Here is a 924,973-nt window from a genome sequence, read left to right on the forward strand (position 1 = left end):
GAAAGGGTGATGACAAGGTATTGCAGGGGGAATCCTTTTTCTGGCAAATCACTTGTATTTTGTTATCTTTGGAATCTGCTTCCTTCCTTGCTCTGGCAGAAGCCAGGTGTTGACTTCTAGGGAGTGTTAAAAAGTCTTTTTTCTTCTTTTTTTTTTCGTGGAGAAATAAGACCACAGCTCAAATTGCAGGAAATATGTGGTTTCCTTTTCTTTTTGGATAGTTTTTTTCCTTGTTTTTGTTTTGTTAGGTGATTTTAATCATAGGTTATTATATATTAAGGTTTTTCTATTTGCATATAAATCCAGATATTGGAACTTACCTATGAATGGAAAAAATAGAACAGTTTATCAGCAAAAGGAAGTCTACACTAGAGTCATCATTCCTTTTGCATAATGTTAATGATGCTTCAAATAATAGTAAAAAGGAAAACCAGCAAAACACAACCAGCAACAGAACTTAATTAGAATTCTGTATGTGCTTTTCTGACATACACCAAATACCATAGTTGTATTAGAAAAATGAACGTGAATATTCAGATAATGAGCAGTAATAAAAACTTAAGGGTAATATAACTATGAACAAAAGTTAGCCAAGGAGCAAGGGAGAAAGAAAGATGTTTTAATTTAGCACTTTCTTAACTTCCCAATTTTTTTAAAGTGAAAATGTTATTGGGCAGTTACTCAGAATGATATAACCATTATTCATATTCTCACGAAATTTTGAAATCTGAGACTTCATTACTACACAACCAAATCTAAATTAAACAAAGGTAAAGTTTACAATTGATTTTACTGCAAGTCCGCTACTGTTTGATATTCTTTCAAGTACTTAGGTGCCCTAAATGTCACCAACTTGCAGAACTTCAATTATTCACTGAACAGGCCATCCATATTCCTTTGTAATCCTCAGATTTGGATGACTGTGGTGCATTTATACACCTGGAAGTATTTTCTGCAAACATTCTAATGCCTTCAGTTCCAAGGGTCAGGTTTAAACTATGAATATTTGTGTATATATTTGTACCAGGTTTTGAAGAAAACAGTAGCATTTTTCAGTGCTTATATACTGGAAAATGTATTTCAGACTAGCCATGTTTCTAATTTGGCCTGTGTATCTGTTTTAGTATTTATAATAGAATGGCTTTTCTCCATCCCACTTTAATATGTGTTAATGAAATAACAAGGCAAATTCTTTGGGGTAACAATATTTGTTGATTTTAAGCTATTCTCTTCTGTAAAAATACTACAACCTCAAAAGAAACAGAGTGTGTCAAAATCAAAGCTTTATGTCACATTAAAAGCTCCATTCAGTCAGAAGGGTTTTTTGTTTATAAAATCAGTTTTTAGGCTCGTTGAAGAGCTATGATGTGGACAAGTAACAGAGACATAAGCATCATATTTGTTTCTTATTTAAGTTTTCAAAGTCAAACACAGGACTTGTCTGTATTTAAGCAAAAAACCCCAACAAAACAGTGATCAGAATATAGCAATGGGTCAATACCTCGTGTGACAACTTGAACATCAGTGCACTCTGACAGCAGCACACAGAGGTAAATCCAGATTTGTTTCTTCCATTGGGCCTAGAGAAGAACCTCCATCTTCTCACCATAGTAAAATTACATTTCTGAAGATCAGGGACCAGAAGCTGTTATATGGGTGTGTAAGAAACCTATGGATTAATGTGCCATAGAATAGTGGACAGAAAAAAGGGCTCCCTAATCACCTGGACTGAGGGGACGAAGGAAGACGTATTTGCCTGCCATCTGTTAATGTAAATGGTGCAGCTAATTTAACAGTATTAGACCTGAATCATCTTGCTATTATTCCAGTTTTACATCACTGTGAAACTGGAAGTGAATCATTAATATCAATGAAATTATCCCGGTGTCAGCCATGGAGGAGTCTGCGGAGGGGATCGGGTTCATTAATTTTAATAATTTATGATGCAGTGTAGGCTACACAATTTCACTAAATCTACTTTTATTTAATGTGACCTACTGATCCTTGCATGTATTACAAACCACCCAGTGTATTTGATGTGTCTATTATAAGCAGTTTCTGAGGAAGCACGAGTTTTTAGCTGAGTGTACCAACTTCTGAATTTATCTGGGAAGACTGTTGGCCTGATCATTGGAAGATGAACTTTTCAGGCTGCAGTGGTAGTTTGAAATCTGAATTTAGAGCACTGTATGATGCATCAACGTCAGCAAGTGCCAATTACGTGCAATAAATGTAGCACCTCGACAACCACTGATTGAGGCCTTCAATTGCCAAAACATTCCAATCCAATTTTTATGTGGTATTTTATACGTACTGCTTGAGGTAAAACTGTTTCTCTAATTCAGGGTTAACAGGTCAGGCCACTAAAAAGCTGTGTATGAGAATCAAATCAACACCAACTGATCTTGCAAGGCTGTGCAAACACTGACTCACTTTCCTTCACACCACGCTGAAGACACCTTGTACATCCTGGTATCCTGAGCGTGGATTTGAAGGCATAATATTCTGCATCTGATCTCAAAAATGTGGTTAGTTGCCATGCAATAGGAAAGTGGCAAATATAGGAAGTGAACTTGAGAGATTAGTGTCTGGATAGAGCACCTGCAGGGAACTGGGATTTTACTGCCCCCCACCCTCTTCCAGCCCTGGGGAAGGCTCCTGTCCTTGCAGCTGAACCTTCAGAAGAGATGGATGTGTGTCTGTGCTGCTGCTTCTCCAGAGCACAGCTGGGTGCCCGACTGCACATCCATCCTTATCAGTTGTGGAAGCTCACACAAAACAAGCTCAAACATGCTTCATTATCAGCAGATGGCAGCTCACTTTTTATGTCTTAAAGCTACTGGTGCAGGTGAATATTCCCCTGAACGCAAGCAGTCTGTCATTCTGGAGTGGATCTTTCCAGAACTCTCTTTCTGAGCTCATGTACAAAGGATTTAGCTGAATATCAGCCCTGGTGTTCTCGTGGTTATCACTCCATGGCTTCAGTACCCTCAGATACACCCCTTGCTACTTCAGTGCTCTTTTAGTGTCATAGGTCTACCTCCAGGATTTGTCCTTGCTGTTCCAATGCCACTTCAGCAAACTTCACAGAATGGCAGGGTAGTTACTGTCTCTGTGTTGTTCATGCTGTGGAATTATTATAAATTTTGCTTTGCACCCTTTCTGTGCTTTGGCTGATGCCTGCATTTACAGGACAGAATAACATAATATATCTTACACCCTGGCACATTTAATTAGGATGTCAAACTTGTGCTTGGGCTTCTATTTCTATTTCTAAAGCAGAAGCACTTTGCTCATAGTTTGGTGTCAGAATGCATGAAACCTCCTTGGCATAATGTGAATTAGAACCAGCAGCAAAATGAATGAATGATTAGTATTGGGCATGGATCCAGTGTTTGACATTCCACTCATTAGAAAGTCTACTCTAATTAACTTAATTGGAATCTACTGGGTGTGCCATTGATGGATTTGCTTGTCACCACAATTTTGTTTTCTGTTCCATCAAACTCATTGGTGAAAACATGATGTGTGCCGAGATTGCCTTGGAAAGGCCCAGTTCTTCAGAGGGGTCTGCAAATTGCAGCCTCTTGCTCCCACCCAGGGACTGAATGAAGTCCCTGGGAGGCAGAGGGCATGCCAGGGAGCTCCTTGGCATGAGAATTATTTTCTCAGAGTCCACATGAGTCACACAGGACACACAACTTTGCATTTATCCAGCGCCTGGGGACTTCAAATGATCTCCTGAACACCGAGGAATCAATTGAGCCACTTTTCCTAATGCTAACAGCACCTTTTCCTACAAGGGGTCGCTGGAAGTGCTCAATAAACTCACTGGGGCTACTCAATACATTGTCAGAATCTGGCTGTAATTAAGTGAGCCTTGTAAAAACACTGTAATAAATAAAATTATGTGCATTTTCTGACCGGTGTACAGGGATTCAGACATTTCTATAATCACCCAGTAAATGATTAGCAAAACCAGAATGAGACCAAGGATTCTTTTGAATGAAAACCAGCTCTGCAAGTTGCCACTTGAATCACTAGAACTGCTAACTTACTTGAAGGATTTTATCCTTTTATCTATTGTAATCCTGACACATCCATCTCAGCTGAAGCCAGAGATTTTACAAAGAACTTTTGCTTTTCAACTTGAAGGTGTACACCTGTGCTGACTCTCCATCCTCTTTGTATGCATATGCATATTTCATTAGATCAGGGCTCTCATAATGGTGAGCAAATAATCTACTTTTGGTCTAGAAAATAGCACTGATATTAAATGTAAATGGGAGGTTGGATTTCCATTACACTTCTCTGGTCTAAGGCATAAAATCCTGTAAACAGAATGAAAGGAGACAAAAAACTTTAAGCTTTGAAAGCATGAAGTGGTTAAATGGATACCAGTGGAAGGAAAATCTAAAGGATGGGGAAGATATACAGAAAAAGCTGAGTCCCTCTTATTAATATAAAATCTCTGGTCATACTTGGAATGAAACACGTATCCCCAGAGAAGTTTAAAGAACACATGCAGCAAGGAAAATGCCATTGTTGCCTGATGAATAATGGACTTCAATAGATATCACGACAATAAGTGTATTTTAGGAAACAGTATTTTTCATTGTAGTCTGTTGAAAGATTAAAAGGATTTAACATTTCATTTACACTGTTTTTTTTTTCTTATAGCTTTTAAAGCAGGCCTGTGCAGTGTATTGCTTTTTTTCACAGAAATTTCATGAGAAAAGAAATACTACTCTTGTCATCAGTTGTTGTGATTATTAATATGGGACTGTGGAAAATTTTTCTTTACCTAAACTGAGTTCTGTGAAACTAATTTACTTTTATTTAAAAATATAGTGAAGACTTACAGATATCGTGGTGAGTGACAGAAGTTTGAGTGGTATCTGAAGATGCAGACAGAAAGTGAGGTAGGAGTCTCTGCTGCCATTTGTGATTTATGAGCCACTGTTTGAGATTGTCTGAAATAAAAAAAAAGAATTGCAATAATCATTACAAAATAAAACTGGCCTCCTTTCAATCTTGGCCCAAATATATTTAAGAGAAAATCATGGAAGTTTTTTTACAGTGCCTGCCCCTGGAATCCCTGAAGGATTTCAGTTTAAATGAATGTAAAAATGTCTTCTCAAAAAAAACTTACTAACCCTTTTCTCACAGGCACTTTGTGGTAGCAAGTGAACCACACAACCTGCAATGCTGGAGAATGCCCAGTTTGATTAGAATGATAAACTGGTTTTGCTGGAAAGTTCAGGTTTTGGTGAACTATGGTGAGAAATTTGAAACCAAATCAAAGGGAAGAAGCCAAAGCAGTTTCCAATAATCTTTCTGCTCTGTTAAACATACAGTGAACAGGCAAGAATGCTCAAATTGATGAGGGAAATGAGTCATCTTTTTGTGACAGGTGTGGTTTTAACAGCTGAAGTTGGTGGTTTGGTGTCTCAGTAAAAAGGCAGCATCTTCTTAATGACTTTCATTCATCAAACAACATTCAACCTTTTAAGCTTCAGGAAAAGAGAAGGTGGCTGAACTTAAATTTTGATATGTATCTTGCATCTTCCAATGGTGATTCCCAATCTTTTGCTGCATTGGCCACATAATACATTTTTCCAGGTAATTGAGAAGCCAGACAAAAAAAGATTGTAACCCATACATGGGCCTGGAAACGCAAATTCACGAAACTGTATTAAATATAAAAGTGTCGTGTTCTAAAAAGTAATTTCCAAGTCTGTGCTAGAAGACTAAATAGCAAAAAAAAAAAAAATCACAAAAAAAGAATGAGTTGTTGATCTTAAAAAAAAAACAAAAAAGAAAGAAAAAGAAAAAAAAAGAAGGAGCCAATTAAGATAATTACCCAAGAAAAGTACTTTTATTTTGCAAGTCTCTATCTGCATGTCTCTCTGGAAGTCTGCATCTTCTGAACTCAAATGTGTTTTGCAATCTGTTTGTATGTTGGTTGTGTTTCTTTTTTTTTCTTTCTTTCTCGGAGCATATTTGTAAAGAGCACAAAGTTGCTTTTACTCTTCAATTTCCTGCCATACACAGCTTGTTTCTGAACAATGTGTGAATTACAAAAGAAGCCTGGATGAGGTCTGGATCAGCTACAGATCCATTGCAAGTGTTTGCTTTTTGACCTTTTGAGGAGCTCCCATTTTTCCCGGTTTCTGAAGATTTTCTGCTTAGGAATTTTCTGGCTGGGTCTGGCTCATGCTCTCCCTGCCATCGAGAAGGGGATTTCCATTTTTTCTTGGGCTGCTGAACCAACAGAATCACCCACTGTGGGGAGACAGTTCCACCCCTTTCTCAGGGAAGACACCTCAATTTTCCAACAGCAGAAGGGATTTGCTCTGACTTTTCCTTTGGCTCCTCCCAACACTGGATATTTTGAGCACACTTACAGGTCTACCAGTGTACAAGTGTTAAAGAGGTAATGCAACACGGAGAGCAGGGTGTTGCTTTGGGGTTTTTTTTAGTTATTCTAGGAACATTTTAAACTCAGAAATTGTTCTGAATCCTGCAAGAAGCACATCAGAAGTAGTGTCTGATATTTGTGTGCTGAAGTTGTGGATACTCTGGGATTTTCTCAGCCAATGCCACCATTACTGTTGAAATGGGCTCCAATTTTGGGACAGCACAAGTGCAGGCAATGCCATCCATCACCCAGCACCAAGGTTTGGCCAAAAGAAATGGAGACCATTTGTTAAGTGTGAGGTTTTCCACATTGGATCAACAGAGCTGGGGATCTCAGTGGCTTAAAATGTACAAAACCAGCCAATCCTGCTGGTCTGGGAATGACCAGGAACAGCACCAGAAGTTTTCTGTATAATAAGGGTCTGTGCTCTTTATTGATAGTTCTTCCTAGATTACTTTTTCCTTTTTGTGCTAAGAAGCACAAAGAAAAATGACAGAACCTCATCTGGCAATTTATATAAGGTATAAATATATACAACAGATATAAATCTTAGTCTGGCAGTTCATTTAATATATATATTAAAAAAGATTTCTTTTAGTAGGTTAGTCTTAGAAAAGACACCATGTTCCCTTAAAGTCCCATATGGATTCCTACACCATGTTTCATACATAATGATTGGAGATTACCTGTCTTTGAAAATTAACCTTCTATTAACTTGTTAAAATCTAATGATTAAACTACAATTAATAATTTGTGATCATGATTCATTGATTTTATACTTTTAATCCAATTGTGGAGTCTAATCTCTCTTGCTTGTCAGCAAGACAAAGTGAGAAAAAAATATCCTGACATTTTATATAAATAACAATAAATTTATGTAATTTAGTCTTTTTTTTTTACACCATCTCACAACCCTTTTTCTTGTCTTCCTAATCACCCCCCAAAAAACAAAAACAAAAGACTTATTCACAGAAAACATTTACCAGGGTCACATGACTCAGAATTCAGAAGAAGGCCTTGAGCAGGGATAAGGGTTCAAATAAGTTGGCCTATTGCATCATTAAAAAATACAGTTTCACAGTGCCAGCAGCTCATTCCAGTCTCACAAATTCTGGCTTCACAACTCTGCAATTCTTGACTTATACCAGACCCATAAGATCTGCTACATTCTGAACCTCTGTCCATTTTAAAGCGATCTTGTAACCAATCTGCCACACAAATGGGACCATTTCTTTCCCCAAATGTCATAAATTCAATTTCTGCTGCTTTAAACAGCCTTTTTTTTTTTTTTGAGAACATGACCAGTAATAATTTTTACATTTTTTTTCAGTTTTAATATATTTTAAGTTAATGCATTCCAGTTTAATTTACCTTTGATAGTAAAATCTGCAATGGCGCATTTATAACGTGTCAGATTTTACAGAGTTAATCACGACTTAATAAACTTTTAACCTATTCGTTAGAATAGGTATTGTACAGTAGCAATCCTTATTCCCAGTTTGAGGAGAAGGCAGAGCCAAGTGTCCTCTTCTGGGACAGGCACCTTAAAGAGTCTCTGACTGACAGTCCATGGATTTGGGGTTCCTGCTGTGCAACCACTCTGCATTTTCTCAGCATCTCCAGCCAGTGTGTGCTGTGTGGACCACAACCTAAAAAAGGGCAGACAGGAAGTGAAATTATCCTTGTAGGATTGCACACAAAAATAGTATTAGCAGGTTTCCTTCCAAACTGTAAGACAGTTCCTGCCAGGTTCAAACAGCTGAATAAATAGCTCCTGGCTTGTTGATAGAGCAGGGGGAAAAAAGCTCTAATTTATCACAGTTCATCACATGCATTTATCCTTACTTTTTCTTTTTTTTTTTTTTTCCTCAGGATAAGTATATAAGACTCTGCGTGGTGAATTTATGCCTGTTTGTCTGAAAATTGGATAAAAAACTGGGTCAAAGTCCTATTCTTAGCCACAGATGAAATGCTACTGACTTGTTGAAAATCCATTCTCATCTGTGTATTTTTGTCCATCAGGTTTTGAACCTTGGTGCTGAGCAGTTTAATGTAAATTGCTCTCCTTAAAACACCACATCTTCTTACAGCTCTCTGAAGCAAGTACCACTTGTACAGCAGAAACTGCATTATGTGCAGCATATAAAGAATTCTTGTGGAATGGTCTGCTTATCTCATCAAAGTGAAATTATATCTGTGTAGACATAAAGTATAGTAGATATATATATATATGTATATATAGATATATTTACAGTATCATGTTGCATGTTAGAATGCACTTTACAAATTGCCCAGAATTTTAAAAATAATTTTCAGCGTGACACACTGCCAACAAAAACATGGCACTATAGCTTAAGACTTGGTATTATTTTGTTATTTCAGTTTTTTCATCTCTTAATAATGAGAAAAACAATATTGATCTTGGATATAACCATGAAAGAATGATGATTAAGAATTACAGAAATCTTTTGTCCCGGCCAGGTCCTTACAGCTCTCATGAAATTTTGAACCAGTGTACTTTGTTATCTCACAAATCATTAATACAGGCCCACAGTAAATTGTGGGTTGGCCCCCTGCCCAGCATAGCACCATGACCAAGCCTCTGCTTTCTGGTAAATTAGAACCCAGCTCTTTATATCAGAGGTACACACATTTATGGGGGCATTAGATACGAAATAATCTTTCATTTGCCATTTGCTTTCCTACGTGGCTACCTTTAAACTAGGTCGTGTAAAAGAAGTTTATTTGGGTTATCAGGGAAAACTATACTAAACCTGTAAGGTCCTTGCAACAGCAAGGAGGGTTTGCTGAGATGCATCTGAATGAATACCTGAAAAGGACCTTAACTCTTATCTAGGTAATCATAGGATGTGTGAATCAGGACGTGGAGGCTCATAGGACCATATATTTTGCCTGCCTGACCATGGAACACAAAGACTGACTCCTGTTGCAGAAGCAGGACTAACCCTGTTGGCATAAAAGGAGTATTAATGAAATTAAACCACTGGAATGAAACAGAGAGAAAAATCACACCTTTTAAAATGGTTGGAAACACTTCAATCCATTACTTGTTGCATTCTGGTGATTACCAGCAATTTCTTAATCACAGTTTGTGTAATTACTTGCCATTTGCTTGTATTTAGAAAGAATTAGCTCAGATTGTTTCTAGCAAGTCATCAACATTGCTTAAAAAAGGTAGTTAAACAGGCAGACTTACCGAGTTGGTGATAGATTGCCTTTTGTGATCAGTAGACATGAAGATATTTCATAGCAACCTGTTCACTTCAGGTAGTTCAGCAACAAAAAGCAACTACTTCAGCTCTTTCCCAAAATTGTTATTTTCCTTTGATCTCTGCTGTGTTTCAGTGGCCTTCTGGACGTGGCTTTCTCCTCAGGATTGTCACCTGGATGTGTTTCTCTTAGGGGCATGGAGACAGGGTATGAAGAGAAAGCAAGTGATAACATGGTTCCTAAAAATGTCCATTTGCAACTGGTAATAATCTGGGAAAGGCAGCCCTGGAAAACTGGACTCCAAGGGAGCTTCACAGGTTTCCAGTCAGTCTGTGTACTCTGCCTCTTAAATTAGTTGGGTGTGTTGTGCAAGCCTGTCCTTGTCGCTGGGCGTGGGCAATTCCTGACAACAGTCCGAACCCACAGAGATAATTCCCTGAGGAACATCTTGGCTTCTCAAGGAGAAAAAGGCACCTCTGATACCTTTGATGCTTAAATCTGTCGGCTGCTTCCACTTCAGTCTCACTTTGCAAAAGCAGTGTGCTCCTAATGACTGGCACTTACCCACAGAACAAATGTTCTAATTAGCAGTGAGAATTCCCTTCCCTCTATAGCCTGGATAGTGCAGTATCTCAGGTACCTCTAAATTCCTGGAGCCAGAGAGGGAAGGCCAGGGCACAGGTCATCCCTTCTACACCAGTTGTCACTGTCCCCAGAAGGACAAACTGCCCTGGCTTTGTGTGCTGAGCAGACTGGGGCAGACACTTCCCAAGGAACGCTTCATTTTTGGAATGGACAAAGCAGGCTCCCATTTTGGTGCCAGTATTACTGAATCTGGAAATTAGGGATAATGAACCCACAAGTGGTTAAGTGAACACAAATAAAGTCAATGGAACTACACCTGCTTCAACCACCTTTGAGTTTGGCCGAGTGTAATTACTCCAAATATTATTGTAAAATCACTCTTTCATGTGTATGCCCGGAGATGGATGTATACAGATATAGGCTCTTTGGGTGGCTGATAGAAGGGGCCTTCTTTAAGTGCTACAGGCATTTCATATACAAATATTTTCGATGGTTTCCCTCCTCAGACGGAATAATATTGCTTCAGCCAACACAAACATGTGAACTCACCAATAGGTGGAAAATGGGAACCGAGATGTGAAAAAAAACCCCTATAAAAATTTCAACTCCGAGAATAAAATACTGAGATTTTGCCTCAGATAAGGTGAATAAACAATTCTGAATAAACATTACACGTTAAATCTGGAAAGACTGAACTTTTTACTGAGTTCTTGAAAGATTTTTGTGCCACCTCATGACTTAAGAGGCAAAAATGAGCTGGGGACACCACGGCTATGGGAGCACAGCAGAGTTTGGAGTTCTGGGGCTTCTGGGCTTTCCTTCCTGGGCTTCTCTCTTTGCAGGTGACATCCTGGGCTGCCTGAGGGAGCTGAGATTCACACTCCAGGTGTGAAACACTCTTTCTCCAATATATTCTAGATAAGAAGGGAAGCAACAGGAATATTTAATAAGTAGAACTGTCAGTAGTTTGGTGGCAGTGTAGGTGACCAGGTCCAGAGCTGTGCAGACCACTACTGTTTTATTGCTCTGGTTTGGTTTGAATTCAAGACCACTTACCAGAAATGGCCTGTGATAGATTTAAAAGAGAAGTGTAGGTGATGAGATACAGGGGTTATAAATGGAGCATTCTGTGTCTGGGATGAAGAATACCAAATCACCCAGGCAGAGCCCACCTCTGCATTTTAGTACTTTCACACATGAAAATCTCCAAGTGTGGTAAAACTTCTCTAAAACACACCACGTGAAAAAAGTGATGCTTGGACAAGGACATCATGTTGGTGTCATCATCTCAAGAGGGTTTTTATATTTATTCCAATGAATTTGGGATCTGATGGCACTTAAGCTAATAAAAGGATAAGCAAATAAAAGAGAGCTCAGAAGAAATGGGTTATCAAAAGGAAGGGTCCAACAAAGACTATTTTATGTATTATATTGCTGAAAGTGAAAAAAAACCCCTCTTAACAAGGACAGCGTGAAATGTGAAGCTAAGAAAGGAGTAAACAGGATGCTACAAACATTTAGAAGATTTTTGGAAACATTTATTAAACTGGTGAAGTAAAACGCACAAGGCTGGAATTCAGGACCCTGTTTGATTTAATTTTCTTGGAGACCACAACTGCCATATCCTAAAGATATCTATCAAATGCATAAGTGTATGACTACTATAAGTACACACTTAATGGTAAAAACAGAACTAGGCAATGATTTTTGAGGGATTGCTTATCATCATCACGGGCTGATGAATGACAGTCCATAATCATAAAACCTATTTATTCTGTGTTCTGTACTAGTGTTGAAGGTGTTTAAAAGCAAAAGTAACACAGCACAAGAATATGGAGAGTGAATAATCTGCTTGGAAGGATTGGTTGAAATAAACTTCGCAGAAGCAAAGAAAAAAATTATAATTTTTAGACAGTGTCAGTTCATTTGAAAGAGAGGAGACGTGATGAGGGTCTTCAGAGTGCTCAGAGAAAGTCTGGCAGTTAAGAGTGGAATCGTTCAAGCTAATAAAAATGTTAAGAACTGAGACTGCAAAAGAGTTTAGCAAAGTAGAACAAGTATCTACTCCAGAGTTTGTCATGAATATTAGTATTCAGCTGTGCTGGGCTATATGAGACGGTGATAAATCAAGTAAGATTTGGAAAAGTCTCTGAAATCTCCGTGTGGATCTCTGAGAATATAAAGCAGTGCTGGTATTGCAAGTAGGGACAAATGCTCAGATGGAGAGCATTCTACACCACATAAGGGAAAGACATATGTTGAACACAAATTCTTGGAAGCCTACTTTTACATTTTTTATTTAAAGCAAATTAAACAGTTTTCAGAAAGCTAATCTAATAAGAAGGCAGGCATGAGAAGATTTCTTCTTAGTCATTTGTATATGAGTGAAAAAAAAGAGAAAATAAGATCTGGGTCCATAGCAGTAACTATTTTCTCCAATATGCAGTAATATGTGTATTTCTGGATTATTTCATGTTATGGAAAAGGCATAAATATATTTTTGTCCCCTCACCTGTATTGTCCAGGTAAAAATCCTGATGCCAGACAATGAGGGAAAGTTTGGCACATTCCATGTTCAAATAGGGTGTCACTGCACACTGATGTGACTTTGAAATATATTTTCAAGACAGGGCAGATTTGAGAGGAAATATTGAGAGAAAATACTGGGTAAAATTAAAGGATCTGGAAATCTTTCTTGGTAATTTATTAGCTGTTCCAAATGGAAGCACTTTCTCTGACTAAGTTGGGGAATAAAACCATCCCAATTACAGGACTTCAGTTAGATATTAGTGGTAAAAATGCACAGTAATGGGCATAATGAATAGAAATGGAGTTTATTATCTGTCCTTTTTTTTTTTTTTTTTTTTTTTTTCCAGTTCTGGAAAGGCAAATAGAATTTTGAATCAAATGAACAGTTTCACTAATCACTAGGGTATTTTAATAAATTTTATCTAAGGGCCTATGTCTTATTTAAAAGGTGTTTTGTTTCACATCTCCTATTCAAACAAACAAAAAAACCTGAGTGCTCTGACAAGCCTACTGTATTTCCCTGAGTAGAGAGCAAAATATGTACATTTAATTCAGTACTGTGGTAGCACTGAGAAGCTTGACTCATGGAACCCACTGTGCCAGGGATGTAAAGTGACACTTGCTTGAGATTAAAGAAGAGAAGACTCATGAAAAACAGAAGTGAAGTGTTCAGCAGAAAGCAGAATATGTATGTGCTTCTCTAAGGTTTTTTAAGAAAGCAAGCTGTCACTAAAAGGTGAAGACCAAGAGACAATGTGTATTTTCATAGATGTGCTCTAACCAGGACCAAAAAGAGATAGAAAAGAATACAGGATTAGTTAAAAAAATATTTCCCCCTTACTCTGAAGTACAGAGAGTGTTTTCCTGCACCTAGGGTAGGTACTATTTCTCTTTAGACCAGCCAAATGCAACATGCTGCGTTACCAACAGAGTGACAATGTATATTATGAATAGTTTGGTTGGAATAAGAAGTGATCTGAGCCTTTGGCCATCCTTCAAACCAAATTGAACTCAAACCTTTGACATTTCAGTCCCATCCTGTCCTCCCTCATCCCACATTTCTCCTGGTGCAGTGTCAGCCTGCCGTGCCCAGAGGTCTGATATTCAAAAAGGGCAGCAATAGGCACCTTGCCACTTCCTGCTGGACTGTGGATTTGTCAGGGAAAGAGAGTTAGAGCTGTGGGGAGGGGGCATTGACTCCTTCAGGGCAAATATTGTTGGGAGGGAGAGGGCAGGCCCTTTTTCCATGATGCATGAGAACCTCCAAGGAGAGCACTGATGATGGATGACTGCCAAACTTCCCTGAAAGAACGTTGTCATGCCCTGAAGAAAGAACAATACCAGGCTCAACCTGAATTCACAGACAGTTCACTTAGTCTGGATGCGACAGAACCTAAAAAATATTCCAGTAATAAAACTACCAATACATTTTCTATATTCAATTAAATCTAGCTGGAAGAAAATCAGCAAAATATTACACAGTCATTTCTCCCTGGGTTTGAAAAATTCAGTCATTAAATTTCCTCTCCCAAATAAACCCAAGACATTTATAGTTGGATCTAAGAAAACAGAATCTGATCTGTGTGTAGCTTGCAGTAATGTGTCTTTTTAAGCTCATGAGAAGTATTGACTGCAAGGATACCAGGTATTCTGTGATTAAAAGTGTATTAATCATTTACTGAAGATTATTGAATGATTCAAGATGAATTGTCTGTTTATATAATTGATGCCAGCATGATTAATTCAAATCTCCTACTAGGTTTAAGAGGACAGAATTAGAGATATAACTACGAGGAGCCTCTTGATCCACAGTTAGGATGTCAATAGCTTTTGCATCCTTTAGCTAAATGAGTGCAGGAAAGTATTTCAGTAATTTCTGGGTTCTTCTTCCACAATAATGGAGTTTATATAAATTGTTAATGATGTGACAGATGGGAAATCTTTAATGTTTGTGATACACACACACACACACATATTTTTCTGAGTAGAAGGATTCTCCACACTGACAGTGAAATACTGTGGGTCTCGCTCAGATGTTCTTATGAAATCATTAGGATGCAGAAGTTCATCTTAAAGCTAAGAGAAAGTCAGCACAGACCCAGAGAGGGTCAGTTAGAAACTAAAGGTGGTTCTTTAAGAAGTGTCCATACCTGCATGTTGATTAAGTTCAGATCCAAAGGCCTTTTTTGTTTTTTTCACACTTCCTGAATCACAATTTTAGAACAGACTGGCAGCTAAAGTGTGTCACAAAATCTGAATTCTGCTTCTTTCTGTCATCAATCTTCTTGTGCAACTTAAAGCAAACAGTTTAACAATTAGTGTCTCTTCTCTGTAACCTCTAACACAAAGACTGTGAAGCTCTAGCAGCATGAAAGTAGGGTAAGATAAATTGCTGGTACTTGTAAAAGATTTGGAAACTTTAGGAAGGAGCCCTTATAAAAGTACAAAGTATTGGTGGCTGTGTGATAAATTAAGGAGAGGGTCACATTCCTAGTGAAGTGGCAAAATTGCTGATGATTAAACACTCACTGATTTATTTCTTTCTCTGTGGGATTTAGACTCATTAGAAGAACAAATTACATCTATTATAAAAAAACAATCTATATTTACATGCTTTACATTTCACATAAATTGGAATGTTTTCATGGAGAAAGTTCAGCATTCTTACAGGCGTATAAAATTAAAATTAAGTCAAACACATGGTTGACTATCACAAGTATTGCCCTTTATGTCATGTTACTGTCACTGCTTCTCCACATTCTCTTGGGGGTTACATTTGTACATAAATTTAAAATGCAGTTATTAATAATTTTCATTTATTGTCAAAATGAGTATGGATTTGTTTCTGAAATTTAGTTTATTTCACATTACTGCTAACATCAAACAAGATAACAGGATGCTATTGGCATTGCTGAAAGCCAAATGTAGGATTATGCCTGTTTATTATCTTGAGCAGCCATGCAAGCTAAGCTGCAATGAATCCTACACAGGGAGCAATATTCATATATTAAATCTGACGTGCAGTCCAGATACCACAGGAAAAAAAATCACTTTATCCTGATTTCCTCAAGAACAGTGGTTTGTGTGATCACAATGTCTTCCCGCCCATATCTCCCTGCCTTCCACCCAAAAGCTTTTCACCCATTTGGCCTATTTAAAGAGATGTTCACTGTCAAGTGCCCATGAAAAAGTGAGGGGCAGCTTGTGAATGTGCCCTGTGACTGCCCCAATTGGGAGAGCTTTGTGCTGAAGTGTTGGTGTTTTATCACCATTATCATGGGCAGAAACTGCTGCAGTGACTGGAGTGAAGGAGATTTCCTTCCTCTGGCAGTCTCAGAGGGCAAGGCAGCATTTGTGTATTATGTGTTGTAAAAGGCAATATAAGCAAATTAATTTTCTCTGTGGAACTATAACCCCAAAAAACCTACTTAGTGCCAACTTAGGATCAATATTTTGAAACAAAAGCAAATTGATTTCCAGCACTGGTTCAATATTTTAATGGTTGCAATGGAAGAGATAAATAACAGAGTTGTTTCAGGTTGTTTTATATCTGTGTATTCCAATTTCAGTGAAAATATATTCTACTACTATTCATTGCTGATACAAAACCTGCAGTGCAATGTACAGTGGACAGGGTCAACTTAAACAAGCTAAAAAATAGGACATATGACAAGTGCTCTGTATTTCAACCAGTGTTTTGAAAGGGATGAAACTCCCTTACACTAAACCCTGAATTTGAACTGAAGGCAACAACTCCTGTTACTATGCACCACTCTGGTATTATTTTTGCTCTGCTAATATTCTTCTGCAGCATTTTATAGTGACAGGAATGTATTGCAGGGGTCAGCACTGTGGTTATCTTGAGCTCATTCCAATGGCTCCTGGGTATATGTATATAGAACAGAGCTTTCCAAAAGGTTCTTTTGAAATTCTTTTCTAAAGGGTTATAATTTCACTGTTTCATTCTGTTAAACAGAGGAAAATGTCACTTAGAATTTACTGTTATCAATATGTGCAACAAATCTTCTTGTATTCTCACTTAATCATTTGTATATTTTAGAAAATTAATTTAATCAAATGTTCATTAGCAGTGATAATTAATTATAGCAAAGTTCATCAGACAACATATACATGTTGCCAAATGATCACCATGATGTTCTTTTGACAGAGTTGTTACAGCACAAATGTTCACACATTTTTATGCAGACATTTCACCAGCACATGACATACTGGCTATAAATCTGCCTTTAAAGCTTTATAAATTACAGATGCACTAAATAGTCTTGAAATATATTTTGCTTTTATTAATTTCATAATTTTGAATGGTAAATGCATATTCAAATACCGTATACATTATGCCCAGAGTGAAAAACTTATTATTTTTAAGGTTAGTAATTTCTAAAAAAAAATCCCAAAGGTTGTCCACAAGAACTGAGTGTTTACTAATCTATCAGTAAATTGAAAATTCACTCTTTTTTAGAAAGTCTGCATATTTTATCAGGAGTGGCATGACTTGAAATTCTTGCTGCCTGAAAAAGAGGGATAGCTTTTTATCTAGGGCACATGGCTTGGGGGAAGTGTATTCAGTCACTTTGCCACAGGTTTCCTGTGACTTTGGGTAACTCATCTTGTCTGTCCATGGTTCATTCTCTTATTTGTAAAATAGCAATGAGAGCCTCCTCTCTGAAATACTGTTTGCTTTGTATTTTGGGGCACGAAGGGAGGGAACATCGTTCTGTTCTTCTCCAAGGCTTAACAAAATGGGGCCATATTCTTAGCTGAGGCTTTTAGATACTGCCATGCTATATTGTAATAATATAATTATTATTGCTCTGACAAAACCATTAATCTAATTGCCCTTTCTGATTCTCGAAAGCACTGCTGGCTCCTGAGTATTCCAGGCTCTAATCAGGTGGATGAAAACAGGACAGAACGCTTGAAATAAATTCTGCTAAAACTGTCAGGAGTTTGTCTGTTTTCCTTGCCCCAATGCTCAATACATTTTCATATGTTTCTGGGTGAAAAGTCTCACTTGTGCAGTCAAAGCCTTGGCATTCCTTGAGCTATAAAAGAATATTTCTTGATGTTACATTAAAATTTGTCGATGATGCTGGAGGATAATGTGCAACCACTGCAGCTGTCAGAAGTGTGTATGAGTAATTAGTGGCGACTAATAATCTGAGAGACAGCACTATTTTGTTGGACCTTTTTCAAAAGCTAATGAAAAATGAACATCCCTGAGACATCATAAAAAAGCTCCAGAAAGACAAGTAGGTCCATGTCAGGTCATCTGTACCAAAAATTACCAGAGGAGTGAAAGACACAGGCACGGGCTCATAACCAGAGTGGATGACCTTAGTTTGGCTGATGTGCTTTTTTAAAGCCAAATCTCTGGGTGGACTTGGAGCTGGGAAACCACACGTAGCAAATTTGCCTAAGTATTTGTTGAAAGCCAGCCAAAGAAACCAAGTATATTTGGCTTAAACCTGCACTCCTCCTTCACAGCACAGCGACAGGTTCGTCTGCACTCAAATTCTGGCACTGTTAGAACTGGAAACTTAATATAGGAATAGTTTGCCTTAGCTCACCCCCCAGGAGGCAGAGACACATCAGGGCTCTTCAGTGAACATTTTGCTGTACTAGAAAACCACACAAGACCCAGACACAACATGGAGAAAACAGACTTGGAGAGTTCTTTGGCTCCGTACATTTTCTTACTTTTGGTGTGACTCAGAACCACCGAGCAGAGTTTTCCTTTTGAGATGTTTTACAGTTCTGCAACGTTGTTTTTCACCGTGGAATCAATGTATTGAGAGCCAGCCAAGAGTAGCAATTAGCTACTTAGCCTGTCCAGTTCTTACTCCAAATGAAGTGTTACATCAGCCTTTCAAAAAATGGTGACAACATCTCAAAGCTGGGGCCTGGCTCAGTAAAAACAGGTCACAGGCACCTGTGTTAAGTCATCCTGCTACGTCTTTCTCTTTTTATTACACTTCTCGTGTCATCCCACTGTCAACACAGAGCAAAGCAGATTTCAGGTGTGGTCTTGGGAAACCTGCCCACTTTTGCTCACCACAGAGGTAGCTTATGAGGACGAATCTGGTTTGTTTTTTTAAAAAAATAAAAAAAAAAAGCCTGAATGAAAATTTATGATGGGGGTTTTATTAAAATGTCAGGCGTTCCTTTAAAATTAGCTCAGGGAAAAAATGTAGAGTTTCAGGGCTCTCAAAAGAGTGAATAGTGCTCACAAATTGAATATTGTTCTTCTCGGGTTATCAGACAGAAGTCTACTCTTTCACTCTGGCAAAGGAATTTAACATTGATAATTCTTGTTAATTGCTATCATCTTTCATTGGGACTTTTCTGTCAGCATGTGTTGTGCAGCAACTGTACAGACCAACTCTATTTCTACTCTGAAACAGCAAATTGATACAAATGCTAATTTTGTTTCAAAGGATTTTGTTTTTGACTTAGAAGTCTGGGAGGAGAGAAAGGGAAAACAAGTGGCTGGGTAGGAAAATGAAGAGATTAGATCTGCAGTCTCCTAACCCACAATACCAGGGACGTCTGTTTGCATAATGCAGAGTCCAAGACCTTCCTTTTATGTTGTTGTAAAGAATCAGATAAGGACAGATATTGTGCAATAGCTGAGATCCAGCTATCTCGGGTGCAGACTGAGCCTGGTTAACTCAGCTTTCAGAAAAACACATCTGTGCAAGACTAAAAGCAAAAAGTTCACTTGCTTTATTGGGGATTATCCTGACAGACAAGTAAAAGGTCATAAATTTTGCAGAGTTAAAACAGAGTTAAATGGAGTTGTGTATTTGGTGAAGACAACCCACAGCTCTCCCCATGAGCAGGAAGCCCTGTGTTGCTGAATAACTCTTTGGATGTGTTTCAGGAGCATCTGGTTGCCAGTTCCTGAAGCTAATGACCAGTCCCATTTTCACCTGTGCCTCTTCCACATCCCTGAAGTCCAATTATGAGGCTTTGTCCTGTCCCCCGTGGGCACAGGATAAAGAAGCAGCTCTTCCACTGAGGAATTAACACTTGGGTCACCAGTTTTTCAGGCTGTATCTTGGCTGGCTGGAGGTTGTTAGAAAGGAGCAGTTCCTTCCACCTTTGTTTTGATTATAGAAATCTCATGATCACCAAGCATCCTCGTGGGAAAATGTTGTCTTATGTAAGAGGGCAGGTAAAGCAAAATAGTGAGAGATAAAGAAATAAAAAATACTGTGGCAGAAGGGACTAATCAACCAGTAAACATAACTGTGCTTCACATTTATAATACACTATACATGTTCCCAAAATGTTCCCAAAATTTTCTCCCTTTTTTTTTTTTTTTTAATTAAGATTCCTTTGTGTAGTTTTGAAGGTAAAGGCAATTTCATTTAATAGCAAACTGTGATTTGTGGAAGGAAACAATAACAAGTAAGGGTGAGAAATAATACAGAGTTCACTAACACAGAGTTCATGCTATTATGCTGCCAACCTATTTACAGACTGAGCTGAGAACTTCTGGCACAGGCTTCTTTCACTTAAATTGAGCATATCATGATAAAATTTAATATCCCAACCCATGGTTTCCCAGGAGCCTTGATGCCAGCAGGTACTGAGGACTATTTGTGCTAGCAGTGTACAGAAACTTGTCCTTTTTGGAAGGCACCCTTTCCCCCATCCCTGGTCTCTTCTAGGAATAATGCCCCACTAGAAACTGTGGGTTATATGTTATCCATGTTTCTGGAACTGTCTCATATTTGTCTGTGAGCTGGAGCTTTTTGAGCATAATTCCATACTATTTGTGTTGTACAGTGGCAGAACTTGTAAACAGCTCTCTGCTTCTAATAAATGAGTTAAACCCTTAATGAATATTGCAGTAATGAATCCATGGAGAAGGACATGTCTTATTTATATTGTTCTCAGATTAAGAACATCATCAGAAAAGCAGTTAAGTAAGGTATGCAAAAACTACAATTATTACCATCAATCACATCCATATGATGGCAAATATATAGAGCACAGAGAAACCCTCATGAGCCCTGGAGACAAACCTCACAGAGACAGGTGTTAATAATGGAAGGGGTGCCAAGATTATTTTTCAAGGAAAACAAGATAGGAATTGCTGTGAGAAAAGAAGTTTTGTGGAAGGATTAGAAGGTGATAAAAGGTGGGTGTGGGGAGAGCATGAATTGAGGCTCACTGTAGCCTCAAGAAGGGGCATTAGAGAATGTAATAAAGAATACTGTAACATACAGGAATGAAGGAAGAGTAAAAAAAAAATAATCCAGAAATGAAACTGAAGAGACAGCTTTATTGTGTGATTTATAATGAAGTTTTGTGGAACCTCAAACAGGAAATGATCTTGGATTTGATGTTGTTAAAAAAAAATAAGAAGGAAATTGAGAAGAAGATTCGAGGAGTGATTTGTTATGATTGAAGCAGAATAGCTGGAGATAATTTGATCTGTGGTGTTTTATACAGACACTCCCAGGAATGGGGAGTTGGGGGAACAGAGAAGGCCAGTGAGGAAGGTTTTATTAAGTTATATCAGTCAAGCTGAGAGAAGACAGGATGAGGCAACCAAATTTTTAGCAGCTGGCATTTTGAGATGAGAATGAGAGTTGCTCATGCTGGACAGGACAAGACAAAACACAAGTTATTCCAGCCAAATTTATTGCAGATTCCACAAGAGCCTTTTCTCTACTCAGTATCTCATCTGAGCAAAAAGATTCTTTAAATATATTCACCAATATCTACACAGGTAATGAAAATGGTGTGTTTCCTAGAAAGGCTTTGTAGGAATGTACAGAGCATCAGATCATGCCTTCCCTTGAGAAGGGAGGATTTAGTGAACAGCACAGAGGCAAATCTTGCATAGGAGGCTTAATCTTCCAGGTTTTCTTATTTTCTCTCATTGGCCATAGAGTTTGGATTTTGTGTGTGTGTGTGTGGTTTGTTTGTTTGTTTGTTTGTGTTTGTTTTTGTTTTATTTTGGGGGTTTTTTGTGGGTTTTTTTTTTGGTGTCTGTTGTTGCTGTGTGGTTTTTTTGGGTGGTTTTTTTGTGTGTGTGTTTGTTTTTGTTGGAGTTTTTTGTTTTGGTTTGGTTTTTTGGTGTTTTTTTTTTTGTTTGCTTGTTTTTTTGGTGTAGTTGTTGTTTTCTCCTCCCCACAGGGATTGGAAAGAAAATAAATATATACTCACTTGAGTCAGGAACACCAGGTTTTGAGCCAAGTCCTTTATGACCTTTGTATTCATGTGAGCTACTTATGCTCACAAGGAGGCTGGATATAATGGTCATGGGTTCAGTGAAGAGAGAACTTCATACCACATTATTTTACAGTGCATATTTTCTTTCCTAATCACAGTGAAATACTTGAAATAAAAGGGTTGAGCTAGGTCTTATGAGTCATAACCACAGTGCAGAGCAGCCTACACACGTGCAGGGCTTGTAGTTTTAAAAGTTATTACCTCACCTCTAATTTTGAGGTCAGATATATGATTTTGCCTTTTCTTTGTTGCAAAATGTGCACTTGTGTGATGCAGAGGAAGGACAATTCCACAGGGCAAAAGTGGGGCAGTTTGGGGCAGCAGGAACAACTTGGGAAGCAGGATAAAATCTTCCCATGGCCTGACAGGATGTTCCAGTTAAAGGCAGACCCAGTTTGATGGTTCCAAGACCAATTTGTAGAGGCCAGAAGGGAATTTCCAGGGGTCCCCCTGGCTGCCCTGCTGGAGCTGGAGGAGTGGCAGCACCAAGGTGGTTGCACAGGACCTTGTCCTGGGGGTGCCTGTGCTACACCACAAACATCACCAGCTTGCTGCACTTCTGGCAGAAGCCACAGAGCATTTCTGCTTTTTCTGAGATATTCAGCATTTGTTTCACAAAAATCTGAAAAGGAAATGAGAGCAGGAAGAAAACGGCAAGGACGTGCAAGAACCCAAAACATTTTTGAGACCTTTTTTTTCCCCTCGTAACTTTTTTTTTTGTGGTTGCTAATGCCAGACATGGTGACATTATGTTCACATCAAGCATGTGCTGGGAGATTGCACTTGTCAAGCATTTTGTTTGGCAGAAATGCAGGGGAGGAGATGCTGAGCCAAGAAGGGTTTCTCCTTTTCTCCCTCAGAAAATGGAGAGCTCAAGAACAAGTGAGAATCTGCCCTCTCTGTTATAGCAGGACTGCCAGTTTTTCCAGTACATACTTTCATTGTCAGGTGGTTTTAGGTGGGCAGTGGACATTTGATAATGACTGAAATCAGGCCTTAAGCAAAGGCACTGAAGATGTGATAAAGCTTCTGGTAGCACGTTGCTTTTTGGAGCAATCTGGTGCCTTTCTGATGTCTTGATCAGCATCAGGCTGCAAGTTTTTGGGAGCAAGGACAGTCTCTTCATTCTGTTGGAGCTCCTGGCCCACTATAATCCGTGGACAGAACCAAAAAGACAGTACAGCAAGATAGCAGGAGGCTTAGGAGCTGTGTGACAAATCCCTCCTTGTACCATGCAATGTTTACACATATCACATATATATATATATATATATATATATATATAAAAATGTACATATATACATATATCCTTTCCTCTACTGCTGTTTGCAAACACATGAGCAAAATTTCATATCTCTGTGCAGTTTGGGTGGTTGTTACATGCTGTGGTGGTTTTTCTATAAGAACAAAGGCACTTAACACCAACATGTGTTGATCCAGGACAAAGAGAGCAGTGGTGACTCATCTCACACTCCTGCAGATTATTATTTCCCTTTAGGGACCAACTGTCCTCTCCTCTGGTTTGTCCTTACAGGCTTAAGAATGCATAAGTTTAGCCCCCTGAGTATTCCATTTAAACACCTCTTCATAGTTTTCCAAATATTTTGCAAACCAGATTGTAGCACCTGAGTTAAAAAAAAATCACAACGACGTTTTCTAGCTGGGTGAGAAGAATTTAAAACATATTTATCTTGAAAGAGCATTATTATTAAAAAGTAATGATTAAACATCCTCTGCTCTATCTGGAAGTACAGACTCATTACTAATAAAGATAAACAAGTGCAATATAACACCCCCCTCGAACATTTATTCTTTTTTAATGGACTTTGAAGTCCCTTTCTCTAGTTCTTGATGAATGCAATAAAATTAAATTAAATTAAAAGAAATGTCAAGAAGAAAACAAATTTATAATTAACAAAGCCCACCATATTACTTGTCCATATGAAGGTCTTGGAGAAAGTTCATTTCAGGAAGGACAGCATTGACACTACTGGAGCTTTAGTGGGAACAATTATTATCATTGCAAATTACTTAAACTATTAAACTGAGAATAATTCAGAAATATCATTAGCAGTCAAATTGCTTTAAAAAACTTGTTTTCTTCCTCCTTTGTTTAATTTAAACTTAATGTCTGCTTATTCTCACAGAAGCAGAAAATGCTGATAAATAATTCCAGAGCGTGCCTAAACATCTCCCTTCACAGCTAGCTCCTAATTTGATCTCAGGAGACCCTTCTTGGTAGCTGAATAAAATATTTTCATTTATTCTAGAAGAGCCTACATCACCATCCGTTTGTAATCTCATGTTGTTTGGTAATGCTGCTAGACGAGGTCCTCAGCAAATCATTAAACTTGTTCAATAACAACATTACAAAACACGAGAGATTTGCCCTCGGTGAAACAAAGAAGTTTTTCAAACACGGGGGAAAAAAAAAAAAACCAACCAAAAAAAACTTTAATAAGCTAACTTGAGCTTTCAGGGCAGTTTCTGATATTATTCAACATTTTAAACTTGCCGGTGTGCACAGCACGAGAATGAGGAGACTTCAGTGCAGTGTCAAAGTGGTTTGTAAAAGCCTTCTGCTTTCACAGTGCAGAAAATACACAATACAAGTGATATTGTTTTTCTGATAGGATCAAATGTTTTGTCTTGGTCAGCTCGCTCTGCCCATTACATGTCCCCTGCTTTTGAGCAAAATGTGCTCTTTTGAAATTTAAGTATCCAACCTCCCAATCTGATCTTTCCAACAACTAACCGTGTTTCCTGGTGATGTGATAATGTAAATGACTTTGCCATGGAATTCATGAATCATCAAGATATGATTTGAAGAGAGGAAATTAAACACTTGATTCAATTAATCATTCTTATTAAGCTAGAAATTCCTGATTTGCACTCCTAATAAATATGATGTGAAATTTTGTATGCATTAATCACGTGAGATTAATACCCATTATTATTCTTTATATTAAATAACACTGGATTGGAGTGACCCAGGCACCAGCTCCCTGATCAGGAGGGGATGGAGAGTGCTGTGGAAGTGGAACACTCTCCCAGAGGAGAAAAGGATCTCGTTGCTTGACAGCTCATCCATCTTCTTTCTTGACTTTATTGTATTTCTTCCATATTGATGGAATCTCTTTCTCTCTGGGAAAAGTTTGTTGGGTCAAGTGCTGAAAATCAAACTCAGGTTCCCTCATGCAACAGTAGGGAATGGGAGTGCAGTGGAGCAAAGTACAGCTGTGACTGTGGATTAATCGAGGTCTGCAAAGCTTCTAATCACCTGAGATCACAGAGATTTTTAGGTTAAACGTGTCTTTATTATTATTGTTTGCACTACATTTCAAGATATTGCTTAAGTTTTTTCTTATTAGTTGAAGATAGGTGACATTCAGTCCATTTCTTCTGTTTTTTTTTCCTTAAGAACACAATCCAGTATGATTTTATTTGCACGTAGAAATGTACATTTTGTCCATCTATTCATGAATTCCCTGCCCACCCATCCATCCATTCCTCTGTAATTCATACACCACATACAAATATAAATTATTTGTTCAATTGTTTTCCAACTCTGAACGACACCATCAGTAGTACAGAGCTATTGTTATTTTAAGAAACTGTTTTTGGCAAAATGATTTCAGTCTGTGCTCACCTGGTAGTTTCTTATAAAAAGAAACTGCCAACACAACCCTGTATTGTTCTTTGCTTTTAGTTGAGATAAATTTTTAGTACAAATAATACTTCTGGAAAGCTAAATAGTTTAAGCTGTTTTGAAATATAGGCAGTTTTAAAGGTTTGTTGTGAAGCTATTGATACTTAAAAAAAAAATCATCATGCCAGTAACAACCTTATTAAGTGATTTTTAAAAATGGTCAGAGTTTTACTACACTTAGAATCTTGAGAAATGAAAAAAAAATCGTATTAATTGAGTGAAATGGAAAAATGACAGTTATTTCTAATTATTGCAAAATACTTATATGCAGTATGTTGGTGTATTATTTTATCATTGTGTAGCTCCTACATTGTCATTATAAAAAGTAGCATCTCTCTGCTCCCACAAGTAAATGACAATTAAAATGGAGAAAAAACAGTGAACTTTATATTGCTCCCATTTTTGTCTTTTCTAATGCAATATTTTGTATATGCCTTTGTTTTTCCAGGGAGATTTTCAGGGCTCATCATAATGTGACCTTTGGAGTTAAAAAAAAAAATAAATTATTATTGAGAGAAGGGATATGAAATTATGGGCTAATAGCACACACGATATCACTATATTTAGAATCTCTTGCTAATTATTGTAGTCCTTGCATTTTGTTTGATAGGGTATGTCAAAAGGTCTGAGTGAATTTTATTTCATGGAGTGTTTATTGAGCAACTAACATGCCTCTCTTTGCAAACTAATTAGCTTTGTTCTTTCTGGTTTTTTTTTTTTCTTTTTTTCTGTGAAGTGTAATAATCTGAAACCGTTTTACACCAGTTCTGTCCTTTACAGCGCCGTTACTTCTCACTTAAAATAAAACCGGCTGGTTAAGCTTTAGTTCATATGCACATCTCTCTCACTTTTTGATTTAATTTAAAGTAAATTCTGCCAGGGAGAAGCGGTGAGGGCGTCAGAGATGGAGATTCCCTGTAGTCCAAACTGGCAGTTTTGCTGAGCTCTGGGTACGAGTCACCTGGGAGCAGTTTGGAGGGGGGGGTTGTTTTTGTGTTGCCTGGATCACAGCCTGCCAAGGAGTTGTTTGAGGCAGGAGGGTGGGCACTTGGCAACTTTCATCTTGGAGGTGACAATGCAGAAGCTGCTAATTAGTGAGTGTTGTTTGGATCGACTCGATGCAGAATTCCAGTCCTGCATATGAAAAATGCACAAATTTCCTTTGTGCCAAATTGGGCTCCGTGTGAGGATTGGGTAGAGCCAATTAATGTCAAACAGCCCTGTTGTACTGGGTTTGTCTAAACTCGAGTGTGATGTGCCTACATGTGGCATCCTTTGCAGACGATGTGCTCCGCTCTGAGCAGGGATGAGATAATGAACACAGAGCACATTTCTTTCATCTGAACCAGGTGAACTTCTGAACTAGAGCACAAACTAGTGCAGCCACCATAATTCCTCTTTATGTGGCACGAGGCCTCAGCCAGCTATGGTACCCCAATCCAGTTTGTGTTGGTCAGTTATCCAGTGGATTTTTTAATACATCTCAAAAATAAGATGTATTTGCCTCTGATTTCTGGAAATCAGATTATTTTTGAAAGTGGAACAGATAACTTGCTACTCAAAAGCTTTGACAAGCACCCACTTTCTTTGTGTTTTCCAGAAAGAAAGCATAGCACCAACAATTGTATTTCTTGTTTGTCACAATCCTAACAGAAGAAAAGGGATTTTTGTCTTGTTTTGCTTTGCTTTGGAGAAAAAGAGCTGGGCAAGAAGAAAGTGATGCTGAGATCATCCTTCAGTGTGAACCAAGATGAATAGTAGCAGTGGGATGTATGGGCTCATGTTGTAAAGAAAAGTTGACAGAAGAAGCACAGGGAATTTGAGACAGAATCTGGACAGCAATACAGATTAAGGTGAACAAATCCAGTCACCCAGAGAGACTGAGGTGAAGCTTTAAATGGTTATTAATTGTTTAAGGAATGTTGTGTGTGCCGAGGGATAGACAGAGAATGTGGCACGTCAGGTCAAGAGGATCCTTTGATCAGGAATTAGGCTGTGGGCTGCAGGGCTGAGAGGGACAGAGGAACAAGTGGGAAATTCCTGCTGCACGGGATCATCCCATGCTGGGCTCCAGACCCAGGTCTGTGCAAACACCACGAGATTTCCCTGTGAAATCTCCTTTTCACACTGATTACCTGTAACATTTTCTCACTGATTGGAGAAGGATTTCCAGGAAGACAGAAAAAGCTGGAAGCCTGTTGATTTTCAAAGCTGAGGTGTTAAAGTGAAGCATGTCCAGCACCTGGCCTGTGGCCCAGGGTCAGGACTCTTTGCAGTGTATTTGAGTGAGAAACGCCTGGTGAAGGTCTGAGCGCCAGAATCAAAAGATTTCACTTTGTCAGGATGTCTTGCATGTGGGTGAATAAGACCTAACCAGAAAACAAACCCATTTCTGACCTGTGATTGCTCTCTCAAAGCTGTCCTAAGCTGTACAACAGTACTTGTTTGTGTAGGTTGGGGCAGGCTGGTGTTGGTTCCTGTGCCTCTGGACCATAACAAGTCCTACATCTGCCAAAGGAACCCAGGGGGGTAATGGAAGCAAAATTTCTCTTGCAGAGAAATATATTTCAAATAAATATTTCAAATAAATATATTTCAAATAAATATGTTTCAAATGAACCAGAAAGCATACTAGATATCTCATATTTTTAACCTCACGTGACTTGTGTTTTACTTTTAGCATTTAGACAGATATTCTGAGTTCCTAAATGTACAATTCAAATTTGTCAGGAAAAAAAAAGAAAAAAGAAGAAAGTCTGATAGACCAAGTCTGTTTCTGTTGATCATGATTTATCTATCTTCCAGTAAGCCCTTTGGTAGAGCTGGGGATAATCCATTACCTCTACACTTTTCTGAACATCTGAAGTCCTGAAGTGACTGAATTTTGAAAAATGAACAAGAGGAAACGTGTGCCTACCATCCTGTATGAACCTTAAAACCATTACACATGCCAGGATATAAAATGAAGGTACTTACCTCTGCTGTTATGTTTGCTTTGGGTTACCCCATCTTAAAAATGGATATAGCAAGAAAAGCAACAGAGAAGGAGTTCTAAGAGAAAAGATTTCTTATAAGAAGAGATCAGAGCAATTGTACCTATTTACTTGAGGAAGGAGATAGATGAGAGGAGGCATCACGAAGAGATACAAAATAATGAAGTATAATAAAATTGTGCTAATGCTACAAATTGACTTCTTGAACTTTTTTCTTAAAAATTGCTTTTAATAAGCAAATTTCTTAATACTGTTAATGAAAAATGGTAGCCATTTGCTCTTCCAGAAGGACTGAGAGATCAGCAGTGGGTGTCATCCATATATATGGATGTAGCAGCACATGCATGCAAAACTTCTAATGCAATGTGAGAATTTGCCATTTTATTTATACTTATAGAATAGAGGTCTGTCTGCAGTTTAGAGTTGTTGTCTCAGTTGGAGAACTACAAGACAAACACCATAATGTACATGTAGAACTTACAAAATACCCTGTAATAAGTCCAGGTTCACTGAATTTTTCCAGGTTTTTACATTTCCTGTACACTCTGTACCTAACTGAGCAGCAGGTATTGTATTTCTTGTTTAGGCAGTCAAGAAATATTCAATGTGACTGTTTGGGTGTTTTGCTCATTGCTTTAGTCTTTATTTCACAGCTGATTTAAGCCTATTCTGATGAGAATACAGAGTTAAACAGCAATGCTGGGGTTTCCAGTCTGGCATAGCTATTCTGCCAAAACCACACAGAAATCGAGTCAATTATGGCTGCTTAGAAAATTGTGAAAAAGCTGGTGGTGAGAGCAAAATGCTCTTCTGACAGATCTATGACACCAGTAAAAGATTCTTTAACCAATAAATAGGAATGTATCTGTGAATGGAAGTAGCTATAGATTATAAATGAATATGAGAGATGACTTGCATGAAAAGCAATTGAACTGGGAGAGTTAATGTGCTTGCTCACTTAGTTGCACAATTTTTGTTTATTTTCTGTCCCTGAGGATTTGGGAAGAAGCTCCTGGGACAGAATGGCTTTCAGCACTTGTACAGATTTGAGAGCTCTGAAGAACTCAGTGTCTCTGTATGTGTGCCAAAGTAATTGTTTAAAATTATATACATTTTAAAATATTTATTTTAGAACAAAATGCAGCATACAGATGAACAACAGAGCCAAGAAGAATGAAAAAATCCCTCAAAGCTATATCCCTTTTTGTACGAGAAATCATCTGCATATTCCTTTCTTAAAAATGGTCAGAACGTTTTCCAGAAAAAAAAATTACATGTTCTGCATTAATATTCTTGAATGTTCAAACCTCCGTGTTTTTTCCTTTACTACTGGGAAAGCACCAAAAACATATTTAACAACTTTTCTTGGGAAAATGTCTGTAATTTTTGGGAAAGCCTTATCTTCTCTACTTTTGTTAGAAATAGTCTGGGCAGACCAGCCTCTTGCAGTGAATGAGTTCAAAAGAAATATATTTAGTTGAACTCAGTACCTTAATCTAACTCAAATGAGTTACAGCAAAATCCTGCATGTGGTATCTTGCATCATAGATCTTTGTTTGGAGAGCATCCAGACATGTTGCTACTATTATCTTAAGTATGTTCTTGTTAAGTGCTAATATTGATATCTATGCCTCTCAAAAGAGATATATATATATATGTGAACAGGTTTTCCCAGTATGTCTCTCATTGAAGGAGACTTAACAACCCTTTTTTGCCTGACCTTTTAAAGTAGCAGAGTGGGCAATAACCATTAACTGATCAAATATGAGAAATGTCAGGTGTGGAATAAGCACTGACAAGGAAATATTTCATCTCTTTAAGCTCATGAACAATCATTGAAAAACTCTGGCTCCTATTAAGAGTACTTTTCTTTTTTTTCCTTCAAAATATTCAATAATGGTATGATGGGTTGCCTCATGAAGAATTACTTTACAAAGTTAAATTTAAAGCTAAAAAGAGATCAAACAGGCTAAAGTATGGTGTAAGTCTGAGAAATTCATCATTGTTGCTTACCCAGATATTCTCATTTTCATCACACAGTGCCAGGTCTCATTTAGTAATACATTTAATAATTCTAACAACCCACTTATCTACTTTTCTTTTACATGTACTGCATAATCACTCTCAGATCATCATGTGTCACTGTAGATTCGTCTCCCTTCTGTTAATCCAAATAATTCAAGTTAATAGTGATTTTTTTTAAAAAATAGAGTTCTTTGTACTTAAAGCCTCATACATGCTACAAGTCTTTGATTAGACAGACAGGATTTTGTGAGAATTTTCTGGCAAAGAGAAACCTGATGTTGAGTGGAGATCAGAAATCACTGTGTAAGCTGGGGGAGGAGGGGACTGATTCCTGTTTTATAGTGTTACTTTATAGTGTTTTGCACTGGCAAAGCCCACCAGTGTCACTGCACTTGGTGTCTAAGACCAACTGCAAGTTGTGATGATGAGAAGTGTCCCACTGCTCCTTCCCTAGGGCAGTCCTGGGCAGAGCACACTCTGCTCCAAACCTGTACCCAAAATTGTCCCAGTGTTCTGGGTAAATGTGACTTCTTCTGCTCCTAAACATTGTCAGCTATGCTATAAAATTAGGAACCATCTCTGTGCTACTTTGGAATTCATAAGCATGTGCAGCTCTCAGGGTTTGACCGCATTCTGTCTTTAATGTCTGTTTATAATACTTTTAAAAAGTTTATATTATGTAGGGAAGCTAATTAAAAATTAGGCCTTCTTCCTAGACTCTGACTCCAGCTGTTCTCTTGAAAGCAGCTGGTAAAGTTCCATAAATAGTCCACCAAAGATTAACCCTGACAAACACAGACTCTTGAGGTGGGAGGCATGGTTTCAGTGCACAAAGTTCAGCATCAACAATTAACCTTGCTAACAAAAAGAGGGATTATGTCAGGGTCTGGGAGTGGGGCACTGAAATGTGAGAGACACAGAACCGAGTCTCTGTGGGGTTTTTCTGCCTCTGCACTCTTGGAGCAGCCTTTATGCTGCTGTAGGTTCAGTGATTTCACCCTTCGGGGTATTTAAAAGTTAGAAGGATGGGACAAAAAAAGAACCCTTAGGCAAGAAAATATTGCAACTGCTTTGCAAAAAAAATAAAACTGACTGCAGGGAAAGAACCTGGAAAGAATAATCTCCCAGACTTTTTTGTTATACTTGGTGAATATTGTCCATCAGCTTTCTGGCACATCTTTTGTTATCTGCAAGTGTAAACTTGGCACAGTTCAGGTCAGGATCACTGTGCACTTAAAACATGATAGTGTAAATTCAAATTGATTCTGCATTCTGCACAGAGGAGACAGGCCTTGCCAGAAGCAATATAAACTAGAGGTCTTTGGGGTACCAGTTTAGGTTTGGGTTTAGCATCACAAAGACCAGAGAAGTGGGTAGTAAAAATGAATAGTAACTTGAGGATATTTTAATAACAGCTGCTCTGTTTTCTTTCTTAGTGCACTTTTATTTTATTTGCACTTTTGTAGTTTGATCTTGATGACATGGCTATTATTTTATAGCAGCTTCAAGCACTTAATTAATGAACTGCACACATGTGACATGACACCACCTTGCCCAATTATCTCTGGCATCTATTTTTATGGTACATAAAAAGCACTGTTGCTTTGTGAATCGTTTTAGATTGTAAATTGGCTCTGGAAGCTGTTATTTTAATAGTCAAATCAGTGCAATGGTAATGCTTGATGGCTGACATGCATCAATGACAAATTGCCATACATGATCTCATGGAATCCACCAGAGGACTTGGAGCCATCTGATGATGCTTCTCTGCTCTTCAGATGTAAAAATCTCTCCTGTTAAATTCACAGCACCTTATGAAGTCCTTTAAAAGCAGATTGCCATATTGCTGACAACCTGTAAATGACTGAATTAAGAAAAGAATGTAGAGCATAATTTTTGGACTGATTTTTCCCAGGATCTTTCTGCTAGTAGTAGTAGTAGTAGTAGCTGACCAAAAATATTGTGTATGTACCAGAAATTAAACACAAAGTAAAGATAAACATTTTAAGGCCAAGTTATTTCTGGCACTGTATTTTGTATGAATCATTGTGTCTTGGTCATCATAAATGAATATTCTGCCCTGCCAGGCTCATATAGAAAAAAAAGCTCAGTCCTTTCATGGTCCTGAATTTGTTTTGAAATTCTCCCTGCATTTTATAGAAACATTGTTTCCTCCATATTTCTTCCTTCAAGATTTGCACAGCTTCCAACCAAATGCCTTCCTCTAAAATAAAGCTGTAGCAGAGACTTTGGTCTGCTTTGATAAAAACCTGCTTGAAAATTTCCAGGGGTTTTGAACATCTGGCCAAAAGAAAGCGCTTTCAACCCATTCCATACTTGTTTGACCACAATGAACCCTCACTTTCCAATTGTGTGTGATATCAATAAAACACATCACCTAAATCTTACTTTTTACGTGCTACATTACAAATATATTAGTCAGTTACTGTGAAGAGACATAGAAATGTTCATTCATCCAAACTTGATAAAAAATATTTCCCCCAAATTAAACACGTTTTAATTTTGATATAGAAGTGCAAACTCTGTTCCTGCAACTTTACTCTACGAGCTGAGATGTATGCTTTCAAAATTAATTTCAAATATGTGCACAAATTGCTGATTATGTGTAAGAATGGAAATACATTATAGCTGAAGGATGAATTCCTCTCTTTGCACATAATGCAGAGGAAATGTTCTCTGTCTCTCACAAATGTCTCTTTCATGCACAAATATACACATTTATTAGAATACATTCACATGCAAAAATTCTGAGATAGAAAGAAATGAAAATAATAATGTGTTCAGTTTAGAGTGCGATCCTTTAATAGGAAGGATCTCATTGTAATATGATTCTATACTTGAATATGTTTATGTAGAATAAAAAGCAATATTATATATGCAAACATCTATTCAGTAAAACTGGCAATACATAGAGAAAAACTTCTGTAGTCTGGCAGCCTTTTGGGACTCATTTTGGATAAGAAGCCAGAAGTTCAGATACATTCCCAAGTCGCCTAATTTTTTTTCAATATCACAGGAGCTTCTGTAATTCATATCCATGAGTCTACCCAGACCTTCTTCCCAGGTCCAGGGCAGTCCCTCACTGCCTTTTTACATTTCACCAGACTTTCATGGTCTACTACTCTTATAGTTTTCTTTCTCTTTCAGTTTTCTTTCTATTTTAGTTTTCTTTCTAAGTTTTCTTTCTATTTTAGGGTTTTTTTGGGGTGTTTCTTTTCTTTTTTGCAGCTTCCATTCCTGTGGCATCCCAGTAGTTCATGTTCTCCACTGGACTCATCCTGGCAATACCCAAGTGTAACTGCCTGAGAAGCAAACAAAGTACAATTATCCCCATTTTATAACTCAATAATTGAAAAAAAGAGACTCACCCCCATACCTGCACTGGTTTTTAGGAAACAAATTCTCTTTGAAGTCAGTGAGAGTCAGATACCTACAGTGACTGTGATGGAGGGAGAGCTGGAACCAGACATTCAGCTAATGACCTGCTCATTAAAACATCCTTTCTTCCATCATTAATTCTTTAAACCAGATACTTTCTGCCCCCTTTTTATATTTGCCTGTCACTCATGATAAAATTATGTGAAGGTGTTTCTCACCTGCTCATCTTATATAAATGTGAATGTCTTCTGAAATGTAGCTGGTTCTTTTCAACATTTTCTTGCACTGCAATAGAATTTGGGATCTGTGAAGTAATAAACTGAACTAAAACAATGGGGAAAGCAGCTATGGAAGCTCCAGAATTCCACCAAAGAGAGGCTGCAACTTTTCATTGCTCTTTGCAGGCAAGAGATTTTTAAAGTCAAAAGCAAGGGAGTGATGGCCCCTGAAACTGGGAAGAAATTACATTGGAGTGGAAATCACAGAAATGTTTGCAAAACTGAATGGAAGAGAAAGCACTGCAAAGAACTCTGGAGTATAATTCACAGTACTCCATGTAGTTCTTAACTTCAGGAATAATTTGTTAAATTAGCAATTTGTGAGGTTTAAGTCAGGCTGAATGAGAGGCAAAGCAAACTCTAGAGGTGTGCACACTGACCAGGAGAAAAAGAAACTTTTGAGAAAGAGAATCTTCAAATTGTTCTATACAGTCCTAAAAATGGATTACACAGGAAAGTCATTTCAGTACAAAGCTAATTACAGTATTCTTCAGAGAATCCTTTAAGAAGAAATAAGCACACGCATGACTGGAAGCATTTAGGAAAAGAAAAAAAATGCAGACTATTTTAATAGTTGTGTTTGTAATGCATCTGTTTTAAAACAGCAGAAATAATACACTGTTCAGATGCAACACATCTGCTTGGACATCTCTGCTTTTCAGTGTGTTAAAGCAACTCAGATGCTCTAAATTATGGCTTAATGTTATGCTTGGAGTCATTTGAACAGGCCCCCTGGTATCTAAAAGTAGGAAGTGTGTTTCAGCCTTAGAGATTTTGGGTTTAGCTCCATCTTATACTCAGCCTCATCATAGAGGGTTTAGTGCTTTTGTGGTTTTGTTTCATTTGGGGTTTTTTTGTTTTGTTTTGTCGAGTTTTGTTTTAGTTTCATGTCTCTCATATGAAGAGATTTAGAATACCTTGCTCTTATTTCTTTACAGAAATAGATATAATAGATATCATCACTGCATGCTAATTCCAGAGATGCTGAATGGACAACTTAGGAATGGAAAGCAGCAAGGTTAGAAATGTCTAATACATGAAAAAAAACAAAACAAAACTCCCAAACAACCCCAAACCACCCCCAAACTGGTTGAGGCAGAACTGTCTTTTTCCTCTCTTACACACTTTCAGTATCAAAGAATAATGTACAGAGTTTAGATAAGAACTACAGTTTCCATGCTCAAGTCATGTTTATCCAACTAAGCATCAAATGGAGCAAGTATAGGAATTAATATTCTTATATTTGCTTAAACAACTTTGCAGCTATTCAGACCAAGAAAGACAACTTCAGAGCTAAGGCAAAAATTCCAGATAGTTCTGAATTAAAATGGATAGAATTATGAGAGATTCTGAGCAAAGTCTTGGGGTGATTTTATTGTAGGTGGATGATCCCATTGTTAGTTGCAAGTTGAAAAGGAGAAATTAGTGATGGAGGGCTGGGAAAAATTAAGAGACCAAGTAATACAGAATTAGACAAAGTTGCCAGTTAGTGCACGAAAAAAGTCTTACTTTGAACAAAGAAGGAGAAAGTAAGCACAGAAAAGAAAAAAAAAAATCAAGTCTCTCTCAAGTCTTTGGAATATGTTAGAAGTCATTGATTCAAGATTATTCAAGTTCATAAACAGAAGAGCTTAGATAAGATCAACCGGATGAAAACTGTGATATTTGTCATTTCTAATTCCAGTAATTAAGTGCTGTTCTAATTCTACTTGAGAAGGCCTCAGTGGGATTATAACAGTGGCATAATGATGGAAACAAAGACAAAGAAAGGATCAGAACTACCACAAAAAGGAAGGATATTGAAAAATTCATGACATACAGGAAAGACTGTCCTTAAAAGATTAACCTTTGCTGACAGTTGCTGTAGCAAAGGTGTGCATGGCATCTTGTTCCCTGTGTATTTTCACAAAAAAAAAAAATAAAAAAGAAGAGGAAACCCAGAAATAATTGTTATGTTTGACAGTGATATTTCCTGCAGTTGCTACTAATGACATTCTTCATAACCATCATAATGTTTTTAGATGGTTGATTTCTAATAAAATAATATTTTTTTTTTGGTCAAAATACAGCAGCTTAGTGCAAATAAACCTACCAAGCTTGAAAAGCAGTACAAGAGGGAGAAAGAAAGAAAAATAGAGAGGGAAAAAGATAAAACTGGTCTACCTCATAATTAGCTCATTAATAGGACAAGCTTCAGAGTGAGTGCACTCAGTGTAAGGGACATCCAGGTACTTGTTGTAGGGAGAGTGCTGGAACTCCTCCCCATTGCCTCACCTCAGCTGGGCTGGGATCATCTCAGGGAGGGATGGGGAACTGGAGAAATCTCAGAGCCTCTGGCAAGCTGGAAGATAATTTTCCTTGCCAAGCCTGGTTCAGAAAGGAATCAGCCTTTTGTTTGTCTCCCAGGACCTCTGGAATGGAATTCCCCTCCCTTCAGACCTGGAAAGTCACATTGCTTCCCAACATCGTATTGCTGGGAAGCTTTATTATCTGGAAATTTCCATCATTCCTATTCCACTTCTCTTCCTTTCGTTCCATCCAAGGTATTTTGTCATCACAATATTGAACCATTATTCAGTGTCCCATAGAGGGTATAATGCACAGTCCTTATTAAGATACACATGTTCATGGAATAACCCAAAGCTCATTAAAAAGATAAACTTATATTAGAGTATTTGGTGCTATTCTCAGAGCATGCACAAAATATGGAGCAAATATTGTACTTATAATTGCATTTTAATTGAGCTATATCTGGTACAAAAAGATAGTTGCATATGGACTGTCAACTTGAATAATATTTTAAGGTACATCTTTTAATTTTACTGCTTTTATTGTTCCTATTACAGTTTGAGAAAATTTCCCCACAGCTGTTTTTATTTTGTGAAAATCACTCATCCCATGAGCACGACTGTAGCTGTGTGCAGTGTTCATAAATCCTTGTGATCATTAAACACGTGTAGTTAAGGATTGTTGGGTATCCATACATGTTTCATTCCCCTGCTCTGTGTTTAATTTTTCAGTGACCGCCCTGACTGTTTCCACGTTTCAGCTGTGGCACAAAAGGGAGATCTTCAATTAGCAAGTAGCTCGATGCCATTCTGTTTGCTGCCCCTCTTGTTGTTTAAAGCTTTCTGGATTTTTTTAGGGACTTAGCAGTGACTTTTGGCTCAAAACCAAGAAGTGTTGCTGACTCCTTTTCACTTTCCCCAGGCAACTGAACCCTGGTGAGCTCAGTCCTGCCCCACCACTGCAGCTGGTGCATCCCTCCCTCACACCAGCTCTCTGACCTGAGCTGCCTTTGCTTCCTGCACACAGGCTCTGGGACTGTCACCTTTTTCTGCCTTTCCCAGAATCCCTAATATTCTTCTCTTTCCTCCTGCTGTTCCCCTGACTGACTTCTCCCAGCTCTCCTGGCTTTTGTTCCAGCTCCTCTGCTCACATAAACACCCTGGGCTTCCTTCCTGCACTGCTTCTTCTCCCCGAACAATCCTGGTTATTCATCACTCCTTCCCAGGCTCTCACTTACTTGTCTCCCCTCCTTAGAATTCCTAACTGTTATTTGACGATCCTCAGGATGAAAATGATTTTGACATACAAAGAATCACATTTTCTAAGCAAGAGCCCAATGGGAGGAGCTAAAGTTTTCTGTGTTTCACATGAAACCCAGGTGAAAAAGCAAATTCTCCCTGATTTCAGCACACATCCAGAAAGCACTCCTAAAATTTTCCCCTAAGTGACAGTAAGGAAAAGAAGCAAACCTTTCAGTGAGTGCTGCCTGAACTGGTACTGAATGCAGGTAATTTTGCTCTCTTTCAGATTTTGCAGAAAATATTTTACAGAGGTCTCCTTGGTTCTTTGCACAAACATAGTCATTCCAGCCCTCCATTTGGCTTAGGCTTCACTAATTTAGCAATTAACATTTAACAGCCAGACTGTTTTCCTGAGCCCAGGGGGACCAGAGCAAGAAAATATCTTCTCATCTATAACCTCCTTGCTATCTCAGAGCTCCTAAACCCCAAATTTTTTATTCTAATAATTTTTGCTGATGCAGGAGCCAGTCACAACTATACTGCAAGTAGCAAAGTGCTGCAGAATACTCTCTAGTCAGACAGCATTTATTGGGCTGTAATTTGTTCTAAGACAATAGGGAAGATGCAAATTCTAGAGAGGCATATTAATCTGTAGGTCAAACAATAACAAAATATTGAAAAACTGTCTTAATGATTTTTTACATTCTGGTGGAAAAGCAGGGAATTCCATAGAGGGGTGCTGGTGATCTCATAAACCAGGAGAATAAAGCTGAGGGGTTTATTAATGCCACCAAGGCACTGAAATAGAATTTGTTTTATATCATGTACAACTGTATAGGTGTTTATTATTTATAACGCATTCTTCTTTTTTAAAGGGCTCCATTCTAAGCCCTCTTCTGATGCTTCATATCTTGCTTTTCCCCACTGGTTTTAAACAGCAATTGTATTCCAGATGCAGCTTTAAATGGTGCTGTGTTAGCTCCCAACTTTCACTTTTTATTACAAAATTTAGTCTATTACCCCGGCAGTATTTTTCATTGAAAAGTAAAAGTTAAAAAGTGCTGACTTCTTAGGAGGTGTGTGGGAAGAGGTTGCTCTGTGCATGCCAGATGGTGCTCAGCACCTGCAGGTTCAGGCCCTGAGCACCAGTAAATCCTGATTCCCAGGCACAGGCAACGCTCTGCTCCTGCCCAGGCTGGGAGATGAGCCCCCACTCTGGCTGGAAGCAATTGGTGCTGACAGAGTGAGCACCAACCCAGCTGCCAGTGCTGCTCTGTGCAGTCAGAATTCCATGGGGCCACGCTGTGAAATGTTCAGTGGGGTAGGTGGGCTCCCAGAACTTGTGTGAAGAGAGCCCAGTATTCCTTAGAGCACAGTTTCCATGCCTTTTTATCCTAAAAGTCCACCACTGAAGTGAAGGTGGTCCACAAGTGCCATGGATGAGGTGGTAGGGGCAGGTTTCTGTCCCAGAAGAGTGGTGGTACCCCCATGAGGAACAACCCATTCCAGCTGAGTGGCTCAGCACTGCTGTTGGTCCCTCTCTCACACAGGGCAGCTGCCCAAAGCCTGGGTCACCCAGGAGCATCTCCAGCAGGACCTCCAACACATCCACCCTATCCCTCCTGTACATCCACCCCATCCCACCCCCAGCAGGACCTCCAACACACCCACCCTGTCCTTCCAACACACCCACCCTGTCCCTCCAACACACCCACCCTGTCCCTCCTGCACACCCACCCCGTCCCACCTCCAGCAGGACTGTTCATGGCAGGTGACAGCCAGCCAGGAGCAGGGACAAGGAGCAGTCCCTGCTGCAGGGTCATCACTGTCAGCCCAGCCCCACACCTCTCACACCCTCCTGCAGCTGGTTGGTGCTTAGACTGTCGATTCTGAGTGACCATTCCCTCTGTCACCCCTGCTAAATTAATTACCTATTGCACAATAACTTGCCATTATAGTGTTGCCTTAAGGGGTTTTTTTGTGGGATTTTTTGTTTGTTTTTTGTTGTTTGGTTTGGGTTTTTGTTTGGTTTTGGTTTTTGTTTGGGGTTTTGTTTTTGTTTTTTTTTGTTTGGGTTTTTTTGTCTGTTTTTTTTTTATTATTTTTGATTTTTAATTTATGGGTTTTAGAAGCAGTTATATACATTTTAGAAGTAGCTGTATTATATCCCTCACCCTTTAGCACAGTAGCTACACATACACCCAACCCTCTTACCCCATTCCATATTCCCCATATCAAGTCCCCCTAAATTCCAGTAGCATATTCAGTCTTCTTTTCAAGGTAGACCTTCATTTTGTTTAAGAACATCTGCTCCCTGGCCTGGACCACCAGATATCACCCAGAACTTTGGACAAGTGTGCCTTGAAGAAGAGGAAGATGATGAAAGAAGGGTCCCAGAAAGCCCCCAGACTCAATTCTTGAGGGGCAGGTTGGGGGGTGGAACGGGGCAAAGGCCAGGGGGTGGATAAGTCAGGGATTGGATGGACATTATTATAAAATTGTAAGCCTTTTAAAATTAAGCCTTTTAAAAATGTACTGTTAAAGGCTTACTAAGAAAGGGTTGATATTTTCAAAACTTATTTACAGCAGTAGCATATTTTCTCACGATTGTTTTAGTACCAGTACTAAGTCATCACAGTTTTCAGGAGGACAATTGTTTGCAAAATATTTTCTTTTCCAGTTGTACCATAAGTACAGAACACTATGATAACGAGATCCTGTTTGGTTTAATATATAACAATTGCTCTATTCCTGGTTTTATTTTCTCCCTGCTTTTCAGCATAATCTGTTCAGGGGGGTGTTGATCTGTGGTGAAAAACAACTATAAAAAAACTTCTCTCTATATAGTAGCAATAATAAAAAGTAGTGTGTCTTAATAGAAGCAGGAAGAACTTAAGATCTTTAGTGTGATCTGAAACATCTCCACTCAGTATTTCTGTGGTAATTATCAGGGGAAGACTGTGCTGATCATCAGTTATTCTCTTAGTATTCCCTTGTCTGTGGAATATATCAACCCTTAAAGAAAAAAAAAATTAGATTTTTTTTCCCCTAGGAAAGTTGATGTCTTTTTTTCTGTGTCTCAATCTACCTCTTAAATTACACATTCAGTTGACACTTGGTACATACAAACAAAGCACCAATTCACATCTCCATGGTTTAGCACAGGCAGATCAGCCATGGAAAAAGTAAGGAGGGATTTGCTAAGACAGCCAGCAGACCACAGCAGAACTTCCCAAAAGAGACTACTCTGGCTGGCTAACAGCAAATTTTTCTGTATTTCTGTTGCCCCTAGATCTGCTGGGGGAAAGCAGTAATAGCTGTGCATACCCACAGGGTTTTCCAACACCCCTGTACAATGGGTCTTTGAACTGTTTTTCACACTGTTGCCCATCTCTGCAGTGCCTCTTCTTCTCCTGCCGTCCTTTCCCTACCTTTCCCAGACAGCTCATTTGTTATGCATCATGCTGCTGCGAGCTGGCCCTTTGCACTCCTTGAGTTAGGGCAGGATTTGTCCCAGATTCTGCTAGCACACCAGCAATGTTAATGTTTAGTCTAAAAGTTTTAAATGGCAATGGTTTCCTTCTTTTTTTTTTCTTTCTTTTTTCTTTACTTAACACTGTTGTCTGCTTATAAAATATGCTAGCAAGAGGGGGGAAAAAAAAGTATGTGACCTATTAAAATGAAAGATTGCCCATTCTTGTAATTACAAGTAACAGGAAGCCTGGTAGTACCTTGTTTGTTAAATTCCTCTGACCTCTTCCAAAAAAAAATTGCACAAAAAGTCACAGTTATTAGTACATCTAGAGCTAAGGTCCTGCTCTAGGCACATGTGTTAGTCATTTAGCAGATTTTTTTTTCCCTCCTTGCTAGAATTGTGGTGAATTGATAGCTGGGTATTCTAACACTGGTGGACAATCCCCTTTAGGCTGCCTTGGAAGAACTTGCTAATAACTGACTGCCCTTCCTCCCTGGCTCAGGTTCCCAGTTGCTGGAAGCTTAGGAGGGGGCCCGTTTTACCTGGTTGGATAAAAAGGAGCTGGGAAGGAGTCCCAAGGATGCAGAGTCCCAGAGCAACAACAGCAGCTTTAGGTCTGACTGTGGAAAGGGAGGAGGACACTCCAAACTCCCCGTGGTTTTCCGGGTGGGCTCCCTGGTGGGGGTTTAATGGGAACACACTGGATTGCCAGGGCTGCTCCAGACCTGCTCCTGCACCCCTGGCCCTGTCAGGCTCTGCCAGGTGTGAAGATTTAGCTCCTATTACAGGGAGTAAAGGGATCAGCTGCAAATAAAATATATGCTGTGGATTAGACAAAAGCCCCGTTCCTGTGCTAGACACACATCTAGGCCAAAAGTTAAGTACCTCGGGGGACACCCCTCACTACTGCTCTGTGGCTGAAGAGTTGCTCCTAAGCCCAGTTTTGGAGTCTCCTCCAGCAATTTCCTTTGCTCACTCTGAAGCACTGAAGTAGTTATCTATTATGGACTTTCAAATTTGAAAGATTGATCACATGGAAATGGAAATTACCATCACTAGACTCCAATTTATGAAAGCAAATGTTGTCATTACCACAGTTGTGCATCCAAAATATTAGGTAGTTGCAATCTGGGTTTTTTTTTTCTCTGCAAAATAAACCATCAAGCTTCTGTTCATATTTATAGTGCACCTTTTCACAAAAAGTTTTTATGTTCTGCTCCTGAACTTCTGTTAATAGGGTCTTACATGCTACAAATGGTTATCTGAAAAATCACAAGCTAACTTTTCGAAACCTAAGGGAAAACAATAGCAGGGGGAAAAGAAAGGCAAGCGACTTTGAACTGAAAATGTAATTTGTTATGGCTGTAAAACAAACTGAAATGAGGAAATAGAATCGAGAAACGGAAATCAATGCAGTTACACAACATGTGTACATAGAACATAGATGAAAAAATAAGCTAGTGTTTTATACATCCTTTAGTAATGATGTGACTGCTTTCTGATACATGTAGATAAGCATGTTGAAATATAGCTTTAAAAAAAAAATGCATCAAAACTGCTTGGTCCTGAATGAAACAGAGGTTGTAGTCCCTCAAGAGAGTTGTTATAAGCACTGTTTTCTTGTTCAGGTGACCTCTATCTGTGGTACTTAACTTCAATACCATGAAAAGGAACTTGTGTGTATAGGCATAGGGAATCAATGATCTTTTGGTATGGTGAAACTTTTGCTTCCATTCTAAGTAATAACATTGTCATATCTGGAAATATCACCTGTATGTGTTTTTTTTTTCTTTCCCCAAGAGAGCTCTCCTGTCATTTCTCAGATAATCTGCACCCATTGAAATGACTGTTCATTGAAAAGAAATCTTTGCATAACCTGAATTGTCAGACAGCTGTGTAAAATTTCATTAATGAGGCAAATACAGTGAGAAGGATCATAGATGGGACAGCTACTAGAGAGGAGAAAAAAATGTGGAGGAAGTGCTGGTACAGTGAGGTCTCTGAAGTAAACTTTCCCTTATACAGTTATAACCTGCAGTGCTACTGAATCACTGCTAATATCTAACAGAAAGGTTCTAAATGTGAAAATAGAGCCATAAACAATGCAGAGGTTGGCTGGCAGTGCTTGCCTCGTTGGTTTGAAACACCACTTGAAGTGGGTGCTGGGGAGGTGACTGAGGGGTGGGTGCCTGTGCCACCACTCTGCTGTCTCTTGGAAATTGTCATTCATATCACAAACAATCTTTCCTTTAAGCCACTCGCTGCATCCTCTGGGGTGCTTGTTGCTAATGGAGACAGAAATACTGTTCTACTCTGGATTTAATACATTTCACGCACAGATTCATCATGTACCACTGTTTTTTTTTTTGTCTGAATCGGAATTTCAGCATTTTTGTGACTTTTGACACATCATCACTCATAATGGGGCCTTACTTACAGGGAATAATGAACATATTCTTGTGCCAAATTTGAGGATGTCTTGTTCACAAACACTGTTTGTGGTTTTCATACCACAAAATCAAATGACTTCATGCAAAGGGATGATTATGAATAGTCCTGTCATTTCTCTAGCTTCTAAGAGTGCTTCTAATAACCTTCAAACTGCTTCATTATTCCTGTTCTCTCTGTGCCCACTGAAGTCACACAGCATCTAAATATTTTAGAGTAAGATATGTTGAGCATGACAGCATTAAAGAAAAATATATTGGTGACAAAATTTCAGACTTGGGTCTTTATGTGGACCTTAATAAATGGCCTGATTGCAAGAAGTAATAAGCACTACCTCAAGCTTAATTTCTCTTTGTGGTTTCAACAGTAGGTGCTCTGGGTTCCTTATTCTGACCTCAAGTCTGTGTTTATATATGGGCATGAATGTGTCTGTGTGAATACACATGCATACATACTAGAGGAAATATCTCTATATGCCCACTGAGAAATCTATATTAACCTAGCAGTGGTTTTAAATCAATTCAGGGCCAAACTGCCATCCCAACTCTCAAATTTCTCATGGCAAGCTCATTTTGCACAACAAAAATTGGGCACCAAAGTGTAGTTTTCTTGGAATAAAGCAGGACATGGGCAAAATTCCCTACAGGCAGAAAAGGGAACACACATGGAAAGCTGAATATAAAACTGACAACACAGATGAGCCCAAGGAATTTATCCTCTCATTGATGAACAAGGACAGATCCTTAGTGGGTGTAAGTGGGAACAGTTGGATTTGGGAATGGCTGAACTGGGGTTTTATTAGAGCCAAGCAGATTTAGAGCAAGAACTCACTGTGGGAAGCTCCCTGACACAGTCTGAGTGTCTGCTCTGGGGGTTTGTAAGGCTGGAGGAGCCTTGTAGGACAGGAGGGTCTGCAGCTCCCCCCACGCTGGGGAGCACTTCTGAGCAGCCCTGGGGTGGCAGCAGGGCACTGTTTATGTAGGGTCTCACCAGTGGGAGTGAGATTTGCACTTCCAGCCCCAGGAATTTTTGGAAATATGTTTTGTTTTCCAACAGGCTTCTGAACATCTGGAAATGCTGGCATTGTAGTGCCTCAGCATAAATCATAAATGACTGGAGGTGACTTTTTTACTCCTAAAACTGGTCCTTTTAAGCATTATTGCACCACAACAAAATGAAATGAACTCCTTTCCCTTTGCTGTAGGAGAAGGAGCACTTGGTCTCTGGGGAAATCCCTTCCATTTCTTTTTCCTAACTTCTACCCATCAAATAAAGAGATAAAGAGAATTTCTTGGGCTGGTACAAATAAAGGCCAATTTCTGAATCTGTTCTGGTCAGGTAAAATTGCTTCTGCTGCTGCTGTTACCACTTCCATTCTTAATAACCATTCTGTGACCTTCACTCCCCATCAATCCATCCCTGAATAGTTATTCTATTTGCAGCTTTTCCTCCAGCTCCCTTGTCCCTTGAAAGACAGCTGTGAGGTTTTTCAAGCACTGACACAGTTTCCACTGCTTGGCTGATCTTCCCAGAGGTGTCAGGGGCTGACTCACCCTCCCAGGGAAGCTCAGTGGGCCGTGTTCTCACATCCAAGGAGCTGTGATGTGCTGGGATGTTCCTGGCAGTGCCACCAAAGGCTGCGACTGCACTGGGGCAAAATTCTCTTTTGGTAAAAACCTCTTTGCGTTGTTTATTTGAACAGGCTGTGATAATCTCATATTACCCTGAGAAAAGAGAGATGTGACAGAGTACCTGAGGAGGCAGTCACAGGTTGGAAATGAATAGTGAGTGTTTCCAATGGTATTTTACACTGGTACAGGAAGACTCAGTCTCTCTGTCGCCCTTTCGAGCACTTGCTGTTCTGTTCTACAAAGAGAATCTAACTGAATAATAAAATCACCTTCAACCACTTAAAACCACAGAAGGATCCGAACCAGATCTGTGGATCAGAAAGCTCCTGAGACTTGGAGCAGTTCCAGCTCTGGATCCTGCACAGAGTGTTGCCATCAGTCTTATCTCTCACTCACCTCTGTCAAACATTTGCAGAATCGCTTCTCTAAATGTCTTAATCCTTTCACTTCTGCTGATCTGTGAATGGTGCCAAACCTGCTTTTTGATAACAGGCACCTAGTAGTTCCCATATTTGCACATCTTAGCAAATGTGGAAAGTTGGCTTCCTGCTTCTCACAGGGGACCTCGGCTTACTTCCTCAGAAAAACCTAACTCAGAAGGCAATGGAGAACAATCCCACCGATATACTAAGATGGCTAATTAGTATTTGGTTTATAGTTACATGCTGACAATGATTAAACTAATTACAAGGCGTACTGTGCTAAATTGCTGGCTCTTTGTGTACTTCTAGTGTATCTGAGAATCAGAGAGGCCCTGGTTCAAACTCTGTGTTACAAAGATCCTTGCTGAGGTCGCTTGCAGAGCTGTCAGTGTTCATGCACACACACCTCATGCATGTGTGTGACAGAGATCTGTGCTCAGAGACAAACAAATACAGAGTTCATTCTTTCAGTCAGAGAGAAGGGATGGTGCTGTGCTCTGTTAAAAGGCTGCTGTGCCCCTGTCGAGGCCGTGTGGGTGCAAAGAAAAGGGATTGGTTTGCCCGGAGCACATCCTCTGCAGTCTCAAACTAAGGACTGTGCTGACCCAAACAAACTCACTCAGAAAAGTAGGAAACCTTTCTGCCCACCAAGAGATAACATCACCCATGCTGTCCAGATAGGAAGAAATATAATAATTTTCATTACAACACTGTAGCTTGTTTAGCACACATTTTATTGTTTGGGTCACCTCCAATGGCTGGACAGGAGAGAAGATGTTGCTCTGGTAATGGAGAGAAGATATTGCTCTGATAACATCCCTTTAGTGCAGTTTGATGCTAAAGGCCACTAGTCAGGAGTAGTTTTTGTGTACTGGAAATACCAGCAAGGGCCTTTTTTCATCTCCCACCTCTTCTGAGCCAGGCAGAAGTGATGGATAAAAGTACATAGAGTGGAGTTACACAGAAAAATACCAGTCAGGTAGTGTAAGCAAGAACTAGAGGTAAAACTTAAACTAAAATGAGTCTCTCTTAATTTTACTTCTTAACTTAGTTTTTTGCAATACAGGTTATTAAAATTGTGGGTTTGTGTTTGTTGAATATCTTAATTGTCTTCTGCTGTGGGCTGCATTAGAAGTTACCTGTTAAGTGTGATATTCTGATATTTAGTCTTTTCTGGTGGTACAGTAGTTGCATCTATTATATTTAATAATTATTGGGATATATTTAATAGATTCTTGTTATCTCAAATACATTAATATGCAACCATGAAAGCCAGTTAAAACTGAGGAGCCATTGTGGCTCAAGTAATGCTGATAAAAACCACAGAGAACCTTTTTAAAAACTGTCAAACAGGATAAGTTGCATTCATCCACAACTGTTTATGGAAGTAAAGAGGATGTCTTCCAGCTTTCAGGTTTATTCCATATTAAAGACAGGAATTATGTCCCAGGGAAGGGGATTACTGTCAAACTGAAGACAATCAACTGGCATAGGGGGATGACTTAAAGGATGTGCTGTGCAGAGATGAGAAAGACCAAATAGCTGCAGTGGGCTCAGTGCTCAGGACAGAGGGACTTGTAAGACTACAGGTGTGGGAAGATGAACTGATGTCCCTGAGGATGAATGCCATTCCCTGCTTGGACACAGGACTATTCAATGCAAAATTTCAGACATCCACCACAGTTTGGACTCAGTAAAAGCAATTTCTTACGACATTTTAATTCTTATTCTAGTCCCACCAGGGTCCAGGAAATCAGGGAGTGGCCATGACAACTGATAACACTTGAAAATTCACATCTGGCTTACCTCATGAAATATGGTGGCTTTGGTTTCATTTAAACCTTTCTGCCTCTCCCTTGTTCAGTCCACTTCCACTAGAGCAGAATGAAACTTTGATAAAGCTTAAATTAGTTGTCTCTTACCCCCTATATTCAGCATAAGGTCTGGCAATGCTCTGGTAAGGGAGGTCAAGTTCTCCTCTCCATCATGTTGGTTCTGATAACTGAGCCTACGAGCACGTGCCAGCCTTCATGCCCATGGTGAGCCCTGCCCTTCCCCTCACCAAGGGCAGTGCATTCAGCCTGATTTCTGTTTGTGAGACAAGTGTAATGTATGGGTATGAAAATTACCCATTTTCAGTTGAACTCCAGATTGTACCTTCCCACAGAGTGCTTAGCAGCGTGGGAGGCCAGAATCAACAAATGGTCAGATATTTACAAGCTGATCCAAATCTTCAGACTTAAAACCCCCCACACAAGGACTTTAAAAATGTAATAAAAATATAATTTAATTCGAAGATTAATTATTTTTCTATTAGTAAGGCGATAACATATCATGTCTTATGGCAAATCTAGAAACTTGAACAAAAGCAATGCCAGTGTGCAGAAATGTAATGCAGAACAGAGTATTTAAATGAGAAACTGAGCTTGTCCTTGAGAAACTACAAAGCAAAAAGGCTTGTAAGAATGATTATGAGGATCAGGATTCTGAGACCATGAATGGATCTAATTCCTCCAGTGAGTTGTGCTTGTTGTTCTGTGTGTTTTGTATCTGGGAAAAGTCCACTGCAAATCCCATGCCAGCACCATGCAGAGGATTGAGAAACAACAGCTCCTCACTTGCTGATGCTGCAGGGGCAGTTTGGCTGCAAGTTGTACCTTCTGGTCCAGTCATTTCAGCTCATCCGAGGTGCTGTAACCAAACAGAAGGAAGGAAGGGGTCCAAGTAAGTAGGTAGGATGAATTTTATTAGCAGTCCTGATCACCTGAGTTGATCCCATTAGGGAACAGGTCATGATTACTGGGCAATGTGCCAGCTTCTCCCAGTGCTGAGTGGCCACTGGCAACTCTTGCAGGCACTCAAAATTGGCTCAGAGAGGAGTGCAGACTCCAAAATCCATCCTGAAAGATGATATGAACAAAATAGTAATTTCTGTCATTGACAAAGAAAGGGCAAAAATAATTGTTGTGCATGAAGTGTGTCATCTTCTTTCTTGACTAATAGCATATCCTACAACTGAAGAGGTGCGCCCAGCTTCCCTTCTCCTGGGGGCTCCTAAACACTCTCCCTAAAGCACTATCCTGATGGAAGCAGAGCAGATAGCAGCTTGTGGCAGAGACACATGAAAGCAATCTAGTGATAGATGCACCAGAAAACTCAGACCAGAACACTGAGATGGGTAAGACACATCTGACCAAACTGCATTATCCGACAGCATCACATCTGCAAGGAGGGGGAATCCAAACTGTGAGAACCTCTGGGTCATTGTTTTTCACCAGTGCCTTGCTAATTGTGTTTTAATGATGTTTCCCCAGCAAAATCACCACGAGTAGATCAGTTTTAGAATGGCAGATCCTGAACATCTGTGTTTTGCCAACGGAATCTGACTGTTGAGGGAACTGCAGTTTCTTTGTAGTTGCTGAGAAAATAATGACAACTCAAGCCAAGAATCAATTAAACTGAAGAGATTGTTCCATATTCTTCTTTTATGGGATGAGAACAGGTGTTTAATAATTTACATAAATTATAAAAAATTCTAAAGCATTTACAATAACCAAACACTTCACAAGGGAGATGAATGAAGAGGTAAGTCAGTTGAGGATGTTTTGTACTCCAATCTGTGCCTCTTTGGCACTTCTGTAGTTATAGGTCTGTGAGGGTCTTTTTGTTATATGTCCTATTTTCATGGATTCATAAAGCAATCCTGAAAAAATGTCTGATTTGCATTTGGCAGGCAAAGATTTTAAAACAAGACTGGATTTTTTTTATTTAATAAGGTTATGGGAAAAACATCAGTTTAATTGTCTCTAAGTTATGCAAGTATAAAAATGGAATGTATTGGTTTCAGAAACCATTTTATGCTGCTACAACTCAAAACCACGTTGTTTTTTTTAAGGGAAAACTTTACAAGCAGTTAGTCTGAGTTCTGGACATTTGGGGAAACTTGGAAAAAGAAATGCAGACATGTTTGATTTCTTACCTCTTTATAATGGTGTCAGATCTTTGGGTACACTCCCAATTTTTTTCAGCCAGATTTTTTTCAGGATGCAGTGCCTCGCTCTGCCATCACTTGTGTAAAGCAGCTCTCAGTTTCATACATTTTACATGTTTCAGGTGAATGGCTTGAATCTGTTATACAAGTTTCATGAAATTCATCATCTATCTGTCCACAAATCTTCCACATTCTTAAAGATGTTGGCAGGAATGCCAAGGGAATGGTTAAATTTATCAAGAAAAAACACCACAGATTGCACAATATACATTCTGTATTAAAGCTCAGATTCACCCTAAAAGGAAAGTGGTTGGTAGGTGACCAGAAAATGTGCACTCCTTTATTCCATATCTTTCCTAAGAGCTGTTGAAGACACAGCCTTTGGAGGCACAGTTCTTAACCCCATGATAAGCTTGTAGTATTCATGGAAGATCTGAACTGTGCCGTGGAATCCTCCTAAATTTTGCCAATTGCTTTCCGTGTGTGCTGGTTTAGGAAGTGACATGCTTCCCAAAGCTGCCAGAACAGCCAGATCCAAGTTATACTGCTGCTCCAAAATTCCCTGTAGAGCTGGAGGTTCCTATATGCTGTAGTGTGTTAAATAGGATAATACTAAATCAGACAGAAACATGATATGCAACAATTCCTAGTAGGTGAATTGAAATAATGCTACTGTAAAGAAACATCCATATAGATTGAATACCGAGTCTGGTTTATCGGGATACTTCCTTCCTACAGGAGATTCCTCCAACAGGTGGGGTATCTAACCCATGAAGTTTATCCTACAAAAGTTTGGCAGTTTACTCTGCAAAACTGTTTTGGATGAAGGGAAAGTGCCAGGTCCTGCACTTTGGCCACAACAACCCCCTGCAGTGCTACAGGCTGGGGGCAGAGGGGCTGGAGAGAAGCCAGGCAGAGAGGAAGCTGGGAGTGGGGATGGACAGGAAGCTGAACAGGAGCCAGAGTGTGCCCAGGTGGCCAAGAAGGCCAATGGATCCTGGCCTGGCTCAGGAACAGGGTGGCCAACAGGTCCAAGGAAGTGATTCTTCCCCTGGACTCAGCACTGGTGAGGCCACCCCTGGAGTGCTGTGTCCAGTTCTGGGCCCTCAGCTCAGGAAGGACATGGAGGGGCTGGAGCAGGGCCAGAGGAGAGCAACAAGGCTGGGGAAGGGACTGGAGCACAAGTGCTGTGAGGAGAGGCTGAGGGAGCTGGGGGGGCTCAGCCTGGAGAAGAGGAGGCTCAGGGGAGACCTCCTCACTCTCTGCAACTCCCTGACAGGAGGGGGGAGCCAGGGGGGAGGTTGGTCTCTTTTCCCAGGAACCATCAGCAAGACAAGAGGGCTGGGTCTTGAGCTGTGCCAGGGGAGGTTTAGGTTGGATATTAGAAAGAATTTCTTTCCAGAGAGGGTGCTCAACCATTGGAATGGGCTGCCCAGGGAAGGGGTGGATTCTCCATCCCTGGAGGTTTTTAAGGACAGACTGGATGTGGCATCAGTGCCATGGGCTGGGAACCACAGTGGGGTTGGATCAAGGGTTGGACTTGATGATCTCAGAGGTCCCTTCCAACCCAGCTGATTCTGGGATTCTGTGAAACAAAGTGTGGAGGTTCCAGGTCAGTCTCTACTCTCTCCAGTTTCAGTGGGATCACGTGGGAGCTTTCCCTGGTGCAGGTGCCACATCCATGGAATTCATGTGCACAGGTAGTGTGCACAGGCAATGTGCACAGTGTCCCTGTGCACAGACCCCTCACTGCCTGTTCGTGCTGCCAACGCTGCCAAGAGAGTAAAAAAACTGCATAACACATTTTGCAAATTTACAAGTTAATGAAAAACTCCTTTTATACTTTATGTCAGCAATTTTGATCATCCCTGTTGGTTCCTAGACCTTAATGTGAAATAAAACCAAGTGCAGATTACAATTACCAAGAGTACCACCATAAAAACTCTCAAGCAATGCTCAAGCTCTGTTCCTTTTCTCCTGCTCTATTGCTCCCTTTATGTCTTTTGTACAAGTGTTCACACAAAAATGATGTGGGGATTAAAACAACCAGCTGCTTATGAACAAACATTTCTGTTTGAAGGTCAGAGGGCAAACCAGGCAAATGGGCATTAAACTTGATTTGACTGTTCGGTGGCAATTTTTGAAAAATTGTTGTTATCAAACATTTTTTCCAGCAGTTCTGTGTGAACTGTGCTCAACCCACTCTTGCCAAAGACATGCCAATATGGAAGGCAGGATAGGTAGGATGATTGAAGGGCATTTATGCTGATCTAAACAAACCTATTAGAACTTCCAATAATATTAATTAAGGAGAAATGTTTCTGCAAAAATATGGAAATTTTCTGGAGTATAATAGAGTGTATGTAGAGCAAGGGGGCTAAGAAAGGCACAGCTTTTCTGCAGGTCCTAATGGCATTCTAATGGAGATTTCCTTGATTCCCTGACAGGATATAGCTGACTTAGCAAATCCCTAATTGCAGGCCCTGAAGGCAAACTGTACTTTTCAGCTCTCTGTACTGGATATATATGTGCATATATAATTCAGTGATTCCCTCAGGATTTTAAAAAAGGGTAAGAGCAAATGTCACCTGAATACCAAAGGCAATAAAGGAACAGCTACTTGGGTCCAGTGGTGTTCAGTTCTCCCCATGATCCCCACCCTCCATTTTATATTTTTAAGCTGAGCTGAACAGTCATTCCTGCTGCATTCTGGAATGTATTGCTGTGAAAATGTTGTGCTGTTGCTCAGGACTCTGAAGGCTACTGGAAAATTATTTTATTGTTCCTCTCTAAAGCTCTGGAGGCAAGGAACACCACCATTGTCCATCCTTTATCCACTTTTCTGTAGTTTACCCCTCAGCATTAATTTTCCAGGTTCTGCCCTTCCCTGAGTTCTCTTGAGTTTTCCTCTTTTCGTGTTTTCTTCTCTGTCCATCACACCCATCTTGTGCCACACACAGTCCCTGACAGTCTGTCTTTGGTGTCAGCAAATCCCTGGTGTCAACAGTAAAATCTTCATGGACTCCAGGAAAATATTTCCCCTCCATCTTTAGGAAAACAGGGACAATGATTTTTAAATGTTCTTTTGTGCCTGAAGGGATTTCAGGGGGAAATAAAGTGTAAGTGTAGATGTGTTATGTCCCAAAGTGCATCTAGATTTTAAAAGTTTTAAGTAAATATTTACCAAATATTGCAAATGAGGATTATTGAAGAATCCAGGGAGTGTTGTTCCTGTGGTGAGGAAGTCACACACATTAGTGGAGCCTGTCCCAAACATATATTTGTAAAACCCTCTTACAGCCTTTTACATGCCATTGTATATTCCAGATACAGTACTGGCAATATAGAAAAAAAAATAAATTCAAATTAACTCTTTAGATTTTTATTTTTGCAGAGGCTTATTTTCATTTCCCCTCGTTTGGGAGACTGGGTGCCTTGGTCACCAGGGCAGGGCTCAGAGGGAGATGCAAAAAACAACATGCTAATCCTTACCTCTTTGGGCATGAACTTGTAGCAGTTTTAAAACCTGTCATTTTTGGACATTCCAGAGCTGAAAGTAAGGGCTGGAAATTAACTTTTTTTTTTTTTTAGTGGTATAAGGTGTCATTTGAAAATCAGTGGCTTGTGAAACTACAGGCTTTGAGGCCACGTAGGAAAATCCCTGTCTGACTGGGATACTCGTGGTTAAAATCCACAGGTGCATCCAGGGTGGAGGAGAAAATATTAATATTATACTTGGATAGTAAAGAAAGATATGGTTTCCTAAAACCAGGATTTTTAGAAAAGTAGCAGCTGTCCAAAAGTATTCCTGAGACTGGGAAATTAGAACTTGTGAAGAAATGAGCTCTTCTGAAGATGAGCAGGGGCTCATCTGGTGACTGTGGGACACATTCCTAATGCTGATGGCTTGAAAATGGAAAAGAGAGTGAGGAGTAGTTCAGTAGCTGGAACTCATCAGTCCTGCCTTGGACAAAGACCTCCAAGATCATCCAGGAGCAAACACTTCATCTTTTAATTTCTCTGAGTCCTCGTTCTTTGTGTCTTCACTGTTGAAATAATTTCCCAGAGACTGTTTTGTTTCTTCACATATAAAAATACAGAGGCACTACAGGAAGAGTTCAGGGACCTGCATGTCTGTTCTATCTTTGGGCTTTTCACTAAGCCTGTAAAGAAATAAGAATGACTTTTCTGGGCAGTAGGACACCACACTTGCCTATTCAGTAGAAAATTTGGTGAAAAAGCAAGTTTGGAGCCTATTTAATGTATCAGATAATCTGAGGAATAACAAAGAAAAGAGGGTACTTTAAAATTACTTCTGTGCGTGGATACACACCTAAAGTTCTTGATAAGACTGAAAATACTCTTTGACACAGACCAAACAATGACAATATTTGACAGGCAGACTTTAGCCTACAAACATTCGTGTGATTGCCCATATTATGTGCCAGGGGTGTTAAGGAGTGTTATGGTTTTATTTGGGCTTACAAGTTACCTGTATCTTAGGTGTCAGTGGATTTTCCATATATTCCTTATGAGGGTGCCAACCTTAAACACCCCGTGGTACCTCTTGCCCAGTTTCATGTGCTCATATACTCTGTACCTATCAGTGGATAACAAGCAATGACACAATATAAATTATATTAAAAAATTATAAAAAATTAGTTTTAAATAAAAAAATTGTATTAAAAAATTAGTAAGAAATATCCTATTGCTCTGAACTCCTACAAAGCCACTTCAGCCAGTCTTCTATATGGTTAATTTTGACTGGGGGAGTGTGTGGATGTTCACAGCATTTCCCCAGGTTTAGATAATTTTAAAGCCTTTTTCATGACAAAGGAAAGAATAAGGAATAAAAAGTAAATGTGTCCTCAAAGGGGCTATATTTGGGTAAACAACTAAAGCTATGACATCTTGGGATCTTCATTAGGTCTTACAACTCTCTGGGCTTTATGATACCATACTGAGCAATCAATTGTTTTATTGTTTCTCTTTATGAAACATGGTTTGCATGATGGGAGTAAAATAAGAGTGTAGGATCTGATCCAAGGACTATGTCATCCAGAGTACAGCAGTGACCAAGAGCAGGAGCAGAGAACAGGTTAGAAAATCTGTCACAGGGTGATTTGCCCCCCATATAGATCTTTTCTTGGTTTCTAATAATTATTTTCTATTTTACAGGATTCACTCCCTAATTAGAGTCTCCACGTGTGTGTTGCTATCTGGTGAGTCTATCTGATGTTTCACTGCATGGGTACACTGTGTTACACCCCAGATATTTACCTCAACTCTGTGTTCCTGGGCTACAGCTGGATTGATTGCATTTTATTGTTTTCATCTTTTCTTGCCGTGCCTTGTTCATGCCTGTGTGAAGTCACGTAGAAACTGCACCAACAGGAACCTTCGTGCCTTTTAAAATCATTAAACTTCATCTGCCTTCGTAGCGTTTCACTGTGAGAGATCTTTGTGGGGAAAAACAGATTTCAATGTAACTTAGAAAGATTCATATAAGTCAGACTCAGTGTTTTTCATCAGAAATAGTGTCTTTCCAAATGCTTATCTTCATTATATGGAAACCTTCCTTTCTAGCAGCATTTACAGCATGTGAGAAGAGGACATGTTTGTTTTAATGGAGCCACATTCTCTACAAAGTCTGTGCTGCTGCTGCCAGACAGTCAGTTCCAAACCTGGGAGATTTGGGAGCTGGAAGCTCCAGGTTACTATTTCTCAGCAGATATATGAGCAAGTGGAGCAAGCATGTGCGAACAAACAAGATTAGTCATCCAATCTACTCCTCCACATAGAGTATTAGTAAATAGAGTTGTGTGGATAATTGATTTTTTTCACTTTGCTGCCTGAGCTGAACATTAAAAACAAAACGTTTTTTCCCAGATTTCTCTTTGAAATGAAACACAGAGAAAATGGCTTGAATGTAATATCTGGTTTAATTTGCATTTTTCAGTAAAAATTTTATCTTCTCATAAAATAGTGTTTTGAAACAAAACATAAATTTTTGACTAATTACTATTTTTAACTGAAACTACTAACTGACTTTGACGTAAATTTCTTAAATAGTTTGGGCTAGGATAAATCTTCATTACTCAGTGAGTTTAAAACCATTGATCAAATACTCCCCCCTCTAACATAAAAATCTGCAGCTTTCTAATTGCTTTCTTCCTTCAGCTCCATGCAGTGAAAAAGAGTGTTAATGGAGATGCTCGAGATGGTGGAAACATAAACTTCATCACATTAATGTGCTGTATTTTACTTTTACAATTTGCTGTTGTTGCTGGGCAGATGCAATTTGCCAGAATGAATCAGCTGTTACCAACTATTACTTAAGGACCTGTCCTCTCCTTGACCTTGTGCACACACAGTCAGCTCTTCCCACCTGTAGGAACACACCTTTCACTATGAAATTTGCTGGTTGAACTCTGGGAAAAGGTTAGATTTACATAAAACTACCATCCATTCTTTAAGGAAACTCTCAGCAGGCAGAATTCCCCGTGAACTTTATCCGGTTGCACACACAATTTTTTGTTGTACACGCCTCTATTTTTTTTCCCTGCAGAAATGTTTTCTATCAAACTTTATCGCCGGTGGGGAGATGATGAGAGTAAATGGTTGTGACTACCCACTGTAGTAGAGATAGAGGTTATGGGTATAAAAATATATTCATCAGCTGATGTACAGTAATACTCTCCAAACCAATGTTACTTACAGCTGGGTGTCAAAACCACTTTATGATGATTTTATATCTCCTACCCTAGATTTCAGATTGATTGTCAAAGTCCCCATTATTCCTGTTGTTGTTGCTGTTATTATGATTCTGTGAGGCCCTAAAGGCAACACAGGAACATTTTGAGTCAGATTCTTTACAAATGGAAGTCTCTGTCTCAAGAGCTCACAGTCTGAAGAATCTCAGAATGATTTAGAATAGTATAAGTTTTAAAAAACTCAATTGGATACAGAATTAAAAATGCCACAAAAGGGGCACAGTTTCTTTTCCCCAGGAGGTATTATGTTTCTTTGCCAAGGAATTTGCATTTAGTTTTGGCCAATTTTTTTCCTCTCAGTTTTAGGAAGAGTAACTAAAATCTGCTGCAATCTCATTTCCCAAAATTAGGACCCTGAGACGGAGAATAAAACTTGGCACGTTCAGAGAAGAAATTCCACCAGGTCATTGTGCTCACAAGTGATCTTGTGCCAACAGTATGATCTGGGTTGCTAACTGGTTCTCTTTTGTATGCAAATTCTTGAAACTGTTTAAAACATGAAGAAACTCAGATATTTTAAAGAGAGTTTAAGGAGACGAGACCTGGGAAGCAATGAGGAGCTTATCTGTTGGGATTCTGGCTGATATGATTTCAACACTTTGACTTTCCTCATTAGCAAGTGGTTAAATCTGATTAAGTCATTATGCCATATAAAAACAAGTTAAAAATCGAGTTAATTTCAGCACATTGATTTGAAAGTTTGGCTTATAGAATAGGACAGGAAATATTTATTAGGAATACTAAGGAGAGCCCTTGAAAAAAAAAAATCTCAGGTATACTTTGCAATCTGATTTTCCAACAGCCTTATTTAAATGGATCTGTTGGTTTATGCAAGACAAGATGCTAGATTCCTGTCTTTCATCAATCTTTTTAGAGACCTCTTAAGAAAGAAATAAACAAAGAAACAATTAGATGTTTTCTCATTATAGCATTGTGCTACCATTACAATAGTTATGGTCGACAAGGCACTTCCATTATTGGTTTCTATTTTCAGCTGCCACTAACTTTCTGAAACAATTATTTTTTTCAGCTGAAATTTCTCATGCTTGTTCTTAATATCAGAGGTGGATTGCTTTGTAAACTTTACAAAATTACTTTTGGCTGGTTTTTTTTCTGAAATATCTAAGCATGAAAAACTGGTGTGTTTTACCAGTTAATGTATCTGTTCTTTATATCATGAGTTCTTCTGGATGGGGGTTTTATGTTTAGTGTATTTTATTGCAGTAAAATCTAGACTGCAGTGATGATACTATATAAATAAAAACCAGCTTAATTTTTCACAAGCTTTCTTGACTGATTTGGTAAGTCAAATTCTTGACTGATTTGGTAAGTCAAGCATATTTCTGTTTTGAACTTCGGGGGCTATGGATTTTAAAAAGTGTGAGTTTGTTTGCAAAATTCTATGTTATATGCAACAAAAATAATGGCTTGGAGTCTCAGCTGAAAAGTGCTTCATGAAGCTCAGCATGGAATAAGAATCTCCCTACACTTAGGGACTTGTTATATTTATTCTCCCTGGGTTAAGGCTGTTTTCATATGTTCAATTCCCTACCATTGGGAGTACCTGTGGATTCAGAGTGTGAATGAACTCCTTTGCAAGCAGTGCTGTTGGAGCTTCAGTTATGAGGTGGCCTAAAATATGTGTTTGAACTCTCCTGCATTTATAGCAGCTGAAAATGCTGTCTTGTGCATGTCTAGCAAGCCTCACTCAGAAATCTCACACCTTCCCTTCCATTCATTTCTTTCAGCAGTGGGACAGATTTCGCAGTCAGACACTTTCCATGCCTCTAAACTGCTCCTCCTGAAGCACTTCCCTTTCTGCAGCCCCAGTTTGACCTGTCCTGCATTGCTCAATTCCTTTCTGAAATGTCCATCACCATCACTTTTCCATCTCAGCTTTTCCTTCTCTGATCTTACTCAGTTCTGTGCAACAGGACTTGAGGCTTTCCAAACCACTTCCTTCCCCATCCTCACTTTGTTTGGCTCTTCTTTTCTGAACTTGTTTTACTAATAGCATCTTCTTCTACTAATAGAGATTTCTTTTCCTTGCAGTTCTTGCACTTTGATCCATTTGCTACCACTAGCAGACTGTCATCTACTTTTTGTGATGCCTAGAAACTGTTTAAGTTTAATGCAAGTATGATCAGTAGAAACACATTTATTCTCCCGCCAAGGTTATCTGCTTCTCATTCAGGATGAGATCCATTTATTTTCTAGAGCACTATCATTAGTCTCCTAGTAACTGTTTGCTCTTTGCTCCAAAAGGGAAAGTTAAAAATCTGTATGTAGAAAGGCAGATTGTGTTTCTCCACTGGTACATTGTATGCCTTCCTTACCTTTGTTTTGCTTTTATTCTCTTTTCCTGTGCATCCACAATCACTTGATGTGTCTGTCTCTGTATGATCTCTTACTAACTTTTTTGATTTATAGCAAATTTCAAGCACAATTAAGAAGATAAATGAGAATCAAAAAATAAATACTTACAACTTCTGTGAAAGCAAACAAACCAAGAAGGGTAAGGAGTCTGTCATGCTTTGACTGACTGGAAATGTTGCAGTGGAAGATATATGCAGAAAGAAATCTCTTGAAAAGTCTGCTTTGGACCAAAAGCTTAAATGTGAGCCCTCTCTTTGACATCACTGTCAGGCAACCTTGAAAAGATTCAAATATTAGGAAACATTGGGTCCCATACCCACAAATCTGTCAAATTTTGTCAAATGTATCTGAAACATTTCAAAATCAGCCTCTGAAAGTTTAGCAACGGCAGAGATTTTGTGGGTAGAACTGGGGTGGAACATCACTCTGTTTGTAGACAAACAGACACAGGAATTACAGCTCAGACTGAGGTTGAAAACTTACAGCTCCAGATTATACTGAGGAGAATTTGGAGCATGGAAGTCCTTAAGAATTTCATCACATGGAGCCATTATACAGTATTTGACTTGAATGCTCTGAATGCAGCAGGACGCTAAAAAGAGCCCATCGTCAGGTGTGGGTGCACATGGAAGTGTTCCTGAAAGCTTCCCTGGAAGTGTATTCATCATAATATGAGGATCCAGTCACTTTAATGTCTATTATGCTCACTTTTCATGCAAAACACCTGCTCACAGCAGAGCAATAGTGCCACTCTCAAGGCACTATTGTATTGAGGGTGAAGATCATGAATATTTGTGAGATGTAGACAACTTTTCATGTGCCAGTGTTCCAGTAGGACTGTTATCTCTGTTAGCTCTGAAGGTTAATTCAGTAGTAATGCTTTGCACCATTATGACTCCTTCAGAGGAACTGGAAATAGTTTTAAGTGTCTTAGTTTTAAGACAGATTTTTAAATTGTGCACCTGCGTGGCTGCAAGCATCATTAAAAACACTCTGAAATCCCCGTTTTTCACCATCAATTAATTAATTTCTGAGTGCATTTAATGCAATATTGTGACCAGGCTACATTGGTCAATACCACTCCTGTTGGTATCCTTTACTAGAAAAGCTTGGATCAGAGTGTGAGAGCTTACAAATGTGAGGAGAAGTACAGCGTGCCTGGGGTGGAAGAGCTATTCAGCAAAGGCTGTTCTCCTTCACCTTTTTGTGTGGATTTTGGAACTGCATTGCCCTAATCTGAAAAAAAGACACCTTTGCTTTGGAATAATAAGTTCTGAAAAGGGCATTATTGCTATCACACTCTGAATTTGTACTGTGGTAGGTTTGCATTAACTTCCCTGGTATCCTTATGTATGCAAGCCCTGTATGAGAACAGGATTGTGGTAGGATGAATCTCTCTTTTTATAGATAACTGGAAAACTGTGATTTGGAGAGATGAATTTAAATTAAAAATATTTGGAAGTATGTTTATAAACTGCATATAAATAGATGTTAAATAATATGCTTTACAATTAACACTTTTAAAATATAAGCAATGATTCACCAATGGTGTTATAATAACTAAAGTCTAATATTACTTCAGATAAGCAAAGAGAGAAAAATAAATCACTTTTTTTAAGTGCTCTATGACTAACTAGTGTTGGAAACATCAATGTTTGTGTAGCAGGATTTCTGAAATAAATTTCCAGCTGGAATCTGCAATTTAGGCTCTTGTTTCTGCTTTAGGCCTTTTTCTTTCAGTCCCCCTCACCTAAATTGCAGCCCTTCCTTCCAGCACTTAGATTTTAATAGCGAGAGAACTATGACTGCACTGTTTGCAGATGACCTGAAACTGAGATCATGTCTGGTACCTAATAAATCCTCCCTCTCATTGCTAATATTGTGTGGCCACGTGGTGCCTTAGAACATCTTAGTCAAAATACATAAAGAATAAAAAAGCACAGATCTTTCCAGCAAGGTTCACTGCAAGGAAGGCCTTTGGCTGCTGACTCTGAGAGCTGGTTGGCTTTGCAGTTCTTGGTGAACAAGCCCAGAGCAGGGAGGGTGCTCACAGGAAGGAGCAGGAACTGGAAAAATGGGCTGAAGCAGAGCAGATTTCCTATTATTTGCCCTTTCTGAGTGGAGAGACCTTTTCCAAAGGCATGTAAGCAGTGTTTCAGAGATGTATGCTGTCATTAAAACCTAATTAAATGTATATAGCAAAATTTAAGGTAGGCATACTCGGAGGAACTTCAGATATTTGTCAGACAGGTGTAAAGACACAACCATGCAAAACTTCTCCTGAAAGCCTTCAGCAGCAGGTTCTGCACAGAATATTGCACTCATGTGCCTGTGGATCTTCAAATACTGACCAAAAAGTCCCCACTATCCATGCTAAGGCAGGAGTGACACACATTGCCCTGATTGCTCGTGTTATAATTGTTTTCAGATGTTTTCACATTACTAGTTTATGTTCCCATTATGTATTCATCTTTTGAATGTAAATTTCTGTGTTTTATTTTTTTTAGTTAATATGATGTACACTGAACTTCTTGTATGTACCTTCTTTCATTAATGTGTAGTTTTATAATTCAAAGCACATTAAACATGTGAGGGCAAAAAGCCCTTTTTTTTGTGTGCACTCTATCAAGTTATTCTACATCTGTGTACTTTTGTATGTATTTGATGGTAAGTTGGGACTCTTTGTTTCTGTTTAGTCTGGAGTAAACAAATTTCCTGCACTGCATTTTGCAAATACCACCAACTTATTTCCATCATTCATGCTTAGGAAATTGGATACATGTGTACCTACATTACATTCTGCATATACTGCAATCATTAGAGAAATATTTTAGCAGAAAATAGAACAGATTATGAATGCTTTTCCATTAAAATCTCAAAGTGGGAATTTAGACATAATTATGTTTTGTGTGTTCATTAACACACGACTGTGTCATTTCAGTACAGACTAAATTTTGAAGTGAGGGTAAATGAGAGCTCTCATAATTTGTGATGGGGATATGAAGGCAGCAGGTCCATACAAGGACACACTGTTAAGAGAATAGCTGCTTTTCATACACAAGTCAAGAGTGGCAACTATTGCTACACTCTAATTACTCCAAAATTATTGCAGAATCACAGAATCATCAAGGTTGGAAGGGACCTTCAAGATCATCGAGTCCAACCATCAACACAGCACCACCATTAGTTCTGATAAAAACTCTACACATTTCTGTAATTATGGGATATAGACACACAACTGAATTAATTTTCAGCCCACATTAGAAGCAACAAATGATAAATACATCCTACATTTTGAAGATCATATTCTTGCTAATAGTGGAACAAGTTAGTCTTGAACCACGACGTGCAGTCTTTTATCAAAAGTGTGTGAGGTGGGTAAAGGAATTACAACTGCACAGAGGAAAATCTGTCATCCTCAGTAAGGTGAGATTATGCTTTCTAGCTGCAAGTGTAGTAGAGAAATTACCCTTCTGTTCCCTGCACTAATCAAGCTAGAAGGGATTTCTTCAAACAGCCAGCAGGAGTGAGTGATCCATCCAGCTTCCTCCCAGCAACCCTGTCCAAAAATCCTGCCTGTGCAGCCCAAACTTGGCAAGAGGTGTACAGGACCACATACAGTGGAAAACCACACAAGAGCATCATGACATTTATTGTACTTAAGAGAATACACAACCTCTATCTGAACCTCATTGAAGGGGAACAAATACTCTTTGCAATAATATGAACCAAGCATCATGGTATATGGAGATACAATCAAAGCCAATAAAAATTCCCATGAAAAAGTGCATTTGATATTTCAATTCAAGGCCTCTTTGCCATTTCTATTCTGATTTTACAGCAGGAAGAGTAAATGCCAACAACTGTGGGAGTAAATAAAGTCATTTATTAAATGCCCATGCATGTTCACATGGGAATGGGGTGTCTTGTCCAGTAAAGGAGGTCAAACACCACTAGGAATTTATTACAAAAGTAGTTATTGTGCCTCTGTCTACTGAAGCGTCTGAAGGCTTAAAAAATTATATTTGTTTATAACTTTTTAGAAGTCAAAATTTCCTTTATCATTCCTAAAACAGTGTTGAGTGTGAGCTGGCTGTTGGCCTGTGTGCTGCATCACCTTCAGTTCCACAGAATATTGTTGAATTCTTCAGTCAGACAGAGGAAGAGCAGCTGTGACCTTTGAGCCCCCTTTTGATATTAATACTTGTCTTGGAACTAGGTTTGATAGCTTGTGGATAGCACCAGTATTTAAGTTTTACTCTACCTGGTGGATTTTTGCTATACTAGACAACTCTGTCTTGCTCCCGTTTCTCTGATTAGGTTTTATTTTTATTCTGCCATCAATAAATGCCTTGTTTTCTGAATTCTCTCTAAGTTTTTGAACAGGTAGGTTGCAGAAATAAAAGTATCAGAAACATTATGAAGGAATATTTTAAAACCCTGTGATTTATAAGCTTGTGTATAAAAGGATGTAAGGCATTTTGGTGCTATGTCAAAAAGATTCTTCTAACAAAAGTTTTCCTTTTTGTTTTTAGTTTTGGGTTTTTTTGGTTTTTTTCTGGTTTTGGGGGGCTTTTTTTGTGGGCTTTTTGTTTTGTTTGGGGGTTTTATTTGTTTGGTTTGGGGTTTTGTTTGGGTTTTGTTTGTTTGTTTTGTTGAGAAGTGCAGGCACCTTGGGAGAAACAGAAGAAAAACAACTGAGCTGAAATCCTGGACACGTTATAGTTCACATTACAGTTGTTTTCAGCCCAGGATGGGTGACGTGTAACTGGCTTAAAATGTTTGTTGCCCCATTGAATAAATTGCAATATTCTGAATGAAAAAAACCAAAATGAACACAAATAAGAATGTTAATGGTAATTTGATTACTAATGAGACCCAATGCTCCTACCATCTGACAGTTCTGTGACCATTTGGGTGGTCTTCAGCTTAACCTTGGTTAAATAACCAAGTTACTTAAAAACTCATTATCATAACAGAGCAGGGTCCTTTGATGACAAAGAATCTAGACTAAATAATTAGAGATTTCTATTATGTAAGCTAGTGATTAATGAAAAGTCAGTGTCTGAGCTTATAACTGAGACAAGTCCTTAATTAACCAACAGGTTAGCTGACAAACACCAGAGGGAAGAGGCTGTGTGAGAGAAGAAGCCATGATTTCACTGGGGCTGGTTAACATGTGTCCAGCTGGTTGCCAAAATGTTTGTCAGAAGGCTTCAGGAGTATTTCATTTCAGCCAAAGCCCTAAAGGGACAGAAATCCTTACAAGGATGATTGGAGGAACACTGGCATTTGACCATAGGAGCTCTTTCTATGCTATTCAGATACGTGCTGAATATCTAATATGCTTAAAAGAAATGAAAATAGTAGATATGTAGAGCTGCAAAGTCCTAAAGTTCTAAAATGCTATTTTAGAAATTGATTTATGTATTTGTTGATTTTTCATTTTTGTTTTGCTCTGTCTGGCTTTGCCTGTGTCAGTTTACATAAATCAGGTTTCCCTTATTTTTCAGCAACAACAAAGTCATTAGCAAGGCTTACGGTATAAAGTTGTTTTCTGCTGCTGTCATTATTGGTGATGAGGTATGAAACATTTCCAATGAACCTAAAAAGCCAAGAGCAGGAAACAGCTTAGTTAGGTTTTTTTTTTTTTCAAGCCAGACTACTGCAATTCTCTCTCAACTGCTGGTCTCCCCATGGGCAAATACAACACCTACTAGTTGTGCAAAACTCTGCCTTTCATTTTCTCACAGAGAGTCACACTAGAAATTATCACTTATGCATTTATTCTGCTCTGTTTTATTCGAAGTCCATAATTTGCAAACAGATTTTTACCGGCGTATGCCTGAGCTCCCAAAAATAGATAGCCTGCCCTGAATTGTGAACACTGCATTTTATCCTCAGGTGAGTTGTTCTCACATAGGCATTTTATTTTCTTCCTCAGTTTGATCCCTCTGCTCAGCTGATGAAAGATGTAAAACACATTGAAAACTACTAGAAGAAAATACCCAATCTTTGGATGAGAAATTCGTTCTCCAGCCTCTGAACCACTCAACAGCAGGTTGCATGTTCCTGTGGTCACTGGAAGTGCAGTTGGAGATGCTTTTTAATTGTTTCTAATTACTGTCCTAGGACCTTCCTCCAACACCATGTTGAGCCAGGGGTGCAAACTAAGACCTTTATGTCTGAATTAATTGCAAATATCACACGTCTGTTTATTTTTAACCTTAATCTAGATGAATTTTTATTGAATATTTGCACTGTGCAGCCATGGCAGAGGCTGCTGGTTGCATATTATATCTGAAGAAGTTTCTTTCTTTAGCACCAGCCTGGCTGAGGAAAGGTTCAAGCACGAGTTTGTGGTGTTGTACCAACTCAGGGAAGGAAACAGGTTTGGTTGTCTTGCTCAATTGTGTGGAAATATTATTGAGAATATCATCCAAGTAGAAAAGTGGACTAGTGAATAATTTGAAAAACATATTTTCTGTCAAATGTTGATATCTATGACACTGTCCATGGATCCAAGACATCATCTGTGAGGCTCAGAGAAGAACATAAATTTTTTTATCGACTTGCATAGTTTAAATTAGCAACCTTTTTCTCCCTTTAATTCAAAGGGTGAAATACTTACATTACTCCCAGAGGGTAAAAAAATCTCTGTAAAATTTGCAAAGCTAAAGTAAATTTCAAGCATATGTTTTCTGAACTCATTACACTGTTCTCTGGTAACCGGCCTTGTAGCACAATTCTTTTTCAAACCAGACAACTGGGACTCCATTTATAAATATTTTGTTTGAGAGTGTAAATCTTAAAGATTAAAAAAAAAAAAACCAACAAACCCCACCAAAGGAAGTGTCCAGACCAGTATTGTCCCAGCTGAGCTATAAAAAATAGTCCTTCAAATGTTTGACTCTAGAAATATTCATGTTTCTGCAAATCTCCCTTTCCTTCTCTTGTATTTTTTCCTTGCCCCCTCCTCTCTTCTGCTTATTAAAAATCTACAAGCCAGATACTCCTTTTATGTAATGAGCTTCATATGCAAAAGGTAAGAATTTGCCTTTTAGTCTGTATAATTGATAATAAAGGACTTGAAAAAAATTATAGGGGACAAAATTAATATGTTGCCTGCTTTCTGTTTACTATTGGCATTTTGTGCCCTTTTCATTTTCCTGGTATGTCCATTTCATCATTTACGACATAAAGAGATTGTTTTTTAACTCTGAAAATAAAAAAAAAAAACAACCAATGGGAGGGAGCTCATTTTGGAGTAATTGGTTAAAATCTAGTAATGAAAACAGGGAAATGGTTTTGATTTTCATTATGTTTCAGGTCATTCCCAGGTCACATTTGACACAGATTCAATGTTCATATAAATTTAATAAAATCTGTAAAGGAACTTCAAGTAACAGCTGTGAAAAAAATGTGATCAATAGCAGCCAAAATAAGTGTCACTTTGAAATTTGCCAACTGCTGATGGATAGTTAAATGAATAAAACTATTTAATGTCTCTACCAAGTTTTAAGAGCAGAAAGCCCTGGGAAATCAGTCACTTAAGTGACAGAAACTTTGCATGCCAGCAGAGCTGGAACAGTTACACTGTTCATTTTATATCAGATTTCTTACTCCAGGTTTAAATCACACTGTGAGTTATTTCATCACACTCCTGGTCTTTTGATAACAGCATCGTGATAAAGTTATGTTAAATAGCTCTTTTACCACAGTAACTGATTCTCTAAAAATACTTCAAATGCAGTCCTTAACCCATGGACTCTAAGGTGGTATTAATCTTCCTGTAACACTATTCGACCTTCATCTTAAAAAAAAAAAACAACCTTAAGCATGTTTTCTACATTCCCAGGGGTCCCTGTGGTGTGCTGTGGTGGTACCCAGGAGCCTCTGGCACAGCTGGATCCCGGGATGGCAGGAAGGAAGCACGTGGTCCACCAGCATCACAGGCACCACCATGTCAGCATAAAGGTATTTAATACCAACCTGACTTGTATGAGCAGAGCAATAACTACACTGTTGTAATCTCTCATGTGCAACTGCATTTACATCCTGGTTTTTTATCTGTGTAAGCCTGCCTTTTAAAAAATATTGTGTCAGTATATTTAAAATAGCAAGATGAGGTCTCCTCGCCAATTTTAAAGCTCCTCAGCTACAGCTGAGATGTAATAAAATATTATAAGTCATTCAGAGTCAAGAGAAGTTAGAAGAAATTCCAGTGTCTTCAGTGGATTTGGATTGAAGAATTAAAGCTCTAGAACTGCGGCCTCTGTATAAATCCTCTGCAGATATATTGCTTAAAAGCATGTTAAATTGGTTGTAGGTGAATAGAAAAGCAGAAGCAAAAAGTGATTGAGGATGTTGCTGCTGTAATAAAAATAGCATGCATGGTAGTAAAAACTGTTTGTATTTCATTTCCTTGTGTTTTATTGCTTTTGTGGTTATCAGCTATTATAAGATGCTAGATACTACTTAGGAGTTTCTTCCTTGTGATTGGCACTTGTCAAGCTATGAAAAGGCATTCAGCTCCCATTCAGCTCCAGAGGAACCACCTTGAATTCCACTGATGTGAATGCACTTGTGTGCAAACTCCAGTGACCCCAGCAATGCTTTTCTCAAAGAATCAGTAATGATCCCAGAGGTACCCTCAGGGCCCCAACATGTGTTTATAATGTGCATACTTCTAGCTAAAATCAGCATCTGAATTACTGGAATATGCTGCATTATATCCTCAGATAATGTAAATCAACAGAACTCCACTGAAATCAACCTGGGGAAGCTGATTTACAGCAACAGAAGACTCAGCTTGCTGTAGGTACCCTGTTGCTTTCTGCATCATATTTTGTCTTCTTTAGCTTCAGAAACATGTTTTTCATGGGCTGAATGGACTTGTACCCATGAAAATCAGAAAGCTTACAGATAAATTGACTGACTTCACAAGAGGAGTGAGAGAGGCTGGCAAAGCTCTGGTGTAGAGCCAGCGGGGCAGCCCAGGGCAGGCTTGGAGGACAAAACTCCTGACTGTGATTCAGCAAGCTGGTTTGGACCAGGTCTAGTCTTGTCCTGTGAACTGAATGAGCATGTGGATCACATTCATGCCATCTTGGATTACGTATTCCAGTTGATTTTCCCTCGGAAGAGGAAAGATCCCTTGAAATAATTTCCCTTGTGCATCACGAGACCTTTCTGCGAAGCGAACCCAGGCACAGTGGCTGGGGCTGAGGGAGGTGTGTGCTTCCTGAGCTCCTGCACAAATGTCAGTGCAGACTCCCTCTAAAACCCCAGCCATTGCTTTTTTTCACTTTTCTTTATTCTCTCCTTCTCTCTGCTTTATTATAATGATTTAATAAAACACAATTGAACTACATTTGGAATGACAGCTGACTCCATCAGGGACTTGACCCTGTCCTCTTAGAATTGCAACATTCACCATGAAATAAGTGGAAGCTGATATGACTCTGAGAGGAACCCAGGGCTACACAAAGGGATTGTTTGCTGCAGGAGCTCATATCAGTATGTTTGTGGTTTGACAGAATCTGTTCTTGTTACCTTATAGAAATACTGGCTGTCCCTGCTGTACCATTTAAATTGTGTTAACTAATCTGTCTCAGATATGATGAATTTATGGATGGATGGACTGAAATGTGCAAAATCTTTCAATGAAAGTGCACTCAACATGACAGAGGAAGCATTTGATAATTGGATATAATATATAGTCATCTCCTTATAGGCCTCTCTAATTTGGGTTTCAGGTCCTTGCAAAAAAATGTCAGGGGTTTAGCTGAAGCAGCTTTCTTTTTCTGCAAAGTGGGTACTGCACACAGTGTGTTTTTCAAGAGCTGCTAACATTTCTTAGGAGAGGATCTGAGCAGTGGAATGCATTGGTGAGATTAAACTGTACCAACAGGGGTGACTGGGGACTGTGTGTGGGTGTCTGGGGTACCACTGATGCCAGTCTGGAGAAGAACCATGACATGTGTGTTCTTCTGGGCAAACCACCTGGGCACTTACCCAGCTGCTTCAGTGGGTTTGAGAGTTCATAACAGGCTTGACACTGTTGTGGCCAGTAGTACAAGCACTGCTGGCAACAACATGATTTGCAATGTCTTAATTAGCGTGACCACACATAGTTCAGTCTTTCCAGGATGACCTGTCCCACCTGGCCTGTGTCTGTGTGGTTTGGAGTGGCCACAGTGGAACACAATTTATTTCCTGCCCAAATCTTACCTCAGCATCTCACCAAAATGTTTGCACTGCTGTTGGCATGGAGACAGCCTTGTCTTGTGGGCTTGTGAGCCCCATCTCCACATCTGAGCCTGTTGGAGCCATCATATCACACTGTTGAAAACTGACTGTAGCACACCCAGAACCTTTGTCTTTTTGATTGCAGAAAAAAACCCACCACACTTTTTTGTGTCATTTTGCAAGTTCAGCTCATTAGTATTAAATGATGTCTCATGACTGGTTTTGCTTCTTAAAACTCATTGTGCTTGTCAACCACTCATTTAATGTTCTGTGGAGACCAACAAGGTAATATCACCTGTGACTCCTGTTGTTCTGTACCCTTCTGAAGTTATTCTATCGTGGAACTTCTTAAAAGTCTCAAAAGTATGTAATATATGAGACAAGTGACTGCACAATAGCTAGTTCTAAGATAAAACACACTCTGTTTTTATCTGCCTATGGAAAGTGCACTCAAATTTATTAGGAGAAACATCAAAGCAAAGATGGACTGAATTAGATTTTACATATCAATAGATATCAGCTAATAGCATTTTTCTCCAACCTATTTTCCTATTGAATTCAATGTCAATGGGATCAGGAATTGGTTGAATTTCCCTCTTTAATCTATTCATTGCAAATCATACAGATGACAAAGGAATTTGCATGTCCATGAACAGTAGCCCATGTTATAGTAGAGGGCCGGATGATTGTTGCAGATTGGTTGGATGCATTGTCTGTGTGAGATTGTGCCAAACACAAAGTGAAAGCACAACTGAGAACATTGTGAATAGGACTGTCAAATGGCCACTCACAATGTGGCTTCATCTTCCAGGTTCAGTTAGATGGTGGTTTGAAATGTCACAGACATATACTAAATGCAGTTAAATTAAAAGATTTAGCTTTGTGCATTTTATAAAGGCAATCATCTTTTGTGCTCTTCAGTCTTCTCCCAATTACTTTGGAGACTCTGATACCTTCTCACAGGCCCTGACATTGCAAAGCATTCAAGTCTTTTGCTGAACTGAAGCTTTCAGAGGGAATTTGAGGCTATTGGGATTCTGGTGGTCAGAGAGCAACGAAAATAAGAAAGATTTTTTTTTCATTTTTGTAACCTGGATACGAAAGCTGCAGTGCAAGAACCTACACCTGTCTGTGGGCATTTGAAGTTCATAAAAGGTGCCATCCAACGACCCATGAAATGAGTGAACACGTGTCCTGCCTGGGAGATGGCAGACTGCATGGGGGTGGTGACTCCAACTGTGGCACGAGTAACTACTGGGGGATGATAATGCAGTCAGCAGGTTTTATAATACAAGCACTTGTAAATAATAAATGCTTGAGGTCCTATCAAGTTTAGGTTTATCACCAGTCCCGTTGTCTGCAGTGCAGGCTGTTGAGGGAATTGGTAAAGCTGTATTTATAGTGGTGCTACATATTGAGTGCTCTTCCCAAGTCTCCTTTTATCATTCTTTAAAAATCATTCCCTAGTTTAACAAAGATGCTACCAGTGCTTTAATTCTGTTCAATTATGTGGAGCACACTAACTTTTTTTTTTTTCCTCCTCCATTTTTTTTTCCTTTCGAGGGGGTTAATCTTCAGGGATGAAACAGATTACCAGCTTTTGAGTCAATTTAAGCAGAACCTCCAGAAACAAAGCCAGGACAAATAATTATTGGCAGTTCACAGAAGGTATTCTGTGCCCACAGCTCTGCAGGATGCCATTAAAATCAGTTCACTTGTCTTAATGGGAAACACCTGTAATCTGGAACACAAGAGGAAAAATCAAACTAACCATGCTGGAGACACTGAAAATAAACTGAGAATAAAACCTTCCCTCCTGCCCCTCCCTTCTTCCTTCTTTCATCTGCACCCTCCAGTCCCCAGACTATCACTGATATCTCTCCCTTCTTTTAAAACAGATATGAGAGCCTGTCTTCAAAAATATATTCCATCACAGATACTGAAGGATATCAAGCAATTTCAGTTGCAATATTAAATCAGAAGAAAACTTACTACAAATAAAAACATGCTTCCTAAAGGCTCAGTTGGAGGTCTTCTTTTAACGAGCTGCTAAAGTGAATGCAAATCATCTGAAAATGTTTATCATAAATCACTGCTGAAAACCTTAAAAATATACTGGTCTCTAAAATTCTAAGATTTTTTGCTTTTCTGCTGCTTTCTTAAAATATGCTGAGGACAATGCATTTCTCTATCTATTTTAACAGGTTACTGACAAATAATAGACGAGAAATATGTCCTTACGTAATTTTCATAATTTTACTTGGAAAATCCGACTGCACAACAATTGTATATATGTGTAAATGTAGAGTTGTGTCACTGGATTGAAAAGTAATTCACAGTTGGGACTGGTCTGAAGCCTTCCCAGCACTGCAGATCACATAAAGTCACAGTTTGAATTGTAGATGCCAGCAGAAATTCAGGAACAAATTTTAATCGAGGCAGTGCCTGGTGAGAAAAACAAACATGCAGGTTTTTGGGCTGCATTTATTCATGTGTTCATGCACAGTTTTGGTTTTTTCCCCCTCTCTCTATTACTTTTAATTTTATCTTTTCAGCAGAAATATCAGGAAGAAGAAATCGGAGAAAATAAAATTTGGTTTTAAACATTGGCAGCCATGACATGGGAAGATGTTGAAAGGAGGCAATTCCTCAACCCCCAATTTTTAGAGGTCTAAAAATACAGCAGACTGTGAGAACAGCCAGCTACATTTGCAATGTTGAACAAGTTTAAAAATGTCACAGCTCATAAAAATATGCCTTTTCTACCTTAAAGACTGGTGGGTGTTGTGTTAGCTTCAGAGTCAAGCTACTGTCGTAACCTGAATACTTTGAATATGCATTCACAGCATAAAAATAGTATGAAAAATGGCTTTCATCTGACTTTTCATGCATCCAGGAAATGAATTTATTCCACTTTTTCTAAATACTAAAAGGAACTGTTTCTGATTTCAGAAATTATTTTAATCGCCCAAACAATAAATCTGAAAGATAGTCAGCACAAGAGTGGCATGAACAGGGAAACTAATTCCTAAATGTATAAAGATACCCAAATTCCAAAGAATGTAAGTGCCCCTGCAGGTATCCTGTGCAGCTGGAATGCCTTGTAGTCAAGAGGGTTTCCTTTTCAGTGTTACTCACTGTGCCTCATGGTTGGAAGCATTTTCCTTTGATTATAGGGAACACAACAACACAACACAAACAAAGGGAACACTGTTCCAGGTTGCTGTTTGATGGAGTCTGGAGCTTTTTAGGTCAGAAGGAAGGCTGCAGTGTAGCTTGTTCACTGTTGAAACAGGAGCCAGGCCTAAAAGAGTTAACTGAGCTCTCTTGGCCTACTAGGAAACCCCAATACCTGTGTTGCTGGAAGAACATTTTGGGACCACTGATTAATGTCATGTTCTGTTCTGCTTACTGGACCAAAGGCCTTAGTATAGAAAGAATAGGAGTAGTACACACACAGTAATAAATTAGGGAAACCAGGCCTTTGAATGAGATCTAGAAGGCCCAGAGCCAGGTTTTGCAAGCTTGAAGAATTCAGGTCACTTCACTGAAGAGGTCAAGTTGAGGAAGATGTCCATGGTGACCACCAGAGGGGTGAAGGCTTGAGGAGAAGACCCCACAGTAGAAGATTGAGCATGTCTGGAAAGACTCTGCCCAGAGACCAGCCTGCTTATTAATATGTATAATAAATGATGTAACCACGTGTCTGTTCAACTCAGTAGCACCATTTGGAGTTTTGCTGTGGCACAATTTTTTCTGTTTCAGGCAAGACCTGCTGTTGCTTTGCAGGCCCTTGGGGAGGGCTATGGCAGGTTGAGCTGTGTCTCCTGACTTTGCCTCCACACTCCTGTCCCAGCTTTCTGCTCCCAACATTCACAAGGTCTGAGAGAAACCCAAATGTCTTGGACTGCTCCAAGGCCACAGAACACCAACACCTGGTCTCTGGGGTCTGCCTGGGGAATCAGATATTTGCTTTCACCTTACTTCTGTAGGGCTGCTTTGTCTCAGACATTAACAGAAGTCTTTGCTAAGCAAGAAGTTTATGTTCCTTTCCTCCTGAAATGTTTCCTCCATGATTAAAAATCCTTTTCCCACTCACATCAGCACATACACAAAGCAGTGGAGGGTTCTTCTGCTTGTAGGTGCCCTCCAGAGGTAGCACCTTGGAGACAAGAGTCTCATGGATGGAGCCAACAAACTACTCGAGAGTACCTTAATGTTGGGGGAGGAGAAACAGTTCTGTTCTGTGCACGAGTTCAGGGACTGGATCTAAAGGACAAGCATGTTCATTGTGCCCTTTGGGGCTCCCAAGTATGGTCCAAAGGCCTTGGAGAAAGTGATGGAAAAAGGCTGTAGTTTAGAAGCCAGATCTCCTGATGAAGTCAGTCTGTGTTTGCTAACACAGGGGATCATGACCCAAAATCACACCAGCATGACACAGTGAGATCACTGTGTGTTGATGGGTGTCCTGGTTTTGGCCAGGACAGGGGCAATTTTTTTACCCTAGCTGTGAGGGGACACTGCCAGGACCAAAATGTTATTCCATGGCACATCTGGGTCATTCCCAGGGGTGGGGGACAGGGACTTCTCTGGCTTCTGAGGAGAAGGGCATTCCTTCTGGTGGAGAAAACGCGGTGGGCAGAATGATCTGGTATTTCCTTATTGTTGGGGGCTTTTCTGCATAAATAATTTCTTTGCCTTATATCTTTGGTTATTAATATTGTTGTTGCAGCAACAATATTAATTTACCGTTAGTTTTCTTGTCTCGTTGCTGTTTCCACCAAATTGTTCTTATCTCAGTCTTTGCCTTTTGTGCCTCCTGCTGGAGGGGCAGGGGGAACGAGCAGCAGGGTGGGTTTAGTGGGAGCACTACACTGCAGAACACCACTCCTAAACCATGACAGTGGGGTAGCCAAGTGAGGGCAACTCTGGGAGTATTTTATTAGGCACATGCAAAAATAGGGTAGAATAATTATCCTGAAGAAGTTGGCAGTGTGGCTGTACCTGGATCAGCTGGGCACAGATTTAAGGCCCTTATTTTCCACGTTTCCTGGGATTTAGGCATGAAATTTCATTTCCAGTTTTATCTCCAGCATGATCTCTCTTGTTCATTTGAGAACCAGAGTGAGCTGTACATTCGGTTTCCGTCAGGTCATTTCTTTGTTACATTCCCTTTATTCTCTGTAACCTCTCTCTTTTCTCCCAGGAAGCACAATAGTGCAGTGCCAAAGCCTGCACAATGCTGAGGATGCTGGAAGGCTGCAGTGGGTGTTTCAGAAACCACCTGCTAACACCAGTGTAGGACAAGCTGTTGCTATAATGTGAGACCCTTCAGCTCTTATTGATGCTTATGGGTTACTCTTGTAAATGGTCAGCACCCTGTCAAAATCCTCTCAGATCTGTAGCACCTATTGTGCCAGGATGACCTTACCCTGCAACTCTATTTTTTGTGGAGGGGAGAGGTGAAGAGAAGGAAAGGAACAGCGTTATCAGCAGGAGGAGGCTGGGCACTGTCTGTCAGATCCTGCTACTTCTGAGCAATTAGAATTGAAAGTGCAAGGAGAAGCTTAGCTGTGACATAAACTGGGATTATCACACCAAATTCAGCAGAGTTACACAGACAGAAATGCATCAGTGGAGGAGAGAACAATTACACAAATATTACTTGAATCTAAAGAGCTTTTATAAAATTTCTATGAAAACTCTGGAGAAAATATTTAAGAACATCTAACCCATGTGAAAGGCTATTCTCCATAATATTTGGAATTAATTAGCAATGTATGGTATGGGATAGGTGGCATAATTTCAAGATAGCTGAAATTTATTTTGATCCAAAAAGTCTCCCTGAACCGTGGTCCACCTTTAAATCAATAATAAAGAGACATGCCCTTCACCCTGATTCCCCTCCCCATATGGTGCACGTTCACCACTTCTACAGAGGGCAACACAGAGCAGTAATTTGTGTAAAGGAGCAGCCATGCTTAGCACTTCTGTGCATGTTAATCAGCTGAAACTGCCACCTAGCTTGTGCTTTTGGACAAAAAAAAAGAGTTCTTAGCCAGGAAAAGGCAGCAAATCATGCCAGGAGGAGTTATTGCATGTAAAATTATTTTAACTTTTCTAGGAACTAGGGATAACCAGTAACTGTATTATCTGATTTGCACATATTCCACGGGATTTTTGCAAAATACCATAAAAAGGAAAATCAAAATACTGATCTCCTGAAAAGGTATTTGCGTGTGATTCAAAACCTCCCATTCCAGATTTGACATTTTGTATTTCCTGATACGACACACTGAAATTGGGAAACTGAGATATTTCTCTCTCAAGAAAATCCTGATCAGAAAATTTCAACAGTTGTTAGAGCACCCGTGAGCACTTTTTGCTCATAAAATTAGCTCAAAAATTCAACATGTTTATGATAGGTGTTTTATTTGAGAAAGCCTAATCTACTGGCAGAGAAATGTAACTGAGACACCACGCAAATCGATACTCAAAGCTAAAGAAAACATAAGAAAGCAAATATTTAAAGCAGTAAAATCAGAACAGCCTGAGTTTGACTTGCAAACGGGTAGAATAACATGCTTTTTGCTTTGATTTTCCCCTCCATATTCCGGCCAGGATAGTGTACTGCGGTATTAGACATCTGGGTTAAACTCTAGAGCTTACTGGATTTGATCAAGGCTTTTTCTGTCATTTTAATCTTTTAAAAACACCACCAAACAGATATGGCAAAAGATTACGGAACCTGGTTTATCTGTTAGAGTCTATCCTCTTTTGTTAAGATATCCTTATGCTTCAAAAGTTGAGCAGATACGTCTCAGAACTTAAAAAAAAAGATTAATCTCGTGGCATTTCTAATTGTGATCTGTGATGTCCAACTAAAGAAATTATAAACCGCAGAATTATACTTATCCGACCTGATCCAATCACGGGGCCACACTTTAATTTTCAATAGAGATGTTAAACTCTTGCTCTTCTCAGAAGCAGCATGTGCCAGCTCCAGGCAGAGATTTGAAGGCTGGCACTGATCCAGGAACAAAGAGGAACTTGAAATGAAGCTGATCCTGAAACACGGGCACAGATTCTCCCGAGGAGGTGTCGGCAGCGCTCCTTCTTACGTCTGATAATGAAGGTTTATTTGTCTCAAATGATGAATTACAGGACACACACACACACGAGATATTTAACTCTTCCACAAGAGGCAGGTACTTGAAGCTGCCAGTGGGTAGAAAGCATTTAACTCGAGGCATCACTGTACTGTTGGTAAACCACAACTCCTTGCCTTGCCACTATAATATAAATCAAGTAGGAGCCTAACTTATAAACTCACACTGTGACCCATACTTTATGCTCCTTTTATGTCTCTTGGGTCTTGATCACAATGAAACTTTCTCAGTCTGAAGCAATTTAATGCAAACATTCCCCGGGAAGGCTATAAAATGTGAGTTTTGCAGTCAGTCTTTTATGGGCATTTTGGATGAATATTGTACACCCAGTTGAAAAAAAAAGAAGGAAAAGGATGACGAATGTAGACATTACGACATATGTGTGGGGTTTAGCTGAGTCTGTATTTGCACATGAATATTAACCCTGGTAATTGAGAAAACCTGTCTCTCCACACATCTTGTTCATTTCCACAAAAAGCATGTGCATAGATTTAAGAGAGAATTAATGTCTTGCCTTGCTTAATTACGAATTTTCTGGCTATGAGGCTCCCCACGCTGGCTTCTCTGGGAGGGCAATGGACTCAACAGATGCCACGTTACACCTACTAGATGGGGATAATTCCACTTGCTACTGAGCACTGACAATAACACATGGAGATGGAAGTTGTGAGTCGAGTTCAGCAGACAGCAGGGTTTCCGATTCTGAAGCATTTTGCAGCAAAACTAAAAAAGCACCATCAAAGATGTTCACAAGTGGCATCATTGCAAATGTTTACAAAACACGAAAAGAATGGTAAAATATGTGCTTAAAAAATGTGCTTGTTGAGATCTTGAGAGAAAGGCACAAAAACACATGATGTTGAGACATAGACTTGTTTTCCTGCACAGTGCACCAAGATATTGCCTTTTTAATCAGTAATGGTGAATTCAGCGTTGTTAACAACATTTTTACAGGCCACATGATGTCCTGGCTGTTCTCTGAGCAACTTGTTTTTGTGATCCTGTCTGTATGACTTTGAGAGTGTAAAATAAGTAGCAAAAATGAAAATATGACGTCTTTAATATTTTTTTGGCTTCCCTACTTGGAGAGATCACAATGTCTTTTGGTTTCCTATCCTCATTCAAACATTATAAAAGGAAAGAATCAATTGAAATCTCATAGGCAAACACCTTATGAACTGATTGTCTTAAAGTTTTAAAACAGCAGTATATGAAATGACAGCAGTGGTAATAACAGAACGCAGATCTGTTCATCCTCTACTGTCCCTGACACAGCGAAGGGCAGCTGCCCTCTGACAGTTTTCAGTGCTGCAGCAATACCAGACAAAAAGTTTCTGTTTCAAAATCATGGTAAGAACCAACTCAATGAGCAGTAGAAATAAATGAAGCTTATGAGGAAACATAATATTAGTCAGTGGCCAGACACAAGGGTCTCTCCAGCTTCTGGTCACAGACAAATCCTTATTTCAATTCTCTGTTCTGCTTCCTCAATGCAGTAATAATCTTATCACTCCATTTACTCTTCACAGCTGGCCTGCAATTCTTGGTTGGTTTTCTGCTGCAATTTAACCTGCTCAGATGTGGCTGAGACATTTACTGGAACTCAGAGTGTGCCATTTAGAGAATGGCAGTGCAGTAACTCCAGGGCCGGTGTGCTCTGTCTGGTCAGGCATTATTAGCTTCGAGGACTCCTTCCTTTCATTTTGGAGGCACACTAAAGCTGGCAATATTGAAGGAAAAAGGGCTCTGGTAGGAGCACTTGCCTTACTCTACTGCCCAGAATCTTCTCTGATCCTAGGAATGAATTTGTTGTGCTCTGCTGTTGGTATTTTGCTGGGCATCATCTAGAGGGGTTGGAAATCCTCTTTTCTCACACAACCACAGGCCAGTTTGAGATGATTATTTTGTCTTTCCCCCAGAAGAGACCAAAAAAAGAGCACAAATTAGTTCAGATTTTTAGTTGATACCTGCCTGATACATCAGATGAAGCTGTGAGTGCTCAATGACAACTTTTTTTCTGAAAAGGCTGGGGAAAGGATTTAGAATTACTTAAATTCAACAAAGATGAGAGGCAAGAGTGGTTTTTTCTACTCCTTTTGTCCTCCTTTGAAAGAAAAGCACTAAAAGACCCAGAACTGGGTTTGGAAGAGGGATTACTGACAAAATGGATGGAGGGGAGCAGAGAAGGTGCCTGCCCACTATGATGTTCACTGCCAGATGAGTCCTAAGTGTGACGTGTTTATGACCCAATTAATTATACCACATTTTTCAGCTCTGGTTCCTTATCTCTGTCTGTAATACAGTGTAGCTATACTGAGAAAGCACAGGCTGTTCTGGCCAGATTCAGACTCTCTGAAGAGCATTATTACAACACAAAGAGTGCAGGTCTCATGAGCTGGAGCAGTTGTGGTGCTGCAGTCAATAAATACATCACCCTAATCCTCCTCTGGGCTTGACAAACCTCTTTATACTGTGCTAGAACATGGATATCTTAATGCTGAACCCTTCATTTTGGCATAAAAACTTAATTGTGTACATTATTACAAAAATGCACAGGGTTTAACTGGGTGAGAACTGTAAAGGATAGACATAGTCAAGCTTCAGGGGATAATGCACTCATTAACCATCAAAGTTAATGAAAAAAGTCCATTGTAGATGGATAACTCCATACCTTTTCACTATAGTTTTACCTTTATGAAGTCAGTAGGCAGTGGCCATCATAAAATTCTGTGATGATACAAATTGCTAGGTGATATGACTATGGTAGTACATTGTGTTCCTAACAGTGTAAAATCGACAGGATCTGAACAGTAGATTTGAAAAGCTGGTAATAAAATTCCTGATCCACCTACAATCAACAAACAAAGACCAACTGACTTGGAAGGATCAGCCCCTTCCCAGGGCTGAATGTCTTTTGTTCAGTGGCAGTTGAGGCTGGGAGCACCCTGCAGAACAACACCCAAGAGTGACTGTAACATGGCTTCCTCCAGTGCTACCATAAGGTTATTTATTTTAATCCATAAAACCTTTTAAAATTGTTGATGTCATATATTATGAATAAAATAAAATCTATGTATAAGCACTCTTACAACGTAATAGCTCAGTGGGATGTAAAACCCCATGCACCACAGTTTGCCTGAGTGAATCAACCTGTTTCCTGAATGAAGCTGTAGTAGCATTAAATGTTTTTTTTTTTAAATGTCTGAAGAGAGTTAGTTCCAAACTATGTTTAGATTTAAATATAATATTTTCAGTCTAAGAGAAGTGGGTAACTGTAAATGTGTGTCATCTGTCGAAGACACAACATAGACATAAAGTTATTTAGTACCACAGGAGTAGGGATTCCAACAACTTTCAAAAAGTGATAAGAATTTAAATAATCTCCAAAATTTGAATGAAAACTAATTTTATGTATAAACATTATGATTTGATTTGTTAATTTTCCGGTTTACGGATCAGGTAATTTGTAGGGTTGAGCAAAACTGCAAAGACTTTTGAAAAACATTTGCAATTTCATTTGACGAATTCAGTCCTGCGAAACCAGCTTTCAACAAAATTCATGCACTGAGGCCTCTGCACCAGAATCAGGTGGACATTTTTCTTCATTTGTTTGCAAATTGGTTGCCTTTCAAGGAGAGACCTAATTTCAATTGCGGCATTTTTACCTTTATATGTTAACATGGCTTACATTAATTTCGGGTATTTCGGTCCTGTGTCCATTCAGCACTTGCTATTCAGCCAGAGGCTTAAAAGGACAACCAAGGTCTCAAGAACATCTCTGCAGTGCAGACTCCCCTCTCACAGTGGATGGTTTTAGGCTGAGACAAGGTTTTGCTGTACCCAGGGGCCTCTGGTTCAAACACTCTCCTGTTTGCTCAGCTAATGAGGTCAAAACACTTTTATCAGTAATGAAATGATTCTCTCTTGTGTAACTTGCCTCTAAAACAATGCATCACAAATGATGCAGTCAGAACTAGTGTAACTACACCATTTATTAACACCGGAGCCTTCAGCGTAGGATTCAGGAAATGAATTGAAAAATACAGAAACATTGTTAGCAGGAGGAGGATGTAGGTCAGGCTACAGGGGTGTTCTAGAGAAAGATTAATGAGCAGTTGGATCCTGGTACCTGGGTATATAAAGATCACCAGAGAGCTTTTGTCTGCCTCAATCCCAGAGCCTGCCTAGTCTTTAAACGATTAGTTGGCAAGCACTTTGTTCTGATACAAATTCAATGGACCAGACCCACAGCTGTACCAAAGCTGAGCTGGGCACATTCAAGAAGGATGTGAGGAGACAAAAGCATCATTAATCCACTATTGCTTTCTGCTTCTGTCTAGTCTGAACTAGACCAGTGATTCCTCTGTGTTGTGGGGCTTGCCTGAATGGAGAAGGCTTATGGAAAAGTTCCAGACTTTCCCCTTGCCCGTGCCCAGGCAGGCTGCTCAGGCAGGGATAAGAAACAGTCCTGTTCAGGGGACTGTCCTACTGTCTGAACAAGCTTGAAGAGTAACAGAAAAGATCTTCATGCTTATCCCCTGCTAAGCACTGATGCACTGCTCAGGTAAGGGCTGTCCTAGAAACCCCTGGTCCTGGGCTCCCAGTGCAATAAAAACATCCAAATTCAACAGAAACCCGTTTCTTTGGCACCTGGCCTTTCAGCACAAGTGTGGGGACTGGAGGGGTGGCAGTATTAAGGATGAAGTCTGGAAGTCTGGGAAGGTAGAGGTGAACCCTTGCAGTGGTATGGGGCCAATAATAGTCCACATTGCTATACTGAACTTTGTTAACAATCCTGAGAGTTTAATGACTTCATATGATTGTAATCCTAATATAAGTCCTATCCACATTTTCTGTGTGTGTCACTTATGTGTGAACTGGCAGGTATTTTCTGATGAATGCAGTTTCTACAGACCCATATGAAGAGATCAAAATGAAGATGTTATCAGATGCTCTACAATAAAGGCACATGTTGTATGGAAGTTCAAGAGTTCACAGCACGCACAACACTTTAATACACAACTCCATGGGGTGAAGTGGAGACAGATGGGCAGCACTGGTAAGAACCTGCACCAGCACAACTCACAAAGCAGAGACCTCTCAGAAGTGAGTTTTGCTTTCAACAACACCCCCATCAGGAGCTGTCATTAGTGGCTGCTGAGCTTTCATTGATTTCTGAGTGCAGCTATGAAACATATTTCTTCTCATTTTTTCCCAAGCTTTGACGTGGCTGCAGGGCATGTCCCTGTTATTGTGCCCGGGTCCTTTGCTGTGTCCCATGGCTGCAACCTTCCCTTGGGTGTGAACCATCTGCCTCTTGTTCTCCAGTGAGCAAACCACAGCAGACTTAGAGACTTGCTCACTTTATCAGTCATTATGCAATTTCCACTGTATTGTTAAGAGGGATTTTGTGAAAAGATGTGCAGCAAGCACAGCTCTGAACACATTTCTTTCAGTGGCTCATGTGATAAAAACATTGTCAACGAACAGTCCCAGATAATAACAGAGTTTATTAATCATTATAACATATTAATCCTATATTTAAATTTCATGGGACATTACACAAAAAGCCACTCTGCATAAAACAGGCTTTACAAAAATACTTGCAGGCATATGCAAGCTTCGGTGGAAAAAAAAAATCCTTTCCTTTCAGATTCTACTGTTCAGTGTAATATTTAATTGAATCAGTCATTCAGAAATACCTTTTTTGAGATTCTTTGATCTACTAGGATAATACTTTGCCATAGTAGTTAATTAACCTTTTAACCAAAATTTGATATGTCATAAACCCCAAAATCAGTATGAAAAAAATCACATGGATCATTATGGTCCACATGATTTTTTTTGGAGGGGGAAGGGGATAAAAGAGAGGGCTGGAAGAGTGCATGGAGTCATGGAATTAACTAGGTTGGAAGGGATCTCCAGAGGTCTTGTCCAAAATTCTGCTTGAAGCAGATCAGGTTACTCCGGGCACTGTCCAGTCTACTTTTGAATATCAGCCAGGATGGAGATGCCACAGCCCCTCTGGATTCCCCTTCTGATTGTCCTTACAGTGAAATGATTTTGTCTTATATGAGGTTGGAATTTGCCATGTTCCAACAGGTATCTGTTACCTCTTGCCCTGCTGTGCACTTTCAGCAGGGCTCTGTCTCTGTCAGAGAGCTCCCTGCCATTAAGCAGCCAACCACAGGTGCCAGACCTCCCTTTAGCTTTCTCTTTGTTGGTGCCAGTACTGATCACCCAAGGATGCCTCTAGTAGCTGTTGTCAGTTGGACTTTTACTCCTTTTGACCCAGCAGTTTAGTCAGTTTTCCACTGGGTTCATTTAGTCAGTGCCTCACCAATTTATCTGTAAGGAAACTGTGGGAGGTTGTGTTGAAGACTTTGCTGAAGCCAAGGCACACGGCAGGGGCTGCTCTCAGTCTCTGAACTGGCCCCCACGGCAGGAACTTGGGCTGGTCAGGAGCAATTTGGCCTTTCTGAGTCTTCCCTGGCTGTTTCAAAATTACATTTTTGTCCTTCACCTGTTTGCAAAAAGCATCCAGGAGGACTCCACTCCATGACTTCAGCAGGCACTGGAGTTAAGCTGCCTGACCTTGAAGATAGGTGTGGTTTGCTTTTTTTGCAGTCAGCAGGAGCCTCCCACGGTCACCTTTCAAAGATGCTAAAAACATTCTTGCAATGACATGAGCATGCACCTTTAGCCTGCTGCTAAAATACTACCAGATTATGAAGAGTTTTGAGGACTGGGAATTGTAGCAATGAATGAAGAAAACATGCCAGATTTTAGACTGTCCACATGTCAGAGTTAATTCCTGTTCACTGAAAATGAGGACACTTCTGTGTTACTCCTGAGTGACTGAAGGCTGTGCACCTGTCACAATAAATGAGTAAGATGAGGACAAGAAATCTCAGGGCTGTATCAGCCCAGACCATTGTCCAGTCAAGGACACTTGCCTTGGATAATTAATGCTAATGCAGACCTACTGCTAATTTATTTGGGAATTGTTCACCCATTTCTCCCTGCCAGTGCATCGTGCTGGGTAGCTACACATTGAGTGCTAGTCCAGAAAAAAGAAGATTGCATTTTTCTCCTCAAGGAGCATTTCATGTTTAGTTGATATTTTCTAATAGAGCAGGGTAAAGAAAGCAGAGAAAACTATTTACAGATAGAAGCTATCCTTTGTCTCTTGTTTTTAATCTGTCCATTGGGTATTTTACAAGCTTTTCATGCCTTGAAATTAGCTTAATATTTTATGAAAAATCTTCAGCCTCTGGAAGGCTCTAGGGAGTGAAACTTCCTACTTAAACAACAGTGACACTCTGAGGACTTGAGACCAATATAAGTTATAGCCCATCCCATACAGGCCAGCAGAACAAACACTGTGTATTGGGGAAAAGATGCTCTAAATCATGCAAAGCCATCTAAATTTGTAAGACGTAGACCTGCAGTCCTGAAGGTATTTTGACTATGCCATGATGATCAGATAGCTAAAGCTTCTTGGCAGGGGCATCACACTTCGAATCTCTCCGGTGTGGAGGTGAAAGCTGTGATCATAACCCTGCTCGTGTGGTCAGGAGGTCAGTGGGTTTATATAATTTCCAGTAGATATCACCCTAATTCTCTCTCACATGCTCCTGGCACAGAGATTGGTGTCACCTACATCAGCCTGCTGGGCTAAGGAAAATCAAGGGGACTTTTTTTCATTTGTCCAGTTTTGGCTCCCAAGCCTTTTGAACAACCTCCCATTTGGACATTTTTCTCTTTGTTTGCAACCATCTACTTGTCTTGTACCATTTTAGAGAATAGATTCCAAAAGACCTCTATGACAATGCCAATGTAACAAACTGCTTTACTGGGCAGATTCTGATTCTGTCTTTGTGGTACTCTGACCATCCATCAACCTCATGATTTATCCACATGGGAGTCTAACTATTGTCTCATAAAAAAGCTCTAGTGCTCTGCTTCAGCTTAAGTATAATTCTATTTAAAGATCCCAAAGGTTTCAGTTAGCAAAATTCTTTTATATCATTTCATGATACATTTTAAAAACCTCACTGACTTTCTTTGGACAAGCTGGATGATCAGAACTTCTTCAAAGGATTCAGAATTACAGCAAGAAAAAGTAAAATGAGATTCCTTTCCATTAAAAGCTAAATTTTTACCTTCCTATCTGATTTCCCCAATGTGACAATACAATCAAAGTGAACCATTTGTCTATACAAATTAGTTTTACCTGACTTCAAGTAAATTAGATAAGACATAATGTCTCTAACAGGCTATGTGGAGGCAATTTTACTTGATTCCATCAAATTCTAAGGATTTATCAATACATCTGCATAAACATCATTAAAATTTAATTAAATTTCAATTTTCAGATGGAAGCTGACTTCAGTGAAGTATTTTATTCAAAATTCTTGCTGAAATTAAATATATGGAAAACAAATATATATGGCAACATGCAGCTAGGTACAGAAAACAGCAGCTTTGGCTTGGCCTCTGAAATTATGCTGATTGGACATAATTTTGCTAGTTCATCATTCACAGATTTACAAATATTTATGCTATTAAAGATGTATATATGTTTATTAGGATTTTACAAAGCCATCTAAGGAAGTCCAACCTAATCCCGTGGACTTCAATAGGAAATCCTGTTTATGGACAATATATGTTTGTCTTTATGTTTAAACCCAAGCTGTGTTTAATTTAATTTTCCATTACAAATGATGAATGCCAAAACTTTGATAGGTATAAAAGGCACACTCGGAAAATAAATCCGATTTAGAGCTTTGCATGCATTCCATCCAAAAATCTTCTCTTTGTGAATGCACGAATGTAAAAAAATGGCATAGATGCCAATTTGGATAAAACCAGATCAAGTGAATATCTGATTACTCAGTTTTGGAAATATAACTGAACAAGATCTGATTTGTTTCCTTAGCAGAGTGCATATATTAGTGTAACAAATATTCCTGACCTGGACTCCTCCAAATCGGAACCACTGCTACCAGCAAAACCAGTGAAAGTCTTTATAGATTAAAAATCACCACAACTAATGAGATTTTATATACTTTTGCAAAACCTGAAGGAAATAAAGTATTTGATTACTGCATGTTATTAAGGCCTTATCAGATCTCTGCCCTGGTTTCCCAGCATGTGTCTTCCAAAGAAGCTCTCAACTTAAGTGCATCTTGAACGAGTTAATAAAGAAACAAATGAAATAAAGGAGCACATATATTTTCCATTTACCAAATTGTGTTGCAGATTGATATAAGAACAGAAGAATGTCCATATGGAGTCGGACCACACCTCTGTCAAGGCTGGGATTCTCTCTTCAGCACTTGCCAGGACCAGATGCCTGATGAAAGTGCACGAGAGCAGGACGAGCAGACAGGGATATGATATGCTGGGATACTCTGCAGAATCCTTCCCAGCCATCTGTGGCTCAGGTAGTTCCTGAACTGCAGAAATGGTGTCTGAATTTAATTGTCCTGAGCAGATTTTCCTGTCAGAAATTCATCAGCAGCCACACAAACTTCTCCATCTGCAGTGTCTTGTAGCAGCAGAGTCACAGCTTAATTGTATATTCTTTGCAGAAGCACCTCTTGTTTGTCCTGAACCTGCCACAAGCTCATTTTATCTATTGTAACTCTCTTTTTTTTTTTTCCTGAAGTGAGAAATCATTTACTAATTCACCTCCTTCATGCTGCTCATGATTTCACTGATCTTTACAACCTTTCAGGCTAATGGTTCCAGTCTGTTTAATCATGGCTCTTGCCTGCACAGAGGCTGCTCCACACCTTTGTTCATCCTTCTCACCTTCCTCTGTACAGAGTTCTACTGTATAATTTCTGAAGGTGGAGGAGGTGGAAAGAGCATAACCTCACATGCTTGAGATGTGGTTGCTGCTATATGTTTTCTTCTTAATTCCTTTCTAATAATCTCTTGTGTTTTACTTGATTTTTTACTACCTTTTTAAAGAATTAGTCAGATTTTTAAAAATAGTTACATACATTGTAATAGATATTCTCCTTCCTGAGAGCAATTGTCATTTCAGAAATAGTTACTTCATAAACACGACTAGGGATTCCCCCCCCCATGCATCAATTTACATTTATTTGCTTTAGTTTCATTTAATTGCTTTTAATCTCCTGACCCTTCATGGTATGAGAAACTTCTGAAGTCTTTTATAGCTGAATTTTATCTTTTCTGTTTTGAATATCTTTAGTGTCATCAGCAAACTGTTTGCCTCTTTTACAGATCATTTATGAACATGCTGAACAACATAAATTTCCACTTGGGAATACCCTTCTCACTCTGTATGAAAACTTAAATTTTAACCAGTTATTTATCTAGCTGAGAATGTGCCCTTGGTAGCTTAGTTTCCTTAATAGCCTTTATGAGATGCTGCATCAAATACCCCTGGGATTTGTTCTGCCTTGCTCAGTTTTCTGTGAGCATCTTGTAAAGGATGATAATGTGAGTGGAACACAGAACTGGAGTACTCAAACTTTGCTGAGTGGCTGAAGACATTACCAACCTTGATCCAACTTACAAATGAGAAATTAATTATAAAAATTAGTATGTTTATGTTAGTGAAATACAAGACCTTGCCTTACAAGTTAATTTTTAGCTTAACACCTCTTAACAGGGTGTTATTGCCAAGCCCACAGACTTGTATTTTGTACATTACAATTGAAAGGGAAATAAGATTCTTCTATTTCTTTTTTAGCTATTTCTAATCTTAATTGTGTAGTCGAATTAACCTCTCAATACATGAAATAAAAATGATGAAGCATTTCCTCCATAGATGCACAGATTAAACTCACTGTATGCAGGCAGCATTCAGCTCCAGTGTTGATCTCCCCTATGAGGATTCCCTTGAGTTCACTAAAATATATTGAAATGATAACTCTATGAGTGGATTTATATCGATAAAAAAATTGTGAAAATCCAATTATTAATGAAGTATATGATTACAGAGATAACTTGCAAAGAGATTAAAATAGACACATATTTTAAGAGTGTTAGCACTGTAGGCAAATAACTGCATTTACATCAGCAGTACATTTGAGATAGCCTTAAAGAAACCTTCTATTTACACAGCTGGAGAAAGTCAGACCCTTAATGAAAGTTGATCAAGACACTTTGGAAATATCTGTGATTCAAAAATCTCTTATGATAGGGTCATAAACTCCAGGGCAGGTTGGCCACAGCAAAGCGAACCGACAATGTCTTCCAGAACTGAGAAAACTCTCTGTGGTGGGGAAAAAAAGGGCTGAGAGGGGTGAGAGGAGACCCCCTCGTGTGTAATGGAGAGAGATCCAGCTACAACTCCAGCTACTACTGCTGCACTGGAGAGGAGAGACACTGCTGCCCTGAACGTGGAAAGGATCTTTCCTTTTCCCCTCTAGACTTTTATTGGAAGGAGAGGAGATTTGATCCAATGTAAATATTGCTTTACCATAGGAGAGATAGTTAGAATTGTGTATATAATGTATTATAATATTTATTTGTGTAATAATCATAATATAATTCCCTTTTCCCCATGTTGAGTCTTGTGTTGTGTCTGGAAAACCCCTCTCACACCGGGGTAAATTGTGGGAGGGGGGCTTGGACTCTGGAGTTGGATTTTTGGGAGTCTCAAACCACCCCCACTCTCGCAGCTCCTTTGATTCAGCCCGGCAATAGTCGCTCTCACCTTGGCTGGATGCAGACTCCATTTGTCACGTTTTCAAGTGCCTGTCTGTCAGTGCCTCTCACACCTCCAAAAGTGCAGTCTGCTTGTTTGCACGGAGCTCTCAGCGCGTGATTTGCACCAGATTCACGCTCGGAGCTTCACCTCCCCGCTCGTGTGGCAAAGCCTAAATGAAGTCTCTCGGTTCCCTGGCTGGAACTCGTTGGTGCAGCCGTGCTGTACATCAGCTGAGAGAGTTTCTCCCCTGTCAGATGTGTCAGCCAGACTTTTTATTCCTTCCACAAGCTGCTGCTCTGCAGTCTGTGCCTGAGCCCCCAGTTTGCCCAGTCTCCCCTCGGAACAGGGAGATGCCCAAGCTCCACTAGCTTTTTTATTCTTTTCTTGAAGAAATGTTGGAGAGGTGCCCAGATGGTCTTTTTTATTTATGAATATAAACAGAGTTTATAAGCAGCGAGATAGGAGTGACAAAGCTGATTGTAATGGCAGAAAATCCACTCGAGGAGGTAAACCATGTAACTTGTGACTGATGAGGTGAGAATGTTTTCACCAGCTATAAACTCATGTTTGAAAGCTTTAGCATTGAGGGTTTTATCCTAATATAAATTGAATATAATGGATTTACCCTGCATTTACACCTGGGCAAGTGAGACTGGAATTTGACTCAGTATTTTTACTCATGCATCCAAGACAGGTGGCTTCTAATAATTCATTTAAATGCTGTGCCTATTCTTTTGCTTTTTCAATCCCAGTTTCCCACTCTGACATGTCACAAGGAAGTCACAGTTCTCCTACACTGAACTAAGTGTTCTTCAGCTGCCCAGCACAGAGCTGGGTATGGGCACTTCCCTCCCACAGAGCCCTTAAAGCTGGCACCCTCAGGAGTTATTCTCTGACAGAAATTGTGAAGAGAAAATTCTTGGATTTAATTACCTGTAGGAACTATGGAAGCAGTAGGGGTTGAGTAACAGACAACATTCTGAAAGCTCTGAGCCTTTTCTTCACAAACTCTACTACCACCTTGCACCAGAAGACAAGCACGAGGTCCTGCCATAAAATATTACTTCTTTTCTTTTCTTTGACTTTATAATACTAAAAGTCTGTGAATCTGTTTAATATGTCAGTTATTTAAAACAACAGCTACTACATTTATGTAAGTCAAAAGCAAAAAAGGAGTTGTTGGGTGGCCCAGTAACACCAGTGGCTGTGCATAAGGCTGTGGAAGTTTGGCACACTTATATCCACCCTATTTTCTGATCTGCTGAAGTTGTTAAAGACACACACATTGTGATGTCTCAATAAGACATTACCCTTGTTTTCTTGCATTTTTTAATCTGGTATAAAACTAATACAATACTGAAGGTGTAGGTATGGTTGATATTATTTATTTGAAAAACATTTGGTAAGAAGTATAAATTTATGTTAGAATAAGGAATAGGCTGATTGATTCTGCTGGTGGAACAGTTATACATCATTTTTCCTGTGAGACAGTTGGCTTTTGCTGTCCAGTTAACTTAATGCAGCTTAAACCTTTAAACACATTTCTGAATTTAAGAGTCCCACATCCTGGAGTCACGTGAGAAGCATCTTTCATTTACCACAGAAAGTACAGTCCAACCCCTGCAGTATTACCATAAAGCTTGCAAATATAAGATTAAAGTTTCAAAAACCAGAAGAAATCCCAGTTCTTAATGTAAACTTGATTATTCACTATAATGTATATCTCAAGATCTTAGAGAGCCTGGGTTTCAGTTTGATTTGATTTGTTGCTACTGAAATCATTTGACATTCAGTGATAAATCACTGACTATTTTTGATTCAAATAAGGATTTTCAATTTGTTTTAAGAAAATTAAAATCAAAAAAATCATAATTTTAGAAATGAGAGGCGTGATACACAGGATACTTAATAACATCAATTTTTAATTACACAGGAAGACTTAGTCTTCCCAAGACAAAGGTGGTTTGGGCTTGAAACTGTAAAAGGAAGAACAAATGAACTAGAAAACAAAATGAATAGAATTAAGTATTCCATTATCTGTTATACCCACTCAATTAAGGAAAGAAATGGGTTTCACTTGCTTAATCTCTTGTGCTTCTTTGATAGCCCCATACTATTTTCCCCAAATATTTGCTTCAGTTTTATTTGTCATCTCTGCTGATCAACAGAACATCCTTGTGCTCCTTGGACAACCTTTGGTTTTATACATATGGTGAAAAATTGTCACATTTCATTACAGGCAACTAAAGGAATGCTCTATGGTTTTAATGCTGCTTTGCCCTTGTCCACTCTAACACACCTTCCATGGCCTTTAGAAGGAAAATAATTCTGAGAAACGTTGGCTTGTGCTGTCCTGGAGCTGAACTGCCTGGCAGAAAGGACCTCCCAGACCAGCCTTCCTCCTGTAATCTCCATTTATTTATTTCTTATAGGTCTGCCTCTAGTTCAAATAACTACCCAGCCTTCTAAAATGGAAGTAAATGTCACCCCTAAATGCATTGGAAGTGCTTTAAATCCTCATTTTAGAAAGGTCCTTAAGCCCACGTTTGAGTCTGAAGTAACTTTTTCCGTAGGTGTGAGCTTTGCCTTGGAAAGACTGTGAACATCCTGAATAAACCAAGTTTCCCAATATAGCAGAAACACTTGGCTCCACATAGAAATAATGACCTGAAGTGTGTGCAAACAGTTCCCCTAAAAGCAAACACGGTGACAGTGACAAAAGAGACCGAGTTCCCTTTTGCTTCCAATGCATCAGGCAGCTGCATGTTTTTCCTTTGGTAATCCCAGATATTCATTTTGCTTGGAATTGAAAGTTATAAAGTCCAGTTTAACGTGAAAGTTTGAGAAAAAAAAAGTTTGACTGAACTTGCAGGTCTGACCAAAGAGCAACACAATTTCTTTGAATGAGCAAAACTGAACTAATTTTACCATGGCACTTCTTATTGTTGTTCCTTAGTTTGTTTTTTTTTTTTTTAAAGAGGAAATTAACAGTTTTAAGATCAATTTAGTTGTAGTTACTGTGGAGGCTAAAATTTATTAAGTAATATCTAAATATTTTTTTACTTTATTTCAGTTTTTTTCCCATTTTGTACATACATAGCCCTCAAAAAAAACCTTAAAATGCATTTATTTTTAATCCAAATAAGGAAATAATGTCAGAAATTTTGCTTGATAAAAAAAAATTTAGGACTCCTTTTAAATACTTTTTTTAAGGTCTGTGTTATACCATCTCCAAACCTATCACAAAGTGGAAATTCTATGTCCCACATCTTGCTAGGAAGAGTTCAACCACCTCAAACATGTGAATGGTTTGTTGTACTGATCTCTTGGAAGATTCGAGTTTCAGTCCCAAGTAATCAGAGTACATGAATCAGGGTTTGCAAGCTCTGGGCTCTGAAACAAGCTGATTAACTGCTGAGGTTGCTCACCCTTCACAGCTTTACAGTTTAAAGGAGTTTGAAGTTGGGCACCTCAAGTGATCTACATTTTCCTGAACTGGAAACTTCAAAATAATTGAATTGCATGAGAGGAACTTAACACAGTCTCCATAACCCAGAAGTCCTATTGCTGTTTGAGGACCTTGTTTAATCACTTGTTTAATCTTTCCATAATCTACCTCCATTAATGAAGGTGTGGATTATGTCTTGAAATTCAAGAGAAATTAAGAGTGGCAATAGGAAATAATTGCAAGTTACCCTGTTGCAAACACCCATTGCATTCATTTTACCACCAAAGTAATTCTAGTTATTTGTCTTAAGAGTAATAGTAACTAATATTTGTAAATCCATCTTGAACCCCGGGAGTATGGAGTAAATAACAAATAAATATATAAATAAATATATATTTTATATATATGTAATATATATATATAAAATATATTATATGTAATATATATAATATATTATAATATATAATCAATATAAATAATATATTATTATATATAGAGAGATAAATAAATAAATAAATAAATAAATAAATCAGCAAACCCTGAGGAGATATGATGTCTATTTTGTGTCTATAATTATTGGGTGCATCCAGAACTGTGGAAGAACTATTTAACATGCAAATTGGCTGCAGTCAATGAGTGGGAATTTTTCTACTGATTCCCATGGGCTTTGGACTCAGACCCTAAATTTTTACAACTCGGGAGGAAAACAAAATAGTATGGAGTTGTTTCTACAAATATTGTTTTAACAGAACTTCAAGATTTCTTTTTTAAACTCAGCTTTGGTGAGGAAAGTGAGAAGAAGAAATAGCATCTGCATGGAGTGCAAGTTGGCAAGAATTCCAGTCTGCCACTTCCCAAATTGTTTTAGAAATGTTTGGCACGTCTCTGTCACAAATTACAGCTGATTATAATTTCACAGTATGTGCAAGCAGATGGAGGAGACGAATTGGGGAAGAGTTTCACCCCAGACAAATTAATTATTAGTAAGTATTTTCAGAGCAGAAGTTAAATATTAAAACTGTGGTTTGAAATAAAGAATTATGGGAGGCCCAAGTAATCTATAACTTGGAATCAAACATTTTATGGACAATTTGACACCTGGTTGGAATAATTTAGTATTTTCACAGATGAAAGTATATCTCATAATAAAAGAGAATGTATTTCAGAAACTTTTAACCAGTGGTCAGTTCTTTTAAGTTATCTATTAAATCAACAGTCATGGGCAATTAAAGTTAGAAAATATTCTTAACAGGGCTGACTATGGAAAGGCTTCAAACATTTTTTTCCACTTGTGGGAAGATTCCAACATATAACAGAAAACTTCAGAAATCTGTTTTAATGGTCAGCCTTTTATTTTGTGTGCAATTCAAAGTTCAGTGAATAAGTTCCTACCTGTTACCTATCCACCCTTTTAAAAGCCAGGCTGAAAACATTGGAAGGAGAAGGATGGTGGGATTGAACTGAGAACGGAGAAATGAGCCAAATGCTGTCAAATTGTGTGACTGAATGGTTGGGTGAGACCTTGTTCCCTTCCCCAGCCAGGAACTTGAGATCCTGCTGCTGAATCAGGTGAAAATGTGCCCTCCAGGACTGTGGGGATGATCTTTTTGTGGCCCTGACTCTCTAAGTGGGCAAGAAAAACGTAACCTCCTGTAGACATGCAGTTGGCAAAGTAATTTCTGTACATAGCTTATAAAAAGATTTTCTTGGCAAGAAAGATTGTCTTGACTAAAGCACAGTGTTCATTGGATATTCAGCTAATATTTGAAATGGACAATGGTTACCCAGGTTTTTAAGAATCCAAAGAATAGGGTTCCCCTTGTACCAGGAAAGTCTTTGATTCCAACAGAAAATGAGAGGTAAAATCATGGTATTTCTTTGAATGAGCAAAACTGAACTAATTTGCACTTCTTGTTGTTGTTCCTTAGTTTTGTTTTTTTTTTTTTTTTTTTTTTTTTAAAGAGGAAATTAACAGTTTTAAGATCAATTTAACTGTAGTTACTGTGGAGGCTAAAATTTATTAAGTAATATCTAAACATTTTTGGAATGAACGTGAAGTGAAAAGGAATGTATGAGAAAAATTGTGCTTTTCTGAACATAAAATCTCACATACCATGGTAAAAAAGCAAGTAATGTGCTTATCATTATATGCATATATTTATCACTACTCTAGTTCAAGATTTTGCTTATGATGAAATACAGTTTTAAGTATTTTCACTAATTGAATTTCATTTTTTTCAAGTGTTTGAGACAATCTGAACTATTTTACAAAGGGAAAGTGCTTCTTTGCTGTGCTTCCAATTCTCCCTGGAAAACCTTCTTAATCAGCTGATGGTGCTTATGTGGTGTAGTATTTGTAGGGAATCAAACACAGTGCATATTCAATGACTCTTTCTGTCCTCTGAACAGAAGCTTTGCTGGGTCTTTGAGAATATGTAAAAAACTCACCATGACAAATATTTTAAAAGCTTCCTCAGTCTGATAGGAAGACAGATACATGTATTGAATTAACCACAGTAATGTGTGCTGCCAAGTTTATTTCAAATTAAAATCTTCACTGTTCTAGATGTTTAAACATGATGAAAATGCTGAGATACCAGCAGACTCTAGAAAGGAACAATTTTCTAAACCAATTTGTTCTTTCATGCTTTCCAGTGAGCAGAAAACCATTATAATTTCCTGGAATTTAGCCATTTTGATCTTTATCTTACAAAGATACCCACGTAAAATAGATGAGTAATCACCCAATCGTGCATTTATATGCATTGTGCTACATATGTGTTTAATTTCTTGTAATCTCAAGCTTAGGCTATATTTGATATTTTTACACAGTTTCCAGTTACTGAGTGTCACAGTGACTGTGATTAATGTGTTACCATGTATAAACTCTGGGATATGGGAAAAGACTCTTGAAGTTGCTTACACTGGAACCTGTCATACCCTTCTTGATGTTTTATTATGCTATATACTTTTAGACCTGCAAACACATACTAAGTGTGCACATAAAATAAACAATACCATGACCCACCGCAATGGATATCTGAGTGGATAATAAAGCAGTTTTTCACACTAACACTGACTTTCCCACACTTAGTTGTTGCAGAAGATATTGATTAGCCATATATTACTCTTAGCATAATAAAGAGTAATTATCATGCTCTTTATAATTAATAATAAGACCATATTATTAATTATGCTCTTAATAATAATAATAATAATAATATAATTAGCATAATAAAATAATAAAAATATATACAAATCTTTACGAACAGACAATAAGCATTTATTTAGTCTTCCTTTCTTCTTAGCATTTTGACTGTACATGTCAAACATATACTTGAGTGTTCATATATACATATCTCTCACAAACAGATGTCTCATTTTAAATATTTGTGTTTATTCAGTCTTTGATTTCTCAATAATTTTCCAGCAAATATAAAGATATTAATATTGAAATATATAAGTAACTCTAAATTGAGTTTTTCAGTTAATAGGACTAGTGCATACCAGCTTTTTATTAGCCCTACATTGTCCTATGCTGAGAACAACTTTAATTAACACCTCATAAAACAAAATAGCCTCTTATAATAAATGAATTTATTGTACACAAAGGCTACATGTTTAAGGGATCTCCACTGTATGTAAATTAGACAGGAACTATGAGTTAGATCTGGTAAATACTACAGATTTCATACACAGTGGAAATAAAGATGCAAATCACATAAAAATAAATTCAAATCTTTGTCGCAAACCCCCTGGAGAAAACTTTAACAAATCATAACTGTCAAAGGGATGGATGATGAAAGTTTTTGTCATGCAAAAGAATACAAATCACTCTTGTGTTGCGAGCATCGCTCTTTTATTTTCGTCGTTGTAGGCACATCATCAACTTTAATGATAAAAGCCTTCCACAAAAATAATTCTTAAGCCTTGGGAACAAACACCTCTTTGGCACCCTGAGAGCATGTTCCACAAACATCATCAATCTCCCTGTGAGTGTGATTTACGGCCTCTCCCCTTGGCCGGCTCGGGCTGTCCGTGGGCACGCTCCGCCAGCGTCACATCGGGATTCTCCTCTGCTCCGTCCTCCCAGCACCTGCTGCTCCATCAGCTTTCCATCAACTGCTCCATTGCTCACAGCCACCTGAAAAATAAGAAAGGGAAGTTGGAGTATAATCCCTCCCATGTGGACACATCAGAAACGTACCTCTCAGGTGAGAGGAGAAGGGAATTTGAACTGAATCTCACCACTTCTCTGAAGGATAACAAAAAGTCCTTCTACAGACACATCAATAGCAAAAGGAGGGGCAAGGAAAACCTCCATTCTTTACTGGACATGGGCGGGAATATAGTTATGAAAGATGAGGAAAAGGCTGAGGTATTTAACACCTTCTTTGTCTCAGTTTTTTCCAGAGGAGAGCAACAAGGCTGGGGAAGGGACTGGAGCACAAGTGCTGTGAGGAGAGGCTGAGGGAGCTGGGGAGGCTCAGCCTGGAGAAGAGGAGGCTCAGGGGAGACCTCCTCACTCTCTGCAACTCCCTGACAGGAGGGGGAGCCGGGGGGGGGTTGGTCTCTTTTCCCAGGCAACCATCAGCAAGACAAGAGGGCTGGGTCTAAAGCTGTGCCAGGGGAGGGTTAGGTTGGATATTAGAAAGAATTTCTTTCCAGAGAGGGTGCTCAGCCATTGGAATGGGCTGCCCAGGGAAGTGGGGGATTCTCCATCCCTGGAAGTTTTCAAGGTGAGACTGGATGTGGCATCAGTGCCATGGGCTGGGAACCACAGCGGGGTTGGATCAAGGGTTGGGCTGGATGATGTCAGAGCTCCCTTCCAACCCAGCTGATTCTATGACTCTGTGAATGCACGTCTAGATTGGAACTCACAGGCCAAGTTCTCAGTTCCAGCTGGATTTATGCCATGGAGCCAGGAATATGCAGGTCTCTCCCTGACTGGGTGGCTCCCCTGTTTTATTTAGTTACCTGTATCCACTGAGGCAGTTCATACACTGGGAGAGCCCAAACACAGAGCATCAGTTAGTGACATTTGTTTCCATCTCTGACATGACTTTGGTGCCAGGTGCTGCGTATGTATTGTGAGACAAGCTGATGAGGGCAGATGTACTACCCTGAAGATTGCAGTGTTCTTTATCCTCCTTTGTTTTGCTAAACTGAAGGAGAGGGATGTACTATGATTGCTGACTTCTGCAGAAACAGCCCTGATTTGTCCCTTCTTTGTACCTGCTCTGTGGGTAAGTGTATGTGCATTTAAGGCAGTGCAGATGATAGGAAAATCAGAATCACTGTAAGTGTTGATGAGAGGCAGCAGGATAAAATAACAACTTAAGTCAGTGAAATTTAGCATCTGGGAGTACAGCTCCCTCTTCATGACTGAACTGCCTGGAGTTCACTTGTGGACTGCAGGTGTCTGATAAATGAACTCTTTCTGGCAGCTTTCCTTGAGTTTCAGGAACAGAGTCCATGAACCCAAGCTGAAGACATTTAGTGTTCTTTATCAACTCTTATGCCATGCACTCACTAAAGCAGATGTACATTCATTAATAACAGTTGCCTCAGTTAAGCCCTTTTCACAGACAGAAACTCTATATCCTTATCAGGAAAACATGTAAACGTTATGATTAGTTGTAAACACAGACAGATCTTTAATATGTCTGCGTTGAGTGAAACAGTAGATACTTATGAGCCTGGTGTTATTTATAGAGGAAATAAAGTGAAGGAGGAGGACCTGGTAAAATAAATCTAAAAATGCATTCGTAAGATCTTCTGGATATTTTTATAAGGGCTGAAAAACTAAGTGGATTAAATTTCGTGAATAGAACGTTCCAGAGTGCTTCTGTGATGAAGGGCTAGATTATTCAAGGAAATGCTTAAACCATGTCTCTTTATAGATTTTAAGGCACTTTTTTGCTGATAGAAAGTTTTGGGCAGGTCTGAAACGTCTTTGGAAGCCTTGACTCCTGATTTAGCCATCTGAGCTAGAGACTTAAATACAAACAATGCTCACACACATCTTTAAGGGTATTAGCTGGCACTGACATTTGGGAGGCTGCACTGTCCCAGGAAAAGCAGTGGAATTACATTTCTAAAGAGAGCAATCTGTGCCAGAGCTGTTGGGCATGAAGTGAGGTTGATGCCATGAGTTCTCCTCCTGCCAGGGCTGGTCCTGCCCCGAGTGCTGGGCAAACAGAAACACTCCCGTGCTCAGGGCTTGGCTGCCTGAACGTCCTCTGCTGCTCAGCACCTCAGTCTGCTCCTCCTTTGTGAATTGTAATCCTTACATTTACCACTTTTATCTCTATAATGGGGATAATATTTCCTTAACTCCCAGCAGTTCTGTAGAGAGGAATATATATTCACTTTTGCTATCTCGAGCAGCTGTGTGAAGATGAAATGCTCTCAAAATGCTAAGTATGAAAGTGCCAAGCAAGTGAACACTCCAGTCCATGGATGATGATTTATTTCTAGGGATTCAACCATGGAACCAGGAACTGATGGCATTCTTAATAAGACTGGCAGAAAGTTTCAGTGTTTCTCTGAACTGAATAATTTTTGAGTGCTTTACAGAGCAAGTTTTGAGTTTGCCCCCAGTTTTAAAATATTAAACCTTAAATGTTAGAACTTGTAAAACTATCACGAAAGACTTATTATTTTGTCACAGAGAAACTCGTTTTCATCTTATCTTCTAATTATGTTATGCATTTCAAAACAAAGTTAATGCCACTTAATATGGTACTATCACCTTGCATTTCTGAAAACTTCAAATGACTTTTTGAAGGCAAAAAATCATTCTCTGTGCATTAAAATTGCTATTACAGCTATTAGAGGAAATTTGTTTTTATTCTGCGTTCTGCAATTAAATTCATATTTATTTTGGAGCAGTTAGTTATGGACTAAGTCACCAATTAGCTTCTTTTAAAATAAAAAACACAGTTGAAACTTTGCCATCACTATTCCATTCCAACAAATGGAATTTTGTGCAGAATGGAGACAGTTTATAATTAAAATAAATAAACAAATTTCATATGGAACACTTAAAATAGCCATCTAACCTCGTCCTGAAGAAGTAGAAGCACTATAAAATGCCATTTCACTTTACCCACAGCCCATGATGTCAGCAGTGGGAAGCAGGGAAGTGAGTGCATGATTAGTAATTTAAGTAAAAGAATTGAACCTATTGAAAATCCTGAGAGCTGTGATGACCTCACAGCTTTTGGAAAGCTCTTGCAGTATCTGTTGTCAAGCCAGTACCTCTCACGGGTTTTCAGTGTAAGGCTGAATCAATTAAATTCTTTCTGTTCAGCTGCTTAATTTCATTATCATGTATATTTTAAAAGCACAGAATAAAATTCTGAAGGCTTTGATATGTAGAGTATGGCAAACATTTGAAACATTTATTAATTTTATGAGGCATAATAAACTATAATGATAGGAAATCTAAAATTTTCAGTATGACAGTGGAGCCAGAGACATTTCTACTTGTGACAGCATCCTTTAAGAGCCAGCTTTAGCAATAATTGAGGTGCTGTGCTTTCCTTTTAATTCCACTATCTGATGATACCTGAGAGGGGTATACTTTTTTCCAGAACCCCATTAAGAGCCACTATAAGATCTGATTTCCTGGGTTGTTAATTTTTTGTTTTGTTGTAGTTTTTTTTTTAAAACCCAATTGTCAGTCAATGTGTTACAGTCAGACTGGCTTTCTTTTGGTTCTCATGGCTATACACTGTGGGGAAAAAAGTAAAAGAACTATGCTTCATCATCCTGTCAGGGAGGTTTCTTAACAAATTACCTTTACCCTCAAAAGAAAACACAAGGAGACTTTTTGTAGCTTTAACAATTCTCATAGTTCATATCTTATTTTCTTGGCTATTCAGGGGAACAAAAACACAATTGTCTGGATCTCAGAGATAATGAAATCAATATCCATAAAATCTTATGAAATCTAGACACTAATAAAAGCATGAACCTTTCTGTAATCACTATTTAAACCCTACGTGTTTTTCCTAACCTCGTATGTTTTTCAAAACTTTGTTTAGGAACCATTTATTTCCAAAGAGTAAATAATAGTAAATTACAGTACAAAGTAGTGAACCCTTTCTCTCTTTGTGTGCTTGTTCATGAGAGACTTGGTAATCACAGATTTATGCCTTAGCCTGGATGGAATTCACTGCAGTAAAGTACCATGAGGCATTGTTCAGATTTGACTTAAACTTGCTTTTTCTGAGTGTCGTGTGAAGGAAAGGCCCGGCTTTCAACACAGAAATTATTTGATGTAATATCCACTGAAGTCCTTGGGAGAACTGCTGAAATCAGAGGGCTGGGTTGGTTCCTTGGGGTGCAGAGGTTGCTGGTGCTGGGGAATACGAGTGCCTTCCTCCCCAGTCCCTCTCAGGCACTGAATAATCTTTTCATCCAAAGCACACCTGCAAAGAGCCTGTAAATTCCCAAAGAACCTGGGAGCTCCCTCCCATCTTTTTTGTCCCCACACAGTGGTAAGGCTTTGCTGTGCCTGTGTGGGATACAGGAACTTCATTTTTTTTTTGGTTTACATCTTTTTGGAAACTCAGTGTTTTCAGCAGGCATCTTACATTTCAAATTTATATTGGGGTCCTATAAATCAGCTGAAGAACGAATGTGTGGTCCTTCCATGCCATAAATTAAATTAAGCTGTAATTTGCCTGGGATGTTTTACTAGTAACAGGTGGATGTACTTAAGAGAGAATTGAAAAATTTCAAAATACACAAGAAAAACAAACTCCAGTAATTTCAGCTGTGTTCCTAGAGCACACTAAATGCATGCTGTTCAGTGTTGTTTATTTTTTTCCATGTAAGAATAATGTAATTTACTGCAAGGATCCAAACATACTCATTCAAACAAAGCTGAGAGCTCTACCTTTCCTAGCATATCACCAAACAAATGGCACGAAGCACACGGACATAAAAGACAAATGCATCATTTCTTTTGAATTTAGCCTCTGAGTTACTATTCTAAGCAGACCTGCATCCTATATACAGAAAAAATAGTTTGTCTGAGTCAGTCCTAGCAGGGCAAAGCACTTCTTGCCACTGCTGTGCTGCTCCAGGGTCTCTGAGCCTGCTTTGAACTGGGAAGAGTTTGCAGGGAAAAGCCTGAAGACAAGAGGCTTGAGATGTCACTTCACAAAGGGGCCCTTAACTGCTTTGTAGACACAATCCATCCACAGAAAGAAGTTGTTGCTAAACTTTGAGAATGGAGAGATCAGTGAATAAATCCATTGTTAATTTTAAAAGCAATTTCAAATGCCTTTACAGTTAAGCCGTCCAATTTCCATTGGTTTAAGTTTAATCATTTTTCATTAATGTAAGCTAATTTGCAAGCTAATCTAATAAAGTAGCATGAAACATGAGCAGCAATGCACTGAAATGAAGGAAGTTCAGCTGCTTGCAGCTCATTAAGGTTCTTGAAGTTGAGAAGACTAATTAGTGACTAAGAATGATTTTGTTTACCTCTACCTTTTGAGAGTTCCTGTTTTATCCCACAGTTTAAGACTCGTGGGCCAAATCATCAGTGGGCATAATGTGGTAGAGCTCTATTAAAGTCAACAGGCCAATTTATACCAGTGGAGAATTCAGCTCTTTGTTGTTTTTCCCCATCCAAAACCAAAAAAAAAAAAGTAAGAGCTCCCATTTAAAAGGAATGTTTTAGCACAAACATTAGTGGGCCGGAGTGCCTTATTTCCTGCCTACTAAATTCTATGGAGCACTTTCCATTGATTTCAATGGGAGAAGCTTTAGACTCTAAAATTCTTCCTATAAGAACAGGAGAGTCGACTAATCCCTTGCACTGTTTTCCTATAAAGCTGAAACATCTCTTAAATTATATCTGAGACAGAACCCAAATTTTATAAAGTGATCTACCAGTCCTAGCTTGCAAATTGTTAAGGAGAGTAACTACATCACAGTCATTGGTAAGCTAATTGTTCTTGCTACTAAAGGTGCATAAAAACATCTGAAGTTGTTTTGCTTCAACTTTCAGTTGTTTTACCAACCAGACTGAGCAGTTTGTTATTTGACAGGTTTTTGTTCTACATGTGGATCCTTCAGGTAACCATGAAGTTAATCTGGTTTTTCTATCATGCTGTTCTGATCAAATGTGGAGGTTAATTAGTTTCACTATATTTCTATTGTTTATTCACTTAAAGATGTCCGTGGTCATGTGATCAGGAAATCAGACAATAAGCTCATGTTCAGCCAGTTATTGAGCCTGATTTTAAGGCATTTCCAAAATTGTCACTTCTCTGAATGCTGCATTTTCATACGTTCAAATGCACAGTGTTCACTTGTGCCTAGTTTAGTCAGGTCACTCTGCAGCAGAGACACTTTCTTCTCCTTTTTTGCAATGATTTTAATTACTTTTTTCTCATTAACAGCACAGGAACAAGAACTATTCCAAAATACTACATGTGTTAGGAGATAGCTAGTTTGGTGTGACATCTAGGCATTAAACCATAAATGTGGCAGCTGTGTGTTTGTGTAAAGTACTGTAAATTCTATAATCTTAAAATATAATCAACCATCTCATACTGTATTACTTAAGATATTATAAAAATCATCCAAAGCTCAACACAATCAAAAGGAAACATGTGAATGGCATTAATGTAACAATAAGCATTCTTGACTGTCTTCTTTAATAACACAGGAAATGTTTCAACCCTCAGCAAGACAAAAACAAATGCCTTTTCCTCACATGTGCTCCCTTTCTCCCAAGCATCTCTCAACAACATCCTGTGTGGGTTTCACCCACTTTTCCAGGGGATGGAAGAGCTGGATGAAGCCTGTGCCTTAGGGATGGCTCCAAACCCAGTCCTGACACAGTTTCTCTTTGCTGGTTTGACCTTGCTGAGCGACCCAGGGCCTTGGGGGCTGTGCTGGGGTGGAGATTGCCTCGGTCCCACTGGCTCTGGTTATCTCTCTAGATCAGTGCACACATCCACCAGAATGATTTTGCCCTTAAAGAAGCACAAATTCTGCTGTGTGGGCAAACTGAGAGCCTCCTCCAGCCCGGGAATGCTGCTGAGCCCAATGCTGGTCCTGCAGCGGGAATCTTATCCCAAGTGACATCTCAGCAAGCCATGGACAGCAGTTAATCCAGCACTGCTGGCTGTGGGAGAGGCAGGTTGGAAAAGCTGTCTGATCCTGATTTTCCACAGTTGCAGAATGGGCAGGACTGAACACCCAGTGATAGGAATTCTAGATCACGAGTAGGATGTGGAGTCGGGAATTCAAAACTGGGAGCAAGGCGAGTGGCATTTTAGGCAAAATGAGACTATTGAATTTTAAGATAATGAGATAATTTTGAGATAATGAGCTAATTAGGACTAAAGTAGGAGCAGAATAGGATTATTTGAATAGTGAAAAAAAGTAAAACAAATAGAATATATATGCTGTTATGTATTCCTTTCATCATCATCAAAAAAGACATCTGTGTTTTCTGCTACTCACCCAGATATAAAAAGTGCTGACTTTTGTCACCTTCTTTCTTTCTCTCAGTGAAGTGCAGTATGTGGCCACAGCAAAATCCCACGTGTAGAAATTTCTGTGAAAAAGTGTTTTATGAGCAATGCAACAGCTGTGGCTGCAATTCAAGATTTGCCCTCGTGTCTGTACTTGAGCTGCAAACAGAACAAGGCAGTTCCTTTCTGTCAGAATATGGAGAGAAAATAAAAAATTAATTAGCTATGGTGGAGCCAACTTACTTGGGATTGTTCTAACTTCAAAGAAGGCACAAAGAAGGGGTAGTTTGGAAACACTATTGAGTGTGTAACAGGCTGCTGCAGGGATGTGTGGCCCTCCCTTGTTTGGGAAGGCAGTGTCTATACAGGAGCTATTTTAGTGATGAAAGGTTAATCCAGCATTGTGGACCAGGAGTTTAGACAGAAACAAGCAAAGGGAAATTCTACTACTAAATTCAGTGGGCTGGGAAATCCTTGCCATCATAGTTCCCATAGCATAAGTGGAGTCTAGAAACATTCATTCAGCTTTTAAATTGCAAAGCAGGATTACAACCGAGTTAAAATGATTTGCTGGAAAAACCTTTTCTAAAAATTCAAGTCACTGAATATGAATAACTGCAGATGCAGACATTCACACTAGAAAACTACTTCTGTATTACAGGGGTATGAGAGAATTGTTATTTTTGTAAGAGAATAGCAATTATTTAATCACTAGGAACTGTTTAAATGCACTGGATTGTGGATGTCACCAGGAACAGGTAATAGATATTTTCTTTTTTTCTTCTAAAAATCTAATTACTCTCTGCTATATGAAGAGCAAATTCCGTATGTTCAATGATTCTCTGAGGTCACTTATGGTGGTTTCAATCATTTTCTTCATGGAATTGTTCTCTGAATACTTTGAAATTCAGCTGAATGGGAAATGGTTTTCTGCTTCATAAGAATTTACACAGGTTAAAAAAAGTTTAAAAATATTGGAAATTACCAAACGCTTATGAAATTCTATCTAAAGGAAAAGATTTATTTATTGAAAGTATTTTCAAGGAAAAAACCCCCTTAGTTTCTGGAAATGCTAAAGCAGGGTTTTATCAAGATATTTCATCTAAGCTTTTTCTAATGTGGATATTGGACTTGACCACTAATATTTTTCTTTCAGTAAAGCCCCTTGAAATAAAATTCTATTGAAATGTTTTTCTTAACATTTCAGTAAAATGATTGGGAAATTATGAATGTTTGAAATGTTAATGACTGCATGAGAAGAGCCAAAGCATTGAGGTCACAGACACTTTGGCCTGAGGCTCAATTTACAGAAGACAAGAAGTGAGGTTTGTCAAACTGAAGCACGCAAGCAACACTTTCTGCTTGTGCAGGAGAAGTGTCAGGATCTGGGCCCGTAACTGGGTTCATTTCCATCCCTATATTTGCATGGGAAGAAATTCTTGGAGTTAGGCACACAGACTAAATTGTTCACATGTAAAAAATGTCACTGCAATAAAAAATTCCCATAATAGCATGTGCTGGGTTAGTTCCTCCTTGAAAATGCAGTCCCCTTGTTCACAGAGGGCACGAAGACTATTTTAGCCCTCTGATAATCTGAGGGCCTGTGAATGTATTTTACCAGTTAGGAATGAAATAACTCTTGCATAAATAAATCCAGAATCAGTCAGTTTGCTAAAATATACCTAAAAGCTATATTTGTCCACTGTGCCTTTGCTGTCCTTTCAGGATGCTCAGAAAACCCCCACACGGGTCTACAATCTCTTTGTAACCCTTCTGCCAGCTGGTTAATGGCAGCAAAAGGGCTGGTTTCAGTGTGTCTCAGTTCTCTCCTGAAACATAACTTAACCTGAATCATGGGGAAGCTTATCCTCTCTCCCAGCACCTTTGTCAGTCAGAAGTTTGACACTCCCAAGTACTCTAAGGCCACATGCAAACTGGAAAAAAATCAGCTACATTACAGGAGTGGGCATAGGCTGGGGAACCAGAGCAACAGGATATACACACATATTTACATGTTACAGGCAAAGTATCTTCCCTCACCTTCCACTTCTCTTTTTTTCAGCAGTGGTTTTTCCACTGCTTGCAGAAGAAGGTGGAATGGTGGCTTAGAGATGTAAGAAGCAATAGAAGTTAGTGACTATTTCTTACCACATCTGTCACCAGTGGCAAGGAAATAACTTTTCTGACTCCTGTAGGACAGCACTACCCCCTGGACCTGCTGTTGTCTTCTCCCCTCCCCTGCGAGGACAGCGGGGCCCAGGCCATAGTGGCAGGGCTGTTTTATGGACGTGTGCACCTTGAGTGGTTTGCCACACTGTCCCCAGGGGTGCTCATGCCTCTGTTAGTTAAACAGAGCACTCTTCCAAGGGGTTTGATGACTGGCACTCTCTCCAACACATCTCTGGCTCCTGCTACTCAGCATTTCCCAGGAGTGTTCACGAGGAGGGAACAGCCTGTGTCATACGAGCAGGTTGCTCACTCTCCTCTTCAGAGAAGAAAGCTCATTTTGGGTCAGCTTTTGGAGAATTAGGCAACATTTCTCACCCAGGATTTTGATATTATTTATAGAGATTTGCATGTGTAGGTTAAAAAATCAGCATAGGAGCAATTAGCAAAGCTGCACGATGGACTTGCTGTCTCTCAGATTTTGGGGGATTGCAATGCTTGAGTGGAGTCCTTGCTCTGTGGAGGAGAGCCAGCTATCCCAAACTGACTGTCTTCTTCCTGCTCTCTTGGTGTTCACACTTGGAAAGAGTGACCTCTCAAGTACTGATGGAGGACACAAAGGTAGGTGGCCAATGCAAACTGAATTCTCTACAACTTTCCCCTTTAGCTCCTGGCCACAGAGCTCACACACATGCACACTCCTGCACTCAAGCTGTGATAGAAGAGTTAGAGGTTCCAACTCTGGATAAATAAATGATTGCTCACGAGTAAATCTCTGCCTGCTCCTCTCTGCTCCTTGCAAACCCAGGAATTTATGAGGGGATGCATTTAGCAGCACTGAAAGCATTACTTGATCAGCTTCACTGTCATCAGCAGATGTCACTGCAGACATTAGGAACTAATGAATTGTTTAAGGAGATAAAATGACTAATTTGTCTGGTCAAAAAGACATAAACACAACCTTAGAAAACTGCATTCTATTAAGCCAAGAGAAAAAATTGGGTTCATCGTCCTTTAATTTTCAAATGGGATGAGATTCAAATCTGTTACAGATCTGAGACAAATTACCTGGCAAATTCGTGGCATCTTCTGAGATGCTAATCAGAAAAGAATTGTGAAATACTTAGGGTGCCAATGAATCAGGTAAAGAAGCCAGAAAAGAGATTTATGTAATCTGAATATGAGTAAGTTGACCCTCAAAGCACCATTAAATATGTTTGTCTTCCTGCTCTGCTCCCAGAGCACTTGCACTAAGGACTTCTGCCCCTTTCTATTTGCTTTTAAGTAGCCAGAAAACACTTCATGACTGTGATTGTTACTGTGAGTTCTCATTGATGACAAAGTTCCTGCCTTGTTCTCACAAAAAATAGACAATAGACAGAAATACAAGATTCTTTCTTTTCATATAATGAATCTAGAATCTATTTGCTTCTGATGAGTTGGTCCTAATATTTATCCTAACCTGAACTGAGGGCCCATGTTCCAATTGATCCATATTCATTGTTGCCAAAAAAATCAATCATGGGCTCTACAATTTAATTCACAAAATTAATATACTTGTGGAAGCATCCAATTTATGCATCAATTGACTGGGAGTCAATTCCTTGTTCATATATCCCGTATAAATCATTGCTTGGGTGATGGAACAGCAGAAAAAGTGAGTGAAGCAAGAGAAAAATTAGAAAAGCTTTAAATCAGCCCAGGTTTGAGTCACTTGTGGTGCAACTGGGCCCTCTTTTTCCTTTAAATTCTGCTGTAGTTCAGTTTTGGATGGACCCTGAGTCTTGCCAACACTATTTCTACTACATTAACAGGACAAAGTGCAACCTCCTCAAGTTGTAACAATATTAGTGGTCACTGTTTGCAATCTGGAAAAAAACCCCAAACAAACACAACAAAAACCCCCACCAGGATTTACATTTCTTCTGAGTTTAACAACCAACCATGAGAGGACATTCGATTTTTCCTTCTCCAGATAAAATAGTAATTAAGTGCCCGTGTTCTAAAGTGGGAGGTGAGCTACTAACAGAAGGAGGGGGTGTGCCAAATGTGTTCAAATGTTTTAACAAAAATGTTCTCATATTAAAGATTCCTCAGGCATGAAACCGAAGCAATTAGTTCTTATTTTCTATCAAGTCAGTCAGGCTGTACTGTCAAAAAATAACAGTGCAAAGAAAAATTACCTGGCACGCAGCAGTAAAAAAAGGGAACAATCTAAGGGTCAGCTCATCAGATGGTCTAAATCAGCCTTGTACTACCAAAATCACTGGTGGACAGTGGCAGCACGAGTGTGTGTGCCAGGAAAACACCACTCAGAGGCACAGAAGGGGGATTATTAATTGAGAAAAATGTGAACTGGTGCATTAAAAGGAAGGAAGAAAGTTGCTTTACTTTGCAAAACATTTGCTTCTGCTTATTGAGGCACTGGAATGTTTGTACACAACTCCTTGTTTTGGCTTTTTTCACTGTTAAGATTTTCAAAAGTTAAATGAAAAGAGAGTTGAAGCTCAAGCTCAGTCTTTGTGAAGAGTTGCACAGCATTTTTGCTAGATTGTATTGAATATTCCCAGCAAATTACTGTTCCTGCTCTAGGTGAATATATAATTCATCCTGCTGATTGCAAGCCCATGGTGACCAAACCTGGAGTTGTGTCACCAGCTACAGACCATATATTGGTTCTGTGTCACTAACAATAAGAAAAAAATCTATACTTCAGGAAGAAACTTGCAGGGTTTTTATTTCAGCAATGGAATTACAGGAACAAAATATGTAATTTCTTCATATCATGTAGCATGAATTGTGTGTGTGCAAAGGGGCATCACCAGGAATGCAGAACCCTGAAGTTAAGGAGACAGAAAAAGGGGCAGATGTCAGATCTTGCAGTACAGAAAAGAGGAAAAACTCATAGAACAAAAAAAATCTTCCTAAAAATGAAGAAATTCTACTGCAGGAAGATTGGTTCCTCACTGGTGGAGGAGCTGGATTGCTTTGGAAAGTTATGATGAATTAAGTGCCACTGTAGTATGGATTGTTTCTTAAATCATGTTTTTAAAATACTTCACTATTGAGCAATATTATTTATAAATAAAGATCACAATTTATACTGGGACAACTGTTTCTTAGGGTATAATATTTCTAAAAGTAGACTTTCTCTAAAGAACTCGCAATTTCAAGAAAGGTTATCTGCCTCTGACAGACAAAAAAACTCCCATTTAAATTTACTTAAAATAAACTTGGGGTTATGTTCTGCTTAGCTACTGAGAGTGGATTATATGAGAGATTAATAAAGTGTATTGGGTCTTTTTGCCCTCTTGCACTTCCGTTGTGTGCACAGTCAATAGAAACTCTGCAAGGATTTTAGACAATTTTTTTAATTTGAATGAGGGGAAATTACTTTTAAATTTCTCATGACCTGCTGAAAATCTGTTGTCCCTAGATACGAGAAAACACTTTTTAAAACTGAGCTATGTGCTCTTTAATTTCTTATATTTTTTTTTGTACACTCTAATATCATGCCTTTAAAATATTTTTTAGTGTTGCATTTCAAACAGATTATTGGGAGCCTAATTAATTTATTACTGGGAGACTAATTCATTTAATAAATGTCCTAGAATCACAAGAAGGACTGGAAGGGATCTCAGCAAGTCTCCTTTCACTCTTCCAGGCAATATCAACTACAAATGAGTCAATATTGACAGGATGATTAATCTTGCTAGTGTTTCCTTAAAAATTTACAATTCTGGGAGCTGTGTGGCATCTCCAACTAATCCAATCCTTGTACTGAACTATTGCAAGAAAGTTGGACAACATGTAGTTGTATTTCTAAGAGCAGGTGAATCCTTACACTGTACTACCCTGGAATATATATATATATATACTGCTATATACTGTCCATGAAGATTTTCATGCTGGAATACATTAATTTCCACTGTGAAGAATATTGTTGGGCTTTCCTTTTTTTCCTCAGTCAGAGAGCAGAAAACCTTCAGAAAGCCAGAGAGACCCAATGCTCATTTTCAGGAATTACTGCCCACACTTACCGATCAATTCATTCAATCTGTATGGTTTCAAAAGGATTAGGATAATATTACTCTGTCTTCTTCTTTTTTTTTTCCTCTGCACAGCACCCACAATGTGAGACTGAATCATTAAGAGATCTCTGTAATGTTTGTGATATTTGTCATGCAAAACAAGTTTTAACACTCAGCGTTATTCTCACAGGACTCATTCTCTTAGGCAATAGAAATAGTTATTTAAAAATTCTTTCCTTTGAGTAAAAGTGGTTTTTTGAGCTCCACAAAGTATATTGTAGAAGGGAAAAAAAAAAAAAGACCTGCATCATATATTTGGTTTACCAATGGTCACAGCTGTGCTAATACAACAGAATATTAATCTGTGTTTTTTACACTCAGAAAGGATTTTGGGAGAGCAAGTTGCTTCTGAAAAGGGCATATGCAACAAATATTAGCTGTAAATAAATAAAAATGAAGGAGCCTTCTAGGAAATATTTGTGTATGTAAATGCACCCACTCATGTATGGTAGGAATCCAGCCAGGTTTTATTCATCCAGCTCCTGGGCTGTGCTAACCAAGGGCTGATTGAAAGATTCCACGTGCACCTTTCTCTGTGCTCTAACACAGAGAGGCCACAGCAAATACATTTGAAATTGTCAATTCCAGCGGATTTTTATTAAATTAGGAAGTTTCAGGAAGCTGTTGGGGGGCTGGTTGCTTGGCTTTTTTTATTTTTTTTTTAATTATTTTTTTATTCACGGTGTGCTGTGACACAGGGCCCTTCGTCAGGTTCAGTTGTGATTGCTCTCTTAAATGAACAAATGGAAATGCAATGTTATAAAACCTTGTTGTTTTATTTGTCAACTGATATTTGCAAGTCTTATGCTCAGCTGAAACTCAAGAGAATTTGTTTTCCTTAAGTCACCAACACAAGGAAATGTGGTGGTTTTTTTGTTACTAAGAAGTTAAGTAAATAATGCCTGTAGAACAGGACCAAATGTTTTCAGAATTAGATTGTAGAGACTCATAACAAATCTCACTCTGTTTTAAATATTGGCTAATCAAACTACTTTTTCTTATAAATTTTGTTAGTTACAAAATAATTTATTCAGAAAAATAAATATCCTGATTTCTGAGAATAACATCTACACAGGAGATCTAAACTTGTTTTCTAAATTACACTTAAAAATTAGTCAGATTGGGTTGGATTTTTCTTTTTTTCCAGAGGAAAATAAATACAATTCTTCCTATGCTTGAAAGGATTATTTAATCAAATATTTGTTCAGTTCCAGCACTGTGCAATATTAGGCACTTAAGAAAAAAAAGATTCTGATTTGGATCACAGATCCCAGTGAAAGTCAATCTATTAACGACACATTGGGATGATATTTATGCTGTGAGGTTATTGTGTAATGACTCTAAGTCCAATGAAGTTAATTTACAGATGTAAGTGCAGAGTTTGACAGGCTAGAATATGACTATTTCAGACACCGTGGCCTTTGGATGTGACATATTCCTTGAGGAGAGTCTGATGAGAAGAACAAGGCTGATAGAGAAACTTGATAGGAGTTAGATTGAATTTATTTCATCATACCTAAGGATCAATTGATATAACTCAAACTGTAATTTGCCTTTTTTTTTTTTTAACCCATCTGGTGAAACGTTCTTTGCCAAAGCTCATTTCTAATTGTAGGACCTGCGCTTGTAGAAGAAAATAAATGTTTTGGAGCAGAGCTGGGATTTTATTAATATCTGGAGTGGGATGGGAAGGGTGGAAAAGCAGAGGGAATGATGGCCCTATCACCACCTTTTCCAGTGGAGCTTGGGCAACAGGCTGACTGTGTGAGACAGGGGAAATTAGGCTGGTCCAAACATAAGATCTTTGCTCTCGTGTTTAACAGACAAGGCAACAAACTTCCTCTGAAATGTCAAAAAAGTGCCCTGTTAATTCTTTACTTTATGGGAAGGGAGATCACTGAAAAAGAGGGAGTAGCTTGGGTAACTGGAAATAATTCATATGAGATTGTTTAACACCAGTAGAAAAGAAATTGGATTAAATGAGGTCAGTACCACAGGTTCTTATTTAGAGACTTCTATCTAGCTCTTAATATCTTTAGTTTCTCCTTCCTACTGTTTTCTTGTATATGATCACATTTGATTAAACATTGCAGTATTTTATTTGGTACTTGTGTGGACATCCTTTTGACATTTCATTGTATTTACTGAGGTATACAAGCCCAGTATAACATGTTTAAAATGATACTTCATCAACTATATAAATCATACTTTATCTGCAGCACTCCTATGTGAAAGCTGAATTGGACTATTCGTCTATTATAAGTCCTGATTTGAGAGGTTTAAATATTTCAGCTTTTTCTCTCTAGGCATAGCCAGCACTTATTTTATTTTATTTTACTGTGTCTCCAACTATCTAATTCTCCAGCCAAGGTGCTATAGCTCAGAAGCAACAAGCTATCAACCTACCCTTGTCATTTCAATTTTTCACACATTTTCCTGGGCTGTGTGTTCTGTATCTCAGTGAACTCTTATCTCGCTGGTCCACTGCCACAGGTTTGTGCTACATAACAAAGCTCCATCTCCGAAATGTCAAAAATAATGGAAATAGGAAAATGACAAAAGAGAAATTGGCCACAGCACTTCCGTGGATCCGAATCCCTCAGACTTCTGTTCAGCAGCAAACCTTCAGTGAGGCGGTTTTTTCCCTCCCCTGCACTGCAGCTCTGCCAGGCTGGTACAACCCAGCACTGAACACTTCTGGAAGGATTTGCTCTGCAGCGTTTAACATCCTGCTTTGCAGATGCTGTCGAGCTCTTTGGGCTGGAAGTCAGCTTAAAGAAGACAGAAGTTCTCCATCAACCTGCACCTCAGGAAGTCCCCCATCATCCCCACATCACCATTGGCCCATCAGAGCTCAAATCAGTCCAGCAGTTTAATTACCCAGGGAGCCTCATCTCCTCAGATGGTGAGACTGATGGAGAGATAGACAACAGGTTAGCAAAGGCATAGAGAGCTTTTGGAAAGCTTCATAAAAGAGTTTGGTGAAATAAACACCTGAAGAAAAGCACAAAGGTCAGTGTTTACAGAGCCATAGTGCTGTCTACTCTCTCATACAGATCTGAATCATGGGTCATCTACAGCCACCACCTGCGACTCCTGGAACACTTCCATCAACGTTGCCTCTGAACAATCCTAAACATCCACTGGTCAGATTATGTGACCAATCCATCTGTTCTAGAACAAGCAGCAGTCACAAGTATTGAGGCCATGTTGCTGAGAACACAGCTGTGCTGGGCAGGGCACGTCTCCAGGATGAAGGACCAACCACCCCCTCCCTAAGATCTTGCTTTATGGTGAACTTGCCACCGGCTGCCACACGAGAGGAGCCCCAAAGAGGAGATACAAGGACTCCCTGAAACAACATCTCAGCCTTGGCCATATTGATCACCAGAACTGGTCTGCTCTGGCCTCCAATGGGGAGGTCTGGAGACACACCATCTATAACGCTGCTGATGCCTTTGAGAACGCAGCAGGATCACTCTGGAGGAGAAAAGACAAGGCAGAAAGAATCGTGTCTTGCAGAATTTCCCACCTAAGGAGTCTTTCTGCTGTGCCTTTTGCAACCGGACGTGTCTGTCTCGTATTGGCCTTTTTAGCCACCAGCTTGTTTGTAACAAACGTGGGTAGAGCCCTCCCCAAATCTTCATTCATGAAGCCTGGCCATGATATGAAAAAAACCCCACAATCAGCTGGAGAAAACACTGCACATCCACAAGGGATCACTTTTCTCTCTCAGCTGTTACACAGATTTCTCGAGAGCACGGACAAAGTTACAGGAGCAGGTGACATAAGAACATGTAGCACTTATAAAAGAGGAACTGCAGGTGGGATTAGGAGATTTATATGGAGCTCGAAAATTTCTCAGGCAGGTCACTGTAGGTGTAATCCTCACTTTCATTACTGCATTTCATCAAAATTTCAATCATCAATTCCTTTTAAAAAGTGATATGTTCCTTCCACTCGGATATGTGATTCTTCCCCTGGGATGAGCTGATGACTAGCCATTTCATCAGTAATAAACAGAAAATCTTCAGTATCTCTTGACATTAAAACAAATCAGTGTTAACAGGAAGAAAATGTGAGAAGGGAGAACAATGGATGATGTTGTTCTCATTTAGCAGATGGATTGAAACTGGAAAGCTGCAGAAAGAAAGGAAGGACTAAAATATATTGCCCACCCTAAAGGCTGAAAACAGTGAAGAAATAGGCCCATTCCAGCAAAAGGATGGAGTGTAATGATTCTCTTTATAAAAAATAAACCAGCATTTATCTGCAGAGTGATGTGAGACATTTGAGCATTATCTTATCAGAGCAGCAAGGCAGTCATCAGTGTGGCAAAATATCTAATTGTGAGAATTCTTCTGAAATTAAAAAAAAGAAAAATATCTAGAATAAAAAAAAAATACTGCTAAAGGCATCAGTGCTCCCCCATGCATCTGTGAAGTTCTTGCTGTGCAGTTCTAAACGTGAAATATATATACTTTAGGAAAAAAACCTACAAAACCCAACACGTTAAATTCAGTGTAACATCCTTAGAGCTCTGTGGATGTGCCACTGGCTGTTTTGTGCCTTTCCTACTCCTGTGCCACATGTCATCAGGATCAATTAATAGTTTTTATGTGGTCCACACACACATGCATTGTGGGCAGCCTGAATTTCCAGCCCCTGTGCCATGTGAATTGTGGCTCCCTCCCAAATCTCTGACCCGTGATGTTGCTATTCCAGTGAATGCTGCCAGAATTATTGGATGGACAGTGTGAAGTGAATGTTCTCAGTCCACAAGTGTATGCCAAATAAGAGCAATTAAATGGAATTTATTTCATCCTTTGAAGTGGAGCAGAAGCCAATAAAAACTGAAAAATTTAGTTAGTAGATGTAGCACCAGAAGTAGTAATTTTACCGAATCAGAGGAAAAAAAAAAAGATTGAACTGACAGAACTACAGAATAGAAAATCAGCATCTCCATATTTTGAGTATGTCAATGCATAAATAATAATCAAAGGATCAACTGACTTTCTGTGGAAGAATAAAATGAATGACACCAAATTAAAGTGCCAGCAACCACACGGACAGTACTCTGCATGGTGAAAAGGATTAAAATGATACCATCCCCAGTGGGTTGGTAGCCAGCGTCTGAAGCTGAAAGCTCAAAAACATTTAAGCAGAGATTACCACTGATGTTCTCTGGTTGGAGTATCAGAGAGATTTACTTTCTTTACCAGCCTTATCTAGGATCATCTCCTTCCTGAAGTGGAAAGCAATGAAATGCTAGGTAAACACATAAAGGGTTTGGTTGTGGTTTTTTTTTTTCCAGTTAAACATTTCCCTTGCCCTTTTTTTTGAGGGTTTCAATAGATTCAGTGTGATATTGAAAAGCACCAGTCTGGGTCTTGTGTGCATACATAAGGAAAATTTGAATCCTGAGTCATACCTTACTTGAAAATGCTCTTTGGATGCTTCATATATATTCATTTAATCTTCTCTTCCTGTCTGCTTTAGTCCTCTCTCTCTCTCGGGTCTCAGCATCTGATTACAAATCCATTTCCCCCCAAAACACCAAATCCTATTTAGAACATATTCAGGACACAGCTCCTGAGTTTGAAGCAATCTGTCATTTTTATGAGGAGTTTTGACTGATTTTTATGGGAAGCCTAAGGGACAAATGGCATGCATCATGCCAGAGTGGAGTGATTAGCCTGCCAAACTTGGAATCTCTAGCAAACACCCATTGCTGTTCTAATTAACTTACTACATTCACCATTTGCATAAATAAATTGCTTAATTGATGCTTCCTGAATGACATGACTTTGCACAAATTTTGTGAGACCAAAAATACCCAAGGAGGCCTGGAAAATTTTATTGTTTTTATAAACAACTTCTTCCTTGTATGGAATCCTCATTCATAAAGTATTCACCTGGGTTATTTTAGGCTTATTTAAGATCTTTTTTGCTTGAATTATGAGTTTTCTAAATAAGATCTAAATGCCACACCTTTCCAAACTAGATTTTACGATGAGCAGGTCAGTGTTTCTTTAAGTATTCAGCCAAGATATGGCAATCACACCTCATTAGTGAGTGGCTTTGTAAGACTTCACAAGAATCTCTTAAAGGGTTTAATGGACACTATAAAGAGATGCATCTGAATTTCTGCATTTTTCATGAGTAACGGGAAGACAAGGGAATTGTCAAGTCTACAAAAACAACATCAGAAGTTAAATTTTAGTGGAACAACCATAAATAGAGTACAACATAATTGGGAGAGGAAACTATAATTTGTGAAAATCACATTGCATTCACCCTGCTAACACTGTAAAAGAAACTGCAGCATCCAAAAAAAAAAAAGATAAAAAGAGGGCAGAGTTTTGGAAACATCTTTGGCACACCCTGCCTTTTTCAATGTTTCTTTTGCTCTGGGAATAGCTTACACTACAAAAGTAACACATCCTGAAGTAATTGCTCACTTACAATTAAGAACAAAGCAGCTGGGGAAAGAATTCTTTAGTCACAGGAGAAATCAAGAAGAGTAAATCCAGTAAAATAAAATATCCCCATGGCTGAAAATAGGTTTCATAAAAGCTAGAGAAATGAGCATATTAAGCTCCAGCTCCACGCTCAGCCATCTGCAAACAATTCATGGATGTGGGTGACTTCACCACTCAGTACCTAACCTGGCAGGATCACACCAGAGTGGCTTCTCTTCCAAACCCCAGATAAACAGATCATAATATTTCAGAGTGTTTCATCAATTGCAAAAAGATGGCTTAAATTACAATGGCCTTAGCTGAAGGAAATATTACTGGGTAGCTCCAAACCCAGGGTATGAAAAAATGGAACTCTCATCGTTTATTTGTTCCTCCAGGGTAACACTGATGGGTGAAAAGAGGTTCAGGGTTCAAGTGCTTTGTGCAAGGCCCTTCCCAGGGAACAGAACTCTCTGTCTCACTCATCTACTTGGTGATAAAGCCAAGATATTCATGGCTCTTGAGCAAAGAGAAAAACTTTGAATGCTGAACGTTTGTGGAATGTGATGAAGCAATCTCAGCAATCCAGGAAAGCTTTGTCATCCATCCTCCACATCAGTAACTCCTGTCCCCACCTTTTGTTGTCCTCCAGAAGCCTTTGAAGTAAGATTGGAATCAAATCCTGACAGAGCTGATGCTATCTCAAGGCATTCTTCAAGCATGACAAAGACAATATAAATGTGCTGTGCTGAATTTCACACAGAGCACCACCAAATTTGGGAGCAGAACATGGTCTGACACCAGCCCTGTGCAAATCCAAGAGGAATAATAAATCTGGGAACTTCATGAGTGTCTATTGCCAGATTCAGGGGTGCAGAAATGATATTACTGGTTGTCTGAACATGGAATAGGAGTGTTACAAACTACTGGTCTTCTTTGCAGAGAAAAGGTTTTTTTGTTACGTTTTAAAATCATATATGGAAAAAAAAAATCAACCAAAAACAGGGAAGAAAATGCAACAGAAAGTGAACATATCATAAGACTCAAGTTGAGATCAGGAACTTTTTTTTCAGCACCAAAAAAATGTATTTCCTTGAAACTTTTATTGGAAAGGTTGTTTAGTTACAATATGCTATCTGTTGAAACTGAAAAGCCTTAGAAGCAGAGCCATTCCTGCAGCTCTTAGAGGACTGTCAAATCTGAGTTCCTGGCCTGATGCAAACATGAGTTTGGAGTGCTTTCATTAAAGTTAGTGTGTGAGGTTATTCTGGCTGGTGATTCCTCCAGTTTCTCTGCAGGGAAACAGATTTTTTTTATTTTTAGTATAAAAATGTATGGTATGGGAAAGCTGTTTCCCATGCAAAGCTGTGCCATAGTGATGGATTTTCCAACTGCAAGCACAGAAAGTTTTTAGTCTAATTAGTTAAGTGTGTAATTCTCTGTGCAGGCACAGAAGACAGTTCAAAAACGACACATATGAATTGAACTGGAGAAGATTCCTTACTGACTTGATTAATCAAAATAAACAATTTCTGGAGTTTAAGCAGGCCTGATTTTTATTTATGAGGAAAACCGCTGCAATTCTGACAGCCAATTTAATTGAAAGCCACTTTCAACACAAACATTATTAGTTATTTTAACTCACCTTTAGTAGCCATTCAAGCTGATCTTGCTGACTTGGCCCAAAAGTTGTGTGGAAACTCCTGTACCAGCTCTTTATGATGAAGGAACTATCACCATGTTACCATTCACTGTCCTTGCTTTAGGTCCAGTCTAAGTGAATCTGTGCAAGAAAGAGCTTCAGGTCTGCAGCTTTACATAAGTGAATCTTTAATGTTCAAAAATTAAACTAGAGCCGGCCTTTAATTTTTAAAAATTAAACTATAATGTATTGTAAGACTTTATACCATAAATGAAAAGCAAAATGGGAATTGTGAGAGGGAAGAGTCTACGTTATTAATACCAAATTCTGATTTTATCTGCGTGTAAAATGTGTTGAACACAAAGTACAGTTAAATAATTCTCCTAAGAAACAAAAGCTAGAACTAATTAACATGATTGCCTACTTCATGGGGGTGGAAATTCCCACAGGACACAATAGTAGTTCCAAATTTATTTCATTTTGAAGCGGAACAAAAAAATAAATCCTAACATTTTCTGCACCTTTTTCTGCTGTATCTCCGAGCTGGAGTGTTTCTCCTCAGGCTTTTGGAACACCGAGGGCTCTCTCCTTGTTTTCTGTTCTCTGGTATTGATCCCACCAAGCACCAGGACCTGCTCCCAGCTCAGCCCACCGGGAGGCACCTGATGACTCTCCAGCCTCTCCTTTGGTTCCTGTAATGGATTTAATAAGGGAAGTGCTGACACAACCTTCACCACGGCGGGAGGAGTCCTCCCCTCCAACAAGGGGAAAAGCACGGATATAAAAATGGCTCTCTTTGTTCAAAACAGAACAAACCAGATGGTTTCCCAGACTGCAGTACCTAAAAACTCCTTCCCTGATTCCAGTGTGTGCAGTATAATAAAAGTGTTCGGGGGCCTCTAACTTCGTATAAGGTATTTTATTGTCTTTGTTCACTGGTCTGGATATTTGCCATGACAGTAATTGAACCATGAGAAACACGTATTTTTTTAGAGCATGTTATAGTGCAGTTTTTAAGGAATTGCTAGTAGAGTGTAATGGAAATGATTTTCGTGCTTTGGGACAATTAGTACAGTTGAATAAATAGAAATATTTTATATGTAAAATGCGTATGGTATTCAGCACTGTCATTTCTCAGAGCAACATTAAACATGACCAACATTTTCTAAACTAGAAAAAGTTTGTATGTAAGGAATAGATTCCTATGTAGTTGAACATTTTTATTAGTGTTCGTATGCTATTTACTGCATTATTAGCAGCAGAAAAAAATTCGACTTTCCACTAATTATCTCATTATCTACCACATCAGGATTAAGCTGATGAAGAATTATCAGTATTAAAAAACAAGGTAAAGGAAACCCTGTTCAAGAGAAAGTTCAAAGTCACTCTTGTAAACTTTTACCCAGAGGAACTACACCACTGAAACTGTTTAACTAGGGAGTGCTGTGAATAATCACCATATTGGCCCCAGATACGCATTTTCTTACCCAAAACAGTAATAAGGAAGAAAAGATAAACACCTCAGTGGAGCAAGAGGAAGCTTTTAGCAATCCCAGGTGTGCAGAGTTTATAAGTAAGAACAGAAAAAAAAAAGGGAAAATGTGAGTAACTATTACTTTACTCCTTTAAAATTAAATTAGGCGATGGATCAGTGTAGTTTAGGGAATAGGAACAATTCTGAGGAAGGGGCAAATCCACAAGATTTTTTCAATTGTAATTTCTATGAAACAGTAAAGTGTGTATTAGCAAATCTGTCGTTCTGCACTAAATCTTTCCTCATTTGCCCTGTCAGCACATCATCCCCATCAGCACTGCCCCCCCAGCACTCAGGTGCTCAGGCACAGGAGGGGAGAAGGCTCAGTGTGAGTCAGGAAGTGCCATCCTGACGATGTCAGGCTTTTATTTCCTGAGAGAAAACAAATTGAAATTCAGCCTCGGGCCTCATGTGACAAGACAGACCACCGTGGAACTGTGTTTGAAGATCCAAACAGCAAAATTAACACATATTTTGTAATGGACAGGGTGTTTCAGGCAGGCAGCAGCATTACAGTGTTTGTGTTAGAACCTGAATAAGCAAATTTGGGCAAACCAGCTGCCCCCTCCCCTGCAGCCTTTCCCTCTGTCATTAGCTGAGTGTTTCCCACCATTCCATTGGAACCCAGTGTGGACACTGGTCCTTTTGGATGAAGGATGAACCCAAATTGACCTAGAAAGCAACTGCCTAGGAAGAACTATTGAGAGTTCCTCACCACTTCCCTGCCCTCTTTAAAATGCTGGATGAGCTGGAGAGACAAAGGATTTTCCAGGCTGCTCTCCAAGGCTTTCTAAAGGTGAGGTTTAGATAGAAATCACATCAAAGCATCAGCCTTGTATGTGCCTTTTTAGTGAGGCAAAGAAGAATAAAAAAAGTTGAGGAATCTCTGTATTGATTTACGAAACCTCTCCAGTTTTGCATTGCTCCCAGGAATTGATTAACCTGCTGGTTTTTTTCATCTGGACTCACATTTTTCAGGAAAAGGTTTTCCTCTTTAGGCATGCCTTCCAATTTTGTTAGTATATTCCACAAAATTGATGTATTATACATTTAAGTGCACTGTCAATAATGGATCATTAGTCTACCCAATGGATAAGGAAGAGAGCTGGGAGCTTGTTGCATCTGAACTGCATTTTGATCTGGGCCATTTTTCTGTATATGTGAAATCTTGAAAACATTTCTGAAGTTGAAGTCTGGGCTACTAATGTGCATCTTAACATTCTCTGCCTTATAAAATGTAATCAAAAAGATCTATTCCAGCCAGGTTTTCAACCACCCAAGGGGTTTAACCACAGAACAATGCAGTGTTAGAGATTATTGTGGTCAGGTTAAGAAATGTGTAAAAAAGGCACAATTTTCCTTGAAATTCCGAAAATTAAGAGTGAATTCTTTAGCAGGCTGATACTTTTCCACAGGACCTTTTGCTATAAGGTTTTTTGCTGGAGTTCCAGAGAAACTCTCACCTGAGGAATCTTAGGCATTAATATGTTCTGCACAGTCCAATGTTTTCCCTTTGCTCAAACACTCCAAATTACCAGTTTTCCACTGTGAATTAGGATATTTCTGTCTTACCCGAGATGAAAATGAAATGTTATACATATTTAGGTTTAGTCAAATGATTAATTCCAGCTGAATCTTTCACAGATGATTTCCCCAGGTGGACCACCTTAGCTCTCAGTAGCCAAAGCCACCACCCTCCACTCTGATGACCAATCTAAAGCAAATCAAATTTCATTTTGCTCACAGTCATTCATGGAGACACACCAAGACTTTGGCCTTCACGAGGAGCCTTGGGATATTGTAGGAAAAGAGGCCAAGTGTAATCAATAGGTAACATCTGACTTTATAAAAATCTTCCCTTGCTTGCAGATATTCCATACTTTATCTTTCTGTCAGACAAAAGCATCATAAACTTGAAATGATGTGTTTAATTTTCAGGTCTTACTAAACTGAGGTGAAATCAAAAGATCTGCATTTTTATGTCTGTGTGTGATAAGTCTTTCAGAACACCACAGGTGACAAATTTCTATCTTTCAGAAAATAAACTCCTAGAAATAAAACCATTGTTATTGCAGATTAAATAGGATTTTTTTTTCTCACACCGTTTAAAAGAAGTTCTGGCTGCTAATTTTCTTCTTAGTTACAAAAGGTCACTCTCTGAATGAAGGGTGAAAGAGCTGTTTAGACAGTGCAAATGGGAGCTCTGACAGAAGAGTTAATATTTGACAGCGAGGGGGAGGCATTGATCAGTGTGCTTGCAAAACTTTAGTTTGAATTCTGTAAGGTTGCACAATTAATGTTGTGAGGCTTAGTCTGCAGCACAAATTTTCTGGTTTTGTCTGCAACGTGTTTGGGTTGCATTTGGACTCCTTTGTGACAGAGATGGAGCCTCTTCATCCACAGTTGTATATTTTATGTAATTAAACAAAAACATTTTAGTGCCATGTGAGCTACTGTCTTTAAGTAAAAATAAAGCAAACCTTGCTGATATGAGGCTGCATCTATAGGAACTGATTTTCACCTAAAACACCAGAATAAAATAACCAGAGAAGGGAAAGCCTGGAGCAATATCTCACTGGCTGTGCTCACAAATGCTTTCATGCTGCCTTGAGGGGCAGGGCTGGAGCTTCGACCAGTCCCTCTTGGGCTTGAGTTTCTTGCTCAGCTTTCTGACCCAAGGCCAGACTAGGAAGCAAAGATGGGCAAAACAACTGCTTTGGGAATCCATTCCCATGTGGGTGTACTGACCCTGCTTTGGGAATCCATTCCCGTGTGGATGTCCTCACCCTGCTTTGGGAATCCATTCCCATGTGGATGTCCTCACCCTTCTTTGGGAATCCATTCCCATGTGGGTGTACTGACCCTGCTTTGGGAATCCATTCCCATGTGGATGTCCTCACCCTGCTTTGGGATCCATTCCCATGTGGATGTCCTCACCCTGCACTCTCTCCCCAGGAGCTGGAGCTCAGCCACATCCCAGGACAGGCAACCCCTGGCTGGGCAGGACACCAGGGGCCAGAATTCAACTGTATTGGAGAGAAAAGGAGATGTTTTATAAACCTCACTTGACACATTACTGCACCTGCATTCACAATGTCACCTGTGTGAATTCTTTATCTGCTTCCTGTTTTCTTTTCTTATTTTCTCTCTGTGTCATCTGAGATTAAAATTTAAGTCCCCTCTTATGTGCATTAACATTGTGATCGATGCATTTTATGTCACCAGTCCTTTTAGTCTAAAAATTCTGTCTTTTCTGAGCAAGCACCTCTGTCTCTGGAACAAGATGGGAAAAAAGTGCTCCAATAACAGTTAAAGAGAAGAATTGATTTAACAACTTCTTTTTTTTTTTTTTTTTTTTTTAGAAAACTCCTAATTTTAGTATTCTGTGGCAGAATAAAAGCTACTTCAGCAATTGCATATCTCTACTTAAAAACAGGGTTTTTGGCTATAAACATTCACCTAGAAGGTCTGAAACCCCATGGAATTATATTGAGCAGGTTACTAGTCATCCTACTGTCAATTTTAGCTGACATATTAATCCATCTCTCCCTTGGCTGCACTATGGTACAACAACTGCACTGTATTAATCAGGTGGATAGGATTGGACATTTTTTTTTTTTTTTTTTTAAGAAAAGAGTGTGGGAAAATGCACTTTTCCAAATTTAACTGCAAGGGTTTAATTCAATCTGAATAGAGGTCAAGTGGTGCTTTCTGGAAAATATTAATTTATTTAAAATATCCATTTTATATTTTGTTTCACAATAAACCAAATAAAAAAAATGTATTGTCAATTTTTTCCTGATTAATATTTTTAAGATGTGGCCTACTTCTCCTGGTGGTTTATTTGGAAAATGACAGCTTGGTAAGTCTTCAAACAGATTTTACTTATTTACAAATTTCCTTCTGTTATATATAATTTGAGTACCATTACCTGAGACATGTAGGTTTGATATTTATAACCTGAATTGCAGTGGTCAGTGGAGCCAAAAAGTGAAACCTGATAGACAGCATAACAAGGGAAAGAGAAGTAAGCTAAAACTAGATACATGCTGAATTTATCTTTTGTTTTATGTCCCTTCCTCCTGAAGTCATCTTCCTCATGATTTGTAAAGAACTTCTAAAACTGTCTGCAGTAATGGTGAGACTTTTTTATTTATATTATCATTTAATAATATAATATAATATGATATAATATAATTAATATAATATAATTAGCTACAAAAATTATTTGGAAACTGTGACACAGAGACTTTGAGTGTAAGCTGTCAGTTCAGATGGTTCATTTTTGGTTCTCCAGTCTGAAAATTAGACTACTGAAAATTAAGCTTTATTTTTGAGAAATAAGTTATGTCTTTGCACTAAACTTCCCCAAAATCTACTGGAGAAAAATTTAAAAAAAGAAAAAAGGAAAGAAAAAAGAAAAGAAAGATAAAAGAGGAAAGTGAAAAGGAGAAAAGAGAAGGAAGTCAAAATAAGGAAGAAGGGAAAAAGATGAGTGAAGGGGAGGGAAGGAAAGCAGTAAGGCAGGAGGAGGAAGGAAGGAAAAATAATGAAAATGCAGAGAAAAAAAGCCAATAGAAGGGAATTTCCATCTACAGCCAAATTCTTACTAAGTTACAATTCAGTTTAACTCAAATAAATTCAATGTGCAACGCAAAGTCTTTGAAATAAACAAAAGAAACTCCACAATTTTTCATGTTTGTAAATGACTAACATTATGTTCACCAAATACAATTTACTTCTGCTGGTATAAACAGACATTAGAATATTCTATTTCCCCTGAGAACTTCAAGGCCCTTTTTGTAACAAATAATTTGTTTATCTCTGCGTTTTCAATTTCTAAATTTCGTATGTTCTTTATAATATCACAATAAGATTTTAGGAAACGCTTAAATGAAAGCTCTAATAAAGACATTTAAAATCCATATATTCAGCGAAACAGAGTTTCTTTAAAATTCTCAGCCTACCAGAGTAAATCTTACCCTATTCCCTTGTTCATCCAGTCTGTAGCTCCAAAATAAATACCACAGTAATGGATTTTTAGCACCCAAAGGGCTCTGGGCTTCGGGCAACCTGCAGCTAATAACTTACAGTGCCAATAGCAATCTTAGTATGCAGTAAAGAGAAAGGCACTGAGAGAGAGAAAATTATGTATAGCACTGAGGATGCTGTTTGCTCTACAGGAGCCTCTCCACCTGGGAAGGCTGGGAGATGCTTCCAGGTGCTTCCCAAGGCAGAGGAAGGGAGAGCAGGGCTGTGCCTCTGGCTGATCCCTTGTTCCTTCTGTCCTGTATGGAGTCACAGGTGATTTCTGTGCTGTTCAGAGCTGACATTTAGGCTCCCTCCAACAAATCTGGGTGATGCCAGCCCCATTTCTTCATTCCAGTCGCTTCTTTGGGGGTGTACCAAAGTGATTTGGAGTTGTGTTTCTTATTAATATATCACAACCTGTCACAGAACTGGCCTAGAGGGAAGCTGTGCTGCTTTCTAGGAATTTTTTCTCCTTAGCTGTAATAGGGAAGGAAGAGTGACACCAAGGGCCAGATGTCAAGAATGAGAGCCTGCATTACTCTTGACTTTCTTGCAAGTGTCAAGCCATGTTAAGAGACCTGAGCAGAAGTGCTAAGTATGCATGTTTGGATAGTGCCAAACTCTCTGAGGAAAAGGAGAGCAAGCCAGTTGTCCTAGTTAGAACAGCTGGGACCAGTTCATCACTGGATGGGTGTAACCCAAAACTGTGTATTCTAGAACCTTCCATGCCATTACCCAGAAACTGGTATCAATAGACCATTTACATTCTCTGCCCAGAGCAGCCCTGACTCCTCAGGTGATAAACTGGGTGTTCAGAGGCCTGTGAGATAGGAGGGTGCTCCTGTCCTCACACCCAGTGTGGAACTGTGAGATAGGAGGGTGTTCCTGTCCTCACACCCAGTGTGGAACTCCCTGCCCTGAGGGGGAAACTGGGCATTCCTGCCTGAACTGGAGGATAGATAATCTTGGGGTCTTGGGACTTTTTTAACCACTCGTGGGATCCAGAGGAAGACTGAAACCACCACTCTTGACCAGACTGCACCAGCACTTTCACCAACAGGGTTTCCCCTCTTCTTTTCCTTTGGACTCAGGGGGCCCAAGGAACACCACTCTGTTTGTGCCCCAGGGTGCTGGGTTATACATTTGGGTTTTGTGGGTTAAAACCAACTGTTTGTCTGTATAATTGTATTTATTGTATTATTTTATTAAATTGTTATTCTGATTTATAATCTCTCCTTTGAGTTGGGTTCATTTCCCCTGCTGGTTTACCTTTAAACCAGCACACATGGTGGGGTTCAGCAGAGCTGCCCAGGCTGTGGGCAGGGCTGGCAGGCAGAGCTGCAGAGCTCTGGGCAGGGTGCAGCTCACATGGCACCCTCGGGGTGCTCACTGTGCTCCCACAGCCCCACTACCCTCAATCCTCAATGTCCATGTTGTCCCAACAGTCCTGGAGAGGGAGGAGGTGCAATTCAGTTTGTTTTGCAAACTAAGCCACAGGCTACCCTGGGTTTCAGGTGATTACTTAGGATTCTGCCAAGTGTCCTGGAGGACCCCTGAGCCCAAGTTTGGAGTTAAACTCTGCTCTTTCCTGTCATCAGTCATTGCTTACACTACGAAATCTTGTCTCTCATTCAGCATTCAAAAATAGAAACACTGCAGAAGAGCATTCAGATACCTCTTCACATTTAATCAGGATTGTGAGTCTTACTCCTTTTTTGATAAATATTCATGTCAATGCACTTTTGTTCACATAAGTTAGTGACCTTCCAAAAATATCTCTATTTAGAGTGAGATAGGTTATTGGTATACGGGGGGAGAGTTTAAATTTCTGATTAACCTTTACTTGTTATTCCTTTTTCTTTTTTCTAAATATTTTTGTCAACACTGTGAGGGAAAAGGTGTTTAGTGAATTCTAATTGCATCTCTATTCTGTTAAATGCATGTTCTATTTCTGTAATAAACATTCTTAAAAACCTTTGAAGCTTGATTTCAAAACCAAATTGAATTGCTGAATTATTTTTTCTATTCATCCTGCAGGAACATAAATGTTTTTGGAAAACAGTCTTCAATGCCATGTTCATTGTCCTAAATGGAGTGTCAGGGCATGTTAGGCATACTTACAACACTGTAATTGCAATTTTGCTAGGATGCAAAATGTCAAGACACGCCAGACATTCTAAGCAGCACTGAAAATAATATCTGCTGTGTTTTTTTCTTCAGCAAGTGGTTAAACAAAATTAAGAAAATTAGATTTCATCAAGGAATATAAGGGTCAGAAGTTAAGGACTGCTATGAACTGAACCCTTCTTGATGAGTAAAATACATTTTACTGGTAGAAATTATTCCAGCAGTTGTCAGGTGGGACTCCTGAATTATTGCCACGGGAAGGGCCCGTCCAGTGAGGCTCTGGAGCCCAGGGGTAATTTTACAGGAAAGTCAATGGAAGAGCCATTTATACCTTCTGCACTGAGCTGGGCAGAATCAAAACCTAAAAGCCCTAAATACAGTGGAACATCATTTCTCACCACTAAGAGATAAAGGCAGTGTTTCCACAGCAGTGAATCTCCTGAGCAAGGCAGTGAGTGAGGACCTTGGCAGCAGCAGGGCTCCAAAGGAGCATCTTGCTGCAAAGAACAGCCCGAGCCAAACCAGTAAAACAACAATCCATCTTTGCTGCAGTCCATTTCCCTCTTTAATTATCTCCTGATTCTGAGTGTCTCTGATGTCTGTCGAGACTTTCTTTACGAGCTTTTCCTCTGTGCCTCTCAGGATACGAAGTTTCTAAATTCTCTTCAGTGGAAAACTTGATCTGTAACTGAAATCAGCAAAGAGTAAACCCCCATTAAATAAAGGATTTTAGTGATTAGTTATGAGGTTAATCCAAATACCCGATTCAACCTTCACAAAACCTTAATTTGAGCACAATTTATATTAGTGCACAAAGGACATTTTAATCGAGTGTGTTTTTCGGTATCTTAAAATGGCCATTAAAAAAAACCCTAATCTCAATTTAAAAAAAAAAAAATACAAAAAACCCCCCCCCAAATTTATATTTTAAAAATTGCTTCTATTATATTATTAAAATGAAAACAGGTACTGTTAATTTTCTTTCTTACATTTGCAGCCTAATCTAGGCTTACTTTGTTATTCCATTAATTATTGAAATATATATATTAGCACAGCAGACTTTCTTCAAAAGGCAGCTCAAGGATGATGTATTTTGTAAATTGACAAAGAAAGGGAACAAGCCTGACTACTGTAAGAAGACGTAGCACAAACAAAGCACTTAACAGTTGTATAATCAGTACTTAAGCAAAAAATATTCTTTTCATCGGTGATGCTTTGGGGAGTAGGACTGAGATTTTCCCTCCTTGGATGGCAGATTCAATTTTGCATTTTTTTTTTTCTTAGACCTTTTCTAGTGCTCTGGGTTTTTAGAGGTTCTGCTTGACAAATAACTATAACCAATGCAGAGAATGTGTACTGTCCTAGGAGCTGGTAACATTCCTGCTTTAAAGCTTTTTAGAATGCAATAGTAGTAATATTCTCAAGAATTAAAAATGGATTGAACAATAAAATTAAAACAAATAAAACCCATTGAATCCAGTGAATTATGCACCCTATAACAGCTTTAGAAATAATATTAAATGTCTGTCATATGTCCAAAAAGCTCATGAAAACAGTCATGTAAATTGAGAACCAGAACTTTCAAAACTGTGCTTTGTATTTATATTATATTTATATTATATTTATATTATATTTAGAGCTATCAGAAAGAATTTTATTTCATGCTTCTGCCCTTAATCCAAAAAAATTAAAGATTATTTAGATCCTTCTTTTGCCAATGCTGAAAACGTGGCAGCTCCACAATTTGTGTGCTCTCCATGCAAAAGCCAGTGCTTTTCAAAAGGTGGGGAGATGGAGAACTGAGAGTGTTCTAAATGACTGATGGAATGACTTCCTTGATATCAACAAAATTCTGCCAGAGGACCCTGCTGTAACTCAGAAATCACTAACCCAGGAGAGCCTCTCAGCTTCTTGATTTGTGAAGCCCCACTATTCTTTCTAAGCCAGAGAGGTTCAGATGAGTTTGTATAAGGGTGAGATAAATATAAAATAATTAGGTGTGAAGCAAGAAACCAATCTAGGGACTCTGAGTTTAATAGAACAATCATCCAGCACAATGATCAGGAAGGGGAAAATCATTGAAACCATCAGGCCAGAGCAGAACAGTAGGTACAGAAGGCAAACAGGGCAGAGGATTGTTGGGTGACACACAGAATATAAAGCAGCAGAGGTTTTTACAGCTTACGTTTACTTTGCCATAATTGGAAGCAGAATTAAACTGCACAGGTGGCAGATAACTGTGAATGGTCTAAAACATTTTGTCAGAGAAAGTGGAAAAGAATAACATTACTTTGGGTAAAGACACACCTTTTTCCTGTTGCACAATAAAATCCTGGAATGTGATGCTCTGCTGTCTCACAAATCATTAAGGTGATTAAAGTCAAAGAGTTTACTGAAAAATGATTAAAAATTGAAGAACACCATTACGGAAAATGCTTGGAATTGTTGTTTGGTTTGGGGTTTTTTTTTAGTGTTTTATACATGTACATGTTCAAAGAATGTAGCATCCCACAAACAAAATCCCTTTTTAAAAATATTTTATGCGTATATGTGTTCCAAGAATGTAGCATCTCTACAAACAAAATCCCTTTTTAAAAATATTTTATGCATATATGTGTTCCAAGAATGTAGCATCCCACAAACAAAATCCCCTTTTTAAAATATTTTATATGTATATGTGTTCCAAGAATGTACCATCCCACAAACTACACAGCAAAATCCCTTCCCTGGGCAACTCAGTGAGCATTTTGCCAAGGGTTCAGATCAAGACCTTGACCCTGCAAGGCCAGCCCTGAGCTGGCAGAATCCTCTGAACAGCCAACACCAAATAAACTGCTTTAGAAGGGATGTTATTCCACCTATTTCTGACCTTCACTGGGGTTATTCCAAATTCATACCAGCAAGGTCAATTTTCCCTACCCAAAAGCAAGAACGAAGCAGAGACTCAGAAGTAATACTGGAGGATGTGAAGGTGCTTGATTTGACATCAATTTAACCAAGAAAAGGAGATAATTAGGTTTCATGGGTCAGAGAGTATGAAGCAGCAATTTGTACCTTCACTGCTAAGGTGGAGCTGTCAGAAAATCTGAGCTCCTGCAGCATTTTCTTTTCCATTTTTTTTTCACAGGAAGGTGGATACAACTGAGCTGGGTCCACCTTCTTGTGCAGCTTTCCAACATAACCTCTATTTTAAATTTTCCTCTGAGCCTTTTCACGTTATCCAGTCCCAGTTCATCACTGAACCACCCTGGGTGTTTAAGCCCTGTCCTTGGATCTCTGCATAACAACAGTATTCCATCAGATGACATTTTAAGCTTCATGTTAATACAACCTCTCTTTTGCAAAACCAAGTCAATGATTTTTTTCTCATGTCTGGGAAGCAAAACAAGGCTTTTGAAAACATGAAGTAAATAAGGGTGAATTAATAAACTAAAGATGTATGTGCTAAGTTAAAATATTTATTTACATTTTCCCATGAACTTACATTAATGAATCTCACTCACACATTCTCATAAGCCATGAGGAATTTTGATATTGCTACTTTAATTAGAGGGAAAAAAATTAAAATATAGTGTCTATTTGGGAAAAGTAGGAAATATTGAAGTTGACATATTAAAAGGAACAAAAACCCTACAGGTGCTACGCTGCTGAAATTTTGATACATCATGTATTTTTTCCTGTAAATTCTCTTTGAACAGATGTTCCCAGAAGGAAATACACTATTTTGCCTCTGCAATAGAACAATGTCTCTCATTTACTATTAACTTCACAAATAAAATAAAAAAAAGTACTAAGAACGTAATTTAAAAAAATTAAACTCTCCTAAATATTCAGTAGAATATTTAACTTTAAATAGTCCTCATGTTTAATCCTTAAATAGAAGGCTGAACTAATACTAGTGTAGTAACAAACCAATTCATAATTTACACACTTAAAAGAAAAGTGATGTGTCAGGTACACACAGCTCCAATTAATAAAATTGGTTAAAAGAAACCAAAAGCTTCTAAGCTCTATCACTAGGAGTGTAAGAATGTTTAACACCTAAATATGCTACCTCAATAAACTACCCAAAGAAGAAACTAGGCCAGTTGAATTATCTGCTTTTAAAGAAACAATAATAACATTAGTCATAAAGATAAATACTGCCAGAAGGAGGTTTTTGGACTGTCTGCCTCATTTATTTGTGATTTTTTTTTCTTTTGAAAGTTTACATGTATCTATAAAAATATTAATACTAGTATATATATATATATATATATATATAATATTATCAAATACTTTTTTCCTCATGGTCTATGAAATCTCCATAGGAGTATAGAATCAGTAAATAAATTTGTTTAAAGTTTGTCTTTTTTTTTTTGGTACAATTTAGAAGAAAGTTCTGTGGCTATCAAATATGACAAATTTTGGGATTACTATTCTGAGAAATAACAGTAACAATCCAAGGAAGACTCTTTTGGGAAATGGCTTATGCTAGATATATTTTACTCAGGTGGTATATCAGAAAGAAAAAAATATTTCCAAAACACTTGTTTAACCTTTCCTAAGATACCAAAACAAATCACTGTACCCTTAAGAGAAAAAAACCCAAAGCAATCCTTTTCAGGAAAGAATATGTGCCAGTGCTCAGGGTTTTATCTTGTGCAAACTTCAATGGGCACAGCCCAGAATTTCATTCAAGAATTTTTATTTTTTTTAAAAAAAGGGGGATGTACATTGAAGGGTGAATAATGTTTCTGACCTAGAAATGAAAAGTCATTTGCAGTTCACTCTGAATAAAGAACACTCTACAAAAAGTATTATTCAAAGGCAGAACAGAGCAAACCATCTGAATATAACCCAAGCAAAATTATTCTCAATTCTGACTGAGGTTTTTTTTTTTTTTGATGGTGAGTTGGTTTTGGTTCATTACAACTCCAGGGTTCCTACCACCTTCAGGATCATGAAGTGGTTGAAAGACGAAAATTCTCTGTACCAACATAACCCACACTGGTGAAAGCAGAGCTGCAGACATTTAGTGGCAATCAATCAGTGGCTGGGAGTTATCAAAGACATATCAAAGGTGTTTCATTTTCTCTGCTCTGCTGCAACTTTTGATTGCTCTGGCAGGGATTTATTGTTCTTTTTTTTCCCGCTTTGTTCCTTTGAGGGGTCCCAGCAAGAAGGGTGGGACTCAAACTGGGAGGAGAAGGGATGCTTTCAGCCTCTGAGCAGCTTCTCAGTGTTCTGGTTGTTCCAGCAGGATGGATGGAGCTCAGTTTAACATCCCATATCCTGTGGGGAAGTTGGGATAAGTTTTGACTCCTTCTCCCCACACATCTTGCGTGTTGGTTGATCCACACTTCAATGTTTTTCTCCTTGAAAGGTCCTAAAAATTCCTATCCACAGATAAATGAGGCCCTGCCACTCAACATGGGCAATTCAGTAAAACAGTGCAGCAGACCAACCAGTGGTTAATTAAATAATTAAATTGCACCAATAATTAAATTGCATTAAATTTGACTCCTATGGACAAGAGATCAATCTTCAGGCGTGTATATCTGGAGAGAAACCCCCCAGCAAAACAACAGACACCTTCACACTAACCGCATCATTATCTAGATTTGTGCTGGGCAAATTGTTGACTGGAAAAACGGTTTTGTAAACCAGTGGATGCTTGCAGTAATTCTGAACTATAAAATTAAAACCATGAAAAGGGATTTTTAAAATAATTATCTTGAAAAATATTCGTCTGACTGAATTAATAAAATTTTTACGTGCGATATTAGGCTATAAACAGGGAAGTGATGCATTTATGGCAAAGATCTGAAGACATGTTTCATCCAAGAAATTGGTAAAATTCATACCACTAAGAGCAGTAAAATTCTCAGTCCCGTGGAGTGTATCTGACAGTAAGATTTTAAAAAGATCTAAGTGTTTGACCTTTTTTTAATAAGCAGACTATTTCAAATGAGCACATCTGGTTTATGTTCCTAAACCTCTGGCCTTTTAAAGTTCTGTTCCCAATTCACACAAAATACCAGTCAGGATTGCCTGACATGGTGACCTTCCCCGTAGGTGGCTGGCTGAATAAACTGATTAAATAGATCCAGGAATTTAGCAGATATACAGTGAGTTAACACTTGGAACCATCAGGAAACACACTTCCTGTTCCTCTCTGCTTTCTGCTACAGATATGTAACTGAACTGGAGATTTTTTAAAATTCACTTTAAATAAATAAAGAAAGCTTTTCTTAATTTTCGTGTCAGGAAAAAATTGTCGTTATATTGTCACATTTTCTTAGATATAAAGAAACACGGATCAGAAAAATTCAAGGAATTACAACATTAAATGACATTAAGGTTTGACACAGATTGAGGCACAGAAGGGTTGGACAGGGCAGGTAGATAAATTCAAATAACCAGTAAATATATAACAATATCTTTTGTGCTGGGTGAAGTTAAAAATTAAACAGTGCATGGGCTGGGAAGTTTTCGTTTTTTTTCACCCTAACATTAATAGCAGGTTCATTGTTATTTGTGTAGAGTGTAATTCTTTCTGACTTTGCCTTCCATTTGCCTGGAGGACAAGGCAGTTTAAAACTGTTCAGCACACTGCACCATGCATAACAGGTAATCTGTCTAATTAAGGCCTGTAAGGATGTTCAAAGTAAAATATTGAAGAGCTTCCATAACCTCACTTTCACCCTCCCTGTGTACCACAGCTTCTGAGACTCAGAGATACCCCAGCCATTAACTCAAGTGTTTACACTCTAAACTCAAATTCTTCTTTGCCAGAACGGTTCATTTCACATTTTACAAGTCTGTTTTCTCATTTACAGGCAGAAAGCAATTTATCAAATTTTTATATTACATTTCTCAGCTTGTTCCAATATTGGATCATATAATATATGCCTGGAAAAATTCAAAATGCAAAGGCATACTGTGACTTTATCCAGGGACCTAATAAGATTTATATCCACCTTTTTGTGTGTGCATATGTTCATTTGGTGCATTTCAATGAATTATTAATTGTGACCAACAATAAAATATTATTTTGCTCTGATGCACAGCAAAAGGAAAGGGACCCAAGAGAAAACCATCTGACAGCTCAAAGTAGATATGGCCAAAGGATGCTCACAAGTTTCTCCTCAAGCATTGCATGACAGGCATCTGCCCAGCAAATGAACCAGACTGGCTGAGCCTTTCTGAAGATACAGATGTAATCTATGGGGAGGGAAAGTCAAGATTTATTATATATTAGAAGGCATTGATTTGTTTTTTTTTTTTTTAATAAACAGCCAAAGCTACGATAGTGAACATCAAAAGATTTCATTCTATTTTTCCAAACCTTTTTTTTTTTTAAAGGTTGACATATGGGATGGAAATGTATGGTAGGCTGCATGTTCTGAAGCCGACAGAAGTCAGGTTCAAAGCTGCATGTAATAGCTTTTCACTTAAGAGATTTAAATCAGACTCTAACTTAGCATTATATAACTTATAAATATGTTATTATCTGCTGAGGAATTGGTTTTCATTTTGCTTTTATTGCATCTTCCTGACTTAATTCTTAATAAAAGCTTTCAGAATATTCTCAGCACACGTGCCACACCTTATTGTCATTTAAGTTACACATCTTGGTCTTTAACATAATGAAAAAATACAATTCTTTATGTGTTTCAGAGACACAGTATTAGCATTCTTTCCACATTACTTACTAATGAATGTCATACAGCAAAAAAACCTCCACGAGTTCCCTTCCTTTCAAGGTCATTATAAGAAGTGTTTTTGAAACTGCAACGGACAAATGTGAAAAGCAAATGAAGTTTCTCTCCCTTACAGCTATCCAGAGAGTCAAAGAACATCTTGTAAAATATTCACAGAAAATGTCAAGTTAAAACACTTTGGGTCTAAAAAGCAATAAAGCAGGACTAAAATTATTTCTGATTTGCTTTTGAACAGAGTGTTCGGATTTGTTTTGGTCTTTGTCATGGTATAAACAAAACTCACACGAGATAACACTGTGCCCCACACATTAAGCTGGGCTTTCAAGACAACTGTTTTCTCTTTGCAGATATTTCAATTTAACTTGAAGCCTATCAGAAACACATTCAGTGTGCTACATAGATCTAATTGAAGAATGCAGCATGCATGTTAAAAATCCCTGAAAAATCACTTTTTATCACATAAGAAATTATATGTTTCATGCTTATAAAGGATTACTAAGAATGATAAGAGCTCTACTTTGGAAAAATCATACCCAAAGATAGCTTAATGCTTATTTGAAGGAAAAGTGAGTGCTAATGGATTTTGACAGGCTGATCCTGCCCATAATAGCATCAAGCACACCAAATTCTTTTCCACATCACACTGTCCCCAAGGGATCATCAACCTATGGATTAAAAGCCCTGCCCTTTGACCTTTCCAGAGTTAACTATCTGTTAGCAAGGCTACCAGTGGGCATCCCTTCTCTGGGTATATTAATTACAGGTATTGGTTTAGGTGAGATCAATTCACAACATGCATCCTCCAGGTTTTGAAGCTTACCTTGTAATTTCTTTTTCATCTGCTTCTGTCCATTAAAAGTAAGTATTGTGTCTGAGACACTATCTGCTCTTTCTCTGGTCATGTCTTTCCACTTTCTTCATTAGTGATAAAGTTTCTCAACAAAACTGAGTTTCACCACACTTTTTCCTCCTACAGTTTGGGCAGTTCGCAGGGAAACAGCTGATTCCTTATGAAAAACAATTCCATTTTAAATTTTTATTTTATTTTAAGGGCACATTGCCAAGCTAATACTCTCAAATGGTAAATGGAGGTGAGTTAACTGTTCATCCATATCTTCCTTGTTCTTTGAACAACTTGAATTCGAAAATTAATCAACAACAGCTCAGTCATACCTCGTGTTTTGTAGGCACTTTCAGATTTAACATAAAATATTTCTTCTGTGTTGAGTCAGGCACAATCTGTTTGATTCTTGGTGGGATTAGATAGATTTTCCATTTCATTGAAATTTTAAAAAAAGATACTAATTTAAACAAGCACAGTCAATATATGCAGATCCTGCCCCACAGCTCAAACAGAAATATAAAGCTTTATCCCTGTTATCTTCTCAGAAGCCATACCCAGCTTTTCCATATCCCAATTTTCAAAATGTTTAGAGTTTCCTACGTTTCCTCTTCCTTTCCAGGGAAAAAAAAAGCTCTCAGAAGAAATGACCTTCTATTATGGCAAATTGAGATCTAGTGACTAATGGCTAATTGTTATTGCAATTCTTGACCTGATCTGTAGAGCTGGAAACCAAGTCTCAGTCTCCAGAGTGTAACCAGATATCCCAGGCAGCCCTGGAGTTTATACAGCCAGTGTATTAACAACTGAGCAACTTCAAAATCGTTGCCTTAATGAACAACCTCAGAACTAATAAATTCCAATGCTAAGACTGGGTGAACACACAATTGTTTTCATTTGAACTGACAGAATTGAAAATAAGACATTTCTCTTCTATTAGTTTATTCAGGATGAAGAATAGCATTAGAAAATTAGAGGAAACCTTCTCATTGGTTATTTTTTCAACAGCTTCAAGCTGTTAACAGTTACATTGTCCCCAGGTATGGGGTGGTGCATGTTATGGCTAAATGATTAGTTTAGAGGCTCTTGACATACAGACTTTTTCTGTTCCCCAGTATCAGCTGTGAAAATGTATTTCCAAGCAATTAAACCTCATCTCCTGCTGGCTTGGGAGCCAGGAACCTTCAAATTTCAATTCAAATTCTTCAACACCTACTACTGCTGAAAAAAAAAAAAAAAAAGAGAAAGTAACTTGGTGTAGTTAGAGTCACAAAGAAATCTATTGATATGTTTGAGTTTAAAGAGGAAAATGAAAGGCCTGGAAGAAAAGTTGCTAACATTGTAAGTAAAGCAGGCAAAAAAAAAGTATTCACTTTTATTTGTGCAGTTCTGGAACTTGCAGCACACGTACATGTCAGCAAGCACAACTGAGAGAGAGGGGAGCAGCACAAAGTGGTAGGAAGGCAGAAATGATATCTGATTCTTTCTTCCTAAAGAAGACTGTCTGGCTACAACATTTTTAAAGGAGAGGACCATTATTTGGTTAGTAGCTCAGATGGAAAATGCGGAATTAACCGGAAGGTTGTTGTGTCTATGTGACAGCTGGGTTTGTCTGTGGAGAGAGTGCTGCCAGCTCGGAGGGAGGAGGACACACAGCAGCACTGTCACCAAAGATTGCCAGCTCCTCTTTGCAGATGCTGCAGAGCTGAGCCTTGGAGTTCATTTCTAACCATATTTAAAGCACATTCATGGCCCATTGCAAAGGCCAGATTGTAGAAACACAAATGAGAGTAATATATCTCTCTGTATTAGTCTGGTTGCTACTGGATCTTTTGGATGTTGCTTTGCCACGTGTGTTAATTCTGGCATGTGTTTCTTCTGTATTCCAGTGCCTTTAATACTACAGATACAAATAAATGCAAGAAAGAGGAAAACCACTCTTGATTATGTTGGTTAGACATAACAAGGAAAAAATGGCAAAAGCTCTCCATCAGATGTTGTCACTGCAAGGACCAAGAGTTTGCTTTGGGCAGATGCAGCTGCTGCCTGCAATATTCTCTTTATTGTTGCTCATAAAATGTAGTTAACAATTTTCAGCTTGCATAAAACATAATCAATCATGCTGACCAATGTTTAGCCTGAGTGTGCTATAATTTAGGGCAGTTTGATGCGGAGATGTTTATTAATTTATATTGTAAGGTACAAGCTACTTGAACAAAGGAAATATAGTAATAAAGAGCTGATGTAGTTCACGTATATTTTGTAAGAACTCAGCTCAAGCCAGAGCAGTACTGGCCTCTGGGGTGGACATTCTGGTGAGAATGAAGGTCTGTGATGTATCTGTTTCAACAAGAAAGGAGAAGACAACTTTGTTGTTGCAAAACTTTGTTTTTTTCCCAAACTTACTGGATATTCAGTGCTTCTCAGCATCTGTATTTTTGGCTCTGATGGAAGCACAAAAAGCCACCTATTACACAACTACCTACTACTGCAGGGCTTCATTGAGGTAATGAGGGAGCAGTGAAATTTTTGTTGATCTGGGAGGGAGCCATGGTGTTTGGGGCACAAAACACCCACCTGGGGGGGAGTCACTGCAGTTCTGCTGGATTTTTGGGTTGGACCCATGAGAAGCTCTGCTAGCTGGATGTCTTTGTGTCAGCAACAGTCACCTGACTTGCTGGACTCATCAGCAATATGGAATAAAAGCCTTTTAATTAACATTTCTGCTCTCATTAAAATCACCAAAACCTCGGACTTCCTACATGGAACTGATATCAGGCTTTAATTGCAATTAACATATTAGTGCCCCCCTATGTGTTCTTAAACTGCAATAATTTCCATACTTTTATCATGCTAATAAGCTGGCCAATGACTTCCTGCAATATAATTGAATCGAATATTTGTAGTTAAAGTTTTATGTAGTTTCTAGAGGGTGTAACTTGATGGCATGTTAATAGGGGAAGAATGATATTTTACTCCTTTAGACTCTCTATTTTAATGCTTTATCTGATTTCCACAGATGTCAAAAGTAAGTAATAAATTAGAATTGGATGAATACAGCAAACATATTTATCTGAATATTCTTTTGATTTTAAGGGAATTAATTTAAATTGTGTACACAATGCTTTTCTGATTACTTTCCACAAATATTATAGTTAATGAATTCGTGGAAAAGAACATAAAGAAAATGAGGTACTTAGGCCTACTTTACAAATAATTTTTAATTTAAAGTGTAAGTATTTGGCTCTAAAGTTTCACAGATAAAGATATTTAACCAGGGAAAAGGAATATACTTTGACCTTCATGACAGACCTCATTGTAGTAGATATATGGTGGCTGTTCCAAATCAAACTTTTATGATTTTTACCTGATCTTTGGAGTTTCTCCACTGTTTTTCTAGGTACGAACATGCAGGGAAGGTAGTTAAAACACAGCATTTTTGTGTGGGAAAAAAAAAAAAGATTAAATAGAGTTCTGAAAGCAGATGACTCTCTTCTATAATTTTCTAATTTTTTTCCTCCTCTTCTTCTGCAGTGGGTTACAGGCATTAAACTCCACCGAATCTTCTATAGTCAGCCTCTGCCACCAGTCTTTATAATCTCTTTTTTTTGGTCATAATGCCCATGGCCTTGGGGAGAGCAGCCCAATGTCTCTTGCATTCTTTGGGATTTTTCTTTTTCCTTTCTTTTTTTTCTTTTTTTTTTTTTTTTTAATTTTCCTATCTTCTAAACTGTTTCTTTCCAGACTCTTTAAATGATTAAAAGGATTTTTTTTCTCTGGCAAAGTTAAGCATTTTTGGCAGATGGCTATTTACAGAGATTTTATGTTTAAACAAGGGGGTTTTGATGCCATACAAAAAAACTTTAGGTTAGTGGTAAATATAGATAATTTAGCTTTGCAGACAAGGTATCTTCCTTGGTTGAATATTACAGAGATCATGCCTGGCCTTTGCTTTTCTGGTTTGCAGGTGACTCCTGTTTTGCTAATGATAATGCCCAAATGCATAAAATATCAAACATTTTTAATACATGTCCAAACTCTGTAGCTGGAATGATTGATGACATGCAATCAAGGGGCCAGAATTGTCTAAAATAGTCTATCTCATGTACCTCTGAGACAGTCATAGTGACAGTTTATCAACACAAAATAGGCAAGTTTCAATATGGAAATAATGCATTCAGGTTTCATTAAAGAAAGCCCAGTACTGACTAGTAGTTTTTAGTTTGACTATAATCTCATGTCTGAATGAAAAAAAAAAAAAACCAGGGAATGAAAGGGATAGGGAATAATAAATAGTCACAAGGAAAATCTGGAGAAATAATTATTTTCATTACATTTAATTACAACTGCAAAGATACACTTAAAAAATAAAAAAAAAATTAAATATAGGATGAGATGAAACACATTAATCTGATTGTTGAAGAAGACTGGTAGTCTGGAAATATGTGCTTACTGAGAAAGAATTAAATCGAGTCAAATCTTAACCAATTAGGTCCAGGAATTCCATTCAAGCTGCTCTGTGGGAAAAAAATCCCAGCTAATTTTTGTGACTGGTGTTAAGTCCTGCATCTTGCACATGTCTCGTGGTGTTTGCAGTGACCCAGGAACCAGAAGGGAGCACAGAAGTAGCTGCTCAGACTTACATTGTTGGCAGGAACTGAAATAGGTCCAGCCCCTTGGATTTACCTGTGCACTCATTTCTGGGGCACTCAGTCCTAACTCAGGCACAGCCTATTGTAGCTTTTCAACTCGAGGAAAATGCAGGATGCACTGGGAATGCAGCTGCTTGAATCCCTGATCTGCATTCCCTCCTCACTCTGGTGATGTAGGCTAAAATGTGAATTTCTGTAATAAGTCCTCAGAATCCTTTCAAAGTTAAGAGGGGGGGAAGACAAGTAGATTAACAATTATTTCAAAGCTGCTTTATAGTGACTTGTAACAATGTAAGTTTGTGGTTTATGATCAGTACTGAATTCTTCCTGTTCTTTGAAAAGTCGTGTAAAGGAAAAAATTTTCACCAGCAAATGTTACTCACACTGAGCAGTGCATTTGACTTACCAGAGGATACAGCACTGAGAGTGTCTTCCTGTGAAGTAACTCAAAAATAGAATAAACAACCTTAACTTCAGCTATACCATGTGCATGCAGTGAGCCACAGCTGATCACCAAGCGTGCTATAAATTCACATTTCCCCTCCCCAGCTGCACTCCAACCATTGCACACAGACAAGCCTTGAGGTGTCACCATGTGCAGTGTAAGGACCTGGCAAATCTTCAGCACTTCTTTAAGGCTTTTTTTGCCTTTTTTGTCATGTCACATTTAACAATAATCACTTCATTGTTCTTAACTCCCTAAAATTTATCGCAGGGATATTAATTTTGATAGACTTTCTTGGGTTTAATATGGTTGCAATAGAACTGTGGTAGAGTTTCCTCTGAAATTCAGAATTGATTACCTGGCCTGTTACTTTGAAGCTACTACTCTGTTATGGAGAGCCTGTTCTTACAACTTTCATCTGAACAAAACATAATGAACTTCCAGAGAGTAAACAGGGAGTAAGTTGGATTCATATTGCCAAAAGTGGCAGGGAGGGACCCAAGGAGCAGTGGGAATGTGAGCTCCCAGGCAATTATAAATGACTCCAGTTTCTGGAGTCAGCTCCCCACAGAATGTGCCACCTCTCAGGTGCTGCAGTCATTTGTAACCATCCTTGAGAGGAAGGAGAGAAGTGTAGACAAAGTGAAGTCATTTATCTGATAGAGGAGGGTTATTAATTGAGGTGGTGTGGTGCTTTTTTTTTTGGCTTAAAAAAATTCTTGATTGCACTTAAAATTCATCTACCGCCAAAAGACGCGAAGTTATTAAATCAAAGGTTACCAATCAGTCCTTCAGATCTCCTGGGAACAAACAAAAAGGTATCTAAAGACCACAGCAAGTCATCTACTTATTCAGGTGCTGTCTGCTGACCTTCTTAACAGACTGGAAACTCTCAGATATTGATTATTGCTTTAAGAAAAGTGCCTTAAAAACCCTTCTGTATTTTAAAACATTTTTACTCTTGAGCTGTGTTTAAAATATTATGAATGGACAATGCCTTGCTTTGGAATGTGACTTTTTATTGTGTTATTCTGACAGAGCTTTTTAGCCTCTTAACAAAGTTATTTTAATCTGCCTTTATAGTGCCAGAGTCTGTCCATTAATTAATAAAATTAGCAGGGGTTAGAAGTGACTTATTTAATCATATTACCAGGGTCTGAACCATATGATAAATCTTCATAAGGTTTGAACTGATACATTAGTTGGGGGTCTGTGCATAACAGAGTGTGAGTATTTTTTCCTCCAGTGAACTTTTTGCACACACAGTAACTCATCCTCTGAGTCAGAACACTGAGTTAAGAAAAGCTCTTTTTTTTGTAAATGAGGACCAATAATAATATATTTATTATTATATAATAATATTTTACTGGCCACTGACAAGTGCATTTTAGATAAACTTAACTGGGCTGGACCACAGGAAAATGAAGAGGGTGTTTTATAGAGTATATTCTTAAAAACACAATAAGTATTCCTATGTCCTGCAAAGAATGGAAGCTATTCTTGCAATTTCTAACAATTTCTAAGTTGTGTTTGCTGATGTAAATAAGTTTTAAGAGTAAGAGAAAGATCTCATCCTGCAGCTGCTTCAGAGAAGAAAATGTTCAGCTTTGAAAAAAATAACTGAGACTGACAAATCAGCTGGAAATTGAAGAAGAATAGAACAAAATATAGCAAAATCCAGGCAAAGAACTGAGATTCTAAGTAAGCTTATATATTTAGGGCTTAAAATATGTCTAAAGCATATTTTTTTTTACCAAAACTAAAATACTTATCTGGTCAAAATCCAGTTTTTATTAAAAAAAAGTCTGAATTTCAATTTTCTGAGTATACTTAAAATGTATACCTATATATCCATAGATTATTTTTCCATGACTAGAGATGATGAAGGATTATTAAATTCTGGTGAACATTACTCTGGCAGGTGCATCTCAAAGCAGGGGTGTCCACAGGATGTTGGAAAGTGAAATATCCCTAAACAGAAGAGAAAACCAACCAAACAAAAATTATTTGTGAATGTCAGAACTTCAAAATTTTAAGATCCTAAGTAATAAATTGGAAGTGGGATAAAAAAGTTTCAGAGCAACTGACAGAGGCAGGGGTTGAGTTTGAGTGGGGCAGGACTTCTCCTAGGACTGAGAGACCCTCCCAGACCACCTGAATGGCTGGAGAAGGCTTGGACCTGGTGCCAAGAGGGAGTGAAGGTCACAAGAAGAGCAGAAGGTAATCTGCAGAGCACTTCTGTCAAGAATATCTAAAAATGCTAAGAAAACTTAGGCAAGAAAATACAGACAGGCATTTATTAAGGATATTTAAATTGCAAAAATCACTTGGGAAGTGTTTGGAAGCAACAAATTACGGGTTGTAGTGAGCTGGTCTGGACAAATTTCCAGTGAAGGTGGAGGAATTCAGGTCTAAGGAACTGAGACTATCACTACTTCACTGAGTAATAAAAAATTAGTTGTAGCTCACTGGATGACTCAGTTTCCCTCTCATAGACAGGTTCTAATAAATTCAGATGTCTGAATAAAATAATTTGAAGTATATGAATAAAATAATTTGAAATATATGAACAAAGATTGCCATCAAAGAGCTAGATATCACCGAGAATGATGACCTCAGCTAAAAATAATTTTTGGTTTAATAATTTATCCCAAACTTATGGAAATAAATGTTTTGTGTTTCATCAATAGACAAAACATGTCATACCGTGTTCATAAATCAAGTGCTGTGTTTAGATTTTCTAAAAGCTCTAGTTAAGTGAGGACAGAGTTTGTGTGCTCTGCAGATGTATGTGATCATAATATTTACTGGCCATATAAGCTTGGCTTTGATTCTCTGCATTAACTTTATCAATGTGAGATAACAAATGACTGGATGGAACTGAGAGCTCAGCTCGGAAGGCAGCGTTGGGGGGATGTCTTCTGATTGACCCCATAAACAAAGAATCCTTCCTCCCTGGTTGAAGCATTCTCTGAGACTGCTAATCATCACAAAAGAATCATTGTGCTTTCATTCCCGGCTCAGACGATCCATAAATTAAGGCAGAATTGATTCTCACCCCAGCAGTGGATATAAAAGCAGTTTCAAGGATGTGTGTTCATCACCTGAGAGCCACATCGTCTTGTGTGGCACTTCAGTCCCCCCACCTGCCCCAGTGGTTAACATGGATTAGATCTCCTGTTTTCTGAGGAAAAATATGGAACTCTTCCCTTGTCCTTTTTAGTAGTCCCAGAGGCATCTGTGCAGGAGATACTCCTGGGCACAGACAGAGCTGGGGCAGCGCTGGCAGGGAGCTGGGAGCAGCAGGGAAGCAGAGAATCACAGAATCAGCTGGGTTAGAAGGGACCTCTGAGATCATCAAGTCCAACCCTTGATCCAACCCCACTGTGGTTCCCAGCCCATGGCACTGATGCCACATCCAGTCTGTCCTTAAACACCTCCAGGGACAGAGAATCCACCACCTCCCTGGGCAGCCCATATCAGGATAAATTTTAGCCATACTCAGCAGGAAGGAGTTAAATAAATTAGAAGTATTCCCAAGATTTTACTGCTGTTCAACTATAATTAAAATCAAACAATAGTGCAAAAATAGTTTGGGAGCATCATACAGTGTAGCTCTAAAGAATCCCAGGAGGAAGTTATAAATGCTTCCAGCAAACAAAATAAAAAGAAACATTAGCCTGTTGCAAGGCTCATTTCCTCAAAGATGGGAAGTAACAATGCCATAAATCACGAGTTACCTGAAGTCATAGGAACTTTTGTGCCATGGGCCTTTTGATAATCTTTATATTTACCATCCTGGGAATATTTGTTGAATAAATATTTACTAGACCAAACATGCTGTTTCAGTACAACAGACTCATTTTGTAAACAGCACTGAAAAATGTCCTACACATGCTAGGAACTCTCAGCCAACCATCACTTATCACCAGATTTATAGAAAAACCCTTCAATAAAAGCTCTGTGAGGAAGTATACCTCCTAATAAGACAAGAATCTCATTACAGTGACCTAAAATTCAATTCAATACTCCGAATTGGAAATGATTGTATAACTTGTGGTGTTCAGCTCGACAAAAAAAGGAAGGAGGACACTGGACATGAGTTTCATCCAGTGTTTCTTGTATAATGCTGGAGTACTTTGGTCAGAAAACACCTGAGGACAGGACTGCAGTCCTGAACACACTTTGCAAGCCATGTGGTCAAGCTGTTTTGATCTGACACTAATACACTTAACATTGTTTCAGCCTAAGCATAAATATCCACAAGTGTGCCTTCTTAAATCTCACAAAACTTGCCCAGTGTGGGTGAGCCTTTCTAAGCTCTTTTTTGAAGGAAAACCAACTGCAACATCAATGTCAGGTTTATGTGAATAAGGAGTTCTGGACTGGAGTCATAGTAATAATTATGAGCAATTCTTATAGATTTCTTTTATGCCAAGTAGTTCACATTTATATTTTATGCCCACTTGCCAATACAAACAGAAGCAGAGTAATTCCTAGGGTGGAAAAACTGCTATTCTATGGAAAACAGCTTTCACTGCCATCTGAAAAACTGAAAGGCAGAGGTTTGAATGAGAAAATATTTGGCTCTCTGCAAGGCTGGTGCTTAAAATGTGATTATCCATTACTTCTGAAGGGAATGGGAATTCCTCTGATTTGACTACTCCAGGGTTAGTGTATTAACTCTGCTGCTGTTAGGTGTGGTCTGGGGAAGTGATGTGTGCTCAGGGGGTCCCCTCCACACCTGTACCCCCCAGTGCCAGGGGCAGCATCAGCCTGAGCCCAACACACGGGGAGGAGCCTCCTGGGGGCAAAACAGCAGCCCCAAAGTGTCTGGGGGAATGGTTTGGGGACCAGTCCCTGCCACTCAGGGTCAGCTCTTACCTTGAGATGGATGGTTCCACCAGCAGCTGAGTCTTTGGCCGGTTTTGAAAATCAACAGATGTCAATCAGAAGTTCTGTGGTTGTGGGCAGCGATAAATGAAGTATTTTCATAGATGCTGCTAATGAATAAACTGGTAGGTTCAGAGTGGGTCAGGTAAACCCACAGTCAGAATGGCTTTTGGGAGGCGATGGATTTTATTCCTACATTTCCCCCTCCTGAGCTATCTGACTCACAGACTTGCAAAAAAGTAGGAGTAAAAAATAAGGGTTTTTTTCATTTGGAGGATATTGCAGAGCATGCTTTGGGACATTCTTCTAGTATTTCTTCAGTCCCATCCTTAAAATGTCACTCTTTGGCGTGACCTGTAGATGGAGAATATTGTGATATATTGGGTTTCTGTTCGATCCAAAATTGTGTCTTTTGAGAAAGATTGAGGGACTGAATGTTAAAACTTAATGACTCAAACAATTGCCACTTGCAAAAGCATCAGGGTGCTTTGCTGAGGCCAGGTTTGCACCCCAAAATGAAGAGAAGAGAGTTTTGGGTGTGTGGTGGTGAAACTTCTGACCTGCATAAGAACCAAGGTGCAGAGGGGGTGAGCACCAAACACCCGAGGATGACCATGACAAACCCACCTTAGTTTAGCAACAAGGTGGGTGTTGAGCCAGATAAGGGAAAAGGCTGATAAGAAGCAGATCCTGTGGGGTGGGATAATGTTTTTTATCATGCCAGTGTCCTCCCTCACACAACTGGCTCAGATGTAAATCTCCCCTCTGGGAGGTATCGGGACATTCCCACACAAGTCTGAAGATATCCATCCTTTGTGATAAGGCAAAACTGGCTCAACTGGTTGACATGGGAGGTCACTCTTAGAAAGGGTCATAAATCATCAAAAACCCCTGAAGCACCCCCAGACTCATCTCTGGGGCCTTTGACCATGAGACTGCACAAGTGTGCATCAAACAGTTTAAAACTCTCTCCCTGGGGACACCAGTGGACATCTAAATTACAACAATTAAGTCTCCTTGCTGGATTCAGGGGTGGTGACACCTCTCCTCTCTTTTTTTTTCCTTATATATTTCCTTAAGTGATATTCTTATATTTTTATATGGTAATATTATTGTAGATAATAACCAAACCAGCCACATACCTCCTTTCTATTGCAACCAAATTGTTCTAAAATAAACCTGCCATATATATGTTGTTTCACTCTGATCTGCCCCAAGGGACCTATTAACAAGACCCTCAGTCACCTCCCCTTCAGGAATGGGTCACAACAGAAGGATAATTGTTATAGGTGCCAAAGTAAGCTAATGAGTCATGATTAGCAAACAAGTGTTTCTTATAATTGAAACTATTGACTGCAGAACTATCTGAACTGCAGCTAAATCAGAGATTTGCCAAAATTTCAGTGAAATAAAGCAAGTGACATTTTAACTTTCCCAATTAAAAGTAAGAAGCAAGTGTGTGATTTTTATATGAATTGATCCTGTTTAAAAGATTCAGGTAAAGAGACACTGCAAAAACACACAGAACTCAAGTAAAGCATTAATGATCATAAAAAACCCCACTTCATAATACCAGTGTTCAGGACTTGACAGAAAGTGGATAAAATCTATCAGAGATTAAAACAGACACAGAACTGAAACACCAGATTGCCTGTGGCAAACTCTGGAAGCAGGCTTGTTCACATGGAATGGGAATATAACATGAAGGTATGACAGGCCATGTTTTATTGGGCCATTAATACATGCCTCAGGTATGTTTTCAGGCAGGAGGCCACAGGCTCTTAATTGATATACTTTGCAGTGGTTAAGCCCTGAAACAATAGAAGCTATTCTGTGATCAGTCAGAGAAAATCAATCACAAAAAAAATCCATTTTGGGAAGATGTGACATATTCTAAAATATAAAATAAATAACCAGAAACGGAGGCAGATGACCATCTGCTTTCTTTTACCTGAGGAGTTAGTAAAGACTCACACAAAGTTGGAGTTCCTCAAACACAATAAACCATGCAGAAAATAAAATAAAATAAATCAAACTTTTCTTGACCTACATTTTATTAAGCTCAGGTAATCTGCAAAGATATGAGCTTAAGTAATTTCATTATATTCTTTAGTTCTCTTGAAAATGTTACAAATATTGCCTGTGTACTGATGTCTAGAATGCAAGTTTGCAAAGCTACTGCATCCACACTATTTTGGGGTTTAGCACTTCGTCACAATACAATTGAAAAGTAATTATGGAAGCTGAGTCAAGTTATATGGGAAAACCAGCTGCAGTTTTCAAGCAAAGTAAGAACAACCTCCTATGCCCAGCAATCCCACTTGGCAGAGCCAGGATTGGCTGGGGAAGTGATTAATTTTCTTGCCAGAGAAGCTCCCTGTTGAATGAATGCCTCAGGATCAATGAATGAATGCCTTGATAACAGATCTTCATTTTCCTGTTTTATTCTTTTGCTGAGAATTTCCATCTCAGAATGTTTAATTTTGCATATTTTCCCCTCATTGCAGTTCAGAGGTTTTATTTTCCTTCCACACACAAATGAGAAATTACTTTCCTCTCTTTGCCCTAATGACTGCGAAATTCAAACAAAATGATTGTTCTTGCAACTTTTGTGGCTTTACAGGACCATCCTAAAGTTCAAAGGTTTTACAAAACTTTTAAAGTGTAAAATCCTTTCGAGGGATTGAAAAATGTTATTCTCAGGATAGAAGAATGAGGAGAAAGGCTCAGAGGTTGAGGGTGAAGGAACTGGCAAAGGAAAGGACAGTGAAACTACTGTGGACAGCATTAGATAAGAAACTTCACAAAAGATGTAGCAAACATGAGCAATGCCCAGGAAAGAGCTGTGTAGCAGGAGCTGCCCAAGAAGAAAGGGATAAATAGAGCAGATTCTACAGAGGGGAAATAAAAGGAGGAAAAATAATCCTACAGATTAAGGGGCTAAAAGAACCCTTAAGAAAATGCAAAACCTGCAAGATGGTGTGTGATCCTTCCTCCAGCCACGGTGCTCTGGGTCAGCTCATAATCTGTGAGAGTAAAAGCTGGAACAACAACAGCAAAAAGATCTTGGAAAACCCTCTGGAGACCATAAACTCCTGCAAATCTCTGTGTCCAGAGCAGTCGTCACTGACATGGAGAGAACCCTTGTTCCAGAGCATCCTTTGTTTGCATTCCCCATTTGCTTTCTGAGGTTTTCCTTCTGCCCCCTCTTAAATCACCATTTCAATCATGTTTTCTCTTCCAAATGGATTGTGGCATATATTCTTCTCAGGTTAATGATTTTCTATAGGCTTACTTCTTATATATTTAATGTTTCATGATCTACCTTTGTGCTTTTCCCTCTATCCTCATGGAAGTTTGTGTTTTAGTGTCATTCATCACGAAGCTGAAAAGCCATTTATATACTGCATATTTCTTCTTCCAGATCATTAAAGAAAAAATAAGTTAAGACTGGACTCACCACCTATTTTTACAGTTCCAAACTAAGAACTTCCTTTCAATTTATCATCTTCTGTTCTATTATAGCTCTTTGTTTAGTTCTTCAGTCCATTTAAAATTAATGCAAATCTGTCAACCAACATAGTTTAGATTAATTTTGAATGTAGAAATTTGTAAAACACTGTATTAAATCATTTACATCACGTTTACAATGCTTTCTTCATTCACTAAACTGGAAATTTTATCTATTCCAGCAATCAGGTTTCTCAAGCAAGTGCTCACCTTCTATGTGCATCATTAGCATAAACTCATTTTCCCTTTTTCCTGCCCTTCCCACCAACAGTTATTTTAATTTCATTGTCTTCCTTTGGCTAAGGCAGATATTTTCTGGTCCACGTATTTTCTCTGTAATTTATTAATTGTCCCTGGAACTAAATATTTTTGCCTTTCATTTTCCTGCAGGTCCAAACTGACAATGCTTTTTTGTTATTGCCTTTGGTTTTCAGTTCTTGAAACTTAACTTGATACAATACATCATTGAATTGAAGCTCTCTGGCATTGTAAATAATTCTGGTTTACAACAACTCAGCTACACTACAAATTCTTTTATTTATTTATTTCCTGTAGAAAAGATCAGACCATCTTTTTTTTGTTGTTCAGAGAAATTAAAAGGCAAAATTGAGTTGTTCTGTTTAGCTCTAAACTGTTGTACTCTGGCTAATTTTTTAAAGACAAAATGTTTAATCAAGTATTTACTCAATATTTTTCATGCTTTAAAATCCCTGAACGGTTTCTAATCTTAGTCCCCCAAAACTAATTATTTAGCAGTGCACATCTAATTTATTTCTTAAAGGTAACTTTACATTTTAACATGTAAATTTTCTCCTTATGTGCTATATGATGAAAATATTCAAAACTCAACAACTGCTAAACTTTGACATGTTATTTCAGTTAAAATAATCTGAAAATATTTTAGGCAAATATTAATTTTATAAATGAATTAATATATATTGGCACTTTTGCCAATATATAAGATGGGATGCACGCAAAGATTAGATGACAAAGACCCTGTGAGTCTGCATGAAGGACTATGAGACAAAGAAATTATTAAAAAACTAAGTACCACTTTTTCTAGGAAATGTCTTTTCACTGGGTGATAAATAATTTTCTTGTTTGTTTTTGTATTTTTTTTCCCTTGCTTGAACTAATAATTGATGCTGCATTCCTTTTTAAGCTAAGATATTATTTTCTAATACAGCCTAGCAATGTTTTTCATCAGAGCATGCCATTCCCTGCATGGTTGCATTGGTAAATAGCTTTCTAATCACTTTAAAATGGTAAAAGATCATTTAGGAAACAGATAAAATCCATGTATGTCATACAAAGGGAGCTCTCGTTGAAATGATTACAGGAGAAATAATTATTAGCAACCTGATGGCTTAGTTGCTGTGTGTACTTTATTATGATCTTAAAACAAGAACTATTAAATCAACAGAAGCCCCCTGCTGATTTTACTAACTATTTTACTGGGTTCTATATGATGAGTGAAAATTGAATGTCTATTATCCCCTGGCAAGACAGCATTTAAAAACTTCAAAGCATGAATGTAATCTGCTCATGGTTATCAAGAAACAATAAAATACATCCAGCTCAAAGAGGGAAAACTTCCCCAGCTCTGTATTAGTGAGGCAAACAAGACAGCTTTATGGGCTGGAGAGAAACTTTCCTTCCCAAGTCATTCATTACACTGAAGTGTTCTGCAAGTATCATTTCAACTTGAAATGTCTTTGAGCTTTGCAGTGTCTTCCATTATCACCTTGATTTTAGGCCAGTTTGTTTATGGTTTTAACATGTATGGGAGTGTGTTGGTGGAAAAACTGTCAGCACAGATGGACTTTCTAAAAGGAAGAGCTGCAGCAGATTCCTTAAGCACATTTTAAGCCCTTGGTCTGGCCAAAAAGTGACATTCAACAGCTGTTGGGTGGCAGATGTTCCACGTGCTTTTCCTGCTCTCCATTCCAAGGAAGAAGCTCCACCTTCCTAATCCCTGGTACAGTAAAGTTTGTTATGTCTCAGCATCTCCTCAGAGTAGCTCAAGGACAGACATTGCAGCAAACTGTAGGACCCAGATAATTAAGGATAACCTGGCAGGAGTTCGTCTCCTGGAGGGTGGACAGAGAAATATCTGTTGTGAGAGCTCCTAGAAATTCAGGAGTTTGAGATTTACAGTCTTAATGCGTGGATGACCCGATTCCTTTCACTTTATCCCACCCTGAATGGATGCTTAAGATCCTGAGTCCTTCTTTTCCATTAGTCATTTAGTCAGTCCGGGGCAGGATTTGGGGTCAAATACAACCAAATAAGCAAAGCAGCCTTGCCCTGCTGCCTGGGTGCTCTGCAGGGCAAGGCAGAAGCTTTTTCTCCATCTTATTATCAGTGGTAGCTCCATTTTTCTGACTGTAGCCTGACCACCCAAGGAAGCTTTGATGAATAGTATTTCTGTATACAGTTGGATCTGGAAAATTAAATAGACTCCTTTGTAAACCATCCCAACAGCCAACCAGCTACAGACCATGTACAAAGCTCGTTTTTAAAGGGAGTTGTTTTTCTTCAGTGACAAACTTCACATCATCTGCTATCCTATAAGCCTTAAGGTGGATAATAAAAATGACAGCTCATTTTGTACAACATCAATCAGGAATCCCAAACATATTTTTCCTTTGTTGTAACTGTTGTTAAATTAAATAGACTACTCAAAGCAATGGTACTATCTGAAGTTCAAGTACTTGTTTGCAAGGGAGGCTGTGTGAATAATTAAGTATAAATTAAAAATAATTTCTGTGGAAAATATTTTTCAGAACTAGACTGAAGTGGTAATTTAATAAACTACTCTGGATCACCCCCAAGACCCCCAGGTGATGCATGAGACAAAGCTCAGGTGAGACTGTTCCTCACAGAACTCCAGAGAAGAGGTGGCAGCAGAACAGACTCCTCATCAGTCCCTAATGCTGATGAGAGAGGCCTTCAGCATAGGAGCAATCTGATATAAATAGGATTCATTCACAAGTAATCCAGGAGGTGATAAAAGGATTTTTGAATGGAGATAAGCTAATTTCTTGTAGATTTTGACAAGTATATCTCCCTTAGGTGAAACGTCTTAATACACCAGAAACTTAGTAAACTCTATTAACAAATTTATAAAACAGCTTTTAAAAATTTATCTTTTTACTCTTAGCTCACCTTTTGCTTACAACTGTTATGTAGTGCATCTATTTATTTTGATACTCAAAATGCAAATAGTTGAGGAGCTCAATGCAGCTGCAGATATCTTTTATAAAACTTAAACTTGCAACACCAAAATTCTATTAAACTTCTCAAATCCAATGCCAGCTGTCCATACAATCACAACCTAACCCAACTCCATAATTTAATTATATTCTATTAACAAATTCCCATCCAATTCTTTGTCCAAGATGTCACATGTCCCGTCAATGATAGCTGCAGTAACTCAAAACAGGTATGAAGATACCATCTGACCATCAGAGAGAAGAGGATGTAGAGATAAAAGCTGCTTTCAGTAATAAGAAGTGAAGGAAATTTCTATGATATTCCCACCCATGGACATCAGGCTTATTTCACTACTCACAATTTCCCACTAACTTTTGCTACCAGATGTTGTCATGCTGGTTTAATATGACATAAATCATTCACTGGCTGATAAAAACTGATCTGTTCTCAATTCTCCAGACCTTGCTATTACTATCAGAGCGTATCTCAGTAGCTTGCAATATTTGAATTTACAATAATTAGTAATTTATCTGGTTCTGTGTGGTGGGCACTGCAAAAAAAAAAGTGACACAATTACAGCCTAATGCAGTTCCAAAGAGTCTGAGTGGTCATCTGATAAAGTTTATCCTATTTGTGCCGAGCTCTTAGAAACCGGCCTTTTAAAAAAGCACAAACCTCGTGGATTGGTCTCGTTCAGTGGCATTTAAAATGACACAGCTACTGCTTGTCAGAACAAGGCAATGTAACACATTAGGAAGGAGACAAATGCATGGAAGAAATATGCAGAAGTTCCAATAATTTATCCTGGAACAGCACAGACCCTGTGGATAGTGCCCTACTTTGCCAAGAGTAGAGTGATATGATGGACCACAAATGAGCAGCGTTAGTTAATCAACACAGCAGCTCAATTTTCCTGGAGTTAAACCATTCTCCCCTTAAAAAAAGCCAAACCAAAACAAACCAGAGAAGCATCCCCTGCTCCGGGGCCAAACCATTTTTTTCCACCAGCCTGCTGATAAATAAAACAGGATAATTATCCCTTAACACGATTTTGGGAGCCTGTGAATGTAACAAGAACTCCTTTAAAGAAGGCAATTTACAAGTCTTTCTGCCTTTTAATACTGTTAGCCAGTGCTAACACTATCTAATTATTTTAAACTGCCCAGTTTGTGGTTCTTAATTCTTCTGGTTGCAACATGTCACTTTAATTACATTCGACACTGGAGTTATCTAAACGACAGGTTGCAACACGACAAAGTGTCCATAATTTCAGCCATATCAATTATTTGGAAGAAAAGATTAAATATTTCTTTAGATTCCTGATTATTTAAAAAATCCCTGTGACTGTGCAAGCGACACAAGCTTTGCTAATAATCAGTCTGGAATGGTGTCCAATGAATATTCACACACAAACACAGTAATTCAGAAAGCACTGTGTAACCACATTAAACAACTCATGCAATTTGGATGGGCAAAGTTAATTTAAACTAAGGAACATAAAGCACTTGTAAGTATCTAAAAGAGAGAATTGATCAGCAGACCCAAACACATTTCACATTTATCAACAGCACATTGCTTTCTGAGGTTGAATGGTTGGGAAATGGAGGAGTCATTTTATTAATTAGATCCAGTTCCTCTCCGTGGCTGTTGATTATCCTTTACTTAGAAACAGAGCACACTGGGTTGTTACAAAAGAAATTAATCACACAAATGTCTCAATTTTATATATAATCAATTACTCTGCCTATTTTTTCCCTTGGACATACCACTTAATCTCATTTATACTGTTGTGGTGTTGTGTCCTGTTCTCAGACACCACACGATCAGTTTTCAGCACATATTTACCAACAAAGCTTTCTTTTTTAATCAATTTTTTTCTTGAGCACAAGTCTTCAGAAAGCATTACCAGTAATAAATGCTGTACTTCCAGTTAGATTAGTTTTGTACAGTATGTAACGTTGGGTTTATTGTGACTGGAAAAGCAGTTTTACCAGAATTTTCAGTTTCTATGTCTTATCTAACTCATCAGCTGACAAAAGAAGAGGGGACAAACAACCAGGAAATCTGGAGGCATTTTCATTGTCACATATTTCTACTAATCAAGGTAATCGTCTAGATAAACTGGACAATAATAATGGACACAATTTCTTTGTTCACTACTAATAATCCACATTTTGGACAGTGGGACCTCAGCACAGATGGTTCCATGTTGATTTTTGATCATTGGCTTTTCTTACTTCCGTTTTTTCAAAATTGTATCTGTCATTCAAACATCAGCAGTCCACATAAATACAACAAACCAAGGGTATGGAGACCAAGTTTTATTTCTCTGGTTGTGAAGAGCTAATTTTACCCTGCTGGTTCCCTATGGAATCACTATTAAAATCATTTATATGCCTTCATGTACCCATCCACTCTAGACAATCACTTCTTGCAGCATCCGTTCAAAAGCTTTTTTTTGACAGAGGTTCTGCTGAAAAAATATTACATCTATTATATTTACAGAAAAACAAATATTTTAAAATCAATATTTATAACACTTTTAATATTTATGGTACCAAGATTTTGTCTGAGCTGAAAGTCAGACAATTTAAATTATATTCAGTCTTGGAATATTAAATATATAGGAAGATTTGTAGTGAGCTTTCAGTTCTTTATTCATAGTTCCAAGTATGAAATTGATGTAAAATCAGTGTGATGATTGACATTTGCTGTAGATTTGTTCCACAGCATTTAGCTATCTTTCATCTTATTTGGGTGTTAAACCTAAAAACAAGGCTGAAAAGCATGTAGAGGATATTAAATGGTGACTACCACTTCTGTCAGTGGAGAAATATTAAATAAAGGTACAAAAAGAAAGTAAATAAAATTGGTTTGCCACCCATTAAAATTAAATAATTCTAATTTTCTCTCCTCGGTGGTTTCTTGATGCAGCATAACTTAAAAATGATAGTTCATGAAATTTCATAAAATGCTTTGATTTTAGTCCATGTGGTCGTTGTTTAGAATCCATACACCCAAATCAAAAAACCCCATCATCTTTGTTACCAATCTCAGCAAAGACAATTTCTGGGTAATCTCTTAAATCAGATTGAGACATCGCAAAGTACTTTTCTTTTTCGTGCCCTGCAGTTCTTTTGTAGCTAAACAAAGATCTTCCTTCTCTTCAGATATCAGTACAGCATCTTTCAGGGTGATTACATTTTATTAAAAAGTAATTAAAATAAAAAACCAGCAAACTGCATGTTTAATGAAGTAGGGAATAAATGTTTTAATGATGATTTACATTTCTCATGTACATTTTAGCTAGAATAATCCCAAAGTAGTTTAAACTATGCTTTTTAACATGCTGGGATTTGCACACTAATGCATTGATTATGATTCCGTAAACTGAAGGCTAGAATTTATCCTCTTCTTTATGTATTAATTATCCCGTGTGCCACCCCTAATCTTACAGAACTTATTCTTAGACCAGAGAATGAGGCAATGTATTTGAAATGGATTTTCCTGAATATTTTTGTGAACCTCAGCCTTTTCCACTACCGTCAGCAATAGATTGTTTTTAAAAATTCCAATTAAACTGAGCCATAAAAGTGATGATTGGTTTGTTTGTTATGTTTGTGTTCAGCACAGGACAGTTCTTCAAGGCATTTTTAGGAGGGCGACCTTGTGATATCAGAAGATGCTTTTCCTCTCTCTAATTTCATGCTGCAATATTGGATTGAGCCAACGTGGGGAAGATTTCTTACTGTTCGAGCACAACAATTAAAAGAACATTTACCATTAGGAAGTTTTTCCTAACATCAAACTCAAATGTACTTTGCTGCAGTTCAAGTCCATTACTTCCCATCTTATTCCCTACGAGTGGAACAGTTTATTCCATTTTTTTTTTCTGTGCAATGGCTTTTTCTGTGCCTCAGGGCCCTTATGTAGGTCCTTTAACAAAGTTATTTCAGCTGTTTATGAGCACTCTGGCTTTTTTGTCTCTCTTTTGTGCAGTTCCTTCCACTGGTGCACTCAGTGCTCCAGCTGAGGTTATCCTGTTCCTGAGTGGAGCTGGTGGATTACCTGGAGCATTCTCCAGGTAGTGTTCCAGTTAAACAGTTGTGCCAAAACCTTCTTTGATTGATTTGGTTTGGTTGGGTTCAGCAGAACCATCTGTTAAAATCTCTGCCTGGTTCCAGCAGGCCATAAAGGATTAGAGGCACAGACAATGAACAATGGAAAGAGGAGTCAACAAGTGAAAAATAAAAAAAAAAAATCAAACTTGCTTTCAAAGAGGGTGAGCAACCTGCACTGTACACTTCTCCTGAAAAAGCAACCTCTATTGATTTGGTGTTTGCTGCTATTTTTAAATCCCAGGTATGAGACATAATTTTTGGTAATAGCATGATATTGTGTCTAATGTTCAACCAGTGACAAATGACAAACCTCAGTATTTTTTCTGTGTTTTTTTCATAATTCACTGTTCTCCGTTCTTGTCCAAGTTCACAGTGTTGCACCTGTCCCTGTTCCTCTTCTCTCCCATTTCTTTCAGACCATTTTTCCCACTTGTCCACATTGTTTTGAATTTTAAACCTCATCTATTTTAATTTCCTTGAATGACATTAGGTAGCTGCAATCTGCAAATCTCCATCTCCTGGGTCCTAAATGAAAACATGGAACAAAACTACACATCCACTTTGGAAGTGAGCCATTGCTAATTGGACCTATAATACAGATTTTCAGTCTTACAATAATGAATGAAAACATATGAAAAAATTGGTTCATTTAGGTGCAGTCAGTCTGTTTGGTGGCAAAGTTTGTGTTCAGAAGGACCCAATTGCCAGTTTCCAAGGTCTTCAGCCACATCTCTGTTGCACAGCTAAAGCTGATGGTTATACAGTGTAATAGATTTTTATTTCAGAATAAAGGAACAGGTTTCATTTTTTTACATAACACTACAATAGCTTTTATTGCAAGAGAAGATGGCTTTTCTCCAACAATGAATCAACACTATATAGGCATTTAGGAATGGGAGAGGAAACAAAGAAAAAAAAAATCTTTATTTTGCTTATATCAGTAGAAGGTTCTGGTACAATGGAATGCTGTTGCTTCAAGAGATATTGACAAATTTATTCTCTTCTTTCTTTAGATTTTTCACATATTTATGCTCTACATGGTGTATTCTCTCCCTGCATAACCCACAGAGCTGCAATATATACTACATTCCTGTGGAAAAAATGAAGCAAGCTTTGGTGGTTGAAAATTAGTTAAAGAGGAAGAAAAGAATCTTGTGACAATATCAGTGAAAATACTTTAATCCATCCTGTATGAACAATAACATTTTTACTGCATGTAAAAAATGAATGCACCACCTCTGAGCTTCACTTCTTTTAGCAAAATTCTATTTTCAACTGGGGAAATAAATTCAATAAGAATTATCGTGGATTATTTGAAAAAATAATTACCCGTCTTCCACAAATGCAAACATTTAGCCCAATTAATACTATTTGAACTTGAACCAATGATGCAATGATTTTGTTTGGTTTTCATTACTGACATTCCTTTGGACCGTCTTTTTTTGTTGAATAATTCATTGCACATGACATTCCAATTAGTAAACAATAAATTCAGTCAGAGAGAGAGAAAAGCAAATTGCCTTTTCTGTACCATTCACACCTCTTTGCAAATAAGTCATCACTTAAGACAGTGCTGAGGAAAAGATGCTGCAGGATGATGGATCACACAGTTAATCTGAAGGAGTAAACTGCAATCACTTCTGCAACACATGGAACCCACCTCTGGTCAAAAACCACATTTTTGAATCAGTGACTGACAGCGTGAATGCAAAAGCATAAAGTATCTTACAAAGAAGTGTTTCTCTAAATTCCACTGAATTATGCAGGAAAGTACAGCTGAGAAGCTGGCTAGATAAACAGGTCACAAACCCAAGGCAGCGGGTTTCAGTGGTTAAATCAGTTTACAGCTTCCCCAGATCATTCTAGCCCTTTTAAAAAGCTTCCCAGATGCAATAGAAAATTATTTCATCTCTTAAAAGTGCCTTGCTTCTATCACTAGTTTAATTTGAAAATGTACTTTTTATCAAAAAAACGCATTTTAGACTATCTCTGTGTACTAAAATAAGACATTCATCTAAGCCATAATTTGCACATAGCAAAATTATGTCACTTTTCAGCGTGTTTGTAATAATAAGACTGATCCAAATGGGAACTAATTCACTACCTGGATGTCTTTCTGAAGGAGGAATGAAGAAGAATAGAATGGACTGTGCACAAGGAAGAGATCCCACCACACTCACACATGAATGACATTTCTGGCTCTAAGCTCCTTGTTCCTCCAAACCTACCAAGCTAGAGCTCCACTTTATTTCATCATTTCCCTGCCAGGTGAGCCTTAGGGGAAAGAGCTGCTGCCTCTCTCCCTGTGCTGTCTCTGCAGTGAGTGAATGTCAGGAGGGGTAGCACTGGAAACACAAACTCCCCTGGTTTGCCTTGAGAAAGCTTGTCTGCAGCCATCAGCTCCAGCCTGCTGGGCATGAGATTGCTCTGACAACTCCAAACACTGACCCGTGTTTCTGTAGTCAAAACAATTTGGAAAACCAAAATCACATTTTCCTTAGTTCGGTGCAATAAAGGTATCTCCACGTTTCAGATTCTTGTAATTATACCATCTTTTAAAATATACTATTTTTATTTCTTATAGGTGCAGCTACATGCATCTTTGGACCTTTGCAAGTACTTTAATACACATACACATATCATTTTTAAGGAAATATAGATTTTTATGTTACAGGTCTGTCCTCTAATCCTTAAAAACACCAGCAATACTTCATGTTTTAAAGGATTAGTGTCTTTGTTGAGAGGCTTGATTTTTAGGTATTCTATTCTTGATAGTAGTTCAGTGTCTTCAGCTGGTTCTTTTCGAGTCCCATATTTGGAAACATTCTACATTTTTTTGGTCTGAAAAGCATAAGAACAAGAAATGGTGAACTTTTTAATTTTGATTTTAATTTTGACTGAGATTATGGGTAACTGGAGATGGGCTGGGCTCAAAGTTGCTGGGAAGGCTTAAACTGCTGTATCTCACATCCCAGTGGCACTTTGGCCCTGCAGCCAAAGCAGAGCTCCTCAGTCACACCAGGCTCTGCAACTGGAATTACATCCTTGAGAGCACAGTTTTGAGAGTCCTGACATGGATGATTTTAAGACCACTGATATTTTGTTCTCCTCTTCATTCCTGCTTTAGCTAATACAAGATGGATTTGTTCCAGTATTTTTTTATGGGAAATGGCAATTCCAGCCCTAAACTGCACTGGACTCAGAGGCACTGGATGTTTAAAAATAGCCTATATAGAAGACAATGTTTTCCCAAACCCTACCAGTGATTTTGGCCAAGGTGGCACCTACTGAAGAGCTGATTTCTTGATTGCCAAGAGAGTAGGAAGTGCCACCTCCTGTTAAGAAATTCATTTTACTGAGCCCGAATTGAAACATCAGAACTTCCAGTAAGTTCTGGGTTGTTAAAGACACTGAGAGGTTTAATTTTACAAAGCAGAAGGAAAAGAGACTCAAGTGAACTGTTTTCAATGCCAATTTGGAATTAAAAGGTAGAATTTATCCCCTACACAGTCCTGGCTTTTCCCTGAGTGTATTCCCAGCTCTTTCTCCGTGTTATTCCCTGTTGAATTGGATGGAACAGCACAGTTGAAAAGTTGGTGAAATAAAAGATAAGGAATATGTACAAATTGGTAGCCATCTTAGTTAAACTTTATATGAACTAATTTTATTTAAAAGTTGCCTTTTCATTTGTTTTTTCACATCATTTAATCTGGCATCGTAGCAAACTTCTTTTTAATGCAAATTAGGTGAAAAATGCTTTCTGCTTTAACATTAAATCCCTTGACTCTGCTCATCTTCATCATGGCTTTATCCTGTTAAGAAAAGCTCTGCACACTACATTATTGCTTAATTATCCCACATTGCATTTTCATTGACAATCAAAAACTCAAAACTGCTGACATTAACTTACTAATAAACACAAAACCTCTTCTGCCCACTGTGGGTGGAACAAAATTCAAGTCATATGGGCAGTACTGTTTGGATATTGTGGTCATATTTTAGTGCTTTAAAAAAAACCCAAACAACAAAGCTCTCAACTTTAAAAATTAGTCATTTCTTGTGTTTATGCTTTTCAGACAAAAAAAAAAAGTAGAATGTTTCCAAATATGGGACTCAAAAAGAACCAGCTGAAGCCACTGAACTACTATCAAGAATAGAATACCTAAAAATCAAGCCTCTCAACATGACATTAATCCTCTAAAACACGGAGTATTGCTGGTGTTTTTAAGGATTAGAGGACAGACCTGCAATGTAAAAATCTATATTTCCTTTAAAATGATATGTGTATGTGTATTTATACATAGGTGGCTCTGACTAAAACAAAATAAATATTTCAAGTGTCTCGATTTATTAAACAGTGTCTATAAACAGCTTTGTTGTAATCTTAAAAAATAATAATTTATTATATGATCAAACACAACTCTGAGCTATGCTACCCACTTACTTAAAAGTGAGTTAGTTTGGTCATGGTTTTTAAATTTTGACATTAATATAAAAGCATATCATTCAAAACTAACCTTGGTTAAAACTGAGTTTCCTAAAACAGCCCATTAGCAGATCCAAAGAATGTATAATATTTCGTATATGGGTAATCAAGATTTGATTATACAAGTGTCTGTTTATTAATCACCAGGTTGAATATACATCTTACTCAAACAAAGTTTAAAAAGGTTTCAGATAAATTTGGTAGGTTTTGTATCCTACTGTTTGTCCCTTTCATAACTTAAATTCAACAGCAGCAATAATAATTTGGACTTCTGCCATGATTAAGTATGTTACTAAAGAAACTATAATAAAAAAGAGCATCCATGATTTTCCTCCCCTTCAAATTAACACTAATAATAATTTTCTTCGTGGGTAAATCTGTTGAATCTGTGGCAGTCTAATAGAGTTATTTCAGAATGACCACAAGCATTAATCATAAGTTTTACCCCAGTTAAATGTTAGAAACATTGTTTAGAGATCAGAAATGAACCCATACTGTGTAGAGTTTTGTACAGTCTGTAAGAATCAATCCTTTACTTTTTTTTCTTTAACTGAGCACTTGCAACTGCTGCTGATGCAGGCACAGCAAAACAGGAGTTTTGAAATTATAGATTTTGTCATTGAGGTATTTTTGCTATTTGCACCTAATTAATTAGTAATAGATGTGGAAGCAGCATTCTGACCTAGTTATAAATCTCCGTGGGTCCGTGTGTATTTATAGCATTCCTCCTTGGACTAGATCCTTAGACAGCCCACAAAAAATGAACTTTAAATGATTTAGTGCTGTTGGTTTCTCGTCAACTTTCGCAAACACCTCTGCTGAGCAGAAATATTTATAATATAAGCACCCAAAGTTAAGCACAACCATCCTCCAACATGTCCTGGGTTTAAATTTTGCACACCTTATTGACATTTTGAACCTGCAGCTCAATGTGCTATCCAGTGAACTTTTACCTGTGATGAGACTGCTATTGATCCACACAACATCTAAAGCTCTTCTGATCTTTAAAAAGGCTTTTTTTTTTTTTTTTGTATTTACTTTTCCTTCTTTAGCACATGTTAAATCCTTTTGTATTGTCTGATGCACTAAACTCACCTGATCTCTAGTGCCAGTCTTAGGGCAGATAATGCTTTTCAGCAATACTAACTGTCTAAATTTATGAACACAGCTGCTGTTCCTCCCTTACTGCTTTATGGTGCTTTCTTGTGGATTTTTCTCTGATAATATCTCATCCTTCCATATCAGAAGGAACCTGAACGTTAATCACCAGACTACAGAGGAAGACACCTCCCTGTTAGGAGCCTATGGTTTTTTACAAAGGTAAATCCCTTCAGCTGGGTTGTATATGCACATGCACATCTATACAATTTTCTCTTGCTAACACCTGCAAACAGTTGAGTTTAATTAAACTGCAGCTGTTGCTGCTGAGAACACAGATTTACCAACAAATATGCTAACTTTACATTGTCTTTCACTGAGCCTTTTTTTTTTAATCCCAATTATCTGCTAACATTCTTCTTTAATGGTAGAAACATTTTGAAATATGGGCTGTGTAATTAAAGGCTAAAAATCAAAGTGCTGTCTAAAGTGGTGGGCATGTGATGCAACTAATGGTGCTCCCTAGATGAAGACCTTGGAGAGTAATGTATATGCAAATAATATCAGTTTACTGCACACCTTGAAAGCCAAATTGCTCATCAGTAGACATCTGGGAAAATGAAGAATATTCATAGATAATGTAATGCAAGCCCCTGAGTTATATGCCATCTTGCAATAGGATAACCTAGCAATTAGGCCATTTCCTAATAAAAGGAAGGATATAAAAAGAAGAAATAAAACTAAGAGTAGAAATAGGCAATACTGATGAGGGAGGCAAAATGTAGCAGAAATTTATTCTCTTTTCTATTGTTACAAACAATAAGTTAAAGCCAGTTTGACTGTGTTGACAGTCGAGGACCATCATTAAACAATGAAATGTAAAGCTGCTCCCAACCATTCATGATCTACAGTTACCTCTCTGGGAAGCAAAAGAAAATTCCCCCTCAGTCCCATTGAATTGGTAGTAATCAAAAGCTATTTTATACCTTATATTATGTCTCACTTGGAAATCACATTGTTGCACTTGGTGGGAAATGATTAAGCAGCCCAGATCTTTTCTTTAATCAATTTTGATGAATTATGATTCTTCAAACACTGAGTAACAACATACACAATGGAGATGTGCAATGTCCAAAACCAATCAGAAGCTCCTAATACATGAACTGGGGAGCTACAGAGTAACTGAGAAGCAGTGCAACTTAGACTCTCAAAAATTAATTTTGATTTTTTTTTTGAACGGGAAATTTTAAATTAAAATTAAAATTTTAAATTTTAAAATAGGAATTATCTGTTTAAATTTCTGATACCTTTCAATAATATATAATAAATTAATATATGCAAATCTATAGTGCCTTAGGAGATTCATATAACAACATATTTTTTTAAAAAACCCAGAACTATGTTTCTCACTATCTTTTAGCTATCAGAATTAGTAGATCTTATGAGAAAATAAAGAAATCCTTTATGCTCACTTATTTCGGTGACAGACTGTCTTATAAAGATGTACCACTGCTTCACTGACATATCTATAAAAGTAAACCATATAATTAGTACCTTCCAATAAGTCCTTCATATCAATTCATACCATCTACCACGAGGTGCATTTTCATCAGACTGTGGATGTCTCTCCCTGGTACCGAGAGAAAAGAACACGTTTGTAATTAGCATCAGATAAAAGGAGCCTGTTCTGGAAAGCAGTGATAGATCAGCATAATCTGTGATATCTAAAACTGCATTTATGAGTGCTGCAAGAGCTGCTGGTTAACACAAATTGATGCTTTCTGTTCCTTCCAGCAATCTGTGAGGTGCAGAAGTCAGACCCACAGGATGCCCGAGGAGGAGTGTGGTAACTCAAATCCCAGAGTGCACTTTCCTACTGCCCACGATGCCACTGTCGTCCCCTCTGCTGGAACGAGGTGGGAAAACAAGGATTGTGTTTCAGCCAGTGGGATGGAGCAAAAGGTTGTTGCCAGGAAGCTTTGCTACACCTGTAAAATCCATCAAGCCCAAATAGACCCTATTTCTGTACCTGCCTTTCCCTGAAGTCTTCCAAAATCATGCCTCTGTCTCTCTGGGGAGTGTCATAACCACTGGGCTACAAGGGGTGGGGGGCAGGTGTTGGCATCTGCCTACACCCCTCTGCGTAAGGGACTTTGAGATCTGCAGTCAGGGAGGGATGGTCTAATTTAGGAGCTCCATCACTCCCTGAAGGGCTTCTGGTCCCAGAGCTGTAATGGGAAATATATAATCAGTTCAATTAAGGCACAGTCCCCAAGAAAGGACAGAGGAAAATTTAACCTTCATTGCAATGAGAGGGGAACTAAACAAGACTCTTCTCCACAGTCCGTGCCCGTGTGCAGGATGAGGCTCCTGCATGCTGGAGGAGTGTTCAGCACCAGGCATGAGCTGCAACATGAGCAGTGCTTTTCTGAAAATATGAAAAAAAACATTAAAAAATATCCAAAAGCAGAAAATTTATGCCTTGGAACTTTGAATAATGCAAACAGAAGCACGTGGAGGACTCAAACATTTATAGGGTTAAATGTGAACTAACTATGACTTCCTCGTGCCTTCCTCTTCATTCTGGGTGTCTGTGATGGACTGAAATCCCATAATCCCATTTTAATGATGGACTGAAATCCCATAATCATACATCTATGTCTCTTTTTGGTTGTAGTCCTAATTGTACTTTAACAGAACCTAACTGTGCTGCACTGCTTTGTACAGTTACACTCACTTCTTTTTGTATCACAACTAACTAAAACGTTAATATTATAATTAATTTAGTATAGATATTTTAAAATATCCAGAAATGTCAACATTTACACACACAGACACATTTCTATAATTCGGTTTTCTGATTTAGATCATAGAATATCCTGAGCTGGAAGGGACCCACAAGGGTCATCAAAGTCCAACTCCTGACCCTGTAAAGGACAGCACCAAGAATAACACTTCATCATCTTCAAAACCTTCCTTTGGACACTTTCTAATAGCTTTATATCTTTCTTATATGGTGGTGCCCAAAACTGCACACAGGACTTGAGGTGAGGCTGCACCAAACTGGTTAAGCACCTACTTTCCTTTGAGGCCACACAGCCAACAGCTTAATTCTCTCTGCAGCCAGCAGAAACGTGCCCAGGAATTTTGTGGAACAGTTTTGAAATTCCTTTAGTGCTCTGCAAAATTAGGGACTCAAAATAATTATTACCTCAGTGCTCAGAGTAGCAGTGCTTGCTGTGCTCGAGGGGGTGAGACGTCGCTGTTCCTACAAGCACTTTGTCCTTTGGGGTTTTCTCCTGCACTTGTTGGTGGTTCAGCTCTCTAGTGCTGGGAGCTGGAGCACATTCTGTGGTTCTTATTAGAATCCCCTTCCCCCTTATCCCAGGGACAAACTCTCAAAGGAAAGATTTGTGGTTGTTTTTTTTTTTTTGGCCTAAATACCCCAAATCAGGACTCTTCGCTTTGCTTACGCTTGGTTTGGGCAGCAAAAAATAATTAAATTGGTTCCTATATAATGAGCCTGTTCTTTGACATATTAAGCCATCATATTGGGGTTTTTATGTATGTTAATCCAACACACGTTTTAGATGAAGTAATCTTTTATTGGCAAATTACATTAACCAAATACTGTAGTAAGGGTAGACCACGAAATAACATTAGAAAACAGCTTTGCTGGTCATTCTCAGCTTTTGACACCTGGTTTTACCCTCTTCTTCTTTGATCTATTATAATTTATCTAATAAGCCAAGCTCATGGAGTATTTTTTTTCAGAAACACTAGACATTTCAAGTTTTACATATTTTACATGTAGCTCTAGCTAGCTAGGGAGCTCATTAGCAGTTACTTCTTGTGGTGAATAAAATGCCACCTGAGAGCATAAGAACTCCCTAATTCACAAGTTCACATTCTTTTAAGAGGTCGCTTAACCTTTAAGTCAACTGCAGCATATTAAAATTAAGCTGTTTTCAGCAGATAACAGATTATTCAGTTGTATTGGAATTTCCAGGTTATGCAGTTGCATTGGAATGTAACTGTTTAAAATATTGCCAGACATGAAATTCCAACAGTTAAAAGTCTGTGCAAATGCTTCAAAACATAACGAGTTAGATGTGTTTTGAATGAGATGCAATCTTTGAAGGGAAATACCTCATCATTGTTTTGACTACTGTAATGCAAATAATCAGCATAATATCTGGAATTAATAATAGTATTCCAGACAGCAAAAGAATTGAGCAGGAATTGCTTTTGTTTTTAATTCACGACTGTAATTTGTGAAAGGTGGCAGACTGACAAGTCTGGGAACCTAACACAGAACAGCTAATGGAAATGCAAGTTCTCTAAATCACTGAATACATCTTTGTGAAAAATTCCTTTGGCAGGGCAAAAACCCCAAGGTTTGAAGTTTTCCTGCAAGTTAGAAATGATTGATAATATTGGGCTTGAGTTGTTCACAGAAGCATTTGGAAAACTTTTTCTTTTAATGTGCAGATTTCTGTCTGTGAAAAAGTTGTGTATACCAGATACTCGAGTTAATTTGTGTTCTGAGAAACTCTGCATGATAGAAAAACTTCTTCTGCTTCCTTGCCTGGTCTTCTGACATCCAAGAGAAGTATTTTCTATTTTATTAGTTAAAAATAGTGCCTCTAGAGTTTAACTGAGCTTTTAGTCTTGCTAAGCATTTTGTCTCACCCTCATGCCAGCGAAAAGAGCCCTACTATCCTGATATATTTGAAAATTACATGATTGTATGAATTTTTGGGGGGTTCTTGTTTTTTTTTTTAAATTATACGACTTGTGATTGCTCAGATGTTTTTCAGAACTAAGCTGCACTGTCACACTACTTGTCTTGGAAGTGAAACTCCAGTGCTAGAAAAGAGAAATCTGATGCAAACTCACACAAAGAGATTCAAACCATCACACCCAAATTTTTTCTTTTCATTTCAAAATTTTACTGCTGGTGAATATTAAATTTGAAACCAGTGCACTACAAAACAGTTTCGTGGTGGCCACTTCCACCATGGTTTCCAAACCTTTATTTTGGCTTGCAATTTGATCACATTCGTGCCAGCTACAACGATGACCTGTAATGTCACAAACCTGTCTGCTGAGAAGCTGTGCAGGTAACATCTATGGCAGATATCACAGGATTTTCAGACAAAAAGAAATAAATATATCTAACCTTTGTGAACATTGTATTTCTAGCAGGAAAATTTGTGATGGAATCCAGAAATAGATGAAATTAATGAATTTTGGCTGCGATATAATTTTAAACCGAGTATGAAATAATCTGAATGCTTTTTTTTTCCTTTTCTTTCAATACTTTCATTGCAGCAGACAGTTAAAACAGCATGCTTCAGTGAAGCACTTAATGATGGTGATCAACTCTTTTGTGCTGCATTTCTTTTTAAAAAAATTATATAACATAGCAACAGAAGTGAACATTTTCCCTAAGCCTGGGGAGAATGTTTTTGCTCATGTTGTCTGAAAGTTCCTGATTTTTAACTGAAATAAAAACTAAGCTATTGACAATAGTGCTAAAAGCCTAATTTCTGAATCGCTTTTCATTCTTTGTACTTCAGTAATAAATGTACCTGTCTGTCACTGCCTAAGTCTTGCAGGAGAAATTTGATCTCAGATTTAACACTCACGAATTTGGTGTCATTTCTCCCTTCAGGCCAACATCAACTTTGTGACAATGAAAAACATTATACTAATGAAACGTTATTTATTGCACCTGTTAATCTTTAAAAAATATACAAATTAATTTTAAAAATAAATTTGGTTGGTTCTTTTTTTCACTTAAACATTCTTAGTATTTAGATACTGCTTTTCATTATCCATGCACTTGAGAACTGAGCAAAGAGGTGGTCTTGGTATTATGTCAGGGGAAGTAACTAAATTCTGTAAAATTACTGCAAAATGATAGCAGAGATATAAATAAAAATTTTGCTCACCGGTGAATATGTACATTTAGGCCAAACTAGCAGAGATTATGATATTACTTCTGTGTTAAGAGACTTGGTTTTTTGTTCAGCCTGGGACAGAACAGTTCTGAGAACTGAAATAGGACATGTGTGAGAGAGGGAAGTAAGTTGGGGGCCTCCTGGATACAAATCTCTCTGCCTCATCATTTGATGATATTGCAAAGCACCTGGGGAACCAGAAATCAACAAATTGGCAGCCTTAACTATATATTTCCTTAAGCTCACTGCTTCCCAAAGGACTTATAAAAGGAAAACAACTAATGCAGAGATTATTCACTAGAAAAAGTACTTAAAGCAAGGCTCTAACTGCAGTCTGAGACAGAAGGCAAGAGAGGAGGTGACTCCTCACAGGTGTAAAAAAAAGAGTGAGGAAGGGGGAGAGTTTGGGTTCCCCCAACAAGTCAGTCCTCCCTGAGCTGAGCACAGAGAGTGCAGTCACGGTCACTCATGGGCTTGGCTTAAATTAGCATTTGCTTTCCGAGTCTCAAAACAAGTTTTCCAGCTGGCTCAACTTGTGGTTCTCAACTTCAGAACAGCCTTGGAGCACATAAACTGCATCCAGTTTAGGGGAGAGATGATGGGAAGATGTTTCCTGAGAGCTCAGCTAACACATTGTAACTGCTGATGGGTGATGGGTCCAAAGAGTAGGTTAGAGAGAGAGTTGGTTCGAAGTGAAACTCCAGAAAAACACAGCCTAGAGATGTTTTTCTCCAAAGAGCTCTTTCTGCCCAGCCTCTCTTCTTGAAATAGAGATCCAGGACAGAGGATGGTCATAACTTATGACACCTATGCTGTCTCAGCTTGTAATGCTGCCTTGTGTGCATGAAGTCTCCTTCCCACAACTTCCCATCCAGCAGCCAACACTTCCTGTGAAAACACCCAAGGCAAGTGCCCAGACACAGGAATTCTGCTCATTACTTTGTGCTCCTTAAGAAGAAAATGTGCTCAGTTACCTTCAGTGACCTGTAAATAATCTGCTCTGTGACAAAACTAGAAAATAAAATGATTGAGTAGTAAGGAAAACAAAGAGCAGTAAACATAACACACACAAACATTGAGCTGGAACTACTAAATGCTCTCTCCCAAGAAGGATAACATCACCATAATACAAGGTAAACTTAAAACAATGTTATGTAAAACAAACTGGTTTTTTGGATAGTACATGTATTTAAGTTCTCCATTTTAATAAGGCAGGCATAGGTCTAAATCCAAAGCCATTTTTAAGTCACATGGCAAAAGTGACACGACAGGGAAAACCCAGCAATATCTTTTTTTGTGTTATTATTCTTTTTGCTTTAATATTAAAAGATTAAAGGATTTCAACCAATTTCTTAGCTCTCCTGATTCTTTGTGCTACACTATTCTCCATGTTATCCTTACAATGTACAAACATGTTCCTACTCTTGATTACAGAGAGCAAGAAGCTGTACACTAACACAGTGATTTATTAGGCAGGTTTATAAGAAGGTCAGGTCGATTTATTCCATGACAAATAAACTATCTTTCTGGGGAGAAAAGAATTGGTTATAGCAAAGCTAAAGACACATATTTATGAGGTCATATCTGTAGTTATGAGTCCCTTCATTCAAGTAGGTAAGGTCACATAAACCGATTCAGAGAAGATATTTCAGGGATACTCCTTGACTTTACCAAATTGAGGGATCTGGTGTTGAACTCCAAGCGGTATTTTTGTTGTGAAAATGCAAAATATTGGGACACATGTCTTGAAAGGCGCAATTTTTTTTTTCAGGTGCATAAAGTGCATAATGTTTGTTATCTGCTCTGAAAATACACCTGTGGATATGTTGTGTGTAGTATTTTCTGGTCTTGTGGCTGTCTCATCAATCACAGACATAACGGAGGGAGATCAAGAGAGCTGAAGTTTCCATGCTATAGAAGGGTGTGCATATAGAGAAATCAGGAATTTACTGTCTGCCTCAGTACATAACCCAGCTGAAAGGTGTGGGAAGTTGGTAAAGTAGCAGTAGCTGTTCAAAATGCACAAAAAACACCAAATATGTTCCTTTTTGGAACTGAGTATCTCAGTTCAGCTGAAGTTTTGCATGCCAGTTTATATTTCACTGGCTAGAACCATAAACAGAGCACTATATAATGTTAGAATGTATTATTAAGAATACTTAAATTGCCTACATATATCTTAATAACCTTGAAAAAAAATCTTTACTTCTAAAACAACCTCATTGATTTTTCACTTTTCTGTAGATAAATGTTTCACCAGTCTCAATACATCTCCTATTACAATCCACTACACATACATCATATGTTTCTGTTACTCTCCTTCAGTTCAAAATACAATAATTACTACTGACACATTAGCAAGGGTTGCTTGCAAAAAAAGCTCATTTTACTGCAATTATCACACATGTACAGTTCTGTGGATCCAGGACAATTGCAGAACACTAAATCCCTTCCAGTTGTGTGAGGTGTGACGTTGCAGAAGATCACTGCAGCTCCGCCATCAACTGCAGCTCTGGTATTTGGAGAGGGCTCGTGTTTTCCTCTGTAGGGAAAACCATCAGATATGAAACTGGGAATCTTGTTGTGAGGCTTGGCTGGAATTGCAGGTACATCTGGGAATGCTGACCTCTGGAAATCTGAGGATGCTTTCAGTGAGGCTGACACCCCTTCCCTTGGTCCATGCGATGGCAAACTGTAATTACACTTGACCAGAATGCTCTTAAACATATTTACTTTTCAGGTGATCCAAGGGGAAGTGCAGGGTGGACAGTGTCTGACATTTATCCTTCCCTGTGTTGGCAGGAAATTACCATTCAAGTTTCTCTGTTTGTTGGTTCCTCTGCCACTGATTTTCTGGCAGATTTTGGGAGGACAGACAAACTGAACATGACTGATTTCAGTTTACACATTCCTGTCTTTTTTTTTTTCAACCATTAAAGTTTATAAAACATTCTGTAATCCTGGATAGGAAAATGCTATAGGAGTGCAAGGTACTATGTTTATTTCAGGTGGGATTTGTGAGCTTGTGCACTTCTAGTCCTAATGCCAGCAGTTCATTTCTTGCCTGTTCTATGGTGGGGACTCCCAACACCCTTTCCTGAATCTCTTGCAGTTGGAATATGCTCTCCCAAGCCATTGTAATCTCCTTTAAACCATATCATTCCTTAGTCCAGGTCTGCTTGCACCATATAAAATCCTTGACAAAGGAAGACTCTGTAGTCTTTTCTATTCAATTTTACAGCAAAACATCTTCATTTACCTCTTCATAACTCGGTTTTACACACTTGTTTTGAGTTCGTCTTTTTCTTTATTTTGGTGGTGATTTTTATTTTACTTTTTTTTAAGGGGGAAATTAACCCCTTACAAACCTAAATCTCATAATCTTTTCTGCTGTGGCTTATTTCCAAGAATTTATACCACGGTGTATGATCACAATGCATTTGTTCTGCTACAAACCATTGTGCAGTATGGTAGCTGAGATGGCACAGAAAATGATGACCTTAAAATGCCAGCAAAGTCAATTTATACAGTGATATTTAGTTGTGTTGTAATAATATTGGCTATGGTAATAGTACATTCCATTGTTCTCCTCATGCCTTTAATCTTCAGAACGAGACACCAGAATTAAAGCTGAAAATTGTTAAAAATGCTGACAGTGCTGTCCCAAGCAACACCCTCAATTTGGAGCACATGAGGTGCTAACAGGCTTCCCCCATCTTTTTTTTCCTCATTAAAAAAAAAAAACAAAAAAAAAAAAACAAAAAAAAAAAACCAAACTGCCCACTGATTACCTTAAATGTAATGGGGATTACATATGCAACAAGTATTGTGAGTGGAGTCCTGGATAGCAAATTAATCAGCTTGTAAAGGTTTTTGGAAGTCAGAGGAGCAGCTGACCATATCAAGGACACCCATTTTCTGTGGGATACAAGTGCCACTATAGCTCACAGTTATTTTTCTCAGAACACTTGATGCATGAAATTCTCATGTCGGTTTTCATAAAATATAAACAAATAGATAAATAGATAAATGGGGCTGTTGTCATACGAGTAACAGTCCCAGATACTTGGGGTTATGGATTAGTATAACAATGCCAGGTGACCCAATGATATAGTCTTGTGTGCAAACAAGTGGAATGAAGCAGGGATTGCTACAAGTAAGTGAACTAGAGTTTTTTGGGGGAGAAGGAAGTACTTCGGAAGTCAAAAGTCAGCACAGCTCACGGCCATATAGCATTTTTCTCTTAAACAAATCAGAATGAAAACTATTTCCCAAGGACCAGCTGTAGTTTTCTAAGGAGGACCTATAATGCAGGAGCTTTACTTAGCAAAAAATATAATTTTAGGACTGATTTAGTGTAAGAAAACCTGCTCCCAAAATACTACCAAAAGCACTTCAGCCTGCAGGTTTTCGAATCTTCTTGGTGCTGCACATCTCAGGCTGGTGACACTTCTACCTAGGATACTTCTCAAACAAAAAGGAAGTTAAAACCTCTTCAAATTCTATATTCACAAATACATTAATACAATATTAATGTATTACTGTAATTTTAGTGACCAAGACCAAAACAGGCCTTTATAGGTCTTTTTTATCTCTTCCTCATCTGGAAGCATTTAACTGCCCAAATTTCTAAGTCCCATTTGTCAGAGTTTACACTTCTGCTATAATGTACAAAATCAACAGTGGGTGGAAAGCATTGCTCTGCAAACTTCCTGCTGGCCAGACTGTCATTAGCCAACCTCAAACATGTTTGCTCTTTTCTCTGCACTTACATGGTGCCTGAAATAAAATACACTGGTCAAACTACCACATAATCAGTAAATTCCTGATGGTGAGGAGCCCTCCTAGACCGTTAAAAGCAAACAAACAACACCAGACAACACATGGACATCAAAATCAAAGCATTCCTCTGGTTATCTTAGCTGCAAGAACATCTGCCAAGGTAAACCAATAACAATCTGGAAACATCAGGCAGTAAAAAAAAAAAAAAAAAAGGAAAAAAGGAAAAAAGAAGAAGAGCTCCCTCTCCACCCCTGCCAACAACTTAATAGTTAGAAGTTGGAGTAGGCAGCTTCTGTGGACCCAAGTTCATTCCCCTGCCTGTTTCAGTCTGACAAAGGGATTTAAGTCCAGTTTGTCACCCTCCTGAGAGGCTGCTGTAACCATTAGGCAATAGCACAGTCCAGGGTAAATCTTTCACTCCCTCCAGCTGACATTATTCCATTTGGTATAAATAATTAAATGAAGAAGGACATGAATTTGACTTTCCCACATGATTGCTCTAACCACCAGGCTATAGAGTCAATCTCTCTTCTCTTTTTTTCTCCCCCTCAGCTTAATTAAAATTTAATTGTTTACACAAAGTGAAACAGTTTTAATAGGAGAGAAATTCTGAGAGACAGAATTCCCAGTAAGCCAGTACCTGGGAGACTTCCCTGAGAAATGGGAAATCTACCACCGACTCTTATTTCAAACCAAGGGATAAAACCTGTCATGTGGGGTGGGCAAGAGCCCCTTCTAATTTTGAAAAATGAAGGATTACCCCTCAATATTCATTATGATTTTGTGAGAAATGAATAGCATGGCTGAGGCACCAAACTGCAGGACATGGCTATCAGATTCAAATCCTAACTGGAGGAAAAGGGATTGCAGACTCAAGGTGGGGCATCACATCTATTTGCAGCACTTCCTATCACTTATTTTTCCTGGTTTGCTGCTCAGCTCTTTGCCTCCTGCAAACCTTATCTCCAGTCACCCGACACGGGATGTGCTCATAAAACATGCAGACACTGAAGCCAGAGTGCCCGACTCTGTGAGCTGGGGTGATGCTTGTGAGGCACAGAAACAGGGCAGACAGAACCATTTGGTGATTTATAAACACACCTTCAATACATTTGCCCCGAAAACCCCTTTGAATTTTCATTCCTCAAAGCGTTCTCAAATTAGGTTTGAATCCTGGGGCAGAGGGCAACGCCCGGGGGAGCAAAGCTGCTTTATGTGATATTTTACAATTTAGATGGATTGTTTGGTGGGACATTTTAGTAGGGCTGCTACTGTCAGCCTGTTCAGAAGTGGATATTTTTGAGCTGTGGAAAACAAACCCCTGCAAGCTTGCAAACACTTTGTTGTTTGCCCCTCAGGCACATCTGGCAGAGAGGCTGCTGCCGCTGACACGAGCTCTCGGGTCTGATCTCCCTGCTCCCGGCATGAAACAGTTAGGGAAATCTGATGTGAGGGATCAGGAGTCAGCTTGAAGCACCAAGGAGAAATCGTCTTTTTCTGTGAAATATTTCTGTGAAGTGAGACCAGAAAAGTAACCTCACAGGGATGGGATGATATTTTTTTCCAGCAGGGACCAGGAGCCGTCTCCCCCCTCCCACCACTTTCATCCTTTCTTTTTCTCTCTGACAAGGTCTGTAAATACATCAACTAATCTCAGAAAGACTCATTCAAAAAGGTTGAAAGGTCCACACAACACTTTTGTGTTAATACTACTCCGTGCTTCATTTTGTTCGAGTTATTTCCCAAATCCTCCTTTGAATGTTCTCTTTTCTCGTTCTCCCGCCATGCTCAAAGGTACAAAATAATTCAGGTGTTTAAAACACAAGAAAAAAGTGCATGGTATCATTTACACAATTTGAAAAGACTGTTTGCCTTGTGAAGAGAAGTATAATGCAGTGAGTGCTGGAAAAAAAACCCCCAAAACCACAAAGAAACCCCCAAACAACAAAAGGACTTATATTGTGAGACTTAATCTGATGCTTTTGTTTTAGTTCAACTCTGGCCATCAATTAATTCACAGACACACATGCTCTGTATGAAATTCTAATCCAGTCATTTTGAGAAGCCTTAGCTTCAGACCCACACGTGACCTTAGTCTAGTTTCACAGGTTTTTCCTCAAATTCTCCCATATTTTTGGGACTACCAAAGAAAAACCCCGAACCACAGCAAAAACTCAACATAAAAGAGAATATAATTTCTGTATGAAGCTGTCTTGCTCAATCCTTTCAGGCTTGCTGTACTCAAAGAGCCCAATCTACTTTTCACATAATTCCAGCAGACTTTATGGCAATTGACTGCTATTATATTCTTGTGAGAGCTTCCTCTAAACTCAGATCTCTCTAGTCTTGTCCAATAAATCATTCCTCATCTCAGGTGTTTTGAGGTCATATCCTCAAAATTGACCTCAATCTATTCTGTCATTTAACCCACAAATCCTGACTAGAACTGCCTTACTCAAGTTTTTGACTCTCACAGACAAGATCTTCAAGAATCATTTGCAGCTATTCCGAGCCCCTGGAAGCTGTGTATGAATAATTTGCTGACAGGTCATCATTTCTCAGAGCCTCCCACCTGATCAAAACTACCCCATTCATTCCAGTTCCAAAGAAGCTTTCTGGCAATATAGGGAGCAGAGGGCCCACATTTTCTTCTCTGCCAAGTGCCCAGTGTCTCACTGTATTTTGCTTTTGCTGTCTAGAAACTCATCCTTAAGCAGAGAATTGGGCCTCCAGCGAAGCAGAAAGATGCCTTGCTTGACATGTCTATTGACCCAAAAACTGGAGGAAGGTGCCTGCATATCTTGCAGATTTTCTGGATTTAGCTGTAGGTTTTCTGTACAAGCCAGTTTGACTCACCTAAGTTGTTTTCCCTACAAAATAGAGGGCTTTAGGAATAACAGATCAAAATGTATAAGCTGTCTTTCTTCTATCTCTTGTCCTAAACACCACCTCTTTTTGTCTCCCTTTTTAAACTATGGGCTAATGGCAGAACCCAGGGATGCCCCAGGACATTTTCAGCACTTTTCCTGAAAATCACAACACAGGGCCACTGGTTATAAGCCTAAAATACAATCAGTGCTAACTTACATTCTTAAAATGCTTGGAGAAAGATTTTCCTGTCCCTTTTCAGGCTTCATCTCTCCAGAGGAATGTTTGATTGGAATCCTAACTCGTTGGTTTAATTGTTGACCTCATCTTTTGAAAGAATACAGGATCTACCTTGCCCTTCTAAACAGTATTAGCTTGCTGGACAATACTTTCTACATTCACCTTGATGGAATGAACTGTTTCAACCACTGCAGGAAAGGCTAAAATTATTCCTGTACAGCTTATCTTACATTGCCTGTTTCCTACATCACCAACCAGATCTTTCCCAAGAGGTTGCATACACAGTGTAATTACTGAATACAATTACAGAAACATTGGATGGAAATATTTATTAAATCTAAGAAACCCCATGAAATGGAGAAAAAGGAAAAGGTAAACCTCTGTGGTTCCTGAATGAAAACAAATATGAAATTTTGATGGGTAAAAGGAGGAATAACACTGAGTTAATATGAATAAAAAGTCAATAAGTCTAGCAATCCTCCACCAACACAGAGGAAACAAAAAGGAATTAATTTCACGGTGCTTTTTCCTTCTCGCACTTTCCCGTGTCTTCCTCTTCTCACCTCAGCCCTCACATCAATCTCTTGCCTTTCAGCACTCTACACACACACACCATACATTCCTTCAGGGCAGTGCACAATTCCCTTACCTGTTTTGACAAGAAAAGCACACAGAGTCACATGCCAGAGGCCATGGTTACACAAAAGTCACAGGTCAATAAAGATCACTTACGTTTCCTATGAACTTTTTCATCCTCTTTCTTTCCCTCTGGGAACCAGGGCCTCAGAAAGGAAAAAAAAAAAAAAGAAATGTCAAGGGCCCCTTTGCCAAGTGCTTAAAAAAAAAAAATCCCCCCAAAACACCATTGGATGCCCCCCCCTCAACCTCTTGTTACCTTGCCTTAAGGAGAGTGACCTTTTTCTCTTGGCCTCCTTCACCTTGAAGGAGTTCTTCATCCCTTCAAGAAGTTGGTCACTGACTCATCTCTCTCCCTGGGTAACGCAGAAGAAAGAAGAAGAGATTAGTCGGTGTTCTTTCAAAACTGTCTTTTACAAGGAAGCCAATAAAATGATCTACATTGTATCACAGTTCAACATATCCGACATCTGTTCTGTAATAAAATTCACTTCATACATATGCTTCTTCAAGCTCATACATATGCTCCCCACAAGCATCCCCCAGCTGCTCTTCTGAGACATTTTGGTAACATATCTATAGCATTATGCTGGATGGATTTAAGTAGATATTCTGTCTTTTCTCTGTAGCCTGGTAACTACTTTAAGCAATTCCACTTGGTAAATATAGTACCACAAACTACACTAGGGCTGCTTGAACATCTCCAGAATGTGCTCATTTTCTCCAGAATTAAATCTCAGGAACTGTGTTCATTGTTCTGTTTCAGACTTGGTTTCCACAAACCCAAAACTGATCATGTTTCATTGGTGCAAACTCTTGTGGCAAGGGGAATTATTGCTTGACACACTGAGTATATGATTCACCGAATCTTTAATAGAATAAAACAGCACTAAAAACTGAAATTGGTCAAAAATTATAGTTTTGCTGAACCTTTCGCTGAAAGAGTTATACATTCTACATACCAGATACCAGTAATGCAAACCATCAGAAAAAGCAGGCACAGTATCCATCCTAATATTCATTCAGTGAATGCAAAAGGTTCATCTTCATTACCACGTTGAACTGGATCAGCAGTAAATTTCTGAAGCAGCCTTTCCAGGTTTTCCAGCTAATTGTGATGCAATTTCCTCTTCAGAAGGCATTTCAGAGCACATGACCTTGGTTTCTTGAAGAAGAAACTGCACCAAAATAGGTACTGCAGGGACATCCCCAATGCACTCCAGCTGCAAATGAACACAAAGGGAGCCTGATGTAAAGACATTTAAGTGCCTACAGTGTAAAGTAGGTCCCATCTATTCTGTGGTACTTTTATACAGTTTTGGTGTGCATATCAGGTGCCCAACAACAAAAATATCAGAAAAGCATCTAATTATTACACATGAAAATATTGGGTGAATAAAGATAGCTAGGACCAGCACAGACAGCTTATTTCTCCTCCATCAAACTCTTAATGTGACATAAACCAGCTAAAAGTTAACTTGAATACCTCAGAACCTACCACAAGACAAAATATTTAACATGGCTGCTACATAAAAGGATTTTCTGGGAGTTTTACAGTGATGTCTCAGATCAGACTTTCCATCTCCCTGAGAATAAGAACATGTGGTGCAGCCATGCCATACCTGCTAGCACACATCTCTTTATTAGCTGCCAAGTTTTCAAGGCAATTCACAAGAATTTAATGTTTCTAGTATTGAAATGGAGACACATTTGATACCAAGCAATTGTCTGAGCCTAGAAGGGGACTCTTCTCCTGTTGGGGACCTGAACAAGGTGAAGACAAAGAAATCTATGATACTTCCCAATAGCTCTTGACAGGTTCAGCAGTGCTAGCAGGTGATAGCAGCCAGAGGAGACCCCGCTGGGAAGGCTGCTGAAGCATTCATCCAGAGAAAAAGCATCTCTTCCAGGAGAAGAAAAGCTCTTTTACTTTGAGTGTGTGTATCTTCTTGTCATTCCAGTCTGTGATCTGATAGTGCAACTAAATCTATGGACAATACACCAGATTTTTACAAAGAAGTATTCAAAATTAAAAAGGACATGAAAGTGCTATCCAGCAATGTTCTGTTCCCACACAGAAATAAACCAGTTCCAGCAAGTCAGAACAGGTGTCTTGAGCACACTGGATATTTGTTCCATATTGACTCAGGATAATTTCTTAAGAGGGAAAGACTATTTTAATTAAACAATCATAGTTACATTTTGGAATGCTGCCTTGGTTTATGGCTGTGATAGTTTTGCAAATACAATGTCACCTCCTAACTACTGAATGGCTTATTATCCCTTGTCTGTTAACTGCTTTGCAAAGTTCCTCAGATAACTGAAGCCTTGATTATACAGAAGGCAGAATCTCTCAGCTTTTGGCTTTATTACAGATACCAAGACTTGACCAAAGAAAAAACCAAACAAACCATAAAAGAAACAAATACAAAACCAACCAAACAAAAAACCAAACCCCAAACAAACAAAAACAAAACAAAAAACCCCAACCAAACAACCAAAACCACAAAACCCAAACATGTTGTGCTTCAGGAATCATAGAATCATTGGGGTTGGAAGAGACCTTTAAGATCATCCAGTCCAACCATCAACCCAGCACTCTCACCGTGAATCCTAAACAACCAAACTGCATCACCCAGAGCCAGATGCCTCTTAAACACCTGCAGGGATGGTGACTCCACCACCTCCCTGGGCAACCTGTTCCAACTCCTGACCACCCTAACAGTGAACATTTTTTATCTAATATCTAATCTGAATCTCTCCTGTCTCATTTGAAGGCCATTTCTTCTTGTCCTCTCACTGCAGGCACAGCAGAAGAGACCAGCCCTCCCCTCACAGCTGTAGAGTGTGATGAGGTCCCCCCTGAGCCTCCTGTTCTTGAGACTAAACAAATGCAACTCCCTCAGCTTCTCCACACAGGACATGTTTTCTAGACCTTTCCCAAGCCTTGCTGCCCTTTGCTGGACGTGCCACAGCCCCTCCATGTCCTTTTCCAAGCGATGGCCCAGGAGGGGATGCAGCGCTCAAGGTGTGGCCTCACCAGTGCTGAGTACAGGGGAATGCTCAGTTCCCTGCTCCTGCTGGCCACACTGCTTTGGATACAGGTCAAGATGCCCCTGGCCTTCTTTGCCACCTGGGCACACTGCTGGCAGCACCCCCAAGCAAGTCTCTTTCTGCTGAATAGGTCTTAAGGCACTCCTGCCCAAGCCTGTAGGGCTGCACGGGGTTGCTGCCACCAGAGTGCAGGACCTGATCCTTTACCTCCTGAAACCTCCTGCAGTTGTCCTCAGGCACTGATCCAGCCTCTCCAGGGCTCTCTGAGGAGCCTCCCTACCCTCAAGCAGCTCAACACTCCTACCCAACGTAGTGTCACCTCCAAATTCACCGAGATTTACTCAATCCCCTTGTCCAGGTCATCAATAAAGATGTTAAAACATGACTGAGCCTCTAGCAACCAGATGCCAACTGGATTTAACTCCATTCATCCCAGCTCTCTGGATTTAACTCCATTCCCCACAGCTCTCTGGGCCTGACCAGCCAGCCAGTTTTTTATCCTTCAAAGAGTCCACTCGTCTGAGCCACGAGCAGCCACTTTGTCTAGGAGAAAAGGTTCAAGTCAAGCTTTCTCTTGATTAGTAGCCTCTGTTAAGCCTGGGTTCAGTGGGGAAGCCCATCTAAACCTGCATCCCATCCAGCTCTGCAAACTGCTGGCCTGGATTTTACACACAGATGCAGCATAAGATGAGAACTTGAGCGTGTCCAAAAAATGTGCAGGGTCAAACAGTTGTGGAAAGTATTAATGCAGTTTACTTCCACTAGCCTTGTAGTTTGATTAAATGAGGTTTTAATCCTCACTCATCTGAGATACTTACTTCCTTATTTTTTAGGAAAAGGAAAGAAAAATAAAACAGAAAAAAAAAATAAAACTTGAGACGGTGAAGATCTTTTCTTCAGGGCTACAGGAAGAGACAGTTAAAGGTCAGGCTCTGGCTTCCAGAACCTAGGAAACTGCACCTATTTCTGCTAAATATACTCCCCTTTATACTCCCATAAATCCAGAGTAACTCAATCGATCGCAGTGGTAAGCTAATGTAAGTGAGGTCATATGTGTGACCAGCAGGTCTCTAAACTATCCTTTATTGGAAAGGTAAGGAAACAATTTCTTGAATTGTTCCCATTCAATTCTGGATCAATTGAACAAAGCCACTTAGTATTGTTGGTGTATTTTTTGACCAGGGAAAAGAAAACTGAAATAAGGTAGACCATTTGGAGGTTGTCATTCCTAAAAACTTAAAATAATCATTTTTGTAGTGCCATCAGTAGTAACCTCTGCACAATAAAAATCTCTAGAGTAGCCCTTCACACAGACTCAGTTTTGATTTATAGCACTGTGATAGTTACACCTTGTTAGAAGGACTTTTACAAGAAAAATAATTTATTGTCAAGGCCTCCCTACATTGACCCATATGTGACACTACCCTACAAATTTGTGATTGTTCTGTTTCAAGACAAGCAAGTGACCCTATTCCGACAATTCTTTATTTAAGAACTGCCTCGGTGCTATAGAATGTTGAACATAATTGTAAAATTTACACAGTTAATTGTATAAGCAGTAGTTTCTAAGTCAGTAATTCACATAGCACAATCTTTAACAGAAATATTTAAGCCCAATATATACTTTGCCAGGATCCAGCTATGGAACTGAACTACTTGGATCAAATTGATCAATCTAATTGCTCCCTGAGAGGATCACCTGAGAAGCTGCCTTTACTTACCATTCTTAACGTTGTCTTCAAGGGCTTTTGATTTAAGACTGATTGGAATAGACAAAAGTGTACTTAAGAACCCAAAGGGTTATACATTGTTTTAAGTGAGAACTCTGTCAAACACTTGCAATCCCTTGATCCTATCATTTCATATTGCATAAGTAAGGGATCCCTTTTGAGGAGGATTTATGTGTCCCAACATATTTGGAAATGTTTCTTGACAGAGCAAATTCTTTGAGGACATAAATCAAAACTACAGCTGCTCCCCTAAAAGCTGTCAGGGAGAATAGCGTCAGAAATTGGATTAAATAAATCCTGTTGAGAGACAGCCTGTCCATTTACACATTCAAAACACATACAAATTACCAGAGAAACCTTTATTCCAAGAGTGGGAAGAGAACAACAAGGGAATATAGGAATGGTTTTCAGCATCCAGGAGCCCAGATCTGGAGCTTTCCAAGAGCAGAACTCCTCTTGCCTTGTATAAACCTGAGCACTCTCCTTCCAATAACATAAGTATAAAACCCTAACATATTCTAGTGGTGTGAATAAAACCTAACTGTGATTTCATCTGAGAATGGAAAGGACAAACATATTCATTTTCTCCAAAAACAGTAATCTGCGGTGTGGCAAAATATGAGAAAGGATTTGACACAAAAGCGACAAATACGTAACTTGGGATTTCCAGGTGACAATTTGTTTGGGCTCCCTCCTGCTGGACTGTTTGTCACTTCTCAGAAAAGAGTTGCAAGGATCTAGCAGCAATTTATATTTATTTGCTTTGAGAGGGAAAATTGTTGAAGCCTAAACAGACAATGCTAGACTGGGGCTAATTTTATTCTCTTTAGTTTCCCAGCAGAGGAACCAACTTTTCAGCTGTTTCTCAGCACTGCTGACAACTGCACCAGCACTATCATGGCTAACACCTTCCTGGCCATTACCCAGCAGTTTTATCTTCTTCTTCTTTTTTTTTTTTTTTTCTTTCCCTGGAGTCATCCTATTTACACAAGAAGCAAAAATTTTGGGGAAAACTTTCCTCTGTTTTTAATCAATATGAGAGAGGATGGGAGGTTTATTTACATTTTTTACCACATTTCCTTGTATTTCTATTTACTTTGTCAGAGTATTATGGACATAGTGGACAATAAAATAGATTTGTGCGATTAAACATTTAAATATCAAAATCTGAACATCAACCACAGCTTAGGGATCCAGGTCCTGTGGCTGCTTCAGTCCCTTCTCCCATCCTGTCCCCTCTCAGAGTTTTGACATCTGGGAAGTGTTCATGCCTAAGGCTCATTGCCTCTGCACTAGGAGTCATTTTTGCCTGTGTTAAGGAACCTGCTCTGCTCTTCTGAGATAAAAGAAACAAGCATCAAACATCCACTGGCAAAAAGTGTCTGTGATCTGTGTAATATTTATAGCCCAGACAACTTAGCTGTAAGTTTTGGGATTAAAAAAAAAAAAAAAAGAGAGAGAGAATTTTACACCTTTGTTTGTTTAGTATTTATCAGGATTTATAAAGTCAGGAGGATGAAACAGATTGTTATCCTCAGCTGTGATTTATGCTTCAGGCTCAGAATCAGCCAGTTGATAAAATAGTTATTTCTGAGCACATGGACCATCCAAATTCTACCTTATCTTCAGGGTCACAAACCAAATGCACATTTGTTACACAAATGGAGATTCATTATTCTGACTGAAGCAAACAGGATTGCTTGTTTACCAATTCAAAAGTAATTTGGTTGTTTTTTTTTTTTTATTTACCAATATATGACATTGCTGAGCAAAGAATTATCTTTCCATTGTTTATATGCCTCACTATTTAAGAAGATTATTATTGTAGAATAATCACCTTGCTTTAATTACCAAGAGGAGTACCACATCATTTTATTAATTTTAGGATTTATGCCAAGCTGAAAACAGAATGTAAAACACAGAATCAGTTGGTAGTTGACAGGGGCTTTGTTAACAATTCTATAAAAACCTTCCCTTGGAGGAGAACCACCCCATCTCCACAAAATAAAACAAACAATAAACAAACAAACAAAATTCCAAAACAAAACAAAATTTAAAAAAACCCAAAAAACCCCAAAAAACCCACAAAACAAACAAAAACCCCCAAACCAATAGGAACTACAGTTAATATGCATATTTATTCAACTGCCTACCAAGTCTCAAGTTTCAATTGTTTTGAAAATTAATAAATATCACCATCTATAAGCAGAAATCAAGCTACTAACTCAAATGACAGCATCCTAATGTAATCCTTTAAGAATACAAAAACTAATGGGTGTAAAGACTCAAAACCTTGAGCAAAACCTGATTTTTTTTGTCACTGTTCTTTCTTACAGCAGTTGTTTTATCCGTCTTCCTCAACCACTGGGTGTTTGGAAGGGCCTGTAGAATTCAGGGTTGATGGTTTGCTTTCTTCCTCTTTAAGGAAACATTGTAGACAACCTGCAAAAGACAACATTTCAGTGGTTCACTAGAAACTGGAAGCTCCATTTCTGCTGTTGGCTCTGAGGAATTGATGTAAATGCATCTACCTTCAAAAAGAAAAGTATTTAAAAAATACTGTTTTTGATCCCCATTTAGAGTCACCTTCTAAGGTTGTCTTCTCCTGTTGTATTATATACACACAGAAGGGTATTTTAGGACAAAGACCAAAGAGTTGACTTTTCTTTTTAATGTCAACTCAAAGCTTGTCAGCCTCAAGAAGTCCATCAAGCAGGGCTGGACTATCTCAGGTTTAAAAAGCAACCACTTAAATGAGGTTAGTGTTAGCTGCTGCGGGCTTTTTAAGCTATTTATACCCTCGCAAAAACTCCAGTTCTCTTTTAAAATTCACAAAAACTTTTAATTAAATTGGAAGCCACATGATTTTTTTTCCTAGATAAAGGAATTAATTTTTAAAATTGAAGAATAGAGGTGTTGTAAAGTGAAATCTCATGAAAACCTCCAAAACACAGCCCTGTATGTTTTTTTCTAGAGCCAACTAATGTATGCTTTCAGCTAAACATGAAAACCTGATTATGTTTAGTGTTTGAAAATGTTAAGAAACACCTTTACCTTACACCAAAAGGTAAGAGTTAAAAAGGATTTTTGTTTCATAATATTAGGAGGTTTATCATTCCCTATGGTTGTAAATTACTAACTGGCAGGTAAAACTGAAGTGTGCTTTTTAAAAGATATTTTCTTCAACTGTTGCTTGTGCTCGTTGATCTGTTACTTTATGTTTTTTTATGATTGCTGACTGCTGGCATTGATTTGTACATGTCATATATTAATAAAAAAAAAGAACTCAAGTATTTTTTCTGATTAAAAAAAAAGTAGCATGTGATCTTTGCAAAGAGAGAGAGGATTTAGAGTTGATACTTCAAGGCATCCTAATTTTGATAGTGTAAGTTAAGGTCACCCTTGGACTACTGAGTCACTCTGAAAATATCATATTCTGGAAAAGTCTGTTTAGTAGTAATCAAGCAAACCAAAGGTATAATGGAGAGAACTGAACAAATAATTCACACTGAATAATTTACTCAAACCTTGTTTCGAGGTCTAGAGTGTAAATGAACAGATTCCTTGGATTTTATTTATTCCAAAAGAATATATATTATTTTTATCTGTATACAGTTACTGAACTTTTGATCTATCTGATTTAAAAAACCAAAGTCGTGGAGCCAATCTACAGTTAACTGCATAACTTCTCTGATTCTCTAATAAATCAAGAAAACAGTGAGGTATCTGTCATAAAAAGCAGAATTAAAAGGAAAAAAGTCCAAGATGTTGGACCTGTTATCAAGTATGTAAAAGTAAACAACTTGAGAAAAAAAAATATTGTCTCCTCTTCAGACAATTATGCCCTTAGTCAAGAATATAATCCTTGAAGAAACAGCAAACAGGAAGATTCACTGGTGTGAGGTTTTTATTTGGTACTCCCATCTTTCAGGGATCTTCAAAAAATGCATTTATGTTTTCCCTTGACTTACATAGAACAGAACAGAACAGAACAGAATATTTCTGTGTGAAGGGACCCAGGCCAAACATGTTTAAATATCTCTGTGCCAGGGCTGTGAGGTGGAACAGGGAACACAGTCGTCCTCTGATTTACAAAAACAGCCAATATTCCACCTCTTTAAAGTAAACACATCATTTCATTAATTGCACTGTTAGAAGTTTTGCCCAGCAGTTTTGTTGTGGTGCCCAGTTACTTGTGTAGTGTGTGCTGAGCAGTTTCTTATCTGACTGTGTAGCATCTCTAACAAGAACAAATTTAAACAAAAAAGATCTTTAAGCTAAATCCACCAGAAAAAAAAAATCCATAGCAGATATAGAAGACTGGCATCTCATTTCTGTGATGGGGTTAAATTTATCTTGGCTTTTCTTACATTTAGGTGCAAGTAAGTAGTTGTCAAAAGCAATGCTTCTCTTTGCACAAATATCTACGAGCTGCCTCCAACATAATGGAGCAAAAAGTCTCACCTGTGTTCCCAGCTCCATTCTGAGCTGTGCTCAGCTCTGCCTCAGTGATTATATTGCTGCTGGTAAACACACTAAAGCTGCAGCAAGTTATGCAAGCAAGAGACTTCTACTAACCCATTTAACTACTACACAAACTTGGCTTTTTTGAGGCACAAAACCGAGTATTATAGCACTTAAATATTGTTCTAAAATGGTGTTTATTTAGCATCGTTCCATCTTTCTCCTGCAGAAAATTCTGTGGGTTGTTTAACTCTGGGGAGAGGCAAGACTTGATTAAAATTGACGGATCTTTTCTGTACGTGTCAAATTGATATCCTGTGACGAGACATTGAGCTAGAAATCAACATTTAAAGTTCATTGTCTGAAATTCTACAGATAAGGACTAAGTTTTCTTATGGTTAAAGGCAACCTCCCTCCTTCCCACCTCCCATTCTACTTCTTAAATGATATAGATATAGTTTTGCTAGAAAAATATGAAATGAAAATACCAGCAAGTCAGACAGCACCAGTATCCATACTTAAACACAGGAAAGTAGAGAACATTTTCAAATAACTCCACTGTCACCTTTCCCTGGTGATAACAAAATGGATGCTAACATTCAGCTGGGCAAAATACTGAGCTCTAGCCAATACAGAACCCCAAAACATAAGGCTTCTGTTATCCTCACTAAGGTTTTAGAGTCCTGATGAGATGTTCCAAATGATTTAGAAATAAAATCTACCAGCAATCTGGAATAGGAGCCAGGCAGAAGAAAAAGTTACAGTCATGTTGGATTTTATTTAGATTACATTCTTTAGCGTTTTTTTATCCTTGGAAATACTGTGGTTTTGTTTATTCAAACAAAACATATAATAAAAAATAAATAGTCGAAAAAAATCCATTGTACTCATTAGTACTTAGATAGTAACCTTTTCCTTTTTCCTTTTTTTTTTTTTCTATGCCTTTTCAAAAATTCCATATACTTTATTTGGCTTAGCATTACTAGATTAATTATCCAAGCAAAAAAAAGCAGAATAATTCCTAAAATTAGGTTTCAGATTTCTCTTTGGAGGTCTGATTCAATTCTATTCTGAAAATTCACCTTAGGATATTACACCTCAGTGGTATCATTCAACTTCACAATAAATCCTGTTGCACTTTAAGCTGGAGACCTCTGTTAGGAGACTAGTCTTATTTAAAAGTACAGGGCTAATAATTGTGTAATCTGGGACACATTTCCTTTTGTGTTGCAGATTTTTCTGGGCCATCACTTATATCCTTTCAGGCCCAATCTGATGCAATGAGCAATGGAACCCTTCCTGTGGGACTCAATCTGCATGTCATTACACCACACACATAAAATAGGGAAAATAAACACTCCCTCTCAGAGAAGATGTAAACATTCATTAGATATTTTAAATTGCTGCAGGATTCTTAACATACAAAATATTAGAGGAGTGATTTTAATATTTAATGTGCAATACAGTTTGGGTTTGTTTTTTTTTCCTCTTTCCCAATCACTTTACAGATAAGAAATCCCTTCAGCTATTCATAACAGGATTGCAAATCCACATGACAGAACAAGTGGTTGAATTTGTGGTAAAAGTTGAAAACATTGTGGGTGCTGCCTTCTCTATAATCCTGTTGTCTAATACAAGAAAAATACATAAACCTTGTTAAGCCTACAGGGACTGTATATTCCCTGTCCTTGCTGGAGAAACAAGCTGAAGAATAATTACTCATGGAATGGTTTCTAAGCAAAATTTTTTGGGAGGTTGTTTTTGTTTGTTGGTTTTGGATTTTTTTGTTGTTTGTTTGTTTGTTTGTTTGGGGTTTTTTAATAATTCAGGGAAAAATATTTCAGTTCTCTAGAAATAAATATCAACCTATAAAAATAAAAAATCAATGTTTTACTGAAACATATTTTCCTCACGCTGTATATTTAGCATATTTTCTCTGAAGGTGCACATTTGCTTTCACCAAAGTCATCATGGACCTGGTAAAGCTGTTCTTCTCCCCAGGAAAATTATTCCCATTTCCTTTTCTACTAAGGCACATCATAACCTCTCCTTGGATAAACAGTGACAGTGAAATACAGGAAAAGATATGCAACAGATACACAGTTCTTCTTTTATATTCAACTTTTAAAATCATGCTAGCCAGAAACATGTTTGAGAACCCCAAACTTTATGACATATAAATCATCTACCACCAAAACAATTAGACTATCAACAAAGTGACACAGAAAGGTGTTGTAATGAGATTTAAAAAGGTTTTTAATATTCAAACCACAAAGCTGCCCTAAAATGGGCCACAGCATTATGGCAAACTTTCTCAGTTCTTTAATTTTTTTTGGTTCATATATGTTAAATTCTGCATGCTTTTGAAAAATGTTTCCACTGACCTAACTTTGGGTGTGGGTTGGGAGGTAAGGCAGTAGCTGTGGAGCCAGACACCCCTAACTATATATATATATATATATATATATATATATATATATATATATATACATATATATATATATATATATATATATATATATATATATATATATATATATACACTGAAATATATATATATATATGTGTATATATATATATATATATACTGATGCCTCAGAAATGTTTGGATTTATATATATATATATATGTATGTATGTATGTATATATAATTTTAAATAAAACTGACAGCTCTCCAGGCAAAGCAGTTCAAGGCTGATTTCTGCAATACACTACTGTAACTCCTCCACAAATATTCCTAAGGCTTGCAGTATATTCGTGCATCCATGGAAAGACTGGTCAAAAAAAAAAATATATTGCTTTAAGCTACATATATCCAAAAAGTACTTGCTGGAATTTTGTCACCTGTGGAAGAATGCTTGGAAAATACCACAGTGCTTTGCCAGATTTGCCTTGGCAAGGGCCAAACAATTGAGGTGTGGGCCACAAGGGTTACACTGTGTAGAGGTGTTGTCTAAAGAAAACTCAGGGAGAAAAAACTCCAGGGCAACTTAATTTGGAGGGAAGGTGAGGGAAGGTTTTAATGACACCCCTCAGGCACTGGGGTTAAGGTCACGCTGCCCCCAACCCAGTGTCACAATCTTATAATAATGTCCATCCAATCCCTGATTTATCCACCCCCTTCCCCTCAGGAATTGAGTCTGGGGGCTTTCTGGGACCCTTCTTTCATCATTTTCATCTTCTCCAGGGCACACTGTCCTTGGAGCTTGCCCAAAGTTCTGGGTGATATCTGGTGGTCCAGGTCAGGGAGCAGATGTTCTTGAGCAAAATGAAGGCCTACCTTGAAAAGAAGACTAAATATGCTACTGGAATTTAGGGAGACTTGATATGGGGAATATGGAATGGGGTAAGAGGGTTGGGTGTATGTGTAGCTACTGTGCTAAAGGGTGAGGGATGTAATACAGCTACTTCTAAAACTTACATCCGCTACATAACTACTTCTGAAACCCATAAAAATTAAAAAATCAAAAACTCCAAGGCAACATAGGGAAAGACTCTATAACAGTGGAACAATTGAAGGTTGGCTCAGTGGGTTTCCCAGAAGTGCCCTGTGCTGTGCTGTGCCACTCTCAGGGCAGGGTGGCCGCGGGTGCTCACATGGGAAGCACAGGGTTCCCAAAGACCTTTGGGATGTTCCCAAAGACCTTTGCAACTGGGTGTCAGCTGCAGTTTCATCATGGCCCGGACCTGCAGCCATCAAAGCCATGTCAGATGTGTTTTCAGCTCCCCCAGAAGTGATGGGAACTGAAAGCAGCGTCTGACCCAGTACCTGGGAGCTGCTTTTGTTGCTTGGCACCGCTAACGACGGGCACGGTAATGAGGCGAAAGAATAAAGCTTCCCACTGCAAGCAAAACGTTTGGCTGCTTGTCTGCTCTGTGCCTCCACTGATTCATCAGTGCATCCATCAGGAGAGCCAGAGCCCTCCCAGAACACTCCCATGTGGGGTGATATCACCGTGCTGGAGAAGTCGAGGAGGGGTTTTCTGTTTTCTCTGCGGAGCACAAGGGAAGGGTTTTGCAGAAGTTCGCTGACAACGGGACGTGTGCTGCTTTCTCCATCACAAACACCTGGTTTTATCATTTTGTTTTCAGACAGCAGAGGCAAGCCCAGCTGGGAGACAGGCAGGGAGTCAAAGAGAGGAAAAGGGAGGAAAAGGGATCCCTGGAGGGTTAGTGATGTTCAAGCAGATGGGGGAGGAGGGAAGAGAGGGTGGGAGCAGATGGGAGGGGGGAAGAGACCAGAAGCAGAACAGATGTGGGGGTGGGAGGGGGCTAATATTGGTTAAAGGCAAAGGAGGACAAATATGAATTAAATTTATAATTTACATTTAGAATCTTCTTTTTCCCATAAACACACTTTTTGTGTCTTACACTAGAGGAAAGTTTGAACAGCCTGCAAAACATAAAAAATAGAGCAAACATCAATGTCACTTGAGCAAACACTAGAAAGTGAAGGGGGGCTGTAAGACTTTCTCAACCATGAGGTTTTCTGTCTAAAAAACAGGAAACTGAAGGTTCCCACCTGTATTGTATTCCACTGCACAAAGCACACATTTGGAAAGATATGCAGTAGCAAAACAATAAAGAGGAGACTTATGTATGTGGATAAAGATCAGATCTTTGAATTTCCTGAATTAAAGAGGAGTAATAATGAAATATGAGTTGCTGAACCATGAGTGAATTACACACAGGTCTATGCTAAATAAATAATGGAAAGGTGTAACCTGTGTTTACATGCAGAACATTTTCATTTCTTGGGAAGCCACCCTGTATATTCTGTCCAGTTCTATATTTTGAAGTTGCATTTTGTTGTTGTGTTTCCTGGTAGGGTGTGTAGGTTGTGAGTGAAGGCTGACTGAGAAAGCTGCAGCTGAAAGTTAATTAGTGTGTTGGCAAGCTGTCAGCCAGACTTTTGTCTGTTTGCTTTTCCTATAGAAATGAATGAGAGTGGATTCCAGAGGTGTCTGAGTACAATTAAGTATCTCACTCTCTAAAGTAAATATTTTATATTACTCCATGCTTTTAGGAATCAGCCAGAATGTATCCATTGATGGTATTTTCCGCTGATATCCTTAAATGTAAATATATGTAAGCAGGTAGGAAAGATGTAGTGTAATTGCATCTGTTTGGTAGAGCATAAAGGGCCAGATTCTGTGTTTAATTTAAACACAGAATAATTCTGTGTAATCCACAAACCTGCTCCGAGATCAGATTCTGGCCCACGTTAATTGGGCCTAATTTAGTTGCTTTTAACACAGCCAAGTCTGTGTTAAAAAAAGATTTTCCAATTCTGTGTAGAAAAGCTGCCAGAAATCTTGGAACATGGAACAGTCTGCACCCAGTAATAAACCCCCATCCACAGCAATGACTAGGCATGTGACAAAAGGACCTTTTCTAGATTTCACAGCCCAAAATTAAAGTGAGATGCCTGCTGTGGGTACAGCAGGGAAAAAGGAGAGCTAAAAGGGTACTAGAGGATGGCAAGAGGATGAGACTGGATGCCACTCCCAGGGGACCCTGCCTGTGGGTGGGTTTCACACATCAGGGACAGAGGGCACAGAAGGAAGTGCTCCAGGTGTGCCCAGCTCTTAGGGAACAATGGGCACACACCAGCCCAAACCAGGGAAAATCAGGGCACTCAAGTGTCTCCCCAGTCATGACTTCTGCACAGATGTGATGCTTTTCTGTCATAACTTTACTGAAGGGAAACCCTTGCAGCTCCTCCAGTTCCTCACCAGAGCACAAACCTCTGGCTCAGCCTGGAGCCATTCCTGGGGGCAGGATTTTCTCAGGGTCAGTATTTTCTCAGGGTCAGCAGCCAGGACACTGTTTCCCAGGGCATTCACAGACCTTGGCCCCTAAAACTGGTGGCCCTGCATGGGCAACACAGTGCTCCCTTGAGTCTTTAGTCTGTGGACGATTGCAGAAAGATCTCAGGATAGATTTTATATTTTCCCTTACAGTGTATTCATTTTTTGTGCATGGCCACTTATTCCCCAGGTTACACCCTCAGGATGGACAGCAGCATCATTGACTGGGCTCTGCACACCTCCTTCCCATGATCCAAGGATTAGCTCATTCTCAGTGGGATGACCGGAATCCTCCTTCCCCCTTGCACAGCAGGTGTGCAGAGGACATGATCATACCCCAACACTGGTGTCAGACTCCAGGCCCATGTGCTCCCTCCAGGAATCAGCATCAGCTCCAGAAATCACAAACCAAAATTATTTCTGTCTTTCCTTGTGTCTGGGAGAATATATTCACCTTAGGCATTCAGGTGTGCTTCAGGTGAGCCACAAGAGTGCACATACAACCCCCCTGAAACAGGAAATCACTGAAAAGCAAAGATTGTGCTGCAATCCACAAGTTGCAGACCCATCAAGGTCTGGTGTTGTTTGTCTTGCAGCCAAGATCCCCAAAAAACTGATGATTTTCAGGGCCTGATATCTGAGACCCTAGAAACTCATCTTCCTACCACTGCAGCCAGAGGAGATGCTGACCTCCAGAGAATCTGGCTGAGGATCTCTGTGAGTAGTATATAGAGTGCCCTATACTAGTTTTATGGGCCCCTGATGGATCAAGTACACATGATACAGGTGAGAAAAATCTGCTGCAGACTGGAATATTATCTGGAAATAGCACAGAATATATTTCCCAACAAACTTGACTATCTGTTGAACAAATTCCTATTGCACGTGGCCCTGGTGCTGCAGGACAGACAATCTATAGGACCCCAAAAAAGGAACTTCCAAATTCCTTAAAATGATCGGTAGCATTTGATATTTTTTTATTATTCTTTTTAACATTATAAACTTATTTTCTGTAATAAAGTTGGCAAGCACTGTGAAACCTCACAACAAAGAAAACCATGGAAACACCTAGGCACAAAGAACTTGTGCTCTCTTGGGTGCAGTTCTCCTCTCTCACTGTTTGCTTAGCTGGTTTGTGACTTAGCACAGTCCGAGCTCAGGGCTGGTCTCTCTCTGAATCCCATTTCTGCTTTGTTTTGAAGTTTAGTGTGAAAATGCCTGCTCAGAACCTTCCCAGGTTGTCACAAGCTTTTACCTGAAGAAGGAAGGCTCCCTTGTGCCCTCATCAGTACACACATGTGTGAAGTTTAGAGTATTAGTTTATATATTTTTAGAAAGGATGTAAACTATTTGGAATAGAAATTGATCCCAAGAGTTTGCATATAACCCACAAGGATTCATATTAATCCCCAACCCACTAATCCTGCAGTTTTGATGGCTTAAAAGCCTACTACTTTAGAATTCTTTGTGTCTGTATCCCCAGTTGGTCCTTAATTGTTTCTCTTCTATATTTATGTGTACTCCAGATCATGTGTTGGTATACAATGTCATTATCACAAATTGATTTAAATCTGTCCGGCTCCAACTCTCAGAATCCATCAGCATAAAGCAAAGCATTTATTTCCTGTCCATCACACCACAGTGCTGAAGCAGTCACGACTTCCAAGCTCCAAAACACATCAGCACATAAATTAGTAGGTGCAATTTATGAGAGAACAGATTTATAACAAGTGTATTTCCAGCAGCATTGTATTAAAGAGGGATGTTTAAGTCAGGGCATCTTGTCCCTCCAGATTGTCAGGCATTTTCAATCACAATAAGAAGAAGCAAAAGCAATTTAAGTAAATACAGAAATTTCTTCTTTTTTTTTGAGCCTTTTTCTTTTTTAACAAATGTTGCCAAGGTAGAAATTATGCCAACTGAGAACTGGTTGGGCTCTGCCAATTTGCCTCAGCTGACCCCAAGCCATAGGAGCACCTAAATAAAGACAGAGACTATTGTTAATGTTGCTGAGCTTTCCAGAGGGTCCTGGAGAGACCTCTGTTATCTTTTATAAACACCAAGAAGATCTAATCCAAGTGCCACGGGAGAGGCAGGTTATCTTCATTACGGGGCTGAAGGAGCGAACACGTAACAGCCTCAGGATTAATAGCACTCCAAATAAAAGTTACAGGGCACTTTTTGACATAAGCACCCTGTTAGAACACGTTTCCCCTCCAGTTTAAAGCCCATTAATCTCGTGAAGAGCCGGAAATCTACAATCCATGGCATTTAGCTGGCATGAGGCACAAACTGCTCAGCAAAGCTGCTGAAACTCTGATCTACAATAAGCTTCTGAATGAGATATGGGCAGCCTTAGCAGCTTGCTGCTCTTGGTAGCTGCCATCACCCACTGCTCTCCCCTTTTTTCTTTCCCAGTTATTGGCTTGGCAGCGTGCATTTTTTCTCCACTCACCTCAAAGGTAGAAGTGCCATATGAAATAATGCAGCCAGGGTTAAAGGCACTACATTTGCCCTTTAGGAGAGGTGTGTTCATTAGAGATTGCTCTGCTCTTGTCCCTGGCTGTGCACCCCAGTTTGCCAGCACCTGGGAGATACAGCCCGAGTTTCTCATGGGCAGCTCTGCAGCCTTTGCAAGGCCTCCTGACACCCTGGGGCTCTACCCTTGAACATTTTGAATATCTTGGCCTGGACACCTCAAAAAACAGAGAAAACATCTGATCAAAAAAGCTCCTTGCTCATAGAATCATAGAATCACAGAATCAGCTGGGTTGGAAGGGACCTCCGAGATCATCCAGTCCAACCCTTGATCCAACCCCGCTGTGGTTCCCAGCCCATGGCACTGATGCCACATCCAGTCTGTCCTTAAACACCTCCAGGGATGGAGAATCCCCCACTTCCCTGGGCAGCCCATTCCAATGGCTGAGCACCCTCTCTGGAAAGAAATTCTTTCTAATATCCAACCTAAACCTCCCCTGGCATAGCTGAAGACCCAGCCCTCTTGTCTTGCTGAGAGTTTCCTGGGAAAAGAGACCAACCCCCACCTGGCTTCCCCCTCCTGGATTCAAACAAGAGCATTGGTGACTTGCCATGAAGGGCTAGAAAGGACCAAATACCAGCCTGGGCAAGACTGGCTGTTGAATACCCACTCCAACCAGGAACACTCCTCCCAGAGACCCCTGTGCTTGACAAGGGAAAGGCTGAGCAAGCAGTGCCCTTCCCTTTCCACTCACCCTATTTCTACTTCAAGCACTTCTCTGCTCCAAATTTTCCAGGGAGGTCAGCTACATTTTTTTGAGAAGGATGCGGAGAACAGGCTGCTCAGAAAACTTAGATTTTCACTGCATTATATTTGCAGAACAATTTCTATGGCAGACAGCTTCCCATGCCTAGGAAGTGCTGCAGCATTCCAGCTTTCCCAGATCCTCCTGCAAGTCAGTCCATCCCTGTCAGAACCTGTTTGCACGTTGCTGTGTCTCTGCCCTGCACAATCAAACACCTTGGAGTGTGACCTCCCACATGCCCTCAGAGGAGCCAACAAAACAATTCAGGTCAAGACAAATCAGAGAAGGGAATCGAGGGAAAAGGAAGTAGAAAACAGTCATTGATACCAAAGCCCACCCAGTAAAATTTGTAATAGCTTGACCCAGGTAACCAGACAGACTGTTTTAACAAGTTTGTTTTTCTTTTTCCCTTCCCCATCACCTTAACACAGATGATGCAGGAGAAGAAAGGACTGTGAATAGATGAGGAGAAATGAATTTCTCAGTGTTGTTAAAGTCTCTGAATTTTAAGAACTGAGTGGGTTTTGGTTTGTGGTATTTCCCCCCATTTTGTTATTTTAATACCAAGAGCCTTTGTTTTCATGTTTAGTTTAGTCCTTTCTATCAACTGCAGCTGAAACCACAGCTGGAACTAGAAAAGGCCAAACCACCAGATTATCAAAAGGTAAAATAAATGTTCTCTGCCAGAAGGATGTTTTACCTAGCACATCTAGCATTCAGAAAATCCATTTATGCATGCTGTTTGGAGAGGCTTACCTCCCTGTCAGAACAAATCAATAGCTCCCACCCAAAAACTCAACAGTGAGAAGTTCAAAAAAAACAAAAAAGAAAAGTGGCCAAGCTCACTTTTCATAAAGAGGCCCTGTCACACAGCAACAGGTGAGGGCTGCTGGCTTTTTCTCTGCTGTTCACAAACCAATACCATTGTGTACAATGACACGATTTTTTATGCTATATACAATCAACGGAATTCAACAGCCCAAATCCTCTCATTCTGTTCTCTGTATGTGTGCATGTGGATACAAGAATTTTACCGAGAAAGATCTTGCAACTTGAATATTTGGGTGGAAAAAATACATTCAAATCACAAATTAAGCAGGAATCTTTTTGATCACTTACTTAAGAGAAATACATTTGCATTTTCAAGTGCAATGATTTATTGAAGTAGCTCGTGTTGAGACACTGCCAAGGAGCTGACACTGCTTGCTGAAGTTCCTATTTCAGCTTGTGAACACTCATGAATGAACTTCTGAATTTTGTTTTCATTGCTGCTCGGTGCTGTCAATCTTTTAATTCTTCGCAAAGTTCTAATTACTGGAAACACTTTTTGATGAATATCCCCAAGGCTTACAGTAAGTGAAAATCAGTATTTGGAAAAGCTAGTGAATGCAATCATCCCATTAAGGCATGATGGAAAAGCAGTGTTTTTCCTGTTTGTCCTTTGCTATCAGTTTGCTTATTGTAATAGCTCTTTTATCTCTGTCTGTGTTTTATACCCACTATACTCTGTAGTGCTTTTGTGCTCAGTGGAATCACATAAATCAATACTTTTTCTGTTTGTTCTTGCCTCGGTATGTATTTGTAAATCCTATTACCATACAGACTGGAGAGGAAAATACACACCAGAATTAGTCAAATTAATATTTTATTTGTTATATTTGCTTCTCATAGTGCCTGATTCCATATTTAATCTTTAGACTTGATGACTGGTTAAATCACTAGACTTAAAAGTATCCAGGACCCCGAAAGCTCTTTTAGCTGCAAATTAAAATCTATAATATATATATATTTTCCTACTACCTGTCCAGCTCTATCACAGTGACACACTGAAGCATGCACTTCCCCTCATGTGCCAGAAAAGTGACACATTTTCAATGAAAATTCATTGCATCTGCAGGAAGGCAGAATAATCAAACTCTTTGCAGAGCTTTCTGTGGACACTCAAGGGGAGGCAGCAAGAGCCTCTTTTCTTTTCCAGAAGACTCAGCCAGATCCTGAACACAGGAACCACGGGATACTGCAGCCTGGATCCATCCAAATTCTTATTCTGAATCCTCTCATATGGAACCAGTGGAGAATAAAGAGAATGCACCGAAGATTAAAAACATCAAACACCGCCCTGTTATGGGAAGGGAGAGTTGCTCACAGGAATTTATCATTGTTGAATGAAATTTAGGTCCAAGAAAAGAAACAAACAAAAAAAAAAGTAAATTGGGTGACTGCTCAAGGTCTTTTCTTCTATAAACACTTTGCATGTGTGTACATTCAGTCACCACAGCTTTAGATTGTGTTTGTAAAAATGAATTAACAGGCGACAGTGCCGTGACTTACCCTGGAGACTTCTACGAGTTGAAAGCTCCAGCCTTGTAATTTATGCTTAATAATTTAACACATTAATAATAATATTTTAGATTTGGATTATTGAACGTAAGCACGGAGATAATTTCAATGAATATTTAATTTTTATTCACCTTGCGAGAAGATGGAGCATGTTTTTAATTGCCAACAATAAAAAGTAGAAAAATTATCAATAAAGAAAGCAATTAAGAAAGTGCTCTTACAAAGAATTCATGGTGTGTTTTTTTTTTTGTTTTCCTTTTTTAAGATGATAAAACAACCTTGTCAGAGCAATAAGCTCTAAAGGTGTGATGAGTTTTATTTGCACAGTTTCCTGCTGATTTATCTGCATTAGCACAAAATAGCACAAGCTGTTTTTCAGAGTTTCCATCTTTACTTTCTGAAATCATCTCTTGGGCTTTACATCCTGCAGTTCTGCCCAAAAGCTTGAGGTTCCTGAAGACCAGTCAAGCCCAACTTCTGGCTGTTTTCGGTGTGGTAAATGTGGTCTTGAATCTGATGCTTGTGGCAAAACTTTGAAAAGTCTCTGAAATCCTTTTGTATCCATCACACTTTCAGGTTTGTACTCTGTATTTGTTCTTTTATTGGCGAAACTTTATGGTTTGTATTTTTCTGAGGATTTTTTTTCAATATATTTATTCTTATCCTTAGGAGGCAATCAAATCAACCTTTGCAGAACAGCATTTTATTTTTAGTACTGTTTCTCTGAAGGTGTTATTTGACTGGATTTCAACTCACTGACCTCCCTTTCTTTAGAATTTAGAGACACTTTAATTTCCACCTTTGCCTCCAGCTAATACATTTTTAGCTTTACTCGGTTTTAGTTTCTGTAACTCTTAGAAATTCAGGAGCATTTTCCTTCCCAGTCTCCTAAACACTAAAACAACATTCCAAAAGAAACTCCAGAACAAACCTCATCCTCAGAAGTTTTGCAGCAGTGTTTACAACTAATTACTGCTAAACTAAATAGCTTGTGATGCAGTCTGCCAGAAATCATGCATATCTTTTGTGGGCATTCAATGTGAGCCACATATGTGTGATTTTTATTCAAGTTCCCTTCTGTCTGGCCAAATTATCAGATCATTATGGCTCGTTTGGGCTCCCTTCCAATGCAATTCTGCATTTGTATCCATTTTTCCCCTACTGGTCACTTACTATGCAGGAGGATATTTTTAGGATTCTTAACTCCTCCTCTAGTTTAACACTTTTCAAGCCTGCAAAACTCTGCTGCAGAGAGCGAGGGAATCATCTCTTCCCCATGTCTGAGGTGGACAGGATAATAATGAGCTTAAATCATAGCAAAGATTTAAATTAGATAATATGGGGAAAAAAGCAAAGGCAGAGAGCATTAAAAAAATGCTTTCCAACTAAAAGGAGGGTAAAGCATTAAGATAGATTGTTTGGGGAGGATATGAGATCTCTGTCACAGAATGTTTTAAAAAAGCAGGTTAGACAAACATCTGTCAGGAACGTTTTAGGTATAGCTGATTCTGCCTTGGGGCAGAGGGAATGGATGAAGTGACCTCTCAAGGTCCCTTCCAGCCCTCTTTTCTGTTTATTTCTAGGTTTTGGGTTTTTTTTTTTAGCTTGGATTTTGAAGGGCTCTTCAGTGCACTTTCTGTTTGCAAGGAGTGGTCGGATTCCTGCTTATAGAATACAGATGTTGCTGTTAAGAAAGATTCACTTAAAAGAAGTTGTCATTAGGAAAATTGTGATTAAAAATATCATTTAAGTGCAAAACGTGGAAAGAATTTTTAGCAAAGTTAATAAAAACTAACAAGCAAAAACACAGAAGGCAGTACTTGAAACCATTAATTACATCAGGGGCTTCAAACATTGATTAGGGTGTAGCACTTGTCCTTGTTTTAAGTGGTATTGACCCTTTAGAAATGAAGTTGATCCAATACTTTCTACTCTAACTCCTCTTAGGGATTAGGAGATTTCAAGTATTTTCTCTCGTGATATTCAGTTCTTGATGGCTTCGAGCTAAAAGTGAATTAATTCTTGCCATACAAAGAAACTATCAAATTCCAAGGCACACAGTTGGGTATGTACAGTACATGTGTAACAATCAGGGAGTCACAAAAATATTTGATGTGCTTAGTTGGAATCAGCTGGAGCCGTGTAACCTTTTAATTCCCAGAGCATAATTGCAAAGGCTTTGTTTTCATTCCTCCAGTACTGCTGTTGGAAATACAAAGCCAAGCTCCAGCTGGGGGTGATGGGAACCTGTCACACCCTCTGCTTCCTGCTGCAGTCTGTGGTGAGTGCTCACCAGAGTTAGGCTGAGAGCCTTGTTACAGGGTGGTGCAAAACAGTTCTTCAAGTAAAATATTTGCTGGGGCCTTCCTAGCTGTCTAAGGAGATGTGCTGGTTTAAAGGTAAATGAAGGGGAAATGAACTCAACTCAAAGGAGAGATTATAAATCAGAATAACAATTTAATAACACAATAAATATGATTAAACAAACAATTGGTTTTAACCCACAAAACCCAAATGTATAACCCAGCACCCTGGGACATGAACAGAGTGGTGTTCATTGGGCCCCCTGAGTCCAAGGGAAAAGGAGAGGGGAAAACCTGTTGGTGAAAGTGCTGGTGCAGTCTGGTCAGGAATGGTGATTGCAGTTTGGTTGAGAGTGGTGCTCTCAGTCTTCCTCTGGATCCCACCAGTGGTTAAAAAAGTCCCAAGACCCCAAGATTATCTATCCTCCAGTTCAGGCAGGAATGCCCAGTGCCTCCCTCAGGGCAGGGAGTTCCACAGTGGGTGTGAGGACAGGAGCACCCTCCTATCTCACAGTTCCACACTGGGTATGAGCACAGGAGCACCCTCCTATCTCACAGGCCTCTGAACACCCAGTTTATAGCCTGAGGAGTCAGGGCTGCTCTGGGCAGGGGGTGTAAATGCTCTATTGATAACAGTTTCTGGGCAATGGCATGGAAGGCTGTAGAATACACAGTTTTGGGTTACACCCATCCAGTGATGAACTGGTCCCAGCTGTTCTAACTAGGACAGTGGTGCAAAACAGTTCTTCAAGCAAAATATTTGCTGGGGGCTTCCAGGCTGTCTAAGGAGAGCTGTTGTTCCACCTCAGAAACCCAGAAGGCTTTCCCCACAGCCAGCAACACCAAAATTCAGCTGCAGTTGGACCTGCTAACTTCATTCCATTTTCTTTTAATATACTGTATGTACACCTCATTCAACCCGGAGATATTTTAAAGATATTTTCAATATAAATTAGATCTCCTGGAAAGCGGTTTGGACATTTTTATAAATATTTATCTCTGTAACGTGTCAAACTCTCTATTTCAGATTAAAAATTCACAAAGCTCAACGTATTTTTCGTCTGGATCAGTTGTGAGTTGTCAGATTGACTCGTTATTTATTTATCAGGGCTTGTAAATGAGGCCCGTGGTCACACAGGTGTTGGGATTTTGTCTGGTTCAGACAGACGAGGCAATATTTTGGAGCTTCAAGTTTCTTTGAATTTTTTACCTTGGTCTGAGAGCTCAAAATAACACTTGCCACACCCTGAACCCTGAGTGTTACTAGTCAGTGGAAAGCCCTGGAAAAATCTTGAAATTACTGTATGGAATGGTCTGGTTTGGCTTTTTTTACATCTTGGGATCTAATTTATATTTTATTTTTTTTCTTTTGCTCTATCTTCCTTGAAAGATAATGCAAAGTTTCATTGCAAGGCTTTAAGGTCCTGAGAGATGCCATTGATTTCTGCTGCAACAGGTGTGCTTAGTAAATCTTGTATCAAGCATAGTACAGGCAGAGTATTACATTAAAAACACTTTTATCAGGTTTTAAAAGACATTAGAAATCTGCTGTAATGCTGACATAGTTTTTCAGCCTCACATAATTTTCTGTACCTAATTATGACTACACTCATGCATTCCAGCACAGCCTGAGAGCCAAGATTCCAGATATTTACTGTTAATTTGTTAATTTGTATTTATTCTTGGTTCCTGATATATGTGTTACAATGCCCCCTGTTCCTCTGTGTGCAAACACTGGGCTCAGTGGTTCACAAACTGTTATTTACTGTTATTAAGAAGGGTAATCCAGGCCATGGGCAAACTGGATATCCGTAAAATTCAAAACTAATAACTCTCAGACACAACTGAGGAGGTTGTAAAAGAGTTATTTCATTTCTTGGACTGTAGGACAGCAGCCTGCTGAGCTCACCTGTGTCTTTTGACCAATGTATGAATGGTTGGTTGGATCATACTTAACTTTTTGGCTATTTTTCTACCTCCAAATGATCCTCTGCACATCTGTGGTGAGGGATCAGAGTGAGCCAGTTGTGTTATGAGAGCACAAACCCACCATTTCAGCTGGCCCAGACAGTCAAACTAACAGAAATATCATTAACAGGTTTAGGTAGATAAATGTCACTCAGCCTCTCAAGCTGCTCATGCAAGTCTTATTCAGACACACTGGGAAAGAATAAGCACCAATTATTTTCAAAATTCTACACACAAACTTTAAAAGAGCATTTTTCCTAGCATCCAGCCACTCCCCTGCAAGTTAAACACTTATAAAAACCACATTTTCCTGCATGAATAGGCAATTAACTTTGAAAAACAATTACATTGTTTAATACGATTGTAACCTAAGATTTCTTTTTTTTCAGAGAAACTAGAAATTAGTTTCTTTGAAGAGCTATTAAAAAGTGTATTTACAATTGTCTCCTCATTCTTCTTTATTCTTTGAGCAAGGGAAGTAATACAATTTTGCTCTGAAGGTCGAATCTGCATGTGCACATTTTTTGGTTAATATATCTGTGGTATCAGATATATTATGCATTTCTTCCTCAATAAATAGGTTATATTTCTCTAACAGATCTACTAGACCATTTAGCTATTGAGAAATGGGGTCTTTGCTAAATTTCTACCAACAGGCAAACGCAGCACACCAGAGATGTAAATACTTTGCTTGAATACATCTTTTAGTCTGGATTTATTGTCCACTGCACCTGCTCCTCTTCTGAAATTTTAAAGACTACGGGGGAATGATTGGCCCTTGGTGTAGAAAATCAGAAAGCAACTCAGCACAGCCAAGGTTATCTGGCAAAACCACAGCCCACGGGCTCCTGTTTGCAACCCCTCCTCCAGCCCGTGCTTTGCAGGGCCCTCTGCCAGACATTTGTGGAGACAAGAAAAAGAAAAGATCAGTAGCTTAAAACAGCCTGCAGAAACTTTACCCTGAAGCCCAAAAAACACATAACCAAGGACTCCCAAACCTGCTAAAAGTAGCTAATACTGCTTTGTTGTTCTGTCCCTCCTATTAAAAACGAAAGAAAACAAAACAGAACCCCCAAAAAGCCACAAAAACAACAACAACAACAAAACAAAAGAAAAAAAACCAAACCACAAAACCGAGAAAATCAAACAATCAAAACCACTAAAATTCTAAAATTTAGAAATTTCCAAATCTTGAGTCCACTTATTTCAGCTTATCACCTCTGTATAATGAATTCCAATTAACCTGTTTCTGAGTTACCTCTGAAAGGATAAGGAACTGAATTTATTTTGTGTCACCCACACAGTTCATTTTTCCAGTTGAGCTGAAAATCAGTGTTCTCATATTCACTGGTTTTACTTCCTATACATCAGCCATTGTTCTGATCTGTTCCTGTCTTTTTGTGTCCTGAGAACAAACACAACTCCATGAAATCTCCCGGCTCTTCCGTAAGTTTTCTGTTAAAAAAAAATAAATAAATTTAAAAAGCAAGCAAACAAAGAAGCTTCGTTCAGAAAAACAACCACAGGGTTTTGTAAATCATGTACAAAAAAAAAACAACAAACAAACCAGATAATCTTTTGTAAGTAACAGCAAAAGATTGTTTGTATATTATTTATTTCTTACTTTCTATTCAAAACATTGCAATTGCTGGAGCAAGTGAGTGTTTTGTAGTAGTTTGCCTGTGGAGGTCAATAAACTGACATTTTCCTGTTTGCCAAGTTAAACTGAGAGACAGAGATGTTTTCTCCTTTTTTTTTTTTAGCTCTGTGTGTGTCTCCTCCAGTGGAGCTGTAAGATCTCTGGTGAAGGCTTTTTAACCTCCATATATTTAGCAATGTTCCTACAGCTATGCATGGGATTTACATGGTACTCTGATGCAAACAGCAAGGCACAGAGAATTCTCAGATTTCCTGCAGAAAGCTTTGAGATTTTTCCTACATCTGGTAGCCTGGAAGTGCTTATCTCCAGATCATTAATAAAATTAAAGGTAAAGTTATTGAGATCTCGTGCCCCAAAAATGCTCACATCCATCGAATTCGATTGGAAATTCTGTAATGTTTATTTCTACACTTCAGAGGGAAATCATTGGCAATGCTATATTCATTTGATGAATGATTCAAGTCATTCTCATCTGTTTTCTGCCAACGAGGCACCCATGAAAAGCAGCCTGTTTGACTGGAGCAAACTGGCTGAAGCTGCCTGTGTGTTCCTAGAATAGCTGAAGATTTCGAGGCCGTAAAAACCCAGAGAGCGAACAGCTCCCAGGCTGTTAATTCCTTCCTGAAATTAGCTCCACTGCTGAATTTTGAAGAGATTATGCACAGCATCTCGGTGTTTAGCTATCAGAGTGCACATCAGAAATAGTCATTATGGCTGAACTCCGTGAGGGAAATTTGAGCATTTTCTGTGGTACCAAGATTTCTGTTTCTGCTGCAGTTTGACTGCAGACAACTCACCGTGGTGTCACATTAACGGTGATTATAGCACCTAAACGTCCCATTAGTGATTTCAGGTGAGAAAAGGATATTTGGAGAATAATTCTTTTGGCTCCAAAGGCTCAGATTAGGCAGATGAAAATCCTGCAAGAAGCCAAGGCCGTTTGAAGAACGAAGGGTTTTTCTAAAGCGTTGTATTTGACTTTTTCCCCTCATTAATAAAAATATATTTCTTTATTCTTAACATGAGGGAATAGGCAAACTTTGTTCTCCCTAATAAGATATTGTATTTAGTGGCCATGTGGAAGAGAAAGGATAATCATGCTCAAGTAAAAGCACTGATAAGCAGAATTTCTTGAAAGCCATCATTTCTTGCCCATTACCATGTTGTTAGTTCAAGTAGGGTCAAGGTTTGCACAGAAAGGATTATATAATTACTTAGGCAGGGTTTGATACATCCATTATAATCCACTCTTAATTGATATTTAACCACTTTTCTATGCTACTGAACAAGTTTTTAAGAAGGACTTGAATAATGAATGCTGGTGGCTTGACAAATAGACACTGTGAAGGTGTTACTATCCTCTTCAGTAGTGATTATCAGCAATATTAACCATTCTAGGAGTGCTGTATCCAAAAAAAGGGGGAAATCACTGTAAAGGTCAGAGAACAGCACCACCACCAGTTGTAGCAGGCATTCTTCTCAAGCAAAACTGGATGACAACTCACTTTTGGGAAGCAAAAAATTGTATCAGAATTAGAATTCTTTCTTGTAGTTTATGATCTAAATTATTTTAAAATTCATAAAAAATGCAATCATTCATTATATTGCAAGAAACCAAACCTATTCTCTTTGGAATGTAAGAGAAAATTTGATTAAGTTGTACTTGGCTAGCTTTTATAATGCTCTGTTATCTGTTTAGGGCATCTAAGTAAAAGCTAAGCCAGAAAGACAAGGCTTCAAAATCTTGAGTCCACTTATTTCAGCTTATCACCTCTGTATAATGAATTCCAAGGAACCTGTTTCTGAGTTACCTCTGGAAGGATAAGGAACTGAATTTATTTTATATCACCTACACAGTTCATTTTTCCAGTTGAGCTGAAAGATGGGCAGAGAGATAACAGTGGAATGGAGAAATGGCAGGATCACAAATCACAAATCATTTTGAAATCCTAAAGGTTTCAGAAAAATGTTTCTTTCTTAGAACCCTCCTCAATCTGAAATGGTCATGACCATATAAGTACCTAGAAAAAACTGCCAGGGTTCCTTTAGTTTGTTTTTTGTGGTTTTTTTTTGGTTGGTTGGTTGGTTTTGTTTGTTGCTGTTGGGTTCATTTTTTTATTTTTATTTTCTTCGGAAAAACCTCAAAGCATTACTAAGGATTTTCTAATTCCTGCTGAATTTGGTTTTTCTAAAATCATATATAGATTTCTTCTACCTCAGAGATTCATAAACGTTATTAAAAATGAATGGCAAGCCTGATTTAAATTGAAATGTCAGATGGTTGGCCTCCTCGTAGTTAAAAAGCAATGACAACTGCATGAGAAGTAAGCTAAATTAAGGGAAAAAAGAGGTCTGGGGTTAACTGTGATGTGAATAACAAGCTGTAAAGATTGAAATATTACACATATAACCCAAGTATTTAAGTGAAAGAAGATGTGAGACATCACAGGCTCCATAACCTGATTTTTCCTTTGTGCAAGAGAAGTGATGCTGCATACTTCAAAAACCTAGAATGCATGGTGGAAAAAATTACATCTTCTAATTATTTCTATTATTCCATGCACAGACAGTTAATAATTTGTCCTAGCCTGCATTTTTTCAGGTATTTCACACATATCTCTATGCGATTTATACACATTTTAAAAGTATTTACAAATTGAAAATGAGTTTTCTACTAGAGATATTTATGCAAATATGAAGAATATATCCTACCACTTCATAGAACATACAGCAGGAATAGCCTTAAATAACATGTGTGCACTGTAGAAAGTGGTTTTATACATAGGAAAAAAACCAGGAAAAGTCTAACAGGTCCTGAAAAACACCTTTATAAACTTACACTTCTATTTCAATTTTTTTCTATAATAGAATAAAACAGGATTAAAAGTCTTGAATTATAGGTGACAGTTACTGAACACTGAGTATTCATACAAACTACATAACACTCTGCTGGAATTTGAGCTACTATTTTCACTTACACATCATGTACCACTACCTTAGGAAAATTATCCCTTAAATGAGAAGTTTCAATAGAGAAAAACACTAAAATAAAATTTAATTTCTATTTAAAATGTAGCATTAAGGCTGAAGGAGCAAAACCCAGAAAAAAAACCCCTTTATTTTGAGGGATTTTTTGGTTTCTTTACTATTTATGAAAATATTTACAATTTTATGGCAATTTTAGAGAACTCTAAGGTTTATTCTTCTATGGCAAGTTATGTGCTTTTTGCTGAAGATGGAGACTTGTATTGCATGTACAACCAGGGAATAGATAAATTGCTGTCTGCTCATACTCATATTCTTTTTATTCTTCTCTATCATGAGTTATAAATGACTAATTCTTCCATTTTTTCATGAGCTTTGTGAGGTGAAAGTTCTTCTCCCTAGTCGACCATATTTGACTTTGATGTTTCCTTGTGAGAAACAGAAAATACTTTAAGAAGTCTCAGGTGTCCAGGTCTTTCTTCTGATCTTTTCTAGGTATAAATAAATATTTTTTATTCTTAAAGTCTGACTTTACATTTTTGGTCATAGGACGGGTAATCTAGAACCAGATTAAATAATATCTTCTATTAAAAGAAAAAAAAAGTGATAATGTGGGTTCTGTTAAAAATACTTCAGATATTTTTTTTGTCTTTTTCTTAAAAACTTCACTATTATGAAAACTACAGATTTTATAAGCACCTGTTTGTCTGTTCCTCCAGAAAAATATTTAGCTGAAAACGAGCCTGTCTTTTTGAAGCTCCAATGTTTCCATGGTCTTCTCATTATTGTGCTGTGTTCTGATACTTTCATGGAGGTGGGCAAAAAATTGATATCCAGCATGTGATACCTTTGTGGTAAATACAATAGCAAATAAGGGTGTAAATCTGCCTCCCCTGAATGCAGCTGAATTATCAAGGCTGTACAAACTAATGTCACGCTGCAGAGTGCACAAGGACTATAACTTGCCTCTGCAGGCTGGACAAAAAAATGGAAGGATAACCGGATATAAATAATAAATATAAATATAATAAAAATAATAAATATAAAAATATAAAATATAAATATATAAAATTATAAATAATAAATATAAATAATAAATAAATAGTAAAAATATTTTAAAATTAACCAGAGGTTTAAATCTGAACTTGTAGATCTGGTCCTACCCTGTTGGACTATGGGAGCAGAAGAATGGAGTTATCCCTGTATTTGCATTCTATAGCTTCCTGCAGCTAAACTGTTCAATATATTGTATTGCACCAAAATATTCTGAAAAAATAAGCAAATAGAGTTGAAATTGCTTATGAATATAATGTAGGTTTGTGGTATTATTTCAGGCCTGTTATTTACTGTGCATTTGCTGATGTGCTTTTTTTTCATAGAACTGCATATTCAGGTGTACAATAGTGGTGACACTCAGACTGCATTCAGGTGACATCAGCACATCTACTGGCAAAGTCTTTTAAGGGAAGAAATACATTATTTCACAGTAAAGGAAATAAATCTGCCTCTTGATGGGAAAGTATTAATTTAGGATTGTGAACTTGCACTCTCTGCAAGGCCCAGAGTGGATGGCAGGCTCTGTGCAGTGGAACAAATTCTGCAATGCCTTTTCAAGGCTCCTGTCCCTGAGGAGGTTGATAATAGGGAGATTTATACTATATTGCCTTTCAATTAGTGAAACCAAAACGGGGGCTTCATAAAGTGGTGAACAAAAAAAAAAAAGCAAACCAGCAAGGAGAAAAGAATAGGGAAATTCTGAGCTGGTTGTGCAGCAGACTCAACTCTTAATTGCTTGGCTTTGTCACTCCAAAAGATTGGAAATTATGTTGAATATATATCTTTATTCAACAGAGAACGTACATAGTGTCATTATTCAGAGAACTACAGAGAATTACAGTCTGCACATCACTAAAGAGACAGGAGTACCTTTTTATCTGACCAGACTGACTCCTATGTACTGCATTTGGAGGACAAAAGGAGTCAGGCAAACACAACTGGAAGTTTTCTGTCTGATGTCTGCATAGCAAAAGATCCCAGGCTGTGACACTTTCCAATTTTCCTTTTTAACAGTTAAAACTTTATGCCTGGTTTATCTAATTAACCCCTTCAAGGTTAGTGTGAATTGCTGTCTTAGCATATTACTTTCTTCTTCAGCTAAACAGCTTTCTGGAAATGTGACTATTTGCATTCTTTCATTAAAATCCTGGGTTTATTCCTTATCCTTATAGATGAGAGGGCACTTCTTAAGGAAAGGCAACCAAATTTTTCATAAAGTAGTTCGAGAAAATCTTGGTAATTAAGGAAGAATCTTATGAAAAGTGGACATATTGGCTATTGGTCTGCTGCTGATAGGGGTCTTCTCTTCCCTTTATTTGTGTGGTCTTAACAATCCCTTAAATCAGAGCTGCCCTGAACAACCTTGACCCAAAAGCCCCACATTCCTCTCTGTTTTTCTCTGTGAACAAAACAATCAGTTGAACGTGACCATCTGCAGAAACAGCAGTACTGAATAAGATATCTGATTCTTTCATGACTTACCATCTATCATTACTTTCCTTTATGGAGAGGTAAGAAGAGCCTAGTCCATTAGAATAACATTAGCCTAATACAACTATGCAAAAGTCATCTGTGGTGTGCTGTTAGGAGAATTTCCTTTTCAATGCTGTATTGATTCTTCTGGCCACCAGGGGAAAAAATAACATTGGAGGTAGAGTTCTTGACCATGCAAATACCTTATTTTATTCTCAGATAATGATGGAGGGGCTACTGTGAGACAAGGTAGCTCTTTGGTTCATTTCAATGGGTTATCAGAAAATTCATCATTTATCTTTTTTACCCCGTGAATATCAGAAGCTGTGCAGCCATGCAATAAGAAACTGTTGTGAAAAATCTTATAAATTTGAACAAAAGGTAAGAAAAGCTGCGAGAGAGAAAACACTCCTGTGGTCATTGCACAGGTAGAAAACAGGAAACTACAGCTCTTATCACTTGAAGAGCTGATCCCAAAGATTAAACTCTTCCTTGGCTTTCTCCCTCATTTGCAGTGAAAATTGGACAGAACATTTCTGACCTCTGAGTGTCTGTTTTCTGCTCCACCACTTCTGCTCTTCAGTCAGGGAATAGGGATCTCCAGGGCCCTGTGGAGAACAAAACCAACCCAAACCATGACTGACATCCTGTCACCTGTTGGTAATTCTTCTTGATTTGCAAAATAACCAGGTAAAAACGGCCTGTCTCTACATGTGGGACTTTTTTTAGGGAATAGTGACTTGGTATGTGAGTTCTACCTCATTACTCCAACACCATGTCTGGAAGGGGTAGTTCTGACCTGTCTCACCCAGGAACTTTTGTGGTCTATTTGTCTCCTGACTTTCTTGTTTTACAAAGGATTCCTCATTTCCTGCAATGTGAATTATCTTCTCCACAGACCTCTTTTTCTATCACATTTATTTAACATTCCTTAGTATGAACACTGATTAGTAGTTGTTTCCCTTCTTGATGTTACCTCAGTTATTTCCAAAGATCTCTTCAGCTAATTTTAAAATCTTGCAGGACACTTATCTATGTACTAAACCTATGAAATCAAAATCTTAAACCTAAGGTACTGTAAAAAAAATGAAGATATATATATAATGTTTCATAATGCACATGTAAATTTTATTCTATTTTAATAATTTTTTCTCATGGTCAACATTTATAACTTTTCTTAACAGTGCTCTATTGAATCCTTTTAAAAGAATCTGTATCTGTACTTAGAAAAAGGCTCTGAACAACATTGTCATCAGATTTTCTGCCTTAGTCATTACCTAAAAATTACCCGGAGTTTTACCACCCTTGCTGTTTAAAATTTTAAGTTAGCTAGCAAGCTTTTTAGTCTTGTTATGTATGACTTGTCATAGTTAATATAAATCACCTTGGAGTCCTCACTCTCTGATTTTTTTTTTCCAAGGAGGGAACACATAATCTCTTTTCACTATTGGTTATGTTTGGAACATATATCAAGAATCTTAAACATTTCTTTTCCTCTTGAGAGGAAACAGCCTCAACCTCAACAATATTCCTAAATGCTCCTTTTTGCATCCCAACAACCTCCATCTCTCCACATTCTCAGAAAGAAAATTGGCATCAGCACTGATTTCCCTTAGCTTATGTTCAGGTGGTGGACTTGTCCTTCTAGCTTTTAATTATTATTTGAAACCTTGTGACGGTACAATGTCCCTATCAATTATGAATATGATGAAAACATTAAGTCAAAGCACCAGATGATGCAGTGTTGGCTTTCCAAATATAAAAATGGCCTAAAATAATGACTCTCAGCTTTCAGTTCTTCCAGTCATCTCAGGCAGGTTGGGTCAGAAGTCTGGAGACAGCAAAACCAGCAAGATTACTGTAAAATAATCTTGGTACACACGTGATTAAATAAGAAACACTGTTCTTTGTCCTATCCCAGGCTGGCAGTGTCAGTCTTACAGCTGGGTTTTTATAAGGCAGTCTTACTGTTGCCTTAACTGTTTTGAACCACAGCATTATATGACTATACTTCTGGTAGTTACAGGCAAACTTTAAGTTAGATAAAATTTTTTTATTTTTTTTTTAGTGGGCATTGAATTTCAGCTTTACAAAGGCCAGGTTAGACATGTGAAGTCTGAAAGCCTGATTCATTCACAGCACTTTCCCGCTGTCACAATTTGTGGAAGTATCAGGTTGGTTTTGTTCAAGGCATTAAAATGCCAGGATTGTCATTTCAATTTTTCTGCATTTCACTTTAAATTCTTTTTTAATGGTGTGGTTACACTGGCCACAGCATAAATAAGAAAACAGGATTTGCATTTAGAATGCTGTAAAATACTATATTCCTTTGGGTATGCTCACAAATATACCCGTTCGTATAAATCAAGATAAGAATACTGAAAGCAATTTGATTAGGTACTAAATTCAAAATGTTACAAGAATGTGGTCTAGCAATCACTAGGAACTTAAGTCAGGCTACTTATACAACACTGTCTAGAGTGGAAAATTAAAATGACAGGTTTAAGAGATAAAGACAATCTTGTTCTTATTCAGCTTCAGGGTTCCTGCCAGTTTCTCTTATGAGGTGTAATGTAATATTACATACACATCTACTATAAACAGTGAGACTTTTATAGATATGTCAAAAGGATACCATTTGATGGGAAATAAAATAAATTACAGCCCTGTAAAAGTTCTTTAATTTATTCTTATAGACCTTTCCCTCCGAGAGACACGGAGCAAAAAGTAAAGCCTGTATATTTTACTCAGTGCCTAATCAAGGTAATAAACTCTAGTTTTCAATTATGGGAGATAAAAATTCTGCCCTTAGCTAAACTAATAAACAGTGTCATTAAAGCTTATGCAATTTTAATTAATGAATATCTGAAGTTTTTAGAGCATTTCATTTCTTACTGGGTTAGTGGGTCTCAGTGATGTGTACGTGAGTGTGTGACTCTCCTCTTCCTCCCATTTCTTTGGGTTGCTTTCACCTTCTTTGGATCTCAAAGTTGTAAAAAAGTTTCTCTCCCTCTTTCCTTTTTTTTTTTTTAATTTCATTGTCATCTGGCTCAATCGTTACTTGATTTTCTTACAACTACGAAAAAATACCACTTGAGGCTACAATAGATGTTTGCAGACTTCCTCTAAAACAACACAGCCTCCTCACAACTCCCTTTGATAACGATATCAAAAAAACATTTATGGTTTAGAGATACTTGGCAAGCAACTGCATTCCTTTCCTATCAAGTTTTATGGCTTTTATACAGCCAGCATAACCCATTTAATCTCATACTCATTCTATACATACTTTTTTTACTGGTATTTTCCTACCTACCCTCTTATAATTAGGAACCAGGCCCCTGAGGGCCCAATTAGCCAACATGTGAGTGTAATTATAACCCTTGAAATGCTCTTTTCCATGTGTGTCTGTGATATGACTTTGACCATGCATAATGTGAACCCACTCACAAGGAAAGTTAATCCCCTAATCATTTGTAGAGAGAGCTTTTCTCAGATTTATAGGAGGAATACAAATGGTTATAGAATAATCATACTCCAGGTAGTGTAGTAAATATGTAGAGCTCCTGTGGCAGTATCCAAGAAATAATCCAAGTTTCGGAGTTATTTAGTACCTCTCTATTTCCATTGAATTGTAAATTCTGTGACCTTGCTAATGTGTCAATAATATCTGGATTTATTTTACTTCTGGGATTTTAAAACTCTATTTAAATATTTGAGACATTACCTACCCATTATTCCAAAGCTTTGCTGAGGCAGGCACTTACAGATACTCCCACTCTCCGTCTCTAGAACGTGGGGAAAATAAACCCACAAATTTTTGAAACCATGTTTTTTGAAGTCTGTTTTCTTAACGTTATTTTTGTCATGCTCTCTGAATTAATGATGACAAATCTCTCAAGCATCTGTATATTTTTATTTTACTTCCATGCCTGGGTAAAACCTTCTTATCATAAAAAAACTTTTTAGATTTTTTTAAAGAACTGTTATTGAAATGAATAGCAAACATTAACTTCCATAGACAAGCGAGTATGATACAAAATTAGAAGTCTTCTGAGCTAATACCTAGTTATTTTATGCTGGCTTCCTTACTACATGTCTGCAAGGTATAAAACCCCACAAGAAAATAAATCCCTTCAGCATTAATATCTAGCATTATGTTGGTAATATCCTCTCTGGGTTTGACTTGGTTAGGAAAAAAACCCCATGCACCAACTGAAAAGAAAAATAACAAATTTTCTTTGGAAGGAGGTTTATCTCTGAATACAAATCTTGTACAAAACATGCATGGAAAACCACACAAACAAAACCCACGAGAATATCCTGAAGCTAACAATCTTACATTGACAGCTTAATTGTCAAAGTGGCCTTTTATTGGGTCCTTTGGAGTTTTCCTACTTCATCTCCGAGGACCTTTAATCATAAACTTGCAAACAAGTCTTGGAAACACGAGTCTGTTTAAATTGACTCCTGTGAGATGGAACAGGCTGGCGTGGTGGGAGACACTTGGGGCATCAAAGCCACTTCTGGTTGGCACCTTCCATTTTCATTAAAAATGAAGCAGAGCAGCAGATGGGCAGCAAAGAGATTTTTAATATTTACATGCCAGCCCATGGGAGGGCTCCAATGCAAACAGTTCCACTGCAGGGAGTCGGAGCACGCTGGGTCAGGGAAGGGGACCAGCAGCCTGTTTGTCACACTTTAGGATCCTTTCATGCATTTGGTGTCCTGAAATCTCATTCTGCCTCTTCAAACAAGTCAGTTTAATAGGGGGAGTTACATCTCTGGAGTGCTTGTCCTGCACCAAACGTAGAGTTTAAAGAGATATTATAACAAAATGAACTGAAATAAACAACACTTGACAAATAAGGTTTTTTTAGTCATGTGACATCCTGGCTGCAAATGGCATGGTTGGTCTCAGGATTAATTTCTCAGTTTGGCTCTATCCTGAAGCCACTGAACAGGATGGGAACATTGCCACTGACTTCAGCTGGCATTAGAAAAATCAGTGCCCCCAGTGAGGAGAACCTCTTTTCCAGCCAGTCTACCAGTGTGTGTCATAACATACCAACAGGGGAAGCATGGAGCCATTTGAGGATAAATTGTGTCTAAAACTACACTGAAAAAGCACAGCCTTTTAAAAATTTCTCCTTACGTTACTACTGAAAGAAGTTGTTTCTTTCCTTGATTTAATTTATACCCATTGATTTACACCAACTGTAATCCTTCGGTATTCAAATACTGTTGGGGATCCTTGAAGAGTTTAAAAATATGAGCAATTTTGACTGCTAATTCTATGAGTTCTGTTAAGCTTTCACATTGGTGTCACCAGTCTGCTGCAACACTCTGAATCTGCTTGCCATCTTCAAGGTCTGACAAAACAATCCCAGTGTCACACCAGTGTATCTCCAAATGTCCTCTTTGCTCCCCTCTGATGGAATGAGCCTTCTGCTTTACCACTTAAACTATCTGTTGGTCTTTGCTTAGAGTTTCTGAGAAAATCATTGGTTTTCTCTGTTTGTCTGGATGTAAATTCCAAAAAAAAGAAAACAAATCAGTCATTTTCTGATCATGCAGGGCTCTTTGGACCTCATGCACCTTTTTGTGCATCTTAACCTGCACTTTTGAGCCTTGCAGGTTTTGATTTCTGACAATCATTCCACACCTTAACAATGTGAAAGCAAAACTATAACTTCCCCTCTACAGCTCTAAAATTCTAAATCCACCCACAAGTCTTTTTCTCACAGTTTTCAGAGTTGTTTTTCTCTTTCCTCACCAAAACTTTGAGGGTATTTTTTGGAAAGCAGAGTGTGGACAGACACCAACTTCTTGCAGACAGGAATGAGAAAACTGGCTCTGCTGAGAAAGATTCCTCTTGTCCAAAGCTCTTTCAGTCTCTTTAGACTTCTATTAAGATTTAGTAGCAGCTCTGTGCTCAGATCTATGAGGGTTTTAGGAGCCTTCCCTGTAGGGTCAAATACCTGGTTGCACACACAGAAACAGGGCACTGTTCTGACTCTGTGTCACTAGTTCATTAATTCTACATAAGTTCCCTAAATTACAAAAATATCAAGTGCTCTAATGACAGGAGCTTTTTTGTGCTGCAGGAAAAGACTATCAAGAAATTAATAGAAGACAGTATCGTGCAGTATCTCGCTAGTCATTAGATCTTTATGATATTAGGCTGCCTGTAAATGAGATCCTCTGTGTTCTAGATTAAACTGTTGACATCTTGGTAGGCTCCTAAGCTGATCAGAAAGACCATTTGTAGCTTTTGGTAGCGCTTGAAGATTTTTTAGCTGCTGGACGCAGATCAAAAATGTTTGCTTGTGTTTGTTATCCATTTTAAAATATGTTTGTTTGTCTTAGATTTACTTTGTTCTCAGGGTGATTTAGGGTTCATTAAACAGAGCCATGCAATGTTAAGTGCCATAAAGCACGTTGGAAAAAAAAGGTAGACTATTTACAAGAGAGTTATAGTCTAAATATGTCTGGGAATCATTTACTGAAAGATAATAGCAACAGTCACGCCCCCATTTGGCTCTGATAGTGGCCATTTGTGCCACCAAGTGCTGTTACATCTGATCCAGCGAGGTCAGTAAAGCACAGATCCTGCCTCAATTGCTTTTTTTCTTAGGGTTTTTTTTTGTTTGGTTGGGGTTTTTTGTGTTTATTTTTCTACATGGCTATTACAGTTAACTCATAGAAAAAATAAAACAATCCCCCAAAAATAAAACACAGGGCCCCAAGTTTCTTTAATGCATTATGACCCAGAGCCACTGCCAGTTCCTGTGTGGGATTTTCTCATGGTGCCCTGCTGTGGCACACCTCCTGCAGCACTTGGGGATCTCTGGAATTTGGCTTCCTGGTTGTAAAATCACAGGTTTCTCCACTTGGCTGCTAAAGAGCTCATTTGCATCCCTGTGGATTCTGCTCACATTATGCAGTTGGACCAGCAGCAATAACTGCAGCAACAATACTTATATCAAGAACTGAGGAATCAGCAGAAAAAGCAACAGCAAAAGCCAGTTATTCATCATAATCATCATCATTAACAGAAACATGAGATCCAGAACGAATTCCTACGGGACACATTTGCTGTAAATAGCCAGTGCTTTAGATGGGCAGTGTGTTGTTTTTGTAAGGCTTCCTCACGCACTCAGAGGAAGCAAAACTGATCTGTTTTGGGCAGGAAGGTTGTTGAGCTTTTTATTTCAGTGGTGGGGGCAGGAGAGGGAGGGAGAGAGGGGGGTGTCATTGTTGGTTTAAATTAGAATAATAATTTTTATCCTTTTTATCCATAAGGTCACCAATTCTCCGTGCAAAAAGACCGAGTACAAACTGCTACTTGTATAATAAGAGTTTGGGGTGATAAAAATCTAATTTTAGGGAACAGATCATTGATTTGCTGACACTGAACTTCAAGTTACTCACGTAATGAGTGGTGAAAAGTAGGATCTTGAGTGCCTTGAATCACTGTCTAGGGAAGCTATTCTGTCTCCTTCGGCTATGAAGAGATCTTCACTCTGTTAGATGTTACTAATAATAGCAGAAGTAAGTGTCCCCCTTTGCATTAATGAAGTTCTAGCTATGCATGCAAGGACAAATTTCATGGCTGGAACTGTAGCAACAACGTACATGGATTGTAATGCAAGACTAAGGCTCAGCATGCTAAAATCTAGGGAATGGTAAGACAAAACAAAAGAAAGGAAACGTCAATAGAGCTGAAAAACCTCCAGTATTGACACTAGATGGGGAAAATGACACCTTAATTGAGGCTTCAGTTGCTCAAAAGATGGAACAGTAAGGGATGAAAAATCTCTGAAGATTTGCTTCCAAGCAGAAAACACGTATATTCCTAAGGTTAAAGTATAGTGCATAAGCAAATAACCTGTTCTATATGAAATAAGTGAAGGATTCTTCCCTAGACTGCTGGATTGCAACAGTCCTTCAAACACAGGTAAAATAAACAGCAGTTACCAGGGAAGAACCTGCCTGGAAAAGAGAAAGCCATGCTGAGATTCACAGTGCTGGGACTGGCTCAGCTCTCTCTGCACGACACTGCAAGTGCTACAAAGCAGCAGTATTTTAATATCAAAGTTCATTGGAGTTTGGCTTCTTCTGCCACGGTGTTGCTCTGTTCTTGTTTTAAGTAAGGGATGGTTTTATATTTGGAGCTGACTTTGACTCAGTACAGGGCCAATCCTCATTCCTCCTGGAGGATTGCATTGTTTGCCCAGAGGTTTGATTTCCAATAGAAAAAAAGAAGTCATAGATACAGAAAACCTACAAATATTCCCTACTACAAAGATACGGTGCAGCCTCACAAAGTTTTTTCCCTGGAGTTTATTGTGAATCTCCCAGTGGTTAAAACAAAAAAATGCTGAACTTTACAGGACATCAAGAGTCAAGTCAGCTTCCTTTCCAATCCCAGAGAAAGGGATTGCAGTGCATTAATCCCAGGATGTGCATGCATAACATTTTAACTTGTTAAAGCATTAGCATTAATGTTTTAATTACTAATGAATACTTATACCTATAAATATTTATTAAACTAGGTTCACACGTTTTCAGTGTTCTGAGTTCTCACTGGGTCACAAAGGGACCTGGTGAACCAGAGTTTCACAGGTGGGAATACTGTCCTTTGTTCAAAAAGGGCAAAATTTTAAGTGCTCCATATCACATGCCTATGGATTCATGCCATCACACTCTTCTAGATAAGTGCCTTGGAATCAAAGAGAAATTACCTCAAAAAGAATATTCTGGAGAAGTAGTTTAAAATTCTAAGGAAAAGAACCATATCTGATAAATCCTATCAGCTTCCTTAATATTAGCTGCTCTTAGTATTTAAAATGAAACAATTTATCAGCCTCCTAACAGTGTGAATCACTAAGTGTCTCTTGTGATCCTATTTACACACTTTTCAAAGCACGGTACTTGAAAAGACTTTCATCTATCCTAACACGTTACATAAAGTTAAATATTTTGGGGAAAAAAGCCCCAAACACAAGCAATTGATTATTTTCATAATCTAATATCTGAATACTAGAGAGAATTCAATTGTTGAAAGCATGGAGAACCAGGGACATGATAAAGTGTGTTCAGAAATAATGAAAGGCATAGTGAACACTGACAAGTTTTGGTTTCTTCTCTGGTCAAACCCTTAGCTAGACCAAGGAGGTCTTTCCTGACATAAGTTCACAGCAAAGTTAGCAATGATATTTTTCACGTGAGGTATAATTGCTGTCGAAACCTCTTGCTTTTAACTGGTTTTATAGAATTTAAAAGTGGTTTCATGGCTGCATGAAGTCACACAGCACAGACAGCTGTCCTGAAACAAGCCAGGAATATAAACAGATGTCAGTAAAAAACGAACCACTTGTTGCAGGTTATTTAACCACGAGTTTATACAGACATGGATACTCATTTAAAACAACTGTATCTTAGTTATAGTTATCTAACAAGAAGAAATGTGTTCTTTCACTTTGTTATATGCTGGCCTAACACAGCCACGGTTTCACACAGTACAGCCCTATAAATAGATTTGTTGTCGTGTTTTTAACATCCCCTCTTTCATTTCATGTGTTTGAACATTCCATCAGCATTTTCCATCTCTAGAAATGTACAGGTAAAAATTGAGGTGAAAAAATTGCTGTCTTTCTAGCTTGTATTTCATACCCAAATGCTCTTTTATACTGTTCCACAAATACCTTGAAATAATGTTGAAACTGCTAAGTTTGTTGTGAAATTCATCCTTAGTGAATGCAAAATTAAGTAGTACTTGGGAACTGTATTTCTGGTGAAATCCCAACTCTGAGCACACACAAACAGTGATAAGGGGCATCAATCACTTTTAGCACCACGGCAATTTCTCTTCTGCTTGCTTTCTTTTCATTTAAGCAGCTCACAAAATAACCCCAAATGTTGAAAAGATCAAATACTCCTTTTTTTTTTTACATTTGCAGGCCAAAAAAAAAATCTGAAACTCGCCCCTTAAAACACAACGATTTTATACATTGAAAGCTCCTGTTTGCCCTAAATAGTTCTTGAATTATACCACAGAGATGTAAGTGGGTTGAGAGAAATGAAATGAATTATTATAATCAATCATGTTTCATATGCTTGTGGCCAAGTAGCAACTATTGTGGTGGATGAGGTACAGAGGCAGAGGAGCAAATGCTTTTTTCCTAAGCTGCTTATAATCTAAATGGATGAGATGGAAAATACGGGCGAGGGAAAAAAGATTTAGCACAAATGAATGAACACAGAGATGGGAGGAAGTGGATACAATTTGCTAAATGTTTTTCTACGAAAATAGGTGAAGGGTTTATCAGGAGGGGATCAACTGAAAGGAATGTGCAAGAAAAGCCAGGGCTCTGGGAGGGTGAGGTGGGAGTAGGGAAAAGGGAAGATGGAAGCAACATGGATCTAAAATAAAGGGACAGAAAGGAGACTTCTTGCCATTATTCGTATTTTTCTGAGCCCATCCAGCTACATTTTCTCATTTTGGCTTTTATATGAAGCTGTAGGGAGAAAGTGGTAAAAGATGCAGTGAGTGAGGGAAGCATCACCTGGACTCTGGTAAAAAGGGGGATGTTTGGCACGATGACAGGCACAGGCTGTAGGGAAAAAAAGAGAGTCTTAGGAAAACATTGCTATGTCTCTAATTCATGCATTTCTAAGCACATGTGCTTATTAAGTGGTCTGCACACACAGTCTGTCACTGTGGCTCAGCTCTCTCTCCAGAACAATTGTGGTGGTTTGAGACCCTCAGAAATCCAATTTCCAAGTTCAAGTCCCCCTCCCACAGTTTGCCCCAGTGTCAGAGGGTTTTTCAGACAAAACACAACTACTCAGTATTGGGGGAAGGGGAAAATACTTACAAAGTTTATTTACATACATATATATATATATATATATAGGCACTTTTCATGGGAGAAGCTTAAGGGCTTGCAAAACATATTCCTCAGAAATTTCAGACACCTTTTAGCTAAAGCCCAATAATGTTTTACTTTCAGGAGCTGAAAAAGAAACATAAATAATAAATAAAATACTGATCTATCTGCGTGTATTTGACTAGAAAGTAGATTAAAATCTTAAAATACTGCTGAAGTTATCAGGGCAAAAAGGAGTCAAATGTAAGGGCTGAAACCAATCAAAGCTTCCAGTGTCAGGTAACAGTATTTTCTCTGGAGCTAATCTATGCACATTGCATTTATCATCTAAACAGCTCTAGCACTACAACCAGTGATGATATTATATAGGCAAAAGAAAGGGAGGGGGGGAATCTTACAGGTGATCATTTATCTGCCTTCTCCCTTCTCCTTTTCTTCTTGGAATGCCATTTACACATTTTAAAAGAAAAGAATGCAAAGAGGGGACAAAGATTCCAATTTGACTTCAGTCTTTCTATCCCCTCCTTTTTGCCTCTTTGTTTCCTGCAACACTGTTTTAATTTTAGAAAGAAAATTCTAAATTGACATTTAAATGGTGGCAGGGCAATTCTCATTCTCTGAAACGGTCTCTGAAATGTACAATTATGCTGTCATCCTTAGCACTCCACATTGGACAGAGTTTAATTATTAATGTGTTTCCCTCCGAGAATGACTCGATCATGTCACAACTCTAGACAAATACAGCTAATGCAAAATCATAAAATATTCACTTGAATACTGCTGAACTGACAGGAAATTAATTCTGTGAACACTTTTGATATTACCAGAAAATTAGTTTCAAACGCATAAGACTGAAATAAATGTGTTCATAATTTGCTCAAGGGTAACGCTCATCTCGCAATCAGTTGGTGTCTTTTTATAAATGTTACAAGTATTCAACATGGCTTTATGATAAAGAGGACAGTTAATGTAATGTGTTATTTGTAGACAGTGTTTCCCTTGTAAACAGCAGGGAGTGAAGAATTGCTCTCTCAGAAATATTTAAACTCTAGAAATATCCTGCCATTTATCATTTTGTGCTACCAAAACTACACCTTTGTTTTTGAGGAGTCCCAGGAGGGGGCAGGAGTTCAGGAGTTTTGTGATAATGACACGATAGTCTTTCACATCTAAATTATTGGGTTGAGGTTTATCAGCCAGATTGGAAGTGACTGAAAGTCATTATGAGTCTGAAAGTTGCAACCAACACAGGCAGTGGGAAAGAATCAGGCCCTCCTTCCAGGCAAATGTCTGTGTAGCAAACGTCGCTATCATGATGTATAAATGAATAAAATGTAGAAATGAACAAAAATGCAGATGAGTTGTGACAATTTGCACGAAGAGAAACAGTAAGTTCAGTTCCTGTTACTTGTGACACACCATTTATCAGAATTTTGAGAGCCTGAAACCTAAAGAAAACTATTGCCAACCAAAGTAATTATGATTTCAAAGGTTGACATGCATGTGTGTTATGGGAGTTTACCATTTCCTGTGTGCCTGGTCCGAAATACTTGTATATCTCTTCTAGGCTCCTTGGCTGGTAATCCTGAACAACAAGGCCCAGCTCAGGAGTCATTTTCAACCAGGAAAAAGTATTTGGAGTAAATATTATTCACAATGAATAATTTAACAGCTCTCATGGGGACCTTTGGAAAGTTTCCTCAGAGAGGACTAGAATTAAATCACTATGGAGACTGAGTTCTTTTCAGGTCTAATCCTGCATTCATTTTTGCAACACTGACCAAAGTTGTGCAAATTATGGAAGGTAACTTTAGTGGAGCCAAGTTAACTGGGAGAGCTGGTACAATAACTATTGACAGTGCAAGGACCAAGCCTTTCCAGTCTGCTGTTCTTAAAGTATGAGATGAGATGATTACCAAGAAATTCAAGAGATGATCACAAGGTATCAAGGGTGGTTGCCAAGTCAATCCCTTCAGTATTTTGTAGATGGAGGCAAAGGGCTTGTTTCTGTCCAGAGCTGCAGCAGAGGATGAGAGGGAGAACTGATTCCCAATGATATTGTGTTCTACCAACAGAAAGCCCAAATACCTGTTTATCCACATTTCTGGAAGACATTTCAATGTAGAAAAAAAGAGGGGCCTTCTATTCTGCAAAGCAGTTCTTCTGGGAGTTCCCCAAGCACTAAATCTATGTACAAGACAAGGGCTTTTTACATTTTGCCTGCAACATTTGAAACTGGAGACTAAAAAAGTGTCCTCAGAACATCTTCTCTACTCTGTCTGCGTGGCTGCATGATAAATACACCATGAAAATATGCAGTGTCATTAGTGAACACTAGTGGATTGCAGAGTTTAACTGCTTAAACTTTTTATTAAAAATTAGAGGAAATGAAAGCATTCATTATGCTACAATGCTCCTTCCTATCATGACAAATAGGACCAGTTCTTAGAATTAAGATGTCTGCATAATAAGGAAAGTCCAGTACTGAGAGTATTTGCACTATGTGGGAAGAAAAATCCAGCAGATTACATGATAATAAAGAAAGCAGGCAAGAGACAACGGCTTTCTGCAGCTGTAATTTGGTTTACTCGGTGTTTTAGTTGAAATTGGGATAAAGTTAAATTTAAAATGCACACATCATGTACAAACAAGAAGCTTACATGCTAAACCACACTCCAAACAAATAGTAACTTCTCTTGATTTTTTTTTCTTTCTGTTTCCAGATTGTGTTTTTATACCAGCACATGGTGTTAGACATGGGCAGTACATGCTGGGACTTTCAGTTAGCAGCTTTCAAATAAGGTATTAATAAATTGGAGCTTAAGCCACTTAAATTAGGCCACATTTGGTTCCACAGAAGTAGTAAATTATTCAGCATCAGCCTGTGGATGTCAGTGAGGGACTGGCTACTTAAGAGTATTGAAGTAATCATGCATTATTAGTTCTGGAGAATTATTATTAAGAGGAAAAATAAAAATAAATAGCAAAACGAACAAACAAACAAAAACAACAAACCAAGGACCAAAAAAAAAAAAAAAAAAATCCAAACCAAACCAGAAAGCCAAATCAAACCTCCTATTTTTATAAGGAAAAATCCCCAAAGCTTGGAGTGCTGTTTTGATCTGTGTTTGAAGCAAAGCTGCTGTAAAAGGAGAAAAAGAGATGACATTGGAAGGTGACTCTACAGGGCAAGGGGCAATAAAAGAATAAGCTGCTATTCACTGAACTAGAAAAAAAGCCTCTTATTAACTTCAGCCATCCCAGATTCCTCTCCCCAATCTCAGAGCTGAGGGTGGATTTCTGGGCAAAGGATAGAGATGGAACCAACACCTGAGTCTTCCTGTTCTTGAGGCTTCATGGTTGATTGAGCTTGTAAGTCTGCTCATTTTATACCTCCAAAATGGTCCTCAAATGCCTAAATTATTTCATTTTAGGAATGGATTTACACTAAGAAGGGAGGAAAATTTGCAGCTGTACGATTTCATGAAGTTTTGGGTGGAGGGTTTTTTTTCCACCAGACAGTATCTAATTTTCAATGAGTAAACTCAATATTATAAAACGTGTGAGTTCAAGAGATTAAATTTGAAAATTACACGTTATATTCAGCATCCACTCTCGGAGATAGAAATGCTTGAAGAAATTTCAAGATGTTCTTTTGTTCTCATGTCATCTAAGTTTATGAAATTAAATGCATATCATAAATCTGCTTAAAGAAAAGAAGAAATAAGTAATTTTGAAAACTTCCTTCAGATTTGGAACAATACTGTATTGAAAGCACAGGTTTTAAAAATCATTATATGAGGTGAAAGAAAAAAAAAAGGATCACTGGTTAGGATTGTATTCAGCTGTTTTAAGGGAGAAAAAAACCTTGAGTGGGATGAATTTCCATGCTGCCATTTTCTTCAAGCTGGCTGGTCCTGGGAGACAGTGTTTCTAATTTCACTTTACTACAAATCCTGAAATGTCATTCTGTATTTCCTGAGACTTTCAAATTCGTAGAAAGCACCACCACTCATATAAAGTTGTTTTAGACTGTAATATGAATGCCCATATTCACTTAGCACGTGGATATCTTCCCAGCAAAAATGAAGGTTGTGTCTGGACATGAACAACCAACGTGTTTGCAACCTGTGCCTCCTACAAACCTGAGTCTCAGGACCTCAGTGCTCCCTTTTTATTTCTTTTTATTGCTTTCTTTCCTTCCCTTAGCATTGCTGGGCACACCCACACCACAACCTCCCCCCTCAGCTCTTTTCACATCTTTTTTTCTTTGAACCTCTTTGGATTTCACCAAGAATATCCTTGCTGGAACAGATGAGAGGAAGCTGTGACTCACTCTGCCAAGCAGGGAAAAAAGAACTTCCAGCCTGTGCCCTTCGAGTTGCACTGGTATCTCTAGGTGGGTATTAGCTGAGGTTGAGGAAGTTTTGACCAGGTCTTCAACAACTCTCCAGTCTGCCCTGCTAAAGGGGCTTAAAAGCATCAGCTGGAAAAACACTGAAAAGCAGAATTTGGGGCAAATCTTGTTCAGTAGCTGTGATGTGGAAGGGCGAATATAGCAAATAGGGAATATATATCAAAAGACTATTGCCAAAACCAAACATTCAGAACAGCATATTATTAATTGAGTTTGGAACCCTAAACAACTCCTTACGATCTCTTAGAGTAATGAACCTGTTTATGAGTTTTGAAACAAGTTTATTTAGCAGATTCTTACTGTGTGTACTTGCTAACTTCATTTCCCATTGATAAGATCTGCACAAACATCCTTCCAAATTTTAATTAGTTTCATTTGTTCCAAGTCTGCATGTTACAAAACCAGTGCTGGTTGGTTTATATGAATGGCTCATGATGTACCAAGGATGAGTGTGAACTGCAGAAATGGCCAGGGCAGGAGGCTGATGGGCTGTGCAGCTGCTCCCCATCATGAATGGCCTCAGAAATGCCAACCTTTCTACCCTTCTTTCTCAATAATTTCAATCCAAGCTGAAGCCTAAACTGGCCACTAAACCTAATATTACACAGACACCTTAGGAAAAAAAAACTTTACAGAGGGACGCTTGAATTCCTCAGCCCAGTTCTTTTTGCTCATTTCCCTCCTATCTTCTGTCATCTTTCGGCAGTTTTCTCTCTTGTGGTGGCACGACTTCGTGTCCTGCTCATCGATTGCACTGCGCAGTTTAAAAATCCTTGTAGCAAAAATAAAACCTTTACAGATTCCTGGGTAACGGTGCCAGTCTCTGCTGGAGTCCTCTGACATCAGAACCAGATGGGACTTCAGCATAATGGTTTCAGCAGAGAGCACCAGGAAAGGTATGACACGGGTAGGATTAGTGGAACAGTCATTATCGGGTTTATTTCCATGTAAGTGATATGCCATAATTTTCAAATACCACCAAAACATGAGATTTTAATATAGTAAGGGAAGTCTTTTTATTCGGGAAAAAAAAATGGTTCGTTTTAACAGTATTTTCTCATAGATTTTCACACCAATGAGACTGAATCTGTAGGTTGCTGATATTATTACTGGGAGCTTTTATTTTGCAGCACAGCACATGAGTTAATAACGTGCAGTTTTGTGGAGAGTGAAAAAAACTAAGACCTCCTCCAGAAAGGCTCTCCCTGAACAGCTGAATGTGCTTCTGTTAATATAGTGGGGGTCTTTTTAGTTTTTTTCCCCCAATGTTTTCACAAAATAACTTAAATTGATTACTTGCAAATATAAGGAGAACATTTCCATCCCGATCTTTCATTTTTAATACAGGGGAAAACTATAGCAAAAAGTAATAAATACAAAGGTCTACATAGAAAATGTTCATTATGTATGCACATATTTCTTCTCATAATGGCTGTATCTGAACAAAAAAGACCTGTCTTAAACTGGTGGAAATCTCTACTGCCTTATTATAGGGCCAGCTGGGAATATTTTGACAGAACATTTTATCAGAGATTACAAAATGCCAATGCGTCCAAGTAAAATGTTTTACAGAAACCTGACAAATCCCACGATTTTATTTCGGGAAGAAAAAGACATTCTGTTAAGGTCAGAAAATTTTGTTTTGACACTCTCAAACTGAAATGTTTGGCGAGCTTTTTTTTAACGATTTTCATTTGAAAATTTGTTTCGTGTCGAGGCTCAACCTTCAAATCCGAGAAAAAAGAGAACAAAAAAATTGTTTCATGGAAACTTTTGAGAGAATTGTCATTAGGCTCAGTGTGGTATGTGATGAAAAACACTGAACCTCCAGATAGACATTTGCTTCTTGGGGAATTCCATATCAACTTCAAAGCACCTGGATTAACACAGCTGAAGATTTAATTCTCCTGAGGCTTCCTTGATACCAAAGAGAGAATTTCCTGTATCACCAGGGAGAGGTAAATAGGGAACAGCCCAAAAAAGATGCTAATTAAGATTGCCACAAAAAGAGGTGTATGTGTGAACCCTTGTGCGCAAAGGTAATTCTACAGCAGATCAATACTTTCCCTTGAACTTTAAGAGTAGGAAATTGCCTTTGAACGTCTCAGTGCAAGGAAAATTTGAAAGGGTGGATAATACTGAGCCTGTTTTGGCGACAACTTAAAGCTTCTCTTTGGAAGAAAGACTGGATTTCACTGATTTGTTAGCTTGTTTGTATGAGGGTGGAAGGTTATACCCAGTTTCAGTTTTAATGGGTTATTTATAGTGCCAGTGCTGTCTCACTGAGAGCTGGGAGTGCTCCATCCAGGAGTGCTCTGCAGTCAGCTCTGCCCCAGGAAGCTGGGCGAAAGGAGAAGTTGTTTGAAAAGGTGATCCACAATTTCCAGAGCTCTACCAGACTCTAATGTTGCATGCATTCAAAATATTTCCCTCTCTGCTCTTCCTGCCCAGAAGGGCTTTGCAATGGGTGTGTTGAGAGGGAAATGAGCTGAATATGGCCACAAAAGCAGGATGGAGCTGATAAAAGCAGAAAGCACGGTTTGGATTAAAGAATGAACCGCTATAAATTCCATTCAGGTGTGTTATCTGAAAAGACAATTTTGCAAGCAGTAAAAATCCAGCACCAAGCATAAAAATATGTCTCTGTGATATGATTCTGCTTCCCCTAGATGAGCCTGTTGCCCCTTCCTTCCTTTCTGCAGTCTGCCCTTTCCTTTGGAACCACTGAGGGGATGAGGGTCACTTTATTTTTTGTTTCAGAGTGAGTAGCTTTGTGTTTCCTTTATATAGATTTCCAGGCTACAGTTTCTGATCCTGTCACCTTTTACCTCAAGCCTCCCTTTCACTTTTTCACCTCAGCCTTTGTGCTTTAGGCCTGTGTTTTTAATTTCACTCCTCACAGATCTTCCTTCTTCTTTTTCCCAATGTCACCACCCCTCTGTCTCCTGATGTTTTCCCACCTCTTTTAATGCAAACATGCCTGGTTTTGGCACACTTGCTCCTATCCTTCACACTGGTGATATATATGTAAACAACTGCTCCTAATAAATATCATCTATAATAAAAACCAATTTTTATAAACCACTACTTATCTGAAACCGTTTTTTTTCTGGTAAAACAGTGGAAAATATATTTCCTGAGTAAATGGGGCAAGAACTGCCTTATTCTTCTCATGGTTGGTATTAAAAACAGAAAAAAGCTCTGATTTGGTGGGAAGACAGGTTTTTCACAGGGAAACATTCTAAGTCTCCCGGGTCCTAGAGTCTGGTAACTGAGTTTTTCAGCAAATGTAATTCTCCTCACAGGAATCCTCAAAACTGAAAAGGGAAAAGATCCACAATCTGGCTTGGAGTTGCACTGTAGACCACTCTCATCCCCTTCTCCATCCTGAAAGGGTTGTATCATCAATGTAAGTATTTAAGAAGTCCACAGAAGATCAGTATTGTTATTAAATGGACCTCAAAAGAAACCTAGTTTTATTCCTGTTAGAGGTACACATGTAATAGAATTGAAGATCTGAAGGTTCATGTGAGTTAATGTTTTATTTTCTGAATATTTTGGAGACTACCTGGGTGCTGTCATAGAACATTCAATCAGCTTTGAAAGAAGATGATTGTAAGTTTCTCATTTTATGTAAAAAATCAGTTCTGGTTTGACCTGGAAGTCCCATGGAATATTGCAGGTAGATCTGGTCAAATACTTTGGCCATCCAGGAAATGTTATTTTGACATTTCATGAAATCAGAATGTGTGAATAATTAAACGCATTTCACTTTTATATTTGTTCAAAAATCTAAGCTGGCATTGGGTTAAAGCCTGATTTATTAAATTTGAACTTTTATTGGGCAAAAATATACTTTCTATGTTTTCCATTTCTCCTTCCTATTCCTTGAGAAAAGCATTTCCTTATCACATGCTAATGAAATCATGATACTGTCACTATAATAACACATATCAGTTCTCCCAGGAATGCCTACTGTGTATGTCAATATATTCATTAAAAAAACCATACATATACATATGTATATATGTATATTGGTATTCTTACATAAAATTGTATTCATTTGAGGACTTACTTCATACTTCTGATTACCCAACTTTTAATGGCACTATTTTAAAATAAAAGGCAATCAGATGGATGGTCCCTGTTAGCCTGTAAGAAAAAAAGAGGTTAACATATCTGTTAAGAATAGCAAGTTCCATAATTAATTTATAGCACAATGCTTGGAGGCAGCCATTAGCACACCTTACCCTAAAAATATGCACTGCTCCATAAAACTACTGGTCTTCACACACTCCTGAAATGATTGAGGTTGCAATGAATCATCTTTTATGATGGTCTTTGGAGAACTGAGGATGCTGCAGCAAATTAATAGAGTGTTTTCCCTATTCAAGTACCTGTAGTGAAGTCATTATCCAAAGGTTCAGAGCTCCATTGTGTTCAAAGTTAAGCAAACTACATTGGGAGTGAAGTTGCAGTGACTATTTTGAAGCCTGGAGTCACAGAATCACAAAACAAATGGCCTGGGGTGGAAGGGACCTCAGAGATCTTCTGGTTCAAACCCCTGTGCTGTGGGTAGGAACATTTTCACTAAAGCAGATTGCTCAGAGTTCCATCCAACCCAGCCTTAAACACTCCCAGGGGTGGGACATCCACAACTGCTCGAGCAGCACAACATTTGTGATGGTAGATGGGAATTGAATCCAAAAAACTGGCCTGAAAGACTGCTCAGAGACAATTTTTTATCTTTAAGCAGCAAGGATTTAGGCTTTAGCACAAATCAGTAACTACCCTCACTTTAGCCAAGACATCAGGTCTGAAGCACCAGAGCTGTTTCTTACTCAGTAACTTTAAGCAATTATATACTTGTTACACGTTTTCTGAAACACCAGAAGACACCAGGATGGTGTTAGTGCCCAGTAAGTGGTTCTGTGTTTGCATTTTCATGGAATCAGACAGTAAGTAGAGTTGTGTGTTGTTACCTATATGACCATTTGCTACCCATGTAGATCCTGTATGAAAACTTTAATAACTCTTAACTTCTGACCTTACTACAGGATCACAGCATGAAGCCCTGTAGCTGTGTGACACTATTTAAATACGTATTCATGCTTTATTTGCAATAGAGTTTAAAATCCAGCACTATCTTTCTTTAACTATCATTGTTACAGCACAGCACTCATTAGGAACAGAACTGTACAGAATGACAAAGTCACAACTGATGTCCCAACTTTCTATGGATTTTAAGAGTACTTTATTTAGGGCTTCTGTGGGCATCTCAATAAGTGACCTAAATTAATAAAATTAGGTACCTCACTGAAATAAAATTTTTATTGGAGAGAGTAGGTCTGAATTAATTATTTCAATATCTATATTTAGTCCTGAAACATATGTCAATTCCTAATTACAAATATCTGCTGATGGAAGACATAACACATGAATCAACATAATATAGAGCTGGAACCTCTTGGGATTTACTCCATGTGCTCCAGATTAACTAATCTGATTTTTAATCTCAAATGAACATCAGTTATCATAAATTTACAGCAGATAGCTGCTAAAAAACCAGTTCATAGTTTCACTGCAGATTGAAGGGGACCTACATTTGAGACAGAAGAGTTTTACTCTGTTCTCCCTCTCTACACCTGGGTCTGATGGTGACCTCAGCCTCCTCGTGGACATTCAAAGCTGTGGTGCTGGACTCAGTGCCTATAAAAAGCTGCAAACTCGGTCTTCCAAAGGGAGGAAAACCCTGAAGTAATTTAAGAACACAACCATTCTCCAGCACAAGGACAATTACAAAAGAAAAAGTAGCTGGGGGAAAGGAAGCTGATTAATACACTAGTTCATGGAGTAAAATCATAATTGCTAGATAAGAAATAACCAGGTTTTCATTGTTCTGTTTTATCCACTAATTTGTGATTATTTCAGACAGTATTAGAGAGAATAAAAAATTAAATGGAGAAACGGTGCCTAATGAGTGAAGCAAGGAAATGTGAGTTACAATACCTGGGAACTCTGCTTTGTTCTGTCATCCCCTTCCTGCAGAACCTTCAGAGAATTGTTCAGCTCGTGTTGCCTACGGAGCTGATGGGATCCCTCAGACATTGTAAAGTGAATATTCTGCTGTAAAATTCACTCTATACAGGCAAATGCTTGTTTTCTATACAGTGATAATGTCATTTCTTGCCCATTACATCCCTCTGACAGTAATGGAACTGTTTTTATGTAAAGTAACTCTAAATGGTGCTGTTGATGAGACAGACATATAGACTTACTCAGAGGAAAAATAGATGAAGTAATGGCTGTGTTCTGAGCTAGATAACACCCTCAAAAAGGTTTAGTAAGCTGGGTTATGGCTCTTACTATGTTGACAGAGAACTCTATTCAAGTTATCATTGCACTGAAATGACTGATGATGAGATACATGTGAAAAATAATTGTGTTAGATTATTGTGTAAGGAAGTTATAACTGGAAGAAAAATCTTTAAATGTTTGGCTAAAACAAGCTGAGATGGCTATATTTGCTTTGATTAAAATGCACAGGAGAATGATTAGTGGCTCACAGTGCACGGCTGGACAGAGTGGGTCAATGTTTGGAAACTACCACACAGCTTTTTCTGTAAGTGGGTAGATTTACTCACCATCAGTTTGGCTGCTCCTACCTCCTTCTAGTGCAATAAAATGATGTCAATTATGTCATTCTTTGGACAAAAAACCTGGAGACATTTTTACTATTGAAATAAACAGTGTCTGGTTGGCATACTTATACAAATGTTGAGAAAATAAAAGTCTATTATAGCTCTATGTACTTTTTTTTTCCCCTGATCAGTTTTTTGGGGGGTTCCCAGCACTGAGATGCTGCAACTGCATCCTGGGGAGGAGGGTGGGAATGGCCAGAGCAAGCCTGGCTTTGCAGGCAGAGCAGGTGGCTGTGACACAGCTCAACCAAACCCTGATGCAGCCCCAGGGACACAGGGACTCACCCCTCAATCCAGAGGCTGCCAAAGGCATCCTTTGCCTTTCAACAGACTGCAAGGCCATGCCAAGCAAACCTGGCATGTGGCTGAACGAGATCTTCACACCATATTCAAGTTTAAAAACAAAACAGGATTCAAATAATATCTTTATTGTTTTGTTTTGTTTTCTTTCTGTGCTGGTCCTTCAGTTCCTAGTGGTCTGACAAATTCCTGGAACTGTCCAGAAATTTGCTTGCTTCCAATATTTTAACAAACTTCTCATTTACTTTCAAGCTTGCTTAGCAGTTGTTCTTTTCCCTTTTTGCTGTCTTAACATTCACCTTCCCTTTAAAATGTCATTTGTTTCCCGTGCTGATTTTCAGTGGCTAAAATTCGCATAGTTTCTCTTTCTACTGGAAATTAATTACCATCTTCTAAAATTACAATGTCTTCATGGCCTGTGTGCTGCTTATTGATCCACCTTTCCTCTGCATGTGTGAGATGCCCACTCCTGACAGTCTCAGCCTCTCAAAAGACCCTTTCTTTCAGGACCACTTGCTGAAATCTCAGCCACAGGCAGACAGTCCCAACAGAGAGTGATCCACCAGAGCCCAGGAGCAGAAGGTACTTGCCAGTTTATAATCTCTGTTGTCAACAGACAAACAATATTAAGACCTTGAAATGAGAATCAGATTGTGCAACATGTTATTGGTTTACTGGGGCCTGAGAAACTCCTGTTTTCCTTGCCATGGGCTTGCAGGCATCAGACTGAACTCTGTTTTCTTATCTTTTTCACTGATGACATAAGTGAGGAAAAACCTTTTAGAACAAACCTTAAAAGCAACCACATTCTCTGCTTTCTTCTTTCATATTAAGCCCAAAACCTTTTAAATAGTTGGAAGCTGGGGAACTGAAACATAAATTTGAATAAGGACACTTATGTTCCAAGTTTGTGTCCTCTTGTCTTCCCTCTTTTTATTACATGACTTTCTAGTTCCCCTTGTAGTAAGCCTTGCTGTTGTACATTTAATGTGACTTTAAACAGAACATATTCAATTACTGTATAAAATTTTACAACTTACACATTCCCATTTATATAGAAAATTTATTTCCTTCAGGCTGGGTCTACGGAACCTCTTGACACGTTTTACAAGGAATATCAGCTTTGGCATTAAGTGTGTCACTTGTGTTAGGGTCAAAGATAAATATAAAGAAAATAGGAGAGTGTGTCCTATATACTCAAGGGTCTTAAATGAAGCATTAATAGATTCCATGTGAGGAAGAGGAAGTTTGGAAGAAAAGAATGTTCTCTCTGATAAATTATGCCTATTTTTGTAAGGCGTTCTATGTCTTCTAGCCAAGAAGGTAATTCCCAAGAAACCAATGTCAAAACAGCCCCAGTCCAGAGATTCAAAACATGGTGAAAATTACTTGCAAAGACAGAGTTCATTAAGGCTTTATATTCCACTATTAGTAAAGGAAAAAGCTAAGTTGCTTACATTTGTTTCTGGTGGTCTACTTCTCATTCTGTGCTGTTCTCATGTTATACTGGGATTTTCATTGAGTTGTCCATTAAAAATTCCATTGGCACTGTAGCCTGGAGTCTGAAGAAAAGGAAGATTGAGTAAGAATTTCATACTAAATGACATATAATATCTTTGGAGGCCTTATTTTATCATATAATGATATTCCATCTAACATCAATCCAGAGTCACCTCTAATGTGTTTCAAAGAATGAATCTGAAATGACATTGCTATAACTCGCTCCCACTCCCAGGGCATTCCTGTCTGGTCTGTAGTAGATGCCTGCTGGGATTTTTTTATAGACCAAGTTGAAAATAGGGCATGGGTTACATTAAAAAAAACCAGAAAAATTTGATTTAAAATCCAACAAGTGATTATTCATAGCAGGTACTTGTCTTCTCAGGCAGGGCAGGACACAGCACGGCCCTGGGAAGCCTGTGTTGATTCTTTCCACTCCAGGTTCTTTCCCCCACCCATCTAGAATGAAAATTTATGAGCAGACATTGAGGGACTCTTGTAAATTAGATAGGTTTTGTATGTCTGGGTAGAATCAAGTATGAATGCTATTCTTCTAAATTTGGATTGGAAGACTGAACAGAAGGGCTTTAACTTTATATATTTTGATTGACTTCATCATGTGGACTCAGCAAGATTAAGCAAGTGTGCAAGGTTTTGTGGGGTTGGATTTGCTCCCAGTGTGTTTGCACAGCACATTTTGAATCCCATCCTCATACACTTTTCACAAATAAAACACTACTAGTATTCTTACAGCTTTGTATTTGTAAAATTCCTATCTAATGGATAATTCCTGAAAAACTGGTCCTTGTGTATCACCTTATTTTGTTATGTCTCTCCTAGGGGTTAAACCACTCAGGGGTTTACCAGTGCAGTGAGAACACCTGCTAGCAAAGCAGTTTAACTGCAAGCTTTTCTACTGCTCAGCTCAGCTAACAAGCTGCTTTTAAAGAGCCTTCAGACAGCACTGTAACACCAGTGGGTTTTTTGTTTGTTCTCTTGGGACATAGAGTGGAGAGCTATTCATCAGTTATTAGGATTTCACCCTGTTGCTGGCTGCTGTGAAAACCAGGGGAACCTAGAGCAATGCATCTTATGGTTTCTCTTTTGAAAAAAAAAAATCAGTGTAATTACCACAGACATACATCCACGGAGAAATAAATAATGAACCTGCCATGACATAAATCTCAGTTGCAACTGCCACATTTGTCAATTTTCAGTGTGAATATCTTGTTTGTTTTTTGTTTTTGTTTTTCTTTTTGTTTTTTTACAGTGCACATCAGGATATTGCAGTTAACCAATGTTATTTAAAAGACACGTAACTACAAACAATAAAATTCTCAATTCTCGCTGTCTTTTTAAAATCTATTTGTTCACCACGAAACTTCTCCTGAATTTTCTGTGCTTTTTTACAAGATTGAATACACGTGCAGAAGACACCAATGTTGAAGCCAGTGATAAACCTTTTATTTGCAAAGAAATTCTGAAATACAAACTGCATTTCTGAACTTTAATAACAGCTTAGATGACTTGGATGTGTGTAAGTGTGATTCAGGCTTCAGGACTGCTCCCCTCACACACAGTGATGCACTGTCACTGTTTCACTCACTCTAAACTCAGTGTCCATAAGGGTTTTCAGAGCAGACATCACCATAAATCAATGTTATTGCACTGTATTTTCAAACAAAACATTTTGCAGACACAGACGTCCCACATTCCATACTGATCATGGAACACTTGCCTGAAGGTCAGCTAAAGTCGACGACAACTTATGGATTCATTTTCTGGAGGAATAAAAGATGCCCTTGTTTTTTTTTAATTTTTTTTTTTTTGAGTGCATTAAAAGTTTCTTAAATCTCTGCAAGATTTCTGTGTAGAATTTCTAATGGTCACAAGAGAAGACCTGTAAAAGAAACAGCAGTAAGGAAGCATAGAAGCACTTCAGGTTGTCTTTTCTGCTGAAGCTCAGAAGGGACTCAGACAGGCTGCTGGACTGTATCACTCCTTCATAAAGCATGCAGAAATACTAATAGCAGTAAAATTTACTGCAGTGTGAACTTTGGTTCATTTAAAGACAATTCTAAAATATTTTTCTTAGAAACCTAATGAAAATCCAATTACCTTAAATGTGTGGCATCCTAAAACAACAAAAGCCTTAATTCTCACTGTCTTTTTAAAATCTATTTACTCATCATGAAACTTCTCTTGAACTATTCTGCACCTTTTTGATTGACCAAAATCCAGTTGTTTTTTTGGTTTAAGGTTTTTGATGGTGCTTTGGCCTGATGTTTCTTATGAGTGTATCTGAAGATTGCTTTGACATTGCTAAAATAAGGGCAGTGGGGTCTGCATTTTAAAAATACTTTTCAGGGTGCTCAGATCCACCTAAGGAAATCCCAGAGCAGTAAGTGAGAATATTTCTAGAGCTTGAACTAAAAGACCTCCTCTTATGGCTGGTGAATATATTGATCCTGTCATTACAGGCTGCAGAAGAATTTGCAATGAGCAGAGTTTGTAAGACTTTGGGCTTGTATGAGAGAAGCAAGGGAAACCAAGCTAATGTCTTCAAAAAGAGCAGGGATTCACCTGTGTAAAAACATCATGTTTTACAGAGCCAGTAACTTAGAAAATTTTAATAATATGTTGGCCTGATTTTTTTTTTTAAATTATACCTCAAAGGACAGTTCCTGAATGAGCCTCTTTATACCCACTGAAAGCTTTTTAAAGTAACAAAGTGAGATAGAATTAAATGAGACTGCTAAGGATCAGGTCTTGGCAGGTCAGTAAATATGCTGTTTTAACAATTTTTAGTCCATACTTATTGCATTTTTTTTAGTCCATACTCACAGTCTGGGAGCAGATTGCAGAGCTCAGAGTCTGCTTTACTTCTAGTGAAGAACTTTGATCCATCTTTACAGGGTTGACTACAGATATTTATGCCAGAACAGCTCTTAGGAGCAACCTTGGGTTGTAAAAGCTGTTTCATTGGGAGAATCCTCAGCTGTCTGCTTAATTTGGTCTTCCCAGAGCAGAGGTCAAGATCTGTTCTTCACAATTAGGCAAAAGAAAAAGGTTTACTTGTGTGTAACAACTAATAGTAAAATTTCTTGAAAAGCTCTCAGGCCAAACAGCCACCTCTGAGCCACAAGAACATGAAAAGTCTAATTATATCTTCTCTAGCCTTGCATTTTTAACCCAAAATTATTTGTTAGGTTATCTTTTGATGGTAAAAAAAAATACTGTATAATAATAGTAAAAAAAAAATAAATTATGTAAGGTGAAAAGACTCTTCTGTGTAATGAAATGCATAAACTGCAATTTAATGAATGTTCTGACTAAAATAATACATTATTTTTGCGAAGAATATTGCAGTACACTGGAGGTAGAGAAATTTATCACATACTGGAATTTATATGTTACATAGTGATGAAATCCATCTGTTAGGTGCTCACTTATACCACCTAAAGTAATGAAAGCAGCCATCATCAATCACACATTACTCTAATCCTACCTCCATATTCTACTACTCCTGGGTCATTGAAGAAAGGCAATGGTAATGATCAGACCTGTAATTACAGAGCAAAGTAAGTATACTGCATTCCAGTAAGGATAATGATGTTTGCTTTTCATCTCAAGATAAATTTGGTGCAATCAAAATGCTAATAATGAAGTGCCAGCTACAGAATTTCTACTGTGGACAACGTTGCTACACCCAAGTATTGCAATTATTTTAAAAAAAAACCCAAACCCATCAACATCATTTTGTGAAGTGCTGCTTTTAAGGGAAGTTAGAGGCAGGCATCTAAGAAAAAAATTTTTGAAAAGCTGATTGTATTCCTGACATTTACACTACCTAGAGAACCTGCACTAAAAGAAAGAAGCTACCCAAAGATAAAGCAAGTATATATTTTCTGGGAGTCTAACTTACCGTCTTGCAAGTTTAAGCAAATGTGTTACAGCACTGAACATATCTTAGCAGCTTAAAACCACTAGATGTATTTTGGTAGGAAAAATTCAAGGAGCAGGATGAAATTTTAGGGCATCTTCAAACAAATGGACAAAAAAACCCACCTCTGCTGAATCAAAAGTTTAAACCCAAGTACTGAAGACAAAACTTAAAACTAAATTAAAACTTCTAGACTAAGCTTAAAACCTGAATTTCCAGAATGCAGTGAAGCGGAGGGGAGGAAAGAAAACCCATTATTCATTTTAGGTTAACTTAACATTTTCCTGAAGGTATGTGTTTTAGTTTTAATGCCTTTAAATTTTTTTCTTCTTAACTTCAGTCTTGGTTTTGCTTTTAGTGACAAGCAGAGAAGTTTTTTTAGATCTTTTTTTTTAAAAAGATCTATTTGCTCTTTCTTTATGTTACAGGAGGGGGCGGGGGCAAAAAGCAGTATTTTAAGGACAAATAGCATCCCTCTTGAAAGTCAATTTATTAATCAGCAAAGGGGTTTCCCCAGCAGTTGTTCCCATTGAGAGGCATTTGGATCATGCCTCAGTCAGTGCTATGGAATCAATTGGTTCCCATCAAGTGCAAAACAGTGATAATGAACATGTGCTTGGAACAGCGTGCAGGGATAATTGCATTGGCCTCAGCCCCAGCAGAGCTCTGGACACTGAGGCCAGCACTGGGAGCAGAAAACAGGCTGGAAAGGAAAATTTAGGCAGGCCAGGTAGAAGAGAAATGGAAGTTGTTGTATAAACATTCATCACTGGCCCCGTGGAACCAAACGGGGCTTGTCCAACACAAACTACACGGCCCAAGTGTGGACTGGCTGTTCATGCCTGCACAAATAACACAATAAGGGGTTCTTCTTGGCTGTAAGTATTTGTATCTTAGTCATTAGAGTCAATTTTAGCAATTCTACCTTCCTAACTGCGTTACCAAACGTAACAGTGTTGTTGTAGTTTTAGGAGGCCCCAAAATTCAGTTGATGGGCAGAAGCGAACGTGTGTCTGTAAAATGATGCAACTTTCTGTCTCTCAGAGGGCAACCACTGGGTTTGTTTGTAAAGTCCTTGGAAATCACAAAGCATGATATGCATCTTCCAGATTTTTTTCAGGGGAAAATGTTGAAAAAAAAGCAGGAAAGGGTGAAGGAAAGGTGACTGAGGGAGAAGAAGCAGAAGCGGTGCCTCTGCTCATGTGAATCCTTCTGGTAAACATGATTTCCTTTCACAGTCCCCTCTCCTGAACAGACCAGAAGAAGAAACCAAGACAAGAATTTAGAATTTTGTGGCCAACATCAGTGAGACACATTCATGATTTAAAACTGACTCTGATTATTTTGGCTTTCTGCACTACCCGTGACTGTTTCCCTGTAAGAACCTGCATCCCCTGTTCCCAGAAACTCTGTGTCCAACAACAAAAATAAAAGTTAAAAAAATAATAAAGCAAATAAGACACAATTTTCAAACTGGGAGAGAAACAGATTTTTCAGGGAAGGCAGATAGGGGACAGAATGAAAAACTCTTGGCCCAGAGAAAGCAGACTCTATAGAAGTCTGTGAACAATTATTAAAAGCCCTTGTAGCTTTTTTTATTTCCTCAAAAGAAACTCAGATTGAGATCTCAGTGATGTGTGACAGGCAGAGCATTTCCCTGAAGTCATGTGAGATGTGCAGGATGTCTCAGAGCATTCCTGGGACCAGCCCCATGCTCTGCACAGCAGGAGAGCCACCAGGCAGATCCCAGCCCTACCAGGTACCCCTGGGAGGCTGCTGGAGACCCAGCAACTGAGGCAGGAGGTGAGGAGAAGTGGAATAGGCTGCACTCCACTGCAGGGTTTTCCAACAGACCCCACAGGGCTGGAAGCAGGGCTGGAAATCATCTGCAAACAGGAGGCTCGGTGAGATTCCCCTCCTTCCTCTCGGACTCGAGCGGGAAACACTGTGAGAACAGCCCTCAGACTGATTATTTGTGCTTTCAGTCCTTATCTAGGCCAGGAGCCAAAAATGCAGAAGGCCTGGACATAAGTTACCAGAAAGTTTTGTAACCTTGAGAGAGGTTCAGCCCAAGTTCAGTTCTAAAAATACGGGACCGATCAGTGGGGGGTTATTCTGTCCGAGCAGCCTTCCCCATCACAAGGACAGTCTTCCCTGTTGCATTAGTTTTACATGCATGTAACTGCACTCATTGGAAGGCAATTACTCATGCTTAATATGAGGGGAAAAGTGAACACACTCAGGCTTTTAGCTTCAGCATGATGGGATTTATTGGCAGAATGCCTAAACCCCACAGACTCTCTCCAGCCCGAGCCCCCGCTCACCTCTGTCAGTAGCTTTGCCCAACACAGAATCTTGTGCTGTGGCTCTATCAGGGCTGACAACGTTGTGAAAAGTTTCATCTCACTTTTACTGGAGTTTTCAGCTTTATTAAAAACTCCTGTGCTGATACATCCTGTAAAATTCAGCCTGTCCTCAGAGCTGTTCTGTCAACCGTGCTGGGGAAAGTCTGGTTTTGTTTTGCTGGTTCAGAGCGAAGAAGCAGGAGGTAGATTACAAAGCTAAACTGAAATGCTGCTTTAAATCTTCAGGTTTAAAGAAGAGATTCTTTCACTCTTATAATTACTGCAGGATGGAGTTGTTATTGAAGAGATATCACTTACAGTAGTTAAATCTCTGTTATCCTCTGAAGAGCACAATAATCACTAGATTGAGGATATCCTCACTGAAGATGCATAATTCTAAAACAAAGACTCCTTCTTCAGGTTTTATTTTGTTATCAGGAAAACCTACAGTATAATTTGCACTCAGATTTTTGTTTTCTGAGACGTTGCAGTACAAATTTAAAAGTATATGTAACCTGTGTGAAACCTGTTGAGTTTAAACAGCCATTGTAATAGTATATTATGTTGAAGACAGGATCTGAAAGCTGTCTTTGCATTGTCAATCAATTCCAGGTAATTAATTTCTATGTCCAAACACAATGCACAGATGTGCTGACACAATTTTCACTGTTTCCAAACCTGTGCAGATATTCCTCTTCCTATCACTTGTACATGCTTAGTGTTTGCTCCCAGAAAAGACGACGAGCTCCACACTGCTTTGGTAGAAATTCGAGGTAACGATAGTCAAATCACGGTGAAGAATTGTCACAAAAGCAATCAGGTTTCATAGCTCATAATTCACAGCCTCAGCTTTCTTTATGTCATCATGCAGAACTGAACTGGTTTCAAAACTGCTAGGTGCATTCTTGGCTTGTGTTCATGCCAGAAACCACGTGCATACTTCCACAGAAGTGTGACTGTTTTGTGTTAAAACTGGCTGGTTTCTCTGGTCTAAACTCTGTGCAGATCCCAGCAGTTTGGATTTGGTGAAATTGGATCTGATCATGTCAGGCCTCAGCTCTGACAGGCTGCCTGGCACTGGACAGGATGGAAATAAAAGACTCAGGGCAAAACTGTGACCCCACAGGAGTCAATGGCAAAACTCCTCTTGCCTTTAATGTGTCCAGGATTTCATCTGTGGCTCTCTGCCTCATCTTTCACTCTCAGAGACAAACAGCACAGGGAATACAGCAGGGACTACAGACACCAGGCTTTCTCCAGTGTATAATGAGGCAGAAGCTGAGAGAAGTCAGAGCTTTTGGATCTCAGCAGAGAAGTGGCTTTTTTCAAAGTGGGGGGAATGAAGAAAAGATAAACACACAACTGACTGGAAGGAAAAGCTACTTCTGTATATACCAGGGGAAAATGAGAGAATGCTTAGGTTTTCTTTTAATTTGTTTTTTCTCCAGCTTCCTAAAGTCACTTGACAGCCTACCAGAACAGAACTCACCACCATTCATAGGGAAAATACAGAATAATATCATGATTGAAAAATGTTCCCTTCAATTAAACTCCCATATGGAGAATTCACGTGGTAACATAACTTAAAGGAATTTACAGCAGCTTCTGTTAGATGCTCTCCTCTCCCCCTGGTGAGGATCACTTAATTCCAGGGTAATGGATTTTAATTACAAGGACACCAGAGGGCAAAGGTGGGTTAGTGGCTTGCTTTGTTTCATGAAACATATGCATCACAGTGTTATGAAATATTCCCTCCTGGCCCATCACTCCCTTGAGGGTTTTGGTGCTAAATACCAGCGTGAGATACAGATCTCTTCCTGTGCTGCTTTCTCCTCCAGCACCCTGAAACTCCTCCTGAACCAGCCTCAGGTCCTAACGAGGTGCAATCTGACTGCTAATGTGCTCGAGATACTTCAGGGCTTTCTTAATAATCTGAAGTTGTCTTTTTCCTCCTAAAATTGCTTCAAACTTCTCCTCTGGGCACCCCTTGCTGCTGGTGTGGGGTGGTTTGCTGGGCAGAGCGCGGGGGGCAGGAGCACAGGGTGGGTGTTGGGTCCAAGAGCTGTGGGTGCCTCCTGCCCCAGGCTGGTCCCTGCCTGCAGCTCCTGTGCCAGGCACGGGGCTGGCACTGTGGGCTGGGCACAGCAGAGGATGAGCCCAACGAGGAGATCAAATGTGCACCTCCTGCTAGTGATGCCTTCACTTGTGACTGGTTTTTATATAAACACTGAAGGCTTTACTCGTGTTTCACCGAGTCAATGTTCCCTGGTTGAGGAAGGATTGAGTCCAGGCTCCAGGGGCTGGCTCTGTACTAACAGCCTGATGAGCGTTCAGGTCTGTTTACACATCAGATTTTTAAATCAATTGGGATGGAAGAAAACGGGTGGGATAATACCCTTTGCCTCATGGTCCCCACTGGGAGGGGATCTTTCATGGCAGATTTCCCCTCTCCTGCAGGGTGGGGAAGGATGAAAGGAGTAGGGTGGGCTGGCCAGGCAAGACCCACAGCACCCCTGTCCCTGGCTTTCTCCTCCCAGAACATCTCAGGGAAGACATCTTCTGGCATGCCCACAGCAACTGGGCTCAGCCAAACCCCAAAGACATGGGGTGCAGGCAAGCAGCTGGTCAAATATTTGCAGAGAAGAGCTTTCCTTCTGCCTGGACACCCTGTCACCCCTCAGCCTCACACACACACACACACAGAGCTCTCCACAGAAATGTGTCCACTCTCCATTCAAACCCATCCCTGCCCCACTCAATCAAACAAACAGTTGTGCTGTTTGTGCTGAAAAGACATGGAGAAAAATGTATGTACAGGTATGCTGAGCTGGGAGCCTAAATCTTCATCCACCTGATGGAGGAACAAATAAGAAATTACATTAGATTGTTGGCAAGTCTCCCAGAAGATGAAATATGGACTTTCTTAGCACAGTTTTCCTTGCTACTTTTTAGGTAACTCCCCATCAGCTCTGAGACAGCAAGATTTCAACCCCTGTGTAAACCTGAAGGTGCAGGGTGAGTTTTACCTTTGCCCATGCAAGCCCAAATAACACTAATTTCAGCTGAGTTATCCTCAGTTTAGAGCAGAATAGCCAGAACCAGAACCTGACCCAGAGCAATGTCTTTGGAAGCTGAGGCTGTGAAATGGAGAGGGCCATTTTATTAATCTGAGGTTTTATTAATTTTATTAATAAATTTTATTAATTAATTTTATTAATAAATTTTATTAATCCCACTTTAAATCTGTTGTGGAATGGATGTAGTGTTTCATTCTTGGGATAGAACAGTTGACTCTGTTTGAATGAGCGTTTTCTCTTCCTTTTATACGGACCAGGAACAAAACAAAGAATCTTTTAAAAACTAAAACTGAGAGTTAGTTAAGGCCAGAATTAGGAGGAAAGTTTCTGTCAGTGTCTTTCTAAGACAGCAGTGTGACTTCTGAGGCACCTCTGTTTGCAGACTTTTCAAATATTGGAACATACGGTCTTAGCAGAATCACAAAAGGCTTTTTTTTAAACTGTGTGTCACAGCTCATCACATTATGGAGGCCTGTGCTGCATAATGTAATGAGATGCACATTTCAACCCACAGACTTCTCTTGTGATATCAAACAGGAGAGAGTCTTAGGGAGCAAATTAGGTCATTCACTGCCGAACTAACTGGTCAGCAAACCCACGTAATGACTATTTTCAAGTTGGCTCTGAAATTTGCCACTTTCCTGCCTCCCATTAAATCAGGCAGAAAATAGAGCTCTGTCAAAAATTAGGTACTTCCTAAGAAATTGTTCCCCTTTTTGTTCAATTTTCTTTGGCATTCATCATAGGGAAAGGTAAAAAAAAAAAAAAAGGTCCTTTTACCTGGGATATTTTCACCACTTTGAGCGTAAGTGAAAAGCAGCTTTTGTCAGCAAAGTGCTTTTTGCTGCCTGATGGGTAATGCAATGTGTGAGTCAGTGTGGAAGAGGAGCTGAAGGTCAAAGCTGTAAGAGTACCTGCAGTGTCACTTGGTGTCCTGATCTGAATGCTGTACATGTCATTTCCCCAGCTCACTGTCAGGGGAGGGAAATCAAACCATGACTGGGAGTTTGCATGAGAGTTGAAGACTAACTCAAGAAAAATGACTCCTTCAAAATGTGCCAAAAATAGGGAAAGGATTAATTACTTGGTTCTATTTCTCATACAGGATATAGAAATTTGTCCGTTTTCTTCTCTGAACATCATCACCCACCTTCTGCATTTGTGAAAGCTTTGCAACAAACTTGGAAAGGTGAAATACTGATGAATTTTGCCACTGATTGGATGAGGCTGGGATTAATCCAGAAAGAGCTCACAGAAAAAAGATAGGCTTGCAAGAGTGTAACAGAAATTTTAAAGCAGCTGAAAAATCCTTGTGCATTCTTTTAATTAATTGACAATGTCATTCTGAAAGCATTTTCAGATGAGATTCTCCCATGGAAAATATTGCTGAAAATACCTTGTTTGTTGTTCAGCAACATTAACCTTTTAAAAACCTTCTAAAAATCCCACCTATGCTCTAAAATGGAGTGTGTCTCTGCACACTGACTTTCTTGTTTTCAGCAGAAAGGCTCTGGGTTTTTTTAACATCAAAAAAGTAGAATGAAAGGTCCCTTTAAAGAACCTTAGCTTATTTACTCTGCACAACTGGACATTAGTAATTTTGCCCACTCTTTTCACTGACTGGTTTTGTAAATTGGCTTAAAAATATTGGATTTGACATTTAAAGCCCTTAATTGACTAGGTCTCAACAAAGTCCCTCACTGAGCTTCTGGCACTCTGCATACCACTTCCTTCTTTTGGGTCAAAAGGGGCAAAACTCTTGTATTTGAAAGTGTGCAGAAGTAGAAAGGGCAGTGTTAACATTCCTGCATGTTCCGCTACAGATCACAGAACAGTCACCCAGCTGACTTTTCCCAGGATTGTGTATTTCTGTTTAAGGAGGAATTGCAAACCTTTTTATTTCAGGGGGGCTATGACAGGACACTGTTTAACCTGGTATCACAAAATCATTTTGTAGTTTGTGATAAATGACAATCACGATTTTTAATTTTTTTTTTACTTTTCCAAATGTGAGATCCTGTAATCAAAGGAGAACAGCATACATTTGTCTTGACTCCTAGTGTGATTTCACTTGATTGATTCCACAACTCCTAAATGCTTGGCCTCAGAAACGGGTCCAGCATCATTTTTTCAGACTTCCTTTCTTGTAGAGTTTTCCTCACCTGGGATCTGCCCTTGCAACTGTCTCAGCATGTGACTTACTCAGTTGGGTTTCTTGTGTAGAAGCTCTTCATGCTCCTAAACCCAAAGAGGCAGAACCCACAAGAATGATGGGGTCCATTTTAAAAGCTACTGATGTAAACTACGTATTTTAGAGATTTATTTTCAAGGCTCTTATTTATCAGAGAATTAAAGGACTGTGTTAAACTCATCAGCATTTTAATTCTGCCTCGATGTTTCATTGTTTTATCATTAGCAGTTCACGGGTTTGTGTTGTAATGAAGAGTAAGGCTGAGACTAGTAAAGAATCATTTTAAGCAAGAAGTTTTGCAGCTGAGACCAGGATTATAAATCACAAGATGTCTTCCCTCATAGTTTATGTTGTCTTTCACAAACCACTGACACCAATGAAGAAATATATTTTAAGAAATAGAAAATAGTGAAGTTAGGTTTATGTGCATCCAATAAAAATGTTTCATAAATTGAAGTTAAAACAGACTCTGTTTCCATAGTCTGCTTGAACACCTTATGCAGATAATCATTCAGGAGGCATCATTTTTATCAGTGTGCTTGCTGGCATTGCATGTTTGTGTCATTTTGGTTTAATGTTAGAAAGAGACATAATCATGACTGAAGTCTTTCAAAATAACCCTAGATGTTATAATTAAGCCAATTACTAACCAATGCATTTTGGTCACACGCTGAAGAAGAGCCTGCTAAATCCATACACACAAGTATAAAGTGTGCAGGGTGAGCTGAGAGAACTCTCTTATTTCTGTTAATGGGCTGAATCATTCAGAGCAGCTCCATCCACGTCAGACGTGCTCGAGCACGAGCGTGGATCTGGAGAACAAAACAGATGGTGCTGATGTCTGTGTCTGGGGAGGGGGAGATATTTCATACCAGCTCTTGGCAGCTCCAGTGAACTGTGTGCCTATTAGCAGCCAGGCTTTGCTCCTGGAACTTTGCTTCTGGTTTATTTTTCATTTGAAAGGCGTCCAGCTCCTAAGTGCCAAGACCACTCAGCGATGTGACTCAAACCTCAGCACGTGGGAATGGAGGAGGCATGTACAGGAAAAACTGCACTCCTGATATAAATCAAAACATTATAGAGATTGTGAAGACAGACCTCTTTTTAATGAGGAATAAACACAAAATGAGTAGAATAACAGTAAAACAGTATCTCATACTCTGTACATATTAATATCTCTTGACTGTTGCTTCCTTCCTCCCTAAAATGTTTTAAAAAATAAGCTGATTGCAGATGATATCAAGTGCTTGTCTTTAGCTCTGTTGTGTTCTTGAAGGAATGAAAACCCTTGACTGCAGGTATGTGCAAAGAATACACGAGCAGATAAATTATTTATCAAGGAATTTATCAGGGTGCCTCAGTTTATGAGGTAACCGTTTGAACTGTGTAAAAAATTCTTAAGGACATTTACTACAGTACAGATGCAGCACCCAGCACCCAGAAAGGGCAAAGATGTCACAAAAGCTTACTAAAACAGTCCTTTTCTGCAAGAAGGGGCATGTGCTTTGGTGGGAATGTTATCTTAGCCACGTGACTGCCAGTTTCTAAGGGTTATTCAATCTTTATTAAGACTATATGTTAATTAGTTAACATATAGTTAATTAAGATTAACTGTGTGTTATTAGCCATGTGTCCTTTATTTGCCTGGAATTCTGTGCACAGGATTACTTTCACAAACAGGAACTGCAACTATTTTCTTGAAGCCAAATTCCCTTTTTTACCTGAGTCAACCTGTAGTTAACCCTGAGGGACAAAACACTGTGCATTTGTGTAGTGCAGAATGCAACCTGCCCTGTTGTTCCTTCATTCTTCTTGCAACAGCTGTGACTCTGGTAGCAATAATAAAAAGAATCCATTACTTTTCCACCCTAACAGTACCTTCAGGTTTGATAGATTATGATGAATTAATCATACAGGATTCTTGCTAACATATTTTATTATGTTGATTGAAGGGATTCACTTGAGATGACAGTTAACATGGCTCAGTAGCCAAAAGCTTTTTAGCACAACTCGAGGTCTATTCACTGTAGCTGCCACTCTTGAACAACCTAAAGGAAATGGCTGAAGTGAACAATGTATCACTGGTGATGTGTTTCTCTCTATAACTATGTAATATGGCAATTAAGCAAGCACAGTTTCAGTAAAAAAACATTTTCTTTCATTTGAGACTTAACCCCCCCCCAAACCTATCTGCCAGATTAAAAATTAGTATGTGGTGGTTAACTTCTTACAGGCATACTTTATTTAAATGCTCCATGTGAAGTAACCCTTTGTTCTTCTTGGCTAGAGCAGTACTCTTCCACTTGTGGTCTGTAGCTAGAATATTAAATCCAGCTTTAGGTACCATACTTCATAAAAATGTGGACCAATTATAGCTTGTCAGAGGATTATAACAAGAAGTTTCAGATGTTTATAAAACATGACCTTGGAGAACACGGTGAATGAACTGGATTGCTAGACCTGAGGAGGAAAAGACTGAGTGTGACAAGATAACAGTCTCCAGATACATAGAAATCTGCTGCAAAGAAACAGGAAACAAGCTCTTGCCCATGTTTGTGATGGATAGAAAAAGAAATAAGGAATTTAAATTGCGTTAAAGATGATTCGAGTTATGTATTAAGAAAAATCTTTGACCAGCGAGGACAGCAAGGAAAATGTTAGGATAGATTGCCTGGAGAGGAATGTCCATCACTGAAAGCCTTTAAGAAACTCTTAGACAAATATCTGTCAGGGATGACACAGATAGAATCGATCCTGCTTTGACACAGAAAGAGATCTATGTTATGCTTTAAAAATTTCATATGTTATTAGTCATTACAGCTGTATATACTCTGCAATGTGTTTGCAGCACTTTAGTATATACATTTCAGTATGGTAAAAGCATGCTGAGTTCAAAATCTCATCCCTAAATGATTATGCAGCAAAATTAAGGCCAGCTGTTTAACCCTTATTTATATCCCTATGTTTGCACCATGATACAGTCTTTAATTACCCTGTCACACATTGGTTTGCTTCCACAGACCTCTCTTTCATCAGTCTATTGGATAAATACTTAGGGAAAGCTCATTATTTTTGCATATTGTCTACTGTTCAGTGGGTATTTTTGTATTTTATTACTGCACACTGTCCAGACTTGCTCTGAAGACAATATTGCTGTATTTTTAGGAAGATTTATATGGTTGTTTTCAGAGCAGTGTTTGAGTGATGCTTTAACTTTAGCTTACCCTCCCAGCCTTGCTGTGACAACTGTCCAGGTGGGAGTTCAGTCTGACACTGATTTTTCAGTGCCATCTCTATTATGTAGCACCACAGATGTTCAGAATAGAATTACAAGACAAATTGTTAAAGGTTTAACAGCTTTAATCAACCAGTTCCTAACTTCTCAGTGGTGATATCAAGGTCTCCTTGCTCTTGATAACAACTAGTGTGTATGTAGTCACATACATATACACATATACATATTCATATATACATATACACATAGTGTATATGAGCTACTGAATTCAGGTTTTAAATAACAAATAAACTCCATTATGCAGTATACTGACAACAAGCAGGATTCCTCAGCAGAGCTAAAGCTTTTGGATTCACAACTTTTGCACAAAATTAATGTTTTCTAGCAGTGCAAGATTGTCATTCTCTGTGTGTATCGTTATTGGTGTGAGAGCTGAGAATGAGATACATCTGGGTTATTAAGATTTCACCTGCACTCATTACAGCAGACTACAGGAATCCTAAACTACAGTCCTGGCTTAGCAAGAAAATATATTCTGATGGGTGTAGCCCACCAACCTTGTTCCAGCTTTGTCACCTGCTGTTAAGATCTCAGTGGATCTTTTCAAATGTAACTAAAAAGCAGGAATCATAATAAATAGGGCTGAACTGCAGTAGTGGCAGGAAGGAACTGGAAGGAGTGGTAGAATCCAGATTTGAGGTTGAAGGGAAGATGACAGGGTACTTCTGGGAAGGGATTACTCCAGGTCAGAAATATGCTGATGCAGAAATTGCACCTGCTGGTTGCACTAATATTCTTGTCCTTGGGACTGTGAAAGGCTGATCAGCCCTAAAGTAGAAGCATTCCCACTCTATCCATTAAATTTTGGTGGTTTTGTAACTCTATTCTACCTATTGATGTCATTGGCTCTTTAATCTTCGACTTTCTTTTCTGGTTTCCCAGATACATAATCCCACATTTCCAGCCAAGATGCAGTCTCTTTTTCAGCATTGTTCTACAAGTTGGAGTCCTCCTGTATCTTCCTCTTACTTTAATCTACAATTTCCTGGCCTGGCCCTGTCCCCTCCTCTCCTTCAATAGCTCCTCATCACACACTGTTCTCCTCCCATGTAGTCTACATGTTAAAAATTCAATTGAGTTGTCCAAGTCTTTTGGAGTTGCCTGCATGCTCATTGCTCTCCCAGAGCACATCCTTGTATGATTTACCTTGCCTAGAATTGAAATATTTTATTTATATAAGGTGTTCTGTGCATTTGCATTACCCTTTTTTAATATATATTACTTAATTTGATGCATTCTAGAGCTGTATAAGCAAGCCTGATCTGTATACTAAATGGTCCCTCATGAAACAAATGTTTAAACCTTTAGCCTAATAGATACCCTTGATTTATTAAATGATGTATGTGCTGACTGCAATATGGAAAAAATATGTATGCAGTCAAACACTGTGGGTTTGCAATACTAAAATTGCAACCAATTTCCTTGTATGTAATTTAAAGAAAATGTAGCAAATAAAAATGAATAATAGGCCAATTTCAGGGTGGTTTATAGTTGTAAACATGTGACGTACAGGTAATCTGAGGTGTCATTAATTCAGTATTTATGAATGTGAAAATCATACTCTTGACTTTATGTGTATATATAAGAGGTATTTTTGTTTGCTCTGAGTCATATTTGTTGTACTTTTTCACGCCCAGACAGCAGAAGGTCTCCTGCTTTTTCTGACCCAGGAAAAAATTAATTAATTTGGAAACAAGTTTCTCAAAAAGCCCTCGATTTAGGATCAAACCTCCTTACTTGATGCAATTTTTTCTTGCTGGGGGTTTGGCTGTGCTCTCAGCCTGCAGAGGAAATATTAATACAGGAGCTGAGGCAACTTTGCAGCATTCCCACCAGATTACCACGACCTACCACTAGTTATGATGTGTTCAACAGGTCGAGAGATCTGTACCTTCAGACATAGATGGATGGTTTTCTTTGCCTCTTTCTACCACTTGATATGTTATATATTTCATCCTTTTCATATGGCACATACTGTAGACATTCCAAAGTGGAATGGTCCAGCTCAGCTGGATCCTGATGAAATTCAGGACACCAACATTTGTAAGTGTTAGCAGAGCTGTTTATTCATTATCTCATTTTATAAGGTTGTTTTGTTTCCTGTTTGAGCAGCTGTGAAGAGGAGAATTATTCTGATGGAACTAATAATTTGTCCTATCAGTTGGACAGGATCTGTGATCTGTTAGTTACCCACAGAAATTTAGTGGTACCATTCGTGGTTAAAATGTTTCTTTAGCTGACAAAAAGAGATCACAAAAAGAAATTCTTAGCAAGAAAGCCACAAAATCACTATTTTGGAAGTGGCTTCTTTTATGCTGCAGAACCACTTATCATTCAAGTGTATATTCATTAGAAATGTCATAGGCTAGAGAAAAAATAAAGGCAAATAAAAAAGGTAGAATGACCAATGCCAGCATCTGGATACTAAACTTTTAAGTGGAAAGTGAAAAGAAGGTATCAGGCTACAAGCTCTAAGGGAAGGATGTAAGCAATTAGAAATCAGTGAATAACACAGCAGAAATGTAAGACAGAAATTTGGGTCATGGGAACCATTAGAAAAAAATCTCAACATAAAAAGAGAGTCCTGTGGATTTCTTGTATTTGTTATTCTGCTCATGTTTTGTTATCTCATAAAGTGGTTGAAAAACTCTTCTGGTTTTAGAATGCAAGTGAGGAGTGATGGAGAGAGAAAGCTGGAAACACATGATATGCATTAGTCTTCATGAAACAAGCAGTCTTATTTCATCAAAAAGCAACAAATCATAACTCTCAATACACATCATATGTACCTCATCCTCTCATTTTTTCTTATTTTTAAATATAGTCAATGATAAAAATATGTCCAGATGTAATGCTAGCCTTCATAAAAAAATCTTTAGCATTTGCTTTGGAGTGTTCTTTGGTTGCAAGAAGTGAATTATAATAAAACCCTTACAAATACTTTGCATTAGACTCTGAAAACTATCCTGCACTCCTCTAAGCCTGCTCCCATGGAAACAAATAACAAAACTTTACAACTCCTCCAAAAACCTAGGTAAACTGTCACAAGGGTTGCCAAAAATCCCACTTTTTATTAGTGAGAAAAATCGAAAGTAAAAGTCAATTGTGCAGGTCTATGTGCATTATTAATGGTCAGTGAGTAGTGGTGTTGCATCCTGGACAAAGACCTATGAATAATCTGATGCCACAATTAAAAATTGTCAACACTTAAGAAGTATCATCTTTGATATTGCAGCAATAGAGAAGACTTTCATTCTAATAGTACCAATCCTTCCCATTCTCAATTTTGTTTAAGGCAAGGTGGGGAAGTCATTGCCATGTTGCAGGTTCCAAGATTTCAATTTTCTCACTTGCCTTTTTATTTCAGGGTTCTGGTTTGGGCAGAGTTTCCCATAGTGATTTCCCTACACTTAATACTTTTTCCTCTCTGAACTTTCATGTTGTGTTCTTGCACAGTCCCTCCCACAAGGATCTGAATGTAATTGTGTTTTGGGCACTATTATTTAGTGGTTCAGTTATAGTTCTTGAAATAACTCTCTGTGTGTTACTTAGGGCCATAACCTCTCCCCTTGTGGGCTCTAGAACGAGCTGTTCCAAGAAACAATTGCTTAAAATGTCACAAAATTGCTTCCTAAACCTTGTCCCAATATGACATATGACCAGTTTATATGCTGACAGTTGAAGTCCCCCATTACTACTGGTTTATTAAATTTAGTTGCCTCTGTGTTCTTAGCATTGCACACGCAGGATTGTTTTCCTGATCTGGAAGTGAGGAATTTACAAGTGTGTGTGAGCTCTCTCTGCACAGAGAGAAGCACAAAATTATTCATCTTTTAATTCTATACATGTCTTTTCCCAAGGATGAAGTGGAACAGGAGCTGTGTCTTTTTACAGGCACGCTGAACAAATGTGTACTTTAATTTGTACAGATATACAAACCAAATTATAAAACATACTTGCGTGTCAATGGCTGATTTTAGGCGATTTTAATGCATTAATTACAGTTTAAGCCTTTCATTTTCCTGGGGCTAATCGACTGTGTTGAGCCTTGCCAAACTAAGGATAGAGACTAAATCTGATATTACAGACTTATAAGTGCCAATATGAGTCCCTTCCAAAGAAAACACACTTCTGTTCCTTCAATTTTCTGCTTCTGGAGCTTGAATAAAGAAGAACAGAGCTATTACATCCACATTAGATTTATTAAGATTGAAGTTTCACAGCCATAGGATTACAGTTCCCCATTCACCACGTTAGAAATTATAGTTTAGGTCCCAACTTAATTGTTGTTCAGCTCATTGAAATGTCTTACAGGGTTAACTGGTTATAGTAGAAGCCAATGGCAGAGGAGACTTGTGGAATCTTGGGAAGAATAGTTCTATGCTGCTTTTAAACCTGCTCTTGAATAATAACAACTTAATTTCTCTGAATGAGTAGTACAGACAGGTACTTTTACATTATCAAAATACTTGTTAAGCAAGAGTCTTAAAGAGTCTGTGAAAACTTAAAACATAGGTTTTTTGAAAACAAAACTCTCAAACCTCTTTTCTTTTTGTGCAAAAGCTATGCCAAGAATGAGGACATAACTGCCCATAGGAAATATTCTCTACTGATGCTAACTGCTTGATTTAGAGTAGTTAATTCTCAGAAAAAATAGTGGAATGTATCTTTGGAAATAAAAAGAAAAAGGAGATTTTTATTTTTGAAGTAAAAATATATACTACAATAATGACAAAATAGTAGCTACTAGTTTGTAGTAATAATAGAAAACTATTTGACTTTTTCCTTTAGTCTTATGAAACAATTTTTAAAGTTGGTTTTTATCTTTTTATTACTAGAACTCAGAAAACACATTTTTTCAGGTATACCACAAGTGTTACTTTATTAAGCACAAAAATTATCCCAGGAATCTAATGTCAGTCTTTTCAGCACCTTATAAATTCATCAAAAGGAAATACTCAGCTTTTTGAAATGTGAAAAATTACTTGTGGTTTTCTCTTACACTCATTTTCCACATTCTGAGATTGCATGTTTCATTTCTTGTATATTTATGATATCCTATTTGTAGACAGTTGTGTTTTCTTTAGCTAGCTCTTGCTCTAAAGGATGATTAATTTGTATTTTACTCAGTGGGTCACATATTTTAATTGTCACATACAAGCATTTGAGTTTCTATTCATGAAACAAGGTGTTTTCAATATGTGTCAATAATTAGCCTGCATACTGGGATTTAAGGGTCAGATTTTAAAATTCTTTGCTTTAACTTCAAAAGGTGTGTGCCCTTCCCTGTGCTGGGGTAATTCCACCAGTAGGAGCAAGCAATATCCTTGCCTTTTCTGGGAATAAGGGGTCAGAACCAGTTCTGTCTGTGCTTATGATACTGAAATGAGGCAAGGGGCAAGAGAGTGAACCTGTAGTTTAAGATGTGATGTTCTCCACAGGAGATGATGCCACAAAAAGGGCAAAGTGCCAGGTATTTGACTTATAGCTGATTGGATGGGACTATCCTTTATTAGAGCTCAAATTAATGAGTCCCATCAGGCTGGTGTTGTTCAGCCTCACCCTAAAGGACATCAGGACCTCTCAAGGGTAGTGGACTAGGGGAGAACTCAGGTTTACAAGCAATTTTTTGCAGGCCTGCACTGTGTGCACCTTGGAAAGAGTGGTCACACCAGATTTATTAAGGAATCTCCCAAGGATAGGAAAAGCACTGGCTATCTTAAGGCCATTGAGGCTGAATGTGCTGCTGTGAGGGATTGCTTTTGTTCCAGAGAGCATCTCTCTCAGCTTCAGTAAGCTGTAAATGCTGTGCTATTTAGCTTGTTCTTTTTCTTTCTGTTGTGTTCAGTGCTGTGCAATAATCTCCTGGGGTTCAGAACAAACTTTTCTGGAACACTTGCACTTGAAAATGAAGACTGTCCAGTCCCGTTGACCTGCAAGGAAGAGCAATCACTGAGCTCTGAAGGTTTTCTCAAAGGTTCAGGAGTATGGGCAAAGTGAAATATAAGAAGCAGAGATACAACTGTTTCACTGAATTTAAGATTAGAATTATCTGAAGTATCTTAGGGGTGATTTAGATGTGAAGCTGTCCCTGGATCTCCTCGGTGGTGCTGATGTCTGTGAGCTGCTGTGTCCTAAGAACAGGTACCAACAGCTCTCACAATTATTGACTCCTGTGCCTGCAGTTTTCATGGCATTGGAACAACATTACAGAAGGAGAACTTCGAGAGGGTTTTAAGAAAAATTAAAAAATTGTGATATGCAGAAGCATTTTACATCACTGCCACAATGCTAGGAGATGGAGGAAAATGTGGAGCTAAATCCAAGTCCATCACTTTCTCAGTACTCTCAGTAAATCTGCCACTAGTAAGTCAGTCAGATTTGTAGTAAGTCAGATTTGTCTGTTGTATTCCCAAACACAGACAACATTTTATCCTGGATGAATATATGACTTAAAATAACTAAAAACTGTCTACCTCTCTCCCTCTCTCACACACACATACACACATACACAACGAAAGTTTTTCTCCAGAAAAGGGGAGTTCTCAGGTGATAAATCATGATTATTGTCAGGCATAAAATATGCAGAGCAGTCAACACCAATAACCACTTTATCTAACACATTCTTCCTATTAAAATAAAGAAGAATACAAGTAAAATGGAATGTGTTTACCTGCAGGTGACATCTGGGGTTTTTTTTTTCAGAAGTTTCTCATATTTTGGCAGGATAAACTGCAGAAATTGTCCTGGAAGAATCCCTCTGCAAAGTTCCACCAATGTTTGTTATAATAATAATAATGGCAATGGTAATAAGTGAGTTTCTTTGTTTGTTTGATAGGTGCTGACAATATGCTCACAGGGAACTTGACTCGGCTGTGTTTACTTCTTCTGTGTTGACTTTTTGCAAATGTTCTTTTGGATTATTATTCTCGCAGGAACGCTGCCTGAAATGTTCATTTTAAAGAGGATATTAAAGGACATTCTCAAATTGTCGATTTTGAACTCATAAATATTACAGCCATTCCAGAAGATTAATTCACCCCTGAATTCTGTTTATCTTCTTAGGAAACAAGAAAGAATGTTTTATCCAATCACAATTAGCACAAGTGAAAATAGCAGAATTTTTTAGCAATGAGCTGCTTGAATATAATTTACCAAGAAAGATATTTTCTTGGTACTCATGTAGTGATTTCCACCAGCTAATGGACATGTGTGATTGATACTTAGTTTTTCACTACTTGTGTATTGCAGGTCCTAATGGTGCCCATATATAATGTGTGTGGAGATATATATATATATATATACACATGTATATATATACATAGTATATATGTACTATATGCAGGGTATATAGTACAGGGTATATAGTATATACTATATATTCTTGTCTTAACTAGAAAATAAAGAGAAAAGAAAAAAGTAAGTTGCTTTCTGTTTCTAGATTGTGATTATTGTTTGTGTTTATTAAAAAAAAAGAAAAAAAGGCAAAGCTTAAAAGGATAAATAAAACAACCTGCCCAAAAATACGAGCAAGGACATTTATCAGAAAACAGATGGTCTCTTAGACACAGAACTGAACACCTCCAGAAACATAACAACCCATTTATCTTGATGAATTCATCCTCTAGCAGGTATCTCAAAGAGCAGAAGCAACGGTTTACCTGCAGGTCTGGAAAACACATTTCCATGAAGATACATGACGTGGAAATCAGTTATGGATTCAAATTTTTCACATGTTGAACGGGAATATTGTGGTAAATTTTCCCTTCTCCTGCTCTGGTCTGATCTTCAGAGAGAACAACTCTCTTTCTCTCCCAGTCCTGAGGCATTAAGGGCACCAAATTCAACTCCAGAGCACAATTTAAGCACCTGCAGAACTCTTTTAAGCACTTTGCATTATCTCCCAATGAGTCATCTGCAAATCAGACCTGGCTCCTGCAGGTGCCTTCTGTTATAGGGAATCTCTAAGAAATTGAATTATCAGGCTTTTCATCTCCCTTTCTCTCACTGAAGGAGTTCAATAGCCAAGTTTTAGTGGTGGTCAGCATGAAGGATTTAAAAAAAGTTTCGAACACATCAAAAATAAATTCTTTACAGTATTCATACACAAAAAATCTGTGCTATCTCCACTCAGAAAAGATAACTTCGGGCAGTCTTTTTCAAAGATTTCTCAAAGACATAGACAACTCCTCTTGAGCAGAAAATTTTGAAAAATGACAGAGCAGTACAAAAACTGACAATTTTAACATATTCTTTTCAGGAATTCACTGCAGCACTGTAAACATAAACATTAGTGCCATAAACCATCTCTGGCTTGACTTTTGTGGCATTTGCAACTGTTTTTAAGCTAGAATAGTGCTAGAGGCTTTCTGCAGTAACTCGTATTACCCCTGAACATACCTGAGTGATTAACAGTGATCTTGTAGCACTGACAGGCTACCAAAAAATAGATGGATATCAACTTATAGATTCACATTTAGTCCTCTGAAATTAGAAGGAAATGATCATGGAAATATTACTAGAAAGACTAGAAAGCATATTGTCAGCACTTATCAAACAAACAAAGAAACTCACTTATTACCACTGCCATTATTATTATTATAACAAACATTGATGGAACTTTTCAGAGGGATTCTTCCAGGACAATTTCTGCAATTTATCCTGCCAAAACATGAGAAACTTCTGAAAAAAACCCCACACATGTCACCTGCAGGTAAACACATTCCATTTTACTTGTATTCTTCTTTATTCAATAGGAAGAATGTGTTAGATAAAGTGGTTATTGGTGTTGACTGCTCTGCATATTTTATGCCTGACAATAACCATGATTTATCACCTGAGAACTCCCCTTTTCTGGAGAAAAACTTTAGTTGTGTATGTGTGTATGTGTGTGTGAGAGAGAGAGTGAGGCAGACAGATTTAAGTTATCTTAAGTCATATATTCATCCAGGATAAAATGTTGTCTGTGTTTGGGAATACAACAGACAAATCTGACTTACTACAGTGGCAGATTTACTGAGAGTACTAAGAAAGTGATGTACTTGGACTTAGCTCCACATTTTCCTCCATCTCCTAGCATTGTGGCAGTGATGTAAAATGCTTCTGCATATCACAAGTTTTCAATTTTTCTTAAAACCCTCTCCAAGTCCTCCTTCTAAAATGTAAGGAAAAATATTGCCTGAGATGTCCCAGACTAAATGTTTGCTGCAGACTGGATTTACAGAATTTATATAATTTATATAATTTATAGCTATTATAGCATCCTGGAGCCAGGGTTAGTTTTGCAGGATCTCCTGGTCCATGCACAGTCATTTCCATGGGAAGAGCTCACAGCACGATGTAAACAACACAGAGGAAAGATCCCAACAACTTATCTTCCTAAGCCCTCGTGCCAGCTAATGAATGAAGCTGATGAAAACTCTGTCTCACATTTTAAAGATATGATAATTCAGCTTTGTCACAGGGTAATCTGCTGCTGTTGTCAGAATCAGTGATGTTCCTTCCCTGTCATCAGATTACTGAGATGGCTGGGCTGGCTTTTCCCCAGGCAGTTTAGAAAACAGAGAAGAGCTGTGAGAGCTGGAACGCAGGTGGGGAACTCTGGGGATTTGTAAAATGCATTATTAGAAATTGCTTTGCTATTTATGTAGATTTAAATAATAAAATATATCCCTAAGCCTTCTTATCAGCCGCATTAAATATGTTCTCAAAGAAAGAACTGAGCCAACCTGCATTTAAAATTCCCCTCTACCTTTGCATCCTATCACTGCTGTGGGATTTGCTTCTCTCCACACACTTTTCCTAAGCCCTGTGTGTGCTGAGGAACCCAAAATGGGCTATTTTGAGCCAAGGAAAAGTGTCTGTTATAGGAGCTGGAGATCTGACTCTGGGCAGGGCAAGACTTGCCAGCTAAGTCTGTTTTATGATGAACAATTAATCCTGAGTGCCTTTTCTGGCTCCAACTGAGGCAGGGCAGGATGGGAGAAGAGCCAATCCCGGGATATTAATGATTTTTCAGTGTGCTAACACCTTAAATTCGAGCCTAAGACCAGCGAGCAAGTCATGCAGATCCATTTAAGATAATTTATTAGGCATATGAAAGGAACATACAGAGAAAGGAGAGACCTTTTTGGTACATACTGACCAATTCTTTAATTGCCTTTCATAATGGATTGTGTTTAACCAAGTGACCTAACGAAGCGTGACTGCAAAATTAAGTATTTTCACAGAAAGTCTGTATTTACATGTGTCTCTCATTCATGTGAGAAGCTGTCTGGAGGGGGGATCTTCATTGCTAGCCCACAGCTGGGTAGAAATGTTAAAAAAAGTGATCTCTGACACAGCACACAACGTCCCTGTGAATAAATTCCATCATAAAGTCCATAGGATTTCTACTGTCTTCTGCACTTAAGTTGAAACATCACATCATAAAGGAGAAAAGGAACAAAAGACTGGGACCTTAAGGACAGGGACAAAATGCCTGGAAATCTGGTTTTAATCAGTTCAATAAAAAAATGCCTTTATCCTATTTTTTAAAAAATGTAGGTGGGATAACGTAAGTACTGAAAAATATTGTCTGGTTTTTTTGCCAAAGCAAGTTATTTTCTACAAAATTTTGATTTATGCTCTTCTTAACCACTCTTTCCTTTCTGAGCTGTTCCTCCCAGTTAACTGTCCCATTTACCTGGGATGTGCCCTGGCAGTTTTATTTCCCAGCATCTCTCTCGAGCAGACAAGACAGAGAAGAAAGAAACCTCTCTGTCTCTCATGTGCAAAATTTTGCTTTGGAAAGAAGCTTTAAGAAGTTTTTAAAAGGTCAATTAATCAATCAGGGAAAAATAAAAATGTTCTTTGACTTGGCCTCACCACTCAGATAATGAATGATGAATAGTGAGCCTCGGAGTGAATCCTTGCAATCAACAGTCCCTGCCTAATCAATAGGCTGACATTTGAACACAATTGCAGAAAGTGATCAAATTTCATAAATATCAGAGATTGTTGCTGGGAAAAAAAAATCATGAACAGAAGGAAAAGGGGAAAAAAAAAACCCCAAAAAAAAAAAAGAAAGAAAAAAGGAGATAATTTGCCAGTGAGCTGCTCACTGGGTAAATAATTAAGAGAGCAGTTAAACAGGGACCAGGATTGCTTGATGATCTGGGCTATGTAGTTTAAGGTCATGCAAAAGTTATTCATCAAGAACAAAGGTTGAAAAAACATAGTGTGTGCTGGAAAGCAGATACCTTAAAAAGAATTAACATGAAACTCCAAAGCAATGCTGTGGTCAAAGCAGTCAATATTGCCTGAGATTAAACAGGAACATGGAAACAGGGATGTGGCTTCAGCCATCCTGACACGGGGAGCTGTGCAAGGTGAACTCCACGCCAGGATGTTTAACAACTGCAGAATGTGGAGAACAAAAAAGGTACAGAAATTATTCAAATCTTTGAGTAAATGCCAGGCCCGTTGATTTTATCAGAAATAGGTTTGAAGGCTGATTTAATTGCAGCATAAATGTGCTCTCCAGAGTGAAACAAACTCTTCTGAGCTAGAAGGGTGAAGGCAGAACTAGTGCTGGAAATCTAATGCCACAATAATTCAGATTAGAAACTACAGACATTTTATTTTTTCTTTTCTTCTTTTTTGTTTGTGATTTTTTGGCAATTATCAACTAGAAATGGGTAACAAGGGAAAGGGTTTATTCTCTACTTTCTGATGTCTTCAAAATGAGAATTTCTTATTTTGGATCTTATTAATGGATCTGCAAGACTTGCTCACTGGTCTTAGGTTAAATATTAAATCAGATTTAGCAACATGCAGTTGGTTTTTTAGGAGTCAAGAGCGTGGGGTACAAAATGTTATTTTGATAATCTTTCTAGTCACTTCTAACATTGAGATTTGTTTACCCAGCTACTGAGTTTCAACCCTGAGCTGTCTTGCCACATTCTCAGCTTCATCACCACTTGAAAATCCAGGTAGCAATCAGTAAGTCAGACTTATCTATGCCCTTAATAGGTGAATTTACTGTGAAAGCAACTCCATCCTGATGTGCTGTTACATCCAGTTCACCACCATGGACAGGCCTGTTCCCAGAGGTGACTTCACACAGGACTCTCCCTTCACTTTCTGATTTAATACACACGAACCAGCTCTGATCTTAAAATCAGGTGGCATTGTTGATGTGTTTAACAGGCATCAATACTCATTTATTAATCTGAGCTGTGCCATATGCCATCAAACCTGAGGTATGAAAAGCCTCTTCCACTCTAAAAGATCACAGGAAAATTCAAATGCAGTCTCCTTCAGGCTCTGGAAACCACCAGCAAGCTAGAGAGGTGTAGGTTGTCCAAGATCAAAAAAAAAAAGGAAAAAGAATGTGAAGGTGTCTGGGTAACACCTCCTTTGTTTTGTTTTAATATCCCCGTTAACTCCCCACAAAGACAATCACAGTGAGCAGGATTTCTGAAGGTGCTTCCAGTACTGGGAGGGTTGTTTGAACCCAGGGTTAGTGTTCCAAACTCCAGGTTTGGGAGGATGCTGGCACCACACCCTCCCAGGGGAATTGTCAGTTGTTTTCTTTGGTTTGGTTTGGTTTTCTTACAAAGCAGGACTGAAACCTTCTGAACACATCCTCAGCCAATATAAAGAAAGAAAGAAATCGCTGATGATTAACTACAGAAGTCCTTTTATTTCCCTCCTGACTTGTTTGGGGTACCTTGAAGGCAGTTAATTTGGCCTAAATCAAATTGATCTTGTTCCGATGTATTACTTAGAAATTAAATATTTGGCATAAATATCACTGCTGTTACCGCAAAGAAAAAAAGGAAATATTTTTGAAAAGTAAAGTTTATTATTTGAAGAGGAGAGGTGAGCTTTAGGCAAATAAAAATCTGAACGTTTTAATCCAAGATCATTATGACTTGGGACTTTCTTTCATAATCTTTTCATTAGCATTTCTCTTGGTTTCTAGGCAATCAAGAAGGATTAGAATTTTTTAAATTAATTCTTTTTTTTCTGTTGAAATAGCAGTTGAGAATGCAGTAATACTTAACATTGTACTCCTTGTCCAATTTTTCAACAAGAGTATTATTTGTGGAACAGAAATTGTATGTGGGAAGAACAAAAAAATATATTTTAAAAGCCAAGCATTGTGCAGTCAGACACTTTCATAACTTTAGGAGGAACCTTTAGTTTGAATTTCTACCTGCTATTTTTTCATTGCAAAATTTGTCACTCCACTGCAGTATCTCTAGTGCTTAAGTTGCTTTCAAACACATTAATATCTTTTTATGTTGTGGCTTTCCTTCAGCCATTCATATCCTCCAGTTACAGAGTATGTGTTATCAAAATTCCTAAGTCAACTATTAGCTCCATGAGGAAGAGCTTCCAATTTCAAAACTGTTTCTGAAGCACTGTGATTAAAAAATAAACAAACAAAACACCTCTGTCACAAACATAATTCCTGTGATCAACATGACAATCCCCTGGAAAGAGTTGTATTGTTGTATTTTTGCAGGGTATCTTATCTCAGTTTTATTGAAATATCATTATTGATTTCATATTTTAACTGTTTCTCCTGCAGTTTACAATTCTATACTTTTGTCTTTCTGATCCCTGACTGGTTTCCAGAGACCAATTTCAGCACTAGGTTTTCTTTGGAAAATGTGTGTGAAGAGCAGTTTATTTCTGAAATATCACCTGAAGTTCACCTCATAATACGCTTCAGAGAAACAGAATAAGGGTTAGGGATTAATTACTCTCAGATATGAAGCACAAGTTTGGTCTTAAGTAGCAATCCTGAGACAAGAGAGATGGCTCTTGAAAGGTCAAGCAGAAAGTGTGAACAAAAAATGATTAAAAACCAAAAAAAAACTCCAAACAAAACAAAAGAGGAAAACAGGGTCACCCAGAGTTTGCAAGTAGAATCACTTTCCAGAAATATTTCATTATCTGGAGTACCTTTCTGAAGCATCAGTACATGGCATTAAATGACTGGTTGGATCTGAGAACTTCTACCAGTAAATAACTGTAACCCTCTGCATTCCTGAAAGCTGCTATTGCAGTGGAATACAGAAGTTATCTCCCTTTTGGTATTTTCTACTCATTTCAGAATTACTTTCTGTTTTATATACACACAGGGAATTTCTCCCCAATCAGTAGCATCTCTGTATAAAATGAAAGAAGAAAAATTCCCAGAAGCTTCACCTTTGTCTCCTGGAAGGTCACACTCATTTTTTTCCTTTGCAGTAGAAGAAAATGAAATCAATCTGGTAAATATCCATAGGCAGCCAGCAGAAAGAAAAGTGGCTCCTGTGTTCTGAGAGAAATGGGAAGTAAATTCGAGTCTGACAAAGTTGTCACTGGTCAGAACCTGCCAGTCCTGCTCAGTTTTAAATCAACCAGTCAGTGGTGATGAGGTGGTGGGAGTCCCAGGGAGCAAAATCAAACAGAGGAGGCTCCCCCTCAGGAAATATTCTCAGTTAGCCTGGTGGGCTGGGAGGGTGCATAAAAGCAGATCTCTCTCTTTTCAAGACCTTGAGAAGTTTATCTCTTGCCACCTTTGTCAGATCCCACTGAAGTCAGGGGAAGGATTCCTGATGCTCTTGAGAAGTGCAAATATCAGAATATCAAATATTTCAGAAATGCTCCCTAGGGACACACCCATTATCACATTCAGTTTGATGAACGTCCCAAAATTCCCTTTTTTTTTTTCTTTTTTCCCCAGAATTTTTTTGCCGAAGAAAAAAGGTTTTTAATGCCTGTAATTTTGTGCCTCCCTACTTAGAAACTGTGGTTTTCTTGAACCTTCATGTGTAAACTTTCTTCTATTTGTATATATTTCATATGTAAATATATGTAATATATATATTTCATATGTAAATGAAATATATATATTTCATATGTAAATGAAATATATATATCTCATATGTAAATATATTTCATATATTTAGTCATATAAATATATTTATAGATTTATAGATTTTTAAACATATTTTTATATGTTTATAAATATATTCTATTCATATATTTATTAATATAAATATATATTTCATATATTTACATATTTCATATGTAAATAAGAACCAAGTGATTTATTTTAGTCATATAAAAATTGTCTTTTTTTCATAGATATTTATGGAAATTAATCAGTAACGATGACATAAAATCAGAGTCAAAAAGAGGTTTTCTGTATAAATCTGTATAAATATTAAAGTAGTACATTCATGACATTTTATGGAATAAGTTACAGAGCAAATAATAACATTTAAAAAATTAATTTTGAAGTAAAAAAATGCCCAGAGTCAGTCTGCTTCATTGCTGTAAATGAAAACTAGCTGACATTACATCAGTATGTGCCCAAGTCTGTCTGCACAAGCATATTTACAACTTCTGAACACATTTATTAATCACAGGATATTTGCTGCACTGTGCTCACTGACACTCTATTTTCAGAGCGTGTTTGCTGGGATTACTCTCCTGATTTTGGCTGAATTGCACCAGACAGGGCAGCAAAAGCCTCCAAGGAGTTGTCTAGACACCTGAAGCAGTAACTGGAAGGCAAAGGCACGTGAGCTTTTATTTACTGAAAGATGCTGTTCAAAGACTTTGGAGAAAAGCATTTCTAAAAACTCTGAGAGGCAATTCCAGAAAGCAAGAGAGCCTGGAGGCTTAATTCTGCTCCCACTTGCACACAGAGTGACTCTGAATTAAATGGTGTTGTGCCAGTGGAAAAGAGAGGTTTAAGATCATAATCAGGGAAAAGACATATGAGAACAAGTGGAGTATATTTTCCTAAATTTCTAGATTTCTAGATTAATATTGAACTAAAGAACACATGAATAATTTGAGAACTTCTTTCAAGCTTTGAGATTGTTTCATCCTTTGTTTATATTTTTCTTGTATAGTTAATTAGTTTGTAGTTAAATAAAATGTTGTCTCAGAAGCATTGAAATGTAAACTGTCTTTTCCTGGAGCACAATCATCTGATATAAAAGAGTGAAGAGCTCAGAAAACTGCAGTAAAATCAGAGGAATTGCTTCAGGTTCAGGACTTTTTACTCTTGGTGAAGTGATTTTGCTTTAGTATTTGCTCTTAACCATAAAAAGAGCTTCTCATCAAAAAAGGGTTAAAATCTTTGTGTTAAAGTCTCTGTATTAAAATCACAGCCTAATCATCATCACAAAATTAACTACAGAGGTGAGCTGAGCATTGTCTTCTTACTGAGAGGTGAGTAAAGCCAAAACCAACAACTTCTGCTTTTTTTCCTTAACCAAAATCTCATCCAAAGGCTTTCAAGTGTTTGAATACATCCAGAAGAAATCAGGAACACAGAGACAGACCAGGTTGCACTTTTTACCTTCCATAGGATTTCTCCTCCTTGACAGCATCCCAAGACATAGAATACCAACCATCACCTCTAAAGTGTGGTTTATAATTGCCCATATTATCAAATACAGCATGAATGCCACTACCAGTAAGAATTGTTGCTTACCCTGGAAATTTTCATGCTGGTCTTACCCCAGGTGCTTCTATATGAATAAACAGGTTAGTTATTTCATTTTTTTTCTCTCTCCTCATTGAAATTTGGTGGGTAGATATGGTTATTATAATTGAAGTACTGCTTTAGACTTCAACTTAGCTGCTGAATTGTAATAGGATGCTCAACCATGATTAGTAAATAACAATAAAAATGCCATTTTTCAGTGAGTCCAAGAAAAGCAAATGTGTTAAAGAACATATCAAACAGGAGAATGTTTAAGAGAACAGATATCTCTGTGAAATGAAGGTGAAATGAAGGCTCTGCCACCATAGTTTAGTGTTCATATGCTGCCAAGATGTCAGTGGTTGGAAGGAGAAAGACTGCTCATATTTCAGAGTGTGAGTAAGGCTGTTTGAGTCAAAATCTTCCAGATGACAAAGATGACTTCTGCATCCCCTGAGAATCACAACAGCTTTGTGGGAAATAATCAGGTGTTCAAGAATAGTGTGTTTGAAGAACTGATCATGGGTTTATTTACACCAGTAATACAATGCCCAACTTCTTTGACTTGGTGGAATTAGTCCTGCCTGACATTAATGGAAGTCAGCCCAAGAGTGTCTGTACCTACCAGAGGATAAACAAGCCAGACTGAGAAGAGGGTAGCCCCAACAGAGCAGAGAATTTCAGTAGATCCCTCAAATAATAAAGCCATAATCAATGTGTACAGCAAAGGAAGTTTCCTCCAACTGTGCAGCCTGAAAATGGTTTTTTTGAGGATTTCAATCCACATCCTGGCTAGGTAATCTTAAAGATGAATGGGAAATTTTACTTTTATGCAGAAGAACGTAGGAAGTTCAAAGAAAAAATAGAATAAAGGATCACACACTAAGTAACACACAAGATAGAAATAATGTCTCTGTAAACCATCAGACCGAACGAGGCAAGGAAGACCAGAAAAAATACTATGGGGTTTTTTTAATTAATTGATGATGGGAATTTATAAGGAAAGCACCATTACCTTGTGGTGATTCTATTTAACAGAGTGAGCAACAGTTGAACTGTTCATACTTGCATACATATGCAGATCCAAATTTGTGTGGGGACTGCTCTCTCCTGGGATTTTCACACCCAAGCTGGGTATCAAATCTCAATTATAACATGCCTGGAGGGAATCGAGCCCTTATAGAGTTAATTGAAAGAAGGCAACTAAATGAGGTGTCCAAAGCACTCAGAGAAGAGTAAATTCAGGTAAAGCAAGAATTTGGGTAAGGGAGGAAAAACAAAGAAGTGGCTGATGTTATTGTTTGCTGGAGAGGAATCAGAGTGAGGTACCTGCTGTCCTTTGAGGTCTGTGTTTGTAAAGGGGCTTTCAGAGCAGATATTCAAGCCACATTGACCACCTGAGACGTTGGAGCCATAACCTTTCTTTTTTCCTCTCTCACATGCAGGATACTCCAGCATTTACTCCTGTGTTTCCCCACTCCCTGTTACATATTGCTACTCCCTAGCTATGTTCTCATTCTTAGTTTGGGGATATATAATAGGATGTGCCTTGACTATGCTTTCAGAACCCTGGTTTGGAGGGGTGCACTTCCAAATTTAATCTAACAATCTCAACTCTCAAGGTTCACGTGGATTTTCACTTGAACTAGGGGTCTAAGCAGCTTGCTAGTGAGGAAAAGCATCAATTCTTTAAAACTATTTTCTAGATCTTATTATTTTCTGATTGGAATGATCCAAAAGTTGCTTTGAATTTTCATTTCATGATGCTGTTCAGGACTCAATGGATTTTCTTGGCTTAAGGGCATGAGGAGAGGTCAACATCTGATAGTTTCTAATCAGTGCTACGAGGAATTTCTGGTAATTGTAGAGATCCTCATGGCCTTGATCCAGGGAACATTTGTGCATAAGAAAGTATCTCATGTTTAACCCATAAATGTACAGAATCGATTCAGGTTATTCCACTTCTCTGCTTTTAAAGACATTTCACATTCTTTTGCCAATTGCACCTTAAATTTACTTAAATATGTTTTGATGATTTCTCTGATCTGTGGTCTTTTCTGCAGCATTAATCAGCTACTTAGAGCCTCATTTTTCCTGACAGTTGGGTAGAGTACGTGTTGTTCTGACTGTTTTTGTTATGAGCACGGTCTCCAATGAGGGTTAGGAGGGAGCAGGTGACCTTCCCAAGGTCATATGCAGAGCTCTGTATCCACCGGCAAGCAAAGCATCTGAAATTCCCACTTCACTGCTTTGTCACAACACTACCCTTTTATTCCTCAGAAAGTTATTTTACAGCTTATTAAAACTACTGTCTTGGAGGAGACAATTTGTTTTGCTCACAGCTCACTTTTTCACTCGATGTTTTACTCGTGTATATTATACAGTAACAACAATAATGACAATAATAATGTGTGCTATGTAATAAGCAAGCACATTAAGAGCTCTGATGCCAAGGCAATGCAAGAGTTAAGGTGGTTCTTCAACAGCTCCACATAATGAATCCAGTATTTTAATGGTCCCAGCTAGGATTAGAAGTTAACACCTCATTAAGATGAATGGGGAATACAGTTTGCACCTTTCCTGTTGCTCCTACGCTGTGTGGCTTGCAGGCTCCTTCTGCTGGTTCTGGAGGACAGGAGGCTTAAAGAGCACAGGAGTGCATCATTAATTTATGTGGGGATCTCTCTTTGTCCACGAAATTACTAGTGACTGTCTTTTTAATGAAACTCCGGTTCTGCAGAAAACCTTTTGACAGTGTAAAGACCAAAACACCGAGGGATTCTTTTTGTACTCACTTTTTCCACTGTAAGGTTTCATGTCATAAGAGAAATATTATTGCTCACAATACCTATTTTATCCAGGTGCAGTCCTGTAAACGTGCACTTAGTGAGACCTAAGCCCTTCTTTTACAAGGAGGAAACCTGGATGTTTCCCTCATGGCCATATTTGCATTCAGTATGAAAATGAGTAAAGATCTAAAGCCCACCTAGAGGCAGAATCACTGTTGTGTTTTCAATGACAAAATCTACTGAAAGTGGATTTGATTCTTTTCCCTCTATCTCCTGCATAAAAAAAAAACAACACACACAACAACAACAACAAAAAAAACCCCAAACCCCAAAAGCTCCCATACTGTGTACAGAAAAATTATTTTCCTTGAACCTACCACGTGTTTTTCCAAGGAGGTTGGTACCAATGAAGTTGATCCCAATCAAGCTAATGCAAGAAGGTCTGATAATTTGCCAATATTTATAGTTGCAGGCACTCCTGGGTGGCAACATAATGTGTTTGCATGACATCTCACTGCCTCTGTTTTTGTTTTCTCCAAGTCTTAGATAAAGCAGGAGCAGAGAACTCCAGGTGAGTCATGATTGCTCTGAGGTAAGTTAAGAATAACCTATATCTGCTTTAGTACCCATATATCCAAATCTGTGCACACACAGGTAGGCACATCCTGGCCTGTTCAATGACAAGGAGGTTGGTTTCACATTTTAGCGTTATTGAAGTGAAATAACTTGTGGAAATAGTGCAAACATTTTCTATATAAATATTTATACTTCCCCGTTTCAGTGTCCTCCCACAATTCTAATTGGCTTTTCAGTGGAATTACAGATGTTCACTTTAGGTGCAGAGGCCTTTTAACTATCAGTGCCCTCATGTTTACAGACAGAACTGGGTCTGAAGTAACACATTGTGCCAGAAATCCAGTATTTAGGAGCCCACAGCATCTTTTTTCGTTCAAAAGGCAAAATTGCCACAAATGCAGTAAACTCTGTAACAGACTCAGAGACGGGTGGGACACAGCTTGCAGTGATTAATGCTAATTGCTAGACGAGGTTTTGGAAGGGGTTAGTGATTTAGAGATCCAACTTTGAAAAAATGTCTGAAGGGCTGATTTTCAGAAGAGGAACAGTCTCATCTTCCTGCAAAATGGACTCCCTTAAATTACCTCTGCTTTTGGACCCCACAGTTTAAATTACCAGCTACTTCTGGAAATCTCACCCAGAATTTAGCAATGCTTTTACCCATACAAGAGGTATTTTTGTTTTCTTTTCTGATTTCTTAAAAATCTATTTCTCTAGCTCCACTTTTGAATACATTATACTCTGAATCACAAACTTCTCTGTTCTGCTGGAGAGATAAAATGTATAGGCAATATTTTAATCTAGGCATAATTCCTAAGCATCTAAGGAAGGTATTTTCAGTTTAGAGGGCTTAATGCCTACTATACATTTACATAAAAGTTCAGTAAGCCTGTATCAGACTTCTCATTTTCCAAACCAGCTGCAGGGCTGATTTGATTCTAAGTAATTTAAGTGTGCATTTCTTGTTTAGGTGACAGAGCTGAAATGTTTTGTGACTTTCTTGCAGCAAGGAATGAGTTAACAGCATACATGAAATTGGCTGGATTGTTCCTAAGCAATGTCAATGTGTATTTAAGCAAAAATATTTTCCTTCTATGCCATTAGGAATATTGAAACAACTAATTACTGCTGATATGCAAATTTAGTGGAACCCGATTAAATAAATATCAGATATAAGGATAAATCTGCCTGGGAAGACAAGCCTTATATCAGTTTGTACACATCCTGTGTTTGCTATGAAACCTGTTTGAACAAATAAATGATAAAAGACTAAATGAGTCAATGAAAGAAGAATCCCCCAAGTACTAAGTTGTGAACTGTGTGCTGTTCCATCTCTCCATGGGTAAACGTGTTGCCTGCTCTGCTGTAACAACAAGATCCCTCTTAGTAAATACTGCCTGTTTTAAAAGAAAAAAAGATCTACTAAAGGCCCAGATTTTCTGGATATCAAGGAAATATATTTTAAAGCTGCTTTTTTCGTTTCACAACAAAGCCAAAAGACGTTCAACTGTCAAAACAATAATGGCATTTGCATAATTTTTTTTTCCCATCTGGCAAAATACTGTATGAATGGAATAGGGAAAACCAAACTGATTATGTCCAAGCTTGAGACTGTAAAATCTCTGCTCCCAAAGATATTTTAACTAGCTAGACTCCATTGATCTACGGCAAAGCTTTGTCAACTAAAGCTTTTTTCCTAAATTGATTCTCCATCTTGTCTTCTCATTCTTTCGACAGCACACAGCAGGAAGCTCTGTCTACATACAGAAAACAGGATCTTGCTGTAGGCATGGGTATAAAACAAAAAGACAGTGATTAAAGAAAAAAACAGACTGCTGTTAGTATTTGATCTTAAAATTATTGATCTTGTCGATCAGTTACAGGCAGAGAGTGCCCATTTAAATCCGTAAGAACTATTAATGTTACCACAAAATGCTGACCACTTGAAAACCAGAAGAAATCTATATGATAATGCAATGTGATGTTTATTTGGATGTATAGCTATTTGTAGTATGTGAGGGTAAGTGGAATATCGCCCTTGACAAAGATCTTATATCTAAAATTTCTTTTAAAATTAATATGATATAGGAATATGAAGTTCATACAGTAGGCTTACATTTTAAAGACTTTTTTGTTAACTAAGAACCTTTTATTCTTTGACTGGCAAAGGTAATGTTAGCTTTTATCAAGCATATATTAATAACAACATTTTTTTCTTATAACTGATCCAAATTCCAACATTGCCTTAGGATACTCCTAAAAACCCACTGAACTAAGCCAGCATCATGCTATCTTTGCCTTTATGTGAAATTGTGTTTATTCAGTCTCAGGACCTTACATTCCTATTGTAAGTTGTAAGAGGCCAATAGTGCCTCTAAGCACAGTTATGCATAAATATAATTGCATATTAGTTAAAAATAAAAAAAGAAAAAAGCCAAACCTTATTTACAAACTAAGTGCACTCCAGTTGCTGACATATTGAAAGCACAAACCATTTCACCATTTGGAACTGAACAAAACCCCAAAGATCTTGAATCAATGTCTATACATGCTTTAACTTATGTCAGTCACTAAAGTTTAAAGATGGGTATTTTCAAGGGTAACAATTGTTACAGACAGAGTCTCACAATGAACCAGCTTACAAATATTTAGTAGAAATGTCCATGTGACTTACAATATTATTTTTATATATATAAAGAGGGGAAGGCCTTTACTAACAATTTGGTGATGTCTCTGGGGCAGGAAAAAGATACAAACAGCAGGCAGCTGCACCTGGTCTGTAACTAGTGAAAGTATATAGAAGGGTTCATTTACATAACAGCCAAGTAGGAATGTGCTGTAGATTTGTGCTGCCCAAAGGGTTTTTGGAAAGTCTATGCCCATCTCTAATGCACAGGTAAATTAAATTTTATGAAATGCATCTTAAATGTACTTCATTGATTTTTGAATTTATCATAAGCCTCTAATTCATATTTTGGTGCCAGTCTCATGTGTCACATGGCTTTGAAACCAATGGAGACTCATATGGAAGGGTTTGGCTTTGTTTGAATTACTTTATTGGTTGCATGGATGGATTAAATATAGGCTAAGAAGTCATTATGGTGGTGTAATAAAACACACATTGGTTGTTTCACTTTGAAATCTGTATTTTTAAGCACATTCTTCTATTAGAAGACAATGAAATGCCATTAAGCATCTGGACATAACAATAACTACTTAAAATTTTTGTTAGTTTTCCTTTTAATTTAGGTAGCACTGAAGTAAAAACAAGCAAACAAGCAAAAAACCTCCCAAACCAAGCCAGCAGTAAAGATTTCAAACAGAAATCACTGTGAATTGTTCACCTTTCCTTATTACAGATACAATAAAACTCTCAATTAATTTATTGACAGTGGGATAGAAAATGCAATAACTTCATAACCCTACTTTTTGTCATTGCATGTGAGACTCGATTCACAGGAAATAATAAAAACCTCAAGCATGCTTTTTCATGCTTTGATGTTATGTATTAAGTGCTGAGCTTTCAGTGTATGAGAAGATACATGTGAAACTCTAGAATAATAAAAAATCCTTAAATAATATATCAATGAAAAAAAAAAGAAAGAATAAAAGAATGCACATCACATTGTACCACAGAACCGAAAAATGCTTGTTTTTCTGCCATGGGAAAACTTCCTGTAAAACCTTTTCCCCTTACTCCCAAAGACAGATATTCCTGACTAACCATCTTTCCCTAATCAGGAACCTTTCAAAGCTGGAACCCATTTCTTAACACTAGAGCCAAATATATGAAAATTTCTTTCACATTCTTGTCAGTTAAATTATTTATCAAGTGGTGATGCTTTCTTTGTGCTTTCCTTTCAAGGCAGCAGGACTTTACCCTTCCCTCCTGCAGTATTCTCCAAGCCCTTGAAATAACTCTTCCTTTGAATTACTGATTATTGGCAAAGAAGTATTTCTCTGCTCTTCTGCAGGACTTTGAAGTGGGTCGGGAATGAGCATCAGGGTTTGGCACAGAGGAGCTCTGGGGGGGTGGAAGGGAAGGGCTCTGTCCCTCCTAAAAGAAATGAAAGATTTCTCCCCTGCCATCCTATTCCCAGGAGAAAGTTGCTTGTGCAGAGATGGGGAGGCAGGAGATTGTCACAAAGATGCCCAGAGGACACAGGTACCTTCCTCCCACCTGGGGTTGAGCCCTGGCTGCTCTGGAGGACACCAGAGCTGCCCAGCCAAGGTGGGCTCCAAAGCTCCTTCCTTTGGAGCCAGGGCTGCCTCTTGAGGAGGGGCTTGAAACTCCAGTTGAGGAGTCAAGGTCTTGAGGAAGTTTATATTTTCCTGCACAGGGAAAATTGTTCTTATTTCTGGTGTTGAGACCTTTATGTTTCCAATACTCCAGAGAATCGCAGAGGTGCCTGAATGCTGATTATTGCTGTGTCTCTGGACAGACTGCACAGCAAGGACAGGAAGTGCAGAGTGTGAGAAGGATGTAAAATTGCCTCTCCCTCCCCATTTCCACCCAGATGAAATGCTGATTGCTTGCTGACTAATATCACTGGCAAGAACACAAAACCAAATACTGTGTCTTCCTCTGAAACTGTTACATCCCACCCTTTCCTAGGCAACCATTTTAGCATGTATTTGTTTTCAGTATGATGTACCCCACTAGGTTCTTCTGTCTGAATGAAAGAAGAAAGCCAATACATGGGCTCATGCTCTTTGGAAGGCATTTATGTATATATATGTGCGTATATATATAATATGCTGACTTTCTCCTTTCTCTTCCACCTGCTCTACTAATTTCACATGATCAGAAAATTTCAAGGCTTGCTTATTACTGGGTATAGAAAGGTGATGGGTAGTTTGGATTTTCAAAAGTTTATCTTAATGAGAGTTTAAAGTAGATTTTCAGATTAGCCAAGTTTTATCCTGATCTGACGCAGACTTAATTTTAGCCTCGATGTGGAGGCAGGTATCATTATTTATCTTGTCAAGTCCTGTGTTGTTTGTGCACTTACTTGTGCTTCTGGGATGGAGTGTGAGCAGCCCGGTACATAGACAGCAGCAGAACTATTTAATACCTTGCAATATGATTGTAATGTAAAGAATTGTCAGCAGTTCAAAGCAAGAGAACTGTAAGTATAGGTTTCCAATGAAACAGCTTTTTTTAATGCTTATTTATTTATTCACATCAGGAACCTGAAAAACTGAGGATTGTTTTGTTACAGATACACAGAAGGAAATGTACTGTTTGAAAAGAAGGAAGAAGACCATGAAGATCCTCTGCTGGTTCTGCAGAGGGTTTTGTATGGGTCAAACCACAGAGGCTGATCACAGTCAGTGTGAAGCTTTGAGCAAGAGGAAAGCCTGGGTTCTTACTTGGTTGCAAAGCTTGTTTCCCTTCATCATCAGTTCTCCAGCGAGGGGCAAGATGAACCTCAGTCCTGATGCCAGACACCAGAAAGAGTGTGAGGGTTTCAGAGCTAAACTTGGTCATTTCTCTGCCTCACTCACCAGTTTATACCCCCCCATGGTGAGTGAAAGGCACTCAGCAGCCAGCACAGCAAACACACCCTTCTCCATTTGTCTGTCATGCGGGACACACAAAATGAGATTGGGGTTCCAGCAGCATTGTGACCACACTTAATGCTCCCATTCCATCAACCTGCTCTGAAATTTCCTTCACTGGAAAATTCAGGAGGGTTTTTGGGCTCTATAGTATCATTAACCTCCAAATTTTGGTTCTTAAAGTCATTGGTCAGCTCCCACTCACAAGTCTCCTTATTCCACCTTCGAAGCAGCCAGCCATAATTTGATCCCCGGATAAAATCCTGGAATGCTGCTAATTACTTCTGTTGAAAATTAGTACAGCTGAGACACAGCCCACTGATCCAGAATCATGTCCTTCTGCGACTACTGTGAGAACTGGCTTTCCATGGAGAGCTCTCCTGGCTCTGCTGAAGATGCTGCCTGCCCTCTAGTGACAGAGACATTCCTGCCGATGCAAACATGTTAATAAATACTACCTTGTAGATCAATATGGAACAAGAGGGTTGGATCGAAGCAAGGCAAAGAGTCTTAAGATTATTAGCAGGAGCAGCACTGGGCTTGGAGGCATGAGAAAAAACAGAATTCCAGGTTGAACAGACATGCCCACCCTCAGTCGCTGTTTTTGAAGGTAAATTTTTGTTTGGTCAGAGGTTCCTGGATTTTTTAAATTTCTGACGTTTCTGTTTTCAGCTGAGCAACCTGTGATTATTATAGAAAGAGCAGAATAAGGGTTCTGCATTGCAAAGATGTTCACTTTCTGCTAAAAATATCTATCTGACTCCCAGGCACTCACTGACACAAAATGTGTTTTTTACAATACTTCTGTGTGTATAAGTGTGTGCATGTTTGTGTGTGCATCTGCCAGTGGTAACAGAGTCATGTTTTCATGGTTTCCTGAGTGAAATCATAGCTTGAATTTAAGGGACAGTCATGGAGTTCATTTTTGGAACAGTGCAGATGTATCAAGTGCTAGAAACACTACCAGAAATCATGATGAAATCAACCATATTGAGAGTGAATAAAGAACTATATTGAATGTTTACATCAGTGAGTTATTTCATGTTAACTCTGAGATAGGACATACAATATAATAATTTGATTCAGAGCAAACACATTAAAGAATATTCTATGTAAATACTTCGATACTAATTGCTCCAGAAGAAACTAAAATCTCATCTACATGAATCCCAGGGGGAAAAATTACCACATTTTTTCATGAATACATCTCAGAATCAGAGGCTTGTGGTTAAAACATGTAAGTTTTCTCCTCTGTCTGCTGCCTGTGAGAATGTGAGAATTTTTGAAGTGCTCTGCATCTCATTTCTTTCATTGACAATTTCATTTCTAGACATTTTTTTTTACTTTTTTTCTTTCCATTCAGTCGAGGTTCTCTAGGATCTGAAACTTGTCTTCCTTAACTGGTGCTCTAAACTCTGTGGTGCAAAAATAATGTCACATCACCTACCTCACCCTCACTTATTCACCCTAAATGTTTACCTCTTTCCTCTGTGCCATCATTCTTGTTGTGGATCTGCTATGAAGAGTAACATCATGTGTTTTTAAAATCTGCAAAACTTTCCTCCCCAAATTTGCACAAACCTGATACCAAATCCTGAAGACCAATTCTGCAATTCGGGTTGGCATCTCTGGTCACAAATGGGAAATCCTATTGACCCTCACTCAGGAATAACTGCTGGTTAGGAAAGCCATTAAACACGTGCTTAATTCACATTGTAATGTGTAATTGCTGTCCTTAGGAAAAAAAAAGAGGGAAAACCTTTCATTGTTGACAAAAGCACTTACTATATGCTGAAGGGTTCTATTGACTTCAGTGGGATTTAAGCAAAGTAAAAATATCTTTCCAAATTTTAGAAATTTCCTGAAGTAAGACTTGAGAGAGGATGAACAAAAAGCCCCTTCTCTCTCTCCTGGTGTATGCATATTTTTTCCATACTTCCACAGCAGTTGAAGTTTAGCTTCAGATGTGTTGCTGCTGAAAAGCTTAACTTCAGCACGAGAAAAAAAATAACAATTGAGACCTTGCAGAGGTCTGTGGCTTCCTCACCAGGGGAAGCTCAGGGACAGGCACTGATCCCTTCTCACTGGGGACCAGGGACAGGACCTGAGGGAATGAAGCTGTGTGAGGTTTAGGTTGGATATCAGCTGGGAATTTTAGGTTAGATATTAGAAAAAGTTCTCCCCAGAGGGTGTTGGGCACTGACCAGGCTGCCCAGGGCAGTGGGCACAGCACCAAGTCTACCAGAGCTCCAGGAGGGTTTGGACAATGATGGGATTCTTGGGGTGTCCTGTGCAGGGCACAAGATCCTTATGAGTCCCTTCCAACCTGAGATATAATTCTGTGAATTAATTCCTCATTTTTCTCTGCTTGCATGCACAGTTTTTGCTTTCCCAATTAAACTGCCTTTATCTCATCCCTTGAGTTCTCTCCCTGATCCCGCTGATGGGAGAGTGAGAGAGCATCTGCATGGTCTTGCATGTCTGAGGTTAAACCACAACAGACTCTTACAGAACACACTTGACTATATTATTGTCATCCCTGTTAGCATTAAACTGTGAAAAAAATATATTCATGAAGTGGCTGCACTATCCATTTTAGCCTTTCATACCAAGGAAGAAAGGCAATTGCTATTTTTACACATTGTGACCACCTGTCACAGCTCTTCCAACTGTTTTTAGGTAATGGGTGGTCCAACTTTTCCCTATTTTACTTTATAAAATGGAATTTTATATATTTGTAGCAGTATTTCTTAATTATTTGTAGTGGTAAAAGTGGTGGTGTTTCCTGCATAGGAACTGACTCTCCCTCTAAATGTGACTTCTCCCTATTTTATTAAGCTGGTCCAGTGGACCCAGGTGGCCTCAGTGGACAAAGGCATTGCCACTGATCTACTTGGGACAGACACTGATGGTTCCACTCCTGCTGACAACGTGGTGTTTTGCTTGAGTGAACTGCCCACCCGGGGAAAGCTGAATTCCTCCTGTCACATGTGACAGAGAGTCCTGCCTTGATAGTGCACATCTGGCTGACATTCCATGGCAATCCAACTGTATCACACGTCCTTCTCTTCCTAATCTTCCCAAAGACTCCTCTCCTCTTGCCATGCCTTTGCTTTTGTCCTGGTTCTGGCTGGGATAGAGTTAATTCTCTTCCTGGTAGCTGGTCCAGGGCTGTGGTTTGGATGGAGGATGAGAATAAGGTTGATAACACAGGGATGGTGCAGTTGTTGCTGAGCAATGTTCACTAAGTCAAAGATTTTTCAACTCCTCACCCCACCCCAGCAAAGAGAAGGCTGAGGGGGTCTGAGAAGCTGGGAAGGGACACAGCTGGAACAGCTGGCCCCAGCTGAGGAGGGATACATTCCATACATATGACACATGCTCGGGATAGAAATTAGGGGCCAAACCAGGGAACTGCCTGGGCACTGCTTGGTGGGTGCTGAGAAATTACCTTGGGCATCCCATGTTTTGTATAATTTATTTCTATTATTATTATTGCTACTACTTGCCTTTCCTTTCCTGTCCTATTAAACTGTCTTTATCTCAACCCATGAATGTTATATTTTTTTTCCTGTGTGGTGTTCAGCTGCCTGCCAGGTTTAACCACAACAGTTCTGCTGAAATCATGCAAGAGACCTTTATAAAAGGAAACCAAACCTAAGCCACCTTTTATGTGCTCATGGGATACATCCTTTGTGAACATTCACGATGATTGTTTAAAATAATTCTGAAGGATGATGGGGAACACATTCATCTGACTTTCATTCCCTTCCAGAAGTTAATGACCCTGTACATTAGTTTCTCATGAAAATACTTCCATGGAAACATTGTGAGATTCAAGTGTCTTAGTTCTGTTCATTTTGCTGAACTTGTATATCTTATTTTGCTTTATTTTATGTGCTCTGAATCAGGAAGCAATACTGCATCATGTTACACCAGCTGACTCTCTGGCCTTAGATCTGTCTTATAGTTTTCCCTGGTAATCTTTTCAAGTAATAAAACTTGGATTCAGGTGCTGAGCTCTTTAAATAGGTACATTTTATCATCTTAAGTCTTACCAAATCAAGGAAAGCATACTCACAGTTAATATAATAGTTCTGTGTAAAAATACCTCATGTAAGGTGTTTCCCATGTCATGTAACTTAATTCCAAAGGTGCTTCACGTTAAGTAACTTTTATGTGTCAGACTGTTTTGCTGTTTTGTGTTGGTTTTTAATATTTGGGTAAGGTGGGTTTCTTCGTTGCTGTTTTTTTTCTTTCTTTTGGTTTTTTTTTTTTTTCATCTGCCACTTTAATAAATCAGACTGCTATCCACAGCTTTTAGAAAAGCACACCATAAAAGAATGTCAAAATGTTTAGATAAGTCAGTTTTGGTGAACAGCTGTAGAAAGTGGAGAAGGTGGATGGAGCATCACTCTGGCAACACAAGGCAATAGCAAGGACAGAGTCCCAGAAATTGCTGTGAAAACACTCTTGATTTAGATCTTTGACAGGGCACTGTCACTTATTTTGTACCACAACCAGCACTGTAACCCAACTGATCTCTAGGTGCTACAGAGATATGGATGTTTAATCACCATCATCAGCATTGAAAACATAACATTTTGAAATATTAGGTGTTTTGTATATAGATTGCCTTTCTAATGGGGTGTCTAAATTTCACTCTTTGTCTTGGACCTTGTTTTTATGGAGTTGTGTGGGATTTTTGTAACAAAGTAAATTTCCAGTAATTCCTTCTGATGTTGTCATCCTCATCAGTTGGTAACACCTGGCTGGATGTGTAACACAACATCTCTTCCAACCAAGCAAACCCATCTACAGGACAATCTGTCAGTAGAGCTGCCTTGAGCTGTGTCCCAGACATTCTATTTTAGGCTAACCCTGCCCTTTCAGAAGTGTCTCATTAAGTCCACTGATGGATCATATCTACTCTTGGATTGACCTGTTTATCTTAGCACTTCAGCAGGCAGGGACACTTCTGCTCACATCACCATGAGCACTGATGCCTTGAAGGCATTCAGAAGAATTAACATGAAAAAACCAATAAATGAATCTTTGGAGAATGCACTTACAAGGATGGTGCCAGTAGTAGAGAGGAGCTAATATTAAAAATTCCTGTGGAAGGAAAGACTGAGGGAGGATAGAGAAATTACAGCTTGCAGAAGGGCAAAGAAGATCAATGTGTTTATTATCAATAAATCAATTTGCTAATCTGGGTGGCATTCTGCATCTGTAGGATGTTGAGGGTAAAAAGAGGTGAGTGGGTTGAATTTTGTTTTTTTTTTTAATAAGAGGAAATCGATATCCTAATCAAATATCAGCTGGGAGATGATGAGTAGAGAAGAGAATCTACATAATGTATGGTTCTAAATTGGTTTCCTAAAATACCCATGTTAATGATGAAGGAACTCATTCTAAATTAGTGTATATTGGCATCATTTAATATAACTGCCACAACTTAACTTGCACCAGCTGGAAAATTGGCTCAGCACATCCAAAGATAACACTGGGGTGGAATTGCCCATTTTCCTCAGTGATGCTTGTCCCCTATGGATAGCAGTAAATTTACACAGGTTTTAAGTAAAATCAAGCTCCTAGTGAGGGTAGTTTGGAATGGCAGACAAGTCTGATGGAGCTTTCCTTAACCTGGACTACAAAAAAAAGGCCCAGCTCTGCTTCTGTGTTCAGGAACAGAGATTGGTCACTAACAGGATAACTGAGCTCCTGCAGCTGAAGATCTCACATTAAATGAAATAATTAATGCCCAGTGCAGCACATCATGGTGCTCCTATTGCTCTATTGCCTGGAATATCCAACCCAGACATATATATAAGCTCTTGGATCATTCCAGTTTAACAGGGCTCCTCGGGCAAAAGAGTTTACAACAGGGCTCTTGCATTTTACAGAAAAGATTTTGGAACACGCCACAACAACAGCCACTAAACATTCTTTTTGCTCTCTTTATAACTCAAGCATTCTTATTAGTTTATTAAAACATAATGTTTGTTAAAGATGGAAGTTTATGATTAACGTGGAACTCATTTGTAGTGGGTGGACACAACATGCACAATATTAAAAAAAAAATAAAAACCTTTAAAGAATCTTTATAGAAGCTCTCTTTTTCTCATCATAAATATTCCTAGTCTCATACCAAATTTGCTGTCTTGTAAATATATATCAGTTCAAAGTTCTATGGACTAGAAAACCAGTTATTTCTTGATGCACTGAGCAATTTAAAGTTGTTTTCCCAAGTATTTAGCTCGGTTTACATTCAGGTATTCTTTGTGTAAACAAAAGTTCCTTGCATCAGCCATAAGAATTACATTTTTAGAGGGTCTTCCTCTTCAGCTGTCATCCCCTAAGTATCTACCAGCACAATATGCTCATGCAAGACTAAATTTTTAATTTAGCAATGGATAAACCAGACAGTTTTACATGGCAGGAAAAAAAAATCAGATCCATTTCCTGAACTCTACAATCTGCAGCTTCTCTGAAAATAATATACTAATTATTTTATTGCAACCAAACCTACAAAGTTTTTTTAAAGAAAATCATTCCAGTAGTGTAATTACTAAGGTCCAAGTTTTGTATTTTCACATCTTGAAATAAATTGATCACAGATAATTTGGAGATTATCATTGCCAAAAATCCATTCTTATTAAGGATCAATTTGAAATATCATCAAAGTTTTAAAGGAAAGAAAAAATAATCAGGTTGCTCATTTCCTTTATCTACGTTAACAGGATTATTTGAAGCAGATATCTACAATATATATTTGCATTCAGTTATACGATGCAAACTAAAATCTGTGTCCAAGATTTTTTTCCCCCTTGGGGTGAAAAAATTCCATCAAGGTTCTTGCTTTTCCTTGTGTAAAACTGGTTGCTTTTAACATATCTCAGTATTGACTGAAATGGATGAAGATCTGATTTCAACATCTTATAGCCCAGTTATTTAAAACTTTTCAAAATAAGAGAATTCAATAAATTTAATTTTATTTCAAGGTGGAAGTGTTAGACATCGATGACTTCAGATGGAAAACCAATAGTTCCCCACAATAAATGTATGATAGTCAAAATGTTACACTATGGATTGTCTTTCTCAGTCAGGGTGTACAAAATGCCAGATTCTCAGCTTACCTTGACTTCTCCCAAATCCAGGTGACCAAAGTGACCCTTTCAGCCTGGAAAGTCTTGGTCAGATCAAGTACCCAAACTTTATCAATATTTGTATCTGTTTGCTTTTCAGTGTCATCCTGATATCTCTTATCCTTTCCAAGCAATTTATATTAATTTGGCCTCTTTCCTGGGGCTACTTGTGGTAGCACTTATTTAAATATGATTGTAGGGGAAGAACAGAAGGAGGCAATTATTGTAAATGCTCCCATGGCTATAGCAGAAAATATTTTGCTTTTTATATGGGCTGCATTTTGACCATAGTGATGGAGGATCTGTATCACTTTGCTGCTACTAATGAGCTGTATAATGTTCAAACCCTAACACATGTGGAACATGTTGTTTTCACTTTATTTAGTTTGGTATTTTCTTATCTGTTCTTAAACTCTGGTTGCATTTGTCTAAACTTGCAATTTAAAAGTTGTGGCCTTGGGCCAAGTTCTCAGATACCAGGAGTTGTTACTGACACCAGCAAAGTTATGACAATTTATTCTGACTAAGGGTCTATTCTCTTAAAATTACTGGAAAGCACAATAATTAAAATTTAGACATGAAGGAATGAAGTTATCTTTGGGATCATTTGCTGCTGGCTGATATGGGCAAAACCAGATAGAGAGTCCTCTCTTGTGTGCAGCCAGAATGCAGAACAGCAGAGGATGTTGCTGATGGCTTGAACAGATTGATATTGCTGCTAATGGGGAACCTGAAGACTTAATTGGTTTGCTGTAAACATTAAAAACACGTTTACATGCTCCCATTCACTCTGTGTGCTGTGTGTCAGATAGATGGTATTCACACTGGTGGCTGCAATTTAATTACAAGAAGGCTGTTCTTTATTCAGTTTTAGTTGTAACATCCCATAATTTTGGTTATGAAGCATTAAAAGGTTCATCACGACAGGTATCCTGATGTCAGAGAGGTAATGCCACACAATGGCTCAGTTTTGGTTGTAAGGATCTTTATCCAGATTGGAATCAATGTTTCAAATGGTTATCAAATTCCCACGTTCTGGCTAACTGACACAAAGTGAAAGATCTGAGGAAGCACATTATTTTTTATTACAGAGAACAATTGCAATGAATAGTAAAATTGCTGGCCATTGGTGAATCCATTAATTTGAATAAACACATCAAACCTCGTGGGACTGAGGACCCTGCCCACAGGCTGTCTCAGTGAATTCAGAGAAGGAATAAATTGATTCAGCCTTTCCAGTCACTCAATTTACTTCAGCTGCCAAACAAGTGACTGCAGCAATATTCCAGGCTGTTGGAGTGCAAGCTTCCTTCCTCCTCATCTCTTGCTAGGAATTGTCCACAGACTTTGAAAATGTCATTGCAGATTCTTTTTTAGGCTTTCGTGGAACACACTTTCCAACCAACAGAGCCCACTTGAATGAGGACCACAATTAATTGCTTTCTCAGGGGTTAGATAAATATAAGGCATTTGGACACTGCCCTGCATGAGTGGGTTTGCCAAAAAAAAGGGTGATGGGATGATGTAAAGGCCTGTGAGACAGGTTTAAGAATAAGTCTTGCCCAAGTATTTTACCATCTCTATGGTTCACAAGACTTCCTAGGATAAAGTATTTGGAAAGAGAGGAGGACATGGACACATTCACATGAGTTTCCTTAAGGGAAACAATGTTTGTATCTGGAATCTCAGAAGGAAAACATGGATTCTAGGATGGGAAACTTAATATAGCAGATATTGGGGTGAATGTTTTGGGCACGAAATAGATTAGAAACTGCCTAATTATAGAAAACAAATCTCTAATAGAGCTGAGAGTTATAGGAAACTGTAATTCTCTGGGACAAGATTATGAGTAGAATCAGCATCATGGGGTGGGAAGGTGCCATAAGTCTTTTGTTAGGTGAAATAAAATGAAGAGGGTCAGAGCACTTAAACATATTTAGTCTGGTCTTGATTATTCTGGATTAACATTCCTGCTGATTTGTACTGCTGATTTAACAGCTAAAAATGGATATGAAACACAATTTGTTGAATAGCTGATTAGAAGACTGGTTTGCAAAAAATGGTTCTTAATCCACCCTTCAGGTTGATAGATAGTCTCTTGTCCCTAAAATATTACAGAAGGAAAAGAAAAACAAATCTTAAACCCCACATTTTTATAAGTGTCCCCTCAAGGTCTCAAGAGTATTTACTCCTCCCCACTCACCTCTCCACAGTGGCTTGTATGGAAATGGTACTCCTGACTTTCAGCATCATATTGAATTTAGAAAAGAAATCTCTCAGTAAAATGCAGATTGATCATGCTGCGAGTTTTAGGCACCCTAATTTCGATGAAATGCTTTATAAAACGTGGATGTTAGATGAGCAGGATAAAACAACTGAGGAATCCTGCTATTTGGGAAATTACTTTTTTTATGTTAAATGGGGGAAAATGGTGAACTTAATAAAGTAAAAAGGAAGGAGACTATCAATGACTCCCTTTAAGGCAGGCTGCCAGGCAGCCTTGGCCAGATTTCCACAGTACTAGCTTCAGATTTTATTAAATTAAAATAAAACCTGTCAACTTGGCTTTCTCTGGCACAGTCAAATACACAGGTTTTTACTTAGTTCCAACATCAGCCTCACACTCCCAGCCAGCATTAATATTTCACAACATAATATACATAGTTCTGTGGCATTTTTTTACATATCTGGCAAACAATTACTGAAAAATATTCTGCTAAAAGTTATAAAAGGCAGTGTTACTAACCATTTGATCATGTCAACCCCTTTTCACTGTTCTCCCTCAGAAACCAAAGCATTCGAGAATGTAAATCAAAGAATCAAAGAAATCACAAATGGAAAATTCCCATTAGGTCATCTAATCCAATCCTCTGGTAGCACATAATTGCTCCCCCTAATACATTTTCCACAGTTTTGTTCAGTCTGGTTCCAGATACTCAGGAACACTGCTTGCCAACGTGCTTTGTGAAAGCTGGGTGGGTAGAGTTAGACAGACCCAACACCTCCTCTGAGGTCACCTCTTGCCTCTTCTAATCTGTCCTCGCAGCCACAGCTCTGCAGGGACTCGCTCAGGGACTGGGAATTGCCAAACCCAAAAACCTGAGCTGCAGCTGCATGATCTCCCTCACCTTCCCCAGGGATTTTCTTGATGCAGGAGGCTAAAATAATGCAAACTGTAGCTACTTCAGAGGATAATGGGAGCAGCTTTATCACCCAGTTCCACTGCTGCTGTCAGAGACTTCAGCCATGAGTCTGGCCTGGAGGACTCCTGTCTGGGTCCTGAAGAGTGAAAGCTCCTCAGGATTCCCCCATCACTCACAGTGCTGTCTGACACAGATCCCAGCAGCTGTCAGGGATTTATATTATTCCAAGCCTCTCCCTCCCAAAGCCTGGGACAGCCACTGGGAAGAGCGGCTGCACCGGGGAAGCAGGGTTGGCCTGGAGGAGCAGTAGCTCAGAAAGTGCAGAGGTGAGTTAAGGTCCTTCCCAGGGGAGTATGAGGCACTCCAATTTTATTACAGTAACACTAGATAACATAAATTATTGGGCTTCCATCAAAGATCTGCAGAAAGCTTTTCCTCACATTTCTCCACTCTCAGAAAGGCAGAAATGTGCCTGCTCTCTGAAAGGCAGAGGGATGTGCAGCCAAGCTCATGAGGGCATAAAGGAAACATCTTCTTTCTCTTGGGTGGATCAGGGAACCAAGAAGCCAAGCAGATAGAGTAACTTGAAGACCTGGGGCTGTTATGCTCTCTGCTTCTCCTGAACTTCTGTCTGGTTCATTGTTCTGGAGTGTCACCCCCTCATGAGTCACCCATGATGTGCTTTAGACTCCACGGCAAAAGTCCCTAGCAAGGCATTTTCTGGTCAGGAATTGCCTGCACTCGTTCATATATTTCCATCTGTTTAATAAATAGATGGAAACACCAGCCTGGTGCACTTCCACCAGCCTCAATGGGGGTCTCTGTCATCCAAGTTTCAAGATGATTTCTTACATTCTTTGAGTAAAGCCCAAGGGAGATGTGGTCAGTCATATACTCAAACAAAGCCAATCAGCTCATCTCTATATTTTTATTAGGTTGTAGAATTTAGATTAGATATGAAAGAATTCTGAACATCTCTAAAGAAACCCTTTTTAGGGTCTTTACATGGCCCTGACCTATTCTTCAGTGTCCAGGAGACACATCCCAGGATCAGCATGAATGTTCCTGCAGGGACACAAGATCATGCTTGGATATGCTTTTCTAGTAGGTCTTAGAAATTTCTTCTAACATCATTCTTGTACATTTGACATGAAATAGTTCTCACAGGCAAAAGAAGACAATATTTTAATTCCTACTTGCACACTTTCCATGCAAATTGAAGGTTAATCAAATCCTGAGAATAACCCCTGACAGACAGAACAAACATACTTATCCTATGGACTTTTGGCATCTTTTGAGCACCTCTCCCGCAAATAACGACTTCTAACACCACTGGACATTTTTGATCTTAGTTACTGACCTTGGGAAAAAAGTCCTGTTAGTTGGGCTGGCGACAGACATCTTGGGAATTTTGAGTGTCTAGTTCACAGTCCTCAGGACCTTGACTGCTGTCCCTATTTCCCTACCTACTGCCTCTTTTAACACCATAAATTCAGAATACTACCACACAAAGAAATCAAGATACGTATAATTTTCCATCAAAATAATATATATAGCTATATATAATATAGCTATTTTCCTTATGTGCTACATTTAGACATACATACAGGTACAGTGCATAATTTATTATTTACTTCATTTCAGATTCACTGCAGATATTTGTCATGCAAGCGAAAAACTTAGCATCATTGGGGAGTTTTTAAGATTTTCCACCTGTGGAGATTTATGCAAACCGTTTCTGGAAATGTGGAAAAAGAATTTTTATTTACCCCTAAAATCTACATACATATTTTCCTAAAAAAAAATAAATATGTCCTAGACTTTGTTTATTTACAGATATGATGTGAAATCTCTACATGAGGCTTTAAATTTTGTGAGCTATATCCTGTAAACAAATTTACACTCAGATGTCTTCCAACCATCTGTAACAGCTGACACTGTTTCAGAATTTCTTAACAGTGGCTGTAGTTTTGGTCTGAGCTCATTTTACTGCTCCTGGAGGGAAAAGAGAATTCACAAATTCTCAGCACAGATTCTCCCTCATGCAAAGAATTCACCTCCAGAATGAGAAAACCTGGCTGAGAGCATATTATTATCCAATTATTCCTCAATCCACTATTTTGTACTTTTGAATTCCCGTTGACTCCAGTAATGACTTCTAGTTTTATTTTAGAAGCAGGACTTTGAACCATAAGAATACAAAATGCAGGCCACTCCATGCAAACTTTATTAAAAAAAAAATAGTAATCACATGAAAGCATTTTCAAAATGCTAAGCTAAATGATGAGTAGCAGTGCCAGAACAGGTTGAAAAATCCTTCAATCATCCTGTATCTCTCCCAGTAGTTTTCAAGTCATACTTGAATGTCTTGCCTTTCAGCACAATGCATCTCCCTTACAGTTTTTTTCTGTGAACAACACAATTAGTGACTGCATCTTAACAAGAAATATTCAGTAAATTTTGTTCTCATATATGAAGGCATTTCCAGAGAAAACTAATTTCCCCACAGCATTTTAAGCTGCCGTGTGAGATATAAGGCGTCCCAATATTTTCCAAGGAAACAAAATTCTATCACCTTCCCTCAATTGTTTTAAAAACAATTGCATGAGTCAGTGTATCAATCACATTATTTTTTGTGCTTGGTTGCTTTGTTTCATTTTGTTTTGTTTCTGAAGAAGTGTGGCCTGAATTTTCGGTCCTTCCCCCACACGTGGCTCCTGCTTTTTTATTCGAAGTAGTGGAGCTCAGATGCACTGCTGGTGTTCTGGGATGTAAGGTTCGAAGGATAGTTGTGCAGATTCTTGCCACAGAATGAATTCTAGAAAAAAAAAAAGATGTTCCTTTGAGGCTGCTGACCTAACAAGTCCAGCAGAAAAGAGTTAAGCACTCTGGTGGCAGCAAAGATGTCCCCAGATTGAAAGAATTAGAATTTCTTTCTGAATTTGGAGCTTGACCAAACAAAAGTGAAGATAAACACAAACAGGTTAAGATGTTTGCTTATTCTGTGTTAATAAATAAACTTCTCCAGGATTAAGTCTCTTCTGCCTAGATTATATCTACTTGCTAATAAATTCTTGGTGAAGCCAAACGGAACACAAATATGGCCTTGTTTATTCAGTTTTTAAAAGGAAAAAGGTAGGATAGTCTGTAACTTTTTGGCTCTATTTCTTTCAGCAATAACTTCCTGACAACAGAAAGAATACAGAGCTAATACCCCAAAATGTTTGGACTTTAGATGTTCTTTCATTTATTGTCTTCATCTACCACGTTCAACTGTTAAAACAATACTGCAAATATACAACCCCATAAAGAGGCTGGAATAGTAATGGGTATGTACTGTTGTTTCATGGCATTTTTCTATACCTTTTGATTATTTTCATTTAAAATTCATGTAGAAACCACCACATTACAGGTTTTCTGCCTCACCCAGTTACAAAGTCTGGCTGAGTTTTCAGTGGCTGCAAGGGTGGAACTCATTTGTCTCGTGATTCCCCGTTAAGTTTACGTGAGGATGTAAAACTCCATCTGTGCAGTGCTGTGGTCTACTCTGCTTTACATTTCTCATGTTTGTCCCCATTTCTAAGTGAACATTAAATTGTAAGGCCTGATCCTACGAAATCCACTCATGTCAGTGTGGATTTGATTTGATTCCCTGAGCCAGGCTGCTCACTGAGTCCTGCTATTACTTTAGAACATGCCCATTGCCTCTCTTTGGGATGACCTGAAAGAATGGCTGCTGCTAGAGAAAAAGAAGCAATTTTCCGGTTTTCTCCTTGCAAATGAGTGTCTTTTCTGTAGGTAAGCAGAAAATGTAAAATAACACCAATTTTTCTTCTAATTTACTAGTCAATCTTGCTCAGTTTGGGGAGCATTTGTTCAGTTCATACCATTTAAGACAGAGCAAATCTGTTTGTTGTGCTCCCTTCACACTGTTACATTTTTATTGATTGCGTAGTGACAATTAAATTATTGTGCTTTGAGCCACAGTAGGCACATTTAGTTCCCCCTCTCCTTTTTCCTCCGCTTCTGCCTCGCTCCCCCCTTCTCTCCCCCACCCCTTATTTTTCCCCCCCTCCTTTTTCAATACTCTTCTTTGATTACTGCCAGATATAGGCATTAGGCTGTTCTAAACCTCTGCATTTCCTGGCCTGATGGAGTGCATGGCTGTCCCCTGAAGAAAGCCATTTGAAGAGGCTGCAGGATTTTTCTGAACTTCAAAAAAAACCCAGGAAACCTTGATCATTTCACCTGTCCAGCAGTAGAGTTAGAGGGCATAAAAGGCCTTATAATTTATACAGAAGCCCATAAACAATACCTGCATCAACCTGTGAGGGGGTGTGTGTGTGGGCACATGTAACTGCTCCAGGGCATAATCCAAAAGCTGGTGGAGTCAATGGGAGCCTTTCAGCTGAATTCTGGGGACTTTGATGTCTCAGATTTACTGACTAAATAGCTGCAGTTGAAAAGTCATCCCTAATGTCTGCAGGTACTGTATTATTTAATGGGGAGCTATGGAGTGGCAGTGAATTAACTCCTGCAAAGTGAGTGTGTGAATATATAAAGCAAAGGGTTTTATTGTTTGAGAGATGTACTTTTGAGTGGGCTTTTAAGATACAAAATGTTCTGACTGAGTTAAGGCAAGCACAGAAAAATTTAGGGACAACCTCCAAATTTCTATTCTGAGTCCTCTGCTGATTTTTGCCCTTCAAATTTACAGTTTTCCTCAGTCTCCATGAGCAGAGCTTGGGTGACTGTCTCTTTGCTCTGAGACACTGGTCCCACACAAGCTGGCACACACAGCATTTCCCTTTGCAGGGCTGCCAGTGATTATAAGTTCATAGTTTAAGATTTCTTTCCTTACTAGTCTTAAAATAATACATAGAATTGTTCTTTAAAGCTAGAGGTCTTTTCAAATTCGTAATGCTGTAGTTGTTTAAATCACTTTGAAGTCATGAGTCTGGATTCAGAGCTTTCTAGGCCAACTCAAACATGTAATTGCAATAAAACTCTGACCTGTTACCACCTTTCAGGGAGTGTTAATAATATTAGACAGAGTATCATCATTCTACATTCCCAACTCTCCAAAGAAACATTACAAAAATAACTATAGTTTAGGGTTTGTTTTTTTTCCACAGAATATATATATGGAAAGGAAAAGTACCAAGTAAAATAATCTTCAAGCCATTCAAATAATCCATTAAGTTCTCATAGAGGTCAAGAGAGGATGGATATAAATGAATCATCCAAATCTCCCAAAAGCTATCAAATATTGCTTTGTTTATTGCCAAGTAAAATGTTTCAGATAAATACACTGCTTCCATTTTGACTTTGAACCAAAAAGAAAAAAAAAGATATTTTGTTGTGCTTCCTGTACGGTGTCGGGGTTAATTTCTACAGCCTCAAAAAGAAATAAACTCTTGGCATAAATAAATTACCAGATACTGGGACTTGTAGATTATTCAGTGAACAAATAGTACAGTAGATTTTCTTTTTCAACTGCAGCTTTTCATTCTCCTTGTACAATGAAGGCAAAGACTGCTGAGCCTATTTTCTGCTGTGAGACAAGATCATCAGTGTGACAAAATGCTAAAATGCACTTGTTTTAACTACACATAAAAGATTTGTCACTGAGCCTGAATGGACAATAAGAACCCTGCTGTCATGATCTTAGGTTCATTTTTCTCTTATGGAAATGAAAGATAATTATACCTAAATAGAAATCTGTCCTGGGAGCTTAATTTCTGTTAGAATTTCACAGAGGCACAAACTCATAACTACCTTGGGTTAAGGGCTTTGAGATCCGAGGTAGGTTTATAAACTTTCAGATCTGTAGAAGTATATTATTATCATATCAGTCACACAATCTAAAGTAAAACCCCTGCAAATAAACACCAGTGCCAATTAGGGAATGGAGGGAAGAGCAAAGCACTGTGTCTGTTCTTTCAGTGAGAACTAAAGTGTGTGATTATTGTCCCATGAACTATGGTTTAGAGGCAGTGGAGGACTTCTGGTTCCTGGTGGAAAAGAATTTAACATGACAGCTACTATTTTTAGTTCTGTTTAAGAATGTTAATTGAAATTTGAACTAGTAATAGGATCCCCAGGCTTTAGCAGACTAAGACAAACATAAGATGCAGCATAAAAGCACAAAGGCTAGACCTAGGATAACATGCAGGAAGGGAATGTGACAATGTAGAATTATTATTCTCAAGAAGAAAAGAAGAAAACACACTTGTATTAATCTGTACTTCTGCAGTGAACATTAAAAACAGGAGAGAAGAAGAAAAAATGTAAAGTATTATCTTTGTTATTGATTATCTGCATGTATTTCTGGATTCATAAAAATCAGAACAGGATGCTATTATCCAGAAATTCCAAATTCAGTGTTCTATCAACACTGGTTTGACATGTGAACTTCATTAAAAAACCAAAAAAGCCCCACCAAGAATAAAAAAATAATTTAAAAAATATAGGTTCCTAACCATGAACTAGAATAAAATAAAACCCATTCTAGACAGACACATGTTGGGGAAGAGAGATACATCAGGTGAGGAAAAAACCAAAGCTAGCAGCCCACAGAGATGGATGTAACTGAGAGCTGGTGACTGAAGGAGCTGCTGAACAAAGGGATAAATCATCACTCCTGTCTCTCCAGCCCTGGGACAGCTGACCCTGAGTGAGCACAGGGATATTCTAGACCTGGGATAGCTGACCCTGAGTGAGCACAGGGATATTCTAGACCTGGGATAGCTGACCCCAAATGAGCACAGGGATACTCCAGACCTGGGACAGCTGACCCCAAGTGAGCACAGGGATACTCCAGGCCAAATGGCATCATGCTCAGTGTATCAAGAAGGGGAGGAAGAGCAGGGGAGCTGTGCTGTTTGGGAATGACTCAGCACTGGTTGATTGATGGTGAGCAATTGCTTCCATAGAATCACAGAATCATAGAATGGGTTGGATTGGAAGAGACCTTAAAGATAATCTAATTCCAATGCCCCTGCTGTGGGCAGGGACACCTTTCACGTGACCAAGTTGCTCAGAGCTCCATCCAGCCTGACTTCATTTCTTGGGGTTTAGTTGTCTCTCCTTGTTATTTTCCTTTTATTTACAATTATTACTGTCATTGTTATTATTTCATTCCAATTGCTAAACTGTTTTTATCTCAGTCTTCTCACTGTTACCCTTCCAATTCTCCCTCCCATCCTGCTGGGGTGGGGTTATTGACAGCTGTGTGGTGCTGAGCTGCCACCCGGGGTTAAACCCTGACTGTTGCATATCTGGTCTCCCCTCTTGTTAGCTCTTAAAAAACCTCACTAAAATATAGTTGAGATTAGCAGTCATTCCTCTTGTTTGAATTGGTCAGCCTGTAGAGAGACTGCAAAATGAATTGGACCAGAGAGATAAAAGAAAAACAAGTACAACTCTGTGGAACAGTGATGAATAGCATTTATCTAGGAAGACTGTTTCCTAGTAGTTTTTATTTCCATTTTTGAGTACATAATCTTATAAATTCTCTTTTGTGTGTTGCAGTTTCTTAGTTGGTATTTCACTGAGCACTTAGATTTTGTAGAACCTTAGTACCACGTGTTTTTTAATGCCAAGAGCCTCCTTCCTGCCTCTGGCAGTTAACATTGATGTTCACCAGGGACAGGCTCGGGACTGGAAGGGTTGTTTCTGAATGAGGATACAGTAAACTATTAGTTGCAGACATTTAAGACTCGTGTTAACTTCCACTGATACCAGGATGAGCTCAAGGGAACCTGAAAAAAAAGAGTTTTCAACCTAACCATAATCTTCCACAAAATGCTGGGCACAAAATGCATCAGATCTCTCTATTTTTCACCAGTGATTCATCACATGATAATTTAACTTAAACATTATTTTCACTTAACTGCTTTAATTCATATTAAAAGACTTAGTGGTCATTTTTCATTAAGGCCAATGGGCATTTTATATATATATATATATGCATAAAAATATAAATATCTTATCACTCAAGCAATACAAAGTCTAATATTTTAAACAAGAGCCAGAAACCTTACTCCAAGAGTATTTATCTCAAAAACAGCTGGTTATCTTAAGATGTTTTAATGCTGAGATTTCCCAAGGACACTTAGACTTCAGTCAAGTGAAATCTGAAGTGAATTTTGGGTTGCAGATGGATTGGTCCACTGAGAAAAATTACTCAATAAAACCACCATATGTGGATTACCAGTTTCTGAACTTCATTGGCATTTTCAGCTTGAGAGATTTAAAATTGCTAATATTATACTGAATTATCAAAGTGGGATGTTTATAAAGCATGTACATGACTGATTTTAATATTGTCACTTCAACTTTGGTGTTGCCTTGAGAAACAGCTGTGTTATCTGATTTATAGTGCTGCCCAGAAATTTCCTGGTGCAAAGCAATCACCACAAATGGTAGGTCTCTTTTTTCAAAGCTAAAAAAATATCTCCTTTTTCACAGACAAAATAAAGGTGAAAAGAGTGAGGACAATATTTAGCTCTATAGATTATATCAGACTATTTTATGCTAGTGGGTTTGCTACGTGGTAACACATAGGTTAGGGTATAAAACCATGAGTCAAATCTGGTTTAATTCATCAGAGTTTCCTTTTCTTGAAATACAAATCTTTTTTTTTTCCTTTAAAATTTACCTGTACTGCATATTCTGCTGTAGGAGCAGAAAGGAGACAAAGAACAACATATTTGTTGCTTTATGCTAGCCTTTTATTTCTTTTAGTCTTTTATTTCTTTTAACTCATGTTGATGGATGTTATCACTAAATGCAGACATCAGGCTAGCTATCTGACTTCATAAGTGTGTATGTATAGCAATATATACCCACACAGATGCATCAAATATTCAAAAGTGCATAGAGACAAATATAATAAAAATTGTAACAGTATTATACAGTAAATACACTCTATTTTTATTGCTTGTGTACATTTCTGCTATTTCAGAAGTCATATTCTTTAAAAAGGCATTGAATTACTTAATACAGCAGTAGCATTTTCTGAATTAGTGCATTTAAAAATATTATAATGGGAACTAGGTGTAAGCAGCTATAGTATTTGGAAGCACTGATATGCCAGTTTCTAGTGGTTTGCAGTGATTATTATTTGCATTATGTTAGCACTGGAAGGTTCTAACCAGGAGTGGCTCTTATTATTCCAGTCTGTATTCATAAAAATAATAAGATGGAGTCCTTACCCTGAGAAACACATAGTTAACACGTAGGTGAGGAGGAAAAAGAGGAAACACAGGTAGGAAATTATTTGCCTGAGGGGATTGAAAACAGGAAGGGAAGAAATTCCAAGGTTAACAGGCTGCCTGTCCACCACAGATCATATCCTGCCCTTCAAGCAATAATTCCTCTTTTAATAATTTGGGGGTTTTTGACACCCATTTTAGCTCGTGTGCCCATGCAGACAGCATTCATGGAGCCAGCAACCATGCACGTGAGCAGCTGGCTAAAGATTAGAAACTCTGATTCACTCCAAATTCCAAGGGTTTTCCAGAGATACAAATCCAATGTAAAATATTCAAAAAGTACCTTGAAATCAGCAGAAAACTTTGAGACATAGTGCTTGAGAAAATGATGCACAATGAAAGGATGGGAAGTGTCAGGTGAATCCATGGTTCAAAGCTGGCTGCCCACCTGATTAACTAGCAGGCTTTAGTCTCTGTCTCAGAGTATAACTACTTCTTGTGAGTAAAACAAGTGCTGTTGGAGAGACTCAAAGTGCTTTTTTTTTTTTTTTTGGCAGGCTTTAGTCCTTGTTCTAAATCAGGCAGAGCAAACTCTGGAACATAGTTGTCCCATGGAAGCAACACATAGTTCACTGGATATTCTGTGCTCCTATGGTATTTTAACTATAAATTCCATCCTTCACCCAAAGGAAGGATCATCAAAATGTAGTATGGTTATGAAAATAATAGGATAATTGCTATTTTTCTATACAGAACCCCCTGTTTTTAAATCAACTCCTCTCAATGCATCTCTGTGGGTATTTATTTTTGGATATTTAGAGGTTTGTCTTGATCTCCCCAACACCAACCCACTGATGATTCAACCAGCAGAAGATTTTTTTTTCCCCCTAAACACTTCTGTGGGTGTTCTTATATCAGAGACAAATAAAATGCTGTATTTCTGGTGTCTTATTCTTCATGCTACAGTGGCTCTCCCTTCCTCCAGTTTATGCAAGTTAGTTTTAGAACGAGATTGGAAGAAAAATCTAGTGGGTAATCAGAAAGCTGATCCTTCTGACAGCAGAGTGCAGAAAAAGGAACAGATTCTCCAAGCAGTGGCAGAGCCACAGTAGATCCCACTTCAAACAAGGGTGAAAAGTTCAAGCATTTCCTGAAATGATGCAAAGAAAATGGGCTTCAAGTGAATGAGAATTTTCTTCTCCATTTGCACACTGGTTGGGCAACAGCACTATTGTTGATGTGAAAGGAAGGTCAGAACTGTCCCTCCTCACACTGGGGGTCATGAGAACCATTCTACAAGTGCCAGTCACTGGTGGCTCTAAAGGATTATTTCTCCACGAACTCTTAATATGGTTTTAGAGCAACACACAGAATCTACAGATTCTTAAGTGCTCAGGGTGCTTTTTTCATGGTTGCAAAGAGGAAGTCGATAGACTAGATATAAAGTATGCTAGAAAATATTTTCAGTTCGAGAGCCATTTTTAAGGAGTTTTCTTAAGATCTCCTTCTCAAGAATTTTAATTGTGTTAGGAAAATAGTATAATGAAGGACTAGAAAGCCTATCATTACGAAAATTGCAAGTATTAACAAGATATAGGCAATAAATGCCAGGCTAATAAATGAATTTTTATGTCAGTTTTAGTTAGATGCCTTTCTCCAACTAAGCATAGAAAATAGTTGCTTTTTGTTTTTAGCATTACAGGTGGTAATATAAGAGAGTGAAATTATTGAAATATTTTTATATAAAACAAGTCACTAGTAAGATCAACAGGGTTAGGAATAAGAGCTCTTTAGATTATTTAGACAACTAATTGTTCTTTCCTTGGGAATAGGATGATAACCCTGTCCATGGTAACCCACACATAAAACTATTGCAGGAACTGACTTAAAAGGCTCAAAGAAATCCAAAGTCTGTCAGGTTACAAGACCTTTATTACCATAAACACACAACACTTTCATTTTTGGATCATTCTGAATATCACAAACCTCCAAATACTCTGACTTTTGTTGGGCTTAAATGACTGTACAACGACTTGGGAACACACCTAACCCTGTCTGAATGATCAGAAACTCTCATATTTACAAATGCAAATAGCAAATGATGAACCACACAGGGCATTGGCTCATGTAAGAACGAGGAAATGCACGAAATTAAAACAAAGGCACAAAGGAGAAATAGTCCAACCCTCTTTAGGTTTTTATTTGGTTGTGGGTTTTTGGGGGCAGGTTTGTTGTTTTTGTTTGGGGTTTTTTTAAGGGATTGGGTCTAGGACAAGCATTCTCATTTGGTCTTCTGTTAATCCAAGTAATTCACCTACCTTGCTAAATGATTTTACAAAAATTAAATGATTTTACTAAAATCTTAGGGCATTTACTAAAAATGTAAAGATGACCAAAGAAAAGAAAAAATTTGTTTGAATGATTTCATTACAGACTGACAATTTTAGCCTACTTTTCTGGATTGTTTTAATGATTTTCATGGCCATCAGTATAACTGCTGCCTCATATATATATTCGCATCTCTGTTTCTGCACTTCCTTACTGCATTTATTGTCCAAAAGGAAAGTTGATGTAATGTGACTTTATGTTCTAAGTAAAACACAGTGAACATCAAAGCTGCTGCAGCCATTTTCTATAACTGCACACTTGCTCTGATTTAAAAAAAAAATGACAACTATTTGATCTGAATTGCTTCCTGTGGCTTTACAAAACAAATATTTTGTAAGGATAGATGGCTTTGAAATATCCACGGAAACTTTCTGAACGTGGATATTTTTTAATGATTCGGAAAATCCTTTACTCTTCCTTTGGTTTTTCCACTACATAGGTTTTGAGAGCTCTGTAGCACTCAAATACCATAAACATGCAATAAACACAGGCAGACCTCTGAAAAACTGAGCCTAGCTGACTTTTACTGCCTCTTTAGCTTTGATAAAGACAGTATAAGTCCACAAAAGCTGTATTTGTACACAGAAATTGCATAAAAACATTTTATTTTCTTATTGCCGGGGAAAAAAATACACGGAGACAATCCCTCTTTTTTCTTTCTTTTGTTTTTGTCGTGAGATCTTCTTGCATATTTTCACTTTTAAATGTCTGCTATAATTGACAGGATCGCTGAAATTTGAAGAGCACCCAAATATTCAGGAACCTGCCAGGTGTTTCAAGCATCAGACTTAAACACTTTTCACTCTTCATCAGTCACTAAGTACAAAATTCTGTCGTTTTCTGCTCATATGACTTTAAAAAGTCAGTTATTTGGCCTGATACGTGTATGTATGCACCACTTTTTTTATTCCATCTTAGAAATGTTTAGAAAAAGTGGATCATTAACTGATGCCTTCTGTAAAATCCCAAAGCAATGCGTGAAATGCCCCCTGACAACTCCCTTCCCCATCTCTCCCTGGACCCTCTGTGAAGACAATAAAAGATCAGATGGTACAGAAGGGGGTTTTATCTGGCCACAGAATTTTCCAGCCTCCACCTTGCCTAATAGGCAACATGTTATATTCTAAACTAAGTCTTTTGAGGTTATAATTTTTGTAGAATTATTTAGAAGACACTAGATGGTATCACAGCTGCTGCAAATAGCACACCATTTTGGGGATAAAATCCAAATTTAAACAAGTATCTCCAGTACACATCTGTCACCATTAAGTTGCAAAGGCTCTGTGTTGCAGTTTATTTGAGTGGTTGGCAGAACTGAAACATATTACAGTAGATATCTTTTAAAATATTAATACTGGGGAAGATTGTGTGCTTTGCTCTACAGATACACAAGAGAGAGAGGAGGAATGTTTCTCTGCTCTACAGTCTTTCTGGCCAGTCAGTAGCCAGCACAGAGTACAGAGCACTCATTTCTAGAGCATTTAAGAGTTTATACTCTCTCAGTGGCTTGTAATGGGTCAGTATAATTAGATATGTCAATGTGCAATAAAGGACATTAAAACCCACAGCACTTGCCACCCCAGCCCACAGGGTCCTCTGGGTAATTTAATTCCTGGGATTCTTCCAGATCAAAAGGTAGAGAATTCACTCTCTAAAAGAGGATGTTAACGGGGCAGCTTTCTTGTTAGCTCTCCCTTTTAGTAAATCCATACTTGTGACACAAGAGTGTTCTTAAAATGGATTACCAGGGGACCTAAAAGTGATCCACTCAGGTGATATCATTTTGAAGGGCATATGAAAATCTCCTGTGGGTCAAAGAAAAGCTCAGCCTGTGAAATATTCAAGAGGGTTAAATATTTGGACTGTCTCTGGATGTCTCTCTCCACACAAAGGGAGCAGTTTTCTGTTTGGACCCATCAATACTAAAACTCTACCTGTTTTTTCAGCAACTTTTGACCCTGGTCCCAGTGGGCAGCTGAAGGGCAAGACTGTGGAAAACTTTGTCTGATGCAGCTTTAGAAAAGACATTTTTAAAAAGTGTTTCTGAGTCAAGATTTCCTTCGTGAAGGATGGACCAAAACCACACCTGCACTAAACTCTATGCACACAAAGGAAACCAGGAGAACTCTCCCAATGCCAGCTCACAGTCTACTTCTTTCCAAGAAAACTTAGGGGTCTTTCTCGCCACCAGGAGCTGTCTAATTATGTAAAGGAAAAGTGATTAACTGATTCTGATGAATAAATTAATCTCCGAGGACTTGTATGTATTCAGACATTTCTAATTAGTATGGTTTTCATGGAGAAATTCAAGTCAATCCTCTGTTCCTATTAGTAATGATTAACAGAACAATAAGTAATTTTTGGCAGCTCCTCACAAAATTATTAGAAGTAACACGGGATTAAGGATTTGTGAAAAATTTGTCACTGATTAATGATGTGAGACTGACAAGTACCACAGACCACCCCAGAAAAACACCCATATCTAATGATTTTAGCAAGCAACAATGGAGCAGGTAAAATACAGGGAGTTCCTATCACCTGTGCCAGAAATGTTGATTCCCCTTTCAAGTTCCCTACTCCTCACTTTTTCCTGATGAGGACCACCAGTTATTGCATGCAAGGACAGTATGATCCTGTTCCTGTATCTCAGGATATTTCACAATGGTTTTTTTCAACTTAATTTTATAAACACAATACTTTCCAAATAATTCTGGTGGTTCATTGTTTTTTCTTTGAAATGCCCTTTATTGCCAGAATTGTGCCTTCATTGATTGCTGATCTTTGCATGCAGCCTTTTAAAATAAAAATCAGTGTTTATCAACAGTTATTTGAATTTTGATTACTTGGTCCTGGAGCAGATTAGTTAAAGCAGCTGCGAGATGGCTGTGAAAAAAAAACCCAACTATAATTCCAGGATGCATCAAGGCAGCAATTTCTACCAAACAAGTACATCCCTCTGCACAAAGCACTCATTCATGGTGTTCTGAAAGTATTCATAATATCAGTAAAGAAACATGAATTTAAACTAAAACAGGCATAAAGAAGAACTAATAGCTGCCTGGGGAAAAAGAGAACCCATGAGAGGAGATTGATGGCACGTCTCTCCAGGAAAATGAAGTACAATGGAGACAGTCTCTGCCTACCTCTATCCAGGCTGACACTTTTACACATCGTGATGCAGTTCCATCTAGGGGTAATAACTTGGCTCTTAAAAGGTATTTTATCTGAACTAGGCAGCCTGAGAAGGCTTCATTAACCCACCCAGAGCACTGTGTGGCTACAGTGGTCCCAGGTCAGGGGCTGGATGGGTTTATGTGTTTCCTGACATGAAAAAATATTGCTTAATAAGGAAGGATTTTCGCTTTTTGTCACCCATTGTCACGACATTAGGTGGACAATTCACAACAAGCACATGTTTACAAAATACTGCAACCATTCTAAAAATATTTGTAAGCTTCCAAAAGTTTACATTAAGAAGAGAGTTAAAAGCAAAACGCTAGACAGGTAGCTTGATTGCCATAAAATGTTGATTAACTTTAGTTTAGAGAACCCGTCATCAATACCTGGGTGACTTTGAGAATTACAGCAAAATTCATCACTATGCTCAATATCTGAGCTGGGTTCTCATTGTCTGTTTCTTTCTGTCTCATTTTGCCTGGATGAAAAACTAGCAAATTGTGTCTATACATTTATTTATTGTAATAAACAACTGGGAGATGGTTGTGAACACCTGGTTTTCTTTATACACAACTTTCTACTCGCTTCCCATCTACACATACAAAAGCTTTTGCAGGAGGCTGAATGTAATGTGTTGGAAGACATCGTTGTCAAAGCAAAAAAGCCATGCAGAAATGTTAGCACGTGAAAAAACATCCCTACTCAAAGTTATATCTTCTTTCCCCCCCGTTCCTAGAGTCAGCAGGACTGCAGCTAATTCCTCTGTTTCTTCAAGAATAGTAATTTTCCCTGTAATCAGTGATGATGTCACAAAGCAGGAATTATGACTTCAAGCAGGGAATAAACTGGGGAGCTGGATCCTTTGAAAACAAAGACCTGGTTCTCATGCAAATGCCTTTGGTTATGAAGAAGAAACAAAAGCATCCAGTGCAAATGGGTTTGTTTCTGAAAAGATTATTTTTCAAAGTTTTCTGCGAGGAAAGAGCTTCTTTAGGAGGTCCATGGAATATTCCAGCTCTGTGGTAGTGGGTGGCATTGTTTCAATATCTGTTGCTGGAAACCCACAGTCCAGTCAGAAATCTGACTTACACAAATGATTGGTGCTGAATAAGCAGCCAGCACAGAGGGCCTTTCTCTCTCTCTCTCTCTCTTTGGACGTGAAATGTTTTTTGTTCAGAGCCTTTCCTTTCAAGAATTTCTTATTTTCCAGAAGAAACCATTCTTCCCATAGAAATTGCTCATACATATTCCTGCACTGCAGGCAACTGTGTGTGCTTGCGTGGGCATGTGGATGTAGATGGGGGCAAAATGTGGATTCGCTCATTTATAAATTTATTGAAGCAGGATGAAGTAGTGCTCTCATTTGCTGTCATTTTGCAGGCACTTCATTTGCACTCAAATGCCTCAAAAAACGTCTTCGCTCGAAATATGCGAGGCTGGAATGAATTCAGCTTGAAAACATTGTACTAAAAGCAAAATAAAGATCTGAGCTTTTAAGCACACAATGACAAAACATCATTAGTGAGGAAATTGTAGTATTTCCCCAAATTAGGTTTGCTGTAAGCACCTATTTATAAATAGCCTGCTTTTAAATTTTGCTATGCAAGGGTGTCGTTCCTATTTAATTAAGAAGCCCAGAAATGTATTTACTGCAAACTACACAGCCCATTTTCATGGAGCAGATTCCTTCACCTTGCTCTGACCTCGCTGCAGACGTTGCAAAGCACTTTTATCTTATTTAAGCAGGGCATGGGGGTCCTGAGCAGGATGTATCCTATCAGCCACTCAAGCTAAAGCACCGGCTGATCTCTCTTCTTCCTCCCAGATTATTTTAACAAACCGAAAACAAAAGCCCATCAAACAAACAACTTTCTCTCCTTCCCGGCCTCAAGGCTGCGTTTTGACAAGCTCTGGGGCTCGCAGGATGACATCCCCTTTAAGCCATTGACTCCATTGAGTTCAAAAAACCTTGGATAAGACATTAAGAGCGAAGAAAGACGCAACTAAACCCTGAGGTGATGTCTATAGTGGCACTGACAGTGCAGAACAAGAGACAGCTCCCTTGTGATGGCTGCAGAAAGCTCACTGGGTGTGGGAAACGGTGAAGTCCTTGAGGATTCTGCTGTTGGTTTAATATTAATATTAGTATATAATAATATGATATATATACTAATATTAATATTATTTAATATTAGTATATATTAGTATAATTAATATTTAATATTAGACAAAAACCTAGTGATGCCTCAAGGTCCTTTTAGTTTTTTGATTTTTCTCATTTTTATAAGTTTTATAAGTAGTTATATAGCAGAAGCAGATTTAGAAGCAGCAGCATTTATTCCCTTACAGAAACTACATACACATTCCCCAACCCCTATTGCCCCATTCCATGCTCCCCATATCAATTCCACCCCTGGATTCCATTGGAATATGTTTAGTCTCACTCTTGGATAGGCCTGTTCTCTTTGGAGAATTCTCCTATCTTGACCCAAACCCCAGAACATGGGCAGGAACTGGGTCACCCTGCACCCTTTGTACTCTGAAGAAGATGATGGTTGATGAAGAGAGAGCCCCGAAAACCCCCCAGTCCCAATTCCCAGGGGGTGGGATGGGGGTGGATCAGGGCAAAAGCCACAGGGTGGGAAAACTTGGGCTTGGACAGGCAGTATTGTAAATTGGAACATCTGAGGCACGGGGGGGATGTGTGTCTTGTAATCTTATGCCTAGGTACAAATTAAAGATCCTTTCCTTCTCTCACCTCCTAATCTAAATTGTCTTGGAGTTTTTTTTTTCTCCCTGAATTTTCTTTAGGCAACACTGGGCATCCCTTTTCTGACAAATGGTGAGCTTAAAACCTGTCCTTTTTGTCGTACCATGCCTTTTGTTCCTGGCTTCAGCCTTTCATAAATTAGATAAACTGGAGATTAATCCATATTTGAGTTTTTTTCAAACTGAGAATTTAATTGAAATCTGATGCCCTTAGACAAAAAAGCTTCATATTTTGACTCTGACTAAATAGTATGCAGACTGCATAGATAAATGTATCTGAGTGGGAAATGCTAAACTGGATCACCAGAGGATCAACTTCATGTCATTAATTCAGGATGCATTACTATTTACTTTTACAGTAAGAGAAAACTGATTTTAATCATTATAATTAAATTACATTTTCTTTCATTTGGAGAAAACAACTGCATTATTTAGAATTATTAGTAAGTGTTGTTAGGAATGAAATGTTTATTGATGAAAAAAAAAGGGGACTTGTTCATGTGATGTTGAAACCTGTAATGCCTTGTTCTTTCCCAGGAAACTGCCATTCCCAGTATCTAAAGTAGCCTGCAAAAATAATATTCTACACTCAATACCAGCAAGGTGTATGTTTGTCAGCATCACTGAGGACAAGAGAGAGCAGAGTGCCAACATTCCACTTCTTATCAGTTATTGAAAACAGACATTTTAATGGGTATGGCACTCAACAGACCTCAAGACTTTCTTTTCATAGCTTTGAGTTGCCACCCTATAATTCAGCACTATTAGCCTCCACCTCTTTCATTTTATCATCCACAGGTGAATACATTTGTTGAAAACATGATTTCTAGATGCTTTGTGCAAGTTAAAACTGTCAAAAATACAAAGGAGGAGAGAAATATATGACAGTCATGCAAGTGAAAGGACATTTGTAAAAGTGATTTATACTTCCACTAAATAACAAAGAAGTCCTATCTAAAGGGCAAATCCTGCAGTCCTTAGGAAAAGAAAAGCATTAAAATTTTTGTCTAACTCCTGAAGCCCTGATTCAGCAAGGTGATTAAGTGTATGCCTAAATTTAAGCAAAATAATAGTCTCTATCTCCCTCGGGAGAACTCGAGATTAGGTGGCACATATCTTTAAATGCTGTGTTAAATGAAAGTATATTTTTTTTATTGTTATTGGTGGGGCTTTGATGCATGTTTATTTTTAGGAAAGATTAGGTGATGAGCTCACTGTTACCAGAATTAAACAGCAGGTAACCAACAGAAGGATGAGAGCAACAGAGTCAGACCTACTAAAAGCTGCAGTCTGCTCATGGGTTATTATGGGATGGCTCCTACCACAGATATGGTTTGCTGCTTATTGAAATAATATGAGAAGGTGTAAGCCAGGAGTTTACAGAGCAGCCACCCTCAAACCTGGGATTTGGCTCAGGCAATCAGGCAGAACTGGGATGCACTGGAGGGACTTAAACAAACATTGATGTCGTGTCAAACATCACATGAAATTTAAACAAATATTGTTGTCACATTGGACCTCTCAACATTAGTATTGATATTTATGAGTTATCTGTTCACAGACCCAACGAAATGTCCCTCCTGCCTTGACTTCAGTCAAAACATCAGAGAAAAGCAACAAATGGGGAGGAGAAATATGGCAGGGAATGCATGAACAAGATGAAAGATGAAAGGCCTAAACACTGGTCTGCTTAGTTGAACTTCTGGTTTTTAAGTTTATGGGCCTATTTTATCCACAGAAGAACTCACATATATTTAAGAACACGTTCTCCTTTTGTTTAATGAAATACTTACTGAAGTTATATTTTGCACCTTGATCAAAGTACTGGAAATGGTTTCTATAGCTCTGTTTTGCTAATGGTTAGAAAATAACTGTAAAAAAAAGCATAATAAATGCTCACAACAGGCAGCACATTATTGAAGTGTTTGTGACTCGATACTCAACCAGGGAAGGTGCAGTACAATGGGTTATTGATGGACACACATGTGGGAACCACAGGAGTGCCAGGAGAACTCATTGTTATCAGCACTGTATAATATAATGCTGAATGAATTAACTGTGGTGATTGCTTAAAATGTACCTTTTTGTGTAATAGCCCTAATTATCAGCAACCCTTTACAATGAGTGGATAATCGTTTTTAATTCCTTCAGTATCCATTGTAGTCACATTAATCATGATGAGCTCATTTGGCTTTAATGCGAATATAATATGTGATACTGCAGGAATTCAGTTGGAATTCAGCAGTATGTAAAGCCTGCTTGCCATGCAGGGTTATCACAGACCCATGCACAGATACCCAGCACTCATAATTTTCTAAGCCAGCATATCCACAAAGCAATTGGAACTTCCTGACTAGAATTCTTTACTTATAGTTGGCTTGATACACTTATTAAAAAATTCTTTAGTTCTCTGGATTGATGGAAACTGGTGATGACTGATTAATTACTTTACTTGTTGTCCCTTGGAAGGGCTGACTGGATTGGCAAATATCTTTAAAATATTAACTATATACTTCTACTTAGAGTTAAAAAAAAAAAAAAAAGGAAAAAATAAAAAATGGTGCCAAATATTCCCATACTTGCTTTCCCCACTGGAGATATTTATCCGGGGCACAACTGACTCCTGATTTTGTATTATCTAGGACTGGGGAAGAAATAGTCATTTGTTGTTGACCTGAGCTGGTTGAATTGTACACTGGGGAGGATTCGAATTTCCATCTGTACTCTTCAGGTGTTACATACTCATTTCTCGTGGCTCTTGGAGACACAGAGTTCCCATCACAATTTATCTGTGCATAAGCATGCAAACAGGCACAAATATAGACCTTGTGTGATTATAGAAGGGGTTTGATATGATTATTTCCATGCATGGATTAAAAATAAGCTTGCGTGAGCATTCAAGAAATTCAACTCAATTTTTAGTCCATCCTAAGAGAACAGAAATTTGAAGCTTCATTTATGAAAGTCATAAGTTAGACTCTGCAAATTTTCCAAAGTCACAGTGCTGGCTCAGATTTTTTCTGAGCTGTGACAGTGCAAAGCGCTGACACCTTTTTTTTCTTTTAATTGTTTATTTTTCAAGCTGTTTCTGGTGAGTGGGCATCAAACCTGCAGCGCTGGGAAAATTTATTCTAACGGAGGATGTGGTTCCTGATAGGTTTAGGAGCCCTACAAAAATCTATACAGCCATACTATTTACCCATTAATAAATGGCTTGTGTTAGCAGTAATGAATTTAGAGGTTTCTGCAACTGCTTTTTCATCATGAGACGCTTCTGCAATGTTTGCAAATACGTTGACACAAAAATACAGGAAGTAATTCTATTTCTGAGCTTCCTTATCTTTTCTGTTTTATCTTTTAAGGAACTTAGGACCAGGATTATCTTCATATTATACCTTGTAGAAAGCTGAAAACTTTATAGATGTTGGAAACAAAACTCTCAAGGAGAAAGCAGCCGCTTAAGGGCTTTGCTTTTCCCTTTGCCTCTGCTCTGGAGAGTGCAGGCAAGTTCATGCTCTTTTAGTGCCTTTTTAAGGAATCATGTTATGTCAAAGTATGCAGCTCTGCCCATAATGGAATTTCAAAAGAAAAGTGGATCACTGGATGTTTGCTTAGATCTGCCAGACATTCAGGATTGACCTGGAGGGAGCAGGATACAGGGCAAGTGTCTGTTTTAGGCTGCTACTCAGACCATTAAAAGCTCAAATTGGCTTGTGAACAACACATATACAGGAGAGGCTCTCCACAGCAGTTCTAAGACTCTTTGAACCCCGAGACAATTTCAGGTAGAAGGATGTTTGACTACAACACAATATTAAAACTTGTAATGTTATAATTGCCTGTAAAGTGCTGGACTGAAGTTGCCCTTTTTGGTATAGATCAGGCCTTAAACTTCTCCAATAGTTAAGCATCTTTTCACTGACATTGTCATCTAACATGATAAAGTTTTTTTTCCTCCCAGAAAATATATTGATGTGTAGGCAAAACCATTACAACCAACTCACATCCCAACACAGCAATATTGGTAAAAAATTAAGCATTCTCAGAAAAAGGAAGTACGGAAGGGAAATATAACCCATGCAATCACTTTAGCCCTGATAAAGTAACTTTTTTCTATTATGGAAAAAAGCTAGTGCTGTATCAGATTGTAAAATGCAGAATAAAATGAAAAATCTTGATGAAAATATAGCTTGGGAATAGGAAATAAGATTAGAGGTGACATATTGTTATCACCCATGAGGTCTTCTCCAGGCTGTAAGAAGGAAAAAAACAGCTATTCAGTGTTAGCCATCATATCAGGCCTCTATTTCTCATGGAATTCAAAAATAATTGTCACCTTAGGGCTGCATATAGCAGGATGAATTATATGTGGGTAGCTATGAACTCTGGTTTTTTTGGGCAACTTACAACTCGTGTAGCTTGTTGCCCAAAAGGAAGCTCGTGGTCCAACAAATTCACATTAATCTCAATAAAATATATCTTTAAAAAGATTGTAAAGAAATCTGGTGCCATTGCAACCCCCACTAAATGAGCCATGCTGGCATTCAATTATTTGAATTAGAACTCCTGCTTAACTTCGTGCACGTTAAAAGCTCACCCTTTTCTTTTGCCCATTTTTGTCCCCAGGTGTAATCAAACCAGGACTGTGGCTTTCAATTATGCCTGTCCAAGATTTGAGGTCTTGAGCCTTTTGTGAAGACTTACTGCTGAGTGCAAAATGTGAGATAAGTTGCAAATGTTTAGACATGATGACAACTCAGAGGCCTGATTGATTACTAAAAAAGAATAAATAGAAGGTGTTATTAAAGGGGTTTTTTGGACGGCAGCCCAAAGGACTTTTTAAGAATGTTTTGAGCCATTTCTGAGCAAAGAAATCACCAAATTAACAAGATTCTTTCAGTACTTCAAGCAGAGATGGAAAAGTCTATTTAAACAATCCAGCTAATGTTTCATGCTTTTTCTTATTCATGATTTATACTGAAATAGCCAAATTTAGCTCTGCCATAACTGACAGCAGCGTGAGAGTGCCACAACGTTTTCTACTTCCAAATAAAAAAGATTCACTGAGGTTAAGAGGGACCAAACACAGCTTTACCCTTTGATCATGCCTGGTTTCAAAAGGTTTCCTCATTCATTCTCTTTATTTGGATGACATTTTATTGCACTTTTAAGGCAGTCTGAACTGCTTTATATAAAGCAAGTTACAATTGGTATCTCCCCGAAATTGCCATCAAATTTTAATTTGCACTTAAATGACCAGGAACAAGGTGTAAGTCCTCAAGTTCTGATCTTTTTTTTATAATTGAAATCAATGACAAAATTGTCAAGGACATAAAAAGAGCAGGATCATGTATTATGAATTTGTCGTACGTCTTTAAAGAGAAGCTTACAGAGCTGTAGATATTTTTCCATGATGCAATTTAAGAAGATCAGAGGATGGTCATCCAAGAGACTAATATGATTTTGGTGCTATAGAAAATCTTCCTGGGTACCCTTCACCACCAAAGCAGCAGTTCAGGATAATGTCCTGGTTTCTGGGGCAGGAAAAAGCAGCATTAAGAAGCCACCAGAAACTAATGGCAGGTAGGCACCTCCTAAAACCACTCTAGTAAAAGCCCATCTGGAGTCTAAAATTAACGATAATTATTCATAATTATGTATACATTCAGATCTTGTGCAGAAAAAAACTAAGCCAGTCAAAACTCCACAATTATTTCTCCTCCTCATCGCTGAACTTATGAGCTGACTATCATATGTGACTTCACATGAAGCTGAAATATTTATTGTTACCAATTTATTGTCGCTTCCATTTGGGTGTGAAAGAATAATTTCTCTGATTTCTTTGGGGAAGGCTTTCTTTTTTTTTTTTAAAGAAAGTGTACTGAGGCACAATGAATGTCAAATGCTTCAAAAAGTAAAAGACAGTGTTTAGTGAGAAACTTTCAGCCTTTCACTTTCCAAGTGCAGCAGTCAAAGGGAGACTTTTCTCCCACACTCTATCATTACCCCTTCAGCCCCTCTGACATTTTGACATATCATCATTTCCATGATCTCAAGCATGTATACATTGATTTTTCAATCATTCTCTATTAAACCCAACAAAAGAAATTTAATGATCCAATTGAATCAATCCAGGGGAAATAACTGCTAGTTTCAGTGCTATCAAAAGATTCAGGCTATTCTTAAAGTTTTCTCTTCTGTTGTTTTCTCAACTGAAACAAAACAAAATGGAGCTTGTTCCCTCCAAAATGAAAAATCGTATTTGGGAGAGGGGATATTGAAGGACTTGCAGGCTTTTGTGAAACTTGGTGAGCAGATGTAAGTGCTGGCAGAGCATTTCCAAGGAATACTGAGGGGCTGATGGCAAATGGATGCTATTACCTCCATAAGGGTTGAAATAAGAAGTCCTTTCTCCTCCTGTACACTTGGGAAAAAAACAGCTGTACATAACTTACCTCCTCCTGATTAAGGAGTGATACATCTATATAGAAACAAAGCTCTTGAGCTTTGTTTGTGTCCAATTAGGTGGGGTGGAAGGCCACAGCTACCCTGAATTCCTCTGCCAAAGGAATGAGAAGCCTGTGGGTATTTTAATATCGACTTTTTTGACCCCAGACATTCAGTGAAGTTCAAATTTGTCTTGCATAAGCTCTGGACAAAATGAGAGGCCTAACGCAAGTGGATGTCCCCAAAGGTCAGGAGCTGAATCCTCAGGCACACACACAGAATATGTTTTGTCTTAGGCCATTTATTCTGCCTGTCACTGTCTCAGCTGCCCCTGGACCATTATCATACCAGACAGACGAGCTCAAAGCAGGTCTTCTGAGAGATTTTCTCCATCTTTTACAGTAAAAAGCAGACAGACCTTGTAGACAACTTAAGTTTGACTTCCCTTTGTAATTTCGTGATCTTTCACATTATGACAGTGATGATTAAAACCAGGCTGAGGATGAGGTTTGGTTTTAGCCATTTTATAGAATACCAGAATCATAGAATGGTTTGGGAAGAGAACCTTAAGATCATCAGGTTGCAACTCCCCTGCTGTGGGCAGGGACACCTTCCTTTAGCCCAGGTTGCTCCCAGCCCCATCCAACCTGGCCTTGGACACTTCCAGGGTTGGGGCAGCCACAGCTTCTCTGGGCAACCTGTTCCATTGCCTCTTCACCCTCACAGGAAAGAATTCCTTCCTAGTGTCTAATCTAAACCTACTCTCAGCCTGAAGCCATTCTTCTTTCCTGTCACTACGTGCTCTCATAAAAAGTCCCTCTCCACCTTTCTTGCCTTGGTTCACTTCAGGTGCTGGAAAGCCCTGAAGCTTTGTCTTCTCCAGGCTGAACAACCCCAGTTCTCTCAGCCCTTCCCCATAGGAGAGGTGCTTCATCCCTCTCATCTTCCTGGTGGCCTCCTCTGGACTTGCTCCAAGAGGTCCTTGTTCTTCTTGTGCTGGAGACCCCAGAGCCAGAGGAGGTGCTCAGGGTGAGGTCTCATGAGGATGGAGCAGAGAATCTTCCTCTGCCCCAGCCCTAAGGCATGGTCTAGATCCAACATAGCTGATTTTGTATAAAGCAAGAGAATTGATTTCTAAGCCAAAGGCTGAATCTGAGTAAAATGAAGATTTTACAGATTTTTGTAGAGTTCCATTAACTCCAAGCAGCTGGAGAACACTGCAGCTTCACAGCCCCATCACATCCTGCAGAAATGATAATTATCTTGGGGAGATTATTGTGCTCATCCAGCCACACCCTTTCAGGCTGACATGTCCACAGCAGGAAGTACCAAACTCTGTCCTGTCAGATTTGAGACAGCTCCAGTAAGGAAAGAAAGGAGGGAAGGAAGAGGAATTTCAAAACTCAAAAGAGAGGGTAAAATTTGGGAGCTTTGAAACTAAGGAAAAGCTAGTTGGACCTAAAAGCCTTTAAAAAAATAATCTGTGTTTGAAAAAGTGATAGGAAAGGATTGAGTCTCTCAAGCTCTCACTTTTTTCTTAGGTATTTTCCAAGCACTGAGTCAAACACTTGTGAAGGTGTTTGGTCTCACTCACGGATGCCTATGGAGACTGCCAAGCAAATAAAAAGTCTATTTTAATGTTAATGTTTCAAATAAGACGATATAATTATTTGCTAGTTTACAAGACCTTTGCTTTCCTGATCTTATTTTGCATATTTTTGCAACATGTTGAGCAATTCCGGAAGCTGGTTGGATACTATTTCCTTCATGCAAGCAGATGCAGTCTTTTATTATATCAATCAATTTATTATATCAATCACGACTCTCAATATATTCAGAATTTCTCTATGTTTCATACAAATCAGCCTAAAATAATCAGCAACCTGCCGTGCAATGATTGCAATTAGAGTTGTGCAGATCTTGTCCATTTTGGTTACAGGGCTTTCAGGAGAATACTTTTTTTTAGAAGTACTTTTCTTTTTAACTGGTTCACTGTTTGAGCCTGCGGGCTAATGTAAGAATAAAATTGCCCAATGACCTTTCATAACGTAATTTAAAGCTAAACTAATTTATTAGACAAATTCATCAGCACTCAGTGGAACATCTATGAAGCACAGTTAATATTCACCACATTTTTTGGTTTTTCTCTCAGTTTTTGCAGCAGCTCTCCCCTACATTCACTAGGTAATTTTCATATCATTCAGATGATCCAAGAATCAAGTTTTAGGTTTTTAACTCTGGAATTTGACCACACTTGAAAGGATTTTTAAGTTTTGGAAACAAATTCGTATATTTTTATTTCTCTACTGTTACTTTGTTGTAATGGAGAGAGAGAGAGGGAGATCCAGCTACAACAAATCCAACTACAGCTGCTGCGTTGAAGAGGAGAGACACTGCTGCCCTGAACGTGGAAAGGATCTTTCCTTCTCCCTTTCTAGATTTTTATTGGAGGGAAAAGAGATTTGATACAATGCAAATATTGCTTTATCACAGGAGAGATAGTTAAGATTGTGTATATAATGTATTATAATATTTATTTGTGTAATAATTGTAATATAATTTCCTTCTCCCCATATTGAGTCTTGTGTTGTGTCTGGAAAACCCCTCTCACACTGGGGTGAGTTGTAGGGGGGGGGCTTGGACTTGGAAATTGGATTTTTTGGGAGTCTCAAACTACTACATTTGTGCTTGTCCAGAATCCATAAACAACATCCTCAACAGTAAACCGCCATCTTTACAGGTAGTTGTAGAGCAATTTTTGAAGATCACTGAAAGCATAAGGCTGCAAAACTTGGTGCCTTCCCACTCCTCCAGCTTTAAGAAAAGCCAGAATTAAGCATAATGGCGCTTCTGCCACGCTCCTGCTGCAGCTGACAGATGCCAAGGTCTGCACAGGATAATGTGTTCATATCCCAGGGAAAAGCAAAGCTGGATCATCCAGAGATTAGGCAGCTCCACAGCTGGACGGGCCCTGCCTGTGTGAGAGCAGGACAATGGACACCTCCCAGCTGCCGTGACATCGGGCTGACAGTCTTTATCTGCCATTGTGACTCAAAACATGGGAAAAGTGCTCCTTTGGAAATTCCAAAAGGTACCGGATGTGCTGCAATTCCCAGCCTCCCATTTGCTTGGGAGGCAGGCCCGGAGCAAACTATAGTTCTGAGCTCCTTAGTTATACACCAGTGACCAGAGAATTGCAGACACGTCTCCCAGCCCACTGTGTTCCCTCAAGCATGGCCTTCAGACTATTATGTAGCATTTGGACAATGAATCTTTCCCACCCCTAAAATAAAGGCAAATTCTGAATAGACAATGTTTCAATCTAATATTGTTCCGTTCTCCAGTGTGTAAAGAATAATATTTTCTTTTTTTTTTTTTTTTTTTTTTTTAAGTGCAGCTACAATGGGGTCATTCAACACGTTAAGGAATGACAGACTGGGAAGATTTTCCAGCCTCAAAGAAAATACGAGTATCTTCTTTTCTTGGATAAAAATAAACTGTTACTTCTTGAGGTCTGTAATCTCTGGAAAAACAATTTTCTGTCCGGTGGGAATGAAAGTTTAATGCTGAAGACAGTACAGGTGTATTATTCTAAATCATAATATGTTCCAGAATTCTGCAGTTCTTTGCAGCATGGTTGTATTTTAATAAGGAAGGATAGAAGAAAAAAGGTTTTTATGAACTTCTGCTTCCTGCACTGAGAAAATATGGTTTATTATTCAGACTATTCAGGTTTTAAAATCTTGGATATTGATGTTACTTACTGGAATTTGGACACGTGTATGCACCTGTATGGATTTGCATACCTAGAACACCTCTGATATTAATTTTACAGCACAACCACAATTCGAAGTGAGGTGTTTTTGGACTGTAATGAACTGAAAAATAAAATAAATAAGGAAGACTTCAAATGGAATTTGCAATAACCAAATACATTCTAAAAATGCTTGATCACCACATGGTGAAAGAAAAAAAATGTGTAGGGAAATACTTCACAATCTCTTGTTATTAATTTGTTTCTTTTAAAATACCGGCTGTACTTTGTCTCTTTTTATTTTGCATAACAATAAAACGTGTGAGCAATCACACTACTGGGAGTGCAATTAAGCTGCAGCACAAAAGGGGCTGGAGTCTCAAAACACAATGGAGGTGCTGAAGTAGTGCTCTAAATTCCAGATGAAAGGATAATTGAGCGGACCCGGTACCACTCTGAGTCGTAAGCACCCAAATTTTCTAGTGGCCTGTCTTTAGAAATACTGTGCAGAGCACTCGTAAGAGAAGTGAATGCTTGTTTGAAATGTCCTGAGATTGTGGTGGCATTGATGTGTTTCATTTTGCCCAGTCTCCTCACTTATGCATATCCCATGATATGTAAATTTAGGAAAAATGTGGCAGCAGTTCAGAGAACTGAGCTTTGCACTAAAAAATCTAAGGAATAGGCAAAAAGTAGCCCTACTACAGTGTTTTCCAAATGATCAATCAATTATTAGAATAAATTAAACCTAGCTAGAGCAATTCTCACCAAATTAGGAACTAACTCCTCCCTATTTAGGAGTGGAAATTGCAAGGGAAAAGAAAAATCATTATTGGAAGAAGATATCCAAATGATAACTAAGGCTTAAGTTTGTATCCTACAACACAGAACTTTGCCTTAAAAACTTTGAGAATGATAGTTAATTATACTGAAAGACTTAGAGTTTTTTATTACAGAAACAATATCATTACCAGTGGTTTTGGGCCCCAAGAAGGAGTCTCATCTTTACACCATCTCTCTCTGATCAGTGAATTTAAACTGAATTTTTCATTACTACGAGAGAAGCAGTTTTTCTGAAGTGTCATTCTGTATGGCCAAGCTTAATACATGAGGAGTCTCCCACAATGTTAGACTGGGAGCAACAAAGAATATCCATCCCTGAGTTTACTTGTCATCTCATTATATGGAAACAAGGCATTTTCTCCTTCTGCTGAGAAATAATACTTCCTACTCATGGTCGTTGTCAGAGGTCCATGTGTGACATTGTTCCAAACACAGCAGGCACTGTTCAGCCAAGAATTTGGAATTATGGTTCTGTTAGGGAAATAAGTTATATGTTGTACTCTCAAGAAAGCATTTGAGCTTAGATTTTAAGCACATGGTTTTACTTTGTCCCATTTATTTGACATTAATCACGGAATTACTGCTTTGTTGAACAAGGATGGGATTGCACATATGCTTAAAGTTAAGCATTTGATTAAGTGTTTTGTCACAGCACTTTGCACTGTGCCCCATAGCACATCTAAAAGACATTTTAGCAGATTCGGAAAGCTCTGGAGACAGCCCAGTGCTGCAGTGGAGCTGTCATTTTACACTGAGCAGAATTTTGCTAATTTAACCCCCTGTAATTGAGAGCAAAATTGGGCCTCAGTGTGAGACAGACACATCCAGGCTGCTCTGCATCATCAGCATCTTCATCATCATCACCACCAATTCATTATGGGACTAACTGAGGAAGGTCACAGAGCTGTGCTAGTTAATAAATGATTCTATTGCAGGTAACTTTAGGTTTTGTTACATCACAGCAGCACTGCCAGCAGCTCCTATGAGATATTTGCAAAATTGTTTCACATCTCAGCCCGAAGGTATGGAACTGGAAACGTGAAAAAAATGCAGTTATCAGAGGTACGGGTGGATACCAACATTTTTTAAAAATGTATTATTTAAAATGACTTGGAATTTTTGTTGTTGCTATTTGTTATCAAAAGAGCACACAAAGATTCAGTTCTTTAAAATTCAGATTAAGAATGTATCTTACCACAGCCAAATTAGTCGTGGTAGGTTTGACCTCAGCATGCTTCTGACAAACGTTACCTTCTTTCCTCCCTGAAAAATTCCTTTTCTTAATTTACTTTATTTTTCAAGTGGTTCAATTGTGTATTCACTATGGTTTCAATGTAAAATTTAGAGGCAGGGGTTTTTTTTCAGGGCTGGGGGAGCACTTTCTGCCATTTCTAGTTGATTGTCTTATTATTGTTCCCTAATAATCTGCAGCACACATTCATTGGGATCAAATTTGCTTTTCCACATATTGAAAGATCATTTCCCAGACTGACAGGAAAGCCATATGCCTCGTTACCTTTTCTCGCTCTTTCTTTTTGCTATCCCCAGAAGATCATTGATGTATTTTACCCTTACCAAAATCCAATCTATCCTGGAATAAACCTGCTAAATTCTCCTTGCTTTTGTTCCAAAAAGCCTCTCCCCAAAACCCCTTGCCACTAATCTAGAAAGTCCTTTTTTGCAGCTCTGTAATTGTCTCTTCTGTTTCAGCTGCTTCTCATCTTCCATATTTTAATTTTTTAAATTTTTCTTTTAGAAGAGGAGAGAAAAAATATTTCTTATAATAGCTCAAATTTCACCGAAATGTTAAAAAAAAATTACATATTTATTTGTCTCCCAGTTTTCAGCCACACAGATCAGGATTTGCTTCACTGTAGTCCCTGAAGTAAGTGAGCAGAGCACAGATTGAGAGCAAGGCAGACCCTTGGCTCAGCTGCAGAGCCTCCCAGCAAAACCTGAGAAGAGGATGGGCTTGGGTTTGTGTCTCCAGCAGCTTTTCTGTTTTGGAAGGGTTGTTTTTTTTTTTTGTTTGCTTCTCTCCAACTTTCACTTCAGAGTTCATTGAGCTCTTGTTGCAAAGGTATCTGAGGAAAAAAGAGAAAACACTGGGTCCCCTGGGCAGCAAGGCTTCATCAGTGGTGTGAATCATCGTGCCTGTGCTAATGTCAGGATGTCTGCCGGGCTCAACTTGATGTTGAGAGAGTTTTGTTTCTCCCCAGTTAGCAAAGCACCTTGCTATGGAGATAAAGAAAGGGGCAGAAACACAACACTGAATAACAGCTCTCCCTTTTTTCCCCGTATTTAACCCAAGCACGCAGTAAAAAAACCCCAACAAAACAAACAAACAGACAAACAAACACAACCATAAATGGGAGAGGGGCACCAACCGCCCTCTCTGCCTTCAGTGGGAAATTATACCCACCAGAATTTCATGTATGTCACTTAATGACCAGCTTAAAACCAGCAGCTGCTTATCAATTGTCTTTTGCTTTTCATGCAATATTCCAGCTGGGCTGGCTGAAGCACAGGCAGGTGAAAATGACTTTTCCAAGGTCATCCTGCATGAACTCAGCTCATACTAAACATTTAGGTTTGCTTATTCCCAGTCCTTCCCATAAGCCAGTGCACCGTGGATGCCTGTGGTTAAAGCTTTGAAGTTGTGTATTGTCTGCTGATGATGTATTCTCTAAGAAATCCAGTTGTTATGAACTAAAATTATATTTACTGTAAAGGCAATGATCTTGTGACTTTATTTGATATTCAGGTGGGTGTTCACATTTCCATAGGAATTTCATTGTAATTCAGGATCGCTTAAATACTAATTAAGTTGTCTCTTCAAGGTTATTTTATTATAATGCTCGTACAGTTCATGGTGTGGGGTGGGTTTTTTTGTTGTTTTTGTTCTTTTTTTTCCTTCAAAGTAAAATTTAAGCTGATCTGTCAATCTCAAACTAAAGTCCTAAATCTCAGACTCTGAGGAGTATACAATAAAAATGAAGGCTGAACTCTGCAATACCAGAAATCTTCCATGCCTTTTCCAAAGCTTTTGACTTGCTACAAAATAGGGCTCGATGCCATTTATTTTAACACCTGATTACAGTTTTAATTAGCTGATTCATGTTTACTATAGGAGGATATAACTCACAATGCCATGAATATCCTTCTAAGTAGTGCCTGGGCATTTAGGAAAGTATTTCATGCCAGAAGTTGCTTATTCCAACCAACCTACACTCCACCTATGTGTAATCCTTGTGATAGAAGCATGTTTCTTGCAACATTCCACGTCATTTTATTCTTTAGAGGGAGGTGGACTAAATAAAATGGAAAATTTGCATTATTTTTTTTAATCGATTGCTTTATTTTTCCCTCATAAGCAGAACATGGGAGATAAATCAAAGGAGGATAAATCAAAAACACAACTTTGCAAGCAACTCCCTTGAATTTGATTATGCACAGAATGGTTTGGTTTGTGATCAGATCTTTCAGGGGTCCTTGGTTCCTCCTGTGCTCAGGTTTTCCCTCTGATATCAACCTGTTCCACCGGGAGTCAATTTGCCCATTGATTATGTTTACTCCTTTTTAAGAAAAGTCCTTTATCTCCTCTTCCATTGTTTGCCCATCTCTACTGATGATTTTACACTGATCAAACCTTTTGCCCTGCAGACCAATGGCTCTCTGTGATTATTAGGACTCCATTCTTCCAAGGGTAAAAATTTGCTGGGTAAGAGATCCAAACCCATCTTTATGAACATATTTTCAAATTCAGTGCCTCTGAATGCTGTTTTCTGGGTTTAATAAACTTATCAAATCACAAAAAAATGTGGATAATGGCAACACAGACTCTGTACAATCACTAGAAAAAATGTCTTTCAAGGAGAGCTGGTCTCCAAAAGCAGCATATTGAAAATTAATAGCAGCTCTTGTCTATCAAATATTTTCTTGTGCCTCCTGCAGTCAATATCACTCCTCTCTGAGTAAAAAAACAAAACAAAAAAGCGTGAACAAATTGAATTAGTTTGAAGGCTTCTTTTTTACCTCATGAGACAAGACTTTTCTCCTGGAAGACTGTCTGACTAACAGTAGAAGAAATGGTATAGGAAAATATTTTATTTTTTTTTTCAAAATAAGGGTGGTCAAGTACTGGAATAGGTTGCCCTGAGAGGTTGTGGAATCTCTGTCCTTGGAGATATTCAAAACTCGACTGTATATGACCTTGAGCAACCTGGTCTAACTTTGAAGCTTGCTCTAACTTCAAAGCTGGCTCTATTTTGAGAGGGAGGTTGGACCAGATGATCTCCAGAGGTCCCTTACAACTTAAATTATTCTGTTTCTGTGTCAAATGCAGCATTACCTTGTGCAGTCCAAGAAGAGCTTTGTATAACATGAAAGCACAAAATACGTGCTATGTCCACAGCTTCTTAACAGAAAGAACAGAGCTTTAGAGTGAATCCCTCAGCAGATCCTTTATTCCAGTGTTTAAATTTCCCTTTGCCTTATTTTTGTCTGTAAAATGGCAATATTATTGTGCTTCTGTGAGTGTTTAAATTAAACAGCAAATGAATGCAGAGAAGTGATTTGTTTTTCTTCTGAAAAAAAAACAAACCACGGTGTTAAATTTTGTTCTTAAATGCTGTTTTATTATAGCTACAATTCCATGCACTGGGATTTTTTAAAATGACAAAAATTTGTATTACCTATTTGAACTTTCAAATGGAATAAAGACATCACAGATGTATTTACAAGCATTCCATTGTTTTGTCTCTGTGTACTGAGGAATGGTTGGAACCCTTTTGAACTTTATCCAGCTGCTATAAAAACATCATCCTCATATCATAGTTTTTCTTGAAACTGTAGTTTCTGACTCCAGAGAACTCTATGTAACTTAAGACTTCTAAGTAGACTTATGAGATTACTAGCAAACATTTTCATAATTAGAAGAAACAATTGGCACTGCTTGATGTCTGTTCCTTTACTAATATATTTTCATTTAATTTTGTTTTGAGCAAATACCTGTAGTTTAATAGTTATGGTTTATTTCCTTTTTATTAAAGGGAAATTTTATTTTAGAAAGACTGCCTAAATTATTATTTCAAGTGGTCAACAAGTATTCAGTCCATGACTCTTCAAATTACCAGTGTTATTTAACATTAACTTTCTCTGCTTCCAAATTAAAAAGCCAACAGTACGTAGTAACAGTAGGCAACAAAAAATGTCTCTGCCAAACTTGGTCAATAATTGCATAGCATTTCCAGCTATAATTAAAATCTTTCACAGTCTATGTTCATATAACACTCTTTGAGGTTAATTGGGTTTAGATCACTGCGAAATCATTTTTCATTTGATATATTTCTCTTGTTACAAATTGCACATTAGCTCATTGAAAATGTACGGCATGCCTCTTAATTCGAAAGTATTTAGAATTGTGAGTTACAATATTGAACCAGCTAATGCCTACTTTCTAATAACATTCAAAAAGGGAAAATAATTTCCATTTTGCTGATAATGACGCTAATGAATGCTGGCATGTGACTGTGAAGGGCAGACTCTTCCAAGGATTGGGCTTCCCTCCTCTAGCAGTTGTGAAGCTGGGGGACTTGCATCCACTTGAACGAGTCAGAAGTCCTAATTTTCCAAGAAGTGAACACTCAGCACTGACTGAGTGACTTTCAGAACAGATTTTTGTGGATGAGGACTCTGAAGAACCAGAGAGAAAAGCTCACCAGCGTTGGGCTGCGGCATTGAAAGAAGTCGAGGAAGAAGAGGAATGGATTTGAAATAGTGGGCTTGTTTAACTGAGACTGTTGAATGGAGAGAAATTACAAGTGTATGGCTATTTTAATTTTTTTTTTTAATAATGGTTTGTCCCTGTCCCCATGTTGTAATGGTTCGTTCCCACAAGAGTTCCACTCCCTTCTCATGCATATTCTATTGTCATCCCTCCCCTCTATGCTCTGTACCCAGTCGTTGTTCCTCCTTCCCAAAACTCCTCCCCTTATTCACCATACTCTGGAAAGTTCTCCCAGCTCCCCTATAAAAGGGGGAGCCATTTAAATAAAGTGGTTCACTCCTTTCCACCCTACAAGCTGTGTTGAACCCTGAGTGAACTTCCCCGTGCTCCTGTCCAGGCTGCCTTAGATTTTCTCCAGCACCTGTTTTTATACAATTCTTGTCATGGAGGAAGAATCCAGACATGGAAGGGAGCAGGGAGATGAAAAACAAGGGCACTTTAGGAAAAGCCTGCATTTAAAAGTCTGGACTGACCTGTGTCCTGGAGTTCAGGCCCTTCCAGCACCAAAGGTGGGCATCCCAAGGACAGTAAATTCTGGGAGTCTGTGATAGACACACAGCTGGGATCCATTCCACGGGAAATGTGACTGCTGGAATGATTTGGAAATCATAATATTGAAACTCCTGAAAATGTGTTCACACTAAATTTGAGTCATAATGGGAATGTCTGATTTGGAAACCAGGCTCCATGTGCTCCCTCTTGAGCCATCCAGAGACTCCAGAGGGAGGCTCTGGGTCCCCCAGACTCGAGTCTGCAGAGTGGGCCCACATCTTTCCTGTAGAAGAATTCCAGTAGAATTACTACCTTTTAACCCTGTAATTTCAGGAATGTCAGATCTCATTCCTCTCAACATTCCTGAAGAGTAGCAAGGAATAGATCTGCAGGTGGGATGTGTGACATACAAAACTAAATCGTGTCAGATTCATCAGATTTTTATGATTTCTTAAAAATAAATTAACTTTTTAAAAACATTTTTGACTTTACAAGAGTTAAGGATAAAAGTGGCACAAAACCACTGCGTGTTCATCCTTTATCCTATACTATTTCTCTATAATTTTAGTATATTCTGAGAACCTATAATAAAAAAAAAATCACATAATGCAATTTAAATCGATTGCCCATTCTCCCTCATCTTTTTTAATAGCTAATTATGAATTTCCAATTATTGTATAAAAATAATAACATTTTAAATGCTTCACTAAAACAGGTGAAAATAGTGTATATATGGAGCAAAAACATAATGAAATGCAGTATATGCTTGAAGAGAGAGCATTAAAAATCATCTTGGCAAAGGTTGTAAGCAAAGTTGGACTGCCCATAAATATTTTTTGTTGACAACTGTCAGACTTCAGAAAAATAATGCACAATAATCCTCTCCCTTATTGCAGCACCTCACTGTTTCATGTTTTATTTGCTCAATTGCAATACAAATTTTGTAAAGGAGGACCTTATATTCTAATATAAATTTAAAGTACTCTGGGAATTTGTAAACCACCTTGTCATCTTTTGTTTCTGTGAGCTCACAGGACACTCTTCAGTGCCAAAAGACAACCCCACCTCGTGGAGTCTTATCAGAACCCTAAACCTTGGCCCAAAGACCTTCCTTCCTTGTCCACAGTTCTGTGTGTTCATGTACAGTGCACGTTTGTACACATATTTAACTATGCATTCACACACTTTTATGCATGTACCCTTTTTCTTATACCTGACTGGACACTTTGGAGCTCAACTCCGTGAATATTTGTAGCAAATTAGTGTGTTATTCAAAATCCTACCAAAGAAACAATTTAGTTAATAATGAATGTATAAAGGAATTTGTTTTCCTTCTCCTGATGGCGTGATCCACCTTCATGGTTTACACTTCCTGAAGCAGCTGCTAAAACTCAGGCAGTCTCTGCATGTATATGAAGTGTAATGTGTTTTATTTAGGGCCATAAACCAGCCTGAAAACAAAATGGTCCCTTAGCATGCAGAGTAATCCTTTCTTTCAGGTTTCATCCTAGTGTCCATAACAAAGTTCCCAGAATCAGTTTGTTTTTAAAATATATTCTGACTACAGCATCACAACAATTTCCTGCTGTCTTGTACTGCTCTCTCTGTAATATCTACTTCTACACAGAATTTAGGCTGAGAAAAATGCAATGTCTAAGTCCACCAGGAAGTAATCATTTTTACTTTATACTGCAAAAAAATACTTTGAAAATTATACTTAAAAACACTGGGGTTTTTTGACATATAATCAAAATTTTTTACCTTGAAGGCTAATTAATGATAAGATTTATGATTATTCAAATAAGGAACAGAAAGCTAGTGCCGTGTATCAAATTAAATGAGTTGTCATTGATGAGAGAATATCTAGTAGAACTACTACAGAGAGGACATTTTTTTCATTTATTTGGTTTATTAGAGGCCTTCAGTTGTCACAAGATAGAAGCATATCACATAAACCATCTTTAAATATTCCTATGGAAATACAGGTACAATTGAAGGTCATGGATTTTTCACAGGAAAATATTAACACCAAATTAATTCCAAAAAAATGTAAATCTCTTGCATCAATACACGTAAATCTCATGTATCAATACATGAAGCAAATATATTTTCTACCATTAAGCTCTTAGAAGAACTGAACGTATTATTATAACAAAAAAATTCTGCCATAGCCTCTGTTTTTCACCTGAAATAGGTAAACTGCCTACCCAGAATAATTCACTGGTGTAACACAGAGAAATTGTTTTTATGTTTGGAAAGATTCTTTACAATTAATTATTAGTGTTTGGTTTGGTTTCCTCTATGCTTATTGCTGTTACGTAAAAAAATTACAGATAGGTAGAATTTATACACGCTGTGTGATACATTTATAACTGCAGGGTAAAGAAAAGACCACAGATATTATCAATACAAGATGTATTGATGTATTGATACAATATTGATAATATTTCTTAGTCAGAATCCTGCCTGCAGAAGAGGAATTTTCTGTCAGACCAGACATATTCCCTTCCCTCCCTCTTGCTCCCCCAGCCTGGCTCAGACAGAACGAACCAGAGAAAGGGCAGGGAAGCATTTGAAAGGGGTGTGTGTGGGGGGGGAAGTGACAATAAAGAAAACGTTCTCTCCCTCTGTTCTGCCAATCCTTCAGCACCTGTGGGTTTTAAACAGGAATTTTGAGGAGCTATGGTGTGGGATGGAGCGTTGTGGTCTTGCAGATCACGGCTGGGAGACTTTTGGCTGCCTGCTCTGGGGACAAACCAACAGCACCTCACTGTTTCATGTTTTATTTGCTCAATTGCAATACAAATTTTGTAAAGGAGGACCTTATATTCTAATATAAATTTAAAGTACTCTGGGAATTTGTAAACCACCTTGTCATCTTTTGTTTCTGTGAGCTCACAGGACACTCTTCAGTGCCAGAAGAGGACCCCACCTCCTGAAGTCTTATTAGAGCCCTAAACCTTGGCCCAAAGACCTTCCTTCCTTGTCCACAGCTCTGTGTGTTGATGTACAGTGCACATTTGTACATATATTTAACTGTGCACACATGTTTTTATGCATGTACCATACCTGACTGGACACTTTGGAGCTCAACTCTGAGCTCTGAATATTTGTAGCAAACCCAAACCCTTCCAGACCTTCTCACCTCCTACCCAGGGCAGTTGGACCCACCAGTGCATGCAGCAGAGGAGATTTTTCTATTTTCTTTTGCCTGTTTCATCCAAATTGTTCTTGTGCACTGGGACAAAAGCCAAGGTCCAGCAGCAGCTCGTTTGGCTGCTCTGTGCCGTGCTGTTGTGCCATCCTGAGGAGCTCTGGCAGCTGGTGATGAGGGACTACAGGGACTAAGACCCATGATGTACAGGGCTCCTTTAGAAAAACAGCCTTCCTAAAGCAGAGGAGCTGAATGGGGTGCTGAAGATGAGGCTGAGGGTTTTATAAATATTCAGAGCCACTGGAAGTGCACGAGAGCACAGTGGAGTGTTGTGTGTGCAGAGGATGTCGGCACCCTCAGGCTGCAGTTAGTGCTGAGCTGTGCTCCTGCACCAGCCAGCCCCTCTGATGCCCTGTGACAAGGTTGGTCTTGGGAAGGGGTGATGGATTTGTCCCTGGCCTAGTTATTTTATTAATTTAATCATTTTTTCACGTCAAATTCTTATTATCTCTTTTGTTGTGGGAGCTGGGATGTGTGTGATCTGATTGACCCATCACTAGATTATTTTACTTAGCAAACTGTTGGCTGATTACTGCTGGTGGTGTTAAAGAGAATATTTACTTTAAAAAGTACAAATCTACATAATTTTAAAAGTAACGATGTGGGTAACTCTGCATAGGTCAGATAGTGACAATTCCTTCAGATTTATTTGCCCATTTGGCCATGTACAATGTAGTTTGTATGTGAAACACAAATTGTTTGAAAGAACTGTTTCCATTAATTCAGCTTGTCTGTGGATCAGGTGCAAATATTATTTTAAATACTCAGCATTCCATGTGTCTGATATGAGATTGTAAATACTTATTTTCTTAAAGTGGTATTCCTGTGAAGTTACTTCACATTTGCAACAGCTGGATCAAGGGAATAACAGAGTATGCCTGAATGAGGGGGTGTGTGCAGGCTGAAAAAAAGATACAGAACTACAAGAATATCTACAGGTTGTGCCTTGATTTCATTCCATCACTGAAATCACACAGGGTAAAAAAACTGACTTACACACAGAAAGAGGTTAGTACCAATTACAAACTCACAGCTCATTATGCACTTCTCAAACTAGTCCAGATACAACATGATTTAAGATTGGAAACTGTGGCTAAAGGAATTAGTTGTCTCGGTATGAAACTCGGTTTATTTAATCAATGTTGTTTCCACTAGAAAAGTGGATTAGTTTTTCTTTAAGACAGAGTTAAAAGTTTTGCAGCTAATTTATTTTAATAAGCATTCAGTCACTGACTACTGCAGAAAAAGGCTAAACTGTAATGAAGAGCCAGGAAAGAAAGCATGACTTAATTATTTTTCTGGGGTGGATAATGAATAAATTAGCTACGCTGTAGGCTCGCTGTTTGTATAGAATTTATTACTTTTGCTTTAAGAACCATATCATGACAAAGTCAATTTTTCTCCTGACTGCAAACTGATTGATGGGGTAATGTCTGGTTGTGAAAGGCTTCCTCTTCATCACTGTGTTGCCAGCGTTGGTATCACAAAGTGAGTTTGAAGTTTTCCTGAGTGCGTGTTCTCCTGCGTAATTACAGATGACAATTAGTTTAATTCCTTTTTCTTTTTTTATAACAAGCTTTTTAATCATGTAAACTGCAGAATGAATAACTTAGATGAGACCAAAGATGCACATAGCTTGAAAACTGCTTTCTTGGTCCTTAATTTGTTGCCACAGTGTCTTCTACGTGAAGAGCTAAATACTATATTTAGAGTGACAGCAGATGTTTTCATGGGAAGATGTGTATGAACAAAAAGGGTTTGTCAAAGAACAACTAAAGAATGGCCTTGCAAGTGTTAGAAGGATGAAAATTTTAAGGAGAAATATTAATTTGACGTGGCAGAGGGAACACAGGTTTGATTCAATTCCCACTAAAGTCAGTGGGAGGCTTCAATTTAAATGGGACCTGGCTGTGGCCTGCCAGGTGTAAGAAAAATGGTGACTTTAACATGAAAAAAAAAAAGTAGAATAAATGGCAGAAGGAATAATAAAAATGTGCTGTGTGATTTACAGCAGTGTGAATCCTCCCAGCAAAATGAAACAACACACATGGTAAAGTTAATGAAAATGAGGTTAAAAAAAATATTAGAAAAAGTATTGTAGAAAACTTCCCTTTGGTGAGCAAACTGACTCTTTTTGAGCCTGTCCTCTTGGGGTCTTTTTTTTTTTCTTTCCTGTTGGCATGTACGTGTGAGATGCAGCCTTCAGATATATTTTATTCACTGCTCCTCCTCAATCCAAGATACTAAAAATCCACGTTGGAGTTTTATTATCTCTCCAGCAAGGAACTTTCCACTGCATAATTTCAGATTCACCCCGAGAAAAACCATCTCTTTTAAGTGCTCTGTTCCTTGGTTTGATGGTCACGTTAGCAATGCAGTGTGATTTAATTAAAGAAGGGAAAACATCCTATAAAACAGGCATTGCTTGTTTTGAATAACCTTGTCAGAGGGCTGCTGAGAGTGGTTTTCCGAGGGAAACGTTTACCTTGAACTTGCAAAGCAAAAAATGGAAAAAGATCAGAGCAGCAGATTTGACTCTGAAAGACACGTTACCGAGCTGCTCCTTATTCTGCAGTCAAAGGTCCTCGGTGGTGAAGGGTCAGTAAAAAAAAAAAAGTATAAGGAAAGAGGCTGAAACAGATAATCCTGCCTTTTTCCCCTGTCCCCAGAGTGCTGTAGACTTCTGGGTGTTTATTCATCAGCTGCAGAGGACACTGAGTTCCTATCTCCTTCTTTCTACAGAAAGCAATCATCTTTTACTCCTTTATGAATACAAAGCTAAAATCATTATGACTTATTCCATCAAATGCTACGCTGTCAATGGGAAAAGCTCTGAGAAAGGTCAGTTTGACTCTTAGAGCTGCAGCATTTGCAAGCAGAGTTTGTAGCTTGTGATATTTTCCCGTATAAAAGGCTAAATGACACAGCTAAACATTTATGAAATTATTTCTGTGCGTTTGAGTATCTAAGTTAATGACCATGAAAGTCATTCTAATGAGCATTCTTTTGGTAAAGTTATACACTTCACAAGTTCAGTAAAAAAAACCAAGATACAATAGACTCTGGATGTTGCAATCATTTTAGTTTTCTCCTCTTTTATTTAATTTGTTGCTACTCTCAAGGCCCCTCCAGTGCATGTATCATCTTTATTAAAATGAATGTAAAATGACTCACAGAACCTAAATTAATTATGGTGATACATAGTTTTATTCTGTTCTAAGCAAAAATTAAGTCTATTCGTGTTTTTTCATGTTTACAGCACAACAAATCAAAATAAAAACACCCTTCCTCTGCTCTCCAAAGATGGCAGTGCCTACTACTCAGTGATAAAAATTGCAGAATTCTACCCCTAAACCACTAAAATTCAAGCACCCAACTGCAGGCTTTGCATCTACAGTTAAGAAAATTCATTATTATATAATACATTTTGACTGGGAGGAAAAATCTCTTCTGAATACGGTATATAGAGGCTTGTGTTCTTCTAATTCTTCAGTAAGGCAAGATCCTATTATTATTATTATTTTTCCAATGCCAAGGGTATAGCCAAGATGGTGCTTCTTCATGTGCAGATGGGAACTCAGGTTGCCTAAAATTCTTTAGCTATTTGCTTTCTCCCCATGGGATTTGTCTGCTTGGCTGCTGGAGACACATGAATAAACACAGAGACGCTGGCTTTAACCGGAGTGTCCTGGGAATCCCGGGAGGAAGGGGCAAGTTCACACCTGGACTCTTTAGCAAAACTTGTGCAGGAAAACCTGTGTTCCTCAGCCAAGAGGCATTCCACTTCCTTAGACATACCAGTTCCTCAAGCTTATTTAGATGTCCCCTGTATTTATTAATAGTATATAATTATATTAATATTAAAGTTATATAAATATTATATATTCTTACATAACATTAAATATTAAATATTAAATATCATATATGTTATATGTTATATATGTTATATGATAAATATTATAATTATATTATAATATAATTATGATCATATATAAACTTTATATAGAATTAATAATATTATTAATATAATAATAAATAATAAAATATAATAATAAATAATAATAAAATAATATATTATATATTATATATAATTATAAATATAATTATATTATTATATATAATATATAATGATATATAATTATAATATATAATTATTATATATAATGCATACATATATATTATATTAATAACATAATATATAATATAATATATATGACATATAATTATATGTTATATATACTAATTATATATTATTAATAATTATATTATAGTTCTATACATTATAATAGATAATCACTTATATTTATATAAATATATGGTATTTATAGATATATAAAGATTGGGCAACTTAATGGAAAATATAATTGTAATATAGTTAGAACCATATCTAAATTTTATATAGACTTAATGATATTATTAATATAATAATAAATAATAATATAATAATATTAATTATATGTTATATATGTTAGTTAGATATAATTAATAATTATATTTTTATATATTATAATAGATAATAATTTATATTTATATAAATAATAAATATATAATATTTATAGGTATATAAAGATTGGGCCACTTACTGGAAAATATAGTTATAATATAGTTATAACAATACATAAATTTTATATAGAATTAATAATATTATTAATATAATAATAAATAATATAATAATGTTACTTATATGTTATATATGCTAATTATATATAATTAATAATTATATTATATTTCTATATACTATAATAGATAATAATTTATATTTATATAAATAATAAATACATAATATTTATAGATATATAAAGATTGGGCGACTGATTGGAAAATAAAGTAATAGAACACTTATAAGTGGCTAGTCATGTTGAACAACAAAAGCCTTCCAACATCTTAAGAGTAACAGCAAATATTTTTTAAGTATATAATTGAAGACATGTATTAAGAATAAAAAAAAAATTAAATTAAATTTCCAACACAAGGTCTACGTGCACCAAAACCGTCCTTTCTCGCCCATTTTTGTCTTGCTCTCCCCAGCAATGTCACCACTGGTGAGGCCTTGCAGGAGCTCAGAGTGAGCAGAGATAAAGGAGGCAAATGGGCAGTGACAACCATGTAATCCAGGGGCTGATTCCTTTGCCACATGTCGCTGGAGGGACACACAGCTCTCCCCTCAGCCTCTGGGAGGATCCACAGGACTCCCAGCCTTAGTCCACGCAGAGGAACAATGGCTGGAAGGGATCCTTTGCTGAGATTTTACTCACTCCAAATGTTTTGACATTAAAAATTCATTCCCAGGCCTGAGTTGCAACCTGTGAGTTGTGAACTGCTCAAAACGAAACAAAACCCTAAAACTTTCACTGTGAGCTGGAGAAAAACTGAAATATTTTTGCCGACTTTTTTTTTCAGAAATATTTGATCCAAACACTTCATCTGTTATCCTGGCTTCCATTTCTATTAAATATATATATTGTGGGTGGGGTTTATAGTTTAGCAATGAAACAGCCTTGTAAGAGCTTTTTGTTTTTCTTTTTACAAAATGTCTTAGCTTGAGAACTGTACTTTTCGAAACCACATATTTAAAATAACAATTTTGGAACATCTTGTGTATAGCAAAAGGTACCATGTTGCTAGGTAATAGATTTTTCAAAACAAATCTAAACTCAAACAGCAGGTTCAATTCTCCTGGTTAGTTTTGCTCACACCCTACCAACTGATCCCATAAAACTGCAGTTAAGGATTTTCCAGAGAAGATGCCACCACTTCTGTTCACGCTCTTTTAACTGAGCCTTGTTTAATTTTCCCCTTTTTTTTTTTTTTTTGACAAACTTTATTTTAAATTCAAGTAATGTTAGTCTACTCTTTTATTTAAAAAAACATTCAGTATGTTTTTTTAAATAAACATACTCATTGTTTAGGAACAAACTCTTTGTTTGCTGTTAACCTTTATCATCACCTATGAAAATCTCATGCCTAACCAGTGTCCTGCTCTTCAAACTCTGCAATTTACATCTTCTCTAAAGGAAATAAAAGAGGTCAGACAAGTAGCCCTGCTGCTTTCTGCGTTGCCAGCAGCAGACAATAGCAAATTTTGATTTTTTTAAAGTGCTATGCTGGGCAGGATAGACCTGGTTCTTCAAAGGATTAGACCACGACCACTGACTTTGCATCCTTTGGAATTCCCTGGATCTCTGAAACTGGAGGAAGGAAGTGAAAAGTAAGTTTGACTATTTCTAGGCATTAATATGTCTACCTCATTTTGTAATTTAGTATGATGCATAAACCACAGCAAAGGTCAACCTTAATGAGAAGAAAAACAAAAAAGTAAAGTAGCTCTTTTTATTCTTCATTTGAGGAAGATTCTTCATTCTCTTTCCTTTTCTACCCATCAACAGATACCATGGCTTTCAGAGTGAAATAATAAGAGCTGCAGAGAAAACCATTGTGGCTCTTCATTAGAAACATAAACCATAAACCAGTTGCCAATAAAGAAGGGGAATCTCAAAAAAAAAATCAATTTTTTTCTAAATCTAGAAAAATGCAGGTCAAGTTTGGCATCAATTTCTTTTTTTGTCCTTTCCAATATTTTTATTTGTCCTGCCTCATGATATATGTGTTGATCAGGACACTAAAAATGCAGTGTTAAATGTGAAAACTGCTTTTGTTGCCACGAGAATATAAATTTGTGAACTGGGGATGTTTATTGCAGAAAAACTGGTGATGTTTAGTGCAGAAAAACATGGTTTTTTTTCTTTGTGGGTCACTATAGAATAAAGACAAAGCACTGCCTGGTAACAGGTTGAATGTTCAGCATGACCCCAACGTCCCTCCATCCACTTAAAGGGTTTTAAGTGTAACCTTGGCCACGTGTTTTCTGAGGTGAACACTTGTCACTATGAGAACTCCTGACCTTAAAACCCTTCCAAGCTCAAGTTTACTTCACCAAAATTAAGATTAGTCATTTTTATAAATGTAAAATCAAATATATGTTACTTTATTCTGTTTTCATTTAAAACAAATACCCACAAACCAACCGACTGTTATCATAAAATGGTTTTTTTTGCAGTATGACCTTTGCCTCCCATCTTGGGGAGTAGATTAAGGAAGGTAAATTTTAGACCTGCGTTTGTGTGCATATTGTTTTTCTTTTCCTGGTAGTATAACTCTCCTAACAGTAATAGGGTTTGTGATTACATTTTGAGATGCTTCATCTGTTATACTGGCTTCCATTTCTATTAAAAATATATATTTTGGGTGGGGTTTATAGCTTAGCAATGAAACAGTCTTGTAATAGTTCTTTGTTTTTCTTTTTACAAAATGTCTTAGCTTGAGAACTGTACTTTTCGAAACCACATATTTAAAATAATAATTTTGGAACATCTTGTGTATAGCAAAAGGCACCATCTTTCTAGGTACTGGATTTTAAAAAACAAATCTAAACTCAAACAGCAGGTTCAATTCTCAAGCAAACAGGGTTAATGAAACATGCAGATCTTATTTTTGGTGTTCTTCAACATCTGACAGTGTGTTCAGTGCTGAGTGGTTAATATTTTACATCAACGTCCACAGTACCAAAAAATACAGAACACTTTCATATTAGATGTAATTCCAGAAATGTTTGTCACATTACTCCAGCACAAATGTTTCCATTGAGTAAAATAAATTCACTAACATGAAAATGTTTTTGTTTGCACAGAAACTATTCAGACTCTCAGATATGCCTAAAATAATAATAATAATAATAATAATAATAATAATAATAATAATAATAATAATAATAATAATAAACCCTTTCTGAAACATTTGATTTTCAGAAAGGTCAGGTTCTGAAATTTGCTCAACTGACTTGATTTCCAAATTTCATGAATTAGTTGAATTTAAATAAAAATAAATAATTTTTGAAAAGGAAATGAACGACCAGGTCATTCTACTGTAGATATATGCATGTCTGTCTATCTATCTATCTATTTAAATGTATGTAGACAAATAGGTTGTCTCAGTTTAAAGAGACTGGAATGTTTGCTAAGGAGGATGAGTTATGAGATAGACCAAGCTCCTCTCTCTCAGCAATTGTAAATCCAAAATTAAGAGGCTCCAATTGAGGAATTATGGAAAAAAGAAGAAATACCCTTTATTAAAAGATATATGTATGTTGGCAAAGACAGTAACAGAACACAAAAACAACTAGACAATAATCCTGTACCCAAAAGTCCCCTTCAAAAAAAAAAAAAAAAAAGAAAAAAAAAGAAAAAAAAAGGAAGAAACAGTCTGAATACCTATGTGTAAATCTAGAAAGAAAAATACATCCACAAAAAAGCTAGTAACTAATAATTGGTCTGTTATTTACAAGTGATGTGAATATGCATTTTGAATTTGAATATGCATTTTATTCTCTGTGTTGTTCAAGGAATGATGATTGAAATAATTCACTTTAATTTACGATTAAGCCAAAACCATGTAAGATTAGGAATGTGATGAACAGTTGAGCAAAAACTGACTTTCAGGTGTTTACCAGAGAGACCTGACAGGGAGGTAAAATGAAAGGTCCAACTGCCTCCACAAAATCCAGCAGGAGCCTGGGCACCTGGGCATGGAGCAGCTACAGGGAGCAGGTGCCTGACTTTTATGTGCTGCAGTTTGCACAGTCGTGGCACATGAGTGTGTTGCTAGATCTGGCTGCTTATGATTAATTCAGCTTTACTCCACTGCTTATTTAATAAAGATTTTATTATGAACAGCAGGAATCAGATTTAGAAATTAAGCTTCTTCCTATCACATTCATAGAAAAAATCCTGCAGACAAAACTGGACAAAGGAAAAAGTAATGTTCTTACACTCAGCATATGTGCACTGTACAGCCCATTTTCCCATTTCTCTTTGACCATTAAAGCATTTCAATGAATTATACATAGAGCAGTGAAATCATTTGAGCATCTCCAGTGGAACCAGCCCTCCAGCAAAGAGTAGCAATGGAGCTTCTCTTGCTTCATAGCATTGCACATGGCAACACATGTCTGAGCCAGAGAAAAACAAATTAGGAAAATGCAAATGAAATAAGATTTTGCTTTTTTGGTTTTTTTTCAGCCTTTCTTCCCGCTGGAGAGGGAAGTTGCCCTGGCTCTTAAGAAAAACAAAAGGAAACAATAAATATTATGAACTATAATATAGGGCAGGGTTTTTTCCAATGAGGGCTGTGTTTACATATGTTTGAGATATTAAATGTAGACCATGTTATATAATGATAACTTGCAAATATATAGAAAATAACAGGGCAGATCCTTCTCTGCCATGAAATTGCCTCTCCTCTGAAGCCAACTCAGCTCCTGCCAGCAGACAGGATCCAGGGAAACTCATTTCAAAGGAAAATAACTGAAGAGGGAGGAAAGCTGCTCAGAAATGTGGAGGGTGCAGTGTCCAATTCCATATGTGTTCAGTTCAGATTTTAAAAACAGGAGATACGAAGTGGAAGTGTGTTTGCAAATAAACTCATGGTCAGGATAAAAATAATCTCATAGCACAGATGAAATTCCAATCCTTAGTGCCAAGTGGGGATACCTATAAATCCACGGGATTCAATCCATTCACGTGGATCACGAACAAAGGAAGTTAATTGTTCATATAAAATAAGCAGAAGCTCCCAACAGCTTCTCTCTTTTACCTCATTAAGCCCTGAGTAGACTGCACAGTCATTAAGCAAAGCTGGAGCACATTTTCTGTGCTGCCTGGTGAGGTGATCCTGGGTGCAGGTGATGCCCAGCTGAACCCTCCATCCCTCCAGCCCAGCTCTGCTGCCGGGGGCACCGGGCAGGGCAGCACAGAGGGCGATGCCACGGGAGTCTGTGCTCTCCTGCCTTTGGTCAGGAAAGCATTCCTGCTCCAAATGACACTTGAGCACGTGGTCAGGTTCTAGTGGGACATAATAAGGAGCAGGAAATGTGTGCAGAAGTGTTTTCCTGAACAGAGTCCAAAACCGAGTAGGTCACAGGTGAGATCTTTTCCTGCTGCACTGCTCTGCTTGCATCACTACCTGCAGCTGCCTCCCCAAGGCAGAGTGTCCTTCCATGTCTCCAGGAAAATGCTATCATTGCCAGGTGTTGTGGTTTGAGACCCCTAAAAATCCAATTCCTGAGTCCAAGACCCCCTCCCACAACTCACCCCAGTGTGAGAGGGGTTTTCCAGACACAAACACAAGACTCAATATGGGGGAAAGGGAATTATATTACAACCACTATACAAATAAATATTATAATACATCATATACATAATCCTAACTATTTCTCCTATGATAAATCAGTATTTACATTGGATCATATCTCTTCTCCCTCCAATAAAAGTTCAGAAGGGAAGAAGAAAAGATCCTTTCCACGTTTAGGGCAGCAGCCTCTCTTCTTCCATGCAGCAGTTGTAGTTGGATCTCTTTCCATTACACCAGGTTTCCTCTGAGACCTGATGGAAGGCTGAATTTCATCCAAAAAAAAAGTAGAAGGGAAGTTTCAACCAAGGAAAATAAATTACAGTGTTAAATGAGGTTAATCCTTTTTCATAATTTTAGTGGTATCCACTTGCCTAAGTGGTTGTAACTTCAGCGCAAAGTATGATGGGGCCAACTATTTGCTTGCATGCTATATTACATAAATAAAGTAAATGAGGTAAGAATTTTATCTTATATATATTTTTAGTTGAAATACTGTAGCACTGAATGGGATGCTCTTACAGATTGCACTTTGCTCACAGCTGTCTCTTTTAGCCCAAGAGAAATTTATTTCCATTTGTAAAAATTATTTGGGTTATTTGAGTTATTAATGGACAAGCCATTCTGAATGGCTTGATTTACAAAATCCCTCAACCTGACTACATACAATTCACATAATGGGTTGTGTGGCCACAAGACTCCTGTGTCCTGGGTCAGTGAGGGAGCACAGAAAACAGAGTTCCAGTGTCACTGACCTGGCTCTTAAAAACCTTTCATTGGTTTCTCAAACGAGGAATAAAAATAAAGAACCTAAGGGAGGAGATTTTTAAAAAATAGCGGCAGACTTCTATGCCCATCCTGGTGAAAATGAATTGTTTTGTCTAGAGGGGTTGTAATTACAGCCTTGTTTGCTCCTGCTGTATTTGGAGAAAGGAGCAATGAAGTACTATTTCATCTTCTGATCACCCATCTCCCAGATAATCTTAGAGAAAGTCTTTCAGAGTGTGCTTGTCATTAAATAAGCAGAACTGAAAAATGGCTATTTATCACAGCCTACTTCCATTTACTGCAGCATTTGTAGTATTTCTCAGTCTTGAAAAGGAAACAATAAGCATTGCCATACATTTACCTACTATGGATGACTTAATGTCCAGGTTTTAGTATCCTCTGGTGATACTGCAGTGTTTCATCCCCACAGTCTTTGCTGGAGTTAACATACAACACAGAAGTTCAAAATGTATTGCTGTGTTAGGGCTCCATTAGATCATTGCACCAGAACTATCATTTGTCTTATATTGTAAGCAAGGGAGAAAATAGAATGGATTAAACAACTATTTTCTTCAAAGAACCTGCAATGTTTTCTGTAAAAACTGGCAAAATTACCCATGCCTATAACGATCAAATGCTATACTTATTTGATCAAAATAATTATAGGAAAACATGACATTTAAAGTTGAAATTGTTTCAAGCACCACTTTCAAAAAGTATTATATTAAAGACAAATCAATACTCGTTCTGCTGTCTTCAGGCAAGATCTTCAAAACCTGAGATAATTGAGTATTTGAAGAACCACAAATCACATATTGATCTGAAGAATTTAGATACAGCACTGAAGAGAATGTGTTCCCATAACAAACTGCCATGTGTTGACACAACCGCTGTCTATTTTTATTTTTCTCAGCAAGTTTAGGGCTCATCTACAAGCTACAGAATTGTGCAGCCAGTGGCATTGATAACACTGTGAAAGTCAGAAAATTCATAAACTTATTTTCCATATATTGTTGTCGATGTACACACAGGAAAAATGAAGACTGGCCAATGTGTTATTCACTGAATTAAGGCAGAACAGAGAAAGACGTGGTAGAAATGTGCTGCAGCCTCCCTTCTAACTGTCTGAAGGTGACAGGAAGAGAACAAAAATAAAAAGAGAATTTCATTGCAGTGAACAGCCTCACTTTTGACCTTCTGTTGCACAGCACTCTTTTTTCTCAATATCTGAATTCAATTCTGTACATATGTGGCTAAAATCCTGTTACTTCAACTTCACTCATTAATTTACTGCTGCTCTTCAGTTTTGTCATGTCACACATAAGTTTCAAATTATTCATTAGGTTTAGTGAACACATATTGAGTGGTTAAAGATGGCTCAACAGAGCATGTTATACTTTACACAAATGATGTGTGTTGTATGATCAGAACTCTAAAGCTGCAGCAGATCTGTTACCTCTCCACCTCCACAAAGCACTTTCCAACGGGCAGATGAGCTGTTTAGTGTAAATCAGGAGGTGATTTGGGGGGCTGAAGTAAAAGCTATTTCTATTCTAAAATAAACTTTATTCCAAATGAGTCACAGGTATCCTGAATTTTACCTACATTAGTAGCTTATCTCTAAATCTTCCCTATGACCTGAAAAAGCCCAGAAGAGAAAAGTTCAAGTCTAGAACACAATCCCTGCAGTTGTCATTGTTGATGTCATGATTTGTTAAGTTACCCACACTGATGCACAGTATTTGTCTTCAAAAGCAGCTTCTGATGTGTAGGATGCAGCATGTGATTCTGCCCTTGATTACAAAAGCAGGTTGAAAAGAAGTGTTTCCCAGGTTAAAAGTGGATGCAGTACTGCAGGTATCAAAAAAACCCTAAATTTTTTCAAGTGTGCTGCCACGATTTTCATAATCATTTATAAATTATATAAAAAAATCTATTTAAAGGACAAAAGTATTACAAAAGGCAAACACGTTTTTTTGTTCAATGTCATTAAATGTTCATTCTACTGAAAAAGACAATTTTTATCTGATTGTTATAAAGTATTTCCCTTACATGAATAACTGGCTAATACAAACTCGAAGTTATTCCCATTTCTAGTCAGCAGTTTTGAGGAACTATCCCTGGGTGTATTCTTTTGCCTCAAATGTATTGTCCACTCTCATCAGGCTGATTTTACTGAACAAAGACTGACTAATTCAAAGAGATCATGTGTGGGCCATAGAGACGTCATTAGAAGATGTGCTAAAATTCCAGAAGGTTGTCTCTTGGAAATACTTAGCTCATTAATTTTAAAGGCAAAGTCTAATACAACTTCATAAACTTATACAGGAGAATGCAAATAAGTTTGTGATTTAACTACCATGGCACAAGGACTCTGGAGGACCAAACTAGCTTGTTATATTAGGTTTATTTTTCTCTCGGGTGTGAAGTGTCAGATAAAACAGAGTACTGTGGAAATTCTACGAATTCATGGTAGAATGAGTAAAATTTCCAAAAGTTAACTGATATTTTGGATGCCTGTAAGGGACACCTGTATTTAGTACTACAGTCAGATTTGTTATCATTTATTATCATTGTCATAGGTGTTGGGGCTCGGATAAACAAACATGAATCCCAGTAAAGGTGTAAAAAAAGTTACTTAAGCAAAATTTGTCTACAATTCAATCATTCAGAACTCTTCTGTTTCCTTACATACCTAGTCTTGTATGATACCTTGTACTACTTGGTAAACCTTTTTTAAAAATTTGGAGAACATAAATGAAGACCTTCCAGAATAAATTGGAAATGTTGTGCTCAAGACATGACAGACAGCAAGAAGGGAAATGGAAGCTTTCTTTTATTCTATAAAAATAAAAACTACATAATATCAGTTACCCCTACAAAATATGTATAACATCAAAATGATTCTGAGGAAAGATACAGAAAGATAAATCTCAGAGAAGATATCAAGAAATACAGAAAACATGACTGAATTTAAAAATATTCTTCATGATCTCCTCTGTAACTGTGATCTCTCCAACTGGGACTGTATATCAGAAAATTACAGTGAGGATCTCCTGAGTAAAATCACTTTTTTTAAAGATACTGTGGGCTAAGTTCATAATTTCATACAGCCTCTGTGTACTTACTGAAGTCAAGATACTTTTATTTCAAATTAAATTAAAAAACAAGTTTTATTTGCCCAATTTTAGGCTCAATTAGGCTTTCTGGTATTCCGTGGGATGTCTGGGAAAGGAGAAACTCATTTAGCAGAAATGGAAGGGATTCTGTCACAGGCTGTGTAAAATTCCCATATCTGAGGTCCAGTTTGGCTTTTCCTGGAGAGAACTTCATTCAGCTTCTCCCAGCAGGTCCCAGGGGTTGGGATACAGGAGGTTTTCAGCTCATGAGCTCGTGGGGAGTCCACACTTAAGACCCAGGCTTTGAGGCTGCTGGAATGTCCTCTGGCTCTCTTTAGGACCGTTGTCCAAAGATTGTTCATCCTCCAACAAGTTTTATTTGGTCGTCATTCTGAGTTTATTAACACTAGATTTATATAACTCAAAGTGTCCTACAGATACATATTGCTGATCAATCATCATCATCTTCAGAGTACAAGGGGCATTTATTCAGCCAGTTCTTGACTGGGCTTTTGTGGTTCAGGCCAGGACTAGATGTCCTCAAACAGAAGAGGCCTAATCTTAAAGACAGACTAAACATTTCTACTGGAATTCAGGGGTAGAACTGATATGGGGAGCATGGAATGGGGTGATAGGGTTGGGGAATGTGTGTAGTTTCTGTGCTAAGGGTAAGGGAATAAGGGCTGCTGCTTCTAAACCTACTTCTACTACATAACTACTTATAAAGCTTATAAAAATTAGAAAATCAAAAAACCAGATGGACCTTAGGGCATCACTGGGATAACTAGGATCCTAAAAGCAGGGGACTTTAAGGATATTTTCCATCAATTCTCCTTTTCATAACCAGCACTGCTTCCAGAGTATTTACATTTCAGCCCTATCATTTCAAGGGCTGCAATTTTTTGCCTGTCTTTTTTTTTTTTTTTTTTTTTTTGATGTAATGCTGAGTAACAACATGAATCCACACCTGACAACCCTCCAGTGCAGGATCCCTGAACCAGGATAATTTATTCCCGGGGCCTCCATGGACCACATTAAGCAAGAAAAGCTGTCTGATGATTTGGGAACAGTTGTAGCAACTGGATGTATCATGGAGTTCAAAAGAAACAGAAATGCCAACATAATGGATAATTGTAGCAACATCCAACTGTCCAGGGAAATACCTTCTGACAGGAGGCAGCTGATGCTTGGAATGATATTATTCCATAGGAAAACAGAAATTCTTATTTCGAAAGGGATAAGAAGTAAGATTGTGTGGAAAATATGTGTTTTCACTACAGCATGATTCAAAAGGGTCTGAAATAAGAATGAAGGAATTTATATATTATTTGGCAAATAGGACCATGCCTGTGCCTATTTTGGTCAACTTTTAAATGTTTTAAAGAGTTAAATGTTGGGGTTTTTTAAAGTAAATATTTTGTTTTTATCAAGCCTATGGAAATATTTTTGGATTCTGCTTAAATTAATCCAGATTTTAAAAATTCCCATTTCTGCTTGACCCAAACTTGATTTTCCCACTATTTTTTTGTTGTTGTTGTTCAGACACTGGTATTTTCACAGCTGTAGTTAATTTATTTTGCTTTCATAACCAAGCTGTTTGCAATTATAGCTCTATATGTAGTGAATCTTAGGAAAAAAAAGAGAAATCAAAAAAATAATTGAAGAAGTCTTCATCTCTCTGTAATGAGCACTGCAATACCACTCTACTTTTGGCTTATTTAGGTATTATAGTTGTAATACTTATTACAAAAAGTGTAATTTCAATTTTAGGGTCATTTTTTGCTTCAGTGTTATATAGGTTGATTGTCAATTTTCCGTTCTGCTCTTCAACACCTCCTATCACAGGTCTTTTTCATTATGTGTATGAATATGCAAATATTTATCCTAAAAAAAAAAAAAAAGAAAAAAGATTAAAAAGATGGAAAGTAATTCTTGTGTTTTGGCCTTTAATTTTTACTCATTTTTCATTACCTAATATTTTCCCTAATACTTCTGACTAAAGTACAATAGAAAATTCTAACAGAAAAAAAGAATCCAAGCATTTCTGATCTGAAAGCTTTTCAAATTTCTTTCTGTTTTCAATATATACTTTTGCAGTTGGTAAGAAATAGCTGTTTTTTGACTAAATCTCAGTTAGAAACAAGTGTCACCAAGCAATCACTCTGCACATGGTGCAAGAGTACTTGGATTTTGCTTTCTTCCAGCACAAAAACTATCCATACACTTTCAGTCTAAAATTGCATTTATTTTAGAATAAATAAACTCTGTCACTCCTAGAACTTTTTTTTTCTATTAAAATGTGCATCAGCTTTACTGAAATCTCCAATTCTACACTTAATAATTTGTATGTACAGAGTAAATGAAAAGGATGCAGCCTCACAATTTAAATATGAACAAAAGTGAAATCTTATAAAAGTTTAATGAACAGGTGGGATTGCACCATCTGTATTTGAAACACTGAAAACCAAACCAAACCAAACCAAACCTCTAAATACCTTTGCAATAAGAATGATGTTGCAAATTAGAATTAATGCTTCTAATGCTTTAAGGTTTATCTCCACCTGATGTATGTTGATGTCACTCAACAGATGATTTTTAATTGTAAAGGAAACATGTTGGATGACTGTTGTTGCTATTTAAAAGCTACACTAAAAAACCTCAAAACATTAAATAAATGCTATGGAATTCCATTTAAGCTCCTATCAGATTTTATGAGTTCTGCAAGTTAAACATTGGCTTTCCAGGCAGGTTTTCCAAGTTCTCATGATTCTAATTCATATTTGCTTTAATGTTTTGGTTTGTGGTTTACCAGACTCGTTGCTGCCAACTCCTTACAACTGTTTTCCAAACTCTTGGTTTCTTGTGGGGACAGGAAATGTTTCAATTCTCCAATTTCTAGAAAAATATACTAAAAATGAAACAAGATTGATAAACACAGTTACCCCTACAAAATATGTATGACATCAAAATGATTCTGAGGAAAGATACAGAAAGATAAATCTCAGAGAAGATATCAAGAAATACAGAAAACATGACTGAATTTAAAAATAGTCTTCATGATCTCCTCTGTAACTGATCTCTCCAACTGGGACTGTATATCAGAAAATTACAGCGAGGATCTCCTGAGTAAAATCACTTTTTTTAAAGATGCTGTGGGCTAAGTTCATGATTTCATACAGCCTCTGTGTACTTACTGAAGTCAAGATACTTTTATTCCAAATTAAATTTTAAAAAAGTTTTATTTGCCCAATTTTAGGCTCAATTAGGCTTTCTGGTATTCCGTGGGATGTCTGGGAAAGGAGAAACTCATTTAGCAGAAATGGAAGGGATAACTTAGAAGAGGATATTTTAAAAAATGTATTCTGGAATGACTATAAAGATACTCTTATCCTAAATCTTGTCCTAAGGCATGCTGGCTACAACAATATAAAAGTTAATGCAGAGATGATTTTGCTTCCTGTCTCTGTCTTTTAAGAGTTCCTGTAAAACATTTCCATACATTCTCATATTTTGGTGCCAATGTCCTGAAGTTAATTTGTTCAGATATCTGTCATGTTTAGATCTGGGTTTTCTTCTCTGACTCAATGCCTGGTTGTACTTCTCAAAGATATTCTGCTCTATTTGAAATCACTCTTTGAGGTCAGTGAGAAATCTAAGTAAGAACAGAATAAAGGGGTAATTTTCCTTTTCCTAGATGATGACTGACCCTTACTGATGCCACAGAATTTGACTTCATTCTGGCGTTAGTTTTGCACATGAAGATCAGATTTGCTTTGAAAAGAAATATTATCAGCCCCAGAAAAAAAAGTTTAAAAGTCAGTATTCTGAACAAATTAACATAAGAATAGAAAAACAAATATTTCAAATGGAGCTTGTGAAAAATGTCATATTTTGTGAGGAAAACAGTTTACATGGGAGATTCTTTGTCATGATCTTAGGTTTACAGTCTAATAAAAAATGAGTTGGAAGAATATAGTTAATATAATTCCTGATGTGAACAACATTCTTTATTCTTTTAGAAAGGGGGCAAAGGCACACACTTCCAGTATATTTACAGGTTTTTTTCTCACAGCTATCTTTGTGAGTCAAGCCTAATACTTTCACACTGCACAAGAAAGTGCTGGTCAGCATACTCTGTATTGTAAATAACTTAAAATGAGAAGTGAATCAAATGGGATTATTTTTCACTTACTTCTATAAGCATTCAATTGGTCGTGAATACCAGAAATCAGAGAGACCAAATATATGTTTTCTGGTTCAGTGATTTCGCTTTGCAGAATTACTTTCATATCAAAAGGGGAAACGGTCAAGTTGACTCCGAAAATATTGTGGGAAATAAAGTTGAAAAGAAGCAACCCTTTTGTCAGCCGGGCTTCTGAACAGCAGAAAAGACAGTTCATCTTTATTTTATGTTTCTGTGCTAATCTTTATAAGACCTTGACCATTCTTCCTGCAGAACAAGGAGCAGCTCAGAGGCAGCAGTGACTTCTTCACTGTCAGATTTTCAATCACTTAGTGGTGGCTCAGGGCTGGACTGAGCCTTTCATCCCAACCCCAAAGCACAGGGACAGCACCACAGGAGACACAGTCCCAGGAAGAGTTCTGGGCACGAATTGTGTGAATCTGCTTCCCAATTCTGGTAAGCAGTGATCTGTTCCTGGGTTATACTGCCAATAAATTCCTGGTTTTTTTTCACTTTTCCTTCTCTAGGTTGGGTGATGTGGTCAGCAAGCAGGAAGAGTGGAACCATACATCTGGCCCCTCACCCTCATCTTCCTTCCTCTCCCAACCAATGTTTAATGACTGTACTCCAAGAAGTTGTCACAGAAACAGAAAGGAAATTCTTCCATCTTATGACACCCTTTAGAGTAGATGTTTAATTAAATTCCCAGCCCGACCTCTGTGAGGCCTCTTTCAATTGCAACATTGGCAAGGAGGTGAAATGATATCTTTGTTCCACGTGTTTTAACCTTCTGTTCCTACCCAGTGCCAAAATGCAAAGTTTAAACTGGTGTGCAGTGGCATGCAGCTGTGAAAACAGAATGATTTTTGAACATGATTACATTGAAAACCAAATTTGCTATCTACTCTCAAAGGTGAATATTCAGTGCATTTTTTTTTCCCTTACCCACTTAACCTCTGAAATGTAATACATTTTGCAGAAAAAAAATTCCAATCTTGGCATCCACTGCCTGTATTCCTTTGTGGGCTTTTCAACATCCCCAGTGATCAGTGCTAAAGTATTTTATCAGATTCAAGAACTGTAATAAACAGTGGAAATAGAGTGGGTTCATCTTATCTTGTCCCAGTCTCATTTAGGTTGAGCACAATAAGTTAATCTTTGCCTGATGCAATGAAACTGCCCTCATCAAAATATTTAGACTTTAATTTTCGGGTCATTACAGGGGCATTCTCTGCAGTTCTGAAACAAAAATAATTTGGCAGGAGGTTTTTTCATCATGATTTTATTTCATGGTGTCTCTAGGTGGGAAATACAATATTCACCTGAACATTTTGGTGCAGCCTTATTCTGTAATTTTGTTTACTGTGTTTGTAGATATATTTTCATCAAAACACCCTGAAGAAGGATGTTCATTTTTGTCTTTTTTTTTTTTTTGTGTGGTTTAGCAGAACCAGAAAAAATACCAGCCACATGCCTGAGAAAGATCTTCAAACATCCATGAAATAAACAAGTTCAATTTTCAAATTGCAATTCACCGTTCAAACCAGATGATGACTAAACACTTTTACTAATTGCATAACTATGTATCATTTAAATAATCATATAAATAGAGTTGATTAAGAATGACTGATCTTTAAGAAAGCAATCAAAGCGACACAACCAAAACAACAGGGGAAGAAAGGTGGCAAAATGTTACATTGCCACGAGGAGTTTCCAAATGTGCTTCCATGGGTGGATTTAAGCCCCACAAATCTAAATGTGATAATCAGCACATCACTAATTCCTGCTGATTGCAGCAGAAGTGCCCAGCTGGGGAAGGCAAATGGATTTTACCTCATGTCAGCTTTGCTGATACCAGGTCCACTAATAAACCAACTTTACACCAAGTTCAGCCTCCAGGAATTCCCTCCCAGCCACACAGTGGAAAGTTCTGCATCTCCTTCGTGTCCAAGCAGGTCCCCTGATGGCTTACAGAGGTAAAAATTCAAATGTGCCTAAATAATTGGATTTATTTTGAATGGAAAGTCAAGGCAGCATAAGGAAAACAGGACTGCTCAGGGCTTCCCTCAGTCTACTGTGGTCTCCCTTTTATTGAGATACTCAGAGGGTGACAGATGTACAGACACAAGACCTGAGTCTACAAGAACTAGTATTTCATGAAGGTATTTCAGGTGCCAGAAATTTGCAACATTTTCTACATGATTTTTTAAGATTTTTCCAGCTGCACTATTATATTATTATATATTATAATAATATAATTATACATATAAAATATAAAATATATAATATATATAATATAATATATAATAATATATAATAATATAATAATATAATATTGCAGCTGGAAAAACCTTAAAAATCATATATATAAATATTATATAAAACAATTATGCAATATATAATAATATACTATTTATTTTATTTTATATTATATTATATTACATTATATTATATAATATATTATAATATAATATTTATATATTATAAATATCATTGTATATTATATGTAATATAATATATTATATTTCTAGAATTAATTATATAATAATTAATTATATATTATAATATATTATATTTATGTAATTAACTATATAATAATTAGTTATATAATTATAGAATATATAATAATTTGTATTCTATATTATATGTAATACAATAAAAAACATTATAGATGTTCTACCAGAGCCATGTATGCATACCCTTCTTAAAAAATGGCTTTTTAAAATATCTTTTACTGTTTGCACTCCACATGAAAGGATGATAAGAATATAAGTAGACAAAGTGGATATTAAACAGAAACTGCATTAGTTTTTAATTTATTTTACCTTGAATGTTGCTTCAACACTAATGACAAAGGGATAGGGGAGAGAAGGGAATAAATATTTTCCATCTTCCAGAAGTTGCTTAATTTCTTGGATTGCAAACTGGGGACTCATATTTTTAGAACATACAAAATAAATATATAATAAATAGAGAACTTGAGCATCTTCTCAAACTTGAGTCAAATTCTGGTACCATTAAAAAATCTATACATTTTCTGTCACTGCCTTAAGAGGTCCAGGGTTTAGCCCAAGTGTTTTAGGTTTAAAGCACCTGAAGATATCGATTTTTTTTTTAAAACCGATGTTGTAAAAATAGCAATGTGTCATAAAATCTGACTAATTGCAGATGACTTTGCTTTTCCTATGGACCTATGAGTGAATTTTCAAAAACATGTGTATGAGGAAGGACCTTGGGAAGTTATTTAAGAAATTGTGCCAACGTTCAGCAGCAAACCCCTACTCCTAAAATTAGGAATCCTGTGTGTGTGTCAATGCTTTTTAGAGCCTCTTTTGGGTTCTCCATATACCAACTGCCATGAACACTGTGCTGGAACCTTCTCTCAGCTGCTTTTTCAGGAGCTGAATTTTGGGACTGTGATTTTTCCCTAATGTGAAAGTATATATTTATTGTGAAAACTTGAATTTGATATTTTTAGAAGCCTTCTTTCTTAATGATATGTTATCATTTCGAGAGGAAATGGTGCCATTACTCTACAGAAGAGAATTAAAAAATAATCCTGGCAAAAGTGAGATAGTACATGAGTAAATACAGTAAATAAAACAAATACTTTCTTTTTGTATGGAATATACTCAGAGAAACTACTGATTTGGTTCTCAAAAACACATCTCTTCCAAATAATTTCTTTATCTAAGTTCTTCATAATTATATTTAATGACTCTATTCTTTTATCCTAGTGCAAGATTTAAATAATAAAAGAACCCTAATAGACTGTAATTATTGTAATCTATCTGCAGATATTAAAAATATTTTCGAGAGGGAAGCATGTTTTAGTTCCTGGCAATGCAGTGTTGCTGCTGAGCTGCATTCATATTCCTCCTCCCTAATTAGGATTATGGTGTTCCAGAGTCTCTGCCTGATCCTGGGCTCTGTTTAGTTAACTTGGAGCTTTCGAGGGACAGAACTAAAGAACAAAAGATTTAAAACACTCCAGAAAGCAAATCCTTTACTTGGCTCATCAAACCACACATCCTTGTTTTACAATTTGTCACAGCTGGGATTCCTGACCTGACTTCAGGCAGCAGAAATCAGGAGCAAAAATATCCCAAAATAATAAGAAGCATTAATGTGTCCTGTTTTTTTTTTTCCTTAACATTTTAAAAGCTGAATGGTTTTATTTTTTTTCCATTCGCTTTTCTATCCAAACTAATTCCGTCCCCTGAACTCCAGTGTTTTTAAGTAAAATAAATGAGCATAAATACAAATTGTGTGTTGCTGTCTATGCTATTTTTCAATTTATATCAATGTTGACCTACACAAAACATGTGACAGCGTGTTTCAAATCAAATTTTTATAAGACAAAGCCTCAATGACTTTTGAAATATTTTAAGCCTCGTGAATAGTTCCTTCTGTTGGTTGAGGGTTGAAAAGCCCCCAAGTGATAACTTGAACTGTGTCAGGGGTGAGATGATTACTTTTATTTTACTTAAGTGTGTCTGTGGGAAAATTAACTACCAGAGTAGCAAAAGGAGCTGGGAGCAATGAATGGTGCTAAAATTTAAAAAAAAATGCAAGTCTTTGCTATATCTCCCTTTTTAAGGGACAGAAATCAAAACATACACATTGCAGTTAGTAATCAAGAGAAAATAATTTAGCCTACTTGTTCATTTGTTTTTCCTGAGTTGATAAGAGCACAGTTTTTGCTTCTTTTTTTTTTTTTTCTTTGTGTGTGTGTGTGTGTTTTTTTTTTTTTTTTGTTTTTCCCCTTGACACCTGATGTGGGTATTACCTGTTGGGTCAAGAAGAGCATTTCTCAAATACCTTCTCCATCTCAGATGGCTGTGGATTACAGCATCCTTTTTGCTGCAGTTCTCTTTTCAAACATTTCAAAGAACTCCAAAGATCTGAGTTCGTGTTGAAACGTATTCACAAAAAATATGTATATTCTCACTGCCTTTTCTACCTGCTTGTAGGTGATAATTGTGCTCTGCTCTTTTCCCACTTTCTCGAGGCTGATGTATTGAATCTGGAAGGCAGATGACAGGCTCTTGAGCTGCAGCAATCTGATCACAGAAGACAGAAAAAAAAAAAGAGATCAAAAAATTATTGGTTTCCTTATTTCACCGTGCATCGTGAACACAGAGCCTGCATCTTTGCCCCATTTTGTACAGACAGGGATTTTTAAGGGATCTTTTCAAAAATGGTATCCTCTTGGCAAAGGCATTAAGATTTTGGGCAAAGTTTTATGCTAATATTGCACTCAGGTAGGTGGTAAAGCAGATAATCAACAAACAAAGTCTCTGTTCCAAGTATGAGAAAGACAAAAGCCCCAATAAATAGATGAAAGATATAGGATAGAAACAGCACAATCTACTCATGTTTCAATCTGTCTGGTTCTTTTTTCACATGATATATATGAATATGATCAAATCTTGATTTCTTTCTCACCTGCAGTTCCATAGAGAAACTCCAGATAATTCAATAAGATCTTATGTTGGTGCATCTTCTAACCTGGAAGAAACACTTTCCCAGCCAGAACCATAAGGACTGTTGACAGTTCCTTACAAACACTACCAAAAAGTGGGTTTGGTAAATACACAATGATAAAATCTGCTTGTAAGCACTAAAATTTGCGGTAGAAATATCACAGAAAGAAATGTATCATAACAAAAATCAGAAATGACAACTGCAAATGCTGTTACCAAAATTCATTGATAAACTATTGACTTCAGGATCAACCTATATTGGTTATTTTGCTGTTCTAGTTTACTCTTCATAATGCTCTGATTGCTATCAATTATAACAACCTTCCATTGGAACATGAGATGATCTGACCAACAGTTAGAAATCAACTAAGATAGCCAGTAAAGAGAAACACTGAATTGTGTATTTTTACAAACTTCTTCATGGTAACAATTAATTTCTTTCCAGTCACAGGTGAAGACTGGAGATACCCCAAAAATACTGACACTTTCTCTCCCCAAACAAACTTCACCATGAGGCCTGAATCTAGAATTTAAACATTCTGATATAATCACTAAAACATATTGTATATGTATTTAAATACATATATATATGATGTATATAAAATTGTATATAAATGATGTATAAAATATGGAGAGAAGATATAGAATACATCATAATGTAAATATAAATATAATATAAATATTTTTGACTCTACATTTGTTAGACATATCCTATTCATAACTGTTTAAACCAACAAGCAAGATTTGGAGTCTTCTCCACCGTGGTAGATCTTTGCTGTTATTCAGTGACACAAATCAATGGGGCTTAAATTTAGATTTACGTGTAGAATTGTGATCTGGAATGTTAATTTTCAAGGAGTTTACTGCGTATGGGCTAACCAAAAAAATAAAGGGGCCATAGTATTCTTACTAGTTAAAAGTTCTTGGGAATAACAAAACATGGGGTTTTATCATTTCTGCACTTGATCACTTTTATGAAAATTATGAGGTGGAAAGGCCTGATCTGAAGTTTATGAAGTTTACCAAAAGTCTGAGTCAATGCAAAATGGATTTTGGATCTGATTCTTGTACTTTAATACAAGATTTACTGGTTTACAAACTGGCTATGAAATTCTAACTACTATTACCCTTTGAAAACTTTCTCATAAAACTTCTGATTGAAGTGATATTGGTAACACAGAGGTCCTGCTGATTTTAAAGTTCTAAGAGCCCCTGAAAATTAGGGATTTAAGTATATGCTAAATAAATCCTTGTGGATATTAGTGATGCCATTAAAATGCTATGTTCATTATCTAAATGTCATGTTGGACATGGCGGCTGTTCTGATAATTCAGTAAAAGATAATTAAGGGATTTTTAATATAATTAATAAGTAGGAGGTTCTGACCCAGCTGTGGATAAATAAGAATTGTTTAAAGATAGCCAAAGATGTACTTTTAGCTCAGAGTATTGCAACAATTCTAAAATTACACTGTTCTTCTTTGTCATTGTTTCACTGTTTTATCATTTATCCTTTTTAGACAATATAAGTATCCATTTTCTAATATTCATTATTAATATAAGCAAGAAACTTCTGAAATCATTCACTGTGAATTTCATTAGACATTTACTTCTCCTCAGTAAGTGAGGCATGTGAAGTTTAACATTCACCAACCATCTACTGTGGTCCCTTCCTTGAGTGCCATAGAAATGAACTCCTTAATTGCATTCAGAATATTAATGCTTAAGGGAAAAACATTATTTTATGTCATTATAGCAGGCAAGTCCATATTTGAGATTACTTAAATTATTTACAGATTATTTTGGGACTATTATTTTTTTAATAGAACGGCCACCATCTTGGTGAAAGGATTTAATCAATATATCCACAGCTGAATATTTACAAATACACAGAGCTACTGGTGCTTTCTGACTCAAGAGTTACACCCAGCTCCAATTCAGCTGTGCAGCTCTTGTTAGTGAATTTTAAAGGATTTTAAGCAACTGAAGATCCAAATAGGAAAAAACAAAACCCAAAATCAGCAGGTTCTGTCCATATGTTCATTACTCTTATTGTCAGTTATCAGTAGTGGACCCACATCTACCCATGCACCCTGATCACCATCTGTTCTTGAAGACGTTCTTAGCAGCCAGAAAATGTTTGAAAATGGCAAGGAAAAACGTTAGCAATGGCTTTTGTAATAAATAAGATTTTTTTTCATTTTCCTATGTTGAGGCTGTTATCAAAGCAAATATATTAAACATAAACCCACGGATATTAAAAATGTAAAGCATCAAAAAAACAATTTCATACATAAGGGTTCTACCTATTGGCTGACATTACACTGACCTCTCCTTTTAAAGCAGTAAAATAGCTTTTTTTGTACCTAAAGTAATTTAAAGTCAGCTAACTGTAAAGTGTATGAAGATCAGCTCTGGCAGGCTTCATATGCAGCTGCTTGGCTCAAACACAGACTCATTACTGAGTAAGAAAAACAACTTTTATAACTGGAAATTTGAAGAACACTCCAATTGAAATGTTGAATTTATGCCACATTTGGTACGGTGTAGTTAAATTAAAAAGAAACACAGTTAGGCATTTGGGTTTGAAAATGGCAGGTTAAAAATATTTGGATTAAAACTACATTTAAATGTTATCATAGCAGGGGGAGGTGATCGTGAAATTTGTGGAATTTAGGATAATGCTTCATCTGAATGAGAAATATTATTTGGGTACAGACCATTCATACTTAAAGACCCAGATTGATTCTTTCAATGGCAGCCAACACCCTCAGTTCCTTGGCTTTTGATGTGTTTTGATGGACTGTATATATTTTTATATCATTTTGTTGGTTTGGAAGTTATCATAGGTTCCATTATTTGCGTGTGTTTTTCTCCAACATTTATGATTTTAACAACAAATATGTCAAAAATATATTTTTTTATGCTCCTTGATACACTACTGGTCACTCTCAGATACTGCTCTGAAAATATTATGTACAAACCAAAATAGAACAACAAAGAATTGAAGCAATCAGTAAGGTTCGAAAGAAAATAATTCAGTGAGACAGGAATTCATTGTGAGGATCAAGCTCATAAATTAAGGATTATCAATAAAGGGTTTATGGATACACAAACAGCATTGATAGAAATACAGAGAAAACAGAATATCAGCTGATGAAGTATGTCACTGCCTAAAATAAAAAAAAAATCTATATATAAATAATACATTTTATATTAATCTATACATTTTTGTGCTGCACAACCCCTCTATTTTGTTAAGAAAGATATGATTTAAATAGGCTCAGTTTCCAGATTATTGAGCACACATTGCTGTAAATTCTTTTCAATGTGCCTTTATTAAGCATGAAAAAATTAGGGTACAGAATCTGAATGATGTATCATAATTTCAAGAATATTAATTTCCTTTTAAAGGAGTTAATTGCTAGGGAAATTTGAAGTTAATACTCAAAATATAGAATCCTGAATGTTACAAATTTTTTAGATTCTATCTTAACAAACCTACCCCTGTAGGGATGTTTCTTCTAAATTATATACCAGTGTCATGATACATCAGTTCAGGAGGAAAGCAAGCAATAAATATTCTCCTACTAGAAGTTCCTACAGCGTTTGGGAGGGTTTTTTTGTTTGCTTGTTTTGCTTTGGGTTTGGTATTTTTAGTTGTGTTGGTTTTTTTCCTTTTCTTTCCTAATGGAAACATATGCATTTTCCTTTGAATTGAGAAAACTTTGGGAGATATACACTCTAGTAGGCAAATCTGAATCAATTTTTATGCTATATGCACTAACTCATATTTTTACTTGAGATTCTCAAAGGGTCTTCTTGGCAAGAATTCAGAATTTTAGGAGTTACAGTGAAGAGCTTTATTCTGAGCACCAGTTGTTGATTATAAAATTCATCCTCTGTCATTTTTGGAAGAAAACACTTGATTACCTTCCATTGACATTAAAGCCAAAAGATAAAGTGGCACCTTTTAAAAGAACAAAAAATGAATTTACTGTGTATGTGTGTGTCTGTCTGTGTGTATATTGTGGTAATGTCAGAAATGCTATTTTAAAAGAACAAAAAAATAATTTATTTTGTGTATGTATGTGTCTGTGTGTATACTGTGGTAATGTCAGAAATGCTATTTTGCCTGATGTAGTTTTTCTGATGTCAGATATTCTTTAGGTGATTAGCAGTGAGGACTCAGCAGTTTTTGACAGCCAGAATGTGTCTTATCCTGCTAAAACATGTTGTAGACCCTCAAACCTGGTTTCTATTATTGTTTCAAAAGAGCTCTTGCTGCCTATGGTAGTGCTGGGGTTGGTGGTGACACATTTTAGGTGACAAATGGGGTAAGGAGGAGTTCAGAAGGCCAGGAAGATTTTACTGTCACAGTAACAGAAGGACAATTTTGTGTCTGGAATCATGAATGTCCTCTGTGAGGGGAAACTTATTTTGTGGTACACACACAGCACTAAACTATTCTGTAATTGGCACCATTTACTCTATATTTATGGCATTACGAGTTTACTGTATTTGGGTTCGCTCAAATAATTTTACATATCTTGGAGAAATTGTATTTTATATGAAGATTTAATCTAACCACAGCTGCAGCAATATAAATTACACTTAAGACTATGCTGATTGATTATAATCAGTTGTAATCATGTCTTATAATTACATTGCATTCTGGAAGCAAAGGACTTTTAAGCCTACTCAGCACCCTGCTACATAAAGAAGATTAGCTGTTACTTCTGACAATCTCAGCCAACACTGAAATATGCATATAAACACCAAGTTTTATAGATTTATTGTTCAAGAACCAAATGAATTTCTTTTTGTGTCGATAAAAGGCAAAATAGAAATAAAAAAATCTAAAATTTATTGAAAGGCACACTTGTATAAAATATCCTCATTAAATTATTTATAGTCTATTTAGTTTCAGCATACTAATAAATATAAGGAAAAATCCATTTTCTTGATACCCATCTGATAATTATTTATTGGTACCCCACTGCTCAATCATCAACAGAGTAGTACAGGATGCTTTGAAGGTATAACATGTAAAAGTGGCATCCAAGTGCTGGGGATAAATCAGTATTTCAATACGACAGTAAATTCAAAAGGCTTTATAGGTGTATGTAATATTCCAGTTTCATTCTGGCAGCTTCACAGATCTGCTTTTCAAAGAAGTCAGCTATCTTATTTCACCCAAGCAAAGGCAGTTTAAGCACTTGGCAAGTGCAGAGAGCAGCCAGGAGCCTGAGATCCAGTTGTTAGTTCCTCTAGCTCTGCCTGGGAAAACAGAATTCTTCTGTGTCTGCTTTAGAAGCTCAGGATGGAAAATGGACCTAATGGTTCTGGTTTTTTCTGAGTTTCCTGGTCCAATCCCATCATTTGTGTTGTTCCGTTATCACCAGTCCTTCTGGTAGAGATAGCAAGGTTATTCCAGCCTTCTTCAGGGCCTGCCTTTTCCTGCCTTCCCAGAAATCCTGGGAACTGTTCCACTTTGTAACTGCAGGATGTCAGTGGGCAGGCCAGGAGCAAAAGCATAAACACCTGAGTAGTATTTCACTTGTGTTCCAGAATAGTTTCATTGGGCACTATTTCATTTCCACTTTGCCTCCAGTCATTGCACCTTTTCATAAATTGTGCTGTAGTTATCCAGTCCACAGGATTACAGTCAGTAACCTAATCTCTGCTCCTGTTACCCTTACAGTAATCTCAGTTCCAAGAAGGAAAAAAGTCAGGGCATATGATAAGAATATAGATTATTTCACCATTCTTTCCATTTTGTTTCTTTCAGGAAATACAAGAACGCTTACAGTCACCCAAGGTAAAAGTTAAAAATTCTTTATTACAAAGTCCCAAACAAACTATTGCCACTGGCACAAAAATGATGTCTCAGCACAAATGTAGAAAGCTATTGTAAAGTCTGCATGATCCCATATGGCTTTTGGGTATTATTCCAAAAGTTTGTAAAAAGTACAATATTCCTTATGAAAACTTCTAAAAGATTACTCTAAGAATTTACAAAGTCTGAGCAAGTAAACAAAATATTTCTGTAAATACATCCTCTTTCAGAATTGCCTTGGTCACACACACCTTCAGTCTGACAGAGAGTTCTCAACCAGGGAGTCATTGTCCCTGAATCAGAACACACTTCCAGAGGCACCAGCAGAAAGTATCTACACACCTAGACATTCAAAATTAAAATGTCAACTAGGCTGCAGGTCATGCATACATGAAGTCAGAACACATGAGCTTTTTGAGAGTTAGATATTGTAGTTTTCTAGCCACATAATTTTGCTAAGGACATTATACTTTTTAACTGTCAACGCTCAGGAGCTGGAACAGTCTGACTGAACTGACCAGAAATCACCTTTTTATACCCACTGAAATCACCTTTTTATACCCAGTGAACCAACCTTTTGCAGGCATGAGCCTAAAAACCCCATTTCCCTTTGAAAGCCTGATAAAAGTTCACTATCTGTATTTGGTAAACAAGACAGTTGAAGGAAGACATCCAGCTTAAATATATTCAGTTTATATTCCTTGAACAGAAAACTTGGGCCTATTTGTTAAAAATACAGTTGTGTTAGGAAGTGGAGGGATATATGGCACTTCTGTAGGAAAATACATGCCTGAAGAGCTCAGCTGTCTGTCTCTTGGTTCAGGAATTCATGGGGGACAAGACTGTTGGAAAAATCTTTATCAGCAACTGTATGTAAATCCTTTATATAATTGTTTGCTTGTTACAGAATTGAAGTTATTAAGGAGCTGAGAATAGTGGCTTGTACAGACAAAACTGGCAGCACAGGGGCTCAAAGAATTGGTGTTACCCATGGAGCAAATAAGGGCTCCTTTCTACCATCAGCCTAAAATAGACTTTTATACAGAGCAGCTGGATGAAAACAGGTGTGACAACACAGGGTGAACCTGTTTGTTTGGTTTCTTTATTGTTCACCGAGTGATCAGGCAGATTAGGTTAATTTTCTCATATTTGGAGGGGGGGACTTGAACAGACATTCTCATGAACTGGTGATGAAGCAGCTGTTCAATGTTCTATTTTTACTGACAATCAACTACTTGATGGAAAGGAGGTAAACAGAATAAAGAAACACAACCTTGCTGCAGGTTGGGTTGACTTTACCTGTTCTGTGTATATTTTATCACTTAAATTCCAAGATTAGAAATGACTTCTTGTAGAATCCCCCTGCTACAAAGTGATATACATATTTTTCTCTGTAATTGAGGCACTGTTTCAACAATCACTAGGTATTAACAGTATATAAATGAGCAAATACTGGGGCACTCATCTCAATATTCTTGAGGTACAGGATCATCTCACAATGTTATATGCTTTCAGCACTATGTAGACTGTTGATATTTAACAAAGTATCCATGCTAAATAGCTGAAAGAAGCTCAATAAATACATTTTGCCTGGGTATGTCATCAGAATATTTAATAATATCTCTCATGAAGTTTTTGCTGGAAAACATTGGTTCCAGTTAATTCAGATAGGATAATGTCACTGGAATTAAAAAAATATTAACAGGAAGGGGATAACACAGACAGAATAGCATTTATTTGGGAAGTATCTGAGCTGATAGATGGGTGTCCAACAGGTTCCTCCATTGCCTTCCATGATTTCCAAGTGGGATTCCCACTGCAGGTGCTTTCTGGCCTGGTGTGCTGGTTTTCCTTCCCAGCATAATCTGAACATGGAGGTGGAGTGATGTGTGCCTTAAAAGTCCATTTTAATATCAAAATCTGGACCTCAAATCTTAAAAGTACCCTATTAATTTACACATAGTCTCAGTAAATCAGCCTTATCTCCTATTATTTTTATCCTCTCTTATTTCTACCTTTGTCATTCACTTATGGGTCATATCTTGGCATCATTTAGGCAATAAAACTTGCATTAAAGCCTAATCTCTATATATTTTTGTTTTAATTATATGTTCTGTCCTTTATATATAACTTTAATAAAATGTATTATTTTAAAGTAATCACCACTATTTTCCCTGATCCACGTTGTGTGCAATCTAAGTTAAACAATTCAGGCAAAATCTGAATTATATCAGAACCTGTAAGTGATCTGTGCTCACACCTATGCAGGAGTTAAGAAGTTTCTTCCCTTTGTCTGGACACCTGTCATTTATGTCACATACAGGTTTACTTGAGGCATATTTTTACAGATTTAGTGTAAGTTGCTTCTTTGTAATATAATAAATAATAGTAAATGTCTCTGCAAAGTTTACTGCTGTACATCTGTCCCTGATGTGAAACTCTCCTTGACATTTTAAAAAATGTCTTCATCTTTAATTTTTTGGCAAGAAAAAATTCAGTCCACATTTCATATTTAATCAAATATCATTGTTATTCAAATTACTCATGCAAATGAGCCGTTTGACAGACTCTGTGATCTAAGTTGCTTAAATTGTAGGGCATGTATGTGGTGGGTTAACAGTTTCAGGGGCTGCCAGTACACGCCTGGAAGTGCTGAGAACACCAGTAGTTACAGTCCCTGGTGCTTTGTTTTCTTAAATCACAGTTGTGCAGAATGCTCTTCAGTCAGGTCTGATGGGGGACAAGTCATGATGATGGGAACAAGAGTCAAGAATTAGCAAACACTACTTACAGGACACAGCCTAGAAAAGAGAAAGCCCTGGAGGAAGAGAGAAAATGTGCATGAATGAGAAATAATTGGGAATCAGATGACAGACCTGGGAACAACTAGGTTTTCAGAGCCAAGAAAGAGAATTAAGCACAGAGGGATAAATTTTCCATCAAGTCATACCTTCATGTAGAGTTTATATCTGTGCAGCTAAGAGAGAGATATTTTTCAAAATTTATTTTACTTTTTTTTTTATTGATAAGGATCTGGTAGAAAAAAGGAGTCAAGGAGGATTCTGGTAGAAGAATTTCAGATTAAGCACCAATAAAGGCAAGGACAGTTTTACAGAGATCGTCCTTTGCCCAGGTTTATGCAGCTGAATAAACTTTCAAAATACTGCAAAGCACACGAGTCAAAATATGAATAGTGAATGTGCATATGGGTAAATATACATTAGTGGTGTTTTGGGTTGCTGTATTTTTAAGAGGATGAATGATGGCACATTTAGAAGCCACTTCAGCATGTTAAATACCATAAATTATCATGTCTAAAGAAGAGGGGGCATTTTTAACAGCACAACCCATAAACTGCTATAAAACTAGTTGAGCAACGTGATGCCAGAATGGGCAAAAATCCAGCTGGATGAGACACAGCATTATGAAAACAAACTGACTGAGCAGTAAGAAGTAAGTTCCAAAGGAAATGAAATGAGACTATGTTCCTCATTAAGCTAATAACAACAACAACAAAAAAGCCTGTCTGCCTGGAAGAAATGTGGATTCCAGTCGGAGCAATCCATAAATTATGTTCTGTAATTCTTTTTGTGGCTTCAATCCTCATTGTTCTCCCTAATACAGAAATAAATAGCATCTAATAAGGCCATCTTGCAAACATCAGTACTATCTGGCTCCAAGTTAGAATGATTCACTCGCAGAAGATGATTTAGATTAATGTCTTTGTTATAGAGATTTTGTGTCACCAGCAGTCTGAGTGACTGAGCTCTGTGTGCACACCGTGGTGCTGTGTGCTGAGAGTGCTGGAGCCTGTGCAGGTGCAGGAAGGTGACCCTCCACAACGTGTCCTGGTGCCTGGCTGTCCCAGCAATGACCACACACCCCAGCATCCTTCCAAGGATTAAGGGGCAAGGTGCAGACAAACAGGATCCCAGTGTGGGCACCCCATGCACAGCAGATGTGCTGAGCTGGAAGTTCCACCTGAAAGCCACCACACCAGCACACATATCAAGCACCTCTGCTCTTTTCTTGTGTTTAGCATCCCCTGAGTGTCTCCCTTGGCTTGAAAACATGGCTAGCTAACAGCCAGGTTTCTATTAAGTCTAGTTAACATTTGCATTTTGTCTGGTGCTTGAAGTTTAAAGTAATTTTTCTGCAAACTTCAGATCTCAGCACTGTGAGAAACTTCCACCTGCCACAATCTGACTGAGCACATCAGCTGTGTGTGCTTGATTCTCCACAGACCCAAAGTATCCAAAGTAGTCTTGCTGCACAAGCCCTGTTTCACTTTTAGACTGAATGTTTTTTCACCTCATGCTGCTTCATTATTCAGCTGTTTAGCCCAATATCACAAAATGAAGTCATTTGTCCTCCTCACAGCAAAGGGAAAGGTCATCAGCAGCAGTCCTGGTGTAGTGAGCAGGAGTCTCCTCTGCAAGGCATGGCCTGTGGCAGATAATTACATTAACATATTATATACTTAGCACTCTGTGATTATTGCAATCATTACTGCAATATTTCTTATAACATCCCTAACACTAGAGACAGAGAAGTTTAGAAAACTCAGGGGAGTCCTTATCAAAGGCTTCCTTGGTTATAAGTTTTCAGTAAATAACAACATAAAAAGAATAAAATGAATGAAAGTTATGCATCAGTATTGCGAATATTTCCAGCGAATTATATCAAAGTACAAATGATTTCATGTGAAAAGGAATAAAGGTACTTGTTTGTAAACAGATGGTATCTGGTCTGATCAGAGGGGGATTATAATGTTCCTTCACCAAGATATCTCACCTGAAAACTTGGACTGATGATCACAGAGTAAGTTGTCACATGAGAATAGATGCAATACAGACTTTAACAGCTGGGAGAGTGAACTAATGCATATATGGGAGAAAGGGAAAAAAGTAACAAGAATAACTAAATGGTTGAGTAAATAAAGTACCAGTGTTCTGGTTGCTGCTGAATGGTCGTGGTTGCATTCATCAGCACTGGAAATAAAGATATTGCAGCAGTAAAACATTAAACAGTGACAGGCTGGGTGAGGGTTTTTTTTGTGTGATAGTTTGTTTGTTTTTTAAGGGTAGGGAACACCACATTTTAACAATGCAGTGCATTATCCACCGGGTTATGAACCTCCTATGAACTCACATTATGAAGTGGTTGAGAAATGGATTGTAGCAGGGAAGTGTATCAAAGAAAACAAGAGAGGAGACTCAGAAGCACAGAAAAAGAAAAGAGAAATAACCCCCTCTCCCTCTGCACCCCCTCTCCCATATATTCTTTCAAGTGAGACACCCAAGTCATGAATATTGTTACGAACCAGTGAGCAAATAATATACAGTGTTTTACTAATATGTAATGACTGCTTTCTGCTCAATGTTCATTTATTCTCCTGCTGATGCATTTGCCATTTCACTACATATTATGAGAGGTAAATTTACATCCTGCTCCTTGTACTGTGTTCAAGGCTTGAATTTTGAATGAGATTGATACCCTTGCTTTTGCTTCTGAACTTGATATATGATGGTGCTTCCACTGAAAGTGATAAATAAGTTATTGAAATTATAATGATGCACTAAAAATATCTATACATTTCCAACTCTGTCTAACTCCTTCTGTATATACATTACAATGTCTCCAAAACTGGATAAAATGCTGTTTGAGAAAGTGAAGGTCTCAATAAAATTTTCATGGCTTTAATTTAATTATTCTTATATGGACCTATCATCCTGCTAACCACATATATTATCTGAAAAGCAGAGCCACATTGTTACATTTTGAAACTAAAAAAATAAAAAAAAAAATCAAAAGGAGGTTCTTCTGCAAAAATTGTGCAAGTGTATCTATTTAAAAATGCTCTTGGGAAACACATTCTTGGAATGCGAATACCTTAGAGAGACAGGCAACATGAAATATCATAATAAAGTAATATGGCAATTTAGGCCAAGATAAGAAGGAAATAATGGGGGTTTTTTTAAAAGTGTCTTCATGCAATTCTCCTCCTCTCTTTTCTTTATGCTTGTAAATAAAATTGTGGTCTTCCCTTTTAGAGAAAGGAGCAGAAAATTGCACAATAAATACCACAGCACAACAATGACACTGTCCCTGGTCTCACACAGTTGTCCTGATGTGCTAGAGAGTCCTCTGTTACACATCTAGAGTATTATCTGATATAATATTTAATTATTTGAATTAACACTTAATCTCTTTTTAAATCATAGTGAACCGTCAACCTTAAAACAGCACCTCCTTCACAAGCAATTCCAAGGCACTTAAAAAAAGGTCTTTTATATAAATTCTTATATTATTCACTGGTTTTCTATTCTTTAAAAATCATAAAGAAGGAAAATATTTTTTAATACATCTCTAGATTAAAAATCATATCAGGAAAGTTGCTGGTCAGTGCAACTTAAAAAACTACAGGAATGAGAAAGGTGTTTGGTTATTAAAATAAGTGCTTTATTTTAACTGATCAAACTTGAAGACATCAGCCTTCACTAATACCTCACTTTCCTCTTCTGTGAAATAAATTAATTCCTTACTGTCTAGGAAATGGGATACTTAAAATGGTTTATGTTGCCAAGAGTTTGAGATGTTCATAAAGATGTTACTGGATGAGTAAAGTATCCAAATTTTTTATTGTACACATAGGACGAAAGATATCTTTTTCAAATATATTTGTATTGTAATTGTTGAATAAATCCTTTGAGTAAAAAGCCAGATCATATTATTTTGCTTTACAGTGGCTACTGTGCTTTTATGCCTTTACTAGGACAACATAATGGCACCATTAATATTGTTGTATGCTACAAAATAAACCTGTTCATCACCTTAAAATTCTCTTGAAACAACTGTTCAGTCCTATTTCCTGTTCTTACCTCCATACCTTTGATTTGTTCTGACCCTGTAACAGGTCGAAGTGTTTGCTACTGGAGATAAATCCACTGAGAACTGCTGTAATATCTCAGCTGAATTCTCTATATTACTTAAGAAGTTTTCAAAATGTGTGTATGTATATATATGTATTTGTATATATATATATGTATTTGTATATATATATATATATGTGTGTATATATACAGACATATGCTGGCAGTGGTGAATTTCAATCCCTGTTCTCATGCACGAGACATAAATGTGTATAAGATAATACAGCAAATAGTATAATTAGGGGAAGTTCTCTATATCCTACAACTCATAAAACGTTTCCTTGGTAAGAACACCACGATGTTAAGCATCATGTTCACAGCAGAACATTTGCACTATTACATTTAAAGGCCAGACTGGTGGCAGAACAGGATGCTGTTATTCAGGTTTTCAGTTCTTGGCTAGTGAATCACCTCCTACCAGTTTGTACATGAACAAGTAGAAATGGTGCTTTCAGTTGGGGTCTGCTTAGAGGAATTTTAATTCCATAACTTCTTTCAGAAAACTTATTGTCTTTCCAATTAAAAACTAATACTATTACTCACCAAGATTCAAAATCAGGAAACTATTGGCATGAGTTTTCCAGCTAACATAACGTTGAATGGTGTCCATCATCTTGTGAGGCTGGAATGGAGTAAGAGCTTTTATTTTTGGCTTTTGAGAAGAGTTTCCCCCTTCAGGCACCACATTCTGTGGTACAAGTGAAAAGCTGAAGTGTGTATCTTCATTCCAGGGCACTACAGTGTTGCAGGTGGAACTGCTCCTGTTAGAACATGAATATTAAATTGATATATTGTGGCTCAAGGAGCAGGTCTATACTCCAGGTAGCAGTAGAAGAAAGGTTGTGTAACCAGGGCTACACAATTAGGGAAAGTTCTGGTAGCTGCATACTCAGCTCACAAAGGTGATGTTTCTGTTGCTTTAAGGGGAGGAAAATTTCTCATATCTTAGTACATAAAATTAAAAACTGTCCAAAGCCCCAAAGATTCTGTTTCCAGCCTTTTCTTAAAACATTTCCTGTGAACTCCTCCTTTAAAATGATGCATTGCTTCTGGGACAAGGCTTTTGAAGGGATATCCTAGTGTATATGCTCTGAGGTCAGTTTTCCTATTCAGATTAATTTCAGATTAAATGTATAGCACAGAAGGGTTCTAAGCTTCACAGCTAAAATGAAGAATACAATATTTCAGTAGTTAAGTCCTTGACTAGGATTAATTTCCTTCCAGCCATAACTATGGGCAGAAGAGGAATATTGTTCCTGTGTTGGGTCTGTGAGGTTGCTACAGGGGCTGCTCATCAGCTGATCACACACACAGAGCACAACTTGTTGGTCGGCTCCAAAGTAAGCTCTGTGTCACCTTCACACTTCCAGTCCTGCTCCAGAAACACAGGCCCAGATTCCTGGCATCAGCTGGAGAAGTCTGAATGCTTCTCTAAATTACTCTGGCTACTAATTGTGCCAAACAGTCATTCTGGTCTCCAGTAATCTCAAGGCAGAGTGCAGATTTGGCCACATTTCCTCTGCAAGTCCCAGGCAAGCAGATGGTTGGAGAATTATGCTGGCATTTGCCCCTTTTGTAAGTCTATATGCTCTGGGTGATGCTTCCACGGGTAAATGCAGGCATTAGTGACATTTGGCACTGAGAGCAGAAGACAAAGCAGCCTGGAAAAGAGATTCATTCTGCACCTAATAGACAAAATGAGTGAGAGTTATGTTACACGTACCAGGTACAGTCTGAAAGGTTTTTACTATTTTGGACTACTACTAAACTACATTTTCCATTTCAATCAACTTATTAAAAAATATAGCTAAGATTAAATGACACATTTTCATGTTTATAATTGTATTTCTTTCACCAAGTTCCCCAGTGAGGTGACAGCAGCTGTGACCTTGCAGTGGATGCCTGACAACTTCCACTGGCTACAGAAGACAAGTTTTTATTTCCTGCAAGGGTCCTGTAACTTAAACTTTATTTTAGGTATGCTCTTGAACTGCATTGATCAGTTGCCATTGCTCTGGCATGATAAAATAACATCCCCAAGAGGAACTCTTACAGGTGCATGAACTTTTTGTGCTGGAAGATAAGGCAGGCTATTAGTGAATGTCACAGAATGCCTTGATTTTGCAAAGACAAAACTGCAATTTTCATGTTAATGAACAAACCCCCGTTGTCATTAAATCCTTCCAGAGGTTATAAAAGGATGTATTCAGTTAGCAGGCAGATCAAATGTATCAAACCAGGCTCAGGTAACCCCAGCCTGCAATTAAATGTCATTTCCTCTTGGGAACAATTCTTCAACAATAGAGCAGCAATAGTGCCAAGAACGTGTCAGCAGCTGCAACTGCAACTGGGAAACAGCAGGTTGTGTTTCAGTGACTTAATTTGTTGTCTTAAACACAACCCTGAGAAGTTCAGGTCTAAAAAGGTGACAACATGAGGTTGAGTATGTTGGTGATCTGAGGCCAACATCAGAGAACTGGAAGCTGTTCTCTGTCAGTGCAGCCACAAAATCTGCTCCTTAACTCACTGCCTCACCTTTGACAGAAAATAAACCTATTTAAAGTCCAATATCTGTCAAATAGAAATCAAATGTCAGTCTTCCACTCTCAGATGCAAAATTCGGAAGGCAGAAGAAATTGCTCTCTTACAATCTGATTTTAAGAGAAGTCGAGATCAATGTTATCGATTTAACAAGAAACTTAATTATTCATTTTATATCTAGTTTATTACAAAAGTTTGCCACATGTTGACTAATTATTTTGCTAGGAAATTGTAACTGTCTGAATTAATAATGGAAGAGTGCAGAGTTTACCCTGAGGCTGCAAAGATTGGGAACAAACAGGAAGAAAACCTGGTTTAAGGAAGCTGGAAATGGACATGTGATTACAAGCTCCAGCCTTGCACCAAGATAAAGCACAAGGAAAACTGCAGTTATTATTTCCCACTGGAGGATAATTAAATACAAATAATAAAGGCTGCATGATCTGTGAGGTTATAATCTCTCTTTGTCAGGAGGTGTATCTCTGACTGACAGCTGTCACAGGCCCTGGCTACGGGTGACAAAGACTGTTTGAAGCTCTAATTGTGCAGAGAAAAGTACAATTCTCAGAAGACATGTCAGTGCAGACTGTGAGAGGAGTCCTCTGGCTCTGGCTGGAAGATCATGTGAACACAGCACAGCTCACTGCAATAGGGGGGGTGGGAAAAAGAGAGTTAAACAAATATGTCCTTAACACGAAGGTCAAAATCAGAACAAACCCACTTTTCATAAAGGGGAAATCTAAGAAAGCGACTTTCAGCACCACTGGGGCAAACTCAGCCAAAGACCAAAACACATCCTTTGAAAATTAGCTGAGGGATGGCATGTCACATAATGAGAATCAGTCAAAAAATTCTGTGACAGGAACCTTCATCAGTTAAATATTTTATAATATGTCACCGACACTTAAGAAAGTAAAAGAAAACCTTCCTTCAGAGCTATTAGGCAAGGCCTCTTCCTCTCCATTTGGAGTCAAAAAGTTGAAGATAATTTAGAACATGTGCAAAAGCAACAGAAAAGTGATTATTTCTGAAGTACAACCAACATTAAAATTGCACACCTTAGGTTTTCTTTTGAAAAACCAGCAGCACTTTGAGAGCACTTTTGCCTGAGAGAAAACTAAATCACATATTTTTCTTACAAGGAGACTAAGTTGAGTCATTTTAGTTTGAAAATTAGAAGTGGGAGGATAAACCACACTAAATCTGAAGCACAGGCAAAACTTTTAGAGCCTTCACATGACCTTACACACATTAAGTGAAAGACACTGGGAAATTTGTACAGCCCCAAATTCCTGTAAATCATGAAGTGTGTTTATTTGAGTGAAGAGAACGGATCTTAAAAGCCTTTGTAAAAATTAACTTGGAAACTGGGCTATGTTTTGTTTCATTTTAATTGAGTATATAACAATTAATCTTATGGGACAGATGTTCTTGTGGTAGCTTTTTTGTTTGGTTGTTTAGCAAGGAATACTGTAAATACCATCAAGATGACACTGAGTATGGTGAAGACACATAGACCAGAAAAAAAAATCTTCTGAGAAGTGTTAGTAACCTCTTTTTTTCCATTCCTGTATCATTTCAGGGTGTTTAGAATGTAGTTAATATAGTGTTCACACTCAGGAATGCTGTAGGCATTTTTTTCTGATGCATATAAATGAGTTTATATTAATGCTTGTAAAACCTTTGCCCAAGAAAATGTTGGGTCAAACAAGGAAACCTCTGTAATTCCAGAACTTCTTGCAAATCCAAGGAATACAACTAAAGACTTTTTTTTCCCTATGTTCATCTGTGTGCATTTAAAATATTTTTGCCTGTTGGTCTAATGTAAGTGCTTTGATTTAAGGGCTTCAAGAAAAGATACTAAAGCTTTTTTTGTCAGAAATCCAACTTTTCCCAAGACTATGTTCCCATTATTCATTTATTTTTGTTTTACTAGGTTTTTGTTCATAAGAATAGAAACTTCACAGCTTGATAAATTACGTGTCAGAACCTGTTCCTGTTTATTGTTTGGGGGCTTAAGGGATTATCCAAAAGGTTTTGGCTTTCTGTTCTCAGGTTTTTTACAGCCACTTGAGTTGTAGGGGTAGACACACAAATGTACACAGAGTACTTTAGACAGTTGATGGCTGTATTTTTTATTATTATTGCTATTTGTAATACATTCAGCCATTTCTCCATGATTTTCTAAGGATGCTTTAGGCACATCTGTTTATCTTACCTTTTTCAAAAAGCACAGTCTTACCTGCAGAAATAATTGTTCCTTTGTATTATAAATCACAGAGATGCAGGCCCCTAAAGCTCTATTGTGTGTGATTTAAAAACTGAAATAAGCTAAAAGGCTCAACAGAGGATGAATACAAAACCTGAAATCGCTTTGACAGTAAGGATGCAATAATTTATTTCTACTCACTATTAAAAGCTCATGGAATATTTCTGTAAATACATGAAATATTCCAATATACTTATGTACTAATTGAACCATCTTTTCAAAGTATATTTTGAAAGTATATTTGTATTGGACATTTTCCAGAAATTTTAAAAAATTTAAAGTTTTTGTTGGGGAGGGGGATGGTTTTGATTTCTGAACCATTATACAAGTTGCATCTTTGTGACAGATGCAATCATCTAGAAGGGTCACTATGTTAATGACTGTAAATGAAGAAAATCACTGCATTATTAAGAAGATCATCCTTGCTAAGCTGGTGAACATTTAATGGCATTTTGATAGCTTGATATGGAATCATATTTCAGCAATAAAAATGAGTGTGCTTGTTGATGTTATTGATAAACACACCAGAGCTCTGACCATACAAAAACTTCTCACACCGTTTTAAACACTGCCCTGGTGGATCTTGGGGCTGTTCCTGTTCTCTTCATGCCTGTTAACAGAGTCTTCTGCAAAGAGATGACATGTAGCAGCTCATAGGTTCTAGATCACTGATGATGCTCATAGGTTCTAGACCACTGATGGTGCTCATAGGTTCTGGATCACTGATGGTGTTCATGGATTCTAGACCATTGATGGTGCTCATAGGTTCTAGACCATTGATGGTGTGTTGCTCACTTGCTGCTTTGAGGGTTCCATGGGGTTTGTTGACCCCTCAGTGTCCCTCAGGAGTAAGGCAGAGATCTCCTCAGGCAGTTGCTCCACACAGAGGTTCAATCAGCAGCCAGTGCAGTTTTACACATTGCAGCTCAGACCTCAGCCCCAAATCCTACCCAATGTTCAATCTGCAATTCCAAATGTTTCAGGACCTTCCCATTCCGATTTCCACCCCACCAATTGTCAGATAGGGCTTCAACACTTGGTTTAATTACCTTGCAGTTGAACTATGCTGCTGTGCAGTGAAATTATTATCTTTTGGCTCTCAGAGAGCTGCCTTCAGGCCTGTTCCACAAGTCCTGTGACAAAGAAAACTCTCAATGGCTCTGTTTAAACAGACTAATTGCCATGAAATCTTTGCCGGGGGTAAGACTGGAGGCCCTTCAAGACAATGGCCTTGATTGAGGCTGGTGAAATGCAATATCTCTGTTGTACAATGAGCTTTACAGAGTTTAGCAGAAAAAATATTTTCCCTGTCATGAAATCTTGTTTTTCTTGCAAGAAATGTTATCTCTGGTTTGGCTACCGGTTCATACCTATGAGACAGAAATAGGTGCCAGCAGCCTGCTTTTGCAGCATCCCTCTTTCTGAGATCTGTATAACTATCTCTCTATATCCATATTTTCAAATACCATTTTCTTATTGTAACATTATAGTAAATCAGCTCTACTGACCCAGGACTTGCAGCAGCTAAACAGGAACAAAACAGCACCTGTGCCTGAGGGACAAGTGGGGAACAGGAAGGAGGATAAAAACAACATTGAAGAACGTTCCAATGGGTAAGATAATGTCTTGTTGAGCAGGTGCTTATTAAATTACTCTGGAAACCTAACATTAGCATGCACAAAAGATAAAATCAAAACCTGGAAATTTAACAGGCAAAAAGTGAAAGAAAACAAAGGACTCGAGGCTGTGCCAGTCCATATTCTACCATTAAAAGCAAAAATTGACTGAACTCCGCAAAAAATTACATCTGAAATTTTTGAGTTAAGGAAAGGTTTTGCAAACCCAAGTTGATTTCAAAACCTTTCAGCTATGAAAGGAGTTTAAAATGCAAGAATTAGCAAAGTGTTTTTTATAGTTTCTACTTGAGATATTTCATTTTTCAATTCCATTATTGAAAAAGTACTTTATTGTGTCTATTTTAATGTTTATTTTCAAATTAAATATTCATACAGTTTTTTAAACTCGCTTCACTGAAAATGAAAAGGAAGAGATATTTTGGTTTAAAAGAAGTAACATATATATATTAATGTAAATAATATATTATATTATTATATAATATATAAAAATATATATTATATATTATTAATATAATCTATTAATGTAAGTAATATATTGTTATATATAATATAAATATGTATTATATATTATTAATATAATCTATTAATGTAAATAATATATTATATATAACATATGAAAATATATTATATATTATTAATATAATATATTAGTAACTTTATTGTTTCTGTAGTATAATAGTGAATATCTGTGAAAGTAAAGTCTGATATTTATTATAGGCCTAAAGGGTCTATAATACAATAATTTCACTGATTGAATGGGTAAATAAAACAGGTATTCCTGTTCCTCAGCTCTTTTTTTTTGTTTGTTTGACTCTATGGGTAATTTACATCTGGAGTTTTGAGCAAATTAATAGGAAAAAAAAAATCATCACCTTTCCAAAACGCAAGACTCCTGAAGTCTTCTCTCTTTTTTTTCAAGCTAGCGAGGGTGAGGCCTAAAAATACAGAGGCACTGAAACCCAGGCAGGAGAAGCCAAGCCTGCAGCCCTCTGTGCAGGTTTTAAGATCTACATTAAAGCTGCTGCAGCTGTTGGAGCCGCAGGCACAGCCGTGCAACTCATGTGGGGCATCCTGCCTGTGCCTGGCCCTCGCCTGCAGATTATCCTGCTGTAATATTAATAAGGGAGAAAACATGGAAGTGGCCAAGGCTGGTAAATCACCTAAAATTTGTGCAGCTCCCAAAGCCCAGCAGCTGTTCCTGTGAGGACACACCGTGCCAGAGAGCTGGGATGCCCCAGGATGCCCCGGGATGCCCTGGGATGCTGCTGTGCCTGCAGGAGCTGCATCCCTGCAGGGCTCCAGCAGCAAAACCCCAGAGCTGTGGGAGCAGCAGCAGGTCTGGTGCAGCTGCAGAAAATGTCTGACACTGCAGATCAGTTGGAAACTGTGCAAAAAAAAAATGATTCTGTCAGATTTGCCAGGCCGTGGTTCCAGACCTTCCCCACTCTGCTCCAGCCCTAGGCAGTGGGAAGGGCCCATGCTCATAATATACCAACAGTGCACTGTTCCATTTTTACCTGAAAAGATTATACTCATTTCAAATTATTGCATGCAGTGCCAGTCAATCAACATTTTTTCATTCTTCAGATCACACTGTGCTGGTTTCAAAGGGGGCTCAGGTCGTCTTTTATTGCGGTGGGAAGAAAGAGATAAAAGAGCTTAGCTGATTTCAGTTAATGAAAGCAAAACCTTGCCTTTGTTTTTGATTTTGAAACTAGTTTCCCTTGCACGCATTTTTTATTTTTGGCTTTTTAAATATTAAAATATAGGGGTTTGATGATTAAATAGTGCAATTAACCATGACAACGTTCTCTAAATTTAAAATATAATTATAAGGTAATGATCAAGGCAAGTGGGCATTTTTGCCTGACAAAAGTGGCAGCACTGCTGCCATGATACATGCCAACCTCCATTAGCTTTGTTGGTATCCAACCCCCAGGTACTGCATTAATCTGAAGCTATTATTACAATTGCTATATATATTTCAGTGCAGACGTCATTGTTATAGATGGCATTATAAATTCTTTATCTTTGTGAGAAATACAAAGTCTTTGAAGACACTCATAATCCAGTCATTTGGGGAAGTATCCACAGTAAATGGCACCAATTTAAGTTTATTTTAATCAATCTATTGTCAATTCTTAATGAAGAACTGTACTAATATAGCAGGTTCTGGTGTTTAGATTTAGGTTTGTAGAACCTTATATTATTTTCAGGATCAGACACTGATTTCTAGCATCTCTATAATTACATTCATGTGTAATAATTTGGTGTTTACCAGAACATGTAAAAAACTCAACTGATCACTTCTAAAACTTTGCTGTCTTTGAGTAGTGTGTTACTATGGGTTGAATTATATTTTAAATATTTCATTCTGTATTCATTGACATGAGAACAAATCACTGGCCTTCAAAGGCAGGCAAAGCAACAATTAAAAACAATATTAATTAAAATTAATTAACCTTTCCCTCACCATTATTATCCCAAAAGAACCTATTCAAACACGTCGTTATTTTTAAATTTTAGTGAGGCAAATACTGAGAAAGCTTTTGACTGTTCAATGCCAACTCGTTTTGTTCAATGGAATCCATTCTGGTGAGTTGCAAACCTGAAAATGGATTTTACATATCAAAACCAGTGTCAAAAATACCTTTCAAAATCCTTGAAATGACCCTTGTAGCTTTTGGAGGACTGGTTTTGGCCAGTAATGGATGAAGCTGTGAAAGCACCATCCTGAATTCACATGGGCCATTCAGCCCATGTCCATTGTCCAGCACATTGTTCCTGGCTGGTGGGCAGGTGGTTTGCTGCTGGTCTTTCACCTCGTGGTTTGAATAACAAAGTCCTCCAGGCTGCTTAGATGTCAGTCCCACATCTTCTGGTCATGGGCATCGTCCTGATTCACCAGCCTGAGTGACGACTGAGGAAGGGAAACACAAGGAGTCCTCACAAAAGGTCCCTTAATGGCTTTGTCAGGTCTGAAAGAATCCCTTTGTTCTTCCCTCATCCTGACCTGCCCCTGTTATTTAGTTACGTGCAACTTGAGCATCCACAAAGCACTTAACCTTGTGTTTGGCAGCCAAGAAAAATCAGAAAGTAAGCAAAAAGAGTCGGGAGTTACACAAAACAACACAGAACATAGGTATGTAATGGACTGGGTGCACTTCTAAGTGGGCTGAACACTGGGAGCAGTAAGAAGACAAGGAAGAGAAACAGTGTAGGGAATAATTCTGGATGCATGACAGGATGGAGATTGAAAATGATCCATAAATTTCAGGCAGCGGGAGAATTGAGAAAAACAAATTTTAAGGATTATAACACTAATAGTGGTATAACTTTCAGACAATGTCATAATTTCAGACGATGGCATCACTGAATTCATATCAGGCTCAAGGGGCAAAGCCTCATATTATCACTTGTCATTGTAGTGCTGATATCAGAAGAGCTGTGGCAATTTATGGGAGCTGAAGATCCATCCTCAGCAGCTCAAACATAACTTCTGTGCACTGCTGAGCCAGGACACCAGCAAGCTGTTCCTGACTCTCATTGCCACAATATCTGTGATCACCACCTCCTTTACCAAGTAAACAAACAAACAGTGCTTTCCAAAAGAGGTTCTGCAATTAAAGAACTTTAAAAAAAAAAAAAACAAAAAAAAAAACCCAAACAAAAAAATAAACAAACAAACCAAAAAAAAACCCCTCACCACCATATGAAAATCAATGAAATTAATAAAAAGAGTCTGCTTACAGCACAAAACACACCAAAATTGTAGGATTTATATATCTTTTTTTTAAAAAAAAAGACCAAAGATAATATCCACAGAACACAGTGGATATGTTATCACCATCATGAAAAAATATTGATTTGTGTGCCTACCAGCTAAGCTAAGCAGTTGGTGGGTTACAAAAATACGCAAGAAAAAAGCCAGTTCCCTCTTCTCGTTAGATGGGAGACATAAGTTGAGATAGTTCAGAACCCGACTGCCTCTTCAGTCATTCTGAAATGTGTCAGGTAATGCTTGCAGTGGATCAAGAGCATTCCTTTCAGCTCTGTGCAAAAAGTGTCCTGGTCTCTGCTGCATCATTTGATGTCCTACCTTGGCAGAAGCTTGTCTAGAAAGGCAGGTCATTAGATAATGTGCCAGTGGAGTCCAGCATTTGTGAACAGAATTGTTCTTTTTAAGAAAAAGAAATTATTAATATTGCTGTGATGCAAGAGCTGCAAAATGTCCTTCTTTAACTGTTGATTTAAACATGGATTCAGTGTCAAAAGGTAATTCCTATGTTTACCTGTCATGCCTTGTGCTGTGCATTATATTCCTCTAAAAATACTTATCTGTTGTAAGTATATATATTTTATCACATACGAGATCACAGTGTATAGGCTTGATCTACACTGCTGTGGTATCCTTCTGTCCATAAATACAAAAAAAAGTCTTTCTGAGAAAGTAAATCCACTGAAATGACTGTCAAATTTTTTTTAGTCCCTTGTTTTTACTTCCCACGCAGATTCTCCTTTCAAGTTTACAGGTTAAAGAGTTTTTTTCACTAAAATTGAAGTCTACAAAGTTGCTCTGAAATTAAATGTGAATTTTTGCATTTTCCAAATTACATTATTAGACTACAGGCTAAAGACCAACAATAATTAGGTTCCACAGAGCTTGGAGAAGGTTGAAAAATAGCATATAGGTCCTGCTACGTACTTGGAAACATAAAGTTGTGGACTGTTTCTTCAAACTCTAAAAGTAAAATCACAGACCTCACTGGAGTTTGACAAGCAGTGATGCTGAATTATCCCTATTGAGTCTCCTTGTATGTAAAGCTAGTGATAAAACATCTCTAACACTGCAAATATATTAGATTTTTTCTTTTTCTAGCCTCTGTAATATCTCCTCTGATGGTCTTACATCAACAAGCTTCAGGAAACTCTACTTGAGTTTCCACTCTGGAGGTGCTGCTGCCTTTGCATCAGAACCTGGGGACACAAAATCTGAACCCTGGACTCTGCAGAGGCACTGAGGGCCAAGAAAAGCCATCCTAAATGTGAGAAAGGACAGAGCAAGGCTGCAAAAACGATCAAGGGACTGCAGAGCCTGTTTTTGCAAGATTTTTAGAGTCAGAATCGTTTTGCTGAGCAAAACAACTCAGGTCTGCAAGCACATGTGACTGCTACCTGAAAAAACACACTGGAGGAGTAAATTTGGAGCAGGGATATCGTAAGCTAAAGGACATGCTGTCACTAGGAAAAAAATGAGGATGGTTGGAAATGTATTTAACTGGAAATGAGACAGTTTTAAATTATTAGAATGATGTGTTTGTGGAACTGCCTCCCAGAAGAAGGAGCACAAAAGCCAGAACTCAGGAACGAGACGCCTCAATAGTTATGGAGTTAATTATTTATTCTTATCAGTATTTCCAAGTGTCATTATCAATTCTTGTACTCACTGTGTGCTTTGAATGAAGAATCTACGCTCGTCACGGAAATGACACAGAAATATCATTTTCAAGAGGTTATTTGTCATGTCTGGGATTCCTGGATACAAACAGCCTTCTGAAAACTCAAACCTGAACTATGGGCAAGACATGCTCTGCATCTTCTTGCCTGTTGTACTATAACATCTGAGCAACCTGGTCTGGTGGAAGGTGTCCCTGTCCACAGCAGAGGGTTGGAACCAGAGGATCTTTAAGATCCCTTTGAAGCCCAGCCATCCTGTGATTTTTGACAGACTCAAGAGCTTCCTTTCACGTTTGTAAATTGAAGAATGTTTCAAAGAGTTGGTCCCTTCAGCACTCTGAGCCACAGTGGACCACAAGTTGTTTGCTTGCTTCATACTTTAGTATCTTTTGACAACAGTTTATGCAAGTTATAAACTAACATTACCTATTTTAAAAGGAGGCTCAACAGGACCAAGACAGTGATGTAAGTGAATTACTATGATTAGCAGTATTGAATTACCACATCTGATTTTGAATGATCTTTTATTTCCCTCATTAGCTCTAAACAGCCTTCAGAAACTATCAACAAATACATATATTCTTACATCAGCTCTTCAGAACAGAAATGTGTCTGCACCTGGGCCTTTCTTCTATTGAATATTTATTAATGAGAAAAAAAAGTTGGGGACATAGCTATCAGCTGCAGCTGGCTGAGAAAAATCACCAGAAATCAGTGTTTAAAACTTTGTTTTTTGTTCTTGCAAGTAGTCAAGCATCACCAGTGTGCTTCTCCATTTCTTAGTGCTCAGCCTATGGGTAAATATACTCCATTTTCTCTTTTAAAGCAAACTTTACTTTAAAGGAGTTAGAGCTTTACAGATTTCTTTTATTCTTTTCCAATTGATTAGAGAAGAATATGTCCCTTCAGGAACACAAGGGTGCATTTTAATTTTACTTCACACCTTTAGGCACCAGTGAAAATCTCAGATTTATAAAGAAACAGAAAATAGTTGCAGGTGAGCTGTATGTTTCAAAGTGTAATTCCAATAGAGTCTGTCCTTTGGGCAGGCAGCTATATGTTGGATATTGCCTTTAAATCCTGACCAGACAGAGAACTTAAATCATTACACTTATTTAATCCTTTCCCTATTTAGCAAAGCTTTCAAGCACATGCTTTGCTCAAGAAAGGTTCAGGCTTTGATAGAAATCCAGCAGAAAACATATCATAAATGAAAATACATTAAAATATAATAACTTGAAAGAATTAGAGCGTTACATTTGAAAGACATCCATTCAGATAGGATTAATGCAAGAAATACCAACTCAAAAAAGAAGTTTGCAAAGGTTTTTCAAAGATACGATCTCTGGAATTTTTAAAAAAGTTCCATAATTCTGGGCCTATGTTCTCTTATCCCCAGCTGTAAATAAACTTTAATAAAAAAAGTAAGTGTCAATAATCTGAAAGGCATTTTTTAACCTGTCTCCTGCACAACCCTGACGTGTTCAGGAATGATCTGCCTCAGATGGAACTCAGTTGATCAGGGTCATTCACAGATAAACATATTGCAGAGGATTTTTTTCCCCCCTCTATCTCAGTTTGAAATTCTTATCCTATAATGGTGTGTCCTTGCAGAAAATGCTTTTGACTCCCAACTTTTTATTTCTGGTAGTACAGTTTTACTGTAAACTTTCTATTCGAAACATATATGACTATCTTCTTTCACTTACATGTACAAGTATTGGTGTACAAATTAGGATTTATTTAGGACAAAGAAGACTTTAAAGATCACTTCATAAAGAATTTTAAAGGGTTTTGAAACTTAATTTGCCTCAAAGTTGCTTTTATCCCGTTTCATTTTAGTGATAGAAATTATGTTCTACGAGTATTGCCATCCTTCCCAAAAGAAATGAGCCATCTATGATCATAGTATGCCTTCTTCTCATTTGTTCCAGGAGGGAATTTTGTGTTTGACTGGTCCTTTCTTTAGGTAAGTCTTTATAAAGATGAAAAGAAATTGAAAGCTGCCATTGCCTCTCGGAGTTGATTTTGAAGACTAATGACCTGCACTGAAGGAACAGGAGAATGCTGTTGCCCTGTGAAAATTCCCAGAACAATCTGGATGATCTCAGAAGCTGCTCAGTTGAGAAATTATGAAAGTTTCTGATTTCTAAAGACTTCAAGTGTTTTAACGACTACTCAGGAATCCCAAGAACTTGCAAATCCAGCGTTCGCAGGGTTCCTTTGCCTTTAGTTATTCACAAATAATGTTTAAGATAGAAAGAGCGAATAAAAATTAAAAAATCTGGCAACATTCATCTAGTTCTCTCCAGAAAGCAGACACAGGTGTAAGATCTGAAAGGTTTTGTCTGCGCCTCTGTCCCCTTCTGCCATTGTGGGGTCCCTGTCAGCTCTTCACCCAGCTCTGGGCACAGGCATTGCTCAGTCGTGCCATGGTAAGAATACCTCAAGTTGGAACACAGAGTTCTTCCTTTTTCCACTTGTTTTCTATGTTCAGCTTTACTACAATTTTATTTTTTTTCCTTTCTCTTAAAAAACTTCAGTGATCTGGTTGGAATGAACTTCTCCCAAACAAAATAGACTTTTTTTTTTTTTATTTTGTCACGGAAAGTACTTTGATTTTTCAAAGTTACAGCGATCCTCTAGAAAGCCATGGCCAACCTTTCCCAAAGTGTTGTGATGTAGCAAGAGAAGCTCTGAATGTTGCAGTTTCCCATAAGACTGCCAGGAAGACAAGAGTTGTCACAGACCACATCTTGGATTCCCTGCAACCGCATTTTAAAGCTTTTAAAGTTTCATTTTCTCTTTAAAATGCTTCTCTGAACATTACCTATGCCCAGAGGAACAGTTTAAAAATGAAAAACAGGTTTTTAGAGCTTCAATTGCAGTCACAGGGGACTGTATATTCTTCCATTGTTGCTTTGCTCTGGTATTATGCCTCTATTAGCTCAAAATATAAAGACCTGATAATGCAGCCCCCTTTGGAATGCCTCAGATTAACAATGAGAGTTGCAGCTTGGAGGACCTGCAGTATTATTTATTTGACATCAGCTTCATCAGTTGTATAGAATTTCTCTTTTCCTGCAGGGGGAAAAAAGTCCTCATCAAAACTATTAATATTGTTTTTATTGTATTTAGGCAATTAGAAAAAGTCAGATAAAGTTCTTAAGCGTTCGCTTGTAATTGGGGATGCAGGCTATTGTTATCACCCATCTTTGTCTTAGTTGAATCTCATCCTGTTTTCACTTCTGCCTCTTTTGAGCTTTACAAGAGATGAAAGAAGCCCTCAGCAACTATTTCCAGATCAGTCCCTCATCAAATAATTCAGGTTACATAGGCTTTATCACTGCATGTGCAATCTCCAGAAGGAAATCCTGGGCATTTAGTAGCTCTTCTCTATATGTCAAAGATACTGAGATAACTTATTACAATACTATTAATGTTAGTATGGAGTGCTGGATAATATTTTACCATTACAGGTTAATGACTTAGTGCTTAAAATACACTACCATGTCTGTGCAATGTCTCTCAAAAGCAAGTCAACTTTCAAAAGGTGTATATGTGATAATTCATACTCCTTATTACAGACAGATAATGGTCAGCAAAAAGACAGTTAGTACATCAAAAAGAATTCCAGCATACCAATCCATATATTGAATTCTATATTCTCTAAGAAAATTCATAAACTTAGTTCAAGAGCTGGGGAATGCCTGTTAAGCACTGAAAATATTCTGGTCCTTCAGTCCAAATATCAGTGCTCAAATACTCAACAGACTTTGGTGCAGAATTGTATTTAATTTTCAAAAGAGGTCTGTCACTCTCTGTTTTCCAACAGAAATATGTTCATTGCTTCTGCTACATTTTTTTGGGCTGGATGTTTCATTCATCATCCAAAGTATTCTCAAGGTCTCAAGGGGAAAGAAAAAAAAAAGCTAATTTAGGATACCCCTAAAGCTTGAGTAGTTTTTTGGTAGAAATACAGGCTTGTCATTGTGGATGCATAATAGCCTTGCTGGTAATTATAGCTGACTATGCCAGTGGCTCAGAGTTAGGGAGAATATCCTAATGGCAGCTTCCAGAAAGTCTCTGACCTCAGATTTACCCATTTGATAAGTTATTTTCCTTTAGATTAAAAGATAAAGTAGACAGCTCCCATTCAGACATGTTCAAAAGCTTTCTTTGTCTTTATCTTTGTCCTGAGATAATCCAGAGGGGAACCCTTTGAAAAAGTGAGTGCTCAGTTGGAACATGTGTGTCATGTACCTTATGATGTTCAAGAAGGACTTGGGGATCACAGATTCATTTTCTCTAAAGCCAGAAGGAACCCCTGTGATCACCTAATCTGACCTCTTGTTTAAAGGAAAACACAGAATTTCGCTGAATTAATTCCCATTTGAACAACAGGTTATCTTTAGGAAAAAAAATCTAATATTTATTTAAAGATTTATATTAATGAATTTCTTCACCGTAACTTTTTTTCTAGTTGTTTATTATCTGTGCTATTAAAAAGGTGTCTGTTGTGTCTAGACCAAATATCTAGCTCAAGCTTCCAGAATCTGGCACTGTCTTCAGATCCAGTGTCTTCAATTGTCAATGTTTGGTTTCTTCCATAAATATTTATAAATTCTGGCAAATGTGAGACAAGGAGCTTATTAGAGTCAGTTTTTAAAAAACTATAACATCTGTTTCCCAGTCCTGGAATAGTTTCACAGCATAACCTAAGATGCAAATGATCCCTGGGAATCATTTGGTCTGATCTCACAGCTCAGAGTGAAGGAAATCTGGATCCAATCATCCCAGGTGAGATATGGAGATCTCGGGGGGTGGAGATTCCACACCCACCCAGAACTCCCCTTTCAGGTTTTGACAACCTCCTTCCAAATATTTTTCCTGACATCTTCTCAGCATTTCTCCTGCTGTAATTTGTGTCCATGTGCACTCCTGAGAAGAATCTGGCTTCATCTTCTCCACGGCCTTCCACGGAGCTGAAGACAGTGATAAGATCCTCCTTTAACCCTCTCGGTCAGAGAACAGTCTCTCAAACTTTCTTCCACATAAGATGTGCTCTGTCTTTCTGCTGGAGGCCACAAGTGGATGTGACACTCTAGATGCAGTTTGGCAAGTGTGGAGCAGAGCAGGAGTTCATTTCTCTTCCCCTGCTGGCAGTGCTTTTGCTGATGTGCTGGATTTCTTTGCTGGGGGACACATCACAGACTCATCTTGTCTGCTGGGATCTTCCATGTCCCTTCATCCAGAACTGCTTTCTATGCATTTGGTGTCCAGCAGGTATTTGTTACATGACTTACACTATTCCTGGTGCAGGACTTTGCATTTACCTTTCCAAGGCTCTTCTCAGCCTGTTTCTTCAGACTGTTGAGGTCCCTCTTCACAGCAGCCTTGCCCTCCAAGCATCTCAGTCACAGTCTCTGCTTGCTGAGGGTGCATTTTGTGTCATCTTTATCAAAGACACTAAATAATATCTACCTCATCTATTTACCACAGTAAACCAGCATTTACATGTGTTTTCTCTGCACTGTTTGTGAACTACATGATTCTTCTATAATGGAGGATGCTGACAATAAAAAGAGGTAAGATTAGTGCAAATAACTGTCTATGCTGAATGCTGATCAAGAATATCACTTATATATGTACTATAATTGCCTTTTGTTGTGTGAAATATACTTATTTCTCATAATGCCAATCCTTTTTCATGGTTAATAGTTCTTGGATAGTTACTCTTTCTGTAAAATACGCTTTTTTTGTTATATGTGCCATTATTAAAATGTGCATTATCTTTTTTACACTCGGTTTCAAAAGCTGAGAGAATCACACAGTATCAGCAGCCTCTTTTTTTCATCATTTAAAATGTCTCTTGGCCTTTGGATCATTCGTAGGAGGTTTTTATATATTTTTTTCCATTTCATTGATCAAATGTTTCAATAGCAGTGCTATGGATCTTACTAGAAGTATTTAATGATGCTCATGGTCTCACAGAAACATCTAAATGTGTTTAGGCTGTACCTCTTTATCAAAGTGACAGATAGAACCAAGGCTTATAAATGACCACATGCATTACATCATCAGTACTTTCTTTCAGACATTTCTCATTTCATCAGAGCCTTCTGCCTTTCTTCACTCTCAAGAGTGTATCTTAGAATACTTTCCAATTATATTATTAATTGGCTTTGGAAGACAGGAAAAGGAAGTTATCTATTAGGTTAGGAAAATAAAATTAGCCAGTTTACAGATCCATCCAGTCATGTATCATGGAGAGAGCACGCAGTGACTAAGCACTTGTGACACTGGAAAACACCAGAACTACCATCCCTTTCCTTGTGATTCCCTCAGTCAGCACATTCCACACCTTCACTGGGTTATTGTGAACAGTCAGGTGACAACAACGGGGGGAAAAGCTCAGCTCAGTTTCTAATGAACTATCAGACTTCTGGGAGAATATAATTTTGATTATCACTGTGTATTGTCCCACAATCTGGATTTTTTTAAAAAAAAAAATCCTATGCAGGATTTTATATGGATGCAGCCAAACATTTGTCCTGAATCAGAACACTCCTTTTTGTGACCAGGATGCTACAAAATCTTGTTATCATAAAGCTTCTTTGGTCACCATGAATTCTCAACACACATGAAATGCAGCTGAGAACTGCAGAGCACATTTTACACGTGATGGGAACCTTGGCCTTTTGGAGGACATTCCTGAAGGCAACTCTACTTTTTTATTATTAAGAAGCACTCTTTAAACACACAGAGCATTCAGCAAATGTCACAGCAGCAGGTAGGATGTGGCTATTTACCAACTATTGCTTAGGCTGATTTCCAATGTGCTACATATCAGGCTTTTATGCTTTAGCATAAAGTGTGCTCAGTGCCACCAGGAATGATTTTTTTAATTCATCATAGCAAATACCTGCCCAACCACATAAATATTCTCCTCCTCCTGGAGGCAAATCACCCTGCTCCAATGAAAAAGAAATCTTCTTTAATTTCAGCAGTGTTAATAATAGAACAATTCTGAAAGAAAATTCAGAATGTTTTTTCACAGACTACCCATTTCAACAGCATACATCACATATATATATATATATATGTATATACAACATTAAGAACAATCTAAGAATAGAACTGGCAATCAGGAATAAAGAATTTTGTAGCTGTTTCTTTATTGACATTTCTTCTGCAGTTGCTGCATCTACTGTGGCTTTCTCAAACAATGATACAATTTGTTCACTGAGGCATGTTTAATTCTGTGTAGAGCACTGAGCAAATATAAATACGGGTATTTGTGTAATGTTTTGATGATTAAAAAAACCCTCTTGTTCTTGATGTGCAAAAATCATATAAGGTGTTCTAAAATAGTTTTAATTGGAGAATGCTTTTACAGATTCAGAGGTATTGCCATATTTGAGTTTCATAATTAACTTGTATAGAGGAGTCCATATGGCAAATGAGCAATATTTAATAAAAATAACTGGTTTGACAGAGAAAGGAGTGATGTTATTGTGGAGAGATTTGTGCATTACATAATTCATGATTTTTATAGAAGACATAGAGTTATGCCTAGAAACTGGTTTTTTGTTTAGATTCTAACCAAGGTATGCCAGAGTTACAGTAATGAATAATGCAGATAACATGGTGCCCTCGGTGAACTATAGAGCAGAAAAAACAGCTGACTATCAGAAAGAGCTCATTAGAAAAAAAAAAAAAAAAAAAGATAAATGTGAGCAAAGCACATTACCTTGATGGAGAAACAGAAAAGACAGATTCGACTTCACGACTAATTTGTAAAAACAAGCTTGCAAAATTTCTAGTTCCTAAAGCCTTTAGGCAAACTCAGACCTAATTAAATATAAAATGATCCCTGTTCCGTACTTTTCAGATGAAATGGGAAGATATTTCATCATGAAAGTTTATGTAATGCAAATGTGGGCCATCAGCAGTATGGAACTTCTAAAAATGAAACCATGTCTGAGAAAGACACAATGAGTCTGACTCATTATAGCATCCCTGTTTGCAACTCCAGGATGTAGTTAAGATGGTGTCAGCACTTTTATTATATAACCTATTTTTGGTTGTTTATTACTTAGCTATGAATATTTACTTCAGGCTAAATCTGAGTGCACAAGGTTTCAGGTATTGTATTTTTTTTTTTAATAAGTTCGACTATTTTAAACTTTGACTAATGTATTTGCAATTGGACAAATCTCTTTTCTGTGAAAGGTGCTGAATTTACAATCTCCTCTTAATATCCAGAACGTTTAAAGCGTTATTGATAAAGTCATTCTGCACCATCAAATGTTTTCAGCTCGTAGCTCTCCAAATTTTTTAAAAATCAATCACAAGATCTGTTCAAGCCTTGTCAAAAAGGAAAACAGTGGTGGCTGAAATTAATAAGCAAATAATGAAACCAAAAACCTTACTTTAGAACTAAAAGTATGCATAGAGCTACAACCTTTACTTGAAAACTAAAAGTATGCATAGAGCTACAACTTAAAATTAATTAGCTCATGCTCTAAGTAAACTCACACCTTAATATATCCTGTGGCAACTAGTTTTGAGTCTGTTTCCTAATTTTTCTCTAGTTGGTACTGCACAGTCTTTCTGTATGTCTACAAACTATGAAAATCTATAAAATATTTCACCAATGAGTCACCTGAGTAAACCCCCAAAAGGCTGTAAAAATGTTGGTAATTTAGAAATGGTAGATCATCTTCCCTCTAGCCCAGTGACAAGGAAAATCTTCATGTTAGACACCAAAAAAGATTTGCATTGGAGGCACATCTTTGGTGTTTTCAGTGTTTTAACCCCTCCCAGGCCCTTTGTCTTGTTTTCAGATAACTTCTGGGGACCACTCAAAACACTTGTAGTAATTTAAAAGTGGTGTCCCAGGCACGGTGCTACAAACACCAAAGGCTTTCTTGCCAATCCAACCAACATCACTTAAGTGTGTATCATCTGACAGATATTTATCTTATGCTTGCTTTCCACTTAGCTCTGCAAAAAATTGATTTAAAGGTTGATTCACAATCTGCACAGAACAGAAATGATAGCCATTATATATGCAGTAATAGGTCACTTATGCAGCCCTCAGCACTACAATCTGTTTTGCCAGGTGAATGAGTGATGAGCAAGATGTCACATCCTTCTCAAAAAAGTATATTTAGGTCATTAACTTGTCTGACATAGCATTAGTGGCTTTGAAGTCCTATTTATAATGGTAAGCACATAGAAATCACTGGGGTTTTATACTGGTGAAAGACAGTCTAAACTTTAGATTTTGGTCCCAATTAATAATACTATTAATACAGATATTTCTAAACCAGCTACTGTCTTTCCCAACCTATACAATTATGAGTCAACGCAAATATTACCCAATTCATACATACTGTAAGTCCAAGCTAAAGGAAATGCAATACTGTATTTTCTGTTCTAAGGCACGTTCATTAATTTCAGGTTTATTTATAAATCCTCAGGTAACCTTTTCTCCTTTCTCTTTCTTTGTGGTTGCAAAGGGGAAAAAGCCAAACAGAACCTCCCACCAAACAGTTTTTACCAGGATCCATTATTCCTGTGACTCCCTTCCCTTCCTTAGCTGACTCCTTTGATTAGTTTGGACACCTGACTGGAAGACTGATGCTTCCCAGGCACATTGCTTGCAGTAGATCCCTATCTTTGAGGAGTAATTTCAGTCTCATTTTCAGGAAAATAAAGGTTTTGAAGGACTCCTTTACGGCATTAGAATCTAAATTTCTGCTCCCATTTTTATTGACACGGTGACAACTACACTGAGGATCATCCCACCCAAGACATAATTTAATTTTTTTAAAAATTTTTACTTCTGCAAAATTTTAATTGAACATGTTTATGTCATGATTTTTATTTTAGCTGTAATAAAAGCTTAGCTCTTAGACTGAGATCTGCACATTTGGCAAAGAAATTTAACTGCACCCTAGAACAGCCTGTTAACAGGTTAAAAATAGAATTGTCCTCGAGGAGAACCAGCCTCCCTCATAATGGTTTGATGCCACTGTAATAACAGGGAGTTCACAGAATTAGATGACTAAGAATTCTGAGAGTCCTTTTGCAAAAGAAGACCCATAATTGGAATTTAATCCTAAGACTTTGATGTCTGTATCTTGGCTGCATCTTGCCTGTGCTGCATCTTTGAATTTTCTGGCTTCTGTCACTGTTACACTTTGCATCACAATGTAATAGAGAAGGTTTCTTCTTTTTGTTCTTTTTGTTGTTCATATTATGTAATTGACCTATTTCCATGTAATTTACTCGGGAAAACTCAAAGTGCCTTCCTTTCTGCATTATAAATGTTTCTGATTTGCAATTCATTAAACATTTCCCTTAGCAGATATGTCCCTAAAGGGTGGGCAAATTCCAGGGAAGGCTGAGCAAAAAGCCTCAAATGCAGCATGTTTAAAAACTGTGTAAAATGGGTTGAGGAAGGATTAGCTGGTGTTATTAATCCATATGTTATGTGACACTGAAAATGTTACAAAATTCTTGAAAGATACAAACAATAGGACAAAATGTAAGAGCAAATTTATACATGTAAAATCAAGCTTGCAATACCTCTGTTTCTATCATTCTGAATACTCCCTTATAAACAAAGTTTGCAGGCCTTTTGAGCCTTGAAAGAAAACTGAGATATACCTTTGGCTAATTCTAAAATGTTAAAGAAGTATTCCTGATTATGTTATTTTCCTGTTCTTATCATCAACTCCCCAAGTTGTATAATAAATACAAAAGTGCTCTCTAACATACCTGTATAAATAAAAATAGACAGAAATTATCTCTATTTCTTCATCCCTGAAGGTGTTTAAAAAGATGTGTAGGACACTTTGGAACATGGTTTAGTGATGGATTAAAGGGTTGGACTTTATGATCTCAAAGGTCTTTTCCAACCTAATCAATTCTATGTAAGAATTCTATGTATCAATTCTATGTATTCATTATTTTGTAAGATAATGAATACAAAGGTTTATGTAGGAAAAATATCTGCAGGCAGGGGTGTAACTGTTCTTTTATAAATGGTCAAAGCAAGGGAGTAGAATCATGTAAGATTTAGTAACAAATTTATCATTCCTGAATGACTACATTCTACAGGGGCTGTGCATAGGGTTGAAATTTTCACCTTTGTCTTTCCCTAAAGCCACACAAGGAATGTGGTAAGTGTGGAAGTGTTTAGATGTACTATTATTCTCTGGAAGTTTTTTCAAAGAACAATCTTTGGCATCATAATACCACCCGTAAGTAAACTTCGTTCCAATAGAACTGCATGTTTAAATCACATTAATTAATTGTTTTCACAACTGTAACTGTTGTACTCACTCCAGATTTTAAGAAATGGAGATAAGGTTGATTTCTCAAGAAAATTTCTGACTGTAACCTCAATCCAACACCTGAGCTTTTTCAGCAAATAACAAATAACATTTTTCTCATGCTGATGGCCACAAAAATAGCAGGGAATAAAAAAGCTGTTCAAACCTTTTCCCCATCCTTAGGTAGCTCTGGAAGTCCCCTATAGGCTAAGATTCATAAGGTTATTTCATCCTTAGCAGGCAAGGAGTAAGATAATTGGTTTGTCTGGCTGTGTATCCGTTTCAAAAGCATCAAAACAATATATGCAATAGAATCTGAGGGGGGGGGAAAATCACATTGTAAAATGATAGATGATAATATGCCCACCAGGTAAACTTTTTATATGACAGGGTTAGGGATCAAGGTTATAGCTAATAATGTATTGCAGAAGACTGTAATTGTCTGGGATATTTTCTGATTATGTTCTTATTTCTAAAATAGTATTTTGATGTACTGCAGCTCGTCTTGGGCTCTGCTAGGTATTAATAGAAACATGTCCTTTAGTATAAGTATTCTGCTCCACATAGGAAGAGTATATTGTTCAAAATAAGAAGATATGTTTCATTTTATAATTGGTGGAAAACTCTTGAGAAATAGTTGTTCATTCTGGAAGGTGCTGTAGAGAATAAATTGCCTCTCCTGCTTCAAAAATCTACCAAGTCTTATCTTTTTGATTCAAGGTTTTCCTCAAAAAGTACATTTAGAGACTAGAAGACAAGAAATTTCTTTTCCTATCTTTTATGTAGTAAGTAAAATATTAAAGGAAATGACATCAAAGATCTAATACTGTGGATTTTGTTTTGGTTTAGTTTGGCAGTGAACCTATTAATGCCCATTCTCTTAGACTCACACTTTTTTTTCTTTCTTTTTTCTTTTAGTAAAGTTGAGTAAAAATAAATTCCCTCTGAACTAAATCCCAGCAAATCTAATCAAAGGCAGTCACTTCACTGAGGGGAAGCAGGGGGTGGGGAGGAACTAAATTACAACTTTCTAAGAGATCCTAAAAAGCAAAATGGAAAAAAGCCATAGTCAATATAATAAATCATAACATCATAGAGAGCTTATCTGGAGGGAGTTAAGGAGTGTTGATTAAGGAGGTGTTGCTGTTAAGGTTGTAATCAGGCAGCCATTTCAAGCCTCACTTTCACAGCCTGCTAACGTGCAGGAATAACATTTATTTTGTGAACAGTTATGTGACTGATGTCAGAGACAGACGAGAAAGGGATTTTCCCCCCCTCTTATTTCAGCTGTAGAATAACAACAAGTAGAGCAAAGGCTTTATGAGTCATAAAATCAGATGCATTTTACGAGTTTTCTCCAGAATGAAAGCTACCTTTTCCAAATATGCAAATTAACATCTGTATAAGCAGAACCTGGAAAAAGTAAAATGGACTCTTTACATGCTCATATCAATATCTATGTGTGTACATATTCATGTGAATATGAGAGCTTAATCTACTGCTGGATGGGAAGGCCTTGTTCTCCCCTCACACTGTGTAAGTTGAGAATAATTCTGCTGAATTCATAGACACAGATTGGCTGTCAAAGTGGTATCTCAGAGAATACAATCAAAAGGCACTGCTACATGTTGCATGCCTAGTATTTGCACTGTTTAAATAAAAATCTATCTGATTTTCATCTGATTTTACTCTTTTACGTAGCTTGAATATTGTGTATTAATATATAGAATGACACTGGCCCATACACCTGTATAAGAATTGAATGGGGTAAAAAAAAATCCTGTTTTTCCTCTAGCAAACTTGTGTGTATATGGGCAAATCCAAGTTCAATGTGTTGCAATTCACTGCTTGAATTAAGTATATGCCAAACAGGGTCTGCCAATGGAGCTCCCAGTACCCACACTCAATGTTCTTTTTTTACAACTCTGATTTAGGATCTCTTTTGGAAGATGGAAATGGAGGGGTGAAGATGGAATAATAGCAAAAAAAGAAAACTCTCTTTCCAGTCTAATCATTCCGACTAAGCCTGCTATAGATTTTTGCCTAATAAAATAAGAGATCAAAAAGAGTAAAGCTTCAATTGCACACATTCAGTCCAAATTACTCAAATAAAAATGAAAAGAATCGTCAACAATGATCTAGAAAGACAAAATGTAAGCAAACACCTAATGAGAAATCAGATACTCTTCAACTTTATGACTGAAAGACATAGTGAATGAAGAGGCAAGCCCAGCATATGTAAAAGTTTTGATTAAAAAAACATGGTTTCAAAAACCACTCAAAAAATGCATTACTGTACTTCCTAAGAATAAGAAGAAACAGAGTAAGAAAAATGCTCAAAAGTGGTGTAATTGAACAGTAACTGGACATTCAACATATACAGCTGTGACTGTGGCACAGTCTAATGAAGATTTGGTATCATTAACTAAAGGAAAAAGTTCCAAGTGTCCATGCACTCACACACAAGTATAACAGAGTATTTTTTACTGTTTTTTTTTTTTTCATTTAGTACATGGGTGGCAGCAGATTAAAGAAGCCCAAGAATACAAAGAGAAATTTGCTGTCATTTCTGCAAATACTTTTAAATTCATGGGAACCCATAAATTGGCAGTATAAATCTAACATAATTTTTTAAAAAAAGAAAAAAAGAGAAAGGAAATCTTTATATGTTCTTTGTCTACTCCATCCTTTCATTTTCCCTAAATGGGAAAGAAACAGGTTTTTTAACCCAAAGCAATGCCACCAAAGCTATAACTTCTAGCTGAAGTTGCCTGATATCTGGCCAGTGTGAAGCAGGAGTCAGTTTGGGTCTATCTGTGCCTTCTCATGTGAGCAGGGTTTAAATTATGGTTGGGAGTCTTAGATAGCACTGGAAATTATTCTGTAAATATACAAAATTAAATGCCCCTTTAAAAGTGCTCCAATTGAAAGCAGTGAGTACAATTTTATGTATGAAACTTAAATGATGATGTTTACAAACTCAAGAGGATATCACATAGGTTTGAAAAAAAAGGTCTTATCTTCTAAACCCTCCCAAACTTATTTGAAAATTTATGGAAAAGACCATTTAAAAAGTAATTCCCAGAAAACGGAATTACTGCAAAGTTCAGAAAAGGCTTTTTATTCAGGGATACCTTCCAGCTGGGCCCAGAACAGCCAGACAGTTGAGATACTGTGATGAGAACAGAAGACAAGCTCACACTGCCAGTGACTCCCCAGATCAAGGGCACTTCTTGGCAAATTGCTTTGCACGTAACCCTACAATGATTTCACATTTCCCCACCCAGCAATGTTTACCTGACATACCTTAACGATTTTTGACGTCTTTATATATAGTCCATTTAGGAAAAAAAGCCCTTTGGTCTCCTCAGGGGAAGTTCATGCCTATGTGGAAACCTACTTGAGGACTTCATAAAGCACACTGGCTTTTAGGGGCCTGTCATGCAAAAGTGTAAAGTGACCTCAGCTCATGGAAATGAGAGTGCAGCTTGTGCAGTTGCACTGCTGAATGCATAATTATTTGGCCTAAAAACATTCAGAACTTAGCTCCACAGGATCTGCACCGAGAGGATAATTGAATTATAAAGACTAACATGGTCATGAAATAATGTGTATTAAAATTGGATTACACGTTCGCTACCTTTTTGCACAGAAGAGGATAAAACATACTGACAGTTCTGAAAGTATGAAGACTATAGTGGAGCTGATCAGAATAACACAACTTTCCATCTCTTAAATTTATCATACAGAGTAGGAGAATAGAGACCAGAACTTCTGGGCTCCAGAACCTTTGGAGTTGCTTACTGTTGCTGTATTGAGCAGCAGAGTAATGAGGGAGTGTTATCTGCAATGACTTGACTGAAGATCTATTAGCTATTACTTTTCTGAGTATTAAAAAAGCACAAGTTCTTACCTACATAATTCCTGGAGTTGGGTAATCGATAATGAATTTAACAGCATTTAATTTATTTTCGTCCCTTTTCCATTCAGCATTCAAATTTTCAACTTTCACTCTGCAGAATGATAAAGGTTAGAATTTTTTCCCTTAATATAATTGAAGACACTACAATCAAAGTGCTGATAATTGTACATAATTAGGTGTTGGAGGCAAACTGCGAGGAGAAGGTTAAGCACTTCGAGAGGAGGCAACGGAATGTGAGACTGGCAATTCCTCTCCAAGTGCCCTGGAGAAGGGTCATCCCAATCTTTGCACTCTTGCATGGCCAGAAAATGCCCTTTTGGTGTGTTCCAAAAAGAGAAGGGAACGCTGTTCTGAAAGGCTGAACACAAAGATTCCAAATTGTTGCCTTCTTCTTTCTTCCAATTGTTTTGTGCAGACAGAATCAGAGAATCCCAGAATCAGTTGGGTTGGAAGGGACCTCTGAGATCATCCAGTCCAACCCTTGATCCAACCCTGCTGTGGTTCCCAGCCCATGGCACTGATGCCACATCCAGTCTGTCCTTAAACACCTCCAGGGACGGAGAATCCCCCACTTCCCTGGGCAGCCCATTCCAATGGCTGAGCACCCTCTCTGGAAAGAAATTCTTCCTAATATCCAACCTAAACCTCCCCTGGCACAGCTGAAGACCCAGCCCTCTTGTCTTGCTGAGAGTTGCCTGGGAAAAGAGACCAACCCCCCCCCTGGCTCCCCCCTCCTGTCAGGGAGTTGCAGAGAGTGAGGAGGTCTCCCCTGAGCCTCTTCTTCTCCAGGCTGAGCCCCCCCAGCTCCCTCAGCCTCTCCTCACAGCACTTGTGCTCCAGTCCCTTCCCCAGCCTTGTTGCTCTTCCCTGGACCTGCTCCAGCCCCTCCATGTCCTTCCTGAGCTGAGGGGCCAGAACTGGACACAGCACTCCAGGGGTGGCCTCACCAGTGCTGAGTCCAGGGGCAGAATCACTTCCCTGGACCTGTTGGCCACACTGTTCCTGAGCCAGGCCAGGATCCATTGGCCTTCTTGGCCACCTGGGCACACTCTGGCTCATGTTCAGCTCCCTGTCCATCCACACTCCCAGCTCCCTTCCTGCCTGGCTGCTCTCCAGCCCCTCTGGCCCCAGCCTGTAGCACTGCAGGGGGTTGTTGTGGCCAAAGTGCAGGGAACAGAACTCTGCCTGGGAAGCCTCCAGTGTGAGGCAGAGATTTTGTGCTCCTGTTTAAATCAGAGTATTTAATATGTGGACATGTGTTTGGCACTGCTCAATTACAGGAGCTCCACATATTTTCATGGTTTGATGCCTCAGAATAGAGTATCTCTTAAAGGACTTCCTGAGCGTGGCTAATTCCTTGCTGAATCAGCCAGACTGGTGGAGACTCAATTTTTACAGCTGTCTCAGCCTTTCATTCTAGAAAAGCTTCAAAATACTTAGCAGTGAATCAAACTCTATGGGAACTTATTGGTAGGATTTTGCTGAAACGATAGAGTGGCTACAGCAGTAATTCCCATTTCCATAGCAAAATTGTGTTCTACTTATCCAGCTATTTCAAAAACGGTATTGGAGGAGATTCATTTTGTCAATTCACATTTTCATCTCTAAGGCCTTCTATTTTTTAAAACCTGGCGTATTTTAAAAGACAATTACAATGTTAAAATATGTAATTTTTATTTATCAGCAATACCAAACCGAAAAATAATAATTTTCCATTTATTCAGATTGAAACTGTAATCCTGTTTGGGGTTTATTTTTTTCCTTACTTCGGCCCTTAGCACAAGGTAAAAATTCTATCCTTTTGAAGGTGGAGAGCCTTACAATTAAAAACCCAAACAAAAGAAAAACCCAAACAAACAAATAAACAAACCAAGAGTGTCAGGGGAAGTTCAAATTTTTGCTTTCATTTAACATGCTTCTCAGTAGAAAAGCCAGTTTCTCAGCTGCTCATGTTGTACAGCTCTTATTCACAGAACATCCTAACGAGAATAATTGCATCAATAAGTAAATATAGTATTTATACCTTCCATCTAGGGAAACCATTGCGGAAGCAGAAGCAAAGCAATTGCTCCTCTCTGAATTCCTTTTCTGGGAATTAATTTTTAAATATAATCCTCTATATGGGAGGATTCCACCACCTAAATTCTCAGCTGCATCTTTCAGGTAATTTTTTTTAAAAAAAATTATCTAATCAGAACCATAAACTCAAACAATAATGGACTGCTAAAGTTACTTGAAATCTGAACTTTGTGTCCATGGATTTCCTTCATAAACCTCTAGGAAGAGGTGGAGGAGTTGACTACTGCAAAAGTGCGATGGGAATCTTCTGTTTGCCATTTTTATTGGTATCTTGTCACTGGCTGGTGGATTTGTATGGAATCTCTGCAGGACAAGAATCTCAGTTGTGTCTTGGGAAGTAAAAAGGTACTAAACTTGGCTTGGTGCAAGAATTCAATACCAGTCTGGACAGGCTGTCTCTTTTAGGGTGCAGGAAATAAAAGCTACCTTCATGAACATTGTTGTTATTTATTATTTTGGGCCAATTTTTTAATAGGTGAACTTGATAATTTCATTTGATTATTTGATCACCTGTCTAGACCTTATAATATATCTTCCTTATCATAATAGATGCTTCTATTTGTACCCTGGTAATATTAATTAGATATACAGCAAAATGAGATATTATCTCACAACTGCTTGATTTATCTTTATCTGTGTGTTGCAATCTCAAAGCATTTTCTCAGAAAAATACCAAATTAGACTTAAAACTCTTAGTCTTTTAAGCTTCAGAAGGATGGCAATTGGATGTCTTTCTGTCCTGTGAATTTACTCAGTCATCAGGATGAATTGTGAACATGCAACATCACTCAGGAATTGGGCTGAGCATATGAGGATTCGAGTTAGTACAATAAAGTACAATAAAGAATTTCCTGAATTTAAAAATTTTTGTAACGTATCCTTTTGAGAACAGTATTTTAAAACCCAAGCTTCCATTTCTATTCTTGTAATTTCGACACTTTTATGGTAACTATCACCTCTAATTATCAGGGAACTCCCACTAGTCCTGCACTTGGATATCAGAGTGACTCCAGGGGCAGCAGCTCAAACCCAATTAGCAACTCAACTAAAAGTACTACAAACTAGACTGGTTTTTTTAGATGAAAGTCAAAGGAGAACAACACCCAAAATTCTTATAAACAGCAATCTTAAATCCCTGTGCATGTTGCTGTCAACTTCCTGAAATATAATATTTGAATGTGAGAATATATGTGTATTATTAAGGCAATGGGTTTGTAACTTCTATTACCCTTCCCTTGCTTTCCCAGGACTCTGTAAACTTGTGCCTGGCTCTGAACAACTCACACTTTGATATTCATACTCCAGCTTTACCTCCTCCAACTGTTTCTAGAAAGTGCACTCGATAATTTTTGTTGCCAGAACCGTAATGACCCTCAGTTCTTTCCAGACTCTTTCAGGGTGTTAATATTTCATTTGCAATCACACTCTGTGAGCTGTAAAAATTTTTATGAATGTGTAGAGAGCAAGAGAATATGTTTCACATTTGGGTTGAGCCATTACACTGGTAGCTCTAAACACAAAACATCCAATGTGAATGAATCTTTCTTTTACCGTGCAGATGCTCGATGCAGACCCCAAAAGCTTAAGTGAGGAGAGTCTTCCATTATCTAAGTGCTCTCATGTCCATGCACTTCAGGTGCTCATGCAGCAGCTCTATTGTTTTGTTGTTGTTAGTTCCCTAACTTGATGACCACTTATGTGATTATGTATTTTATTGAACTGGGACTGCTGAGATCAAAGTCAGGAATAAATGAGTGCTGCTGAATAGGGGTAAGTGCACCCATCTATAGGATTGCTGAAATAATTCAGATTAATCTTTCAAAAAGCAGGACTCACATCTGAGACAGACACCTGTGGATTTGAGAAATCAGGTCTGGTGGCTGATTATAGTGTTTTAAAGAACAGCTTCTTCAACAGCTTTCTGCCTATAAGGTGTGCAAAGCAGCATATTATTTCTCCTGAATGGGCAGCAAGAGCTTTATGCCATGGAAGTTAAACACCTCTCAGAAATGAAAGTATTCATAACTTCTATTTTAGCTTGCTGGGGAACAGCTCAGGAAACCGAATGATCAGCAAGAACTTGGAGGTAATTTTGTCTGTTTTTATTTGCTTGCTTGTATCCGAGACAGCTAAAATATTCTTTTATCTGAAGTATAATTAGGAGGCAACTGCACCACGAACAGCGAAAGCATTTAACTGCTTCAGCAAAAAAAAAGCCAATCTTCAACTTCATTCAGAAAGCTTTTGAATGAAGAAATTGAGGGCTGTAATTTTATTCTTAAAAGAAAGCTTTTCTTTCTAGGATAAGCTACAGAAAACTTTAGTTTGACTCCCACAATTGTGTTGCACACAAAATGTATTTAATAAAGAAGGAGATCAATATTTTACATAGACATTTTCACATTTAAATTCTCTTTTTTCCCTCTGAACACTTGAGAGCCAGCTTTCTTCCTTTCATAATTGTTTTCTCTGATACCTTTAAGTCTCAATTAGTGATACATTTTAGTGTTTCTGCATCTGGCTGACGAAATAGATGCTTTCCTACAAAAGCACTCCACTTATTATTTCACAAAGAAACTCTGATAATTCTACATTATTAAGACTCAAAAGACTCATAAGTAGATCAGTAAAGAGAAATTAATAAATTCAAATGCATTATGTCATAAGAAAAACACTATGCTTCTGACAACTGCTGCCTTATGGAGGTGGAAAAAATGAAAAGAACTGGTATTAAGTTAAAAATAAATCTGGTCAAATCCACTCATTTTACTGAAAAATCAATTTAGGAACAAGGTCATTTTGATAATCAGAATAAGATGATCTGAATGTTATCTTTCCTATTTAATTTCTAATACTGCTTCTATGATCTTGATAGTTTTATTTATTCTGAGGATTAAATTTAAAAAAGAGTGGGATGTACTCAGCTTCATAAGGTACCTGTTTTACTAGCATACAGATAGGCATAGCATTTAAGAAATATCAAAGGTGAAAACTTATTTCGTTCAAAAGCATATGAAACAAATAAGATGATTCTTAATTGTTTGCTCTTGTTTAACACCATGTCACTGTACAGCTCCACTGTCCCAGTTCTCAACACACTAAAAACACAGCAGTGGCTAAATCTGAGCTATGAGACCTAACTATAAAAAAAATAATCTTCTTCCTGTTCCCCTTCAAATCTAAGACTATTTCTGTTTATTGATTTTTTTTTTTATCTCCAATCCTTAGAAATATGTCTGTTCTCTGGACTTTCTGGGCACATGGAGAAGTTGGCAATCATTCCTTTTTTTTCCTTTTTTTCTTTATGAGACATTTAAGAACTGTGCTTGAGTTTTATAAGTGTTTAATAAGTACATATTAAACTTATTCTGCTTTATGGTATTTGTGACAGGAATAAGTTTCTGACACGTCCATAATCAGCAGGTGAATCAGTCTCTTCTCCCTGTAGGTGATGAGCTCAGGGCAATCACAACTGGGATAAGATTCAGGCAACCCAAATTTTATTGATTTGGATATATCCTCTCAGCCAAAATATGTCACATGAACTTAGATGTTCTGCATCAAAATATAGGTGGGAACACTGCATGGTTTAAAGTAAAAAGTGTTACCATATTTTGGACTAATAATTTTCTTTTTAAATTAAAAACCACAACATGAATATTAACTGTGTCGTAATTACATGGTGATTACATATGAGTGAGGGATGTTCTGTGTGCCCTCTGACTAATTCAAGGACAATTTTGGCTCATTTGGCCATCACCCTGCTGGAATATCCCCCTCCTTCCAGAAGAATATTTGTAACTGAGTAAATAAGCTGCCATTGCATGCTGGACTACATGGCACTGACTTCAATGTGCATGGGAAGCATTTATGTTGTATTAGCACAAATCAATATTAGTGGTTTGTTCTGTGACACGAATAGAACCTTAAAAAATTACTTAAAAGCCACTATAAAGCCCGGTGGCAGTTTTGAGTAAACTAATAATGTGAGGTGTGGTTCCTTGTCACATTCTCTTCTTCACCTCTGTTTGGAAAAGGGGTTTTGTTGCTTTTTTCGTTTTCAAACTTGTTCACACAAGCAACATTTTGTCCTTGTAGAACAAGGACTTTTCTACCGAGTTTTTTAATTTATCCTTTTTTTTTTTTTCAGATATGATCTGGAGAAGACAAAGAAACAATACCCCCATTTTTCATAGCCCTATCCCTCCTGTACACAATATATCTTCTCTCAATAAAGACAGAGAAACAAAACAAACAAATAAGAAAATAATCCTACATTTTTCCCATCTTACCAAGAGCATGTAGCCATCCTTGCCTTAAAAAGCAGAGATAAGTTCCATAATTTTTTTCTTAATTCCAAAGAACAGTTCTTCTTGATGTTTGGATGGTAACCATCATCAGATGTGACAGAAACATCCAATGTTTCTTCGTGTGCTCCATCCAAGAAAACTCTAATTAGCTGAATATTTACTAACCACATACTGTTATCCATACACATATTTAAATTTTGCCTACATCTCTTGAATCTCACATCTTCTAGAAATGCATTTGATTAATCTGAAACTCTGTATAGCTGATATTCTTTTTAAATCCTCAAGTACTGAGACAATCTAGTCTTACTTGTATTTGAAATATTGCCATTAAAATTCTGCTAGATACATGATTCTACCAGCAACAAATGTTGGTATGAGAATAGAAAAGTATTGCATATTACCATTTACATGTGTTTTTGAATTTACTTATGAATTCGACCCATACATTTGTGTAAGAACAATCCTATCACGGCAGAATTTGGGCTGAGGTAAATTAGTCTAGAAAATATTTGTTGTTTTATACCCCCAACCAGTTTCCACTAAGTAAATAAAAACTCACATCCTCTCATAAAAAATTTAATTGAATTTTTGAACCTGAATCTGGTATTTAAAAAACATATATAGATACCATCGAGATTAATAACATCCTCAAAGGGAGGAATTTTCTCCAGAAATGGGGATATAGTTTAGTTTATCTTTTTGGTTTTTTCCTAATTTTTACTGCAGATCTATAAAGTTCTGTTTAGAATTCTGTTGTAAATTCTTAAACAAAGATGTGTAATTATAGCAAACCTATAGACACTGCTATAGAATTACTAGAAAGCATTTGATAACAAAGCCAGGGTCTGTGTCTCATTCCAGATGACTGTTTGGTACTATATAAAAGACTGATGGGTCTTAGTTTTTATTTGGGGAGGGGGTGTTTGTTTTGTTTGTTTTAGCTTTTTGGGGGTTGTTTATTTTTTTGTGTGTTTTTTTCTTAATAATTTCAGCACTGTGGAGAACTATGAAATATCTCCCCCTGCTACACTGCAAAATGTAATCTCTGCTGCTCACTGTTTTAAAAGTTTGGAATACTTTTGAGCACTGAAGCTCTTAGAATCTGTAGAAAATGCTGCTTGCCAAAACAGCCCATTCAAGAAAAACCTTGACAAAATAAAGTCTCTGTCTTCTACAAAGGTTTTCATCAGCTGTGTCTTACATTTTAACAGGAACATGTCACTTGAAGATGCTTTCCTGGCTGGAACTTTTTCTGCCACGTTTCCAACAGGGATTAAACTCCATTCTCGGGAAAACATCAGTCCTGTGTTATGATATAGTTCCACATAAACTGATTTTTTATGAATCCCTGAATATTCTTTAAAGTACACCCAAAGTTCAATCTAATCTAGATGGCATCATCAAATTTTTATACCATTACTATAATTACATTTGCACACACAACTCAATTACCAAAGATATGGATCGTTACCTGCACAATTTGATTATGAAATTTAAATCAATATATTTGATATAATTACAGTTAAGGTTACAGTACATTTTGTCACAAACCACATTATACATTACTGTCTTGTTTTATGCATTTTAATAATTCACTTTAATCCGGTATACTTCAATAAAAAGGGATATTTTTCTTCTGGAGTAATTTCACTAAATGGGAGGAGATGGGAAAATATATTGTACATTAGCATCTAAAGCTAAGCATATTATCTCTCCTGCATTTTGTTTTAATAATCTACAGGCACATTGTTGTATTTTGGCAAGAGAGAAATATCATTGTATTATTGTGTGTTCACGGAAGCTGATCCGTAGGAGAAAATTGGTAGAAGGAAATATATGCAAAAATTAAAGCCAAATTGGGTGCTAACACAGAACATGTGCTTTAATGTTCTTGTCCAGGTGCCAATGAGGGTTAGATTCGATTCAAAACTTGAATTTGGACAGTTCTGAACCAGCAAATGTTTGACAGTGAGTGACCCTCCTGTGCACACTAATCCAAGCATGCACATACTCTGGGAAATACAGTCATTTGGGGGAGATGCAGCAGAGAATCTGTTCAGAAAATACAAACAAACATTGCTAAAACAGATTAGAACCAGAAGCAATTTAAGAATATCCATATTTTATAACGACGGAAATTTTCAGTTGAGTTATTCCTACACAATTTCATTTCAAATTACGGTGTTATTTGTCTCTAAGTGTTTCCTTCCCTATGCTGGGACAAAGATGACTATACAGCACCACGAGACTTTTGTATTTTTACTTTTATTTTGTGTCCTGGCATAGTTTCACTCAGGGTGAAATGGTTATTCACTTGCTTCAAAAAAAATATTAAACGTGATTCGTCTTAAAATTCATTTTAAGCACCAAGGTGGTTTTTGTAGCAATGAGTTTTTTCTTTTTCATAGATCAAATTATTAGCAGTAATTTATTGTTAATAAACATTATTAACAAATACAATAGTAATGTATATGCTGTGTTATTTAATATAATAATTCTCTCTAATATTAAAGATCACAACAAATGTTTTCTTGCAACCTCTTGATAGTCTCAGAAAACTGTCCTTTAAATATTCTTTATTTTTTTAGATGACCCCTGCTTTGTTGTCTTAATTAAGGTAACAGATAAGTGGCAGATTGATCAATGAAAGGCCAGATTTTCAAAAAAAAACCCATGTAGCAAAGCCTACTTGAAAGCTTCCTTAGTTATTTTAACACAGCAAGGTTAATATGATCCCTGCTTCGGTTGAAGAACCATAATGTCTTAGAAACACTATTAAACCCTATAATAATATAAAGGACATATGAGTTATAAGTCCTAACTATTTACTTTTTCCCATTGATAATTCGATCCAAATAAGAATTCTGTTCAAGGTGAAGTGCATTGAAAAATTTTCTTTAATTTAGAATTAATGTTATGTCTGTTCTTCCAATCAATAAGTTTGATTTCTTTATTTGATTCTTGACCAAGTATAGGATTTCTCCCTTCTCCAGGAATTTGTTTTCACTTCCAAATAAGTGTTAAATCACTACAATTTTCAAATTTGGACATTAAAAATATGATATGGTCCGTGTAAAAAAAAAAAAAAAAAGATGAATTTGAACAGTTTTCCAATATTGACTCAAAAAGTTTTAGATATCAACTCTTCAATCACTCTGAACCCAGGATTACCCCTTATTTTGATGTTCTGATTTTCCCTAACAGTTTTGGGATTTGAAATTAAATAAAGGAAGTGAATATGTGTGTACATGCCAGAGATGTTTATCATGCTGTATCCTAGTAAAAAGAGAGAGAATTGATATCTTTTAGGTTTTTATCTCAGGCAGATACTGAGCTGCACAATTTATTATTTAAATAACATTTCAGATTTCATAGTGCAAGTTAATGAGCTACTCTACAGGAGGAAAAACTATATTTTTCCTCAGATTTATTAACAGGCTTTCAAATTGAGACCTGCAGAAATGTTCTTTACATTTGTGACTGTAATATCTGATATCTGAGGAGGGATAAAACACAGTCTCATTTCTGGGAATGGATTTTCTTTTCTTTATTGAAAGACGATTTCACAACAGAAATTAATTGAATTTTAAAAGACTTCTCCTAATTCTATTTTTTATATGTTTAGTAAACATGAAATAAAAAGAATGACTGAAACCTATTTAAAATCTCTTTAAGTGAGAATGTTGGAGAAAGGAAAAAAAAAAAATCCAGCTTATCAGCTCACGCCCATGTATTAATTCTTCTTACTCTTTTTTCTGTGATCTATTCCACATTAGCATCAGAGATCATAGTTCATCAAAGAGTGTTTCTGTCTTAATCTCAGTTTATATCTCAGTGAATCTTAAAATGTTCAGTCATGACTTTGTGGACCTGAGCAAGCAAGTGTGGTCAAGTCTATGGTGAAATAGCAATCAAATTCAAAATCTTTGGAAATGATAGAATGATTGAATTCTGGAGAAAACAGGAGTTCTTAAATGAAATGTTTACCTCTGTAATATAGATAGGACAGTTTCCAAGGGACTAAAACATCTGCATGGTCCATCCTGTTGCCTTAGTGAAAACCCCATCCAAAAGAATTTCTCATATAATATATTAATGTGAGCCAGATCCCACTATTTCCCCTTTGAATTTGACAGGAGGAGACTTTTATCTTTAATGTACTCAGCATCCTCTAAAACCAGATAATAGAACCTTTCTGCTCCTCAAGGGTGACCAACCTTACAATGTCTACATATGGGAGATGTCTGGCTGGATATTTCTAAAACTACCTCTACAACTTTATTAAAAATACTTGCCTGACATCCAAGTGCACTTTGTCTACAAGATGAGGAGAGCCTTCTACACAATCTTTGCTGTGTGACAGAGAGAAAATTCCACTTCATCCCCCATTTCTGTTTTGAGAGTGAAAGAACATGTTTAAACAGAGAGGAAAATGGGGTTTTAATGTCTAGAAGTACAGGTGAACTTTGGACTGAAAATTGTTTTTTTGTAAAAAAACTAGTGGATGGTCTGAGTTAATAGGATTGGTTTTCCTGAGAGTGTTCACAAGAACAACTCCATCACCACATGCCTTAGTTTTATTGTCTGATTTTTAGTGACTTCACTGGTATTTCAGAAACTAGCAAAGGTAAAACAGGGATTTTTTTGGTTTGGTTTGGTTTTTTTTTAAGAGAAATAAAAAGGTGAAGTCTCAAGATATCTGTTTCAGCTTAAGTTAAATGCTATGACTCTTTTTCCTAATTGCTGGAAGGATTTTACAATCATTTTAGTGAAAGGAATGTCTCTAATCTGAACACCCTTAGTCACACAACTCACTTTGCTGAACATTTCCTACTTCCATAAATTTGTTTTTACAAATTTACAAAAAAACATTGAGACTGTCAAGAAAATAAAACAAAAAACATTAAGACTGTCATGAAACTGGTTGCATAAATTTTATTCAGACTACGACAATTATGACAAAGAATTAAATTACATTCAAGCAGAAGTTGTTGTGTTTTCTTTGCTTGTGTGTTTGGTTTAATGTAAGTTCCACTGACATGATCAGTGAAACTTCTGTTCATTCCAACATTGTTTTCCGGTATCTTAGTTTCTTTTCTTACAGTATAAATAGAATTTAAACATGTGGGACACATTTCTTCAGCAAAAAATACAATATATGACACTTCTATGTAGACTCTGTTCTGTGATTTGTTTTTACATATTTATAGAAATCTTTCCATGATTAATATTATTGTTATTGCTATTACTGTCACTGTTAGTTTTACTACTGCTATTGCTATTTAGTAACAGAAAAAACAGATTTCTAAAAATCTAGACTGAGAATGCAGAATCTACCAATTGATTGCAGTGATCCTCACAGCAATATAATTTTTCTTTAATTCTACATTCAATAAGTTTAAAATGGTTTTGCTGTTAGAGAAGGCTGTTTTCAGGTTCCCTTATTCTTTAGACCTGTTGCTCATTTTGTGCCAATGAATGTATATAATTTGCAGTCCAAAATGCAAAATTACTGGGACTGTGATGTGTTGTAGTGCACAAGTGATGACTGAAGCTGCTTTTAATAATTATCGTGAAATGTCTTTATATTGCCTTTATTCCATATTTTTCAGCTTCAAAAAGTTCACAGTATAATATGTGCCTCTGCTCAAAAATACCTTCCTTTGGGAGGAAACAAGCATTTTATTTTACTGCTTTTTAAGCTTTTTCTAGTCCATTTTGCGAAAGAAAAGATTTAGTGTATGAATCACATATCTGGCTTTAAAAGCAGCAACTATTTATAAACTGTAACACAAACCAGATCTCTCTTATCTGATATTTTGACTGACTCACTTGCAACAAATGCTACAAAAGGGATCAAACCACTTCCTTATGTCCTCTAAGATTATTATCTTAAATACAATAACCAAAATATGCTTTAAAAAAAAATCACATCTAGAAGTGGATAATGTTACCATTATGAGTACTCTCACATGACTATTCTCTTAGAGTTCTAACACATTTACAGTTTCCCTCCTTGTTTCAAATATTTAGGAAAAAAAACATCATTAAAACTGTCATGAAACTGGTTGCATAAATTTTATTCAGACTACGACAATTAAGACAAAGAATTAAATTACAGTCAAGCAGAAGGTTGTTGTGTTTTCTTTGCTTGTGTATTTGTTTTAATATAAGTTCCCCTGACATGATCAGTGAAACTTCTGTTCATTCCAACATGATTTTCTGGTATCTTAGTTTCTTTTCTTACAGCATAAATAGAATTTAAATGTGTGTGACACATTCCTTCATATGTTTGGGCTTCTTATCTCACCTAATTCCATGTTAGGGGAGAGAAAGGAGGATTTAACTCCTTACCTGTAGCATCAACATCCTGGGAAGATGGTGTGAACTACATCATCCATGGCTGACCCTTAAAGAAAAATACAGCTGAAAAACTTGTCCCCTTTAAAAGAAGAAACCACTTGAGTGCTTGAGACTGCAGCTGACAGAAGACTTCAGAAAGCTTTCTGTAAATATATATTCGTTCCATAAATATTTATAATTTCTATGCCAACCTCAGTGTAAGGTTTAACAAACTAGAGAACTCTTTTAAAAAGTGACACAAAAATTGTAAATGTACTTTCAGAGTAAATTTTAGAAGTATTTTTCCAGCAATTTGCAGGGAAATGTAACTAAAATTTGCATTATTTCTGCTAGGGGCATAATAAGACAAAAAGAAAGCAAAGCACTATTTAAAGAGCAAATCTATACTAGTTGAAACATAAACTTCAAAAATATATATCAGGGATAAAGTTTCACTGGACCTTTTTCCAGGGATCAAATCAAGCACTATGGAGTTAGGATCCCAATTCTGGGAAAGCAAAAAATCCAATATATGACACTTCTACATAGACCCTCTATTCTGTGATTGTTAGCAAGATGAGTATTCTATTTGGGACAGAATTATTTTAGGACCTTATCTGAAAGCAAATATTATAGGGTTCCTATAATATGTTCAGAAACATCCCTGGTTATGCTCTATAACAGTATAAGTGAAACAGTGATTTGCTTGCAAACACCTGATAAAATGCTTTAAATTTCTCTCTCTTTGCCAGTCAACAAATTGTTTTTGAACTAATCCTCATTTTTTGTTTTTGACCAGCTCTTTTATATTCTGCTTACCCTTCACTGAACAAACTCAACTACCTGTTTTTCTGTTCTAGTAGAGCTTTGCAGATAACTGGAACATCTTAAGCCCTTCCAGAGTAATAAAAATTCAAAAAAAATTTCAATTTTATTCAATCATCTTTTATGGGATCACAGGCACTTCTTTAAGATCTGTTGATATTTTGTCCTGCTTTGACTACAGCTTTAATGTCCCTTCTTAGCTCCCAAAAGTGAGGAGGGAAACAGTAGGGAATTCAGTTCCTCATTCTTTCATAACCTGCAGCTCCAACGAAAAAATGGGAAACAAATATGACCAAGAATGTCTTCTTGGTTCTCCTTCCTCTTAAAGCTCTTTTCATTTATTTTTTTTTTTCTCCTCTCAGCGTCTGCCTGAATTGAAACTTCTTCTGAAGCCCTCACTGACAATTTTTCATGGATCTTTTGAGTGGAGAAAAAACAGTCCTTTTTACTTTTCTGAACCATTTTTAGCAGAGAGCCTCCAGGTAATCTCTCTGACTGAAGAAAACAGGTCTCCTCGTATCGTTTTCCACACGAGGCACTTAGAGAAGCAAAGACAAACACAAAATGGATGGAATCATTTGCAGAAGAGCACATTAAATTGCTGATAGGCAGTGGTGGTTACTTTGGAAAGGGGTGACCATGGCATTTTTGCAGTTTGTTATGGTTGTCCCAGATTTTGTATAGTTGTTTTTTGTTGGTTTTTTTTGTACTGTCCAGGCCTTCATAATGCATCAGAACTCATTAGGGCAATTTGTTGGTGTCAGTTCCTGTTACAAAAATGGGAGGCACAGGGATGGAGCACTGTAATAGCAGCCTGTCTCTGAGACTGTGCTGAACTGCTCTGTGATGTGCCTTGGATTTTATAAATAATTGAAAACAGTAAGTGGCAGGAGAGCTAGCAGCAGGAAGCACACAACTCACTGCAGTCTCTGTGTGAGCAGCTCCCCTGGACTAAATAAAATCAATAATCACCAACCAGCCTTTCTTGGGTACTATAAAAGCTAAAGATCCCATATTGCCTTTTATAAATGAAAACCAAGTAATTGACAGCAGTGACAGCTGCTGAGAGCACAGCACTCACTGCCTGGGCTCAGGGCCTCTTTCCTCTCCCTCCACCAGCAGAAAAAACACATATATTGCAAACCCCAATGACTGGCATTGCTGTGGTAACACAAAGAAAGAACTCACTTATTGCCTTATAATTGGAAATGAAAAAAATGGAAGCACTGCCAGCAAAATGTTGTTAATGAGGCGCTCTACAGGCTCTGATTTCAAAAGCTAAAATTTGCTTAAATCAAAATAATAAGGAAGAATTCTCTGGGATACTACTGAGAATTCAGACAGCTCTTGATGTGTCCCCTCCATCCCCAGCTAGTTCTATACATTCCCCACCACCCCCAACTGGAGCTAATAATAGGAAGGAAATGTGCTACCTGACTCAGTGTATCGCTGTGGGATTATTAATCAGTCAATGTTTGTGAAGTACAAGGAAAACGAAATGCTACACACGAGTGTTAAATATTATCTTCTCCCAGACTCATTCTCCCCCTCCAGCCCTTCAGCTACTCTTCCTCCCTTCTCCTGTAGATTACTACCTACTTTGGTGTGTTTGCAGCACACCTAACCAGCACCCCAGGGTTCCAGGCTGCAGAGTGGCCTTGCTTTCAGGAGGCAAGGTCTGTTCTGTAAAATGTGTCTGAAAAACTTTTCGCAGTCATTTGTTGTAGAGAACCCTGAATAAGCTATTCCCTCACCAAGTTTTCTTTCCCACTAGCCTAAAATTACTCTAAATATCTGAGACAGCAGCTAACCTACTTTATACTGAAGTATTGACCCAGGAGTACCTAAGTGCTTTGTACCTACATGCACCCCGTGATGATGGACTGCTTTTCTGCTACTGAATAAGCAAGATAAAAAAACTACATTCGATCTGGAACCTTCCCAAGGCTTCCTGGTGCCCTCGGGCACACACAGGAAATCTTTGCTTTTATAGGCCATTCACACCCCTTTTCATGACGAGGAGAGTGGACAACCCCTTCCCTTGAAAAGAGAAAAATCTCTAAGTAGAAGCCTATTTCTCTGATAGCAGGAGGAGCTTGAAATCCCTATTTTAAAAGAGATTCTGGGACACTCAGTGTCTTCCTACTCCAACCTATCAACCCCATTTTCCCGTTCAGGTCCTTCTGTGAGTGGAAGCTGAAAAGAACTGAGAGCAGCATCCTCAGCCACTTCCCAGATATTATCCCAGGACAATTCTGCTGAGTGCTGGGGGGAGTGTGAGCCACAGCAGGGGAGAGCACCAGGCAGGGCAGAGCTGAAACAAGGCACAGGTGACCAAGGGCACTTTGCAGAGAGGCAGCAAGAAGGGCTCAGGTCTCCTGCAGCCTCCAGCCCGCAAATTCCAGGGTCAGGGTGAGTCCAGGTAAAACAGCACTGATATAAATCATGCATGCTGATAGTTCTGAGTTACAGGGGCTGTCTGGTGTTAAAAATATATCATAAATATCCAAGTAAATTTGGGAGATTCATTTCTCCCAAATGTCAGCTTCAATTAAAAGTACAAAATGTTTTCTCCCCGAAGGTTTTGCAAAGAGTTGGTTCATTGCAGTCAGAGAAGTGAAATGAGGAGGCCTCTAAAAGCACCCCCAAAATGCAATCCTTTCAGACAGTCTAATTTTTATTTTGAAACAGGATAAAATTTAAAAATTGTCAACTGTTGGAAAATAGGTTGATTTTTTTCTATCAGTGTATTTTCTATCTAATATTAGATGGATCAACTATTTAATTCTAAAGGTCCCCCATCCCACCTCCTTTTCAAATTACACATCCCAAACAGTAGATTCTGCTAATCTACAATGTACATTCTTCACTGGGTATTTTCAACAACCAAACAAAATATTTCTGGGAAAGTGCAGTTTAATATGTAGCAAATGTAGCTTCTTTTGCCATCTTCTGAATTATTGTTATGAGGATTTGTTTTTGCCTTAAATGAATAGACTTCACATTTTCCCAGCCAGCTGCGCTGTGAGTGACACAGGGTCCATGTTAGTCCCCTATTAGAAAAATCAAATTTCCTATGTAATTGGGGATAGATTAAAAGGACTTCATCAGTCATCATCCAATTTCTCTTTTCTCATTTCTCTAAGGCATTATATTCTAAAGTATATAGGATTGGTGGAGGTTTTTTGTTTTCCTTTTTTTTTCTTTTTCTTTTGTTTTCCTTTTTTTCCTTAAGTCTTCAAATTCAGCCCACACTCACATTTTATTTGATGGATCTCCTATACCTTGGGAAGAGCAGGATATCAGGGCTGTTATACCCTGTGTGCTGGACAATGCCAGGATCTGAAAACCTCTCAGTGATTGACAAGGGTTGAACTTTTAAAGTTCTCAGCCCTTGACTGAAAGATGACCTTTTTTGTCAGACTTTTATCTCAGGATGGCAATTTTGGTGGGTGAGGCATTCAATAGTGAGGGAACAGCTCTGGTAAGAGCTGAGGTAGTGCCCTTTCAAATACACCATGTCTAAAAACTGAGCACACTGATGCCACTTTAACCAAACCTTCTGAATTTATTCCATGTTCAGGGACTTCACATCCAAATAAATATCCACACATATTTACAGGAGTATAGGAAACAGCCATGAAGCACACACATGCCTAGGAAAAGTTAATCAGTAGCAGTTGAACACTTATTTCTTCTCTTAGGACTTTTTTTCCCATGTAATACATGCAGCCAGAGGCAGGACCTCATAATCATCATTGTAGTCTTATCTTGCCTTTTCCAAAACTTAGTAGATATTACTGGGATAAAGTATTAATTCTTTTACTCCAGCTAAAGGAGTATATTAAGAATTTCCTAATAGACAAATTTATTGCCCATGTATTATAATTTGATGCAAATTAAAGAGTTTGTCAGAAGATTCTATGATTAGTTATTATCCAATATAAAAGAAAGCAGTGTCATTTCACATCCTTGTGAGAAGAATTTTGGTTTATCATTACACTGTAAACAAATATGATTCACAAAGAAAGTTTTTTGATTTTTTACTTTTCATTTTTTCCCCATTCAAACTCTGAATAGCCATTAACATGAGATCAATCTTGGAATGTAAAGAGCTTGGGTGGGAGTTTCCCTCAGATGGCACAAGCAGTTTTCTTTGTTTGATAAAATCTGCATACAGGTGAGGAGGAAGTGGTAGTTAAGATTAAAAGTCTTTATTATATCACAAAGCATTTTTCAGTGTCTGTAAGGCAGAATCAAGCTGTTTGATGGTGCATCTGCCCAATGGATGGACAGTTTCAATGAGTATCATAGAAATTACTCAGATACCTGAGAAATATATGTCATAATTTCGAGAGATTTGCAAACTTTTGAGAGTGCTGAGGGTGTGCAAATTCATTGAGAACTGAATAATTCTTGCTGCATACATTTGTTGGTTACCAGCCTGGGCAATAATTTAGGAAAATTACCAGTGGCAGTTTTCAATGGACTTCCAGCTCAGGAAGCTGGGAAAGCTGAGAGAACTAACAGAGAAGGGATTAAACCTTCTCTACTCATCAATTTTCTATATTCCTCCTTCAACATCTGCTATTTGTCGCTGCTTAGGACAGAATATTCAGTGAGGTGGAACCTTTGCTCTGACACAGTGTGGTTCTTCCCACGTTTTTATGTGCTTGATAACAGCACTGTCTGTCACCGTGGAGCTACATAAAACTCCTCTGTGGATTTATGTTCATTTAAAAGAGAACTGGGGGAGGGGGGGGAAATTGAGGAAAAAGCTTTTTCCCTCTCGCTCGCTGTCTGTTCGGAACAGAAGCTCCTGCTATGACACAGCCAGGCAGCTTCTCTCTCAGCAGAGTTGTGTGCAGCCTCACTGCAGCACAGCATCCAGCACCTGCAGGATTCCTGCTTCCAGAAGTCAGCTCTGAGCCAGGGAAGTGGTGGCAGGGCTGCAGCCCCAGGTGACAGAGATAAATTAACATGAGCAGTGGCCACACCAGGTATCTACCCATTAATGTGGAATAATGTGCAAGTGTGGTCACCATATCATGGCTGGGCTTAGGGAATGAAGATTTGGGAAGGGCTCTACCCACGTTTGTTACCAACATGCTGGTGGCTAAAAAGGCCAATACGAGACAGACACATCTGGTTGCAAAAGGCACAGCAGAAAGACTCCTTAGGTGGGAAATTCTGCAAGACACAATTCTTTCTGCATTGTCTTTTCTCCTCAAGGGTGATCCTGCTGCGTTCTCAAAGGCATCAGCAGCGTTATAGATGGTGTGTGTCCAGATGTCCCGATTGGAGGCCAGAGTAGACCAGTTATGGTGATCAATATGGCCAAGGCTGAGATGTTGTTTCAGGCAGTCCTTGTATCTCCTCTTTGGGGCTCCTCTCTTGCGGCAGCCGGTGGCAAGTTCACCATAGAGCAGGATCTTAGGGAGGGGGTGGTTGGTCCTTCATCCTGGAGACGTGCCCTGCCCAGCACAGCTGTGTTCTCAGCAACATGGCCTCAATACTTGTGAGTGCTGCTTGTTCTAGAACAGATGGATTGGTCACATCATCTGACCAGTGGATGTTTAGGATTGTTCAGAGGCAGCGTTGATGGAGCGTTCCAGGAGTCGCAGGTGGTGGCTGTAGATGACCCATGATTCAGATCCATATGAGAGAGTAGACAGCACTATGGCTCTGTAAACACTGATCTTGGTTCTTTTCTTCAGGTGTTTATTTCACCAAACTCTTTTATGAAGCTTTCCAAAAGCTCTCTATGCCTTTGCTAACCTGTTGTCTGTCTCCCCATCAATCTCACCATCCGAGGAGATGAGGCTGCCTGGGTAATTAAACTGCTGGACTGATTTGAGCTCTGATTGCCAATGGTGATGTGGGGATGATGGAAGACTTCCTGAGGTGCAGGTTGATAGAGAACTTCTGTCTTCTCTAAGCTGACTTCCAGCCCAAAGAGCTTGACAGCCTCAGCACAGCAGGATGTTAAACGCTGCAGAGCTGCTTCTGTGTGAGCAACAAGGGCGTTGTCATCAGCATAAAGCAGCTCCTGGACAAGATGGTTTAAGGTCTTAGTGTGGGCCTTCAGATCACCAAGGATCTCATTGTCCTAAGATCACCAAGAGTGGTCACCATAACTGCTTATTAAAACCTGCATCAACAACCTAGTTTAGTTAAGCTTAGCTACATCATCTTACTGATCCCACATGTCTTCTGCCTTACAATCTAACAGCAGAAGGCTGAATTTTGAACATTTTCAGACACCTCCCCACTCCATAGTTACAGGCAGCCAATACTATGTGCAGCTTCTACTTTAAAGTAACACTGACTGTGAGAAAGAGTTAGCTGAGCTTTAAAAATAACACAATAGTTCTTTAATAATTAAACAAAAATTAAAAACTGATTTAGAAAATAGTTATCTGAATACCTCTAATTTAATCTTTAGACAATTGCTTTAAAGAACATCCTGGGAAACTTTTTGCAAAAAGCAAAGGATCAGTTCTGTAAATTAAAATACTCTGTTCTAGAATTACCAACAGAGAGCAGGAAAACACCATAAAGACCATGTGTCCATTCTAATGAGCTCAGATTTCAAATGTGGGAATACTGACAATGAACTGCTTGCAAACAAGCTAAAGAATTATTTGCAGACATTATTTGGCAAATTCACTGAATAAATTATTCACCATGAATTATTCACCCAACTCTATTACTTACCCTCATCAGGCACTAAAGCCATCGAAACTTGAGCTTTATTGTTAACCATTATAATTATGAATTATAATTAATTCTCAACAATGTTGTCAAGAGACTGCAACATGACTGAAAAGTGTGCAACATTCCAAAGGTATCAATGACACGAATAATTCCCTCAATGCAAAACATGGCATTAAAATAGGCCGAGAATAAATCACCACCAATGAGTAAGCAATATAATAATTTGCTGCTAAAACAATTAACATTTCAAATGTTAATTCTCCTATTCTCTGCAGCCACATAACAATGAGTCACCGAGCTGGAGAAAGCTGCAAACAAATCTAACTGGGCAACACAAGGGAAAAAAGAAAGTTCTCTTGGAGAATTACCTCCTATCTCTTTGTAGCAGTTGGTGGGCAGCTTTTAAAGCATTGTTTGCCTCATAGTTTAGTGCTACTGAGAATCAAGTTACATAAATATTTCTCTGGGTTTTTTTAAATAAAAATAAGAATAATGCAGAAAATGAAAGGTGATAGCCCCTACAGCTGTTCACTGTGTTCACCCTACCTATGAGAAAGACATGAATGAAATGTTCATTTGAAAGGCATTCCACCCTCTTCATAAGGAAAACTGAATGCCTGTATGCCCTCTGTCTTTGCCACATATTCCTGCAGTAGTTATACTCAAATTTTACTTTGCTTTCTCTTTCTTTCTTCCTTCCTTCCTTCTTCCTTTCTTTCTTCCTTTCTTCCTTTCTTTTTCTTTCTTTCTTTCTCTCCTTTTTCTTTGTATCCTGCTTTCCTTCTTTCTTTTTTTACTTCCTTCTTTCTTTCTTTCTCTTCCCTTCTTTCTTTCTTTTTCTCTTTCTTTCTTTCTTTCTTTCTTTTTCTTTCTTTCTTTCTTTTTCTTTCTTTCTTTCTTTCTTTCTTTCTTTCCTTCTTTCTTTCCTTCTTTCTTTCTTTCCTTCTGTTTCTTTCATTCTTTCTTTCCTTCTTTCTTTCTTTCCTTCTTTTTCTTTCTTTCTTTCTTTCTGTCTCTCTTTCTTTCTTCCTCTCTTCCTTTCTTCTTTATTGTCCTATTAACAAATACTGCCATTTCCTTCCTGTTAGGTTGCTTGATCTAGACTTTGGACCCATTAAAAACTTTTCTCTACAGCATGACATCCTCCCTACTCCACTTTCAGTTGTGATAATCTTGTCATAGTAATTGCTGCTGTCATCATCAATATTAAGGTTCATTTTGATTTCTTTTCGAGTCTACATGTTTGCTCAGGTCTTCCAGCCAGCATGACTGATCAGGGTGTGTGAGACAGGAGCTTCAAGATTTCTGGTATTTGTGTGGTCACCTGCAATGTTGAGACCAGTAGACACTTCATTCAGGGTCACTCATGTCATCATAATTGTCACTGCATTTAATATGACAATGAACTCCTGGTTCTGGTTACAGCCATCCAAGCTTTGCTGCACGTTACCAGCCATTTTGGGATAAATGTACATTTGACTCTGGTTGTTTGAAGAGTTGTGACACACAGCTTTTCAAACCACACCAGCAACATCACTAAGTATTCTGCAAGATTAAGAAAACCTCATGAAACATTCCATTTAAGGGGATATTTTTAACTTTTATTCCTGCTAGTGTAGCAAGACAAATCCACGAAGGCAGTATTTGGACTTAATTACCTTAAAAAAACCCCACTACATATCCAAATATTCTCAAATAATTGGAATAGTACTACTCCAGGTAGCTAAGGCATGGAGATCTAAAAATATCAAAGTGGTTTTGAAGCTTTCTTATTTTTAATAGACAAGAAGGTATCAATAAGTATTACAGCTTCCATGAATACATAGCAAGATATTAATAAAATATCAGTCATGAAAATCTGACTTGTTCATAATTAATTAGAGTACATCTGATACTCTTCTTAGCTAGGAACCATATTTAAAATAAATGACCTGTCAAGTAGCATTTTGAATACAAACTGAAGGTTAAAATAATTCTAATATGGGCAAAACTTTTTTATTCCTGTGAACTAGTATGGCAGTATAAATGTGAAAGATATCATCTGTCACTATAATAATATTTAGGGGTTTTTTTGGGGGGAAGGAGGAAGGACTATGTTAAGTAGATAACTGCATCTTAAAAGTTCATGGCTATGCATGTGGCTTGAATGCAGCAGAAAACTAATTTAGTTCCACTTGTGATCTTGCAATAATTTCTGTCAATCAGGATGGCATTAATAAAAAACCTCAATCTAAACAGAAGTGCTGTGCAGCGTGTATAATGTATACACTCATTGAAAGAGGCTGAAAAGATTGCAGTCACACAATTAGGGTAACATTTGACAGCTTTAATCACTTTGAATCTCTTCACATCACTTTTAAATGTCAAAACCACCTCCAGAGATCTCATCAGAACAAAGCATTACTTAAATTGCAAATGAAACTATCCAAATTCAGCACACTATTATTAAAAATATTAAAAATGCCCCACATTATTTTATGAAAAACACTCATAAAACATGCTATGATGCAACATTGAAATGAGCAAAACAACAACTATGGTTCATTAAAAAAAGGTATTAATGCTAAATTTACTCTCCATTAGCATGTCATGAGATGTTATTTTTCACTCTGTGCTGTGCTATCTTCCCCAGGCAACTGGGATTTCTTCCTTCATGTAAAAAAAAAAAATTAGGATTATTTAAAGTATGAAATCCTTGTAATTTGGTGAGGAAAGACATATAGGTAGACAGATAGCTGTAAAAAGGGTTTTGCACTGATATCATGCAGCAACAGGCTGCCTATCCTGTTCATTTATGGGGTTTTTAATCCTTTTTTCACAACAATTGTAGCTGCTACCTCCATGACATATTGCCATTTATTCTGTATGACTTATTTGTATACAAAGATTACGCAGTGATGTATCCTTATGTTTTAAATGTGTCCTATCCTTTAACTAATTGTTTTCTTTGTGTTCACTAGACCATACTTTTGAAGGTTTAAAAATGCAGCAACATGAAACCTGTTTTTAAAAATTCTTTTTCAGCCCACAATATTCCAGTTATGCAGTTATTTTTACGATATTATTATTTTTAAATTGTTAGGGGTTTTTTCCCATCTATAGCACCATCCAAACTGAAAGAAAAAAATCTCCTTGTGTCGATATTTAGCTATTACTCAGCAGATATTCCTGTAGTGAAGCTAAGAGCACTTTCCACACAGCATTGTACTCTTTGGTAACCTTTCAGACTGGTAAGAAAACCAGCCACTAGAAAGTTGAGGTCCCAATAACAGATCTACAGGTGGATATTTCTTGTCATCCTTTGAAATCCTCTTGGATGATCTCAGGGTGTGTGCCCAAGTAAAGCACTAGGCCCCACTTTTTCTTTTTTTATTCAGAGGTTCATGATTTCCTAGTTTTTGGATATGTTAAGAAAATATAGTCCTGTTGTGTCCAACCTCCTCTAAGTGGAAATTATATTTTCTCAACATTTTCAAAAATCGAGGCTTCTAAAGAGGTAGAGAAGTACCTGTATGCAATACAGAAGTATTGCATAGCTGAGAGACATTAGTGAGCAACATTTAAAAATAGTCTTAAGTATTATTATATGTGTTTTAGTTTTATTATTCATAGTACTGGATTTTTGTTGGAGTGCTGTATTTGATTTAATTAAGTCAATCTACATTCAGTGTGAAGGATGAAAAGAGGTAACAGAGCAGGAAGAAAGTTGTTCCTGTCGACACGTGTAGGAGCCACTTGCTATGGAAAAACATTTAAAAACTGCTCCTCTGCCAGACTAAAACCCGTTGCAACAATCAGTAAAATTTAGGCAGCATCTAGTTTGAAAAGGATACAGCTGATCCCTGATCCAGGGAATTGGAGGCAGGAGAGCCCACACACAGCACGCCCATTGACAGGTCACTGAGCTCCTTTCTCTTCTCAATCTACCCCAGCCAGTTTTCTCACTCAGCCACACACAGCATGTGCAACTTCGAACAATTCTGCACCGCGGGGAATATTCTGCAGGAGCTACATGATAAGATTGCCGAATGTTTTCCTCCTTGCTCCCTTTGTCCTTGAGTTTCCCGCCTCCAGTCGCGGGGCAAATCCGGCGCGTGATCCGAAGGGAAGGTTCCTCGCCCAAGGGTCACGTTCCCTGTGTGGTGCTCTGATATTTGCAGCCACCAGCCTCCATATTTTTAGGTTTGAGCACACTTTTTGCCTTTGTAGATGTCGTGCAACCGCATTACCTGATTTTTGTAACAGGCTTTACACCTTGAGGAGATTGCAAACGTTTTGTTGCTTTGCCCTCCTGCCCTGCAACCACGACAAGGAAAATCTCGGTATTGTTGACTTCTGTGGAATTTCATCTATTATGTATGAGGTTAATTCTAGATAGCAATACGAGCCAAGTTGTGTTTCTTTTACTACTGTTTTCTTGTGTGACCTTGTATGAGTCATTTTACCTCAGAGGACCTCACTTTTTTCATGTGTAAAATGCTCGGAGAGCATTAATAATCCTCATTTTACTGTTCTGCAAAACACTTAAATCAAAAGACTTAAAGTGCAAGATACTTCTCCAATTATCAAATATACAGTGCTGACCAGACAGGTTCTTTATTCTATTTGGGCATTTGCAGATCTGAGCTGTGGCACCCACTCAAACTGCAATCTGGTTGTTTACTTGCTTTATCTCATAGTGTCACATACAGTAGCGTGTTTGAAAAAACACTGAGGTGACTGGAACGTCCTCCCACAGGGCCAAACACTCTAATGTGAGCATATATTATTCACTAGGTTATAAGCAAGGGAAGACAATTACAGCAGAAAGAAAGAAATGCTGCAGCAGTGGCAGCATTCAGTGTGTTGTAGAGCAAAAACAGAGCATTGAAAGCCAGGAGTGGGATAAACTTATCATCTGTTCCTATCTCAGAACTGACCAAAGGCCAAACAAGTTTCAAGGCATTATTGAAGTTGATCTGTACACACAGTCAGTAGAAAGACAATACCTGACTTTAAGAGCTTGCAATCTAATCAAAGGCTTATTATGAGAAAGTCTTTCTGCGGGAGGATGAGAAACCACAAATGGACACGTAGGGGCCAACAGAGACAGCTTGTCTGCTCAATTAGATGTTGATTCAACATTCCCAACCCAGCCCTGAGTGAGACAAACAATGCTGGCGTGGGGCCACTCTTGCCTGTGGCCCAGAATCAGACCAGAACGATGAAACACAGTTCCTGAAAATAAGGTCAAAAAGGGAATGGACTCGGCAAAGCTGTTGGTTTTGGCCAAATGTTTCAATGGGATCCTCGAGGATCCCATAAGCTGATTACTGGCTGGTACAGGGGGGGTAGAGCAAGGAATGATTTTCTCTCTCGAGGACATTGTGTCTTTGGGCAACAGATTTAGAATCTACTGTAAAAGAGACCTTGGCTTTCTTACATTGGTGCTGATATTGTCAGATTTATTTCATGATACCTATCTATGACCTGCACTGTAGAAACTTCTGAGCAGCACCTGAAACAGTGGGAGCAGTGCCGTGAAAATAAAAATATTGTAGATTTTTCTGCGCTGTGATAGAAACTGTAGCTCAATTAAGGTCAATATTCTTTCCAAAAATTCTTGGAAAATGTTCCCAGTAACTTTCTGCGGAGAACATTCCTTTTTTTCTCTGCTTTACTTGAGAAACTAATGAAACTTCAATGAAAAAAAAAATGCTTTAAATGAATTAGTTCCTGTGCTAATTGTCAGGAGGTTGACATGATGTTGAAAGAAACCTGAAAATTCAGTTGACTGCTCAGTGAAATAACAAGATTTTCTAATTTTGCTGTGTAAAACACATGTATTTTTGCAACTCACATTTTTAACAGGTAAAGCTTTTTGCAAGCATATACTTGCCTACTGACACATTTATCATAGTCACTCAAACATCTTTTTTCCACTCTTTTGTGTGGAAATGCCTAATGTGCTGCTGAATGCCAGTGGATGTTCTCTTCCTCTGTTAGCACAGTGTTTTAAGCATTTGTGTGTGTATATACAAAAATTAAGCTTTTTACTAGTCAATTATAATTCAGAACTCATCTAAGGACTGAAAAAGACAAAATTATTAGCAAAGGAACTGGGCATGCCCAAGGCTGATGTCCTGGTGAGGAGGGAATTATTTTAATAAGTGTGAGAAAGAGGTTTAAGAATTCAGCTTTCCCACTGGGAAAAGAACTGAGCACAGTATGAATCAAAGTTCTAAAGTAAACTAAGCAAGATAGACTGTTACACCATTTAGCAGGCCAGCTCTTTAAGTTATATTATCCAAGCTTACAGAATGTAAAGGACCTTTCTTCAGGGATGAATTATGGATATCATGTTAAATTTATAACCCACTTCCATTACAAAGGCCTATTTTAGCCTCTTGTCTAATTATGATTTAGAAAATTGGTTTGGCCTGAAAATTGTCTGATTTACTCTAAAGGCAAAGGAGAATGTTTCCACAGAGTGTAAAGATAATTTATGGCACAGTTTTTCACGCAGAGGTCATTCAATTATTATTTCCCTGATTTAAAATTTTGTCTTTTGCCCAACATTTCTTTGGCTCCACCCAGGTCAAGAATAGCTTATTGTTACCTCATCAAGTATGCTTTTTTTCCCCCCTTCTTTTTCTTTTTTTTTTTTTCCTTTGTTTTGTTGTGTTTTAAGATAAGAAGCTATTGAAAACTTTTGAATTATAGTTGATAAAATGATAACACATATTCATCGTATTTTTTCCATAATCTGTTGTTTTCTTTCACAATTCCATCAATCATGAGGGAAAAAAAAAGCTCTTAAGGAGAAGGGTCAGACTGAGGCTTTTGCAAAGCACGGTGTATGTTTTTTTATTATCTTATTGAAAATCAGGGGGGCATATGTGCCAAAAATTATTTTAGTGCTTATGCATCATGTAATTGCATTTACTGTTTATAGCTTTAGAGGGACTATTTGTTTTCATCCACTCAGAAAGAAACTTAACCAGCAGGAGGATGAGAAGTCCATCAGAGAAGGAGGGAACACTAAGACAGAGAAGGGACAACAGGTTTAAATTCCTACTCTAATAAGCTCCAAAAAAAAAATAAATATATACCATCAATCTAGAAATAATTTACTTTTCTTTCAAGCTCAGTGGTTAAAATCACATTAATTATTACAGATATGTATTAATACCTTTGAGATGGAAAATATTCTACATTTGCAATGGAAGGAAAGATTTTAGGATACCATGGAAAATAGATTATAAAAAAAAAAGAATTTTTTTCTTGGGGTTTTTTGGTTGGTTTGTTAGGTTTTTGATGGTTTTTTTTGTTTGTTTGTTTTTGTGGGGTTGTGGGGTGGGGTTTTGGGGTTTATTGTTGTTGTGGTGGTTTGGTTGGGTTGGGTTTTTCTGTTGCTTTGTTGGTGCTTTTTTTTCCCAATCATGTTTAGAATAAAGGAGCAACACCCACTTAGGAAATTATGGAATTAGACAACTTCTTTTTGACTGATAATTGTAAAATTATGTGGCTTGCTTATTCTCAGATGTATATAATAGAGTTTTAGTTTTGATATCATAAAATGAAATACTTTGTAAAGTGGGAGGAGTGCACCAGTACTATACACTTAATACAAGAATTTGGAGCAAATTCTATTATATGAAGATGATCTCCTGTACTGGTCCTGGTGTTCTGTTCCAAACATCCAGCAGGAGTTTCTCCCCCATTTTCAATTCCTCCAAATTTGGATCCCATCCTAATGATTTCACCAATCACAAGCAAAATTGTCCTTTGTCTGGAACCTCAGGACTCCAGGAGACAAACGTTGTCAGGGAGGCTCCCAGAGAGAAACCCAGACTCTCTTAAAAGGCAAATTACAAACTGAACACAGCCACAAATGAATAAAAATGTAATGGGAAAATAATTTCACTCTGGCCTGTGCTTGTCAATGCAGTTCATCCAAGCTTGATTCAATAATGTTATTTTCTATTTCTTACAAGGACAGCCCTTGTCAACCCCCCAAGATTTGAAGGTATTTGTTGGGTAGATTCTGTCACAACTGAAAAAAAAAAAGAAAAGGAAAAAAGATTTCTGCAACTCTAAAATGTAACCTACACAGCAACCTAGTGTGACAGGTAGAGAGCAGCCTTCCCCATATAAGTGAAGCCACACCATTTAATACTTATTTATACAAAGATGTTCGTGATGTCAGGTAGAAAGTGAACTTACAGTATAATCTCTTTAAACTACTCCCATTAAAAATCACCCATCAAATTTCTGCTTGCAACCTCTTGGTCTGCTCTGCCTTTGCGTGATATATTAGAACATAAAGGCGTAAAAAACCTCATAAAAATTGCTCAGAATGTCTGTAATAGGATGTGGTGAATAAGAGTTGAGGCCTGGATTTATATCTTTCCCATGTTTTCTCTTAGAAATCTATCCTTTCAACATTCCTTGCTAAAGGAATCTCTTTTTCAGCAATCATTGCCATCACTCATACAGCTGCTAACTGGCAAAATTGTGAATGTTGGATATGAGTGAATTTATTTGAAGTGTAAGTGAGGCTGAACTTCGGGGAAGAGGGATCACAGATCGAATTCATACATTATAAACATTACAAATAATAAAATAATATTTACAGGGGAAAAATAAAATTGCCAAAATAAATTAGAAGTAAAAAGCAAACTCAGCCATGTCCTGAGGAGCAAGCAGTTTTAATTATTATTTTTCCCTTGATTTCCTTGCCTGTGGTGCCTCTGTGACAGACACGACAAAAATTCCTTCTAAAATGTAAAGTGTGAATGCTGAACACTTTGTAGGCTAGAAAGGACTGCTGTAGTTCCCTTTTGCAGCACAGCTGCCATCCCTTCTCTCCTAGTCCTTTCTTCCTTTTCTCTTAACCCTGAGCAGCATTACTTAGTGTAGGGTCTGCCAAACAAGAGGTGAGAGATGATGGACCCCCTGAGGAATGAGAAAATGGAGAGGTTGACTGCACACATTGCACATGAATAGCAGGAGGAGATGCTGTTCTACTCTGGGTACTTTCTGCCATCTAAAGGTATCCTCTAAAGTAACTCAGCATTACAGAGTGCTTTGAGCACTGAACTGTGAGCCAGGAAACCTGGGTTCTGTCCCTCACTGCATAGTTTTGAATAAATCACTTGCTTGGACTGGGTTTCTCAATGTGTAAAACACTCATTATGACTCTGATGTGTGTCTGGAAAGCAAACCAGAAGTGAAAAAAATTTCTTTAAATCACCTCTTCACTAATGTGGCAACGGAGAGCTGAGAAAATCAATGCAGGGGAAAAATACAAATATTTCTAGTCCTTGCAGACCTGCACTGGAAATCAGCTTGGACATCTCTCTATCCATACATGTTTGTACACAACCTGCTGATCTCATTATAATGGATAGCTGATTATAGGCAGCTAAGTAAATAAGGGAGGGGGGAGGAAATAAGAATAAGGACAACTACATTTCCTAAATCATTAGGGGAGTCATGAAGAGAAGTTTGGGTTTAGTTTTGTGGCTACCACTGTTTCTGTACTGCTTCAGGACTCAACAACCAAGTGGTCTTTCTGGTCCTTGTTCCCCTGCATCCCAAAAATTAGGCAAATTAAGCAGCTTCTGTCTACTGCTTTTATTGACAGTAAGATTCTGCTGCTGCATGTTCTTCTTTCAGGTTAACACAATTATAGGATAGTGTAAGGAAGCACAGATCTCATTATGAAGAAATGCATGTGTTAATGAATAAAGCTGGAAGTGTGCACACAGAGACTGCACAAAACTTGAGGCTTGGGAAACAAGCAATCACTGCAGAGGTGACTTGGCTGACTTTTATCATGTCAGAAAAAAAAACTAATTCTGTAATTCTGAGATTGTTGAAGGCATATTCAGAGTGATGATGTCTTTAATTTCATCTTGGATGTGTAATTTATTGTTATTATTTCAAGTTAAATATAGTACCTAACTCCTTCTTCAGACATTACCATCACTCTGTGGCTACATCTGTTCCTGGATAAATCCATCACACTGATCCCTTGGCCATGTGGTATATTCTGATACATAATAACAATTTTTAAAAAAAGTAATAATAACTAAACAGTCCCCTAATAGATAACCTAACCAACATTTTCTCATTCATACTTCTTGCAAGAGGTGCAACAGAGGTGATTATTAGATTTTTCTTCAATTTATATAAGTCTGAAATGCAAAGAAAATCTTAGGCTGAAAAATTATAAAATTAAAATATATACAGACTTGTTCTTTTTCATCCTACCTCAGAAAAACTAAATAGAACTTTTACTTGGAAAGTACTCTAATATTAAAACTCCAGAAAAGGTAAAGAAAAGGATTCATGATGTTAAATTCATTTCTCAGAAATCTTTAGGTAAATGTAAACTTAACATCGAGTTCCTTTTAAAGCTGCCTTTCTTTTTCAGTCTCAGTTCCACAAATATTATGGTCAGCAGGTTCACGCCATTTCCAACTATACTGAAAAATAATCAATAGTCATTACAGAAAAGGACTGCCACCTGTAGCTTTTCATGTATTACAACCAAAATACACAAACAAATCAATTAACAGGGGGATGGTGGTAAAGGGTGGATTAGTGGACCAAGTCAGGCTGTCTGTAGAGCAGGAAAAAGATCTCTGAGGTGTCAAAATGCAGACTGAAACTCTGCCCAACAGGCCAATAGAAGACAAACAACCACCTAAAAGAAAGTAAAGTAATCCTTAATCTCCAGAGTGCTCTGCACAGGTATCAGTGTTGTTGACACTCCACATTGATACTGGTTTTGGTATTGTGTTACTCCATGTTGATTATCACTGATTCGAATGTTCAATAAAGCTCTGCAGGATGGAAGTGGAAGTCTTCCAGCTACAGGCCAAATTGTGTTTTATTCAGATCTTGCTTCCAAAAACCTTTGGCAGTTCCACTGCCCTTCATATTGGTACTAATTAAACCAAATAACAACCAGCAACCATACACAAAGCAAAAAATCCTACATTTGGTTCCTGCTGAGCTGTATAATTTTTTACATGATTCTTTATTGTAATTTAAAAGTTTTATGTGTGTTCTTCATGTGTGTGCCAAAGTGGACCTGACTGCCTCAAAGTTTATCAATGAGAAACAGCTTGTTTAGCAAATGGAGCACCCTCACCTAGATTATTTTAGTGTTGTACTGTGACTTGTGCTATGACATCCTTTAATTCTTATTTCATGCCTGAAATTTAAAATTAGATATGCTCGGGAAGTTGGTGAGAATTTCTCATTTTAAATGTTCTCTGGATTCCCTTCTGATAAGCACAGTCAAGTTGCAGTTGGGACTGCATCTCAAATGGTTGGAGGGCACACTTTCAACATTTGACTGAATTTGCAGCTGGGATAAGGAAAGGCCCAGCAGCAATAATGAAAGCCACTGTTCAGTATCCCAGGGAAAATGAACAGGGCTGGTCATCTCCATTTTTGTTGTAAATGGTGAAAGTGGAACCATTTCCATCAGCTGGCATGTACGGAATAGCTTCTATATTCTGCAACAATAATAGCAGTGCAGAGTACATGTAACAGATGTTTAAATCGTCATTTATCTCCAAATAAGGAAAATATTTTTATATTACCACTTTGTGAATTTAGTCTCTGCAAATAACTTTCAATTATATCAGTCTGTAAATGCCACCGAGGTACAAAATGAAGTTTAATTTATAAATACATTTGTTTCTTTCTCTTTGCAGAGGTACTTAAACATCACAATGGCTAGACAAAACTTAATAATTACCTCTTGTTCACTATTGCAAATTATGTCTAAGAAAGAAAGGATTTGCCAGTCATGATTCTAATGACAATGTCAGAATTGATTGAAACACAAATGAGGCATTTTTTTAAGCTATAAGTACTGATTTTTCAGTGAATAGCTACAGGAAAAGAATCTTTTCTTGAAATAAGATTTTGACTCTGCAGATTTAAAAACATCACATTTACCTGAAAGATAATTTTTCTCCGTGGCGCGTTTTGAAAATGGAAGAACTATGAATACCAGGGGAATTCCACAGCCACACTAACATAATTATTATTAGCCTCATTCATTTGTTATTGAAGTTTAATTTTATTAGACTCGTGACACAACGTTTGTCCTGGAAATCAAACATCATTGCTCTCTTCGTGTGGGAAGAGCCTCCAGTAGCAAGGCCTTCACTCATATCTGCTTCTAATCCCACTCCACAGCCCTTGCTCTCCCCACAGAAGTGCTCAGCATCAGTCCGTGCTGCTCAAAGGGTATTTCTGCTGATATTTCTGCTGGTATTTCTGCCATTGCACCAGAACTAATCAGCCTTTTTAAAAGATAAGTGGCTCTACAGCCCCGAACTCGTTGCCACACTGATATTTTGTCCAATATGGGATCTTTGAGGGCTTCCGTGCAGAGCCTCAGAGAGATTTGGGAAAAATATTTGTATGCTACCTAGAGAGATATTTGGGGAAAAAAAAAGAGAAGCTCTAATCTCACAGTAGGCTGATGAAGAAAATCGAGTCCTCTGGACAGGCACAGACTAACTCAGCGCTCTCAGGTCCCGTGCTGGAAACATTAAGAAAGATCATTTAGTGCTGTTTGAGTTCATAAAAACTCTTGGCCTTTAGGAGTCAAGTCTTACAGGAAGCAGTGGAATTCTCTCTGTGCACAGAGGCAGAACTTTGGGCTCCAAGAGGACATGATTTCACACTCAGTGGCGTGGCTGGTTAATCAGTGCTGCCCACAGCCCTTCTCCCACTCAGATATTTTCCTCTGTGCACACCACGTGAGAATGCAGAGGGAGGAAATGGTATGGGTAAAAGAAATATTCCCTTGTATCTCTTTATTATTTCCTTTTTGTTTCAGCCCTCACTTCTCTGGTGCAGTTCCCTGTGCAGCCTCTCACCTCTGCTCACACAGACACGGGATGGGAACAGGACAGGGGCAGAACTTCCAGGCAGGGCAGGAGCTTCCCAGACTAAAACTGCTCTTTGTGCAGGAGCAAAGAAACAATTCCTTTCATTTGGTTTGCAAACAATTCGATAAATATCTTCCCAGAAACGAGTTAGATGTCAGAAAAAATTGTCAGCTCTTTCCTTGTGGAACTCGCTCCAAGATGCAGCAGAGAGAGGAAGCGAATAAACTTGCTTTGGAACATAAAATTTCTGTGCTTCCCAGCTGCTCACAGCAGGGTTTTCTGCTCCTTGAAACTAGTGAGTAATATCTACCTTTAGAGGCTAGTGGGTCACATCACCCCTTCATCTCCTGGATGTGAGTGGTTTGTGAGCTAAATGAATTAACTGACTTTCCAAGCGATTGAAAAGCCTGCAGACCCCTGGTGATCCACCGTGCCTCGTACACTGGTCATTGACTAATCTTGTTTTAATGGTCAGAGGTTTTTGCTTTTCATTTCGGTGAAATCACTCGTTTTAAATTAAAATAAATACCTACAAATATATTATCCCAATTGTTATACTTTTTAACAAAATGGAAGTCATCACTTTGCCTTGTATTTTTCTGTTTACATTTCTAAATCTGTTTACATTAGCAGGAGGGGTTTTTTGTGAGTTTTTTTTCCATTTCTGTAAATAACACAAAAATAAGCTAAAGACACAAACAAACAAAAAAGGGAAATAAGCAAAGGGCTTACAAAAACTTCTTTTAAATACATTACTCTGTTAATAAAGAGAGCCTTCCTTTCTCCTTCATTTGTACTGTATGTCACCTCCTGACACATTCTCCCCGGAGTATTGAATGTGCTTTAATGTTTTCACGTGGCAATCGATAATTATCAATTATACACTTAGTCATATAGTGCCAAACCCTTTCATTTAATACTTGGTTCATCAATTGTTCATATATAGGTTCTGTCAAGCAGCTTAATGGTATGATTGAATTGTGTGCTATTGATTTCCATTCTGTCAGGTTTATGCAGTGATTTGGAAATGCTGGGCCCATACACTGATGTGATTTCCTTGACTTCAATCGAGTCATTATTCCATTTTTGTAAGGGACCTGATAATCACATTGCCAAACATCTGGAGGGAAAGACCTTTTTGGTGAGGGTATAACACTGCCCTCTGCAGGGTCTCTCCACCTAACAAGTTCATTTTAAAATGTAAGAGATTACTTTGGATATACTTCATTACACGTACTCTTATTATTCATGTAACTAACTGTAAATGAGCCTTTGTTGTTTAGAAATACAGAGGCTAATCATGAGGAGATGGGCGTGCTGGAATTCTGTTCCAAAGATGCCATCATCTTGTGAAAAATCAAAATAAATCAAAACCTTGACAGGGAATTGGAAATGGGCAGTGGGCTGTGCTTGCACACAATATTTGCAATGGACTTGAGATACACTGGGGCAAACCCAGTTAGTTCACTGATTTGATACCTATTACAATGAAATTAGCTGGGTCAGTTAGACATTAGCTAGACAGCAAACATAAGGCCAATGAGAATTAGGAATAGTCAACACCCCTGACAGCAGTGTATTTCTAGTGCTGTCCCTTTTTTTGAATGCTCCTTTTCCAGAACACTATAATGGCTTTTTCCGTCCTGCAACTTGAATTTTCTCAAGAAAAGACAAAGATTGGTAAAGATAAACTCAAATAACTGAAAAAGCAATTTAAATAGTAAAACAACAGATGAAAAAATGCTGAACATCACAGCTATTCAATGGTGTGTTGCACACATATATATGCAAGGAAACCCGAAAATAATTTCTTTCTTAGACAATACTTTATTTCATGATGTGTTAAGTCTTCCCCCTTCCTCCTGCCAGGAAGAAAACCACCACAACAAAAAGGAAAAAAACCCCTCACAACTAAATGAAAAGAACTCCTCAACCTCTATATAACTGACAACAACTTTGAATGACAGCGTGTGGAGCAAAGGATATATATTCAATCACCTCAGTCTTATAATGGGTTGCTTTTCATATTCAAATAAATGCCCACTAATAAATACCAGAATCATAACTGCATCCCACAAGGAAATCTCATTAAAACTTATTCTTCCCATCCCTCTGTGTCCTCTCCAAATGTCAGAGATAAAATCAGCTTTTTAGTACTCCTGGAAGATTAACAAGTGTAAAATTTTTTGGAGTAGTTGAGCAAGTAAATCTTAGTCAAGAGACTTTTCTGACAAGACCTCCCTCATGTTTAAATTTTAGACACCAGAACTTAACTAACAGCTTAAGTATTCCCATCTTTATAGTATGGTGCATATAGAAATGAAATCTTTCAGCCTGATAAGCTTTTAAGGGCTCCAAAAATCAGGGTTGCCATATAGTTTTCTGCTGATTACATTTTAAAATAAAAAAATGTGGGGGAATTTATTCCTGAAACTAAGTGGAAGGAGAAATTTCTAGAAGAATCTCCTGTACATAAAAGGGAGAGAATTTAGGAATGAAGATAAATATTCTGACCTCGTAACTATTTAAACAAGCAAAGGGAAATCTTTAAGGAATAACTGCAGTTCCATTGACATCAACATCAGCCTGTATGCATCTGAAGGCAGAATTTCTCTGTGAGACAAAATCATCAAAATAATGAAGTCTTAAAGGCTGTGTGAATTTGCCCCAGGTCCAAGCTCTCTTTTCTTTTTTTTTTTTCTCTTGACAGATTATAAAGCAGCATCCAAACTGTTTGTTAAGACTGGTGCAGCTGACACTATCTTAATTTTAATTTATCTTAACTAATAACATGGGGGATGTGGGACTACAGGTGGACTCCCAAACCTTGGATATTAAATTTTCACTGAGCTATCAGCACACTAGATATTTTTCTAAAGACAGACAGTTTAAGCAGGTAGTATAATTCAGCAGCCCCAAACAGTATCAATAAGGATTGAAGGGATTTGGGAAGTGAAGATTTTCATTGGCCTTTGGAAATGTGTTACTGAATCAGCTCTTTTCTTTTTCTATAATCAGCTAATTTATGTCACTGGCGTTTTACTGCCAGGAGCGAACACGTACACCCAGGAAAAAGGGCATTCCTAAACTGCTGTCAGCATTAGAAACACAGTTACATAATTCACTTTGAAATATAGTGAACACAAATGTAATATGGAACTAGAAAAGGGGTCTACCTCCAACATTCAGCTGAGCCTGCAGCTAATAATGTTGTCCCAAAACATCTGTATCTCTTTGGGTTTAGACTGCAAGTCTCAGACAAAAGTCTATGCTGTTGTGGGGAGTATCTCCTAATAGCAGCAGGATCAAAAGAAAAACTTTCTGCTACTTTTTGCTCCTGGCTGTGTCCTAAACCAAGATTTGTAGTCATGGGAAAAAGATAAAAAAAATCTGCTTTTCAGAAAAGTGAAATAATGGTTGTGAAAGGCATTGACTTGACAGATCTAAAGATTGAAATTCCTTACTTTTGTGATACAGATCATGGTGACTTTTAAGATTCTAAATTCTTTGCAATTTAGGCAACAGATCCCTTTATGAATCCAAGCCTCTGTGTGTGTAGGAGTTCAGCCAGGCAGTTTAGCAGTTTTTCACCTTAATTCTGAATCAGAAGGGGCCATGGCCAGGGAAGGTCTGCCTGGCTGTGATAGGAATTTTGTAACAGAGATGTGCGGCGCTGTGACATCCCTGAGTTGAGGCTACAATAAACAGCAAAATATTTTGGTCTCTAACTGTTCAGTAACAATTTAAAATCAAAGATCTTCTAATCCCATATCATCTCCACGCTATCACTTGACTCCTTGTTGTATAATGTAGAATAATTTAATTCCTTCTAGAAATGGCATGTCCTGTTGTGAGACATACAGGAAAACTGCACCAATTCCACTGCTGGTCTTTTCCTAAACTTTCTCACACTTTCACTAAAGTTTTGCTCGGTTTCATCCCTTCTCCTCCATGTCTAAAATCTCTTGCTGAAAAGAATCACCTAAATTGCAACTCTCTAAGGTCAGCCTAGTCTCTGGTTATTCATAATCAGGTGCCAACAGAATTTTTATCACGCTGAAATAAGTGAACAAACCATGTCAGAGCTCTGGAACTCCTAGAAACTTTAATTAAAATTTAATATCGTGTCATATTACTTGAAATATTTACAGCAAACATCTCTATATGTCCACTGAAATGCATGTTAACATCTTGCAATTGTTCTGTAGTATTACAAGCATGAAACAGCCTTCTAATCATGCTTACAGGGTGATTATGTATAAAAGCTGATGACTACACGTGTGATAGGCATCTCAATTTTTAATGTCTCTGGGAATTCAGCAGGGATTTTGAAAGAGTATCTGAAAAGTATGTGTGGAAGTCCATAAAAAAACATCCAGACTGCCCACACTGTAGGTAACTAGAGTACATTTCATCATTAATAGATAAATGATGTATATCCATCACTACTCTCCTTTTATGTATCTGATGAACACCTCACATATTAAAAACTCCAAAATCTTTAGTAAATGTAATTTACTAGTAAATGTAATTTATTTGTTTCAGCTTATCTCTTGCTCAATGTGTAAATTTTAGCCAAATTCTGTGAGAATTCTGAAATGCTTAAAAAACTTCTGCCTGTGAAGAACAATACTCTGAGTAAATAAAACCACTAACATTTGCTAGTATACTCTCACTTAAAGCACTTAAAGGGATCACTAGCAGGAATTTGAATATTAGGAATGCCTTTGACTGAAAACTCTATTCAGACCCATTTCAAGGTGGCATTTAAGCAGTTAAATGCAATATAGATATTTGTCAGTTGATTCACTGTTCTCTGTAGCTGTAATACAATATTTGTCTCTGGTATTAGTGCATTTAATCCATCTAGGTGTCTATCTATAGGATTTTTTTGTAATTATTCATTAAAGATTTCCTTGCAGTTCTACAAATTTGAGAGTTTCCTGCTAACATGGGGCTGGTATATTGTCCTAAGTAAGCACCAGTTGAAAACACTGCTGGGAAATCTTATTCCCCAGGACAAGAACCAGAAAGTTAAAAATCACCAATAATACAGACGAAGTAACTCCAAATGGTTTAGGGATTTTTCAAAGGTATTTTATTTTTATTCTAACAGCCTCGTAGCTCGAAGAGACAATAATTTGTAGAGTCCTGCTGTTTTCAGACAAAATACTTCAAGTAATGATGATGACGAGAATTTAAAGAAAAGGATGAATGGCACTAGGGTTACATAATAGCATTACACCATTCCATCTATTTGCTGAAGAGCACCTTTAGAAATGTTTGCCAGGCGGTTTGAGCCATGCTTTGGGCTTTACCTGGAGCTGGATAAGCACAGATTCAGTCCCAGAGCTTCCTTTTTGATCGTGGCTGTTGAAATGCAAATAGCACGGCAAGAGGTGTCTCTGGAGAACTCACACGCAGAATAGGTGGTTGTTCTTTGTTTTGAAAGAGCAGGAAACACTTCCATGGGTTGGAGTGCCTGAATCAGGCATTGGTCACAATGGGTCAGCCAAAGAAATGCTGCTCTTCCTTTTTCCTTGGCTTTGCTGCCCATGGAGAGGAAGTGGGAACTGGAGGGTCCTCTGTGTCACAGCTCTTTTCCAGGTATTACCCTGCTCTTTGGTTTCTCTTGTTTTTCTTTGTGACTGGGACATCAGGGTGGTAATAGAATTAGTATTTTAGTAGGATTTTATCCCAATAATATTCACTCAGCTCACACTGTAAGTTATACCCGTTCAAGGTTCCTCTCAGGAGATGCTGGGTTGTCTCATCAAGGCTGACAACATTTTTGCTTCAGCCAATCCCAAACTGCTTTGAAAAGTGGCATATTTCTTCTTGGAAGGTAGTTGAGTATAAATAACTACTGAACCAGAACACTTTTTGTGGGAAATTATGTTTTTAGAAGGGATTTAACCTGAGTATTTTGTTCTCTTCACTCAGTATCTACCAAATCTTCACTTCTTCCTTGGTGTCCACACATTTTTTTCTCTGCAATATCTCCCACTTCAAGGTATCTTTCCATTAGAAAGATTATTTTGTGATTGATATATGAAGCTACAGTACTACTTTGCAAAGCCTGTTTCAATGTTTATCATGTATCTTTGACAGTATAAGGATCTGCATGCTATCATTATTGGTATTATTATCAAAGTATGAATCACAGAAAGATTCTGAAAACTGTTCCCCAGAACTGGGCCCCCAGATTGCTTCACTAACATAAAGTTTGGCATTAGGAACTGTGGAATAAAAAAATCTTATGCAATTCACTGTGTTGGTTTGCTTTCTTCAGAAAGTTGAGCTGGATGGACATCAAGCAAACAGGTTTGATTAATATTATTGCATTAATTCTGACAGAATGGGAAGGCCTCAATAAAAGATAAGTCATGACAGTCAAATAATTTTGTATTTGCTGTCTCAGATAATCTAATAATTTTATCCACTTCTATTCTTCCCTGATTCAGCCCAGAAGTGATAATTCTTATGTGACAGAACCTTTTTCTTTTAATTTCAGGCCCTGCAGTATCCCTGAAGTGTCATGGTGAAACTATTTTTTTTTGTTGCTGTTTTAAGACAGAATGACCATTTGGTTTTAATGCTTTAAATTATTTTATTTTCTGTTATTTGAAAGAAAAGTTGCTTGCGCAGTATTATTTACGTAACTTTGAGAACTCTTGGTGATTTTTCTCTGAATTAACATCTACCCAACCCAGAACTGTGAGTTGTAAATTAGGTTTTATCCAGATCTTTCTCTAATACCAGTGAATACACTATATTTTCTTCAGATTTCACATTTAAAAAAAAAAATTGTAACCAGAGTACCAGAAAGTCTGTAAGCAAAATATAACATAATAATATAATTACAACCATTTTCAATAAGTCAGCACTTCTTTCAGTTTTTGTTTTCCCTTCTGAACAAAAGCAATGTAGGCAATTATTTTAAATTGGGTTACATGAGAATATTATTTGTGTAACAGAAATAGGTTTCTTATTGCAATTAAGTTTAATGGATCTTGCTCTGGAGATGAAGAGAATCAGTCTTGGAAATACTGGGTATCTCCAGCTTCGGGTATGTAGTACAACTCTCTAAAAAGGTCTTTCTTTAGATACAGATGTGCATAAAAATGTTTCAGAATTGGGAGTTGTTTTTTCTGAGTTTTCCAATTTCATTAAATCACTTAGATTTTGGGGTTTTTTCTTTGCTAAGGGTAAATGCTTCAGCACAGTAAATGTTAAAAAAATGTAAACAACTAAAACACAAAAAAAAAAATCCCTCCTAACCCTAAAAAATTAGTCACAGAGGTATTAATTTTTAAATTTAATTTCTCTTCAAATGACCTCATAATTGGAATGCTTGTTGCTCTTGAATGTTTGCATTTGGTAGAATCTAGTACAAATAAAACAGAAGAAATTATGGTCATGCTAAAAGAGATGTTAAGACAAGATAAAAATAATGTATGAGCAAAAATAACAGAGTTGGAAATGCTTTAGAAAGAGAGAGATCCATTGACCAAAACAGTTTTGGTGTGAGACAGGAGAAACTGGTCAAGATGCTTAACAAAAGGAAAAAAAGAGAGAGAGAAACCACAAAAACACATACACAGGAAAAATAGAACAGTTTAAGGAGGTACAGGTGGTTTGGGCTCAGAAGGAGAGTAAAGAATTAAAGTGCATTTCTGGCAATGTTTTCTTTTCCCTTTGCAAAAGCATCATGAGGTGAAGGTAGAAAACACACAAACAAAAACTTGATTCAAAGTTTCGACAGGCATACAGGAGAAAAAAACACAAAGTTTCACACCAGACATAACCAGTATTACTGATTAGTCTAAACAGAACATAAGCTTACTCCAGTCTGAGCCCAGAAAGAGGGGAAATAATATTGACCTGAAGGTAACTTTAAAATCAGGCAGAACTTAAAAGAATTGTGTTTAGAAAGTGCTTTCTGGAGCTATTGCTGAAAATTTCTTTCTTTTTGCTAGGCATTATTTTCCTTCTATGCCTGGACAAGAGGGCTGGGTCTTCAGCTCTGCCAGGGGAGGTTTAGGTTGGCTACCAGGAAGAAATTCTTTACAGAAAGAGTGCTCAGCCATTGGAATGGGCTGCCCAGGGAGGGGGTGGATTCACCATCCCTGGAGGTGTTTAAGGTGAGACTGGATGTGGCATCAGTGCCATGGGCTGGGAACCACAGCGGAGTTGGACTCGATGATCTCAGAGGGCTTTTCCAACCTGGTTGATTCTGTGATTCTGTGATTCTATGATTCTATGATACTCAGCTCTTCTTTCACCTGAGAGATTTAGGCTAAACCTTCAAGGTGACTAAACATTTTCTACTGGAATTCAGGGGATATTGATGTGGGAGCATGGAATGGGGCATGTAGGGGTTGAGGAATATGTAAACTACTGTGCTAAAGGGTAGAGGAATAAGGGCTGCTGCTTCTAAAACCTACTTTTACTACTTAACTACTTATAAAGCTTATGAAAATTAGAAAAACCAAAAAACTAGAAGAATCTTAAGGCATCACTACCTTGTGCAGTTAAAGCCAACATCGCTGCATCTTCACTGCCCTCCCAGGACAGTTTGGTTGCTGTTCATCCCAGTTGTCACTGCCTGGTTTCATGTCACTGATGGAGCATCTTGCACAAAGCTTCAGCAACACTTGAGAGGGTCATAATTTTTCTTACTCTGATCTGAGTTGATTGATCCTCTCCTGAGAGGAACAGCACCCCTCGCAGCTTTATGGGACCATTCAAACTATCTAAGAATGATTTATGCTGCCCTCAAGGAAAAAGGCATCAAGACTTGTTACTCTTGTGCTGAGATTTCCCTGAGATCTCAAGCTATCAAAACACTAAACACAAGTCACAATGTACTTGAGTAGTGGAAAGCACTGCAAAACTTTATAATATTATTAGGCTTCATGTTATAATTGGGTGATGCTTCCACTTAACATGCAATTTATTTTATTCAATATTGATAAGATTTAATGGATGATGTATTTGATTCAAGGCTTTGATACAAATGTAGAGTCTTAATTAACAAGTGATATATTTGATGCAGTGAATAATGCATCTGATTTAATAGAGGATGCACTCTATCTGCAGCTGAAGGTGATTGGTCTTTTTAGTGAGAGATTAATTCATTTCAGAAGATGATGTATCACTTTCCATAGGAACTAAATCAAATTTTTAATACATTTTTTTTTCAGTGTGCAAAGTAGCACAAGGAACAAGTTTGCCCTCAAGTGGACTTCAAAGGCAGATCATATACCTTCAAGGCACCAGGCAGGTTGAATCATTGGTTAATTCATTCATGTTATGATAGGGGTGGAACCAAGTTCTAATAAGCCACTGACTTCTCAATCAACCTTTGCTTGATTTCTAAGTAAAATTATATTAAATTTATTTAATTAGAGATCATAAAAGTGTAATAATTTATTTAAAAAGATTGAAAGTACTACTTGAAAGACTCAAGGTGCAAAAGGCATTTGAATTTGAGTCACTGAGGATGTAATACAAAATGAAATGACATATTTAAACATGTATTTTCCTTAAGTCACAAAAAAAAGGGCAGATTTTACAACATGTACTTCAAATTTACAAATTCTTATCTCAAACACCAGCACTGTTACAACTTATAATTTTGGCAAACTGCTTCCTTTTTTCCTAAATTGTAAGAAAGAGTCAATGGGAGAGCTCCAGTTTACACCACTGGAGTTTTCAGCTCCTGTACAGAGACAACTAACCAGGTTTATCACACTGAAAACATGGGAAGGCTGCACGGAGTCAATATTTCATTTACACTTTCTGTAATGTGAAACCTCTGTGTTCCCTCATTATTCTATCAAGCCTTTATTTTTCTGTTCACAGCTCCATAAATTCAATACTCTGGGCTTTTAATCTAATTTGTTGACAAGTGAAAATGACCCAGGTTCAGGACAATGCCAGCTAGGTTTTTTTTTTAAATTACATATTTAGAACTATAAAAGTATTAGGACATGCATATATAACCCAATGAGATTATAATGGCTGTCATACTAGTACATAATATTCCTAGGAATTTAATTATAAACATCTGACTGTTTGGTATTTAAACAGGAAAATGACTGTTTAAGCACTATGCAGTTAAAGAATAATAAACCTTCTGGCATATTCTTCATTGAAATGTTGCACTTGAAAATAGAATTAAAAGAGATTCACCCGCAATGAAAACTATTCAGAGGTAAACTGATTTTGTCTTACTGAGCATATGATGGGTCTTATTGTCTTGGAGGTATACACTGAGTTTAGTGCATACCAAAAATACAAACTAGAAGTAAATCAAGAAAAGGTATTTTTATTTTTAATCCTTGTTTCAATTTTTCACCCCAAAGTAAAATCTCCGAGTCACAATAAAAGACTATGATGATGTTAAAAACGTGGCTTCATTTAAAAACAAAAATATGGATCATATAGACTTAGGTTTTTCATAACATTAAAAAATATGATACTGTGATTCTGTTAGTTTATCCTTCAAAAAATAAAATGTAAAATTCAAAATTAAAGGAACTTTAATTTTTTAAGGATTTATCTTTCCAATTTAAAATTACTCCATTGATAGATTTTATAAGGAAGGAACATTTCATTGTTAATGATTTCATAGCTAGAAAGGATACAGCTGAGTTCTTCTTCTATTATTCAATTATTCAGTTATTCAGTACCCCCAATCCTTGGGTCTATCCTAGTGACCTGAACTAGGAGAGGTTGTTTACAATGGAATTATCAATGCTCTTGAAATTTTAAAAATTCAGATCTTAGTGAATGGCAAAGTCTCATGATCTTATGACACATTTTATCTGACATGTTTTACCAGATCCCAAAGAGTTTCCAGACACAAAGCTTAAAGTTGAAGTTAAGACTTTGATTTCTATCAAGAACCAACAGAAAAATTATAAAAAAACCAGTTAGAAGACAGAAAAATGGTCTTTCAGTAGGAAGTGGACTATTGGATTTCTACTCCCACCTTTCTCCCTGACTTCCTGCACATCCTTAAACAAACCTGATTGCTCATCATATTTTCTGAGAATAATCAATATACATCAATAGAAAGGCTCCAGGCTAAGATTCTTGCATTATTATCATGATCTGTAGTCCTGGGTATTATAAGGGAAATTTGGACATTTCTGACTTTTCCCCCATAATTTTAGGGAATAATTCTGACAGACAGCTTATGTAATCAATTTTCCTTTTAAAGGTAGTTACACAGTTAAAATAACCAGAGAGTGGGCACTGGGTTATATTTTTGGGTTTTGATTCTATTTTCAAAGCACTGGGCACCCACTTCTCATGTGAAATTATCTGTGGATATTTGAAAATTTGCCAGTCCAGGCTCTGATTTCCTCCAGCCTGTGCAATATTTTGTTTTTTCATCTCCATGACAGTAATTTAACCCTATCTTGGAGTGGCTGGTTAATGGGGGTAGCAAAGTTGTGTAACCCAGTGACTTCTTGTTTGGAGTTGTCACTGCCAAAGGCACAGTCACCAAACCAACTGGTGCTGGACAAAGGCACAAATCATTCAAAATACTGGTGATTACAGCTGAAAAACCTGGATAACTACAGAGATAAACAGCCACCTATCAAAAACCTAAATTTTCTGACCAAAAATAAGCAGTGACACCTCATCAGCTACAGGTTGTTCTTTACAAACAGTTGAGGAGTCCTATCTAGAGACAAAGTGAGTCTCATGCTACAATAAAATGGAAGATCTTTTCTTTTTTGCTCTTGGTCCTGAATAAATCATATTTCACTCTCCTCTCTGAGAAGATTCAATTGACTGACCAGGTCAGAGGCTAGAAGGTAGCAGAGATGCTTCATGATCTAGTATGTTTTGTTAACACATCTAAGAGAATTTATTTCCCAATGATCCTCATAAAGTTCATAAGATGCTTTTCGTGTTCCCAGTATGGAGAACAAAAGTCTCTCATTCATTTTAATTAATCTATATTCTGCATAGAAAAAGAAAGAGGGAGTTATATCAATTCGAGATCACATAATTTCATGAAGACAGCAGAAGAATGAACAAGTTTTATGGCCCAGTTTATCATCTATGACTTTGACTACTACCTTCTTTGAAATTTAGGTTCACAGTGTAACAATAAATTATTCATTTCAGGCATGAGTAGATGAGCATGAAGGCTTCACACCCATTGCTGAAAAACACCCAATGAGAGATAAAAAGAGGTTCCAGAGCCCAATACTTGTTCCCTGCTAGAAGTTCCAGAAATAATCATTTGTTTGAAAATGAATCCTTATTATGCATGATAGCAAGAAATAAAACTTGACAGCAGAGGACAGAGGTCACCACTCACCCCTTGTGCTTTCACTGGGGTTTGGCAGATGTGTTCAACTGCAGGGCCAGGCAAAGCTTTGAAAGGCTTTGGAAAGCCTGAGCACTATTACTTCTCAGTATGACAGGTGTATATCAATTATAAATGACATGAAAGAAAAATATCTTTAACTTACTCCAGGTTAAGAACAGCCTTGATAGTTTCTGTGACTCTGGGTAAATCACTAGAAGTATTTTCATGCTATGTTCATATTGAAATATTAGAATATTAATTTTTCCTTCTATTAAGCTCCAATATACTATATATCCAAATGTGCCTTCCAAACAAAGTCTGCTAGTTGTTGGTTTGTGTTTGGTTTTTTTTTTGGTCTAAGATTATTATTTTCTCCTCATTGTCTTCCAGCAATATCTCTATCTTGCTTTTATGTTCCTTCATACATAAAAAAACCCCAAAGTATTCCCCAGAAATCTTATACTTTAAGACCTAGAAGCTCCTGCTGAACAGAGGAAAGGATTCCTACTTGACTGGCAGCATTGGGGATTATTTCCCACTCTCTGAATTTTAATGCAACTGTGTCCAGGTGGAACAACAAGTTTCAGTGTTAAAAAGTCTCATAATTGACAAGTGTGGATAATGTTTGCTCCATCTGATGAATAAAAAAGAAAAGGGCTTTATTTTAGAGAAAAAAAAAGGTGATTTTAGTGTAAGTGTAATCAAGACAATTATATGCCTCCACTGATGCTAACCAAAAGAAGAAAGTAACAAAAAACACCCTTTACATAAATTACATCACATTTGGGCAAATGTGTAAATTTTGAAAGAAAAAAACACACTCTAGATATAATATCGCATAATCTCTGCTTATCCTTGGAAATACCACTGGCTACAGGATTTATGAACTCCTAATATTTACTAAATTTATACAATTTATGCAATAAGTAGTTGATAGAATATTGATTGCTGCCATAGAACTTACCTGAAATAAATGTTATCAGCATCTCCAATTGTTCTTTACTGCTGTAAGGATACTTCAAATTGATAGTGAGCTGTATCCCTGTTTAAAAGGAGAGGCCTGCTGGATTAGCAAAACATTAGTTTTTATTTTGATGCAGCATATTTTGGACAAGATTTTTTCCCCACCTGGATGTGCTCATTCATCGAAATTTATTTCTGTGTATCACAGCAAAGTATTGGAGGAGGGGTGTGGAGGTCAATAAATTAACACAATCCCAGTTTGGAGGCAGAAACTGGAATGGTTTATTGGAATTACAAGTTCATATTTAAAGGGTTTAGGATCTACATATTCAACAGGGGGTTGTAACTATTACAATTTATTACAAACAGGGGATTTCAGGGGATGACATAAGGGAAAAACCTGACTTACACAGTTTGGGGTTTTAACAGAGATGACATCAGGGGAAAGCATTCACAAATTTGGGGTCTCAACACACACATCATGGGGAAAACCCATCTTATCTTAGTGGGATTAAATGGGGGGAACAGGTAACACAGAGATAAAACACAAAAGGTTTTCTGCACAGGTTTGATGAGATCAGGGCATGGTTTCTCAGGGCTTGGGCAGGACATTCCAAACCCATGACATCAATGGATCCTTGTCTGGACTCTGGATGGAGGTTTTTTCCCAGTCTCTGCCAACCCAAGGTTTTTGTTTAAACTTAGTAGTTTTCTTTTTCTCATATCCAAATTTTGGAATCCAACAGAGGGGGGTGTTTTGTAGTGTTCAGCCTCGTATATAGAGAAGACACTCTAAAACAAGTTCTGTAGAGCTACAAACTCTGCCAGACAACTACAAGTCAAGTGCAACCTCAGTTCCTTCACAATTTTCCAAAAATTGTGCTGGAGCCAGAAGGAGCCTGGGTAAATTAAAGCTGTATGTTCCTGAAAGCACTGGCTGAGGAATGAGATTGGTTTCTCTTAATTTGGCTGCTTAAACCACTTATCAATATCTTATTTATACTTTGGTCAATTTATTTACTCTCAATCAGATTGTAGAGGCCTCAAAGACATTCAGATCCTTTGTTTTCTAAAAGTAAAAGCCATGGAAAAAAGAAGATAAATTCTCTATTCTGCAAGGTCCATCTCATATCTTGAGCCAACAAGGTATATAGTGGTAATCTAGCTAGCCTACAATCCAGACTGCTGTATTAACCTTAAATTTATTTATTTCATTATGAAGGGAAAATAAAATTGTATCAATGCCCTTAGGGGAGTTGTTTTATTTTGATTTGTTTGGATTTGTTTGGATTTGTTTTCCTCTTTTTGTTCCCATTCGAAAAATTCGTGACAAACGGATTCCACCATCTCCTCTTGCTTATTTTAACTAATTATCAGGGAGATGCTGCAGAAGACTCCAATGGACTAATCAATAAAGGAGTCCTAGATGGGCAACCCAGAGCCAGTTTCTCTCTTTATTAACACAAATAGCCTTTGATTTTCATATTAATCCCCCTTGAGAATTACCTAGACAAATGTACTTTGTGAAAGAGTGTGTGAGGAGACCGATTTTTGCTGCAACTGTTCTCAGGGAAGAATAACTCCTCTGAAAACTCTTGTTTAACAAACAAGCTGTCCTGTATTGTCACAGGAGGTACATTCTGTATCCCAGCTATGGCTTCTTGATTAGACAATGCTGGGACTTGAAATTGTTCAAAAAGGGAGGTTGATATAAAATACAATAAATGTAAATGCATCAAAATAATTACCTAGTCAGTACTAGTTCCTTTGATATCTTTTAACACCACTAATCACCATTTGATATTAATGTAGATGTCACGAGTTCTTCAACTGGATTTCTGCTGTAATTGAAGATTAATTACTTTGACCAGGCATTTATGCTGAAGTCTTGCCCAGCATGCATGAATATAGAAACAACCCAAATAATAAAGAGTGGAACACTTCCAGGTAGAAGTAAAGCACTTTTTGCTTTAGGAGTTAGACATTACTAATAAAGATGTAATAATTTTTAAAATGAATCTGGAAAATTTACTTTGCTGTAGGCATATGGCAAATATTTAACCTCATCTCCTGTTATCGTGCTGATATCACTGTCAAGATATTAATTCTCTCCCAAACATTTCTATTTTTGTTTCTGTCTAATCAGGTCTTTCATTATGTCATTTAATTAATTTTTTTTCTGAATATATCCTATTCTTTCTCTGTATAATCCTTCCTAAACTCAAATTCTAAAAATCTTTGGGCTTGGCTATTTCTTACATAATAGTGATTTCAAATATTTTTTCATGAGCAGAAACATTAATAAGCTCGAGCTAATCTTAACTTCCAGAAGTTCAACTCTTTTCAACTCTAGAAATGTGGACAACTGAATATTGTCTGTGGGGAAAAAAGAAAAATAGAGGTTTTGTGAGGAATAGCACATAAGACAGGCAGAAAAAAAATAAATCTGGAATTTAAAATGAGATATTTATTGAATTTGGGTCATATGTTGTGATTGCATTCTCCTAAGTGCTTTTGCTATTTTAATTGCTTCAGTACTTTGGAAAAGCCACTTTCTTTTTGATATTAGAATATTGTTAGATCAGGCCACAGCAAACACTTTAAAGTTAAGTAAGTCCCTGTACTGATTTGGCTTGGTAACATTCATCCTTTTTTTTCTTTTTGTGCTTTCCCTGCCAATGCATAATAAGCACAAGGATTTTTTGAGAAAAAAAGAAGTTTTAGAAAATTAGCAGTTTTCATGGACTGCTAGAAGATATTCAAGGTGATCAAATTCCGAGCTTGTGAATGTAAATATTCATCCTGAAAACCTGATTTTTAAGGGCTCCAATCAGAGAACAAACATCCTGTGTAATTCATGTATCTAATCAAAGCTAACCAACACAGCCTGAATTTCAAATGTCAAATGTTTGCAGTAGGCAAACAACACACATAATTCTTCATCTGTGCATATTCAAAGAATCTCTGTGTGAATCAACACAAGTTACAAAAAGAAGTTTTATTCATCACAGTGTTTACTCAGCTCTTGTGAACAACCCAGACAGCTGTAATACCAGGTTTCTGATGGGGTTTTTTTAACTGATAAACATAGTATCAACTTTTTTTTTTTCTTATCATTTTTATTGTTTCCTCATCAAGAATATTATTCTCATGGATCTAATACACAAAAAGGAAAATCTTTCTCTTGAAGAGATTTTTGTCTGTTCCCCATGATTCAGATAATCACACTTTCCAACCATCTTTTCGAATATATTTTGGTTTTCATCTGATAAATTGAAATTTTAAGGTACTGGTGCATTTTTGATGGTTTGAGGGTTTATTCCTACCTCATTTCAGTTTAGTTAACTTAGTTTATCTGCATTAATCCTGCGGTGTTTTGTGTCCATTTATAGTCTAATTTTGATGCCATTATTACACCAACTCTTAAATTTCTCGATTGGTTCTTGTTAAAACACCCCATTGATTTAAAGATCTCGTTACCTGCCAGGGTATGTTCTGGTTCTCTGACCTCTTCCCACTCCTTGGTGGTGACTTCAGTTAATTGCATGATTATCAGATGATAATGTGGTGGCATTAAAATGAATTACCATGTAATTACTGCTGTTCCCAAGGGAGATGGGGGGACTTAAAATAAAGCAGGGCATGTTATATCATGAAAAGCAGTGGATTTCCCCTGGTACACTCAGATATCCACAGCTCTTGCTTTCTACAGTGAGTTCACGGCCCAAAATCCTGGAGGAGGTTTTGGAAACAGCTGATCAACATCTGCTTTTGCATCTTGGGTTATTCGTGTTGGTTTGGAAAACTTTAATTTTTGCAAGCACATGATAAAGTGATCCCATGTGATTGCATTTGGATTGTCTCATTCCTACAGGCACTTGTTTACTGTAAATATTATCAAGATTAAACACTATAGCCCGTGCTAATGAGTCGCCAGAAAATTGGTTTAACTGATCAGAAGTAATTAATTCAATTTAAATATGAAACAATATTTTAAAAATACTAATGGGTCAGTAATGTTTCATAACTTGAACTATGAATATAAAGCTGTTACAAGCAGAAAAAATGTTTAACTTATCAGATATATTGTTAATTACATCTAGTTTGTTCACCTGAAGAATTTACCTTACAGGAGTTCCAGTGTCAAGGTGCTCTTGTGCAGGACTAGATGAATGGAATTCCTTCTGTCCCAGATGTGGTGTATTTACCTCTGTTGCACTGGAGAGTCTGGACAACAGAGCAGGAAACTAAAAGGAAAAACAGATTGTGTTTTAGCATTGATTCATTTTCTAAATATTGCATTTTCCTGCTTGGACTGTTTTCTCAAGAATATGTCTACCTTTCAGTTGATGCCAGCATTTAGGAATTAAAAAGGCCTATAGATTGGAAAATGGCATAACTGGTGAGGATTGGTCTAACCCTACCTGCCTTCTTTTTGAGGGAGGATCCATAGAATCACAACAGTAAATTCTATAACAAGAGGCAAAGTGGGAGAAAATAAGGGAGAAACAAAAAATGTTCACTTGCACTACGCTGTTGTGCAAAGCTAAAGATTAGGCTCCCAAATCCCATGCCTTTAGTATTGACTGTCTACTTGAACAGGGAATGCTTTCTTCATCCCAGGACTCTGGAGTCTGCATTTCTCAGGCAGGTTTTCTCTCAAAGATCCTTAAAAATATATTTTTGTTTACTCACTTGTTCGTTTCTTTGTTTTTGCCTATGGCAGCACAGAAATGTTTAACAAAACCTTTCTGGAAAAAAAACCAAACCAGTTATAATTATTTGCATTTCATTGAAATTTTTGTATCTTCAAATTTAAAGAAACTGTACCTTGTGTCTGTTTGATGCTCTTCTATGTGTATGTATGTTGTGTGCATGCATGTTTGTACATCTTAAACTACTTCCTCTGACTTCAAGAAACCAGGTTTGTAGGAGTGTCATGCAATTTTCATAATTGTTTGACCAGTGAAGCTTGGGAGAGTTTTATGATAAAAACAGTCTTTTTGGTTCTTATCACAAACAGTGCAGCTGATGCTGCAATCGTGTGTGTATGCTGGAGTGATGTATCATTTTTATCAGCCTAAATACATCAAGAGAAGGAGTTTGAATGTGTTTTAGGAGCAGCATAGATGGGAATTAGCAAACAAGTGTTTAGAGAAATATCATAGTGTTTCCTAGCTATAGATTCTTCTATCATGTCAGGCTCTCCCTGGTCTGCTTTTCTCTCCCCACAGCACAATGATCAGAACAGTCATGCAGCCTTTGAAAGTAGAAAGGAGCAGAGTGGTGTGTTCAGAAGTTGCATCTCCAGCCTCCAGATCTGTCAGTGAACCCACCTGGGACGAGCCGGGGACCAAACAGAGAGAGCTTTGTTAGCTCCACAGCACTCAACAGTTGTGCCAGCACCTTAAGGAAGCTATGAATGAACTATCAAAGGGCAATCCTGAGCAGGGAATCAATGCAGAGTGTCCTGCTTGCCAAGGGTTTATTCCTGGAAAACAAGTTGGCTTTGATGACAGGCTCGTTTATGTTGCCGCTTTAAATAACAGTATATGGGATTTTGCTTTCCTGCCTCTGTTGGACATTTAGATGTATCAAACTAAATGTGAGCTGAGACTTCACTACTATTCTCAGACCACTTGGACCTGGCAATAAATAAGTTTGCCAGTGAATTCTAAAAGTCTAAAAGTCCCTCTAAAAGAGGCACTAAACAGAGTTTTTCATTTAGTTTTTCGCATGTGTGTCTATCCTTTACAGTATTCAGCTGTTCATAGTGAACAGTTCATGTGATAAAAGAAGCCTGGATTATGTTTTCCCATGCTCATTTTTTTTCACCTCCTTGCCTTGTCAGAGGAAAGCACACCTATCTCAATATACAGCTTGATTTTAAAAGCTCCCAATAAAATACTATTGGAGCGTGTGGAAGGTGTGGATGCTGTCAGCACATTCCATGAGGGTCAGAGCTGTCCAGTTTCACAGAACTAACAATGTTCTAAAAATATTCAATACATCCTTCAGGGTTTGCTAGAAAGGTCACTGTTGCTATAAAGTTGCTTTAAATTATGAGTACCAAGGGCGTAATTCATAACCAAACATTTTTGAACAAACTTGAAAACAGCATCTTATTGCAGGAGTATGTAATTATTTTGGGTCAAAACTCTTAAGCAAGTGAGTAAACATTTCATATCGTTAGTATTAGGTGACATTATGACATTATGGCAAAATATAGGACTGTTTGACACAGTGTGCCCAGAGACCATCTGTTAAATTCCCAGGTGGAATTTGCCTGAAGTCTTATCCAGTTTACCCAGTGAATTTTCAGTGACTTTGCAGTCACAGGAGAGAACATTTCCCATGTCAGTGGAGACTTTCTTGCTGAGGTCAATCCATTGCTTGCAAATTGCAGCTCCTGGCTGGGTTGGGGTGTGGAGGAGTGGATGTTGTTATGGATCCGTTCTGTTTGCAGTAAAAGGCATATGAAGGCCATGCAATGCATTCCTTCTCCAGGAGGGATTATTTCCAATGCAATCTATTTTCTCAATGCTGTATTCTGTTAGTTTAAAATGCCACATGCAAAGCAGACTTGTACTATAAAAGGGGGAAAGGGTCATCAGCTTAATGACAACAACACTGAGATGGAAATCATGGAAATCCATTTTTGATCAAAGGTGCACAGAAGGAAATCAACTAAATACCCAATGCAGGCAAGCAGCAATGGGAAGTTCAATAATTTTGAGGCCAATATACCTCCAGGCAGTAGCCCACTTACAGATTTGGAGGGTTGGCAGGCCCGAATGTTACTGCTCAAAACAGTAACTACCAGAGATAAAGTCAGAAATTTGTGACAGGCACTGGATAGGAAAAAAAAAAATCTACAAAGGAGACAGAAGAAATAGAAAATTGCTTTATAGTTTCAAAAGCTGCATTCTACACTACAAAAATAAGTAATTGTTCACACGGGTGCCTGTAATGTGCTTCTGCAATATAGAAATTCAGAGATGATAGAATGGTTAAAAGTTGTTTCAGATAGAAAGACCAAAGGGTTATTCTTTTTTTCATTTATTTTAATCTATTAATTGGTTTAATATGCTGCCCAGAACTCCAGTTATTTTATAATCTGTTTCATTTAAGAAGGACAAAGTGGGGAGAAAGAGAGAAAGATCAGAAAAATCCTTTTCAGAGGGACAGCTCTGGAATGATTCTGGACTCAAAATTAGAAAACAGATTCAGCTTCCTGGTTGTGGCACCCCTTGGCACCTTCTTCTCTTAACAGTCACTTTGCAGAAGTATTTTTTTTTCTCTGTTCAAATGAGATTATTTGGAATCAGAACTTATTTGCAAACTTCCCTGATTTTTCAGCTTGTGCTCCATCTTGGCATATTAAAGCCCAAACTTCTTAAATTTTAATTATCCTTCCATCTTTTTTTTCTCCCCTTTGGATACTGGTTGAGCTATGAAATAGGTACATCAAAATGTTTTCTGTAAAGCTTATTTCATCCTGAGTTGTTTTTCCATGGGCCATTCACAGAGATATGAAAGGATTTTTAATGAGATTGTAAATACTTTGGATATTCTGTACATTCTCAGAATGCCTGGATCCACTTTGAACTTTAAATAATGAAAAAATTTACTTTTTATTTCCTTCTGTTTATTCCTTTCATCCCATATAAGCATTACATCTCATACCTCTCTTAATATATGAAGAGAATGCAAAGAAGACTCAAACAAGTAAAACTTTAAAAAAAAAAAAAATCTGTATCAAGTTGTTTTCCTTTGGTCTATATCAAATCTCTGATAGTAATTTTTAATTCTTCTGGGCTTGCACGTGAATAAAACTGACACTTTCTTTGTCTGTATATCTAGAAAAGACAAGGCTCAGTCCCCTGAGGCAAAGCCAGAATGCAGATGATTGCTTATATTCCAGTTCTCAATTTTATTTTTTTTTATTTTAAGCTTGCTTTTCTCATTACAGCCTCCTGGCAGCTTCTTTATTCCCATCAGGAATCAAGTTTAAAACTATCAGATTCCACGAAGTTTGTGCTGGTTTTAGCATCCACTGTCAGGGAAAAGCTGATGATACATTTAGGACTGAACCCAGTGCTAGAAAGGGTGTTTTTCAACAAACATTTGAGGAATCTGCTTCACTGGGAGTTACTTGCAAACAACTATTCTCATTTTTGTAAACAATGCTCAGTTATTAAAATAAAATCAATTTTCTGATCACCTAAATTTGAGAAATTATCTCTATCTATTAAATATCCCTTTCAACTCCACTGTCACCCTCAGCTTTCTGAGAAACATTAGAGGGGTCATTATCCCATATACCCTCTGAACCTGGAGAAAGGAATACCACAGGACAAGGATCTTTCTGTCTTTTTGGTGATGTTTGCCCCAGTAACAATGAGGCTGCTGCAATAACGAGCTGTGAATTCCTGACTGAAAACTGGATTGGCAAAGGAATTCTCCAGAAAAATCTTGTGCCATATGCACTGGATTGCCAGGGAATTTAAATGAAATTAAAATTCCTGCTGAGTGTGAAGCTCCAGAAGAACAGCCTTGAGCAAAAGCAGTGCTTTGTGAGACAGAAATCCAAACTATTTGGGTCACTAATTACTATTAGGAATGCCAATATTCAGTTTATCAGGGAACTGTAGCCCTGGCTTGTGACTCCAGGAGGTGATCCAGGCAAGGGATGCTTAGAAACACTGGACATCTGGTGAATGAGTCCCAGACTAGCAGAAGAGGTAAAATAGGGAAAAAAAATTCCCTGTTCTGAAAGGCTTTTAGTAAAATATATTACAATGCAATAAATAAATTTGTAGTTTGTTTTTTTTTCTGAGCCTATGGTGTAAAACAGAAGAAAGTGTTTTTGTTTCGAGAGTTGTATAAAACAGGTTTCAGAAACCTAAGAGACTTCAAATCACTGCCAAAGGTTCCTTTTTGAAAAATCCAAGGAAAAATCTTCTTTTTGTAGAGTAATGTTGGGAGGTTTGTGGAGGGCCAAGCTCCCAGACCTTTACCTTAACTGGCACTAAGAGCACTCAGGGGAGACCCAGCACTGCCAAAAGAGAGGGGTTTATTTTTCTGTTGGGACTCAAATGTCTCCCCAACAGATGTAGAAAAAGGTAAATACTGATACAGCCCTGTTATCTGAGCCATCAAAAAATGGTTGTGTTTTCCCCAAACGTCATCAAAGAGGTTTCTACTTGTTCAACAGTTTGCTTTTTTTCTTCCCCTCTTATCAGTGTCTTGAGAACCAAAAACCATGTTGGAAGCATGAAATACAGTAATAAAACTGTAATTTTAGCAGGAAAAGCATCGATGTTAAAAACAGATAAATTAGGCAAACCATTCCCCTTAAACATATTTAATCTAATTAAAATAACTGCAGGTAGGATCTGTGGCAGCACTGGTGTTGTTTTCTTTCTCTTCCATTCTTTCAAAAGAAGATTGTTCAACAGTTTTTTCTTCTGGTTAATTTATAATCTTTTTTCCCCAGGATTCTACCTTTCATTCCTGGTCTATGTTCCTTATTAGTACACTGCAGTGGAATTTTACAAAAAACCCTAATATGTGTGCTTGCATAGCGCCTGTCACTTGGAATTCTATAATATAAATTCCACAGATTCTGATGGAAACCTAAACAGAATACAGATTTACCAATGCAGGAGGCATCTTTAATAATCTCTAGATTTTGTAAGTTTTCAATGTTACTGAAATGTCTTTCAACCTTTTAACAGAGAAGAGACTTTCTGGGAAAAAAAAAAAAAGTTTCAGGTTGAAATTGAAGTATTTCCCTGGATTGTAACCCCTTGTATTAAAATACATTATCCTTTTATTCACCAAATAGCCTTTATTTTTTTTTTAGCATTCATTCTAATGCCAAAAAAACTGTGAAATTCAAGGGTTTTTTTGTTTTATCAGTGTATCTAAAATTTAATTCACTCTTGACCACTGTGGCTCCTAAATCACAAATTGAGCCTCCTGTGAAATGAACTGAGAAAAGTTTGCTGCTTTATGAGCTCACTCCATGTGCAAGACATCTCATTTAGAACACTTAGGAAACTCCACTCTAATGAAATTTAACATTCGAAAACTGGACCGGTTGTTAATGGTCCAAAAATAAACCAGCCCCTTCTGGAGTAAATTTGCCCACAAAATGCTATCTATTGAAGTTCTCTTGCCTGTCTTTGTCTATCAGCAATATCAGATGTCAGTTTGTGAGGATTAATTATAAGAAATCTTGCATTTGTAAAATTACAGTGTTAACCCTGTAAATGAACTGTCAAACGTATACATCCTAAACCTGTGTCAAATAAGCTTTAATAGGATATATGCAAATCCTCAGAATGCAAATCTCAGACTGTCAGCTTGCTGATGTTATTTCAAAACCGTCTTCCTTTTTCTTTTGTAATTTTGAGTCAAGGGGAAAGGGTTCTTTGCAAATTGAGGCAGTCTCAGGGGGCACATGGGGGATAAAACACAGCTGGCAATTCCATGGCACCACAGTGAAGCATCTTTTCTGTGCCAGTGCATCACATATGTGACGTGTAAAAAATAATGAAGCAGAGAGAAGGTGACATTAGAAGGGAAAACCATGTCCTGTAGGCTTGTGAAACAAGGATAATATTGCAGAAAGAGAAAAGAGGCTGCTTATAGCTTAATATTGTAACCCAAGTAGGATTCCAATTTAACAAATGCTGTTTATTATGAAATTCTTAAGGTACAAAGCATGCATAGCACTGAGGCCATTTTTATGGTAAAGCACTTTAGGATTTTTTATCTTATGCCTCAATTCATTCCTGACAAACATTCATTTTTTTCTCTCCATGAACTTCTGAGATTTTTATTTTGGCACTCTGGAATTAATAGGCCAGCTGATAGATTGGTTTAGGCCACTAGAATTCTGTCAGGTTTCAGAAAGTTGTGGTAGTTGGAGGGTACAGCTAAAATGGTACAGAGACTATACCTCTGTCTTGAAATCATGAGTGAATATTCCTTTGTAGTAGTATATTTTCTAGAGTCTGTTTTAGGGAGAGGTAGGAGAATATCAGATCCTTAATTGTCCTGACTTTGCTCTGACACACACAAAGTCCTATATCTGGGATGTTCTGGGTCTAAACTAAGAGGGTGAACCATAAAGTTGTTCTCAAGGCAAAATATCTGGAATATATCCACTATAAACACCTCGGTTTCATTTCTAGAAGCCATGGATCTTGACTCTGAAGCTTTGTTGTATGTCTGGGTACAGGAGTGTCCCTGCCACAATTTACAGCCAAGAATGTTTATTTTATGGGTGCCATGTATTTGGACCTTACCTGGATATTCAAGTCTGGAAGGGGTATATCAGGTAGCAGAAATCCCACTCTTCCCTATTGCTGATTTCCCAGGCATTTTGCATCCTGCTTTTTCACACACAAATGGAAGGAAATAACTCAAAGGCCTGTAACTGGCTGTGCAAAGGAATGTAGATCATTCTCAGAAAACTCTGAAGAAAACTGAATGGTTTTGGAAGTAGGTTTCCAGGTATAAAACTGGGGTGGAAGCAAAGATTGTACAGGAATATACAGTCCCAGAGCCAGCCCTGAACTGTCTGAATTGGAACTGAAATGGCAATTTCATAGTCCAGTTCTCAGCAAAGATAATATATCTACAAAATATCCCAGATAATGATCATCTGGCATGAAACCCTGAGCCGGGTGTCTGCAGACTAGTCCTTCATCAATGCAACGTTTTTATGACCATAAATTCTTGTTCTTGTGGTTTTTTTTTAAGCTAGTAGAGCATACAGGGATGGAGAATGTCTTCTTGGATTACTGCTATGTAATATTTAATCTTTTGAAATCTTAATGACAGGAAGAAGGATTTTTCTTCTTGCCCTGGTACCCATCTGGCATCTCCTCCTTGGTAAATAATAATAATACCAATATGGGATTTATGTTAGTGTTGTATGGACTCCAGATTTACCAAGCTACTTAATAAAAGTTGCAAAGAAAAAAAGACCAGTCCCAATGGACTGCAACTTTCTTTGAAAACCTTGTTAAACTCTCTCCATTGTAAACTTCCTCTAAGGTCACGTTCTGAAGCATAAGGAGCTGTTTCATTACTAAAATTTCCAGTAAAAAGCTAAACCTCAGAAACCTGATGGCAGTTGTTCTTGAAAGCTCTAAGAATGTTTCTCATAATGGTGTTTAAGTCTAATTTAAAATAGTAATAAATTAAAATCTACCCTTTGAGATTCAAACTTGGATTTCAAGTTTCTTGAAAAGCTCAAACTTGCTGATATACCTTAAATACTCAAGACAATCAATTTTAATGTGAACCCTTCGAGTTCAGTCTTTGCAGTGACCATTATTGGAATTTTGATGCGTTATTCAAGGGTTGCAGTTCGAAAACTTCTATTTTAAATGAAGGCAATTCATAAAAATTAAACTATGCCAAGCTCAAGGTGCAATTTTTTTGTGCAGTCTGTTTTCCAAAACTAAAAATGGGACATGTGAGTCATCGGATTTAATTGTCACAATAGAGGCATTCAGTTATTTTGAACATAAAAAGCAGGACAGTCAGCATCTCATAAAAAGTGGTGTGCAAAGAAACAATAAAAATAAATGTTCATTAAAGGCTTCATTCTCTGTTACTTGAAATACAGGTCACATTTGACCCTATACTGTTCTGATATATGCTTCATATTGAGATAAACCTTCTTCATAATTCTATTTAAAAAAATTTCGGAGGAAAGATGAGTGAATAACAATACACTTCCATTAACATTTTTGTCTTCAGATCAATCCACCTCTGAAGGTTGTTGGTATTTTTTATCTTTCTTAGAAGCTATTGTTTGCTGGTAAGACTGTGCAGTTGAATTCTTTAATAAGCAGGTACTTCTATGTATAAATATTTCTAATTCCTTCTTTCAACAAGCACTTAAATTGCTTTTATGTAAATATTGCCATTTATTTTGCATGCAGTTGCACGTTTTTGAGTACTTTCAAAATATAGTCTCTATTTAAAACTGTTCACTGGAAGGCAAATTCCATTTCATACTTCAGAAAGTTGTGTGAGTTAAAATCCTTAAATTTTCTACATTTATAAAAATACAATAATTACTTTCCCCTTTGAAATCTTACTTGTTGAAGTTTAAATATACTGCTAATGTATCCTCTTAACTCTGCAGTTTCTGACATATTTGAAATCTAGGAGGCTGAACTTCTGTGACTTTTGAAATGCCATAAAGCCTACCCTATTCTTCTCTTAAAAGGCTTTTCAAAGTATGAATATTTCAATATTTGATTGGAAGTATCTGAAGTTTTCGCATGGATTTAAAGATTGGAAGATCCCTTCTTTCATCCCAGTCCCAAATGCATATTTTTTGCCTCCCTTTTCTTTGGTTCTAGTGCTCATCAAACTGATGGAATTGCTACAACCTGATTTAACTCCAGCTGCAATTGAACTGCAGCTGCATTTTAAATGCAACTGCATTTTTGACAACCTCTTAAAAATCCTAAATCAACTCAAAGCAAACTAGAGCTGCTGAACTTTTTATCCATGGATTTGTGCTTTGCAAGAACCCTTGCAAGGACTATGTTTAAAAAGTAATTAATTGCCCTTCACCACCCGTGATTCTCTGCACCATCATGCAGACTATTTGCCACAAAATATTTGGGTTTTTTTCACACCAAAATTAAATTGTAAGTAACTGTGTTCTTGCAAACTATTGTGTTCTTGGAACTCCCTCTGTCAATACGAAACTAGAGTTTTCCCCCCATGGTACCCTTCATTTTAAACAGGTATTTCCATTATTCAGGAATGGGTACCTGCTGGAGGGTTCAATTGAAAGGCACAGGAACATCAACTTTTACTGTTGCTGCCAGTCTAAGTTTGGCATAAGAGATATCTAGGAAATATCTGAGAAATATCTACCAAAAGACGTGACAGAACAAAGTTTCTCCCAAGATAGTTTCTCCAAATGTGTGCTAAAAGGTTGGAAGATTTTGCAGTTCAGTCCTGTGTGCTGTGCAACACCAGCATATCCAGAGCATTAATTCAAAATATGTTACCCACCTGTTTCCTGTGATTGTTCTAGGGTACTTGGTTTTGAAAAAGTGCCAAATGTGGCAGCAGCTTGAGAACATATCAACAGAAATGTATTCCCAGACTGCAGATACTTCAGGTACTTGACTGTGATCAAATAACTTTTAATTTGTCAAGTAATCAGCGGCAGAGACAGAAATAAAATGAGAGAATCTGTGATTCTAACCCCCTACTGCAACTTCTGAAATGCATTCTTGAAAATAAAACCTGACTGGCAGAATACTTTCTTGTAGGAGTTCATAAAGTAAATTGTTTCAACATCTCTAAAAATGCACAGTTTATATGTCAGGTGTTTGCTGCTCGTCTTTCCACAGATCATTAAGATGTGAGTTGAGAGGAGTCCTCCTTTCCTCATCTTTGTTTTCTTTCCTCTCCTCCAGCTCCCCTTCTCTGATGATTAACTTTTGAGACTCTCTCTGGAGGGATTGTGTGGAATGTAGCTTTTGTAAAGTTCTTGGGAAATTAATGAAAGCATTCTGTAATCTGCAGAACTCTGGGTAGACTTTGAAACGTTTTTACATCTTGTTTTTCTTTTGAATACTCACAACTTTGACTGTTGGCACTGACGTGTAGAAATGCACTTTATAGGTCTCCAGATCCCATGTCTCTACATTGCACTTTCTGAATAACTTCAGGACTCAACAATTTCAGGACTCAGCACAGAGGTTGAATGTGAGGCTGTAACTCAGCTTTGGTTTTCTGCTGAGGACACAAACCCCAAAAGCTTGTTGGTTTATGAACAGCAGCAACAACAATACACAGAGACTGAATTATTACTTGGGTGTTCAATTAGACATAAAGTGGAGTTGCCCACAACCCAAAGTAATATATAGTTGTACTTTCCAATTTAATTATAAACAGGTAAATGAGGGCTACTTAAAAGTGTAAGAAATGAGTTTCATAAAATCAAAGTGTCTGACCAGTCTGTGACATGCTACCTAAAACAAATATGTGGCTAGTTTAGACAAAACATATTAAATTATATTTGATAACTTTTCTGTTGGCACCTTCTTTCCTTCTTCTCTGTCTTCAGCTAGAAGGAACATTTCCAAAAAAAGAATTCTGTTACATCAGACCAGCACTGTATTTAGCTGGTGCTGAGCTATCCTTCCTCTAAATATCTTTGAGACAATTGGTGACATCACAGGGGCACTGCCTAAAATCAGAGCCACCTCTGCAACTGCATGAGGTGATGTAATCCAGCATCTCCTTGGGAATATTCTTTTCCAGGTTCTTCGTGCTCTTCCACAGGTTTCTGAACCAGTAGGTAGGAAATAAGTCACATTTGCCAAATACAATCAAATTGTTAACAAAGTTATCTTTTTTACATCCTGGCAGCAGTGAGGGGAAAAAAAAAAGAGAGGGACTTTTTTTGGATTGGACCTTATTATCTTCAACTTAGGTGACAAATATGCAGAATGTAGTCCTAGCAGAAAATCATCTTGGAAGTAGAATTTCGGTGGAAAAATGAATTTTATGTGATTAATACATCTTATCTCTTAATTCTCTCAGTATGTGACTGTTCAAATAGTCCCTATTTGGGTGTGAAAGTCTCTTCTTTCATCATTTGTTTGCATGACAAGACAGTAAGGAAGCCTTTGAATATTCTTTCTTAACATGCCATTTATATAATCTATACTATTTGCTACAGTGCTCCTGTTTGCCACTCTGATATTAGCTACTAAACAGGCAATGAAACTTTCTGGGAAGTTTTTGCCACCTGGAATATTTATTGAAGGAACTGAGCATCTCAGACACCAGAATACAGGTTCACTACGTGCTTGATTAGTAATGTCAGGGTGTTGTATGGTTGTATTGAACCCCACCTCTAGTCAAATCCAGAAATGGAAATAATTCATTTATTTGTCATATGTAGAATAAACCATAGGATGAGAAAAATTTATGAAAGACAATTGAAGAAATGAAAAACAACAGCAGCAAAAAAAACAAAAAACAAGAACACAAAAGCAAAAAAACCCAAAAAACAAAATAAAAAAAAAGAAAACAAACCAAACAAAAAACCACACACACACACAAAAAAACCCCAAACAAACAAACAAAAAAAAGAAAAACCAGAAAACACGAAAAACCCAAACAAAGACCAAAAAAACCCACAAACAAATAAAAAACCAAACCAAAACAAACACAAAAAAACCCACCACATGCAGTTACCACTTAAGTCAACAAGTCATATCTGGATCACACTCTCTTTACTCTCTTTGACAAGCTGACTTTTCTGCAGAATCCAGACAAGTGACCACATATTCTGCTTTTTTGCCCACCTAGGTTGCATTCTTTGTAGAAGGGTATTTTCTGCAGAAAAATTCGACTTTTACAGCTAATGATCTTTTGGGACTTCTCCAGGAAGCCTTGATTTTTTTTTTCCTCTAAAATTATTTATTTCTTTATTATTCAGGTAACAGTCTGGAAACTTATATCAACTAAAATAAGCATTCTTTTCGCTGCTTCAGTGCTTCAAACATCATTTTGCCAGACAAGTTGTCATCTCATGAATCTGATCATTTTTAATTTCTCTCAAAGAGCAGCAGTACCCTCCCTGCATCCCCTGATGAGTCATGAGAAAGTGTCTCACTCAGCTTTAGATTTGATATCAACTGTTACATTAACAGACAGAGTTAGGACAGATATTTAAATGGAATAATGCACATAATTCACTCTTCACTGAGACTAGACACGACAGTGTGAGAAGCTATAAACATCAGCAAAGAAGGATGGCAATCTAAATACAAATTAATATCTTCTTGGGTACAAACAGAAGGATAGTCTTAATAAAACACTGTTAATGGCAGGATAAGAAGTGTTCTGGTTAATCAAAGCTGGTGACAATGTTTGATGGCTCATAGGAACTAAGAGATTTAGGGATTACAATGGACTGGTTTGGTTTTGTAGCTTTTGGGGGCTTTTACACAACATGAGGAACTGTAGAATGGAAAGGTAGCAAGGTAGAAAGCCTGAAAGGGGTTTTTTAAAAAAAACTAGTGATGGAGACAAGTATATGTTGTGATGAGGGGAGGAAGGCAGGCAGGGAAAGGGAGCTGACAGCACTATGGATGGTCAAAGCAGTGAAACAGGAGACAATCTTTGTGCTGTATGAATGGGACAAAAGTGTATTTTTGAAGAGGCCAGAATAAAAGAGGATAACACTGTAATTGAGATGAAAATTGTTGAACCTCTGAATGGGAGCATTGCCTGTTTAAATTGAAAGGGAAGGCCATACCTAAAAAATGTTGTGCAGAAAACACAGCCCAGATATTCCACTGGCAGACAGAGTTGTGTTGTTAAAATTGAAAAGGGAGGCAGAGGGGAAAGGAAGTGGGCTTGAGTGGCAGAGAGAATTATAAGCAGATTAAAAGTTTTTGTTTGTGCCCAAGCAGATCCAGCACAGTGAAGGTGGGAGGAAAACGTGTGCAAGTTGTAACAGCACCACATAACAAGGGAGAGCACCGAGCTTGAAGGAGGCTCTTCGTTTCCAGGCTGCCTCTCCTTCATTAAATTTACATGTGAGAACAACAGGGGCACTAAAACATGCTTTTTAGCATTATATGAACTAATGATGTGGGAAGATTTGTAGATTAAACAAAATCTATGTAGGAGAAAGAGAGGTCCATGTCTCTGTCACCTACAGGTTGAACAATGGCCAGTTGTTCCCTGGAGTAAAAAAGGTGCTTCATTCTTTCTGAGATTTCAGATTCAATGCTAATTGAAGGTCTACCTTGCCAAAAGAAAAAAAAAATCTGTTAAACAGGAGAAGATTTTGCCTTTCTTTTCTTTTTCTGTAATAGTTGTATTATTTTAATGTATTTGGGGCACCAGTCTCTACCCAGCAAATAGTGAGATATTTTCTGCTTCTCTTAATGTCATATTGAAGAAATAAAGACCAGAATTTATGGTAAGAGTGCTTAGAAATATTGTGGTTGTCATTCACTGATTAAGCCATTAAGGTCACACTTTTCCCAACACCCACCATCAAATGTAACCTGCTGGAAGTGATTCTTGAATTAAAGTACTCAAAAAATTCAAGAAATTTGAGGAAACATTACCTGGTTAGGAGTGGACTGTGTCACTGTCTTACAAAAGAACACAAGAGTCAGGAATATTATCAAGGGTTAGGGGCTTGGTGCCTGAAAACTGAGAGAAACAGCACATGCCTCATTTTTATTTAAAACCTTTTTAATAGCAGTCATACTAATTTTACTAAATGCAGAGTTTGGTAGCATTATATGGCTGACCTTTGCACAAACAGATCAGTTCATGTGAGTTCAACATAATTTTCCCAATATATTTCAATCAGTATTAGTTCTCTATCTCAGAATATTAGTCACTCTGATTTATAGATAATTATTAATAGTTCCACAATGTATAGAGAATCCAAAATTTTAATTTTTTTTGTTGTTTGTTTTTTGTTTGTGGGAGTTTTTTAGTGTGGAACCTTTAGAAAAGGCCAAACTCATGTGACTCAGGCTTTTAATATTTGTTTTTAAGAAATCTGTGATTTTGGCACTGATCTCTTCAGTGTTTAACAAGGCAAGTTATTTACAGGGCCCATAAATGAGAGGCTTTGGAAATGTCAAAATACATTTGCAAATGCAACCAGACTGGTTCCTGCTACAAATGGTGAGAATAATCAAGAAACATTTAGATTTGACTTTTCCCTAAGAGAACTGAATCTGTTGCAAGAAAAAACTCATGATGTTATGGTGCAGCACTCAGTTGTAGGGTAAAACCCAGCTTTTCAGAGTTTGCAAATGCTTAGCTTACCTTGTTATATAAAGGTATTTTTGTGAACATAAGGTTTCCTAGAAATTCCTATAAACACTCAAGAGGCAACTGCTCAATCTGCTCTTCCATCACATGCTGCTCACAGAACATTATTTTCGACACAAACACAGATAACAGAAAGAATAATATTAAATCTCAGTGGGTATTACTGAGCTGTAATTCCTTCCAAGGTACGTGTAAGTCATATGTTACAGGAGTAACCAACACAAGCAGTTTGATCATAAGAATTCTGACTTGAAATGATGAGATGACAGGATTTACAACCTGAAAGGAGTTTCTTTTTGTGTTGTAGGGGTAGCAACATTTTTCCTTTTGCCCCACATGAGGAAATTTCAGTGCTCATTAGAAAAGTGAAAAACGTCACACAAGTGTTTGGAAAATGAATGAAAGGTAGGGCAGGAAAAAACATGATATTATACCAAAGCCATTACAGTATCAGCCAGGCAAGGTACTTTTCATCAAGTCCAGCAGATGCTTTTATAATCTGGACCATGAGACACCTTTTGAAAGCATAAATAAAAAGCTTCTAAAATATAGATTAGCAGAACTCAGTCATCATCCCCTTAAGTATGTGGTAGACCTTTCTAACTAGATGCATAAGATATATTCCTTGTATTAAATGTCACAGTAGCTAAACAAGCTAATGCAAGTGAATAACAAAGAATAAAAGTAAATGTCAGGGGATACTGTAAAACTGCTATTTATTTTTTCCCAGGGCTCCTGTAATGTCATAATTGTAAAAGTAAACTTGAGAAGGTTAGTTGGTAGAAACCCTGAGGAGAAATAAGAGGTCTCACAACATTCTTCAGTGTGTATGAATTATATAGAACATGGGATTGTCCTTTAGCCTAAAATAACCTGAAATAACTCCTGAAACATTAAAATACTGAAAACCACCAAGGGATTTTGGTTATATTTTTCCTTCTTAAAAGTCTAATATTTGCTATTAATAGTACAGAGTGTATTTGGTTACATATTGGCATCTATGGTAATGTCCTGTATCAGGGGTCACTTTGTCCAGCAAATAACCTTGCAGAAGTTGTTTAGAAGGATAATCTTCACCATAGACTTCTAAAAAATCTGTGACATTAATTTTTTTTAACAAACTGCATTTTAAAAAGTGGTTTTCATCTTCTGCCCATCCTGTAAACATTAATTGACTAGGACATGTAATTGTGATGAGTGTTGTTGAGGTTCCTTGGCTATTTTTGCACCACGGAACATGATTTTCTTACCACTGGATAATGTTTACCATTTTAATGGCAGCATGAAGAAAGAGATACATGTTTTTTTTCAGATTTACCACAGTTGAACAGAAATTATCTTCAAAGGTAACCTGGTTGGGCCTAAATGTGTATTTATAGATTTCAAGATTTGATCTTTTAGAAGTAGTAATTGTTTGAGCCATCTTTCACCTTAAATTTGGATTAACTTTTACTTTGGGTTTTCAGTTGTCTGTAGTTAATTAAAAGGTCGACCTGATGACCACTAACATCCACTAGATTGATATTTAAACTGCATCTTCTTCAGTGCTATCACACATCTTGAATCTTTGTCTAACACTAAAAAGATGGTTTGCCCACTGCATCCTCAAATCACTGGGCACAACCACAGAGCTTTGCAGAACAGAGACATGCAATGTCAGATCTATCTGCAATTAATTGGACTATGAAAGGAAGAAATTGGAGAAAATGCTATTCCAGATGTTAATATATAATTTTAATTTGACAAGACCCAAAGATTTCTTTTTTGTGAGAACTATGATGGATTGCAGAAATAAGTTATTCTACCTAGGCTGATGTATTTTACTTTTAAATACTTTCTCCAGTGTTACACTGGTGTGCATTGAACAGTTTGCATTCAAATATTTGAAATGTTAGTAATTATGTTTTAATAGATATGGGTTTGAATTGTTTGTTTAGGGTCTGATACACTGTCCTCATATCACTAATGCTGTATAAAGTGTTCACTGCAAAAGGATGGAGAGATATGTTTTCCTGTTAAAGATTTCAAGGTATTAGAGTTAGTAATTAGCTGACAACATTATGATATACCATAATGGAAATTCACTTTAGTCGCCCTTTCTGAGGCAACTCTATTTTAAATTTCATGCTGAACTAATATTTCTTTTTGTCTGTGTGGCCATCACTCACTGTACTGGCATCAGCAAATCTGTTGTAGATCTGCCAGTCATTGCTCCACTAGAAAAAAAATAAATTGCTAATAATCTGCTAAAGGATAATTGTTATCCATGAGATGTCCATTAGCAAACTTCCTTCTTCTTAAAGAATGACAGATGGAATTAAAATACAGTTAAAAAGATATAATGGCTATAAACACCCTAATTTACTCCACGCTCAAATAAAATATAAATAAATAAATAAATAAGGCATCTCAGGGCTGCTTAGACAAAGGATTTATTTCATCACTGCTCGAATGTTCACTGCCAAGTGTTAACCAGAAATCAGTATTTTCACTGCAGCTTCAAAAGCTATTAAGTAAACTTGGCAATTGAATTGTTGCTTGCCAGTTTGCTGTAAGGACTCCTTCAGCACAAAATCAGCTGAGCCAGAAATATAATAGATCATAGGAGCAGTTCTAAAATCATTTGAGAGGACTGATCTGGATAATGGAGGGAGAGAATAAGAGATTTCTGTTTGTATAATGTATATGGTTCAATATTTTGAATTCAGCAAGTTGCTTAAGCACATGAATAACTTCAGCTACAGTTGTATTGATTTTAAAAAAAATAATATGCTTCCTTCAACTGGCTTTCTAAGTGACCATCTTCTATGGAATAAGAATTTTAAAGGAAGTTGAAATGTCCTGGAAATACACAGTCCTCTAATCCTTATGGAAGTTCATATTGATTTATTAATTATGTGGCAACAGTAGATCTAATTCATTATGATTTGTTTCCCATTTATTTCCCATTTTCTTTAAATGATGGATTTAATATACTCTGGGTTTGGATATTGGAAAATCTGTTTTCCTGTTTGTGTTTATGTTCAAACTGCTAATTTTCTTAGATTAGTGGAAAACAATTAGTGAGACATGCTAAAATGAAGGTGTTCATTGGCTTACACTGCAACAGTAAAGATTTCATTTATTTCTAGTTCATAGAGGTTTCATATATGATACATGAAAGTTTAGTTAGAAGACATACAAATAATAAGTACTACAAAATGCATAAAAACATGTGGATAAAAGCCATGACTCATAAGAAAGCCATTTTCATCCTGCATTCTATTACATTGAAGAACACTTCTCAATCCTTCTTCAACCTTTTAGGAGTTGTGCACACCTGAAAAAATGATATAACTAGAATACATAGCCCTGTAAATTATATAAGATTTTTGCCTTATAATTATAGCATGTTTAAAATTCTCTTTAATTGGTTTGTGGGTTTTATGATCATGGCATCTTATACTGACGTTATTTAACACAAATGACTTCATACAAAGACACGAAGAAAAACAAACTCTGCCTTAACCAGCCAGAGAGAGATGAGTAAAACTGCAGCACCTCTGCCTGTGTTCAGGCACCTGAGCAGAATTATACTGCTCTTAAACAAAGTGGAGCTCTGGCTTGTGTACACAGGCCAATTTTATTGACTATTAAGTGGAAGCAAACTTCATTATCTATTAGTCTTTTACCAACTGCTACTCGGGCAACTGTAAAATGAGGGCCAGGATATTTAAAAGCAGGTACTAATGTACAACGCTCCTTTTTGTCCTGTACTCAAATTCCTGCCTGTGGTGGCACATAAAAATGTCCTCACACTCAGTGTTGGTACCACTTTCTCTGCTGGGGGTGGCCCATCGTTTCTGGCATTCGTTGAGAGTCATCACATCAGCTGACCAAACCCACCACAAATATCTTTAATCCAACTCTACAGAATTTATGGGATTTATCTGATTTTGAAATTGCTGAAACTTGACAGTGCATAACTCTGAATCAAATATGGTTATTACTGATTAACAGTGACACAAAAAAGAGAAAGAAATGCATAAATAAAATTAAGAAAGGTATATTGTGCTTGGTAGAAAGAGTTTTACTGTTTCAGGTGATCACCTGAATGACAGAGGATTACTTCTCTAAATTACTATAGTGGTCACATATACCTAATGTTATCTGCTCCAAAGATAACCTTAATTTATGAATCCTTTTTCAAAGGCAAAAATATATTCTTTTTTTCTCCCTGAATAAGTCAGTGTTAGATACTTTCAGACTGGGAATACTACTTTCTTCACCGCATTCATTTTTGTCCTTGTATACCCTTCAGGTTCCAGACAGATTATTGCTTCCATCAGAAAGGGGATTTGATTAATCACCAGATCATATGTTTTATTCAAAACCAGTACCCTCCATCCTTCATTCAGAGTAAATTAATGAAAAATTCACATAATTTGTGCAGAATATTTTATTAACTGCTCTTTTAATATTTTCTTTTAGTTTTGTTTGGAGCCTCAGAATAAAATCTAAAAGTCAGGAAAGAGAACTACATTTAGGGTCTCGATTTTTGAAGAGTGGGTTGAGATGAAGTTACATTTCATCAAATTCTCTTAGAGAATTAACTGACAACATAAACGAGCCTTCATAGCAAAGCACTTGGGGATTTGGAACATCCCTTCCTTGATTTTCCCATCCCACACACAACTCTGTGTTTTCCTGAACAACCTGTCTTTTGGGGTGCAAGGATTACACACTAACAAGCTGGTGAAGCAAAGCATTGAGATTTCAGGTCTCAGTGTTGCAGATGTTCCTGTCTTATTAGTGCAAAAAGTATGAATTTGGAATCCTTGGCAGGTTATATGTTGAACATCAGGTGAAATATAGAGTCAGGCAAAAATATTCCTTTGTAGCCATGTGTTACTGCTGAGTTGATCTAACATACATTTTAATTTAGCTATGTCAAGTGAAGTCACTTACCATAGAGAAAAACTAAATATTACTGTGAATATCTAAGACCAAAAAAAAATTACTCTAAAATAGTAGCAATGTCTCTCAGCTTAATTTCTCATAATTTTTCCTTCTGATAAATTATTGAGATAGATATTTTATGTCCATATTCAACTAATCTGTATCTTGAAGTGAAGAAATCCAATCATGTTGTGACACCTGAATCAGCCAACAGCCTGTCTAAACAGGAGCAAAAGTATTTAAGGTGTCCCTGCTCTTGATATCCACTTTGAAACTCATATATCCAGAATGAAGAGAGAATGTCTGTGCAGGAGAAACTTGAGGCCATGTCTTATTGAGCCAAATGTGCTTGATTTGCTCTGAGATAGTCAAATAAACCACAGCTTTTAAGGTACCTAAAGCTGAGATCATCCACAGTTTCCTGGTGTGTGTACATGCAAAGTGCTCAGGATGCAAGGGCAGCAAAACAAGTTGAACTGTCCAAAGCTGCCAGTCCTTTCAAAAACCTGTTAATGAAGTATATTCTTGAGTTGGACAGCTGGTTTACTAGAGTAAAAAAAAGGATGACTCTTACACCATGACTGAGTCTACCATTTAGTTAGAAAATAATTATTCTTATATGAAACTTTGACATTTGTGAGTTAAAAGCACTTACATGAAATGTAGGTATGCCTTAGAAATCAATGTTTAGCCTCTGTTGACTTTCCTAACCTGGACTTTAATCATCCTTTTTTGCGCTGACAGATACCTGTTATGAAAAGAATAGTTGCTTTTAGCACTGTATTTAAGGTAGTGAAGGAAACTTCCAGTGTCCAGAAGAGGAACTGTGGCCCCAAAAGTGGCCTGTTCCCATTTGCACAGCTGTGCTTGTGAGTCCATTGCATTAATGTCATAGAACTACAGAATATCCCGAGTTGGAAGGGACCCACCAGGATCATCAAAGTCTTAAAATGAAAATCAGCTTTAGCTTTTGAAATAATTAGTTTTGGAAAGTGGACGAATACGAGCAAATCTTTTGAATATGATCATCTAATCCAGGTCATTAGTGACACTGAATATGTAATAATAACATTTTGTGAATGTTTTATGAAAGTCTGTAGATTATTTTCCTACATCTGTTGGACTGGAGCTGTTTCCTTGATTGAAATATGGAATGGTTAATGAGAGTTATTAACAAAACTTTCCCTCACATTGCACAGTAGTCTTGAGACTAAGAAAAAAAAAGGTACTAAAACTAGTTATGGATCTCCCCACCAAGAGCTGTGGATTGAAGGGATTGTTTGATATTATAAACCAGAACAATTGGAAAGACACCTTGGTGGGGAAGTCTGATATGACAGGCATATCAAAAGAGATGATTTCTGGTTTGGGCTTGAAAGACAGGGCCTAGGGGAAGGAGAAAAAGACACAGAAGAGTCAGGAAGGAGAAGCCAGCTCTGGGTCTGCTGACAAAAGAGGGTCATGGAATTGATTGATTTCAGGAGACAGATGTTTTTCTTTACATTTTAATGTAATTAAATATTATCTGTTATTGATTATATTTGAATTTCTAATTTTTAGCCAAGTGGTTTTTATTATTTCTGCATTTTCTAGATGGTTTTAAAGATTTTGCTATGTGCATTTTTTGCAGAGTATACACTAAAAGAAAGAGAAACACTTCTTATGTCCTGAGAAAAAATTAAAAAAGGATATATATTAATAAAACATCTCCATTTATACTAAGTTGAGGGGAATCAGAGATAATTTATTTCAAAATAGGAGGCTAAAATTATGATGGCCAAACTGAGAAATATTAGTGCCTATTTTCCATAACCATTTGTAGAAGCATAGTAGAAAGTAAAACCCTATTGAACTAAAATTCAGTTTAGATGGCTGATATTCCTTGGTTATGTGTGTTTTTATAAATGTACTTTTAAAATAGTATGAGAAGATACGAACAAAATGATGTTTATTAACATATCTCTACTTAAAATTAAAGTGTTGTTGGCAAATAATTTTAAAATGTATCTGCATCCAAACTGAAAGAGAAAGAAATAAAAAAGTTTCCTTAAAAATACAGATGGATATTTGAGATCTGTACATTTGAGAGTTTACACAGTCACATTAAAAATATAAAGGGTTTGAAAAATCAAATTGAAAGGTCATTTTAAAATTCAAAATAAAAAACCCCAAATATTATATTTGGTAAGTGTCCAAAATCAATGTGTCAACATTATCATTATTTGGAGTCTTATTTGAAAAGAAAATATCAAGGTAAATGAACTCATTTCACCAGGGAGTTTCATTTAAATACAATTTACTAACTATAGACACGACGGAAATTTCACTTGTTGGCGTTTATTCACTGTAGTTGTGTTGCTTTAAATGTTCTTAAGCATTTCCAAAACTGATCTAAAGGAATCTCCATGACAGTTTTGTCTCGTGCAGCAGCAAAAAGAATGGGAGACTTTAGGGAACCAACACCAAGATGAAGATTTACAGCTGAACTCGCTGTCACTCCTGGAGAAGAGACTGGGCAGGCAGAGCCAGTGGTGCAGGATTTCCAGAGGGAGAGCTTGGGAATGTCAACCAGCAGTCGTGCTCCAGACTCCAAGCTGGCCTTTCCACCCTTTGGGGAAGTCCCTCTTCTCCTCTGTCAGGACGTATTAATAAGGCAGAGCCAAAAAGCAGTGACAGGAACGACCACGGCGCTGAGCAACGAGGAACTCCGGGATAAAATCCTGATGTGACGCAAATTCATTCCATTGGTTCTGCCAGACCATTTCCACCCTGATTGCTGCAAATGATACGACCACAAGTCTCATTTTATTATTAAGAGTCACAGTTACGAGCAGCCAGAGGCACAGTCTGTTTGGACGAGGTGCCAGGGAAATATCTCTTGCTGTCTAAAGCTTGTTATAATTAATAAGAATTATAATTGCCCCAATGATACAGACCAAAGAAATCAGTTTGTAGAGATTTCCTACAGAATGTACAAAAGGTGCTTTCCCGCAATGATTTCAATAACCCAAAATTTACAAACCCTCTAATAAAAATTAAATTTTTAGTGATTGCCCTTCATAAAGGAAAAAGTAAACAGTTCTATTTCTTCTCTTCCCAGGATGTTGATTTTGCCTGAGGTTTTAGGACTCAGCAGTAATATCTGAGATTAAAAAAAGACATTTTTTAATAAAACATCTCAATTTACTAAGTTGAGGGGAATCAGAGAAGATTTATTTCAAAATAGGAGGCTAAAATGATGACACCCAAACTGAGAAATATTAGTGCCCATTTTCCATAACCATTTGTAGAAGCACAGTAGAAAATAAAACCCTATTGACCTAAAATTCAGTTTAGGTGGCTGATATTCCAGCCATTGATAGCCTGTCTTTTCTCAAGGACTTAGAAACTATGGTTGTAAATGAGAGTTGTCCATTTTTTGTATTGTTGTGGTTTTGGGGTGGTGGCGTGTACATGTATTTACGTTCTTGTTTTTCTGTGGAGAAAAACCCTGAGTTATGTGAAGAAAAAAAAAAGTATTACCCCTCATTAGTTAATTTTCCATCTTCAACCTTTAAAAAAAAGACTTAGCTAAGAAAAGTAACAGTTTCAGACAAAAAGAGATGCTGTAGTTCTCACTGAATTAACAATAAGATTGTATTTGGTTTCATTAATGCAGAATTAGATCCATGTTTAACCAGCTGATCAGACAAATACCTACCAGCACCCACACAGATAATAGATTAGATGGAGAGCAAACTTTCTTCTATCTGTTAGCAAACCCCAGAAAAATTACACTACATCAAATCTTTGCTCTCTGTCCCATGTATTTCTGTGTTCACAGAGCTGAGAACAGGTGAGTTCAAACCTACTCTGCCTCCCTGAGCCCTTCACACCAAATGACAACTCATTCTGCCCAATAATGAGAAATGAAGCAATTCTATTGTTAGTTAAAAATTAAGCTTAAAAACCCCCTAGCGTTTCAAACCTATAAAGTGCTTTGATCATGAGGGCTTTTACAATTCTTTAAATTCAAACGAGATGTAAAAAAACCCCCAAATATTTTAAAAAAACCACCACCAAAACACACCAGTAATAATAATATCCAACCCACCATTTAGAAAATGTGAGAATGACTATTTCAATGAAAAAGTCCAATCAACACACATGGGAATCATTTCAATGTTGCCCAGTCTTGCTGAAAACTTTGCCCTGCTCTATTCTGAGATCCCCTCCATAAATAACACTCACATTTTATTCAATGGTTATTATTTTACTCGAATTCTTACACTCTTTCACTTCGAATAGGTTTCCTAGACTGATCTGCAAATTCTCATCCATTAATGAAAAGTTGGAAAACTGGCATCTTTGAGACTCTAAAGGAAGACAGAAATTTAGTGTTTTCTACAGTTCTAAAAGGAAAAAAACCCAAAAAATCAAATGCTTTGTCTTTTTCTGTCTGTAAAGGAGTAGAGAAACAGAAGTTTGCAGGACACTCTTCTCCCTTTTGCATGTCTTCTCTCCCAGGGGGGACTCTCTGCAATTTATCCATGTTGCACAGGGAGGAAAAAAAACATGACTCTTCATAGCTGTGGAACACTTTGGCCTGAAGTACTTTCAATGAACTCTACCTGTATTCAATCAGAATGAATTCTAAATATGCCAGCTCGTTACTGTGCTTCTGCTGAGCACATCCCTGTGTCACATAGGAAATTTGGAGCCCAACAATATTTTGTGTCTCACATTTATGTATATAATATTACACAGATTTATTTTTTTTTTAACAGTGGGTTTCAGAATACAGCCCTAAAACTTCTTCTTCACAGAAGTTAGGTTGGGTTACCCTTATAAATTTTCGTGTTTAGTTCTCAACTAATGTCTCGCAGAACTTCCCAAAATTAAATTATGTTTCTAAACATTAGCTATTTATGAGGGGTCCATCTTGTACTTTTCTGAACCAGAATTATCACTAGAAGTATTCTTGATTTCTATTTTCATTGACTTCTCATTTCCAGGAAGGGAAATTTGAGCATATTTCTGCATTTTCCCCAGCACACAGAAACATTTTCAAGCAACTTATGCAAAACTTGGATGAATCATGACAGAAACCATCTTCCTGTAAATCTGTTCTGACTATTCTCTCAGTAGCTTTGACTCAGCTGTCCTGCTACACTCCAGTCCTACCTTCCTCAAGGTTTTGGTATAGTGGGGGTTTTTTTTCCAAAATAAATAAAGAAAACACTTTTTACTCCTAACTACTCTTCCAATTCCTTTGTTTCCCTGGTTTTGGGTGCTATGTCTTGATTTTCAGTGCTTGTTCTTCCAGCCTGCCATCTCCTTGTTTGGAGCCATGCTGACTTTTCTCCTGGCAAGGCTTCTTTGATGTGTACAGTGGAAGTTAATGAGCTCTCCCAGTACGTGCTGGTCTTCCATGAAATCTTTGGAGAGTATGAGGGAGCTGATTTTACTTAAAAGTCCAGCCCCATGTAGAGTGGAAATCTTCTGAAGACCTAAAACAAATATTATGTATATGTCTTCTTCTTTTCTATTTGTAACCTTGGAAACTGTTACACAACATTATCTTTTAGAAGTGACGTTTCTACGCAAGCAATTCCTCACAGTATTTTCTTTTCTGTCACTATCTGAGGCTGACAGAACACACACCTCTAGTCCATGCCAAAGGAACTGAAGGTTTTTTTCCCTCCAGAAAAGGCATATTTCTTTGATTTCACCGTGATCTTCCTTATCTTCTCCCAGCTGTTGTTTTTCCTGGCTTACTTTAGTGTAACTGCTACTTTTCATTGTCTGAAATCTTTTACTGGTTAACTTCCCTCAGTTCCTGTTTCCCTGCCTTACTCCTGTCTTACTACTGTTTTTTAGCTATATTTCCTGCTGTTTAGCTTTTCTAACAGTTGCTTTTCTGGCTTATTCTTGTCTCACTGCTATTTGTGATTTCTGTTAAAAACCTCCTACTGTTTAACTTTTTCAAGCAGGTTTTTTCTGGGTTTGTTTTTTCCACTTCTTGAATTTCTTGTTAAAAGCCTTTCTGCTATTTGTCTTCTTCTAAGGGTTGCTTCTGTAGATCATTCTCTTCTCCCAAACATTCAGTATTTCTGCACCAAACTCAGAGGTGAATTCAGAGGGATTCTGAGCATGAACTGGAGATTGTGTTCACTCCTTATATCTTTTCTAGCAAGTATATTTTAAAATAAAATGCAAATAACTTCAAGTTAACTCCCTGCAATGAAAAGTGACCTTTCTTGGGCTTTTAGGTTGAGTCTAGAGAATAATTTTCTATCGATGGATTTTTCCTCCTTAATAAAATATCACACTTATTCTTTCTAAAATATCGTAGGAAGTCATGAGTTTTCAAGATAGAAATCACAAGCTTTCAAAATTTCAAGTCACAACTGATGTTTTATTTCTGAGATCTAAAATAATTCAGAACTTTCACTGATACTTAACAGAAAAATATTTATGAGGGTCAAATGTGCATTCACTCTCCAGGGATGGGGCACCAACAGCTCTGGACAACCTGTTCCAGTGTCTCCCCACCCTCACAGTAAAGATTTCTTTCCTAATATCTAATCTAAAACTACCCTCTTTCAGTTTAAATCCATCCCCCCTTGTCCTATCACCACATCACCCTGTAAAAAGTCCCCCTCCAGTTTTCCTATAGTCCCTTTTAGGAACAGGAATGCTGTTACAAGGTCTCCTCAGGGATCTTTCTCAGCAGCTTATTTCTCAGTAGATTATCATTTACTAATGCAGGAATATAAGAACAACTCCTTGGTTTCAGAATTCAGGCCTGCCTTCTGAGATACTTGCCTTCCAATTCCAGCAGTGTCTGCCTGAGGCATTCACAAAGGCTATTTGCATAATCAATGTGGCACTGGATCCAACCTATAAAAGAGAGGCTTTTACTCACTTGCAACTTGCAGAAGAAATGAATCTACACTTCCAAAAAGATGAATTCTTTAGCTGTCAAGATTTTAGACAGCATCACAAACAAAACGTGTATATATTTTCTTGACAAAGGCACAACCACACATCCTGATACAGTTATGGCTTGAAAGCATATTCTTAACTATTGAAAAGGTCTTTGAATGAGAAAATTGTGAAGCTTTCAGTTTTAATAATGCCCCGGTAAAGAATGAAGCAAGAAACTAAAATCACTCAAAAAACCTCATTTCTTATAGCCCTTAGTGTCAAGGGCATTCATTGTGCTCTTGATAACCACAAACATTGACATCACTGGTATTCCAGATCAACAGCAGTACATTTACTTGCCATGCTATTTCTTCTCAGATGAGTGAAAGCAGTGTGAAAAGGTCATATAAAGTAAGCTGCTGCAGATGTTGACTATTTTTTTTTTTTGGGTTTCAGAAAACTAGAGAAAGTCTATTTCTTTTTTTATTCCCATTGCCTTAAATGTTTTTCTTTCTGTACTAAGAAAAAAAAAATTTTCCAGAGGAAATGAAGCTAAAAGTTATGGGCAGAGGGAATGAAATGACGTAAAAAAGATCAAGGATCCAACTCCTATGGACTTCAAATAGTACCTGGGTACTGAGTTGCCCTTGCTTTCTTTGAAAATCTCTTATTTCAGTTGCTCTAATAATGGGAATGTCATAATCTTGAACAGAATGATAAAGTCAAATGGGTGAGAAGTTGTAAAGGAAATTGAAGATTAATAGGGTGGCACTTAAGAGTTGTCTTGGAGGTGAAGGGCGGAAATATTGCAACTGTCTAAACTCCTGTGTTGGGTCCAAAAATGTTATCCAGCTTATCTTTGGTCACTTCAGAATTCCCTATTCCTAGTTATCTGTGTTCATTTAGCATTTCTGGTCTGGTCCTGAATGTTCCTGACACCTTTTAACTGCCTCAAGTAGTTGGCAGCAAAAAAGAGCAGGTTCAAATGCAAAGAAACATCTTATAAAGCTGAGACTTTCTGATGCTCAGCAGAGAACAACTCAAAACTTGAATGAAATTGGCACCATAAAAACATTTTATTTTTTTAATTTTAATTAAAAAAAAAAAAGAGAGAGAGAGAGAGGGAAAAGCCCAAACCAAAAAACAGAACTAGAGGAGATAGATCAACAGGAATAACTTAAAAATACAACTGAATTCTGCATTTTAAAGTCCTTTAGAGAAGTTAACTGAGCAGCTACTGGGCCACCTGGTTGCTTCTCTCCCTTCTGCAGCAACATCTTACTCACAGCATGAGCTTGTCAAGTCTGGAGGTCCTGTCACCTTTCCTGCTGGGTGGCCAGGCACAATTCAAGCTGCCATCAACCTTGTAAAATCAGCTGCTTCCTCATCTCAGCCATTCATTGCTCTGCTTCATTAGAGCACTGTTTGCTAAATTTTTTCAGCTTTTATGATTAGTTCATGCTCAAAACTAAGAGAGTTGTAAGATTCTTAAGCTCTTTCTTCAGCCCTCTCAAAGTATTGTTTCCATTTCAGTTCTGAGGTTCAGCTTTGCAGTGTGAGGTTGAGGTTCTTGGTTATAACAATAATTCAGCCTGGGTGAAGATTCTGTTACAACCTTTTTTGCTGTTTTTGGCATGTCTCTTGCCTTCAGTTGAAGTGCTTCCCAAAACCAATCAGTTAACAATGCCAAAACAAGCAGGAGGAATTTCGATGTTCCATATATTTGAAGGGGATTGATACAAATTTATCTTACAAACAGCAATCACCCATGAAAGGTTCAGCAGAAGCAGTGATTCCTCAAATAATTTTCTGTTGATTTTCACCACAGTGATCAGAACTATTGGGATCATTCATGGGTGGTTACAGGTCTTGCAAAACCTAAGTTCTAGATTCCATAAAGTCTTAGGAATTCAAGCACATGCCTCTCAGGTTTTGGAATAGAGGTATAACTATTAGCCAACAATAAAAGAGTGCAGACACCTCCAAGTCCTCTTCTTAAAACTGAGGAACTCTATAACTGAGCATGAAATGTTGCACCACCTAGGGAAGCAATATAAGTCAGATTCTATAATCTTGCTGCTAAATTATTCATCTGGGAAAGCTTTATTTCTGCTTTAGTGCACTACTACTTCATTTCTCATTTAGATGGATATTTAATATGAAATCCAAACAAGACAGATAATGGCAGCCAGCTCCCATCTCTTCCATAAGGTCAAGTAGCAAAGCAGCCACCTGAGATGAGACACCCTCTTCCAATCAGCATTAGTTTACACTTAAGTGCAATAGTTTTAGCAGTAGAATTGTGGTATTATTTCAATGATTTCTCCAGAAGTGAGAGACCTGGATTTCTATTTGTCCAGGTCATGAAGACTAAGAATCCAAAAGGCATCTGTCAACATTTCAAGTCAGATTTTCAAGATCTGAACTGTCAGAAGGACTTTTCCCTTGGAGATGAGGAGGAGAATGATTTAAATGCTCAGCTTCAGAGGAGCTGAACACTCCTGAGCAGAGTCTGGTATCTTTCTGGGTTTGAGATGAATTTGGCTTTCTAGCTTCTAAAATCTGTTTGCAGATATTTTCTCTCTTTATATATTTTTTGAGCCTGCCCGTGGGTCTGATTATCAGGCAGGTGACATAAAGCATAGGTATTCCCATGTGAAGTTCCTCAGGGTGTACAGTACCTGTACATCTTTAAAACTCTGACCCTGGTGTGTGTCTGCAAGATCCGTAGGGATCTTTTGGAATTAATATTAGACAAGCTGTGGGCTACCTTGTTTTCTTCTTGTGATTATAAAAGCTTCCCTCGAGTATAGAGGCAGTGGTAGCTGAAGTTTTATTTTAGAGCAGTGGATGCCAGGAGCACTTTTTTCAGGAACTTTTTTGTGAGGGACATTTCTTCAGCACGGGTTTCCTCTATTTCTTTCTCTATTTCTCTCTTTCTTTATTTCTCAAACTGTTTTCTGACTATATTGTGGCTTGTACAGATCCTGTCTATGGAGCTGCTCTTCAGTGGCTTTAGAAATCTGAATGGGTTACACCTGATCTTATGACCACAAAGACATTACAGATAATTCCAACCACAACAGAATTGCTGTTCTCCTGAGTGTCTCTATAACAACACCATCCACAGTTTCACACCTTGTGGTGTGTTACAGAAATGCATGTGCTTAGTTTGGTACAACTTTCAAGCCTAAGGAGGGCTTGAACTTGCTTAACCTGTCCAACACACAACAGAGCCTTTGGAATTTTCTTGTGGTTTCTTTTTTCTCCATTTCTTTAAGAATTAAGAGCGGGTATTAAAGGAATATTTACTTTTATTCAAAATTCTGTCTCTAGCGGGAAAAACCAACCCCCTGTTCTTTTTAACTTGTTTAGCTCTACAAACCCATCACATGTGGATTCAAGTCTTTTCTTCATTGTAAATAAAGTCATTTATTGAAGTCCAACTAGTTACACTGTGATAAACTGAGGTATTTGATATCAACATAAACTGATGGATATAAATATTTTCCCTGTCATTTTTACCAATATTTTTCTTAAAAATCATCCTTTAAACAGGAGAATTTACAAAACTAGGAGGCAAATAATCAAATAATACAAATCAGTTAAATAGAAACAGAATCTCACTTTTTTCCCTATTTGGCAGTTATTTAAATAACATTAGTCCATAAGTGGAATAAATATATCTAAGATCTGTTCTTCTGTACAACTTTTTGGGTTTTTTTTCTAGGCTATCATTTCTGCAACTGAACATTAAGTGGCCAAACATTTTCACATGGCTTAAAAAGACACTGTGAGAGTGGAGATATGACCATGAGCTAAGGTTCATCAGGTATGTAAAGTTAGTTTGTCCTAATGCACTGGGAAGGGGAAAAAGTTATGTTTGGTTTTTGGTTTGTTTTTGTTATTTTTTGATGCAGGAAAGAAAATGTATTTTTAAAATGCTTGAGAAGAGTTATGCCTGAGACTTATTTCCTTTTGGTTTCCACTGTTAGGATGCTACTATGAAGTTTAGTTGATGTATTTAAACCCTCCTTCTAGGAAAGGATCTATGAAAAAATAATCACCTCTCAGGAGAAAAACCATCTGCACTTTGATTGGCATTTCTGTTTGGTTTTAAAGGAGCTTGCAACTCTGCCCTTGAGGGTTATCCTTCACCTTGTCTTCTGAAAAAGATGCTGCTCCAAAATGACTTTCTACATGCAAGTACCCAAAGTTAACTGGATTAAACTTAATTGGGTTTTTCTTTGGTTTTTTTTTGTTTGGTTTGGTTTTTTGGTTTGAATTTTTTTTTAATGAACTGTATATTTTTTTTATTAGTCATCAATTGGAAGATCTGATTTTTAATTGGAAAATCATTTGCATAAGCCTGGATTTTATTTAATTTTTGTTAGTCCTTGCTTGGACAAATCTCATACTGGTCAGAGAAATTACTTGAGGTTGTTTTGACAGGTATGGCATGTTCCAAGTAAATTTTTAATAGCAAATTCAAGTTATGGTCTGACTACAAGGTAATATTGGCTACTGACCACTTCAAGGTAGAAAATTTTCCTGCTGAGGATGGACAGATTTTGTTTAAATCTGATTCTGGGCCTTTCCCAATTTATTATAGGGATGGGTCATCAGACCAAAGGCTACAAAACTGTTTTACAAGACAGAGAATTTTATAGCATGACCACAAAAAAATGATTTTAGTTCTTTGAAAACTTTTTGAATCATTGAATGTGCCAATTAAAAAAAAAAAAATCCCTGATATCCTTGCTGGGTGAAAAAAGAACTTCTAGGCTTTAAAGTGAATTCAAAAAGGAAGTTCATGTAGCAGTAACTATTTTATTCCTCTTATTTCTGCTGAAAAGTGAGGTACAATTAGCACAGCCAGTTTGGTGTGCTTGCCCTAGCTTGCCTGTTTAAAAGACAATTGATTTGTGCATGTGCACATCCCTAATTTGATTAACCAACACCCTAGCCAAATTAATGCAGATTGATTATCCATGAAAAGTGGGTTAATTGAATAATAGACATTGATAGAAGTGGCTAGTAGATATTTTACTATAGGTATGTGTGAAGTTGATGTATTTTGCTGTAAAATAAAATATAGTGAAAACAAGTATATTGATTCACATTAAAGTTGATTAATCTATTCATTAGTGTAATTTAATTGTCTGTAAAATTAGTTGCTAAACAGTAGGGAAAAAAAGTCTTTTATTATAATTGTCTGTGTTACAGTGAAGGAATGATTTTATTGAGTGTTATGCAAATAAATCCAAATTTCCCAAATGTATGTATTAGAACAAAGAATTTTGTCATTTGCAATAACAGGTAATACTATGAAATTATAACAAATAGCTATTCACATTATCAGCTTAGTTAATTATCAGACTGGCTGTATGGAGCAGGCCATGTTATAGAGTAGTTTAAAGTGAAAGCCACATAAAAGAATTCATTATCAATAAGAAAAAAAGAGGACCTAATTGAGAAATGTCAGCCAGTGTTTGCATCCTCAATAGAAGAAAAATGGACTCTATCACAAAATGCCAACTGTGGCCATGTTCTCTAATTTTCTTTTTGAGGACACTGAGCAGTAGATTGGATTAAAAAGGAACTGCCAAAGCCATTATCTTTCACTTTCTATAAAAGTGCACTGTGTCCAAATGAAAAATGCCAGGCTTCATCCCTCCTTTCTTAGGAAAATAGTAGAACCAATTAAAAAAATCCTGGTCTGTCTATCTTTTACATTTTCAGCTTTCTAGGAAAGAGCAATAGAACATTAAGCCATTAAAAAACTGCATTAGCAAAAGAAAGGTCTCATGAACCACATATAGAAAATGAGACGGAGGAACGGGACATCAAATCAAAATTAAAGATTGGAAATATGGCCACCCAGTAGGTCTGATGTACATATTTCACCAGGTTTGGTATTCCTCACACATGTAAAATGCTATTTTTCATCTGGAAGAGAGGATAACAGAGGATCTTTAAGAAATGTCAGCATCAAAATCTAAAAGACTTATTTTGTTTCATTGAATTTCAAAGTAGGAATAGCCACTATATATGCTATATTATGAAATTATATTTTCTAAAACCAAACAAAAATGTTTTTCCCTACCATCTGTGGATTATTTGCACTCCCTAAACTGAAGGAGAAATTATATGTTAGGATTGTTTATCTTCTTTATTCAAGAGAATCTAGAAGCCTTTGCTGACCATAAGTTGTAGATATGAAAGGATTCAAGTAGAGATGTTTGACCAACAATGCTCATCACAAATATTTTCCTTCCAAAAAGGTTCCTAAACCCAACCCCTGTGCTCTGTTCTCACAGGTTAAAGCTTGTGACTATTTCACTTCTGATTGTAACTCATGCTGGGTAGAAGAAATTCCCAGTTTCTGGGCATCATTTGGGAGGAGAAGGTCCCAACAGCAGCTTTTGCTACCCGTTGACTCAAGCAGTTCTCATCATGCATTGGGATTTCCTGCAGGAAGAGGTTGTTCCAGGCCCTGGATAATCCCACACTTCCAGAGTAGCTTCACAGTGTACCCAGGATCATTTACTGCCAGCTGCTGACTTCAGTTTGCAGGGTGGTGTGTTCTGCATGAGTTTCCTCCTCAGTTTAGGCATATCTAGATGGGGAGTTCCCATTTAATCAATACTACAAAGACTAAAGATAAAAAAAAATATGTATTCTGTAGATGGTCCTGCATGGTGCTGAAATAGTTAATGTCATCAGTGGATGCATGTTTGGATAACTGATAGTGAGATGGGTTAGTATGTAGTGGGGAGAATTTCTTGATGCTGGGGAAGGTAACAGTGTTTGGGTTTCTACAGAATTTGCTCACTTGATTGTCTGACTAATAATTGATTCATTGACCATCTATTAGGCTGCCCTATTGTACTTTACTTTCTAGCAAATTAAATAATCCTGTTCTTAGGTTGTTGCTAGTGGCAGTGAAGGTTCAGTCTATTCCAGAAATATTGTCGTCTGAGGAGACCTATAAATAGTGGCAGGTTATTTTTTATGAAGCTTTACAATGAGTATCATAAATATCTGATGATTTTAATTGAGTCTTATTAAGATATTTAATCTCTGCTGATTACATGGCAAATAATAAAATTGTATCTATTTAACACCTGTGAAAGTCAAAGTAGGTAATTTATTGCATAGATTTTAACATTAAAGTAAATACATGCAGCAGTACCTTGGGGGTTATGTATTTAAAACACAATTGTTGTATTTTATAGGCTTCTCACCATCTCAGAAACCTTAGAACAAATATTTCCAACAGCCACATGGTAGCATGTTTGTTAACAACCAGCTGAATACCCAAAATATACTAAATGAGATTTTGAACCCATCACATTGATATGTGTCTGTTATGTAGCCACTTATCATCAGTAAGTGGTTTATTTAAATATTACTAATCATGAACATTTAGCATTCAACATATGGGTGCTGTCTCAGTGAAAAATAAATTCTTTGAGAGTCTGCATTCAGCATAAGGAATTGCTACAACTTTCTGTAAGTTTATGAACATCTGTGTTAATACAGGGGAGAAACCAATATTGCAAAAAACCAGTTTTCTTCATCTTCAGCCTTCTCAAATTAACAACAGGAAATTACTGGTGATTTATATGGGTTTAACTTTGTAAATCTACAGGTTGCATAAACGTCAGTCAAGCATAAATGCTGAATGCAATTTATTGGGTAAACCTCTCTTTCATACTCCTTGCAAATGTGGAGAATAAATATATTAATATACATCTCATGTAATTTTCTGAATGACCTGAGATCTTGAACAGGAGAACACTTGGTTTATTGGCTCAGAAAGGGATTAACATGATGGGTAATATGTTCAATCCTAGTAAAAAAAAGACATGACCAGACACTTATAGAGTCACAACTCTATAGAATATAGAAAACACAGAAGAGGGACTGCTTAAATTTAACATCTCATGTTACACAGAAGTTCCACAAGGGTATTCAGGATGGTGATTTTACTGGAATATTTGCAAGGTTAGGAAATTAGTTGCAAATGGTGAAAAATTATATTTAAATCTACATATTTTGGATACTGAGATACTATGAAATAATCCAGACACTATCTAGCAGAATGGAGCAAACTCTACCCTGGGACTGAAAGGAAGGAACCTTAGGCAGATCTTTAAAATGTTACCAAAAAATGCAAGTAAAATCATTGTGCATACAACCAAATCATGTTTGAGTTCCTAATAAAGAACTGACTGTCCATACTGCAATGCAGGTGTTAAATTTGTTCTGTAAGGGCAGCCACAGTTTGGAGCAGGTTCAGTCAGGTATTTTTAGTGGTGGGGTTCTGTAACTGGATCTTTATCTCATCCTTATTGAATGGTCTGTGGGTATTTTCTCAGTTTGTCTGGTACTGGCTGAAGCCAGAATTCACTTGAAGGAAAGTTTGTTCAAGGTGGAAGCTGATAATGTGCCAGAGTTAAACTGAGAAATTTATATTATTTTTCTTTCTGAAGAGCTTCATTCATTTATTTTTTTATTGTACGTGAGGAGACCAATAAAATAAAAACATTGAATGTTATAATTGCTCCTTACTCCACTGAACCCCATGTTTCAATAAACCTGAATATTTTCAAGGAGATAAGATTCCAAGTTTAGGACCTATAAAAGTTCTGTAAATACATACCAGAACATTACATGCTTCACATAGAATTTAGCTTTCTCAACATTAAAAATCAACATGCAAATTTTTTTAATGCATATATGGCTTTCCATTGTTGCCTCATTCTGTAGTCTTTTTCATTACATTTTCAGTTTTAGGTATGAAATATTTGGATGAAAGCATTTTTCTTCCCTCTGCCTGCTTTCCCTTAACAGGAGTTTTGAGTAGGAGAAGACATGTTTCAGTTGTATTTTAAGAGAAAGCTTGCTGGTAAACCAGCTAATGAGTTAAAAATAGTAATGAAACAGGGAATACAGTAGATTCTCTAGGTTTTATGCAGCTAAATAGACATATTAAAGATGTAGTATGAAAGAAATTAATATAATTTTGTCCTTGAATTACTTTTCTACTAGTTAGTAGAGCACCAGGACAGACATTTGCTTATCATAAATAACACTGTGGACAAATACTCCACTCAGATCAGACCAGCTTCTCCTGAAACCCTGTGATAATTACTCAGTCTTTTACTTTCATTTTATTGTTTAATTTAATTTAATTTTACCCTTTAATTTCATTGCTTGCAGTGTCATTCACGACGAAGAAATTGTTTCCTTTGGCTCCTATTTCAGGTGACTCATTTTAATTTTGCTTTCTAAAAGTTTTATGTGTTTCGTACTGGTTTTGTAAGTCCCAGAACTGCAGTCAGTATTTGCTAAAGACTATTAAAAATAGTGAATTGGTGAAGCTTTCACAGTTTTCTTATCTCATCCCTCTCTTTTATTTTTTTGCTCGCGCCCTGAAAGTCAAAGATCGACCCCAGAATTTTTCAGGTCCGTTTTCTGAGATCCCAATCTTTCTCATGCCATCTCTTCTCTGTGACCCAGGGAAGAGATTCTTATTTTCTGGAAAACACAGTCCATTTGTTTTTTTTAAGAACACTTAGCTTTCATTTAGAAACACCAAAAGAAAAGCTCGTTACCTCCTTGCTGAAGAGGAGCACTAACCTGGGTGTAACAGAGCACGTTCCTGAGCTCTGCAGGCTCAGGGAATGTTTCAGGAATAAGAACAGACTTGGCTGCTTTCCTGGCAGCCTCAGCAATAATAATGAGTGTTTTCACACTTCAGGCCAAAGACAGAGGAGCACCCATGTGGAACTCTTGTAGGATTAGGTGCTTACAGGACTGGGGGCTAAGAATACAGCCAACCTTGATCGGAGCTTGTTAGGGATTCAAAGTAACATTTTAATGGAGTGCTTCATGATACAGGGATTTAGGGAAGTGCTCTCAGTTATCTACCACTTATTTCTTGTTCTATTCTCTAAAATATTCTCCTGGCTCAAGGGGGACATCTCTCTTTGATCAGCTATGCTAGGTGGCTTATATATCAAGTGCAGCATAGGTTAATAAATATGATTTCTGAAATGATTACAAAGTTTCCTGGAGTTTGAAGCCAGAAGGGATCCTCAGATCGTCTATATCAGGTCATTAAGTTTTACTGGGGCTTTATTCTAAACTTAAAGGTGTTCATTAGAACAAAGAATTGTAGACCTCATGAGGTTTAACTGTGCTATAGGCAAAGACTGGAACTAATCCCTAGTGCCCTTGCAATGGTAGGAAATTAATTAGATGAAATATGCCTGGATGATCCTAAAAAATAATCTCAATTATCGTGCTGGGGAAGGCAAAACAAAAAAATAAAGATCCAGCTTCAACCTCTAATCCCTGGATTTTGTTACATCATCATCAAAGATAGATAGCTCTCCATTACCAGAATTCTTCTCCTTCTGTACTAACTGCCTATAAAAAATTATCCCATTGCCTTATTTTTTTTTTTTTTTAACCAACTGAACACATCAAACTTCTTAGTCTTGCATAGAAGAGTTTATTTTCCAGTGTCAGGATCATTTGGGTAACTCCTTTTAAAATACTTTCAAGGATTTTCCACTGCTTTGTGAACTAGATTTTTGTTGTGATCTTACTAGATCCAACTCCGGTGCCTTACAAAGAAAATAAAGCTTCCCTTATATTCTCCTCTGTATGTTTTCTTGGATGTGATCCCAGAAAATTTGCTGGTGATGTGACAACGCTGCACAAATGGGATCATTATCTAGGATGACCCCCAAATAGGTATTGAAGACACAAACTGGGGCAAGCATTTATTTAAGGAAACTTCTCCAAGAATAACTTTAAATTCTATAATGAAGGAAACAAACATAATCTTCTCCATTGCCAAGACAATTGTTCCAGTGACAAATGCACAGCAGCACCAGGCAGCTGACATTTGTAGACATGTTAGAAATCAACTTGGTTCGATGCATTTTAGCTCTACATTTCTCCGTGGATTTCTTGTTTGATCTGTTCTGGTAATTGTTAATGTTTCTTGGTTTTGCATTACAGTTTTCAGCTCAGCTAGCTTTTCCAGCTGCCTGAATCTTTGATGTCAGCCACATCTTGATTGACTTCAATATTCGGTAATAATGTTTCTCATTTATTTGATTTTCTTTGTATTATTCAGAATTATAAACAGAATTTTATCAGCTTCGTTATTTTTGCGAATGTGTAGGCGTTGAACTTTTGCTGTGGGCTTTCTGTAGATGTCATAAAGATTTTGTCCCTTAATGTAAGCTGTTCTGTTGCCTCTTTCTTTTAATGTTAATTGCATGTTTCATTGTCACCATTTAAATGGATGCACTCCTTTCTGTTTCCCACTAATTGTCAGGGTCAGAATATTATTCCAAAGGTTCAGTCTGCCTTTTGAGATCCCTGTGAAAGGGAGATGTGGAGAGGAGCTGCTGATACTGCTCCTGAACTGAAACTTGGGAAGAAATTCTGAATAAATCTGAAACGAAGCCAAGGCTGAAACACTTTCTAAACACATTCATATGCATGTTCCAGGCTCCAAGTACTCTGCAGCAGTCTGAATCTAAGGTCTGGTGCCTTTGTGGTTTTTTTTTTTCCTTTGTGTGCCACATGTTTACTTGGAGATATAACACCAGGAGCAGGATGTCATTTGATCTCCTAAGATAAGCAATATCCAGTTAGGTTGGTGTGTGAAAAGATGGTATCCCTGGGAAATCTCAGCTGTTGGTGGAGGGTGGCATATTTCAGGATGTGCCATTCGTGCTGAAAATTGAACCTGGCTCTGGTCACATATTTTAAAAAACTGATTTGCATTTGAATTGCTGGAGGCTTTTCCGTCCAGGTGAGTCTCATGGGAGTGGGAATTTTGAGATGCAGAGTTCTGTGCTCAGTAGGGCAACATCCTGGAGTGAGTTCAGGGAGTGTCAGTGTCAGTCACACTCTGATTGATGCTGGCATTGGGTAACTGCATGTGTACCCAATTTTGATTAGCTTTGAAGCAGAATAGAAGGCATACTGCCTTTGATAATCCTTCTAATCCACTCAGACGTCCTGTGAGTGACAAGGCAGCCCTTAAAGACTGTGAGAAGCAAACTTCAAATGGTGGTGGAAACTTTCTCCTGCATTTCAGCCTTTGTTCAGTTCAGTCTGGATCCTCATCACTGTGTTCCAACTGCATTCTCAGTGCTGCCAGTTGCAGCCCTTTGCAAATGCCACTGGAAGGAGATATTTGGTCAATGACCCTGTTTGTACAAACTGGAATTCTTCCCTTTTTGTACTACAGGCTCTTCCTCATTTCTGCAAGCAATGAAATATTTCTTAAAATAAAAATGATTCAACTCCATCCATTTGACTGGTAGAAAAGCCAGTGTCTGTCTCTAAAGCAATCCATATATTTCACCATAGGATGGTTCAGCAAGGACCAGCAAGCTTTCACAGCCTTCACACAAGCTTGGAAGTATAAACTTCTAAAATTATACCACACAGCATGGTTGCTTCAGTGAATGACTGACTGATTTTGTTTTTTTTGCTTTTCATGCTTAGTTAATATCTATAAGCTTCATTACAGCTTTCCAATAGGTTAAGAACTATTGGAAAGAGCAGTTTTAAAGACATAAGACTTGGGAACAGCAAAGGGAAATGAGAAGCCCTGAGTTTGTAAAGTCATTTTTGTTGCTGTTAAATAGAGAATACAGGGATGTACAAAACACCTGGTTTCGCTTTCACATACAAGAATTTTACCCATATACAATTTTAAACATGGATGTGTTGATTGCACCAAAAAATCTGTTGGAAAGCTCTTAAGAAAAAAAACCCTGATTTCTTCTCTGTCCCAGTTGGTAGACAAGCATGAAAAGTAGTCTAAGTTCCAGTTCCAAGTGTGAATTTTTTTATCCATGCTAAAACTGGCCCATCTGGGCTTTGGATGTTAGGTCTGCTCTTTCAAGTTGTCTTGCAAAAGATCCCAGACACACCCTGAGTGCAAAAATCCAGTCTGGATTGCTGAAGTAAACAAACAAATAGGACAGTCTGATTTCCCTTCCTTTTACCAGAAAACTGTAGATTTTATCAAGGTTAAATTAAATGAAATCAAAGTTTAAATTAAATATGTTTGATTAACATAGGGACCTACAGGGAGCTGCCCCAAAATACGATTATCATCCTGGTTTTTAATTCATTATTTACTACTGTTAAGAGATAACGTGCTAGACAAAGATGAATTGTTCCTCCTACCAGAGAAAAGTCATTAAATAGGTATCAAAAATAAAATCATTTTCAACAGTGCCTATAAGTGAAAAGGAAGAAGTTTACATCAGGTGTGCTTTTGGCTGTTGGAAGTGAGAATGAAAAAAGTAGTGGGTGAGGCATTTATGATTTACAGTGTTTGCAAACCCATGCAAACTTAATGTGACAATGAATAATAACTAGAAATCTAGTTCCACTTTTACACATCTTCACTGCCTCCATAAGCCAGATTTCTGAATCTCCAGTTTCACCTTTATGGCTGCAGGAGAAAAATCCAGGATAAAAGTGTCTCTGTCTCGGGTGGGTGAGTTTTCCATACCAAGTGAAAGAGTAATATGGAATTTCAAGCTTCTGACAAAGGAAGGGCTGACCCAACTGACTTTATTGCCAGTGAAGAAGCAAAATCTGGAACTCATTAATAATGCTGAGGTAATGCTTCAAGCATATTTCTGCTCCTGAGAGTTTATATGATAAAAACTGTGTCTATTTTGAAGTTAGGAAAATGGTTAATTATTCTCACTACGTACTTTATTTTGTAAACACGTTTCCAGGTTACACTGTACAGTTTGCAAAAGCATCCTGGGGGTATTAAAGTGGGCAATATCTTCCTCTTTGGACAGTTATTCTGTATTTCATTCAAGTAATGGTAGGGATCTTTTCTCCAACATTAATTAATAAACTTGTTGGTTTTCCCTCTTTAGAACCACTGCTCAGTTCATTACCTAACCGTGATGGGAATATAGAAAAATGACTTGCCTTGCACAGAGCCTTCCAAACCCGTTCCCATCCTAAGGATTACAACATGGAAATGAGCTATCCATAAATATTAAAAATTATCTGCTTCTCACAGATGTTCCCTCTGCTTATTATCTGCAAAATTTCTGGATCAAGTGTTCAATATGAATATGTTAGTATCCACTAAAGATTGCTTTTGGCAGCATATGTGTTGATATCAGCAGGAAATAAATAGGAAAACATTAAAAGGTATAAAACTTTAAAACAATAGCTTAAAGGTGTTTTATAAACTACAGATGGCTCATATCATTCAAGTGGATGTCTGGTGTAGAATGAGAAACAGAGAAGACTGGAAAAAAAAGTTGGAAATGACTGGAAATAATGGGTCCCATGCAATACGTTGTATTAAAAGTAGAGATAAGCAAAATGAAAATTGCTGCTCTTTTCTTGTGCAGATAGTGAGGCCATGCTAGCATTTGTGAATAAGAGTGGTCCACCATTTTTTAATATAAGGCTCAATAGAATTAGGCCTGTCAGTCTGGATCCTCTCCAAAAAGGTGATGTTATCAACAATAGATTGATCATTTTTCTGTGCTCACTCACAAGTCTGAGTCATTGACTTCACATAAAGAAAATCTTCATGTTGTGTAGAAGAACTCCCAGTCTCTGTAAATAAAATGGGAGCTAAATGAGCAAACTTCCTTTTGTTGAATTATTAATATTCTCAGTGTCACCAGTGCTACTCTCTGAGCTTAACAGGGTAGGTGAAACCTCTTTTCGGGGGAGCCCCTGGGGACTGTTTATGGTAGAACAAGGGTAGAGCTCACAGGTTTCACCCTGTACACCCCAGCACTGTGAACTCAGCCTGCAGGCAGAGGGAATGACAAAGGAATTCACACGGCCAGAGAAAAGGAATATCACTGGCAAAGCCAAGGGGAAAGCAAATCCCTGGTGTTTTAACAGGAGTTCTGGTGGGAGCAGGATGGGAGGGCTGAGCATGACAACTGACATATACCCAGCACTGCATCAGTGACAGAAATCACAACTAGAAGATGCAAAACAAGACATACAGAGTGGGCACAGTTAATAAGACACTATATATTTAAGAAAATACTGTGTGATAGTGAGACATTTCACTCTGACAGAACTTAACTGATGCTCCAACATAAAAAAGTTTGGTTTGGTCGGGATTTTTTAATGATTAAAAAAAAGATATTAACTTTTTGGTCATTAAACCTCTGCCATCTGTCTAGAGAATGAAGAGCAACTGTCTCCTTCTCACGATGAAATTGCAAAGCTGATAATTAGTATCTTTTTACTTTTCCTTTTCTTGTTTTCATTTCCTTTCTGTAAACTGTTGTGCTGCTTAGAACAGCTGCTTTGTTTCACTGTGCTGGTAAGTGAGATGAGGTGTATGCAGTGTGCAGACCACAGTTTTGTGTACAACTGGGTTGATAAAAAGGCATTGCAGAGCAGTGTAATGACCAATAGCAAGGAGGACCTTGCTGATCATCCCTGAACTTGAGCAGTTTGTGTTATGATTTAATGTGACCTCTGCACATTAGACATAGATTTTTTTCTGCACTTAGAAGGTCAAATACCCACCATTTCTATAGAAGGTCTAAATGAAGTTTGTCACAGAGTGATTTCCCCTACTACCTCCTCAAGGACCAGGCATTTAATGGATAACTTGTGGAGACCTCACTCATGTTCTGAGTGCTCCTCCAGTGCAAACAAAAGACTAGAATCTGAGCTGTGGATTTTGATATTTTACAACCACTTGCCTGAGACTTCTGAACAAGGTTTTTCCATTTATTCTGCATTCCTTGAAATCAGCCTTACAACAGAGGCAGCTTAGGTGTCTCAGTGATGGTTGTGCAGCAGTACTGAGTGGATTTACCTCAGGAGAAAATCCTCTAACTGCTGCACTGAGGGAGGATTTCCTTTAGTAGCTGACAATACATCATGTCTCCTGATCTCCAGCTCCTACAAGAGAGACAACTGTTTGTTTTCCTCACTTTAGCAAAATATTCTGCTCTATTAACTAAATATGACACCTAATCAGCCTTTTACATGTGCCAGGGAAGACACTTTTGATTCAGTGCATAAAACCAATGTAAAAACATGGAGTCAGTCATTCATGTGCCACTGAAGTCTCACTGTGCCACCAAAACAGCACTTACCTGGTGTTTAATAATTACTGTCTGCTGGGAACCAGTCTCACCATCAGACCTGTTTTCAAAGAGTGTGCAATCTACTTACTTTTCTAGATCAATGGTTTCACCAGCTTGCAGGATCACTTGAGAAAAAAATAGGAGTCTATACTAGTTGCAGATGATGATATAATATGATTGATATGATATGATGATATGGAGTCCTCACAGTCTGGTTGGGACAGTCTTTTCAGACTGGAGCACCTTAATCCAAGGCTTCACCCCAGAAATGCCAGGAAGTAACCAGGCTGCACACTCAGCACCAGAGCAATTGTTACTCAAGCATTAACAACCTCAAAGGCTCAGCTCCAACCTAAGTGCTCAAATAAATCTCCCTAAATTGGGAATTGCGCTACAAGTTCTTAAGAGATGGACATTGAGATGTACATAGGGATTACAGGAAACCTGCTTCTGGAAGACAATCAAAATTGCAGTTTCAAAGGAATAAAAGCTCCCAAAATATTTCATCTTTAGTTATGCTTTGGATAGGTGATACAATTTCGAAGGTGAAATTATTTACCAGAACCTGTGTCCAAGTTTAAGTTTACTAAATTTCACAGGTAGAAACAGTGCAAGCAAAACAAACGATTTTCAACATGAAGCTTTTGAAAATGTTCTTCAGAGAAAGGCTTTTGGGTCACATTAGTCAGGCAAAGCTGTCAGTGGATTTGATGGAAAGGTTCTAAATTCCATATTTTATCAAGACAAAACACAACATTTGAGGGTAAGACAAAAAGAGATGGGAGATACTGAAAAGAAGTTTAATTTTTAAAATACTGTAAAAATATCCTTAATACTGCTTTGTAAATTACTTTAGAGGGGAAGTTTCCCATGGTCACTCTTAGAAATCCTGGGTTATTTGTCTGTGGTTATACACTGCAAGTCAAGGGTTTTCTAGTAGTTCCCAAACCCAGTAGTACAGACAAATAGGTTTACTGGGAAGCACCACGACTGCTTGATGGTCTGCATGTCTGCATTCCCTGCTGAAGGAAAAGCACGGTGTGGAAGATGGGGAATGACTGTGTCTCACACCCTTTTGCAGTTAAAACACAGCTGGAATTGTACACGTGGACCCAGCAGGCTATGAGCTCTCCCTGCACTGCTGTTTAGGCAGTGAATCAAACAGCAACACTTCAAATTATCCTTGTATATTTGTAGCTTCCATGAGTTACAAAAGTCACAGCACACTGCAACATGTTTTGTTTTCTCATGCTACTCAAAAATCAGAATTCTCTACAGGTAATTGAGCTGTAAGTATATGGCAAACACACAGCATGGCAAATGTTCTGTTCCTTGTCAAAAGCAAGATATGCAGTAGGCTGGTTAAAAATGCTAACCTGTGATCTTTGGAACAACAATAATTTTACACCATCAAGAACATTTTTCCGAACGCTGAATAAAAAAGACAAGTTAACAAAAAATCATGTACAAGTTACTTCACATTATTTCATTCTCGTAGTAATGTCATGTTTGCAGCCAATTCAAAGCACCATATTAAATTCACTGAATTTTTTCCTGTGGAATTCATTCTAAAGGCTTATGGATGTATTGTTTTAATGGCAACTAATGTTATTTTATGCATGACTTTTTGTATTTATCATGTGGGTTCTGGTTTTCTGAATGCAATTTCCACAAGCATAGAACTGTGACTCCTTAAAAATTAAAAAAAAAAAAAAAAAGACTTTTATTTGAGTAGAATGAAGGTTAGAGGGATGTATTTCTGTAACTAGAACAAGTGGAGGATGCAAATAATGTAGACTGACCTTACATGTTCAATATGTAGTTAAAGCATAGGCCTGTAGACAAAGAACTAGAGTGTCTTCTGGTAAATGCCTCTCTTCTGGGATTGGGTTTTACTGTCAATCATTTTTTCTATTCTCAGATTCCAGGCACCTTCTGCCTTCAGGCACTTATGGGAAAATCCTGATGACCCAAAATCTGTGACCATCACTGGCTTCACTACCCCACAAAACACAGCTTAAAACATAACATATATTCTTTCTCGTGTAGCTTCTGATTCACACTTTAAAACCAAGCTCCCTCTTAGTTATTGATTGTTAGGACTTTTGGGGACAGATTATTTTGGTGCCAGCCTTTCTCATGTGACTGTAGCTCAGTCCTATCTCAGCTGCGAAGAAGGGAGCACTTCTTCTGAAAAAAAACCAAAAAACTTTCATGCAAAGTCTTCTAAAAGTTTACAACTGAGTTTATTCACTTTCAGCCATATTAAACCCTGGCCAAAAATAGCTCTGTGCATATTGTAGGTACCATGAAATCTGATAAATCTCATTGTCGTGATATTTTAACGCTGCTATGAAGACAGAGTAGGAACATCTGTGATTATTAAATTGTGTTATTTTTGAAGGCGTCCCAGATAACATTTACGAATGTTACAGAACTGCAGCGATTCAAAACACCCTCGAGCTGAAAAATTGATTTCCTTGGAGCTACTGCACGGAAACATGAGACTATAGCATATTAAATGGTGACTTTCATGTATTAGACTGTTTTGCAGGGCTTCAGAGGATTCTGATAATAGCTGATGGTTCCTTAGAAATGCATTCAGACTTTTCAAAGGGAACATTTTAAATCTGATTTTTCATCGGTGTTGTAATCAAAGGCTGCTCGTGTCCTCCAAAATAAGGGACTCAAAAGCATTTCACTGTCAAGACACAAATGATAAAATACTGTGTCCCGTGTACCAAAACCCTATTGATTTCACAGGTTTTGTATTAATGCACAATTCAGACAACACAGATAGTAACAGGCATTTCAGTAGCTTCAAAATCAATTTGAAATTCATATTAATTGGACAAATATTTTACATTCCTTCTAGAAAAGTAATACTTTTTTTTTCTGAATAGAGATGGAATAAAGCATGTGTCTCAATATATTATGATTAGATGTAAACCCAAGAGTTGAGCTCATTTCTATCTCCTAATCCAGAAGATCCCATGCCAAGATAAAATTAAAATAAGCAGCCCATGATAGTGCTGCTTTTTTGGATTGAAGCCAAAGGTAAGATTGTTGTATTGTGAGATTGCTAAGGATCCTGACATTTTTAACTGCTAATCCAGTGGGAAGTTGTCTCCCTAAATTTCATAATTCCAGGTGAAAATAATAGGTTTTACCATTAAAAATGCAATTTAAATATGATAGTAATTGCCATCACCTCAGTCAAAATACTTTAGAAACTTGATAATTTCAGTTCACCTTCAATATTTTTAATTTTCCATTTTTGTCTTTATGCAATATACTTACCCTAAAAAAAAAAAATCCTAATACTACTGAGCAATTGTTTTAACTTATAACAGAAATAAAGCTTTCAAATAATTATGTTGCTTCAGTTTTACCCCAAAGAAATTTATGTACATATGTGTAAGGACAGCAAAAAGTTCAATCTTTTTAAGAAATGCAGAGCAGACAAAACCATCATAAAGCTGTACTGGCAGGATTGAGTAATTTTTTTCTAATCCTATAATAAATTGTCATATGTTCTTTTACACTGCTATAGAAATGGTGATATAAAAATGACTACATTTCATCAAAAGGAGGGAGATGGTGCTGAACATTCTGTCTGAAGAACACTCAGTAGATTAAGACATACGTTTCGTGATGAATGCATTTGTAAAAATAATATTGCATTTATCTGTGCTTTTCCCATGTTGTTTCGAGTGCAACCCGATATTTTTAAATAACAATCTTCAGCGAGGCAATTCTACTCAGTTTCTGAAGGCACAGTTTCAGATATCAGAATCCCAGAGTTACATTAGCAGCCCAAAAGGAAAAAAGAAAAGCATTGCTGTTGCTCCATCCATAGTAATGAAGAATTCACATCAAGTACATTTGGTGAATTTAACAATTCTGCCCTTAAATTATGCCTTTAAAAATAGTCTTAATATTCTCATGCATGTTCAAAATGATTCTCTAATTAAATTTAGGAAAAGGAGAGGTGTTAGTTACCATTTTCCCTTCCAGCTCTGCCTGGGTTGATCCCAAGACATCATCATATATAGCTGCTGTCCCAATCACATTCTCAAAATGGGCCTTTTTATGACAACTTAAACCCAAACATCTGTTCATCAGCTGGTATGAAACAGTGCCCTTGAAATGCTTTTGTGGGTTTTGATAGATAGAAATATTGTGGTCACCTGCATGCATTGGAGAGGGGAGCAGAAACCTTTGCTTTGTCCTTTCACACAAGCACTGACAAAGTTTTGTGTGCAATGTATATTTAGCCAATTGCTACCATATTATAAATTGTATTTTTAATGGCAAATCTATTATTTTCACCTGGAATTATGAAATTTAGGGGGACAACTTCCCACTGGATTAGCAAAGAATACAACTTCCTCTCCCTTTACAGCAGCTCCCCTTGTAAAGCAAGATAACTCTCCAGCCCAGATTTCTTTTGCCTCACTGAATTTTGATTAATTTTAAGAAGGTAATAAGGCAACATTCTTGACTAGAAAAACAAATGCACATGCTTTACTCCCAAAAGATTTCATCTTTAGTTATGCTTTGGACAGGTGATACAATTTTAAAAGGTGAAATTGTTATTTACCAGAACCTGTGTCCAAGTTTTAGGTTTACTAATTTTCACTGGAAGAAACAGTGCAATCAAAACAAGTGATTTTCAATATAAAGCTTTTGAAAATGTTCTTCAGAGAAAGGCTTTTGGGTCACATTAGTCAGTGGACTTGCTGGAAAGGTTCTAAATTCCACCATTGTGGAAAAAAACCCCAAAACACAATATTTGAGGGTAAGACAAAGGTTGTGTCTCTGTTGAACTGACACAATTTAAATGCTGAGGCAGAAGAGTTTGGCTGTTTGCTTCTGGTGTTCCTCAACAGAGAGCCAGAGAAGCAGGGGTGTTTCCAGTGGATTAAAAGTGTATTGCCTCATCAGACTAAGAAACACTGCTGAATTTCATCCTGAGATTGGGACACCTTTTTCTTCTGGTATGTGAGAACAGGACATATGATGTCATGTGTGGGTGAGTGTAAAGGGTAATAACAGTCACAGTACACAGTGGGGAAATTAATCATGTAAGAAATTATACAGCATGACAAAAAAAGTTGCAAATAGTTTTTTATTCATCCTAAACTCCTGATCTAGCCCCTGTGTGTTAACCCCATTCCCTTGGAATTTAATGTAAGATTGCAACCTCTCAGCAATTTAAAGCTACTTTTTAAAGCAAGTCAGCTAATGTCTTTCTCCACCTTTTCTACAACTTTGAAATCTCTTGACAAAATGTGTGCATATTCAAGTCCAGGAACAGATTATGCTGAGGGATGATCTAAAGTCTCTTTATCTTAAAACCTGGGAGGTTTAAAATGGTATTTTTCCCCCTCTGGAAAGGATCAATACCAGGATTTCACTGGGTATATTTCACATAAAATGCATTTTTGATGCACAGAAGTTATTTTGGATTGCATTTAGTGGGATGACTACTTCATGACTACTTCTTTACCCTGCATAAAAGTAGAACATTTAAAACTTTGATATTAGGGGTCAGGAACTTTTAAAATGTGTTTCAGTTCCAATTAAAATAGCAAATTCTTTCTCCCTAAAAGGCTGGTCAGAAACCATTACCATTATGTTTTATAGGGGTTTATTGCACTTATTAAATGTGCTGTTCATTTCTGTCCTTCAGAACAAGTGCACACCGAATAAAATTTGTGTCACTGAAGGACTCCATATTCCTGTCTACCAGAAAAATTATAGCTTGTGTGTTGGTGATATCCTTATGATAAACTGGGAAGTCAGTCATTTGATCAATACTGTTCTATTGTCTATATCTAATACTTACACTCTGGTCAGTGTTATTTTCTGAACTAGAGCTCAGAAATGGATGCTGGTTTAGTGGTATATCATGATTGCCCACCATTCTTTTTGGATATTTGGTTATGGAAAGTATTATGTGGTCTGTCAAAGAAGAAAAAAATAGTCCAAATGGAGAAATAGGTGAGGCTTCCTAAGCCCAGATTCCTAAAAAGTTGCTGATGGTTAACGTAAATGTTATTATTGAAGGATTCTATGGCACCACAACCTGAAGCTGGGTAATTTTATCCCTATATTAGCTTTAGAATCACAGAATCATTTGGGTTGGAAAAGACCCCTAAGATCACCAAGTCTAACCCTCACCAAATTCATCACTAAACCAGGACCCAACGTGCGACAGCTGCTACACTTTAAATATCTCCAGGGGTGGTGACTTTACCACTTCCCTGAGCAGCCTGTTCCAGTGCTTGACAACCCCTTTTGGTGAAGAAATTTTACTAATGTCTGATCTAAATCCCCTGTGGTGCAAATTGAGGCCATTTCTACTTATCCTATTATAAACTTTATCAACATAGGGAGAAGAGACCGATCCCCACATGGCTACAAACTCCTTTCAGGAAGGGATAAAGTCTCCCTTGAACCTCCTTTTCTCCAGGCTAAGCACTCCCAGCTCCATGAGCTGCTCCTCATCAAACCTGTGCTCCAGACCCTGCCCCAGCTCCATTCCCTTCTCTGGATTGTCTCCAGCACCTCAGGGTCTGTCTTGTACTGAGGGGTCCAAAACTGAACACAGGATTTGAGGTGGGGCATCGCCAGTGCCAAATATCTGGGAATGATCGTCTCCCCTGGAAAATATCTGGCCCTTTGCACTGGAGTTGGTACTTAATATAAGCATTGCTTCCAATGTGACATCTGATAGAATATCTGTGGGTGGAGATATTAGCATTCCTAATATTGAGGTTTCCATACTGAGTATGACATTTTAAAAAAAATTCAATTCTGAGTTACAATGAGATCAAGATGAGGCAGGAGAAAGAGGGAAGTAGGAGAGAGGAAAAAATTATTACAAACCACAAAATGGCAGTTACTCAAAATAATTAGAAAATTCCTGTGAGACACAGTGATTCAAGGTCTTTTTCTGTTTAAATCAGGAATTATACTTCAGTTTCTCAGTCCCACATGAGTCACCTCACTGCTGTCTAACATATATTCTGGTCCAAGTGCAGGGCAAGAAAAAGAAAGAAGTCTTTTTTGTATTTATGGCTAATACATTTAAATTTATCTAACTTCACTTTGTGTCAATGTAGGGATGTTTTCTACTGAAGAATTCCAAGCAAGGTCTATGCAGGCTTATACTCAGTAAAGCATAACTCAGCAGTTTATCTTAGAAATGGGTGACCTGACCTTTACATTGGTGGTCATACGTCTAAAAACTGCACAACAACTTAATGACTCCAATTTAAAGTCTGTAACCAGTGGTGTAAAAAAAGCCCAGAAACAAAGAGCTCCGTGGAATGCTATGACAGGACAATACCAGCCTACAGGGAAAGACTGAAAGAACAGTAAAAGTAAGCTGAAAAGCTTTTCCACAAGCCTAATTAGGAGAGAAAGGGAAAAAAAAAATTAAAAAAGGAAGAAGTTAAAAAAAAAAAAAATTAAAAAGAAAAGACAGATGGAGTTCAGTTGGCTAATTTTCTACCTGACTGCCTGGATGAAAAACAGAGATGTACTGACCTTGTCCATCTGTATTTCTTAGAAGCTCAAATAGTCAGTCTGCTCCAGTTAACCAAAAAGCCTAGGTTGAATAGTTACTAACTGAACCCTAATCAGTCATAAAACGTTTCTTAATATTACAAAAAGGTCAGAATTGTTCCTTCCAGTATGTTCTGCTATTCATCCTGAAAATATCACTTTCCAATGTCAGATGGCTGAATGGCTCTAGCTAAAATAAGAGCAGAATCTAAATTGTCACTAAATGCTTATGGTAACCCTTTTTTTTTTTTTAATTCCCCTACAAATTTCAAAATAGCTTTGTACTTCATTGACTTGTTTTTCACTTTCCCACTTTGTTTCCTACTTCTGGCCAGGGCCAAAGTACAAATATGAACATCTTGAGATAAAAGGTAGTCTTTTAGATTAGAATAATTCAAATAAATTCAGCCAAAGGGTGGTTGGGCACTGACCAGGCTCCCCAGGGCAGTGGTCACAGCACCAAGGCTGCCAGAGCTCAAGAAGCATTTGGACAATGCTCTCAGGCAGTGGTGTGATTTTTGGGGTGTCCTGCTCAGGGCCAGGAGTTAGGCTCCATGATCCTGATGAGTCCCTTCCAACTCAGCACATTCTCTGATTCTGTGGTTCTATTATATTTGCAGTTCAGTTTTCTATTTTATCACATTTGAATAAAAATTACTTACTTGTTATCAATATTTTAAAACATTTTAAGCTCCTCCATCCTTTAAAAGTGCTATTAATAGTTTATGTAGTGCTAATCTTAATAATCTCTCCCGTTCCTTAAAAAAAAAGTGTCTGAATTGCAATGGGATTGACAGACTGATTTGATTATAGTCCCTGGAAATCAGTATAGATGGATTGGATGAATGTTGCCCTAACTTTCTACACAAAGTTCTCTGATGCATTTCCATTTCTCTTTTACTAAACATCATTGCAGGCATCTGGAAATGTCCAATTTTGAGATGTTGAGCAAGTTCCCAAAAGTGTTATTTTCTAGAGTTGCTAGTTTATGAAGTAGAGATAAAGGATGTACACCCACGCCCCATTTCACACTGGACCCATCTATTTCCAGATTTCTTGTGGGTTTTTTTCCATTTAACATACAGTTGCAAGAATAAATTTTCCACTCCAAGTGACTTCTTTCTAATGTTGGTAAAGTTTACAAGCCCCTTGTTAAATACCTGCAAAGAGTTTTAATGCCATTTGTCCAGAAACCACACACTTATCAAGAAGTTACTTTTGCTTCAGTTCATACAAGTGACCCTACTTTTAGTCACAGGATCAGTGGTTTATAGAACAGAGGTTTTTCTGAAAATCTCAGGCTAGTTTGGGACTGGCAGTGGAAGAGTAAAATCTCCCTCATTATTGTTCATTCCCAACCTCCACAGGAGAGGAACCTCCTGACTTACACAGAGGAAAAATGTTGTGGCAGCTCTGAGAGGCACCACTTCATGTCTTCATAGGATGGAGCTTAAATTATGAGTCATTTATGCCAGACATCAACCATGATATTGTCCTGTAGCAAATATCTACATCAGCAAAACTCTTAAACTCCGACAGCTTTTGAAAGTGTAGGCTTTCCTTTCTCTTTTTCTTAAATAAAAAATAGTGGATTTATTAAAATTTATTTCAGTCAAATGAAAAAAAAAAAAAAGAAAAAAGATTCCAGACCTTGTACCACAAATATCAAGACACACTGCCCCTCAGTAAGTGTCCCTGACTACCAATAAGGAAAAAGGGATGTTTCTGGTAATTTGCCTGTTATTTTTCTGCAGTTTGAGTAGTCCTGGCTGTTTTAGTTTCCTCTTAACCTTTCAGTCATTCCAGGAAAGCAAACAGCATTGGGATCATTCTTCCACCACATGCTCCTCAAATTGCCCCTGTTTTTCTCAGTGCCCTGAGCTGCCCATGCTTGCATGCTGTGCCTTAAATTGCTACATGGCACCTGGAAAATCGAGGTATTAACCATGTACCAGTGGCTCTTGCTTTAGAGATTTATTCCTCTGAGCTATTTCCATCTTGGATTTATTAAAGGGTGGGGAACAGACTGATTCCAGCTGCTACTGCTCACTTTCACAAGTTGTTTATTTTCTTCTGTGCTTTCCTGTTTAGGATTCTGGGCCATTTAGTGGACTGAAGGACAGGTCTATGTGTCTTGGCCACCCATGAAGTTATTCCTTGTTCTTCCCCTGGAATATAATTGGTCTGACTAAGGTACTGCCATTTGCTTCTACTTCAGCCAGAGGAAATCTATTTTTGTTGTTTGGTTTGGGGTTTTTTATTTATTTTATTTGAGGCTTCCCAATCCTGATATATATATTTTTTAACTTCTCTTAACTTCCAACTGTAACCTTCTCTGTCTTTTTTTTATGTTCTGCTTTGCATAAGTAATTTTTTTATTAAATTTCACCACTTCTGTGCACGTTCTGTGGCATTTCAAAAGGAGCTAATGTACCAAAAGAGTAGAAATGTCACCTTCCTCCAAAAGTAAATGACTGTTCTTGTTGTTCCTGCTCTATTTGACGTTTCTGGCAGTCAGATAGTTAACGTTACTGATAAAAAGGAGGGGAATTTGGATGGTCATGTCCATGTTATACCTTATTGTATCTTCTTAATACAGAACTGATGAGGTCCACAGCTCCTAAACCTAAGAAATGGACTTCTGAGAAATGTAGCATTACAGATAATGTTGTGCTCCCAGCTGAGAAAATGTAACTGCTCTGTGCTGAAAAGTGGGCAACCTACTGTGTATCTGAGACAGGCAGTGCAGCAACAGTAAATTCCATCATGCTTAGTGTGGGACCACATTCATAGATTCTCCCAATTTATCACGTATTGGAAACCAATATTTGCCTTGTCTCTGAGGCAAGGCTTCAAAGAAAAAAAAATCCAAAGAAACTAGATGGAATATTTTAAAAGATTTAACACCTTTTTTTTCTTCTTTAATTTTTCCTTTATTTCCTTTTTGGTCTGTCTCTACTTGTGGCAAGCATGACTGATCTGTTTTAATAAGGGCTGTAACGTTGTGCTCAGTATAGGCAGATCATTGAAACTGAGACCATTTGGGAATTCTTAGTCCTAAAATGACCATGGATCGTCTCTAATGCAGAAGGAAGGAAAAACTCCTAATCAGCATTGCTGTTAGTGCTCAAGATAGTGAACTGTGAGTTCTTTGAGCATGTTTTCCTATAGAACTGGCTGATGTCCATTTCTGGAAAATACTTTGAACAGTGTTCAGACAAGAGCTTCTGTTTTCCCCTTTCGTATTGTGAAATGTATATTTGAATTGTTTGGAGAAGAAATTAACTTTGAAATTAAAAACACTGCGACATAATGACTACAAATGTTAATGCATCAGCAGATTTAGTATGTAAATATTTTTAAAATAATATTAGATGGTTCTTTTAGAGTTACAACCCCAGAAAGACTTCAGTAATGCTGACAACAGTGAGATTTTTAGTTCTGCTCACTGAAAAATGAGTCTTGTGCACTTGTATAAAGTTTTTGCCAACTGTCTTTTAGATTTTCAATGGTTTTAGAACTTGTAGGTTGATTTCAGTGATGTTTAACAAAGAGACAAACTTAATCTTTGAGAGTTCCTACAAGTAAAGGATAATGGTAAACAAGACCCACATTATTCCTCTGTAGGAAAAGTTGCTTTCTTTGGCACTGTAAATAAATCAGCATCACTCTGACAGGCACATCTTCAGCTTGAAGTGAAACAAAATGTAAAATGCCTCCAGTCCAACCAGTAAAGAGGGAATCCAGAGCACTGACAGACAGAGAAGACAGTTTTGAAGGAGATGCTCTGAACAGGGGCAATACACAATCATTGAAAAATAACTTTTTGGATGCAAGATGTCTGTAAGAAAACAGACATTGTTGGTCCTAATGCCTATTGAATAATTCTATCCCTTCCTTTTTTTCCGTAGGTGAAAACCATGTTGGTGTCAGTCCAGTTATTTGTTTGGGCTACAACAAACTACTCAATGGACTTAGTAACTACACTTCAATTGTCCTGGACAAAAAAACATTAGATATTCTGTAAAATCCACTTATTAAGTATAAAAACTTAACAATCAACACTGATAAAGAGACACTTTGATCAAGTAGAAGTTATTTTAGTGAGCCTTGGAAGGATTTCTTAATAATCATGTCTGTTGTTGGGCCATGTGTATCTAGGAGGGTACACAAAATAAATGCAATAGGAACTTAGATGTTATATGGGGGGTCTGGAACTGTATTAAAGCCAATCCTTTGAGATTATTGCTAAATGTATGCACTGAAGCTTTTAAAAGCATTATATAAAAATGAATTAAACAGTTGTCCAGCTCCCATGAGAGTGAATGTGAATTGGTCATCCAAATTCCCAGAGCAACTTTGAAAACATCAAAGCCATTCCTAATTACAAAAAAAAAAAATAGTACAGTGATATCCACAAAGTATAACTCTGAGTTCTGACAGCACATGGGGCTAAACTGAGCAGAATTTGGCTAAGTAAAGGCCAAATATGATATATATATATATATATATTTAAATAAAACAGAAATAATTTTTATTTCATTTAAATATCAGAGGACAAACAGTTTTGAAGTGTATTGATGCTGTCATTAGGCCAGGAACCAGGCAGGTAATGAGCTATATATTTACATTTTCATCCTAATTCAAACTACAAGAATCATACACTTAGTGAAAAAAAAAGAAGAATCCAACCAATCTTTTCATTAAAATCTTGAGTTAGGTTATCTGGCTTAATGTAGATTCCCTGTTGCTGCTTCTCACTGGTTTCATGGACAGTTTTTCTTGAGTCATCTGCCAAACTGCTGAAAGCTCTGGAATCAGTTTTACAGGAAATTCTAATCTCAGCCATGTCAAGGATTGAATCTCTCTCCCTTCCCTTGCACTGCATTAATGGGGGAAAAGAAGGGGTTCATGTTTAGTCAGTGAAAGGTACAAAATTCCACAGACTAATTTCATTAAAACCTGCATCAGGCTGGTGCCACTTTTCCTTCAGGGTTTTCCTTTAACTACTAAATTTAAATGCAGTAAAGTTTATTTCTTTTTGCCTTCCCCTATTTCAACCTTCACGCTTCTCTCTCGCAGGGAAAGGCTCATGAAATGAAGGAAAAAATGTTTTTTTCTTTCTTCATATACAGAAGGTCTGGCATCCAGAGTTTTAGTTCATCTGGGACAGTAGAAGAAAACTAAAATTAGAGGTTAAAAAACAAAGTCTCAGGAGATATTTTAAGGTAAACAGAAAAGGACTGTGAACCGGGGAAATATGGCAGTGAAATATTAGAACTGAAAATAGAAAATGAAAGGTTGATGGAAGAGGACACAGGAGATAGAATTGAAATGTGAGACAAAAAAATGAATATGAAGAAAAGGCAAAATCTGGAGGAAGAAGAGACAAAGAAGGTTAATGGATCATGTTATTTAATCAAACAATAGTTCCAAACATGCTTGGAAGCTCCTGGAGAATTCAACCTTTGTTTCATGATGCTGCACAGGTCTGAGCTCCAACGGGAATATCAGGTATTCAAGTGAAGCAAGGGTTTAGATATGCAACCAAGTAATAAATAAGAGAAGGCTTTATAAAAGTTCTGAACTATTTTTGTGAGGCAACATTCTGGGAAGAGCAAGTAAAGGATTTAAAAAATTTAGTTCCCACTTACATTGGAAAAGTCTTCTACAGAGTCATCTTCTCTCTGAAAACCCCAGATCAGATTTGAGGTAAATATGCTGTGTTTTATCAAAAGAAAGAAAAAACTGAACAGTGGGTTGAAGGGATTGAAGTAAAATTCAACTGTAATGAGGGAAATGGATTGTATATTAAAAAAAAAAAAAAAGATTGAATACATTTCTAGTAAGAAAAATGAAAGATGAGGGAAAAGTCAGTGTTTTATTTTACCACATATTGTGTATGAAAGTGGATGGAACCATTAAAGCATAATATTTTTAAGAACTAATTCAAAAAAGACCTTGGAGAATTTGAAATTTTATAAACAGCTATTCAGCATTACTGGAAACTTAGAAAAGTCTTTAAAATCATAAATAGCTGGAGGGAGGAGCCATGAACAGACTGGAGATCAGCCCAGATATAACAGCAGAAATGAGGAAACAACACAAGTTAATTTTTGGTTTATTGCATGTGAGATTTGCTGCCAAATAGTCACAATAAAATGCAGAATGTTTAAATGCAGCATATAAAATGGAGAAGCTGAGAATGTGAGGCAACATTTGCTCTGTTCCTTTTTCTATGTAATAAATTACAGTTCTGCAGCCCTAGCAGAGCACATGCAGTCACTCCTAAAAATGTTTGTAGTACTTTTATATGCTCAGTATTGTGCATAATTGTGAAAACAATTGCATATATATTTGCTAATAAAGCAAATAAAACTTCTCCTCCAAGATATTTTAAAGAACTGTTACCAACCGAATGCTTGTAACACTGTCCCATTTAGAGCTTTGTATCTTTACTCATGAAAATGTGGGTTTAATAGTTGAGCCAAAATATATCATCAGTTGATTTATATTTTTATATAAATATATATATTTTTTGCTGTAATTTTTTTTGCTGTTAATCAGTGTAGGACAGAGAGAGAGTATCATCTAAGATTATCTTGAGTTGTATTGCAATTACTTTGAAAAGTATATCAATAGTCATTCCTCTGAACACTTTTGTCAGAATTGTTGAGTAAAAAAAATAAAATCAAGTAATATGAATTTACTCTGGTGTCTTTAAAAGTGAATTTTTAGGTTTCTACTTCTGAAGGGTAGTCTTCTAAGTATTGAAAATTCAGAGATCTTGAAAACAACTACAGCTCAGACACAAATCAGAAAAGCTTGCATAACTGAGTTATTTTTTCCTGTTTAGGAGCCAGCAAAAGAGCAAACAAAAGCATCCTGCATCTAAACAACTTTAGTTTCTCTTCTTTTTTCTCATTATTTTCCCCTCCTGTATAAAACAAAATGTAACTGCACATCCATCCAGAAAAGCACACAAAATTGGAGACATGAAAGACTTTTCTAGCTGCACTCAGGTTTTAGCTAAACTGATTACAGGAACTATTCTGCATTGTGCTTAAGGAGGAAGGACACAATATTAAGAACATGATTCCACAAGGAATGTTAAGGGCAAAGAGCTTTTAATGGCCTTCTAGAAGGTATAAAGTACCAGAAATACAGTGATTGCAGTGAAGGTAGGAGTTGGTACCATATTAATGAGTTTTTCCATGAATACAAAAATGTATTTGTACACAGATCAACAGGTTTCTTGAATTTCATGTGACTATTTCTATTTTGACCAGGTGGATTTGGCCTTTCACCATCACAGTGTCAAAAATCTCTTTTAGACAGGAGTATTTTAATTTTTCCCCACCTGTCAAGGAAAAGTCATATTAAGAAACACCTGAAAATATTAGCTGAAAATATGAGCTTCTTCTCCCACCTGCAAAGCCACGTTACACTGGTACCTGTTGCCACTCCAGTCAAAAGAACCCAAGGAAACATTATTTGGGGCATAATCAACAAAGTTGTGATATCTGATATCGAATCAATGGGATTTTTTTAAATTTAAAGAAAAAAAAGTAGACTTAGGAGAGGATTGAACATGGCATTTAAATATTTGATACACGAAACACGTAATACATGAAACATTTAATACACATAATACACTAAAGTGATGCTGTCATGTTAACTTGATTCCCCACTGCAACTAGGATTAAAATTTTGGTCCTGACCTGTGACTTTCATTACTTTTAAGGGTTTGTCTGAGGTTATGAACATAATTATATCGCAGTACTGCTACGTAAATTATAGGAAAAGTGTAATATGCCAGATACTATGTAATTATTCCTTCATATTCACATTAAAGCACAATTGAACATATGGCAGACATGGTTAGTTGTACTTTATGCTAATCTTTGCATACTATTTAGCTCAACTAATTAACTATACATGGTGTACTAGACACTGCCTTGCAGCAGAAAATCAGGGAGGAATCCTCTGGATGAAGCACTAAATGCCTAAGAGAAGAAGAAAATCAATATTACACTCTATTATGACTTCCCTTCCTTCCACCCAGCTGTCTGTTTCTTTATTTTTGAATATCTATTATTTTTTCAGTGGTCAAGACAAAGAAACTGGACTGATCCGACCTTTTTAATCAGTAGAATGCTTTCAACTCTTCTAATAATCATATTATTGGAGAATGCTCAGGAAAAACAAATGCTGAAGTAAACATTCTTTTCAGAATGTTCACTTCCAGTAAGGGAACCAGAATCAATTCCAATTGACCTCCACATGTAATCAGACCAAATAACTGAATTCTTTTTAAGGGTAAGTCTGGCTTTGAATTCGATTCAAATCTGAACTTGTAAATTGTAAATTTATTATAGAAAATCATCAAATTCAAAATATGTAGTCACTGAAAAATTCTGCTTACTGAGCTGTCATAGCTTATTAAGTTGGGAGGAACTGGGTGGCTCGGTTGGTCAGAGCATGATGCTGATAATGGCAAAGTTTTGGGTTCAATCCCCATGTGGGCCATTCACTTAATAGTCGGACTCGATGATCCTTCTGGGTCTCCTCCAACTCAGAATATTCTGTGATTCTGTGAAGAAGCAAAAATTTGCCAGAAGAATATACCTTATTTGTTTGAATTTAGATAAAGGTCAAATAAAAAAAATCATTCATAGCCTAAACACTTTGCACGCTTACCAACGTACAAATAGCAAACAGGCCCCAACTGTCCCTAAAAAGCAGAGCATAATCTGCTGCAAGGAGCACAGCAGACTGCATGGACACCATACACCTGTTGAGCACTTTTTAATGTGTTACAGACAAAAATATCCAGCAATGATGGAGCAAGCTGGGGGAGAGGTGTCCTGGCCAACAGAGACAGATGGGAAAGCAGATTCAAAACCAGGGGGACCCGAGGCAGTCTGGCCCATTCCCATGCACAGAAACTGCCCCTGGATCACGTTCTGTAGTGTTTTTAGGAGAAGAAGTCCTCTTTCTGGGAACCTCCTTCATGTGATGGAGGCTCCTACATCATTGACAGCCAGTTCAGAGCCCACCTTGAATTCATTTGGGGTCTCATCAAGTATTTGTCAATCTTCTAACTAATTTTATTTTCTGAAGGCTCCAAGCTTAACCTTTATCTAGAGATTGCTGCAGTAACAGTATTTTTGATGTAGCAAGGATATTCTTAGCCTGAGAGAGCAACCACAGACCTCTGTCTACATGACAGAATACAAGGATGGAGTGACTTGCTGCTGTCTGATCTTGCACTGTAACAGTCCCACCCTTTCTGGTAATCCTGACAGATTAATGATCAATATAGCCATGCAATTAAAGGAGCAAGTATATTTACCATTTCCTCCAGTCAGCCTCAACTGCTATGGTCTTGTCTAGGGGATGACTTTCAATCCTCTACTAAAACACACACTGGTGTCGGACCCTCTGGCCAATTCACCAACACTATTTCCTTTAGAAACCTTAGAGAAAAGACCAACTTTGCAAAACATTTGGGGGGCAGGGGTGGGGGGAAGAGGGGAGAAGGCATTTTGTTCTTGTTTGGTGTTTAATTTCGCTTTGGTTTTCTCCTGGTAGTGCTTCCAATTCAGAGAAATTTGATTTCTGCCACGGAGTTCTAGGACACTCTTTCTCCACAGCAATGTGATTGTCTACAGGAACCCTTTGACTAACATAGATTTTGTATGCTTGTACAACAGTGATAACCTCATGGAAACCTCACATAACCAAGATACATTATTGTTTGGTTTAACAAACAGCTTTTCTTTCCTTTGTTGTCTGTGAGCTGAATGCACTTGCTTCTTCATGTACTTTATCCTCTTGCTGTAGAGGGTTATGACTTAATTACATGTCTCTTCCCTTTTTCTTAAGGTTTTTTTCCAAGACTTTTTCTTTTTTTTCTTTTTTTTCTTTTTTTTTTCCAAAAAAAAGGCAGTCAACTGTTTGCCTCTGGTTCACTTTTATCCCTCTCATTTACAATCTGAGGAAAAATGAGCACACTGGCTACCTCCTAGTGAGTGGCTGACAACTAAAGATGAGCAAAAACTAATACTTTGTTATTATCTAGCCTAGAGGAAAGTTTACAGGATAACCAGCTATTGACCTTTTCAAGTAAACATATTTAAGAATTCAGTGGTGGTGGGGAGTTTAGACAAGCCACAGCATGAACCCTTCAGAAAAATGTCCAAACGCTTGTACTTTAAGTTTATCGCCGAAACAATTTTTCTTTTTTACAGTTTGTCTAACATTTCAGACAAAAGCAATGAAGCTGAGGTTCCATTTTCACATTATATATATTATAAACTAGGCGTACAGTTGGAGCATTTCTCAAATGCCACAACAGCCCACTTTAATCAGTACCTTTCACTCCCTAAACCTGCAGAAATGCTGCTGCAGTGCTATCTGAAAGTATACACTAGTAAGGAAATTATGAACACTTTGAAGTATAACAGCAATAGATCTCACCTAGTCTCTCTTTCTTTCTTTCTTTCTCTCTCTCTTTCTTTCTTACTCTCTTTCTCTTTTTCTTTCTCTCTTTCTCTCTTTCTTCCCCCTTCCTCTCTTCCTTCCTTCCTTCCTTTCTTCTCTTCCACTATCATCCTGTTTTTTTCTTCATTCTCTTTGTCATCTGCTTTTCTTTATCTCCCTTTCTCTCTTTTATTGATTTTATTTCTTTTGTAAAGGGAAGAGTACTTTCAAATTTTGATAAGGTTTCCATTTAATTGACTATAGTCAGGATTAAAGCAGAGTGTTTTTCTTACAAAATGAAAAAAGAAAACAAAAAAAAAAAAAAAGAAAAGAAGAGTGTATTTGTCAATGGCTGCCCATTTGCCATGGTGAGTAACCAGAACAGATGAGCTTTTCGAGGCTGTTGCTTCCCTTAACTCCTGAGGAAAAAAAATAAAGGTTGAAAACTCCCACATTTCTCATTAACTGTGAACATGTTTGCTTTAAATCAACTTCCATCCGTTGCCTTGAACTTTTTCCATACCTTCCTATTCCAGTTGTAAATATACATCCAAATTGAGGATAGCTGCATTTTTTCTTTCTCTCTAAAATGTTGCACTTTATTGTTCTCTTGACTTCCTGAGGACAGCTGCACTCAATGAGATGTTTTATGTCTGATTGGATTATTTTATGTGTTCTGGTACTCTTTATTCCTGCAAGATGGGATTTTGTTGTTTGGGAGGGTTTTTTCAGCCACCTTGTTTATTTTTATGCTAGCTACACTGTCGTGTATCATTCCTAGTTAATGTTTGCAAGCTGAAGCATACATGTGTCACAAATCCTGACAGTAAATAATTAAAGTATTTAAATAAACGTGTGCTTGTATGGTAGTTTTGTGGTTGTACAAATTTGTAGAGCAAGATCTTATACTGATCTATAATTATAACTGCCACTGACTAGCATGATCCTTACTGAGTCAGATTAATTTACACATTAAACAGCCATCTGTAGAAATTTTCATAGTACCTTGTTTGCAACGCCAGGGCTCACATGGGGATTTAAAAACTAACTTGGCCTCTATGGATTTTTTTTTTTTTTAGCACTGCTATTGGATACATTTGCTGTGAACGAATTTTCCTAGACACTGACACCTTGTACCCTTTGTCACTGTTTTATATCAGCAGCAGCTTTTTAATATTTTGCATATATAATAACATAGCAATTGGTAATCTAAGAACAGTATTTTATATATATGTATATTTATATTTTTTAAAGTCCTTGACTCTGTGTGAAAAAGCTTTGCAATACTTCTGAACCAGAACAGATTTGCCATCATCTGTAGTCATAAAAGATAAAAACACAACATATTTTGGCTACAGTAAGAAACATATTGCAAGTGTGTTGATGCTAATTCTCTAAAAAAAAGGATAATAACTGCAATGTAAGAGTCTTCTTATGCATGAGTGTTCTGTAAGTAAGCACAACTTGTGTGCTATAAAGGGGATATAGCAAAACCCACTTTACCTAATACAAAAATAAACTGTAAAAAGTATAAATACACACGATGTGTGTGTTGAGACCCCAAATTTGTGAATCTGGGTTTTCCCCTGATGTCATCTCTGTGTAAGTCAGGTTTTTCCCTTATCCCCTGAAACCCCCTTTTTGTAATAAATTGTAATAGTTACAACAATATGTAGTTCCTAAACCCTTTAAATATGAACCTGTAATTCCAATAAACCATTCCAGTTTCTTGGCTCCAAACTGGGATCGTACTAGTTTATTGACCTCCACAGGTCACCAGAGAGAAGAGATCTGTACCTGCCCCCCTGCTGTCCCTCCTGATGTTGTAGGTTGCAATGAGGTCTCCCCTCAGGCTCCTCCAGGCTGAACAGACCGAGTGCCCTCAGCCTCTCCTCATAAAGTTTCCTCTGCAGTTCTTTTGCCATCCTCGTGGTCCTCCTTTGGACCATAACTCTGCGAGGCAGCTGCTCCCCCATCACGTAACATGGTTATTCAGCTGCATGCTGGAGGTTTTGTCCAGATGGATCCTGTGTATGAAAAGCTTTGCTGAAATCCAAACAGATTACACCTACTGAATGTCCTAGATGAACTAGGTGGATTACACTGCTGTAGAAGGAAATCAGGTTGGACAAACTTTCCCCTCATGAAGCCATGCTGGCTGTGACCAATGACAGCAGTGTCTTTCAGGTGTTTTTCAGGACTTCCCAGAACAATATTTTCCATGATTTTACCAGGCACTGAAGTGAGATTGACAGACCTGTAGTTACCAGGGTCCTTCTTCTTGCCCTTCTTGAAAACTGGGATAACATTGTCCAGCTTCCACTCAGTTGGGACCTCTCTGGATTCCCAAGACCACTTGAAAATCATTAAGAGAGGTTGAAGGTTTTAATCCCCATTTCTCTCACAAACATGCACTGTAATGGCGAGCAAGCCAATTCATTGCTCTGCTCTGCTTTTGCTTTCTCATTTTTACCTGTTTTAGGTGTTTGGACCACCAGTGTTTTCAGACAGCAAAGAATCTTCTGGTTCTGCTAAAGCATCCAGCACCACGGGGCCTCAGTCCACACGGCGGCTCTGGGCATTATTGCAACACCAGTAAAAATAACTGGAATGAAACAGCAAAAGCACAATCATCTGCCAAATTCAACTACAAAAATGGGCTAGCTAATATGTAGAGAGTGTTCTAGTATGCAATAAAATATTCATGATACTGAGGCCAAGAACGTCATGGATATTCATGGAATAGATCCAACAATAATAGATTAAGTCACTTTTCATCTTGGAACAGGGCTTTAAAACAGAGGTAGAATGATTTAGGGTAAATCTATAACATTTAAGAGGTTCCACTCATAGCAAAACTGAATCCAGTATACCCACTTTCTGACTCAACAGTATATGAAAAATGGTAGCAGGAGTCCATCCAAGCTAATTAAATCTGATTAAGAAATAAACTGGAAGAAATCAAGGTAATTTGTACACACATGCACACACAGGAGAGCTTAATGCCAGTGAATAATTGGCTAGCTCTTGCTAGCATTTCCAAAAAACATCAACTAGTCACAAACCCAAGGACAGTAGCAGAGATCCCAGTTACTACAGCAGGAGGATCACCCCAAATCAACCAGCAGCTTTTCCCCAGCCACTGGTGGTCAGATGCAGATTCTTAGGAAATGCATCTAAGAACAGGGCAAATGGACCACCCCCACAGCAGAGCTTTCTAGGTTGTAAATTCATTGGTTTGGTCTTTCTGAGCCTCCCATCCAACATGTGTCACAGTTAATAGTAGGGATTTCCTTTAAAATAATTCACATCTCTTTCTGGATTAATTTTATTCCTGTTATCTACAACAGCTTGTTGTAATGAGGTCCACAATTATAAGCTGAGTAAAAAAATACTCTCTTTATTGGTTTCTTTTGTTTGTTTAAAATACATCATCCGACTACTTAATTAAAATACTTTAATTCTTATTAAATCAGAAATACTGAAGAATATTATTTCCCACTCATTTTTTCACCATCTATGATCATATGAGCATTTCAGTCATATTTTACAGAACTAATTCTAAAACTAACTTTTCTAATTTTCTCCCACAGACACCAACACAGCCCTTCAATAATTCTTTTCTTTAACAATCATCCTTTCCTCAGATGTTCTTTATGCAGCCAGCATGGCCAGAACAGCACACAGATCTGAGAGAAGTAAGACCTGTAAAATGGCATGACCATCTTTTCTGTTTTGCAGCCTTCAAAAATTCCTGACCTCCCAGTAATCCTTAACATTATGTTTTCCTTTTGAGTTTCTCTTTGGAGTGCTTACGAGCATTGCTACGAAATTTTTGAAGGACCATCCACAACACTGTCCACTTCAGACTCTTTTATTCCTACATGAATTGAACACTCTCCTGGCAGCCAGTTTTCAGTACATTTTCTGAATGATATTATCAAGAGAACATTTTTTTATATCACTATCCATCCACCTTCCCAGATCATGTAAAAATTTGTTGAATAACTCATGTTCCAGTATCAATCTCCAGAGGATCCACTTAGAAAACTCTGTCTATTATTAAAAGCACTCCTGCACCTTGCTTCTCCCTATGAACCAGTACATGAAAACACTCCTTTCTATTCCATAGCCCCTTATTTTCTTTGGGAAGTTCTTGTGGGAGAACTAGTGTAAAAAGAACAAGCAGGTCATCCCTTTTCTTCCTGGTTCTCAGTTAATTCTGCCTGGTTCCATAAATCTCTATTGGTCTTCCTAGATCTGTGTTATTTGCTTTGGCCCAAAAAATCAGATACAGCTGAAAAATCTGTAGTTGTACAAGTCACACTTGGAACCTAAATAGTGACACCAGCATTGATTTAAGCAGCAGGTTAGGCAACACGTTTTACTGAGCAGCTCTTTCATATTTGAAGCCCTTTAAAACTCGCAAAGAACATCTGGAAACGTGCTTCTACTTGTTTTAATGGTTTGTTCTTAAAATTCTTCTTCTGGTGCTTCCCTCTGAGGCTCAATCTCTCCTTGCCATTCTTTACTGCCCCATTTCCTTGGGTTCCATTTTTATGTCAGTCACGCATAAACTTTGACAAGCATTCTACAAAATTTTGTGTTAATATTAATCATGTCAATATTTAGCTTCTGTTAGTTATTGTTTTCCTCTTCTGATAATAAGTTTCACTTTTGATTTCTAAGAAATTCTACTATAAAAATTCCTTTGCTCTACAGTTTTACCAGGTTGATATTATCAAGCTTTCTTTCAATCTTTTTTTTCCTTTTTAGTGATGTATACTTTACTCTCAGCCCCTTGATTCTGAAAATTATGAAATAAAGTTGGTGAACAAAAGAGGCCCTTGCAATATAACTCATGTTGAGAAGTATGACCTGTTAATGTCATGAAACCTTCAGAACTCTGCTTGATAATTATAAATTGATACTTTAGGAGAGAGCATGGTGATGGCTAATGGCACTGTCACCTGTGTTTTGCATATTCTGGGCACTGCCTCCTATACAGTTCCCTCCATCCCTTAGCACTGTGGTTGTAACCAGACAAATTTTTTTCTTTGCTTGGACTAATCCAACTCACAAATCTCAGCAGGACCTTTGAGAAAAACTCCCTATAAGATTGAACAGAATGTTTGTGAGAATTTCCTTGTCATCAAGACTCACATCAAGACTTACAGTGGGTGTGCTAGGAACACATAAAATTTCATGTGGTATTCAATTTATTTGGCCACATTGCTCTTTTGTTGTATGAGCTGATGACTGTGCATGTTAAATGTGATGCTGATTTAGAGCCAGACTGGGTCTACACAAAGAAACTAGGCTATGAGACAAGAACTATAATAACCACTATGAATAGAGAACATAGGAAACTTCACCACAGTGATCTGACAAGACCAATTTCCTCAACAATAAGTGTGATATCCCAGCATATGTAATTCTAATAACTTGGGAAGGTTAAAAACTCTTGCTAAAATTGCAAAAATAAGTTTAACACACAAAACTGTGCTTACTGTCATTACGAGACTGGCAATAACCATCACACTTAGAACATGGTTTTCAAATATTCTACACTAATTCCAACTACAGCAATAATCCCACTACAGGGTATTCCTACCTTTTGATAGTGCTATTCTGCACTGCTGGTCTGCTCTCCTCTCTACGACGATTTCAAAATATTCATGCACATGCTCTAATCGTGTATTTCTGCACTTGAACAAGTGAATGTTAATAAAAATGTGCACAGCAACATGAAAACCTTAACAGTTGCCTGGAGAGTTAAGGAACACATTGCCAAGTGTACATTACCCTTTGCTTGGGCTACTTTCCTAAAATACAACTTGTCATACAGGATTCAGAGGAGCCATAACTTGCAAGACCTTCTCTTAGCATATGGAATAACTATCTACACAGTTCCCAGTCCAAAGCTATCAATGATTTAGCCTCAGATTTCTCAGAAGGAATAGACTGTGGCAGGATCAAGCAATTGACCCGGGAGCTAAGCAGGATTTAAGTTCATCTAAAATTACAGCCCCCAAGGCTTGTACTCCAACTCACCTTATCTAAGAAATACCTAAAATTTACTGTGTGCTTGCTGAAGGCATTTCCAGATCCAACTGCTGAGCACCAGGAATGACTGCCAGAGTCTGGTGTGGGGTAGAGCAGCACCTCTGCAGCCCTGCAGACACCTCAAGGACTTGCAAGACAAATGCACAGGACTGGACACTTCAAGTGCTGCTTGGACATTTCGCTGAGGTTTTTGCATTTTGCTGTTTCAGATTTATATATACCCACCATCTTGGTTTTGCTGAGAGTATCAGGGTTTTTTTCAATCTGATTTAAAGCCAGTCTCTGCTCACTGAAATCCTGGAAAACTCAAAATGAAGTTTGCACAAGTATGACCCCAAAAAATTGCTTAAATACAGAAGAGCAGAGTTTATAGGGTTGCCTATATTAAGCATGGCCAAGAGCAAGGAAATATTGTAGATGCAGGTGAGTTATCCTCTATCTGGTGGAAAATTAGCAAGATTTGAAAGGTCACTTCTGTGCTCCTTTGCCTGGCAAATATCTTTCATGTGATAATATTTGAAACTATGATTCCAGGATTATTAACCACCTCATGTGCCAGTAACCATTACTTTTACTGGAAACTTAAAATGTGGGGAATGTTTGAAGAGTAAAACTAGAAAAGGTGGTCCTAATCTGGGTCAATTGGGAAGACAAATTAAAATTTAAAAATCTATGCAATTTGTAAACCAGATGGCTCAGAGGGGGATTTAATTGTAATACATAAAATCTAATATGCTGCAGACACAGTCAATCCAGGTTACTATTTTTCCCCTAAAACAAATATTGCAGTAAGAGGACATACTGTAAATTGAAATTACAGAAGAACTCTAAGACACAGAGAAGCAATTTTTTTCCTTAACTAAAAAATATTCTGCAAGACAAAGGCACAAAAAAAACCTCACTGCAACCTTATAGAAACAGTGAAATGTTATTATACGGGAAGGCTGGAATAGAAAAGTATGCCTTAATTTGTCAGCTGTTTTGCATTAAATCCAAGTTTTTTAGGCCATTATATTTTTTCATACTGTGCATACATGTAAACAGGGAAGTTCAATTCACTGACAGTTTGGAAACCCTATAAAGAATTGCAATAAAGAGAGAAAATACAAAAGGTTGTGTGAGGGAGATGATATTTATTTATTTTCTGGAATAAAATCTATTGGAGGGAACTGAGGTTACATGGCAATGTGCAGTTTGCATATACTCCGTGAAAACTTCCTAGAGCTCGGCAGCTAAACTCTCCGAGGATTCTTCAGCATTAAACAAGTGTTATTCTTGGGCTGAGCAGGACTCACTACAATTTTCTCTGCTTCTATAGCAGCAAAATGCTCCTGTGGGGAGCCTGCAGCCTGCTGCCTGGTGCAGGGGAAAGGAGAGAGGAGAGGATACCAAAGCCAGGACTGTGGGCATGGAGAGTGGAAAGGCCACGTCCAGAGGAGAGGAGCAGGGAAGACTTCTGGCAAGGCTGCCCAGCTCCAAGGACCCCAGGGGCTATGGCTCCCCTAGAGCTGCACAGGGGGCACTTGAGCATTTCTCTGCCACCAGCAGCAGCCTCTGAAGCTCCCCCACACCCACAGGTTTTGTGCCCCTTGCCCCCTGCGCCGGGCAGGTGAGAGCATCCTCCCGCTCCTTGCTCAGGAAACAGCACCACTGCAGGGCATCCACAGCCCTTACAGCACCTGCCTGGTGTCCCCCAGAGCTCCCATGGCCCAGGACCTCATTGGAGACCCCCGGGGTCATCTGTCTCTGTCCCAGTTGTGCCACAGCAGCGCCCGCCGGCCTCGTGCCAGCCCCATCCCAGGGACATGCCTGCTGCAGGCAGAGCGACATAGAATCTTCTTTCAAAGCAGGGACAGGATTACAAGAAGGCTGTAATCACTTTATTGTAACAAGTTGCAAACATTTGTGCTTTTCAACATATCACACATGTCAACTTTCTATTGGTGCCTTTCATGTAAACATATATCAGGCTATACACATGTCAACCTGCTATTGGTACTTTTATGTTTACACACACCAGGATTGGTTGCAAAACATTAAACACAGTTTTTGTCGAGTCATCCTGACTTGCAGAAAGTACAGGAGGTCCATTTCTGTCCTCCATCTTCTTCCTGTCTGAAAGTTGCCCACATTCTTCTGTGTGCTGTGTTCTCCTCCTGTCAGGGGTGTGCTGTAATCCAGTTTATGTCCACTGCTTCGTCGATAAATGCCAGGTTGCTGACAGGCTTGCTGTCAACCCCGACACAGGGCTGTGGCTGCTGCCTGGCTGGGGCAGGGGACAGACCCTGCCCTGCCTCATGGTCCCCGTGGCCACAGCCCCCAGGCCTTTGTGGGCAGGTGCTGTGGCTGTTCTGTGCATCAGCAGGTTTGGGGGGTAAAACCACTGTATGGTGACCCTTCCTGAAGCAGGGTCCAAGCAAGTTTATGCAGTGTTGTTAACAGGAGTTGCAGCTTTTCAGCCCTTTCTGGCGTGCCTGGTGCACCCTGCCATTGAAGTGCGCACCCAGGGTCGTATCTGCTCATGAGCTGCCCTGTAAATCCTTCAGCCGGTCCTAAGCAGTGACCTTGGCTGAGCACAGAGCATCTTACAACAGCAGCACCACCACCACAGACACCGCAGCCACAGATTGTCACCCAGGCTGCAGCCAGCACTGCAGTGAAGAAGCACAGCCATTGCTGCAGCATTTAATCTGCCTTCCACTTACACTGTATAAAGAAACATAAATAGAAAGTAAATGTCTCATTTTCAAGTAGTCGTCTCTATTAATGTAATTTCTAAGAATCACAGTCACTAACCAGAAAAGAAAACAAAAACCACCAAATGTTAAAAACTGTAAATCCTTTGTAGCATCATCCATCTGCTACTGTTCATGAAGATGAGGCTCCATTGAAATAATAAACTTTTTTAAAGAGGATGAGATCAGATAGTTGTCTCTTCTTCAAAGCTCTGTAGAAAGGAAACGTTTTTCCAACTGTTTAATTGATGTCAATTTATTGTTAACATTTGCTAAGCAGAAATTTAACAGAAGTTTCCATTTAATTATTTGTCCTAAATGTCTCATGGACTGTTGCCTGAGGAACAACATGCATGGAAAAGCATTCAAGAAGCACCTGGAAGAAAAGAGCAAAGACCTAAGTTTTTGCTCATGTGGTTCATGCAGAAGGGATTGAGAAACACTATTTTCAAGTCCATTTGTGGACACCAGCAAAAATTTAAAACCGCTGTCCAAGAAATGGTCTGCAATAATAATAGTCACAGCTCCTAAAGAGCCACAAACTAACACATGGACACGTGAGACATAAAGGGATTCAAATGAATCCTGTCAGACCTTTGGTGAAACTGCATCTTTTTCCCTTCCTATTGAACTTTTTAGCTATGACAAATGTCAAATCAGCATTGTTTACCTTTAGTAGAAAGGGAACCTGAGGTTTTGAGTCCATATACATAAATGTTTAATTTTTTCCTTAGCTGACTGCCCCACTGACTATCAGTGGGATGAATTCACGGATATAGATCTCAGTCTTCAAATTCCAGCACATTCATTAAAAATCTTGAGAGTGTGTTCTGTGATGCTGGTAAAGCCAGTGAGGTGGTGCTGCTCACAGCAACACAGCCAATCAATGCACACACATCTTTTCCTGCAAGGTTGCTCAAAATAATTACCAACAGTGATACAGGGAACTGGAAAGTAAGGCTGAAAAATAGTGGGTATCAGCTACAAACCAGTCAAACATAAGGACAGCAGGGTACAGAAAATTCTTGGCTAGAAGACACTTTCTTCATGGGGGATTTTAGCTGCTCATAAATCTGTTGGGAAACAGATATATCCAAGCATGCTGTGTCAAAGAGAGAATTTCATCATCTGTAAAAAAAGGCAAAACTGCCCGAGATCTAACTCTTACTGTGAGGATGGAGTTGCCTGAGGATATGAAAATAAAGGAATATGTTGGAGCCAAGTTCTATAAGCTTTTTAAATTTAGTATGGCAAATGATGGATCTATTGCAGAGCACAAAGACAAATGAGCATATTTATATTAAGACGTCTAACCTAAGTTCTTGATCATTTCAGAGTCAATATAAATGTTGGCCATTGACACCAGGGGGTCAAGAATTTAATTTCTGATTAAGAAAATGCCTGGAAGATGACTGAGGAAGTATATTAAAATCTTCCTATTTTCTATGGCTCTTAATCAAAGAATCAGCTGATATGACTTCATAAGAAAAAAACTTGAAGTTTGGTAAAACATACAAAATTCTACTGAAATTAGAAAGTAACCAGATTAGATTACTTTGTAACCTACAGAGCGCTCTCTATCACTGTAGGATAAAAGTTGTAAAAGAAAAGAATAAAAAAGAAATGTTTAGGGGCTGTGAGAACAAAGAAGATTTAAAGTTTTCCTAAAATTCCTAATGAGAAAGAAAGTTCTTTCAATAGAAAAGGAAGATTACATTAATAACAATTCAGAATTATGACAATGATGAACTATTATTTAAAAACACACCCTTAACAATAATAAAAATGAAAAAGAATGGAAGACAGTAAAGATAAATGTGAACAATTAACAAAAAGGTCTTTGTATTAATTGACTTTTACAAAAGAGCAGATAAGAGCACGTTGTACAGATCTGAACACAGCTGAGTCAGCCCTCCTTAATTTTGTTGTCCTCTGATATTAAGAGATTCTACAAACATGTTTTGTACCATTGACAAATATTTGCTGAAAAGCTACTGGAAGAAAGGAGGAAGTTTGTCTACAAGAAAATTGCAGGAAGCCTAGCAATTACCTTCTACTGAGATTAATCACTGAAGATTTTGTCCTGGAAGTCATGGCTCAGTTTAGTTATCAAGAGACACATATAAGTCTTTCTAAGAGCCAAGACTACAAAAAAACAAAAAACAAATGCAACTAACCAATAAAAAAACCCTGACCAAAATAATAAATAAGCTTCTTATCCAGGCACAAATATTAAGGAGAATGACTATAAGGAATCGAACTTGCCAGAGTTCTTGATGGTAAGTTAGAATTGCCAGGTACCCCGGTGTGCTAAATTTAGGTTCAAATGAAGGATAAGAAGGATGTGACTGTAAAAGGGATCAAAATCAGGAAGGAAAGTAGCCAGTTCCTTGAAACTGAATCTTTCTGGAGTATCCTTTAAATACAGCTCAATAAGGAACCATGTTTTCATCTTTTACACAATGATTATGTTGGTGAAGGTGGCCAAGAAGGCCAATGGATCCTGGCCTGGCTCAGGAACAGTGTGGCCAACAGGTCCAGGGCAGTGATTCTTCCCCTGGACTCAGCACTGGTGAGGCCACCCCTGGAGTGCTGTGTCCAGTTCTGGGCCCTCAGCTCAGGAAGGACATGGAGGGGCTGGAGCAGGTCCAGAGAAGAGCAACAAGGCTGGGGAAGGGACTGGAGCACAAGTGCTGTGAGGAGAGGCTGAGGGAGCTGGGGGGGCTCAGCCTGGAGAAGAGGAGGCTCAGGGGAGACCTCCTCACTCTCTGCAACTCCCTGACAGGAGGGGGGAGCCAGGTGGGGATTGGTCTCTTTTCCCAGGCAACTCTCAGCAAGACAAGAGGGCTGGGTCTTCAGCTGTGCCAGGGGAGGTTTAGGTTGGATATCAGGAAGAATTTCTTTGCAGAGAGGGTGCTCAGCCATTGGAATGGGCTGCCCAGGAAGTGATGGATTCTCTGTCCCTCGAGGTTTTTAAGGACAGACTGGATGTGGCATCAGTGCCCTGGGCTGGGAACCACAGCGGGGTTGGATCAAGGGTTGGACTTGATGATGTCTGAGGTCCCTTCCAACCCAGCTGATTCTATGATTCTTTATCTGCTGTCTTTATGTCCGTAAAAAAATTTGGTCCCAGCATTTTACAGCAGAAACTGCTGCTTGCCTCGTTTTTTAACAGCCTCTCTTTTCTTACCACTTGAGGCATTACCAGTCAGGAATATGTTATTTTGCAGAGCATGATTTAGCTCTATTAACATTAATTTTGTATCGCTACTTCTTTACCGGTTGACTTACTGACAGGGGAAAGGTAATGACTCTTCACCTGGCTTTGTTATCCACCTTTTGTCTGGGTTTAAAACTTAATGAAAAGTGCACAAAACGTTCTTCCACTTTTACAGATGAGGAGGTTCCTCAGCCTGGCGTGATCAGACGCTGCTGTCACGGGAGCGAGGTTTAACTGAAACAACATCACCTTCCAGGAAAGCCACCACAGGCACCAAAGGGGACACGCTTTCCACACCCAGCTCGTCCTTCTCCCCAGAGCCATAACAGGACTATAACTGTGTGATGTGGGAAGAGACAGGTATCATTGCATTTATTAATATATGTTATGGAGACACCTGCTCTCCTGCTCTTGTATTCCTCCACCTCAGTCTCTTCCAGCAGCTCTTCCGTTTGGGAACCCCTGCTATAATTTCACTGCAGACCCAGCAAAAAGAAACACTCTTTCTAATTGAATTTTAGAAATACCGAGGTCTGCAAACACAGCAAGCAATTCTGACAAATTTAAAGTCCTCTTCAAGCCAGGTTCATACAATCCAAGCTGTAATTACACATAGCCAGGAAAGTCATACCGTGCCTATATTAACTTGGACTGATCTTGCAGAACAGTTCTCATGGAAACACACACCCTCAGTGTGTTTGTTGACATGATGATGTGCAGAAGGATTGTTGATAAATAACACCAGGACTCAAGTAAAACTTCTCCAGAAATAATCTACAGTATGACAAACTGAAGGCTACAGAGTCGCTGTGATATTAAATATGAAAGACCTTTCCGATTTCCTTACAGCGTTCAGTATAACGGATTTATTAGCAGTTCCTCACTTTATGGTAAATGATGCATAAATGATGGCAAAGGTGTACAAGAGAACTGTATAAAGACTCTTGCAGAGTGAATAAATTGGTTGAGTGCCAGCTTTTCTAAGGGTGAATGGTTCCACTGACTTGTTTAGGGCATATCATGCAATGATGGATGTAAAATTACAGCGTTTCAGAATGGCAACAGTTCAAGGGAAGATTCCAAATTTATGAGGGACAACACTCTTATTCTAATAAACCAAACATGTGGCCTCAGCCTCTCCCTGCAGGAGAATAATTTTTCTGTTCCAAGGCAGGAGAGGTAGAACAAAGCACCTTGTATGCACAAGAACTCGGTTTTATTCTATAAAGCTGAAGCTCAGCTGAAGACCAGACAAAGACTTATTTTTTTGTTTTGTTTTCATAGTTATACCTCTGCACTTTTAAGGCAATCATGTCCATGTGTGATAATGTCCTTTTGAAATGAGACCTGCATTCCAATAAGCTTCCTGCAAAATTCACGGCTTTCTTTGCACCGTAGTCCATTGCCATTTCCACAGGGCTTTTGTGATATACATAAGGAAAGTGTCAATTCAAATTCAAAGACAGAGAATACCTTTTTTGATGAAGCATCCTGTATATCATGTACTAGCTGGAGGTGTTCTCTGCTGCCTGACAGGGAACAATGACATGACAAGCAGGAAGAGAAAGAGCTTTTAACCAGTTTAATGTGCAGAGAGTTGGCACTCGCTGAAAAGTCATTTGCCTGTTTGCTGGGGTTTTTTTTAAGTGTGTCTCTTTCCTTTGACTTGTCATTACTCCTGTAATATACAATTTTGCTTTCTGTTTGTAATTTTCTGCTGCAGTGATTCGAAAGGTTCAAAATAATCTCTTTCTATCTTACTAGAAACAAGATAAGGAAATATGTTATCTGAATAGTTTGCTTATTTCAAAACCCAAATGAGGTCCCATTTAGTATACTTTCACTGCTAGACTTTTCTTACTGATGCTGTAGAGGCCTTACAGGAGTATTGCAGTGCTTGTGCTCTATACTTTCCATACTTCCTAGAAGTGATTTGGGCCAAAAACATTTTTCATGAAAGAAAACAGTCAAGATTTGTTCTAAATGGCAATCTGTTAAGCATTGTTCTGTGGACAAAACAAAAAGTCAGAACGTCATTGCCCTTTTCTTCTGGGAGAGAAAAATTAATCTATTAAATGCAAAGCAGCACAGGATTCTGCTTGAAGCTGAATAACATATTTTGAGCTGTTATCAGGCACATTACATGACATTAAAGATAAAATTTAAGGATCGGTCAGTTCCTACCATTCTTGCATGCAGTTTATTTTTCAAGTTAAGCTTTCAAATATTGGAAGTTCACATTCATGCCTTGATCGAAAATGATAAATGAACTACTGAATTAGAAGAAGATGCTGCTATTATTTTAACCAGTAAACTAACTCAGGGTTAATCTGGGTGCTATTTAGCCTATTGAAAGTGTTTTGAGTGAACATATGGTTTCTATTGTGAAATCAAGGCACAGTTTTAACTATGAATATAGATAATTACCCTTTGGACTTTAAACATTTATATGTGTCACGTTATGTTGGAGCATTTTTCATGGTCAATAGGTTGAAAGGTTATAGAGTCGAAAATGTAAATTGAGTGTGTTTGAATAAAACTCTGCAGTGTAATGATAGTACAATTCACTACTGCTCTCTCTTGGAAAGAGGCAGCAATAACACACTGAGCATGAGCAATGTAACAGGCTATTTATTTAAATACAGGTTGTTATGGTAAAAGATTTTAACACGAGAATTACAGGAATTCAGCCGTGGTATATATTGCTAGAAAATCCCTGGTTGCTGGAGCTTAATTTGATATATACACACAGTATATTTGGGGGCCTAATTATAATGCTAACAATAAAACCTTTAAATAAACCCTGTCTGTGTGTGCATGTGTGAAGTATTTAATGTGCACCAGCAAACACAGAGTAAGGCGTTGGACCACAGATCATTGCTACAAGGACTTCCAAAAAACCCTACAAATAAAATGGTTAGTCTCGTGATTTCTTTTCTATAGATGTTAATTTTCTCTTACTATATTTTAAATATATACTTCTATGCATTGTATTAGATTTTGCAAGAGAATACAGTCTTTCTCCACAAACACTAAAGAGCAATGAAATCCCTTTTTTCCTTGCCCACATGTGCTTTCTGGAGCCATTCATGGAGCCATTTTAATTATGTCATAGTTCTACTCCCTGTATTTCTCATTTCCAGAAACACACATTAAAAAAACACTTTTTAGTCACTTCTAGAAGTATGCATATTCAAAATATCCTTTCCTTACTCTTTACAACATTAAACTGCATCCAAAACTGCTTCACTTATCTCTCGTTTTCCATGGCAACCTGTTTTCTTAGCACTTTCCAGCATTGTTTTCTAACTTCTGAAGAATTACTTCTTTCTTTTCTTCCCTTCCATCATAGGTGGTCACTCCCTGCCACTCTCAGCCTGGGAACTAAAAAGTGTGGTTATTGCTACAATCTAGTAACTGTTCCTCAGTAATGGCAATTAGCAAAAATTCATGATCCCTGAAAAATCCCTGATACTCACATTTTGGGTTGTTACCTTGAAGCAGGATAAAACATTGAAAAAAATTTTGTATAGGTTTTTTAAAAGTTGGGGATTTTTCTCCACTGGAAAAGATGAGTTTTCGGGATTTTTACATCTATATATATTTGTTTGTTTGTTTAAAATCATCTCAATCTTAAACTGTGTGGCCCTATAGTGGGGGGGGGGGGTTTGGTGTCTGACAGACAGTCTAGCTGGACTTCAACTTGAAATAAGCCCAGTGGCAAATGGATTATGCTATTTAAAAGATGAATTCCCATGAATCCATGTGCAGGTTACGAAATGCAGTTTCTGAAGTGTTTTGGATCAGTTCAGGTAGCAAGTATTTTTATTTTGGATGAAGTGGGATTTAACATGACATTTTCTTCCAGTTTTCCTGACAGCAAAATTGAATATCATTGTCCTAGTTGAACTGTGTCGATGTCACAGAACTGCCATTTGCTGTTAAAAATGCTAAGGTGAAAAATTATTGAGCAGCTTTCCCAACTCTTATCATTACTGCCCTTCACTGTTTGTGCTACAGTAATATAAAGAGGCACAAGCTGAGAGCAAGGCTCTATTTTGTTAGACACTGCAAAAATATATAATAGGAGATCTTTCCCAAGAGAGTGTAGAGTATCTGTAGAGAAGGTAAGATTGAGGAGGGGGAGCAGAAGGAATGGAAGGCTGGAGTAGACCAGTGGTAGTACAAGAAATTGGAAACTTTTATTTTATTTTGGTTTATTTTTAAACCTCAATTTGTTATTCCCTCGAAATCAGCCTTTTTGCTAGTTTTTGAAAATGTACTTTGTTTATTGTCTTTCTGTGTGTCACTTTGCCTTTTTCTGTGTCACTTCTTTGCTTCTTTTAATTTCTCTCTCCCTTCTCGATTACTTGGTCTGAAAACAATTTTCCTAAAGCATTCAGTTGTATCATCACATTTAATCTGTTCTCTTTAGGATGTAATATCAACTCTTGGACAAATATACCTCCTCTCTAAAGAAGTCTATCTTTGTTGTTCCACTCCTGTATAAAGTTTTCAGTTTTGCCTGCTGCTTTTATCTTCATTACCTATGTGCAGACAGGACTTTTTGATTGCTTGATTGGAGATGTGCAAACTCTTGGGCAAAAAAAAAAAATGTTAAAAAAGATTTTATAACCCAATGGAAAACAAATTACCATGTTTTTGGTTTTTTTTAATGGGGAAAAGGAAGAAAGGAGTTACCAGTGCTCTCCAGAAGTTGTGCCTTCCCATTGGAAGTGAGCCCGAAAAGACACAACAATGGCATTTTGTCTCTGCACTTTGAATTTATGTCTGGTGGATACTGCATCTACATAGAAACAACTGCTGTGTGGAAATATACTTTCAGATACACACGGAACTTTTTGCTTGTCAATTTTCAAGATGCTTTAAATGACCACTGCATTTTAGATCACCCCAGAATAGAAAGTCTCCCAGAAGCTGCCCTTGGCCTGCCCGTCACTGTTTGTGTCTCTCTGTGAGGCCTCGAGCCACAGCTGAAAAAATACTGCAAATGGGGCCACTACACGATTTTAATCCCCCCTCTTCCTCTCCCCACAAAGATCTAATTTTTTTTTTACCATGCAAATATTCATTCCTATTTCTCTCTTAATAAGCTTATCTCGCTGATAGTTTGACTGAGCTCATGTTGTATTCAAAACTCAGATTTTCCTAATTTAAGTCCAATTCCAGTATTCCTCCTCAGATATTCAGCGCTTCTGCACGCTGTGAAGAAAGATATTTTTAGAAAATATGGGCCACTTAATTCCCGTTAAGTTTTCTGTAACAGATGGTATAGTTATTTGATTTATGCATTCACCTTCACATGGCCCTGCTGACTGCCAGGGTTTTTTTTAAAACTCCAAAATTCTTTTTTGTTATGCGCCGAAACTTCGCCCTTTTCCCCCTGCATGAAATATTAGTTTTACTTAGAAAATCTAACTGCGTGCAATTTTCGCTTTACCCAAATTGTGCACGGTCTGGTGATTAATTGTATTGTCTTGATCAGAGCCTCAGCCTGATGTTCAGGGCTCATTACAGCAGGAGGAATTCAGCTGAACAGGAATCTTAACCAGGTGTGGCTTATTAAAGTGGCAGCGCCCAAATTTGAAGACCATCAAGGATTTGTATAAAAATTGATGCTTTTAGCTGCGCTCCCCTCTCAGGATCCTAGAGTTGTAATACAAAAAGGACACTGTAGCTTGCTCGTGAAAATCACTCACATCCATCATTGTGAAAATGCAGCTCAGATCTGTTCCTCCCTTGAGTGGGAAGAGTTGCACTACACCTTTAGTACAGCACACCAAACATCTTCAAAACTTTCCTTAGTCTGACACAGATTACAACTCTGAACGTACAGTTTGCACTGTTTAGTGAATCATGTGTTTCTCATCCCTCAGAAAATATTTTTCTTTCCTCTGAAGATGCTCTTACAGCATCAGGACAAATACTGAGGGGAGGTAAATCTGGTAGGAAGCTACAGGCAGTATTTATCTTGAATTCAACCCAGACTTCGTATTTTCATTCTGTATTTTTGTCAGTCTAGTCTGATGTGGGGAAAAACAGGGTGGAGTGTGGGTGGGAAAGAGAAAATTTTTTACTACCAGGTGAGCCTATTTTCACCCCAAGTGTGAGTGCTGGTCCCTCACAGGTGACATCAATGCACTGGTGATTAGCTGTCAGGTGGCCAGCAAGGCTAATTACCTACTAGAGAAACAAGACACCTTGTACTTCATTTCAATTTTGGGAAGCTTTCAGGACAGAGAAGATTTAAGTGGGATTGTTGCCCCTCTCATAAGCTTTGGATAAGTGACGTGAATTGGGTGTGCTTTTGCTGCTACTGTTGTGAGGAAGGACAACCTGGCACTTCCCTGCCTCAGAAACGTGAGTAAAACTACCCTTTCTCACAGATAAAATGAAGTCAGGGTAAATTTGAAATTGTAGTTTTCTGCCATTTCATTGTGCTCTGCTGGTGTCAGGTGAAAGTATCAAATGCAGCCGTGCATTCAGCAGCTCTGGTGTCTAAAGTAGCTGCTCCTCCCAGGTCAGTGCTGGTTAGTGCTGCCTTAAACCTAACAGGCATTTTCCTACCACCAAGAATAGGACTGGGCATGATGTAAGATTTTCCAAAAGAAAAAGACTTCTGGGACATTGTTTATGACTACAAATTATTTCAACTGGTGACTTCATAGGGATTTTCTCACACTCTGTGCCTCTGAAGTGCTTACAAGTAGAAAACGGTCTGGAAACTCCAACACCTGAGTGTAAATGTTGTGTGTTTAAAGTCAGTGACTAAGAAATGACTCGTTTCCTTATTACTGGGGAAAGCAAAGTGTGCTGGTTGGAACTGGCACAGAGTTGACTTCCTCCATAGGGGCTAGTGTGGGACCATGTTTGGCATTTGTGTTGGGAAAAGTGTTGGTAATGTAGGGAGGTTTCAGTTCCTGCTGAGAAGGGCTCACACAGCATCAAGACCTTCCTTGCTCCTCACAGTGAGTGGGCTGGGGGTGCACAGGGAGTTGTGAGGGGACACCCACAGGACAGCTGACCCCAGCTGAGCAGGAGGATATTCTATACCATCATCCTCAGCATGTAGAAAGGAGGGAAGTAGGAGGAAGGGGGTGGAACATTCAGAGTGATGGCATTTTTGTGTTTCCAAGTAACTGTTGTGTGGTTTCCTGGGGATGGCTGCACACCTGCCTGCCCATGGGAAGAGGTGAACCAATGCCTGTTTTGTTTCAATTGTGTGAGTGGCTTTTTCTTTCCCTGTTCAGCTGCCCTCATATTAACCCATAAGTTTCCTCCTTTACCCCTCTGATTCTCCCCCCCACTCCAGCTGGGAGGGGTGGTGGTGGTGAGCAAGTGGCTCTGTAGTGTTTAGTTGCCAGCTGAGGTTAAACCACAACACAAGGAAAGAAGCAAAACGTCTTTGAAATGTGATTGAGGCTTAATCCTCAGCAAATCCAGAACCTTACACAAGGTGATACTTCCCTTTTGTGTTCTGTGTGCTCTAGCACCAGCCCTAAATGGGCTGCAGACAAGCAAAGGGGACCTCTGTGTTCCATATCCACAGGAGGAGTGACTTGATATGCTTTCACTGCTCAGTGAAGGGGAGGAAGATGATTACGAGAAGCAACTAGTTTTAAAAAAGCTATTGGAAACACAGGTTCAATGCCTTCTTGTCTTTATTTTCAGAAGGATTGTATTGAAATTCTTCTTATGGATGGAGTAGGATATATTTTTTCGAAGGTGGTTCACTTCTCAGATCGTGTATGTGACAAATGCTTTGATCTATTAATTGCACGTTTCTGACCAAGAATTTTGGCAACAGATACTGCTTCTCTGAAAAGGAATAAGCCATTGAGTGGAAAACTAGCCTTGCCAATAGCTTTTGTTTTGGGAATCTCAAATAAGGAAGAGGGAGCAGGACAACGCCTGTTGAGAACAGTGAGTCTGACGTGGGCTGGTGAGAAAGGGAATTCCCAGGCAGCAAAGGCTGAAACAAAGGAAAGGTGCATGCCCTGGCAGGCTTTAAATAAAGGAGAGCACACTTGAAAGCTTACAAAGCTTCAGTGGAAGCAGTGCCTAAGGAATTAGTGAGCCAGTCTAAAGCAGATCCCAGAGGAAAAGGAGCATTGTTTCGAAGCATAAGAGCATTATCTCAGTGGGCAAGAAGGGAAATGCTGGCAGGATTGTATGGTGAGCTGCCCTGAGGTGCAGCAATGCACTGTGTGCCTGCATTACACTGCTGGGTTCCCATATGGAGTTGCTAACAATACAGTAAGATTACCCATCCTGCTCCCAAGACTGTAATTCAGAAATTTTGTATGGGCTGTTCCTTTTACTGCCTCTTAGTGACTGTGGAAATCTAGATTGTGGCTGATGCTGGGGTATATGTTTCTTTAAGAAGGTGCTCTATAGAGATATCTTAGAATTAGCATGTGTATTGTGAGACATAGAGGTTGCCATGGTAAGTACACATTTTTTAATTGAATAGCAGACTAATAGGCACATAAAACCTCCATAACTTGTTGGCACATAAATTACCTCTCCTGGGGCTGTAGGCAATTAAACATATTTCTTTGCTGAAATTCTTTCCAACTCTTTTTCTCTGTTTTTGTTTAGATCGGAGCCTCTCATTTCTTTCCCTTTTTCCCTCAACAATGCTCCTTGTTTTTCTTTTGTCCCTTTTAGATTACTCTATCTATCTCTCTCTCCAGCCTCCTCTTGAATGTCATATGCTTCGTGGAGCAGGGAAATAAAGAGGATATTGAGCTATAAAAGGGGCTGACTGGTTTTGGTTTGTTTTTTAATTATAATTATTTTTAAAAACACAGTTTGGTAAATTCAGTATTTGTGGAATTCTCTGAATGCTTAGCAGTGTGAGGCTTACACAATATTACTTTATCCACTTGGACAAATACCTGGAAGTGCCCATTAAATCCCAAAAGGTAAGTTCAAATCAAATATATGCATTAATATACTACAACCTAAGCAGGTGTTTTAATTATCACCTTTTTGCAGCTCCTCTAAAGCCACATGCTCTTCTCAAAACACAGGTTCATGACATTATGTAACTAGACATCTGTAAATCTTGTTCTCTTCTTTTGTTTCATTTGAACTACTCTGATTTGAACTTGCTGGGCCAGAGACCTTTTGATGTTATTCTCTTTCCTGACAATACTTTCCTCATTGGGCATGGTTTATTTTGCTCTTCCAGTGGTGTAATGAATACATCATTTGCCCATGTGCATTGTTTCAAAAGTGGGTATTGTCTCTAATCTCCTCAGGAATACAATAAATCACAAGCTGAGGCACTGCCTTCTCACTCCAATTTTTAAAGTTTTTTTTTTTTTCTTTTTTTTCCCAGTCACACAGTTGTTACAGAGAAGTAAATGGAGAGTAGGTTATTTGTACTTGCTCATACCTGGGTTATTTTTAGAACCCATATTGACAAATTTTCTCACAGCATTGTGCTCCACAAAGAGCGCTGCCCCCAAATCGCTGCGGCTCGAACAATCAGAAAATCCAGGACTCCAGGAGTCCAACACAACAGGATATCCATGAGTAACAACTCCTACTTATCAGCCAGGGGTGAGCTTAACAGGCTTGTTCCCAGCTGTGACAAACAGTGAGCAGAATTCCTGGTGAGCCCGAGAGCAGGGAATAAATGCACAAGATAACTCTGAAGAAAGATTAGGTGAGGCTGACTTGGTCTGCTCCTCTGCACAAATCAAGAGCAATTTAAAACAATAATGACTGATAGTTTTCCACAGACATCCTGACTTCTATCCTATTGCAGTACAGAGTTCAGCCACCTTTGTTTTTTTTGCTTTGATTTCGGTGTTCATTTTTTATGATGTTCATTTTTTATGATGAAAGTGGTCTTGTCTTGAAGGAACAGATGAGTAGTCTCTGGTTTTTTGGTTGGTTTTTGTCTGTCTTTCTTTCCCCTGAGTAGTTCAAAGACACCTTTAACGGCTTGGAACAAAAGGAAATTACTGTACAGATCAAGGGATTACAAAGCAATGTTTTTACAGATTTAAAATAAAATATAAACAGATGTTGAGAGATGAATGGCACAGAGACAGTTGTTGCCAATTCATTAATAATACCAACACAAATCCACTCCGTTTATTATGTTTTTAACCCCTGGTTGTCAATAGGGAAAACAGTCATAGTTTGAACTTGTAAAAATAATGAGTGCATACCAGACAAGTGCAGTGTAGAGATTTGAGAATACCAGCATGACTAGTGTTTGCCATCTGTGTATGTGTAATCAATATTTTCTACCAGCGTAATGAGAAAAAGCTCATTTATATCCTTGTCCCTTTGGCCCAAACAATTAGTCAGTGTTTGTAGGTTTGCCTGCATTAGGAAGGGAAGAGAGAATATCGTAGTCACGTGTATTAGTGCAGCCTGCCTTGAGCTGGAAGGAATTTACACAAAGTCTGCTTCCTCAAATGTGACAGAAACATCACCAGCCCTCTCAGGATTGCTTCAGCGTAGACTTTCCACCACACCAGAAATGCTATTTTCTTATGAAGCAATAGCAGAGTGTGCTGGTTTAAAGGTAAACCAGCAGGGGAAATAAACCCAACTCAAAGGAGAGATTATAAGTCAGAATAACAATTTAATAAAATAATACAATAAATACAATTATACAGACAAACAGTTGGTTTTAACCCACAAAACCCAAATGTATAACCCAGCACCCTGAGGCACGAACAGAGTGGTGTTCTTTGGGCCCCCTGAGTCCAAAGGAAAAGGAGAGGGGAAAACCTGTTGGTGAGAGTGCTGGTGCAGTCTGGGCAAGAGTGGTGGTCTCAGTCTTCCTCTGGATCCCACAAGTGATTAAAAAAGTCCCAAAACCCCAAGATTATCTATCTTCCAGTTCAGGCAGGAATGCCCAGTGCCTCCCTCAGGGTGGGGAGTTCCACACTGGCTGTGAGGACAGGAGCACCCTCCTATCTCACAGTTCCACACTGGGTGTGAGCACAGGAGCACCCTCCTATCTCCAGGCCTCTTAACATCCAGTTTATACCCTGAGGGGTCAGGACTGCTCTGGGCAGAGGGTGTAAATGCTCTATTGATAACAGTTTCTGGGCAATGGTATGGAAGGCTCTAGAATACAGTTTTGGGTTACACCCATCCAGTGATGAACTGGTCCCAGCTGTTCTAACTAGCATTGGCGGCAGTGGTGGTCAAGCTTGAGTTCTTGGAGTCTTTAAGTGCAAAGGGAAGGGACCTGAGACAAAGAAGGTTGTGCTTCCTCACCTCTTGCTAAGGGCATTGTCACTGTGTAATAACTTGTAGCTAAACAAGTTCCTGTAGGGCTCTGAATATAGAACACAGATTTTGTAATGGAGTGATGAATTGCATCGGGCCCTGATCTCACAGCTGTGTAACAGCTCTCTCACACAGAAAACACTTAATTTCAGTGTATGTTTATAGCATTTTTCAGGCTATAAACTGTGGGAATTAGGTTCTCAAATAGATGAGAATTTGATTTTTTTGGCCATGAAGGTCTCACTATCTCTCTGTATCTGTCAGGTGTGTAGCAAAAGAATAAAGATACAATCTGGGAATGGTAAGTACAGCAGATAACAGTCCACACTGCAGAGAGTTTTTCTACTTTGAAGAAAAAACCTTTCTATAATTGAATAGACTTATGAAACTTTATATAAAATTTCTTACCTGTCCATTACTGTATACTAGAGAATTACAGTTTTCAGTTTCAGACAATCAACTCTGAAACTTTTTCAGGTTTTATTGGCTAAAGTTGAAATAATATAGGTCTTAAGGTTTTATTAAGCAAGGGTTTGGGCTGATGTTAATTGTCTGCTGTTCCTTTGCTAAAATGCTTTAAATTAGTTCATATATTCTCTAAATTACCTCCCAAGTATCAGAGTTTTTGTTTCTTGAAGCAACACTTGGCAGACAAATGATATTTAAGGGATCCAAAAACACTGGGGTTTGAGAGGGATGTATCCAATGAAAATTACACATATTCAGGGTGAGCTGAATTGCTCAGGATTGATGATATGGTGGTACGTGTGTATGATGTACATATGAGAGCACAAGGCATGAAGTGCATATTATCATCAGGGAAACTGTTGTCCATGCTGAATTTCCTAAAGGGACGTAAGAGGGAAAACTAACTGCTTAAATGTGAAAAATAAAAAAATCTTGCACCACCAAGGAATTAAGATACTTGTGTCCAGACTGTCTAGGCACCAGAGGACAATGGCCATCTCTGTTTAGAATGAGGTAATACAGATGGGAAATGTAGAAAGAGGTATTTAATTCTTAACAAGCTGGATAATGTATTTATTTTATTTATTTACAAATATTCCAGGTTTTATACTGCTGCTACTCATAGCCTTAACAGTTCCCTTTCTCTGTGTAATTCTGTTGTCCTCTGTGCAAGAGAGGACAGTAAATAGATCTTGACTGCTTCATCAAAATTCCCTTTCTATCACCACTCAGCACTTCACTTAAATAAGCCACATTAATGTGCCACAGGAGACTTAAAAAGCAGTTTTCTCTTCCTGCCCTCAGGTGTTTCTTCTGCTATAAAATAATTTAGCCATGTTTTATCAGCAACATTAATAGCAAATGCTTACTTGGTAATACTTCCTGGGACCATATATTTAGTATATCTTCTAGTGTGCAATTATGACTGATGGAAAGGGATCCTGTCCCTGATAAGATACCTGAGAAAGTCAAAACGTTGTTCTTCCTCCTGTGGTGGGCTAAAATCCTCTATATCTACTAAGATGGATAAATATACAGTGAGGTTGTGCTTGGTATAACCTATTTCATTTACAATACCAATATGTAAAAGTGCCTTTGTTTTGCCATATTTACTTAAGACCTATTAAATGGAGCTGATTGATGGAAAATATGGAGCATCCGTATCCAGAAACCTAAATCCTCTGTAAATGCTTTATCTTAGATACCAATATAGTCCTTTCAAGGTTTTCCTCTTTTGGAAGCCTAAGCTGCCCCTCAGAGTTTAAGGAATGCTGCATAAACCAAAGTTGTGTGACTGTTTCTTCTTCTGTCCCAGTAGTGAACTTTTGCAACCTATTTTTTTTTTAGCTGGTAAGCCCCTGAAGAGCAGGTCTAAATAGCATGGATACATCTAGTTTTCCATTGTAATGTGAGGAAAATGGTTTGCAAAGACTCTGGTTTCATTTGGCTTGTATCTTTGAAATAGAAAAGCATAAACAGTGAATGTTTACTCTTGCTTCACATACCAAAGCATAAGAACCAAAGCAACAACAACAAAAAAATAATGAGTATATTTGTGCTCTCAACTTTCTGGATGTTTTCTCAGATTCAGTGTTTAAATGTTGGTTTGCATGCTGGATTTCTTTAGGCAATTTTGGAAGTTTATCTCGTTAGAATAATTAATTGTGAAATGTCTCTGTTGCATAACTACACCAAGGGACATGTTTGTGCCATCTCTTGCACTTGCCACTGATTCGTTCTGAAGTGTGTGAACAAAAGTTGCTGTTCAGAAGTACAGGAAATCTTAACTCTGGGTTTAAGATGGTGTTAGTGTGAGCAAGTTTGGGGGTAGCCTGGTGCCTGTACCCCACATGTGATTTCTGTGCAGTCTGATCTCTTCTGAAGCCAGACCTGTTGCTGTGCCAAAATTGATCTTTAGTTAGTATTGATCTTTAGTTAGTATTTCTCCATTATGGATAAGTGATGGTGATCCCAGCACCCAAAGGAGCTCTTGCATCACGTTTGGAGCGTGAAGGACTCTCAGGCAGCAGAACAGTCATGTTGGGCCTTGTGCATTGGGGACATGCCAGGTTGGCATTTGGGCAGCTACTTACCAGTTGCCCAAGCAACTACAAACCTATCCCTGGTTTTTTTTCTTGTAGCTTGTATTTCCAGGCACTTGAAGCACTTTTAAACTCATCTCACCCCTACTATTTGTGAAATTGTCTAGGGAAGAGACAGAATTGTGGGGGTTTCACCTTTCTGACCCTCTAGATGCTTTGGGGTTTTAAGAAGCCTGAAAATATCTTGTTCAACACCATCACAACCAATGTCTTTATGTAATATGACTTCTAGTCTGTCAGTTTGTCATAAAGTGACAAATATGACAAATACTCGCTCTAAATATTTTTAATATAATTAATTTAAGCACAGTAAGATAATGCGGTTTCATAAGAGATTATATTTATTGATAGCAAGTGAAAATTTGTAGCATTTGATGCAAAATGACAAGCCTTGTCATCTAGCCAGTGATTAATATTTTTAATGAGGTTTATGTTTTTTGAAATATTCAGTTCTCAAGTAGAACACGTAATCTTCTGACGCTGATACTTGGTCTTTTTTAAAGCAACTTTTATTCCCAACTAATAAACGTATACCTTTTTGATGTATTTTACAGAGCTGAGTCCTGCTCTCTAACGAGCCCTTTGCCATCCTTTTTAAGAGCTTAGTGCACTGAACTATGGCAGTGCAGTGTTGTTGCTGTACACCTTCTCAGGGCTTAGGTTTTGCGTTGTCCTTGTCCTTTCTCTGCACGTATGAATAGCACCTGATACAATAACAGCATTAACACAGACCTCAGGGGGATGTAAAATGCAAGATAAATGCCACGTTCAGAGGTAAAATTTCCTAGAAGAAGGTGTGGGTGGCAGCCACACATGTTGTCACAGTCCCAGGTGTCCGCTCCAAGAAAAGAAAGGAACCCACCGTCTACTCTCCCCTGAAGGAAAACATTTTATCTCTGTTACATTGTAAGAGGAAGTAATTAACTGCCAGTACCTCTGAGGGTTATTTTCTCGAGGCTCTTTAGCCAAGCTGCCTGTTCTGATTTTTGTGTTATCCAAGTGAATTTAAGACCACCGTGCAACACCAGGCACACGATGTGTTCAGTGCCACGGCCTGAGAAGTGAGGCTGGGTACGTCTTGTGACACCTAAGCCAACTTAAACTGCACAAATTAGTCAACAGCTGCTCTAAGGAGGCTTGATTGTACATCTGGATCTCTGTATTTCCACTTCTCCCAGACTCCCAGGATTAAGACAGCTCCTCATTCTGCAATGACACCTTTAATGGCATAGTTATGGGCAATGTCTCTGGCTACAGGTTTTGTGCATCTGGTGCATGACTCTCTCAGGCTCCAATCCCTCTTAAGCACAAGATAATCCCTTTCCTTGTGACAGGTTTCTCATTTCAGGTGCTTTCAGCATAACAACCCAGAATTTCTTCCTTGCCATCTTCTGAATCAATAACTTTAAAATAATATTGCTGTTCCCATCTGAATGCAGGACTCAAACTGTAATCCAGTGAATATCGAGGGCAAAAAAGGGGGAAAGAGAGGTTTAACTGTCATCAGATTAGTTCACTGAAATTGTAACCTGGCCTTCTCTTGCTATAATTTGAAAACACAGCCAAATGTAAGATGCAACCATTACTATACAAGATATATTTAAAAAGGCAAAGAAGGGAAATTTTTTTTTTTCTGGGGATTTTCACAAGCCTTTTTCTTGATCTGCTGCTCAGCCTTCCCTTTTTTTGGAATATTTCTTCATTTTGTGGTGGTTTCAGAGGTGACATTCTTATGGCAAAGGTCATCTGCTGTTGTGCAAAATGGGTTAGTACATGAGAGGGGTGGTTGTGAGACTGCAAAGCAGAGCATATTGGCAAAGGTCTCTAAAACACATGAAGGAATATTGTCTTTTCAGTAAAGCAAGAAGAATAACAGGTTTCTATGTTCTGGCATGGCTGATGAGAGTCACTGTCCATCAACAGTAATACTCTGCATAAACATTTACCCCACACAACAGAAAGCTTTCTGTAGGGAATATTCCGCATAATAGCACCATATTTCACAATTTTGTTGCATTTCATACTCTGTTCAGGACTAAACGTGTTGTTGCTGTGAGTTATAATTTCAGTACCTGAATTTTTATTAAAAATGAGGGAATACTATTACTGGGTTCTGGGCTGACAGATAATAAATGTGGGTCAAATGCACTCACCTGTGATAATGCACCATTCCTGTTTGTGTGTATACACACATTTTATATATGTGGTGTTTTCTACTGCCTACAGAAAAACCCTCCTGACTGGTCACTGCCCTTTAGCAGTCAGCTCCTCCCAGTCAGGCAGAAGATGAAGTGGGACGAGGAAACCACCATATAACAAACCTACCTCAACAGCTCTTGGCAACCCATTCCAGTGCCTCACCACCCTCACAGTGAAGAGTTCCTTCCTCACATCTAACCTAAACGTATTCTCTTCCAGTTTAAAGTCATTCCCCCTTGTCCTATCACTACATGCCCTTGTGAAAAGTCCCTCTCCAGCTTTCCATAGGCCCTCTTTAGGTACTGGAAGGTTACTGCAAGGTCTCCCTGGAGCCTTCTCTTCCCCAGACTGAACAACCCCAATTACCTCAGCCTTTTCTTGCAGGAGAGATGCTCCATCCCTCTAATCATCTTTGTGGCCTCCTCTGACTCACTTCAAAACGTTCATGTCCTTGTGTCCTTCCTGTGCTAGAGACCCCAGAACTGGATGCTCCAGGTGGGGTCTCACCAGAGCTGGGTAGAGGGAGAAGGGTTTGGTTACATGAACTGAACAATTGGCCCTCGTACCCTGGAAGGTTTAGCTGTGATCTTTGTAGGGCTATTGTCTCATGTATCTATTGATGAGAGAGACTGAGACAGACTGTGGTAAAAATCTGTTATGTGGCCATGCCTTTATTGAGACATCTGGGAGAAAGCTGTCCAAAGATGAGAGATGGAGTTAACCACAGCAATGAATCAAAATGCTTTGAATCATTGTGTCTAGCCTTCATTTCTGCAATAGCTGTTTCCTGCACTGCCCTATCTGGCAGCTCTCTGCTCCTGTTACAGGGATAGGATGTAAAGCCACAGTGCCAGAACAAAAACAGCTCTGCAGGTGACCAGAAACCAGTCAAAAATTCAGCAGGTGGGGCTGTCACGTAACATGGAAAAAACATCCCAATTATGTCTACAGTTCTGTGAATGACAGATCAAGTATGACCCCTCCTGAGGGGTTTCATGCCTTTTTAACACACAGGCTGGGGATAGCTGATGCTGGTCCCAGGGCCTGGGGGAGTGTAGCAAGTCAACTATGATGATCCCAGTGGAGGCAGAAAACTGGAATGGTTTATTGGACTCACAATTTCATACTAAAGGGTTTAGGATCTACATATTCAACAAGGGGTTGTAACTATTACAATGTATTACAAAGAGGGGGTTTCAGGGGCTGACATAAGGGGAAAACTTGACTTACACAATTTGGGGTTTTCATAGAGATGACATCAGGGGAAAATCCAAGTTACACTTCTTGGGGTCTTACAAATTACCTCATGGGGGAAAACCTGCTTTATTTTAGAGGGATTACATGGGGAGAACAGGTAACACAAAGGGAGAGATAAAACACAAAAGGTTTTCTGCACAGGTTTGATGAGATCAGGGCATGGTTTCTCAGGGCTTGGGCAGGATGTTCCAAATCCTTGACATCAATGGATCCTTGTCTGGACTATAGATGGAGGTTTTTCCCCAGTCTCTCTCAGCCCAAGGTTTTTCTTTCAACCTAGCAGTTTTCTTTTTCTCATATCCAAATTTTGGAATCCAGCAGGGGAGCAGGGCTGGACCATCCCTGCTGTGTCACCTGTCCCTGAGGCTGTTCAGGGCTGGGATGGGGATGGGTGCTGGGGAGGGTGGCTGGAAACAGCCAAAATGTTCCAGAGACATCTTTGGTCTACTCCAGCAGTGGCTCTGCATATGTTGTACCTGCAGGCAGAAGGGTGGCATGAAGCCAGGTGTGTCAGCATTAATCCCATCAGGGATTTCTCTGTATCTGAGTTTCTCAGGTGTGACAGGTTTGCATCCACCCTGCATCACCAAAGAGATCAGTATCTGCCCTAAAATGTACCCTTGCTGTTAGAAAAGCTGAATATGTTATTGCAAAGCGATGTTGCATTAATTAAAAGACTATAATTGCCTGTTCCTCAAATGTATCTTTCAATTTTAGCTTATTTCAGATTAACTGGTTTAGCTCTGTACTATTCAGGCCATTAGAGGAAAGCAGCAATTTACAGCAATAGAGTGTAACCAAATATAATTCTCCAAATTACTCTTATTACATGCAGTTGGGCCACAGGTTAGTGGAGAGAGAGAGAGAGAGATGAGTTTAAAATTGGCAAAGTTTATAGAAATGTAGAACCCCTTATGTGCACAAAAAGAAAGTGAAGCATATGGTTTTAATTACAAGTCTTCCCCATAGTAATTTATAGTAAGATGTGACATCCAAGAGAAAAAGCTGACTGCTACTACAGCTGAAAAGCAGGCCATGCCACTGCAGTGCATCTTGTTACAGGAGATACAATTTGATATAACCATATCCCTGAACCCTGTAACTGATTTTATTTGGTCATGTTTTCTCATAAATGAAGGGGGTCAAGATTAGTGCTGGTTGAACCTCCAGTAGTTTAGAAGTTTGGATCAGCAAAGCTTAATCCTAAAATTTCTTACTGCTCGCTTGAACCCTTTGATATATTTTTCTTTCTTTCTGTTTCTGTGCAGTGTCCTCCCCAAAGCTGAGGCTTTGCCCTTTCTTTCTACTCATCTAGCCTAATCCTCCTGTCCATCAGTTTTATTGTTTCCAGGTTCTTACAAAAATCATTATCTGCCCACCTGCATTCCCAAATCAGGGTGTGAGCCCCATTGCTGCTTCCACCTGTACTGTTTTCCTTTAATTATTTTGGTTTGTCGTGTGGTGGTTTCAAACAATCTGGTCTGGACTTCCCAGCTGTCTCCCTGACAATTCCTCAGCAAAGGAAGCACTGCAGTGGATAGAGAGAATGGTGTGTGGAAAGGAAATATCACTAGGACCCACTTGAGTGGAAAACATTGGCCATGTGGATAAAGCTGGAAAACTGTGAGAGGAAACTCATAGTAGAGGCAGAAAGGAGTAGATGTATAAAGAGTTGTGTAGGGGAATGAGGAGGAAAAATGTCTGAGACAATGAAATGCTGGTCAAGAAAAGGGGATTTTACTGTATGAGCTAGAAAGTGATTCATTATCCAATGTATAACTTATGCCATGCTGAACCAAATACCTTTGTGAGTTTCATTTGAAAATACTTTGGTTTAAAGTAATATAAATGTTACAGCTCTGGTAAAAACAAGCAGCTTGCACAGCAGACTTTGCAGGAAGAATTACGTTTTGTCAGAGCGTAGAGGATAGAGCTGAGGTTCTCAAACTACAAAATTCCTAATTTGCACTGTGACCACAACTCTCTGCACAAAGTGTAATTCATCAGTTTTATGGGATAAAGTTTCCCCTAGTGCTGAGTACAAAGGCAGTCCACCTGGAATGCTGACACAACAGCACTAAGTCTCCTGTGCCACAACATGGTACAGCCACACTTACCTTTTGGGAAGGGTTCCTTTGAGCTCGGGAGTTTTGCTTGCTCATTTACCTTCTCTTTTGCTGCCATACCAGAGAAGCTGAAACTTTGACCACTGTGGTATGACAAGTATTTGTTATCACATTTCACTGCCCTGCAATGGTAGTTCAAATGAAAATCCAGATTTTGCATGCTCAGGCCATCCGGGCTGAACATTTCCATCTGTGACATCCATCCACCACAGTCAGTGTGGAGTGTCAGGAGAGTTAGTGTCTACAGGAATAGCCAGGATTTTACAAAGGAGTCTTAGATTTTCTGTTAAGGGCATCTGTCACTCCCCAAAATGACTAAACTAAGTCCACAACCACACCAGAGCATCTCACTGCTTGAAGTCCAACTCAAACACAAACAAACTTTGTTGAATCCAAACACTTGAGATGGGCACCCGAGTTCTTCTGTTTTATTTTTATTTCTTATCACAAAGAATGATTGCTACATGACAGGTAGTCTCACTAGCAGGAACACAATAAGAAATATTAAAGAAAAGTTTTGATTGTCTGTCAGCACGTCCCCTTAGGAAAAACTGCCACATAATAGCTGACACTGGTCCTGTCTCCACACACTTATGCCATTTGATTTGATGTGCAGCACAGTGAGTTGCAGCTGGCAGATGTTATTGCAATATTGAAGTATTTCACAGAGTAAAGGCTCATAGAGGCAGCATGGCATATTCCTAAGAGTTTCTGTGTGCTTTCAGTTCAACTGTGTGGTTACAAATACTGATACTCTGCATTTAATTGTCAAGATCTCTGCAGTGATACAGCATGTTATTTTCCTTAACCCTGCTCAGCTGAGCTGACAGGGAAAGTATAATAAGTATAAATTAGTTATAGACCATATAGGCCACATGAAAACCATCAGAAGCATGTGGGACAAGATTAAAAGACTGAAATTTCCTGAGAGAATGTTTGGGAAGGTTTTTGGAGCAGGCTGTGGAGATGTTCTGCATAGAGGCAGTTGCTCAGTATTTCAGCTCTCAGTTTTGGAAAAAAGCAGAAACAGTGAAACCAAAGAGCAATGAGGTTTAACACAGCCTGTGTTGATTTAACCCATGGCTCTTAACACAGCTTAGAACTGGAGTACAACTGAGTTGTTCCCCAATGATGGTCAGCAGGACAGATATTGTTTTTCTTAGTAAGTGTTTTAATAGAGGATTTGGCATCTACCAGCTCAATTTACGACTTCCAAGTTCAAAAATTATCCTGAAAGTTGACTGATTGAAGTGCTTCAGAATATTTGAGAAAGCTACTTCATAATATGGCTAAGAATTGTAGGGTTGAAGACAATTTTTCTTTGAGTTGTCCTTAAAACGTTCAGAACAACTTATTTTGTCACTCAGAGCTGGCAGCATCATGTACCAGCAACCAGGCCCAGCTACAGAAAAAGTGTTCCCTCAAGATAAGTCCAAGCATTGTGGCTTTCAAAGGTCAGTCTTTTAATGGAGATTATTCTGTTCTGCTGCTTAAAAATAGAAGAAAAATAGGGTTACAATTAACAACTAGCATTTAATCAGATGCTGTTCTCTCAGCATTCATGCAGTTTGTTTTGGTAAGGCACTTGCCAAATCTGAAAGCCAGAAAACCTGTGAGAGAGAAGAGAGGAACAAACAATCTAGAGAATCTGACCTACAGAAAGGTCAATAATACTTTTTATTTTAAGAGGTTATGGGAGCTGGACACCGTCTATGTTTGGGGAGGAGTACATGAGGAGGCACTAAAAGGCAATTATGTATTTACAACATTCTGAAGTCTCAAAGTTTTGAATTTTTCCCAAACTTGAAGGTATGTTAGAGGACCAGTATAACTGAGTTCAAGTAGGTTTTGCTGGCTTTGGCAAGATGAAATAATAGCCAAGCATCAGAGTGTTTCATAATGTGTGCACACCCACACCCACAGGCACAATGCCCCTGATCTGGTGTGGAGAGAGTGGCTGTTAACACGGGAGAACAGAGGAGGAGCTGCTGAGGAAACTCTGTTGGCCTCCAGCAGGTTGCAGGAGCACCAGGAGGCCTCAGGGCAGGGTGCAATGGCCCTTCCACAGAAGCTTCTGATAGAAGAAAAAGTTTCCTTTCAACCCTCAGAAAAAAAGGAATGTTGAAATTTTAATGTTTCAGTTCGTTACTAAACTTCTAAAAGTAAAAATTTGAAGCACTTGATATCAAGTCTTGTTACAGTGAAACAAGTGGAAATAACTCGCTCAGCAAGTTGTCCCAATAATGATCCATCTCAAATTTACACGAAATCGATGTACAGCTGTGAAAAGTTTCAAATGTATGAAATTATCATTTTCTGGTGGAAAAACTGTTTCACTGGAAAAACTTCTGCAAGCTTCAGTGGAAAAATCCCTGGACAATTATACAGTCCAATAGCTCAGCAAGAGTGTCTCTCCTGCCATTTTATATTCTTTTGATGAAAGCTTCTACCTCCTCTGGTTTCTGCACTGCACTCTTCTACTTTTTCAGCATATCTGGTCAATAGAACTGTTCTTTCCAAACACAAGAGAATACTCCAAAATAAGAAACCTCTGGGTATCTGCTTCAATTGTGCATGAAGTCTCTTTGGGCTAACACCTTTCTTTGCGTTATCCTATGGGAAGGCAAGTTTTAAGGGCAAATGTTCCTGCAAAGAAAGTTTTATCCATTACTTGGGAAGGTGCAGATTCACTCCCTGCACAGGACAAACTCCCCTCACCCAGCTGAGCAACCACAAATACCCAGTGCCACTGAGATTCAATGTATAGTATCATATTTTTGAGTAGTTTGCTGTTAGTCTGTAAAAAAAGGGGGGAAAATAACTCAAATCAGGGGAAACAGGCTGCCTTAGAACGTGGGGGGGGGGGGGGGGAAACACTAAATAGGATGAGTAAATAGATCATTATGAACTACTGGCTGACATTAGGAGTTTTTATAGATATGAAGTGTGTATTAAGGATGTTCAGACCTCATAGTGAGCCAAACCTTTATAGAAACTTAGTTTAATCACAATGTGACTTGTAGATGTTTTTCTATGGCTTTGCCAAGTGCCCACTTGCTGCCTTTCTGAAGAAAATGATTCTTTGACTCTTTTACTAAGAAATGAAAGTTTATTCATTAATTCTTCAATTGATTTTTCTTTATGTCTGTAGAGGAACAGTAGGTTTTTAAGCGCAGCATTTTTTCTGAATTTTTCTCCTCCAAAAATTTTTTGAATATGCGTCAATTTATACAACTTTTTTCAGCAAAAGTGGCTATTCCACTGAATACAAAAATTTATTCTGGAAATAGCTTTTTCCTTCTGGAAAAAAACAAAACAAAACAACAAAAACAAATTGGTAGAAGTGGAGAAAAAGTCCAAGAAAGGAGCTTCTGACATTTGAACAACAGAGAACAACACCATCAAAATCAAACAGGGTACATTTATCATGTGGATGTCACAAGCTCTAGTCTGAAATCTGAATAATTCCAGAGAAGGATTTTAATTTCATTCCCTGGCTCTGAATTGTTTCTTTGTTACATTTCAATGTCTGTAGTTAGGTGGCTGGAATTCAGGGATAATCTGACTCTGCAGCCCCTCCGTGATGCAGAAGACGTCGCTCAAAGCACTTATGTGCAGGAGACTTTCTTACAGAGCAGATGCTCCCTCCCAGCAAGGGAGCAGGCTCGATTGCAAGGCCCAACTGCTTTGGGAGAGGTCAAGTGTCAGGCTCAGAAAAGCTGATCTGAAAGGCCAGGATGCCTGAGGACCCTCACTGAGACCAAACAGCGACACCTTTTCCTTGTCCCAGAGAAGTGGGAGCAGCTGGAAATCTCTGAGCCCAGTGAGCAGCGGGCCATATAAGCCTCACCAGCCCCTGAGCAGGCTGAAGAGATGAAAATTAAATCCTACTAGTAAACACAGACCTGCCAAAGAGATTAGTCTGGCCTTGGGCAATGGGATGTCCTGCAAAGGAAGCAGAGACAACACGGATTTCTCAGGGGCTTCCTCCCAGCTGTAATGTAGGATGGAAGAGGCTTTAGTTATTCAGTGTATATCACTTGACAGTTTGTCATGACCATTTTCCAGGCAATAATGCTGTTTACCAAGAGGAAAGGTGGCAGGTGCTCTGGGGGTATGATGTGTTCAAGATGCCAAGTCCTGTGAAGGTGTGCAGCACCAGCAGTGAGACCAGAACCAAGAACCTCAAGGCTTTTACTGTAAGCAGTGGAAAGCACAGCAAAGTCAATCTGAAGGATAAGTACCAGTCCCAAATCAAGTTCCAGGGTAAAATCTTTCAAATGGTAACAACTGCAGGGAAATGCCTCCTGGAGGTCAGGCACTATGTATGAGAACTGTCTGATGTCCCTGAGGAAAAGAAGTCTGGATGCTGTTGAAGAATAAACTACATTTTCTAAAATTAATTGTCTTTTTAAGGCTGTGTGAGCTCCTAATTGCTCAGAAGACAAGAAAACTTTCAAATAAACAGGAGAAATTTAAAATGTTGTCTTCACAGAAGCATTTACATTTGCTTCCCTGGCACCCAGATGGATAAAGCACTTGCTATGTACACTTATTATAATTTGGTATTTGGTCTGATAACATTCACACTGAACACTTTTATACCTGTCTTGATGTGCTGCTAAACATCATAAAATTATAAGGACTATAAGCTTAGTACCCTTGAAGTGAAAAACATGGTAAATAATGTAATATGTAGTAGCTTACCTCCTCAGTGGAGAATGATTATAACAAAAACCTAATTTTAATGCTTGGATTCATGGCAACTGTACTTGTGTGCATTGGTGCCTTTGTAAATACTGACCTGGCTTGTGCTTCAGGGAGCTGGGGTGTAAAACTGGCACTACAGCCTCACTGACAGTTATGTAAGACAGGATGAGTTAAAGGACACCTGGCCATCACTGCTGATTCCACACTTTCACTTCACACCCCTCAGTCTTTCCTGGATGGTACCTAATTGGTTTTTGAATTGTCATATTTAACCTCTGCAAGCTACCTGTGTTGGTTGTGCAGGTTCACTGTGCTGCTCAGTTCAGGAGGGAGTGGGCAGGGTAGAAGAGGGGGTAGAGAAAAGATAAAGAAAAACAAACAAACCATGATCTGGAGAAGAGAGAAATAATTTCTGACTTTGTCCTTTTTCCCATCAAGCGTTAATCTTCACCTTCAGCCTGATTTATGGGATGTTGTTTCTCCACATGTGCTGGCCTGTGGGTAGAGGAAGCCAATTCCTATTTTAAAAATAGATTGTCAAAACCTTATACTTAATAAAATATTAAGCAGCAGTGAGTATGAATCCACCATTCCAACAGCTTCACCTTTTGACTCTCGTTGGATCTCTCTGTCCCGGGTATATTGCATTGCATGTATTTTGAGTGCTCTTTGGATAGTCCTATTTGTCCCTCCTTCTCTCCTTTTCAGAACATCAGAAGAGGAGCTTTTTTGTTTCATCTGGGGCTTGAGCCAGGTATTTTCTCCAGGAAATATCATCTTGCCTAATTTTCAGTTCTGAAAGCATGGTATCTCAGAGTTAGCTAAGCAGACTCCTCCTTAAAACTAAAATGAATAAGTGAGTATTTCTAGGATAAAAATTATCTTTTCTTGAGGTCATGTTAGGTCATAAAGACAGTTGTTGAACTGCAAATTTCTGTCCTTTGACTGTAGTGGTCTCTAGGTAAACAGTTCAGACAGATGGCTGTGCTTTATAGAGATATACCATTTAGCAATTTTACTAAGTTATCTCTGTCAGGGAAGAACTCTCTTATGTGTAGACTTTCAAGATGTTTATAAATATTATTTTGCATCCTTTGTATGGGCGAAGTTTACAGGCTTACAGTCCTTGCAAAAAAATCAGCCCCCTCTCATGCAATTTATCTACTGAGATTTCTCTCCTAGCCAGTTCTTTTTCTAACTTTTTTGCTTTTAGACATATTCATGTTTTATAACTGTCAGCAAGAAAAGAAAAAAAATGGGAAAAAAAATCGTGTGTGTCTGTGAAGTAAAATGGTCTAGAGGAAAGTCAAGAGTGAAATAGTTGTAAATAGACAGTGAGCTGACAGCTCTGGAGCCAAAAACCTGTCTGGAAGACAGCAAAGATCATGGCCATAAATATGGAAAGTAGGGACCCAAAAGAGGAGAGAGGGACCTAGGCATGGCAGCAAAGAGAAGAATAAAAGTATAAAGCTTTTTTAATTTTAATTCATTTCCTTTTACATCTGCAAAGCTTGTCTTGAGCTAGAAAATGCACTTCTTTCTTAGCACTTCTGTCTTTCATTCAGTAAATATTTTGTCTGGCTGCCTTGTATTTGCTTCTCTCTTGAGTAATAAAAAATTGTGCCATCAGCTCTGGAAACAGTATCAGGCACTCTCCTAACCCATAAGCTGACACCACCTAATAGTTTTGCCTCCATATCCTGCAGAATTGGCACCAAAAGACCCAATTTTTTTGTGTGAGGATGCCAAGGCAAAGAAAGTCCAGAAGCAGAGAGGAGAACTGGGACTGAAATGCAGAGAACACAAAGTGGTCAGGGATTTATTTAACTGAAATTGTCTTCCTCTGTAACTCAAGGAAACTGCATTTCTCTGAGAAAACTGGGGTTCTACAGAAATCTTTGTTTACCAGCAGAAAAACTGATACGTTTTTTCAAACCAACTATTCCAACTGGTCAAAAACAAGGGGGGGAAAAAACCCAGCCAAAAAACAGAAATATTTTTTTTCTGTCAGTTTGGGCCACCACAACATCTTGGGTAAGTTAAATTGCAACATTTTAATGTTACCATTTTTGTATACTGTTTATGGTGTATCCTCTTTTAAAAAGAAAACGGAATAATAAAACTGTTGTTGCTACTGATGTGCATAGAACTTCAGTGACACAGATTTGCAATGAAACGACCCCATTTTGCTTAACCTGATTGAATCTTACCATTTCGATGCTGGAATATCACATTTTTGTTTTTTTAAAGAGAAAAAAACGACAACATTATTTCTGAATTTCCAATTTCCATTCCAAACATAAGTATGCTTTAAGAAAAAGCAACTTTTTCGTCCCGATTCAGGGAGAAAATCAGAAATTTCCCGTGAGCTTGAAATTCAGATCTTTATTAATATTTGTCTTCGAGCAGCATGAGTCAAGATCCCCTTCTTGCCAGATAATGCAGTGAGTAAATACTGGCATTGCCTTTGCTTGGTGGAGTCAGGTCAAGTGCTGGGAGTTTTTGCTCAGTTTGGTTTTTCTCGGTGTTGTGTGTTGGGGAGAGTATTTTAACATAAATGAGGATACTTGACATTTTCTAACCCTTTTAACTGTGGATGACTGGATCAAACTTTAGAGGGTTATTACTCTGGAGAGGATAAGATTGTGGTGTGCCCTTTCTTTGGGCCACCCAGACTCTGTGCCCTACAGAGTGTACATTAGAGAACACCCCCTTTATCCCTCTACCTCCAACCTGACTGCTCCATCCAGCCTGAAACCCTTTTTACTGCTCAAAAAAAAAAAAAAAAAAGCCAAGAATTTTGAAGAAGAAAAACTGATAACCATCTCAAATGTTGACAAAAGTGAGCACGTGTCAGTACTTTAAATAACTGAATATATTGCAAGTTTTGAAGAATTCAGACTATTTTTAAAGGTTCTATAGATCAAATTAATTTTTTGAGTATAACTAGTAATGTCCCTTTCAGGATAAAAAGCTATTGGAAAAATCTGCTTGATACTTTTCTGAGTCTCCACAATACTTTTCTTATTCTTCTCTTTTACTAAATAAGATTTGTCTTTCATTTAAATAGCACCAGATACATTTTGTATAGAAAACCAGCTTCAAAAGTGTGGAGCTCTCTTCCTACCAGCAATTTTTAGAGTCCTCCAGGTGTTTAGTCTTCCAGGAAATTGCAGAGAACTTCTTAGGTTTTTGATGGGTGTGAGGGGTTTATGTAACCAAAAAATTCACCTTCAACCTCAAAAGACCTATCTGCTCATGGCAAGCTGATTTATTTTGTTTAACTCTCCTCCTTCCCCGTGGCCTATAATCCCTATAGATTAGTGTATAAACTAGGAATCTTTTTCAGATTCTGTAAATATCTCAGTGAGGACCGTTGACTTATTTTCCTGAAACTATGGCACGTAAAGCTCCTACAAATGGCAAATGTAGGGATTTTCCTACTGATCATTAAAGGGAAGAGGATTTAGGATTCACTGCCCTCATTGCAGCCAGACTTCAGGAATGGCTGATGCTCACTGCTCACCCACAGACAGCCTGGCCAAATTCTGAGGGGATAAATACCAGTGGCTTCTCAGAAATGAGGGCTCATAGCACTGCTGCAAACACGACACCTCTGAAAATCAATTCAGACTTGTATTCTCTTCTATTCTATCTCTCTCTGAGATTTATTTCAGCTGAATGGTTGCCAGTACTCTCTTTATTCCTGCCTCTTGGAGCCTACAGTCGCTTTAGCAAACCAGCCCTGTCTAACTCTGTCTTCAGAACGTTTTGAAGTTGTTTTGGCTGAAGGAGGGACCAGCGATCGTAGAAAAATCCCCTTTTTCTCCAAGTCATTGCCGGGCTTTACATTTTCTACCACTGGAAAGATATCAGAAAAGAGGAGGGGGGGCAAGTTCCCCAAAGCCCTGCTCTGCTCCCACCCTCAGGACAGGCTATCTGTGAAGATCAGCTCACATCTGAGATGCAGCAGCTTCTCAACACATGCCAGCAGGATCTGCAGAGCCCAGTAATGTCTTTGGGGTGGTTACTTTATGCTCATCTAAAATGCAATTAAACAGAACAAATACTGTGAGGAAATGGACGAGATTTCACATTTACTCACAAAAATTAGGGGGAAGATCTTTTCATCACGTTATAAATTTTATATAAACTTTTTGGAAGGGGAATAATATGTGGCGATAATATAGGCTGATATAACAAAATAACTGGAATAGATGGCATTGTCGTCCACGGGGTCAGAAATTGTTCCCAGAAAAGAATTAATAATTTATGGAAATGTTTATCCCTGTAATTAAATGCTGGAATTGGGAGCTACATCCTGCCTGGTTGTTTTACGCCCGCAAAAATTAGTCCTTAACTCTAGAAATAGAAACTTGTATTAAAAAAAGTACTTTTAGAAGGTTATTGTGTTTCTGTCTATGAAAGGCTCCTTTGCTCTGATTTATAATGGGATGAGCCTTATTTTCAGACAAAATTCTGGATGCAGGCAAGGGAAACCATGGGATTTGTCTTGGAAAGGGAATTGGAAATGAGGAACCAGTCTATGCTTTTGTACATCTAGTGCTTAATGGTAATAACATATTTCAACATATTTCTTCCCAAGTTTAGTGTCTGTAGTGCCAGACACTGTCAGCTGGAGCACACCTGCCTGCACATGGATACACATGACAGAGCTTCTGGGTTAGGTCTTCTCCGAGCTCGGACGAGGCGCTTTCTGTATAAGGTCACAGAACTAAAATTGTAATAAAGCAGTAATGTTGAATATTACTTTTCTACAAGCATCTTCTGAGCCAGCATCCCTTGTACAGCTCTTTGAATACTCCAGGAGTTTAATTCTAATCCAGAAAAAAGGGATGGATTCCCATTTCAATGAACTTTACTGAATGAATGCAAAAGTGAAGGCTTAGCTTTTGGCAGGTTACCCCCCGTATTTTCTTTCTGACTAATGTTAATGAGTTTGATATTATCATAATGTAACCACTGCATTTCATTTCTAATCTGAATAATTAAAAAAAAAAAAAAAAGCTGAAGGCAGAGGGAGAATGGGGGAAGGGGAAAATTACTTGAAATGCAATCTGCCCTGGTTTCAACTCTCAGGTACTAATCTTTCTTGGCAAGCAGAATGCCCTGAATTTGTTTGTGTAGCAAACAAATGTGTAGCACAGAGCACAGGTAAGCGGGAGAAAAACACAAATTCCCACTTGCCCTTGAACAACTGGCCAAGCAGTTGAGCCCTACGACTCCTCGTGCCCCATAAATCCACACAAAGGTAGGCACAGGGGAGGGCTGCTTTTCTAAACAGCCAAGAAATATTACCAGCAAGAGGGCTTGGAAACACTGTGTGCCCGTGGGAGCAATGAGGAAACGCTGGAGCACTGAATCCGTCATGCTGCCTCAAGCCCACGAGGGTGAACGTGATACTGTGGGAGCCACACTGACTCAGATAATATCTGCCCAGACCCCCAGGATTCCTGAGTCCTCAATGAGCTTGGTTTAAGTCACATCCTTCCTCATTACCACCACAGAAACACACGATTACAAGGGCCACAGCTGGGCACTATTAAAAAATTCCCTGTTTGTCCAGTGATACAGCCACGGGGTCATCATACAAAAGCAATCCATTATTTTGATGAGTGCAACACTTAAAGGCCAGCTTGCCCATTAACTATTTTAATTGTCAACTACAACAGCACTGTGGTGGAACATTAAAGGTGCTCTAAAGTTTGCCCATTGCTGACGGTGCACGACAGTTCTGCAAGCCATAACACTTTCACAAATGCTCTGAGGCAGGCAATATAGATTTTTTTTTTTTTCCCTGCATAGTTTGAGTTAACATGAGTTTGTCTGAGAGAAGTCCAGATGGCTGGACTGTTATTAGTCGCCCACACATACTGTTGTCTTGTAGAAAGAATGAAAATTTAAGTTCTGAAAAATAAGGATGAGGTTTTTTGTGTTCAGGTCCTTTACTGGTTTGTTTTCTAAATATGATTCCATCAATTCCTTCATGACAATGTTATTTTTCTTTAATTTGAATGAAATTCCAGGGAGGCTGGTCTAGATTTATTCAGTAATGGACTTGTCCCCTTCCTCATAAATGGTCATATGTCTGCTCTCCTCGTCTGCCTTTAGATGTTTTTCTGAATAAGCTTTTTATTTTGATATTCCCTTAACCCTTAAAGGTTAGAGAGAATTTGCCAAGGAGCCTCTTGCTTGTTTTTCTGCCCTCAGGCATTGGTCTGCCTCTGACACCTGTATCTTCCTACCTCACCACCTGGGACAACGTGAAGTGGCCTGGCTTCCTTAAAGCCTGGAGTAAATCCTAATGATGGGATTTTCTCTCTGAATCCCACCAGTGTCCTCTGAGGCAGCCTTCCTCCCTCAGGTCTCTTTCATCCCTTTTTTTCTTTTTCAAGCCTATAGTCAGAAATCTTTTTTTCGGTTTTCAACATCATTATGGGGTCAAAGAGGCCAGTCAGTATCTGCTGGGGCTGCTGGCTGCCCCTGCAGTCACATCGAGCCTTCTGCCATCACATGTCCAATAAACCCTTTTTTTTTTCTGATGACAGTATTTGAATTCAGAGTTTATTCTGTAGTTTTTTAGTCTTGATGAGGTTATGGAAGAGATTTTTTCAAAGGCATAAGCAAGACTTATATGCCCAAATCCCTTTGGCTTTCAATAGAACCAGTTGGTGCCAGAAGCATTTTGTGACCTTGACAATCCTCCCCTCTTCCTTAAAAAAGGATGGTACAAATAAAGGCTTGTTTCATTTTAAAGGAATTTGTAGAGATCATAAATTGAGGCTTAGATAGGTAAACAATTTAAATCCATATGCTTTGTGGTGGAACTGTGCCCCAGAGTGCACTGTGTGCAAAGACCCAGAGCCTGCTTTGTGCGACAGCAATCGAGGCTTTGCTGCTTTACTGCCAGATGTACCAGACCCAGGGGGATCTCCAAATGTGGGACTGGGGCTGAGTGAGAAACTTGCTGGGGTAGGACAGCAGGAACTGATGAGGGATGGGAGGAGGCAGGTGCCCAGTGTGAAGAAATGGAATATTTATGGAGAAACCAGATGGGGTGAGGATCTCTATTCCTATCATGCTTCGCTCTTAATTTGGGGAAGTCTCTCTCTGCATGACACAAAATTTGGCATTTGTGGTGACTACTGAGGGAGGAGACTGTTAATAATATCAAGCTTCCAGCAGATGAAAAAGCAATTGGGTATGAACTGCCTAATCAACTTTCTCCACCTCTCACCTCTGCAGATCGAAGTACTTAACTGTATACTATTCATTAAGTAAAATCCCACTGCTGAATTCTGTTTACCTGGTAAAGAGACTTTTTTTTTTGTCACTGTTCCAATTAATCTGTGTTTCCTGTGCAGATGGAAAGAATCTCTAAGCTCTGGTTCATCACAGCAAGTCCCCTGCTGCTGTGGATAACAGCGGGCTGGGGGTGGGCATGGCTGACTAATACACCTTTAAATTCCCTTTGGGTTATAAGCTCTTGAGGCATAATGGTTTTTGAGGTACTCTGCCATATGTCACAGTGCCACATCACATCAGGTGGATATGATTCATGTAATCCAGTTTGATACATTGCCATTAGAATATGCTGAAGGGTTTTTTATGCAGTGAAATACTCCGTGTGAATTGTTCTTCCCCTGAATTTTAGTGTTTCAGGTGGCAATGCATGCAGGAATGCAACCAATCCTTCTCATTTATCCTCAGACAGAAGAATCTCAAGAGCCTTTTCAGAGTCCCTTGACATGGCAGGGTATGGCACAGTTAAAAAGTCCACTGAAAACAGCGTGAAAAGTGGCAAGTTTCGACCCTCAGGAACAGAAAAATATGGCTATTTTAAGAGAGAGAACCTCTTAAATCCCTCTGGTAAACAGCAGGAGCTGCAGTCTGTCAGTGTCTCCAAGTCTCTGAAATCTGCTGAACCATTTGGCACTGCCTCGTAGTTGAAAATGTTTTTTCTTCGTATGATAATAGGAAAAGAGGATATTTTGTTGATGTTCTCGTTTTTTGCTTTGGGTTTTTTGTTTGTTTGTTTTGTGTACGACATCAAGGAGATGCTTCTCAGTAGTAAAAAACAGTCCCATATAGACATTTTTTTCCCTTTTGCTTGCCAGGTAATTATAGCAGTGTTTGGTGTCCTAGCTAACAGGAGGTAAACAGAGGAGTGAGGAAGCATTTCAGCAACCGGCTCACTGCTATCTCTTACAAGACGTGGCTAAAAAAAAAAGTTCTTCCATAAACTCCTGGAACAATAGATCACTATTTTCTCACCCGCTGGGGTGGGGGTGGAGCTGCTGAGATGGAGCCGATTACCCGAGCTGCAGGGCAGGGTGGCATTGCACAAACAGCAGAGCACAGGCTGTGCTTTCCAAGGAGAGCCTCTGGATTGTTTGGAGTGCACCAGGAAGTCAACTCTGCCCTGGTTTCCGACGTGATTCAATAGGCTATTTTCCAGAGCTGTCTGGAGCCAGAATAAAGCCTGTCTAATAGGGCCGTGGAGAATATTCCCATGATTATAAAACCACAGGGGGACAACTTGTTTTGGGAGGTGTACTGACAACTAACGACAAAACACTGGATGCATTATCAGGCAGATATTGTGTTCTTGAATAAAAGGCTGATAATGCCTGGGCACAGGGGGCTGCTTTCTGCTCACAGCTATAAACAGACTGCTCCTACTGACTTCAGGCAGCTACACGGAACTCGGAGGAGAAACTCCAAGTTCTTCCTCTGAGGTGCACTTTATTTATTATTAATTCTCTCTGGGCCCTCCTCATTTCAAAACTCCCTTCTGCAATGCGTTCCCTTCTTTGATCTGGGCTGTAGCTTCACGCGCCTCCAAGGAAGGGGATGCAGTGGAGAGTACTTGGCTTCTGAACTGCTAACTGATCTGCTCACAGGGGACAGAATGCTTCATGTCCTTTTGGCACCAGTCTTCCCCCTTCCTACATCCTTCCCTCCTGACAGTGAGAGAAGCCAGTGAGGCACCACTGCTCTCTACCCTGCCCTTTCTCACAGATGCCTTTGTCACACAGGTTGGTCACACTTGCTGTCCTGCCCCGTAAATTCGTACCAACCTCTGAATATCTGGGACACTTGTGACAGAGCTTTTCTTCTTTCCCCTGGTGTTTATTTCTTTGGTCTGTGATGCTTCCTGCCAGCTGCAGTTATTGCAGTCCAAAGGGCCTTGCAGATATGAATATGTAGCCTTTGTCTGGAGTGAACTTTTTGCTACAGTCGTTGGAGGCATCTGGATGTGCACAAATCCATCTGACTCGGGTGTAGCAGTCAGTTATTTTTACTTTGTTCACCTACTTAGCACCACTAACTGCTGCTTCTTAAGGGCTCCTCCTTTGGACTGAGGCTAACGAAGTGAGTCCAAGTATGTAATGCATTTTCCTTGTGGAAGTATTAATGTATCCTGAAATCCTACTCCTTCCTCTTTGGGCACAAAAGGACTTAACAACTGCATAAGTATTTTGCTCCTTCTGAACGTGGGCCGAGAGAGGGACAAGGATACAGGAACACTTAGGAATAGTGTTCCATGTTGTTTTGTAATGATGATGAACAGGAAGAACAAGGGTATTCAGTTCATCTGGTAATTTGGAGACAGGCTCCCTTGCAGCAGGATGGGCCAGGATTGCTTAGGTAGCTGGCATATGAATTACTGTCCGTGAAACAACTTGAGAAAATATTGGCAACAAGTGAAACTATTCTAAATTTCAAACCTTGTCAAGGACATATGCACAACTCCCACTCTGAATAGTGGTTATGAAAAGAAAATAAGGGTCTGGGGCACTCATGTCCTTTATTATGCATGATGCTGAACACAGGGCAAAGAAAAAATCCTGCAGCAGCTACAGTAAATTATGTAATTCTGATACTGAGATACCGTACTCACTGTTTAACATTCCCTCATCTACCAAATAACTTTGCAGCAAAATGTTAGATCATTTCACACTGTCAATTTTTATTTGGGAGAATGTGATGAGCACTAGTATTGGTTCCAAGAACTATTGGTAGGAGTTTAAGAACTTATCTGTTGCTTCTGCCAAGTGCTTCTTACAGGGAGGAGGGAGAACCTGTTTCATCTCTCGCTGAAAGCAGTGGAAATCAGAGCAGTTCTCCTGAAATCACCTTCCTGCCTGTTGCAAAGATGATCAGCAGCAGAGCAAGAGTGGCTTTTAAAAAGGCTGCTGGCATATGGGCAACACAAAGGCAGCTGCACATTGTGACACTCCTAAAGAAAAAGAGGCGAGAGGTTCAATGGTTTCGTTATGAATCTCACAGCTGGATTGCTGAGGTAGGAAACATAAGCAAGCTATCATGTCACTCTCACAGGAGTGCAGAAAAGATGCTTCTCTCACTGCCTAGAGAAGCTGAGATGCTCCAGTACTTTTTATAACACATACACATCATATATGGCACTTGTGAGCTTCAGCTTAAAAAAAATAAACCCACAGAAATGCAATGTGCTGCAGCACGTGTGTGCTTGCGTTCGGATTACAAAAGCATTTTAGATGAGGGTTTTTTCTTGCTGCTTGACTGATTTTGGAGTATTTAGAGGGAAAAATAAAAAGACTGCTAAAGGGTTTAAAGATTAATAAGCATGGCAAAATCTTCCATAACTAGGCAACAGCTTCAGGCTTTGGTGCTTGCAGGTCTTTTCTGGTTCTTTTCTGTTTCACTGCGGGTGGGTGTGGGGTGGAACAACAGTGCATGATGTCAGGACAGAGATTATCAGTAGAAATGAGTTAAACTTTCAGTGTTCTCACAAAGTAACAATTTCCATGCTCCAGCAGAAGAGTCCTTTGCTGTTATTCCCATGGCAGGACGATGAGCTTTACCAGCTGTGCTATTCTGAGGGATGGAGATACACAAACTCTAGCTGAGAAATACTGTTATATTTTTTCAGGAGTTTTCAGGGTAAGCACTGTGTTCCAAGTAATATCTCTCACTAAAGCCCTCGGATTTTGTGTTACTTGAAAACAGAAGAGACTCCTCTTTCCCCTTATGAGTTGTGTGTATGGGCTTGCACATCAGCACACAAACACACTTCTCTCTTATACTTGCTGACCAGGAATATACTCAACAATTAAAATGCTTCACTCTTAAATTACTGGATGTCACTTCAGTGGTTTTCCAGCAACTCTCTATTTTCATTCAGAAGAGCAACAACGCCTTAGAACCTTCAAAGAAATAAGAATAAAAGAAGCAAAGTTGGCATTTTCGATTTTCTGTTCTGAATGAGAGAACAGTTTACTAAAATTCAGATGTACTTTTTTTTTCCCCACAAAAACATAAAATTTGTAAAATGGAAAAATCATTTTAAACATTGCCTCAAACCATTCCCTGTGGCATGTCTTTCAGTGTTTTGTATCTAACAGGTTTGCTTTTATTAAACAAATAAAAAAAGCCACATTGAAGAGCCATAATACTAGTACTCAGTTCATGTCTCTGAATGCTGAAATTAATTCTGTTCAGGATTTAGCAAACATCCATCTTCAAAGATATCAGTCTGTTTGAACTCATTTTAGACTACAGTAAGTGTACAGGGCTAATGCATATGGAAGAAAAGGCTGTGCTTCTCCATATCTAAAATGATAGGATATGTAATGACCCAGAGGCTTTTATGGTGGCCAATATTTTTGAAATATTCAGTTGTCAATCAAAAATGTAAAAAAAATATCATGTCCTAGAGACATATAAGTCTTTGTTGTAGTTAAGCTCAAGATACTGGATGGGAGGCATAATTTCTGGGTCTGGTCAGACACAGGTACATGTTCATGTTGTACAACAAAGTACTGCTAAAAAGAAATAAGAGTATAAATACAGCTTGAAGGTTAAATGAAAAGCAATGATGTTAACTTCTCTGGCTGACCTTAAAGGTCTGTGAGAAGGATATATGAAGCCTCCTAATGCAGGGAATGGTTGCACAGGGAGATGAGGAGATTAATGATGATGTGAAAGGGTGAATGAGTTCAACACGATACAAAAGAAAGCCAAACAATGATTTTTAAGTGTATTATAGTTCTACGGAACATATTTTTTCAGAATTCCTGGGGATTCATGGATTTGCTACATTGATGCAAATTGTGTCTGTTCTACCAAAATAACACTACTTGGGTAGTTTTTGTTGGTTTGGTTTGGTTTGGTTTTTTTTTAATCAGGGTGTTTAGGCCAGATCCCAACACTATCCCATCCAGACAAATTCCATGTAGATTGATAAAAAAATGCCCTTTAGCATGTATTATGATGAATTTTTTTGTTTTGGGCAACATATGTGGCACAAGCACTGAAGAGCCTGTGCAAGAGAGAGAAAAGAGCTTGGATTTCCTGAGGAAGGTGGGGATGACCTTCTGCTTTCTGCAGAAGGTGTGAAAACAAATCTTTTGTGGGAATGGTGCCCAGGAGAAGATGGGGCAGGGAGCAGGGCTGCAGGCAGAGTAGGATGTTCTGCAGTCAGTGCTGAATTCCCTACAGGCCCCACAGAGGTGCAAGAGGATCCCACAGCAGCCTGAGCAACTTCTGCAACCTCTCCCACGAGCTGCCTCTTTAACACGAGGTTGTTTTACGTAGGGATTTTTACCAGCTGCTTTCATGCTGCTTACACAACTATCAGATTGGGTTCAAGTTTCACCTGCAGTCACGCTGTATCCAGACAGCATGGATAAATTGTCCAAGCCTACATCCTGTTCTGCACATTAATTAAGATCCATGGCAGCTTAGCTGAGCATGCTGGTTGCCTGGCTCCTGGTTCCTACCACTTTCTCAGCATCCCTATCTAGCCATAAAGGGGAACATCTTTATTAAAATGCTCCTTTCCCTAACTCAGGGTGAAGTGTCCCAGCCACAAAGGAAGGATGCTATTGTGCAGAGGCTCTGTCTCCAGAGGTAGAATATTCAGTAGAGCATTGGTCCCTGGATTTTTGGGGGTTTTTTTAACTTTGAAATCCTACCCTCATTCAAGAAACTCAAATTATTAGGAAAATGCTTCATGTTTCAGCAAATGTACAAGAGGTTCAGAGAACTGGCTACCACACTAAACAGTTACCCCGTGGCCTGCACTGTAAATGAAGAGGAATAACAGCAGTTATTGAAACTTGTTCTACTTTGTCACAGAGTTACTGGAGCTGCCTGAGCAGCATTTCTTGCTTTTTGGAAACCCTAGAGGAGAATATGACCGAAGAACAATCATATCTTTGTAGTCCAATTGTTCCCACGCTTTAAAAAAAAAAAAAAATGTGAAAGGAAAAAGTGATCAGGGCAGCAATATTGTACAATGTGGCCGTGTTTTCCAGTTACTCAGAAAGTCTATATACCGTTACATTGCTTTCAGACACAATAAAAGTACAGTTATTAATCCTGCAATTACCCAGTCTTATCACTGCTATCCACACAGGCTGACTGTGGCTGGACTTCCAGATGATATTGTTTTCATTACAGTGACCAGAGTGAAATTTAATTAGAGACCCATCTCTCAAATGGACAATTGAAAAATATAAGGATTAGGAAATTAATCCTAATACTTAATTACATTAAGATGTTTTGCTGTTCTGGATGGGGCATTTTTTGATAGGCTGGGTAGCTCTTTTCTATCAATTCACTCTTTAGTGGCTGCAAAGCCTGATTACGGGGATGGGGGTTGGAAATGCTGCTCATGACATTAAAAAGCTTCTCCTTCCTGTCAGCTCTGAGCGTGGAACAGGACTATCTAATCAAAAGGGTTTGCTCTGGATCATATCAGTTCCTGACTGCAAGCTCTAAATCCACATTGCAGGAGCAAGGCAAAATGATCTACAGGTAACAGAAATGGAAAAAATGAATTGATAGGGAGATCAGACTGTGACTAAATGGAAGCAGGGAGGCTGAAAGGCAGCATTTTAATAAAGGAAGGCTTTTGTACGGTTTTCAGGTGCAATTGGGCAGACTTGTGCAAAACAAAATTTCATCCTGGGGACCATTTAAATTTCATTGATAAGAACGTACTTCATTGCTTCATTTAGAAACTTCCACTGCGGATTTTTTCCCCATTTGTATAAAAATAAGAACCATCTGTAGGGAAAAAAAACAACCAAACCACACAACTTGTTTGTGTGACTGCTTTGCTGTTGTTGTTTAGATTTCTAGGAAACAGATGCATGTTTCTCATTTGGAAAATCTGTTCTGCCAAATTCTCTCCAGAAATCCTTAATTTTCCAGTAAGAGCTTATTCAAATACATTTGAAAATAAGAAACTTTCCCTCTATCATCTGTGTGGATGCAGACGTGTTGCAAGGAAAGATGGTCATTTTGATACAGTGAGGAATTGTTTCCTCAGCAAATCCATAAGTGTTTGCAAAATGCTACATAATAATTTAGGTGAGAAGAAGAAAAGAGAACACAGAAACAAATTTACTTCTGTAATATGTGAAAGGATATCTGCACAGTTGGAGCTGTTACCGTTTCATATTGAAGAGTGGCACACAATTTAACAACACTAAAACCAATAAGATTGTACAGAAATTCCTGTGTAAGGTTTAATAAAGATGTAATTTCTCTCTACAAATTACTTAAGCCATTCAGTGGAATTCTATAGCAGGGATATTATTCTCTCTTATATTCTAAGGGAGGGTTTAAATATTTTATAGGGAGGTTATCATTCTCTGTTAAATTTACAGGTCTTCTCCAGAAGGGGAGAAAGGAAAGAATTTTATGCATTCTGAATGTTAGTCTACTTGGGGATCTACTTCAAAACATTACATTATATATTTTTCCCTTGCTTCTTGTTCTGGAAAGAAAGTACAAAAGTACAGCAGCATAAGTTGTGACTCATGTTTATATGTGCCCATTTCGGGGTATGTGTAAACTATCTTGCATTAAGGTATCTTCCTTTGGCTAGAGAATTTTTATTTTCTTAGAAACAGAGGATGAAAAAATGCACAGTCCGTAGTCAAATCCTAGTGCAGAAGGAATCTGTGAGCACATCAAGTAGAGCAAACCTATTAACTTGTCCCCCTTCAGGGAGAAGATCCTACAGTAGTGATGCATTTTGGAAAGAAATTTGAAGCAGGTGGGCAGAGCAGCAGGAGGGCAGTGTAAGGCTAATACAGCAGGAGGGCAACACCAGCCAGTCAGACAAAAATGAACCGTATGGACTGCGGGGAACTGCGTATTAGAATTGCCAAGCTGATTATTTCCTACTGCATACCTTAAATAAATTAGACCTGCACAGAAAGGTGGGCAAGGGTAGCCTCCCACATGGAGTAAATAACAATGGAAATGAAAGCTGCCCCTGTGTGCTCCAGTAAAGCTCTGAACATCCAGGGGGGCTGTTGCTTCAGTCCCATTTAAGCCTGTCACTGTGAGCCAGGCCTGTGGCTACATGTAATTGTCCCCATCACTATTTCTTCGTGTTGCAGGTATTGTCTACATAGCAGTGAATTTCTTCTAGTGCAACAAATACAGCTCCTTCTGCTTTATATTCCTGTCCAAATCCAGTACTGGTGCTGGCAGGGACTGGTAGGAGATGAGAGCCCAGCAGGGAGGTCAGGGCTTCCTGAAGGAGTGGCAGGAAGGGACAGAGAGTGAGAAAGCTGTGGAAAGCTCCTGTTACAGCATGTCCAGTCGAGCCACCCTGCAGCCTCCAGGCATCCTCACCCAGGTCACAGCAGGGACTCTGTTCTTCCCTGAGCAGCAGACACAAGCAGCTGCCTTGAGTTCAAAGCGAGCACCCAAGTGGGTTGGGAACTTCTGTGCAGCACCAGCCTAACCACCACCATTTCACAAAGGGCTGGAAGAGATGGCTTTGTTCAGCCACTCTGCCATGGATTTTAAATGGGCCTTGAGTGCACTACCCAGGATGTGATTCAGAGTAGGACTGACCCATTCACCCTCAGCCTGGATCTTGCCAGATCAGTTCCCGACTCCCTTGACTTGTCAGGCTGGCTAGTGTGTGGCTGCCTGCATTAAAAGTGCATTAGTTTGTTCATTTATCCCTGCCTCTGCTGCTCTGCTTCTGGAGCTCTGTGCTGTTGGCTGGTGCTCCTTGGGCAGCAGCTCTGCCTGGATGTTGCCCACCTGCCTGTCTGTCCATAGTTGGCTGATGTTTTGCCTGCTGTCACTCTGGCTGTGTCTTTTTTTTCTTCTGTGGCAGCTGGCCTGGTTGTGGGTTGATTTGTTGCACGCAGTGTTTTTTCTCCCCTGATTACATACCTCAGGCTGCACGTTGCACTTTGAATTTTCCATCCCACAGGGGTGTAAAGGAAAGCCTGTTGAATGCAGAAGAAATCTCCTGCTGCCTTCGATGGGACTCTGTATCCCAAATCACTGATGCCACAGGGTTCACCATGAAGTTTGCTCTTAAAGTCTTTGCTCACAATGCTGCACATCTGAGAACAGCTCCCAGCAAATTATATTTTTGTGTAATTTTCCCTTATTGAGGCTTCTTAGCACTTCTACTTCTAGGTTTCACCTCCTTTCTTTTAAGTACCACTCTTAAGAATATGTCTTTAAAAATTTCAGTCTGCAGAATGTTCCTCCTCCTACAGTGTCCTAGTCTGCATTTCATTTTGCTGTTTATCCAGTGTAAACAGTCTCTTGCTGCTAAAGAAAGTGTTCTTCCAGGACAGACATCCTCCCTTTAGTCCCCTGAGAATGGATCTGAACTTTTGAAAGAGCAAACTTCTCTGTTGCACCTCGTAAGAGTGGCTGGAGTTTCCCTGGGGTTCCTCTTGGTCCCCCCAGTAGATTCCACAAATCAACGAGACACTCAGCATTTTTAACTCCCTCCTCACATTAAAAAATGAAGCTTTCACAGCTGGTCTATTGTGAAGCTGATCTAGAGAATAAATGGATCTGCTGTTGCTCACTATTTAGCGAAGGGGCTTGGACTTTTCATAATTACAGGAGGTTCTGCAGAATGTGTGATTTCCTTCAGGGGTTTAACAGTTTGAATATATTCCCTCAGGAACAAAGGGTCAGCTCTGCCAGATTTGAGAAAAACTAGACTAAGAAAATAGCATGAAGGAGTTAAAAACAGAATTTACAAAGTTAAAAACAATAAAACCCCAAAGTAGGTGAAGTTAGACCTATTCCTTTCCATAGAACTCCAAAATGTACTGGGTGATTGAGGGGTAGAGAACCAAAGTCCCTTTCTTCAGCAATAGGCTGACTTCATCACTTGAAAAATATTCAAAGTTCAATGTAATTGGAGTCAGATTTAAAATAATTAATATGGAAATCAAGCTTTCTGAAATCATTCTTTTTTAAAAGCAAGCCACTCCGAAATATTGATTCAATATTGATTCAATTCTTTAGGAAAAATATGGAATTCTGAAAAGATTAACAGCTTCAAAGGCTGTTGTAACCAGTGGGGTTAGATGTTCCCCTTGTTTTCTGATATTCCCACAATGACAGGAGAAGAAAACAGAGGCGCAGTACAATCACTGATGAATGAGAAAGAAAATCAAAAGCAGGGCAACAAGTCTCATACACAATTGATAAAAAATTTACCTGCTTCACCTGACACTTCGCTATTGACTTCATAGAATGTGAAAAACAATCAGAACAGAAATAGTAATATACAGTATCAGTAACTGAAAGCAGCACAAATTGAGTGCAAACAACATGAAAAGAGAAAGTCACCGGTCCAGTTAGTCAATAAAGATCACAATTTTCAAGGCCCGTGCTCAAATCACTGTTATTAATCAGGGCCCCAATTTACAACAGATGATGTTGTGCAGCTGGTGATTGATAATCCTTTGGGGCATAATGTGGGTTCTTCCTTGAACCATGAAGACAGAGCTCGTGTGTGTTTGAGAACTCAGAGATTGGTGAGCTCCACAGTTCACCAGCTGCCCAAATTACTTTCTATTAAAAAAAAAAAAGCTTTTATTTGGGGGAGGGGGAAGAACCAATTGATAATATTTCTCTGTTCTTTTCTTTCCTTTTTTTTTTTTTTTTTGAGGTGTGGAGGTGAATTTGCAACACTTTGAAAATAAAAGTAAAAGCTACCAGAAGCAGTAATGTTGCTAGAACACTAACATCTGTCACTCACAAAGACATCATCCTGTAAACTCATCTAACTATTCCTATTTTTCCTTCTGACGGTGTGGGGGTAGCCTGTGGCATGACAATGATTTGAGTGACAGACGTTCAAGTTGGAACACTACCATGCATATTTATATTTGTTTGCAGGGCCTCATCACTCCTGAAAGATGTACATTTTAAAATTTACTTTTATTGAGACAAGGAATTATGAGTAAAAAAAGTTTTTACCTTGGGATGCAGAGTCAAAGTTATTGTAGGGCTCTGGCTTTCATAAAAATTTTACCAAGTTTTTAAATTGACTTTTTGGTTTTCTAATGAAAAAGAGCATGAATAATTTAAATGTAGGCTACACTTTCTATATTAGAAACATCCTATACCAATACAACAGAAGAGACAACACTTGAGACACAGCTTAGCTTAATCCTCCTCCTCCCAGACTTTGATTACAATCTTCAAAACTGCTACAGAACCACGATATTAAAGACAGATTTTTCTTTATCTTCCTATTAAATTATTGTCAGATTTCTTGAATGCAACCTTAATAAGTTTCATCAACGAGATATTAAGTTTTGTATTTGGCCTCAGCAACATAATGAAAATTGGCTAATTATTTAAAGTTTAAGATGCAGATCACTGTAGACTTTTGCATTTCAAGATATTTAAACCCTTTCTCTTTGAAATGGTTTTGAGTTTTTTTGCTATGCCTCTGTTATAACAAATCAATTCCCAATTCTGACAAGCCTATGAAGAATCAGAGTTTTATTTGCAGCATGGGCATGACAATCCAAATGCTCTTTTAGTCCTGTTTGACCATATCTGCAATTTCTTCACAGTGCACCAGATGTAATGGGTCACATATCTTCTAAAAACAAAGTTTTCTGCCCCAAAATCTGCAATGTAGGCGAAATTTGGTCCTTTGCCAATAAAACCATGCTCTATTTTCAATGATACCAATCTCTAAGTTGGCATTTTGCATTGTGTGCTCATTTGTCAAGCAGTAAATTGATTTGTTCAAGTGAGAAAGAGAATAATGTGCAACCTAATAATCCTGAACCACCACAGTTTACAACAGAAAGGTTTGGGTGCTTATTTTCTAAAGGCCACGCTCTCATTTCAAATCTGTGCTCTTTGACCTGAAATAAAAAAAGAAGGGGAAAGAAAGGTAATTTCTACACCTGATCGGTGTTTCCCTACCCTGGGCTCTCTAATCTGGTGTCCATCAGGCAATCAGCGTGCTCAGCTGCCTTCTTTCAAAACTGAATCCATCCATTTTTACTTTCTTGCTTCTGGGTTTTTTGCAAAGGTAGCCTGTGAAGAGCAGAGAAAGGAAGGTGAAGTGCGGGTGAATATCTTGGAATGGATCTCTGGATGGAGGTTTTTACAAGGCAGGAGAGAAAGCTGTCTCAATTAAAATTACTAGGGAAAAAAAACTGAATTAACTGAACGATATAGTAATGTTTATTCAATTTTGCCTATTAGTTTTAAATTAGAGATGCAATCTTTCTACAATGAGCCAGAATAGTTCATCTTAAATATTTGCCCAGGGTACTGGACCAACAAATATTCATATCTATAGCTGACTCTACTTTTTGTGATAACCACTGATTCTGTGATAACAATGCTCTTTTTCACAGAAATGAAAAGGTTCTCTCTTGAACAGTTTTTCATTTTGAAACCTGTGTTACCTTAAATCAGGTACTAAATGACTAGTGTCTGATTTTCCCGTGGTAATAATAAACCAGCCTTCCCCAGTGGCTTCCTTCTCCCCAGATCTCACTGATTTATAACCAGTTCTGCAGCACAGGTTTCTGTCATGTCTATTGCTTATTTTATTTCTCTTAAGTTATTGTTACTGTTATGATAGAGCACAGAGTATCTTGTTGTGAACCTTATGAGCACGGCTTAAAAAAAAAGCAAAGGCTTTCCTTTCTTTGTCAAGTTTAAAATTACTTCATCTGAAGACAGAAATTGGGTGAGAAAAACTAAAACCATTGCAAGAAATAACAACATAATAGTGAAATGATTATGCTTCCCATCGGAGAGGTGGTCTAAAATGTGAGAATGTCATCAAGTATCTTGGGAAAGACATTTTTTGAAATTACAGCCAACAGAACTGGCAAAATGAGATGTACTCTGGCTCTTTGTGCAGAGAAAAATGGAGCTCTCTTGAATATCTTCCAGTCTGAGGGGGAAACTCTGGAACTGCAATTTTCCGATCGAATTAAACTGTTCCCATTCCTAATTTTATTACAGGCTTTGTCAGAGGAAGGGCTAAAAGTCTGCTTATTAGTCCTGATCTCAATCTTTATCTCAGGAGACTTTTATCATAATTAGTGTTAATTCTATGAAATTAATTGAGAGGTTGGTATTTTCATCTCTAAATGCTGGTATTTTTGATTGACTGGTCAATGACAAGTCCCTTCTCATTTTCCACTATAATAAGGCTATGAAAAGGAAAAGAAGTGGAATAGTTGGCCAATTAAGTTATACAATAGTGACAAGGTCAGGCCAAAGAGAGTACATTGTGGTAGTTTACAAATTACTAAGACATTTGAGTTTTTCATGTTCCTGACAGAAACTGTAATGAAAATAGAAAGTGACACGAGAATCCATTAACATGACAGCACAATAAAAGGGAAGAGAAATAATTTTAAGCACACAAGTATACATCAAAATAATTTGAAGGGATCAGAGACAAACCCACAAGAGAGTTCTGACTCCTTCCAAAATAAGACAATACACCACAGAATACATACATTCCCCATTCCCTCCTAAACCCATGTCTTTCACAGTTAGTTTCCTGCATTTCAGGAATGTTTTTCCTTGCTTTATCTCTTCGATCTGCCCTACCTCTGAGTAAGACCTCTGAGTCATGCAAAGATGGTTCTATTCATTGAAATCTTGATATTGGTGCAATGGATTTGTGTTGCTTTGCCAAGAAAAGAGCAGCCCTCGTAAAAAAATGTGTGAAGCCGTGCCAGTAAAAAGTGACATGTTTATAAATATGGAACAATGTAGTCATGTTAAAGCAATGCCTGCAAACATCCTGCGTGTTACGTCACTCTGGTTGAACTGCTTTCCCCAAAAGACTTATGGGACTCATTTGTTGAAAAAGAGCTGGGCTCCTGTCTTTAACTTTAGCAGAGATGAAAAAATTGGGAGGTGCAGAGTTTTACCACTGTTTGAAGTTGTTACCACTGTTGCAGCTGTTTGCAACATTTTCTCTGGCTAAGGTGCCAGTGCACCTTGTGTTATGCAACAATCATGAAGGGTTTGTTCTGTTTTACCTTTATAAAACAAGACAAAAATATAACTTCGTCTGAACATGTTATCAAATGATGTAAATGACCTTTTCAAACAAACGTCTGGGGTACTCTAGGCTTTCTAACAATAAAATCAGTATTCTCCACCAGTTATCTTGAACAGAACCAGCGCAGGAAGCTCAAGTGAATGGATGAAAATGACCTCACCTTAATGTATTAAGTGCATGGTCAAAGGAGGAAAAAGTGGGCTTCAAGCTGGCTTTCCCTGAGAGCTTTGCTTCAAAATGAAGGTGACCCCTAAAACATATAGGGAAGTTAAGAAGGTCTGCTGCATGGGAGAGATCCTTCTGAGTCTCCTGTGCTGTACCAGCACAGCTCACTTTGCACCTCCCCAAAGCCTTTCTTTCGGGCCCACCCTGCAATGTTCCCAATGACTATCGGTGGCATAGCACTGTCTACATCAAAGGGATCTCCAGCTGTCCTGTTAAAAGAGCTCTTCATTCTCTTGGCACTGATGGCATAGTACAAAGGAGACAGCCAAGGTCAAAATTCAATACTTCATTGAAGAATATTCTCATGCTGATGCTCAGCTTATGCAGGTAGAGCAGATTTATCTGAGGACCTCAGAATATTTGCAGATCTTGACTCCGTGTGATGCAACCAGGTGCTGCCAGAGATCGAGTTCCCAAAGGGATCTCTCAAGTCTTGCTCTTGCCAGGGAAGCTGTAGGGCCTTGCATACAGTCTGGCCACAGCTCCAAACAGCCAGTTGTTTTCATAGAATCACAGAATCAGCTGGGTTGGAAGGGACCTTTGAGATCATCCAGTCCAACCCTTGATCCAACCCCGCTGTGGTTCCCAACCCATGGCACTGATGCCACATCCAGTCTGTCCTTAAACACCTCCAGGGGTGGAGAATCCACCACTTCCCTGGGTAGCCCATTCCAATGGCTGAGCACCCTCTCTGGAAAGAAATTCTTTCTAATGTACAACCTAAACCTCCCCTGGCACAGCTGAAGACCCAGCCCTCTTGTCTTGCTGATGGTTCCTGGGAAAAGAGACCAACCCCCCCCGGCTCCCCCCTCCTGTCAGGGAGTTGCAGAGAGTGAGGAGGTCTCCCCTGAGCCTCCTCTTCTCCAGGCTGAGCCCCCCCAGCTCCCTCAGCCTCTCCTCACAGCACTTGTGCTCCAGTCCCTTCCCCAGCCTCGTTTCTCTCCTCTGGACCTGCTCCAGCCCCTCAATGTCCTTCCTGAACTGAGGGGCCCAGAACTGGACACAGTACAAACACTCTGGACTGATAGGATCGTTTTCCCAACATCCCTGCCCTTTTTGGTGCCTCATGTAAATGTATTAATTAGCTCTGCTGCTACTGTTGTGGTGTTCTAAAATAAGAGAACGCACAGCTTTATGCAAGCTGAGGCTGTAACACATCCCAGCCAAGCTGACACATTGGGGTGTCAGCTTTCAGACTGTTCAGTTATCTCCTGTTCTTGTGATAGCAAATTTTGTGGGATTTTGACACCTTGTCTTTCAGTCTCTCTCTCACTCTCATTCTTTTTTGCCTTTTGGGAATGAAGAAGAAACTTTGCATCCTGTGTCTCTGAGCAGATCAGAGCAGATCTCTGAGTGATCCCCTCAAGACAGCTCATGAGTTCTCTGACAAAGGAGGAATGAATTTATGTGGATTTTTTTCCTGGTTTAATATTAAAGGGGCAATAACACATCTATTTATATATCATCAGCCAAATTCGTTGACTTCATCCAGATTTTCTATGTCTTTTCACTGAAGACAGCTGCTATCCCCAAATAGTATTTGATAAATCTGTTCTTTTAGGAGATGGTATTGTCTCCTAGAAAAGGATATTTATGTGCTGTCTTTGGCTCTCATTATGGATTTGAGAACCTGATAAGGGTAAAGATCATCAAGCATCAGAGCTGCAATAAATCTATTATTTTTTTCCACCAAGGAAATTTTTGGGAGATTTGTAAAAATGCAGGGTGAGCTCTGGCCTCTGGATCATAGAACAGTTGAGGTGGGCAGGGATGCTCCTCTGGAGATCATCTGGCACAAACGCCTGCCCAAAGCAGGGTCAGTGAGAACATGCTGCTCAGGGTGTGGTGGGGTGGATTTTGAATATCTACGTGGATAGAGACTCTTAATCCTCTCTGGGCAACCTGTTCCTGCTTTTGATCATCTGTACAAAAGAAAAAAAAAAAGGAGAATTTTCTTACATTTCAATCAAATTTTCAGTTTTTCAGTTCATGCCCATCATCTCTTGTCCTGTCATTGAGCACCACGAAGAGGAGTCTGACTACACCTTCTTTACTCCCTCCCATCAGGTGTTTTTACACACTGGTGAGATCCCCCTGAGCCATCTGTTCTCCAGGCTGAAGAGTCCAAATGTCTCTTCATGCAGCAGATGCCCCAGTCCATCCATCCTCTTCATGGCTTCTTGCTGAAATAGGTTAGTTCCAGGGATCTCTGTGACACCAAATCAGACACTAGCTAAGGTCACCCCCCAGGCAAGCTCATGTCTTTCTCTGGAGAGAAAGGGACATCCTTGGAGTTTTTTAGATTGCAGGGGATGGAATTTCTACATTGGAATAGTTAAGCTTTTTCTGCTAATGGTTCCCAGGTAAATGCTGTTCTCAGAAAACTGTGATTTATAATCTGATAGATGACTTTACCCATGTTTTCCCCAGAATAAGGAGGCACAGATTTGGTAGCATTTTTACTAATGCCATATTTGATTGTATTTTAGAAGAATGTAAGCAATTTTCCCCCCACACAGTAGAAGAACAAGAGATGAGTGGCAAAGCTGGCTTGCAGGGGTGAAATATGCTTCAGCTGACAAATGAGTTGGTTTGCAGTGTTCCTAACTAAGTCATGTATTGATGGCAATAATGATCTGTCACAACATACATCTTCATAGTCACTTCCCCATATTCATTCAGATGTCAGAAACCTAACACAGAAAGAGAAGGGATGAGTAGAACAGTAGATGACAGAAGCCCTTACACAGCCCAAGCTTTCTGACCCTTAGTCTTCCACATGAACACTGTTCTCTTGTAGGTGTTCTTTGAATTATTTTTTCATAAATAATGTTAGTTAGATGCTTCCTGAATACCCAATTGTGTTTTACCAGCTCCTGGGCTGCAGGAAAGAATATTCCTTCTCCCAGGCAAGGCTGATAAAGAATGCAAAAAGGAGGCACATCTCAATTCTCTGTCACTGCTGACTCCTTGAGCAGGAGCTGACACACACCATGGACTTTGAAGATACAGTGATTGAGTCTGTGCAGAGTGGAGGGAAAAAACATTGGGATTCTATAACCTAACATTGTCCTTAGCAGTGACTAACACAGGACATTAAAATTCACCACGGATGAGAACCCACGATTAAATGTGATGAAGTTGTTTTGTCTCTAAAATGTGTTTTATAGGATTTTTTTATAAATAATAACAGGATACAGCATAAAATAATGTTGCAAGCCAGTGTCACTGTACAGTGGGAAGTATAATTGATGCACTGTGACAGAGAAGGCAAAAAGTACGCCCAAGGATAAATTTCTCACTAAATTGACTAAAGGACAGCAAAAGCCATGGAAAAAAGCTGGAAATACTGTTTATCAGAAATATTTTATTTATATTCAAATATGCTCCCACTTTTGTACTTTCACTAAGCTGAAAACGCACAATATTTGCAAAACCATCTGTTTCTCCCATACTTCAGCTCAATATTCTTTATTGCTCTTTTCTTGTCCTCCACACAATCAGTAATTTTCATTATTTCTATTATCGTGTACTCAGCTAAGAGTTTAGTTTCAGTAGATTAGACTGAATCCAGTTTGCTTTCAGTATTTTCTATTTGTTCCACTTACTCCAATTTTTCTCTTTGGTAGTCATTATTTTTCATTAAGATCTTTGAATCCTTACCCAGCAGTGCACATATTTAAACCAAGTCTGTTTTCAAAAGTTATTTTATTCCTTTAGTTTTCACTGCAAAAAAACAGAGACAAAATGTCAACAAGGTTTAATTCCTCTATTCTAAAATCTAAGACCGGGTATCACTGGGGGAAGGGAGTCATCTTCCCTCTTCATGCAACTGTTCCACCATAATCATCTTTTTTTTCTTCTCCTCTGCCACAATATGATTTTTTAGTATTGGAGATACTTGCCAATCTTATAAAAGATTAAAATTCTCAATTTGTCTGCCAGGTGTTTGGGGTTTTTTTAGCACAACCCATTTGTTTCAGTCTGTTTTATCACGAGTTTTACATCTACTATTTACAGCAGAATTTAAACTACATAGGTTATTTGCTTATAAAATACATTTTGCAAAGATGGATCCAGGGAGGCTTTGGTGATAAATACTGGGTTGTTGCTTATTCTCATTCTCCAAGCACTGAAACTTTCCAGAAGGTACAGAACTTATTGCCCCTGAGGAGAATTGGATGGATCAGTGTGGTCTGAAGAGCCAGGCATTGCCATTAACCTGCAGATTTCCTAAGTGAGTCAAAACAGCTTATGATGGGCTAATTTACAAATGTGAGTTTTTGACAAGGCATCCAACTTATGTCCCATAAACTGTGACACCAGGCAAGGAGAGAAACAGATGAGAAAGGGCAGGAGGGAGTCTTTTAAGTTTCCATGACTCTTTAAAGGGGAGGAAAGGGCAATTTAACTTTGAGAGTGTGCTAAGAGGGTTAATTCAGGAGAAGTTCTGCAATTTATTCTCCTTCTCCACAACGTTGGACCTTAGGGCTTAATGTAATGGAATGTGATTTAGAGTTCTGAATGTGCTAATTTTGTAATTCAGGTGTCCTGTGGAGAGGCTGTGTTCATACCAGCTGTCTGGGGAATTAAATGCAGCTGATTTGTGTTGGGGAAAATGTGTGGTTTGCTTCAGGCCAAAATTGTTGTAAAATTTAAACCAGTGTATTTTTCTCTCTCCTTAATTTAAAGTATGGGATACAGGTGGGCCTGAGGGGAATTACCAAGGGCTCCCACATTACTTCCTGATGTTCAGTATAGAAAATTCTCATATTGTTAAATTATAGCACTTGATAACCAGCATAAACCAGTTTTGTTTATAACACTGCTCTTCTGTGTTCCTTTCCTTCTGCCTTGCTTTGGGTTTTCCATCTTCATCAAACACTAATTACAGCAGGATTTTGAGTCTCATGCTCTCTGCAAGCATGAGTCGTCAACCTAATGGCCAATTTCTTCAGAACAAACTCTGGTGTTAAGCAGCAATTTGATTTTCCTCCATGATAGCAGGTCTGGGGTGGGAAAGTGGTTTCCCTGATGTTCTTGAGTCCAGGGGAAGATTTACCAATATTGCTGTGCAAGGTGAATAACACAGCCCTGGGTTATTTATTTGATTATTTTAAAACATATCCTGGGGATATTACAAAATGTGGCTCTGAGAAGAACATGAGCCCGTGGTTTTGTTGATGTAAATCAGAGTTGTTCCATTTGGTTCAGCACAACTGTGCTGGTTTCTGGCAGCTAAAGAGCTGCCCCACCCTTCCTTGGGCTACAGAAATGCTTTTTGCTTTACAAATGGCTCTGCATCTCAATGGCATTATCACACCACAACACCTGACCTCAGAGGTGAAATTGGTTACTTTTCTTGAAATCAAAACTATTATATTTCTGTCTTGTCTGGTTTCCTTGAGCTGCCTCAGGAAAACATTTCCGGAGAGCAGGAAGGTGAAGTTGTGTCTTTATAGGGTTTTGCAGGAGTGCTGCCTTTTGGAAATACAGCAAAGACCTCTTAAACAGAAATGATGGTGAACAGAAAATAAGATTATTCCTGAATTGGTTTTTTCTCTGTCTCCGTCTTAGTCCCTTTACCATTTCTTTGAGGAGATAAGTGTGGGTAAAATCTCTTAATATTTACAGCAAAATGCTGGGAGGACAGAAAACTCAAAGATGCCAATAGAGAAGCACAGTGAATAAAAGGTCTACCCAAACCAGCTTATGGAATTATGGCAATCCAGCCATTCAACACGTAATAATACTTATGTCCATCAGACACAACATTTTATGATGTGCTTTTGGGTAGCAATATTCTGTGTTTGTGGATTTTGCCAGAGGGGAGATGGAGTTTGCAGAAAATACAAAGGAAGCAGTGTGCAGAAGAGACATGTGCTTTGAAGTAACATTAAAAACAATTTCTGTTGTATACAGAATATATACAAGATGATTTAACTTTCTTCTGTTTAAGCATGACTTAAAATATCTCCTTCACCAAACCAGTGTGTGTGTGGTGTGAGAATGAGGGCACATAATAATATTCCACTGATATCTGACAGATAAAATTTCATTTCTAAAAGGCCAAAGCCTGACACCGTGATACAAACACCTTATTTCAGGGTGGATAAAATAGAAGATGAAAGTTGCCCTTAATGAAAATCAAAATTATTTCAAATTGCAAAACGATGACACTCTGACTTGACCATGCTTCAAAGCTTTGCATGTTGATACATTTAGTTCCTGCCCTTATTTTTATTCAAAGTTCAAGAAATTTGTGATGATTCATTCACTTCCTCCTATATTGCCTGTGACTGTTGGACTTGGTATTGGTTTCAGGTAATCTGTGTGTAATCCTCTGGTTGTCAGTTCCTAGTTAAATTATCCAGTTAACAGCTAAAAGAGGTTTCTTCACGTGTCACATTTGTAAAGAACACCTTTCCCTGTTTCTAAATTGTCCTTGTAACCCTTTCCAAGAAGTGAGAAGTCAATCAGCCCCTATTGAATAAGAGCTTATCTACATGATTACCAGAAAATTAATCTGAATTAGCCATTTAAATAGTGGAGCTAAATCACTTTAAGACCTTATTGTGGACACTTGTATTCAGAATTAAATTAGTGTTAATTTGATTTGATTTCATTCACTTCACAACATGATAACGCTTTTTTACACCACTTTCTACTGTAATCCTATCAGACTTTCTAAATGGGCAGAGAAATAAGCTGTAGGAAGTGGCACCAGTTATTCAGTGAGCATCATTTCAGCATCTAATTGTAATTAAATTAAAGATACAGGAAAGTGTTTTGGGGTAATAGGCTATTGAATATGAAAATGTAAAATGAGAAATTGAAGTCTTGACCACTTTGCACAAAGATATGTCCAGACTACATGTCTTAGGTTCTATTGTTGTTTCCACTGGAGAATAGTCTTACCACCTTATTAAACTTTGGTGGATTGTTTCTGAGTGTCATACCAGTTTTATTTCAGTTTGTTATTATCCATTCTTCCTTGTTTGAATGAGTGAAATAACATTTGTAAGTCATTCTTGTGTCTTCAGAAAAAAACAGCTACAGAAGTACAAACTCTTACTCAGCTTCTTCCAAGGTGGACACTGGAAAAATAATCTGGTAAAGGAAAAGACAGCCTGTTTCTGACATGTGAGTTCATCACAATGTAATTGTGTTACATGCTTCATCTGCAAATCAGATCAGAATTTAATCCAAGCCTTTTTATACCAGCTAACACATTTTGTCTTCAGTCAGAAATATGCTGTTGCTCCCACTGGTTATGCCCAAGGATTATTAATATTTGGCATCAAGTTCAATTTCATTCGGTGACTCTAACAGAGATCAACCTTGTTTGATCCCTTGCTTTTTCTTTGGGGAAATTAATTCCAAATGATGCAGCTGAATTGAAGAACTGAGAATTCAAATTTATCTTCTCTGCTGGGTGAATGAGGATACATATTTATAACATGAATAGTAAACTCTACCTCTTGGCTTCCCATATTTTATTACTTCCTACCAGTAGCAAAACTTCATGCTCTGAGCAACAGCCTTTCTAGTACGTTTTTGGAGTATTTTTTTTAACTCTCATATTCAAGAGTTAATGGTTCAATGACAGAATTTGATAAAGGAATATTCTCCTGTTTTTAATAAATTAATTTTATCTTGAATGTTGTTATAGATGGTTGAAAAAGAAATGTGTCTTCTGTTCCCCATTACTTCTATCTGTTCTTCCTGGCTTGTTCTTTGAGTCTCTGGGCTCTTCAAGTGTAGTTCATGTTCTGTTTCTTTGCTTTGTCTATGTGCCAGATACGGATACAGAATTCCTCTATAAACTTTTTAAAAGCCACTAATGAAAAAAAGACAACAACGAAAATGAGTTGACAGTACTAATATCGCTGGCTGAAATATCAAGGCTGATTTGTTCAAGGCTTTCTACCCAGCAAACCAGAGAACTTTGTCTTCTTGTGAGCTGCACCAATGCCTTTGGGTTAGAGACTGATGGGGTCTTCCACTCATTGCCTTGCTCAGCCCCAGAGAGCCACCACCTTTTCTCTTGCCTGTTAGACTGAGTGACACAGAACAGACCTAAACCCTCAGCCTCTACTCAAGCTAATTAACTTGCTTTTTTGTGACTCTTAGAACAAATAAATGCCTTCACCTTCATCCCCTACTCCACGGTTAGGCACATAGTAAGCACTGATGTTCTAACTTTATGTCACTTCTCCAACACAGCTTCTGGAAATGTCCTGGAAATGTGCCTAGTGAGGAAAATGTGCCTAGTCAGAAGATCTCTTCCTTCTAGTCTATCTAGACACGTATTTTCTTTCCCACAAGGTGGGATTAGCCATAGAAGTGTACAGTAGAAGGCAAAGTTCCTGAGCACAGTGGGACAGGAGTGCCTAGAACAGCTCCCAGGCGTGATGGTTCTCCACAGGTCCCCTGCCCATGGGTGTAACTGGCTATATATATAAGAGGATATATATATATATATAAGAGGATATAATTCCTACAAGAAAGTTTATCCATGCAGAAAGAGGAAAGCCAGCACCCTGTAAATTCAATAAGCACAACATTCTGTCCTGTGCTGACTCACCATAATTAGCTGCACCAGAAATGGAAATCAGCAATGCATTTAGAGAAAAAGTTGTTACTAATGATTAGAATACTTTCTGCCACCTCCCCTCTCCTGGCAACATCATGGGGGGAAATGTAGGGTTACTTCAGGGCCTTTGACATGGGGCTTCTACAAGAAACTCAAGCATTCTGAGCAACTGAACCCAAGAGTCCTTTTTTTTCCTGCTTCCTGGGCACGTTTTGGTCATAACTCCAAAACATTTAAAATGTCTATGAAATTGATGGGACATTAAAATGACATGTTTCCAGGGTGGTTTTTACTGCTGTGCTGTGTCTACCATGGCCATGCCCACCGTGTCGTAGAACTGTTCAGCAGATATGCCCAGATGATGATGATGCTGCTTTTTCAAAAAGCACTTTGAATTAGAATAATAACCACAATCTGCTACAAGACAAATGTTGATGAAAAGGGGATGCCAGCACCGGAAAATGTGAGAGAGCTGGAATTCCTGACAGCAAAGCTGTGTGTGCAGTAGTGTTATCCACACTTGGAAATGGGATGTCCCTCGGACAGCACTGCCTTCTGATGTGCAACGTGGGCCTGATCCAAAGCCTGTTGAAGTCAGTGGACTGATTCCCAATGACTTTTATGGGCTCTGGATTACACTCTAATTGCACTGATGTTCCTTTTAGTAAAGCTCTTAGTTATAATGAAGCTCAACAATGCTGTTTGTTTTTCCCTCCTTTCCAGGTGTTAATATTTTCTCTCTCTCCAGCTAAGCAAAGCCTCAGTTCTGAGGATGTAGAGCCTCAGAAAAAAGCCCAAATTTTTCCCCAGCTGCAGTGATCTGGTGCACAGAGATCACTATTGCTCAGTGCTGAGTCACAGCAAAGAAGGTGATGTAAAGGCTGTTAATGAAAGCAAAAGTGCACTGGCATTTCAAGCCTGATTTGACAATAAATGCCTCCATGTGTGAACGACCCACTCTAGTGAGAGAACCCGAAGCACCAATGAAATAGGAAGTGACCGAACGTGAAATGGGAGCAGAGTTCAGAGAGAGGAAAGATCTTCACAGAATCAGGGAGGGAATTTCTCTTCTGCTGTAAAAAACAAAAAGAAAACAACTCATAGTTCATGGGGGCACTGAGGCTTTCTACAACTTTTCCCAGAAAAGTATAAACAACAAAAAACCTGCCCTGGAGTGCCTGTTTTGAGCAGGTCTAGTAAATGCTGGTGTAAATTACCCTTCCCCTCCCTGGGGGACAGATCCCACAAGGACAGGACTGTCTGTCCTTCCACTACAAACCAAGGGTCGATACAGTGTCCTCTGCCTACTCCCATGATGGAAAGCAGGATTTGTGGCAAAATACCAACATTTACCCCACTAAATTCTCATCTTACCTGACAACTAAAATCATCTTCCCACTAGTCCCTCCCTGGCTGCTTTGGCTTCTTTAGTAAAATCGGATATTCCTGTGACAGACAGTTGCTAACTAAACATATTGACAAAAGCTGCCTATAAATTAATTAACTGCTTAAGCAAATCCAACAGATGGAAAATGGGGAATAGGCTGTGAGGGAGGGATGGGTGGACAGTGGGGGACACACTTGGACACCCTGTTGATGACATTCCCTTTCTCTTCCTGTAGTCTTCTCCTTTCTAACCAGAACATAGAGATTCCTAAGGTTTGTTTATTCAATAAACACTGTGGTCCAGCTGAAGCAAAGTGGTAGAGACCCATGAACGTGAATGAACCATTGTATTTATTTTAGGTTCTGACCATGAGTAGAGATTTAACAGCAAACTAAAAATTAGAGAAAAAATATAGGTCTAGGAATGCTGAAAATTGGAAAATATTCCTTTAATGTGTTTTATTTAGGATAAGCAAAAATTATTTTTCTTATTTACCTAGAGCAAAATATTCTTCCCCAATCCAGTTTATTTAACTCATTTTATTTTGAGTCTCTTTCAAACAAAAAATTAATTTTAGAATAAAAATTCAGAAAGGTTCACTTAGAAAATGCCAAAGAAAAAGATTTTTGTATTTCCCCAATTGAACATTTCAGTTTCAGCAGGTGTCAAAAAAAAATGTTTCATTTTTTGAGTGAAACTATTTGCATAAGTCAGCCTGAATTTGCTAATCAGTTCTCTCCTTCCACTCAAAAAAGGGGTTTTTGTTTGTTTTGCTGTTTTTCTTACAGATTTGTTATTCATCATTTTCTTTTCAACTCCACACTTGAGTCCATGTGTGTTGTTTTTTGGTGTGGAAAACGTTATTTTACTTAAGGAAAAACGCACTATCACACTTTCTACACTAAAGTAGAAAGCTTGATGTGAAAAAGACAATAGGTGAGATGGGCTAACAAAATGATTTGATTATTAAAGTATGAGCAGAAACCGTCTTACATACACTGACAGACAAGAGTTGAGAGTTGAAGAGTTGAAGAGTTGAATTTCCATATCTCAGTGTTTCAAAGTTTGCCCAGAAAACATGTGTATATTCTGTACACAAAAAAAAACCAAAAACAACAAAAAAAAAACGAACAAAAAACCCCCACCAAAACAAGCAAAAAAACAAACCAAAAACTAACAAAACAAACAAAAAGCAAAATAGCCCAAACAAAAAAAAAAAAACCAGCAAAACAAATAAACAAAAAAACAAAAAAAAACAAATCAAAAACAAACAGAAAACAACAACAAAAAAACCAAAACAGAACAAAACAAAACAAACAAACAAAAAAACCAAAAACACAAAAACCCCCCACCCAAACAAACAAAAACAAAAAAAACAAACAAAAAACAAAACAAAAAAAAACCACCAAAAAAAACCAAAACAAAACCAAAAACAACAGAAAAACCCAAACCAAAACAACCCCTCCAAAACCCCCAGAAAACTCCCCATAAAACAAAAAAATTAAACAAAAACCAAACCAAAACAACAACAAAAAAAACCCAAACACAAACACCCCCCCCCAAAAAAAACAACAAAAAAACCCCAAAACCAAACAAAAAAAAAAACCCAAACCAAAACAACACAAAAAAACCACAGAAGTTCCAGAATCTGAAAAACCTTGGGAAAATGAAAAAAAAAGAAATCTCACTAAATCACTGAATACTCAAAAATTCCTGGGACTTAAAAAGTTTAATGAAGATTTGCATCATCAAAATCTTTTTGTTTCAGCAGCTGAGCATCTCTGCAAGACATATCTTGCTGCTGCAAGCAGCATATGAAATGCTGCTGTTATTGTTGTTCTTACAGAAGGAAGATGCAGTATCTGATGTTAAAGCCTTTCTAGTATTTTTTGAGTTCCAATTACCTGTTTTTAGCTGTGTGAAATGTCTGTATTTAACTGGCAGTTGTTCTGGTTCAGCTGAGGAATTGTAGGAGGTTGCTTATCTAAGAGTAAGTTTTTCAGCTTACGGGTTTACAAAGTTGTTCTAGTAAACCCAAAAATGCTTATTCGTCAGTAATACTGTATAAAACTATATAAATACTGTATAAATGACATCTAAAATCTTATGTAGATTTTAGATACTTTAGAAGAGACACTGAAGATCCTGTTTTTCATAGGCAATTTCCTATCTCCTCCCTTTTTTGCTGTGTATATTCTTCAGTAGCTGGGCAAGCTGTGCACATCTCAGTGCAATGTTCCTATAAAATCCCACCTATAACTCACCTTGGCACCTTAAATTAATATTATTTACCTACTTGTGTGTACCACACCCTTTATGCACCTAACCCTTCAAATATTAAGACAACCTTGCAATGTTCACTCATTTTAGGTGTCACTTTGGTATATGATGCAGGACAGGAATTAAACTGTGGGCCCTAACCTAAATAAAGGCTTCAAGACAAATCTATAGCTCAATTTTTGTTGCAGCCATTGTAATTTCCAAATGTTTCCATCAAAAAAAAAATTAAATTAACTTACCATGAAAATATTTGTTCCTAGTCCTGGGTCTAAATATTCACTTCTTCAGTTGCCTCCTACTTAGCCTATAGTGCATCACCAGATTTTTTTTCTGACAGTCACTTGCTTTCCCATCCATGACCTGCAGCACTTTATTGTCATTTGTGCTCACATAAAGTGCACCAGTGGTGTCTCTTGCAGCTTCTGAATAGATAATTTACTTTGGTCTACGCTTGGCCTGGCAGCTTTTCTCTTTAAATCTTCTGTATCAGTGGAAGCTATGACAAATAATCAAAGGCTTTCTACATCAGAGATTACCCAAATCTTAAAATTATTTTAAAAGCATGAAAATATTTAGTTTGGTTAACATTGATAAGCTACATTTCCAGCAACACTGAAATGAGTAAAGGGGCTGTGGTGAATCATACACTGTAAGTATGGTTTTTATTTGGTCTTGGTCATGGAAGTATTATTTTCTTCTGAAGTCTGAGTGTAATTTATTTGTCAGGTTGAATGGTCAGAGAGAAAGTTGTTCATTGACCCAGAGAAATGTATGGTGTCCTCATGATGATGGAGAACATAAAAGAGTCTCCTTCTTGGGAAATATTAGAGTTGATAGGGAGTGTTTGAAGAAGAAAGTGTCAAGGAGACTGACAGCAACACGGACAAAAGGAGGAAGGGAAATAGATGATGAGAGGCTGAATTTGTTCTCTTTGGGATTTCACATTTAGGAATTTTAACAAAGAAAGGGTCATTATCTGGGCAGCATAACTTCCTGCTCCCATCCTCTATCTCTTCTTGTCCTTTCATGTAACTGAAAAAAAGCGTCTTTCACACAGACAAACAGCAGAGGAAGTGGAGGAAACACAGTGGACAGAGGAGAAAATCCCTCTGGCACCCAGCTTTGCAGTGCTCCCCGTGGGGTGGGATGTGGCAACCTCTCACTTGCACCCTGGCTTCACTGCTCTTTGAAGTCTCCTTGCCCCTCTGAAGCTGGGAATTATTGGTTGTGCTCTTTTAGTGTTCTTTGGTTTTATTTTGTTTTTTTTACTGGTTGCTAGGCTTCTCGAGAACTGTGTTAATTCTTTTCACAAGCTGTTTGGTCTGAGGCTACTTATTTACCAACCCAGCCCTACTTAATCAAAGAGAAATTCCACCTTTTACTCATAATCCAATTGTAATATTATACATTAAACCAAATATTTGCTGTACTGTATGAAGTCCATACAGGTTTGCTGTTTGCTTTCTTTTCCATGGATGGGGTTATTGGATTGTACGTCCCAGTAATACAAGCTGTGAAAGGCAAATAAGCTCTGAAGTTACATAATATTCTGCTGGCATTTGATTTATTATTTCTCTCCTTGGCCTCATCCTTAACCCTACCCACCTTAAACCTCAGATTCTTAACCTGGTCTAATTCAAATCCTCACCTCTTGCCTGGCTTCAGTCTGGTGAATCCCTTCTGACTTAGCACAAAAGCAACAACTCACATTAGACCCCTGGGAGTGGGGTTGTCCTTAAACGGGGAATTTGGCCATTGGAATAAAAAAAAAGGGGAGGAGGTGAAGGAGTTATGAGGCTGACAGGAGGTCTGCAATGAAAATACTCAGAGCAGGAATGATGAACTACATAATTAACTCAGATTCTATCCGATTTCACGACTCACTTTTGCAGTCCTTATGATTAGCTGTGGGTCAGTTGTCTAATTCTGCCACCTTGTTGTGCATCTCTACAACAAAACAGAGTGGGGTTTTTTCCATTGTGCCATTTTTATGGAGCAAAGTATACACTCATAAAAATCCACAATTATAACAGCAAGCTTTAATACAAAAATAATGATATTATGTATGTGATGAACTGCCCAGCTCCACACAGGAAAAAGGGACTGGTGAATCCAAGGGACAGGGGACTTCTCTTCATCAGAACAAGAGCCTGGGTGAAGGGTCTCCTCTATAAACAGCTCCAGGTTGGTTGGTTGGTTGGTTGAGCAAAACAGCAGTTTGTGCTTCATTTAGAATTTCTGGAGTGTCTACCTTGGCAGGAAGTTACCAGGAGAAAAATACACGAACAGATGTAAGGTGTGTACATATATATGCAATTAGGTATTTGTGAAGTTTGCTGTACTTAAGGACTGTAAAACCCAAGAAAATGAGACACAAAAGAAAGGCTGTTTCCCTTGCAACTTTCCTTTGCAAATATTTAATAACTGTGTAATAAATCTTTACTAAAGAAAACAACAAGCAAAACCCTACTCTGAAGTTTACTGTGCCAAATTTAGAGACTGCTCAGCCATTAAAGTGTGAAACAAGGTTATTTCAGCCTTGATTTAATTGCAAATCTCAGCCCAATCTTAACTAGGGAGTCATTAGCAATACACCATTATAAAAGAAATAATTCAGTGTATTTACAGTGCCTCAGTTTTCATGCCATCCTCCCACCCTCAGTTGTACCATTCAGCAGGAAGGAGAGTTTTCTACTTGATAAGGCTCTGGATAAAAGATGCTACTGGCCAAAATCCAATCTTACCATTTATAGAGGTTATAGATGAAATTCTCCTGTTTCTTCCAGGTATATTTTTAACTGCTATATGTATAATTCATGCTGGCAAGTATGTAGCATTTATACCTACTGTGTACCCTTAGAATGACCAATATTTATGCAAAAAGTAATACAATTTCTTTGAGTGTGTGTGTGAAATGCAGGCTGGTTTTGCTACAACTTGTTAACAATTCAGAAATGCCAGTGGCAGGCAGATGTTCAGTTCTCTTTTTGTCTAAGGTTTTGGCAGACTGTTTTAGGGCAGTATTTGATTTTGCTACATCTTTAAATTTAGCTCCACAGAGTTGAGGAATTCAGGTATTTTAGTTTCTGGTCCAGGTAAACAAGATGTGTGAGAACTCCCCTGACTTCCAGAATTGCACTTACAGATCTTTTCCTCATCTTAGCTGGTCAATGAAGTGCAAACTCTTCTGATTGACTGCAAGTTTCCATTTATACAATGGTCCATCATACCCTTTGTGAGGGTCTTGACTATTTGCTATAGGTCAGTCCAGATGTAAAGCCAGCTTACGTGAGGGCAAGACTTAAAACATAGATTTTTTAGTTTAATGCCCAATAAATTTCATATGACACCTTAATTGGCTCTGCTATAGTTCTCAGTGGATTGAGGAGCAGTTTCAAGGACTGTTCATGAAATAAAAAAGAAATACTTTGATGTTATGAGAGAAAGGGTCTTGATCAGCAATCTACACGTTCCAGCCCTGATCTGATGTACATGAACGCTCAAAGGTCTTCCATGAAAGTGCTTTTGGGGCTTAATTATCTCTTACAAGGAGCTAAATATGGAATCAAAGCAGGATGGTCCCAGGCAAGGCAGGTGTAAGCACTTAACCTCACTCTCAGTTTAATTCCTGGGATTCAGCTCTTGTGAGCACAGAAATACCATTCTTGGAAAACACTGGGATGAGGCAATTCAGTCTCCCAGGCTGCAGGGTTGAGCTCTGAATCAAAGTTTACAGAAGAAATGTCAGTACTAGTATCTATTTCCCATAATACATACATACATATATATATAAATATATATATATATGTATAAGGGAGAGAGACTGAAAGGTGTGTTATCATTATTTCAGTGTTACTGAGAAGAGCTGTGAGTAGAATTAAATAGAAACTTAAGGTAAACATGTTGTGTTCCTGCACTGGAATGTGCTTGGCTTCTTTTATAGTCAGGTTCATTATTTGAACATATTTATTCATTTTTAATCAGTGTGCTTCATTTTCAAATAGCTTTGTACTTTCCCTGCGTGCCAACACTTTATGCTTTATTTAAAATTGCATGATAGAAGTGAATATCTGATTATGGAAGCCCACTGCAAAAAACACTGTCTGCTTACTCATTGTAAAAACAAATCAAACATCCAAACATGATTTTTAATACAAGCCTGAGATCAAAGGACAAAGTGGCTATGTTCTTCAGAAAACAGCAAAGAATCCTTATTTTAATGTATTTGAGCAGGGCAGGTGTCACTAGCAAATTACATTACAGTCCTTCACTAATGCAACAAGGAAAATAAGCAATAAAAGACACCTTATTTGAACTCAGGGCTACAGTGAATAGTTGGATTTGTTTTCAAAAGCTCTGTCCTTGTCAGGATACTGTCATTACAGACAAAACATTTTTGGTGCTTTCTCACACCTTATAACCTTTTCTTTTCAAATAAGGATCCTGTGCAGCTGCATCATATTTATTTATTTATCAGATTTATTTATTAGCAAGGCTTCCAGGTAGTCAGTAGATCACAGGCAGTGGTTTCTTACAGGCCCCTGAACTGATTCAGGGTGTGAATTTTGACACGTGACAAGGAAGGAAATTATGTTCATTTTGTTACAGGCAGAGTTCTTTTGGGAGGCTGAAGGAAAAGACTAAATTCCTGTGCCAGGAATCAAAACTCTCCATGTATTGGAGAGACAATGGGTCCAAATAACTGCAAGAAATGAGTGTTGGGTTTGTGGGTTTTTTGGGGGGGCAGGGAGAAAGTGGGGAAGGATAAGAAGGCATGTTAGAGTTTTATGGCATTCCTACAGTGTATTTTACTGGAAATATTAATGCATATTACTTCATTACTGATCTAAAATTCACCCACATATGCAAGATGTGCTGCAAAATAGTGAGCCATAAAAATAAATAAATAAATAAATAAATAAATAAATAAATAAATAAATAAATAGAAGTCAGTAACATTGCACTTGATAAAAATGAACTAAATCCAGAAAAATTTAACTTGACTCAGAGCCAAAACACTTCTTTTCTTCAGAAATAGCTCCTAATTGAAGATGAAAATAAACCAGATGCTAGAAATGTCAATTAAACATGTTTATTCAATCTGGTTTTTATAGTTTTTAGCTCTTCATACATAGACAGACTTCTGCTTTCAAATCATTACTAGTCTTTATTTTTAATTTTTAGGGAAAGGAATTATTTTTCTCCCATGGAGCATGACAGTGTATGTATAATTAGTATGTTCTTAAAGGCTGTTTTGCATGTCATTTTCCAGCATTCAATAATTTCTTTTATTTAGTCATAAAAGTACATTAGAGATATCATTTTGAAAAATTTCTACAGTGGCTAATGCAAATTACTGCTACCTCTACTGATCACCTGCTTGCTGCTGCACTATAAATACAAATTTAAGTTAGACTCTCTAATAGCCTCTATGAAGACTCATTGTAAGATGAGAACCTGAAGTAGTTACACCTGAGAGACTTCAAAAATTTCATTTACTTTTCAGTGCTTATTCTGTCTGTTTTCAGTTTTCTTGAACTAAACAATATGACCTGGGAAGTCTGGTTTATTGTTCACTTCCCTGTTACATGTGTCCTGTGAGAAAGATTTGCCAGAGTTTTCTCAGGAATTAATATACATCAAAACCTTGAAAATATATACAAATTGCTCTCTCTTTTTGTTGTTCTTGTTGTTTGTTATTTTGTTTGGTTTTTTTTTAAGAAAAGGACTCTTGCAAAATGTCACTCAGGAACTGTATTTGATCTTTTCATGTGTCTTCAGCTGTACCAGGGGAGGTTTAGGTTGGATACCAGGAAGAAATTTTTTACAGAGGGAGTGCTCAGCCATTGGAATGGGCTGCCCAGGGAGGGGTGAATTCTCCATCCCTGGAGGTGTTTAAGGACAGACTGGATGTGGCATCAGTGCCATGGGCTGGGAACCACAGTGGGGTTGGATCAAGGGTTGGACTTGATGATCTCAGAGGTCCCTTCCAACCCAGCTGATTCTGGGATTCTATGATTTTCCTTAAGGAATGGTTTTACTTTTTTGATGGAATGCTTTGAAAGGTTTGATAATCAAAATTTTTACATTTTGGCAGCTGATTGTGTAAAGATGCAGCTGAATTTGGTGCTTACCTGTCACGGGATGGGAACTGTGTATGGTCTGGGGTGCTACAGGGAGGGCAGGAGCGGCTGCACATCCTTCATAGAATCACAGAATCAGCTGGGTTGGAAGGGACCTCTGAGATCATCAAGTCCAACCCTTGATCCAACCCCACTGTGGTTCCCAGCCCATGGCACTGATGCCACATCCAGTCTGTCCTTAAACACCTCCAGGGATGGAGAATCCACCCCTCCCTGGGCAGCCCATTCCAATGGCTGAGCACTCTCTCTGGAAAGAAATTCTTCCTAATATCCAACCTAACCCTCCCCTGGCACAGCTGAAGACCCAGCCCTCTTGTCTTGCTGATGGTTGCCTGGGAAAAGAGACCAAATCCCCCTGGCTCCCCCCTCCTGTCAGGGAGTTGCAGAGAGTGAGGAGGTCTCCCCTGAGCCTCCTCTTCTCCAGGCTGAGCCCCCCCAGCTCCCTCAGCCTCTCCTCACAGCACTTGTGCTCCAGTCCCTTCCCCAGCCTTGTTGCTCTTCTCTGGACCTGCTCCAGCCCTTCCATGGCCTTCCTGAGCTGAGGGCCCAGAACTGGACACAGCACTCCAGGGGTGGCCTCACCAGTGCTGAGTCCAGGGCAAGATTCCTGATTCTGATCCTGCTGCCACACTATTCCTTCCACCACTCCTGTGGGGAAAACGCATCGTGCTCACACAGCCCACTACAACACACTGCAGCTCAGGAGAATTGACCTGGAACCTCAAACCATTATTTGCAACTTGACTGTTCAGAGCTGGAACAGCCATGAATTTGTTTTTCATAAAACCCCCACAAATTTCACCGCGAGCCTCTCTCGCAGCAATGAAGCATCTGTGAGTCAAACTGTTCCCCAGCTGTTCACTCCCTACCTGCAACCACAAGGATTCCCATCAACAGGGAACAAACAGGCTGCTGCTTCCAATAAAACCTTCTCACCAGTGGCTGGAGTCAGTGTTCAGTGGCAGCTATCGATATTTTAAATTTCAGTTGTTTCTTTGCAGGCCACTCAGAAACACAAGAGGTGTTTTTCTTACCTTAAAAAACTAAGAAAAAGGAAAAAAAAAATTCCATTAGGAAGGGGGAAAATGAACTAGAGGCTGTGGAGAATTGAATGAATATCCAACAAGTTGTTCGAAGCTTATCTTCAAATGAGCAAATCAGCTCAGAAGTCCTTAATAAATGGCCTTATCAATAAACCTCAGAAACTATAATTTCTTTTTACAATGTGGATATATTTTAGGTTTTATTTAAAAGCTCTTACTGATAACCAAATCTTCACAATCAGTTACTTATTTTTAAGGAACACATCACATTTACAGATTGGTGAAAACTATTTGAAGATTTATTTGGTTGGTTCTCTGTTAGACAAGGACAATGGAAAAAGAGATCAGAGACTAACCAGTGACTTCACACTTGGAGAGAATTCCTTGGCTTTTCAAGAGTACATTTTGTTAGTTTAAACTACTAGCACAGGATATCTGAAGATTGTCACATTCAGATAAGAATTCTGAGACTTAGGACCTTTCCCAGGTTTCATCCCAGTCTGCCCAAGGTCAAATCTTATTGCAAAATACCCATGACTTTTTCATGTTTCATCCTGTAAGACACAGTATTTCTGTTTTAGAAAGCTTAGGCAAAATTAATTGATCTGTGCTGTTTTGGTCAGAGAAATACATGGTCTGCATCTATGTAATGGAGAACTTCTAGTCCCTTCATGCATTGGAACAGAAAGTTGTAACTTTATGATGAGAACTGCCATGCCTCAAGTGTGATGGGTTTTACTGACTTTAAGGGGGGTGCATTTGACAATGATGGAGTCATCATTTGCTCTATTTTCAAGAGATCTGGAGATTTTATCCAAGGGAGGAGCTCACACTCTAAATGTTAATTCATGATTTGAGCTCCTCTAAATTTCTCAGGTGGCAGCAACAGTGTAAAAGCAATTAGTGCATGGAAAGGTGGAAAAAAAATCCACTGTGACACATTTTTGGAACTCCATTCCCAGTGATAGCATATGATCCAAGAGGAGGTTTCAGCCCTTAAAAAAATGACCAGATAAAATCTACCACGGTGTCATTTTAATTTGAATTTAAAAAACAAAATCAAACAGAAACCCTCAGTGTTTTTTATTTTATTCTAGCTTTGCTGTAATTTGCCTTTGGTATTAGGACACCTAGATTGATCTGATCACCTCAGATCATGCAACAGTGAAATGGACCTATTTATTTATTTTGAATTGATCATTTATTTTCTTTTGCATTCTTCAGGTTTATGTTCTAACCACCCCCAGCTAAAGGTGCTGGATGGTTTGGCTTAAGTTCTCTGAGGAAGTTTTTAGATCAGCTTTTGTATCAAAGGCAATACAGACAATTCAAATCACTTTTGTTTCAAAGGCTTCTCAGCTAGCTAAAATATTACATTGGGCATATAAGAACACTTGGCATTCATGTGTTTCATTTTTCCCAATGAATTAGTGAGCATTTCTGTCCCCTCCATTTAGAAGGTGAGGATTAAGAGGAACATCGTACTGCAGGTGTTATTAGACAAAAACAATGGATATTAAGCCATTATTTGTGCATTAGCAAGTTTTCCCCAAGTAGGATTTATCATTTCAAGACATTTTGTTTTGTGTTGTTCTTCTTTTTCCTGTCTAATCACCTCTAAAATTATGAACACTCCAAGAATAAAACATCCTGAATAGCAAAGCAGCTTGAAATATTCATAACTAAGAATGCAACTGGTAATGCTCATAAACAAAGTTGTTTGGAGACCCCTTTATTAATTTTTAATTTATTTTCAGTCAATTCCTTATTAGTTCCAAATTCCTGTAGGGGATTCTGTTAATTAGTCATGTGTAAAATATTCATTAAAAACAGCTTCCTATTTTCTTGTTTTATTGCAAATTTACATTTCTAATCTTATAACCAAAATAAATGCCATTGGGTAGAGAGACCACATTAATTTTGATCAAACCCTTGAAATAGAAACCCAGAGAATAAAAGATATGGTAATAAAATCATAGTTACATTGTGCTTCCAACTCACTAGAAACAGGTATGCATATTTCAAACTGTTGTCTACTTCAGATATAAAAAAGAGATATTTTAGGAATTATTGCTAGGGGAGGAAAAAAGCCCCAACAAGCAAAAGGAAAATCACAGTCTTCCACTGGGGCTTTCCATGGGCATTTCCCCTTCAGAATTTGATGGGTCTGGTTATAAAATAAAGACACTGCTTTTGAAATCTGCTCCAAAATGGAGGAAAAAAATGTTCCCAAACAAAGTTTTTCTCCAATCACACCTTTTATCTAATGATTAAACAGAGGAAATGTGATTTCCTGTGCTTTAGTTGGATGACTGGATCTCAGAGGTCTGAACTCAGCTTTGCTCCTGATATCCAGTCACCTTCTGGCAGCTCAATCCCTCTGGACCTCGGTTCTCTCTGGGTAAACCCTGACTCTCATATTTCTGGCCCTGTGGGTTCTTTGGTCTTGTCCTCAACTTTAAATGTGTGATGAGGCCACTGGAAAGTTTTGATTACTATTAGAAGTAGAAGTTAAACGTGCACAAATATTTCTGGAGGCAGAATCTTTGGATTGTCTGTTCCAATGTGTAGCAAAAGGAGAGGCTTCTGTCTTTCAACTGTGCCAAGAACTGCAGGACATTACTGTATTTGGACCATAACCTTGTAATATTATGTTTATATTATGTTATTCCATTTATATTATGCTATGCTATGCTATAGGTCACTTCTGTGGAGGTAGGGATATACCAGTATTTCTTCTTTTTCTCATCTACTTTGGTAATTATCAGCATAAGCACAGAGGAATAGTTCCAACAAATGTAAGCATTGATAAAAGTTCTGTGTGCAGATCAGAAGCCAAGCCCATAGCTTGGCACAGGTCTCCATAAAACCAGGGACTATTATTTTCTCTCAATGGGGCACATCTCCCACTGATGTCAGGCATATGGTTAATTTGCTAAAATAAAGCCAGCTTGGTTTCTTTCTCTTTTTTGTCAGGATGGCTGATAATCAAAAAAAAAAAAAAGAAAAAGGATATTATTTTTCTTCATTTTTCTGGAGAAAAGACACTAAAAAAGCAGGGGAGAAATACTCTGGAAATGGTACCTACTGTTGAGAAGCAAACTGTGAATATAAGTCATGGCAAAATATTGTCCAAAGTCACAGTCTTGACTCTTTAATCTCTTTTTACACTAAATACAGAGAGGCTGATACAGTTTCCTGCCAGGAAGACAAGACAGGAAAAAGTAAAAACAATTCCTGTTAGAGGGACGGGAATGCAAAAATTTGTATATACAGAGGAAAAATCTAGAAAACGTTGGACAAGAAAAACAAGTATTCCAGTCCCAGCAGATCTGGACTGGAAGTGGGATGACTGATTTCTGAATGAGCACACTGAGGCAAATCAGCATAACTTTGCTACTGTCAGCATTTCTGGTTTGAGACATTTCTTCCCCCATCAAACCAATCCAGTTGAAGGAAAGTAGGGCTGGTAGGCTCAATGGCATCTCAACTAGGGCAATCTGCATTTCATGTTGAATTTCCATTTCATGAACCGCTTCTCCCTTTGTGATACCATTTACAAAAAAAATCCACTGGACATGAAATGCATAGTTTGTGGGATTCTAAATGTCATCAGGCAATTTAGAATTGCTTTGAAGCTTCTCTCTGAATTGGGAATGTTGCTGACCTGGATTCTCCCACTCAGTATTGCAAGCAGTCTGTCACGCTCCTGGAATTAGTGAGACACTGCAAGTGCTTCTGCTTGGTAATGTTTTCTACTCAGCTCGAGCCAAGTACACATCACTATGCAGTAAGCATAGCTTATGTCCCCCTGTATTCATCCCAGGAGTAAACTGGCTTTTCAATGGCCATTTTATGTGTACTCTTCCCCTACTTCATCCACTTTATCCCCATCACTGCGTTTGTAATAATTTTCTAAGTAACACTTAAAAAATTGTTTTATAAATTGTGACTCATCATCTCTTCCCTTCCTTGACGTGAGAGCTCAAAACTGCTGCTCCATCAATACCCAGAGTCCTCCTCAGATGCATTTAATGTGTGTAACATTTTATATTGTATTTCTAAGGTAATAATTATATATTGCTGCTCCAAATTCCAATAGCAGATTTGATCAAGACCAAATTAATCACTGCCTTAAAATCATTAGAGATTATGTAGCATGGTGCTGGCTGAGCTGAACCATGACTCAGCCTGGTAATACTCTATCTGAAAACTAATCACCATCCACCATATCATCATCTTGAGCCAGCAATTCATCTCCATTATCTCAGTGGCTCTTCTGATTGCAACTAGATCAAAACATCTTGCTGAAGTCCAGATTAATTTTACCTCATCTTTTTTTTCGCTCAGCTCAGTATGTGGAAAAAGTCGATTGGTGATGTTAGCCTGAGTTCAGCAAATGCCAGCCAACTCTGCTGAGATGTTTTCCACTCCATCAGTTCTCATAAATTAATTCCTCTGTGATCCTCTCAAGTTCTTCACCTGGAACAAAAGCCAGGTTAAAAGTTTACATGTCCCGGTCACTCATCCTTTCCACTCTGCTTAAACTCGAGCACCACATTTTGTTTAACATTTGGGGAGTGGAGCCTGGGCTGCAAAATCTGTCACATGCCCCCAGTTATCATCTCTGCCAGTCCCTTATCCCCAGGCAGCAAAGACCTTCAGATCCTGAAGTCTTCTTTGGTTAACTTAAGTGTATGTTTACATTCCCTTCACTGAAGATCAGTTTTATGTTTTCCCTTTGTTTTCTTGGATTTTGCATCCAATGCATCTCTGCTTCTGATTCATTCCTATTAAAAGTGTGAAGAGAAGTGTTTACACAGTAATTTTGCCATGCTTTAGACCTTGGTGGAAGTTTCCCCTTCTCTGTCATTCAGAAATCTTCCTTAGCCTTTTGTTTTCCTTTCCCCTGGACATTTTTGAAAATTCTGTTCTTTTTTTTCTTTAATATTTCAGCATACAGGAGTTCATTATATTTTGAAGCATCTCATTTTCCTCCTTCAGTTCTTGACTGCTAGAATGCATTTCAAGTGTGTTAGGGGCATTTTTAATCGTGCTCTCTCTCTCTCTCTCTCTTAAGAAGTGTTATGCAAATCTGTTCTGTACTTAATACACTTCTGTTCTGAAGGAGAAAGGTTTTAATGTTTCAGTTGAAATTCTTCAAATACAAAATCCACAATACTGAAATGTTAAATAATAAAAAGTGTGACTTTCCATCAGAGCAAAAGTTTTAACAAGGGACTTCCACAGGTCTCAATGAAATAATTAGGAAAGGAACAGTGAAATATATTATTCCTATGGCAAAGTTACAAAGTACATCTCTTTGGAGACATTGTGTATGTATTTGTACAGAAACTGAGACAATTTCCAATTAGGCTCATGTTTTGATTCTTTTGCCCTGTTAATGCAGTCAGCCAGTACAGGGGCAAGTTGGTAGGGTTGAGTGCAGGAATGGCTGCCTTAATTCTCTCTTTGGGGTTTGGTGAAGATTCTCAATTTTTAATGTTTTCTGTGTATTGCTGATTCCTTTTACCTACCTCTTTATTTATTCTTGATTTCACACTAGTGTACTAGGAGGATAATTGTGCTAGGAATTCTATGCAACACATATGTTAATTTTTTTTCAAGGATATTGTGCATTTGCTGTAGGCTGTAATTGTTTTGGAAGATTGCACTGAATTAGAGAGAGCACTTCGGTTCAAAATGAGATGATATTGTGCCCTCTAGGACTCTCAAGATGTATATTTAGATCCTGCCTTGACAAAGACTCTCTACATAACCTTGGCATGTCCCCTCATCTCTCTGTTCTTCATGTTTCCAGCTACCCAGCCAAGACAGAAACACTCCCCAGCTCTCATCTTTTTGGGGTAGATTGCAGCATGCCTTGGTGTTTTGCTTGATTTTCCCCAGAACAATCACCTTGATTTTAGTGGGATAACTCCAGTGCACGAAAACTCTGCAAAAGGCATTCTTTTCATCAGATGTTTAAGAGGTTTATAAAGCTTTAGCCAAAATAATTTTAATGCTGTGTGACATATGTCGTGTCCAAGAAAACACTAGACAATTATCTAACCAGTATGTCCTAATTAAAAGCTGTAGTTGAATGATGTCATGCTCTGAAACGAAAACTATCTGACAATTTTCTTATGAAAAGGTGTAACTTTTGAGCTTTTCCCCCTGTAAGCTTAATTCTCTTCCTTCAGCCCATAAGATCACTGCCTAGCTGTTTTCTTTCAAAAGTGTATTTCCCTGTTAGGAGAAGACATGTTATTTCTATCTGAAGTGCTTAATATCCCATATTGTAAAAACTTTCCCCAAGAGAATCAATCTTCAGCCTTAAAGGTTATTTCACTTTAGTTCGCAGCAAACCGCAATTTCTGCCGTTTGATCCCTTCGAGCCGGGGAGTTGGGAAGATTATACATGGTTTATACTGCATGGATTTTTAATGTTTCACACATTAGCTTTTAAAAATTGCCTTCGCATTCCCTGTATTGATTTTCCGTGGCTCCCAACGTACGGCACCCGCTGAGTGGCTTTGCCAAACCCTCCCCATGAAAAGATGAGACAGGAATCCTCAGCAGGGGCAAAGACAACCACGGATTAAAAAACCCAACATCCAGTTGACCGTTTTTCTTAAACCTCATTGTGAGCTTTTTTTTCTGTTTTGGGGTTGGTTTTTTTTTTTCTTTTTATGATGGCGTGCACAGTATAACTGCCTAAGGGCACGCTTATTATAGACTGTATTTTAAAGCTGATTAAAAATAAATTCTCCATGCCTGTCTGAAACTTATTCCACAGAGAATCTTGTTTCATATCAGACGAGTAAAAGGATCTGTTGCTTATGTTCACCTTTTACCTCAGCCCGCATTTAAAAACTCGTATCAAATTTCCATTCCACTCTGTTCATTATCCAGTCTTTCTGCTTTCATCAGAGAAAGCATTATAATGACTGTGACTTTGAAAAGTTTTATAATTAATGTGTGCATGGGCGCATATATATTTATATATTATTTTATTTTATTTATACTCCACATAAAAATTAGGCTATCAAGGCTGACAGAACGGTCCTGGTACCATAATAAACACACTTCTCCTTGCAATCATTCTTCAGCACACAGGACTTGGCAAACTGTCAGATGGCAGGATGAAGAGGTAAAGCACAGAATCTGCAAATTCTGGCCATGCACGTGGGAATAGGTTCTGGACTTTCCAAGAAACTTGTGGAGCAAATGAAACCTGGCAGGATCCATGTGGAAATTCGTTTCATCTGTTTTCATTTTGCACTGTCTGTCATCTAGTTTTTGATCACTAAATGGAAAAGAAAAATGAAGTTCTGCCATATGCATTCTATAAATTTCAATTTAGCTATCAGGTGTCACACCTGCCACAATTTTGCTTTTATTTTGCTGCGTTTCAGACAACAGACATAATCATTTGTTTGTGTTACCGACTCTGGCTTGGGAAAGTTTATTTATGGTAGTGTTTGCAGTAAATCTGCTCATTTCCAACCATTGCTGTATAAACCTACCCCTTGAAATATAGACAGATATGTCAGCTTGTGGAGGAAACATATTGTACAATGTTAATTAAATGGCAATATTTATAATCTCTGCTCCTCCACTGCAATCCCCTGTACCCTGAAACTGGTTGCTGTGACATTTTGAACAAAGGTTCACACTGACCCCACACCCACAAAGCCTCAATGCATCTGCTTTTTAACAACTCACTCACTGTTTATTTAATATATCCAGACCTGACTGTTCATACTTCAGAAGAAGGACCCTGTGCAGGGTAAATTTATGCTGTTATTAGCCAGCAGGATTAATAGCAGCAAGTTATCTCTCCATGAGCTGTCAAATATATTTATACTGGAACCTCTTCTTCCCCAGTTGTGGTTGTTTTTTTTTTTTTAATAGAAAAAACATAAAAAAAAAAACTTGAAAAATTCATAAATAAATTAATCTCCTTGCCAAGTCTCAGGAGAAAGCTAGGTCAAATTTTGTTGGGAAACACTGATTGGGTGGCAATGAATTTTTCCTTGGCTCCATTTCAATTTCTCTGAATTGTTTTTGTCAAGAAGAGATTGATGGAAATTTAAATAAAAACCGAAAGAGAAGTTAAAGTGCTTTGCTCTGATTCAATATCTTGATATTTCAGTATTTCAATTTGAAAGGATTTTTCTACTTGAAGATTTTTTTTCTTTACAATTTTAATTTTTCAACTGCTATCTTATGTTTTCAGGTAGTTTGTGCTTTCTCATTTTGACTCAGGTGTTTTGGAACTGTTTCAGGGGTTTTTGGAATTGCTGGAAAATCAAAAAATGTTCATGAGGTTCTACAAAAAGTAGAAACATAAGCCTATTGATTCGACTTTTTTATTTCCTCTTTTCATATTATCTCCTTTAAAGAATAAATCTCTGAGCTATAATGTGAGACCAGGTATGCAATGCAAAATGAAAGACCAATCTATTAAATATTATTCCAGTAATAAAACACAAGCCATATAGCAGTAATATTAATGAAACAGCATGATACCATGAATCATGATATATACCTGAGTATTGTTATTTTGGATTATAGGATCATTAAGTCTTTTTTTTTTTTTCAGTTGGGGGTAGGAGGAAAGATTGACAAATGCATTCCAGTTCAGCTTTAATTTATACCATAATTTTTAATGACGCTTCATTGCAAGATTTTATACTTGCCCTTGGATAGATTAGAAGTTGACAGGCTTTCAATTAATTACAGTAATTTTGAAAAGTTCAGATTTAGACTCTGACAAATGTTGGTCCAGGATTTGAGAAAAAAACAATTCACTTTGAGAAAATAAGCAAGAGGATTCATAGGGGGACAGAGAATATCTGTAGAGTGGATATGCAATTTTAAAACTAACCTACCTGAGTCATAATGAGAAAGAAGCTTAAGTATATTGATAAGCACTGTGCAGAGGGGCCAACATCCTCCTCATGCACCCATAGACTCTGTCATACCCATCTAAAGGTGAGTGTGTCACTCAGCACGAGTTTATGATTCATAAATTTATCTTCTTGGAGCAGAAATTCGGAAAAATGGCAATGAAATAAAAACAGCAGTTCCCCTAATGGGGTGATGGTTTGGTTGGGTTTATGCTTTCCTTTGACTTCCTGGTATTCTACAAGCCTGTGTATAATACAATTTATTGCGATTTCCTTCATGGAGCACCGGGAAACCTCCCTGTGTCAGGGATATTCAGTCACTGCCAGCCCCAGCTCCTGCTGTTGTTTCAGAGAGTGAAAGAGCCCAGAGCCTAGAACCTCTGGTGGCAGGGCGATCAGTTTCTTACTGTTTTCGGAATATATTTACAAAAAAACCTTCAATATTTTCATTTTGTGCTGTATAAAGTGCTTATTTTCTTGCAACACTTGCTTATTTATGTAGGCATATTGTGTTGAATTAACTTCAGCTTCTTTGACTTAAAGTGCCTTGAATCCACACACAACTTTTTGAAGAGAATTAATTGGCATCATAGGTCCTTTGTAATTAATCCTCCTTAAGGCTGAGGTAATGCAGCTTTGCAGCAGGTCTATCACTTACCCAATTACCCACTGATTGCTGTGCTCTCTAGTCCTCCATCTGGACATCTGTAGAGCTCTGGGACTCAAAGAGCTGCATGCTCAGTCCCATCTGGAGGGGTGTCACAAAAGCAAATGTCTACAAGATGTTGTTGTAGTAAATAAAGCCGAGATGGTAATTCCTGCTCCTAGTCCCCGTGCCAAGTCCAAGGGAAAATGTTCTGTGATAGTGACTGAAGACAAGACAGGACCAAGCCTCAGTCAGTGCTCCCAACACCTGCCTGTTTTCTTGGAAAATGGAGAGCACTTTGGCAAGACATTCTGCAGTGCACACATACAGTGTGCTTCCAACACACAGGAAAGTTTCTCAAAAATCATTGTACATAACCAAACAGGAACACAAGAAAAGCTGGTAGATTCCCAAGATACCTTAACGAGAGGAAAACACCCTTTCTGCATAAATGCTGAGATCTGACCAGGTGGAGACTCTTCCCAGTGATCATAAATTATATGACCTGGCAGAAATTCTATGACCTGGCAGACGAGTGAGAGCTCTTCACGCAGTCATTTCTGTGTCTGTGTTGTGAAGCTTGGAAAAGTCAGGAGTGGAATCTGGAGCTGTGGGTCAGTGCTATAGTGCAGAGACAGAGCATGGGGGCCGAAATGCTGCGTGGCATCCTCAGATCAGAACGTGTAGCTGTGGGCATTGAGGGGCTAATGTGTGAACCAGGAGCACTTCTTAAGAAGTTTCAGTAATTCTTAAAGCATTGTTTACGCTGCAAAGTGAGATGTGTGGGTGTTATAAAGGACAGCCCATGGCAAGGCAGCCAGCTTGTTTTAGTGTGCCCAATTTCAAGACAGACTTTATTTTGTGAGTTGTCTAGGATTTCTTCCATTTGTGGGCCATTCATTTCTCCCAGGGGCAGACAATATATTACAGACCCAGCTTAATTTCCTTAATGCCTGTACAGAACATCCATGCTACTGAGTATATTCCCTGCTTCTGGTTGCTGCCTTTCAAGTTTTTCCCTCTTGGGTATTTTTGGCAATGAGGGTATCCCACTGCTTGAAATTATAGGGAGGAAAAGGTTTTCATGTGGATATTCCGTAGCTTTAAAAGAGGACCAAACATCTTAGTAGGATCATCACCTTCTCCAGCATAAAATTCTTCAGTGCTTTTCCTCCCAGGATTTCATCCTACCAGGCATTGACAGCTCGCCAAGGAAAGCACTTTCTGAACACATTTGCAGAGAGAAGCCTCCAAGAAAAGAAAAAAAAAAAAAAAGAAAGAAAGAAAAAAAACCCACCAAAACACAACAAACCACACACTGCTTTTTTACTTCATCCTCCAGATTTCCTGCTCCTGAAACCATAATGTTGCTCCTCCAAAGCTACAGAGCCAAATCCATCCGACCGCGTGAGTGCCAATACACGACATTATCCTGTTTATATTAAAGCCTGCTGCAAGTGAGCAGTGTGTCTTCCAGGCTGCTCTCATGGCAGTTTAGAAATAGAGCTGGCAAAACACAGCCGAGTTATGGCAGTTTAACACAGCCAGTCTCAGGCCTCCTGCCAGTTGTAGGAGGCGTCTCGTAAAGAACGGCGAGAAAAATCACGGGGCTGAAGTGCAAAAGTTTGCAGGGGGGGGTTCCTTGCCAAAATTGCCAGCTACGAAATCAAACAAATAGAACCTGTAAACGAAATGGTTAACATGGGAATTTCTGTAAATCAGCTTTAGGAAGTGGAGTGGAAGCCCCTGCTTCCGTTTGACGTAGCCCAGCACTCACTTCTTTGCCTCGTTTTAAAATTCCCATGTAAGCAAGCCTAACATGCTAATAAAATACCAAGAAAACTTAAAGTTTAGAAGGCATTATTTTTATCCAGAGTAGCTTAAATCAGTTTCTTTTGGCCTTGTATACCTTACCTCAGAGGGCAAGAAATATCAGACATTTGTTATTTCCTCCAGCGTCTTGAACACACACATAATTATGTATTTTAAAGAAACGCTTAAAACATCTTTTTCTTGTAATGTAGACCAGTGGGAGAACCCAGAGAAAAGAATAAATTGCAAGCATACATAGCAACCACATGTCAGTTTAAAAACCATGAAATAACCAAGCATGAAGGGGGGAGTTAAGGGATTACATGTGGAAGAAGTAACTCTAGAAATTGTATTATTCTAGGTTTTAGTCCCACCATTATCATTATTTTTAATGGTGATTTTATATGCTGTTGAGTAATAGTTTGTCCACATCCTGGCTTTTATTGAAGGAACTGCTTGCACAGCAATTGTGCTGGCAATAATCTCTAATACAGTTATGGTCACTTAATTAAACAATTTGGAAGTTTACTTTAGGTGACATTTCAAATTGAAATCTCAAGTACGTTATTCTATCATGTTCTCTCTTAGTATTGTTCAGTAAAATACTGTATTCAAGGAAATCCATGAAATTACAATTCAAAGGCTGTGATAAGAATGGATTATTTTTCTGGCGTTTTTAGCTCTCATTACAACTTTTGTTGCAAGACTAAGTCTACAGATTGAGTATAAAGTATATCAAGCTTTAAATTCAGGGATAAGTCATTGTTAGGACAGAGAATTTTGTGATAACACAGGCAGTAGATTAATCCACTCTGATGACAGCCTTGCAAGTCTATAAGGAACAGAACACAGAGCAAGATTTATCCATTGCACTGACAAGGACAGTGAGGGGAATGGGAAATGGAACAAAATTAGTCCATTTGCATGACAGCCTAAGACTATAATCATATGGTTCCACTCAAATCCTACAGTAATGGAACATAAAGAAAAAAGCATGAACAAGGCATATCATTTAAAATTATATTGTGCTCATCAACCTTTCCAGTGCCTGCAGAAAACATAATCAGGGAAGAAAAATTAATTTCAGTCTGCTAAATTACACTGTAAATACAGAGGGGATACAGCAGAATTGTTCAAGCAAACTTATTCATGCAGCTTTCAGAAGTTTGGATAAATTCATGCTGCTCTGTATTCACTAAGATGAGACTATCAAACTAGATCCTCAGCTTGCATAAAGCAGCAGAGTTCCCTCAACTTCAGTCAATTCAAAATCTTAAAATCTCCAAGGAAACCTTCTCCTTGATAGGGAGGCTTTGAAAGTACTGAAACAAAAGATAACTCCAGATACCTGGGGGAGAATTTTAAAGAATGAAGGTTGGCAAACAATGTGAAATATAGAATAGCAAATGTATATATCCCTCTAGTTCCCTGAAACACACTGCATCATTTTGTGTGCCCAGATATTTCTAGGATCAGGGCTATGAGGCTGTGGGGAAGGGATTTGTGAGCTGAAGTCCAGCATATCTCCATTTGAATTAGTTAAAGCAGCTGTGATAAGAGTAAGGGTTATAACACATGTAATATATCAAACATATACTATAAATCTATAGTTGGTTTATTCTTTAAATAATGCAAACTGAGGCGTGGGCACCAAGTAAATATGATGTCATTATTGGAAAGCTCTTAAATGCTTTGTCTAAGGGTCAAAGTCAGAATTGCATTAATTTTGTCATGAACCTTTGCACTTTCTCATCTAAACAATAGAATCTCATTTTAATTTCCTTTCTTTTTCCACGTTAAATGCAGACATTTCTGCGAAGGAAGTTGCATATGAGTATCTGCACGTCTCCTTTCCTGCAATCTTATGAAAAAAGCTCTGTCATATGGTATAATCAGCACTGGCTGTGCCACACACATATAGCAGCAGCGTGTTCTGAGAATATTTTAAATATTTAATCTGAAAACATCTGAATTAGTAAGTGAAGACTTCAGTGTAACAGTCCAACCAGTTCATAAATAGACTCATTGTATTTTAGTTCTTTGAAAGAGCAAGCCCTATAGCTGTGCATAAGCAAAGTTTCCACCAACTTTATCTTGCAGGCAGGAGTTGCCTGCCACACCTGGGGGTTCACATACACAACTATGTCTGACTGAGGCAAACATGGATTTCTGGCTGCTTTTTGAGCATTGCAAATTATATTCTGTTCTGTTTTCGTTGTTATGCCTACAAGCAGACCTTAAAACAATTCAGGCTAATCTCCCAAAAGGCCAAATGGTCCTCTGTGAGTGTGTGTGAGAACTTTGACGTTGTGTTCACATGGAGCTTGATGTGGAGCATAGATCTGAATTTACTGAAACAACTGGCAGGGCTCTTTTTCTTATATGCACACTAAACATAGTATTGATGCCATTTAAAATTAATATGGAATAAAGGATGGGGGCAATCAAACCAAACTGCTCACCAGCTACCTCTGTTCAATCTTTTGGCATTAGGAAGACAAGTCAATTTAGTCACTCTGCTACAATAATGTTTCTTATGTATTTTTGCATTTTTGCAGATTCCCTGCCTCATTCACAAGCTTTGCTTCTGTTTTCCCTTCCCAGCATCTACATAGATTCCCAAGACAACCTTGATCTGGGTTAGCACTGCTGTACAATGCAGAACATTAGAATTTCTAAGGGACTGGATGGGTTCTTAGCTACTCTTATAAAAATAGCTCCTTCTTTTGTGATGGTGATTTATGACACATCTCATTATGTTGTTTCAGAAACACACAGGGCAGTGTTTAAAATGCAGTTGTGAGCAGTGCAGTCTCTGCTGTGTGGGTGAGGGACACTCTTGATTCTTGAATTGGCTGAGGTGGTCAGGGACCCGTGGTGTCACATGCAGGTGGAAATTCTTGGAGGGATTATTTGTAAATGGGAATAAGATGTGAATATCCTGGGTGCATTTCCACCAGTAAATCTTTAGCACTCAGTTGTTTGCAGAAAGTGAACGAGGGCTGGTCACGAGTGCTGTGAAAATGGAATTTGCTTTTAACTTCAAATGAATATTCATGAATAATTTCCTCCGCTATTTGCCTACCACTCATATTTAATGATATGAGAAATGGAATGAATAACAAGGTGCTGAAATTTGCTGACAATACACAATTATTTAAGTTAATATAAACCAAGGAGCAAAGTAAGGAATTTCAGGAGGAGCTAATAAAACCTGGGTGACTGACTAACAAGATACCAGATGAAGTTCAATGCAGATAAGTACAAGATAATGAACACTGTAAGAAATAATTTAAACTACTTGTGTGTTTTGGAGGAGTGTGAATTAGCTCTAACCTCTGGGTTAGGATGGATGTACTATCCTGCAGCAGTGAGGGAGGAAAAGTGCTGCAAGCCAGGGGCAGAGTAAGTCCAGATCAGAAAGACATCTTCAGTCCTACTGCAGCTGTAAGCAGGGCTAATGTAAGATAGAAATAGGGACCTCTAGAACTGTGTGCAGGAGTGCAAGCTGGGGGGAAAAAAATCACTGGATTTATTTATTTATAATTAATTCCTTTTATTGGAAATGGAATTTTATCAATTTAAACTAAAAGACAACTCTGAAAGGACACAGTTAAACAACTCAGGAGAAAAGGGCAGGCACCTGTGAAAAGTGGTCTGGAGGATGCAAGATAAACTTGTAAGTCTACTTTCTAAGTCGAGAGAGCATCAGCATCATACAAAACATGCAACTCTGTAGTGGGCATATTTTAAGCTTCAAGACATGCTGAAGTCCAGCATCAAGCATTAGAGAATATACAGAAAGGTTTAGCAATGGGTTATTAGGCTTATATTAAGATGTTAACAATTTCATTGAAGCAATTGAGATAAATTGTCGTGGTGGTCTCTAGCAGAGGGTCAAACCAGCAAACTGCTGGCTTTAATTTTAAACCACAGCAACAGGACTCGCCAGAACTCAGCCATCAGTGCTCCAACACCACAGAAACATAAGCCTCTAGCCTGAAGTGGGTGAGAACATGGCTCTAGGTCAGTGTTCCTCTAGCATGAAGTGGGTGAGAACATGGCTCCAGGTCAGTGTTCCATGCAGCAACAAAGCCTGAACTTTTCTGTAGCTGCTACAAACTCTCTGCCGTGCAGTATCAGAGTCCAGAGGAAGCTCTTTGTGGAGTCAGTCCCCGTGAACAATGCACTTTACCAAGTGACTGGGATGATAGGAAAGCAATTAGATAATAGCAGGTTTGCCTGAGGACCTGTCCCTCCTGTTCCTCCTCTCTGTCAAGGCATTATCTGTGCTGTCATTGATTGGAGAGACTTCACTTGTGCTCTGTGAGGTACTGCCAGCTTTCCTCCAAACTTTACAACTACCATGTTCCTGAAACCTTAAATGGAGGAGATGATATCACAGAGGAAGAATGTTACAGAATAATTTAGTTCTTGGCCCATGCATCTCAGAGAACTTTCTGCCTAGGAGGGGATAATGCAAAAAGTCAGGTTTTGTGTGGTTGTTGTTTGTAATGCAGGTGTTCAGGTTTGACTTACAGCACTCTTGGCAGTTCATATGATGAACTTTCCACTCTAAGTCCTAATGATCATTCATTATTTTCTTCTTCTGGGTATTATTTTGTTCCCCGCCCTGGTCCTCAAGCATTTTTCCTTCTGCAGGAGCTCTCAGATAGGAAATGCACACATTCCTGAGGAGTCACTGGGAGAAAGGATAAAGGGATGCAGCTGGGGGAAGTTGGTAAGGAAGGAAAGAGGGCAGGGGCAAGAGCGCTCTGGCCATGGCAGGACAGTGAGAAGAGGGGCAGAGCACAAAAGCAGCAGAGCACTGCCAGTTTTCTGAGCTCTGATCCAGGGCATTGCTGACTGTGAGGGACTGAGAGGATGGAAAAGAGCATCTTCTCTTCCAGCACTGTGTACACCTCATCTGACCACAGCCCTCTCTATCCCTGTGACCACATCTAGTTGGTCACTCCTCTTACTCTGCTCCCTTTGACCTGCATCTCTACAAAATACAACCCCAAGGTTCCTGAGAAGTGCAGGACCAAATCCTGAGATCCTTGCTTAGGATCTAGTCACCCCTCAATAGATATGGAAGATAATTCAATAAGAACCCAAGTCCATACCATAATTTAACCATTTTTATAGAGCGTTTCCTGAGGAGAAAAAAATCAGAGTGTTTTTTGTGGAACATTTTCCTGCTGGAAGATTGACTGTGATGTTGTGAGGGTAGGCACCTGGACAGGTCAGGCCAGCACTGTGTGGTAGGCAAACAAGAAGTGTCAGAATTCTTCTCCCATGTGGAAAAAAAGAAAAAAAAAAGATGTAGTTGTGGTCTTGTAGGAGCCAGTCTGGTTGTCTCGTGGTTCACATATTAGCACTGCACTGTAAGAGCACTTTGCTTCTGATGCCCTGCTGTAAAATGAGTGTACTAAAAGCAACTGGTAGTCTGGCATTTCATTGGTGTAATTATTCATGGAGTTCACTCTATTCCTTCTGCAGAGATGTGACTACTGTTACAATTCCACCATAGCATGACCAGTCCCAGGAGAACACAAACAGACATGGAAACTGAATTACTTTATCCCTTTTAGCTGTGGGGATCTTTATTCTCGGTCTGTGCATCTCTGCTGTATTAGAGCAGGGGCGGAAACAGAGCTGAATTTCAGGGTGGTTAATCTGGCTTTCAGAAACATTGCATTCACTTTAAATTCCCTCATTTCATGACTTCATCCAGGGTAAAACAAAGAGCAGAAAGAAAGTGGCTCTGAGCACTGAAATGTGCCATTTCCTTGAGATGGACACAGCCACGCAGATTTAGGAGGATGTGTGCATGCATATGTTTATGTGAGCTGCTGTGTTTATTGCTTCAGAATTGCCTGAAGTTACATCATCCCAAGAGGTATATTCAGCCCTGTATGCTCAGGTGGAATATGATGTTTGCACATAAAATGATAAGGATTTGTGAAGCTCTCAGACAGGAAGGTGAGGTGACACAGTTATAAAACAGACACTGGCACTACTTTTGGGCTGGAGTCCTCTGCCCTGTGAGAGACTAGTCTGTGTTTGAAAGATATTTTCAAATTTTAACCAATCGTGGAAATTCATTATTTTATCTGACATTTAAGTACATTTTCAATTTTATCCGGATTTTAAGGACTAGACAATAAAACCTCAAACTATACTGGCTCTAGTAACAAGGATAAATGAAACATTTCTGAAGTATTATAAAGACCATATGAATTCTTGAAGAGATAGGATTTGGTTTGAAACCAATAAATAAATTTGACACATTAAAAAAACAGCAAGCATCATAGAAAAAGCTTTATCCAATGCATTTGTGCATCCTCTGTTTTATATCACACGTTCCTTTTGGCAGCAAACTTGGTGATTCAAGAGAACAGTCATTAGTCAAAAAAAAAGCAAAGGCTGACAGATCTTGACCATATTTTTATTATTGGCATTAAGTATTTATCATCCCAATTCAGCAACTGATACTTTTACATGCTTATGTGACAGAGATAAATGTGTGTGTGCATGCACATGCATGTGGCTGTTCTGCACATGCAGAGTGGATTATATTGGAGCACCAAATTTGGTGAGATTCTTTGTTACATATTGTGCAAGCAGTTCAAATTCGATCACACCAAAGGAATTAATATCTTTAATACAGTAGACCATGCTTATATTCATTTAAAAGAAACACACCTCATACCAGCTCTATTCAGGTTTTGCTCCTTTGCTGGCATCATAGGCAGTGAATGGAATGAAACCTGTTGCTCCATATTTATCTATATTTATTTTTTGAAAGCTACCTAAGACTGAGCTCTAGGAAGTCATCAGCTGTGGGTGCTAGCTTCATAGCATTGTCTGCACAATCAGCATCCCACTTACCTTTAAAATCATCACGAATAAACACATTTTTTTCATGATGCAAAGCTTGGAAATATCCAATAATTTATAAAAGCAGGATGAAGTCTTCCTACCAGTTCACCAGCAAAAAAACCAACTTTAGAATTCTATAGTCACACGTAAGATACTGTAATCACAGCGATCAGTAACCAAAAATATGTGGTTTGAATTCAAGCATGTTAGTCTGTGTATATTAATTTACTTATGCCCTCCTGACTCAGTCATGCAAAGATAAATGAGCCCATTTATAAAATGAACAACACATTTAAGTATAGAACTGGGGCTTTGCTTCCCATGTAAGAATGGAAAGACTGTCTTTTGAAGTGTTTCCACAAACCATTTATTTTTGATGTTTCTTTATTTCAAGGCAAGCAGACATGGATTCTGCAGTACTGACTTTCCACATTCTTGTAGCCATTTTATTTAGACTTATTCTCCAGTCTTCCAGGAATATGCATGTTTGTCCATGTCCCTCCTCTCTGCCTACAAAGACAGGCACCCATCAATACTTCAGTTTTGTGACACCTCAATATTTTTTTCTCAGCATATTTTGAAAATTGTGACAGCACAAATTTGAAAGTGTCTGCTTTCTCATGTGTTCACCTGCTCATCTCCACTTGTTTAAATCCTATCCCTGTGTGCCAATAGATATTATCAGTAAATCCTCCTGGTTTAATCTCCAAAATGTCTCAGAAATCTCTCCTTTCCTCTTCATTCTCCCCATAAAATCTTTGTCAAGTCCATCCTTCTCCACATCCATGTCTACTGCGACCTTGCTGTCCTCAGCCTCTAAATGACACTCACATTAGCCAGTTTTTAAAGTAGTGTAATGCAAAAGTAATCCACTGCTCCCAGTATTGAGATCTCATTAAGATATTTGTAAATCCCTCTTCTTCTCTGTCTCCCTATTGCCTTCTAAATCTGATCGAAGCTCCTTTTATCACCCAGAGTTCCTCCTGACCTCGCCTACCTTCTGCTGTCCTTGCTCTGTTCTTCCACATCTTTCTTCTTTATGTGCTCTCTGCTCCATTGCCAGTCACAGTGTAAACCATTTGGCAATTAGACCTGTGCACTGCCCTCGATGCCATCCATGATACCTGGGAGTGGAGTCACTATTCCAGATGGAAAGTATTCCCATGTCATTGGCATAGTCCCCTTTATAAGTGACCTTTATAAGTTTGAATCACTGACTACTAAAAAAGCAAGTTATGACATGTTTTCCTAAAAAAAGGAAAGGAGATGTTTGTCTTCTAATAGTAAGAATATTGGTTTTTTTCTGAGTAATCCACAATTTCTCTTTAGGCCTTGAATCAGAAAAGGAATTAAAGTTTTTACTCTAAATTTACTATCACTGTGATTATGAATTTGCTCTCCAAACAGTCTATCCAAACACCCCTTGCAGAAAACCGATGTCTAAACCATATTGAAATATTCATCTCTTACTTTTCAAAAATACGTTTCCAGCTCTTAAGACCTGAATTTTAGGTTGTAACTTCTTGCTCTCTCCTCTTGCTTACTATTAAAATCTTTTAGCTTGGGGAATAAAAAGACACAGGGCAGTAAGATATAATTTCTGCTTTGTGGGTTTCACAGCCCTTATTAGTGCACTGAAGTTTAGCAGCAGGATCTGTCAGTTAGTTCAGACCAGCCAAGTTTACAACACAGCACAAGGGACAGGACGTGCAGATCAAAGCTCTGCTCAGGTCATCTGATTTTCTGTTCCTCTGTCTCTGTGCATTAGATTACGGGAAAACTTGACAAAACAAACTAATTCCTAGTCCCTTCCTCTCTTACCCTTTAAGTCCTGTCCCCCTCACAAAGTCTTCCTACACCTGCACCCTTTGTTCATTTTTCTGCGGTTCGTCAAAAATTAACATCCGGTTCCTGGAGCTTCCTCTCTCTTTGCCAAAGTGCTCCAGGGGTGCCTTGTGCCAACCAGACCCCTACATGCTGTTCCTACACCTCACACCTCCCTGACCTGAGCAGAGTTTAACCCACTGAACTCCAACCAGCACTGATGATGAAGCTGGAAAATGACGGAAATCAAATTGTTCCTAAAAAGTTTAAAAAAAATGTTACCACATCCACCTCCAGAGATAATTCCTAAGACTGGGCTAATAATGCTTTCCCACCAGGTACCTGCCAAAGTGCCAGCCTCAAAACTTTCCAATCAGACACGGCACATTTTGCCACAGTGACATCCCACAGCCTCAAGTCTGTTTTATTTAGTTTAGAGAGATTCTCCACTCTTCCAGCAGTGTGCCTGCTTTACCAAATTGGTTATGTTGAATATATAATAAATATATAATAATAATAAATATAATGAATATATAATAATAAATATATAACTATATAAATATGTATATATTAAGATATATAAAAACATATAAATAATAATAAATTGGCTATATTGAATATGTCCTATTACACAACACCCTATTTCAGTCCCACGAACTCATAGAAACTTGGTTCTTCTTGGGCTCCTGAGATTTCTGGCCATACAATTGTCTTCCTGCCTCTTTCCTCCCTGCCTATATGTCTTTGTTTTCCTCCTGAAGTGGAGTTCAGTGATTTCCTGTACCTTCCTTACAGCCCATGACCCTTAAAGCAACATTGCTTAGCTGCACTAAGGATCCATCTCAAAACTGAGGAAAGCCGTGGGAAGAACAACTGCAGTCAATCAAGACTGAACCAAAAAAAGGAGTCTTGAGGCTCACACATACTCATCTCACCAGGAAAAGGTGGAAGGAAGCTTGTAGACCGTTACCTCTGAGGTCATAAACTCTGAGCAAGTTACTAATCTCCTCCACCTCTTCCTCACCCTCCCTCATCTGCTGCTCCATTCTGCTGCTGCTCCTGTAGTTCTCCTGCCAGCAGGCTGCTGTCACCCCTTCCAGCTTCATCCTCCCCCTGCTCCAGACCCACTCTCCCAAACAGCTCCTTTACCCCGTGCTCTTCTAACCTCCTCAACCCGAATCTTCCCTGACATCCTCTGCAGGCTCCTGCAGGCTTTCTCATTGCTTTCCTACTTGCCAGAAGAGCAGGTCCTCAGCCCCTCCTGACCCTTCCTGTCCTGCCTGTTGAGCCTCAGGAGCTTCTGGAAGCGTGAAGCTTGGGACAAAGGGCAGTGTCAGGGCCGTGCCTGCACCGGGACATCACTCTCCTGACGGGCATATGTGTGTATTTTGCACATGGTCAGATATTTTAAGGCAGGGAGGTTTTTTCTGTGACACAGAGGCTCTGCACCAGGCACTGCACAGCAACAGCATCACCAATGAAACTGCTTCCATTCCTAGGTAGGTGAAATCCCTGTCCCCGGGGAGCGAGTGGCAGATGAGAAGGGAGTGGGATCTGGCAAGGGGAAATCAGTCTATTGGGGATGGTGGAAACTTGGGGGATACACAGGACTGAAAGTCCCCATAGCTTTGATCTGTGTTGCTACTGCATTCAGCAATTGTATGGTTAGCATCATCCCAAAAACCAAATCCCACAAATGTCTTTATGTCACTGTGGGTTTTGTACTGTAAAAAAAAAAAAAAAAGAAAGAAAGAAAGAAAAAAAATCGTGGGTTTCTGTGGGTTCAGTTTAGTTTGGTTTTTTTTTTCTTCTCTCTCTCCATCTGCTTGGGAGATTTTTAGATTTCACATGCTATAAACAGTAAAATGACAACAGAATCCCGCAGGTTTCTGTTTTAATCTCTGGAAAATGTTCTCTCGAAAACACAGGGAAAAGATGAAATTGGGCGATACCTGAATTTTGTGTGTATTTTATAGTCTCTTGAATTCTCCATGAAATTGTAATTTGTCCAAGAAAACAATGCCTAAGTGAGATTTCATTAAGCAATTAATCATGTAATTGTAATACTAGGCTAGCAAATGTCCAGAATAATATTCAGGTAGGGAAAAGCAGAACTGCAGGGAAACTCAGCATCCAAAAGGATCTTTGTGTTCTCCAACTTTCATTATGTCCTGCTGACAATTTATAAAGTACAAAGTAAAAAACTTACTTTCCCTTCTGAGCTAAATGCCTTGTTTGTAACCTATGACAGGGTGTGTATAATAATTGTCTATAATAACTCGGTAAGCCATTAGTTTTCTCAAAAGGAAAGATTCCTTTTTTTTCTTTGTGTTGAAAATCATATGCATTCATACAATTGAAAAGTACTTATGCCATTTAGGAATCATCTAGGGGGTGGGAAAAAAAAGAAGACAATGCTTTCATAGCAAGGACATGGCACTTTAAGGGATTAAATTTAAATAATTTGGATAAGTTTTTAAACCACGCTGTCATAATGCTGTAAATATGCAACATATCATCCTAATCTCTCAGACCACGCCTGTATGTTAGCTATAAAACTGCTTATAAACATAAAAAGTCTGATCAGGGGAACCCTGCTTGGTGTTTTTTCCCTTGGCTGTGTAGGGCAGTTTGGATTATACTCGATACATAATTCAGAGTGCAAATAAATGCTGTGCTTTACCGGAAAGGACCAGAGAGCTTTGAAAGCCATCCAAGTGTTTTCCCCGGATCACTGAGTAACTTCTGTGTTGTTTACCAATTTTATACTGGTTAAGAACACACACAAATTCTCAATCTATGGTGTCTGCTGCTTTACCAAAGAAGCTCCTGTAGTGGTGGCCCTTGCCCCATCCTGCAGCAGAGCTGAGTCTGCGATGACAAGTTCACAGGAATACACCCATTTCGTGGCCCAGATCTTGTTTTAGAGCTCGTGAGAATTATGTTTTTAGATAATGAAACAAGCCTGATTTTCCTTTTGTTCCAGTTCTGGTTTCCAGTCTGCTGGACTATGGCTGCACCTCTGCCAGCTGTAACATGACGTGCCACAAAGATGCCAGGTGTGAAGTCCAGGGTGGCACAACGGGCTGCTACTGCTCCCAGGGATACACAGGCAATGGAATAACATTCTGCTACGGTAAACAGACTTTACCTAAATGTACTTTTGTTATGTGCTCGCTTGAAAACCTGATTTAAGAGCCCCTTAGCTCAAGGATTAAACTTTATGTCACGACAGCACGCACTAACATGTTTTCAAAGCCGAAATCTTCAAGGTTTTCTGAGAAATTCTACAATTTCCTCTCAACATACCACACACCTCAGCTGAGTATGACCCGTTTTCCAGCTCTCCTTTCCCGTGACAGTTGCTAGTGCTGTCTTTGCTGATTTATCTGCAGCAATTTCACTTGTGACTCAGGACTTCTGAAGCTTGGAGGTGGCCCAGTGGCTGCTTCCCAGCCCTCACCTCCCTTTCCCACACACGTAGCACTCGGCCACTCTTCCCAGTAGCTGATCATAATCCAATAACACAGTTCCTCGGCTGCTCCAGGAGGCTGAGGAGCTCTGTGTGTGCCACAGAGACGTGCCAGTGATGATTTTTCCACTACAGCTGTTTGCAAGAGAAATATGCCAGAAATCCCATGAAGAGGTCTGCTTTTGGATGCCTCTATCTTCCATCCAAAGAGAATGATATTTTTCCTGCCTTCATATTTGAGTTGTTCTCTGCTATGAATAGCTCTAATGTTTATTTCCACTGTCAGGTATAGCTGTGTCCAGATGCAGACAGGCTGAAATTCATATGAATCCTGTCAGTTTTCAGTATCCTGAGAAGTACTTATGAATAGTAACCATCTATTTGCTCAGTTTCTGCATTTCAAGCATCTTTGGAAATTTAGCAGTCAGTGCTTAGCAGGTTTGCTATGAGCACAGGTGAGCAGCCCACGTGTGGTTTGGATTTTTATAGCTCATTTACCACAGTGTACTTGGAAGTGTGCTTGTTTAGCAAAATACAGAATGCCTTTTTCCTAAGAGAGTTGTCTATCCTTTTGTAAGCTGGGAATGCTTTAAAGAAATATAGCTGGCTAAACCAATAAAGAATAAGGAATCACAAAATCACAGAATAACTTATTTTGGAAGAGATTTCTGAAGGCCATTTGGTCCAGCTCCCCACTCGGAGCAGGTTCAGCTTAGAGAAGGTGGTTTGGGGCCTCATGCAGCTGAGCTTTGAGTGTCTCCAAGGATGAAACCTGTGCCTCTCTGGACCCTTACTCCAGTGTCTGATCATCATTATTTTGAAAATTTTTTTTCTGATATCAGTTTGATGTTTCTCTTGTTGCAGCCTGTAACTTTTGCCTCCCATGTGCACTTACTACTGTACATTTCTAATAATAGTTCAGCTTCATCTCCTCTATAATCCCTGCTGACCTACCATTAGGTAGCTGTAGGCAGCTATAGTATTTCCCTTTTGCCTTCCCATCTTAAGTCTGAGCAAACACTGTTCTCTCAATTTCATCTTTGCATCAAGTGTCACGTAGTTTCTAAATATATTTCTTGAATTTAGGGCTCACCTTGCCCTAAATATAGGTTAATCATTATTTACCTATCGAAAATAATCTTTCTCTGGTCAAAAGAGAATAAGAAGAAATGGCCTTCAAAACACTAATATGGCATTTGCACTGGTTCAATTTTACTACCATAAAAAAGTTGGCTGATTTGAAAGACAAGTGCACATAATGTTTGCAGAGTCAAGGGCCTATACTTGTGAATAATACAGAGAAAAGGGAAAACCAAGCCAATTTTAGCAATACTTCCTGGAACAAATCAAACCAGCACTTACTTATCTAGCACCATAAGGTACCCACTACATTATCTGTACTTTTCTAGAAAACTGTGATTATGAATCATCATTTAAATTTTCAGTAAAGATAGCTGTTGTTCTCACTGACATGACTGATGTTCTTAAATCCATCCATTATGTAGGTACCCATTATAGTATTATGAAATCCACTTGGATGAGGACAGATTTATCTTACCTTCCATGGCTTTTTGTCTCATACAGTACCTTTTCCTCACTTTCTCTTTTGCCTGTATTTTCTTAGGGAAACCAACATTCAAAATCCAAAAAAAACATTTTTGAGCACTTAAAGAAAATTCAGTGCAGTGAAATATGCATTCACAAATCTTGTGATTAAATTAATTGTTTATTAATAATTATACTCAGTGTCTGGAAACTCAGTCTTTAAAATAACATTTCCACTATCGGTCCAGGCAAACAAGATACCAGATGTACTTGTGGTGCTTTGCAGTTGAGTGGCAATGGTCTGAAGCAAGCCTTGTGTCAGGAGACCAACTTTTTCTCTGGTAAAATACCTCAACAACCACCAAAGTCACTTACCCTGCAGTTAAGCAGCAAAGCTCGTGTCAGAACTGTGTGGCTGTTGGCCCTGGAAGAGGGAGGATGTTTCTCTAGGGCAGCGTGTTACACGGTGCATTATTAATATTGTGCAGCAGCCCTCTAATAGCATAAAAAAGTAACCTGAATTTTAATTGGGTGGGCTCCATAAAGGATTAGAAATATAGGCTACACCCCATCATAAATAGTTTAAAGCTATGAAAACGTAAGGCAAAGCCTGGGGTGTTTAATGATGTATGAGATCGTGCTGTTCTGTGTGGAGAAAGCAGCAGGTGTATCTGCTGTTCTGGAGATAGCTACCCATTTTTATTCTGTTAATAATCTTGGGCTTTCACAATGATAGTGCAGTCACCTTCAAAAGTGATCATCAATTATGTGCTAATACAGGCATTTTCTAAAGAGTGTATGTAGCACATTGTGTTTATGTGTTTGCCCTTTTGGTTATTTAGACAGGTTGTGAAAGTCATGGGTACTGTCAACAACATCAGTAATTTTGCAAAATGTGGAACCAACTTCTTCATTGTGCTTATCCTGGTAGACAATTAAACCAGAGCAGTCATTGTTTTGAGGCTTTACTCTGGAACAAGCAATTCAAATTCTTTCTCCTTGTAAAAATGTTGAACAAGAAATGCTAGTTTTCAGGTTAGTCCTCTTAAGCTTTTATAGATTAGAAACTCTTCCTTTTTATTTATAGGTACATTCTCACTGTTTTTGAAAGGTTTACATTCGCTTCTCCACTTTCACTTGCTTGTAACACCTCTTAAATACTTGTAAATGTTATTTCTTTGCTAGCCCTGTCTTTTCAATGTGACACACTTAGACATTTTCCCCTGAGTTTACTGTGCTGCAAGAGGCAATAATGTCCTGTTACATTTATTTCCTAGCACCATTATTGATGAATCATGAATCACTGATGTCAGCATGCCTTAGGAATGGGGTTTGTTAGTTTTGACTTTGCTCCCTTTGCCAGCTGGCTAAGTGACTGCAGAGAGCTCAAGATTATTGGATTTGCTGTGTATAGATAAAGACACATAGATATGAATTTAATTTCCTGGTGTCAAAGTCATGGCTTTTAAAATAATTATCCTCTTACAATCTTTCCCACAAGATTTCAACCACTTTAAATTAGGTCATGTTTTGGACTTTCTGAAGGCATACTTTGGCCAGTCTAACAAAAAGCTAATCCTCTTCATAATCTTGTTGTCTTCAGTAAGAATATGTGCAGGAATGCACATAGTCAGGAGAAAAACTGATTGTGGTATCTGGCCTCTTTTATTTATTGGAATTACAACTTACATAGCAATAAATTCCTTCTACACAGTATCTTCCAGAAAGCCATAAATGAGTCACCTTGTCAAGTTTTACACCTCTGAGGTACAAAATATATAACAGTCTTCTTACTCATTCTTTTGTATTTATATTTCTTGTTTTGTGTAGTATTAGATGAGAAAGAAAGACCTCTGATAATAGAACTATTTTCTTTTTAGGTACTCTGTTCCTGGGCAGATGTGAATTCTGTGAATATAATCAGTGAGGTTTTAGCTTCACATTATCATACACCTAATTGAAGCAACATGGGCTAAAGCTCTCGGCATAAAAATAAAACATAAAAATATATCCAGATAAGACTGATTTATGGACAAGTTAACTTCCTTTTATGCAAAAGTACCATGGATTTTTTACAGTTAAATAGCACTACATTTGCCACTTTTGTAAATGCATTGATATAAAAAGAGTCGGACATATAAATTGGGTGTTGCTCACAATCCCAGCTTTCTTCCAAAAGAAAATTAAAGGAAACAAACAAAATTTCAGATCTTTTAGAGTAGATTGGGGTGGAAGTAAAACTTCACTGAAGCCAATATTTTATTTTTAAAAAACAAAGGGGAAAATGAGTTGGCATCAGTGATGCTTTCCTAAGCAGCTCTGCTGTTTCAATACTGGCTGCTTCTTGATTGCTGACTGCCAATTTGCTGCTTTGCTGGCACACTGCAGGAAATTAAAGTAAACAGCGTGATCACAGTGTTTACTTTAACTTTCTAAAATACGGAAGGAAAATGAAGCAGTGCTGTTTGTTCCAGGAGGGTAGGCAGGCAAGCAGGAAAAAGCCTGAACACAATATCCCTCCCAGATATCCCTACACAATATTCCCTTGTAAATGTCACTCGCAAATTATACTGCAAGACTAATCAGTCTGACTTGTAAAATAGTTACAGCTCTTCCAGAAATACTGAGCAGGGACTTAGGCTGTCAGGGAAACTTTGTGCTGAAGCTCTATTCCTAAAGTGAAATGGAGGAAGATTTGTCGTTTTCCAGAGGTAAAAAACGCATCAGTGTAAAGTGGTATTTTATATCAAAATACAGAATCCTTCTTGGAACACAGGGCAAGTGGTGTAAACTCTGCTGAAACAAATTGAAAGCCTACTCAATATATGAACACAAACATATTTTCTTGTTTTACTGAGGGTCAAAAGACCAACTCTCTGGCTTTTGCCTATAAAAAAAGGAGCTTGTCTGTGAGAACTCGGTTCCTTGCTCTAACATGATGTCACTGTGTCTCACCATTGGCTTTTATTGCAGTCACTGAATTTGGTTTGATTCACTGGTGTCACTGTTGCCATTCTGTAGCACCCAACTGGTGTATAATTTTGAGGGAATTTTTACTTTCAAATTAACATGCTACTGCATATAATCATTTTATTCTATCCAGAAGTGTTCATCAATAGCAAATGATCTGATCCAAATGCTGGTTCACCAGAGGAGAATTTTTTTATTATTATTTTTTTGGTACCAGCAGGCATACATCACTGCATGTCACTTCTGTGTTTACCAAATAGTCTGAAATCACTGATACGGAAGATCCAATCCACACACTTCCCAAATTCATTTCACTGCTATCAGTTACCACAAGCTATAAAAAGGCAGATTGCAGCTGCTCTAGCATAGCACAGCAGGAGAAAGATATGCCTTAGCCAAACACTAATAACAGGGCTCCACTCGGTGTTTGACAGCTTCAAAACCTTGGGATGTGCTATGCAGGAGGCCAAAGCAGACCATCTCACTCTGGGTTCATCTCACTCTTCCTTACCCTTTCTACTTTTCCCTTCTCCTCCTGTGTCTCCCAGTCTCTGCTGGTTTGCCTCTAAATTCTGCTGGAGCATTTGCATGGTTTCAGGGTGGAACATGGTAAAAGCAGAGCATGAGAGGGCAGGAATCATCTTCAAACTCAGAACTCCTACTGCAGGTTTAGGTGTCTGCTTTTCAGTGAGCCCAAGAATTGCTAGGAAGGCACCATCCTGTTTGTTGCATATATAGGTATTATATTTAATTAAATCTATGCCTTCAAGCTTCCTCTCCAGGGGACAGAAAGTTTTCTTCCCTCACATGACTTCTTTGTTCATAAGGTAGCGGAATGTTTTTCTACTTTTCTTGAAGTGCAGAGATCGACTGCTGAGCTGAGAGATGTTACCCAGCTGAGGTATCTTGATCCCATATTCCAGGTTAAACCTGTAGGCAGATCATGGAATTGAAAAGTCTGGACAAAATAGCTGGGAGGATTTGACATTCTGGTGCATGACAGGCCATTAGCCTGGGGAAAGCGTGGGCGTTAACGTTAACAGAGCGGGTTCCTGCTCCTTTGGGGACCTACAGCTTTATGTATGGCTTTTGCCTTTTCATGTGCAAGATGTCACACTTTGCTGTGAATCTGGGAAGGGCTTGATGGCTGTGATGTGTGCAGACTGCTGGGGACTAACCAGCTGCTCTGTGGTTGCCTTCCAGTGGCAAAGGACAGAGCCACGTTTATGCTCCCAAAAACAGCCATGCCCTTGGCTAACAGTGTTAGTCAAAACAGCTTCTGTAGGCTTGAATTTAATTTTTAAAGCTGAAATTGCCTATTATAACTAGCTACTTTTGAAATTTTATGTTTCAGTTAAATCATTTAAGAGCAGATCAGGAATTTGAAAGGGGAGAGGGTGCTACAGCAGTGCCTGGTGATGCATGAGAACATGAGTCAGGCAGAAAACAGTGTAGGATGTTTGCAGCAGCAATACAATCCTGCTGAATAAGACACAGCAGAGGCTGTCTCATTCCAATTCTCTTACCTCTGTAAACGGCTGGGCCCATAAAATCTGGACTCAAAGCGTTTTATGCATTCAAAGTGCCAAATCCAGTTTCCTCACTCATATGAAAAAAATCCCCCCCACCTTCTCACTTGAATGAGATAGAGAGGAATCTTCAGAGGGTTAGCTCTTCTCCTCACTGCCAGAAAACACAGGTCACCTGAGCCAAAGATAAAGCCCACAATAACCATTTGTAAGATTGACCCTGACTTTAAGAAGCATTGGACAAAGTCCATTTTAGGGACTTTTTAGATAGACTCATTACATTCACAGATTTGAGAAAAAAAAAAAAAAGTCATTTCTATTCTCTATCTTTTTTTATGGGTTTTGTTTACATTTTCTTGAAACGATACTTGGAGCATGACTAAAATGCAGTAATGCATTTTTTGAAAGGACCAGAAACAAACAAACTTCCCCTTGTTATATCTTTAATCATATCCAGTCTCTCTTTTAAATCAGTCCTGTTTGTGTCTAAAAAGAGTTTTTAAAAAGTGTGTAGATGATGTGGTACAAAAGAGTTATTTGTCTCTCTCAAAAATGTACCCAAACTTTCAGGCTGATCAGCTGTACACGGATGGTTTCTTACTTGTTTAATTCAAAATGTGTTTTAACCCTTGCCAAATAATGCTAATTTCCTTTCTTGAGAAAATACTCCTTTCATCCTGTTTTATGCTACTAAGAATCAATATGTTACATGTCTAGAGGATGTGGGAAAATTCATTTAAGGAGCTTTAAACTTATAATTTCAGAGTCTGCTTACTTTGTGTTTACCAGAGATATGATTCCCTTCCTGTGTCTCTAACATCTGAAGTGGTCCCAGAAGGTCCAACAGTAACAATACAGTCTTTTTACTTGCTGGTCTAAAGTAAAAGGATGGAAAGTATTTCCAGAACATGTATACTCATACAGGTATATTAAATGCACACAATTGGGTACACATGGACCTATGTATAAGAAGGCATGTGAATAAAAAGCAGAATATTCTATTAAAAAAAGTGTAATCCAATCTCAAAATTGTCAATTTTACTCATTCTGTGGTCACATAGTTGAAATTAGGTTTGTTAAGGAAAGACCAGGATTTATTGGAAAGAAATTGCTTCCACACATTCCAGTTCCTTGAGACTTGCACATGGCAGAGACCACTGTAACCATCAGGCCCTGCAGCTGCCTTTGGGCCTATGAAGTCAGTGCTACCCATGTAACAAGGGAAGTATCATCAGGAATTGCACACATAAGAGATGATGTCATTTCTGCCCATATAATATCCCAGCAATCTGCTATATTCATTTTACTTTTGTCTCTGTAACTCTATATTGAATTCACAGAGTTCAAGAGCAGAAAAGTGTTCTCTTTGGGACCTTTTTAATTTTTTTTTCCTTATTTTAATTGCTGGTTTTTTTGTTTTCCTCAGCCAGAATAAACTAGCCAACAGTGGTGAGGTTGTATGTAACCACATCTGAAATGTGTAATTTATCTGGGATGATATGCTGGTGCACAATTTTTCAGTGTATGACTGAAAAATTGCCAACTGAGCTGTTGGCAGACAGAATATCAAACCCAGCTCAGCCCTGTGTGTAAGAAAGAGTTTAAGAAGGTAATTGACACTTTGGGCCTCTATTTGCCAAAGAAAGAGATAATGACTTCTCCAAGAAGATTAGAATCTAACCAAACATTGTGCTCTAAATATAGAGCACAAAGCCAGGTGATGTTTGTGAAAACGCTGCCGGGCAGCCGGAGAAGGAGGGGGTTGAAGGACTGCAATTTTCGCACTGTATATTTTTTTAGGTACACAGATTTAATTTAGAGATTGTGGCTCGAAAATGAAATTTACAGTAGGTGTGTTTTTCGGCGATAAGAGATTGATTTTGTGACCCCGGTACGCGCTAATTGAAATATCTGGCACCGTGTGTTGCTGAGGTTAAAGGAAGCCCTGCGCGCCTGGAACCGCGTTCTTCCTTCACCTTGAACCGCGCTGTTAATCACGGCCACAATCACGGGCAGGAAGGAAGCTGCCGTTCCGCTGGGGTACAAGGAAGCTGAACAATCTCTGCTCATTGTCTAAGGGATGGGTTGTTGTCTGATTACTCCAGGCCGAGTTTAGGAGATGCATGATTAGTTTAAAATGGAGATTTGAGGTTGGAGTTAAGGTTTCGGCGAGCACCAGAGGCCGGAGCCTCAACTGCTGTGGTGCGGCCAGAGCAAATGCAGGGGGTTCTTTCATCTGCTCACTACAACTGTGGCTGCTGCTTTGTGCCTTGTGCCAGTAGATGCAGAGGGACCTGGAGAGGTTGGAGAGTTGAGCTGATTCCAACAGGATGAGGTTCAACAAGGCCAAGTGCCGGGTCCTGCACTTTGGCCACAACAACCCCCTGCAGCCTCACAGGCTGGGGACAGAGTGGCTGGAGAGCAGCCAAGCAGGAAGGGACCTGGGAGTGTGGATGGACAGGGAGCTGAACAGGAGCCAGAGTGTGCCCAGGTGGCCAAGAAGGCCAATAGATCCTGGTCTGGATCAGGAACAGTGTGGCCAAGAGGTCCAAGGAAGTGATTCTGCCCCTGGACTCAGCACTGGTGAGGCCACCCCTGGAGTGCTGTGTCCAGTTCTGGGCCCTCAGCTCAGGAAGGACATGGAGGGGCTGGAGCAGGTCCAGAGAAGAGCAATGAGGCTGGGGAAGGGACTGGAGCACAAGTGCTGTGAGGAGAGGCTGAGGGAGCTGGGGGGGCTCAGCCTGGAGAAGAGGAGGCTCAGGGGAGACCTCCTCACTCTCTACAACTCCCTGACAGGAGGGGGGAGACAGCTGGGGGTTGGTCTCTTTTCCCAGGTACAATCAGCAAGACAAGAGGGCTGGGTCTTCAGCTGTGCCAGGGGAGGTTTAGGTTAGACATTAGAAAGAATTTCTTTCCAGAGAGGGTGCTCAGCCATTGGAATGGGCTGCCCAGGGAAGTGGTGGATTCTCTGTCCCTGGAGGTTTTTAAGAAGAGACTGGATGTGGCATCAGTGCCATGGGCTGGGAACCACAGCGGGGTTGGATCAAGGGTTGGACTTGATGATCTCAGAGGTCCCTTCCAACCCAGCTGATTCTCTGATTCTGTAAGAAAACTGCTAAGTTTTAACAAAAGCCTTGAGCTGACAGAGAAAAAACCTCCATGCAGAGTCCAGGCAAGGATCCATTGATGTCATGGGTTTGGAATGTCCTGCCCAAGCCCAGAGAAACCATGCCCTGAACTCATCAAACCTGTGCAGAAAACCTTTTGTGTTTTGTCTCTCCCTTTGTGTTACCTGTTCCACCCTGTAAAATCCTCTGAGATAAAATGGGTTTTTCCCCATGAGGTAATTCCTAAGACCCCAAGATGTGTTTTAAGGGTTTTCCACTTACCTCATCTTTGGAAGGTCCCCAATTGTAATAGAATGAACATGCAAGCCCCCTGTTGAATATGCAAACCACGAACCTTTTAAATATGAAGTCGTGAATCCAATAAATGATCCCAGTTTTCTGCCTCCCCTGGGATCATCTTAGCTTCATTGTCCTCCTCAGGACTCCCCTGGTGGGGTTTTGATTTACTGTGTCTGCTTTATTTAGCTAGGTTTGTCTTAGCTTGGACTTGCACAACTGTGACAGTCTGAAGTTGTCTATAAACTTGTGTGGTAGGGTGTCCCATTCTTTAGCTTATTACTTAATCTTACACATTTGTTAGCTTGGCACAGGATCTTGTTTTTCAAAAAAGGAAAATGAAAGCTCCTGAAAAGCCTTGACAATAAATGGTTATTTGTTCAAAACAGCCGAGTCTAATCTTTGTTTATGTTACTAGGCTTCATGTAATGGTGTGGCAATAGAGAAAAATAGCTCTTCAGGATATGCACTGGCTTTTATGTTTTATTTGTAATGAAAGCCATGCACATAGGCAGCAATCTACATAAGTTACAGTGAGGGAGAACATAAGCAGAGATGGTGACTTGCATGTTTATATATTTACTTTTTATTTGTGGCAAAGTGTCTGAATGTCAATTTTTAAAAATGTTAAATTAGGCCGAGGTTTTCATTGGCAGAAATTTACCAGTGGAAGACTAAGAGAAAAGGTGAATTCAGCCTCCACAAGGAGACCACCACAGTTTCTCTCCTGCCCCATCTGTGCAGAGGAGCCACTCCCACAACAATTGTCCTATCTTCTTGCGTTCAGTCCCCAGCTGGGACAGAGTACAGTGATCTTCACTGCCCCTCTTAATGTTATAATGGGTTTTGAGCAACCCCAAAGCTCAAAAGGGCTGAGGACAACAGAGCCTTGGCTCATAGCTTGCATCAGGAGTGTCATGGAGGGCAGGGAGTTATTGCTGCAGTGATCTGTGCATCATATGATGGTCTTCATCGCTGATCTCTGGAACATCAGAGGCCCCAAGGAAACCCCACAGAAACTTTACGTTGTTGGCATGGACTGAAAGAGAAGTCCAGTTAAGCTCTGTGGGCCTAAATAGGAGCTCTGAGCCCTGCTTTGTTCTTTGTGGTGATGGGAAAGGAGTAGGTGGAAAAATGTATTACAGTAAAGGCTGTGCCTTACTTTTTCTCTTTAATAAATCATTTTGGTGGGTAGCATTGATCCTGAGGAAGCTCCACCCTTTCCAAAATCAGGCTGCAAGAAGTTCAGAAGGGAGAGGAAGCTGGAGGCACTCAGATGAACAGTTTCAGACCCTTTGTTCCTATCCAAAATATTCCATTATTTAGAGCTATGATGAAGCATGCATCAATTCATAAATCTGACCCACTGTGCAATATAAAAATGTCAATATTTCTCTCCCATTGTGTAAGAGATATCTGGTGCATACAGAAAGAGTTCCATCTCCTTAGCTACCACAGAGAAAATGGGAAAGGCAAATAGCCTTCAAAAGTGACTTGAAAGCAGAGATGAGGAGAAGTTTCTAAAACTTAACACAGCTTTTCATCTGGGCAGATCAAAATAGAAACTATGCAGGATTTGCAGTTGTAAATGATGCAGAGCTATGATTTGGCTTCTTTTTTTTAATGTTGTCATGCAAATCTTGGTGCACAAAGCTTTTAATCATTCTCAGCTCTGTGGTTAAAACCTGGGAAACCATAGAAAAACTGTCTTCAGAAAACAAGGTCGCTTCAGGGATGCATCATGCAGCATCACTAGTCTCAAATAAGTAAAATATTCGGTCCTTCACGTGTCAGGATGCAGCAGAGGGTCACAGAAGTGTTGAGCTCTGTTTGTATCATTTTGCACGTGAGGTCTGAGGTTTAGGCGGATGTCAAAGGAGAGGCTGGGATAATATTTACACAGCTGTAGGCTGCAGAGAAAGGAACTGTTAGCTGAACTTTTTGTATTTCTTCTTGAAGAAACGGGTGCTATGCTAATACCACCAAAAGCTTCTTGCTGGAGCGGAGAGATGTGCTAAAAAACCTCTGGGCTTTATTCTCTATTCTCAGAGAAAGCTATTGCAGCTTTTATTGGCTGTAAAGTGCACTTGAATTATTACTCACATTTTGGCCCTAGACTGATGAACATTCAGGAAACTTTTAACCTGACAATGCCACATTACCCTCAAGGAATGCCACGCAGACAGGAACATTCCATTTTGAGCTTGATGTTCAATCTAGTCAGGGGTCTGTGCTGCAATATGGACACCTGGCTTCGAGTGCTGCAAGAGAAATCCAGGAGCAGGGCTAGTGCTGCTTTCACTGTCACTGTGGTAAAAATAGACCTGCTGCCTCTGTTCTTGTAGCAGTAAGCAATGACACGAGCATGGAGGAGTACAGTGAGGTATTTTATTATAGTTTCCTGCAGAAGGAGTGATGCTGATGACATTCCTCCGACAGGGAGGTGGGTGACTTACGAGTGAGTCTGGCAAGCCACAATGGCTGTAGGACAAAAAGCCACAGTTAGGGGTGGATTTTCCAAAGAAATATGTGTTCAGCACTGTTGAACTGTCTGGCTCTATCCTAGGTGCCTAAAGGAGGACTGAGCTGTTTCAAAAGAATGCTTCCAGTTGCGGACGCCGAGCAATTGAAAATCTGAAGTGCTTTTTATTTTCCTATCATCTGTTGTCAGTTTGGGCTTTTGATTAATTTATTTCTTTATTTTTAACTCTAAAGACCCTTTAATTAGGGAGAGGAACTATGTGAATGAGCTGGAGCTGCTGGTGGTAGCAGCTCCTTGCCATCAGAGATTCAGTAATTAAATAAGTAGATAATATCCTCCTTATTGAGAAGATTTAGAAAATCATAAGGACTTTGCATTATTACAGTGTTTAACATCCACAAATGGAGTAAAAAAACCCATAATGGCAATTTTCATTAGTTGCAATGCATGTGGAGGGCTCTTTTCTTCCTTCAAACAGCCAAACACTAAACAATTCCTAAATCCCTCCTTGTTACTTATGTTTTCTTCTTGGTGGTTAAAAACCTCATAAAGCAGAAATTGAAGACTTGCTATTAAAATACTTGCTGACAGCTCCATTCAAAACATCCTTCCAAATAGTGCTATATCCCATCACGATTCATTTGCTATTCTGATATAGTTGCTTTAACAAGTACCTTCCTTCTTGGTTAGGGCCCATCTCTTTTTACCAGAAAATTCTTCCTTTAAACACTTTATTGAATCTCTGCTATAAACAAGTCCTTCTCTGGTGTGGTACTGTTTGTGTTACAGAACACGTGTAACCCCTAAAAAAAGCACAGTGACAGGCTTATCAGGGGTGCAAAATGAGAAAATAGCCAGAAAAAGAAACCCTGGCCTTTGTCACCTCCTCACGTGCGGTGTCGGGGTGCGACCGCCCTGTGCAATTAGAGCAAATCGGGATTTCTGGCTCAACATATTGTCCCCACATCCCTCTGTGCCCAGGAGGGCACACTGCCCTGCAGAGTTGGCACACACCAGGGCACTGCTGGGCACTGACTCTGCCAGGGCAGAGGGTGTAAAGCAGCACAGCTCCATCGGCTGCGGCACCAGAATTCCGCTTCCACCAGCCCGAGGCCAAACCCAGGAACATCCTGGGGATTAAGTGGTCCCCAGTGAAGCAGGGTGAATTTGCTGTTGAAGCTTGAAGTTAGAATTATTTACAGTCACTTTAACAGGACAACAGCTGCTCTTTACCTAGAGATGAGCCAAGAGCACTGAAAGAATTTGGATCTGAATTGCAGATGGATGGATTTCAATTTGATTCAAGTAGCTGGACTGCCGTGATTCTGTACTGTGAGCTCTCAAAGTCAGAGCTGGAGAGAAAAATCATTAATTTGGAAGCTGATACTCCGAAAGACTTTTATGAAGCAATATATTTTCATAGCAGACACAGATCAATTTAAAAGTAGTAATCAAGAGCCATGTGCTACGTGTTCATGGACAGAAAATGTAGGGAATCCAGCCAGAGCCAGACACTTAACATTCCGAGCATTCAGACTAGCACTGAAGATATTGCCTCTATGGAAAATAGTGTAGTTCAGAATTAAAGTTATTGTGAATTTGTGAGATAATCACAATGCTGTGCAGATACAAAGATGCTGCCAGATTGCTACCAGAAACTAGCTCAACGTAACTTTTCTAGGCAAATTTGGGTTTAACTTCTGTAGAAATTTTGGCGGAAGGAAATATATTACAGAAAAGATGTGTTCAATTCTTGAGACAAGAGAGAAAACTGTAATATAATATAAAACCTTCAAAACACCTTTTATCATATTTGAAAGACATTCTCTAAATTCAAAGTAACTATACCATCTTTCATCAAATGCAAATGAGATTCAGGCCCAAGGGTTTCTTCCTTACCAGTCCTAAAAATTTTGAGATTCAACGTTCCCTCAAAAAAATAAAGCAGTCACACACTACTGTTTCATATCATGCAAGTAATAGCATTGTACAAAACCAAAATTTGTATTTACTTGGATACCACTACAACCAGATCCCTCCTGGAAATTTTTAACCTTGCTCCCTAAGTAGTCCCTTTGGGAATACTTAAATGACAAAGTTGTAGTCACCAGCAGTGGTAGGTATTTCAAAAGGTTGATTCATTTCCTCTCTTATGGTAATCACTGACAGACTCTGCTCTGTACCATGGTGTGTTTGAAATCAGATCCTCAGACATTCAGGATTTGTACTTGGAGTAGAAATGGTTTTTCACTCCTGTGATGAAGTCGTCCTCTGTCATGACTTGAAGTAACCTGAAGACGCCTCCATGTGTGTTATGTACAAACTCTTAGGTTGATTTTTCTCCAGTTTTCCATGTCAGTCTTTACCAGTCAGGAAAGAAAGTAGGGAATAATGAAGCCTTCTACTTGATATGGTTTTCTCTGTGTCATGGTTCAACTCCAGCCAGCAACTCAGCCCCACACAGCTGCTAGTTTACCTTCCTCAGTGGGATAGGGAAGAGAATCAGAAGGGTAAAAGTAAGAAAACTTATTTGATCAAGCAAAAGACAGTTTTATAAGTAAAGCAAAAGCCGTACACACAAGCAAAGCAAAGCAAGGCCTTCATTCACTATCCACGGGCATGCAGGTACTCAGCCATCCTCAGGACAGCAAGGCTCCACTGTGTGTGACTTGGGAAGACAAAAGCCATCACTCAATGCTCCCCCTTCCTTCTTCTTGCCCCAGCTTTACATGCTGAGCATGATGCCATGTGGCACAGAACATCCCTGTGGGCAGTCAGGGTCAGATGTCCAAGCTGTGTCCCCTCACAACTTCTTGGGCACCCCCAGGGTGGTGTGAGAAGCAGAAAGGCTTTGACTCTGTGCAAGCCCTGCTCAGCAATAACTGAAACATCCCTGTGTTATCAACACAGTTTTCAGGACAAATCCAAAACATAAATCCCCATACTAGCTACCATGAAGAAATGAACTCTATTCCAGCACACTGTGGGAGTGACATCAAAGTGTGATGATCCTCAGTACCTTTTGAACTCTGCTGTCTTCCATTAAAAATAAATAAATAAATAAATAAATAAAAACTCAAATATACTGAAGAATCCATATGGAAGGGTAATTCTGCTTTTGATTGAGCCATGAAAATAACTTAACCTTGGCCTTGCATTTTCCCAGCCACTAAAATCAAACAAACCCAAGACATAAAATGGTGGGAAGCCAGGTTTCAGACATTACAGGTCTTGTGGAATGTTCTGTTTGCTGCTAGTATTCAGAAGTATTTTTTATGTGAGTTGTTCCTTTCCATTTTGCTTGGCTTGATTTTGAGAAATATAGAGTCGAAGTTTTATTTGAACTGAAGAGTCTGAGTAGACTTACAGTCTATTTAGATTTTTCTGCTCCTTGGGCAATAAAGTAGTAGAAAAACACTCTTTATAAATACACACATATATATAGACCATACTGTCTATGTACATTGAAACTATCTGAATTTATTTAACCTATATAAAAGTTCCAAAATCTTGATTCACAAAATTTATATCCATAGCCAATTCGTCATCTGTAATGGATGAGAAACAAATAAAAGTATGCTGTATTTAAGCACTCTGCACATGGTATCACTAAAATGGATTAGGACAATGGCATACCTTCACAGGTGTTTCCATAGCACACAGAGCATAGTGCTCAGAAAAAAATCTTATTTTTCATGAGCAGCCTGATTTAATGAAGTGTCCCTGCCCAGAGCTGAGGGGTTAGAACTAGATCTTTAAGGTCCCTTCAGACCTGAACTGTTCTCTGATGATTCTATGATTCTGTAACACAGGATCTATCAGGCAGCTGCAGAACTTATTTTTACTTTTACACCTCTAAGCAGATTCCATTTGGGTGGATTGGGTTGCTCGTGGAGAGTGAAATTCCTGAAAGAGCTTAGTGACTCTGTGTTAATTTTTACTAATTCTGTTCTCTTTGTGTTAATAGTATACAGGTACAAGGCATACAGTGAAAATGGTGAGATTTTTACCGCTGATTTCTCCTCAAAAATGAGACATAATATATTGCTGTGAAGACAGATGGCTTTGTATTACATTGTTGTCTGCTACTCTGTAGCATGAAACTTCATGTATTTTGTGAAAAATCCCAAACATAGAAATTTATTGAGACCAGAAAATGAGAATTAAGATGTGGGATCTTTGGGGGAAATTTTATCATTAATAATTATCTCCTAGCTGGTTTTGCTGTCATTTCTCTGCTCCAGCCTTTGACAGAGCAGATTTAAATGGCTTTTGTGTGGTGTGTCAGTGGCCTCCCATTATTATCAGCTGAGACATAAAACCCTTCCTCACATATTTGTATAAGTAAATCTGGTCACTGACTCTTGCCATTCCCATCCTCTCTGCTTTCCCTCTGTCCAATATCTCTGTCCTCATTGGTGTTACCAACATCATAGTAATTTAGTATCATCCACGAATTTCATTCTCAGAATGCTCATCTCTTTTTCCAGAGCATTAATAAACGCAGAAAATAAAACTGGGCTTAATATCAGCTCCTGGGGAAACCCAACTGGGTGTCTCTTCACAGCTCAGTGCAGTGCTGCTTGTCACGACCCATTATCCTTTGTTTACATTCCTTCAGCCAGTTTTCAATCCACACGGCAGCACTCTTACCCAAGACATTATGAATTATTTTTCTAATAAGATTTTATGAGCCATCGTATCAAATGCTGTGCTACAGCCTGCATATATTGTATTATCAGCAGTTGCTGGTATTCACACCTAAAGTTTTAAGGCAAAGGGGGTAGGAAATTCCAGCTTTCAGCAGTGGGACATCTCACATGAGCAGTGCCACCAGAAGACAAGGAGTGGTGGAGACATGGGACCAGCTACAGTTTGGGAGATACAGTCAGAAGGAAGGGACAGAAAGGCCTGGTGTGGTGGATAGCAGGGGGAGGAGGGCTGCCATCATGGTCTGAACAGAAGAAAGGAGCAGGAGAAGTCAAAGAGAGTCTCAAAACTGGGAGTCAGTTTGACAGGGGAGTTCTGCAGCTGACAGCTCTAGGGGAGGATCTCTAAGCTGTCATTCATTCAGTGAGTTTGTCTGGTGCTGTTCAAACCAGGAGCCATGCCTTGCTTTCTTTCACAGTAATTCCTGTGGTGCTGTTTGCGTCACACACCACTTGGGGCTTTGGAAAATAATTAGAAAATAATCTGAAAATAATCCAGTTTCTCTGAATAAATTCAGATGTAGGCATCATGGGTGTGCACTGTGCAGTTTAAATCTGTAGCCCATCTCTTCTCATGCCATTTGGGCCATGTAGATTGGTGAGGATAGGAGATTTTGCTCTCATAACCCCATGTCTGGGGCTTGTCCCTTACTCAAACAGAAATACATGGACAGACCTTGCACTGGCTTTACCAAGAGCTGTTCCTGCCTGAGAATGGCAAGATCACACCGAGGATCAAATCCTCTTTGTGAAGGGATTACATTTCCTGCCAAATATGTGACATAGTTCAGTTTCAAGCACACACAAAATAAATCTGTGTCAAGACAGACATTTAGCAGTGGCTTAGTATCCAGGACTGTCATGGGAGACAGCTCTCAGCATCCAGTCTAGCAAGATCTTCTGGCCAATATCTGCATGACCTTGGGATCTATCTCACTTAAATAATTTCTAGGGATGGTATCTAATGAAGCTTTGGTACTAATTTAAATATACTGCACAAGTGTGGATTCAGACATTTAAATTATATTGGGAGACAACCTCTGAGAAGCCATTTCTAAAGAAACTAGCTTTCCTTCCTGTCAACTCTTGTCACTGCTTGCAAATCTTCTCTGTCTTTGTGTTGCTCACCCATGCTTATCCTTGGTCTTCAAAAGGCATTCATCAAAGAGATAACAGATTTCATTTTGTACATCACCAAGGATTATCCTGTGAAAACAATGCTACCCAAAGTACGTGATGGCTGATTTGTAAGGAACGTGGGGACACTCTGTACATATCACAAAAATGTCAGTCCAGCTCCTGGAAAAAATAAGTAATGTGAATTTCCTCAAGAGATTCCTGGTTTTGGCAGTGCTGGGTTCTCGCTTTGAGAGCTCCCAAAAGTCATACTTCCTGTGCTGGGACAATCAGAGGCAGATGCTGTTACTTCCACCCTGGAAATTAACTGCTAATGCAGTTAATACCCTGTTCAGCCTACTCACTTAGGAAACTATGGGTAATACTGTAATGAGATTCATTTTTCTTATGTAAAAATAAAAGAAGAAAGAAAGGAAAATAGAAGGATGTTTTAAACCAAATATGACAGCCTTAAATATTTTGCACCAGCTTTGTCCTCTGGAATTAAAGAATGTTTGAAGCAGACTAACTTGAGGGGTGTTGGCATGGCTATATGACCCCAAGATCCAATCCATAGCTCAAGATTGCACCAATTGGAACAATGCTCTCATGAACAAAACCATGCAGGATAAAGGGTTATTTATGATTTCTTTTCTCAGCAGATTATCTATGTACACCTTGTAACACAGGCTGGCTCTCTGGAATATCAAGCACTTCAAGGAACCTGTTAGAAAATTAATTACGTCATCCAGCCAAAGCAATATGAGAAATGTCCTGGAGTCTACACCATCCTAATGTTGACTTAAAATCATATATTCATATTACCTTTTTATGTCTAGTAAAGCAATGCGATAGAGCCTTTTTTTTTTTTTGCCAAAGTTGTATTATCTCATTTCTCTGAGTTAGGTAAACTGTAATGTGTCTGCTTTACAGATGGGTAGACTTAGCATAAAGAGAAGGAAGCCACAGTTTTCAGTCAAGAGTGCCTAAATGTAAGCACTTCCATCTATACTGGTCAGCCACAGTGACGGTGGCTCCTAAAATGAGCCTTTTTCCATTCATTTATATGACAGATTATTTTACTTTAAACAATTCTTGGATAAAATACATTAGGCATCCCTAGGGCAGGAACCTGAAATCAAGATTATGGCATGAGACATTACCTGCCTGGCTGGAGACATGTGCTCGTGGGCTCAGGGTGATTGAATTGCTCTTGCCAACTGAAGCAGCTTCAGTAGGAAGGATGGGGTGCAGTTCTGCTCAGGTACTGGGTGATTAGGGTGCTTTCCAGGTTTGGTTAGGACTGCCTCTAAACTCCTGCATACTAAAACAGTGCTAATGAAGAGGGTATTGCCACTACCTCCTTGTCTTTCTCTTCTTCTTCTTCCTGTGTTTGAAGAAAAGTGGCTGCAGCTGCACTGATCATAGCACAGGTTCCTGTTGGTGTTTGTAGGACCCCAACCCCTTGGGAAAGAGTTCCCAGTGAAATTGAGGCACCACTGAAAAATAGAGACTGGTCTGCTTACTGCTGGCAGGGTCAAGACAGCCCAGGGCATATCAAGGAGCACAGCACAGGAATTTGTCAAAGTGCTTTTGGTGCCAAAATCTTTTGTCATGTGATTAAAGAAGTGGCCACAGAGCAAGTCAGTAGCCAGTCTTTTCCAGCCAGCATTTTGAGAAATGTCCTATGAATTATAGTATAGCATAAATTATAGGCATATAAATTGCAACTAGTAGTATAGAATATTGGACCTGCTGGGGGTTCTAGCCTGCATGTATGGAATAGTCAACATACTGTTTCCATCATTTTAATAACCTTTATAGAGCAGGTGGTTGATGCAGTTAATGCTGGTATCATTTTTCTTTCCCTATGTGATTTGCTCTGATGACAGGTCTGTCGTTTCATTTAGAGTATTTAAGGATATTGGGAAGCATTTTTAGGCAATCATCTAGTATAGGTATTTTCAAGCATGCCTAAAGCATTATAGGGAGTCACACCTTTCACACTGCATATTTCTAAGTAAGTATATGATGTGTTCTGTGTTAATCTGTGGAAAAACTATGGACAAGATCACCAGCTGTGATAAACTGTCTAGCTTAATTTAGTTAGGTGGAGTTGTGCTCTTTTGTTCCAGATGGAGATCAAGTCCAACATCTTACAATTGCAAAGATTTCAAAGATGTGAGACATTCCTAAGATCACTGAAATGTATATTTTGCATTTCAAAGATAGAATACAGAAACCAATATGTCATCAAACCATTTAATTTTTTTCCAAGTTTGAGAGTGAATTGACAAGAGATCAGCAATTGGCAGGAGAACAAATGAAACATATTGAAAGAGGCAATTTGGGAGTGCCGAGGGAGGCAGATGTGTCAGTTTTACATCTGCTCAAGCAAAGTCCTTGTTGCTGTTTTTTTCCCCCTCCGCCTTTCAAAAAATATTTCATTATCTAAAGGTTTCATTATTAGATAATTGAATAATCCTTTATAAATGGCCAAGGAGCACTCTGTTCATTGAAGGGCCCCTTTCATTGCCCTGCTGTGATTCTGGCAGTTGCAGCTCGTTCGGGGAAGTTTCTGATTTTTTTTTTTCCTCAGAACTCGTCACACCTGACACACACACAGGATTTCAATTGCAGCTGAGTAGTTTCCTGGGCCCCAATGCTCCTGATGCCAATCTACTACCCCTCTCTTGAACTAGCTATTAAAAGGGAAGGAAGTGGAAACAGCATTGAGGTTTCCACTGACAGTCTGTTTTGGGGTGTAGGCAGGCATTATGGCAATGAGCTGCAGCAGCAGGATGAAAAAAAGCAGGAAGGGTAAGTGCCTCCATGTTTTTAAATGCAGACAGCAAGGTGGGACCATCACACAGTTATTTTCTCCCTGAAGCAGGTAGGCAGGTATGAGCTGAGTCTGTCAGTAGGTGTTAGTCAGACCTGCAAGTCTGAAGTGTGGCAGCAGCTGTTGTTTGAAGAAATATGGACAGATAATGAAATGAGTATTTCTCTGCCCTTGACTTTCCCTTGACTGTTTGCTCGTCTCTGTTTTCTTTATTGTTAGTTTATCATATGTCAAATCCTTGTGAGGGGGTTTTCAGAAGTGAATCAGAGGCAGAATTATTTAACTCTTAATATTTTATTAATTTTCAAGAGATCTGATAGGTGGTATGCCCAGGATGTGTCTGCAAAACTGGAAAACCAAAGAATTTCATGAGAGAAGTGGTAGGACCACTGGATTTGCAGAAGCTTCTTTTGCCAAGTTATTTATCTGTGACTCAGATCTCATGTGTACATGTACCCTGCAAACAGAGAAAGTGGAAACATGAAAATATGTGATTTTCTTTTATTTAAAATAGATGCTTTCTGTTGCTAGGAGTCTGATGCTTGGGGTTTGGTTTGGTTTGTATAAGCTTGAAGTATTATAGTTGTTAATGTGATTTCAGGAGTTAAAGCTTTAAGTAAAAAAAATACTGAATATTGTAAAAGCATTCATTTCATACACTGGAGGCATTTCTAAAGACTGAGCACCATAGCCTTGAGGTGCATAAAAATAACAAACAATTCTGCTCAAAATGCACTATTACAACCCTCTTTTTGTCTGCAATTTTTACCTTAAATTCTACACTATAAAAATTTTTCCATAGGAGAGGAGAAACTTTGTTTTAAGTAAGGGTTCAATCTGCCTGAGAAGGTTCCTGCAAGGAGGGCTGGGCTGACTGGGCTGGACGACCTCCCCTCTGTGTCTCCAGATCCTTTCCAGTGCTCAACAGGGGAAACAACACAGGGCTTAGAGACAAGTACGAGCAACGTGTAACTTCTCTGCAGTATCAAAAGGGTATTCAAGGTTAAATCTCCCAACCACTTGAATCCACAACAGAATTTCCTTTTTAACTCTGCTTTTTAATGGGGAAATAAGGTACCTTTCTCACTGTGCAACTTAATCTCGCACCATCCTTCGCTCAAAGTAAAAACATTCCGGAGAGCAGCGTTTGAAAGGAAGTTTCAGTTTGTTTCATTTCTTAAGATTCATTATGTGGTTTAAGCTCACCCCAAACAAGATCAAGGTGCCAAATGAGTTCATATTGCTATCAAAGCAAATGTGACCTTTTGGGGTTTGAGCCTGTTTTGTTTAAATCAAAACAGACGAGGTAAACGAAAGGGTTTTGTAGATGGGGAACCGAGACCAAGGCAGGCTAAGTGTTTCTACATGCTTCCACCCACAGTCTATGGGAATGTCATTAAATGAAAATGAAATCTGTAAGTCTCTCAAGGTCATATATTCAAGGGTGCATCCAGCTCACAACCTCCAGTTGTGGAGGTGGCTTCAGGAGCACGGATGAAGGTGGAAAATCAGGAAAGGAGATTGTTGTGTAAAGGAAGGGACCAACCTTTTGTATCTGGGAGTTACCTGGGGGCTGGGGACAGGGAGGCACAGCAGGGAGAGGTGTCATGTCCAGGCTGATTCGACATCAATGAAAATGCCTTGACTCTCTAGAGACACTTTGCATCTGTAGAACTGTGAAGGTCAACAGAGATGCCACTATTTGCCAGAAGAGTATACACTTGCTTACTTTGCTCTTTGTTATCAGGGGCAACCCCTTGCTGAGCAGCCACCAAAGATGAGATTTCCTGTTGGGCTGATGACTTCTAATTGTGCTGTTCCCGTTATCACCCCGACAACATCCCTCAGCAGAAAGTGCTGTGCTAGAGCCACGGAAGATAGGGACAGTGTTTGTCATGCAGTCCACTGGAGAGCCCGGAGCACTTCCCTGTGTTTAGTATAGATGGGAAGTCTTCAGTAGCAGCTGGCAAATGTTGAATTATTAAATTATGTCTACAGCACTTCATATAATTATTGCCCAAGTGATAGTACAGCGAGATAAGCCCGGTGTCGACAAGCAGACTTTTCCACCTTCACAGTTTGGTTAACAGCCTTGCTTTTTTGAAATTCAAGAAAAGTCCACTCTGTCAGGAGGAATTTAAATAGAAAATTAAATGGGTTTGCATATTGCTCTGCTTGAGATATTTTTTTTTTTTGTTAGCCTTCAAAGTCTGCATGATCTAACCAAGCATGTGGAAGCCAGATACAATATTTCTGATCTCTATAATAGTTGTTATTGTGGAGAATCATTAAATACAAGCAGTTACCCCAAATGTTATTTTAGTTCACTAAATATTCTGTGGATTAATAATACTGTTGTGCAGACAGTAGAACAGGAATAGCTGAAATCATTTTTGGGTGCCTTCTCAGCTGGCTGCTTTCAGAGGGAATTCACTCTGGCAATCTTTTCTTCCTCAAGGAAAAGAATTTAAACAAGAGATGACTCCACAATTTTGCCTCAACCAGAAATAACTGCAGAGGAAACTTTGTTGGCTCTTCTCATTTCTTTCTGATAAAGTGCAATTGGTCCAGCCCTTGCCTGGCTCTGTGAGGTGTTGGGAGGCAGGGGTGTTGTGGGGGAACACAAGCTGCCACCACAGCCCTTCTCTAAACACGCATTGGAACATGACAGCTCTGCCCTGGTGATAGAAAACATCAAAGCAACAAAACACACTGTTTTATCTGATGGGGGTAACAATATCTCAGCTAATAAAATGGCTGTCATCCCTGCCCATTGTACAGATAAGGAAGCTGAGGACGTTTGGATGCTCTTTGTTGGTACGCCAAGTTGCAATTATCCTATGACAGAGCCCTCCTGGTTGATTGATGAAATATTTTGAGGGGGAAAGCGCTTCAATAAGTGAATTTCATTGGATTTTATGATGATATTGCTTGCACAATGGTTGGCAAAAACAAAAACATTTTGAGTGGAACTAGGAAAACATGGCCTTATTTAATCTGCCTGGGATGTCCTTGCCACATTCATTTATTTGTATTTTATGTTGGATGTAAACAAGTCTAATTCTGAAGTTCTTATGTTGACCTTTTCTGGCACTGAGATCAAAGTACTGTCTGCAGTAAAGATGAGAAGACTTTAAAGACTTCAGTGGCTTGTCAGAGTAGGGTATGTTTAAACATAAAATATCACAACAGAGCAGCCTTTGGCTAAAATGAAGTTCTAAAGAGATTCGTTGCTCCTCAAGAAACCCATCATTATCTTGCAGCTTAATGGCCTAAAAGTAGAGCCTGCTTAGAAGACAATTTTTCCTTCTTTCCTGAGCTTTAACTCATGGGGTGACTCTGCCACTTGCCTCTAACAGATGTAACATGGATGTCGCCAGAAAAGAGGAAAGACATGCCTTTTCTTTACTCAAATTCCTAGGTAGATTTGAGGACTGGTAAAACCCTCCTCCAAACAACAGTCAGACCTCTGTAAAATATCAGCCTTTCCAAAGCATGGCATGCTGTTCCATCCCCAACATGCCCTTTTCCCTGGCTCCAGCTGTTTCTTGTCCCAGATCTTTCAGTGGGTCTCTGGAGGAGGTCCTGGAGGTCAACTTTGCAGTGCCTGATCTGGAGCCAAGGCAGCTGGAGTAAGAATTTGAGCTCTAATTCGTTATTTTCTTATTTAACATCTTGACCATTTGAAAACAAATGTCTTTTTAAACACTGCTTTTCTGTGTCCATAGTCTGAACTTAGATTTGAGATGTAAACCTACTCCAAATGAAATGTTTAATGCTTGCTATAATGTAAAGTTTCCAACCAATCCAAGCACAGAGAACCTTTCCCAACAAACAGAAGCTGGCATTTTTCAGTGCTCTGACTGAGCTAGGACTCTCAGAGCAAAACTGAGGATATCCTATAGAACTGCCTGTGCTGGCACGTTCAGAGATGGGTGCAGAGGACAAAAGGCAATGACTTCTTGTGATGAACAATACGTGATGTAATAGTTTTCCTGGATTAAAAACAAAGTAACCATCTTTACTGCAGCTTGCAGCACTTTTCCACTTTCCTAATAAACAGCCCAAATTTCAGGGATACTTAAAATGCTGTGGAAATCTGCCCAATGTTTCTACAAGTTCAGTCTGTTTGATAATCAAAATATTTATCTTGATTGTGTTTTCTTGAACTTAGTTTTAGTGGCTTACTTTGAGAGGTTTATTTCAATAGATGAAGTTATTTTTTGTGGGTTTGAGTGATTTTTCTCAGGAAGCAAGTTTATGCATTTCCAGTTGAGACTTTTGCAGCTGAATGATGCTCAGCAAACGACACTAATGGAAGTTTGTGCAGTGCCTCGCTCTCTGACAGATCCTCAGCATGGCACTCTGTGGAAATCTGTTGTGTTTTATATGCCTTTATTCAGCACCTTATGACAATCCTCCTTTTCTGTGGCTTCTCTCATCTTAGTATCTCCAGTTGCTGAAAGATACACAGCATTTATACAACATATCTACACCCTCCCACCTGTCAGTACTCCCAGGCATAAAATGCACATAATAACACTTTATGTGGCAGGTTGTATTACGGCAGACAAACTTGAAAGTGTTTTCAGGCCTGACTTGTGCCACATTTCAACCTTATTCCCTGTTATAAGTATTACTTCTGTCCAAACTCTAGATATGTTTTTAATGGAACTTTTATATTTTTGCCTGCTAAGTGCGTTTTGTATCTTTGGGATAATAAAGTCCTTAGCCCCTGTACCTAAGAATAAAAACCTTCACTGGAAAATGACAAATTTGTGTAGACAACAGTGATTATGAATAAACAGAATATTTCAACCTAGGATGTAATAACTATTGAACAGGGGAGTTGTTAGTGTAGTCAGCGAGGGAAAAGTCACTTTAGATTGGTTTGGGATGCTATGTACTCCCCTCACTCTCAGAATTCATTAAGGGACCTGAGTAGGTTAACTCATTCTGCCATTTGACATGAAACTAAAGTTTTCCAGATTGTATGTCTTAGAAATAAAGGTCCAGAAAGAGCTATCAAGACCATTTGGCCTGAGGAGACCACAATTTCCATCACTTCGAAGCTGCAGGTTTCAGGAGGGAGAGATGAAAGAGGAAGTGTAGCCTTAAGAACAGTCTGGTTTTTGGAAGACATTTCTACAGAAAGGAGGAGGGCTAGATGCTTTCCAAATTAAAAAATTGCACTAAGATGATACTTGGTTATTATAGAGGAAAATTATTATTATCGCTCAAAAATCTGCAGCCTTTTACCTGAGCAGAGCAGTAGCACAGACCTAACTTCTCCTGAGTTTTATAACCCCTAGTTCCACTTGCATCATTACATTTAGCTTTGATTCACATCAGAAGGAGGAAAAAAGAGGGAGGATGAGGAGGAGTATATGACACTAAACCCTGTATGATTTTATAGTGATTTTTTTTTTTCCAGGAATGATCCACTGGGGTAAGTCTCTGACAGTATCATTGTCAGTAGTTAAGATGTTTTCACCATGGAGTTAAATACTTACAGCATTGACAGTAGCTGGAAATACTTCAGTGGTTATTGTTGTAGTCATTAGTCTAGCTGAAGTAATGCTGGCATGTTTTCCCTCTGGGTAGAATTCCTCAGCCTAATTGTCTCCTCCTTGCCAGACCATATTTGATATCTTCAGGTTTGGAGACTGGATATTTTCCAGCAATTAATGGCTTTTCTCAGTTATAGATTGAAATTATTTCCTTTTGTGATTTAGTCTCCTCTCCAGCAGTGAAGCTATTGAATTCCAGAGCATTTAAATGGGATAACTTACAAATAGACCTAATATGAAAAGCGCAGTCATCAAGCTACATGGAAGCTCTGTGGTCCACTGTAGAAGATGGATAGTTCACATGTAATTTTTGACAAGAATGAAACAGTATTGACTTTAAAATAAAATAAATAAATCCACTATTTACTATTGTGCTATCTTCTTCTAATGAACTAACCTTAATATTAGCTTAGAGCAACATAAGTCCATGTGTCTCACAGAGCAGCATCAGGTAACCTCATCTAACCTCCTGAAGAGTGCTGGCAATCAAATTTCATCAAGCTACTCCTGCCTTTATTCCTTTAACTTGGGTTTGACCAAAGTACAAAGTGAACTCTTTATCTCTGATGCCCAGACTGGACTCCTTGAGGTACTTTGTCCACTCAGAGTATAATTAGCCTGTGGTTTCAGAAATCAATGAATACTGTTCTACAATGGAAAAAGCTTCTGTAGCCACTGTTTTATGGCCTCCCATGTTATTTGAGCTATTACTTCTCTCAAAGCAATTTTACCACATCTTTTATGGTATTCTGCTTTTTAAATCCAAAATGGAAAGTAGTATACAGATCCCAAAAGCAAGAATTTTTTTTTTTTAATACTGCTTCAGATATGTACAGGAAATTATCTTCAATAAACTTTGTCCTTTGAAAACTAATGTGATAGAATGGCAGCTGCACTTCATAATGTACCACCTATTTTTAGGTAGCAGATTCAAAAGTATAAAGAGGGACTTCTAGTTAAACACTGAGCCCATTTGTCCTTTCTACATATGGATCTGCCCTTCTTGACCAAATAAAGACATGAAGTCTTTATTTTGAGCTATTTATTTGGGAGCTAAGGCTCTCAAATCATGATTTAGCAAAACTTTTAGTACAGTTCAGTTCTTCTTTTCCCTTCCAAAAATGCTACTAAATTGGTAAATGTAAATGTCTGTAGGAGACATGTATCTGGTAGCTGTTGGGATTTAGATATGGACAGAGTAATCCTGATATGGCTATATTGTCTTTCTTAAGATGCATTTAACATCTGTTGGATGCAGGTCAGATGGATCACAAGATCTGGTGCATGGAAATGTACAGTTTCTTTGCAAAAGAAAGGTTCTCCTACTGGAGAATTATGTCCTCTATGAGAAGAGTGTTTATGGTTCTGGTTTAACATGCAAAAAAAATGTGTCCTACTGAGTCTGTGTATTTTAGAAAGTTCTGCAAACAGTTTTGAGAAGTTAGTGTTAGAAATAACAAGAACCAGGTGCATTGGGAATTGAAAAACTTTGAGTCTTATTTTCCTGAATACCATTATACAATGTCTAGTAGAGTATCGGAGGGATATGTGTACACAGCATAAATAAATATGCATTATTTAGATGAAACCTCATGTTCTGATACACCTACTTTTATGGATGGTGCTGATTCTATGCCAGCAGTATGGTAAACAGAAAATGCAATGGGAAGTCTGCAGGAAGTTACAGTGCAGATATTTTCTGGCTATAATCTGGTTTGGTTTTGGTTGGATTTTGGTTGGATTTCTGGTTTTGTTTGTTGGTTGTTTTGGGGTTTTCTTTAATTCAGTTCCATTTGCAGTGTCAAAACAGAACTTCTTACTTGGGCTGCCCATTCAGTTCTGCAGGGAGCATAGTTACCTACTGGCATAGTTACCTTCCCTCTCTCAGCAGGGAAGTGCTGTGTTACTTACTTTCCTTTAAGCAAAAATATTCTAATTGTGCATGTGCTGTCTTACTTTTCAGTTCAAGGGTGATTTTCAGTGAAAACAAACAAGTGAGCAGCAAAAAGGAAAGCTGAATTGGGAATTATGTAATTTGATAATGGGGAAGTTTCTAAAAGCCTTCTGCTGGTAGCATTGAGAGAAACACTGACACCTGCACACTGCCAGGAGCTTGAATCCAGCATATCCCCATTCAGCTGCACTTCACCTCGTATTAATTCTGTGTTTTTGAAGGAGGCAAACCAAGAAACTAATGATGTGTCTCAATTACATTCTGTCTAATCCTCGAGTGGTAAACCTGACACAGAGTGTCTGCCAGAATGTTGAGGTCAGGTTTTTGTAATGTGATCAGCGTGGGGTAAAGAAAGGAAGAGCAATGTGATCTTCGTTCTTGACTTCTGCTTGTTTCTGTGCCTTTAACAGCTAGTTCTGTGCCTGAAAAGTTATTTTATGAGTCATGACAGAGCTCCAAGTACTCACCCATTGGTGAGCATAGCTGTGTGCTCCCTGTGTAATGGGCTCACTCCTCCCAGTGCCACTGACATTAAATATGTGACCCTGCCCTTTGTGCTTTGCAGCACGAGTGCATCTGGGTGCTTCCAGCCCTGGCTGTGGGAACACAGTGCTGCTGCTGCCATGTGACATTCAAGACCCCAGGGTGTAATTCTGTTTATCTGAAGGATGACAAGCCCATATCCTGACACAGAACAGCACCATTTCTTATCACAGCCTTTGCTGCATGTGTGCAGTGGGTAGCTGATCAGATCATGCTCAGTGTTCCTCTGCCTCCTTCAAGCTGTGTTGTCTCTCACTTGCACCCTTCTTCACATCTTGTTTACCCATACCATGATGGCACCATGGTGGGTTTCATACATAGTCTGTAAAGTGATGATGCATTTCCTGTCTGTGTTTTCTCAATAAATATCTTTTTTTTGTTTGTTTTGCGATTTGGGAAAGTGTTGCCAGGAAGTTTTTTCTTCCCTCTTAATCAAACTGTTTGCTAAGGTGTTTTCCTTCTGTCTAATCTCTTGCATGGGACCAAAATGTTTAGATTTGAGTGGTGACGTCTTATTCATTCCCATCCTGTCGGATGGGAGCGTTGTGTTGTTTGAGTTCACAGTAGATCCAACTGGGAGCTGTGTGCGACTGGGATTATTTTTCTATCCCATCCTATTCAGTATCTACTTGCCAGTTTTCCAAAGAATTCATCCAGTCATGACTTTTCACCTCCAAAGTCAGTCTTGGAACTCCAGAAGACCATCTTCAGCTTGTCAGGTTGGGGTTTTTTCCATTTTTCTGTCTCTGACATTACTCTGCTGCAGTCTCTCTCCTTCTTCAGCCTTGCATTTTAACAGCTCATCAGGCCAGGTGCTCAGCTGATGAATTAGTGCCATGTTCTTGGGAGAAAGCAGCAATAAGGCCTCCTTGGGGGAAGTGATGGGAGTGTTGATTCTCTCTGCACTGCACACAGTCCCCTGCTCTCCAGAGGTACCAGGGAGGCAGCGCTGGGGAAAAACTGGGACAGGGCCACTCAATATTTATTCCCCCCTTCAATTATTTATTCCCCCTTTTCCTTCTATTTCACTAATTTGAGCACCTTACAGATACTGCTCTGGGTAAATGGTTTGTTTCCAGTCAAGGACTAGTACTTTCAGTGATATATTCCTCACCACAACCCCATTCTTCATATGAGTGATCACAAATTATAGATTTTCTTTTTTTGATATTTCACAAGTGTTGAAAAGGCAGGTTGTTCTGTATGGCTAAACAAATGAGAGTTTCATCACTGGACTTACCCAATAATAAATTCTTTTCATGTTTAATTTATAATGTCTGGAAACACCAGCAAGAGATGAGGGAAATAGTTTAGATAATATATTAACCCGTCTAAACCTTGTCCAGTCTCTGAAACTCAACCTGAGTGTGATTTTAATATGTAGGAAACTTTCCTTTTCTCCTTCTTTTACACTGTTCTGCCCTGTTCCTTAACCTGGGACTAAGAGATTTTTCTTTTGTGAGGACCTTTAGTTCATCCAGACATGAAAGAACTGCTGATCCAAAATCATCTCTGCATACTCACATAGCCTATGAAGACTGTGAGAGAAAATAATTGTTTGCTGTACTAATAACTTTTAGGAGACTACCTAGCTGCGGAGCCACCAAGTTCAAACCAGTTAAAAACTCCTGACAAGCTATAAAAACATCCTGAGAAGGCAATGTGAAAAGCTCTTGCAAGGGGGTAGGGAATTGTGAAATCTTAGCCAGACAGAGCTTGCAGTGGCACGATTTCCTATGCAGCAACTGCATGATTCCCTGCCCTGGTGTAGGACTAAGATGAATCAGGCCCATTATGAAAGAAATTCATATTTAAATGAGATTTTCAGCCCAGTTCTACAGCCTCAAGTGGTTATTCTAAGCGCCTGCTCTTTCATGCTGATTTAGACCAAGCTCAAATGCTGAATCTTTAGAGAATCATAAATAAATTGTGTTAAATTGCCATTAATGGAAACAAATCACAAGAAAGGAGAGGCAAGGTTGTTAATGGTATCGCTGTTCCTAACTCGGCCTTTGATGGCTGGAGATGCACAGTCCTGCAGCACAGCAGTGATGTGTGTGAGCTCACCCACTGCTCTGAGACCTCCAGACAAGCTCAGCACAGCAGGGTGAGCAGCCCTGGAATTTGTTTTACAGGAAGCCTTTCATTTCCTCGCTTTTGAGGGGTTAAGTGAGGCACTTCAAGCACTGTTCTCCCACGAGGGTTGCACTAGGGAAGGGTAGTTCTCCTTTCCCCCAGGGGCTCCATCTCAGCTTTGGCAGCAGAGGCTGCTGTCAGAGGAGAGCAGTCGGATGTGTTGGATCAGTGTATTCCCCAGCCACTCTGGATGCATTTCCTTCCCACCCACTCCTGCCCACTTTTCAGGTTCCTGTGTCCTGAGCTGCCACCACTGATCCTGGCAGACGGTGAACCCGAAAAACCCGGTATAAAGAACTGCCCAGAGGCTTTTGGTCTTTGAGTAGCAAAGGTATTTACTGACAGCACTGGGAGCAAGCCAGCTATTGCTGGAAAACCTTGCTCGAAGGCTTCACACAAAATCAGCATTTTTTATATAATTTTCATGTATGATTAAATGCATATTCAAGTGATTACATCTGTCTATACATATTAATAAGAGGTGGAGTATAGGTGGAGCTCAGGTGGGGCTTGGGGTGGTGCTTCTCTTGGCCCTCAATCTTGGGGGTAGTTCTGTCCTTCCTCCATGGGTCTGGGGGCTTAAACTCATCTTCTTCAGCTTGACCTCCCTTCTCTTCTATTGTTCTCAACCAGCTCACTGAAGCTTGGAAAAGGCCTTGGCTCCCAGCCTGTTTCTTCTATTCAAATGTCTACTTTATCTTACTGCATCTTAATTTATTACCTCTAGGTCTATTCTGTGTTTCTTCTACCATTCTCTTAAGTTTTGGTCCAATAGGTAGAACAGAACTACAGATTTGGATGTTCACAGCTTGTTAGCAGGCCCAGATTTCTTAGTTAACTCTTTTGGGTCTGGCCTTCTGTTTCAACAGGTCTGCCCCAGAGGCAACCCTGGTTTCCACAGACCCAGATTAGGCCAAAATTAATCATTAATGTTTTAATTGCATTGTCTTATGTCATGAGGGGAATGCACTGAATAGAATTATATAAGGGCTGATTCTAGTCCTTATACTGTAACATCAAGTTTCATTATGAAAATCACACCCCTATGTGTGTTCCTGCTTGGCTTTGGGGAAGCTCAGGTGACCAACCTCCAAATTCAATGTTGTTAGTTTTCTCATCGGGTTGTTTGCCAATTAATTAAGACCATCAGCCTGCCTGATTGATTTCATTCCATGCCAGAGATCCCAAAATATATTCTCTACTCACTATTCACATCTACCAAAATCTCATTTTGCATGGACTGGGGAGGGCTGAAAATGCACAAATCATTCTGTTTAACTTTGGGGGTTTCAACCTTGTTTGTTTGTTACTTGAAGTTGAGGAAGAAACAATTCACTTTGAAATTTATAAAGAGGAAAAACTTCTGTGTGGTTGTGAATCAATATGACAAGTTTCACCCCAAAACTAGTTCTTCATATTATATGTCATGATACCATCAAAAGTCTATCACAGATATATGCCCAGTGCAATAAGAATCTTTCATAGCTCTTTGATAAACCCACTACCATAGGACTTTTCCTCGTGACATTTTTCATGCAAAATATGCAAACAGCATTACAAAAATCTTATATCTAAAATTGAAAACTCAAAGCATTTTCTCGTGCTTGTCACAATAATAACATGTTATGTAATTTTGTAGCTGTACCTGCCTTGGTGTTTTCCTACTGTAGGTTATAATCTTATAACCGTCCCATATTAAAATACAATATACAAGAGGGTAAAACTTGTACTTTATTAGGATATGGAATACAACAAAAGAAATTTCCTGTTTGGTTGGTTTGGGGGTTTTTTCTGCCTAAAACCTTATCAGATTCCTGTAGCTTCCAACTGCATCATGACCCTAAAATCCTCAAATGATTCTTCCATTTTGTATTGGTATATTTTAAAATATCTAAAATAGCTTAATGCTCTCTATGCAAAAATGTACTGTATCAATGCTAAACAAAATTCATTCACATTTTACTTAATATTACCTGATTATTAATGTTACCTGATGTGTAAAAGAGTGATTGTTCAAACACTGAATCCAATTTATAGTCTTCTGTGACCAGGGAAGTCTTCCATCAATGCCCAAGCTTCTTAGTAATCCTGCTCAATCCTAAACCAATGGTATTCTCAGGTGTGCAAGTGTTTTAACACAGAATTACGAGCTCAAATCAAAATGGAATTTGAAAGGGGTATATCAGCCTTTCACGTTTTTCTTGCTTTTGATAATCCTTAATACATTTTCAAGAGACCAGTAGAGGCAGATGACATGCAGCTGACAGTCGATTCCATCTAACCACAATTGCATTTATGTACAGTAAAATACATACTACTAGCTGTATTTTTAAGGTAAGAAAGGAAAATTGATTTTAATTCTACAATTATACCGTGTAAGCATCCTACCAATTTTTAGGTACACGCTCCCGTGTGTACAAAAAAACCAACACCAACCAAAAAAAAACGAAAAAAAAAAAATCATGCAAACCCACCATCCCAAAAACCTGCTCCCCACATCCCCACTGGCATTTCTTAAGACAGTGCAGCTATTCAGGAAATGCCTTCTATGTCAAACTTGAATGCAGCATTACCATTTAGCCATAATAATTAACTTTGTCGTTTGACCATCTTGTCTCTAAAGTCTCCAAATTTTTCATCATTTACTGGAGATGAAAAAAAAAAAAAAAAACATATTTAAAGGAATGTGTATTCCTGAGATACTGCCTGCAGTATTCAATGAGTGCCTGTGCACCAGTGAACGCACATGGCACAGTTAAATTAGGTAACAACAAAACAGGTGGATTATATGAGTGCTGTCATTTAAAGTATCCTTTCTTAATAGGCAGAACATTTTGTTTTAAAAAAAAAAGACATTTTTTCATCTATAAATCCCATTATTTTTTTCCTGACATCCTTTAAATTACAAATCCAATAATATTATAAATCATGCAAAATTTGGAAAATTACTTTAAGCCCCTGGGCTTTACATTGGAGTGCTGTCTGAATAAAAAATTCGAGTTGTTTACACAGAGAACTCGATGATATTTTTGCCATCATTTTTGATCTTGTATAATATTTTGTGTGGGGGAAAAAAAACCACGTTTAGATAGACTGTATATGAAACTACCTTTTTTTTCTTTTTTGTTTTTTTAAATTTCTTCTTCACTTGCCTTTCTCATTAACCCAGTAGTTTTCCACAGCCTCCTGACGTCAGCGACTTTTATGTCATTAATTTCAATGGAAACAGGATGTGGTCCAGTAAATTATGCCCCAGCAGGGTCTGCTGAGTATTACATTAGACCATGGGAATAGTGAAAAGAAAGCTTCATATGAACTTAACTCTTTAAAATATTCATTCCTGTGTTTGCAGTGTAAGTTAATGCTGTTCCTTCAATGTTCAAAAGGTTTCTCAAATTATCTGAAAGGCTCTCTCAATAAACAAGCTTACTAAGGGAATATAGTCACCATTAAACCCCTTACAGCCATCATAAATATTGAGCAAAAACACCAATCATCCAGTGAATTTATTTAGGCATAATTGTAGTAAATTTATTGATAACCACTGTATGAGTCATTTTAATATTGTTTATAAATCCTTTGGACCACCTGAAAAAGGTAATATTGTTGGATATTGAGGACTACAGCTGAACTCCTAGGAAAAAAATCCAAAAGAAAAGTTCTTGCATGTCAAAAGTAGCCTCCTTAGCCCTGTTATTCCTCTACTTTGAATCAAGTCCTGCCATAATTGGTGTCCTTCTATTTCTCATCTTCCATGTCTCCTATCCCCTGAGCTTTCCAAAGTCAGCACATGTTGTTTTCTAGGATATGTAATATTTCCCAAGACTAAGTTGACTTGGCAGCTATAACAGGGTAGTCCACTTTTCTTTGTCATTAAATGCTGGGGTCTGGGAGCAAACTTGGGTTGCAAGGGAGTCAAACAGACACACACAAATTATATTAGAAGTGGACCTTGTTGTCAAGGTTTGTAAAGTGTTCTGGGACCTGGTCTCTGCAACACCAGATTTTTTTCAATTTCTTATGCCTTTGTTTTTGAATTTGGATCAACACCACACTTTTTCCTCCCTATCATAATTCCACTTAAGCTAATTTGGTTTTACTTTGGCATTCTTTAAGATCCAAATTATACATGTTCTCTGCTGTATTCTCATGAATACCAAAGCTGTAGAATAAATATTGTTGACGTGTGTTGGCAAAGTGCTTTTATACTTGGATTCCTCATTAAATTACATTCAATTTTAGTTTTAATGAGCATAATCCATTTGATACTGTTGACCCGAATTCCCCCGAGGAAAACTGCAGTTCTGAATTGATATTTGCATGTCTGAGTCGACTGAGTCACATTCAAAATCATGTCAGACTCCAAATCTCAAAAAAAGTCCTGTTCCAGAATTATGCTGGGGGCTGTGGCTAAGTTATGTTCCAGAAATGTATTCCTGCAATGCTTTGTGCCTCTTGCTGTACTTTAATCTTGTCACTGCCCTGGCTTATGTGACATTTTGCTGATCTGCACACTATCTCTGTAAAGATCTTGTGAGAACACTGACCATCAGGAAGCAGGAGCACCTTTCTAAAACTCATCCTCGGGTGCCTTTTCTGAAATCATATTTCTTCTCCCTGTCATGCTCCTTAATCATTTCTCTTCTGCAATAAATCGTTATTTCTCTCCCTGTTAGAATTCTTTCCTGTCATTCATCATGTTATGAGTACCTTTTTCTTGAGAACAGGAAAAAAATCCCAGTAGATTTCAGGGAGCTTTTAACTCTTTTCCTTTCTCACGATGTAGAAAATAGAGAATTCCACTCAGAGTGCTTCTTTGGGAGAGCTTCATTGATTTGTTTGTTTCTTAGTTTTGGGGTGCCTTAAGAGAAATGGGCTATTGGGAAAATGGAATTATCAGTGCCGTGAGTGTTTCAGTTTGATATATAGAGTGCCTGGATAAGAAAGCTTTTGAAACTTTTCTTGAATTTGGTCTGAAAACTATTCAATAGACAACAGGGACCTTGGAAGATTTCTGGAGAGGAAGTGGTTTTATTGAGTCATTGCAGAAGATCAACTCTGTGGTTCAGAGCAGGAGTTTATGATTTTGTTTGACCTTTGGTCAAGCTCTCTGCGTCCTGTGCTCACAGTGACAGCACATGCTGAGGCTCTGCAGAGATGACATAGTCTTCAAACTTGTGTCTATTGTACCACTGGGGGCGTGGGATTAGCCACATAAAATAGGTGATGTAAATTTGCAGGTACAAAAATGATTACTTACACAGCAATTGCTAAGAGGGAAGGATCAAGCCATGAATCTTCCTCATTTCTTTGGTCTTTCACAAAGACCTTAGTCTTTGTGATAACTGAGTAAAAACAATATACTTGAGGACTCAGGTCAGTCAGTAGGATGAATTTGTAAGTTTGTTGTCTGGTACTGCTGAGAAATACCACAAAAGGTCTTTAAAAACAGGCCATAAAAATGTGCATTTAGATATATTGATTCTGCTTTGACGTTAGTGAATGAAGGGGGGGCTTCTTTATATCCTTCTGAGCTCTGCTTTCTATGATTCTAAATTCCCAGGTGCATCCTCAGAGTGACTCTCTACCTGTAGATTCTTGGATAGGAAGAAATGTTATCAAATACAACCATGGCAGAACATATACTTGTCTCAATCCTCTATTCCAAGCGTATATCCAATTAAACCATTCGCTTCAGTATCCCACTGATTTCCTCATTTGTTGATTCACCCAGGAAGAGTGCTGCTGAACACCTGATTACATCCTTGGCAATGGGAAAACTATATAGACAAACACCAAGAGTGCCAGCTCAGCATTCAAAACTTAACACAAATAAAAGACCAGAGCCAAATTAAGCTTATTCAACGCCGCTCTCTTCAATCATCAAATGCAAATATATTTCTCTGTAATTTATGTCTTGACAGATGATAATGAGTGTGAAAATGCTACTCAGCCTTGTGGAGAGCATGCCAACTGCACAAACACGGTGGGAAGTTATTTCTGCATGTGCATGCCTGGTTTCAAATCCAGCAATGGTCAAGAAACTTTTGTACCTAATGATGGAACCTCCTGCGTGGGTAAGTTGTTACTGTCTGCCAGCTCCCTTTACATTGTCACTCTTATTGCTTCTGTTAATTATAGAAATCTAGCAAAATGCTTTCATGTTTGGGAAGTTTGGAGTCTGGGTATAAAATTCCTATAATTTACACTGGTACAGACTTAATATTCCAGTTCAGGCCCACACTTCTCACTGACAACACAGCAGCTGTTTTCAGTAACACTTCCATCTTGACTCTGCTTGCAATATATTTAAATCCACATGTCACAGTTTTAGACAATGAATGTAGAGTTAATACAATACAAAAATTCACCCATTTATGCCACTGTTTCACTGATCTGTGAGCTAGCTGATCATGTTCTTGAAACAAAGCAGAGTGACAAAATATTCTGCATTCAGGTCACTCTGGAGCAGCAAAATTCTCTATACATTTGACCCACTATACTTCAAATATCTTTTGCTTGGAAACTTTGATTGGGATATTTTTGGTAATTTTTCGAGTCTGATCAAAAGTAATGAGCGAGATCAACAGTTATCCTACCTCCTGTGCCTCTGTTTCTGTAGCATTGGATGGAACATGTTCAAGACTAAAGAGGAGGAAAAGTTCTCTGGAAAAATGTTATTTCTGAACAACTATGCAATCCTTTAGGATTTCCTTTGAATGGAAGAACTGTAACTATTTCTCTCTTTTCGAACTCCTGGTAATTTTCTCTGTATGTTGCAAGAGTCCTCAGGGAATGAGAGAATGAGAAATAAATCTATTGCCCTTTACACCTTTATGCTGACTGTGTCTCCTTCTAGGTATGTCTCCTGTGAGCTTGTGAGTGCTGACAACCTCTCTTCTTACTGCTCTTAATATCAGCAGAATGGTTGCATATTAAGCCAGAAAGTGATCTAATCGACCTTTCTTGCCCATTGCTCACATCCATCTAAAAGTGCTCTGCTTTATCCAGCTGCTATGAATCCTTCTTAAATTAGCCTGGATGGAGACTGTTAGCACACTGAGCTGTAAATATTCTCACCATTTCTGGTCCAGGTTTTGATTTTTGCGTTACAACCTTTCCTCAGCTTCAGTAGTTTGTCCTCCAAGTTATTTCTCTGACTGTTTTTGTCTCACTTTAACTTTTTACCATTAGTGTGATAACTCCTTTTTTTCCACCTCTCTTTTCTTTAGTGAGTAGATTGATCTTTTTTTATCCTCTGCTGGGATTTAGTTTAGCACTGTTGTTCTTCCTTTTGAAAATCCATATGGAGGAACCAAGAGCTTCCAAACTCACACTGAAATAAAAAAATTACCTGTGGGCACCTTTTCTGATTAAACAAGTGTACCAATTACTTTACCAAGATGTGAGTCCTAAAGACAACCTTATGATCCACAATTAATTTCCTCCTTTATCCTTTATCATGGAAACAATAATAGGATATTTTGTACCCAATGGATCAGCTACAGGTAGTAGATATGCCTTGCACACAAACTGCTGAGAGTTGTGAATTCAGGGTGTACTAAACACAGCTGGAGCAAACACCAAAGTTGTCACTGTAAATACAGTGCAAGCTATCCAGTACAAATTGCAGAGGTCAATAAAGCTAAGATGATCCCAGGGAGGCAAGAAGCTGGAAAGCTTTATTGGACTTACAAGTTCATGTTTAAAGGGTTTAGGGTCTACATATTCAACAGGGGGTTTGCATATTCATTCTATTAAAATTGAGGGGGTTCACAAGGATAACATCAGGGAAAAACCCAGATTAACAAATTTTTGGGGTCTTAACAATTACTTCATGGGGTAAAAAACCCATCTTATCTTAGGACATTTTACAGAGGGGAACAGGTAACACAAGGGGAGAGATAAAACACAAAAGGTTTTCTGCACAGGTTTGATGAGATCAGGACATGGTTTCTCCAGGCTTGGGCAGGACATTCCAAACCTGTGACATCAATAGATCCTTGTCTGGACTCTAGCTGGAGGTTTTTTCCCAGTCTCTGTCAGCCCAAGGCTTTTGTTTAAACCTAAAATTTTGCTTTTTCTCATATCCAAAATTTGGAATCCAACACAAATCACAGCAAAGAGCTCCCACATATGCATCCTACCCAAGTTTATAGGGCCCCAATATATTTCCAGATTCTTCAAAGTCTTAAATCTTGTTTTAATGTATGTATATATATATATATATATATATGTACCTGGCAGTAACTTTTTAAAAATACAGTGGTTGAATTTTGGAGAGTATGCCATTATAGACCCTGTTTGTTTATGCCATCAAAGCTGTCTGGACTTCCCAGCAGTGCAAGTCTGGTACACCACTGTGTCTGTGCAAAGCCCATTTCAAAGCCCATCTGAACACACTTGTGTTCCTCTCCCTCTCTGGAAACTACAATAAGCTTCTAAGTACAAAGTGATTATCCTTCTCAAAGCAGTAGACAGAAAGAAAGCTTGGGACAGCTGCTTTGAGAAGTGTCACTTCACCCTTAATCCAACCAGAATGCTGAGTTTGGAGTTGAGGGTCGGCAGTTTTTCATCCATGTTATCAGGTAGAGTTGGTGAAGAGATGACAAAGAAACATGCAGCTAGAGGAGGAACTGGAGGGTAGGAGGGGAAAGGGAGGAAAATAGAAGAAAGGAAATGGAGAAGGGAAAAATAAGAATGCAGAGACGTGGTATTTCTGAAGATGATATTTTTCTGATGTCACGAAAGAGAGCTATTAAAATCCATTTTTTGATTTGTGTAAAAGCCATGCTTTCCCTTAGACTTCACATTTTATGGAATGTTCGGCTGCAGATAAAAAAGTGAAATACAAACCTGCTTTTTTCACCCCAACCAACAGAGTAAAAACATGAAAATGGCCCTCTGTGAAATGAAAGTGCCATCCACACCACTCTGCCTGTTCCGGGAACGTGCTATTAGTTTCCTTCAGGTATTTCTGAGAGCACTGGGAAGGCACCCATTCTCCATCCCATCCTCTGCTGTGACGAGGGAGCCATGCAGAGGATGGGATCTGGCATTGTGCCACACTGCTGCCTTTTGCTTTTAGCTGTGCCATTCACAGCCTTTTTCATTCCTACTTTGTGTGTGCCTCTGCCTTCCACAGTGTGGAGACGCGGGGAGGGAACATCCAGTCCTTTGCAACTGGACTTTTCAATCACTTACAAGCTACTAATAAGCAGAAGGTATAATGCAGACATCAAGCTGTCTTGACTGACTGGTGAAGAATCAAAGCCATGTAGGTAAAATCCTGTAATTGGCAAGACTGAACATAATAACTGTTCTCAGTACTTTTAATTTAATTGGAATTTCCTTGCCTGCTGCAGTAAATGAGGAGTGACAAAGCACAGAAATAAAATAAAAGGTTATAAATATATTTTCACACTAGCCTAAGTGGTGCTGGTGATAATATTTTTCTGACTGGAGCTGTTATAAAAGCTTCAAAGTTCAGCTCCAGGATTTGTTTTGAATATTTACTGAAAGGCCAGGGCTTTTTTTTACAGTGCTGTGGCAAATGCTCCTCTGTTTAAAAAGCTGCTGGTCCTCAACCTTTCCTCAGGAATGCTGCTTGTGAAGACTGCTCCTGCAAGCCTTGGCAGCCCCACTCCTGCTCCCACAGCAGATCAAGGAGGACCGTTTGAGATCCTCGCCCCAAAGCCCCACTAAAATCGGGTTGCTGAAAGCACTGACAAGCTGTTTGTCTGCGTGTGGTCCAATTGCCTGTTTGGTTAAAAAGGCATAACTACAAAATGCAAAGGAACAAAAGCCTTACAGCTACTGCACACAGCATTTCAAAGCGGGATCTTAAAAGCTGCATTCTTGTAACTGTCACGAGTTGTTGGCTGCCCCTGACAATCTCATTGATTTAAAAGGGACACGAAGCTGATTAGTACCTTGCAAGATCAGGCATATTGCCTTTTAATTTTGTCATCCAGGAGTTGTTTTTTTTCTTCTGGAAACAGTAAATTAGATAGGCGTGATATGGACTCGTTCCATATGGGCAACTCAACTGCAGAAAGTCTATTTGCATATATTCAACAGAGTGTCTCTATCAGACTTTAAAGAGCTGTCCCACTGCCAGAGATGTGCCGTGGTACTTGAGTTTCTGCTGCTGTTTTGGATAATCTTGACTTCTCTCTAAAATCTCCATTACACTTAATGTCTGACATAATTACAAAAAAAAAATTGTAATTCGTGTGACTGCCCACTACTGACAGATAAGTTTTTTACTGAACTAAAGATTTATGAAAAGCAAAAAATATTGTCATAACTTTGAAACATTTGCATCAGTAAAATCCCATAGAAACCTGACGTTTAGCAAACGGTGTTCTGAAAAGCATTCACATAGTTATTCATTTATTTTTAAGTTATTGTAAGTTTTAGCAAGGATTGTTATGAATTGCTAGTGGTTTTGCACTGCATTACATGCTGAATGCATTGTTAAGATGTATGTGTCCTCCATGGAGCTGACAAGGCCAGAGAAACCTTTGGTATGAGGCTGATGTGTGTCCTCCTTATACAAACTGGCATTGTTGTGATTGTCACCTTTGCCACTTCAATTCATTCAAAGTTTCTCTGTCTTGCACAGAGTCACACAACGAGGAACGGACAGGCACCCACTTGTTTTATAAACAAAGCTTTATAATGTACTGATGTGAGAGGTTATTTAAATGCCAAGAGTAAGAACTTCAGCCTTGTGGCTTTAAATGACAGCATTTAATTATAAGGTATCCTGTATGTAGCACTGTATCGCACTTTTTTCCTTCCCATTTGTCAGATTGGTTCATGTATAACATGGTTAGTTCCATGATTATGAATACTGAGGTCACAAAAACCATACCAACATGGATAATGCAAAACTCGGTGGTTTAAAGAGAAACATTTGCAGTTTGGGGTATTAAATATGGAAACAAACTATTGTCCTGATGCAAATAATCGTAATTTAACCTCATACTTTAAAATTCCACGCTGGCACCAAACCATTCCAACACACAGCTTCCTTGCTGGCTGTCCCTGCAGAGCAGTGGTGGTTGTGCCAGGGAGGGCAAATGCACCTCCAGCCCCACAAATCCTTCCTGGCCCTGCAGGAGTTTGAATGCCTTCTCCATGGCAGCTTCTGGAGCTCAGGTTTAAAACACAGCTTGTTGGGAAACACAGATATGTGAAAGTGAGGTGGGACCTCAACCATCACCTTGAATCCCAGGAAGAGCCCTGGAATTGTGAGCAGAAGGAATGCTGGGATACTCTATTAGAAGTTTATATGCATTTAACTGTTCCCCTGTATCAATGAAACAAAGCCCTAAAACAAAAACAAAACCAAAAACAAACATCAAACCACACAACCGTTAGTAAAGAATGTTCTCCAAAGTTACAAAAAATGCTGTCCAAACAGGCAGATGGCCCCCAAATATCCTTCAGGTATTTTTTTGCATTCCCTAGATATACCCATAGACATACACTTCATTTTTTCATTTTTCAATAATACTCTTATTTTACGAGCATTATTGCTCCTTTTCATTTTACTCCTTTTTGAAAACCACCGAGATCCTTGGTATCAAAAGCAGAGTGTGAAACTAGTTCCTACACACTAATGGTGCATTCCCAGCCACCCCATATCTGCTTTCTGTCTGACTATTCCTAACACTCATCTGGTGGGGCAGAGGCTTCCTATCAATTCAAGCAGCTCTTCTCCTCCACTGATCCATTAATCACTTCTCCTTTTTTCACCAATTTCTTCCCAAAATTAAGAGTCATACCAGTTCTTAACTTGGGTTGTCATCCTCTCTGGTTAATCCATTCCCCACACCACCTTTACTTTCCTTCAGTTCAGTTCTCAGGTTGTAACTTTAAACCTGCTCATGTATCACTTCTTCATTTTTCAACTCTTTTCATCAGATATACGTTTCCCAGAGCTGTTCACTTTTTTCTCCTTTCCAGCACAGCACTTCACAGTCCATTACTTCATTCTTCAGAATTATTTGGTGTTGTTCCCAGTTTACTTTCTCCATTGAGTTATTTGATCTTTATCCTCAGCCAACCAAATAATGCAAAATAATCTGTATTCTGGCCAGGGAGTTAGTGCCCAGCTCCCTTAAATTGATCAATTCATGGATTCCCTTACTGGAATTAATTGGTTTTACTCTTGGACTGTGCCCCACCCAGTTAATGAACCTGTCTGCCTAATAGCAAACTATTTAGAAGCACAAAATACAGTTTAGGCAAATGTAATTTAAACATGGATTTAAAAAAAAAAAAAAAAAAAAAAAGAAAAGACATGCCAAGCACTTTAAAGGGCACAGAGTTTAATTCTTAGATTAACGAGATAGAGTGATCTTTTGCTGCATCTTTTCAAAGCTGCAACTTAAAAGAAAAGTCTGCAGGTTTAGGTTTTTTTCTTTTCCTGACTGAATCATAAAGCTGAGAAAATCTATTTAGTCTAATCTCTGAAAAATGGTTTTCAGATGATTTGCATCATGCCAACTACCTTTTTTCTGATAGAATTAATATGGTTTTAAAACATGAGCAATGTAGTATTATATAGTAATAAAAGTAGTGGTATAAAAATATGATCAATTATGATTTATCCTTGTAATCTGTAAGTATTATAATTGGCAGGGGGGGTTGCCATTATTAGCACGCTTTTAGCTTCTGCTTTTTTTATTACATGAAATTTTATTATGAAACTGCTTGTAGTGTGTGGTGCTATTATCAACAAAGCAGCAAGGTGTTAGTCTGTAAATACTTAATAAAAAATTCCATTTCTCATGATATTTGCAGATGTAGATGAGTGCAGCAACGGAGGAACTGTTGCCTGTGGAGATCATGCAAAATGTGAAAACGTGGATGGAGGGTTTAGCTGCTCCTGTAAGGAAGGTTATCAACCATCCACAGGAAAATTGCAGTTTAAGCCAAATGATGGCACTTCCTGCCAAGGTACATGATATTATAAAGGTTTATGTGTTATTATAGAGATACATCTTCTGAGAAACCCACCAGTGCCTATTTATCTTCAGTTAGATTAATCAGCAAGACATGAAAAAGAGGCGAGGCATCTTTTTTTTGCATCTACAATTCCTGAGAATAGAATAATTTTGTAAATGTATTTTTGCTAAACAGTGTAATGAAACCCATTTGAAATAATAGTCACCTCCCCACAATTGTCAGATCTGTGTCCCTTTCTGTAAATTTGAGCTGTCTCTTAACTCCATCTGTCCAAGTCCCCTGGAAGGGGACAGTCCAATCCAGTGCTGTAACTTTGACCAAAATAAAGTCCTTGTAATTGAAATTTGAGAATGGGGTGCTGTGTCTTATGTGCATAAGTTCAGGAATGCAGGTAGTTTGGGGAATGAGCTAAACAAGAGCTTTAACAATTAGATTATACTGAATATTGCATGGACTGTGATGTATAATTAATTTTTTTTTTATTTCTACAGAAAATCCAAAGGCCAAGTGTGAGTTATTCAAAGACTGTGTAACTGAACATATTAATAGAACTTTAACCAGAGTAAGTAGCATTGGTTTATAGATTAATTTCCAAATCTTTTAATTGTTTCTGTTTGAAACTGCTATTTCAATTATAATTGTTCTTAAACAGCTTTTAACAAGGACTTGGAGCATACAATTGAACTTAAGCATGTTTACAGAAGTCTTTTTAATAATTTCAAATTATTTGAACTGGGTTATATGTTCAAATCATGATAATAACTTGCTGGGAATCTGCATGTTCTGTTTCCAGCAAAGTGAATCATGATGCATGAAAAATTCACAAGTGTGGTAATCACTCAGCTGTTTCTGTAATTTCTGAAGTTACACACTGCTGCATTTACTGATGTGCAATTATTTGCTTGTTCAGAAGGAAAGGCAGCAAGATAGCTTGCAAAAGTAATGTCAACAAGTGACTAAATAGAAAAGGGAGCCATAACATCTTGGTGTGCTGGTTTATTTACTCCTCAAAGCATACTGTGTAAAGTGAGACAGAACTTGTAGAAACAAAGACTGCAGGCTCATTTTTTTTTCACAGAAACAGAGATTCCTGATGCAAATTAAAAAATATATTAATTAAAGCACTACTCGTTAGTCTACAGCTACATTAGTGTCTATTTTTAAAGGATAAATGAAGCACAAGCATAAATAATTTAAAACCAATTGTATATGTTTGAATTTGATATTAAGCAGCTTGCTGAAGTTACTGGGTTCAGAAAGATATTAATTTAAAAGCTTTTATTAACCTAGTGTTATATATACATTGTGTTAACATGTTTTCTATGTTTGCCTGCAATGTAGTACTTATATCAAATATAATATATGCTTATCACACTTAGGTGCAAAGGCATGGTAAATGCCACAGTAGGATCTTAGAGTGACTTTTTTTTTAAGTGTATCACTAAACTAAATAAGTCAAAACACTTTAATTTCATGTAAATAACTGTCAGATTTTTAGCCTGTTTTTTAACCTGTGCTCTAGTTCTATTCAGTTGCAGTTAAAGACAAAGCAAGGTCTCTAAATCTGCTTGGCAGCAGAGATTATGGATCATACAAAATCAGATGTTGGGGGTTTTTTTATTAGATTTCAGTATTCTGAAGTAAGAATTTTCTTATTCAGCCATGAGACTGAAACCAGCAAGCTTAATCTTCATCTCACCCTCTCTTGCCTATGCTTTTAAACTAGTTGTTTGATGTAAGTGCATTTAGCATTTCATAAACTGAAGCAGTGAAAGTGAAATAGGCAGTACAGTCCACTCAACTACCTCTTTATAATTTGCACTTAAAAAAAAAAGCACTAAAAAATATACAAATACTGCACATCTGCTCCTACCTCTTCAGTTAAAATGTAATAAAAAAGTCAACAGAATGATCGTATCGCTGATATTTAATTATTTTTGCAGAACATTTACTGATTCACTTCGGGACATCAGGATAAATAAAACTGAGCTGCAGTAGGGAAAAAGAAGTGTAATGATAGCACATGACTTGTTAGGGTTATACTAGGCAGTACTTTATAGGTCAATCTGCTGATTCAAGTAGTGGGGGGTTTATGCACAAGTGCCTTAAAAACCAGAGTGATAATTCACAGAAATCAATCGTTTGCACCGGGTCTATTTTCAACCGCAGAAATACAACTTTCCTTGCTTCATTAATATGTGAGTTCTGGCATTTTGCAGATCAGTCACTTAAAAACACCTCTGGAGATGCTGCAGGAAATTAATAAAAGCACTTTGGGCCCGCTTTCACCCGTGGATGTGGTTTCCTACGTGGAAGCACTGTCGTACCCCCCGTGGGATGCCACGCGTGACTCCGGCAGCGAAGCTCTTCCTAACACCACCATCAATGTGAGTGGGTCAGGCCTTGGCTTTGTGGGCTTTGTCCTTGTTCCACAGGTAGTGCCTGACTCTTCTCAAACACACACTTTTATTTACAGGTTTTGGTCAACACTGTGAACAATTTTCTACAAAAAGACAAACTTACAGTCTGGGAAGCTCTTCCTGCAGACAACCAAAGGAGGAGCCTGACTAAGCTGCTGCACACTGCAGAGCAAGCAACACTCCTCGTGTCACAGAGCTTCAAAAAGGCAACACAGTTAGATGCTAATGCAAGTGACATAGGTAAGATAAAGAAAATTAATCCGAGGTATACTTTAGATGTGGGTTACGCCGAGGAGTTTTTCAGCACAATTATGAAGATTAGAGATGGTGTCGTGTGAAAGGCACGGGTGTTAATTTGTATGATTTTCATAACTAACACCTGACTTTCAGTGTAGGTATCACAATTTTCGAAGGCTGAACATTTGAGTCCACAGCCCAGAAAAAAAATGGAAGTCTGTGGGAAGTTGTTTTCAGATTCTCTTTCAATCTCTCATTATGGCCACACTCACAGTGAATCTGGATCCTTTTTCTAAGCACAGAATTAACCTATGCATAAAAAACACCAGTGGAATGAAAATTGGACTTACTCTATACAGATTTTTTTACTCAGTTCAGTGAAGGTATTATAAGTGAACTTTGAATAAGGACTTTACCTAGTGAGTTCAACCTTGAGTGGCTTTCTGTCAACGGAAATTTCTCATTTTAAGAGGAATTCCACAGGAGGAGAACTGCTTGGTCTCAACTGCACCATTTTGCTCTCCTACCTTCTACCTGTGAGCTGGTGTCTTCCCACCAGTACCTGCTGGCTTTCCTGTGGCAATAATGGTTTTAGCATTCCTTCTCTGGGAGCAGAGTAAGGCTAACACCAGCCACTGTTGAAAATCCTAATAAAGCATTGCTGATTCCTTTGTCAATGGCCACTCTTTCATCTTTATTTTTCTGAATGTCCCCAAACTGTATGTGATCTGATTTCTTACTTCAGATTTAGCACAGTCCTTCAGTGCCTCTTACTGGCTTGCTGTTTTATAAAATGAGTTCATGAGAAAGATTCCTCCCGTGGTTCTGAGACAGGTCAAACCACCTGTTCTTCCCTCACTTCTCTGAAAATAAATTACACAGAGTGATGAAAAAATAGGGGGAATGGGATTTTTTCTGTGGCATAGGCTCTGTAGAATCAGACTTAAGTCTGATTCTGTGCCAGGTGCTGCCTGTGAAGGCCCCCTGCTCCTCACCCCACCTCCCTTGCTTGGAAGCTGAGGCTGGGAAGGTCAGGAGGAGAGGATTCAGGTGCAGGTTCTGGTGGCACTGTGGGTATCAGTCACCAAGGTGACAGAAAGAGCTGATAAAGAGAACGGGGAGGAATTTCCATATTAAAAGGTCAATGATTTTTTCAGTTTATTTTTGTTCTAAAATGGTAAACTGTGTGTGAGCTCATTTCCAAATTGAACCCAAACACTAACATTTTTTGTTATTGTCTTTCAGCATGAATAAATTTTCCACAGGTCTCATGTGCCACACATAACTATTTTGGGACAAGACCTACAACATTATGTCTGTCTCTCTCTCCCCACTGCTTTTTATGGTGCAAGCCCCTGAACTACGAGCTTTTCAAAACTCCAGCCAAATAAAACTATTTCTTATGCCCTGACAAACATTTTCTGACAGCTGGTCTATTGAATAGCTCGTATTATTTTTGTGTGCTGTGCTATAAGCAATGCAGATGGTCTAGCTTAGTGATATTCCTCCATCAGTCAAGTTTTGGATTTGTTTGTTGTTGGTTTTTTTTTGTTTTGTTTTAAAAAAGGAAAAGGCCTGATTGACTTTTTTTTTTTGTTCCCATCCTGGGTGATTGAAACTCAGCACTGTAATGAAGCAAGTAAAGAGCTCAATGGCCTCTAATGTAGTTTTTGTCCTGAGGGGTGATGCTTGTTTGTTTGCTTTCTGACAAGACACATCATTAGTTCATGGTGCAATGTGCATTTGGTAGCATGGATAGATAACTATAAAATATATACTCTTCAAAAATTGGCTTTTATCAAATGTTAGTATTCAGTGGAGAATTTTATGCTTTGCTTTTTATAATTGTGATTTGTGGCTGCTTTCAGAAATGCATTTTTAATAAAGCAATAGCTCTTCCCAAAGTAACCTACATTGTTTTTTTCCAGTACCTAATTTAAGGCAAGGTAAATAAGAGACCATATTTTTCATGAAAAGAGTAAAAAGTATGAGAGCAAAATGTATGCATGAAAATAAAAAAACACAGACGTTTAAACAAACATGTTATACTAATAGCATTTTTCTTGAGATATTTTGCACAATGATATATTCTTCAAATTCACAGTAATTATGCAATCCAATAACACATTTATTAACCTAACTGTAAATTATGGTAGACCATAATGGAGCTGTGATTTGTACTGCATTTTTCTTCTTTTACAGCACTCAAGGTTTTTGCTTTTGATTCACACCACATGAAACACGTTCACCCTCACGTTTACACAGGGGGAGATTACATAAAGATCTCGCCAAAGAAGAGAAAGGAATCTCATCCTAATGGTAAGAAACAAAGGTTAGAGAGCAGGGGGGTTAATAAACACCTTGGATAGACTTGTACCCTCTAGCAATAAACGTGCAGTTTACCAAGACTGAGGTTCAGCACTGCTTAACCACAAAGGAGACAAGGTGTTTTTATCACCATTTCTCCTGCCCCTTTATTGTCTCAAGACCGATATTTCCAACATTTCACGTGGCACAGTGAGCATCCAGGGAGTTTTCACACTGGTACCTGAGCTTTATCCTTCACTCAGCCATGGATCTGCTCTATGACTTTGGAGTGGCCCCTTCAACCCTCTCTGCTACTCCTCCTCCAAAAATTGGTGCATCTTTTCCATTTAGAGAGTAGCTCACTGGGGCAAAAACATGCAATCTTCAGCATCAAAACCAGCAGGACCCAGGTTTGACTTGGACCTCACAGTGCTACAGAAAGGGCTTACAACTACTGTCAGCACTAAAGATAAATAAATGTGTTTAAACAGCTCTGGAATTAAACCACCTAACAATAAACACAGAAAGGATTTTTTAAATCTTCATCTTCTATCTAATCTGTATCTCACCACCTATCAGTATCTAAAATTGTGGTTTACTTTGATACCAGGGAGAAAGTCACTACATTTTTTAAGATCAGCAGTGCGTCCTAAAATACCTTTTTCCTTAGTTGTCTTCCATACTGGGTTCACTATAACGGGAGTCAAAGCAAGCCAGGTGCTTCAGAAAGGTCCAGTATTTACCTCAGGTCTGAGACATTTTAGTTTGTAAGCCCTGACACCATATTTGTAACCAGTTGCAGAACAGCAGCAAGCATATATTATTCTAGGAAAAATATATATGCATATCTCCAATCAGTATTTCCAGTGCCAACACGCAGTTTTATTTCTAATGGCAGTTACATTGTTTTAAATAAAGCTATATTTCATTGTCCCTAAAACATTTTTATAAGTATTCCACATTCCATCTGTTTTGCATGTTTTATGCCACAGCAGCAATAATGTCTATTGTTTATTGTCTCCTTAATGTCTTCAATTTTGTTCCTCTATAAAAAAACCCACAAACTACTGAGCATGGTGTGTTTGATTGATTGATAGGCACGGTCGCAGTTGTCTTTCTGCGGTACAGCAACATTGGTTCCTTGCTTTCTTCGCCTCAAAACCACTCCTCAAAAGACCCTTCAGAGCAGAGACAGACAGTGAGCTCATCAGTTATAGCTGTTGCAATTAGCTCAAACCCACCCACGCTCTATGAGCTCGAGAAAATAACATTTACCTTAAAGTATGCCAAGGTAAGGGTTTGTTTGTTTGTTTTATTTTTATTGTCAGCTTCAAATAAAACAAAGCATTAGATAATCATTTTATGTGATGTAACCACACCTGCAGCGTGTGATAAACTGAGACATGATTCTGTTGTTTGCTGGTGTGAGGTTGCCATTTATTACTCTAATAATATTAATCTCAAATGTGACGTGCTAAGCACAATATATACTAAATATGATACAGAGGAAAATTGCTCTGGGACTAAAACAAGGGCAACAATATCATCTTTGTGGGGTTGTAGTATGGATAAAATGTAGATGCCTGAGTCAGAGAACATTACAGCATCTTGACTGTTCTGTATTTAGGTGGGGTTTTTCCTGAAAGTTTATCAGATATTTACGCATGTATACCAAAAAAGGGAAGAAATGCTTCAAAGTTAACACAAAAAGTTAATCTGCAGTTAGAGGGGAATAGCAGAACCCATGGTTTTGAAACTTTGTTATTTCTGAACACATTCATTTAGAACTGAGAGGTTTACTTCCAGCAAATAAAGATTTTTGCTGGTTTCACTAATATGTGAAGAATCACTTCACATGGCACAAGGAATTATCAGAAACTTACCAAGAAAACAACTCTGTAGGGAGGTGAGCAGAGAGACAAGGTTCTGACCTTGCTTACATAGCTTTTTAATTTGTTACTTGTCTTCTGAGTCAGAAATCACCCATATATAAATTTACATATATTTATAAAACCTATAGTACAGTTGGGACCTTATCTTTGACTGGCTTTAGTGAGCACTAACTGTACTAAATAATACAAATGGTCTTGCTCATCACTGTTGTATGGCAGGTGATACAACAGGTGTGGTATGAGCCTGGCGTTATCCCAGCTTACTTTGTAAAATGAACAGAATTGGTCTCAGTTTTTGGACTGCTCGTTTGGAATGGACCATGAGTAGGACAAGCAATGTGACTGTAACCTTGCAGTCTAGTCCATGTTCAGCAGGTGCAAGTGTACATTTAACAATGTTTTCTGTAGGTAAAAATTCTGACATCTTTGCAAGTGCCAGAAGAGTTCAGTAATCTGATTAGACTACATGTTTGGTGGGGGTTTAGCTGCGTGGATAAAATGTTTCCATCCCCAGCCATGTTTTAATTGCTTGGAACAGGCCTTGCAGAATGTGCCTTTTGTTTCCCAACCTTCCAATGGCAACAAACAATTTTTAATGAATTGCTCTGGCTAGCATAAGTAAGGTCTCTTGATGGGAAATATCCTGCCTTTTGCCATCAGTAAAACATCTTGTTTCTGTTCCAGACTGCAGATAAAGACATTAAATGTGCATTTTGGAACTACTCAGCGGACACAATGAATGGCAACTGGGCTACAGAAGGCTGTGAGCTGACACATTCCAACTCCACTCATATCTCATGCAAATGTAATCATCTGACTCATTTTGCTGTTTTGATGTCCTCAGGTGGCTCTGTTGTAAGTGCTATTTTAATTTAGTGTTTTACCTGATACTTTTCCCTGTTTTCATCCCTTATGTTTTTGTTTTGGTGCAACCCATGTAGTTTACCCCTTTAGGTTGTCTCTTGGTTTTATTCAGCAAACACGCAATTTATTGTGCACAGAGCAAACAAAATTCCTCCCATATGTGTTTGAATTTCCTTATGTCCTTTCTGCAGTATTACAGAGCAGTGATGCAGCAAAGTATCTTGTTCCAAACACACAGTCTGTTGTGCTTATTTTTGGAGCATTGCTTTTCATTTTAAATCCCACTTTAAGACTGCTGTGGGATTTATCTGCCATTCATTGGTGGTCAGCAACCATATGGCCTTGAATTTCTCTCTCACAAAACTTTTGCTACCCATTTGCCTAACTTTGGCATCTAAAAATCTGCTTTAAAGTCTCTCCTGAGAGTTTGCAGCAGCATAATCAATTTGAAGTTTATGACTATTAAACGTGAAACTCACAACCAGCACAAAATTGGGAGAATGACCACTCAATTTATGTCCTTCTTATATTAAGAAGCCCCACAGATTTCCAGGATCTCAGTGGGGATCTGCAGGAGCTTAGGTCCTGCCTCAGGAGGCAGCTTTTTAACAGAACTGACAGCAAGCAGAATATTAGCATGAATATACTCTATTGAGGCAGTTCTCTCACACTGTGAATCTCATGCTGATAGAGGCTGTTTCCTGCTTGCTAAATAGCATCCTAAGTCTCCAGTTCAAATTTAAAACCTTTGCAGGTACTTATATAGTTATTTTGAAAAGAAAGGCTGGGAGGTGAATAATCTCTGATCTTTTATTTAAGAAAAAAATACTTAGAGACATTTTATGGCCAGCTGAATGCTCTCCTTTTGCTGATGTACAGTCACGTATTTCAGATGTTCTTTGTGACAATAGCAAGAGGCAAAAGAAACTGTATTCTTACACAGAAAATACTCACATCCCCTATTAAAATACCCTGTGTTTCTTTGGAGAATGTTCATGTTGTGTATCTGGAATAGCATTTGCTTGAAGTGATTGTTATTTCAGAGTCTTGTTTTGATCATGTTGCAAATTCAGTAAGACAGTTATTCAGTTTTGCTTATCTAAGTCACTGCTGTGATAAGTCCTTTTATATTAGAAAATGTTCATGTCATATTAATATATGTCCCACTGCCAGTGTATTTGTCATTCACTAAAATGATCTGATTTTGAAAATCTTATTAGGAGATACTGATGTTAATAAAAAGTTTTGTTAAGAAATATCAGAAAATGCAAGAGCAGAATATATACAGTTTATTACTAATTTCCCCTAGAATTATATCTGTCTCACCAAACCCCAGTACTTTTTGGATTATCCAAAGTGTTCATTTCCAGTGAAACTCTACAAACAATTTTGATTAATATTTTGTGGAAAAGAATAAAAGAGCTGTATTATAGAATGAGGTCTTTTCTTGAGAAGGTATAAAGCTGTTCTTTTAAATACTATATTATAATTTTCCCCCAGGGTGTTACAAATTATAACATTCTTACAAGAATCACTCAGCTAGGAATAATTATTTCGTTGATTTGCCTCTCCATGTGCATTTTTACATTCTGGTTCTTCAGTGAAATTCAAAGCACTAGAACGACAATCCACAAAAACCTCTGCTGCAGCCTTTTCCTGGCGGAACTTATTTTTCTGATTGGAATTAATATGAACAATAATAAGGTGGGTAGCTTTCACTCGTGTCTTGATTTTGCATTGCACAGGAAATATACAGTATAAGATATGATCTTCTGTCCACTCCCTATATTTCCTACCTACAGCAGTGACCCCAACTTCCCAGCACAGTAACAGGAAATAAAAAATGGTCTTTTAGAGCAGCAGGGCCTTTGTCTGAGCTTTTCAGAAAACCGAGCTGCTGATTTTTGCATCGCAGATTGGTTTTAGGAAATAAAGTTATGCATAAATTATCAAAATACCCCTACTATAAGTGGCTGAATAGGATTTAAAAGTACTTGAAAAAAATATGAGCTGCTGTCCCCGAGGTAGCATTCCAGTACTGATTGATCGAAAAATATCATTTTACAAATGCTCTTTATAACAAAAGTTATTTCAGAAATAATTCCTTGAGATGCAATTACAAGGTGATAACAATGTAACTATTATCAAAATCTTAAAAATGGGCTTTGTATAGATCAGCATGTAGACTACTCAGCTATAACTATAGGATAAACCTTGTCAAATCATTTATACAGTTTTTCTGGGGAGACATATACCAGTTTTAGAAGTTGAACGTAGTCTCTTTATTTTCCACGTTGCTACAGACAACACTAATGACCAAGTGTGCTCATGGGTGTAGGCCCAGATCTTGTCAACCATTACAAATGGGCTGCTAAGTCACCACTTCAGAGTCACTCAGTTGCTGTGTGTGTACTATTATAATATCTTGACAAAGGCATATTAATAGAATTATGACTCTCTTTTCTCTGGTTGAATTTCCAGCTCTTCTGTTCAATTACTGCTGGATTGCTCCATTATTTCCTTCTAGCTGCTTTTGCATGGATGTGCATTGAAGGCATTCACCTCTACCTTATAGTTGTGGGAGTCATCTACAACAAGGGCTTCCTGCACAAGAATTTCTATGTCTTTGGCTACGTCAGCCCAGCCGTGGTGGTTGGAATTTCAGCTGCACTGGGATACAAGTACTACGGCACCACGGAAGTGTAAGTCACTGTTTCTGTGTCCAAGTCATCCTACTTGGCCCCAGATAATCAAAATAGCACGTTTCAAGGCATTTTCTGCTGTTTAATTTTTCAGATGTTGGCTCAGCACTAAGAATAACTTTATATGGAGTTTTATAGGACCGGCATGTCTAATAATTCTTGTAAGTATAATTTTAATTTTTTTATTGTAGTACATAAAACCGATAATAAAAGGTGTTTAATAATCACCCACCCATTGCCAGCATAGCTGTGAGTGCTAATTATAGGGCAGAATTGACTAATTTAGTCCCTTTTATAGTGCCTCTAAATTATTTATATGCTGTACATCTAAATACTTTACTAGTCTGAAAAATGAATGTTTGACAAAAAAAGCTCAGTGTAATATCAGAGGGGTTTTTTTCTTGCTCACTTTCTTTCTTTTATCCCAATGGCTTGAGAAATTCTCTGAAGCATTTCTGGTTTTTACGGAGAAGCATCTTTGTATGTTGCTGGCATCTCAGCATGGCTCAGCAGGAGGTCTGCACAGGCACTATCCTAGCAGACAGATAATCTGGTTTTTCAAACGTTGTGTGACTTAATCTCTTATCAGTGATCGGTCATCTTTGTAAGATTAGACTGTCATCTCTGTGGTTTTATCATTGGCATGTACCCTGTCATCACCAAAGCCATTTTGAACTAAATTGCGACGTCAGAGAAAAGAACCCACTATTTCACACGGGCAGACAAGTCAAGTATTGATAGCCCTATTTCAACTGTGAAGAGGGCCTTTTTAATTCTTATTGGAAGTGGTTTCAAACCTGCGAATTTGGCAGGTATTATATGTTCAATTCTGAATCGAGACATTTTTGGGGCCTTGGGAGCATTTTTAAGTGCTGTAAAGTTTAAGGAACCATTCCAGCTGTGATGGGGCATTATTGTGTATGACTTTGTTGACGGTGATCTGGCAATAGCTGGAGATAACAGAAGGAGAAGGTACAATGGTGAGGCTTCGTGACATCTGTGGTCAAGTCAGTTATAACCCTTTGTTGCTTTTTAAGCTATTTGGTGAGAATGTGAGGATTTGTAAAAAAAAGAAGTGGCAATGCCTAACACGTACAGCTTTGTAGTAAAACAGTTTTCTTTCAAGGCATTAGACATTTCAAAGCTTGATAAAGTATCAGGTATAATTCTGGTCGAATCCCCCTCCAGATTCCTACTGCAGACTGGGGACAGCTGGGAACAGCCTACCAGGTGCAAGTGCAAGGTGATGCCTCCCCATCTCACCCTCCTGGTGAGCACAGCAAATCTGGAGAGGAGTGAAGCACTGTGACCTCCCTTGGCTCAGTGCTTCTGGGTTCAGATAGCCCTGGTGGCCAGCAGGTTACCACAGTAAAACAAAATCATGGGGAGGCATCATCCTTTATTAGGAAGTTCTTAGGATTCTTAGGTTTAAGTTTACAGCTTCCTATTTCCTCCCTGGACCTTATCTCTTCATTCCACGGAGGCAGCGGGGCAAGGATTTTTCTGTTGTTTCTCTCATTCCTGTTCCTCATCTACCTTCAAGTGAAGATTTATGTACTGTGATGTATCCCTGCACAGTTAGCACAAGAAAACTGCATTATCAGAGCACATAAAATGCCCCAAGTGTGTGCATCTGTATCCCTGTTTACAGCTCCAGCCGAGCTGTGCCCGGTGGGGATCTCAGGGACACGGCGCAGAGGCAGAGCAGCTCTGCAGTGGCTTTGCTCTAAGTCTGGCTGGCTGCAGAAGCAAATCCTGCAAGCTGGGCTCTGAGGCCTGTAGCTGTTCTTTGAGCACTCCAGATCTTCCAGCAATCCCTGAAAATTAAAGGAAAAGGGGAGGTGATAGAAGCTGATACAGGCCTGTGTGCCAGTGCATCCTTTGGATGAGGAGAACAGCCAGGTAGTTTCTTCTTTTTCCCTCACTCCTTTGCCTGAGTAAAGCCACACAGAAGAGCTGTAGCTGGACAGCAAAGAATCCTGTGGTTGTTCAGCTACTTTTTGCATGTTATAGAAATATTTTGTGCAAACTTGTTTTCCCAGTATTCGCATACCTTTATTATTGTCTCTTCGTAATCACGCACCACTAGACCCCGGGGGAAAGGCAACCTGCTTTCAGCAAGCTGCTTCAGCTGCTCTGGGGGGGGGGGTTTGAGGGTTTGGACAGCTTGTTTTGATGGAGTGATAGCAAACTGAAGCCTGAAACGCAAGAGGAATGTTTTCAAAGACTGCAGGGAGCTGGGTAATTTGCCCACGCTCCATCCAAGTAATCGTCTAGGTAAAATATGGAAAACCCTATGAAAATAGGCACTGATGCTGGAAGATGAAGTTGGTGTGAGATCTCTTCTCTGTGGAAGGCACATTGCTGTGGTGATTCTGTTTCCATTGTCCAGTCCTGCTGAGCAGACTGCACGGGCACCACCATGGCAAAGATTAAACTCCTTCCAAAGTAGTGCCACTCAGGAAGTCCTTTTAATTCCAGGAACTGATCTTTTTTCCTATATTTTCATTCTGCCCACAGCTAATTAAAGAAAAAGAAGAAAAACGAATACTAATTAAGGACTCTGAAATGAAAATGTCATTTTTGTTCTGGGATAACCAGATAGGACACTGCAACCCTCATATTGAAAGCTGAAAAATCTGGCAGCTTCAAGCTTACCTTTAATCCTGAGCTTCATTTACCAATAGCATTGAATTTGCAGGTTTTCCAAGACAGCCTGGAGAGTGTGGATACCAAATCTCTGGAGAGCTCCTCACCACAAATCTGATTCTTGCACAAAAATATTAAACTCATTGTCAGGACAGATGCCCTTGTACCCAAATGGTATTCTCCATTTCTGTGAGTAGGGGCCCAGGAGATTTGTGGTTTGGATTATGCTGTAATATGCCTTTGAGACAGCATGTAAATGATGAAGAACAGAACCAGTCCTGTACCAATGGGTTATCTGTCTCAGGGCACATTGCTTCAAACACGCTCTTGCACTGTAAATCTGCAGCAATAATGAAGCACAGGGAGCTTAAGTGTTTATCAGGAGTACAAATTAAGTTCTCCTCTGATTGCCTAAGCAGAAACACTACTTCTGAAGGTGTTTGCTTATTAATATTAAGGTTCTATTAGAAGTCTTAAGTGCAAAGCAATGGCCTTATTGATCCCATCTAAAAATTATTATTATTGTTATAAGATTGGTGACTGTACATGAAAAGGAGTGGGTCAAAAGCTCTTTAGATGGAGTTAGCAAAGAAAGGGCATTTTAAACCTTTATAAAGCAAGCTGCAAGCTGAAGATAATTTCTACAACTTATTTTTTCCTCCTAATATTTGTAATCTTTAGAACCACAACCATTTTACCTAAAACTATGCAGTAGATTAGATCAAAGCATACAAGTATGGAGAAATTATTTATAACAAGTATTTAAACTTTTTAATAGAAAAGTGAGTTTATCTCAAGCTTTAAGGGACAAACATTCACACATAGAACAACCCATGTCTGATTCAGGCAAAGACAAATATAAACTTCAGAGATAAAAGGTACAGAAAAAAAAGAAAAAAAAAAGGAGAATAAAAAGAAGCCATAGAACACTTTCTTTTCAATTGTAATGCACTGTTACAATAATAATCTCCCTGTAATAAGAAATGTGTAGAATGGAAATAACTATTTGCTGCCAGGGTAACGTGGCTGTAGTTTCGATGAGCATGTAATGTGAGTCAATAATAAACCCCTTCCCCTTGTGGAGGACTTCAATGTGGCTGTCCCCACCTCTGGTATCAGAGCTTGTTGAGTGGAAGCAGACCTATGTAAGGGCTTTATTCTGCACCACTGGTGTTTTGGAAACTTCATCTTTTAAATTCTGTGGGCACAGCATAAGTCCTTCCACTTAGGATCATAGAATCAGCTGGGTTGGAAGGGACCTTCGAGATCATCAAGTCCAACCCTTGATCCAACCCCACTGTGGTTCCCAGCCCATGGCACTGATGCCACATCCAGTCTGTCCTTAAACACCTCCAGGGATGGAGAATCTACCACTTCCCTGGGCAGCCCATTCCAATGTCTGAGCACCCTCTCTGGAAAGAAATTCTTTCTAATATCTACCCTAAACCTCCCCTGGCACAGCTGAAGACCCAGCCCTCTTGTCTTGCTGAGAGTTGCCTTGAGAAAGAGACCAACCCCCCCCGGCTCCCCCCTCCTGTCAGGGAGTTGCAGAGAGTGAGGAGGTCTCCCCTGAGCCTCCTCTTCTCCAGGCTGAACAGCCCCAGCTCCCTCAACCTCTCCTCACAGCACTTGTGCTCCAGTCCCTTCCCCAGCCTCGTTGCTCTCCTCTGGACCTGCTCCAGCCCCTCAATATCCTTCCTGAGCTGAGGGCCCAGAGCTGGACACAGCACTCCAGGGGTGGCCTCACCAGCGCTGAGTCCAGGGGAAGAATCACTTCCTTGGACCTGTTGGCCAATTTGTACCTATGTACCTATTTGAGGGACAGTTATATATTAGTTATCCCACTGGCAGTAGAAATGATGGTGTTTGGAAGGGTTGGCGAAAGACTCTTAACAGTGCAGTTATGAAAATTTGGAAGAGAACCACTGCAACTCCAAGTGCAGTCATGGCCAACCCTTCTAACATACCTGTCTCCTACAACTTTCTCCCACCAAATCTGTTCAGCTGAGACTGGTGCAGCAAGTTCCAGCTCACCCATGAAAACACGATTTGCACCTTTGCAGTCGTGCAGGCTCTGCTGCTACACCCACTGCCACTGTCACAATAAATTGGCATATCCCTGTGAGGAGCCAGCCCTCAGAGGTGTGACATGTTGTAACATTAATAGGTGCAATTTGCCATTTGACAGTGTAAATCCATCAGTATCATTTGCTGGGATCACCTCTGTAATGACAAAATACCGACTCGCTCTTTGAGGTTGGAGTGTTTCCAAAATTGAACATCATCCAAATAATCCTCTGGATGGCTTTTATCCAAACATCCCAGTGCTGTGCAGTGAGAAGAGAGCTCCTTTACCCTGTTCCTTGTTTTACTCCCCTAATGAGTGTTTTCAGGGACTTTGAAGGTGTCTGGCTTGGCTTCAAGTCCCAGTTTTCTTGAAACAATTGGTAATTGTAGTGTTTGCAACTATAAAAATGGCTTACAAATGAACCCTGCAATTTTCAGAGCATTCTTGTGCACTTGACTCGGAACATACAAGCCAAGAATAATTCTTGGGAGTGCTGTCCTCAGAAAATCCAGGCCCTTTTTAATAAATGTAATGAATAATCAACTGTAAAGCAAAAATATTCTAAAAACTGCAATGATTGATTAACCATACTGTTTTGAACCTTTCTTGTATAAATGAATGGGTAAATGAATAAAATATACAGATTGCAGTTGCAAAATACAAAAAAAAGTGACATATGAGTGATGAAAGCAGGCTAACAGTAGAGTAATGCTTTTCATTAAGGAACTGCCTGCATATTCATTAGAGCCAGTCGATTACTTAAAAAATACATTCATCAGATAATTTATTTGATGAATTTTACCATTATTTGTCAAATAATTTATTCAACAAAAAAAGGTAAAATTAATGGAATCTTGCATTTATCAAATCTTATTGGACAGCTCTAATACTTATTCAGTTCGGTACATTTAGGTTGATTCAGGATTAGTAATACTGCTGCAATGAATGCAGAAAAATTTCCTGGCAAATCCATTACTCTGCTGTTTTCTCATATACTCATAGATTTCATGGACTTAATATAGGCTATTCAAACTGAACATCTCTCTTATTGAGAAATAAATATTCAGAAAATTTAAGATTTTACATTTTCCCAAGCTTCAATATTGAACGTGGTCTGACAGACCACTGTTACCACTTAAAAAAAAACCAAATTAAAATAAAAAATATAATTTTGAAAAAAGCAGCCTGTCTGAGGTCAGTCACATCACACTGGTGCAATCAAATCCACTGTGTCTTTGGGCTTCCTCACTTTATCATCCCCATCCTTCAGTGAAGCATCTTGTATTTGTTACTCTTGCTATTTCTGGATATGCTAAGAATTACTAACAAAAATTTGCTTGACCTCTGACTGCCATCACGACAAAATATAACACCATCTCACATTTTTTTAGTGAATATTTATGCTTTGAAAATTCTGTGGGGTTTTTTTCCAAAGGGTTGTTTGTGATAAATGCCTAGTTATATTTCTTAGATAGATGAGAAAAATATACTCTACCATTTACTGGAGGTTTTTCGGAAAATAGCTGTTTTAAACATTTTTTTATATCCACTGCTGTTCCTCAGTCTGCCTTTTTAGTGGAAATAAATTTCCTACAGGGACTAGCAATGGCTTTATTCTTCTTTATTAAAGAGTAATAGCCCCCTTTTCATTAGCCCCTCTGTGGCTTCAGTTAAAGGTGTCTCCATTGCATTTCCCATGCCATTGTGGATAAAGTGGAGATAATGAATTATATAGTGGCATTAAAGACTGAGTCTGCAACTTTGTTAGAAACATATTAGTTCAAACCACAGTGCTGTTCAGCAACAACAATACCTGCTGTGCTAAATAATAACTGAGTCAGAAAATGCTTGTCCTGCTCAGTGGACAGGATCAGCTAAAATCTCCAAGCCACAGCTTCCATATTTCCACACCCAGTGGATGCAGTTTATCACCAAGACCAGAGCCTGAATTAAGGTTTTTTATTTCCTTCCCTCTGCCACTAAAGCCCCCGTTCTAAGGTTCCTGGAAATACTTGGAAAAAAGAGGCTGTGGCCATTAGTTTAGAACACGAAAATTACTTGATCCTGTGCCATTACATAGGAACAAATTTATCACATGAGGGTGAAAGATCCTCGGAGGGTGTTCAAAGTAGAAGTGTTTTTTTAAAAAATCAGCTTAGTAGTGTTATAAGGAAAAGTACATTAGGTGTTCCAAATAAAAGTGGTTTTTTTAAAAATCAGCTTAGTAGTGTTGTAAGGAAAATTACATTAAGTTGTCCCTCATGTCGATTGAAAGGACATCAGACTTGAGCCTCGAGCATGTCCTCTGTCACCAGGAGTGAAGCAACCAGACCCAGCAGGTGAGGGAATACAGGTGGATGCCAAGGGGAAAGGGAAGAGCACCTGCAGATGCCAGCTGGCTGTGCAGATTTCCTGAGACATTCCCCAGCTCAGTGCAGGGTAATGTCTCTCTTCCCTTCAATTCCAGGAAGATAAACAGTGCCCACACTTTTAATGGATCCATGTATAGTGAGCCACAGTGAATTTTTGTTTCAGGAAAGCCACGTCAAGAGTCTGAAATAGGTTGGCTTTTTTGGGTTTTGTTTCTTGGGGTTTTTTTTTATTGCTTAATATCCTCTTGGGTGATTCTTTACATTGCCTTGCTGTAAGCACAATTGCTATAAACATATAAGCTTACCCCAAATTGTTCATTGAAAGGACACTGTAGGTTTGCTTTAGATAGTTAGTATAGACTGATGATGTCTTTAGGACTTTCTTAGTAATTAAGTAATGACTGCATCCACATGACATTTTCTCACTCAAATCAGATTTTCTTCCACTATTCTACTGCCCCTTTGATTTATCACTGACAGGTACTTAGAGAAGTGAATTTAAATTCACAGTAGGAATTGCACGTGAATACTCTGCTTGGAAATCTCACTTGGTCACTGAAAGAAGTTTTTGTGTCTTTGAATAAGGCACAGCATGGGATTTTGGGACCACATTCACAGCAGAATCATGGATATTTCTGAAAAAGCAAAAGGCCAAATCCTCTGGAGGATTTGGCAAACTGTGGAAGGCATGGACAGCTTTCTGCCAACTACTGACACCTCCAAAATGGCAAATATAGCTTGTTTTCAGACCTGACATCTCAGTCATGCTCCTGATGCTGCCTCCCTCCCAGTAGCTCCTCCACTCACTGAAGAAAGTTGTGCTAAAATATAATATACAACTATTTCACTCCTCTTTGCCAGGTAAAAATCCTGCATAAGGCTCCAAATGCAGCATAACAAAGGTTTCTGTGTATGCAAAGAAACCATAGGAGGGAGGAATGTGTAGTCTGAGGTCTTTGATGCACCTTGAATCAGTTCATTAAACAGCCTGATTTATGTCACTACCAACTCACAAGAAAATGCACCTTCTCAAAAGTTTCTTGGAAAAGGAAAAGAGTAAATCTAGTAATTAATTACACTGTGAGCAAGATAGACCCCAGTCCTACCACCAGATCTAACTGGGCTGATGTTTATAGCTAAGCTCAGCTACAACTCTGTTCGTTCATCCCTTCTTCCCTTGGCTGCAGAACTGAGGGTAAATAAAAATATTTAGGTCAGTATGTGTTTAGCTTTGCAATCCAATAAGAAACAACATGGAATCTATGAGTCTGAGAAGCTGTTTACACTGATGAAAAGCATAGGAAGTTTTTTATTTATTTATTTATTTACAGCTTGTTGTAAGTGTTCTAAAAATATAAAGGAACTACTTAATTGGGTCTAAATCTATAGCTCGAGGTATGTAAAAGAAAACTTTGAAGTATTCATATGCAATCCTATGTGAAAATCTTATATTTCCTGGCAGGGTTTGAAATAAACTCGTTTAGTTATATTTTAACTTTTAAAACAAGCAAAATCATTAAAATCTTAGAACCATAACATTCTAACCCTGCATAATTGAAACTATTTCCCCATAATATAGCCTAAAGGGGGTTCATCAATGTTTTTGTTACATTTTCTACTCCCAGAGAAGACTGCTGTTGTATACTTAAAGCATTTGAGGAGATATATTCACTGGGGACATGGTAATGAGATAAATCAGTCAGGAGACAAACCCAGACTGTTTGACTGCCAGCTTGTGTCCAATTTTATGCAATTAATATAGCATACATTTCCATTTTGAAGCTTAAACTGTTGTATTGTTAAATAGCTTAATTCCATCCTCCCCTGACTGAAATAACGATGACCCACTGGATGTTGTCATTTTACCCAGCCATTAGCCACAGAGCCAGGAAGACAGAAATGTATTGCTCTCCGTGGCAGAACTCAGACCATCACAAGCTCATTAATTCAAACACTCATAATGAGGGTCATTGTACAGACTGATACAGATACAGCTGCTCTGAACTTCAGACATTTTTTGAAAGAGCCAAATTCAATATGATATATGTAAAAAATTCAAGTATATGCCTAAGAGAGCAGCAGGGGAAATTTTCTCATTCTTTTTTGTGAGATCTGACATCAGCATATAGATGGTTTCATCAATTATTGAGATGGAGACCAAGAAAGGGAAAGGGAATGATTTGGGGGTTTCGTTTTTGAAGTTTGAATGTAAAGTGCTCAGACTGAATCAGAACTAGTATGTCTGAGTCTTTAGAATTAGCTGCCTTTTTCTTATACCTTCTCTTCTTTGTAACACTAGAGAGCCTTTAAAGGCTGGTATTTGAAATGTTTTAATAACTTTTGAAAGGCTGGGGTGTATCTTTTACACAGGGATACCATATATGAAATTACCTATTCCTTTTTCATTCTATAAATAATGTGTCTTGGAAGTACCCTCAAAAAACTCAGTCTCATATTAAACAATTACACCGGTGTGAAAAAAACAAACCTGTCTTTAGATAATCCTGGATGAGAAACTGGGGGGTGAGGGAAATCCAGGTCTCCCTGCTCCAGTGAATATTTAATTATTTATATGGCATGGAATAGATCCAGCAGTAGCAGTGAATAACCTGTAGAGAGCCTGGAGAAACCAAGGGTCATAGCCCAGTCTGAATATTAAGTAGAACAGAAAATTGTGCCCATGTCTCCAACATCCCTTATAAATGCCCTGTCCACAGGGATTTTCATTGTTCAGGAGAGTCCTTTCTGGTTTTATTCAGAAAAACTGTCCTAGTCGGGGAGCCTTTCTTGGTGAAAGCACAGTCTAAAACAGTAAATGTCTTTCAGTGCTAATGAACTGACATTTTTCAACAAAAAAAAAAAAGTGTTGGACAAATCTTTTTTGAATGCCCCATCCTGATCCCTTTCCTTTCACCAGGTGCCCAGGTGCTAACTGAGCTACCACCATGAAAGATGGACCATTCCCCTCTGAGCTTTCAAGTGCTCTTTTGTCTTGCTTGGAAATAGGAAAGGGGAAAAGAAGGAAAAAAGATGTCTTGTTGTCAAATTTGACAGCTGTCAGCTATCTTGAAGGGGCAAAATGATGATATATCACTTCACTCAGTAGCTTACAATTTAATTGTAATTAATTATGAAAGAAACTACAGCTCTTCAACATGAGTGCAAATATTTTTATTTGCAGGCAGATGTTTTGCATGTTTTATTAAATCTTGTGTAGTTCATACTATTCAGTGCTCAACTAAAAATAACTATCATTTTGTACCTACACAGAGAGAGCTTCATGCAGTGTGAAGCACTAACATCATATTTACTTGAGGACAGAACATTATGTTACCCTTCCAGTATGTAAAATACGTACATTTAACACTGGAATTAAGGACCTATTTTAAATATAGCAGTTGCTAAGCAATGGGCTATTAGCAGAACTCCAGCGGCTTGGAACATTTAGGAGCTACATGCTCGTTTTTATATTATTACTTGGTTTCCAGAACACAGTTAGCAATCAACAGAGAAGTTTGTAATTCTCTTAGACAACAGATGAGATTGTTCCTCAGTGCTCTCTGCTGTGGCAGCCCCAAGCCTGCCAGGAGCAGAAGCCAGAGCAGCAGCATCCTGGTCCACCCATGCCCACTGTTGGGGTACAATAAAATCCAGCTCATAGAGATTTGTGTCTCCTTAGAGACTATCTGGGGTTATACAATACATAAATGCAGTTTCCCAGGATTCTACAGAATCCTGATTCCATGGGATCCTAATAATTGCCCTTATTCAATGCCTATTTCACATAAATACATTTTAAGTTTTCCATTTGTTCATAAATATACCACAACATTTCTAGAATTTAAGAAAGCTAAAAATCCTTTTACAAATATCTTTAAGGAGACTTGATTCCCCTGAAGATGCTGTGAGTGGAGGCTGTTTCTGTATCAGCTCTTGTCTTTGATTAACCACTTAAAAAAAAAAAGAAAAAAAGGAATAGATTAATTATTAAAATTAGTCCTGTAGTGCACCTGAGCATGAAGAGTGAAACATGATTCCCACTGAATTACAGGGAGGTAGAGCTGAGGATGCTCAGCACTTCACAGAATTGGGCTGGCAGGGAGAAAGCCAGAGGTTTCCTTTGTGAAATAGTAAGGACTGAGGGCACTGACTGCCCACTAGCAGTTTGGAGTGGTTTATTAAAGAAATAAAATTTAAAAAAAAATTCAGTTCTGGGCTTGGAATCAATGCAATTCCCCTTTAGTCTATTAGGCTTGCCGAGGAGCCCTCTCAGGACACGCAGCAGTTTCTGTGACTGCTCAGCCATGTAATAACACCGCAAACAAAGACACGAGGGCTGGCGGCGTCGCACTGTAACATCGTTATTCACTCCATCAAACTGCGGCCACCTCGGGGTTTGCCCAGAGCTGCAGAGCAACTCTGCTCATTACACAGGTACCTGGTCCCTGCAGCTGTCCCCAGGCTGGCCCCTCTCCAGCCCCAGGCCCTGCCTGTCCTGAGCTCGCTTCCTTCCACACTTCCCTGCACATCCCGCTCCGCTCCAGCTCGCTCCCTCTCCGGAGACAGCACGCCTTATGTTTGCCATTTCATTCTCATTCACCTTGCCTGTCACCTCAAGGCAGCCTTAATTATAATGTCATTGAAGGTTTATTCAACGAGATCTGAAGATTGTGCTTTAATTATAAAAATGAAAACACACGATTACAACCGAAGTAAGTATAAAACAATATTTGGCGGCAAGTGGCAGCTGAAACCTTTTTAGATGTTTCAGTGTCTCTCATCCAGAAGTCACTCAGCTTGTTCCAGATGGAAGGTTTGGGGATCTAGGATTCCTTGTGTCTTTTTCTGTATTTTGGATGACTTTTACAGCCTGCTACTTCAATTTCTGCTCACTTGAAACTCAGTTTTGAGTACAAATTCAAATGTCTCGAGCGCTTGTACCTTTGGCCAGGCATTTTAGGTGATTTGATTTGCCATTACATTTGTTGGAATACATATGACTCTTTGGGGATATCAGTTATATTTCCCCTTTAGTCCTTCCAAGTCCAACTTCTCAGTGTTCCTACTCAGCCCAGCCACACAGTATGAACTTTTTACTTTACATTTCCCAGAAATAGTTGAGGCTACTGGTATGTTCATGGCAAAGAACACGCAGAGTATCGGGTTGAAGCAGAATACATTAAGTTTAGAATACCTTTTGGGTTACCAGTTTTCTCTAAAGGCCACAATTGACACATTATTTTCATTAGCTAGTTTTTTTCTCCTGGATGATTTACCCATGAGTTCATGTTGTTGTTTTCCCTCAAGTTTTGCTGCATCTCTGTGTGACGGGACAGTTGCAACTACTTTTTTGCGTCACGTTTTGTCCCCCCCTCAAAGAACAAAATGCAGTTGCCCAGGCCTCTAGCTGAGGTTGAAAAGGGGTGGGGGGAAGAGAAAAAAGAGGAAAAAATGCTGTGTTGCCTAAAAACTCCTGGTTTGAGACACCAAACATTGCGTAAAGGCAGTCTAGGCACTTTCGCTTCGCTATAGGTATTTTTTTTATTAATGGAGTGCTTCAAAACAGGGCAAAGACCGACTTGAGGCTTTAATAAATCTTGGAAATGACCTGGTGCTTCAGAAGTTAAGCTCACCCTCATTACCCTGTAACACTGCCTCCTGCAAGGCTACCTGAGACGTGTGGTGCAGCAGTTGTGCTCTGGCAGCTGGCTCCAGGAGCCTGTGTTAACCTCTCCTGTTCCCCTGAGATGGACAGATTATTCCCATTAGAAGGGATTGATGAATGAAAAGATCGTGGTTAATGGGTATTACTTTAATGCAGAGGGCCAAATCCTATTATCCTGTGCAGTGGACAGTGCAAACAGTGTTTGTGTAAAGGAGCCCCGCTGGGACAGAGAGAAATGGAGCCCAAGTGCTGCCCCAGCCTTGCTCAGCAAAACCTGCCTGGTTCTGCAGCTGCTCATGTGGCTGAAAAATAAGGGGGGTTGGCCCAGGAGCTTCTCCCAGAACCTATTCCTGGTAATAGTTTGACATCAGTGGTCGTGGTGAGGGGCTGGCGGAGGGGAAGGTGGGCCACGCTGGTTTGTGCTGTGAGCTCCATCTCAGCTCCTGAAGAAGTAGCAGTGTGTGTTCTCCTTGCTCGTGGTACTTTGATTTCCAGCTACCTTTTTCAGCTTAATAAGTACATTAGGTGGGTTATGCAGATTACAGTGTGTGCACTGAGTTATTTGATATATTATTCACCAACAAATATAAGATAAAAAGTAAGTCTGCATATAATTACCCACAACTGCTGACTGACTTATAATTAACTTTGAAAAATTGCTGGTTTAGGAGATATCATAGATTACAATTTTAAATATAAGGAGCTTCAGAATAGCTCTCATGATCAGCGCTAGTACAAGGTATTCAGTGAAGGATTAATTCCCTAAACTGCTAATCAGCTCTATCTCCTGTCTTATCAAATTGTAAATATATTATGCTGTATTAAAGTATGAGCATGCAGCTAATTAAAGCAGAGCCTGCTTTAATATCAGATGCTCCCCCCTTGACACAAGAAAAATGTTCTAAGGACATAGCTAACGAGTGTTAACAAATGAAAGTGATACCTTTTACAATGATGCTGTGTCCATACAGCAGTTTTTTGTTTTCTTTTCAGAGGTGAGGGGTTTTGTTGTTTTGTTTTTTATTTAAAGAAAAAGAAGGGGGAAAAATCATACAGTTTTTCCGGAGAAACAAGTTGGGAAGGGCATTAATTCTATTTAGCCTACAGCTAGAAGCCCACAGGAATCAACCAAGAGATTATAACCAAGGATTTACAAATACTATCTGAATGACATCCGGTGAAGTTTTGGTTCATTTCCTAACATTTTAAATAGATTCTGATGTTAAATGCTGAAAAGCAAAATACAATACTTTTTTAAAAAGCAAGAAAGCAACCATCCACATTTTTAAAGGAATGCAGCATAAATTTAAATGAAAGATCAGTGAAGCCTAGCCAAGCAAAGAGAGGATCAGAACTATAATTGAGCATCATTTGCAAAACTGCTTCTTTTAGTTGCTTTTCTCTGTTTCAAACTCAAATAAAGCGATGCCATTATACAGGCAGCAGGGGAAAAAAAATATCAAAATTATTCATCTATGAAACAAACATGAAAAATAAGAGAGAATACACAGCAAGAAGCCTCTCAATTAGTTAGATTTTTTTAAAAATTCTTTGTGTAAACCTCAAAGTTTTTTTGTGCCACTTGAAAGTTTTCACACCCTAAAGACCCCAGAATGTATGATGTTATTAATGTTATTCAGTAACAAAAGACATATATTTGTCAAGATCAACGTGATAGAGAAGAGAAAACCCATGGGATGGAGAGGGTTTGGTGATTTTTCTCCCTTTCCCTTTCCTTTCCCTTTCCCTTTCCCTTTCCCTTTCCCTTTCCCTTTCCCTTTCCCTTTCCCTTTCCCTTTCCCTTTCCCTTCCCTTCCCAAACGTTCCCAAACCTTCCCTTCCCAAACCTTCCCTTCCTAAACCTTCCCTTCCCTTTTTCTTTCCTTTTTCTTTCCTTCCCTTCCCTTTTTCTTTCCTTTTTCTTTCCTTTTCCTCTCCTTTCCTTTCTTTGCCTTGCTTCCGTTTCCTTCCTTTCTCTCCATCGTTCCCTTTTCCCTACATCTATGCTTAGGGAAAATAATCTCAGCAGGAAATCAAAGAGATTTACCAATAAAATCAATGGACATTTGCAGACTGTTAGTAGTGATAAAGTTGAGATAAGGTGGAATTCCATCCCTGTGTGATCAATGTTTATTGCAGGGCCCATATTTTTTAATGGAAGTGGATCAGAACACTTTTTTTCCCCTGGAGGTTTCAGAGACACAGAAACTTTATCTGACTTGTTTCATTAAAATGTTTAACAGTTATTGACATTCAAAAGCGTCCTGGTTTGAACTAAAAGTTCCTTTCTTCATTCCCCACAGGTTAATTTGTTGGCTTTTGGAGTGATTATTTATAAAGTGTTTCGACACACTGCAATGTTAAAGCCAGAAGTTAGTTGCTATGAAAATATAAGGTAAGTTTGCCATTTAACACAAATTCTACCTTCTGTAAGTTTGAATGCAGGCAGAGGTGATAGTGAGTATTCAAAAATAACAGTTTAATCTCCTGAAAGATTTGTAGAAAAAGAAGGATCTTTTTTTTTCCTGTTATCCCCTTATATATAGTTGGAAGTACATTTTGCAATCATGATTCCCATCCAGCTATACCTTGTACAGTAACACTGGGGGGTGTCAGAGGTGCATGAGGAATGCCAGCAGCCCACATCAACCAGAGGGTAAAGGCTGATGGCAAGGTTAAAGAAGGAATTGTCCTTTTTTTTTCTTTCCATAGCTTCTATACAAGCCAAAACAGATCTCAAAACTTATGCCTGAAATGGGACCAAAATATTTGCCTGGAAGTAACAAGTAATTCAGAGATAAGAGGCTGGAGACATTCATGTTCCTTGGAAAAGTCTGCAGTGAGACACTGTGCTCCTGTGGTGTTGGGGGGATGGGGCAGATCCTCTCCAGGATTTTACTTTGCATGCTGCTATGATTTTTCCATCAACTCACTCTCCTTAAAACTGATTTATAGGGACCTTGAAAACCGTTTGTGGAGGAAAAGCTGAAGTGTACTACAGGGAACATTGAAAACAACTCACTGTTTGTGTTGCTTAGGAACACTCCTGCAGTTTCAATGCATTGCACTAGATTTATAGTTAGGATTTAGCAATTGTTTGATTGATTACTTTCTCTTATTCCTCACCCTTCATAGCTTCGTGTGGTGACCTGGTTCTAATGAAGTTGAAAATTATTCATTTTCAGGGGAACAGTGCTAAAAATGTCTGCTGTTCAAAGGAAGTCCTGCAATGACTGAGCTGAGAATGAATAAGAAAGTAATCAGTGGCTTCATTTCCAAGACAACATGCTGTAATTTGCTCAAGTCTGTGAACAGTGCTCTACAGCATCTTGGAACAAAAAAAAAAGACATAGCCAATCAGTTCCTACAATTTTAAAGCATCAATATGCTGACCCAGGAGCTATTTGAGAGTATTTGTGTTCTAAAAACAAAAATAATTTTTTTCTTTTTTTTTTTTTTTTAAAGAGAAAGAATGAAAGAAAGAAAGTCTGGTTTTACAACTGGCACCTCTGCAGTGAACCTGAGAGGCAGCCAGGGAATCCTTTGATGTCATGCACATGCACTGACCTCAGAGCATACTGTACATTTTTTCTGGGTTATTTTTTTGAGGAAGATAAGGGGGAGGAGGAAAAGTGGGGGGAACGCTTCATAACAGGCATATGTTTTTCCTTGGGGAATTACACTAACAGTAGATTTAAATCAAATCATATGGTGCTGCAGTACACCAGAGAGAACACATCTGAAGATTAAAGCAGCCAGTGTTTTAAGGCCCTCCAGTTTTACTCCTTTGCTGTTGCGAAGGGATCCCGTGAGCCCATCCGTGCCACGGTGCTGCAGCACACCCTGAAGAGCAGCCCGTGCACTTGCACTCCTCAGGCCTTTGCAGCTGCCAGCGAATTGCTGACCCGAAGTGGAGAAAGAAGGGAAGTGGTTTGCCCCTGCACGTCGCTCACGATGTTTCTCTCCTGCCCAGGTCCTGTGCCCGAGGTGCCCTCGCCCTCCTGTTCCTCCTCGGGGCCACCTGGATCTTCGGGGTGCTCCACGTGGTCCAGGGATCCGTGGTTACTGCCTACCTTTTTACAATCTTCAATGCATTCCAGGGGATGTTCATCTTCATTTTCCTTTGTGTACTGTCCAGGAAGGTGAGTGTTCCAGTCCCTGTGGGAAGTGACTCAGGCAGTCTCATGTACCTACACAGTCAGGTGCCAGCCCAGAAATTGAGCTTTTGTCTCCAGCAGAGACAGAACCTCTGTCTAGTTTTTACCTGCTCACATATTTCCTCCCAGCTTTAAAACTAAGGTGTTAAACATGCGAAAATGGGGTTTTTTAATTGTAAAACTGGTTATAGTGCCATTAACCTGATGAGATATTCCAATGTGTCCCCACACTTACCCCGGGACGATGGGGTTCATTGTTCTGTCCTAAGGTCAAAACCAGCCCCACCTTAAAACATCTGGAGGCAGGAGCAGTACAAAATGAGTTTAAAGACATCTAGACCTAGCAATAAACCTATTTCATATTTGAATTCAATATTTTTATTTCAGATTCAGGAAGAGTATTACAGGTTGTTCAAAAATGTTCCTTGCTGCTTCGGCTGCTTGAGATAAACGGGAGGAAAACACCCATAAGCATCTCAGTGGAAGAAGGGAGCAACCCACATGTTGTTGTTATGGATATTACGGCAAAATATGGTATTGTGAAAGCATGAAATGACCCAGTGAGCAGGCATATCTCTTAACTGAATTACTGACTGGTTTTGTACATATGTGTGCATTCCTGCAGAACATTTATATTATTCTGTATACAAACAGTATACAAAAAAAAATGGATTATTGCAAAACAAGTATTAATAAAGACCAGGGAAAGAAGCTAATTTCTAAAGGAGCTCAACAATTCAACAATATTAAAAATATCTGCAATTCTTGAAAGCAAAATATCAAAAACCAACTGGCAAGGCAGATTTTAGGAATTGCTTTGCTAGTGGAAACATGTTTCACTGTCCTTTTGTAGTAATGAGCTTCTTACATTAAGTTGCATGTGACCATCTGCAGGGAATGTGTTCCATTAAAGAGTCAATAGATAAAGATCTGCTTCAGCCTAGACTTTTGAAAACATTTCTTTTAATTTAAAGTAGATTAAAAAAGGAATTTGTTTAATAATATTCTCTTATCACTCTGAAATATATATTTGTATATTAATCAATGCTTTATTTTTATAACTTCTAAAGAACTGTTTAGATCTAAAGAGCTGAGGTCAGATCTGATACAAGAATGGTGGGACAGCCATTTTATAAGTGAAAGATTATTTTGTGAATACTTTGAAAAAGATCTGGTTCCTGTTTTATTTAATTGCCAAAAAGGCTGAGATCTGCTAAACTGGCACTATGATTTTGGAGGCTGTGGGAAGAAGATCCTTTCACAGGTTTGTCACTTCAAAGAGATACTTGAAATCCAGGCTTTGTAGGATCAAATTAAAAATAAAGTGGTAGAAATCAGCCATGCAAAAGAATACAGATTTAAATTCAAGGTAATGTGCCCCTGTAAAATTGCAGTTACAACAGCTTTCTCTACTCAGAGCTCCTTTGAGTCAAGCAGTTGTCTTCCTCTGAGGCTCCTGGGTTTGGAACAATCCTGCACTCAACCTTAGGAGTATCCACAGATCTGCTGAAAGCAAAGGGAGCACTTGAAGTGCTCCTTGGCAGATCAGAGCATGAACATGATGCATCAACAGTTCCACCCATGGCATCTTATTTATTTTAAAAGTAGGCTTTAATTTCACCCTCCTAGCACCCAGTTCATGTGAAGTGCTCAGCAATCTCCTGCCCACATTGCCTTCTCAGGAAGTGTCTGGGATCTCAGGCGAAGCCCAATGTTTTTACCAGTGAGGCACTGTAAATATGTAGTTGTTAATAAATCCCACTGCTGTGTTGTCTGTTAAAATAAAGCACCACGCTGAATTTTATTTATATTAAAAGGAACTCTTTTTTTAGTAACGGTCAATTTTGTTTGGTTTTCTTTTCTTTTTTTTCCGTATACACAAGATTTTCATTGTATGCATTGCAGTGACAGGCTTCATTAAGTATATTCCATGTCTCTGTCAAATTTTTTGAAACCACAACAGGAGTCTATTTTTCTGAAAAACTAAAAATCTGCCGGTCCTTTGAATGTAAAATATGTGAATAAACCAAAGTGCTTTGCTTTCACATTTTGACATTTCCATTCATTTAAATAAATACAGCAGTAAAAGTTCTCATTGTTATATATCATTTGCCCTCAATTATTTGCTATATTTCCTTTGCTGTTGTATATGTTCTTCTAGGTTTGGGAAGATGAAGATACATATTACTTAAAAGAGTATTTTTAGAAGGATATCTACTAATACATCATTTTTAATCTCCTGCAGAACTGTAACCTACAGTAAGACTGTCTGGACAAAGCATCTCTAGTAACCATATAATGACTTCAGCATGCTCAGTGAGATTGAAAAAAGTTCCTTGGAAAGAAAATACATCATAAAATGTTTAGGCTACAATAGTCTTTGTAATGAAAGAACATCTTTCATAGGGAAACTGGTCTCCTGTCTCTGGGTCAGATCGTCACTGAAACGCTGTTTTCCTTACATAGAGGATGAGTTTTCATCTTTTAATACAGCACATAAAGAGCAGAAGAATTTTGTTTAGATTCACTGCCTTAGACCCTGAAGGATATTACAATTGTCCTTCCTAATGCATGCAGACATACTGACAAGAAATTAAAGGGTTTATTTGTGACAACCCCTTGGTTACATGAGCCCAAAGCCAAGAGAGAGAGGAGAGACAATGGGCATAAACTGAAAAAAGAGAGGTTTCAGCAAGACATGAGGAGAAACCTTTTCACCATGAGGACAGTAACGTGTTGGAAAGGATCTCCCAGAGAGAGCTTGTGCGGTTGTGTTAAAATCTTTGCAGGTTTTTGAGACTGGACAAAGCCCTCAGCAACCTGATCTCACACCTGACCCTGCTTTGAGCAGGAAGATGGGTGAGGTGACCCCCTGAGATCCCTTCCAGCCTGAATTGTTCTATGAGCCTATGGTGTGAAATATCAAATCAGAAAAATAATAATCGGGCATGAGTTATGATTTTGTTACACAAACTTGCACCCCAAGTGCTAAGGATCAGCTGAACAAACTGTTTTTACAAAAGCAAATTCATCTAATCTATTTATCAGATCAACTAATAACTAGTTGACTGGTTTGAAAAATAAAAATCTGGTTCAACATTTTTTTAATGTAATTATATGTATTAAGAGGCACGTGACACGTCCAGTAGGGCCAACAGGAAAAATTAAAAAAAAAAAAAAAACAAATCAGTGATGGACCAGGCAGATAAAAAGAAATATGTTAAGGTTTCACTCTGAAAGTAAATACTTGATGAAGAACTGTTTCCATGAAAGCAGTCAAACAGAAATTTGTGTTCAGTGTTGCATGTCAAGGTGGGCTTCAGTATATAATAAATAAGGTAAGGACTTGTTTATTGTGAAATAAATATTCCCTCAAAGAATTGAAACATTTAGAAGTTTTAGAAGTATTTAGAAGAAACTGCAATATTATCATCACATCCTTTGGGAGGTTTAAGCTGCTAGAGCTGTGCTGATAAACAGATCTTCTGTGCTCTTTACCTGTTGGAATGAAGCAAGTAGGCATTTAAAACAAGATAAATACTGTGCAAATTTATTTCAGGCTTTTTGTCACTCTCCAGGTGTCACAGACCTTCAACTCAGGTCATGGTGGTACTCTGAAGCCAGGAATTTGCAGACTTGTGCATCTTATTGACCAACCACATGAAACAATGTTGCACATTTTGACATTAAGCAGAATGAAAAAATATTTTCAGGTCTGATTCCTCCAGCTGCTACACCTCCAGCATCGCTCTTCTCACCAATAATACCATTTTTTATGTCTTTATCATGATAGTTCGTTAAAGGCCAGTTCATAATCGCACTCAGTTAATCACAGAATCATAGAATCAGTCAGGTTGTAAAAGCCCTCTGAGACCATCAAGTCCAACTCTTGATCCAACCCCGCCGTGGTTCCCAGACCATGGCACTGATATCACATCCAGTCTCAGTCTTAACTTATTCTTTGAAATCCATACAGGTGAGACAAAAAAGTCAAAACTTAACCCATGAAGAAAGTTTAAACCTTCTTTCCTTTGGGATAAGAGGTGGTGGGAAGAGGGCTCCTGGACAAGACTGTGGTCCAGCTTGTGTTACTCTTTTCACTTTGTGCTCATACATTCAATGCTGTGAGATTACAGAAGTGAAGATGCTCCCTCACCAGTCACACCCCACCCCCGTGCTATCTTTATATAAAATCAAGCCTTTAAGATGGATGCAGACTGGCAAACAGCTGATCACCGAAGCACCCGTGCTCCAGTTAAACCCGACCCAAACTCCGAGTGCCAGCGTGCTGAAGCATTTTCACGAGCTGCCTGGCTCCCTGCCAGCCCAGCCCTCGCCGCCCTGGCTGTGGGCAGCCTGTCCACACACACCCCGCTCCCAGACTCTCCATCTCCATGACAACCCTCCCGAACAAACCTCGTGGAGAACCAAGAGCCCTTGGCACACCCAGGCTTTGCCAGGAGTCGGGTCCATGGCCACGCACAGAACCCGAGGGGCCCCGGAGCTGCCGCTTCGAAACGAGCTGCAAGGTGTGACTAACACAAAGCACAGTAATTACATCAGCTTTGCTGCTGCACAGCTAAATTGACAGCAGCGATGCTGCTGGGTGAGAAGGACAGAAAGTATGAGAAAAAGATCCCTACACACCAAAAAGTAGCAGTAAAAGTGACAGCTGAGAATGTACTCATTTTTTTCAAAGTGTAACCAAAAAAATGCTTAAAAAGCACACAGAAATTATCACGAAACAGAAACATGAATTTTGACTGATTCTGTTTGTGATAACAACTATGTTTTGTAGAGGCCTTGTTTTACATCTCCCCAGTGCGGGGTTGCACTTTTCCCAGAATTCCTTTTCCCGAACTATCCCTTTAAATTTGGCAGAAGCTTTACTTCTACAGATGTTGTTTTACAGCTCTTTGTTTTTTCTTGTCTTGCTGGTAAGTACTCAAATTTTATTGTGTTTCCTCCGTTAGATTACCAAGGAAAAAGCATCTTTTCATCAAATTTCCTAACATAAGGGAGCTCTTCTGTTTTCTGAAGCATTGCCAAATATTCTAATTAAAATTAACTCCAGGACTGACCATCAGTCTTCACTGCAGTGCAATAGGCACCTCCCTCCAATGTAAGCCTTTGTATTTATTGTAACTATTTATATAAATGCTGCAGTCAGCTCTGAATCCACATAAACCTAACACCATTTAAATTAATTTTGTAAGACTTTTGTGAGACACTGCTGAATAATTTAGTCAAATCCAAGTTGATTATAAACAGCTCTTCTTTACAATAACTAAGTTTTAAAACTATGTTTTTAAGAGACAATGCAGTTTATTTTGTAAAATCAGTTATATTTGAATCTAAGCAGGGATATTTTCCTGGCCCACCATTATTTTGTCTAATGGATTGAGTTAAAGGCAGCAATTTTCAAAGTCCCACTCCTCTCTCTCTTTGAATGTTTCTGCACTATGCAGACTTCTGGCACCACCTTGGCTTCTGATGGGTTTCAGAAATAATTGTTGATGATACAGTAAATTTGTTTTCTTTCCCTTGTGTTTAAATCCCAGTCTTACAAACACTCATGTATTTGCTCAGTTTTATGCACGACTAAGTCTCTGGCGTTAATGAGGCTGCTCATGTGCATAAAGTTAAGCATATGTGCAAGTGTTGTATGATCAGGGTCTTAGGATGCCAATTTGCAGTAATAACAGATTTGCATAAACATGATCCCAAGCACTGGGCTTCCTGCTCATTATCAATGGTGGAATTCGTTCGGCTGTTTTTCATTCAGTCGTGTTTATGAGCCTTTTCTTCTTTTTAAAGTGAACTTCAAATTGTTTTTCTTGCCACTCCTCAGCCATTGCTGATTTTGTCTCTGCCTCTTAACATATGGGGGTTTCCACCCCACTTACAAATGCCCACCTTAACCATGTGGGTAGCAGCTCATTTATGTTAGAGAGGAAAGATCAGGTCACACTCCTCAAACTGAAAATGTGCTCCTCCCTGTGTAAGAGAGCTGCAGAAATACCAATTGCAAATGCCCAGCTAGGACTCATCCAAATCCTGTGCACAAGTCACGTGCTCTGTTGTCAAGGGGTTAGGCCCTAAATGAAAATAGTAGCAGCTGTAACCCATGCAGTGCAGATGCCAGCTAAGGAAGAGGCAGCTTGTACCCCTCCTTGGCAGGTGGGTCTCATTGAAGCAGATAAAAGCCAAATATATCCTCATTGAAATTACAGTTCATGTCTTAGTGAAGGATAATCTTCCCTCTGATGCTTAGCTCTGCTTTGGTGCCTATAACACAACTCTTAAAGACTTTGGGGGTTGACTCCTTGTTCTCAGAAGCAGTTCCTGGTGCCTGCACTCCCTCTGGAAATAGATGAGGCAGGAATATGTGTCCTCTGGCAGGTACTGATGAGGACATAAACACCCAAAAACCCTCCCTCTGTGGTGCATCCACACCCTGTCTGCAGTTGCCTTCCAGTCCCCACCCAATCCCCAGCACAGCTGAGAAGACTGGAGCACAACATTTGGATTTGGAGTAAGGGACACCAGTGCTGCAACAAGGATACAAAGGTAAAAACAGGGATGCTTGGTGGGTAACCAAACAAAGGCATGAATGTGTCCTAATTCTAATATGTAAAGTTTTCAAAAAGGGGGAAAAACAGAAAAAAAAATAAATTCTGGGGCAAAAAAGATAGTTGAGTGATGTTGTCTAGAGAACCACACGTTTCCCTACCTGAATAACTGAATTTGTCAAAAGAAAAGGGAAATACTGCTGGAGAAAAGGAGGGTTGGGGTCTGGAGGAAACACAAATAGATTATGGATTATTGGGAAAATGAGAGAAGCATCAAATGGTAAATTTGCAAGGATGTCTCCCCTGCAGGTAAACAAAAGTGAAAAAAAAAATTAACTGAATCTTAAAGCAACTCCCATTTATATCCTGTAAGTTATCTTTTTAATGAATGATTTGTATGCAACATTTCTTGACTAAAAGCATAACAGATTAGTGAATCAGTATAATCTTGCAGGAATAGCAGGAAAAAGAGAGAAAAAGGGAAAGACCCTGTGGCTGGGCACAGCTTTCATGAAACCACATGAGCCTGTGAGATCTGCTTTTACTGTTACATGGCTTGAATGGTCTTGTTTAGTCAGGTTTTGTCCTTGTTTGGTTGGGTTTTTTTCTCCTTTAAAATTATTGTTTTCTTCAGAAAGATTGTGTGCATGGAATACATGGGCTGTGAGCTACAAATGAATAGCATCCTTCTGGATCTGACAACCTCAGCCTGCATCCATTTCTGAGATATTTTCTCTGTGCATGTTGTGTGTCTGTGCAGAGAAGGATGAGCAGAAATGTGCTCTGTGGTCATAGGTAGCGTACAGCAGCTACATAAACCCATGCTTTAAAGTAAGCCATTCTTTCGAGGGGTCAGTGTTATTTAACAAATTGAATGAGCAAAAAGATTCTCCCTACTATGTGCCATCTGCTCCAAGCCCATTCAGAAATGATCCCATGTTTCATGGCTACTTTAGGCCTCATCCCCAGATCAAAATTGAAGCAATACTAATGGAGGATGGTACAAATGTCAGTTCTATGCACAAGAGCTGCTGGTCAAGGGCTGTATGTAATGACAATGAAGCAATAATCTGTTCTCCAAGCCCTGTGTGGTGCCAGTGCCAGCTGACCTCAGAGGCTTTGCTTGTCAGGTTCTGCTTGTGAGTGTTCCAGCCTGCTTAACAAAGTCCTCTCCAGGACTGCAGCCACCTCACAGATCTCCTCTTTCTACATCAGGAAAAGAGGAACAGAACTTGGAACAAAGGCATGCTCTGGAGGTAGCTCTCAAGCACGGAGGTGATGAAAAATTGTGTCCAACTGTCATGACAAAAGCAGTGATTGAGATGTGTTCTGGTTCAGGTTACTTTAGGTGTCAGCTGAAATAAATGTGCTGGAATAACAGGGCTGATTCCAGGGCAGAATTAGCCTGTGGCTCTGGCTGAGGCAGGCTGTGCCCTCGGGATGGTGGTGCCATGTGGGATGCAGCTCAGGAGACGGTGCTGCCAGGCCTGTAAGCAGTGTGCCCACTGCAGTGAGGTGCCAGGCTGAGGGGCTCTGGGGGAGCAGCAAAAGCCAAGCAGGGGGCTCCAAGGGAAGGCTGCACTGGAATTCTGAGATAAAGTGGTGGGGGAGAAGGGAAGTGACGTGGTTGGTAATAAAGCCTCATGTTCAGCTCTATGTGAGAGCGTGTTTCCAGTGATCTGTACCACTGGCACAGTTGGGAGTGCTTCTGGGCATTCCTGGGACTTCTTTATGCTTTACTTTAGGGACCCCAAATTTCAAACTGTAACTCCCACATCTGTCACCGATGAGGGCAGCAAAACTTTGGAGATTTCTGAAAGCCATCTGGAGCCACAGAGGGCAGTATCTCTGGAGGCCAGCCCAGGAGGAAGGCATTAACCCTCTTAGTGTTGGTGGAGAAGCAGGAAAGCCAGTTAGTAGTACTAAATAAATGAGCCTGTGTGTGTCTCAAAGCCTTACTGCAATTATTTGCAGTACAGCATCCTTTCTTTACCAGCACAGGGCCCTTAGACATGTAATCACAAAGGGAGTGCACAGAGAGACTTTGTTGTCTCCTTACAGGTGTTGCAGGCTGGGGGGTGTGGAGATCATGTCTGTGAGGGGCAGAAACAGCAGCAGGGAGCATCCCATCGTGTCCTGCCTTTTGCAAGGCAGGAACTCCTCTTTCTTAAGCAGCTCTGTTCCCCTACCAGGGGCTGTTCTCAGAGGCTGCATCTGATTGTAGCTTCCAAGCTCTGGCTTGGCTCTTGCAGGCGCTGTTCCTGTCACAGATAAGGCTGCTCCTCTGCCACTTATTTGTTTAAACGGGTTCAAAAGTTCTCGGCTTCCTGACAACTTTTTTTTTCCCCCCTTTTGTTTTATACCAATCAGTTAATTTGCTAACATCACCCTCCGTATCTTCTGATCTCGGGCAAGCCGGGTTTGCTGGTGCCTTTATCGCCCGGTTCCAGCCATCAGTGAGGAATGCAGGTCAGGAGGGAAATAAGAAGGGGCGGCTCTTTTGAAACGGGGAGGAGCAAGGTCAGGGTTGTGGGGCAAACAGGAGAGGGTAGAAGTGCAGAAAAGGGATGTACTTTAAAAACAAACTCATGCTGCACTAATCCAACTGCTATTCAGCTTTATCCCCCCTGCTTATACATTACTACAAATCTCTTTTTATCTTCCTTTGTCTCTTTTTCTTATTCTGTCTATTATAAAGTCTTCAGGAAACCACCCTGTTTTTCTTATACATTTTATAAAATGCTCTGCATATTTCACAACACACTTTTATTAACTTCTGATCAAGGAGCCTGTTTCAAATGAAAACATTAGAACCAGTCATAAATGGGAACATTTTTCACAATAGGTGATGAGTTTTGTCTTGAGAACATATAACTTTTTAGTCAGAATTTTGTCCTGGCCAACAAAGAGCTTTTTTAGCTCTTTTCCTGTTATTCCAGATTTGCAAGTGTGAGAATGAAAAGAGACTGTGTAATTTTTGTCATCATTACAAAAGGGACAGAGATTTAGAAGGAAAAGTTTCATTGAAGAATTATATTAGAATAAAATTCTGCTGTTTGACTCTGGTAGCTTTATGCTTGTTTATCTCAGTGGAATGATAAGAGATATTCGTAGCTGTTCTTTTACACTGCTCTGCATGTCCTTGGTGAACAGGACAGTCCTGCTTTACTTCTCACAGTATTCTTCCAGGCCATGGTTGAGCACAGAGGCATGACCATGAGGAAACTTGCCTTTACTTCTGCCAACCACATACCAGTCGATAAAGAGAAATCCATTTTCTTTCTGCCTAGCACTGAAGTGGAAGAAGAAAGAGTCTCTATTCTTTTTTATTTTTTCTTTGTGTGTGTGTGTGTGTGTGCATGCAGCAAAGCAAACAAAAGTTTAAAGTAAACTTTTTCAAATAACTCTTTTTCCTGGCAGAACTTTCTCTGCCTTCTGCTGGCTGAAGGGCATTGTAATTCATGCAATAAAAGGGGAAAAGATCCGCTGGTAGAGATTGCTTACTTTAAACTTCTGTTTGTTTTGCCTCCACTCTAGGAAAGAATGCAATATTTCTATGAAGCTCTGTTAATTTTTTTCTTCCTTTGACTGACTTGAGCACTGGAGAAAGCACCCGATCAACAAACAGGAAACCAAAGGACTTTCAATCCCTGTAGGACTAAGATAGCATGAGCTGTTGCACTGCAAGCTGCTTTTAACTGATCCTCTGTGTGACTCAGTGGATGTTACCTGGGAATAACCCATGCACTTGAGTCAACATTTTCAAACCAGTCTCCTAAGCTCAAACACTCCCACTCAAATCTATGGTGAACTGAACTGCTTCAGATGCTAACCTTAAAATAAAATAAGGTGTAGGAGTGCCAAGCTGTGGGTGTCATCAGTTGGTCACCATTCATGGAAATATTGCCACTTTGAAGAGCTGGGTTTCAGGTCCAGTTTCCACACTGACAGAGCAGATGTGTAGAGCTGGGGGCTGGTCCTCATGTGGGGCCAGAGGCTCATCTGAGGTCGAAGTCCCACAGTTGTCCTGGGCAAACAGCCCTGGGTTGTGGTGCCTCATCCCTTTCTGGGCAGCAGCTCATTAATTGCCCACCCTAAAGCAACTGGAAACTGAGTTTCCAATCCAGGGCTTCCCGTGTCACCTCTGTGGACTGTGTGTGTGTGTGTGTGTGTGTGTGTGTGTGTGTTCCTCCTTACTCAAAGAGATTGAGGAGGAGAATGTGCAAGGGGTCACATGGATAAAATGCTCAGTCCAGAACGATGTCTTCAGGGTGGCATGCTATCTGATATTTTGTATTATTTTCTCATTTACACAACCTAGATAGGAAATGGAGGAGCACAGGGACACTCTGAGCTCTCCATGCAGATGTGAATGCTAGGAAGATCACATGTGCTGGATCCAGCATTTCTGGGAGACATAACCTACATCCAGTTGCTTCATAACAGAGCAAGGGTTGTTTTTTACACTTCTAATTCATAGCCAACAGCAATGGTGACACTGATCCACTCATTCTGAAGTGCCTTGTAGCCAGGAGCAGTGGGTCCAGGGAGCTGGACATGCTCCAGCTGCTGTAAGGGTTCAAAGCTACACTTCTTACTTCCTGGGAGTGATTGCCAGACACCAGCCCACGAGCTGGTACTCAGCACAGTTGGGATATGTTTTCCTGACAAATCTCAGCTGATGAAGCAAAAAATTGTGGGGCCAAGAGGGGCCCAAATGTCTCTCCCTTTGGAAATGCACTGAGGCAGTAGGTGAAAGCCTGTGCTCTGGCAGCTCCTTCCAAAACTTCCCCCCACCCCCATTTGTCACAGCTATGGGTGAGCAGGAAAAGAGCAGGAAGAGTGACAGGACAAAAATAGCCCTGAGACCAGAGACCAGAAGTCAGAGCTCCTTCTTGCTGCTGTCTCAACTGTTCAGCTTTACTGACAGAGTCAGGTGCTCCAGCTTTCTTACCCACAAAGATGTGTCAGGGAAGGGACAAGAAATCCTTCTCTCTCTCTCTTTCTCTTTTGTAGGTGTTCCCTGGCCTCCCCCTTCAAACAGTGCCAGGCAAAGGACTTGAGAGCTCCTCAGGCACTGCCTCGCCACAGATCCCCATGTGCAAAGGCACAGGCAGAGCTGGAGGTGCCTGCACAGCCTGGGTTCAGTCAGGGAGACATTTGGGTTTGCAAGAAAGATGCTGAGAGCAGATTTGGGGGTCCTGATTTTGGTGGTTGGCCTTTAAAAACCTCCTTGATTTGCCTTGAGCTTCTGTAAGATCTGACCCTAAATATTAATGTAGAAAGGATTAGTTTTGTTTCAGCAATGTGAGCTCCATCCCCAGGATGTTCAGGAACATAGATCTTCAGAGCCAGAAAGGATTAAAAATTTCACCTCCTGTGTAATGAAAAACTAAGAACCTTATCTGAAAATGTCTGCCCTGAGCTTGGAGCTTGAGAAAAAATATTGCAAGACCCTCAGAATTCCAGGATCTCAAGATCCCTTGCCCATTCAGCCTCTTTCCTCAGTCTGCTACAGTTCTTGAATAAAAAGCTCCTGAAAATATGTATGTAAGTGCAGGGCATTTTATAACATGCTTGCAAGGCAGTCAAATGGGTCAAGCCTTTGAGGAAGCACAAGTGGGTTAGGATTATAATTCATCGTAATGTCATGGCAAGCTGGAATTTCAAAGGCCTAAGTCCTCCATTTTTTTAGCCAATAAAAAATTTAAAGGGACAAAAACCCAATTTGCCTTGTAGTCAATAAGATGTACAACTTTATCTTATTAGAAGAGGCTGTTGGATGCAGTCAACCATTGTCAACAGGCCGTTTGATCTATCAGTAAAACAAATCATCACAAGGAACACAGAGCTGCTGCTGTGGCTTTTGTGGTGTTTTTAATGAGGACAGGCAATACTTCTATTCCATTACAGGATTTGAAAGTGAATTTGTTGGAGTCACACCCAGGCTTAAGGTAGGAGAGTGGAGTTTAAAAATAATTAACTGCACTGTTCCAAATGACTTAATAGATTAAGGGTTCGTTCAGAATAAAGCAACTCCTGGTTTCTGTGATTGGTATTTAAATCTAGGGTGGCATTACGTGCTGCTCTGCTTCAGCCTGACCTTGGGACTGTGCAGGATTAAAGGGCACACAAGGCTGCTCTCCTGTGGGGTAGCTCAGAGGAATGAAGAGCCTGAGCACTGATACAAAAAGAGACAGGAAGGAGGAGGAAATATGACAGAACTGGAGGGGGCAAGGGGCTGTTTGGCAGTTGTTTCCAACCATGGTTGTGGCAGTCTCTGTATACTGTAGTCCTGAAGCTCCTGCTGGGACCCAGCAGCATTGCATCCCTGTGGCATGTAAGCTGGAAAGGGGACCTCTCCCTGCCATGATTGCACTGCTGCCTCAGGTCCTCCACAGCTCTCCTCTATGCTTTCATCCCCTTGGCTGCTGGGCCATATAATAGGGTGATGAAGGTAACCTAGGGCAGGCTGAAGCCATAGATGTGGCTTCTTTGGATGTGTTTCCCCATTAGGAACCCCCCAGCCCCATGGCATCTCTCCTGCAGCACTGTGGCTGCTCACCAAATCCAGCTGCTGGCACGTGAGGGTCAGGACAGGGTTTCCTTCCTTCCAGACACGAGGGAAAACGTGCAGCCTTGAGAGAAGAGATACCCTGGGATTAAATCTGATCTGAGGTTGAGATGATAAATGTGGGACAAAAGCTCCTGTGAAAGGCATCTTCCCCATTCAAAGGTGATGCTAATGGAAGTTATACCCTTAGGTCACATAATTCCTGAAATAAACTACAGAGGAGCCCAGTAAGTCAAGGAGAACTGATTTGCAGCTTGTCCTCCATCTCAGACTGGTTTTTAGGCATTTAGCTCATAAGAAAAAAATCTCATCCACCTGGCAAAATACATAGAGTTGGAAACATCAGCACCTCTGCTGAGTCTCACCTGTATTCTTTGCTTTGGCCTGGGATAGCACTTGGCAGAACAGGCAACTCTGCCCCTGGGAAAGGGTTGTCCTGTTGACTGGGACAGTCAGACATGCCCTGGCCACGTCTTACCGCAGAGCTGGGTTTTGGAGTCCCCTCTGTGACCTTTGGAGATGTTTCAGTAGCTGCTTGAAGCTGGATGGAACCCAGAATTGTCAACAAGCCGAGTAGCCTCTCACAACCCTGCTGTGAACTGATTATCACATCTAACAAAATAATGTGCTGGAACAAATAACACTTCAGGCTCTGTTGTTTCAGGTGAAACTTAGTCCTAGTAAGTATAAATCTATAACAAGTGCCGCAGCATTATGAGTTTCCCAGCAGTCGGGTTTAATTCAAATGCATAATTCAGACCCTTGTGGGGACACTCTCATCTTTGTACGCTGGAATTTGGGGATTTACACACATAACTCCCGTTAGCACTAGTAGGAGTTACAGAATGCATATATATATATATATGTATGTATATATATATATATTCCCCTCTTGATGTAGAGATTTCCCCCTGAGGATAATAAGCTGTGCTTTAAATTCTGCTTCCACGAGGGTTTGCAGCGATGTGTGCTGAGCCACGAGCCTCCCCTGGCTGTAGGAAGGGTGCTGCCGGCCCTGGGGCTGGGACCTCCCCCGCCGAGCGCTCGAGGCAGAGATGCTGATGCTGCTGAGGGCGATTTAAGCCCAGGATTTCAGCCTCTCTGCCCCGTCCCGGCGCTGCAGGGCGCGATCGCAGAGGCCCCGAGGCGCGGAGCCCGAGTGCCACCTGCCGGGAATGCCGCAGCTGGAAACCGCTGGGCACAGCTGGAAAACGCTGGGCACTGAGCGGCCTGGGGGAAACCCATCCCCAGGCGGAGGGGGCATAAGATTTGGGTCTGGAGGCACAAGAGGCTGCCCAAGGCGGTGGAGGTGGGGTAGCACCGCGGGGATGCTTTTTGTGCGAGAGGGAGAAGGAAACACGTATTTGCCTCTTAAGTCCACACGGAACTCATGTGTGTGGAAAAAAAAAATCGGGAATTAGGTTTGTTAGAGTGGTTAGCTGAAAAAAGGGAAGAAAATGAGAACTGACTTTGCTCTCTTTCCTGACAGGTTTTTTTGCAGTCATTAAGTGCACTGCTGCAAAACTTCTATAAGGCACTCCATTTAAAAAGGATTTAACCTGATGTTTAAACAAGCTGCCCAATCAAGGCCTGGAGGGTACTAGAATATCCTCTCTGGAAGTGTACTCATTATACTCTGCTGCATTTGTAATGTTTTGCAAACGCCTGCTTGTCTAACGAGATCCACTCACATAAAGTGCATTTGTAGCATAACTGTAGTGGGGAAGAAATACTGTACCGTGCATGACCAAAATATATTCACTGTGTTCTGTTCCCTTTTTAGTAAGTGGGAAGTTGACTCTGTTGAGTTTAATAGGTTGATGTTTTCACAAAGCATGTGTGACAGACAAACTGGATTGTGTGGAGGTTGACAAGGCAGTTGCTTTTGAGAGAGGTTTTTGGGGTTGTTTTTTGATGCTGATAGCTTCGATGTTATTCAGTGCACTGGTGGCTGCAGTGCTCCTCTCACAGGCCCACTGCAGCAGGCTGGTCCCTGGCTTACACAGCACAGAAGAGCTCAGGGCAGAGTCTCAATGATCCAGACAGCCCTATGTTGTGCCTGGAACTGAGATGCTGACATACCCCCTGAAGCACTCTGATTGCTGAACTACTCTTAACCACAATTCTTCCATGAACTCAGAACTGCAACACTGTTGTATGTATGGATTACAAATAAGAATTTGTCCTCACTCTGTATGTAAAAGGCATGACCCAAATTTTTCTAGCAACAGAATGTGGAATGGCCATATCACCTCTTCTGGCAGTCATGTTTTAACCAAAACTGGACTGTAAACCCACAGCCATTGTGTCAGGTTTTTCCAGCTCCTTCAGAGATCTATCCTCTTAGAACTACCAGGGAGCACATGGAAAAGGTATGTCCCCATGTCCATGCAGAGTTCACCCCTTCTTCCACACTACACTTCACCACTTCATGGAAGCTAAAAATTTGGCCTTCTATATAATTCTCTATCTGCAAACAGAAAATCTTTGATAATAAATCTCTTCTATATGCTGTGAAACACTGGAGGATCTCACAGCTCATTGCACTTATGTGTATTTTAGATCAGAGAAGTGATGGCTTATACTTGGAGGCTCTGCAGAGAGTGTTACATGTTATGCCAGCGACAAAGCTTTGGCTACGGGCCCTGATCCAGAGCCAGTTGCAATCAAATAGTCAAAGGTCATGTCTCCACAACATAAAGAAATTGTAATTGTAGCTTGTCCCAGAATTACCCTTGGTAGTTTAAGCCTGCCAGCGTGAGAAGTAATAACACGAGCAAATGTGTAGTTGAGAGCTACCAGAATACAAAGGTCTGTGATGTGGGTTGGTGGTGCCTCCTGGAATCCACCTCCCTGCACACACAGACACAGTCCAAGCCTGTGACCAGTGCTGGGCCATCAGTGCACCCTGACACCTCCACTCCCCACGTGACAGCCCTGCTCAGAGGGGCACCAGGACTTCCAGCCACTACCCTGCTCCCAGGCCCTGCCTTCTCCCTGCCCTGGCTCCCACTGCAATCCCCGGGAATCACACGAGGCCCTGAGTGCCAGGAGAGGTGTCCCAAGTGCCCTTTGTCCCGCCTGTCCACATACCAGCTAAAAGAGGGCAGGAGCTGGAAAGTGATGATTGGTGCCAGCTACCATTAGAGGGGAGAAAAGCCTAATCTTCATATCATGGGGGAGGGCCAAAGCTTGAGAACGTTAATGAATTTCCAGAAAAAGAGAGAGGAGGTCCTTAAATAGAAGTTTAAAATATATTATTCATATAGAGATAGATATATATGTAATATATTTAGATTTCTCTATAAATACTTTGCAGTACTTGCATGTTTTTTCAAGCTCAATACTTTAGGGCTCTGAATTATAATTTCAAACGTGTACCTTGTCTTAACTGGATGGGATCTCTCCTTGCAATATTGAGAGGTAGAAAGCAAAAGTTGGTGAACTGAACTACTCTCATTCCAGTGTCCAGACTTTTCCTATTGGAATAAACTTTCTAACTGTCATATCTCTAAGTAGTTACTGTTCAGAGTATATTTTATTGTAATATTTTAATTAACTGGCAATGGTTCTTTATATCATTATGCAAAAGCAAGGGGATCTCATGCTACTACTTGAAAAAATACAGAAAAGATCACATATTTCTGCAGTATCTACCTTAGAAGTGATTTGCTGTGAACAAAGTCACTGACTCTTTTAGCTCAATATCTGTAAATGCTGTGGAGTCACCCTGAAATTTCAGAGGGGGAGAGGGAACAAAAGAAAACAAAGGTAGAAGAAAAGAGAAAGAAGCTTTGCATTGCCAACCTTCCTTGAAGGTAGATTTTCAGCAGATCACTTTGACCTGTCTCCTGTCTACCTGTCAAAATGATTATTTGTTCTTTCACAGTGCCTAGAACAATTGCAGGGTAAGGGTTTGTTTACTCTTTTGCATCATATTGAAATCATTTACTTTTATAATTGTGGACAGCTGGAAAAGGAGTTAGGGAGTAAAACAGGAGCAAAAGGTAAGAGAACTGGAGAGAAGATGAAGGATGTTTAGACAGGGAACCAACCAATTTTAATGCTTGAGACAGGTTAACAAACTTATTGAACACCAAAGACTAGCATGTAACTTCTGTAGCTGGAAAGTCTGACTGTCTAAGTCAAATGTCTTTCTCTCAATAGAACAATAATAAATATGAGCAGATATGTTTATTTTTTACCCAAACCCTTAATAGAATCAAAAACTCGGAGCAAGGAAAGTTACTATCATTTCTCCCTGACATAAGACATGTATCTATTTACCAAACATCTGAATAGCTCATTAAGTGCTCTTGTCTCTGCTCTTGGACATTTCATGTCTTCAGTCCCACGTAATCCCTTGCAAAGCAAAACAAGAGCTCTTTTACAAAACCTCCTCTCCATTTCCCAGAGTTGTTTTCTTTCTAAAGCCATTGTTTTTTCTCCTGAGTATACTACCATTGTTTTTATCTTGCTGCGTGTTTTTTAGCAGAAGAATGTTTTAAGAACAATAATGTAACATTTAGGAATAATAACCCCCCTGTCTCACTCTGGCACTGCTATTCTTACAAAGCCACACATCCTGTCTGTAACTGAAAGACAATACCTAAGAATGAACTTCAGACAATAATAAGCATTTATTGTATTTTCTCAGTGTTGCCACCAGGGGCACTTGATCTTTTTTAGGTCCAAGTGGGATAGCTCTGTATCAGCCTCAGTGGCAATTTCTTTCAGTAGTTTTTCAATTAGTCACAGAAATTTTTCAGTAGCCAGGGCACATTGTGCTTAATGACACATTGAATACAGGGGAATCTCCTTTTGCATTGAAACTGCTACTTGCACTTTCCTTTGATTTGTCCCAGTTTTCTTATTAGATTACAAAGTGAGCCATTGTTTCTACTCCATACCTAATCTTTCCATAATTAAAACATAATCAGACTGGTTTATGGTTTTGCTTTTTAAAGGAAAAACCAAAATTCCTCCATAAAATACTTATAATTATCATGCCCAGAGAACTTTTTTTCACAAATTCCTATGCAAATATAGATATAGCTGGGATATATGCTTATATTTGAACAGCTGTCTATAATGTTTCTTTATTTTAATCAGAATTACACGCTCATTAGGGTCCAGCATCAGAGAGTGCAACACTGACTTATGCCAAATTAATCTTTCAAGATTTTTTTTCTAAGTGCTTATTCATATTTCAGTTGATTTTCCTTTTCCTCTGCCCAGAAGGGAGGACTTTGCAGTTCCTGTGCAGGCAATGATGCTTGTCAGCAGCCCCCTCCTTAGAGCTCCTGACACGTTCCAATTCCTGGTCAGGCCTTTAAAAAAAAAAAAAAAAATCCCTGAAGTCTGCACAAATATTTCATTTGCTTTATTCAGGGAGCAGGTATATGAGAACACCAAAGCTACGTGCCCTTATCGATTGGGGTTTAGTGAAATCAGAGTAAAAATTCACATCCCAGATGATTTTCAGACAGCCCCTACCACGGAGCATTTCACTGACGGATGTCACCAAGCAGGAGGTCACCCCCCAGCACAGGCACTGGGCTGTGCTGAGCAGTGACTTCATTTGTATGCAGCAAGGACAGCGAGCCACGGGGCTGCCTCTGGAGGGAACAGTCAATTCTGCAAACATTTATGACACTGCAGACTAGTCCAGGGAAGTTTACCTTGCCCTTGTCCATGTAAAATGTTTTGTCAATCAAGGTTATCTGGTCAGAGCTTTCCCAGGGTCTCAGCACAACCGGCTGCAGGAGCAGAGGGGCGGAGGGACATCAGAGAGAGTCTTTGTGGTGTTTCTTATGGAATGGTTTTCAGAAAAGCCACTGAACCAAGGCTTGGGATTTCTGACCCCGCTTTCCAGGGATTGCTTTGGACAAACAAGAAACCTTTAGTCTTTCTGTGTATGGCCACAGGATGCAGATCTTCTCTCCCCACCGTGTGCAGTGAGGTCATCTCACTGATGCTCTCTGGTGTACGTGGGACCCTGATCTCAGCTGGGGTCTACAGACATTGTTTTGTAACGTGTTGAAAAGGGAACATGTGAACAAACCCTTATTGAATGTTTGTCTGAATAAATTATGTGAGGATAGGAAAGGAGAAATAGATTAATGTCTGCACTGCAGCTTTGGGAGAGGTGAAATCTAAGCCTAAATTTTCCACATCTCAGACCTTGTTCCTGCTCTGTTTTGTGAAAGGTGCCATCATTACTTGTTCTCCTCTTTCTTCAATTTTAGTTGTGATGCTTAAGTCCCTATTAGTCAATCCTTTTATTTTCAAGTGCTTCTTATTTTAATTTTTAATGTCTTTTCTTTGAGGAAATACCTCAAATCAAAGTTAAAAAAATAATTCAGATAAAATTCAACACTTTTATTTGTTTAATATTTGTTTAAATTGTGTATAAGTCCAGGAAAAGAGAATTAGGTTCAGATGGACATGAAATTCCTCAGGAACTTCTAAGAAATGTCAGTGGTGAATCAGAAAAATCAATTATTTTCCACAGGACTTTTCTTAGCATTTTATTCATACAACCTGCACATCTTTCATTCCTTTCTCTACCTCTTTCATTTTTTATTTTTTTTCTTTTCTGGTACCTGTTCCTCTTCTTCTAAGATCATTTGTAAGAAGTCATTTCAGATTTGTATTTTCAGATATTCTGCTTGTTATCTTACGAAAGATTATTTGTTTGCAGATTGTATCTCCTCTGTGCCATTGAGGTCAAAAGAACTGAAGCCACAGCAGCTACTCTTAAATACAGTTTCAATGGCAAAGGGGGATCTACTTATTTGCATCCTCATTTATTGTTTTCCTGAAAACAATGAGTAACTGTTCATTGGGGTTTGTTTTATTTTTTTTTTTTTGGGGGGGGGGTGTAAACCAGCAGTATTAATATTTTTTTTTTGCTGTATGAAGTGCTATTTTGGGCATTTGGATGTCTGCCTGCTCAACGCTGTGCGTTTATTCCTCATCTGGGAATGGAAGCACTGGGTTTGCTCATGGAAAGAAGTGAATGAACTCATTTGCAGGTGCAATCTTAGTGTATCCTTAAAGTGCTGGCCTCTTTGCCTTTCTCAGTTCAGTTTTATAGTGCTGGGTTGGGGGTGGGTTATTTTAAAAATTAAGTGGTCCAAAATGTCCCCTCACTGAGATCTCTTTCATGTCCCAGAATCTCTTTAACTGGACTGGCCCAATGCTTAACAGTGACTGAGAGAGGAGCAGAGAAGAGAAGAAAGGTGCTCAAGGATCATTTGACCTTTGGCATTTGGTTCTGAACCTCAGAGTAAGTGTCTGTATTCTTTCTAATAACGTAACTTTCCGATCGGGTAAAGTACAGCACAGCAGAAAACTTTGTAACAGTTCATTCATTTTTGTGGAGTTCCCCACTGCCAGAAGTCAAGGGAGCAAACAAGAACACAGTGTAAGCCACAGTTCACATGGTTGTGCTACAGATCACCGAGACAGTTGATGGATGCAGTGTGAGTTTACCCTCCAGGATACAGCTGAGGTTATTGGTGGGACAAGCAACCGAAGATTGTGTTGCAGCTATTGGCTTCATTCATGAATTGTTAATGTAGAAGAATAAAAGAATTCACTCAAGGCAATCAACTTCCCCTTAAAAATACAACTATTCACCCCAAAAGCGTGAAAGAAGGCTTAAGTGATAAATTGCAGGAATATTACTTTCACATTTGACACCCATTAGCCCTGTTTTATATTGGGAAAGTAGTATCATTAAGCAAAGTAGACAGTGCTTTACAACTATTAGCTTATGAAAAGATCCAGCTACTACATAAAGATAACTGTTTTTAAATAAGAACATTTTGCAAACCTTTAAAGGATAAGAAGCAAGAAAAGTTGTCTTTGGTAGTGTGGGTCTTTTCCTACAGGCTTTCACAAAAGAAAGCACACACCACATCTTTAAGACAGAACAATCAGAGCTATTTGAGTTGAGAGGCACTTAATGGAAAGCTCCATTCCCTTAGCAATAAATGCATGTGCCTGTATAAACCTAAGGAAGTTGCTGTCCTCCTCCAAAAACATCAGAGTGAAATAATTACTGTGTGTTGAATTCCTGCTGTGAAATGGCAGCGACTTCTCTTCCGCCCCAGGAGGAGCCACGGAGCAGATGTAGAGTGGTCAGTGTCCGGTTCTCCAGGGTTAAGGGCCAAACTAAATAGTGCCTCCTTCATCCTTGCCAGCTTTTCAGGCATAAGTTGAAAACATTCAGCAGCAACTTTCATCCCGTAGTCCTTTTCCAACACAGATCATAAACACTCACTCAATCTTACAATACACTATCTTGTAAGCTGTTAAACAAAAAATATGTGACCGAGTTTCAAACCCCCTGCCAAGTAAACCTTACTCCTAATGTCTAGAAACTGCTGTCCTTTCTGTCTCCATGTCTAATTTGAGGCAGATAAAACCAACTTCTCACCATGTTTTATCCATCTGTGACACGTCTTCCCACCACATTATACCCCAAATGTCCCTCAGAGAAGTGAGAGTAGAACACTGACAGAGAGGGGGCAGTTCCTTTTCTAACCTAGGCCACCTCCCTTCAGAACAAAAAGCAGATATGTCCACTGAAGCCATTAGCCCTCATCCCACGTGCCAGGTTATGGCCCAGAAGCAAGGCACAGCAATATTGCAGGAGCAGGGATTTTTGAAAGGAAAGGATGTGAGAAGTAGGATGGTGAGGACTGCATGAAGAATCAAACACAGGAACAAGGTGAAAGGAATTCAGAGCAAGGGTTAATTTTTTCACTGAGTGCTGGCTAGAAAAAAAGAGACTTAGAGCTCTCATCCTTGCTGTTTCTTATGCTTTCTACTTGCTTTCTGAACTCTGGATACTTGACTACATAATCAGGTTTTTTCCCCTTAATCATTAGCCCTATATTTGGGTTATTTTGGAGGTGAAAACAACACATTCTAGTTCCCTGAGAACTTTCTCTTCTAACTAGTGCTAGATGGTGAAGTGGAAATTGCTTGGGATAAGCCCTTCACAATCTGCAGACCAGAATATCTTCACCAGCTCATTTTCTTCCATCAGCTCCTCCTTCTTTCTGTTTTCCCTCACATCTCTGGTTCATTTTCTTCTTTGCCAGCCTTCTTGATCTTGATCAGCAATCAGAAGCTGTCTGCCTCCAGCATCACAACAAAGCTAAGTGCAGGAGAAAATCTGTGTACCCAATCTCACATCCGAGATAAGCTCCAGCAGCCAGGGGAGGCTGGGAAAAGACAGCAATATTTGTTTTTGTTATTGATCAGTATTTCTAATACAGAAATACCTCAGCCTTTCAGTCAAGACAGATATTTCTTTGAGGCAGATGCTGAGGCTTCACCTAGTGAGAGGTTTTCCCTTCCTTGAAACATTTATAGTCCAACAGGCATGACATACTATCCACAATTTGTATTAAGTGTGATTTGCTCCAAGACCAGCATGGATCCATAAATTGAAACCAGTTCTTCTCAGGCTTAACCCACTGTCTCAACCACAAAACTAAGTTTTAAGACTCCTGCAGGTCATTTAGTACTCGGAACTCAGAAATATTTCACAGTTTCTTTTTCTTAGTAGCTGTAAATTGGGCCTTCCTGAAGCCAAGGTGGTTTCATTCTAGTGTATTCATTCATTTTGTAACTTTGCAGTGTTTCACCATGTTTGAATTAAAATTTATATACCACTACAGCTTTTCTGTGCTGTAAACAAGAGAGCCATTTTTCATCAGTACTAAGCTATTAAAAATGTTTAAAAAATCAGATCCAGAAGTGCACTCCTTAAAGTGTACTGCACCAAGTAACTCCAACATACTTTGTCACCTCTTCAAATCTACATCAGAAAAGTTAGTATATTGTACATTGTGATTGCTGACAGGTATTTTCAAGCATGTCCCTGTTTTGTACGAAGCTTTTTAGTGGAGCTTCTGGGTGATCAGGAAAGGTGCTACTTGGACTTTCAGATGCCTGTCATATGTATATCTAAGTGATCCACATTGCACCTCTGTATACTACAATTATGCTTAATGTCACCATTCTACCCCACATATTTCATTCTGCTCTGAAGTGAATGAGCAGCACTTTTTCCCCAGCCAAGCATTCCTATAGCTGTGCTGTAAATTTGAACTCATACCTGTACCATTCTCTTCCACACCTTGCCCAGGTTTTATTCAAGTTATCCATCGTTCTCTTTTTCCCATATCAAGGGCATATATTATATTTGCAGTTGCCATTTGACTGACAGCAAGGGTACTATTATGTGTTGAGCAATCTGCAAAAGTAGGTCACATAAATTTGCAGAGTGTAGTTTGCTGAAAACCTGGGGAGATTTACATAGAGCATATTGTATGGATTTCCTGTGAGCATCCTTTGCCCATGTTGTGCTTTAGAATGATGTGGTGGGTGGGAATGTTCTTCTAGCCAAACACCCTTCATACTTTCTATAGGATTATCCTGAGGTGGAACTAGTGAGCCCTGACATTTGAGAGTAAGTATAAATGGAATAAAGTAATTTGAGGGCCAATAATATAATAAATGGAATTAAATAAATAATTATGGAAATATAAACCAAAAAAAGCAGGGATTTCAGACTTAATTTATGCAAATTTTTAACAAATGTAATTAAATGGAAGTCAAGAGAAAACTCATCCTCTAAACACTTCTGTAGCTCTCAAAGCATCAATGTGACCAATATAGAGCTTATATATATATGTGAGCAATGTAGAGCCTCAGCCTTACCCCATTGATGTAACTCTGAATTATCAGGGTAGATAGAGGCAAAACTGTGCAAAAATCTATAGCCTGTGTTATTGAGGCCTCCAGTTTAGGTACCATAATGATTTCTTTTGGCCTGTGAACCTTTGAAATCATCATCCTGCTTTTTAAAGAAGACTCTTAAGCATCTAGAGGTCATTGCACTGGGTTACAATTGCAGCTATGAAATGACCAGTAACAAACCAAACACATTTCTTTTCTCTTTTCTGAAGCATCCTTCTTATGCTGCAGACACTGCTTCTCTCACTCATTATAGTGAGATCCCTTATTGCCCAGCATTGTACTAACTCTGTCTGGTCTATTGTATTGTGATGACACTCCTTTGCCCATTGTATTAGGTTAGCACCTCCTTGGCTATAATAAGTATGAAAAAAAAATTCAAGGTTTGACTTGTCAAATGGAACTTTTCAGTGACTTATTAAAAGAACCCCTGCGGTATTTCAAAATGCAGGTTTTCTGTCATCTAACTAAAAGATCCCTTTAGAAACCTTCATTTTTTTTATATGTGCAAAGACAATTTCTTCTAGTGAAACTCTTTGATTCTTCCCTGAATGAAATCAAGTGTTTTAAAACTTTTTGAGGTGCCCCAAAGGCTCCCTTCTATACTGTGGAACGTGAAAGACTGTGTGAACCTCTCACATAATCGTCACACAGACATTTTGCAGTGTGCTCCTGGCAGCAATCCTTCATTACATACTGCGGGCTTTCATAAAAAAAAAAAACACCCCAACAAACAGAAGAAAATCAGGGAAGAGAAAACTGTGAACTGCCTCTTTCTTGACTGTGAGAACTGAGGGAAAGCAAAGCTGGAGAAAAAGCAGTTGTCAGAGATTGCTAATGAGGTTGTGATAAATTGTTGCTGGACAGTTTTTACCTGGTGAAATAGAGTCAGAAACAGAACTGTGAAGAGAGATGGCATCCCTGTTAACCTCCTTCAAGCAGATACACCTAAAGTGTTGTTGTCTCTTGTACTTTACAAGCAGCAGTATCATGTATTTGTGGGATTTGCTGTCCCACTACAGTACGGGAATTGCTGCCAGCGAACTCAGTTGCTGCAAGTGAATCAGGTCCTTGGACTGTCTTCTTACATATTTGTTGTTCCTACCTTTCCCTTTATGCCTTGTGTTGTAATGCTGAGGTGAAGTTGGGGGTTTTTTACCTTTTAGCATCCCTGTGGCAGCCATTAACATCTGTGCTAATCAACACAGCATGCACACAAGGAAGGTAGCTCTGCTTTTTGGGGTCTTTTTGGGGGTTCTTCGGCTGGGTTTTTTGGGTTTGGTTTTGAGGGGGTTTGTTAGGATTTTTTTGCTTATTTGTTTATCAGCAATGCCTGTGGGGAACACAAGACCAGTTTTGTGAGCAGTCTGGAAAGTCAGGGGCTCCCACATCTTGTGTGGGTCCCAAAGTGAGGTCAGTGACCAACTGTGTCACAGTGGCATAGTCAGAGCACCACAGGAGGAGGTAGGAGCACCTAAGGGTGGCTTAAATGGAGCTCCCCTTCCATTCTGGAAAGGTAACAGGAATACTCATCTCTCTCCAGTTTTACTCAGTCTTCCTTGAAGGCCCCGTGAAACAATGTAAATTAGTGAGAGGTTTAGAGAACTGCATTTTGGGCTGTTTAAGAGATCAAAAAGCCATCTGAGGGATATTGTTGCTCTCTTTCAACTGTGAGTTTGAGACAGTCACTGTGTCTATAATGCCACAAAACAAGGGACAGACTAAAAATGGTGAGAGATGTTAGAATAAATTTTCTAGATAAGAAAGAAAAGCCAACTGGGAAAAACAGAATATGTGAAATTCAAAGGTCTTCCAGAAGTGCAAGACTAAGAGAAAGAAAATGTCTGAAGCTCTCTTATATTGTCCTGAAGGATCCGTGAACGGATCAAAGAGAAAAATAAAGGGGTTTTTTTGGTTCCTTTTTTTTCTGCATTGTACATTTGCTCCTGGTTTCAGATAAGAGACTGAAGTAGACACCTTTTCCCAGCCTTCTAAATGGACTTCAAAATGAAAAAGTAGAATTTTTTCTATATCTCTATTTTTTTATTATGTAGCTTCAAATCATTCTCATTTGTTTCCAGAGTAATTTTTACTGTGTATTTATTTAAACCGTTTAAAATTTCTCTATCTTCTTTTACTTAAAAGGACAAATCCAAATCATTTTTCCCCAAGACAGAGAGACAAAAATAAACTACTTAATGCTGAGGTAATAACATGGACAAAATGTCACCCGTGTCTTTCAGTTTAAATCCCTTTTTCCCTCACGTTATTTCGATCCGCCTATTGAGGAGAACTAAGAGTCTCTCTGTAAAAACAAAAGGTTTCCAATTAAGTGTCATTAGTGGGACAAAACCACCTGTTTTGGGTTAAAGATCTTCTGAGGCTCCAGAGCAAAATGAGTGACAGGGAGGGCAAAGTGCTCTGACGAGAAATCGAACAGCTCCTTCCCTGGGAAGTCCATCGGCTCTTCCCGCTCCCCCGATCAATCTGAAGCTGTTGGCAGCATCTTGCTGTGTCTTGTGCTTTTTAGCAAGGTACACTCCCCTTATCTCACAGGGTTGGGGAATACTCTCTGGAAAATCCTGGCTGCTTCTCCGAACCTGCACTTTTATACAGTTGTCAAAAGCCTTCTCCTCACCCCTTGCGCCGCCTTCCAAGGCAGGCAGTTCAAGCCTGCTTCAGGGATTGTTCTTCCCACTGTTTCTGAAGGACACTCCTCACTTTACCTTTGGTTGTGGTCCTTGGCACCTTATTTCTCACAGCTGGAGGTTCATGGGTTCAGCCCAGGTCCATCGTGAAGGCCTGTCCACAGGTCTGACTGTGCTCGGGAGAAAGAGGAAATTTGCCCATTAAATGGCAATAACCTCTTGTTTGCCCTAACTTCAGGATGGAAAGACAGACTGTTTCAAACCCATTACTGAGTTGCTCATTGGAGTCAGAAAAATGCCTCTAGAAATGACTATGAAGGTCTTCATTTCAATATACTTTGAACCTCCTGCTCCAGTAATCTTCTTCAGTGCTAAGGTTGGCTCACAAGCCTGTTGTTCCACATGTGGTGTAGACAATTCTATCATTTTAGAGGCTATTAACCACTAACTTACTGGTCTGTGGTAGTTTTAGAGGCTTAGGCTGATAGCCTATTTTCTTGGTTTGCCTTTTTTCTTGTTTCCCAGGTGACTGGCCTGGCTTTTCAAGCTGTACTGTGAGATTGGTTTCCTTTCCATGCTTCACTAAAACAGAGCATTTGTTACCACCTTGTCAGATGTTACCTAAGTCTTGTTGCTTGCACTGTTGTCACTCCCTTTTATCTTTTTCTGTACATGTTCCAGCGTGTTGAGTGAGTGAAAATTTACAGATGGAGCTGTTGATGTGCTTTCATGTAGAGCATATATTTTCTTTTACAGCTGTATGTCTCTTATTTTAATTTTCCTTTGTCGATACCAGCAGTTACTTTTATGCCTGGAAGATAAGCCATTCCCACACTCCTCCATGGTTTCTCCTAGCAACATTTCTTTGTAGATTGGTTGGTGAGGAGAACTGAAAGGTTATAGGGCTGCTACCTTCCAGAAAGACACTGAATTATTTAGCATCAACACTTCTACCTAAAACAATAGCATCTCTTGACTCCAAGTTCAACAGTGGCACTGCCATCATCTGCTGGAGCACAATGCTGCTACAGAAAGCCCAGGAGTTGCCTGGAGAACCTTAACATGGGCACATTTCAAAAAAGTCTTTAGTGCTTATAAACAATAGTTACCCTGAGAAAGACATTTGAGTTTTATAAACACAAAAATGCTGTGTAAAGGGTCTTGGCTGTGTTAACAGGCAGTTCTGCTGTGACTCTGGGTGAGGTGGCAGCCACCAGCACCTGCACTGAAGAGTAGAGGCCTGTGGTGGCTGGACCAAGAACACAAGAGGTACAAAATGTTTGTATAACTAGTTAGGAGGTAAAATGAATATATGTGTTTAAATGCATGCATTTATTACACCTCATAGTGGTATATGCTGCATATATTTAGAAGTGCACAAGTGCAGACCAGAGTAGTAAAGTTGACATTCATTTTGGAAAACTCACACATGTATGGATCCAAATAGATTTATTTTCTGTAGGTAAGACTTTAAATCAATCTTTAAATCAAGGGGAAGACAAATTTCGAATTACTTTTACTTCCAGTCTTCATTTTAATTGTCACAGTCTCTAGAAATTCTGGGCAGATGAATAGGAATGCCTGGATCATGTAGTAGAACTTATGGTTCTTTGAGTTTTGCAGTATAAGTCCTCAGAGAGGGTTTATGCACTAACAATCAATTCAAAGGAACTTAGTTTGTTGTTAGAAAGTCTCTAGGAAAAGAAGAAGTTGGCATCAAGCAACATCTTCCTATGTTAAAAAGTGTAAAATACCAAATACACAGCTGGAGTAAACTGACCCAATTCTATGTAATTTGACTGAGCTAGAGGAGATTATTCCAGAAGAAATTCAGCCAGTGAATTAATTACAACTAAATTGTCAGAGGGGAAAGGAAAGCCAACAAGACTGCAGAAAATTTTGATGGAATCTCTTTGGCTTCATTCCATTGCCTTCTCTGAAGAATTAAAAAATGGATAACTATGTCAACACTGTTTGTTGATCAGCACAAGCATTCCTTGAAAATTAAATTCAGAATTCACTTTCCCAGTCATTTGCTTTCAAAAACCAAGAAAATAACAATCTTCCTAATGTTTACACAGAATCACAGAATATGCTGAGTTGGAAGAGACCCACAAGGATCATCCAGTCCAACCCTCAGCCCTGCACCCCAAGAGGCACACCATGTGCCTGTGAGGATAATCCAAATATTCCTTGAGCTCTGGCAGCCTTGGGGCTGTGCCCACTGCCCTGGGGAGCCTGGTCAGTGCCCAACCACTCTCTGGGGGAAGGACCTTTTTCTAATATCCAACCTAAACCTCCCCTGATACAACTCCAGGCCATTCCCTGGGTTCCTGTCCCTGGTCCCCACAGAGAAAAGATCAGTGTCTGTCCCTCTTCTTCCCCTCACAAGGAAGTTGTAGACTGCAGAGATTAACAGAAGGAAATTAATGTAGATATTATTATTAAAAAATAATTGTTACAAAATTGGATGGTTTCTGACATAAAGTATTATAGATTTTTTTTAATGTTCTGAGCAGTACCTCTGTTGGAAGAGATTTTTAAGCCCTTTTCATATTAAGAACTATTTTATACCTTGAGTGTTTGCACTGAAGTTATAGCGAAATCTCAAAGAGCAAATTAGTGTCAGCAGACAATAGATAGAGCTCCAGTTAAACTCCATGAACAGATACCATTAACTTCAGTGCAGGGTAGAGAGAGTAGAGACCAAGGGCCTGCCTTTAACTTTCACCTATTTTCATACTAAAAAGCCTTGAAAATAGAATTTGAACAGTTACACATTAAGGCTGCACATACCACACTAGAGAACAGCATTTGTAGTGTTCTGGCCATGTTAAATTCTTCTTGCAGGAAAAGACAGTCTTTATATAAGTGTTAGAATGGTTCCCAGTCAAATGGTGAGGAGATTTTCTGCAAGATGGGAGAAAATGTGGTTGTGTAAGAGTGTGAGATATCAGTCAGCTGAAAATTGCAGGCCTGGATCTGCATCTAGATACCACTTCTCCTGGATGTGCAAATCTGTTCAGCCTTCATTCTTCACACTAGGGGGATAAAATTAAATCTTTATAGTCTTAGCCAAAGGTATGTTCAAGAGTTAGTTTGCCCTCTGAAGTTTCTGGGCAATGTCAAATCCTAGTGCTGCAGTACTTGATAAGCAGATATGAACATCAGTGCTCCATTTAATATTTTAAACTGTAACTGCCTTGTACAGAAAATACTATGATTAATACATATTGTAGTGGGAATAATCATGTAGCAAATGTTTTTCAAAGTAATGAAACAGGGTGCCCAATTAATTACTGAACTGACTTTCACACTAAATTAAAAACAGAAGCTTGCTTTTATTTTTATGTGGTTAGGCCTTTTACACTTTGGAAGTCATAGTCATTCATTAAATACTGGTAGGTGATTTTACCTTCTTTTCTTTTTTTGTGAGGGTAAAGTCAATGCCTGTTGTTTGAACTGGCAGGGTATTATCTGCTCCTTCCTTAGGAATAATACACTGCTTATCTTATCTGACCCACGACCTGATGTCACAGTGACCCAGTGCTGTGAAACTAAGGTATCACACACCTCATATATCCTGTACTGAGAGTGAGTTCATACTGAGCTTCCTCCTGACACCACAAACCTACCTGATACTCTGACACCAGAGTGGGATGATCCAGATCCATCCTGTTCTTGTAGTGGTTCTGTGATATGAAGGAATAAGTTACTAAGATGAAGGTCCATGAAACCATAAAATAATCATCATTATACCTGAGAATATTGGCTTCTAAGGAAAAAAAACTCAGTCCTTTCCCCTTCATTCTTAAAGAACTTTGCACATTTTGGGTGGAACCACAACATAAGTAGAGTTTTGAGAATTCATTATACATCTGTGCAACTCCACAGTTTGAAAAACAAAAAAAAAAAAAAAAGAAACAATAAGTCCAATTCCCTTCTTAGGAGAGTCTGAAGTTTTGCAGCCCTAGTACACTTGGGCTGATGTAAAGACAAAAGACTTGAGAATTTTCTTCTTTCTAAAATTCTTCCACCAATGACTCTGGCATTATTGCTCCAAGGACAGAAAGGTACCCTCATAAAGGATGACAGGGGATCATGGGTCATTTTCTGAAGTGGTGACTGTTTTATGTGTTCACAGTGCCTCCTGAAAAAGGGTTGTGATGCTGAGTCTGCTCAACCAGGTGTGCTCACTTCCTGCCATCCCTCCTGAGGCACATGGGATGCTCTGGGATCTTCTCACCTTCCTCGCAGCAGCACCCCAATTTTCCTCACCACAGACATTACAGGAGGATTTTTCCCTCCCAGGTAAGTTCCCAGCCATGATAGCTCTAACCAAGCATGCAATTCCAAGCAGTGCCTCAGCCTCTAAACCAAGGCCTACAGCCTATTGATGCACTGCACAGAGCTCCCTATGTCCTATATAAGTTTCATCCCCAAAGTGACTGAGCTGGAGTCATGACACTGCTAAATTTCAGGGCTACCTGATCTCCTGTCAGCACCAATGCCACAGCAGCTAATCACTCTGTGACCATGAAGTCGAAGTCAGGGTTAAGATAAACTTGGAGAAGTTATCTTCCAGTGCAATGGAATTACACAGCAAACACCAGTCCTCAAATATGACGTGACTCAAACCTCAGATGGCAAGTTGTCTAACATTTAACCCCACTGGAGCGACTTGGGAAACAGTATATACTGAGAGGGGAGGGGAAATCCTGAAGCCACTTACTCAGTGTGCTGGCTGATGAGCCAATGATGTCAGGCTTCAGAATGTCTTTGTCATATTTGAATAAAAATAAAACCCTTTTAGCTTCTTAGTAAAGCTGAGTTGTACCAAAACAATCTGTTTTCAGGTTGAGGATGTCAAAGTTAGGTTCCATGCTCCTCTTCTTAATTTCATTCTTTTGTCTGGAAGCGACAGGCAAGTCCATGCCAGGCATCAGGAACAGTCCCACTGGCTAGCCCAGGAAAAGCACGAAGATGGGGCTCTATTTTAACTGCATGTGTTAGCAAAAAGGAAATCTATCAAAATAAAACTCTGCAACTATTCTATAAATCTAGACCAACAGCATCTTTGAAAAATAAAAGAGGTAGAAATGCTATTTGCGTACTGTCTAGCTTTTGGTATATGTGTGGTTTCAAAGCTTGTATCCAATTCCCACAGTTATCATTCCACTGGTGGTGCACCAGCATCAAACTGGGAATTGGGGCCTGTTGGTTTCTTTCTAGTAAAGGGAATGGAAGTCAAAAAAAACCAAAAAGCACCTTTTAAAGCAATCTGATGTAACAAAATCCCTTTGTGAATGTCCTAGAATCAGCATACGGCAATTTAGCCCAACCTAGAACACATTCTTATTCATTAGACAATGTCTCTGGAGAGAATATCAAACATTATCTCGGAGGGTTATGCTACACAAACAAATGCTGAATGTTTTGAGAGAAAAAAAAACAAAGCATGAATGTTAAACATGAAATAGGTGTGAAATTTTCTTTCAGAAATCTTTAGAAATCAGGAAAGCTGAAGGCTAAAAATCACTTTGCTTAGCCAACTGATTATATCTATTTTAACCTGCTGTGGTTGTTTGGGAGCTGTTCTGCTAATCCCTGCTTTGTCTTTAGGCCATATATTAGCAGGGTGGAAATGGCACCACTGCACCATAATTCAGCAATGTGAATACAGAACAAGGAGAGTGCAGAGCTATCACTGGCAGTACAACAGCAGATAATAAGACTCTGTTACTCAAGCAGAATGTGTTATGTAAAGACAATTGCAGTGTAGAAGCAATAGCTCTAATCAGGTTAATTAGGCTGTGTTCATGTTTCATTTATGGTGCAAGTGCCCTGTAAATTCAAAGCACTCTACCTCATCTTACTGCACTCCTTATAGAGCCATCACGTTCTCTGTAACACTCGACACTGTATATTCTCTTCCTTTAAAAGAAAAAAATTCCCAAGATATTTCCCATTGCTTTTCAACAATTCCTTTTCTTCACTGTTTATGGCTAAAAGAAGAAAAAAAGGAAAAGATACAGGTTGTGTATAAAACCTATGCCCACATGAAATTTCCTTCCTCTGCAGCCAAATTAGGCACTTGGAAGTTTTTTTGTGTTTGTGTTTTATTTATTTTTCATGTATTTTCTTGCTCAATAACATGACCTGTTGAATGTTTAAGAAAAATTGTATTGACTTTAAAAAGTATGGCTCTCACCTTTCTTCCTTTTATTCATTTCCTTAAAGTGATAGATCTCCTCTTTATTCCCTCAGAACTCTCTGGAACGATGTGTCTACTTTGAAGATAGGATTAGAGCCCAGTGCTCTGACCCTCAAACTCTGGCTGTGTCTCCTCTCCACTTACTGCATCTATTAGATTGTTCCTTTACAGTGATAATAGGTACAAAAATTCTGAGATCACTTGCTCTTCTCCCCCAAGAAAACAAACCTGGGCAGGGAGAATCTATTAAAAAGAGAGAGAACATGCTGCAAATTAAGAGAACATTGCAGCCTGCACCATCTTAATTGTTACAGCTGTTATTTTAGCAGTCAGGTATCTAGATTCTGATTGTGAGCTTAGACTCAGTGTGCTTCATTAAAAAAAAGAAATGCAGTATTTTCACTACCCATCTAGAACAAATCTATTCATATTACACCTTAATTATGAAACCTTTTATTAAACTTGAAAAATGTTATAGCTCCATTTTAATGCGTGTGTGTTCCTCACGTGGTATTTCAATATTCCATTAATAACAATGCATAGATAAATATTCTCCCCTATATAGTTCTATATATACCACAAATTTTTTCTTATACATTCTGTCCTGTGGAACTGAGCTTGTTGAGCACGATAGCACAATATTACTGCAGAGGTCAAGCCGTGGCACTGATGAACAGTGACCAAAGCAGGAGAGTTTTGCATGTCACCACTTACAGGATTACATTGCTTCCATGCATTTACTTCCATCCTGGCTGCAAAAAAAAATGTGACTGTTTGTAAGGAATTTCTAACTCCATTTGACAGCACACACCTGCCAAGGTGTGCAGCTGAATTCCACAAGGCTCACAAACATGCTGTCTCTTGTCACACCTCACAGCACTTAGCACCCTGGAAGAAAACATTGAGGAAAACCCATGTGCACCTAATTTTTCACTATCTGAGCCCACAATGAACCAACAACACAATTATTAATCCCTTGTAATGGTTCATATGTCTGTGGTATATTTAAATATTTTACCAGACAGATTTCATTTCAGGGAAGGTCTGACTAGCCATCCAATTCTGTATCCTTCCCTTTTTGAAGGCAAGCTGAGATATTAAAATCCTCAAGGTTTCAGCAGTGAAGGAGCCCAAAGGAGACAGCCCTCACTTGCCTTCTGCTGGAGCAGAGGGACCAGGCAGCTGCATCCCTGGCTCCAGCTCAGGTGCCCTGGCACCACAATAATGAACTTCATTATTCCTCACTCAGGTGGCATCACTCCAAAAAAATGAAGTAATCATGTAAAGGGACTGTTTGATGGGGCCTGTAGCAAATATATCTTCAGGCCTGGTGGTGAAGACCTCAGGACTCATTCTCAGGTTTCACCTTTCTCCTCCCTGATGAATAGTAGCAGCAGAGAAAGCCTTGTTCTCTTCCTGGAGGACAAACTCTGGCTGCCTGCCTATATGCAAGTGTGTTGTACCTTTCATAGCCTCAAGGAAATACCAGCTATGCATTCCTGAGCTCTCCTTCCTGCCCCCCCAAGTAACCCTTGTACCCAGGTGGGTTTTTACGTGATATTTAATTTACCATTTGACCAAAAGACAAGCTTAAATTCAAAGTAAATATTAAACACTTGCAAAAAATATGTATAACCGAAGTCAGGGAGCAAACTCCCTACTGATGTAGTTTTGCTAAGGATTGATCTAAATGTTATTGCTACAAGTGGGAAATTCTGGGTATATCCTCCCAAGAGTGGCAGCAAAAGCCTCATGAGAACCCACTGAGAAGCACCCAATGCTCCCAACTCACTGGGGTCCGCCTGGAATGTAACTCACTTTTTATCAGGTTCTTCTTCGAAACAAAGAAATTAATTTCTCTCTTGTTTTCATAGCATAAATTTTCACTACTAGCCAGAAGCTGGTGTGGTGGTTGTACTCAGAAGATTTGTCTTCATGAGTAACGATGTGTTTGCAAAGACAGACGTGGTAAATACCGTGGAAAGACAATTTCTCATCCCGTGCCTATGAGCTGTAAGGTGTCTCGAGCCTAAATCTGTGCAACCAACCACAAATTCTCCTCTAAAAGTAGAGTTTCAATGTGGCAGAGCAAGATGTGTCTCCAAAGCTGTGACCCTAATCAAGAGTAAATTACCAGGAGATTAAAGACACGGCTGCAGAAAAGCTAAATTATTTCAGTTATGATGAAGGAACTGTGTTTACTTAACTTAAAATTTGTTATTTTACTGTGTAACTACAATGTAGAGAAATGAGGGGAAAATAGCAAGCAAGATACATTGAAAATTTAATCTCTTTTTCACATAGAAAGTAAGGTAGTTGAAATCGAGAGGTGATTTGAAATTGTCAGCATTCATGACCTCAGAAATGTTTGTTTTTTGATTGATCAATATGCATTCTAAAATACACTTATTTGTCAAACTAACATGCCAAAAGAAACATGTGATATCACATGCCTTTATAAAAGAGAAACCCATCACATTCACCTTTACTTTGTCCCCATCATGAGGGGCTTGATATTAGCCCTGGTTTTAACCCTGGTGGGTAAGTAAATAACTTATTTACTTGGATGAATTTAAAAATAATATTTTAAGGAAAAGGTTTCAGAATCTAAATGCAGTTCACTAGCAAACAAAAACTTTGTTATAGAAAAAAATATTTTATGATTTTTTTGTTGTTTAGGGAAAAAATAAGGCTTTTGGATGGTTCTGAAACAGAAGTTAATTAGAAAGGGTTATGCTATATGTACAAGATGAGATATAGCCCTTTATACTAAAATACATTAACATTTTGTGGTGGGTTTTCTTTTGCTTTGTCACTTCATTACTCTTTTATTTTTTCTCTTTCAGGGAGCCAGCATCTTAATTACCGTAAGTAATTTTCCTATCAGCTAATATAATTATAATGAGTGAAATTAAAAATAGAATCTGAAAAGTATATCAATGTTTAATATAGTTTTACAACAGCTAATTTTGTTCAGGTGCATTGCAAAAATGAACAAATTCATATTTTTTTTTTGTTCCATACATTCTAATAGAGGTGTTTTAACATGTTCTGTACAGTGTCTATAATATTTCATGGGAACCATTTCTTTACAGAACCCGATTTCAGTGAAAACAAGGTTTATACATTTGATTATGAAAGCACGCTTCTCAGTGGACTTCCAGAGAAAGGACTTGCAAGAGCTGGAATAAGAATAAAAAGTAAAGTGGAAATTAGTGGTATTGGGCCAAAACTTTGTCTTATTAGGGTAAGAAAACGTGTTCAATTTGGAAGGTAAAATTCTCGTCATACTTGACTTCTTTTTTTAAACTTTTGGGAAGTAATTAAGTTTCCTCGTGTGTTGTGCTTACTCAGGGAGAATGTAACTGATACTGTTATTTTTTTTATGCCCTAAATTCTATTTGCACTTTGCCAGGTAATTCTCAGCTCAAGCCAACCTTGGGCTTGAAGGATTTCTTCTACTTTGTGGTCAGGGAGACAATGGAATGTAATTTGAAATGCACAATAATTTATTACCGTATCAATCCAATTGTTCCAAACTGTACAACCTAGGATTATTTAATCAGCTGATTTCATAACCAGCAGACAAAAGGCTATAAAACATGTGACAGTAGTTGGATGTGATTCAATATTTAGCATAATTAATGTCATCTGGTAGCTTCTTTTACTGAAGGGTCCCAAGTGACATTCTTTGTCATCCTCAACCGTATATTTTTACTGCATGCTGAGTAATTACCAAGACTTTTGATTATGTGACAAACACTTTTGCCTTTAACAGAAGCCTATACATGCCTATAATGAGTGTTAGAAATGCACACTTCAACTTCTTTACACCAACTCCACTTAGTGTCCTGTACATGGGGAAGAAAAATTTTTTTAAGAGATTTAATTTGGCAAATTGAAAACTGCAGGTTAAAAAAGACTGGTGAGTGTCTGATAAATGCTTGTAAATGCTGTAGCCTTCCAGCTTGAATTACCCTTCTGTTACTAAGTACTTTTATAAATCCAGATTACAATAGATCTAGATGGGAAACATTACTTTTCCATGACCTCTGCAAGGGGACAGATTTTTTTTGAAAAAACAAACAAACGAGGAAATAAGAGCCACACATGTGCAATGGTGAGTGGAAGGCTTCCCTGGCAGAAAGGAGGCAGAAGCAGTCATGTCCTCACCCCACATCCTCCCTCCTTCCTGCTGAGAAAGCCCTTGGTGTGCCAGGGTGAGTCTTAACCGAAAATTGACTCCTGTTCCCGAAAGCCTCCCAGCACAATTTCACTGGCCCTGGTGTATTTGTGTCAGAAATAAATACAGAAATAATTTCAGGTAAGAAAAAGAGAAAAAAAAAAAAGATATTTAGGGGGCAAATTTTAAGCTAAAGATAATGGTGCATTTATTCCCTTCTGCTACAGGAAAAGTTTATTTTGCTGCTGTTATATTTAAATTAGGCAGTTTGGAGGGATGGTTCAGGGAATTAAACTTTCATCTGCAGCCTCCTAGTTCACATTCAGCCCAAACAAAAAGCCGCGTTCCCCGGGCAATTTCCAGCTGACAATTTTTTCATCACAAACCTGCAAGTAAGAATTGCCAGCTGTGTTCAAACCTGAGCAGACAGTGTAAGTCCTGACTGGGCCCTCAGGGCTGGGGAAAACTACCTCACCCTGACCCTGCAGAGCAGTCCCAAACCTGCCCGTACGCAGAATGCCAGGAGCATGTCCGAGAGGCAGCACGAGGGATTTGCTCCGTAACAGCCTCCCCTGTAAGCTTCAGTTACTGAGGCTGGCAGTGATCTCCACCAACAATAACAAAAATAAATATGAAAGCTCAGTCTCCAGCGGTTTGCTGTGTGAGGGTTTAGTTTTGTGTAGCTTTTGGAGAAATTAATCCCAGTCTTGCGTCACATCGCCCGCCTGAGGTGTCAGAGAAAAGTCTCTTCAAATTGTCAAAATATATAGAAGGGAAGGGTCCTCTGAGAAACTAAGCTAAACATGGCCGTTCCCATGGGGTAGGAATTATTCCAGTTAAGCATAGTTTAGCACAACTTTCTACTTGCTTGGATGTGCCCCAGGTTGAGGCTGGAGCGTGAAGTGCAGAGCACGGTTGGAGCCAGTGCCTGAGTTCTACAGCAAAACATGTAGGGAATGACAATTTCTGTAATCTGCTGTCCGCTGCTCAGACAAATTCTGACTATCTGGCTGGCCCAGCAGCCATGCTGTTATTAGTTTCAGACTGCTGCCTGCGCTCTGTGACCCCAGCGAGGGAAATGACAGAGTTCACAACAGGAGTTAATGATGCTTTATGCAACATTAACTTCCTCCTGCAATTTCCTGCAGACCTTCCATACTGCTTTTGGGTAGCAACCTGCTTCATGTGGCTCTTCTCTGGCTCATTTCTTCGTACAAGCCAAACTTTGGCAATATGGATTCTCTATGTAATAGAACAGAGTGCAGTGGCTGCAGAAGTATCACAATCATTTGCATTGCTCTCTTTTCTGTATGGAAATACGTGTATCCAGTAGCTATGCTAAATTACAGCTTCTCAGGTTTCCCTTTGAAGAGGCTTTGCATCACTTAAAAGTGTATTTTCGATGTGAGTAAAGCTCTAGATGCTTATGTGTATTAAGAAAAGAGTTGACTGGAAAAAAAATATTAAAGAGTAATTCCATTCCCTCTTTGTTCCAGATTCATTCCATCGAGGCAGGAGAGTACAATGGGGTCTGGCCCACGAGCTCATTCTCTCGGTCACTCAAACTGACCCAGGTGCTGACTGGGCAGCTCAGTAACCCCGTCAAGTTTGAGTACAGCAGTGGCCACGTTGGGAATGTCATGGCTCCCGATTCCATCTCGGACGACGGGCTGAACGTCTACAGAGGGGTCATGAACGTGCTGGAGCTGAGCATAAAGAAGATGCAGCACTCCTACAGCTTACAGGAGGTGAGATTTTTGGTTTGGCCGTTGTGGTGGCTTTGTAAATAAATAAGCCTTCTCTTCAGAGTCTTCTCCCGCGTTTTCTGAATTCATCCTTGGCATAAACCTCACTAATAAGAAACACCAAAGCCTGGGAAATCATGATTAAGTTGCTCTTATGGGATGACTTTTGATGGAGATATATTCAAACAGGACAACAGAAGAGCAGATTTTTAATCTGGTTGATGAAAGTATTTCAGAAATTGCACTTGCAGTATTAAATCTTTAGAAAACCAGGGTTATTATTTAAAGAAAGTAAACTCCTGTGAAAGCTGAAGCCTACATAAAATGTGAATACTGTATTAAAGCAAGCTTAAACATACAGCTTAATAGTAAAGCGAAAATAACAGTAATTTGACTTTTTTCACCAATCTTATACACTTTAATCTCTTCTAGCTCCTCTTTTAGGAGAAAAACAGTATATATGTCATGACATTACTGTAATAGCTTTGACAGTTGCAGTTGATGCTCTGTTGGAATTTCCACTGTTTTTCAGGTTTTAATATATTAGTCCAGGTAAATCATCTGATATTGCTGTTCACCACAGAAATTGCAATGTGTTTAGTTTTTGTGAAACCATATTTACATTGATTAGAATACATTCAATTCAGAGATCAGCAAAAACCTTGAAATTATTATACTTTCATGTTATTTTTTATTGAAAATGTAGACCAGAGTAACTTTAATTTTCTTAAAATTTATTTTTATGTAAGTAGAGTTGTTTCTGGGAAAGGAACTACATGATTTAATAGTTTCACACTGTTTGTTTTACATAAAAATCCGTGTGGTGGAGTTGCATATTCTGCATCACCATTTTCCTCAAATCTAATTTCACATCTTAATTCTTTCTAATTCAGTTAGCACTATGTCCAATTCTCTCTGCTAGGCAACAGATGTGACTTCACCTCCTAGAATCATTTCCAAGTTTCCTTTGCTTTTCTCAGAGAACAAATGATTAATGAGCTTTGGCATCCTTGCTTGACAATCTCGAGTCACCCTGTAAAGGAAGATAAGAGTTGTTAGTTCCAAAATCTGAGCTGCAGAGAGGTTTAAAGGACTAATCTGGGAAAGTCTACATCCCATCCTGGGGGTGCAGGGTGAGGGTGTCTGAGCTGGCCATGAGCTGCACACAGCCAGAAAGTCCAGATGGACAGCAGTCTAATTCCTCCCACTGAACTCTCCGAGCAGGACGTTCCCATTTAAAGTCTGGATGTCTCTACCTTACCCTGCAGTCTGCAGAGGAGCCCCACACCTGTATCTGCAGGGCACAAGTCTTTCAGAAAGCTTGGGCAATTCTTATTTCTAGCCCTTTCCAAAGCCACAGTGTCACCAGGAATTCTGTTAAGCTAAAGATGAAGTGGGTATGTCTTGCCTCCCAACCACCACATGACTATTTTGCTGTTCTGACATAGCCCAGAGCTGCTCTCTGCACTGGCTATGCTATAAATAACAGTGAAAAACAAAATCATGAAAATAACTCTTCCTCCTAAAATGCAATCAAATATTTTTCCTCTCAAAAAAAATCTCACTGACTGAGGAAATTTAAGAGCTCTTATAAATGTATATGCTCAAAATATTATTGAAGAGCTCAGCTAAAACTGTAAACTCAAGAAAAGCCACAATCAAAACTCTGTTATCCTGAAATTCTTTTTAATTATTGCTGTTCATGCTGTGACAGATCATCTGATATTGCAAGGCTCGTTCCATAGGCATTTATAAGCTGTCTATAAAAGCAAGTTTTAAGGGCAGAATGTCATCTCCAACCTTGAAAGACTTTGCTGTTGAAATATCATTCTGACTGATCAAATTATTTTGACACTTTTTGTTAATATTCCTCAAACCTTATTTCATAATCAGCAGCTCTAACTGAAAATCGCTACTCCCTTTTCCTGAGGCTCCAAGTGAAACTTTGGGAATTTTAGTTCTCTCAGTGCAACTCTGATTTGGCTCACTGGAAACCTGTACATGTAAAAAAGAGATGAAAGTAATCATCACCCTAATTTTGCTTCTGGAGTGTATAATGAAAAAAAGAAGAGTAATTTTAAAAACACAGAATTAAACAGGAAATTCCATGTGGCGAGTTGAAGCTTTGCATGAAAGTGAACTTCTCTGATCCTCTTCTCATTTTTGCCAGGCTGGGATTGGAGGTATTTGCAACACAACGTATGCAATTCAGGAAAACAAGAGGGCAAACCTACTCTATGTGACCAAATCCAAGGACCTGAACAGCTGTGAGGAGAAAGTTCAGCTTGTCACAGGTTCAGCAAACACTCAGCCATGCCAGGCCTGCCAGAAGGTAAATTAGAGAGGTGTTATGTATATGTGCTTCATATTCTTATGCTGAGCACCATTTGGTATCTGTTGCTTTGAAACACTCGAAATGAGGGAAGGGTCAGGTCTGCTGTATGCAGTTGTCAGTATTTTCTTTCTGTCTGAAAATCAGCCCACAGAGAAGCAGAGGTCTGTGCTGCAGGCTGTCATGCAGGCACACTTCAACCAGCTCAAACTAGCTGGCTTGGAAACCATTAATTATCAGCATGAGTTAATTCACCTGTTCTGGTGAGTAAAAAAATAGCCACGATGTCCACTTTCTGCTGCTCAAGACAGGTACTGCTGCATTTTATTGCAATCCTCTCTTTGAAATAAGAAATTGTGTGGTTTAGGCAGCTGCTCTCCTCAGAAAATGTGTCTCCTTCTCGAGGGAATGACCAATTACCTCTATTTGGGAAAAAGAAAAAACAACTAACACTTCTTAGCAGTAAAAGTAATGGAGCCAGGCAGCGTGTCTGACCTCTCCCGTGGAAGTGAGTGCACAGAATTCACATCAACTGCTCTTATGGCCAATGAACAAAACAGCCCCGGAAAACGAGTGGGTTGAAGGGGGTGATGTAATAACTCCTAGTCACAGAATTCAGAAGTTCGATGACTTTTTATTTTCTTTGTTTCTTTGCTTTTTCTTTCGTATTTTAAAGAGAAACAAGAATTCCCGGGCGACCGCTACTTACAATTACAAAATTAAATATACGCGCAGTGAAGCTGTAATTACACAAGCTGATGTCGAGGAAATCCACCAGTTTGCACCCTTCAATGAGATAACAGGAGGAAATGCTATAGTACAAGCCAGGTACTGTACATATGCCTTTAATTCAGCAACTAACTCAGCGACTCCATAATCTGGTCAAATTCCGTAAGTGAAATAAATCCTTTACTTCCACAGCCCATTGTTTGCCAGTATTTAATTACATAAAATCCCAAACAGTTCATAAAAACAACCTTCACTGCTAGTTGTAAATCTGAAGCGTGCACATCACTATCCAAATTTCGTTAGCTAAACTTGGCAGGGTCTGACTATTTTATTTCTCGGGGATATTTGATTTATGTCATAAAAGCCAAAACAAATGTAATTTCATCTGAAAAATTGTGAACTAATATATTTGAAGTAAAATACTTTGAAAGACAGTTATTCACAGAAAGAGAGTTCCCTGGAAAATAATAATGCAGTAAGAGACCCTTTGAGACTAGTTCACAAGAAACGTAGATAGGACTTTGGATTCCTAAATACACTGGGCTGCTTACAAATCTCCCATCAAAACTGTTTCTAAATAGGAAATTGGGTTTTATTGCAGAACAATTTGGCACAAGGCATGTAAAATGCATTTGCTTTTCCACAGCAAGTTTTGCATATTTCTTTAACAATATTGGGGCAAAACAAAAATGTGGCTGTGTAAGAAATTACGCCCCTGCTCACCATTAGCTCTAGCTCACAAACTCTCAGTGTTTGAAAGTGATTTCATCTATCAAAATCATCTATTGAAAAACTTTTTAGCTACCTAGTTGATTATGGGCTCTGTATACAGGAGTGCCCTACTGAAGGGAGAGGCTTTTTGCATGAAGGTAGCTGTGCAGAAATTATACCTCAATCCCACTCCTCAACTGCTGTAATCTTGCATTGCTGCCTTAGCTCCTGCAAGAATCTATTGGTATAATATACAGTTTTGGAAACTGCAGCATCAGAAAATTCACATCAATAATTCACCAATTAACTTCATTTCTGTAATGAACATGTTCAACTTGGCTAATCAAAAAAAAAAAAAAACAGAACAGTAAAGGTGAAAGTAGCTTTACTATCCCTATGGAATCAAGGTGTAGATAGGCACAACTGCAGTGCTTTTATCAGATTATAGATTGTTGTGAGTCAGCATCAGCCTGGAGACAATGGACTTACAGTGCTTTACACTCTCATTCTGCAGAGATTGTCTTCTGCAAAGAAGATGTTCTTCCTCAGCCCTCAGAAGGGTAGTGCCTCTACCTTCCCCATTTTCTCTGAATTTTTAGCATTGCCCAGCAGAAGGGGACAAATATAAGATAGCTGGGAAGATGTGGATATCTCACTCGAGTCTTCAGAAGTTATTTCTACAATACACTATCTGTTTAAAAAAAAAAAAAAAAAAAACTATCAAGGACTTAAAACACCCAGAGCTGAGTTTTCTGACCTGTTCAGCATAAGATTCTTGCAGCATCTCTCAAAACCAAGAGAGGTTTTACTGGTTTTCCACCTTTTTAATCCTATCTTTAATATTCATTTGCTCTTCTCTTCTGAGTATATTTTCCCCTCTATTCTAGGCAGATATATCTCTTTCCAAAACAAGGAAGATGAAGATATAATAGATTCATCATGATCTGGAAGGGAGAATTAACTCTGTCCAAGTGTACCTGATTTTCTGATTTCTGACCCAAACGCCCTTTCAATAATATTGTATAAAATTTCAAGAGAGAACAAATCTCTGCTGATTCTGTAGTGGTTTCTATTCACATTCCAGAAGCTTGTCTGCAAAGCAGTTATGCACTATTTCTGCAGCAGTTCTCTGCAATCCATATGGAAGGAGTGAATAGAAATGCTGCAGAAGATCATAGAGATTTCAAAATAAACACGCCAATTTTCTACGGAGATTTTGAGGTACTGAGTAGCACAGGAATATTGCTTTTGAAATGTTTTCAATTGTTCACTACAAATGCCTAACTTTATTATGGTGTCCTAAATGGCCCATTTTAAGCATAATTGGTAGGATAGCTCACGTCTAGCTGAAAATGTAGCAAAGATAGCAAATGTTTACAAAGACAGTCTCTCATTGGAATTATTCTTAATAACAAAGGATGAAGGTTGGTTGCTTCTTGAAAAGTTTCCAAAAGCTTCAGCACTGTTCCAAAGACTAATTCTGAATTTATCTGGCCGTTTTTGTTTGGTAAATCCAATTTGAGACTTCATAAGAACCTTTTTTTGCAGTTCCCAGGATATTCAGCTTACCAGACAAAATGGGGAGGGCAAGTAAAAAAATTTCAATTCCTTTTGAAGCTTCCAGGAGACACAGGCATGCAACAGCTTTTATGAACTTCTTAAAAGGTTTAAATTAAATGATAACTAATGAGCAAGTTTCCCATCTGTGTTTTCCTATAATCCTTAATTTACTCCTCAAGACACAACACAACACACAGTTCCTGTGATCATCAGGCTGCAGCTTCTCACCTCCTTCTTCTTCCTTAAATTCTCAAGCCAGGTTATTCCCAATGGCAGGCAAAGACTGGCTCTGATCTGAACCCTGCTGTGCAAGTGCACAGCTTCTCAGAGTGCAGTTCTGAGCATCATGTCCAAATGCATCTGTTTGTAAATATCTTTTCCCCTTGATAACAAAACCCTTCCGAAACAATTGTAGCTGCACTGTAACGCAGGGAGGCAGAATTACTGAGGTTTTTTTTAGTTTGTACCCTGCATCTTGTGATGTTTTCTTCCTGGGGTTCTCCATTCCAGGCAGAAACTTACTCTGACTGATGTGCAGAAGCAGAGGACAGAGGTCCCACCAAAGGAATATCAGAATCGTGGGTCACTTCGGTACGAGTTTGGCAGTGAATTGCTTCAGCTTCCTGTCCACTTATTCAAAATAAAAGATGTGGAAAGCCAGGTAAAGTTCAGACACTGGGCAGACTCTTTGTTGGACACTGGAATCTGTGCATGCGGGACACAATGCATGTGAGCTTCCTGCATTTTCATCTTCCTGCAGATAGAGGAAAGCCTGCAGGACCTAGTAGAGGCCACCTCTGACCAGCTTCCCAGCGATGCACCAGCAAAAGCCCTCAAGCTCATGCACCTCTTTCGTGCAGCAAACGAGGAGGATTACGAGTCGGTGTGGAAGCAGTTCTCCGGTCGGCCAGCGTACAGGTACGAGCAACAGAGGTGATGCTGCTTCTGCTGAGAAACTCTGCTGGAGACCCTTATGCTCAGAGGCAGACCTGGAAAATGCTCCTTGCCTTTCCCATTGCAGGCGCTACATTCTGGACATAATCCCCGCGGTGTCCAGTCACCGCGCGCTCCGGTTCCTGCGGCGCAGGATGGAAAGGCAGGAGCTCTCCAGCTGGGAAGCAACTCAGACGCTGCTGGTGGCTCTGCACTCCAGCACACCAACCCAGGACGTGATGGAGGAAGCAACAGTAGGGTTCTCTAAACACTCTCAAATCACTCTTGGCTGATTCCAGCATCTGTTGTATTTATTCCTTTGACGAGATGTTAAAGGCTTTGAAAATATGAAGGTTTTATGTCCTCTGGTGAGACTGAAAGGACTTTGTTTCCTGACTATCTTAAGGGGAGGAGAATGCAAATCAAAAGGGCAAAAATGAGTCCACAATGAAACAGGAAAGAAAGAGTAAAATACCCCCCAGGGACAAAGGTTATTGCTGCAAACAGTGGTTTCTAGTCTTCCTTTTTCCAAATGTACTTCGTAGTTACATCAGATTAGATCTCTAACTGACTGTCTACAAAGACAAAGGAGCAAGAAATACATATTTGTTATATCCATGTATTTGTCCTGATTGACCTAGAAGGATGGGTATAAATTTGAGATCTATCCAGATCAAGGCAATTATGCCAATGTGAAGGCCACGCAGGAGAAAGTCCAATTATTTTTACAATTTTTTCTTTATCTGCAGGGTTTAATTCCAGCCTCAGATGCAAGAACCTAGAGACAGGCAGAGACAACAAACCTCAGACTAGAGGTTTGTTCTCAATGAAAGCCTGTGCAGAGATGCTCTGCTTCTCACACAAGAAAGCAGTGGCTGATGCCTCCTGACAGCTCTTACATTTATAGAAAATATTCCTGCCTGCCCAAAATACTGAGGTCCCTTCCCAAGGAATCTCCAGTTTGTTGTACCTATGGCTGAGGCGATCACAAAACCTGACGGATGTTGCTAGGATAATGTGTTTTTCCATTCCATAACTGGGTGATTTCCTCCCTTTGGATTATAGCCCATGCCAAATTTAAATCTGAAACACCATAAAAGCAATAGATCTGCCTTCCAGATATTACTCAGAATTACTTTACAATTGTGTTGTCCAGTACAGTGCTATCCACTGATTACCTGAAAATCCACCCATACAAAAATATCAAAAGCTTGGTTTTGTCTTGCGTTGGGCAGGAAGTTATTTTTTTAATATTGTTTCTTTTCGTTAATGGTTGGTAACGAGCCACTGCTTTCTCCCCAGCTGATTGTCAGAAAGCATTGCCCACGCTCCAGCACTGTGCTGGGGAAGGTTTGCCACCTCAGCTACGCGTCGCTGTGCCACAAACAGTGTTCTTCAGCAGACTCCTGCTCCGAGTGTCTCCAGGTAATCGCGTCGTTATTTATCGCTCAAAAGAAAAATTAAGCCCTGAGTTCTTCCTTCGTTATTCAGAAAGCTGTATTTCACTTCACTACAGAGTTTCCTTTGGGGAAAGGAACCCCAGTTGGTTAAATGCAGCGTTTTTATCTTTAAATTAGCACACAAAAGGGAGGGAGAGGAAGAAGCACATAATTCATAACACTTTCTATCCGAGCATCTCCAAGTGCTTTATTGCCAATTATTAATGAAGTCCCATGGCGTTGCTCAAAAACACTTTAAATATAGGTACTTATCTATACTTATAAATCAACTAAGTGACACAAAAGCCTAGGTTTTTCCTGAAGTCATGTGTCCCTTCCATTCCTGAGCCAGAAGCAGAGCCCAGTCATCCACACAGGCTGTAAGCTCTTCATGAGAGTAACACCCTCCCTGTTTTGTACTGCTTTTAATCAGCAGGCCTCAAAACAATTTCAGTAGTCACTAAGTAGCATTTCCCAGTTCTGAAAATGCATGTTGTGGTTTACAGAGGCCAATCCCTCATCCAGAAACAGAGAAGCAAAGAGAAATAGGTGTTTTCAGCCTTTGGTGCTGGTCAGTTCACCATCCCCAGTACGAGCAGGGTGTTCCAAATACACTGTGTGCTTGACAGGATTGTTTTTCCTGTAGCACACAGGTATGGCCAACATTCCTACGCAGGTCTCATGTGTTACAATTGCCACCAATGCTCTTGAACTAATTAAATCTGAGAAGCCCTGTGTCAGAGAGTGAAAATTCTTCCCCAAAGCAAATGACTGTACAGGGTTATTCAATGCATTTCAAATGTCTATGCATTTAATTAGTGATATCAGTAGGCTGTTTCTGCACCATTAGAGGGATTTCAAATGTGTTATTTTAAACTACAGAAACTGTATTGAAATTATTCTCTGACATCTCTGTTTCTTTTTTAGAGCCACTTGTTAGTGTTAAAAACAGATATCTAATAGGATTTAGTTCTTTTCTCTTATTCAGCCTTCAGACAACTACCTCTAATCTTGACACACTAATGCAAGTGTGATCCAGTTGCTTAAAACAAAGACTGTAAAATGACCTGATTTTTTGCCAATGATCTCATTTGCCACCTGCTAATCCACCTCTAAAAAGAGGCTGTCATAGCTGGTTAAGGGCAAGACCACCAGCCATATCTTCAGGAATCTTATCTAAGGGTCTAAAGGTTTAACTGTACCTGTATTTTTGCACCTGTCTTCAACCATGAGACAGAGATGTTCAAGCAGAACTATTTCAAGGTTCCCAGCTTGCCCTGAAAGCAGTGGGAACTAGCTCCTAGCCATTATTTTTGCCTTTAAAAATCTTACTTGGTAACTTTAAGGCATAGTGATGAAGAAGCTGTTCATTGCAGCTTTCTTGGCTATACTTGTTCTATGAATAAAATGTTCTATTCATGAGGACAGAAAAGAATTTGAAAATATTTAAAATAAATGAATTGGACAGACTGAAATTATGAGAGTCAAACCACAGAATAGGCTGGGGGACGGAATAGAGATAAGAGCTGGAATTGAACTCAACAGAATTTGTTTTCTTTTTTCAGCTTCTTCATGGTTTTGCAGGAGAGGCATTGAGCAAGTCCAGCACGGAAGAAATTTCCCTGGCTCTGAAAGCCCTTGGGAATGTAGGACACCCAGCCAGCATCAAGCACATCAAGAAGTTTTTGCCAGGATATGCAGCTGGTGCCTCAGATTTGCCACTCAAGGTCCATGCAACTGCTGTGATGGCCCTGAAAAACATAGGCCTGAAAGACCCAAAAATGGTAAGGAAACAAAGCTGCCTTCTTTGCACTTGCAAGGCTGTTAACAGATCATGGGTGATGAGGGGAAAACAGATCGTTTTCTCAAAAACGGCACAATTTATTTCTTTTAAGTACTTAGCCATTCCTTAGCTGGCATGTCTTATTCCTTTTGACATTAACCTCCATTATTTCAGACAGCAACAAAAATCCCATTAAAAGGATACATTCGTTGTTGAAGACAAATCAGTATTTCCATTGCAAACATTTGATTTCCAAGGACATTAAACAGAAAACTAAATTATTGACCCAAATGTGTTTAGTACTACTTCACCTTTGGTGTGTGAGAGAACCACAGAACAAGGTTTTCAGAGAATCAACATTTAATGCCGAGTGTCACATCTGATCGTAATTCAAGACCAGGTCTTATTGTAAATAGATACTGGGGGTTTGCATCCTAATTACAAATTTACAGACATTGTGTGGGCTTAAGTCATAAACAGAGCATTTACCAAATGTGACTTTTGTCCCTGACTGAGATAATCTCACATACAATGGCTACACCAGCATGCTCTGCTCCACCACAGATATCACTTTACAATCATTTTCACCTTAAAGCAATTTGCCTATAAAAGGAAACCTTTTCAAGGTTTTCAAGATCTTTTTTTTCCCCTGATGTCGGAATTTTTTGTTTTATATACATCAATTCTTAATATAAGAAGTAAAATAAAAGCTTTCATTAACGATTCACCTACTAATCTGTATCAGTTTTTCCATTATACTCCTTTTTTTGCATGTGACTCCCAGTTTGAGTGCACGTATTGATTCATGGACAATAGTGTGCCAGGGTATGCTTTTAAGGAAAAGAATAAAGAAACAATTTACTGGAGTGCAGGAGCTGGATGGGGAAAAGCAGGGGGGGGAGGAGAGAATAGCAAGGGTAGGAGTTAGGGTATTTGTTGGGGAAGAAAAAAAAACCAATTTTGCTTGAAAACAACACTGTGTCTCTGATTGCTCTTTGGCCTGGCTTTCCACATGTGACCCAGACCACTCTTTAGTTCCATTTTCTATGCATTTTCTTTGGAGAAATATGATCTGGAGTGAGTTAATGATTGTGACCACTTTTTTCATTGTTCAAAAAACAGTTTAATGCCTGGTTTGCAGCTAGATACTCACCTATATTTGCATTAAACAGACTTAATTCATGTCCTGTCTTTTTTATTGTTTAATTTGAAAAGGCAGCTGCATTTAGGAAGAGGCTACTGCCTCTTTTATGTTGTCACCTCTTTTATGTTGGTCTTTGATATTCAACATATTCAAATTAATAAAGCCAGTCAGGGTCTTTCCAAATTTTAAGTTTCCTGGATCACTTTTCCCTCCAGTGCATAGATGTGCACTTTCCCAGGCAGGACGGGGCTGTGCAGAGGGGTTGCCAGAACAGTGGCACACCACCCACAGCCATTTCAAATTTATGGCTTTGGTGCCACTCATGGAAACTGCAAAGGTTCCAGTACAAAATTAGTCTTGGTGCTGAATATTGCTGAGGTCAAACACGTTGGTCACAGGTACTACTGTGGAAATTACATCTGTTGCATAAAATTTTGGTTTAAGCTGCCTACACAGCATAGAGATTTCTGGTAATAAATTTGGGTTTATTTGTTTCATTTCTATTCTGTTATTTAGCAGAAAGGACCCAGATTAAGATCAAATTATTCAAAGTAAGTCATAGCTTTGTGAGTAGAGATAAGTGATCACTGAAATCACTTCTCAGGTGTGTAATAGGTTACTGAAATCTCCTTTACATAGGGTGGGATAGTTCAAAAAAGGGATGATAGACCTGATGCAGAAATTACCCAGTGAAGTTCCTTGGCTTTGATTGTCTAGGAAGTCAGACTAGATTACCATAATGCCCCTTCCAACCCTTGGACTGTGAAACCAGGAACAGTGTTGCCATAATTATTAAACAATATAAATTTTTTACTGTGCCAGTGGTGAACAGATCATTCACTGCTGTTGAATGGTTATTAGCAGAACATTCAAACACACAGTGAAATTGAATATACCTATTTTTTTCAGGTCCAGGCTATTACCCTTGAGCTTTTCCTGAATCACAAAATTCACCCTCGGGTCCGAATGCTGGCTGTGGTGGTTCTGCTTGAAACCAAGCCAGGTCTCCCAATAGTGATGACATTAGCTGATGCTGTGCTGAAGGAACCCAGCATGCAAGTGGCAAGTTTCATCTACTCACACTTGAGGGCCCTGGGCAGAAGCACATCCCCAGATCTCCAAGTGATGTAAGGAAAATCTGCATCCCTTTCCTGGCAGAAAAACTTATTGCAAACTAATCGATGTGTTAACGTGCTCACCCAACTTTTCCAGGGCTTCTGCTTGCAGAATGGCCATCAGAGCCTTAAGTCCCAAATTTGACAGGTCTGGATATCAGTTCAGCAAGGTTTTCCGCTTCAGTATCTTTAAAGGTAAGATTCAGAAGGTTTTGTAGAGAAATGTATACAGGGGAATGTGTGAAAAAAAAAAAATTGTACAGCATGAGAACCCAATTTTCCTAGCCAGCTGTTAGCTGCACATTGTTCCTCTGTATTCTCCTATGTTTAGTGGGGGAAAAAAAAAAAAAAAAAAAAAAACCAACAACAACAACAAAATAAGAGTGTCAGGCTCTCCATTTGGAGAGTATTTAGGTCCCTGTGTGGTTTGCATTGTACACTGCCAGCATGAAATTACCACGGGGCTTGTGGGGCTCTAACCCTCTGTTTTCATTAGTCTGGGAGGCACATGCTCCTGTAGCAAATGCTGTAGTCTCAGTGGTGCTTAACAATTTCATACCATTGTTCAGCACCAAACAAACAGAAGGGACCTAAATTACTGCTGAAGTGGATTAATTTCCACTGGTGTTGAACACCTACAACTCCTGCTGAATTCAAATGTGATGCTAAGTATTCTTCACCCCAACAGTTGTGCCCAGCAAAACAGAAAACTCTGAAAACACTTACATGTGACAATTCATTGCACCCAGGAGCAGCTACCTCAGGCTTTTCATCTAAAGATCTTTCTTGCATCTTGCTACCAGGATTCTTTGCTGGAATGAGCAGATCCATGCACAGGATCTGGAGACTGACCAGTCACATCAAAGGGAGTAGCACATAAAAATGCAGTCAAAGCAGGGACGACCAGATTAGAAGACAGGTCCTGATGGGCCAAAGTGTAGCTGTTGTTATTTTCCATATATGTTATTTTTCTCAGTAGGTTTTTTAAGCAACTGCCCTATGTAAATGGCCGTGGCAACCTCATGATTGGGCATATGTAGCCGGCAGAGTAGGGAGATTATATCTCCAAACACAGCCTCCTTATACATGCTTTTTATCTATCAGGAGTTGGATGGTTTTAGCACTTTTGTTATTCACTAGTACATGATAACATTTTTTTGAAAGTAATCAGTGTCAGACTCTGAAATATCTGAAATCCACTGTCTGAGTGCATGAGTACTTCTGCCTTCTTTTTTGCGGCAAGGATGTGGTTTGAAGGACTTTTGTAGATCTTATTAGTGTCCTGTCCCAGTTTTGTGGGTTTTACATGACCATTTAATCTGCTCCATAGCAGAAATAAATGTAATACATACAGCAACAATCACAGTAATATACCATACACTGCTTGCTGTGTATAGTATATCCATCCCCATCCTCAGTGATGGAGACAGAGAGTGCCCAAAGAAATACAGTCACTAATACATGTGAATGAATGTGAATTTTTTACTATTTAAAATGCATTTAGGGATAGATACATTTTTCTATTAATTTGCAGATGTGTTTCCTGTTTCAGGCACTCGTTTTGCCTTCCTATCTTTGCTTTTAAAGTTAAGCTATTTGAATTTTCACACAGTGAGAAAGAAGGGTGCAGTATGCATGAGGGATGCTGGCAAGGGGCTATGTGAAATGGAATCTTTTATTCTGGCTGTAGCCTGGAAATGCAGCACATCAGGGAATTGCTGTTACTTCCCGGTAAAGAACACTGTCAGAAATTTGGTTACAATCTAAGCCTCTCATCCTTGAAGAACAAAGAGCAAGCTCCTTTTCTCACACATGCTAGTCTGAGAGTTGGATAACTCAGCTAAATTAAGTCAATCTCTTCCTACACCGGCATGGGAAGAGGATCCATCCTCCAGCTTTCTGATTTGATTTGTCACCACCAGGCACAGGTGCACTGTGTCTCAGTGAGTCCATCCTGGAGGAGTTACCATAGTGACAGCTCTAATGCACTACCTGTTTCCTTGATAAAAACAAAACTCTGCCCTCAGCACCGCAGATCTTTGTGGTGCTCGATGCTGAATTTTTAACGACAGGCAATAGTGTCAGCTGAATCTATCTCTAATCTGGAATCTGTCACACATGGCCACCACAGATGGTGCTTCATGCTCCACACACTGCTACTGAAATCATAGGGGTGACACAGGTTCTGCTCAATGTGAGGACTGAGAGAACCTGACTCTCAGATTCATATAATTAATATGTGTACTAATGTTAATAGGTACCAAAGATTCCTTTCTCTGATCACTAATTTTTCTTTCCCTCATCTTTGGGGCAAGGCATTCAGTTAGATCTATGCAGGTGTCATCACACTGTCACAGTAAAGTGGCAAATATTTTCTTAGAGCATTAGCACTATGTAAAGCCTGAGGAATGGAAAATATTCCTGCTCTCTTCAAGTTAATGAATTCTATATAATCATTCAATCATTTATAAGCAACACTTCTTATTAAGTATTGGGAAGTACTGCAGAGTTTTTAACTAATAGTTTTCATGGGTTAGAACATGAAAAAGAGCTTTAACAAATTCAGTAAAATACTGTGCCTTATTTCTAATGTCCAGTCTATGTAACACCTAGGATTGCTCTGGCTAAGCTCATTCAGAGAAAAATTAGCCTTCATATTTCCAAGTCTCATGTCAACTCATCAGTAATGTCCCAGTATGGCATCACTTTGCTTTTCATTCTCTAGAGGATCAGCATTCAAATGTGAGCTTTTGTCTCCTTACTATCTGCTGAAGGTTCTCCTCTTATTTTTCTGACCACAGTGGGGTGACATAAAAACTGTGTTTTGACTGCAGGAGCTGTTACTGAACCTCACACGTTGTAGGTAAATAGTGTCCAGCACTTTAAATAGCATAGAAGCTTCATACAGCAAAACAGTGAAGGCAGGGTAGTAAAATTCTAGTTCATACATAATTGCCTGTCCTCCAAGTGGTGTAGAAAGAGAAGAGAGAAGAGGGTTGGAAGAAAGGAAGCACAACAAGGATGCCTATGCATCCTGTCAGCCTTACTCCTTTTGAAACTTAGGGAAACTTGAAAAAGCCTCAGGATTACTTTAACTCATAAAACAGGACAGGGTATAACTGTCATGAAGAATATATGACTGTGTTCTGCACTGATTAGCTGTCTCTAAAAACATAGTAGATGATAAATCTAAATAGAGGAAATAAATAGAAACAAATTATGTTTGCTCAAAGTTCACTCAGTAGTTAACTATAACTTAACAATTGTTGCATTCCATGTAAGGATTACAGCATTTGGAACTAGATGTATTAAATTGCCTCTGAGTCATTTGAGAGACAAATCTATAGCTCACCATCTGTCCTTACAGGACATCTGTATCACTTTCCCTAAACTATTAACAAAGGATGGCAAATCTGTTTTCATTTCTGATCCCCTTTGTCAGGGTGCCCTAAATGATGTCTCATAAAAGCATTTCATAAGCTGACACTACAGAATCTGACTGGATGGAAAGGATAGGAGCAGGTGGATTTTCCACACTCGGACAAGTTGGGCCCATAGGAATCCCCTGGGGTTCAACAAGACCAAATTCCAGGTGCTGCACCTGGGTTGGGGCAACCCCTTGTATCAACACAGTCTGAGGGACAAACAGATCAAGAGCAGCTCTGCCAGGAAGGACTGGGGGGTGCTGGTTGATGAGAGCCTGGACATGAGCTGGCAACCTGTGCTTGCAGCCCAGAAAACCAATTGTAGCTTGGACTGCATCAAAACAGCGTGGCCAGCAGGTCAAGGGAGGTGATTCTGCTCCTCTACTCTGCTCTTGTGAGACCCCACCTTGAGTGTTGCATCCAGCTCTGGGGTTTCCAGCAGAGGAACAACATCAACCTGCTGGAGTGAGTACAAAGGAGGACCACCAAGATGATGAGGTGGATGGAGCTCCTCTCCTATGAGGGAAGGCTCAGAGAATTGGGATTGTTCAGCCTGGAGAAGAGAAGGCTTTGGGGCAACCTCATTGTGGCCTTTCGGTACCTGAAGGGAGACTACAAGAGAGCTGGAGAGGGACTTTACACAAGGGTGTAAAGGGGAGTGATAGGACAAAGGGGAATGGCTTCAAACTGACAGAGAATAGGTTTATATCAGATATTAGGAAGAAATTCTTTACTGTGAGGGTGACAAGACACTGGAACAGGTTGCCCAGAGAAGCTGTGGATGTCTCATCCCTGGAAGTGTCCAAGGCCAGGTTGGATGGGGCTTTGAGCAAACTGGTCTAGTGGAAGGTGTCCCTGCCCACAGCAGGAGGGTTGGAATCCTTGAGTTCCCTTTCAACACTGAGCTCCCATTCTGTGATTCTAGGATACAGAAACAACTGGGAAAAAAAGCATAACCACCATGCAGTGATCAGGAGGCTTATAACTTTGCCCATTATTAGCTGAAAAAATGCAAAATATTCTGTTTATAACTGTTTTATTACATCAGTTTTATAGCTGGGTTTTCTGACCTTGCTCATATCATGCTGTAGTGGTTGAATTACAAAATTAGTAAATACATACAATCTGCACACTGTGACTTAAAAACTAACTGTGCTGTGTCTTACTCTCTGTTTCTCTTCAGAGTTCCTTATGAGTGGGCTGGCAGCTAAATATTTGGTATTGAATAATGCAGGCAGCTCAATTCCAACGATGGTAATGTCCCAGCTGCGGACACATTTCCTTGGAAGAGTGGCTGATCCCTTGGAGGTAATTTGGTCTGCCCACAGTTCACCTTCTAATCCCTTCTTACAACCACCATCCAATTGACATTTACACTCCACTTCTTCCCACAGGTGGGAATAACAGTTGAAGGACTGCAGGAAATGTTTGCTAAAGGTTACTCTCCTGACAGGGACTGGGAGAATGACTACGACTTCAAGAAAATCCTGAAAACGGTAAATTCTGGGGGGAAAGAGGATCTCTGAGATATCACTTCCTCAAATGTTATGAAGAATTAGACTTTTTTCATCTTCTTGTGCAGCTCTCTGACTGGAAGGCATTCTCCAGTGACAAACCTTTTGCATCAGGTTACTTGAAGATGTTTGGCCAGGAGTTGTTCTTTGGTGGACTTGATAAAAACGCCATCCAAAATGCACTGCAGGTATTGTTTTGAAAATACCACCAGCCAAGAATCAAAAGCTCTAAAATTCTGCTTCTCTCACACATTCTCTCCCTTTTTCTAACTTTTTAATTCAAGGTTGGTGGATTTTTTTTTTGTCTTCAATATTAATCAAGGTAATTAAGGTCAAGCTCTGATCAGGATTAGTTACAATCATTGCTGGCAGAATTTCCCCTGAGGCACAGTTAATGACACAGATCATGATATTCAAGTTCTGCTTATTCAGGTGTGTTGAACTCTGTAATTTCAGGCATGGTACGGATCTGATGAAAAAACCCCTTCACTAAGGAGAATAATCAGTAGCCTTCAGAGTGGTGTAGGGAGGCAGTGGACCAAGGCTCTCCTGTCCTCTGAGATCCGTCGCATCGTGCCCACCTGCACGGGGTTCCCAACTGAGACCAGCTTCTATTACTCTTCCATCACAAAAGCAGCAGGAAATGGTAATATATCTCATTACTTGAGCAATCCAAACGTGCTTGCCAGGATTGGAGGGCATTTTTAACACTTTCTTTGCTTTCTCTGTAATAGTTCAAGCGCAGATTACACCTTCTCCAAAGTCTGATTTCAGACTGACTGAGTTGCTAAATGCCAACATCAGGCTGAGATCCAAAATGAGTCTAAGGTAAATATTTAGTATAAAGTAAAAGAATAATATTTTCGAGTGACAGAGGCCATAAAAATGCACCAGCTGCTTGCTGCCTGAACATAATTATACCCTCACTCTACCTTTTCAGCATGGCCAAGGAGATGACCTTTGTGATGGGAATCAACACACGCACGATCCAGGCAGGGCTGGAAGCACGTGCCAAAGTGGATGCTCATGTACCTGTGAATGTCGTTGCCACTGTCAATATGAAGGAAAAATACATCAAAATTGAAATTCCACCATGTAAAGATGAGACTGACATAATTAGCGTAAGGTAAGACACGGCACTTGGCACCTTTCTATGTAGCAAAGCACAGTCTTCGAAATAAACCAGAATATTTGCTTGGGGATCTTGGGTTTGACTTACAACTTGGATAACTGATGCTATGTGATGATTGGTGTGGTTTATGGTTATTTTAAATGAAGTGGCATGCCCCAAAGCTTTGCTTGCAAATACGTGTTGCTGCCTGTGGTCTTCACCTGGAAATCCTCCTTACAACTGTATCTCAATTGTTGAGATCCATAAGCTACTTGAAACTTAAATGACATAAAATTTCTATCTCGTTACAAATGTTTGAACTGGGGACAGTAGGTAAGATATAAGCCAGCTGAATCCTATCAGTTAGAACAGATAACCCATCTATATTTGCATTTTATGCCTTGAAGCATAGAGGATTTGATGTTTCTTGTGTTTTTACCTTGTTTTCCTGTGGCTGCCATTTGGTTTTCTTACCTGTTAGGTCTACTTGATTTATTATCAGTGCATGCAATTACAATACACTCTGGAAAACTGTTGTAGCCAGATGCCCAAACAAATGAAAACAGATGGAAATACAAGCACAAAGAGAGAGAGGAAACAGAAAGAGTATGTCCAAGGAATCAAAGCAGTAGACCAAACTTAGAAAACCTTCACACACATACATGAAAAACAACTGAGACAGACAAGCTGAAAAGTCATCACAAAGGAAAAAGCATCACTGACAAGAGAAGTCGGCTATTATACAATCCATTGAAATGTTAACAAGTTTCTGCTCTAGGAATGCAGCCATAACAAAAGAGCTCAGTGGCTTGATCCAGCTGCAATTAGCATCTGCAATTAGCATCCGTGGCTGCTGGCCCAGAGACGCTCTACAGGTCTCCTCAGTTTAGCCACCACTTGGGCTGATCATTGTTCTCCCTTGCCCTCCAACAGTCACAGACCATTCGACGGGTATTTGACATCACATCTTCCTCCCTAAGACAAGTCCTGCACTCCATCAGGTGTGACTGTAATAAGGCTCTCTGGGCAAAGCAGGGAGGGTCTCAGCATTTCATGCAACAAGAGTTAGCTGCAGGTTTTGTTTGGTTCAGTTTCTTGAGGAGGCCAGGACAGTCTGCTCCCAAGGTCATCAGGGAAGCAGGCACCCACTCTTACTAACCCTCACTGTTAAAGAGGGTGAGGAGGATATTAATGAACTCAGTAAGGATGCTGAACTGAAATGAGAATATTGAACACCAATACAGAGTTTAGAGCCTCAAGCAGAGCTACAAATATTAGCAGAAACCCCCCTGCAAAGCAAAACAAAAAATATTTTCCTCCTTTGACTTAAGGGGAAATCAAAGAAGGCACAAAGTAGGGTTAAATGCCTTGCCAGAAAGCAGAAAGCAAGTCAGTATCAGAAACATGGGATTGCAGCAGAGGAGCCCATGAGTTCCAGCCCAAGCCCTGCTCCAGACCCTGCAGCATTGCTATTTATAAAGTGAAGTAGTCACCTGGAAATAGCTCTATAATGCCAAGTATATGAGAAACCTAATACTCACTAGCTAACTTTTAGCACCATCGATTCCTCTCCAAAAAGCATTCCTGTTCATTGTTACAAAACAAATGGTCAGTACAAACCACACAGAGCAATGAAACAGCAGTGAGTGCAAGTAAAGGTGAAGCAATAACTAGAGAATATAACACTGAACCACATCACTGAGGGTGTCAAAGACCAAGCAAAGTAAAATCTTAAAGGTGTGAAGAGAAACAAGCAGCATGGTAGAGAGAAAAAGGATATATAGAGAGAGATATAGTCTACATAGAATGAGTCAAAAATTTTAGTTCAATATAGTCTTTCTCTTCCTTTTACATAGATCCATTAAATCATTAAAGAGTAAAGAACCAACTGAAGTCAATATTTTAGGGATATTGTGACACCTTCCTTTGTTAGCTTTCAGTCCCCCATCTAAAGAAATAGTTCTAGAAAACTATTGATCTTTCATTTGTTTGTGAGCTCTGTTCCAAATATTGCAGTGTTGGGCACTGTCTCAATGGTCAGCAGGTTACCTTCTACAGTACCATGTCATTAAAGCTAGGCAGGATGTGAGAGTATTTTCCCCTCCATCTCACATCCAGACACAGGAAAAAAACAGTCTTCAATAGCATTAACTTCATTTATATCCTACACACCATACAGGTGTCACAGCAGTGGGATTTATATAAATTTTCAGGAGCCTAAGAGAAATTCAGGCAAGCAATCACAGACTCTAAGTAAAAAAAAGTAATGAAAACTTTGGTCATAGAGAGATTGCATTCCCAAGACAAATCAGCACATTACGGACTCGACTCTCTCTATAGCAGAAATCAGAGCAAAATAATTAATCATGCTATGGGGCGAATATATAACATGTGTTTCAATTCAATCTTATCAAAGTTAAATTTAATTAAAAATAATGGTTATTTTTAAGGCTCTTTTAACATAATTGTTTAGTATACTACAGATGGCTACTTCAACATACTTTTAAACAAAATTTACAAGAAAAAGTAAAAATCAAATAAATTTCAGGGGAAATTAGAGCCCTGTGATTAAAGTATAAATATGGAGAGCTGCCAGAAAATGCACTTTGCTAATATATCACATATTCATAATAACAGGCTACTGAAGTATGTACACAATCTTGAATAGAGCTTGCATCATATGGCTTTTTTGCTTGTTTTAACTGTAGGATAAGCAGAAATTCCTTCACACGGGCATCTTTTTTATAAGATGAATTAGGAAATCACAACACTTTGCCCAACGTGCCACACCATGAGTAGCAGAAAATGCAGAGGAGCCAGAGCGCGCTGTGAGCTCGCGAGGCAGCGCCGTGTGTTTGGGGACAGGAGAGGGAAACAGCTCCAACTCTCTGTTTTTGTATCACTTTTGTACCAAGGTCAGGAGGAAGATGCGTAGGAAAGGCAGAAATTTTTGTTTCACCACAGCAGAAAGAGAGATAAAGGCCTGGCTGGGTGATTGCCTCCCGCTTCTCATTTATTCAGATGTGATGTCACGCTGAGCTTTAAAACCTGAGAAAATTTTTGGTTTGTTGATTGGGGTTTTTTTGTTTTAAGCAGACATTAAGTTTTTCTGTCCCCGTGTTAGGGATGTATGCAAGGCCACACTCTCTGAAACATCAGTGGGCCCAACATAGCTGAATTGCTTGTCCCTTACCCCTGCAGCGAGTTTGGCTTATATTACAGCACAGCTTCTTCTCTCATCCAAAAAATGCGCTAATACATATTGGAAAATCTCCTTTTTATTTTTTCTCCCTTGTGTGGGATCAGAGAGAACAGATTCTTTCATACCATAGCTTTAGGCCTTCTTTGTGACTGTTTTTTCTTGTTAAAGCACCGGAGCTGGCTCTTGTAGCCTATTTTTACCGTGCCGTGTGATTCTGCAGACATTGACATGTGTCACCTGTGATGCAGCTACATTTGTCGGCTCTCTGTGCTCAACAGGGAGGAATCGATCCTTCGCTTTCATTAGGTGGCAGGAGTAGACTATTGGCATAAAAATACTAAAAAAAAAAAAAAAAATTGGAAAAGAAACCCCAGGGCTTTCTGCTTGGAGATCCAGCCTGCAGTTCAGTGGTCATTTGAATTATTGAATGGGATTAAAATAAAACCGTGTCCCCTTTTTGTCTCTTTACCCAGATGAGCCATCTGAAATGCAAGTTGATTTGTATTTTCTTTTATCCCCTCAGCTTGTTAGGGAGAATATTTTATTTCAGATTCCATTCTTCAAGGTTCTCCTATCACCCAGCGTGGAGCGTTGCTGTCATGTCCTTATCTAAAAAAGGAGAGAAATGGAAAAGAAAACAAAGCCCACAGGTGACACACGTTTTATTGAGGTGTTCCACATGAAGAGCAATTGTGTGCTTTACACTGCACACAGCACGGTAGGAGCCTTCAAGAGGAAGAGAGGGCTATCAAATGAATACAAATTCATCTTTCAAATGGGTTAGATTGGAATTGCTCAGGCTAGTACAGTGTGGACCGTATTAAAATAGAGACCATTCTGAGACCATCTTTCCATTCACTGTCACAGCAGCCTCCTCCATGGGCAGACCACAAAAGCCCAAGGGCAAACAGACCAGCTCCATCCTTGACAAACAGCACGTGGGGACTTTTGAGCCGGATGTTAGTGCTGATAAATGGCTAATAAGGTAGAGTTAGCCCAGTGCTAATAGCTCTCTCAAAAGTGTTCAGCATTCCAGATGTTTCTCTGACTGAAAACAAAACTCATAATTATCACGGCGCTGTTACAAAGTCCGTAAAGAAGTGGGCTATGGAGCCAGGGGGTCAGGATATTCAGCCATGGGAACCTCAGCCTCGTTCTGCACCTTATATCACTTCTCCTGGATCCTGGCTAAGATACTTAGAGTTCACAACGCTGGAAACAAAGTACTGAACACATTTACATGAATAAGCTCTTAACCTTCCTACACATCTCTCTGTGATGTCTTGCCAAACCATGGCCAAGATCTGAGTACCAGTGAATTTAAATCCAGATGGAGACACTTTGATGATTTCAGGCTCCTTTCTTCAATTCTACTTTAATAAAAATTGCACAGGAAACAGTATTTAGTAGCCACCAGTCCCCAGGTTGTTTTTTGAAGTTATGGAAGTATTTTCCCTAATATAATGTCAAAAGAAATTAGAACTAAGCCTAGTGTAGTGAAGTCAAAGAAAATTAGTTTAAAAATTTAGAAGTCCAGATCAAAACAGGAGACTCAAAAAAGTAGTAATCCACAACCAGGCTCCTAAGTAGGTGCACTGTTGTTCCAGGAGTCAGGCTATGGAGATCTGACCAGCTGCAATGCTTTTAACCTGGACTAGTGATTCTAAAAGCCTGACTGAGCTATCTGCTCCTGAGATTGGTCTGTGTCTTTATTTACTCTTAGCAGTCCTTGAAAACACAACTAACAGGAAGGATGCTGTAAATATCTGTAAAGCAATTTGCAAGGTATGATACTTGCTGCTGAGTACGTGCTACAAGGCATTATTCAGGCCTTTTCCTCAGCAGTGCTTTATCAATACAGGTTTCCTCTAATGTTTATTCTGCAGGTCTAAGACATTTGCTGTCACACGAAATATTGGGGATTTGGCTGCTAGTAAGATGACTCCAGTTCTTCTACCTGAAGCAGTGCCTGACATAATGAAGATGTCCTTCGATTCAGACTCTGCGTCAGGCGAGACCGATAACATCAGGGTAAATGATGTAGTGTCTGACTATTCTTTTTTTGGCTTTTAATCAGTAGGGGACCATTTCTTTTCTCCATAGGAAAAGGCACAATTCATCTCCGTGAAGCAGTGCTGCTTCACTCAAACTAAGTCAGGTTCAATCTAATAACACAAATAGCCCTGTAGTAACATTATTTTAAAATCTGGAGTGTAATACATCAGGCTTGCAACACTTTTTCTAAAGCAAAAGCACTTCCTTTGGTAATTAATTTTACACTGCCATCTACAGGATAGGCCCACAATCTTTAAAATACTTTGCAACCATTATGCAAACATCACATTCCTGGGGTAGTCACAAATGTTCCTCAAGATGCTCCACTACTCAACCTGTAGAGATAAATTTAATGCTTTACAAGCATCCTGATTCGAGGAGGGATGGAAGCTTGTGTGTCAAGTCTGATGACTTCCTGAGCCTTGTTTCCATAAAAGCCAGTACAGGCTTTCTGAGATAGGCAGCACTGTGATGGCATTGCTGTGACAATTCATTCCATGGAAGACTGACAGAGGCGAGGAATGCACTGTCCTGTTCTGGTTTCATTGATGTCGTGCGACTCTGAAGGGTTTTCAGATAAAATAAGAGATGAACAGAGGACAAGTACAGCACTTTCCCATGGAGAAGTCAATAGACAAACGTGCCATCAGCGAGAGTAGTTTCCAATATCCTGGAACAAGCTACATTCTTGTGCTTTGTGCCTCTGTGCTGCCCTTCCTGAAAACTCAGCGTTCCGCTGAGCTCATTCTTAAATGAACAGCAACTGAACAATGGCACTAACCAGAGCATTTCCCAGCATCATTAGAAATTTCATTTTTTTGGTGGGGTTCATGCAAGTTTGGAATCTTGTGAGACATGATAAACTGAGTAAAAAAATTAATTGCCAACTTGAATTACATGAGAAGTCAAAGCTTATGATTATGTGTCTTTGCGTATTTGTTTCATTGCTTCAGGAAGTCATAGCTTTCATTTCATGGATTTGATTCCAATTTTAATTAATTTTAACTTGTTCTTCAGCAAGCATTGCTTAGTACATGTAAATTACATAGTTTTTAGTGGAAATATCTAATATATGATATGTTTTGACCATCTAATTGATATAGTATTATGTCAGACCTCAACTGACAGAATTTTCGTGGACATAGTTGAAAATTCTTGTCTCACCCAATCAGAAATCAAAGGAAAAAACTCCAGTCAGCCTAGAGCTCACTCGGTTTTATCAAGAACCTGTTAACACTAATACACCAGGAAAACAAAATTAAATATTTAGAATTAATTTGTAATATAATTTTCCATTCCTACAACCTGAAGCTCTTTTTACAGGAGATGGTCTAATCAACCGATTGAGATGATAATCTTCTCCAATTTAAAACCAAGTTGTCCCATGTCACGACCTTGCTGTCTTGAATAAACTGCTTCATTCCTCATGCACAGTACATGTAACTATTACCAAAACAGGATGCATAACATGCAAGTATTCCTCTTACTGTTGCCCAGTTTAACTTGACTTGTGTGCTACCTAATAGGACAGACAGTCTGCAGAGGATGTTTCATCAGGAAATCCCTTCTCTTTCGGACGCTCTTCTTCCCGAAAAAATCCGTTTGTTCAGTCCATGTGTTCCAATGCAAGTACATTTGGGGTTCAAATGTGCCTTGAGAGGAAAAGTGTGCATGCAGCATTTATCAAAAACGTGCCTCTTTATTACCTCGTTGGAGAGCATGCCCTGAGAATGAGCCTCAAGCCAGGTAAGTACGACTGCGCACAGAACAGAAAACAGTGGGTGAGTGGGTGTGTGTATACACACATACATGGTTTTTTCCTCCTTAGTACCACTAAAACTACCATTAGAAGTAGCAGGTCTGCCAGTGTTGGCAGCGGGCTCTGCTGGCAGCAGGAATCCAGTTCTCCTGATCGCCCGAGCAGCGATTTCCCGGCTCTCCCAGCAGTGCCACTCAGCATGGCCAGCCTCAAGCAGGGCTGATCTGTGCCTGCAGAGTGTGTCTGATGCATCCTGAATCATTGGATTTGGGATGCAAGCACGAAGCAATTGGACATGGGCAACAGATCTGATGCAGTGTCCTGTAGCTACATTCTAAAAACCCAGACTCTTAAAGGGAATTATGGATTAACTCTGCCAGGATCTAGTCCTTAATGTCTTAATCCACAATCATAAGAAATAAAAGCACAGCAGGCCACTGAATCTAGGTCTCCTAAGTATCAAACGAATGGCCTAGCCATTGGACCATTCTTTATGATTCAAGAATTGAGCCTCAACTCCTCTCTGATGCCTAATTCCCTAACCCATAGTGTTATCTTGTTAAGCAACCCAATTCATTTGACTTAAATCTGTTGATTACTCTGTTTATTGACTTGAAAAGAATCCAGTATCATAAGAATATTTTAAAATTTTGCTGCCAGTATGTGCTTTAGCTGTTAGAGAAAATTTTTAACAAAATTACTGAATACCGGTAATAATCATTAGGCATTCATATTTAAGACAAAAAAAGGCTAACTAAATTATGGGAAAATTGGGTTATTCTCTCATTTGGTTCCTAATACTAACAGTAATACTAATTGTCATGTAATTTCAGTTTACACAGAGGCACCTATTGAAAAAATACAAGTCACAATTCAAGCAGGAGACCAAGCTCCTACAAAAATGGTACGTCTGGTAAAATTTGAAGATCCAGAGGCACAAGCATCTTCCAGAAAAGAAGCAATTAAAAGATTGAAAAAAATCCTTGGTGACACCGATGACCAGGTACTGCTGTAAAATTCTAAATTTGTGGGAGACACTACACAAAGTTTAGTTATTTATATTTCTTTTACTAAATATCTTCCTTTGTTTAGACAATATTCAGAAATTGAAAAATATAAAGACAGGCTTTTGGGTACACTAGTCTTTCTGCAGGTCTTTTGTTTGCACTCATCTCTTCTGCAGGTGAAGAACATTAGAAAGAGCAGGTTGGTTTTGTAGGCTTTTCTGAAAACCTCTTGTAAGACATAAAATAGCTGTTGTGTGCCCGAGGGGTAGTCTGCTCTTTCCTGCTACTGCAACTGCACCAAAAGAGTCTGACACCCACCCTCACAACCTGCCACGAGATAGTAGGACAGTTACATGTAATTGTGTGGCCAACAACTCCTGCACATGTTGGTTATCAGAAGAGTGTTTTGGGTATTGTTCTGCCTACATGTGGTTTTAACACATTATTATGAATTTGCCTTTGAATTGTTGTGACGTGCTGCAGAGATGCTACCAGGAGTACACATTGTCTTCTAAGCAGAGATTCAGAAATCTCTGCATCTGATTTGACTCACGGTGTTTTGCAAGAACACAGCAAAGTAATTTTGTTTTGCCAATGCTACCACTGACCAGGGGACAAGAAAAGACAGAAGCTCATCGTCCAGTGCCAGCAGCACCAGCGGGAGCGCGGAGAGCACAACGAGCAGCCCCTCCAGCAGCGACTCTGACGGGAGAGCACCACAGGGAGGCACCCAGATGAATCTGAAAACAAGGCAGTCCAAAACCAAAGAAAAGAAATTCTACCCATTTGGGGACAGCAGCAGTAGCAGCAGCAGCAGTGGTAGCAGTAGCAGCAGCAGTAGTAGCAGCAGCAGTGGCAGTAGTAGTGATAGTAGTAGCAGCAAAAGCAGTAGTAGTAGCAGCAAAAGCAGTAGCAGCAGCAGTAGTAGCAAAAGCAGTAGTAGTAGCAGCAAAAACAGTAGTAGTAGTAGTAGCAAGAGCAGTAGTAGTAGCAGTAGCAAAAACAGTAGTAGTAGCAAGAGCAGTAGTAATAGCAAGAGCAGTAGTAGCAGTAGCAAAAGTAGTAGCAGTAGTAGCAGTAGCAGCAGCAAGGACAGCAGCAGTAGTAGCAGCAGCAAGGACAGCAGCAGTAGTAGCAGCAGCAAGGGCCGTAGCAGCAGAAGCAGTAGTAGCAGCAGCAAAGGCAGCACCAGAGGCAGCAGCAGCAGCAGCAGTAGCAAAGCATCTGGTATAAAGCATAAGGCTAAGAAGCAGTCCAAGAGCACACCATTTGCACGTGCCAGCGCTGCTGAAGGAGAGGGAAGTGTCCGTGAGCAGAAGCCCAAGCCAGGGAGTAGCAGCAGAAGCAGCAGCAGTGGCATCGGCAGCAGCAGCAGCAGCGAAAGCTCCGGTGCTTCCCGTGGTCACGGCACATCTGACAAACGAGCTGAGAGGGAACGTGTCCAGTCCCAAATTAACAGTCTCAGCAGTTATGACATGTCTACAGAACGGGTAAAATTTCTAATACTTTGACTTCTGCTAGGAGGTGATCTTGACTGAGCTGTACAGGTAATAACTTCTTTTGGAATTTTGCAGGAATTGCACCTTCCAAAAGTATACCGTCTCCGCTTCAGGTCTGCTCACATCCATTGGGTAGGTCCTTAATTCACTGCACATTGCTATGGTAGCCACAGTTGATATGATCAAGCACTTTACTGAAGGGCTTTGTTTGGGCCATTTCACTTGACCATTCCATACTGTCCAATAACAATACTGACAATGGCCAAAATCAGCAGATTTATTACAAAAATGCTGTTATACTACATCCTTTTGTTATTGCAGCACTTGCAGTCCTCAAATTTGGGTTAAGACACCTTTGCAGTAGATGATGTATAATGTAGCCAAAGCTGGATTAACAAAGACCATGGGGGAATTATAAACCAGCAGGATCTTCCTATGGGAATAGTTAGGTTCACAGTTTTTAGGCAATCATGGGCAAAATCATTAGGTATGTGGATTTTTTCAGAAACCAGATTCAGTATGCATTATGACACAAAGGTATTTTTAGTATATATTAGAAGGGTGATAATGTAGTGGTTTTGTAGATGTTACCTGTACAGTTATTATGTATCCTGCTTGTGAAAGAGGAAGATGATTTACAGTGTTTTTCATTAAATTGTAATATCTTTTTTTTTTCTGCATATGGATACATTTGACCACTTATTAAATGTCACTTTTCATTTTCCCTAGCATTAGACCTGAACAGTGTGACATTGCCATTTGCAAGCACTGTCTATGCAGCCTTCCTTTCAGCAGAGAGGCCCAGGTGGATCCAAGGCACATTCCTACCCAACGTACTTCATGTCTGTGTATGATAATAAAAATAACGCTCTAGATATGTCTGTTACCTATAAAGGGAATCTGAGATCTCTGGTTTTGATACTTACACTATAAAACTAGAGGCCATATCACAGATTTTTAACCTATTTTTATTTCACAGCATCCAGACCATAAGGGATCAAGCAGCTCATCATCATCTTCCTCTGAGTCGGGAAGCACCCACAGAAACAGCAGCAGCAGTAGCAGCAGCAGCAGGAGCAGGAGCAGTCATCTGAGCAGCAGCAGCAGCAGCAGCAGCAGCCACCACCATGGAGAAAATTCTGCCCACAGCTCAAGGAGAAGCAGAAGAGTCAGCAGCCACCAGCACAGCCACAGCTCCAGCCTGGGGCGGGAGGTACGACCACGTGTGCGGCTGCTGAGCAGCAGCTGGAGATGGGGTGGCACTGACCAGCTCAGGGCTGGGACACTAAAAGTCAAGTCTATAAACTGAAAATCAAAGTCCACTGAGATATTCTTCCCCCCCCCCAAAAAATATTTTTTTTCCAAATTCTCTTGCGTTCAGGCTTTTGTTTCCTGGTTTCTTTGGTTTATGACGCTTCATTTCTGAGGGCGTTTGCAGTATGGGGAAGCGTGGATTTGGAAATTATAAAAGTTGAAGGGAAGGGAGTTGTAAGTTAAAGGGGAGAGAATTTTATTTTCCCTATGAAAGCCCAGAATGCAAAATCAGCTGCATTCAGGTAAAAATGAGGAGGAAATAAATAACTCTGCCTAATTATTTTTTAGATGTAGACCGGAGGTCATGAGTTCATGCATTGTATAACTAAAATCAGACTTTCCATGGGCATTACTGACTGGTAAATGTGAAGACCCATTAAGCACAGATCATCTTTATTATGCACTTAGTATTCTATAATTGTACTACATAAAGGTATCTACATAATAATAGAACAAATATCTCTGCAAATGCAGGCAATGTCTAGGGGAGTTCTGCTACTGGGAAGGATTTGAAAATATTTGAGTGGCTTGAAGAAACTGTAGTATAGTGCAATAAGTTGTGAATGTGTATAATGCTCTCAACATCTTTGGGATGTGTTGTAGGCAGCTATTCGAAATATTACAATAATGAACAAAATCTTATTATATGCATAAAGATAATTTGGAAGAGTCTTGGATCCCTCATCAAAACAATCACGCCTTTGAAAATTTATGAATAATCAAGTTTCCCACAAAATTTATCCTTGCCTGTTGGGGATATAGAAATACATGCTGCAAACTAAAGTGATGAAGGACAAGGGGGGCTTCCTGCTATCAGCACACATAAACTGGACCGTAGGTTCTCCAGTAAACACACAGAAATACTTAAGCACAGATGGTTGGGGGTTGTTTTTCAGCGCAACTTCCTGGGAGACGTGATTCCACCTGGCATTACCATTGTGGCACAGGCAGTAAGGAGTGACAACAGAAATCAAGGTTATCAAGCTACAGCATATGTTCGTTCTGATGCTGCCAAAGTTGATGTGCAACTAGTTGTGGTTCAGCTGGCTGAAACCAATTGGAAAGCGTGTGCTGATGCTGTGATACTGCCTCTGAAAGCCCAGGTAAGCACACAGGCAGCCTCGCCCAGAGAGGCATCTACAAAGCCCAGAGTAAGCACAAGAGAACTGCTGATCAGGAGAATTAAGCAGGAAAGGCGTACTTATTTTGAAATGTTTCACAACGTTAGTGAAGTCTCAGAAAACGTTCCTATCTTTCGCCATTCTTTTCGACTAAAAAATTAATAATAATAGCAATAGACTCAGACACTTCAAAATCTGGCAAAAAAAAATATTGATTTTCAAGAGATATCAAAGTATGACCAGTAGAAGCACAAAAAATGTTTGAAAAATTGACTACTTCATTACTATCTATTTATTATCTGCTCTATTATGAGTTTTCTTCTCTGGGAATCTACTTGCTTTTCTATACATAATTCATTTCAGAAGACTCATAACCCAAATGCATTTGCAACGTTGTATTTCTTAGGATTTATATGAAAAGACGGAACAAGCAAAGTTGGTTAATGGGCTGATGCCTGAGAGAGCATCATAAAACAGGTCTTCCTTTTTTTTCAGTCTCCCTGTGCCATGCTTCCCATACACCTTTTAAAGCAAGAGCTCTTTGCATAACAATTTACAAACCTCTGCTTTCGGCAGCTGCAATTGAAAAATTCAGCATGATATCCAGTACTGAAAAAAGTGGGGTGGGTTCATATCAGAAGGTCCTGGGGAAGGCTAATAGAAATTATAATGCAGTCATCTTTTAGAAAAAAATACATATTGATTATGAACTCACAAAGTCTAAGGAAATCTCAGGATGTTTCAGTGGCTGCTTTGAGACAGGAAACATGTATATTTAGCTCTGCACAGACCAGCAAACCTTTTTCCTACTGTGCCCCAGATTTTGCCAGAGGTAGTCAAAATTTCTCCATGAGCCCGTTTAGAGCTGAAAGAAACATTGGAAATGTAAGGATCGATGCAAAATTTTGTGAAAGAAAATCTTGCCTTTTGAAACGGTCAAGGTTAGTTTTGTCCTTCCTTTCTGAATTTTGGGTGACTTGTTTCCCTGTTTTTAAAGGCCAGACTGAGATGGGGCACGGAGTGCCAAGACTACAGGATAGCAGCCGTCGCAACCACAGGGCGGCTGGCAAGGAAACCAGCAGCACAGCTGAAGGTGCAATGGGGAAAGCTTCCATCCTGGATAAAAAAGACAACCATGGTGTATGTAATTCACTCTTTCCTAAGTTGTTATTTTCCCTTTTTTTTTTTTTTTACCCCAATTGGCTTTTGAAAAACGCTGAAGGAATTGAATGAAATTTTTCTACGCAAACGGGTTTGGGTGGGCAGTGATGGAAACCACCAGTTCAGTGGCACAGAAGGTGTTCTACTTTCTCCACGTGTTTCATATTAAAAGATAACCCCCAAATATTTAAAAGTTTAGCATGGTTGATTTGACTTTCCATATTAAATTATTTGATATTTCAGTTCAAAATGCATTTTTGTTTGGAAATGTTCTTCTATTGAGTCTCAAAAAACACCCAGTTTAAATGGGCAAAATAAACCCAGCGTGTTTCTTCTGGATAAAATCAACCATTTAGCTTGACCCAAAGTATTACTCCCTTGGTTTTTCAGTCCTTTCATTTTTTCCAGATTTTTCAGGTCTGCCAGTAGTCCTCACCCTCCTATGTGTGCTTTTGCTCCTGTACCTGAGTTTGTCACATCTTGTTTATCTCCAGATTCATGCGATACGTTCCTGGTGCAGCACTTATGTTGGGTTTCTCAGAAGCACATCAGAGAAATCCATCTCATGAACTCATAGTAAGGGCAGCTGCAACCTCTCCACGAACAATTGATACAGTAATTAAAGTTCCTGAGGTACGTTAAGTTTTTATTTTCCTCTTCCTTACCTTGCAAGACTTTCAACTTATAACATTTTGATGCTTAATGTAAAGAAACAAAAGCAAAACATTCCTCTTGAGAGAAGCTGCCATATACATCAGATGGGTGTTGAAATACAGCATTTCTCTTGATTTTGTGCTGCTTTGGTCCAGTGCAGTGGTAAGTTGAAAATCAGGCTCTGTAGTCAAATACCTTATTTACATGCTGAGAACTGCAGTGAGACCCAAATTGTTTCAGTTATGACCTCTCTTCACTCAATTCTTTATTCATTTTACCCAGTGTGACAAGTTCTTGAATGGGGGTCTCAGAGCAGATAGTGGGGGCCTTGAGAACATTTTGCACTCTGCTGCAGCCATGAACAGCATCTGTCTGTGCTGGCACTCAAGTCCCTGCAGTAACCCTGCTTGATGTGACTGGTCTGAGCAAGTCACAACAGCCACAAACACAACTCTGCCCTAACCAAACTGGAGCAGTTAGTCACCCTCTCAGAGCAGCTTGCACAGGCATGGTCTGCAGAATCCCACTGATTAATTGGTCCTTGTCCACCAAATCCCCATGCACCGCTTTGATAAATTCCCCCTATGGATCTCCAGCAAATTAATAACAGCTAGCTATCCATGCACAGAGAAATCAGTGTGTCTTTAACTTTCCATGGTGCTTCAGTAGTGTAGGCTCTTTAATACTTGATAATGAAGAAATAGGCGCACTAGGCGTTAATTTGGTTCTCTTGGTAAATATAATTTTTAGTTACAGTGAAGGATCTTACCCCAGTGCTACTCATGCCAGTTTTTCCAGACACATCCATCAGTTAACTGATGTAAGTTAAGTAACAAGTTACTTGTTACCTTATTTTTTAAGAAGTTTTTAAGAAGTCACTTAATTAATGCTTAAACTTCATCTGTGTCAGCTACTTTCCAACGTCCTTAACAATTTTTCAAAAAGCCAAGTATATGACTCGAAGAGAGACGACAATGATTCCTCACAAAAGCCGAAGGTTTGGGTGCATCCTGGAGAGACCAACACAACTGCAATCATACAAAAGCATCCTCGAGATTTTTTTTTTTTCCGAGATAAGAGCATATGGTTCAATTCATCTTAATGTATTTTTCATTTCTGCTTTTTCAGGTAACACTTTACTGCCAGGCACTCCGACTGCCATTCACTCTGCCCTTAGGCCCGTCTCCAGCTTACGAGACTCGAGATATCACTGCCTGGAACTTATTGCCTCAAATAGCTTCACAAATAGCACAAGAAGATCAATGTAAATGTTACTTATATGTTTGTCTCGTGAATAAGCAATGTGCGTAGATCCATCCCCTGCCATGGCTGGGCTTTGCCTTTCCTTGTAGAGGTCTTGTAGGGAAGCAGAGCATTTCTAGCCCTGCTTTCTCAACAGCTCATTCCCTCACAGAGAAGGATGTTTGCTGGGAGGTGAATGAAGAGACTTCAATCTGCTGTAAACATTCAGAGTTTGGGAATCACTCCTGTCTGCAAGGACTAGAGGTTGTCTTTTACCCCTCCTGAGAAGGTGCCAACTCTGCCCTGAGAGGCAACAGATGATGGATAAAAGACACTCCATGTATTTTCTGCCCTGTGTATTGGATTCAAAAAGGAGCCATGTGAATCTAATTGGTTGGTGCCTAGCACTTCTGGGGAAAATGTGGAGGTTTTACCCCAGTTTATTACACAATTCTGTACATTTTATCCCCTGTTAGCTTGAGTTTTGTGTTTGGCATGTAATGAAAACCAATACTAGTATAGTCCATACTGAGTAGTTATTCTGTGGTACTCTCCTGTCCTTACAGACTCCTTACTCTCAAGGAGATGAGGAAGTTTCTTTCCTGTTTGCTGGGTAGTTCAATCTCACAGAGGTGTCTTTCCACGCTTTGCACCAAATGACCATGATCACATCTGCCATTTCTTTTCTGCTTTTGTTTTGCAGCCACGTGTGAAGTCAGGGAGCGAGATTTCAAAACATTTGATGGCGTGAGCCATTCCTACTCTTTCAATAAAAGCTGCAACCTGGTGGTGGCTCAGGACTGTACTGAGCACCCGAAATTCATCGTTACCACCAGAAAGGTTGATCCTCAGTCTTTCTCCAGAGAGGTTCACATAAACACAACACTGGCGTAAGTGTGGTTTACACTGCGGGCTCAGCAACGAGCTATAAAGTTTCAGGGAGTTGTCAAGTTCCCAGGTGAAAATGGTGAATTTCCCCCAAATGAGATATTTGGGGAAAGACAGAATTTCCAGAAGGAATCCTCATCTGCAACTTTTTGGTGTAGTTTCTCCTCTTGAATTTCACAGCCACAGGTATCTGATACCATGCTCATTAAGTCCCTGTGCTGTCTTTTCTTTAAAGGTTGAATCTCAAAGCCCAAAGTCCCAATGAATTTTGCACTTTGGAAAGAAAAACTGCTCGTTCATTCATTCAAAGTTCAGATATTCAAATTGGTTCTCTGCTGGCTTTGGTCACAAATATCTGTACTTTTCATGTCTTAAATTAACCACGAGCTTCTTCTCTTTGATTTTTGCTTCTCCTGAAGGAACATCACAATCTGTCCTGCCGCAAATTCATCTCTCCTCGTGGCATGCAATGAAGAACGAGTTCTATCACACAGTGGAGTTTCTGAGTATGAAAAAGGTAAGCTGTGATACCCAGCTTTCCAGGACTGACCTAGGAACTAAATATCAGGAAGTTTTTATAAATCCCATAGAAAAATCTTAGTGTAAAGAAAACATGAGTGAGATTAATACAAAATAAAACTAGAGGCTACTTTCTTAAGATTTGTATTGACTTACGTTCATGTTTCCTATTGTATATACACTCTTACTTTCCTCCAGCATAACTAACAAATGAATAAAGCCCTTTCCTATAGATATCATATAGCCAGGTTGGTGACTGTTCAGGAAAAAAATTCTTATTACAGTCACAGATAGATGCCTTGACTCAGACATTTAGCTGGAGCACCACCAATGTCATTATCATCTCAAGATTCAGCAGATACAAAATACTGGATACAAAAGTCAGGTTCAACTACATGTAACAGCATGACAATATTTTTGAAAATAAAGGAATTATTTCCTCTCGCTTTTCTTTCCCTCTCCACATAAATATACATATGTAAATATATATAACTGGAGCGGCAAAACTATCATTGTGAAGGAAAATACATCGTGGCGTATTTTGTGCCGCACAGTTTCTCCGTTCATTCCAAATTAAGAAGATCACCATCTTATGACTCACCATCTTTTTACAGGTGATGTTAAAATTTATAAAAGCGGGACAGCAGTTATCGTGGAAGTTCCAACACTTGGACTGACGAGGGTGACTTTTGACGGTGGGAATCTTAAGGTACTGGGCTCACTTTCACAGTCACTGTTTGCTTTCTGCCTACTGCCTTGCCAATGTAACAGACCATCACTTTGGTATTCCCTACAAAGATGTGCTGCTTTACAGGTCACCGTTGCTTCGTGGATGAGAGGAAGGACCTGTGGAGTTTGCAGTAATAATGACAGAGAAAAGCACAATGAACTCCTCATGCCAAACCATAGGCTGGCACACAGCTGCTCTGCATTTGTTCACTCATGGGTATTGCTAGAAGAAACCTGCTCGGGGGGTGAGTAGGTCTGGAAACACTTTATGCTTGGGGAGAATACAATTTCATTTCTCCTCTGCCGACAGCTAGAAAATAATTTAAAAAAAAAAAAAAAAAGGCAGCAGATATCTTTTACTTAGAAATTGCAATAGCAATATATATCCATTTTAACTTTATTAACCACTGACTATTTAAAACATTGCTTGTGAATATAGAGAATATATAGTCCAGCAACAGTCTTCGTCTCGTGTGCAGTTCAATGTTAAATAATTGATTCTGATTTCTTACACTGAGTAGCTTTTTTACTGAGAGGCAAAATCAGGCCTAATCTTGCTCCCACTGAAAAAAAAGTGTCATTTTCACCATTGAATCGAGACAGTTTCAGCTGTTGTCTGCAGACTTAATTTAACCAAACAAGTTGCAGACTACGAATGCAGTGTCAGATCCCACATTAGTGTAAATTTCCAAAGTGCAAAAAAAATCATTTTTGTTCTGCACCATCTGAGAGTGCAGTCTCAGTAAAATATTTAGAAATAATTCCGCAGTAAAGAGCTTCATCTCACATGTAGCTGGACAAATAATGATCATCTCCCATAACATCAATACAGTTTTGTTTGGTAGATCTCCATTTGCCTTGGACCTGAGACAACTTTATTGAAGTTAATGGTTGTTTTCTCCTTGACTTCAGTGGCAGTGGAATTGTACCTATCTGTGTGTCAGGAAACGGAGTCATAGCTGGGATCCTGTTAAGTTACATTATACCTTTCTAGTGAGATAATTGCAGCATTATAAAAATCATCCAATACAAAAATTATCCTTGATGTTATTATATAAATGCTGCCTTTTTTCTAATCCATTCACTACAGTTGACATTTTTCCTAATGCAATGAAGTAGCCATTGTACCTTGCAGTATCTATTCTTAATAGCTTTCAGACATGAGAGGTTATTTTCTGTGTATTATGTAGTTCTAAAAAACTGAGTATACATGATTCCATTTGGGTTATATTGTGCAATTAGATTTTAAAAATAGCTCCCCTTTCAGACTCTTTCCTCAACTTATTATTGTCCTATCTCGATAACTTCGCTGCCGTGAAAACGGTTTGACAGATACCTGTGTTTTAATAAAAGCTGAAGAGAAAATATGGACCTTTATTATTGCAAGGATCGATTGGGATTTATTTCTACAATTTTAACCACCTTTCCTTTTCCTCTTAGGGTGCAAGCTGCAGCGCAGTTACGTGAAGCTGAATCGAAATCCCACTATTGATGGCGAGGAATCTACGTGCTACTCTGTCGACCCCGTACTGAAATGTATGAAAGACTGTACTCCAATCGAAAAAACTTCAGTAAAGGTTGGCTTCCACTGCTTCCCAAAAGGTATGGTATTTTTCTCCCTCTGTGTGTCATGTACTGCAGGAGCTGTCAGAGCACTGGAAAGAACAAAACACAGCACAGCCACGCACAGACCTGTGTTGCTCCGGCTCCTCTCCGAGCTGCGGGTTTTAATCCCATTAGTATTTGCTAGAACTGCTGACAGTGCTGGCCAGCTAAAAGCTGGTTTAGACAATGGCAGGTAGCATCATCTGAGAAAAACATCTGAGGTGGTGAAAGGGGCAGCGACGATCAATAAAATCACAAAAATAAAATTTGTCGTGTCTTCAGGATCTCCGTAAACCCGAGGTAAGAAACACTGAGTCCTTTTATGCACGTTGCAGCCTGCAATTTTGTGTAGAGCAGGGCAAGCAAGGCAATTGAAAGTCGCTCAAGTAGTGTGACATGACTGCTGTGATTAGACTGCCATGCTATGCCACGGTGCAATACATCAGCAAAAACACATTGCTGGAAGGTTCTCTAGATTGTTCCAAATAGTGGTTTGTTTTTGAAGGTAGTTTATACACACACACTCATGCCCTAGGCTCGGGGGGTGGGGGGGGAAGGCAAACAAAAAAAGTGGGCCTTTTTTTCCTTTGATTTATACCAATTTGTCATGGATGTGATGCACTGTCTAAGACAGGTTCACACTGAAATTATATAAGCATGAGACAAGAATACAACCTGGAACATACAGATATTTCTGGTGTATTCCTTCCTCAATCTTTTAATCAATTAAACATATATACCTTAGAGGGAAACCTACCATTAGGGAGCATCTACTGGAATGGTCTGTTCACTGTGTTAGCCATTGTTGGCCAAATCCATTGTTAGCTGGGATAATCCAGTGTGGTTTCACTGAAGCCAATGGACCCCTGTGTTGAGCAGTACTGGAGAGGGACAGAGTATTTTATGTTTGAATTTAAACAACAGCTGTGTAGAACTTTGTTCGTGTTATTAATATCTGCAATGTGCTGAATCAGCCCATAAAAGCAGAGAGTATCTCTCTGTGACAGTCAACTATCTGCAACAGCCTATTCAACAAGTAGCACAGAGAGAGTGTTAATAGTTGGCTCCCTGAGACGAGAATAGATGCATTCTTTCATGAATAGAAAAACCCACCCGCAACAAAAAAAACCCTTCCAAAATCTTGTTATATCCGTGTTTCACAGATTTCTTTTGTGTATCCAAGTCTGTATCTCTGAAGTGTCATAACCCCAGGCCACTCACTGCCTCAGAATATTAGGCTATAATAAAGCTGTCTCATTCTCTCACAAAACTGTTTGAGAAAAGAGGAAAATCAGAAAAAAAGCTACTGTAGTTGTTGCAGCCACTGCTGCTTTTACAGCAACTGCAGTATTCTCTGGTTCATTTACTGAGGCAGGGACTGGAAAGTCTACTAGCAGCAGTCCTAATCAAGGCTTTAGCTAGTTAGTAAGTTAGTTAATTATCCTGAGGAGGAGGAGGAAGAAAAAAGATTCCATGTCATTCTCTAGCAAGACAAATGCTTTCCTTAGGCTGAAGATCAATAGGAATACGAGGCCAGCCCTTAAAACTGTTCTTTTTCTTCCTTTGTTCAATGACTTGGAGAATCAGTAGAAACAAAATCCTCATCTTTCTCAACCCAGGAATACATATTTGCATACACTGGACAAAGATCTTTTCTCAGCTCTTTGTAGGGGAACTCAGACATGATAGTCTGCTCTTTCAAAAGAGAAAGATCCCATCACTGTCACCAGTGGAGAAAGGCTAAAATGAAGTACAGGAACGCAGAATTTCCCCTGTTGTCCTCAAATCAGCAAGACTGTAGCCTTAGGACCTTGACTGAGGCAGGCATCACTCCAAGTTTAAATCCACATATCAGTTTACATTTCAAACATGCCACAAGGCCAACCCATAGGGATAATAGTTACTCAGCCATGATCCAGTTTGCCAAGGAAACTATTTCCTACATGGATATGAATGTGATCAGACCCACAATATGCCCAAGAGCAAGAGACGTAATGTATATAAAAAACAGAATTCAGAAATTTTATAGCATTTCTCATTTCACAGCCTGAAAACATTATATATATATATATATATATATATATATATACATATTTAAAAGCATCTCCAGCACCTTTGTGGGAAATATTTATTATCCAGTTTATTATGTAAAACCTGTACTTCACATTGGACAGTAATTTAGCCAAGGAGAGTGTTAGCCTTGCAGAAGATAAGTGTTTGATACAACCTGAACCCATAGAGCAGTCTCCAGATTTCCCTGTGACGAGAGATGGCATTTTATAAAAGTACTGTCCAGCTGAGGGATAAAACAAATAGAAGTAAAATTATGAAAGCTCTACCCATTCTCATTATACAAACTTAATCTAAATGGATGTCCTAATATTCTTCCAGATGCAATGATAAACCTCCAACTAGCTAAGAATATTTATTGGGAGGATGAATATCATTATTGCATTTAGATTATTTCAGCATTAAGGGATATGGCTTATTCAAGCTGCTGTTGAGGAAGCAGTGTGGTAAGGTTAATACTGCTACTGACAATGCTCTGCCAGATTTCACAAGATATGGGAAACTTTAATTAGAAGTTTATGAACCTCTGAAAATTCTCCAAAGGGCTTATCCTTCGGGATGAACTTTGACAAACAGTGAGCTGAAATACCCAGTGATATGCAGCACTAACACAAAAAGAGATTGCTGATGTGGATTGGTACGTGGTGGTCTTACACTGACAGCGGCTACCTCCAGCACTTTTACAGCCTGCTGCCTGTTGTCTTTGTGCTTCATGAAATGTAATTCATTTTGGTTTTAGGGGAGTATTAGAGTAATTATATCATGGATGAAAATCCCGCTCCAAGTCAATGAGTCAGTTAGATGTCAGCCGTGAGGGCAGGACTTCATTCTTCACTTGATGAGGGAGTTGACAGCCATCAAAACAGCATTTCACTGAAATGTGTTAATTTGCTTGATGTTAGTTAACAATGGCTTCACTCTTCTGACAGAAACTGCTGTAAGCCTGCTGGAATGGCAGAGGAGCAGCGATAAGAAATCTGCATCTGAGGATGTTGTGGAGTCTGTGGATGCTGACATCGATTGTACCTGCACTGGCGACTGTAGTTAAGCTAAACACTTTACCGTTGTGCTATAGACATACCACACAAATAATTGAATAGCTGGACAGATAAGAAGGGAACGTAATAGCTGTAGTAAAATATTAAGAGAGGTGCTTGAAGGAAATAACCCTACTGCAAAGTCAAATGCATTAGGTACAGTCTGCACTGCTTAATAAATATGTTGTTCATTAAATAAGTATTCATGTGGTCTCTCTTTATTTTTCCCTATCAACAAAACAATCAGGCCAACGATAATATTATACAGAAATTCCGCTGGCTTTTATCTGCGATATAATTACAGCAGTCCTCTCTTAAAATTATATTCACTAGGTGATGAAAGGAAAACATGATTACGGCTACTACTAACATTCCATTGTGCAAAGAATTTCATATTTAGCATACTAAAGACACAGTAAGCATTTGTTTTCTTTTATGTTTTCTGGTAAAGAGCAGAGTCTGTTCTTGGAACCGTTCTGCAAAAAAATACATTTTACTCCCAGCAAGACCATTAGCCTTAGTACATTCTACAAAGGAATGAATTGGACTGCTAGACTCCCACTGTAGCTTTCCAGAGAGCTATAGTGTGTGACACAGTCTCCATTTTCATTTAAATTTCAATGGATGTTCTGTTGCTTCATGAGCTAAAAGTGTGAATAGGAACTTTTCTTTTTTTTTGCTTTACCATCTCCTATTGTATATTTATGAAAATGGTGGCTTCAAAAACTTCAGGGAACAATAATACATCAAGTAGCATTCCAAATACACCAAAAAGTAACATATAGAAAAGTAGGTAAGATAATAGCATCATAAAGCTAAAATAAAGTACAAGCAGGATAGTTAGACTGTGTTTAACCAGTGAAGAGTCAATCTGCTGGCTTTCATTGTGCAGAAAAGGTAATTCCCTCCCACCCCAGGGCACCAGGAATAGGTGACACCTTCAAACTCCAAGCAGTGGCACAACCTCTCTTCACCCCGTGTCACAAATCAGCCGTGCAGTGAACCATGGTATGTTTTCCACAGCAGCCAACATGCTCTTCCAAGAGAAGCCTTAGCGTGAGCAAGGTACTGCTGAACCCAAACGCTGTCAGGAAACTGTCATCAAAGACAATACTTTTCCTTCTACCTAAAAACTGATCTATCAGAAAGATGATTGAAGACTAAATAGTTGAACAATTACAGAATAAGGTTTCACCGTGCTTTTCCCTCAAGAGCAGAAACATGAGTAATGTACAGTACTCCTTTTACTCTCTCTCGGGTTGCAGCTTGCCACCAACTTGGAGTTAGTTAGAAAAGGCCTGGTTGTTCTCCATGTGCAGTGCACACTTCATTACTTCCAGAAGTAAGCCATATTGAGTTTGTTCAAACCAGATGCCTAGTGCATACTTGGGGCAAGCACATTTGCCTCAGTCCCTAAGAATCTCTCCTGAGGATATTACAAAGGGCAAAAGGTGGTTACCTGGCTCTTTTCCTTCTCCCAGCCTTATTTTGGTCTACACGTTGTTGCATCTGAGAACCTTCATGTGTAGTGCCTGGTCTATATGCAAATAGACAGTGCTCTATTCAACAGCTTTTTTTTTCATGCATGTCTCTCCCAGACCAGCAACACGAATTCTTGCCCTGTGTGTTTATTTGTAATAAAGCATTCACAAATACCCCGTACAAAAGCTGTGTTTACTAACTCATCAGAAGTGCTACAGTGCAAAACAGGTAGCCCCAAACAAGAAGGGAGACAAAGAATATTAGAATATTGCATTCCACTTTCCTTTAAAATCACACTAATATTACGCCTGGAGAGCCCTTTTCTTCCTGGTATTGTTTTCACTGTGGCTTATGGGAGATTTGACATTGACATTCATAGGATCAGACTGTCATCTTTAATCCAACACCTTTCTCCTTAATCCTCTTGTTTACAAAAGAGAAACTTTTGCCAGTCAACCACTCCAGATAAGACAAAGGTAGTGAAGAGATGTAGGAGGGAAGAAAAATGAAGTTTCATGCTCAACTACCAGAACAGGAATTTAGTAACAGCAAAGAGAAGCAATTCTGTTCTCAGTAAAACACAGTCCTCTACACAGAAGCACGACACTAATTAACAACGATCAAGCTGGGATGTGCAGCACAAAAGATACAAGCAGCTTAGAAAGGCAAACACCTTCTCCCAGAAACCATTTACAGACTTTTAAAGGCATTGGAAAAAAAACTTAGAAGGCAGAGACTGATCAGCAGTCCCAAATCAGTTTATTCTACAGTGATGATATATAATAATAGTAGATGCTGTACAGCATTAAAAAAGGAATAAGTGTGCCAGGCCAGGTCTGTCCCCACTGAAGGCCCACTTTGGATTTTGCACCAACGAGAAGGTACCTCCAGCACCCCAGCTGAAAGGAGCCACCAGAACTGTTACTGCTAAATCATCATGCCTGGCCAGAGGTATCCTGCCCATGCCAAAACACACGTAAGTCTTCTCCTTAGCAGGAGCTTCTCTCTTAACACTTCCCACTGACTGTGGTGTTCTTGGGCAGTAAAGCCAAGATGCTGCACTTGAGCCCAAAAGACCTAACGAAACTCCTGGCTCGTGCCCTGTCCCACACAGGAGGAAAGAAAGGTGAAAATGCCCCACAGTGCCAGCCCACGGGCAGGGAATTCACTCACCATGACCCCTCCAGTGACACAGGCTGGGCTGGGCTGGGCTGAGCCAGAGGGGAAAGCAGCACTGGCAAAACCCGGGCACACGCCCGTCACTGCCCATGCAGACACAGCTCCTATGAGCTCCATTTCCAAGGGGCAGCTCTCCTTTGTGCCCAGCTCCTGTTCCTTTGTGCCCAGCTCCTGTTCCTTAGTGCCCTCTTGCTGAGACAGCTGAATGTCTTGGACTGACTGAAAGGCTTCAGGGACACCACAGCTGTAAAACCACAGTATAACGAGCGTCAGGAAAGCCCGAGGTTGGCAGTGTGCATGGCAAAGCAAAAGACTTAGAACCGGCTGGTTTTGCCAAAGGAATTAAGGACATTAGCAGTACAAGTGTGAAAAAGCCCTTCTGGAATTTCTAATGCACCACACAGACGTTTCCAACCCATCTGGGAGGATATCTGCAGTCCATATTTAGACTTCATTTGGAAATCATGCCTGTCCTTTCTTATAAAGCAAACCAAAGCTATACACCCAACCCACTATTAAAATATGTGCTACATAGGCTGAGCTTTTATGCATTCTAATTTTCATTCCCACTGCTTCTCAATGACATGAATTAATGAATTCTGGACTTTATTGCAGTAACCAAGTAATATAATCTTGCCATTATGGTACTCTAGTACTGTTAAAAAAAAAAAAGGAGTGTCAGAAAAAAACGCAGGCCTAAGCATAAGCCAGGCTTGAGTCCTAATCCTGCCCTTGCAGCTCTGTAATGTGGTTTTGCATGAGGCTGGGGACTTCTGCATCTCATTTTCTGCATCAGAAAGATATGACTACTTACCTACTTGATGGAGTCAGAAATGCTTATGAATTTATAGTCCCATATGTCTTTTGCGAGTTCTTCAATGATCCTGGAGTTGAAAAGTAAATTTTTCCACTAGATCTCCAAACCACATGAGTATATTTTATTGCTAAGTTGAAGGTTTTCATTTCCAGATTCATCCAACTGTAAAATAACCATACATTTGGAAAAAATCAAAACAATATACTTAATTTGTTCACGGTCAGCTTTGGTTAAACCTTAGTGGATTATTCATAAAAGCCTAGAATTGGATGCTGCTATTACAGAGGGATAAGAAAAAGGCTATTGGAGACACAGCCTTTTGTATCCTAGACAAAGACAACAAACCTTTTGTCCATCAGAACTGGTTCTTTTGATTCACTAATTTTAAATGACACAGTGACTCTCAGGAAAACATGGTCATTCTGCTCCAGAGGAAGGAGCTGCAGTGTGATAGGAAAGGACAAAAAATACTACTATCAAACCCCTCCTGGAAATGAAATGCTTGCTCCACAGCATGAGCATTAAAAAAAAATAACATCTACAGTTCTAACCCCACTGAAGCCAATGGTTAAACTTAACAGAGCTAGGCTTTTACTCAGCATGTTTGAATGAGTTATTAAATGAACTTTAGTTGTCCCTAAAAATAAATGTACTGTGTGGATCTAAGTGCAGCTGATGAATAAGAAACCTCAGGAATCTAGCAAATACAGTAGTTAGGGCTAAAACCAGAGACAGCACAGAAGGTTGCAGAAGAGAGTAGCTATTAGTGGTCATTTGAGCTTTATGTCAAATCTCAAGGTCTCTCGTGCCATCTACTGGCTTTTTTGTTTACTTACAATGGTTTCAACCTTTTTCCTCTAGGTTTATTTATAGGTCTGATAAATTCCAGGTAGTTTTAGATAAATTCTAATCAAGGTTTGGGAGGTGGGTTTTTTCCCTCTAACCTCCACACTTGATTACTATGTGGGGTGGGTTTTTTTCTGTAAGTATATTACAGTTTGGTACCTTTCTGAATACCATTTCACATTGTCCCCAGAGGAAAAAGACATTGCCTAAGACATTCTTATTTCTTTGTTGCTGGATAGGCAGTAATTACACTGCAAGCAGGACTGGAGGAACAGTTTGCTAAGAAAATCCAAAGCTGTTTAAAAATAGTACTTACGGTTCATCCTCAATCAGTGTGAGAAGGTTGTCATTTTGGTACCTGAAAATGCTTAATGTACAAAAAAAAAAAAATCTGGTTATGCCTCTTTTTTCCCTTGCAGTTCATTTAGCTATAATTCCCAGGGAACACTTCTATGTCCAAATATTTTTAAATATGCTTTCAGATGGGATTTGGGAAGCAGAATTATCTATACAGATAGATCTGATCACAAGCTTTCCCTTCATTAGTAGATGTACAGGTGATGTTGTTGATGACAGGCAAGGTTGGAGTTCAGGCCCCAGAAGTGTGAACATCCAAGACCTCTGTGGATTATTTTGGATGACTCCAATTGCCACCTGCATACTGTAGGCAAAGTCAAAACCTTTACAGTAGCAGCAAACTGTGCATCTGATTATCCACAAATACTTGGGTCCTCTTACTGAAGAGCCACATTCTCCACCACCTTTGATGCATTTTATCTTTAGCTAAATTGTGAGTCCTTTGGAGCAAAATACTAGTTGGAGATTTGTACCATCAAACCCCAAGTCCTGCATAAACTCTGCAAGGTCACTATAACAAATACAGTGCTAAACTAGGGTGCTGAAATAATAACCCTCAGGCTTTTGCCATGTCTTTGTTTTGTCTCACTTGGAAAACAGATCACAGTTTCTTTTCATACTGAAGCTTCAGGGCATTCACATGACTCTTAAAATCTTCATGGTAATGATATTAATTTCAAAACAGAGTAAATGGTGACAAGCCATGAAATGTGACTAGCTCCCCTCAAACCTATTTCCATTATTTTTTTACATTTTTTCTTCCATATAGCATCTTAACTTTCGTAAGTAGAAGTAACTCAACATCCCTTATTGACATTATATGAAACAATATTTAAATGCCTTGTGTAAAAGTGGTCATATCTGTCTCTTACATGGTTGAGAATTTACTCTAGCTAGAGCTGCTTTGATGCTTTGTTTTTTACCAGCTGAGAAAAAGGTGATTATAGCAAAAGAAACAGAGCCAAGAATTTGGGCTGAACAAGCTAACACGGTAGAATTCTACTTAAATTTCCTGCTTCTGTTGTCAAAACAAAACTATTAATATTCAAGATCTGTTCATGATTTGGGGGATGATATACAGATTAGATTCACTATGGGCATAAGAGATTAACACGGGTTCAGGCTGGGGCTGGAATTGGCAGACAAATGTTTGTCTCACCATGACATTAACCTGTCTACATTATTGCAGGCTCAGTGCAGATACCTCAGGATCTCTGAATGTTGTTTCACCTTTGTGAAATAACACCATTTCCTTTTGATCTACACCGTGAGCCACAGTGCCCCCATTGTCTCTGGTATGACCACTTGCTGTATTACAAGACCTGACTTCCATGTCTCTGAAGTCAGAGTACAGCGTTCCCCCCGGAGTGATGCACTGAATTCCATCTATTAAGGAGAGCTAAGCACTTAAGGTGTGATATAAGGTATCCTCCCCCTCCAGCCCAACAGCTATCTAGACTATTCAATGGGAAATGCTGCAGAGGTCATCATACACACCTCATTTCACAGGGCCCTGGGTTCCCTGGGAACAGGTTTCCATACCTGAAACCACCTTCTAGGTTTTGACCATTCTGAAACACAGCTGGGGGTACAGTGGGCTGGGGACAGAGTCTTACATCTCAGGTGATTGCTCAACCCATTAAATCATTGTCAGAATATAGGCAGAGAACTGAATGAACATAATCACAGATGCTGTGCTTTTGTGGGGTTCACTGACACAGATTAAGGGGTGTAGAGGGAAGAGCAACTTGTGTGACATTTTTCATGTCTTACATGTGAGAAGGGGCTGAGCCCTGCAGATTTTCCAGCATTTTTGAGCAGAGGCAAGGCTGCCTTTTAGGATGCTGGAGAGCTTTACAGATGATAGACTTTGCTATTTAAAGGTATAGAAGGGAGTATTAAGGATTTTAGTCTTGACTATAAGCACCTGCATTGTACCTAAGTCTTTTTCTTTCCTTTCCTCTGTGAAGCTGGGCATCAGTCTCTGCAACACTACAGCTTCACATTGGAAAATCCTGATGCAACCAAACTGAAACGCTCCAGAGGAATTAATTGGTGACCTTGCCTGACAAATCAAAATAAATCTGGCAGGCAGGTCCCCCCCTTTGCCAAGTGCTCAGCTCCCCAGCTGCAGCCATACGGATAACACCGCTCCCTGGGCCGGGTAAGGTTGCCAGCTCCAAGTCCAGCAACCAGCCAACTCCCCAGCGCTGCCTCCTGCCTTCAGCTTGGCTCTGCAGGCTCCTGAGCGTGCCCAGGGCCAGCTGGTTAGCACCAGGCAGACAGGGAACCTGGCACTGCCCCCACCCTTCGGCCAGCTGGTGGATCGACAAAATGGATTGCTCCACTCATGAGAAACGCTGGGATGCCAACACCCCCTCCTGCACGGAGCCAGGCACCATGTGACAGCCCCAAACTTCCCTGGGACAGCCCCAAACTTCCCTGGGACGTGGATTCTTCCTGCAGCACCTGCGGGCTGCTCTCTGCCTCACCTTCTTCGCTCGGCCAGGGGACACACACAGGAGCTTTTCAGGGGCACTGTGACCAAGTTACTTCATTTATATTGCTGAAAGGACCTGAAGCTCAAAGCATTAACTTTTTGTGCATCATTTGGTATTCCATTCCAGCTTTCCCTCAGTGAGTAGGCACAGACCAGCTGAATTAAAGGTCACAGTTTAGGTTATAGGCACAGGCAAAGCTCTGTGCTTTGTGCTCGACCAAATCTGCAGCTTTACATCAACAAACACCTAGAGAGAGAACCCTGGCCTGACCAAGCAGAGTCATAGCTCAGACTGTAGTAGTGCTTTATATCATGTCAATATAAATATAATTAAGAAGGATTTCTCATTTTGTTCAAAGCTTCTACCACCAACTCTAAGGGCAAATCCTTTATAGTACGAACATTTGAATGTCACCTTCACTCACCTGCTGCACATTTTCAACGTGGTGCTGAACAGTGTTTGAAATGTGTAAGGTTTTGCTCCTCCTGAACTTGTTCCTCTCTTAAAAGTCTTGTTTTAAAGGTGTTTTTTTAATGATTTACATATGCAACTGATTTGTTTTGCGCTTAGATGATCAGAACTCTATGCCTGAATGACCCCACAATAGCAATATAAATATTTTCTGTAATTGTGTCCACCTCTTCACCATTGTTCCAGTCATCAAGTCCCCTTTTAACTGCAGCTCCATATGGAGCAGAAGAGACAAGCAGTGCCACAACAGCTTACATTTGCATAACCTCTGTGCTGCAGACAGTGTGAGATTTTTCACAACTGCTAGCTGGGAATGTATTTGCTTAGCCAAGCTGCCAAAACTCATATTTTAGCTTGGGAAGTCCTTCATCCACTGTACTTCCCTGTTCCACGAGCACTTCATCCTAAGGCAATCAAGATGGTAATAAATAGTACCTTTTAAAAACCAACAGCCCCAAGTCATGGGTGTTTGGAATACAGATGAAGTGGGATCACCCAAAGTCAGCCCCCTCAGGAAGATACCTGGTAATTTCCGCATTACATCATTCTTGAATTTCATCCTTTTCCTCGACAGTTGCACAAACAGCACGGAAAATATTGAACCTTGCTGTTTTCCTCCACATCAACATGAACTCTGGAAAAAAAAGAAAAACAAGTTTCTTCCGCCACAAAAATGCTGATAGATCTTTTAAAACATCGTATGAGAAATAAAATACATGGCATAGTCTGCCTTACTTTTCTAATGACTCAAGTCTGAAAGCTGCAATAATTTTTCTGAATGACAGACTGAGAGGTTTTCTTGCCTGGTGATCACACAGCAATTTCACAGCTACTGGGTTTCATTACCCCCTTCCCTCCCCAAAAGATTTCCTTCATATGAAAAGACCTTTCCTACTTTAAGTTCTTCTCTTTGCCTGAATTCTTCATTATGCTATTTGTAGGGCTTATTTTTCCCTCGTTAGGCAGTAAGCAGGGTTGTCATGAAAGCACTACATAATCAAGTGTGTCTCAACAAGCTGCACAGATTCCCACAGCAAACCCCCAGGAAACCCAACTGCAGCCCCCTCTGCTCTTACCAGCTGCTGCTGTGCTTGTCTTCCAGATAAGAGACTTGATGATCTCTTCTATGGCCTTGCTCTTGAGGGAATGGAGCAGCAGGAAAGCAGGTTTACTCACACTTCACCCTGACTTCTAGGGGAGAGGAAGCCTTCCCTGTGCAGTTATATGCTCGCAGTAGAGGCTGATAAATAAACCAAACCATAAATCAAACAACAGAATTAAATAAAATCCATTAGTGGTGTTTTCTGCAGAGGCCCCTCTTGGCTGGCTCCTGGGGGCCCATCAGCTGCAAACTCGCTGCCACTAGAGGGCAAACGTGACCAAGCCATTTAACAAAATTAATCCCTCTGCATTAATACATAATCAGGTTTAATTATGGCTAATTTTGTGAGAGGAAGCCTCTTTGTCTAACTGCAACTTCAGAAAAGATAGAGTAATGGCATCTTCTACCAGAGACGTCGATGTCAGACGCACTAAAAATATTCACAGTTGGAGCTCTGCCAAAGCACATTGCCACTTCATTACACATGTCCCTAAAAACTTTATAACTGAGCATGTCAAACGCTTTTCTCAAAAATTGAAGTAAAAACATGGTATCTGTATTGATGTTATTCAAACCAATACCGATGAAAACAAATTAGACATTGTTCACCTTGTGGAAAAGAATTATTTTGAAAAAAATACATTCACAGGAACCAGTCAGAAGGTTTCCAGAAAACTGTTGAGATCCTGCTCTAGGTGTCTGCTATTAAGGGAGGAGGTGATACAATGAGACATCTAGACTGACTCCCTCTAAAAGGCACTTGCCTGGCTTTCATCTCCTTCTGAATGAGCACATAGGCAGCTCAAGTCTCACTCAATAACTCTTCATAATGGCTTCAGGGTCTGTATGAGGAGTTAGTCATTATCACATAATATGGGCATTTAGCTATTCAACTATTCGAGATACAGAGGGTAGTTTCCAGTGTAACAAAGTGAAAGGAAGAAAGTAAAGAGCGCTGTAACTGAAGATGTAATTTAAACTGTGAGGACGAAACAGTATTTGTTTGATAATTTCTGGAGAGATTTGTGCAGGTGATTTTCCTAATGGAAAGAAATTATGGGTTTAGAAAGATCCTGCAGTCGTACAAGCCTGCAGAATTGGTATCAAAGTTCAGAAGCTGGTGAGTTTGTTCTCCCTTTAATGTAAGCAAGGCAATATTTTTCTATAAAGGGAGGTCCAGCTTCCTAACTGCAATGAGATGCAGTCTCTGGAGCTGCATTTGCCTCTGGTATCAGGAAGTGTGACGCCCCAGCATCAGGATTTTACAAAGATTAGCCCAGCAAGCACATAAAATGTCAAAAGCTACAGGAAATTTTCAGCATTTTCCTTCAGCTCCTCAGAAGGAAAGTTGTCAAAGTAGCTGTCTGCTAAACATATCATCTGACTCACTATAGAAAGAAGGATGTCAACACTGCATGTCAAATCCAACACTGAGATATATTTTTTAATGGGCAGGATCTGACTTAGACAGATCCCAAATCTCTCTGCAATTACCTACATCTGTAGGAAAGGCACAAAAGGATTTATCTTAAAGAGCTCTCAAACTGTTTTCCAGCCTTGCTTTTTGTGACAGAAGCAAAGTAAAAATCTTGGGAAAATATTTCCAGAGGCATTGTTTGAGGAGACTGTAAGTGTTAGTTGCTTCCACGCCTTCACACCAGTGACAGTGCCACTTGGGTGCAGTTTGGACAATGACATTTGCTCTCAACCTTTCCTAGGGGTTCTCACATGAGGTCCAGCCCTCTGTCAGCACTCAGACACCACGACACACAGCAGCTCTCAGGACAGGCTAATCTCATCTGCTACTACAGCCTATCACCTTCAGAGAAAGTGTTTGGGATAATGCAATGTGAAGTACAGCAGTATCATCCTTTTTTTGTGTGTGTGTCATCTTTACACCTACACAAGGTATGTACAGAGCCCTGGTGTGCCTTTTTACAAAAATTTCATGAATGTCCAAAGAGGAGGGAAAAAAAAAAAAAAAAAGGAGACCCAAGCCTTTATGATTCAAGCAAATTTTTTTGCCTTTGCAACTATTCTCTGCTGGGTTAGATTCACCAAACCTTCAAAAATGTGCTTTGGTGGCCCAGGGAACCAAAATTCTGGACTGGTTTCACAAGTACTCTTTGTGGAATCTTACATGGAACACTGAGGAACTGCTCCCAGTAAAGCCAGCAGAGTGAAAGTGTTAGGAAACAAGACTTAGTGTTGTGCTTAGCCAGCACAGCTCACTTCTTTTCTCCTTCTTTCCCTAATTAGACATGAACATTCAAAATAAAAAAAATAACATCTCAGGGGGGTTTGTAGAAGGTGATTGTCTGAAAACGTATGAACAAGATTTTCTTCCTTCTAGGGGAATCCTCAGCTGGGTGGGTAAACTCCTGCCCTTCTGGACTGGGCTGGATGCAGCAAGTCATGCTGGCCCTTACTTTTCCTAAGCTTCTTTTCTCCTTCTCTGCTATCATCAGACAATTTTTTCTTTAAGGAATATTTACAATTTCAGCATATCTTGATTTTTTAGAAGGGAAAAAAGACTTTGAAGTGTCACATGCCTTATGGCTTCAGAGTATGGTGGGACAAAAGGATGGCAGAAATGGAGTACAACTGCATTCTGCTTCTCAGTTGATGTGCTTGGGTACATGGCCTGAGCACCTTCCTCAAGAAAAGGGAATGTTTTCCTCGTTCTACAGGAAGGGATAATCTGGTGCCAAACAAATGGGCAACCTTCTAGGAACTGCTCCCCAAGCAGCCTCCCTGCAATTGCTTCTGGTTGAAGACCGCACAAGGATTCAGTTTTTCACAAAGGCATTAGGTAGAAAAGCTTTAATTATTAAAAGAGTGTGAATTAAGCAGACACTGTGCTGCACCTACAGTGCCTTGGTGAGAAGGCGCTCTGTAAACAGAATTATTATTTCATCAACACAGTAGACTCCTCACTTAATGGCTCACTAACTGGGCCAGAGATGAGATTCGATGTGAAGAAATCAATGACTCAAAGCAAGAGATTCAGCAAATATGAAACACCTAGTGCTTAGCTCTTAGGATTGCATATTGTCTCCTGTGGAAGTGACTCGTATCATGCAGGGAGAAAATAACACTCCTGCTGCTGCGTCCAGCTGTATCCATAGGAGATAAGACTGAACTGGTGCTTGCCAGCACTAGAGTCCCATACTTTAGGGGGGCTTTATTTGCTTTTTGGTGTTCTCCTTCTGTGCTATATCTTCTAAATTAATAAGCATTGCTACTTCACGTTTCCAAAATGGTCTTACCGGTATCTTTTTTTCTTTTTGTAATTCACGACACGAAAGTCAGTATTTCTCAGTAATGGTAGCCTTGTTTTGGTGTCCACCAGATGTACCCATCAATCAGAATGACTCTGCTGTACCGCAGAGCAGGAGCACCAAAGGGCATCCTGCAAAATTAAATGGGGAGAATAATGAAGTCCTTCACAATTCCTCTCTGTTCTAACCATTATAACAACTCAGGAGAGCAGAGAAGATATTTTCAACATGTGGCTATAGGTGCATGACTCTTCTTCAGACAGCTGGCTAGAGGGTAAATGGCAAGAGCAATAAGTATCTATCTCTCCTCCCTGGGAGCGAACATGATTCATGGATGAAGAATACTTTATTTTCCTACTCACCAGCATGCTGAGGCTTTACTGTGAAATTACTTCTCAAGTTTTCCCCTTCTCTTCAGTGTTAATTTAGGGATATAAAACTCACCACACTGGCTCACTTTTTACTGAAGTGATTTCAGCTTCGCTTCCAGATTCTCAGGGAAAAATCTCAGCTTTACATTCATCAGCTCCTAATGAAAAACAGCGAACCCGACTCTGCAAAGAAAGGTTCTGGTGTAGTCAGGAGTGTCTGTGGAAAGAGGGAGAGGTGAGTTAAACTGCAGAGGAAATCCTTCATTAATAGTGCCAAAGGACTGTACAAAACCTAACTAATTCTCTGAACGAAGGAAGGATTAATATCCCATTTTATGGGGAGGAAAGTGAGATAACAGAGCAAACACCCAGGAAAATTAACAGAGCGGATCGCTGCAGCTTCAGTTCCACATCCATTCCCACGGATGGAGAGCCAAATGCGGGCAGAATCTCTTCTGTTGGAATGGCAGTTTGTTTATTTGTTGCAATAGAAGGAACAGCCCAGCAAAATTTCACACAAGCAATTTTCCTCAGAATATCCCATCATTTCTCATTTGGATTTTTTTCCTCTCAACATGCACCTTTACCAAACAGGACAGTCAACAGTTAACGTGACAGAGAACAATTATAAATTGCACAGAACTGTGTGGAAACCAGACTGACACCTTTCATATGCTTTTAAAGGTGATCTGTCTTTCTGACACACCTTTCTGGCTGCTTTTTGTAGGGTGGAATAATGCAGCACAGAAACACAGCTTTGAAAAATGGCAGCTTACAGTGCCTTCCTCGAAAAAAGCAATAACCTTTTTCTACATGTAATTGCACTAAATTCACCAAGAGCACATAATGGACAGGAATACAAAATGAATCACAGCATTTCTATATGAAACAGCTGTTCCATGAACTGGCCATGATGATTTTTGACTATACGACTGCATCTGTAGTTTGGAAACAATTAGCCAGAAGCAATTATTTATCTTGGGTTGTCACACTTGTTTTATCAGCTCTTTAGGGGGTTCTCTTGTAATCATAGAACTTGCAGAGCTGAAAAAGCAGGATTTTCCTACTCCAGTTGGACCAAGAAATAAAACGCAAATCAATGACAGCATGTTTAAATAAAATTTGTGCGATCCAATTTCATCCATCATTCTCTTCCTCTCCTTGTTAAGACAAAAACACTACATTCTCTCAAAGACTCAGGAGATCTCAAAATATATTTAGTAGTCACACCAGTATACTGGAATCAGGAGAATGCAAATAAATCCCATTCTTCATTGCCTCATACTTTCCACTCCTCTAATTTGCAGTGGTAAATTTGAAATCCGAATAGTCTCATTTTTCAGAAAGCTCTGAGCACTCCCGGGTGCCTTTTGCAGCCACTGGGACGTGCAGCTGTGACATCCAACACCTATGCAAATCTGGGCCGAGTTATCTGCAGTGACACAACTAATGCAGCTGAGAAAAAGAGTTGCTTTGCCATCTCACCAGGGAATGAAATCTCTGTAGTGAGCTGCTGGCTCTGTTAGAGGTAACTCCACCACATTACAATAATGTAAGCAGCCTTAGGAGCAGGCTAAAAGTTATTAGGAGGTTGATTTTCAGAGCATATCAGGAGAGGATATATGGCACCGCTGTGCATTCAGGAAATCATGTTCAGGTTTTATAAACCACAAATGCAAATAAGGCCTGGCAATCCTTATACTAGGAACACATAAATAGATTTAGCATGTGCAAACCATTGTGTAGCTCAACTGGAGAATTAATACCATCCAGGAACAGATATGCCAGAGGAGTAGGAAGTTTCTCAGTGCCCAGGACAGTCATATCAGGCTTTCTAATTTCACATGGCTGAAACAAGAACCAAGACACAAATGTTGTTGACATTAGACATCATTTTGCAGGACATCCTGAGCAGTTAGCCAAGTGCAGCATAGCTGCACAAAAGAACTTGTTGTCACTTGTTATTAAGTTATCTGGCTGCTTAGGTACGGACCACAGCCTCTGGACAGTTGCTCTGAGTGCTCAGTTTGCAAGCTATAAGCATCATTTTTCGGGGAAACTAGTAAGAGCGAGACTGCTCAAGTATGTATTAAAAGGCTGTTTCCTTTCAGAGCTGAATTCAAATTTGGGCTCACGCAGTTCTTTCAAAATTAACTCATTTGTTTTATCTATAACCTTTTTTCTCCTTTTTTTTTAAGAAGCATTTTTTGAACATGTAAGCAGACTAGGGATCTGATCATGTTTTCCCTGCTGACATATTCACCAGCCTCCTGTGCTGAATCCTGATTCACTGGGTGCTGCCCCCACTGCCAGGCTTGTGCCCCTAAACGGTGCCAAGCACTGCTCCTGCTCTCACTGTGCTCCTGCTCTCTGGGCACAAATCCTGTTACAGGAAAGGGGCTCTGGGTGCAGCTGCCATAGGTGCACAGGACAGGCAAAGAGCTGAAGTGCACCTCATCCTGAATGCTGAACACGAATACTCTGCCTCACAGCTCGGGGGGTAATGAAAACTGAAGACACAAAGGGATTTTGCACTAGATTTCTGAAAAATCCAAGCTGAGCTGACAATCTAAGCACTTCTCTGTCAACAAAGGCTGCTTGGGATTTACAAACTAGCTGTCCCTCCTGAAGAGTCTGATTTATTTGGTATGCTTTGAGCAGTCTTAATGTATGCCAAGTCTTTATTCACAGACATGGCCTTTTGCATAATACCCGAGTAGAGTATTTGCTCAGGAAGTGGTAGACCTGAATTCCAGGCTTTTCTCTGCAGAGGGGGGCTGAAAGCCCGGCTTCCACCTCCTGCAGGAAAATGCAGAGCCCACAAAGAAGCACAAACCTGGATCCGATAGAAGAGACCTGGGACCCGGATTCTGCTCCCTGGGATGTTCGAATATCTAACATTAGATGGCATCTGGATTAAAAAACAAATACAAGCCAGAAATAATCAAGGACACAGAGGCTGGGACCAGGAATACATCAGTCTTGGCCAAGCTCCATAATCACTAGGTTAGATAATGATGCCAGTCCTCTTGGCAGATCTTATTTGCAACGTGCTAGTGCAATTATATTGCTTCAGTTCTGCAGCAGCTTGAATGTCTCTGCACTGCCCCTCCATGGCACAGTGCAGTCACACTTTCTTCTCTTTTCCTGAATTAGTTTGGTACAAGCTACCTTTCCATTCCCTGGGTCAGAGACAAGTTATCTGTAATCGTAACATTAATGTAACTACTACTGCTTCACTATTATTATACATTTCTAAATTGGGATTGTACATATCCTTGTATCCATGGCATTGCTTGCACCTGAAACAAGAATCTTCCCCATTTAATTCCAAAGATGTTCCATGATTACAACAGTCAACCATTCAATTTGGGCATCATCCCCTGTTTCAAAAAATATTTAAATAGGTTGCACCTAAAGAAGAGCAAAATCGAGAATCTCCTATCCAGGAAAAATAACATAGAGTATTTTAGAATAAATATCCTCAAGATTTTAGAGTAAAGATGATTTGACAAGGAATAGTATGTTATAATTCATCTGCCCTTGTCTTTATTAACACATCTTACCCTCCCTACAATGGGAATGAGATTTTCTGACAGCAGCCCAAGATCAGGGAGCATGCAAGAGGCACTGCTTCATTCCTCCTCCATGGATGGAGCTTTTGCTGTACAAAGCTTTCTGCCTCGTGCCCAAAGTGCCTGTGTGATGGAAAGGACATTTCCCCTGGCCTGAAGTGGCTCTGAGTTTTCAAGAATCCCACACCAGCTTTCAAGAATCCCACCCCTGACTCTACTGATCCTATGGGGTATCAGGACACCCAAGACTTAAATACCTTTACTGCAGGCATAAAACATCTTCCATCCCCTCAGAGAACGAGCCCTCAGCTCCTCTCTGTGCAATATCCCATCTAACTGAAGCACTTTGGGCATAGGTGCACTCAGACCTGCAAGGCACTTGGATTTCACAGGCATGCACAAGTACCTAAAATTCAAGTATCAAAGACACCTAGATAACCTCCTAGGAGAACATGAGTCCACTTTAGTCAGTTCTCAAGACAAGCCACTTGCCCAACCACAGTCATAAGTGGTTGTTGCAGGGTCTGACTGCCACACAAGTTATCTCAGTGTCAGACACTTGCAAAGAGCCAGGAGTTACAGCAGTGCAACACTAAAAGTGGGTCACCAGAGTTTTTTGACATTACCCTGCCTTTGACTCACAGCCCACAAGATTTAGATCATTTCCAAGGAAGTCTGCCACACTGAATGTGCAGTTTTTAAAACCTGATGTTAAGGCTGGGCTATTATTGTGCAGCATGTGCTGCTTGCACAGCAAGATGAGAGACTCGTTTCCAGAATGAGGGTCAAATTTATAAACCTGCACACAGTGCAGTGTCTCTAATAGGATTTTTTCCTTCACACCTTCTCCTGTTTAATGCAAAGTGAAATTCCATTTCATCTTTAGTAAACCTTTCAGCTGGAATATAATTTTGGCTAATAAAACCTCCATAAACACCGTCATTTTTATTATCTATGACTGCAACAGTCAGACCTTGATAACAACACTTGGCATGACTGGCAGCAGCAAGGTAACCATGGACACTGCTCTTATTAAGAAGAGATAAAAAATTGCATTTCAGTAATTTAGAAATACTTCTTTTCTCTTCAAAGGGAAAGTGGAAAAAAAACCATTTACAGATATATTCCCATGTCAGATACCTTGCCTATTATTAATAACATTAATATTGTTATAGTTTTAAATGTGGTGTTTGGAAACACCAGTCTAAGGTCAGGGTTACTGAAGTCAGACAGAAAGGATGGTCCTTGTCGCTCAAGAGTTGGAACAAACAAGACAAACGAGTAGAAGAAAATTGGGTTTATTTCCATTTTTAAGATAAAGGGAAAGAAGCACAAGAAGACAGATCTTTAACTAGTCTCATGGACTTTGTCACCTCTGAAAATACTTCTTCTGTATCCATTAAGCATAACAAAGGCTTCAAAAAGTACTGGACTAGTCAGTCCTGCACAAGTAAAATCATATCCATGTCCTCACTAATCTTTTGCATTACTTATAAACTTTTTATAGTCGTATTTTAAATAACAGTTTCTATAAAAACTGATCACAGAGCAGACTCTTGTGTTGACATTTTTATGGTCTACAAAAACATCTCAAGTTCTGGAATTTCAGCAAACTGCAGCCCTTAGAGAGCACATTAATTTTATCTGTGCATTTTCCTGGCCAACTTGCCTTTTCCTCATTGTGCATGGGTGTCAAAAACGGGTATTTGGGTTGACCCAAATCAAACCAGCTGTTGGTTTTCTTGTTTGAATTATTTTTCTATCACACACTGCTTTTGCCCTTTGCCCTTCTCCATACTGACAGCTTTGCCAGAATAAATCTTTGCTGTTCAGCCAGATGCAAAAACAAGCCACAAACAAGGTTATTGTCCTTTTTTGGCTAGGTATGTGTAGCCCAGACTGCAAAGTCCTGACTGGTGTGTCAGGCTGTTTTCATATCTCTTATTCTGTATTCCAAAAGGTATCTCTGAATCATTAGGTCATCTACCTGTAAATAAGCCAAAATTTTTATAATGATGCTAAAAAATAAATCTTCGTGTGGCAGGATGCATACACTTTGCCTCAAATATGTACGACATCACCTCCTCTCAGTCCCAGACAATTTAAAAGATTTCCTGAGCAATCTAAATCCGGGCAGAATAAATATGATACAAAAGATATAAAAGGCAATAAGCCTGTAATTCATGGTAGGCCATGAAGTGCTCCCTAACACTGGTTGTTTTGAAATTACTTCTGTCGCGGGGGCGAGCAAGTGTCTGTGCTCTCACCTGGAAACAAAGACTGAATTATTGTCTCTGATGTCGGGGGAATGTTTTAATTTCTTGTGTTACTGTCACTTGAAAGTGTGTCCCCCAGGCTGCAGATGGAGAGACAGGGCTAGGGTTACATTCCCCATGGAGTTATGTGCCTGAACTCTATCTCAAACTCATCACTGGGGGTCTCACAGATGACTTCTTAAATACCAAGAGTTGGGTTCAGCTGTTCAGTGATAGATATCATTGTGTGTTTCTTGAAAATATTGTGTATAAGGGCTACTTCTTTGGAAAATTAGGTTTCTTCACACAATATTTGCTTCTAAAGGAGGGTCTTTTTCCACTCTGCACAAACTGGGATATATCAGGTTCATTATGTCCCATCCCTTCTTAACACTACTACTGGAGAAAGAATGGGATTTTCACTAAGATTTTAGCTGATCAGAGAATGGGATGTAGAAAAACCCTCCCTGAGATGGCTGAAAATGTCAGACATTCCCTATGGTCACTAAGTTTCAATAGGGAAATGAAAACACCAGCAGCTTGAAGAGGCAGAAAATCACAGAATGAAAAAGAGATTCCCAAAATGAGATGGCTTTCACTGTTACTGGTTGCACAGGAAGAAGATACATTATCCTGCTTCATCAGCTTGGTAGCTGGGTGACAGTGTGTTTACATCCAGCCCAGTCTAGACAGGTAACATGATAAATGTTCTAGAGGGTTACACCTTGTTTCAGTAGCTCAAACCTAGTAAAAATCCACCTTCACAGTATGTTTAGGCTTCAGAAGCACGAGAGGGTGACTGAATGTTTGCACTGACTTTTTCTGGCACGATGCTATTGCATAGCTGGGGCTTTTCTGAATAGAGATCAATATTACTTGTACAGTCATTTTATAATAAACTATGCAACATGGCAAATCTTCTCAGGTTGTATAAGAAAATATTAAATTACATTACTTAAGAACACGTGGTGCTAAGTAACACCTGGTTTCTTCTCAGCAACACTGTTAAATATATATAGAACGCAGTTCTTTACATGTTCGTTAACACCTCACTCACAAGTAAGTAGCTGTGTAAGCACAGGTAGCAAAGTACTAACACCTCAAAAGTCAAGAGACCCTCAGGAGGACGGAGAGAGAAGCCCCATCCATTCAGACCCCATCTCTCCCCACCAGAGGGGACAGCACATGGACAACAGCATAATACTTAGAGCTTCACTTTTTTGATTCTTATTAATTAAAAAAAACCCTACATTAAAAATGGGGAAAATAAACATATTAAAATATCTTTATTGTCTTCAAGGTACTGTAATTTTTAGATAATGTTAGTCTCCTAAACTTTAGGTCGTGCTAAGTTTTTTCTCTCTACTTCCATATTTTTCTCCTCAGCTACAGATCATGCATTTCCCCCATCTTTTGCTTCTACTTCAAGTTTGATTTTTCCTAGGGATGAGTTTGTTCAGCAGCAAGCAGGCAGTCATTTTAGCTTCTTTATTCCCATTATCCCCCATTCTCTTCTGTGGATTTAAAGGATACACCTAAGGTGAGTTGAGACACTATTCATAAGATCTTTCTGTCCACCCCCACCCCAATAACAATAATCAGAGACAAGGTGTCCTTGTTCTTTCCTTGCTACCAGAACATTCAGGATTGACAACTCTATACCGAGATGCTCAGTTAATCATACATGTTCTGCTGGAAATTATTACCTTTATTGCAAAGCTGTGTATAGATGGAATTAACTGCTCATCTTTGCAATAAAGAATGTGCTCTTCTGTAAAATAATTACTCCATTATCAGGTCTGCTTTAAGTATTGTGAAGTTGCTAGTCATTTTTTCCCATTCTGTGAGGTTTATAAAGAGAACCTGAATTTCCAAAGTATGGGATTTAAGACTATCAATTATTTCCCTCGTGGATCCCTCCCTTTCCAAAAGAAAATAATCCCTTCTGAAGGAGGTGTCATTCTTATGACAACAGAAGGATTGCAATATCACACTTTCAATGAGAATGCTAGACCTGATTCAAAGTCCAAAAATTTGAAGTACATGAAAAGTATCCTATTAACATCAGCGAGCTGCACTTCAGCTCTACTGAACAAAAGCTTCCCCTCACTTAAAGTCCTGCTGATAGCTGTCAGGTCCTTGAAAGTTTTGACATCCTGGTTCCAGTTACATCAGCTCCCACAGTAAGATTTATGCAGGGTTTCTGCTCATCTTCACTGGTTAGGTCTATTCAAGCCCTTCTTCCTTACTTCAGAAACAAAAAAAAAAAAAGCTTATCTTTTAAGAGTGTGGTAAAATGACAAGGATTATAAGGATGGTGCCACCAGTAATACCCAAACAAAGTCATAGCCCTTTTAAGATACATAGATTTTTTTTTAAACCACAGACTTTCCCTCACACCTTGCAATCCACGTGATACTAAAACTTGAAAGAAATTACCGTTGTATAATTACCATTTCCTGCAAAAAAACCCCCACCACCGAAATAACTTACAATTCTGAGTGTTAGATGTAGCTGAGCTCATTTACGCCTTCAGAAACATCAGGAAGTTTTTTTTTTATTCAATGAACACTCTTGAGAACTGATGGGCTAAACACAGCTTCCCTGCCAGGTGTACTCTTTTATGAAATAAAGCATCACAGGAGCATGTCAAGAAAAAACAAAATTAAGACGCTTACGAGTGCCGAGTGCAGACAGAAGAGAAATAAATGCTTTGGGACAAGGACACAAAACAGGAAATCCAGCCAGGAAAATGACAGTTAGGTAACAGGCCGTACAAATAAGGCAGATAAAGGAAAGAAAATAACATATGTACATTGTCAGGGAAGGTGTCAGATATCCAATCCCCCACAATCCAACCACTTCCATTCTTTTGCATCCAGAATCGTTATTGAAAAATTGTTTCATTTAGACATGGAAGCTAAAACGGAAATCATGCTGAAAACAGAACTGCATTGGAAATCGTCCCAGTCCAACTGAGTACTGAATATCTATCCCCTAGAGGAGAAAAAAGGCCTCAATCAAGGCTAGTCCCAAAACCACAAACTTTCAACTCTCTCTGCTCAAAGGCAGCAAACAGCAATAACTCAACCCACATTACCCAAAGCTGAAATATTTTCTCCGCCTGTGCCCAGAAAGAAGAATCACGGTAAGAGATACCCGGCGCTTTCCACAGAGGGTTGATTTTTGGCTCGCTGTGATCCATAAGTTACAGTGCCCCAGGCTTCCCCCCACCACAGCAGGCAGGGCCAGGACAAAACCAGCTGAAGCCAGAAAAGCCAAGCTGCAAAAGCAGCAGCAGCTGCAGCACTAAACCCCCCAGCCAGGCCCACTGACCTCGCCAGCGCGGGGGCTGAGCCCACACAGTCACACCTCGACCACCTCCAGCTCCCGTGGTCCTGGTGCTGCAGAGAGGGAGCAGCAACAAGGCTGGGGAAGGGACTGGAGCACAAGTCCTATGAGGAGAGGCTGAGGGAGCTGGGGCTGTTCAGCCTGGAGAAGAGGAGGCTCAGGGGAGACCTCCTCACTCTCTGCAACTCCCTGACAGGAGGGGGAAGCCAGGTGGGGGTTGGTCTCTTTTCCCAGGCAACCATCAGCAAGACAAGAGGGTTGGGTCTGCAGCTGTGCCAGGGGAGGTTTAGGTTGGAGATTAGAAAGAATTTCTTGCCAGAGAGAGTGCTCAGCCATTGGAATGGGCTACCCAGGGAAGTGGTGGATTCTCTGTCCCTGGAGGTGTTGAAGGTGAAACTGGATGTGGCATCAGTGCCATGGGCTGGGAACCACAGTGGGGTTGGATCAAGGGTTGGACTTGATGATCTCAGAGGTCCCTTCCAACCCAGCTGATTCTGTGATTCTGTGTTGGGATGACATTGCAGCCAGCAAGGAACACCCCCATGCTTTGGAGCAAGGGGTCTTTCTGGACATGTTGGCCACGGCGTTTTCCGGACAGTCACCATCACTTTGAAGGACACGCTGTTACCTGATCCCAGGTGGATGCCTCCTGCTCCTCCAGCTCATTAATGCCAATCTCCTGTACAATAAATAAGCCTGGTAGCTGGTCTTCTCTGGACTCTCCTGGATGATTTATGCCACCAGCTTGCAATAAGTCATGCTGAAGTTTCTCTGACCTAGATTCACTCCAACGTTGTAACTAGTTTGGTGACTTCTTTCCAGTCTTTCAAATCCATTATTCAGCAAGCAGGTGCTGATGATGCACTTTCAGCCAGGTTGCTTTCATCTTTCATTTTATTAAATGCAAATTGGATTTGAAAATGAAGGCGGACACTGCCTGTAATCATACTGGCAGGTAACAGTGTTACTCAGCTGTCAACAGAATTCAGCCTAAATAGATCATGGCACAAGAAAGAAATTGTATCAATGACTTTGCTTGTATTTAAATATTACATCAAACCCATACTGTCACAGGGGACAAAAAAGTGAGCACAAGTTGCAAACATAGCACTCATTCTATATCCTTCCTCTTTTCCCTTCCTCTTGCTCCTTAGCTAATCCAAGGGGAGTTATTACAGCATGAAATCTGTGCATTGTTTGCCAAAAAGGTGGCAGGATGATAATAAACCAGACAGCACCAATGCCACGGGGTCCCACTTTATATTAGTGGTTTAGATAAACTAATTAATTAAAATGTTAAAAGCATGCTTTATACATAGATACTTCTCAGTTCCTGAGAGCTAAAAGTAAATCAATATAAACCACTAGGTACAGACATAGATTGTTGATACTGATTTGCTTGTCTGTATGTTATTTGTAATAAATAACACTACCGTCTGCTTTTGTAAAAGCAACTATTAATAATTAATCAATTCCAATAACCATTTCTGAACTACATCCTTACTTAAAATATAAGCCAGCTGTGGCACAATCAAAAATGTCAGTGAGTATTAACCAGATTTCAGCAATTAATTTGATGAGGTCTCATTCGTGCATTGGACAGCGTTAATTTTTCTCTACCTTTGCTAACATTTTAATACCAAGGAACAATGCTCAATGGTTTTTGCTATTAATATGAAAATATGCTGAGGCTTTTGTTAGAGAGTGTAGTAGATATTATTAGATGGATGTTTAACTGTATTGTTTTGCAAAGGGGAAATTATTCCCTACAAGGAGGAAGGTAGTGCAGCTACAATCCCTCCAAAGAACAGACCAAACCCTCTGAAATATTTCAGCACAGGACACAGCATTTAGCACAGTCACGGGCTGAAAAATCTTGTATTTTCTTTAAGTGGGGACATTTTATTAACAAGTGGCAATGTCATAAGAAGATGGGAGGGTTAAACATCTGGCCTGAGATCTGGCAAGATTCACCCAAAGCTTTGGGTGTGGAGTCAGAATCATTCCTGACATGTCTCATTTATTCTGTTCTCCTGTGCAAGCACCAAAGTCTGTAGTCAAGTGTCTAATTGTCTCACTTCAATTGCAGCAAGCAGCTTTCTCACCCACTAGAGCTGCAATTTTATGTGCTCACCACTTACTACAAATGCTGTCAGAAATGGAAATGATCAAGTGGGAAAAATACTTACATTCTGCCACCCTCCCAGTCAAATGAAAAAGCAGAAGGGAGTAGATAATCCCAGGGGATTAGAAAGAAAGGGGACTCAGCCTCTTGCCTTGCCTCTCTCCCAGTCAAGACACAAAACTCAGCAGCACAGTCCAGTCACATCAAGCTCCCCTCATACCCAAAGGATTTCAGAGGTGGCTGCTGCCCTACCCAGGGCCACTGAGTCCTCATCCCTCAGCACAGGTGTCCTGAGAGAACTGCAACCAGCTTCCTCCATCTGCAGGGGAAAAGTCCAACTAGACGGACAAAAGTCACCACGAAGCCAAGTCCTGCAAATTGAACTCACACTCAAGGATCTTTACCCCTCCAAAAGCTGCAGAAGTACGACAAAATGCCCGCTCAAGGTCTCACACACACCTATGCTGACAGAGTCCCGAGCAAGTTTGGACCCAGGTGTTCTGCAGTTGAAGAATGTTGATTGTTGCAGGGGGAAGAAGTCAATTAACTTTGCACATATGCATATCTATCTATCTATCTTGATATGTGTGCTTTCATCTAGAGAAAAATATTTATTTGAACTAATTCTAATCTCAGTTTCTTAAGGGTTTCTTTTTATTACTTTTATTCCTTACCAGGCAATTCAAGAACATAAGAAAATGTGCTGTGTACACTAATAATATACCTATATCCAGTGTGCTTTCTACATGGCTGTGTACTCCACCTCTAACAGAGAGCCTCAGTGACTCAGCACCACAAGAAAGCTCACCAATATCTCTAATTACGTTCAAATATTTGCGTGATCTGCCAGATAGACGCAAGAAAGCCTTTCGTTTTTTTAAAATTACAAATTCTTAAATACATTTAAACGCCACAACTCAGCTCACAATCCTTCTACTGTGTCAGGGACACACTTCAGTGCTGAGGTCTGGCCCACTGAGCAGCACCTACTTTCCCAACTGATGCAGAGCAGCCAAAGGGCTCTACCGTGATTCAAACCACGAGCACGCAGCAGAGGGCACTGTGAAAGCACCACGGCTGCAGCCCTGCACAGAAAGAGCTAGAAAGTGTCACACACGTACACACACATGCCCAGGAGACACGTGTGCCACCCTCACTGATGCTGCTCTCTCATTTCCTCTCCTGGAAAGGTGACGGTGCTTCCCCCTGGGAGCAGACATCCAGGAGCCAGGCTGGTTTATCCCACCACGCTCCCAACAACGCAGCCAGCTGAGTTGTTACTGATGACGCCATAAGGTCCATCTGTTTTTTTCTTATTTTTCTAATTTTATAAGCTTTATAAGTAGTTGTATAAGTAGAAGTAGATTTTAGAAGCAGCAGCCCTTATTCCTCACCCTTTAGCACAGTAGTTTACACATTCCCTACCCCATCACCCCTTTCTATGTTCCCCATATCAATTCCACCCCTGAATTCCAGGAGAAAATGTTTAATCTCTTGTCAAGGCAAGGCCTATGCTGTCTAGAGAACACTCATATCTTGGCCTGAACCACAGAACACTGTCAGAAACCAGGTGACCGTGTACCCTTTGTGCTCTGAAGAAGATGAAGATGATGAAGAAAAGCCCCCAGACCCAACTCCCAGGGGGTGGGCCAGGGGGTGGACCAGGGCAAAAGCTACAGGATGGACAAAACTTGGATTGGTCGGGCAGTATCATAAATTGTAACATCTCAGGCACAGAAGGTGCGTGCATCTTGTGATCTTTATGCCTAGACACAAACTAAACCCTTTCCTTATCTCACCTCCAAAACTAACTTGCCTCGGACGTTTTTTTTCCCCCTGCGTTTTCTTTAGGCATCACTGAGGAGCTGCTGCTGCTGCTGACACCTCTTTCCCAGTGAGGTGTCTCCTGGGCTGGCTCCCGGCCGGGCTGGACAGCCCGTGTCTCCAGAGCAGGCACTGGGAGCGCTGCTGAGGAGATGGACGGGAAGCTGTAAAACCGGGACTCTGGGAACCAGCACACACACTGCCAGGGAATGACAACCTGTACGACCTGTGGGTATGCCTGGGCCATCAAATCTGCCTGGGACTTTGCTGGCTTAACTGTCAAATATTCCTGGGAGAGACAATGCCATTAAAATACGGGGTTTATGATCAGTCATTTTCATTTGGAAGCTGAAGGCAGCTCTGCCCAGTTCTGCTTTTACATCCTGCACTATCAGATATTCCCAAACACCCCACAAAGAGGAAAAGGCTGCAGAGCTGAGATAGTGAATATTTACAGCAGTGCTCAGCAGCCAGCATCTCTGAATCTATCAACAGCTCCTTGCAGGAGGAATCAACCCTGCATTTCCCCATCTGCACAAGTACTTTAAAGAATAATTTTAGACAGCAAATGAACCATTGCAGAGCCATTAAAAGAATTAAATAATCCATAAGTAGCAGTAAAACGGTACAATAAGGAACACTTAATGTTATTAGGAAAGTCAGTTGTGTGTGGACAAAGGCTGGCTGACAAATGAGAAAAATATTTCTTCACTGTGAGTGATCTACAGCAGACATACAGCCAATGGTACCAGATGGTGGGACTGGTTTTTCATAAACACACCTCTTTTAGAACCAAAAAAGCCTGGTTAATAGACCATGGATCATGGTCCCATAAACTAAGCAAAGCTATGCCTGCCCAGCACTGCTGGCAGACAGTTCCCATTAAAGAAGCAGTAAAGAAAAGTTCCTGGGTTCTTCGGGAGGCATCTGGATTCACTGGGAAACACAAAAAAAAAGTAAAAGGGACATGGAGTAATTCTGACTGTGGATCAGGTGACACAGGAAAGATCACATTCAACTTTCCATGTCTGTGTTGGATAACACATTTAATTTGAATGGACAGGCTTCATTTTAATTCAGTATTTTTAGTCTTTCACATAGAACACAGGGATGTAGAACTAAAGAGCTGCACAGCTGAGGAATCTGTCTCACACAGAGTGTTGTATGATAACCATGAAAAGGATGTTGATTCTTGGTTTGAACTGTTACTTGACAATAACTAATAGCATTCTTAACTCTAGTGCTGTGGTGGTATTTAATCTATGGATTTCAAAAAGCTTTCATACAATGTAGAGGATGAAAGAAATTTCCAAAGCAAACAGGCATAAAAAATTCATCAAGGGAAAACTCTGACTCCAGTTATTAGTCTACAGCAGCCTTCCAACCCCTGGAACACAGTATTTTGTTTATTGGCACAGGATCACAGCTAACCCTGCTGTCAGCCACTTGAGGATTAATGACCTGATTAATGACAAGCAGCAGAGCAGCTCCATTCATTAAAACCCATCAGCACCAATTTCTAATTTCGACACGCTGGAGGGAAGGGATGCCATCCAGGGGGAGCTTGGCATGCTTGAGAGGTGGGCCTGTGCAAAACTCAAGTTCAACAAGGCCAAGAGTAAGGTGCTAGATCTGGGACAGGGTGATCCCAAACCAAAATACAGATGGGGCAGACAATGGATCGAGTGCAGCCCTGGGGAGAAGGACTTGGGATTCTTGGTGGCTGAGAAGCTCAACATGACCCAGCACTGTGCTCTTGCAGCCCAGAAAGCCAATTGTCTCCTGGACTGCACAAAAGCATGTGACCAGCAGGTCAGGGAAGGTTCTGCCCCTCTACTCTGCTCTCAGGAAACCCCACCTGGAGCGTTGCATCCAGCTCTGGGGCTCCCAGCACAAGGGCAACACGGACCTGCTGGAGAGTCCTGAGGAGGCCACCAAGATGCTCAGAGGGCTGGAGCTCCTCTCCCAGGAGGACAGGCTGAGAGAGCTGGGATCGTTCAGCCTGGAGAAGAGAAGGCTCCAAGGAGACCTTAACATCAGTTTCCAGTAGATAAATGAGGCTCCAAGAGAGCTGGAGAGGGACTTCTCACAAGGGCATGGAGTGATAGAATAAGGGGGAATGGCTTTACACTGAAAGAGTAGGTTTAGAGATTAGAAAGAAATTCTTAGCTGTGAGGGTAGGGAGGCCCTGGCACAGGTTGTCCAGAGAAGCTGTGGATGCCCCTGGATCCCTGGAAGTGTCCAAGGCCAGGCTGGATGGGGCTTGGAGCAACCTGGTCTAGTGGGAGGTGTCCCTGCCCATGGCAGGGGAGTCAAAGCCAGGTGACCTTTAAGGTCCCTTCCTACCCAAACCATTCTGTGGTTCTAAGAACTATGATGTAGCTGACAGTATCTTCAGGTATAGGATAAATTTCTGAGATTTTTTTTCCTGTGCTCACAGAGTATAAACTTTCTCTGACCACAAGATGGCCCTCATGGTATATTGTCTGTGCTATGGTACACAATATCCCTGACTTATTTATGATGCACAGCTTGCAATATTCTGGTTTCACTTTATTTTATATATTTTTATATACATATATATATATAGCCTATTTGTCCTCTGTTAGCAGAAGATAAAGTAAAAATCCTGAATCTGTCAAATTAATTCACAGGCTCTGGGGGGGCCTCATTGCTTCAGGCTCAGTCTGTGGCACAGGACCCAGCACACCTGTGGCACTGTAAAAAAGTCAGTTGTATCAGGAGAAAAGTCTTTTCCCCATCACAAGGGCTGGCTGCCACCAGGTCAGATGCCAGGAGAGCAGAGCTCCTCCTCGCTCTCCCATCAGGGTGTTTTGCATCTCTTCTTGTCTTTGTTTTTTCAAGGATTCTTGGTATTGCTTCTGCAGGCATATTTGACCTGGTAATGTTTCATTTCCTGTGTTTTCTACCCAAAAGCTGCATGATCAGGCACAGGGATGTCAAGCAAGGAAACCGAATTGTTTCTTTCAGCCTCTGGCTTCCACAGGACCCTCTGCAGCCTTCAGCTCTAGTGACAGGGCTCGGGTGTCTCTCTTTTTAGGGCTTCTGCTGGTCTAGAATTGGGGGCTTTCTGTAAGAGCCCTTCCTGAAAAGGTTAGCTCAAGATGATTCAAAGCACGCCAAAGAATTAAAGATCTACATAGTCTTCTGCCTAGAAACCTCCTAGTTTCCTGACCAAACATGTTCAAAGTTTTAAAAGGCCACAACAAGGAGTACCAGCAGGAGGAAGGACAGTCCTGTCTCAGCCCAGCTGAGATGGAATCATTTCATGGCAATGTGATGCTGATTTGCTGCAACACAGAACTACCCTAGAACAGGACAGGGTACCAATCACACTTCAAATGTGTCTCTTAAATAAAAGAGCAGCAACAATTTGTGGTCCACGTATTAGTCAGTTATGCCTATTTCCTGAGGGCTTCCAGTGCTCCAAAATGATGACAACAAGCACAGTTGGGGGAGAAAGAAAAAGAAAAAAAGAGAAATCATTACAAATTTCAGTTGAGAATGTTTGGTTGTTTCTAATTCCACACTGTGGGGGGCAAACTTCAGGTCTTCTCTGTTTTCCATGGCAAGAAAAGAAAGTGCAGGTCTTTTCATCCTTTTTAGACATGTAGAGCTTAACAGGGGAAATGGACCTGAGCGCTGAAGTTTTGGGGATGCCAAACCTGCCAGTTCCACCCTCTCCAACTCCAGCCTGTAACTCATCTCTGATCATTTTAGCCTGCAGCTAAAATGCAGATAATTCAACCAGCAATGCTAATCTTTAGCAATATATTTGTTAGCAACATCTGTGTGGCTGATTACTGATCATAAATCATTCAGTACAATGAAAAGCTTATGTGAGGTATGAGAAAAGGCCCAATAATACAGCAGTTCTTTAAAGGATGAAAGATGCATCCTTGAGCAGCTCCAGAGAACTCAGCAGAAGTATTGAAGACACACTGAAACAATTATATCTTGATTATCACTCCAACACATAATTTGAATGCAAAAGGAAAGCACTGTATCACATTAAAGAGCAATGAATTTTAGATCTGTAAAACCAGAAATAATTCTTTGTAGACAGATAACCTGCCAAAACCAGTTATAGCTAAACAGCAGTTATCATTTAATGCAATCAGTGTAGTTTTTCATCCCCTTTAAACTGCTGGAGATGTTGACTGATGCCAATAATGCAAATTAAGAGTTTTCTATGAGGAATGAAATCTAATTCCCTCCTTCTCTAAGAAACAAAAATTGTACAACTCCTAGGAACCAAAACATGATATTGTCATGGCACAACAGCTCTTAAATTTCTGACCTATAAAAGAGTTTGGAATACCAAAAGAAGCACAAGCATTAAACAATGTCCATATATCAGACCAAAGTCGATTTAGCTCTGTATTCTTCCTTGACTTAGTGACTATCCAGCAAAGGGTAGAATGGAGGAAGCATCCTCTCCTGCAGTTCTCTCCTGGCACTGTTACTGCAGCTACTGGACCTACTGAGCTCTGCCAGTACTGAATTCAAACCCAAAGGCTGCACATTTTCCTTAGCATTTTAGTTCACAAACACACACACACCAGCAGCATGCTTCTCCAGCCCTCAGCAGAGGATGGCCTTTGATTGATAAAGTGCAAGTCTCCTAGGAAATCCCAGAACATGCTGAGTTGGAGGGGACCCACAAGGATCATCCAGTCCAACCCTCAGCCCTGCACAGGCCCATCCCCAAGAGTCACCCCCTGTGCCCCAGAGGATCAGCCAAACCCTCCTGGAGCTCTGGCAGCCTTGGGGCTGTGCCCACTGCCCTGGGGAGCCTGGGCAGTGCCCAACCACCCTCTGGGGGAAGAACCTTTTGCTGAGATCCACCCTGAGCCTGCCCTGACACAGCTCCAGCCATTCCCTGGCTGCTGTCCCTGGTCCCCCCAGAGCAGAGCTCAGTCCCTGCCCCTCCTCTGCCCCTGCCCAGGCAGCTGGAACTGCAGTGAGGTCTCCCCTCAGTCTCCTCTGCTCCAGCTGAACACACCAAGTGCCCTCAGTGTCCTCACACGGCTTCAAATCAAGGCCCTTCCCCATCCTCATTGCCTCCTTTGGACACTCTCTCTGATGGCTTCAGATCTTCCTTCCATTGTGACCCCCCAAACTGCCCCAGTGTTGAGGTGAGGCCGCCCCAGGGCAGAGCAGAGCGGGACAATCCCCTCCCTGATGCCCCAGGACAGGGTTGTCCCCCCTGGCTGCCAGGGCACTGCTGACTCAGGGACAACTGGCACCCACCAGGACACCCCCAGGGCCCTTTCCCAGCACTGCTCTCCAGCATCTCATTCCCAAGTCTCTGTCTAAAAGACATTTTCCTGGATTTCACGGCAAATCTGAAAATTAGCCTCGGGTTTTTTCATTGTTTTTCTTTCTCCTTTTTTTTCTTTTTTTTTTTTTTTTAAAAAAAGGGTTCTTGAAGCTCTTCCATGGATTTGTAAGTCACAATGAGTCAAGCTGTGTGTTTGCATGAACTCAGAGTACACTCAGCACCCCCATATGCTTACAATCAATAACCTGGCTCCCTGGCTCCTCTGGTTTGTCAGAGTCTGAGTTGGAGCTTTTGGATCACTCTGAATGCAAACCACAGAGGGGGGGAAAATTCAAAGCAAAAAACAAATCAGCAATTCCCCACAGAAGCTGTGCTTCAATGAAGCAATGGTTCCTTCATATGTCAGCACAACATGTCTGGCTCTAGATCTGAACTGGGCTTATTCACTGCAGCAAAGAAAATTTACTGGTGACACTTCCTCACTGCCTCCTGAAATCCTCCTTTTTCTATACCCCATGCACCACTCTGCTTCTCCTCTCTAAATTACTTTTTCTCTAAAATAGTCTCCCCACTTATTCTTCCTTCACCCTCTCAACAGTAGTGCCCTTGAGCAGGTTGAAGTTTTCTATCCTGCAAGTTCTCCAGGTTTTAATTTGCAGATATAGATATGTAAAATAATGCTTTTAGCATTGCTCTCCATCTGATTTCTTTAAAATATACTTCCAGCATTGCTCTCCATCTGATTTCTTTAGAACTAACTGCTAAGCAAACTCTTTGGTGATAGACTTCATGTAACCTTGAAAGCAGGTTTTACAGAGGAAAAAAGGTTTAGGTATGAACAGCAAGAAGAGTCCTTGCACAGTGACATTTCAAGGAGCCAACAGGCTGTGAAGCAGCAGGGCAGACAGGGCCATACTTCTTCTGGTAACCCAGGTGGGACAGGAGGAGAAAGGAGGGAAAGGCTGTCCAGCAGCTTTAAGAATCATTTTTTTTTTTATTATTTTTCCTGAGAGAAATGAATATGTAGAAGCTTTTCCTGGAAACCATTCATCACACTGAAAAAAACTGGTTGACAGCTCTTCAACGGGAGAAAAAAAGAACCTTACATGGGACTGTGTATCTTCTGCCCAGAATGGGACCAAAGAAATGAGACTGAAAATCAGGAAAATCTTCACAGGGAAAGATTTCCACTCTTCAAACCACTCACAGGTTGGATGCAGAAATCAAGGTGTTTTTTTTAATTTTGATGTCAAGGGACCAACATTGCAGTGTCCATACAGCAGAAGCTTAGATGTCCCTGCAAAACCATCTGCCTGCTGCTCACTTCCCTGGTGCTCTCATGCCCAACAAGTCACTGAAATATATCCTGACCAATTTATGTCACTCTGCTGCTTGGCTGCAGAGGCAGGTGTGGCGCAGACAGAACTTTGGCTTTATGTGCTCTTCAGTAGTTCCCAGCCATCTGTTAAGAGGCAAAATAAATGGGCCCGGTCTCTGCATGCAAAATGAAGCAATAGGGATGGGAAGGATAATTTTATATACAAGTATTTGACCAAGTTTAAAGTATGCATGAGTCTGTCTCTCTGTGAGCTGTGGTGGCCAGACTGGACAATAAACCAAAGGCAGCTACAGAAAAGTGTAAAACAAAAATTGAAATGGTGCCATGTAATTTTTAAATTACTTAAGAAAGTAAAGATGCAATTAAATTAATTCAAGCTTTTTTTGAGAATAGTATCCATAAAAGTCCCAGTAATAGGAAATATACCTCCATTCTTTAAAATCCATTATTTTTTCTTTGAAAGAAACAAATAGTTTCAAATTTAAGTTGATTCTGAGTTTTAATTTTCAACGGGAAAGTGGGTTGACCTGAAAGAACTTGTTTAGAGAACCTATGACATTATTTTCGACCTGTTTTAAGAGATGAGTTTCAATCATAAATTAAATTCCATTCTCAGGAATTTTTATTTTAAAAATAAAACCCAGAAATCTCTAAGACAGCCTCTATCACTCCTAGCAGCTTTCAGCATCCCAGCTCCTGCATCTTTCTTCTACTGCTGAGATAAGACCATTATTCAAAATTATTGTCTAATATTGGCAACTAGAGCTAACATTTCATTGAAACTACTGAAACTAATTGCTTTTCATGATGTCTTGAATGATATAAGACACTGTATTATATTCCACACATCAATATTTTGCAGATTATTTCTTTTAATTATGATGTTTTTGTCACAGGTCTTCCAGTCAGAGAAGAGTCTCTCAACACACAATCTCTCTCCACACTGACAGAGAACAAAAGCACAAGGGAGAATCTGGGAGAAAGGAGGTTGGAATGTGCTCTGGATAAACACCTTGCAGGAGACTACCATGGCATAGTGTAGGACACTCTCATCCTTGATCAGCATTAAATGAAGACACTTTTTCACTGAACCATTATTTTTAACACACTATCTCTCCTTATGATAGCACAAATCAAGAGTAATGCCACTAAAATTAACATAAGCACATAACCAAGAAATTAGCATAAGTTAGTGAAAATCAGAGTGAAAATTAAGTGGCTTGACTGAATCTTCAGTGAAGGTCAGCCTGTCAAAATATTATATAAAATCTATTACTATTGCCTTGGTGTGCTGTGATTATTGTACTTTCCTGAGAAAAATATCACAGCTTTTCAGAAACACTGAAACGTGTTAAAACTACAGTCTGCCATCTAAAAAGCCACATCTTCAAAGTTTTACTTGTTCAATCAGCCAGCTTAAAACAATATGTCTTTATGAACACCCTTAAGGTCAGGTCTTGTAAAATGACAAGCTGTTTAGGGAATTCTCCTTGAAAATTATTTGCACTGTTATTCCCACATTCACTTCTCTGAATAAATGTTACATATATATATATATATATATGAGTATATATATGTGTGTGTATATATATATATACTCATATGCATATGTACATATATATTTATATAAACATCCTCATGCTCTGGCTTTGTATGATGGTCTTTTGTGGCTTGTGTCCACGGAAATGAACAGTTGCATTCATTCCAGCAACATCCATCATAGAAATCCTTCTTGATGCTGGGAACAAATAAACCAGGAGCAGCTCCCGGTTCCTCTGCCCCTGCACCTGGCACAGCTGTGGGAAGCAGCTGACAGTAGCATTTATGTGATTTACACACTCTGGACAGGGGCCATGAAAGCCTCCTCAGAACCTGCAGTGCAAGCAAGCAGAGTTTAGCAACTGCTGGGCTACTTAGATTTGAGGGTTTTGAACTAAACAGAAATGTCCCTTTGAGACACTCATCCCTTGGAGCTGCCAGTCAGGAGCCCTTGCACCAACTGTTAGCTTATGGCATGTTAAGAGTCAAAAATAAAACCTTGGAGATATATGCATCTCTGTATGAAATATTCCTGCAGCATCCATACTCATCAGTTATTTCCCTAACCTTTGCCTTAAAAAACACAGCCATACAATTTCACTGTAGCCCTGAGACCATTTCCCATTTCACTGAGTATCAGCCTTTTGCTCCTCCAGGGAATCTCTTACCCTGCAGTGCTACCAGAGATGGTGCCTGGTGATAGCCCAGTTTTGCTCCTGCTTTGATGCTACCAGACCATCAGAACAGATTATGCACTTTTGTGGGAGCATAATTTGACCTGATGACCACTTGTTATTGGTAATGAAAAAGAAATAAAGAGCATGATTTGACTTTCAGGGCCAAAAATTAATTTGCTAGGCTGGCAGTTACAGGAAAAAAAAAAAGCCTTTCCTTTTATGTACTGAAGATTTTTGTCTTAAGTTCCTGGCACACAATTTTAATAGACCCCTGAAACACATCTGAGATTAAAATAGGCCTTTCATGTTGATAGAATATGGGAGGCAGGGAACCCTCTGGCTTCAATATTTCAAAGATGTCCTTCCTAAATTGCAATAAATGTCCTTACCCTCTTCCCAGACTCTCTTTTCTCAGTGTTCTCACATTAACCTATTTAGCTGCCTGTCTGACCGTGATTAGATAAAAGGCATCATTTTTGGTGAATGTTTGATTCAACAGACATCTTGCCATCTCCTTTGACAAGCACTTTAAGAAAGGTGAGAGTAAAACCCTGCAGAGCTCCGGGTGCAAGGACAACACACTGCTCCTCACAGCAGGTCCTCCTAGGGGGTGCTAAGCATTTCTTCACTGCAGCTGAGGGAACCAAAGTATCACTGTAGATCACTATGCAATTTTGAGTGCCAGAGCTGAGAAGTAAGAAGATGAACCAGCCCAGTTTCAGAAATAAAGAAAACACGTCAAAAGTGGGCTCATGGTGTCTTCTTGGAGACTCTCAACTGGTGTGGCTGAGCCACGATGCTTGAAATTCATTTCTAGTGCCAGATCTGTTTGATGTGGCTGTGTGAAGTGCCTGGATCTATCTGTATAAAACAGCACTATTTGCTCATCTCTGGAGACTGGAGGTGAAGATTAATTGACAGGAAGGAGGGAGAGATTAATAGAAAAATTATTTCCCTTGCCAAACATGAGGTTCAGCCTCAGACTGCTTTTTGTTCTGTCCAATAAATCCATAGTCAGGAAGATTGAAAGAAACTGAACTTCAAAAAGACATCAGAGAATCCCAGCATACTAATGCCACTAATAAGAAAGGATCTGATTCTATGAGTTGTGTTAGCAAAGCTTAGTGGAAACCCCAGTACTGCCGTGATTTCCTTTTCTGGGATCCAGTATTCACAGTAAAATGTACAGCACTTCACTGTGTGATTCCTCTTTAGAAAGGAAGCTTCTCACCTGTTTAGAAATGTGACTTAATTGTGCCAGAAAAACAAAAAGCACTTTGAAAATCCAGTAGCCTGAAACACACAGTTGCTGTTTCCAGTTCTAGCTTCCTTATAGCCAGAGACCAGAGTTTTAATGAGAAATATTTTGGGGTCAATATTTGGAGAAGCGCATGCCTCTGCTCCTGGTTCATTTTTCAAGTGTATTCTGTACCATTCCTCAGAGCTAAACAGCTGCCCAAGAAGGATCATCATTACACCAATTTAATAATTACTTTCAAAAACATGCACTTTCCAGATATCTTATGGAATGAAGAATTTCAGAACATTGCTAAGTTTTCAAAGTCTCTTCTCAGTCCTTCCATTTATATCACTGAATGCTAATTCCACAGATTCCTTCCTTAACTCCCCAAACTACCCAAGAGCAAACCTTTTTTATAAAGGCTAGCCTAGACAGACTGCAGCCTTGGACCCAGTTCCTCCTCACCTCCTCAAGGATTCGTGGATTTTCTAGTGGAAGAAAACAGAGGTCTCCAGAACAGAAGTAGAATTTTTAGGGCATTTCCCTACTGAGGGCTCCCAGGAACTTTGGACAAGAGACTCATTCAATTATCCATTACCTAGAACAGCAGACAACTGTATATCCCGATTTAAACACAGAGCTCTTAAGCCTTTACACTAAATTGTGTGACCTGCAGCTTTGCCCAAGGCAGTGCTGGATACCAGAGCAATCCAGCTGGCATCCTGCTTTCAGGGTCAACACTGCTTTTACCACCCGGCACTGGAACTGTGCAAGAGGTGACACTGCTCTGCAGACACTGTCTCTTCCTTTATGGCAACACAGAAGTGGCACAGCAACATTTCTAATGTGTTATCATTTGCCTTAGTTCTTCTATAAAAGATATGTTCTCATAGCATTGTATACATTAATGGAAATTTACAGTAACTTAGTAGACATAGACTTATTAAATCCAAATATTCTGTATGCATCTTCCATCTGGCTACATGGGCAATTCAATGGTTTCATCTATGGCATAAAATCTCGGGGTTTCAAATGAAACTCTGTCTAATTCTGGGTGTACACTTTTAGCTTTAGTCCTTTTTAATTATTTCTGCATAAAACAAGTTGAAATTTTTACAGTGTCACTTACTTTGCCCGAACCCCTCACACGAGCTATCTTTTGGAAGAGTGTTCAAGCAGAGCAGCAACTCCTCACTTGCCTCAGGTGTTTTAGGCAATCCTTTTCCTTTGTGCCCTGACCAGTGAGCGTTACAATGCCAGTCCCAGCAAGCTCCTTTTTTCCCCCTCTTTACCTTCCTTTTCCTAGTTGTACTTTTTTTGTGGCAAGTTCCTTGATGTCGACCAACGTGTCTCACATCACACGTGAGGGGGAAATTCGTCCCTCCTCCCTGCTCAGTGGACATTTTTCCACTACAATAAATACCACTGGGTTCTCACCCAGAGGTGACACAAAGAGCCCATTCACCCTTTCTCCTCGAGGTGCAGAGAGAAAGTGCTTCATGAGCACATCTCAGCCCTAAACATTTTCAAGATGACAGGAGTTCATGGTTCCTTTTTTCTCATTTAAACATTTTAAGAAGGGTGATAGGTCAGATTCACATTAAGGGCTTTTTTCTCTGGAAATGCTTCAGTTCCTACAGGAAGGACAGTGGCTCATATGACTTAATTCTACCTTAAAAACTAACAAGTAATGATCAGAGAATACCTGAATAGCTTTTCAGTGATCAAATCAAGACCAGACAGGGTCTAACTTATGCAGCTTTCTTTTGTGTGTGAAAAATCCCATTTTCCTTTGCTCATTTAACGGTGAAAGTCACCAGTTCCAGGCTGTTCCTGAGGCACTTATTACCTGCTTTGGGTTTAAAGCAGTGCTCTTAACAACACTGTGAAGCTGAACTACCTCAAAAAAGCTTTTCTGTTTTCCTAGGAAGGGCCAAACAAATTATGGGGGAGAAGGAGGGAAAAATAAGCACAGCTGGTGAGGGACAAGAGCATCATTCACTATGGATTTTATCTTTATTAATGTCAAATCCCTTCTCCTAAAAGAGAGAGATTCCTGATAAGGCAGATTTATATATTCCACGTGGTAATTTGTTCATCTAGAGTGGAAGAGATCCACATTTAAGGCCCTGCTCTGCTCTTTAGGACTGGAATCTTGTTCTTGCATAAACTCCATAGCTGTCCCATTAGAGGAACTTTGGCATCTCCCTCTACTCTCTAAAAAATATGAACTATGAACTATTCCTATCAAGCCTTTACACGGAAAATATTCTCAAATATTTATGTGTGTATGCATAAAGTGAGGCTATACAAGTACAAAAATATTGCAAACAGCAAAAATGTTATAAATATTAAATTAAAAAAAAGAAGGGGGAGCGGAGAGGGGAAGCAGGTTTCTTGGCTTGCTGAACACTTTTAATTGAAAATTTGGCAAAAACAAGAATGACAAAAAAAAAGTACATTTCCAGATGAATCTACTCTTCCTAAATCAGGTTTGGGAGGAAGCCAGCAGGAAAGAGAAATTAGGAAAGCAAGATGACTACACATTTCCCACAATACAGGTCACAGTAAAATTGAATGGGTTTCCTGATGTTGGATGCTCAGCCCCACTCCTCACTGCACCCTGATGATGTAAAACTCTCCCAGGAGGGAAAATGTTGAGAAATAAGATTGTTTCCACAGAACCCTGCCCACTGGTAAAAAGAGCACTGAAAACAAAGAACTCCAAAACAGACATGAGAAAGTAAAATTTGTGTTTTACAAACAAAAATGTTTTACCTGTCCTGTGCTTTTGAAAGAACAAAGATCTCACAAAAATATATATATTATTAACTTTTTTAAAAATTAGATTCTGTGTCTGAAGTTATTCTGCCATCTCTTCTTTTATGGTAACAGAATTGGCATAGCAACATTTCCAATGTGTTATCATTTACCTTAGTTCTTCTATAAAAGATATATTATCATAGCTTAGTTTAGGGGAACTGTATGCATTAATGAAAATTTATGGTAACTTAGTAGAAAAAGACTTATTAAATCTAAATATCCTATATGCATCTTCCATATATATTAGTACTTATATAGCTAAAATGTGTGTTAAAACAATTTCAGATGTGTAAATTCAGCCAGTAGAAATAAACTCTTAATAAAGTATTCATCTGGGCTAAAATATTCTTTTCAGGAAGTAAAATAACTGCACTGAAATCCTTACAGACATGCACAACAAGCATACATTCTACCAAAAGTAAAAAAGAAATAAAAAGGGCACATCCTAAAGGGTTTTACTTTTACAGTATTATATGGTAGAGTCCTGTTATTCAATACATTTAACCTTATTTTTGAAGTTAATTTCTGCCAGTAAAAGGACAGAGACACGAGGATGCTCTTCAAAGTTACAACAATATCCCATTGAAACTGAAGTCACCAAAGTTCAAACACGAAATAGAACTGTTGTACTGAGATTTGCATCAAAACTGGCTGGTCACAATAATCTGGTATCAGTGGATTACACAGCAATACTGGTGAACTATTTATTAGTGATGAACTGATTCAATCCTGATTGTTCCTTTACAGGAAAACATCCCTTGTTTGAGTCCTGAGTGCTGTTTGAGGCTACACAGCTACGAAAATCCAACTTCTTTTTGAGGTCTACTCCAAGCCACAGATTTGCCACAGAAAACCCAACTTTGGTAACCATCTGAATGCTGAGTTCAGGCTAAAATACCTTCAGCCCAACACCACAGAAATCAAAGAGCATTTTACACTATTTACAATTTCCATCCTTGAGGATGATCCGAATTGGACTGTGCAAGGCCCTAAGCAACCTGATATAAAGTTAGACCTACTTAGACTCGTAGTTTGGATCAAGCAACTTCCTGAGGTCTCTTCCTACCTACATTATTCTGTGATTCCCAAAGAAAAAAAAACCAGTAGGTAAAATGAAAAGTTGCAGAAGCAGAATGTGAGAGGTATTCACAGCGACTACAACAGAACTGTAGAATAATATTGCTAGAAATAACATTTTGAAGTGAAGAGACAGAAATAACAGCTGGAAAATATTTTGTTGAAATGTTACTCAAGTGTTACTTAAAATGGTCAAGTGAGCCTTTCAAGGCACATGATAGCACAAGCTTTATATACATAAATCCCTCTCCTTCTCCAGCATGTTAAAACAGATGTTTGAATGTTCTACTTCTTCTCTTTTCCACAGACATGGGAGAAAAAACTGCTCAGGTTAGCTGACTGGGTAAACTTCTTTTTTTCTTCTGTTTGAATCAAACAGCAAACATCTAAAAGGTAACATCTAAAGGGTACATCACGGATGCTGTTTCTAAAGATCAAGCTTGGCAATATCACCCCAAAGAGAAAATTCACAGAAAATTCAGATTAAACCTATTCCATCAGGATCCTAAAAGGCAGAGTTCATGGCAATATGTTTGTTTACCCTTGGTCCCTCACAGCTGTTGCCACATCTTGCTCTATCTGCTCCTGAACACAACATATGGACTACAGCATTCCCTGGTTCCATTGCAGGGAGCATTCCAAAGCCTTCAGCAGGACAGCAGGAAATCCTAGCAGCACACTGGTTATTTTTTCCACCTTACACCCGAGGGATTTTACACAGAGAGAGAGAGAGACTCCACAGGCACAGTCTCTGACCTGTAGCTGAATCTGTATTTATAGACTGCTGCTTCCTGGGAAGCACAATAAAGAGTCAACTCATTGAAAAATCCTGTGTTAGCCACTGGCCCAGCTTCTGCACAGACATAAGGAAGTCACCAAGAGAGCAGGAAAGAAGTGATCTGTGTCTGTCCACACCATGTGACTCATAAGTGAGATTATTTTAACAGTCTTTGCTTTAAAATCGCACATATTCATAAACAGCAGGTTCCCACCCAAATTTATGAGAGAAATATCACGTACCTTGTTTGAATGAAGCAGTCAGGAAAAAATCCCCGTGCACTTCATTTGTAAACAGGGTTTTTCCAGAGGAACACTCCCATCCAAGGAGGGCAGAGCTCTCCCTCTGTCCCAGGTCCCACCGTGGCTCCCGTTGACTTCACAAGAGCTGAGAGAGGTTGCAAAGTTTCCTGCTTTGGGTCTTGTGTGGATCATCAAAAACCACCACCACAACTGCAGGTTTAGTGCTCTCCTCCACCACACCTGTGTGGAAATTCCAGCTTGTTGTTTGCTGAGCATGGCATGCAAGGGTGTCACAGCACACAGAGTTGGGTAAAAATAAATAAATAAATAAATTCTTAAAAAAGACATCTTTGCAGAAATTAAAGTCAGCATTTCCTGACTATTGTCTTAATTTTTGAGACCATATTTTGCTAAGCTGTTTTTGCAGTTCCCCTTATATGTATTTAAGAGAGGATATGAAGAAGGCAAATTATCTGATTTACTCTGAGAGGTTTGATACGGGATTTAATAGTTGGTTTCTTCAAGATCTTCCTAAGGCTCTGCACAGATGCCTAAAAACTGCTCATCTTTTTATATAAATTACAGCCTGGAAGAGAACTGGGGAATGTTCTGTTATCCTCCTTCCAGAGGATGCACATCAAACAAGATAACTTTCCTGTTCAAAATCTATTTCTCAATTTTCAGAATTAAAAACATCTGGGTTTCCCATGTCAACTCGTGACATCTTGAAACTATTCTGAAATAAATGAAAGATCATTTTTCCACTGCTGAATATTCTGACCAAGGCTGAACAGTAATTTTACAGTCATTGGAAACAAAACGTTATTGATTGAAAAAAAAAAAAAAAAAAGAATTCAAAATGGAATAGTTTTATTAAGTCAAAACGTTTTTTGCAGCAGCGATCCATAAGATTAGTTTCAGTAATGTTCCTAGAAAAGTTCACAGTGTAATTGGGCTATTTCTGCCCAGGGCACAGGACTGAGCCCCAGCAGAATCGTGTTTTATTTCCCATTTAATGCTACCGACCTTCAGCACAGCAGTGTCTCCCTCAGGAACAGCGATGCCAGTTTACAGAGGGCGTCGTGATAAGCAGGTGAAAAGCACTTTATCACCTCTTAGTCTAATCCTTACTAATTAATGACATAATAATTGGTTTGGTCTTGTTGCTCGTTAGGCTTTGAGGTGTTAATTGGTTTATTGAATAGACCACTTCCATGAGATGAATTTCCAGGCAATGAATAATCCACAAACAGTTTTCTCACAGCCATTTACAGCAGGTGGGTCAGGCTGTACAGCTCAGGCTCTGTGAATGCAGTCTGAAGTACCAGAAAGATTAATTCCATCTGCATCCAGTTACTTCTTTCAGAGACGAGATGTGTGAACCTCGTTATCTCAATTCATTGACAGAGTGGAGGTTTCTCCAGCCATGACAAATCCTATCCTCCACTTCTCAGGCCAGTAATAAGGCACAGAATTCAGTAAATGAGCCCAGTTTTTTTACTGTGAGTCCTTTGAATCTTTCTTGAAATTCTACCGTTTTAAAATTGTCCTCCCGCGTAAATGATCCTAAATCAACGTTATGCAAAGATTCCCTTCACAATGTGTAATAGGAAATACCTGTCAGGTGCACAGACTGTTATTTTACTAATAAATTAATAGCACTTCTCCCAAAAAAACCTACTTATTTAGAACTACTGCTCTGATCCTAAGAAAGGGAATATAAAACATGAAAAATTGCATCCTCCAGCTGAACTTCCTTTCTGAAATGATTCCCTATCTTTAAGTGGACATCAGATATGACTCCCAGTATTATGATATACTGTTTGTCTGAGACTTGGAGGAACAAGAGGGATCATTAATTTCTCCTCAGACTGAGATTATATGTACAGGGATTTGTGTGTGAGAAATAGAAACTGCTTCTTCAGTCTCAAGCAAAGAGAAGGGGTTACTTGGAGACGTTCTGAAGCAATTTTCAATCATTTCAGAAGTATCTGCTCTAACATATTGAACCACTGCCAGGTCAGAGCATTGAGATCAAAGATAAAAAAAACCAAAATAATTTATGGGTTTTTCACAATTAGAAGGAACCAGGTGTTTGCATTGTTTCAGGACATTATTTCAGCATAGCACCATATTGCTTCATATTTTCTATTACAGCAGTACCCTAAACTCTGTAACTATCCATAATGTCTCTTAGAAATAACAAATACATCAGTAGCTAATTAATCATAGTCAATATATTATTAATTCTAACGTGTAATACGTAAAAATTATGCCCAAATAACACGAAAAAATGAATGCCAAGACCGAGTGTGCAATAACACCCAGGGAAACATGGATTTGAATCAGAGCAGAGTGAGAACTGGCCATCAAGCTCCCACCTTTATCATGAGGAAGATGGTATCTGAGCAGAGTGTAGGTATTAAATACAAACATGGTATCAAGCTACTGAAAACCCACTATATCTTATGTATCTATGTAATATATATATATATCACTTTTTTTTATTCTGCTCAGATCTCCGAGGAAATGGAAAAAGCAAAAAATTAAAAATTTATATGTATATTTATGTGTGTAAATATAAATATTTATGTGTCTGTTCTTTGGTTCTGAAGGACAACACCTTCATATCTTCTACTGTAACACCTAAGAGGAAACGAAAATGAAATAGGGAGGAGGTGAGAGAGAGAACATCATGGAAGAGGAGAAAAGACAAAGAAGAGAGAAAGTTAAATGGAAGGGGAAAATAGTTTGTCTTGATGTTTTTATCACTGCAATTTCATGTCATCCTGCTCCTTAGCACAAATGAGAGAGCTGCCAGCTGAGGACAGCATGTTCACAGCTGATTGGAAAGAGCCAGTTTGAGTTTACAAAAAGGAGCAAATATGCTTCTTGAACCAGCCACACCAAACATGTGCTATTGAGAAAAGGCACACAGTGCAACTGCTGGCACAGAGAAGCTCTCAAGAGAGATCTATGAAAGTTCTTGCACAAAATACAAATCCTGTCACCATAACAAAGCAAGCAAAGGGCAATTGTTCCAAACACCTGCGTTCAGCTCATCAGTTGGCTGATCACACCCTCTTCAGTCTGTTAGAAATCTGATGATCTCCATGACAGCCTTTGATTAAGCAGTAAAACCTCCACACCCAAACGTGGTGAAGTGTTGTATTCGTGCATTAGAAAACATAACAGCACAAATTTGTAATTTGAGTATCGTGCCTTTGCTGTCAGAGGCCACCTTTCTCCTCTAACCTGAGACGGAGACAAGAATGAAATACAAACTCAGTGTTTTCCTGCTGGGTTTGCCTTGTTATGTTTTCTCTAATTTATTCTGTCATGTAAATACTTTCACAGATGTGTCTGACGACCTCCTCTAGTTCTGTTCCGTGCCTCTTCTCAGCAGAGGATTCCTTGTGCTGAGGATGCCTTGCCTGGGGTGAACGTTTGCTCCTTTTTGCACAGGGCACTCTCGGATGTTGAGGCTGGAGTAAATTTGTATCCTAAAGGCCAAGATCTCTCCCCATCTGCCAACCCACACCACCCCATCTCCTGGGCGTGCAAAAAGAAAATCACAGGCAGAAAACAAAGCAGAAGAAAGCAGAGGAAGACTGAAACAGGAATAACAAAGGGTCATTGTTCGTGGAGTAGCAGAAGTTCAGGGAAGTGAAAGGCAAGCTCTAAGTTTACTTCTTAGATGGCACCGTGATGAGGAAATTAAGATAGGGCTAAACTCCAACTCCTGTCCCTGCTACACCACCAGGCAACTGCATCTCATTTTGTCATGAGCTGATGAAACCTGGCAAAAGAGCATTACCCAGTTCCTTGTAGTTTATTCTGCTTATTTATTCTTGAAAATAAAGGACGGCCTATGGTCCATCTGATCAAATTACCATTCATTGGTTATAAGAGGATGCAACTAGAATCCAATATTTTACTTATTCCTTCCACATAAAGCTTCTGTGAGAAGGGAAATTGAGAGGTAGCTTTTCCTGCAGAATGATCATTATCACTTATTTAGATAAATATGGACAAATTAGCAGTAACAAAAGACTGTCTCTACATCAGGCATCACACCATAGACGTGAGAATGACATATTTCATCCTGCTAAAGTGATGAGCCAGATGTTCATCTTTTCTGTTCAGAGAACTTACTTAAGATTGATGAAAGCCAGTGTCATGAGGCAGCTGGGACTGATTATGAAGAAGACTTTGTTGCTCAAGTGATATCAAAACTAAAAGAAGCAAGTCTCCATCAGACCTGAGTGAAACTACAGAAAAACAGTAGGCAAAAGCAAAATAAGTTATTTTTTTAAAAAAAAGTCCCAATAGCATTAAAGTACCATGAAATAGGGGAACACAGAAGCAGAGATTGTATCAGCAAGCAATGGAAGTGAGCACAAAAGACAAGCAGAAGGTGGTTTTATTTCTGAATATTGCTAGTTCTGAAACTGTTTTCCACAGGCCTTGGTTGGGCTAGACAAGTCACTATGACACTGTGCTCTGACATATGGCATCTTCCACACTCAGACTTACAAGAGATCTTTTAAAAAGTGTCAAATGGAAGTAAACTGTGACTATTTTAAAAGCAAAAACTCAGACAGTTTGGGTCTACCATAGGACATCCAGAAGGACGAGAAATCTTACGAATTACTTGTTGGCAAGCAAAGGTTAGCCAAGTTTGAAGGCTGAATGGTATCTTGACACCAAGGATGAGAAAGAATTCAAAATAATGTGGGAGATAAAGAGAGAAATTTGAACTTCAATCTTCAAGACTGCAAAACAAAACAGAAGGGTAAAAAAATCTCTAAACAAATCGCTGTATTTGGGGAAAGATGCAAAAACTTCAAAGGATTCTATCACTTTGCAAGTATTTGGGAATATCAACAGAGTTTTCACAGCATAAACAGAAAGGATAACAAGAGTAACAGTAACTCCAAGGAATTTTTTTACAGTAACTAATGAATAATATTACAGCAGAAGACAAATGACCTATATCTGAAAGGCAGCACAACATTTAAATTTAAAGGCTTACATTCTTGGCTTCACATTAAGCAGACTCAAATGCCCAATCCAAAGGAATACTCCAAAGCTCCAAAAAGCTTCCACATCATGACTGATCTTTGCAGATTTCTACAACCTCTCATGATCTGGAATTTTTAGTTTGTTCCTGCACAAAAAATAAATAAACAATTAAGTTGTCCACCAATGCATTTTAGCAGGTGGTTTTTAAAACACTTTACAGCCTCAGTTAAAAACAGATTCAAACCTGGGAGAAGCTACAAAGAAGTGTTTGCCAGATCAGATCTGATAGCACCCTGTCATGGAGTGGCATGAATTTAAGGCATTCTCAGCACAGTGTCATTTGAGATGTGTTACTCCAGCTCTCTGACAGAATTAGTGGAACCATCTTTATTAACGTTTTACAAACTGCAAAAGCTGCAAAGCTCTGTGCCAAAGCAAACAATGTCTGTAACTAAAGTCTTATTTAACTGAAAACTTAAAACAGAAATACACTGTTTGAGATGTGCAGTCACATTAGTGAGAAAATGCAAATACAGAGGAAAAGGAATGCAAAAATAAAATCCACATAATGGGGGTCTGCACTTAAAGCTAATACTTAAAGCTAATACTACTGGAGTGAATCTACAACACCAAGCTCTGCCAAGGCAGACAGAACTGAGATGAAAGGAGGGAATGGATGCAGACTGAGAGGTGGTGATTTCAAAGTGAGAACAGGCGTCTTTAAACACCTAGCAAAAGATTTTGCCTTCTCCTGACAGCTCTGAGGCTCTTTTAGGAACATCACAGCTCCTCCTTTGAGGCAAGGCAACCGTAAGAGTGCATTAACTGGGAATTTAGGTAATGAAGTTCTTGTAAAAATTTGAAATTGTGCCTTTAATTGCTAGCATTATGTGTACTTAGAAAACAAAGAGGTGGGAATAAGTCCTTTAAAGGACTGCTGGTGGAAAGCTGTGGGGCTGGCTATGGTGGGAGAACCTGCAAAAAAGCAGAGTTCAAATCCATATTGTTTCTGAGTTATTTACTGAACCCCATCCACCAGAATTACTCACTAGAAAAGGTGCAAGAGAGGAGAACAAGCTGCATTTTTAAAGCACTCCCAAGAACATTTTTTACAGGTAACATCTGCAAAGGAAAGAAGTACCACTTGAAAACAGAAACAAAAGTCTGAAACTATTCCTTAGAATGCCACGGATCTTCGTTAAATTCACAATGTTTTAGGAGGGTAAAAGTACACGCAGGAGTTCCAAGTGAAATATTCCAGCTTATGTTTCATATTCTTCAAACTCGAAAAAATGATGTCTTTGGTTGTGGTAAACTATTTGCTTTACAAGCATATCACACATCTTTCCTACTTATGGACCTTATTATTCTTAAAAGATGAAAAGGTATTGAAAGTCAGTAACACCACATGGTCTTTCCAAACTCTTACTACCAGTATCCAGAAATGTCATATCCTGAACCACATGAATTATACAGGGAGACATGGTGATCATAATTCTTTGCTCTGTTTCATATTTACTTTTCATTCTTGTTCTTTATAGTCCTTTAGGAAATTAAAGCTACTATAAGTGAAACTTCATCATTAAAATGTATCGGGTTTAAGTAGAAATTAATTTTAATCACAGTTTTTGCTGTGTTTTCTTTGCTAGTAAAAAATTCAAACTTTTTCTCCCTCTACTCCTCACATACAATCTTATGTCAAAAACCCATGATAAAACTGTTTCTTTTAAGAACACCAACAATTAAAGTTACACATTTATAGACACATAACAAATTAGGAAAACAAAAGCTATTTGTACAGCACTACAGGTACACTGGTAGATCAATGTAATGGACTGTGTTGGCCCAGTATTTTCTGATATACCTACTAATATACTCCTTGATCTTTAAATTCACCCTTAAAAGTTTAAGCTACCTTGTTTGTCAAGAAAATCAAGTAGGTATCTCCCAGATGATAACAGTTCCATGTGCTGTTGCATGTCAACGACTGGGGGATACCTGCATATGCTTCAAAAAAATGATTTAAAAAAAAAATGATTTCACAAATCATTATAGATACTACATTGAAGTTCAGCTGCAGAGCATTTCCAAATGCCTACCAATGCCCCTGTACTTCACCTACCACAGAGGAAATGCACATTCAAGAAATTAGAGAGGCAAAAATAAGAAAAGACGTGTGACATCTCCCAGTCAGATTTACTCAATAACCTTTTGTAACCGGAATTATCCTCTAAAATGTGAAAATTGAAGAGGTATGCACTCAGTAAAGCTTTAGGTCTTACATGCCTACCCACACCCTACCTGGTTAGTATTTGTCAGGAACATAATCATACAGACACTACACAAAGACAGCATTATATTGGATCCATAGTTTCCAGACAACGCAAAAGAATCCCAAAATAAAATTAGCAATTTCATACTGGATTTTCCCGTTCTCTTTCGAAGAGCTTGAAGAAAGTATTTCCTTACAGCTGCCCTGGTACAGCTCTGTTTACATATCATGTCAAATTTCCAAACCTTCCTTTATTTCATTTGTTGACACAGCGTCCAGTAAAATATTTTGGATCACTAACCAGGCCTAAATATTTTTTTTTCTGTTTTGTTTTACATAAACATGTGGTTGGTTGGTTGGTTGGTTGGTTGGTTTCACTTAATGCAGAATTTCTCAGTCATCCTAAAAGTGATATAATATGCTCAAGGCATACTTGAGAATAATTTCATGAAAAAGGGGATTTTCCTGTTTTACGCATTAAACCTGTGGGTCAGATGGAAAGTATGACCAACAGTTTGTTTTCTTGTTCTCTCCTAGACCTTTTCAGGACTTCAGAAAAAGAAGCTGATTTTCTCTTTTCCAGTATCTGAGGCACAGAGCACATCTCCAGCTGCTCGTGGCATCACTTCGGCTGCTCCTCTCCACCAGAGGAATTTTCTCACTGAAGCAAAACAAACAAGATGAACTGATGGCCCCACAAGAGCAGCAATTTGTGATTCCATCTTCCTTCACGGGTAACAAGTTTTCACTGCCTCTCTACAGTCACCCATCGGGCTCTGGCTTCATAAGTGCTTGTGTCTTGTCTGGGCTTTAAGCACCCTGTCATCATTTCAAAAGCTAACAGATATAGTGATAATTTGTAGTGACTCCATCTGTTCAGCTATGAACTTCATCCTGCTGGGATTGTAAATGCAGATGGGAAAGAAAATCACACTTCATTGTTTTGGGTTTGGGATGGGGTTTTTTATCTGTACAATCTCCTGAAAGCTGATACACAAGCCAAGAACAAATGAAACAAACAAACAAACAAAATCTGAAGCAAACAGACATAGTAAAATTATTGCCATGGGGGTCAAAACAAATCTAAGCAGATAATCCACTTATAATAGCCTTGTGATGTAGAATCTGAAAGAGAAAATAGTGTGGGCCATTAGTAGATGAAAGCTATAACAAATATATAGTAAGCAAAATGGATCAACCGAAAGATATCATCTCTCATAAACCTATGCACTAATAGCTTTTTTCTGTGCTACCTCGTGTCTTTAGACAAAATCCTTTAGATTTCACAAACAAAGTTTTGACATTGATAAAAATAATGAAATTACTAGTTGGACAAGTCCATTACTAAGACAGCTCAGTTAATGTGTAACTCATAGGAATTCCACTTCCTCACTCAGCGAGAAGAACTTTAAAATATGTTAATAAATCTGACTAAATCCCTTAAATAACTGACCAACTCTTATAATTTTAGAAACTCTAAAAAAAGTACTACTGAAAATCATTAATAATTCTACACCCTCATGAGCACAAAGCCATTTCAGTCAGAACATGAAGCACGGGAATATACTTGGTAACACATTTTGCTGTGCAACACTATTAAAACTTACATATGCCACCATATAAACATAAGCTGGTTCTTCACTAGCCCACACTCCATCCCCCAAACACACCCCCAGTGCAGCTTCCACCTCAGGTGAGGAAAATCCATCTTCACTCCCTCCTGCCTCAGCAGACCCAAACATTTCTCCTGGTGAAATAAATGGGTGCTCTTTGGGAAGGCAGAGGAATGAAGTTGGAAGCCTCTCAAAAAAAAAAAGCACAGAATGAATTCCAAGTCCTTTTTCTCAAAGAAAGCTCTCAAAAATTTAGCAATTACCACCTAAAATACTAAACACTGCCTAGCTTGAAGGCAGCTCCATCTTTTCTCCTGCTGTATTTTAGAACAGTAATTCTGCTCAGAAGTCTGGATAAAGATAGGAGCATCGATTTTCTAAAGAGTGGCCTGGCAGAAGAAAAAAAATCCCTTTTCTGTGGAAAGCACCTGTCCTTAATGGAGGGATGGTCTGAGTACAAGCTCTGACCGTGGCAAGTGCAGTCCCATCAAGGTCCTTTGGGACACCACAATGGAGAGCTGGACACACCAGTACCCTGTTAGCTGGTCCTAATGTCTGAGGCCACCTCTCACAAATTTAAAAGGCAAACTAGTTTTTTCCCTGGTTAGAGGTGCAGGGAAATTTATCACATCAGAAAATGCTGATTCAGAGAGAAGAAAAAAAGCCAATAACTTTAATAAAATATTTTTCAGGGGGGAAAAAAAAAGCAGCTGAAATCATGATTGCTTTTGTCTCAAGAAGAGGCAACACACATTCAAACTTGCTGCTCCTCAGTGAAAGTTATTTGCACATGGGCTTACCTGTAAACCAACATTTACCTGAAGGAATTAGAGAATTACACACAACAAATCAAAATGAACCAAAATTCCAATAAGGCAAAGGTTTGGGGTTTTCAGCTGCAGCATTTCAGTGTTCTTCGTTTTTTTTCTGACTGAAACTGAAAACAAACAACTTTATTTAGAAACAACAATAAAAAAAATTAATAGAGATCAGATTGCAGGAAAGAAGAAATATATTATCATTTTTTCCTCTGTTTTAAGCTGACTTAGAACATGGTACTGCCTTGCACCACTATAGGCAATCAATTTAGTGTGTTACTTTATAACTGTAAAGTATCACATTTTTCCAAGTCATTTCCCAGTTATAAATGCGTAAAAAGATGGTCAATCTTGCACACAATTAAATGATTTATTAGGTAAATTGAAACCATTGCAGAGTCAAAACAACCTTCCAAGATGAACTTACAACATAAGTAATAAAAGTATTTCAGATGAGGATAATAACATGTCAGGCTAAAATGATGCAAATGAGAATCCTTTTTACAGAGGACAGAAATGCTTTGTTCTTCCCTCTGCAGCAATAAAAGTACCAGGGTGACTTTTATATTGATGTATTTTATATACACAGGAAGGTTTTAAAATGAAGCACTCAGAAGTTAGAAAATTCCTAATAATTTAGGCAGCCTGTGCAGCCAAATTTTACCCTGCATGTCCATGTGCACCACGAAACAGCCCTTGGCTTTTTTTCCCACCGGCTGTGAGCCAAATAACATATCATTCCCCAGCCCCATCTCCACAGGCAGCTGAACTGCTGCAGTTGAATTTTTCCCAAAAAGACTCCCCTCAGAAGGCCATCCAACAGGACTTTTTCAAGCAAGAGGTCAGCGTTTCAAACTTCAGCAAGTGCAACTGGTCGTGCTTGGAGTTCTCACGGGGTCTCACAGCTGGGCCCACAGACAAGGCTGCCACCTCCTTGCAAACATGGACATGGACAATGAATATCCTCTGTGAGGATTCAGGGACACAGAATTCCTTGTCAGACAAAAGGACCCAGCTCACTCACCGTCCCCTGCCACACAAGGAGCAGGAAAGGGATGGAGTGGGTGATTATGAACATCACACTTGGGCCACGGAGTTTCTTCAGGACTGAGATGGCATTGCCTGAACTTGATCCAGGCAGCTGCTCACGACACCACCTGGAATGACTGTGACCCACCAGCCCATTTTGAGATCTGCCTCAGATGCTCTGAACCCTCACTCAGTTGTGCTGACCTATCCCACAGTGTCCTGTTTCCTGCCTGATCTCAAGACAGAACACATATATCTGCTCAGCAAGCCTGCCTGCCACTGGTTTATAATCCCTGTTTCTGCTTGTTCTTTCCCTCCAGGCCAACATTTCACTGCTATTTCATATTCATAGAAAAGAAATAATCAAAGACAGGTGGGTTTCTTCTGCCATTTGAGCTAATTCCTACCCCACATAACACAGCCTAACAAGAGGTCTGTATTAGATTACATGAAAAGGACTTGCAAGCAAATCTTATCTCTCTTGCAACTATTAAATCTACTCCTAAGTAATATGATTGTGTATCATTTGTATGATAAGGCTTAGATGTGTGATTACGTACAGGCTTCATCATTTTAATTCAGCTAAAACATAGAACCAAAGTGGTCAATTTTACAGTATTCTTATTTCTTTCATGTTCATTTGAACCATGTACATTCATTATGAGCCAATTTCCTGCAAGGCCATCTCTTAGATTCCATTACAACAGGCCTGCCTGCCTTACAAGGCTTTGTATGGCACAGACACTGTTCCTGATACTCCTGCTCCATTATTTGAAGTTAGATAAGGTATCACTCCACAGCACACTGGAGCATGAAACGTTGGCATATCCATAAATTGTTTGGTGTGGTTTTCTTTTTCCATTAAATGCTTTTTATTTACATCACTGTGAGAACAGAATCCAATCCAAAACTGAATCTTTCTGCAGATCTAAACGTGCTTCCCTCGCTTTAATGGCAATTTAAAAGCATATTAATACCTATCTCCATACCTATCTTTATTGTACCAGCTCAAATTAAGTAATTTCTTGCCTTCAACAAATTATTCCAAAGCAGATGAAAAAAAGTTTAAGTCAATGCTTTAGAAAGTGTGGCTGAGTTGTGTGCACACTGCTGGCAGCAGTCAGACAGAATTCTGCTAAGGACATACAGATCAGGGCTTCTCTTCTAGCTCCTGATTGTTCAGATTGGACTCTGAACTTTTATAATCTGCTGTTACCCAAACTGTGCTCTCCCTCCCAAGTAACCACAACTTAAGCAACGGAGACCAAGGTCTCCTTTGTTTTGCTTTCAGGTTGTTTTTACTTTCAAGTTGTTTTACTTTCAAGGCACGAGAAATAAATACTGTTCTGTTCACCACACGGACTCACTGCAGAGCACACGATTGCCTGTGATGGTAACAAGGAAACGAGCTCACTTGGATTGAAGCTGGATGTCAAAGGAGTTCTCTGGCCTTCAGAGCCTTAAAAATACTGCTCTGCATTTTCTGAGAACTTTTGCCTTTCAACTGTAAAAGCTCATAGGGCTTTTTGTGGCTGAGTTTGAATCATATTTAAAAAATGAAAACCACGTGAACCTCTTTGCCTATTTTTACTGCTGTATCATTAAACATCTTTAGATTTACTGGCACATAACTGAAAGCAAATCCTTTTATCTTCTCATTGAGAATAGTGACATTAGGAATGAGGTGATCATCATTAAAAAACATCTCCACGGCTTCAGTACCCAAATATATTCCTGAACGTTCAAGAAAATCAAAAGCCACATTTTTTTACACATTAAAAAAAAAAAAAAAAAAAAAAAGAGAAAGAGAAAAGGAAAAAAGCAAACATGGCATCAACACAGAGGACAGCCCTTGAATTTACACACCAAATAATAAGCGAAAAAGTAAAATTGTATTTAGTGTTTCAGCCATCTTTGGCTTCTGAACTGTCATGGGAAGTCAGACTTCACATAAATCTGTATCATACCTTTCAGGTAATGTCAGGAAACTTTTTTCTGTTACAATAGAATGCAAATAAATTAGAACTAGGTGTTAGTAAAAGGAATTCTCACTAGTGCCTTCAGAACTCACCCAGGCCCTCCTTTCCTCCTGATGGCAAAATTTGAACACGCTGTCTTCAGCACAAGAGACACGACTGGACATCATTGTTTTAAGGCTACTCACACATTTATTTTTATCTTAGGCAGGCTGTGCAGTTGTGGACTGTCATGTTTACTTGAGGCATTAAAGCAGGGCGAGCAGACACAAGGCACTCATGAAAAATTGTGATGTGAGTAATCACAGCTTAGCAGCAGTGGAATCATTCACCACAGTTCACAGTAAGCATAACTCATCCCCAAATCAGAACAAGCCATTCTAAACTGGTGGCAGAGTTCATGGCAACTTGAAAAGACATTGGAGAATCCATTTTTAGAGTGTGACCGCTATCATTTCTCATTTTATCTGCAAGCAGTAATAAATGTTTGTTAGTTTTGCAGAGGAAGAGGAAAAAAAAAGAATTAGCAAGCACAGCTCATAAAAGTCATTTAATCAGTAGCACAGTCCTGAGTTCCCCTCGTGCTCTCACTGCTGTTCTTTTTGGAAAAAGCAGGTAAAATGCAGCAAAGCTGGCTGGTTTCCCTTGGCCAAGCAGACCCTTCCAGTAAGAGGATGGGACTCAGGTGCTGTTCATGCCCTACCAGCAGAGACTTAATTCTGTTCAGCATTGTGCCCTGCAACCAGAAATGTTCTGAAAAGGTGACAGTCACAACACTTGTCCTCATACTCCTTGATCTGCACAGTAGAGAGGACAGCAACAGTGAATTTGCAGAACTAAGAACACAGTGTATTGTGTTACACTCAGCCTTCTGCCACGTGCATTTGACTGATAGTGGTTCTCAGTCGGCTTATTCTGTCAGAACTCTGTAGTTTTGCATCACTTCTTATCCTGAAAGACACTGTACATTGATTTTGCTGGTAGCTGCTTCTGAAGAAAACAGTGGAGGAGACGAGCATTTCATCATCCCAACAATAAGCAGTAGGGATGGAGAGCAGGAGGAAGGAACTAGGATGCAGAAGTGTACCAGAAGGGTGACAGTGTCAGTCTTCATCACCCCTACCATAAATCCCCCCAGCAACACCAAAAACACAAAGGAATTAGAATGGAGAAGAAAGAGGCATAAAAAATAAAGATGAAAAATAGAAATTACAAGATAATCTGGCAATAAGAGTGCTGATTAAAGTGCTGGGGTAGCTTTTCCTCCTTCTAACGGATTGTTTTCCTAGTAGTTTCTTCTGCAGTAGGCTGTGATTACAGATTACACTGTTTTTCCATGTGAGTAAAAATAATTGGTTCAGCCTCAATATGGGCACCATTTTCATTTAGTAAATCTGAATTTGAAGGGGCACTCTTACTACATAGGGATTTATAGAACCTGAGATCTCCTCAGAAATGAGTCATGCTTTCATAACAAACAAAATGAAAATTTCTCCCATATCAGGCAGCAGAACGTAAGAAACACCATCACAAAATCCCCCAGACCTGCTTTAATTTTTCTTCAAATTCACAGAAGTAGCAGTACTGCTTTCCATAGAAAATACTAATATCCCTTGAATTTATGTAGACTTTTTACTCCTGTTTCCTCACCTCTCTCTGAGACTGAGACACACCAGTTGAACCCCTCGACAAGGAATTACTGACCACATTGCAGGCTGATTTTAAGTCACCTGGGGCGAGGAACCCAAGTGTCTGAATAAATGAGGAATTCCTGTCTGCTCCCAAGAGCTGTCCCTACCTTCCACACAGGCTTGTTTGAGAAATTTCCTTGCTCTGACTGCACATAGTAAGACTTGAGGTGAGAAAATTTATAATTAGTTATTATTCTTGGGTGGCCTCAGTCTCCCTGAGGACCGAATGCACCACTAGTGCTGCCCTCTGGGTAGCATGTTCTAACAGAACTGTACTTCAAGTGAAATGGTTTTATTATTATTAAAAAAAAAAAATCTACTACAAGGCTGATTTTTTTTCCCCTCCTTTTTCGTCTCACCATCCTGGCTTCAGACCAACACTTCTCATACTGGCCAGAGTACAAATAAGAGATTTCACCCACCAGGGAAATTGCAGAGTGGATCTGCAGATGCTGGAGGCCGGCAGGGCTTTGGGCTGCTCCACCCGGCCTCCCGAGGACACTCCCACGTCACAGCAGAGGGATCAGCCACACACCTCCAAAAGGGCTCCCTTGGGCCACTCCTGCCACTGCTGATGCATCACATCCCAACCACTGCAGCATCACCCACCGAGGGCTGACAAGTGGGATTTATTTGGGGTCTCCCTGGAACAACCTGCAGCGCACAAAGGACGGGAAACACTCCCACATCACCGTTGTCTCCTGGCAGGAGCAGGAGCACAAAGAGGGACTCTTCTGGCTGGGATTCTGCCAGCACGAGTATGACACTGTCATTTAACTCCCTTTACACCATTTCCCCTGCCTCCAGCCAAGTTTTTGCCCTGTTTGGAGACAACAGACTAAGACACGGAGACACGGACCACGCTCATCCGTTCAGGCCACGGCACTGGGCTCTGTCCAAAGCTAGCCTGAAATCCAAGAGGGCTACAGCTGTAACTTTCCCCATCTGCTCTTTGCATAATTTTTCTGACAACACCACACTCGAGGTTCTTTAACCTTTTATGAAGTTATATTGGCTTGGTTTTGTCATCCAGGATTTTTCCAGATGTTCTGTGATCTCACTTACAATTAACAGGATCCAAGTCTCGCACTGGCACCGAGATCAGACTCAGACATGTACTTTCAATAGTCTGACATCATTCTTGATTTGATTTACATTTCCTAAGCCTTTCCTATGGAATAAAATAACAAATGCACCAAATAATAACTCTGAATATCATCAGCAACTCCTAATCATCTATTTCACTGCTGAACCTTTACACTACAAAAATTACTGTAATTCTGTATTTCTGTGTTGAACATGTGGGGCACAGACACACACATCCTGGGCTGAGTCTCCTGTTACTCACTTCACAGCTCTGAAATTAAAATGGCCTTTTTAATTTTTATATCTGAGAAAGAAAAATTAACTAAGCAAAACGTGGCAGTATCTACGACAGAACAACACTAATTATTACACTGGCAGGAGCTACCAGCACTCACATATAACTTAAGCAAGGCTTTGACTCAGAATGTTAATTTTTCTACCTACTACCACCCTAAAGTCAGTCCATTATTGTGAACTACTGACATTTTAGCACCAGCATGACAACACACAGCACAAATTGCTGGCCAAAAATAGTTTTTTGACGTAGTAGGTGATATTTTGTTATTGGGATATCCCTGTTACAATAATTCATTTAGGTCTTTTTTTTTCCCCTTTGATAAAAATATCACCCTCTTATTTACAGTGAGTTGGATAATTCTTAATAAGGAAGAAGTACACAAGTTGGAAGAATCATCCCTGCTTAATTACAGCAAAAAGCATCGTTTCTGCTCAATGATCCAAAGTGTTTCAAGAACGAAAATAACTTTTTAAATATGAATGATGCTCACTTTCACTCGACAATTTTTGTTTTACTTTATTTGAAATCAGAACTTTTTGAGATAGCTTACAAAGGTTCAGGGGAGAAACCTGGCTGTCCTATATGTGTTTGCAAATCATATTCCTTTCAGCCCCCTGAAGGCATATAAACTATTTCTTGGGAAATAAACTGTTTTCCAAGATGACACCTGTGGGAGCAGAAACACACCAGCCAAACATGGTGAAATGTGAACGTTTATTTGGGAGGGAAATGAAGCAGTAAGTGATATTTTGTGGGAGCTGCAAGTTATTGGGTAGAAGGAAGCAATTTAAAAACATATCAGTACTTCTTCAAGCAGTGAATGTTTTGCTCCAGCTCTGTCAAGTCTGGAACTGAAAACTGTTCCATAAAAGTCAGTGTGAATATAAGTGAATATAAGTGAATATAAGTGACAGTGAATATAAGAGGAATAGGTTTGCAGTAAGCATACCAAATAATCCTAAACATTGCAAACACTTTTAAAATCATTTTAAGGGTTCCGTGGTACTGACCCAATTAAACACCACAGCAAACACTTCAGCCTCTCACTAAAGTGGATTAATGTTTCCTTGGAAGAGAAGATCAGTTTTATACAGACAAAGACTGACATGTCTGTATAAAAATATAAACAATTCTAACACACATGGAATATTTTATCCAGCTTTGCAGGTTAAATCATCCAAACCACTGCCTTTCCTTCTGGCCATCAGCTTCTACTCACCCTAGATGGGTTATCCAGAGAGGAGGTGCCAAGGAGCTGTGGCTATGGCACAATCCATAACTCCTCTGGGCAACCTGTGCCAGTGCCTCAGCACCTTCACTGCAAAGAATTTCTTCCCACTATCTAACCAAAATCTACCCTCTTTCAGTTTAAAGACAAAAGAGATTCTCTTCAACGGAGGTGACAAATTTCAAATTACTGTTTTAGGAAGCTGTGGTTGAATTGCTTCAGGCAATCATGGATTAAAGTTCTCCTTTCTTCATCTCCCTCCTGTGCCCGGGTAACACAGAGCAGCAGGAGCAGCAGACAGCACGTGGGTTTTCAGGCATCTGGGGCAACTTCATGGGTGAAAATTAAGGCACCCCAGAAACTACTGAAAATCTCTGCTTGTCAGGGATTGTAAAAACAAAACGTTTGAGTCCTGAAATTAAATTTAGACTTTCTCAGTCATCCAGGTGTCCTTGCAAAAGTTTCACTCCAGGCTCCTGGAGTGGACTGTTCTAAATTCTCCTGCTGGAGCCCTCTCTTCCACACAGCTCTGCCTTCAGCATGTCAAGCAGAAATAGGACAGAAACATGCAATCCAATGAAGAAATTGTTTCAGATTACAAATTACAAATAGCTTATTTATAATTTACAGCACAATTTAAAGGATTTTTCTGTTGCTGCCTTCAGAAGAAAGTAAATACACACACACACACATAAACTTTTGCTGGGAATGGCAGCTGCTTGGTAGAGCTCTTTTACTGATAACAATTTTTTGCCTCAAGAATTCAACCTCCTACTGGAAGTAGATTTTTTAAAAAAAATAAGAAATGGATTTATCTCTGTAAACTTCTGCAGCGAGTATTTATTTTGCAACCATGGTGCTGAAATTAAACAGCTAGATAGATACATGTTTATATTCCTGCAACCACAGGACTTTTTTCTAAAGACTCCATGAATGTGTTGCTAAGAAACAAAGTCCTTCATGTATCTATGTCACTCTTTAACTTATCCTAATTATAAACACATTTTTAAAATTGCTTCTGAAATTATATTTTTAATGTTTAACCATTGTCCAATCACTTCAGACGTCACGTTGTTTACAGGAGGCAGCAGAAAAAAGGGCCAAATGAAGTAAATAGATTTGTTCTTAAAGCATCATCATTTGGAGTTGCTGGAATGTTTACAGGAAGCCTTTTCCCCCCACACGAGGAGGGTCAGACCTATTACAGCAAACAGTTGTGACTGACCAGACCTTTGGCACTTTTGTGTTATTAATTCTTCCTGTAACTTGCCGCAAATAGTATGCTTATTTTCTTCTTTCTTATGAAGAAATTGCACTAATGTTTTAGGCTTTGCACAGTTTTCAGGCTCTCTGATCAAACCCCCATGTTTCTCCCAATAGATATATTCCTCAATTGCACTGCCTACCCCTACAAAACATAAATCACCTCTAAAAAGTCATCAGACTACTACATTTCTTCAGAGCTGCATGGAATTTTTCCTATGGCATTCCTCTGAAAAAAAAAAAAAAAAAAAAAAGAAAGAAAGAAAAAAAAAGCAGAGTACCAGCTACATAAAGGTCAGATTGCAAATCTGTTTTGATTTCTCCAACAGTATTAAAGTGAAGTGAAAACCAGAAAGAGTATGGATTCCTACTCACCAAGGAAGAACCAGGAACAGATGAGAAAGATTTACAACTGTCCTTGTCTTTCAGCCTTCACCAAAAGAATTATTTGTGACCTAATTAGTTTGAATAACTAGGAAAGCTTGGGAAAGCCTGCAGAAGGTATGAGTTAATGAATCTGTGAGTTACATTTAAGAATCCTATAATAATCAGCAAGTGTGGATCCTGCTCACCAGCCTGACCTCCTCCCACCAAGGGCATGGGTTCACAAAACAGCTGAGTAAAATCAACAGCAAACAAACATTTTGGTGCAGAAGAAGCCATTTACTTGATAGTCTGAATTGCTACATTTACAACAGAAAAAGGTCTCTGTCCAAATCATCCAACTGGATGCATTAATGACCATCAGAAACCAAGCTCTGATAGTGGCTGTTCTCTGCAGAGAATCAAATATGGCATTTCCCCCATTGTTTACCCAGCTCCAGAGTTGAAGACAAGAATGTGTGAGACACACAACACCTGTCATCACCGTTCCCCACAACACTGCATCCACTGGTTAAGGAGCAACACACCTCTGAAAAGTCATTTTTATGAGAATACAAAGCATGTTGTTACTGAACCAATCAACGCAGCATTAATGTGCAACATTTTCCATCTGAGATAGACACTCAATACTAGCTGGCCAGGGGGCGTTGGAACTCCTAATTGTTTTTCTTCCTTGCAGCTACTCCTCATCACATAGTAGTAAACTCGGTGTTATCTCCAGAACACAAAATGCAACTGCTCATATTGAACAGCCCCTCTTTTATCTCACTTTTTACACAGCATTACACTACCAGTATTTAAAAATTTCCCAGAGAGTATCAAAATTAACTCACATTCAGCAGCAAAACAATGTCTGTTCAAGGATTAAATACTTCCCTCAGTATAATGCAGCAACACTTAATTGAAAGTCACTGCTTGCTGAAGTGCAAGAGCAGCTTTGCCATTTTTAATGGTGACAGGTTGCAGAAGTTTGAATTGAAAAGCATCTGGGTTTTCTTTAGGATGCAACAGAAGTCACAACAGGTGTTGCAAATCCCCTTGGATTTGTGCACTTTTCCCAGGACCCAAGTTTTGAGCATTAAATCTCACGCCAATCTATGCTGCTACTCAGCAGAGTGCTGTGTTACCAGGAACATCCTGGAGCAGTGTATTGGCACATCCAAAAGGTCCCAACATCTTGTTCTAAAGGATCTCCATGGCTACAAAACTGGCACGTACTGCCATTCCTGAAATTGTTCCCAACACATCAGACTAAGCTAATAAAAACACACAAGGTGGACACTTTGTCTCAAGAATCAGATCTAAAAGGCCTTGAACCTTGCTCTCTATCTTTGTATCCAGGTAACAAACTACAGATATTTGCATAATCCCTGTGATGAGCAACTGGTTACTGATGGTTTCTTTGCTTCAGTACGTTTATTGAGCCCAGGCTAGGACCTCATTTTAGGATAATGTGCTCCCTCATACAGCCTGCCATTGCTTAAGATCCCAATTAGGTTAAAATATTCTCCCACCCCGAGGATTTCTTTGGTCATTAGTCAGAAATGAGATTCACTTTCTTCCCACCAGAGCACTTATTGCCCCTGCCTGCTCTGGAGGCACTAATTATTGCCAGCAGTAAATAGGCAGCTCATGACTGCTCACATCGTTACCCAGATCATCAGCACACTGCTAAGCAGACTGTCCTTTGCTCCCTGCCTGGGCAGCACTCAGATCCTAATGTGAAGCCATCCCACAGGTTTTTTTTTTTATAATCTCATATTCCATAAAATCTATAACTAATCCTCCAGCCCAGCACGTTGTTGGCTCTCCTGTGAGTGGAATACAGGGATAATCCAATGGCTTTCTGGGGTAACAGATCCTCGGGTGGCTGCACCCTGAGCTGCCTCTGCAGGCTGTCACACCACAGAGCAAGACAAAATATTAACAGCAAAACTCCCATTTTTTCCAGGATTCACAGCGTATGTGAAACATGTTGGCAGGTATTTGGATAAAAATACTTTTGTCCCAAACACCGAACTCCCTCAGCTCCGCTTCTATTTGCATTTTCTGAGAATGGGTCATCAGAACTTGACCTGTCCGGCCTCAGACAGCAAAGTGTTCAAACACTAGCACCTCCTATCACCTCTTGTCTTGAATCCAGTGTGAGGTTTTTTGTCATAAGTATTATTTTTAACAACTCTGGATCTCTTTTGTTACACAAAAATATCGTAACACTCACGATACAGTTTGATAACTTTAATGAGGCTTTACAATTTACATTCAATATGTATTAGTACACAAAATATAAGAAATCACATATACATATAAACTTCTGTTTGCTTTGCAAGTCAACCAGTCTGAACTACACAAGCTACATTTATTCACACAACAAAATGGAACATTGTCGAGCTTCATTCACCGATCAAACATCTCAACAACTTACAGACCAACATTTTTTTTTTGCAGCTGCTAAAACAACAATCTCCCATAAGGAACAAATAATTTACATCAACAGATACACTGACATCACACTCTACAAAATGAAAAAGCCAAACTGAGCACTGAGTGAATGCCTCCAGATTTCAGCAGAACCCACATGAAGCAACAGTGCAGAACTTATACCAGCATCAAATCTGTCCACGGCTTATCAGCTCCACGACTGAGAAAATAAATCACATACAGAAATTCTTTAGGGTAAATGAAGCCATTTCATTACAGGGTTATTTAACCCACTTATTTTTCAACTTTTTTAAAACAAAAAGGAAATAGCTTAAAAAAAAAATTGAAATATTTACACCTTTTGGGTTTTTATTTTCTGACTTAAACTATTCTCACGTACAACATGAATTTGTACTTTGTGAATAGTTTTGGTCCCTCAGACTGTTCTCTTGGTGAATCTGTTTTTAACTACTTTGTTCAAATATAACAACACTTCACTAATGTAGTTATTTGAAGTTAAGTAGATAAAAATAAAATAGATCTTTTTATCCTAAAACAACACCTCTCATTTTTTTGCTTCTGAACAGCATACAGTCACAAAAACCAAAGCTTCTGTTAGCAGCATTATAGGTGAAGGGCCTTTTGTGTGAAGTCCTGGAAACCTTCTGGTACCTTCAAATATACTGAATGTTCTCAGCTCTTCAGACACAGACCCTGCAAAAACTGAGCATTCGGCTTTCACAAACAAAACCATGTTCCCAAAGCAGTTCCCTGCAGAGGTGTTCATTTGGTCACACACATTTTCACGAGACACATGTGACCTTTAACAAATGAAGCAGATGTACCACATGAGCATTTCAGTATGTGCACTAGGGGAACACTTCCAGAATTGTCCTTCAGTTCTGGGAGGGAGGGGAAAACCTATTTTTACAACCACTGCTTTATGTCTGGTCGTTTCAACAAAATTTGTTGAAAGGACTAAAAACTCACCAATGAATCTGAAAATGTAACTAAGCAAGCTGAGCTGATCTGCTCCTGTGTTCCCACAGGAAACCTTGGGTTTTGTCAGTGAGCTGAAAGGAACACTTACACTGATGAAGCTTGCAGCTCTCCCCAAAAACTCATGGAATAGTCAAGAGGTCAAATCAATGAACCAAGCAAAGTGGATCATTTCATAAACTAGGAACAAGCAAAATGTATTTTATATACACAATTGGTAAATTCAATGCCTAGAAGCAAAGAATACCCTTATGGAAAGGACACTGGACTTTATCCTAGAAAGAAGTGACTCTGCAAAGGATTTGGTGTAGAGAAAATCTACTCCTTTTAAAAATCACCTTGGAGAACACTTTTGCACTCGCATCCAGTCTTAAGAAGCCCTCCAAGGTTTGGTGGGGAGTATTATAAGGAGCCCTGTTCACTTTAGTACCTGGAAGGGAGAAATATGGATGACTTATCATTCCACTACCAGTTTTGGAAGGGACGTATTCCAGAAAGAATTAAAACATTCCAGGGCATCTTTTGGAGTAGCAATATCAAACCGGTGAGCGACAACAGCAAACCACTCACAATTTAAAAGACATGCCAAAGCACTGAGCCTTGGAATTCACTTCAAGGTACTGCCCGTGCACGAGCGTTGCCTCCACTGTCTCTTCACAGACTGTGTTAAACTTCACTGTCCCCTCGAGCTGAGCGGCCGCGGGTTTATCTGTTTGGAACTCGGCGACTCGGATATCGCCGCGACCTTCAAAGAATTCTTGATGGAGCTGAGCTCCCACACGTGCAAGTTCACGATGTGAACGCCACAACAGCCCCTCGTGATCTTGTACAGGTTCCTGAGCACGGCCTTCCGGAGGAGAATGTACACCCAGGGATCTAAAATCTGGTTCCACGTGGCCATTCGGAGGGCGAAAAGGATCGTTTCGCACGTCTCCTTCGAGCGGCTCTCGTTAATCCCAATCCTGGCCATGGTCACCTGGAAATGGAATGTTTTAAAATTATGCATCAAAAAAAAAAATACGCCAAGAGAGCACACAAATCACCTGCAAATGGAATATTTTAAAATTACACATTAAAAAATAAAAATACACCAAGAGAGCACGTAAACGAGTGAAGTCGTTTCAGCTTCGTCTCTGATCTTCACACCTTCACAGCATCAATGCCTCCCAGTTGCAATGTGAATTCTGTCAGGCATATAACATTTATCATCCTGGAAATCCTCTCATGTTTTACACAGGACACACACATGTCTCTGCTGAATTACTTCTGCTGAACTTTGAGCAGATGATGGCAACCAGCCAGGGAATACCCTCCAAAACCAGGGACTGATTTGAGCAAGAAATAAAAACTTAATCCAGAAGTTGAGCTAACAAAGCATGCCAAGACTGTTCCAGGGATGGGTTTTTTCAAGGACAGAGGCCACTAGCAGGTCAGAACATTTTTATGAAAGGTTTTTTCACATCTTCCTAATTAAAGGCTACAGAAGGAATAAAGCAGCTTGATTTCAGCAAGAAGATTCATATGTTTTAAGCTGCAATAGAACATAATTTATTGACACCGGAGGATTTAGAGGTTTATAGGGAAATTTAAGCCATGGTGACAAAAGCCACCAACACCCCTCCTCTTGCCAGTGGAGACACAGATGGGTTCCTGTCCTGAGTTCCTGTGTGAGGAAAGCCTGATCTGCAAAGCCAGGAATCTTGCCATAAGGTGGTAAATTATATCTCTCTCCCATTAATGTTCAAAGCACACGAAGACTTTTTTGGTAGAAAGATGAAACACTGTAAGGCTTTCAGTTCCAAAGCCTTTAAAGCGACAGTTATTTAACCAAGAAACAGGGTATTTTACAAACTGATGCTACGAGTACACTGATCAATTGGGCCATGAAAGGCAGGGTCAGTCTGTCCAAGTGCAGAAAGCTGTATTTTCAAAAAGATACATTGGGGGAAAAAAATAAACAAAAAAAACACCAGCAACAAAAAAGCCTCAAATGAATGATGAGAGAAAACTAAAGCTCAATACTCCAGCAAACCTATTTTACTCCTTTTTAAACGCTTCTCTTCATTCCCAGACCCTACCTATAGCTTGCAGGTCACCATATCTGAGTCTAAACTTGAGTGGAACAAAGTGAATGCATAAAAGGACACTGAACTTGCTTGATTAAGCATCAGATTGACCATTTCTGTGTGGCATCTATGGGAGCAGTACAGAAATCCCCCAGGAACACTGCTAAGGAATCTGGTAGGACTGACAGAACCACAGCTGGGAAGCGGTGTGAGGAGGAGGAGGAGGAGGAATGTCTGAGCACCAAGCCAACACAAACACCAGCCAGTTCCCTGAATCTGCTTTTCACCCCACAACCACTGGGCACATTCCTCTCTGACATCAGCAGCCCACCCAAACTTGAACAACCCCTTTGGCTTCTGCAGGGAATGGTTTTTCAGGGCAGTCTACATTTTATTTATTAGAGGTCTAATACCACAAGCCAAACTCAGAATATTCCTTACTCATTCAAGTAGGACTGGGCAGCAAATGGAAGCTCAACAGAGCTCACAGACCAACATCCTTATCCCACACAGCTCATGCTTGACTTAATTCAGACATACAGCTTCCTAACCTGCTTCTTGATGGACTTCAAAATTCATTTGTTGTTAATAAATACCAAATCACATTTTCACAGTCAATTGGTTTCTTTGCATTTAAATTCTTATGATACTGTTCCAAAGTCAGTTTGAAACTGTAAGTTACAAAAAAGGACTAATACACTCCCAGATTTTAGGTAAGGATTCCATTGAAGCAAAAAACACAGCAGACAGCCTGTATTTGCTCCCTGGGCACGAGACACTTGTGCCACTGAACTGGCTCAAGTCACCAGCTCAGGAACTGCAAGCAGAGCTCTGAGAGCAGGACCACCTCTGCAGGCACAAAAGGCCACTTCTTTCCTTCTTATTTGACTAATAGTGGGCAATAATTAAGTCAGGAAACCAATTCAAAGACTTTTTTCCTTCCCTGTAGGTCCACCAGGTTACTCTGACAAGGGAATTCTGTTCCCTGTAGCCAGAAGTACACAAATGGGGAAGTGGGAAAGGAAATGCAATTGCATCATATTTAATTGCCTTTGATGTGCACAAGTTCCTATTCATGCAGATTCAGCAGTATGACTCAAAAAATTAATCTCCAGCTGGTAAATAATAAATGTAACTCGTGACGTTTTCTAACCTATTTAGAAATGTAAGAATCCAAGTAGCACTTTGCTGATTTATTCAATGTTTATATGAACACAGCTGTAGTGTGTCTCCCTGGTTTGTAAAAAAAAAAAAAATAAAATAAAAAAGAAATGATGTAACCAAGACAATTCAAACTTTCTTTAGAAAAGGAACTATAAAAGCACAACTCTAAAAGCAATTTTTTTAAACCAAGGGTACCTGCTTGTAAGATATAAAGTTATCCTGACTCATATTAGCCCTTACTGGTTTAAGGAAAGACCTGAGAATTCCCTGTATCTAAAAATTAAGAGAAATGAAAGTTGTGTCAAGCAAGGACTTGACACAATACATTAAACTCCATACTTTCTGTACAACTTTAAGCTTCACTAAAACCAAGGCTCGCTTTGCAAGATCCAGGAAGCCTGATGGAAAATTTTTTAAAACCATTTTGAAACTGTTGACTTCTTCAGTTTTGCACCAAGCAGAGAGCACCAGAGAACTGCCATTTCCCCGGGGCACAAAGCTCAGTGCAACAAACCGAAAAAACTCCGCTCCAAAGCTTCACACCACTCTCCAAACGTAAATAGCACTAATTTAATTTAATTTCCCCTCCAATTGGAGCTCCAGGAGAACAGCTAACGGGCTGAATGGCTGTGCTGCTCAGTCACATTCCCGTTAGTCCTCAAGGACAGCCTGTCCAAACAAGCAGCAGACTTCACAGCCGGTTAGGAAATAAGACAAAAATGCTCCTTTGATGCATTTCAGTGCTTAGGCTCTAAATCCAGGTTCTATCCTTGACTTCAGGAAACTGGAAAAAAAACAGTCACCAAGAGACTGACATGGAAAGCAGAGTGGACAAATATCAGAAACTCTCGTCCTCTGCGGCTCAGCCCTCGGGCTCCACTTCCCTGTGGGAACCTTGCAGACCCTCCCAAACCTCTTCCTCTTCCTTTGGATTTCCTTACAAGCAGTTCGGAAGATTTCCATTGATGGAATAAAATCCATGGATTTTTCAGTCTTTGCAGAGTATTTATATTTTGTCACTAAGGCCTACACTGAACCCAGAGGTGCAAATCCCCTTCTCCTAAACCACACAGGGCTCAAGGCAGAACTTTACTGATGGTGTCCCACTCCATGGAAACAAAACAATGTATACTTATCCTGAATTTCCAGAAGTTTTTGGAACTTCCATTACTCATGCTACAAAAGAAGCTGCAGCCTGCTAATAGGCCAGAGATCACACAAGATGCCACTTCGTAGCACTCTATAAACACAAACTTTAAGAAAAAAAAAAAAATTGCAAAATAGGGGGAGAGAGAGCTAAAAATGCATTGAATCTTCACATTTTATGTACTGTTTTATATCTCCTGAGAACAGCTATTTGAAACACTGAGAGCAAATTGCCCGTATCATTTGTTATACAGATCTTGCAGTATATAAACCACACATTTGTTGCAACAAAGCTGAGCATGCTTCACTCTCTTTTTTATGTGATTCTGTAAGTCAGGGTAAAAACAAGGGCTTCCAAGAAATATGCAGTGCATTACTCCTGCCATCAAAATGTTAGTGCACACACTGTTCTACTTATGCCACATAATGCTTTTTATGTTCTTGATCTGCAACGTGTTCTTCCCCTAATGTTTTCCTTTCTCTTTCCAAAAGACAAACGTGAACCATGTCTTCAACTTTTATATGCCAGATGATCGTTCAGCCCAGCAGTTAAATTTTAACTGAGCACAGTACTTTTATAGAAAATGTCAAATTAAAAAGGAATTGTAGATGAAAAAATACGTGAGCAAGCTTTCCTTCACACTGAAGTCCAGAGGGTACTTTTAACAGCACACACAATAATTCCTTGTGGAAAGTTTTGCAGGATCAGCTCTTGAGAAGTAGCAGCAGAACAAGGCAATCTCCTTTTCTCTCATGTGTACTTCTGTGGCAAAGTAGTAATGCCAAAAATTAAGAGTGGATCCACTGGCTCACTATTAAGCTGGGGAAAAATCTGTGTCTAACTCCCAAAATCAAGTTCTGGTCCAAAACAGGTAAATCAAGGATGGTGATTACTACCTGCCACGATAGACATCCTTAAATGTGTAAGTTTGATTATTATCCTGATAAAAACAGCGAGTCTGAGAAAGACCTTTCCCCTGTCAGGATCACAAGAAAAACAGAATCCGAAGAGAACCCAAATGAGAAACTGCCGGAAAAGATTTGAATTACCAGAGGCAGCTGGGATTGCCAAATTATTTTACAGAAATTTAGCCTCTGTGCACTCCATATTTGCTCCCCTTAAAATGGAGCTGCACAAACCTGGAGGTATTGTGGGAGTCACCATCCCTGGGGGTGTTTAAGGTGAGACTGGATGTGGCATCAGTGCCATGGGCTGGGAACCACGGCAGGGTTGGATCAAGGGTTGGACTCGATGACTTTTCCAACCCCACTGATTCTGTGATTCTCTGATTCTGTGTTCTGAACAAACCTTTGTAAACTTCTTGAAATGAGATTTTTCAGTACGCAAGGATTTCTCAAAATTACTGATAAAAACCCGTGAAGTGCCACAATATTATACTCACTATTTGTATTTTATTAAATGCCTTTGGCATTATCATGCTCTATAAAAGGCAGGAATGCAATTATGAAGTAAGCCTCGTAAACAGAAGGTGTTGGGGTTTTTTGCATATAAACTTGCAAACATTAACTGAAAGTGAAGACTTTATTTTCTGTCAGCTTTCCCCTTAGACACTACCTATTTGCATCTGTTTTGCAGTAGTATAAATTCAGGCTGGGCTTGAATGAAGCATTCCAGGCCACTTCTCTTTGTTCCTCCTAAATAATCCAAATATTTCTATCTATGGTTTGACAGCCCTTTTTCCTTATTTCCTCTCCTCCCAGTCAAAATTAGAAATACTTTGCTTCAACTAGCTGGTAATGTAATTACTCTCACAGCTTAATTTGAAAGGAAAGCTTTGTGGATAAGGGTAGAAAAGATTCTAGCATTGGAAAGAGTAAATAACTCACTTCACCATGAAAAGACACAGCAAACACACCAAAGTCAAATAAACAACCTGTTTCCTGAGCTACATGTTTTAAAGTTACAGGAAGGCCTGATTCCATGGCGTGAGGAATGTGTTCCTGCCTAAGAACAAGGCCTGCAACCAAAATATCTTGCACAAAAAAATTAATTGTACACATAAAATTAAAACATTCTTTACCCTCCAACACTGAGAGGAACTTTACAGGACAACTGTAAGGGCTAGAAAACAACAGAGTATTTCTTACCCTGCATAATAAGGGACATCCTTAAGTATTCAGGGATGCAAGGACTATACATATTCATACTTATTCTTCCATTAAGGTCAGCTGGGTAAAGCTTCAAATCCTGGAAATAATCTATTCCTTCTCTTTTGTTGCTTTGCTTTTCCAGGTTTTCACACTCATTTGGGAAAAAAAATCCCATTTTTAATGGTTAAATAAATAGTCTAATTTATTTAGGAGCAACAAAACTTCTCTCACTAATACCTGACAAATGTCCAAAGAAAGAATCACAAATAACACACAATACTTGGGAGAAAGAGAACTGTCTGAATGCAGAAAAAAAAAAAAAAAAGACAATATATAGACAACCTGAGGAGAGATACAACATAGATTCAGCAACCAGAGGCAAATCTTCCACTTCTGTCTTTCAGAGCATGAAGACGCTCCACTGGGAATGCAGGATCTGCCAGTTCTTACCTGGCCAGTTTTTTAAATTCTCTCTGATGTGCTTCTTTTGTCTAAGAATCTAAGAGGCTGAACTCTCTAAGGGTTCCTTGGACAGGTCACTCCCTGGTTTCAGAGGAATGTCACACACCCAGTGGTTTTCAGGGCAAGTACCACCAAATCCAGAGATATCCAGACATATTAGAAGTGTTAAAAGAAGGGAGAGAAGAATTTCAGAGTGAGTCAGTGATGATACATAGTGGGCCTTTTCACCTCTTCTAGAATTCAGGAATGCAGATAGCTTTGATGTGTGACCAAGCCTGCAAGACCTCTATTAACAACAGGTCTAAAAAAAGTGAAAAACCTACTCTATTTTCTACCAGTGGAGAGTCAGACATTCAGCTTGAGTATCTGAGAAATGATGGTGTTCCTTGTATGGGTGTAGGAGGGAAAAAAAAAAAGGTATGTTCAGTTGTAATTATATTTTATGTTTATCATGGATGCAACATACACGGTGGAGGAAAACGAAATCTTCTTGAATATCATAGAATGTCACAGAATCATTAAGGTTGGAAAAGACCTCTAAGATCATCAAGTCCAACCATTTCCTCAGCACCACCATGTTCACTACTAAACCATATGCCCAAGTGCCACATCCACATGCCTTTTGAACACTTTCAGGGATGGTGATTCCAGCACTTCCCTGGGCAGCCCATTTCAATGCCAGATCACCCTCTCAATGAAGAAGTGTTTTCCTAATTTCTGATCTAAACCTCCCTTGGCACCCTTGTCCTTCTTGAAGACTGATTAGAGTCACAGTCACCTAATGACTTGGTGCTATCTGATTTGCAGTGTTTGAAAACCTGGCTAGAGGCAAAGGAAGACATGATCTGTTGCTTTCATGTTGTTGGTCTTTTTTAAATCACTTTGTTAAAGTGACTTATTCTATATATCATTCTGGAGAAGTAAACTGAGAAGCCACGAACAGAAATATCAAGGCCATATTAGCAATATATTTACCAAGCTGGAATAAACAACTCACAATCACATTTTTCTTTAGTATTGTCAAATAAATTGAAAGGGACTGTTTTGCAGTTGGACCACTCAGGTGGAGGAGGGAACAGAAAAATTGTCTCCATCTAAGAGTGATTTATTTCTCAGTACTTCTGTGCAAGCACGCTCCAGGTAAAACACAGATTCAATTTTATTTCCAATTCACTAATGAACTGTAAATCCTAACCCAAATTTCCACTACTCACATGGATCCTCACCTCCTTCCTGCTTCACCTGCTCTTTCTCCATGCAGTGAAGCAGGTGGGAGCATAGCTGGTCACATCCTTCCCAGCACAAGTGTCTTCATCCTCATGTCCTAACATTGGTCATAACACAGGTCAAAACCTTTCTGCAATGTCCTGCTACCTGGCCACTGCTGTTCCTAAAAGCACATCCACAGAACCCAAAATGGGACAGAGCTCCTGCTCTGCTGGGGATGGGCACACCAGGAACAGGCACCCTCCAGCCCGGTGAGCTTGCAACAAAAACTGCAATTCAGCAATTCCTCTCAGACATTCACACATTCTACAGTATTCCTGAGACAACCAACTTCTACTAGAAAGCATTTATCAACACCATGCCAAACTAAAGTTGTGAATTAACACCATAATTATCTCTCAGAATACATGAATCTATATCACACCCTGAAGTCTGCCATTAAATCTGGGAAGGGTGAAGGACTTTGTGGAGTTGCTCCATGTGAGTGTATTTGTCCCCGAGACTTTTCAGCAACAACTTTACCATTTAAGGTGTTTAGATACTCAGGAAAGAGAACTTTCCTAAAATAACTATCCAAAAATGGTTATGCTGTGTATGACATTTTCCAAAGATGGTTATGCAGTGTATGATATTTTCAAGTAAGAAAGGCCTGAATAAGTGTAATATCTAGGAAACAGGAAGAATTCTCTTATACCAAACAATGGAATGTATGTCAAACTGACTTTTTAATATCAAGCACAGAATCCAAAAAAATTACCAACTGAATAAATAAGCAGAGGTTACGAATGGCAAATTTATTTGGGTGAAGTTTGGAGAATTTGATTTTTTGAGATGGTAACTTCAAAATGGGAAAAAAAAAAATCAGAAGTTTCTGTGATAGTCACTGACATCTATTTGGAACAATGTACTGTGTTTCAATTTTATAGATCTTCATAGTTTAATTTGGTATATGTCATCTAAATTCAAAAATAAAGATGGAAGAAACTATGAAAGAAAACCAGAACAACATCATTTTGAAAATGCCACGTTCTCACATGACTCACAACCTGCCTTCCCTACTTTCTTCCCTCCAAAACAATCTTATTGTATTCTGATGGCACTGCATTTTCAGAAGAGGCTTTACATAAGTTTTTCCAAACAGCACGAGTAAACACAGATAACAAAAACTATATTTATGCTTTCCCAAGAGCCTCTGGTAAAGGGCAATCTGTCAATCTTAGCCTTTCTTCCTCCCCTGGTTCATATCATCACTTATCACCACCATCCATTTCTTCCCCAGCACTTCTTTCCTGTTTAGAGAAGATCTCAACTGCTCAGCTCCCTGACTTCTGGGAGAGGGAGGTAAACACTTGAATTACAAATATAGCCACAATTAATATAGAGTTTCTAAGCACTCTGTGATAAACTATGCCCTGGCCCACACTTATAAACATTTTTTTTTAAATGATTCCTATTTCTCAGAAAGGATAAGGCCTGTAAGATCTCTATGTGCTGTAAAAGAGGAAAATAGGAACAGACCAATTCTGAACAGCAAAACAGTACCTTTGAAATTCAGTATCATCTCAGGTGGGTATACTCTAAAATTAATCTCATTCCATTTCTCATCTAACCTGGAGGAAATTTGCCAGCTGTGCCTTTCATTTTATTCAAAATAAAAGATCTCTATAACCAATACTAAAAAAATGCATGAACATCTTATCCAAGGGTTTCTAGTATCATAGAAACACATCTGAATAGGTGGATTGAATTTTTAAATGCACTGTATTAAACTCTGTTGCTCTCTCTGCAGACATCTGCAAATTCTTTCCAGGGAATATTTTCATGGGGACATACAAAAGCACACTCAAATTGTCTGAGTTGCTGATTAAACCTTATTCCAGGGGAAACTAAGCTGGAAAGACACTTGTGTCTTGAGACTAACAAAAACCTCAATTCAAATGAGTGTTCTCTTTCCTCTTAAATCCTAAAATGAGTTATTAATTTCAAAATCCCTTTTGGCCCATAATATCAGCAATGACAGTTACCTTTCAGCAATTTAACCCTGAGTATCAGAGGCTCATTTGGAAGAACTCAAGCAAGAACAGGAATTGAATTTGCACAGTGTTAATGGATGTATCAGGAAACCCAGCAAGCAACCAAAGGATCACGACAGGAGGGAGAGCAAGAGCCCTTTCTCTAGTGTAGCTCAAAAGACAAGCAAACTCATGAGATTCTTCTTTCCAGAGGAACCCAGTGAGCATTTTATTCGTTCAAACTGCCCCTCCTGATCTCTTCTGACACAGCAAGGTCTGGAAGAGAAATAACTACCTACAGTCGACAATAACCATTAATGTATTGATGCTTTGGACTAGACATAGAGGTGTATTTAGCAGGCCTGCTGCTGGCAAAAACCTTTTTTTCCTTTCCCTATGAAACTGGTTCGTTCATTAAAACCACTGTGGCAGCAGTGGGCCCCTGAGATGGGCTTGCACCCATCCTCAGAGGTGCAATGACAGCATCCAGCAAGAACCCACAGGGGTGAAGCATCACCCAGACCCAACGAACATCTGCCAACACATCCCATCTCTGTATGGTGTCAGCAGACAACCACTCTAGCAAGAATTCAACACCAAAAGCCAGCACAAGCATAGCAATTATCACTGATTATCTTCTTTAAAATCTGAATCTTGAAAACAACAGTTTTTTCCCTCTGAAAGTTTATAACAGCTGCAAAGGTTAGCTAAACATATTTAAGAGTATCTTCTTCTTCAGTCTTCAGAAACACATGACTAACTTATTCTTTTTCAAAAGGAAAGATCACTCTCCCTGCTGACAGCGCCTGTGCAGGCACAACAAGCTCACAGAGGCTGCAGCTTTGACTAAAAACCTGTAAGACAAGAACACACTTGTGCAGAGCAGCCACCGGGGAGATCTGGGGGGCTGTGCTGGACAGGTGGCAAGAGCCTCACTTGGCAGAGCGTGGGCCTGCATCTTGGGACACCTCTCTGCTTCTCCTCAGCTGCACTTTCTGATCATGAAAAACCACCAGTTGTAAGAGAATAATTTTTAAGTAACTCTTTTGTAGTAGGGCAATACAACCAGCAATGGTTGAAGGCATACAAACAGCATTAATAAAGCAACGAGCTTTATTAATACATGATGCCCATCACACATACAAGCATAAGGTAGCAGAACAGAAATTTAAACTGCCAGCTTACTAAAAAAGACAGAAAACAAGAATGCAGGGAGAGACTTCAAGGGTAACAGGGGTATGAACTGCTGGCAAAGTCACTGTGTATGTGTGGATGTGACTACACATGCAAAACAACCCAAATGAGATGTACACAGATTGCCTTGTACACCAAACTACCTTATACTGTATGCAACTAGAACTTAGTGTAAAACCTGCAACAAAGTGACCTCCTTTGGCACATATGATCTGTGAGTACCCAAAACACCTGATGGAGCAAGCAGGGTGGGCTGGGGTGAGGGTATTCCAAGGAGAGCCTCCCTGTTAGCACACAGCTGCCCTTCTCACCAGCTCCAGAAGCACCTTTGTTGAAAGGACCCCTGAGATCAGCTCCAGCAGCTTCTAGGCTGAAGTGACTCAGTAAATTCTAAGCTGGACACAGCCCTAAGTGCACAAAAACCAGCCATCAAGCCCCACTGCATCTGAGGACAAGAAGAAGTCAGAGCAAGTTCAGAGAGACACAGTTAGCATAAAAAATTGGAAAGGGAAGAGATTACATGAGAAGGGACTGATAAAAAAATTAATCTATGCAGTAAAAAAAGCAACTGAATAAGAGTTGATTTAATTGTATAAAATGAACAGCTGAGCCCTTTCAAAAAAAAAAAAAAACAAACAAAACCAGGAGTGGCTATTTTCTGCTGTATAGGGGAGGTAAAACTGGAATGAAATTAATCAGATAACTGCATGGAAAAAGATCTTAACAAGAATAATTCGAATGTAGAAGTATTTTTCTCAGGCTATGACTGTGTTCCACACATGAAAAAAATCAGAAATTTCTCTGTATCACAATCTTTTTCTATTCCTCTAAAATAAATCCCTCCTGTCCACAATTACAGGCAGTTCTCTTTGCTACTCCAAAAAACAAAATTTAAAATATGTTTATCCCTCAAGCCCTACAGAATATGACGTACTGAAGTCAGAATTTGCTCACACCAACACAGCTCCAAAACCAAGCCGTTTCATGACAGGCCAGATGTCAAGTCACAGCCAAAAACCAGCTTTATATAACAATCTATTTCATCAGAGGTGCTCGTCACAAAATGCTCCAGCCCAACTATTTGCTTTGGGAATCCAGCCCCTTGGGATCAAATCTACCCAGCAAAATTCACATACCCCCAGCAAAGGGCTAAGGCTCTAGCAAGGATGAGAAATGATGACACTATGCAGAGAAGTTGATGTTTCTACCTTCAGAACATATTTACCTGGAATTACCCACCATAAAGCAAAATTATTTGGACTGTCAGAACAAATGTGCCTCTGCAAATTGACTATGTATATTATTGACTACACATATTATTATAAAACTCATGAATTTCACTTGTCGCCTTTTTTTGCGAATTCGCTCCCCCTCTCAGTTCCTCAAAAGCAGATCAATGTTCCCCCTCATTCTCAGACTTCATTAAGGAAAGATTCCCTCACAGTGGCAGAAAACTTGAGAAAGCTGCTCATGTTTGAAAAACAAATGAAATGGAGCTTCAGGAAAGAAATCAAAAGGGAAAAAAAAATCAGAAGGAAGTCCCTGTCCAACAGCTCCAGGCAGAGCTCCACATAAGCCATACCACAGGCTCTGCTTTTGAAAAATGCTACACATCTCCAGCAATCTTAAGGTAATGGTGGTGACTGATTATACACTATATATTATTATCTATAATATTAAGTGTTAGCTATCTATGCATTTACACACACATAAAGGCATCAAAACAACTTCACTACCACTGAGCAGATGCAGAAGTCAAGTTCAGTTCCACACCAGACACCATAAAGGACAATCCAGGGTCTTGGGACTCTAATGACATCTAAAGGTGATTTTGTCACAGGACAGTGACAATGTCTGAATATTAACTGCACTTGGAAAAAAACATAGAATTGATTTGAAATCTAACAGTGAAGTCAATCTGTAGTGGAATTACAGTACTGGACTTGATTCTGGTGGCTCTGCACATACATCAACAGACATAACACCAGACTAGACTGAAAGCAGAAGGAAAATAAACAAAGCAAACCCCCACATCAGACAGGAAATCACACAACGAATCCAAGCTCTCCTATTTGCAAACCACATGTGGCATAAACCACATTGCCTTCCTCCACTTTCTCTTCCAAAGGTTTGTTTGGTTTCCAATTGCTTTGGTTTACATTGAGGCAATTGACTCTCACAAACATTTTGTTCTGTGTACTCTTCGGAATAGAGAACATAGTTAAAATTCACAATTCAAAGACTAATACTGACTTCTAGATTGAGTTTAAAAAAAAAGTTAAGAAGCAAATGATTGAAGAACAATCATTTAGGTCCTTTTCCAGATAATTTCACCTATGGACACCTGCTCATATTCATATCAAGAAAGACTTACTTTGGTACATGCTGATTATATTATAGAATATAAATTCATTTATAGTCTATAATTCATTTCATAAATTAAAGGCCCTGAGAGGTGAAGATATATCAGATAAGCAGGTTTGAATCAGCAATTCATCATAAATCATACACTTTGATAAACCCTGGGTCACTTTAATGCAGCACTTAGGCAGTACGTCCTGACAAAGCTTTATCCCACTGCTGGCCAAAAAATCTTGCTAAATTAACACCACACTTATAATTCTGTTTGTATTCAGTGAATAGAATGCCATGAAAATAAAGACTGGGTAATTCAATTAATTAACTGGTATAAACTCTACGATCCTAAGAGCTAAGAAAGGAAATATCTACAAAGGACCCCATCCTTAGTACAATATATAGTACAATTAATAAAAATGGAAAGGCATAACAAAATTACCAACACTGAAAAACAACCACAGTGGTTGCAATTTAGTGTTCCTTTGTATGTTGAATAAATGAAGCACCTCTTTTGAATTAAAAAAAGTTTGTAGGTCTTCTGACACCGAAGGGTTTTTAAAAACCAAATTAATTCCTACCTTTGAGAACAATTATTTTACCCGAAAATAAATGTCACCAGAGGATTTCATGGAATGTAAAGTCATCATTTGAGTTGCTCTCCTTGAAAACCACTCTGTGGCTTGCCCCAGACAAACTTCAGAAGGTGTCTGAAGTAACTGGAAGGAAGTTCACCACAAAACTTGCTATACTGCTGTGACAACTTTGTTTATGCTCTCCACACTACAGCCACGACACTGACAGAAGCCCACACAAATTTAAACTATGCTGCAGAGCAAGACTAGAAAAATTCTCTGTGATATGAACAGAAGTGAAAGAGGTTTTGTGCATTTCAGTGATGCAGACATTCATATTCAGACTTTCTCCTTAAAGTCTGTGATACTGGATTAATTAAATGCTACCTGCCAGATACACCCAACTGCTGCAGCAAGGTTAATAGCAGTATCTAATTTAGAACTAACTCAGGTGACTTCATACCCTGCCATAGGCAGTGAGCAGATGAGATACAGCTGATAGAGATCTCAGATGTAAATGTCTCTATTTGTTAGCTCAAACCAAAACTGTTCCTCATTTATCTCCCTGGAAAACTACGGGGCCTTGTTTCCAGGAAAGAAGTTAAGATTTCATACAGCTTGTAACTTAACCTCTCTGACCTGAGCAAAAAAATTCATTTTCTCCAGACAGGTTTACTACACTAAAAAGAGTTACAGCTTTATACCAGCTTTATACCAGCCATCACACAACAGCAGCTGTCAAATTCTTTCCTGTATCACAATCCTGGTTCCTTTGGCTTAGAGTGTGCCCTAACGGGAGCAGCACTTACCACTCTGGGAGAGCCACAGCAGTGACAGCAGAGCCCCAAGATACAGCTGGGATGGCTGAGAGAGCACACCAACCACACACAGCAGCTCTCCCAGTCAGCTGTCCAGATTACAAGCCCAGCTTGCTTAGGGCTAAACCAAACGTTATTTTAACCCACTGCCAACCCCTGTTTCTCAACAGGACTCTAAAGCAAAGCCCTTAACGCCCTGTTAATGGAGTGGAGGATTTTTAAATGCTTAACTGTTACCTGCCATAATACAGTTCACAAGTATAGCAGTAAACTGTGAAAAGAACAACAAACATGCTGCTGTAAATAAAAAAGCTACAGGAACCACAGTTCAGACTAAAAAGACTTCCCACTTCAAGATTTCACTGAATTTGTGGACAAGCTCACTATTTGTTCCAATGTATTCTAGCCACCATTCTGCTACCACTGTCTGCTTCACAGCACTGGAAATACAGTCCTCACAGTCCCTATATATTTAGCTTACTCAATGTATTTTGTTTATGCTCAGAAGTGGAGAATAATTACCAAGTTTTTTATAGATGCACAGGTACATGCATTATGGACAATATGCATTAAAATTAGTATCATTGAGCAAATAGAGCTGTTACCACAGCTCAAGCACTTTAAAACCTGGAGATAAAAAAGTATAACTTTTATACAGTGATGTGCATTAAACATTGGCAAACACATTAGGCTCTTACCAGGAATGGACTCCAGCAAATGCAAGAAACACACATTATAGCCAAGAGCTGAATGATCATTTCAAAATGATGAGATCTCCCTTGTCTCTGTTGACTTTTAAGTTTGACTCTTAAGAGGGTAATTCCTGTGACAGCATTGCACAAGAATGAAACAGCAAGGGCCAGTAACCCAAGGCAAGAAAAAAGTAAGAGATAAAATCTGTCTTCCCAGTCCTCAACATGTTCTGTTTTATAGAAGCACCAGGTCCTCGATGCTTGAATTTGGTAGGCTCTAAACCTAAGAATAGGCAGCAAAGCTATAAGAACAGCAAACAGACATACCATAGTCAACATCATTTTCACATGTCTAGAAGTCATTTTTGTAGAGTGAAATATTGGCTTAGTGACTCCAATGCACCGTTCAACGGCCATCACACTGCCCAGGAAGAGTGGGCACAGACCAAAGAAAACCATGCAGATGCCAAAAACACTGCAGAGAATGTTGTACTGGTTAAATCGGATCCAGTCTTTATCCGACGCATACACAAACACTGCAATGGCTCCGTTGATGAGGTGGCCGAAGAGATCTGTGACAACCAAGCCACTGGCAAGAAGCAAAAAGGAGGCTTTTGATTTCTGCCGGAATCTCTGGTATGCCTTCATGAGAATTGCTATGGCGAGGCTGTTGGACAAAATTCCCACCGTCATGAAGATTATTGAAAAGAAAACTGAGATTTTCTTCTCCGTGTGGCAGGTTGTGTTCCTCAAGACTCCAAATCCAGCCAGCCCTGGTGATTTTGAACCGTTCATGGTTAGGAAGGGAGGCGCAGCCCTCAAAGCATTTCAGCAGTCTTGCAGTCAAAAGGCATCTGCAATATTAAAAACAAATATACACAACACTGTAAAAGGCATACCACTGTTCAAATGGCATTTGAAGCAGAAATTCCATAATATTAGCCTGTGGTACAAATCTAATTTTCCGGTTTTCTGTGTGATATGATATGGCATCACATTGTAAGCGCATCAGTCACGGGGTAAAACAATTATCTGCATGCATTATACAATGCAAATATAGCCTACAGGATCTTTAGAGTCTCTGCATGTGTACGATACACAAAATAACATATAAAATACAAAATGCACTTATACATGCAGTAAGAGAAACCATACAAACCATTCTGGTGGTTAACCTACGTTAAACAAACGTTTTTGCAACACACTCCTAGAATGACAGTATACGTCAGCCCAGCCACAGTAAAAAGTGAAATACTCAAACTGGAGCACTTAGAGATTACAATCGCACTCCATTTCTCTTCTCACTGTTAAACATTTATTTTCAAAACAATGTCCTAACATCTTCCAAACAATTCTCCTCTCACAATTTCTTGTTTCAAAGCTTTATCCTAACCGACACTGAAGCCTTCGACTTCCCAGCGCCCTCGCTGAAGCCCAAACTTGGTTTTTAGACCAATTCAGAAACCCATTCTGCGAGTTGCTTTGCACTTTATCTCCCATCTCTGCTCCCAGGATATTTCTGCTGGCAAAAAGAAAACCTCCCAGGCAGGGGGGAAAAAAGGTACAGGGAAAAAAAAAAAAAAAAAGAAAAGAAAAGGCAAAGAAAAAAAAGAAAAAGAAAATGAAAGACAAAAAAAGACAGGCGTTAATAACCCGTACTACAAACTGCCGCTGAAGTCTCTCGGTTACTGAGCTACACTGGGAACCGCGCACGCCGGAGCCAGGGGCATCTCTGCCAGCCAGGAGCGCTCGACCGGCAAAGTCCAGGGAAACTCCTCAGGCGGAGTGCGGCACCAAACTGCACCTCCCTACCCACATTCCCACCTCCCTACCCACATTCCCACCTCCCCACGCCCCCGGCGCGACCCTCGGCGGTGCCGGGGCGCGGCGGCCCCTCCGCCCGTGAGCGCTGCTGCCGCCGGGGGCGGGGCGGGCACAAGTGCCGCGGTCCCGGCCCGGCCCTGCCCGCTCCAGCCCCGCCGCCCCGGCCCTACCGCGGTCCCGCTCGGCCCCGCTCGGCTCCGTGTGGCTCCGTGGTGCGGACGGAGGCGCTGCGGGAGCTCCGCCGGCCCCGCTCCCACACCGGCCCCGCTCCCCGCCCGGCCGGCGCCGCCCGCCGCCCGCCCTCCCTCCGCCCCCGGCCCCGCTCCTGGCCCCGCTCCGTGCGGCTGCCCGCCCGGGCCCCCGCACCTCAGCCCTGCCCGGCGCTCCCTGCCCGGCCAGGCTGCGGGGCTGCCCCGCTCCGGCGCTGTCCCGGAGCCGCAGCCCCTGCGCTCGGTTCCCCCGGCTCCCCCCGCCGCGCCGTGCCGGGGTGCAGCGCTGTCCCGGCCGGGGGAGCGGGGCTGCCGTGTCACGGCACGGCCACGGGGCACCCCGGCCAGGCAGTGCCTGCCCACCCTGCTGCACCACGGCGGTAGCAGCTCATGGGGCAGCCGAGGGAGGGGTTCTCCTCAGCCACAGCCTCATCTCTTCGCTTTCCACGTGCTTCTTCCCAGCTACCGCCTTCAGCAGCGCGCAGGGAGCTCGGGAAGGGGTAGCTCCCAGGAATACTGTCCGGAACGTAGCTGGGCACATCACCAGACACGCACCCCTTGCACCTGCCGGGTCACGTAGAGCTAACAGTGTTCCTTGGACAGTTTCTCCACTGGAGAAGTGGTGAGAACACATCCAGATGAGGCATTAGTGATGTTATGGATAAGGCTAGAGAGTCATGTTCTTCCTTTCCTATCATGTACTTACGCTGTTACAGCTTGAAGTTATAGGTAACTTTTAAGTTCTTTCATCCATCAGTGTCTGGGACTACCAAATGGGCCTGAATGGGAATTTTTATTAAGAACTCTTCTATAAAAATAAGCCAAAATATAAAATCAAGGTCAGATTGTAAAACCAAGTTATAAAATGTTACAGAATTTGTCATGGGCAATAATGATGGAGAAGTTACATTTACTTCCATTGAGACACATCCTTGAGTTGTACTATTCCTGGAGCCACAAGACAATTACTTAAAAATTAAAATTCTCAGACATACTACAGTTTTTGTATACCTTCATACCTTAAATACTATGGGTACAGTTTGCCTCTCCCTAATCCACCAGTGAGGAGATACAGACCAGGTAAATCCATTCTTTCAAATAGTATTTCAAGTCACTTACACAGACAGTTAAGAGCCCCACACGATGACCTTCTGCCTCAAAATACTTGTCAGATTTTGGCATTTTATCATACAAGGAGCAAAAATGCTCAATTTGGTCTGATTGAGACCTATAAATTCCCATAAATTCTTAAGACAACAATAAAATATAAAAACATCTCAAAATACGTTATTGCTCGTTAAAGTTCGGGCGAAATAGTTTCTTTTATGTTTCCCTGCCCAGAAATAAAAAGAGATGGAGATCTCAAACTACAAACAGCTTGCTCCATGCCCTTCTGTCCTACCCAGATTTCTTCACCCATCCCTCCTGAAATGGGGGGGCAATTCCATTTGAAAAGAAGCAATGAAGTTGGTACTTCAAGACCCTGCAGTCTGGGAGGTAGAAGCTAAAACACCATTATCAGGTAGATCAAGACAAAGAGAAGAACAGGAAAACCTCAAGACAGCTGTTTCAGTGTGCTTGTAAAAATGTAGTTAGGGTAGGAAGGGAAAGGCAGGCCTGTAGAGTGCATGCTGAGTAAAGCAGTGCTCTGCCAAAAAGAGGGAGAGGAGCATTTCAGTTGCTGCAGAGATGGAGAAAGAAGGAAAGTAAATACATAAACTTTCATCTCTTTTGTTCAGACAAGAGGCATCACAGAGTGCTCCTGAACAGAAGCTCAAAGAGCACATAGTGCCACATCCCAGTTCTGTGCTGTGAGCAATGTAGCAGCGCAGGAAGCACTGGCATAACCAGGATGGATATGTCTGGAGCTCTGGACACGTTTGTGTGCTCCTGATACAAGAATAACTGAAATAGTGGCTTCTCTGGGGTGGGGTGGTTTTGTAGAGTTATGGCTAATTAGGATAGTGATTTCAGAAGGTGTTGGAGGGGTGAAAACTGGCAATGACACCAGCAGAACTAAGTTTTTCACAGTGACCAATGGTCAGCTCCATTCATTTGCTGTTACTAATGAAGACAGCAGAAGTGACCAAAACTGTCCCACCACAGCCTCTGCTGTGGGTCCTGACTGGGGAGCCACTGCTTTCTCAGGGGGGAACAGCCTTTCTCAGGTCGTACACCTGAGCAGGAGCTGTGGGAAGGGACAGGAGGGATTAATGTCATCTCCATCAGGGCAGTGGCTCTTCCTCTCACAAAATGTTTTCCAATCAACCACGATGGAGTAGGGTTTGATTGAGCTTCTTACATAGCTGAAGACAAAAGCTGCAGGTGCAGGAGCCCCTTAGGAGTATTTCTGAGAGGCTGTGTCGCTCTGGCTGTTCAAAGGCTGCAAAAGGCTGGAGAACTGAAGTGGTGGCATTGGCTCAGCTCACTGACTTCAGCTCTTCTTAATGTGTAGGGGAGCTTGTGTTGGTTGCAAAACCCTGGGCTCCTGGATACTCCAAGAATCAGGAAGATAAATGCTCTTTTTTGCTCCAAGTTTCCACTTGAATGAAGGAATCAGCATTCCCTGCTCACCTTCAATGGGTTTAAATTCAGCAGCAATAGTTTAACATATTTAGAGATAAAAAGATATGGACATAAAAAGACATCTCATGTGCTGTGACAGTTGCAATCCACCCATTGGTTATCAAACTCCAAACAGTGGGAGAAAAATGTTAAAAAAAACTTCTGGATGAGGAAGCATGTTGCTGGTTGGCAGATAAAGTGTACAGTGATCAAATCCTTAAAGCCTCCCGTTATTAGTCCAGAGCATACTCAACACTAATTTTGCACTAAAGACCAGCTCCAAACAACCTTGCTGTAAATGAACAGGTAGACATTTCAGTAGCAACATCAAAGCTGGTAGAATGCAAATAAAAACAATATCTCTTCCTCTTTTTTCATCTACTCTTAAATTTCTTGTGCAGCCTTCAGTAACAGTTACTATATACTTTTATTATATTCACAGTTCTTGCTGCAAAACATTGGAAACCTTTTCTTCTTTGTACATAATAACAGTAAGTGTCATCTTTCCATTTAGTGAAATAGCAGTGATATAAAAGTCTTTATATTTAGGAGACAAAAGTAGTAAATCAAAATAACTACAGATGGAAATTATTAATATAGGATCAGATTTGGGGCACCTCAGTCAAATAAAACTGTCAGTGAAGATCTTTCAGTTATTCAGATCCTGTCTCCCATTTCTTCAAAATTAGCAGTCCTTCAGGAATTCCTTGTCCTCTGGAATTAGTGTTATTCCTGCCACCCCCAAGGAGCAACTTCTATCAAAGATCCAACTATATAAGATGAATGAGCTGTTCAAATGAAAAAGCAGATATCCAGGTGAAGGTAAGAAAGGAAATTCAGAGCAGGTGGGATTGACATCAGACAAAACTGTACATTTTTTGATGCATACATGCTGTTCTAAGTATTATATTGCTGAAAAAAAATAAATTAATGGAAATTATGAGTTTCAAAAGGTCCATAACCAATGCTGAGAGGTTGGGCAGAGGCTTGCTCTGTTCTGAAGCTACCAATAGGCAGACAGCAGAAACATGGAGATGAAAAATTATAGTCTTGGAAAGTCTGAGTCACTCCTTAAGCATTACTACTGCTTCTTGTATTTTTAGTGGTGTTATTTAGTATTCTTATTACGAAATGAGGAATTATTTCCACGTCTTTTTTGAGGCTGTTAACTTGGTTTTACAGCAGATTTTCTGAGAGACTGTGATTCTAAATCACATATAAGTGAAGGACAATTTGCAATCTCATTTCTTTAAACAGTTAAGACTGATAAGGGCTAATTTTGCTTTAGAAATTAATTACACCTCGTGCGGAAAATGTGATCACAAAATGTGGAAGGTGATGATGTGCATAGTAAAGTGTGAGTAAGTGCACAATAAAGGATGTCACAAATGCTTAAGGTTTTGAAGGCTCATACAAATTTAACAAATAAAGCTTGTTTATATAAATTTAGCAAATAAAGCTTGCTGTTGTGTCCCCTTAAGGTCCTGGCTTGATAGTGTTTAGATAAAACAGTAAGTTTCTGCCCAAGCTGGGCAATAGGTTTTGTAAGAACACACACTGTCATGTTGGGGTGCAGTTAGAGAGTGTAGGTACCTGAAGCAAGTAATGGAAGTTGCAATATGTCTCCTTAAAGATCTGGTCTCAGGATCCCGGGCTTGCTTGATTCTTGAGGAGGGTGGATAAAATACTTGCTGTGTCCTGTCATATTCAAAATATACATATTAAAATATGTTGTAACGCTTCACATTAAAAAAAAAATGTGGTTCAGCAGAATGCAGACAACTCCCCCATGGCTTTGTCATTCCAATAACCACCACTCTGACCTTCATGAAGTAGTTCATAAAACAGTCACAAATTGTGGCATGAGTTGCCTAAATTGGGACACTGGCCAATGCAGTTAAAGGAGGAAATTCCTAGGTAGTTAAATATAAATTAATGGTGTTTTGCAACAAGCCACAATTCACTTCAGGAGGTTAAAAACACCAGTAGGCATTCACTATCAGGGGAGAGTAAAACCAAGAAAGGTCATCAGGAATCATAACGACAAACATGCATCTTTCTGCTGAGATTTCCACCTGCCAATATCTGAAAAGGGACTGTTTGGTCTTACTGGAAGTACAGCTATGAATAATGGTGTTTTATTTTCTAAACATCCCTATCAGCAAGGAAGTTAATTCTTTGTTCCTTGATAATAAGGCATGGCTCCTGGCAAATTGCTGTGGACAGAACAAACGGGAAATATTCTCAATTTCCCTGGTGAAGTTTGGAGGGGGAGGGGGACATACAAAGGTTTGCTATAATTTGTGATATTTATATTCAATTGTAGTTCTTTTCACTAGAAAGAGCAAAGAGATTTTTCTATTTTAACTGATCACTTCCCTGCAGTGACCAGAGACAGAACCCAAGGGAATGGCCTGAAGTTGTGTCAGGGCAGGGTAAGGTTGGATCTCAGGAAAAAGTTCTTCCCCCAGAGGCTGGTTGGGCACTGCCCAGGCTCCCCAGGGCAGTGGGCACAGCCCCAAGGCTGCCAGAGCTCCAGGAGGGTTTGGCTGATCCTCTGGGGCACGGAGTGTGACTCTTGGGGATGGTCCTGTGCAGGGCTGAGGGTTGGACTCCGTGATCTTTGTGGGTCCCTTCCAACTCAGCATATTCTGTGATCTTGTGCTCACAGGAAGAGTCCAAGAAATCCATTCAGAGGCATTCCTTTAACCAAGGAATTTGGCCATCAAGTGGCTGAAGGTACTATTGATAGCAAACAAACTGATGGTTTCTGAGGTACCAGCAGACCTGCAAAGCAATTCCTTCCTAGGCAGAGCACAACCATCAGCTCATCTGCTTGAACAGCTGAATTTGACTGAGTCATCATGGCCTGTTAGCAGAGGAGGAGGGAGCTCGAGCATCCATCATCCAGCTATCAGAGATGCAGACAAAACTTCCAAGTGGAAAAAAATTACTAAACCCAGAAGTTTCCAGTCTAATCCAGAGTATTTGCAGTATGCCAGGATGTGCAATACAACATCAACAACGACTTTGATTCTTTACTGTCTTATTCACATTTGTTCTGAGCAATGCTTGCATAAACATAAAAATTAAGATGCTGCTTATTGGTCAAGTGATTCACTAATGGATCATGCCACCCTATGCTAAATATTAGAAGTGGCTATTGAAACCTTTCATTACATCAGTTTATTGATTTGCATTTATTTCTGCTTAGAGATACACTTTCATCTTAATCACATTCTTTTACCCTATCTGATTGCTTCAGACAGCGACTAACTTGGCTACAGCAGAAAGAACTGCAGGACAATAATTTCCCTTCTTTCTTCTTCATTTGTAAACCTTGTGTATATCTGGTGCTTTATTGATATCTTTTTTTTCTATTATGTCACTACAAGGCATACTTGGAAGATGTTAGGAACCTCCTTTGAGCAGTTTGGTTCTTTCTTATGTGCAGTTTTATGCATTACTTTGTACCCCTTAGAAATGAGAAATAGAATAACAGCAATGTGACTATACAGCAGGTCACTGAGGATGTTCTTCCTACAAACCAATCGATTTGAAAGCATTCTCATCAAGAATTTATAGGAAGCTTCGTGTAGTAGTTCTGTACCCATTTGTCTGACTAATGAATAGCAGATTAAATGTTTTTAAAGCTCCATGTGATATTTCAGAATCAAGAGTTGGCTCCTCTCTGATTATGTGAGGTATCCAGTTTTCGTGCTAGCATAGACCCAAATTTTTGGATGACCAGAGGAGAAACATATCACTATTACTGACTGAATCTTGCCTGTCCAGGCTGGGGTAATTTGTAGTGAGTGGGGCTTAATCAAGAGTGGAAGTACAGTTCTACACATAACAATAACAGCATAATCTTCTTTCATTTTAAACATGTGGGACAAAATGTTCTCTCTTATGACTCACCTCTTTAGTATTTGAACATGTAAGAACAAAAAACCTACAAAATTATACTAAATGCTGAGCCATATTAACTCCTTTTCTCTTCTTCCATGCTCCAAAATGGAGGCACTGAAAAACCAAGTCAGAAAAAAATCTTTCATCGAGTATTCTTTTCAATCATTCTACTCAAGTCAAAATAAAAAACGAAACTATTTCCTTCAAATTGTCCTAACCTATTATATTTATGCCATAATGGGCAAAACAAGCCCATTATATGGATAAAACTCATTAAGGGTATGCCTGCTGTATGCTTTCAGGTTATGTGGTATTATTTATTTGGGTTTTTTACATGTTTAAGGATTTAATATGTGAAGGCTTGAGAGATTAAACACTTCTAAAGACGGTTTTGAAACTAAAGGGTTGTATTGTTCTGTTGGTTGCAAACAGAATTTCCACAAGGTCTGGAAAGGAATAATTTATTTAAAATCAATAACCCCTAGCTCACTGAGTTCATTACTAGTTCTAATAGTCGTGCTGTATTACCTCACCACTTATTTTCTGGCCTAGCCAACAGGTAGAGATCTATCCCTTCAGACTTTATCAGTTTCACAAACATCAACCGAAAAAAATAATCTCATTTTCTCAATACTTCAATAAATAGTCACAGAATTAAAACACCAATCAATAAATGCACTAGTTAGGATCAGCTGTTTTAGAGAAACATTCTTCACTTCTCATTTCGGTCGTGTGATTTTGAATGCCTCTGTTTGGGAGTTGTGGTCTGTGTATTACTTTTAATTGTGGCTCAAAATAAGGGTGAACTGCTGTTAAATGGAACAGCTTTTAATTTAAATAATATGGCAATTGATATATGTTATTGATAAAGGTAACTAATCAAATTTGTTACTAACCCAGGAGACTTCTAATTCAGAAGTTAATTAGGAGCAGAGGTAAATCACATTTGAAATAATCCTGTATGATGTTATGTGTTTTTTCTCAAAACAATCACAGGACTCTGCTCCTGAAGCATTTACAACCTACATAAATGAACAGACAGAAGAGGTTGGAGCAATCTCTTCTCCCCAGAAATCATAAAAGCAACCCTTGTCGAGAGTCATCTTCCCATCTGCCATGTGGGCCCTGACAGGCTTTCCTTCCAGGAAATTAAGATGAAAGGTGATGCTTTCAGTTTCAGAGGCATCTTTTCCAAGAATAAGAGGACATTTGAAACTGATAACTCAGTGAAAAAATGAAAAACATGATCTTGGGAGCAGACACTGATGGGACAATGAAAGCTGTGACTAAGGGAAAATCTTCCTTTCTGTTTAATGACCTGCAGTTATTGCTGCAGTTCACAAAATGTCCATGCTTTTCCAGAGTCCAGTTCTGTTACAAAATCACAGCCAGATTAATATTAGTTGTTCCTGATTATCAAAAGCATCAGGAAACAGAGCACAGCTGCTTTTAAAAGCACAAACAAACGTATCTTTTTAACATAGAAACCTTCTATTCTATTGAAATATTCTGTTCTACCTTATTCAAATATATAATGGTAAGTAGACAGGTTCATTTGCTTTTCTGGTGTTTTTTCCTCTGATTCTCCTCATATAATTCTTCATATTTCAAAGTAAAAACACTTCAGTGTTATTATTTAAGTATATAATAAAATACAAATCCGAAGTCCATTAAAAAGCAGTAGGAAGATTTCAAGTAACATCAGGAGGCTTTGGGTTACAAACAAAGTAAATGCCAGCTGATTAGCAGAAGAAGCAGCCCTAGAATAGCCAACAATTACATTTCAGATAAACATTTCTCTCCCTGAGCCATGCCACCACAGCCTGAGATTGATAGGGATGCAGAAATATGTCATTGCTGCAGATAAATAATAAAAAAAGTTAGCCTTATCATCTAAAAGTGAGGAGAAGGAAATTTTCATGATACACCAAAGTAAACTAAATGAAAATAGAATAATGCAACAGCTTAGGCAAGCAGATGTCTAATTTTAGAACAAGCTTGATGTTTTCACAGTATTATTTTTTTTCCCAGAATCACTATTACCTTAAAGCAAAGCATGAACTTTAGACTCAACAACAAACCACAGCCAGGAGCAGGAACTCAGCCTCAAGGTTTTCAGCTAAGTGAAAGTGTTTGAATTTCCTGGCAGAGGATAATTTTTTGATGAAGAAATAAATTCACCTTAATGAAAAGAAAGAGCACTCATTTAAGATGTGGAGAGGTCTCTCTGTAGAGAGATTTAATTAAGGATGATCTAATTTTTTTTCTATAAGTAATTTTCACAGTGTTGGCTTACCTCAAGTAATATCTCTGCTAAAGAAAGCTGGTAAACAAGTTTATATCCTTAATTAGAATATATCAGTGTGATAGGCAGCCTTGTAACTATTCAGCTCTTACTAAATTAATACAATCTGTATAGATATTGCCTTAAGCCAAGCAGAAAAATTACCTACGAAATCTCAGTAAGCCAGTTGCTCTTGATAAACAGTAGGATTTGATAAACAGTGGGCTAATGACGGATTTAATAATCAGAAGGGCCCATCCGCCTCTAAAGGTACAGGGGCAGAGAAAAAAACATCTGTGAGTCACAGTTTTGCAACCACATTCTCCAGGTACTGGTGCTCGATGAAAAAGTTTGGCTTCACATACTCAAAAGAAAAAGTGTCATAAAGGTTCTTAGAGGCCACCCACATGCATTTGTATACAGATATTAGAGCACAAGCACAGAAGGAGGGAGTCTGACTTCTGAATTTTAAAGAATTAATAACTCTTCAGCAGCCTGTGAGTCCATAAGTAACATTACAGGTTGTAAAAACACGAGAAGGAATGTTTTTTTTCTTTAATCTTTAATTAGTGGCGAACAATTAATAGCATTTTAAAATTCTGACTGCCTGGGGTCATAGCTAGTTAATAGTAAAACCAGAAATTATGTGTCAGGCTTCTACTTTCTAGCTTGGGGGAACTCTGAACCGCTTCTGTCCGTGCTCAGGTTCTCCTGGTCACCAGTTAGACAAAGTGGAAGGACAAGTTACTGAGCCTGGGGAAAACTGTAAATACTAAAAGAACAATTTTGGTTTTGTTTTGTAATAGAGTTCAGGCTTGAACATCAGAAGAAAAGAAAAAAATTAAAAATTGCTTAAACCAAGCAATACACCAAAAACCCTCTCCTGGTTAGAAAACTCGTTTAAAAAGCAGGGGTAGAAAATATATTGTAAATAAACTGTAAGGGGCAATTCCTCATGAAATATTACACCTAATTTAGCTCACGCTACTTGCAATTATGCTGAAATATAGTTACTTCAAGCTCAAATTCATGCTAATACATATTTGTCCCGTGTGTATAATGTTGACAGGAGCATATCTGCATCAGAAATTGAATTTCTGCCTTCTTTTTCCAATGGGCCTGAATTTGTCTGAGTAATTCACTCAGGAAGGAATTAAAATTGTAACACAGCCTTAATTTTTCGACAACAAGCCACTGTTACAGCTGACATTTATATTTCATGCTCCTTGTTTTCTCATGCTTCACACAAAACCTTATCCATAGACTGCAAGGATCCTAAACACTTGGATCACATTCAGGATGTTGTGACTCTCTCAGCAGAGAGCCTGATTAAATTTGGAAAAGAGTGATTCCAAAAGGTCTGAGCAGCAGCAGTCTACATCTCATCCCATTCCCTCAAATTTTGATTGAATTCCATGGAGTGCATGATCTTTTGTGATCACAAAATCAACCCTCCTGGAGGTTCATGGCTCAGCAGGCTGCAGGTCCTGCTGGCTCAACCGCTTCATCATAACACATGAAAACTGGAGTCAAGACCTTTCATCAGTGAACACAAACAGTGCCCATGTGCTGCTCCTGAACCTTCTGCCACAGGAACTGCAGGTCCTTTGGATCAGGAGCGTGTCTGGTTCTGTCCTTCCTGCAGGGAAAGAAGTTGTGTCCAGTGGCCACAGACTCATGAGTGCAAACAGTTCCCATGGATCAGATGACTCAGCCATTTTTTCTGTGTTTAAATGTCCAGATTGCCTCCTCCTGATAACTTCAGACATACTCACTGAGACAGCCTGGGAATAAATACTGTAATTCCCATTTAACAAATTCCTGTACTTGATTATCTCTCTGTTACAGTTCAGTACTAGACATGCTATCCGTCTTTACCCAATTTATTTTTTTCTTGAAAATTTTCTCCCCTGGATAATAGCAACAATCAAATGTTGAGGCATGAAAGGATTCCTGATTCCACCTCAGTGCTTATTTCAATGGACATTAAATGCTTCTCATCATCACCTGCCTACTGAAGTAATCAGTGTTACCACTGGATCTAGAATGGCTGGTTGAATCCTATGGAAATTAAATGATTGCTTTAAAATAATGTGCGTCTCTTACTGATTGCCCATTCAAAGCTAAAAATGTTCTTTTTTTTATCGAAACCTATATAGCTTCTTGGATAATCAGAGAAATGGTACATGTAAAAGCTACTGTGGCCTTCCTTGGAATATAGTTCATTCTTCCATTACCTTTTCTGTCTCCATAAGTGGTCCCTAATTCTACTAAGAGCTGATGAGAAGTTTGCCTTCTGTGAAATTATTTCTGATCAGGAAAATTCTTTAAAAAAAAAAAGGAGTGAATAAAGTCTTTAATAACAGCCTCAGTGGAGCCTCTTTTCCCATTGAGGTTCTTTAGAGTCCAAAAGAATACACAACTACTGAGACATCATCTTCAAACTGCCTGTCTTGTGGTGTGGATTACTTGTGAGTTTCTGGGGCAATCACTGAGAGATTCCTGATGTATTAGTGGAGTTATTCCAGGAGGAAATAATCCAAACTGACCATTCACTGTGCACCAGAAAATCCTGAAAGATTAGGCATGAGCTACACCTCACTTTTACTATACCTGAGCAATTCTCCATCAGCATCACAGCACCAAGGAAAAGATACAAAATCTCCAAGTCAGTCTTACCAGAAAATTTGAAAGCAGTCTCATTTTCAGAAGTGGCCAAGTAAACCAAGGACCTGGCTGTCATCACAGTTGATGGTGATAAAGCAGTGAATTCACTGAAACACTTGGAAAATAGCTGGTAATTTAGCAGCCCCATTCTAGGGAGATCAATCCTGTCTGTTTAGCAAAACAGGGTTTGCAGTGTGTGCCCACGTCCTCCCTGTTCCCAACCCCGAGAACTCAAATTGCAGGACGTTGTGTGGGAACTCACTGAGTTGAAGAGCACAAGGGAGATCACTGATGGGAAGGCACTTGGTTGGCCAACCAAAATTGCAACTTTCCACCCTTCCAGCCCAACCTGTTTGGAGCCAGTGTTGCTTTGCAGGTTTTCCTGCCACACAGCAGAGCCCTTGTGTGAGCTGAGATTTCCTGCCACAACTGAAAACAGGCTGTGAATTACAGCATCAACATCTTGGTTGATAATTAATCTTTGCAATGAGCACCTGTTTTGACCTTGTCAACGATATAGGGAAAGATCTGATAAAAGAAAAAGGATTGAGGCTGGACTTAGTCTTGGGTTTATTTTTTTCCACACCATTTCCAATCAGATATTAGAACTATCCTCTTTAAACACAGCAGAAGGCTCGTCTTGACAGATGCAGCAGCACTGTAAATTATTGGCAAGGTTCATATAAAACAAAATGATGGATAAAATTGAGAAATAATATTCTGGTATTGGAGCCTATGTTAGCCTTGGAGATTAATGATGCATGTCCAGAATTCTTATGCTTTGTTGAAGGGCTGAGAGAGAGAAATTGTGCGAGTACCAAAACTGTTGATAAGGAAACAGGGAAAACAGCTGGTCTAGAATAATCACAACTTACCTGCCAGAAGACAAAACAGTGTATTCCTTGGCCCAATATATCATCCTGCCTTTCCTAGAGGATTTTGGAGAACAGCTTTCAGATACTGTTGCCATGTGATATGTTCTGTTGAAATACAAAAAATAAAAAAATAAATTATATGGAGTCAAAAGCCTGGCCAAGAAAAGAAAATCATTGCCAAAGAAAAGAGGAAGTGAAGAGAACAACAAGTGGATGCATTAATAGGACAGGAGGGAATCGTGTGGTGTTTAATTTAAGAGTAACAGACATCAGGAAGTGTATAGGATTTTATTTTAGGGGGAGCATGGGGGGCAGTGAAGAAGACTATTGTGGGAGCCTTACTACAGCTTCACTCTTCCCTGCTCAGGCTCTCCAGCCCTAAACGTGCTTGTAAGCACCATATCTCCCCTTCCTTATACAGATTTATAGTGGCAAGATAGGTTCCAACAATGAGTAGAAGGGAATGTGTGCGTGTCTAAAAGAAATTTTTATATCTCTATTTTCCTGGTAGACCTTAAACAAACATTTGATGTTCTTTTGGGAAGCAAGAGAAATTCAGACATTTACTTTATAAAAGAAACATGTTTTCATGACTATGAAATAGCGGGAAAGGCCAGGGTGAAGTACTTTCAACTGTTTCTCTATTCCTAGATTTTGGCTGCTGAATAAAAATCTGAACAAGAAAATGTGTAAATTATTCAGATGAAGAGTTTTACCTTCCCTTGTGTTCAGTTCACGAGCAGTCCTGCATTTGGACACGTGTGTATGTGACTGCCATTGGACACCCAGAAGACACATTCACCTGTCTCATCGTGTGAGCAGAGCTGAATCACCAGCAGTGCCAGCCTTGCAGGCACATTTAATCAAATCCATGGCTTTAGTTGCTGTCACTGGGAACTTTCTGATGCTCGTTTGAGGCACAGGCTGAAAGTCAAGAGTCGTGGAAGTCAAAGACAGAACAGCCATTGACTTCAGCAGGATTGTACTCAGCCAAGGGAATGAATGGCTGTTCACAAACACAGAGCAGGAATAGTGCTGGCAATGTGTGGGCCAAAATTTAGTGCAGCTCAGAAAATCTTCATCTAAAAGTGAGGAAAAAAGCAGAAATTGATCTGATGATAACTGCAGCACATGAGTACCTAGGGAAAAAAGGAAGATCGAAACACATTGTGTCTGTACAGTCACCAAAACCATATCCTGACTTATGGCCAGGAACTGTTTGTCCTGGAGCCAAGTTGAGGAATGCACTGTCGACTCTGAAAATGAAGAGCATCACTACAGTGTTAAACAATACTTATAATCCAGTAGAAATCCATAATACTCAGCATAAGGAGTTTTATTTGGTTTTAAAGCCCAGTTTGTTTCCATATATGACTTGAGCAACGTCCTTTGTGGACGGCAGCAGCTCGGCAACACTTGGCTCTTGCAGCAGTATGAGCTCTGTAAGTTTAAGAACATTGCACAAAAGTTTTTTTCTTTTTCCCTTTTTATTTTTTTTTTCTCCTTAAGAAAGAGCTGGGAAATGAGGGAAGTGAGTAAAATTTTGAACATTGGCAGATTGTTTGCTTTTATGTAAACAGCCTCGGGGGATTTGTTGAGACGCAGGATTCAAACAGGCGGATTCTATTTCATAATAAATGAGCTTTTAAATTATCCTGACATATTCAATCACACAAACAAGGTCTTCCCAATTGAGAAAAACTTCTCGTAGTTTTTTCAATTTTTATTTTTTTTTTACATCAGCAAATAAGCTTATTCTTCTCCTCAGATAACTCTTACTTGCTTTTTTCCTAAATCTTGATCTCAGTTTCATTTACATCACCAGCCAATCCTATCGCTGGGATTTAGAGATTTATAAACATTTCATGGTAATCTTGATAATGTATTTGTGATGTATTGAATCAAGTCCTAATGAAGGTTTGTTTTAAAGAAATATAAACAAGAGAGACTTTTGCAATTTCTATTCTAATGCAATTTGGCAGCAGAGTCTCCTACAGAGAGGAAATGAGCTGTCCCATGGTTAGTGTACTGGTCTGGAACTCAGAAATTCCTGATTTAGTTCTCTCTTCTGCTGTAGACTTCCTGCATGACCTTAAATAAATCTCTCTCTGCTTCTGATCCTCACGTGTAAAATGCAGTAATACCTGTTTCCTGGTTAACAGAGGAAGGAAAGTGAAACAGCTGAAAAGAGCTCCATGTCTGTCTGCCCAGTTCTTATTCAGATTGTACATTTGCTCATGCTGTCACCTCATCTCTATCTGCAGTTTTCATGTGTGACCAAACCTTTAACAGTTTAGCAAATGCCTTTCTTGTCCTTTTTATCACCTTAGTAATCTCTTCTTGTCTTTCCTCTGTTCTCTATGAATCCTGAACTACCTCATTCCCCAGCTGTTCCATGAGTTTGCCTCCATCCCTGAACCAAGAGCCATCATTGACACCTGCTGTCATGTACAAAGCCAGGTAATTTTATAGTCTAATCAAGGCAAAGGAGTCATTCTGTTCTTCTTCATAAGCTACTGGAAACTATAACATATATAAGACCAAACTAAATGCTTTAAACCACCCTCCTAAATTCTACCTAACATTTCACCCAGGGTGCTCTTTCAGAGGCAGCCCTGGACAGAGTACTTAGACATCTTCAGTTCACAATGTGTCATGCTAAAATGTAAACCACAGAACTTTTGGCTGTAGAGCTATTTCTTTTAAACACTATTAACCATATATATGTTATTAATAAATACAGAACATTTTATAACATTAAAAAAAATTCATATAAAATGTCAACATTAAGAGAAGATGGAAGAAATATCTAGTGTAACTTATATTTTCACAAGTATTCTTTGAGAGAAATCAAAGGGGCTTTGATAATTTAAACTGTTGAAAAACAGACCGTTGATTTAAAAAGAAAAATATTGTCACTGCAACCACATGTAAGGCTGTTCTTTATAAACTCAGCTACGTTCAATTTGAGATTACTGGGGAAATAAAACACAGATTCTCCAACACGTATTTTGTAAAAAACAAGAGAAAACACCAAACCAAAAACTAATGGAAACCCAGACTTGAGAGACACATATTTTGTTCTGTTCTAGACTTTGATCCATGTCCATGTATGACTAGTTTTTTGGGGTGTTTGTTACATTCCTAATCCCAGCTTCAAAGCATCTGGTAGATCTGTTAGCCAAGTGTGTATCAAAGTCTGTACATATGGTTACTGCCAGTGGAGTTCAGAATTAGAGCAGAAAGTGATGACTCAGACCAATGGTTAATATTTCAGTCATAGAATACTGGATTGGAAATGATTTTATGTATCATCTGATCCAACCTTTCTTGGCAAAAACACAGTGTAGACAAGATGGCCCAGCACCCTGTCCAGCTTAATCTTGAACTATCCAAATTTAATTAAAAGTTCTAGGTAATCATTTATATTGGTTGTCCTTTAAGCTATTGCCTAGTTTAGACAACAGATACTTGGACAAACTATGAAGACAGAAATTTATACTGTTTCCTGGTTTGTGCACTAACAATAAAATCCACTCACAAGATGGAATAGTTATGATAGAATAGTCAAATTTTTCTCTTGACTTTTATGAAAAATAATATTGGAGCACTTAAAGAAAAGACACTATAAGCGTACTGGAAAAAAACCCATAATTATTCCCACTGTATCATGTTTGGCCTCCTAGTCATGATTTCACTTTTGTTTAACAGTGAAAACAGGAAATAAAGCAGAGATTGATGGACTTCACTATTGTACCATGACTGTAGAAAAAAATAAATAAACTAATCCTGGAATTTACTTTGGGGGTGGAAAGTTTGGGAAATAGGACTGAGGAATTCTAAGCATGTAAAGGGTGATGAGTTGGTATTACTATATTGCCTCACCAGTGTTACTGATCCTAATCTGATCACCTGGAGAGAAGGGAACTCAGTCCAATCCTTGCTGTAAAAATAACAATAAAGCTTTTAGGTAGCACCAATACTAGTGAAGGTTATTGGCAACTGAAGACCAGAGGGCAATAATCAAATTATGCTGCTCTCATATCCCAAATCTTGTTGGTTTTACCACTGTAAGACCAAGGGGGGGAGGAAACACCACAACTTCACAAATAACTGGCCCAGTTTTTTCCTAATCATTTCTTTTCACTGACTCTCCTTACATAGTGATATCTCGTCTACCAAGAATTAGAGAAAGTAATATATACAGTGTGAGGCATGTGACATTTGGTGAGCCAGGCCTTCCTTTTTTTTTTCTTTTTTTTTAAGGATACCTGTTTTCAGACGAGACACAGAAGAAAACTGGAGAGAAATTACCAACTCAAGCTCTTAAAGTAACCTTTTCTCTGTAATAAATAGCTCACAGTATAAAGCTTAAATGGGGATTTAGTTTGCAGGCAGTTTTGGAGGAGAAAAAGAAGTTGTAGATTCCTCTCTCCGTGCCTCCAGTGTAATATTGCAGCACTTTGTAGCAAAAGGATGGGAATGGGAAGGATGGACAGTGGATAATGCTGCCTCAGGACTTCATATCTTACAGACTAAGAAGTGCATACACAACCAAAGTTTCTCCTTTTTTTTGTTTTTGAAAGCTTTCTCAGAAAGTGTAGCTACTGCCTCACTCCCTGTTTACCACAGAACTTGGTCTTGTGTTCTTTCAGTGACATTCCAAGGCCTCCTTGCTATTAAGAAAACCTCAATGTGACCTGACACTTTGAACTTGGAGACAGACATAAGTGGGTCTGACGGGAAGTCTTCCAAAGTGTAATTGAGACTGTTAAGTTTTTCAGTGCAGCCTTTTCAAAAGATATACAACATCCAGTTAAAAAAAAAAAAAAGTGAAATCTATGAAATAATAATATTAATAACACTGATCATTTACCAAAAATTACCCCCAGACTGACCCCAATGACATTTAGCCTACCCAAAGCATCACCTTCTAACTTCACATTCTTCATATGAGCTAGTCTTGGAAAGTATGTTTGACTTAATCAAAGCTGTATTTACTGGACAACTGCTTTAACATCCTTCCTGTGACTACAATGCAACATAACAGTAGTTGTATGTATTGAATTCAGTGGTCAATATATCAAATGAGTGCTTGAATAGAAGAGTGTTTGAAGGGGAGGGGAAAGAAGAGAGGGTGAGTACATTCATAATCAGCACCTAAGCAAGCTATTCCATCTCTCCAATGCCACAGCAAATAAAGCAAATTACAGTTATTTAATTTCTGCTTGGACAATGAAGAATGGATTTTTTTAACTCCTGTTTTCCATGTCAGACTCAACCACTTCTGAAGTGAATGCACCATCAGGGGCAGAAGAAACCACAGCCTCTGTTTGGCTCTGCAGGAGAGGCGACGTGGGCTCATCTCATGTCTGACTCTTTTCTGCAACAAGATACAGCCAAAACACTCATTTGTCTCTCTAAACCATATTTGTGTTGGACAGTCTCTAACAGCATTATTTCCATGCCTGTTCTCCACTACAGTATTGTAAGACGAGCATGAAAAATTGTCTTTCTTTCATTCTTTTTCTCCTTTCTCCACCCTGTGTTTTACCTCCACTAGGGATGTACCTGATCTGGAAAGTGCAGCTGAAGATGATGAAGCTCACGCTGACTGGAAGTTGTAACTCTGGTGCTGACTTAAAATACGAAGCCCTGGTTCAAAAAAGCACTGTTGTGTAACAAGTTTAAAACCTGTCCTAATGTCCTGATCTAAACCTGCTGCTCACATTATTTAGTGACAAGTGAACACTATCCTGAAAGAGAGTGTGTGCATTAGCTAATAAAAGACTAGGTTCAATATCCAGAGCTGACCTTCTGGTTCTATACACAATCAAAGGAAACTGTGAATCCCAAAATAATATCAACTTTAAAGAGATTCCAATATGAATTCAGTTTGAATTCAAGTGTGTCAGAAAGAAAGAGAGAAATACATCTAAAAGAGCAAAATACCCTCTCTTCTCTATCCTGGTTGCTCCTCTGAGCCTGCTTTGATTTTGATCACATTTCACATTGATTTTCAGGTTCAAATAAAGGCACGATCCTACTGAGTTCCTCTGCAGCTGATGTTAAAACAGAAACCATATAAATAATTGATTTTTTTTTTTGTTCAGTAGCCAACAGAAAAAAAAAATCCCACAAGTTAGTGGTTATTGTTTTGAGTCTGTCCCAAGTTGAAATGTTTCCACATACTCAGCCAATTAAGACAGATCATTTGAGATTAAACAAAACATTTCATTCAAGCAGAAATAAATCAGACATGCTTAATAATGCCAGCAGGCCAGAGTCAGAAAACAGTCAGGGACAAGAAAAACCCTGCATGTGCCTGCCCCTGTGTACCAAAGGTGGTGACCCTGTGGCTCTCGGGTTGCAGAGGACCTGCAGACATTCCAAGGACCGTTCCCAGGCCAGGCAGCAGGGCTCGTTTTTGCAGGAACATGCTGGCGGCATCCTCTGAACCCTCCTCTGGAAAGAGGGAGCCAGGAAGGGCCAACACTGCTTGCCTGGATCAGTGACATAGAATCATAGAATCACAGAATCAGCTGGGCTGGAAGGGACTTCTGAGATCATCAAGTCCAACCCTTGATCCAACCCCGCTGTGGTTCCCAGCCCATGGCACTGATGCCACATCCAGTCTGTCCTTAAACACCTCCAAGGACAGAGAATCCACCCCTTCCCTGGGCAGCCCATTCCAATGGCTGAGCACCCTCTCTGGAAAGAAATTCTTTCTACTATCCAACCTAAACCTCCCCTGGCACAGCTGAAGACCCAGCCCTCTTGTCTTGCTGATGGTTCCTGGGAAAAGAGACCAACCCCCCCCCGGCTCCCCCCTCCTGTCAGGGAGTTGCAGAGAGTGAGGAGGTCTCCCCTGAGCCTCCTCTTCTCCAGGCTGAACAGCCCCAGCTCCCTCAGCCTCTCCTCACAGCACTTGTGCTCCAGTCCCTTCCCCAGCCTTGTTGCTCTTCTCTGGACCTGCTTCAGCCCCTCCATGTCCTTCCTGAGCTGAGGGCCCAGAACTGGACACAGCACTCCAGGGGTGGCCTCACCAGTGCTGAGTCCAGGGCAAGAATCACTTCCCTGGACCTGTTGGCCACACTGTTCCTGATCCAGGCCAGGATCCATTGGCCTTCTTGGCCACCTGGGCACACTCTGGCTCATGTTCAGCTTCCTGTCAATCCAAACTCCCAGGTCCCTTCCTGCCTGGCTGCTCTCCAGCCACTCTGTCCCCAGGGGTTGTTGTGGCCAAAGGGCAGGACCCAGCACTTGGCCTGGTTGAACCTCATCCCGTCGGAATCAGCCCAACTGTCCAGCCTGTCCAGGTCCCTCTGCAGAGCCCTCCTGCCTTCCAGCTGATCAACACTCCCCCCAGTTTAGTGTCATCTGCAAATTCGCTCATGGTGGACTCAATCCCCTCGTCTAAATCACCAATAAAGATATTAAACAGAACTGGGCCCAACACTGATCCCTGGGGGACACCACTGGTGACCAGCTGCCATTTTTCTTCGTCTCGTATTGCCTGAAATAGTGCATTTTGAGAAGTAAATCGTTCACCAGAAAAACAAAGTTATTCAAAGATATTAAATTAAAATTCACATACATCTTTAATTCTGTAGACCAATGTGATAGTCCAGATTTCATTAGAAGTTATTTAAATTTCTAAATGAATGTTGTGCTTTTTGCTTGTTTTGAAAAAAATCTGGATGTTCATGTTGAAACTCCTCCTGAAAAAATAAAGTTAAATAATCTTTAAGCTTTAGGATAACTATGAGACTGATCCTCTTGCTATACAGTTTTTTCTTGAGAAGAAAAGCCTTGAATTTCAACATATAAATTAATTACCACATAGACAAAAAGTAAACACAGTTATTAAGACCAGTAATGGAACCATCATCCACACAAAGTATACATGTATGAGCCACCAAAAAAAAGAAAAAGGTTAGTACATCTATTTTTTCAACATAACAGAACACTATTCTTTACTGATCACTCCTTTTAAAAGTACTTTTGACGGCCAAGTTTTGTCCAACTGTTGAATTTAATAAAAGCAGGGGGAAATTGCGTTTTCAAAGTTCACTTAACGCTTGAAGTGAAATGCAGATGTTTAACTCACCGCAAACATTGATATGCTGTTTATTTAACAGAGAGCTTGAGGAATCCATGTGCCTCTTCTTGAGTCACATTTTGCTCGCTGCTTTCCCAGACTGCTCCCACTCGTGTCAAACCCTCCTGGCTTGTAAGTTTGGCTCAGTGCTCACTGCACCACGGTAGTTGAGAGGAGGATTGTGAAGCTGCAGGCCTGTGAACAAAACAAGGTGTGCCTTCACAGCCCTGGATAGCAGCTGCCTGAAAAAGAAACCAGCAGGGACATGAAGGAAAGAACTCAGATTTCTGCAAGAGGTTAAACAGAATTAACTCATGTTTCCCCTTCTGAAGTAAAATTCAGTAGCAATTCAGAGTTGTATAATTAGAGTTCTCTAATTATACAAAGACACAAAGAAAAGGTGGAAGTTTTAAAAATTGGGCTAATTTTCCATTACATTTCAGCTATTTTGAATCTTTTCTCCTATAGCTTTTCTCTTCAAACCTTATGTAGCAAAAACCAAGTCCTACTCACCCTGCTTCCTTTGGACAAACTGCTTCTGTTCAGGAGACAAAAGTATATATCATACAATGGCAAACTTCAGCCTGGAACCTTGAGCTACCAAAAATAAATACTAAGTCAGAGGGAAATGTTAGTGGGCTTTTCACAATTTAAAATAAATAATGGCCCCGATCAGGACAGTCTTCAACTACCCCAAAGTGTTTCTGCAGGGGTTTATCACACTGGTTGAATATCAGGTCTTTAGCCCTGGTGAAACATCTAAAAAGCATTAATAGGGTGATAATGCACCTTCACAAGTGTGAAGATCAGTGACCAGGATTGTATTCCTAAGCCATATTCACCCTACAAAGGAGGAACCTCACTCAGCTACAGCAGCAAGTGAAGGCACCCTGGAACGCCACAAGCTTTTGTGTTCGCTGTGCACAGAATGGAAATGTTGCTTAAGAGTTGTTGAGCAATCTCCTGTAAGGAAATTTTGTGATTATGAGAAACCTTTTCCTAAGGGATTTTCTGTTTTGGAAGATGTTATGTGCTACGATTTGTGAGGTGTTTGAACTTGAAAATGCTCGGGGGTAGGGGCAAAGGCTTCTTTGTTGAAGCGCTTGGTTATTTATGGGTTTGTTGTTTGGGAATTTGTCTGCACTGTAAACCCAATAAACAGTTAATTCCCCATTCCCCCCCCCACACCAAATTCTCTTTGTAGCTTCTGTTTTGTTATCAGCTCCCTGACTGCACTGATAATCCAGACCCAGCATAAGGTGCACATCAGTGCATTGCACAATTGCAGTTCCTCTTGGCACGGCACCAGACAGCAGCTGATTCACACACAAATGGAGTCACTGGGAACCTTTTCCCTGACCTCACAGGGCTTCGAGAAGGCCTGAGAAGACCACTTCGTTAATCCTGTCATTTCCCTTGTGAACATCCCCAGGAAAGCTGGAGCACACAGATTTTAAGATCACACACTAGAAATGATGACAGGTTCACTGGTAAAGGGTGAGGAAACACAGCCAGTCTTTCTGGTTCCCCCTCCAGTTCCTCATATTTTAGGAGGCTAATCCTTTTTTTGGGGGGTCTGGTTGGATCTTTTTGTCACTATAGGGTGAAGTCCCATCTGGGAATTGTCCAGCATGAAAGTGTTTAAAGGAAGATATTTCTCCATGGTCTGACAAGTGCCTCGTCTCAACGTGGTTTGTTCTCTGCTTTGTTTTCTTACATTTATACAAAAACTGCAAAGCATTTTTTACCTCTCCAGTTGTTTTGATCACTTCCTTTCCAATAGGAAATAGAATCCATAGCATCTTTCCCTTCTCATAACACAGTAAATAAAACAGAGCTCATAAAACAGTAAATAAACTGTCTCTTGTCTACTTATTAGAAAAAAACAGATTGGACTGCTGCCATCTTTTGGCTATGCTCTAAGATAATTGCTGTCAATTAGAAGTTGTTTTCTAAACCAAACACGGGAATAAAGTATTCTAAAGACATTTATGAGTTTGTGGTAGCAAAGGGAATTCTCTAGATAAATACAGACCCAGGAACATTTTCTCTGTCGTCACTGAAGTTTCAGAAGCAACTTTAGTGTATTTTTACAAGGATCTCTGGGAAGGCCTGCTTGAGGCAACAGAATTTTAGGACACTTGAAAACATCACACTTTAAATTTTTTTTCATTATAGACTCATCACTAGATAACTTGTGATCCTTGTTTTTGCATTTCACTTTTTAAAATTATTTCACCACTTCCACAAACATATAGTTATATTTTCTGAAGTCTTTACCTATCTGTCCTTATGATGTTTGGGATTTATTATGCCCTCAGAAACCTGAATTATCAGAAGCCTTGAACGCTGACTTCTCTGATCCACCCAAATTAAATGGCAACACGTGGGCACAGTTAGAGACCAGAGAGAGAGTAAACTCATGCTCCCCATTGGTTTGGCTTTTACGTCAGCTGATGAGCAATGACTAAAACTGCAGATTTCTACCACTGCTCCAGCTTTCTCAGACTGTTAATACATTCACAGCTGTTTCATTTAGGAGACTAGAACACAATGAATGCAAGGAATACAGTTGACAAACAATTTAGCAGCTGAATTTCAGGCGAGCAGAATAGCTCAGAAATTATCAGCCCAGCTGGAGCATTTCAGAAAGCGTTCAGGAAGATGTACACAAAAACTATTTTTCTTAATTTCATTGAAAAAATCAAGATGAGAGCCTCCTACTTCTTGGCAGTTGTTTGATAAACAGCAGAACAGATTAAAAAAAAAACCACATATTGCAATGAAGCTGTGGTTTCTTGAGATTCTGTGATACTTCCTCCAGTCCACACTGTCTGCAGCTGGAATGTCACAATATAGGGGTAGAACATACATTTTCACGCTCAGGTTACAGAATATTTCCCACTTAGCCTTCAGCAATATATAGTCCCCCATGCACCCAGCAGGTAGCTCTGATTAACCCACAAATATGTGTGTGGTACCTGGATCCTAGTAATTAGCTAAGATAGTAATGACCCCAGTTAAATGTAGGCACATGTGGCCACCTGATACACCTTTGGCACCCAAAATCAGCAGGACAGGTAAGTTAACACTATTCAGTGCATAAAACCAGTCATATCATTATGGAACAGTTCAAAAGAACTGATCAATGCCAAAAGTATTCCAAAGCCACCTTTTTAGTGTGCCTGCAATATGATGGAGTTAGCTTTCTTGCTGTTATCAAATATTTATGTTAAGTTGCTGCCCAAAGGTACTGCTCTAATCAGTAGTAGAGATGCTTGTGTTTGGTAGTGCATAAATGCAGGTTACCTATATCCTGCCAGGCTTACAGTCCATTTATCAGGACGTTTTTATTTAATTCATGAAGCCATAAAATGCAGTGTATTAACGAAACCCTTATGTTGCTGCTGGGGAACCTGTTGCACACAGGTTTGTCAGAAATGACAAACAGTGCTACAGTCAGTGGTGCACAAGCACAAATAAAATGGTTGTATCTGTGGAAAAGCCTCTGGATACCAAAAGGAGCAAAGGTACAGAGAATAACCTGGAGGAATTAGGGTAGTAGGCAGAGGAATATTTTGCACAGACATAAAAAGTCTTCTCTATCAGCGATTCATTCTCTTCCATCTATCTGGAAGCTTTCCCAAAACCAACATTTAATTTCAAGACTCAGAAATCATGTTTCTTTCCAGGTAATTACTTTCTCTAGTAATAAATTCAACAGTAACAAAGTTAAACACAGCAAAAGATCTTTAAATATCGCAAAAAGTTAGCAGGAAACAAGCTTTCAGATATGGCTCTAGATACGAAGTACTGCTCTGTGTGGAGATACAGAACTCACTCAAAAACAGGTGTTGCTCAAAAAATGCCAGCATGTCAGGAATACACAGGCTGAAAGTATTTCTAATATCTGTTACAGTCCTGTAATGTGTTAGTTGTACTTATTTCAGTGTATATCTACTCAGGTATTTAAAATACATAAAATCTACCTGACCCATTTGATGTCTCCACAAAGTACACGTGCAGCCCACCTCAGACAGATCATGGATGCTGATGACACATAAACAGGAGAGAACTCCAGGTCCAGTTGTTTGAGCCCAGCAGCGACACCAGCTGTTCAGAAAATAACACCTTTGCCCTTTTGAACTGGCCAAAAGATGTTGTATAATGAGCAAGGACATGAAAATAAACATATTTGCAGTGGAGTTTCCAGTGTCACTCCTCAGGTTATAATTGTGGTTTATACAGTTGAAAAAAAGTTCTACCAGTGGAAGTGCAGAATTTTGACACAGTATGTGATGCTTGTGATGCTTGTGATGCTTGTGATGCTCCAAAGGAATAAACAGTCCACACACTCTCTGTCAAGCTGTGATATGTTACTGCAGCACATCACACTGAAAAGGCAGAAAGCAGACTTGCTATTAATTTCAAGCTGAAAGAAGGAGAAGTTGAATTCATCTCAATATGGAATGAAGGCTTTAATGATGATTTTCCTCTTTAATTTCAAGGATCCATGAAAGACTTCTATGAATTTTCATGTGAAACAGAAGCGTTTTGATAGAAAAGTGGCACTTAATTTGTAACATTACCTAATTTAAAGTACTACTCAGCCAGCACTGCAGAGATTACACTGATTTTAATACACAAGTGTGTGTGAATTTTCCAGGTTGTGTTGTAGTGCACACCCACCAGGCTCAGTGGCCACAGCTGATGTGAGGGACTGTGCCTTCAGCATGGAAATAAGATTGATGCACATTGAATACTAGAAACTAAACAGCCTATAATACAATTTTCACTACTTCAGACTGCTCAAGTGTTGCCTGCAACTTCTCGGTAGGTCTGTAATCAGGCACTGAGCCGACACAGCAGAATGGCTTTGTACAAAACAGAATGGCTTTGTGGCATGTCTCTGAACACAGCAGACTTACCCACTTTGTTTCTAGTAATCACAGCTGATATTGGTGGCATTGCTGCTGAGGGAAAGCCACCCAAACACACACAGCTGCAGGAAATGCTGAACGCAGCTCGGGATGAAATGGGGAAAACAAAAAGAGCCATTTGCAGCTCTGAAATCTTTAATGTGGTCTACAGCCTGATTTGAAGTAGTGGCTTCATTCCTCTCCCTTACCCACAGACCCCAGGCTCAGATGAGGAAAAACATGGTTTAGGGCAAATTATTTTTGTTATTTATTGTGGTAACTACCTGTTACTCCCGCTGGGAGGACCTGTCAACTCTCCAGACCTCAGTGGTACAAAAGGACTGGCTGGGGCTCCCCAGCGTATCTCAGAACTGTATAAACCAAACAAACCTGAAAGGTATGTCTGGTCTCAGTTAATAGAAAAATGACAGAAAATAGAGCTTGGGAGGACCACAAGCAGCTCCATAATGATTCAGCACGAATAGCTGCAGCCTAAAGATATCGCAGTCATGACCTAATTAGTTCTGAGCTTGCTAATTCTAAGAGACTTTAAACTGAATTATTGAGCTATAAAGAGCAGAATTGCAGCCTATCTCCACCAAGCAGCTCCCTTTTTTTTCAAACCTCCATCTTTTAAAAGGCCTGCCAACCTCTGAAAACCAGTTATATCAGAATAAAAGGTAGGAATGATGCCCCCAGGAGTGCTAGTGAGCACAGCATGCACACCTTTCACAGAGTCAGGGTTGTTCCTTGTATCAGCTTGAGTAAACAAGAGGGTTTTTTAACATAACCATGTAAGCAAACTATACCAACAAATTCAAAATATCACAGAGAATGCCACGGTAATCTCAAGTATGCCATTATTATGGCACTACAAGAGTACAAGAAGAGGAAGAAAATGAAGTACAACTGCAAAACAAACAACAAAGAAATGCAGGAGAAAATTACTGTCAGAGGATGAAGCATTTAGTATTAATAGGTCATATTTTCTCCCACTTGCTTCTGACCAAAGCAAGGTCTTCTGTGCTCTTTTCCAGCGGTGCCTGCAGAACTGTGATGCATTTGCCACAGTCAGGCTCCTTGGAGCTCTTCAGGGTGGGAACACAGCAAAGCAAAAGGCAGGAGGGGATCACAGGGACTGACCCAGAACAGCAAAAGGCAGGAGGGGATCACAGGGACTGACCCAGCACCCTGCCCCACAGACATCCCAGACCTCTCAGCAACCCCAGGCTAAACCTCCATCTCAGAGCAGAGGCTGCAGCAGCCTCTGGAGCAGAACACACAGAGTCAGGAACACCACGATTTTGTCACTGTGGCAAAGGATTATCCCACATTTTCCAGGAGCACATCTGGGAGCACGGCTCCCTCACTCACAGACCTGGCTGGTGATGCACCGTGACAGGGAACTGCTCTGGAGACAGAACATTGCACAACAACACTCCACGCCAGTGGTACTGATTGGATGCCAATTATGTATCATTAATATTGTGTTTGGATAGTAAGTCGGGCAGACTCAACTAAAATAACACAGCTTGTTTTACTAAGTCTTTGTGTAAATAGAGCCATTGTACTGTTCATATTCCATACTTATTGCTTCTCCCTATGGGTCAGATTCTGCTTTTCCTCTACTCAGTAGAAACCAATTTCATAAGTTTTTCATTAGTTTCACAATGTACATTTCACAACGTACAATAGTCACAAATTTGACCTTTCTCCAGCCATTTTCTCCAAAACATCTCTCATTCTCTGTGAGATACAACCATTCGTTCATCACTTTCCTTGAAGGTAGAATAGAAAAGATATACATCATATGTCATATATCATTTACTTCCAAATATACAAAATCCTTCCCCAACTCCTAAATTTAATGCTAGGACACATCAAGGATCCAGAAGGACTAGGTATGCTGTTGTGGTCTATCAAGGAGCAAATGGAGTCCAAAGTCAGTGTAAGTTGTAGATATGTGATATACCAACCAACTTTGTACCTGAACAATTAGACACCAATGGAAAATGAAATCCAAATAAATTTAAATTAGGAAGCCGCTCAGTAGTCGCTATAATCAAACCAAGGGGTTTCTCATACATTCCTAAAAAATCAACATGCATGGAAATCGAAGGTCTGTACTGACCACTTATTCCAAATCTTGACTGAGAAATGAGCATGGCTGGCTTTTTGGAGAAAAGACCTTTATTTACACAGGTCAGTTGGCTGGATCAGCCAACCAGCACAGAACGTATCTTTTGACCAGGACACCTACCTGTGCAGATCTCAGTAAGCAGTGCCAACAGACAGTTAAGGAAGTGTGCATTATTCTTGCAGAATTCCAAAAAGGAACAAGGGACACAGTGTAAAGAAATCTAATATCAACTGACTCCAATCACGTCATTTGCACACTCAATAACCGTGAAGAACTAAACAAATATTTCAAAAATATGTGTTGAACAGACACAGGAGAAATAAACAAACACTGGAGAAACAGTTTGTGATTGTCTTAAAGCCTCCAGGGCGTTCCTGAACATGCACCCACCTGGTGATTTGGTAACTGCTCGTTCCTGTGCACTGTTGTGGCAATAGGTGATTAACTTCTCACTGCCTGGGCCTTCCAAAGTGAAACTTTGCTTCAAGGGCTCTGATGGTGGAAATGATGGTGACTGACCACAGAGCAAGATCCTCAAAATTGGGAACCAAGGGACAGCTCTTGGGAATGAATGGGACTTGGCAAGAGTAATATTTTTAGCTGTGATATAAAATTAGACCCCAGAAAAAATGATGAAAGAGAGTAACAGGAGAGGTTAAATTTAAATGCATCTAAAAAGAAGAAACTTTCAGCACTCATTTATGGCTACTGGATGGCAAAGCATAGGATACATCAGTACATATTACACAACAATTTTTTCCTCTAAATACTCAGCTGTGTGCAACTGGAATTACACTTCTTTCCTGACACACCATCCTGAACATCATCCCAAGTAGACATTAAAAAAAGTCTTCTATCTAAAGTTTAGTCAAAAGCATGCTACATTTGTCTCCTCTATGCTGTATCACAAGATTTATTCCAGGAGCCTACAGAGCACTGGAGAAATCTGTCTTTAAATATGTTTTAATTTTGTTTGATAGACATAATCCTCTTGCACTGTTGTGTTGTAATGCACAAATGTGAGTAGTGAAGCAGGAGGAGGCTCTTCCCATTAGGAAACATGGCACAAAATTCAGCTGAAAAAAATTAGGCAGACAGCATAGTCAAACCCCATATTCAAGGGACAAACAAAACCAAGGAATGGAAAAGGTTAAAATGAAGTTAAAATTTAGCAGGAAAATTCAGCATCTCCACCTTTAGGACATGTGCTAAATATATATGAAATTCAAAAGCAATTTTTAATTTTTTTAATTAACTGTGGGGGGAATTTTTTTTTAATTATTTTTTTTAGAGTAAAAGCATTTATTAAAAAATCCCAGACTCAGCAAAAAACATCCATCTGGATCCCATGCTGCACAAGACTGGATGTTTATGGTTGGGAAGGTTTGCACAAAACAGAAGCCTGTACCAGACAGCAACTGCATTCATGAACTGGCCTTCTCAAATTAGACATTTGCTTCTAATCACAATTGCCAAGCTGTAATAAGAGCAGGAAAATAAGAGTTTTTAAACAATGCAGTATGGCCATGTAAAAATGTTCTTTTACCTATAGAATCTTGCCTTCAAATCCTCCCAGGTAAGGAAAAGGAACAAAGACACTGTACAGACAAACTCTTTTCTAGCTGCCTCTCAGAGTAACAGTTGTTTAATTTTTCTGCCATGCAAGTAATTTTTAAATCCATGCCTCTGTTTCCCAAGTTGTGACATTCTCACATAACATTTGGGGGTTTGTTATCTCTGTGCTCTCATGTGCTGAAAAGTTCAGAGTTAGACTTGAACAACAGAGGGAAAGTCCAAGAGCAGCAAGCTCCATCCACACCCAGCAAGAACAGGACACAGCAGTGAATGGAGCTCTTTCATGGCCATGAAGAAATGCAGATCAATTAAAAGAAATGGTAACTTCAAACTGAGCTCCACTTTTTCCTTGCACCTCTCTTGCAATGAAAAGAACAAGTGTAGCTCGGGACCTTGACATTCTGTCTCCCTCTAGGAAGGAAAAAAAAAAAAAAGGGCACAAAATTATGTAAAAGGAATTCAAATATGAGGTTCTGGACTGAGAAAAATCATGGTGATACTTCCCCAGAAAGGCACTTGTAGTAGAGGACAAGCCAGACTGCAGATCGTTTGCTTTGCCTTGTGTTGTTTACTTCCATGGCTTGGTTGGGAGGATTCATTCCACCAGGCAGCTTCTCAGAGACACCTGAGGAAAGAGGAACAACTTCCTTGAACATGGAACAGTTGTAAACTAACATATAGTAGCCAAGCACAGCAGTAACACAGTAATAACTATCTGCTTCCCCGTCCCAGTTACTGCATTCCTGAGGGCAAGCAAAATAACTTACATCTGATGGAGTTCTGAAGGCTGAATGCGAATCATGCCCTGTCTCTTGAGTGTCCTGACTCATCTTCATTGTGAACTAAACAATGTTATTTATTTATTGCCCATCACTGTAGCATCTGGGTGCCAGCTTACCATCAGTACTCAGGCAGGCAGAGCAGCAGAGCACGGGCTCTAGACTATGTCAGATAGCTGTTAGATGTCATTGTTGTTAGCACCAGCTTTTTTTTTTTTGCTTTGCTTTGTCTTTTCCTTCTGCTGCTGTCACTCTGGCAGCTGCAATAAGTGGCTGAATTTGTCATTGCTTTCCCATTGTTTGATACTCTGGATGAAGGCAGTGACTGTGCAGAGCTGAGAGCCCAGCCTTGCAGATAAGCAGCAGGCAAGAGGGAAAATGGTATGGGATTTGTTGGTAACACAGCTCCAAATGCTGTCTGTGTAATCAGCTACCATTTTTATATTGATGGAAAGCCAGTTTCTGTTTTCTTTTTGTTTCTAGGGGTATCATTCACGTGTATTTTCATGGGAACTGAGCTTTCAGGCAGTGATTTCCAATGCATTTACCTTTCACCAGGTAATTCCACTCTGCATTAAATCATTCACACTATTATAGGAGTAGTTAGAGAGCTCCTTTTTCTTTAAACAAATCCTTCTGCATTTCCTTGGGCAGTGCTCTTCTCCTATGCAAACAAAGAAAACCATGAAGAGAACATTTTACTTACTAAAAAATAGGCAACACAGCATACCAAGAACAGATTTCAGGACTTTTTCCCAACGTAACATCTTATTAGTTCTTATTCTTTGGATTTAAGCTTCTCAGCCTTCTTATTTCAAGTCAATTGAGATACATACTTCAATGTAGAGATGTCTTTAAAAACCGTGCTAAGCATCTGAAAAAGAAAAAGAAAAACAAAAAAACAGGCAGCAGAGGACAATAGGAATAATACAGTCATTTAGGTTGGAAAAGACCTTTAAGATCATTGAGTTCAACCTTTAACCCAGTCCTGCCACATTCACCCCTAAAACACGTCCCAAGTGTACGATCTACACATCGTACAAAAACGTCCCGGGATGGTGACAAAACCACTTCCTCAGGCAGCCTCCTCCAGTGCTTGACGACCCTTTTGGTGAAGAAATGTTTCCCAATATCCAGTCTGAACCTCCTCTGGCACAACTTGAGGCCGTTGCCTCTTGTCCTATTGCTTGTAACTTGGGAGAAGAGACCGACCCTCCCTTGCTACAACCCCTTTTCAGGTCGTCGTAGAAAGGGATAAGGTGGCTTTAATCCCCTCATCCTTTACAACATTTCTAATATTTCTTGCTTTTGGCGACTCTGAGACTTTATAACTTCACCAACACTCAGTAGCTCGTATTCTTGGGGTATCTGAATTTTTGAGTGCTCTGCATGAACAGTTGTAATTTGTTTCCAGAACTGCTAAATCCTGCTGAGTTTAATGGAAATTCGTTAAATATCACATTCACACATGTCAACAGACACCGTACTTAGTCACACATATGCACATTAAAAAAACTCAATACACTTCAGACTGGAGGAGACTCAAAAAATTTGGACATAAAGTCATCCAGTCCTTAGGAGAGATGCTGACAACCCACAAATATGAGGTCACTGGAAATGGTGGATATGCAAGTAATTATTTCCCACACAGAAAATGCAAGAAATCTTACAGACTATTCTCTGTGATTTTGAAGCCTGGAAATCAAGCAACTATTTAAAACTGTTGAGCAAAACCAAAATTTCAACAACAAAAGAAAGAATTCTATGAGACTCACAGTGTGAATTTTTTGCATTTTTTTCTTTTCATTTTCTTTTCTCCTTACTTACTTGCTTTAAACAGTACAGCTCCCATTCTCATATGTTTTAATACAAAAACCTAAGAGCCAATGGGTTATTCTAGTTATCTGAGTTAAAAGCTTTTAAAAGGGCACCCAGAAAAATCACAGTTGGAGGAGCCCTGAAATTGCTGTGGAGAAATGGCAGCAATCTGAAAAGGGGTTGCATTGGCAGATAGCTCCATTAAATCTCTCTATTCCCCCATGAATACATCATTGTTTAATTCCTCCCACAGAGGGAAGTACAGGGGCCCAGATGTAGGATTTATTTGTTTTAAAAATGATTTCTGCCTGTTTTTAATTACTTTAGCACACAAATTGTACTATCACCTGGATAAAGCATCACCCTATCTGTTGGTCTTAAAGGCAACATAGGGATAGAGATTTCTCAAGAATACAGTAGTTATACAGTCTCTTCCATCCTTTCATCAATGTGTGTCACACAAAGTACATAGAGAGCACAGGAAATATGTACAAATCCAAAAGAACCTTCTGGCTTACAACCAACTGTTTCACACAGTGAGTCCTCACTTATTTTCAGGCACCAAAGCAAGGGGTACCACTGTGACCCTAATGCAAGAATTTACACAGTCAATTTCTTTGCAGCCTTTTAGCTATGTTTCAATGTCTCCTAACAGACATATGCCCAATAAAATAAATAATAAAAAAAAAAAAGTAATTTTCCAATCAGGTGAAACTTTCTAAAGTATTCTAAGAAGAGATAAAGGGGTAAAACAATTGTATTATTTTGCAGAATAACATTTTAATGTTTGGGGTTGATCTAAAATTTTCTGTTTCATTTTCATCTATTTGCACTTGGTAATAAATTCCATTCCTATTAGCCAATGAAAACAAATCTAGAATTTCCATTTTTTAACTGTTAAAAAGGTGACAAGCATCTACATTTCAAACTGTGAACACCACTGGATTTTTAACTGCGTGTAAATAAATGCAAAAATATCTCATTTTCCGCAGCTTTGAGTGGAGTGTGTGTTTGTGGGACTGCACGGGTGCAGTAAGTGCGTGCAGAGATGATCAGAGTTAAACAGCTCTGTGGTAAGGGGTTCAATTCCTCACTGAAGAAGTGTGATGTAAGTTGGGCTGTATGGGCCACATGTACCCACAGCTTGGCTCAAAGCACTCCTCCTGCTCAGGCACTGTTTGTACCGAAACATAATTAGTTTGTTATTTATTGCTCATCTTCTAAACACCGTGTGTCTGCTGCAGAGTTATGCCCTCTGCACTCAGTGTTCTCTTATCTGCTGTGCTCTTGTTCCTTATTACCGAGTCCTGAGCACTCTATTCCATCTGTCAACACTAAATATTATTTGTTATGTAAACCATAAAAGCAGGTTCAGTCCTTTCTGCGTTCCTTGCCTGTATTCACCTCGTGAGCTGTGGTTTCGCTCAGAAGTGAATTACTGCTGAATAGGTTAGTGGTTTGTGCTAGAGTACCTATAAATATATATTTAGCTATATACCTGCACTATATAAATACATAGTACCTACCTTTCAGGGCATCTGGATGGATATTTAAGTAGGTAATTTGCAAACATACCCGATGATAAGTTATCTAAGATAAATGCTTCTTTTAAAAAGGAATTTAAAGAAAGGGTATTTAAATGAAAAAAAAAATAATATAAACAGGCTAGTTAAATTTTAGCCATTAGTGGACAAATAAAATAAATTAAGCATATGGTGCTGGAAGTGTTTTATCCATAGAATTTTAGTATTTTACGTAAAATATCATGTTATTACAGGATGACACTTTAAATTGTTTAGAAAGTTTAAATTTTTTTTTTAAATCACTATTTTCAAAATTATTATTCTTTATCTTGCTTTTCTGTGAAAAAGACAAGTTTGACATGGTAACACATTAAAAACTTGATCAAGGACAGTAATGTAAAGGAAACCATGCTTAGGAGTTTGTACTTCTTCTTTATCTTTAATACTGTGGATTTGAAGGTGCCAGATCACCTAAAACAAAACCTCAGCAAACAAAATAGAGTAGTGGGTATAGAACAAAAAGTAATACAGGGTCACATTTCCACTTGATTTATTCAAACCATCTTTAAAAGCCACTTGACTTCCAGTTAACAAGAGTAGGCAGAATATGGTCACTTAATGGAACAGAAACTAAGCAGGTTAGCATTGGCAATACTTGGTGGTGAAACCAAGTCATGAAATAGGTCCTTATTAAGTATTCTTAAAGAAGAGCAGTGGAAAAACAGGCAGCTTAACAACCATGCAAATGTTGCCAGAGAGAACCCAGACAAAAATTTCAATAGTCCATCATCAGCCTTTATATTACAAGGACTGTGTTATCTAGGAAATGTAGTGAGTACTAGAAACAAACAGTAAGTAAAGGTATATATCCCTATAAAAGAAACAGTAAGTAAAGGTATATAACTCTATAAAAGACTGTTCTGCAGCATCTGTTTGGACATCTGCAAATAAAAGTCAAACAGTCGTGAAAAGTTGCCACAAGGATATTTCTGAAGTTTGCCTGGAGCTGGTTCCTCAGTAATTGAGGTGATTAAGGCAACTGAGAAAGCAATTAAAAAAAAGGTAATAAATGCATTTAGGAAGTGCATTAAAATTAAAATGATTCATTAAAAACCTGAGGCTTCTCAGTACGTTTCCTAATTCAGTCAGAAGCATTTATAATAAAAGGCCACCTTCTGCATCACCATTCCCTGGCAGTTAAAGGTTGCAAATAACACTGGGGTTGTGTTGCCCATCCTCTGCTTCCTTTTCCATTATTTCAGTTTGAGCACACAAGTCATTACTAGTGCACTAATAATGAAAAGATGCCTCTAAATTGCAGTATGTTTCCCTTCAATAGAAAAATTCCAACCTCAGCTGGAGCAAAGCACATACAAAGGGCAGCTGCCCCACAGATGGGGATGATGCAATGGGGACAAAACCAATCCTCACCAGCCAGTCAGCACATCTGGCTCTTACACATACTTAGTAGTTACTAATTTGAGGGGATTTTCTAACTCTGATGAAAAGAGAGCTCCAGCACTGAGCAGGCTCCCCCCCAAACACAATTCTGCCCAAGCTTTGTGTGCTAATCTTCCTCCCCTGCTGTGTCACAGCACCTGAGTTGCTCTGGGGTCAGTGGTCTGGGGTCAGTTGTCCTGCTGATGGAATCTGCTGCACTGCCCCACCCAGCCCTTCCTCAGCCTGGTGCTGCCCCAGCCCACCCAGCTGCTTCTCCAGATTCTGGAGCTGCCTTGTCACAAGTGAGTACAGCAAACCACTGCTGACCACTGCAGTGGCCAGAGAACTGGACACAGCCAAGCCGAACATGAGCCAGAGTGTGCCCAGGTGGCCAAGAAGGCCAATGGATCCTGGCCTGGATCAGGAACAGTGTGGCCAGCAGGTCCAAGGAGGTGACTCTTCCCCTGGACTCAGCACTGGTGAGGCCACCCCTGGAGTGCTGTGTCCAGTTCTGGGCCCTCAGCTCAGGAAGGACATGGAGGGGCTGGAGCAGGTCCAGAGGAGAGCAACAAGGCTGGGGAAGGGACTGGAGCACAAGTGCTGTGAGGAGAGGCTGAGGGAGCTGGGGCTGTTCAGCCTGGAGAAGAGGAGGCTCAGGGGAGACCTCCTCACTCTCTGCAGCTCCCTGACAGGAGGGGGGAGCCAGGGGGGGTTGGTCTCTTTTCCCAGGTAATGATCAGCAAGACAAGAGGGCTGGGTCTTCAGCTGTGCCAGGAGAGGTTTAGGTTGGATATCAGGAAGAATTTCTTTCCAGAGAGGGTGCTCAGCCATTGGAATGGGCTGCCCAGGGAAGTGGGGGATTCTCCATCCCTGGAGGTGTTTAAGGTCAGACTGGATGTGGCATCAGTGCCATGGGCTGGGAACCACAGCGGGGTTGGATCAAGGGTTGGACTTGATGATGTCTGAGGTCCCTTCCAACTGAGCTGATTCTGTGATTCTGTGAATATACCTGAGGCACCTGCAAAGATACCTGCACGCAGGGAAGGGTAAATCTGCCATGGAGGATCCAGAGCAGGACCTGTACTAGCACTGTTCTGTGCCTCCCAGCTCCCAGCACTACTGGGACCAGTATTGTTCCTCTGACAGGATGCCTACAGCATTATACTGCACTGTTGGCCACTCTCAACCCACAGACTTCTCTCCCATAACTACCAACTTCCAGCCAAACATTTCCATTTGGACAGACCTTAAGAAGGAATTAAATCCAGACATTATGCAGGATGAACAATTACAGATTTCTTGGCTATTCACACTATTCTGCATCCAGGAATTCTCTGCAGGAATGGACAATTTAAACCAGTGTTTCATGAATAACACTGAATACAACAAGGAAAGTAAAAACAAAACCACAAGATGGACAGAAATCCTTTGCTAGCCCAAAAATGCACATGTCCCAAGCTGACTGGTTACAGTTTCTTTTTCTTAGCTTCTGGTATTTCATTAAATGACAGACATCACTCTTTTTGTGTTAAAAGCAGGATTGTCATCAAGAGAAGACACCGTGGATTCATTCTTTTAATCAGTTCTGGACAGAGTGCGTTTCTGTAGCATGTTCTAACAGCTTTGAGTACAGCTGGGTAAGCACCAGGATGCTTGCTAATGAAAACTAATTTCATACAGTATTCTGTACTTACAGCATCATTTCACTTGGAGAAAATATTTTCCATGAAGATATCAGCATCTACAGAATGTTTTCAAACACGATATCAGCAACTGCATTTCAGTGGTCTCTGATGGGATTGAGGTTTTTCTTTCTTGACTTGAAAAGATATAATCTCTCCTAGCTTTCAGTGCTGGACTAATATGCTAATCTAATCAAGAATTCACAGTGAGACACCAAATGAAAGAAGCTATTTTTCTATTCCCAGAAAGGACTGAGTATGAGGCAAAAGCAGATATAGAAAAAAATTTAGGTGGGACATACAGCAGGAGAATTGATATGAATTTTTTTTAAAAAAGGGAGAATAGACTATACTTTCACAAAGAGGGAGAATAATTCATCTTCTCATTTATTCTTTGCTAACAATGAGGGTAATCAAACTAATAACTACACGTTTTTAGTAGAAACAAAGAACAGGAATTGTGTGCAAAACGGACAGTGTCCTGGAGACTTTTGTATGAGTAACAGCATTAAAAAAAAAACCATTGCCCAAGTCTGTGGTTGCAAAGCAGACTTCCAAAATGCAAATAATAATATGGACCTGGAGCAATGATTAAGACCAGTTCCCCATAGCAGCCTTAGCTGAGAAATTGTTTCTTTCTTACTGAGTAAAAATACATAAAAGGGAAGGAACCACCCCTTGGTCTTTGTCTGTCTTGCCTGCTGTGGCAAAAATCCCCTAGTGGGGTCATGAGTAAGCAGAGCTCAGTTTGTTTGGAGCAGGAGAATACAGTTTGTTTTATCACTTCAAAGTTGACCCACGGTCAAAGCAGTATTGGTTTTGTCCCTATTGCATTGTCCCTATTTATATGTTCATGGTGAGACTAGGACTAGGGATCAGGTGGCCTAATTCCTCAGATCAAAAAGGCATCACCCTTTTAATTCAGTTGGTGAATGGTACCTTTCATCACAGTAAAGTTTGTGTCTGTATTTGCTTGAAACAATAAGTGAATAACATAGTTTTAATCATATTTCAAAATGGCAGAAATAGGATGGACTGCTATGATGATTATGGAAAAAAGCCACTGACTGAATCTTCAATCATTATATCAGAAATGGGCATCACACAATCATTCCAAACTATCAGTATAAAACCCACACAGCAATTCAAGCCATGTAAAATCACAGGAACAAACAATAGATCATACACCATATAAAAATATTCAAACCATTATATTGACTTCACCACTAGTCAGAAAAACACAGAGTAAGCAATTCTAAGAAAGCCAGCTAACTGTCAGCTCCCTGAAGATGTAGCCACAGACAATCAGTGTGTGCTGGCAGCTCTCAGCCAAAGCTCTCCAAGAGTAATGAACACATAACCTTGGTACTGACACATGACAACACAGGGGTTACCACATCTCTGCTCTGATTTTGTAAGCCATGCTAATTAGATGTACAGAGAGCCTTTTTACCTCACACCATTGTTTTACTGGGTGGACAGCTCAGATTGTCTGTGGTCACACTGCCTGGAACAATCACACCATCAGGTACTCCTTCCTTTTTGTCTCTAAACATATCCCAAGTACACTCCTGGTGCTGTTACCACAACCACGAGGAGAACAGCACTGGCAGTGTGAGTAAGGACAGTGGAAAATAACCAAGTTGTTTACTGGTCTATCTCAACAAGGACTTGTTGGCTCCTGTTTTGGTTGTAAAAAAGAACTGCCTGATCCAAACATGACTTGTAGTGATTTTATTTTACACACGAGCTGCCTGTGCCAGCAAATCCAAGAGGTTTGAAAAGCCCAACCAGAAGCACCATCTGACCAGAGCAGCTTAGTCCTTCTGGACAACTTAACTTCACAACACTTGGCACAAAGATCAAAAAAAAAAAAAAGATAAGGGTTTTACTTGCCACATTTTGGTCATATTAACATGTCTTTTAAGCAACAGACTCGGCTTCCACCTGCAAACGCTGATCTGGAAATGGAACAGGTGTAGTTTTATCACTTTACAATGTCTCTGGGAGAAGGATGGTAACAGAGCCATTTGTTTTGCACAGATGCCACCTCCTGTAACAGAAGGACAATGATGGGATGGCAACCACGAGGCTCATATATGCTCCATGAAGTCCATTAACAGCTAAGCAGTGACCAGCACAGGCATCTCTGGGAGGTGCTGCACTATTTTCTGGAATGGGCCCCAACATCTACACAGTTTTATAGCAAATAGAGCTACATATAAACTGTGGAGTGAATTCAACAGCTGAGAGCACTGTCCTTCAGCTTTCTAGCAATATCATTCAGCATTTCTCACTCTGGGTGATGTGGTTTAGTGGTTTAGGGGTTACAGTGATGGTTGGACTTGATGATCTTAAAGGTCTCTTCCAATCCTGATGATTCCACGATTCCCTCCTCCCCTTTGCATTTGATTCTTTTCATCTCTGGACAATTTGCCTGTCTAGGTACAGATTACAGATCAGATTACGTCTCACTTCCCCAGAAGTTTATCATCCCTTATCTGAAGCAAAGTATTAATCTCTTATTCAAACTAACAAATATTTCTTTTAGCCTTTAATTCCTTTGATACCTGAAAATGATACAGTCATATAACACAGTGCCCACCTTTCCCAAATAAAGGTGAAGTTGTTCTCTGAAAAGAAATGCTGCAAAACTGTGCAACTTTCAATAATGCAGAGATTTGAAATTGCGAGATAAGGACACCAGATTAAGCTATAAATTACTACACAGCCTCAGTAAATTGTAGAGTTCAGATCTATACACAAAAAACCCTAAGTAATTTGGAAAACAAAACAAACCAAAATAAACAAACAAAGGACCTCAGTACCCAGGTCCAGGTTAGTTTCACTATTTCTGTAACCCTGAAAGATCTTTTCAACAACTGTGATCTGACTTTGGAAATGATTTTTTTTAGAAGTCCACCTTCTTGCTTCATTAGAGACATTTTGACACAGTTCATACCAATATATATAGAGCAGTCTCATGGCATATGAGGCATTCAAGCCAGCATTTAAGTCTCCAACCAAAATCCCTGTGTTCCAAACGGATTAAAATATATCACGATGCAAAGTGCTTTAAATGAAATTGTATTGAATGTTCTCCAGTTATCAGCATTTTTATAAGCATCTTGTTTGTGTCTGCTGAAACCCCTTCAGTGTAGACCATATCCTGTAGCCAGGTAACTCCACGTGAAATTCCAATTAGAAAACAAAAAAATAAAATTTAAAAAGACCAGAAAATTAAATTCTGGCAGACCGAGGACAGAAGCTGTGGGGACTCTGTGGAAAGTTTTCGACCAGCTGCTTCCTTTCTCAGACCAAGGAAGTTCCAAATCTCCATTTCCTGTTGTCAGTGGATCACTCCTGCCATTATTCCAGTGAACATCCCCTACATGACTGTTGGAAATCGCATGTGCCAGGTTTCCTAAGGAATTCCCGAAGCCTCATTCTCATTTCTTCCTCCATCCCTCCCTTTTTTCCACACAGTAAGGGAAGTGCTTTGCCTCTTTGGAGCTATGATTCATATATAAATTATTGCACATCGCAATAACTTTTTTTTTCCCCTCTTTTCTAAATACAGTGGCTCCTTGCAGCCACACTCAGAATACACCTCCTCACTGTTCTAAAACACTGGGCTCTGATGGGTTTTCACTACATCCTCCTATTTCTTCCCTTTGCCATCAAGTCTATTAATGATTCAACAAAGATTTCTGTGGCATTCCTTGAATTGCATCCTCTCATCTTTCTTCTTCAAAACTGTGCAAATTTGAGACTCTACGTTTTCCCCTGTTTGACACCTTTGATGCCTTGGACAACAGAAAAAAATCCTATGTGGAAGGTTTGCCACCACTTGTCTTTCATGGCTTGATCTCCTCTTTCATCTTTTCCTTTTTTTTCCCCATCAATTCCTCTTCCCATGAATCTTTCTTATTTCAGACCCTTTTCATGTGAGGTCTGGACAAATAATTCAAACTCCTAGCTGGTGTCTTCTCTTCCTGCCTTCTGTCCTGTCCCCATCCCAATTCTGCACTGACAGCAGAATAAAGCTCCTAGGTAACATGCTAACATTAAGAATATAATTTAAAGTCATTAAAAGGCTTTGGTTGGCTTTCTTCCCAGTTTTTAACAGTAAATCGACACATTTTAATTATGAAAATTATGTATTTCCTTTTTTTAAGATAATTGCTTGGCTGAAATATAACCATAGCCATAAGGATATTAACACAGAAATCTGACTGTGCACAACAATTCACAAAATTGTCATACTATAAAAAATGCAGTGGATGAATAATACAAGAAATTCTAGTATCTTCTGTATGGTAACACAGCTACTTTGATAATTGGGTATTAGAAGTATATTATATTACACATCTTTATTTTTCTTTCTAAACACTATTTTTATTCTGAACTGCTTTAGACTACAAAATGAAGACCAGCACCATATTAAGATGATGTTCTAAGTTCTGGTCCAGGTTTTAACGGCAAAACCATCTTCTTTGACTTGTCTTGTCTGCTTTCCATTTCTTGCAACTGTGCCAATGTACAAGATTTTCCAATTCCTAGGTTTGACCAGGCTTTTTTATTTTCTAAGTGTATCTACTTGCCTATACACACACATATGCATATATTTCCTGTACATGTAATAAAACTGAGCTTGATCCTACCAAGCACAAATCAAAAGAAACAATCCATGAAATCAAGGCCACTGCAAAACATCATTGAAATAGGTACAATTCACAGAATTAAATGTAATACCTGGTGTGAAGTAGGTTCAGCTGTGAGTCTGATTCTGTTTCCTGTGCAACTGGAACACAAAAACAAACAAACAAACAAACAAAAAAAAAGTGCAGGAAATAACTTTATCTCATTTGATTGTACCTGTCAGTAATACATTTAACATTTCACAACATTAATGAGGACATCTTACATAAAAAAAAAAGACAGGGAAAACCTAATGAGAAGGTTCAACAGCTCCTCTCATATGAAAAGAGCTGTAATTGAAAATTGTTTTATATTAAGTTGAACTAAATTTAAAGAGTAATATTCTATTGCCAAGACTTTGATAAGCCAGGAATGGATCTGGATTTGCAATCAGCCATTAATTACCTTGCATATCTGCACAAGGAGAAATTCAAGTGCTAAGATCTGTTCTTGTGGGACATTTTTAAAATATTAATTTCCCTGTTTTTTAATTCACTCAACCTTTTATTATAGAATTATTTTAATGTGTGGTGTTATTGTGGAAATTTTGGGGGGAAAAATAACTGCAATAGGACTGATATCCTGTATAGAAGCCAAGGGAAATACACTTTGCAGGAGTCATGACTTTTAAACACAAACACATAACAACGACTATTTAACAAATTTAATCATTAATTATTTAGCAACACAGGACTATCACACTGAGTCTATAATTTTACATTATACTACTAGAGGATTGTCAATGTTTCAAATTTAGTAATAGTCTAAGAAGTGAAAATTATTAAAAAATTGAGGTTTTGGTTCACTGGCTAAAGCTAAGAGCAAAAAAAGCAATTTTTCAGTATTGGTGCAATGATAAAAGCAAATTTTGAGGCTAATTAAGTAATTTAATTCTGTTCAAAGTGTTTCTTTTTCTTATGTTTAAGCCACTATTAACCATTGACATTTTTGACATAGTATGTTATTTCAAAACCAATAAATATGGAAACTTTTTGACACATCTCAGCCAGGATTCCTTCCCACACACACACTCTGAAGAAAACTATTTGCAGCATTCAACCCCAAACCATAAATTACCGTGAATCTTACAAAACTGTAACAATTCAAAGAATCTGGGGAATTCCTGATAGGTCTAGAAAGTTATTTGGTGACCCAGGTTCATTGACAGTGGAGAATTTCAGAGAGAAAATTCTAAATTGGAGGTAGTACAGAAATGATTAAAGCAGTGACCTGTACTCACGTCTCCCACTACAGTTTAACCATTAAACTGTAATTTATGCTTCTTTGTTACATTAATAATTTTTTTTCCCAAAAAACTAGCTCATCTTTATAGAAAAACTAACTTTCCTTGAACTTTTCCCAGGAAAGCTGTTGGTTCGATTGCCTTTATCAAGGAAAAGAACTGAATGTAGATTTATTTTTTTTATTATTCCTGTTTGTTGCTGTACTAAAGTACATTTCCAGGATCAGCACTAATAGGATGCACTACACAAACTCAAGGAGGCAAGTCAGGAACTCAAATAGCCTTTTTGTCCTATTCCTAATTATCTGGCATTACAGAACAGCACTTTGTTACAATCCTGCATAATCTTCACACACAGGATATTTTCAAATAAAGACTGAGAACTTCATTTATATAGCTTAGTTTACCTTGTATGATATAATAATAACCTTAAATCAAGTCAGAAGCAGGTTAAAGAAAGAAAATATCAAGCTGTGCGTGGAATATTGACAGAATATATTTATTACTACAGACTGGAAGTCTAGGCACCAGTAAAGATAGATTAAAACAATACCTCTCTCAAAGAATAACAGTGTGGTCATAAAACCTCTGGAACCAAGGAACAAAGGTCTTTGAATGAGTTACAGAATGGAGCCACCAATAAATTTCACAGGAACAACAAAAAAAAAAAGAACAAGATTTCAAACCACTGTAATTACTTTAAATAACAAAATAAAGAATTGCAACTATATTCTCAAGGAGAATTGGCCACTTAAACGAGTGGAAACTCTCCCTAGGGAAAAACTTGAAGGAGTGGAACAAATGTAGGATATATTTTTTTAAAAGCTCCTTAAGAAAGCAGGAAGAAATTATTTGGCATTTTCAAGGTACCAACAAGATCTTTACACAAAATTGTTTTGAAAGCTTCAAATTACTGGGGTTTTTTTTCCTCATTGCAGGATTTGCATAAGGACTTAGCAAAATGAGGGCCAAAATGACCAATTAAGCAAGGATGGAAGAGTAAAAACAGGCTGCAAATCCTTTTATTCCCCAGCCTAAAGAATATTTTAAAATAAGGACTCACATCTGAATTAAAATTCAAGCAGTGAAACAGAACCAATCCCTCTCACGTGAATGAAATGTCTCATGTGCAGCACTTGACTCTTGCAGTCATGTTGGAACCACAATTCTCCATCTTCTTCAGGAAATCATTTTTTTAACTGAAGTCCATCCTACTTTTCCATTAAAAACACCATCGGGAAAAAAAACCAACTGTTAAAAGTGTTTGCAAACTGGCTAATCTTCAAACAGTTAAAAGTTATTCCTAATATGCCTGAGGTTAAATATGTACAAAACATCTGCAGGATTAGGGATTTAGGGAACTGCTGAATAGCTACAGAAAATTTCTTAGCACTTAGTGAAAAATGAGCTTTAACGACAAGGTGAAAAAGAACTTTCTGGATAATGGCTTGCTTTTTTGAAATAAGAGAAGATATTTCCCATTATCTTTTCATGAGGCAATGATCTGATTTTTGAGAGCCTGGGTTCTTAATCTGCATCATAAAGCCTCATTGTTAAAGCTGAGAATTTGCTTTCACTTCTTTTCCATTCCCAAGTTTTTTAAAAAGAAAAGATTCTTACTTTACCAAAAGGACTACAGTATAAAATCAAAAATGTTTAGCTATTAGACCATGTTAACAGCAAGTCACTTTTTATCTTTTAATTTTTCCATGGAGCTGCAGTTTGATGGATCCAGAATTTTTCTCCCGGGACATTTCAGAAGTACCAGTGGAAAAAATTACTGGATTCTTCAAGGACTTAATAAATATCTTGTGAATTCAGTTTTTAAATGGTGATCTATCCAAACCATCTGCTCCGGCTGAGACAAATGGCATCATCTCAGACTAGTTATGAACATTCAAAATTACGTTTTAACTCCATTATAATCACCCAATATTTGAGCTGTAAAATTCATACTCTCATTCTTATTTCTTACCATGAACAAATCTTTCATCCACCCACTACATCAAAGAGATACAGCTCACATGTGGAGCCATTTTAATCATGAATGGTTGTAAAACAATATACACAGTGCCTAAGTCCAGAAGTTAATAAAAGGTATTTTCAGCAATTTAAAAGAACTAAGTATCTGATAGCCTTGTATGGATACATACATTACACAAGTGCTGTTACAATTAAAATGTACTTCTGTGGTCAACAATTAACAAAAACAAAACCAACAAAAAACCAACAGCAATAAAAACAAATAAATAATCAAACAAAACCAAACAACAACAACAAAATCAATCGAGTATCTCAAGTGTTTTATGTAGATAAAACAATTGAGAATATTGCCCCAGGCTGGTCTCCAGCCCAGCACCTCCTGACCTGCTATAGCAGGTGGGGTGAGCATTTCCCACCTGCTTCCCTGCAGAGGTACCACACCTCAAACACCCCACAGATGAACTTTAAAGGCTGGTGAAGGGAAATTTAAGCAAAGCCAACTAAATTTTCACAGGAACAGGTGAGAAGCTTTCACACCATCCCCTTGCCAAGATGCACTTATTAAATGTGGTGATCTCCATCTGGCCATTTTATACCATGGCAGATGCTTCCAAGCAATGGCTTTTTTGTAGTTCTCCTTTACAAAGTTAAACCAAAGAACTCCAAGTGCAGCAGATGTAATTTATGCATTCTATTTTCCCAATGCAAGTCTGCAGAGAAATATTTTGTTCAGATTAAGCTTTTCCAGTCCTTGTCCACTTTAGTTTAACACATTCAAAAAAACCCTACATTTTTATAAAATCAGATAGTATATACAAACTTCACCCAAAATAAGAAAATGAATGAATAATAACTGAATACATTAATCTAGGAAAAGTTTTTAAGGAGGACAATGACAAACTCGTAAGACAGTGATGATGTTGAGAATAGCAAAACTTGAAGACTTCTGCTTGAAGATATCAACCTACCAATTCTTGCTCAGAACCGAAAAGTGCAATTACATTGTAAGAAACAGAGTTGTTTGAGCATCAGGCCCCTTTTCCTATCTGTTTGCAATACCAAAACCAGATTTATTGGAGATGAAGGGACAAACTAAGGAGAAAGTAGGTAAAATTCAGTCCATTTTTAATACCAATTTAATACATAGCTGCAGGCTGAACAGCTCACAGTAAACAATGAGCAGTGAAACAAGTACATAGTAAACAATTATAGTAGTAAAAGTAGAATCCAGTGGAAAAATAGGCAACATGTGTTTCTCCACACAACAGCTCTGCTGCTGAAAAGAAACTAAATGTTTCAGAAGAGCAATTTCCTCTCAGTGGAGTTGAATTCAAACTTCCAGAACACACAGATCACAGCTGCAGGCCTGATCCAGCCAGAAGTATGAAATGAATCGTTGCAGTAATAACCAGCATATTCTGCTTTACAGAGTGTATGAAGTTCCAAAAACTGGGGTCTGATAATATTTTAAATTTGAGAAACTCCTGATTCATTTGTATTAACCACAGGCCAGCTTTTTCCTTCCTCAATATAGCCAAGAATCATGTTTCCCCACCTCTCAATTATTTCATAAATAAAAAATAACTCCTCAAACTCTCACCGACAGCAGCTGTACCTGTGACATCCCAGCATTGTGGGGCTCTCACCCTTTCACAGGCAGAACCTCTGACATCCAAGCTGTCTTTCTGTGGCTGCAGAAGTGCAGGAAGGCAGGGGATGGATGAGAACATCCCTCAGCTCAGGGACACGGGCAACAAAACAAGCCCAAGGAAATGGGTGAGGGAAACAAAGCTAACCATAGCTAACATGAGCTTTCATGGACCTTTCCAAGCCTGTCTGAGTCCAAGAAGTGTTTGGACAATGCTCTCAGGCACATGGTGTGATTCTTGGGGTGTCCTGAGCAGGGCTAAGGGTACGAATTGATGATCCTGATGGGTCCCTTCCAACTCAGCATATTCTATGATTTCTTCATCAAAGCATCAAGTATATATTAATTTTAAAACAAAGTCAAAAGTAAGCATATACTTCACTGAATTAAGTTCTTAATACGTAGAACAAGACTTTACAACACCGTTCCCCAAGTTACTTTTCAAAGCTCCTTCCACAATCATGGAAAGAATTAGACCCATCAGAGAGGATCCAAAACAACCAGCAAACTACAAAACTGGCTTCTTGTGTAGCCAGGATGAGTTCCAGGAAAGAGCCTTCAGAAAACCTCCCCACACATGGGCTGCATAATAAAATCCATTCAAAGGAAAGGAATTCCTAGGAAGTGATGGTATAAGACCTTTGGAAAACAGTGTAAGGAGATGCAGATGGATCCATCTCCTTTCAGAACGCCCTTATCTCTCCTCCAACACTGTCACTGAGGACAAGGCACAACCAGGAGGGCTCTGCCAGGGCTCTCTGCAGGCTATGACCGTGAAAGGATAAGTTGTGTTGAGAAAGCAGAGAAGATTGTCACCAACTGAGGAGGACAAGAGGAACAGGAGGTGCAGCAGGTGAAGGCAGAGGTGGCTGCTGCTCTGAGGGGAACAGCACCTGAGGTGCATGCTCCTTGTACACAGACTCAGTTTTCAGACATCAGCTTTGGTAAATTCTCCCAGAAGCTGCCCTAAATCAAATTCCAGGACACATCAGTAACGTCCTGCACTTGATGCAGCCAAGGTCCCTTGGAGGCGTGCCCTGAAGTTACTCCACATGTTATCTGTCTAGTTTCGTAACCTGGAGGAGAAGCAGTGCTACTTTATCTGGCTAATCAAACAAACTTGTTCCAGAAATGATGGTCACAAGAAATGGATCTAGTCCAGAGCAGCCAATGCCTCCTGTCTGAGCAGCAAACCTGTGAAAGGAGGAAACTAAAAGGTGCAAGTACAACCATCTACAGGGTTCTGAAGAAGGCACCTACATTCCACCTCAGCCTCATTTTGGGAAGACAAACGTCTGTGGGGACTCAGCTGTATCTCCTAAAAGATCATAAAATATACAGATATTCCCCAGCACCAAGGAGCTCAGCAGGAATGTTCTGTCAGGCTTCTCCAGACCAAAGCCAGCCATCCTCATCTGGCAGCGTGAAGACTCTGCAGACGTTCATGCAGGTCAGCAAACTGCAGGCCCAGACAGCACCTGAGCCTTGCCCAGATGTGTGAAAATATTGGGTATTTGACACAGCAACATTGTACTTCTGCATCCTAAACAGTGCTTTATAAAAACACTGGGTTTATACTTTGTTGGTGTTTTTTTTTCAGCAGAGCTTAGATATAAATGCTACTGCAGCAGAACAACGTGCATACTAACTTGGGATTGGTTTCCAATAGGCCACAAAATTCCCAGAAATACTATCATTCATCTCAAAGATGAATGATCATAAAACACTATTTTAAACTGAAAGTGTCTGGGGGAAAACTTCAGTGAACCTTAAAGTTTTCACGGGCGAACACACACACAGTACTTGTAACACGGGCCAGTTACAGCTTCTCGAAGCTGAACCCAGGCTCTCTCCAACACCACAGCAGTGCTCTCCCTCTCACAGGAGCTCTTGGACTGGATCAAGTTCCAGCAGCTCTGAGCTTCTCACACTGCAACACAGTGTGAGAAAAACGAATCTCTGAGCGCCCTTCTGAGCTCAAGTGAAACCGTGTCAGGAACTGGAAGGTCTGGCTCATGTGCCAGCCACTCCAAATGTCAAGAACAACAATGCTAATACTCAGAAGTCATTAAAACCAGCACATTTTTAGATTAGATCCCAATTAATTTCTCTAGTTTTTTGAAAATCTCCTCTGGAAGGAGATGATCCCTTTGCATCTTCTCCTCGTCCTGTTTTCCGAAAGTCAGGGTTTGCCCCGTTTAGTTACTCAACATTTTGGCGAAGCTGCTCTTCCCCAGACAAGCTGAATATTTTCCTACCACTCAGATGCATTTATCACCTAGGACAGCATCTGGGTTTTACAGCAGGAATGTTGCAACATCACTGAGGTCACAGCTGATAGACACCCCTGCTTGCTCATTGAAGTTCTTCCACGCTGGCCTCAGAGTGCAAGTCCAAAAATATATTTTTATAAGTTGAAAATAATTTTAAAAAATGCAGAGGTTATTCTGAAAAAGTGACATCTCAAGGATAACTTGTTTACCTTCATTCAGCAATCTATTTTCTTTCCAAAGCAGACTTCAAGATTAAAGAAACAGCACTGTAAAATCTAGTGTGGAGGGAGCAGGTTTTACTAAGTTTTTTTTGCTAAGATCTAGGAAAAAAAAAATCTCATCACTTTAATCACAAGGTAATTTTAATCACTTACCTTGCTCAGAGGTACTGACAGAGATCAGCCACCTCTGCTGTAACTCCTTTATTGTGTGAAACCTACTATTCAGTGACATGAAAATGGAATTTAACAACTGTTCTGGTAACGCATTGACAGGGAGTCACTACAAATATTCTTTCATTTTTCCGATTTTTAAAGTTTGAATTTTACAGAGTTGTCTGCTTGCTGCTGTCTTTATTACCCCAGCTGAACTGATTTTACAGTCCCTTGCTGGAAATTTATTTCAGCTCATCTTATCCATCTGCCACTGCAGATTGTCCCCGTGCTTTGTGAGAGTTCTGTCATATTCAATACACATTTTGGTCTGAGCACTGAATGTGAACTTAGTTTTCATATTTTCTTGGGACATTCACAAAGCTGTTATCATATCCACCTAAGCACAGCTTGATATCTAAGAAGCTGGATCAATCCTTAGGCTAACACATCTTTTAGCTGCACAAAATAGGAATGACCTGGAGGAATGGGACAAACCTCCTTAGAGAAGCACAGTATAGACATAAGAAGATAGTTTTAAGCTATCAACACAACAAATAAACCTAGTTTTTTCTCTCTTTGGGATAGTCTAACAAGGACTTATTAAGAAGGACTGCAGCAGCCAAGGCTCAGAGAAGCCTGAACTGAACTGCAGAGCACTGTCACTCTGGCTTCCTAATATTCTAATATTCTTCTGCTGTGGAAACAGAATGGTATGAAATAAAGCAAGGCTGCCATTTACACACAAAGAAAAAAGGCAAACAATAAACCCATTTCCCTTAAAAAAAAAAAAAAGAAAAGAAAGAAAGATTTCCCTTGCTTATGTCAGCAATACTTAGCTTTTGCCAGTTGTCATAGGCTGCCCTTGAAATAGGCACCTTCTCTCATGATAATTTTGAAATGCCAAAACAGAATCCTAAATGGAAAATCCAACAAGAATATGTAGGAAACCCCAAGAAGCAGATTACATGCTTTTGTACCGTATTTTTCTTGAAGAACAAATATTATTTTTCCATGACTAGGGACATAGAGGAGCTCTTTCTATCTTCCAGTCACTTCCCTGCAGAGGTACTAGAGAAGAAAAGGGACTCTGTTCCCCTGATGCAGACTAGATCCCCAGAAGATAAGAGGAAAAATGTTTCTCCTGTGCTTACACTCCCTACAAGTTGTTGTTCTCTTGCTGAAAAATTTAAAGCTGAAAATATGCCCCTTTCTTCATTCCCAGATGCTTCACATACACAGTTTAATGAAAAAAAAAAAAAACCTAACAACCTACTACATTTCACATTTCTGAGCTGTTTTTTCTTAAAAAAAAAAAAAGAAAAATGAAAAGGCACATACTGCAGCTTTCAGGAATGGAGGATACTGTCAGTAATAACCATGCACAGTATTATATCCAAGGATTAGCCTATTTGAGGCTTTATCAGGAAACTACACAATAATTAATTGGCCACAATGCCGAGTTTGGAAACAGAGGTCACGTCGTGTTACAAGAAGGAAAGCAGAGTTAGTTACTGCTCCAGAGAGCTCTTAAGTCAGTAGGAGGCTTTAGATCCTTCTTCCTTTAACATAAAACTGATTTCCCACAAGTTTTATATGAAGACTCTTCTGTGAAATCAGCAGACAGTATTTCTGTGTCACGCTGATATTTTCCAGATGTAGGCTTTGATATTCCCAAGTAAAAAAAAAAAACAGAAAACCCATCTAATTCAGAGGATCCTCAAACTAAAACAGTGCTGTTTATTTTCTATCACCCTATTTCTTTTGGCAGTGCTACCTTGAACTCACAAACAACAGAGTTGTAACCCAAACAATGCAGCTTGCCCTCAACCACAACTGAAAGCAAGAGGAGTGGAGCACGCTGAGCACCTGGCAAGAAATCCTTCATTAGCACCATTTGGAAAGCCATCACATGAGATCACTCTCTCTTGGCTCTCAAGAAAGAATATGAGGTGGTCCAGAGCAGAAAATGCACCCAAATCAAACGCATGTTGACACACACCATCACCCTGCTGCTTTAAATAAAAAGGGTAAGAATTTATTCTTAAAGTCATTCTAGAATTGTCCTGTATTTGAGGTATAATACACTGCTTGTGTTCAGCTGTATGGATTAGAACCATGATAAACATTTGTAACTAGGTCTCATTCTAAAAAACCCACACTTAATTTGGCATGAATGTCCTTTTTAAAAGTTAATGGCACTGCTTATGTTCCTATGCAAATAGGAGCAAGAAATAAAGAATCACTTGCAGAGTCACTCTTTGCATAAATGAAATGACCCTTTCTTTTTTAAAAAAGGAGAAAAATTATTTGAAAGGAAGAATGTCTAGAATTTCTTCCTTGTAATCAGTTTGTAATTGAAAGCTTCACAAACACGACAGGCTGCCTATATTGCTAAGAAAATGTACATGATTCTAAAACCTTAGAACAGAAACAAAACACCCTGTGATTGTCTAGAGTTTTTAGAAGAAGCCAATCTGCAGTATCTGTAATTAATAACACCCCTCATTGGCATAAGAGAGGGCCAGGTTTTTAAAAAAAAATAAAATTAAAATAATCACATGTTTTTTCTTAATTACATTTTCTAAGAGGAAATAAAGGACAAAAACAAAGCAACTCTAGTTGCAATTTTGTCTCTCTCAAACCTTCAATATAACCATTCTGCTGTGCCATGTTCCTGTTTTCTACTATGACAACCATCATGTGGATAATAAAAGAGTGTTACTTAAGGTAATGGGGTAATTTTTTCAATATGCTGCTTATTTTGCCCAACAGGCCAGTTCCTCTATAAGCTACAGGATGGCTGGTTTCGTGCAATAATTAAATGATTCACTGTGTCTCTCTTCCTGAAGCACTTAAAAAATAGAAAATTAAAAAACCCCAAACAGTTCATTTGCCAAAACAACGCTTTCTATGCCATATATTTCATATTATCATATAAATTAAGATTATAAATCTGGCAGAGGGCATTGGCCATCTTGTCTGGATGCAGCCAAATCCTCCTGCTGAGAAATGTTCTCTTACACCTTCACCCTCTGCAACAGCATCAGCAGATCCACCCTCACACCTCAGCTTTTATCAGCTCTTCTCATTAATGTTGACCAGTGTCAACTTTGTTGCTAATGCTGTGAAAAGACAGCATAAATGCATATGGGGTCGGTTTTTTAAAATAAAACTGCAGGTAAGTCAGTTCAGCAAACCATCATTTCAGAGTATAAAATGTACCAATCTTAAAAAGGAACCCGCTCCTGTAAAACCTTCAGTCTATTCAAACTCGGGGACAACATCATTAAAAAAATGACAAAGGTCCCAAAAAGAGGCTCCACACTCCTATTCAAAGGGGTTTTTTGTTTTTATCTGTATTTGATTGGGGTTTTTTTTGAAAAAAAAAATCAATAATCAAATATCGCATGATTCCAATTTAATCAGGAATACTGCTGTCACAGTATTGTCAAATCCAGTCTGGGAAGTTACTTTTCATAAAAATACTTTAAAGCTTATTTACCATTTCCTTACTCACTAACTCACTTGGCATCTATTGCATCAACTACTGCAAAAGCAAAAATAAAGCAGGACTCTAAACATCATCACCTCCTGGACATTTCAATACTGCTCCATCAACTTCTACCATGTGCTAGTCACAGCCCTACCTAAGAGTCAGCTAAATATTGAACACCCTGGAGGCAGCTGACAAACCAGATTTGATTCTGAAGATGATGTAAGGATGAGGGAAAGGGAGAAAATGGTAAATATCAAATTTTCTGTTATGAAAGAAAACAGTTACCAGATCTATAAACTGATCTTCCTGCAAAAGCGAGGACACACTGTTCATTTGATCTCTTCCACAGGAAGAGTACAGAGGAAACAGAAGAATATAAGAATTGGTTTATAAGAATTCTTCACATTACTCTGAAGTAAAAAAAAAAAGGTGGAAGAGCTGAGAATGGTAAAGACAATTTTTGTATTAGAGTTATGCTGCTGGACAATTACGACTCTTCAGGACCCTCCAGGCTATTTACTGAGCAAGCCATTAACTGTTGCTAATTTTCATCATGAAAACCAATTTTTTTCTTATATAAACCAGGGAGGCAACTGTTCCTAGCACTGGAAAGTCTAACACACACACACACACACCCCCCAGTTGGCTCTGTCGGTGTTTTAACGACGCGACCCCCGGGATCGTGACATTCCTGCCAGGACAGAGACCTCCATCAACCCCACATGAGGACCTCCCCAGAATTTCCACCCTCGCACTCCCAGTGTCCCACTCTCAGTCACGGGGCCTTTTCCAACAGGAGGGAATTACTGCTGGATGAGATCATGGTGACACAGCCCCAGAGCGATGCCAGCGCTCCTCCGCTGCTGGGACATCTCGGGCTGGGCTGGATGGTTCACATTTCAGAACTCCTTTTTTTCTTTTCTTTTTTTAAGTGAAATGCCCTTTAACAGCGTACCCCTTTCCCAATTGCCCTTCTAATTATAAATGTAGTTGATGGTAGTGCATATAAACTGTGCTGTGAAACATCCCAACTATTTTATAACCAAGCTGAACGTTATGAGAACTCTTGCCAAAGCTGGCTTATACTTTTCTTGACAAGGTAGTTATTGATCAGCCTTGTGTGGGAGAATGCAAATATTAGGTTAAAAATTGAGCTGCTTGGAGTTCCTGCAGGAATGAAAAGTTGTTGTAAAACAGCCCACAAAAGCACAAACAACTTGGAAGTTTGTAAGGATATAAAATCAAAACCGTCAGAAAATTCAAGGTCAAAATAAACCTCGTGAGCTCGTTTTTACCAAACCCAAAGGCCAAACTCTTAAAATACAACTGAAAAGATCTTAAGAGAGAGTATCTCAGAGAGCACAGGATGGTCTTTCTCTCAGCTGAGTGCAGACACGAGACACTGGAACCTGTAGGTAGGTGTGGATCAGACAGTTCTTACCTCCAAAGCACAAAAGTAAGCAGAAGGGAACCAAAAACCTCTGCAGAGTTTCACCCAGCAGGCAGCAGGAGCACATCTTGAGTTTTCTGCTTCATTTTAATGACCTTTCATTTAGTTTGAGAGAAAACACATTAGAGATTCAGCATAACAGGAATAAACATAATGCTATTGCATGAATGCTATTTTCTCCTCTCTAGAGAAAAAACTCAGAGGAAGCTAAAATTAAATTAATTAGCAAAAATTATCGTCTTCAAACTCTCATTTAGTTCTTGATTCCATAAATAAGTTTTTTCACTTGATTACAAATACACAAAGTTGTTATAGAGGTTGAAATTAAGCAAATGCACCTTTTAGCACACTCATAAAGTTTTGAAAACCTTGTGCTTTAAACTGAGGAAATTTTGGTCAGGAGCTGCCAGGTAAGCCAGAAGTTACAGCAAACAGCACTGGCCAAAAAAAATCCCATAACCTAAGTGAAAAGGAAAATAAGGCTTTTAAATGCTACAGTTGGAAATAATTCTGTGACTTCATATTTAATTTCCAACTACTGACCTTTTCCTGTAAAGGGAACACAATAGAGTTGTTCTTTATCTCAGGGACTATCTTCAGAGACCCTATTTTACCATCTGTCTTGCAGAATTCTTTTCCCATTGCAATGATTTCATTGGAGAGGACACTCAGCTTACAGCCAAGAAACCAAGACACTTTCCCTAAGCTCCAGTTTGGTCTTTGGCAAATAATGAAAACTTGAAAGCTTCAGTTGTGCAGCTGTAAAAAAATAATCATTCTGAGGCCTTGGAGAAGAAGTACAAGACATTGATAGTGTATATTGGTTTGTATCACCTGAAAATAGGATTAGAATCTCTCCATTGAGTAAAATAGCTTGTTTCCACTACCTATAGCAAGGACCATTACCTCCCTTCCATCAATTCTCTTCCCCTCCTTTACTTCTTCATCTTCTTGAGGACTCATAATCCTATTCAGAAGTTTAAACTCTGTCGCCACAGTTGGTCCTCATATTCCTGCTCTGGAAATCTCAGTCAAAATGTCTTGTTGTTGATTATCTGCCTCCCACCATTCCTGTGCCCAGGAGGAGGTTTCAGTCATTTCTTCCTGCATGTTTTTCTTTTATTTATTTTATTTTTGCTTGGCACTGTCAGGTGCCAATCTCCTGTCAACGGAGATTTTAAACAAGACAGCCACCAGTCCCTTCACTCACAAGGCTGTCTCTGTTAATCAGCAACAAATCAAGGAGGGGCATCTTTTCTGGTTGTCTCCCTCAGGTTCCTGAACACTGAAGGAACAGCAACCTCTTCTCCACTCTATGACACCCATTTATCATAGAACAGAAAGACAAATTCTAGACCTGAGCTCTTCTACTCCAGGCTCTCAGTTTTCCAAAACAATGCAATTAAAAGATCACTGAATATTTTTCAAAAGATGTTTGAGAACTGTTACTCCAGTTCCTCATTTTAAGATACCTTTAGAAATAAAAGACTCTTTCCTAAGCCCAGTCTGTACCTGTGACCAAAAGCTGTCACAAAGCTCACCATTCCTTACTCCAGTGCAAAGCAGACATCTCCAGCTCACAGTCTGTAAAAAAACACTCAGAAAAGTTGTATTAAAATCCTACAGATATTTTTCCTTGAGGGGATAGCAGGACAGAAAGGAGAGAATGATGCAACAGATTTGCTAACTCATTTAAAGTGCCGCTGGAAGTATTTGGTTAGAGTGGCAGACACATAATTAGTTACGTAGGTAATTAGTCTTTTTTTCTCAAAAGGATGTAGCCAAATCCAAGTGCAGATGAACAAAATTAGCTTCATTTTTTTGAATTACAATAGTCCAGTCAAAACCCTTTAAAGCCAATGGAAAGTCTCCCACTCGCTTTAATGAATTTAACTTGTCCTTGGACATCCTTTCCACAGTTTGTGAGTGGAAAAGAAAAACAGGTGAATTCAAATCACGTGGCTGAACTAAGTAGACTTCTGAGTCAAAAATAAAAACCTGTCTGCAATTAAAGAAAATTAAAGACAAGCAACAGATAAACTGGAAATTTTTTGGAGCCTGAAGGCTCCAAAACAGCACAACAAAAATATCTGGGGCATTAGAGAAAGAACAACCTAAAAAGACTTGGGGAAACTGTTCTTTCTGGACCAAGAACGTTAAACAGAATTTATAAACCTGTCAATGTGATCTTCTCATAGGACTACCAGTGCAGGTTAGGAGTTTTCCTTCAGTTGAGATTTTCATCTGTAGGCAGATCAAAAAAAAAAAATAAATAAAATCTCTGTCCCAGTGAATTTTATTGAATAAAAATTAAATATTTTTTTTCTAAATTACCCTATTGTATTTCAGAAAACAAATTAGTATTCTTGGAAATAAAGTGACACATCTTAGTTCAAATGCAGAGAGTAGTAAACAGAACAGGGCAGAAGTTCTGGAATATGGTCTTTGTGAAGCAATTTGCTTCCAGAAGCAACTCAAGTACAGTGATGGGCTGAACAGACCTTTGTCTCTGGAAAAAAATTTGCATGACACGAGTTCAACCCAACCTTCTGTTTCCCCTTCTAGTTCTTCCACGTCTGACATTGTGAACAGAGCTGCCAAACAACTCAGGCAAGGCAGTGCCCAAGTGTTTTGTTTGGAGCAGGCAACGGGAAGGTCTGAAAGTTCCGAGTATCCTGCGGGTTCTCCACTGGTATTTGCACAAACCTCAGCTTGAAAATGGACACGGCACTTTATCCAGCTGAGAATCCACACTGTTGGTTTGATAGTTTGCCTTGAATCCTCAAAACACGTTTTTTAACAAAAATGTCAAGACAGGAGTTAGCTGAGAGCACTGGAAGGAAATCAGCAAACAGTGTAAATATGAAAGAGGACAATACAGGCTCGAGCATTTTATGATGGATGGTATCAAAACTTAGCTTTTCTTTACTTCAGTTACATTTACTGGAAAGAACCCTGGCCTTCATTCAAATTAAACATCTGTTGTATAATAATTCTGCTGCCTGTTAGGTGACAACAGGAGGTGAGCCACACACAGAGGCTGCAGAGTCTCAGAGGTTAAGAAATGCCAGATTCAAGGTTGCCTAATGGAGCTTCTATATCATGATACATGCTCTAACTATGCAATTGCATTTTTTTTTTCCCCCAGACCTCCTGCACATCACAGGATGCACAGTTCTTCTCTCAGAATTTCTTCAGTGTCGTTTTTTCAGACATATTTTTTCCAGTACCTTCCCTCGTGACTTTACTCAATTATAAAGCCTTCAGATATTTCATTAATTAACCTTTCTTTGCTGCACTCCAGAAAGAGATGTCATTTTACAGTGACACTCACATCAAGAAAGGAAGGAGGAAAGGTTAAACAGCAAGAGCCAGACCTGCAAAGGGATTTCACTCATTTAAATAAATAAGAATTTAAGCAAGTAAAGTAGGCAACTCAAAATTAAAGAAATTATCTATTAAACAACAATAACAAATACTTCAGAGTACTTGGGGACTTAAAAAATTAAAGTTGAAAACTGTGCTGTTACTTAAGGTGATTTATTCTTGCACATTTCTGGAAGAGAAACCATGTTAGCATGTTTTTAAAAGAGATATAAAAAAGCTGCCTCCCCAGTGCAATTCAGTGCACAGAAGTCACATCAATAGCTCATCTCTGGCCCAAGCACTTCTTCCTCTGTGTTTGGTGAGAAAAGGGACAAGTCTGAAGCATCAGGCAGGTTTAACAAGTGTTTTTCAGGCAGCCCAAATGGCCCTGCGATAGAACAGAAACCGTTCTGCTTTTCAGCTGAGATTTTAAATTGTCTTTTTTTTTTTTTTTTAACCCAATGGTCAAATGTAGCCATATCTTGAACAACGTTTAGTACCTTCAACATTTAAATCTCAGTAGCCTTTCAAGACAAAGCCCAATAAAGCAGGAAGAGAGTCAATATTAGCATTTGTTGATCTGGTGTTTCCAGCAGAGAACAGCCCAGCTGGTCAAACACCACAGACAGTGGAGGCAGAGCGAGTGAGGATGAAGCAGCAATGCATTTGTGTCCCGAAAAAGCACATTAGATCCTGTCTCCATCCATCATTTTGAGATCCATCTTACTTTCCACTTAAAAAAAGCTTAACAGAAGCAATCAAATACTATTACATTAAGCATTTATGGCAAAAAAATGAGCCGTCAGAAAGTTGTGCCACCTGCCAAGTTCTGATCTTTTCACTGGTCACGGAAGGTGAAGCAATGAAAGAAGTTTGTGTTCTCTGGAAGGTAAACAGCTCGTTTGCCTTTTGCAGTACAGGCTCCCAAGGCAACTGTATCTGCAGTTCTAAAAGCTTCATATCTTATCAGTAAATCAATGGAATGGAATAAAGCAAGAAAAAGTAGCTGGGAAAATTATAACTTGGGTGCACAGATACAATAATTTGCGGGCGTGCTCTGCTCCTGTAGGAATAAAATCAGAGGTAGTTCTGCCATTGCAGCACCACATGCATGGGGAAACAAATGAGAAGAAATCTTCTTGTAGTGAGTCAGCCTATCCACCTGTGTCCCCTTCTTTGCTCTCAAGAAAAGTATATTTGCACGGCAAACTAAATAGGAAGGTCTGATTTATTGACTTCGTTGCTACATGAATATATAGAACCATTAGAAGAGGAAACTCAGGAAGTTATGAAAAGAAGAGCTATGATAGGACCAAGGGAGTTTCAGTGATATAAGTAAGGCCATTTTCTTCATACTAGCAAATTCTGTGCTGTACTTAAAGGATGTGACACTGTGGTTCAGTATCACTGCCAAACTGGAATGATTATGCCTCTGAATCACCCATTTCAAAACATAATTCCTGCTTACCTTGAAATGGAAAGAATGGAAAATCTAAACAAATAAGGGCCTGTGGTTTCCTGGTGTTTTTCCATAACATGTAATGCACTGGCAATCAAAGGCATGACAAAGCACAGGGACACAGAATTTAACCCTGAACCCAATTTCAAACGGGCGTGAAGGGTGCAGGGTCTGCTGGCCACAACCACTGAGGAGAACAAACCTGCTTAACAAAAGCCTCTTATCCAAAATCACAGTCTAATGGAATAATAACAAACTGTAAGAAAACTCTCTTGCTCAGCAAGAGAATAGGCTGTTATTCAGAGGGAAGGCAAGGCTGCTCATTGTGTTACTCAGAAGAGATGGACTAACTAACCATTTTAAGAAGACCTCTCTGCAGATGTTGTAAGAATTGTGGAAGTCACCCTTAGAGTATTTCTGCTTTTGCTCAGCAGAGCAAAAAATGTTGCTCAGTTTGTTATCAAAAATAAATAAGTAAATAAATAAAAAAAGCCTGCACAGCTAAATAGAGGAGAAACATGGAAATATGAAGGCAAATGAAAGAGGAAATCTCCCAATTAATTGTGCACGTTGTGGAGTTCTGCATGGATCATAAGTGCACAGACAGAAGATGAGGTACTCACTGTGCACAGATTAGAGTATCTGCTCAGCTTGCACCAGGTACAGAAGGCAAAAAAAGCATGGCTCATAAGAAATGAGATAGCAAATATTGTTTTTTATTTTATAGTACTAGTATAGTATTATATGAACCCTTTATATTAATTATAGACACCACTCTGTGAAATATTAGAAGGCATTGCCATCCAGCATCTCCACTGGCTTCCTCAAATTAGAAGATCAGTTTCTCTTAAGTCAATTATCTGTTTAAAATGGGTCTTAATAAGGTCTAGAAAGAACAGACAAGAGCACAGGAACATAGAGAAAAATAAAAGACAAGATGGAAAACGGAAAAGATAACAATCTCTCACATCTGGATCAAATTGTGGTGAAAGTAAGGAACAAAGGTCTTTCATTTCAGTGACATTGGGACCAAGATGCAAAGTACAGATGAGTGACCACGAAATGACAGAGGATGGGGAGCACATCCCTGACTTCCACCCAGCCCTGCCCAAACCCACAGTCACCTGTTGTTCATTATTGGTTGCTTGTACAAAAATATGCATAGCTTTAAAAAAAAAAAAGCACAGGGCAAATGATGGTATTTGTCTGATCCAGTAATTCAATACTGTACTTCACATGACTGATTCTGTTCACTAATAAATAAAAACTTCAACCCATATTCAAGGCTAACGCTTTTATTTGAGCTTGTGCTTAACTAACTGAATTGTTCCATCTCTCTCTGTGTCCTGGTCTGCCCAGAAATAATCTACAGGTTATTAAAATTAAAATCTCCACTCAATTAAAAAAAAAATTGTAATCTGTAAGAAAATGAAAATAAACGAAATCCAACACTTCTTGACAATGTATTTGGAACCGTTTTACTGAACTCTTCCATCATCCTGTGTTTTCTTTTGTGGTTTTTTTTTGCTGTCTGACAGCTTTTATTAAAGTTACCTTGTGGGGGGTTTAAAAATTAGGCCCAGAGTCAAACCACGACACCATGTAATTGCCTCTTAAGATGTATGTACAACGTTAAAACATACAATTATCCATTGGATTTAATAACTAATTCACATGATGCACTGTTAAAATAAACTGAATATATTTATAGAAATTTAAGTTAGGATTCCTGCTGCTTTTCATTATGAAAATTTGAGTCATGGTCTGAAGAAGGTTCAAAAGTTCCACATTAAAACTTACATACCTTATGTCTGCTAAATAAACTACTTCATAAGAACTACACAGATCAATGGCAAAGGAATCTCTATAAAGGGTCAAGAAGATGACTCTGCTCTTATTCTTGCTTGACCCAGAATATTTCTATTAAAACATTGGTTCTAAAATTCAGTCTCGACTTTAAAATGACAAAGGGAGAATCCACCAATGTTTTTTTTATGCCATCAGTGCTTGATTAACCTCAAAACTGCCAAGATATGATTTTCTTTGACCCTGAATTCACTTTGATTAATTTTATGCTTCTCTCACTGAAATTTTTTATGTGTGCTTTATACAAACTAGACTGAGAAATTTCTGTTTTCTCTGTGATCAAATTAAAGAGTCTTCACTTCTTTGATCTGCTGAGTAGGAGTTCCTAAACCTCTTAAACAGAGTAATGGGAGACAGACTCTCTCTTCTCAGATATTTGACAATCTCTGAAGTACTGAGAAAAGTAAACATATAGCCCATGAATAATTTAGCATTTCTTTTCAAAAGGAGCTAAAGATTACCTAAATAGAAATAAATTATCCAATGGAAAATTTCTGACTGCTGACAAGTGCAAATTCTGCAAACTCACAGCACGTGCACAGATCTGGTTTTAAGAAAACCTGTGAATTCATTCTAACATGAGCAGTTAGATCAAACCAGGCAGCATTATACTAAATTCATGGAAAACATACCTTTTCAAGCACTCACACTCTGTAGCCTTTATAGATCATGGGTTTACAAGCAGCCAGTATAACAATGATCTGAAAACTCTCATATTAGATAAAATGGAAACAACTAGATCAGTAATGTACTTTGTGTGATCCCAACAAGGGGCAGACATGGAAGAGCTGGACTGTGTTATATTCACACCTGGGATTATCCCTATATTCTTCACAACATGTTTATGTTTAGGTCTAAATAAATGTTGCAAAAGAAAAGGGGCAGGTATAAGGAATGTACCTGAATCAAGGACAAAGCCTGAATAAAGACTAAAGACTAAAGAATAAGAATAAAGACTAAAGAATAAAGAAACAGGGTATCCAGTTGCAATAAAATAGGAAGCAGCAGCTGCAGACAACAGTCATCTCCATCTGAAGGGATCCAAGGGCATAGAGAAGACCACAGTCTTCTGGCACAGAAACTGTAAAACAGCTTTACTGAGGGAGAAATAAAGAGAATTCCCTCTGGCTGGGAAATGCCTGGCAGCAATGTCTCCTGAGTGCTGAAACACGTCTAATTCAGGAGGTTTAGGGATATCCAAATGGGTAACAGTCATTAGTATTAAACATTATTTTTAAGGCAACATGGGATAATGCTGATCTTTCAGAATTGCACTGTACTGTGCTTGGAGTACCAAAACAGAGGTATTTCAAGTAACTAAATTATATGTATTTTTAACCATTAATTAACCTGTTCTAAATGACATTTCTCTAATTAAATTGTCTTTAACACTTACCACTTCTTTTCCAAATTTGCCATGGTTTTCTCTGTTTTGAGGAAGTTTCTCCTACTATCACCTACATTTGAACTCTGTAATAGCAGAGCTTTCTTCCAGTAGCAATCTAGTTTCTGTATTCCAATAGAGAAGCCAAGTCAAAAGCACAATAATTCTCACTGACGTGGATTTTTTTTTTTAATTGCAAAATGAAACTAATAATTGCCTTTTTCATTGTTGCCTCATGCTGGCTTAAGATGCATGAGCAACATTAAACACATTATCAGCTCTTAAGTCTTATGACTTAATGCAACAAGGGAGATAGGGCCACTATTCATTTTACAATAACAGCCAGAATCACAAAAGTGGACTTGAGAGCTCTCTGTTAAATTGATATACTTGGGACCTGCTACAGAAATAATCCTTTCACATGACCAGAGCACACAGACCAACAACTGAGCACTTTTTTTTTGCACAACAGAAGGACAGAGTGGATCACTAAAATCTTCCAGTCTGACCCCCTGAATAAATTGTGCTATAAGACTTTTATGTATTCATCTTCTTAGAAATGAAGCATTTGCTTCAGAAAAGCAAATCCAGTTCAGATTTTAGAATGTCCAATAAGGGGAAATTTATTACAATCTTTATTAAATCATTCCACTGGCAAACCACTCACGCTTTTTAAGATGGGCCTGCTTGGAATCTAAACCACCTAGTCTTAAATTTAATTGCATGGTTCTCGTTTTACCTCTGCCAGCCAGACAGGAGAGATGCTGTTGTTAAATCTGTGCTTCACATATGGGCAAGCTGCTCCCTTATCTTCTCCTTAACAAACTTTGCTGGATCCCACTGCAAAGAAAGGTTTCCAAATCTCAGAGTTCCTCTCTTACACCTCCAGGATGGATAAACTCCCAGATCTGAAGGTGATACTCCAGTAACAATTGTACTGTGGGTAATTACAGCTTGGACAACTTCCTATTCCTTTGTTCAGACAGAGAAAGAATCACCTTTATAATGTTGCACTGGGAACTCCCTCACCCCCAGAGCTCTTTTCTGAGTCATTGCCTCCCAAAACAGCCTTCCTTCATAGAAAAAACACTTCCCTGTTTTGTTTCCAGCAGCATGATTTTAGCTCCAGCCTAACAATATGTACTAAAAAACCACATTTTTTTGGTGATAGCAAGGGCAAAATGCAATCATTATGTGGCTGTGAAGGAGCAGCTGGGCAGCCACATCCACAGCACCTGTATCCAGGAGCACACATCACGCTGTGCTATGGAGAAGCTTCCCAGGAAAGCCAAGCAGGGATACAACCACGTCACCAGACAGTCACATGGAAGCAGGAGACAATTCTCCCAGTCAATCCCTTTGGTGTCATCCCAGCAGAAGGGAAAGTTCAGAGGGCTGGAGATCTCTCTGGTGAGCACAGGTGTGTAATTCAGGACTGCAAACAGCATCTCACACAATTCTGCCTCTTGAGCAGAATTGATTGTCCTGACGCTGTACTGACCCAAGATGGTTTGGAATCAGCTGCAAAGCCAAAGAAATAAAGATAAAGCCAAAAGAAATAGTTAAGCAAAGGATGAGCCCACCAAGCTTTGTCTTCACAGTCTTTCAGAGGTGGTAGTTGACAGCTGAAACCACGTCATTTTGGAGCCTTGTAAAAAAAAAAGGAGAAAAAAACTACTCCAAAAATCCCCATTGTGCAGATTAACCTAGCACAGAAGAGTCAAGGTTTGGGGTTTTTTCATTCCTTCAGAGACATAGATGTCATTGGTTTTTTGGGTTTATCAGCCATGTTAAAAATCGATTCAGGCAAAGAGGTAAAGCAGTTTTCCTCTTGAGAGCATGAACTGCCAAAGAAATAAGTAGATTCATAGAGGAACTATAAGCAGGACTGATCTGTGGGAAAGACAAGAAAATGCAAATGAGAACACTAATGCTTCTTGCACTGAGCCCAGAGCTCACAGAGAACATTCACACAGGGAAGTTCCTTTTTTTAGCCATTTTTGTACTTTGTCACACAGGCTCCTTGAAGAAAAAATAAAGGCCTGCTTTTTAAAAAAAAAATTATTTGTTTCCTTTTAATAATGTTGGTTTGTTCCTTTGCTCTGCCTGGAAGCAAGACAGATATTCCACTGTGAAAAAAAAAAATGCCATAAAAAAAAAAAAAAAAACAAAAATGAGAGGTGAGATACCAGACTGAGGTTAAAATAAATGAGGCCCGGGGATGTCAGTGCTGACACTTGCCAAGTGATAACTGCAGAGCAGCTCTAATGAGCTGAGATATTTTTCCTGCAGGGTATGAGTTACTCTGTGAGTCAAAGGAGTATTTTTAAGTGACAAATAAAATGCCTCAGAGGAATTAATTGTTGCATTGTTAAGTGCTGATTAGTCACACATATCACAATATGTGTCTGAGTGATGTCACCCTTCAAACTCCCATCCCAAAGGAGCATCATGGGGAGGTGATTACAAGAAGCTGCCTGGAAGGAACCCGAGGGAAGAAACAAGGAGCAGAAACTGCTGAAAAGGTTGGTTTAATCTTAACAGAGAAGGAAGTGTCACTCCACATTTTCCAGGAGAATTCTTACCTGCCTCTCCCTGAACTCTGACAAAGCAGAGCTCATTTCTTTGTTCCCACGTGCTTGTGAGCAAATATACCACTTTTTTTTTCTTGTAAATCACACTAAGATTTGATCACACACATGATTTTGTCTATACTAAGCTAGTCCTGGCTTAGATGATATGCTTTTCAGGACAGATGCTTGAGAGTAGACTTATGTACAGACAGTGGAAACCTGATATGAAAATCCAGGTTTATTACACAATAAAAAATTCTTTTGCCAGACAATGTAAATACATTCCTGTTCCATAAATTGAAGTGTGTAAACAGAAATATTTTTTTTCTCCTTACTTAACCTTGTCATCAATCACAACCCCTTTATAGAGATGGACTGTAGAAAATAAACTTCCAAATTCATAACATCTGCACTGTCTGTCCACTTAAATGTCTCACAGTATCTGTTTTCTATCTACACAGCAACAGTATCAGGTATAAATAATTTCAGTTTGTCTTTTAATGCTTTTGAGCCAGTTGCCATGGATTCTAAAGAACTTACTGTGATGTTTTGAGAGCTATTTATGATAGATGAGGATCTTACAACAATTCAAAACTCCAGTCCAGCTTAATTTTTTGGCAATTTTTTTCCTACGTGATGAGATTTAAGAAGATAACAATTTCAAAAGATGCATAAAGAAACAGTATGAAATCCTAATTAGTTATAATTTTAGACATTTCTGTTACCCACCTTCCTAGGTAGAGTAGCAAACAGTGATTTGGTAAACAGGAAAGCCAAGGGCTGTGGAATGTGAGACCGTGGGAGATGCAGTGGCACCGGGAAGAAAGAAGATTGCAATCCTGCAAGTTCACTGTCCAAATGGTTCAAGGTTATCCATGATCTCATTCCCTCATTTATTCAGGTGTTCTCAGCAATGGAAGATTAAAATCTTTCTGCAGTAAAACAATTCAATAAAAGGAGTTTAGTGCTCAGAGTAAAATGACTGAATTACACACATAACACTATTTGTCTCATGATAATCCTAGTGGGCTTTTTAGCTGTTAGGTCTTATTACTGACTCTGGATAAGGGAATGGAGACTTATAAAACTTCTCCAACTCCTATTTGCCTTGGAGCTGAAGCAGATGATAATATAGCAGGATGGTAATTAATTTTTTTTTTAACCAGTCAGCTTCTGTGCTCTAACATTGACATGATTTTTGCCGTTGCATTTGTGACGGTGGAAATATTAACGTGTACCAGGCAGTCTGTCACTCACATACAAGGAATAACATCCATAAAAACAGTGTGATAAGACCATTCTTTCAGACTCATTGGCAGGAATATGAGGCCCTAAATACAAGAGCCAGCTGGAAAGAATGGAAGGATGAGCTGGAGTGCAAAGTCTGACAAAAGCTGAGCTGGGTGGACAAAGCGACTCCCTCATTGTTCAGTGTTGTTTGGCAAAGCTCAAAGGCACAAAGGAGAAGAATGAAAGCTGGAAGCAAATAAAACTGTCAAAGGCATCATTCTGACATGGAGCAAAGATGAAGAAAATAAGGCATGTTAGAGAAAGCAGTTTGGAAACAATGAGCAAAGCAGCTCCCCCCCACTCTCAAACCACCAGAATGAACCAGGATTTTACACACTTCACTCGTGCCATGAATATTTCTTTTACACATAGTGCAGCAAAGCTGCAAATACACATTCAGGGCCTTCTGCAAGCATTAACCACCTTCATACTAAACCCAGCACTTGTTCATCAAGTTATAAAGCCTTATTTTTATGCAATGAAAATTGTCCTCATTAAGGAGGATTGCAAAGGGGTCAGGCTGATTATCACACACATTCCACCTGCAAGCAATAAAGCAGCATGGCTGCAACTCCACTCTCACATTTCCAAATGCCATATTAAAAAAAAAAGGCATAATAATGATTTGCAAGAAGTCTCGAAAAATGTTCTCTTCCCTATAAATACTATTGAGACAGGCTATTTTCTTGCATATGTATTAATGCATTTAATTGAAAACCCAAGGCAGCTGTTACACTGCCACCCATTTTACTATGGCCATAAAAATAATGGATGTTCAACACAGAGCTGAATGCAGATTAATGCCAAAGCTATTTACTAATCCCTTTTGCCCTGATCATTCGAGAGACTAACCACAAATTTGAAAGGCCAGAAATGCAGGGGGGGAGCACATTGTAGTGAGTTTAGCGGGGTACAAATAGCAGACATTTTTTTTTTATTTACTAGGGACTAGAAATCTAGACAATGGAGAAAATAAGTGTCCTGAGCAACAGTATGCAGCATAACCAACAGACACCCTGTTGTCTGCACCCTTTCTTCACTCAGCCACTGCCAAAAGCAGAATTCAGCTCTTCCCCCTCATATGTCCTTGGCAATTCAGTGCCTACACCAGATGAGAGCTGAAGAGTAGCACTTCTCTCAGCTGCTCCTGGGGGTAGGATAAAAAACTTGGCAGCCTCCTTCTCCACACTCAGAAGATGTAGTGATGACTTTAAGCACAGGTCTAGGACAGCAAAATGAGCGTAGTGCACCAAATCCATACAAAAAACTGGCTTCCAACGCCAATGGAAAAGTCACCAGGACCAGTAGCTATTGTTGGAAATGATTCTTCCTGACCCCCAGCAGCAGTAGCAAGCTCAGCACTCCAGAGACATCTCCTCCTCTGGCACAGCTTCCCTGCTTTAGGCAAACAGAAGGAAAGCCTTGTCTTAACCAGCTCCCTCCACACCTTTGCAGCAGCAACATCCAAAACCCCTACCCTGCTGAGAGACCTCAGGGAGACCTTGGCATCACATTGCAATCAAAAAGACAAGTTCCTTCATTTCTGTCATCAAAAAAAAACCTCTATAATCCTGCCTGCCTTTTCCAAATCCGTCCACATTTAAATTCAAACTGGGAAAGTTCGACACATCTGGCATTTTAACACAGCCAAAATAATCCTCGGGACTGGAAGGAACCTACTGGAGGATCACATCGTTTGCTGGTGCTCCAGCAACTTTATCATACAGCCTCTCTTCATAAAGGCTAAAATTCTGCCCTAAAATTAGCTTGGTTTTTGGTCCCATAACTCTTCCCTTGTGCTGTTCCATTTGTGGTGAGAAATCCTCCTTCGTGTTGCAGCCTGTGGCCACATAAAGCATACCTGTATTTTTGGCAGTGCAGTTGGTCAGCTTGAAGAACTCCTTCCTCCAAGATTTTTGCCATCCTAACACACTTTTTTTTGGATGTGTTTGCTGTACCAAAGGATACAGCATCTTCAGTTTGATCTTTAAAGATTCCTGTGATCGTCTTACGAAGCCTTTTCTTCCAAATCCGACTGGTGTTTAAACAGCAGGGGAAGCTTGCACTGAGCACATGGTTGAAAATAAAAATTCCACCATTGCCCTGGGTAGGAAATTACCTCCCAGCTCCTCATGGGCTTCCTCCCTGTGATGCACACCACAGTCATTTGTTCCCCAGATGCAGCCCTCTGCTGGGTTACAGTCATTCAGTGAATGACTAGTGCATCCAGGTATTTTTCATCTAGCACCTCAAATTAAGAACTTCCCTCAGTTATTAGTCCCTGAAGTTATGACCTTTCATTTTAAACTGTTAAAATTCTATTAGTCAAGTTTTAAAGGCCATCTTGTTGGGCAACATTCCACTATTCTTTTTAGTCATGTCATCCTTCCCAGCCTGTGTCCTCAGCAATCTCCTTAACCTAAGCCTGTTATTTGTGCCATTTTTCATTTTAAAAAAGAAATCATCCCCAAGGGCAATTCTTGAAAAGTCTTCTGGTAAACTCTCCAGCTCAACAGTCTGACAATTAGCAAAGCTCAAGAGAAGAGCTGGTTCCCTCTAAGGCTGCCTTGGACCTTATGGACCAAATCACCAACCTGAGCTGAGTTTCAGGAATCTTTCCTTGGTGCCAATTCACTCCAACCATAAAACTGCCAAAAATTGCATATTCAGTTGGTAGTACACAGTTCTCTCTGCTTGAACAGACAAGTAACATTAAAGTACATTCACTTATCCCTGATATTGAAAGGCATTACCTTATTCTTTACCAAATGAGAAAGCATTTGTACTGATAACTTACTTACCTGGACTTCACCTCAATTCACAATGCTTCTGGTCCTGGAAACAGGTCATACTTGTGACTTCACAACATTTGTTCTGCTCAGAGTTGGTCCCTTTCTTTCCTGGTTCACTTTATGGATTAAGAAAACATATCAACCATGAAACAACACGCAATTTTGGTTTGTTAACACAGAAAGGACAAGGTCAACCTCCACTTTTGCAGCCCTACAGTAAGGATTTGTTCACCACCAAGTTTGTACATGCTAATGACAAACATCCAGTGGGTATTTCAGGTATTATCACCAGCAGAGCTGAAATTTAGGTAATTCTGTTGACCAGTTTCTGTATCTGATAATTAAAAATTCAACTCACCTGTAGATATTTCAAAAAAAAAAAAAAAAGGCTTACTGGTTTCAAAACAGAAGCTCAGCAAATAAAATCATCTGTGACAACACTCATTGGAAACAAAATCCACAGGGTGAAAATAAGGCTGTTTGGAAAGGATGTGTGAAGGGTTTTGATAGAGATTTCAGTATTATGATATCAATGCCTGGAGACCACGACTTGCAATGGATTTACCATGTTTGCTTTCCTGTTTCAGGCCAGAGGGAGTTTATGTGTCTGAAGTACAAATTGGTGCCTTTACTGGAAGAGCTGTCAAGTGAAAGGATCACACAAATTGTTTTTAGGGCATCTGTGTCACAAGCACAACTTGGAACTTGAAGTCTGCCTTTAAAAGCTTTTTCCTCTAAATGAAGAGTTCTCCTCCCTGGCTGTCTCACCATTCTGTGAAATTATTTCCCTATTAAAAGGACAAAGAAAAAGGATTTGGGAATACTTAATAAAACAACCCTTTTAGTAAGCAGAAACTTGGATTATTAGATATGGTCAGGTATTGTGGTGCAATATGTTTCTCTAATTAGAGCTCATCTGAAATTCAAGTACCTATGCAGTTAATTAATGCAGTTCATGCTCAAAAGAAAAAAATTAATTATTCATCCCAAAAGAAAACAGGAAAAAAAAAACAAGTCAATATAAACAAATTCGGCAATCAAAATTTCAAATATTAGAGTGAATTTATTTTCATTCTTTCTGCCTCCATGGAAAATTCAGGCATGCAATGGTTAGAGAAACACAACTGAAAAGCTTTGGGGACCACTGTTTGTAACCTTTAGGTTCAGACAAACCCACGTCCCTCCCAGGAGAAAAAAACTACTCTGTGTAGTTCTATTTAAAGCCAGTGTACGTGTTTCAATTAAAAAAAACCCTAAAGAGATGTTTTCTTTACATTTGTGCTGTCTCAATCCTTTTAGTTGGCATTGACTGAATCTCACACATAAACCAGCTTTTTCTGAGGACAAAGTCTGTACTGCAGGCTGCATCATTTTTAATCAAAGACTTTGACTTCCAAGCCTGTAAATTTGATTTTCATAAACTAAATCAGGGATCTTTCAGTGTACACCAACATCTAAAGGCAAAATGCCTTACAAACATAGTGAGTCAGAGAATTGCAGAAAACAATACTGAATATAAATTTCAGTTGAAGCTCTTATTGCCTGAGTTGAGTTCTGAAGTTTGTGGCAAACATACATTTGATTTCAGGAGGGGAAATAGTGAAATAGTCAACACTCTGACTTCTAATTGTTCTGAAAGATCTCCAGGCAAAAAAGAGAAAACTAAAAAGAGTAATATATCATTTTACTACAATAGTCAGACTTTGGAAGAGACGTTCTAAGAGCTGTTTTCATGAAAAACAATATGTAATTTGAAAAGCAGCAGAAGTTCACATTAAAAAGCAGGAAGAAAAAAAAATCTAACGAAATATTATAAATCAGGGTGATTTTAACATTAATATTTCACTCTCAAATTCACAAAGAACAAGATTTGCAAAGCTTTATATTACATTTCTCTCAAAAAAGATGTAATAGACTAATTGTGAAGAAGATAATATACAGAAGTATGAATACATGCATTATTCAAGTAAAGGTGCAAATCTGAATAGCAGACAAGACTTTCCTACATATACTGATTATATTAATAGCTCTTTGAATAGCAGCTGCATGAATAGGGTTGCATAAAATCAAATTTAACTGAAGCATAATTTGGCATACTAAAGGTGCCACAAAAGAGATACCTGTAATTTGCAAAATTTTTTCCTTTAAAAGTGTAAAATATTCCTCTCTCATCATGTTTTTAAGATTATGAGCTCAGAACTTTATGAACACCAGATTTCATTAAATCCCCTAAAGACTACCTGAAGTCTCTGCATACAGAGAAGAATGGTGGTGTTTTGTCCTGAATAGAGCAGTAAGTCTGAAAGTAAAGTAATTAGTGAAACCACATTAATTTACTACACAAATCACTGCAGAAAGTGAGAGGTATTTACCATGCTTTATAAGGCAGCGTGATTTTCATGTGACAAATTATTCATGGCTATCAGGAAAACACAAATAATGCACTAAACTGGGTAGCAGAACCACTGGAAATAGTGTATGCTGGGAGAACACAGAAAAAATTAAGATATATTGACGTACTTTATTGCAGCAAAAGCCAGTAAAATTGCAATCACTGTTTAAATCTTAGGTCTGAAATAAACTCCACAAAGACAGGTCATTATGGCAAAAGACAGCTCTGTGCAGAATTAGAGCTTCAGAGATTACTTTTATCTCACTATTTTATCAGTTTAATGAGACAAATTATCCCTTGGGGATAAATTGATTGAGCAACATTAATTTCTCAAAATAAAATGAATGGCCCAAACAGCAGGGGTTATCTGCTACAGGCAACATCTCATGCATTATTTTATGATACAGCTCTTCCAGAGTACTTTTTTATAAAGAAGGAATTCTTTATAAATTACTTTTTATAAATAATTTCAATTTATTTTACAATCAGTAACGTGTTGGTTACTAACATCAGTGTACGTAAACATTTCCACAAAATTTGATATTTGACTTCTATATAAAATAATTCGAAACCAACGGGGAATTCTTGACATTTCCTTTTCCCTTTTCACCTGGAACTTTAAAGAATAAACCATATGGCTCCCAACATTTTAACCCTTCTTTACCTTGAATATATCAGTTAAAGTAACCCTGTACAAGAGCTGAGTGTGCTCAACTGCAATAGAAGATTGTGGGCTCAGATTTGCAATTATCAAACAATAAGAAATGCCAGACCTTGTGCTCTCTGTCCTAAAACTACACTCCCTTCACAAAATAATATATCCTCAAGGCCCCAAAAGAGCAATGTATAAAATTTAACCACCTCCTTCAGGTTTCTTTACTTTCAAGTTTTACAGAAAGTGATGTGTTCTTGTAAAATTATGCAATTTTACTTCTCATAATGGGGTTAGTCTAAATTTTTCTGTCTGTATTTCTATTTCTATATATTTTCTATCTAATTTCTGCATACAGAAATTGATAACAATCACACCCGTTTGAAGATAAATATAGATTTCAGCCCACACTGGTGATGAGGTACAATGAAGAGAAATTCTGATACCTTGAACTTCTAAAATACCCTAAAATGTATTACCTCCATACTGCTCTGTACCACTCATTAAATAGGAATATCTATATTATGTGAAAGCTTGTCCTTAAACCAGAGATAAAAGAGCAAAGCATTCACAGCAGCATTTATAAAATTGGAGATCATCCTCATTCAAAGATCACTGGATGGTATTTATAAGATCTTCATACAATATTTCCTAACTAGAGAAAATATTCACTAATTGTTAACAGGTGCAAAAAACTGAAGGGGAGTTTGGAAGCCTTCCTAAATAACCTAGTAAAGTGAATGAGGACCTGTTCTCTCCATGATGCTTCAAACTCTCATGGTTTGAGACCCAAAAATAATCACTGACATAGAACATGTGAAATTATTGGCATAGGTTTTATTTTAAAGAGATGTCTGCGAGACAGTGAAAGACATTTTCCTCAGAAGAAAAGGAACTAGGAAGTGACTTAGAAAACAAAGTTTTGTAATAATTATTATTTTATACTCTTATGCAAATATAAAAATACTAAAAAGTTAGGACACCTTCCCAGGTCAGACCCCACATTCTTGTTTAGTTTCATTTTCTATAATCTCAGATTTATTAGTAAGAAATTAGCAGTTAAACACTTATGTACAATATAATTTGAAATCCTAACATCTAAAAGCAGTTTAACGTATTTTTCAGGGTTTAGTCATGCACTGTCATCCAAACCACGAGTGTCTGTGACTTTACAAGAATTATCTCTAGGTCTGAACACCTTCAATCCCTCCTGTGTTTCCACATTGAAAAAAACACAGAAAAGAGGGGAATTCCATAAGATTTCAAGAAATCATTTAGCATATGCAAAGATCAACTAGTCCTAGACTGTAGTCTCCAAAGCCAACTCACAGATATTATTCAAATATATTCACAGGAATCAAAATTAACATTTATTTCTCCATCCACAGTTCCTATTGCAATAATATGGCATCTGAATAAAGCAGCAGCTTCCTACTTTAAGCATTTCTACCCTACTCACTCACCTCAGTAATATCCAGACAGAATGTCCTGTGGCTCAAAGGCAAGTGAGTCTTTTCATTCCAAGACTTTAGTTCTCATCTTTTAGAGGATTTTTTATTTTTTTTTGCTGAATTTGCATCCTAAAGAATCAGAGTAACTTATTCCCAGCTTTGTCTACACAGCAAAGACAATGTCCAAGCCAAACTGTAAGAAAACCTGAGGCTTTGGGTTTTTCTCAGCTTTTTGTGTACATGAATACACAGGGACAAAGGAAAACCAGGGAACTGCAGCATAGAGCTAGGTAGTTCCTCAACAAGTTTATAAACCTCTCTAAAGAGATAAAATAATCCAAACTCCTTGTTGAGTTCTGTCTAAAGCTTTTCAGAATATGGATATATCAAAGTGTCTGTACAATAAAAAATACATCATTTTCATAAAATTTCTGTACAAATATATCACCTTGACACGTCCCTCACAGTGATTTCTGTGTGCAAATTAAGTTTTTTAAACGTGCAGCTGTCGAAACTTTGGGTTTATCTTCATGTTTTTATCAGAAACCTTCCTTTGCAAAAGGAAAGTCTCAGACGAGAACACTTTACACAGAGCACCCTGAACTCGTCTCGATAAAGTTATCGATGGAAATATTTGCAAATCACTTTGTATTTTCAAACAGGGATTGATGGAGTTGCACAGTTCTCATTCCAGTCGTCCCTGCTTGGCATCTCCTATCGCTCCCCACACGTCAAAGACAAATTCATCCGGGAAGGCAAAGTCTCCAAGAGTTTCATCCAAGGCCACCGCGAACTCGTCGGGGTTTCTCTTGTCTCTTCCAGCTTCCACAATGGTTGCAGCTGAAGAGCAACAAAACAGAATAATGGAATCAGCATCAAAGTGGCAGCTAACACACAGGGCCAAGGCAGGTTTTGAACGTCTGTTTTCAGCACCTGGCAGGGTCAGCTTAAGGAGAAGCAAAGTTTACCTGCTGAATTTGGGATTTGAGGGAATTTATGTGCTTAATTCCCCCCACACTATCTACTTGCTGCTCTGATTGACAGAAGAGCTTCCTCAGAGTGCTCTGTATACATTCTTCTGTTTGTTTGGCAGAGATTTAATTTTTAATTCCATGACCTTTCACTTTAATGTTATTAAACTGTATCCTGTATTCATTACAAGAAGCATGGGCCTAACAACAAGGTTAAACACAACCCTTGTGTGACAATGAGACCCACGCCAGGTCATCACCAACTTCAGCAAGATACGACCTTGCTGATCTAAACCAGAAGATCAGAAGGCAAACTTGAGTGTTTTTCTCCTCTAAACAACGCAGAACAGATCTCAGCAAGTTAAGAGTTTAAAGTGGCCAAGCTTTTCACAGAAAGCCAAAAGGCACAGGGTTTAAACATGGAAAACAACACACAGTCTGCAAAACAGGCACATGCAACCAAGCCAGGATGGGTTTGCTAGCAACAGCCCATGTTTTACAAGTCTAAATGTTCAAATGTTAAGCATGACCTGCATTTAAAAAGGAGTACTGACAAATGAGCCTAGAGAAAACACTTGAGCACTTGAATATTTTAGGAAACAAGAATCCAAATGTGGCTCAACTAATGCGTTGTGTAGAGCACAAAGAATATTAAAATCTGATTTGCTAGGTATTGGACACAGTGTTTTTGCAACTGCCTGAAAGAGGTTGTGTTCTCAGGAAACTATGGTACAACCTCAAGCAGATTTGCTTAATTTTTCAACGTAATTCCATTTAATTTTTAATTAGCTTATTTTTGTCAACAACGAAAATCCCCCAACCAAACCAAACCAAACCAACCAAATGCACAAAATAAAGCCACAGCACCTCCAGGTAGTAAAGAGGCTGAGGCATTTATTGTGGGTCACGTTATTGTCCTGCTTGGATCCACATTTTCCCACATCATTCCAGACTAAGGAGCAATTAATTTCAGTGCACAAGTCTGCTTCAGTTATTATTACCTCCAGCTTTGAAAATCATATTTAACTTATAGTGCCCTAGAGGCTGGGTAAGTTTTTGCTTTTGCCTCTGGAAAGTGAAAAGGTTATTTCTGAAAGTCTAAATCGAGTGGTTCAAACTGTGCAAAAGCAAAGGCCTTGCTGCTGTAACCAGAGCCAGCAAAGACCAGGAACAGCCTGGTATCCAGAAAAATGAAAGCAGAGGTCTGATATGACAGAGCCAGACTGTGATATCTTAATGTCTTAAACTGCAAAATGTCCCCCGTCTTTTGTTATACACCAAAGAACCATCACTTTCTTCATGAACGTATCAAATTCAAGTGTCACACTGCAGGATTTGGTAACTTCTAGCCTTTTTCCAGAGGGATATCCAAATGGAAACCACGTATTACAGTGCCTGAGAAAGGGAAGGGAGTCTTGAAGCCACAGGAAAAGATCTTCACTGGGACAATCTGCCACCTACCACATGCACTATATTGAATCCACACAGCAAAGCCTCTCTGATAAAAAGGAAAATAAACTTTCCCTACTCTGAAGTTTTAATAAATTTATTTGATGTTATTTTGATGACCTGAAACTCAGCTCATTGACAGTTATAAACTTCTGCTGTTGTGCAAACTTGTAACAAGCTGTAAGCAAGCTTGAGCCATATTCCACACTGTAAACATCAACAACAGGAGTTCTGAAGAAACCTGAAGTTTTGGGTTTAACTGTGTTCAGACGTGAGGCTCCAACCACAATCACAGTGTGTCAAACTACACAGAGCAGTCCAAGGAAAATAACTGTAAATCTTGACAAATAAACTGCTGTGATGGAGACAGTTCAAGTGTAATTCAGCTTGCCAGGCACCACCAGTGGTTCTCAAGGACTCTCAAGATCTCTTTCCCTGCCAGATGAAACCCTACCCCTGTTGCATTGATTCTCTCTGTTCCCCCTGGGAAGTTCCTGGGACTCTTGATTCAGACAAGTCTGGATGGGAAATGGGCATTAAACAAGGGACTCTTGTTCCTGACAAGAGGATTTGTCCCATCAGCTCATTATTGTCCTACCAGCTTATTCCCTGACAACATGGCATAAAAAGGTACTTATAGAGGAGAAATCCTGGAGATAACGAGGTGAAGGGTGTAATTGAAACTTCACAGATTTCTGGATATGAGGCAGGATATGAACTTACTCTGGATAGACAGTGGGAGAAAGTCAGAGAGAGAAGAGTCGTGCAAGGTGACACAAGACCAAACATGGCAAGATATAGTTACACAAAATACTTAAAAAAGCTGCCGTGAACACAGTAAGCATCTAGACAAGTGTTTAAGCAGAGGGGGAACAAAGAATTTAGCCAGTTTTAAGATAAACTGGTCAAGAGACATGAAAGAGCCACATAACAGTGACAGCAGAGATAAAACAAGACCACCCAGCATTGCATCACAGTCCAACTGCCCCAGCTGAGGCCTCAGAACTGCACAGTAAAAAACTGCCATTAACAGCAAGTGTTACTTCAAACACAGTATTCCTTTAAAGGCTGAGCTTCCCAAACAAAAAACCAGAATTTAAAAACTAGCTTATACTTGAAAACAAAAACCACTAAACACAGACAATCAGGACAACTTTCAACTTAGCCAAGAAAGAACCAGAACGTCACTGCCGTGCTAAAGCCTCAAACCAAAACATCTTCATCTCCAGTGTTGTGTCCAGTTCTGGGCCCCTCAGCTCAGGGAGGACACTGAGGGGCTGGAGCAGGTCCAGAGGAGAGCAACGAGGCTGGGGAAGGGACTGGAGCACAAGTGCTGTGAGGAGAGGCTGAGGGAGCTGGGGCTGTTCAGCCTGGAGAAGAGGAGGCTCAGGGGAGACCTCATCACTCTCTGCAACTCCCTGACAGGAGAGGGAGCCGGGGGGGGGGGGGGGGGGGGTTGGTCTCTTCTCCCAGGCAGCAATCAGCAAGACAAGAGGGCTGGGTCTGCAGCTGTGCCAGGGGAGGTTTAAGCTGGATATCAGGAAGAAATTCTTTCCAGAGAGAGTGATCAGCCATTGGAATGGGCTGCCCAGGGAAGTGGGGGATTCTCTGTCCCTGGAGGTGTTTAAGGACTGACTGGATGTGGCATCAGTGCCATGGGCTGGGAACCACGGCGGGGTTGGATCAGGGGTTGGACTGGATGATCTCAGAGGTCCCTTCCAACCCAGCTGATCCTATGACTCTATGATCTGCATTGAGCAGCCGCAACCAGCGCTACCGGGGCACGTCTGACGTGCTGTAATTATCAGGGCACACTCCCATCGCCAGGTCCAGCCGCTGGAACGCGATGTTCATGGAATGCCGGTTCCGCGGGAGGCTGCAGGGCCGTGGCTGCGCGTTCGGCAGCGCGGTGCTGACCCCCAGTGCCGGCGGGGCCGCACTGCCGCGCATCCCGGGAACAGCATCCCTCGGGAATTCCAGGCACCCCGTGCCAAGCTGAACCCCGCCTCACTCCTTCCATGCACCCAGGAGCACTAAAAGCTGACCAGCCTTCTCCATCACCCCCCGAACACGTTCCCGTCTCCCCAGGCAGGTGCCGCAGCCCCAGGGCGGCCCCGCCGTGCGGGACAGGCGCGTTCCCACCAGGACATTTCCCACGCGGAATTCCCGAGGCGATTCGAAACCCGCCAAGGCATTTAGCAGACACTTTGCCAACTTGAAGAAAACTCTGCCGGTTCTCGGGGGGGTGACGGCCTCGTGCCAAATTGTCACCACTCCCCTCCCTCTCCCCCACTGCTTCTTGTAAGAGCTGCACAATAAGTGATTACAGGAATTTCATTCCAAGAGAATACTTTTCCACACTCAAGAGAGCCCCCAATTGTTTTCAGATTTTCTTTTTTTTTTTTTCTTTTTTTTTTTAATTTCACTTCAGGCAATGTAAAAACCTGATAAATTTCTACATAAAATGTGAAAAGTTCGGCAATCTTAAAAGTGATGAAAGGAATTAGAAGTCTTGTCAGCTTTAACTGAGAAGCTCAATATCAGCCTTTCCAGAATCTGAACAAAGTAGTACGTTGGCTTTTCAAACCTAGTCCCTTCTTTAAAATAACTTCAAAGATCTTTCACAAAATCTTTATTTTCACTTTTAACAGACACATGGGGCACAAGCCATGAAAGCTACCTGCTGCCTGCCACTCTTGTTATCTACCTTACACTCTTATTATCTACCTTTTCTGCCTATATCCTACACTGTAACTTCTTAACAGAAGTCTTAACAGAAACCTCAATATTTATTTAGCTGTAATGCTACTGGAAGTTTTGCCTTCACCAAAAAGGTAACAAATATTACTATTCTGTCCTGTCAGTTTAAAGCAGAAAATGAAGCATAACACTGCAGTTTCCAATATTCAGCATTACTTGTTTTAAGCTTCATGTTCAACATTATCGTATCTGGCATTTAAGGTACTATTACAAATATTATTTCTTGTTCCTTTTTTTTTTAAGTACTAATACTTCTTGAAGTGGAGAAGTTTTCTCATTTAACTGGACTTGCTGCCTTTCTTTTTTTCTGGAAATTCCCATTATTCTCTCAGAGTAAATGAACAGCCACAACAATACACCTCAGAGTGTATACAATAAAATCCTTTGGGAAAGGAAGTCTGGTGACAGAAGGAGAAGAAAACAAAAGATCCAGGGAGAATATCACTCCAGTTAAAGCACTCTGAGATAAAAACATGTATTAAATATTGCTGGGTTAGATTCATGAACCAAGAGAAGAAGCTTGAGTGACAGCAAGGCCTTTTTGCCATCATTTTTCAACCAGCAGCATTCTAGGGTTGGATCCCATTGATCCAGGCTTCCTCCCACACAGAATTTTTGGGATCAAATACAGTCTATAACAATTCAAGGCTTACTGATTTAAAAACTAAATGCCACCAGTATTTTTCACTAACACTGTTTCCTGAGTTGCTCCTATTAATCCACAGTTCAAGCTTCTTTAACAGAAAAGAAAGCATAGAATTTAAAATAACCTGAATTATCTCTCAACTGTACATTTATGTTTTAAAGAAGGCTGAAGTCAAGCCTTCACCCAATTTGTAGTGTGCCCATAAAATGGCTGAGGAACACAATTCCAGAGCCAACTGTCCCTTCTGTGGATTGAATTAAATTTTCAGTAAAAGAGTAAAGAAGTAAAAAAGTAAAAGTGCATCCAAAAGCAGGTATATAAATCTCAGCAGCGTTTAGATCTCTGAAAATAAAAAACTGTGCCAAAAAAAAAAGAAAAAAGTGCATGCATTTCCACTAATGATTTCCCAGCATTTTGCTCCAACTTAGGGATTTGTGTGTAGATTTAGTCAGTCTTTTTGCAACTGTCACGATACTTAACTATGCAAAAATTAAGGGCTTTATCTCACCTTTAATTCTGTCTGTAACTTGACATTAGGGTTTCTTTTTCTTTCTTTCTAACTTATGGTTTGAAACTTGAGCACTGCTTTAGAATTCAATCACTCCATGGAAGTGTCATTTTAACGGAGATGAAGGAGCAACACTGACATCCAAGGATTCTGACAAACAGAACTGCATGGGAGTGAGCAATGATTGAGATCTTAATCACTTGTCAGCTGCACATTGTGATGACTTGCATTTTCAACTAATCTGGCTTGAGTAATGAGTGAAATTTCGAGCTAAGTGGTGATTGGCATTCTCTGAATGAATCTTTTCCTCATATTTCATTTTCATGGATGACTGATCACATCCAGTCTATGAAAAACTGACATGTGTTAATTGAGCAGATATGTGACAGGTGATTAGCTCTCCTTTGCTAAAGAGTCTTAGAGCTGTTTAATTGTTTTTAAATTATAAAGTTTTGTCAGCACCATTGGCCGCCGACTCTCAGACTTGAACTTCAGGATGGGGCTTCAAAGGTGCAAACTAAACCCTACAGTCTTTGATTCCTGACAGCTTTTCTTGTTTACACTCCCTTTTGGGGAGGAAAAGAAGAGATGAAGGACAAAACAACCACCCAGTTGGGAAGAAGAGAGTCTCTCTGAGAGCAAAGATCTCTTCCTCCTTTGAGTATTCTTTTAAGGCATTCTTTGAAAGTTTCCAAACTACAGACTGAAGGAGGAAGGGCACTACATCTTTGGGGGGAAAAAAGAAAAAAAAAAAATCAAGGAATTCATGGGAAAACTCTACCAGGTGCTTGGCAATCAGCTCAGTCATATGTGTTGATAGCTGAACTTCTCAGTCTGCTGTGCCAGAGCCATCCTGTTACAGCCCTGAGAGCCAAACCCACAGGGAACAGCAGTTCCCACAGCACTGTTCCCATGGACACCAAAAGCAGGACACCTCCAGCTGGTTATTCCTGTCGGGTGAGGAGCCTGGAGACCTTGGCAGTAACCTGCAAGGACAGGAGTCTCCAGAAGCCCAGCTTAAGCCAGGACTGCAACAGCTGCAGGACAAAAACAGCTCCCAGAGGGACAGCTGGCAAGAGACTCAGGGCTTTGAAGCTGGAGCCAGAGATGGACTGAGGCACAAAGGCTGCAGGAGAGGGACAGGCCATGGAATCCTCCCCAGCCTAAACATGGTTCAGTACCACACAGGGGTCCCAAGAGCACATCACATGGCAGCAGCATCACACGTTAAAGTTGCTGGGAACAGGAGTTTTGAGAACTTTTATTTTCTTGGAATAAGAAAGTTTAGACGTTACTTAAAGACCAGAACTCACAAGTTTTGGGGCAGCTCTGCCATCTCTTCTATGTCAGGAAGCTCACCTCTACCTTAAACTGAAGAAAAATAGTGTTTTACCTGCAATTTTTCCTGTGAGAAAACCAGCAGAATCTGCCAATCACATGCTGGCTGGCAGGAGCAGCCACAAAGAACTTTTGGCTATTCAGATAACCTCCTTTTGTTCTCACTCCTCTGTGCTAACTGCTGCCTTTCCAACCCTGCTTCTTTGCCCTTAGTTTCATGCCAGACCTATTTTCTCTTCTGCTCTTCCTTCTCCACTTCTCTCTCACAAAAGCTTTCTTTTCCAGATCACTTTCCATTTAGCTTACCCTTTTCCTATTTCTTGGCTGATTTTTTTTTTTTAGGTATTACCATAACAATAAACACCTTCCTCTTTATCTCAGGATCAGCAGTTCCAGAAGATCCCATGAGGAATACACCAGCCACAGCTGGCTACAGTGGCACTGCTTACTCAGCCAGACTGCAGCTTCTTCTCACACAAACAGAAATTCCTACTTAGTTGTTGTCAGATCAACAGAGAAAAGCAAGGACAAGTTTGGGGCACTTTTAAGGAACTTATGACACTTAGTTCTTTCATTATAAATTGATGATTCTGATAACTAGTAAACATTCTGCAAGTTTTCCCATGTTCTTCAGAACACAGGTTTTAGAGAATTTGATAAATTTGTGCAATTGCTCTGTCAGTTCCCTTGCTAAATAGCTGCCCTTTCACTGATGAAGATCTCAGATTCCAACTTCAGCAATCAACTGTGATGTGTCCAAGCCAAGGGGCAAAAAAAAAAAAATAAACTTATCCTTAAGAATCCTTAAATGTGGTACACACAAGATCCACTAGAAAACATGTGCCAGAAAGAATACAGTGTGACAGTTATGGCAAACAACTTAAAAATTCTTGCAACAGTGTGTAGATAATGTGAAGAATAGAGGATTAATTCATTACATCATAAGGATTCAAGTGGGAGGAAGATTCTTTTATCAGACACACATATTTGCAGAAATACAGGCAAGTTTTTGAGGCTGCATGCTGGACAAGCTTTGCTTCATTTACATCCAGAGACTAAAGTACTCAATAAATTTTAGAGTGCATTCAGAAAATGAGAAATTGCTTAATTTTGTAGTAATGTATTTGCTAAAAACTCACCTAATTCATTATCTCTTATCCCCATGTATGTTTCAAGAAGCTCATCCACTTTATTAATTGCGTTTTCTTCAACTTCAGTTGGCTTTATTGAAACAAAGGGAGAAAAAGAACAAAAGTATGATTATACCAGCAATTTGTCAGTGATTACCCTTACTCCCATCTTGGCCACCTGGATTTACAAAGTCTACAAATAAAATTGGTTATTCCACTCTCTTTCCCTCTTCTCATAAACCTGAGCCTACCTCCTGCCATCAAAGCCAGGCAGCTCACACATTCAAACTAAACATCTCCTGACAATACAGATCTTCCTCAAACCCTCATCAGATTTAGGAGAACCCAGAATAAATAACATTTCTTCACCAAACTCTTAACCTGGTTTTACACGTATTCATGCCCATGTAATTAGTCTCTCCTAACAACAACCCTTACACTGGTCCCACACACTTTGCAGTGTCAGAAATGGAAACAATTCTTCAACCACCCTCCCTTTTTCTTTCCCCTTTCCCTCTTTGGTCTACTCTACCTTAAATCCATCCATGTAATCCATGGATTCCAAAACCTAAACTTAGGTTTTATGCTTCCAGGTTCCTCAGCCCCATCCTATCTCTGATAATCTTCAACTTCCTATAAGCATTTCTCCATGCAGAAGGCAGTCTTTGTCCCACAAGCTTTTCCTTCCTATTTTGTGACATCCAGATTTTTCCTTCCTATTTTGTGACATCCAGATTTTTCCTTCCTATTTTGTGACATCCAGATTTTTCCTTCCTATTTTGTGACATCCAGATTTTTCCTTCCTATTTTGTGACATCCAGATTTTTCCTTCCTATTTTGTGACATCCAGATTTTTCCTTCCTATTTTGTGACATCTAGATTTTTCCTTCCTATTTTGTGACATCTAGATTTTTCCTTCCTACCTGGTAACATCCAGATTTTTCCTTCCTACCTTGTGACATCCAGATTTTTCCTTCCTACCTTGCCAGATAACTGAACCACTGAGGGGCCCCAAGGTAACCATACCATCTCCTCCACAGTAGCAGAGCCTTTGGTTCTCAGGCGAAGTGTTTCTCTCCCTTTGGAGATTTTTGCCTCTGTCAAAGCTCCACTTTTGGACCTCGGTTCCAGCTTTTCTAAAGGCAAAAACAAAAAACAAAAATAAAACAACACCAAGCAAAACTAAGTATATGGTACATCAGAATATGATGTATTTGCTTTGGTTATTACATTATCTTCACTGTTTATTCTAATCAAGATGTAGAAGTATGTAAAAATTATAAATTAACTATATTTTAAGTATTGCTTTGCTGACAGTTTCTGGTCTTCAGACTCCAATATCTGCTCGACCTCACTGAAGCCAGGACTTCCACTGACCAATGTATCTAAGCAGGCCTATGGCATGCACTTCAATACATGCACCTTGTGCAATTTTATTTCCCTATTCTACAGAAAACTGTGTTTATTCCTTAATATTATATAACAGCTGCAAGTCACCAGCCAACTGCTGATTTATTCTGGTCTTTACATGGCAGGTTTAGCACTGCAACATTCCCATCTTCCAGTGCTGCAGTGGTGCAAACACCCCCACGAGCCACACTGAGCTGAGCAAACAATTTGATTCCCAGCAGTCACACAGGGGAAACCAACAGGAATTCAGCACCTGCTTGTCCAGCAGGACCTGGATCTTGTTCCTCATCTCCTCTGGGGCTATTCTCAGCAGCTGCAGCTTAAACACTATCTTGAATAAATTTGTGCCTAAAGCCCAACTGCATCTCAGGTTGGAGGCAGGATGTTCTAACCTACTGCAACGTGCAAATTGATTTATGTAGGGTAAAAAGGTGACATGCACCTTCCAAAAATCTGCCCACAAAGCTCTGATTGCCTCTTAATTCAATGTCAGATCAAAGGTATTGCCATGAAATTAGCAGGTCTCCTCTACATCACAGGCAGACTAAAAGGTATCTTAATCACCTGACCAAAGTAAATACTATTAAATAATGGCTGAAGTCATCAATCAAATGCTGATTTACCCTGGCCTTTACAACAGACTGTGGAACACTTTCAGCATTGAATACAAATTACAGGTTCATATTAAAAAAGGGTATTGCTGTGTTATTAATTGCAACAGAATATACATGTAATACTACTTTAGCATAATGTATAACATACACATTTAAAGTTGATACAGGAGTATCAGCTGATATCCAAATGCATTAGAGATAAACTCAGAACCCCCATTCTTCACAGAAGCACCAGAAGCAGAAAGAAATCATTGCATTTCTCACATTTTCAATTTCTGCTGCTATTCTGACACCAAGTGTCAAGACTGGTGTATGACATTAGCTGTAAAATATTAACACATAAAAGAAGATTTGAAAAATAAACATTTAAAACTTTGGCTGCTGTAGGGAAGATGGTGATTTTGAATTTCCCATTATTGCAGCTGCACAAAAGGCCTCATACAAACTTATGATTTAGCACTATTTTGAAGTTCTTATTACAGGAAAATGCTACAAAATTTGAGGGGATATAAAAAAACTGAGATGATAAAAATGATAAGTCGATCTCTGTTTTGATTCCCTGAGTTAAATATACCGGGGGTTTTTTGTTTGCTTATTTACCACATTGATAGAATTAATATACATAAGAATTCACAGTAGATATGCATTCCTCTTATATTTAAGTATAACTTGCTCATAGTATGCAGGTGGCAAGTAGAGACAGAGTTTTGCCATGTTGCTTCCTTCCAATTCTGAGTATCCCTGCTGTATGACTAGAGATCCACAAAACAGTTGGGGAGAGGGAGAACAGACAGGCAGAGAGGCAGCAGAGGAGGTGCTCTGGGGAATCTCAGTGTTTTCTGCAGCCTGGAAAAGTCTGACACACAGATCAACAGGGAATATGTATCAATAGAGGAAAAGAGGAGTTTTGAGGGTCAGCATATTAGTGAAGTGATCCACGCTTTAAAAATGTATCTGTGATACAATTCCTGCACTTATTTTGCAGCATCATGCAGTGGTAAAAGAGACTGAGACTAAACCCTCACGAGGATGACTGCTGGAGAAAGCAAGGTGGAAGAAGATCCATTCATAAATTTTCCACTTCAAAGAAAAAAAATTCATGCACAGCTAAAAAAATAACGTGGCAGCTACGGTACCTTAGGGGCACATTCTGAAAACAAACTTACAATGCAGTGCAACGTGGGATTTTGCTATCCAGTGAACAAGGGCACTCACCAAACGCTTTCAAAGGCTCTATCAACTCCAGCTTGAACATCTGACCTTTCTCCAGATCTTTCAGCATTTTGGCGACTTCATAATGCCGACAGTCCGACACGTTTTTGCCATTTATGGTCTCTATGTGGTCACCCACGCAGACAGTTCTGGTTTGGTCCATAAGGCTGCCTTCTTTGATTTTCTAGGATTTAAAAAGAAAAACAAAACAGCATTAGGAACATTCCTTTAAAAGGTGACACCTTTTCAGAGGTGACACCACAGAGTTTCGAGAATGTCAGTGAACAACATCAGTAGCACTGAGCTTGTTATTCCAGCAGGGTGTTTGGTCTGTAAGATTTTCATAAAACGTATTTTGAAAAGCATTATTTTTCAAACTAAGTATTTTAATAAGCACTGAATAAAAAAAAAAAAATCAGCAGAAAAAAAAAGAATGCACAGATACTTTAGAAATTAAGGGTTCTGAATAAGCTAATATCTTTTGTGCTTTAAAACTGAACATAGGACATGTCACTAATGTGAATGTTTAATCATTTTTTTTGTTTTATTTGGATTTAACAGCTTGACAAGCATAGGAACACAATTTTTCTCTTAGCAAGTATGGTCCAGGGACATACAATAGGTGTGTTATATATAGTAAAAAATGACATACTAGAAAGGGTAAATCTCAATGAGTTCCACCTCTAGTGGTAAAACTATCATTTTCTTCATCAAGCTATACAGCTGTATATCAAATAATAAAGAAATTAAATAATAAAGAATAAGAATAAAGAATAAGAAAATCTTCTAAATGCCACCTCATGGAAAACACACACGGTCTAAAGGTCGTAACAGAAGTCAGCATTTATAGGTTTTGTGAAGTGGAATGTAAAAAGTGAGGGGGAAAAAAATCTTTAAAATAATTTATCACACTTAAAATTTCAGTGATTGTTTACTGTTGTTTCGTACTTGTTATGTATTTGTTCCTCATGTGCATACATCACATAAGCCGTTATTCTTTGGCTATTTAAGAGAAAAGCTGTGGCACGGTAAAATATCTTATATTTAGCAGAGATACGAATTCCATTTGAATGTGTTCCTGAATAACAATCTTTTCAACAAGGCCTGACGTTTTTCAGGCTGAGTTTGACTGAGGTAACAGGGAGACAAAGCACACAAACATGTTGCCACCTACTGCAGTGACACCCGGCCCAGCTGCACAACCATCCCCAAACCTGCTCCTGCTCCGCGTGCGCGTGTGTGAGCCCACACATGTGCCTCCATCTGAGAGGCAGTGGGAAGTGTGAGAGCATTGCGATAATGCACTGCCACAGTTTGAAGCTTCAGGATGAGTTTAACTCTTTCCAGCACTTTTTTCTTTAATCTAGACCAAAACCAAACTTGTGCGCTGTAAACCACCTGCGACTCTTAGAACGCTTCCATCAACGCTGCCTCCACACAATCCTAAACATCCACTGGTCAGATGATGTGACCAACACATCTGTTCTAGAACAAGCAGCAGTCACAAGTATTGAGGTCATGTTGCTGAGAACACAGCTGTGCTGGGCAGGGCACATCTCCAGGATGAAGGACCAACCACCGCCTCCCTAAGATCTTGCTTTGTGGTGAACTTGCCACCGAAGAGAAGATACAAGGACTCCCTGAAACAACATCTCAGCCTTGGCCATATTGATCACCATAACTGGTCTACTCTGGCCTCCAATCAGGAGGTCTGGAGACACACCATCTGTAACGCTGCTGATGCTTTTGAGAACACAGCAGGATCACCCTTGAGGAGAAAAGGCAACGCAGAAAGAATCGTGTCTTGCAGAATTTACCACCTAAGGAGTCTTTCTGCTGTGCCTTTTGCAACCAGACGTGTCTGTCTCATATTGGCCTTTTTAGCCACCAACGTGCCTGTAACAAACGTGGGTAGAGCCCTCCCCAAATCTTGGTTTGCGAAGCCCAGTCATGATGATGATGAGACCAAAACCAAGCAGAAGCCTCGTGGTGAATGAAGAGGTGGGTGTTGCACACACGCCAGAAACCAGGCACCAAATGCATTTCTGTTACCAGAATTACCAGGATTCAAAAGGGTGCCCACCAGACTTCAGTTAATATTTAGTCTATGTGTTGAACTCCTATTCATTTAGCTGCTCTTCTTTCCTTGGATCCCAACAATAAAACTGTTTCAGCAATATTCCCTGGCTGTTATTTGTGTCATATCAGACGTTTTTTTCCCTATGACTTAGTTTTTATCATCACTCCAAGTGACCTGAGACAGCAGAGCAGCATTGTCACAGCAGTTAAGGTGCAACTGCTAGGCCTGTATTTCAAGTGCTCTACAGTCCAGTGAAAAGCTGTGAGGATCTACATTTCCTATGTAATGTCTACTCCATTTGATAATGTCTCCTTATACACCTCTTAGTCACACTTCAAGTTCTTCTGCTATTCTTTGAATGCTAATTTGATTCCACAATACTTCTTCCCATCTGGCCATGTACCCCAAAACCAAATTTGAGAAAGTAGAATGATACCAAGTTTTGTTCTTGGCATGGCAAAATAACATTAGATTTCATAGGAAAAGAACCTGCAGTTCAAAGTGTCAGTTTTGAAACTGGCTGGGTTATATCTCAGACATAGAAAACACCCTGTTGTTCAAAATGCAATAAAATTACTACAGCCCATAACAACTTTCAACAACCCACCAATCAGTAAACTTAATATTAACTTTTAAGTAAGATTGGAACATAGTAAATTTTCAAGGAAAATATTTTTATAGAAACAAAAACATTTATATCAAACTTTAAAGTAGAAACAGCTTAGTCTCTGCTTAGTCATTCACCTAGACAACCAAGTATAACAAAGATGCAGCTTTGACTTTTGCATATGTGTTTCCTATGCTGCTTTTAAAGATCCATTCTCTACACGTGCAACAACAAAGCTCCTGGAAACTTCCTAAAATTGATGCATTTCCACGAAGATCACACCATTTTCATGACAAAGCTTATTATTAAACCAGTACGAGGAAAATTGTGTTTGTTCAGAGAAGTTTTACCCGATTTACTGGAAATTACAGCTTGCCTTGCTTATGTGGTGAGGGTTTTCCAGTCTGCTCCAATTATGCAGCATTCTGTGTGCTGGCTGCTCTCTCCCTGTGTTCCCAACCAAGCACAGAGAGGGTTTCACTGCACAGTGCTGCACACGTGAATGCTGAGCACCGAAGCTCTGCTGTCAATGCCTCCTTTTAAAATGCCACATAAGCAGCAGCACGACTGAATGGTATGGGCTGCGTGGATGCCATCACCAGAAATTCACACTTCTGTGTCTTTAAACATAAAAAACAAGGCTGTGGTTTTGCCAAAATGCTCACTGAAACCTCCACTGCATCTTGACTTTCTCAAACACGATCAAATTTTTCCACCACAACGACAAGTGAAGCGATTTCTAAATCGTGTCTTGTTTTATATCCATGGCAGTGAAGGAATGAACAGAAAATACAAGCTCTCCTCACAAGAAGTTCTGTTTACAACAGCAATGAGAACAGCAATTGGGACAGCAGTGACCGAAGATAATTGCCAATGCCTCGCTAATAGTGGATAATTGGAGTAGATTAGAGCAAAGAATCTAAAAAAGGCAGAAAATGTGATTAAGGTTCCTAACCTAGTCTGACAAGAAGGGTAGCATCATTTCCTCAGCCTCTACTTGTCTCAAAACATACTATCTGTAGGTCCTCCAGAAGAGGAGAAGGGAAGCAATTATGATTAATATATTGTGCATGTTACTGCCCATAGTTGCTACTCAAGTTAATTGTGGTAAATTGTGTTAATTCATATCCTTTTAATTCACACTACCTAAGGCAACACTACTGGAAAGCTGAAAAAGCACTATACTTGCCCCTATTCTAGTACAGCACAAAGGCTTCTGCCCTGTGAACAGGCAAAGACTGAAAGAACATGATCTCATTATCACATGAGCGTTCTATAAGCACCTAATCAATGACATCAGGAAATCACTTTAAAATAGGAGGGGGCAGAGGCAAGCAGGATCTAACACCCATCACCTCAGGGTAGGTCGGGAAACACAATGGTCACATTGTAAAGCTGATACACATTACAGAAGCAATGAACAAACGAACTAATTTTGAATGACATGCTGCACAGAAATAGCTGAGCTAATCTTGAATGATGTACCTAAAGGAAAGCAACTTTATCCTTTACTTACCATATTTATGATAATAAAAGATTTTATAGTCCTGAAGGATCATTAAACCAATAATCACCCTTTTATAGTAACAGAAGCTTCTACAGAACAAAGTATTTCACTGGTAATTCAGCTTACCTTTATAAATGCACAGCCAGTCCCATTGTCTGTAATAGTAAGTCCCAGCAAATCCTCAGTTTTAAGAATTTCCACTTCTTTCCGTTGTCCCTTCACGTGGGCAAATATGAAATCTTCAAGGCCAATTTGTGCACCTAAGAGCTTGTCCATGTCAACTTTATGAGTGTTCAAAGTGCAAAACATGATCTGTGTGGGAGGAAAGCAAACACATTAACAGTATATTAGGTCTGATGAGCTTGATAGGAAGATAAAATGAGAGCATGGTGCTGGCCTCTGACAGATCCACAGGTGAAAGGAGGATATCTGTCCTTCTCCAGCTGTCCCAGGAGAGGTGACAGCCTCCACACATGACATGACAGAATCCACAGGATTCAAATATCACTAGGGACTACTTAAAACACAATTGCTTAAAAGCAGTTTAATGGGGGAAAAAAGAGCTTATCAAAACCAAACGGCCATGAGAGAGCACGAAATGTTTTGTATTGCTCCATGTGTTCCCCCATGAGCTCAGAGCACATTGCCTTCAATGGGTTTGCTTAGTTCCTACCCTCCCTCCAGCATGACTTGGGGTCATCCCTGTCCCAGCTTAGTAAAAGCAAGGCTTAATACAAAGGGTAAATTTCTTCTTTATAAATCAGCTTTTCTGAGGGATTTCCCTTCAGCACTGGGTACCAGGCACTTCTTTTTCTCCCTGCATTTATGGCAGTTCTTCAGCAGGGAGGCTGATTGTCCTGGGCACAGGGAGGGCAAGAGCAATCCAGTTGTACTGTTTAGGGAGAGAGACGATGCTTTTGCCCACCATGGTGCTGCATGAAGGAATTTGGCCATTCCAGGCAGGCTTTGGGCTTTCTGCTCTTATAGGCTGCCCTGAACAACCCAGTCAAAACAGAAAAACCCAAACCCAGCATCCCCCTCACAGCTCTAGTAACTACACCTGTCCAATGCCTTTCCAAGCTGAAGTGGGGGCCAAGGGATTCCACAGCTCCTCCTGCACAGCAGCCAAATCAGAGGAACTCTGTGCTCCAAGAGAAACCTGGAGAATCCCTAAAACCTACTTGACCAAGGCAAAGAGTACCCCCAAAGATCATCTTTTACATGCAACTGGAAGCAGAGGAAGAGGAGGAGACTTGCCACTCCATTTGTCCCTCCAGCATGGGTGGCAAAGGCACAGCAGCAAACCATCCCACAAAGGCTCTGCTGCCAGCAACGTGCACACGGATCTGACAGGACAACAGATAAGGGCAGATACTTTTCCACTCCCTGCCTATATCTGCTGGATGTTATTCTCCTTCAGAGTGCACCTTGGACCCCCCTCGCGCTCCAGCATCCGCTCCAGCCCCAAATTAGGAAGTGGAAAAAGCAGTGCCAGCACATTAAAAGGAGTACACAGTGAGAAGCCAGCCTAGCATTCAAGAAAAACAGCAGCAGGGTGTCACCCCGTGTCCTTCATCTGTGCCACCACGCAGGTGGCAGGCCCTGGGGAGCAGTCAGCTGCCCAAAAAACCAGGCACAGAGCTGGGCCTGTGGCCTGCTGAACCCTGCTGTGCCTTGCTGGAGAGGGAGGGTCTCTTGCCTTCCCAGCTTCCCTCACCATCCTCATAAAACATACACATTTTCCCACACTAGAACACTTCAAATGCCTTTTCTTTCCTTCTGGCATCCCCTGGATGACAGCAGAAAAATCGAAATGAAAGTCCTGTTTAAGTTGATTCCAGGTCAAATGAGGGGTGGATACTTTTTACTAATGTATTTCACTGAGGGCATTTAAGTTTCCGGAGCTTTCTAGAAATTAAGATTCTATAATATGGGGAGTTTGGTTTTAAAAACTGAAAGTTTAGTAGAGAGATGGTGTTTCTGGAGGGAGGTCTTGCTTAGTCGTTTTTAAAAACAAAATAAAAAAATCCCCACCAAACAGCCTGGCTTCAAAGGCTACTTGCTTATCTCACCTAATCATCCACTGCAATCTAACACCTTATTTAACAATGAAAGTCGTAACAGCACACCCCTAACACACATTAGTTTTATTTGCTTAGGTAATGCAATGTTTTTCAGTCAAACAATAGTGAAGCAGTAATAACACCTAGAGAACTTAACCTAGTTTTAAGTAGGAAGCTGCATTCTATTTTGTAAATAAGAATAATCTCTAAGCATAAGCTTTTTTAAAAAAAGAATTCAATTCGAACAGATAATATCAAGTTCACACACACATCTTCTCTCTCAAGCTACGTAACTTTGCCAGTTTAAAACGGCAACTCAGTTCTTTGTTCATTGTTCTCACAACGAACAACAAGCAGTCTTTACATTTTAGACATTAGCATCCTTCATCTGACCTTGTCAAACAGACAATCATCTAGTAAATACTGTCACACCTTTGAATAGATAAAATTGGCAACAGAGCGGAAATGTGATATTTAGAAACTCGATCCAGAGCTTCTCTTTTTAGACTTTCATCTGGATGGCATTCCTACTACAGCCTATAAGTCTGCAGAATTTTTTGTGAGTCAGTTCTGTGCTAACCACAAGGCTGAGAGAGCATCAGCCGGTCAAAAATAAAACTTAAATCATTCTTCATCCTCTTTAGTGAACAACTGCTTTTTCTTAGAACAAATACATGCAAAGAGTAATGTACTAAAGATGTATCTCTCCAGGATAATACACCATTACACCATCTACCAGTTACAGCACAGCTTTATTCGTACACAGCTGAGACCTGCGAATTCAAAAATTATATTTTTGGTGGATTTTACGTAAGTTTAATAGTGGTACCTAATAACAGATTGTATACTTAAATACTTAAACAACAGCTTCCACTCACTCCAATTTTGGCACATTTTAAAAGTAATTTTCTCATCCAAAAACGATGCAAGAAAAAATTCAATGTGAATTTTCATTGTTAAGTCTTTCCTCTCCTTACCCTAAACCTTCATATGCATTTGATCTTTAACTCAGCATACCAGTGCTGTGATATTTCATGCCAACTTTAGCAAGATATTATAAATCAGAACTGTTACATCAGTCCCAGAGTATCTAGGATACCTCCTTCACCCAGAGTTATCTTGTGCAGCACACAGAACAAGGAAATTCCATTCAGTGACAGGATCTGGGGGCTTATGCACAACCTTATAAAATAGATTATAAAATGGATTGTGTCCTGCATCAGTATTTTCAATTGGAAGAGACCACATTAGCCGGTAAAAACCAGGGTTACACTGTGTGTTATATAAAGAAACTGTATTAGCTCAGAGAGGGTTACATGATGTGTTATACAAAGTATATATGCAGCACCATACTGCATATCCTATATATTTATTATGTTCTCATCTTCCCTATTAAGCCTACACCTTGAGATCTCAGATAGCTTTACAGAGGAGATCATAATCTCCTTCTCTGTTTAAGAGGTAGGGAAATGGAAAATCTAATTCTGAGCAAGATGTGACACCCACTGACAGCAACTCCTCCAAGTTCTACTGTGCTTTTGGTACTGCATCAGGTCTGCAACTTTGCCTCCCCAAATACATTCAAAAGTTTTATAAAATAACCATTCAGTTTGGGGTTTTTTTAAACCCAGAGCACACATATATGAGTTCTTCTATACCATTATTTCCATACTCGTATTTCAAATACTTTCAATTAAACTGTTTGAAAAAGACACCGTTAAAACAGCAAGCATCACACCTAATACATTTAAGTGACATTTAAGCACTGCTTAGGGAAACAGCAAGCAAACAATTGCTGCCATAGGACTGGGAGGAGGTGGTTTGTAGGGAGTGTTGTTTGCTCACAAAAGCATTCAATCTGTAGGCGAGATTGTGAGCACAATTTGTTTCAACGGATAAGCAGATACAATAAAACTTCCAACACTGTGGTGATGGGGATGAAGATTTCACAAGCTGACCCTTTTCTCTAAAACACACTTTAGATTTAGAAGGGCAGTTTTGTTCAGAAACCTAAGTTTCAGCTGTGGCTTGTTGCTTGGTCAGCAGTCTTCCATAAAAGCTTAAATTGAACAGGTTTAAATCAAACACTTTCAAGAAAGTTGAATGTGGCACAGCCTCCCAGTGTACTTGACTGTTTAGCATGAGGAGGCAAGGCCTGTGGAACAACAGCCCACACATAAGCTCAGGAGCTGACTCTTATTATTGGAAGAGACAGAGGGAGCTGCATTTCTGCCCTTAGGGCTGCCAGAAAGGGCTCTCTTTTCCTGTATTCCCCTTGTGAAGCAAAATTCCTGCCACTGTGAAAGAAACCCCAACCTCCACTGGCTCTTGAGAGACACCCCCACTGAGCATTCAGCTCACCTCAGCAGCCCCACCACACTTCACCTTTCCAAGCACCCAAAATCATCAGAAGCACCAATTAAGAGTACACAACCCAAAAATCCATATAGCTCCTGTGGTTTACCATTCCCTCCTCATCTGATCAAGAAACAGCCTTGTTACAGCTGCACTTTGATATCCAGGTTCTCAGTGCCTGATTAGCTACTCTGAATGCTTTAAAGCCCTACCATGTGCTCTCACAGGAGCACACCATCACCAAATGCTTTAACAGACCCACATTGTTGGGTGCTGATTATTTATCATACAGGCTGCACTTTAGCACTTTCACCCTTACAGGGAACATAACATTCCCTGTTACATTTCCCAATAGTCACAGTGCAGTGGTAATCCTAAATGGCCAAGACAAACGATAAATACTTTTTCCAACTACTTTTCCTACTTCATCCTTCATAGAAAAAATAGAGGCAGATACTTTTATTACTCATGCAAACAGAAACACATGTGTAGTTAGTTAAGAATTGCATCTATCCATATAATTTTTTTAGATCTGTGCTTGCTTGTTGAAAGCCTGTTGAAGCAATTAAGTTAAAAGACAGGAACAATGTGATCTACCTCGAACAGCACTCATACTAATGATAGAGGTAATCCATTGCTAGAAACTACATCCACTCCTCCTCCTCCCTGTGGAAAGAACATTAACATTGCACCAGGAAAAGAAGAAATGCTGGTCATAGCAAAAGACAGAGAGGTAGGCAGAAAGGCAGGCTAAATATCAGATTCAAGAGGAATAAGTGAGATATATTCACCTAGGAAAGTGGATGAAGAATAAAATACCTAGACAAGAAAGGATGAGTAGAGGAAAAGCCTCAGAAAGCTGCTGTTATGTCTCACTCCTCCATAGACATCCAGCAAACATCACAGGAGTGAAGCAGCAACCCCTTTGAAGCATCCCCTGTCTTGTCCTGTCCCCATCCGACCCTGCTCATGATCCAGGTCTGCACAGAAGTTTCTGTCAGTGTCTGTGCAACAAAAACCGTGTTTTATATAAACTTCTCTCTGTCATCGTTGGCAGTCAATCACAGAACCTGGAAAGGATTCTCCAGCAGAAGCTGAACTCAGCTGGTCCTGTGAGATGTGATCCAAAGAGGGAATGAGGTGCTGTAACCATGGGAAGTCAAAAGGAAAAGTGACAGATCACAAGTGTAGCTCATTCTCAATCTTATTAAAACGCTCAGGCAGGAATTTATCCAAAAATGCACACCCTTGCCTACACTCCACTGAACTCACAGATCATATTAAATGTATTCACTTCTGCAAAAGTTCCCTGGACGGTCTCCACACCAGCCTCTCCCCCTCCCTTCCCCCCCACTATTTCCACCTCAGCCACTCCCAGGCAGAGATCCCTGTGATAGTGCCTGTTTCCAAAGGCAGTGGGGTGGGCACTGCCCACAGGCTCCAGCACAGCGAGGTCACAGAACCTGCCCTGCACAGGGAACACCTACAAACAGCACCTGAGCACCTCAGTGTCTGTCAGCTTGATGAGATGTAGCTTCTGGCATTATTCTTTACACCAGACTATCTGTCCAAAAGCAGCTTTACCTAACAGAAAATACCATTTAAAATAAATTCTAATAAATTCACACTCCAGGGCAGTTCTTGCTGTTCACTGATCTATTCTATTTTATCTTGTCCGTCCAAACTTCTGTTGCAAGACCCTCTGGCCTAGGTTCTTCACTCTGCTGAGCCACCTTCACAACAGGAAATATTTTTGATCATGATTTGCATCTCGTACAACTTAGTTTCTTAAAGCCAACTGAATTTACAGAATGAAAGATTTAAAGTTCAGTGCCTCCAGAAATAACTCTCCATCAATTTCTACCAGAAACCACATTAAAACAAAATAAAACAAATAAACCAACCACAACAGAAAGACCCAAAAAGCCACACATAGCAATGGAACAGCGGAGAGGAAAAAGAAATAAGAAACTTCTCTAGTTTGGCACAAGGCTGGCAATACATGCCCATGAAACATGTGGTGCTTCCTCTAAAACCTTTGAGGGTGTCAGATTATACATTTAGCAGGAGAAACAGGAGAGCACCATTCATACAAAATTAAGTTTCCTTGTGAATGAACACTGTTCTTTCTCCAGTCAGTGGAGCCGAAATTTCAACAGTGAAAGGAAGAAAACTAAAATAGAAGACAATCTGGCAATTAGGAGAACTGGAGAGTAAAAGGTCTGAGATGGAACAGAACAAAAGGGGAACAGCAGCTCAGTATGGAAAGAAAACAAAGCAGCGGAAGGTCAGAAAGCAGCTGGGAGGATCTGGAAAATAGGTGCATTGCCTGGCAATGGCACTGGTACCTCTTAATTACTTAATGCAACAGCAACTGGTTAAACTGTACCCACTGCTACTGCCACTTTTCCTTTACAATGTACTGTTTGAAATGCTGCTACCTCAGGCCACAGCAAACTCTCAGAACTTGACAACTTTTAAAAACGCCAGTGACAAAGAAGGGAACAAGTAAAGCTGTACAGCCACACGTAGGCGTGATGAAATGCTAGCACTTTGTTTCAGTTTCCCACTCAGAGGTCAAGGTTCACAGAACCACGTAGGAAGAACTTGATAGGGCCACTACCTTTTAACTAAGAGAAAACAATGCATTTACAAATACAAATGAATCATTATCCAAACAAATGTTTAGAACGTGGCTCAGGAAAAAAAAAAAAAAAGAAAAAAAGATCAAAAAGGCAGCAGCGTTAAAAAAAAAAATGAGCTTGTTACAGACTCAAATAAAGATCTCAGAAGTCTTTTCCAACCTGACTGATTCTATGATTGTGTGAACCTCACTTGAACAGTGAGGTTAAAAATAATTACCTGATAAAGCAGAAAACTTTCTAAACATCACACTCAGCTGAAGTTTTAAAATGTAGTGAGATTTAGGGCACTTATACCCCCTCCCGTTTTGCCTCCATTCTGGGTATTTACCCGCAGGGCCCCAGTGCCCCTTCCCTGGCCCCGAGCGCAGCAGTGCCCGGGAGCTGTCACACGGGTTACCCGAGACACCGCAGACCCTTCGGTCAGGAGGACCACTGCTGTTTCCGAGTGTGTCTTTTCCCGAGCGGTAACTCGGAACAGCGAAGGGAACGCCTTTCCTCGCAGAAGACGCGAAGCAGCCGAAGCTGCCCGCGGGGGCGGCCGTACCTGCGCGGGGTCGATGCCGAAGGCCTGGCCGATGCTGCCGTACAGCTCGCGGGCGCTGCCGAAGCCCTCCACGCGGCCCGTGGGGCTGCCGTGCGCCAGCTGCGTGTGGAAATGCAGCCGCGACGGGGCCGGGGCCGGCGCGGGGGACGGGGACGGGGCTGGAGCCGCCGCCTCGCTCTCCACCAGCTTGAAGGTCTCCTTGGACTTGTCCTTCTTCTTCTTGCTCCGCAGCCCCAGCGGCATCTTCCACGCTCCGGCCGCTGCCGCCCGCTCCGGACTCTGCCCCCGGCGCGGCACCGCCCCGGCCCGCGGACATCGCGGCCGCCAGGTGCGGCCCCGCCCCGGCACACACCCGGCCCGCGGAGCACGGCCGAGCCCGAGGGTGAGCCCCGGGCCGAGCCCTCCTGGCCGAGCACCAGGCTGAGCCCTCCCCGCCCGGCCCCGCAACAGCTGCGGCCGAGGAGCCCGCCCGAGCCTGAGGGTGAGCCCCGGGCCGAGCCCTGCCCGCGTTCCGACCCTGCAGCCGCAGCGGGGGCGTTCGCCACCTTCCCCCTGGCTAGTTCACGAATTAGCAAAGATGTTCACTTGACAGGAGACAGCTGCGCTCCAAACTACACTCACCTCCGTGGAATCGCCGTTTTCACTGGAGTACTCACTAGTTCAGGAATTAGCCAAGCACTGGGCAGGGTACGTCTCAAGGATGAAGGACCAACCACCCCCTCCCTAAGATCCTGCTTTATGGGGAACTTGCCACCGGCTGCCGCAAGAGAGGAGCCCCAAAGAGGAGATACAAGGACTCGCTGAAACAACATCTCAGCCTTGGCCATATTGATCATCATAACTGGTCTACTCTGGCCTCCAGTCGGGAGGTTTGGAGACACACCATCTATAACGCTGCTGATGCCTTTGAGAACACACACAGGATCACCCTTGAGGAGAAAAGGCAACACAGAAAGAATTGTGTCTTGCAGAATTTCCCACCTAAGGAGTCTTTCTGCTGTGCCTTTTGCAACCGGACATATCTATCTTGTATTGGCCTCTTTAGCCACCAGCGTGTTTCTAAGAAACATGGGTAGAGCCCTTCCCAAATCTTCGTTCCCGAAGCCCGGCTATGATGGATGACTTACTAGGTTCAGGAATTAGCTAAGTACTAAGTATTTACTAGTATTTACCAGGTTTATATCCAGGATATAAAAGAAACCATGTATTAAGCATTTAGGATATAAAAGAAACCATATATTAAGCATTTAGGATGTTAAAGAAACTATGTACTATAAGGACTTCACCCAACCCCTGCTTATTTACCACAACTGTACACAGAATATCTATGAATCTTTAAGGGTTAATAAAGCAACAGCCATATAAGCAAAGTTGAGGAGCCTTCTTATTTCCAGCTTTGACACACCAGGAATTAACGCAGAAATATTGGAAAAGTGTAACATCTAATAAATTTGAAATGTTTCCTTTTCTACCATGGAATACAGGAACGTATTGTTCAGTTAGATGTTCACATCACAGGAGACAGTTGTGCTCCAAACTACACTCACCTCAGTGGAATTGTTTCCACTGGAGTACTGAATCCACTCCAGATGTGAAGAGTGCAAATTTCATGAGGTGACATCCAGCACCTCTAAAGGAATCGGCTATGAAGCTGCACAGAGAAGCAGCACTGCCTTACCACATCATCTTTCAGAATAAAAAAGACAAACCATTGCAGAGAAGAAGGATTCTGGCACATGGAGTCAGAGCAGGCAGGCACAGAGAATGAATTACTATGAGGCAACCCAGAGTCAAAAGTTCTGACCAGATCTAATCAGAGAGTAATTAGAGCATAAAAATTTAGTCTTGGTTTTGGAAAGAAAAATAAACCATGTACTAAAAAAAAAAAAAAAAAGAATCAAACAGTCACGTTATGGACATGAAATGCCACTATCAGCACATAAAGAGTGTTTCACTATACATGATGTATCTATCTGGTATCTGAGTGCTGGCCGGGTGGGGTTTGGAGTTTTTTGAATGTAAGGCAGCAGGGCTGTGAACATGGTAATTTGCCCTCGATAAAGCAATCAGGCTTGACTAACAAGATTGTTGTTGCAGAGCTCCTCCCTTGGGGAAGCCAGTAATTCCAGGGAAACAAAACAAGCATGGGGCACTTATACCTTCTGTGCCCAAGGGGATCAACAGTAGATCTCTACTTTCACTCCTTAAATAATAGAACAATTAACTGGAGAAGCCTGAAGGAAACAAATCATACCATCTAAAAGTCCATTGCCGAGCAATTTGACAAATGAAGAGCTGAGATTCTGTACTTCCTGAGGAGATCAGTGTTGCTGTTTGCCCAGTTTGTGTG

The 924,973-nt window shown here is 38.9% G+C and overlaps 4 protein-coding genes and 3 long non-coding RNA genes across 12 annotated transcripts; 3 read left to right on the forward strand and 4 right to left on the reverse strand.

The window, feature by feature from the left end:
• Nucleotides 1–193,458: 193,458 nt before the first annotated feature.
• Nucleotides 193,459–845,767, reverse strand: LOC127474798 (uncharacterized). The gene is made up of 3 exons (XR_007905983.1): nucleotides 845,563–845,767; nucleotides 384,384–384,976; nucleotides 193,459–193,505 (listed from the first exon to the last, which is right to left on the reverse strand). It is a non-coding gene; the product is annotated as an uncharacterized LOC127474798 (long non-coding RNA).
• LOC127474800 (uncharacterized) lies at nucleotides 295,851–297,705 on the reverse strand. The gene is made up of 3 exons (XR_007905985.1): nucleotides 297,640–297,705; nucleotides 296,458–296,552; nucleotides 295,851–295,958 (listed from the first exon to the last, which is right to left on the reverse strand). It is a non-coding gene; the product is annotated as an uncharacterized LOC127474800 (long non-coding RNA).
• On the forward strand, nucleotides 593,505–669,269 carry ADGRL4 (adhesion G protein-coupled receptor L4). The gene is made up of 16 exons (XM_051796030.1): nucleotides 593,505–594,135; nucleotides 595,623–595,772; nucleotides 632,833–632,985; nucleotides 639,725–639,880; nucleotides 640,381–640,451; nucleotides 642,109–642,276; nucleotides 642,366–642,549; nucleotides 644,749–644,865; nucleotides 645,951–646,144; nucleotides 647,430–647,600; nucleotides 649,110–649,313; nucleotides 650,091–650,311; nucleotides 650,406–650,472; nucleotides 665,369–665,460; nucleotides 667,039–667,207; nucleotides 667,610–669,269. The coding sequence occupies exons 1-16, from the start codon at nucleotides 594,114–594,116 to the stop codon at nucleotides 667,670–667,672; spliced, it is 2,202 nt and encodes a 733-aa protein (XP_051651990.1). The 5' UTR covers nucleotides 593,505–594,113; the 3' UTR covers nucleotides 667,673–669,269.
• Nucleotides 673,739–677,375, forward strand: LOC127474802 (uncharacterized). The gene is made up of 3 exons (XR_007905986.1): nucleotides 673,739–673,792; nucleotides 674,249–674,322; nucleotides 677,332–677,375. It is a non-coding gene; the product is annotated as an uncharacterized LOC127474802 (long non-coding RNA).
• Nucleotides 702,511–745,795, forward strand: LOC127474766 (vitellogenin-1-like). The gene is made up of 36 exons (XM_051795991.1): nucleotides 702,511–702,550; nucleotides 702,856–702,876; nucleotides 703,105–703,256; nucleotides 705,689–705,940; nucleotides 708,108–708,269; nucleotides 708,946–709,097; nucleotides 711,780–711,930; nucleotides 712,030–712,187; nucleotides 712,291–712,456; nucleotides 713,505–713,627; nucleotides 715,207–715,425; nucleotides 717,478–717,695; nucleotides 717,781–717,878; nucleotides 722,292–722,416; nucleotides 722,503–722,604; nucleotides 722,691–722,810; nucleotides 723,079–723,268; nucleotides 723,357–723,450; nucleotides 723,563–723,748; nucleotides 728,822–728,966; nucleotides 730,517–730,736; nucleotides 731,583–731,752; nucleotides 732,368–732,797; nucleotides 732,951–733,246; nucleotides 733,331–733,387; nucleotides 734,235–734,468; nucleotides 735,466–735,672; nucleotides 736,688–736,830; nucleotides 737,346–737,484; nucleotides 738,634–738,769; nucleotides 739,451–739,637; nucleotides 740,055–740,152; nucleotides 740,769–740,863; nucleotides 740,969–741,128; nucleotides 742,324–742,485; nucleotides 745,488–745,795. Exons 1-36 carry the CDS (start codon nucleotides 702,511–702,513, stop codon nucleotides 745,604–745,606), a joined length of 5,727 nt encoding a protein of 1,908 aa, XP_051651951.1. The 3' UTR covers nucleotides 745,607–745,795.
• Nucleotides 807,062–827,238, reverse strand: PTGFR (prostaglandin F receptor). Of its 6 annotated transcripts, none has more exons than XM_051796089.1 (3): nucleotides 826,269–827,238; nucleotides 824,085–824,932; nucleotides 807,062–809,231 (listed from the first exon to the last, which is right to left on the reverse strand). In XM_051796089.1, exons 2-3 carry the CDS (start codon nucleotides 824,871–824,873, stop codon nucleotides 808,929–808,931), a joined length of 1,092 nt encoding a protein of 363 aa, XP_051652049.1. In that variant the 5' UTR covers nucleotides 824,874–824,932; nucleotides 826,269–827,238; the 3' UTR covers nucleotides 807,062–808,928. The 6 variants fall into 6 exon arrangements, with proteins under 6 accessions (XP_051652049.1, XP_051652047.1, XP_051652051.1 ...); XM_051796087.1 differs by lacking the exon at nucleotides 826,269–827,238 and adding an exon at nucleotides 826,073–826,234; XM_051796091.1 differs by lacking the exon at nucleotides 826,269–827,238 and adding an exon at nucleotides 826,073–826,232 and having other exon boundaries at nucleotides 824,406–824,932.
• A 48,356-nt stretch (nucleotides 845,768–894,123) lies between the features above and the next one.
• On the reverse strand, nucleotides 894,124–922,936 carry GIPC2 (GIPC PDZ domain containing family member 2). Its single transcript, XM_051796104.1, has 6 exons — nucleotides 922,624–922,936; nucleotides 915,143–915,328; nucleotides 910,826–911,006; nucleotides 908,613–908,722; nucleotides 907,596–907,677; nucleotides 894,124–899,624 (listed from the first exon to the last, which is right to left on the reverse strand). Exons 1-6 carry the CDS (start codon nucleotides 922,864–922,866, stop codon nucleotides 899,470–899,472), a joined length of 957 nt encoding a protein of 318 aa, XP_051652064.1. The 5' UTR covers nucleotides 922,867–922,936; the 3' UTR covers nucleotides 894,124–899,469.
• Nucleotides 922,937–924,973: the final 2,037 nt, after the last annotated feature.

This window comes from Manacus candei, unplaced genomic scaffold, assembly GCF_025592945.1.
Source record: "Manacus candei isolate 608988 ecotype Guabito, Panama unplaced genomic scaffold, ASM2559294v1 h1tg000044l, whole genome shotgun sequence".
NCBI classification, from domain to species: Eukaryota; Metazoa; Chordata; class Aves; order Passeriformes; family Pipridae; genus Manacus; species Manacus candei.

Excerpts from the sequence above, each read along its gene's own strand:
- LOC127474766 (XM_051795991.1), top strand. The coding sequence starts at position 702,511 with ATGAGGGGCTTGATATTAGCCCTGGTTTTAACCCTGGTGG. Across the intron at positions 723,269-723,356 it reads CACAAAAGCAGCAGGAAATG|TTCAAGCGCAGATTACACCT; the intron begins GTAATATATCTC and ends TCTCTGTAATAG. Across the intron at positions 740,864-740,968 it reads TTGACGGTGGGAATCTTAAG|GTCACCGTTGCTTCGTGGAT; the intron begins GTACTGGGCTCA and ends GCTGCTTTACAG.
- ADGRL4 (XM_051796030.1), top strand. The coding sequence starts at position 594,114 with ATGAAACTGCTTCCATTCCTAG. Across the intron at positions 647,601-649,109 it reads TGTCCTCAGGTGGCTCTGTT|GGTGTTACAAATTATAACAT; the intron begins GTAAGTGCTATT and ends ATTTTCCCCCAG. Across the intron at positions 665,461-667,038 it reads AGTTGCTATGAAAATATAAG|GTCCTGTGCCCGAGGTGCCC; the intron begins GTAAGTTTGCCA and ends TCTCCTGCCCAG.
- GIPC2 (XM_051796104.1), bottom strand. The coding sequence starts at position 922,866 with ATGCCGCTGGGGCTGCGGAGCAAGAAGAAGAAGGACAAGTCCAAGGAG. Across the intron at positions 908,723-910,825 it reads AGAGCCTTTGAAAGCGTTTG|AAAAGCTGGAACCGAGGTCC; the intron begins GTGAGTGCCCTT and ends TTTTGCCTTTAG. Across the intron at positions 907,678-908,612 it reads CTGCTACTGTGGAGGAGATG|CCAACTGAAGTTGAAGAAAA; the intron begins GTATGGTTACCT and ends GTTTCAATAAAG.
- PTGFR (XM_051796089.1), bottom strand. The coding sequence starts at position 824,873 with ATGAACGGTTCAAAATCACCAGGGCTGGCTGGATTTGGAGTCTTGAGG. Across the intron at positions 809,232-824,084 it reads TTTGCTGGAGTCCATTCCTG|GTGACCATGGCCAGGATTGG; the intron begins GTAAGAGCCTAA and ends TTCCATTTCCAG.